This window comes from Rhinolophus sinicus, linkage group LG09 (genome assembly GCF_036562045.2).
Source record: "Rhinolophus sinicus isolate RSC01 linkage group LG09, ASM3656204v1, whole genome shotgun sequence".
In the NCBI taxonomy this organism is placed as follows: domain Eukaryota; kingdom Metazoa; phylum Chordata; class Mammalia; order Chiroptera; family Rhinolophidae; genus Rhinolophus; species Rhinolophus sinicus.
The window spans coordinates 45621695-46775127 of record NC_133758.1 but is presented as its reverse complement, the minus strand read 5'-3'; the positions used below and the strand labels follow the sequence as shown (position 1 = coordinate 46775127).

The window sequence follows — 1153433 nt, the reverse complement described above, 5'->3', positions numbered from 1 at the left end:
TAATTTCTTTCTATTGTCTTTAATTCTCTATTTCATTTAGTTCTGCTCTGATTTTTATTATTTCCTTCTGTCTGCTGACTTTGGGTTTCATTTGTTCTTTTTTTTTTTTTTTTAGTTTTTTTAAGGTGTAATGTTAGGTTGTTTATCTGAGATTTTTCTTCTTTCTTGAGAAAGGCCTGTAATGGTATAAATTTCCCTCTTATTACTGCTTTCACTGCATCCCAATAATTTTGATATAATGTATTTTCATTCTCATTTGTTTCTATGTATCTTTTGATCTCCTCTTATTTCTTCTTTGGCTCAGTCATTCTTTAAAAATATGTTTATGGTTTTCCCTGCTTTCTTTTTGCAGTTGACATCCAATTTCAAAGCCTTGTGATCATCTGCTTGGTGTTATTTCAATTTTCTTAAGTTTACTGATGGTAGTTTTATGTCCCAACATATGGTCTATTTTTGAGAATATTTCATGTATATTAGAAAAGAATTTATAGTCTGGTGTTCTTGGATGAAGAGCTCTATAAATGTCAATCACATCCATTTGGTCTAATGTGTCCTTTAAGGCTGATGTTTTCTTATTGATTTTCTGTTTGGATGATCTATCCATAGCTGTCAATGGAGTATTTAGATCCCCTATTGTAATTGTGTTTTTGTCAGTTTCTCCCTTTAGTTCTGTCAATATTTGCTTTATATATTTTTGATTAGGGGCATATATATTGATAGGTATTATGTTTTTTTTTGTTTTATTATCTTTGTCATTGTGAAATGTCCATCTTTGTCTCTTGTTAGTTGTTTTATCCTGAAATCTGTTTTATCTGATATAAGTATGATTACACCTTCTTTTCTCTGGATAACATTTGCTTGGAGTACTGATTTCCACCCTTTCACTTTGAGTCTATATTTGTCCTTGTAGCTGAGATGTGTCTCTTGGAGGTAGCATATGGTTGGGATTTGTTTTTTGATCCAATATTCTCCTCTATGCCTTTTTATTAGTTAGTTCAGTCCATTTACATTTAGAGTGATTCTTGATACATGAGGACTTCCTATATCCATTTTATCTATTATTTTCTGGTATCTAATTGTCTCTAGTCTTTCTTTGCCTTTTTGTTGCCGTCTGTTTTTTTAGTATGGTGGTAGTCTTATGATTTTTCCCCTCTGTTTCTACTTTATTATGTTACATATCTCTGTTCTGGATTTTTCATTTTTTGAGTGGTTACCATTAAGTTTGTGTAAAAGAAAGTTTCATATATACAGTAGTCCTTTTTCTTCAGCATGCTTCTTATCCCTTAGTTTTTTTTCTTTTATCCTTTATGTTATGTTTAAGTGTATAGTGCCGAATTTTATGTAGGGTTGCAATTTCCTGCTTCTGTATGTCGGTTTGTAATATTGCTCATGGTTTTGTATTCTTTGCTTTTTTTGTTTCAGGTCAAATAGCCTCCTTCAGTATTTCCTGTAATGCAGGTTATGTTAGAAAATTCCTTCAGCTTCTGTATGTCTGGAAATGTCTTTATTCCTCTTTCATATCTAAAGGATATCTTTGCTGGATATATTATTCTTGACTGATAATTTCTCTTTTTTAATAGTTTAAATAATTGATTCCACTCCCCCCTGGCTTGTAGAATTTCCGCTGAAAAGTCTGAGGATAGTCTACTGGGCTTTCCCTTATAGGTTACTGCTTTCCCCCTTCCTTGCTGCCTTGAGAATTCTTTTTTTGTCATCAATTTTTGACAGCTTCAGTGTAATGTGCTTTGGAGAAGGCCTGTTGGGATTGAGGTAATTAGGTGTTCTGTTTGCCTTTTGGATTCAATGATCCACTTCTTTCCACAGGTTTAGGAAGTTCTCATTTGACTATTTATTTGAATATACTCTCTGTTCCCTTCTCCCTCTTTTCCTTCTGGTATATCCATTATTCTTATGTTGGTCTTTTTGATGGAGTCAGAAAGTTCTTATAGAGTTCTTTCATTTCTGTTAATGATCAAGTCTTTCTCTTTTTCCAACTATGTCATTTCCAGATTTCTATTTTTGATATCACTATCATTTGGTCAACTCTATTTGCTAAGTTGGCTAGTTCATTCTTCATTTCTTTTATTGAGTTCTTCATCTGCAGAATTTCTATTTGGCTCTTTTTAAAAATTTTAATCTCTTTGGTAAAATATCCATTTTGTTTTTTGATTGTGTTTCTGAGTTCATTAAACAGCCATTTTTTGTTTTCTTGCATCTCACTGAGATTTTTCAGATATACAATCTTGAATTCTCTGCCATTTAAGTCACATATTTCCATGTCTTTACGTATATTTTATGGAGATTTTTTCTTTTTTTTTCTGAGCTGCCTTGTTACCTTGATTATTCATGGCAATTAATGAATTATTGTTTCTCTTCCTGGGCATATACAGGAGTGGGTTCTTTAGCTGGTTGATATGAAGAGGTCTTTCTTTTGTTTTCCACTAGGTGTTGCTGGAATATTTTATTTTGTTTACTGCTGCAGCCTCTTATTTTCTCTCATGTGTAACATTTTATTTTCTCTTGTGCTGTTCCAGCTTGTCACGCAATGGGGGTTTTCTGGAAGGTAGGCTTCTCCTCTGAGCAGGTCGCCTGGGTGTCAGGGGGTGATAGAGTTCTGAGTTTCTGAAGCCTAGTGCTGCCCCTACAGTCCAATGCAGAGTATATGTGTTTCAGTGGCTCTGGTTGCCTCCGCAGGGACCCCCCAGAAGGGTGGGGGCAAGGTGGGCTGTTAGGGGTAGCTGGTGCATTTGTGGCTCCAACCAATGGCGACTTCCGGCCCATAGGTATCTCATCCCTACAGTTCTTTCCCTATTGCTGGAGTTAGTCATGCTATATGTCTGCAGCTGCAGGATCATCTGTCTAGTTCTCTGGGTTGTAGATATACTGTTCTTTAGTTTGACACTGCTACACTTTTTTCTGGAGCATGCTTCTAACTCTGGGAGGTGAGGGGGAGTCAGCCAGTCTCCGTGTCTTTGTTTTCTGTTTTCTGCCTGGCAGTGGGGGCTTAAACCGCAGGTTTCACCTTTCTGTATTTGGTGTTTGTTCCGAGGGCTCTTCCCTAAGTACTGGGTTCAGCCTTATTATATGCTGATCTCACAGGCAGGACTGTGGGCCACAGGGAATGTGCCTGCAGCCTGAATCCTTCCCTCTCCTGAGACCACAGTGAGCTCTGGGCTGTGTCCTGAGCCCACACCTATGTCTCTACACTTTACCCTTCCCTGTTCCCCTGCTCGCCCGACTTGCCCATCTTTAGGTGATTTGATGTGCCTATCTCTCAGATGTGCTTGTGTGTTGTTTAGGTCATCCTTTTTTGAATTATAGCTGTTTAATTTGTTGTAACTTCCAGGGGAGATTAATTTGTTGTAACTTCCAGAAGCATTCCTCATGCTACCATTTCTGTGATGTAAACCTCTCTTTTTGTTGTTCTGATTGGGTGTTTTCTCCTATTTTGTCTTGTAAATCACTGTTTTGATCCTCTGCTTCATGTAATCTGCTGTTGATTCCTTTTAGTATATTCTTCACTTCCATTATTGTATTTTTTATTTCTTACTGGTTCTTTTTTATGGTTTCTATGTCCTTCTTTATGCTTACTATCTCTGTTGAAATTCTTACTAAGTTCCTTAAAAATTCTAATAACAAGTGCTTTAAACACTGTCTGGTAGGTTGGTTGCCTTTCATTTAGTTCTTTTTCTGGAGGTTTCTCCTGTTCTCTTTTTTTGGATATGTTTCTTTCCTCAGCCTGGCTGACTCTTTGTGTTTGCTTCTATGTCTCCTATGTCTCTCAGTCTTTGCTGGGTGGCATTATGTGTTATGTGTTCTGTGTAGTCCAATCTTGCAGTCTCCCTGATTTTTTATGCGTGAGTTCCAGGAGTGTCCCTTGTGTGTTTTGTGTGTATTTTTCTGTTATAGTTGAGCCTAGATTGCTTTTGATGTGTCAGTGGGTGGGTTTGACTTCCAGGCTGACTGACTGTGAAGACTGGCAATTCTAACAGTGTATGGGCTGCTGTTTGTGGGCTGACCCCTCCAAGTCTCTTGTGTCTGTTGAGTCCATCCTTTGGGTGCCACTTGTGCTAACCAGGTAATGCTCTGGTGTGTTCTGAAGCTGACCTCTGGGTTGTTGTCTCTCGTGTCTCTTGGGAGAGGCTCCCATGCAGGCCCATTTCAGACTTCCCTGTGACTTGCCTGAGGCTACGCTGTAGGAGCTACACAGTTATATGTGGCTGGTTGCTGCCTATGCATGACCTGGAGTCATGTGGTGGTGGCCTCATTATGAACTGAGTCTGGCTGCCACCAGTATTATGCCTGAGGGAACTTAGCAAAAGGCCCAGTGGCCCCTATGCCTATTGAGACTTGATAGCTGCCCATAAGACTAAACCATTGAAAGAGTCTTTTTAGGTGCACAGGCCAGACTGTTCAACTTGGTATTGAGAGTGCCTTAGGCAATTCAGCTCTGTGTGGGCAGGGCAGGTTTCCAGGAAGTTACAGAATATGGACAGTGGTTTTTATAATTTTAATGCAGTTTGGGTTCTTGCCTCAGTGCCAGTCTTGTGACCCTGAAAACAAAATCATCCTGAGAACACTTTGGCTAGTGACCACTAACCTCAGGCCTTCAGGTTCCCGAGAATTGCCATGGTTGGCTCTGGTGAAGGTGGTGGTTCGCTACTCACCACCAAAACCTGGCCAGGCCTCCACAGGTCATTTGCTCTTTTAAAGCCTTCTTCAGCTCATGGGGTAGGGCCTGTAGCTCAGTAGCCAACAGTGCGCCCAGCAATGCAGCCCTAGATAGGTGGGGTCAGGTTCCAGGATGTTACAGGGTATTGGTGGTAGCTTTTACAAAGTTAATGCAGTTTCAGTTTTTGCACTGGTGCCGACTGTGACCACTTTGCAAAAATGCCCTAAGATCACCAAAGCCAGCTGCCACTCACCTCAGGCCTGCAGGTCCCCTAGAACTGCCCATGAGAGGCTGCATTGCAGGATGTAGACCATAGCTCACCACCAAAAGTTGCCACGCCACCACAGGCTGTCCACTGCTGTAAAAGACTTCTGCAGCTCATGGGGTAGGGCCAACCACTCAGTAGCCAAGAGTGCCTCTGACGATGCAATAATAGCTTGTGGGGTGGGGACCCATGGCATCACCAAGGTGGTGCACATGCATGGATTTAATCAAACCAATGCAGTCTTAGATTTGGCCCTTTGGGTAAGGGTTCAACATAAGAAAGATAGCACCCTCCTGTAGGCTACATGTGAGGCAGGCTCCACACAGGGACAATGGCTTGTCCCTCCAGCCCACGCCCTGAGGCCACCCAACTGTCATTCCCTGTATGTCTCTGGTGCCTCTCAAGATGCTGCCTTTCCACTGGAGACCAGGTGAGGGTTTGTAAGTGATGAGTCTTTGTGTGGTCCCTGTAAGAGGATGTCTGGGTTTCCAGCCACCTTCCCTCTCACCAGGACGAACAGACAGAGTCCTCGCTGGTTTTTTATGAAATGGCAGTATTTCATCTTTTCTTATGGCAAAGAGGTATTCCATTGTTTATATACACCACATCTTCTTTATCCAATCATCTATCAAAGGACACTAGTTATTTCTATGTCTTAGCCACTATAAATAAAGCTGCAATACACATTGGAGCACATATATCTTTACGGATAAATGTTTTCAGGTTTTTTGGGTAGATACTCAGGAGTGGGATTGCTCGGTTATATGGTAATTCCATTCTTAGTACAACAATAATCAAAACAGCATGGTATTGGTAGAAAAACAGACACACAGACCAATGAAATAGAACTGCAAATCTAGAAATAAACCCACATAAATATGGACAGATAATTTTTGACAAAGAAGCCAAAAACATACAATAGAGAAAAGACAGCCTCTTCAATAAATGGTGCTGGGAGAATTGAAAGCCATGTGCAAAAGAATGAAACTAGACTGCTATCTGTCATTGTGTGGCAAAATGAACTCAAAATGGATCAAAGACCTAAACATAAGACCCGAAACAATAAACTGCATAGAAGAAAACATATATACTCAACTTATGGAACTTGGGTTCAAATAATATTTTATGAATTTGACCTCAAAGGCAAGGGAAGTAAAAGCTAAAATAAGTGAATGTGACTATATCAAACAAAAAAGCTTCTGCACAGCAAAAGAAACCATCAACAAAACAAAGAGTCAACCAATCGAATGGGAGAAGATTTTTGCAAACATTGCCACTGAAAAGGGGCTAATATCCAAAATATATAAGGAACTCATACAACTCAACAACAAAAAATAAACAATCCAATTAGAAAATGGGCAGAGGAACTGAATAGACATTTCTCCAAAGAGGACATACAAATTGCCAATAGTCATATGAAAAAATGCTCAACATCACTAATCATCAGAGAAATGCAAATAAAAACCACAATGAGATATCACCTCACCCCAGTTAGAATGGCTATCATCAAGACAAATAGTAACAAGTATTAGAGAGTGTGTGGAGAAAAAGGAACTCTCATACACTGTTGGTGGATATGCAGCTTGGTGAGCTTGTTTTTTTTTGTTTGTTTGTTTGTTTGTATTAGACTCCACATGTAAATGAGATAATATAGTATTCATCTTTCTCTGTCTGACTTATTTCACTTTGCATAATACTCTCAAGGTCCATCCATGTTGCCACAAAGGAAACATGGTTAACTAATTGTTATGGCTAAATAATATCCTTTATAAAGCCCTCAATTACACATATTTATAGAAAAATGTGTTTGTGTGTATCCTGAACTAAGTTTTCAATGTTAACTTGCAATGTCATTAGCATATTTAGTCTCTAAATAGACCTTCTTTGTTAGTACTATCATTCTAATTTAAAGATATGGAGACCAAAGTCAGAAAGCTTAAGTTAACCTTGAGTTAGTTAAATTTGTGTCCATCATTAAAGATTAATCTCTTCTTTCTACTTTGTATTTGGTAAATTTTCTTCTTTAATAAATACACACACACACACACACACACACACACACACACATCACATCACATTTTCTTTATTCATTCATCCGTCGATGGACAACTCAAGTTGCTTCCTTCCATGTCTTGACTACTGTAAGTAATAATGCAACAAACATGGGTGTGCATATTTCTACTTTTTCATTTTCTTAACAGTACTTTTCAAAACAACTTTTTTTACTCATGGTGAAATATCATTTATTTATTTATTTTCTTTTAAACTTCGTTTCTTTTGTACTAAGAAATCTTTGCCAAACCTAAGGTCATTAGGATGTTATCATATGTTTTCTTCTAGAAGTTTCATAGTTTTATCTCTTACATTACAGTCTATGATTGATTTTGAATTAATTTTTGTAGGTGTTGTTAGATGAGATTCAAGCTTCATTTTATTTTATTTTATTACATATGACAGTTCAATTGTTATAACACCATTTGTTGAAAAGATGATAATCATTTCCTATTTAATTTCACTGACACCTTTGTGAAAAATCAGACCGTCTCTGTGTCAGCATATTTCTGGACTATCTGTTCTGTTCAATTTTTTTATTTATCTATCTATATGTGAGTACCACAATGTCTTGATTACAATAGTTTTATATTAAGTCTTGTAATAATGTCATATATAAGTCCTCCAACTTCAGTCTTTTTTTTTCTTCAAAGTTTATTTTGGCTATCTTAGGTCTTTTGCATTTCTGTATAAATTTTGGAATCACATTGTCAATGTCTACCAAAAAACTACTGCTGGGATTTTCCTTGGGATTGTATTATATCTATAGGTCATTTTGGGACAAAGCAACTTCTTAAAAATATTGACTCTTCAGATTCATGGATATGGTATATCTCTCTATTTAGATATTCTTTAATTTCTTTCAGTGATGTTTTATAGTTTTCACTGTACAGATATTGCACATCTTTTATCAGAGTATTAGACTTGGCCCTAAGTATTTAATATTTGGGGTGCTACTATAAATGGTAGTGTTTGAAACTGTTCTCAGCCCTGTATGTGTTTTAGAACTTATTTTCTCTATTTCCTTTGGGTGGCTTCTTCCATGGCCTCAGGTAGATACACACATGTGCTAATTAGTGCTCAGCTAATGATTCCTGGGAATTCTCTGCAGATCTTTGGAACTCTGTCTTTACGGGACTCTCTCCTTTCTGGTAATTTCTGTGATGCATAGTAGCCGTGGCTTCTCTACTCACAACTCCTTCTTCTCAACTGAGGGACATCTCTGGACTTCCCTGAGTTTTCCTTCCAGGAGCTGCAAGCTGGAAACTGTCTCCAAGAAGTACGCTGGGGAAATCTTAATGCTCACATTATTTTCTCACTCTCAGGGATCTCTGCCCTGTGATGCCTAGTATCCATATAGTTGCCTAAAAACCATATATTTTGTCATTTGTTGTTGTTTTAGCTGAAAGTGGAAAAGCAGTGCCTCCATCTTGGTAGGTTACTCATTCTTTAATAAGCCATTTGAGTGTCACCCTATCTGTGAAGAACAATTTGGTAACCATTGTGGTAGGCAAAAATAATATCCCCACTGGTGTCCATGCTCTGATCCTCAGAACCTGTAAATATGTTACTTTGCATAGGAAAAGGGATTTTGCAGATGTGATCAAGGAGAACTTTGAAAGGGGTGATTATCTTATATAATCCAGGGGAGCTCAATCAAATCACAAATGTTTAAAAGTGAAGGATTTTTTCACTTGGCATAATACCTTCTAGGTCCATCCATGTTGTAACAAATGGTAAAATTTCATTCTTTTTTATGACCAAGTAATATTCTATAGCACATATGACCACTTGTTCTTTATCTAGTTACTTGTTGATGGGCACTTGTGTTGCTTCCATATCTTGGCTATTGTAAATAGTGCTGCAATGAATATAGAGGTGCATATATCTTTTCAAATTAGTGTTTTGGATTTCTTCAGACAATTACACAGAAGTAGAATTGCTGAATCATAAGGTAGTTCTATTTTTAATTTTTTGAGGAGTCTTCAAACCATTTTCCATAGTGGCTGCACCAATTTGTAATCCCAACAGCATATGTAAATGTTCCCTTTTCTCCACATCCTCGCCAACACTTGTTATTTGTTGATTTATTGACGATAGCCACCCTGACAGGTGTGAGGTAATATTTCATTGTGGCTTTAATTTGCATTTCTCTAATGATTAGTGATGTTGAGCATTTTTCATGTGTCTATTGGCCATCTGTATAAGAAAGACAAATACCATATGATCTCATTCATGTGTGGAATCTAAAGAACAGCAACAACAACAAAACCGAACAAACAAAATAGAAAAAGACTGATAGATACAGAAAACAAACTGATAGTTATCAGGGGGTAGGGAGGATGGGAAGCTGGGAGAAAAAGGTGAAGGGATTAAGAAATACAAATTGGTAGTTATAAAATAGTCCTGGGGATGTAAAGTACAGCATAGAGAATATAGTCAATAATGTTGCAACAACTATGTATAGTGCCAGGTGGTTACTAGACTAACCAAGGGGATCACTGCTTAAATTATTATAAATGCCTAACCACTATACTGTACACCTGAAACTAATATAAAATAATATTTGTGGACGAAAAAGGGGCCACATACTAAACCTAACAAGCTCAAGGGGAAGCCTGCAAGGCAGGCCATACAAACTCAGATACCAAAATTAACCACATAGGATGGTCTGAACATAAAAATTCCTAATGAAAAGCGGGTCATGGCTGGTAGTCACATCCTTGGCCTATAACTTCCTTGACAAAGGTCAATTTTACCTTAAGTGAGCCTGCCTGTTGTGTATTTTGAATCTAATATAACATACTCTTGGAATGTCAGAGTATTCCCTTTTTCTGAACCCCCCCAGAGCACAACCCACCACACCAGAGCAGGAAATTACAGAATCTCTCACTGGTGTTCTTGTCCTCTTATTAACATCTCTATGTGCTGTAAAATGCTAACTTTTAATTATCCTGTACTCACCAATGTAAAAGAAGCATCTGTCTCTCCAGTGTAGTTTTTATCCAATCCCAGAGATTCCCTGCTTTGCTTTGTCCCACCCCCTTAATTGAACACCAGTGGATTTCATGTAACCCTCCTCTTTTGATTGTAATATATCACCATATTCTGGTGTATTTTCTCAACCCATTGAGATTTTGCTTCCTGGCAATTGTCATCAGTTTGGCTCAAAATCTTACAAGCTTTCTCTTAGGCTACATAATTTTTCATTGACATATTGAATGCTAACTGTCTGAAAATAAATAAATAACTAAATTAAAAAAAAAAAAAAAGTTAAGGACTTTTCTAGCTGCAAAGACCAAAGAGATGGCTGAGTGAGAGGGCTTGATCTTCTGTTGCTGGCTCTGGCTTTGAAGATGGAAGAAGGGTGCCACATGCCCAAAAATGGAGGTGCCCTCTAGAATATAGAAAAGGCAATTCTCTGGAGACTTCAGAAAGGAACACAGCCATGTGACCATTTGACTAAGCCAGTGAGACTCATGTCAAACTTCTGAACTATAGAACTGTAAGATGATAAGTTTCTATTACTGTAAGGCTCTAAGTTTATGATATTTGTTACAACAACAACAGAAAACAAATATATTTGCAGGAAATTTTAAATTTTAAAATGGTTAAACTTCAAAAATAGATAATAAACAAGCTATATTTTTCTCTGTGAGTAATCCATAGGATATATTGCTACTATTTTAGTACCTATTTGTTAAAATATTCTCTGAAGTTTTTTTCCACTGAGGCTTCTAAAACTCTAGTTCTATGGCTGACATTTTGTAGATGGTGTTCTAGTTTCATTAGTTTTTCAGCCATTTGTCATATATTTCCTAGTCACTAGTCATCCTATTTCCTTGGTGACATCTTCAGTGTATGAGATATTATTCTGTCCCTTGCACTTTATCACCATGACAATAGTTTTTACTTAGCAGGAAAGTTTGTGTCAAAAATAGCGAGACTGATTTAGAAATCAGCATTTCAGGAGCACAGTCCTGGTTTTATTATTGTATCACTTTGGGCAGTTTCACTCTATAAAATAGAGTTCATGTTGGTCTGTCTTACAGGCAGCAGCATTCACTCTTGCTGAGGAGCCCTACAGCAGGTAGAGATAGAGAAAGGATTCAACATCCTTTTGTTGTTGGACTTTTTGTTGTTGTTCATTTTAAGAATGAAGAATTAATAGTGGAGAGTATTTTACTTAGACACCAAGGATTTTAATGTAGTCAGCATACAAAATAAGAATATATGTTCAGAATACTTTTTAAATTGAGACAAATTTACAAACAGCGAAATGTCAGATTAAAGTATACAATTTTATTGAGTTCTATTAACTGTGTACGCCTCTGTAACTACCACTTGAATCAAGATTTAGAACAGCCTCATGCCCAAAGGAAGTCCCCTTGTGTCCCTTACAATTTATCCCCACCTCTCTATAGGGCAAACATTGTTCTGACTTTCATCACAGTAGTTTAATTTTGCCCGTTTTTGAACTTTATCTTTATATGGAATTATACAGTATGTACTCTTGTGTGTATGGCTTCTTTTATACAACATAATATTTTGGAGATTCATCAACATTCATAATGTTGTTGTGATGCCAGAAAAAGAAAAAAATCATAACAGAAAGGAATTCCAGGATGTAACAAATGAGTCACGTGAACAAAGCCAAGTAAGCAGTGGATTTATTAAAGTAAAGAAAAAGTATATTCCCAAAATAATGGGAGAGAGCAAGCTAGGAGGAGGGCAACTGTGCTGAAGAACAAAGAGGCTTAGGATTTTACTTGAATGAGGGCACAAAATATTCAAGTTTTAGGGGTGGCATCACAGCCATTCCCAGGACAAATCCCTGCTGTCCTAGCTGACCACGCCTTCCCATCAGGGGGTGGGATTCTCTTGTTCTTACTTGGCCCTTGTTGGAACTACATGGTGGTGATACAGAAGAGTTAGCATATCCCTAGGTCGACAGGGAGGTCCCTGGTGGAATAAACAAAAGGCAGCCATATCCTAAAACTTCAGGTTTTGAAATCACTCCTTTGCTCCAGGACATAATGTAACAAGGTCTTGAGGTTAATCATAAAATTCATTTTGGCCTGACAAATGGAGCAGATCTGATAGATAAGAGTGGGTTACTTTGCTAATTCCTCCAGGATGGGCAAGCAGAACAAACCTGGTAGACAAATTTCATTAGAAGGCGCCAGTTCCCTTCTTCAAACAAGTTCCCTTCTCCAAACAGCTCCCCTTCCCCAAGCAGGCAAGGGAAGGTTAAAAGTAAGAGCTTTTGCCTCAGTCATGGGACAACCCCCATTCGGGAACCCCTGCTGCTAGGGAGCTGCAACCTCTTCTCCTGCCTCTAATAAACTATCCTCTTTTTAAAACTCTTTGCCTCTCCCTGGTCCGTGTTTCCATTCTTTGGCTTCACGAGACAGGATCCCGGCCCACACTCAGAAACTGCCAGCAGATCCAACATCACCTACCTCAGTGACACAGGGGGTAGAGATTTTTCCCTGCCTGAAATGCTAATAGTGTCCTAATCCATTACAATTAGCTGTAGCTGCACTATTTCTTAAGAATGATCTCATCTCCTTTCTTTTCTTTGTCTTCCCTCACGTCCTTCTTCTTTTCTTCCCGCTTCTCTCCCTGTGGCCCTGTTTTTATTCCCTGCATAACAGTTACATGAATCAATAGTTCTTTTTTTTTTTTTTAATTCTTATCAAACAACTTTACTACAGGCTATATAATGTGGGGAAATAAAGTTTCCCCGAATTTCTCAGTGCTCCTGTAAAAAAAAGGAGACATAGAAATGAGACATAGAAATGCATATAATAGAAAGATAGGTAATATTTGTTGATGAGATGGGATTGTAATGGTGGCACTAAATCTTCTATTTTGAGATTTGGATCTCTGGTATAATTCAAATTAATAAGTGTAATTTTACTTGGGACTTTTTGAAAGCTTTCTTTTCTTTCTTCCTCTTAATGGTTCTGCTTCCAATACATTACACCAGTTTCAATGTTTCTATTTACTTCAGCCCAGTGCTGGCCCCATGACTTGGGAGAGGTTTTGCACCTGTATGGGATCCACTTCTTGCTGCAACTTAAGTCTATATAACATTTGCAAAGGTTATGATAACCAGCTTAACAACACCTTCCCCCACCCCCAACTACAGGCTAAAGCAATTTACATCCTGCTTAGAAAATACAAAACTTGAGACCAAACTAAGACTCAGACACAGTAGTTGGCAGTAGTTCCAGCAGACTCTGCCCTGGTGACCCTTCTCTTACTTTAATAAATCTTCCTTCTATATTTCTACCTGACTTGTGAACTCTTTCATGGCCTGTGAGCGAGCAAACACAACATTTGTTTTCCTGTCCCCTAGAAACGTTTTACTCTTCCCATATCCTGAGAAGAGTTATGCAGCCATTTTTCTAGTTAACTACTCTATCTAAAAAGACACTGCACAACTTTTCTTATCTCCCTGAGAGAGCCAAAAGCTTAAAGCTCCAATGAAGGTCTAAAGCCCCCAAGGTGCCAGGAAACCTGGAGTGCCATCTCCTCAGGTATTTATATGTCAGAAGGGATGAAAAAGAAAGTTTAAGTAATTCAAAGATACATTGTAAGTAATTTAATGACAACTTAATCATTTGTTGTTTTAAAAAAACTGATGTTTTGGCACCACCCCAAATATTTTTCAGCAATTAACACTGGAAACATTTTTAAAATATGGTTATAGCACACAATAATGAAAAGATTGCAGTAAAATTGCAGTAGACACAAACAATGCTGAACGGATATCAATTGGTAAGAGACTTTGATTAATTCCCACTGGTAACTAAACTCTAGATAGTAATTCAAAATATGTGTAACATGTAACTGAGATGGAAAAACCATAGGCAGTCAGGGACATAGCCATGATGAAGGGGATTAAGGCGGAGACCATAGGAAGCCAGAGGAAATAACTTTAATAGCTAACAAAGCCATTCAAGCTGTACAGCCCACCAAAACTATCACCTCATGTGTAGTGGGGTAAGAACCATTTAGCTTGTAACAAAGCCTGCCAAAGTTAACAGCCCAAGTACAGGAGACCAATCAGCTCTGACTCAGACATTGTAGTTCCTAGCATAGCCCTGTTGAGGGCAGGAGGGGGGAGGGGGAGGGGGCATTCCATTTTCAGATCACCCCTCTCTCCAGAGGGCTTCTTCTCTTGTGCTTTACAGTAACACTGTACTGCTTAACCCTTGCCTCTCTGGTCTGCGTTCTCATTCTTCGGGTATGTGAGACCATGAATCCCAGAAACACACCAGACACCAGATTCCTATATCATTACCCTGCATGGATATGGCCATATGGATAAGACATGTATCACCTTCCCTTATTTGTCTTTTGTATGCTAGAGAATTTGGTACATTCCCCAACTGGAGTTCAGCTATGAACATACATTTCTAACAAACTATGAGGGCACAATTTGTCTTATATATTAGTGAGAACTTAGAAAAGACAAAATACAAAATTGAAAATTATGCTTCCTGAGATAACTATCTTTTATTAAGAAATTCATCGTCAAAGCTGGTTAGCACATGCAGTGATAATTCCAAATTCAGTGATAATTCCAAATTGAGATCTGTGTATGACTCCAATATCCCTAAAAAAATTCTGTGATCTATAAGAGAAAGTTATTATATAAATAAGATAATTATATTAAAAGCCTAAACAAAAATCCTAAAACTTTAAGCATTCTTTTAATCCTCTGAAATGTTTAGGTATGGAAAAAAATAAACCCAAACATTAGTTAAGCCAATAAGGTGAGAGGATAAAACAATTTAGACTTATTTCTAGACATATTATTTAAAATGTGTTATATATACCAAAATATCTGTTGTGACATTATCTATATTGATAGATATTAATAACAATATTCTATAATGATTTAATAAAATATGGTACATAGAATCCTTCCTTTATGTTCTCATGTATTTTTCCATTCTAGAATTTTTTTATTTTTTTTTTAGCTACATAATTGTTTCTTATCTTTTCCCTCACCAGACTGTGAGCCCTCTGGGAACAACAGTATGTCACAAATAAACATCATCAAATTACTCCCTTGAATAACCACCCATTCCAATTCCTTTGTTCCTCTATCACTATGTAATCCTAACTTGTCAAAACCACAATGCTGGTTAAAGCTAATTTTGAACTAACTTCACAACTTCATTTATGTAAGTAAAAATGGCCGGAGGAAAAAAGTCACAACCACCCTAACTGATGTCATTTTTAATGATCACAAACTTCTAATGGGACTTTCATCCTCACAACACTCAAACAATACTTCCCTGACCAATTCACTGGTCTACACCATTGTTCTGTACCTTCTCTTTTCCTCAAACTTTCATCACCTGCTCCAACATTTGACTTTTCACTGATCACTTTGCTTTCTACTTTTCTACAGTTATTAAGAAAACTGAAACAATTAGAGGACGTCTCTCACACTCTCCAACCAACACATCTACATACCTTCCAGTCTGTCCCATATATTCTGCCTCTGCCTGCCCTGTACACTAAATTCTTTCCCTCATTAACCCCAGGGTATCTAGCAAAGCTCTCTCTCCTACATCAATTTTCCTCTTTCTACCACATCACTCTTATGAGGATGAGCATACAAGTATGTATCTTTTCCTTGAAATAAAAATAAAAATAAATAAAAATAAATAAAACCTAAAACCTCCTCTTGACCCATTTCCTTTCTCATCCATTTCTATATCACTTATTTATTCAATATTATTCATATAAATTTAATGAAGCTTTGATTTTCTGGTGGTTCTGTAGTGCTTAGCACATGACCACTCAATAAGTATTTTAAAAGACCTAATTATGTAGTTGTACAAAATGATAGCTGAAAATACTATCTAGTGATTTAAGAAAAAAGGATGTGATATTCTGAGTAAAAAATAATCAGCAAACAAATATATGTGCACCATTTATATAAAATGTGAACATATTTTGACAAAGAACAAAAGATATTAACACAAAAATGAGTCAGTTATTTCATATTAGAAAAGTTAATGATGATTAACCCTTTACTATGGAAAGTCCTTCATTGTTCTTTACATACTCAAAGTTAAGCAAAAGGAAACAGGGCTTCCATTCTGGCCAGTTTTTAAGAATGAACCGGGACTATGTGCAGTGGGAGTCAGGATACCTGAGTTCAGGCCAAATAGCCACAGCTCACGACCTCAGGCTTGACCCAGCACTGGTTGAAACTTCACCTCAATCTACTTTTGAAGAGTTACGTATTGAGTTCCTGTTAAATGACACATACCATGTTAGGTGTTGGAGATATACTGGTAAACATAAATATCCATAACATTATATAGGTACATTGAAAAGTCTTCAGTTGGACTGGGAAGGGTGAGGGTGCACGGCTTCCTTGAGGAAGTTGTCCTTGAGCTATAAGCTAAAGGATGAAATGAAATTAACTGGGTGATGTTGCAGGGTGAGGGTGAAACATTCTCATTTCAGAGAGAGATCTGCATACACAACATCTATGATTGAAGGGAGCATGATGCTTTTAAGGAAATGAAAGAAGCCAAGGTAATTAGAGTGCAAAGAGTGAGAAGAGAACAAGCATAAGATAACTAGAGAAAGAAGCATGGGCAAGGCCTGGAGTCCATTCTGTATCTTACCCTTCATTCTAGGTGTGCTGTGAAGCCATTATGCAGATGAGTTTATGGTCAGATGTGCTTTGTTTAAAGCTAATTTAACTATCAATTAGAGCCCTGCTTTCCCAAATTATCCATGTTATGACACACATACAGAATGATATTTTTTACATGCCTGGTGCAATTAAGAGGGAATTTAGGGGTATTTAAATGAGATTTGATGAAAAATAATTAATTACATGTTCTTTATATAATTTTAATAAGTCAAATGAAATACAAAGCACTAGGATGTATATTAGAAATTGAATTTGTAAAAAATGTGCAATATAATGCTGAGGCTCTAATTTGTGAAATGCACTTGCATACATGATGTTTAGAATAGTCATGTTGGACTTTACTTGGATATTGATAAAATTACACATCAGAAGTAAACACCAGTTTATTTGACACAGAGATTTAGGGTATGTCTTGAGCTGAACATACAGAAGCTTTAATCTGGCTTATTTTGTAGGGCCCAGAGGTCAGACGTTGGGTTGCACACATTGCTTCTTGGGCACTGGTATATGCCTTTGCTGGGGATGTCTGGGTCTAATAATGGGTTAGAGAAAAAACAAAGGGGTTGTACAAGGGGAGTAATTAATAAGCCATTTTCACTGTATAGCCAAAGAAGAATAACAAATTGGATTAGCATGGTAAGCATATAGATGCACAGAGTATATGGATTTGATAGATATTTTGAAGGTAAAATTGATAAAATTAATGGTTTGAATATGGGGGACGGGGAGAAAGTGTCAAATATGATTTCTAGGAGTCTGGCTTGCTGAATGGATGGTGTTAACATTATTCTAGGTAGAAGAGCATCAGGTGGGATGAGAGCATCATGAAATCAGTCTTATTATATGCTAGGACTCTGTTAAGCACATTATGGTTTAACCCCCATTTTTTATCACCATATCCTTTAGGATAGATTCTGTTATTAAATCTTTTTAAAGTGAGGGAATTGAGACCTGGAGTGACCAAGTAAATTGCCATGGTCATAGCCAGAGAGTGGTAGAGCTTGATTTTAGGCCCAGGTAGTCTATTTTGAAAGTCAAATATTCTATACTATTCATTTCTCTATGATTAATGCCAGCCTGGTCTTCACCTTAGTGTCAGCGCTACCTTCTGTACACACCACGATCTCTCTCTCTCTCTCTCTCTCTCTCTCTCTTTTTCTCTCTCTCTCTCACACACACACGTACACCTCCCGGACTGATCTCTCAGGGTTCTCCATAGATGACACTCCTGAGTGTCCCCTCAAAATACCCAGATTTTCTTTCTTTACTCTGAGTTTTATGTATTCCCTAGGTCTACCCAGGGACTCCTACTTTAAGTACATTCTCAGGTTGTCTTGCACTGAGCTCCCCAGCAACTACTAGTGTGCTCTCTGAGTGGGTACCCTCACTGCCAACTTTCCTGGCTTCCCAGAGAACACTGACTCCAGCTAGGGACATCTGGGCTTATGGCTGACCAGGACCTTGAGTCACAGAAGACCAGCAGGCTGGCCCATCTAAACTTGTAGATCTGTGATGAAAAGATCCAAAGCTGAAGCTTCCATGAGCTCATGGAATGTCCCCCTTGGGGACTTTGACTCACAGAGAAATATTTTATCCCACATCTAGTTTTGGAGTAAAAAATATGTTGTTTCATTTAACAACACAAGGGAACTCTTGCCAGATTCAACTTCATTTATTCTCTTTTCATTCTTCTGGACCACTCTGCTGCATTGGACATTGTTCCATACGTATTCCTCTCAATTTCCCAACTCCTGGTTCAAGGGCATAAATCTCCCCTGGATTTCATTTTTTTGTTTTTTTGGTTTTTTAAATGTGACCATGTCATATTTCTCTTCTTCCTTACTCTCCCCTGTGCTTCTCTATTTCCAGTGTTAGGTTCTTGTCTTTTCCCTCCTGTCTTTGTATGCTCTTTCTCTCAAGGGTTTACCTATTCTCTCAATTTTTAATTACAAATTTACAGGAGAAAATTATTAACTCAGACCCTGTACCTTTTCTTACAAGGTTCATTCCAGTTTTTGATCCCATATATCATACTTTCTGCAAGTTAATTCCACTTAGAGGAGTTATTTCTTATATAAGGTATGAGTTTCATATGACATCTGATGTATTCTCCCTTGCAAAGGTACCAACCACTTCCAGAACAACACCATAGGCACATGTCACTTTCCCGGGCAGTGCCAGTCCCTCCCTTTGGAGGTCATTCCTGGTTGACCAGCTTTATGCCTGCAATTTTTGTCTCCCACACACCATGTCAGATCTTGAATGAAACCCCACACTTCCAGTTATGGCTCTGGCATCCTAAGTGCCTACCTAAGGGCCAGATGATGAGAGAGTAAATGCTCTTTGGAGTGAATATTTACTAATGAGAAACAAGAGTCTGAGGGAGCCAAGGAGATTGATTTCCCTCTTCCTCTCACCCACAGATTAAACTCAAGCACAGTTTTTCCTTCCAGCCTGTATGGAAAGTACCGTGAGCTGAGAGAAACCCTCAGTAAGCCACCATCTGTGTCTCTTGGTAAGCCACTGTCTGGGTCTCTCCTTGTGAAGCCCATCTGTGGATCCTTGTGAAAGGGTGACCAGTCCAGGGAAGCATCACTCTATGTTTCACATCTTTCTTCATCTCACTTCCCTGTATCTTGACCCTCATTGCTCAGGGTGTGTACCTGCAAATAATGCATCAGCACATTAATCATCGCATCAGGTTGTTTTCTGAAGAATCCAGGTTAAGAGAGCTCTTCAAATTCAATGTTTTTAAAAAGAAAAGAAATAGTTTTTTTAAAAAACTCAATTTAGCTCCTATGTCTGTCAAAAATAACACTATTATCCTATCACTCAAGATGTAAACTCTGTGGTCATTTACCACTGCTCATTCTATCTTTTATTGATAAAATTCAGACTCTCAAAAGCCCTGTTCGTTCTTCTTTCACATTAGAGAGGCATCGCCTCCCTAATTCATGCCACCAGTACTAACCTTGTCCATGTTCCCACCACCAATCATACCTCTATTACTGCACAGATGTCTGCTTTCTTAACTGGATTCTCTGAACTCAAGTCTCTCCTTCCAGCACATCCATCTTGCATATTCTACCTGGCTACAAGACTGATCTTCCTTAAACATCACCTTCATTTCATTCTCCAGAAACACATGCACACAAATATACACAACAAAATCCTCAGTGATGCTTCATGGCCTACTATAAATACATGGAACTCTTTCTTGATTTGTAATATTTTCAATTATCCAACACTCCAATCTATTCCTTGCTTTCTGGTGTAGACACAGGTCAATTCATTTTTAACCTCTGCACCTTTGCTCATTACTTCTTTGGCCTGAGGCATCTTTTCCTCCTCTTACAGGATTCGTCTCTGCTTTCCAATCTCCAGCTTACCACAATCCCTTTCATGAGGTTTAACATAAAAACTCTAGAACAGGGTCAAATGGTAGAGTAGGTAAATGCAATGCTTGCCTCCTCCCATGACAACATCAACATTACAACTGAATTATAGAACAATCACCCTTAAGAACCACCTGAAGAATAGCTGAATATACCTCCTATAACTAAGGATATAAAGAAGAAGCCACATCAAGACTGATCGAAGGAAGGGAAACAAGAAACAGGTTGGTCCTACACCCATGTGTGGCAGTTAAAATTGGGAGGGATATCTTGGCTAGGGAGGTCCCCACTGAGGAGTGACAGGTGCCAGCCCCACACTGGGCTCCCCCACCCAGAGCACCAGTGCCAGTAAGAAGAGTCCCCATGACAGCTGGCTAAGAAAAATCATCAGGGACTCAGCAGGCATTGTCTTAAAGGACCCGAGCACTCACTCCCAAATGCTCTCCACAAGCTCCAGTAAAGAGAGAGCAGCTCAAAACTGTCAGGAACATATGTGGAAGAACTGAATTGTCTGGCTTCAGCATGAGGGCAGGAGGGACAGCTCTCTTGGAACTAAACTGCAGACAGGCACCATTGTACCTTTGTTGAGCCCCCCCCCCCACACACAGACACACAGCCTGTAGGTGGATGTGGCCTCCAACTCTCAGTCTTTATTAACCAGGCTAACACTTCTCTTGTTCCACTGGTGATTCTCCTAGACCCTGCCCCACTCAATTCATGAGTTCAGCTGAAAACTCTTTCAGAGGCTAATGCACACTATTTGCCTACCTGGGCCCATGCTGTGGACTTTCCTGAAACCTCTCAAAGGTCCCAAAACACCAAACAAATAGCAGCTGGCTTTGGTATGCTCTATACCTCTTGCTAAGCATCTCCAAGCCCAGTACTAGTAGCAGTCAGCTTTAGTTCACAGTATAACAACTCCTAGGTGCCTCTAAGCCCAGCACAGGCAGCTACCAACTGCAGATAATCTTGTAGCTCCTACCAGGTGGCCCCAGGCTGGCACAAGCAGTGGCTGAACTTGGCCTGAACCAGAGACCCTCCCAAGAGACCCCAGAACCAACCACCTGGTGGCTGGCTTCAGACCACACTAGAGCATCAGTCAATTAGCACCAAAAAGGGTGGACTTGGCAGGCACCACAGCCCTGCTAAAGCAAATCCCATTCAGTGGGGTCAGTATTCACACAGTACCTGGTCTGCTGTAGTCATGGGCAGTCCTAACAGCCAGTTAGCCTGAGGGTCAATCTCACCCATTGATGTGCCTATAACGATCAAGGATCAACTACAATAGGAGAGCACACACAATCCACTGGAACATCCAACTCAGATGAATAAGAAGACTATGCCACTTAGCTCCACAGGAAACCTACTACATAAGGACAATCCATCACGTTTGGGAGATGTAGTAGATCTAACCAATACATAGAAACTCACACAACGAGGCAGCAAAAATGAGGAGTCAAAGAAACATGTCCCAAATGAAAGAACAAAACAAAACTTCAGAAAAAGAACTAAATAAAATGGAGGCAAGCAATCTACCATATGCAGAGTTCAAAACACTGTTTATAAGGATGCTCAATGAATTGGGGGAAGAATAGATTATCTTAGTGAGAACTTCAACAAAAAGATAGGAAACGTAAAAAAGGAAATGAAAAAAATTAAAAAGAACTGATCACAAATGAAGAATTAAATAACTGAAATGAAGAATACAATATATAGAATCAACAGCAGATTAGATGAAGCAGAGGATCGAATCAGCAATTTGGAAGACAAGTTAGCAGAAAACACCCAAACAGAATAGTGAAAAACAAAACAAAACTGAGGATAGTTTAAGGGACCTCTGGGACAACATTAAGCATACCAACATTTGCATCATAGGGGTACCAGAAGAAGAAGAAGAGAGAGCAAGGAATTGAAAACCTAGCTGAAGAAATAATGACTGTAAACTTCCCTAACCCTGTAAAGGAAATAGATATAAAAGCCACGGAAGCATAGAGAGTCCCAAACAAGATGAACCTAAAGAGGCTCGCACCTAGACACATCATAATTAAAATGCCAAAGGTTAAAGACAAAGAGAGAATCTTAAAAGCAGCAAGAGAAAAGCAGTTAGTTACCTACAAGTGAGCTCCCATAAGACTGTCAGCTGATTTCTCAATAGAAACTTTGCAGGCCAAAGTTGGCATGAAATATTGGGATTGGCACGAAATATTCAAAGTGATGAAAAGTAGGCCCGAGAACTAATGTTACTCTACCCAGCAAAGCTATCGTTTAGAATTGAAGGACATATAAAGAGCTTCCCAGACAAGAAAAAGCTGAAGGAGTTTATCAACACCAAACCAGTATTTCAACAAATGTTGAAGAGACTTCTTGAAGAAGAACAAGAAGAAAATAAAAATATGAAGAAGCAAATATCACAAAGAAAAAAATTCTCACTGACAAAGGCAAACACTTAGCAAATGTAGTGGATCAACCAGCACTAAAGCTCGTACAAAGGTTAAAAGGCAAAAGTAGGACGATGATATGTAATTACAACAGTAAATTAAGGGATACACATAATCAAACACATAAAGGAAGTAAAAAATAAGGACAAAAACTTAAACCTGGGGGTGGGGGGTGAGAAAAATTGTAGTGATTTTAGAATGTGTTCAAACTTAAGCAACTATAAACTTAAAATAGACTGTTATAAACATAATTTGGTATGTATGAAGCACATGGTCACCACAAACCAAAAACCTGCAAGAGATATACAAGAAATAAAGAAAAAGGAATCCAAATACAACACTAGAAAGTTACCAACATACAAGCAAAGAGAGCAAGAGAATAAGAAAGGAACAAAGCATTACAAAACCAAGCAGAAAACAACAAATAAAATGGCAATAAATACATACCTGTCAATAATTATTTTAAATATAAGTGGATTTAATGCTCTAATCAGAATACAAATGTATAAAGAAGAAGTGATATATATATATATATATATATATATATATATATATATATATATGCGCAATGGAATATTTCTTGTCCATAAAAAAGAATGAAGTCTTACCATTTGCAACAACATAGATGGACCTAGAGGGTATTGTGCTAAGTGAAATAGGTTGGAGAAAGACCATATGATTTCACTTATATGCAGAATCTAAAAAAACAAAATAAACAAACTAGCAAGAGAGATACAATTTCATAGATACAGAGAACAAACTGATGGTTGCCATATGGGAGGGGGGTAGGGGTGGCAGGGTGAAAAAGGTGAAAAGATTAAGAAGTACAAATTGACAGGTACAAAATAGTCATGTGGCTATTAAAGCACACCTTAGGGGATATAGTCAGTGATATTCTGTTAACTATACATGGTGTCAAGTGGGTGCAAGACTTTTCAGGGGATCACTCTTTAAGGTATATAAATGTCCAATCACTATGCTGTACACCTGAAACAAGTATAGTATTGACTGTCAACTGTAATTTAAAAATTTTAAGAATAAAAAGCAAACAAAGACAAGACTCTAGAACACACTACCTTTAAATTCCTTTAGCATGAATCACTGTAAAGTCTAATTGCTTCATTGCGTATTGCTTTACGCTGATCATAAATCATGTAATATTTTAGTTCTGTTTTCTAAACTAGATCACATTTTTTGACCATAGAAAATGTGTTATTCTTTTTATTTGGTCTTAATTATACAGGCCACAAAATAGGTGCCTAAAACATTTCTTTAGTGACTGTGTCTTTGAAAATGAATAGCCTGTGTACTATAACTAGGAATGTCTTGGTTATTTCAAGGCTCGGTAGCACTGCCTGATAACAATGATCAGCAATAGGAACATTTTGATTTAATGAACAAGATGATATCAGATGTCCATCACATATACTTGTGAATGCCACTCTCCAGGTGATCCGCTGATTGAGACTAAGTATGTATAGCTCATTGCTGTGACAGAAACAGCTGTACTCTTCCTTCCAGTCTGAGTGATCCTGCCCCTGCTACGTAACAATTACATTTGGATAGGCAGTCGTGGCATTAGGGAAGCAATTTGCATCATAACATTTTCTGTCCAATGACATATCAGACCCAGATCAAACTTTTATTGGCTGAAGTACAAGAATGCCCAAGCAAAATGCATGGTAGACAGTTACAAGGTCAGTGTGGCTAAAGTGTGAACTGCGGTGTGATGAGTGATGGATATATACTCTGGCTATAAAGGGTAGAAGTTCATGTTAAGGAGTTTAGATTTCATCCTATAGTTGATGGTGCACCACCAAAGTTTTTTTAAATAGAAATCTGATCACACCTGTGTTTTAGAAAGATAATTATTGTAGCAGTATGGTAGATGAAATGAGTGGAGGTGGGAAGCTGGTTTGTTTATGCCTGGTTTTCAGACTGTCGTAAGGAACACTGCAAATCCCTTACAGATGCCTCATGGGCCACCTCAGTGGACAAGGAGGGTGAGTGGGTGGGAACCTGGGTCTCCAGTCCAATGTCAACCTGACAATATTTGCTTATATCTATTGCAACTAGGCTTCTAAGCATAGTTTTGTTAAAAGAAAATATTTTGTATCTTAAAAAACGGAGAGCTCACTATCCTTAAGCAGACTACATGGGAATTATTGGAGAGATTTCAGAAATATTGTATCTTGAGGTAGAGTCAGTCATACTTGCTTATCAATAACACCTGAGGCTTAAAAAAATGAGAAGTTAAAGATCACTGGGTGACTACACAGAAGTGATCTCATTAACCAAAGGAGAGATTACTCCAGCTGGAGGAGATTTACAAAGAAGAAGATTTTCATCCACTGTGTATGAGGTTCTTCTGGGCAAGGGTTTGCCTAAGAGGTGATTAGAGATTGGGATCTGGAGCTCAGCAGTAAGGTCAGATATAAGTTTGGGAGTCCTAAACATTAGATGAGCTTTGAAGCCAAGGAGGTGGATGATGTTATCCAGCAAGAAAGCAGAGACCTGAAGAACTGAGGTAACAAACTGAAGAACAGATGATGTCTAGACCACGAGTATCATCTGTTTGTCTATATGGATTCTTCAGCCTTTTGAGTGTTTCAAATTTATTTTCAACTTTTAAAATTTGTTATTTCTGACTTCCCTGGACAAATGAGAGGGTCTGATAATACTGGGTTCCCATTCCCTCACTGACACAACAGGCCAGGGGTATCGTTGAGTGGCACCTGTGCAGATGGCACAAGCTCTGCAGGTGAAAACTGCCCACCTGACCAGGCTGTGTCAGCTGTGTGCAGTTAGTTCGGTTCCTCCAGGTATTTGAATCTTCAACCACTGAGAAAGAACCCTGACAATAGGACCCCAGGATGCTAGTATTTATTATGAAGTAGAGACAGCAAATGGGTTTATTGTTGTTTTGATTATTTGCTTGTTTTTCTTTTAAGGTATAAGCCGAATAGGTAATTAGAAGTTATGTCATTAGAGTTAGGGAAGAAAATAGGGGTCCTTCAGCCTAATGAAACTGACTTATAATTACTGTTTCTGACTCTTAGTACTACCATCATATAAAATGTAACATCAAGTAATGTAACATGGTGTGATCATATATTGTTATCATATGGGTAAAATGTAATATGAGTATATTAGACTATAACATAACCTGATCTAATATAATAAAGTGTATATTAGATTGGAGTTGGATTGGACAACCATGTCAAGGTTAAGGGCATGGACTCTGAAGTCAGACAACCTGGGTTCAAATTGTCATCCTGTTGGCTATCACCTGTATGACCTTGTGTAAGTTATTATTTGTAGTTTGGTTTCCTCACCTGTATAAGGCATTTATGAAGATTAAATGTGCTATCACAAGGAAAGCTCTTAGGACATCTCTGGTGTAAAATAAGTGAACAGTAAATGTTAATTGTTGGTGTTATTTTATCCAAAGTGGTTCACTCCTTACCATCGACAGACCTAATACATCTATTGAGTTTTTATGAATCCATAACTAAGCAAGCAGGAACTAATGAGAAGTTAGTAGCTAACATTTAAATATGATGTGTTATTATTGCAACCACAAACCTTAAATTTCTATTAGAAATGACTGGACACCTTGAGGGTTAAATGTCTATTGTTCTGAACATAAGGACATTGACATATTTTTCTATTTCCTAAGGGGAAGGACATTTATTTCTATTCTGGAACTGTTAATGAATTCTCTAACATATTAGCTATTCTTTAAATTTGTATTTTGTGTGATTAATTCAGGATGAAACAATGAGTCAGTATTTAGATTACCAGCTCCATCAAGATTTACAGTCAGAAGATTATGTGGAATTTATAGGAAAAGAAATGTTTGTACAGAGGATTTTCTCCTTTGTAAGGAGCGCTAAGTGATTCAATTATACACTCCTGTACATTTTTATTCAGAAGCTGAATTTGCTTTCTAGCTTCACTTTCGAATCAATCTCAAAATCCCAGCATTTAATTTTGGGATCCAAACCTTATGCATATTTATCTTTAGGAAACTGATAGAGATGTTTAGACATTAGCAATGAGATAACTAATTGAGTTTAAAGGAGGCTTGAGATTAAAAATTTAAAAAGCTTACTTAAAAGTGTTTGTCCAGATAGTCTTTGAATTTCTGAGAGACTGAGATTTGTTGGAACAAAATGAAGAGAATTTGGGAGGCTTTTAGGACCAAGTCTCCTATTTAGATGGGTGCATCTAAGGAAAGTCCTGAGGAGAACACATTAAATTATATTTCTCTTCTTTTTACTATTTAATAAAAAATGTTTTTGTCTGAGGAATCCTCAGATTAGAATGATAGGGTTTTAGAGCTAGAGGAGCCCAGAGTGATAATTTAGAGTAACCCTTCATTTTCTATAAAGGAAACCGAAGCATATTGATTTGGTTAACGTAAGGAGAATAATTTATATATCATTCATTAAAAACAACATATTTTAATTTTTCAAAGAAAAGCAAAATACAGTGGTTAGTTAAAATCTGCTAGAAAGACAAAATTTATATTAACCAGTTACATACAAATTAGCTACTCATTCAGATATTGGCCCAGAATCTGGCAGACTGTTTGGCATGCAGTGGAAAACATTTAAATAGTCAAATATTTTTCTATTCATTAAACAACCTTATTCTTTTGTCAATCTTATTTGAATAAATAGAGCTGGAGTGGAATGCTTGCATATGGATGGATATAAAGGCATACCTCAGGGATGTTGGGGGTTTAATTCTAGACAACCATCATAAAACAAGTATCACAATAAAGTGAGTAGTCATCTTTCTGCTGGTGGAGGGTCTTTCCTTCAATTTGTAAAAATGCAACATCTATGAAGCAGAAGCACAATAAATTGCAGTGCAATAAAACGAAGTATGCCTATATTTGCCTGTCTATTCTCTCTTCCTTATGCAAAGGCAGCCAGCAAAAACACAAATAAGTAGAGAAGGCTAACATATCAGAAACATGGAAAAATTATCAGTAGAGAAATACAAGGAAGAGTAAAAACAAAGAATAGAAATAAGAGAAAAAATAGGCAGAGATTACTTCCATCCAACAGATAAGGGGGTTGAAGCACAAGGATGCTAAGTAATTTGTCACCTAGTAAGTGGCAGAGTCAGAAATCTAAGCCAATTTTCCAGTTTCTTAGCCTGTCCACAGAGCCATGCCATGCTTCTCAAGCTGAAATGTTCAGTATACCTGACGACCTTATTAAAATGCACGTTCTGACTCCATGGGTGTGAGGCAGCGTCAGGGATTCTCATTTATGACAACCTGCAGTGACAACGATGCTGCTGGTGTGGGGCTCACACTCTTAGCAGCAAGTGGCTATATTTTACATCCTGAATGTGGACATAACAACAACAACAACAAAATTCAAAACAACTTATTGTCTAGGAAATGATTTTCTTCTTGAGAATGCTTACCCGCAGCTCTCAAGAAAATGCAAGGCTCCAATTTGGAGAGTTGTGAGGCGGGACAAGTTTAATTTCAGTGCCTTAAACTTCACGTTTTGTTTCATTCACTTGTGGCCCAGCATATTCCTAAGGGACCCAGTTTTGGTCTTGCTTTTTCCCTGTTAAGAGTAGGAAAAGTCAAGAATTATTTTACACAAACGAATGAATGCCTGATACTAACTTAATACTTTTCTTGGAGTATTTGAATTTTATCAAAACTCAAAGTATCCTAGTTGTAGAATATTTTATCAGTGCTTGGGTGATAAATGTCCATTTTGGGGTACTGGGGGATGCTCTCTCCAGTGGTGACCTTGATGTCCTTTCACACCAGGGAATTTTTACGTATTTAGTTTCCGTACTACAAGTTCCCATACTGTGTTTCTCTACAGCTCTAAGAGAGATTTACTCCTTTGTTTTCTGCTCCTCCTCATTAAAGACTAACCTAGAAATCTCAGAGATCTGAGGATTTTTCAAAGGCTAGATGAATCACATTTTCTACAATTGACTTGTTGAGATGTAGGAAATGTCTGTTGGGTTTACCCTGCCTTGGAAACCAGACACATGAGAGTCTTGCATGGAGAGCAAGGATCAAAGCAATTTAGAATCTGGGTAAAGAAAGGAGATTTATACAAGACCAGTGCCCTAGCAAGGAACCTTGTATCAAACATGAACTTGGAGCAGAACAAGAACTCAGAATAGTACACAAGAAAGCCTCCATTGAATGATGATTAATTGAATGAATGAGAGAATTAATGAATAAATTATTCTGTAGCTGAGGAGAAAGGGGCTAAGTTGTAGTAATTCCACATAATACTTTCATTTGTTTTATAATATTTGATGCAATCACAAATGTGGTAGCAAGAAAATCCAGTAGATTAGAGACAATAATGGAGAGAAGTCAGAGAGGAGGAAGCATAGTTCGCCCTCATTTTTCTCCTCTTGCCTTCTTCTACCTATCCAGACACATATCATTTCCTAGTCTTATTTTTTTCTACAACTTTATCTGCAAGACTAGTTTTATCTTCTTATATTTGGGTCTCTAAAACATTTCTTTCTTTTTGTATATTTAGGAGCCTGTACATTTCACTGGAGAACAAATGGATCCCTCTTTTTTTGCTGGTATAAAGTCCATGTGCTGGTATGAGCATGAAATGTACAAAGAACATTGGCATGCAATATCTCTTGAAAGATTGGGATAATTTTCCTGCTCAGAAACAAAAAATGTGTTTGAACTGGAAGACTCTCTGTAGTGTGTTGCTACTCTCTTGAGCCAAAAGCAATTCTGCCTATCCCTGGATTCATGACTTTGGTTTCAGAAAAGCACATTCAACATTGAATCAGACATGCAAGAGGTTACTGGAGGAATACTTGTGAAGGACAAGGGGGAAAGCAGGAGTGTACAGGGAGAATCTTTCACCTGATGCATATAAAATGAGGGGAGAAAGGAAGGTGGTTGGTATAGAAAGAATCTCAGACTGCAGTGCAGTTCTAAGAAAGTTTCAACCAGGCTAATGGAGAGTCCTGAAGGCAAAGTCATCCATCAGAGGGGTTCCATGTCCTAGAAGTCAATACCTAAAAAAACACCTATTCCTGTGAGGATGAACTAACTGCTGGCCCTTCCAGGCTGGAAGGGAAATCGTGTAGTCAAATTGCCACCATGTGTTGGTTGGTCTTCTCGTGGAAGAGAACCATATCAAGAGCTGAGCACTGGTCTCTGTTGTTGGCACGCTGAATCTTCAGAGGCAGTAGTCACTAGATCTGTCTTGATAAGTAGAACTTCATTCTTGGGTCCTATGTACAGTCTCCATCTCTGCCACTGTGGACATTCCATTCATGTGCCTATCATGATGGTGACTAAGTTTAGTTAATGTCAACTGGCTGATTAATTTTGTTTCTACGTGGTTGGTTGTTCAGCACCTCTTTTATTTTGAATGGCTTCCGATGGTGCTCTGGATTTCTGAGTATTAAGACCCTTGTCCAGCAGTCCTCGTTAGATCTGAGTATTTCCCTTTTCCCAGTATAACCACCCAAGTAATGGTCATTTTTTTCCTTTCCAAAAGGAAAAATGGGGGAATCATTGCTGAAATTTTGCAAATTTCTTCTTTCCAGTCAGTGAATGATGGGTCTGAACAAGTGATTGTGACATTTTATTGGGACAACTGCCCTCAGCCTCTTGCTCCTTGATTCTACTCTGCTCCACACATTAAGCAGCATCCTTGTTGGTGTGTTTTGCCCTAGGGATTCCATGTTCTATTCACCATCTCCACAACTCTGTGTGAGCCAATTCACACTGACTTCCCCTCTGACTTTTCCACCCGGCTTCTGATGGGTAAACATCACCAGTGCTGGTGATGGTTCTGGTGGTCCTAACTACCTCAGTCTTCATCAGCCCATGGGAATTAATGAACCCAGCTCTGGGACAGCCTCCCTTGCTATCAGCATTTGCCTCAGAGGAGAACCACCACTGCTATTCTTGGTGATGCTGGTGGCCTCTCACCAGCTGCCTTCCATGCACCCTCCGAAACCATTCCCAGGGGCGCTGCCTTGGCTATTGCTGCTACATGCAAGTTAATTCTTGCATGTCTTTTAATATATAATCTCTTTACTGCTTTCTCTGTTCCAAAATATTTCCAATTGGGTTATAACTCTAGTTATCAGCCTGGCACCCAGGAGACTATGTGGGAACAACTCTCGAGGGAGGTATTATGTGTCTTGTGTGGGAGAGGGCTTTGCAACATCTTGCAGCATGGAAGAAGCACTGTCAAGGCTCAGTTTCCTCTGGACTGCTCCTAGTAGAAAGGAGTGGGCCATATCTGCAAGCTCTGAGGGTTAGGGCCACAGAGCCAAACTCCACTGGAACACCCATCCACATGTCATATCCTATGCTTCAGGGTCCCAGGGTTTCTCAATCAGGGCACCAAACTTAGTAAACAGACTGCCTTGGCTGAACATGTAAACTTCTCATGTTTCTATCAACTGAGTCTGTTCCTCAGCTGAGTTATAGCTCTCATTATGGGATGGTATGGGCCTCTTTGAAAGTAACTGGAAAAGGCTCTCTGGTTCTCTCTCTTGTCTTTAATTGTTTGTTCATGGCTTTCACTTTCTTATTATGCTCCTGCAGGATCTCAGTGCAACCTAGTAATAACCAGCCATCTCTGCTGTCCTTGTAGCAATTACTCCCTTATATCTTTTAAGCACCTCAACTATTGCCCTTGCGGGGGCAACCCTTCTCCCAGGATGTTTTTCCAGGTCAACAAAGCACTCTGCAGCAATGGACCACAGCTTACATCAGAGTCTGTGTGTACCACACATCACTTAGGATGGTATCCTCCTATCCTCCAGGCAATTAGCAAGACAGCCCCCAGGCTTTTTTTCAATCCCTGTTTCCTTGGCCCAACCCTGGCACCCCTGTGTTAGTTTGAATCCTCTGAAAAGCAGACACCAGAGCACGATCAGACATGGAGGACAGTTATTAAAGGAATGGCAGGGAATAATTAGGAATGGGCAGGGAGAGGCTTGTCCTGACACCTGTGAAAGGAGATAGGTTCAGAGGCAATAGAGGATGGGGTAGTAAGAGAATCAAACCACCAGGTAGTGCTAGGAAATATTCTGCTTCACTAAAGCAGAGTCCTCATGGCAAAGGAGGATGTTAGAGAAGTCCCCTGTCTAGAAACATCCCCCACTGCCCAGTCATTAGCTGGGAGCAGTCCAGAGGAAACTGTGCCTTGACATTCGCACACTAGGGTACAGAAGGGCAGTTACCAAGAGTGGAGGTCAACCGTGTACCCCACAGCAGGCTAGTGGCACCTTCCTGTTGCCACCAACAAGGACTGTAATTGCTTCCTGATTAATAGTTAATATTTATTAAACATTTGTTATATGCCAGGCACTTTGTAAAAGCTTTTAAACACATCTTTCCATTTAGTCTTCCTAACAAGTGAAGATTTTTCCTCATTTTTCAAAATCTAACTGAGGCTTAGAGAGATTATGCAATTTGCCATAGGTCATAAGGAGTTGGTCCCTTTAACAACAATTCTATACAACTTCCCATTAAAGCAATTTTGAATTTATTGACAAAGCACATATTCTGTTTCTGAAGATTCACTAAGTTTTTGAAATATAACGGTGAACCAGGCAGCACAGGCCCTACCCTCGAAGGATTTAAATCTAATAGGGGAAATTGATGTTCAAATATGCAATTATCATATGGCTTGTCAGCCCTTAATGTCATGTAAGACTTCCTGGAGGACGTAATATTAAACTACGACTGAAGGATGGGCAGCATTTAGCCAGGTGACAAAAGGTCAGTGAAATAAAGTACCAAGTAGAGGAAACACTATATGCAAATAACTATGGGCCAAAGAAAGCATGGGACCCCCGAGATACTCAGTGATAATGGACATCATAGCATGTGGGAAGGCTCCAAACTGTTAGTAATTTTAAAGTGCGTTCTTTACACATATGCACAGAAGCAGGGTGACAAGTAGAAAAAATAGGGTCTCATATTTTTAAAAAGGATGTATTAAATACAATGAAAGTTGCATTATAGAGGATAAATAAAACATTCTTTAAAAAACCAACTATGGAATTAAATTGTGTAGCATTTAATTGACTTAAGATTTTTGAAAAAATCTTCCAATTTGATTAATATATGAGTGTCCTGGTTGAAATCTCTGCCCTCCAGCTGTTCCAATGCTACCATCTCTCAAGTGTCACATAGGTTGTTTCTCTCCTAAACTCAGTTTCCTACTGATTCTAAGAAAATTAAGCTTTGCTTCCTGACCTTCAAGGTACTTCAGAAGATGACAGACTTCTGGTTAGAGTAGCAGGAAAGGGTTGGTGATTCCTTTATATAAAACTGTTTAAAATTGTAAAAAAAAAATAATAATAATTTCTGGGTATTGGAAATTGGCCAAAGGAAGAACAAATTGAAGCATTTATTCTTGAAAAACTGATAGACTTTCAGGTAAGAACAAGTGACCTTGTTGCCTAGGGCACTTCTGACCCCCTAATCTTTTTAGGATAGGAAGGGTAGTTTTAAAAGATGTGGCTGGCCACACAATCAGCAGCTTTGCTGCGATGAGGGATACAATCCATTGGGGTTAGAGGCAAAAACCTGTGGATTTGCAGAATAAAGACACAAATTTTTACTTATGTGGGAAATAATCCAATCACCAATTGTTGAATTGATACAATATAGTATATGCATATAGTGGAACACTACATAGTGATATAAAGGAATAAACTACTGATGCATTCTGCAACTTGAAAACACTTGAAAAATATTATGCAAGATGAAATATGCCAGTCACAAAAGAACATATATGATTCTATTTATGTGACATCAGAAAAGGCAAAGCCACAGAGACAGAAAACAGGTCACTTGGTTGCATGGGGTGGAGATCAAGAACTGACAGCAAACAGGCATGAGGGCACATTTTAGGGGTAATGAAAGTGTTACGAAACTGGGTGGTGGGAATACTTGCACAACTATATAAATATACTAAAACTGACCAAATCTACACTCAAAATAGGTGCATTTAATAGAATGAAATTATACCTCACTGGAGGTGTTAAAAATATTCTCCCAAATCTTGCCCAATTGCACCCATGCAAACTTATTTCCTATATTGTCCATAGTCGCTGTGTAACAGAGCCTTTGTCCAACGTGACTCCTCACTGTTATGTCTGCTTCTCCCCTCTAGTACTTGCAGCCACACACTCTGTAAGCAGGGCTGTCCAGCCAGAGGCTGCACTGCAAGCGGAGCTGAGCACAGGTAAGAGCTGATAACCTAGTAACTGCCACTTTGACTGCAAGAAACCCTCTGTTCACCCAGTGGGCTGAGGAGATATTATCTTTTTTTTTTTTTTTTACATTTTCCCCTCTTGTAAAAACTAGGAAATGTGGTCCACATTCCATTTTCTTCACTAAGCCTTCTCTGACCATTCTAGTTCTAGTTCTTAGTAATGTGCAGTTTAATAATTAGTTGTTCTCCAATCATTGAATTAAATGGTCTTTCAGCAAATTTTGTTGAAAGTGTACTATGTGCTGGATATTATTAACATACTGGAGAAAGACAAAGTTCTTACTCCATGAAACCTATATTTGAGGAATTATATATGGTTCTGTACCCATGTAATTAAATCTATGTTAGTTTTGCTACCTTTGCTATAATTCATTCTTTGATGGTAGGGAGTCTCTTAAAGCTCTTTTCATAATCTCTAACACCATTCTTAATGCAGTTAGGCAATTTAATGAAAAGAATGTGCTGTCTCTTTCAAGAATATTTGCATTTAAGCCTTAATTTTATTTATAGGAAGAAAGACCTGGGAACAGCAAGCTAGGAATTTTTAATAAGAGAGTGGGTAGAGATTTATTTGTACCAACTAAGGGAGAAAGGGAGATTATTTCTCTGCCCTTCTGAAATTAAAACATTCAATGCGATTAAGAAAAATTCTGGATTTGTGCCAAAGTTCAATCTATACTTGTTACTTTGAAGTATGTTAAAAGTTTGATTCTTTAGGATAGGTAAAACTACCCTAATGCTGTAATACTAACTTCTGAAATTCAATAGCTTAGTAGAAATTAATTTCTTATGTATGTCAAGTTTAATATGTACTTGCTAGGTGGTCTACCTCATGGTCATTCCAGGACCGAGGTTTATAGCTCTTTCCATTCATCTGGCAGAAGAATAGAGATTATACAAACAAGACATCCTCTTCTTAACCACTTCCAACTGGAATTGACGTGTATCCATTCCAGTCATGTTCTATTGGCTAGAACTCAGGCATATGACCATATCTAAATGCAAAAGGGTGTAGAAGGTATAGTTTTGCTACATATTCAGGAGGAAAAGGAAGAAAGCTTTTTTTGAACATCTAGCAATTTCTGCCTCAGAATTTGTACCCTTTGTTCTAGAATATCTCAGTAACCTTGGATATTTCTGACAAATGCTTATGAATAATTCACTTTGACACAGTGGAGAAATGCCATATGCTGGCTATATTTGTGCTATCTTCAATTTTCATCTAGGTTACTTATTTTTTATAGTAAAAAACAACTTAGATTATTTCACATCCGTTAAATAAAATTACATTTTATCAACAATTGGCATAGTATGAAGCCATTTTTTGTGAAATGGGAGTGTGTGCACAAAACCTGGATGGAAATATATCAAAATGTTAGTAGTGGTTATCCTTTTCGAAATAGAAACAATTTTCTCTGTTGTTTTTGTTTGTTTGTTTGTTTTTGTATTTTCTGAAAAGTTTTAGAATAAGTAAATATAATTTTATAATCAGAAAGATAAAACAACCCTATTTAAAATAATAGGGACTGACTTATCTAGGGTTTAGCTGATAGTATAGGTACTTTTGCACGCTTTATTTTATTGCTGTTATGGGGTAGTAAGGCCGGCATTAGTAGTATTACACTCACTGTACAGATGGAGAAACTGAAGTGCAGATACACCAAGTGACTTGCTCAATAGCACACTAGCCAGAAGTAGTCAGTTTGGAAATTGACTCTAGATCATATCCTTTGAAAGTCTGTATTTTTCCATAATATGAAATTGGATTCAGGAGACCAGAAGTGAAATATTGTGTTATTGAATTTCTACTTTTTAGTTATTAAAAAAGAAAAACACAGAGAGACTTGTGTAGGGATTCTCCTAGAGCTCTTCTTGGAAAGATACCAGAGAACTTTCACTGTGACTTTTCCATAAAAGGGACACAGAACTAGGGAAAGGGAAGTGTTGAGTGCTTTGAGATGTTTTCAAGTGAAGGCTTTTGACAGAGAAATTATAGTGTACAATCACTTTTATCACCTCTATCCACTTGGACAGAGTTTGCTTTCTGGCTCTTGGCAGCTCTCTCTTTATAACAAGGACTGGAAAAGTTTCCAGGCTGTCTTGTCTCTGCCACATCTGATCCAGATGGCTTTGCACACTCCAATTTTAGTTCCTATTTTGTTTTCACCTCTCAGGGTAAAAAAGAACAGCCTGAACATTGGTGTGGAGAAATTTTGGGAGCAAACACTGCACTGTGACTGCATAGGAAAGGCAAGGTTGTCACCACTCTGGTGTACTAATTGGCCTCTCATAATTGTCACAGGAATCAGAGTTCCCAGACTGCAGGGTTTTAGGCAGTGGTTTATGTCAGCGGCATCTGGTAGGAACCAGAGAGGATGATTGGCATGTAGACTGTTATAGGTGTGCCACGAGGCTGGAAGTCTTATTAAGACAGCTTGCACACATGCTGAAGGGCAGAGAGAAGGAGAGAACCCCTTTCTAAAAACCAGTGTTTGGAGTGGCTAAAATAATTATTATGTTACCCAAATGGCATGTTTAATTTGAAACTAGTGACAGGTAAGGTTATCACCAAATAAACAACTCTAAGGATACTACAGCTTTTAATTCAGCTACCCCAAAATCCCACCCCATCCCTTTAACCTACCTCTTACCACCGCTGCATTTGGTGTTCTCCTTCAGTCTTTCCAACAGAGCAAGTTTGAAAGAACTGTTATGGTAGTGTTGGTGGTGGTACGATGTTATTTTAGGTGGCAGAATCATTTTGATCATGAGAGAGCTTTCTCTACTGTTTTAGCAGAGCTTTGTGTGAACCTTGACATCATGTACAAAGGTGAGGAAATCAGAGCTTGACTTTCATCTGCTCAAATGCTGTGGCTGAGCATACAGTTGAGGGGTAAGTTCACTAGGTCATAGGGCATGTGTCGGCGTGCCACAAAGAGCAAGTAGGGCATACGTCATCTTCACCAGATAAGACACAATGTTTCTGACCCTATTATTGAAACTGAGCTTGAAAATTGTTGAAGATACTCCAAAATTTTGTCTCCTAGCCAATTAATTGTCAAAAACTTGAGTCATAAGAGAAACTATTCTCCAAAGAGAAAATGAAGTAAAACACACACATACAAGCTAAGAATGTTTCAAACTCTGTCACACTAGCCTCTTGAAGTGTTGCATAATTTGTTTCCTTAATAATTTGCAGATCTGTTATTCAGTCAGAATTTGAAGGAGAGAGGAGCTATGAAGTGCTCTAATTTCTAGAAGAGAAATTTAAGGCAGATGTGCACACCGGATGTTATGGAATGGTGGAAGTTTCTATGCATACCTATGTAAGACTAAGTTTTGTTATTACAACGCTTCTGTTTATAGAATAAAGAGGATGTGACCTGAGCTTGAAAGAGAGAACAAAATTGGAGAGTGAAACTTGTGCTGAGGTAGGACAGAACTTGCATATATGGAAACAGTAATGAACTTTTGTTCTTAATCTTTATTTTTGAAGAGGCATAAAGAAGATCAGAGATTTCCTAATCTGGTTTCACCTCCTGGCAGTTAGCTGGCATTTGTAATGAGAGGGCACCCCGAGATGAATCAAAGCGTCAGACATGGTGAGGAAGGGTAGCTCAAGCACATACTGAGTCCTTGGAAGACCTAGAAGGTGGTGTTCCCACAGGTGACAGTGTCACGGACAGAATCCAGACTTCTGGGAATCTGGTTCCATAACATAAGAACTGTACGATTCTGGGTTATCCTGTCTAAACCTCATCTCTTTACACTAAACATGGGCATAGCAGAGTAACGCCTTATGCATTGTTATTAAACCTCATTCAATCTATATACATTAAATGAAAATTTCTAATGCAGGAAATATTCAGTAACATTAAAAATGGAGAGAAATCCCAGATTCTTAGAATTCTCCTAGGAAAATATTGCATGCCCACCTCTGTGACTACAGCTGCCATTTGGACAATTATTTTTCTTTACAATGTGAGAAAGATCAATTCAGAGGTTCAAAGAAAATGAATTTCTAACATGTGCTCCCTAAAGAAGTATATGTAGATACCAAAATGCTCAGGATTGCCTTACTGTGTGGTGTTGTCACATAGTGGCTTATATGGTATTACTTCAAACGATCTAATTTTATTTTTCCCTATTGATTCTCATGTTGTATAAAGTGTCATCATTCAAGGTCATTCCTAAACACTAGCACATACAGAGAGCTTTTAACCTAAAGAGTTAAAAGCATTTAGCTCACAGTATATTTGCTCATATCCTGCTGCCCTCCTGCTATCTTACTGAGACCAAGGCCTTGTATGGGGAGGGATGGAGGGAAAAACAAACTTCATGGAGTTTTTCTGGGTGTTAGCAGAGTGCTCTACATAGGAGTAAAATGGTACAAAGATTTGAGGGTTTAAGAGAGAAGGAAGATAGGAAGCTTGGAAGGAAAGGTGGAGGAGTTATGGATTGAGATGCAAAATTAAATTTGCCTATTTTTGTGGAGCCTGGAACTACAGTAATCCATTTTTATTCCATTTCTGAATTAATTAGTGTCTCTAATCATGCCTTAAGATTTCGAGGCTGGCGTGTTTCCTTGACCTCTAATTGACCTCACCAATTTTTATGCGCAACTTTTGTTTTTCTAACTTGTGCATTCAGATAATTCATTAACACCCATTTGCCCTTGACTCATTCATCATTACACTTTCAACTCTGTGATAATTTTCTTTTTAAATTGCCACTTATTCTGTTTCTTTTCTCAGAAAAAGTTTACTATTTGGATGTAACAGCGAATGGGACTATTTCCACATTAGTTGAGAACACCTTCAGCACCTGGAGATGTGGAAAGCTTTTTGGATTGTGAAAATCAACTTTGCCTTGACTAAACTCCTTCCTCATAATCCCCACTTTCCTCTTTTCCATAGTTTAGGGGAATTTATTATAGGTCTTGTGACCCCCCCCCCAGTACTTGACCAATTCTTCCTGTACATCTGATCTGTAAGGCTTTATTTATGTTCTCTCTGCTTCAATTTCATTCTCCTGAAAGCGTTCTCTTTACAAACCCACTGCCCAACATTTTCCCAAGAGAAGTAGGCCATGCTGGTAGTGGTAGCTTCTCAGCAACTCTTTGCGCTGCTGTGGAATGCTGAAGCAGGCTCACCCCCAGGCTCATCTATGAGGTTATTCGATAACAGCGAGTAGGTATTCAGTGCTTACCATGTGCCTGACACTGTTCTCAGTATTTTACATACACTCAAGACAGATGACAGCCTTCTGAAGTAGATATCTTTACATTTTAAACATAAGGAAACTGAAGTCCAAAGGGCATAAGGAACTTCCCCAAGACGTAGAGCATGTAGGTAGCACTGTTGGGATATGAATGTTATTGATTGGCTCTAAAATCAGAACTTTTAACTCTTCCATTTTTATGTATTATGTTTAAATCTTCTGCTCTTGTTGCTTGTCTCCAGAGTAGATCTCAGTTTGCATACGATGTTGATCTGGTCCTGCTATTTCATGAAAGCTTATCTTGATTTACCATTACTTACTAAACAGTACAAGAATAAAATGTTTTGCAAACAGAAGAAGACAGAGAAAATATCAATAACTGAAAGTAGAGCTACTTATTTAATGGGAGAGTTGAGGTCTTAGAAAATAAACTAGACATACATGTAAAGGAGATGGTCTTGATCTTAACTTATAAAAATAGAACTAGAAAGTCAGGAGATGGAGTGTCATGAGATCATACAGACTGACCTGGTAACAAACAAATCTAACAAAAGAAGATATGCGGTAATTCATATAGCAAACTTAATTACACTCTATTTGTTCATTCATTTAACAACATTCTGTGCCAGAAGAAAACAGGACTGGGGAAAAGCAGTGAGCAAAATGGGCAAAAATCCCTGCCTTCAGTTAATTTACATTTTAGGGGAAATGCAGAAAATATAAATAAGGCAAGTCCATATAGCATAGAATACATCAGGTGGCAATAAATACTATGGAGGAAAAAAATAAGGAATAATAATGGGGTTGCAGCTTAAAGAGGAGGTGAGAGAAACCTCCCTGAAAATGTGACATTTGACATAAGACCTACTTAAATGAAGGGAGAAAGTGAGACTGCCAGAGTTGCTGGAAATTGATTGGGGGAGGGGAGGATGGGTCCTAGAAAGGAGAGAACCACGAGGGGCAAGCTTCCATAAGTTTACATAAACTTCTCTTAAATCCTTGCTGACTCATGATTTGGGTAAGACAAGATAACAAGGATCCCAGGGGAGGAAATAGCTGGAGAGTTAAGAGAGTTGCACCCATATTTCAGCAATTGCCAACCACACAGGTACAAGAATATCTGAGTCCTAGCAAGATAAAGAGACTTAGAAAATACCTTGAGATTTGCACTAAACCCACAAGGGACCATCCTTGGGAGTAAAGACCATATACTGGGGCTAACAGATTCACCCTAGGTGAATTTATTATGATTTGATAAGAGCTATAGGGATGTCCTGAGGAAGGGAATGACATAAAAATATTTGGTAACATCACTCTGCCTCCTGTATGGAGACTGGGCTACAGGAGTCAAAAGGGAAAGCAAAACATATTGTAATAGTCCCAGGGAAAGATGATGGTGGTTAAGACTGGGATAGTAGCTGTGGGAGATGGAGAAGAGGGGTAGCATTTGGTACATGCCTGGAAGATTGACAGAACTTACTGTTGAGTTGAAGATGGATGTGAGAGAGAAAAGTCAAGGATTGTTCTTGACATGCTGTGGCTTGGAAATGTTCACTCCATCATTTTAAGGCAGATTACAAAAGGTAAAAGCACATAATCCATTAATCTCCCTAAAATAGGGAAAGCACTAGTAGATGGTCCACAATATACATAAGGAAAAAATGCTCAATCAGACCAGTTAGTGTGGTACCCAAAATACGGCCACAGGCTGCAGCCCAGGCAAGCTGTCAGTTATATCAGGGAGGTCAAACAACAGATAACAGAGCATTGCAATTGGTGACTGGGGCCTGGCTCCTGAGAATCATGACACAGACAACATTCAGAAAAGTGTGGCAGCAGCTAGAAATAAGGTCAGGGCCCGAGTTCTTTGGGGCAGCTGACAGGAGGAAGAGAGGGCCTGCATTAGAGGGTCTTGGATATAGGCAAGGGAGCACTCAAAGGTAGCAGCCAGAAATGACTTGCCCAGTTAGGAACAGAAAATGGGAGATTTGTCCTAGGGAAGGAAAATGTCTAATTATTGGATCTGAGACATCTGATCAAACTAAAATGATTAATAATAAGTGCTTTGGTTTGGATTAACTCAGTATTGAACTAGCGTTCTTTAAATGCTCTGTCAAAGGAACCCGGCAGGCCCCAATGTTTGCAGTAGCGCCACCTGCAGGTCAAGCCAAGCCCTTGCAGTTGCCTACTGTGGGAGTCACAGCCATAGATAGGAAGGATAAGAACTCAAGGAAGCTATTATACCCCAGTGACTCCCTGTTAGAAAAAAATGAAAGGAAAGAAGCAGAGCCAAAGCAGACGGAGAGGTCAGTCGTCTGTTGCTGGAAAATGGAGATTATGCTCCCTCCTCTCCTTGGAACTTGACACCTCACTTCTGTTATTTCCTTATTCACAAAGGCCTCTGGCCTCTTTCACCTGTGAATGCATGCAGTGGCCTAAAACGCTTGAAAATGTGCCTTTCCTACTGTGACTTAGTCACACTGTACTGAAGAATTTTATTCAAAATGTACAATGCTCTGTCTCTGTCTGTCTCTCTGTCTCCATCTCTCTGTCTGTCTCTCTGTCTCTCTCTCTCTCCCCCACCCCCTCCAGAATAATTTATGCAGCTGGACTAGCACACTATCTCTGATTTAAGACTTGCCATAAAACAGTAAACTAAATGGTATTTTGGAATTCTCCAAAGTAAAATCTATAGAATGATTGGGAATTTGGTCAATGGTGAATTTTGGGGAGCAACTTTTAACTGAAAGATTGCTTATGTGAGGTTTCATTTACTTAAAAGAATTCCTACAATTTAGTGAATTTGAGTTTCCTTCTTCACTGATCTATAAGATCTTTGAAGACAGGATTTTTTATCGTGTTTATATTTCCTTTCACATAATAAAGTAACTGAACATGATTGATCAATAGATATTCCCTGAATTGAAATTAACATTGATATATTGAAGTACACTTTGGTTGTTTCTATGTCTTGGTCACGGTGAATAATCCTGCAATGAACATTGGAGTACATATATCTTTAGGATAAATATTTTCAGATTTTTTTGGTAGATACCCAGGAGAGAGATTGCTGGGTCATATGGTAATTCTATTCTTAATTTTTTGAGGAACCTCCACACTGCCTTTCATAGCGGCTGCACCAGTCTGCATTCCCACCAATAGTGTATGAGGGTTCCTTTTTCTCCACAGCCTCTCCAACACTTGTTACTATTTGTCTTGTTGATGATAGCCATTCTGACTGGGGTGAGGTGATATCTCATTGTGGTTTTGATTTGAATTTCCATAATAGCTAGTGAAGTTGAGCATCTTTTCATATATCTGTTGCCCATTTGTACATCTTCTTGGGAGAAGTGTCTGTTGATTTCTTTAGACCATTTTTTAATTGGATTGTTTGTCTTTTTGTTGTTGAGTTGTATGAGTTCCTTATATTCTTATATTTTGGATATTAGCCCCTTATCAGAGGCATTGTTTGCAAATGTCTTCTCCCATTCAGTTGGTTGCCTGTTTTGCTGATTTTTTTTGCTCTGTGGAAGCGTTTTAGTTTGATATAGTCCCAATCATTTATTTTAGCTTCTGCTTCCCTTGCCTTTGAGGTCACATTCATAACATCCTCTTCGAACCCAAGGTCCATAAGTTTAGTACCTATGCTTTCTTCTATGCAGTTTATTGTTTAGGTCTTTGATCCATTTTGAGTTAATTTTGGTATACAGTGACAGATAGCAATCTAGTTTCATTCTTTTGCATGTGGTTTTCCAATTCTCCCAGCACCATTTATTGAAAAGTCTTTCTTTTCTCCATTATATGTTTTTGGCTCCTTTGTCGAAGATTATCTGTCTATATTTATGTGGGTTTATTTCTGGGGCTTCAATTTGATAGATGATTAGATAAAAAAGAAGTGGTATATATACATAATGGAATACTACTCAGCCATAAGAAAAAATGAAATACTTCCATTGGTGACAACATGGATGGACCTTGAGGTTATTATGCTAAGTGAAATAAGTCAGAAAAAGTTGAGAACCATATGACTTCACTCGTATGTGGGATATAAGACTGAAAGCAATAAAGGAACAAGATAAACAAATAAAAAAATAAAAACTCATAGACGTAGAGTACAGTTTAGTGGTTACCAGAGGGTAAAGGGGGGGTTGGTAGAAGTGAGTAAAGGGGCTTAAACATTTGGTGATGGAAGGAGAACTGACTCTGGGTGGTGAACACACAATCGAATGTATAGATAATGTATTATAGAATTTACGCTTGAAATCCATGTAATTTTACTGACCTTTAATGCCCCAATAAATTTAATTAAAAAAAATTCGCATTCATAGCTTTTTAGTTTTCTTAATTTCTTGTAGTTTGTTTTGAAATAGTATTTATAGTTTCAATTTTTCTCTTTAACCATATATTTCATGATTTCTAAGAACCATTGTGGGGACAGAGCCCTAGAAAGTAGTTTCCAGGCTCTCGGCCTCACGTGGAGGAGTGCTGGCTCGGGTAGTAGATGGCCGTCAGCTGTGGCTGATTGGCCGTCAGCTGTAGCCAGTTAGCCAATTAGCCGCCAATATAACTGCTGCGGCTACGGAGGAGAGTGGAGGAGAGTGAAAGAGAGTCGTCGGTAGGTTGCAGACAAAACGGACAGCAGGTCGCACGTCCAGTGAACCCAGCCTCCAGTGAGACCGTAGTGGTATGACTCCCCTACCTATGGCTCCGTGGGTGTTCCTTTTTGGCCTCACCATATCCTGCGTTATGTGGGGAGCGGGACCAGAGACCCTGCAGGCCTCCCCGCACGACAAATGGCGCAGCGAGCAGGGTCTCCCGCACGACAACCATATTTTTCATTGCCTCTTTTTCTTTGTTCTTAGAGTAACTTTGGATGAGATTTGACCTCAATACTTTTTTTGTTTCTTATTTTTATGTAAATTTAGTTTCCCTTAATGTTTAGAAGAAGATTGGGTTCAGAGAGCTCTTACAGCTACACACAAATCTCTCCCTCTCTTATATTATTTTTGTGTAGCATTAGCTTAAGGCAGCTTGCTTTCTGAAATACGCTGACCTGGTCCATCTCCTTCTTTCTATATGGATAATCCTTTTCCTTTTCTCTCTATTTTGTCTGTCCTGCTAAGTTTGGATTTCATTCCTAATAGCTTCTCTTTAGTATGGAGCCTGCAAGGGAGCCCTTGTGTGTTAGTTTGAGGCACCGGTGGGGATGGGGAGGCTTGCATTCACCTGCTATTAAAAGGAGCAGCACTGCTCCCAGCTTCAGGTGTTGTTCTCAAATTAGCCCGCCACACTTTCCAGTGAGACTCTGCAGCTATTGTCAGGTTCTGCTGATCTCAGGTCCTTCAGACATCCCTTTGGCTCCCTCTAATTTCTCTGGCACAGACACCAATACACACAGCTGTGCATATAACACAGAGGCATGTCTATTGTTGATTTGTCCCACCTGCTTGTGTTTCGGGATTGGTAGGGACACCCTATCTATTACTTTTGTTATTGTAAATGTGTCTGTGGATTTTGGTTTTGCTACCTCATTACCTTTTGCGGGGAGAGGGGTATTTGTGGGTCAGTAGGGAGTGAGGAGGGCGGTTTGTGAAGATCCCAAACCTATGTTGCCACCACAGTCACTATCCCCCCAGGATCTCCTTGAAGAGGCTTGTAAATCAAATAAACACACATCCAGGAAAACTAACGTTCTAGTTTATGCGTGGAGGTATTTCAGCAGGATTTGAATCAACCTAAACAAAGGAAAGCAGCTGTAGCAAAAATAAAGAGCAAGTGTGGCTTTTGCTCCTACTAGAACAGCAACTGAACTCCTTGTTCCTTCCACCCTATCCATGGCCTTCACACTGTTTCTCACTTTAGCTAAGTGTCATGCAGGGTGTCATGCGGGGTCTCTGGTCCCGCTCCCCACATAAGAACGCAGGATATGGCTAGGCCAAAAAGGAACACCCATGGAGCCATAGGTAGGGGAGTCATACCACTATATTCTCGCTGGCAGCTGGATTGGAGACACAGGAAACAAGAGCCACACTATCCGCAACCTGCAGTTCACTTCTCTCTGCCAACCAACCTCACTTGCTAACTGCAATCTGCTCTTGCTAGCTCAGCCACCATCTTCTTGCTAGCCCCCATTTGCTGCTAGTGTAGCCACGGCAGTTATATTAGTGGCCAATGGCTCACTGGTTACAGCTGACGGCCAACTAGCCACAGCTGATGGCCATCCAATCACAGTTGATGGCCATTTACTACCTGAGAGAGCAACTTTCCACGTGAGGGCGAGAGCATGGAAACTGCACTCCTGGCTCTGTCCCCACACTAAGTGAGAAGGAAAAGCTCAGGGCTGGCTCAGTGCACAGTCATCACAGAGTTTTGAGAGAGGAAGATGGAACTAACAGTCCAATTTAAGCCAAAGGTACAAAAGGAGTCCTCCATGTGGAATGAAGTGCTTTTCACTTCCCCTGCTGGACCATGCAGCATCACGACTCAACACTGTGTCTTCATCTGGTCAGACATCCTCCTGGGAGGGATTGCAGGTGAGCAGTGAGGACTAAAGAGTGCCACCAAGGTTCCCCAACACCTTTGTTCCTTTTTTTTTCTTCATCTAGGCCTGTGGCATTGCTCAGGGGTATTACCCTTGCTGTCTCTCTCAAGGGAACATCACCAATAAGTGTCAGAAAAGATCTACAGGCATCTCAGTGAAGCTGCTTCTCCTATCCTCACTTGTGTATCATGTCTCCTTGACATTGGCCTAAGAAGCCACTTCCATGGGTTATTAACATTTAGGTAGTTACTCTTACTAGCAGGGTACCTTCACCTGGAGGTCACACTATATACACAACTGCCCCCCTGCCCACATTTTATACCTCATCTTATGTTACAGTTGACCATGCTGTCCAGTCAAGTGTGCACCAGAATTGTACATTTTACACTAGATAAAAATGATCTCAATTTCTTTTTTACCTTCTAAGACATTAAAAAGCCATCCTCATTTCAAATCAGTTTCTCTTCCCTCATCTAAGATCCAAATGAATGAGGTTCATTTCTCTTTTTTGCACATGTGATGGTTAATTTTATGTGTCAACTTGGCTGGACCACAGTGCCCAGATAGCTGGTCAAACATTACTCTGGATTTTTATGTGAGGGTGTTTTTTGATGAGATTAACATTTAAATTGGTGGACTGTGAGTAAAGTAGATTATGCTGTATAATATGGGGGGGCCACATCCAATCAGCTGAATGCCTAATTAGAACAGAAGACTGACCTACGAGTTAAAAAGGAATTCTGCCAGCAGATGGTCTGTGGGCTTCATCTGCCTGGTCTCCAAACCTTCCTGGTCTCCAAACTGACTGCCTTCTGACTCCAACTGCAACTTTTTCCTGAGTCTCCATCCTGCTGGCCTCCCCCAGCATATTTTGATCTCACTGAGTCTCTGTAATTGTATAAGCTACTTTTTTGGAGAACCCTGATTAATATACCACATAAAAATGAAAACCCTCAAATGTGTATAAAACATCTTCAGAATCATTTTTATGTTTTCTGCTTTAGCCGCTGCTTTCTCATGCTGTAGCATGACTGGAATGTGTTTCTTCGAGCAGCTCCTGAGGGAGAAATCTTTCCCTACAACCAGGGCTCCCCCTCCCCCCCTGCCCCCATTTTCCCAAAGTTTCTGAAAAGCAACGGGACACAAAATAATGTTATAACATTTTTCTGGCATGTAAAAATTCATGAAAGCATCGAACCACAGAATTGTAGCACTTGAAAGTTTAGCACCAATTTCCTTCTACCATAATATATCTCACATGAGGAATTTTTCCCCCCAGAGGCCAAAAGATCTTATATTCTAGTCCCATATTGTTATTGATAACTATAGAGCACAGCAGAATGTAAGTATTATCTGGAGGATAATAGAAAGACTTGATGATAACAGCTTTGTCACAATGCCAGTTAAATGGTGCCTTTAGTTCAAAGTCAACTTTTGAACCAAACACTCAGCCAGGAGAAATGTTCCATGAAGAGGTTCATAGCGATATTAAAAGTTTTATATCCTGGTGAGGAGAAAGTTGGGTTTGCTTTTCAAGCTTCCAGATTGCCTTTCCTTCTGGAAAATAGCATCCAAAACATTTCTATCTTATGCGAATTTTTAGAAATGTGTTTAGGAGACACCTCCAGCTCCCATGCCTTACCTACAGCCCACCTGCCTTTCAGAATTTTTCCTATAAGCTCTCATTATTTTACTTAACACCCCACATTAGGGCCTGTGAATCTGGTACTTCTGGGTTGAGTATAGTATGGGCATTATCCTGAAGCTCAGCAATACGCCACATTAATACCAGATACCTTTCAAAATAAAGTACATCCTTGTACCCCTCCACCCCTCATTCTTGCATTCTCCACAGCCCAAACATCCCTCTCCTGTACTTCCTCCATACAAAGCTACATCAACCCCCTCATGCTGTGGTTTTAGTGCTTCTCCACCTCAAGGTCAGTTACATTAGGAAGAACTGTGGCTTTTGCTCCTTTCCAAACCTTTGCCTCTCCTCAGCTTCTGAATTACTTGGGCCTTGGAAACATGTACTTTTCTGATAACAATTTAAAACAACTCCTTTGTCATTTCTATTCCTCTGGAATAAAATGCTACCAGCAGAAAGTCAACACAGAAACAAGCAAAAGAGGAAAAGAAAGCCTGGGGTATTAGACAGCGTGCTATTGCCCAAAGGTAGCACCCCAAAGTCAAAGGCTTGCCGTCCTTCACTTGTCTGTTTAGAAGTGAGCATGTACCAGGCGTGGAGATGAATGTGCCTGACCACCAAGAAAAATCGTATTCCCCTGGGAGGACATGCAGGTGTGTTTACCACTGAGCCCAACCTGGTCCCGAAATGAAGCTGGACTACTCTGGAGCACTATGAAAACAAATCCACTAACAACATCTTACCTAAAAGCCTAAGTGCTCCTGTTTTGATTTGCTTGTCTTGACATTGCGTGCTGTAGTCTGGACACAACAGTATCCAAAAGGAAACCAGAGCATAATACAGGAGAGAGGGCAACTCGACAAAAAGTAACAGGGAGTTAAACTGACAATCAAAATTCTAGTGAATTGGCTTTTTATTTGAAAAGCCAATTTTCAAATAAAAATTTCTATTTTCTCCTTAATTTGAAAATAGAAATGTTATAATGTGAATAAATATAATTTTCAGATAATATACTTTTCCATGAAGTTCACTCATTTATTCATTTATAAACTCAAGTTGCTGCAATTAGGTCTTAGATTTGACCCCTGTACTTATAGAGCTTGTAATTCATTCCAGCAAATGTGCAAGTGCCTCTATATAATGAAGATGGTGAAGTAAGATATTAGTAAGAAGATGATATAAATATGGTGTGGCCACATAAGCAAATCCAATTCTAATCCAACACAGCTTTCCCAGAGGTAAAATGAAAGGGGAAAGGAGAGGGAAGAAGGGTATGATTAAGGAAAGTCTCATAGGTATGATGAAGGCAGCGTGATGGAAAGTGAAGCAGCATTGGAACAGAAGTAGAATTTCTTCAGGGAAAAGACCGTGCCTTATATTGCACTTCAGAGTTGCCTAATATCTGGAGGTTGCTGAAAAGATATTTGTTGGCTAGAATTGGAAAGTCTTGAGTGAAGGGATCCTCTACCTTCAATGACAATTATAACCCTCATAACAATGAATGTATTATAGTAGATGTATAGTGTTATCAACACAATTAGGAGTGAAAATTTACCGTATAACCGCCCCCAAAATATTCTGATTTCATTTGCTTCAAACATTAATGCTTTACTAAAATTCATGCAATGTTGCTAAAAGCAGACCATTTTTCTATCTATTACAATCTGTTTAGAAGGTATTTTCAGTTTTTTGAATTCTAATTTGGTGATCCTATTTTTAAAAAATTTACCATATTATAATAATGCCCAATTTGTTTTCTGGAATTTTTTTCAACCTTCTAAATTTCAGGTAATTGCTATTTTCCCACACAGTGAAATTCTCTGTAGATGGTTGTATGAGTTAGTTATTTGATAGCCTTGTTTGTATAATCTATAAAATTAGTTATCAATTATGGTAAAGGGTAAGAAATTTCCTCTGTTTCTATAGCAATAGAAACCCTAGAGATGTTTTTCAGCAATTCTGTCTCCTAAATTATTCCCTGGTTGTGACTTAGGAAGCTAAGGAAGATCCATTGGTTCAATTACTTTACCAAGAAGTCATTTAGTGCACTGATGGAAAAAGATAACTGAAACTCTGTAATGCAGCATCCCCAGGGTTGGAATTTAACAACTCTTTATTGTGTGAATGATATGTGAAAGACACTGCACTAGACTCCTTGAGAAATGGCAGATGAATTATACAAGGGTCCTATCCTTTTCAAGGAACTTACAGTTCAGAGGGAAATGCTGAAAGGAAAGGAATGTAGAAAGGAAGTGAATGTAGCAGTGAGTAGCACAAATTCGGGGCAGGTGGGGAATAAGATAAGTGTGTTCAGACACATAAAGACCTAATGTATTTTTAGCAAAGAGGAAGAGTACTTTACTAATTTTTATTAACTCTAGGATCTTAAAAGTAATACAACATAATGAAAAAAATTCCCATACTTAAATCTCATTTAGCAGTGCCTTCAGATGCTGGTTTAGGGTTGGAACCCAGATATCTCTAATTTAGTAAAGTTCTCCCAACTTATTTTGCTAGGTTGTCAAGTTGAGAACCACTACTATATCATCCTCGCTAAAAAACAGATTCTCCCCTGGCAGAGAACTCACTACCTTGCCAGGCAGCATATTCCTTCCTTGGATAACTGCAGTATGGAGTATTCTTTATGACTTTTGAATGGAAATTTTTCCATGAAATTTTAATTTCTTGATCCTTGTTCTACATTTGAAGCCAGGCAATGCAAGTTCAATTCTCATTTTCTCCTATGTTATCTTCTAAAAGATTTTTAGTTCTATGCTTTACATTTAAGTCTATGATACAGTTTCAGTTAATTTTTGTGACAAGTGTACAGTCTGTCTTGATTCATTTATTTTTTACACATAGAAGTACAGTTATTCTAGCACCAGTTTTTGAAAAGATTGTCCTTTCTCCATTGTATTACCTTTGTTCTTTTGTCAAAGATCAGTTGACTTTATGGGGGTGTGTTTCTGGGTTCCCTATTCCATTCCATTGATCTATTTATCTATTATTTTGCCAATTTCACACTGTTTTTATTCTTGTAGCTTTATAGTAAGCCTTGAAGTCAAGTAGTGTCAGTCCTTCAACTTTGTTATTCTCCTTCAATATTTGTCGGCTATTTTGGGTCTTTTACCTCTCAATATAAATTTAGAATCAGTTTGTCAATATCCACAAAATAACTTACCGCTATTTTGATTGGAATTGCATTGAATCTATAGATCAAATTGGGAAAAACTGACATCTTGATAATACAGATTCTTCTTATCCATGAATATAAAATATCTCTCTATTTAGTTCTTTGAGTTCTTTTATCAGAGCTTTGTAGTTTTCCTCAATTATAAATCTTGTACATATATTTTTTATACCTAACTATTTCAATTTGGGGGGTGCAAATATATATCGTATTGTGTTTTTAACTTCAAAGTTCACTTGTTTATTGCTGGTAAAGAGGAAAATGATTGTCTTTTATATACGAATCTTATGTCCTGCAAACTTGCTATAGTTACTTATTAATTCCAAGAGGTTTTTAGTTGATTTTTTCAGGTTTCTTACATAGATGATTATGTTATCTGTGAAAAAAGACAGTTTTATTTTTTACTTCCTAATTTGTATACCACTTATTTTCTTTCTTATCTTTTTGTATTAACTAGGACTTACAGTACAATACTAAAAAAGAATTGCTGAGAGAGAACATTTTTCCCTTGTCCTGATACTCCTGATTCTACCCAAGTACGTATGATGTTAGCTGTAGGTTTTTTGTAGATATTCTTTACTGAGTTGAGAAACTTGTCTTTTATTTCTACTTTGCTGAGAGTTTCTATCATGAATGACCTTTTGGGTGTTGTCAAATGCTTTTTCTGTTTCTATGGATATGATCATGTGATTTGTATTCTTTAGCCTACTGATGTGAGAGATTACATTCATTGAACCAGCCTTGCATATTTGCAATATATCTTATTTGGTTGTGGTGTACAATTCTTTTTAACATTGTTGATTTTGATTTGCTAAAATTTTATTGAGGAGTTTGCATTTTTGTTTATGAGCAATATTGGTCTGTAGCTTCCTTTTTTTGTGATGTCTTTGTCTGGTTTTGGTATTAGGGGAATTCTGGTCTGGTAGATTGAATTAGGAAGTATTTTTTTCTGCTTCTAACTTTTGGCAGAAATTGTAGAGAACTGGTATCATTTCTTCCTTAAATATTTGGTAGAGTTCATCAGTGGACCAATATGGGTCTAGTGCTTTCTGTTTTAGATTGTCTATTTAGACTTACTTTTAAAAAACAATTTTGTCTTGTCACTGACGTACCTAACATCTTTTAATGACTCCTGATTGCTCTTAGGATAAAATCCCAAGCCCTTAAGATGGACAGTAACTTATATGATCTTGGCCTTCATTCCTCTACAGCCTCTGTCTCACATTTTCTTTCTAGATTACAATGACATAGACCTTTTTCAGTTCCTTGAAGGAAGGTTTTGCCCTTGGCCCTTCTCTGCCCACAGTACACTTCTCTCAGATTCCTTTACCGAGGGAATAAAAAAGACACTGGCTTATCCTTCAGATCTCTACTATACTTTCTTTGTGTGTCACTGCAATAGTACCTACCAAAATGGAATTCAATTTTTATTTATTTACTGCTTATCTTCCCTACTAGACTCTAAGTTTAATGAAGACTATTTGTCTTGTTCACTCTTGCATTACCATACAATTGAACAAATGACCATAATATATTAATCATGTAACAAATATTTTTTGAAAGAATATTTTTCACACAGTTGCTATGGAGAAGGTACTTATATTATCTTTCTTATATGGATGAGGAAACTGAGGCATGGAGAGAGCAGTTGCATTACCAGTAAGTTGCATTACCAGTAAGTTAGATGGACAGGTTGAAAGCCATGTCCATGACTCTGGCCCAGAAGTTATCAAAAACTGTCCTAGAACTGGACTGTTAGTTGGAGTTTCATGTACACTCAGGACACAGTGACCCTCGGGATATTTGAAATCCTTAAATTTATTTATAAATTATTTTAGATAGATGGATTTGTAGAAAATTGAGGATTCATAAATGTTATTCATTTCTTTTTGAATATTCTGATTCACAAATAATTTTAAGAATCATTTTTATGGAGCATCATCTTAGAGTGTCATCATTTGTTTTTCAACCTGTATAGACAAGGCTTGTCAGTACTGTGTTTGGCACATAAGAGAAATGAAATCTTAATAAGAAATATCATAATGATGGTTTTGACTTTTTGAGAAGAGTAGTACTACAATCATTTATTTTGCTTAAAAATTTAATCTTATATGCTGCTTTCAGAGAGGATTTCCCTTAGAAAATTGTCAGTAGTGCTTCAAATTAACTGACATTAACTAGCTATTTAAACCACATAAAGAACTTCAAGAGGAGACTTGTTGAGGGTTTTAAAAAATCTATTTTCCCTACTTAATAAATAAGGAAGGCTTGGTGTTTGTTAGAACTGACATTTTATATAGAGAGAGTTCAAAGAGAGCTATGTCTGCTCAGCAGTTTAAATGCATAAACATTTTAAGCAGTAATACTGAACGATTAAGTAATTGCCTTATAATGTTTGACCCTGGTCTTTTTGTATAAACTCCAGAAGAAACATAGCTAGAAGGGAAAGAGTTTGGTGATCACAATCTTTAGACCAAGCTCAGGGTTAAATCTCTCAAGAATCAGGGAGTGCATTGTGAGGAAATGGATTCCTGGGTCTCTGAAAAAGAACCAGAGACAATGAAAGCTGATATTACTTTGCTGATGGTTAAATTGCACCAAGAATCATTAGGGCCTTACATGCATCAACATTCCCTCAAAAGGAAACACAGATATTGGGATTTATTTAGTCTTTCAAATGGAAATAGAAACCCCAGGCATAAAAGTTCCGTTGTATAACAAGAGTTTGGTGATTTCCTAGTTCTGGCAGGACCTTGTACTGAAAGTATTCTTGAATTTGTCCTATTAGGGCAAAGCCATGCTGCATTAGCTCCTGTACTAGGTAGCTTCCTCTTTTTAAAATTCTGCAAACTTGACAAAATAAATCCAACAGAGCGATGTGTGTGTTATCTCTTTTCACTATGCGTAACCCATGTGAAATCCTACAGAAGCCAAAGTTCAAAATGGGATTCCGTGTCTCTCTCTCCTCATCTCTTCTGGTTGTTGTTCAACAAGTGCATACATAGCTAGAGACATAATTCCAAGTCGCACCTGGTATATACCTAAACTGGTTGCACTACTACAACTCTTCCCTGTGGTCTCTTGTGATTATTACAATGGGACAAAATGATTTGGAGTGGTAATATGTTTTTCCAAATTCCATCTGGGGACTATATTTATCCTTTAATAAAGAAATATTGGCTAGAATGAACTTCATATCCAGTAGGGAGGAAACTATTTACAACATAAGTTAATACATCTGTCTGTGCTTTATAGGGGTTGAAGTTCTGCAATTGAAGTTTCTAATCATCTACTTATATCATAGTTTACAACTATGGTACCATAGTTTACACCTCAGAATATTTAATGAATGAAGAATGATACTAGAAAGGCTACAATATGGGGCATGTATGGTTTCACAAATCCTAATACTACAGAGATGACCTAGAAGAATCAGATGTAGGGTGGGCAGTGCCAGTATGGGTAGGCAGCAAAATGCTCCTGAGAAGCAGGAACCAAATAGAACAGACACGTTAAAATAATAAAAAGTTGACCTGTATGCATGACTGGTGAGACAAAGACCTACGCAAAATGTATTCCTGCCCAAACACTGAAAACAATATCCATTAATTACTTAATGTGTATAACATTATGGTAAGTGCTCAGGTCAGAAAACAAGAGGATTTTAAGGAAAAGTCAGGACTTCAACAATTTTAAATAATCACTAAAAGAACACCATAAATTGTTCAATTTTTTGCATCCATCTTTTTTTTGGGAGGGAAATTAATTTTTAAAATTATTATCATTGGTTCTCTAAGGTGAATTGTTAGACTTGAGCTCTTCTTTCACTTATTGTCCTTAATATTACAAGAATACAAGATGAAAGATGCCAGCAAAACAAGCTTAAGCAAAGACATAACATGACAGTAAGAAGTGTATATGCTGATATACCTCCATTAACTAATTAATAAAGTTGTTTCTACTTTTCGATCTCTAGAGGCTATGTTGTTAAGCCTTGCTAAACATGAAAGATAAGTCAACCTTATAATTTATACAAGAAGAGAAAACATTCCCATCTGATTAATGCTCATAATTTATCGCAAATGATGTGAAACGTGTTAGAGAATTCTTTTTCAGTCACTGAAATATAATCCAATTTTTAAAAACAATGAACAACTTAATTTAGATGTTTCATTCACCACATATTCATATTAATAAATAGATAATGTTGTGTCCTTCTCAGGATATCACATCTAGAGGTACACAATGTTTATCTGTTTCTCAATATTGCCATAAATTGGTCAAAGTATGGTCTGATTTCTGCACTGTACAATTACACTTTTTTCTCCCTTATAGTTCATAAGTGATCAGTGGAAAGACACTTTTTGATCATGTAAATATCCTGCTGCCTGTTACAAGTTCTCCCTAGATTTAGCTTCCTTTGAGGGTCCTGATCAGATCCAATCTTTACCACGATAGTGTAAAGTGATGGTTTTCCAACTCCAGCACTTCCTCCACAATAACCCATCAACTCTTAGCATTCTACTGTAAACAATGTATATAATATTATAGCATTCGACATGTAAACAATGCTATCCCAATACATTTAGCAATAAAAAAGAAAAAAGATCCTCCTTATCTAATATTGATATGAACTCACAAAATTTAGAACTATTACTGTATATGCTATCAAAGAAAAATAACTTAAAAATATAAATATTATTGATTCTATTTTTCCTATAACTAACTGTTCCAAATCTTTAGTATCCATTTTAACAAACCATCACTCCTCTCACTTCAAGGTTATCTGACTTTCCACTTAGTCAATGAAACTGGAAACATCAGCTATGAATGACTCAACATTTCTTCTCTCACCTTGGACATAAAAATGTATTTACATCTACACCTATTCTTGTCCGCTTTAGCCAAGTCACAGAAAATAAAGTAGCTTCCCTCAGGATTAAAGCCAAATGCTTTATCTATGGTTATTTTTTCACCTCCCATTTTCTCTGTTCTTCTATTGGAAATCTGATGTACAGAATTTGATTAATTTTATCTTTGGTTAACGAAACACGGAGCATTATTTCATGCCTGGCTTCTTTTTATCTATCTCTAAATCTCTGTCTTCTTTCCTTCCTCCCTCCCTCCCTCCCTTCCTTCCTTTCTTCCTTCCTCCCTCCCTCCCACGTTTCCTTCCTTCCTTCCTCCCTCCCTCCCTCGTTTCCTTCCTTCCTTCCTTCCTTCCTTCCTTCCTTCCTTCCTTCCTTCCTTCCTTCCTTCTTTCCTTCATTTCTCTCTCTCTGTCTCATTTCTATCATCTATCTATCTATCTATCTATCTATCTATCTATCTATCTATCTATCATCTATCATCTATCCATCTATCTATCATCTATTTATCAATCAATCTATCATCATCATCATCATCATCATCATCATCATCATCATCATTTATCTCTCTATCATCTGACCTAAATTAAAGTTATGAGCTCCTGTGGACCAACCACGTTTTCTTATAAGGTGACCAACCATATTGAATTACAGCCCTCACAGTGAACTCATTTAAACTTAATTACCTCTTTAAAGGACCTATCTCTACTGTCACATTGTGAGGTACTAGGGATTAGGATTTTGACATATGAGTTTTGGGGGTACACAATTCTCATTCTATTTAGCATCTCACATGAGCTTTTCAATTGACCTCCTTGCTGGCAGTCTGGCCTATCTGAAGTCCACCAGTGCCCACAGTGTTCTCTAACTAACCTACAAAACAGATGAGGAACAATTTGTATATTATAAATATTCACTACCTTCTATTTCCATCTGATCTCTAGCAGTATCACTCCTGTAAAAATTGTGGTCTTGGTGGATCAAGAAAGGCTATAAAAAGTTACATCGTTTGTATACATTTTGAATACTGTGCACCAAATTCCTTTTCAACTGTATTCTTTATTACTTTTAAAGTTGATACATGTTTTATTTTCAGTTATTCTATTGATCATGTGTACAGTTAGGAGCAACCTCAACTCAGACCACAGATTACTGTAAACTTCTTTTTTCATTCATGAACTAGCATGAGGATGGTCATTGAACCAATATATGTTATGCTCACATATCTTATTCAGTTCAGCGCCCATCTATGAAACGTTTCCTCTGTTCTAGCACTCAGTATTCAAAGATGAATTAGACATGATTCCTGGCCTCTAGGAGCTTAAGTCTATATGTGGAAGAATATAATAAGAAAATAAATTATAGTTTGGTATGACGAATGAAGATAATGGATGTTTCAGCAACTTTTTTGGTAAATCAGATCTGGCACTTCCAATCATAAGCCTTTTTACCTCTCTTTTAAAACTGTATTAATTTAAAACCTCTTCCCATGTTATTGGTCATTTTCTTATTCTCACATAAACCATTGGAAAAAGCACCAAAAGACTGCACACTCTTACTTAAAATTCCTATATTAAATTCAGATATGGATCCTCACATCTAAGAAAAAGCACACTGCTCACATTTCAATATTGACGCTTTCTGTTAAGTTGTGCATCTTCTTGGTCTTTTCTTTGGAATTTCACCTTTGACATTTACCTTTTTTTTCCTTTTAAAATAGTTACATAAATAATTTTTTATTAAACATATTTCCTATTTTGGTACCATCTCTTTATTGCATTATTAAAACTACCACCAAACATGTTTCTCTCCTTCTTCTTGTTTATCCTTTCTTTCATCATTTACACTTTGTCTAGTCAGAATTAAATCTCTTACTCATTGATTTTCGTCCAACTCCAGCTGAAAATCTTTTTCTTCTTTCTATAAATTTTCTTCCTTATAAACATCTGACTAGAAATAATACTTTCATTTTTCACTGTCATTGGTATTACTTTTTCCTTTATATAATCATCTTAACATTTTCTGTCATCTTTAAAGGAAGTAGAGCTTTCATTATTTCTTATGTAGTGTTTAATCTTATAAGAATTTCCTCCCGTTTCCTACGCTGATGCCAAATTTTCATTCTTTTGAGAAAGTAATTCCACTTTTGAACAGTTTCATTCATTTCACAGCTTCATTATTTCTTACCTGATTTACTGGCTAATTTTGTTTTCTTTTTACTTTTTTTTTTTTCAGATTTTTATGCTACAGTTTAAATAAGAATATTTTGGAGCATCTATTTAAGTGTTTATTAAAGTCAACATTATTAATGTTTATTGTCTCTAATTCACAACACATTGCCACACGTTCTGAGCACTTTTATCCCTCAAGTGCCCAATTTTTGGTGTGGTAAACATAGAAATACACACTTATGTAAGGAAATTTTCCTCTGTTGACTTGTGTGAAAGTTTGAATCAGTTCATTTGTTAATATTTTTTATATTGTTTGAAAGTAAATTCATTATTTATCTTCAAAAATATGCTTGTATACTTACAAGATTGGACAATTAAGTTCGCAAACTTATCCTAGAAAAAGTACTACCTACCTCATTGTTGAATATCACTATGGTCACCTTTGAAGTTCTCCCCTTGGGAAGCTATGCACCAATGCCAGCGCCCAGTCCACCCTTCAAAGCAATTTTGGAACTCTTTTTCTGAAATGGCCATCAGAGTTGTTGCTGTATTACCCTTGATGTCCTGAATGCCATCAAAATGCCTTCCTTTCAATGTTTCCTTTATCTTTGGGTAAAGAAAGAAGTCACTGGGGGCCAGATCAGGTGAGAAGGGAGGGTGTTCTAATACATTTATTTGTTTACTGGTTAAAAACTCCATCACAGACAGTGCTGTGTGAGCTGGTACATTGTTGCTATGCAAAAGCCATGAATTGTTGGCAAAAAGTTCAGGTTGTCTAACTTTCTCACGCAGCCTTTTCAGCACTTCCAAATAGTAAACTCAGTTAACTATTTGTCCAGGTGATACAAATTCGTAATGAATAATCCCTCTGATATCAAAAAAAGGTTAGTAACATTGTTGCAACATGTTCACAAACTTAATTGTCAGAACTTCGTACATTGTTTACAGCATAGATTTCTATTTTATGTGTCTTTCATAGCATATTGATGTATTTTCATGGCACGCTGTAACTTCCTTTGCTGTTTTTTACCATGGGTTTTCTCATTCAGATTCCCTCTGGTTCTTATGGTAGAAGGGCACAACTTCCTCTGGGATTAGAGATTCTGTTCTCTTATAAATTCTCTAAATTCCTTCATCATTGTATTTCCTTTTATTTTCCTCTATAAACTTTAAGTAAAACTGACTGTTCTAATTATTTTTTTATACACTTTTCTTGTGTAAGAACTATATTCTCCCTGATGAATTCTGGCTGACTTGGATTTAGTCTTAAGTGCTCCATTTTTAATTCTTCTGTTCTCCCATCTCTTCAATGGTTGAATAAGAAATATCTTATTTCTCTTTCCTGCAGATTTTGCCTGCTGTCATTTTCTCATAGAGCTCCAGTAGGCTTTCCTTCATCTATGTGATCATAGTAGAAGTAAAAACCTAGAGGCAAAACTAAACTTAAGACCCTATCCACAGATACAGAGTAGCTGCATAATCTTGGAAAAATTATATAATATCTCTATGCCTGAGTATCCTCATCTGGATAATGATAATATTATAATCACACCAACCACACAGGGTTGTTTTAAGGATTTTTGAGTTGATATAAAGTAAAATGTTTAATACAACTCTTTGCAAATAGTAAGCATTAAATACCTACTAATGATATCCATTCTAATTGATGTGAGGTAATATCTCATTGTGGTTTTTATTTGCATTTCTCTGATGATTAGTGATGTTGAGCATCTTTTCACATGACTTTTGGCCATCTGTATGTCATTTTTGAAGAAATGTCTATTCAGGTTCTCTGCCCATTTTTTAATTGAATTCTTTGTTTTTTTTGTTGTTGAGCTGTATGAGTTCTGTACATATTTTGCATATTAGCCACTTATTGGGGGTGTTGTTTGCAAATATCTTCTCCCGTTCTGTTGGTTGCATCTTTATTTTGTCCATGGTTTCTTTTGCTGTGCAGAAATTTTTTAGTTTGGTATAGTCCCATTCATTTATTTTAGCTTTTATTTCCCTTGCCTTTGAGATCAAATTCATAAAATCCTCTTTAAACCCAAGGTCCATAAGTCTAGTACCTATGTTTTCTTCTATGCAGTTTGTTGTTTCAGGTCTTATGTTTAGGTCTTTGATCCATTCAACAAGACAAATAATAACAAGCATTGGAAAGGCTGTAGAGAAAAGGGAACACTCATAAAATCTGACACTTAAATTTGGGAACTCATCCTAGAAAAAGTGCTACATACCTCATTGCTGAATATCACTATGGTAACCTTTGAAGTACTACCCTTTGGAAACTATGCACTGATGCCAGTGTCTAGCACATCCTTCAAAGCGATTTTGGAACTCTTTTTCTGGAATGGCCATCGGAGCTGTTGTTATCTTACGCTTGATGTCCTGAATGTCATCAAAATGTCTTTCTTTGAATATTTCCTTTATCTTCAGGTAAAGAAAAGTCACTGGGCGGCCAGATCAGTTGAGCAGGAAGGGTGTTCCAATACAGTTATTGTTTCCTGGCTAAAAACTCCCTCATAGACAGTGCCATGTGAGCTAGTGCATTGTCGTAATGCAAGAGACATAATTGTTGGAGAAAAGTTCAAGTCGTTTTAATCTAACTTTTTCACACAGCTTTTTCAGCACTTCCAAGTAGTAAACTTGGTTAACTCTTTGTCCATTTGGTACTAATTCATAATGAATAATCCCTCTGATATCAGAAAAGGTTAGCAACATCTTTTTGACTCTTGATTTGGACAGATGGAAATTTTTGGTCATGGAGAATTGGTTGACTTCCATTGTGCACTTTGACGTTTTGTTTCAGGGTCATATTGGTACACCTATGTTTCATCCCCAGTGATAACACGACCTAAAGCATTGTCTTGCCTCTCCAAAAGGTCTCGGCAAATTTCAACTCTCCTTTGCTTTTGTTCATTGGTGAGCTCCTTTGGGATCATTTTTTGCACATAACTTTCTCATGCCAAGATTTTCAGTTAAGATTTTTCTATTCCTCTATCGATGTTTACTTGGTCTGCTATGCTTCTCACAGTCAGCTGATGATTCTGACACATAATTCAATGAATTTTTGCAATGTTTTTGTCAGTTCTGCTTGTTACTGGTCACACTGACATCTCTTTATCAGTGATGCATTCTCTCGCCTCAGAAAAACATTTAATCCATTTGTACACTGCCGTTTTATTCATGGCATTATCCCCATAAACTTGGACTAACATGTCCCTGATTTCACTTCCACACTTGCCAAGTTTAAGAAGAAATTTATTGTTTGTTCATTGCTTTATTTCAAGCTTAGACATTCTTGTGACGGCACTCAAAAACACACAATAACAATAATAAATGCCACTCAGCAAGACACTGCCACATGTTGACAAGAACACAGCTGTGAGACACTGATATACCAAGGCTATGAAACCTTACCAAGCTGTTTGTACAGTGCTGCCAATATAAGCATATGGTGGCAAGTTTGCGAATGCAATTTCAGACCTTGTGCACTGTTGGTGGGAATGCAGACTGGTGCAGCCATTATGGAAGGCAGTGTGGAGTTTCCTGAAAAAAATTAAGAATATAATTACCATATGACCCAGCAATCCCTCTCCTGGGTATATACACCCAAATCTGAAAACATTTATCCGTAAAGATATATGTGCTCCACGTTCATTGCAGCTTTATTTATGGTGGCTAAGACATGGAAACAACCAAAGTGTCTTTTGATAGATGATTGGATAAAGAAGATGTGGTATATGTGCACAATGGAATACTACTCTGCCATAAAAATAGATGAAATATTGCCATTTGCGACAAAATGGATGGATCTTGAGATTATTATATAAGCAAAATAAGTCAGACAGAAAAAGTCAAGAGCCATATAATTTCACTGATATGTGGGATATAAAACTGAAAACAACAAAGAAACAAGGAAAACAAATAGAACAACAAAACGCATAGACACAGACAATAGTTTAGTGGTTACCAGAAGGTAAGGGGGGAAGGGAGTGGTGATGAGGGTAAACAGGATGAAATATATGGTTATGGAAGGAGAACTGACTCTATGTGGTGAACTCACAATGTGATATATAGATGATGTATTACAGAATTGTACGCTTAAAACCTATGTAATTGTACTAACCATTATCACCCCAATAAATTTTAATGAAAAAATAGATACTAATGATACTTTAATTTCATCTATATCATCTTTCCTCTTATTTTGAACTTTCAAGATGTCCTTGCTGTATCCAGTAACACTGTGATTAGTACTGTAATAGATTTGTGATTTTAGAAACGACACCTTCCATTTTTTTAATGCAATATAGTGCTCTTTTGCTCCACACTAGAATGCTTTCATGTCTAGATATTAATCAGGAGTGATTTTTTTGAGCCATATCTGCAGCAGTTTCTTTGTCTGTTTTATGAACTGCAATTTTTCTATCCTAATTGAAGGTGATTTCATATGTGTTAAAAACAATACTTCCAGGGCTCTAGTTCTATTTTAAATTTATGGCAATCTGTTCAAACACAAACCTATGTGCTAACTATACTGGAACTGATCATTTGTCATGGCAGAGTATATGCAAGGGTGAAGATTAATCTATAGCTACCACTTCAATTCTGTTGAAATCAACATTAATGTCTTCTTATAGTTCTTTTTAAAATTTCTGTCAGACAGTCTAAAGTTCATTAAGTAAATGAGTATCTTAGGATATAGCAGAAAACCAAACAAAACCTCTGCTTTCATTGAGCTTACATTCTAGTGAGAGACAGAGGAAAAGAATGAACAACAAACATGATAAATGATACAGTATACTAGAAATATGCATGTTATTGCCATCGATAAAATGAGCAAGTTAATAGAGATTGGGGGATCTGGTGCCTAGAATTTTAAATAAGATAATCATAAAATGACATTTGACCAAGATTTGAAGGAAGTGATGAACTTAGACATATGCATATCTGGTGGAAAACTGGTTCAGATGGAGGAAAGAGTTCATGGGAAAGCCCAAAGGTGAGAGCATGGCTCATGTGTTGAAGGATGATGAAGGAGGCCCTGTGTGGCTAGAGTGGATTGAGTGATAGGAAATAGATGGAATAGAAGATGAGGTCAGGTAGGTAATGTGAAACATATTGTATAGGGCCCCTGAGAGGACTTAGGGCTTTACTCTGAGTGAATTAAGACCATTGGAGCCTCCTGAGAAGAAAAATGACATATTCTGACACAGCTTGGAACAGATTACACTGGCTGCTCTATTTGGAATAGAATATCTAATTTTACTCTTCTCACGATATATGCTTTTTTAAAAACAGAAAAACAAACAAACAAAAAACCTCAAATGCTATCCTTGTATCTGTATCAATTTTAGTAATCAATTTCTCTACTATTTTACATCCTGTTGAAAAGTCAAACAGAAGACTTTTAAGAGGTGGTGGTGGGAAACAGGGTAGTAAAATTCTCCTCGTTCTTGTTCTTAATAATTAAAGAATATAATGCTGAAAGTGGTTTTGGAAAAACAAAGTAATTCAGTAAAAAATATTCAAAGGATATATTCTTTTTAAATCAAGAAAAAAATAGCAACAGCCAAGTCAATATAGAAGAAACAACAGAAAAAAAATGTATAAATAATTTTCTGGTCAAGATGGTGGACTAGGTAAATGCTGCGCATACGTCCTCTCATGACCACATCAAAAGTACAATTAAACTACAGAAAAAAAATCATTGAGAGCTGACTGAAGTCTAGCTGAACACTAAGGACATACAGAAGAAGCCACCTCAAGAAGGAGAGTCAGAGATGTGGAATGAGTGGTCCCACCCACATGAGTGACCATTAAAAATTGGGAGGGATATCTCAGTTGCATAGGCCCTGCCCCACCCTCAGAGGAGTGAGGGGTTTCCAGCTCCACATCATGCTCTCCAGCCCAAGTTTCCAGTGCTGGAGAGAGAAGTCCCCAAAACTTTTGGCTGTGAAAAACAGTGGAGATTGTGGCTGCGTGAAATGAAAGCGGCTGCAACCCCAGGCATTCCTCTTAAAGGGTCTGAGCATGGATTTACTTGCTGACAGGCTCACTTGCTCTGAGATCCAGTGTGGGGGCAGCAGCTTGAAAGGTGCCAGGGACATACATACAGAAAGGAACTGAGTTGTCGGGCTGGAGGAGCTGGTGGAAGCCACTGTTTCTTTGTTGAGCTCTCCCCACCTCCCGACATGCAGATGCAGGTGGCTGTAATATTTGAGTCTCCATCAACCTGGCTAATACCATTCATTTGGCCCACTCTAGTGGTTCCCTGAGCGTCCTTCCCACCTATCTTGCAGACACACCTAAACCACTTCTAGTGGCTTTTCCATACAGATAGCCAGTGTTAGCTCATGCTATAGACTTTCATAAAATCTCTAAAAGGTTAACAAAAACCCAAAAAGTATCATCTGGCTTCAATATGTCCTGTACCTCTGGCTGAGCAGCCTTAAGACCAGCACTAGCACCAGTCAGCTTTGGATTGTGGCTTGGCCTCTTGAGGCACCTCCATGCCCAGTGTGGGTGGTGATCATCTGCAAATTGCTTTGTGGGTCATGCCAGGTGATCCCAGGCAGGACATAGGCTGCAGCTGAACTTGGCCTGGAATGGGTACCCTCATAGAAGGCCCTGGGACTGGCACCTCAGTGGCCACCTTTGGACCAAGCTGGAGCATCACCCCACCACCTTCAAGGATGAAACACCCAAAGGGCATACTGGGCAGGCACCAGAACCCTGCTAAAGCAACTCCTGTTATATAGGGACAACTCCTGCATAGCAGCTCATACACTATAGTCATGACCAGTACTCAAAACAAATCAACCTGTGGGTCAGTCCTTCCCATTGATGTGCAAACAGCAACCAAGATTCAACTATAAAAGAAGGGCCCACACAACCCACACAAGTGGCACACCTGGATCACTGGCTGTGGTGACCAGAGAGACTGCACCACTGGGCCCCACATCACACCTGCTAAATAAGGCCACTCTACTAAGACCAGGAGGCATAGTAGCTCTACTAATACATAGAAACAAACACAGGGAGGCAGCCAAAATGGGGAGACAAAGAAACATGTCCCAAATAAAAGAACAGAATAATGCTCCAGAAAAAGAACTAAACAAAATGGAGACAAGCAATATACCAGATGGAGAGTTCAAAACACTGGTTATAAGGTTGCTCAGTGAACTCAGGGAGAAGTTCAACAAAGAGATAGGAAACATAAAGATGGAGATAAAAAGCATAAAAAAGAACCAGTCAGAAATGGAGAATACAATAACTGAAATAAAGAATATATTAGAAGACATCAACAGTAGATTAGATGAAGCAGGAGATCAAATCACTGACTTAGAAGATAAGGTAGCAGAAAACACCCAATCAGAACAGCAAAAAGGAAAAAAAAAAAAAAAGAGGATATTTTAAGGTGCCTCTGGGACAACATCAAGCATACCAACATTTGCTTCATATGGGGTACAAGAAGGAGAAGAGAGAGAACATGGAATTGAAAACCTATTTGAAAAAATAATGATGTAAAATTTTTCTGATCTGGCAAAGGAAACAGATATACAAGCCCAGGAAGCACAGAGTCCCAAACAAGATGAATCCAAAGAGGCCCACACCGAGATACATAATAATTAAAATGCCAAAGGTTAAAGACAAAGAGAGAATCTTAAAAGCAACAAGAGAAAAGCAGTTAGTTACCTATAAGGGAGCACCCATAAGACCACCCACTGAAGGGATTAAGACGTGCAAATTCTAGTATGTATTTAATTTATTTATTTAATTCAAATGAGTGCTTACTGCACTGTTCATAAAAATTGGAGGCTGAGGCTTTCAAATTTTATGATGTTCTGAATAAACTACTTTAACGACCTGGATGACTTTTAATTTGGACTTTGTTTTTCTCACAAATAACATTTTCCTATGCAAATAAAAGATGGAATTGCGAAGTGCAGAAAAATATTTCCTTTAACCATACAGTCTACATCATCCCTTATGAGAACATTTAAATCATTATGCTACTAATAGTACTACACTTTTTGGCAAATGTTACCAGACTGAGAAAGATATAAACATATTGAGAAACTGTGACCCAATTAACACAGTACCCTTACATCTAATACAATTATGTTTCTTGCTATTTTTCAAATAAAAAATATTGAATTATAAAAAAACATGTACAAATTTATTATTACACAAGTCATGGGGATATAGGGAATATAGCACAACAAATATAGTCAATAATATTATGACAATTATGTATGACGTTGAATGGATACTAGATTTATCAGGGTGATAGATAGGAGGAGGGATGGAGGCAGGATGAAAAAAAGAAGGGATTAAGAAGTACAAATTGGTAGTTACAAAATAGTCATAGGATGTAAAGTAAAGCATAGGGAATATAGCCAATAATATGACAATAACTACGTGTCGTGCTAGGTGGGTACTAGACTAGTCAGGGGAATCATTTCATAAATTATATAAATGTCTAACCACTGTGCTGTACACCTGAAATTAATATAAAATAATATTGAATGTCAACTGTAATTGATAAATTTTAAAAGGGGGAATAAAAGGTGAGGAGGAATAACAGGTTCAAATTTCCAGGTATAAAACAAATAAGTCATGGGGATGTAATGTACAGCATGGGGAATACAGTAAGTAATATTGTGATAGTATGGTACAGTGTCAGATGGTTGCTGGTCTTTTCATGGTGACAACCTCTTTAGGTATATAAATGTTGAATAACTATGGTATATGCCTGAAAGTAATATAATGTTTTATAGTAGCTATATTTTAATAAAAATCTTTTTTTAATGAATAAAACGATCCAGGGAAACTTAACACAGTGCCTAGAACATAGCCATCATTCTTTAACAAAGGGAAATTTGCACAGAATTGGGTGAGGAGACATGACTTCCATTTTTCATCATGTGTCTTTAGCTAAAATGTTTCACCTCTTGAGTGTCTGCATTCTAATTTCTAAAATTAAAATTCTATAGAAGAAAAATTATATATAAGCATAAAATAGAAAGAAAAATGGCAAAATAGAAATAGGCCAAATTATATTACTACAATTGCCTAATACAATCAAATTGAACTTATATCAAACATATCCATATGTCACACTTAAAAGGATACACATACAATAAAAGAAATAAATAAATATTACATGGAAAAATTATTGGGCAATGTATAAAGAGAAAGAAAAATCAGAAGAATGAAAGAAAGAAAAGAAAAAAGGGAAGGAAGGAGCAGTAAAAATCCATCAGTCAATAAATATTTATTGAGTATTTAAGTGTTAGTCACTTAAAATATAGTACTTTATTGATCTTTCATATTTAGGACTGATAGCTGAACAACACTTAATTACTTTTGTTATTGTTGCTCTGAAACAAGACAAGCAACATGATATGATACAAATCATGAGCTTTGGAATATGGCTGACCAAGATTTCAATTTCAACTCCACTGTTTACTGACTTTGTGACTTTCGGTAAATTTCCTAAACTTGCTAAGCCTAAGGGTCTTTTTCGCTAAATTAATGATACTATATAGAGTGGCTTTGGCAAATTGGGGGAGGGGGCAGGAATAAATCAAATAATAAGTACAATGCCTGGCACATAATAGGTATTCAACCCATATCTGGTGAAAGCAAACATAATTAATAGAGAAAATGACACTGTTATACAATAGTTTAAGTTTCTCAGGTGATAGCTCATATTGGGTGGAGTCAGGATTCAAATTCAGCTCCCACTTTCAGATCTCTCTTCTCTGTATGATACTATATAAACATCTATGTTATAGATAACAAAATAGACACACCAGCAAGTGGCACCTAATTTTTGTATTTCCCACTTCCTTTTTCTTTTCCTACTTCCTTTTCCTTCTGTTCATTTTTTCTTATTTTCTTATTCAACTTCCAACCTTGCTTCTGTCCCAAATCACCAGTATGTTTTTTTTCTCTTCTGACTGGGTCATTAGCTGCTAGATACACACTACCTAGTTAACTCAAGAGGAGCAAACTCCAGGCTCAGCTCATTTGAGCCAACCTGATGTTTTCCCTTGCTTTTTGCTACAAAAGTTACTTTTCTCAGTCTGATTTTCCAAATTCTGTGTCTACAATATTTCTAATAATGTGGTACATTGAAAGCAATATGAAGAAAAGAATCACTTAATTAAATAAATTCATCTTTTAGACCTCAGATTGCTTACCTCTCCAATAAAAAAGTCTGGCTAGCGTTATTGCTAGGCTTCTTCACCATTCTAGCAAAGAATAAAAGGTCACGTTTCCATGGTGCTTTATTACAGCAGCATATTTAGTTCTTGTAACAATCCTGCAAAAGTTCCCCCTTCTGTTGTATTTTTTGCGTAAAGTAAGTTTTTTCCGTCAGTGTAAAAACAAATTCTGTCCAGTATAAAATATTTTGAAAAAGCAAATAAACAAACAAAAACACACATAATTGAAATCATCCATATTTTCATTTTGAAGATTGTCTAAGGTCCACATTTATCTACATGGGACAGATGGATCTCTATGCTAGGTCTCCATACATTCTACACTTATTTCTCTCCAACAGGCGGCCAGTCTGAGAATAGTGCTAAAAGTCTGTAGATTTGAGAGACCTTCTCTTAGTCTTCAGGCTTGAACTCAACACTATTATATTCTGGGTTCTCTCCCCACACTTCCCTCACTTCCAATGTTTCTGACATCCTCCCAATATACACCGTTTACATGGAAGCTCATTTAAGCTTTTAAATGACCCTGAAAAACAAAGTAGGGATAGTATATGCTCTCATTTATGATTAGATAACTGAGGTTCAGAGATATTAACATTTGTCTAAGACAAGCCTTCTGAAATTAGAGTTTTCATACTTTTAATAGGCATAAAGTCATTTCTTACTGAATAATATTGGTAAGATAATAGACCAGAAGGTACGTGTTTGACATACTATTTCCCACCTAGAAAATCAACAATCAATAGGTTTGTCAAGTATACTCTTTTTTTGTTTATACTGTCTCAATTTAAATTTTATAAAGTATTCAAAATTTTTGGCTGGTAGTATATTTTAAAATGTTGTTTCCAGAAATACAGAATTTCACAGAAGAAATACAATGGAGGCTTCTCAAAAGAAACTATACTCAGGGTAATAATATTGAATTACATCATCTCTCTCATTTTCAACGTACTTCCAAGCTATTTAAATCGCACCAGGAATGTGAAACACATTAGAGTTTTCCAAAACAGCACACAAAAGTTCCCTGAAATTAACTGCAGAAGTTGAATTCATCATGTCCATGCAGTGGACAAATTCAATAAGTATTCTCAGGCTGGAATGGACCTTTCAAGCATTCAATTATAGTTCAGCTTTTCCTACTCAATAGCAATATTTATTTGTTTGTTTATTTATTCATTTATTATTTTAAGATGTTTATTAAAATACATTAAATATATTAAATATTAAAAATATAGCTAACATACAATATTATATCGGTTTCAGGGGTACATCACAGTTATTCAACATTTATATACCAAAGAAGTGACCACCATGATAAGTCCAGTAACAATCTGACACTATACTATGCTATCACAATACTATTGGCTATATTCCATATGCTGTACATTACATCCTCATGACTTATTTGTTTTATACCTGAAAATTTGGTCCTCTTATTCCCCTTCAACTTTCCCCTTTTAAAATTTTTCAATTACAGTTTACATTCAATATTGTTTTATATTAATTTCAGGTGTACAGTATAGTGGTTAGACATTTAAATAATTTAAGAAGCCGTACCTCGACTAAGTCTACTGCCCGCCTAGCACTACACATAGTTATAACTACATCACTTACTATATTCCCTATGCTTTATTTTACATCCCATGACTATTTTGTAACTACCAATTTGTACTTCTTAATCTCTTCACCTTTCACCCTGCCCCCCACCCCTCCCATCCATTACCCTAACAAATCTAGTATGCATCTGACACTATATATAGCTATTACAATATTACTGACAATATTCCTTATGCTATATCCTACATCCCCATAACTACTTTGTAACAATCCATTTGTATTTCTTAATCCCTTCCACTTTTTTCACCCACATCCCCAACCCCCCTCCCATCTGGCAACTATCAAAATATTCTCTGTATCTATGAGTCTGTTTCTATTTTGTTTGTTAATTTGGTTCTTAGATTCCACATATAAGTGAAATCACACTGCATGTGTGTTTCTCTGTCTGATATACTTCACTCAGCACAAAAGCCTCTAGGTTCATCCATGCTATTGCAGATGGCAAGAGCCCATTCCCTTTCACGGTCAAGCAATATTCCATTGTACATATGTATCACCTCTTGTTTATCCATTCATCCATTGGTGGACACCCAGGCTGCCTCCACTTCTTGGCCATTGTAAACAATGCTACAATGAATATATGGATGCACATGGCCCCTCAAAGTAGTGTTTTGGGTGTTTTAACATAGATATCCTGAAGTGGGGTTACTGGGTCCTTCATTGTCTCTTGTTATAGCGATTGTTTTAAAGTCTATTTTGTCTGGTATAAGTATTGCTACACCAGATTTTTGTTTGTGTTTTGCTTTTGTTTCCATTTTGATGAACTATCTTTTCCCATCTTCTTACTTTCTGTCTGTGTGTCTTTCAATCTGAAGTGAGTCTCTTGTAGGCAGCATATGTAAGGGTTTTGTATTCTTATCACTTCAGCCACTCTATATTTTTTGATTGAAGCATTTATTCCATTTACATTGAAAGAAATTGTTAATAGATATGAGGCTATTGCTTTTTTATCATTCATAATTTTGATATTTTTTTCCATCTTAAAGAAATCCCTCTAAGATTCCTTGCAATACTGGTTTGGTGGTGATAAACTTCTTTAGCTTTTTCTTGTATGGGAATCCCTTTATCTGTCCTTTGATTTTAAATGATAGCCTTGCTGGGTAGAATCATCTTGGTTGTAGGTCTTTGCTTTTCATCACATTGAATATTTCATGACAATCCCTTCAGGCCTGCAAAGTTTCTGTTGAGAAATCAGCTGGCAATCTTATGAGAGCTCCCTTTTAAGTTACTACTTAGTTGCCTTTCTCTTGCTACTATTAGGATTCTCTCTTTGTCTTTAAGCTTTGTCATTTTATTTATAATCTGTCTAAGTGTGGGTATGTTTGGGTACATCCTCTTTGGGACTCTGCTTCCTGGGCTTGTATGTCTATTTCCTTCACCAGGTTAGAAAAGTTTTCAGTCATTATTTCTTCAAATAGGTTCTCAATCTCTTGCTTTCTCTCTTCCTCTTCTGGTACCCCTATGATGTAAATGTTATTACACTTGATGTTGTCCCAGATGTCTCTTAAACTCTCCTCTTTTTTTGGATTCTTTTTTTTTTTCTTTTTGCTGTTCCAATTGGGTGTTTTCCGCCACCTTGTCTTCCAAATCATTGATTTGATACTTTGCTTCATCTAGTCTGGTGGTGTTTCCTTCTAGTGCATTCTTCATTTCAGTTACTGTATTCCTCACTTCTGACTGTTTATTTTTTATGGTATCTATGTCCTTTTTATGTTTGCTATTTCTTTGCTGAACTTCTAACTAAGTTCCTTGAGCATCCTTATAACCATTGTTTTGAAGTCTGTATCTGGTAGTTGGCTTACCTCCATTTCATTTAGTTCTTTTTTTGGATTTTTCTCCTGTTCCTTCATTTGGGACACATTTCTTTGTTTCCTCATTTTGGCTGCCTCTCTGTTTCCATGTATTAGGTAGATCTGCTACGTCTCCCAGTCTTGGCCAAGTGGCCTTAAGTAGTAGGTTTCCTGTGGGGCCCAGTGTCCTAGTCTCCCTGGTCACCTGTTCCAAGTGCTCCAGAAGTATCCCTTGTTTGGGTTGTGTGTGCCCTCCTGTTATAGCTGAACCTTGATTGAGCTTGGCACATCAGTGGGTGGGATTTACCCTCAGGCTGACTGGTTGTGGGGTTTGGCTATGTCCACAGCTTATGGGCTGCTGTGGGGCGGGGGGAGAGGGGCTTACACCACTGAGTTGGATTTGTCCCAGCAGACTCTGGTGACTGTTGAGACCACCCTTTGTGTGTGCTGCTTGTGGGGTTATTTGCGTGGTACTCTGTTGTGGTCTGAAGCCAACCTTCAAGTATGTTTGTTCTGGGGCCTCTTGGGAGGGGCTCTGTTGCAATCCCAGGTCATCCACTGCCTGTCACCATTCAAGGACTACCTGGTAGGAGTTACAAAGTGAGCCGCAGTTGTTCACTGCCTGTGCTAAACCTGGAGATGAATGGGAAAGGCCATGCTACCAACCAAGGTCTGGGGTAGCTCTGCAAAAAGTCAGGACACCCGGAGGCCTGCTGTTACCTACCGGAGCCTAACTTTCATCTGCTGATAAAGCCTCATGCAAATTGAGTGAGACAAGGTTTCAGGGGATCACTAGAGTGGGACAAGTTGTGGTCACCAGGTTAATGTAAATTATGGTTTGGTGCCAGTGCTGAGCCTGGAGTTACTCAGCAAAAGTCTCAGAGCACACAGGGGCCTATCACTGCCCACTGGTGGCCTACCAGACTCTGATAATTTTCCAAAAAAAGAGAGCAATGTTGGTGTGGCTGGCTGCACAAGGAGAAAGTACCTCCAGCATTAGGGGAGTTAGGTAAGGTGGGGTCCCAGTGGGACAGCAGGGTGGAGCAGTGGAGCTCACTAGTCCAATCAGATTTGGATTTGGCCATGATGGGGGCAGGTTCAACACAGGAACAATGACACTTGCCTACTGGATGCAAGAGAGCAGGACCTCATACAGGGAAAATGCTGAAGGTCATCCAGTCTTCTCCCTTGAAGCCACATACCTCATTCTGTGCCCTGTACGTCTCCAACGCTTCATTAGTCATTGTCCCTCTGCTGGAGCCCAAGGTGAGTGCCTGCGAACGAGTGGGTCTATGTGCAGGCCGTTTAAGAGGATGTCTGGGTTTCCTACCTTCCAGCCCACCTCGGTGGTTGGAATCGCCACTGATTTTCACAGCCAGATGTGGAGACCCTCCTCTTCCTGGCACCTGCTCTGGGCTGAGGAGCCTTGCTTCTCCAGGAGGCATCTCCATGGCCAAGATATCCTTCCTGATTCTTAACCACCCCACTGAGGTTTGGGGACTGTTCTGCATCTTTGCCCCTCCTACCAGTTTTTACGTGGCTTCTTTATATTTTTAGTCATAGAGCGTCTGTTCAGCTAAACTTCAGATGGTTCTCCAGGTTAATTGTTCTATAATTTAGTTGTAATTTTAATGAGTTCATGGAAGTACGTACACACAGTATTTATCTACTCTGCCATCTTGAATCTCTCGCAATATGCCATGTTTTTTTGTTTTGTTTTGTTTTTTAAATTATTTTCAGATGTAGAAAACAATGTAATAGACATTTCACCCCTCACAAAGTGATAACCTCCTTCCCCCAATCTATTGCACCTCTGATGTCATATAAATCTATATTACAATTCCATTCACTCTATTCCCTATGCTGTACCACATATCCTGTGACAGTGACTATATATATATATATATATATATATATAGTCACTATAATGTAAAATTATAGTTGACATAAAATATTATTCAGCTTCAGCTTCAGGTGTACAATGTAGTGGTCAGGATCTACACCATCCATGAAGTGGTCTCCCACTTAAGTGGTCTCCCTAATAAGACATGTGCCCATCTGACACCATACAAAATCTTTACAACATTATTACTTATATTCCCCAAACTCTTTCATGTCCCCATGGCAATATTGTAGTTACCAATTTATGCTTTCTAATTCCCTCCCCTTCCCTGTCATCCCCAATCCCCCTCCCATCTAGCAACCATCAGTCTTTCCTCTACATCTCTGAGACTATTTCTGTTTACTTTGCTCATTTATTCAGTTCTTTAGATTCCACATATAAGTGAGATCATATAGTATTTGTCTTTGACTTATTTCACTTAGCCAATATGTCATCTTTTTGTTATTTGAGCTTTGTGTTAAGAATGTTAGTCTCAAAGTTGCCATCTATATCTAAAGAATGTTTGAAACTCCTAAACATGTTTTGCATCTTCTATTACTAATTTTGCAAGTTATTTCAAATTTTAAAATATGCATCCTTTTAGTGGAAAAATTCATCAGGATACTGACAAAATTAACCACAGTATACAATATAACCAACTAATATAGTATTTTTAAAAGCTTCTTATCAGATATTCACCTTCCTCTAGAAAGAAAAATGAATAATGAAAAACGAATGGTGTTTGAAAATTACACAGATAATCTTATTGGAAAATATATAAAGTTACCAGATTTTATTGAAAAGGAAATGTAGTTATTTATGTATGTATTTTATCTTACTTTCTTCAACCCTCAAGTCATCAGTATCAAATTTTGCATTTTTGTATTGATGTTTTAATATTACTTGAAGCAAAATAAAAACCTTCCTTTATTACACTGAAAACATATTTTTGAAGTATTTCTTTAGAGTTTGAGAAGAAATTGATAAGTCCTTTGAGAACAGAACCTAGGTTATCTTCCTTCACTCTAGCGATTTTTTTCAATGAATGTAGGTGGACACTGAGATATCAAAAAATAAATTATGGAATGACATTAGGGAAAATTAATTTATAATAGCAAATAGTTAAATTATATTATAGTGGATATAACCAAAATATTACAGTTATTGCAAAGAATAATTTTCATGAAAGTCATTCTGTAAATCCTAAGTTAATATTGTTTTCATTACTTTAAGAGAACATTTCCTGGACAGTCTCTTTGTCTAACAAGGAAACAATAATTTTAAATTGTGATTGTTTTTTAAAATTCAAATTTTAGGAATCTGTTTCAAAGAAAATAAAGTATCCAAGAGCTAAGTAAAATTTTAGCTTAATAAATAATAGGAGAAAGTGTTTATTTTAAAATATTATGGTCCAATTCTACAGGCATGCCCACAGGAAAAAGGGGCAAAGGATGGGAGATATATATCATGAAAATGCAATTTAAAATAGAACACCTAAGGACTCAAACAAAACAATGTTCAGGATACTGTTATGTTTTTAAGCAAAAGAAAAGCATATTTTAAAATTACTATACTCTTAGGATTCAAAGGCTCTGTGAATTAATAGAATTGAATAAAGTTATGTGAAGACATTAATAGAGCAAATCAGGGCAAAGCCTGGTGGAGGCCAAAAGACTCACATGTTCTGAGGTGTAAAACGGGTTTTACTCTTAGGACAATGGAGGTAAAAAATAGATGACCTCGCCATTCTGAGAATTATTTGAATCAAACCAATCCATTCCTACTTTCAACATTTTTCCTCTAAGAGATAGTCTAATTGTGTCTCAAAATAGTTTTTCTGTGTAGTCATCTCTCTGTCCTTTTAATGCCATTTCTTTCCCAAACCAATTGTCGTGCAGGGTAGCCTGCAGGGTCTCTTGTCCCGCTCCCCACATAAGAACGCAGGACGTGGTGAGGCCAAAAAGAACACACACAGAGCCATAGATAGGGGAGTCATACCACTATATTCTTGCTGGTGGCTGGGTTGGAGACACAGGAGGCAGGAGCCACACTATCCGCAACCCGCCATCCACTTGTCTCTGCCAAACAATCTCACTTGCTAGCAATCTGCTTCTCTGCAATCTACAATCCACACTCCACCACTTGCTAGCTCAGCCACTATCTTCTTGCTAGCCCCCATTTATCTGCTAGCGTAGCCACAGCAGTTGTATTAGTGGCCAATGGCTCACTGGTTACAGCTGATGGCCAACTAGCCACAGCTGATGGCCATCTAATCACAGTTGATGGCCATTTACTACCTTAGCCAGCACCTTTCTATGTGAGGCTGAGAGCTTGGAAACTGCTTTCTGGGGCTCTGTCCCCACACCAATGCTAAACCTTCCTTTGTTATGTAGGCTAACTAGAGAATCTTCAGTTCAGATGTCTATAATTTATGGCAGAGAAGCTTTATGCAATTGAGTCTATATAATTCACTCATTCAATTAATGTTTCCTGAATGTCTACTAAATGCCAGGAACTATTCAGCAGATACACGAGTGAACATGACAGTTTCTGCTTTCATGTATAAATTGCAGTATAAATAGGTGCAGAAGCATATAGTGAGGGAAAGGAGAGAGTGGATGAAAGGAAGGGGCTCACACACTTTCCACTGGCCTAGAAATGTCTGATGGGTAAAATATCACGAGCCAATTTCTTGGTTTATATTCATAGAACTGCCATTTGTATGTTTAGACCTTAGAAGCAGTATTTATTTGCACCTCAATTTAAATTATTAACAAGTAATTGGCAAACCTGCTTTAATTTCACAGTTATTCCCATAGTCCCCCACCTGTGACTAAAATTCCTGGAAACTTGTTTGCCAGTGCGGGTCAGGTGATTACTAAGTCTTTCAAACTTGCAGATAAAGGAGGTTGAATGGACTGCACTATCTTCAAAGTGAGGGATAAAGATGTAGAGTGTGCTTAGAATAGGCCTCTAAATTGCTGTAGAAGTGGCCCGCTTCAAGGAAGAGCTATTGGTGATTGAGAGTTAAACGCTCTATTGGCTATTGGAAGTGTCTGGGAGGAATATAAAACATTTGTAATTGCGGAATTCATGATTCTAGTTCAAACCCAAATGCCAAGAGAAAAAAAGGGAAAGGTTCCCCTATGGTTCCCTGAGGACTGTTGTAGTACATCATCCAACAAGATGCAATGCAGTTTGGCTTGTCAAATCAGTAACACCTGAATCCAGTTAGTGTTGCGCAATTTTATAGCCAAGCATTATTGAACAAACCTGGGCACCACCACTAACTCAAGAGCATACATAAGTTCCTGCTTTTGTGAAGATAACCACAGAACTGAAGAAGAGTGACACAATTTTGGGACATACTGAAGCTCAGGGAACAAATCTGACATGCACAGCTCAGAGTCAACATGTCAAAAGGACTGTGAAGATCTGGAAATGAGGTAAGTTGTCTCAGCCTGGCATTCTGATGTCAGACACATGATAGCCTGGACATCAGTGGGTGAAGAAAGCCTTTAATGGGCAAGCAAAACATTTAAATTTTACCTAGACACATTTACTATATTTTTCTTTGTGTTTTCTTTCACTTCTCATATGCTTGGGAACTCTTTGCCGATCCAAAAATCAGTTAAATATATGTGTTTTTTTTTACTTTTTAATTTTTTACATTTAACTCTTTATGTTAGAGTATAAAATGAGTCTTGAATTTGATTATTGTTTCCCCCAAAACTCTTCTTGAATAATCTAGCCCCATTGTTTTGTGATGGTCCTTTTTAACTTGTGTCCTATTACTGTCTGTGTTAGCTATGTTTCAGAATATCTACCCTGTTTTGCTCTTCTGCCACATTTTATGCCAATTCCGCACCATTTTATTTGTGTTAGTTTTATGTTTTATTTTTTGTGGACAACTTACTATAACATCAATGCTGTTTGAGACTTTAAAAAATATGTTGTATTTGTTTCTCCAAATAATTTTGTCAAGGCCACAACAATATCATCATGATTGGATTAAGCCATTTATTAATATACTATATTCTTTTTTAAAAATGTTCAGCAAATATTCAAATTACTGGATTTTATACTGGTTCATTGAGTGGCTGTAGAGTTCATATCATCTTTGTGATCATGTTCCCTCCATTACCAAAAATGTGCATTTTATTTCAGTTATACTTTAAATGTTTAAGAAATCTAAATGATGATGTGTCTCTTTTGCATCATAACTGATATAGGTGGCCCATTATTGCTTTAATCATAATTAGTTGTGCATTCTAGATGCACTGCCTGAGATAATTATAGAATTTAAGGAACAACATGGGTCTGCACTTGGACTTCCTTTAAAAATAAAAAAGCTCCATAAACTCTTATAAAGCCCTTGACTTCCTTCTCCAGTTCATTCCTTTTAGAAGTTTCTAGCAGGTGCTGGCTTTGATTAAGAGTCTCTAAACACAGTCTTTTAAAACTACCCTCTACTTATAAAATTATGTTTCATTTTAGTGCTAGTTGTCATATTACAGTTGCATAGCAACAGTATTGGAAAAACCATTATCTCTTCTTTTTCCTGCAAATGAATTTCTCAGTGCTGATCAAACTCCTCCTTTAAGACTGTAAAAACTTTAATTAAATCATTGGGTGAATTGAGCTAGGTAATGGGTGTAGTATTCAGAAATCGATGCACTGAGGTCAATTGTACAGGAAGTAAATAGGTCAAGAGAAGAGGAAAAACCATACAGAAATTAGGGAGATATAAGGACAATTTACACAATGGAAGACTATTTTCAATATGGTGTGGGGGAGATTACAGTTTTTTGGGCTTGTAGGTTGGTGGAATTTAAGTCAGATCAGAACTTAAATTGAGAAGCAACTGGGACAGTACCATATAGATAGGAAACCCATTTCCTTTAACTTCAGATTTTTAAAAAATAAAATAAAACTTTATGATATAGCTAAAACCTTAAGTTGTACCTCCTAAATAAAACATGAGCTCTGTTTTCTAGAAAACTTAAGAATGAACAACCACAACAAGGGAAATACTACATACTAGGCAGTGTAAGAAATAAAAAAGATGAACTATAATTAGATACTAACTTCAAGGAGTCTCAGTCTAATAGATGTTTATTGTTAGTATTTCAATTAATTTAAAAACCTTTTCTTACAAGTTTATATCCAAAGGCTCTCTATGAGCTAGGCTTTTATTTTTCTTCTCCCTTATTCTCCCCCTAAACTCTCCTCCTCCCTCCCTGCCGCTCTTCTTCCCCACAGAATTTCAAGCCATTGTCTGTTACAACTCAACCACAAAAAAGCATTTACTTATTGCTTTGGATTTTTGCTATTTTACTCCTCTGTAGTAACTTACAAATGATTATCTTTTACATAACTTATCCATTTAATCATGGCAAACCCTCAGTTGGACAAGTAGGATATTCTCCTATGTCAAGTTACAGTTTTTAGAGTTGCAGAGCAGCCAGTAAGTAACAGAGCCTTACTGAAAACATTGTTTTGCCTCCAACTGAGAGCTCTTCCCCCTAGGCCATATTGCCTTTTATGAAAGGGTATCATAGTTATGTGACTCAAATTGTAAATGTTAGCTCGGGAAATAGTTCAGAAATGAATACCTATTTGTGAGCATTGTCTGCCATAGACTTCTAGAACGGTGTTTCCCAGAAAATAAGACCTAGCCAGACCATCAGCTCTAATGCATCTTTTGGTGCAAAAATTAAGATAAGACCCGGTATTATATTATATTATACCTGGTCTTATACTAAAATAATACCAGGTCTTATATTAAGTTTTGCTCCAAAAGACACATTAGAAGTGATGGCCTCGCTAGGTCTTATTTTCGGGGAAACATAGAAAAAAGGAATAAATTTGTTCAATTCACTACATGTTATCACCAAGAATCAAACAATTAGGCATTTAGCAAAAGCTACAAATATATAGTCTCCAGAGTCACAATCATTCAGGGTATCATCATACTTTTTATCTCTTTATATAAATATGATTATTTTGTAGACTTCCAATAGTAGTAGTGCAATAAATTGCGGCAGTTGTTAGGCGATCGATTTTATAATACAATCTTCATTTTGAAACAAATCCTGTAAATAGCCGTCACCTTTTATCTATTGAGTGTGCTTTCATATAACAGCATTACAAATAAAGGTTTACAATGGGAGTAAAAAAAAAAGCATTTAACTTATATTCCTTTTATTTTTCATTAAAATTTATTGGGGTGACAATTGTTAGTAAAAGTACATACATTTCAGGTGTACAATTCTGTATTACATCATCTATAAATTCCACTGTGTGTTCACCATTCAGAGTCAGTTCTCCTTCCATCACCATGTATTTGATCCCCTTTACCCTCATCTCCCACCCCCCACCCCCCTTACGCTCTGGTAACCACTAAACTATTGTCTGTGTCTATGAGTTTTTGTTTCTCATTTGTTTGTCTTGTTCTTTTCTTGTTTTTGGTTTATATACCACATATCAGTGAAATCATATAGTTCTCTGCTTTTTCTGTCTGTCTTATTTCACTTAGCATTATAATCTCAAGATCCATCCATGTTATCAAACATGGTCGTATTTCATATTTTCTAACCTCTGAATAGTATTCCATTGTGTATATATAACACAACGTCTTTACCAGTCATCTATTGAAGGACATTTTGGTTGTTTCCATGTCTTGGCCACCGTAAACAAAGCTGCAATGAACATTGGAGCACACATGTTTTTATGAATAAATGTTTTCAGATTTTTGGGGTAGAAAACCAGAGAGGGATTGCTGGGTCATACGGTAATCCTATTCGTAATTTTTTGAGGATTCTCCACACTGCCTTCCATAGCGGCTGCACCAGTCTGCATTCCAACCAACAGTGTATGAAGGTTCCTTTTTCTCCACAGCCTCTCCAACACTTGTTACTATTTGTCTTGTTGATGATAGCCATTCTAACTGGGGTGAGGTGATATCTCATTGTGGTTTTTATTTGCATTTCTCTGATGATTAGTGATGTTGAGCATTTTTTCATATGTCTATTTGCCATTTGTATGTCCTCTTTGGAGAAATGTCTCTTCAGGTCCTCAGCCCACTTTTCAATTGGGTTGTTTGTTTTTTGTTGTTGAGTTGCATGAGTTCCTTGTATATTTTGGATATTAGCCCCTTATTGGAGGCACTGTTTACAAAAATCTTCTCCCATTCAGTTGGTTGCCTCTTTATTTTGTCAATGGTTTCTTTTGCTGTGCAGAAGCTTTTAAGTTTGATATAGTCCCTTTCATTTATTTTAGCTTTTACTTCCCTTGCCTTTGGAGTCAAATTCATAAAACGCTCTTTGAACCCAAGGTCCATAAATTTAGTACCTATGTTTTCTTCTACGCAGTTTATTGTTTCAGGTCTTATGCTTAAGTCTTTGATCCATTTTGAATTAATTTTGGTACGTGGTGACAGATAGCAGTCCAGTTTCATTCTATTGCATGTGGATTTCAATTCTCCCAGCACTATTTATTGAAGAGGCTGTCTTTGCTCCATTGTATGTTTTTTGCTTCTTTGTCAAAAATTATCTGTCCATATTTATGTGGTTTTATTTCTGAGTTCTCAGTTCTATTCCATTGGTTTATGTGTCTGTTTTTCTGCCAATACTATGCTGTTTTGATTATTGTTGCCCTGTAGTACAAGCTGAAGTCAGGGAGTGTGATACCTCCAGCACTGTTATTTTTCTTAAGATTGTATTGGGTAATTGGGGTCTTTTGTGGTTCCAAACAAATCTGATGGTGTTTTTGTTCTATTTCTTTAAAAAATGCCATTGGGATTTTGATGGGTGTTGCATTAAAAATGTATATTGCTTTGGGTAATATGGCTATTTTAACTATGTTGATACTTCCAATCCATGAGCATGGAATGTCTTTCCATTTCTTTGTGTCTTCTTCAATTTCTTTCAAAAATGTCTTGTAGTTTTCAGCATATAGGTCTTTCACATCCATGGTTAAGTTCATTCCTAGGTATTTTATTCTTTTAGCTGCAACTGCAAAGGAATAGTTGTTTTTTTTTCTTCTGAGATTTCATTGTTAATATATAGGAATGCAAAGGATTTTCGTATTTTGATTTGGTAGCCGGCTACTTGACAGTATTCGTTTATTGTTTCTAATAGCGTTTTGGGGGAGTCTTTAGGGTTTTCTATATATAGCATCATGTCATCTGCAAAGAGTGACAGTTTAACTTCTTCATTCCCAATTTGGATGCCTTTTATTTCTTTCTCTTGCCTGATTGCCCTGGCAAGGACTTCCAACACTATGTTGAAAAGCAGAGGTGAAAGGGGACAGCCCTGTTGTGTTCCTGAACATAGAGCAAAGGGCTTTAGTTTTTCACCATTAATTATGAGATTAGCTGAGGGTTTGTCATATATGGCCTTTATTAGGTTAAGGTATTTTCCTTCTACATCTATTTTATTGAGTGTTTTAATCATAAATGGATGTTCTGTCTTGTCAAAAGCCTTTTTCTGCATCAATTGATATAATCATATGATTTTGTCCTTTATTTTGTTTATGTGATGTATCACATTGATGGATTTGAGTATGTTGCACAATTTGTACCCCTGGGATGAACCCCACTTGGTCGTGATGAATAATCTTTTCAATGCATTGTTGCATTCGATTTGCTAGAATTTTGTTTAGGATTTTTGCATCTGTATTCATCAGATATATTGGTCTGTAGTTCTCTTTTTTTGTGTTGTCCTTACCAGGTTTTGGTATCAGGGTAATGTTGGCCTCATAAAATGAGTTAGGGTGTACTGTCTCTTCTTCAATTTTTTGAAATAGTTTGAGCAAGACTGGTATTAGATGCTCTTTAAAGGTTTGGTAGAATTCACTAGTGAAGCCATCTGGTCCCAGACTTTTGCTTTTGGGAAGGTTTTGGATGACTGACTCAATTTTGTTACTGGTGGTCGGTCTGTTTAAATTTTCCAATTCTTCATGGTTCAGACTAGGAAGGTTATATGTTTCTAAGAACTTGTCCATTTCTTCTAGGTTATTGAATTTGGTGGCATATGGTCCTTCATAGAATAGTTGGATGATCCTTTGTATTTCTGATCCTTTGGCATCTGTGATAACGTCCCCTTTTTCATTTCTGATTTTGTTTGTTAGTGTCTTCTTTTTATCTTAGTGAGCCTAGCCAAGGTTTTGTCAATTTTGTTAATCTTTTCAAAGAACCAGCTTTTTGTTACATTATCTTTTTGTATTGTCTTCTTGTTCTCTATTTCATTTAGAAATCTTGGGTTTCATTTGTTCTTCTTTTCCTACTTCTTTAAGGTGTAACGTGCGGTTATTTACTTGGGATTTTTCTAATTTCTTGAGATAGTCCTATAAAATGATATAAATTTCTCTCTCAAAACTGCTTTCTATGTATCCCAAAAATTTTGGTAGGGTGTATTTTCATTCTCCTTTGTTTCTGTGTATCTTTTGATCTCTCATCTAATTTCTCCTTTGACCCAGTCATTCTTTAACATTATGTTGATTAATCTCCATGTAATTGTAGTTTTTCCTGCTTTCTTTTTGCAGTAGATAACCAATTTCAAAGCCTTGTGGTGAGAGAATATGCTTGGCATGATTTCAGTCTTCTTAAATTTGCTTAGGTTAGTTTTATGTCCCAATATATGATCTATCCTTGAGAATCTTCCATGCACACTAGAAGAAAATGTATTGTCTTATGTTTTAGGATGAAGTGCTCTATAAATGTCAATTATGTCCATTTCATCTAACGTGTCATTTAGGGCTGCTATTTCATTATTTATTTTCTCTTTGGGTGCTCTACCCATAGCTGTCAATGATGTATTTAAGTCCCCTAGTATAATTGCATTTTGGTCAATTTCTACCTTTAGTTCTGTTAGAAGTTGATTGGTATATTTCGGTGTTCCCTGAGTGGGGGCATCAATATTGATGACTATTATGTCTTCTTGTTGTAGAGTCCCCTTTACCATTATGAAATGTCCATCTTGTCTCTTTTTACCTTTATTACCTTGAAGTCTGTTTCATCTGATATCAGTATAGCTACACCTGATTTTCTCTGGATACCATTTGCTTGGAGTGTCAATTTCCACCCTTTCACTTTGAGTCTATGCTTGTCCTTGTAGCTGAGATGTGTCTCTTGGAGACAGCATATGGTTGGGTTTAGTTTTTTGATCCAATCTGCTACTCTGTGCCTTTTTATTGGTGAGTTCAGTCCATTTACATTTAGGGTGATTATTGATATGTGAGGATTTCCTATCATTCTATCTTTAGTTTTCTGGTAAGGCTGTGTCTCCATTGTTTCTTTGCCTTTTTGTTGTTGTCTATTATTTCTGTGTGGTGGTATTCTATGACGTCTACCTCGGTTTCTTCTTTTATTACAGTATATATTTTAGTTCTGGATTTTTTTTTGAGTGGTTACCCTTAAGTTTATGTAAAGGAAAGTTTGATATTTAGAGTATTCCATTTTCTTCAGCATGCCTACTTTCTCCATTCCCATATTCTGGTTCAGGCCTTTACTCTCCCCCTTTTTATGTTTTGGTTGCCACAAATTGTCCCTGTTGATGATGGTCAAATAGCCTCCTTTAGTATTTCTTGTAGTGCAGGTAGTGTATTAGAAAATTCCCTCAGCTTCTGTGTATCTGGAAAGGTGTTTGTTCCTCCTTCATTTCTAAATGATATCTTTGCTGGGTATATTATTTTGGCTCATAATTTCTCTCTTTCAATAGTTTGAATATTTGGGTCCACTTCCTCTTGGCTTCTAGAGTTTCTGCCGAGTAATCTGATGATAATCTAATGGGCTTTTCTTTGTAGATTACCGTCTTCTTTTCCCAGGCTGCCTTGAGCATTCTTTCTTTGTCGTTGATTTTAGAGAGCTTCAATACAATGTTCCTTGGAGAATGCCTGTTGGGGTTGAGGTAATTAGGTGTTCTATTTGCTTCTTGGATTCGAGGATCCAGTCTTTCCACAAGTTTGGGAAGTTCTCACTGACTATTTGTTTGAATATGCTGTCTGTTCCCTCCTCTCTTTCTTCTCCTCCTGGTATGCCCATTATTCTTATATTGCTCTTTCTGATGGAGTCAGAAAGTTCTTGTAGAGTTCTTTCATTTCTTTTAAGTCTCAAGTCTCTTTCTTCTTCCTTCCATGTCATTTCCAGGTTTCTATCTTCGATGTCACTGATTCTTTCCTCCATCTGGTCAACTCTACTACCTAAACTGGTTGTTTCATTCTAAATTTCTTCTATTGAGTTCTTAATCTCCAGAAATTCTTTTTTGGTTCTTTTGTAAAATTTCAATCTCTTTCGTAAAATGCTCATGTTGTTCTTTGATTGTGTTTTTGAGTTCATTAAACTGCCTGTCTGTGTTTTCTTGCATCTCTTGAGTTTTTTCAGAACTGCAATCTTGAATTCTCTGTCATTTAGTCACATATTTCCTTATCTTTAAGTTAATTTTCTGGAGCCTTTTCACTTTCTTTCTGAGCTGTTTTGTTGTCTTGGTTCATCATGGCAATTAATGATTTATTATTTCTCTTCCTAAACATCTACAGGAGTGGGTTCTGCAACAGGTTGATAGGAAGAGGTCTTTCTTTTGTTTTCCAGTACGTGTTTGTAGAATGTTTTATTTTCTCTCTGACTACAGTCTTTCTCTCTCACACCGTAGTGTTATGTTTTCTCTGCAGTATTCCAGCTTCCCACACAATGGGGGGATTCCCTGGAAGGTGGGCTTCTCCTCTGTTAACAGTTCTCCTGGGTGATAGGGCACTGTGTCCCTGTGGGGATGTGGAGAGCTTTTGAAGTTCCAAGGCTCTTCCTGCACCAGATTCAGAGTCCATGTGTTTCAGCAGTTCTGTTTACTCCTGCAGGGATCTGCCCAGATAGGTGGGGTCAGGGACAGGGTGAGCTGAGAATTGGCCCTGAGCAATGGTGGCGACCACCACCACAGCCAGTCCTGCTTCCACAATTCTCTCCCCTTTACCGGAACTAGTTGGGCTGCGAATCTATGTCTTAGGTCCACAGTTCTCAGAACTACAAATATTCTGTTCTTTTGATCTGACACTGCTACTGTTCCGCTCTTAGCACTGAGCAGGTTGGGGCGGGGTGAGCTCTGGGAGGGTACGGAAGGGGTGGCCAGTCTCAGTGACTAAGGCTTCTGTTCTGTATTGCAGTGAGGACTTAAACCTCCGTTTTCAGCCTTCTTCTCTCAGTCTTTGCTCCGAGGTCTCTTCCGTGAGCGTTGAGTTCAGCCATGTTATATACTGTCTCCTCAGCCCTGTGGGCCATAAGTGGAGCACTAGCAGTCCGAGTTCTTTCCTCTCCTGCAGCTGCAGTACTTCCAGGATGCAGTGAGCTCAGAGCACTGACCTAGGTCTGCGTCCTTTGCCCACAAGGCTCGTCTCCCTTCCCTCTTCTCCTGCTCTCACAATTTGCCCACCTTTAGGTGAATTCTGTACTGAGACTCTTTGTCTTGCCTGTCTGCTATGCAGGGAGTCCTTTTTGAAGTTATAGTTTTTTAATTTGTTGTAAATTCCAGGGGAGATTTCCAGAGGCTCACCTCACGCACCCATTTTGATGATGCCAGATGAGCCATCGTTAATTTATATTCTTAATACAAGGAGTATGTTATACACCATGGACCAGAATGAATTATAAGATGAGCAAATTCTATGCCATTGATTACTTTATATATATATATATATATATTATGTATGCATGTGTGTGTGTATATATATATATATATATATATATATACACATACATATATATATATATATATATATATATATATATATATATACACACACACATGCATACATAATAGGAAAGCCTTGTATTGCAAACAATAGGACAGCATTTCTTCCTCTTGTATTCAAATGAAGATAATTCAGGTTTTTTCTTTTTAATTAAAGTTTATTGGGGTAACAATGGTTAGTAAAGTTACATAGATTTCAAGTGTACAATTCTGTAATATATCATGTTGTGTGTTCACCACCCAGAGTCAGTTCTCCTTTCCTCACCACATATTTGACCCTGTTGACTCTCTTCTATCACCCCCTCCCTCCTTACCCTCTGGTAATCATGAAACTATTGTCTATGCCTGTGAGTTTTTGTTTCTTTGTTTGTTTGTTTTGTTCCTTTGTTGCTTTCAGTTTTATATCCCACATATCAGTGAAATCATATAGATCTCGACTTTTTTCTGTCTGACTTGTTTTGCTTAGCATAATAATCTCAAGATCCACCCATTTAGTCACAAATTGCACTGTTTCATCTTTTCTTATTGACATAGCAGTATTCCATTATGTTTATATACTACATCTTCTTTATCCAATCATCTATCGAAGGACACTTTGGTTGTTTCCATGTCTTGGCCACCATAAATAATGCTGCAATGAACATTGAAACACATATATCTTTACAGAAAAATGTTTTCAGATTTTTTGGGTATATACCCAGGAGAGCTATTGCTGGGTCATATGGTAATTCTATTCTTAATTTTTCGAGGAACTTCCACACTGACTTCCATAGTGGCTGCATCCCTACAAACAGTGTACAAGGGTTCTTTTTTCTCACAGCCTCTCCAACACTTATTATTATTTATCTTGATGATAACCATTCTAACTGGTGTGAGGTGATATCGCATGGTGATTTTGATTTGCATTTTTCTGATGATTAGTGATGTTGAACATCTTTTCATGTCTATTGGTCATCTGTATGTCCTCTTTGGAGAAATGTCTATTCAGGGTTTTTCTGTATTTACATTCACTTTGCATTCTGATAGAGGTTGTTTGTGGTGTAGTGGACATAAACTCCTGATCAAGAGAAATGATGTTGGATACTATCCTATTTCTATCAACAGTTATCTATCAGAGTGTTAATTTTTTTTTTTTTTTCAGTGAAGGCTTTCACAGTGAACTTGTTAGCTAATCAGAAATAATAATATGAATGAATCAAACCATGGCTTGTTTATTACTGTGTTTAAGTGTATCTATTAAAAATGTTATGAGGTTACTATCTAAATTATCTTCTCTGTTAGATCCTATAAATGATGATTTCAAGAACATTGAAGTATACTTTTTAAAAATCAATCTTATGTCCTACTAATGGGGGTAAGTTCTGATTTCTGATTACTTGTAACCTCTCTCTAAGGCATTCATGCTTTTCCCTTAACCTCAATTATCTCTAAAGGATGACTAATTTTGGCAATTGAGTAGCTTTCTTATCCTATTTCTTGCTCATAGCATGGTAGGAGCCCAGAGACCTTATTACTGTTTGAACACTCAGTCCCTTTTAATCTAGACTTGGTGATCTTTTGGCAATAGAATTTACGTAAAAATTCTGGGGCCATCCTAATAGCTGATTATATTCTACTCCAAGTACCATACCCAAAATTGTTTTTGAGATATGCCTCCTTCAAGATAGAATTACTGCTATATTGGTAGTAGTCTTCTACGGAACTATGCCCGGAAGGTATTTCCTAGAATACCTTTTGTCCAGCTGATAAGGCCTACCAGAAAAACCGTAATTCTTTCAGAGGTCTTTATAAAGGGTCTTACAGCCACACTATTGATTTGATCTTAGATTCTTCAGGCCCATTTTACATTGAGAAATTATACTAACTGAGAAGACTGGAAATGAAAAGCATATCTATTTTCCAACCCAGTAATATATAGAAACCCCCTATATTTCTTCTAGATTATACTGTACAATGGCTAGTTTTCTTTTATTTTCTTTTTAAAGGATAAAATCTAAGCTCTTTTTTTAAAATTAAAGTGTATCGGGATGACAATTCTTAGTAAAGTTACATAGGCTTCAGGTATACAATTCTGTAACACATCATCTATATATCACATTGTGTGTTTAACACCCAGAGTCAGTTCTCCTTCCGTCACCATATATTTGATCCCTATTACCCTCATCTACCACCCGCCTCCCCCCTACCCTCTGATAAAACTATTGTCTGTGTCTATGAGTTTTTAGCTCATCTCTTTTTCTTTTTTTTTTTTTTCCAATTCTGTATCGTACTTGTACCCAGCTAAGGGCAATCAGCTGACACTTCTGTTATTCTGCCTGGATATAATTTTAGCTGATTTTAAAAGCTTGCAATGCATACTTTCTTACCTTGAAGTCTACAAAGATTTGCTTGTAAGTCTTCTAGTTCACTTTAGACAGACTCATTCATGGATCCTTAATCAGTGATAAAATACGTAATCTGCTTTGATGGTCTTGACTGGACTATCACATGTTTGGAGGTCAGCTGCTCTTGATTTGCCTAAGGTGCCCTTAACTGAGACAACTTGGCTTTCCTCTACATGAACTCTCATCTGCCAGCAGGCAAGATTTTCCATATACAGAGGGTGCCAAAAATATATATACATATTTTAAGAAAGGAAAAAACTATTACAATTGTAATACTCAATATATACTTATAACAAAAGACGAATACAAGTCACTTCTGAAATTACAAGAGGTGCTCAACGTGGTTACCATCAGTTTCCAGACACTTCTGATTATGGTGAACTACTGCTTGAGCAACGTTGACCAAAGTGTCCACTTATATACATTTTTTGGCACCCCTGGTACAAAGAGTTGAAAGAAAGAGTGGAATCACATAAGACTTCTTGAAGCCTAGGCTCAGAAAAGACACAGACAATTTTACTGCATTTTGTTGGCCAAAGCAATTCAAGAGGCCATCCTATTTTTTTTAAATGGGTAAAGGAATTTCTTCTCTGGATGGGAATCTCTTCAAAGCCATATTACAAAATGCATGCATACAGGGAAGGGGGAAAATTGCAGCAATTTTTATAATACGTCTACTACAGAGCCTTATTTCTTCAAACATTGCATCTACCCCATTCTTACTCCCTTTCCTTCTGAAACTAATGAATATCATTTCCATGTCCTGTAACTTTTCCTGTTTTTCCATGTCTTTTTCTCTGAGAAAACCATCCTAAGTAACTTCTTTTTGGCATATTTCAAGTTTACTATTTATATCTTCAGCTGTGTCTAATGTGCTATTCAAATTCTCCATTGACATTTTAATTTTATTACAATTTTAAAACCTAAAAATTGTATTATTTTTCAGATAAGTTTGGTGATTATTGATCATTTCTTTTCTTTTTAAATGAAAGTTTATTGGGGTGACAATGATTAGTAAAGTTACATAGGTTTCAGGTGTACAATTCTGTAATACATCATCTATATATCACACTCTGTGTTCACCCAGAGTCAGTTCTCCTTCCATCACCGTATATTTGATTCCTTTTACATTCATCTACCCGCCTTCTTCCCCCTTACCCTCTGGTGGCCACTGAACTATTGTCTGTGTCTATGAGTTTTTGTTTCTTTATTTGTTTGTCTTTTTCCTTTGTTGTTTTCAGTTTTATATACCACATATCAGTGAAACCATACTACTCAACACCAAAAAAAGATAATTTCTTCTCTTTGCATGTGTTTTTAAGTTGCTTTATTACATATAATAAGCATAGTAATTTTATAATCTGAGTCTGATTATTCAAAATCTCTTTCATAGCTTGCTTTCTTCAGTCTGTTGGTTACCACTCGTGTACTTGCTTCCTTGTGTGCTTGGTGAATTTTTTACTGTGAGATGTTCATTTTCCATTGAAAGTGTTTTAGAGAGTTCTCTGAGTATAGGATAACTCATTTATATTTTTTTTTGTCAGGTGCCTGGGAAGGTATTATTGAGGAACAGTTTTGAAATGGACTCGTTGCTTAACGTTTATTTATTGCAAGCACATTTGGGCTGAATACATACATATATATATATATATATATATATTCATATATATGTATATATATATATATATATATATATACATATTGTAAAGTTAAGCATATATATATGTTTATATATGCTTAGTTTCATATATATATATATATATATATATATATATATATATATATATATATATGCTTAAGTTTATAATTCTCAAGGAAATTTCTGCCGTTATTCTGTTCAGGGCCAAAACAAATTTCCTTTCAGCTTCATACGAGTTTGGAGGATAGAGCACATTTACTGCTGGATCATTTTTTTAAAAACTTTATTGAGTATATTTTGCACATCATATATTTCACCCAGTTCAAGAGCACTGTTTTTATTTTTCACTTAGCAATATGTTTTTGAGGTTCATTCATATTGTATCACACATGAATAGTTTGTTCCTTTTTGTTGTTGAATAGTATTCCGTTACATTAATTTACCACATTTTGTCTATTCACTGGTTGTTCCTTTTTTTTGGCTATTACAATTAATGCTGATAAAAACGTTTGCATATAAGTCTTTTTGTGGATATGTTTTTTCATTATTCTTGGGTATATACCCAAGAATGGAACTGCTGGTTCTTATGTTGAATTTATGTTTAACTTTTAAAGAAACTTCAAAATTGACTGAACTATTTTATTTTCCCAACAATATTGTACCAAATTTTTTTGTTTCTCCACATCTTCACCAGCTTATATTGTTGTGTACCTTTTTTTTTAATAGCCATTCTAGTGGTTTTAGTTTTATTTCCCTAATGATAAATGATGTTGAGCATCTTTCATGTGTTTATTAGCCATTCATATATATTCTTTGGTGAAATGTATATTAAAATACTTTCCAATTTTTTTGTTGTTTATCATCTTATTAAGATATAGGACTTTGTATATTTTAGACACAGTCCTGTATAAGATATGTGTTTTATGAACACTTTTTCCTAATTTCTTACTTGTCTTTTCATTTTCTTAGAGGTACTTTTGAAGGTCAAAAGTTTTTATTTTTAGTGAGGTCCAGTTTATCAATTTTATGCCACATAGATCATGCTGTTAGTGTCATATAAAATAAATATTTGCCTAACCCAAAGTCTCAGAGATTTTCTGCTCTGTTGTCTTCTATAATTCTTACTGTTTTACTTCTTACATTTAAATCTATAATCCATTTTGAGTTAATTTTTTGTGTTTTGTGTGAGATAATGGCCTTTCATCATCTTCCATGTGGATATTCAATTGTCCAACCATCATTTGTTGAAAAGGCTATCCATTCCCAAATGATTTTAATTGGCACCTTTGACAAAAATCAAATGACTATAAATAAAAGGATTTCTTTATAGACTATCAGTTTTATTCTATTAACATATATATCTGTGTTAATGCGAGTGGAACATGCTGACTTAGTAATTGTAGTTTAGAGTAAATATTGATTTAGGAGGTGAAAGTTCTCTGACTTTGCTGTCTTTCAAAATAGTTTCGATTATTCTTGGTCTTTTGCAGTTCCATTTAATTTTCTTAATCCTCTTGCAAATTCCTACAGAAAGTCTACTAGATTGAATTAAATCCATACACAAAATTGAGAAGAATTTTCATCTTAACAGTGTGAGTCTTCCAATCCACGAACATGAACTATATCTTTATTTATTTGGATCTGTCAGAATTTCTTTCATCAATGTCTTAAACATTTTTATGTTCAAGTATTGTATTTTTTTTGTTAAATTGGTTGATAAGTATTTTATTCTGTTTGATGCTATTGTTAATAAAATCTTTTTCTTTACTTATTATTCAGATTTTTCATTGGTAATATATAAAAAGTTTGATTTTTGAATATTGGTCTTGTGTCCTGCAACCATGATGAACTTGTTTATTAGTTGCAGTCGTTTTTAGTGGATTCTTTTTAGTGGATTCTTTAAGATTTTCTATATACAAGATCATACTGTCTGAGAATAACTACAATATTATTTCTTCCTTTCCAATCTAGATCTCTTTCATTCTTTGTCTTGCCTGATTACAGTGACTAAATTCTCACATACAATATTTTTTAAAAAAGGCAAGTGTAGGTATACTTGCTTTGCTCTCATTCTTAGAACAAAAGTCTTCATTCTTTCACCATTAAGTATGAAGATAACAAGATTTGTTAATGCCCTTTATCAACTGATGAAGTTTTCCTCTATTCAAAGTTTGTTGAGAGATTTTATTATGAATAGGTGTTAGATTTTTTCAATTGCTTTTATGCATTTATTCATATAATTGTTTTTTGTCCTTTATTTTATTAATATTATATATTAATTGCTTTTAAATATTGAACCTACTTTACACTGCTAGAATAAATTACACTTTTGTGTAATTTGTTTTTGTATTATTGAATTCAGTTTGCTAACCTTTTGTTGTGCACTTTTATATGCATGCCTAGTATTGGTCTATAATGTTATTTTCTTGTGCTTTCTTTGACTTTGATATTGGAGTAATACCTCAGAGAAGGAGCTGGGATACATTTCGCCTCTATTTTCTGGGGGAGTTTGTGAAGTATTTGTATTATTTCTTTTTAAAATATCTGATGGAATTCATCTGTGATGCCATTTAGGCCAGGACTTTTCTATATAGAAAGATTTTAAACACCTAATTGAATTTCTTTATTTGTTTTATTTCTATTCAGATTTTTTTCTTCCCAAATGTCGCGAGTGTCTGTGAAGGACAGTTGCTGCATTTTCAGTCTATTCCTGAAAGTCAAGGGGACAATTAACCCCTCCGCAGGGCCTTATGTCCCTGCGTGGTACTCGTGACACGAGTGCGGTACAAAGTCCTGGCACACAGATTCAAATGAGTGAGTAACACAGCTTTATTTGAGAACCAATGTCCCTCCAGAGGCCAATGCTCTGGTAAGCACAGAAGGTTATACAGAATAGAATAGAATTTAATAACGAACCAAGTCCCAGAGTCAATCAAGGTGGTGAAGGTTCCTGGTCTGGGTGAGGCGACTGGGCCCACGAGGGGTCTGAGGCAAGCTGGTCTTGCAAGGAAGAACTTTGGAGAGTCCCAGAGTATCGTGGTTTGCCCCTTGCAGATGACTCTGCCAGATAGTGTCTCACCCAGAGTCTCATGGAGGGTCTTAGCCAAGTGCCCAGTGAGCCTGCTCACAGCATTGCTCTGGAGTTTTGCTTTTATCCTCTTTTCCTTGGACTTGTTTACTTCTTAGGTGATAGCCAGAAGTTGTTTTTCAGGAGTTTTTTTACCTCTTAGATGATAACCAAATGTTGTTTGCCAGGAGTTTTTTTACCTCTTAGATGATAACCAGAAGTTGCTTGGTGAAGGTGTTTATCATTCAATTTTGTTATGCTCAGTTTCACACAAAAACATGTTTTTTACTTCACTCTTATCTATCTCAAGCACATGTGGCCATAGTCCTGTCCCTATTAGTTAACCACTTGTTTTGCAAACCTCAATCCAACATATATAATACATTTTATATTCTCTATACACCAAGTCAGTTTTGATTATCTATTAATTTGTCAATTTTCTATAAGTAGAAAATTATGGGCATCAAACTGTATTATAGTAGTCCCTTATAATCATTTTAATGTCTGAAGAGTCAGTGGTGATGTATCATCTTTCACTCCTAATTTTGGTAATCTGTGCCTATTCTGTTTTCTTCTTGGTTAATCTAGCTAATGGTTTGCCAATTTTGTTGCTATTTTCAGAGAACTAAGTTTGATTTTATTGATTTTCTCTTTTTTTTGTTATTTTGTTTTCTATTTCATTGGTTTCTGCTCTAACCTTTATCATTTTCTCCTTGCCTTGGGTTGAGTTTACATTTATTGTTTTTCAAATACTTAAGGTAAAAATTTAGGTTATTGATTTGAGATATTTCTCATTTCTAACTATAAGTATAAACAGCTCTATATTTTCTTATATGAAGTGCTTTAACTGCATTCTAAAATTTTGATGCATTTTCATTTTTCCAGCTTTATTGAAATATAATTGAAAAATAAAAATTATCTATATTTATATATTTAAGGTGTACAATGTGATCTTTTATATATGTACACATTGAAATGATTACCACAATGAAAAAATCATTACCTAATGTAGTTAACTTGTGTGTGTGTGCATGTGCACAGGCACACATGTGCAGTGTGATCCACTGTCAGCAAATTTCTAGTATATAACACATAAACTATAGTCACCGTGCTATACATTAAGTCTCACCAGAACTTATCATCTTATAACAGAAAGTATGTACCCATTAATCAATCTCTCTTCTGCCCTACACCCAGCCTCTGGTAACCACTATTCTACTCTACTTTCTGTTAATATGAGTTCAACTTTTATTTTTTTAGATTCCACATATAAGTGAGATCATGTGCTATTTATCTTTGTGTGTCTGGTTTATTTCACTTGACATAATATCCTCCAGATTCAACTATATTGTTGCAAATGTTAAGATTTCCTTTTCTAAAGCTGAATAATATTCCATTGTGTATATCTATATCTCTATATCTATATCTATATCTATGCCACATTTTCTTTATCCATTTGTTGAGGAACACATAGGTTGTTTTCATATTTTGGCTACTGTGAATAATGTTGCAATGAATATGGGGCTATAGATCTGGCTTCAGATCAGTTAAGATTTGATTTATAAATTTAGATGCTCCTATGTTGGGTGTCCATATATTTGTAATTGTTATTTCCCTTGATGAATTGACCCCTTTGTCAATACATAATAACCTTATTTGTTTCTTATTACAATTTTTGACTTAAAGTCCATTTTGTCTGATATAAATATAACTACTCTTGCCCTCTGTTGGTTTCCATTTGCATGGAATACCTTTTCTCACCCCTTCACATTCAGCTATTCCATGTCTTTTGATTACAGAATTTAGTCCATTTACATTTAAAGTAATTATCAATAGGTAAGGCCATACTATTACCATTTTGCTAATTGTTGTCTGGGTATTTTGCAAATGCTTTGCTCTGTTCTTCCTCTCTTAATATCTTCCTTTTTGATTAAATGATTTTTTATAGTGATATGCTTTGATTTTTTTCTCTTTACTTTTTAAAAATCTACTGTAGATTCCTGCTTTGTAGGCACCTGCTTTGTAGTTATAGTAAAGCTTACATAAAACTTCTTATAGTTATAACAGTGTATTTTAAGCTGATAACAACTTCAATCACATACAAAAGCTCTACACTTTTATTCCCTCCTATATTTCATGTTTTTGATGTCACAGTTTACATTTGTTATATTGCGTAATCATTAACAAATTATTGTAGTCATAGTTATTTTTCATATCTTTGTCTCTTAAAGTTTATGCTAGAGTTATAATTGTTTATACACCACCAATATAATATTAGTTTTCTGAGTTTAACTACATATTTACCTTTACCAGTGAGTTTTATAGTTTAATATATTTTCATTTTACTAGTCAGCATCCTTTTCTTTCAGCTTGGAAAACATCGTTTAACATTTATTTTAAAACAATCTAGGGATCAATAACTCCTTCAGCTTTTCTTTTTCCAGAAATGTCTTTATCTCTCCTTCAGTTCTGAAGGATAGCTTTGCCAGGTAAAGTATTCTTATTTGGCAGTTTGTTTGTTTTGTGTTTGTTTGTTTGTTTATTTTTAAATTTCAGCACATTAAATATATCATCCCATTCTCTCCTGAACAGCAGTTTTTGCTGAGAAATTCACAGATAGCCTATGGAAGTTCCCTTGTATATGACAAAACTCATTTCTCTTGCTGTTTCCAAGACTCCCTCTGTCTTTAATTTTTGATAATTTGAGTACAAAGTGTCTCTCTGAAGTTTTCTTTGTGTTAAACCTGATGGGAGATAGTTGAGTTCATATCCTTTTCCAGATTTGAAAAATTTTTAGCCATTATTTCTTTAGATAAGTTTTATTCCCCTTCTGGGAATTGCATAATTATGATGTTTGCTCTCTTGATACTGTTCCATAAATCCTAGACTTTCTTTATTCCTTTCCACTTTTCTTCCCTCTTCTGCTTGGATAATTTCAAGGGACTTATTTTTCAGTTTGCTTATTATTTCTTCTGCTTGATTGAGTCTGCTGTTGAAGCTTCCTATTGCAGTTTTTTAGTTCAGTCATTGTATTATTTAGCTTGAAAATTTTTGTTTGAATCATTCTGTTTTTATCTCTTGGTTGAACTTCTTATTTTGTTCTTTTAAAATTGTTTTTCTGATTTTTAAATATTGCTTTCCTTTGTTCTCTTGTAGTTCTCTTCTTGAACAATTATTCTGAATTTTTTGTAAGGCAAATCATGGATCTTCATTTCTTTGAGGTTGGTTACTGGAAGTTTATTGTGCTCCTTTGGTGGTGTCATGTTTTCCTGATTTTTTGTGATCCTTGTAGCCTTGTATAGATGTCTGAGCATTTGAAGAAGCAGTCATATCTTCCAGACTTTATGGACTAGCTGTGGTATGGCAAGAACTTCACCTTCACCTTCAAGGGGAGGTGGATCATATTGTGGCACTGGATCTATGGGCACAGGACGCAAAGTATGGGGACATAGGGCAGCTCTGAGTCCAGGGGGCACAGTGTCTCATTGGCTCAGGCGTCTGCGGCCTGCAACACCAAGAAATGCATGATCTTTGGCAGCTAGAGCTGCAGGGGTTCATGGAGGATGTAAGCAATATTTTGGGCCTTAGTGGGGCTTCTAGGTCCAGTGGGGCAGGCAGCAGTGGTGGCCAGGACACGTGGTGTGCATATTCTTAGGCAGGTGTCACCGCAGGTGTGTGTGTGTGGCAATAGTGGCCAGCTACAAGCACATGTATGATGGCAAGGGCCAGGGCCAGCAGCAGCTGCTGGGGTCAGAGCTGATGGTGTGCTGGTGCATGGCTACAGGGGCCAGCCATAGGTACACATGTGGTGGGGCTCAGTGACAGGGGTCAGGGCCAGTTGCATGCATAGTGGCCAAGCTGGGTCCAGAACTGGCTCAGGCAGGTCTAGTGAAGGGAAGAAGGGATTCAGGCAGTTGAAGTATGCAAAGATAAAAACCTGAGGGGGCCCAGAGTGAAAGCTACAGAGGGTCTGCAGTGGCTGTGCTGTTTGTTGGTTTCCTTTGCAGTGAAATCTGCCAGGGTTCTCTGCAGAGCAGGATGTTGGAGTCCACAAGAGCAAACACCACAGGTCCTCAATAGTAAAAACTTTGGGGAGTTCATGGCATCCATGAGGGCTGTTCCATTCCTCAGTGGCAAAGGTTGCTGGGGTCTTCTGTAGAGCAGGCTACTGGGACCACTGTTGCTCCTGACATATGTTGATAATTGGTAGCCTCTGCCCTTCTTTGTTCCTAGCCATCTCTAGACATCTCAGCAATGCTGGTCTCCCCAGTGACCTGGGTGGGGTGAAACTGAAGCAGGTCCTTTGTGAAGTATCCCCCAAATTTGGGGAATTTGGTTGTTCAACGTTCTCTCTCATGCTGGAGAGTTCCCTCTTGGTAGTGAGCCAGCCTAGGGGATGGGATGATGCAGGCAAAAATGAAACAGTTCTTTGTACTCTTTTTGTGCAGCTATTCTTGAGATTCTGCTCCACTGTGTTGCTGCAGCTTCTTACCTGGACTCCTGAGCTCTCCCAGTGCCATTTTTATTTGTGGATAACTCTGTAATTATTGTTGTTGTTGTTGTTGTTGTTGTTGTTGGGAGGATATGGAGAGTAGGGTTTCCTATTCTGCCATCCTGCTGACACCCATTTTTATTCCTGCAGTTAAAAATACTTCCGAGGTGTTTTTGTTTTGTTTTGTTCTGTCTTTGACCTATGGGTTATTTAGAACTTTTTGTTTAATTTCCAAATATTTGTGGAGTTCCAAGTTTCCTTCTGTTGTTGAAATCTAATTAAACTTCATTGTGACCAGAGAACATACTTTCTATGATTTTAATCTTTTAAAATTTATTCAGATATTTTTTTTTTTTTTTTTTATGGTCTAGTAAGTATGTGCTCCATCCTGGAGAACTTTCCATGTGTGCTTGAAAATCATGTGGATTCTACTGTTTTAAGGTTAAGTGGTCTATAGATATCTGTTGGGTCATATTGACTTATAGTGTTGTTGAAGTCTTGTATATCCTTGGTGATATCCTATTTAGTAGGTCTGTCCATTATGAAGAGTGGAGTATAGCCGTCTCCAACTGTTATTGTTGGATTGTCTATTTCTCCTTACAAATGTATCAGTTTTTGCTTAATTTATTTTTCAGGCTATATTACTTGGTGCATATATGTTACCTCTTCCTGCTGAATTTACCCTTCTGTCATTATAAAATTTCTCTTTTTGTCTTTGATAATATATATTTTTTAAATCTTAATGTCTATTTTGTTTGATATTAGTGTAGTTCCCCAGCCCTCTTGATGTTAGTTTGCATGATCTATCTTTCTCCATCTTTTTACTTAAAACATTTTGTGTCTGACAGTCTAAAGTGTGTCTCTTTCAATCATAAAATATATAGTTGAAATGTTGTCTTTTTATCCAGCCTGATAGCCTCTGCCTTTCAACTAGAATGTTTAATCCCTTTGACATTTAATGTAATTTTTGATATGGTAGTATTTATGACATCTGTGATTTTGTTTGTGTCTGTGTCTTTTGTTCCTCTGTTCCTCTGTATACTTTCTAGTGTACCACTTAAAATTATTTAATTTTCTTTTTGTTATACTTTTGAGTTATTTTCTTAGTGGCTGCTCTGGAAATGATAAAATGTATCTTAATTTAATGAAATCTACTCTGGATTACTGCTAATTTAATTTCAATAGTACATAAAAGCTTTGCTCCAGCATAGTTCTCCCCCTTCCTTTGTGCTACTATTGTCATAAAAATGATGTCTTTTACATAATAAGTCTATCAGTTCATTTTCGCAATTATTGTTTTATGTAATTGTTATTTAATCAGAAGAAGAAAAGAATATTAAAATGTTTACTGTCTTTGATATTTACCCATGTAAATACTTTTGCCAGTATTTTTTCCTTCTTTATGTGGATCTGAGTTACTATCTAGGTCCTTTTTTATCAGTCTGAAATACTATATTTTTGGTATGTGATGAGTCATTTTTTCTTGGTGCTTTCAAAACTTTCTTTTTGTCTTTGATTTTCAACTGTTTGATTATGATGTATCTAGGTGGGTGTATTTCAGTTTATCTTATTTGGAATTGTTCAGCCACTTAGATGTGTAGATTAATGATTTTCATAAGTTTTGAAAAAAATTTCCCAATTATTCAAATACTTTTTCTGCCCCTTTCTCTCACCCTCTCTTTCTGGGACTCTCATTATGCAAATTTTTGTTTACCTATTTGTGTCCTATAACTCTTTGATGATGCTCTGTTTTCTTTTCCTTTTTTGTTCCTCAGATTGGATATGGACCTATCCTCAAACTTGCTGATTCTTTCTTCTACCATCTCAACTCTATTGTTGAGTCCGTCTGGTGAACTTTTTAGTTATTTTACTTTTAACTCCAAAGTTTATATTTGAATATTTTTTAAAAAAATATTTCTATGTCTTTATTAATGTTATTTGGTAAGACATAGTTGCCATGGTTTACTTTTATTCTTTCCAGTAGTGTCTTGTAGTTCTTGGAACATATTTACAAAACCTGATTTAAAGTCTACTAAGTCCAACATCTGGACCCCCTCAGAGGCATTTTTTATTGACTGTTTACCCATCTTGTATGGACCATACTTTCCCATATTTTTGCATGTCTCATAACTTTGTTGAAAATGAAAATATTTAAAAATATATGAAGTAACTTTGGAATCAAATTCCTCTGTCCCAGTATTTTTAGCTGCTCTTGGATAATGTATTCCCTTTATTGTGTAGCCACTGAATTCTTTGCCTGCTCATTTTTATTTTTTTCACTTTTAAGCCTGGATTCCAAGAGTTCCTCCCTCAATCATCATTGTTTAATGGTCCAGTGATGATCATTGAAAACATTTCTTTAAATATATTCACCTAGTTTGTCTTCAACGTTTTGCCAAGGAGATTTCTGTGTGAAAATATAACCTCACATTTTAGGCATTTCAAAAGTCAGGTTTAGCTTTCATTTCCTGGTTCTGTAGGGCCTCAAAATCACCCAGGAGAGAGTAACTGAGGCCCACTCTTTCCCAGTTCTTTCTGGGCATAATGAGATTTCTGTGCATATGCACAGCCTTCTAGATATTCATAAAGATGTCAGAAATTTATAAAGTAAATTATGGTCAACTTGTTCCTAGGTTTTTATTTTAAATATTTTCCAGTCTCTTGTTTGACCCAACTGAAATCAGACTTATGTAGCTGTGACATTAACAGTTCCAGTGGGTTGCTATTGTTTTTTGTAATGCCTTGGGGCTAGGGTTTTTTCTGCACAGCTGAACTCTGAGTCAGATTGAATAAGGACCAATACTCTGGGATCAGGGATTTTCTAGTGGGCTGCAAGCTTGGTCAAAATATTGACTGTGCTCTGGAGATGGGACTTTTAACAACATTCTAAACAGATCAGTCTCCTTTATTGGATGTAATGATGTCAGTTCCATGGCTTCTGCTTCATGGATCTAGGGAGGGGACATAAAATCAGGTATAGCCCTGAGGTAGCCACAGACATGACTGTTCTTACCAGATTCAGTAGTCTTTCTTGAATAAACATTTTCCATTTTTTTCCTGTGCCTTTTACTATTCATAAAGTTCTAAAGTTACTGGTATTGATAAATTTACCATTATTTTTGTTGATTTTCTTAGGGAAACAGATTCACTGAGATTCTTACTTTATCATTGTAGAAGTTTAACCTGCCAGTTCTTTTTACCATTAAGGATTAAAGAACTTTTGTGGTTCCTTTATTGAAGAGGCAGTTAAATAAAAGACCCATTTCTTGACTCATGTGGAAAAAAATGAAGAAATGCTATTTAAAGCATAGTTCTAAATAAAATTATAACTTTACCCAATCTGGTGGTACTTTTCAGTATCTTAAATGTAATACCTGTTATTAAATCTCTGATAATTTGTGAAAACTCTTGGAAGAGTTACATTGATAGCAGGGATGTGGTCTTTTAAAAAGAAATTAACAAAGCTTAGGGTTATATTGAAAAAATGTAAGTGACTTAACCTTCAGAGTGTTAACTCAAATTATGAAAAAGTAGTACTTTACATTAGCACTTTTCTCAAGGAAATGTTATGACAAATATAGGAATAAGGTATTCATGAAAACAAAATATATTACACATTGAATATATATTTGTCGGACTGCTAGGGCTACGTTTATGGGCCACAAGACTGAGGGGACAGCATATAACATGGCTGAACCCAACAATCATGGCAGAGACCTCCGAGCAAAAACTAAGGGAAGAAGGTTGAAAAAAGTGGTTTAGGCCCTCACTGCCGCAGAGAATGGAAGACTTAGGCACTGAGACTAGCCATCCCCTCCCAATCCTCCCAGAGCTCGGTCCTCCCCAACCTGCCCAGTGTTAGAAAAAGAACAGTAGCACTGTCAGATCAAAACAACAGAATATTTGTAGTTCTGACAACTGTGGACCACAGACACAGATTAGCAGCCCAACTAGTTCCGGCAAAAGGGAGGGAGCTGTGGAAGCAGGACCAGCTGTGGTGGTGGTTGCCACCATTACACTAGGCCACCTATCACAACCCACTTTCCCCTGTCCCCTCCTATCTGGGTGGATCCCTGCAGGAGTAAACAGAACTGCTGAAACATACAGGCTCTGAATCTGGTGCAGAAACAGCCTTGGAATTTCAAAATCTCTCTGCATCCCCACAGAGAAACGGTGACTTATGACCCAGGGGAACTATTAACAGAGGGGAAGCCCGCCTTCCAGGGAATCCTGCATTGTGTGAGAAGCTGGAATAGTGCAGAGAAAACATAACACTACGGTGTGAGAAAGAAAGAAAGGCTGCAGTCGGAAAGAAAATAAAACATCCTATGAACACGTACTGGAAAACAAAAGAAAGACTTCTTCCTATAAACCTGTTGCAGAACCCACTCCAGTAGATGTCTAGGAAGAGAAATAATAAATCTTTAATTACCATGAATAACCAACGCAACAAGACAGCTCAGAAAGGAAGTATAAAGTCTCCAGAAAATTAAAGATATGGAAATGTGTTACTTAAATGACAGAGAATCCAAGATTACAGTTCTGAAAAAACTCAAGAGATGCAAGAAAACACAGAAAGGCAGTTTAATGAATTCAGAAACACAATCAAAGAACAATATGAGCATTTTACGAAAGAGATTGAAATTTTAAAAAAGAACCGAAAAGAATTTCTGGAGATTAAGAACTCAATAGAAGAAATGAAAAATGAAATAGCCAGCTTAGGTAGTAAAGTTGACCAGATGGAGGAAAGAATCAGTGACGTCGAAGACAGAAACCTGGAAATGACACGGAAGGAAGAAGAGAGAGACTTGAGACTTAAAAGAAATGAAAGAACTCTACAAGAACTTTCTGACTCCATCAGAAAGAGCAATATAAGAATAATGGGCATACCAGGAGGAGAAGAAGAGAGAAGGTAACAGACAGCATATTCAAACAAATTGTCGATGAGAACTTCCCAAACTTGTGGAAAGAACTGGATCCTCCAATCTAAGAAGCAAATAGAACACCTAATTACCTCAACCCCAACAGGCCTTCTCCAAGACATATTATATTGAAGCTGTCAAAAATCAACAACAAAGAAAGAATGCCCAAAGCAGCCAGGAAAAAGAAGACGGTAACCTACAAAGGAAAGTCCATTAGATTGTCATCAGATTTCTCAGCAGAAATTCTACAAGCAAGGAGGGAGTGGAACCAACTATTCAAACTACTAAAAGAGAGAAATTATGAGCTAAGAATAATATACCCAGCAAAGATATCATTTAGATATGAAGGAGGAATAAAGACCTTTCCAGATATACAGAAGCTGAGGGAATTTTCTAATACACGACCTGCACTACAAGAAACACTAAAGGAGGCTATTTGACCACCATCAACAGGAACAATTTGTGGCAACCAAAACATAAGAAGGGGGAGAGTAAAGGCCTGAACCGGAATATGGGAGTGGAGAAAGTAGGCGTGCCGAAGAAAATGGAATACTCTAAATATCAAACTTTCCTTTACATAAACTTAAGAGTAACCACTCAAAAAAAAAAAAAAAAAAAAATCCAGAACTGAAATATATATTGTAATAAAAGAAGAAACAGAGGGAGACATCATAGAATACCACCACACAGAAATAACAGATAACAACAAAAAGGTAAAGAAACAATGGAGACACAGCCTTACCAGAAAACTAAAGATACAATAATAGGAAATCCTCCATATCAATAATCACCCTAATGTAAATGGACTGAACTCACCAATAAAAAGGCACAGAGTAGCAGATTGGATCAAAAAACTAAACCCAACCATATGCTGTCTCCAAGAGACACATCTCAGCTACAAGGACAAGCATAGACTCAAAGTGAAAGGGTGGAAATTGAGACTCCAAGCAAATGGTACCCAGAGAAAATCAGGTGTAGCTGTACTGATATCAGATGAAACAGACTTCAGGGTAATAAAGGTAAAAAGAGACAAAGATGGACATTTCATAATGGTAAAGGGGACTACACAACAAGAAGACATAACAGTCATCAATATTTATGCCCCAAATCAGGGAGCACCGAAATATACCAATCAACTTCTAACAGAACTAACGGTAGAAATTGACCAAAACACAATTATACTAGGGGACCTAAATACATCATTGACAGCTATCAATAGATCATCCAAGAAAAAATAAATGCTGAAATAGCAGCCGTAAATGACACATTAGATGAAATGGACATAATTGACATTTACAGAGCACTTCATCATAAACCATCAGACTACATTTTTTTCTAGTGTACATGGAACATTCTCAAGGATAGACAATATATTGGGACATAAAGCTAACCTCAGCAAATTTAAGAAGACTGAAATCATACTAAGCATATTCTCTCATCACAAGACTTTGAAATTGGATATCAACTGCAAAAAGAAAGCAGGAAAAAACACAAATACATGGAGATTAAACAACATAATGTTAAAGAATGACCAGGTCAAAGAAGAAATTAGAGGAGAGATCAAAAGATACATAGAAACAAATGACAATGAAAATACATCCTACCAAAATTTTGGGGATGCAGTGAAAGCAGTTGTAACAGGGAAAATTATATCACTACAGGCATATCTCAAGAAACAAGAAAATTCCCAAATAAATAACCTCATGTTACACTTTAAAGAAGTAAAAAAAGAAGAACAAATGAAACCCAAAATCAGCAGAAGAAAGGAAATAACAAAAATCAGAGCAGAACTAAATGAAATACAGAACAAAAAGACAATAGAAAAAATTAATGTGACAAAGAGTTGGTTCTTTGAGAGGATTAACAAAATTGAAAAACCCTTGGCTAGGCTCACTACGATAAAAAGAGAGAAGACACTAATTAACAAAATCAGAAACAAAAAATGAGACATTATCACGGATGCCACAGAAATACAAAGGATCATCCATGAATATTATGAAGGACCATATGCCACCAAATTCAATAACCTAGAAGAAATGGACAAGTTCTGAGAAACATATAGTCTTCCTAGGCTGAACCATGAAGAACTGGAAAATCTAAACAGACCGATCACCAGTAACAAAATTGAATCAATCATCCAAAACCTTCCCAAAAGCAAAAGTCCTGGACAGATGGCTTCACTAGTGAATTCTACCAAACCTTCAAAGAGGATCTAATACCAATCCTACTCAAACTTTTCCAAATAATTGAAGAAGAGACGGTACTTCCTAATTCATTTTATGAGGCCAACATTACCCTGATACCAAAACCTGGTAAGGACAACACAAAAAAAGAGAACTACAGACAAATATCTCTCATGAATACAGATGCAAAATCCTAAACAAAATTCTAGCAAATTGAATGCAACAATGCATTAAAAAGATTATTCATCACGACCAAGTGGGGTTCATCCCAGGGGCACAAATGGTTCAACATATACAAATCCATCAATGTGATACATCACATAAACAAAATAAAGGACAAAAACCAAATGATTATATCAATTGATGCAGAAAAAGCATTTGACAAGACACAACATCCATTTATCATTAAAACACTTAATGAAATAGGCATAAAAGGAAAATACCTTAACATAATAAAGTCCATATATGACAAACCCTCAGCTAATCTCATAATTAACAGTTAAAAACTAAAGCACTTTGCTCTACATTCAGGAACACGACAGGGCTGTCCCCTATCACCTCTGCTTTTCAACATATTGTTGGAAGTCCTCGCCAGAGCAGTCAGGCAAGAGAAAGAAATAAAAGGCATCCAAATTTGGAATGAAGAAGTTAAACTGTCACTCTTTGAAGATGACATGATGCTATATATAGAAAACCCTAAAGACTCCACCAAAAAGCTATTAGAAACAATCACCGAATACAGTAAAGTTGCTGGCTACAAAATCAATGTATGAAAGTCCATTGCATTCCTATATACTAACAATGAAATCTCAGAAAAAGAAATTTAAAAAAAAATTCCTTTTCCTGTTGCAGCGAAAAGAATAAAATACCTAGGAATAAACTAACCAAGGACGTGAAAGACCTATATGCTGAAAACTGCAAGACATTTTTAAAAGAAATTGAAGAAGACACAAAGAAATGGAAAGACATTCCATGCTCATGGATTGGAAGAATCAACATAGTTAAAATGGCCATATTACCCAAAGCAATATACATTTTTAATGCAATCCCCATCAAAATCCCAATGGCATTTTTTTAAAGAAATAGAACAAAAAATCATCAGATTTGTTTGGAAGCACAAAAGACCCCTAATAGCCAAAGCAATCTTAAGAAAAAAGAACAATACTGGATTGTCACACTTTCTGACTTTAGCTTGTACTACAGGGCAACAATAATCAAAACAGCATGGTATTGGCAGAAAAACAGACATGTAGACAAATGGAATAGAATTGAGACCCAGAAATTAAACCACATAAATATGGACAGACAATTTTTCACAAAGAAGCTAAAAACATACAATGGAGGAAAGACAGCCTCTTCAATAAATGGTGCAGGCAGAATTGGATAGCCACATGCAAAAGAATGAAACTGGACTGGTATCTGTCACCATGTACCAAAATTAATTCAAAATGGATCAAAGACTTAAGCATAAGACTTGACACAATAAACTGCATAGAAGAAAACATAAGTACTAAACTTATGGACCTTGGGTTCAAAGAGCATCTTATGAATTTGACTCCAAAAGCAAGTGAAGTAAAAGCTAAAATAAACAAATGGGACTATATGACACTTAAAATCTTCTGCACAGCAAAAGAAACCATCAACAAAATAAAGAGGCAACCAACTGAATGGGAGAAGATTTTTGCAAACAGTGCCTCCGATAAGGGGCTAATATCCAAAATATACAAGGAACTCATGCAACTCAACAACAAAAAAACAAACAACCCAATTGAAAAATGGGCAGAGGACCTGAAGAGACATTTCTCCAAAGAGGACATACAAATGGCAAATAGACATATGAAAAATGCTCAACATCACTAATCATCAGAGAAATGCAAATAAAAACCACAATGAGATATCACCTCACCCCAGTCAGAATGGCTATCATCAACAAGACAAATAGTAACAAGTGTTGGAGAGGCTGTGGAGAAAAAGGAACCCTCATATACTGTTGGTGGGAATGCAGACTGGTGCAGCTGTTATGGAAGGCAGTGTGGAGGTTCCTCAAAAAATTAGGAATAGAATTACCATATGACCCAGCAATCCCTCTCCTGGGTATGTACCCAAAAAATCTGAAAACATTTATCTCTAAAGACTTTCCAATTCTGCCAGCACCATTTATTGAAGTGGCTGTCTTTCCTCCATTGTATGTTTTTAGCTTCTTTGTCAAAAATTATCTGTCCATATTTATGTGGTTTTATTTCTGGGTTCTCAATTCTATTCTATTTGTCTGAAGTCTGTTTCTCCTGATATCAGTATGGTTACATCTGATTTTCTCTGGATACCATTTTCTTGGAGTGTCAATTTCCACCGTTTCACTTTGAGTCTATGCTTGTCCTTGTAGCTGAGATGTGTCTCTTGGAGACAGCATATGGTTGGGTTTAGATTTTTGATCCAATCTGCTACTCTGTGCTTTTTATTGGTGAATTCAGTCCATTTATATTTAGGGTGATTATTGATATGTGAGGATTTCCTGTCATTCTCTCTTTAGTTTTCTGGTAAGACTGTGTCTCCATTGTTTCTTTGCCTTTTTGTGTTGTCTATTATTTATGTGTGGTGGTATTCTATGATGTTTCAGTCTGTTTCTTCTTTTATTACAGTATATTTTTCAGTTCTGGATTTTTTTGAGTGGTTACCCTTAAGTTTATGTAAAAGCAAGTTTGATATTTAGAGTATTCCAATTTCTTCAGCACGCTTACTTTCTCATATGCCCATGTTCCGATTCAGGCCTTAACTCTCCCCCTTCTTTATGTTTTGTTTGCCACAAATTTTCCCTGTTGATGGTGGTCGAATAACCTCCTTTAGTATTTCTTGTAGTGCAGGTCGTGTATTAGAAAATTCCCTCAGCTTCTGTATGTCTGGAAAGGTTTTTAATCTTCCTTCATATCTAAAGGATGTCTTTGATAGATATATTATTCTTGGCTCATAATTTCTCTCTTTCAATAGTTTGAATATTTGGTTCCACTCCCTCCTGGCTTGTAGAGTTTCTGCTGAAAAATCTGATGATAATCTAATGGGCTTTCCTTTGTAGGTTACCATCTTCTTTTCCCTGACTGCCTTGAGGATTCTTTCTTTGTTGTTGATTTTAGACAGCTTCAATACAATGTGCCTTGGAGAAGGCCTGTTGGGATTGAGGTAATTAGGTGTTCTATTTGCTACTTGGATTCGAGAATCCAGTTCTGTCCACAAGTTTGGGAAGTTCTCATCAACAATTTGTTTCAATATATTCTCTGTTCCCTTCTCTCTTTCTTCTCCTCCTGGTATGCCCATTATTCTTATATTGCTCTTTCTGATGGAGTCAGAAAGTTCTTGTAGAGTTCTTTCATTTCTTTTAAGTCTCAAGTCTCTCTCTTCTTCCTTCCGTGTCATTTCCAGGTTTCTGTCTTCGACGTCACTGATTCTTTCCTCCATCTGGTCAACTCTACTACCTAAACTGGCTATTTCATTCTTCATTTCTTCTATTGAGTTCTTAATCTCCAGAAATTCTATTATGTTCATTTTTAAAATTTCAATGTCTTTTGTAAAATGCTCATGCTGTTCTTTGATTGTGTCTGAGTTCATTAAACTGCCTTTCTGTGTTCTCTTGCCTCTCATTGAGTTTTTTCAGAACTGAAATCTTGAATTCTCTGTTACTTAAGTCACATATTTCCATATCTTTAAGTTCATTTTCTGGAGATTTTTCACTTTCTTTCTGAGCTATCTTGTTTCCTTGGTTATTCATGGCAATTAATGATTTATTATTTCTCTTCCTAGACATCTACTCGAGTGGGTTCTGCAACAGGTTTTTAGGAAGAGGTCTTTCTTTTGTTTTCCAGTACTTGTTGGTACAATGTTTTATTTTCTCTCCGACTGCAGCCTGTTTTTCTCTCACAAACAGTAGTGCTGTTTTCTCTGAACTATTCCAGCTTCTCACACAATGGGGTGATTCCCTGGAAGACGGGCTTCTCCTCTGTTAATAGTTCGCCTGGGTATAGGGCGCAGTGTCCATGTGGGTATGTGGAGAGCTTTAGAAGTTCCAAGGCTCTTCCTGCACCAGATTCAGAGCCTGTATGTTTCAGCAGTTCTGTTTATTCCTGCAGGGATCCACCCAGATAGAAGGGGACAGGGGCAGGTGGGTTGTGATAGGTGGCCCAGAGCAATGGTGGCAACCACCACCACAGCCTGTCCTGCTTCCACAGTTTCCTCTCCTTTTCCAGAACTAGTTGGGCTGCAAATCTGTGTCTGAGGTCCACAGTTCTCAGAACTGCAAATATTCTGTTCTTTTGATCTGACACTGCTGCTGTTCTGCACCTAACACCGGGCAGGTGGGGGCAGGGCGAGCTCTGGGAGGGTAGGAAAGAGGCGGCTAATCTCAGTGCCTAAGGCTTCTGTTCTCTGCTTGGCAGTGAGGGCTTAAGCCACTGTTTTCAGCCTTCTTCCCTCAGTCTTTTTCCGAGGTCTCTGCCTTGAGCATTGGATTCAACTGTTATATGCTGTCCCCTCAGCCCTGTGGGCCATAAACGGAGGCCTAGCAGTCTGAGTTCTTCTCTCTCCTGCAGCTGTGGTAGTTCCGGGATGCAGCAAGCTCGGAGCACTGAGCTAGTTCAGCATCCTGCACCCACTTGGTTCCATCTCCGCACTTTTCCCGTCCCTCCTCCCCAGGTCGTGTGATTCGCCCACCTTTAGGTGAATTTAGTAGTGGGCCTCTTCGTCTTGCCTGTCTGCTGAACAGGGAGTCCTTTGTGGAGTTATAGTTGTTCAATTAGTTGAAAATTCCAGGGGAGATTTACAGAGGCTCACCTCACGCCGCCATTTTGATGACATGAAAACCCATTTTCTGAAAAACAATTTATTGTTTTTAAATATTTTTACACTTGCACAATCATCAACACAATCTAATTTTGGAACAATTTCATCACCTTAAAAAAAAAAAGTCACTCTCCTTTACCCCACCTCCCTCCTACTCTAACCCTAGAAAATCATTAATATACCTTCTGTCTCTATAGATCTGCCAGTCCTGAGCATCTCATATAAATGTAATCATACAGTATGCGATTTTCCATGACTCGCTTCTTTCACTCAGTTTAATGTTTTCAAAGTTCTTTCATGCATCAGTAATTCATTCCTTTTGTTGACTGAATAATATTCCATTGCATGGGTATACCACATTTGTTTATCATTTGACCAGTTGATGGACATTTGCATTGTTTCTGCCTTTTGCCTACTATGGATAATGCTGCTATGAACATAAATGTACGCATTTTTGTGTGGACATATATTTTCATTTCTCTCAGGTATAAACATACAAGTGGAATTGATTAGCCGTATGGTAACTCTCTTGAACTCACTGAAGGAACCACTAAACTGTTTCCTGTGGCAGCTGTACCACTTTACATTCCCACCAGCAACATGTGAGAATTCCAAATTCCCCACAACTTTGCTAACACTTGTTTGCATATGACTTCTTTATTCAAGCCATTGTAGTGGGTGTAAAGTGGAATATCGATGTGGTTTTAATTTGCATTTCCCTGACAGCTAATGATGCTGTATATCTTTTTATGTGCTTGTTGGACTCCTGTATATCTTCTTCCGAGAAATACCTATTTATATCCTTTGCTTAGTTTTAATTTGGTTCCTTTGAGGGTGGCTGGTTAGCTCAGTTGGTTAGAGCGTGGTACTGCTAGCACCAAGGTTGCCAGTTCATTCCCCGCAGGGGCCACTGTGAGCTAAGCCCTACTTAAAAAAAAAAAAAAAAAAAAAAGGATCCTTTGCCTTTTTATTATTGGAATATAAGATTTTTTTATGTTCTGGATACAAGTCATTTATCCAACACATGATTTGCAAATGTTTTCTTTCATTTTGTATTTTTACTTTTCCTGATGGTGTCTTTGACGCACAATAGTTTCTAATTTTGATGAAGTTCAATTTACCTAGTTTTTTAATTTGTTTTGTTTTGTCATTGTTCTTTCTAAGAAGGTTTTGCCCAACTCAAGATCTTAAAGATTTACTTCTAAGAGTAAGGTTTTCTTCTAAACAGCGATCCATTTCGAGTTAATTTTTTTATAGTGTTAGGTAGAGGTTAGACTTTATTGTTTCACATGTGGATATCTACTTATTTCAGTATCATTTGTTGAAAAGATCTGAATTTCAATCCAGTTGAATTGTCTCAGCACTCTAGCACCTATATAATTTAATAAACACAGAATATATTCATTAAAACTAGCAAAAAGTTATTCTTGACCTGAGCAATGACATCAAACTTCTAATTCCTTTCTCTTTTTTCCATTATTACTGTTATAAAACTAGGACATTAAAATCCAAAATGTGAATTGCTTTTTTAATAAATATTTTTGGAATGAAGCTATAAAGTACCAAAAAGTATTACTGGTCTTTTATACTTTTATCTTTGCTCTTGAATCCAAAATTCAGGCAGCCCCTCATTTAGCAGTTTAAATAGTCTGAAACATAAGCACTCAAGTGTTTGAGTCTATAATATTATCTCCATAATTTAGTTTCATTATGTCCACATTAACTGAATACAGAATAAACATGATGAATGACTTCTCAGATATTCTGCTTTAATAGATGGGACTCATTTATCACAGCTACTTAATTCACAGTGACTTGATACAGTTTATATATTGTTGTAAAACACATATATTTGCAAAGAGAATTATCCATGAGGAATATAATGAACTAAAGTCCAGTGTATCAATTTATTTTTTTCTGAGCCTTTTGGCTACCTAATATATAACACTCCCACAAATAAATATTGTTAAAATTAGTATTGGGATGAATGCATATTCTTTTTAGCATCACTGAGACTAAGTGTTAGAGTGCGAATTAAAATTCCCTAGGGATTTTGATTCTTTGGATCAAAACTTAAAAGAGAGTATCTCTAAAAAGCAAGCCAATTAAAAAAATAATTCAACTTCTAGAAGAAAACATTGTGCAAAAGCTTTATGACATTGGGCTTGACAATGATTTCTTTGATACAACACCAAAAGCACAGACCACAAAAGAAAAAAATAGATAAATCAAACATCAAAATTAAACACTTTTGTGCATCAAAGGACATTACAGAGTGAAGAGGAAACCCATGAAAAAGGATAAAATATTTGCAAATCATACATCTACTGGGATATTAATATTCAGAATATATAAAGAACTACAACGCAACAAAACCAATAAACAACAAACAACGCTATTAAAAATGTGCAAAGGATCTGAATACAGGCATACCTCGTTTTATTGTACTTCACTTTATTGTGCTTAATAGCTGTTACATTTTTTACAAATTGAAGGCAAGACACTCCACCAGCAAAAAAGATTACAACTCGCTTTAGAGCAAGATTGCTTTATTATGGTGATCAGGAACTAAACCTGCAGTATCTCTGAGATATGCCTGTTGACATTACTCTAAAGACATACAAATGACCAATAGGCACATGAAAAGATGTTCGGCAATCCTATTAGGAAAGTGCAAATCAAAACCACAATGAGATGCCACTTTACACCCTTTAGGATAGGATGGCGATTATTAAAAACAACAACAACAACAACAAACCATTCTGTGTATTTACCACATCTTCTTGATCCAATCAGCTATCAAAGGACACTCGTTTGTTGTTTCCATGTCTTGGCCACCATGAATAATGTTGCAATGAACATAGAGGTATATATACTTTGCGAATGTTATCACATTTTTCAGGCAGATACCCAAAAGAGGGACTGCTGAGTCATATGATAATTCTATTCTTAATTTTTTGAGGAACCTCCATACTGTTTTCCATAGCAGCTGCACCCATTTACATTCCCACAAGCAATGTGTGAGGGTTCCTTTTCTTCACAACTTGTCCAACATTTGTTTTTACTTCTCTTGTTGATGATAGCCATTCTAGCAGATGTAAGGATGTATCTCATTGTGGTTTTGATTTGCATTTCCCTAATGGCTAGTGAAGTTGAGCATTTTTTTTATATAGATATATGGCCATTTGTATGTCTTCTTGGGAGAAGTGTCTGTTGATGTCCTCTGCCATTTTTTAATTGGATTGTTTGTCTTTTTGTTGTTGAGTTGTACGGCTCTTTATATATTTTTGATATTAGCCTTTTATCGGAGGCATTGTTTGCAAGTAACTTCTTTCATTTGGTTGGTTGCCTCCTTTTTTGTTGTTGTTGATGATTTCTTTTGCTGTGCAGAAGCTTTGTAATTTGATATAGTCCAATTCATTTATTTTTTTACTTCCCTTGCCTTTGACATCAAATTCATAAAATCCTCTTTCAACCCAAGGTCCATAAGTTTAGTACCTATGTTTTCTTCTATGTATTTTATTGTTTAAAGTATTATATTTAGGTCTTTGATACATTTTGAGTTAATTTTGGTATGGTGACAAATAGCAGTCTAGTTTCACTCTAATTGCTTGTGGCTTTCCAATTTTCCCAGCATCATTTATTGAAGAGGCTTTCTTTTCTCCATTCTATGTTTTTGGCTCCTTTGTCAAAATTTATCTGCCCATATATATAAGTGAGTTTATTTCTGGGTTCTCAATTCTGTTTCATTTGTCTGTGTGTCTGTATTTCTGACAATGCCATGCTGTTTTGATTATTGTCACTTTGTAATATAATTTGAAGTCAGTGATATCTCTGGACTTGTCCTTTTTTCTCAGGATTGCTTTTGTTATTCAGGTTCTTTTGAGATTCCACACAAATTTGATTATTCTTTTTCCATTTTATTAAAAAATACCATTGGGATTTTCATGGGGAATGCATTAAATTTATATATTACTTTGGCTAATGTGGCCATTTAAACTATGTTGATTTTTCTAATCAATGAACATGGAATACCCTTCCATTTCTTTGTGCCTCCTCCAATTTCTTTTAGTAGTCTTGTAGTTTCCAGTATATATTAATAGATCCTTCACATTCTTTGTTAATTTTATTCCTAGGTATTTTATTCTTTCTGTTGCCAAATCAAAAGCAATTGTTTTCTTCATTTCTTTTTCTTAATTTTCATTGTTACTATCTAGGAATGCAGTGGATTTTTGTATATTGTATCCTGCAACTTTATCTCTTTGTTTATTGTTTCTAATAGTTTTTTTTGGTAGTCTTTAGGGTTTTCTTTTCTTTTGTTTTCTTTTTGGTATAATTGAAAATTACTTTTTTAAAAAATTAGTTTCAGGTGTACAAAATAATGTAATACTTACACATTTATACCCCTCACAAGGTGATAAACCCCCTCCCTCTCTCTGCTACCCCTTTGACATCGTCTATAGTTGTTACAATTCCACTGACTCTATTCCTTATGCTGTACTGCACATCCTGTGAATAAATAAATATGTATATTCATTATATATATTCATTATATTAAATATAATATAATGAATATACATATTCATTATATATATTCATTATATATAATGAATATATATATTCATTATACATATATATAATATATATAATTACAGTTGACATTCATTATTATTCAGCTTCAGCTTCAGGTGTACACTGCAGTGGTCAGGCACCTACATTGTCCCTGAAGTGGTCTCCCTAATAAGACAAGTGCCGATCTGATAACCTACAAAATCTTTACAACATTATTCCCCAAACTATCTTTCGTATTCCCATGGCAATTTTGTGGTTACCAATTGTGCTTTCTAATCTCCTTACTTTCTCCCTCATCCTCACCCCCTCCCATCTAGCAACACTCAGTTTATTCTCTATATCTCTGAAGCTGTTTCTGATTAGTTTGTTCATTTATTCTATTCTTTAGATTCCACATATAATGTATTCCACATATGGTATTTGTCTTTCTTCATCTGACTTATTTCACTTAGCATAATGTTCTCCAGGTCCGTCCATATCATTGCAAATGGTAAGATTTCATTCTTCTTTATGGCCAAGTAATACTCCATGGTATAAATGTACCACAGTTTTTTAGTCTAGTCATCTACCAATGGGCATTTCGGTTGTTTCTATGTCTTGGCTATTGTAACTAGTGCTGTAATAAACATAGGAGTGCATAAATTTTTTGAAATTAGCGTTTTGTATTTCTCTGGATAGATACCTAAGAGTGGAATGTTGGATCATAAGGTAGTTCCATTTCCAGTTTTTTTAGATACTTCCATACTGATTTCCATAGTGGCTTCACCAATTTGGAATCCCACCAGCAGTGCACTAGAGATCCCTTTTCTCCACATCCTTGCCAACGCTTCTTGTTTGTTGATTTATTGGTGATAGACATTCTGATCAGAGTGAGATGGCATCTCATTGTGTTTTTATTTGCATTTCTCTAATGATTAGTGAGGTTGAGCATTTTTTCATATGTCTGTTGGCCATCTGTATGTTTTCTTTAGAGAAATATCTCTGCATGTCCTCTGCCCATTTTTTAAATTGTATTGTTTGTTTTTTTGGTGTTGAGTTGAATGAAGTTTTTATAAATTTTGGATATTAACGCCTTATCAGATGTATCATTGACAAATATCTTTTCCCATTCAGTAAGCTTTTTGTTTTATTGATGGTTTCCTTGGCTGTGAAAAAACTTTTTAGTTTGTTGTGATCCCATAAGTGTATTTTTTCTCTTACTTCCCTTGCCCAAGGGGATATATCAGTAAAAATATTACTACAGGTAATGTCTGCAAATTTACTTCCTATGTTTTCTTCTAGGAGTTTTATGGTTTCAGGTCTTACATTTAAGTCTATAATCCATTTCGAGTTTATTGTTGAATATGGCATAAGGAGGTGGTCCAACTTCATTTTTTTGCATGTGTCTGTCCAGGTGTCCCAGCACCATTTGTTGAATAGACTGTCTTTCCCCCAATGTAAATTCTTGCTTCCATTGTTGTAGATGAAATGATCATATAGGCATGGATTTATTTCTGGGTTCTGTATTCTGTTCCATTGATCTATGTGTCTGTTTTTATTGGTCATGCTGTTTTGATTACTATAGCCTTGCAGTATGATTTTATGTCAGGTATCGTGATACCTCCTACTTTGTTCTTATTTCTCAAGATTTCCGTGGCTACTCAGGGTCTTTTATCGTTCCATATAAATTTTAGGATTATATGTTCTGTTTCTGTGAAAAATTTCACTGGTAGTTTGATAGGAATTGTGTTGAATCTATATATTGCCTTAGGCAGTATGGACATTTTAACTATATTAATTCTTCCTATCCATGAGCATGGTATGCGTTTCCATTTATTTGTATCTTCTTTAATTTCTCTCCTCAGTGTCTTGTAATTTTCTGAGTACATATCTTTTACTTCTTTGGTTAAATTTATTCATAAGTATTTTGCAGTTTTGAAGCAGTTGTAAATGGGACTGTTTTCTTAATTTCTCCTTCTGATAGTTTATTATTGGTTTATACAAATGCAACTGATTTCCGGATTTTAGTTTTGTTTCCTGCTACTTTACTAAATTCATTTATCAGTTCTAATAGTTTCTTTGTGGAGTCTTTGGGGTTCTCTCTATATATATCATGTCATCTGCATACAATGACAATTTTTTACTTCCTCCTTACCAATTTGGATGTCTTTTATTTCTTTTTCTTGTCTGATTGCTGTGGATAGAACTTCCAGAACTATGTTGAATAAAAGTGGAGAAAGTGGGCAACCTTGTTTTTTTCTTGACCTTAAGGGGAATAGTTTTAGCTTTTCCCCATTGAGTATGATGTGGATTTATCTGTGGGTTTATCATATATGGCCTTTATTATGTTGAGATATGATCCCTCTATTCCCACTTTGCTAAGAGTTTTTATCATAAATGGCTGCTGGATTTTGTCAAATACTTTTCTTGCATCTATTGATATGACCATATGATTTTTATTTTTTATTTTGTTAATATGGTGTATCACATTAATTGATTTACGGATATTGAACCAACCTTGCATACCAGGAATGAATCCCTCTTGATCATAGTGTATATCTTCTTAATGTATTACTGAATTCTGTTTGCTAATATTTTGTTGAGGATTTTTGCGTCTATGTTCATTAGGGATATCAGCCTGTTGTTTACTTTTTCTGTAACTTCTTTGTCTGATTTTGGGATCACAGTGATCGTGGCCTCATAAAAAGAGTTTGGGAGCTGTCCTTCCTTCTGGATTTTTTGGAATAGTTTGAGGAGAATAGATGATAGTTGTTTTTTTAATGTTGGGTAAAATTTGCCTGTAAAGCCATCTGGTCCAGGGCTTTTGTTTGTTGGGAGCTTGTTGATTACTGATTCAATTTTACTGGTAGTGATCACTCTAGTCAGGTTTTCCATTTCTTCTCGACCTAGCCATGGAAGATTGTATCCTTATAGAAAATTATCCATTTCTTCCATATTGTCTAATTTGTTGGTGTATAGTTGCTCATAGTATTTTCTTAAATTTTTTTGTATTTCTGTGGTGTCTGTTGTCACTACTCCTCTTTCATTTCTGATTTTATTAATTTGGGTCCTCTTTTTTTTTTTTTAAGAATCTGGCTGAAGGTTTTTCAATTTTGTTTATCTTCTCAAAAAACCAGCTCTTGGTTTCATTGATCTTTTGTATTATTTTTTTGGTCTCTATTTCATTTATTTCTGCTGTGATCTTTATTATTTCCTTCCTTATACTCCCTTTGGACTTATTTTGCTGTTCTTCCAGATCCCTTAGTGTAACAATAAACTATTGATTTGAGATTTTTCTTGTTTATTTAGGTAGGCCTTCATTTCTATAAATTTCCCTCTTAGGACTGCTTTTGCTGCATCCCATAGATTTTGTGTTGTGTTTTCATTTTCGTTTGTCTCGCGGTATCTTTTGATTTCTTCTTTAGTATCTTTTTATTTCTTCCTTGATCTCATTGTTGACCCATTCATTATTTAGTAACATGTTATTCAGCCTCCATGTATGTATGTGTTTTCAGTTTTTTTCATGTAATTTATTTCTAATTTCATAGCACTATGGTCAGAGAAGATGCTTGATATCATTTCAGTTTTTTAAAATTTATTGAGACTTGTTTTGTGGCCTAAAATATGGTCTATCTTGGAAAATGTTCCATGTGCACTCGAGAAGAATGTATATTCTGTAGCTTTGGGGTGAAATGCTCTAAAAATATTTGTTAAATCCAACTGGTCTAATGTGTCATTTAAGGCCACTGTTTCCATATTGATTTTCTGTCTGGAGGATCTGTCCCTTGTTGTCAGTAGTGTGTTAAAGTTCCCTACTATGATAGTGTTACTGTTGATCTCTGTCTTTATATCAGTCAATATGTGTTTTATATATTTAGGTGCTCCTATGTTGGATGGATAGATTTTTACTAGTGTTATGTACTCTTGGTGGATCGATTCCTCTATTATTATGTAGTGCCCTTTTTGTCTTTTGTTATATTCTTCATTTTAAAGTCTATTTTGTCAGATATAAGTATTGCAACTCCAGCTTCTTTCTCATTTCCATTTGCATGAAATATCTTACTCCATCCCTTTACTTTCAGCCTCTGTGTCTTTTGATCTGAGGTGAGTCTCTTGTATGCAACATATGCAAGGGTCTTGTTTTCTTATCCACTCAGCCACCCTAAGTCTTTTGATTGGAGCATTTACTCCATTTACATTTAAAGTGATTATTGATAGGTAACCATAGTTATTGCCATTTTGTTATTTGTATTTCTGGTCTTCATTAGTTAGATTTTTTTTCATCTTTCTTCTGCTTACGGAAGCCCTTTTCCTACAATACAATACTGGCTTGGTGGTAACAAATTCCTTTAGCTAATTCTTTTCTGGGAAGCTCTTTATCTCTTCTTTAATTTTAAATGACAGCCTTGCTGGATAAAGCAATCTAGGTTGTAGGCCTTTGTTTTTCATCACTCTGAATATCTCTTGCCACTCCCTTCTGGTCTGCAACATTTCTGTAGAAAAGTCAGATGATAGTCTTTTGGGAGCATCTGTGTAAGTTACTGACTGTCTCTTGCTGCTTTTAGGATTTTCTCTCTGTCTTTAACCTTTGCCATTTTAACTATAATGTATCTTGTTGTGGGCCTGTTTGGAGTCATCTTGGTTGGAACTCTCTGCACTTCCTGGGCTTGTATGTCAATTTCCTTCAGCAGGTTAGGGAAGTTTTCAGTCATTATTTCTTCAAATATATCCTAATCCCTTGTTCCCTCTCTTCTCCTTCTGGTATTCCTGTAATGTGCATATTGTTTCACTTGATGTGATCCCACAGGTCTCTTAAACTATTTTCTTTGTTTTTTGTTCTTTTCTTTTTTCTTTTTGTTGTTCTGATTGGGTGATCTCTGTCATCTTGTCTTCTAAATCACTGATCTGATCCTCTGCTTCATCTAATCTGCTGGTAATTTTTTTGAGTGTGTTGTTTATTTCAGTTATTGTATTCTTTAGTTCTGTTTTTTATTTTTGTTTTTTTGTTTGTTTGTTTGTTTGTTTTTTATGATTTCTCTGTCCTTCTTTATGTCCTCACTAAGTTCCTTCAACATTCTTATCAGTGTTCTAAATTCTGTCTCTGATTGGTTAGTTACATCAATTTCATTTAGTTCCAGTTCTGGAGGATTCTTCTGTTCTTTTATTTGGGACGTGTTTCTTTGTTTCCTCATTATGGCTGCTTCTCTGTGTTTGCTTCGATGTATTAGGTCCCCTAGGTCACTCAGTCTTTGTTGGGTGGACTTATGTAGTATGTGTTCTTTATATTTGAATTTTACAGTCTCCTTATTCTCCTGTGGGTGTGTTTCAGAGGTATCCCTTGTGTTGTGTGTACTCTCCTGTTGAAGTTGAGCTTTTCTAGCTTTTGGCTTCTCAGTGGGTGGAATTGACTCCTGGGCTGATTAGCTGTGAGAATTGGCTATGACCACAGTGTATGAGCTGTTGTGTGAGGGTTCACACCTCAGATGAGGTTTGGCTCCTATGGGCTCTTGTGCCTGTAGAGAATTCCTTTTGGGTGTGTCACTTGTAGGTCAAACCCGGTAATGCTCTCGTTTGGTCTGGAGTTGGCTCTCCAGGTGTGTTGATTCTCATGCACTTGGGTTGTGCCCTGGTGCAGGGCAATTTCAGAACAAAACAAACCGACATGCACAACAACAACAACAACAACAAACAAATACACTCACACGTAAGAACAACTGATGACCAACACTCAACACAAACAAAAATATCAAAATTACCAAAAAAAACAAAACAATAGAAATAAAACAAAAAATAGCAACGCCCCCTAAAAAAAAAATCAATACGGAAAAATGGAAAGAAGAAGGAAAAGTAAAGCAAGGAAAAGAAAACAGAAAAGAAGAGAGAGAGAAAGATGGTAAAAATATCTATCTAAAAATGATAATAATAATAAAAGAAACAAACAAAAACAAAACAAACACGAAAGAAACAGCAGCAGTTTTGGCTTAAGTCCACCAAGTTATCTCCAGGTTGTCCTCTGCTGTACAAAAACGTCTCTGTGTCTTGTGGAGGTTTAGTAGGCTACCTGGTGCACAGGGTGCCCCTGGCAAGCAGTTCTAGATGGGTGGGGCTTTAGGGTGTGGTTGGTAGTTTTTACAAAGTCAGTGCAGTTTCTGCTGTTGCCTGCACAAATATGCACTGAGAGCACCACAGCCAGCCACTGGGATGTGGGCTTCTTCCATGTGCAGAGGTCTTCTGGGTCTTAGGGCACTTCTTCCGTTGCGGGGGTGTGGAGGGTGTGAGATTTCTGATCTTCTGAAAGCCCAGGGCTGCCTATGCCACCTGCTGCTGACCACTGTCTCAGCAGCTGTAAATGCCCTGCTGGGAGTCGCCCAGAAAAGGTGGCGTCTGCGTAGGCAGGTGACTTTGACTCCCTGGTCAGCCCAGCAGTGTCAAACTCTTCCCAGCCTCTTCCCTAGATCCCAACTGCAAACCAGCTTTTTCCCATTTTGGGGGCTGCAGCTCCTCTGTAATCTGACACTACTCCTTTCCGTGCAGAAACCAGCTTAAGGCTCTGTAAGGGTGAGGGTGAGAGAGCTGTGGGAGAGTAGGGATAGGGGCCCAAGTATGGAGTTTTCTCTGTTTTCTGTCTGACTGAGAGAGCCCAGCTGCAGTTCTCAGCTGAGGTCTGTGCCTTGAAAGCTGGTCACCACCGTCCTATATGCTGATCTCTCAGCAGGACTGTGGGGAGCAGGGTGAGAGCCGCAGCCTGGCTGTTGCGATCTCCGGTCGGCATTCTGGGGCCCCGCATCACCACAACTGAGGCTGTGGGCTGCGTCTCTGCACATCTCCCTTCCCTCTTCCCCCTCTCACCTGGTTTGCCCCCCTTCAGTTAATCCTTGTTCAAGTCTCTTAGCTGTTCTGTGTGATGAGCAGAGAATGCTGATGAGTTATAGATGTTCAATTTGTGGTAACATCCAGGAGAGAACTCAAGAAGTCCATTTCACTGCTGCCATTTTTCTCTTTAGGGTTTTCTATATAAAGAATCATGTTATCTATAAAAAGTGACAGTTTGACTCCATTTCTGATTTGGATGCCTTTTACTTCTTTCTCTTGTCTGATTGCTCTGGCTAAGACTTCTACTACAATTTGAATAACAGTGGTTAGAGTGACTACTCTGTCTTGTTCCTGATCTTAGAGATTTCTCTAAGATCAGTTTTTCATTATTGAGTATAATATCAGCTGAAGGTTTGTCATATATTGCCTTTATTATGTTCAGGTACTTTCTTCTATACTTATTTTATTGATTGTCTTAATGATAAATGGATATCGTATCTCGTGAAATGCTTTCTGTGCATCTATTAATATGGTCATATGATTTTTATCCTTTATTTTATTCATGTAGTGTATCACATTGATCATTTTGCATACGTTGAATCATCCTTGCATTCCTGGAATAAACCCCACTTGATTGTGATGTATTATCTTTTTAATGCATTGTTGTATTCTGTTTGCTAGTATTTTTGCATCTGTGTTCATCGTAGATATTGGTTTATAGTTTTTGTGTGTGTGTTATCCTTGCCAGGTAGTGGTATCAGGTAATGTTGGCCTTATAAAATGAGTTAGGAAGTATTGCCACTTCTTTAATGTTTTGGAAGAGTTTGAGAAAGACAGGTATTAAATCGTCTTTGAATGTTTGGTAAATTTCACTCATGAAGCCATCTGATCCTGAACTTTTACCACCGGGAAGTTTTTGATGATTGTTTAAATTTCCTTACACTTGTTCAATCTATTTAGATTTTCCAGTTCTTTGTGATTCAGTCTAGGAAGGTTATATATATTTAAGAACTTGTTCATTTCTCCTGGTTTATTGAATTTGGTGGCATATAGTCTTTCATAGCATTCTGATGGTCCTTTGTATTTCTGTGGTGTCTGTCATAACTTCTCTTTCATTTCTGATTTTGTTTATTTGATGATTGGATAAAGAAGATGTGGTATGTACATACAACAGAATACTACTCAACCATAAGAAAAGATTAAATACTGTCATTTGTGACAACATGGATGGGTCTTGAAAATATCGTGCTAAGTGAAATAATTCAGACAGAAAAATTTGAGACCCATATGATTTCACTACAGATACAGGATATAAAACTGAAAGCAACAAATGAACAAGAGAAACAAAAAAAACAAAAACTCATAGACACAAACAACAGTATGGTTGCCAGAGGGAAAAGGGGATGGGAGGAGGTAGAAAAGGACAAAGGAGTCAAATATATGTTGACAGATAGGGATTTGACTTTGAGTGGTAAACACACAATGTGATATATAGATGATATATTATATATATAGATGATATATTATAGAATTATACACATGAAGCCTATATAACTTTATTAACGTCACCCCAATACATTTAATAAATTGAAAACAAAACAAACAAACAAAAAAACCCCAAAATAACATATGTTGGCAAGGATGTGGAGAAATTGGAACCCTTATGTTTTACTAGTAGCAATGTAAAATGGAGTAACCACTGTGGAAAAGGTATAATGTTTCTTCAAAAGATTAAACAGAATTACCATATGATCTTGCAATTCTACTTCTTGGTATATATCCCCAAGAATTGAAAGCAGAGATCTGAATAGATATTTGTACACCTATGTGCATAGGAGCATTATTCACAATAGCCAAAAGATGGAAGCAACACACATGTTCATTGATGGGTAAATGGATAAACAAAATACATTCCATAAATACAGCAGAATATTTTCAGCTTTAAAAAGGAAGGAAATTCTGATATATGTTACTACATGTATGAACCTTAAAGACATTATACAAAATGAAATAAGTTAGATATAAAAGAATAAATATTACATGAGGTACCTGGAATAGTCAAATTTATAGAAACAGAATAAAACTTACATGAGGTACCTGGAATAGTCAAATTTATAGAAACAGAAAGTAGAAATGTGGTTATCAGGGGATGGGTGTACGGGGAATGGGGAGCTAGTGTTTAATGGTTACAGAGTTTCAGTTTAGAATGATAAAAAAGTTCCGGAGATGGATAGAGATGATAGCTGAACAATAATGTGAATGTATTTAATGTATTCCCTCCTCCCTCCCTTCCTTTTTTCCTTTTTCCTTCCTTCCTTCTTTCCTTCCTTCCTTTCCTTCCTTCCTTCCTTCCTTCCTTCCTTCCTTCCTTCCTTCCTTCCTTCCTTCCTTCCTTCTTCCGTGTTTACCCCAAAATAAGACCTAGCCAGACAATCAGCTGTAATGCGTCTTTTGGAGCAAAAATTAATATAAGACCCAGTATTATATTATATTACATTATATTACATTATATTATTATTATATTATATTATATTATATTATATTATATTATATTATATTATATTATATTATATTATATTATATAGACCCAGTCTTATATTATAGTAAAATAAGACCAGATCTTACATTAATTTTTGCTCCAAAAGACGCATTAGAGCTGATTGTCCAGCTAGGTCTTATTTTCGGGGAAACACGGTTTTTTCATCTTTCCTTCCTATTTATCTACCTACCTATCATCTTTTCACATACTTTCCTACCTGTTATCTGTCTATTATATATCTAATTCTGGTACTTCCAACTTTGGGATTTTTTCTTCATGTCATTTACAATTACAATTATAATTACTAATCATAATTGGTAATAGTTATAGTTATTTATTTCTTTACTATTAATTATTTATGTTATTTTTTCAATAATGCTGTGAGGACCATGCATATACATAAATTTTTATGTACATGTACATTTATTTAACAAATAAATATTCATTTGATACTATGTATATGTATGAAGTGCTTAACAATTTTACCTCATTTCAGACTTATAAAACTTTGAGGCAGGTCCTATTAAGATTCATATTTTACAGTTGAAGAGACTGAGGAAGAGAGATACTAAGTAACTTGCCTAAGGTCATACAGAAGTTAGATTTAAATGCTAGCTATCCAATACCAGCAATCATGTTAACCATGATGCTAGCCTGCCTTGTTATTTATTCAAATAACTTTCCAGAAGTTGAATTTTTGAAGAATGTAAAAATTTTAAACTTTTCTTTGTAACTTTTATCCAAATTATTTCAGGGTATTTGGTTCAACTTACAAACTCACCAAAAGATGTCACTTTGCCTTGCCAACTATGGAGTTTTTTAAATTATAAACCTAATGTTTTAAATTCATATCTTAAATCACCAGTTGTTATGGACACTTCTTTGCATATATTTAATAGTCACTTGAAGATATTTTGTGAATTTTTCTTTTCCCATTCTATTCTTACTAGGTTCTGATTTATTGAATATGCTAATTATTTTTTTTTAAATAATAACACAAATTGTTTTCAGAAGGAATAATTTTATTGCTCTAGCTACATATTTCTATATCACTTTACATAATAACTCTACAAATTTATGTGCAACAGTGTGTGAAACATGAAAAAGCAACACAACCTGCTGCCCAGGACCTTCATCATGTCTAATTTGGATAATTGAATAGCCTCCCAATTATTCTTTCCTTCTCCTATTTTGCTTCTTGTTATCCAGTCTATCTCTTCTAAAAAGAATGAACTTTTAGAATGAAATGTTTAATATGCTTAAATTTTTTCATGTTTCTAAATGGTGGAAAAATTTAACTTAAAATTGTTAGCAAAGGCTGTGAAGTCTGTTATGACATTTTCCCATTTTTTCTAGCTGCATCTTGTCTCACCTCCCCATGCCATCACCAGCTCTGCCTCTGCCTTCCATATAATCACTCAGCCATACTGAACTACATGCATTTCCAATTTTGCCAGACTGTTACTTACTGCTGTGCTTCTGCTTGTCTGCTGCCTATCTCCTGTGCTACACTGCTCAGGCCTACAAGGTAAATATCTACTCATCATTATGACTTACCTCACCTATGAACTTTTGCTCCTCCCCGCCCTTCACAGAGAGAGGAATTATTAGTTTTGTGGCTCTGTGTAAGTGCTTTAATCCCTCTGAGCTGATGCTTCCTAATCCACTAAAAGAATAAAATTATATAAACCATAAATTGATTCATAGGGTTGTTTTGGACTTTATATAGAATAATATTTATGGTGTCATTTTATATTTATTCAGTAAATATTTCATACAGTCACATTCTGTAGGGAGTCTAAATTTGGGTATTTATGTTCTGCTTTTCTAAGATTTAAAAAAAAAAAAACTATACATTTTTCCCCTTCAATATTCTTTATTTTTTACTGAATATGAAAGAAGTATACCTTCTTTTTCCCATATTCAAACTGTAAGAAATTTATTTAAGTAAAGAATTTGTATCATGTATTACTATGAAAATAATTGTCCTCATTTAATGTATTATCAAATGGAATAGAGATGAATTCATTAATCCTGGTCTTTCATAAAAGAACTATATATATATATATGTGTGATATATATATATATATGTGTGTATATATATATATATATAAGAATTATAATATATATATACACACACATATATTATAAAATTTATAATACATTATATATAAAATACATATATTTCAAGATGCTGATAATTAAATAATATATGGCTTCTTTAAACCTGCCTTTGACACAAAGGTTATGAGACTCTTTGGTTTTCTTTCACATTGGTTTGCTGCCTAGAGGATTACTATCCATTGCACCGGAATTTCTACCAAATATGGGTATAAAACACCCCTTTCTATTTTGCTACCTTGTGCGTGATAATGATTTCTGATGTCCTAAGATTTACCCCTCTTCAGAGAGGCCTCAGTATGGAGCCTGCTCATCCTAGAGCGCGGTATCATTTAGTTCCACTTGGACCTTCAGGATCTGAATTAAGCAGTTACCTCTAAGTGCTGGCCATCTAGATGTATAGAAGAAATTTTCCCGCTTGTAGTTTGCGTATGCCTAACAAAAATCCTCTATAGCTTATTCACAACACTGAAAACATTTTCATGGAGGCTAAATGAAAGTTATCACTAGGGAAACATTCTCGAGAGAAGGTACACAGCACTAACATTATTAAGAATAAAATGCTAACTGAATTAGTGAAATCAGCTTGCTTTAAACCAAATACGGGCACCAGTCTGGGCTATGTTAAAAGACAAAACCTAATTATGAAATATTTTGATTATTGCCTTCCTCATCAAAATTTTTCTTTCTACCATAGTTATTGAGAATTAGCAATTTTTTCATGTTTACCTTCTAATAAAATACCAACAGCATGAGAGCCAATGCTATTCCCCATACCATGCTGTTGCTAACAACATATCAACTACTCTGGAATTTCACTCCATCCAGCCATTAAAACAAAAATGATGCATATCAGAGTTCTCAGCAGTATGTTCTGTGATCTAGCACAGCATTACTGTCAACTATTCTTATTAAGATGATTAAATAAATTCTTTCAATTATTAATCATCTCTAGATTCCCTAGCAAGTCGACGGAAGTCAGTAAAAGAATAATTCAGTGAATATCCAGAAGCTTATAAAAATGCTGTAGCAATGGTTTCCAGAAGCAGAAATCCAACAGCAGGAGGTACAGGGAACTAAAACAACAATACTTGGGAATTTGGAAGTACTAAGAAAAATTTTCTCTTCTCATCATATGTGCTTATTTTTTCCCCCTGAGTTGTTAACTATTTGAGGGAAGTAAGGCACTAATGATACTTTGCTTGAACCACTTCTCTGGCCTCTTCTCCCTGCTCTGATTCTTTACCTGGATAATTCTCCCCATGCTTTACATCACCTCCTTGGGGGGACTTCTCTGACTTCCAAATTATGTTAAGGACCCATTACACATGTCCCCTCATTTACAGTAATAACTTTCATTGTAGTAAATTTGTAGAATATCTGTCTTTCCATCTCAACAGTAAGTTCCATTGCAACACGATAAGCAATCGCTGTGTGCTTGGTACCATGCTGAGGTCCGGCTGCCAGCCACTTGAAAAAGTTAAAAATCGAGAGACAATGTTGGTGGAAAGAAAAACAGGTTTATTCAGAATGTCAGCATTCTGGGAGGATGGCAGATTCCTGTGCAAAGGCCTTCTCCTCATTCCTAGACCAGTCACAAGGTGATATAGGTACACAAGAAAAAGAACAAAGGAAAGGGGTAGTTGGTCAGGCAGGTCCTGGGACTGACATCACTTCCTGGGGTCTGGTCTGTTTTAAGATGTTATCTTCGGACTCCAGACTCAGACTCACCCACCCAGGCCTGGGGCTTTATGCACCACCAGTAAAAACTGCAAGGAAGTTGCAAAGTGGATTCTGGTGTCCCAGTGTCTGAGGATTAAGTAATTGCCCTTTCCGGTTTAGGATTCTGCTGATTAGTGGATTAACGAGGTATGTGTGGATTTAGGAAAGGGACCAAAACAGAGTTCTTAAAGTCAATTAGAGAGGGGAGAAACAAAGAGAAACAACTAAATATCGGGGTGGATCAAGCTGCAAACTAGCTAAGCCTAACTATGTTATTGATTCTCCGAGTTTCACCCTAACATGCTCAGTGAACTTTGAGGGCCTGACACATACTAGTAGACAGTCAATAAACTTTCATTTAATAAGTGAATAAATAAGTGTTGTGCTCCTGGGGAGCAAAATTGCCTCCAGTTGAGAAACACTGCTTTAAATCAATGATGCATGGTGTCGTGCAGGAGACCCTGCTCGCTGCGCCATTTGTCATGCGGGGCGGCCTAGGGGGTCTCTGCTCCCGCTCCCCACACAAGAACGCAGGATATGGTGAGGCCAAAAAGGAACACCCACGGAGCCATAGGTAGGGGAGTCATACCACTATATTCTCTCTGGCAGCTCTATACTTTCACTGGAGGCTGGATCCACACTGTCCGCAAACCGCCATCCGTGCTTGCCAGCCCAGCTGCCATCTTCTTGCTAGCCCCCATTTTTTTTCTTTCTCTGCTAGCGTAGCCACAGCAGTTTTATTAGTGGCCAATGGCTCACTGGTTACAGCTGATGGCCAACTAGCCACAGCTGATGGCCATCCAATCACATTGATGGCCATTTACTACCTGAGTCAGCACCTGTCTATGTGAGGCTGAGAGCCTGGAAACTGCAATCCTGGCTCTGTCCCCATATCTGTATATTTAAGATTGATTTCTTTAGAACCTAATTCTAAAATTAATGTTTGAAGGAGAATTTTTTGTCCTGAATAGAATTTTCCATCCTTTTCCACAATGAACTATACAGTTTTAACAATGATTTTTATGAATTTAACATTGAAACAGGAGAAACAAACATTCTCCTGGTCTTTGTTACATGATATCACTTTGAACATTTTCTCAATTCCTAATACTTTAAGACTCTGTCTTTTTCAGAAGCAAAGGTCCTAACCTTGTGGTGAATACAGTGTACCCAGGTGTTTTTCATTGCTTCCTAGGAAAGCTGTAAGAATAACTGAAGTTATTTTTAGTCCAAATAACTTTTAAAGGCATGCTTCATCTGTCGCAGTCATTCACATTTGTCATTTATTTCCGTTTCTTTTACATTAGCGTCTTTCTGTTACAATTTAGATGAGTAAGGACAAAGTAGCATGGGCAAAGGTGAGGAAAAGTTAAAAGGAATGTCATTTAAATAGCCTTTCTTTATCTACTGCTTGAGGAAAAGCCTCCTTTCACTGAGTACAATGTTGCTATTATGTACCATTTACATTTCAGTCAGGGACTAAAATAACAGTGCAGAGATCCCAGAATCTTGCAAACCAGGTTTTTGAAATGCCTTGGCATAATTTTTCAGATACCCTAGGATATGGCTTTACGGATATATTTGAGGTCTGCGATGGCAGGAACCAGATAGAGATGCAAGCCTTTCATACTTAGCAAAATTGATTTCTTTGCCTAAGGAAATCCCTGAGAGGTACAATAAGCACAACCAGGTGCAGTGCCCAATGACACGACAGTAGTAGTGTACGTATCCTGAAGGCTTGACTTCCTATGTAGAAGCACCGCCAGCATCAGCTCAGCAGAACAGGAGACTCAGAGTGTAGCAATCTGAAACATAATAGCAGTTTCCTTGGCCATTCTGTTCTTAGGACAGGGCGACAGCCCCAAAACAAGCTGTATTTATTGCTGTTGGCATTAGTGTACATCTCCAGGGCTGACTTATGTGTACTCTAACATTCTTTACTAGGGGATAACAGCTGCAGAAGCAGAGGGTCAATTAGCTAACCCTTGTTTTTCTATCATGATGGTGGAGATAAGTGTCATGGAGTACCGAAATGAGCATTGGGGAGCTCCCCTTCTTAAGATGTCTCCTCCAGACCTTATACCAATTGTATTCATTTGACAAATAAGCAGCTTTGAAAAAGGTACTGGTATTGTTGGATGGAAGATCAGAATACTCTTACAGATCATCCAGCTGAATCTCTCACGTTATGGGTTATATCAATAGCATTTGAGTATCTTGGCCAAATCTACGCGACTTACTCTGGGTCATTTGACTCCATAAGTGAAAAAATTTTATACCACAGATTTCTTATGCTTTAATGTGATTTTGGGTGACATGGGCAGATGGGATTTCTTAGTTTGGGCTGCTGTAACAAAGTACCATAGACTGGGTAGATTAAACAACAGGAATTTCTTAAAGTTCTGGAGATGCAAGTCCAAGATAAAGATGCCAGTAGAGTAAGGTTCTCTGCTTAGATTGCAGATGCTGTCTTCTCACTATGTCTTCATTTGGCCTTTTCCCTGTGCATGAATGGAGAGAGAGTGAGAGCAAGAGCAAGAAGAGGGGGAGGGGGAGAGAGAGGGAGAAGGAGAAGAAGAGGGAAGAGGGAGAGACCGAGAGAGATCTCTTTGGTGTCTCTTCTTGTAAGGGCACTAATCCCATCATGTTCCATCCTCTTGGCTTCATCTAAACCTAATTACCCTCCAAAGGTCTCATCTCCCAATACTGTCACATTGTGCCTTAGGGCTTCAACATATGAATTTGGAGGGAAGCATAAATCAGTCCATATCAGGGGAAGAGGAACAGTTTTGGATCATGGGCCTTTTGCAAATGGACAGACCTCAGAATAAGGCTCTATGGATATTACAAAGTGGTGTCAGGGGCTGCCAACAAGGGAGAAAGCAGCCAAGGAAGCTTGCCAATGTGTAAGCAAAATTTACATTGTGACTTTGGGCCTACTAGAAACCACTGTTCCATGTAAAAGGTAATATCATGCCACATGAGCTTCTGATGTCTGCTTATGCCGGTACCTCCCTGTGGTCACAACTTTTCAGTGGCATTTAAATAGCGATGCTCTTCTTCCTTCATCCTGCTTTGCTTCCCAGTATAGGTTAAATTTAATTAAAATAAATACTATCAAATATATGGTGATGGAAGGAGATTTGATTTTGGGTGGTAAACACACAATGCAATATACAGATGATGTATTATAGAATTGTACACTTGAAACCTATACAATTTTATTAACCAATGTACCCCAATAAATTTAATTAAAAAATAATACTTCCTTCTCACTATAATAACATATTTCCATCTTATTTTAGTCACCTTTTTTCCAACTCACTATCTACTGGGGGTGCCAAAAAAATGTATACACATGACTTGTATTCAATTTTTGTTATCCGTATATATTATTACAATTTTAATACAGTTTTTTCCTTTCTTAAAATGTGTATCCATTTTTTTGGTATTCTCTGTATATGAAATGCTTTCTTTTCAGAGCTGTGCTGAATTATCACTGGAGGATAGCAACCAGTTCCTTGTGCTTTGGGAGGGGTTGTACCAGCCGGAAAGTTGCTCAGTGAGGCACCTGGCAGCTACAGTGCAATTAGCATCAGATGGGAGGTCCCCTCAGGCTCCACTCCACCCTTTAATCCTTCTCTGGTTCCTGTCAGCAGCTTTTTTGGGTATATCTTTGTTCCCTTTCTGCCCTATTTCTTTTCTTATACATTGCAGTAGATGTCACTGTGCTCTTATTTCCATTATTTGAAGCTGCCCAAGCATTCATCCCTGGATTTGAGATGGTGTTTAGGGGAAACATAATTGCGTCAAAAGTCATGTTTATCAGCCAAATGTGTCAGGAACTTTTTAAGACCAACTCCTCTGCAAATACACTTGTAGTTATTTGTAGAAAGTATCAATGAAAAGCATACTCTAAACTTCTGTGCTTCTCTGGCTATTTGTGGCTTTTATGTTATTACTCATAATTCAGATTTATTCTGTTAGCACATAAGAATTAAGAAAATAATTGTCATTGGTTTTAAGTTGTCTTGACTCTAATTCTATATACTTTACTATTGTATAAACACTGGCTTACAAATTTGTTCTTTTTGTGTCACTAAGTTCTGTTCAGTGACTCACCATGAAATCCCCTCAAAATAATCCAATTTTGGCTTATGTTTCCTTTTTTAGTTAAATAATTACCTAGGTTACTGCAAGTCTCTAGTAATTATACTCAAGAGTATCTGTTCTTCAGTCAGTTAAGGCTTTTCCCAATTTGGCAAATGACCCCTCTCCTCAGGCTGCGTCTCTTGCATGGAAAAGAAATCAGCTGATGCAAAGCATCATTACCTTTCAACAATTAAGGATTGCCTGTGGTTGAGCTCTTTCTTGGGGGGTACAAATAAATGGTTTAAATGCAGATAAACATTGACCAGTGAAGAACTACGATAGAATTTTGGCTAGCAAACCAAATAAGACTCTGCTTGGAAAATGACCAATATAGACTTTGCAGAGTAACAAACTGAGGCAATATAAAAAGAAACTAATTTTAAAGCATATTTTTTAAAGAGTATAGTAATAAGGATAATGTGAGGTCTGCATTTATTCATTTAATTAATATTTACTGAGTGCCCATTATATACCAGACAGTGTGTTAGTGCATTAGATGTTAGTGATAAAGTTGTAAGTAAACTAAAGAAAAATTCCAAAGAGCAATGGATACCTTTTGGGGGCTGGCTTTCAGTACCAACTATTATATTTGTGTTGAAATACACTCTAGAAACTTCAAACGCAAAGTAGCAAAGTGGAGAAAATCACAGGTAGCTCTACTTCAAGCTCTGTCATTTATTATAGGTGTATTTTAAGGCCTCATTTTCCTCATTTGTAAAATAAGGATATTAATTGTGTGTACCTCATATACTTGTCTCATAATTAAATTAGTACAAGTTAACAGTTAAAATAGTGCTGGCATATAATAAGCATTCAATAAAGTCAGATAAAGTCAGTTTAATGGGAAAGAGTTTTATGCTTGATTACTAATGCCTGTGATAAGTGTAAGAATGGAGTGGTGGCATCTGCATTGTCCCTTACTTGGCAAAAAAAGAAGCTGAAACACAGAATGATTAAGACATATAACTAAGATGGTATACCTAGTTAGGAACAAAGTTAAAATTATTACTATGCCTCATGCTATTTTTTTTAGCCCTACAAATCATTTATTATGTGTAAAGAAATTATTTTCAGACCATGTTATACAAGGAGTTTCTCAAATGAAGAAGAGAAAATCTTTATAAAATATCTATAAGTCAGAAAGAGCCAGAGGAACTAAGTAGAGAACAGTTTACCTGACTTGCTGGATTTACACATTTTACAGCTGAATTCAAGGAGTTAATTGTTGAGTTGGTTCTTCATAAATTGCATTGGTTTTTTTTTTGCTTTGCTTTACCAGGGGCTTTTAAACCTAACTGGTTACATTCAGGCTAAAGTCATTTTTGTCCACTTTTCCATAACATTATGAAAGGTTTCTCAAATCACAGGCATAAGAATTTCTGTAGCCATGACAAACTGGTTGGTTCTAACACATGGACTTCTATAGCTGGCAGACTTGAAACTACATATATATATATATATGTATACATATATATACACACATATATATATTTGTATATATATATATGAATGTATATATTTGTATATGTATGTGTGTGTGTGTATATATATATATATATATATATATATATATATATATATATATTTGTGTGTGTGTGCAAATTACAACTTATTTAGTAATAGAGCTAGGTAGGAAATTAAATGGACCCATTAAACTTAGCCATTGAATCTTTATGTACTCTTGTGTTTACAAAAGGAATAGTTTCTTCTTTCTCTGCAGTTAGGGAAATTAAGACACAGAAAAGTGAATTTTCTGTGAAACAAACCACGAAAAGTAGAAATAAACCCATGGGACTGGCTTCTCCTCCAGTGTACTGACTGTGCAGCCTCTTCCCAATTGCCCTATATTCTGTTATTGCCAGAAAACATGGGGAACTCATGGGAGAACATCTTTAAGACAGACAGGAGGATTATGTCTTTGTTTTGGAGACAAAAAAGTATAATATAGTGCTGTCAACAAGTGGAGTTCAAGCTTTTTAACCTGTAGTGTGTTAATGGAGTTGATGTTATGCCAGCTACACACTGGGTGCCAATGAATTATTATAAAATTCAGGAGTACTACTGGGTGTAAAAAATGAACAAACACCCAACCATTTTTACTTTAAGAAGTAGTGAACAGCAAAACACCCAGTACTGAGACCAATGGGATTTAGGATTTATTAACTCATTTAGGGATGGATATTTGGTGAAAACAGAGAGAGAGGGGGAGAGAGGGAGGGAGGGAGGGAGGGAGGGAGGGAAAGAGAGAGAGAGAGGTGTGCTGCATCATAGATTTTTCATATAAAATATAATCTTACTAACGAGTAGAGATGTGAAATTTTTAATAATTGAAAAAACTAACAAAAGTAGGTGTATTAAACAGATTTTCATTGTTCATAACTTCAAAAGCGACAAAAGCATAAACACTCACAACAACAACAACAAAATACTCCAAGTCATAAATAGCTAGGGTGACTTGTTTTGGTTTGATTTTTTTTTTGCTTTCATTCCAGACATTTCCAGACATCCTCCCCAGTTTACTTTTGGAGCATTATCTTTCTCAACATTGTGTGCAGTTTTGAAGGCAGGCTCATTCCAGATGTCCACTCCCCGTGGTGAAATGAGGACACCATAGGATTAGCATGTAACATCATAAGCTGAGCCAATCAGATTCCCTCTCCTGAGCTGCTGGATCTGCAGCAGCACTTGTGTTAATGGTGGCTTGTACTGTCTGCTGGCTTTGAAATACCCGTTTCTGCTTCCTGCTTCTTGTTCATTTATCCATTTCCAAGACAAATCTCTGCCAGCTTCCTTCATTTTAATAACATCTTTACTGAGGTATGATAAATACACAGTACAGTACTCATATTGAAATATACAATTTTTATAAGTTTTGACATATGTAAATACCCATGAAACCATCACTGCAATCAATAGTTATCTCCCCCAATAGTTTTCTTGTGCCCCATAGTCATCCCTACCTCCTACTCCTCCATATCACCTGGTCCTCAGGCAAGCACTGATCTCTCTGCCACTTTTGATTAGTTTGCATATTCTGAAATTTTATATAAATTTCACACAAATGCATCATACAAAATGAATATATTTTTATCTGTCTTCTTTCATTCAGCAGAAGTATTTTGAGATTCATTCAGTTGTAGCACATATCAATAGTTTATTCCTTTATATTGCTCAGTAGTTTATGCCATTGTGTAGACATACAACAGTTTATTCATCTTTTGATGGAAATTTGGGTTACTTCAAGTTTTAGGGTGAAAACTTTCATTTTAGCAATGAAATTGCTATGAACATTCATGTACTATATTTTGTATGAACATACACTTTCATTTCTCTTAGGTGAATGCCTATGAATGGAATGACTACATCATATGGTAGGTGTACATTTTCAAAATAAATTCTAAAATGGTTGTGTCCTTTTATTTTCTCACCAGAAGTACATGAGAGTTCCAGTCTTCCACAGCTTCACCAACACTCGGTGTGGTCAATCTTATTAATTTTCACCAATGTGGTAAGAATGTAGTGCCATTGCATGTGGTTTCAATTAGAATTCCCCTAATGACTACTAATAATATTTTTCATGTGCTTATTTTCAATCCACATATCATCCTTGGTGTAGTATCTGTTCAAATCATTTGCCCAATTTATTGGATTTTTTTTTTTTTTCTTATTGAGTTTTGAGAGTTCTGTATATATTTTGGACATAGGGTTTTTTGTTTGTTTGTTTGGTTGGTTGTTTTTTAAATCAGATATATGAATCTCTTTATAAAATGATTTTTTACTTTTGATGAAATCCAGTTTAGAAAATATTCTTTTAATGACTTGTGCTTTTGGTATCACACCTAAAAATCTTTGCCTAACTCAAAGTTTTTTCCTATAATTTTTTTTGTAAAGTATATAGTTTTAGGTTTTGCATTTGGGTCTGACTTTCTTTTAGTCAATTTTTATCTAATTTTCTTTATATTTTTCTCAATTTTTGTTTTATGTATTTTAAAACTATTATTAGTATATGACAGTTGAGGATTGTTGTATAATTTTGATAAATTAAACCTATCATTATGATTGTTTTATACTTTGTAATACTTTTTGCTCTGAAATCTACTTTGTCTGATATTAATAAAGCCGCTCTAACTTTCTTTTGAGTACTTTTGGCATATCTTTTTTCATCTTTTTACTTTAAACTTTTATGTGTCTTTATATTTAAATTGTCTTATCTGTATTGTTCAGCCTTAAAATCTCTGCTTCTAGGCCATTGACATTTAATATAATCATTGATATAATTAGGGTTTAAAACCATCATCTAGCTATTTATTTTCTGTTTATAACACCTATTCTTTATCATCTTTTTCCTTTTTTATTCCACTTTGCTTTCTCTATTGGCGTATTAATTATAACTCTTTGTTAATTTAGTAGTTGTTTTAGGACTTAATAGTAACATATTTGCTTTATCACAGTCTACTTTAAAGTGATAGTGCATCATTTAATGTATAAGCAACTTGCATTTGTATTTCCTCTTTCCTGGCTATACTATTGTCATGCATTTTACTTTCACATGTTTCATAACCCCACACTATGTTGTTTTTATTTTTGTATAAATAGTCAGTGACATTTAATTGTTTTTTTTTTGGTGTGAGTTGTTTTTTTTTTAAGAAATCTTATATATTTGCCTGTATAGCTATTTTTCCTGTGTAGCTATGTGCATTTATTTATATAGGTTTGTATTTCATTCTGGACTCATTTTCTTTTAGGCTGAAGAACTTCTTTTCACATTTCTTATAGTGTGGATCTGCTGGTGGTGAAAGTCTTTAATTCACCTTCATTTTTGACAAATAATTTCATTGGATACAGAATTCTAAGTTAACTGCTTTTCCTTTCAGCACTTTATAATTATTGCTCTTCATGTTTCCTTTATTGCCAATGAGACCAATATTCATTTGTTTGCAACATTTTTTTTTCTTTGGCTGCTCTTAATATTCTCTTTATTACTGGCTTTGAGCATTTTGATTATGATATTCCTTGGTGTAGTTTTTGTTGTGTTTCTTGTGATTAGGGTTCTTTGAGCTTCTGGAATCTGTGGTTTAATTGTTTTCATCAAATTTGAAATTTGTTCACCAATTAGTTCTTCAAGTATTTTTTCTTTCCCATTCTTTCTCATCTCCTTTGAGGACTCCAAGGACACGTTATTAGGTACATTAAAGTTGTCCCACAACTTGGTAATGCCACCCTCCCCACCTCATTTCTCACCGTATTTCATTTTGGAAGTTTTCTCTTGCCATGGCTTCAAATTTACTAATAGTTTCTTCTGTCATGTCTAATTTGTCTTTAATCATTTTTAGTTTTTATGTTTTATCTCAGATGTTCAGTGCAGTTTTCTATCTAGAAGTTCAATTCAGGGTTTTTAAAAAATGCCTTCCTTATGCTCTGGTAACCACTAAACTGCTGTCTGTGTCCACGACTTTTTGTTTCTTTGTCTCATTCCTTTGTTCCTTTCAGTTTTATGTCTCACATATGAGTATAGAGGGGTGGTGTCAGAAGAGGTAAATGGGATCAAATATATGGTGATGGAAGAACTGACTCTGGGTGGTAAGCACACAATGTGATATATTGATGATGTATTATAGAGATACACACTTGAAACCTATGTAACTTTACTAACCATTGTCACCCCAGTAAAGAAAGAAAATATGTTGTATGCACTCTCAACCTTTAATACCAGTTTCAAATCCATACAATTTATTGAGTGCTGACAGCGATGATGATGATGATGGTGGAAAAAAAAATGCCTTCCATGTTAAGTATATAGAATATAGTATAATGACGCATTTAATGTGATTGTCTGATAATTCTACCTTTTTTAATGTCCTTGTCTGAGAATGTGAATTCTAGGTCAATTTTTATTAATTTCTCTCTCCACATTATAGGTTCTATTTTTCCTATTTCTTTGCCTGACTTGCCATCTTTTGTTGGATGGTAGACTTTGTAAAGTTTAGCATGCTGAGTTTTGAATATTTATTTATATACTTAGTTATTCATATAAATATTCTCAAGCTTCACTCTATGAGATAGTTAAGTTGCTTGGGAGGATTGATCCTTTTGAGCAGGTATTAGCTAATACCTCCTATAAAGAGTCAAATAGTATATATCTTAGACATTGTGGGCCATATACTATCTCTATGGAATATTCTTTATATTTTCTTTTCATACAACTCTTGAATAATGTAAAAAAAATTCTCAGCTTGTAGGACATTCAAAAATAGGCCACAAGCTGGATTTGGCCCACAGGTCTTAATTTTCTTACATCTGCTTTTGAGCCTTACTTTTATGAGTTGTTAGATAAAGTAAGCACAATTCATTCTAGGACTTATTATTGTTTTTCACTATTGAGGCAAAACCCTTCCATGGATGGATTCTACTAATAAGGTTCCAGTCAGAAGAGGCACTACTCTTGGCTTAGGTATTCATTATTATCTCTTATCCTTTCTGTTGTTGGTTTTTTCTCCAGCCTTGAATAGTCTCCTCACAATGCATGCCATCATCAGCACTCAGCTGCATATTTGGGACCCTGCACAGATGTCTGGGTTTATCTTGGGCAGTTCTCTCTTGTCCTGTACTTTGTCCAATGAATTTTTGCTGCCTTATTTCCCCTGGAGTCTGTGCTCTGTCTCCTCAATCTAGATTCTACGTGGGTTCCCCCTTCCTTATACCATGGCCTAGAAACTCTTTACAGAATATAAACTGTGAGACTCACAGGATTCATGTAATTTATTTCCCATCTCTCAGGAGTCACTGTCCTTCACTGTCTGTTGTCCAAGGTCTTGAAATTTATGGTTTCATATATTTTTAACATTTTGTGAGAATTTCTGGTGGGGTGGTAAATCTGGTCCCTGTTACTCCATCTTGGTTGAAAGCAGAAGTCATTCCAGTTTCCTTTGGATTCTGTCTTTCCTCTACCAATTCTACAAGGCCGAATGATTTCTTTATGCTAAGTTTGCCAATATGCCAATAAATTTCTTTATGCTAGTTTGAATAGAGTGATTTCTGTAGCTTGCAAACAAAACCTAAGCAGATACATTATATCAACGGTGTCTGATTAAAATAATTTGGTTGTACTCTGTAGGGAAAAGAAAAGTGGTATATTAGTCTCCTGCTGCCCTACAGAAATTGAGGGCTTTGTTTTGGTTTGGATTTTTGTTTTGTTTTACATGTGAGAATGTAACTATGATTTTTAAAAGATTATCATGTACAGTTCTTCTATGTAAAACATTTAAAATTTACACAGATTTTATGCAAATATATTTGTGTGAAAACACATATTATAACTATTTCTAAACATGCACCAAATATTATATCTACTCAATGAAGTGATAAAAATCCATTAGCAATCTTGCTGGTTCTCTTCGTAATGACTTTAGAAAGTCACAGAAGTTCAAGGACTGCAACAGCCTGAAGAACATGATTTTTGCACTTTCAGGGCCACAGTCATTTAAGGAAACAACCTCCGAGCTATTAATATGTAACAGCTCATATATTTTTTTAAAGAGATAAAAACTGGAACCTCTTTTTCTTTTCCATTATATTTACATATTCAGAAGCAAACTAGTTAAAGTCAAAGTTTTAGGCTAGGATTTAGAAAGGGGAAGAGAAATTTTAATAGTAAGTTATGCCCTTCAATTGTTGAGGGCATCTGACAGATTATGAAAATAAGTGTCTGGAGCTAGAGAGATTCAAAGAAGAGGGTTAAAACTATAACTGTGCTTATATGAAGCCATGATAACCTTGACTTATCAATGAAAAATAGAATAAAATAAAGAATGGAAGATCAGAAACCTATAGTTAAAAGATTCCTCTAACATATGGGTAACCAGCTGCACCAATTCCTCCACTGAGAGTACCAGGCTGTTGCCAGATGCCATGTTAACCCCTGCTGCTATAGTTCACTGTCCTGAGCATGCAATGGGCAGTCTGTTGTTTTGAGGAGTGCCATGCTCTTGGAGCATATCTTAGTTCAATGTTGGCTTCAATGAAACACCTACTGGTGCTGTTCATGTCCCATGGACAGTATTCTGTCACCACGAGGAGGCTTTGGGATGCTTGGAACTCCTTATTGAGTTGCTGCTGGTTTTGTACCACCTCTGCTTGAGTGAGACTCTGGAAGGCAGCTGTTTTCACTTCTCAGACCTTATGGTAACTTGCTGACCCAGTAGCCACTGGCATCATGGCATTTTGTTGCTGAACTTCCTGCTGCTATCAGGCAATATCCAACCAAAATTAAGACTACGGCTGGGCCCAGTAGGAAAAACCTCCAAGTACAGTCAATGAGACTGCACTAGGAGAGAAGAGCTGTGCATCTTTGCTCAATCCAGTTGTCAAACAACAGACATAGTTAAACTCAAAGATCCTGCTCTATGTCCAGATTCTTGTTATCAACACAGACAGACAGAATTGGAGTCATGAATTTATTGCCTACCTGACAAGTTTTCCTGCTTTCTTTTTGAATGTTCCTCCTCCTATGGAAAGATGTATGTGCATGTGTACACATTTTCAGTCCTCATCTCACGTAGCAGTAAAAACATCCAATATTCTTACTATACAAAATAAAATTAGAAAATATTTTATCAGGAAAGGAAAGGAAAATTCTTTATAATTTCATCATTCCAAGAAAATAATTTTAATAACTCTGTATATATATATATATATATATATATATATATATATACACACACACATACATATATTATGCCTTTTCCATATATATAATCTATATAATGTATATGTATATATACTTTATACAGATATAATTAACTTGCTTTTTCCTAGTTTCTTGTAAAATACACATAACATGAAATTACCATCTTAATCATTTTAAGTATATGGTTCTGTGAGATTAAGTACATTCCTAATGTTCTGCAACCATCTTCAACATCCAGCTCCCTAATTCTTTTCAATTTATAAAACTGAAAATCTATACCCATTAAACAATAACTCCTTATTTCCCGTTCCCTATGCCCCTGGCAGCCACCATTCTACTTTCTGTCTCTATGATTTTGACTACTCTAGGTACTTCATGTAAATGGAAACATACAGTGATTTTTTTGTGTGTGTGACTGGCTATTTCACTTTGTATAATATCCATAAAGTTCATCCATGTTATAGCATGTGTCAGAACTCCCTTTCTTTTTAAGGCTAAATTGTTCTGTCTAACACATTTGGCTTACTCATTCATCTATCCATGGATACTTGGATTGCTTCCACATTTTAGCTACTGTGAATACTGCTACGAGTGAACACTGGTGTACAAATACCTCTTCAAGACCTGGGTTTCAATTCTTTCAGGTATATACCTAGAAGTTGAATTGCTGAATCATATGGTAATTATTTTTTAAATTTTTTTGAGGAACCACCACACTATTTTCCACAATAGGTGTGTCATTTTATGTCCCTACAAACAGTGCACAAGTGTTCCACTTTCTCCACATCTTTTCCCAAATGTGGTATTATTTTGTTTATTTTGTTTTGTTTTTGTGTTTTTCACAGTAACCATTCTAGTGGGTGTCAGGTGGTATCTCACTGTAGGTTTGATTTGCATTTTCCTAGTGATTATTGTTAGGTCTCTGAATGTTAGAGACCTTGAATTAATGTTAGGTCTCTGAATGTTAGGTCTCAAAGACCTTGACATACAGACAGAGCCATGTCTGCAAGAAAACAACAAAATAGCTGTTGGTCTGCACCTGCAGACAGAGCCAAACTTGCGATAACAGAAAACACCACAAAACAGCTACTGGCTTACAGGCAGCCAACATTTTCTGTTCAAATAATGCTACCCTGTCAGCACAGCCCCTATAAAACCCTTCCCTTGGGGGCTACAATCTTCTCTAGATTCAGTCCAGGCTGTAGCCATCTTTTGCTCAGCGCAATATACTTTTCTCTCTTACAACAAAAACTTTCTTAACTTGCCTGACCATGCACGTTCCTTTACTGGCCGACCTATCAATTATAATATTAGCATCTTTTCATGTACTTATCAAATATTTATATATCTTCTTTGGCAAAATATATATTAAGGTTTTTGTTATTGAATCAAGTTGTTTTTATTGTTGTTGAGTGTCAGGAAGTCTCTATATATTCTGGATATTAATCCCTATCAGACAAATGATTTGCAAATATTTTTTTCCCATTGTTTGGGTTGCTATTTTACTCTGTTGATATTGTCTTTTGATGCATAAAATTTTTTAACTGGCATGAAATGTGATTTGTTTACTTTTTCTGCTGTTGCCTGTGCCTTTGGTGTCATATCCAAGAAATCATTGCCAAATCCAATGTTGTGAAGCTCTTGCCTTATGTTTTTTTCTAAAGGTTTTATAATTAGGGCTCACATTATAGTTACATTAATATAGTCTTACATTTAGGTATTTGATCTCTTTTGAGTTAATTTTTATATGTGGTGTTAGGTAAGAATCCAACTGGATTCTTTTGCATACGGATATCCAGTTTTCCCAGCAACATTTATGGAAAAGACTGTTCTTTTCCTGTTGAATGGTTTTGGCACCTTTTCTTTTTATCAAAAATCATATACATAAGGATTGATTTCCAACCTCTCTGTTCTATTCCATTGGTCTGTCTGTCTTTATGCCAGTACCACACTCTCTTGACTATTGTTACTTTGGAGTAAGTTTTAAAATCAGGAAGTGTGAGTCCTCTAGTTTTGTTTTTGTTTTTAAAGATTATTTGGCTATTTGGGGGCTCTTGAGATTCCATATAAATTTTAGAATGAGTTTTTCTATTTCTGTGAAAGTATCACTGGGTTTTGATAAGGATTGCGTTGAATCTGTAGATCACTTTGGGTAGTATTGACATCTTAACAATATTATGCCTTTCAATCCATGAACATGGGATGTGTTTCTACTTATTTATAACTTTTTAAAATTTCTTTCAGCAATGTTTTGTAGTTTTCATTGAGTAAGTCTTCTTCTTTTTAGTTAAGTTTGAAAATGTTTGCATTAATGTTGATAAGAGATATCTGACTGTAGTTTTCTTATAGTGTCTTATTTATGGCTTTGTATGGTTTCATGCTAATGCTGGCCTCAGAATGAGTTAGAAATGTTCCCGCCTCTTCAATATTTTGGAAAAGTTTGGGACGATCTAGAGTTGGATCCTCTGTAAATGTTTGGTAGAATTCACTAGTAAAGCTATCAGGTCCAGGGCTTTTCTTTGTTGAGAGAATTTTAATTGCTGATTCAATCTCCTTACTGGTTTAGTTATAGGTCTATTCATATTTTCTATTTCTTTGCAATTTAGTCTTCATAGGTTTCATGTTTGTAGTTACTTGTCCATTTCATCTAAGTTATCCAATGTGTTGGTGTACAATTGTTTATAGTACCCTTTTATAATCCTTTTTATTTCTGTAGAATTAGTAGTAATGTCTCCACTTTCATTTCTGATTTTAGTAATTTGAATCTTCTCTTTTTTTCTTAATACACTTAGCTAAAGATTTGTCAATTTTGATGATGTCTTCATTCTCTATTTTGTTTATCTCTGTTCTAATCTTTATTTACTTCCTTCATCTAGCTTTTGTTTTTAATCTTCTTTTTTCCCCCTCAAATTGAGAGGTTAAATTGTTGGTTTGAGATCTTTCTTATTTTTTAATGTAAAGCATTGACAGTTATAAACTTCCATCTTAGCACACCTTAACTACATCCCATAAGTATTGGTATGTTGTGTTTTTGCTTCCCTTTATCTCTAAGTATTTTCTAATTTCTATGTGATTTCTTCTTCGACCACTTGGTTGTTTAAAAGTGTGTTTTTAATTTCTACACATTTTGAATTTTCCAGTTTTACTCCTGTTATTGATTTTGGACTTTTTCCTGTTTTGGTTGGAGAAACTACTTTGTATGATCTCTTCTTCTTAAATTTACTGAAACTTAGTTTCTGTCCTAACATATGTTCTAGTCTGGAAAATGTGCCATAAGTACATGAGAGGAATGTCTATGCTGTTGTTAGGTAGAATGTTCTGTATATGTCTGTTAGGTCTACAGTAGTTGGTTTATTTTGTTATTTAAGTCCTAAATTTTCTTACTTACCTTGTCTCTGGGTTTTCTATCAATTATTGAGAATAGGGTATTGAAGTATCGCACTATTATTGTAGACTGTCTATTTCTCCCTTCAGTTCTGTCAGGTTTTGCTTCAAATATTTTGGTACTGTTACTTAATATACAGATGTTTATAATTGTTATAACTTCTTACTGTCTTGAACTATTTTAAAAATGTGTTTTGTCTCTTGTAAACTTTTTTGATTAAAGTCTATTTTGTACAATTTTAATATAGCCATACCTGCTTTCTTTTCAATAGTATTTGCACGAAATATCTTTTTTCACAGTTTCACTTTCAATCTTTTTTTGTCTTTGGATCTAAAGTGAGTCTGTTGTAGATGGTATGCAGTTGGATAGTGAATTTTATCCATTCTGCCAAGCTCTGTCTTTTGATTGTAGAGTTTAATTCATTTACATTTAAAGTAATTACTGTGAAGAAGGGACTTACTTCTGTCATTTTGCTATTTATTTTCTATATACTTGATATCTTTTTCACCCTCATTTCTTGCATTACTATCTTCTCTTGTGTTTGTTGATTATTATATAAAATATTTAAATTATTTTCTCATTTCTTTTTGTATATATTCTATAGCTATTTTTTCTTTGTGGCTACCATAGGGATTACATTTAACATCCTGAAGTTATAACACTGTAATTTGAATTTATACCAGCTTAACATCAATAACATATAAAAACTCTGCTCCTTTATCAGCTTCATCCCCACCACTTTCAATTGTTGATGTTACAAAATTACATCTTTAAACTTTGTGTACACCAAAATATGAACTAATAATTCTCTTAAATGCATTAATCTGAAAATATTTAGAAAACAAAATATAGACTGATAAACTAAAATTACAATAAAACTAGCTTTTATACTAATACTTGTTTTCTAAAAAATGTATTAGTTTCTAAAATCATATCAAAAATAAAAAGTAGAGTTACAAACCATTATTACAATAATATTACACTATTGCTTTTATAATTGCCCATGTTTTTATCTTTATTTGGAGCTCTATTTCTTCATATGGTTTTGAGTTACTGTCTAATGTCCCTTCATTTCATCCCACAGGACTCCCTTGAACATTTCTTGCAGGAATGTCTAGTGGTCATGAACTTTTTCAGGTTTTGTTTATCTGAAAATGTCTTAATTTCTCTCTCATTTTTTGAAAGATTACCAGTAGAGAATTCTTGATTGACAGTTATCTTTTTTTAGTAATTTGAATATTTTGTCCCATTACCTTCTGGTCTCCAAACTTTCTGATGATAAACTGCTAATCCCTTATAGGTGACAAGTCACTTCTCTCTTGCTGCTCTAAAGATTCTCTCTCTCATGGCTTTTGGCTTTCAAAGATTTGATTATAATGTGTCTTATTATGGGTCTCTTTTAGTTCATCTTACTTGGAGTTCATTGAGCTCCTCAGATGTTAGTATTTATGTATTTCATTAAACTTTTGAAGTTTTCAGCCATTATTTTTTTCAAATATTTTCTGTGCCCTTTTCTATTTTTCTCTTCTCCATCTGGGACTCCTATAATGTGTATATTGACCTGATACTGATGTCAAAAAGGTCCATTAGGCTCTGTTCATTTTTCTTCAATTTTTTCTCTTTTTGTTCCTCAGACTCAATCATTTCCATTGGCCAAACTTCACTTTATCAAGTCTTTCTTCTGCCTGCTTAAATCTGCCTTTACATTTTTTTATTTCAGTTTTATTTTTTTAGCTCCCGAATTTCATTTTTGGTTTCTTTTCAGGTTTTCTGTTTCTTTACTGATATTTCCATTTCGCTCATACATTGTTTTCTCGACATTCTCCACATCTTCCTTTAGTTCTTTAAGCATCTTTAAGATAGTTGTTTAACATTCTTTGTCTAGTAGATATTCCATCAGGTCTTTCTCAGGGACAGTTTATGTTGATTTTTTTCCTTTAAATGGGCTGTGCCTTCCTGTCTTTGTTTATTTGCTTGTTTGTTTTTTAATTGGGGAAGGGGAACAGGACTTTATTGGGGAACAGTGTGTAATTCTGGGAGTTTCCCAAGTCAAGTTGTTGTCCTTTCAATCTTAGTTGTGGAAGGCACAGCTCAGCTCCAGGTCCAGTTGCCGTTGTTGCAGGGGGGCAGCCCCCTCTTGTGGGAATCGAACCAGCAGCCTTGTGGTCTAGAGGACATGCTCCAACAATCTGAGTCATCTGGGAGCTCAGTGGCAACTCAGTTCAAGGTGCCGTATTCAATCTTAGTTGCAGGGGTGCAGCCCACCATCTCTTGCAGGAGTCGAACCAGCAACCTTGTAGTTGAGAGCGTGTTCTCCAACCAACTGAGCCATCTGGTCACCCAGGAGCTGAGCAGCAGCTCATTGACTTCATTCTAGTTGCGGAGGGTGCAGCCTGCTGGCCCATGTGGCAATCAAACAGGCAGCCCTGTTGCCCAGAGCTCCCACTCTAACCAACTGAGCCACCCTTCTGCCCTTGTTTTGTTTTTGTATGTCTTGTGACTCTTCCTTGAAAACTAGATATTTGAATCTAATAACGTAGTAACTCTAGAAATCAGATTCTCCCCTTTCCCAAAGTTTGCTGTTTTTTTAAAATTATTATTATTGTTTTTGTTTGTTTATTTTTTTGGTAGGATGTCTCTCTGGCAAGGACCAGCGTAAGGTGTAAACCTAAGGTCTTCTCCAACCTTTTCTGAACCTGCAGTTATTTTCTGATTTCCCCCATACATACAATTGCTTTTTAATGTCCTGGTCTTTAATGTCTAGCTCCCAAAAGGAGAAAAAAAGAAAAATTAATGGGTGGGAAGAGTACTGACTCTTTAAATACACTGGAAATCTCTTCAATCAGAGGAAGAAGTTGCAACAACAATGGCCACCTACCTCTTTGTCTGTACTTATACGGTCAGGGGCAGCAATAAGTGATCAGAACACAGACCCTCCACATTTGGAAGGCAGGGTTCTTTTTGTCTATCTTGGCTGCTATAAACTGTGAGCAGGTTGCTCTTGGAACACATGTTCTGCTGCCTGCCCCATGGCTGGGGGTGAGAGATGGGTAGCTGCTACCATGCTAAAAGCTAAAATTGACCAAAATTAATGGCAACATTTTACTGCTGAAGCCTATTCTGGAAGTTATAAGTGTTCAATAGGTGTCAGAGTTCCCAGATAGATTCTGCCAATGCAATTGTTGTCTGGGTTGGGAAACAGATTCTTGGTGCTTCCTACTTAACTATCTTCATAGATTCCTTTAACTTGTATTTTAAGCTTAATACACTGTGACATCATTTCATTTAAAAAGTATATGTCTACATTGTCACGTTTGATGACTACATAGCATTCAGTTTTCCAGATCAGGGGTTGGCAAATTTCTCCTGTAAAGGGCCAAATAGCAAATATTTTAGGCTCTGCAGGCACATATGGTCTCTATTGAAGGTGATGCTGCCACTATGGCTTCTTTTTCTTCCGTTTTTATTTTTTTCTTCCTTTTCTTACACAACTTTAAAAATATAAAGCCATTCTTAGCTCTAGGGCCATTGTCTTAGGCAAACTGTAAGTTATAGGCTAAATAAGAAAATTTTCCATGTTATTTGCTACTACGTATAAACATCATAATATAAAGGTAAAAAAGATCATTGTTATAGTTTATATATAGTTTGCCTATATAGTTTATAGATTAACTTAATTTTTTCAATCTTCTGCTTGCAGCCTTCACATTATTTTACTGATGGTTAGAATTTCCTCACTAGGTGATCAGACTTGTTTCTCTGCTCTCTCTAACAAATTTGTTAACAATGCAAAAACGACACATCAGAGTCTTTGAACTATTAATTCAACACACATTTACTTTGAACCCATTAAGTGCATTGCAACTTATTGATTGTCAGTTTGATTAGTGGTTTTAGCAGAATGAGCCCTCAATTCAAAAGAGAAGATTAGTGGTGTCATTTAAGTTGTCATTGTACTGCATTTTGCAGGATGACTTTAACATAGGGTACATCTTCAGTTGTTAGCACTATAAACTTTGAGGAAATGATATTAAAAAAATTAGGTACATGAATGAAAAGTACAATTTAACATGTTGATATCCTAAATAACTTCTCTGTTCTTAACTTAAAGTTACTTTCTGCTATGAAAATATCCCATTTTTTCCCTTCTTCATTACTTTAAATGATGTTCCTGTAGAACCTGGTTCACAGGATTAATTTTTTACAACAGTGCCATGCTGTTAAAAGAAAATGTTAAGAAGTTAGACTTGCTGAGTAGTTGCAGATGCTGACAGACTAGTTTCAAAAATATGTTTTTAAAAATATGTACTGAATAAAATAAACCAAGGCTGCTTAAATCCGAATAGACTGGCATCAATGACATATAGTAAAGTTTAAGGTAAAAACAATTAAAAATGGCAAGTGGCATTTTTATTATCTATTTGATTAATGGTTATGTCTTAGAAAATAACTTGATGGTAGAGTATGGACATGAAGTTGTACTTAGTGTCAAACACCTTGGTCAGAGAATGGACTAAGAGGCAAAATGTGTCTGGAAAGCAAATGTCACAGAGGCTATACTTGGATGTGTGCATAAACTGCCAATACAGGCATGCTTCTTTAAACTTTTATATACAACCTAGAGTTTATTTATTTACTTTTTGTTGTTTAAAAAGAAACTTGAAATTATTTTTTCTAGGTTCCAAATTCTTTAGGAACAAAACTCTAAACTATAAAGAAATAATGGCATTTAAGAACATAACAGATGTTATTTCCTACATTTTTAATTAATATCCACAGATCTGAAATATTTGGAAACTATTTAAGTGACTCCTCTTTGTCAGGTATTATTCTGGGTGCTGTGGATATATTGGTGGACAAAAGAAAAAGACAAAAACCTGCCATTGTCATGGGCTTACATTATAATGGAGGAAGACCACAAATTGAAAATGCATAAGTAATTTCCAGTCAAAAGGATGGAGTTGGTAAACACTGTGTTTGCCTCCTCTCATGATCACATCAAAATTACAAGTATACCAGAGAACAACCATCATTGAGAATTGCCTGAATTATTGCTGAAATGAAGCCCTACAACTAAAGATATACAGAAGAAGCCACCTCAAGCCTGGTAGGAGGGGCAGAGACACAGAATGGGCTGGTTCAACATCAGTGTGTGACCATTAAAAATTGGGAGACATATTTTGGCTGTGGAGATTGTCTGGAAAAGCCCAGGGTCCCAGCTCTACACCGGGTTCCACAGCCCAGGGTTCCACTGCTGGGGAGAGAAGTCCCCACAATTTCTGGCTGTGAAAACCATTGGAGGTGAGGGCAGGTGCAGTCCCAGGCGCACCTCTTAAAGGGACCACACATGAATTTACTCACTGATGGACTCACTCAGAGCAAGGGCAACAGCTTGAAAGGTGCCTGGAACATATGGGGAGGATCTGAGCTGTCTGACTTCAGGGTGAGGGCTGGAGGGGCAGCTTTCTCCCTAATGGAGGAGCTAGTGGAAGACACTGTTTATTTGTTGAGCCCTCCCTACTCATGGCATTCAGATCCAGGCAAACACCATATCTGAGTCTCCATCAACCTGGCTAACACCATTCCTTTGTCCTGCTCCGGTGATTTCCTGAGACCCCACCCCACCCAACTTTCAAGCACACCCAAGCTACTTGCAGTGGCTCTACCATACAAATGACCAATGTTGGCTCATGTTGCACACTTCATAAAATCTCTCAAAGGTTCACAAAACCTAAACAACCAACATCTGACCTCAGCATGCCCTGTTCCTCTTGCTGAGCAGTCCTAAGCCTGGCACTAGCAGCAGCCAGCCTCAGTTTGCAGCTTGGCCTGTCCCAAGCACCTCCAAGCCCAGAGCAGGTGGCAGCCATCTGTGGAATGCTCTGTGGTTCATGCCAAGTGACTCCTGGCAGGGCACAGGCTGCAACTAAACTTTGCCTACAGCAGGGACTCTCCCAGTAGGCCCCAGAGTTGGCATGCCCATTTGCCAGCTTTGGACAGAAATGGAGCACCACATGGCTGACTCTGTAGATGACACAACTGAAAGGCAGACTAGGCAGGCACCAGAGCCTTGTTAAAGTGAATCCTGCTCCATAGCGTCATTCCCTGCACAACAACTCCTTCACTGTAGTCAAGGCCAGTTATCACAACAAATCAGCACAAGGGTCATTTTCTCCCACTGACATGCAAACAGCAACCAAGGCTCAATGACAACAGGTGGGTACACACAATCCACACAGTGGACACTCCTGGAGCACCTGGCTCAGGTAACCAGGGATATTGTGCCTTGGGCCTCACAGGACACCTACTACATAAGGCCACTCTACTAAGACCAGCAGACATAGCAGCTCTACCTAATACATAGAAACAAACACAGGGAGGTAGCCAAAATGGGGAGACAAAGAAACATGTCCCAAATGGAATAACAAAACAAAGCTCCAGAAAAAGAACTAAAGAAAATGGAGACAGGCACTCCACCAGATGCAGAGTTCAAAACACTATGATAAGGATGCCCAATGATCTCACTGAGAACTTCAACGAAGAGATAGGAAACATAATAAAGGAGATAGAAAATATAAAAAAGAACCAGTCAAAAATAAAGAAAACAATAACGGTAATAAAAAATACAATATATTAGAGGGAGTGAACAGTAGATTAGATGAAACATAAGATCAATCAAAGAATTGGAAGACAAGGTAGCAGAAAACATCCAATCTGAACAGCAAAAGATAAAAGAATCCAAAAAATAGAGGACAGTTTAAGGGGCCTCTGGGACAACATCAAGCATACCAACATTCACATCAGAGGAGTACCAGAAGGAGACGAGAGAGAGCAAGGAATTCAAAACCTATTTGAACAAATAATGATTGAAAACTTCCCTAATGTGGTAAAGGAAACATACATAGGTGCCCGGGAAGCTCAGAGAGTCCCAAAGAAGATGAATTCAGAGAGGCCAACACCAAGACACATCATAATTAAAATGCCAAAGCTTAATTACAAACACAGAATCTTAAAAGCAGCAAGAAAAAAAAGCAGTTAGTTACCTATGAGGGGGCTCCCATAAGACTGTCAGCTGATTTCTCAACAGAAATTTTGTAGGCCAGAAGGGACTGGCAGAAAATATTTGAAGTGATGAAAAGCAGGGATGTATAATCAAGATTACTGTACTCAGCAAAGCTATCACTTAAAATCAAAGGAAGGGTAAAGAGCTTCTCAGAGAAGAAAAAAGCTAAAAAAAAAACATTCATCACCACCAAACTTTCAGTATTACAATGAATCTTAGAGGGACTTCTTTAAAAAGAAGAAGAAAAAATGAACAGTAAAATGGGGGGAAAAGTACATATCTATCAAAAATTACTTTAATAGTAAATGGATTAAATGCTGTAATCAAAATACATCTGGTAGCTGAATATATAAGAAAACGAGGCTCCTACATATGCTACCTACAAAAGACTCACTGTAGATGTTAAAAAAAAGATACAGACTGAACATAAAGGGATAGAAAAAGATAGTTCATGAAAATAGAAATGAAAAAACAAGCTGGAGTAGCAATACTTACACCAGACAAAATAGACTTTAAAACAAAGTCTATAACAAGAGACAAAGAAGGATGCAGCAGTTCCACTTTCTGAGTATTAATCTGAAGAAACACAAACACTAACTTGAAAAGATAGATGTATCCATGTATTCATTCGAGTATTATTTACAATATCCAAGATATGGAAGCAACCTAAGTGCCATTCAATAGATGAATGGATAGTGGTACATATATACAGTAGAATATTACTCAGCCATAAAAAAGAATGAAATCTTGCCATCTGCAACATGGATGGACCTAGAGGATATTATGCTAAGTGAAATAAGTTGGACAGAGAAATTCAAATACAATATGATTTCACTTATATGTGGAATATACAAATAAAATAAATGAACAAACAAAACAGAAACAAACTCATAGATACAGAGAACATTTTGATGGTTGCCAGATGGAAGGGGAGTTTTGGAGATGGGTAAAAAGAGAAGGGATTAAGAAGTACAAATTGGTACCATAGTTGCAAAATAGTCATGGGGATGTTGAGTATAACAGGGAATATAGACAATAATATTGTAATAACTATGCATGGTGTCAGATGGGTATTAGACCTGTTGGGGTGATCACTTCATAAATTTTATAAATGACTAATCACTATGTGTACAACTGAAATTAATGTAACATCGTATGTCAACTGCAATTGAAAAATTTAAAAAAATTTAAAAAAAAACTACTGAATCAGAATCTTTGTGTGTTGGGCCCAGGAATCTCATTTTATGAAGTACTCTGTGATGTGCCCCACATTGGTTTCCATGAACAAGTTGCAAATAAAATGGTGGTCCCATAGCATTGTAATGGAACTGAAACATTCCTAGTACCTAGTAAGTTTGTAGCCATCCTAATGTCACAGCACAATGCATTACTCAGGTGTTTGTGCTGATGGTGGTGTAAACAAACCTGCGATCCCAGTCCTATGAAACTATCACACAACTATAGACAGTACATAGTACTTGATAATAAACGACTGTGTTACTAGTTTATGTATTTACTAACAATGCTTTTATTGTTATTTTAGAGTGTATTCTTTCTACTTATAAAAGAAGTTTGCTGTAAAGCAGTATGGTATGTTATGCAAGCAGCAGCTTCATACATCTCGTATTTACTGAGTCTCTTGATTGCATAATTTTTCTCTTGTGCTTGATTTACTCTCATGTTGTTTTGTACAGTACAGTAACATGCTGTACAGGCTTGTAGCCTAGGAGCAGTAGGCTATGCCACATAGCCTAGGTGTGTAGTAGGCTTTGCCATATAGGTTTGTGTAAGTGACTCCATGATATTCACACAATGAAATCACCTAAGGACACATTTCTCAGACCATATCCCCAGCAAGTGGTGCATGACTGTACTTCAGAGATGATTCTAAAGCACAATGGAGTTTAAAAATGACTGCAATGAATCACACTTAACTTTCCTCAAGAGGAAATAACTCCAATAATCCATCCCCCTCTAAAAGTACATCTTTCTCTTTATTCCCGGAAGGAAAGTTATTTGACAGTTTAAAAAAAAAAAAAAAAAAGGTGAAGTGCGAGCCTGAGGTAAAAAATGAAACAGAACAGCAAGAAAATCAGATAGTGTGCTGGGATCACATATTAAGAGTTTGCATCTAGCATGAGGCTCTCTTCTCCTATCAGCCTTTGAATATAGTGTGGTATTTCTGAGTCACACGAGGAAGCTGATTACTTACAAATTTCATATTTTTTTTTTAATATACCCCCTAGGTAGTTAATAAAGTCTCTGAGTATTACAATTTCTCTCAATTATTCTGAAGGTAACCACAGAAAGAAGTATCAAGGGATAAAAACTAAAACAAGAAGGTTCTTAAACATTGTCTTCCTTCCTCCCATGGAAAAAGACTCCAGCTTGGTTCTCTGTGTCTTCCCCTCCCTTCCTTTCAGTGATGGGGCTGCTTTACAAGACAGATTGTTTACATATATGTTAGGTGCCTGCGCCTGTGATGTAGAATCTAGAGGAAAGACGGTGGAAGGGGAGATGAAAAAGCATAGTATAGAACTGGAGGTGAATCATTTGCAAGCAGTATGGAAGCAGATGAAATGCATATATGTATGGATGAAAGAGATCCAAGATGAATTCAAGAAAAGTAAGTGAAGAATTCAAGATGATTTGAATATACTTTTGGGTTCAGTTTCTGTAATCACAGCACCATTCAGAGTCCAGGCCATGGGGGGCACAGCTTTATCAGCAAAGTGGAGCCAGAGCTTGAAAGGGTAATCAGGGCTCCCTAGAGGACAGTGCAGTGCTCTGGTGGCACCAATAATTTGTGAGAGAACACCAACACAAAGGTGAAAATCAGGGGTGCAGGGCTGTGACTGCTGGGTCAACTGCCCTCTCCTCCCTTGCACCTACAGATACTGTAGCCCACGTTTAGTCCAGCTGTTCTATGGATTGAAGTAATGTTTGGTGTGACTTTCTGAGTCTGTGAACTGTTAGGCTTTATATTGGAAAGCACATCAACAATGTGCTTTGGAAAGCACATCAACAGTGTACTGGAAAGCACATCAACAAAAGATAACAATTTTGAATTATAGAAATACTGCTTTTACTAAACCACCTTTGTAGAAGCATCCTTTCACAGTGACCAAATTATGTCTTATTTTAGGTAACTATAATAGCATATGCTGGATATTGTGCTCACAAAAAAAGAACAGAACATTTTTTCTTTTTTTCCAGAACATGGATACAAAATGCAAGCAAGAGTTTGAATTTTACATTTTTAGATGTAGCCTGCATATTTATTCAAAGAGGACCATATTCTGTTTATTGGCTTTTTTCGAGAAGCAAAGTTAACATATATTATATTCTTCTCCAATCTGAAAATGATTCAGGATTAAAAATAATATACTTAACATTTGTACAGCACTTTCTACTTTACAAAATTTGTCATAAGTAATTTTCATATATAAACCCCTTCTCAATCCTGTGAGGTAGGGTTTATTATTCTCACACTATACTCAGGAAAACCTGAGTGCAAGGCTTGAAGTGACTTGGCTGAGATCACTCGAGTAGGCTATGACTGAGTTGGGTAAGAACCAGGTCTCTCATTCTAGCTCCTCAGTGCCTTTAGCTTCATTAGAGCTACCTGCACACACACACACACAGAGCTATTATTCAGAGACATGACATTGAGTGTTCTCTTCAATGCCTGCTACTTATCTTAGCATTTGTTGATTGAAATAGTAACCAACCTAGAAACAAAAACGTCAACTAGCCCTGGCATTTTAAAATGACCAGGCAGAATGATTCGGACATTGTTGACTTCTTAAAACTAGAACTGCCTTAAAGCAAAATTACTATCTCAAATATGATGGAGGACCACCATAATCTTTTCCTTAACTTGATATAAGGTCACCATAAGAAAGGTCATCACCAGCTTTTGTATTTCTTACACCACCTACCACTGCTAGCTGTGGTAAAGTGGATAGGTTTGGCAGACCAGGGTTCAGGTTCTGGTCCAGACACAAGTTATGTTTCCTCCTCAGAGGAACACAACTTCTCTGAGGCCATGTTTCCCAACCTGTGAAATGGAGGAAATAGCATCTATTCTGCATATTCACTGGAGTATTGTATAAAACAAATTAGATGAATTATGCAGGAAATATGAGACTATTTTTCAATTGTAATGCATTTTACAATATGAAGCATTATCAAGCATGAAATACATTCTGGATGATTAGATGTGTCCAGTTGTATTCCATCATGTATATTTTAATGTAGGTATAAGGACTCTTTTAAATATCTAAAAAAAATAGATCATGGGATGAGCAGGCTATTTCGAATTAACATAAAATTTCCTTTTATAACTGAAATAAGGAAACTAAATCAGTGGCTCTTTATGAATTTTAAAGGCAAATATAAAATTGAGATCTGCAATAGACGTATGAATTCACTTTGAATGACAGTAGAAAGCTGAAATTTTTATAAAAGTAGAATTAGATCCTACTCATATAGATTAATATTACTAAAACAATGTTGTTGCTGTTATTAAATGCCCACCAACTATCTGGTAATCAATAACAATATAATCTTGTTTGTTTTCAAAAACAGAGGTTTTGATTATTTTTTCAGTAACAAAAATACAGAAACTGCAGATGATACAGCTAAAATGGCATAATCTCACTTCTGAAATGTGTGAATTGTGATGATCCTTGAGTGAATCACATGATAATTTCTTTCCCTCACTGACAAATCTGTAAGAAAGAAAGAGAATAGAAAGGCTGAATTAGCTCTGCACAGTATAATATACCCAGTAACGATAAAGTGCTCAAAAGAGACTTTTTGTTTTGTTTTGTTTTTAGTTAAAGTTTATTGGGGTGACAATTGTTAGTCAAGTTACATAGATTTCAGGTGTACAATTCTGTATTACATCATCTATAAATCCTATTGTGTGTTCACCACTCAGAGTCAGTCCTCATTCCATCACCATATATTAGAACCCATTTACCCTCTTCTAAAGCCCCCCGCCCCCTTTACTCTTTGGTAACCCCTAAACTACTGTCTATGTCTATGAGATTTTGTTCCTTCATTTGTTTGTCTTGTTCTTTTGTTGTTTTCAGTTTTATATACCACATTTCAGTGAAATCATATGGTTCTCTACTTTTTCTGTCTGATTTATTTTGCTTAGCATTATAATCTCAAGATCCATCCATGTTGTTACAAAGGTACTATTTCATCTTTTTTGATCACCAAATAGTATTCCATTGTGTATGTATACCACAACTTCTTTATCCATCCATCTATCGAAGGACATTTTGGTTGTTTTCATATCTTGGCCACTGTAAAAACAAGCTGCAATGAACATTGGAGCACATATGTCTTTATGGATAAATGTTTTCAGATTTTTTTGGTAGATACCCAAGAGAGAGATTGCTGGGTCATACAGTAATTCTATTCTTAATTTTTTGAGGAACCTCCACACTACCTTCCATAATGGTTGCACCAATCTGCATTCCCACCAGCAGTGTATAAGGGTTCCTTTTTCTCCATAGCCTCTCCAACACTTGCTCTTATTTGTCTTGTTGATGATAGCCATTCTAACTGGGGTGGGGTGATATCTCATTGTGGTTTTTATTTGCATTTCTCTGATGATTAGTGATGTTGAACATTTTTTCATAAGTCTATTTGCTATTTGTATATCCTCTTTGGAGAAATGTCTCTTCAGTCCTCTGCCCATTTTTCAATTGAGTTGTTTGATTTTTTGTTGTTGAGTTGTATGAGTTCCTTGTATATTTTGGATCTTAGCCCCTTATCAGAGGCGCTGTTTGCAAAAATCTTCTCCCATTCAGTTGGTCACCTCTTTATTTTGTTGATGGCTTCTTTTGTTGTGCAGAAGCTTTTAAGTTTGATATAATCCCATTCATTTATTTTAGCTTTTACTTCCCTTGCCTTTGGAGTCAAATTCATAAAATGCTCTTTGAACCCGAGGTCCTTAAGTTTAGTACCTATGTTTTCGTCTATGCAGTTTATTGTTTCAGGTCTTATGTTTAGGTCTTTGATCCATTTTGAATTAATTTTGGTATGTGGTGGCAGATAGCAGTCCAGTTTCATTCTTTTGCACGTGGCTTTCCAATTCTCCCAGTACCATTTATTGGAGAGGCTGTCTTTTCTCCACTGTATGTTTTTTGCTTCTTTGTCAAAAATTATCTGTCCATATTCTTGTGGGTTTATTTCTTGGTTATCAATTCTATTCCATTGGTCTATGTGTCTGTTTTTCTGCCAATACCATGCCATTTTGATTATTGTTGCCCTGTAGTACAAGCTAAAGTCAGGGAGTGTGATACCTCCAACATTGCTCTTTTTTCTTAGGTTTGCTTTTGTTATTCGGGGTCTTTTGTGGTTCCATACAACTCTGATGATATTTTGTTCTATTTCTTTAAAAAATGCCATTGGGATTTTGATGGGGATTGCATTAAATCTGTATATTGATTTGGGTAATATGGCCATTTTAACTATGTTGATTCTTCCAATCCATGAGCATGGAATGTCTTTACCCTGATACCAAAACCTGGTAAGGATAACACAAAGAAAGAAAACTACAGACCAATATGTCTGATGAATACAGATGCAAAAATCCTAAACAAAATTCTAGCAACTCAAATGCAACAATGCATTAAAAAGATTATTCATCACGACTAAGTGGGGTTCATCCCAGGGGCACAAGGATGGTTTAATACATCACATAAACAAAATAAAGGACAAAAATCATATGATTTTATCAATTGATGTAGAAAAAGCATTCGACAAGATACAACATCCATTTATGATTAAAACACTTAATAAAATAGGTATAGAAGGAAAATACCTTAACATAACAAAGGCCATATATGACAAACCCTCAGCTAATATAATAATTAACGGTTCAAAGCTGAAGCTGTTTGTTCTGCATTCAGGAACACGACAGGGCTGTCTCCTATCACCTCTGCTTTTCAACATAGTGTTGGAAGTCCTAGCCAGAGCAATCAGGCAAGAGAAAGAAATAAAAGACATCCAAATGGGGAATGAAGAAATTAAATTGTCACTCTTTGCAGATGACATGGTGCTACATATAGAAAACCCTGAAGACTCCACCAAAAAGCTATTAGAAACAATAAATACAGTCAAGTTGCCGGCTACAAAATCAACACACAAAAATCCATTGCATTGCTATATACTAACAATGAAATCTAAGAAAAGAAATAAAAAAATAAAAAAAACACCCACAATTCCTTTTCCAATTGCAGCAAAAAGAATGAAATACCTAGGAATAAACTTAATCAAGGAGGTGAAAGACCTATATGCTGAAAACTATAAGTCATTTTTAAAAGAAATTGAAGAGGCTTTTTTTTTTTAACAGAATAAAAGACTACTGTGGTTACGGATAATTATAATAAGAAATGAAAAGATTTTCAACTGTACTTTGTTTTCTGTGTAGTCCTACATCTGAGAGGGTATCTCTACACTGAAAACAACCTGCTAATTGGAAGTTAAGTCAGGTAAATTGGTCTACAGATAAAACCAGGCAGTGACAGGGTCTGTATATAACATTGTTGGTTTTTTTTTGCCACCTCAAACAATAGCACATGGCCCCTGCTTTTTGCTACTATTCACAACTCAAGGATGTATAATGACTGTGGGAATAGTGATACATTCAGGCACAACAGCTTCTCTGATGCAATTTCATATTGGTCAGAGTCTTTCAATACCTATTTCAGGTTTCTGTATCATTCTGTTGAAAAGTAAATCTAGTGACTTGGAAGATAGAACTACTTATCAAAAGCATAGTTTATAAAAGCTGGAAGCATGTAAATTAATTAGGTAGCAGATCAATACACAGGATAAAGTTGATAGTCTAGAATTATGATATGAAATAAATTTGACAGTAATAAAAAATAAACTCTTCTACCCACGTTATAAAAATTAACTGCATGGAATAGGATGGGAAAGCCTGGTTTAACTACAGTTTTAGAGGGGAAATACCTTTCTTTTTGCTTCAGATTTCCATATGAAGAGACCTCTAATACAATTAATTTCCTGGTCCTTTATTCCATGATTTACCTCTAAGATGGGTGATAATTATTAATGAATTTGGTGGAGCTACTTAACTAAATGTTAAGTACTGGAAGTCATTCTTACCTCTCCATCAGGACATTGCAAGACAGTAATTAAGGATAAGTACATATATTCTACAAAGCCAAATTCTTCATGATTGCACTGTCCCGATACCCAGGTTCACAGGAGCCAGATATAAGTCATAACAAACCTATTTTGTCCCACTCTTAAGCCACATACTGCAATTTATTTTGTATCTTTAATAAGTTTCCATTTATGTGGCTCTGTGTCTATCTTTCAATTTGTCCAAAGCCCAAACAGTATTTCTTGTGTTCCCTCAAACTCAGGTAAACATGTAACATGAGACAACTTGAAAGTATTAATAGTTAACCCAGAATATAAAATATTTAAAGGTAGGGAGTAATAGTGGTTTTCAAATATGTGAAGAACTCTCTTTTAGGTCAGGGATAACTATGTGTAGCCACAGAGGGAAACAGATCTTCATTAAATATAGAGAAAACATTTCTAGACATTCAAACAGGGACAAACGAATCTATTCAAGAATCTGCCAGGAGACAGAGTACAAGGTACTGAAGATACAGCAGTGAGCATGCCCAGAACGATCAGTTTCCTCATGGAGCTTGTTATTTAGCGGGAATTATAACACAGTGCAATGAGTATCATTTTAGTATAAGATGTTACTAACCCAGTCTAGAGCATATGAGGTGGATTACCAGAGGAAGTAATGTTAAATGACAACTAAACCTAACTAAGATGATTGATTCAAGTGCAGAAAGGGAGAACAGTGTTCCATGAAGAAGAAACCATGTAGAAAAAACTCAGAGAAGAGCAAAGGTGTAAGGAGCTTGGACTCTATCCTAAAGATAATGGGGAATCACTGGCAGTAAAAGTGTATCAAAATCAAATTTGTAATTTTAAAAAGATTACACTAACTGCTCTATGAAGAAGAGAGGGTGGCATAAGGATACAGCTACTACAAATTGAGTGTATTGGGATTCGTAGAGGGGGAAAGATACAGAATATACTTAAGACAATGAGATGAATGACTTATGAGTGGTGAGCTCCCAATCACTTGAAAGGTATAAATGAAGAAGATGCTGAATGACCATGTAGATATTCAAGGCATTATATATAAGCTTTATATTTTAACTAAGCCTATAATAATCTCTAAGGGCATTGCTACACCTAGATTTCTTCACTGCCCTAGTTAGCCAAGTTGCACAGAACTGGGTAAAGGTCATTACTCATTGAGATTGGACATGTTAGTGAATATTTGGCCAAATAAAGCACGACAACTCTGTTTTCTTCATCTAACCGCCCAAATCTTTGGTGAATTTCTGATTTGGAGGTGACCAGGACTGAGTTCGATGTGACTGGATGAATTTTTTTTGATGTATTTATTTTCATAAAGATATCATGATGTAGAATTTAACATTCCCTAGAGAACATTTAGAGACAGGATTAGTATTATTAGGGGCTATTAGAGATTAAGTGGAAGCTATCTGCCTAAATTATAGCTACTGATTTTTACTTAAGTATATATATATTTCTAAAAAGTTTGTTCATGATTATAATACAATATTGTTTATATTCACCAGTGTGTGCATTAGAGCTCCAGGACTTATTTTTAAGGGGAAGAGACTGAGTGTCCTTCATGGTCAATCTAGTAATAAAACAGGTTGACTTATTCCCCAATTGAACACAGTGGACCAAGGCCTGTACCTGGCTGCTCACTCACAGTGCTGCGAAGGGCTGTAGTAGACTATAGGGAACAAGATTCAGCTCTGTGGAGTGTTAGGTAAGCCACCAACATTTTTTGGCATTGGGGATTTGATCAGGATTTTGATAATGAAGCTAAAACAGGAACATCTGAGGCTGGACTATTATATAGTTCTTTAAAAACTCAAACCCCATCGACTAGATCTTAATTATTTCCACCACACACACAAAAAAGCTAATTACATGATACAATAGGGGTGTTAACTACTGGTACAATGGCAATCATATTATCCATATAAATATATCAAATCAACATGTTGCATACCTTAAATTTACACAATGTTATATGTCAAATATATTTCAATAAAAAGCAGTATCTTCTGGGTTGAAAAACTTTGTTCTTTAGATTTTCAACTCTTATAAAGAAATATAAGCATATAGCTTAACAAATTAGGTTAAACCAAAATATTTACAATGAAAACTATTAGCCTCCTTGCCATCCTACCCAAACCTCAAGTCCTGTTCCTTAGAGGCATTCACTTTTAGTTCTTTCTGCTATTTCTTCTGGCATTTTCTCTAATATTCTATTTATTACATATATCTATCAGATGTATTTATCTACTGGCTTCAGTTATAATAAATATAAACCTAAACTTATTTTTCTTTCCCAGCTTTAATTTCATCTTCTATAAAACGTAAGACAAAAGTAAGCATTAAACCCTACATCACCATGAGGCTCAAATGAGATAACCTCATTTGAGTCCTGTCACTTCCACTCTATGGAATCTCCCTTTAATACACAGAACAATTCTCCATCCTCCATTTAGCCATAGAAACTCACCAAGTTTTAATGTAAACATGGCTGCCCAGTTTACATTACAACTAGGACTGGCCATATGACTGTTTTTGCCAATGGAATATGAATGGAAATAATTAGTGCCACTTTCTTAAAAGGAAATGTTACCATTCCAAATCTTTCCTTCCATCCTTCCTAAAAGCTGGAAAGTAAATATATGGACCCAGAACAAAAACAACACCTTAAAACACAAGGCAGCTAGATAGAAGTATCCTTAGTCCTTGGATGATCTCACATCCAAGGAAGCAGAATTGTCCTCAACACCTCACATCAGCAGTTACCCACTGACTTGGGTAGCTAATGGAAAAAACACATCTTTATTTTTCTATCATATACTTCTCTAATCTCTACGTTGTATATACAGGTATCTCCGGCTTTTTGAAAGTTTGTATTGGGCCACTTTGCTTTATGAAAGACCTATGTTAGTACATGTTTTTTCTAACCAAAAGAAATCCAAAAAGGATTTTCACATTTATAAAAAGCAAAAAGAGAAAATAGCACTTAGCGTTTGTTTTGCAGTGAGCCTTTATTAGAGGCAGTGTACCCTGAGCAGTAAGAATAACCCAACATAGCTCCTTCCCCAGGACCTGAACTCAGCATCTCAGCATCAAGCTGCCATAGCTTCAAACTGTGTCTGTGAGCATGTGTGCTTTATCTTGATGTACAATTGGTCTTTGAACAACTCAGGGGTTAGGGCACCCTACCCCTATGCATTTGAAAAATCCTTGACCAGAAGCCTTAACAATAACATAAAAAGTAAATTAACATACATTTTGTATGTTATATGTATATGTATCATATTCTTGCAATAAAGTAAGATAGAAAATGTTGTTATTAAGAAAATCATAAGGGAGAGAAAATACATTTACAGTATTTATTGTAAAAAAATCACAGGGTCAAATATATGGTGATAAAAGGAAAACTGACTCTGGGTGGTGGACACACAATGTGATGTATAGATGATGTATTACAGAATTGTACACTTGAAACGTGTAATTTTCCTATCCATTGTCACCCCAATAAATTTTCATTACAAAAAAAATAAAAAATAAAATAAAAAAGACACATGTATAAGTGGACCTGCACAATTCAAACCTGTGCTTTTCAAGGGTCAATTGTATTTTGTGCATCTGTTAGCAAGATATGTCCTACAGTATCAGAAAAGCCTAAGAAATCTTGGAAGGGTGTTATGCTTAACATGAAACTGGAGATAATTAAGCCTTTCAATCATGGTGAATGAAATAAAGACATTGTTCATGCATTGAATTTTGAGTCTGAGAACGCTCAAAAATTTTCCATGTAAATTAGTGATAATTGCTTTATACCATTTTGGCTTATAAAAGGTTTCATACCTTCAGATAGTGAGGATAACCTGTATGACTATATTTCAAAGTATCTTTGTTACAATACCTCAGCCTTTATAATAACTATTGCAAACATTTAGAAAACTATCATGTTCTATATAACGTTCAGTTATACTAGTTTGGCCCATTCACATATAGTCATTCACAATATCTTTGCTCATTCACTGTGCCCTACTAATTTCCCATCCCAACTAAAAATTAAAGCAAGTCAGCCATGTAAATGAGCACAGAACTAGCAATTTACTAAATAGATCCCTCAAGATTTTAAAGAGTTAATATAGCTTCTAAAAGCACCTAACCAAGCCTGCTCAAAACTTAAGTCCTGGATTTGCCTGGCTCATTATAAACTAGTACTTTCAAGTTTTAAGATTTTGAGAGTAGTTTTATAACAGTCAGCTATTTGAGTGAGAACTAAGGAATTCAAAGACAACTGATTGTTCAATTTAGCAAACATTAATTGAATAACAGAAATACATACAGCACTGATGGTAAACTTCTTGCCTAGAAGTGGATGCAGTTCTCTCCTGGGTGAAATTAAGAAATGGAGACTTTTTGGAAACAGTTGGCTGTCAAGGCCTAAATTAACTAGGAGGCTTTGTAGAATATAGAGAATAATGGCACTTAAAAAGCCATCTAGGAATATACACTTTTCATCCCCATTCTTGAACCAAAGGGAATATTTAGGGGGGAAATTCCAGAAAACGAGCTGGTGGAAATCAACTTTGGAGGAAGTCTCAGACAGTGACGGTACTTCAGAACTAAGTGATAACAGCCTGGCATATGGCATATTTGATTCCATTACAGCACAGACCTCTAGTATACTTGATTGAGCTTCTCAAAGAAACTTCTAAAATGAAATAACTGACTTGTATTACTTCATTAATCCAACTCAATGATCAGATAGATAGATAGATAGATAGATAGATAGATAGATAGATAGATAGATAGAGCTAAATCTGTAGCAGTTTGCATTTTTGAATTCCAACATCCAATTCCTCTGTGCAAACAGAGTGATCATATTCTACAAGTGAAAATTTTGAACATGCAGCTTGATGGGTATGGATATATGTAGACAGTGAAAAGAGTTATTTGAAATTGAGAAAGTGCCAGAAAAATCTGCATGTATAATTATTATTACAATTTTCAACTTATGCTAGAATCAAGCTATATAAAACCTAAGTAAGATGAAGACAAATCACTCTGGAATTAGAATTGATACATGTATTGCTTATCTTATTTTTAAAGCTGGAACTTAACCTCTTGGGTATTTTGTAAATCAAATTTTATAAAGATAAGTGGTTTATTAAGAGCCTCGATAAGAGCTATGTCTTTCTGACAAACAGTATACAAGAAAGGGAATATTCTTTTATATACTAGTGTAACCCACATACTATCTGACCCCTGGCTTTTGTGAGAGATATTTAATGTTGTGGCAAAGAAGTATATATTTCATAACACAAGTTCTGCAATACCTTGAAGTATTTACCTCTTTATTCTGAAGTGTCACAATAATATGATTGGAGTATGATTCTGCACCAGTGCCCTTTAGGCTTTTGGATTCATATAAAAAACTATGCTAAATACAATCATGGGTTGCAACCAGTTAGATGGGCTAATGACATACCTTCTGGAGTTCCTTTTCTTAAAATATTATTCGGAAATAATTCACATCCTCCTACAACTCACCTATTTAATGTATAGAATTCAGTGATTTTTAGTATATTTTCAGAAATGTGCTATCATCACTACCATCAATTGTAGACCATTTCATCACCCTCAAAGGAAAGTCCATACTTTTAACTACCATTCACATAAATTCCCATCCTCTGCAGTGCTAAGCAACCATTAATCAACATTCTATCTGAATAGATTTCTCTATTCAGGTGATTTCATATGAATGGAATTGGGCAATATGTGATTGGTTTCTTTCATTTAGTGTAATGTTTTCAAGATTCATTCATGTTTTTGCATTTATTATAATAGAACCTTGTTCCTTTTTATGTTTGTATAATTTATTTTATGGGTATACCACATTTGTTTATTGATTGATCAGTTGATGGACATTGAGTTGTTTCCAATTGTTGGCTATCAAGAATAATGCTGCTATGAATATTCATATTCAAGTTTTTCTGTGGACATACATTTTTATTTCTCTTGGGTACATACCTATCAGTGGAATTTCTGGGTCATAAGATAACTCTGTTTCATCATTTGAGGAACTACCAGAGTGTTTTCCAAAACAGAGACATCATTTTACATTTCCACCAGGAATCAATAAGTGTTCCATTTCTCCAAACCCTTGCCAACACTTGTTATTATTTGACTTTTTGATTCCAGCCATCCTATTGTGGTATGAAGTGGTATCTTATTCTGGTTTTGATTTGTGTTTCCCTGGTAACTAACGCTGTTGAGCACCTTTTCATGGGCTTATTGCCCACTCATATATACTCAGATCCTTTGTCCATTTTTCAATTGGGTTATTTGTATTTTCACTTCCTCAAATGTTCTTTAATTCCATCTGATATTCCATGGATAATCAGCTTCTCTTTCTCTTCACTAAAAAGTAGCTGAATTGTTTTTCTTCAAAGGTTAAAGTCTTTTTAGAACATCTTTTTCCATGTGGTAAGCTACTTCTTTTCTGGGGAGCATCAGAGATGTGTATTGCCTTTCTTTAGTCTCCATGACATGACTAAATAAACCCAACACAATTCTTTTCTGCACTAGTAGTTAGAGTTTTTCAACCAGAACTTGTATTAATCCCTAGGAGACAGCTAACAGAATGACAAGTTGGAGAGCAAGGTAAGCTAGAGGATTACCCTTTAGAGGATTACAAAATTTTATTATTCTTTCAGATTTTTCCAATTACAGTGACTTTTTGATATTGACTTTCAAATTTTGCTTTGTATTTCTGAATTTAGACAAAAAGCAATGTATTCATAGACCTTACAAAGTTAATTTAATTATGGTTAAACATTGATTTTCCTGTCATTTGTGTGCTCTTGGCATTTTAATAAAAACTACCATTCATAATAAACATATATTTTTCATGGAGCTTTTATGTACCAGATAAATTACATAAATATGAATTAAAACTATAAGAAATTGATAAAGCCAACAGTAATGATAGTCTCCAATGTAGATTTTTAAGTCTTTGGTTAGTAAACAAAACATAGATAAACAAAAAATATAAAACAATATGAATAAAATAATCATAGGAATACAATAGAATAAATAATCAAAAGCTAGCTATCAAGCAAGCATTAAAAAGTCAAGAGTAGTCCCTTCATCAAGAGTCTTTTTAAAAAGTTAATCTAATAATTTTACTCTCATTTAAAACCCTCAAAAGCTTTTCCATTGCTCTTAGCATAGAATTATAAATATTTCATGTAGTATAAGAAGGAGGCCTTTCACAATTTGGGCCACATGATCCCTTAAGCCTCATTTTCACCATTTTCTTCCCCAACTCACTCAATTCCATCCATAATAGCGTTCATCCAATTTTTATTCAAATACATGGAAGTTCTTTCACATTAAAAACCCTTATACATAATGCTTATGAGAACTTACAGTGAATTTGTATTTATATTAAATGATGTAAGGACAGGGAACCTAGGAATAAACAAATCCTACAGAGATTCTTTGTCATGAGGTTCCCAAGGAAGATATTTAATAGAGAATAAATAATAACACAGGAACACAAAAGAATTACAGCACTCATGCAGGTTTTGGCCTCAATCTAACGTGAACTCTGGTTAGGTGGGCTAGAATATGTGGAGTGTGCTAGTGGACTAACTAGCCTCCTTATTTCTTAAGAGTGAACCACAAACATTGATTTATCATACACAAACCAGTGACAGCAAGTCAGCTTGCTATTTTCTAAAGGTTGCTCTAGGTCAGGTAAACATTTAAGACAAATGAGTAGAAAAAGAAGAAGAGACTCCACCAAGGAAAAGCATCAACATCAAGCTGTGAGACCCTGCCCAGGAGTCAAAAGGCACCTTCATTGTCTAGGATGCCAACAGAGCAGGCTCTGACACCTCTTGGGAGGGGTCAGAGCAAGTTGTTGGTAATGTTAGAGAAACTGAAAATCTATCCCTGATGTTAACATTATACCCTTCTCTGATTTTACTTAAAGCTTTCCATTAAAAAAATATAAATTATAGGAACAGGCTTTAAAAAAAGGGCAGGAAATCACAAATTATCATAATGGGGAAAAGTCACAGAACTAATTTTTCCCAAGTAACATATAGAAGAGGCTAGACCCAGACTGATTTACATCTATAACTAGATGTCATTTCCCTTCCTCTACAGAATTATGTTAGGCTTCAACAGTGAAAAGTAATAGAACCACATGTGCTTCAACAATGCCTGTTCTAGTCGTGGTGTGCTAATGGTCCATGCAAAAACACTGTTTGACCAGCACATCTCTAATTTGTAGTCCTCACAACAAGTAAGGATGTATGCTAAAGATACTGCCTAAGAAAACAAAATAGAATGCAGAAAAGAAATAAAATGTGTACTAGATACACAAGTGCAAGTAGCTAAATTTGGGTAATTTATTATTATTCCATATAGATGAGCTAAGACTATATCTAATTCTATGAGCAATAATATCCTTCCTAATTTTCTAAGGCCTACTGGAGGAAAGCTGGCAAAAATCTCAGATTATTAGGAGTCATGGAAAAACATCACATTTTAAAAGTCACAAACAAATTTTTGCATGGATTTTAACATCACACAGACTTTACTAGCAGAACCATTATTTTAAAACCTACAAGGTTTCTGCCCATTTCCAAGGTTTTATGAGTGCCTTCTGCAAGAAAGAAGGATAATGAAACTTCAAGGGTTGTTAGAGGGGACTATAATTAAAATGTTCAATGGAGTTTGTAAGCAGTAATGAAAAAAGACATCACAAAATCTCTTAAATCTGAAGCTCATTTTATAGATATGGCAAAAATCATCCATTGTCTAAGATGGCTCTGGAATTTTCTATGTTGAATTCTAAATTATATATAGCAATCAATGTTAGGTAGATAAATGCCAGGGGTGCCAAAAAATGTATGCACATGACTTGTATTCATCTTTTGTTAACAGTATATATTGAGTATTACAATTTTAGTATAGTTTTTTTCCTTTCTTCAAATGTGTATACATTTTTTTGGCACCCTCTGTACATAGTATTACTTGGAGTAACTCTATGATAGGATAATTTAAGAAAATTTGTCGCATATCTTAGATATTGGTGGAAGCTCTTGGAAAGACTATTCCATTTGGCAATACCATCAAATAGATTATCTGGGGTAGGCTTCTCAAATCTGGATTCTATAGAATTGGAAATGTATGCTAACTGCCATTCTGAAATACCTCCATACATTAGGGATTAGATTTCAATATATAAAGTTTGAGGGGACACAAAGATTTAGTCCATAACAAACATAAAGTTGTTGGGTTTTTTTTTTCATCAATTTATATACGGAAAACACTCTTTAGGAAAATCAGATAAAGGGAAATGACCTGATTTTAGTGTCAAATTGTCTTGACATTGACTACCTATCATCCTGAAAATAATTAGAAGTGCCACAATGTTTTAGGCTCCAGCAGACTACTGTGACTGGTGCCCTCCAGCAGCTGACCCATGAGGTAAATAGTGTACACAAAAATGCAGAGTCTCATTAGTCAAGGTTCAAAATACACATCCTATTCTCTTATCTGTTGGAACAAAGAACATAAGCAGAGACCCTAAATTATTTCTGAAAAGATGTCATGAAGTGATTATCCAACCTAGATCCAGTTTGTGAATGCTAGAAACCATTTACGGACTCTATCTTAAAAAGGAAATGCAAAACTGGATCAAATCCATGGAGTAGCTGAATCAAAACAGGGTGTCTATAGTCTATCTCAAATGTTCCTTGCTAAGGCAAAGTGGGATTTCTCCTTTGGCTGTGGTCTTAATAGGGAAATGTGGATAAAATTAATTAATGAAAAGTCAGGATAAAATCATCTGAGAGAGTACTTAATGGCACTCTCAGAAACAAAAATGGCACACAGTAAATTTATTGACGGTGGCAAATTTTCGAAGGCCTACAGGAGGAACAAAGAAACAAAGAAACAGTTTCTATAATTGTAACTTACATGTTACAATGATAGAGTGAAAAATCATAGCTAATCATGCCTCACAAGGTCAGCTTAAAATCCTGAGAACATTTGGCCTCTTATTTTTATGCTAGTACAGCCTGTTTGAGATTGATTTTGAAGTAGACATTTTATATCAAAACCCACCCTCCAAAATCAATATATGTGTGTGTGTGTGTGTGTGTCTGTGTGTCATATTTTGTGTCTTTTTTACTAGTTCTTTCAGACTTTGCCAAGTTAGCAACTTCTGCCTCCTTTCCTTTTTAACATACACTATTCTACCCTAAATGCCAGACTTAGCTTTGAAATCCTTATGTTGAAAAGAGTTTCAGGATCTATGACTGAGCTCTTTTTAATTGGCATCAAGTCAACTTAGTTTGACTCTGACTTTGTGCTGGTTCTGACAGCTGGGCTTCTGTCTTGTTCCTGAAGGTTGTTCCCACTCTGTATTTGGTTTTAGCCAATGAATATGCAAGTGCACACATGTGCGTATGCGTGTGTGTCTTTCTGTTTTTATGTTTCTGCCTTACTCATAGCTTAGATTCTGTGTTAGATGTGAGAGAAGGGTGGTCCTGTCTTGCTTTTACCAGTACGGCCTTAATGTTTGGTGTGCTTCTGATGACATTGTTGAAGTGAACCCAAAATTTTTTTGCCAGTTTTGATTTCTGAAAATTAATTGAAGGCCTGCATTATACAGTATTTGCTTTCTCCCTTTTGATCAGTTACCTCTGGGTAAAATTTCTCTCTTTAAATATTGACATAAAATCATTACTCTTGTGTTAGAAAAAGAGGCTTACACATGTAAATCTAAGAAATGTGCTATGTACTGCGTGGCAGTGTTTTGAAGAGGATCATAATTTACTTTTACATTATCAAACCTGCAAAGCGCGGAGGGGGTAGAGAACAATATACACTTCTGTTTGTAAGAAGAAATGTCTCATTTGTTCATTACTGATTTCTTGATTAATACTGAAATGCCTTGACTGTGCAATAATGTGGTTGAATACCTTTTACTTATTGTAGTAATTTGTAATCATTTATAAGGTTGCTGAGCAATAATTTTATTATTGTTGTGATGAGTCTATTAGGAAACAGCTATTGCCAAAAGTTTATCCCTTATAGCACCATGTAAAGAGAATTATGATACCAATCACTGTTTTCCATGAAACACTGGTCTTTAATTGGTGATACTGGAGTATAATAACCGCTAACAGAGAACTGCTTAAAGGTGTGTTTTTCTCCACAGATGGTCATAAAGGGACCATCATCTTCCTACAACCTAAGTAGCACTTAAGGCATGCATTTTGTCTTCTGTAAGATTTCGAACATTTTCATTTCCTCTTTTTGTTTTGGCTTACTCCTTTTCTGGCATCATCTTTTGGAAAAATCTATCAATCTATTTATTTTGCTTATCGTACATAAGCAGTTCATAAATTTAGACCACCATTTAGGTTTTATGTTAACATATTTTTTTTCCTTCACTCAGAAAGTACATAAGTGATTTCAGCTCAGAAATGTAGAGAGCTACAAAAAGAGCAGCATGCCTACACTTAGAACAAGAAAAAGGCTGCACAAACCACAAATTAATGACTTTTGTTAAGTTCATCAGAGAACTGAGGAAGCAGGGCCAGACCCCAAAGGATACATATTATATGATTTATTTATATGACATCTGGAAAAAGCAAAACTGTAGAGAAGGTAAATAGATGAGTGGTAGCAAGGGGTTGAGGTTTGGGGAAGGGATTGAGTACAAAGGGATTGCAGATACAGAGGGGAAATGTAAGATGATAGAAGTATGGTGACTGACTACTCATCTTAGTTTGCCCAAGACTATTCCAGCGTTAAAACTAAAAGCCCAGTATGTTAGGATTCCCTCTTACTTCCAGGCACACCAGAATTGTTGGTGACCTGAGGTGGAAGTACTTTGTGTGGCACTGGCTTGGTAGATACATGCTCTATGCCTTTGTCACAACCCACAGAACAGGACATTGAAACAGGTGAATTTTATTGTGTGAAAAAAAAATTTAAACTCAACTAATATGTCATCATAGAAGAGTGTTACAGGCAAGAAATAATTATATAATAGAAAAACAAGTATAAAAACACTGAGTAATTTTTTTTTTAATCTGACCTTGGGTCAGGCCCTTTTTACCCTGGGGCTTCGATACTCTTGCTGTATTAAACACATAGTAGAATTAAAGAGTCAGAACACTTTCTTCAAATCTATTGCTACAAATCTATAGAAAGCTACCACAGACAGTTGCACAATTAATGATCTGTTAAGACAGTAAGCAAGGACTTCTGGTTTCTGGTTTCATGTGTAAGGAGCTTGAAAGTTGCCACTCCAACCAGCTTTTTCACTTGTCTGACAAGTAAAAAGCTGAACAGACTGAAAAATCAACTATTGCTTAATTCATAAGAGAGGGGCGGACTCAGGGCATATGGCTTCCCCCAGAACTGGAGAAACAGTCAGGCAAACACAGGTCATTGTAGGTTACCAGAGACTCAGTACCTTTGGCCTGAGAGCTGTTCTAGTGTGAGAGCCTTGGTCAGAGCCTGCTTTCGCTCTGAGATCTGCTCCCAAATAAGCTTCAGTTTCCCTCTTTGCAGTACTGTAGGGTCACTGACAAATTCATTTCTCTTCTTTTTTTTCCCTAGAATTTTTAAAAAGTAAAGTTTCTCTTAGGTAGAGTTTCTCTGTTGTTCATATATATATATATATATATATATATATATATATAATCTAGTCTTCAAGATTAACCTATGAAGTTATGTTAATTTCAGTGAAAGTTGGCTATATATTTTTGACCTTCACTTGATCTTCACTGTCAGTTTTTTCTCTTCCATTGATTTTAGATCTGTAGACACCACTGGCTAGTTAGTTCACCTTGGTATACTCAGGGGAAGGAAGGAGGATAGAATTTAATGTTTCACATAGAGCTTTTTGGTGTGGAAAATGTCTTGATAACATTAGTCCCTTGGTTAATTGGCTATAAGTCATAGATTTTTGAAGTTTTAGAAAATGGCAGTATTTTATTCTGATTCATCAGCCCCATTACTCTTTTGCTTTACAAAAACCCCAAAGTTCCTGTATTTTACTAAACTTAGCTATATTATTTATGCAGAATATAACAAACATCCTATGATCTAACTTACAGTTCTTACCAATGGCTAAAATATTCTAATGTTCAGTAGAAGTTGCATTAAAGGACTAACTAACAGGGTAATGGTACTGGTGAATTGATCTATTTGAAGATAATAGATTAATCTGCTGCCCACAATTTGTAAAACACAACAAGATTATCACTATATATTAGTGATATTTTATTACTCAAGTAACTAGCAGTTTCTGGCACATAATAAGAGCCAAAATTTATTTTACATTTAAATGTTTATACATGCATAATAAATGTATAGACAAATTTTATACATTTGAAAAGAGTATATTGAGTAATTTTTGTATAAACTACACATTGTTGTTCCCTTAGGTTTAAAGAAATTATTTATGTTAGGAGTTCTTTTACCATGTTTCCCCAAAAATAATACCTAGCCAGACCATTAGCTCTAATGCATCTTTTGGAGCAAAAATTAATATAAGATCCAGTCTTATTTTAATATAAAAAAGGATATAATATAGTATAAGACTGGGTATAATATAATATAATATAATATAATATAATATAATATAATATATATAATATAATGTAATACTGGGTCTTATATTAATTTTTGCTCCAAAAAACGCATTGGAGCAGATGGTCCGGTTAGGTCTTATTTTCGGGAAACATGGTAGGTAGATAGGGATGAAAAAACAAGTACTTTCTACAACCAATAGACCTTTTTCATCTTGAGTATATTTCTCCTTTATACGAGGTATGTTCAAAGCTTTTTCTCCAACACTGTATATAAAAAAGCTTTGTAGGCCTACTGCTATACCTACCAATTTGCTGTTTCTATTGATTCTAATTTCAGTAGCTGAAATATTATTCACAAATCATTTCCTACAACCTTAACAGAAAAAAAATTAAAGGTTATCCAACTTAATTATTAAAATAACAATAAGGCATGTGAAGATGACTTATCTCAGCGAATAGAAAGATAAAGACATTCAAAGAAAAAAATGCATGAATCAACTAATAAAGATCTTCAGAGAATTTATCTTCTTGTTATTAAGATAATCTGATTCATTCTCATTTCAAATTTTAATGTACATTGATTAAAAATGAGAGCTAAATCATAATAGGACACCTGAAGTGGTAAACTAGTAAAAGATTCTCATAAATATGAGAAACAAAAACGTGTGTATTTATATACTTTGAAAAATAGCATCAGTTCAAGAAAAATAATATTAAACATTTATGAAAGTGATTATATTTATTACTATATTTAAATCTGCTTTTACATTTGTTTAATTTTTTCACAATGAAACTGCCTACCTGTGTCAGAAGTTCACAGTTTACTCACAGCTAAATAAAGAGCTGCTTATTATATTGTCATGCACCTCTCTTTCTTCAGGTCCACATCACTCATTTAGGTACAAACCTTTAGGTGGGAACATTTCCTAGGGAGGCTACAGAACTTGCAACTTGTACTCTGGGAACAGAGTGATGCATTTAAATCTTAATTTGACCACTTGAGTCGGTTACCTTAATGTCACCTGAACTCCAGTTTTCTCATGTGAATTATAGAAATGACAGCAAGATTATTGCCTTGAGAGGCAAATAAAATAATACATTTAAAGTTCTTAGTATGGTATAGGACATAGTGAGTTATCAGTCATAGAATAATAATTATTATTAACATATTACATCAGTAGAATCTTATAGACTATGAGGCAGTCATATTTTCTGTTTTCTGAAAATTTTTACGAAAAAATTGGATTATGAATTTCTAAGTGCAATAAAATAAAAGAGTTAGAGACTCAATCATATTTTCCCTTTCTATTTTGGAAAACTCCAAACACATAGAAAAGGTTCCAGAATAGTAAAACAAACACTGATATTTACCAACTTTTCACTTTTTGACACATTAGCTGTATCTCTCCTTCATGTTTCAATACATCTGCATAAATCTCCTTAAAACAAGAACATTCTCCTACATACCCTCAGTATAAGGATCACATTCAGGAAGTTCAACATTGTGAAAAAAAGCCCCTGTGAAAATTAATACAGGAAACCTCAACTAAGATTGGAGTCTGGAGTACCGGTGGGGCACTTTCATACTCTACCACTCATTCTTGCATCTCCAACAGGAGGCTGTTTTCTACTTACCATCCTACTAGGAGAGAGAAAGATTTTCTCCTCCTCCAGCAATGACCCAGCTAAAGAGAGACAGTCACGATTCAGCCAATGAAAAGCCACTACTACACTTTGAACTCCCAGTTTCCTCCAATGGACTCTTTGCTTATAGTAGCTCCTCCCAACCTTCCCCGTCCCATGAAAGAATGTTCCTCTCCTTTGTTCTCTGGACTTACCTGTGGTTTTGCAGAGGCTCCTGTGTCCTGGGTTACCGATCTTTGCTGTTCCTGAATGAACATATTTTCTTGCTTTATTGTTTTTTTTAAAGTTTAACATTGATATACTACTATTATGTAATAATATATAGTTCATTTTCAAATTCCTTCTGTTGTCCAAATAATGTTCTTTATAACTTTTATTTTTATTTTCATTTTGATCCAGGACATTATTCTTTTGTCTTTCTTAATCTAGAAAATCCCCAGTGTTTTCTTCTTGTCTTTCATGGTATTATTTGATTTGAAGAGTATAGATCAGTTGTTTCACAGTTGTTTCAAATCTTGTCTGTTTTCCCAGTCCTATATTTAGATTCACCTTCTTGGTTGGATGCTACCATAGCTGGTGCTGTATCCTTCTCAGTGCCTCGCAGCAGGAGGCTCATGACTTCTCATTCTGTGTGATTTTTAAGTTGATCTTTTGGAGTGTTCACCAGATTTCATAATTTATAAAGGCTCCTCTGTTCATTTTCTAATTGACAAATAATCCATGACTGATATTTTGAGAATGGATAGATCCAGTTCCCCAACAAATTTTCACCTATTGATTTTTACTATGGAAATGTGATTTTAGCCTAAATCAGTTACTACAATAATGGTTGCAAAGTGATGACTTTTCTAATCATACCATTTCTTCTGTATTTATAAGTTGGCATTCTTCCATAAGGAAGAAACCTCCCGTCATTTAAAAAGTATATAGGCCCATGGATTTTTAAAATTATGATTAAACATTTTAGAGCACATTCAATACATGCAAGATAAGTGTGTCAACTATTTTTTCAGGTCGAGAAGATCAGAGCTGTGCATTGTCCCTGTTGAGGATGATCTGGGATTCAAAGCTTGTTGGAAAATGCCAGGTGTTAGATTCTTTATAGGGAAGGATTTCTACAGTTGATGTCGTTGTAAAGATATATTTATGCTTTGTTGATAACATGTTGGGGTATTTGTAGTGATGCTGCTCTCAATATTGATAGATGTGTGACACAATTTGTTTTTCAATATAAATTTCTATCCATTATAATACTATTTAGGATATAAAACACTTTATTTATAGGAGTGCTGAACACAGAGTAGTATGACTAATGTTAGAGCAGAAAGCTTTCCATTTGTTTGTCCTAAACATATAAAATGGCATATTAAGTAAAACTTTATTCTATGCTTCAAGATTTTTCCTTGGAATAATTATTTGTTCTGGTCAGAAATAAATAGGTTTTTGACCCAAGGGGAGAGATCTGTATTGAGTTTTCATTTGCACAACTATTCGACTTAGAATTACTGCTCTAGAAAAGTTCCCAATTCTACTGATTTTCCCAATCTCATATTTTAACATGAAGCGTTATTATTAAGTCTGTTGCCTAACAAATCACTCTTTTTGTAAGCAACCCATTTTTTTCTACCTGATTAATTTTAAGATACTTTTTGTTTGTTTTGTTGTTCTAAAATTTTACTATGATGTACAGGTAACCCCCATATAATATGGTTGTTAGGTTCCCAAAAAAATGCCGTGTTATATAATCCGTGTTATACGAAACAAAGAACTAGTACAAAAAAGGGGGTTAGGTTCCAAAAATTAAGAAAACATATTGTTATACTTTTATAATTAAGAAAAATATCTTTATTAAAGCAATTTTCACCAAAATTATAACATATGAATATGTACTAAATAATTTTTTCTTCCTCATCACTACTACGCACCATTAACCGAGGGCGGGTTTTTTTAACAAGATATCTTCATCCTCTGAACTGAGTACTCCATGAAAAAAATGGATTTAAAATTCTAATAAATTTTAAAATTCTGCAGTCAAATCTGATATGACATCCAGGCTCAAATGAAAAATTCCAAATGAGATATCTTTTGCTTTTAAAAGCTTTTATTACATTCCGTGTTATTTGGGGATCTCCCTAATTCCAAATAAGATATTTTTTGCCCTTAAAATCTCTTATTACGCTCCGTGTTGTTGGGGGTTTTCCCCAATTTTCGAACCATGTTAGAGCAAAACTGTGTTACAGAAGTGCCGTGTTATATGGGGGAGAGGGGTACCTGTATGTAATTATGAAATTATTTTTATTTATCCTTTTATTTAAATATTGCTTCTTTCCCATTCTCTCTATTTTTTCTTGGAAACATTTTTGCTGTATGTGGGATCTTTTCATTTTATCATCTGTGTCACTCATTCCCCTATAATATCTCTCTCTTCACCACTCTGTGTAACTTTTTCTATCTCCATACTTATCTCTTTATCTGTATCTAACTATATTTTCTTCATTTGTTTTTCAATTTAGATCTTTTCAAATGTCATTCTTTTTTTAGTACCTTGTTTTCTTAGTATTTTTTTCTTTTACATAAAATTCAATTCCTTCTTTTATGTCCATAATTATTTCTAAATTATTTCCTTTATTTTCTTTCTTTAGATTATTGTACCTTTTCCTTATATTCTTGGGGTTTTTTTTTCTAATCAAAGTAGATAATTTTCATAAACATTATACAACTTTATAATTGTGAGTTCATCTTTAAATGGACTGGTTTTCCTATGGTAATCCACTGATCAGGTTGTAGAGTATCTCTTCAGAACAGTTTGCTTTTGTTTTGTTCACCATCCCAGGTTTATCACAATAACATAATTATGTTAATTTCTTGGCTTTTATTTTATTGAACCAAATTTTGTACCTTAAATGAGGCCGAGATCAAAATCTCAGGAGAAACTTTTTTTCCATTAAAAAAAAATCAAAAGAAGCAGCACCTTTCTTATTATTTTCCCCTGAAGTGGAGGATGTCTTCCTGCCACTCTTTTATTGGGAGGACCACTACTTGAGGGTCCTATCTTTTTTATTTTTTTTTATTTTTTTAAAATTGGGGAATATTGAGGGGAATATTGGGGAATAGTGTTTTTCTCCAGGACCCATCACCTCCAAGTCGATGTCCTTCAATCTAGTTGTGGAGGGCGCAGCTCAGCTCCAAGCCCTGTCGCTGTTTCCATCCCATGCAGGAATTGAACCAGCAACCTTGTTGTTAAGAGCTCCTGCTCTAGACAACTGAGCCATCCGGCCGCCCCTCCCGCAGCTCAGCGGTAGCTCAGCGGCAGCTCGTTGTGTTCAATCTAGTTGTGGAGGATGCAGTACTGACCCCATGTGGGAATCAAACTGGCAACCCTGTTGTTCAGAGCGCATGCTCTAAACAACTGAGCTATCTGGCCGCCCCTTGAGGGTCCTATTTTAATGTGGGGTGTCAATTCTCACTCCTGGCGGTAGGCAGCACAAGGTCTATGCCCTCTCCTCACATGTGAACTCAAGCACACATCTCTGTATAATGAAAGCTGAACTACCTCCACCCTGTCCCCATCCCACTGAGCATCAACATTCACTTACTGCTCCAATTTTTGGGTCCATCTTCATGTCAGCACCCTAGGGGTATCTCTTTCCTTCTCAAGAGTGTAGCTTTGTATATAACAGAATGCTTCTTATTTGGTTTTTACAGAATTTCTAGATAGAATTTCTAAAAGAGGACTTTTAAGTTACCAACTCAGACATATTGTTACATGTGGAAGTCTAATCCCATACCTTATAACTAATCTTTACTGCACCTTAAAATGTACATTAAAAGTATTTGTTGTGGCATAATTATGCCATGTAACCTTGTTCAGGACTAATAAATGTAAATGGAATTCTACTGGGGGAAGCTTCCTACACTTTCCTAGCAAGAAGAAGATAAACATTCCCTTTCTTCCTGCCTGGAACTTTAATCAATGCCTGCAGGTTGAATAGCCATCTGGTAGCCAGAACAATGAACGCAACATTCTAAAGATGGTCAAATAGGAAGGCAGAGAAACCTGGTTCCTAGACCATGTACCCCAGATCAGACCTCTGACAATGGGATTCTTTGCTGCATGGCAAAATAAACCAGTTTTCAGACTCTGGTAAATGCAGCAAAATGCAATTCAGATGGATACTGTAAAGGGTAGTTTCAAATAAATAAATTTATAAATACATTTTTTAAAAATATGCAGCTTCAAATCTTTTGTATCTAAATTGCAAAGGCAAAAATGTGAGACTAGCTAATGCACTTAGCAGCATTAGAATAAACAAATTGCACATTTAGGACTTGGAACACGTCATGCTTCTTCCTGGCACATGAAAAAAATAATCTCTGAAAACACTGTGCTTTTTCATGTCCTCATGCTTTTTCACCTGCTGTCCTCCAAACTAAACTGTTATATCACCAGCACTTAAAACAGTCTCTCATATCCCTTATTAAGTCATTTCTTTATTAATTCTTTAAATGAACAAATATTGTAGTAGATCACTGATAATCTACTAAGTGCCAGACACTCTTCTTGATGCTGGTGACATAGCAATAAGCAAAACAGACACAAATCTTGGCTGCTGTGAAGTTGGTAATTATGCTCTGTCAATCTTGGTTACATAACAAAGTATACATACTGAAATCTTTCCATATTTGTAAATACACAGAAACATAGTGGAATAATATTGGAAAGAAACCTATGACAAGTAATTTTTCTCAGGATATGATTTGGTTCTCTTATTTCACTTTTCATATTGCCTGGAGAATATTTATTGACACATATCACTTTTAGCACATGCTTATGAATCCAAAGCAATTATTTTCAGCACAGAACTTTCTCTTGAGATTCACAGTCATATCTTTAGCTTTCTTATACATAATTTAAATTGGGTAGCACAAAGATAAGATGCCTTTCTCTCCATCCCAATAGATATTCCTCTTCGTATATGACCTGCCTCACAAAAATACCTTCACCTACTCATTCATGCCATTTAAAATTGATCGTGTCATCCTTCTCCTTCACAAGAGTCCTGTGATTTTCCTCATGAAGTCCAGATTCTTAGCACAACATAAAAACGTGGCCCCTTAAAAGTCTCCAGCTGCAACTCCAGCTACTCCTCCGGATGTACCCTTCAATCCCACCATAAAGGATTATATTTTTACTAGCAATTGCACAAATGCACCACTCCCTTTTTCCTCTTTGCTTTTGCTCATGTTCTTTTTCTAGAATGCTCTTCCCCTTCACACCTAACTAACTCCTACTCAAGTGTCACTTCCACTTAAAACCTGCCTCTCACTATTCCAAAGTCCAATCCTCAGTTGCCCCCAACTCTGTGTTTTCTTAGGCACTGTGCTTACCTCTATTACAACAGGTAGAAAATTATTTTTTAAATGCTTATATTTCCAAAGGTCTTCTTATTCTATTAGTTTAATGGTAGTATACAATGATTCTGAATAAACAACAGAACACACAAACAAAAAAACTCTGCCTTTTCTTTCCAAAAAAGTTACTTTTTGTTTTATAAAAATGTTAGATATTTCTCATTTTCAAGTTTTTAATCTAACCTTGTGAAACTAGCAAAAGCTAGGAAGTTCTAAATTTCATGAAAACAAATAGCTTATGGTGTATTTAGAATAAAAACTCATGTTTAAAAATAAATTAATTTAGTAAATTTTAAATTATTTTCCAGGTAATATTTGATTTTATGTTTAGTAAACTAAACATAGTAATAAAATTAGCAGGTTGAATTGTATAAGTTGTATTTTCATATTCCTGTAGTGTTATAAGTTATGGAAGCACCCAAAACAAGTCAGCTTTCATAAAAAACTACATTTTAGAAAATCACATAATTTCCTTATTATACAAATACAAATGCTACAATACTATAGAAAACAGGGATCCCAAAAGAAAATTGCCACTTTAAGATTGTACCACAACATCTCCTGTCAAATTTAACTGTTTTTAAAGTTATGCTCAGTTTTGAAGTTAATTCAGTTTTAGAAAAAGAAAAAATTCTCGATTAAAAAGATTTTTTGGCAATATCCATTGAATCTCATTTATATTTTTTCTTCATGTATATCAAAAAATACTCTTAATATTTAGGATCCTAAATCGTAAATGTGTAATCAAGTAGAAGTCCTTTAACTTCTCCCTCATCCTCTGTAATAGTAGCTGGAAATTTTGCACAAGCTTGATCACTCTCTCCTAAGTTTTCCCTTACTTCTAATTCTTATATTTATCTCTCTGTGATTTTTTTTTAAATTATACTATATCTTGAACACTCATATTTTGTGACATCCCCAGTAGCAGTTGATTCAGTGTGATGTACATGAAGCCTGAATGGTCCTTAATTTTGCTCTTCCTAGAGAGACCTTAGAACTCCACCAATCATGGATGACTGTGGAGTGAGCTGGAAAACAGGATTAAGTGGTTCTATTGTAAGAGACTAACCATGGTTTCCAAAGATGTTGGCTTCTCTCCACACAGACTGGGAGCATCAGAGCATCATAAGGATAGAAATTGTGTGTGTGTGTGTGTGTGTGTGTGTGTGTGTGTGTGTGTACGTACCTCTCTGTCTATCTCTATCTCTATCTCTCTATCATCTATATCTATCTATATTCATCTATATCTGTATCTATGTCTAAATCATAATATATTCTTATAGCCAGCTCCTCAGAGCATATGTGCCTAAAACATTTTGGGATGAGCAACCAGAAACATGTACTATTTTAAATAGGACAGCTTATGCAAAGTGTGTTCCTTAGCAATAGTGAGCTTTGTTTATATCACCTGGATAGGTTCTAGCTATGCATGGCCTTGTTAGAAAGTCAGGAGAATATAAGTTAACTTCATAACAAAATCCTGTCTTCATTGTTTTTCCTAATTTTGGCTGAGGCCCTCTCAAGGCTTCTTTATAGTTTTGGTTTTTAAACGAGTTTAAGGGAGGTGGCAAGTAGTATTGCAGCTAATGTCCACTAACTGTGTCCTGAAAAAGAAGCTGCCTTAGAGTGTCAATGGCAATGATGTTTTCTTTAGTCCAAGGAAACTGTCCCTCTAAGAATCCATCTTTTTATTACTGGTAAGAGCCTTTCTATAGGAGTAAAATCTTCTAAAATTATACAACTGCACCCAATTTTTCCTCATTTTGTTGTCTTATAAGACTAATACATTTCCTTAGAGAGTTAGTAAATTCTAGCAACCACCATATCTTGTTTTTCCAGTCCTCAAAGTGTTAAGAATTTGTTACCTCCCATCCAAGTAGTGGGTGTCAACTCATGTGATATCCCAATTGTGTCAAAATGTTCAATCAATGAGTTCAGCTACTTTTACAACAACTGTCAAAATGAACATTGTGTCACCTGCTTTTTGGGGGTGGAGAGTGTTACAACTGACTTCAAGGGAGAGAAGAATAGCAGCTCATGCCAAGAAAGGTCATGGATTTACTGGAGCCATGAGTCTATTGACTCATCTCTGTGTCAAAAGGGGAAGTCACAGTAGAGAGCAGTTCTACAGAAACAGATCAGCCCAGAACGGGGGCCAAGTGGATTTCTAGAAATTCTGTGAGACACTGTGATATTAGCAGTAACTGAGCAGTGGTTATGGCTGACAAGTTTTATATTGTTTTGAATCATTTCATTTCTTTGAGCCCCTGCCATTATTTCTAGGATTAAACTCCAAAAAGTTGAGAACCACTGCATGTATAAATAAAGCCATTTGAAAAGAAGCCTATTATTTACTTCTATGTAACAGAAAACAACTAACTCTGGCTAGGGATTGTTATACTAATAAAGAGTTTAACAGTTTGGGATGTCTATGTTGCATAACAAACCACCCAAAATTTAGTGGACTAAAGCAATCACAACATTTATTTTGCTCATGAACCTGTAACTTGGGCAGGCCGTACTGGGTACAGCTTATCCCTCCCATTGGTATCTACTGGAACTGCTCAAAGGCTAGAGGCTGGAATCATTTGAAAGCTAATTCTGTCACATATCTGGTTCTTGATACTGAGATGTAGGCTGAGACCTTAGCTGGAAACATCAGTCACAACACCCATTCATAGCTTCTCCATTTAATCTATTTCCTTAAGACGTGGTATTAGTTCCATGAGCAAGTGTCTCTAGAGACAGAGCCAGATGGAAGCTTGTCACTTTCTGGACCCAGCATTAAAAGTCATGCAATATCTTGTCTACCACATTCTATTTGTCAAAGTAGTCACATAAACTTACCTAACTTTCAGAGAAAGGGGAATGGATTCCATTTCTTGGTAAGGGATTGATAAAGTTCCACAAGAGCATGTCAAAGCAGAAATACTGCTGTGGATATTTTAGGAAAATACAAAATGCTATAGTCTGCCCTTTGGTCATAATAATTCACATCCCTCCCACACACAAAATACATTTTAGTGAATATTCTATTTGTCCTACATTTTCTATGATTTTGTTACTTCTTTGCCTTTTTTAAATTAATGGGATTTTCTTTTTTAAATTCCACTTTTGCTCTATTGTTTTGAAGTCATGCTTCTGAAAAGTTATAAAGAATGATACTCTTTATGATTTTAAAATGTATATATTAGATATTTTGACACATATACAAACCTAACAGATTTTAAAAATAATCAGTAGCTCTGTGTTTGTCCTAAGCAATGCAAGTATCTTACCACACTTTAACTCTGACTATCCCCTGTCAGCTTGATATGTGTTTCAATCAGCTTGGACTGCTATAGCAAAATATAATAGACTGGGTGCTTAAATAACAGACATTTATTTCTCACAGTTTGGTGAAAGTCCAAGACCAAGGTGCCAGCAGATTTGGTATCTGGTGAGGGACTACTTCCTGGTTTGCAGATGGCTGCCTTTTTGCTGTGTCCTCACATGGAGTGGAGAGAAAGGGCTGTGGTCTCTTCTTATAAGGGCCTAATCTTATCACGGGGCTCTAGTCTCATGACCTCATCTAAACCTAATTACCTCCCAAAGGTTTTATTTATTTTCCAAATACCATCACATTGGGAGTTAGGGTTTAAACATGTGAATTTGAGGGAGACAAACATTCATTCCATAACAATGTACTATTACTTTCTAATATTTTAGATTTGGCCAGTTTCCCACCAAAAGTTAGGTATTCTTATATTTGCTTTAAGAAGTTAGAAAAAAAGTACAGTTGACTGTTGTTATATTAACCCATATTTTTTACCAATTTTTTTCTCACCACTTCTTTATTCATTGGGATATAATTCACATATGATAAAATTCACCAGTTTAAAGTGTACAATTTAGTGTTTTTTTAGTACATCCACAATGTTGTGTAACCATCACCAATATCTTAAAACATTTAATCCCCCCCAATCAAAACCCATACTCGAAATGTGGAGAGTTACTCCCCATTTCCCACTCCCCCAGCTCCTGACAACCTCTAATCTACTTTCTGTTTCTAGAATTTGTCTGTTCTGGACATTTACTCTAAATAGAATCATACAATATGTGGCCTTTTATGTTTGGTTTATTTCACGTAGCATAATGTTTCAAGTTTCTTCCATGTTGTAGTATGCGTTAATACCTCATTCCTATTTGTAGCTGAGAAGTATTTTACTGTATGGATATATCTCATTTGGTTTATCCATTCATCAGTTGATGGACATTTTGATTGTTGCTTCCAATTTCTGGCCATTATGAATAATGCTGTGAATACCAGAGTTTTCCATAATGGTGATACCATTTGCTTTTCCACCAGCAATCTCTGAAAGTTTCAATTTCTCCACATTCTGACCATCACTTGTTATTTTCTGTTTTCTGTTTTTGTTTGTTTTCTTTTTGATTATGGAAATCCTAGTGGGTATGAAATACTATCTCCTTTTGGTTTTCATTTGTTTATGCCAGTTGACTAATGACATTGAATATCTTTTCATGTGCTTATTGTCCATTTACGTATCTACCTTAGAGAACTGTCTGTTCAAATATTTTGCCCATTTTTAATTGGGTTATTTGTCTTTCTTTATTATTGGGATATAAGAGTTCTTTACATATTTTGGATACTAGACCCTTATCAAATATATGATATGCAAATATATTCCCTCTTTCTTTGGGTTGTCTTTTCAGTTTCTTGATAGTATCCTTTGAAACACAGAAATTCTTAACTTTAACGAAGGCTAATTTATCTGTTTTTTCATAGGTTGCTTAAGTTTTTGGTGTCATATTTAAGAAACTGCTACCTTGGGGTGGCCAGTTAGTTGAGTTGGTTAGAGCACTGTGTTCTTAACAAGATTGCCAGTTCGATCCCCACATGGGCCACTGTGAGCTGTGCCCTCCACAACTAGATTGAAACAATTAGTTGACTTGGAACTGATGGGTCCTGGAAAAACACACTTAAATTAAAATAAAAAGAAAAGAAAAGAAACTATTGCCTAATATCAAGTATAAAGATTTATACCTTTGTTTTCTTCTAAGGGTTTTACATTTTTATCTTTTACATTTAAATCTTTGATCTTTTTAAAATTAATTTTTGTTTATGGTATGAAGTAAGGGATCTAACTTCATTCTTTTGTACATAGCTGTCCAGTTGTCTCAGCACCATTTGTTGAAAAGATTATTTTTCTCTCATTGAATGGTGTTGCATCCTTATAAAAATCAATTGACTATATATATTTTGTTTTATTTCTAGACTGTTCTATTTTATTGATCTGTTTATCCTTGTGCCAGTACACATCGTTTTGGTGACTGTTGCTTTGTAGTAGGTTTTGAGACGAGGAAGTGTGAGTCCTCCAACCTTGTTCTTTTCAAAGATTGTTTTTCCTATTCTTGTTTTCTTGTATTTCCATATGGATTTTAAGATCAACTTGTCATTTCTGTAAATAAGGAAGTTGAAATTTGATAGGAATTGCATTGAATCTGCAGATCAACTTGGGGAATACCACCATCATAAAAATTACAAGTCTGTCAATCTATAAACACAAAATAGCTTTTAATTTTAAAATCTCTTTCAACAATGGTTTGTAGTTTCATTGTACAAGTCCTCATCACTTCTTGCATCTTGGCTGTTCCATCTGGGATTCTTTTCCTTTGGTTTAAAGAATATCTTTTAGAATTTTCTTTCCTGAGAAAATTCTCTCAGTTTTTCCTTGTTGGAAAATGTCTTTATTTTTGCTCTCATTATTGAAAGAGTTTTTTCCTTGTTGTTAAATTCTAAGTTGACAGTTATTTTCTCTTAGCGTACTGAAGATAGTATTTCATAGTATTTTTCTTTCATTATTGCTGCCGTTGTCAGTCTAATTGTCATTCTTTCTATGTGAGGTTGAACCATCACCCTTTCCTATACAATTTAGAATCAACTTTTTAAGATAAAACTGTACCTTTTTGGAATATAGTGTAAAGCTGCAATAATTTATTCAGCTTGGAGAAAAGAAGCATGTTTACAATATTAAGTTTTTCTTTCAATGATATCAAATATTGGTCCTTAATATCTTTTATTAAAGTTTTATAATTATCTACATATTGCCCTTGCTCATTCTTTGTTAGATTTGTCCTCAGATATTTATGTTTTGATGCTATTATAAAATGATATGGATATATATATGTATCATATTAGAAAGTGAAATAGATATATATGCTATCTATTTTTAAATTTCATTTTCTAATTTTTGCTGATACATGGAAGTACAATTCACTTTTTAATATTTCTCTTATATTCAGCAACTTGCTATACTCTCTTCTTCTTCTCATTTCTGAATATTTATCTGTATGCCTTGAGAGGAGTTTCTATACGTTCCCCCACATTATCTGAAAATAACAATGCTTTTCTTTACTGCTGTTCGTATTCATTCATTTTTGTCATTTTTCTTGTGTTTGTTAGAAACTTCAGTGTAATATTAAACAGAACTGGCAAAATTAAACATTTTTGTCTTTTATCTGAGTTTAAAGAACTGCTTTTAACATTTCTTATTTAAGTTGATGTTTTTGGTAGCATTATTTAACCTTAATTTTGTGTACAAAAGATGTTGTGGCAGAAAAAAGGATAAACAGATTATTCTATTTCACTGTTTCATGTTGGAATTGGGAATAGGATCTGAAATTTTGAAGTAGTGCCTTCATGAATCACATTATATTTAGCCTGAAAATGTTTAATCTCATCAACATTTTCTTGTCTATGAAAAGCTAAACATTTTTTTCCCGATGTATAATAAATACTGTGGGCCTGGGATGAATTTAATGATTTTCAAGATTATTAGGTAAGTCAGACTGTAAATATTTCAAGATCATTATTAGCAAAAAAAAGTGATATTTATCTTCTCTTTGGAGAATTAAAAGAGTGCTCTTTTTTATTAGGGAATTTTTGGAAATTTTCTCACTTTATTATCACTTTAGCAAGATGCTAGGTGAATATCATTAATATTTTTAAGGCATAACTTAAAAATGTAATTGAATCTGAATTAACAATGGTATTCCTAGAAAAAAATAAACCCAATCTGTTTAAATGGAAGTTAATTTTATAATAAATGGGGACTTAGGAATATGTAATCAGCATATGAATATTTTCCTCATGCAAACCTTGCTTAAACATAAAATACCATAACAAAACTAAAAGGCTTAATTTATTATAGTGGCATGACTTGGTAAAATTTTAAATTAATATTTTCTGCTTTCAAGTACAAAGCCTAGTAACAGATTTTTTCATCAGCTATATAGTTGTATGTCTCCGCTAACTTATTTTCCATATGCATGCAAGCAGCTATAACAAGGTATGCTAAAACTTTGAGACAATCTTTTATAGACCCCCAAGGTCTCTGTAACCCAAAGTCTTAGATAGCAACCCAGTTTGCCGATAGCCTCCTGGCTTTGGATCAAGTCCACTTGGAAAATTGTGGAGAACTTCAATTAATGCATTTCTTGAATATGCTTAGCTATTACTGTAATTTTTGGATTAACTTCCTATACTTCATTGTTTTCAATTGTCACATTTGCACAGTTGCAGAGCTGGCTGTGTCTATGAAAGCAAATGATATATTTTGCCAAATGAGGGATAACACTTACCTTCAACTGAAGAATTGAAAGAATGAAGTCATGTTCTCAGCTACTGAGAGCTATTCCTAAGAGACATTGTGGAGAATGGTTGGTGCTTAGGTCAAGTCTATTCTAAGGAAGGGATTTAATTTGTAGTTTACCTGGAGTTCCATTTTTTTTCATATTCTTTCAGAATATTTGGAACTAGTAATAAAAAAATATTTGTTCTGTCAACACATTTAGGTAGGTGAGAATTGTTATTCAATGCTGATTTTAATCTGGCACATGTCACTAATAGCCTACTGGGCACCAGCAATTCTTACTTCAAATAACACAGTGTGACAAGCATTGAGACAAAGGACTCCTCTATACTCGTGGTGACCTAATGGATGGGAAGACAGAAAAGTTCAGATTGGATGTCCTATCATGAAATTACTCTGTTAAATAGGATGCATACCTAAGACAGTGTCTGCTTCTCTCATGTTTCGGAAGACCCTAAATTACTGAAGATAATAACATTTTCTGCCATCTTATGATATCTATCCAGCATAAATTATTAATCACTTTCCCTACAAGGTATTGCTTTGAGCAGTTTCTAGCCTAGGACACTCTTCATTAATGACCTCCTCCTGGTATCAGAATGGATGCCATTTCCATGCATGTACATCATCTATTATATTTGCCCTAAGTACTCTGTGATTATGCATCCTGGGGTCAGCCTCAAGGAGGCACATCTCACAAACTCAGTGTACTTGCTCTGTTTTGGCATGTATGTGAGACATGAACAATGTCTACTTCAAAGACTGGATTCTGAACTCTAGAAAATATAATTTCAAAATTTTGCTGGTATTGACATTAGTTAGGCAGTCTAGATAGAAGGGACTGCTTTATGCTTATTTGAATGACATATTATGATTTAATAACCATGGCTTCATATTCTCTAGAAATTAACCTATTATAAAAATAGTTCTTTCTTTTATACGTGATTCTTTATAACCCTGACTGACTGGGATGAGAGATAATGAGTACAAAGAAAGAGATGGGGAACATTCATATACAATGTGGCCCATCATAAGAATGCAGAGAAACCTCTGAACAAATGCACTCACTATTGCTCTTTTTAGTATTGATGAATGGTTCTAAGTAAAAGAAGAAAGAAGGAGCACTGTAGTTGAGAAAAAGATGTCTAATTTCAAAATAAAAGACTTCTGGGCTGAAACAAAGATCAAAGGAGGAATCAATAACTATAACAACAGAAACTACTGTTAAAGATGTAATTATTAACTGCAGGATTCACATAGAGAACAAATTACAAACAAGGATATCTGTATTATTGATGGTCAGACTATTAATATTTTTAGATCGTGGCTTTTCAAAATATTGTTAAAGTGCAAAGGATGCATAGGAAGAATGTGCTTTGTAAGCATTTTATTTGGCATGTTGTTGGTGTTAGAGTTAGTCTGAAAGTGTTCAGTATGGCTTCTTTTGTTGCCAGTATAGGGGCAGTTGATCAATCAAGTTGTTGGGTTGACACTGAGAAGCTAGGACCCTGTGTAGCACAGCGTAGCCTGCTCTCTTGATATGGAGAGCTAAATTCATATGTTGAAACCTAATGTCCAGCCTAATAGAGATGGGGCCTTTGGTAGGTGATTAGGTTGTGAAGTTGGAAGTTTCATGAATGGAATTAGTGCTCTTATAAAAGAGACCCTGCAGAGCTCCGTGAGCCTCTTCCATACAGCAAGAAGTTGGCAATCTGCAACTCGGCAGAGGGCCTTCACCAGAACTGGACCATGCTGGCATTCTGACTTTGGACTTCCAGACAACAGAACTATAATAGTGTGTTTCCCCGAAAATAAGACCTAGCTGGACAACCAGCTCGAATGCGGCTTTTGGATCAATGATATGATATGATATTATGATTATAATATAATATAATATAATATAATATAATGTAATATAATGTAATAATACCGGGTCTTATTTTACTATAATATAAGACTGGGTCTATAATATAATGTAATGTAATATAATATAATACTGGGTCTTATATTAATTTTTCTCCAAAAGAAAGACATTAGAGCTGATTGTGGGGCTAGGTCTTATTTTTGGGGAAACACTGTATATAAATCTCTATTGTTAATAATCCATCCTGGCAATGGCATATTGTTATAGCAGCCTGAACAAACTAAGACAGGACTGGTGTCTATAATATATTAAGACGTATCAAACCTCAACCTTAAAAAATCCAGTTAGAAAACGCACATAAAAAATGAACAGACGTTTTACTGAACAGGATATACAGACAGTACATGAACTCAGAAAAATGTGTTCAACATCATTAGCTATTAGAGAATGAAATGAGAACCACAAGGAGCTATCATTACCCAGTGTCCCCACCCATCAGAATGGCTAAGATAAAATATAATGGGCAACACCAAATGCTGCTGAAGATGCAGAGAAGCTGGATCATTCATACATTAGTGGTGGGAATATAAATGATTCAGCCATTCTACGGACTAGTTTGTCAGTTTCTTTTAAAACTAAAAAGGCACCACACAAGCCTGTAATTGCACTCTTGCACATTTATTACAGAAAAATGAAAACTCATGGCCAAGCAAAAACTGTATACAAAAGTCATAGAAGCTCTATTCATAGCCCTCCCTAAAACTAGAAGGGGCCCAAATATGCTTCAGTGGGTGAATGGTTTAAAAAACTGTGGTTTATCCATGTTATGAAATACTACTCAGTGGTAAAAGGTAAAGTAGTAATGCATGCAACAATTTAAATGGATTTCAAAAGAATTATTTTTATGAAAAGAGTCTATCTCAAAAGTTTACATATTGTATGATTCCATTACATAATATTATTGAAATAGCAGATCTATAGAGACAGAGAATAAATTATTCATTTCCTGGGTTTAGGGATTGAGAGAGGAGGGGGGAAAGGCATAAAGGAAAATAGTATGAGGGAACCCTGTGGCAATAGAACAGTTCAGTATCTTGACTGTGATAGTGGTTACACAAAGTTACATGTGATAAAATTGTATAGAATTATATACACAATTATGTGCTTGTAAAACTGATAAAATCTGAATAAATTCCGTGGACTGTATCCATGTTAATTCCCTGGTGGATAGTATACTACTATAATTATGCAAGATGTTGTCAAACACCTCCCTATACTTTTGTATTTGTTTTGCAACTGTATTGACTTCTGACACCAACTACCCAGAGTCAGACCAAACTTCACTGGTAAGGATACTGTCCTCCATAAGACTGCCCTCACTTTAGACCCCAGCTGCAAGTTAAGGGGTCTCCAGGTCACCCTCACTCCTAAAAAGCTGGCTGCAAATTTGGCCATTCTCAATATCTTTTCAGGTTCAATAATTTGATAGAATGATTCACAGGACTCGGGGAAACACTGTACTTCAATTACAGTGTTAGCAAAGGGTTGAAAATCAGAACCAACTATAGGTAGATGATGATAGATAGATGATAGATAGATAGATGATAGATAGATAGATAGATAGATAGATAGATAGATAGATAGATAGATAGATAGATAGATAGATAGATAGATGATAAATATAGATAGTAGATGGATGAATAATAAATTGCAACTAATGGTAGAAGATTTTGGAGTGAGAGTCTGTGAACCATGAAACAATCCAGGCACCCTGAAAAAAAAGATTGCCAGAACTGACAATACATACAAAATTAAAACACAAAAATATGTAAGACATGTATAGTAAAGTAGTAAAAGATTGGTAATTGTGATATATAAGGAGTTCCTATACATCAGCAGGAAAATAAAACCCAAGAGAACTACTAACAGGGATATTAATAGAAAAAAATCAGGAGAAATGATTTTTTCCAATAAACATATACCAAGAGTCTCAGTATCACCAAAGAAACGCGAAGTAAAATATTGAGACATCACATCTCAATGATCAGATTGACAAAAGTTTACATGCTTGAAAGTGACTAGAGTATTAGTGATGGAAAGTGTCCTCACACACTGTGGTAATGTAAACAGTTTAGGTTTTCTCTGAGTAAAGCACATTAAAAAGCATACTAACATAAGAGACTCTCTTTATTTTATGTTCTTTCCCTTTACTAATCTTAATGGGCACATATTATGCACATTTACTTCACTTATTAACAAAAATATTTTTAAAAAACACAGAATTTCCATGAAGAAAATCAAGTTTTCTGAAAATAATAATTTGGGAAAGATATTTTTGAAAGTGTACTTTGTTGTCAAAATTGCTTTAAAGGTTTTATGTGAAACAGACTCATACAAAAAGTGAATTCAAATAAGTGTATTTGAATTCCCTAAAAACCCAATGCTTAAATATTCTATCTGGTTACATTACTGTGATGCATAAAGACTAACATATGATGAACATCAAGGCGCAACTTTGGTCATTTTTTATAGATAGATAAGTGGAGATCCTTGAGGGTACATGTAAATCTCTACCCTCGTTTGTCAGGGGGGAATCAGTGTATGTGTGGTCTTCTGGGAATCCTTTGCATTTACACTGCTATGGTGTTGTTAAGTGTATTTTAGCCAGAGATATGAAAGGATATAAAAAATTCAAGGAAACTAATGGGAAGAGGCAATGCATTGCCATCTGTTACTCTAAAGAAAACTATCTTTTAATACACTGGTAATTCTTTTCTTTAACATTTCAAAAAGAAATCCACCATTCCAATGGTTAAGGAAAACCCGAAATCTCATTGAGCTATGAATCATTCTGTATTGAAATATACAAATTTTTTTTTAAAATTCTTAGAAATTCTGTCCCTAGGTAACTATTTACTTTTTGCCAGTGGAACGCTTTGTTAGGGAAACTGAGAATTCAATAATAAAAGTAAGTGAAAATTTCATCATATGGCACAAATTGCTATTAAATATTGTTCAGGCTATCAATGATATAATTAGAAATACTAAATTTCAAAAGACTAATTCAACCCAATTATGCATTTGGGTTCAATATTACAAACAGAGCAGGCCTTCTCATTTAACCCCTCCTTAGCATCTCTTCTGAACATACCATGTTTTTGAACTGGTGATATACCTGAAAGTACTCCACTTTCAGGTGTGGAATATTAAGACAGTAGTCTGAGTTGGAAGGTGGATGTTAGTGTCAGGAGATAAGAGCTTAGTTGGGGACTTAGCATTGCTGGGGCAATTTTCATCTTCCATTTCAGATTGCACATTGGAACAAAGAATGGGGAATGAGGCAATTTCTTGCTTAGAGTGAACCCATTCATATTTTAGAAAACACATCTGGTTAATAATGCTGTCACAAATTTCCAGAGCTCACAGTAATAGTGAAAATTGGCTTTATTTTCATTCAAAAGGAGATGGTCATGGAAAATATCTTTAAAAGTATGCTCCAAATTTTCAGTTCACTTTAGAAATTGTTTGTGGCCAAGGACCAGAAAAATTTATTTAAAATATAGTTATATACAACATTGTATTAGTTTCAGGCACATACAATAGTTATTCACCATTATATACCTAAAGAAGTGATCACCACTGTAAGTCCAGCAACCATCTGACACCATACCACGCTGTCACAATATTATTGACAATATTAGCTATGCTGTACATTACACCCCCATGACTAATTTGTTTTATAACTGGAAATTAGGACCACTTATTTCCCTTAACGTCCCCCCTTCTCAATTTTTCAGTTACAGTTAACATTCAATATTATTTTATATTAATTTCAGGTGCACAGCGTATGTGTAGACAATTATGTATTTTAAGAAGTGATTCCCCCTGAGTAGTACTACCTGGTACTATGTGTAATTATTACCATATTATTGACTGTATTCCCTATGCTTTACATCCCGATGATAGTTTTGTAGCTACCAATGTGTAATTATTAATCCCTTCATCTTGTTTTCTGTCCCAGAAACACCTCATCTATCACCCCATTAAATCTAGTACCAATCTAACACCACTCAGTTATTACAGTATTATTGACTAGTTCCCCATGACTACTTTGTAACACGCAATTTGTACTTTTTAATCTGTTCCCCCTTTCACCCATCATGCCAAACCCCCTCCCACTTGCAAGCATCAAAATGCTCTCTGTATCTATGAGTCTGTTTCTGTTTTGTTTGTTTATTTTGTTCTTTAGATTTTACATACAAGCAAAATCACATTGCACCTGTTTTTCACTGTCTGACATACTTCACTCAGCACAGTATCCTCCAGGTCCATCCATGCCACTGCAGACAGCAAGATCCCATTCCCTTTCCTGACTGAGCAATATTATATATATATATATATATATATATATATATATATACACACACACACATACACACACACACACACACACACACACACATATAGTAGAACAATTAAGTTCACGAACTTATCTTAGAAAAAGTGCTACATACCTCATTGCTGAATATCACTACAGTCACCTTTGAAGTACTCCCCTTGGGAAGCTATGCACCGACACCAGTACCTAGAACACCCTTCAAAGCAATTTTGGAACTATTTTCCTGGAATGGCCATCAGAGCTGTGGTCATATTACCCTGATGTCCTGAATGTCATTAAAATGTCTTCCTTTCAATAATTCTTTTATCTTTGGGTAAAGAAAGTAGTCATTGGGGGCCAGATCAGATACAATACAGTTGTTTGTTTACTGGCTAAAAACTCCCTCTCTGACAGTACCTTGTGAGCTAGTTCATTGTTGTGAGGGAAGAGCCATGAAATGTCAGCGAAAAATTTAGGTCATCTAACTTTTTCATGCAGGCTTTTCAGCACTTCCAAATAGTGAACTTGGTTAACTGTTTGTGTAGTTGGTACAAATTCATAATGAATAATCCCTCTGATATCAAAAGAACATTAACAACATCGTTGCAAGTTCAATGTCAAAAATATATATATACACATATATACACATATATATACATATAAATATATACACACATAAATATATATATATGTGTATATGTATATATATATATATATATATATATACACACATATATATATGTATATATATACCAAATCTTAGCCATTGTAAACAATTCTGCAGTGAACATATGGATGCACACATTCCCTCAAAGTAACCTTTTGGTTTCTTTGTATAAATACCAGGAAGTGGGTTTACTGGGTCCTTATTTGTCTCTTGTTATAGCCTTTATTTTAAAGTCTATTTTGTCTGGTATAAGTATTGCTACCTCAGATTTTTGTGTGTTTTTTTTTTCCATTTTAATGAAATATCTGTTTCCATCCCTCTACTTTCAGTCTGTGTGTGTCTTTCAATCTGGTGTGAGTCTCTTGTAGGCAGCACATGTAAGGGTTTTGTGTTCCTATCCATTCAGCCACCCTATCTTTTGATTAGAGCATTTAATTCATTTACATTAAAAGCAATTGTTGATAGATACGGTGACCTAACTGGAAAATAAGCCCTAGCATGATTTTTCAGGATGGCATCCCCTGAACTTAAGTGCTAATGAGTCTTTTAGAGTAAAACTTAATATAAGACCCAGTCTTATTTTTGGGGAAACATGGTAGGTAGTTTTTGCTATTTTATTGTTCATATTTAAAATTTTTTATCCATCATAAAGAAGTACCTCTAACATTTCTTATAATACTGGTTTGGTGGTCATGAACTCCTTTAGCTTTTTCTCATCCAGGAAGCTCTTTATCTGTCCTTAGATTTTAAATGATAGCCTTGCTAGGTAGAGTAGTCTTGGTTGTAAAGCCTTGCTTTTCATCATTTTGAATATTTCCTGCCAATCTTGTCTGGTGCAAATTTTCTGTTGAGAAATCAGCTGACAATTATATGGGAGTTCTTTTATAATTTGCTAGTTGCCTTTCTCTTGCTGCTTTTAGGATTCTCTCTTTGTCTTTAATCTTTGCCATTTTAATTATAATGTGTCTGGGTTTTGGCCTGTTTGGGTTCATCTTATTTGGGACTCTGTGCTTCCTAGGTTTGTCTATCTATTTCCTTTGCCAAGTTAGGGAAGTTTTGTGTCATTATTTTCAAATAGGTTTTCAAACCCTTGCTCTGTCTCTTCTACTTCTGGCACCCCTATGATGTGAATATTGTTACACTTGATGCTGTTCCAGAGGTCTCTTGAACTATCCTCAGTTTTGGGGATTCTTTTTGCTTTTTGCTGCTCAAATTGGGTGTTTTCTGCTACCTTGCCTTCCAAATTGCTGATTTGATCCTCTGCTTCATCTAGTCTGCTGGTGCATTTGTCATTTCAGTTATTGTAGTCTTCATTTCTGACTGGTTGCAATTTATGCTCTCTATGTCCTTTTTAATGCTTGCTATCTCTTTGTTGAAGTTCTTACTAAGGTCCTCGAGCATTCTTATAACCATTATTTTGAGCTCTGTATCTGGTAGGTTTGCTTTTCTCCATTTTGTTTAGTTCTTTTTCTGGAGTTTTCTCCTGTTCTTTCATTTTTGATGTATTTTTTTGTTTTCTCCTTATGGCTGTGTTTGTTTCTATGTATTAGATAGGGCTGCTGTGTCTCCCAGTCTTGCCAGGTGGCCTTATGCAGTAGGGGTCTTGTGGGGTCCCATTACGCAGTCTCCCTGGTCACCTGAGTTGGGTGCTCCAGGAATGTCCCTTGTGTGTCTTGTGTGCGCCCTTCTGTTCTAGTTGAACTTTGATTGCTGATGGCATGTCAGTAGTTGGAATTGACCCTCACGCTGACTGGCTGTAGGGTGTAGCCATGCCCACAGCTTGTGAGCTGCTGTGCAGGGGGCTTCCCTATGTAGGGGAATTTGCCCCAGAGGGTTTTGGTTCCTGTTGAGACTGCCTTTTTTGTGTGTGTTTTTTATAGGGCTAATTGGGTGGTGCTCTGTTGTGGTCTGAAGCCAAACTCCAAATGTGTTGTTCTGGGCCTCTTGGGAGAGGTTCTAGTACATACCCAGGTCACCCACTGCCTCTGACAGGTCAGGGAGTACCTGGTAGGAGCTACAAAACAATCCATGTTTGGTCACGGCCTGTGCTATACCTGGAGGCACATGGGAAAGGCCATCGTGCAGACAGAAGATGTCTGCCACCAGTACTGGGTCTCTGGTAGCTTCACAGAAAGCCAGGACACTCCGAGGCCTGCTACTACCTGCCAGCTCTTGTAAGGTTCAGCCACTGATAAAGCCTCTGGAGAGAAGCAAGTCCGGTGAGGAAGGGTCTCAGTGAATCAGCAGGGTAGAGCAGCAGAGCTCACCAGGCCAATCAGAATCAGATTTGGCCTGTGGGGGTAGGCTCAACACAGGAAAGATGGCACCCACCTGCTGGCTGCTGGAGAGAAGTGCCCCATACAGGTAAAATGGGAATTGTCCCTCCAGTCCTCACCCTGAAGTTAGACAACTCAGTTTCCCTATACGTCTCTGATACTCAATGTCACTATCCCTCCACTGGAGCCAAGAGTGAGTCCCTGCGTGGGCCCTTTATGTGGATCTCTGAGTTTATCACAGCCTTTTCTCCCACCAAGATGGTCAGAAACCACACTGTTTTTCACAGCCAAATGTTGGGGGGCTCCTCTTCCCAGCACCAGTACTCGGGCTGGGGAGGCTGGTGTAGGACAGGGTCCATTGCTCCTCTGTGGGGAACCTCTGAGGCTTAGATATCTCTCTCAATTTCCATCCACTACAAAGAGGTTTAGAACAGGCCCATTTCACATCTCCACCCCTCATACCAGTCTCAACGTGGCTCCTTCTTTATATCCATAGTTATAAAACTTTTGTCCAGCTAGACTTCAGAGGGTTCTTCATGTTGATTTTTCTATAATTTAGTTATAATTTTGATGTGTCCATGGGGTGAGGCAAATGCAGCGTTTATCTACTCTGATATCTTGGATCATCTCGGGCATGATCCAATTCTAATAAAACTTTTTTTTTTAAGTTTATTGGGGTGACAATTGTTAGTAAAATTACATAGATTTCAGGTGTACAATTCTGTATTACATCATCTATAAATCACATTGTGTGTTCACCACCCAGAGTCACTTCTCCTTCCATCACCATATATTTGATCCCCCTTACCCTCATCTCCCACCCGCCTCCCCACTTACCCTCTGGTAACCCCTAAACTATTGTCTGTGTCTATGAGTGTTTTTTTCTCATTTGTTTGTCTTGTTCTTTTGTTGTTTTTGGTTTAAATACCACATATCAGTGAAATCATATGGTTCTCTGCTTTTTCTGTCTGACTTATTTCGCTTAGCATTATACTCTCAAAATCCATCCATGTTGTCACAAATGGTCCTATTTCATCATTTCTTACCGCCGAATAGTATTCCATTGTATATATATACCACAACATCTTTATCCATTTATCTATCGAAGGACATTTTGGTTGTTTCCATGTCTTGGCCACCGTAAACAAAGCTGCAATGAACATTGGAGCACACGTGTCTTTAGAGATACAAGTTTTCAGATTTTTTGGGTAGATAGCCAGGAGAGGGATGACTGGATCATGTAGTAATTCAATTTGTAATTTTTTGAGGAACCTCCACACTGCCTTCCATAATGGCTGCACCAGTCTGCATTCCCACCAACAGTGTATAAGGGTTCCTTTTTCTTCACAGCCTCTCCAACACTTGTTCTTATTTGTCTTGTTGATGATAGTCATTCTGACTGGGGTGAGGTGATATCTCATTGTGGTTTTTATTTGCATTTCTCTGATGATTAGTGATGTTGAACATTTTTTTCATATGTCTGTTTGCCATTTGTATGTCCTCTTTGGAGAAATGTCTCTTCAGGTCGTCTGCCCATTTTTCAATTGGGTTGTTTGTTTTGCTGTTGTTGAGTTGCATGAGTTCCTTGTATATTTTTGATATTAGCCCCCTATTGGAGGCACTGTTTGCAGAAATCTTCTCCCATTCAGTTGGTTGCCTCTTTATTTTGTCGATGGTTTCTTTTGCTGTGCAGAAGCTTTTAAGTTTCATATAGTCCCATTCGTTTATTTTAGCTTTTACTTCCCTTGCCTTTGGAGTCAAATTCATAAAATGCTCTTTGAACCCAAGGTCCATAAGTTTAGTACCTATGTTTTCTTCTATGCAGTTTATTGTGTCAGGTCTTATGCTTAAGTCTTTGATCCATTTTGAATTAATTTTGGTACATGGTGACAGATAGCAGTCCAGTTTCATTCTTTTGCACGTGGCTATCCAATTCTCCCAGCACCATTTATTGAAGAGGCTGTCTTTTCTCCATTGTATGTTTTTGCTTCTTTGTCAAAAATTATCTGTCCATATTTATGTGGTTTTATTTCTGGGTTCTCAATTCTATTCCATTGGTCTATGTGTCTGTTTTTCTGCCAATACCATGCTGTTTTGATTATTGTTGCCCTGTAGTACAAGCTAAAGTCAGGGAGTGTGATACCTCCAGTATTGTTCTTTTTTCTTAAGATTGCTTTGGCTATTCAGGGTCTTTTGTGGTTCCAAACAAATCTGATGATTTTTTTTCTATTTCTTTAAAAAATGCCATTGGGATTTTGATGGGGATTGCATTAAATCTGTATATTGCTTTGGGTAATATGGCCATTTTAACTATGTTGATTATTCCAATCCATGAGCACGGAATGTCTTTCCATTTCTTTGTGTCTTCTTCAATTTCTTTTAAAAATATCTTACAGTTTTCAGCATATAGGTCTTTCACATCCTTGGTTAAGTTTATTCCTAGGTATTTTATTCTTTCTGCTGCAATTGCAAAAGGAATTGTTTTCTGTATTTCTTTTTCTGAGATTTCATTGTTAGTATATAGGAATGCAATGGACTTTTGTACGTTGATTTTGTAGCCAGCAACTTTACTGTATTCGTTGATTGTTTCTAATAGCTTTTTGGTAGAGTCTATAGGGTTTTCTATATATAGCATCATGTCATCTGCAAAGAATGACAATTTAACTTCCTCATTCCCAATTTGGATGCCTTTTATTTCTTTCTCTTGCCTGATTGCTCTGGCAAGGACTTCCAACACTATGTTGAAAAGTAGAGGTGATAGGGGACAGTCCTGTCATGCTCCTGAACATAGAGCAAAGGGCTTCAGTTTTTCACCATTAATTATGAGATTAGCTGAGGGTTTGTCATACATAGCCTTTATTAAGTACAAGTATTTTCCTTCTATACCTATTTTATTAAGTGTTTTAATCATACATGGATGTTGTATCTTGTCAAATGCTTTTTCTGCATCAATTGATATAATCATATGATTTTTGTCCTTTATTTTGTTTATGTGATGTAGCACATTGATGGATTTGCAGATGTTGAACCATCTTTGTGCCCCTGGGATGAACCCTGCTTGGTTGTGATGAATAATCTTTTTAATGCATTGTTGTATTTGATTTGCTAGAGTTTTGTTTAGGATTTTTGCATCTGTATTCATCAGAGATATTGGTCTGTAGGTTTCTTTTCTTGTGTTGTCCTTACCAGGTTTTGGTATCAGGATAAAGTTGGCCTCATGAAAAGAGTTAGAGAGTACTGTCCCTTCTTCAATTTTTTGGAAGAGTTTGAGCAGGATTGGTATTAGATCTTCTTTGAAGGTTTGGTAGAATTCACTAGTGAAGACATCTGGTCCAGGACTTTTGCTTTGGGGAAGGTTTTAGATGACTGATTCAATTTCGTTACTGGTGATTGGTCTGTTTAGATTTTCCAGTTCTTCATGGTTCAGCCTAGGAAGGGTATGTATTTCTAAGAACTTGTCCATTTCTTCTAGGTTATTGAATTTGGTGGCATATAGTCCTTCATAGTATTCTTGGATCATCTTTGTATTTCTGCGGTGTCCGTGATAACTTCCCCTTTTTCATTTCTGATTTTGTTAGCGTCTTCTCTCTTTTTATCTTAGTGAGTATAGACAAGGGTTTGTCAATTTTGTTAATCTTTTCAAAGAACCAGCTCTTTGTCACATTAATTTTTTCTATTTTTTTTTTGTTCTCTATTTCATTTAGTTCTGCTCTGATTTTTGTTATTTCCTTTCTTCTGCTGACCTTGGGTTTCATTTGTTCCTCTTTCTCTAGTTCTTTAAGGTGTAACATGAGGTTATTTATTTGAGATTTTTCTTGTTTCTTGAGATAGGCCTGTAATGATTTAAATCTCCATCTTAAAACTGCTTTCGCTACATACCAAAAATTTTGGTAGGATGTATTTTCATTGTCATTTGTTTCTATGTATCTTTTGATGTCTCCTGTAATTTCTTCTTTGACCCGGTCGTTCTTTAAAAGTATGTTGTTTAATCTCCACGTGTTCGTGTTTTTCCTGCTTTCTTTTTGCAGTTGATATCCAATTTCAAAGCCTTGTGATAAGAGAATATGCTTGGTATGATTTCAATCTTCTTAAATTTGCTGAGGCTGATTTTATGTCCCAATATATGGTCTATGCTTGAGAATGCTCCATGTACACTAGAAAAAAATGTATAGCCTGATGTTTTAGGACGAAGTGCTCTATATATGTCAATTATGTCCATTTCATCTGATGTGTCATTTAGGACTTCTATTTCGTTATTTATTTTCTGTTTGGATGATCTATCTATAGCTGTGAATGATGTATTTATGTCCCCTAGTATAATTGTGTTTTGGTCAATTTCTCCCTTTTGTTCTGTTAGTAGTTGCTTGGTATATTTCAGTGCTGCCTGATTGGGGCATAAATATTGATGACTGTTATGTCTTCTTGTTGTATAGTCCCCTTTACCATTATGAAATGACCATCTTTGTCTCTTGTTACCTTTTTGACTCTGAAGTCTGTTTCATCTGATATCAGTATAGTTACATCTGATTTTCTCTGGATACCATTTGCTTGCAGTGTCAATTTCCACCCTTTCACTTTGAGTCTATGCTTGTCCTTGTAGCTGAATTGTGTCTCTTGGAGACAGCATATGGTTGGGTTTAGTTTTTTGATCCAATCTGCTACTCTGTGCCTTTTTATTGGTGAGTTCAGTCCATTTACATTTAGGGTGATTATTGATATGTGAGGATTTCCTGCCATTCTATCTTTAGTTCTCTGGTAAGGCTATGTCTCCATTGTTTCTTTGCCTTTTTGTTGTTGTCTATTATTTCTGTGTGGTGGTATTCTATGATGTTTCCCTCTGTTTCTTCTTTTATTACAGTATATATTTCACCTTTGGATTTTTTTGAGTGGTTACATTTAAGTTTATATAAAAGAAAGTTTGATATTTAGAGTATTTCAATTTCTTCAGCATGCTTACTTTCTCCATTCCCATATTCCGGTTCAGGCCTTACTCTCCCCCTTTTTATGTTTTGGTTGCCACAAATTGTCCCTGTTGATGGTGGTTGAATAGCCTCCTTTAGTATTTCTTGTAGTGTAGGTCCTGTATTAGAAAATTCCCTCAGCTTCTGTATGTCTGGAAAGGTCTTTAACCGTCCTTCATAGCTAAAGGATGTCTTTGCTGGATACATTATTTTTGGCTCGTAATTTCTCTCTTTCAATAGTTTGAATATGTGGTTCCACTCCCTCCTGGTTTATAGAGTTTCTGCTGAAAAATCTGATGATAATCTAATGGGCTTTCCTTTGTATGTTACCATCTTCTTTTTCCTGCCTGCCTTGAGGATTCTTTGTCGTTGATTTTAGAGAGCTTCAATACAATGTGCCTTGGAGAAGGCCTGTTGGGATTGAGGTAATTAGGTGTTATATTCACTTCTTGGATTCGAGGATCCAGTTCTGTCTACAAGTTTGGGAAGTTCTCATCGACATTTTGTTTGAATATATTCTCTGTTTCCTTCTCTGTTTCTTTTCCTTCTGGTATGCCCATTATTCTTATATTGCTCTTCCTAATGGAGGCAGAAAGTTCTTGTAGAGTTCTTTCATTTCTTTTAAGTCTCAAGTCTCTTTCTTCTTCCATCCATGTAATTTCCAGGTTTCTGTCTTTGATGTCACTGATTCTTTCCTCCATCTGGTGAACTCTACTACCTAAGCTGGTGATTTCATTCTTAATTTCTTCTATTGAGTTCTTAATCTCCAGAAATTCTATTTGGTTCTTTTTTAAAATTTCAATCTCTTTCGTAAAATGCTCATGTAGTTCTTTGATTGTGTTTCTGAGTTCATTAAACTGCCTTTCTGTGTTTTCTTGCATCTCTTGAGTTTTTTCAGAACTGCAATCTTGAATTCTCTGTCATTTAAGTGACACATTTCCATATCTTTAAGTTCCTTTTCTGGAGACTTTTCACTTTCTCTCTGAGCTGTCTTGTTGCCTTGGTTATTCATGGCAATTACTGATTTATTATTTCTTTTCCTGGACATCTACAGGAGTGGCTTCTGCAACAGGTTGATAGGAAGAGGTCTTTCTTTTGTTTTCCAGTACTTGTTGGTAGAATGTTTTATTATTTCTCCAACTGCAATTTATTTTTCTTCTCCCACACGGTAGTGCTGTTTTCTCTGCACTACTCCTACTTCTCACACAATGGGGGGATTCCCTGGGAGACGGGCTTCTCCTCTGTTAATAGTTCGTCTAGGTCACAGGGCGCAGTGTCCCGGTGGGTATGCGGAGAACTTTTGAAGTTCTAAAGCTCTTCCTGCACCATATTCAGAACCCATATGTTTCAGCAATTCTGTTTACTCCTGCAGGGATCTGTCCAGATAGGGGGGCCAGGGGTGGGGTGAGTTGTGAGAGGTGGCCCAGAGCAATGGCGGGGACCACCAGCACAGCTGGTCCTGCTTCCACAGCTACCTTCCCTTTGCCGGAACTAGTTGGGCTGCGATCTGTGTCTGAGGTCCACAGTTCTCAGAACAGCAAATATTCTGTTGTTTTGATCTGACACTGCTACTCTTCCGCTTCTAGCACTGGGCAGATGGGCGCGGGGCAAGCTCTGGGAGGGTAGGGAGAGGGTGGCTAGTCTCAGTGCCTAAGGCTTTCATTCTCTACTCTGCAGTGAGGGCTTAAACCACTGTTTTCAGCCTTCTTCCCTCAGTCTTTTCTCCGAGGTCTCTGCCAGGAGCGTTGGGTTCAGCCATGTTATATGCTGACCCGTCAGCCCTGTGGGCCATAAATGGAGACATAGCAGTCCGAGTTCTTCCCTCTCCCACAGCTGCAGTAGTTCCGGGATACAGCAAGCTGGGAGCAGTGAGCTAGGTCTGCGTCCTGCACCTGCTCAGATCTGTCTCCTTGCTTCTCCATTCCCTCCTCCCTCACTCGTGCGATTCGCCCACCTTTAGGTGAATTCAGTAGCGGGCCTCTTCGTCTTGCCTGTCTGCTGTGTAGGGAGTCCTTTGTGGAGTTATAGTTGTTCCATTTGTTGTAAATTCCAGGAGAGATTTACAGAGGCTCACCTGACGCTGCCACTTTGATGACGTCTCCTAATAAAACATTTAAGAGCAGTAAAAATGAATAAACTTAAGCTACATGAAACAATATAGGCAAACCTGTAAAAGCCCTATTGATTAGGATAAAAAACAAGTCAAAAAGGATGATTCAATTTACATACAGTTCAAATATTATGTATTGATTATAGGTGCAAAAATATGTAAATATGTAGGATAATTTAGAAGACCAAATTAATTTAACCACTGCAGTTTGCCACTGTATCATAATATAACAATGTACAGAAGCTCCTGTTGAACATTTTGAATACTTAAATTTTTACTATTATAAATAGTACTACAAAATTATTTTTACAGATGCCTGCCTGTACAGGTGTGTGAGTGTCCCTAAAATATATATATATATATATATATATATATATATATATATATAAATAATATTCAATGGCATCTACTGTATTAATGATATTAAACATTGTTCTGTGATGTGACTTGCAATTAATTTTTTTCAGATTTTCATTTTTCTTTTCACCTTATATTGTTGTTTGATATGCAGATATATTTACATTTTTTTATCTAGTTGACTTTGTTCGTTCTTTCATTTAGGAATTTGGGGTTTAAAATATAATTAAGAAAACATTCTTTGCCCTAATTACAAGAAAGTCCCCCCACTGCCCCACTTTTTTAAATTTTAATGTTTTGCATTTTTTTGTCAACCTTCTGACTGATTTTGCTTTCAATGTTTCTCCTTTAAGTATCACAGGGTGGCAGTGAGGAGTTAAACAGAATTTGTCTTTCAGTATCTGCATAACTCATATAGTTATTACAATTTTTTAAATATTTGGACTTATTTTAATCTTTTTTAAAATTCACCATCTTTAATTTTACTTTGAATCTAATTTTCCCTTTCTGACTTCTATTATATTAACTTTTTAAAAATACTATTTTCACTACCCTGCTTCTAGTATAAAAGTTATAAATAACATCGAACACTTTTACCTCATATTATTTCTTTAAAATATCTAAACTTATTCAGTATTCTTTTCCCCATTTCCCAAACTTGAAATGATGAAACTCTTTAATTACTAAATTAGGACACCTTACTGACCTTGTCATTACTGTATAGGCTATTAGCTTTAAATCCTTATTTAAAAATAAAAGTATTTAATGTTTACAGTCAAAGTCCTACAACTTCACCACTAAATGTCTATGCATTCATCTATTTTAATTTATTCTGCTGAGTACTTGGCCTATACTTTTGATCTGGAAGGTTTCAGCAATTAGCTCAAATTTCATTGCTCTCAATTTCTTCCATTCTGCTTTTATTGAACTCCTTTTTCATGAATGTGGGAGCCTCAATATGTGTTCATACGTTTCTTTTATTTTTGTTTCTTTTGTTTTACAGTGATTTCTCTGTGATACATTCTGAGTGACTTCTCCAATACTGTTTTCTAGTTGACTAACCCCGTTTTAAACTCTGTCCAGTCTAGAACTTATACCTGGCTACCATTGCCACCTTTTAGAAGACACAGGGCTTTAACTTCACTCATTCTTTAATGTTTCCATTCCAATAAATCCTTTTGGTTTGAACTTTCAATATATTATTGATTACTACTTTGTGTTTGAAGCAGAGGGGATGATTAGAGAATGGATTAAGTACATCAATTTGTTCATCTTACAATTGGTTTTAAAATTATATAAAATATTTAGCATTCTGCAATACATGTGCATGTTATCTATACATCTTTCCCTAAAAGAGTCATTTGAAATGCCTAAATAAATTTTGAATGCAAAGGCAAAAGCATCTTAAGACATAGGGAGATAAAGTTGTTGAAATACTTAATTAGCTCATTTCAGCAAATGTCATAATGAGTCATGACAGTTACCACCACAGTAAAAATGAGTACTGGATTTTTATTTTGTTCACATTCCTTTTAAAAAATAATTTTAACAATTATACAGAAAACAAGACTAAGCCTCTAAAATGTAACAAGTACTTCTGAAATTGCTTTAATACCTATAGGATTTTGTTTGATCTCTTTATTATATTTTATTATAGAATAACTTGATTTTGAAGTAACATCTTTTGGTATTTATAAGTTATTATGAATTCTTTCACTATTTTTAAACTGAAGCTGTCACTACTTCTTTGATTAGCTTAACTTCTTCATTGCATCTTTCGACACTTTCTGTCTTTTAGTATAAAATATTTCTAAATTCAGTATTTGCTTTCCATCCCAACAGCATTATAATTTCATGTATTACAAGTATCATGCTTAGCATTTAAATAAAACTCCAAAATGTGCTAATAATAAATGAATATATTGGTGTATTTTAAGATATTCAAATTTTAAATTGTAAGACAAGAAATTGTCCATAATTTTATTATCAAGATTGTTTAATTTGGAGACATAAGAGAGGAGAGGTACACCAAGTTCTGAAAAGGTTGGTTTGGTTCTATTTCTTAAGTGTGATGGCCGCTATTTGGGTGTTTTCATAATCATTATTGTTATTTAAATTGTGCCTTTATATGTTAAACTCTCATTTGATATATAATGTATTGCTCAATAAATTTTTATGAGGTGACAGAATTCTGATAAAAGAAATGAAGATAAAATTAAATCATTATAAAAATGAATCATGGAAAAAAATGGCGGCGTGAGGTGAGCCTCTGTAAAACTCCCCTGGAATTTACAACGAATCAAACAACAAAAACTCCACAAAGGACTCCCTGCACAGCAGACAGGCAGGATGAAGAGGCCCACTACCGACTGAAATCACCTACAGGTGGGAGATTCGCGCGAGTGGAGGGAGGAGGAAAGGGAGAAGTTCGCGGAGACGGAGCCGCGAGGGCGCAGGACGCAGACCTGGCTCAGTGCTCCGAGCTCGCTGCTTCCCGAAACTACTGCAGCTGCGAGTGAGGGAAGAACTCGGACTGCTAGGGCTCCGCTTGTGGCCCACAGGGCTGAGGGGGCAGCATATAACACGGCTGAACCCAACGCTCACGGCAGAGACCTCGGAGAAAAGACTGAGGGAAAAAGGCTGAAAACGGTGGTTTAAGCCCGCACTGCCGAGCAGAGACTGGAGCCTTAGGCACTGAGACTAGCCGCCCCCTCCCACCCCTCCCGGAGCTCGCTGTGCCCCCACCTGCCCGGTGCTAGAAGCGAAACAGTAGCAGTGTCAGATCAAAACAACAGAAAATCTGCTGTTTTGAGAACTGTGGGCCGCAGACACAAATTCACAGCCCAGCTGGTTCCGGCAAAGGGGAGGGAGCTGTGGAAGCAGGACCTGCTGTGGTGGTGGTCGCTGCCATTGCTCTGGGCCACCTCTCACAACTCACCCCGCCCCTGGCCCCACCTATCTGGGTGGATCCCTGCAGGAGTAAACAGAACTGCTGAAACATACGAGCTCTGAATCAGGAGCTGGAAGAGCTTTGGAACATCAAAAGCTCTCTGCATACCCACCGGGACACTGCGCCCTGTGACCTAGACGAACTATTAACAGAGGAGAAGCCCGTCTCCCAGGGAATCCCCCCATTGTGTGAGAAGCAGGAATAGTGGAGTTCCTCAAAGAATTATGAATAGAATTGCCATATGACCCAGCAATCCCTCTCCTGGGTATCTACCCCAAAAATCTGAAAACATTTAGAGATAAAGACACGTGTGCTCCAATGTTCATTGCAGCTTTGTTTACGGTGGCCAAGACATGGAAACAACCAAAATATCCTTCGATAGATGAATGGATAAAGAAGTTGTGGTATATATACACAATGGAATACTATTCGGCAGTAAGAAAAGATGATATAGGAACATTTGTGACAACATGGATGGATCTTGAGAGAGTAATGCTGAGCGAAACAAGTCAGACAGAAAAAGCAGAGAACCGTGTGATTTCACTGATATGTGGTATATAAACCAAAAACAACAAAAGAACAAGACAAACAAATGAGAAACAGAAACTCATAGACGCAGACGTTTAGTGGTTGCCAGAGGGTAAGGGGGGTGGGGGGTAGGGGGTGGGAGATGAGGGTAAGGGGGATCGAATATATGGTGATGGAAGATGGAAGGAGAACTGTCTCTGGGTGATGAACACACAATGGGATTTATAGATGATGTAATACAGAATTGTACACCTGAAATCTATGTAATTTTACTAACAATTGTCACCCCAATAAATTTAATTTAAAAAAAAATGAATCATGCTCAAAAGCCATAATAAGGAGATTAGATATCATCAGAAACAGATATCTGAAGGATAGACTTGAGATATTCAAGCAAAACAGAATGGAACAGAAAAGTTTTAAAAACTGAGATTAAAAAATTGAGCTATGGCCTAGTATAATCAACACTGGGTGTTATTAAACAAAATAGAACACAAAGAAGATAAATATATAGAGGAAAACTCCCCTGATATAGAGGAAGAGAGAATGAAAGGTACAATGATACAGAATAATGAACACCTGTAGATAAGTTAGTAAAATTACTGAACTTTATGAATAAAGAGATAATTGTATGGGCATCTGAACCAAAGATTAGTTTGGCTCATACTTCTTCATGGAATATTCAAAGATGACATAATAATTAAGTATCTAAAATTCTAATGAAAGACAGTTTTACCCAGCAAGTTACACATATCAAGAGACACATATTTTCAAATTTTATTTAATGTTTGAAAATTAAATTAAGAACTTGTAGCCTTTATGAATCTACTTTGTGAAAAAATTCTCGTTGAGAATAAATGGCAATAAAAACAAAAGTTGATCGGCAAAGATGTGATAAAAAGATGAATTAATAGAATTGAATCATTTTCATATGAAACAAAGGCTAACAACTGTGTAACTATGATTAAAGAATGGAATATAAATGTTACAAATCTATATATTATAATAGTGATGATAGCAATATAACTAACTATGAATCTTCAGGAGATTAAGAAGTGGAAAATAAGTTACATTACTTCTTTTATAGTGGAATAATGTCCTCATATCTATGAGGACAGGGAAATGAAAACAAATATAGCCAATGGTACCCATTGTTACATTTTATTAATATTAGTTAGGAAACAGTTTAGTCACACATTTTATACCTTTTAAATATTTTTTTAATTTTGTTTTTCAGCCTGAATAAATTTGTATTTACATAGCTACTAATTATTTGTTCTCCAAATATATATATATATATATATATATATATATATATATATATATATATATATTTGCATATACATTTCAAGAAAGGAAAAAACAGTATTAAAGTTGTAATACTTAATATATACTGATAACAAAAGATGAATACATGTCATGTGTATACATTTTTTTGGCACCCCCAGTATATATTCTACAGAAAAATCCCAAATCATATACATACAATTTGATCAATTTTAACAGAGTGAAATTATGAATGAGACCACCTCCAGGTCCAGAAATAGAACAATACTAGGATCCCAGAAGTCTCCTTTGAGTCGTTTTCCAACCAATCCCCCTATGTCCTTTCCAAATGTAACATGTACCCTGACTTTCAACATCACAAAGTTTTAGAGGTTTATATAAAGATAATATATTGTTTTACAGCTAGCTTCTTTTGCCCAAGGATATACAGAGTTCTCAGTCTTTTCCACCTTAGATGCTCTGGCTCAAATTAGCAATTTCCTGATGACTCATGAAGTTTCTGAACTCTTCATGTTTATTGGCTCTTTGGACATCTTCTTTTGTGAAGGACTATTTACGTCGTTTTCCATTTTCTAATTATCTGTTTTATTTTTACAATTTTTTATATTTTCAAGATACACGTCTTTTGTGGGTTTTACATGTATCAAATATTTTATCCCACTGAGTGTCTTGCCTTGTTACTTTCATAATGTTCTCTTTTAATTATTCCTAAATTTAGATCAGTACAGTTTATCAACCATTTCTCTTATAGTCAGTAGTTCTTGTGCCCGGAAGAAACCTTTATTTATTTCATGTTTTCAAAGATATTCTCCTGTGTTATCTTCTAAGAGCTTTATTCTTTTACTTTTCACATCAGTAGTAACATCTTATTTGAATGGAGATTTGTGAAGGAGAGATTGAAGTAGGATTTTGAAGAGTCTGAGGGGTGATAATTTTAACAGCTTTATTGAAGTACAACTTATATACAAAAATATGCAATGTTTAAAGTGCACAATTTAATGAGTTTTATATACCAATACACCCATCATATTATTAATACAATCATGGTAATAAACATATCTATCACCGCAAAAAGTTTTCATGTGTCCTCTGTGTGTGTGTGTGTGTGGGGGGGTTGTTAAGAGTACTTAACATGAGGTTTACCCTCTTAATACAATTTTAAGTGTACCATACTGCCCTGTTAACTATGAGCATTATGGTTTACAATAGATCTTTAGAACATATTCATTTTGCATAACTGAATCTTGCTACTCATTGAATAACAACTACTTATTTCCAACTCACCCTACCCCCTGGCAACCATCATTCTATTCTCTGCTTTTATGGTTGATTATTTTGGATACCTCATATATGTGGAATTTTACATTGGTCAAATTTCTGAGCCTGGCTTATTTCACTTAGCATAATGTCATCCAGCTTCATTCATGTCGCAATGGTAGAATTTCCTTCTTTTATAAGACTGTATAATATTCCATTTCATGTATGTAGCCATTTTTTATCTATTCATCTGTCAATGGTCATTTGGGTCGTTTCATATCATGGTCATCGTGAATAATGTTGCAATGAACATGAAGGTGCAGATATCTCTTTAAGATTCTGATTTTACTTCTTTTGGTTACATACTCAGAGGTGAAATTGCTGTATTATATGGTAGTTCTATTTTACTTTTTTCAGGAATCCTCATACTGTTTTCCAGAGTGGCTGCACCACTTTATGTTCCTGCCAACAATATACAAGAGTTCTGATTTCTCCACATCCTTGACAACACATAATCTTTTGTTTCTACTTATGTATGCATTTACTCTAACAATTCCTCTTTATTCCTTCTTACATCTCCATAGTTCAATCTGGAGTCATTTTCCTTCTGCATTAAAAAAAATTCCTATATTATTTCCTTATAATGGGTCTGCTGGTAACACATTCTTTCAAATTTTCTTTATATGAAAAATATCTTCATTTTTCCTTTGTTTTTAACAATGATGTTACTGGGTTAAATTGAAGTTGCAGGGTTTTTTGTTTTTTTTTCAGCATTTGAAGATGTAATTCAATTGTTCTCTGACCTCATAAATATGAGGAAAATCAGTTACTTATTTTTACTCCTTTGAAGGCAAGATGTTTATAATCTCTTATTGCTTTTAAGATTTTTCTTTGTCTTTGGTTTTCAACAGTGTAGCTATGTACCTAGTTGTAATTTTCTTAATTTTTATCATGCTTGGGATATATTTTAATTATTTTAATATGTAATGATGCCGCTTGTCAGTTTTGGAAAAGGCTCACCAATTATCTGTTCAAAAACTACTTCTGTTCCATTTTATTCTGTACTCTCTTTTGTGAAATCTAATATACTTAAAAATATACTTAAAAGTATAATGTACTTAATATATGTATATTATGTATACATGTATATAGGCATATATTAACATATACATATATATTTACATTATATCATATATAATATACATACATACTTAATATATACATATTAAGTATATATAGATTATATATACATTTACATTTGTATATGTATATCTACTTTTTATAGCTCTGCAATCTCTGTCTGGTTATATTATTTTACCCTACTTTTCTTTCTACTTATTCTCTCTTCAACTGTATTTAATATGCTACTGAACACAACAGCTGAATTTTTAACTTCAGCTTTTGTATCCTGAGATCTAAAACTTCCATTTGATTAATTTTTATGGTTTCTCATCCTCTTCTAGAATCTCTGTCTTCTAATTTCTGAATGTAGTAATCACACTTATGATACCTATGTTACAATTTATTTCTGATAACTACAAGGACTGGACATCCTGTGAATATATTTCTTGGTCTCTCTCCTTTTTTTCTTTTCATTATCATTTCATCTGATTTCCTAATATATCTGGTAATGTTTGATTGAATGCTATACATTGTGTCTGAACAATTATAAAGATAAACTTAGTTTCTGGCTGATAGAATTTGCTTTAACTCCTGACAAGCATTTATGTAGATGCAGATCACCTACATACAATCAGAGATTGAGTTAAATTTATGTATGCTTTAGGTTTGTGAAAGTTGAATTTAGTTATAATTCACTCCTATTTCTGGAGAACAGCCAGCTGTTCAAGGGTTTTAATGAGAAACTCCCTTCTTGGTGGACCCTAAACTTCAACTTTTGTTTGTCAAATGATTGAATCTTTGAACTCATTGCTCAGCTGTTTAACCTCAATGTGTGATGTGGCAAATGGTCATATTAAAAGCTCTGTGAAATGTAGGGTTTTCCCTTCTTTCTGGGATCTTTACCCTTGTCTACTTGCTGCCTTGTTAGCTTTTTGATGCTAACACTTTTCCCCCCAGCAATTATGGTTGATGTCAGTGGGAGTATTTGTCAGTAGATAACTAGTCTGCCTTTACTGGAAATGTAAACACTTCTAATTATATTTAAAGACCACGTTTCTTAATTTAAGAAGATATGAGGAAACTTATTTCCACAGCAATTAGTAGTTTGGAGTGGGGTCTCTTACCTTTGTTAATTACAAAGCCAATAAAATTTTCTCTGAGTTGTTGAAGAAGGCACTTGGGCAGACAGAAAAAGAAAGCAATTGATGGAGCTCTTGACCTTATGCTTGCTATGGTTTTGACTTCATCTTTATTTTATGGTCCATAAATTGTCTGATTCCAGACTAGCTTTAAGGCATCAAAGAAACACAAACTATTGTGTTGAATTTAGACTTAATCTTTAACATGTTATTTTATTAAACCCTCTATTTCCATTCTGTCATTCAATTCTATAATTTATTCTTTCCAGGACCTTTTAAAGTTTATTCTCTGTTCTTTATATTTCCATTATCATAATCATTATCATATAAATTAAGAAACCCACTTTATACCCTGTATTCCTAAAGGAGGTAATTTTAAAATTCCAGCTTTCTTTCTACTGTAATGAAGTAAATTAGAAGAATTGTCACTTCACAGATATTTTCAAGAATACCACTGACACCTCTGCCATAAAAAATAAAAACTAAAATCTTACAGTTTGCAACAACATGGATGGACCTAGAGGTTATTATGCTAAGTGAAATAAGTCAGACTGAGAAAGACAAATACCATATGATCTCACTTGTATGTGGTATCTAAAGAACAAAATAAATGAACAAACAAAACAGAAGTAGGCTCATAGATACAGGGAACAGATTGATGATTGCTAGATGGGAGGGAGTTTGGAGGAATGGGTGAGAAAGGTGAAGAAATTAGGAAGTACAAATTTGTAGTCACAAAATACTCATGGGAATGTGAAATACAGTATGGGGATATAGTCAATAATGTTGTAAAAACTATGTATGGTGTCAAATGGATACTGAACTTATCAGGGGGATCACTTCTTAAATTATATAAATGCCTAACCACTGTGCTGTACATCCGAAACTAACATAAAATAATATTGAATGTCAACTATTATGTATATGTATATAGATAGATATAGATAATATAGATATAGGTAGATATAGATATAGATATAGATATAGACATAGATATAGATTTTAGTCATGGGATACAAAGTACGATAAGGGAAATATAATCAATGGTACTGTAATAGCTATGTACGTTATCAGATGGGTAGTAACTTGTTGGGGTTATCACTTTGTGAGGGGTGTAAATGTCCCATCACATTGTTTTGTACACCTGAAACTAAAAAAAAAAAAAAAAAAAATTACCACTAACCCACTTAAGACCAGAGTGTTTGTAAGAGGCATGGGAAAAATATCCCCAAGGAAACAATGAATTGTAGATTACAAGAGGCCAAAGATATAATTTCTACCCAAAACATGGAGGCAAATCTCAAAGGTATAAAAGTAAGTCCTTTAACATTAGCAATCTCATATATTGGTCACAGGAATTTAAATGGTTACACCTTGATAAAACTAACTCTATCATATACAGCCTACTATTTAATAATCTCATTCTATGGATCTATCCTAAGTGAGAAAAACAAAACAAGAAATTGAGTACAAAGATCTTGATCACTGAATTTTTATAATACCATTGACAGTCCAAAAATGGTTAAATAAATTGTATTATTTGTGTTATTGAATATTTTATTGTTATATACTTATATTATTATGTATTATACTGCTTTTAAATTTGTTTTTAAATAGTGTTATTACATAGAAAGATAGATAGATAATATTGCTTTTAAAATAGAGTATTTCAATACATTTTATAAAAGAATTACCTAAGAAATTTTATATACAAAATGAAGTGTAAAGGGAAATAAAACCATAGTGGAAATAGGATATATATATATATATATATATATATATATATATATGGAAAAAATGAATGACATTTTAATTTTCTATTTGAATAGTTATCTACCATATATATTATATATATATATTATATATATAATATATATAATATATATATAATATATATAATATATATATTATATATATATGTATATATATATAATAAACATTACATTTTAAACCAGAGAAAAAAACAATAAGTATGATTTTAAAATAAACTTAAAGCTTACTTCTAGTTTATGGGGTATTAGAAGAATATGAGATAACGGATTGTGAATAAATTCAAAATATTAAGTATTTGGACCATCATAAAAGTAAATTTGCTATAGATTATCCACCAATTGATATGATTCTATACTTGTGATGCCCTTAGTTGACTTTTTCAATAATAGAAATATTGTGACTTGGAATGAGTCCCAGTGCATTTCAGCTCATTTCATGATTCTGTGAATTGCCAATGGATACTACCAGAGAAAGGAAGAAAAACACTCAGCCCAATCCTTGTCTCATACCCCTGCCCATTTCTTTCCATATTCATGTGATGATGGATAACGATCGGCCATGACCAAACATATCACTTATAATCATTACAAGATCCTCATAGTCTATAAGCTCATATCCACAGGGAACCTTACTTATAGTTTCTGTTTATGATAGCTCATAGTTTAGTCTTTTAACTTTAGTAATAATGCCACTCAGGAAAATAGGAGATATTCATGTCATCTCAAAATGTCACTTATCAGCATATACATATTGCATCTCCCTAATGGTTTGTTTTGGTAAACGAGAAGAGACCACTACCTAGTAACTGTGAAATAGTAAATATTGTGAATCAAAGCCTCACCTTTTGTATTCTCTCCATGGTAAGCCTGGCTGTGTGGTTCCTTAGTGACACTTAAATATTTACATATCTCTAATAATTACAAATGGCCTTTCTAGAACCAACATCCCCCCTTTATTTCTCCTCCCTTTAACTGTCAAACCTCTTGATCAATCACTCTCCAATATTTTATTTCCCTTTCTTTCATCAAAGAAAACCAATTTAAATTGGTTTCCACTCTCAACATTCTACTAAATGACTATCTTTAACATTATCAACAATCTTTATATTGCTATATTGACTGGCCAGCTCTGGGTCATTTAACTTGATTTTGTTTCCAATTTTATTGATAAATAATTGACATACATTACTGCATGAGTTCAAGGTATACAGCATGATGGTTTAATTTACATATATTGTGAAATGATTACCTCAACATGTATATTTAATATCCATCATCTTATATAGATACTTTAAAAAAATTTCTCCTTATGATGAGAACTCATAGGATCTACTCTCTTGACAGCTTACCTATATATCATACATCAGTGTTCACTATAGTCATTTGATATTGATGAAGACTTCCTTTTTAAAAATTTCTATTTTCCTGGTTTCTATGACGCACTTCAATTTCTTTAATTCCTTTTTATGGTAACGCTTTCTCTCTGTCTTCTCTGTAAATTCTCCTTTCTCTCCTATGTGTATGCCTCAGCTTTATGTCTTGAACTCAGTGTCTTCTCACCCTCCATGGACAGAGGCATACATTCTGATGGCTTCACATTTACAACTTATTAGCCTTCCTCCTAAGCTCAAAATTCAGAATAGTCCATTTCCTATTTTGACGTCTCCATTTTGAAATTGTGCTGAGACCTCAAACTCAAAATACATAAATCTAGTAAAAACTAGTCTGGGTTTTTGTGTTTGAGTCCTACTTTCCCAATTTACCAGCTGTCACATTGGACATATTATTTAAATAAACTCTGTGAAGTTCAGTTTCCTTATATGAGTTATTGGGAATATTGATTAAGATAACATGTGAAAAGCAAACACAACACAGCTCCAGGACCATAATAGGTATTCGACGGTTATGTTCTTTTCTTGTGATTCTATCCTCAATATATGACTTGTTAATACACCTAATTGTTCAAGTGAGCAAATTGAGCATCAACATTTACTCTCGTTTCCATTTTACTCTCCACATTCAATCACCTAGTTTTGTTGATAGCCCTATTTACAAATATCTCAAATGTATCCACTTACTTAGGTCTTCACTGGCATGTCCCAAGTTGAGGCCATCAACATTTCCTGACTGTTTTTCCAGTCTATCATTATCTCAAAACCCACTGGTTTTCCTGTGTTCAGTCTCATTCTCTTCAAGTCCACAAAACCCAAAGTCGTGAGATAAAGTTTAATGACATTAACCTATTTGAATCTTTTTATCTATTAAACATCCCTTTCAGTATAAATCCCACACTCTTTAATTGAACATGGAAAGGTTTTAGAGAACTCTTCCCATTTTATTTATCTTCATGTCTTGAAAATCACTTTAGTATGTACTCTAAACATACTGTACGACAGTCCTCTCTTGATTTTGGTATGATTTTATGTACTTGCATACAACAAATATTTTTTAAAATGGAATACTATTTGGTGGTAAGAAAAGATGAAATAGTACCATTTGTGACAACATGGATGGATGTTGAGATTATAATGCTAAGCAAAATAAGTCAGACAGAAAAAGCAGAGAACTATATGATTTCACTGATATGTGGTATATAAATTAAAAACAACAAAAGAACAAGACAAACAAATGAGAAACAAAAACTCATAGACACAGATAATAGTTTGGTGGTTACCAGAGGGTAAGGGGGATCAAATATATGGTGATGGAAGGAGAACTGACTCTGGGTGGTGAACACACAATGGGATTTATAGATGATTTATAGATGATGCAATACAGAATTGTACACCTGAAATCTATGTAACTTCACTAACAATTGTCACCCCAATAAACTTTAATTTCAAAAAATGTATTATTTGATTTCATGATTTATAAAGTTATGTTGATTTTTTTAAAAAGAAAAACAACATAAAAACATTGTTGCCCCCACTTTTAAGATCATATAGAATTATCAAAGGAAGAGTTCAGAAAATATTCTCTCTTATTACCGGATTAAAAGACCAGACATAGAAGGCAGACATTAAATTCTGTAATAACATACAAATAAAAAAATACCAATGAGTATCTGCCAATAATTGCAAAAATGAAATGAAAGAGAAAGTACAGCAGAACTAGCTCAAATTTTAACAATTAGGATATAAAGAAATATAACAGTTCAAGAATATTTCCAGATAAACAGAATGTTTAAATGACACTAGAGTAGGGAGTTAACTCCAATTCACTGCTTGGTTTAGGATAAAGATATATTGTAAAGCATACATATAATCTCTTCAATTATTTTACTTCATTAAGGACTTTTAGTGAGATCTTGCTTATGCCAACCACGGTTTGCCATCACAGTGCATTTCTGAAATGTAACCTTTCAGTTGGTAAGGATTGTGTTCTTAGTACATGCCATGTTCTTCCCCACTTCCTGTAATTTCATACACGATTTTCTTGCTTGAAATGTTCTTCCCTACTCTTATACTCTTTTCTTTACCTAAACTCTACCCAACCTTCTTGTCATAAATACGATATCCTCCAGAAAGTCTACATAGAAGTCTCAACATTGATCAAGTTCCCTTCATGTGTTCTGTCCTGTGGTTGTACTTCTCACCCTAACTTTTAATCACGCTGCCCCTATTATACTGTTATCTCTGTAAGGTGAGGGACCTAGTTCTTTTGTGTCCAAGAACTAGAAGAGTGCCTACCTCTTAAAGAGAGCTCAAAATGCATTTAGAATCATACGTTTAATACTTTTAAAGGTCTAATTCAGGAATCTGTTATACAAACCCTCTGCTTACCTATATATAAAACAATTTTCTTAACGTTTCCTATTTCAATAATGTTCTCAGATGTCAGAAACATGGTGGCATGAGAGGTGCTCCTTGATAATCTCCCCTTGAAGTTACAACAAGCTGAACAGATATTTAACAAAGGATTCCCTACACAACACACAAACATGTCTGAGAGATCTGTCCATCAAAATATCTGAAGGTGGGTGTCATGCAGGGTCTCTGGTCCCACTCCCCACAAAAGAACATAAGACATGGTGAGGCCAAAAAGGAACACCCACAGAGCCATAGTTAGGGGAGTCATACCACTATATTCTCGCTGGCGGCCAGGCAAGACACACACAGTAGGATCCACAGATCCCCAGTCCGCCATTCACTTTTCTCTGTCTGCCAACCAACCAACCAATCAACACAATCCCAGCAGTTACATCAGTAGCCAATTGGCTAACTGGTTACAGCTGACAGCCAACCAATAACAGTTGATGGTCATTCACTACCTGAGCCAGCACCTCTCCACGTGAGGCCGAGAGCCTGGAAACTGCTTTCTAGGACTCTGTTCCCACAGTGGGTCAATCAGGGCAAACCTGGAATGAGAGAAGGGAGAAATGCAAAGACATGGGCCCCAGAACACAGCCTGGAGCTCACTGCAGTCCCAGGAGAGAGGATTGAGACTACAAGTATACTCTCTGTGACCCAGAAGCTCTGCCTGAGGGATCAGCATATAATATGGCTGAACCCAATGATCAGGGCAGAGACCTTGGGGCAAATACTGAATACAGAAGTGCTACAACTGTGGTTTAACAGCCCATACTGCCAGGCAGAAAACAAAGCCACAGAGCCTGGCTGCCTCTTCCCACTGTCCCAGAGCTTGCCTCCCCACACCCTCCTAGTGTTAGCAGCAGGACCCAGAAAAAATCATAGTAGTGCCAGATTAAACAGCAGAATATCTATAGCCCTGAGAACTGGAGACACAGTTCCTGAGTGGCTGTGTCTCACAGCTATGAATTCCGGTGACCAGGGATGAGCTATAGGGGTGAGGCAGTTTGATCTACTACTCAGAGGAGAACAAAGCCACAAACACACCAGCCACCCCTCCCAGCCCAACCCACCCCAGTCTTTCTGACTGATTCCATTGGGGGCACCCAGGGTTGCCAAGGCACAAAATTTTGCATCTGGTTGCAGGTACATCACTGGAATTTAAGGGGCTCAGAGCCCCATCACGCACCACATCCTCCGATGGGGGTTGTTCCCTGAGACAAAGGTGACCTGATCCCAGAGGAGACACCTGCCTCCTGAGGAAATTTCCCTCAACATGCAAATCTGGAACAGGGCAAAAGGAAAATAAAACACTCCAGTGTTACCTACAGGAAAGCAAAAGAAAGCCTCTTAATGTCAACCTGCTGCAGAATTCACTCCCATAAATATCCAAGAAGAAAAATGATCCATTAATAACTATGAATAACCAAGGTAGCAAGGCAGCTCAGAAAAAAAGAAAAATGTCCAGAAAATAAACTTAAAGACATGGAACTATGTGACTTAAATGACACAGAATTAAAGATTGCTATTCTGAAAAGACTCAATGAGATGCAAGGAAACTCAGATACGCAGTTAAATGAACTCAGAAATACAAATCAAAGGACAAAATATTGATTTACTAAAGATACCAAAACTTAAAAAAGAGAACCAAATAGAAATTCTGGAGCTGAAAAACTCAATAAGAAAGATGAAGACTAAAATAGCAAGCCAAGAAAATAGAGCTGACCAGATGGAGGAAAGAATTAGTGATATTGAAGATGGAAATCTGGAATGATGTAGATGGAAGGAGAGAGAGACTTGAGAGTGAAAAGAAATGAAAGAACTCTACAAGAACTATCTGCCTTCATCAGAAGGAGTAATATAAGTATAATGGGTATACCAGAAGAGGCGGGGGGGAGCAAAAGGAGTCTATTTAAAGACATAACAATAACTTCCCAAACCTATGAAAAGAACAGGATCCTCGAATCTAGGAAGCAAACAGAACACCTAATTACCTCAATCCTAACAGTCCTTCTCCAAGGCACTTTATATTGAAGCTGTCAAAAGTTGACAAAGAAATAATTCTCAAGGCAGCCAGGGAAAGGAAGATGGTAACCTACAAAGGAAAACCCATTATATTATCATCAGATTTTTCAGCAGAAACTCTACAAGCCAGGATGGAGTGCAATCAAATATTCAAACAATTGAAAGAGAGAAATTAGAAGCCAAGAATAATAAATCCTGCAAAGTTATTCTTTAGATATGAAGGAGGAATAAAGACCTCTCCAGATATACAGAAGCTGAGTGAATTACAAGCCTATTACAAGAAACAAGAAAAATCCCAAATAAATAACCTAACATTACACGTTGAAGAACTAGAAAAAGAAGAACAAATGAAACCCAAAGTCAATAAAGGAAGGAAATAAACTAAATGAAATACAGGACAAAAAGACAATAGAAAGAATTAATGCAACAAAGAGCTTGTTCTTTGAAAAGATTAATAAAATTGAGAAGCTGCTGGCTAGACTCACTAAGGAAAAAAGAGAAAAGACACAGATAAACTCAAGTGAAAGAGAAGAAGTTACTATGAATACCACAGAAATACAAAGGATCATACAAGAATAGCATGAAGGACTATATGCCACCAAATTTAATAACCTAGAAGAATTGGACAAGTTCTTAAAAATATATACCCTTTCTAGACTGAATCACAAAGAACTAGAAAGTCTAAATAGATCAATCAACAGTAAGGAAATTGAAACAATCATCCAAAACCTCTCCAAAAGCAAAACTCCAGGACAAGACGGCTTCACTAGTGAATTCTACCATATGTTCAAAGATGATAATATCTGTCCTCCTCAAACTCTTCCAAAAATTGAAGAGGCAATACTTCCTAACTTATTTTATGAGGCCAACATTACTCTGATACCAAAACCTGGTGAAAACAATACCAAAACAAAAAAACAAAAATAACAAAAAAAGTACAGACCAATATCTCTAATAAATACAGACACAACAATCATAAACAAAAACTAACAAATTTAATACAACAAAACATTAAAAAGATTATACATCACTATCAAGTGGGGTTCATTTCAGGGGCACAAGGATAGTTCAACATATGCAAATCAACCAATGTGATATACCACATAAACAAAATAAAGAATAAAAAGCATGATTATATTAATAGGTGAAGAAAAAGCATTTGACAAGATACAACATCCGTTTATGATTAAAACACTTAATAGAATGGGTATAAAGAAAATACCTCAACATAATAAAGGCCATATATGACAAACCCTCAGCTAATATCATAATTAATGTTGAAAAACTGAAGCCTTTTGCTCTACATTCAGGAACACGACAGGGGGGCTCCCTATCACCACCATTATTCAACATAGTATTGAAAGTCCTAGCCAGAGCAATCAGGCAAGAGAAAGAAATAAAAGGCAATCAAATTGGGAATGAAGAAGATAAACTGTCACTTTTTGCAGATGACATGATTCTTTACATAGAAAACCCTGAAGACTCCACCAAAAAGCTATTAGAAACAATAAAAGAATACAGTAAAATTGCAGGCTACACAATCAACGTACAAAAATCCATTGCATTCCTGTATACTAACAATGAAATTTCAGATTAAAAAATGAAAAAAAAAAAACAACAACAACTTTTGCAATGGCAACAAAAAGAATAAAATATCTAGGAATAAACTTAACCAAGGATGTGAACCCTGTACACATCCTGTACACTGAAAACTATAAGACATTTTAAAAGAAATTGAAGAAGAGACAAAGAAATGGAAAGACATTCTGTGTTCATGGATCGGAAGAATCAACATATAAAATGGCCATATTACCTAAAGCAATATACAGATTTAATGCAATCCCCATCAAAATCCCAATGGCATTTTTTTTAAAGAAATAGAACAAAAATCATCAGATTTGTATGGAATCACAAAAGACACCGAATAGCCAAAACAATCCTAAGAAAAAGAACAAAGCTGGAGGTATCACACTCCCTGAATTAAATTTACATTACAAATGGACACTAATCAAAAGAGCTTGGCATTGGCAGAAAAATAGACACACCGACCAATGAATTAGGATTGACAGGCCAGAAATAAATCCATATATGGGAGGATAATTTTTGACAAAGGAGCCAAAAACATACAACGGAGAAAAGAAAACTTCTTTAATAAATGGTACTGGGAAAATGGGAAAGCCACATGCAAAACAATGAAACTAAACTTCTGTCTGTCACCATGTACCAAAATGAACTCAAAATGGATCAAAGACCTAAGCATAAGACCTGCAACAATAACCTGCATAGAAGAAAACATAGGTATTAAACTTAAAGACTTTGGGTTCAGAGAGGACTTTAGGAATGTGACCCCAAAGGCAAGGGAGGTAAAAGCAAAAATAAATGAATAGGACTGTAGCAAACCAAAGAGATTCTGCACAGCAAAAGAAAGCATCAACAAAACAAAGAGGCAACCAACTGTATGAGAGAAGATATTTGGAAAACAACACCTTCGATAAAGGGCTAATATTCAAAATATATAAAGAACTCAAGTAACTCAACAACAACAAAAATAAACAATCCAGTTTAAAAAATCATCAGACGACCTTCTCCCAAGAAGACATACAAATGGCGAACAGATGTGTGAAAAAACGCACATCTTCAATAGCTGTTAGGGAAATGCAAACCAAAACCACGATGAGATACCACCTCGCACCTGTTAGAATGGTTATTGTCAACAAGACAAGTAATTACAAGTGTGTGAGCAGATGTGAAGAAAAAGGAATCCTCATGCATTGTTGGTGGGAATATAAATTAGTACAGCTATTATAGAAAACTATATGGAGGTTCCTCAAGAAATTAAGGATAGAATTACCATATGACCCAGCAATCCCTCTTCTAGGTATCTACCCAAAAAATCTGAAAACATTTATCCGTACAAATATATGTACCCCTATTTTCATTGCAGCATTATTCTCGGTGGCCAAGACGTGAAAACAACTAAATTGTCCTTCCATAGATGATTGGATAAAGAAGATGTGGTACATATATACAGTGGAATATTATTATTCATCCATAAGAAAAGATGAAATACTGCCATTTGTGACAACATGGATGAATTTTGAGATTATCATGCTAAGCAAAGTAAATCAGACAGAAAATGTTGAGAACTATATACTTCACTCTTATGTGGGGTGTAAAACTGGAAGCAACAAGTGAACAAGGCAAACAAACAAAGAAACAGAAACTCGTAGGTACAGACTATAGTTTAATGGTTACCAGAGGGTAAGAGGGGGCATGGTAGAAGAAGGGAGTCAAATATATGGAGATGGAAGCAGAACTGACTCTGGGTGTTGAACATACAATGCAATATATAGGTGATGTATTATAAAAATGTACACTTGAAACGTATATAATTTTACTAACCAGTGTCACCCCAATAAATTTAATTAAAAATTTTAAAAAAGAAAAAAGTTACAATGAGATACTACTATCCCTCTATCAGAATCGCTAAAAATTAAAATGACTGACTATACCAGGTGTTGACTTTTGTTTGAGGGGGCTAGAATTCTCATATACTGTTGGTGGGGGTGTAAAATTGTACAACTACTTTAAAGAGTTTGACAGTTACTTAAAAATGTAAACATGCACTTCCCATGTGATAAACATATTCCAATCCAATAGAAAAGGAAATATAGATCTCTACAAAGACATATACACAAATATCCATAGACCTATATAGCCCCAAACTGGAAACCATCCAAACATCTATCAACAGATGAACAGATAAATAAATTATGGTATTATATCTTTATAATGTAATATTACTCAGCAATAAGAAAATGAACTGTTGACTTATGGAGCAGCCTAGATAAATCTCACAATAGATATGTTGATTGAAAAAAAAATCAGACCAAAAAGCACATACTGTATGATATCATTTATATAATTTTCTAAAAAATGTATACTAATCTGGTGACCCAAAGCTGATCTGTGGTTGCTTTGAGATGGGGGAGTAGAAAGAGGTTGAGTGGCAGGAATTATAAAAGGGCATGAGGAAACTTTTGTGGGTAATAGATACATTCACTATGTTGATTGTGCTGATGGTTTCATGGATGTACTCTTGTAATATATATGTTGAAACATCATATTGTGCACTTTACATATTTGTAGTTCATTATATTTTAGTTATAGTTCAATAATGCTGTTTTCAGTTTTTTATGGAATTTAAAAATTATTTTCAGGTGTGCAAAACAACATAATGTTAGACATTTACACCCTTCACCAAGTCTACTACGCCCCCCGACATCATACAGCTATTAAAGTACAATTGACTATATTCCTTATGGTGCACTTTACATTCCGTGATTATATATATATATATATATATATATATATATATATATATATATATATATATATATATATTTGACATTCAATATTATTTTATATTAGTTTCAGGTGTACAGAGCAGTGGTTAGGCGTTTATATGATCTATGAAGTGATCCTCCCGATAAATCCAGTACCCATCTGACACCCTGCATAATCTTTACAGAATGATTGATTATATTCCCCGTACTATATTTCACATCCCTGGGACGATTTTGTGACTACCAATTTGTACTTTCTAATTTTGCACCTTCCCCGCCATCCCCAACTCATCTCCCATCTAGCAATCATCAGTTTTTTTCTCTGTATCTACAAGTCTATCTGTTTTGTTTGCTCATTTTATTTGGTTCTTTTGATTCCACATATAAGTGAGATCATATGGTATTTGTCTTTCTCAGTCTGACTTATTTCACTTAGCATAATAAACTCTAGGTCCATCCATGTCACTACAAATGGTAAGATTGTTCTACGATATTCCAGTTCTTTGTGGGGCACTGCTCTATGGCCTTATCTTCTGTTGTATACATACAACATGCCCCCAAAATATTAATTTCCCCATCAGTGTCTCTGAATATAGCAAATTTGTGACTACTCTGAGATTATGCATACACTATATGCATTTATTTCAGAATTTCATTATCATTTCATATCATTATTAATCTATGAAGTAAATGAAAATATAAATGTGTAAATTAAATATTTGAAAATAGAGATGAATGACCAGTTGAAATCATTTCTTCAAAACCAAAATTACAGTATTTGTATTTGTACCATAACAAACATTACATAACACTGAAGGGGCGAACTGTTTATAAGATTGTTTATTCTAGAGGACAGCCCATTTGTCTTTTAATAATTTTGGGGACTATTATAGGTTTTTACAAATTGACAAAAGTAAAATAGGATAGAATGGAAATAGCTGTCAATAATAGTTATATCAAGATCTTTCTTTTCTGCTTCTACTAGGAGGGACTTTGACATTTTAAAAGATCAGAGTCAGAAACAAAGGAAAATCTCAGTAAGAAAATTACAATTAAATAATTATCTTTCAGAAATCCATACTTTATGAAAAGAAACTATTCTTGATTCTCATTATTTTCCTTTTCTCCCACTCATGATTTTCTGTACTGCACTGGTGTCCATGGTAACATCCATAGCTCATAAGTAGATTACTACCAATGTCCTGCCACTGCCAGGCACTGTTCTCTTGAAGTCAATGCAAATTCTAATTTCAGTGTTTTTCTCATGCCCCCTCTCTCTTATAAACAACACCTGAATCTGCCACAAATGCATGACATCAAACATGACTATTTGTTCCTCTATTTTACTATATTTGAAAGGTTTATCAAGATGATAAGATTTATTCATAAATACTTGAACAGATTGAAAATCTTCCTGTTCTCTGTACATAATGAACACGAAAGTAATAGACGAACATATGTCAAATTATTCATAGAAGGCACTGTGCCTTATGTACCGTATTGATAAGTATTTCTCAATATTTTTTCTATTAAAAGACTGTTTATAATGTTAAGAACAACAGACAAGAACAAAACATAATTTAAGAGAATGCAACCATGTTTATTCCCAGTTAAGTTAAGACTACTTTTGACTTTATGGTAACAATGTAAGAAAATGAGGGAGTTCAGGAGTAGTGTTTTCAATATAAATTACTTTCCATGATTGATTCATGAAATCAATTTGGTTGGTCATCGTCAGCCCTCTTTTATGACATCAAAAAAAAAGAATAGAATAGAATGGAATGGAATGGAATGGAATGGACAAATCAGAGTACAAAATGTGTGGTAGAATTAACATTTTGAGAAACTTAAAATTAAACGTAAAATATATTTCTCACCATTGTCACTGCCACACACAATTCTAAAGAAATAATATCAAATATTCTCTTAATCTAGTGAAATTTTCTTTTAATTTTAATTTTGTTGATGAGATTGTAGTCTGGTAACCAACTGGATATTCATATGTTTAGGCTTTTTTCCTAATGCCTACAGATTGATATCTATTTTTCTAAAGAATTTAAATTTATTCTTCATCTTCAAACTCCCTGTATTCATTTCTTTAGATTGCCATAACAAAATACTACCAAAAAGTTGGCTTAACACAACAGAAATTTATTCTCTCACAGTCTGAAGACTACAAGTTTAAAATCATGGTATTGGCAGGGCCCTGTTCTCTTTCCTTGCTTCTCATGGATTCCAGCAATCCTTGGTGTTCCTAAGCTTTTCATCTGCATAATTCCAGTTTCTGTCACCACTAGGCTGTCTAATCTCTGTCTTCACATGGCATCTTCTCACTGCATGTGTCAGTTTCCCTCTTAGTCCAAGCCGGCAGTGTTCCTGCTGAGACAGGTTATTGTATCTATGAGTCACATGCCTAATCTTTTCACCAAAAGATTCACCAGACGTACCCTTGGATCTGTTTCCACAGCAGACTGTCTGAATAGGTTGAAAATTTTACCAGTCATCAAATTCTGATTTCTTGTTGCTTAGCAGTTCCTTTCTCAACTTCTGTCTTTCTCATGGCATTTTACTATAAGCAGTAAGGGGAATGTGTAGGCAATATTGTCAATAGCAGATCAACAGAAGAGTTGTATTTTGCAACAGTAATAGTTTACTTGGCACCTCTAATAAATTCATTTTTGGTAAAATTAAATTATGTGTTTTGAGGGCATATTATAAATATTAACTTTCAGCTACCTGACTTATTTGTTGTCTTCTATACAGCTTATTTTAAAATAAAATTTTACTTCAAACAGCAGAATAATTGGGCTTCAGGCAATTTCATATCTATTTCTTAGCTATCTAAAGAAGCATATTATTTTGTTAAAAATAAATTATTGTTATACCTATTTCCCACTCTATTCTTAACCAATAGATATCACCTACTTCTCTCTTCAGATTATTAAGTGCCTTTGAACTCTCCTGAAGAAGGCTTTGACAATCTGTCTAAACAATTTTTTTTCACATTGCTTTCAAGAAACTACTCTGTTTTGACTAGAATATGAAGTGCCTGTAGCACATTAGTCAAAACGGAAAAAGGAAATTCATTAATCACTACAAAAATCTTTGAAAAGGTAGTTAAATAATTTCATGCTACACAGTACCATTTAAACTGCCATAAATGTTTATCACCACTTGTGATCTAGATAAATATATAACACAATGGTAACACAGCTAAGCCAGTGTTTCCCAAAAAAGTGGATCGCATACTACTGATGGAACAAAAATTATTTTAGGTGATTCAGAGACTAACATTGTCTAATGGTAACATATTTATAATTAACATGTGTGGTAACTGGTCTACAAAAATGATCCCCGATGAACCATTTCTTTCTGCTTTTGTTTCAAGCTATTGTTTGGTCACCTGATACATTGAATCTAGATGACTTGCTTTAACCAGTGGGATATGGCAGAAGTGACATTGTGACATTTCCAGACGTAATATTTAATAAGACCTGAATCCCTTCATCTTTTTGTGATTTAGAAAAGTCTGGGCCACAGATTAAGGAATCTGGTTTCCCTACTAGGAGACTATGTGGCAAGGCCATGTGTAGAAAATATGTGGAAGTGGAGAAGTTCTGGAACCACATTCACAGCTGAGCCCAGAGTTCCATCTACCCCTGTTGAAGCACCAGTCACATGAATAGAACCATGTTAGAGATTAAAATCTCCGCACCATCTGACTCTGACTGTAACCACAAAACAGACAGTAAAGAAGACAGCAGAGAACCATCCAGCTGAGCATGAGTAAACTCTTGAATCATAAGCAATAGTAAAATTGATTTCTTTTTAAAGACACTAAGTTTAGGGGTGGTTTATTACAGTGTAATAGATAACTAAAACATAAATTGTTATCAAAGGTGGGTACTGCCATAGCAAAATATGTGGTATTGGTTTTGTTAGCATGTAGAGACTGGCAGGGCCTGAAGGTATTGTTAATGGAAAGAGAGTATGGAAATCATGATGGGAGGTTGGAGGGAAGGGGACACATGTTATATAATAGTAGAAAATTAACAAAACAGCCGCCTGAGATAATGTGAAGGCCAGAAAAGGCATTTAAGAAACCAAGATTAAGTTGTGAATATTTCCAGACAGAAAGTTGAAAGTGTAATTGATTTATTTTGGCCCCCTTTATAAAATATAGGAGGCCTGAGATTAGCTAAAAAGCTGTTGCATTTGCAAACAGAATTTAGAGAGAATATAATAAAACTAGGACTTGCTAAGTCTAGATATACAACTGTTTCTCCTTCTAAGTATCTCTTGGGAAAAGGCTCTCAAAATAATAATTGGCCTCAGTGCAAAGATAAAATCTGTAATAAAATGTAAACTCAGGAAAAGATCAGATCTAGGTTGCGCCTGTAAGACCGTTTGTTAAAACCTCACAAAAATGTAAGGTTGGGTATGCTGGCCATCTCTTTTAAAAATCCAAGGGAATTTCTCATAGACCATCTCTGACAGATAATGAGGTGTCTAAGAGAACATTTAAGAATCATTACATAGCAAGCTGACTCATGGCCCAAGTAGAGAGGGGCCTCTCTTGAGATTTGTACTTATGGCGTATAAGGGAGTGGATTATAACATAATACAGAGATGGCTTAAAAGTTCATTTAGGGTGTAGTAGCACAGACTAAAGGGTGAAGAGACAGTGGAAGAAAAAAAGAGCCCTCTGAGCCCTATAACTCCAAGAAAATAAAGCAGACAGAAATTTCCTTAAACTGCCCACACAGGCCATTTCTTATGGAACAGGGAGAATAAACTCAGAAATCAGAGCCATAAGTCCAGAGGACAGAGCTAAATGATTTAGAAGACTTACTCCCAGAAAGGAAAACTGGGTCTAAGTCAATACGCATTCCCTGTCCCAGAGCCAGGGCAATGGCAACATATACGTGTCTGGACTTCATAATTGGTATGGGCCAGTGTCTGTTACATGCTTTCCCACTTTTTTTGAATGAATTGTCTCTTTCAGTACTCCGGTTTCTGTTTCATCTTGTTATATTTTGCCAATTTCAGGCCTAAACCTTAAAAAACTTTGTATCTTCTGTTTTTGTAGTTTTGTAAGTCCTGAAAGACTATATAAAAAATCCAGTTACCCTACTGAAGCAAACAATGTAGGGCCACTACATGGAGAGACCTAGTAGAGAGAAATAGGCCCCAAAACTACATCAAAGAGAGAGAGGCCTATCCATCCCATTGCCATAAGTGAGCCCCATCTTCTAGAACCGTCAACATCAGGCCACCAGACATGTCAGTGAAGTCATCTTTGACATTCCAGCATAACTAACAATAAGTGTAACTGCACAAGGGTCCTCAAATAAAAAGAGCAGAAAGTCCATCTAGCTGAACCCTAGCCAAACTATAGGATTCTGAAGATAATGGAATGGTAGTTCTTTTAAGATAGGGCTTTTGAAGTGGCTTTTTGTGAAGCAATAAAATAATGTGCTATAGAAACAAATATAACTATTATATGACATCTGTGAACTCAACATATTGCTACTCTGGAGGACGTGCCCATATCGGATTGACCAAGACAGTGGATTCACCCAAAAATTTCAGTCCTACCTACTGAATGCCTCAAACCTACAGAAACTGAAATATTCACCATAATTTTTTTTAAAAGAGGCAAAGTATATTTTAAAAATGTTGGTATCTACTCTGGATTATTAAATAATGAATTTATAAGAACATCATTGCAAGTTTTTCAGCAGTACTTTAAATTGTCACTTCTGGGGGTTGGTAGTAATTGATTATAAAAAAATACTTAAAACTATACATAATTGTGAATAGAATCAGACTTGTCATTGGTATTTTTGTTGGTTTTTATTTTTTTATTTGGTTATTGGTTAATCCTGCCATAAATGAATGATTTACAAGACAATTTTTAAATGATGAAGACTAAGAGAGTAACAGAAATGTAAGTACTATTGGTAGTGATCCAAACATATGTATTTAGAGAGTTATGGGAACTAATAAATAAATTACTTAGTGTTTTATAAATATCATCTATAAAAAACCTAAAGTGTCATTAAAACATATAGAAATAGTTGACTACATCAAGTTAAAATCTTCTGCATAGCAAAGGAAATCATCAACAAAATGAAAAGGCAATGTACTGAATAGGAGAAAATATTTGCAAATCACATTTCTGATAATGAGTTCATATCCAAAGTGTATGAAGAACTCATACAACTCAAAAGCAAGAAGGAGAAAAAAGCCAATTAAAAAATGGGCAGAGGATCTGAATAGACATTTTTGCAAAGAAGACATACAAATGGCCAACATGGTACATGAGAAGATGTTCAACATCAGGGAATCATCAGAGAAATGCAAAATAAAAACCACAATGAGATATCACCTCACACCTGTTAGAATGGCTATCATCAAAAAGACAAGAAATAGCAAGTGTTAGTGAGGATGTGGAGAAAAGGGAACTGTTGTGCATTATTGGTGTGCATGTAAATTGGTGCCACTATGGAAACAAGTATGGAAGTTTCTAAAAAATTATGATCCAGCAATTTCACTTCTGGGTATTTATTCAAAGAAAACTGAAAACACTAACTTGAAAAGATGTATACATTCTCATTTTTATTGCAAAATTACGTACAGTAGCTAAGATATGGAAACAACCTAAGTGTCCATTGATGGATGAATGGATAAAAAAAAACAGAAAAAATTCCTGTGGTATCTATATACAATGTAATATTATTCAATTATTAAAAAAAAAATGACATTTTACCATTTGTGACAACATGGATAGACCTTGAGGATATTATGCTAAGTGAAGTAAGTCAGAGAAAGACATGTACCATATGATCTCACCTGTATGTGGAATTTTAAAAACAAATAAACAACAACAAATGCAAGCTCCTAGATAAAGAGAACAAAATAGTGGATGCCAGAGTGAGGGAGTAGGGGGAGGCTGATGGGTGAAGAGGGTCAAAATGTCCAACTCTCAGTTAGAAAATTAAATCATGGGAATGTAATGTACAACATGGTTACCATAGTTAATAATTCTGTATTTGGAAGTTGCTAAGGAAGTCTTTAACGTCCTCATCACAAGAAAAAATAGTTTTTAATTTTGTATGGTGACAAATGTTGACTGGATTTATTACGATGATCAGTGCAAAAAGTATACAAATATTGAATCACTATGTTGTACACCTGCAACTGATATAATGTTATATGTCAGTTACACCTCAATTTGAAAAATCAAAAACAATATAGAAATATTTGATGTTTCTTATGTTTATGAACTGATGATGCAATTTATTCTAGTCCATTTTGAATCATATATTTAGAGATACAGATTAAATTAATCAACATCAAGCATAATTTTGAAGTACCCAAAGAATACCTAGGGGAATCTATCAAATATTGGAAATTAAGTGTAATAATTAACATGTATTGTGACAAGGAAAAATGCAAAAGCTTTGGAATAATTGCATACAGTGTCATATTTGAACACGAGGGCTAGAGATGTTGAAGTATTGGCAGGATCTTGAGTAAATTTGCTATGAAAAACTAATGAAAATGATGTTTCGGCACAGAACAAATATAATTATTGATCAAATGTTTTTATCAAAAAGTAAAGTTTATTTTAGTATTCTAGGTATGACAGAAACCAAAGAAATGACTGCTGTATTAAGTGTGGCAACATATAATTTATTATATTAAGTGTGGCAACTTACCAGGTCTGACAATTAACTTCACGAACTTCTTGCAACAATGCTGCTAACCTTTTTTGATATCAGAGAGATTATTCATTATGAGTTTGTACCAAATGGGCAAACAGTTAACAAAGTTTCCCATTTGGAAGTGCTGAAAAGGCTGTGTGAAAAAGTTAGATGACCTGAACTTTTCGCCAACAATTCATGGCTCTTGCATCACGACAATGCACCAGCTCACAGGGCACTGTCTGTGAAGGAGTTTTTAGCCAGTAAACAAATAACTGTAATGGAACACCCTCCCTACTCACATGATCTGGCCCCCAGTGACTTCTTTACCCGAAGGTAAAGGAAATATTGAAAGTAAGACATTTTGTTGAAATTCAGGTTATAAAGGGTAATATGATGACAGCTCTGATGGCCATTCCAGAAAAGAGTTGCAAAATTGCTTTGAAGGGTGTACTACACATGATGTCGGTGCATGGCTTCCCAAGGGGAGCACTTCGAAGGTGACTGTAGTGATATTCAGCAATGAGGTATGTAGCATTTTTTCTAGGAGGAGTTCACAAACGTAATTGTCTGACCTCATAAATTCATTAACAACTGCTTTTCAAATATGAGTGAATAAAGAATTCCACGATGATTTTTTTTAAGCCAAACATTGAAAATAGCTATGATTAGAGATTTCTAAATGAATTGGCAACTTCATCTCAAATAGAAACATAGAATAAACATGATAGGCTGGGTTAAGCTCTGACACTAAAGATGTATTTGGTCTTAGGCTAAGAAAGCCTGTTTTAGGCATTTAGCTGTTACAACAGAAAGAAATTGCATTCTGTTTTGAGTACTAAGGAATATTTGTTCCTTTGAGTATACACAATTGTTTAGGAAAAATATTTTAAAATCTGTTAAAATTTTAATTTATATTAAGGGTAGACCTCCAAATTCTTGACTGTTTTGAAGATATGAGGAATGTTTACAAATAACTTATATTTTAGAATGAAGCATGCTGACTTTCACTCAGAAAGCGTACAGTGTTTTACTAGATAATTAGAACATTACATTTCTCTAGGAGAAATATTTAATCCATAAGATTTATATGCAGGAATTTGCAAATTAATTTTCAACATACATCTGCTCACTTGAAAACTCTGAATGTGTGTGTATTAGTCAGGATGAGCTAGATTAAGTTGTGGCAATAAACAATCCCTCATATTTTTAACTTGCAAACCAATTCTCAGTTTGGCTAGAGCTCGGCTCCACAGTGTTGGCCTTCATTTTAGAACCTGATGCGACAGATTGCCAGTAGTGAAACTTTGCCAATTATCACAGCAGGGGCAAGAAAATATAAGGAATTGTGCACTGTCTCTTTTTTTTTCCCATTTTTAAGAAATGTATTTTTCAATTGTAGTTAAAATATAATATTATCTTAGTTTCAGGTGTACAACATAGTGATTAGACATTTATATACCTTACAATATGATAGGATATATAGTCAATAATATTGTAATAATGATGTATGGTGCACAGGCTCTTAAGTAGTCTACATGATGACAGTCATTAAAGCAAATCACAAGGTTGAATTTCAAGAAGGCATTGAAGTTCCGGAAAAATGGCGGCGTGAGGTGAGCCTCTGTAAAGCTCCCCTGGAATTTACAAAGAATCGAACAACAAAAACTCCACAAAGGACTCCCTGCACAGCACACAGGCAACACGAAGAGGCCCACTACCGACTGAAATCACCTACAGGAGTAAACAGAAGTGCTGAAACATACAGGCTCTGAATCAGGAGCTGGAAGAGCTTTGGAACATCAAAAGCTCTCCGCATACCCACTGGGACACTGCGCCCTGTGACCTAGACGAACTATTAACAGAGGAGAAGCCCGTCTCCAAAGGAATCCCCCCATTGTGTGAGAAGTTGGAATAGTGCAGAGAAAACATAGCACTACTGTGTGGGAGAAGGAAAATAAGTTGCAGTTGGAGAAATAATAAAACATTCTACCAACAAGTACTGGCAAACAAAAGAAAGACCGCTTTCTATCAACCTGTTGCAGAAGCCACTCCTGTAGATGTCTAGGAAGAGAAATAGTAAACCAGTAATCGCCATGAATAACCAAGGCAACAAGATAACTCAGAAAGAAAGTGAAAAATCTCCAGAGAAGGCACTTAAAGATACAGAAATATGTGACTTAAATGACAGAGAATTCAAGATTGCAGTTCTGAAAAAACTCAACGAGATACAAGAAAACACAGATAGGCAGTTAAAGGAACTCAGAAACTCAATCAAAGAACAGCATGAGCATTTTACGAAAGAGATTGAAATCTTAAAAAAGAACCAAATAGAATTTCTGGAGATTAAGAACTCAATAGAAGAAATTAAGAATGAAATAACCAGCTTAGGTAGTAGAGTTGACCAGATGGAGGAAAGAATCAGTGACATCGAAGATAGAAACCTGGAAATGACACAGAGAGAAGAAGAAAGAGACTTGAGACTTAAAAGAAATGAAAGAACTCTACAAGAACTTTCTGACTCCATCAGAAAGAGCAATATAAGAATAATGGGCATACCAGAAGGAGAAGAAAGAGAGAAGGAACAGAGAATATATTCAAACAAATTGTCGATGAGAACTTCCCAAATTTGTGGACAGAACTGGACCCTCGAATCCAAGAAGCAAATAGAACACCTAGTTACCTCAATCCCAACAGGCCTTCTCCAAGGCACATTGTATTGAAGCTGTCTAAAATCAACGACAAAGAAAGAATCCTCAAGGCAGCCAGGGAAAAGAAGACGGTAACTTACAAAGGAAAGCCCATTAGATTATCATCAGATTTTTCAGCAGAAACTCTACAAGCCAGGAGGAGTGGAACCAAATATTCAAACTATTGAAAGAGAGAAATCATGAGCCAAGAATAATATATCCAGCAAAGATATCCTTTAGATATGAAGGAGGAATAAAGACCTTTCCAGACATACAGAAGCTGAGGAATTTTCTAATACACGACCTGCACTACAAGAAATACTAAAGGAGGCTATTCGACCACCATCAACAGGGACAATTTGTGGCAACCAAAACTCAAAAAGGGGAGAGTAAAGGCCTGAACGGAATATGGGAATGGAGAAAGTAAGCGTGCTGAAGAAAATGGAATACTCTAAATATCAAACTTTCTTTTACATAAACTTAAGGGTAACCACTCAAAATAAATCCAGAATTGAAATATATACTGAAATAAAAGAAGAAACAGAGGGAAACATCATAGAATAGCACCACACAGAAATAATAGACAACAACAAAAAGACAAAGAAACAATGGAGACACAGCCTTACCAGAAAACTAAAGATAGAATGACAGGAAATCTTCACATATCAATAATCACCCTAAATGGAAATGGACTGAACTCACCAATAAAAAGGCACAGAGTAGCAGATTGGATCTACAAACTAAACCCAACCATATGCTGTCTCCAAGAGACATATCTCAGCTACAAGGACAAGCATAGACTCAAAGTGAAAGGGTGGAAATTGACACTCCAAGCAAATGGTACCCAGAGAAAATCAGGTGTAGCCATAATGATATCAGATGAAACAGACTTCAAGGTGAAAAAGATAACAAGAGACAAAGATGGACATTTCATAATGGTGAAAGGGACTGTACAACAAGAAGACATAACAGTCATCAATATTTATGCCCCCAATCAGGGAGCACCGAAATACACCAAGCAACTACTAACAGAACTAAAGGGAGAAATTGACCAAAACACAATTATACTAGGGGACTTAAATACATCATTGACAGCTATGGATAGATCATCCAAACAGAAAATAAATAACGAAATAGTAGCCCTAAATGACACATTAGATGAAATGGACATAATTGACATTTATAGAGCACTTCATCCTAAAACATCAGACTATACATTCTTTTCTAGTGTACATGGAACATTCTCAAGGATAGACCATATATTGGGACATAAAATCAGTCTCAACAAATTTAAGAAGATTGAAATCATACCATGCATATTCTCTGATCACAAGGCTTTGAAATTGGATATCAACTGTAAAAAGAAAGCGGAAAAACACAAATACATGGAGATTAAACAACATACTTTTAAAGAAGGACTGGGTCAAAGAAGAAATTAGAGGAGAGATCAAAAGATACATAGAAACAAATGACAATGAAAATACATCCTACCAAAATTTTTGGGATGCAGCGAAAGCAGTTTTAAGAGGGAAATTTATCTCATTACAGCCCTATCTCAAGAAACAAGAAAACTCCCAAATAAATAACCTCATGTTACACCTTAAAGAACTAGAAAAAGAAGAACAAGTAAAACCCAAGGTCAGCAGAAGAAAGGAAATAATAAAAATTAGAGCAGAACTAAATGAAATAGAGAACAAAAAGACAATAGAAAAATTTAATGTGACAAAGAGCTGGTTCTTTGAAAAGATTAACAAAATTGACAAACCCTTGGCTAGACTTACTAAGATAAAAAGAGAGAAGACACTGATTAACAAAATCAGAAACGTAAAAGGGGAAGTTATCACGGACACCACAGAAATACAAAGGATCATCCAAGAATACTATGAAGGACTATATGCCACCAAATTCAACAACCTAGAAGAAATGGACAAGTTCTTAGAAACATATAGCCTTCCAAGGCTGGACCATGAAGAACTGGAAAATCTAAACAGACCGATCACCAGTAACGAAATTGAATCAGTCATCCAAAACCTTCCCAAAAGCAAAAGTCCGGGACCAGATGGCTTCACTAGTGAATTCTACCAAACCTTCAAAGAGGATCTAATACCAATTCTGCACAAACTCTTCCAAAAAATTGAAGAAGAGACAGTACTCCCTAACTCATTTTATGAGGCCAACATTACCCTAATACTAAAACCTGGTAAGGGAAGCACAAAAAAAGAAAACTACAGACCAATATCTCTAATGAATACCGATGCAAAAATCCTAAATAAAATTCTAGCAAATCGAATACAACAATGCATTAAAAAGATTATTCATCACGACCAAGTGGGGTTCATCCCGGGGCACAAGGATGGTTCAACATCCAAATCCATCAATGTGATACATCACATAAACAAAATAAAGGACAAAAATCATATGATTATATCAATTGATGCAGAAAAAGCATTTGACAAGATACAACATCCATTTATGATTAAAACACTTAATAAAATGGGTATAGAAGGAAAATACCTTAACATAATAAAGGCCATATATGACAAGCCCTCTGCTAATCTCATAATTAATGGAGAAAAGCTGAAGCCCTTTGCTCTACGTTCAGGAACACGACAGGGATGTCCCCTATCACCTCTGCTTTTCAACATAGTGTTGGAAGTCCTTGCCAGAGCAATCAGGCAAGAGAAAGAAATAAAAGGCATCCAAATTGGGAATGAAGAAGTTAAATTATCACTCTTTGCAGATGACATGATGCTATATATAGAAAACCCTAAAGACTCCACCAAAAAGCTATTAGAAACAATCAACGAATACAGTAAAGTTGCCGGCTACAAAATCAACGCACAAAAGTCCATTGCCTTCCTATATACTAACAATGAAATCTCAGAAAAAGAAATAAAAAAACAATTCCTTTTGCAATTGCAGCAAAAGAATAAAATACCTAGGAATAAACTTAACCAAGGATGTGAAAGACCTATATGCTGAAAACTATAAGACATTTTTGAAAGAAATTGAAGAAGACACAAAGAAATGGAAAGACATTCCGTGCTCATGGATTGGAAGAATCAACATAGTTAAAATGGCCATATTACCCAAAGCAATATACAGATTCAATGCAATCCCCATCAAAATCCCAATGGCATATTTTAAAGAAATAGAACAAAAAAATCATCAGATTTGTTTGGAACCACAAAAGACCCCGAATAGCCAAAGCAATCTTAAGGAAAAAGAACTATAATGGAGGTATCACACTTCCTGACTTTGGCCTGTACTACAGGGCCACAATAATCAAAACAGCATGGTATTGGCAGAAAAACAGACACATAGACCAATGGAATAGAATTGAGAACCCAGAAATAAAACCACATAAATATGGACAGATAATTTTTGACAAAGAAGCTAAAAACATACAATGGAGCAAAGACAGCCTCTTCAATAAATGGTGCTGGGAGAATTGGATAGCCACGTGCAAAAGAATGAAACTGGACTGCTATTTGTCACCATGTACCAAAGTTAATTCAAAATGGATCAAAGACTTAAGCATAAGACCTGACACAATAAACTGCATAGAAGAAAACATAGGTACTAAACTTATGGACCTTGGGTTCAAAGAGCATTTTATGAACTTGACTCCAAAGGCAATGGAAGTAAAAGCTAAAATAAACGAATGGGACTATATGAAACTTAAAAGCTTCTGCACAGCAAAAGAAACCATTGACAAAATAAAGAGGCCACCAACTGAATGGGAGAAGATTTTTGCTAACAGTGCCTCCGATAAGGGGCTAGTATCCAGAATATACAAGGAACTCATGCAACTCAACAACAAAAAAACAAACAACCCAATTGAAAAATGGGCAGAGGACTTGAAGAGACATTTCTCCAAAGAGGACATACAAATGGCAAATAAACATATGAAAAATGCTCAACATCACTAATCATCAGAGAAATGCAAATCAAAACCACAATGAGATATCACCTCACCCCAGTCAGAATGGCTATCATCAACAAGACAAATAGTAACAAATGTTGGAGAGGTTGTGGAGAAAAAGGAACCCTCATACACTGTTGGTGGGAATGCAGACTGGTGCAGCCGTTATGGAAGGCAGTGTGGAGGTTCCTCAAAGAATTACGAATAGAATTGCCGTATGACCCAGCAATCCCTCTCCTGGGTATCTACCCAATAAATCTGAAAACATTTAGAGATAAAGACACGTGTGCTCCAATGTTCATTGCAGCTTTGTTTACGGTGGCCAAGACATGGAAACAACCAAAATGTCCTTCGATAGATGAATGGATAAAGAAGTTGTGGTACATATACACAATGGAATACTATTGGGCAGTGAGAAAAGATGATATAGGAACATTTGTGACAACATGGATGGATCTTGAGAGAGTAATGCTGAGCGAAACAAGTCAGACAGAAAAAGCAGAGAACCATGTGATTTCACTGATATGTGGTATATAAACCAAAAACAACAAAAGAACAAGACAAACAAATGAGAAACAGAAACTCATAGACACGGACAATAGTTTAGTGGTTGCCAGAGGGTAAGGGGGGTGGGGGGGGAGGTGAGGGTAAGGGGGATCGAATATATGGTGATGGAATAACTGACTCTGGGTGATGAACATACAATGGGATTTATAGATGACGTAATACAGAATTGTACACCTGAAATCTATGTAATTTTACTAACAATTGTCACCCCAATAAATTTAATTTAAAAAAAAAAAAAAAAAAGAAGGCATTGAAGTGCAAACAAGGAATCATGAGAACCAGAATATTGTGAGCTCCCTAATGATACCATAGTTTCCTAACAAGTATGTGTAAGGGTGAAGACAAAAAGAAACATAATTAAAAGTATTCATATATCCTTGATCAGATTGATATCTTCTTCTTGTCTAAACTGCTTATAAACATTTTGAAGAGTTGGCTAAAAACCATTTGTGTTAGTATAAAAAGTCACTTGTAATATTTGAAAAAAGTTCTTAGTAAACATTTTTCCCAGTCAAAAGGCACTGAACAGTTAAGAATAAATACTTTTCTTATCACATGTGAACAACGTACTAAAAATATACTAAGTGTGATCAGAAAATACGGTGAATATTTAAATAAAAAAATTTGTTACAGTAAAAGACACATTGCCATTAATTCCCCTCAGAATACTCCCCGTTCTTCAAACACACTTATTCTATTGTTTTTGCCACTTTCTGAGGCAGTTCTGGAAGTTCTCTTTCGTGAGTATCTTTAGTTGCACTGTTGTGGCTGCCTCGATGTCTGAATCAATTCAAAACGTTTACCTTTCATGGTCATTTTGACTTTGAGGAAGAGCCAGAAGTCACACAGTGCCAGATCCAGTGAATAAGGTGGATGAGGACACACCCTAATGTTTTTATTTGACAGAAATTGCCATGTCAGAAGTGATGTGTGACACAGAGCCTTTCTATTGTTATCCCAAAATATGGTGAATGCTGCTGCCAAGTGTCATCCAATGGAAAGGCAGGGATCTTCAGTAAGAGAAGTGGCTTGTCGAAACTTAGTAACAACAGTGAATGACAAGTTTCAACTTGTTTGGTGCAGTCAGTCATGTGTGAGCTATGGTTGAGAAAGGGTGTGTTTTAAAGTGTGCTGTAAATCATCCTCCATCATGACAATGCTCCGTATCACACATCACTTCTGGTATACGTCAATTTTTGTCAAATAAAAACATTACTGTGTGTCCTCATCCACATTATTCACCAGATCTGGCACCATGTGACTTCTGGTTCTTCCCCAAAGTCGAAGTGATTAAGGACATCAAGGCAGCCATGACAGTGCAACTAAAGACACTCATGAAAGAGGACTCCAGAACTGCTTCAGAAAGTGGTAAGAACAATGGGATAAGTGTGTTCAAAGCAAGGGGGAGTTTTTGAGGGGAGATTAATGGTAATGTGTCTTTTACTGTAATAATTTTTTTTTTATTTAAACATTCACTATATTGTTTGATCATACCTTGTAACTAGATTCATTCATACTGTGGATTACTCTAGATGGCAATTTGAAATAAAAGTCTAACAAAGGTCACAATTTTAGGAATTAATCATCAGTATCTGGCTATACCAGATACATAAGTAATTATTTTATTTTCTAATCATATGGAAAGTTTTGATACTTTAGTTACATAAAACTTTAGATGGTAGAGTTTTGGTCTTGATGGCAGAATAGTTAAATGTGTTTACTTCCTCTGAAGGCCACATCAAAATTACAACTGTATGCTACAGAACAAAAATCATTGAGAATCACCTGAATCCTAGCTGAACAAAGGCCCTACTGCTAAGGACATACAGAAGAAGCCATCTGAAGATTGGTAGGAGGGGCAGAGACATGGACAGGGCTGGTCCCACATCTGAGTGTGACCATTAAAAATTGGGAGGGACATTTCAGCTACAGTAGTTCCCCCTACTGGAGGAGTGAGGGGTCCCAGCCCCACAACAGATTAGGCAGTCCAGGGTTTTAATGCCAGTGAGAGAAGTCCCTGTAAATTCTGTCTCTGAAAACGAGCAGACATTGTGGCGGAATGAGATGTAGAGCAGCTGCACTCCCATGGATTACTTTTAAAAGGCCCATGAACAAGCTTACTTGCTGAAAGACTCACTCACTCTGAGCTTCTACACTGGAGTGGCAGCTTGAAAGGTACCAGGACATACGGGAAGGAACTGAGTTGTCTGCCTGCAGAGCAAGGTCTGGAGGGGCAGCATTCTCCTGGACAGAGGAGCTGGCAGAAGTCATTGTTTCTTTGTTGAGCCCTCCCCACTCCCAGCTTGCAGACTTAGATGGCTGCTCTATCTGATCTCCATTACCCTGGCTAACATCTATCATTTGCCTCAACCTGGTGATTCCCTGAGACCCTGTCAAACCAATTTATAGGCCCACCCAAGCCACTTCCATTGGCTTTTCCATACAAACAGCCTATCCTGGCTCATACTGCAGACTCCTAAAATCTCACAAAAGTTCACAAAACCCTAACAAGCAGCATCTAGCTTCAGTATGTCCTGTTCCTCTAGCTGAGCAGACATAAGCTGGGCACTAGCAACAGCCTGCCTTAGGTTGCAGCTTGTCTTATATGGGCTTTACTATGTTAAGTTATTTTCCTTCTATAACCATTTTATTAAGTGTTTTCAACATAAATTGATGTTGTATCTTGTCAAATACTTTTTCTGCATCAAATGATATAATCATATGATTTTTGTCTTTATTTTATTTATGTGATGTATCACATTGATGGATTTGGGAATGTTGAACCATACTTGTGACCTGGGGATGAGTCCCACTTTGTCGTGATGAATAATTTTTTGAAGCTTTTTTGTAATCGATTTGCTAGAAATTTGTTTAGGATTTTTGCATCGGTATTCATCAGAGATATTGGTCTGTAGTTTTCTTTTTTTGTGCTGTCCTTACCAGGTTTTGGTATCAGGGTAATGTTGGCCTCATAAAATGAGTTAGGGAGTACTGTCTCTTCTTCAATTTTTTGCAAGAGTTTGAGCAGGATTGGTATTAGATCCTCTTTGAAGGTTTGGTAGAATTCACTAGTGAAGCCATCTGGTCCAGGACTTTTGCTTTTGGGAAGGTTTTGGATGACTGATTCAATTTCGTTACTGGTGATCTGTCTGTTTAGATCTTCCAGTTCTTCATGGTTCAGCCTTGGAAGGCTATATGTTTCTAAGAACTTGTCCATTTCTTCTGGGTTATTGAATTTGGTGGCATATAGTCCTTCATAGTATTCTTGGATGATCCTTTGTATTTCTGTGGTGTCCGTGATAACATCCCATTTTTCGTTTCTGATTTTGTTAATCAGTGTCTTCTCTCTTTTTATCTTAGTGAGTCTAGCCAAGGGTTTGTCAATTTTGTTAATCTTTTCGAAGAACCAGCTCTGTCACATTAATTTTTTCTATTGTCTTTTTGTTTTCTATTTCATTCCGTTCTGTTCTAATTTTTGTTATTTCCTTTCTTCTGCTGACCTTGGGTTTCATTTGTTCTTCTTTTTCTGGTTCTTAAGGTGTAACATGAGGTTATTTATTTGGGAGTTTTCTTGTTTCTTGAGATAGGCCTGTAATGAGATAAATTTCCCTCTTAAAACTGCTTTCGTTGCATCCCAAAAATTTTGGTAGGATGTATTTTCATTGTCATTTGTTTCTATGTATCTTTTGATCTCTCCTCTAACTTCTTCTTTGACCCAGTCGTTCTTTAAAAGTATGTTGTTTAATCTCCATGTATTTGTGTTTTTTCCCGCTTTCTTTTGCAGTTGATATCCAATTTCAAAGCCTTGTGATCAGAGAATATGCTTGGTATTATTTCAATCTTCTTAAATTTGCTGAGACTGATTTTATGTCCCAATATATGGTCTATCCTTGAGAATGTTCCGTGTACACTAGAAAAGAATGTATAGTCTGATGTTTTAGGATGAAGTGCTCTATAAATGTCAATTATGTCCATTTCATCTAATGTGTCATTTAGGGCTGCTATTTCGTTATTTATTTTCTGTTTGGATGATCTATCCATAGCTGTCAATGATGTATTTAAGTCCCCTAGTATAATTGTGTTTTGGTCAATTTCTCCCTTTAGTTCTGTTAGTAGTTGCTTGGTATATTTTGGTGCTCCCTGATTGGGGGCATAAATATTGATGACTGTTATGTCTTCTTGTTGTACAGTCCCCTTCACCATTATGAAATGTCCATCTTTGTCTCTTGTTATCTTTTTCACCTTGAAGTCTGTTTCATCTGATATCATTATGGCTACACCTGATTTTCTCTGGGTACCATTTGCTTGGAGTGTCAATTTCCACCCTTTCACTTTGAGTCTATGCTTGTCCTTGTAGCTGAGATGTGTCTCTTGGAGACAGCATATGGTTGGGTTTAGCATTTTGATCCAATCTGTTACTCTGTGCCTTTTTATTGGTGAGTTCAGTCCATTTACATTTAGGGTGATTATTGATATGTGAGGATTTCCTGTCATTCTATCTTTAGTTTTCTGGTAAGGCTGTGTCTCCATTGTTTCTTTGCCTTTTTGTTGTTGTCTATTATTTCTGTGTGGTGGTATTCTATGATGTTTCCCTCTGTTTCTTCTTTTATTACGGTATATATTTCAGTTCTGGATTTTTTTTGAGTGGTTACCCTTAAGTTTATGTAAAAGAAAGTTTGATATTTAGAGTATTCCATTTTCTTCAGCACGCTTACTTTCTCCATTCCCATATTCCGGTTCAGGCCTTTACTCTCCCCTTTTTTGAGTTTTGGTTGCCACAAATTGTCCCTGTTGATGGTGATCGAATAGCCTCCTTTAGTATTTCTTGTAGTGCAGGTCACGTATTAGAAAATTCCCTCAGCTTCTGTATGTCTGGAAAGCTCTTTATTCCTCCTTCATATTTAAAGGATATCTTTGCTGGATATATTATTCTTGGCTCATGATTTCTCTCTTTCAATAGTTTGAATATTTGGTTCCACTCCCTCCTGGCTTGTAGAGTTTCTGCTGAAAAATCTGATCATAATCTAATGGGCTTTTCTTTGTAAATTACAGTCTTCTTTTCCCTGGCTGACTTGAGGATTCTTTCTTTGTCGTTGATTTCAAACAGCTTCCATCCAATGTGCCTTGGAGAGGGCCTGTTGGGATTGAGGTAATTAGGTGTTCTATTTGCTTCTTGGATTCGAGGGTCCAGTTCTGTCCACAAATTTGGGAAGTTCTCATCAACAATTTGTTTGAATATATTCTCTGTTCTCTTCTCTCTTTCTTCTCCTTCTGGTATGCCCATTATTCTTATATTGCTCTTTCTGATGGAGTCAGAAAGTTCTTGTAGAGTTCTTTCATTTCTTTTAAGTCTCAAGTCTCTTTCTTCTTCTATCTGTGTCATTTCCAGGTTTCTATCTTCGATGTCACTGATTCTTTCCTCCATCTGGTCAACTCTACTACCTAAGCTGGTTATTTCATTCTTAATTTCTTCTATTGAGTTCTTAATCTCCAGAAATTCTATTTGGTTCTTTTTTAAAATTTCAATCTCTTTCGTAAAATGCTCATGCTGTTCTTTGATTGAGTTTCTGAGTTCATTTAACTGCCTATCTGTGTTTTCTTGCATCTCGTTGAGTTTTTTCAGAACTGCAATCTTGAATTCTCTGTCATTTAAGTCACATATTTCTGTATCTTTAAGTGCCTTTTCTGGAGATTTTTCACTTTCTTTCTGAGCTATCTTGTTGCCTTGGTTATTCATGGCAATTACTGGTTTACTATTTCTCTTCCTAGACATCTACAGGAGTGGCTTCTGCAACAGGTTGATAGGAAGCGGTCTTTCTTTTGTTTTCCAGTACTTGTTGGTAGAATGTTTTATTTTTTCTCCAACTGCAGCTTATTTTTCTTCTCCCACATGGTAGTGCTATGTTTTCTCTGCAGTATTCCAGCTTCTCACACAATGGGGGATTCCCTGGGAGACGGACTTCTCCTATGTTAATAATTCATCTAGGACACAGGGCGCAGTGTCCCGGTGGGTATGTGGAGAGCTTTTGATGTTCCAAAGCTCTTCCAGCTCCAGATTCAGAGCCCGTATGTTTCAGCCGTTCTGTTTACTCCTGCAGGGATCCGCCCACATAGGTGGGGCCAGGGATGGGGTGAGTTGTGAGAGGTGGCCCAGAGCAATGGCTTTGACCACCAGCACAGCTGGTCCTGCTTCCACAGCTCCCTCCCCTTTGCTGGGACTAGTTGGGCTGCGAATTTGTGTCTGCGGTCCACAGTTCTCAGAACAGCAAATCTTCTGTTCTTTTGATCTGACACTGCTACTGTTCCGTTTGTAGCACCAGGCAGGTGGGGGCAGGGCGAGCTCTGGGAGGGTCGGGAAGGGGCGGCTAGTCTCAGTGCCTAAGGCTTCCATTCTCTACTCTGCAGTGAGGGCTTAAACCACCATTTTCAGCCTTCTTCCTTTGGTCTTTTGTCCGAGGTCTCTGCCGTGAGCGTTGGGTTCAGCCGTGTTATATGCTGCCCCTTCAGCCCTGTGGGCCATAAGCGGAGCCCTAGCAGTCCGAGTTCTTCCCTCTCCCGCAGCTGCGGTAGTTTCGGGAAGCAGCGAGCTCAGAGAACTGAGCTGGGTCTGTGTCCTGCGCCCGCCCGGCTCCATCTCAGCACTTTTCCCTTTCCTCCTCCCCCGCTCACCCGAATCTCCCACCTGTAGGTGATTTCGGTAGTGGGCCTCTTCGTCTTGCCTGTCTGCTGTGCAGGGAGACCTTTGTGGAGATTTTGTTGTTCGATTCATTGTAAATTCCAGGGGAGCTTTACAGAGGCTCACCTCACGGCGCCATTTTTCCTCCAGCCAATTTGTACTTCTTAATCATTTCCCCTTTCACCCATCCTTAAATCCCCTTCCATCTTAAAGAAGTCACTCTAAGTTTCTTTGTAAAACTAGTTTTGTGCTGATGAACTCCTTCTTCTTTTGTCTGAGAAGCTCCTTATATGTCCTTCAATTCTAAATGATAGCTTTGCTGGATAATCTTGGTTGTATGTCATTGCTTTTCATCACTTGGAACATTTCCTGTCACTCCCTTCTTGCCTACAAAGTTTCTGTTGCTAAATCAGCTGCCAGTCTTATGGGGGATCCCTCATAGGTAACTAACTGCTTTTCTCTTGCTGCTTTTAAGATTATTTCTTTGTCTTTCACTTTGGCATTTTAATTATGATGTGTGTTGCTATTGGCCTCTTTGAGTTTATCTTGTTTGGGACTCTCTGTGCTTTTCTGGGCTTGTATGTCCATTTCCTTCACCAGGTTAGGGAAGTTTTCTGTCATTACCTTTTCAAATAGGTTTTCAATTCCTTGCTCTCTCTCTCTTCTCCTCCTGGTACCCCTATAATATGAATGTTGATATGCTTGATATTGTCCCAGAGGCCCCTTAAACTCTCCTCAATGTTTTGGATTCTTTTTTTCTTTTTGCTATTCTGGTTGGGTGTTTTCTGCTACCTTATCTTCTACATCGCTGGTTGGATCCTCTGCTTCATCTAATCTACTGTTGATTCCCTGTACTATATTCTTCATTTCCATTATTGTATCCTTTATTTCTGACTGGTTCTTTTCATGGTTTCCATCTCCATTTTTATGCTTCCTATCTCTCTGTTGAAGTTCTCCCTGAGACCATTGAGCATTCTTATAACCAGTGTTTGGAACTCTGTGTCTGATAGATTGCTGATCTCAATTTTGCTTAGTTCTATTCTTTTATTTGGGACATGTTTATTTGTCTCCATATTTTGGCTCCCTTCCTGTGTTTGTTTATATGTATTAGGGAGGGCTGCTAAGTCTTCCAGTCTTAGTAGAGTGGCCTTATGTTGTAGGCATTCTGTCGGGTTCAGTGGTACAGTCTTTTGGGTCACCTGAGCCACGCACTCCAGGTGTGTCCCTTGTGTGGGTTGTGTGCATCCTCCTCTTGTAGTTGAGCCTCAGTTGATAACTGCACATCAATTGGAGGGACTGACCCTTGGGCTCACTGGTTGTGAGGACTGGCCTTGACTACAGTGGAAGAGTTTTGCAGGGGCTGATCCTACAGAGCAGGATCTGCCTCAGCAGGACTCTGGTGCCTGCCCAATCCTTCCTTTGGATTGTCATACTTGGAGGCAGCTGGGTAATGCTCCAGTTTGTTTCGAAGCTGGCCACTGGGGGCACCAGCCCCAGGACCACCTTGGAGGGGATCTGCTGTAGGTCAAGTTCAACTACAGCCTGTGCCCCACCCGGGGCCAACTGGAAGGAGCCACAAAGAAATCTGCAGATGGCTGCCACCCATATTATGTGCTTGGTAGCACCTTGAGAGGCCAAGCCCTGAACCAAGGCTGGCTGCTGCTAGTGCTTAGGGCTTCTCAGCCAGAGGTACAGGACACAGTCAAGCCAGATGCTACTTGTCTGGGTTCTGAGAACCTCTGAGCGACCCTAGGAAAGTCTGAAGCTTGAGCCAAGGCTCTCTGCATGAAAAAGCCCCTGAAAGAGTCCCAGGTGTGCCAGAAAATTGGATGGGGCCAGGTCTTGAATCACCAAGGTGTGGGGAACTAACAGTGGAGATTCAGAAATGGTGGCCAACTGTGTTTGCACACCGGGAAGGGGGAGGGCTTAACAAAGAAACAATGGCCTCCACCAGCACCCCAGTCCAGGAGAAAGCCCCCTCTCCATGGCCCGTCCCAAGCCAGACAACTCAGTTCCCCGCCATATGTCCCCACCACCATTTCAGCTGCTGCACCAGCGCTGGAGCTCAGAGTGAGTGATTCTGTTGGTGGGTAAGACTGCGCACTGTCCCTTTAAGAGAAGTGCATGGAAGTGCAGCTGCACTGTCTCACTCAGTCATGATCATCGCTGGTTTTCACAACCAGAAATTATGGGGACTTCTTTCCCCGGCACTGGAACCCTGGGCTGGGGCGGGGCTGGGACCTTTCACTCCTCTGGGGGATGGGGGAACTCTCACAGCCAAAATATCCCTTCCGATCTTTAATGGTCACACATGGGTGTGGGACCAGCCCATTCTGTGTCTCTGACCCTCCTACCAGTCTGGAGATGGCATTTTCTGTGTGTCCTTAGTTGAAAGGCTTTGGCTTGATTTTAAGCAATTCTCAATAATGGTTATTTTGTAGATTCGTTGTAATTTTGATGTGCTTGTGACAGAGGTAAGCACAGCGTTTACCTACTGCGCCACCTAGGTTGTCTTTGTAACTTCAAATAGAATTATCTGTAGTTATCGATATATCAACTTCAGACAGCCTCTACTTCAGTTGAAGATATTAGCTCTCTAATTTTTCCTTCTCATCTTCACTTTCCCCCTATAAATTCTGTCAGATATTGCTTTGTCTTTACAATGGCAATACTGATAACATTTTGTGTTCTTTTGTATAATAAAATATTGTATAAGCTGATTCTTGAAACTCTGTAAATCATATTTACATGATTACAGCTATATAACTAACTACTGCCCAAGGAAGAACATACTGGTCTAGGACACCATTTTAATCTTTTCATGTCCAATGTTACATTCCCTGGACCATTTGAGAAGAATTCTGCTTAAATCCCAATCAAACAAATTGTTCTTTTTGTATACTTCTTCAATTGCCTGAAATCATATTCTTTATTTTTCCTAGAATATCTCCTTTTTCCTACATTTTCCTGGCTGAGAGAATAAATATGCATTCCTCAACATAAGAATCTCTAGCTCCCTATTTATTTCATCTATTAATTGGAATTTGTTCCATTCATTTTAAATACTACTTCTTAGAGTCCATTGAATTTAAAATCTGATTTGAACCAGTTATTTGTAGTCTTACTATAGACAAATCATTCCACTATTTTTTTCATTGCATTCCTAATCCAGTTACACTGTTTCTCTTTCTTAACTTTTCCCCTTGTTTTGCTGGAATACAGCCTTAGAAATTTCTTTAGAAAAGTTACATCAAAAGTGAACAGTCTTCATTTCTACAAAAATTACATTGTATTTTTTTTGCACCCACATTTGAGTAACAGTTTGATCAGGTACAGACTTATAGGCTGTTTATAAATCTACTTTCAGTGGGATTTTACTCATTTTGTAGGTTTTATGTTCTCTCTCTCAGGTTGTAGGATATGTATTTATTCTTAGTGTTATGAGACTTCTCAGGGATTTATATATGTGTGGATTTTTTAGGAACCCATTTTTCTATACATTCTATGCATCCTTCTTATTTTGTTTGTATTATTTTTAACCAAACCAAAGAAAATAGTTTATGGTGTTTTTTATCTTTCTCTTCACTGTTTGTTGTGTTGCCCTTTTAATGTTAATACAATAGAATTTATTTTGGTGTAGGAGTTTTGTCAAAAGTGTAAACAGGACAAACAAGATACAAAGTTGTTCCATTGTCCCCAAACATTCCCTGTGCTGACTTTATGATTTCATCTTCTCTCCCTATCCTCAACACTTGGCAAACCTCTGTTCTTTCTGAAGTTCTGCTTAATAGTATATATGTGTGTGTGTGTGTGTGTGTGTGTGTGTGTGTATATATATATATATATATATATATATATATATATATATATAGCATTTGTCAGCCTATTTTAAAATGTCAAGTGATACTTTGTTATACTTTTTGAAAGCGCATTTTTAAAAATGTTTAATTCCCCTACCTTCATCCCCCAAAAAATGGGAAAAAAAGAAAAGAAAAATAGTCTGCCAAAATAACTTAAACTCATTGTTACAATGACCAAATACACTCAGGTTCATTGAACTAAGGCCAGACCAGGTGGAATGTTTTGTCAGAAATGGGTTTCCCTCAGATTTGTGTTTGTTTCAGTCCTATCAGGATCATGTCAGGAGTGAAAACCTCTTCAAAAGTCTCCTTTTTTCTTCATTGTACTCTTCTAATTCTCCATTTTTCATTTCTGTACATTTTCCTGTTACTGATTAAAAAAGCAAACAAATAGAATGTTTTGCTGGATTTTATGTGAAAGGAAACAAGCCCTAAAGAATGTTGTTTCTTAAAATTTTGATTTCTTGCTTCTTTTGTTACTACTTCAATGACATCTCATTCCTCTTTTTTTTTTTACCGTCCCTCATTCTTGACTAAAACACTTCAGTGCCTCCCCATTGTGAGCTATATCGATGCTAAATGCGTCTTGCTCAAGAAGGTTTCGTTACACAGTGCTGAGTGACTGTATGTGTGTAACAGACAGCACTTGCGCACATCCATAACTTGACCCTCTTGTTTCCCAGAGGTTGTGAAAAGAGTTCAGCACTGCACTGCTAAGCAAAGCCAAAGGTGTTGCATTGTGAAATAAAACTTGAAGAGCTGAGCTTTGGGACATAAAATACTCGCACTTCTACCTGAAGTACCTCTTTCCAAATGCCTGTACATTATTGGAATGCTAACACAGAAGTATTAAATTTTCTAAGGTAGTTTTTGCAACCACCTTATCATTCTTAATTTGGATGTTATCAATCAGGAAAAAAAAGAAAAAAATAGGAAAAAAGGAATTGACTAAAATTTCAGGAGGGTTTATTTTAAGACTTGCAAAGAGCATAAATCTATGCTACTAGTTCCAGACTTGTTTGGAATAAATAGGTGGCTAAGATTCAAAAACTAAATAATTGAGGGGTCAGGAAAGCAGCTTGTAAGAGGTGGGATACTCTTTTAAAGTGTAATGCACTTTATTTCATTTGTCTTTTTAAGCAGAATCTTCTTCATGGGGAAAAATTCTTCCATTTATCACAGGACTGATTAAATAAAAATTATCAAATTTCTAGTAAACTAGCAGCATTTATCTAGAGCTTACTTCACACAGATTATCATCCCAGCACTCAGAACGAGGCATCACTATTAAATTTAATTACTCCTTCTTGCCAAAGCAATGCTTCTATAGGTTTTGCATATATATTATTATGTCTTGTAGTATATTAGCTGTTCCTACTTCTCATTCTCTTACTAGCTGCAAATTCCTAGTGGGCAAACATTAAGTCTAACGTCTCTATGTTACCCCCTCAGCATCTATGACAATGCTTTTTACACACAGGATGCTCAAAGAATGCTTGCTAAAATGAAATGTTGGTGGACTAATAGTCTGGTCTCTCACGTGAGGTTCAGATGGGGTCATGACTACAGTTGAGAGACAGGTTTAGTAATTGACTAATTTGGTCATTCTGTAAATATTTATTTTGCACCTACTATGCGCCAGCACTCTTTAAGATACTAGGGATATACTTACAAAGAAGACATAGATCATGTATCATACATAGATCAGTGCCCTCACGGAGTTTACACTTGACTGCAGGCCCAAGATTAGATTGCCCTACTTCTGGCACTGCACCTGGTGTGCAGTTATGCTCCTCCCAATTACATCCTGGATTCCTGATTATTAAAACCAGGATAAGGATTCCAATTCATATTTGGTTGCTGACAGATGTGAAAGTAAGAGTATCTGATTGACATTCATATTATCTCTACTCCCTAATAAAACAAAGACCCAGAAATTTTCATAACTACCTCACTTTTCCTGGTGTCAGTTTTGTCCCAAGATTTGCTGATTTTGCCTATCCCACTAGCATACAGATCAGAGTTAGAAGCCATGTAGGAAGACCTGACCATTCAGTAGAGGCAGTACAGTCTAGAAGAAAAGACTTTAGAGCCTTTTGAAAGGGCCCTAGAGCCTAGGAATCTGGGTTCAAGTCTTTGCCACAATAGATAATACTATACTATACATGTGGTCTGATGCAAGTGACTTAGCTTTTCTGAGCTTTGCTTTTCTCAATTGTGCTTAGAAAACATAGAAGTTTACAAAAAAAATTAATTATGAACATTGTGGAATAGTAATAGTCTAAATTTGAGCATTGAGGAATTATTATCCAAAAGCTTGGTACTAGCTCAAATCAGGCCATAAGAAAAGTCACCCATCTGACTGCGCTGACGTATGGAGCAGTTTCTTGAGAAGCCAGTGGACTAGACTTGTATAAAAGACTAATTGTTTCACTGACTAATTATTTCACTGGAAGGATGCCCTTCCAACGCCCTATGGTTGTCATAACCATATTGCTGAAATACTGCCACTTAACTGAACAGCAAGAATAATGAATTAGCAATCTGTTTTAGCTTGGGTTATCCAGTAAGCGGACATAAAAACAAGAACTTCAGTGCTGGTAATTTGTTTGGGAGGTTGACACAGTGTGCAGGAGTGATGAAATACAGAGATTAAGAAAGAGAAAGGAAAAAAAAATGAAAAAAAAATGTATATATATATTAATGTTCATTATCAAGATGAACACAGTGTATAATAAAACCTTACTTCTGCCAGGACAAAGATTATCTCCCAGAATAATCCATTAAAGAACAGGAAGAAAGAGCATCCATCATCATTGATTGAGGGTTGCCTCAGGTTGTTAACTCCCCCTATATTTCCAAGATTCTTATGATGGGATAGGTATGATGAACAAGTGCCCATGGATATCTGGTAACTTCGGAGAACCATTGAGGCAGGATGCAAAGATGTGCTTTCCATGCTTAATACAAGATGCTGCCAAGAAAAAGTCAATCAGATCTGCAAGGAACTCTCCACCTCAGCTCCGGTTGGAATCAAAGTTATGACAAGAGGGTGTAAGTTGGGGTACTGGATGCAACTCCTGTAAGATTAGAACAGAACAAGAAGTTTCTGAGGAAAAAAACCAATCAACCAACCAACCAACCAACAAACAAACAGGACTGTGGGACAGCCTGGCACATAAAAACATGTATGTGCCTCCTTGGAGGTTTTAAGGCCTTATTTAAGGTATAAAACCCCAAATAAATTGGCTGCTTATGTTAGTTCTTTGGGTTTAAATATTTCACTTCCTTTAAATTAAAAAAATATAGATATTTAAAATTTATATGTAAGCCTAGTTGACTTCACTGATGAATTTTACCTTATACTTAACAGAAAAAATATCAATTCTACACAAAATCCCAGAAAATGGAAACTCAACTCAGTCTATGAGGTTGGCATTATTCTGATATCATAACCAGAAAAGACATCCAAAAAAAGAGTTTTGAAAACCTATATGCCTCATAAATATAAATGAACAAAATTTTAACAAATTGAATCCAGAAATATTGTAAAAAGATCATAAATCGTGACCACATCAAGTTTATCACTGGAACTCAGGGTTGGTTTAACATTACAAAATCAGTGTAATTCACCATTAACAGACTAAAGTGAGGGGAAAAAATGTGAACACTTTAATAGATTCAGAAAAAAATATCTGACAAAATACAACCATTACTGATAAAAGCTCTGAGCAAGATAAATCTTCATCAACCTGCTAAAAGGCATCTATGTAAACACTATACTTAACATCATAATCAATGACAAAAGAATTAATATTTACCTGATAAGTTCAGTAACACATAAAGGATATCTGCTTTCATCACTTCTGTTCAATATTGTACTGGAGTTTCTAGCGAGGGACATGAGGCAAAAAGTAAAATAATAAAATACAAATAAAAATAAAATGCATCAAGATTGTAGAAGTAGTAAAACATTATGTATTTACAGATGGCAACATTGTCTATTTAGAAAATTTTATGAAATGTACAAAAACTACTAAAACTAACAAATGAGTTTAGCAACATTGCAGGATAGAAGATTAAGATTAATATACAAATATCAATTGTATTTCCATACACTTTCAGTGAACAATTAGAAGTTGAATTCAATAGTTTAATTTATAAAAGCATCAAAATAAGAAATTCTTCAGGGAAAACTTAAAATAGGTGTCAAAATTTGTATGCTGAATGCTACAAAACATTGCTGAGAGAAATGAAGACCTAAATAAGGAGAAATATGTGATGTCATTTCTCCCCATGTTGGTCTTTAGATTCAAAGTGATCTCAGTTGAAATCCCAATAGTCTCTGTTTTTTTTTTCTTTTTAGAAATTGGCACACTGATTCTAAAATTCACATGGAAATGCAAAAACCAATAATAGCAGATTATCTTTGAAAATGAACAGAGCTGTATTTACACAACCTGACTTTATGATTTATTGTACAGTCATGGCAACCTAGACAGTGTGGTATTGGCATAAAGATGGACACACAGATCAATGTAACCTTATACAGAGTCCAGAAAAATACTCACACATATAGTCAATTAATATTTGAAAAAGTTGCAAATGTAATTTGGTGGAGAGAGGAATGATTATCTTTTCAACAAATGGTACCAAAACAATTGCATATGTATATGAAAAAAGTAAACTTTGATTCTCCTCGGTATTTATCCTATAGAAATGAAAACTTATATGCATACAAAAACTTGCACATAAATGCTTATGAAAGCTAATTTTGTAATAGCCCAAAACTGGGGGAAATCCATCCACATGTGAATGGATAAAAAAAGTTGTGATATACACATGCAATGGAAAACTACTCAGCAATAAAAAGGAGTGAATTGTCAGTATCAATACACATAACAACATGCATGACTCTCAGATACTACAATGAGTGAGATAAGCCACAGAGAAAAAAGTGAATGCTGTATGATTCCATTTCTACAAAATTTTATAAAATAATCTATGGTGACAGGAGGAAGAATGGAGTTTGCAGCAAAAAAGCAGTTTGGCGAAGGGTGGGAGGGAGATAAAGAGACAGAGGAAAATTTTGGAGGGGATGCATGTGTTCATTATCTTGATTTTGGTGATTGCTTCATGGCTTCACATATGTAACACACACAAACACATACACTAGAATTAATCAAATTGTGCAATTTAACATATGCAGTTTATTGTATATTAATTATATTTCAACAAATGTATTTAATACAACTGCATAGTTCTCTGCCGTCTTAAACACTGTATATGAATAAAATTTCCATTTTCCTTCCTAACTCTGAGTAATTATTGAGTATATTAACCACATTTTAGGCCATAGCATAGAGGTAATGTCAGTATCTCTAATTAGGCACATTTACCCACACAAATGGCCCTGAGTTTCTATAGCTTGTGAAATTTTATTTCAGCTTTTTATAGTTTATTAGTTGTCAGTGATTTAAAATGTAAAATTTTTGTCTTGATTTATTGCTTTGAATTTGTTATAGAAATGAACACTTATGATTTAGTTGTTATCAGTCAACCAAAGGTTATATGAATATGTGTTGTGAAAATACAGTCCTTGAGACCAATAAACTCAAGTTCAAATTCTGACTGCCGCTTTCTGGCTGTGGATCCCAGGAGTTATTTAACTCAAGCATCAGTTTCCCCATCATGGAATGGAACTGTTTTTAGATAATTCACAGGTTTGGTTGGGAGAATAGATAAGATACTGTATATGCAATGTCTACTACACAATAGACACTCCCCCAATTTTTTATCCCTTTCTTCACTGTATTAGATGAGTTAACACTAGCTTTGTAGCTGATAAGCCTCAAAACCTCAGTGGATAAATGCAATAGAAATGTATTTCTTGCTCATAGAATATCCAAAGGGTAACAAGGTTGAGGGGGGGGTCTTTTGGGGTCTCTGCCATTTTCAGTACAAAGCACACTCCATGATCAGTCAGCCTAGAAGAGAGAAGTAGTGGAAGATATTGTAAGAAGTTTCTATGGGCTAGGCTTGGAAGTAGCATACATCATTTCTACCTATATTCCTTTCACTATAACACAGTCATATGGGCATAACTGTAAGGTAGTCTGGGAAAGGAAGATTAATTTTGTGCCCAAGAAGAAATGGGAATCTAGTTCTGGTTAACAGCCTGTATGTCTTTACCACATTCCCCGTGTAAATTAAAAATGAAGGTCTGAGTAACACTGAAATGAGCTTTAGGATATAGTCTTAGTAATATCCAGTTATTGTGTAGAGCTATGTAGGGGCTCTGTTTCAGAGTTTGCGTTGCTGGTATGTGAATTCTTACGTGATATGTTATCACTCTAAATACTAATGCTTATAAAACTATAATAATAACAATTATTGTGGCAATCTTCAGCTAACATTTCTTGAATGCTAACATTCCAACAAGTATGGCACTATTTATTTTAATATTACTGTATCATTAATTTCTGCTTTAGAGTGAAGAATTCTTAAGGACAGAAGCATATTTTGATTTTCCTCCCTCCAAGTCTCCTGATATTCGGTGGAGTAAAAACAGAGTATGATTAATAATTTTTGAAAGAATAAATATTACAAATTGAATCTAACCCCTAGGAAATGTACCTCAGTCATTCTAGCTTCCCAGACATGAATGTATACTCAACTTTTTTTTCTTTATGTATCATAAAATGTCTTAGAATGGACATATCAGTATTAATAATGCATGTCTGGAAGCTATGCTTCTGAGGATTCAATAAATTATATCTTATGACAAATTCATATCTAAAGAAACTGATTCTTAAGAGAATATGGCTCATTCACAGCATTCTTTGTGCATGCTTTATCCAGATATTCATGCAATCCCTGCAAATTCACTGCTGACTTTCCCTAAATCACACATTCTTTCACTAAAAAAAAAGATATTTTACTTTTAAAGCTGCTGAACACAATAAAAACAAAATAAAATTCTACACGAGTGAACATACACATTGCTGGTTTATACTAATTTCAGGTCATTCCAGTTTTATGAATTATTCTTTAATCTAGATTCTCTTTAACAAGGGTCATGTTTAACACAGCATTTTCTTTCAGACATATAAAGAACATGTCTATCTTTATATGAAAAACTGAAATATGAACTAGAGTTGAAAAAGACGGTCAAATTAAGTATACTGCAAAAAATTAATAAGATTAACAACAATTATGTGTTCTTTCAGTTAACTGAATATATTGCATATAAAATTAAACGTCAAATACTAATCCTATTATTTGTTTTTAAACAATTTTACTTAATGTAGTCTGTCAATAATATTTATGTCTCTGAAGAAAATATAATACTACATAATTATGAGCAATTTCTTCAAACAGTAAAATGTCTTTCTCAAATAAAATACTTAAAGGGACGATTTCCAATAAAGATGGTAGAGTAGGTAAACACTGTGCTTGCATTCTCTCACAACTACATCAAAATTAGAACTAAACTACAGAACACCCATCATTGAGAATTGCCTGAAATCTGGAAGAAACAAAACCCTATAACTAAGGACATTCTGAAGAAGCCACCTGCAGACTGGTAGGAGGGGCAGTGATGCAGAACAGGCTGGTCCCACACCCATGTATGACCATGAAAAATCAGGAAGGATGTCTCAGCTGCAGAGGTGTCATCTGGAGGAGTTAGGGGACCCAGCCACACACCAGAATCCCCAGCGTAGATTTCCAGTGCTGGGGAGAGAAGTCCCCATAGCTTCTGGTTGTGAAAACCATCAGAGATTGTCGCTGAGTGAGACAAGTGTGGCCTCAGTCCCAGGTAATCCTCTTAAAGGGCTCATGCATGAACTTACTCACTGATTGACTCACTTGATCTGAGCTCCAGCTCTGGGGAAGCAGCTTGAAAGGTGCCAGGGACATACAAGGAGGAACTAAGTTGTCAGCTTCAGGGTGAGGGCTGAAAAAGCAGCTTTCTCCAGGACAGAGGAGCTGGAAAAATCCATCATTTTTTTTGTTGAGCCCTCCCCATCCTGGTGTATAGACACAGGTAGCCACCATATCTAAGTCTCCATCAACCTGGCTAACACCATTCATTCACCTGCCCTGGTGATTCTGAAACCATGCCCCACCCAACTTTCAGGCACACCCAAGCTGCTTTCAGTGGCTTTTATGTACAAATGGCTAATCTTGGCTAATGCTGAAGACTTTCCTAAAATCTCTCAAAGATTCACAAAACCCAAACAAACAGCATCTGGCTTAGGAATGTTCTGTACCTTTGGCTAAGCAGCCCTAACTGGCACTAGCAACAGCTTGCCTTGGTTTACCTCTTGACCTCTTGACATACCTCCAAGCACAGTGTGGGTAGTGGCCATCTGAGGTTTGTTTGGTGGCGGATTTCAGGTTTTCCTGGGTAGAGCACAGGCTGCTGTTAAACTTGGCCAGGAGCCCCAGGGTTGGTGTGCCCAGTGGTCAGCTTTGAACTGAGCTGGACCATCACTGGGCCACCTCTAAGAATGACACACCTAAAGGGCAGAGCACGGAGTCACTAGTGCCCTGTTAAAGTGAATCCTGCTCTGTAGGGTCAGCCCCTGCACCACAACTCCTCCACTGTAGTCATGGCCAGTCTTCACAACAAATGACCCTGAGGGTAAATCCCTCCCATTGATCTGCAAACAGCAGCCAAGGCTCAACTTTATTAGGAGGGCACACACAACACAAAGAAGGGACATACCTGGAGCACCAAGCTCTGGTGACCAAGGAGACTGTTCCACTGAGCTGCACAGAACACCTACTACATAATGGCACTCTACTAAGATAGGGAGACATAGCTACCCTACCTACTACATAGAAACAACCCCAAGGAGGTAAAGTGGGGAGACAAAGAAACATGTCCTAAATAAAAGAACAGAACAAGGCTCCAGAAAAAGAACTAAACAAAATGGAGACAAGTAATGTACCAGTCTCAGAGTTCAAAACACTTTTATAAAGATGCTCAGTGATCTCTGGGAGAACTTCAACAGACAGGAAACATAAAAATGGAGATTAAAAAAAAAGTCAGAAATTAGAAATACAAGAACTGAAATGAAGAATACATTACAGGGAATCAGTAACAGATTAAGTGAAGCAGAGGATTCAATCAGCAATTTAGAAAATAAGGTAGAAGGATACCCCTAATCAGAACAGCAAAAAGAAAAATGAATCAAAAAACAACAACAAAAAAAACCCACACAAAATGAGACATTTTAAGGGGCCTATTGGGACAACTTCAAGAGTGCAAATATTCACGAAATATGGGTACCAGAATGAGAAGAGAGAGAGCAAGAAATTAAAAACCTATTTGAAAAAATATTGACTAAAAACTTCCTTAACCTGGTGAAGCAAATGGATATTCAAGCCCAGGAAGCACAGAGAGTCCCAAACAAGATGAACACAATGAGGCCCACACCAAGACACATCATAATTAAAATGCCAAAAGTTAAACACAAAGAGAGAATCTTAAAAGCAGCAAGAGGAAGGCAGTTAGTTACCTAGAAAGGCGCTCCCATAAGACTGTCAGATGATTTCTCAATAGAAACTTTGCAGGCCAGAAGGGATTGGCATAAAATATTCAAAGTGATGAAAAGCAAGGACCTACAACCAAGATTACTCTGACCAGCAAAGTCAATGTTTAGAATTGAAGGACAGATGAAGAGCTTCCCATATAGAAAAAAGAAAAAAAATTTTAAAGGAGCTCCTCACCACCAAACCAGTATTACAAAGAATCTTAGAGGGACTTCTTTAAGATGGGGGGAAATAAATTTAAAAAAAAAACCATGAATAATAAAATGGCAATAACTATATATCTGTCAACAATAACTTTAAATGTAAATGGATTAAATGCTCCAATTAAAATATAAGGTGACTGAATGGATAAGAAAACAAGACCCATACGTATGTTGCCTACAAGAGACCCACTTGAGATTGAAAGATACACAGAGACTGATAGTAAAGGGATGGGAAAAGATATTTCATGAAAATTGAAACAAACAAACAAACAAACAAAAATCTGGAGTAGCAATATTTACACCAGACAAAATGGAATTAAAACAGAGGGTATAACAAAGACAAAGACATAGTCATGTTACTTCTGGTTATTTATCCAAAGAAACACAAAATGCTACATTGAGGGACATGTGCTTCCATATGTTCATTGCAGCATTATTTACAGTGGCCAAGATATGAAAGAAACCTGGATATTCATCAAAGGATGAATGGATAAAGAAGACGTGGTGCATATATACATTTGAATATTACTTAGCCATAAAAAATAAAAAAATCTTCCCATCTGCAGCCACATGGATGGACCTGGAGGATATCGTGCTGAGTGTAGTAAGTCAGACAGAGAAAGACAAATGTCATGTGATTTCAGTTATAGTAAGTGATTTCACTTATAGTAAGTGAAATCTAAAAGGACAAAATAAACAAATAAAACAGAAAGAAACTCATAGATACAGAGAACATTTTGATGGTTGCCATATGGTAGCGGTTTTAGGGTGGGTGAAAAAGGGGAAGGGATTAGGGTATCGCATAAGGAATACAGTCAATAATATTGTAGTGACTATGTATGGTGTCAGACTATGTATGGTACCACATTTCTTGGAGTGATAGATGGGAGGCGGCTTGGGAGGCAGGGTGAAAAAGGTGAAGGGATAAAAAAAATACAAATTGATAGTTAAAAAATAGTCATGGGGATATAAAGTAAAGCATAGGGAATATCGTCAATAATATGGTAATAACTGTAGTACCAGGTATGTACTAGACTGATCAAGTGGATCACTTCTTAAATTATATAAATGTCTAATCATTATGCAAGGAATGTCAATTGCATAGGGAATATTGTCAATAATATTGTGATAGTGTTGTACAGTGTCAGATGGCTGCTGGACTTATTGTGGTGATTAGGTACGTACACTTCAAATAATTATGTTTTATACCTGAAACTAATATAATACTGTATGATAGCTATATTTTAATAAAAATATTTTAAAAATAAAATAAAATACTTATAGGACTCTTTTTTCAACTTTATTAGGTATAACTGAAAAATGAAATTGTAATGTATTTAAAGTGTACAACATGTTAATTTTATATACTTATACATTGTGCAAAGATCCCACTATTGGTAAATTAACTCATCAATCACCTCACGTATTTATCTTTCTTTTCTTTTTCTTTTGGTGAGAACATTTTACTCTTTTAGCACATTTTCATCATACAGTACGATGTTGTCAACTACAGTCATCATGTTTTACATTAGATCCTCAGATATTATTCATTGTATAACTGAAAGTTTGTATACTCTTACCAACCTCTGTCTATTTCCCTCATTCCCCAACACCTGGCAACCACTTTTCTACTCTATTTTTATGAGTTTGACTTTTTATTTTTTTCACATTCCACAAATGAGTGATACCAAACAGTATTTGCCCTTCTCGGTCTGGCTTGTTTTACTTAGCATAATGCCCTTCAGGTTTATCCGTGTTGTTGCAAATGGCAGGGTTTCCTTCTTTAAGGCTGAATAATATTCCAGTGTGTGTGTGTGTGTGTGTGTGTGTGTGTGTGTGTGTGTGTGTGTAATTTTCAGTCATGCATGGGTGGACATTTAGATTGTTTCCATACCTTGGCTATTGTGAATAATGCTGCAATCAGCATGGCCCCAGCTCCTTCTTTGTTCTTAGTGGCTCCCAGTAGTCAAGGATGTATGAAGACCTGTCAGCACCTGGATGCAGGCTGACTGGAAGCTGGATCCTTAGGCAGCAGATGGGAAAGTATGTAGTTACATTCCTGAGAGAGAGAAACTGGGAGATGGGCATATTTGCCTGTTCCCTCTGTACTGGGCCTGGGTGTATAGCCTGGTTGGGGGAGGGCTCCTGCACTTGTTAGCAGGTATTTATTTGTGGACTTGTGAATGCAGGCCCCATTGTCTGTTAGGGTCAAGAGATCTGGGGCCCTTCACTGGGTGGCAGATGAAAAATCTAAGGCCACAGATATGTATACAAACTCCTTCCTGGGAGATATTTGCGCCTTGATATTATTGGAGCCAACTGGAGGGAGTAGTTGAGAGAGTTGTTCTCCAGAATCCCTGGTCTCTGGGGAGATCACGGCCACTCCCTAGTACCTGCTAAATTAGAAGCCTGACCCTCAGGAATCAGTTTTCAAAATATACAGGTGAACATCTTTCAGGGAAAGACACTGGGGAGAGGGGGTAGGGAGATACTCCAGGTGAGTGCTTATTCCCATTAAGAATTGTTTCTTTGTTTGCTAGAGTCTTGTGTATCTCATGGACACTAGCCCCTTAGCTTTCAGAGCTATGTATTTTGGGAGCCCTCCCTCCAGCATGTGTCTTAAAAGTTAGGGTGCTAGATGTGGGGTCTCAAGCTATCTCTCCTCAGGGAAAAGCTGGGAGTTGGGCTTCCCTCTGATTATCTGTCTCTGGGCTGGGGTGGAGTTTAATGCTAGAGGGTGTCTTAGCCTTTCCTAACCATTTTGATGTGATCATTTTCTCATTCGTCCAGTGTGTAGGAATCACTCGACTTGTTTCTAGATCTCTTTCAGAGGGAATTGCTCCATGTGTAGCTGTACATTCAGAAGAAGGGGAATCAGGAACCTCCCAAATCACCATCTAGGTTGACTCAATCTGGTATTGACTGCTTGAGGAGCCTCCATACTGTTTTCCATGGTGGTTGTACCAATTTATATTCCCACCAACCGTGTAAAAGGGATCACTTTTCTACATGTCCTCACCAACATTTGTTATCTTTCGTTTTTCTGTAATATACTTCCCAGCAGGTTCTTTGACCATTTTTAAATTGGGTTATTTTTTGTGTGTGTTTTTTGTTTTTTTTTTTTGCTATTGAGTTGTATACTTTTGATATTGACCCATTAACAAATGTGTGATTTGCAAATTTTTCTCCCATTCTATAGGTTGCCTTTTCATTTGTTGATGATTTCCTTTGCTGTGTAGTAATTTTTTATTTTGATGTAGTCTCACTTGTTTATTTTTGCTTTTGTTCTTTTGCTTTTGTTGTCAAATCCAAAACATAATTTCCAAGATCAATGTCAAAGAACTGGTCCCCTATGTTTTCCTCCAAAAGTTTTATAGTGTCATTTCTTACATTCATATCTTTAAACTATTTTGAGTTGATTTTTGTGTATGGTATAAGACAGTGGTCCAGAGTCACTGTTTTGCATTGACTGTCCAGTTTTCCCAACACCACTTATTGATGAGACTTTCCTTCCCCATTGACTATTCTTGGCTCCTTTGTTGTAAATTAATTGACCATGTATACATGAGTTTATTTCTGGGCTCTCCATTTTTTCCCATTGGTCTATGTGTTTGTTTTTATGCCAGTGCCATACTTCTTGATTACTATCACTTTGTAATACAGTGAGAAATCAGGAAGTGTGATGACTCTAGCTTTGTTCTTTCTCAACGTTGTTTTGGCTTCAAGGTATTTTGTGGTTCCACACAAAGTTTAGGATTGTTTTTTTCTATTTCTGGGGAAAATGCCATTGGAATTTTTATAGAGATTGCATTGAATCTGCAGATTTTTGGGGTGTTGTATGAACATTTTTACAATATTATTTTACCCATGAGTGCAGTTTGTCTTTTCATTTATTTGTGTCTTCTTCAATTTCTTTTATCAATGTCTTATAGTTCTCAGTATACAGATCTTTCACCTCCTTGGTTAAACTTATTCCTAAGTATTTTATTCTTTTTGATGCTATTGTATATGGAATTGTTTTAAAAGGAATTCTTAAATACAAAACTTCTAGACAAAAAAAATCTGGATTATATCTTTTCTCAAAATGTGTACAATAGTATACTAATTAAGTTTTTTAGTTATCAAGGTATTCTGATTCTTTCTCTGACTTTTACTATAATGCTGACCTACAGTTGGTCCAGGTGCCTGTACTATATCAGCCATCCCCAGTATATGTGTGAACATATGTTCTTTTTTTACATTTATTGTTCTTGTATTTGTTCAAATTTATTTTAAACTATAAATTGTTATTTCTAACATGTTAAAATTATTTTAATAATTTTTTTAAATCCAGTATGTGACAAGTTAGGCCACTCAAATAAATTATTTTGATAATTTAATGAATACAGAATCAGATTGTGAAGGGCTTTGCATGTCATACCTAAGGTTTTGTTTTTATATTGAAGACAAGGAGGTTGTACTGAAAAATGTAAAGCAGTAAAGTAAAATAGATAGCTTATTGTTTTAGGAATTTGATAAAACTTGATGGCTAGATATAAAGCAGAAGGAAAAGTCTCAGAATGACATCTATATTTCTGGCTTTAGTATCTGAATATATGGTGGAATGGATCAGTAGTGGGAAGACTGTGTGGAAAAGTGCTAATGCTGGATGGAAGATGGCCCATTTGGTTTGTATATATTGAGTTTGTGATATCTATACATTTCTTGCAGGTGGAGATGTTACATGTATAGAAATGCTGGCTTGAAATTCAGCATTGAACAATCCTATTTCCTAAAATTTTCTCATTCTTTAGTTTCCATGGAACCACTGTTCTCATATCATTTCTCTCCTGGGTTTCCTCCCATTTCTAATGTTGGGCTCTCCCTCCTTCCCCAATAGGTATTGTATAGGCTCCCCTGGGTCCTGTCTGAGGCTCTTTTCTCTTCAGATATCTCATTATAACCGTTGTCCTCAGTTACCATCTTGGGGGCATGAGGATTGCAACTTAATAGAGGTAGTAGGAAAACTGGGGGCAGGTGACTAGAAGAAAAATTCAGAGACAGTAAAGTAATTGAAGTTTATAGTAGAAAATTTTAAAAATCAGTTAGTAATCCACAGCATAAAATTCTAATTAGAGATCAAGGAAATAGAACTTCAAAGGATCTTTTTGTTGGGAAAATTAGACCACCTTTATCAGAACAAAACCAGATTGCAATGCACAGGACTCATACCATATTGCAGTGGATGAAAAAGTAAATGGGGGTGTGGTGAAGGTGACAAGAGGAGGAGACAGCGTACATAGATTAATGTATAAACAAAATGACAGGGCATAAAAGACGGGTTGAAACAGAAGCTAAACCAATTTTATTCCAGCATTTATATTTTTAATAAAAAATGTTAAATAAAACATAAAGCAAAAATGTTCCTGGAAAAAGCATTTGAGGAGAACAAGACCATTTCATTTCACTGGATTGGCTATTAAAAAGAAAAATTAGACATGATGTCTTTATATGTCATATATATATATATATTTGTTTAGCAAGAAAAATAAAGTTTTAAATTTATTAAATCTGGTGAGTGATGGGTTGTAAATTTTGGCTACAGGTTATTTATATCACACATAGTCTTCTACTAAATTATATTAAGATATATACTGACATCACAAAAGATTCTCTAAATAGTTCAGGTTAACTCAGTCCCACAAATATGTATTGATTTCCATTTAGAGTAATTACTATGCTAGTAGTATGGCCAAATTGGATAGCTACAGTCTCAAAAATACCCAGATAACCCCAAATTTTTAATATAACGTGGTAAAGACTAAGATAGTAAGTAGTAGGTGTGATGAACACTGGCAACACTTAATCCAACCTAATGATTCATGCATGAGAAATACTGAAGCAAGCCTTGAAGGAGAAATAAATATTAACCTGTATAAAAAAGCAGAGAGGGCATTCAAGACAGAGAGAATAGTATGAGACACTTACAGATCTATGTATTCCATAGCATGTTATATGAATGGCATAGTAAGCAGCAGTCTGATGTACTCAAGCGTAATGTATAAATCATGAGAGCAAAGGCAGAAGAGAGAGATAAAAGCAAGTTTATGAACAGACTTGTAGGTCATGATAAGGAGCTAAACTTTATAACTTTATAAGGAGCTAAACTGTAGGGAAAACACTAGATTAACATGATCGGGGTTGAATTTTTAGAAGACCATTCTTGCTGCTATGAAGAAGAGGCAAGATTGAGGGAAAGGAAAGAGGTTAGGAGGATAATAACCCAGAGGTGAGATGATGAAAAAGCTTAATGTATAAACAAAATGACAGGGTATAAAAGAAGGGTTGAAACAGAAGCTAAATAAATTTTATTCCAGCATTTATGTCTTTAATAAAAAATGTTAAATAAAACATAAAGCAAAAATGTTCCTGGAAAAAGCATTTGAGGATAACAATATCATTTCATTTCACTGGATTGGCTATTAAAAAGAAAAACTAGACATGATGTCTTCATATGTCATATATATATATATATATATATATATATATATATATATATATATATATATATATATATATATGTTTAGCAAGAAAAATAAAGTTTTACATTTATTAAACCTGGTGAGTGATGGGTTGTAATAGATATATAGATGGGGATATATAATAGAAATGCAAATATAAGAAGGGTTTAAGATCAATTCAGATGATAAGAGAAATCAATGGTGTTTGGTGATGGATTAGAGTGATTGGTGAATGCAGAAGTCTAGGATAACTCACAGGATTCTGGCATTGGTGACTTGGTAGATAGTGCCATGAATTCACATAGTAAAACAGGAAAAGAAATACATTTGAATGGAGGGAAAGAGCAGAAAATGGTGAGTTTAACTTGTAGCTATTAAGTTTGGGGTAGCAGTGAAAGTTCCAAGTGGATTTGTCCAAGTAAGTCTTTGGATTCACAAATAAGTAACCTAGCTGAGAGGTCAAGGCTGAAGATATAGGTATGGGATCACCATTTAAATGTTACGTGAAACCATAAGAAAGAATGAGAATACTTTGTTATTCTCAATGGTGTTTGGTGAAAAAAGTAACGCATGTCTTTCACATTTACCATTAACTTTTCCCTTTCAGTTCTTTCTTCTTTCACAACTATACTTCATTTTAATGGGATTTTACCTGTTTAACCATGTTGTGGTTTAAGAGGAATGATACCATTTTTATTTAACCAGAAAAATAAAAATTCATGAATAGGAATCCTATCTTCATGGTTTCCAATTTCCTGTTTTTACCAACACATTACTGACTTAGTCTCATTTGAGCTATCTTCTCCAGAAGTAGATATACAGTATTTTGCTGTGTATAATGTGCTCCATGTATAATGCACACTCACGTTTTTGGCCCAAACTTTCACTGAAAAAAATCTTTCATTTTAATTTTCTAATTCAAATTTTTATTTGTTTACATTTAAGTATTGTATTCTGTATTATAAAGGAATTTTAGCATTTACTTTTCAACATATTATGGTACAATAAATTTTATGTAACAAATAATTACAAAACACAAAAATAGATACAAGATACAAGAAATTGTATATACCTGTAACAAATCTACAATATTTACGCATCATAGAATGCCAAGAACTCTTCATCGTTGCAACTTCATTGTAAGTTCAACAAAGCCAATTATCGTATTCCAAGGTATTATTTTGCATATGGATATCGTTATTGATTTCTAGAGTTACACTTTTAACTCATAAGCATAAATAAGAGAATTAAAAACATTTATATAAATACAGAATTAGTACTACCCAGGTATAATGTGCATCCTTATTTTTCCTTCACAAATTTGGGCAAAGTGTGCATTATATACTGCAAAATATGGTATCTGTTTTTGTTTCCTCTATAGTAAGGGCTATCATGACACCTGCTACCAACAATGTGTTCCCAAGAGTTAGCTAAGATATCTATGTTAGTTTCCTATAGCTGCTGTTGCTAATTACTAGAAACACGGTGGCTTAAAGCAACGTGAATTTATTATCTTACAGTTCTGGAGATCAGAAGTTTGAAATCAGTTTAACTGAGTTAAAACCAAGATGTTAACAGACTGGCATTCTTTCTGAAGACTCTAGGGGAGAATCTTTCTACCTTTCTGAGCTTCTAAAGACTATTTGTAGTCCTTTGCTCATGGCTGCGTTCCTCCATCTTCAAAATGCAACACTGTACTGTACATCTGAAGCTCAAGTTGAACAATAATGAATGTCCTCTATAATTTTATATATATAATATATTTTATAATATATATAATATATTATATATATAAAATCATATATATATATAATTTTATAATATATATATATAATTACAAGAAGCGGAGTACAGCATTAGGAATAGAGACAGTGGAAATGTAATGGCTGTGTGCGATGTCAGAGGGGTAGTGGATGGGAGGAGGGGGGGTTATCACTGTGTGAGGGATATAAATGATAAATGTCTAACTATTACATTGTTTTGTGCACCTGAAACTAATTTAAAAGAAATGCATTAGGCCAACCTTTGCCTCAATCATCCCATGTTTTTCTTCTGCCTTTGACATCAGGAAGATGGGGTAACTCAGGATAACATTCCCATCCCAAGATCCTTAACTTAATCATACTTGCAAATTGTCATGTAATGTAACATTCACTGGTTCAGGGATTAGGACATGGACATCTTTCCAGGGCTATTATTCAGCTATTACACACTGTCTATGACTAGAAATGAACACAGCGGCTAGCCCTGGCTTATAGTAGTGGTTACAGGCACTATGCTTTGTATAAATAAGGTAACTGGCCATATATACTGAGGGTGCCAAAAAAAAAAAAAAAAAAAAAAAAAAAAATATATATATATATATATATATATATATACATTTTAAGAAAGGAAAAATCTGTATTAAAATTACACTGATGGTAACCACTTTGAGCACCTCTTGTAATTGCAGAAGTCAATCATAATTTATATTCATCTTTTGTTATCAGCATATATTGAGTATTACAATTTTAATACAGTTCTTTCCTTTCTTAAACTGTGTATACATTGTTTTGGTACTCAGTATATTTAAACAGCTTTCCTTAACTAAAAACAAGCATATGTATAATAACTACAAAAAAGTGCTATCAGTTTTACTTGCACATCACTGTTTATTTCCAAATAACTCTAATTATAATGTAAATTTCATAGCCAGTCAATGTAACAGACATTTATCCGTTTTCTTTCTTTCTTTTTCTTTTTTTTTCTTTTTTGAGCATCAAATTCTCCTTCCTCTCAGCTCCTTGAACTTGTTTTGAGAAATTACCTATCTTCAATCATGTGTACTTTTGGAAGGGTGATAAATCCAGATGCCTGCCTTCCATTCTGAAAGTTAAAAAACCAAATGTTTCCTCTCTCTATGCTGGTACAGTTTGAAGTTTGGCCAGACAAATGCTGTACCCTATGACGAATCTTGATCTAGTAACGTGAGGTTAGGAGTTAACAGTTGGCATTTATTCATGTTGACTAAGGAGCACCAAACCAAACTGTTTCTGTCTTTCAAGCTCCCTAGCCCTCTTGTATTACCTCAAATCCTGTTTCCAAGACTGCTTTCCAGCCCTCCTTTCAATTATGAAAGCTTTCAATAGCTTACCAATAAATTACTTCCTCTTAAGGTCCTTAAGTTCACTAGATTTGTTTTCTGTCACTTATAGTCAGAAAACCCTAATAATAATAGTGTTATGTAGACATTATTGATGCTGGGTTAAATCTACCATAAGAATTTTGTATGAAAATTTATTTTTTGCTTCAAGTAATTTTATTTACCTAAATCACATAACTTAAGACTTGACAATTATATTAGTCTTCTTATTTATGTGATCTCATTAATAATTATATGGATTAAACATTTACAAATCTAGAAAGGCAAGGTAATTGCTTTTTCTAGATAATAAAGACATTTTTTCTATATCAGTACTTTGCCTTTTCATAGAATGTTATAAAAAGCCTAAGTGCCCTTATATAGTCATTCTTGAATTAGCTGTACTGTACACCTGAAGCTGAAGTTGAACAATAATGAATGTCAACTATAATTATATATATATACATATATGTGTGTGTGTGTGTGTATATATATATATATATATATATATATATATATATATATATATAATTTTTTAGAGTTTTGTTAAAGCGCTGGTGATGGTGGTACTACAATGCTGAGGATTTACCTCCGTTTCTTTGAGTGTCTAGTGGTTTAAAGATTTTTTTTTTCTCTTCATAGGAAAATCACTCAGTGAAATTGCGGAAAAGTGATTATTTATCTGAGTCATATTTATATGGAAACTGTTTTTCACTTCCCTGCATTTTTAGAACTGTTTTCTTTAAAAAGGATATTCTATTAATATTTATAATTAGATATCACACAAAGCAGATGCTAAATCTTATGCTATAACTTTATGGGTACAATTACATAAAGAAGATTATATACTCTTTGGCGTAATATTCTCTCTGGAAGCTGTAGCACAAAGGACATTCTCCATGAAGATGCATTCTTTTTTGAGTAGAGGGAAACAGGAAGATGGTGATTAACCATGATTATTACCATCTAGAACATTAGTACTGAAGTGGGTAGAGAAGGAACTCAATGGATACTTGTGTTGTTTTTTCTCTTTGACCCATATCTCAGTTCACCTATCCATATTATTTATCTCTGTTGTTACTTTGAAGCCATATGAATTCTTCCTATTCTCGGAGTACTTAGAGGTGAGGTCCTCAGCCTATGTGAATGAGACTTGCTTCCAAATGCACCTGGAGTGGATTGTGGAGATTTTACAGAGGTCAGAGGACAGGAGACAAAGGGGTTCGCTTTTCTGATTACCTTTCAGCTACACCAAGAGAAACCGGTGGAACATATACAGTGTAATCAAATCCACACAGACTTCCAAGACCTGTCGTTATATAGATGGGGAAACGGAGGCTCTGAGGAGTAACTGAAAGTAACGGCACCGAGTTTGAATGTCGGTCCTTGTGAGTCTAGACTCTTTCCACTACCCTGTGTCCTCTGTAGCGATTACTTCTTCAAAAATTTTACTAGGGACCCTGATGATGGAGAGGAGAGAACAGCAAACCCTCTACCCGCCAACATGATCTCCTGTGATAGAAAGTGTTATGAGTTCCTAATCCCCTTGAAAAGGCAAGGTTCGGAAGAGCTGCTGGCAAGAGGGTAGGGGAAGGTCTAATTCTCTTGAGACGCTGCGCAAGGGGAAGGATGTGGCACGCCCACTAACGGGTGGCCGCCTCTCGGTTCCTTACCAGGGATGTGGGGCTTTCCTCTCTGATCGGTGTGAGAGAACTTGCCACCACGAAGGCTGAGCGGGCAGAGCCCACAGGCCAGGAGCACGCTCGGGGAGACGCCGGCGCCTCCCGGCGGCCTCGGCGCACGTGCCTGAGCTGGGGCCAGGGTTAGTGGCCTCGCCGTAGTAGCTGGGGCGGGTGGGAGCCTTTGGCTCCGGGCCGCGGCCGCCGCCCACCCGCCGGCTCCCGTGGTTGGGCGGAGGAAGCGCGGGACTCCTCCTCCCCACCGTATTAACATGCACCCAGAGGCGGGTGACCAGCTCAGCTTCGCCGCCCCAGCCCGCCGCGTCCCGGCACTCAGCCTCGGCGCCAGAGGGGAGCGCAGCGCTCCGGGCGCCGCAATCCGGAGGACACGGCCTCTTCCACACCTCCGGCGAATCGGCAGCATCGGCGGCGGGAGCGGCCGCAACCACCTCGGCTCTTCTCCCGAGTCCTTCCCCTCACGCCGCTGAGAGCCTGTCCTGACCGTGAGAACACCCTTTCGTCCTCCCTCTGAGACTCGTGGGACCGACGGACCGACGCAGGGACCAAGGGCCGGACTGCGGGTAGCGGCAAGGTAACGCCGCGCTGCGCGGTGGGGTTGGGGCGTGCGCGCGTGGCAGCGGCCACTGGAGTCCCGGCCGCTGCCCCCGCCGCGGTCGCGGCAGGCTAGGTGTCTCTTGCCCGCCGCTTGGTCGCCGCTTCTCTAGTCAGCGGAGGGACTATAGACTGGGCTCTTGGCCGCGGGCCCGTGCAACCCCTTCTCCCTCGCCTTCAGCTCCCGGGCGCGGCCCCCTGAGACCCCCGGGAACCCCGGGGCGGCGCGCCCCTCTTGGGGCGTGCGGTCCTTTCTTCTCTTCCTGGGGGCCCCGGGAAGGGATGGATTTCTCATTGCTACAGGGTCCTGGAAGGGAGAGGGATTAACATCGGTCTGGATCACCTCCACTGGCCAAATTCATATCACCCTTGACCCCAACCCCTGACGCACCTTGCAGGGTAAGAGGGGACTGCTCACTGCAGGGGATTTCTCCACCAACTCCTGGGTCTTTTCCAAAGCAAGTTGCTGCACTTGCTTTTTAGGTGACATTTTGGCATTGGTTGCGGAGACCCTCCTCCGTGTGTGCGCGCGCGCGCGCTCCGTAAGAGAAAAAGGCAGAGAAACAGAGGCACAAAGAGAAACAGAGGCACAGGGAGAGATGGGAGATACAAGAAGAGAGACAGGCACACAGAGGACAGGGTCCAAGGGGGAGGTCACTGGAAAGTTGCCCCCGCCCGCAGCCGAGGCCAATTCCTGGCGAATCGCGTGGCTAGCGATGAGACCCGGGATTCAAGGACTTGAATGAGCAGGACTGGAGCCTAAACCAAACAGGGATCTCTCCGTGGGGCTGGGAAAGATAACAAATTGCACTTTCATTGAAGGGCATCTGCAGCTGCGGGAGGGACCTTCGCAGGGCCTCGCGGGGATGAAGACCCTGCATTCAGGACTCGGGCTGCTGCGCTCTTCTCGCAAGGCGAGCTGAGCTGTCCTTGCCTCGCTGGAAGGCTCCAGGGGGACGTGGGAAGAGGCGGCCCGGCGCTCGGGTGCCCAAGACACGGAGTGCCTGTGCCTGAGCGCCGCTCACGCCCCCAGCTCCCGGGCTCGCCTCTCTAATGGCTAGTAACGCTGTGGAATTTTCTGTTTGAGAAGCGGAATGCGTGCGGAGGGAAAGGGCTGGAGGTGGCGAGACAGCCGGGACAGGGACGCCAGTGGGTGAGATGCTATTTCTTTTATGGACTCAGGCGAGACCTTACACTCCTGACACAGTGAGCCTGGGGCCGGTGCGTGAGAAATCAGTGCTCCCTGCCTTCCCTGGCACAACACGTAAAGTGATGGAATTACAAGATGAAAGACATATAATGAAAGTAACAAAGACAGATCTTTAGCTTTGAGAGTTCACGAATGGCTTTGTAAAGTGCGGATGGAGCAATATGAGTTGTAGTCAGATCCTGGGATGAGGAATGTTTAGAACTAGGAAAGCAATTTTCGGACTAAATGCGAACATCTTGTAAATTATTTTTACCAGGAAGGAGCTAACAGCGTTTGACTGTTATTTACAGCAGAATTTCAGTTTCAGGAAACAACTTTCACTGGCCTATCTAATTTTGCATATATTGCAATAGTCTCCATTCCAACTTGAATGGAAATGACATGAAGGCAAGATATAAGTACTTTAATTTATCTAATGTCATAAAGGATAACGTTTTCTTTGCTTAAATTTGTAAAAAAGAAATTGAAAGCCATATTGAATGTATCAATGCAAAATGTATGAAATTTAAGTGTTTAGGTTGTAAAAGTTACTCTTGCTTCAGAAAAATTCATATTCCATCACAAAATAGGAAAGTTCATAGAAATCTGGTGTCAATAGCCTTGTTATTAATTTCCTTAAGATTTATTAGTTCAGTTTAAAATTGCTGTAGGGAAGTCACTGCCTTGAAATATTTCTAGTTCCAGATCTAAAATTTCATGAATATTAGAAAAAAAATCAACTCATTTAAGAGAAAGTATTAGTTACTTTGTATGAGAAAAACCTTGAATGTGTTTGCAAATACAGGATATTTAAAAAAAAGTTTACATCTATTTCTCTATATATTTCTATTGTAAGATTAGTTTTCCAAATAAAATATTTTATCTCAAAAATTATAGGCAATATAAATATTGGCAAATTGATCAGGTTAACAGAGTCTTTAAAAAAATTATGAAGTAATTTTCTGACAAAACTCTTCAAATCACACAAGAACAATTGTGCTTTTGTGGGGAATATTGAGTATGTGAATTTTCCTTATGGGAAATTTTCATGGTTTAGCATCTTTAATTTCTCCTTCAATATAAACGTTGTTCTGCCAGGACAAAAACCTTGATAAAGTATATCAGTGATCATTGAAATCAAGACTTTTCTCTCAAAATATTATGGAGCTTATATAGAGAAATTGCCCAAATCTAAATGCTGTTCTACTTTCTAAATCCTTCTAAACTTAAGTGTCCTATTGAATCATACTTGGAAATACAAATTGCATGCATTTTTATTGGACTTGATTAGATGTGTATACCTTTGTTCCATGTAGCCACCTAGATTGATTATTTTTTTAAAATATAAAATTAAAACTGGGCAGAGGGGAACTGAAGTTTTGCTAACTACTCATTTAGAGATATGTAGCATAGTTGTAGTTTCAGCTACAACTTGAAACATGTGCCACATTCTTTGAATAGCAATTTCTGGAAACAAAGAATTAAGCGTTCTGATTTTGATTTTTATATTTAAAATACAGAAAAAATAGTAAAATGCTATCTAAATGTACATTTTATAGTGACGTTTCTATGATAGACTCAAATTCACATTATGGTGTCTTCTTGGTCATTCCCATAAATTGTTCCACCCTTTATCAGAGCAACTCTGTTCTATGCAGAAGGATTTGTTTCCTTTTAAGAAGCATTCAGTTGGAAGACTTTTATGAAGATTTCATCTCTGTAGATACCACACTTGCCTCTTCTTGCTTAATTTAAGGAAATGATATATTTTTAAGTTCTTTTGTTTCTTTTTTCTTGTCATAAGTATTTTCCCCGGCTAAAGGAGCACCATTAAAGCAGGAAGGCTGAAAGGACTTTTGAAAAATCTAAACACTTTTTTTCCAATCCTCACCTCCCACACTTATAATCTATGCCTTATGTCTGTGGTATGTTGCTCTCTTTGTACATTTTTATTTTAAAGAAGCAGAATCACAAGACCATTTTCTAGCATTCTCAAAATCTTTGTGCTGATGAGACACTTGGAGGTTCAAAAGAACCCCAAGTCTTGGGCTGTCTCATTTATTTCCAGAAGTTCTAAAGGGCTTGTAATTCTCCATTTAAAAAACAGAACAAAACAAAACAAACAAACAAAAAACAATAACTTCAGTGGCCCCCCAATTTTATTTTATTTTTTACCCTGGGGAAGTTGCAGACTGAGTCTTGTTAATTGCCCTATTCTCCAGATGTGTAGTCTATCAGAAATTGTCAAAGATGTTGTTCCTAGAATGATCAAATATTTTTCTACAACAAAGGAGGATTTAGAACTAATCTTCAATCATTCACTTTAATTTATTAAAACATTCAGTGACAACTCATTGTATGAGATACCAGGTACCAGTTTCTTTTAACACATACCTATTTGGCTTATGCAAAATATACATTCGAGATATGTATCTATATCTATATCTATCTATATATTTTTTCCTTTCTCTGTACAAACACACACACACACACACACACACACACACACACACACACTACCTTTTATGTATCCCTGAAACACTCAAACCTGCAGAGTAAAACATGTGGTTCAGAACAGGAAAAAATGGGATGGAGCTACAAGGAGGTTAAAAAGGTGAATGACTTCCCTTTGAGGTCATTCTTCCTTACTCTGATTGCACAGAGGTTGGTATTGTATATGAGATGTGCTGAGCCATCAATTTTACATGCTTCACTCTATTAGATGGTAAGGACCAGACAACCGGTGGACAAGTTGAGGAGCTAGAGATTTTCTCTGCCTTTATTGACTTAAGATTTCTCCTGGTTGGTGTTTATTTTCTCCTTACTGTAGGAGTTGATGATTACTAGGTAACAAGTAACATCCCACTTCAGAAGACCAGCTCACACACAGACAGCCCTCTGGATATATAGCCACAGATCTTTGGCCCAGATTCGTGGGTCTTTTCCTGGGTAGATAAGAACCAACATAGCTGGGCTATGATTGCCCCACTTGGGGTTGTTGTGAACTATTAGGTTGGTACAAAAGTAATTGCGGTCTTTGCAATTTTTTTTTTTTTAACCTTTTAAGCAACAATTACATTTGCACCAACCTAATAACTAGCTGTCAGTGTTCTGGATCTGCTGGGAAGATGTAAACCCACTATCCTCCTGGTAATTGTGCAAACGAAACTGTTCATTTTCATATTCCCTTATCACAGTTTGCTCATCTGCTGTCATTGACAATTTCTATATCTCCTCTCAACACTTTCTTATCAGATTTGTAAGCAACAAAACAAAAGCAAGCATGAAGAGTGATTTGGCAGTGTATTAACTGCCCAACCCTGCCAGGTTTTCTTGGTATTCAGCAGAGGTCTTATTGAAGCTGTGGATAAGCAATTAAGAGAGGAGGATTTGTGCTGGGACTTGCTTATCTCCCTAGTTTGTGCATCCCAGCCTGCACCTCGAGGGCTCAGAGACATTTAAATGGCTCCCACAGGAGGCTTTTGGGAAGGTCTCTCTCTCTGGGCTCATATCCAGCACTGCTGCTTTTCCCCGTGACATGTTTTTGGCTAATTTGAAAACATCTGCTAGAGTAACTTCCCTTTTAATTCTAGTACTGGAGAATGGGTATGAGTATATGATAGGAGAACAGACATTAACCCTCACTCTGACCTCATGATTATAACCTTTCCTAGGAGACCCTTTCTTTCTTGGTTTCAGGAAATTTCCCTGCTAGATATTACTGAGATTTCTTTACAAAAAACATGCTGTGGTTTCAGAGGAAAATGGTATTGTGATCTCAGACTTTGCAAACAACTATTCTTTGATATGATTCATCACACTATTCTAGCAAAAAGATAAGGCACAGTCACTGCCTTTGAAGCTCTTTTCCTAGACATTAACACAGAAGGCAAAGGAACCTTTTTCATTCTATCAAATAGGAATGCATTTTTCCATTTAGAGCTCAGAAGAGGCAGCAGGGAAACCTTGGAGTGGTAACACATTTAGAAGTTTTTTCTGTGAGCCCTAGCCTCGGCAATTCAGATGAGACTCACTTGAATCTATAGCTCCTATGAAGCTGGATAAGCTGTCTTTTCTCTGCTCTCCTTGGAACACTGTTTCTTACATTATTCCCTCTTTCCCAAACCTCAGCTGAAAAGTCATTTAGTCAGTAAAGCCTGCCAACTGAATGCAGTTTTAGGGCTCTATACTTTTTTTAGTGATCCTTTTACAGTAAGTAATGAATTGACTTCTGTGATTATCCAATTGACTGCCTTCGCCACTGAACTGTGCATTCCATGAAATCAAGAACTAAATATAACATGTTCACCAAATGTCACCGATGCCTAGCACAGCACCTGGTACTTAATAAGTGGTCAGTAAAAATTGGTTGAGAGAATGAATGAAAAAAAAAAAAAATGAGTGAATGGCCTGACTGTAAGGACCATAAATCTGAGAGTAGTATGTGGTTTTTGCATGCCTGCCTTGCAGTCTCACACTCTACATTCTTTGGTCTTAAGCATACTCTGATAACATCTGGTAGACATAGGACTGAAATAAAATAAGGATTAAAAAAAATTTTTTAAAAGACTTCCTTTTGTCCCTTCATTTTTCTCCTCCTTCTTACTCAAAGTAAACATATTAATAGCTTAGCCACCCCACTTGCCTGTATATTGAATTTATCCCCATCTTTCAAGGCTTAGCACAGCTCTTTTCCCACCCTTTACCCCATAGGATTTAGCATTCCTTCCTGTGCCTCCTTTGAATCTGATTCATATTTATATCTTGGTTTTGTATTTCATTTTTTGTTTATGTGCCTGTCTACCTCCATGAGACCATAAGCTCAAGGGATAACAGAGATAGTGGCTAGAATAGGGTTTGCATATGGAAGCATTACAACTGTTCATTGAGGATTGAAAGATCACAGGGATAAGAGACAAATGTAGTGGGATACAGAGAAGTGGTTACAACCGACTTTCATACTTGAGGCTGACTTCCATATAGGTACTTAGAATCTATGTATGGTGGCTCTCATTCATAGGGCATATTGGAACCAATCATTTAAAATTATATGGAATCATAGCCTTCTAGGTATTTTCTTGATTTTTTTATACAAGTTTCTGGCCAAGCATATAGCACATTCTATCCTATTCTGTGTTTCTGAGATACTTAAATGATATGGTGAAGTTGGTCATCTTTGTAGATATGCTAACCTGCCACTTGCCGTGCTGCTTTAGATGCCAGATACACTGTTCAGCCTTAAATGACCCGTGAGGAAAGGTAAGACTCAACATGGACAGAGCTAGTGTTTTTACAAACTATGATGAATGAAAGTTTCTTTAGATCTGCCTTTCTTTAATTGACAATTTAACATATTCTGCTTTAAGTATGCTAAGGGATCTAGATGATAGATGTTAGATATTTGGTATGTATGTATCCTTTTCAAGTATCAGCAAACAAACAAACAAACAAAAATTATAATATCTCCAGTGTAGTCCGTAGTGTGGAGAGTACCGAAGTGCAAAATATTGTTCAAATTCTTGGGCAGCTTAAAATCTAATACAAATGATACGATCAAGATGTAATCTTAAGAAGAAATTTGTAAAATGTGTTACAAAATAAAACTAAGTGCTCAAATACCTGGGACAAATCATACTTTTCTTGGGTTTTTCTGGAGGGGCAGAGCTCAACGAAGAATGCCATTATTGTGGAATGCTTTCTAAAGAGGAAGGTCTAGAGCTGGACTTGCATGATTGAGTACGAGTTAAATGGAAGAAGGGTTAGCTTTTAAGATAAGGCAAAACAATGTTTACAAAGATATGGAGATGCAAACCAACTTGGCATTCTTGGTTCAGGGACATGGTCTTCTGCTGTAGCTCTTCTGGTGCATTTTAATTAGATCTGGAGATGAATTTAATTGAGAAGGATGAAGATACACTCTGGCGGGTTTAATCACTACACAATAATGTTTAGAGTGGATAGGAGCATTGAAGAGTTTTGAATAGATGGTGACATGAAGAAGTGGCCCCTTGGATTGATGGAAGTAGATCAGTCCACTACTAGATTGGGACAGAGAGAAGCATTAGGAGGCCGTTACACTAATTGAGGCATAAATGATGTGAACAAGGTCTAGGGAAATAGGAATGGGAGAAAAGAAGACATGAAATATTTTGACAAATTTTCAAGTAATATTTGACTCTTGCCTTTCTCTTTTACTCTGTATTTATGTCACAAACTATTTTGCAATTTTTATTAATTAAAAATTATTGGGAAATATATCAGTAATACCAAAAACTAAGTAATATTATATAAAACCTATGTGCCCACCCCAAAGATTATGAAATAAGTAATTGCACATACAAGCATGTCTCCCCTCAGGAGTACCTACTCTGCATACTGAATTTTATGTGTCTCATTCCCATGTATGTATTTGTACCTAAGCAATATAGTCTCATTTTGCTTTTTGCTCTTTTTAAGCTATATAAACAGTGACGTGCTCTTTGTAATCTTCTTCACCTTATTTTAATTGATTAGTATTTTCTTCATATATGCAGATTTAATTTATTCATTTTTACTGTGATATTATAGTCCATTGAATCATATATTGTGATTAATGTCTCAATCTTCTGTTGATGGACATTTAGGATATTTCCTAGCAAGGCTGCTATGAACATTCACGTGTACCTCTCCGTGTGCTAACAAAGAGGAGCCTTTCCTTAGGACATCTCCTTAGGAGTGGAATTGAAGGAGGGAGGGATTCGTATGTTAACATTTAGCAGATAATGCCAAATTATCAAAAAGGGTTGTGCCTATTGATACTCCCATCAACAGTCTATAAGAGCTCCTTTTGTTCCATATTCTTGCCAACTCTTGGTGATAAAATTTTATTTTTTGCCAGTTGTATGAATATGAAGTGATATCCTTGTAGTTTTAATGTGTTGTTCCTTAAGTGCTAGTAACGTTGACCATTTTTTCCTTTCTTGGTTAATATTCAGGTTTCTGTGGAATGCTTTTTTATACATGTTGTCCACTTTCCTACTGCTTAAAAAAAATCATTGATTTGTCAGAGCTATTTATATATTCTATATACTAGAGTTTTTCTGTAATATGCATTTTAATGATCTTCTCCCAACTGGTGACTTGTCTTTTCATTTTTATGATGTCTTTTGGTGAAAAGGTTATTTTTAAAATTTAAAAATAGATGCATTAAAATTTTTTTTTGTTATTGATGTATATGTGTAATTAGACATATATTATAAAAGATGCATTTTTGATTCTTCTCTTTGTGGTACAGATAAGATAGCTTGTTTAAGAAATTATTTCCAGTTCTGAAGTGATAAAGTTATCCTTTCATATTTCATAAACTATCAAAGTTTTATTTTCACATATAGTTCTTCAACACTTTTTTTAAAAAATTAAAGTTTATTGGGGTGACAATGAAGACTTTCTTATTGATGGTTATTTTATAAAGCCTTTAATTACATTCCAAATTTGAGCAAAACACATATTAATAATTTCTTTCAGTCTTAATTTCTTTCACATTCAGTTAGAATTTGTAGAAATTATAGTCTGTGAATTCTGCTGTAGCCACTCCACCTCAAGTCTTCATCATTTTATGCCTGAAATACACAAAAGGCAGTTAATGGAACTTCTGGCCTCCCCGGTCACTTTCTGATTAAACTTGCATCTAGATTTACTTTTCTAAAAAACTGTCAAAGTCATTTTGAGACTCCTCAAATGTTGTCCTTGAGGCCTTGAGGGCAGCAATCACATCCATTTTTATTCCCTTGGATCCCCCAGATCCAAGCACATACCGGGACCTTGGCTGGCTTTCAGACACGTGTGTGATTGGGACATAAGCATGAAGGCACAGCTGGCTCCTTTTGTTGTTCAGCTCCATTTTGTAATTAGTCCCTTACATCAAACCTCTCCTCCAAAACAGCCTCTGCTTGTCAGGACTGTGCTATTCTGGCCCTTCTTTTTTCTTCCTTTGTTTCTTTTCATGTATTTAAATTCTTATGTCTTTGAATTGCTAACAGCAGATTCTCCTGGGGCTAGGACAAGAAGAGTCAGGGATTCCACCCCCCCACCCCCCACCCACCCTTCATGTCCTTCCATACAGTTTGAGTGTTTTACCATGAGCAAGGATTTCTTTTTAAAAAATTGTTTCAAAGCCTTCTCTATCTTTCAAGGCCCAGTCAAATCTCACTTGAAGATTTTATGACTACTCTAGCCCAGGGTAAACTCTCCTCTGAATTCCAGTTGCCTTTTTCTGGATCATTTACTTTATGGTTCACATTTTAAACATTTTATGTGAGTAATCCTAGATTTTAAGCTCCTTTAACTGATGAATTGGCTTATGTGCTTTTGTATCTCTCCTAAGCCAAACTCCAGTAGCCAGCAGAGTGGTTTTTCAATGGGTGGCAGCTGCTTTCTTGATGGTTGGTAATTAGTTATTGAAGATGGCATAGACTGAGTGGAGATTTGGAACGTGAAGACATTGGGAATTGTGACATTAGTAGAACATGTACGGGTTTGGGATAAGGAGCTAACTCGTAGTGAGAAAAATTGAGCTTTATTTTGATTATGTTGATTTTTGAGATGATAGTGGACATGGCCCATCAGCAATTTGGGAAACAATAAACCTAAGTTTTATGAAATGATAAAATTTGAAGTTTGATTAGGACATTATCTGCTGTAAGGTGATTTGTAGATTCATGATACTATCAGCTGTTTGTTTCTGTGCTCCAGATAAGAATGTTATCCACCCACCCCACCCCCACCCCATCCTGATTTTGCTATCCTGAGTCACTTTGCTAGATTACTTTGGGCAAGTTAATTAATTATTTGAGCCCAGTTTTCTCATCTGAAAAAGGAAGATAATTAAAATTACATATCAGAGTTTTTGAAAGGATTAAATGAGCCAAGCTATGTAAAGTATCCAGTTCATTGGTGGTCTCACGGTCAGCAATTAATAAATGCTATTATTCACAATATATTTTATCTGTAAGAACTAATCTGTGAACTATGTTTTACATCAAGGTAGTACCAAGTAAAAAATTTAAAAACTACTTGTCTAGTCATGAAATATTTTTCTTCTATTAAAAATTCCTTGATCTTATTTCATTTTTCTTTATTATATGGTAACACTGACAGCATTTCACCAAATAAGTTCAATATTAGTTAGTATTTATTGAGCACTTTGGTCTTTGGGCTTTTGCAAGATACAACTTTCATTATTGCCTGTAGGCTCCATGGTCTGTATTTAAAGGGAAAGAAGCCCACAGTTCCTACAGCCCAGGCCTGTCTGACATGGTACCATATACTGTGAGGAGACTACAAAACAAAGTCATATCCTTCTCCTCAAGCAATATTTAATTATGAAACAATTAATACATCTAAAACAACATTAAAAATGTAAATTTTAATTGACTCTCATCGGAACGCGTATTTATTAAGGCAGGATGGGATATGGAAAAAATCCAGCAGGTAACCAGGAAGAGGCAGTTATGCTTGATCCTAATGGAGGAACATCTCCTAATGGTCATGGTGAGCCCAGAGTTAATTGTAAAGTGGCAGGTGGAGCATGGGAGCCTTCTGATTGCTTCCACCTTCTCTGCTCTGTGGGGCTTATCTGCTGCCTCCGAGTCATGTGTTTTCGGTTAACTCTCAGCTTGTTTCTTAGAAAGCACTGAGTAGATAAAAACCAATACAAGACAGAATGAGAACTTTATTGATTGATTAGGTGGGAAAATTCCATCTGTTTTTCATTCAAGGAACAGTTGCTGGGCAGTTATATCCAGATTATTTGGGTTTTGTATCTGTAATAGTAACACAGTATTTCATATGTTGTGATTTAGGTTTAAAACCCAATAGAACTAAATAGAAAATAGATTTTCTCATGTCTTTATTCTTTCAGGAATTCCTTTTGTGTAGAAATATTAGCACACATAAAATGGGTTGAGCTGCTTCAAAGAGAACTGATGAAACTCAGATTTAACTATTGGGAATACTAATTTACAGATAAATTGTATTCCAGAGGTATGCTTATAAATTGAATATTTTTGGACATCAAACAGAATTATTACATTGAAATTGTGTTATTCTTTGGTGGCTGGCTTCTAAAGTTGAGTTTCTCAAGTCTTTTTGATCCATTTTCTACGAGCAAAGTAGTACTACTCTAATGAAAACCATATCAATCTAAAATTCATGACCCTGTACCTATGAAAAAAAAGTAGTCGTAAATTGTGATTAGGAATATACCTCACCCCTTCTGCCACAGAATTAGCAACCCCCTGGTTCTGCCAACGGTTGGGTGCTGGACAATACTCGGGCCATAGCAACTGCCATCCCAAAGGTATGGTTTTCCTTGATCCAGGACCAGACCCTGATGAGGGGACGAGAGAGCTGAAAGATCCTACTTGAGGACTGATAATTGTTAAATATCTACATTTATATAAACTACTTCTCTTTATTTGAGTTTGAAGGAAGGCAGGAAAGTCTAATATAGCTCAATTGTCCATATTGTGTCCTGCATTGAGAACCGGGATGTGTGGTTGTGTGTAAGTTAAATGTCAGTAAGGTAGGAATGATAGGTACAACTATATTCCTTTATACTGAGGTCCGTTTTGCCACATATTTTTTTCTATGCATTTCAGGTCTTGAAGATGCCATTATTGGGCGATGGGAATTACCAATTCATTCATTCATTTTTGTGTGCATTCATCAACCAACAACAATTTATTGACTAACAAGTATATGCCAGACACTATTCTAGGTGCTTTGAATTCAGTACTGACCAAGGACAAAAGAAAAAATGCATGCCCTTGTGGAGTTTACATTCAAATGGCAGGAAACAGACAACTAAAAATAAACACAATACTACTTATTTTAGAATGTTAGAAAAGAATAACGGTTATGAAAAGCAAACAAACAAAAGAACCAGATGAGAGGGATTATTAAAGCCTTGTTCTTAGATAAATTTCTGTCATAGAAGAAAAAAAGCTTATTTTATTTTATTTTATTTTAATTTTATATTTTTTAATTCAGACCTTCTTGAAATGTTCTAGCTTTAGGATTTGACAAAGCTCTAGGAGAGGTGTGGGATTACTTTCACTGCTGTGTTATTCTTTTATCCTTTCTGTTTTAACAGCAGTCTGTATATTCCTTACATATAGCATCTATCATATTGCACGGTAACTTCTTGTGTTTTTTTTTAAATCTTCCACTAGATTATGAACTGTAACATAAGGCATGTTTCTTAACAAATTTATATCCTTGTAATAATAATTCTAGTGATGATAATAGTGATTATATATCAAATTGAATGTTTTCTATGCACTAAGCCCTATGTAGAAAATGATATCATTCTTTACAAAACTGCATTGGTTGGAGCTGATGATTGAACAGAGGTCTGTTATCACTAGGTTCTGTACTCCCTTGGGACCTAACCCAGTGCCTGGCATTTGGTTGGCATCCAAGAAATGTAGAATGAAATGGAAATCAAGTAAACTGCAATATTGCAAAACTGATTACTCTTAGGAATGTGTCTCCAGTTGCCTGCAAGATATACCCTCTTGTTTTATTAAATTGTCTCACTTCACAGCCTAACTGGCCCAGGAGGTGGTTATTTGGAAATTCTTGAAGTGACACATCCTTTATTTTTCTTCAATTCTTTCCTCCCGTTTCCATATATCTCATAGGTGGAAAACACAATAGAAATAGAATTACTTCTGCTAAAATCACAGCCTTCTAGTTTGAAAGTGGAGCTGCTTTGTTCTGTAATGCCTGTTGTATTAAGGAATCTCCATAGTTTATTTTTTGTTTTGTATTTTCAGTTTTACCTTGATTTTTACTAGTGCCTGCTTCAGTGGGTTCTTTCAGGATGCAGGTGTTTTGATGGTATTAAGAACCAAGCACACAAATAGGTTTTGTTTGGCTTACCTTCCACTTTCCACTTGCCTCTTCCACTTGTCAGAGAAGTTTTGTGTGACAGAGGTGAGTCTCTGTGGCAGCTTCTGGGGGTGTGGCCATCTGCTTGCTCTGAAGAAAATCAGTCCCTTCTTTCCAGGAAAGGATCCATAGGCTGCAAGAGAAACTTCAGCTCTCTGCTTCCCATTGAGTAATCTATCCGAAAGAAGAAATGAGCACATCCCTCAAAGACAAAGGAAGCACAAACACAGATGAGTCTGCAATAAGGACACAAGTTAGGGAACACAATTAGCAAACCAGGCACACCTTTTCAAGGATCAGATAGAGACTTTAATGGCAAGGGGGAAAAGAAGATATTAGATCATCCTCCTAATTTATCCTTGAAAGAATGTGCTCATTGCCGCTTAGGATTCTTTGCAATTCAGCTTGCAGGAATTAAAAACTTCAATCTGTTAAATAAATGTTGATAAATCAACATTGTTATATCCTTAAGAGAAAGATGATTCAACTGACCTATAAAATGCTAGCATGCCACTACATATTTTTTTAACATTAATTTTTTTTAAATTTATTTTTTAAATTTGGGGTGACAATTGTTAGTAAAATTACATAGATTTCAGGTGTACAATTCTGTATTACATCATCTATAAATCCCATTGTGTGTTCACCACCCAGAGTCAGTTCTCCTTCCATCACCATATATTTGATCCCCCTTACCCTCATCTCCCACCCCCCACCCATCTTACCCTCTGGTAACATTAATTTTTAAGAAAAGGTAAATGACTCTATAAGCATCCCTGCCTCAGATAAGTAATATTGGCACAGGATGTTTGGTTCATGTAAATTAACATAAAGAAATGAAGGTGGATACATATAAAACTGATAGAATAGTGAGTGTCCTTTATAAAGTCCTTGCTGTCCTTGTTGTGTCACAGACAACAAATGCATTTTGTAAGTGAAATATCTTAAATCTTTCTTCCTGTGTTTCCATAAAGATTATCTCTATTGCTTTTGTTTTGTTGAATTGCTGTCCATTCCTGACCCAAAATAAATATAACTGTTTAATTGACATAACTTAGTGAAAGTTCTAGACTGGTCCTTGTAAATTTGTGTACTAATAGTAATGTATTAATCTGTTAAAAACAGGAAATATTATGGGCAAAGACTTGGCCATTTTCAATCTACAAGGGTCCTACATTGAAATTCAAATTAAATTTATTTATGTTATACATGGTCTTAAAATTAATTTGTATAAACATGTATGGAATATATGTGAGTCAAAACGTTTTATTAGAAATTCTATAACTGAAATTGAGTAGTTCACATCACATAGTCATATATGCTTAGTTATAAAATGTAAGGATAACTAATATTTTCTAAGATAATTTTGTTCTATCTGCCTGAATTTTGCCCCCTCCTTACTCTCAACTCCTTTTCACAAAACATGACTGTTATTTTTTCTCATTAATGCCACTCTTGACCACCATTCGTAAAGTAGTTTAACCTTTCCCCATTGTTCTCTTTCTCAGTACCCTGTGTAGCATAGAACTTCTTAAAAATATGTATCAAATATTGCTTCTTACTATCTGTCCAAATAATAAAAGTAAAGTAACAAAATACTCACTAATTTAAAATTCTTACTTGTAATAACAACATGGCTTGTTTGAACATAAAGTTTAAATAATTCTTAGTTGAGGAAGTTATGTTTAAAGATTTCATTTTAAGTTTCAATTCTATGACTATGTCAGCTCCTAATAAGTGCTTGGAACCTCATCTGTGGAAATGGCATCATCCATCCCCATTTCAGTGAACTCACAGGCTAGTGAGAAAGAAAGACAGAATAAGATTCAATCCATTGGGGGTATCAGGATTATGACGTGTTGTTACAGGGTGCTGTGGTAGGACTGAGCCGGGTTACACAACTCAGCAGGTGATTGTTGGAGGGTTTCTCAGAGGTGGGGATCAGTGATGTTAAAGGAATATCAAAGATGGGGAGGAAGTGGGCAGTTTTTGAGGCCATTCATACGAATCACCTTCTCTTTATGCTGCCAACAACAATGCTCTGTGGCATATAATAAGCACCCCTCTCATGGTCGCTCTTTACCCATGTGTCAGTTGACAAGGCTGACAGTGTCATTTTGAGCTTCCCTTAAATACGAATACTCTGTGAGCTGTAATTTCAGATGAGAGTGTGTTTCATGGAGGTTTCAGTGAAATATGAAATCCCCACTGAAGTTGAATGACTTTACAAACTGTAGGATTATAATAATGAGCTAGGGAACAGCAATTAAATTTTGGAAAAATGGGAAGTCTGTGAAGAAAGATTGGGCATGTTTTCTGTAAACTAGGTAAACAGTAAATGTAACAAAGGAAGATGAAGATAAACTGCATTTCTTGGGGGAACTGTAGGACACACTCTTGGAGAAGATGACTGATGAAAGTAATGATGGAAAAAATGAAAGGAGAAAATGGAGGTAACAGGGTGGGATTAGGGATAAGTGATTGATCATTGGGAGAAAGCATGAGCGATTTTAGTTTCCTTGAGTAAGAAACTTGGGAATAAAAAGTGTCTAAGAGGGATTTGTAGAAGTTTTCTATGCCATATACTAGGTAAAAATTCTATAGAAAATCTATATTATTCTTAAAAATTTTAAACATCATAACTTTTTAAATCTATCAGCAGACAGAGTCAGGCTTCAAGTCATCACAACTACAAGGGAAGCCAAAAAAATGTATACATATGACTTGTATTCGTCTTTTGTTATCAGTATATGTTGAGTATTACAATTTTAATACAGTTTTTGCCTTTCTTAAAATTTGTATACATTTTTTGGCACCCTTTGAATATATATTTAAATATATATATGATAAATAAAGTTGACAAACACTTTTAAGGATGATGGGCTGAAATGTGATAGCCAAAATAATTTTCTAAGGACTTAAAATAATATAGGACCTATTGGATGATAAAATCAGGCTGGTATTTCAAAAACATTTATTGATCCTTTCTTTGCCATGTACTATGTTTGATACTGGGGGACAAAGGTACCAGGTCATGGAGAGTCCAACATATAAGCAAAATTTGGCAATATGTTGTAATAAGTGCGTGAGATACTGCCAGGACCTGAAGGAGGTGGTATGTAAATCTTCCAAAGGAAGCCGTGAAAGCTCTTAAGTTGTTTTTCCAAAGGGGACAGTCCATTATTTTCATGACAAAAATTAGCCCTAGAAAAAAGAAATAAATATTTTAAAACACATATTTACTAGACAAGAAAGAGAAATTGGTAAACAAAATCAAGATCATACTAGCATAATATATTACATTAGTTATTATTAATTGATCAATTATTTAGTAATTCTGAAAAATATGAAACAGGTCAAAAACATTATTCCTGCATTGAAGTGTCTCACTTGGCTAGTACACTGCAAGGGACTTGATTATTTTCCCTGTCTCTAATGTTGCGTTAAAAATCACTGTCAATATTTCAGTCAGGTGATAGTCTTCATAAAATTTCAGAAATGAGCCAGCCATTTGTTCTGTCATTCCTCAGTAACTTTATTGGATTTTCCTCTTGGCTACTTTATCGTTGTTGGGGAAAAATTGTTTTGTTCCCCTCTAAGTCCTGGCAGCATAAATGGAGAAAATCAAAGTCTTCCTTCCATTGTCAGAGATCTTTCCTTTGTTTCCTAAAGATAAAGTGAGATTTCTATGATGGTTTATTAATTATTGATGTTGTTACCTAAATCCTTTATTGGCATAGGTAGGACTTGGATTGAGCAGGAACTGTAAGTAAAGTGCTTTAGTAAAACATAACCACTGTTAGACCCCATGGGTTTAAAGACAGAAGCCAGCTCCCCTTCAGAAAGGTACCTTGCTGAATCCAAAAAAAAAGAACTAATTTGTCATCATTTAACTTTACGTCTATATGTATCAGCAATTCTCAACCATGACTAGGTATTGGAATCATCTAGGGAACTTAAGAGATATATGATCTCACGTCTCTAGACCTCTGCAGTCTCCATCTCTAGAGCAGATTCAGTCTGAGCATTTATAAAACTTGTCACATGATCCTATGTCACATGATTCTAGGGCACATCTAGGGATAAGAACTGATGACCCATAGCAGTGTTTCTCAAAGGCTGGTCTCAGCATTGCATTATCTGGGAACTTGTCAGAAATGTAAATGCTTAGGCCCAATTCAGACTTAACTGAATTAGAAACTCTGGAGGTGGGGCCCGGAATTACTGTTTTAACAGAACCATTGACCTTTAGGTTCCTACTTCCAGCCAGGTATTTATGTCTCTGCCTGCAGTTCCCAGGAAATTGTGCTTGCAAATTGGCTTTTTTCATAAAGAAAAAACATAAAAGATCAGTGCTTGAAACAAGGGATCATTACTAGAGTATTCCTTACATGGCCATGTTTGTTTACTTTCCAGATCACTTTTCTGGGAACTTTCCACCCTATCTACTTCCAGAAATGTTTCTTTGAGCATCTGACTTTCCCCTTGCTACCAAAATTCATATTTTGAGCTTTTTTGCTGATCAAGCTGTCCTCCTTTCTGCATTCTACTGGCTTCTAACCACCTAACTCATCTAATTGATATGTCTGTGTGTGTACTTGGTTTTTAGCCCCTGAGCATTCATAGCCTTTCCTCAACTTTCCTGGTCCCACCTCCTGTGTGACCTGCTGCTGCCATGTTTTGGGTACTATGCAGTTTAAATTTTTTTTTTTTTTTTTTTAAATTAATTAGTTTCAGGTGCACAAGACAAAGCAAAACTTAGACGTTTATCATTTATATCCCTCACACTGTGTGAACCCCCCTCCCCCCATCCACTATCCCTCTGTACGTTCCCAAAACCTCTCACCTTCCCCTTATCCCCACCCCCCCGCCCCTCTAGCAACCCTCTGTTTGTTGGCAGAGGGAAATGAAAGAAAGAATTTAGAAGTTAGGCAGCTTTCATCTCTCCAGAATTACACTTTTGTAGAATGATTTTATTACTGTGATTAAAGAGTTATGAGTTTGTAGAACATCTGGAGCAATTGCATTAAAATATACCAAAACTCTTTCGAAAGTTAAATTATGGATGCAGTTAAATCATGGTAATTGTACGTCAGCATCCTCTCTCTATTGGTGTGGGGATTGAGAGATGATTGAATGATGCTACCTCTTTTGTTACCATTTTAATTTAGCTCTTTCAATTTCACTTTTCTTTTACCTTGTACATTGTTTTCTGGGATTGCGGAAATTATCTTTTCTGTCTCTTATTCTATATCTTTTCATTTTACCAAAATACATTTTCATTATTCAGAATTTATGCCAGTATTTTTATGTGACTGTATTTTCTGTTTCATGAACGTTTTGCTTCTACTGCTCAAGCCGGAAACCTGAGGCAATTTCTGAGGTAGCTTTCAAGTGAGTAGCCTTCACTTTTACTTTCTCACATCCACTCATAAATTTTACTAACTTCCTACGTTTATTCTCTATATTCTCTAACTGCCTACACCTTATTCTCTCAAGTGAACTTCCCTTTCACAACCTAGGAACCTCCAGCCTACCTGATACCTTCACCATGTCTTTTTTTCCTGCTAATCCTCCTTTCCTGCTCATTTTATGTTCCCTTTCAGCCCCTCCAAACTATTCTCTGAAGTTATACTAAGTAAATAATTTTGAAATATATTCATTAGGCAAGTTTTCAAATTAAATCATTTGATTTCTAGCCCTCCATGACTTAGAAGATAAAGTTTCAACTTTGTTGTGTGGCATTTAGGGTCTCTTAGGACCTGGTCAAGTGTTCATTTCCATCCTTAACTCTTAACACTTCTCTACATCATGTAGTTTTATGCTTCATGCCACTTATTTGTCATTTCTATACAACACCATATTTTATCATGTTTTTCTCTATGTCTTGCCTCTGTTGTTACTGTGCTTTGGGATGTCCTTACTTCCTTCTTCTGCATGGCAGATCTCTAAACGATGTGGACAGCTCAAGTCTTCCCCAGTTTCTGCTGGAAGATTTATATGCCACTTCCTGTAGGTTCCAGCAATATCTCATGTGCACTTATTACAACATATCTAAACCTTGGCCACCATACTGGTCTCTCTGTGACCTGATTGAGAAGAGCTAGATTCTTGCAGGGCCAATAGAAAAAGCATTCATCCCCCAGAAAAGCTGAGAGTTGGGAATACTACAGGATACTGTTGGAACAAATGGGAAGTATATGGGACCTGAGGTGGGTGAACTGGGTGGCAGAGGCCCAGCACTGTGAGGAAAGGAAAAATAGTGATGTGCAGATTATTTCTGTAATCTGGACAGATTCAAGGAGAAAGAGGGTTTAGGGAAAATGTTAAAAAAAAAAAGAGAGAGAGCTCAAAAAACATAACTAGAGAAAGGAAAAGTTAGTTTATCAGTTATCTTGTGTTGCTTAACCAATCAGTATAAAATTCAGTGATATTACACAACCATTTTATTATGTTTGCAGATTCCGTGGGCTAAGAATTCAGACAGGGCAAAACATTTATGTTGGAGAGACCTATATAGATGAGTGTCTATGACGTAAAGCAGCAGATGAAAATGCTATTGTATAGAAACATAATGCTTTAGGAGTGATTAACAGGTTTTAATTCATAAAATAGAGAATAGGATGGAGGAGACTTTCTGAAAGACATACCATTTAGGTTGGGCTTTGAAGAAGTTTTATAGCTGAGCTCTAGTTCAAGGGCTGAGTGAGTAAGCAAAAGGGCTAAACATGTTTACATCGCAGTGATTAATTTGTGATGGCTGGAACATAGGGTGTGTGGCAAGATGCAGATCACAGAGAAGCTTTGGGTCATAAACTAAAGAGTTTGATTTTATTCATTATGCATCAAAGAGTCACTGTTTTTTTTATTTTTTATTTTTTAAAGCAGAACTATTGTCTAGAGCCCATCCAGATTTTGATGCTGGCATATTCTGGTTATGACTGAAGAAGGAATAGATGAGAGTCAAGTAGATGAGTATAGGGGTTAATATCCCCAAATTTTTAACAGGTAAAATGCTTTTTTTGATGATATTATGAAATAAATGGTCAAAGTGATGAAGAGTATCATTGCTTTCCACCTTCAGTTATCGTTCAGAATAGGTGCTTACTTGATTGTGACAGGAATGTAAGTTCCTTAAGGGCTGCCATATTTATAGTAGCTAGAACAGTGTCTAGTATATTCATAAATATTAGTTAACAAACTAATTAGGAATTTTTGTATGTTTCCATCAGTGTATGTATCCATTTCCATTTAACCTCTTCAAGGTATTCCTGGAAGAACCAGATGGTTTTTATGTTTGGTTTTAGTAACCGATTTCAACAAGCTATTTAAAACTTTATGTTAACAGTTGGTTGTTAGGTAAAAAATAGCTCCCAAGAGCAAACTTAAATCGGTACAATTATACTATGCTGGAACAGAAATTATACTATGCTGGCTCCCAGAGAGCTTTCGTCCATTTCTGGCACCTTATTACAGATGAATATATTGATGCCTAGGAAAGTTAAATGACTTAGCCACAGTTATCCAACTAGTATATGCTGAAGCCACAATTAGGAGTAGGCTTCTAATATGCAGAGCAGTCTTATTTCCATTGTATAATGCTGCATGCCACTTTTATTTTAAAGTCAAATCTTAGCTTGAACTGTATGAGAAAACAAAAATTTCCATCTGGTTCTGCTAAATTCCCAGTGGGAGAAGCCACCTCCTGTGGCTGCTGAAAATTTTAAATCTTAGGGTGCCAGAACATAGGAAAGGGGAGGAAATTAAATGTGTGGTATAGTTAAATACCTTAGTGTTTAAAAAGACAATTAGATACTTGTACCTTTGATTAACTTCTTGTGGGCTTATTTTTGAGAATTGAATTCAGGTAGACTGGACTTTGTCTAAGGTAGAAGGTTCAGAGATTTATAGAATTGTATTTTCTAGAAAAGACTTAAGAGATTGCAACCTAAGAACTGTATTTTCAGGTTGCAAAAATAAGATCCCCAGAGAGATTAAGTAATGTGTCCAAGGTCACGAAACTATTAATGACTGGATCAGAACTGGAAACCAGAACTCTTAATTTGGGAGAAGTGAATATTGCTTTTCAGGTATAAAAGGAACACCCTTAAAGAAAATATTTGGGTTTAAGGTGATACATTTTTAAAATATTTTAACTTTTTGGTGTCCATTTATGATATGAAACACAACAAATACTACAAATATGCCATCCATCTTCAGAGAGAACTTCATCACCAGCCACAAAATGCTCCACGCTCTCTCGACGTCCTAACTGCAGTCCCCTTTCATCCTCTGCAATGAACTATTTTCTGGATATTTACTATATTGTTATTCTCTCTGTGTTCTTTATTCTTTTACTATTATATGCATCCTACTTAAGTATTACTATTTTCTTAAATTTTGCTTGCTTTTGGACTTTATCAAAATGGCAGCAAAATGTTCATATTCTTCTACAACTAGCTTGTTTCATTTAACAATATTCTTTGAAGATCCACCCAGGCTGATGTATGCAGTGTATATACTTTCAGTGTTGTACAAATTCCAGTTTATGACTATTCCACATTCATTCATCCATCATTTTTGTATATTTGGTATGGTTGATGGTCGCTTTTGTTTGTTTTTGCTATTACCCGCCTAGCTGCCACAAACATTCTTAAGCATGTCTCATGGTAAGTATGTGTAAGAGGAGAGGCTGTGCAATATGCCAGCTTTTCAAGACAATGCCCAGCTAACTGTTTTGCAAAGTGGCTGTGCCAATTTGGGCTCCCACAAGTGGTAAATAAGAGTCCTCAATGTTCTGAATCCTTGCCAACACTGTGTTACCAGTCATCTTAATTTTTGCCAAACTGGTGAGTGGATATTAGCATTCAAAGTTTATTTTTATTGTGATTTTGGGTCTAATATTTTTCTTTAAAAAATACATGTACAATGTTATAAGAGAATGCAAGATTAAGACATTTTATAAATATTCACTTTAGAGAAAATAATTAAGAAAAATACAACACATTTACATGAAGAAAGTCTGTAATGTTTTTATGAGAGGGTAGATGATATTTTTGCACCTTCAGAGTGATGGTTCTTGATATATTCAGCAATAACACCTTCATGTTCGTTAATATTTAATGATAATCTTGAATTAATTAAATGAAGTTCAATTTATTCATAGTTATTCACTTTATCATGCTGTTTTAACTCATCCTGAACTGGAATTCAATAAGATGTGAACTACCATGTTTCCCCAAAATAAGACCTAGCTGGACAATCAGCTCTAATGCGTCTTTTGGTACAAAAATTAATATAAGACCCAGTCTTATTTTACTATAATATAAGACCCGGTCTTATATTAATTTTTGCTCCAAAAGATTCAATATAGTTGATTGTCTGGCTAGGTCTTATTGTCTTATTTTTGGGGAAACAGGATATCTCTCTCTCTCTCTCTCTCTCTCTCTCTCTCTCTCTCTCTGTCTCTCTCTCTCTCTCCATTTATATATATTCAACATGTATATGTATATATTATATATATATTACATATATGTACATATGTAATGTATATATTACATATGTATGTAAATGACTGAGGATAAAATAACATATTGACCTAAATAGATTACATTACAGATTTTATAGAAATAATAACTAACTCTCAGGGCTGTTTTGAGATTTTCACAATTTAATCTTTTTAAAACTCTTTTCGATCCTTGGTTGAAAAGTGCTTATTATATAATATTTAATGATTCTAATGATGAAACAGGCTTTTCTGGCTCGTGTTGTAGGTTGTTTTCTGCCCGAGTGGGATCTGGTATGGTAACACCAACTTTCTATTTTAATGTGGTGGTGAAATTGTGGAATCCATAGTACCCACTTCCAGCCTCCACTGAATCAAATAAGAGCAGTTTTATAATAATAGCTTGCTACCAAATAGATGAATAAACTCAGAGAAGTGAAACATCTTTTAGTAAAGATCCAGTAAGTGCCCAAAATTAAATGAGATTTAATAAATATCTCCCTCTATGATCACAGATCTGCACAGGTTAGACAGAAAAGATCACTTTTGTATTATGAAGTTGTAATGAGACACTGAACACTGATGTAACAGGGTCACTTCATGCATTGCAATTGCCATAAGGATTCTGGATGGTCACAGTCACATTTCAGTGATCAGAGGGACAGAGTGAGGTGACCATGTTTATTTTAGGATCTTCTAAGATCTCAGCATTTCCTCTATAATGTACAATTCAAACCTGTGACCATCCCAGGGTTTCTAAAACAATGGATGACAGCAACAAATGGCTTTTCTATCTGAAGCTAGGCTGAACAGTTATAGGAACTCTTTATTCCCATCCACCCTTCCTACTCTCTTTAGGTGACAAGGGACACAGTCTAAATTTCAAGCTGTGATAATGCCAGAAGCCATGCCAATTTAACAAATATTTTCAAAAGAATAAGCTCTACTAATCCTAGGTTCCTTCATTGCATAGTGAGGCCCAGTAAACACTGACACAGTGTGGATTCCCAAACACCTATCTTACTTACATTGGCAGATTTGCATGATTCAAGAAGATCTGGAGCTGACAAATTCAGGATAGTCACGGGTGTCCCTTAAGGTTCCATGCTTTGTTTATTGCATAACTTCCCTCCCAACTCCACCTCCAACCTTCCCCCAAGGTTGGGTATCTAACCCATCTGCTTATTGTTCTGTCCCCATTTATTCTTCACTTCCTCTGCATGTGGCTTTGCTTGATATGATATCACTAGCATGGGAAAGCAGTCTCTCTGCTCCATTTGGTTAATTAATCTCCGACTGTGTCTGTGGCTCACCTTGTTCTTATGTTTACAAGATTATGAAATCTCTGAAACTTTCCATTCTTAATTTTCCTGCATCTTCATATATAGAACCAAACAAACTATAATTTGCAAAATTCACTACATTAATGCACTACATCTATTTCTACCAATTCAAAATCTATTATCTACAATATTAATAATCTCATCATTGTATCTTCAACAAATCTTAACCAACTTTCATGTACTTCTAACTTAACCTAATACATTTCCTCTTTCATTACAATGTATCTTCCCTGATTATTGCTGCTCAGTATACCCAATCACATTTTATTGATTTTACATGATTTCGGATGTTATTGAGATGATCATACATATATAAGAGGAAAACATAATAATTTAATAATATATAGAATTTCCTGATATTTTGTTTTGTCCTAGACAGATGATAGTTTGCTATGTGTGTTATGTGAATTATCATTTAATTCTTACAATAACTCTATGATGTAGTAATATTATTATCCCCATTTTACAAATATGGAAACTGAGGTACAGAATTGTCAATGGTCACACAGGAAACAACTTGTGGAACCAAATGAAGCAAACACAGGAAGTCTGGCTCTAGTCCCAGCATTCTTCCTCACTAGTCTTTATTTTTTATTAATATGATACATGTTTCATCCTCCATAAATCCTTTCTGAACAAGACAGTTCTTTGAAATAAATAAATATGTTCCTTGGTCCAAGAGTAGACAGAAAGTTGTACAAGAATTCAAAAGCAGAAGCAATCACAGTATTTATATTTTGAAAGGGACTTTCTGGATTTTAACTCAAAGGTATGAATAGGACAGGACTTTCAAATGCCTTATCAAGACCACTTGAGGATAGATTTTTGTTTTTAAATAATTGGTTTATTTTTCAATTACAGTTGACATATAATATTATGTTAGTTTCAGGTATACAACATAGTGATTAGACATTTATATAACTTAGGAGGTGATCACCCCAATAAATCTAGTACTCATCTGACACCATACATAATTATTACAATATTATTGACTATATTCCTTGTGCTGTACTTTACATTTCCATGACTATTTTTTAACCACAAATGTTTACTTCGGCAGCCCCTTCCTTTTTTTCACCCATCCTCCCAAGCCACCTCCCGTCTGGCAACCCTCAAAATATTCCCTATATCTATGAGTTTGTTTCTGTTTTTTTGTTTGTTTATTTTGTTTTACATATAAGTGAAATCATACAGAATTTGCCTTTCTCTGTCTAACTTACGCCACTCAGCATAATATTATACCTTCTAGGTCTATCCCTGTTGTTGTCAATGGCAAGATTTCATTTTTATGTCTGAGTTATATTCTATTTGTGTGTGTGTGTGTGTGTGTGTGTGTGTGTGTGTGTGTGTGTGTGTATTAATCTCTTCTTCATCCATTCATTCACTGATGGACTGCCAGGTTGCCTCCATGTCTTGGCTGTTGTAAATAATGCTGCAGTGAACATATAAATTCACATGTCTCTTCAAAGTAGTCATTTTGGTTTCTTCAGATAAATACCCAGAAGTGGGATTGCTGGGTCCTTCTTTGTCTCATTATATAGCCTTTGACTTAAAATTCATTTTGCCTGGTTTAAGTATTGCTACCCCAGCTTTCTTTTTCCATTTCCATTTTCATGAAATATCTTTTTCCCATCCATTTACTTTCAGTTTGGGTGTATCTTTCGTAGCATATGTAGGGGCCTTGTTTTCTTATCTATTCAGCTATCCTATGTCTTTTGATTGGAGCATTTAATCCATTTATATTTAAAGTAATGTTTGATAGGTATGTAATTATTGCCCTTTTATTATTCCTATTTTTGATTTTTGTTTTTTATCTTAAAGAAGTCCTTCTAAGATTCCTTGTAACAGTGACTTGGTGATGAACTCTTAGTTTTTTTTGTGTGTGTGTGTTTTTTTCCTCAGGAAGCTGTTTGTCTGTCCTTGGATTCTTTTTTTTTTTTTTTTTTTTTTTTTTTTTTTTTTATTAAATTTATTGAGGTGACAGTTGTTAGTAAAATTACATAGATTTCAGGTGTACAATTCTGTATTACATCATCTATAAATCCCGTTGTGTGTTCATCAGCCAGAGTTTGTTCTCCTTGCAACAGTATCTATTCGAGTCAGCTGACCCACCTCGCCCAACCCATCTTACCCTCTGGCAACCACCAAACCATTGTCTGTGTCTATGAGTTTCTGTTTCTCATTTGTTTGTCTTGTTCTTTTGTTGTTTTGGTTTATATACCACATATCAGTGAAATCACATGGTTCTCTGCTTTTTCTGTCTGACTTATTTCGCTCAGCATTACACTCTCAAGATCCATCCATGTTGTCACAAATGTTCCTATATCATCTTTTCTTACTGCCGAATAGTATTCCATTGTGTATATATACCACAACTTCTTCATCCATTCATCTATCGAAGGACATTTTGGTTGTTTCCATGTCTTGGCCACTGTAAACAAAGCTGCAATGAACATTGGAGCACACGTGTCTTTATCTCTAAATGTTTTCAGATTTTTTGGGTAGATACCCAGGAGAGGGATTGCTGGGTCATATGGCAATTCTATTCGTAATTTTTTGAGGAACCTCCACACCGCCTTCCATAACGGCTGCACCAGTCTGCATTCCCACCAACAGTGTATGAGGGTTCCTTTTTCTCCACAGCCTCTCCAACATTTGTTACTATTTGTCTTGTTGATGATGGCCATTCTGACTGGGGTGAGGTGATATCTCATTGTGGTTTTGATTTGCATTTCTCTGATGATTAGTGATGTTGAGCATTTTTTCATATGTCTATTTGCCATTTGTATGTCCTCTTTGGAGAAATGTCTCTTCAAGTCCTCTGCCCATTTTTCAATTGGGTTGTTTGTTTTTTTGTTGTTCAGTTGCATGAGTTCCTTGTATATTCTGGATACTAGCCCCTTATCGGAGGCACTGTTTGCAAAAATCTTCTCCCATTCAGTTGGTGGCCTCTTTATTTTGTCAATGGTTTCTTTTGCTGTGCAGAAGCTTTTAAGTTTCATATAGTCCCATTTGTTTATTTTAGCTTTTACTTCCATTGCCATTGAGCATCCTTATAACCAGTGTTTTGAACTCTGTATCTGGTAGTTAGCTTTTCTTCATTTTGCTTAGTTCTTTTTCTGGAATTTTGCTCTATTCTTTTATTTGGGACATGATTCTTTGTCTTCCCATCTTGACTGCCTCTCTGTGTTTGTTTCTATGTATTAGGTAGAGCTGCGATGTCTCTTGGTCTTAATAGAGTGGCTTTATGTAGTAGTTGTCTTGTGGGGGCTCAGTCTCTGTGGTCACCTGAGTGGTGCTGCAAGTATGTCCCTTTTGTGGGTTGTGTGTGCCCTCCTGTTGTAGTTGAGCCTTGGTTGCTATTTGCACATCAGTGGGATTGACCTTTGGGTTGATTGATTGGGAGGATGGCTTGTGACTACCTGGAGGAACTGTTCTGTGAGGGCTGACCCTACAGAGAATGATTTGCTTTAGCAGGGCTCTGGTGCCTGCCCAGTCTGCCATTGGAGTGTGTCATCTGCAGAGGCAGCTGGATGGCCAGTTCAGTCTGAAGCATGGTTGGCCTGGGGACTCCTTGGAGGGGCCATACTCTAGGCCAAGTTTAGCTGCTGCCTGTGCCCTGCTAGGGACTACCTGGACTAAGCTATAAAGCAATCCGTACATGGCTACTACCCACGTTGGGCTTGGAGGTGCCTAGGAGAGGCTCAGCTAAGAATCAAGTCTGGCTGCTATTAGCACCAGGCTTGGGCTAACTTAGCAAGAGGTACGGGGCATGCTGAGGCCAGATGCTGCTTGTTTAGTGTTTGTGGACCTTTGAGAGATTTTAGGAAATTCTGCAGCATGAGCCAAGATAGGCCATTTGTATGGAAAAGCCATTGGAAGAGTCTTGGGTCAGCCCACAAGTTGTGTGGGTCAGGGTCTCAGGGAATCACCAGCATGGGATGGATGGTGTTAGCCATACTGATGGAGATTCAGTTATGGTGTCCACCTAAGTCTGCATGCTGGGAGGAGAGAAGGCTCAACAAAGGAACAATGGCTTCCACCAGCATTGCTGTCTTGGAGAAAGCTGTCCCTCCAGCCCTCACCCTGGAGCCAGATAGTTCAGTTCCTCCCTGTATCTCCTTGGCACCTTTTGAGCTGCTGCCCCAGCACTGGAGCTCAGAGTGAGTGAGCCTGCCAGTGAGTAAGTCTGTGCATGGGTCCTTTAAGAAGAATGCCTCGGACTCTAGCTGCCCTCATCTCACTAAGCCACAGTGTTGCTCATTTTCACAGCCAGAAGTTGTGGGGACTTCTTTTCCTGGCACCGGAATCCTAGGCTGGAGAGCCTGGTGTAGGGCTAGGACCCCTCCTTCCTCCAGGAAAAGGGGACCTCCATAGCCAAGATATCCCTCCCGATTTTTACCTGCTACTTGCAGGTATGGGACCAGCCCATTCCTGTCTCTGCTCCTCCTACTAATCTCTAGTTGGCTTCTTCTGTATGTCCTTAGTCATAGGATTTCTGTTCTATCACCTGTTCTGCACTTCAGGTGATTCTCAATGATGGTTGTTCTGCAGTTTAGTTGTAATTTTGATGTGGTCATGAGAGGACACAAGCACAGCGTTTACCTACTTTGTCATCTTGACCAGAAGTCTAGGGAGAGATTTTTTTTAAGTAGAGGACATCTACTTTTACAATGACCTCAAATCAGGCTATATGGATTTCCTACTTGCATTGAGTGTGGATATGGGGGTTAGGGCAGTGGGAGGACCTGAAAGGATTGGCAATTTTTGTACACATGGAAAGTCAGTTGTGTTGTAACATGACTAATATAACCATCACACAGGCACCCTAGTCTATTGAGAACTTTTATCTTATACTCGTAGATGATTCATATATAAGTGTTCAGAGTGCTGTAACTTCCTATTGCTATTGCTTTTATGTGGAAGTGAATATGACCTTACCCATTTTTCAGGAAAATGCTGGGCCAGTATAAACTACTAGGCAATTGGATATTAGAGGAGGTAATCAATTTTTTTATGATGTAGGGTTCCTGCCCTCCAGGAATTTACTATCACATTAGAGAGAAAAGACTGGTGCAACCAAATTCCTTAGAGAAAACAAAAACTTTATGCCAGGTGTTTTGGAAGTAACTATAAAAACATTATAATATGGTAGTGTTATGATGTTTGCCAATGGAGAGAGGTAAGGAGTAGGATTTCTTTCCAACCACTTTCTTTCCAACATCCCCAGTGTATCCTTTTGTTTAGCTTCCATGAAGGTAGCGGTCCTGTCTATCTTCCTCACTGCAATATCCTCAGCGTAATGCCTAGCCTGTAGCAGATGTTCAGTAAATTTTAAATTAATAAAGCACTTTGGGCTGAAAATGTAGGGCAACAGTTTTTTGCATGCCCAAAAATAATGTCCAGAAAATTGACTAAACTTTGTGTCTTTATCCTTGGCACAGGTTCAAATCTTTTTGCAGAGGTGTTTTTAGTGTGCCCTTTCACAGTGGCTGTGCCACTGAGACAATTCCTGGAAAGTGGAGCTGATACTTTTCTTCACCTTAACATCAGCTGTAGGACAGTAGGAGCATGAGCTTAAATCTGGCACAGAAAGCATGAGCATGGTTAGTCACTGATGTCCCACTTCAGTACTGGTGGGAAAATATTAAGCAGTCAGTTTTACAATTGGTTTTAAAAAATAATGTAGAGTATATTATTTTGCTCAAATATGAATTTTTTGTTAACTCTTGTAGTGATGATGTGCGGAACCATTTATTTTTTTAACTTAATACTTTTGCTAGCTTTGAAGTATTTTCCTAGATGTTGAGGCTGAAGAAATAGCTACAAAAAAGTAAGTAAAATGGAAATCAAATTTTAGCCCACCAAACAATATGTAGTTATGTTTCACTTCCCTCGATATATGCACAGTTTGGTATATACCAAGTATTACATAGTTGTTGGAGTGAATGGGTAGATGATATAATTATATTCTAGATTTTAAAAGGAGTTTCTTCTAGTAGAATAAATAATGGCAATAAATGTTAGATTCATGCTGCTAGGGAAATCTAGCAATAAATTGGTTTTGGAAAAGTAAGTGAAGAATAAGGTGCAAATTTGGTAGTCAATTACATTAGCTGTTGTATTTGCACTTTCCTTCCAAAAAAAAGAAAGAAAGAAAGAAAGAAAGAAAGAAAGAAAGAGAGAGAGAGACAGAGAGAGAGAGAGAGAGAGAGAGAGAGAGAAAGAGAGAGACAACAAAGCCTTTTAACAAATAAATACTTAAGCAAAAGTACTGCCTTCTTTTTTTGCAGTTTGAGATTAATAACTTTGCGCTTTCAGATATGCCATGAATTAAATCAGAATCCCAGAGAACAGTATGTTCAATATTTGGTCACAGTTTGAAGACATTCCCACATGGTTTTAAAGAAAAATTAATTTTAAGCAAATGCAGTATAAATGACTAATTTTATCCTTGATTTTATTAAAGGTCCATTTATCTCAATGGCTGTGGTGACCTTGTAATATATTTATATCAAATGTACATGATCTTAAATTTATATTAAAAAATTGCATCATAATAAAACTGGAACTATGTCATAACAACCAGAAACAGGAGAGATGAATTCTCAAAAATGTTTGTTAAGCTTTCTCTGAAATGAAATGAGGAATTTAGGACCTGAGATATGGGAGCCAGCATGTTATCAACTCTCTTACTTATCTAGAGTCAAGTAAAATTAGAAAGGAGAAGTTTGATTAGGTACTCTTCCGATCTGCATAGATCCTAGTGCATCTTTTAAAAACTCTCCATCAACCTCTACCGAATGCCTAGTAAATTCATGTGGCTTCAAATTCTCTGGTCTCTTCTTCCCCATGCTGTGATAAGATCATTTCTGGCCACTGCCCATTTATCTATTGTCTCAGGTCTTCAGAGTCCCAAGGGTATATCACCCTTCCTGGGACATCTATAAATGTTCTGAAGTAGGCAACCTTTTAAGAATTTTCTCAACTGACAGAATTGAAACAGCTTTTTCATGATTAACTTCTGTATTAAAAGAGGCTCATTTAGGGAGCACTGAGTTTTCTCAATGACAGAGGTGTGAATGAGCATGTCTACCCTAGTTTTCTATCAGGCGTTAGAATAACCTAGCAAATTCTATTTATATAAAATGAATTTTGAAAAGTTTCTTTTTTATTATTTATGATATCAACAAAAATGAATCATTTACTATAGTTTGTTGTAAAAAGTTGCGAATTCCAACCTATAATAATAATTTAGGAAATCTGTTCCTGTAGCTTGATGTTAAAGGCCATGTACTTAGTAGGCAAAAAGATAGTCATAGTGAATTAAAAAAAAAACAAACAAAAAACAACCAAGTCACTGTCATAGTTGTTAAATGTAAGTGAACTACTTCTCACCTTAATGTTAATGCAAATGTTCTGCTAGAGAATACTGCATAATTTTTATTATTCATTTTATGAAGAGCTACACAAAGTTTTCCATAAAGCTCTAAGAGGACATTTTTCGATTAATCCATTTTCCAGATGAGGAAGCAAATACTAGTGGAAATGAGTATTTATTGATTTTGGGAGAATTAGTGGATCACATTTAATGATAGCAAGAGAGTATTTTCATGATATTTTTTAGGTTAACCTATAAAGTATACTTTGTACTAGTAGTATATAAAATATCATTCTTTTACATGTTAAATATAAATCAAAGTAAATCTTGAAAGATGCATTTGTGGGCAACAATATCACTAATCATGATGCTTAATAAGATTAGAGCCTCTTCCAGAAACAATTAAATTTCATAATTCATGCGTATAATTTGTTTGTAGATATAATTCATTTGCAGTCTAATTTACCAGGCAAACATATACATAAATGGCTTTTAAATGGCTCAGAGAGTATATTTACAGGTATAGGCTAACTTTTTCTTAAGTAGTGAATATTTATTACACCCAGGAATAGAAGTTTTACTCTCATTTATTATATAAATAGATAATACTAGATTAATATTTTTACTTAGATGGTTCAAATTTCTTTTACACTGGGACTTTCTAATATTTAGAAAACATATTTGTTTTTTCTCCAAATTCACTTCTATATATTTCTATATAGTTTGCTTTTCTAAGCATTAAAATGTCTGAAATTTTAAGAAGGATTATAAACATATTTTGAAGAAGAGTTAATATGTCTGGCATATTAATTCACTCTTCATTTATTTAAAATTATAAGTAAGCTCACTGAATAAAAATTCAAAATTATAGCTAAAAATGAATTAATAAAATTCCAGTGACCCTAATCTTAATGTTTGTATGATCAAGTTAGTCAGATTCTTTTAAATGTACCCTTTTTACTAAAATATGATTGTATTATTCATATTATTTTTAACCTTTTCATTTGATGATATTGTGAATCCTTTTACATGTTATAAACATGGAATTATATTACCTATTTGATAGCTATACATATCATGGTATGAATCATATACATGTATATATATATATATGTACACACAGTCACACACACACACACACACACACACACACACACACACACAATTTAACCCCATTTTAGTGTAGATCCAGGTGGTTTTTTTTCCAAATATTACTTGCACATTCATAGGTGAATCAAATTTCTTTTTGGAAAGTTCTAATTTATTAAAGGGAGTATGCATATTTTCAACACTTTTTTTTTGACTTTGCAAATTGTCTTCTGAAGAGATCATGCTAGTTTAACTTTTGTTAACTGTGTGAATATCCTTTCCCTGGTATTTACTAACAGTGGGTCTTATTATTTTAAATTTTTGACAGACTGCTTGTAGTAGACTGAATGATGGCCCCTGAAAAAATATGTCCATGTCCTTATGCCAGAATCTGTCAATAGCAACAAATATGGCAAAAGAGTGAACATGACCTTATAATGCCATCATAGGAGTAAGTTAATGATATTGAGAAGAAGAGTTCATCACAAATTATTTATGTGGGCCCCAAATGCAATCACATGTATCCTTTTGGGAAGGGGTAGAGGGAGTTTTGAGATGGATGTATAGGAGATGGTAATGTGAAGACAGAGCAGAAAGATGTGGCCCACAAGCCACAGAATTCTAACAGCCTTTAGAAGCTGGAAAAAGGCAAGGAGTAAATGTTTTTCTAGAGCCTGCAGAGAGAATATGGCTCTTTTGACACCTTGATTTTAGACTTCTGGCCCACAGAACTTTTAGAGAATAATTTTCTGTTGTTTTAAGCCATCAAGTTTATGATAATTTGCTATGGCAGCCTCAGAAAATGAATACAGTGCTATCTAGAAATCACTGTTTATGAAGTGATATATTTATAAATGTGAAGGGAAGATTTCCAAATGAAATTTTCAAGAATCATCAATACCTAGTTGAGTACCCACTTTATCTTTAATATCCATTTATAATTCTTTTTCTCTTATTGCCTCAGTTGTCTTCAGCGGGCCCCAGAGCCTTGGGTCCTCACCTTGTTGGCTCTGTCCTCACCTAAGTTCTCCCTCAGAAAGCCTCATCCATTCAGTTACTAATATGAATTCCATACCCGAGACTTAAGTCTAAACACTAAGTCTAACATCTCACTGTTGAGCTGAAGACACTAGATAGTTGCTTTCTAGATAGTTTATTAGCATCCCGTAACTGTTGCTAAACTCCATATCTTGCTCCACCTTCTTATTGTCTACCATGGTGATTCTTACCTCCCTCTACTTGGATGTTTAAGCCAGAATCATGCATCTTGTTTATCACCTCCACATGGCACTCTTGATGAGCAATCCTTAGTATCTCTTTCTCCACTCCATCTGGAATACAAATGGATACCATTAAGTATCATACTTGTAATAGTTGCCATCTTGTTCCATGTACCCATCCCCTCTCCCCAATCATTTATTAAACATCCTAAATAGTGCAGCCAGAGGCAGCTTTCTAACTAAAACAGACTGTATCATCTTGTTACAAAATCAAACCTAAACGTTTAGGAATGACAGGAGAGGTCTTTGGATCTCTTGTTCCTGCCTACATGCCTACCTTCGATTCTGTCTTTGGAGAACTGTGTTCTCATAATTTGAACTAATTCTAGTTTCCCAATTTGCATGTACTCTTACAATGTCCTGCTTTGCTCAAACAATTCTCCCCATAGAATGGCTCCTTTAACTTATATAACTACTAGTCCTTCAAATCTTAATGAAAGGTCTACTACATCTGAGAAACTTGCTTAATTCTCCCAGTTTTATAAGCAGCATTTCCCTGTGGGGCCCAGTTTTATATAGCGTAGTAATTTTTATAAATCTGTTTGTCTCCCATTAGACTGTGAAATTCTTGAGCATAAGGATTGTTTGCCATCTTTATCTCCCGTCCCTACCAAAATGTCTAACAATTATTAGAAATTAACAAATTAGCTGATATTTATTAAGTACTGAATTTGTGCCAGGAATTGTGCTGTGGGTGCTACATAATCATGTCTAATTCTTTCAACACCCCAGGAAGTAAAAATTATTAGGCTGGTGCAAAAGTAATTGCGGTTTAAGAGGTTAAAAATAATTGCAAAAACTGCAATTACTTTTGCACCAATCTAATACTTTTACCTTCATTTTTTAGGTGGGGAATTTGATCCACTGAGAAGTTTAATCAAAGTGCCTAAGGATGCACATTTAGTGTAAAATGGGTCCATATTTGAATGCTGGCAGTCTGACTTCAGAGTCATTTCTCTAATATAATCCTTTTAGTTCCACAAGTTTTCTTCTCAACATTGTTTTGGCTGTATCCCACAAATTTTGGTATGTTGTATTTTCATTTTCTTTCAGTTCAATATATTTTTAGTATTACTTGATGTTTCCTATTTAGCTTACAGGTTACTTTAGGAATATACTTTATATTACTTTCATTATTTTAAAATTTGATGAGTTTGTCGTAAGCCAGAATATAGCTTTTGTTGGTGAATGTTTCTTGTGAAATTGAAAAGATTGTGTATTCTGCTGTTGTTAGGAGTGTTCTATAAATGTAAATGTAACTTACATCAAGTAGGTTGATAGCATTGTTCAGGCATTCTATAATCTTACTGATTTACTGTGTACTTGTTCTGTCACTTAGAGAAAAGTGAAGTCACCAGCTATAATTATGGACCTATATATTTTTCTCTTCAGTGCTTCCAGTTTTTGCTTCATGTATTTTGAAGTTCTGTTGTAAAGTGCTTGTACATTTAGGATTATGTGTTTTTCGAGAATTGACCCATTTATCATGACATAAAGTTTCTCTTTACCACTATTAATATTTCTTTTTCTGAAGTCTATTTTATATGCTAGTAATATAGCTACTACATTCTTTGTTTTGGTTAGAGTTTACATAGTTTGTCTTTTTGTATCCTTTTAATTTTAACTTATCTGTATCTTTATATTTAAAGTATGTTTCTTGTAGACAGCATAGATTTAGATCTTGATTTTTTTCACCATCTATGTTAGCTGTTTTCTGTTTGTTCCACCTGTTTGTTCTTTTTTATTGTACTCTCATATAAACAGAGCATTTGTTATAATTCCATTTTATCTCTTTATTAACTTATTATGTATTCATTTGTGTTAGTTTTTTAGTGTTTCTTTATGATTTGTAATATGCATCTTTAATTCATTAGAACCTGCCTTCAAATATTACTATATATCATTTCATGCATGTCACATAAGGTAATGTAAGGATCTTATAACATTGTATTCTCAATTCCTCCCTCTCATCTTTTGTGATATTGTTTTTTATAAGTTTTACGTATATATATGCTATAAACACACAATATGTTGCTACTATTTTTGCTTTAGACAGTCAATTATATTTTAGATCAGTTAAAAATAAGGGGAAAAATAATTTATTTTACAGTCACTGATCCCATTTTCAGCACTCTTCATTTCTTTGTGTAAATCCAAGTTTCTGCTTGCTCTTATTTTCCTTCTACCTGAAGTACTTCATTTACAATTTTTTTGTATGGTAGATTCACTGGCAATGAATTATCTCAGTTTTTCTCTGTCTGTAAAAGTCTTTACATCTTCATTTTTGAAAAATATTTTCACTGGGTATAGAATTCTAGGTTGACCTTTTATTCTTTCAGCACTCCATTATCTTCTAGCTACAATAAGTCCACTGTAATTTTAATCTTTGTTTCTCTCCATGTAATGTGTCTTTTTATGCAGCTGACTTCAAGATTTTCCCTTTGCCTCCCCTCCCCCACCCACTAGTTTCAATATGATATGGTTAGCTGGATTTTGTTTGTTTTTTAATCCTGCCTGGTGTTCTCTGAATTTCTTGGATCTATAGTATGAGTCTGTTTTTGGCTTTGGAAAATTCCTGGCTATTGTTTCTTCAGATATTTGCTCTGCCCTGTCCCCCCTCTTCTCCTTTTTGTATTCCAGTTACATATACGAGATGTGATCAAGATATATGGTGAATGTTTAAATTTAAAAAAAAAAATACGGTAAAAGACACATCGCCATTAATCCCTCTCAAAATACTTCCCCTCCCTTCAAACACACTTATCCCATTGTTTTTGCTACTTTCTGAAATAGTTCTGGAAGTCTTCTTTCGTGAGTGTCTTTAGTTGCACTCTTGTGGCTGCCTCGATGTCCTGAATCATGTTGACTTTGAGGAAGAGCCAGAAGTTTCACGGTGCCAGTCGCATGGTGAATAAGGTGGATGAGGACACACCATAATGTTTTTATTTGACAGAAATTGTCATATACCAGAAGCGATGTGTGATGCAGAGCAGATGATGGAGGACGATTTATGGCACACTTTAAAACACACCTCTCAACCTTAGCTCACATCCAATTGACTGCTCCAAACAAGTTGAAACTTGTCACACACTGTTACTAAGGTTCGATGTGCCACTTCCCGTATTGAAGATCCCTGCCTTTCCATTGGATTGTACTCAGCAACAGCATTCAATGTATTTTGTGATCACAACAGAAAGGCTCTGTGTCATACATTGCTTCTAGTATGGCAATTTCTGTCAAATAAAAACATTACAGTGTGTCCTTATCCACCTTATTCACTGGATCTGGCACTTTGCTACTTCTGGCTCTTTTCTGAAGTCAAAATGACCATGAAAGATAAATGCTTTGATGCTATTCAGGACATCAAGGCAGCCGTGATAGCACAATCAAAGACATTTATGAAAGAGGACTTCCAGAAGTAATTCAGAAAGTGGCAAGAATAATGGGATAAGTGTGTTTGAAGTGAGGGGGATTAATGGCAATGTGTTGATTTTAGCTCTGCTGATTGCTTTGTAATATATCTTTTTTAATTTAAACATTCACTGTATTTTTTTTATCACACCTCGTATATTAGACCATGTGATATTGTCCCATCACTTTTGGGTACTCTTGTGTTTTGTTTTTTAAACGCATTTTTCTTTCTGTATTTCAGTTTGAGTAGTTTCTTTTGGTGCATTTTCAAGTTCTTGATTCTTTCATTGACTGTGCTGAGCCTCCTACTAAGCCTGTTGAAAGCATTCTTTATATTACTGTGGATTTTAAAAATTCTAACATTTTCATTTGGCTCTTTCTTATAGTTTTCACCTTTTCTGCTGAACTTTCTGATATGATCTTTCATGTTATTCTCCTTTTCCATTAAATCCTTTAATACATTAAGTCATGATTTTATAAAATTCCCTATCAGAGAGTTTCACTGTTGTGTTATAGTTGATTTTAGCTCTGCTGATTGCTTTGTCCATTGGGAGCATGTTGGTTTTTTGTTCTTACCTTTTCATATGCCTTATGATTTGTTGTTGTTGTTGAAAATTGAATACCTTGTGTAGTTCAATAGAGACTGAGGTAAACAGTTTTTATGCTCAGAAATGGGCAAGCCTTTCCTTTTTCCTAGCTCTTTAGTTCAAGGGTTTGGGTAAATCTAGTTAGGAGTGGGGTTACACTTGAAGTTTGTTGTCACCTTTGTGAACCTCAGTGATAGTGATAGGCTTCCAAGTCCTATAGTGATACGTTGTGTTTAGGATTAGGGCTGGGTTGTCAGAGGTGTTTTGTTTTCCCTCACTGTTTGCTTCTTTCTCAGCTTTAGATTTTTGTCTTTCGACGGAACCTCACATCGGGTCTCCTCCATACTTTTGTTCCTTTTCTGAGCAGTGTTTTCTGTTTTGTTACTTGTTACTTGAGCTGTGCTAGCATGGCAGCAAGACATGGTGGTGGTATGTTTTCTGCTGTTGTCATTTAGCCTCACTATGAGGCAGATACTGTCACCCTGGGTATTCAGGGTGATAGCTTTTTAGTTCTCCTGCTCCTTCATCTGTAATTCTGAGCCCAGCATGTATCCTTTCCACTCCCTCAAGGATAGCTTATAAGTTGTTTTGTTTTTGTTTCCTTTCCATAGCTGCAATGGGTTCTCTCCAGTGCTCAATGGTGGTGGTGTTAGTTTCCCTTCTCCCAGTAGATTCAGGCTTTCATTCTGTAGGGGAGAGGGGGAGAGACTCCAGGTGGAGTTCTGTGCCCCTCCAGTGGCAATTGTTATTCCCTTTCTCCAGCTATGCATCACAAGGGACACTTTACTTAAACAGTTCCAAACTTTTCTATAAGCACCTGGTGGAATCTGTAGAGAAACCAACATAAAGATAGTGTGGACTCCTCAGATTTCTGTGACTCCTAGGGTCTTCTAAACGTCTTACCACTTCTCCCCTGGCCTCCACTAGTTTGTCACCACCCTAACTGAACTCTTTTTACTGGTGTCTGGTTGTGTCTATCCAAGTAAGCCAATGCTCACATTATCTCTTGCTGCAGTCAGCTGTCTCTCCTTAGATGTGGAGCTAATTGTTTGCCCCACAAACTCAACTCTCCGGTGGGTGCAAAACAACTCACGAATTTTCGATTTGTCCAGCTTTTCATTGTAAGTGTGGGAGCAATCTCTTCCTAGCTTTCCATATCCCTGAGTGGAAATTGGAAATCCTCAGAGGTCTAATTTTTAACTAAATCATTACACTAAGGCAGCATTTACCAAACCTTTTAGTTTCAGGATCCCTTTACACAAAATTCATTGAATACCCCAAAGATCTTTTGTTTGTGCATGTTATATATATTGGCATTTACTATAGTGAGATATTTTAAAATAATTTATTAATTCATTTAAAAATGATAATAAATGCATTACATATTTAGATAACTTTTTGTTGAAAGTGTTTTATAGAATAAAATATATTTTGTGATAAATATTTTATTGATTGTTTTATAATTTTCCAAACCTATTTACTGTCAGGTTTAAGAGACAATGCAGCTATAGTCTTATATCTCCTTTCTGTATTCATTGAGTTGTAATGTCACATCATATAACCTCTGGAAAATTCCATTGTAAATTCATGAGAGAAAGAGAGTCAAAAGAGGAAATTATGTTTTAGTATTATTAAAAAAACAGTTTTGTTTTGCAGACCCTCTGAACAAGATGAGGATTTGTCTCCTTCAGTGGGTATAGGACAACTTCAATAAGGAATAAATGAAACTATACCCCTGACTTCAGGCATTACCAAACATGTTTAATACTTTTTAAAAGTTCACATTGTATGTTGTGCTATAAATATCTTTTGGTAAAAGTCCTATTTGAGCTAGGAAATGGTTGATATCTACATATAATTCTTTATTTGTCATGAATGAAAGTATTTCAAAGTACAGAATTTATTATTATTAAAATGTGCTTATGTTGATATTCCCTTTTAATGTAGCATAACTCAAATTAGCAGCCTATTGGCAGTCTGACCTTGCTATTGCTCATCTATGGAATTTAAAATTGTTATAAGTTATCCACAAAGGTCACAATTGCCAGAACAACTGAAAAATAATGACAGAATAGACAATATTATATAATGAAGTGCGAACATATGCTTTGTTCTTTCTTAAAGGCCACTGCGTCTTTGTAGAATTTCATAATGTTAATATGTCACTACACATTTAGGTTCTGAAGCACATATATATTCTAGCCAGAATGCTTGCCAAGATACTATTGCCAGAATTTAAATACTGTAATGCGCTTATTAAACATCATGAACATAATGAATAGGGTAGCAGATTTATAGTTTACTGTGAACCCTCAAAGCAATTAAAAGAGAAGGAGAGAGAGAACTGACAAGTTCTGTAAAAACTCAAATGAAATCAATTCTCACCATTCACCAATATATTTCATAATGCAAAAATTCATGATATAAATAGGCTGCTTTTTTGAATTCCTAAGTGTATTAAGCTCTTTCCTGACCTTATTTCTAGTCTTCACAATTACCCTCTGAGGCAGGTGACACTCCCGTTTTATAGATGAAAAAACAGGTTCAGAGAGGTCAGAAACTTAGCCTAAGACCCAAAGTTAGTCATTGACTAACTTTGAGCCTGTATCAGCTAAAGTACAAAATCTATACATATCAGTGATATTCCACCAAGCTTATTTTTGCAACAGTAGAGAAAAGATAAACCAAATTTATAGTAAAATATTAACATTTGTTCTTAGAAACTAGTTATTAATTCTTTGTTAAAAAGCATTGTGATATAATGAACTTTGTAAATCTTTAAATTGAGTCATTGCATACATGTTTTCTGACTTTAAATTTTTTAATTTTTTAATCTTATTTTACAATTCGACTAATAAATACATTTTAATATTATAAACAGTAATTTTTTGCAGCTTATATTTTATAAAACATTTTCATATTATCACATTTTTAAAGTCAATTCCATGATCTACATTGTGACAAACTAATAGGGAAATTTGTCTAGAACATAATACTGTGATCTAAATGATGGATTCCATTTCCATACAATTTTTATCTCATCCATCATAAACATTAATTGATAATATATCATTACAACTCTGTGCTAAGTACTAAGGTTTATAGGTACTTGATGAGACTATACGCCATAATACTTGATTTAAAATCTCTAGCAAATTTTTTCATAGACTAAAGATTGTTCCTCTAATATTAGCAGTCATTATCTAAGTATAATGTCTTTGGCTATAAGTGGAAAAGGAATGGGAAATAAATATCTTAATTGACTCCACAATCTAAGCACAATGCTCTTTTACATAGTATCACAGAAAATCCTGTAGAGTGAGCATCATCTTTAATTTGGAGATGAAGAACTATAGATTCAGAAGAGAAACAACTTGTGCAAATTGACACAGCCTTAATTGACAAAGTCAGAATTCACATATGAGAATATAAAAATGTATATCCCATGTTCATTTGACAATATGAAAATACCACTGACTCTCACTTTGCTAAGAGACTGTATTGTCTTTACATTACTTATTACTATTCTTGTAACAGAGAAAACATATGTCATATTAAAAATGATTATTTATATACTAAACATCACGTACATGTAACTCTTCTATGTACTAAAAATCTAAACAATCAGGTAACTTTTATTTACTCTTTATGAGTAAAACAAAACAAACTATCTCATCTTTATTTTGGAAAGCAATTTCCAGGACAAGTCCTAAAAATAGTTTAAATTTACTTTAGTCTTTTCATAAAAAGGAACCATAGTAGTTAACATGTTGTTGCATATTTTCTATATTCTATCTTAGCATTATCCTATGTTCTTTAAATAGATTATTTTATTTAATAATCACAATAATTAAATTTGGTACTATTTTTCAATCATATTAGAGATTGAAGAAATAAGATTAACAGATTTGAAAACCTGACCTGCGTCACATGGTTAGTATACATAAGTCTAGCACTGAAGACAGAATGCCAGATTCAGAGCCTAAGAATGAAGGGCGACAATTCATATTCATATTGATGAGCTTGTGTCGACTCAAAAGTGAAATCATTTCTGAATGGCCAGGAAAGATTCTGAAATGTGGATTTCTATAACATATTTTTAAAGTACAGAATGTGTAAATACAAGGTCTGACAATTGAGTTCCTGAACTCATCCTAGAAAAAGTGCTACATACCTTGTTGCTGAATATCACTACAGTCACCTTTGAAGTACTCCTCTTGGGAAGCTATGCACCAACTCCAGCACCTAATCCACAATTTTGTAATTTTGGAACTCTTTTTCTTGAATGGCCATCAGAGTTGTCATTACCATTGATGTCCTGAATGTCATCAAAATGTCTTCCTTTCAAGATTTCCTTTATCTTCAGGTAAAGAAAGAAGTCATTGGGGGCCAGATCAGGTGAGTAGAGAGAGTGTTCCAATACAGTTATTTGATTAGTGGCTAAAAACTCCCTCACAGACAGTGCCTGTGAGCTGGTGCATTGTCGTGATGCAAGAGCCATGAATTGTTGGCAAAAAGTTCAGGTCACCTAACTTTTTCATGCAGCCTGTTCAGTACATCCAAATAGTAAACTTGGTTAACTGTTTGTCCAGTTGATATAAATTCGTAATGAGTAATCCCTCTTGTATCAAAAAAGATTAGCAACATTGTTTTGACTCTTGATTTGGACTGACAGAACTTTTTTTGATCATGGAAAATTGGCTGACTTTCATTGTGCACTTTGATGCTTTGTTTCAGGGTCGTATTTGTACACCCATGTTTCATCACCAGTGATAACATGACCCAAAACATTGTCTTGCCTCTCCAAAAGGTCTTGGCAAACTTCAACTCTCCTTTGCTTTTGTTAATCGGTGAGCTTCTTCAGGACCATTTTTGCACGTACCTTTCTTATGCCAAGATTTTCAGTTAAGATTTTCCTGACTGTTTCTCTATTGATGTTTACTTGGGCTGCTATGCTTCTCACAGTCAGCCAATGATTTTGATGCACAATTCAATGAATTTTTGCAATGTTTTCGTCAGTTCTGCTTGTTACTGGCTGCCCTGACCTCTTTTAATCGGTGAAGTGTTCTCTCCCCTCAGAAAAATGTTTAATCTATTTCTGCACTGCCGTTTTCTTCATGGCATTATCCCCATAAACTTGGACTAACATATCCCTGATTTCACTTCCACTCTTGCCAAGTTTAACAAGAAATTTATTGTTTGTTTATTGCTCTAATTCAAGCTCAGACATTCTTGCGATGGCACACACAAACACTCAACAATAATGAATGCCACTCAACAAAACACCACTACATGTTGACACAAATACAGCTGTGAGACACTGATATACCAAGGTTATAAAATCTTACTGAGCTGTTTGTACAGTGCTGCCAATGTAAGCGCACGGTGGCAAGTTCATGAACTTAATTGTCAGGTATTGCACTGTAGACTTAAGCCAATTCCACAGGGAACTCCAAGGGCTGGATGGCCCAGATGGGCAGGGGGTGGGGCAGGTCCTTCAGCTCTGGTCTTGACCATCTTAATCTTGAAGGAAGGATTGTTGAGGTTCACTTGGCATCTATATAGAGGTTCACTTGTTTCATTTAGTCTCATGGGAAAAAGTTCCTCCAGGATTTTGGTTGGTCTGTTTTCCTGGAAAAACTTGCAAGAGGGGACTGAGTGGGATAATATAAAACCTGTGCTTCAGTGGCTGGTCTCTAGGCCACAACTGATATTCATCATCTCCTTCCTCTCCTACTAATTCCAGGGTTCCCTCACACTCTGAACCTCTGCTTGTCTAGACAAATTACCAGGTAGAGTGATCCAGATTGTCATCTCTAGAGGGTCTGAGTTCTTGAACACCATGCCCTCCTCAGGCTGCTGCACATGTGCATTTACCATCACAATAGGATCGGAGGATATCAAAAGTGCCCCTGAGAATTACCTGAGTGCCAAACATGTCCTCACTGCCCTCTTGTGAAACATCAACCTTATCTCCTCCTGATGATCAGAATCAAATATTCCTGCTGGAATTGTGATTTCTTTCCATGCCTGCTGGTCTCTTGGTACAAGATGCTCAGAGTGACTGTGTGGCAGCTATAGCTTAAAGTTTAATTTTCCGCTTGATGTGTCCCCATTGGAAGTGTTTCCCCTCTCGGAACCAGATTTACACCTTCAGATCCTAGAGTTTTTAGTACAGGAAGCACAAATTTCCCAAATTGGTCATTGGGAGAAATGATAAATGAACCACTCTTATATCCACCCCTAGGTTCCTAAACAAGCATCATGATTTAGGGTGTATATTGCATCCTAGAAATATGGTGGCCCATGCTGGCAAAGTCTCATACTCAAGCTGGAATTTCAGTTGCAAATTCAAAATGCCATTTTATCCTTTGTCAGGTTACCGGCTTTTGGGTGGCGACACTGTCCTGGCACCATTGTACTACCACTTTCAAGGTCAAGGAGGGTTGGCTGATATCAGCTGACCATTTGTTTGCTGGTTGTGTCTGCCTCTTTTGTGATGGCTGTTCTCTGGTAGGCTCTAACATAGGATAACAAGCTCTTTAAGCTGTTCACACTTCATTCTCACTCCCATAGGTCTTTCCAGGTCCTTCTTCTAAGACCTCCTTTCTCCTAAACTTCCAATCATTCTCCTTCTGGGCCTCTGACCAACCGGGCAAGTCATGTACCATTGCCTATAATTTTGTATTGTGTATCCAACAGTCCTTGACATGTCTGAATATTCATTCCCCTGTCCCTAATTTTGGGTACTTGAGTAAATCGCTGTAGGCCCCTTTTGTGGAAGGACTGTGGGAATCATTAATATACATACTTGTCATGGGTTTCTGGGTCTTTCTTTATAAGAACCCAGTTTTTCCTTTAGTTAATGGGCCTGGTGTCAAAATAAACTGGCTCAGGTCCAGAAATTAGGCAAGGGGTCATAAATTTTTATGGAGGCAGCTCTTCTCAACTTTATAATCACCTACCTTTGAGTTGTTTTGATCATATGATTGAATAGTATACTTCTTGACTGCTTATCCATCTTTCCATAAAAAATGCTCAGTTTCATTAAATATCTCCATTACCTTGTATGCATCAACAATCCCTGATCGCTATTTTGACTGCCATTCTTGATCATTGTGTTTACTATTGGTGTCAGGAACATTGGTCTGTAACAGCATCTCTTATGATCAGCCCTGGCCTAGGATGACGGCACCATTGAGTATGTCAGTATTCCTTGAGCCTATCTAACTAGCACATTTCTTATAACTCTGGTTATCTGTGTGTCCTCCAGGACCTCCCACAGAATGTGGTTACCTGGTAGGTTTTCTGGCCTTAGTAGATCCTGGCATATATACTCTATCATGCCCACTTCTCTGTACTTTTTGATCTTTATTTCTTTTGTCTACCAGTGTGTGGACCATTGTGTCCGCTAAATTTCCCAAGAGTTGTCTTAGCAGCATGTTAGCTCTGTCTTCTAGGGTCATTAGCAGGGAATAACATCCTGTATCATAAGTGATTGTTCCCATATCAGTAAACTGTCCCTTATTAAACTTTATATTCCTCCCTACTTGTTTCAAGACTCTCAGGATCCAACCTGACCCATTCTCTCAGCTCTGGGTATGCATGTTGGTTAGTTCCCACAGCTCCTTCATTATATGGACTCCCTTAGTGCTCCCAGCACTTATCCAGCCAGGTTATGTTGTGACCTGACCTAGTAATTTTTCTGGCAGCCTAAAGTGGAAATGGGCCTTACCCCCAAGATGATACTTGTTTTGCAAGGCAGAGACTTTGGCATGTCTTTATACAGATATTGGTGTCAGCCTTATAGAAGTGAAGTGGACCCCTTTGTTAGAGGAGGTTCAGGGCAATCAGTGGTAAAACATTTTTAAGTGCATTGACTGAGATGTTCATATCTCAAGTCTCAGGGTCCCTCTCCTTCCCAACAAGGGTCCTGACATTGACACGGCAGACTCACTGGGCCTGACTGAGAAGTCAAATTCCCCCCTTATGTTTAATCCCGACTCTTTATCAGCCTTTTTTGTTCTCTGACTGCAGGAACTGAGAGTCTGTCTATATTACCAAAAAGGCTGTGTAGTTAGTCTTGCAAGATGAGGATATTCTCCACCCCTGCCAATTCTCCCTGTATAAGCATGTCATTTCAAGACATGGAGCTTGTTTCTGCTCTCCTTGAATCTGGGATGGATTTGGGACTTGCTATGACTAATAGAATGTGGCACAAGTGATGGTTGTTTCTGGACTTCTGAGCCCACTAGAGATCTGGTAACTTTCTCTTTCTCCTCTTGGAAACCAATCACTGTGCTATGAGGAGCCCAAGATACATGGAGAAGTCAGCTAAAGGGCAACCGAGGTGCCCTAGTCGAAATCCTAAGCTGATTTCCTAGGCAAGAACCTGAGTCCAATGCAAGCCATATGAGTGAACCATATTTCATGTTGTTCCAGAATATCGGGCCTTCAGATGACTCCAGGTAACATCACCTGGAGAAGGAAAGCTGCCCTGCTAAGCCCAGTCCACCCACAGATCATAAGAGATAATAAATTGGTCTTTATTTTAAGCCACTGAGTTTGAGGTAGTTTATTATGCATCAATGGAGAACAGAAACAGTCTGCTGATCTTCACATTTTGCCATAAATTGGTGGCCTCAGTTGTTCATTGTCTGTCTTTAGCGTACCCTCAGCAAGGGCCATCAGATCCTAGTGCCCTTATGATTACTACTTCCCCCAAACCTTTCAGCCACAATATTATACTCTCCAGTGTATTCTCTTCCACCATTAAAAGTTTTAACAATTGCACCATTATCATATCCCAGGGGCTATCAGTTCTCTACTGATGATGGATCCTCATTGTTAGCTCTCAGGTGGGTCTTGTTACACTATTTCTGGTACCAAACCTCATAGCTTGAGTCACCAGGAAATATTCTGAAACTCAGAGATTTGCATGAAGAAAGTTTATTGGGGAACCCTTTTGGGAATGGGCTCAATATTTATAAGGGAATGAGAGAAGCATGTTAGGCAGAGGAAAAGTTTGAACTACAATGCAGTGGCACCAAAGGCCTCAAATCCACGGGTGTTCTAGAGCAAGGACAGCCCTTTATGTCCCAGATTGAAGCAACACAATGGTGTCAGGCCCACATGAACCATTCATTGGATGAGGGTTGCTCCCTTTAGCAGAGGAACTTAGGCATGAGCATTTGTTCCCTTTTAGCATGTTAGTTTTATATCTCTTGATTCATTCAAAATGAGATAAATCTATAGTTATCATATTTTCTACATTTGATATAATATTCTTTGATAGAGGTAGGAAGACCAAAAAGTTACTATTTTTCAATATGAGATGCATCTGTGATGTGCCCAACTTCATAGATTTCATACTGTGGTTAACTACCTTCCACACATGAAGTTTTTCTAAAGATTTTAACCTATTTGTTATGAGAAAACTATGGAGACTGAAAAGGAAAGACACAAATAAAAATTTAACCATAGTCTAAGGGGTCATCATTTTTTTAATTGAATACTTTCAGCAACTGCCTCTTCTTACTTAACATTTTATTTAGGTTATTTTCCTTGTCATTAAAACAAACCCTACATCATCATTTGAGTATTTTTTTATATTCCATGGTGTAGACATAATTTATTTAAGTAACTTACTGCTGGACATTTGGATTGTTTTCATTTTTTGGCTTTTATAAATAATGCTAACTATATACAATAAATAGGGCTTTTCATACTAGTTTGATTTGTTTACTAAGCTTAAATTCTAGTAGAAATTTCTAGGGTAGGTTAAAGAGTTTTCTTAGATAGTGTCAAATTACCTCAAGAAATATTTGGTAATGCCTTACTTCTGTTGTTTAGCATACAATTTTCTTCCACTTTTGCTGATGCAGTATTAATGTTGAATCACCTTTGTCAATTTGATAAATGGATAATATATGTTATTGCTTTAATTTTTATTCCTTGTTGAGTAGTGAGATTAAATACTTTTACATACTTTTATTGGACATTTTATTATTTCTTTTGCACATTGTCTTTTCCCATTTTTAATTGGTGTGTTCGTTTTATGTCAGTTACTACCAACTATAAACCCTTTGCTATTCCACATACCAATATGTCCCATATGCCATATTCCATGTCAATGTCACATTTATATCTAACCATTATTTTTCAACTCTTATTATAATTTTAATAAATTATTTTTTTGTTTATGGTTGGTGTTTGCCCTTATGCTTATGAAGACCTTTCAAACCCTCCATTTTCCCTCTGATTTAGACGTCAAATTGGATATATCAGCCATAGTGGACGGCTTACTGTTCTAGTTCTGTGCTATCCCATGGTATTTGCTATGCCTGGCATAGCACTCCTCCCTCACACATACAAATACAACAACCACTAAAACTACTACGAAGAACAGGCACCTAACAAATACCAACCCTTTTGTCAAGACTTAGATCAAGGATAATCTTTTTTTGGACCTTTCCTGAATCTCTTCCCTTCCTCCCCTGGGTAAAATTGATTGTTCTTTTTCTCATCATTTCCTCTACCACCCCCGAAGTAACCATTGTATCTTCTCCAGTACTTTAAGGCCACAACTTGATTACAGGTTTGTATGCTTTTACTGAACAGCAAGTTCTTTGGACAAAAAATTGTATTATGTTCATCTCTATACCCCCAGCAGTTTAGGATAGTTACACAACACATGTCTGTTGAGTACCTGTTTGGTATACTTTCAGATACACAGTTGAGTGAAATGGTTTGCCCAGGCTTGGAGAGTAACTAAGAAGCACAACCAAGCCTAATCCCAATGCTGCATTCTTTTGACTGCAGTGTGTTAAGCTCTTCTACTTGTGAGGGAACCAGGACCAATAAGGGATGTCTTCTGTGCAGACAATCCAGAAAGTTCAGGTCCAAATTCCCTCTTTTACTTACCTAGTTTTCATCCAGCTAGAACTTATTTCATTCACTTGTGTAAAGATGACATCTTTTTCTCCTCCAAGGGAAAAATTTGAGCAGCCAAATAATACTTTGGGGTGGTTTTATGCAAGACTTTTCCATTTTCTTTAGAATAAAAAGTCCTCCCACTCCCAGTTTTCTTGTTTCTTACTGCAAATGTTACCTTTTTCCCCCCTCTTAACTAAATTGTGTTTTGCTCATTATTTTTTCTGGTTGGTAAAATTTGTATTGCTAAAGTGGGATTCAACTTAACGGTTAGTGTTTTGTGGCTAGAATTGCATGGGATAAGCCACCTTCTTACATAAAGTAAATGGATTTCTTGGTTCAGCAACTAATACAAAACTAATTTAATGTGACAGGAAAGCACAACTTTGAAGTAAAGATCCAGATGATTATAAAATAGTCAACTTCTTTTGAGTTGGAAGAGACCACAGAAATTGCTATTTTGTCTTCAAATCATTCAAGTCTATGTTTATCCATCTTTTGACTAGCCTGTCTCCATTTGCATTTTCGCATAAGAGCATTAATTTTATAGTTCTAGTTATTATAAGATTCTTCCTATTTCAAGTTTTATTGTCTCCCTTATGGCTCCATATAATGTCTATTTGTCGGGCAGCTATTAACTCCTTTCTTACTTGGACTGTCACAGTACTCTTCTAACTTTCCTGCTTGTTCCCATTCTAATTCACCCTGTGCCATAACCACTCCCAATCCGTATTCCACACTAATTGTAAAGTGCTTAGGGATGCAAAAGGACATCTGTTTACCACTGCCTCTCTTCCCACCTGGTGAGAAATACCTGCTACTTTCTGCTAAGGTGACCTTAGACATTTACTGAACCTCTGCTAGTGTCACTATTCTGAGTTATAAAAGATGATAGTACCTCTCCTACCTTACAGAGTGGTTTCACAGGTTGAAGGATATGTGCAAAAGCCACTATTACAATTACATAAGGTTTCATGCTAAATGGGACAAAGTCCCAGAGCTCTAAATCTCCTCTGTGGAACTATCACAAGATATGTCTAATCCTATCCAACGTAGCCTCCTGAATTTTAAAGCCCCATTTGTGTATCTAAGTTCTCTCCCTATCAACTCTCTCTTTAAACTAAACCTCTGCAGCCTGTTCACTGCCTCTATGCATGTGCTACTTATCAATACTCTTATTTTCTCTTGTTTCTGCTCCTTGAGAGCAGTGTATATCTGTTCAGTTTTCTATTTTCTCCAGGTCTTAGTACAGTGCCTTTCACAGGAAAAACCTCAGAAGGTGGTGGTTCTCATTTTCTCAACACTCTGGCACCTTCTTTTGAGGCCAGTTTATTCTTTAAAGCTAGTTTTGGTTCCTGATGAGTGACACCGTTGGTCCTGGTGCTGGAAGTGAATTCATTGGACCCAGTCTGAGACAAAATCTTGTAAACACTCAAGATAAGCCAATTAAAATGGTGAAAACCACTTTGTATTAGATGTGCGAGTAAGAAAGGTCAATTGTGACAATGGGAAGTTATTATGTCCTCCTCCCGCCATCTATTTTTTGTTATATTTTAAATTCTCAAATGGCAACTAATTTTCTGAGAAAGAGAGATTAGCACTTAGAAAAAATATTTATGTATGTATGTATGTATGTATGTATGTATGTATGTATTTATTTTTGAATAGTACCTGACATGGTGCAGGACTTAAGGAACTATGGGATTTTCTCCCTTTCTTCCCCTCACAGTTTATGGTGAGTTTCTATGTGGTGTCCAGATTACAAAAAGTATCAAGGAAAATGTGCTGCTAAAACAGTGCTGCTAAATCTATCATATGTGTTGTCTACCAGTGGGAAGGAGACTGGGATGTTGCCCTGTGATTTACATCCCATCAAGGAATAGCTATGACATTAACAACCCTGCTTTACTATAGCTCCATTCTTGGTACTGATGTGAATCCAGTTTCAAGTTGTAGTTAATAATCGAATGGAAACTTCCTTTTCTTTTTCAATCACTAATTGCACCAACTACTGAAAATCACTTATGAATATGAACATTTTTCCAACTGTGTGTAACTGAATCTGCTTAATCGTAAGTAGATCTCTGATATTCTTGTTCCTTTTCTATACAGTGAAGGTACCATTCTCCATCATGGTTATTCTCTAGTTCAGCAATTTGCTAGGATATAGTTGCTAGGATAATAACTAGTAGGATATAATTGTTTCTATTTTTAGTTTTCATTTCAAGGTCATTGGGAGGCATAGGAAAAGTCTTCTTTTTTTTTTTCAGTTGTACTGTAGATACCCTATATAATTAGCCCCTGTAAACCATGGGGGGATGTTTCATTCTTCTACTGAAACTTTTATGACTTTGCTGTGTTGTTTGCCATTCCCTTCTGTGTTGTCCATATATTATTGCATCATCTGATTTAATAGGATTTGATATTTATATTGATATTTTCCTTTAAAACATTTGAAAAGAGAGAGATTTGACAAAATAACATAAAAGAAAATATAGAGCCCATTCCAACTCACTAGATTTATTTTAACCTTAAAGTTTTTTCCCAGTAGTTTATGTGAAAGTAAATTACTATTCATCTGTGTTATATTACATATACTATAGTTCATAGTACTAATACTTAAATTATATACTTTGAGTATTACCTGTGACAAATATACATATATTTTTATTGCATAAGTTTTATTCTAACTTCATCCTCCTTGTCACATTTTCTTACTGTATCACAGAGCAGTGGGCATGTGCTCAATAAATGCAACTCATTTAAATAATTGTTGGGAAGGAAGACTGGCTTCATAAGGGAAAAAAGTCAAAATGTATTTCAAACTAAACTAGAACTGAATTTTGAGTTATTTAATACTATTAAATAAGACTTCATTTGCTCACATTTCTTAATTCATATCATTAAGAGTTATCTATTCTTTCCAACTAAAGTTCTCATGTGTTCATAGAAAGAAGGAACTGTTAGATAAAGAACACTTTCATCACAACCCCCATACCTTTTCCTCTTTCTTCCCTCTAGAATCCTGACTTTGGTGTTCGGCATAAAGCCTCCCTTATCCAACATTGGCCATCTTTGGGATCTCTACAGGCCCTTACTCTGAGAGCATTTAGCAGAGGAGGAGTTTTGGCTGGGCTTGGGACACAAAGTTTGATGACTGACTGGGTAGTGTGGGAAGGAGCAACCAGGATTGAGCAAGTGGGAAAAATAGACTGCATAAGGGAGTCAGAGAGAGAAAAGAGCAAGACACAAAAATTTCCCCTAGAATATTAAATCTATCCTGCAAATAATCCATGGACTCTCAACTAGAGTATGGCAAGAAAAAAGAAAGCGAGAAAGGAAGGAGGGAGGGAGAGAGGGTAGACTGGCTAGTTCCATTCCAAGAGACAGTCTCAGCCTTTTCAGTACATTTTCAGAAATTTGTATGAATATGAGAACAAGGTTCCTTATTTTTAAATGTAACAAAACATTGATTTGCATAATTGAAACATTTCTTAAATTAGAATTTGGTATAAATATCGACTTAATCAGGGGAAAGTTTATCATCAGAATTTTCATATCTTAAAGTATGCATGATGAAATATTACCTATCATTTAAAAAATTTTTCTTAAGGAGAATTTTCAGCCAAAGACATCGTTTTTTTGTTTTTTTTCTTTGACAGCATGGACAGCATTAAACATGTTGACTGTAAACAAAAAGTCAGGTATTTCTCAAAGATAAACAAGCAAACAAACAAAATGGTTTGGGGTGGGGGTAGATGAGTGAAATCCTAAATGTGCAACCATGGTGAGCCACATGCAAGTTTGTTAGAACAAAGGAGAGAAAATTATTTTATTGAAGGGAAGAGGAAGTTAGGAGGGCTGTTATAAACAAAGAGTTCTTCTTGTAGGATTACGAGATTGCTGTAGGGCATGAGAGCTCCTCCTACAGGCCCTCCCGATTCTTATCTTGGTTATGGTCTTAATTCATGTTTTTACCAACATCATTATAATACTGAGTTTGAAAGATGGAAATAATTTAATAATTAGAGTTATTATCTTGGCCAAATTACATCATATTCTCTGAATTTTAAAAATTCAGCCTGTATGTTCCAGGTACATTGTAGTTGATCATAGAGAAATGTCTGTTTTGACTGAACTTAAGTACTTCGTTTATAGGCCAAGTAAACATATGCTCTTAATCCACATTAGCGACCAACTACTCATGTATTATAATGGAGACTTTTAAACAGCAATAGGGTTTATAATTAAAAAGTAAGTTATAATGTATCAACGTAAAAACATGCTGACATTTCCAAATCAGGACTAAGAGTACCTTTAGGAAATAAGCCTTTAGTTTGCAATATTATTAAGAAAAAAAAAAGGGAAAAACAAATAGTAAGGATTCCTTTAAATCTGATACTACCTAGAGCTAGGTTCTACCATAACTAATGTATTGAGCCATTACCTTTTGCAATATGATATTAAGTGAGGATTTCAAAGTATGTAGTTTTGTTGGAGATAAGATCATCTATACATCCACACAATCTGTAAACTGTGATCTGTAAGTTTTCCAAATAATTACTTTGTGATGAGGGGAGGATAGAGCAAGGAAGGGAGGGGTAGGGGAGAGAGAGAGAGAGAGAGAGAGAGAGAGAGAGAGAGAGAGAGAGAGAGAGAATGAATGAATGAATGAGAGAAAGATTTTAATGGGAGTTGTGGTGAGAACAACACACCAGACCCCATTTGCTATTTGTTACAGACTTCATTAAGGGATGCAGCAGTCCTTTTGACTTTCTTGTTTTTCCTTTCTCTAATATTGCTTGTGGAATTTTGCCTATGGAAAACCTACTTATAACAGAATTATTACATAGAAAATGTGAGTAAGAGTAAAGTGAAAAGTGAATATAATTTACAACATATGAAAGACCTCCCTGACAGGCATACATACAAAAGGGCTTCGGGTATTTAAGGATAAACCTTCCTAGGCAAGTATAAATTGAAAATAATTATAATTACTGTTATTTGTTTTAGACAGATTAATCCTTTTACAGAGTAACTTTATCAGTTCAGTGCTTTTTAAATAATAACAAAGCAATACTCTACACAGTGGTAAAGTCTTAATGTCAGAAAACTTGGATTCGAGATCTGATTCTGATATTCATGGGCCATGTGACCTTGGAAATGTCATTTTAATACAACTGAATCTTTGTCATTTGTAGAATAGAATTAACCATGCTTGCCCTTCTTGCCTCCTGTAGTTTTCTTGGAAAGCAAATGTGATAAATATCATTTGTTATTTTGAAAATGACTGTTTTAATGTATGGGGTTATTATGATTTTAGTTCCTAATATTAAACATATAAATGGAAATACCTATTTCTGATTAACCTATGTGAAAATAATCAATGTACTCAAATTTACTCAAATTTAGTGGATTTAATAAAACATTATAATAGCTGTGAGTTCAACTATGATCTCTCGTACATCTTCGTGTCCTAAAGGAATATTGAACTTTGTGTCTGTTATCACAGCTAGATAAAACAAAGTTATTGTCCCTCAGCTATTGCTACCATGTGTCCCTGAAACTAAGACCTAGCTGAACTATCAGCTGTAATGCGTCTTTTGCAGTAAAAATTAAGACCTGTTACTATATTATATTATTATATTTGTCATGCAGGGTGTCAGGATGGGTCTCAGCTCCCGCTCCCCACATAAGAACGCAGGACATGGTGAAGCCAAAAAGGAACACCCACGGAGCCATAGATAGGGGAGTCATATCACTATACTCTCACTGGAGGCTGGGTTGGAGACACAGGAAGCAGGAGCCCCACTGTCTGCAACCTGCTGTCCACTTCTCTGCTATCTGCAACCTGCAACCCACACTCCGCCGTGCTAACTACAGTCCGCGCTTGCCAGCCACCATCTTCTTGCAAGCCCCCATTTTCTGCCAGCGTAGCCAGAGCAGTTATATTAGTGGCCAATGGCTCACTGGTTACAGCTGATGGCCAATTAGCCACAGCTGATGGCCATCCAATCACAGTTGATGGCTATTTACTACCTGAGCCAGCACCTTTCCATGTGTGGCTGAGAGCCTGGAAACTGCACTCTGGGGCTCTGTCCCCACACTCCACCCCTACAGGGTTTCGCCTCACAATCTACGAGACAAGTGTCTTCCGCGAGGGGCCCTGTGCGAGGAGCCTGGAGGTGAATGCAATATCCTGGACACAGCCAGGCTCTCTGGGCACAGCCAGACTTCCTGGGTTTCTTAGGGTACCACCAGTCTCCCCGGGTACAGCCAGGGTTTCACTGGGCACCACCAGTCCTTCTGGGCACAGCCAGACTTCCTGGGCTTCTTAGGGTACTGTGCTGGAACAACAGCGACTCACAGTCAAGGTGCTTACATATTCTCGATGGCGCCGGTCAAGACACAAAAGCAAACATCCACCAGTTCCACTACATGGTGGTATATTCCCAAGCAAACAGGCAAGTGGTCCATTAAATTAGGGATGGAAGGCAATTCCCCATAGTCCATAGTCATTCGCCAGGGCTGTCCTGGGGGTAAGGGACGACCTTGACCTCACCCACATCTGGGACAAGTCCCACATCCGGGCTGCCTCAGCAAGAACTTCCCAGCCCACAGGGCCATAACGACCTTCGCTTTCTCCAGCCTATGCTGGTTGGGAAACCATCCATGTCTTCTCACCCCTCCATGGGGGTCCAGCTCTCCAGCAGCTGCTCCTTCTGGTTTTCCTGAGACTGAGTGTTTATACACACAAACTGCTCCACTGCCCTTCGGAGAGCTTTGGCTGGCACCATACCCTGCTCGCTGCACCATGTGTCACGTGGGGTGTCACATGGGGTCTTCAGTACCGCTCCCAACATAAGAATGCAGGATAGGGTGAGGCCAAAAAGGAACACCCACGGAGCCATAGATAAGGGAGTCATACCACTATACTCTTGTTGGCGGCTGGGTTGGAGACGCAGGAAGCAGGAGCCACACTGTCTGCAACTTGCTGTCTACTTCTCTGCAATCTGCAACCCGCACTCCACCGTGCTAACTGCAGTCCACGCTTGCCAGCCACCATCTTCTTGCTAGCCCCCATTTTCTGCCAGCGTATCCACAGCAGTTATATTAGTGGCCAATGGCTCACTGGTTACAGCTGACGGCCAACTAGCCACAGCTGATGGCCATCCAATCACAGTTGATGGCCATTTACTACCCAAACCAGCACCTTTCTATGTGAGGGCGAGAGCCTGAAAACTGGACTCCTGGCTCTGTCTTCACTATATTAAAGACCAGGTCTTATATTATAGTAAAACAAGACCGGGTCTTATATTAATTTTTGCTCCAAAAGACGCATTAGAGCTGACGGTCCGGCTAAGTTTTATTTTCAGGGAATTATGGTACATGGGTGTGGGGGCAGAGCCCCAGAAAGTAGTTTACAGGCTCTCGGCCTCATGTGGAGGGGTGAAGGCTTGGGTAGTAGATGGCCATCAGCTGTGGCTGATTGGCCGTCAGCTGTAGCCATTGAGCCATTGGCCACTAATATAACTGCTGTGGCTATGCTAGCAGAGGGAGGAAAAATGGGGGCTAGCAAGAAGATGGTGGCTGGGCTGGCAAGCGTGGATGGCGGCTTGCGGACAGTGTGGATCCAGCCTCCAGTGAGAGTATAGTGCCGCCGGAGAGAATATAGTGGTATGACTCCCCTACCTATGGCTCCATGGGTGTTCCTTTTTGGCCTCACCATATCCTGTGTTCTTGTGTGGGGAGCCGGAGCAGAGACCCCGCAGGCCCCCCCGCACGACAAATGGTGCAGCGAGCAGGGTCCCCCGCATGACAAATGGCGCATGAGCAGGGTCTCCCGCATGACAATGGGACAAAAAAACTCACTGTTCTCTAAAAGCTGCAGTCAATAGCTACTGCTATTGGGCTGTGTAAGTCTATCATTCCTTTCTTTCAAGGAGTCCTAGGTACGTTGTTCTCCCTTGTGTGTTCCTCAGAGTGAGGCTGAAAATCACCTGGGTACTTGTTAAAATACAAAATTCCTAGGCCCTTTCGCTGGTGGGGTTTTGGGATTTTGCTTTTTGAATATGACCTCCGGGTGCTACTGATGCACACTAATGATTATGTATCACGCTTCTCGGTCATTTACAGGCACACCTCATTTTATTGCACTTCACTTTATTGCACTCCACAGGTGTTAACATTTTTACAAATTGAAGGCAAGACACTCCAACAGCAAAAAGATTATCACTCCCTTTACAGCGATACTCACTGTATTATGGTGGTCTGGAACTGAACTTGTGGTATCTGTGAGGTAAATTCTGTGTCTGACAAATCAGTAAGTGTAATTCTTCTAAATTTTATACAAGGAGAACTAAGGAGAAAAGAGACTATCATGGCTACTGTAGTGATTGGTACTTTTTACCAGGTTGTGGCTTTTTTGCTTTATCCAGGATAAGAAGCATTATTTCTGCAAAAAATAACTAGGGCCTGTGAATGTTAACTGAGAAATTACATTAACCATTTTGGCAGAGGAGTTTTGTATTGCCAACTGTAATAGGTATTGGTTTTGCTCAACATACAGTTGATATAAATGATTGAAACGTTTCTTTTATTCCAACCATTGACCATTTGGGAATACTTCCATTGAAATCAATAAGAGTATGTAACTTAATTTACTGCTTTTAACATGATTTACTGAACCTGATATTATTCTAGATATCCTGATAATGTCTAGACTTCAAAATAACTGAGAAGATTTTGCCGTTTTAAATACCCAAGATAAGTTAGCATGTGATAGATGATAGAAGAGAGGACATCAAGGGCTTTCACAGATGGCAAACTTTGGGAGAGAGAGGTAGAGTGAGGTGTGGGGGAAAAGGAAATCTTCAAAACTTTGAAGTTCATTGTTCTAAAGCAATAGTTGTTAAAATTGTTTTTCTCTCATCAGAAGGATAAGGACACATTGGGACTTGTCAAAAATGCAAATTTTCAGGCTCCACCCCAGACTGATGGAATCAGAAACTCTGGGAGTGGGCCCAGCAATCTGTGCATTAGCAAACCATCCAGGCGCTTCTTATGCATGCTTAAATTTAAGAACCACTGCTGTAAAGCAGAGTGTGTGAGCCGGGAGATTCAGTTCAACTGGGAGTCTTTCAGTATTCCTGACCTCAGACAGCTTCTGCTAGTCCTACATGAAGCAGCCCACATGAAAGTACGCATGGATGCAGGAAGAGCCAACCTGACTACTTACTTCTATTGATCTATTGTAGACCAGAGCCTCTCTGGCCCAGCCTTCTCAAAAGCACTGCTGGTCATCATCCGCCACTAGCAGATGTCATAGCAGCAGGTTAGAAAGTGCTGCCTGTATTTTCTTTCTCTGTTGAGAACAACAGCAGGAGAATTGTCCTTTATGGAACACATAGGACAAAACTTGAATGCTTTTACAGAATAATCCAGGTCAGCTTTTCTCTAGCTAAAACCAACCTGCTCAGCCACTTATTAACATATATATTTTAAAACTTTTATATAGTGGTTAGACATTTATACAATTTAAGAAGTTATCCCCCTGACTAGTCTAGTATGCATCTGATACCATCAATAGCTATTACCATATTACTGACTATATTTTCTATGCTTTACTTTACATTCCCCATGACTATGTTGTAACTACTAATTTGTACTTCTTAACCCCTTCCCCCTTTTCACCCACCCCAACCCCTTCCTGTCTACCAACCATCAAAATGTTCTCTGAATCTACGAGTCTGTTTCTCTTTCATTTGTTTGTTCATTTAAGTTCATATAAGTGAACTCACATTGCATCTGTCTTTCTCTGTCTGATACTCCACTCAGCACAATATCGTCAGATCCATCCATGCCACCACAGATGGCAAGATCCCACTCCCTTTCATAGCCGAGCAATATTTCACTCTATATATGTACCACCTACTCTTTATCCATTCATCTATCGACAGACACTCAGGCTGCTTTCACATCGTGGCCAATGTTTCAATGAACATATGGATGTACACCTCCCCTGAAGTAGCATTTTGGGTGTCTTCAGATAAATACCCAGAAGTGAGATTATTGGGTCCTTCTTTGTCACTTGTTATACCCTTTGTTTTAAAGTCTATTTTGTCTGGCATAAGTATTGCTATGCCAGCTGTTTTTGTTGTTGTTTATTTCCATTTTCATGTAATATCTTTTTCCCATCCCTTTACTTTCAGAGTACGTGTGTGTTTAGATCTGAAGTGAGTCTCTTGTAGGGATTTTGTTTTCTTATCCATTCAACAACCTTATCTTTGGATTAGAACATTTAATCCACTTACATTTAAAGTAATTGTCCATAGATATGTGGTTATTGCTATTTTATTCATATTTTTTATTGTTATTTTGTTCTTGTCTTAAGTCCCTCTAAGATCCATGCTGGTTTGGTGGTGATGAATTCCTTTAGGTTTTTCTTGTCTGGGAAGCCCTTTATCTGTCCTTTGACTCGAAATAAATTGCTTTGCTGGGTAGAGTAATCTTGGTTGTGGGTCCTTGATTTTTAACACTTTGAATATTTCATGCAAATCACCTCTGCCTGCAATGATTTTGTTGAGAAATTGGCTGACAATGTTATGGGAGTTCCCTTGTAGGTAACTGCTTCTCTCTTGCTGCTTCTAAGATTCTCTCTTTGTCTTTAACCTTTGGCAATTTAATTATGATGTGTCTTGGTGTGGGCCTCTTTGGGTACATTCTGTTTGGAACTCTCTGTGTTTCCTGAGCTATTATACCTATTTTCTCCACCAGGATAGAGAAGTTTCCTGTCATTATTTATTCAAATAGGTTTTCAGTTCCTGGCTCTCTCTCATCTCCTACTGGTACCCCAATGATGTAAATGTTGGTATACTTGGTGTTGTCCCAGAGGCCCCTTAAACTGTCCTCATTTTTTGGGATTCCTTTTTCTTTTTGCTTTTCTGATTGGGTGTTTTCTGCTACCTTATCTTCTAAATCACTGATTTGAATTCAGCTTTATCGAATTTGTTGATTCCTTCTAATGTATTTTTCATTTCAGTTATTGTATTCTTTATTTCTGACTAGTTCTTTTTTATGTTTTCTAGCTTCATTTTTATGTTTCCTATCTCATTGTTGTAGTTTTCCCTGAGGTCATTGTGCATTCTTATAACCATTGTTTTGAACTCTGCATATGGTTGATTACTTGTCTTCATTTTGCTTATTTCTTTTTCTGGAGCTGTGTTCTGTTCTTTCATTTGGGACATATGTTTTTGTCTCCCCAATTTGGCTGCCTCCCTGCTTTTGTTTCTATGTGTTTTGTAGGGCTGCTATACCTCCTGGGTTTAGTAGAGTGGCCTGTGTATTTGTCCTGTGCGGCCCAGTGGCACAGTCTTCCTAGTCACCTCAGCTGGGTACTCCAGGTGTGTCCCTTTTGTGGGTTGTGTGTGCCCTCCTGTTGTAGTTGGGCCTTGGTTGCTGTTGGAGGGATTGACCCTCGGGCTTATTGGTTTTGAGGACTGGCCATGACTACAGTGGAATAACTGTGGTGCAGGGGCTGACCCTACGGAGCAGGATTCCTTTTACTAGGGCTCTGGGTCCTGCCCAGTCTGCTCTTTGGGTGGATTTTCCTTGGTGGCAGCCAAGTGATGCTCTGGCTTGGTCCAAAGATCGCCATCGGTGTTGTGCCAGCCCTGGGGCCTCCTGGGAAGGGACCCACTACAGGCCAAGTTCAGCTGCAAACTGTGTTCTGCCCAGGGCCACCTGGTATGAACCACAAAGCAATCTGCAGATGGCTGATGCCTGCTCTGGGCTTGGATGGCCTCAAGAACCCAGGCTGGCTGCCACTTGTACCGGGCTTAGGGCTGCTCCGCTGAAGGTATGAGACATGCTGAAGCCAGATGCTGCTTGTTTGGGTTTTGTGAACCTTTGAGAGATTTTAGGAAAGTTCACAGTGTGAGCCAACACAGGTTGTTTGTAAGGACTAGCCACTGGAAGTGGCTTGGGTAGGCCCTCATGTTATGTGGGGCAGGGTCTTAGGGAATCATGAGTTGTAGTTGGACCTTGGTTGTTGTTGGAGGGGCAAATCATAGATGTTAGCCAGGTTAATGGAGACTCAGATATGGCAGTTGCCTAAGTCTGCAAACTGGAAAGGGGGAGGACTCAACAAAGAAACAATGACTATCACCTGCTCCTCCAGCCCTCTCCCTGAGACCAGACATTTCAGTTCCTCTCCATATATCCCTGACACTTTTCAAGTTGCTGGCCCAGCTCTGGAACTCAGAGTGAATGAGACGGTCAGCCAGTAAGTCTGTGTGTGGCCCTTTAAGAGGAGTGCCTGGGACTGCAGCTGCTCTTGTCTCAGTCAGCCACCATCTCCACTGGTTTTCACAACCAGAAGTTATGGGACTTCTCTTCCTGGCACTGGAACCTTGAGCTGGGGAGTCTGGTGTGGGGCTGGAACTACTTGCTTCTTTGGTGGGGGACCTCTGCAGATGAGATATCCCTCACAATTTTTAATGGTCACACAAGGGTGTGGGAGCAGCGTGTTCTCTGTCTCTGCCCCTCCTAGCAGTCTCAAGTTGGCTTCTTCTCTATGTCCTTAGTTGTAGGGCTTTGGTTCACCTAGACTTCAGGCAATTCTCAATGATGATTGTTCTGTAGTTTAGTTGTAATTTTGATGTCCACTTACTCACATATTGTCAAAATCTTTGATGGTCTACTCTAGTCCTAAACCTCACACCTGCATCTTTTTTGACTGCCTGTGTGTATGGGGCAGTTCCTCAATTTGTGGGCATCCCAGTGCCTTTACATAGTCATGGCTTTTGTAATGATGTAATGTTCTCAGGGCAATTCTGAGAGTCCACATAGGTCTGTCAGTTACCTTTGCGAACTCATCCTAGAAAAAGTGCTACATACCTCATTGTTCAATATCACTATGGTCACCTTCAAAGTACTCCCCTTTGGAAGCTATGTGCCAATGCCAGTGCCTAGTCCACCCTTCAAAGCAATTCTGGAACTCTTTTTCTGGAATGGGTATCAGAGCCAGTTGCGGTATTATCCTTGATGTCCTGAATGTCATCAAAATGTCTTCCTTTCAATATTTCCTTTACCTTCAGGTAAAGAAAGAAGTAATTGGGGTCCATATCAGGTGAGTAGGAAGGGTGTTCCAATACAGTTATTTGTTTGCTGGCTAAAAACTCCCTCACAGACAGTACCATGTAAACTGGTGCATTGTCGTGATACAAGAGCCATAAATTGTTGGCAAAAAGTTCAGATCGTTTTCATCTAACTTTTTCATGCTGCCTTTTCAGCACATCCAAATAGTAAACTTAGTTAACTGTTTGTCCAGTTGGTACAAATTCATAATGAATAATCCCTCTGATATTAGAAAAGGTTAGCAACATTGTTTTGACTCTGAATTTGGACTGACGAAACTTTTTTTGATCGTTGAGAATTGGCCGACTTTCATTGGGCACTTTGATGCTTTGTTTCAAGGTCGTATTGGTACACCCATGTTTCATCACCAGTGATGGCCCAAAACATCGTCTTGCCTCTCCTAAAGGTCTTGGCAAACTTCAACTCTCCTTTGCTTTTTTTTTTATCAGTGAGCTCCTTTGGGACCATTTTTGCACACATCTTTCTCATGCCAAGATTTTCAGTTAAGATTTTCCTAATTGTTTCTCTATCAGTGTTGATCTGCTATGCTTCTGACAGGTAGCCAACAATTTTGACACACAATTCGATGAATTTTTGCGATGTTTTTGCCAGTTCATTACTGGCCACCCTGACCTCTTTTCATCAGTGACACGTTCTCTCCCATCAGAAAAACACTTAATCCATGTGTACACTGCCATTTTCTTCATGGCATTATCCCCATAAACTTGGACTAACATATCCCTGATTTCACTTCCAGTCTTGCCAAGTTTAACAAGACATTTATTGTTTGTTCATTGCTCTAATTCAAGCTCAGACATTCTCGCGACGGCACATAAAAACACACAACAACAATAATGAATGCCACTCATTAAGACACCGCCATATATCAACATGAACACAGCTGTGAGACACTGATATACCAAAGTTATGAAAACTTACTGAGGTGTTTGTACAATGCTGCCAATGTAAGCCCCTGTGGCAAGTTTGCAAACATAATTGACAGACTTTGAATCTAACTTTTTTCCCAAATCAAGTTGCTACTTAGTATACTTAGGCTGTACTTACACACACAGTTATGCATGGGAGGAGATAAGGTAAGTCTTGGGAGATACAGGGCACTTACAAAATAGGTACCTTAACTGCATACACTTGAAAGTTTCTTTCCTTTTTTTATTTTCCCACTTTTCAGTAGCTGGCTCTTTCTGTGCTGCTTCTCTACCTGCCTCTCTGAATAAAGCCTGTCTCTACACTTGTAATTTGAAAGAAAAACAATTAAGCATCACATACTTTGGTATTAATTGTGCTTAGTCAGAGATCTGGTTTTACTCCCAACAGCTTCAACAAAGGATTTCTGAGAAAAGATAGGAAAAAACTTTTCTAAACATCATAGAATAGAGGTGGGGAAAGCAAAACATTCCACATCAATTACTATGTTCATATTTTTGTTTCTCTACACATTCACTGTTTGGACAAATAGTTTTCTGAACCTCAGTTTCATCACCTGTAAAATGAGATAATAATATTTATTATTTTTTTACAGGGTTTTGTCTGCTAGATATAATTAATATAAGGTGAATACACACAATTAGATGCTTAAAAACTGGCAGCTATTATTTGTTACTCCTGTTAATTTTAGGATTTCTTGTTGGTAGTAGAAGATTACTTTTATTTGCAATGTAGAAAAGATAAGGTGTCTTTAAAAATAGAACTATATCCTTTATTTTTAACAATTTGACACAGAAATGAGTTATTGAAAAGATGTTTTGAAATTACCTTCCCTAAAGGTCTTTAAAATGGGTCACATTTTATCTGGAATAGCCTGTCTTGTCTTAGATGACTAAACTCTAAAAATTCTTCCCTATTTTGAAATTTTAGTGACTTATCTGTGGCCCACTGGACACAGAAAATTGATTTTAATTCACAGAGATGAAAGCAAAGGGATAACAGTTGCTCTCCATTTATCAATTTCCAGTATTTGTGAAGTGGTTCCTATATTTATCTCTTAGTGACAGCAATAATGCTTTCAGCTTCCTTCCCCATAATCATCTTCCCTCGGTTTCAAAACATTTTCTGTAATATCTATTAAGTTAATAGACATTTCAGGCCTGCTAGACTCAGAGTTGGTAAATAATTTGTCCAGGATAGAAAGGGGCCAATTCCAGGTTAGTATATCCACTAAACGTAAATGCAGTTTCCCTTTTACTATATTTAACTTCAACTTCTAAAATTATTGGGAGAATTGAAAAGTAATAGTTCTAATAAGAAATGCTTTATTAAAGTCTTTTTCTGTATTACTGCAGAAAAACAGAGGACACTGTGATATAAGAGATATATATTTGGTCTTTATCCCCTTTATGGCATAGAGCTCCTAAAACTCTGGACATTTCCTCAGTGATGAGCGCAATTAAGATGTCTTTTGTTACATTAATGAGGTGACATTTGGAAAGCAACAAAGGATGGGGCTGGTTGCCAGTGGAGCCAACCATGTGATTGGATGTTTGGAACTTTCAGTCCTACCTTCTGACGAGAATTGGAGATTGAGTCAATAACCAATGGCCAGTGATTTAATCAACATGCCTATGACATGAAGCCTCCATAAAACCCCCAAAAGGATGGCTTTGGAGAGCTTCTGGGTTGGTGAACACATGGAGATTCTGGAAGAGTGACATGCTCAGAGAGAGCATGGAAGCTCTGAGCACCTTCACCATACTTGCTCTATGCATCCCTTTTATCTGGCTGTTCCTGAGTTATATTCCTTGTAATGAATGGGTAATCTAGTAGGTAAAATATTTCTCTAAGTTCTGTCAGTAGCTCTAGCAAATTAACCTGAGGAGGGGATGTAGGAACCTCCGATCGATCTATAGCTGATGAGTCAAAAGCACAGATGACAACCTGGACCTGTCATTGGCTTCTGAAGGGGTGGGAGCAGCCTTGTAGGACTGAGCCCTTAACTTGTGGGATCTGAAGCTATCTTCAGGTAGATAGTGTCAGAATTAAGTTGAATTGTAGAACACCCATCTGGTGTTGGACAAATGTTTGGTGTGGGGGAAACACACACACACACACACACACACACACACACAATAGAATTGGGATGTAGAATCTTAGGAACAAATCAAAATGTGCAGGAATTCACACTGGATGTTGCCTACTATTAAAAAATAAAATTCAACTGAGTGAATTTAAAGGACCTTATTAGCTTTATATTCAAGCATTAGTGAGTTGGGTAGCATCCAATCTTGCTGACAGAAAGGAGCTCCAAAGAGCTATGGAAAATTAAAGACTTTTACAGGCAAAAGGGCATGAGAAAAAGGAAGTTGTGCTGGGCAAAAAGGTGGGTAGGTTATTACAAGGTTACTGTCCTTTAGGGGATGACAGGAGTCTATCAGACAGACTAACTAGTGCTGGTCAGGTGATTCCTGATTGACTGGTTTAAGATTCCATTTTTGGGAGAGCCAGAAACTATAATTAAGTTGTCTTGGTTTGGTGATGTGGAACTTAGCATAAGCAACTTTATTTTGGGCCTATTGTTGTTTTTAGCATTGCTCAATATGTTTAAAATGCTTAAGGATAGGCTGTTATTTTTTTTTTCACTGCTTTCTTCACACGAGATGCCTTGTCTCTCAATATGATTTTATATGCCCCATGGTTCTGACTGCATGTAAGAATTTATAAATATTTGTTGACTTTAATTTAATATTAGCTATACATTGATATTTCTAATATATACATATAATGGCAGAAACAACACATCTGAATATATATGCCATAACTAATATGATGCCATATGCTCCATTGTCTTTTTAGAATTCCTTAAGAAGTCAGTAAATCTTAAAAATGAAAGCACTTACTAAATTAGGATAAAATTGGTGAATGATCTGTAAAACAGCTTTATTCACTCATAAACCCTGCTTAATAGACAGATGAATATGTTCTAAAAAATAATAGAATTAAGAATATCTTTACCGCTGGCTGATTAAAATTTAAATATCACTGGTTCCTAAGATGTGGCAAGACTGAGCTACAAAAGTACCAGTTTATTCTCATGTATCTTAAAATTTTATTAACTAGAAATGTGACAATGGATGAAATTTACTAATTTTGGCTCTAATGATTCCACATTTGTGAGTTTTACCCCACTGAAAACTGTAGGACTTATGACTGGGCTACTTATTAAAAAAAAGAAGGACTTGCTGCATCTTAAGTTTAATCAAGAACAGTTAACATGTTTGAGAAAAAATAATTGGTGACTTTAACATATATCCTTACAACATACAAATGGATGTTGATAATTTCAAGTTAATTATATCTGTTCAAAGAAGGTGAACATAGAATCTAAAAAGTTCTTTGATGTAAGTAAAATGTGGCTCCTAAGTACATGGAAGTAATAAATCAAAATTTTAAAATGTTATGTAGACTTTAGTAATTTAAAATGGTCATTTTTAACCAATCAACAAAATGAAAAGACAACCTACTGAATGGTAGACGATATTCTCAAATGATACATCTGATAAAGGGTTAACATCCAAAATGTATGAAGAACTCATCTAAATTAACACCCCCCCCAAAATTAAACAATCCAGTGAAAAAATGGGCAAAGGACCCGAATAGACATTTTTTCCAAGAGGACATCCAGATGGCCAACAGGCACAGGAAAAGATGCTCAACATCACTAATCATCAGGGAAATGCAAATTAAAGCACAATGAGATACCACCTCACACCTGTCAGAATGGCTATTAATAAACAACAAATAAGTGCTGGTGAGGATATGGAGAAAAGGGAACCCTTGTACATTATTGGTGGGGCTGTAAATTAGTGCAGCTACTACATAAAACAGTATGGAGATTCCTCAAACAATTAAAAATAGAGCTGCCATAGGATTCAGTAATTGCACTTCTGGGTATTTATCGAAAGAAAAAAAACAACACTATTTTGAATAGATATCTGCACCCCTATGTTCATTGGTGCATTACTAGTATTAGCCAAGATATGGAAACAACCTAGATGCATGTACCTAACAGATGAATGGACAAAGAAGATGTGGTGTATATATATATATATATATATGAGGACTGACAATTAAGTTCATGAACTCATCCTAGAAAAAGTTTTACATATCTCATTGCTTAGTATCACTATGGTCACCTTCAAAGTACTCCCCTTGGGAAGCTATGCACTGATGTCAGTGCCAAGTCCACCCTTCAAAGCAATTTTGGAACTCTTTTTCTGGAATGGCCATCAGAGCTGTCATTGTATTACCCTTGATGTCCTGAATGCCATCAAAATGTCTTCCATTCAATATTTCCTTTATCTTTGGATAAAGAAAACAGTCTTTGGGGGGCAGATCAGGTGAGTAGGGAGGTTATTCCAATACAGTTATTTGTTTACTGGCTAAAAACTCCCTCACAGACAGTGCCATGTGAACAGGTGCATTGTTGTGATGCAAGAGCCATGAATGGTCAAAAAGTATAGGTCATTTTCATTTAACCTTTTCAGGCAGCCTTTTCAGCACTTCCAAATAGTAAACTTGGTTAACTGTTTGTCCAGTTGGTACAAATTCATAATGATATCAAAAAAGGTTAGCAACATCATTGTAAGAGGGTCGTGAACTTGTTATATCTCATATGTGTATATACAATGGAATATTATGCGGTAATGTAAAAGAATGAAATCTTGGCATTTGTTATAACGTGAATGGACCTAGAGGGTATTATGCTGTGTGAAACAAGTCAGACAGAGAAAGACAAATACCATATGTTCTCACTTACATGTGGAATCTAAAAAAATAATAATAATAAATGTATGAACAAAACAAAACAGAAGCAGACCCATAGATGTAGAAAACAAGCTGATGGTTGCTAAAGGGGAGGGATGGGATGGGAATAAAATTAAAATGATCTTTCTTAGAATTAATACCCGCTGTGACCCTGACATCAAATAATTTCAATGAACTAAAATCAGCCTTTTGAAATCAAACTAAGGAAATACAGTCTTCTAATGAAATGGTTGCTGAGGAATGTGCTACTAATAATGGTTACAACCACTTGTTATACTTGTTATCCACTAGATCCTATGCTAAAAGACTTGAAAAGATTTATTTCCTTCTCAAAATTACCCTATGGTGGAATACTTTACCATACACATTTGACACAGAGGCTGGGAGAATTTAAATGACCTGACTTGATCATACAGCTAGTAAGTAGCAATGAGATCCAAACTCAGGTGTGTCTGGCTCCAGAGCCCATGTTATTATCGTTCAGCTCTAACTTAAGTCCGTGGCAGCTTTCCCCCATTATTTTCAGTTATTTCCTCACTTTGAAGCATTGCACTGATGATGTTCTAGGTAGCTCAGGGAGCAAATCAGTGAAAATTATGCTTTATAGCTGTCAGAAACCATGAACAAAACGTAGCTAGGACCCCTTAATTCAGTCAACCACAAACCCTGCCTTCCTGCTCATTGGCCGTCTTCACCTATGTAGGAGATTTACTCCTCCTTCTGATTTACATGGCAGGAAAAATGTAGGAGGCTTTTCTTTGTTACTCTTCCCATTGGGCCTCTTTTGGCTACTCCAAGCCCCAGCATGATGAGTCCCTATCTTCCCAAGTGAACCAACCAGATTGTTGGGGAAAGGAGAAATACTTAGCTTTCTATCAGAGACACCCAATATCAACGTTACTGTCCATATAGTTTGCTATATGGAAAACCACCTTGTTCTTTCATTCCTGGTAAAGGCTTTTGCTTACTATTTATTGGACCTTGGAGTAACAGAAGAATATAGCTACTGAGAATAACTCAGTATCATTTAATTTTGCTATTTTGGAGAAATTCTGTCTCAATCATAAAGGACAGTTATTCTGCAGACTTCTTCTATCCCTGCCCTTGGAGTAGTGAGGGAAATCCCTGGTGGGTTTCCTGGTGGTCTTCCTCTTTCACAAAGGGAGGATAATGGACCTTTAGATGCATTGTGTGTGTTTCTTTGTAGAGCAGACACTTTGTATGTGGAAGCTTTATCAGTTTGCTCTCTTCCTTTCTTTACTCTTTTTCCTCATGTTTGGAATCAAGTGTTAAATTATTATTTCCTCTTACCCATCAATAGAGGCAAAAATCACCTAGTAGAGACTAACCCAGCTTCTTTTACATGTTTACAACCAATTACACATGATCTCTTCTTACCTGAAACCTATGGCGTGGGATTTCTGTTAGTATATCTAAGTTAAACTCAGGATAGCTCTTACCATGTCTGTTGCAGGATGCATGTTTCTTGGGTAGAAAAAAATAGATCCTGAGTCTCCTTCAGTCTCTCACTTTTCCAATGGTCTAGGGTCTGAATGCAAGTGACCTTGAATTTATCTTTATCCTGGGATTTAGAAACATTATGTTAATTCCAGCTCACACTTTCAATGTTAGTTGGTGTCACGCAGGGAGTTATGCAGGGTTGCATCTGGGGTCTCTAGTCCTGCTCTCTGCATAAGAATGCAGGCTATGGTGAGGCCAAAAAGGAACACCCACAGAGCCATAGATAGGGGAGTCATTACCACTATAGTCTCACTGGCGGCTGGGTTGGAGACACAGGAAGCAAGAGCCACACGATCTGCAACCTGCCCTCCTCTTCTCTGCCAACCAACCTTCCTTGCTAGCTGCAATCCACTCTTGCTAGTTCAGCCATCATCGTCTTGCTAGCCCCCATATACTGCTAGCGTAGACACAGCAGTTATATTAGTAGCCAATGGCTCACTTGTTACAGCTGACGGCCAACTAGCCACAGATGATGGCCATCCAATCACAGTTGACGGCCTTTTACTACCTGAGCCAGCACCTTTCTATGTGAGGCTGAGAGCATGGAAACTGCTCTCTGGGGCTCTATCCCCACAGTTGGGTTATTGACTACTAGTGCCATTATGTTCCTTTTTGGTATTCAGGAGAGGCAATGGAGTGTCCTCTCTCTCTTACAAATTGGGAGTTTTTCTCGATTATTGACTTAAGCAGTTTCAGTTATAAACTCTTGTAGTATTAAAAATTATTTAGGTGGTAAAAATGCCATGCAGCCATCGAAAAATGTATCTATCTACATTTATCAGAATAATTCACGTTTTCATCTTCCCTGTCTCCATCCCTACTGTTTAATTAATGACAGATATTTATAGAGTAACCACTCTCTGCCCCGTAGATTTACTATGATAAGAAATCATGAGCATCTGGTTGGAGATAATGCACTGAGTTCTCTCACTTAGAAAAACATTAGAAACAATAATAAAAATTGAAACAAAATCTTAATTTTATTTTAACTTGGTACTTGATTTAAATAAGTTTATCTTGATTTCTTTTGATCCAGGAGGCTAATGCTTGACTCCTTGTTACTGTTAGAGAGAGTAACAGCAATATAAACAGGAAAAATATAAGATTAAATAAAAGTTAGTGCTCATTTGGAATTTTATTGTTTCCTCCTTTTTATTTTATATGTCAATAGGGAAAAATGTGAGCTTAGATAAGGGATTCTAGATGCAGCATGGTATCTCTTTTACAACGTGTGTTTTTTGTTGGCACATTTCAAAGTTATACTTAAAACTCAAATAAAAATCAGAAACTGGAAAATTAACATTGGAATTTCTCTGTAAGTAAATAAGACTTTTTGTCTTTGACTCTATTTAATACTATTCTCTGACTATTCTGAGGAAGATTTTATTTCTTCTGCTAACTCTTGGCATATTTAAGCATAGCTAAACCTAATGAAGATATTCCCCATGGGTGGCTCATGTTCATTTGCTCTAGCTGAACACTATTGTCAACAGATGAGAACTGAAGCCCACGTAAAGCAATTTATGAAATCCTTTAAGAGAAAAAAAATCTTATTTTTTTAAGAGAAAAGAAATCTTGAAATGTCACTGTTGACATCAGAACCATATTAATTTCCCTGATCATCAACATCTTGGTTTCTAAAAACAGATTTTTTTTCCCACCTGCTTAAAATTATCTCATTTATTAGGAGAGGAATTTATATTACAAGAAAGGGATATTTTAATGATAAAACTGAAGTTTTCATTTAGGAACCATATTTTTATGGATAATTGATTAAACTAATTATTTGAAGCCAGAGATTTGGGGGCTTTCCATTTTGGGGACTATTTTTCTTCAAATTCTTCTCCAAGAAAATATTTCTATCTATAAGTGCATCTTTCTATGTTGTTGTTTTATTGTTTAGATCTTGTCATACTTACATGATAGAAAGTTTGTTTGTTTGTTTGTTTGTTTGTTTTTAAGTCAGTGGAATAGTGAATGGAGAAAAAGAAAAACTTTAAATTCTTATCATCTCAGGAGGTCAATAGCTCCTTGTTTCCTCCTGAGTAAAGAATAGCAGACATTTGGTAATTGATACTCACTAAAATTTCAACAATGTATTAGCAATAGCAACATCCATGTTGTAAATGGATGTTCCAGTAAATTAATACTTTTTGAGGGTCATAGGGCTCACAGTAGGCCTTATTCTGTGGCTTTTCTTCTTTCTATAATTTTTTTCTTTTCATGTGCAGAAACTTTCTTGTCACATTACCATATTCAGCCATATAGGTACTTTTGTATTTATTTATTCAATAAATATTTATTGCATACCTTCTATGTACTGGTTGTACTGGGGGATAGAGATTCAAGGGTGAGTAAAACATTATGCTTACCCTTATAAAGTTCATAAGGAAGAGACAAACAAAAACAACAAAATACAGACAAAAATGTAATTGTAAATTGCACCAGTTAGTGAACAAACTGTGGACTGAGATAAAGAATAATGGGAAAGGGGTGCCAGTTTAAATAGAACAGTCAAGGAATGCCTCTTTAAGGAAATAGCATTTGTGATGGGATCTAAATGTTGATAAAGAATCAATTACATGAAAATTAGAGGTAGAGTACATTGCAGGTATGTGCAAATGTGTGAAAAGGCCCTTGAGTGGAAAGAAATTGGTACAGTGTTTCCCCGAAAATAAGACTGGGTCTTATATTAATTTTTGCTCCAAAAGACGCATTAGGGCATATTTTCAGTGGATGTCTTATTTTTTCATGTATAACAATCTACATTTATTCAAATACAGTCATGTCATCCTCTTCTGGAACATCGCCATAATGTACTAAATGTGTCTGTCTGGCTGACGATCTTAACTGGGGCTTATTTTCAGGGTAGGTCTTATTTTAGGGGAAACACGGTATGTTCATGAAATGAGGGGAAAACTGCTATGGCATAAATGTAGTGAGAGAGGGTCATGAAGTAAGATAGAAGAGTCCCGATCTACAAATCAATAGGCGTCTAGGTATATAGTTTTCAAAGGTCACCATAAGAAGTTAGGATTTTAAGTGTAAAGGGCAATCAACAAAATTGTTTGTTTTTTACTGCTCCAGTCAAAGGAAGGGACACTTTATTGAGGCCCCAGGGCCAAGGAGTTTGGGCAGGAAGCCGCGCTGTGGGCTGAGGAGGTGGTGGAGGGGCCGTGTTTGACCTTCTACTTGGGGTGTAGGTTGTTGGTGTGGCCACACTTCTTGCGCAGTTGACAGCATGGGGATGCAGGCAAGCGTAACCCTTGCGGCAGATCATCTTGTCGCAGTTGTACTTCTGGGTGAGCTGGTGGAGGGAAGGCTTGATGGTGCCGCCCCGCGTGCAGATGAAGCTCCAAGTGCAGAGTGGACTCTTTCTCGACATTTTAGTCTGAGAGAGTGCAGACAACCTCCAGCTGTTTGCCGGCAAAAGTCCAACGCTGCTGGTCAGGTGGGATGCCCTCCTTATCTTGGGTTTTAGCTTTGACTTTCTCAGTAGTGTCACTGGGCTCCACCTCGAGTGTGATGGTCTTGCCCGTCAGGGTCTTCACAAAGATGGGCATCTCTGCATCTGCTGGGGAGGCTGCTCCATCCTTAAAAACAAAGAGCAACAAAATTGTTTAAATATGCAAATGGCAAATGTAATTTATGTCTTAAGATTGTTTCTATTACTTCAAGGAAACCTCAGCTATGAAGTTTGACAATCACTTTGGGGTCTGATCTAAGCAGTAAAAGGTGATGCAAGGCTGATTCAAGGTGGTAGCACAGGGCTTATAGAAAAGCAAAAAGTTCCCTATGCATTTTGGAGATTGAGTAGACATGACTTGCTAATTGATTAGGTATGGGGAGAGAGGGAAGAAATGACATGTACGTTTCTGGTTGGTACAGTTGCTCGCTGGTGCCACATTCTGAGAGAAAGAAGCTAGGAGTTGGGAACAGATGGAGGTCAGGACTCTAGTGTTTTATTCTGGTCATTCTAAGATTAAAATATCCTTCAAACACCTAAGTTAAAATACCAAATAAGCAGTTTGAAATGTGAAGCGGGATCTCAGAAATGAGACCTGGTCTGGGGGTATTAATAAATGTGGAAATCATAAAACATAAAGATGATATTTAAATCTATGGGCTTAAGTAAGATTATCTTATAGAGTTATTATAGAGAGATCAGTAGGTTATAAACTTTCCGATCTTATATTGGCTTTTAAAATTTAAGCAGGCTGATCAGCCAAGATAAGCTATCTACCAGCATTCTCTTTCATTACTTGTCTTCAGGAAGGTATTTTGAAGTATATTGCGACATGAGGGCAAATTCCTTTTCTTCCTGGAACATCTGAAGCTTGGCTAGAGTCTCAGAATAAATAAGACTCTAGTATACGGTCTATGTTGAAGACCCCTAGTTCCTTGTTAACCTTTAGTGAGACAATTCTGATATATTTTCATGCTCTCTGATTTTAAGGATCCAATCAAGCAATAAGTGGAGAGATCATACAGCTTCCGAAGGGAATGTGGGTAAACCTACTGGGGTGTGACCAGCTCTTTCAGCAACATACCATAATGCCTTGTGAAATAGGAGGTCTTTGTCAATGGATCTCAGGTTGTGCTACTTATCACTTGTCTGTAAATGGGTTTGGGACTGCCCATCTGGGTTGCTTATGGCAATTGCTGGCACCAGACCTCGCTTTTGTATGACATAACTGAAGAGAGAACAGGCTCCATTTTCCTTGATCTGCACTTGTCCAACGAATAAATCCACTGATTAGTCTTTCCTGCTGAACCAGTAGTTCAATTTCTCCCCTTAAGAGTTTCTAACCCCAAACAAATACACAAACAACAAATTAGTAACAACGATAAAACTAACTATGTCAATCCCCTTTGCCATACAAAACTTTTTAAAATGTATTGTTAGGTTAGATAAAGAGGATCAGATATCTAAGCAACACGCAAATGTGGTATCAAGGCCAAACTGTTTGTCCATTTCAGTGAACTACTGTCTAGCAATATTGAGGATCTCCTTTGGCCCCAGAGGGAAGTTCAGCTTGAGAATCTGTTTCTGGGAGCATAGCTTAACAAAGGGTATAGATCTGCTTGACCATGAGACAACATGAGAGCCAATATTTCTAATGAGCAACTCTGAAGATAGCTACTCTGGGAAGGACCAGTTCATTTACCTAGCAAGCCATAATTCAAAGGCGCTGCTGTAGGCCATTTGGACGTTTCTTCAATTGCCTTCAAGGTAAGGGGCTCTTCATTAAACAGTGCCGTTGAAGTCATTGAAAATAGGTAACAGCGTGATATTGGTTGGGGCCAACATCACTTAGCATTCAAAGTTGTAAAAAAAAAATAACCAATGACTCAACTCTAGAGATTGGTGTAATCGGTTAATGAGACTTTTAATTGAGGAAGGGATTGAGACCCTAGATATGTAAGAAAGCCCACTCTGATTCAAATTAGCCAAAGGCACAATAATGATGAAGAAAGCATACCCTCAGCAACTGGACTCTGCCATTTTTCTTGAATGAAAGAAGAGTTGGAAAAGGAACTTAGTTAAATTTCCTGAGTTACAGAAGTCTCTTGCCCTGTGCTATTAAAAACAGGTGCCTGTATTTCAGAAAGTGATCACAGGAGGAGCAATCTTCCCTAGGAAGTAACTTGTTTTGTGGCATAGACACATAAGCTATCGATTTATTGGGATAGGCTATATTTAGTTGCTGTAACAAATAATGTTGCTTATGATGAATGTCCATTTTGGAATAATTACAGTCCTGCACCCCAGCTTCTATCTTCCAGGATATGTGCAGACTTTTGGAGCTGGCCCAAGGTATAGCACTTCCAGACACAGGTCAGTGAAAAAAGAAAACATGGAGAAACCATGAGAGTGGTCTTAAAGAGTTGTTGAAAAGGGGCATATACACCTGCACATCGCAGCTTTATTCATAATTGCCACAACTTGGAAACAACCAATATGTCCTTCAGTAGGTGAGTGGATAAATAAATTGTGGTATATCCAGACAATTTAATAATATTCAGTGCTAAAAAGAAATGAGCTATCAAGTCATGAAAAGACATGGGAGATACTTAAATATTACTAAGTGAAAGAAACTATTCTGAAAAGGCTACATACTATATTAATCCAATTATATGACATCCTGTAGCACCACAACTATGGAGACAGAAAAAAGATTAATGGTTGCCAGAGGTGAGAAGAAAGGGAGAGATGAATAAGTGGTGAGTGCAGGGAATGGTGAAACTATTCTGTATGATATCATAATGGTGGATACATATCATTACATATCTGTCAAAACCCATAGAATATACAACACCAAGTGTGAATCCTAATGTAAAGTATGGACTGGGTCATAATGATGCGTCAGTGTAGGTTCATCAGTTATAACAAATGGGTCACTGGTGGGCATGTTGATAATGGGGGTGCCTATATATGTGTATGGGATGGAGGCATATGGGAAATATTTGTACCTTTCCCTCAATTTTGCTGTGAAACCAAAATTTCTCTAAAAATAAAGTTTATTAATTATATAAAAAAGTGGCATACACCACTTTTCCTCATGATTCACTGGCTAACATAGTGTGGGGAAATATATTCCGTCTATAAGGAATGGAATATACTTTAAAGAATATTTTAAAGAATAATGCAATCCATTAGAACATTCCTCAAGGTCAGAAACTCTACCTGATTTAGCTCTATCACCATAGTAATGAACACAGTGCCTTATGTGTACATAGTATTCAAATAGTTTGGTAAAATTAATTTTGAAGAAGTATCTTACTAACATGAAGAAAACAGACTTCTAGATTTAATAATGAAGGCTACTAGCAGTATTTAAATTATCCACCATTAATTACAGGTTGTAGTAATTGATATGTGTCTTAATAGACATTCATTGTATGCCACCAGCAGACTTATGACATATAGAATATAATATAATAATTAAGTTGATCTGAAGGCATATTAGAGGTATGCATTCAAATTTCATATATTATATGGTCTGGACTTGGTTATTTTAATAGCGTCCATTTTGATTATAAAAGATAGACATCACATTGTGGTAATTTTGGATAATACATTAAGATTAGAAAGTAACAATCATTTAATTCAGCCAACCACAGGAAACCACTGTTAATCTGTTTTTGCTATCACCATTGAGTTGATCTTTAAAAATTTGTAATCATGATAAATTACACGTAACCATCTTAACCATTTTTAAGTGTACAGTTCAGAAGTGTTAAGTACATTCAATCGTGCAACCAATCTCTGGGAATTTTTCGTCTTGCAAAACTGATACTCTATATACCCATTAAACAACAACTGCTCATTTCCCCCTCCCGCGAGCCTCTGGTAACAACCATTCATTTTAAGTTTCTGTGAATTAACTACTGCAGGTAACTCATATAAGTGGAATCACACAGTATTTGTCCTTTTGTGACTGGCTTATTTCACTTAGCATAATGTCCTCAAGGGTTGTCCATCTTGTAGCATGTGTCAAAATTTCCTTCCTTTTTTAAGGCTAGATAATGTTGCATTATATGCATATACCACATTGTTTATCCATTTATCTGTTGATAGACACTTGGGTTGCTTCCACCTTTTGGCTATTGTGAATAATGCAGCTGTGAACATAGATGTACAAATATCTTGTTGCATAAAAGCAGCGAGGACCGAGAGACTCAAGCCTCACAGAGAGATCAGGGAGAACACAGCTTTATTACGCTGACGGGCTCAGCGGGATTTTTCCCAAAGACTGAGCACTTACTTGGGTCAGGCGCTTTGTTTTATAGGGTTAGTCCTCGGGTTTGGGGGCCTTCGCTCCATTGCTATTGCGGTGCTAGGGATTGGTTAAATCTGGCTGGGGTGCCGGAGAGGTCCGTCCCTAACAGCTGTGATCACTCAATACTGTTTTGATGGGAAAGCCTCTAACTGCTGTGCTCGCAGGAAACTGCTCCGATAAGATATCGGAGGAGGAGGGGGACCGAAAGTTCCTAGCGGCTGTGCTCGCAGGAAAAAACCATCCCAACAATCTGAGACCCTACTTTGAATTCTTTTGGATATATAATAAGAAGTGGAATTGCTGAATCATATGGTAATTCTATTTTTAACTTTTTGAGGAACTGCCATACTGTTTCCCATAGTGGCTGCACCATTTTAGATTCCCACTACAGTCTCGCCAATGCTTTTTTTGTTGTTTTTCTTTTCTTTTTATGGTAGCCATCCTGATAATTGGAAGTGATATCTCATTGTAGTTCAGTTGCTTTTTTGATATATTTTGATGAAGTAATTTTTAAAATATTATGTTAAATATTGGTTAAGATGTCTTTGGCTACAAGGAATATATAACTCCCATTCAAATTCATTGAAACACAGAAGTTTGAGGTAAGTATTTTGGTGAAATCTCGCATTATATTTTTGAGAATTTCTGCATTAGGAAACCTTTCTTTAACTTATTTTACCCCAGATAATGAGAACAATCTATGGAGCTTATAAGAGAGCAGAATGGGTTATAGAGTTTGGAACATCAGGATTCAAATCCCAGTTTTATCTCTTTATAAACTGGATGGCCGACAGGTAAATTCATTGACTTTATTCGACCATAAAATATTACAATCTACTATTATCCAAAGATTTCACCAGCCAGTTATTTCTGGGATTAGTAAGTATTTTCATCCCTGTGTTCTGATTCAGGAGCCATTTCTGTGATATTTGCTAGCTGTCACTCTCTGCTATCTTCTCTGAAATAACCTGTTGTCTTCTTATAACTTTTAATATTGTAATCATCACTGTGTTTTTCCTGCTCCCAGGAATGAGTTGTCTTTGTCCTGTTTTCAAATCTGTCACCTCTCCTGAAGAAAACATGATGTTTTGGGGGAACTCTAAGCTGTCTACCGTGTTTTCCCGAAAATAAGACCTAACCGGAAAATAAGCACTAGCATGATTTTTCTGGATGACATCCCTTGAACATAAGCTATAATACGTCTTTTGGAGCAAACCCTTAATATAAGACCCAGTCTTATTTTCGGGGAAACACGGTAGTATGCTGTTATCATACAGAGATGAGAGTGAAGAAGAGATGAAGTAGGGGAGTGAAGTAAGAAAAGAACCAGGTGTCTCTTGTGCCAGTCTCATGAGATTTGATCTTTCCCTACAGGGATTGTGTGCCTAAGCGGGAAGTCTGGTGTAAACTTCATGGAGGATCTATTGGAGACCAGCTATAAACATCAGTATAAGTTCAGAGATCTTTGCAATGTTCCAAGAGAAAAATGAGTTTCTATAGTAGAGAAATAGCAATACAAAAGAGCAATAAAAAAAAAAATGGAATAGACAGTAAGATATGGAGAAGCAAATTCTAGAATGACTTTGAAGTTTCTGATTAGGAGACCATGAAGCTAATGACTGAGAAGGAGGAGAAGGTTATGAGGAAAAGAAAACATTTTGGACATGTATCCATGGAACATTCATTTGGAGATATATAGTAGGTAGCTGGGTGTGCAGTTTTGGGGAGAAAGTTCTTGACCTGGAGATGTAGAACTCAGAGTTGTCAGTGAAAAGACAGTGATTGGAGGTATGAGAAAGGCTGAGCTTGCCTAAGTGACAGCATGTAGTTCAGTAATAGAACTATAATGTCAATAGCATTTCAGAGGTGAAAAAAAGGCAGAGAAGACAGTAAAGAAAAATAAGAAGGAGTAATGAGGTAATGAAACTATTGCAGGCAAGATGCCCAAATTTCTCTTACGGAAGTCTTTATTAACTTCAGATATCACATTAGCAATGAAAAAGTTACTTTCCCCAACCTTCTTTAAATGATAACCCAAAACTTGTATGAATTTGACACTGCAATAAGAGGTATTTATGATCTAACTTAAATAATAAACTATCTCAAGGCAAGAAGCAGACCTCACAAAAATTGACCCAGAAGAGTAACAGTGACAGATGGTAGAAAGAGCTTGAGAAAGTTGAAGACCTGAGTGCTAATTCAAATTTTTGCCATTGAATAGCTGTGTGATCTTGACTATCTAATTTAACCTATCAGGGACTCAGTTTTATCATCTGAAAATTATATATTCCATATGTTTCCTTCTTGCTCTAAAATTTTATTACTTTAGAGCAAAGTCATACATTTTGCTATTTCAAGGTTAGAGAAGTCTGCCCTAGAGCAAATGGTATTATATTAAATTAATTTAAAACAAAGTACATTTATTTCTATTTATTAAATAAATTTCTATCACAATTACTTCCAATAACATTTTAAAATTATCATCTGGTCAATGATAATGACCTTGCTTTAATAATCATTATTAATAAAATTTTAAAAACATAGACCTTGTGTTTATTTTTATTCATGTATTTCTCTTATTTCCTGATTAGACTATTAAATTCTTTTTCACTCTCTAACGAGTCTAATAAAATGCCTTGTAGACATGTTTGTAACAGAAGCTCAATAAATGTCTTTTAACTGTATGATATCACCTATCTTTCCACTAAACCTTGCCCCATCATTTCTTTTCTACCCTTTTCATCCATTTCCATGTTTTTTTAATTACTATTCCAGTGAGGATTTGAGGAGTTAGAACACTGCAGGTGTTCGATAAATTTTAAGAAAAACAGCATATTTCCCATCTTAACTTGAATCTTATTTTATTTACAAGACATTTAAATTAGGTAGTTTTACTCTTATTTATCTGTGAGTATTAAAGAGGCAACACTTCTCTTTCACCACAAATGCTCTTGCTCCACAGATTTTATATACTAATTACACCTATTATGCAATTGTGATGCTTCACTATGTTTCTTTCTTTGCCTCATTTCCTTTTTGTTTTAAACTGGCATCTCATCTATTCTAAACATAGCCCTACTTTAGGCATGCTTATTTTCATTATTGCATTTCTAGGTCTTACAGTGTTGGTTTCCCAGATTGTCATCTTCTAATGGTCTCTGAAATAGTTACTGCCTGCCACTCCATTTCCTCACAAATGTTATGTGTATGTGATCCTTCTTACTAATACAGAGACCTCAGAAGACTCCTGCTCATATTTTCCCATTACCACCTGTTTTGATTCTTAACCAGTTCTGTGACCTTGGGAAGGTCTATTGGCCTATCCAGGCATGGCTAACTTAAAAATGTGTGATGACTGTAACTCTTGCTTCTACATATTGTAATGTAGCATTAACCATGATGAACTGTAGTTATATTTGGTAATTTGCCATATCCATTGGGCTTTAAGCTCCTGATCATTTCCCAAAGGAGGTTGTAGCTATCATTGTAATCACCCCGCAGCCCATCCCTGGTTACCAATGCACTTAAAATTTTTAAGTAAATGACCCTTAGCTTTAAGACACCTCATCAACCCACATCATTACTTTTTATAAATCCTTGGGGCAGATTTTTAAAGTTGTGGTTCGTATTCTGTATATTTCTTTGTACTCTCCTATGCTTAGAAAGCTTTCATGTGATTTCCTCTAAAGACTTACAAAATTTCATATTCTCTACAGAAATTATTTGAATTACAGTACATTATTGTCAATTTAGGGGCATGTTTATCCTAACTATTCTATAGTGCTTCACAATTAATATAGGATTATTCATAACTGGAGTGATAAAAGTAAAATGTGAAAATAAACCTACTTATCATTTTATTATATATGTATATTTGTGTATTTTTATTATACGTCTTGTTTTAGAAGTCTCTGGATGGCAAGAACCCTAAATATGTAGATTTCTTTTACTGGAAAAGCCTGTCAATTGTATGATACCCTGTGGCTTTTTAAAAGTCCATATGCTAATTCCCACAGCACTTATTTTATTTATTTATATAATATGGTACATTATTCCTTGCAGCAACAGTCTGCCTCTCTCAGATGTTATCAGCAACAGAGGGGCTTTCTGATAATTTATGGACCAATGACAAAATTAATGTACTTCAATAATAATGTAACTGAAAAAGAATGAAAAATAAGTATTTTCTTATTTTTGAGCCAGATTTTTGGGGGTCTGAGGAAGTCATTTTAAGAGCTAAGTTATCCTGAATATGGTGGTTGTATACTACTTAATGATCTCAAATAATCATAGAATAAGCTTCATTGTCTCACCATTACTTTAGCATTTTTTAAACTCAAAATTTGCATGCTGCCTGATATCATCTGGGAGTATGTATCTAAAAATGAAAGTGAAAAAAGAAAAGGGAAACCTAGTGGCCTAACGGCTAGATCAAAGGAGTAATTGTTAGTGTCAGTACGGCTGAGTTCTATTTCTGGCTCTTCCCTCCCTCCCTGGCTAGGGTACAAACTGCCTAAGCTTTCATTATTACTTATTTTATTGTATTGTATTGTTTTTTAAAGTCATTATTTCCATGGCAACGAGGTGCTGTTCCAGGCATCAGGGAAGCATGACAGTCACAGTGGAGTTGGGAATCAGCAAAGATAAAGGGAGAGGAGAGAAAAGCAATGGGGGTATGAAGAACTTTGAGGGCAAAGATGTGAGATGGACCTGGCAAAGCACCAAAGATATTTTAATTTCAAATGTCAGTTAATGGAAATTTTTGGTTTGTTCTTTACTAACTCAAGCAAATAGGGTAGGTGTTTTAGTTTTTCTAACAGTAAACAAAAAAACAAAACAAAACAAAAAAAGACTGTTCTGAGATGCTACTGCTGGTACAATGATGTGGTCTAACCTCCAAACATCAATAGGTAGTCTTTCTTGATTTGGCTATTATTATTATCTTTTTATGGGTGTCCAAGTGACCAGTGGTGATAAGATATTTTTAGCTATCTCAGTATAAGTGAATATATAGAAAGTATTTGGTCTTGAGGCAGCCCTTATATTAAAACAAACAAACAAACAAACAAACAAAAGCCCTACTGTTGCTGTTAAGGTTCAACTTGTTTTCCAGAGATGAAGGAATAAAATTATTTTGATGAACAAGACATGGTATTTAAAAACTGATTAATCCCTGCCATTCCACTCTGTAAGCAAGGTGGACTGCAGTAGTTCTTCTATAGGAAAACAAAAATAGTTAACAGATCAGTCATAATAATAATAATAATCTCAACTTCTAGAGCACTTATCAAGCACTGCTCTAATCAATTTCAATACATTAACTTAGTAAGAGATTTTTTTTTAAAAATCGTACTTAGTGTGTGCAATTACCTTCACAAGGAAAATTTAGCTCTGAAAATATCCTCAGTGACTCCATGAAACCTAGATAAAGCTGATATTACGTAGGTTAGATACTTTTCATTATTTGTCAGATACAATATTGAATCATGTATTTGATTCTCTCATTAGTAGTCACTTTAGAAGGAAGCCCCATTGCTATTGACCAAAGCTGTTTTGGGGGATGCAAGTTGCTTTGTTGCTTGAGGAAATAATTTACCATTTTATGGCATTACCATACTGATTAGAAGCTTTTTTGACTTTTGCACATCTTATTAACAGAGTAAAAGGACATTTTACACTAATATTTTCCTATTCACTAAGTTCCAGAGAACTGATCTAGAGTTACTTTATTTATTAGATGGAAGCCATTGAAAGGATCTCAGTTACTCTTATTATCAAACTTGTGGATTAGATGTACAGTAGTGGAGATTCAAATGGAACTGCAAAATTTAGGGTCTTCCCTTCAGTATCATGATATATGGGTTTTATCCATTTGGTTACTGAAGAAGGCAACGTGGTCACATTACATGGCTTAAAAAAAGGAAGTATAATAATCAATTATATTTGAACACTTTGTATTCTACAAAGCACAGTCCCAAAACAATTCCACTTGATCCTCATGAATAAACATGCCTTTGAAGTATATATTTCTTTTGTTTTATGAATGGGGGGTGCTTAGTTTTATACAAATCCATACAGAGTTCATTTATTGACTAATCAGTGTAGAATTCAAGTCTCTTAACTCACGGTCTAGTGTTATTTCTAACACAGCCTTCTCCTGTTGAACCAGAGAAAGATATCTTGCATCCTAATTTTATTAGGATTACATTTTCAAATTTAATTATATGAGGAAAAAGAAAATGAATGCTAATAAAAATCTCATTAATAAATTGAATCTTTTGAGTTCAAGCACATAATATTTTACTTGGTAAAAATATACTTGCACAGTAGTTGAATTTTAAAAGTCAAAACTCCAGAAGATGATCTTTCTTTTTTTTTTAAAGATTTTTATTAAAATATAGCTAACATACAATATTATATTAATTCCAGGTGTACATCATAGTTATTCCACAGTACCCACCTGGCACTATACAGAGTTATTACCATATTATTGATTATATTCCCTATACTAAAGAAGTGATCACCATGCTAAGTCCAGCAACCATCTGACACCATACAATGCTATCACAACATTATTGGCTATATTTCCTATACTGTATATAATATACCCAAGACTTATTTGTTTTGTACCTGGAACTTTGAACCTCTTATTCCCCTTTATATTTTCCCCCTTTAAAAATTTTAAATTACAGTTGACATTCGATATTATTTTATATTAATTTCAGGTGGACAGCATAATGGTTAGACATTTATATAATTTATGAAGTGATCGCCCTGACTATTACTCACTTGGCACTATACATAGTTATTACTATATTAGTGATTATATTCCCTACGCATTACTTTACATGCCCTTGACTATGATGTAACAACAAATTTGTACTTCTTTATCCCTTCCTCTTTTTCACCCACTCCCGAATCCCCCTCTCATCTGGCAACCATTAAAATATTCTCTGTATCTATGAGTTTGTTTCTGTTTCGTTTGGTTGTTTATTTTGTTTTTAAATTCCACTTATAAGTGGAATCATATGGCATTTGTCTTTTGCTGTCTGACTTACTACACTTAGTACCCTCTAGGTCCATCCATGTTGTCACAGATTGTAAAATTTCATTCTTTTTTACAGCTGAGTAATAGTCTATTGCATATGTGTACCACCTCTTCTTCATTCATTCATTCATTCATTCATTCACTCACTCATTCATTAATTCATTCATTAATTCATTCATTCAGGGACATCCAGGTTGCCTTCATATCTTAGCTATTGTGAATAATGCAGGAATAAACATGTATGAGCACGTCCCCTCGAAGTAGTGTTTTTGGTTTCTTTGGAAAAATATCCAGAAGTGGGATTACTAGGTCCTTCTTTGTCTCTTGTTATATAGTTTTTGTTTTAAAGTCCATTTTGTCTGGTATAAGTATTGCTACCCTAGCTTTTTGTTTGTTTGTTAGTTAGTTAGTTTGTTTGTTTCCATTTCCATGAAATATTTTTTTCCATCCCTTTACTTTCAGTCTGTATGTCTTTCCATCATAAGGGAGTCTCTTGTAGGCTGCATATGTAAGGTTCTTGTATTCTTATTCTTTCAGCCATCCCATCTTTCGATTGGGGCATTTAATCCATTTACATTGGAAGTAATTATTGATGGATATGTAGTTATTGCCATTTTATTATGCATATTTTTTTATTTATTTTTCTTTCTTCAAGAAGTCCCTTTAAGGTTCCTTGTAATACTGATTTGGTGGTGATCAACTCCTTTAGCTTTTTCTTATCTGGGAAGCTCTCTATCTGTCCTTGGATTCCAAAGATTAGCTTTGCTGAGTAGAGTAATCTTGGTTGTAGGTCCTTGCTTTTCATCATTTTGAATATTTCCTGCCAAGCCCTTCTGGCCTGCAAAGTTTCTGTTTCCTATCTCTTTGTTGAAGTTTTCCCTGAAATCACTGAGCACCCTTATAACCAGTGTTTTGAACTTTGTGTCTGTCTCCATTTTGTTTAGTTCCTTTTCTGGAGCTTTGTCCTGTTCTTTTATTTGGGACATGTTTCTTTGTCTCCCCATTTTGGCTGCCTCCCTATGTTTGTTTCTATGTATTAGGTAGGACTGCTATGTTTCCCAGTCTTAGTAGAGTGGTGTTTTGTACTAGGTGTGCTGTGGGGCTCAGTGGTACAATCTTCCTTGTCACCTAAGCTGCGCACTTCAGGTGTGTCCCTTGTGTGTGCCATCCTATTGTAGTTGAGCCTTGGTTGCTGTTTGCATGACAATAGGAGGGATTAACCCTCTGGCTGATTTGTTGTGAGGACTGGCTCTGACTACAGTTGAGGAGTTGTGATGCAGAGGCTGACTCTACAGAGTAAGATCTGCCTCAGCAGGGCTCCAGTGCCTGCTTAATCCACCCCTTGGGTGTGTCATCCTTGGAGGCAGCTAGGTGATACTCTGGCTGTGTTTGAAGCTGGCCACTGGGTGTGCTAGCCCCAGCACTACCTGGGAAGGGACCCGCTGTGGGCCAACTTCAGCTGTCGCCTGTTCCCAGCTTCCTGCCACCTGGCAGGAGCCATAAAACAATCCACAGATGGCCGCCACCTGCACTGAGCTTTGAATGGCCTCATAATGCCAAGCTGTGAATCTAGGCTGGCTGCTGCTAATGCTGGGCTTGGGGTTTCTCAGCCAGAATTACCTGACCCTAGGAATGTCTGCAGCATGAGCCAAGGCAGAGGGTTTATAGGAAAAAAACCACTGGACCTGGCTTGTCTGTGCCCAAAATTTGGATGGGGTAGGGTCTCAGAATCACCAGGGCGTGGTGAACAAATGGTGTTAGTCAGCTGGATATAGAATCCTATATGGCAGCCACCAGCATCTGCACACTGGGAAGGGGAGGGCCCAACCAAGGAACAATGGCTTCCACCAGCTCGTCTGTCTGGGAGAAAGATGCCCCTCCAGCCCTTGTCCTCAAGCCAGACAGCTCAGGTCCCCCCATATATCCATGTCATCTCTCCAGCTGCTGTCCCAGCACCGAAGCTTAGGGCCAGTGATTTCATCAGTGAGTAAGTTCTTGTGCAGTCCCTTTGAGAGGAGTGCCTGGGACTGCAGCCACTTTTGTCTCTCTCAGTCACGATCTCTGCTGGTTTTCACAACCAGAAATTATGGGAACTTCTCTCCCTGGCACTGGAACCCTGGGCTGGGGAGCCTGGTGTGACCCTGGGACCCCCTTGCTCCTTCATGGGGAACTTCCACAATAAAATATCCCTTCTAATTTTTAATGGTCACAGGAAAGTGTGGAACCAGTCCGTTCTGCATCTCTGCCCCTTCTACCAGTCTCAACATGGCTTCTTCTGCCCATCCTTAGTTGTAGGGCTTGAGTTCAGCAAGATTTCAGGTGATTTTCAATGATGGTTGTTTTGTAGTTTAGTTGTAATTTTGAAGTGGTTGTGAGAGAGGATAAGCCTAGCATTTACCTACTCCACCATCTTGACCCCAAACCTCAAGATAATGACCTTTATATTGGAACATTATTCCCCAGGTAATGTTTTGTTTGTACTTTTGTACTATCTGGATGGTGATGCTGTAATTCTTAGGACATTTAACCTTTGTAAGAAGAGTAAGTGAAGCTAATTAACCTCTGATTTCTTTGCTAAACTCTGTTAGTGGGCATAGCAATCATTTTACCCTTATTAGGCAAAATAAAGACAGGAACCCTCTGTTCATTCTAAATACTGTTACTAAAATATAGCTAGGCCTTTGAATGTTACTTGGTTTCCAAGGTTTTTAGTTGCTCTAGCCTTGAAATAATTCAATGTATTGCTATTTAGTTTACATTGCTGAAATGTACTGTCAAATTTGTGTTTGATTTAAAGAACTTCAGAAGACCCCTTCAACAATCTTCATTAAATTCTGCTATGTTTTAAGTACTCTGAAGTGAGAATTGTATACATGTGAGATAGCATAAAATATAAAACAATATAAAAAATGTTCCATATAGCCTTTAAAAAAATGAATTAGCATTCCTATTTTTGAGAGTTAGCAAGTAAATATATATATACATATAAATTTATATATTACATATTATATATATATATGTTATTTATATGTTATATATAATGAGGAGACATATATTAAAGTTTAGTGAGGTGGACTGGAAAATGGAATCCAGATGAATCTGACTATAGAGCCTAGACTCAGTAACTACATTCCACTGTGTGAGATAGGAACAATTAGAAAGATATGTACAAGTCCCTGGAAATTTAGAGTAGGAAGAGACCAGCTTAATGTGAAGGAATCAAAAAAAATTTAATAACAATGGTGGTGTTTTAGTGGGACTTTAGAGAATAAATAGGATTTGAACATACAAATGCTAGTGTTAAAAATAACATCAGATCAATTAAAATTTTAATTAAGGTTTATTGTGCATAATGGAACAGTTCATGATTTGGGAGTCTTCAAACTGAAAGTGGAATGAAGCTGAAAAGTGTAATGTTATAGGACAGATTACAAAGCAAAAATGTGGAACTTATTTAACCTTTATAATTATTGGTGATAACAGTGATGACAGGGGATTGGTTAAAAGTTATTATCTTATACCATTTTAGGAAAATGATTGAAGTTTGTTCATGATTATTAGAGGCATTTACAAGAAATACCACCTCAGTTAAGTTTTGCTTATGTTGCAGAACAAGCTAGATTAGATTTTGTTTACATGGCTTAATTGGTTTTGTATGTGTGAGGAATTCTCCAGCCAGGTCTCTTATTTTATTTTATTTATTTTATTTTATTTTATTTTTATTAGTGAATGAAGGAGGTTAAATGCCAGAGAACTAGGAAATGGGAGACTCCTATCTAATTGGTTCTAACCTGTTGGAACATGAAATGAAAAGCAAGACAGAATGTTAGAAAGAATGTGAGGAACACATTATAGAAGACTTTAAGTATGAAATAATAAAAAAGCATAATAGTCCAGTAATCTAGATACTTTCACTTTGCTCTATGAACTATTACTTTGGAACATTTGGAGAGAAAACTAAGATTCATCAAAAATGCCTGTGGACTCTTTCAAAATATACTCCTTATAGCTTCTAGCAATTGGATATCATTGGGATCATTTTTGTGATATAATTGTACCTCTGAGTTAATTGTACCTCTGATATTTATCAGATTGGTCTTGCATTGTTTTATATCTATCTATCTATCTATCTATCTATCTATCTATCTATCTATCTATCTATCATCATTATCTTATATCTTCTATCACCTATCTATCTATCCATCTATATCTCTGAAAACAGTTGTTGGTTTAAACTCTAATAGATGTAAGAACAGCCAAGGTCTCAAACTTCTAGGTCTTAGAGAACAGAAGCACATTGATTATAACATGGGAAAACTTTCCAGTAAGCCATATATCAATCATTTTAAATAGTACCTGTAGAATGATAAAATGAATAGATTGTTGGTTAAAGCTACTTAAATGTTAAATTAGGGTGTCTCTCACACCTTAACATTTGTTTTAATTAGGTCAGCGGTAAGGGAAGTTGTATGTATGTAGCAGAGTAGAACTGAACTGGTAACTGCATCATTAAGTTGCCTTCCGGAATATACCTCAAGAGAGGTTGAGTCCTGATGCCAGAATAGTGGATCAAAAACAAAAACATCTCATCAGTGTTGTGTCTGAACAGAAATGAGATTTGTAAGCTACTATACAAGCAATGAGTTGAGATCCTGGAAAAGTATTAATGGTATGGCAAAGATTAAATGGGATGGAAAAATAGGAAGTCAGAGATTTGTAAAGATGAAGAGAGAGTTCATGGGGTATACCTACTAGGTTAGATTCTACTCTCAATGATAATCCTTTAACACTCAGCTTAGTGTGCCTCCTGGGCGTGGGAGCAGGTCTGCAATATGATCAACCTGCGCATGTATCTTTAGTAAATGAAAAGAGGGAGTGGTTTGGGAGAAGCAAGGGAAAGAAAGATGGAGAAGAAGATACGTTAATATATATATCGGATTTTCTTTCTCCTGTGACTTTTTACCCTCCATTTTTCATTCTATTGGTAGATTTATTTTCTCCAGTCAAGGGAAAATGCTTGTTCTCCTCTTGCATTTGTTGAATTGGCACCTTTTTAAAGGTTATTGTCATTTTGAAGGGGTAGTTATTTTATTATGTGTTAGTGGAAATTATAAGAATAATTTTCAAAATTTAACTATATTCCTTTTGTTTTCTACTGAATAATATTTGGGAAATTATCAAGGATTCTATATTTGTGATGCATTGTATTACCCATTAGATTACAACTTTTAATAGTCATGAATATAATTTTACTTAAGATTTTCATCTATCTCATTTATTCTATTCATGGAATAATATTTGTGTATAAGTGATACAACACATCAACAATAATATTTTACTAACATTCTTTCTTTACATTGAGATTTCATCTGGGTTTTGAACATGACATTGGTGTTTATCACATGTACTTAAACTAACTCTAGATGTTTAAGCAGTGTAGATAGGTTTATTCATTTTTTCAAAATTGGCTCCCATTTTCTAGCATATTACATCTCTTTAGAGATACTTTCTTTCATTTAAATATTTTTATTAGATTGCAGTGGTAGATTATATGCCATAATTACCTATGTCAGTTAAGTTGAGACTCAGTTATATTTTTGGAACATAGGCTTAACAACTTAGTCAACATATTTCTTGAATGCATACTGAGTTGATTTAAAGAATTTCAGGAGACCCCCTCAACAATCTTCATTCAATTCTGCTATGTAGAATCCCTCAACATAATTAAACTGTTGAAGAAATAGAGCACTTTACCTCTGCCCTAAAGAAAGTCTCAAAGTCATTGCATCACAGATGAAAGTTGCTCCCATTTAAGCTTAAATTGTGAGGCAAAGACTGTGTGTACTGTATTCACAGAAGGAATAATTGCTGTAAATTGAAATTCAAGAAAAAAGAAGAATAGCTGGGTCTTGTAAAATGAGATTTGAAATTGATATAGGGACAGTCCAAGAAACATTTTTTATCAAGTAGCTAAGATAAGACCCAGTCAAATTAACTTCACTAAAAAATATTTTTTTATGGTTTGATCAACTATGCACATATGCATAAATCGTATATTGTTTATATTTGGCTGTTTTTGTCTTTTTAAAAAAATTAAATTCATTGGGGTGACACTGGTTAATAAAATTACATAGGTTTCAAGTGTACAGTTCTATAATACATCATCTATATATTACAGTGTGTTCACCACCCAAAGTCAGATCTTCTGTCACCATGTATTTGACCCCCTTTACCATCTTCTACCAACTCTCCCCGCTCTTACCCTCTGGTAACCACTAAACTGTTACCTGTGTCTATGAGTGTTTGTTTGTTTGTCTTATTCATTTGTTGCTTTCAATTTTACATCCCACATATGAGTGAAGTCATATGGTTCTTGACTTTTTCTGATTTATTTCACTTAGCATGATAATCTCAAGATCCATGCATATTGTTGCAAATAGCAGTATTTTATCTTTTCTTATGACTCAGTAGTATTCCATTGTATATAAATACCACATCTTCTTTATTCATCCATCTATAGAGAAAATATTTATTAAAAATTATGTTGGTATCCAGTAGGTCCAAAGAAAATGAAGAAATACTCGGTTTTCTCAGTGGAGGAACTGAAAAGCTCTTGGGAAGAAAGCAGCTATGTCTGCCCCCCTCTCCTCCGCTTTTCTCCTTTTCACTCTTGTTCTCACTGACATCATTTCGTTCTTGTTCTCCTTCTGTCTAAGTGCCTGAAATCTTACTCTCTCTGTGTAATAATTAACACAAGTAGCCCCAATGGCTTCCATTGCTCCTGAGTCTGTGTGATTTTCCAGCTCCAAGAACAATTAGTAACTGATTCAGTCTTGGAGCCTATGATGATCTTGATGAAATTCTTAAGAGAGAGGATCTGATTGATTAGATGATAAGTATGGGTGGACACTCAGTACAATAAACTGTGGAGACACAGGAGAGGAGATTACATGCTGTGAATATGGAAGCAGAGACCCACTTTCTCTGGAGGAAAGTTATGGATGTGTAGTTGTCAAAGAATTCTCAGCAAAGGGGACGTTGGCTGAAGAGGCACCTCAAGTGCATCAAATTCAGAGATAAATAGTAAGAATGGTATGGTATTTATGGAATTACAACACAACCAAGCTATTGAAAGGGAGGATTGGTGTTGGAGAAGAGTAGAAAATAAATATGAAAAAGATGAGTTTAGCTTAAGCTGCAAGTTAAAGTTCTTAAGTCTTAGGTGCTTCCATATTGTGTGCTGCCTCACCTCCTACTAAATTTATAAGCACATGGGGAGCTGGGTTTTGCTTTTTATTTAAATTTGGTTTTGTTTTTAATTATAATTCAGTCTGTAGATTCATAGAAAGTGACTTTGTCTTAAGGTATAAGACTAACTTACCAATACTATAGGATTACTTCTCCCTGCAATTTGTAAAATATTCATTGTAAAATAATCAAATATTACAAAACTAAATGTGAAATATAAAATGAAAAATGTGAAAGTCTTACTACCTCTTTCCTGGCCTCCTGCTTGCACACTCTTCCCCATTCTCCTGTTTTTTCTGTACATAACCATACTTACAAACTTTTTTTCAGATAGATAGATAGATAGATAGATAGATAGATAGATAGATAGATAGATAGATTTAGTTTTTATATAAAGGAGATCATACTGGATGCATTGTTTTGTAACTTAGCCTTACATGTTTCATTTAACAATGCATCTCTGATATCTTTCTAAATCAGTATATGTGGCTTTACTTCACTACATTGAGCTGCTGCATATTAGTCCATAATGTGAATTTAATTTAGCTATCCTATAAATTCATGCTCAATAAAAGTTAAGGAATTATACTTGATGCAATAATAAACATTCTCATGTACATTTTGTGTATATGCAAATATACTTGCATATGATGGATTCCAGATTGTAGAATTTTTGAACCAAAGGATATGTGGTCTTTGAATTTTGATACAGCCAAGTGGCCTTCCACAAAGGCTGTACTAATTTACACTCCTACCAACATTGTATTACCTGTTTTCTACTCCCTCGCTAATTCTATTTAAAAAATGTTTTCCTGGAATCCTTTCAAAGTGAATCGTGATTGTGTGTATATTACCTCAGTGGTATGGATTACATATTTTATTAGAAAGTAATAATGTATATGTCACAATATATGAGGTCTAGCAATAAAGTTTGTGAACTTGCCACTGTGCACTTAGCTTACATTGACAGCACTGTACAAACAGCTCAGTAAGGTTTCAGAACCTTGCTATATCAGTGTCTCACAGCTGTTTTCATGTCAACATGTGACAGTGTCTTGCTGAGTGGTGTTCATTATTGTTGTTGGGTGTTTTTGTGTGCCATCGCGAGATTGTCTGAGCTTGAATTAGAGCAATGAACAAACATTAAATTTCTTGTTAAACTTGGCAAGTGGAAGTGAAGTCAGGGACATGTTAGTCCAAGTTTATGGGGATAATGCCATGAATAAAATAGTAGTGTCCAAATGGATTAAACATTTTTCTGAGGGGAGAGAACATGTCACTGATGAAGAGAGGTCAAGATGGCCAGTAACCAGCAGAACTGATGAAAACATTACAAACATTTGTTGAATTGTGTCAAAATTGTCGGCTGACTGTAAGAAGCATAGCAGACCAAGTAAACATCGATAGAGAAACAGTTAGGAAAATCTTAACTGAAAATCTTGGCATGAGAAAGGTGTGTGCAAAAATGGTCCTGAAGGAGTTCCTGCATCACAACAATGTACCAGCTCACACAGCACTGTCTCTGAGGGAGTTTTTAACCAGTAAACAGATAAGTGTATTGGAACACCCTCCGTACTCACCTAATCTGGCCCCCAATGACTTCTTATTTACATGAAGTTAAAGGAAATATTGAAGGGAAGACATTTTGATGACATTCAGGACATCAGTGTAATATGACAACAGCTCTGATGACCATTCCAGAAAAAGAGTTCCAAAATGATTTGAAGGGTGGACTAGGCACTGGCATCGGTGCATAGCTTCCCAAGGGGAGTACTGCGAAGGTGACTGTAGTGATATTCAGCAATGAGCTAAGTAGCACTTTTACTAGGACGAGTTCATGAACTTAATTGTCAGTCTTTGTAAGGACAATGTAGAAGTTTTATGAGCGATTGAAGATGAAGTTAATTTTAAAATCCTAAGCAGTGTAATCTCTTCTGTAGAACTGTTGATTCTGTTTATTCTTTAAGAGGATATGTTTATTACATCCAACTCATTGAAATAAAAATATACTCCGTATTTTCTTCAAGAAGGAAAACATGGCCAACAGCTAAAGGTTTTAGAGCTTTTATAAATACTTGACATTTTTCAAGCAATGTAATTGCATGAGAAAATTTAACTCAGAGTCTAGGAATAATTAACTTAGAGGAATATACCAGTTCTTTTCTATTCTGAACTCAATTATATTTTTGTAAAGATTAGAATGGTAACAAATGCTATGCAGTTGCAAAAGAAGGAACACATCATTCACCTTTTCTTATTCTCTTCTTTGTTCGGCTCTGGAGGGAGCACCATCCACAAATGCAGCCACCTTGTCTGAACTCTGCATGTGTGTGTTTGTGTGTGTGCATGTAATAAATAAAAAGTACTGGGACTAGCGCTCTGAACTCCTGAAAATGCATTGGTGCCATGACAATATCCAGACCTTTGAAGGGTCATTGTGTTGGGAAGGAAACATTGCCTCCCCTTGATTCACTTGACACAGTCAGAATTTATGAAATCAGAAGGCTCTGAGCCCAAATAACCGAATGTATAAGTAAACCTAGAAAACCACTGTCAAGAAAATTGCATTTTAAGTGTGCTCTGGATGGTTATGGATTAATCGTGTAGTGCCCTGATGCACAATGGCAAGTTCCAAAAACCTAAAATCCCAGGGCACTGCTTTGTGTCCAATAAGCACTTCATGAATCTATGAAATAAGATTTGTTTCACCTCTACCTGGTATTAAAGGAGAGAAATATAGCCAACCAAGAATTACTGATCATTCTTCTAATAAGTGCTCAGAATCATTCTTCTAATAAGCCTGACTTTTTTTATAAGACTACCTTTTTAAGACTATAGACTATTTATTCTTCTGACTTGCAAAGTTTCCCATTGATACTAATTATATCTTGGCTCAAACAAATATTTTCTAAATTGATTCCTTCATAAGAAATGGCCTAGAACAGTCCTCAAATCAGAACAGTAGAGATCCTGTCCAATGAGATTGTGGTAAAGATACATCAGTTAGGTTTCCATTGAAATTCAAATAACCATTTATAACAGTGTAGGGCTGTATGACATAAAGCAGAAGGAGGAAGGACACAGAATTCAGCTATTTCTAACTGGATTTCAATAAGGGCATTGTGGTTTTGCATCATGGAAAATGTAATCAGATTGAAAATTCTCGAGATAGAAGAGAACAAGTTATGGAACTGGAGTATGTAGCAAAAGTAATCACTGGATATACCGAAAAATAATTTTAGTAAGTGTGTAGGAGAGCACAATGAAATTAACAGCTGGTTATTGCCTTGACACACATAAACTATTTGAAATAATGACATTATATGCCAAGTGTTATTTATGCTTGTGATGGCTTTAGGTAGCTCTTTGAAATTTGCTATGATCAAATATGATTCATTTTTTTCCATTGGTTTTCATACTCTTTTGAAAGGTTTTTTTCTTATTTTAGAATCTACAGATTTTCCTTTTTATATTGATATGTCAACTATAAGTGTATTATATTTTAAAACCACCCATGTTTGCTAATTTTCCATTTATCAACATTTATTATGAGTTTAAACTGATAAAAAGAAATCAGTTTTTTATAGTTATAAACAGTTATATAGTTATATATTGGGCCTCATATGTGGATAGTCTTAAATATTAACTGGAAGTAAAGATTTGCTGTTTAAAGAAAGCACTTAGTGTGGTAAATTCAATTCTCAAGTCATAGTTTAATCTAATCTAAAGAATTGTATCTGTTGCTTCTTATTCCGCCTAGGCTTTTGCACAGGTACATATTGTGATTCCATTATGTACTAGTTGTGCTCAGCGCTAGAGGGAGATAAGTCAGGAGCCTCATCCTCATGGTGGATACAGACGAGTACGATGCCTAAGGCCTACAGTAAAGAGAGTAGAATAACATTATCCCACTGCTTTTTTTTACTATAATGTTGAATCAAATTGATCTTAGGGACTGTCATAGGTAAAACAATAGTCAGAAAACCATTTGCTTTAGAAGAGCACAAGTTTGGCCTCAGGTTGGTTGGTCTCAGTTTTGAATGCCTAAATTTATTACAAATAAGACAAGCTTCATGAATTGTATATTATTGTGAAAGGGTGCTGAGCAAACAAAGAATATATGACTAATTTGGCTAATTAACGTCTGACTGAATTGCAGCTCAAAGTATCAACAAGTTTAAAATTTTTGGAATAATTTAATCCACTTAATCCTGGTTTCTTATCAGCATCTATTTACTAACATTTTTTTTTTAAATGTGTTTGAAACTCTTGGATTAGTGGGAAGTGTTATGGTAAACTGATGAAATTATGCCTAGTAAAGCTGGGGCAAAGAAGAGCTCATAGTCATGGAGTGACCAAATGCAATTTAATTTATGGATTTTCCCCAAAAAATTATATAGATAAAATTTCTTTTTTGCAAGTTATGCATAAATTGCAGTTTGTTTGAAAAGAATTAACCCATATAAGTTACTAAAAGAGAAAAAATAGTGTTTTTATTTTTTCTGATCAATTTTTCTATTAACAATACAATCTTATACTGCTTAACCAGGGGAATAGATTCTGAAAATATCTCATTAGGTGATTTTGTCATGGTGTGTGTGTGTGTGTGTGTGTGTGTGTGTGTGTGTGTGTGTGTGTGTGTGTTGGTGCTGATGCAGTGTTGGACAAGGCTGGCCTAGGGGTGGGTGATATGTGTGAGCAGGGAAGGCATGAGATGGCCTAGTTCCATTTCACTCACACTTGGATTCCCTTTCTGACCAAAGTCAGAATCCTGGGCATCTCCTTGATTTTCCCCGTTCCCTCACCTTATTTTCTCACCTACATTGCCCCATGAACATTAACCTCAGATTACTGTTGATTCTTCTTATCCGGCCTTTCCTGTTCATTACCACTGCTTATCTTTAGTTCCTGCCTTAGTCAGGCCTTCATCATTTCCCCTTAGATTATGACTATAGCTATTTTATTTCCTCTTCTCATATGATCAATTTTAACACTATTATTACAGCAATCTTGCGGAAATTCAAATGCACCTTTTTTCAGATTAAGTTTACTCAGTGGCTCCCTGCTGTCTATACCAAAGAGAATAAAGCCCAAACTCCTTAGCATGGTATGTGACCTGACTCTGGGTTCAATTTTGACCATCTCCCACATATTCCCTATGCTTCAGCCATACACAATCACATGTGTTATTTTCCTATTTCTTAAATTTGTTCTTTCTTTGATCAGTACTGTGGCCACGCAGCAGCCTACCCGTCTGTCTCCTTGTACCTGCCCCCAAAGAAAGGAGAGTCTGTGAGACGGATGCTTTCAGGGACTTTGCTTCACCTTTGTGTTTACACCTTATGTTTCCCTGTTTGGCCCCAAAAAGATGGCTGGTCAGCGAATGATGAGTAAGATTCCTCAAGCCAGGCGCAGTCGAGTGGGGACCAACAGGAGAACCCACAGGGTTCATAGAGGTGGGCACAGCCCCCAGCCTTCCCCAGGCTAAGGAAAGCCTCTGCCTCTGTGGCTGCATTCCTTCCCAAAACCTGCAAGGGAAGTGATTCAATGGTGTGCTCTCCATCTATTCATATGCATATAGATTTTATCCCTTGGGGAAGTACAAACATCCTGAGACTTACAGTTCTGCTGCCTACAGGCAACGGTGATTGGCTTGAATCAGTTTCCTATTATGATATGTGGGATTCACAGATCATGGGATTGACAAGCTTTATCTCCTTTACTTCCCCACCTAACTAATAAAAGCTAATGTGTAGGCCGATTAGGCCAGTCCTTGAGACTGCACTTCCTTCTGCCCCGCTTAACTCTATTCATGGCTACTGTCTTTTCTTAATCCTGCACCGCCCTCCTCCCTCCCCACAGCCCTCATCGTGCGGGATGCGACATGTACCTTTTCAAATGATGTTTCATTCTGCTTTCCCCCACCATAGCCTCAATTCCTATTTCTTTAAGACTCAGCTTTGCATGTTGGCACGCATACCCACCCCACGCCGCCCTCCACCACTAACTACATCCAATCTGGGGTAGATGACAGTCTTCTAGTCCTATTTATGCCCTATGTGTATCTCAGCGTATGATATTTTGAACTCATTCCCTAAGCAAATTATCAGTACCATGGAATCATTCAACTGAACCCTTTACAGGCTGGCTCTTCATGGCCAGCATCTTCCATAGTGCCAAGTAGTGACAGACAAATGGTAAATGCTTCTTGAATGAATGAAGTAGTGATTAATAAATGTTTGTATTTACTTATATGATATGTGTATTAAGCCAATATTAATATTTATTAACTATTTCCTATCTGATTGTGGATGCCTGTGACCTAGCAAGCCTAAGCTCTCCAAGAAATACACCACATATTGTATTTCTGTTGACTATGCTCACCTCATCTCATAACATTTTCTATTTATTTTTTATTTTTTTTTAATTAAAGTTTATTGGGCTGACAATTGTTAGTAAAGTTACATAGATTTCAGGTGTACAATTCTGTAATACATCATCTATATATCACATTGTGTGTTTACCACCCAGAGTCAGTTCTCCTTCCATCACCATATATTTGATCCCCTTTACCCTCAGCTACCACGCCCCTTCCCCCTTCCCCTCTGGTAACCACTAAACTATTGTCTATGTCTATGAGGTTTTTTTTTCTTCATTTGTTTGTCTTGTTCTTTTGTTGTTTTCAGTTTTATATACCACATACCAGTGAAATCATATGGTTCTCAACTTTTTCTGTCTGACTTATTTCACTTAGCATAATAATGTCAAGATCCGTCCTTGTTGTCACAACTGGTACTATTTCAACTGCATACCTATACACTAACAATGAAATCTCAGAAAAAGAAATACAAAAAAAAATTCCTTTTGCAATTGCAACAAAAAGACTAAAATATCTAGGAATAAACTTAACCAAGGATGTGAAAGACCTATACACTGAAAACTGTAAGAAATTTTTAAAAGAAATTGGAAAAGACACAAAGAAATGGAAAGACATTCCATGTTCATGGATTGGAAGAATCAACATAATTAAAATGGCCATATTACCCAAAGCAATATACAGAATTAATACAATCCCCATCAAAATCCCAATGGAATTTTAAAAAAAAATAGAACAAAAAAATCATCAGATTTATATGGAACCACAAAAGACCTCGGATAGCCAAAGCAATCCTAAGAAAAAAGAACAATGCTGAGGGTATCACACTCCCTGATTTCAGCTTGTACCAAAGGGCAACAATAATCAAAACAGTATAGTATTGGCAGAAAAACAGACACACAGATCAATGGAATAGAATTGAGAACCCAGAATTAAACCCACATAAATATGGACAGATAATTTTTGACAAAGAAGCCAAAAACATACAATGGAGAAAAGATGGCCTCTTCAGTAAATGGTACTGGGAGAGCCACATACAAAAGAATGAAACTAGACTGCTATCTGTCACCATGTACCAAAATTAACTCAAAATGGATCAAAGACCTAAACATAAGACTTGAAACAATAAACTGCATAGAAGAAAACATAGGTACTAAACTTATGGACCTTGGGTTCAAAGATCATTTTATGAATTTGACTCCAAAGGCAAGGGAAGTAAAAGCTAAAATAAATGAATGGCATATATCAAACTAAAAAGCTTCTGCACAGCCAAAGAAACCATCGACAAAATAAAGAGGCAACATTTTCTGTTTATTAAGTACATTGAAATTGCATCACTGAGAACAGCAACCTGGTCTTTGTATTACATCTTTAGAGAGATGTATTATTTCAGGTTAAGAATTAACACTTATTCCTGTGTTCTCCTTCATAATAGGAAATTAAAACAGCAGTGCCTTGACAAGAATTAGACCGTCAAGGTCATGGGGCAGTATGAAGTACAACTCCGAGAGGGCTTGCTGAAAGGAGGACAGAAAAGGGATGATGTATTCAGAAAGCAGACTTTGCCTGCTTCGTCACTTTGCCTCAGGCTAATTCAAATACCAAAATATTTACTGTGTGAAAGCCTCATGCATTTGTCATCTTCCTGCTTTTTCTATTTCTAACTGACATAGATGCCCAAAGCCCAATATTAATAGACAATGATTAAAGACTTAATAATTAAAACCAGAAGTTATATGGGTGATTTTAAAAAGCTTAGAGCAGTGATGAAACAGAGTAGGAGAGCATAATGACATTTGAAGGCAGGTAGGGTTTGAGTCATCCCAGTCTCTGTGGGTTAAAGAGGGCTGTCTGTTTAAATCACAAATGCATGCCATGTGATCTGCCCTAAAATTATTTTATGGATAAATGAAGAGAAAGCAAGTGTTAAAGTCAAGATGTTTAAATGCAGGATTTCTTAGTGTCATGCTTTTGTGCTGTAGAGGTAATGGAGTTTTCTTACACTTCTCTCTTTAACTGCCTCCTTCCCCCACCCTGAATTTAGCCATATGCATTGTACTAAACAAAGCTTATTGCAGTTGCCTATTTACTTGTCTGTTTCCCGTGGTAGATTATAAATTCCTTGAGAATATTGACAGTTTTTATCTACAGTTATATCTCTGCTACCTAGCAATGTACCTAATACAATACATTGGTTCTGAATTAATGAATGGAACAAATACTCTTTTCTACTGTTCATGCCAACTCTGAGGTTTCCTGAAACTTTGTTTCATTTTTGTTGAGTGTGTGCACGTGCACACTATATATTTTTTTTATGTTGTTATTTATGGCCAAAAAAATTACACTAGGTTGACTATTGGGGAATAATGTGTTATTAAATAGAATTCGGAAGATGGAAGGGGAGCTGATTAGTGTTTCCATATATGTTTGTATTGTTTTATGTGGCTATCACAAGCGTGTCTTATTTTTGCAAAAGATAAAAAATACACATGCATAATAGACACACAACAGGAATTATGGAATAGAGACAGAGAATGGGGATAAAAAATAAAAAGCTTGGACTTAGAGCCATCTTTTTTCCTGCATTCCATAGGATCACTAGCAACTCTACCATCCAGGTTCCTCTAGTGGAGATCAGAATCCGAGCTCTGCTTCATTTTTCTCTTGGAAGACATGAGACTGGAATTAGTTGTTGGTGCCATTACATCCTAAAGCAAGAATAGGTAGAGGAAAACTCAATGAACAGTAACTCCATTTAAAAAATGGTGCTTTGCCATCTCATTCATTATTATAGTTTTAACTACTTGTGTACTGTTGATTTTCAAATTTCTATTTTCGTCCTGTCGTCTTTCATGAGCTCCAGGTCTCTATATGCAATAGATAAGTGAAGCTCTCCCCTCGAGTATTTTACAGAACTTTGTATTATTACGATGTTATTGTCTCCCTCCTACTTTTCCCTGCCCCCCAGATCTGTTTTTCTATTGAATCTTCTCTATCTCAGCTAAAATCTTTAGATCATTCTTCACTCTTCTTCTCCCTCCACAATCTAAATACTCAGTAGCTCCTGCTGATTTCACCTCCTAGTTTTTCAAACCTATCCCCTCCCTCTAGTCTTACCATCTTTGTTCTAAGACTTAAGTCCTTCCCTTCACCTTTTTCATCTAGACTAGTGTGCTGGTCTACTGATTCACTTTCTGGACTCCAATCATGCTTCCTGCATCCACTCCTGTAACAAAAATTGTTACAACAATGCATTCATAACTATATCACTCCCTACTCAAGGCTGCTCCAGCTCCATCACTTGCCTGGTCCTTTGTGTGTCCATGTCACTGAATTGCTTTAGTTTCATCGCCTAGAGCACTATTCTTCCATTTTTCACTAAGGCAACAGTTATACCAGGCTTTATTTCCTCTAAGAATTCTTCCTTAATCCCATTTGCCAATCCCCCAGTTCCATCCACACACGCTTATTCCCTTTCATTCTGGGCAAAATTCTAGCCCTGTTTATTCTTCAAAAGCCTGGGACTATCTATCTCTGTCAAACATTCACTGTGGAATCAAGGTGAGGCTTTTTTTTTTTTTTTTTTTTTTTCTGTTTCCTACATTGTAGCTGGTTGTTCAGTAGATATTTTAATATCATTGCAGAAAGAATAAAACAGTGCCCTTAGATAGATATCATAATTCAGGTGTAGACAGACAATGTTAAATTATTTGAATTAGAAAAAAAAGAAATAAAAGTTGTGGGTAACTAAGGAATTGGTTAATGATTCTAGTTCTTGATGGTAATTATAATCAGAAGATAAGACTGGGGACTTTTTGTCCACTAGAGATAAAGTAGAACAAATTATTTGATTTTTCAGTGAAATACATACATGCATACAGGCCTGTGTACATTTGTGTACATACATTATATGTATAAAAATTAGGAAGAGTTATTCCAACTGAAGAGTACCTCTCAGATATAGGGAGAGGCAGTTCTATTTTTGGCTCTCCCATCAAATGATTTTGTGACCTTAGAGATCGGTCTTCCTTTATTTGAACCTGTTTCCTTCCCTTAGAAAAATAGCTATGTATCTCTGGTGCAGTGTAGGATGCTGGTCAGTTGTATTGTTTAAAACTGTAGTAATCTTTAACCTACTTTAATCCACAGTCTCTACTTCACTATTTGCAATGAAGAAACAGAGGGAATATAGAGGGAATGGGGGAAATATCACTTGTTCCACCCTTCTCTCTCTCCCTCTCCCTCTCTCTGTCCCTCTGTCTTTCCCTCTCTCTCCCTCTCCCTCTCTCTGTCCCTCTGTCTTTCCCTCTCTCTCCCCCTCTCTCCTCCATCTACAGAGAAGTATGAATTTTAATAAGCTTTATTTCAAAAAACATTACATGGGGTAGTTACTAATAATTCCTCTATTAAAAACCTTTCAGTATATTATACAACCTTTAAAGTTAAGAAAGCATTATAAGTCTGTGATAGTCAGAGGTCTCCAGAGAAACAGAACCAGTAGGATATAGAATAGATAGGTAGGTAGGTAGGTAGATAGATAGATAGATAGATAGATAGATAGATAGATAGATAGATAGATAGATGAATATAGATATAATCTACGTCTAGCTATCCATAGATATAATCTATATCTATCTATCTAGCAAAAACCGCAATTACTTTTGCACCAACCTAATATCTATCTATCTGATTTCTTTTAATAATTTGTCTCATAATTATGGGGACTGGCAAGTCCAAAATCTGCTAGGCAGGACAGAATCTAGAGACCCAGGAAAGAGTTAAAGTTGCAGTTGAGTTGAAGATGGTATATTGGCAGAATTCCCTCTTCCTGGCGGGGAGGTCAGTCTTTTCCTTGAGGCTTTCAACTGATTAGATGAGGCCCATCTACAGGATTGGAGGAGAATCTGTTTTTATGTTGATCTCATCTAAAAATACCTTGACAACAACATCCAGGCATATTTGCCCAAATATCTGGGTACTGTGGCCTAGCCAAGTTGATACATAAAATTAATCCTTACCATATCTAAACCATACAAATTAAATATCATTGGGCAAATTCGAATAGAAAATCGTAATGGGAAGGAGAGAAAGATTTATTAGAAAACTTTAAAATTTCAGAGCGAAAATTTAACCAATGTGCTGCTTCTGATTAACTATCATTAAAACTATATTTTGGGTATAGTTTTAATGGGTATATTTTGGGTATATCTTAAATTGTTTTTTCTTCTGAGAATTATGAATTTACTCCAGTGTAGTCATACCATACATGTATTGCTTTTTGTTTAAAAGATCACTAAAATTAGTACATTGTTTATGTCCTTTAAACAAACATATGTTGACAAAATAAGATTCATTATGTTTTTTAGCATTTTCAGTAAAATATGTAACCAATTAAATACTAAAGTAGTACCTTTTTTAGTACATGTGCTGTCAAAGTGAGCACAAAAGTAGTCCCTTTTGTTAAAAAAACACAAGTTTCCTGGAGAAGCTAATTTACTCTTTTTGAGTGTTCCCTCCATCCCTATAAATCTTTTTTTGTGTTTTGTATAACATTTGGTAGAATTGCTAAATATGTAAAGAAATAGGTGATTTTGCAGTACTTCTGAAAAAGCAGATACATTTAATTAGGAAGTTTTGAAATTTTTATTGTAAAATCTAGTTTACTTGGTAAGATGAAGTAAAAACAATTTAAAGAGGGCAAAATTAGGAATGTGATCATAATGGATATATTTTTTACTATAAAAATATTGAACCAAATCATTGACTGGTTTATTTTTTTACATAGTTTTAAAAGCAGTATGTTAAGTAATTTTTCTGAAATTATACTATGCCAGTTCCTCTAATGTATCTACACTGCTATTTCTGAATAACTAACTATATTATGTGTTAGATGCAATTGTGTTTAAAATTAGCTTTCCTGATGGTCTTGCAGCAATTCCTTGATAATTTAGGTCAGCAAAGAAAGTGCCAGTGTACTGGGTCAGCACAGTTCTCATTGTTCTTGTTCAGCAGCTGCAGGCTAAGAACAGGACATAATTCTCTCCCCCACTCACAGAGCAGTATACTCAATTATCACATAGAATTTACATATTATGAAAGTAAAGAGCAAAAAAATCATTTTTTTCCATGAGATTACTTGCTATCTGTCTATATGGTGTTTGATTTGTAGCATGAAAGATCAGAAACAATATTGACTTTTCGGATATAGCTTCTATAAATATGTATGGAAAGCGTTTTGGTATTCTTAATATTATCTCATATTATGAGGTAGAAAGAGTTCACTTTTGTAAGCGTAATCAATAGGTTCTTATCTATCATGAGAATTTTAAAAAATAAGGAGTGGCAGTGAGAGCCAAATAAATTATTTTGAAATTATCTCTACAATTATCATCTACACGAGTGTTTTTCAGCTTCTTTTCATCATTGGTCCTTTAACAGTCCTATATAGATAATTTTCTTCCCTATTTGCTGTGTTTTCCTCTTCACATGAAACTTTAATACCTTGGATATACTGTACTGTGTTTCTCTACTCTGGCCTTTGGAACATAAACCATGGTAATATCTAAGATTTTTCACTTCCTGCAAGAAACAATCCGCATGTAAGAATGCACGACTTCTTCTTTTTAGATCTTGTCCATCAGATTTAAAAATGAATAAATTTATACTAAAGGGATTAAGATTTTTTCCTCAGAAACCGAATTTTCCAAGAAAAATCCACTTCCCAGCCTCCCTTAAAATGGTTTAATTTTTTCCCTTTTTAATAGTTTGATTTAACATAGATTTATTTACAACTAAAAACATCCTAAAAGATTATTGATTATTTAGGACCCAGATAGACTTTTTGAAGGTTTCAGGATGATATAAATCCATTGTATATCAGAGCTTTGGTCAATGGAATCAAGATCTAGAAGTTTTATTACTGAATGTGGCTCCTAGCTATATCAGATTAATATATATGTAAATCTTTTTGACAATATCAATATATATGCTTATAGATCTCTGGCCAAAATTATCATGATTTCTTGAACTCTTAATAAAATTCCACTTGAAAAATCAGAATATCTTGCTAAAGAGGAGAGACAATATATACATATCTATACTGATATTATTAAAAAGTCTATGACTAATTGCCAAGTTACCCACATATTTTATTGTTGGAATGGAGATGTACGTTTTTACTTAATATTACACATAAATTTTAATTTCAAAAACTAAGACAACAGCCAAATAGTTTATTTAAATATTTCATTTTTAATGGATAAAACTAGAAGAGGATGTTTTATTGACTATAAAATTATAAAGAGCAGAATTAAATAAATTTCTTTTTTATTTTTAAGTCTCTGCTCATACTAAGCAGTGGATAGCTCAATTTAGTAATATGAAATTTCATTTATGTGTGGTAATTATACATATACATATGCATATTTTTCCACTGCCAATTAGATTATTTGTATCTTGATAGCTTTATTAAGGCATAAATTACATACAATTAAGTTCATTCATTTTAGTTGTATAATTCAATGATTTTAAGTACATTTATATAGTACATCATTCCAATCCAGTTTTTAGACATTTCCCATCACCTCAAAAAGGCCCTTTTAGGCTGTTTGCAGTCAATTCTTGTTCCCACTTCCAAGTCCCAGGCAACCACTAATCTGCTTTCTGTCTCTATAGATTTGCCTTTTCTGAGTTTTTCATAATAATGGAATCTCCTCTCTGGGTTTAGTGTGCTATTCCATTTCTCGATTTTTAAGGTGGAAACTTAGGGTACATATTTGAGGTCCTTCTTTTATAATACTGGTGAGCAAAGGTATAAATTTTCTTCTTAGCCTTGGTTTGCCTGCATCCTATAAATTTTGGTATGTTATACATTAGTTTTCATTCTGTTCAAAATATAGTCTAATTTTCCTTTTTGTTTCTTCTTTGACCCATAGGTTATTCAGAAGTGTTTTGTTTAACTTCCAAATACTGGGAAATTTCTCAGATTTCTTTCTGTTGTGATCATAGAACACACTGTATAGTTGTTATCCTTTAAATGTATCGAGATTACTTTATAGTCTAGCGTACGAGGTCTGACAATTACATTCGTGAACTTGCTACTGTGCACTGACATGGCAGCACTGTACAAACAGCTTGGTAAACTTTTATAACTTTGGTATATCAGTGTCTCACAGCTGTGTTCGTGTCGTTGTGTGGCGGTGTCTTGCTGAGTGATATTCATTATTGCTGTTGCGTGATTTTGTGGGCCATCGTGAGAATGTCTGAGCTTGAATTAGAGCAACGAACAAACATTAAATTTCTTGTTAAACTTGGCAAGTCTGGAAGTGAAATCAGGGACATGTTAGTACAAGATTATGGGAATAATGCCATGAAGAAAACAACAGTGTACAAATAGATGAAACGTTTTTCCGAGGGGAGAGAATGTGTCACTGATGAAGAGAGGTCAGGATGGCCAGTAACCAACAGAACTGATGAAAACATTGCAAAAATCTGTTGAATTGTATGTCAAAATCTTTGGCTGACTGTGAGAAGCATAGCCAACCAAGTAAACATCGATAGAGAAACTGTTAGGAAAATCTTAACTGAAAATCTTAGCATGAGAAAGATATGTGCAACAATGGTCCTGAAGCAGCTCACTGATGAACAAAAGCAAAGGAGAGTTGAAGTTTGCCAAGACCTTTTGCTGAGGCAAGATGATGATTTAGGCTGTGTTATCACAATGATGAAACATGGGTGTACCAATTTGACCCTGAAACAAAGCATCAATGTGCAAATGAAAGTCAGCCAATTCTTAACGACCAAAAAAGTTCCATCAGTCCAAATCAAGAGTCAAAACGATATTGCTAACCTTTTTTTATTATCAGAGGGATCATTCATTATGAATTTTTAACAACTGGACAAACAGTTAACGAAGTTTACTATTTGAGAGTGCTGAAAAGGCTGCATGAAAAAGTTAGATGAAAATGATCTGAACTTTTTGCCAACAATTTGTGGCTCTTGCATCATGACAATACACCAGCTCACACAGCACTGTCGGCAAGGAGTTTTTAGCCAGTAAACAAATAACTGTATTGGAACACCTTCCCTACTCACCTGATATGCCCCCCAGTGACTTCTTACTTTACTTGAAGGTAAAGGAAATACTGAAAGGAAAACATTTTGATGACATTCAGCACATCAAGGGTAATACAATGACAGCTCTGATGGCCATTCCAGAAAAAGAGTTCCAAAATTGCTTTGAAGGGTGGACTAGGTGCTGGAGTTGGTGCATACAGTGTTTCCCCCAAAATAAGACCTACCCCAAAAATAAGTTAAGATTGTCAGACAGAAGGACGCATTTAGTACATTATGACGATGTTCCAGAAGAAGATGACATGACTATATTTGAATAAATGTAGATTTTTGTACATGAAAAAATAAGACATCTCCTAAAATATGACCTAATGCATCTTTTAGAGCAAAAATTAATATAAGACCCGGTCTTATTTTCGGGAAAACACGGTAGGTTCCCAAGGGGAGTACTTCAAAGGTGATATTCAGCAATGAGGTCTGTAGCACTTTTTTCTAGGAAGAATTCTCAAACTTAATTGGCAGACCTTGTATAGTCTATTTTGGAACATATTCTATGTGAACTTGAGAATTATGTGCATGTTGCAATTGTTAGGGGACATATTCTGTAAATGCCAGTTACTTCAAGTTCGTTGATACATTGTTCAAAGTCTCCTAAAGCTTGATTTTCTGTCTAGTTCTAGCAATTATTGAGAATGGGGTATTGAGGTTTCCAACTATTATCATCAAATTGTCTGTTTCTCATTTTGACTCTGTCAGTTTTTGGTTTGTGTACTTTGAAGCTCTGTCATTAGGTGTGTAAACATTTATAATTGTTATATACTCCTTTGTATTGACTCTTTCATCATTATGAAATGTTCCTCTTTGTCTCTAGTTAACAATTTTGTCTCAATATCTGCTTGGTCTGATCTTAGTACAGCCACCCCAGCTCTTCAATGGTTACTATATGCATGTTATATGCATATCTATTACCATCCTTTCACATTCATCCTATTCATGCTTTGAATCTAAACTGTGTCTTTACTAGACAGCCTATCGTTCAATCTTGTTCGTGTGTTTTTTTTTTAATTCCAGATGGACACTCTATATCTTTTGATCATAGTATTTAATTCGGTGATATTCAATGTTATTATTGATATGGTTGAATTTATATCTTTTAATTTCTTTTTCTCTATGTCTCATGTCTTTTCTGTTCCTCTCTTCCTCTTACTTAATGCTACCTTTTGGGGTATTAAATAGATATTTTCTAGTGTGCCATATTAATTCCTTTGTTGGTTTCTTTACTACATTTTAGTATTATTTTTCTCAGAGGTTGCTGTAGAAATTATAATATGCATCTTGATTTACCACAATCCACTTTAGGTTAATATTAATTTAATTCCAGTAACATTTAGAAATTATGCTGCAATGTAGTTGCAATAAAAAACTAAATACTGAAAGGCACAACAGCTTATATGGACCTTAAGAGAATTATGCTGAGTGCAAAAAGTTAATACCCAAACATTACATACTTTATGATTCCATTTATATAACACTCTTGAAATAACAAAATTATATAGGTAGAGACAAGATTAGTGGTTACTAGGAGTTAGGGATAAGGGATGTGTGGCTCTAAAGGGATAGCACAAAGGAGCCATATGGTTATGGGAAGTTCTGGATTTTGATTGTTCTGTTGGTTACACAAATCCACACATGTTATATATATATAACTTATTATATATTACTATATTACTGTCAGTAATATATAAGTTATATATATAACTTATATATTACTATATATATAATATTGTTACAATGAATAGTATTATATTACATTATACAATGACTGAATATTATTCAATCTTAAAAAAGAAAGAAACCTTGTTCTCTGTGACAACATGGATGAACCTGGGAGACATTATGCTAAGTGAAATAAGCTAGACACAGAAAGACAAATACTGTATGTTCTCACATATACATGTAACCTAAAAAACGTTGAACTCATAGAAGCAAAGAGTAGAAAAGTAGTTAACAAGGGCTAGGGGGTGGAAGAAGTGGGGAGATGTTGGTCAAAGGGTACAAACTTGCACTTATAAGATGTATGTAAGTTCTGGGAATCTAGTGAATAGTATGGTGACCATAGTTAATACTGTATTGTATTCTTGAAAGTTGCAAGGAGAGTAGATCCTAAGTGTTCTCATCACCACACACAAGAATGGGAACTATGTGAGATGATGAATGTGCTGATCAGCTTGATTGTTGTAATCATTTTATAATATATTCATATATCCAATCACCACATTGTACATCTTAAAGATACACAATTGTCATTTGTCAATTATACCTCAGTAAAGCTGGAAAAACACCCAAACTTCTTACCTGAGCTCACTAGGATTGATCAGGTTCCTGCTTTTCCATCTTCATCTTCTGTAACTTTCCTTCCCATTCCCTATGCTGCAAACATACTGGCTTTATGATTTGTTTCTCAAATATGTCACACTCATCTCTGAAGGCCTTTTTTGCATCTTTTCCTTCTTTTAGAATAATTCTGCCTGCAGGTCTTGCATGATGAGTTTGTTGTAATTTTTCATATTTGTGCTCAAATTGAATAATAACATGATCACCCAATTTAAAGGAGATTCTTCAGTCATTTGTCACCCTATTGTCTTCACAGAACCAATTATTATCTGAAATTATATTGTTAACTTTTTTGTTGGCCTGTATTTTGTTTGTTTTCCTCCAACTCTAGAATATCAGCTTCATAAAAAAGGCATATTGCCTGTTTTACTTTTTTGTATTTTATCCTGAGTATCTAGAAAAGTGCCTGAATCTAGTAGGCCCTTTGTAAAGATTTGTTGAATGAACAGGTTATGCTTTCTGTTATTCTAGCTGATGCTTACAGAAGACAAATTTTTAATTAAAAACTCCAGTCCTGGGCCAGCCCATATATAGATGATGTTTATAACATACCAACTCTCAAAGTATTGGCTAAACTTGAGATGCTATGGGATGAGAGAAAGCTAGAAGCATAGGCACATGCCTCCTACCATCTACATTTCTTAGTGCACTGGGGTTGTGGAATCCTGGAAATAGGGAGCAGATGAGCCCTGCCCTCTGGGGCGGGGGCTCAGTTTGTTGTTCAGTGGAAGGTGCTGTGACTGTGATGTAGTTGGCCATCTGACTGGCAGACATATGAGGTGACATTTGCTGCTCTTGCAGACATGTCAGTCATAGAGTAGAAGGGTTCTCTGTGGTTTTCTTAGAGTACATGCTACTCCAATACTCCAACTCTCATTTTACTTGGAAGTAGAGAATTACTTGTATAATTGCTTGAGTAAATAATTCATTTGTACCACAGTTATGTATTGAGAGTCTTAAATGTTCCAGGCATGATTTAGACACTGGTAATTCAAAAGGGAAAAAGAAAAAAGCAGACAAAAACTCTTATCCTATGAAGTTTGTTTTCTAATGGGAATCCAAACATAATAAAGAATAAATGGTATGTGTATAATTTATCCTATATATGATATATGTACATATATATATACATATCCTATATATGATATATGTACATATATATATATATATGTACATATATATATATATATGATATACCAGGGGTGCCAAAAATGTATATACATGATTTGTAGTCATCTTTTGTTATAGGTATATATTGAGTATTAAAATTTTAATAGTTTCTTCTTTTCTTAAAATGCATACACATTTTTTTGGCACCTTCTGTGTATGATATATATATGTATAGCATATATGAGGTCTGACAATTAAGTTCGTGAACTTGTTGCAACAATGTTGCTAACCTTTTCTGATATCAGAGAGCTCATTTATTATGAATTTTTAACAACTGGACAAACAGTTAATCAAGTTTACTATTTGGAAGTGCTGAAAAGGCTGCATGAAAAAGTTAGACGACCTGAACTTTTCACCAATAATTCATGGCTCTTGCATCACAACAATGCACCAGCTCACATGGCACTGTCTGTGAGGGAGTTTTTAGCCAGTAAACAAACAACTATTGGAACACCCTCCCTACTCACCTTATCTGGCCCCCAAAATGACTTCTTTCTTTTCCCAAAGATAAAGGAAATATTGAAAAGAAGATATTTTGATGCCATTCAACACATCAAGGGTAATACGATGACAGCTCTGATGGCCATTCCAGAAAAAGAGTTCCAAAATTGGTTGAAAGGGTGGACTAAGTGCTGGCTTTGGTGCATAGCTTCCCAAGGGGAGTACTTTGAAAGTGACCAAAGTGATATTCAGCAATGAGGTATGTAGCACTTTTTCTAGGATAAGTTCACGAACTTAATTGTCAGATATATAGTCGTATATAGTATATCATTTATGATGGGGGTGGTGAATCCTATGCAGAACAGTAAGGTATAGAATAATAAGACTCTATCTTAGAAGGTGACATTTGAGTTCCTGAATTGGGAAGGGGGAGGGTTATCTTTGTGGGGGAACAAGAAATGAAGAGTCTTGGTGGCATGTACTTGGTATAGTCTAGAAAGAGCAAGGAGGCCAGTGGACTAAACAGAACAAATAAGTGGGATAATAGTAAGGTATGAGGTCCAGAAAATATAGGGTCTTTTGGAGCAGAGCAATATCATGATATAACTTAAGATTTAGAAATCACTTAGGTCTCTGCACTGGACCTATACTGTAGAGAGCATGGCCAGAGTAGACATATAGAAAACTATTTCTAGAATCCACGCCAAGTATAATAATGAGCTAGATTAGGATGGTAATAGTGAAGGTGGTGTGAAGTGCTTAGATTCAGGATGTATTTTGAAAGCAGAACCAACAGTATTTTCTGACATGATATATGAGAGAATGAGAGGAGAAAATCATGACATCAATATTTTGGCTTTTGTTACAAGAAATACAAAGTTGTCAATTTTGGACATAGGAAAATAATGGAATGGGTATATTTGGTGGCTCATCAGGTGTTTAATTTGGTACATGTAAAGTTTAAGTTGCCTGTTAGTTCTCTATTTGCAATGTAGAGATTTACAATGGCTGTTGGATACAAACATGACATTAAGAGAAGAGTTCTGGACTAGAGATATAAATTTGGGAGTTGTCAGTGGATAGACAATTTTTAAACTGGGCAGACCGGGTAGATTTACCAACAGAATTAGTAGACAGAGAAGAGAAGTCTCTGAGAAATAAAGAGGAAGCTCCAAATGAGACTGAGAAGGAGCCACTCATGAGAGAAAAGGAAAACTAGAAAAGTTGATGAAGTAAAGAAGGTATTAAGGACCAGTGTGATCGCTTCTATCAAAGGTGGCCATTGTGTCAGGAATGACAGATATGCAATGAAGATTAACAACAGACCTCTAGACTGAGGAATGTGGATGTCATTGGTGATCTTGACAAGAGCACTTTAGGTGGAGCTGGTGGAGGGATCAGAGCTGTGATTGGGGCCCATTCGAAACAGCTGTGTAGTGGGAGTGTTAGAGACAGCAAACACATACAACCCTTGAGAAGATTTCTATAAAGGGAGCAGAAGGGAAAGCAGAGAGTAGTAGCTAGAAGAGTATGGAGGATTCAGAGAAGATTTCTCTTTCTTTTTGTAACTTTTTATTTTGAAATGATAGATTTACAGGAAATTGCAAAAATGTACAGGGAAGTCCTGTGTATCCTTAACCCAGTGTCCCTTCAGAGGTTATTAAGATTTTAGCAGTTATACATTCATTCATGTGTATGTGTGTGTTTGTGTGTGATTTATGCAATTTTATCACATATGTAGATTTGTGTAACCACCAGAAGAAATCAAGATCCATAAGTTTCCATAACCACGTGACTCCCACATGCTACCTCTTTAAAGCCACGCATCCCTCATCCCTAACCCCTGGCAACAACTAATCTTTTTTCTACCTGTATAATTTTGTTGAAACCTATGTAACTTTACTAAGCATTGTCACTCCAATAAGCTTTCATTAAAAAAAAAAAGAAAAGTAAAAAAAAAAAAAAGAATGTTATACAAATGGAATCGTAGAGTATATAGCCTTTGGGAACTGACTTTTTCACTCAACATAATTCTCTTAAGATTCATCCAAGCAGTATACCTGTCACTAGTTACCATGTTTCCCTGAAAATAAGACCTAGCCATACCATCAGGTATAATGCGTCTTTTGGAGCAAAAATTAATATACGGTCTTATACTATAATAAATATAATATAATAATATAATACCTGGTTTTATTATACTATACGACTGGGTCTAATATAATATAATATAATATAATATAATATAATATAATATAATATAATATCAGGTCTTATATTAATTTTTTCTCCAAAAGATTCATTAGAGCTGATGGTCCAGCTAGGTCTTATTTTTGGGGGAAACGGTAGTTCCTTTTAATTGCTGAATGGTATTCCATGGTATGCATTTACCTATTGAGGGATATCTGGACTGTTTCCAGTTTGGGGCTATTATGAAGAAAGTTGCTCTGAACAATTGTGTACAGGTTTTTATGTGAACATAAGTTTTCATATATCAGGGACAAATGCCCAAGAGTGCAATTGCTGGATAGTATGTTATTTGCATGTTTAGTTGTATAAGATGCTACCAACATGTTTGCTAGAATGGCTGTACAATTGCACATTTCCACCAGCAATGTATGAATGACCCAGGTTCTCCACATCCTGACCAGCATTTTGTGTTTTCACTCTTTTTTATTTTAGCTATTCTGATGTGTGCATAGGGAGAGATTTCTTTTTAAGACGAGATTAATTGCAGAAAAGTCGGAGCTTACCTGTACCTCCAGCTTGAGGATTGTTAAAACCCTGCCCATATTTTAAAATATTGAACAGCTGCTGTGACGTGTATATACAGATCTGATGTTTGTTTAAAAGAAGATTGTGCTTAGTAGATATGGAGATGTGGAGATCTTCTCAATCTGTGCCATGAAGGACAGTGAGCTGTGCTTTTCACAGAGCCCTCCCGCCCCCGTACGGGTCGTCAGTAGGAGCAATAGCCAGTGCGTATTTTTATTATGCCTCTGCTTGAAAGCTGATTCATCTGAGTCATACACACTTGGGTACTAAAACTACTCATCCCCTAGGGTGAAATGTGATGGCAGCAACCTAGGAATTGTACCTTTGGGTTCTTGTATTGTTTTAATCTATAGATTTTATTTGTCAAAGGGACAGAGATTATTTAACTTCAAAGTGCCTACAAGTTGATGCAAGCTTAATACCGATGAGCCCAATACTAACCTACAGGATAAAAAAAAAAATTTGAAAAACAGTTTAGAAAAAAATATATAGTTCAATATATGTACATTAATATATACAAAAGTAATATATATTATATATAAATAATATATTATGCATATTATTTTTGTATATATTATATATTTAACTATATGTTTAAAATATAGAGGTTCAAGATTTCTACGTTTTTAGATGTAAAATGCTTTTCATTCTTATTCTGAAAATAATGTTTCCTCTAATCTAAATTTGTTTACCATAAAAAAACATTAACCGGAAGCAAAAGGCTGCAGAGAGTCTTTTATATTGAAGAGGAAATAATCTTGCGATGGAGAAAGCAAGATCTGAAAAGTGTCAATCCGGGCTGCAGCCTTGTGGGGACCAGAAGGAGGCTGTGCTGTGGTTGTTTTCCTCAGTGTGGGGCTCCCTCTTGAAGCTGCTTGTAATAACTTGACTGAACAGATGTTGCCATTTCAGGTCATTTGAATCATGTCAGCTGGGGAAGGGCGGTCCACAATGTATCCTGACTTGCTGCCTCATGCTCAGCGGGATGCCATTATTGAGTGTACCTATCCCCTGGGACCTACAGAGAAAGGAAGAACAAGATAAAACAAACAAAGCATGAGATAAGTAGCCCAGTATTCTGAAGGCAGAAAGTGAACAGTTCAATACCAGAAACTTCAGTGTGTGGTGATTTGTATTTTAAATGCCATGAACTCTTGACATAATAATTTAAAGCAGGAGAGTTTTCTAAGAGCTAGACTTGTTACCCGAATACTTGCTTTCTGGACACTGTACTTGATGTATAGCTTTTTGACATTCAATTCTGCATGCCAAAAGACTTTTCAGGAGTTAACGAAGGAGCATCTACAATATGATAATTGTCATATCACAGAGGACGTTAGTGTTTAACCATAGTGAGGGCTCAAAAAGTCACAAGTAGTCCCTCTTCTCTAAGAATTTAGAGCCACACATACAAAAGTAATGGAGAGTCACATACAGAGGATCACTGATAAATATTAAGTCAAATAAGAATAAAAGATTACACATTTCCATAAAATACTGTTCATGACTGTTTTAAGGACAAAAGTCAAGAGTGTACAGAATTCTGGGTAGTGGTTATTGGAGGAGGAAAATGTTGGCTTTTCTTAACTCAAATGAAAACTTGATGGAAAAGACAAGATGTATTAAGGTGTGTGGCCAAGTGGATAGGAGATTATGTGACTCCTAGGAGATGAAGGAAATTTCAGGCATCAGAGGCTACTTTATAAAACAAACAGGAATCACAGGACATTTATCTTTGTTTAAGTAAAGCCTCTAGTTTCCTATGTGCATGTGTATCCCTCAGAGCAACAGAACAGTGACTTACAATTAGCACGTGCTAAGTAAATGTCATTAGCTTGATCAACAGGCCTTTCAAAAGGCTGAGAGGATGACTTTTCAATCCATGGTAAGAGAAAGCGGTAGTGATGAATGTACTAACTTTACATACATATGAGGAGTAATGTGTTGGGGGAAAGGAGAGTTTTGGGAGCATTTTTCTCTGAAGGCTGGGATTCTAGGCATGTATAATAAAATGTGTCTGTCATATTGTGATAGAATCTAGAAGCTGGATGCAATTCTTCCCTTTAGATTGCATGAGAGAACCATCAAAGTCAGGTAAGAAAGAAATATGGCTAGAGATAGAGAGGTCTGTTCTTGTTTTGATGAAGTTGGCAAATACCTGAGAGATTAAATAAGGGGTTTGATGTTATTGCAAAAGTTGTGCAAACTTTTCTAGAAAAGCACTATGAATATTTTTCTTCAATGATGATCTTATTGTTGGTCACATTTTAGTGCCTCATAGGTTTTTTTTAACAGATTTGTAAATTGTGAGCACACAAATCTGTGAAATGTGATTCTTGTTATTGCTTATAACAGAAAGAAAAAAATCACTTACATGTTTCAAATACTTGTATACCAAAATGAAGCCCTTACTAAAGAAGAGTACAGAGTTTTAAATCTTAACATAGTGCAAACAAAATGTATAAAATAAAATAAATTTGAGCCTAGTATAGCCTAAACATGATTTAAATTAATAATTACATTTGTACATTGAATCTAGCTTATTCATGATGAAACTCTAATATTTTGATAAATGATTACTTATTCAGACCTGTCTTTATTCAAAGGAATCAAAATAAACTGAAGCAGAAACACATGATTTTATGTATTGATTTTTTTTCAGTTTATTTTCAAGAGCTATAGATTTAAAAGTATCTTATTGTGCTGTGCATATATGTATATTTTAAAGTTAGAAAGAGAAGTCTATTAGGTAGATTTTGAGTCAGAATGATATAAAATTTTAGCATGTGTAATTAAATTATTTATCTCGGAGCTCCTAAGAACTTACAAATGTGACTCTGGAATAAATAAGTGTGGCTATTTTTGTAAATTCTTACAAACCAAAAAACTCCTCCCCAAATATGTCAGGCTTAATTTTCTGCTCTGTGGAGCACAGCTAGTAGAGTAGCAAAGCCCACTGACATTTTCCACAGTGTGAGTTGCCAGCCATTAGAAGCCTGTGGCAGTGCTTGAATCTACAGCAAACAAGCTAACAATTGGTTGAAGACAGGATTATGTAATTCTTTAATATTCCTTTCTGTGGTGTTCACATCATTGTTGGAGAGAATCATAAAGGCAGAAGACTGTCTGCTAAGGTAGCATTTTCTTATAGCTTTGAACTGATATAGTCTTTATGCTTTTCTGCAGGTTATTTTGGTTAATCTCTCCATCTTTTGCTAAATTTCTAAAGCAATGGACCATATTTGAGTATGCTCACCTCACTGTGTATCAGGGCCATGATTTTAGTGGTCATTGTTTTTGCAAAATGGCCTATATTAATTCCAAAGTCTCCTGGAGAGATTAATTAGTAAGACAATAACATGTCGCAATCTGGGTTCTAATAATAGTTAAGTAATTAGCTCCAACTTACAAATGGAAACATTGGTAATGGCAGTAGGAAGAGTTAAATTCAGAGGAACTGAGAAACTATTTATATTCTGTGACTTCAGTAGAACAAAAGTCAAAAGAGAACCTCTAAAGTATAACGGAAAAAAATATTTGTATTTTAAGAAGCTCTATTTAAGTTCTAGGGGAAATATGATTATCCAAATGGTCCTATTACAGCTTCTCGTTTTTTCGTGTGTTTTTTTTTTTTTTTTTTTGCTGGATCTATAAATGTATATGCACAATAATGCTTCATTTACCTGATGAAAGTGTTGAACAGAAGGGTGATAAATAAGTAAATTCTCTGGGTAATTGGAACATATCCTAACTGCCAGATTTAACTTATTTTTTATTTTGCTTATTAAAATTGAATGTATATGTATTTCCTGGTTTTTTCTTAAGAGACTTCGATCATAATTGAACTTTTTCTTTTTGTCTTTAAGGGCGTTACCTTATGGGATTTTGGAAAACAATATATTGATATCCAGCCATGTTCAAAACATTGTATTATAAGCCCTTTAGTTGGTATGATGGCTAAGAGAGATCCTGAAATCAAGCATTCTATTAGTAGAAATCAGTACTTGTGAGGCTAGTACTCACATTTCACATGTTGACTATAGATTTAGTTGTATTATAACTCCATGTGTCCCACAACAGAATGTGACATCCTTAAGGAAAGGAGTTGTTATACATGTATATATACATATACATATACATATACATATACATATACATATACATATACATATACATATACATGCATCATATTAGGAGATAACATTTTCTCCTATTTTTTGAGAAGAAAGAAACACTGAACAGATGGAATAATCAGCATTTATACTAAAAGCCAGAATATTATCTTGACTTGTTCTACAAAGTAATAAACAGACAGATAAAGCATCCATTTTCAGCAAAGGAGAATAAAAACAGTTCTTTTTCTTCTATAATTTTATGGAGAAATGTATTCTCAGATATTAATACTTGGTTTTAATTGCATCCTTTGGAAACTTGTCTGATAATGGGGCATATTTAAACTATGAAACCGTGACAGAAGGGTTCATTCAAAAAATGTTTTGGCTCTTAATTTCCACTGAATTATAACCTACATACAGTAAAGTCCATAAATCTTAAGTGTAAAGATTGGTAAAATGATGGGTGAATACACCTGTATAACCCCCAATAATATAAAGATACAGAATATTATCACCAGCCCAAAGAACTCCTTTGTCATACCTCCTAATGACCCCTAACATAATCACTATAAATGCACTTTTCTACTATAAATTAGTGTTATCAGATTTTTAATCTGTATTAATGGAATGATACAATAACTTTGCTCTCTTGATATTTTTTTTATTCCCTATTATCTCTGTGGGATTGATCCATGTTTTAGGCAACAATAGTTTGATCTTCTTTATGTCTGTAGAACAATTTTATAAATATAGCATCATTTGTTCATCTCTTCTGTTATTGATAAACATTTGCCTTCTTGCTGGGTTTTGGCTTTCATGAGTAAAACAACTATGAAGATTCGCTGCACATCTTTTGGTGCACACACATACTATTCCCTTGATTATATACTTAGAAGTGGATTTATTGGTGAAAGGCTATGCATCTGTTCAGCTTTAGCCACACCGTCTTCCAAAGTTATTGAACCAATTTACACTTGGGCCAGTCACATATGAATTCTGCTTTCACCATATCTTTACCAACACTAGGAATTATTGGGTTTTGTGATTTTAGCTATTTTCCTAGAAGTTATCTTGTTCACCTTTCATGTTAGTCTATAATCCATCTGACATTATTTTAATGTTTAAAGTTTTGGATACGGTGTAAGTGATCAAGATTTATTATTTTTTTCACAAGCATTTTTCATTTATCAAGCATCCTTTATTCAAAAAACCCAATTCATTGTTTCCCCCTGTCATTGAGATGGCATCTTTGTTATAAATCAGGTGACAATATATGTGTGGATGTGCTTCTTGACTGTCTGTTTTACATGTTACTGTCATAAATTTTTTCTTAGACTTTATTTACTGTAGAGATGCCCTCATTTTAATATGGTAGTGCTAAATTTTATTTTTCTTCTTAATCAGTTTTATTAAGCATTTCTGGAAACAATTTTTGGCATAGTTGGTTTTTTCCATTATATCTTCTTTCAACTCAGTTGATTTTTGTACTCATTATTATTCATTCCTTTCGTCTATTATCTTTGAATTTAGTTTGCTCTTCTTTTTCTAGGTGCTTTTAAAATGTTTTTAAACTTTCATTTTGAACTAAGTTGAATTGCAAAACATTTATAAAAATATTACAGCATTCCCATAATCCCATCACCCATCTTCACTGAATGTCAGCATCTCACATAACTGTGGTACAATTATAAAATCATGAAATTAATATTGAAAAAGTCTATAAACCTTCTTTAAATTTTGCAAATTGTGCCACCAATGTTTTTCTTCTTCTTTTTTTTTCGTTTAGGATCAAATTCAGGATCATGTATTGCATTTATTTTTGTTTTTCAGTTATATCAAGCTATGTTTTATTTTTATTTTTTATTTTTTTATATTTAAGTTTCAGGTGTACAAAACAACATAATGATTAGACACTTACACCTCTCACAATGTGATAACCCCTCCCCCAACCTGCTACCCCGCTGACATCATATATAGCTGTTACAATACCATTGACTATATTCCCTATTCTGTGCTTTACATCGCATGCATTGCATTCAGTTTTCATGTCTCTTTATTCGCTTTTGATTTGGGGAACTTCCCTGGACTTTGTCCCTCTTCATGATCTTAATATTTGGAAAAGTGCTAGCCAGTTAATTTGCAGAATACCCCTCAATTTGAGTCTATCTGATTTTTCTTCATGATATAATTCAGATTACTCATTTTTAGCAAGAATATCCTAGAAGTGAAGATGTGACCTCAGTGCATCATATTAAGAGGTTAGTGATGCATCTCATTCCTGGTGATGTTAAGTTTGAACACTTGATAGAGGTGGAGTCTGTAACTGTTCCCCAGTATAATTTACATATTTTCTTGTATAGTTAATAAATATCTTTCGGGGAGACAGTTTGAGACTGTGCAAATATTCTGTTTTCTCATAGACCTTTACCTACTAATTTTAACCTCCATCAATGATTCTTGCTTCTGCAACAATTATTACTATGGTGTTTGCGAGATGGTGATTTTCTATTTGCATCATTCCCTCTGTATTTATTAATTGAATTCTACTGTAAGGAAGAACTTCATCCTTACGCATTCAAATGCTGACTCGTACGGAATCAAGGATATATATTTTATACCATGAGATGAAATTAATTATTGTTATTTAGTTTGTTGTTCACTTTATCCTAGGTTTGGCCATTGGGAGCCCCTACAGGCTGGCATCTCTGTCCTTTTGACATGCCATCACATTTTGAGCACTTGCTTACTTTCTGGCACAACAAGATCTTTGTGGGCTCATCTTGCTTCATTCTCTCATCATGCTTATCTCTGCATCATTCCTGAAGTTGATGGTTTCTACAAAGATTTTGGTTCATTTTATTGAAGAAGAGTATTTGGAAACCAATATCTGGATTTCAGGTGTGCTCATTGATCTTCTGCCATTGCTTTTAGGTCCTCTCTTACCTGACAGAACTAGGAACTAGGACATATATGTATATATACAAACACACATACACAATCTACAACTGTTTTATATTTATTTGTGGATACACACACATATAGACACAATCATGAATTCATATTGATATATCTGATTCCAGTCCAACATCACATGTTTCATTCCAGTCAAATCTCATCTATTATTAATAACTCCTCTTTTTAACATTGAGAAACCTCACTCTCATTATCATAAATATATTAATTATTTACTCAATCTGAAAATACAGGTAAAGTAGTTTCACAACTGCAATTTCATACATCTGTGGAAAACCATCTCTTTAACTAGTATACTATGTATGCGCAAAGTTCTTTTTGTCTTTAGCTTTAGAATACGCAATCAAATTACTGTTTCTGAAAGTTGCTTAGATCTATTCTTTCCCATTCCCTTCAGTGGTTATGTTACTTATTTGTAATGGAATGTATATGAAAACTATTAATTTCTGAATATTGGTTCATATTGTTTTGCCTTATTAAATTATTTTATTATTTGAGGTAATACTGTTATCAATTCTTTAGCATTTTCCAGATATCACGTCATCTATAAGTAGAAATTGTTTGACCTCTTCTTTACCAATTCTTATACCTCTAAGTGATTTATTTTGATACCTCTAATTGCATTTGGTAACACTTTCAGTACAATAGTGAACAATAATGGAGATACTGGGCATCCTCCCCCATTCCTTATCTGAGTAGAAATGCTTCTGGTATTTTTCCATTAAGTAAGAAACTGGTTTTGAGATTGAGGAATATAAACTTTTTTTTTTTTATGTTAAGAAAGTGTCCATCTCTCTTGTTTTCTTGAGTGTTTTTATAATGAACGAATGTTGAAATGTTATTATATATGGAGATTACTATATGGCATTTGATACTAACAGGTTTCCTAATATGAACCAACCTAGCATTTCTAGAATAAATCCCACTTGTTTGTATGCATTATTTTCTTAATACGATATTGTATTCTGTTTGAAGATAAATATATTATGGTACAATCATAGCATATAGCAGTAAGGATAAACAAACAAACTGGACAAATTTTGCATACTCATACTGCTGAGTGAAACAGGTGTCAAAAAATGCTTTGTTTTCTTTACTCACTAACTCTCAATACTTAACATTGTATTAATACTACTATTCTGAGTACTTCAAGTATGTTGAGGTTTTCCCACAACAAGCAATTCTCAGATTCTCCAGATTCCAGCTGGGTGTCCTACAATTTTACTCAATTCTTATACTGTCTACCAGGAGATGGCATTAGCCCTTAGGTTAAGGGCTCTATCCCACAAGACTGTCCTCCTCTCCTTCAGATGCCAATTACAAGTCTAGGTTTTTACCTGTGTTTCTGGCAAACAGTCTGTAAATTGAAGGTTCGCATGACCCCCTCCTTGGGTTTGATTAATTTGACAGGGTGGCTCAGAGAATTTAGCACAACAGGTTACTTACTAGATTATCACTTTATGACAAAGGATATTAAAAGGTTTGAATGAATAGCCAGATGAGAGGTATGTAAGGCCAGATTCGAAGGGTCCTGAGCATAGAAGCTTCTGTCCACGTGGAGGTTAGGGTATACCACCCTCCCAGCATGTGGATGGGTTCTTGTTTACCAGCCTGGAAGCTCTCTGAACCCAGTCTTTTTGGGGTTTTATGGAGGCTTCATTCCATAAGCATCACTGATGAAATCATTGGCCATTGGTGACTGATTCAACTTCCAGGCCCTCTTCTCCCCCTGGAGGTCAGAGTATGGGGCTGAAAGTTCCACTGCTAATGAAGTGGATGGTACCCCTTGCAACCAGCCTCTATCCTTAGAGGCTTTCAGAAAGTCACCTCATTAACAAAAACTCAGATGTGATTGAAAGGGGCTTGTTATGAATAATAAGACACACATTTCACCATCATCACTCTGGAGCTATATTTCACGTACTGGAGCTATTTGAGGATAAAAGACTAAATATTATAACAAAACATTGTCCCATTGCTCTTATTGCTTAGGAAATTACAAAAGTTTTAGGAACTCTGTGCCAGGAACAAAAGGAAAATCAAATATATATTTCTTATTACTGTTAAAAAACAAAATTCAACTGAGTAAATTTAAAAATTTAATTGGCTTTATTCATTCAGTGATTCATGAATCAGGCTGCATCCCATATGGTAAATAGAAAGGAGCTCGAAGGAGCTGTAGAAAGTGAATACTTTTATAGGCAGAAAGGAGGAGGGACTAAGAAAGCAAATTGTTTCAGACAAGGTCATCTTCCTTAAGGGCAACCTCACTAGTGCTGACCAGGAAATTCCACACCGACTGATTAAGATTACATTCCTGGGAGAAACTGAAACTGTAATTAGGTTTGATTTTAAGTCTCAGTTTGGTGACTTGGGCTTAGCACAAGTGACTCCATTTTGGACCTGACGTCTCTTTTTTAACATTATAAATCATAACATCATAGAGGACAGACCAAAAAATATTCAAACTGTATGATTCCATTTACATAAGTTTAATAAATAGGCAAAACTAGTATATGGCCTTATAAGTGAGGTTATTGTGACTCTATTGGGTGCGGAGTGGACACTGGGAAGGGGCATAATTGGTAATGCTCTGCTTCTTGATCTGGATACTGGTTTCAAGGGTGTGTTTAATTTAAAATATTCAGTATAGTGAATAATTATGGTTTCTTATTTTCTATATGTTATAGTAGAATTAAATTTACTTAAAGGGAAATAAAGAGAGAGAAAGAGAGAAGAAGAGAAGGAGGGAGTAGGGTAAGAAGGAAGGAAGGGGGAAAAAGAAAAAAGAAGAAACTATAATGGAAAAAATGAAATTTTATTCACAATAATTTTTATAATTCATTGGAATAATTTTCATGAGGAATATACATTACAAAGAAAGCTATAACATTTTAACTGAGAGATATGAAATAGACTTAAAATGTTGAATAGACATAATATATTCTTAGATGGGAAAAGCAAATTTTATAAAGATGTATCTTCTTTCCAAATTCATGTTTGATAAACTTTCCAACTGAACTTCTTTGGGATATTTTGGGAAATTGACAAAAATATTATACAATTCATCCAGAAAAATAGATGTGTGAGCAAAATGATGAAAATATATTAAAAAACAGCAGGGATGATTTATAGGTTAAGTGTCATATTGGATATTTAATGTAATTTAAATCAGCAATAATTAAGAATGTTACATTAGCAAAAGTATAATATAATATTAGAACAAAATAGTAACTTGAAATTTGAAATATAACAAATATATTCAAAAATGGATATATGATAAATATATTTAAGAATTTAATATATAACAAAAGATACTGTGTCACTGATTACCAATTTGGAAGAAAAAATCACTTATCCTTAGCTTCACACTGTATATTAATGTATTCTACATGGTTTAAATAGTTTTATATTAAAAAGCATTGTCTTAGTCTGACTGCTATAACAAAATGCCGTGGATGGCTTAAACAACAAGACATTTATATACCACAGTTCTGGAGGTTAGAAGTCTAAGATCAAGGTGCCAGCAGATTCAGGTCTTGGTGAAGGCCCTCCCTTGGCCTGCAGATAGGTACCTTTCTGCTGTGTCCTCAGATATCTTGAGGGGAAGCTCTGGTTTCTCTTATAAAGCATTAATTCTATCATGATTTTTCCAACCTCGTGACTTCATCTAAACCTAACTACAAGGCCCATCTACAAATTCCATCACATTGGGGATTAGTGTTTTAACAAGAATTTAGTAGGTGGGTGGGAGGGACACAATCTAGTCCCTAACAAACACGAATCACTAAAATTAGGGGAAAAAGAATACTAAACAGATATTAAATTTCCAGAAAGGGCATACTAAGTACAAGTTTTATCAGTCATCAAAGAGTGATACATTTGACTTCAAAATATTTTAACAATTTGCATTCAAATTAATTCAATAAATATTTATAGCGTGCTCCCTCAGTGATAGGCAATGTACCAATATTGGGGACACAGCTGTGAATAAGGGAAACAGCGCATGCCCGGTGTTTTGTGGGGGAGAAAGTTGGGAGTAGGGGCACCAAGCATTCCTGAGGTGTCTGGGATAGCTTCCTGAAGTGACTTCTATGAGGTTTCCTGGGGAAAGAGCAGTTAGATAATCAGGTGTAGATCAAAATTGCAGATGGACTGAAGAATTTCAGACAGAGAGAGCAGCGCCTGGCAAAGCTTTGAAGTGGGAAGTATAATTGGCTTTTAATGAGACTGTTCTCCTTGCCTTAACATTTTGCCTCCATACCTGAGAACAAGAGATAGTTAATGTCGCACATATGAGTATATGTTAAAGACAAACATGCTTGCAGGAATGGCTGGAAGACAGTTGAATTGGTGTCATCTCCAGTTTAGATTGCTAGAAATTTGAAAGTTTTTTTGAAGAGGATTTGTAGAAAGAGAAATTACTTTGGCTTTTCATTCTCTAAAGCCAAAACTTGGAGAGGTACTGAGAAAAGTGTCAGAGGTTGGGAATGTTGAATGAGTTACTCACATAAGGAACAAAATTTATTCACTAAATGAACAATGAAGGATGCCCAGGATGGTGCTAGATGATAAGAATGGGTAGAACACAGAAGAGCTGAGAAGTATGAACTTCAGAGAGACTGGAGTTTCTGAATGTTACCAATGTTGGAAATTATGGAATGTTTCTGATTCCTGAGAAGCTGTGATGAAAGAAGTGTCATCTCAGGAGAACATTCCAAGGGGTTCCAAATAATTCATTCCAGCAGTTCCCAAGTGAATGGTGGGGGTAGGGGAAGAAAGGAGGGAAAGAGGACAGTGAAGGGAAGGAGCTAGGGTAGAAAAACAGGCCACTCTGCATTGATTGGGCTTTAAAGGGACCTTCTTCCAGATGAACATGAACACGGAGTTCCTAAGTCCCTCCCACAGGAGAGAAGTGGCAGCCGCCTGGGGCTGATGGGTGATAGTGACAAGCGTGGAAGAGGCCATGCAGATTAGCATGATGAACAGGAATATTCCAATAGATTAAGTATAACTCTAACTAGGCAAAGGGTTCAAAAAGATAATTGAAGGAAGAGAAAACAAATATGATAACAAAAATAAGCAAACATGTTCATCATCATCGCAAAAAGTAAGTTAAAATCAAAGCAAACTACAAAATTAATTTTCTTTGTCTGTCAAATACCAAATATTTAAAAATATACAGAGGGTGCCACGAAAATGTATACACATTTTAAGAAAGGAAAAAACTATATCAATTGTAATGCTGAACATATACCAATAACAAAAAGATGAATACAAGTCACATTTAACTTCTGCAATTACAAGAGGTGCTCAAAGGTGGTTACCATCAGCGTCCAGACACTTCTGATTATGGCGAACTACTGCTTGAGCATAGATAACATCTCTTAAAATGTGTATATATATATTTTTGGCACCCCCAGTATTCCAACCAGTAACAGCAATGGTGTGAAACTGCTTGAAGTTCTCAGTCACTACTGGTACAAATACCACATTCTAAGAAGACAGTCTATTGACAATATACATGAAGACTTTAAAAATGATATTAATATATTAATTTTACTTTTGAGAGTGAAACATATTTATTAAAAACTATGAGTTAAGAATGCAGATGCTGGAGTTAAACTTTCTGGATTCAAGTCACAGTTTTGTAACTTCTTACCTATGTGGACTTAAACAAGTCACGAAGTTTCCTTGTGCCTCGGTGTCCTTATCTGTAAAATGTGATTAATTATGGCACTTACCTTGTTAGGGTATTGGAAGGATTATTGTAAGTAAAGTAGTTAAAATAATAAGTCTGTCAAACGGTAAGCACTATATAAGACTATGTTACTATTACTTTAGCTCCACAACTACTCATCTAAAATTTAAGGGTTTCAAAATTCAGACCTTTTTAGATTTAGGTAGTATGGGATATATAGGTTATATTATATATGCTTCCTGGTATGTTCTGGGGTAGGACCCTGTAATCAAACCCATTAATATTTCTAATGTGAATTTTAAGAGTTTTCATGTTGTGTCATAAATGATGATGATGAGCGGCCTCGTATCAGGGCAGGTCAGATTCAGTCAGGTTTTCCTACCAGTTGAGACACAGGAATGTCCTCTCTTCAAGAGATTTTTTTGGAGTTTGGTATAGACAAAAGATATTAGAGATCTGTATCCCATAAAAATAAAATGCTAAAATTGAAAATTTTATTTTTAAATGTATGTTATTGCATTATTTAATAAAGAAAATGTTTACAAACTATTAAACCTTGAACTGTTTATATTATATCTTAATATAAACAGGGCACAGAATTGTGGTATATATCTAGAAAAAGTAACTAACCAAACAAAAATAGTCTAAAGGAAAATATACTGTAATATTAGCAATGACTGTGATGATGTGGTGGAATTATGATTGAACATTTTTATTTTATACTTTTTGTAGATTTTTAATAAAGATAATTTTATAATGAAAAAACTTTTTTTCATTAAATTGACTTTAGTACAGTTTTAATCTGTAAATTTGACTATAAGCAATTTGAAAAAGTTTTCTTTTTTGTAAGTTATCTTTTTATGGTGGTAAATGTCACTATAAATCAATCCTTCATGATAGAGAGGTAGACAGAGAAATTTCTTTAAATATTGTTTTAATTTTTTTCATGTCCTGAACTTCACTGGCTAATTTTAGTCTCAGTCAATCTGTCTCCTAAAACTTGGTGTAAGTTATGTAGGTCAAGTTTATAAAAAATAGTATCGCGTTTTAACTTCCATTAAGTGTTAAATTTGATATATTTGCTATTATGCTATGGACAGCATCAAAATATGTCATATCGCCCCTCAAATATGAAAGCGTTCAGAAGTAGCAAGGACTTTGAAAAGCAGATTGACATGGTTTAAGCCCCAACTCCCCTGCTTTCTTGTTGTCAACTTTGATCAATTGCTAATCCCCTGAATCTCAATTTCCTTCCTTGTAAAACAGAAATAATAACATCTCATTTGAGGATTAAGTAAGATAATTTCCTTAAAGCACCAATCCAGTGCTTTATATTTATATATTGTTTGCTCAATAAATGGACATTCTTTCTGTCTTCCTTCCTAGTTTTAACTGAGAACAGAAAAAATGAGGGAAGAAATAAAATAACTAGTCTTCATTGAGCACTGCTAAAAATCCTTAACTTGTATTTAACCAGTTACTTTTTTCAGTCCTGTGCAGAAGACCTACACAGCTTGTCCAAAAAGCAAGCTGTGTTCTGGCTGAGCAGTGATGTTAAGCTTGCTCATCTGACCCAGAGCCCATCCTCTTGATGACTAGACTAGCCTGCCTCTAAATTATGAGTTAAAAGATAAGAGTGAGGCTGCTATTCATGAGTTTAACATGTATAAGTAATATTGAAAAAGTAACTATGAAGCTCTGTTAACAGACTTGCATTCCTTTTTTGTTCTGTATTTCAGCACATGGTGAAGGTGCTTTGGAGAGCCTTCTGTGATTACAACTCACATCTTTTCCTGGGACACTCTCTTGAAAGGATCAGCGGACATCCAATTTACTCAGATATAATCCCAGATTAATGGAGTTGTTGCAGAGAAGATTACACTTGTCTCACTAAGACTGGGTAAGAGTTTTAAAATACACTTACTGTTTTGTGAGTGATATTTTATGTCATGACCTGTTCTGAATTATTTCTGCCTTGTTTGAAATTGGAAAGTTATATTAACTAAGTAGACACTTGGTGGAGGGCAAAAAAATAGATTACTACCAAATGGTACATTGATTGATATGTTTTTTTCTATTAGCTAAGCATATGCTGATGTATTTGAAGATGTTTTTATTACTTAGGTAAAGTATAAGGAGTTAACATTTAGTGCAAGGGGAATTTAATGACAAGCATTCTTCTCTTAAAATATAACTGCAAGCGGTTTTATGAAACCTGTAATTGCTACAGTCTGTTGTTTCTACTGCTATAAAATCAATAACTGTAAAATAGAAAGGCTATCTCTTTGAAACTGGTTATGATGAAAATGTACCTATTATGATCATGTTTATGTCAATGTTTCCCTTACTGGGAGCTTCTCTTACCTGTATTTCTAGTGCATATAACCTTACTTCTGCATCTTTTCCTCAACGCCAAAATTATCTGTTCCAATATACTAAATTGCCAGTCGTTCCAGTTGAGGTTAGTTAACAGAGTCTTGGAACTGGAGAAAGACAGTAACATTGAATCAGATGGCAGAACAGGAGTAGTTACTGCAGGGAATACATAGATGGGGGAGATGAAGAAGATGAGCAAAGGTGATTCCGTCTCTTTGAAATACACTCCAGTGACTGCCATGAGGACAGAAGCTAAAGAATGAAAATAGGTGCTTTTGCTATGACATGAATTTGTCCTGGGTGGATAGATGTTGAGAAAAAAAGTCATCCAAGGTTTTTCTTCTCAAGCATACAAGTTATTCTGCATCTCAAATACTTGAGTTTCAAGATGAGTTAGTACCTGTTAGACATAAATAGACATAAATAGGTATTTATGGCCTAGACCTCTTGGGATCTGTACTCACCTAAAATGGGTAACAACTTTTCAAGTATTTTATGCACACTGCAGGGAAGGAATATCCCAAAAGTTTCTAGTGAGCAAAGCCTGATAAAGGGAAACAGGAAGGTTAAAGTTCTGTAAATGCCCCCGATTATAACACGGTGGTTGAGAACTTGCACTTGGGGAGCAGATAGGTTTATCGGGTTTGATTCCTGACTCTGCCATATGTTGGCCTGATTCCTGGGGCAGTAGTGAAAATTAAATGAGCTAGTTTATAAAGAGTGCTTGGTATTGGACCTGGCACAATAAATAAGTGTTCAATAAATGGGTGTTATTATGTTAAACTATTGTGCAGACAATTATAAAGGCTTTTGTAGGTTTTCCAGTTCTTGATTTTAATTCTATTTTCTCCATAAAGACTTTAATATCTTACCTATAAACTGTCCTACTATGTTGAATTTTCCTTAATCTCACCTAGCCTACCATAGTTGGGAAGACACTATTATATTTTTCAAGATTAAATTTATTTTCAAATCTCATATGTATTATATTCCTGAAGGTGATTGATATTTTAAATTTCAGTAATCTCAAATCTGCCATTTTCTAGCATCTTAAAATTGTGTAAATTACCTAACTTTTTTCTAAATTTTCTCATCTTTGAAGTGAGAACACAGAATGTATCTATGAGAATTTTTGTGAAGTATAAATAAGACACAGTATATGACACAAAAGTACACAATACATGTGAGCTATTACTAATATTACTACTGTTGTGGTTGTAAATATTCTTCTTAAACATATTCATATCTCCTTCTGGTGTGATTGCTGATGTCAGTACATATATATATATATATATTTACTATACGTTTTATTGTTTTATTTTACTTTCTTAATTTTATTAAATTGATTGGGGTGACATTGACTAATAAAATTATAAAGGTTTCAACTATACAATGCTCAGTCTTTAATTTGTAGAACTTGAAGCAATATGTTTTACAGAATTTTTAAAAATAAAATAATATATGTAAAACCTCAGGTCACTTTTTAAGTTTTGAAAACATAATTTGAAATCATCATTTTATACTCTCAAAATACAGTATATTTAATTTAAACACAAATCTCATTTCCTGATTTTATTAAATTATCTCCAAGGACAACTGCTTTTAAAACTCCCCAAGCTTGATTCTTTCCAGGGGAAATTATATAACTGCCATTTTAAATTGCTTCACATTTTGACGATTCTTAGTATCAAAGTTTGGCTGTTTCACCCTTAACTTTTCACCCTTAACTTTAAACTGTTGACCTAACGTTTTGAGTCTATAAAGTCATAAAATAAATATTGGGTAATCAGGATACCACCACTCTTTACTACCCACTTTATTTAACCTTTCTAACTTTGTACTCAATCTTGTATCCAGGGTTCTGAATGCTTAGAATTTGGTTCCATAATTCAACTTTAATGCCCAACTCTGATTCAGATTACATTCACCATAGTACAGATTTGGGTTTGAGATTACCAGTGAATTTTTTTATTATTATTAAATTTATTGGGGTGACATTGGTTAGTAAAATCATATAGGTTTCAAGTGTACATGTGTATAATATATCATTTATATATTGTATTGTTTGTTCACCACCCAGAGTCAGTTCTCCTTCTATCACCATATATTTGAGCCCCTTTACCCTCTTCTACCATCCCTTTCTCCCCCCTTACCCTCTGGTAATCACTAAACTGTTGTTTGTGTCTATGAGTTTTTGCTTCTTTATTTGTTTGTCTTGTTCCTTTGTTCCTTTCAGTTTTAATGGAAAATTAAGGCCAAGTTTAATTGCTTCGACCTGTCATTAAGTCAATCCCTAGTTATTTTTGGTATTACTATGGTGTTCACTGACAACCCAGTTAATTGTCTTGTTTCATTAATTTGTTTGTTATGTTGGGAAATCTGTAGAGGAAAAAAAGCTGTTAGTACTTTTTATTCTTTTTTTTTTCCCTAAAGTGTATAATGTATGATTAGTACTTAGTCTGTATTCTTATTTAATCTTATTTTTACTATATAAGAAAACAGACACTTTTCCCCTTTTGTGCATTAATTCTTCAGTTTCTTTATATATCCCCATCCTAAATGTATATGGATAATAGCAGTAATTCATAATTCTTGGTACGAATTGACAGGAAAGAGCCTAGAATTTCATACTGGCTTGGAATTAACTACATTATATATGAAACACTTAAGTATACCTTAGCTCTCAAATAGTATTGAAACTCCCAATTGTTTTAAACATTTGAGAGATTCTTTTAAGAGAGTCATTTCATATGTAATATCTTATTTAGGTTTACTTCTATATGAGTTTAAGAAGATCATGGTCTATTGAATTTTCTTTTTATATTCTTTATAAAAGTCCATGCTACCTAGGAATAGGAAAATGTTTAATATATTTCTTGGAAAATTTACTAAGAGAGGTCTACTTAGGTATACTGAAAATCTGACAGTATAATAAGATGTAGGGGTCATTGTCAGGCAAATAAAAATAAAGTGGGCACACAAATATCTTCCAAATTTCTGTATTCAACCCAAAACTAAGTCTGTGTGAGAGAAAGATCAGAAGACCATATTGTAGTTTAAGACCACTCAGTTTCTTGGCCTCTTGATAGTTAATTTATTTTTCATAAAAACAAAAAACAAAAACAAGAAAAAACACTTCACTGAGTTGTTGTGGGAATTAAATGAGATCATGTTTATTGAAGTGTGCTTTTGAAATTTAAGGCTCTATAAAAATAATATATGTGAATGTTAGTATTACCAGGGGTGTAACACGGAGACTTTTATTATAAGTGTTTTAAGAGTATAAATGTAAAAGTTTTAAAATCTTTAAATTATAGAATTCCAAAGTTAGGCATTTGCAGTGGACTTGACATCCCACTCACTACTATTTATTATGTCAAAGTATGTCTCCTTTCATTTAAAGGACAGTGATTTGTGTTTTTTTCATTGACATAACTTGTACATTCAAAGTAAATGGTCAATATGACTATAATTTTAGTGATTTTGACGAGGTCAAATAAAATTACATATATTCTATAAAACAAATTGGAAACTAGAGTGAGCTCATAATTACACATGATCAGGAAAGAGAATTTATAAGAGGCAATAGTTTGTCTGTGTAAACTGTATTTCTTGACCAGCAGATAGTTTTCAGGTATAGATGAAAACTTGGTAAAATAAATGATTCAGTTAGTAATTTATAGAGGTAGCGTCAAAACCCAGTTTTCTCTGAGTCCAAAGTTATGGCTCTTTAGCATTTAACTATAACTTATAAAAGAAATCAGTAATCTGCAGAGTATCAAAACACTATTTTGTCCCCATCAGATGGATTCCTAGTCTCAGTGCTATTTAAACTGTAAAGTACTTATATAACATTGTCTTGAAGGAAATTTTTAATACATGAGCAAGAAAGATATTTTTGAGGCTCTGCTACCAATTTTAGGTTATTCACATGTAATAAATGACCTTTTAATGTCCTGATCAGCACCTTGTTGGCCTATAAAAATGATTCATTGATGACGACATAGGGGAAATGGTCTACTTGCATAATCTGTATGTTAAGATATAAGTTCCCTGCCGTAAGTTTATTTAACATCTTATTAATTCAAATTTGACCTACTTATTATTTTGCGTTGTAAAGGATTACACTCATCAATATGCCCTTTCATTGTGGGTGCCTGGAGAGAACCGTCTATGATCTATTCATCTTGGTGTCCTTGCTCCCAATCATAGTGTCTGAAAAATAATAGGCGCTCAATAAATATTTAGGAAATGAATGATTGAAAGATAACAATAATTAGTTACATGCCCAGGGTCATGTAACAAGCCAGTGTTCTAGTTGATGTAAAAGTCTTATTTTTTTATTTCCCATCTACTGACACATTCTGTGACTCATTTATTTACTTGAGAAGTATTTTATTAGACATGTACTATGAGGTCAGCACTTCTCTGGATACTGGAGATATATTAATATGTGAAATTTACAAAAAAATTCCTACCTTTATGAACCTTACATTCTAGCTAATAAAAGTGCACCTGGTCAGACTTTTAAATCCTTTATAAAATAACAACTTTTTTCAGGATACTACTTATGACCATAATTTAAAATAGATTGCCTTAACAATGGAAAATAAATTTAAAGTGTCACAAAATATTCATAGGTCTATGAATTCAGACTGCTTGGAATTTTTAATGGATGCTAAAATAATATTAAGATTAAATGCATACTCAATATCTATTATCTTAAAAAAATCAACAGATGAAAACAGTGTTTTATTTCATAGTTTTCAATTGTTTTTAAATATGATGGTGTTTCAAATACCACTAATGAATAAACACACACACACACAAAAGCAAGGAAAATGTTGAGACAATAGGAAAAAAAGAGGACCAATGGCAAAGGATACTGTGAAAGGAACATTGTGACATACAGCATCTAAACAGATTTTCAGTTTAGTTATGAAAGGATAAATTTAAAAAAATAATAATAAGATGGCTCCAATATAAGAAAGAATAGCAGATTGACTCAAATATTCCAGTACTATCAACAATGCTCTGTGATGTTTATGAGAAGATTATCACTTTACTTACATATTTATTAATTTTTTGATTTGTAATGACTGATAACTCTCTTTATTAATCATAATTGACAATCAGCTCCTGAAACACATCTCTCAAGTGTTAATATATAAATATCAATCACTGACCCAGCCTTTTAACATGACTCAGACATTGACAGCCCCTTACTTGAGCAAAGAGAAGATTAGATATCATAAGATCATTTTGTTATAAGGAACAGAATCTCTGTCTAGGGAATTTACTGGGGTGGCAAACGAGGAAGTATTATATGTAGGTATGCTGTAGGAATTCAGCCTGGCCTCCAGGTCGCCATTACTCTGTTTAGCTGATAGTATCTATGGGCCTCATGGCCTCTCCTCTTTTGTTCTTTCTGTTCTTTTTACGTAACCGCTATCTACCTTCAGACCTGCCCCTTCCATACTTGCGTGTGGCCAGTGCAGTGGCCCCTAATAGAGTTTACAAAGACTTGCCATATCAGCTCTCCAGAGCTAACAGAGTCTGTCTCTGTGGACCAGGTTGCATTTCTGGAGAGGATCTGATTGGTTCACCTTTATCAGTTATTCATTCAGAGTCCAATAAGCAGTAGATAGAAGAATGGGTTTGTGTGGTACATACATAAGCTCCTTCTTTGCTAATGAGCAGCAAAGGAGCCAAGATGGGTTGTGGGGACAGGAAGGCACCTTTGGCACCTTTATTATAATAGGCATATCACAATGTGCTAATAGTGATTATAGGCAGGTTGTAATTTATGGTATATTTTGGTGCTTCTTATGTAATAAATTGAAAGCTTACATTTTGGTATGTCAATTTGTGCACTAAGCAGCAATTGAAACCAACCCAGTCTTATATTTCCAAATTATAAAAATGTCAAACATGATTCATAGCATGTATTTAATATGCACACGTTAAAAACCTGAATGTGATAGATTACTGATAGGATTTTAAATTTAAAAGTCCTCTGTAGTTCACACTTTTTCTAACACCATAGCATTTCAATTCTGTGACATCACTGATTGCCTCCTTTAAAATATATTTTCCACCAAAAATTTAGAATAGTTGGTTCCTGAAGACTTAAAACAGGATTTGGGGAATTTCACCTTTCTCTTCTTACATTCTCAGGTTTAGCGTGTCAACTTTGATGTCCAGGACTAGAATTAGCCACATTGCTCAGAAAAGGGACCTTATATCCTTCCTTATTTCCTTACGCATCCTTCCTTTACCAGAGCCATATAATAAATACTCTAGGATTTCCCATTTCAGTCCCAATAGTCTTAATTTTTCAATTAACATACAAATCCAAGAATCTAGGCCCAGCTAAAACAAGTGGTATAATGAAGTTTCTTTGTGTTTTGACTATTGAATTATATATTCAACAGTTTTTATTACTTTTATTATGCAAAGCATTGATTTCTTTGCTGGGGACTGAGCACCAATCTTGTTCTTTCTCTCGTGCAGTAGACAGTGTTGTGGGAGGTAGTGTGGAGTGAAAAAGAGCTTTCTTGTCCGATACACTTTTGTCATTTAGAAAATATTTTTGCTCATTCTTTAGGATGGCTTTAAAGCTAACCACGTAAGAATTTGTTGCTTCTACTCTGGATATTCTCACCCATAAGAAATTTGTCCCTATTAGGGTAACTGTTTATTGCTCAGTTAACTGTTTCTTTTTTGATTTTGAAGAACTAACTATTCACTATTTTATTGTATCTTCCTGTAGACATTTGGTATATAATGCATAAAGAGAGATTCTTTTTTTCCTTGAGGTATATAATACTGTATTAGTTTTAGGTGTATAACGTAATGATTAAATATTAGTATGTATTGTGAAATGATCACCCCAATAAGTCTAGTTAACATTTGTCACCATATATAGTTACTTCTTTTTCTTGTTATGAGAACTTTTAAGATTTACTCTCTTACCAACTTTCAAATATATAATACAGTATTATTAACTAGTCACCATGCTGATCATTACATCCCAGGATTTATTTGTCTTATGACTGGAAGTTTGTACTTTGGCACCCTTCACCCATTTCTCCCATCCTTCATCCCTCTCCTCTGGAACCACAAATCTGTTCAAGAGAGATTCTTGAACCAATTTGTTTGTAATAGCATTAGAGTCTCAATACATCTATTGCATTGACTAATATATAAATTCATGTTAAATTTTTAATTATTGTTCAAAGTCAAATGTAAACACTACTTAACTTTTATAATATATCATGTCTTCATTGTTCCTTTGATTTTTCCAAAAGACTTGGAGTACCAGTGGGATGTATCACAACTGTCATATTTCCTATCATTTGGATAAAGTCAAAACTCAAAAGAATATATTTTATATAAAAGCATTTTTAGATAAAATCTGAGCTCAGAGGGAGGTCGGTCTCCCTCTGAAACTGAGAAATGGTATTAGTGGTTGTAGCCTCTGTATTTCCAAATCTCTTTCCATCCTGCCCTAGGGTGATGGGAAACCTCTGCTTTCTCTGGTATCTTATATTACTTTAGAATTGATTCCTCTGTGGAATGCAATTTCAAGTTCACCTGAATGATTTAAGGCTGTGAAGACACATCTCTAAAACTTGGACTAGAACCTTTTTACAAACTTTTTTGCAAATTGAGGTCTAGGAGCTTCCAACCTTCATTAGAGCCAAAGGACTCATTTGCTCCAGATGGTAACAGAATGGTGCTTCTGCAGCAAACAAATCAGGTCCAGAAACCAATGGTATTTCACAGGTTTCATGTTACACAATCAAGAACTTGAGTTATCACATTTCTTTTGATCAGTGTGTATGCAAATAACATTAAAGTGCTAAAACAAAAAAAGAATTTATATTTAAGTTGTCACAGAGACTAAGATATAAAATGAACTGAAATGAGTATTTTTTGTTCATCTGTTCCGTAATTTATTTATTTGGCTAGAAATTTATTTTGAGTGCCTTTCATACATGGGAAGTAGCACTGGTATGAGGATTCAAAGGAAATGCTAATTGCTGTTGATTTTTTCAGTCTGAAATGTGGTCAGTTATAAAAATGACCACAAATTCTTTCCCTTAGCACAGCTGAGAGGCCAGAAGGAACATGGGACTTGAGCATAAAATCTTTGAATTTCAGTCAATTTGATGGAATGTATCAAATGATGTCAGACCTCTACTAGATTACAAGTTCTGCTTTCAACCCAGGCCATTTGAGATGACAGCCCAGAAAAAAATATGAAATATTCTAATGTCCCTATCTCTTATAATGGTTCATTATACCTATAGTTTTAAGTCCAGATCAAAAGAAGAGTTGAATTGGGTTGATATATTTGTATGAGGCCTAGGAAATATAGTTTTGGAAATGCAAATATTTCTTGTTTTCACTAAATTAATATCTACTGTCATATAAATATGTTTTTATTTTACTAGGTTTACAAATTAGCAATCAGAAGTTTATTTAAAAACTTGCTGTTACATTTTTCTTAGCTCTTCTGTCTCACAATGTACAAAATATCATTCCTTTCTCCCTTTGAAATAATAAACTCATAATTTTGCTTTTAGATATAAGACAAGATTGTGCCAAATTGAGAGTTGTAACTAATTACTAATCATGGTGTATCCAATCAAAATTGTCATAATGTATCTTGTTAACCGCATAAGAGCTAAAATTTCAATTAATATGCTTTTTATCTCTATTGAAGTCACAACATGCTATTTAACTCTTACTCCCCCTTCAGATCCTGGTCAAAGACACCTTCCTCAAGAAAACTTACTTACAACTTCAGTCTATTTTATTACTGTGGGTTTTCATAGAGCTCTGCTCACTTTCTTTATGGGACATTTCTCAATGAATATTTGCACTTTTATTAAATGATATGTCTTCTTCATTGAATTGTAAACTCCTTGAGAGCAAAGACTATCTTCAGATTTACTGTTCTATTTTCAGCATGGAGCTCAGTATCTGGAATCTAGTATGCATTACACAAACATTTGTTGAAAGGATAAATTAATGAAAAGATAATGTTTTTGCATTCATAGATCTTAGGTTAAGTGCTAACAATGGAAAGTTCTGAGGTGAATTTATTCCAATCAGAGGCAACAGCTGAAGTCCTAAGCAGAAAAGAGTTTAATAGAATCAAAAAAAAAGAACCACCAGGTAGAACAGAGCTTGTTTGTCCACAAGGAGTGATGGATTTAGAGAGAGAGTTAGGACACAAATCATACAGGTCATTTTGAGATTTTGTTCTAGGTGCCATGGGAGAGACCATAGGGTTTAAAAGATGATGATAATACCATATATTGTAAGATCACTCTTGCTACCATTCAGGAAATGAAGTGGAGGTGGGCAGTAATCGGAGCTAGGAGATAGGTCAGGAGCTCTAAAGTAGTGAAGATTTTAATTTCTGTTAAGTTCATGTTGTAGATATGAGAAAAGTAGATGAATTTGTGATATTTTCTCAAGAATCATTAGGATGTGCTTGACAGATAAAAGAGGAATCCAGGTATTTCCCAGGTTTCTGTCCTGAGCCAACTGAATGCATGGTGTTCCATTCACTGACGCAGAGAACGTCTATGGATATGATGGGGGATGCATTGGTGGAAGAGTGGAGAAAACACAATCCTATGAAGCATTTAAGTGAGACATTAAAAGTGAAAAGATGGAAATCAGTCTACCACACAAGCATTAATCAAAAGGAAGCTAGAATGCCTTTATTAATGTCAAACAAGTAGATTTTAAAACAAGGAATATAACCAGGGAAAATAGAGACATTTCATAATGATAAAGAAGTCAATTTATCAAGAAGATATAACAGTACTAAATATGTCTGCAGCTAACAACAGAGCCTCACATCACAAGAGGCAAAATTTGATAGAACTGAAAGGAGAAATACATAGGTCCACTCTCAGTAACTGGTTAAACAGGTAGAGGAAATCAGTAAGAGTTTAGAGGACTTGAACAAAACTATCATTTTACATGACCTATTTGAGTATTTCACTCAATAACAGAGAATATACATCCAGAAAATTCATTAGGAGAGACCATATGCTGAACCATAAAACAAGTCTCAACAAATTAAAGAGGATTGAAATCATGCATAATATGGTCTCTGAACACAACGGAATTAAAGCAGAACTTAGTAAGAGAAGAGTATCTGGACATTTGGCAAATATTTGGAGATTAAATAAGACACCTATAAATAATCCATATGTCAAAGAAGAAACCACAAGGGAAATTAGAAAATATTTTGAACTGACTGAAAATGAAATCACTACAGATCAAAAGTGATAACATGCAGCTAAGCAATAATTAGAGGGATTTTCTTGTATTAAAAAAATTAGAAAATCAGTATCAAATTGATGGTCTAAGCTACTACCTAAAGAGACTCTAACAAGATGAGAAAATTAAATGCAAAGCAAGCAGAAATGAAGGAAATAATCATAAATCAAGAACTCAATGAAACAGAAGTAGAAAAAAAAAAAAGGAAACCGAAAGGCAGTTATTTGAAAAGATTAATAAAATTGACAAATTTTTAGCCAGCTTGATCAGAAAATGGAGAAGAAACAAATTAATAATATCAGGAAAAACAGATGGGTATTACTACAGATCTACAGACATAAAAGGATAGTAAGAGAATATTATGAGTACTTTAAGACAATAAATTTGACAACTAAAATGAAATAGAAAATGTCCTTGAAAAATAAACAAATTAAAGCTCTTTCAAGAAGAAATTGATAAATGAGGAAAAGCCCAATATCTATTAAGGATTTGAATCCTTTGTTAAAATAATCTCCCTACAAGGAAAGCTACTAACCCAGATGGCTTCACTGATAACTTCTACTAGACATTTAGGAAAGAAATATTTCCAATGCTATGGGAACTTTCAGAAAATAGAAAACAATGGAAAAATTCCAACCTTGTTTTATGAAGTCAGCTTTACCCTGCTATTAAAACCACACAAAGACATTACAAGAAAAGTACAGACTCTCAAAAATCCTTAATAGAATTTTAGTAACCATCCAGCAACATATAAAAAAGATAACACAGTATGACTGAGTTTCATTCCAAGGATGCAAGGTTTAATTCAACATTCAGAAGTCAGTGTAATTGGTCATATTAGCAGATTTAAAAATGTAGTATATGATTATCCCAGTAAATATGATGAAGTATTTAACAAAATCCATAGTAAAAACAGCAAATTGAAGGAAACTTCCTCGGGCTTGATAAAGGACATCTCCAGAAAGCTTGTAGTTAACATCAGATTTAACAATGAAAAATAATAAATATTTCTCCATAACATTAAAAACAAGGCATAGATGTCTACTCTCACTGCTTCTGTTCAACATTTTACTTGAAGTTCTTGACACTGCAATAAAGCAAGAAAAAGAAATAAAGTGCATACAGATTTAAAATGAAGAAGCAAAGCAGTCCTAATCAGAGATGATGTGATAGGTCTGTGTAGAAAACATTTCAGAAAGTCCAAAAAAACACAAAAACCTTTAGAACTAATATAAATGAGTTCAGCCAATTTGCATGATGTATAAAAATCATTTGTATTTTTCTCTATGTAATAATAATTGAAAAATGAAATGTAAAAAGCAACACAATATTTAATAGCCCAAAAATATTACTTAGGAATAAATTTAACACAATATATTCAAGGTATGTAGGTTGAAAACTACAAAACATAACAGAGAAATTTTAAAAGAATTAAATAAAATGAGCGATATCCCCTGTTTATAGATTAGAAAACTAAGTATTAGGATTTTTTTCATCTGCATTTTCAATGTACATGAAAATCCCATAAAACATCTTACTAGACTTGCCATTTGATTCTATAATGCATATGAGATCATACACACACACACACACACACACACACACACACAAGGTGAGAAGGAGTCAAAGCAATTTTAGAATAGAAAAAAAGTTAAAATTGCAGTACTTGATTTCAAGTCTTATCATGAACCACATTAGTAGACTGTATACTACATCAGCCAAGGCAGTGCGGTGTTCAAGTAAGAATATTTATAGAGATCAATGGAAAAAAATAAGAAGTCCATGAATACAGTGAATTGACTTTCAACAAATGAGCCAAAGTAATTCAATACAGAAAAGCTAGTTTTTCAACCAATGATGCTGAAACAATTGGATATTCACATGGAAAAAAAATATAAAGAATTCTGTCCTGTCATGTGCATAAAGTTACAATTTAACTTTTTCATTCCCAATTTGGATGCCTTTTATTTATTTATTTTGCCTAATTGCTCTGGTTGGACTTACAAAACTGTGTTGAATGATGGGGGTGAGAGAGGGCATCCCTGTCTTTTTCCTGATCTTAGAGGAAAAGCTTTCAGTTTTTCACCATTAAATATGACAATAGCTGAGGGTTTATTGTGTATGGCCTTTATGATGTTGAGGTGCTTTCTTTCTATACACATTTTTTTTAAGTCTTTTAATTATAAAGGGATGATGTATCTTGTCAGATGCTTTTTCTGCATCTATTGACTGAATCATATGATTTTTATCTTTTATTTTGTTTATGTGGTGTATCACATTGATCCATTTGCATATGTGGAACCATCCTGGAGCCCCTGGAATGAACCCCACATGATTGTGATGTATAATCTTTTTAATGTACTGTTGTATTCAATTTACTACTTTGTTCAGAATTTTTGTGTCTGTATTCATCAGAGGCATTGGTCTGTAGTGTGTGTGTGTGTGTGTGTGTGTGTGTGTGTGTGTGTGTGTGTATGTGTGTGTTACTCTTTCCAGGTTTTGGTATCAGGGTAATGCTGGCCTCATAAAATGAGTTAGGACGAATTGCCTCTTCAATTTTTTGGAAGAGTTTGAGGAGGACAGGTAAATCATCTTTGAATGTTTGGTAGAATTCACTGGTGAAGCCATCTGGTACTGGATTGTTGCTTTTGGGGAGGTTTTGGATGATTGTTTCAATTTCCTTACTGTTGATTGGTCTATTTAGATTTCCTAGTTCTTCATGATTCAGTCTAGGAAGGCTGTATATTTCTAAGAACATGTCCATTTCTTCTAGGTTGTATTGTCTAGGCATATAGTCCTTCATAGTATTCTTGTGTGATCCTTTGTATTTCTGTTGTATCCGTTGTAATTTCTCCTCTTTCATTTCTGATTTTGTTTATTTGTGTCTTTTTTCTTTTTTTTTTAGTGATTCTAGTCAGGGTTTTGCTAATTTCATTAATCTTTTCAAAGAATCAGATGCTTGTTGCATTAGTTTTTTTCTGTTGTCTTTTTGTTCTCTATTTTATTTAATTCTGCTCTAATTTTTTATTATTTCTTTCCTTCTGCTGACTTTGGGTTTTATTTGTTCTTTTTCTAGTTCTTTAAGATATAATGTTAGATTGTATATTTTTCTTGTTTTTTTTGAAATAGGCCTGTAATGATATAAATTTCCCTCTTAATACTGCTTTTGCTGCATCCCAATAATTTTGATATGATGTATTTTTATTCTCATTTGTATCTATGTATCTGTTGATTTCTCTTTTTATTTCTTCTTTGACCTAGTTAATTTTTAGTAATGTGTTGTTAAATCTCCACCTATATTTTTGGTTTTTCCCGCTTTCTTTTTGCATTTTATCTCCAATTTCAAAGCATTGTGGTCAGCGAATATGGTTGGTACCATTTCAATCTTCTTAAATTTGCTGAAGCTAGTTTTATATCTCAACATTTACTCTATCCTTGGGAAAGTTCCATGCTAGAAAAGAATATATAGTCTGATGTTCTAGGATTGAAGGGCTCTGTGAATGTCAATTATGTCCATTTGGCCTAATGTGTCTTTTAAGGCTGATCTTTCCTTATTGATTTTCTGTTTGGATGATCTATCCATAGTTGTCAATGGTATTTAGATTTCCTACTATAATTGTGTTTTTGTCAGTTTCTCCCTTTAGTAGTTGCTTTATATATTTTTGGTACTCCCTGATTGGGGAATATGTGTTATGTCTTCTTGTTGTATTGTCCCCTTTATCATTATAAAATGTCCATCTTTGTCTCGTGTTACCTTTTCTATCATGAAGTCTGTTTTGCCAGATATAACTGTGGTTACACGCGCTTTTCCCTGGATACCATTTGCTTGGAGTATTGTTTTCCACCCTTTTACTTTGAGTCTGTACTCATATCTGTCCTTGTAGCTGAGCTGTGTTCTTGGAGGCAGCATTTGGGTTTTGTTTTTTGATTCAGTCTGACACTCTGTGCCTTTTTATTGGTAAGTTCAGTCAATTTACATTTAGGGTGATTATTGATATATAAGGATTTTCTATAACCATTTTATCTTTAGTTTTCTGGTAGCTCAGTGTTTCCATTATTTCTTTATCTTTGTAGTTCTGTCTGTTATTTTAGTTTGGTGGTATTGTATGACTTTTTACCTCTGTTTCCTCTTTTTTTTTATGTTTTGTGTCTCAGTTCTCTTTTTTATTTTTTCCCTCAGTGGTTACCATTAAGTTTGTGTAGAAGAAAGTTTGATACATATGTGGTATATAGTCCATTTTCTTCAGCATGTATCTTATCTTTATTCCTCTTTGCAAATTCAGACCTTTACTCCCTCCCCTTTTATGTTTTTGTTGTCACAAATTATCCCTATTTGTGCTGTAAGTTCATTTTTGCACTGACAAATTGTCCTCTTCTTCTTTTTTCCTTGTTTTATGTTATCTTCTTTACCCTTTATGTTATGTTTAAGTGTATTCTGTGTAGAGGTTGCCATTTCCTCCATCTGTCTTTGTGTTAGTAATCTTACTCATAGTTTTGTATCCTTTTTTGTTTCAGGTATTTCAGGTACTGTAAACCTCTTCAGTATTTCCTGTAATGCAGGCCTCGTGGTGAAAAATTCCCTCAGTTTCTGTACATCTGGAAAGGTCTTTATTCCTCCTTCATATTTAAAACATAAATTTGCAGGATATATTATTCTTGGTTGGCCATTTCTCTCTTTCAGTAGTTTGAATACTTGATTGTACTTCTTCCTGTCTTGTAGAGTTTCTGCTGAAAAATCTGATGATAATGTAATGGGATTTCCTTTTAGGTTACTGTCTTCCTTTCCCTGGCTGTCTTGAGAATTCTTCCTTTATCACTGATTTTTGACACCTTCAGTAGTAGAATGTGCCTTGGAGAAGGAGGCCTGTTAGGATCGAGGTAATTAGGTATCCTGTTTGCTTCTTGGATTCGAGGATCCAGTTCTTTTCATTGGTTTGGGAAGTTTTTGTTGACTATTTGTTTGAATAGACTCTTTGTGCCCTTCTCCCTTTCTTATTCTGCTATGCCCATTATTCTTATATTGCTCTTTCTGATGTTGTCAGATAATTCTTTTAGAGTTCTTTCATTCCTTTTCGCTCTCAAGTTTCTCTTTTCTTTCTTCTGCTTCATTTCCAGATTTCTGTCTTTGATGTCACTAATTCTTTCCCCCATCTGGTCAGCTCTATTTCATAGGCTTGTTATTTCATTCTTCATCTCTTTTATTGAGTTCTCCAGTTCCAGAATTTCTATTTGGTTATTTTTTTAAATGTCAATCTCTTTGGTAAAATATTCATTTTGTGAGTTGATTTTATTTCTTAGTTCATTAAACTGCCTGAGTTTTCTTGTATCTCATTGAATTTTTTCAGAACTGCAATCTTGAGTTCTCTGCATTTAAGTCATATATTTCCATGTCTGTAAGATAATTTTCTGAGATTTTCTTTTTTTCTGAGCTGCCTTGTCACCTTGTTTATTCATAGCAATCAATGGATTATTTCTCCTCTGTGCATCTACTGGAGTGAGTTCTCCAGCAGGTTGATATGAAGAGATCTTTCTTTTTTCTTTTCTTTTTGCCTTCCAGTAGATAGCGCTCTGCACAGGAACTGTACCTCCAGTTCTCGGGGCTGTAGATATTCTTATTTTTAATCTGACATTGCTGCCTTTTTTTTTTTTTTTTTCCTGGGACTGGCTGCTATCACTGGGAGTGTGTGGGGGTTGTCAGCTCTGGGAGGGTATGGGGAGGTGGCCACGCTCTGTTGTTTTGTTTTCTGTCTGGCAGTGATGGCTGATAGAACACAGTTGTCACACTTCTGTGTTTGGTCTATGCCCCAGGTCTGCCCCATCAATAGCTGGGTTCAGCTGTATTATATGCTTATCACTCAGGCAGAATTGCTGGGACTACAGAGAATGCACCTGCAATTTGATTCTTCCCCTCTCCCAGGACTGCAGTGAGCTCTGAGTACCATCCTACAGCCCCGTCTCTGCTCTTCTCCCTTCCTTCCTTCCGTTTGCTCCATTCACCATCTTCAGATTTTTCAATGCGCGGATCTCTCAGGCATGTTTGCGTGTTGCACAGGGAATCCTTTGTTGAATTATAGCTGTTCAACTTGTTAAAACCTCAAGGGAAGAGTTCAAGGACCACCCCTCACACTACCATATTGATAACCCACATGGGGAAAAACAAACCTGAACCATTACCCCACATCCTACACAAAAACTAATTCAATCTGACCTATAGACCAATAAAATACATATAGACCTATAATTTATAACATGTAGGAAAAAATAAAGGAAAATATATTTGTGACTGGGTGAGGCAAAAAGTACTAGTCATAAAATGAAAAAAAAATAATAATTGGATTTTTAAAATTTAAAAGATATTGCTTTTCACAGTACACTACTTAGAAAATTTAAAGACAGTCCATAGACTGTGAGACTACATTTGTAAAATACGGATGATAAAAGAATTGTATCCACTTTATATAAGAACTCTTATAACTTAATAATACGACAAGCAACCTGATGTGTTTTTTGTTTCTGTTTGTTTGTCTGTTTGTTTTTTTAATGTGCAGGCTATTTGAAAATATAAGAATGGCAAATAAGCTCATGAGTGGAGCTCAGCAGCGTTAGTAATTAGAGAAATTAAAATCACAGATGAAATCATTTCACACCCGCTGGGATGGCTAAAATGAAAAAAGACTGACAATAACAAATGCTGCTGTAATACAGAGCAGCTGAAAATATCTTAAATTACTGGCAGAAATATGCAATGGTATAACTTCTTTGGAAAACAGTTTCAATGTTCAAGCAAAGCAAACACTTTCTGTGTGGTCCACCAACCTCATTGCTAGGTATCTCTCCAAGAGAAATGAACACACACGTTTACACAAAGACTTGCCTTCAAATGTTCTTGGCACCTCCATTTATAATAGTGAAAAACTGAATATACCCCCAAATGTCCATCAACTGGTGCATAGATAAACGAGTTGTAGAATATGGATACAATGGAATGCTATCAGCTTTTATTAAGGAACAGATCATTAATTCACACAACATGGATACATCTCAAAATCATTTTACAAAGTGAAGGAGGAAGCCAAATACAAAACATTGAATGATTCCTTTGACATGAAATTCTGGAAAAGGCAAAACTATAATGACAGAAAAGAAACAGTGGTTTCCAGGAGCTGGAAGTGGAGTTAGAATATTGATTACCAAAGGGCACAAAGGAACTCTCTGGGGTGCAAAATATTCTATATCCTGCTTGAAATGGTGTTTTTACAAGGCCATATATTTCACAAATATTATTAAGTGGTATGGGTGTAATTGGTGAATTTTACTGTATGTAGCTTATATTTCAATGAAGTACTTTATATATAAATTCTGTTCTACAGAGACCATAAGCATGATCCATTATGTATACAATCTTGAGTAATTTCTAATTTTGTTACTGGATATCCAGATTGAATAAAAAATTCCAGAATTTAAAAACTCTGATTACTTAAAATTTGTTGAGTGAAAATATTGGGCAAATAGAATTGTTTAAAACAACATTGGTGTTAATGCATAAAGAAAATATTCATAAAAAATTATTCCAAAGTGTACATTTTATTCCCTACCACCTCCTCATTTTGTTCTATGATATCCAGAGTCAAGGAATGTCTTCAGTGGTAAAATATAGAACTTACAACAGTTTCCAAATTTTCATTATTATTTTTAATTATTGAACTGAACCCATTTAGTATTTTCCCCATATGACCTATTGGTCTGTTTTGGCTTTTCTTGGAGTGATCTAAACTATCTTTGGTGGCTGCATGGATACTATCAAGTTTGGAAACCATTAGTGTCCTTAGAGTTTGGTTTTAAAGTGAAAATGGTCTGTGGGATGGGGCTACTTTAAGTTGGAAGTTTTAGAGATAAACTCTCAAATAGTATGAGAAATACCTTTGCTGTTTTTCCCTATAATTAAAGGGCAGTGCCAAACTGTCCCATCCCCAGTCTTGGAGCTGCTAAGTAGCTTGCTATAGTTTCTCTCCTTGTTAGTGACTGAATGCTTTCAACCATGAGCATGAAGCCCAGTAACTGGTCACAATGATACATTTTAATACTTTTAATATGTAATTTTTCTTACAGCTAACACAGCTGGATCTTGTGAAGATTATTTCTACTAAGTCATTTTATGTTACTATTAATCTCATATATTCATAAATTTGTAGTGAATATAAATGCTGACAATACTGAAGAATCCCAATTTTGCATATTGAAAATCATGTTTTTGTTTTCCGTATCCAGTTGCATAATCCTCAAACTAAAAGATGAGAAAAAGACATTGATGACATTGCTTTTTGAAATATTTTTCTTTTATTAATGATGACATAGTTAATAACCATTTTGTTCAAGTGTATCTAGTGCCATTTATTCAAAAATATCTATGTTTCCATTCTGAAATTCTGGAATTAAAATTGTTATAAAGCTTATTTTAATGTTAGTACCCAGAAATGTTTCATTAAATTTTATAACACATAATACATACAAGGAGAGCTATAGTGTTTGTTGATTATTCACTTTCTTTAATCAACATCTAAGAATAATGAGTTAGTCTTTTTCAAATGTATTAGTTTTTTCATTGCGGTATTATTTATGTGTGTATAAAACTATGATTGGGAATTCAACCACAGATTTTTCTTTTATAGCTTGGAAAGGGCAACTTTAATTCATATAAATAAGGGCAAGAATGAATTAAAATTATAGTTTTTTATTGTGCTTATAGGATAGGGAATGGGGAGGAGGGGCTTGGCACATTGGTCATTTAGTCCCACATTTGACAGATCTACTGTTGGCTTTATGTATTTGCCTCCTACTCAGTTTGCTAGTGCTTTGGCTAAGAAGAAAGTCAAAATATACTGTGGGGGTGTGTTCAAGACGGTGAAGAGAATTATAACTCCTGACATTATAACAGAATATATCATTTATTGAGCTTTAATAAAAAATAAATATATTTAATTCAAACAGACCTTTAAAAAGTAGGTTTAATTAAGCACTTTGGCTTGAATGCATCTAGAAAGTAAGCAGAGTTCATCAGATAGACATCTTCTTCCATATTTGGAGTTGTTATGGTCAGTTTCCTTAGCTCCCAGCTAACTGACGCAAGCAGCTATAAAAGTGTGGGAGGAATAAACAGTAGAAATATGAGCAAGCTACAGTATCACACTCTGTCTTTCTGAGAACTGCCTGCTTTCAAAGCATGCTGTGTTTCAAGGGAAAAATACCCCTTGCACCTTCCACTGTGCTCCCATAATATTTTTGAAAATGATTCTTCAGGAATTTAATTGACACTTGATAATGAAATTCTTACAACAAAGTGTTAATGGCAAAGACAAAGCTGAAGGTAGAAGGGAGAGGAGACAAGTGATGGGTCAAGGTTTTTCTGAGAGTGTGAAAGCTGAGACCTGAGAAGGGGTAGACAGATTAGCCTCAGAATCAAAGAAGAAAAGCCAAAATGTAAGTCAAGGCGTGGAAGGTGCTGAAAGTTCCTCCAAGTGCTGCTGAGTTCCGTTTCTAAAGTTTAAATGTTATTTTCCTAATCAGATACTTTCAGTGGTTACTTTCAATGGTCTAAAGTCTGAACCAGGTGGGGATTTAAGGACAGAAATGACCAATTAGTGTTATCTCTTACCAACTTTTCCTCCTTCTCATTGTAATCCTATCCCTTGAAATACTACATATGCAGTGCACCCAAGTAGATTTGAGACTTTTCAAGAGTATCTTTCCTAATCTTGTATTCCTGTAAATTTCTGTCAAAATGTTCAGACCCAGTTAAAATGTTTCCACCTTTTTATAATATTCTGTGGTAACTACCTATACAAAGTAAAAATAATTTCTCCTTCTGGGACCTTCCTTCTGGTTTATTATTGCAGCTACAGTAGAGTTTGTCTCATGTACTAGTTTTATCTGTTTTGGTGCCCCAAGATGGACTGTGCACTACTTTGTCTTTTTAGTCCTCTCATTCTTAGCACCTGTTGTCATGTAGCATGATTAGATACCCATTAAAATGTTAAATTAAACTGAATGTTTAATTTTGAATATGCAGAAGAATATCACTTAAGACAATATGTTCATGTTTAGAAAAGCATTAAGGGCTATATAAAATACTATTGTACTTTGCTGTTCCAGAGATGATTCATTTGTAACTTGTTAAATTTTTATGACAGAAGTAACTATTAGTAAGACAAGAAGATAATAGGAATTTTGTAAAAAACAAGCAAAAAATACTCTTTGATATGCCTAGAGATGAAAAATTTTACATTATCTTAATCAAAAGCCCCAGAGGATATTTTTATATTAATAATAAAACACAAGACACTTCATGACCTAAATATAAAAGATCACCTTCAGTGTAATGTATTTATTTAGGCAGGTAAATACACCGAGTTTTGTTTTTTGTTTGTTTGTTTTTAATTGAAATATGGTAGCTTAAAATGGCCATTCTTAATGAACTTGCAAATTGGAAATGATATTTTTGAAAAAATAATGACCTGGCTCTTGCCAGTTTACTTTGCCTCATGGTGGAACTGCAACATCTTCTCCGGGAAAGCCTTTGTGAGTGTATTCTTCTGACTCTCTTCCCGGACCAGTTCTCTCCTACATGAAAAGCAATTCCACATTGTGTAAGCGAAGACTTGCATTGTGAATTGGCTTAATGCATTGTTTTAGATTTCACCTGCTCTTGAATTGGGCTTTGATTTTAATATCATCTTACAACTTTCAGATTTCCTACCGTCTTTCACACAGTGCAGTTTTATGGTTCAACAGTTCATATTTTAATAATTCTTGTTCTCTGTAAGGATTTGTAAAGTTTTCTGTGTCAAGCAGTAGAAATGCACTGAATTTTCCTTCAATTTAAGAATGGTAAAACCATAAGAGAAATGTTGTTTTAATGATGTCTGAAATAAAAAGAATCCTGGGAAGTTTTGGAGCCATTTGCTATATCTGGATGCTATGATATGTCTATCTTTTTAACTAGGTCTGTCCTTTTTAGTGTCACCTTCTCATAAATAGAGAAATATTCCTATTAAAAAAGACAGCTTTAGTTCTTTTTGCATATATTGGCCACTGTTCTATACATTCTGAACTGTACCAGCTGTTAAAATTTATGTTCAATCATTTTGTGGATCAAATTCTAATTATTCTTCAGCTCTCTGCCTTTCTTCTCGATCCCATATTTGTGCTTGAGAATCTGAAGGAAAACGAGAGATACTTTCATAGAAAAAAAATCGTGGGTGAATAGGGAATATGCAACTCAATTTGGGGAGCTTGTTAACTTCTAGACGTTGTAATGTCAGTGAATTCAGTGAAAGAATTATTCATGAAATAATGACTTTTGAGTCCTGGAAAACATTTCCCTTCGTTCCTTTATAGAGTGAAAAATATACTCTCTTTATTGTCAGAATTTACCGGAAACTACATTGAGTAAATTGTCAAAGGTTGTTCCATGCCATGATACCCTAAAATTTAAAATACTTTAACTTTTAAATTTAATTTAAATACTTTACGATATATCTATTTTTTTCTATGTCATGTTATGATTGGTGATGGCTTGTCAAATGATATTAGAGCAGAGCAAACATGATAATTAGTCTAGCCCAGTGAGCACATCATATCATTTGGAAAAGATGGTAACAGGTGAAGAATTGTATAAGCAGGTGAACATGTCAGTAATAGAGTTCCAATGAGTAATGAATAGGTGTCCCAACAGGTGTAGAGCAGAGCAGCAGGGAATCTAAGGTCACAGGTATGGCTAGGACCGTGTGTATGAAGTAGGAAGGCATACAGATTTATTTTTATCTCCCATACTCTTTCAAATTTTGTATGGAAATAGTAAAACCTGGCTAGATTTCAAAATAGGCAAGTGACATCTCCACTTAGATTATCTCATGTCCAGGGTGTCTCTCTGTGGATTACACAGGAAGCCTGGGAGAAGGTCACGTGGTGAGATTGGCTGGGGTAAGAGAGGGATTCCTGGTAGAAAATGCCGAAAAAAAAAAAAAAAAGAAAACTTACTGAATTCCTAAAAGATGGGTGGCAGTAACAATCAAGGTCCCTGTCTGTAAATAAACTAGAGATCTCAGCATGGATATCGCATCGGAAAAAAGTCACGGATCTAGTGACTAAATTGTGGCACAGGGTAAACAACAGGTCTTAGATAAGGTTGATCCTTGTCTATGATTAAATAATCATAACTGGGGCCCAGACTAATGCCAGAACTCTATGCAAAGTGAAAGTGTTCAGCTCAAGTGCCATAAATCCTTCGTGACATAGCCAAGATGTGGCTGCAGCTGTGCAGACAGAGTATGTAGTGGCAGAGGACTGTAGCTGACACTCAGTCTTTGTTGTCTTCTGTGCTTGGAGACCCCTCTACTCATCCATGTTCCTCCAGAGCACAGTCTTGCAGGGGGAGAGAAGTGCGGTTTTCTGGGTTATCGTTGAATAAGACTGTGTCAGAATGGCAATTCAAGCTGGGTTGCTGCCCTGCCTGATTCCCATTTCCCCTTCTGCCTTGTAATAGCACTTTACATAGGAAGGGAGTAGAGACAATGGTCACTTTTTTGCTGTATTGTACACCTGTGCATAGTAAATAGAGCTTGTGGCATTCTCATATCTAATAAAGAGTTTAAATAGTATATAGAAGGTGTGACAATTAAGTTTGCAAACTTGCCACCGTGTGCTTACATTGGCAGTTATCAATTTCTTTATTTAGTCTTCCTGTAGCATGCTTTCTAGCCATTTTTAAGTGAAGTTCAACGTGATAACTATTCTTTTTCAATTTGTTATAAGTAAATGCTGTTGTTTCAGGAGCCTGCCTGCTTGTTGTCTTCTTGCTCTCACAGTTCCCAGGTGATTACCTGTCTTTGTTCAGCGGAAAGCTTGTGAATTTCTATTTCTTATCTCAGATGTTCTTGTAAGCCAGAGTCCATTTGTAGCAGAGAAACGATAATTATCTTGGGCTATTGAATTATCAGCCTAGTCCTTTACACTTCAGTATTCTCTAACACCACATTTAGGTGATCCTCCTTACAAGAGTAAGATTTTACAATTAGTTTTAGGTAATAAAACAGGCATTTCCCTCATATAGCTGCATGGCTTACTCCCTGTGTCTTCAAGTCTTTTTGCTCAGATAGCCCTTTCTCAATGATACCTACTTGAACCACCCTATGTAATGTTCCAACTTACCTGTCAACTCCCATTCCCCAGCACTTTCCATTAAGGAACCCAGTTCAACTTTTTTCTTTATTCTGTAGCACATATCACCTTTTAACCTACTATAAAAGCTACTTATTGATTACATTGATTGTTTCTTATTTGTCTCATGGTGCCAGAGTGTAAATTCCGTGTGGCAGATGTTTTCTGTTTGTTTACTGATGTATGTATGCCAAGCACCATGAACATTGCAATCAACAAATATTTTCTGGATGATAGAATATAACATATAGAAAACATCTCAAGCATTCAGTAGAAGAACATATGGGTCATTTTTGAATAGCATTTAGAAAGCTAGGAAGAAAGTGAAGTAAAGAACTGAAGTGAATATGGAAAAGCAAAGTTTAAATGAGTTTGTGGGTGCATGTGCAGCATGCATGCTTGTGTAGTTAATACCAAGATGTTACTATGGAAATTTAGTTAATTGTTTTTATTTTTCCTACATAGATTTTCCAAAGACATTATCATACTTTAAAAGCATTTGTATTTTAGTTAAAAATTAGAAATGATAACAAAATTCTGTATGTTGGTATAGACTTTATTACATGAAATTATTAAGTATGAGATTAGTAATAAAAAATGTTCAAATAAAACTGATAAATCTAATACTAAAAATACTACAATTAAATTTAATAGTTTTTGTCCGGAATTTTATGATTCAACTCCATTTTTCAAAATTAAAATATCCTTACTTAGTGTAGTATAAACTTTGTGTACGATGTGTAGGTTTAAACCGGGGGTGTCCAAACTGTGGCCCACGGGCCAACTGCGGCCCGTGATCCATTTTTTTATTGGCCCGCAGCAAATTCCAAAAATATATTTACTTTATTTAAATAAACCAGGTGAGGCAATACGTACTTCACCTCGAGTGAGTGGCCCGGCTGTTTGTGTATTTTACCGCATATGGGCCTTGGTGAAAAACGTTGAAAAAAGTTTGGACACCCCTGGTTTAAACAATGGACTCCAGAGTCAATCAGTGCTCACATCCTGGATTTTCATCTTCTTAGGTGTGAGACAGTGAACAAGTTTTAAAATACTTCTCAATTTTTTGGATGTAAATCATGTAAAACAGTTCCTTGAAAGTGTAAGCACTAAGAACTCTCTTATTAGTGAGCTATCCCTTAGAAAAATTTTAATGAAATTATTGGCATTGGAGCTAGAGGAAACCATATGTATCATTCACATGTAGAATTAAGCACCAGTAATGCACTACTAAAAATGTTCAAGAAGAGAAAATTCTAAATGATACACTAATGACCTATAATTTGTCACGTTGGAATCATAAAAATCTCAGGAAGAAAATAAACAGAACTTGACATTAATAATGCCCACAAACTATTCAGAAGGATTTGTTACAAAAATATATTAAAAGCCTCATATTATTATTTCACAAATGTTGTATGCATATATTGTATTTAGTGTTAAAGATAGAAACTGCAAAGTCATCCCTGGCCTTTAGGCTTATTATCTAAATAAAGCAGACAGAAGTGTAACAGCCACTATTATTACCCAGTGGACACTTCGAAAAAGTGAGGCTGATGCGTAAATTAGGAGTTTTTATGAATCAGAGGGTAAGAAGATTTTTCCTTTGTCAAAGTTGAGCTGTAGGCAATAAAATGCTGAGTAGTTCTGGTCAACTTACCACCCAGGAACACTGATGCAGATGAATTTTGCCCAAAGGGAGAACACTTTCTTAACAAATAGGATGATTGCGCCTAATGCATTGGAATTGTACTTTGATTAATATCTAAGCTTTCTTTGTTTAATGCTGCAGAAAATTTTGAGTTGTTGTTCTCTTTGGACCTAGAATTAAAAGGGAGAATGTTTATATTCAAGCACAGAGTAAATGTGCATATATTGAGCTAAGTAAAGAACTTGAAAGAATTGAACTCGAGGGAATTACAGTAATGCACCGCATAGCAACCTATCACTCAATGATGGGCTGCATATACGCTGGCCCCATAAGATTATAATGGAGATGAAAAATTCCTATCACCTAGTGATGTCATAGCCATCGTATCATAGCCCAATGCATTACTCATGTGTTTGTGGTGATGCTGGTGTAAACAAACTGACTATGCTGCCAGTAATATAAAAGGATAGCACACAAAATTATGCACAGTACATATGATAATAATAAACAACTATGTTACTGGTTTATGCATTTATTATACTATGTTTTATTTGTTATTTTAGAGTATACTCTTTCTACTTATTAAAAAAAAGTTTATTATAAACAGTATGCCCTGGTAGGTGGGCAGCAGCTTCATACAGCTCATGTTTACTGTGTCTTTTGAATGCTTCATTTTCTCTTGTGTTTGATTTAATTTCATGTTGTTTTGTACAGTAACATGCGGTATAGGCTTGTAGCCTAGGAGCAATGGGCTATACCATTTAGCTTAGGTGTGTAATAGGCTATACCATCTAGGTTTGCATAAGTACACCTAATGATGCATTTCTCAGAATTTATCCCCATCATTAAGCAGCGCATAACTGTACTAAGATGGTCTGTAGGCACAGGATTGGGGGATTGCTTACATGAATAAAAAACTGGGACAGGGAGGTGCTATCTTATATTTGAGAGTGACTTGGGAAAGCATTGAAGTAAGAATGAATAAAACCTTTCCCTTTTGATATATGGAATAATATTTACTATTTAAATGATAAAGGAAAGGGTGACATTTTTGCTGCTTCTAGAAAAGTTATATTGTATTTTTATCTGCTGAGTGTCTCATTACATGCCAGGCAACTAAACCAGGACACAAAGGGGAATCAGATGGTTCCTGCCCTTCAAGAACTCACAGCCTAGTATAGGAAAGGATACTAAAAGGAAAGATATGCTATGGGAAGCAAAATACTACAGATGTGCTCAAGGTATTAGGAAATCATATTAAAGGGACATGAAATCCAATTGGAGGAAAGGAATAAGTTAGGGAAAACATTGAAGAAGTAACAGGTGAACTAAAGAATTACATGGAAAACTTCCTTGGAAAGATGACAATCGAAACTTCATTGTTTATTTGTAACTTCAAAAACACCAATTTAACTACGTTGCATTGGAACGTCTGACAATTAAGTTCACGATCTTGTTGCAATACTGTTACTAACCTTTTTTTCAATATCAAAGGGATTATTCATTATGAATTTGTACCAACTGGATGAACTGTTAATCAAGTTTACTATTTGGAAGTGCTGAAAGGCTGCATGGAAAAGTTAGATGACTTTAACTTTTCGCCAACAATTCATGGCTCTTGCATCACAACAATGCACCAGTTCACATGGCACTGTCTGTGAGGGAGTTTTTAGCCAGTAAACAAATAACTATATTGGAACACCCTCCCTACTCATCTGATCTGGCCCCCAATGACTTCTTTCTTTACCCGAAGATAAAGGAAATATTGAAAGGAGGACATTTTGATGGCATTCAGGACATCAAGGGTAATACAACGACACTCTGATGGCCATTCCAGAAAAAGTTCCAAAATTGCTTTGAAGGGTGGACTAGGCGCTGGCATCAGTGCATAGCTTCCCAAGGGGAGTAATGATATTCAGTAATGAGGTATGTAGCATTTTTTTCTAGGATGAGTTCACAAACTTAATTATGTGACCTCGTGTACACACACACACACATACACACACACACACCACAAATACACACAATGGTGTTAAAAGAGAATGAAACAAAAACGAAAATGTATAATTGAAGGGAAAAAACAGTAGCCAAGGAAATTTGGACTATCTTCTGAATGATAACTATTATTTCCTATAGGAATAATTCTAAGCAAATCAAACCTTGTATAAGACTTCTTTTTAGCGAAGTGTCTCATAAGTGAAAGCAGAGCCCAGCAATTCTAACAAGGATGGCAAAATACCTCAACTGAGGCTTTATTTCTCCTGCCATTTAATTAAATTACAAAATATGGATAGATCACAAAATATTTAGACCTAAGTGTAGCTTGGAGGAAGAAATAACTGACAAAACTTATTTCATGTCCAAGAAACCATTCAGGCTATCTCAGAGAAAATACTCATGTCCTAGACTTTGAGAAGTGGTGTGAAGGGAAAGGAGCTGAACGTTATCATAGATTGTATTTTCAAAAAGCTATAAATAAATGAAGTCTTATTGCCTGCATCTTATAGATAAGAAAACTGATGTTTGGAAATGTTAAATAAGTGGTCCTAGGTTACAATTACTGGGAAATGATGTTGAACCTTGGCTCTTCCTCTTCTTGAAGGAATAAATTCAATCAAGAGACAGAATTTTGTGCAGAATAAAACAGCAAGAAGTGGGTTGTTGAAGGGTGCTGAACCAAGAGAAGGAAGCAGCCTCACCTTACATTGCATGAAGACTTTTATTTCCATGGGTAGAATTGCCTTCCCTTCTCCCTTCTATTATCTCTCTTCCCTGAGGTGCCTAGTCCTCTGGCATTTAGTAATGCATTTCTTTCATTTAGGGGCTTGGGTAAACACATCCCCTTGGTTGGCGGGCATGTGTAAACACATCCCCTTAGGAGTATGTGTAAGCCTGAAATCCTGCAGGGCAGCTACAAGTAGGAGTGCTGCAGCAAGGGGCTTCCTAACGGGGCTAAATTTCTCCTTTTCCTGCTCATTTCTACCTATCTGCCTACCCTATCAACACAGTAAGAAAGTTCTGGAATGAGAATTTTCCATCGTTCCTAGGAAGCCAAAGCTGTTGATTTTTTTGACACATCATGCTGCCCCGTTGGCTGTAATAATTATTTTTCCTTCCCCACTAATCTTGACATTGGGGTAAGGAAAAAAGAAGGGGCTAAACTGAAATTGTTTTATTTCTCTTTCTGTCTCAATTCTATGATTAAAGTTTTGGAGAAGACTGTAGCTATCTTTTACCGTGACGAGCTTAGTTCATTCAGACTCTTAACCTTTCAGATTTGACCTACTCATCACGTGTACTCTTGTACCTTTTCAAATCTCATTAAAACTGCAAATCTCAGTGCAGATCCCCTTGTTCTCTCTTACTTTTGAAATCCACCTCAGCATTTTAAAACTTTTCTTTTCTGTCCCACAAAAATCAGTACTGGCTTATATTCTCCCATATATTTAGTATTATTTCTGTGTGCACTATTTTAATTTCCCTGAGATTTAAAGGCCCACTATACATGTATTATGCTGTAACTTTCTCCTTTAGACCCCAAAACACAATGCTGAGCAAACTTGCATTGTCATTGAACACTGCTATCAAAAAGTGTACTGGTAACCAAGTCCTAAATTGAAAATGAAATCATATATGTTGTCATATCTTGGCTACTTACATTGAAACTGGTCATTGTACAGATCTGTAATTTATGGAATGTTTCCATATGCAGTATTTTAGTTTACATTGCATTAAGCATACTTAAATGACAGTCCTTGTAATGATTGGAAGGTGTTTACTTTTTAATTCACTTGCAATTACAGTTGTTCTTCTGGCCTCTATATCGTTAACAGGCTTGGATTTCACATGTCTAACTGTTTAATAACTTAGTTTAGCTTTGTTGGAGCTTTTAAAAGGTGAAGTTCACTTTATTTGGTAGAGTGTGATAGCAGTTCCTTTGCCTGAGGCTTTGTGTTTTGTTAATTAGGTTGGCTGCCAGATTTTCACATAGAAATTGAAGTTGTCCCTTAGTATTTTCCTCCTTTTTTCTTTCCTTACTTGAGGTTCAATAACAGATCTATTACAATTTGTACAAATTTAAACCTTTTAACTTATGAACAAACCTGATCTTATTTTTGTAATTCTTTTTCAGAAGGCTCAAGGTCAGTCCATTTGTTAGGTTGGTGCAAAAGTCATTGCAGTTTTTGCAAATTTTTTTTTTTTTAACCTTTTAAACCGCAGTGACTTTTGCACCAACCTCATTTTTTATTGTTAACCTTATGGAGAGGTTTTAAGATTTTCCTACACCTGAAAAAAAAAAAAAAAGAAAAAGATGTTTAAAGTTATACATATGGTTAAAAAATAGATAGTTTACTCTTTACTTAGAGTTTTCTATTTTGATTTATCTTCCATACAATTGAAAACATCATGGGAGATAACTATTACAGCTTATAGTATGTGAATTACTATAAAAAGCAGCTGTTAGATACAGTAGTTTTGATGATAATTTCATGTTTTTGGCATATTTACTTTTTATGTGTCTCCAAATAAATTTATATTTATTAAGAACTTAATAGAAATCAGCACACAGGTATAGGATACCTGTATATAGCTACAGATGCTTAGTCAACAAGCAATTTACATGTGGAACAAGGGCAACAGAGGTCAGTAAGGAGGAACTTGGGCTCAGGACAGGGCAGTCCTGAGGTCACATGTACACTTGGCCACTTGTTAGGTGCATAAGCTTCCTCAATTACTTAATGTCAGTAAACTTCAGTTTTCTCATGTATACACATAAATAATAATAGCTGATTAATTTGTGCTAAGGTTCAAACAGGACGGCAGGGGTTTTAATGTGTAATACAGGAACTGGCATAAAATAAACCCTGAAGTCTGCTACTCGTGTGCAGAGCAGCAGCAGGCCAGAGTGAAGAGAGTATGAGCTCCAGAGCCTGGCTCTGCATTCCTTATTTCTGTGGCTGGGCACATTACTTCTCTAAGCCTTAGTTTCCTTCTCTGTTAAAGAAGGTCATAATTTACTGAAGGATTGTACTATATAAATTTAAAAATTATGTAAAGTATCTAGAATACTGTGTGGTATTTAGTAGGATCTAAATGGTGGCTCTGTGAGTGCATATTGAGTGAGGAAATATTTGCCAAATGAATGCATTGGTGTATTTCAAAGTTGAAAATCAGAGACAGCATGTGAGAGGTTCTTGCAGAATGGAAAGTCTTTCCATTAAGTGACATGAAGGAGGAATAGGAGTTTGGATATCCCAGCAAAGGGGAAAAGAATCTTCTGGAATGTTTCAAACACATGCATCTATTCACTCCACAACATGGAGACACAATTCTATTGGATTAATTTTGTCTTTAGGGATGCATTCTTTCCAGGACAACCTGAACACAGACAGTGCCTGTATTGTATAGCATGTTAACACATTCTGAAAGTATTTTGGTGCTCAAAGAAGGGCTCACTACATAAGAACTAAGATTTCCAACTTATTAATTTGGGTGGTTTTGCTTATTAGCACCAAATAACTAATGGCTCTGTATTTGCATTTCTTGTGACTCAATTATGAAACCTGACTGTGTGCATTTTAAGTTTCAAGCTAATGTGTTATTGCGATGGCAAAACAAAAAAAAACTTCAGTCATTCTGTAAAGACTTATATCATTTACCTGTAACATTAGAATATAAATAATCTGCTTCTCTAGAGTAAAGAAGGTTAACAGACTTATAATTCTCATGAAACTTAGTACTTAGGTTGCCTTTAGGGAGATAACTCACATCCTAGGTTTTAGAGTAACAAGTGTAATTTGAAACAAACACACCAAATCCCCAAAACTGCTGAGTGTGTTAGTTAACTAAATGAATAAAAGTATGTAGTTTAAAATTCCTAACTTCTCTATCATTTTGGAAACTCATTATAAAAATACAATATTAAGCTATAATACCTTTTACATTTAATATTTAATTGTTTCAAAGCTATATAAAGAAATAATTTAAAGCCAAATAGTTTTACAAGGCTTCTGTTTGTCCCTCTTTCCCTCCCTTTTCTTCCCCCCTCTGTTGTTGTTGTCATCATCCTTCTTCTTTCTTATCTTCTAACCCTTGAGTTACTGATTCAGTAGATTTGAGCCAAGGCCCAATAATTTGCTTCTTTACCAAGTTCCCAGGTGATGCTAATGCAGCTGGTCCAGGGACCCACTTTCAGGACCTCTGGTGTTAAGTGTGGCACTGGAAAAGATCTCAGGTTACCGTGCTTGCAAGCTAACAAGTTAGCCTGTCAGTTGTATACACATACACTAATAGAAGACATGAGACCCTAGGTTAGAGGCACAGATGGTTTATTACTCACAGCAAAAGCAGCAGCCAGAGAACTATATTTGCTCTAGCTGCTCACAAGGTAATGCTATAAGGCCAGATGTTTACCTGCACTTGCAGTAAGTTTGCATTGTAGGAAAGGAAAACCAACATTAAGAGACTCTAAGCTTTTATTGGCTGCTGGCACATCTGCATACCCTCCACTAGGGTGAAGGGGGGAGGGGGAAGAAGAGGCATGAGTGCTTTGTGTCCAAATCTCTCCAGTGCCCTCTATCCTAATGGAGACTCTCTCTAACTTTTAAGGCCATACATTATACAAACATCCTTGCAGTACCCTTTATTCAGAAGACTCCTGATCATATGGAAATGTGAAAACAAACAAACAAACAAAAGGGATAATAAAGGAACTAGAGATCATTGTTTCTCAACGATGGGGTAAAAAATACATGTTAAAATGACAACCAATTTTAATTTGTAATTAAATATCTTTTTCATTTTCTCTTCATGAATAAGTTTTAATAACAAGGATTCATTAATTTTTCCATGCATATATTATACTTCAATATTTTTTTGGGGGGAGGGGCATGGCATGGAGCTTCTTAGGCACTATTAAGCATAGATGCATTTCCTCCAGGTCACAAGGCTGCATTGCTAGAGAGAGGGGTCTTCACAATCAGATTCACCTGCATGGGAATCTCTCCTTTGCTACTTGTTAACATCTTTGATGCTAAACCTTACTTAATCCCTCTGAGCCCCAGTCTCCTCACTTGTGAAATTGGTATACTTTCCTTACTCTATTGTTAGGAGATAAAAATAATATTGATCTAATGCTTTGTATAGCACCTATTACATAAAAAATTTTCAAAAAATATTGTGGGGACAGAACCCCAAAAATCAGTTTCCAGGCTCTCGGCCTCACATAGACAGGTGCTGGCTCAGGTAGTAAATGGCCATCAATTGTGATTGCATGGCCATCAGCTGTGGCTAGTTGGCCATCAGCTGTAACCAGTGAGCCAATGGCCACTAATATAACTGCTGTGGCTAGGCTAGCAGAGAGAGAGAGAATGGGGGCTAGCAAGAAGATGGCGGCTGGGCTGGCAAGCGTGGATGGTGGTTTGCGGACAGGGTGGATCCAGCCTCCAGTGAGAGTATAGTGCCGCCAGAGAGAATATAGTGGTATGACTCCCCTACCTATGGCTCCGTGGGTGTTCCTTTTTGGCCTCACCATATCCTGCGTTATGTGGGGAGCGGGACCAGAGACCCCGCAGGCCACCCCGCATGACAAATGGTGCAGCAAGCAGGGTCTCCCGCATGACAAATATAATTATAATTATTAGGTGTGCCACAGTCAGAGTCCCTTCCTAATTCAAACTAATGTACAGATCTATGTCATGCCCAATTTAGGTGAAGTACCATTGTCATTCCCAGGAAAATAACTCCATATGAGGTGCCATTTATGGAAAAGTGCTTCTTGGTGATTAATTAGAAGTTTAAATTATTCATTGTCTGAGCAGGAAGGAAGTAGCTGCAGTGCCAGGCTTAGGAGAGCTGCTTGGGCAGATACCACCTGTTCCACCAATTAGTTCACAGGTGATGGGAAAAGATAGAAAATATGGTTTCCAATGGTGATAGCCTGACATCACGAATGTGGCTCCAGGTGGTTATTTATTCATTTGCAGATGCAGTTGCCAACATCTAGAGGTAAAGAATTACTTGGGAACACAAACTGTTTCGTCCAACAGAGAATGTAGACATTACAGAGCTATTAATCAAGGCAGCCAAGCTGAAAATGGTATTAAAGGCAGGATTTAGGAGAGAAGGAAACTGAAATTAAACTACACAATGATTCAAGATTAAAGGAAGATGAACTGACTGAATTATAGATTTTAGAAGTTCAACAAGTTGTACCAGAGAACATGTAACTTGGAGAATATGAACATGTGTTTCATTTGCGTGGTCTAGTTTTATTTGCTCATTACTAGAATGTTTCTGAGGCTGGCCTTTCCTTTAATCTGCTCATTTGTCACCTTCTCCTCTACATTTGTGTGTGTGTGTGTACTCCAGCTTTGAGCTGTGAGAGCTATTAAGGTGAGTGACACAATCTCTGTCCTCAGTGAATTTACAATTGAATGGGAAGGTAATGCGTAAAACAATAATAAAACAAAGTCTAGTAAAACGAAGGCAAGGAGAACTGGACCATAATGTGTGGCTACCTTCATAGAAGTTGGCTAGAGTGCTGCATATTTGCTAAGAGACTGGGTTATGAAGTGAGAATCTCAGTTTTCACTCTTTTTCTCTGATTAATCTTGGGCCTGTTATACTCCATTAAGCCTTTTTCTCATTGCTAAAATTGTATAATACAATAAAGATGAAATGAGATGATGGATCACTGGCCCATAGTAAGCACTCAATAAATACTGGCTCTTACTACTTTGATCATTAGTATCTTTAAACATAATTAATACAACCTTTTCTTTAGGAGTACAGGAGGATGCCTCTCAGTAAACTGTATGATAATAATAAGTAACATTCATTAAGCATAAACTTGTGTTTCAGATACCTTGCTAAGCATGTTATGCTCCTTTATTTGATTTTATGAACAGTCCTAAGAGATAGGTACTTTTTCTACCTCCACTTTATAAATAATGAAGTAAAATATTACAGAGTTTATGTAAAGTCACATAGCTAGTAAGTGGTACAGCCATTCATCTATCTATCGTTCCATCTATCCATCTGTCGTGCGGGGAAGCCTGCGGGGTCTCTGCTCCCGCTCCCCATACAAGAACGCAGGATATGGTGAGGCCAAAAAGGAACACCCACGGAGCCATAGGTAGGGGAGTCATACCACTACGGTCTCACTGGAGGCTGGGTTCACTGGACGTGCGACCTGCTGTCCCTTTTGTCTGCAACCCACCGACGACTCTTTCACTCTCCTCCACTCTCCTCCGTAGCCGCAGCAGTTATATTGGCGGCTAATTGGCTAACTGGCTACAGCTGACGGCCAATCAGCCACAGCTGACGGCCATCTACTACCCGAGCCAGCACTCCTCCACGCGAGGCCGAGAGCCTGTAAACTACTTTCTGGGGCTCTGTCCCCACACTCTACCCCTACAGGTTCTCGCCTCACAATCTAGGTGACAAGCGTCTTCCGCAAGGGTCCCTGTGCCATATTAGCCTACTGACACCTACAGACGAAAAGAAACGGTAGTCTTAGGAACCAACAATGGCAAATCCCTTCCATCTGGGAGGATACATGCCAGCTTCTTGTCCTGGGAAAGGAGGGTTGCTGCCACTGGCACCTTTCCCGGTTTGTGGTACCAGACCTTTATGGCAGTGCTTGGGGTCCCTTGCATAGTTTCAATATGTAACAGAACAGGGGACCCCATAATAGGCCATAGTGAGAGCACATAGTTCCTGTGGGGACAGAGCCCCAGAAAGTAGTTTACAGGCTCTCGGCCTCACGTGGAGGAGTGCTGGCTCGGGTAGTAGATGGCCGTCAGCTGTGGCTGATTGGCCGTCAGCTGTAGCCAGTTAGCCAATTGGCTGCTGGTATAACTGCTGCGGCTACAGAGGAGGAGAAAGAGGAGAAAGGAAGAATGGGGGCTAGCAAGAAGATGGCGGCTGGGCTGGCAAGCGTGGATGGCGGTTTGCGGACAGTGTGGATCCAGCCTCCAGTGAGAGTATAGTGCCGCCAGAGAGAATATAGCGGAATGACTCCCCCATCTATGGCTCCGTGGGTGTTCCTTTTTGGCCTCACCATATCCTGCGTTATGTGGGGAGAGGGAGCAGAGACCCCGCAGGCCGCCCCGCATGACAAATGGCGCAGCGAGCAGGGTATGGTGCCGGCCAAAGCTCTCCGAAGGATGGTGGAGCAGTTTGTGTGTACGAACACTCAGTCTCAGGAAGACCAGGAGGAGCAGCTGCCGGAGAGCTGGACCCCCATGGAGGGGTGGGAGGACGTGGACGGTTCTCCCACCAGCACAGGAAAAGCCATGCAGCTGCTGCAGAGATGGAGCCCCGTGGAGAGGTGGAAAGATGTGGACGGTTCCCCAACCAGCACAGGCCAGAGAAAGCGAAGGTTGTTGCAGCCCTGTGGGCCGGGAGGTTCCTGCTCGGGCAGCCCGGCTGCAGGACTTGTAGTCCCAGGAGGTAACGCTTGCTGAGTCCTCCGTGGGAGATGAGGGTGAGGTCAAGGTTGTCCCTCACCCCCAGGACAGCCCTGGTGAATGACTATGGCTATGGGGAATTGCCTTCCATCCCTAATTTAATGGACCGCTTGACTGTTTGTTTGGGAACTGTTGTTAGTGGAACTGGGGGATATTTGCTTTTGTCTCTTGACTGGCCGCCATTGAGAATATGTAAGCACCTTGATTGTGAGTCGCTGTTGTTCCAGCAGGGTACCCTGAGAGGCACAGAGAGAGTGGCAGTGCCCTGAGAGCCCTGGCTGAGTCCAGGAAGTCTGGCTGAGCCCTGAAGATACCCTGGCTGTGCCCAGGAAGTCGGGCTGTTCCCAGAGAGAGTGGCAGTGCCCTGAGAGCCCTGGCTGAGTCCAGGAAGTGTGGCTGTGCCCACAGAGAGTGGCAGTGCCCTGAGAAACCCTGGCTGTGTCCGGGAAGACAGGTGGTACCCTAAGAAGTCCAGGAAGTCTGGTCGTGCCCAGAAGTACTGGTGGTGCCCTGAGAAACCCTGGCTGTGCCCGGGGAAACTAGTGGTACCCTAAGAAGCCCAGGAAGTCTGGCTGTGCCCAGAAGCACTGGTGGTGCCCTGAGAAACCCTGGCTGTGCCCAGAGAGCCTGGCTATGTCCAGGATATTGCATTCACCCCCAGGCTCCTCGCACAGGTCCCCTCGCAGAAGACGCTTGTTGCGTAGATTGTGAGGCGAGAGCCTGTAGGGGTGGAGTGTGGGGGCAGAGCCTCAGAAAGTAGTTTACAGGCTCTCGGCCTCACGTGGAGGAGTGCTGGCTCGGGTAGTAGATGGCCGTCAGCTGTGGCTGATTGGCCGTCAGCTGTAGCCAGTTAGCCAATTAGCCGCTAATATAACTGCTGCGGCTACGGAAGAAGAGGAGAAGAGAGAGAAGAATGGGGGCTAGCAAGAAGATGGCGGCTGGGCTGGCAAGCGTGGATGGCGGTTTGCGGACAGTGTGGATCCAGCCTCCAGTGAGAGCATAGTGCCGCCAGAGAGAATATAGTGGTATGACTCCCCTACCTATGGCTCCGTGGGTGTTCCTTTTTGGCCTCACCATATCCTGCGTTCTTGTATGGGGATCGGGAGCAGAGACCCCGCAGGCCTCCCTGCATGACAAATGGCGCAGCGAGCAGGGTCTCCCGCACGACAGTTCCCTCGCAAAATCATCCCGGTATCGGGACCTCTGTATACTACAGTCACTTGTGGTGGCCACTCAGCCACCAACCCTGGCGTCACTTACAAATCATGAGTCAAACCGGCCCCCCATGGGGCTATCAGACCCAACCACCGACAGTGGGGGCTTTTGACCTGCCAGGGCCAAGTCCATTGCTGCCGTTCCCCTGCTTTCAAGCATGTGGGTGCTGGCAGCAAAATGTTCCCATTTCAGATGTAGCCTGGCTTTAACAGAGTCTCATTGGTGGTAACTTGTAATTGAATGGGAGCGGCCGTTCGATGTAGCAGAGCTTCTACTGGTGCGGGCCCTCCCTTCCGTGGTCTCTCATTCAGGACTCTCAGGACGTCCCATAGACGCAAGGCCCAGTCACGCATCGTAGGAGGGTGTTTTGACACCCGGAGACCTTGCTTCAAAAGACCATTATAACGTTCAATCATGCCAGCTGCTTGTGGATTGTACGGGGTGTGAAACAACCATTGCACGTCCATCCTGGCAGCCCAGCGCTGCACTTCTTGCCCCGTAAAATGGGACCCCTGTCATTTTCAATGACTTGGGGGCGCCCATAGAGGGCGCACAGCCGTGTAAGGGCGACCACTGTATGCCGCTGATCCGCAGCTGGACAGGGCCAAGCAAACATCAACCCTGTAGCAGTGTCCACTGCTGTAAATGCATATATCGCATTGCGGGCCTTAGGCAGGGGTCCAATGTAATCCACTTGCCAGCGAGTGAGGGGCACCCTCCCTCGCGTAATCTGCTGTGTCTCCCAGGGGAGCCTCCGCCTTTGGGGGCTGTCCTGGGCACAGACGGCACAGTCATAGCAGGCATCTGCTATCTCCTGCCATTTCAAAGGCAGGCCCCAGCGTCTGCTCACCTGCCACATGGTTCGGCTTCCAGCGTGCTGTAATTTCCTATGCAGCCAATGGGCCACATCAGTGGCAGGAGCCCGCTCTAACCATCGTACACGTGCTAGGGCGTCTGCTTCATCATTACCTGGGGACACTAAGGGGGAGTGACCTGTGACATGCATTAAGGTCACCTCCTTTCTCTGCCCTAGGTCCCAGAGGTCCTGCCACATGGCTTGACCCCACAGTGGACGGTGTCCCACCAACCAGTTTTGGTGTTTCCATGTAGGGAGCCACAACGTTAGGCCCCGGAACACCGCCCAGCTGTCAGTGCAAATAACTAGGGGCCCAGGCTCATGGCTGATCACCATCCACACAGCCCGTAATTCAGCCCACTGGCTACTCTGGCCCGTCCCAGTATCAAACCAAATGGTGTCTGTTTTGGGCTGCACACCAATAGCCGTCCAAACAGCTGCAGCCCTCGGCTAGAACCATCAGTAAACCAGGCATCCTCAGGTACTGGGGACTGTCCTTCTTTGTAGGGCGAGGGCTCCAAGTCCTCCCCTCTAGGCAGAGCACTTGGCTCAGCCTGGGCTACAAGCTCCACAGGCCCCAGGACCTGTTGTAGCTCTGTGCTCAAAGGGCTTGAACTAAGGGTGCTACGTTGCTCCAAGTAGGCACCCCACTTGGCGAGGGTGGTGGTCTGTGCCACCCCCGTTTTGGGTCCCTGGGTCCATGTACGGACCCACCCCTGGACAGGATAGGTTGTTTGAACCAATACGCGTGCCGTTCCTGTGATGGCTTCTGTGGCCACTAGGGCTGCATACACAGCAGCCAGCTGTTTCTCTATTAGAGAGTAGCGGACCTCCGCTCCTTTCCATAATTGGGACCAAAACCCCACTGGCAACCGGAGACGCTCCTGCCGTTGCCAGAGGCCCCATCCATACCCCTCTTGGGTTACATGAACATCAAGTTCAAATGGGCGGCCGGGGTCCACTACTTGCAGAGCCTGTGCCTGCTGCACTGCCCGTTTTGTGGCAATGAAGTCTTGCTCTATAGCCTCTGTCCAATCCCATGAGGCCCCCTTTTTTATCATTTTGTACAAGGGCCTTGCCATTTGTGCTAAATGGGGTACAAATGCCAATATCCTAGCAGACCCAAATACGTCTGCAGTTGGGAGACCTTGGTCGGCCGGGGAAAGGCTTGTATTTTGTCAATGATTGCCTCAGGTATAACCTTTGTCTTACCCGACCACACAACACCCAAAAACTTGACGGATAAGCCAGGGCCCTGGACCTTTTCCTCATTCACCGCCCAGCCGCGTGACTTCAGGTGGTGGAGAAGAGAGGGAGCTGCTTGCTCTAAATCAGAAAGAGAATGTGAGGTTAACAGAATGTCATCAACATAATGGAACAAGGCCACAGAGGATGGGTGATCCCACTGTGCCAAATCCTGGGCCACAAGCCCGTGGCAGATAGTGGGGCTGTGCAAGTATCCTTGCGGAAGGACTTGAAAAGTCCACTGACGCCCATCCCATGTAAAAGCAAACTGCTCTTGACACTCGGGTGCAATGTCAATGGAGAAAAAAGCATTGGCCAAGTCCACTACATAGTGATATGTCCCCAGGCGGACAGTCAGACGATCCATTAAATCATGAATTGAAGGCACTGCAGCGAGCAAGGGTGGCGTCACCTTATTTAACTCCCTATAGTCCACAGTCATTCGCCAGGTCCCATCTGGCTTCTTGACAGGCCATACTGGGGAGTTAAAGGGACTGTGCGTTGGCCTCACAATATGTGCCTTCTCCAATTCCAATATTGTACGACCGATCTCCTCCTGTCCTCCTGGCAGGCGATACTGTCGCACTGTAACCACGCGCCAGGGCTGTGGCAACGCTTGAGGAGGGTGGTGAGCATGCCCGCGTGTCACCGCTTTCACCACCCGGATCCGAAGACGGAACTCTCCTACCGACGTCTGTAAGCTGAGGCCATGTAGCACGTCCACCCCTAGAATATACTCCGGAACGGGGGAGACATAAACCTTGTAGGTACGAGGAGGGAGCCTTCCTATACCCAGTGGTAAGGAAACGGCTTTCACAGTCACAGTCTTTCCCCCGTAGCCATCAATGCAGATTGCTGGTCCAGGGAACAGTTCTGGGTTCCCGTAAACGAGACTGCAGTCAGCACCAGTGTCAACTAGAGCCAAAACCCTCTGCACATTAGAAGGGGACAAATGTATGGACAGTTCCACGTGGGGCCTCTGGTCCCTGCTCGTCCCCTCTGACCGGGTACCTTGGCCCCACCCCTAATCAAGCTGAAATGAGTCGGCCTCAAACGCTGCATGAAGTCTTGGAGGGACACGAGTCGCGCTTTCCCAGACTTCTCCTTTAGGCTTCTCCGGAATTGCTGTTCCGGCCGCAACTGTTTCCAAAGTTCCAATAAGAGTGCATTGCGTTGTTGGTCTATCTTCTCCCGATCGACCTCTGCTGCCATGAGATCATGCCACATCTGTGCACGTGTTACTCTCTGAGACCCGCGACCTTGCCCCTTTTTTTGATTTGGGCTTCCAGGTCTCAACTGCACGGACCTCCTGTCTTAACTTACTTCACCTCTGGCTTTCAACATCCCCTAGGGTGGCCATGGCAGTTGTAACTTCATGGATCCGTCACCCCACATAGGGCGTAAGAATGGCAACCAAGGATCCAAAAGCACTCGCAGGTGCAGTGTCCAAAACCAGATCTCTCATGCTGGCAGTAAAAAGCTCGTCATCTGGGCCCTGCACATTGAGGTTAAAAATAGCATGTCTCATACCCATTTCACGGATTATTTGCATAAGTTCCGTATATGACTGCCATTGACTCACAGTGTCTGGCAGCTCGCCAGCCTGTCCCCATATTGTGCATACCGCAGCAGTGAGCCACTCCATTAGAGAATGGTTGCCCTGGTTTTGGGCCAACCTATGGCAGTTCTGTAACCTTTGATGCAGGGACGGATGCACTGTCACGAAGGCTAGCTTTTCCATCTCGCCTGGGGAGCAGAGAATGTTGTCTGCTCCCTCATCCCATAAACGCAGTAGCCAAGCCAAGACTGGCTCTCCAGGGCGCTGTCTGTACTGCCTCCCTAGCTCCTGCAGCTCAGTGAGAGTGTATGGTGTGTAGGCTGTGAACTCAGTCACAGCTGGGTTGCCTGCAGCAATGCCCCCGGGGCCCAAAGGTTGCTCACGTTTTACCCTTTGCTTCAAGATTGGCCGGGCTTGGGGGTTGGGAGCTACATTGTCTCCACTCGCTTCCTCCGCCTCTGCCTCAGAGTCTCCACTGTGGGGCCCCTCTTCTAACAGGTGGACCCAGCTTCCAATGCTTCCAACTGGGACACCTGGTCCAGCACCTGGGCCATTTCATTAAGCGTATTTTCCGTGTTGAGACTCAAGGCCATGAGGAACATCCAGCCCACGCGGCCGGCTGTAGCCTTCTCCTCCTCCGGCAACCGTTCAGCCAGAGCCTGCAGGACCCTCTCCACGCTGGCCAGAGAGCCATCCATGTCCTCCCACCCCTCCTTGGAGGTCCAACTCCTGAGAACAGTGGCCACCGGGCACCACACACTGTGTGGGGGCCACACGTCCTCCTGCCCAGAGTCAGACTCCATTCCTACCTGGTCGGAATCTTGCTCACCATGCCAGGTGTCTGAGTGGGTGGAGGCCTCCGTGTAAGATGTCCACAACCCTCAGAGCCTAAGGCCGCAGCAGATCACCAAAATGAAGGCAACGCCTTCCATAGCCAAGAGGGTGGTGTGCCAGCTGGAGGCTTGAGTCTCCCAGGCAGGCCGCGCCTCCCATTCCCGGTGTCGCTCTTCATGGGCCTCCCGAAGCTGGGCTCTCACACGCACAAACCGCTCCACCATGCTTCGGTAGGTTTTGGCCGGCACCGTACCCTGCTTACAAAACTGAGCTTTTATATGTATAAACTGTTCCAGTACATTCCGGAGAGTGTCGTCCAACACCACACCCTGCTCGCTGCACCATGTGTCGTACAGGGAGGCCTGTGGGGTCTCTGCTCCCGCTCCCCACATAAGAACGCAGGATATGGTGAGGCCAAAAAGTAACACCCACGGAGCCATAGGTAGGGGAGTCATACCACTATAGTCTCACTGGAGGCTGGATTCACACGACGTGCGACCTGCTGTCCACTTTTCTGCCAACTGACTGACTCCTACTCCCCAACGCAGCCGTGGCAGTTATATCAGTAGCCAATTGGCCAACCGGCAACAGCTGACGGCCAACTAGCCACCGCCGACGGCCATCTACTACCTGAGCCAGCACCTTTCCACGTGAGGCCGAGAGCCTGGAAACTGCTCTCTGGGGCTTTGTCCCCACACCCTCACTAAATGTTTCTTGAATGAGTGACTGAGATGTAAATCCTCAATTCCTACTCTTTCTGTCTCTCCCCATCCCGGTAAGATCCAACAGCAATTTTAGTTCGTGCCAATTGGAACTGAGCTCTTTTGCCTTGAAATTCTGGAAGTCCAAAATCCTGTCTCCTGGGTGGCTTCTTCGTAGTCCCCTTAGCTTTAGAGTCATCTCTGATGACTGAACTGAGTCATTTGTGGGGATTGTTTTTCACGAATTGTGCCCTGAAGGACCTCAAACATTGTCATCCCTCAGCTTTGAACTGTCCAGGTTCTAAGTTCCTTTCGGCCATATTTCTACTTGTAGCAAGGGATCAGCCTCCTGTGTTCTCTTTCCTTTCAAACTGTCTCAGCTGGATTTGCTTCCTTGCTTTCAAGCTTATTTATTTGTTTGCTTTTATTACCAGCCACTTAATTTGGCCCATCTCTCCTCTACCACACAACACAATTTTTCCTCACAGTAATTTCTTTTTTCTTCCTTCTTGGCTTCTGGATCCTGAATGTGTTTTTTTTGTCAACATTTTTGTCCAGATTCTATTTTTTGAAGTGTCCGTTGGTAAAAGATATTTATTGTGTTTTGAGTTGGCCAAAGCATCATTTTGTTTTTCAACTCAATTTTGACCCATTCCTCCTTCTGAATAGGGCGGTTTTACTATCAGTACTATTACCTGTAGGAAGAGCTGGCATTTATACTTCTGCTTCTAAGGGCAGAACCCTGCTTGGTTGGCCACATCTGATCTTTAATTGAAAATGACCTCCAGCCAATGCATTTGAAACTGCCACCCATGTTCTCTTACTTGTTTTCTTTGGTGAGAGACTCATCTATATTTGTTCCCACATTTAGCCCTTGACCATTATGTACTTAATTCTGTTTGCCTATGAGGACTTTGTGTCCCAGCTTTCTAGGCTCAGACAAAGCCATATTTATTCTGCAGTTTTTATATGACTATATTCTGTTTTAAATTAAACTTATAAAACAGTTTGATTAGAAATAGTACTTTTTAGATTACGTGTCAATGTCATTGAATAAAATTTGTGCAAGTTTGTGCATGACTTCCAGGCAAAGTCTGTTTACTAATTATGTCTTCACTATCACATTTAGTATATTTCAAAATATTATTTACCAAACACTTCATCTTTTTAAAACTTATTTTACAAACTCGACTGATGATGACACCTTTCATATTCTGCCATTTGAAGTTGCACACAAAGTTTCTTGAAAAAAAGGATGTGTAAAGTGAAGCATCATGAAATTATTTTCTTCAGAGTTGGCAGTCCCTGTCAGTTATTGTTTTTATTTTTATATTTATTTTGCAGGGATCTTTACCCATAGGTATCAACTAATATAGTTAGGTGGTGGTATTCATTCAGGAAGCCAAAATAAATCTAATCCTTCTGCTACATAATGTGTCTTAAAATATTTAAAGACACAAATATTTCCCTAAGTCTCCCATTTTACCTATTAAACATCCGCAGTTTCTTTGACTATCATTCATATTGAAAGATTTCAAGAGCATTCAATTTGGAAAGCACTTGAATACATCAACGCTCCTTTTAAATAGTGACTCCCAGAACTCAGCATTGTACATCAGATGAGATCTGATTGGTACCTAGTCAAGTGAGATGATCAATTTTTTCATTGTGTTTACTTCAATTCTGCAACCTAATATTTTATTAGTTTCTTTGACAACCATGTGTACAATACACCGATATTGAGCCGCAGTGCCACTTCCTTTTGCATATCCATTACTTTTGTAGTTTTCATATGACCCAATGTCAAAGTAAGCTTTCCCTGTTTTATGGCTAAGGTTGACACTGTGAACAAACTCATTACTATTTTTGAAACTAAGTATTTTTAAATGATGTGACTGAGACAAAATAGTTAAGACATTTTATTATAGTGTACATCAATGTATGATATATTTTCTGAAATGCTGGCAATACTGAACACACATCAGATATATTACTTTACTTGGGATGAAGATTGATAAGTTTGGTTAAAATGAATTTATGGCTATGTATACACTATTTTCATTTTTATATGACTAATTTATGACTATATGTTATCATCAGGTACCTTATGTATTCCAACACTATTCACAAAATCATTTTGTCTCACCATTAGAAAAATTCCATTATATGTACTCTTTTGTCAAAAACATCATAGATATTTATAGCAATTAGGAATGCTGTTCAAGTAGATTAATTAATAAAATTTTAGGCTTTTCTTATTGACACAAGTACTCATACAAAGTAGAATAACTTTTTAGAGTTTATTAAATAGACTACTTTTCTTATATTACAGGAGTTTTACTCAAAAGAAAACCTTCTCAGTGATATACAGAATCATAAAAATAGGAAGTATATATATATATATATATATATATATACACACATACATATATACACACATACATATTTACATATATATTTACATGTATATTTATATTGTTTTTATTTGTATGTATATTGTATATTTATTATTGTATATTATTTGTATATTTATGTATATTATTTTAATTAATTAATTGATTGATTGATATGTTGTATATGTGTTTGTGTGTATATTAAGAAGTGAGCTCAAACAAAAGCCAGTGTGCCATAATTGATCAAATCAATGAAAAATTATATAAATGTCAGAAAAAAATTAGCAATATCACAAAATAATAACCTTAAAATGACAAATCAGTTTTATTCATTGTAATTGAATAGAAAATGCGCAAACTATGATATAATGACTTTTTGTGGATAAGTCAAATTTTTGGTTAAAAAACATTCGCAAGTATACCTTGATAATATTCATGATAGTTAGATGAAATAGCATCAATAAAATTTTCTGGCATGGTTAATGGAGCATATGAAATTAATTGAGAACCACAATACTGAAATGATATGCTTACATTTTATCAATCTTCAAATGGTCAAAAATTGTTTTTTAATATTAGTAAATTTAATATAAAATAATAAGGTTTATCTGCTTTACAAGAAATATTTAGTTAAGAAAAAGGCAAATTTTTTACAGTTCTATTAATAATATTTAGAATGTAAAATATTTAAGTCATTTTTTAATTGAAGATATAGACACTCAGGTGTTTGTTGAAATATAAGTAGACCAGATAATTTGTTTATCTACAGGTATGTCTGAATTTTACCCATCATGAACTTCACCAGTAGGATCAAGGTTGAATCAATGTTTTAATTTTATGGCCAATAAAATCTATCCAATTAAAAAGGACCTTTGACTATTACCCTAAATTTAATTTAAATAGTCACAACCTCTTGTGTCAACTAACTGTATTATGATAGACATTTTGCAATATATGTCTTATCAGATTATCACCTTTACACCTTAAACTTACATAACGTTTTATGTCAAATAAATCTCAACAAAGCTGGGAAATGATACATACATAAATACTCACAGCTTCTTATAATCACTGTGAAAAATACATTAATTGATGCATCTAAAAATGCTGAAGACAAGGGATGTTGATCAAATAAAAATTAGTAAATCCTAGTGCTACTTATGTTCTTAATCTAATGTTAAAATAAACAAACAAACAACAACAACAGCCTTATGGATGTTTGAGATATTCAATTTCATAATATATTTTCTTGAATGTTACTAAGATTACTCTGTGAAGTGTTATTATTCCTAGTTCATGGAAGAAGAAACAGAAAATTTACATGACCTCAGTATGGTTCTAAAAAGAACCATTAAGGACTTCAGTCTAGGTCTGCTGTTCCTACTTCGGTGCTTGTCCTTCATATGACCACTGGCCCTTGTCTCCATTACCCCCATTACCATGGGCCACACCATCTTCGCCTTCACAAATGACTGCTTTCAAGTAGAATTCTAGCCTCCATGAGCCAGCAAACAGATAAAGTGCACTAGTGTTTACAACTGCATCCAAGGTTAAGGACTACGGTTTTGTTTTGGGGAGAAGAGGCAATTAAAATTTTTCTTGCTGTCATTTGCTTCAGAGGACTATAGCACTCTTTCACATTATCATTGTGATTATAGAAGTACTGTATCAATGCAAACATAAGCATCTCATGTACATATTTAACCTGTATAACATGCCATATTTTAAAAACCGCAGATTTGCAATGAGATTGTTATTACCAAATCCTAAATAACAACAAAAGAATGAAAAGTAAAAAAAAGGGGGGGCCTTTTTTTCCTCCCCTAAGTCAATTAGAACATGTTCAAGAGTCCTAAAACTCAAAGCTTTCTCCCACTTGTCAGGTCCCCTACGTAAAAGACTAATCAACAACAGGTTTGGAAGATAAAGAAGGTGGGGATTTTAAAGGAGTGGGCACAGAGTGAAGGCAGATGTTCTATTTCCAAAAACTGAAATTCCAAGAAGAATATAATTTAATGCCAATATTATTGCTATTTGGGCAAATAAAAATTCAGACAACCAAAATACACAAAGCGAAAATGGAACATAGCTTTGTGCTACTCCTGCTGAGTATCTCTGGAGACTACCTGGGTTATATTTATATGTGATAATAATCCACAAAAAATAATTAGCATTAAATAACCCAAAAAAGACAGTTAGAGCAGTATAGTTATAATTTTTTTTCATACAAAGCTAGTTCTGGAAAGAGTTCTCTTTAAGATGCAAAATATAGTCTGTGGTTCATTTATTAATCTACTAGACTTCCGCATACAGACACGCCTGGGGTTCAACATAATCATGACATTCTAAAATTATCAGAATGAGGATTACAATTAAATAGTTCACAGTGGCTCTTACACACACACATACACACACACACACACACAATCACATACACATACACATAGACACTCACACATATTACTCATTTGTAGAATGGGGTTGTAAATAAAAATTTAAGAACTCTGTAAGCAAATTTTAAATTAAATAAAATTGTGTTGTCCCATGTGTTTATTAAGATTCCTTCTGATAGAAGAAGCTTGTGGCATTACTGGATCATGAGGAGCTCCACTGCACACAATCCCCAGACACAGAGTGACTATTTTTCACGGTCCTCTATAGAAACTATATGTACAGGAAGATGATCACAAGACCATTATACTGGGAAGGGAAGGAAAAAACCTCCTACTATTCTGGTGACAACATTTTATTTCAACTTTTTCTCTTTTAAAAATGAGCATGAACTAAAGTACTTAGAAAATTTATTTATGGGTTAGAAACTATTGGTCTAATTAGTCTCATTAGTCTCATTAAAGTCTAAGAAGAAACTGAAATATAATGAGCCTGGAACCAATATTCATGCATATTTGACAAATAATTTAAGATGTGAGATGTAATAAAAAAAATACAGTGAATGTTTAAATTAAAAAAAAAATACTACAGTAAAATACACATTGCCATTAATCCTATACTAGAAGCAATGTGTGACACAGAGTCTTTCTGTTGTGATAAAAGAAAAAAAAATGGTGAATGCTGCTGCCAAGTACAATCCAATGGAAAAGCAGGATCTTCAATATGGGAAGTGGCACATCGAACCTTACTAACAGTGTGTGATAAGTTTCAACTTGTTTGATGCAGTCAGTCGGGTGTGAACAATGGTTGAGAGAAGGTGTGTTTTAAAATGTGCCATAAATCATCCTCCATCATGACAACACTCCATGTCACACATCACTTCTGGTATATGGCAGTTTATGTCAAGTGAAAACATTACGATGTGTCCTCACCCACCTTTACGGTAACAAATTTTTTACTTAAACATTCACCATATTGTTTGATCACACCTCATAGACATTACTGTAAATTTTACATATGTATTATATAATATGTATATAATACATATGTATATATAGTATATGTATGTATATAAAATCCCCCTGACCAGTCATACAAAGGTCAGACAATTAAGTTCACGAACTCATCCTAGAAAAAGTGCTACATAACCCATTGCTGAATATCACTAAGGTAACCTTCGAAGTATTCCGCTAGGGAAGCTATACACTGACACCAGTGCCTAGTCCACCCGTCAAAGCAATTTTGGAACTCTTTTTCTAGAATGGCCATCAGAGCTGTCATCGTATTACCCTTGATGTCCTGAATGTCATCAAAATGTCTTCCTTTCATTATTTCCTTTATCTTCGGGTAAAGAAAGAAGTCATTGGGGGCCAGATCAGATGAGTAGGGAGGGTGTTCCAATATAGTTATTTGTTTACTGGCTAAGAACTCCCTCACAGACAGTGCCATGTGAGCTGGTGCATTGTTGTGATGCAAGAGCCATGACTTGTTGGCAAAAAGTTCAGGTCATTTTCGTCTAACTTTTTCACACAGCCTTTTCAGCACTTCCAAATAGTAAACTTGGTTAAATGTTTGTCTAGTTGGTACAAATTCATAATAAATAATCCCTTTGATATCAAAAAATCTTAGCAACATCGTTACAACAAGTTCTCGAACTTAATTGTCAGAATATATATATAGTCAGATACAGAGAAACTCTATTTCTTATTTAAGCCTTTCCTATAGGTCAAAGTTGTCACATAGAATTTGGAGTTCTAGATATTTATTACTTGAATTTCTCTGACCTTATAAAAATTAGAATTTGAAAATTACCTATTGGTAGAATCACACTATAAGACATATTGTATTTTTACCATGAAATACTCTTAACAATGGAAATATATAATTGTTTATTTTAACTTGTCTATAAATAGAAACTCTGAAAACTCCCAACTAATCAAAAGAGTTTGTAATTCCTTAGACTGTAGCCACAATAATCTCACCATAACATAATTATGATCATATCGCTCATACCTCCCCAGCTTCTACCTCCCTCCAAACAAAACCCCCCAAATGTCAGTGGATTTCCATTTATCTTGGATAATATCTGAAGCTATCACATAGACCACAGGGTTTATCTGGTCCTGTCTTCCTGCCCTCCTCCTACCCCACATACTTCTCTCATTTTGTTCCGGCTGCCTACAGGACATTTGCACAATTCTCTTTCCTTGGAAAGTCTCTTTCTCTGGTTCACTCCTACTTATATTTCATATCTCAGTGCAAGAATACCTTTCTGATAGTTGAGCAAAAGCTTTCCTAACCAACGAACTCTACCTCCAAATACTTTTGTACCTTTGTTATATATCCATAGGACTGTTTATTTCCTTCAGAAAACATATGTATCTCAATTTACAATTTATTATGGGTGAATGTTGGTTGATGTTCATTTTCCTCACTCAAAAATAAATTTCACAAGAATAGGGAACATATTAGTTTCTACACACAATATAGTAATATGGTTAGCAAAATGGTTAATACATAGGAAGTGCTCGATAAGTATTTATTTTGAGAATGAGCTAAGCTCTATTATGGTCACTTAATGATATTCAAGACAAAAGGAAAAAAAAAACAGTTAAAATCTCTGCTTCCTTAGGATGCATGTTCCAGCAAGGGGAGGAGGACCAAAAATGCACATAATAAACAAATAAATTATGCAGTCTGTTATTAAATTATAACCACTATACAATATAGAAAAATTTATCTGAGTAAAGGGATCAAGAGTACCAGGGGCAAGGAGACATATGGTGGCAGGTTGAAATTTTAAATAGGATTTCCAATACATATATACTTCTTTGAGAAGGTGATATTTGAGCAAAAGCTTGAAGGAAGTGAGAAAATTCACTTCCTGTGTATATCTGAGCTTTCCTAGGAGAGGGAATACCCAGGGCACAAGTAGAAAAGCTCCTAGACCAGCAAAGTGTCCATTGTGATGGGAGTGGAGTGAGCAAGTGACGAGTAGTGGTTGAAGACATTAGAGAAATAAAGGGGACCAGATACATTAATGGAAGTAATGAAAAGCATAAGATTTTGAAATGCATTTGGATATTATCTCTTTATTATTAACCACAATTTATAATGCTGATTATAATTTGCTACCATATAGAGATAAGATTGTTACATATTTCCAGATTAACTCATGAAATGCCAAAGTTAGAAGTCAGTCCCATTTCAGGCAAATTCTTGGGGAGAATATTTTCTTAAATTTCAAAAGCATTATTTATTTGCATCATACCAATGTGTACATCTTAAATGATCAATGGAGTCTAATTTATCTTGGAATATTCATGGTTAAGAACTGGTTTTATCTCATCATTTTTATTTGTTATGTACTGAGAACTCTGTGTTTAAATACTCAATTGTAGTTGAGGTTTCCTTAGTCATAGCTATTAGAATTATGATTTTATTGAATTGCAACAAAGTACCAGGTTCTATAATGATTTAAAAGAAAGATTCTTGCATGGATGGATTGTCCATATCTATCTGAACCTTATAAAATGTCCTTTACATTTGAGTAAACATAGCCTGAGATTAATACCAAAATCTGTATTGCAAATCATATTCCAGTGGAAAATCTGTTTTAAATTACGTATGTTTGAATTTATAAGACATAGAGTAAATTTTTGATTGTCCAAAGTGAAAGGGAAATGGGACATCTTCCAGGATAGACCATAAGCTAGGCCATAAAGCAAACCTCAATAATTATAAAACGATAGAAATAATACAAAGTATGTTCTCTGATTCTAATGGAATGAAATTTGAAATCAAGAGCAATTAAAGATTCAGGAAACTCACAGATACATGGAAATTACTCAACACACTCCTAAATAACTAATGGGCCAATGAAGAAATCAAAAGGGAAATCAGAAAATACTTTGAAATGAATGAAAATGCAGACACAACACAGTAAAATTGATGCTGTGTGGATAAAGCATTGCTTAGATGGAAATGTATAGCTATAAATAGTAATTTAAGAATGAATAAAGAGTTTAAATCAATACTCTAACCTTCCACTTTAAGACACTGGGAAAATAAAGAGCAAACTAAATCTAAAGCAATGAGAAGGAAGGAAGTAAAGATTCAAGTAGAAATTGATAAAATAGAGAATGGAGAATCGATAGAGAAAAATCAATGAAAGGAAAAGCTGGTACTTTGAAAGATCAACAAAATTGACAAGGCTATAACTAGACTGATCAAGAAAAATAGAGAGAAGACTCAGATTACTAAAATCAGAAATGAAAGTGAGATATTCTGCTGATTTCACAAAAATGAAAAGCATTATAAGAGAACACTATGAATAATTGTATGCCGACAAATGGGATGAGTTAGGACCCTTATTTTATACCATCTATATAATTAACTCAAAGTAGATTACAGTAAGAACTAAAACTATGAAACTTTTAGGAGAAAACCTAGGGGTAAATCTTTATAACTTTGGATTTGGCAAAAGATTCTTGGATATGACACCTAAAGCATGAAAAACCACCAGAAATAGGTAAATTAGACTTTATCAAAATTAAAAACCTTTGTGCTTCAATGGATACCATAAATTAAGTGAAAAGACAACTCAGAGAATGGGAAAATGTTTGCAATCACATACCTGATAAAAGACTCATATCTAGAATGTATGAAGAACTCTTACAACTCAGTAATAAAAAGACTACCCAACTGAAATTGGGCAAAAGATGTCTCCAAGGCAGATAATACCTACAAATGGTCAATAAGCACATGAAAAGATGTTCAATATCATTAGCATCAGGGAAATGAAAATCAAAAGCACAGTGAGATGCTACTAGGATGTCAGGTAAATAATAAGTCAGATAATAACAATTGTTAGCTAGGGTGTGGAGGAATCTAAACTCTCATAACTGCTGCTGGGAATGTAAAATGGTGTATCTGCTCTGGAAACTAGTTTGACAGTTCCTCAAATGATTAAACATAGTGTTACTATATGACCCAGCAATTCCACTCCTATTTATATTCTCAAAGGAAATGAAAACATATGTCCACAACGAAACTTGTGCACTTATGTTTATAGCAGCATTATTCCTAATAGACAAAAGATGAGAACAACTCAAATATCTATCAGGTGACAAATGGATAAAGAAAAATCTATTACATTCATATAATGGGATATTATGTTTCCATAAAAAAGAATGAAGTACTGCCACATGCTACAATACGAATGGACCTTGTAAACATTGTGCTAAATGAAATAAGCCAAACAAAAAAGACCATATATTGTATGATTCCATTCATATGAAATGTCCAGAATAAAGAAATCTATAGAGTGAGAAAATAGATTAATTGTTGTGAAGACTAGGGGGCACAGACATGACAGGAGGATTGAGTGGGGAGGTGATGGCTAAAGGGTACAGGTATTCTTTTAGAAATGATAAAAGTTCTAAAATTGACTGGTGACAGTTGCACATACAATGCCAATGGATGGATTGAATAATATATGAATTATTTCATAAGCTGTTTTTTAAAGTGGTGGGAAATAGGATTAGCATAGATAAATGGAATCAAATGAATACCTACAAATCTTACTTTAACCAAACAACATATCTTCTCCTTTTCAATGTTATATTGGAGGCTACTGCTACATTGATGTCTGAGTTTCATTCTTTATAAGAGAATCTAATAAAGAGAATAAAAGAACAACAAAAAGTCAGTAGATGGAGAAAGAAAGAGGAGAGGGTCTCAAAATCTCCATCAGTCCAGCGTAATTGTCAGTTATCTGTATACAGCTAGCAATGGTCTGGCTTCCTCTGATTATTCAGGGCCACATGGTCTTGCAGAAGACGTTCCCTGTAGTGACTCACCGAGAAAGATCAATGCTGCTGATCAGCTGAGTAATGCTAGGCCAATCTCAATTCAACTGCATAAGTATGTGAGTGTTTGTTTTGGTAAGCCTCTTCTGCGTTTTAACTTTTTTCTGATGGAATATATTTCTAGTCGTTGGTGGCATGAATTTGGGTGTAACCAAAAGGAAGTATTCTATAGGAGATTTATTGTTTCAGAAGAAACTCCTCTTACAATCTGGGATCAGGCACACCCTGAAGAAAAGTTTGTGTCCCCTCCCACAATAGTGGACAATCTTTTCCTGCATAATGGTCAATCTACGGAAACTAAAATTGTTTATTGGCAGCACTTTTATTTATACAGAGGGTACCAAAAAAATGTATAAACATTTTCAGAAAGGAAAAAACTGTATTAAAATTGTAATACTCAATATATACCAATAACAAAAGATGAATACAAGTTATGTATACATTTTTTTTGGCGCCCCTGGTATTTTTTCAAAATTTCAAAGGGTAGAAACTGTCGTCAGACTTACATATAATTTTATTAAACACTAAAGGATTTCTTTTTAATGGGAAAAAAGATGCCATAAATGATTACAACAGCATGCAAACATTGTAATGCTATGCTTTTGAACATATGTCAGGTAATAACTGATGGTGCTGGGTGAAGTGTTGGAGGGATTCCTTGGTTCAGCCAAGACCAGAAAAAGAAAAGTGAACATCAGGAACAGAGAGTGACGTCTACAAAGACCCTATTTGAAAACAAGGTTACATTCATAGGTACCAGGTGTTAAGGTTTGAACATATCTTTAGTGGGGGTTTGTGGGAACAGAGCCAGGAGTGCAGTTTCCAGGCTATCGGCCTCACGTGTAAAGGTGCTGGCTCAGGTAGTAAATGGCCATCAGCTGTGGCTAGTTGGCCATCAGTTGTAACCAGTGAGCCATTGGCCACTAGTATAGCTGCTGTGGATACGCTGGCAGAAAAATGGGGGCTAGCAAGAAGATGGTGGCTGAGCTAGCAAGCGGTGGAGTGTGGACTGCGGATTGCAGAGAGGCGGATTGCAGCTAGCAAATGAGGTTGGTTGGCAGAGAGAAGTGGACGGCAGGTTGCGGATAGTGTGGCTCCTGCTTCCTGAGTCTCCAACCCAGCCGCCAGCGAGACTATAGTGGTATGACTCCCCCATCTATAGCTCTGTGGGTGTTCCTTTTTGGCCTCACCATGTCCTGTGTTCTTATGTGGGGTGCAGGACCAGAGACCCCACATGCCACCCTGCATGACAGGGTTATAATTCAACCCACTACAAATGCTCTCTTCGGAGGAGAGTTAGTGTAAGCAAGAAATGCTTTTATATGTATTGCATCTATGTCTCTTTGTCTCAAACCTGTCAGAGTCTAATCCTACCTTGGCCTGCTGACAGCAGAATCATAGCCTTGAATTACTCCGCTTGGGGGCCTAGGGATTAAGTAGGATTGTTATTTGCCAGCTGTAACAATTTTAGGTGTTTTGTAGCTGAAATGACGTTGCAGGACATATAATGATACTTGATAGAAACATACAGCCTGTGAGTGCTATGTTGTTCGTATGTTTTACAGGGAGTTTGCCTCAAGGATGCTATTTTTTGAGGATATCTACCTATATCATATTACAATATATTTTATACATAAAAATCTATGCTGGCTTTAATCCAAGTAACACAAAAAAGTAGAATAAATTAAAAATTACACCACACCTTATATTGTGACTTTTTGATGGATTCTTCTAAAGGGAAGAGGAAATCTTATATACATACATTTATAGGTGAGAGTTTTTCAGAAGCAATTTCAATGACAGAAGTAGGCAAAGATTTATGCAGTTCTAAGAAATGAGATAAATATATATTTCTTATACAATATTTTAATACTATTTAACACTATTAATACTATTCACCTTAATATTATTCTACCTTCATAAACTTAGAATACATTCTGTGAAGATCATGAAAACACATTTAAAAAACCAAGAAACCATGAATTACATGTATTTTCAAGCGTTCATATATTTTTTGCTTTGCATAAAGCCGTTTGATTTATCTTCTGGCTCAGTTGTTGCTCATTCACCCAAATATTTGGGGGGTGGGTGGAGCTAGGTGCTAATGATAAATATTTTGTGCAGTCCAATCTGCTACCTCTGGGCTTTTCCAAATTACAAGTTAGGTGCTCTGATTTGGGGTGAAATCATAATTAGAAATTATAGCACAGGGAATGTCAGTATAATATGCTGAAGTACACATGGAGTATGAATTTGGCAATTGCATCTAGTATTATTTTTCTCATTAATTCTGGAACCTCTACTTGGAAGAGCTGTTGAGTTACTATACTTGATGAAATGTCATCTCGGGATGTATTCTCTGTCTTTACATTTCTAGCTGTTTTTCTTTCTTTTTTTAAATTAAAGTTTATTGGGGTGATAATTGTTTGCAAAGTCACATAGGTTTCAGGTGTACAATTCTGTAACACATCATCTATATATCACATTGTGTGTTTACCACCCCAGAGTCAGTTCTCTTTTCATCACCATATATTTGACCCCCTTTGCCCTCATCTACCAGCTCCTTCCCCGTTTACCCTCTGGTAATCACTAAACTATTGTCTGTGTTTATGAGTTTTGTTTCTCCGTTTCTCTTGTTCTTTTGTTGTTTTCAGTTTTATATACCAGTGTGGGGAGAGAGCCCCAGAGAGCAGTTCCAGGCTCTCAGCCTCACATAGAAAGGTGCTGGCTCAGGTAGTAGATGGTCATCAGCTGTGACTAGTTGGCCATCGGCTGTTACCAGTTAACCATTAGCTGCCGTGGCTATGCTAGCAAGGCATGGTGTGGTGTCCTCGCGCGGCATGGCGGAGTGTGGATTGTGGATTGCAGAGAGGTGGATTGCAGCTAGCAAGTGAGGTTGGTTGGCAGAGAGAAGTGGATGGCAGATTGCGGGTAGTGTGGCTCCTACTTCCTGTGTCTCCAACCCAGCCACCAGCAAGTCTATAGTGGTATGACTCCCCTATCTGTGGCTCCGTTGGTGTTCCTTTTTGGCCTCACCATGTCCTGAGTTCTTATGTGGGGAGCGGCAGCTGAGACCCTGCGTGAGACCCTGCATGACAAATGGCACAGCGAGCAGGGTATGGTGCCGACTAAAGCTCTCCTAAGGGTGGTAGAGCAGTTTGTGCATATGAACACTCAGTCTCAGGAATACGAGGAGGAGCAGCTGCCGGAGAGCTGGACCCCTATGGACAGGTGGGAAGATTGGATGGTTCCCCAACCAGCATAGGCCAGAGAAAGCGGAGGTCCTTGCGGCCCTGTGGGCTGGGAAGTACTTGCTGAGGCCCTCACCCCCAGGTTGGGGAACACTTGGAGCCCTCACCCTGCGGAGAGGGCACACATTGTGAGGCCAATGTGCAGCCCTGGCAAATGACTGTGGACTATGGGGAATTACCTTCCATCCCTGATTTGATGGACCACTTGACTGTTTGCTTGGGAACATACCACCATGTAGTAGAACCAGTGGATGTTTGCTTCCTGTGTCTTGACTGGTTGCCATCGACAATATGTAAGCACCTTGACTGTGAGTCGCTGTTGTTCCAGCACAGTACCCTGAGAGGCCCAGAGAGGGTGGCAGTGCCGTGAAAACCCTGCTGATCCCAGGAAGTCTGGCTGTGCCCGGAGAGAGTGACAGTGACCTGAGAGCCCTGGCTGAGTCCGAGAAGTCTGGCTGTGCCCAGAAAGACTGGCAGTGCCCTGAGAGGCCCTGGCTGTGCCCGGGGAGATTGGTAGTACCCTAAGAAGCCCAGGAAGTCTGGCTGTGCCCAGAAGGACTGGTGGTGCCCTGAGAAACCCTGGCTGTGCCCAGAGAGCCTGCCTGTGTCCAGGATATTGCATTCACTTCCAGGTTCCTCGCACAGGGCCCCTCGTGGAAGATGCTTGTCACGTAGATTGTGAGGCGAGAACCTGTAGGGGTGGAGTGTGGAGACAGAACCAGGAGTGCAGTTCCCAGGTTCTCACCCTCATGTGGAAAAGTGCTGCCTCAAGTAGTAAATGGCCATCAACTGTGATTGGATGGTCATCCGCTGTGAGTAGTTGGCCGTCAGCTGTAATCAGTGAGCCATTGGCCACTAATATAACTGCTGTGGCTACGCTAGCAGCAGATGGGTGCTAGCAAGAAGATGGTGGCTGAGCTAGCAAGCATGGATTGCAGTTAGCACGGCGGATTGCAGTTAGCAAGTGAGGTTGGTTGGCAGAGAGACGTGGATGGCAGGTTGCGGATAGTGTGTCTTCTGCTTCCTGTGTCTCCAACCCAGCCACCAATGAGAATATAGTGGTCTGACTCCCGTATCTATGGCTCTGTGGGTGTTCCTTTTTGGCCTCACCACATCCTGCGTTCTTATGTGGGAAGTGGGACCAGAGCCCCCGCATGACATCCCTTCATGACAACCACATATCAGTGAAATCATACATAGTTCTCGACTTTTTCTGTCTGACTTATTTCTCTAGCTGTTTTTCTTATTTGGATCATTTACAATCAACTGGATTGTATACTGGGCAATCTCCTGGCCCGTTCATCAGGCAGAGCGATTCTTAGGGTTTGGGTGCATTCAGGGAGGATAGCAGTGCTTTAACTCATATTCAGGGACATCTCCTCACTATATGAAGCTTCTAGCCATCTCTTATTCAGATCGATCTCTCTTTTTTTCTAAATAATCTAGATTTTTAATATGGGTATCTCATTTATCTAGAAGTCAAACTTTAACCAACGTATATTGTCCTGAATACAGTCATAAAAGGAAAAACATTGTTAAAGAATTGAAAGGGGAGCTTTGGTCACGGTGTTCACATGCTTTCCTTTGTAGGACATCTCTATGTTCTGACAACAGAGCCTACTGACCGTGAATTGTAAGCATCATCGAAGGGACGTGATTTAACAAACATGATTACCTGATTTCTCAAGCTTTAAGGTGTTCTGTTTATATTAAGTCCTTTCAGCATAATCAATGTTGGCATCATTAGATTAGAAACAGGAAGGGCAAAAGCAAAGGGAAATGTGTGGGTGATATTAGACAGTTAAAAATACTATAAAGTAATAACTGAGACTGAGGGATGATAAAAATCAGTACCCCAAAAACTTGCAAAACTCTGAGTTTATTTAGTGAAGGTGCCTAAATATTGAAAAGGCAAGATAATGCAACCACAGACTTCTACAATGATACTATTGAACTGTCAAGAAAAGATTAAAGTATGTTTACTACGTTTTCTTCAGGGCAAGGTATTATGTAATATTTATTAGAAAGATTTCCAGCAAAAGTTGTTAAATATTTATAATCATAGCATTGATAGATTAGATTACTATTATCTGGAGAATTATTGCATTTGTAATAATTGTTTCCAAAAGGTAGCAAACAAATGATGTGTTTCTCTAAGATTGTCTTATTTCCTGTCAACGCATATATGTGAAATTGTGTCATATTGTAAAAGGCATGATCACCATGGTAAAGTCTTTATAAGCATTGTTCTAACTAGAGGTTTGCAACCATGTTTTCGTATTAGAAACACCTGGAAATCTGGAAAGTATTGGTCCCTGGGCCTCACCCCAGACCACTTAAATCAAATCTCTAGACCTTTATCTAGGTGTGAGGTCTTTGTAAAACATTCCCAAATGATTCTAATGTTCAGTCAGTTTGGAGAAACTCTGTTCCAAATGAATAACAACATCCCTGTATCCCCAAAATGTTAGACACTTTCTAAATCAGAAATAGCCCCAGTTTATAGATGGAGTTTTGAGTCAGTTGACTTTCTGAAATGAGTCAGAAAGAGAGCTCACTCTGAAATCCTGGGACTGTGCTTTAGAAGATAATCCTTAGGGAAAGAAAAATTCCATTATGAAAACTGTTACTTCATAAATGTTAGAGTGATTGGATCAAACAATAAAAAAACATGGTGGATAAGGAATATTATTCACCATGAAAACTGTTTATGGTATAAGTCAACATCTGAGGACCACATCTGAGACATGCCCACACAAAATGCATTACTGTAGTTCTACAGAAAATCATTGGTGGAACATTATGTTTACAAAGTAAGCTTACAAAAAAGCATCTGATTACTAAATAAAAATTCCAAATTTACTAAGGAATATTCATAGAAAACTTGCCACAGGTTTTGGGAGCTTAACTGGGGGCTGGGGTGAGGAGCAGAGAGAATTAGGAGTTTCCATTTTCCAAATAAAATAAATAATCTAAAAGATATTTCTTTTATTATACAGGAAAAACAGTGATTCCCTTTCTGTGCTATAGATTTTTTTAAATGCCCTTAATTTTCTTTCTTTATTTTAGAAGCTTTTTTATTAAAATATAGCTAATATAATATAAAATATAGCTAAAATATATTGTATATTAATATATAATATATTAGTTTCAGGTATACACTATAGTTATTCAACATTTATAGACCTAAAGAAGTGATCGCCATAAGTCCAGAAACCATTTGACATTGTACTGTGCTGTCACAATATTATTGACTATATTCCCTGTTCTGTACATTACATCTCCATGATTTATTTGTTTTATACCTGGAAATTTGAACCTCTTATTTCATTTCTCCTTTCCTCTAACTTTTTAAATTTTTCAATTACAATTGACATTCAGTATTATTTTATATTAACTTTAGGTATACAGCATATGGTTAGACATTTATGTAATTTAAGAAGTGATCCTCCTGACTAGTCTAGTATCCACCTGACACTATACATAGTTACTAACATATTATTGAATAAATTGAATATATTCCTATGCTTTACATCTTCATGACTATTTTGGAACTACCAATTTGTACTTCTTAATCCCCTCATCTTTTCCACCTGCCCCCAATCCCCCCCCCCCCCACTTACCTATCACCATCTGGGAGAAAGCTGCCCTGCAAGCCTTTGCTCCAAACCCAGACAATTCAGTTCCTCCCTTTATGTCCCCAGTGACCCCTGAGCCTCTGCCCCAGTGCTGGATCTCAGAGCGAGTGATTCTGTCTTTGAGTAAGCCCATGTGCAGACCCTTTAATAGGAGCATATGAGACTGCAGCCACCCTCGTCTCACCCAGCCACAGTCTCTGCTGGTTTTCAAGGCAGAAGTTATGGGGACTTCTCTCCCTGGCACTGAAACCCTGGGCTGGGGAGCCTGGTGTGGGGCTGAGACCTCTCCTCCGGGAAGGATCTCCACATCTAGATATCCTTCCTGATTTTTAATGGTCACATATGGGTAGACGACCAGCCTTTTCTGTGTCTCTGTCCCTTCTACCAATCAGTCTCAAGGGGGCTTCTTCTGTATGTCCTTAGTTGTATGATTTTGGTTCAGTTGTACTTCTGGAGACTTTCAAGGAAAGTTTTTCTGTAGTTTAGTTGCAATTTTGATTTGGTCCTGAGAGGAGGTAAGCATAGTGTTTACCTATTCCGCCATCTTGACTGGAAATCCTAGATGCCCTTAATTTTAAATAAGAGCTCCTCTTAAGCAAAATATATATCAAATATTTAAAAATTATTAGTTTTATGTGATGAAACCATCAAAATACTCCATTTTGGTATAATATTAATTTATCATGAAATTAATTTTATCATGAAAAATATTTCCTAAAGTTTTAAATTAATAGATTATTTATTTTATATTAAATATTTTGTGTTGCTCCATTCTCAAAAGTGGTACCATTTGAGATATTGGGATATACATTGACACAAAGATCTGGAAGGAGTAAGCTTGCTGCCTGAGAATAGGATGTCTGGAGAACGCTAGCAGAATTTGCTTTGTATTTTACTTAAAACAGGATGCAGCTGTGAAGAGGAATAAAAATAAAATGAACCTGTTGCAAAGTGGTTTACCTGCGAGGTGCCACATGTTAATGAATCTGTCCTGTATTTGTCATTCAGTAATATTTTGAACAGTGCACCTATGTGCCTCATCTGCAGAACTGATTTTCTCATTTAATGAGATCTGGTTTCTCTAGTAAGAGAAATTTTGACTATTATGTCTGAAACTAAATTTTAACACAGAACTTCTGAACAATTGAAATTATATTACTATAAAATGTGAAGGAACCTATCATGAATAGCATGAGTTTATATTTTAATCATTAGCTTGCTAAAGTGAGACAAACTGCAATAGGGAAGCCATTTCTAAAGAACTACAACAAGGATATTACAAACAATTTAAAATAGACAAAAGTTCAGGATAAAATTATTTCAGAAGTCAAGTTTTCCAACTAGTTCTCATGGTTAGATCTAACATTTTTTAGATAAATGTACATATTTGTAGGATGTCTATGATGTTCAATAAGAGACTTATCATTTGTCATTTTTCCTTCATAGTTGTAATAACAATTATAGACTATTGCAATGCTCCTTTCCAATGTTCTTCTTTCTTTCTTCCTTTCTAACTTCCTTCCTTCCTTCCTTCCTTCCTTCCTTCCTTCCTTCCTTCCTTCCTTCCTTCCTTCCTTTCTTTCTTTCTTTTTTCATACTTCTGGGTGAAAATAAAATAATATTCGAATATGAATGGCATTGTTATTTTATTTCTTAAAGGGAAATTATTTCTACTTTCAGAGTGAACATTATAGTCAATAGTTTGTGAAAAGTAAATAGACCTGTGGAAAGGTCAAGCTGGTATTTCATGGTTAAAATTATTATATCTTACTGCAATCTGGCTGAAATTCAATTAATAGCAATAGATTTATTTTAAAAGATTTAATATTATAACAGTTAACATTTGCTGCAGTTATTCTTATTTGCCAATTTCTAATAATTCATCAGTCTAACCTATGTGTTTTGGCATTACTGAAAACCTTGTTCAAATTATCTTCAAATAACTGCCAATCACAAAGAAGGAAAAAAGTTATAAAGCACTGCACTGAATGAAAGAACTCTTTAAAAAAAAAAAAAAACGCATTATTTATATCATTGATCTCATTCTTCACTGACCTCCTCTCTAATTGTGTATAATTTCTTAAAGTTAACATTGGAACAACCCAAAGTTTATAGAATACATTGATTTGAATCCATTAGTTTGCATATGTTTTCAGGGAAGAAGCAGACATGTGAAACCTACTATCTTTAAAATAATAATGTATGTTTATGCAGTATTTCAAGTTTAATAGTTATTCCTTCTCAACATAATAGTTTCGATATTTAATATCTCAAACATTCTTACACCTAATAATTCTGCCATATTTTGAAACAAATGACCTAAATATAACTGTAATCACAGGACATTAGAACAGCTCTAACATACAACCCTTTCTTGTAAAACTGGAAAATAAAAGGCTAGTCTTTTATTATGAGGACAGAAGGAGGAGAGATGAACTGTGATCAATATGGCAAGAGTAGTAGGCTAAAGCACCTCTTTCTGTCAAGTAAACATTTATATTTTTTGTCTGTCTATATTCTTAACTCCTTTTCTCCTTTATTCACCATTTTTCTTCCCTAGTATACTTTCCATTTAGGTACACTATAAATAAAATTATTTGAAAATGCTGTTGTTTATTCCTTCTTAAGTGTTCCAAAAATAACAATTAAATTGAAACTTTCATATTCCAATCATTCAAAAAAAACTATAAGCTATCAAATGAATTATATTTTTTCTGGCCCTTCAGCTGTTATGAGTAAACTTTGTTCTGTCTCTGAAGAGCTCATCTACAGAAATGGAATGGACTGTCATCTGAGGCAGTAATCATCTTGTCAGAAGTGGAATAAGCATTTGTGATAGGCAGCCTCCAAGATGGCCCCCTTTGACCCCGCCCCCCATCTCCTAGATTCACAACCTTGTGTAGTCCTGTCCCAAATTTTAGTAATTATGTGTGATCAATACAATATGACAGAAATGTTAGTTTGTCACTTTCAAATTAGATTATAAAAGACAGCACATCATTTATTTTGGGCACTCTCTCGTTCTGTTGTACCTCTCACTCTGGGGGAAGCCAGCTGCCATATTTTGAGTAGCCCAGTGAAGAGACCTGCCTCTTGAGGAATTGATGCCTCCTGCCAACAGCCATATGAGTGAGTTTAGAAGTGGATCCTCATGCCCCAGTCTAGCCTTCAGATGACTGCATCCCCAGCTGATAGCTTAACTGCAATCTAATCAGAGATCCTGAGCTAAGCTGCTCCTAGATTTCTGAACCTCAGAAACTATATGACATAATGAATGTTTGTTGTTTTTAGCTGCTAAGTTTCATAGTAATTTGTTATGCACCTATTGATAAGTAGTAATACACCATCTGACAGGAATACTTCTTTTTTTATTACTAATATATTTTCCAACTCTAGTAGTTTGTTTAAAAAATGTGGGGGGGAGAAGTTTATAGTTAAATATTGTAAGCAGGCAATGTAACTGTAGAGTTTAGCTAAAGTAATTATATAGACAATGAAATATTTCCGAAGAGAAAGATAAATAACAAGTAATGTTTATAGTTTCCCAGTGATAACCTATCCATCTCTGCTACAAATTAGAAATTCCAAAGATTAGGAGAGCTAGTGTGCAGGTAACAAATAGCATTAATCATAGTATTAAGACAACAGTTGACTGAAATAGCAGATTCATATGATATATCTGTATATATTTACAGTAATAGAAACAAATATTGATCTCCTAACTGTCTCACTAGGATAGATGAAAAGACATCATAAAATGTTCCAAACCAATACATAAACACAAAAAATCAAGCAAAAGTAAAAGATGAGGAGAATAGGTGTAACAGGATAAATAAGAGTTGTTCAACTAATTCAGATATCAGGGAGTGAGCATATTAGTAAACTCATGCCTGAGATGAATGTATGGATATCAGACTTTCCCAGAATTCAAAGTTATATAAACAGTACTATTGTTTGATTGTATTACCTAACAAGTTACTAAAGGTTATATACTGGGTGGTGCCAAAAAAATATATACACATGACTTGTGTTCATCTTTTGTTATAGGTATATATTGAGTATTACAACTTTAGTATAGTTTTTTCCTTTCTTAAAATGTGTATACATTTTTTTGGCATCCTCTGTATATATAGCTCACATGTTGATTTCAGAAGACTTCATTTAAAACATTCACAAATAGCTTATTTGCACAGACTACGGCTGATTCTTGATCACTATTGTCATAAGACATGGATAGATGTGATCTCCTGAAATTCACCCAAATAATTCAACTTTAACTTTCTCCCTACCAGATTTACTGGAGGTGTGAAAAAGCAGCTGAAATAATCACATTTAGTTTACTGTTCTCTTCTTAAAGCCTTCTAATGGAAATGCTTATGATCAGTGAAATAAAGAATAAAATAATCAGACAAATAAAGAAGCCTAGGACCTGCTATAGTCAGCCCTAAAGAGTTATATGCTGACAGTTTAACAAGTTATACACACAGAAATTATTTAGCCCACTAGGTGTCCTCTATTTCTCAGGATGAGCATTTCTACCCTAATTGCTGTTACATTGATTTTTCTATGCTCCCTAACTCCATAGTCTCATTTTCTTTATCGTCCAAGCAAGAAATTAGATAGAATTTATTTATGCTTTATTTGTGGCAAATTCAAATTCACGTTCTGTCCCAAATTGAGGACTGTTTGTTGTATAGTTACTTACAGAGGTGAAGTGATGGAGGTTAGTGCTAATGGGGTAATTGTATTCAATATAATTTATTTTGGAAAATCAGCTAAAAGAAAACTGGCTCCCTGTTCAAAATAATCTCTCATGTATTGTACAAATTAAAGATTCCATTAAATCATTGGAATTAGTAATCCCATTTTAAAAAGCAAAATGTCATGGGAGAGTTCCACATACAGAGTAATTTAGTGTTAATTGTTTTAACAAATTGAGACCAGAAATCGGTCATTCTTTCAGAGTTTTAACTAATGTGCAGAGAAGAGGAAGGGGATTCTGAGAAATTCTAAGTTGGTATTTATTGCATAGCAAGAGGAACATTGGAAAGTGAAAAGCATGAAAGGAAGTTCAAGGTGAGATTGAAAGATTCCATAAATAAATTCTGCCTTCTTCATGGTTTTGCCCAGGATCATGGTGGCAACTGGTGCACCTGAAATAGCCCTGTCATTTGCTGCCTTCCCACAGCTTCACGTTTGCCTCTGCTGGAGGTGAGCTTCCAGAACCAGTTGGAAAGACTAAGAACCACAGTTTCTATCAATTCTGCTCAAGATCCCCAAAGACTAACATTTTTATCCTGCATTTCCCTGTATGATTCTCATCTTTCACTGCTAAACCTTGAAGGAAAAAAGAGCAAGTGGAAGTAACAAATCATATCGGGATTTGGCTCAAGGCAGGGATTCTGAGAAGCTGGGTGGCAGACAGCCTGGGTAGACTGGAGAGAAGCAGGAACAAGGTTCAGGTAGGGTGTGGAATTGATATGTAAATGCAGGTGGGGAATGAATCTTATGAACCAGTATTGATACAAGGGCAGTAATCTAGTTGCTGATAGGGAGATCAAGACAAAGAAACTGGGCCTTCCTCCTCTCCCTGGATTGGATCTCGTTGTGGGAGCTGCACCTAGCACAGATATTTGATGGCTTAGAGGGAAATCTCAGTATGGGGATAAGGAAACAAGCTATTGCCCTATTGGCCTGGAATGATTATAGCAAATGGAAATACTCCTCACCTCTTCTTTTCCCTTTTTATTTTCAGTTCAATGTACAAGAATTTCCCTGGTTCCAGGAAACCTTAACACTTTTTTTTCCTTGAAAAGCAAGAATCTGCTGGGCAGACCTTGTGGATTTTTCGTTTTATAATAGATTTTGCCTACTACAACTCTTGCCCTCTAGTGTGTAACAAAGTACATATGACCCATTTTTATTTATAAGAAGCTGTGGGGAAATATCTTCGTGTGTTTTGCATAATGAAACACTCATTAGAAAATGACTATTTGCTTTCATTATGATATGATATGTCTTAGGCAGTTCTGCTATAACAGATTACCATAGACAGGGTGACTTATAAATAGCACAAATTTATTTCTCACTGTTCTGGAGGCTGAGAAGTCTAAGATCAAGATGCTGAGAGAATCCGTCTGGTGAGAGCCCTCTTTCTAGTTCACAGTTGGCGGTCTTCTCGCTGTGTACTCAAGTGGTGGAAGGTGGAAGGAATCTCTGTGGGATCTCCTTTATGAGAGCATTAACCCCGTTCATGATGGCTCCACTCTTATGACCTAATTACCTCCCAAAGGCCCCACCTCCAAATATCATCACATTGAGGATTAAATTTCAACACAGGAATTTGGGGGGCACAAACATTCAGCCTATAGCATAATAATTGATACAATAGTAACCAAACTTTTTAATGAATAGGGTGTTGTTCATTTTGAGGAAAAAATTTAATAAATCATGTATATTTCTTTGTGTAATTTAATGTTTTATAGTAACAACAGTCTAGTCAAAAGACAAAAAATTAAAAATATAAACGACAATGTACAATGAACACCTTCCAAATTTGATAGCAACCCCCTTTTCATAGCATATGTTCAGATAAATCATAGTCAATCAAATGTGTATTCATTCATTTATTTGTTTATAAATATTTCAGTTCTGGGCATCAGGTACCAAGATAAAATGAGCAAGACAGACATAGGGTGTGCCTTTATTGAGCTTAACTAGAAGTTAGATAGAATCTCTGCTTACCAGTTTACCTGATACCAAGGACAGAGTTATACATGGATCACTTTAACTAAGGATATACTATAAAATATGCACAGGATGCTTCCAGATCAGAGAGGAGGGACTTTGGATGGGGTAGGAAAGTAGAAATAGAGAAGGGAGTTAAGAAATGTTTTCTGCAGTGAATAAGTTCAATATGAGTTTTACAGATGAGGAGGAGTTATCCCACACAAAGAAGGAAAGCAGAGGTGATGGCATTTTACGAAAAGGATAGTAGTATCAAAGCATAGAGACCTCATGGTGTGTATCAGGACACTCTAAGATGCTCCGTAATTCAAGAATTAGAGTTAAAGTGGACGCAGATAACTGGCTGGAGGGGTGGGTGAAGTCAGATCACTGAAGGACATGAGGACTGTATGTGGTCACTTTATATTTGTGGGAGTCTAGGATCAAGGGAGACACAGAGTCATTCTTGGATAGCTATCTTGTTTTCCTGAATTTGGTTTCTTTTTGGGCTAAGCAGCTACTCTCTTTCTTCCTCACTCCCAATGACATGTTTTCAGTCCTGTTCCCATCATGCACATCCTCTGACTGCCTTCTAGATACCAATACCAGAGGGGGTCCAAAAACTGAATTGAATATTTAAGTTATTTCCTGACAAAATCAAGGCATGAAGAGATTTGTGTTTTTCTTTGTACACTCTAATTCCATTAACACCATCTATTTGTGTTAACTCTTTGGTAAGCTATGTCATACTATTGATGCATTTAGTGTGAAGCCAATTAAAATGCTAGTCTTTTTTAGAAAGGCTACATTGGGCCAGCCTGGTGGCTCAGGGGGTTGGAGCACCGTGCACCTAACGCCCAAGGCCACTGGTTTGATTCCCACATGGGCCAGTGAGCTGCACCCTCTACAGCTAAGACTGTGAACAACAGCTTTCCCTGGGGCTGCCATGAGCAGCCGGAGGTTGGCGTGAGCTGCCATATGCTGCCACTGGCTGCCCTGTGCTGCCATGGGCTACTGTGTGCTGCCATGAGTGGCCAGTGACCCGCAGCCATCCTGAGTGGCCAGAAGCTGGTGAGAGCAGCCCTGAGCTGCTGTGAGCGGCCATCCAACGACCAGCGACTGACAGCGTCAGCCCGTGGGAGCACAAGACTCATAATACCAGCATGGGCCAGGGAGCTGTGTCCTACACAACTAGACTGAGAAACAATGGCTTGAACTGGAGGGGGGGGGGGAGAAAGAATGGCTATATTGCAGCCAAGATTTCCAATTCTTTTTTAATGTATTTTTATTTTATTTAACCTACTAGTATGTACAATTACATTTCTTTGTTATTAAATTTCACCCAGTTCTCCATGCCTTATCATTACTTCTTAATGAGATAGTGGGAATGCAGATTTTGTCTCTAGTGTAATCACAAATTTAACTTTTTGCCATTTACTTATCTGATAACCATGCTTTTGCATCCTAGGGCAAAGCAGCATAGATAATGTTTGTTGCTAAGAATTTAATGCTTTGTAAAAGGCATGAGAGTCTCACCTCTCCCCATATAAAATATAGCTAATATTTATCTAGAAGTGTGAATATTAAATAACAAAAGCAATTTAACTATAGGAAACCTTCATTTATATTTAATATGTCTATGGATAACAAAATAAATGGAAACATGTCCCTAAAGAAGATAAGTTAATTTGTTTTCTGTTTCCGATAAAGGTAGAGGCATTATTAAATATTTAACCACAAAATAAATGTTTGTTTTCATCTTAAATGATCTTAAAGTTGTATGTACTAGTTCCTTGAATTTCAAGATCATGTCCTCTTTATTATATAAAATTATTTTCATAAACTTGTTACATATAAAATATGTACCAATATTAGAGTCTGACATCTGTAGAAAGTAACAGAGAATTTAACTCATAAAACAGAACAACGAAAGATAGTAGTTGACCTAATACAGAGAGATTCTTCTGATGGGCAGTAGATGTTTTGAATTTGGGAATGTCTATTTCACTAATCCCCTTGTGTTCTCTCTATAAGCGTGCAATAAACCTGTTGACAAAAGTTCACTCTTTAGATTATTTTTATTTTCATATTCTTATTTCTATCATTTATATTAACTATCAAGGCCCATTAACCTTGCTGCTAAATATTAGCTGTTACATTATATAATGATACATAGGTCATGTACCCAAACCAGTAAATCTCAAGGGGCTATTTAGATTTCTTTGGAATTTGGTTTATTTTTAGAGATTATTTTATTCCTCCTCCAGAGTGATACAGGCTCAGAAACTGAGCATCTTCCTGCCACAGCTGAATATGTAATTTCAGTAAATTTTTTCAGATCAAAATCTCCTTTCCATCATTTATAGAGAGAATGTGGATAGACCTAATTAAAGAATGATTTGTTTCCTCTTACCCCAGAGTATCCAAATTGTGTATGATTTAGGCACAAGTCTAATTTACTGTCTTCTAAATGACTTTTATTTTTGAATGAGGACTTTTAAGATCTACTCTCTTAAATGATTTTAGAACAGAGATTGTAACTGAAAACAGTAACTGATTATTTCTTTGGGTTTGTTCCATCTATATGCCCGAGTGTCCTCTCACCAATACCCCTGGTGCTTCCCTTCCTTCTCTCCCCTCTATTTCTCCTCTGCCTTTTCTAGTTCCAGTCTAACTCCTACTGCAGTGATTTGCTCCATACCCTCAGGAGAGTGAATGATTGCTGGGAGTGCAAGAATCCAGTTGTGTCCAGGCATTCTCTGACACAAAAATCATTGATGCCTGGCACATATGTATGAATAATATATTCAGATGTATATAGTTGCTTTAGCAACTAATAAAATACAAAATTATGTAGAAGCATTGCTGAATTTGCTTGGCAGTATTTCTAACTTTGAAAGCAATTCTAAGATCATTGTTTTATGAGATTAATACAATAAAAAAGGAGAGTAGAAAGCAAGGTTAGAAGAAGTTTCTGTTTGGCTCCCATTGTTCCTAATACCACAAGATATCAAGATCACACAAGGTTTCAACGACAAGGAAAAAACAAATGCCAAGGAAATCAGTGTATCCTCCACGCTTTTGTTTTGTTTGGTTTGGTTTTTGTGTGATCATTTGTATTTTGGTACATGCACTAGAATAAAGGGAGGTGCTGCTGTAATGAATTATCAGTTGGGAAAAAATTGAAATGAAATCAATTGCATTTTAATATTTTTCCTAGTCATTATAATTTGGTTGCAATGTATTATACTTTAATATTATATATATTTTGACTTTTCCCACTTATCTTTGCTGTTTATATTTTTCTTCCCTTTGAATAGTAAAAGGTAAAAATGATGTTTGATAAGTCTTACTGGATGTGAGGGGAATAGAATATAAAATAGAATGTACATTCAAATTAAGTTGTCTATCCTTCAAAAATTGAAACTTTAGAAAGAGTATTAAGAAGTGGTCTTGACTGTTGTTGAAAATAGGGGCCTTTGTTTTGTCTCAATACATACTTGGTTCTTTTAAGAAACAATGTGAAGGCTACTCCTTACCCCTGAATTTGGGGTGATAACAGATTGGATGAGTGTCATGATTCTCCAAGCAAAACAACAACAACAGCAATAACAACAACAATAACAAAAAAAAAAACCATGCTTCTGGCGGACAGATTTTGACATAGTTTTATTTTTATTTTTGAAAATTGTATGTATAACTTCTGTCACAATCCATAACAATTGCTTAACAAGGAAATAGAAAAGAAATAGAAAATGAAGTGGCCAATCCATAATTTGCTATAATTCCCTTTCATGTTGACAATGACATTCTTAAGGGTTTATCAATTGTATTAGTTTATCTTTTGGAGGGTAGAAAGCTATCAGGTACCCCAGTAATGCAAAATTCTGAAAGTAAATTAATCAGGGGAGAGTAATAGAACTTTGGTCTTAAACCAGAGTTTATAAAAATTCTGGGAGACAATTTATTGAGAGAAATTAATGATTTATTAAATTTCTTTGATAAATATGGTTTTAAAACAAGTTCTTGTTAACAAATCTAAAATATAAAAATTTCCATATTAAACAATAACTATTTAGCCAGATATTTCCAAGTAAGGTGTATATTATATACACATTAATGTATATTATAACAGCAAACTGTAGATTTAATAACCTAACAAGTTGGATTCAGGCTCTATGTTCCTAGCTAAAGAGGACTTTATCTGAGTTCCATCCTCCAGCCCCTAAGTCAGATAATGGTCCATCTTGCCATGTTGATGCTTTAAGTATCCTACATACCATTTTGACATTTTGCTCAACATTTCTCTCATCTCCTTATTTACAGATCACAACCCCTTTCTGCTTACCTTGACAGTTCAGTATGCTGCAGTTTCAAGGTTTTCAAAGTGTAAACAACTAACCCATTTCCTCTGCTTTCTGCAGACTTCTCTTCCCCTTGAAGTGAGAATAAATGCATACATCATTAGAGTCCTTGGCAGTATGTTATTTCTGCTCCTCTCAGCCAGAATCAATGCCAGCGTCACATTGTGGGAGCTCTGGCTCCTCTTCACATTTGCTCTGTACTGAGGAAAGGCCCGAGACATCACATTCCTACTCCCTTTCTAGTGGTCACTATCCTTCCTCATGTCATGTCACATTTGTCTTTATAGCACATTCTGCTTTTCAAAGAGGATGCATTTTCAATGATGTCAATAGTTTCACAACTTAAAGCTCTCTCAGGAGAGACTGAACGCTTAGATATTAGTATAAACCAAAATATTTTTTCAAAGATTTTAGCATGAAAAACACTCATACAATTATAAAATGAAAACTTGAGTTAATCATGATGCATTGCACACACACACACACACACACACACACACACACACACACATTTTCCCCCTAAGGATTTTCAGTTGAGTAAGTCTGAGTAAATTTTACAAAACATACTGGAATAACATGAATTCTTTTTTTTTTTTAACATGAATTCTTAAGTAGAAGAACTTTTGTACAGAAGTATGATTTTTATTACTAGTATTGTTTTTGACTAAGTGTGCCACAGAACTGGCCAGAAAAACCATGCATCAAATGATTTCCTTGTAGTAATTCAGAGTCAGTGGTTCAACTTGGATTAGCATCTCCATTCTTGTTTGTTGCCTTAAGTTGTCAGAGCAGACTATGCTTTCTTCCAATCCTTGTTTTTTACACACGAATATTAAATGATTGGGTGATGCACTCAAAATCTAATCTTTAATACTATGGCCAAAGAAACCAAAAATTATTGATACTAATTTTCTTAGGATTCATTGAAAATTTATAGATTAAAAAGTCTATAGTATTTTACTGCAAGCATGGTTGCCTTTGTATCTCTTTTTTCTTTTGCAAAAGTGAAACATTAAGTTTATATTTAGTTTATTTATTAAGCTTATAAGCTTATTTTAGTTTATTATACTAAGCTTAATTTATATAAACTTCAATTGAGGTTTTTTTAATTTTATTTTTTAATCAAGGTTTATTGGGGTGACAATTGTTAGTAAAGTTTTATAGAATTGTACACCTTGATTGATGTTTAAGTAGTAACACCTCGCAGTCTTTGCTTGAGACCTGATGCATGAGGAAATGATTTATAAGAAATAGCCCAGACTTCAGGATAGGTCACTGCAGTAGAAAGATGCTGAGTTTCTTTGGTGGTGCTCCTTTTTTCCATGCTCAAAATTGGCACTTTGCTGAAAAGGGGAAAACAGTGCTCAATAATGAGTACAGTTTTTAAAAGAAAAAGAAAAAAATGTTGTATGTGTGACTAAGTAAAGGCAGTTTGAAAAAAAGGCAGTACAGAGGGTGAGAGAAAATATAATTTCTTTGGCAAGATAATGGAGAGTCAATATTTTGTTGAATAAAAGCATGAATTAAGAGCTCAGAAATCTGCAGTTTAGGACAAATAAAAACATGTTTTCATATTCCTTTGTCAACTCCCTTGTGTCCACCTTCACTTCCCAAGTAGGTTCACCACATTGTGGCAAAAGGCAATCTAAAGAATAGATGAACTTAAATTTGTACTCTATTCCATAATGCATTGTCTAAATCCTTTTGCAGGGGTTTTTATCTGGCATGCCTGAAACTAATTTCTGCATTATTTCCCACTGCCCCGTCCAGATTGGTTTGATTACTTCACTGGTCCACCATGCTAGTTCTGTGCCTCGTTTATGGTTTCTCCCTCTCCAACTTTTCAAACTCTGCATGTGTTTCTAGGTTCTGTTCAGAGAACTCTATTCTATTCCTTGCAGTTTAGCATCCGACTGCAGACTGTCTTGATCTATGTTAATATTTTCTCTGCAAGTAAGCTGCTTCTGCTCATGTCTTACTCATTTGGTCATGTATTTCTACAGTTGTCAAAGAATCAAGTGCAAAGCATTCCTTGAATCAATGTGTTTCTGTGAGAATTAGGAAATAGAGTCAGAAAGGAAGAAAGTGTTTTCACTTCAACATTTCCCCAATTTTCATAAACTGAGACAGGTGAAGATGTGCATATTTATGTTAAATATATGCTAAAATGTTTATGTTTTCTTTCTTATTGACCTCAGAAAGTGGTCTCATTGTTTCTGGAAAATAGAAATAATGTGATAGATAGAATTATTTTGGATTCTGGATGTGCTCCCAAATGCACAACAAGTTTACTAGAGTTAGAGTGATATCTTGGATGAGGCAGAATTGAGTCTAACCAAACCTAGATACTAGACCTGAGTTAGTTACCAACTTCTGGGTTTCTTAGAATTAACATCTTGAGCTATCAATTTACTGCAACAAGCTGGGTGACCATGGGCATGATGCTTAATTTTTCTGAGTATGAATGTCTTTAACTTCAAAGCAGTTTGGAGCAGTTGATCTAGCTGTAATCAACCTTTCAGCTTCAAATTTCAGTTTTCATTTAATTATTGATAAGTGGGATCATCAACAATAACACCGCTTTATACAAAGCAGGGGACCTCTGGATCATGGCACTTAGAACAATCATTTCTAGGACTTAGGATTCCAAATTCAAGGTCTAGAGAAGAAGGAACCTCTTGAAAAACATTTGCCATGAACAAGACCTCTCTCTCTCCTATCAACAGTCTCTGCCTTATCTAGCACAAAGTGGGCATAATAAATGTGTTAATATCTAAGTTATTATGCATCACAGGGTGTCTAGAGGTATGAGAAAGAGAAGCACGCAAGATAAAATATGAGATGTTGTCTACCAAAGACTTATTTTTTAATTCTCTGTAGCATAAAAATTTTAGAAAGGGAATGGAGGAAGGGCAGGGCTGACACAGAGGTGGTAGACAGTGCCGAACCTGACAGCAAAGGGATATAGAAATAACATGCAAAGTGCAAATACAAATTGTGGGAATTGTTGATATTTAATTAAATTTCAAAGGAATTTAATCTTGTCTTTAGCAAAGTCTACCAGGATTTGGGTAGATATTTTTGCTTATTCTAGTCCAAAGTTCTTAGTGTCTAGATTCTAAATTATGATTTCCTTAGAAGTAAGGATAATGTCTTGAGATAACAATAGCCCTAAGAAATAATTTCTGTTTTGTTTGCAGTGTGTGACTGTTTCAGAATATCATTTTCCTTTTTCTCAACTGAAACTGTTGGGTAAATCACCATCCTACTGCCTATTCTTTTGTAACTCTTCATAGCATCCTGGAAAAGTTTAGTTAGGGCTGGAGGAATGGAGTTGACTAGCCGCAAAATCCTACTGCATAATGTATTAATGTATTTCATAGGATTATTCCTTTATGTGACTTTACTGAGTCAATGAATGGTCCTTTGTAACTTCCCAAGAAACAGAGCAAGTTGGTGTGTATGCTGCCATATCACTGCAGTTCATATTGCACAATTGCCTGCATTTACCCTCTCCCAGGGATTTCAAATGCTAGCCACCAGCACTCAGCTTGTTGATAATTGTTTTTTATCTTTAACCGCTATGGTACTTTGAATCTGAAGATCAATCTCCAAATGTCTTGAAAGGATTCAGCTTTAAATATTCTTGAAAGTAAGAAAAATGTGACTTTGTTTAAGAAGAAATAGGTGGCTCATGATTAGTGGCATGGCTATTGTGATGTGTGAATTGGTTTCTGATGTTCAGCTCTGTGGCGATAAATAACAGTGACATCTGAGGCAATGTTCTCTTGTCTCATCCTCAGCAAATGTTTTCTCTTCAATGGCTGCATCTGAAGTCTGCAAAAACTCTTATTCTTGGATTTCAAGGTAAATCTAACTGCATTGTTTTGTTCTGAATATTCAGCTTTCCCTTTCTTAGCTATTAGTTTAAAGGAAAAGCACTAATGTTTTAAAAGTCTATTGTTTCAACGTAGTTATAAGTGCTCTTTGTGCAAAACAAGAGTCTAGAATACAGTGCTTCCTGAGAATATAGCCAATTTTTTATTTCTTGTTTTTCTTTTCTGACTCTCTTCAACATAAGTGAGCACAAAATTTACTTTCAGTGGATACAATGAAGCTACTGCCAGCCCCAACTTCAAATACTTTTCTTAGATCCCTTCATCAATACTAACTAGAAGTTTTATTTAATTTCAGAAGACTATATACCCCTCCCAAACTGATCTTGTGTCAGGTTCCTGTTTAGTTTAGAGTGGTCTAAATGAATAGTTATCATTTGCATATTCACAATCGCAGAATAACAAAAATGAGGCAAAGCAGAAATGAGAGCAACTCAGAATTCCACAGAATGCCTTCCTCTCTGTTCCCTGTGAAGGCATTGCCTCTCCAGTGACACAAGTCGGTGGGCAGACCGTCTGAAGGCCGCTCATGGTTTGTGATAACTCAGTTAACTCCACGTGAGGGACACACTCTTTTTGGTTCTGGTGCCTGGACGCTTATTAAGCTGTTTAGTCCAGAAAACTCTCTTGGCTCCTCTCCAGAGCTCAGGGAGAACCAGAGTGGTTCCTGGGACAGGATAAATGGTCAGTCCTTGTGTGTTACCCACCCCTCTCAATACTGCCAAAGTAAATGTCAGGGCTTGGAAAGAGGAACCATAGAAATGGTGAATGGTTTAGAAATAGATGGGTTCAAGTTATTTGTCCTAAAGACACATAAGCTATCAGTTATACCAATATTCTTTCTTCTACAACAGTAGCTTCCAATGTGTGTCCGGGATACTTCTAAAGTTCAAGATAGAGTGGGGTTCAAGGGAGCCCCACTTATATTTTCTTTAGAGAGGCTCAGCTTCCATCAGTTTTAATATTGACTTCTGTGTCTGATTTTATTTGAACCAAAGGTTGTAAGGCTACCAAATACTTAGAAATTCTTTTTTATTTCATAAAGAAAAAAGTGTGTGGCAAGAAAATATATTCTATTTTCACTATATTGTAAATGAAGCAAAGTATGCATGGGCATCTGCTTACTCATCTGTCAAGTGAGACGTTGAATTCTTAGTTTCTTTCAACTCTAAGCAAATTCTGTAATTCTCCAAAGAGACTATAGTATGGTGAATTGCCTCCTATTTTCATTACTAAAAAAGATACTAGGGCAACGTTGGGAGCCCTGCTGTCCAGCTTGACCACGACTCACTGGACTCCCTCAGGACTCAGTGCTCCCTGAGACCAAGATCTGGGACTCAGTGAAGTTAACAGAACTTCCAGCTATAAAAGTTATATAATCCCATGTCTGGAAAACTTTTTGAAAAGATAAGTAATTTATAAGATTTATATCTATGAGGATTTAAAGAGAAAGATAAACACCCATCTCTCTCCCTCTCTTAATGCATCAAGTGTATTTTCCTAGAGTCCCTTAGGGCCTCTTAGAGTCCCTTTTACTTTTATGTTTCTAGCAAGTATTTAATGCTCTAACACTCCAGTTTAACTTGGTTTTCTGGGGCATTATAGATTTTACTTGTGTTAATTCTACTTGGCATTTCTGTGATCTCCTTCAACTAGAAATAAGATTTTTTTGTGTGTGGTATTTTATTTGTGGTTTTGTGTGTTTTGGTGTGTTTTGTTTTTTCAGTGTTGAATATATTGGATACAGTAGCTGACTCAACTTACAGTCAAATGTTTTAAAACCTTCTTGTTTAATAGTTCAGTTCCACATGAACTGTCTACATGACAGAAGTGGTGTATTATTACTGCACTTCATAGTGGCAAGTTACATTGGATAGGTACAAAGACTCAGCTTTTCCCCTTATTTAAAGTAAAGCTTCACAATAAAAATCCTGTTTACAAATGATGGTGACGGGCATGGGAAGGTGCAATGCCACTAAATATGAACACTTAATTACAAGAACAAATGTTCCTGAGCTGAAAAACAAAATTAGCCACTCAGTCATTTAATTAAACAGGAAATATTAAACATTAGCAAAATACGCTTAAATGGTGATCTTCAAAATTGTTGGCATCAGGACTTTCTTAGGTGTAGACAGTGTGATACCACAGTTGATGCATTTATTTTCTGTTAACGACTGGGGATGGTGACAGCTGTTATGAGTGTTGTGCCTAATAGCAGAAGTGAGCTCACCACACATTATAAATACGAAGGTAAACGTAATGATGACTTCTCCCATCCAAATATTTGCACTCTCAGATCACAGGACCTTCTGTTTCTTCCAAGGGATAACTTTTCTTTTGAAACATCTGTGGGCCAAGGGCAAAGAAGTACGTATCTTGGAATGGAAGGAAAAAGAGCATTTTCCCTCCAAACATCGGCCGTCTCTGCTCCTGCCACCAGTGAAGTTTCAGAGGAACTTCTGCTAGGCTTGGAAGTACAAATTGCTTGGTGGAACCTCAAGCCTTTTCTCTATAAAGAAGCACAAAGAGGGGAAGTTACCTGCCCATGGACACATGGCTAAAGGATTAGAGCTTAAAGTTGTAACTGTGGTCAGTGTGCTAGAAGGGCAGAGATAAGAAAAGTTTAAAAATGGCCTATGGATATGGGGAGACTGATGTTGAGAAACAAATACTAAAATGAGTCATTACTGAATGGCTGCTGTTCTTACACAGAGTAAATGTGTTACGAGGCTCCGTGTGCAAGCATATGTAGAACCAACATTCACTGTTATTTATCTTTGCCAGAACATCCAACCACATCAGGCCATTAACTTGATAGGCTCCTAAGTACTCCCAAGTAGGCAAATGCACAGTTGGTCCTTTCACATCTGGTCTCTTTTTCCTTATTTTACAAAATGAAATTCCATTCGTTATTCATTCATTCCTTTATTCATTAATTCAAGAAGTATGCATTGAGCACTTACGATGTGCCAGGCAGTGTTCTTTGCATTGGTAATAGAGTGTAAGCAAAATAGACCAAGGCTTGTCCTCATGCAATGTATATAATAGAGAGTATGCAACAATGAACAAAGTAAGTTAATGCCAAGAGTGTGGGATATGGTGGTAGGTGCAATGGAGAGAAATAAAGCAGGGAGATGAGTGGAGTGCCTGGGAACAAAGATGCAATTTTCAATAGGGGAGTGAACGGAAAAAAAAAAACCTCACTGAGCAGGTCAATTTGCATAAAGATGGGGAGTAGACATCTGGATGCTCCAACAGAGACAGCACACAGGGGCTCTGAGGTAAGGGGTTGTCTGGCGAATTCGAGGAACTGCATGCAGACCAGTGAGCTGATGCAGCAGGGATGATGGACAAGGCTGAGACCAGATGAATAAAAACACTGTGCAAAACTTGGAGTCCACTGTGATGACTTCGTCTTTCTCTGAAAGAGAAAGGATGCCACTTGATATGTTTTGAGAAAGGAGTAACATGATCTGACTTTTTTCTTTGAGGTATAATTGACATATAAGATTATATTCATTTCAGGTGTAATTGACTGGCTTTCTAAGAGGATCACTCTGGCTGTTGTTCTGAGAATACCCTGAAACGGAGAAATGAGGAGGTCATTTGCAAGGGTGAGAAGTATAATAGGCATCCAGGTGGAGATGACGAGGGACAGTTGATGTAAGAGTCTGGAATTCAGGGGAGCTCTCCACTGATATTTCTAGCTCTCCTTTTTCTCCATTCATGGTAATGTGTCCAAGTGTCTCCTTTTTCCCCCTTTGAATAATTAAACATTCAGTAGCTTCTGTAAGAAAATGATATGAAAGACAGTTAACTAGAGAGCCATTCATGAGCCTGATATCCTGAAAAATAATAGAGAAGAAAAGAAAGTTTGCTTCAGGATAAAAATAAATCCTTATGCAGTGAAATATTCACAAATGTTGCTGCCTCCAAGGAGTTAAGTGTCCTTATGGAAATGAAAATATGGTCTGAGCTCCTGCGTTACATTCTTAATTTCACTGTGAAGGCCATTGTTAATTGTTTCCTTTGAGTTTTAAAGCCAACCTTGATGTTCTTTTCTTCAGGTATTTTTTTCCCTACGAAGCTGAGTAATGCAGTTATGTATATTGGAACCCAGGCCATGCATGCGAGCCGGCAGCATGGGCCTGTGGCTGGGGCTCCTGAGTGAAGGGCCAGTGAGCCAGGAGTGCAGGTCTAACTCTGCCGTTTGATGGTGACTTTGATCAAAGTCACTGAGTATTTGTTCATGTTTCCATCTCCCAGTGCCATGTTAATACCCAAGGAATTAAAATAGTTTTGCTATGTTTCTCCCTGGTATATTGAATTTTAGATCTCAGTCTATTCCAAATTCTTAGATAATAGGGATTTAATTATATAGTAGACACAAGAGTGAAAACTTAGGTTACACTCCCATATCTATCATTTAGTGACCTTTGAAAAGGCATTTAATACTCTCAACTGTAGTATCTTTATCTCTCAAACTTTTGCTGTGAAAGACATAGAGGATAATATTTCTAAGGATGCTTTTCACAGTAATGGGGCATAGAAATGAGGTGGTATATCATAATCATTAAAACCACGAAAGCTGAGACTATGTGGGTTCAAATTTTGGTTCCGTTCCTTACTAGCAAGATGAACTTGGCCAAGTTTCTTAACCTCTGTGTGCTTCAGTTTGCTCATCTGAAAATGGGACTGAGAGTATTATGTCTCATTTAGCAGGTGATTCTGAAGATTGACTTAATCCATAAAAAATGCTTATAATAGTGCCAACACATAAATTCACTCAGTAATGATTTAATAATAAATATTACTACCATGACTACCAGTCGTCCTCCCATTGCTACTGCTATGTTTCTCTTCCTCTTCCTGCTACTACTACTCTGGGTGCAATTCTGAAAATCACTAAAGCTTCTTAGAGGCTACCAGAATCCCAAGACATTGTTTTGGAGTAAGGTAAGCTGGGCTTCATAGCTTTGAAACAAGATATTATAATGAAAGAATTGCTCTCTCTCTCTCTCTCTCTCTCTCTCTCTCTTTCTCCCCCCCCTCCTTCCCTCCTTTTTACTCTCCCTCCCTCCCTCCCAAAAAATAAAGGCAAAATGTGTTAACAAATGTCACCAGGAATCAAAAAGAAACCTGACTAACTTGGAGCCTTCGTTCCAAGTCAGTGAAATAGCACATGAATGCTTATCACCTATTGTGTAGGCTGTGATGATTCTTAGATAACCTTGGTTGTTTTTGTTACTTGTTTTACATCCTGTGATAAAACTAGAAGAATCTTGTTTCCTGTACCCTTACGACTGAAGTCCTGACAGACAAAAAGTAGATGTGGTGCAGGCAAAGGGTGGGTTTAACAGTTGGTACTCACTGTGCTGGTAAGGATGGCTGACTCCTCACTGGAACCGCGAGTTTGGTTGTAGCCTGTTTTGTTCTCTGCTGAATCCTCAACACCCCAGAAGTTTCTAGTACATAGTAGACATGCAATGAAGGAAAATGGGAGTTAAAGATATGGCAATGACCTAGATATTGCTTTAGCATTTTATTGATGTCAACACTTTCAAGTTCCCAGTACTTAGGAAAAATCTCCCAATTTAAAACCAGTTTTTGAAAAGCAAAAACCACCCCCAAACAGAACACTGGTAATAGAGACATCTATGTCAGTGAGTAACATAGAAAGAGGGTAAAAAAGTTTGAAACAATAGACATATAATTCTTATTTAAAATTAGTTATATATTTTATAGAGTTACCTGTAGGTATACAAATGCTAACAATACAGTCAGTTTATACTTCTCTGCCAAATCATCCAGTTTCATTGCATCCCAAACTTCTATATATAAATGCTTTGTCCTAGAAATTCTGAATAAAATTTGTTTGGCCTTCAAAATAATACCTGCCATGGCTTTTTTCTTTCCCTTTTTAATCATGGAAGTGAAAAAAAAACATTTAGAACATTTCCTTAGTATTGTTAAAAACAAAATTCAAATGAGTAAATTTTAAAGATCATATTGGCTTTATTCAATGATTTGTGGATCAGGCAGCCTCCAATTTTACAGATAAAAAGGAGCCCTAGGAGTTACAAAATGAAAGTCTTTTATAGGCAGGACGGAGCAGGAACCAGGAAGTTATAGCAGCAAAAAGTGAACTGGTTGTAGCAAAGTCACTTTCCTTTAGAAGATGGCAGGGCTCTATCAGGCAGACTAACTAGTGCTGATCACTCGATTCTTTTCTTTTTTTTTTTTTTTTTTTAATTAAATTTATTGGGGTGACAATTGTTAGTAAAATTACATAGATTTCAGGTGTACAATTCTGTATTACATCATCTATAAATCCCATTGTGATCACTCGATTCTTGATTGACTGGTTTAAGATTCCATTTCTGAGTGAGCAGAGCTGTAATTAAGTCTGGGTTTGGTGATGTGGGGCTTAGAATAAGTGACTCCATTTTGGGCCTGTTGTCTTGTTTTATACAGTATCTGTGTTCAGAACTTCATGAAACCTAATTATGTTTAATCACATTTTATAATTTTCTCATGCTTTACTCCTTCTGGGGAATATCAGATAAATATTCCCAAAATTCATTCTCTCTCTCTCTCTCTCTCTCTCTCTCTCCTCAATAATAACAAACTAATAAACTCTTTAGTAATAATTAAGACAACAATACATAGGAAGAAAGGGTTTCTTTCTCATCAGCATGTGGTGCTAAAAATTGCAAGTTTTCAGTGTTAATGTTTTGTTAAAAAACGAAAGTCAATCAAGTAAATTTAAAGATCAAATTGGCTTTATCCAAGGATTAGTGAATCAGGCAGCATCCATATAGCAGTTAGGAAGAAGCTCTGAGGAGCTGTACAAAATGGAAGGTTTTTATAGCCAGAAGGGGGCAGGGAAAAGGAAGTTATACTAGCAAACAGTGGATTGGTTCTGGGAATGTCACTTTAGGTGATGGTTGGGGGTCTATGTGGCAGATTACCTTATTAGTGCTGGCCAGGAAATTCCAGATGGACTGGTTAAGATTACATTCCTCAGAGAGGCTGAAACTGTAGTTAGGTTAGGTATTGCTGATGTGGAGCTTGGCACATGTGACTCCATTTTGGACTTGTTCCTTTTTAACAGTTTGACTATGTATTTAAGGCATTAGATTTTTATGAAAAGATTCCCCCATTCCATGAGGATGGCTTAAAGTGGATCCTTGCATATGAAAAACTAATGAATATGAGCCCTGTCCTCATTCTCTTTGCTTTCTTTTCAGCATGTGGGTGTGATCATGTTAGGTGAATAAAAGAGCATGTTCACATTTCATTAATATAAATGCTCTCAAGCTCTCTAGAAATAGCAGCAAAATCAAATCTTACTTAAAAGGGAGGCCTAATACTCCCTGGCAAACTGATAGTGTCCATGCAGATTCTGATGTTGTGTCATTATTTCATCCTGTCAGGTCAATGAATTGCTCCGGGACTCTGTGTGTTATCTCTGGGCTGCTGTGATCTGGAGCGTGCTGCTTATTTAAAAATCTAGACCTATCACTTATAAAGAAAAATAGCTTTGCTAGAATTAAGACTTTTAAGAGATTGGAATGTTTATTTTATTGCATTAAAGAAAAATACATAGCAATAAAACTGCTAAAACAGCAAGCTTTTTGTTGTTCTGAAATCCCTTACTTTACTCAAGAAATATGCTGTAAAATCTCTTTGTAACGTAAGTTCCTGAAAAAGAACATATGTCTTTTGTGGGTTTTGGGTCACATTTCAACTCGTCAGAATGTATGTCTTTGTAATACTGATGGAAGAGAGGATATGCATAAAATCTTGGGGCATCAGTAGCAATTAATGTGGAAATATTTGAACTTTACAGAATTAATAGCCATAGCAATAGCTCTCATGAATGCTATATGCAAAGCATTGTCCTATAAGCACATATAGGAGCTTCTAAAATTTGAATATTGGGGTAATGTTCGAAATGATAGCAGTAGTCTTTAAAATAGTGGTAGACTGCAGCTATCACTACTGCCGCATTGATCAATATGCAATTGCTAATATTTGATCATTTTTAACCTATAAAGTAGTAACATTATATAATTTAACATTACTATACTTATAATAAGAATAAAGAACTGAATGTTTATTGAATTTTATAAACCATTCAGACTGGACATTTGCTGCATTAGAAGAAAACTTCTATCAATATGGTATGCTATCACAGTATATTTACTTGGCTAAGCCCCATTTGGTTACATGGGATGGCAGTAGATACCATTGAGATGCAGATATCTAGGATTTATGTTATGCCCTATCTCCTGTGAACTAAATGCAATTCTATCCTATGTTCTTTATCCTTTTAATATCCTTGTAATGGGGAGATTAAAATTTAGAAAGATTTTAAGTAACATGGTTTTTGAAGCACAGTTTTTGAAATGTCCAAAACTGTCTTTTAACTTTAACACATAGGTCTGACTCCAGAACTCCCACTTAGCCACTACACCTCAGTGCACAAACCTCATAATGCATTGCCTAAGGGCAGCTTCATTGACAAAATTATCTCTGGGATTGGGCAGCTTGGAGGGCAGGTGTGTTGGCACGTGTGTGTAAACTTTCCCTTTTCTCTCTAGTTTATTGACTTAATGCCCGTGTGATCTGCAGCAGCTGAGCGTCTCGCAGGCACATTGCATCACTGTGTCTCTAGCACTTGTCGTGTGTACTTCTTGCGTGATCACAGCAGCACCAGCTAAATAATTCACAGTGCTGCCACCTACCCTTCTCCCTTTGTTTGCCACCCTGGTATCCTAATGTCTCTGAAAAGAATTTTTGAATGAGCAGAATAACAAGAACTCTTTGTTTTGCCACTTCTTGAAGAATCTCATGACTCTTGTCTGAAGTAGAAAATTTATTTCTAAGTTGGTACTTCCAAGACCAGATCTACCCCATACTCCTCTTTATGTCTCTTTATGTCTGGGCACCTGTGTTCTCCTTTATTTCAGGTCTGTCTTGCTGAATGCTAGGTATGCATGCTAGCCCATGTTGAAGCAATCACGTGCGGGAACAGGTAGTGTCCTTGTAAAGGTGATCCACAAGCAAAGTTAATTCCCATGGATTAAAAAAATAGAATACGTAAACTATTTCAAGGTGAATCTTGATAAAGTTGTAATATCGAGAATACTCCTTTGGCTCCTAAAAACACTGGAGAGGAAGCTATAATCTTCCTAAAACAATGAAATGGAGTGCATTTTATTGTTGTGGAAAGACTCATTCTACAAAAAATCAGAATCATGCAATAATAGGTAGAAAGCTGTAGCAGATACATCTGACAACTGGTGGTTTTCATAACAGAGGCAAGATAATGCATTAGTTGTCTAGAAATGCTAGCTGGCCGTCCCAGAAAAATAACTATCAAGGAGAAAATCCTAAGATAGCATCATTGGCCACTCAATACACCAACAGAATCATTGCCTGGGCTTCTTCCCAAAATATTCAGGAGCCCACCAATGTGTAGCAATGCAATGGCAGCCCATAATAACCATGGTTTTTTTGTTTTGTTTGCTTGTTTGTTTTGCACTTTGTTGTTGTTGTTGTTGTTCTCTATGAATAGAATAAAGGGAGGAATGAGGCTCCATACATTTTTCATTAGATTCAGGTGTGCAAAACAATGTAATAGTTAGACATTTACACCCCTCACAAAGTAATAACACTTCCCCCAGTCTACTATCACTCTGACATCGTATACAAGGTCTGACAATTAAGATCACAAACTCATCCTAGAAAAAGTGCTACATACCTCATTGCTGAATATCACTACGGTCACCTTTGAAGTACTCCCCTTGGGAAGCTATGCACCGATGCCAGCACCTAGTCCACTCTTCAAAGCAATTTTGAAACTCTTTATCTGGAATGGCCATCAGAGTTGTTGTCATATTATGCTTGATGTACTAAATATCATCAAAATATCTTCCTTTCAATAGTTCCTTTATCTTGGGTAAAGAAAGAAGTCAGTGGGGGCCAGATCAGGTGAGAAAGGAGGGTGTTCCAATACAGTTATTTGCTTACTGGCTAAGAACTCCCTCACAGTCAGTGCCGTGTGGGCTAGGCATTGTCCTAATGAAAGAGCCATGATTTGTTGGCAAAAAGTTCAGGTCATCTAATTTTTCACACAGCTTTTTCAGCACTTCCAAATAGTAAACTTGGCTAACTGTTTGTCCAGTTAGTGCAAATGCATAATGAATAAACCCTGTGATACCAAAAACAGTTAGCAACATTGGCGCAACAAGTTCTCAAACTTAAGTGTCAGACTTTGTATAGCTGTTACAATTCCATTTACTATATTCCCTATGCAGTACTCCACATCCCATGACTATATATATATATATATATATATATATATATATATATATATATATATTTGACATTCCATATCATTCAGCTTCAGCTTCAGATGTACAGCACACTGGTCAGGCATCTACTCAGTCTGTGAAGTGGTCTCCCTAATAAGACAAGTGCCCATCTGACATCGTACAAAATCTTTACATTATTGATTATATTTCCTAAACTGTCTTTCATGTCCTCATGGCAATATTGTGACTACCAATTTGTACTTTCTAACCCCTTTACCTTCTCCCCCATTCCTACTCCCCATCCATCTAGTAACCATCAATGTTTTTCCTTATATCTCTGAGTCTATTTCAGTTTTGTTTGTTCATTTATTCTGTTCTTTAGATTCCACATAAAAGTGAGATCATATGGTATTTGCTTTCTCTGTCTGACTTATTTAAATTAGCATAATATTCTCTAGGTATATCCATGTTGTTGCAAATGGCAAGACTTAATTCTTCTTTATGGCCAAGTAATACTCCATTGTATAAATGTACCACAGTTTCTTTTTCCAGTTGTCTACCGATGGTCATTTTGGTTGTTTCCATGTCTTGGCTATTGTGATGTCAGCATAATAAATGCCATATATGATATATCCACAGCTGACATCATACTCATGGGGAAAAGCTAAAACCATTCCCCTTAAGGTAAGGAATAAGACAAGGTTGCCCACTTTTACCACTTTTATTCAACATGGTTCTGGAAGTTCTAGCCACAACAATCAGAAAATAAAAAGAAATAAAAGGCATCCAAATTGGAATGGAGGAAGCAAAATGGTCATTATATGCAGATGACATGATACTTATATAGAGAGACCATAAAGACTCCACCAAAAAAAACTATGATAACTGATAAGTGAATTTAGTAAAGTAGCAGGTTACAAAATTAATATTCAGAAATCAGTTGCATTTGTATACACCAATAACACTATCAGAAAGAGAAATGAAGAAAATAATCCCGTTTACAATTGCTTCAAAAATAATAAAATACTTAGGAATAAATTTAACTGAGGCCCATACTTTTTACTGGTAACATACCATACTTTACAGCCAGGGCTTTGGGATTTTGGATTTCTATTGATTTCAGACTGGTGGAAAATTATTTCCTTTTCCTCATTTATCCATCAACAAAGATTTACCTTTTTGTAGGCACCATGTACTTTCTATTGTATATTTCATAGGAAACTGTTCTTTTGAAGACTTGTGTTTTAAGTTGATGCAGTGTATTTTTATCTAATTTTATCTATAGACTTCTGGTGAGATGTCATCATAATAACTTAATGGAAATGAAAGGCGAACTATGAAAATTTGTAGTCTGGTTCATTTACCACTGCTGTAACCAAAGTGTGATTGCCAGGCGGTAGCATCAGCATCACCTGGAAACTTGTTAGAAATGCAAATTTGGGGGCCTAAACCCACTGAATTGGACATCAGCAATCAGTATTTGAAGACCCACCATGTATCACAATCCTCTGGAGGTCTACTCAGTCTCATAGGGCTGAGTCCCAGCCCCAGAAATCATAGCAGAAATAGCCAGTAACAGGGGAGTTGGGGAATAGTGATGAAAGACATGACCTAGGGCCTGGTGACTTATTGCTTTGACTTTTTATAGACCAAAAAATGAATTTCTCAAGGAAAGAGATGAAAAGTCCGTTTTGTTTATTTTTTTCTTCTTCTCTGGTTCTCAGCATCTCCATTAAAATGGGGAGCAAAGTGATAGTGAATGATGGACCTATTAACAGTGAGATCAAAGGGCATGTACATCTTTCGTTATATTTGGTATCCATCATCATTGAGCCAAAATGGATTTGTATAAGTCCGTATGATTGCATGAAAACCTTATGGGACTTATAGGAAGCCCATCAATTGTCAATCTTTTCAACAAGAACATAATGTGCCTTGAAATAGGTTGGAAAGTTTTGCCAATTTCTAATAAAATACATTCTCTATTTCAGAGCTCTCAGCATCAGTTCACATCATAAAAGATAAAGTCATTTTTATGGATCATAACTGAAATTATCCAGAAGGCTCTGATTATGTGAATCATGTTAGAACACTAATGATTTTATTCTATTTGTTTCATTTTCATACTTATTCATATATAAAAAGAGAAAATTTATTACACAACTTAATCTTTTTCTTTAGGTTTTTCAATCTGTTCTTATATAAGTTCTTTCATCAGAAAATCTGGTTATAAGAGATTATTAGTGTGATACTGATTTTCTAGGAACATTCTATCACTTAAAAGGGTCATTTTCTGAGGATCCTACATCCTTTTCTTTTCAGTTATCTTTGTTTTCCTAAGACAGTGCTTTTACTTTAACTTTTCTCTGCATTAGTATATTTAAATTTAATAGTACTTATAGCAATTTTAAATGCAGTAGTTTATTTGTAATAGTATATAATAAAGTTATGGCATCATGGTGCTTTGTCTCACTGATAAAATATACCAAACCAGATTCTGATGCAGAAGTACATATGTATATATTGCCAGGGCTATAGTGGAAAAAAATGGGTACCCATTTCTAACAATGTGAAAGCATTAAGCAGCTCCCATTGCTAGCTAATTTGCTTTCAGTAGCCTGAAAAGGCAGTTACATATTTTGATTAGAATTAATCATGCTACTATAAATGGATAATCCCTCATTATCTTGTATCATCATGTTCTTTTTTACTGATTAAGCCTACTCAATAGTTACTGAATATGTTTTTTGAAGGAAGAATACCAAAAATGAAGAGTGAAAGAGGATATAATTACTCAAACTCTTACTGTATATTCACATAGTTGAAAAAAAAAACTTTGCCAATACTCAGAAGACTTTTCTGCTTCTATTTAATGAAAAGAAAACACAATTCATCTAAACATTGTCAGGAAGTTGTCAAATTGACTTAAATTAAAAAGCTAGATTTATTCTTTTATATGATCTCAATAACTTTAGATATCAGCCTCTTTTTTATACTTAGCAAGGGCATAATCCTGACCTTTGTCTAGCAATAGAAAATAATTTGGTTTTGCTATTTAGACTTCAGTCATAATTTATGGAGGGTCTTCGAAGAACTTGCATAAATATCAATTCATTTAACTCATGATACTTTGAGGAAGATGGTATACTCTTCTACATATGATGAAAAAGACTGAGAGAAAATCTACTTGCTACAAATAGAGGTGTGCCATAACTGAAATACTTTAAATGGTGTCATCTACAGATTGTTTTTGCAGGTAAGGAAGCCTAATGAATTTTTCATTTTGCATATATAATAATATATCATAATATTTTTATTATAGCTTCACAACTCATAATAGCTCATTTGATGCTAGTCATAAAGTAATACAAAGTGATTTGTGTTAACATAAGTTAATTTAAGTTTAATAATTCATGGAACCATTCGTACATATTGAATTTCATCTACCCACATTCAGACGATTGCTTCCTTTGTTTTTTCCTCCACAAATGTTGTCAATTAGGGTCTCTTGCTGCAAACCGAAACTGACTCTATGTAACATAAGCATATCGGGAATTTATTAAAAGGATCTTGGGAAAACTAACAAGTTTGAAGGAAAGGCCACAGAGCCAGTCTCAAAAAAAGCAGGAACTTGGACACTCCAGAGCTCTTGGTGGTAGGAACAGTATGACTCCCCCAGAATCAAGGTATTAACTCTAACCATGCCTCAGTCTTTGGTTTCTCCACTCAAATCAAATCCCTAACAGAAAGAAGCTTGGTGGACCTCTCTAGCTTCTAGAACTTGTCATCCTCCCAAAATTATCCCCAGTGGAGAAGAGGAAATTCCCAAAAGGAACTAAGTATACTGTAGAGAAGGGGAATGGATATTAGCTGACAAACAATGGCAACAACAAGAGAGCAATTCTCTCTCAGTTTTGGGAAAACAGTAATATATAACTTCCTTCTTACACTCCTGAGTTCAGTGGAGAGAGAGAGGAAAAAAAAAAAAAAGGCGAGAGAGAGAGAGAGAGAGAGAGAGAGAGAGAGAGAGAAGACAGAGATCTCAGAGGTGACACTGTCACTTCCTTAAGTCACAATAAAGCTGACTGGAGAATGTGGTATTAGAATTACAGCTAATTGGGCTTGTCAGACTTCATCTCTTAGTGAAACAGACTCACACACAGGCAATTGCATAGCTGTGAACTCCAGCTCCCATAGGAGCTGCATGCTACATGGCAGCAGGCAGACCACCATGGGCCTTTTCCCTGGCAGGCAAACCCAAAAGAAGTGACAGACACCGATCTGAGCTTGCTCCTTTTTTCTCTCAAATCACCTACTGAAATATTATCCCTTTTGACATAAGGAGGAGTGAGTAAAAAGACCAGGGGTATTATTTGAGAAGAAGTCTCTTCACAAAAACATGAGGTCAGAGAATTTGGGGCCACCACCAAAAAATGTCCATTACAGCTTTAAGTTTTGTATCATAAAGGTAATTCTTGCACAGTGTAAATATCCCACCAATAAAGGTACAAATAACAAAATTAAACTTCCTCATGGTACTACCACTCCCCCCAAAAATCACTGACATTTTGATTCTCATGCTTTTTTCATTCCAGACATTTATATACATATGCACACCTACAAATCTTTAATATTTAACACACATACCTCTCATATACCCACACAAGAATTAATTCTTAACTATGTTTTTGTATGGTTTTTTCAAGAGCATTTAATAACAATATTTTACTATTATATTTTTTAAGATGATGGTGTGAGTAGTTCTATATAGGAGAAGTCTACAGGGTTTCCAAGGATGATTATTGAGATGTTTTAAGAGGTGATGCTTTTGTCGTTTAGAAGACTGAGAAAGGAACACTGCAAATGGGTGTAGCTACCAGTCACATTATGGCTATGCATTATGTTGACTCCATAACATCAGAATTTTCTATCTACTTACTTAGAACCATTTCATCCAATTCCTCAACTTTACAGATGAAGAAACTAAAGATGAGGTTCAATGCATTCCATTCCATCATAATGTATAACTTTAAAAAAGGCAAGTAAAAAAAAAAAAAAAACAACCTTGACATTGTAGAAGAAAGTTATAATCTAAAAGCATGTATTATGAGCTAGATAATCCCCTTATATTACAAACAATTCTTGTCACAATTATTATATCTGTTGGATAACAATACTGAGGATTAGAGCTTCTCTACTCTGGTTCCAGGCTTTTTTAAAGCATTACATTGTATTGGAATTCACTACCACACAATACATTTCTGAATGTGAGAGAATAAAGGAGAGAAACACTGATTCCTGATTCCCCACTCATATCTGGAAGAGGTACCTAGCTGCTTATAATAAGTCAAAAGTACTGATCATCACAATGCTTTATATTTATGGTATTATTTATCTTTATTGCAAATCAACAAAGCAGAGCATATAATGCTATGAAGCTAAGAGATTAAGCAATTTCCTAGGGACCCACTACTAGAGAATGCAGGAGTTTGCTAGAGCCTATCCACTTTGCCAGTAGGTTACACTGGTAATGTGTTCAAGGGAGATGCTGGAACAAATTAATAATTATAGTATGAACTGAAAGAGTTCTCAGTATAGGAACTACAAATCTAGCCTATCCTACAGTTTACAAATGAGAGGGGAACATTTACCTTATTTGGTAATTGATTGGTGAGCTCAGGGTCAGTAAGCAGAAGTCACCCTCAGCATTTCCTTCTTTTGGGCTTTGTCTATCCTACAACTGATAAGCCACTTAGTAGCCACTGACTATGTCCTCTGGGACATAGTGGATTTAGCATAGTTTTGACTTGTTCTATGCGGGGTAAATATGTCTGGGCCAGGACGAGCAGTGGACATGATTTATTTGAGTTTTCGAGTATAGAAAAACTGCTTATATGTTGGTCTCCCATGTTAACTTGTGCTACCAAGAACATTTCTTGGAATTCTCAATAAATGTTTGCTAAATAAAACTGAAGGGAAAAGAATAAAGGACTTATATGCAAATAATCACTAATTCAATATTTTAGTGATTGATAGGGACATAAGACATGTTTATAAATCAGCTAAAAAAGATAATTGTGTAGATAGTATTATTTTCTTTTATGTAATAGATGTCATCACCTGTCAAACAAATATCAATAGAAATAGCTCAACATGGCAAAAAAGCAGCATTGCATTAAATTTTAAGATAACTCATTTAAGGGGGAAAACATGCCACAATTTATCTGTAAAACTTAGAGAGTATGAGCTATAAAATGCAGTCTGGGAATCAAGAAGTCATTTTTGAGTGGTGTTTGAAAACATTAGCTTAGGTGTATTGCTGTGGCACATAAGCCAAATTCCTGAGCATCATTTGGAAGAGATATAAACAGACAAGTGAAAATATTATAACATTCTTATACCATTCCAAATTTCACCGATATATATACTCTGTGCGGTTCGCACACTATCCCTCCAAAACAGTTAATAAAGTTGATGACGATCCAGATAAAGGCTGTTTCAATGACTAACAGAATTATGGCACTTCTACTAAAAATAATTATAATAATTACATCCAACACTGCCTTAATGCTTACTGCACGCCAGTCCATGTGAGAGCTCCTTACATGTATTTGCAGTTTGAATCCTTATAAAATCCTATGGGACAGGTAATATCATTTTATCCCCATTTTACAGGTAAGCTTACCAAATTTAAGTGACTCGCCCAAGTTAGACAACTAGTAAGTGGCTGAGGCAAGATTTGAACCCAGGAAATCTGGCCCTAAAATTCATGTTCTTAACCATGACACTAAACAAGGAAATTGTGCTTTCTATTTTTGGAAGAGGAAGACAGAGAAAAAACATTATGGACATTTATAAAATGATAAATCATGCTGATAGACATAAATTGGATTTGTCCTTCATTTATCAAAATACTGAAAATTGGATGTATTTTCAGATGAATAAGAGAAAGCATTACTTTAGACAATGAAGGCAAAAACAAACAAACAAAACTTTCCTTTAACACATTATTCCAAATAATGCCAGAAATAACAGATCAGCAGGCTCAAAAAAGGCTTAGATAATTTCTGGATTCCATAACCAGAATAACTGCTATTTCACTGACAAACATTAACAATTTTCATGTGGTTGACGTGATGTTGGTCTCGTGTTAGTCTCATGATGTCACTCCTGCCCTCCTCTTCCTCACATTTTGGGGAGGGGAGAAATGTACCAGACCTGGATGGTGTCAATTACTTTCCCCTCACTCCCACCTCCTTTTATCAGTTTCGTCATATTGATGCACCTTGAACCTTGCCAATACCTAAACAACTCCGTGTTTGAAAATTTCAATTGACAATAAGCCATTCTTATATTAATCCTGTCCTTTATTATTATTATTCCCCATCTTGAAACCTAATGGAGACTTCCTCCCATCACTCAAAATCTTTTTATTTTTCTGGTCTCTGTCTCACCTGGATAATTTCATTTCCTACCTGATCAGTCAGTCATTTCATTAATATCTGCAGCTATGTCCTCAGTTCCTTTACCACACAGTCATTGAACTCTATGTGTCCTTAATCCAAACCTTAAATTCAAATAGATTTTCCTTCTGCTTCTGCTTTAAAACAGCTAGAGAATGTCTAACAAATATAGTTCCTAATATTTGACAGGGAGATATTAACTACATGATAAACTATTCAATAAGTGCATGAGAAAACATCTTTTCTAATTTGCTATATATGCATTTGTGATTTTTAACCTTGGATGATTCATTAATACCCATCAGCAAACAGCACTCCGCTCACAGTTCTTTACAGTATCATGTGGGATTTGAGAAACTGATACTGGAGCCATATCCTTGGTCAACTTAACTTCTCTAAGCCTCAATTTCTGCATCTGTAAATGGGGGTAACGATAGTATCCACTGTACAGATCAATTTATTTTCTTTTTTTTTCCTTACTGTGCTTCTTCAGTTTTCTTCATTGAATATATGCAATTTTGATTTTTAAAAGATGTTTATAAAATGTATTTTTACATACATTTAATGGGAGTGCACTGTGTTTTGGACACCATGAGGACATCAGATGAATGTGTCAGGCTTCTGATTTCAAGGAAAGCATCATCAAGTGGCAGAAGAAGATATGCTTTTAACAGGCTGGAAAATAGGCTTGCACAAGATAAGTGTTAGGACAAAAATGTTTTGGGTGTACTCAGTAAAGGGAACAATACTGACCTGGGCAGAAGTCAGGACTATTCACAAATGAGAATAGGCTCTAAAATTTTCTTTTTCATCCCCGCCCACACACACACACACAAAAAGAACAAGAACAAGAAGAAAAAAAGTGAAAATTAAGTTCTCTGGTCACCATGTGTTTCTGGTACTTCTTCAGTAAACATCTTAACTCTTCTTTTAGATTTATTTTTATGAATCAGTAAGAAAGGAGACAAAGAATGTCAATATCTATCCAAATTGTCATGAGTAGAAAGGGGTGTGCTGAGAATAGAGGCTGGGACTATTTCTCCCTCTTGTATAATTACAAGTTATCAGAGCAGCACTAAATTTTTTCACCTACAATAATCCTTCTAAAGGAATATATATTTGCTAAAATATGATTTAAAGACATGCTATTGTTTTGATAATTTATAGAAGAAAAGGACTGGAAATATCAAATGATTTACATTTGATATATTCTTTCAATCAATGTTGAAAACCTAAAGAAATATTTCGGAGGAAATTATTGTTCTCTGAAGGGAGGCTGGAAGACTTTATGATTTGGAAATTAAATTGGCTAGTGAATAATTAAGAACAAACTGAAAATTTGGAGTACTTAAACTGGGTGGCATTATCATTGTGTTGAATCACAAGTTTTCTTTGGTTATTGTCAAATGGAAATAGAAATTAAATTTAAGCAGAGCTTATTAAGAATTGTTAGTCTGAAGAGCACTTCATCAATTCTAAAGTATATATAAGTGTCAAGACTAATTAAAATGGAACTTCAGTGATGCTAATATAATTTGTGATCTTAAGAATCTAGGAATGTCTCCAGTATTTTGTGGAGATGTTTTAGTACCATTATTAGTAGTCATTGGGGATCATCATAGTTGTGTCTAGTTGAACTTCCATCCAAGAAACTAAAAAAACAGAGTAAAAGAAGACACTTTCCATATCTTGTGTTGGGAGAACACTTATTTTTTGGTGTAATTGTTTGTAGATATTTGGAGTTCTTCTCTAATTAAATCAGGGGTGAAAATTGAGGTATTTAGGCATTGAAACCATGTTTTTAAAAATTTTTTTGATGTTGTATAGTTATGACAGGAGGAAGATATAATTTATGTGAATTCTGTCTACTCATATAAAATAAATATAGGAATAAAGAAACAGTTACAGTTTACAATTAGTCAAGATGAAGTAGAAATACTTTAACAGATGCTCTATGGTTTTATCTATTTTCTATGGAATCTTCTATACCCATTTGTACATATACACAATGGAATACTATTCTGCCATAAGAAAAGATGAAATAAGTCCATTTGCAACAACATGGATGGATCTTGAGATTTTTATGCTAAGTAAAAAAGACCAAAAAAAAGTAGAGAACCATATGATTTCACTGATATGTGGTATATAAAACTGAAAACAACAAAGGAAAAAGACAAATCAATGAAGAAACAAAAACTCATAGACACAGACAATAGTTTAGTGGTTACCAGAGGGTAAGGGGGTAGGGGGAGTTGTAGACTCGGTAAAAGAGATCAAATATATGGTGATGGAAGGAGAACTGATTCTGGGTGGTGAACACACAATGTGATATATAGTTGATGTATTATAGAACTGTACACCTGAAACCTATGTAACTTTACTAACAATTGTGACCCCAATAAACTTTAATTTTTTTAAAAAAATATCTTCTATCCGTAATAAAAAAGAGTTTTTAACTTTTGTAAATATAAAATTAGATCAAGATAAAAAAATTTTAAATAACTAATTCATGAGAAGCTCTGTTTCTCGTGATTTGTTACTCTGGTAGACAAACTCAAAGATGGTCCCGTATAATCGTTACCATACTTGTGTAGGTCCCTTTCGTATTGAATCAGGATTGTCCTCTGTACTAGACAACTGAAAAAGGAATTAGTAATATATAACTACATCAAATGCCATTCTAATCAAGCAGATAATACTACATATTATAGATAACTATTGTACCTGTTTAATGTTACTTAGAATGTTTTAGAACTTAAATCAGATGATCAACAGTATAATTTGCTATAAAATTTGGAGTTTAATGCTTAATGAAACATATGCTGATGTTCAAGATAGTAAGACTTGGCCAGTGGAGGCCAATAAACTGAAGCATGATTAAATTAAATTTTAAATATTCGTATTTTTTATATTTGCTCCAACTTGAAACTACTACTATTTTCTTCCACAGTACTATGAATGAGATACATTGCTATTTTTTGAAGAATAAAACTTGGCTAAATTTAAGACTATACATCTACTGGAGAGCCAAACAAGGAAAACTAATAATAAATTCACACATCATCATTTAGTGGCTCTTTTTGTGTGTGACTGTTTTATATTTATTAGCTTTTATTTTTTTCAGTGAACTATATCAGGAATATATCCTTGACCTTTTCTTTGCATTGAATTATTCTTTTAAAGTCCAAAACCAGAAATTGCAAAATTTCTCACATTTGTTATATTGGAACTTTTTTCCTATTGTAAATATCTGAATTTTAAACTTGATAGTAAATTCCAGGCTCTCTAATTTATTTATTCAAAAATGACCTTTATAACAACCTTGTTTTATCAATTCTATTGCACTATTATCTTTATATCTGCAGTCATAAAATGGAACCTGTATTAGGTAAACCAGCAGACTCCTTCAGGGTGCTGATTTATTGCAGGAATATCATTATTGAGAAAACAAGTCTAACCTTTAAAATTTCTCATTCTATATGTCTTTGACTATCAATTAGTATAGTTATATCTCCTTTATAATTATGAACACATTTAGCCACACTTAAAGTTGAAATGCTATCAAGTATGAAGATGTTTTCTAAGAAAGTTTAACCACATCTTAAAGAGTGAAAAATCAGATAATTTTTTTGTGTGTGTGTAACGAATGTTGCATTCTTTTTTTTTTTTTTTCTTCTTTTTTTAATTGGGGAAGGGGAACAGGACTTTATTGGGGAACAGTGTGTATTTCCAGGACTTTTTCCAAGTCAAGTTGTTGTCCTTTCAATCTTAGTTGTGGAGGGTGCAGCTCAGCTCCAGGTCCAGTTGCTGTTGTTAGTTGCAGGGGGAGCAGCCCACCATCCCTTGCGGAAGTCCAACCAGCAACCTTGTGGTTGAGAGCCCACTGGCCCATGTGGGAATCAAACCAGCAGCCTTTGGCATTAGGAGCATGGAGCTCCAACTGCCTGAGCCACTAGGCCAGCCCCGAATGTTGCATTCTTGATTAATGACATTGATGTATGTGTTGGGTGGCAGGAATTCAGGGGGCAGTCTGAGTTTTATGCACATTTTTTTTCCCTTTGTGAAACTAATGTTTAGAATAATTAAGCCTAAGTATAACTAAAGGAATACTTTATTTTAATAATACCTTATTCTAAAATTTTGAGCTAATTTCTTAATAAACTCCAAATATTTTGAAAAATATTTATAAATACCTACTATTAATAATGGGCACTATGGGCTAGATATTGTGAAAAAGTAGCCATATATTTGCATTTGCAGTGTTTATTGCCTATTCCCTGTTAAGTTGCATATTTTATGGGCATTTAATGTTCACTCCTTGTCTCCTAATATTGTCTTTCCAATTGGATATCAAGTCAACTCTTGAACTACATAAATTTGACCTGTGCAGGTCTACTCATACGTGTGTTGTGTTGTTTTTTTCAATAAATACGTATAGTACTGAAAATGTATTTCCCTTATGATTTTCCTTAATAACATTTTATTTTCTCTAGCAATTACATTATTGCAAGAATACTGTATGTAATAGACATCCATGCAAAATATGTGTTTATTACCTGTTTACCATATTGGTAAGGCTTCAGGACAATGTACGTTATTAGTAGTTAAGTTTTAGAGGAGTCAAAAGTTATACACAGATTTTTGACTGTGTAGGGGTTAGTGCCTCTAACTCCCATGTTGTCCAAGGGTCACATCTATCAGTTATGGTTCAAAGACTTTCTGTGCCATTCAGGATCCTGGCAGGAAATAACTTTGTACTCAAATGGTTTAGATGAAGAAATTTTTCTAAGAAAGAGTCCACTTGCAGAACATTTGGCAGGACTAAGGAAATAAATAAAGGATGTTGGAGGACCCAGAGAGTATCAACGATAGGAACAAAATTATTTCCATTAAAAACTAAGAAGCAAGGGGATGAGCCAAGAGAAGTCTAGAGCACTAAGAGAGCGATCATCCAGTGAGAGCAATAGTCTTTAAAACTTAAAATTCTTCCTAATAATTTTGCCAAAGCAGTAAAAACACAGAAGGAAATACCTTAATCACTCTTTGTGATCCTACCTGCTAATCTCCTACAAAATCTAATCAGAAGCTAGCTAGTTTGACATTATGTCCTTGAGATCATACACCTGGACCTCCAGAGCAGGGTAGAGAAATATGGAGAAGAGATCTTGGAAAAGGAATAATGGAGAAAAATTAGTATACCATCATAAGCGAATATATTACTGGTTGGAGGCATTCTAATTTTCTTGAGTCACATTTTACAGGTACTCAAATATAAGGAAGGATTCATAGTAGTTTGAGATTTTCTTCAAATATTAATATAAACTGAAATAATTATAATATTGTTGGTTATGACATTTGCTTCTTTTCAAAAGATAATATATCTGACAACAAATAAGCAATGCAAAGTACCTGATGGATAATCTTGAAATTAATTTTTATGTGTTGACCATATAATGAAAAAATCCCCAGTGGGTGGCTTCTTCAAGACTATCGACAGATTCCACACTGAACTTTTCAACAGTGTATTATGTTTTTTCCTATTTCTCCAGCTAAAATTTCCCAAGTTGTCTTTGAATGATTGAAGCTATTATCTTACTGTTTACAGAAAAATGTTATGAGATTACAGCTAAAAATTTAGTTAAAATGATTAGGTTCTTTAGTGTAGACGTTTTCCTTCATATGACAGATGATGAGGCTCTTAAGACTAATTCTCTGTCCTTTGTATAATCTGGGAAGCGTGATGTTTTATGTTACAGAACCAGATGATGGAAAAAAGTGAGTCTGTTACTACTAAATCTTCAAGAAAATTTGCATTACTGGCATGGAAATATACTAATTTGGAGTAGCTTTTAGAATTATAGTAATGCCTTTACATATGTAGTGACCTTCATTTGCTGTTACATAATCTTGAGATTTATTAAAATCGTTATAGGTAATGAAATTCCAGATGACCTCACTAATCACATTTTTCCGACTATGTCAACTAGATTATTCCCTTTAAAACAAAAACCACAGCACTGAGGGTTGTTGTTTGTTTTTGTTTTTTTGCACTTAGCACATTTTGTTCAGATGTCAGAAGGATCCACAAATACCTCAGAGAGCTACACAAAAGGCTACAACTATTTTGGTGCAGAATTATAGACTAAGCCACTAAACTATAGGGTTTCAAAACATGGATCAGTTCTTAGAATATTTCTACAATTTAGGAAATATAAGGAACAGTAAACTAGGCTAGTCTTACTCTCTAATGAGTTATAAATTTTACTCCTCCATAAACGTGTTTCATACTCAGTTGGACATAATAAAATGCATTATTGTATTTTTATCAAATATCATTTAAAAGAAAGCAATATTTATAAAACATCTGTAAGGTATAAAAAAAATACTCTAAACATCTATGTAACCTATACACAGTTTTAAAATAAAAGTTCCCTGAATGTGTGTGTATCATTACCTTGATTTTCCTTTTGTTTATAGTCACTCCAATTTTGAACTGTCCTTTAAGTTTTTTTCTATATTTTAACTCCTCCAAATGAGACATTAAGGTTTTATTCAGTAAATGTTTGTATGGATTTATTCACATATTTGCCACTTTCCTGTCCCTCATTATTCTTGCATCTCAGACTTCCATCTGGTGTCATTTTTCCTGCTGCCTAAAATATATCTTCTGGAATTCCCTATAGAGAGGAGCCACTAGCAATAGACACTCTTCATTTTTTTTTATTTATATGAAAAAGTCCTTACTTCTGTTTTGTTCTTAAACGGTATTTTCACTGATTTTACAATTCTAAGTTGATAGTTTTCTTGCAGCCCTAAGTATTAGATTGGTGCAAAAGTGATTGCGGTTTTTGCCATTGTTTTTAACCTTTTAAAGCGCAATTACTTTCGCACCAACCTAATACTGTATTATTCCACTAACTTCTGGCTTTCACTGTCAGTTCTGAGAAATCAGCTGTCTGACTATCATCAATCCATTAAAGAAAGACAAACTATCTTTTCTTTTAACTTTTAAAATTACATCGTTATCTGCAGTTCGATCTTGATATATGTAATTGTTATTTTTTTTTAAATTTATCATGCTTGGAATTTTGGCACCTTTTCACGGGTACTTTAAAAGTCAAAAATAGGCATGGACTCTGTCTCATGAAGCTTATGAAGAAATGAGAGAAAATGAAATAAACACCAGAAATAAACCTGAGGGCAAGGGTTATGCATTGTATTTGGGACATATTGGATATGAGGTGTCTTTAGGATATTTAAATGGAGAGATAAAGTAGACTTTTTGATATATGCATGTCAGAAACTCAGAGAAGTTTAACCTGAAGATATAAGTTTGAACATCAGATAAGTAAAGGAAGAAAATAAAATCATAGATTGAAAATTTTAAGAATGAGAAGAGATAAAATATTAGGATAGAGCCTTGAGAAGCTCCAGTATTTAATGGCCAAAGAAATGGAGAAGGAGGTTTGAGAGGAAACAAGAAGATATTATAGGGAGATCTGGAATAGTCTGTATTAGCAGATTGCAATAAAATCTTTGAAAAGAGGATGTTTCAAAAAGGAGGGAACGACCAAATATTTGAAATGCTTTTTGGAGGGATCTTAGTTAAGATAGTACTGAAAAATAGCCACTTAACTTGCTGACATGTAGCAATAAAGAGATAGCCCTGAAATCAGATTTAAGAGGGTTGAGAAGTAATGGGGAAGGAGAAAATGGAGGCACGAAGTCATGTACAAGTCAATGTAGCTTAAAGTATGACGCAGTAAAAAAAACACCTTAAGACTTCAATGGGCACACTATCACAAAGTTTGATTTTGTGCTCGAATTATTATCCATTGTCAATTGACAAGCTCTGCTGATGTCCTGCATCATTCAAGATCAGGATGAAGTGCCAGCCATTATCTGAGATATTGTTGATCTTATAGTGGAAGAAAAATGGAAAGTGGCAGGTCCATGCAATTACTCTAATAGCTTCACTTTCACATATATTTCATTAGCTAAAGAAATCCACATGGCAAACCTAATGTGAACAAGGAAACAGTGGGGAGGAAATATTTTAATTAAATGTATAATCTATCATATATATAAGGAGCTTTTTTCATTTTCATTGTAAATAAGAAGAGGAAATGAGAGAGAGGCCATATTAGTTGAGGCACTTTTTTAATGGAGATAATTGATAATGTTAATTATGATGGGAAAGAATCTAACTACAAGATAACTATTGAATATATTATAGTAAGGGGTGGTTGATATTTTGGAATTTCTAAGAAATAAGTTCCAAGTTATAAGGGGTGGCCCTGGCCCTAGAGAGGAAGAACTTCTCCCTCACTAATGAAATAAGTTTTTTAAAAGGCATCATCTAGATATATTTGTAGGCTTGTTAGACAGTACTAGATAGAATTCTAATATAAATGATGGCTTCCCTTTGCTCTGTGAAGTAGAACACAAGATATCTGCTAAGACAATGGTGAATATTAAGGGAGTTGTCCCAGGTCAAAGTAAGTAAAGAAGTTTTGAAGCATTCCCTGTAGAAAATAGTAGAGAGAGTGGAACAAAAATATAATCAAATTGCTAAACAGTCCTGAGGACAAATTTGATTTTTCTGATTACAAATTTACAGTGTCACTATATGCCCTGTTGTGATTTCTTCATTTGTATTTGCTCAGATGTAGGCAAAATAAAGCAGTTGAGTTGTATTTTTCCACAATTGGGGTTTTGCCAATTGGAAGTGAAGAAATAAAAAGTACAAAGATACTAAGTTCTTGATAAGAGTGTACCTGAAATTTTGAACCATGGAATCTAAGCTGAAAAAAGAATGAATTGAAGATAAGAAAGGTCTCATTTACTGAAATGAAGGTAGATCAATTCAGAGATTTTGATGAGGGAGAAGTGGAAGTCATTGACCACATAAGCTCAAATGAGAGGAATTATAGGTAGTGAATGGTTTTAGAATTAGAGATTTGGGGTTTGAGGAGCTTAGGTTGGTGACAGTTGTTGGAATGTGAATGTGTAAGTGTAAGTGAGTGGATTAGGTGGCTTGGCGAAGGTGATTGAAAGGTTGGATGGGGTATCCACTCGTGTGCTCAAGACATTCATCATCATAGAAAGAGAGACTATATGCTGGGGCCAACAGTTTTGATGAATAAACAGTGATCTGGTTATACATAGCTTCTGGTGACAGGGAGAGATAGTAACCTACTAAAATATCATGATTCTCAATGAATAGTTTTATTTCCCCAAGAAGCTAGAAGAAGTGATGGTAAATAGAAACAAAAAAATAAGTCTAATCTTCAGAAAATGCATTTGACAAAATCCAACACCCATCCATGATAAAAACTATCAGCAAACTAGAAATATAATGAACTTCAACATGATAAAGAACATCTATAAACATTCTACTACTAACATTATACTTAATGGTGAGAAACTAGAAGCTTTCCCCCTAAGATCAGGAACAATCCAAGGATGTCCTATCTCACCACTCCTTTCCAGCATTGTGCTGGAAGTGCTGTTTAGTGCAATAAGACCAAATAGGAAATAAAGGGTACACAAATTGAGAAAGTGGAAATAATGCTCTCTCTTCACAGGTGACATGATTGACTATATAGGAAATCACAAAAGAATTGACAAAAACACTAATAAGCAATTATAGCAAGGTTATAGGAAACAAAATTAATACACAAAAGTCAGTTGGCATTTTTATATACCAGTAATGAACAATTGGAATCTGAAGCTAAAAATTCAATAGCAGTACATTAGCACCAAAAATATTAAAATACTTAGATATAAATCTAAAAAAAAATATGTATAGGCTCTATATGATGAAAACTATAAACTCTGATGAAAGATATGAAAGAGGATCTAAGTATATTGATATGTCATATCTAGAGATAGGAAGAGTCAGTATTGTTAAGATGTCAGTTCTTTCTAATTTGATCAATAGATTTGACACAATTCCAATAAAAACATCAGAGAGTTTTTTTGTAGTTATCAACAAACTGATTCTAAACTTTATACAGAAAGGCAAAAGACCCAGAATAGCAATACAATACTGACGGAGAATAAGGTCAAAGGACTGACAACTGATACTACTTTAAGACAATATAAAAACCACAGTAATTATGACAACATGGTATTGCTGGAAGAATCGAAAAAAATAGATCAATGGAATAAAATGGAGAGCTCAGAGATAGACTTATACATTTATAATCAACTGATCTTTGCCAAAAGAGCAAAGGCAATTTGATGGAGAAAGGATAGACTTCAATAAAAGGTGCTAGCACAATTAGGCATCCATATACAAAAATAATAATATTATACAGATCTTATACTTTTCACAAAAAATAAATCAAAAGGAATCATAGACCAAAATGTAAATCACAAAACTATAAAACTTCTAGAAGATAACATAGGAGGAAAATCTATGTGACTTGGGTTGGAGGATGAATTTTTAGATATAATACTCAAACGTACCATCCATGAAAGAAAACATTAAGTTGGGCTTTACTAAAAACTTCTGCTCTGTGGAAGACACTGAGAGAATGAGAAAAAAAAGCCACATGTGGAGAGAAAATATTTGCAAAAGACATACTTGATAAAAGATCCTTATCCAAAATATACAAACAACTTAAAACTCAGCAGTTGGAAAGCAAACAACCCAATTAAAAAATGAGCATAAGACTTGAACACATACTTCATGGAAGAAGATATACAGATGTCAAATAATCATATGAAAAGGTGCTCTATGTCATATATCCTTAGGGAAATGCAAATTTAAGCAACAATAAGATACCACAACACTCCTATTAGAGTGACCCAAATCCATAACACTGATAACAACAAATGCTGGTGAGGATGTGGAGCAACAGGAACAATCATACATTGCTGGTGGGTACAGCCACTTTGAAGGACAGCTTGGCAGTTTTTTACAAAACTAAACATATTCTTACTGATGATCTAGCAATTGTTTTCCTTGGTATTTACACTGATGAGTAGAAAACCTGGACACAGATGTTTATAGCGGCTTTATTTATAATTGCCAAACTTGGAGGCAACCAAGATTTCATTCAGTAGGTAAGTAGACAAATAAACTGTGATACATACAGACAGTAGAATAATATTCAGCTCTAACATTAAATGAGTTATCAAGCCATGAAAAGACATGGATGAACCTTATGTGCATATTACTAAGTAAAAGAAGCCAATATGAAAAGGCTACAAACTGTGTATTCCAATTATATGACATTCTAGAAAGGGCAAGACTATGGAAACAGTTAAAGGTCAGTGTTTGCCAGGGTTTCCTGCGGAGGGAGGGTTAATAAATGGAACACAGAGGATATTTAGGGTAGTGAAACAATTCTGTATAACAGTGTAATGGTGGGTGTAGGCCATTATACATTTGTTGGAACATGTAGAACTGAACAACACAAAGAGTGAACCCTAATGTACACTATGGACTTTATAGTCATGTGCCAATATTGGTTCATTAATTATAACAAATGGACCAAATGTAGGATGTTAATAACAGGGGAAACTGGAGGGAGTGAGGACGGGTCAGAAATTGCCATATACCAGAAATGATATATGACACGAAACGTTCCCATGATAGAGGATGATTTATGGCCTCTATCTTTAAACCACACCTTCTTTAAAACTCACCTTCTCTCAATATAGCTCACACCAAACTGACTGCACTGAACAATTTGAAACTTGTGCTAAGATTTGACATGCCACTTCCTGTCTTTAAAATCTCTGCCTTTCTTTTGGATGGCACTCGGCCAGCAGCATTCACTATATTTAATGATCACAACAGAAAAGCTCCATGTCACACATCATGTCTGGTATATGGCAATTTCTGTCAAATAAAAATATTACGGTGTGTCCTCATCCACCTTATTCATCGGATCTGGCACCGTGTGACTTCTGGCTTTTCCCCAAAGTAAAAATGATTCAGAACATCGAAGCAGCCACAACAGTGCAACTGAAAACACTCACGAAAGAGGACTTCCAGAACTGCTTCAGAAAGTGGCAGGAACAATGGGATAAGTGTGTTTGAAGCAAGAAGGAGTATTTTGAGGGGAATTAATGGCAATGTGTCTTTTACTGTAATAATTTTTTTTTAATTTAAACATTCACTGTATTTTTTTGATCACACTTTGTAAGGTAAAAGTTCTGGTGTTGTTTGTATGTTTTGTTCTATTGGGGATCTTTCTCTAAATGAACCAGATAATTAATCATGTTCTCCAGAGTAGAAAATTGGCCTGATTAGACCAAGGTCAAAATGCAATTTACTGCCACTCTTAATTAGTTCCAGTCCCCTCGCTAGATTAATAACTAATCAGCCATTTAGTGGTCAACATTTATGAGACTGTGGTTTGCAATTATATTAGAGAAGGTGCACTAATTTAATATTGGCTTTCGTGTCTAAAAGATAGAAAGGTATATAGGGCCTTTCTGTACTCATGGTAAACTGTAAATCAATGCTAAGATTATAACACGTTGCCTTCGGATTAGAAATGTATGTGTGCTCCCCTACCTCTGTTCCACCCCTAAAGCAGTGAGTTTCTTGGGGACGGGAACTTGTTTGAGTTACCACTCTATCCTCTGTGTGCGTAGCAGTGTCTTGGACATAGACCTTCAAAAAATTCTTGTTAAATGAATAGAAAAAAATGGGCCACCATGTGAGTGAAATCAGAGCCACACATGGGATTTTATACTGAATGTTTTCCCAAACAAAAAGTAGAAGAAAGTATAGGGAAACCCTGCCTCCTTGATCTGTATCTGTAGGTTCTGATTTATCAGTAACTAGTTCTCCAGTACCTATCTCCATCTGCCTACTTATTGCTTTGTCAGTTTCTCTCACTTTCTTTTGAGTCTCTGCTATTTCTCTTTCTGTTGGTTCTTTAACTACTTTTTGTCTTAAAAAAAAAATCAAAGCACTCTTTTGACTCCTTATCCATCTTCATATTTTTTTAATCCCTCTTCATACTTTTTCATAGCCTTTATGACTGGGCTTCTGGTCTCTTCTTCATCTTCTGCGGCTACTATCCCTCATTCAGAGGCTCTCTGGCCTCCATGGAAATTTCTTTGGCCAAGGTCCCAGAAGACCCTTGAGTGCTAAATCAAGAGGTTTTCCTAGCTAGATTCCAAATCAACTGATGCCCTCTGCCATGTTCTTTGTTTTTACCTTTGGTTTCCATGACACGGACACAACTCACTACTCTGATTCTCCTTATACTAATCATGGCTAATTTCTGATTTTCTTGTCAGAATTTTCACTACCTAAGGTCTTGGGAGACCAAGGCTTATTTTTGCCTTTGTCCTGTTACTCTCAGAAAGCATTCTCTGGGTTGAGAAGATCCCCCATGGGTTTCTGTAGCTGTTAGATACTGTTGATGACTATTTCTATATAGCTCCCACTTAAAAATCTCCTCTGAGCTTCAAGAGGAGCCACTTCTATTGAAATTTCCCATTGACATTTCCAGTATAAAATGCCCCAAATGTATCTCATCATTTCCCTGAGATTAAACCAGCTATTCTTCCTGTGTTTCACATCTCTTCAGAGGCACAAATTAAAGTTGGGAATAATCATCCTGTCATTAACCCTCAAACTAGTGGATTTTACGCTCCTAATGTCTCCCCAGTGGATCTACTTCTCTCCATTCTTCCCACTGATTCTGTGTTAGTTCAGGGGTGTGCCTGTCATCATTTCTTGCCTGAATTATTGCAGTGTCCTTCCAGGTGGTTCCCTCCAATGTAAATGCAAAGCTGATTGCATCACTTCACCTCCTTCAAGCCCTTCAATAGTTCTCTAGTTGCCCTCAGTGTAAAGATGAAATCCTTCAGGATCGATATTGTTGTTTTGGCCCCTTTTTATTCTGGAATCTGTTTCAAGGCAGGGCAGAGATTGTGCTTCATTAATCTTTATATCCTAAAAAATCTAATCTAGGGGCTTGTACTTAATTAATGCCCAAAACATATTTGCTCAATACATAAGCAAACAGATGAAAGTATTAATAAGTGTTATCAGTATGCTTTAATACATACGATATAAAATACCTTATAAGATAGCAAATATAATTTATTTGCCACATTATTATCCGTAGATTTCTTGTAACTTGGTTTCCCTCACTTATGATAATTATGATGTGTTCATTTTAATAATGCTGAGTTACTAAGGGGAAAAAATTTCCTCAAAAGATTTTTGAATGGTTAAAAATTAAATTATATTAAGTATGATTTCAATGATAGGGTATTTTTATATTTATTAAATATTAATAATCAATAAAAATAATTTGTATATTATATGACTATTAACCAAAATATTTATATTGTTAATGATATTATTAAAAACATATGACATGCCCACTAAGTTATTTAATTTTCATAAAGGTACTATGATGTAGTATAATTACTATCCCTACTTTAAATAATTAAATCATCCAATTCCTTTCCATTACATTCCGGATTAATAGAAGAACAGGTCAGTTTGGCAGTTATTGACACAGATGATGTATTTTAAGGACTAAGTGGCTCTGACAGCATCCTGCAGTATAGCACGGCCATCTCAAAGTCATCCTATTTGATGACATTTGGAGTTCAGTGCCCCTTGTCCTTCCTGTCAGAACCATTCATTAGGCATGAGCTGCCTGCCTTCTTGTCACAGAGTAAAGTGATTTCCAGTTAGACCTGTATATATTCTAATACGGCAGGAAAAATGTATTCCTATTGGGAATGTCTATTTTTGAAAAAGAAACAGTATATACAAAGTGTGGTAAATTAGTACATTTTTAAAAATGCATACAAAACATATATATGAATATATGTATATTTTTAAATAGAGAACTGCTGAAAAATGAAAACATGCTTGTATTCTCTCCTTTACTCGGTAAATGAGCTTTGAAAGAATGACAAAAAAAGGAGAAAAGCAGGATGTGAAGCTACAATATAATCCAGACAGCCTCCTTAGTACAATGACTTATGTTGTCATCAAAAAACTAGCGTCCCGTTACTCACCTGTAGGGATTCAGTCATATTACATGATGACGTATTGTTTTGTCCTTATCTCGAGAGAGTGAAGGAAGATCTTGACCATGGTTTCTCTGTGCAAGCATATTGAGTAATTACTGATATTTCTGGATAAAATGAAGGGAATTGAAATCACCAAACCTTTCAAATAGCATTTGTGCCAACATATACCAGGGCTTTTGGGGACTGTCTAGGATATTCCACTGAGGAAACACTTAAAAGGCTAGAGGTCTTATTGAGCTCTAACGAGACATCAACTCGTGCCACCCTCTGCCATTTGCAATGAATAGGTCTAATGCCTCCCAGGTTTAAACTGAAGACCCACCAAAAAGGATGATTAAATAATCTCCTTTGATAACTCTGATGTTTAATAATGAAAAGAGTTAATGCATACCTGGCTTGAGCCTATGATACTATAATATTGCACCATCTTTTTTCTTCTGTACTTAGGAATTATAAAGAACAGATGTTTATTATTTTTTACAAGCAGCTTGTGGTTAATGCTATTAATAATGTGCCCCTCGGTGTAAAACACCCTGCCATCTGTAGATCCACTGTCATCACAGATCTAGAAAATCTGTGAGGTTTATTGTGCTTTTAGTTCACTAAACAAAGTGGCTGCATTGTACATTGTGGTCTCATCTCACTCTTGTGCCTCACTGCTCAGGTGGAGAGAACTAGTGTCTACCTTTAATTTCAAAAGTGTGTTATTATAAGTGAATTAAGATACATTATTCTTTTTGAATTTTATTCTCCCAAACTCTAGCCAACTCTTGTGCTTCTTTAGAACTGGTGCCATGAACCCCAGTTTCAAGATGAAGAGACTGGAGTTGTAGTCCTGGTTCTGCCAGCAATGGCCTGCGCAGTGCCAACAAGTCTCTCCTGAGGTCAGTTTCCTTATGTGTAAATGAAAGAGTTGAGCTGGATCAGGCATTTTCTTTGCACAGCAGTATTGCCTGAAGAGCTTTTAATACATTCTTAAGCCACACTCAGACCTAGTGAATTCGAATCTTCTGGAACTGGAATAGGAATCAGGAATATTCTAAATTTCCTCTGGTGCTCCTATGTAACTGTTCTCTATCTAAGAGGCACTGATTTAGATAAACTTCATGCCCACTCTGGCTCTTCGATTTCATTTCTGTTCTCTAAGATGTTAGCATCTCTCTTTGTCTGCAAAGTTTTCTATTCCCCTGACCCATCTTCCTAAGTAGTGTCATATGCATAATAAATATTGAACCAGTCAAGGTGGTAAAAATCATGTTTAAAAGTTTCTTATACTTCAATTATTTTTTCCTTTTCCTAGTCCAGCACATGTGAGGCATCAATGATAACTGTTGAGTCCAATATTTTAGTCAGTAGTGTCTACCTCAACAAAAAGATACTTAAGTCACTCCATGAGCTGACTTCTGCTATATCCGCACCCTCATCTCCCCTCACACTCTGCTTTGAACTTGATGTTTCTAATTCTAATCACAGAGTCATTCTTCCACTCATTTACTCATTCCTTCCTCCATGAATACTTACCCAAGACATTTGAATTACCATGTACTTGATAGGGAAATGAATTCAGTGGTGAACTCAACTGAAATGGTGCCAGCCCTCAGGGAGCTAACAGGCCCATAAAGGATACAGACAGATAATGAATTGACTTATATTTATTTTTTATAAATTTATTGGGGTGACATTGTTTAATAAAATTACATAAGTTTCATAGAAGAGAATAAAGGGGATCAAATATATGGAAGGAGATTTGACTTTGGGTGGTGATCACACAATGAATTGACTTTCAAATGTATGATGAGTGATAGAGGTCATGCCATGGGAACACATGGGGGGAGTAATTAAGCCAGTCTACATGGTTAGGATCAGTTTTCCAACGAAGTGAATTTTAAGCCCACACAGAACTGCTCAAGAGAATTTAATTAAGCTGAATGTAGTCACATTCAAGTCTGATGAAAAATCACCTATGAAGACTTAGGGAGAGAAATTTAAATGGAGTAGAGCTGAAGTCAGATTGCAATAAATTAAGGAAGAGGTGGGAAGCCAGGAAGTATAGATATTAAATATTCTATGTCCTTCCTTTTTCTTGAAATCTTCCCTTTCTGTTCTCTCCCCCAGGGAATTAATAAATCCTCTCATAGCACCCAGTGCCTCAGCCTCAGAAATGCAGACTACATTATACTGGCTGACTGCTATGTGTATATCTTCCCCTGCTACTAAACTATGAGCTCTTTGAAGGCAAAGCCTATCTTACTCTTTGTATCTTCAACCTCTAATACAGTGCAGTACATATATTAAGCATGCAAATTTGCTTTCCAGCTAAGCTGAACTCACATCTACCTGTGTCTACATCTTGGCATTCACTTCCACCACTGCCCTTGTGCAAACTGCCATCTCACTTTTGATACTGCAGCATCTTCTTGTTCACCATCTTGACCCTCAACCTGTCCTCCTACACTCCATTCTTCACTTTTCACCCAAAATAAGTTCTTGAAGAAAAAAACTAAATGACTATACCATTTCTTGTGTAAACCCTTCAGAGGTTAAAGGACAGAAATTTCCCATGTGGCTTTTCTCCCTTCAAGATTTCCTTTCTGTATCTGGCTTCTGCATATTTTTTATATCATCATGTTTTCCATAGCAAGAAAAAGAATACCTACCCTAAAACTGCACTAAACAGTGAGGAAATGATTATTTCACAAGTAAAAGTGCAGAGGTAGAATGGACTTTCAGCACAGTGCATCGGGGCTCGTGCTTCACTTCTTTCTCATGGTCTTGGCTCAACCCTTCCCAATGTAATACTTCACTCACAACCTGGTAGCAAAATAACTACAGCAATAGCGCCAAGTGTTATTAGGTTGGTGCAAAAATAATTGTGGTTTTTGCAATGATTTTTAACCTTTTAAACTGCAATTACTTTTGCACCAGCCTAATAAATTCCAACTTGATAATGTCCAGAAAGAAGAGAGACTTTAGTTCCTTGAGTTCCTCTTGTGACTTCCTTAATAACATGGTGATTTTATCCCCAGGAAACCCTAGCAACTTAGTCTCATGCTCATCGTCGAAAAGTGGAAGAGTTACCACGATTGGCATGACTTAATTAGGATGTTCCTGCTGATCTGGGGCTGGAGTCATCTTCTTCTGAGCCACAAGGATGAGGGACAAATATGTGAATAGGGTTAGGGCTCTAATGACTACCAGATGTAGACAGTTGGTGTTTGGTTGGCAGCCAGTGGTAAGAATTGCCCTCAATGCTTTCCTGATCCTCCTCATAACACTCCCTCTCCCAGGAAAAAAAACCCTCTCAGTAACCCAAATATCCCACTTCTGTCTGGACGATTCCTCCCTACTTCCTGCCCTCCTTCACTTGACTAACACGAGGCTCCTTGTGTCTACTTAGAAATCACTTCTTACAGAACACTCTTTGGTCCTCTAAATTATACCATAACAACCTTAATTATTCCTAACATAGCACATCTCAAAATATATTGCAATTTCCTGTTCTCCTGTCTGTTCTATTACATGTTTTACCTTCGAAGAGGAAGAGGACTATGTCTTTCCCTTCCACCATGTATGACACAGTAAGAAGTCTCCAGCTATGAACCAAGAGACAGCCTTTACCAGAACATGACCATGCTGGTTCCTTCATCTTAAACTCCCCAGCCTACAGTACTTTCATCTTACAGGGGCTCAGGTGGTCTGCAAATCCAACCTGTAATCATTTACCCTGATTCTGGATATATGGACCATGAAACTGGAACAATCAGCAACTGGAACAATCTCCACATTAGTTCCATAATTCATGAAGCAACAGCCATTATTGACTTCATGGTAACTAATACTAATGAAGTCATGCTGCAAAGATATATTGAGCTGGAAACAGCAAATTTCTTATACTTTGGGCTTGAAAATATGTGAACAACACCTGAAAGTACTGGAAGGAAAAATAAATGAATCTATAATGATTTTAAGATTTCAACACTGTTCACTTAAAATTGATAGAAGTAGACAGGAAGGAAAGAAAAGACTTGAACAACATTAACAGCCAACTGTACCTGAGTGACATTTATGAAACACTTTACCATCAACAGAAGAATACATATTCTTTATGAAGGTGCATATAACATTAAACAAAAGAAACCATTGCTAAACCATAAAACAAATCTCAATGATTATAAAATCATGCAATGTTAAAGAAAAAGCGAAAAAAAACATGACAAAAGAAAAGAAAAGCAGGTTTGGGAAATAAGGTTTAAAAAGTGATGGACATTTGACATCAAATTGTATGAATACTTGTGATAAAAGTTTTATAAATAATCTGTTATTCACTTCCACAAAAACTACCATGATAAAAAAAAAAAAAAAAACTAGGTTGAATTGCAAAAAAAGAGAATTTCTAAAACATAATTTAATTGCATTGGATGGGAAAGATGACTGACATAAACTTACAAACTTTATTTCCTTTTCTGACAACATTCTGTGATGTCTAATTATAATATATTAAGTCATATTATAATGTGCTGGGAAGCAGCTCACGCAATCACTTATAATCCTTGAATTGTATTATTTTAATTCACAGAAAATAGCTTTCCACAACTATAATATTTCCTTCAGTTATAAGTTTGTGATGGGTTAAGGGTGGGTTAGGGCGTAAGTAAAAGTCAGGTGGCAAAAATAATAATAATAATAATAACAATAATAATAATAATAATAAAAGATTGCTCCTAAAATGACATCTTTGGCTAAGAATTCCACATCCATCATTTAGTTAACTACCCCATGAGGACCTCATCTCCTTCATTTCTCAGAGGTACTTTTCATCCCAAATAGGAAATTCTTGAAATCATCAAATTCTCTGGGTATTTCTCCCTAGTTTCCATGAGAAAATATTAGACTAAGATTGTTGTGCAAGCTAATAATTTAAGAAGCAACTCTTAGGAGAATGGCTCAACTGACTGTGCCAAGAAATTTTCTGGAACACAGAATTAATATTGACAGTTTCATTTGCTTATCTATGTATTTCAGTATTTCTGTTGACAGGAAAAAAATAATTGTATGCCATTTGTTTATAAATTAAGGGAGATGAAAATATTATTTTTTCTAGCTATATTCTATCTCTGCCAGTATAATTAGTAGTATTGAGATTACAGTGTATTACTTTAATAATGTTTATATTTAAAACATAGTATTTGATATGGTAATGGCCAGATATGTTGTTTCTACTTGACAAAGTATCTAGAAGTGGCCACTGAAGTTAGTCATCAATTGGATATTAATAATAATTGTTATTAAAATCTAAATAACATTTTAAATGTACAAAAAACAGGCTTGCGATCAAGATGGTAGAGTAGGTAAATTCTGTGCTTGCCTCCTCTCACAACCATATCAAAATTACAACTAAAATACATAACAACCATAATTGAGAATTACCTGAAATCTAGCTGAACAGAAGTCCTAGAAGGATGTACAAAAGAAGCCACATCAAGAATGGTAGGAGAAGCTCACCTCTAAACACCCCTCCAAGCAGCACGTCTCTGTGCAAAGAGGGCTGAGGTCAGGGTCACCCTGTCCTCAGGGGTGACCTCTGATGGGACAACTTGAGATGGGGGCAGATGGAGCAGGGCCCTACCTTCTGATCCGTCTCTACCCCGAGGATGTGGGCGACATTTGGAGGTCACTTTTCAGTGCGGTCAGTCTACCAACATCTGAAGCTCCTTCATCAACGCTACCCTGCTGCCCACATCCTGTCTGGCGGTCCTGTTCCTCTAACTAGCATTTTGAAGGCAAACTCTACGCTATGATTATTTTATGTTTAAAGCAAAAAAAAAAAAAAAAAAAAGAATGGTAGGAGATGCAGAAAAGGCTGGTCCCACACCTGTGTGTGGTAGTTAAAAATTGGGAGGGATATCTCAGCTTTGAATATCTCAGGAGTGAGGGGTCCTAGGCCCACACCAGGCTCTCTAGCCCAGAGGTCAAGTGCCAGGTAGAGAAGTCCCCATAACTTCTGGCTGTGAAAAGGAGTGGAGATTGTGGCTGAGTGAGACAGAGGGTGCCTGGAATCCCAGGCGTTCCACTTAAAGGGCCTGCACATGGACTTACTCACTGAAGGACTCACTTGCTCTGAACTCCAGCACTGGAGCAATAGCTCCAAAGCTGTCAAGGACATCCAGGGAGGAACTGAGTTGTCTGACTTCAAGATGAGGGTTGGAGAGGCAGCTTTCTCCCAGACACAACTGCTGACAGGTATCACTGTACCTTTGTTGAGACCTTGTCCCCATCCAGTGTGCAGACACACATGGGAACCATATCTATGTCTCCATAAACTTAACTAACACTATTCATCCTGCCCTGGTGATTCCCTGAAACTCCACCCCCCAACCCCCCAACTTGCAGGCCCATCCAAGCCACTTCCCATGGCTTTTCCATACAAATGACCTGCCTTGGCTCATGCTGCAGACTTTCCTAAAATCTCTCAAAGATCTCAAATCCCAAACAAGCATCAGCTGGCTTTGGTGTGCCCCATACCTCTTGCTAAGCATTCCCAAGCCTGACACTAGTAGCAGCCAGCCTCAGTGCACAGCTTAGCTTCTCCCAGGCCCCTCTCAGCCCAGCACAAGTGGCACCCATCTGAGATAATTTTGTAGCTCATACCAAGTATCCCCAGGTAGGACACAGGCAGTAGCTGACCTTGGTCTGCAACAGAGCCACTTCCAAGAGGCCCCAAAGCCAACAACCCAGTGGCCAGCTTCAGCCCATACCAGAGCACCACCCAATCACCTTCACAAATGATAAACCCAAAGGGCAGACTAGACAGGCATCAGAGCCCTACTAAAGTAAATTCTGCTCTGTAGGGTAAGCCGCTGCACAACAGTTCCTCCACTGTAGTCATAGCCAGTCCTCACAAACAATCAGGCCCAAGGGTAAAACTTCCCATTGATGTGAAAGAGCAACCAAAGCTCAACAGGAGCAACCAAAGCTCAGTTGTCTGACAGGAGGGTACATACAACACACACAAGGGACACTCCTGGAGCAACTAGCTCAGGCGACCAAGGAGACTGCGCCACTGGACCTCTCAGGACACCTACTACATAAGGCCACACTACTAAGACCAGGAGATATAGCAGCTCTACTTAATACATGGACACAAATACAGGGAGAAAGTCAAAATGAGAAGACAAAGAAACATGTCCCAAATGAAAGAACCAAACAAAGCTCCAGAAAAAGAACTAAACAAAATGGAGACAAACACTATATCAGGTACAGAGTTCTAAACACTGGTTATAAAATGCTTGATGACCTCAGTGAGAACTTCAACAAAGAGATAGGAAACATAAAAATGGAAATATAAAACATAAAATGACCCAGTCAGAACTGAAGAATACAATAACTGAAATAAAGAATACATTAGAGGAAATCAACAGTACATTAGAGGATCAAATCACTGATTTAGAAGATAAGATAGCAGAAAACACCTAAACAGAATAGCAAAAAGAAAAAAAGAATCCAAAAAAATAAGGATAGTTTAAGGGGCCTCTGGGACAACATCAAGTGTACCAACATTCTCCTCATAGGGTTACCAGAAGGAGAAGAGAGAGAGCAAGGAATTAGAATCCTGTTTGAAGAAATAATGATGGAAAACTTCCCTATCCTGGTGAAGGAAATTGACATACAAGCCCAGGAAGCTCAGAGAGCCCAAACAAGATGAATCCAAAGAGGCCCACACCAAGACACATTATAATTAAAAGGCCAGAGGTTAAAGACAAAGAGAGAACCTTAAAAGCATCGAGAGAATTACCCTCAAGGGGGCTCCCGTAAGACTCTCAGCTGATTTCTCCATAGAAAGTTTGCAGGCCAGAAGGGATTGGCACAAAATATTTAAAGTGATGAAAGCAAGGACCTGCAATCAAGATTACTCTACCCAGCAAAGCTATCATTTAGAATCAAAGGACAGATAATGTTCCAGACATGAAAAACCTGAAGGAGTTCATCACCACCAAACTGTAATTACAAGGAACCTTAGAGGGACTTCTTTAAAAAGAAAAAAAAAATGAATAATAAAGTGGCAGTCATTACCTTTCTATCAGCAATTACTTTAAATGTAAATAGATTAAATGCTACAATCAAAAGACAGGGTGGCTGAATGGATAAGAAAACAGGGCCCTTACATACGGTGCCTACAAGGACTTACTTCAGCTTGAAAGACACACAGACTGAAATTAAAAGGATGGGGAAAGATATTTCATGAAAACAGAAATGAAAAAACAAAATGAAACAAAATCCCAACTGGTGTTGCTATACTTATACCAGATAAAATAGATTCTAAAATGAAGGCTATAGCAAAAGTCAAAGCAGGACCCAGTAATCCCACTTCTGGGTATTTATCTGAAGAAACCCAAAACACTCCTTTGAAAGAACCTGTGCATCCATGTGTCAATTGCAGCATTATTTACAATAGCCAAGATATGGAGGTAACCTGGGTGTCCATCAATGGATGAATGGGTGAAGAAGAGGTGGTACATATATGCAATGGAATATTACTCAACCAAAACTAATGAAATCTTGCCATTTGCAACATCATGGATGAACCTACAGAGTATTGTGCTGAGTGGAGTAAATCAAACAAAGAAAGACAAATGCCATATTATTTCACTTATATATGTAATCTAAAGAACAAAATAAAGAAAACAGAAAAAACTCATAGATACAGAGAACATTTTGATGGTTGCCAGATGGGAGGTATGTTGGGGGGATGGGTGAAAATGGGAAGGGATTAAGAAGTACAAATTGATAGTTACAAAGTAGTCATGGGATATAAAGTATAGAATAAGGAATACATTCAATAATGTTATAATAAGTATATATGGTGTCAGATGGGTACTAGATTTATTAGTGTGATCATTTTGAAAGTGATATAAATGTCTAATCACTATGTTATACACCTGAAACTAATATAATATTGCATGTCAACTGTGATTGAAAACTAAAAAACATTTTTAAAAATTTAGGTCACCAACCATTGCTTAAATATCAATACAAAATTATTTTAACAATTAAAAAAGTAATGTACAATACACATTTATATTTAGTATCTCATGTGCATCAATTGAAATCTCTGGTTGCAGAGGTAAAGCAAAAAGGAAAGGGACTATGTCTTTTTTATATATTATTATATTCACTCCACGTAATATAGACCCTGGCACCAATTTGCACCAAATAAAATTTTGTATGATAAATTAACCTTTATAAATTATAGTTAAATTTCAAACAAATACGTGTTCAGTAATGTAGTATTCTGCTTTATAATGTATTTTTATACACAGTCTTTTTTCAAACAAAAAGATTTAAGTTTGTTAAAATGTAGCCATCACATGTATATTTAAATATGAGGCATGCAATCATTTTAATGTCACTAAATTAAAACAGAGGAATTTTAATATCTGATGGCTATATCAGTTTAAATTACTCAAGTTGAAGATATATTTAAAAAAGGAGTACTTGGAAACATTAATAAAGGGAGGTATGCATATCGAATATTCAGGATTAAAGTGGAAGTCTCTGACTTACACACACATGAGCAGGCTACTGTACTTTAAATGAAAATTGTTTCCCTCTTGTCCTTTGGCAATAACTTTTGTTTGTTTTGGCTTTTTTGTATGGCTCCAGTTCTTTTTTTCTGGCAGCTCCTAAGTTGCCCTGTAGTGATTCATCATTTCCATAACTCTGATCTCACCCTTTGGGCATCACAGCCAAAGGAGCCTCAGGTCTCCTGCCATCTGCTGCTGATGGATATGGGTACACCACTGTGCTTCTTAGGTGACCCCACCCTCAGCATCAGTCCATTGACTCTTACCCCTCCCTCTCTCCCCTTTGATGGAGGTAACAGCTTCTTTTGTGCCCCCTTGTAGCTGCCATTTTGGCTTCCATCTGAGTACACAGCTGGATAGTTGGCTTGTTCTCACAGCTCTCATTCTCTCTCTCTCTCTCTCTCTCTCTCTCTCTCTCTCTCTCTCTCTCTCTCTCTCTCTTTCTCCTTTCTCTTTCTCCTCATTGGTCCTGATGAAAGAGGGGAGCATCTTGATTATTTTGAGTCTAAAGATTTTGGATATTAAAGTTTCTCCCCTCATATTTAAATATCCATTCCTCCTAAATTTCAGTAACATGCTATGTTATTTGCGTAATGGAATAGACCATGTCCACCTGTGGCTAAGACTCCAGCTTTAAATTTGTCAAGCTGAGGAAACACTGGGCTTTGCATAGGTTCAAAAAAGTGTTTTAATGTGTGTAACAGGAAAACAGACTGCTGTTCCATATGCTATTTTCTATTATTTCATGCAAATTTATGATATTTGAAGTACATCATGTCTCAAATTTGCTTTTATGAGTTGGCTTAAAACTTAATTTGTAAAGTTATTTTTTCCTATGGAAATTATATTCTATGTTCCAAACACGCAATTTTCAGGTGAAGTTCCAATCACATCCTGCAACTAAGGTGGAGACAGGAAATCATAATGGCAAAGGTTTTAGGCCTTTTATCCTCTTTGATTATTGTATCGAGAATAAATAGAGCAGTTTTGATTTTTAAATTTACTTGTGTAAAATGTTCTCTATGTAGCCGAACTTTCACTGAAAATTATGAAAATATTTTACCGATAAGGATCCTCAGAGTTAAGTAAAAGTCTGAAATGACTACATGGTATCATAATTTAGAAAATGTAGCATGTTTATGCCTTCAAAAAATAGTTATGATTTCTGGTAAGTCAGTAAGTAAGTAAATAAACAAATAAATAAATAAATAAATACCTCACAATTTGAGGTATCCATTCTACTCTACAGATACCAATGATTTTTTTTTTTAATTGAGAAAATAAGTAAAGTTTAAAAGACAGAACTAGGATTCAAACCGAGATAACTATATCCTTGGGTATATATAAACAGAAACAAAAATCTGGGATTTGGGTCCAAAAAATAGGTAACGGTGGATGGCAATTTGCCCTTTGGGGTTACCAGGACTAAAGTGTTCTGTATGGAGCAGTGTGGACCCAGAGTCAGATTTGCTTTTCTTGGCCTTTCCCAAGGCTGGAGAAGGTGCTCCCAAGCATTCCCAGATGCCATGACTTATATGGAGCCACACAGATAGCAAGCCAAGCTGCAAGTGGGCTCGGTGACTATCCCCAATGGATAATTCTTTTGAAACCTTTAGGACTCGGTTAAATGTTTTCTCCTCTAGTATCTGCATCCTTGCCTCCTTTCTTTTTATGATTTCATAGCTTTCCTTCTGTGCAAGTCCTTCCTCCATTCCAGGGCACATCTACCACCTGCACTTCGATCTATCAACTCTGGCCTTTTATGAGACCTCATCCTCTTCTGTATCTTCACCTTGGTCTTTAATGTTTCTTTTATATGAACCTTTAAATATATGAAATTGACTCCACTACAAAGATATCCTATCTTAACTTCTCCATGTCTCACTCTATCATTAATCAGTTGTACTACATGCATTCTGTGAATCTTGGTAAATCAACAAATAAATAAGAATGCCTTCCTGAGAAACAAGCAGGAAAGTGATGGAGATGAATGAACGTGGCAGTAACCTGGGAGTCGGAGTGTACTTCTGTTTTCTTTGCAAAGTAGGAGGCTTACTCAATAGCTTAGAATAAAGAGGATGGGAAAGAGAACTGTGCGGGGATGGGGGTGGAGACATGGCATGAAGAAGTAAGCAGTAGAATACTGAAACTTTCATTGTAGTACAAAACAGGCTTATCTGATAGTAGGCAGACCGTCAAGTGCTGATGTGGACGCTCTCCAACTTTGTGGATATTAAAGTCTGGAAGCCAGAGTTTCTTCTAACCTAAGGGGTACCTCAGGTATGTAGGCATTCTTAGATCTTGGAATTAGAGTGGCACTGTAGAGCAGCTCCCACTTACTAATGCCTTCATCTGTCATGTATCCTTTGCACTGCTTATTTGCAGGTTTAGTAGTAAAATGAAGTGAAAAAAGCCTTAAACCAACTCTAAGCCATTATTTTTGCCAATTTGAACCTTGACTTTCCTTTCTTGTTTAACCTACTTTAAAAAATTTAGGAGTCCTGTGAAAGCTTAGAATGCTTGTTTCGGGTAATTGTGAAGGAGTTTATTGTAAAGGAAAAATGAAGGGAAATTTCTGAGGCCTGTTGACCCAAATCTCCTCTACGTCCCAGGCACTCAAAAAACAACAGGTCCAAAAAATAAACTAATCTCCACTCTCCAGACCACTATAATTTCCTGTAGTGTCTTCCACTTAAGACATCACCATCCTCCCAGTCATCTACACTGGAAACTAAGCATCGTCCTCATGGTCCTACCCCTTCAATTTTTCTGAAATAGATAGCTTCTCGCGCTTTCCCCAGTTACACTTTTAGTTCAGCTGCTACACAGTTTCCTTTTTCTTGGCCCTCTGCCTGCAGTCCCAGCACCTCTAAGCTCATCCTTCACACTATATGAGTTACCTTTTTTAATCAAGCATGGTTTTAATCTGATCATTCTCTTCCTTTTAATTAGCAATTTTATGTTGTCTCCTCATTTAAGGCAACACTGTCCAATAGTACTTTTAGTGATAAGAAAATATTCTGTACTTGTGCTGTCCAATATGGCAGCTGTTAGCCACATGTGGTTATTGAGCACTTGAAATGTGGCTAGGGCAACCGAGGAATTGAATTTTTAGTTGTATTTATTTTAAATTTAAATAGCCACGTGGGGCTACTGTATTGGACAGTGACAGTCTAGAGGATAAAATGGCAAATCTTTGTCATGGCGTGTAAGATCCTTCACAAGCCAACCACAGCTTTCCCCTCTCCCTTCTCCTCTCTCATTCACAGGGTACTTATGCCATAGACTCAAACAGCTACTCTCCTCATACTCCAAAAGGATCTCACGTTCCAGCTTGTTATATGTGTGTGTTGGTTTGTGTGTGTTTTTGTCTGATACATCCTTTCTCTTCTTAGCCTCCTGTGAACACCTGTAAATCCTGTAAGGCTATGCTCAAATGTGACTTCTGAAAAGAAGTCTTTTTTCTCCTCAGGCATCAGTCAGCTTCATTTTCAGGGCTCCAATAACAACTTGCATGTTCTACAGCAAAGTATTTAACATGCTGACTGGCAATTAGTGTCCTTATCTATTATCCTAAATCTCATTTTTCCCCTTAAGCAGTCAGTTAGAAAGCAAATTTCAAAATTATTACCTATGATAGATATCTAATATGTTCGGGAGAAAGAGTCAAGCTAAATTTCAAATGAATTATGAAAGAGAATGATGAAAAATAAAGTGATAAGAGGATCACAGTTATCACCACTATATACTTTAATGCATCTAAGTCTTTTGAGGGAATTTAAGGGAAAGAGTTGACTTTGACCTTCATAGAACATCTAACATTATCCTTCACAATTCTAAATTGTATTCTTTTATATCTTACTTCATCTATATTTCAAATATGTTTCTGTTTGATCTCAAATTTCTAAAAACTATTTAAGTGATGGATTTTCCATTGAGCACACCATATATATTTAAAGGTTAAGCAAGAGTAAAACACTTTGCCTGGATTTTCCGTTTTGAAATTGATGAGGGGAGGAAGAATATGTTTAAAGTGATGCAGTACAAAAAAAAAAAAGGAATCCCGTCAGTTAAAACTGTTAGATACAGCCAGCTTTATAAATGTTTTATAATCATTGTAAAAATTCAAACTAAATTAATGATATTTTTGAAATTTCCAAGCAAAATGATTTCCTGCTCATTGAATTATCTTGGCAACATTTCCACCACTTGAGCTCACTGTAGTGTAAAGAGAATAGCATCCTTCTTGTCCTGATTTTATGGAAAGCAAAGCAATCTGCTATAATTTGAGGATGCTATTATTGCCATTTTTTTTATAAATGGTTATTTAAAAGAGTCTGAGTCTTCGTACCTATTCAAACTATTCTAGTTTCATTGATACTATTATATACAGACAGTTGAAAGAATTACAATTATTAAGCAGAGTTGAGTATTACAGAAAATGAATACATTAATGACTGGGTTTCTGTTACTTCCTAGTTTTATGGTTTTATAGTCAACTAGATTTAACATTATGGACTAAGAATGATTTGACAGTCAAATCTATAAATAGTGATAATCCTAAGCATCTAGTTTTCGTGGGAATAGTATAAGAAAGATTTATGAGAAAGAGTTTACACATTAGCCCTGCTACCTCCTCTTTTTATGCCATTCTGATCTTCTCAGGCTGAGTGGGAAAATTCTCCTCCATTCTCCAAAGCACACTGTATAGACATACATTTATCACTGAACTTACTGGGTTTTATTGTAATTAGATGCCTGAATTTATGCATCTCCACTAGCCTGGACTTCTTAAAGCCAAGTACCATGTCCTGTTAGTCATCATCACATCCCCTGGAGCCCAGCACATTGCCTTAAAATGAAGTAGGCGTTCAGTAAATGTTACTAGATGGGAGACGAGGAGGAAGAGAGGAAGGAGGGGATTATTTTCTGAGCAAAAGGAAAGATGAGCATATTCTCATTAAATTTTATGAAATCTAAAAGCCTAAAAGCTCCTAAATTTTAGAAGACCTTGGAGTTTTACAGAGCGTCAAAGTAGAAGCTCAAATAAAAGCTCATGGCAAAACAAAATTAATTTTCAAATTTTAAATGATAACTGCTTCTGTTATTAAAGATCTCAAAAATAGAACTACATTCTACCCATTCCTCAAGTATTTTCTCACAACAAATTGGGCCTTTGAAAATATTTAAGGGCTATGTCAAGGATGTATTTTTGCAACTAGGGAATATTTTATAAAATATTTATGCTTTAAAGTAACACCTTTTTGTAAGAGTTTCATATTTTAATAGAGTGATATAAAGACTAATTCAGGGAGAACATCTGCCTGTGTTCATTTGTGTCTCCTAGAATGCAACATGATTGAAATTATTGTTTCTATCCAGTCATATTTTTTAGCATACAGTACTTATATTGGTATAATAGTTGCCATATGAAGTCAGGGGACAGAAGTGGGTCTTCCCTGTTTGTGTTACTATGTCCTTCCATGTTTTACAGATATACGAACACTGCATTCCAGGGCCTCCTCATCTAGGGGGTCATAATATGTAATTCAATTATGTTCTCATCTGTTCAGTAATCTGACCCAGCATGACAGACTTGGCCACAATATCTTGATCCACCTCTGACCATACTGGTTATGTGTACTAGAAAATTTTGGTCTGATTTAGTGAATTTGCATTTTGAGTTTGGAAACAGATACCCACAAAATTACCATTAATTGTTTAATTGCTAATTTTAGAGATTAAAATATATTTTTAAAAGGCTTTGCCTAATTTTGCATCTTGACAACTTTGTAGACAACTTCCTAAAGAAAACTAACCTTTCAGCTGTCGTGTGTAATCTTTGTGCATTCAGGGACCTTGGGCCTGTCCGCCTGACCAGTGGTTACCCAGCCTCCACTGTGTTCTGTTTCTTTTACCAGATTTCCCCCAGTCCCCAAGCACTGTTCCAACAAGTTTCTTTTTTGTTGTACATCTCAAAGTCCAGTCGTCTTAAAAGTCTAACTTCATTTTGCAAGGTCTATTCTGAAACATCTTAGCCTATTTGGTTCACCAAGCAACAGAATGAAATGAAACTCACTGGTTAGAAGTGGTAAAATCTTACTGCAAAACCACTCCTAACTTTCTTCTGTAAAACAGAAATAAATATCTGAAATGCCATGAATTGTGTTGTTAAACATTCTTAAAGCCATATTGATAGAAAGAGAATTATAAGAATGAATGAATGTTTGCTAATGTTACTGTGATGTTGCATTTTCAACTTTCATTATTATCAAGTACAAAATTTGTACTTTTTTTTCTTTTAATATTTTAGAAATATTTTCTAAAATTTTTTGTCTTGCCATACTCTTTGGGTCTTATCAGTGTTGGGTTTAACTAGATTTTATTTTTCTACTGGATGTGGTCTAACTTTCTAATCAAATTTTACTCAAAGTGTAATAGAAGAATATAGCAGAGCAGATTCTCATTACAAAGTCATGATGATAATAATGTGGTGATCCTGATCATTTGTCTAGGACCTTCATGATTCCTATATTCTCTACCTCCCTAGTATTCTGAAGTAGATTCTTTATTAGATAAGAGAAATGCAGTTATTGTGACTAGTCATTTGCCTTACACATGGAAGGTTAAGGGCAAGAATTGCCCTAGTTTCAACATATAATTTACCTGTGAACTACAGGAGGCATTTGTCTTAAAATGAGAAATACAGTAATGGTGCTTAGTATCACCATAATTATTTACTATCACCTTGAAAGTTCTGGCCAATGCAATAAGAAAAATATACATACGAAAATTAGAAACAAATAGTGTTTATTATTCTTTATAAATGATAGTCTTATATATGAAGTTCAGACAATTAAGTTCGTGAACTCATCCTAGAAAAAGTGCTATATACCTCATTGCTGAATATCAATATGGTAACCTTTGAAGTACTACCCTTGGGAAGCTGTGCACCGACACCAGTGCCTAGTCCACCCTTCACAGCAATTTTACAACTCTTTTTTCTGGAATGGCCATTAGAGCTGTCGTCATACTAAACTTGATGTCCTGAATGTCATCAAAATGTCTTCCTTTCAAGATTTCCTTTATCTTTGGGTAAAGAAAGAAGTCATTGGGGGCCAGATCAGGGAGGGTATTCCAGTACAGTTATTTGTTTACTGGCTAAAAATCCCTCACAGCAGTGCCATGTGAGCTGGTGCATTGTCATGATGCAAGAGCCATGAATTGTTGGCAAAAAGTTCATTTTTGTCTAACTTTCTCATGCAACCTTTTCAGCACATCCAAATGGTAAACTTGGTGAACTGTTTGTCCAGTTGGTTCAAATACATAATGAAAAAACCCTCTGATACCAAAAAGGTTAGCAGCATTGGTGCAATAAGTTCGTGAACTTAATTGTCAGACCTCGTATCTTATAGCTCAAAAGGAATCAAGTGAAAGAATTTACAATTTAATAAAATGTTGGTAACTTGGCAAGATAAAATATATTTAATAATTGTAATTTTGTGAGCATTATTCAGAAAATAAAATAGGAAAATATTTCATTTATAGTAGCAAATTAAATAAAATAGCTAGTAATCATTTTAATATGAATTACATATCACCTATGTGAATAGGTGAAAAATCATAAGAGAAGACATATTTCTAAAAAGAGAATGGCATATATTGTAGATATTTTAATTTCTACAATTTGACAGGTTTATTGCAATCCTAATAAAAACTTCAAAACCATCTTTTTGCAAAACAACAAAATATTTCTAAATCTCCACTTTAAAATATTGAGAAGGAAATAAAACATGTAAGAATGAGTAAGAAGGTCACAAATGAGCATTGCAAGACATTTGTCTAACAATAATTAAAGTCATGTGTTGTTATCTCGAGAATAGACAGATGGATTAGTTGGCCCAGAAATAAACCCAAACATATCTAGAAATTTAATATATTACTAGAATGATCATAAATCTATGAGGAAGGGAAAATTTATTCAACATAGAGTATTAGAATAATTGGTTAACAAAAATAGAGTGAACTCAGTGTAAATCCTCATCTCATATAATGCAGTAAAATAAATCCTTAAGAATTAAAAAGTTGTTTTTTTTAATAAGAGCATTTGAAGAAAACTCAATTTAATATTTATCAATTCTCTGAATGGTCTGAAAGAGAAACATCTATACTTTTAAAAAAACAAGAAAAATAGATATATTTATACAACAGTTCTTCAAATTCTGATATCAAAATCTCCATATTAAAAATACATGTAACAGAATGTTGCATAATATATTTATTATGCAAAAAGATTATAACAATTGAATGAAAAAGCTAAAGTAGCTCAATATATAAATGGACATAGGCATGGACAGTTAACTCACAAAACAGAAATCATGATGCTCAAACAAGCATGTGGGAAGTTATTCCACTTTATAATTAATCAAGGAAAGCAAGTTAGGTTTAATTCCTCATCTATTAAAAAAATTTCCACAATAAAATATATATTATCCTCACTAACTAGAGTACAGTGCAAATAGAATCTGTACATAGTACAGAAATAACTAAAACACTTATTCTACAAAAGCCATAATAAAATGTATACTCATTGATATCCTAAATCTGATTTCTTAAACTCTAAAGAAATATTTCAAAATACATGAATCTTATAGTTTTATATTGACAAATTTTGGAAACAATAGGGGAAATCACATTTAAAATGCAGTACATTCATTTAAGAAACTATTATGTAGCCATTAAAGATGGCAGTTAACAAAGGCAGGATACCACTCAAAAAATACTCAAAATCCAATTGTAACTAAACAGACACAAGTTACAAAATTGTATATGTGTACAATAACAGTGTAAAATATGGTTATAAAAAACTAGAAGGGTGATGAGACTATTTTATAATGTTGACAATTAAACATATATTGAAATATAGGGCCTTGCAGAATGGAGTTATTTAGGTAATCAAACAATCACTAAGCTGCTGAATCTCCTGTAAAGCTCTTGGATGAATGTTTTTCAACCACAATAAGACTTTTACATCCTCTTTACAACATTGAGGATGCTGACATTCTCAGGAGGCAGAATGTGGGGACAGAGCCCCAGAGAGCAGTTTCCAGGCTTTCGGCCTCACATAGAAAGGTGCTGGCTCGGGTAGTAGATGGCCATCGGCTGTGACTAGTTGGCCATTGGCTGTTACCGGTTAGCCATTAGCCACTGATATAACTGCCATGGCTAAGCTAGCAAAGGGTGGTATAGTGGTGTGGTGTGGTGGTGTGGAGTCCTGGTGTGGCATGGCGTGGCGGAGTGTGGATTACGGATTGCAGAAAGGCAGATTGCAGCTGGCGAGGTTGGTTGGCAGAGACAAGTGGATGGCGGGTTGTGGATTGTGTGGCTCCTGCCTCCTGTGTCTCCAACCCAGCCGCCTGTGAGACTATAGTGGTATGACTGCCCTACCTATAGTTCCGTGGGTGTTCCTTTTTGACCTCACCATATCCTGCGTTCCTATGTGGGTGGCGGGACCAGAGACCCCGCCTGTCACCCCGCATGATATAGAAATACCTCTGAGAATTAAACAAAATACCTTGCCTCCCCATCTTTTCCACAGTCCTAAAATTAATCTGTTAAGATTGTTTTCCCATACTTTTCCAAAAATGGCTTAATTCCTAAAGGAAAAACCAGAAATCAGAGACTCTCCATGCATATGTGGTGGTGATTTAAAGGCAATAGATAATGGGAGGTCATTTTCCCCTAGTTCAGACATGCCAGGTAATACATATTAGCACAAATGACACATTCCTGTTGGCATGATCAGGATTATTCATAATTCTCTTAATTCACCAAATGATACTAGTTTTAAAATACACCATATGTACGACTGCATCAGAAAATAATGTTTATAGTTAAAATATGACGTGCCATTGATTGTAAGAAGCATCCTTATTTCATAAATATTAAAGTATTTTAAAAATGCAAATTAAAATTGATGAAAACAATGATGCTAACTTGCTTACAATCACCCCTCCTTTACCCTATCAGGAAAACATGTCTAAATACCAAAGAGAAGAGACAAGGATGCTTTCCTCCAGGGTGAGCAGAAGGCCGACCTCCCCAACGGCAGAAGATCTGGGCAGGAATATCAGTGCTTCTGTGCTGCTTCCCTGAGCAGCTTGCACACAGGCTCAGACTGTTTTTTCACTCTTTTCTGCTTTCACACTCACAAATGCCCTATCAACATTAATTGCCAATGATAAGCAGCGCAGGTGTGGAGTAGGGCTCCCATCTAGAGCACTGCCCAAACGTGCTTCCGCTATGCACCTCCTCCTGGGATGGTGAGCACCTGAGGCAGAGTGTGCCTCTAGCTGATGTGCTACCACTTAGCTACCTGTCTGTCCTCCCTCAGCAACACTTCTTTTCCACTTGAGCCACAAGATGCCGTGGTGTTTGCCCACCTCTCCAATGTAAGTGAGAATAGTATTGTTATAAGGCTAATATTGAATGTATCTTTGTATTGAATTTATGTATATCATTGAAAAACTTCAGTGGGTAGCACATCATTAGATGTACAAGTACATCTACCTATAAAGGAGTTTGGGGAGAAAGGTGAATTGTAGCTTGAGGTTTATAAAATATTTCAGATACCATGAATATCATCTTATTTATGTTAAACTTCTGGCAAATTAGACTGTGTTCAAGATGTAATTTTAAAACTCTACCAAATGGGAACCTTTTACTACATACAGTATGGTAACTTGTGAGTCTAGCAATTTGCTGACATGCCTGGCAACTCTTTCATCCCATTAAATTTGATGGATTTCATTTTTGAGATTAGAGAGAGTTTATAATAGTATCAATGACATTCCTGGTCTATTTTTAAAGGGTTAGTGAGGGTGACATCTCTCTGAGGCATTATTTAAATGTGGATCATTCAAATATATTCCCTAATGATATCTCCTCATTGTTATTAGAGCAAGAAATATACATTGTCATGACAGTTGTGGGGACAGAAGCTTATTGCTTTCATTGATCAAACCCTTACTTGAGATCCTCTTGGGTTCTGGTTTCTTCCCTAGGTGTAGGGTATATCTCAAAGAGGTCATGACCCTCTTTTAGGAATCTAAGAATTGGTTTCAGCACCTTTCTCTGCAAGTTTTTTGAGCTTCCCATATATTGCGGCACTATGAAGGCTCTGGAAATTAGTACTGGCTCCCTCCTCTTCTCAGCCAATATTTTCTCCCTACTTACTCTCCAATATTCAAAGGGTTTCAGCTGCCACCTGAATGGAAATTATTTCCAAATCTTTTCATCTTACCCTTTCTGAGAAGTTTCAGTCCTAGAAATTGCGTTGGAAGCGTTGCTTGAACTCTGTGTGTCTAAAGTGGAACTCATCATTCTCCCTACATCTGTCCCTATTCTCTTTATTTCTCATGTAAAACATTACTATCTTCTTGGTGATCCAGGCTAGAAACATTGGGAACTTCTTTAACTGCACCACAGACACACACGCGCGCACACACACGTAATTAATTACAAACCCTATCTGTCTGGCCATGCTCTGCGACGTCACTATAGCCAGAATTATCTTGCTCAAATGCTGACTTGATCCTCACTGCCCTGGCACTGCCAGAGACTCACATCTAAATTAGAATTCTACCATTCTAGTCCGTCTGTGTTTTGAAATCTACATATTTCTGCAAAACTTCTGCCCTATCTCCTCCCAAAAACCTGTAATCCAATTTACTAACATGGCTGCCTTTTCTGACACAGCCTTTGCACTTGCTGTCTCTGTGCCTTCTTCCATGTTTAAATAGTTTTCCCAATTTGGAGAGCCTTGCTCTGGAAGGGCTGTTACATCTTCTGTTTCTTTTTTATCCCTAATTTTCCCTTAATATCTATTTGTGCCTCTTCTCTTTGTTAAAGGTCTTAAGATGTCTCACAAAATGCAAGTATATGCAATACTATGAAATTACATAACATGGAAGTGATGAGAAAAGTGAAATAAATGCATACACCTAGCACAAAACTAGAAATAAATTTAGTTTAAAAATAAAAGAATGACAGTAGATTTCATACACTTGCTGAGGCAGCTTCATCATTGGGATAGCCTTCACCTGTCCCTTGTGCTGCCTCTGGCTTTTAGTAGCTCCTCTATTATAGTCAATACATTTTACTGTGTCCATAGTAATATGTCATTCTGTCTAGGCAGTCAATAAATGCATTGGAAGTAGAAGTTATGTCATGTTTGTGTTTGTGTTGACAGTGCTGCGTAGGTGCTGCTCGCTCATGCAGGAAACACTGTGTTTTGATAAATGAGTTATACGTAAATAGTTCACAGATAAGATCCACATGGCAAGCAAGGTTTTGTGTTTTAATATTGGCGAGTAGTTAACATACAATAGCCTATGAGTTTCAGGTGTACATCATAATGATTCAATATTTGTATACATTACAAAGTGATTCCCACAAAACCCTAATTATCATCTGTCACCATTCAAAGTTATTACAATATTATTGACTATATTGCCTATGCTGTATATTACTCCCATGGTTTATTTAATTTATGCATATAACTGGAAGTTTGTTGTTTCTTTTCATTAAGTTGGGAGGAAAAACTTTCATTTTATTCCTTAAGCATAATATCCACAGAAGTTTTGCCTGAATCCAAATGAAGTGAATTTCCTTCCTTCTATTCTTTTTCAGACAATTATTCCATGGCCCTTTTCTAGTTTGTAGCAATTTATACATCAGCTTGAGTCCTTGATGTTTACCTCTTTTACTATAATGTCCATGAGAATGCACACCTGCCTGTTCCTTTTCATGAAGATAACCCAGTGCCTCACTGGAAACTTCATAGGCAGTGGTATTCAGTGATTGAATAGTGAAGGAAGCACTGAATGAATGGCACTGGTCCCAGGTTGATTTTTTATTCACCTCACCCCTCCTTGCTGCGCTAACACTAACACAAGTACCTGTGATCCACCCTGCCCACATGGCAGGAAATGAAAGCCAACTCACCACCTATTATAGCAACAAAGATGCAAGCAGAGTGTAGGCTTTCTGTGTTCTGATTTCTTCTTCCTAAGGTTTACCTTCTATCTGCAAACTCCCTCATGTTTGACCATGTCATCTGCTATAGAGAATAGGATCATCTTTTAAAAAGCAGTCTTTTATGAAAAGCAATATCATCTGATATACTGATGATGACTTTAAAAAAGTTTTAATAGGTAGCACACAAATTTCACCTCTTGTGATTTTTAGAATAGTGCAAAGACAGTGAGGGCAACAAGCATAACACATTTGAAGGGGCCTCTACTTATGCTTATCAGTAGGTTTAGGAATGTGTAAAGATGCAGATTGTTTCTTCAAATGTCCTGTTTTTTCCTCGGGGTTGTTTTTCATGAGGTAAAAAAGCTTTTTACAGTCTCTTATGTTTAATGTCTCATGAATATTGGATAGAATTGCTCAATTTAAGAGTCTTCAAGTACACATGGACTACCTGTGATAAAACTTTGTACATCTCTATACGTACTATATTACTGTCTCTCTCAAAAAGTAATCATTAGTGATGGCAGTTGCAATTTTGGGGGGTATTTTTTCAATATTTTTCTTCAAATTATCTTCGTGAGTTAAAGTAAAATGCACCTATCGACTCTATTCAATAATAGGGAATATCCTAAATTGCAAAAACTTTGAATGTTGTTAAATATAAAGAAGAGTTACTATTTAAAATAAATATATGTAGAGTTTTTCCGTTGCTAGATTTTTACTCAAATATAATTCATAAATCTAGAAAATATTAAGTACAATACTAGGACATGTTTTCAATGCACAAATAAAAAATATTAATAGGAAGTTTTCCTTTATCGGTGTTCTAAATAATTTTAAGATTGCTTTGGCCTTGAATTTACTATTCCAATTTGATAAGGTTTTCCATGTGCAGCAAAACTAGTGGTTTAATGACTGAAGAATATATATCCTAATCCCATTATTACTGTATTTTTCACTAATGTTAAGAGATATTTCAAAATGTCCATTTCCATCTTTGAATAACAGAGACTGAGAAAAATCTTTAAAACAATAGCTGCTGAAAAACTGGTATGTTCTACTTATATACTATTGTGTTAAATTTCCAGATTTTCATGCAAGCTTTTAGATCTGAGTCACTGGAAATTTTTTTTTTTTTTTTTTTTATCACTGGAGGTGTTATTGACTTCACCTGGACTTTGAAAAGATATTCAAAACAAAAGTCAAGGAGCCAATAGAAGAGAATAAACAAAACACTGAATTTTAGCTTTGTTTCTCTTGATTTCCCTTCTGATGTTCACTCACTATTTCATTTATTTAACCGATATTTATAAAACGCTAACAAGAGTCATATTTTTCTCCAAATATCATCAAAACATCAATTTATAAAATCCTACAGGATATCATTGTTGTTATAATCATGTCTTTTTTTAAACAAAAACCATAAAGCTGTTTCATTCTGTTTGTTGTTAAATTAGTCTTTTCATAGATTTCAGGATTGAAATTGGTGTTAGTCCAGTGTTTGACCTTTTTTTCCAAGCTACAGTTTTTGGGCAGTTTCACAGAATCATAATCCTGGCTCCACTTTAATATGACTGCAAACCTTCACTAAGTCTTTACATTTGAATGAGACAAATTGCAAAGGTGAATTATTAACTTGATTATTTTATTTTTGACCTAGTTTCAATAATTTATGCATAATTTGGAAAATATAAAGAAAACATATTAAAAAATGAGATCAAAAACGAATTCTAGCCAGAGCTGGCTGTGTCCCAGTAGTGAAATCCAGGCCAGGCATGCATCCAGCTTAGCCTCGTCTCTGCCACATGCTCTAGAGAAGCCACATTGTCATACCAGAGAGCAGGGAGATAGTTGAGTCCTGAGTACATTTCACAGAAGTATAACAACATATTTGATACCACTGTTTCTCAATTTGACTCAATGGCTGGCTCATCAGTAGAGGCCACAGCCTACACAAATGACACACATTAGAATTGAATCGTAGAACATCAAAATGGCGGCAAGAGGTGAGCCTCTGGAAATCTCCCCTGGAATTTACAACAAATTGAATAACTATAACTCCATAAAGGACTCCCTGCACAGCAGACAGGTGGGATGAGGAAGCTGACTACTGAATTCCCCTAAAGGTGGGCAAAGTGCACGGGCAGGGGAAGAGGGAAGGTAGAAGTGCAGAAACGGGGCTGCATGGGCACAGGACGCAGACCTAGTTCAGTGCTCCCAGCTCGCTGAATCCTGGAACTACTGCAGCTGCAGGAGAGGGAAGAACTCGGACTGCTAGTGCTCTGTTTATGGCCCACAGGGCTGAGGAGACAGCATATGGCACGGAGAAGCCCAGCGCTCACTGCAGAGACCTCAGAGCAAAGACTGAGGGAAGAAGGCTGAAAACGGTGGTTTAAGCCCTCACTGCCCAGCAGAGAATGGAAGCCTTAGGCACTGAGACTAGTTGCCCCCTCTCCACCCTCCCAGAGCTCGCCCTGCCCCCACCTGCCCAGTGCTAGAAGTGGAACAGTAGCAGTGTCAGAGCAAAAGAACAGAATATTTGCTGTTCTGAGAACTGTGGACCACAGACACAGATTTGCAGCCCAACTAGTTCCAGCAAAGGGGAGGGAGCTGTGGAAGCAGCACTGGCTGTGGTGGTGGTCGCCACCATTGCTCTGGGCCACCTCTCACAACCCACACTGTCCCTGTCCCCATCTATCTGGGCAGATCCCTGGAGGAATAAACAGAACTGCTGAAACACACAGGCTCTGTATCTGGTGCAGGAAGAGCTTTGGAACTTTAAAAGCTCTCCGCATCCCCACACAGACATGGTGCCCTATGACCCAGGAGAACTGTTAACAGAAGAGAAGCTCGCCTTCCAGGGAATCACCCCATTGTGTGAGAAGCTGGAATAGTGCAGAGAAAACATAACACTACAGTGTGAGAGCGGAAAGAAGGCTGCAGTCGGAGAGAAAATAAAACATTCTACCAACAAGTACTGGGAAACAAAACAAAGACCTCTTCCTATCAACCTGTTACAGAATCCACTCCTGCAGATGTCTAGGAAGAGAAATAATAAATCATGAATTGCCATGAATAACCAAGGCAACAAGACAGCTCAGAAAGAAAGTGAAAACTCTCCAGAAAATGAACTTAAAGATATGGAAATATGTGACTTAAATGACAGAGAATTCAAGATTGCAGTTCTGAGAAAACTGAACTAGATGCAAGAAAAAACAGAACGGCAGTTTAATCAACTCAGAAACACCATCAAAGAACAACATGAGCATTTTACCAAGAGATTGAAATTTTTAAAAAGAACCAAATAGAATTTCTCGAGATTAAGAACTCAACAGAAGAAATGAAGAATGAAATAGCCAGCTTAGATAGTAGAGTTTACCAGATGGAGGAAAGAATCAGTGACATCAAAGATAGAAACCTGGAAATGACACTGATGGAAGAAGAAACAGACTTGAGACTTAAAACAAATGAAAGAATTCTACAAGAACTTTCTGACTCTATCAGAAAGAGAAATATAAGAATAATGGGCATACCAGAAGGAGAAGAAAGAGAGAAGGGAATAGAGAGTATATTCAAATAGTCAATGAGAACTTCCTAAACTTGTGGAAAGAACTAGATCCTCAAATCCAAGAGGCAAATAGAACACCGAATTACCTCAGCCCAACAGAACTTCTCCAAGGCACATTTTATTGAAGCTGTCAAAAATCAACTACAAAGAAAGACTCCTGAAGGCAGCCAGGGAAAAGAAGATGGTAACCTACAAAGGAAAGCCCATTAGATTAAAATCAGATTTTTCAGCAGAAACTCTACAGGTCAGGAGAGAATGGAACCAAATATTCAAACTATTGAAAGAGAGAAATTATGAAACAAGAATAATATATCCAGTGAAGATATCCTATACATATGAAGGAGGAATAAAGACCTTTCAGGACATACAGAAGTGGAGGGAATTTTCTAATACACTAATTGCACTAAAAGAAATACTAAAGGGGGCTATTCGACCACGATCAATGGGACAATTTGTGGCAACCAAAACATAAAATGGGGGAGAGTAGGCCTGAACTGGAATATGGGAATGGAGAAAGTAAGCATGCTGAAGAAAATGGAATACTCTAAATATCAAAATTTCTTTTATATAAATAAATGGTAACCACTCAAAAAAAAAAATCCAGAACTGAAATCTATACTGTAATAAAAAAAGAAACAGAAGGAAAAATCACAGAATACCACATCGCAGAAGTAATAGACAACAACAAAAAGGCAAAGAAACAATGGAGACACAATCTTACCAGAAAACTAAAGATAGAATGATAGGAAATCCTCACATATCAATAATCACCCTAAACGTAAAAGGACTGAACTCACCAATAAAAAGCCACAGAGTAACAGATTGGATCCAAACATTAAGCCCAATCATATGCCGTCTCCAGGAGACACATCTGAGCTACAATGACAAGCAGACTCTTAAGTGAAAGGGTGGAAATTGACACTCCAAGCAAATGGTATCCACAGAAAATCAGGTGTAGTCATACTGATATCAGATAAAACACACTTCAGGGTGAAAAAGGCAACAAGAAACAAAAATGGACATCTCATAATTGTAAAGGGGACTATACAACAAGAAGAAAGAACAGTCATCAATATTTATGCCCCCAATCAGGGAGCACCGAAATATACCAAGCAACTACTACCAGAACTAATGGGAGATATTGACCAAAACACAATTATACTAGGGGACCAAAATACATCACTGACAGCTATGGATAGATCATCCAAAGAGAAAATAAATAATGAACTAGGAGCCCTAAATGACACATTAGATGAAATGGACATAATTGACATTTATAGAGCACTTCATCCTAAAACATCAGACTATACATTCTTTTCTAGTGTGCATGGAACATTCTCAAGGATAGACCATATTATTGGGATATAAAACTAGCCTCAGCAAATTTAAGAAGATTGAAATCATTCCAAGTATATTCTCTGATCACAAGGCTTTGAAGTTCGATATCAACTGCAAAAAGAAAGCAGGAAAACCATAAATACATGGAGATTAAACAACATACTTTTAAAGAATGACCAAGTCAAAGAAAAAATTAGAGGAGAGATCAAAAGATACGTAGAAACAAATGAGAATGAAAATACATCCTACCAAAATTTTTGGGATGCAGCGAAAGCAGGTTTAAGAGGGAAATTTATATCATTACAGGCCTATCTCAAGAAACAAGAAAAATCCCAAATAAATAAACTCACGTTACACCTTAAAGAACTAGAAAAAGAATAACAAATAAAACCCAAGTTCAGCAAAAGAAAGAAAATAACAAAAATCAGAGCAGAACTAAATGAAATAGAGAACAAAAAGATAATAAAAAAAATAAATGGGACAAAAGCTGGTTCTTGAAAAGATTAATAAAATTGACAAACCCTTGGCTAGACTCACTAAGATAAAAAAAGAGAAGACACTAATAAAATCAGAAATGAAAAAGGGGTACTTATCACGGATGCCACAGAAATGTAAAGGATCATCCAAGAATACTTTGAAGGACTATATGCCACCAAATTCAGTAACCTAGAAGAAATGGACAAGTTCTTAGAAATATATAGCCTTCCTAGGCTGACCATGAAGAACTGGAAAATATAAACAGACTGATCACAAGTAAGGGAATTGAAACAATCATCCAAAACCTTCACAAAAACAAAAGTCTGGGACCAGTTGGCTTCACTAGTGAATTCTATCAAACCTTCAAAGAGGATCTAATGCCAATACTGCTCAAAATCTTCCCAAAAATTGAAGGAGACAGTACTCCCTAACTCATTTTATAAGGCCAACATTACCCTGATACCAAAACCTGGTAAGGACAACACAAAAAAAGAAATCTACAGACCAATATCTCTGATGAATACAGATGTAAAAATCCTAAACAAAATTCTAGCAAATTGAATGCAACAATGCATTAAAAAGATTATTCATCACGACCAAGTGGGGTTCATCCCAGGGGTACAAGAGTGGTTCAACATTCGCAAATCCATAAATGTGATACATCACATAAACAAAATAAAGGACAAAAATCATACGATTATATCAATCGATGCACAAAAAGCATTTGACAAGATACAACATCCATTTATGATTAAAACACTTAATAAAATGGGTATAGAAGGAAAATACCTTAACGTAATAAAGGCCATATGTGACAAACACTCAGCTAATCTCATAATTAACGGTGAAAAACTGAAGCCCTTTGCTCTACGTTCAGGAACACAACAGGACTGTCCTCTATCACCTCTTCTTTTCAACATAGTGTTGGAAGTCCTCGCCAGAGCAATCAGGCAAGGGAAAGAAGTAAAAGGCATCCAAATTGGGAATGGAGAAATTCAACTGTCACTCTCTGCAGATGACATGACGCTATATGTAGAAAACCCTAAAGACTCCACCAAAAAGCTATTAGAAACAACCAACAAATACAGTAAAGTTGCTGGCTACAAAATCAACGTACAAAAGTCCATTGCATTCCTATATACTAACAATGAAATCTCAGAAAAACAAATAAAACAAAATTCCTTTTGCAATTGCAGCAAAAATAATAAAATACCTAAAAAACTTAACCAAGGATGTGAAAGACCTATATGCTGAAAACTACATGACATTTTTAAAAGAAGTTGAAGAAGACACAAGAAATGGAAAGACATTCGTGCCCATGGATTGGAAAAATCAACATAGTTAAAATGGCTATATTACCCAAAGCAATACACAGATTTAATGTAATACCCATTAAAATCCCAATGGCATTTTTTAGAGAAATACAACAACAAAATCATCAGGTTTGTTTGGAACCACAAAAGACCCCGAATGGCCAAAGCAATCTTAAGAAAAAAGAACAATGCTGGAGGTATCACATTCCCTGACTTTAGCTTGTACTACAGGACAACAATAATCAAAACAGCATGGTATCTGCAGAAAAACAGATACATAGACCAATGGAATAGAATTGAAAACCCAGAAACAAAACCACATAAATAAGGACAGATAATTTTTGACAAAGAAGCAAAAAACATACAATGGAGAAAAGACATCCTCTTCAATCAGTGGTGCTGGGAGAATTGGATAGCCACGTGCAAAAGAATAAAACTGGACTGCTGCCTGTCACCATGTACCAAAATTAATTCAAAATGGATCAAAGATTTAAGCAAAAGACCTGAAACAATAAATTGCATAGAAGAAAACATAGGCACTAAACTTATGGACCTTGGGTTCAAAGAGCATTTTATGAATTTGACTCCAAAGGCAAGGGAAGTAAAAGCTAAAATAAATGAATGGGACTATATCAAACTTAAAAGCTTGTGCACAGCAAAAGAAACCATCAACAACAAAAAGAGGCAACCAACTGAATGGGAGAAGAGTTTTGCAAACAGCGCCTCTGATAAGGGGCTAATATCCAAAATGTATAAGGAATTTATACAACTCAACAACAAAAAAACAAACAACCCAATTGAAAAATGGGAAGAGGACCTGAAGAGACATTTCTCCAAAGAGGACATACAAATGGCAAATAGCATGAAAAATGCTCAACATCACTAATCATCAGAGAAATGCAAATAAAAACCACAATGAGCTATCACCTCACCCCAGTCAGAATGGCTGTCATCAACAAGACAAATAGTAACAAAAGTTGGAGAGGCTGTGTAGAAAAGGAACCCTCATACACTGTTGGTAGGAATGCAGACTGGTTTAGCCACTATGGAAGGCAGTGTGGAGGTTCCTCAAAAAATTACGAGTAGAATTACCACATGACCCAGCAATCCCTCTCCTGGGTATCTACCAAAAAAATCTGAAAACGTTTATACATAAAGACAAGTGTGCTCCAATATTCATTGCAGCTTTATTTATGGTGGCCAAGACATGGAAACAACCAAAATGTCCTTCGATAGATGAATGGATAAAGAAGTTGTGGTATATACACACAATGGAATGCTATTCGGTGGTAAGAAAAAATGAAATAAGACCATTTGTGACAACATGAATGGATCTTGAGATTATAATGCCAAGCCAAATAAGTCAGACAGAAAAAGCAGAGAACCATATGATTTCACTGATATGTGGTATATGAACCAAAAACAACAAACGGACAAGACAAACAAATGAGAAACAAAAACTCATAGACACAGACAATAGTTTAGTGGTTACCAGAGGGTAAGAGTGGGGGGAATGGTAGATGAGGGGAAAGGGGATCAAATATATGGTGATGGAAGGAGAACTGACTCTGAGTGGTGATTTATAGATGATGTGATACAGATTTGTACACCTGAAATTTATGTGACTTTACTAACAATTGTCACCCCAATAAACTTTAATTTTAAAAAAAGCAATGGATGGTGAAAATCCATAAGGGGAGATATAAAAATCTACTAAAACATATAGTTTTATATCACCCTTCAATGGTAAGCGATTAAACTGTCTTTTCTTGGAATTTGGATTATCAATCCCTTTCTTCAATGAGAAGTTGTTTACCATTTTCACCTCCTTTCTCACATGAAATCCATCCACTTCTGTCACCATTTTATCCAAACCACAGCCTGAATTCCACCCAAGCCTATAAAACCCATGATTTGAGATCTGCCCACAGCTTTAACCTCATCTCTCAATCTGCAGCAGCCACACAGTCCTCAGGTGGGTCCATTTTCCCACTTTAGGTAATACTCTCTTGTTCGTTTGCCTGGAATTGGTTTCCTCCACATTTTCACTTGGTAGCCTCCTCTTGGCTTCAATATTACTTCCTCTCTGGGATACATAACATTGTTATACAATCATAGAAATGGGAAAGAGGAACAGGTTCTACCTTTACAAAGTTTGTTCCAGTTGTGTCCTTCTGAGAGAATGGCTTAAGGAACAGTGTAGAGAGTAAAGTTCAGATTAGTTGGGGTTATGGGGTAAATATGTTCCCATGATAGCTTTTGCTTTTAGGGATTAAATTACTTAAATTTATTCCTATGCCACTTCTAAAAACTGTTTGAGGGGAAGAACAAGTTGCAGTGGTTATCACATAAAATGCTTCTGATAGTCCCATTCTTTCTTTGAAAAGTACACTGGTACAATCCATGACTATTATATATAAGGAATACTCTGCTTTCTTATACCCAGTCAGTTGACTCATCAGGCACTTTAGAACAGAGTAGAATTTCAAACCAGGGTTTTGGGGTTTTACTTAATGTTTTTCTCAGGATAATAGGAGACAGATTGTGAGAAATAGAATACCCCTCCCTCACACATAGGAAATTTTATAAATAAAGGTGTTTTAATGGTCAGGGGGAAAAAAAATGATGTCCCAAACTAAATGTATTGTTGACGTTTCTTTCCCCATTTAATTATGTTTTCTAAATTTGATTATCCCTTCCCCCTCCTTCATCTATTTGCGTTGTTCCACTGTGTTGCTTTGTCTTTCTCTTGATGATGATTTGCAAGTATCACCAATACATGAAAGTTATTTATTGAGGAAATATGCACTGGGTCCTGTGCTAGGTTTGGGGGATACTTACAAAATTTTGTGCACCCATGAAGCTTACTTTCCATTGGAAGTGATAAACAGCAAATGTGTAATTCTACAGATCACTGTATCATTGCACTTGGACAAATCCTCTGGGAGAAACACACAGCATGACTTATTAGACTATAAAAGGTAACCGAATCTGCTATGTGGAGCTTAGAATACACCTCCCTAAGGAATTTCCATGTTAGCCGAGTCCTAAAGAAAGAGAGACAGTTAACTACACTAGCGAGGGAAAAGCATCAACTTTGTGCTTGGAATTTTACAAAATGTTAAGCACAATATGACACGATCAGATTGCACTTAAGTGAAATCACTATGGCTACTGTGTGGAGAACAGATCAGAATGAAGGAGAATGGAAGGAGAACTAGGAGGCTATTAAAGTTGCCCATGAAAGAGATAGTGGTAGCTTAGATAAGGTAAGAGTATTGAAGATGGAAGGAGTAGATATATTTTTCAGTTATAATTAAGTTTTATGTAAGAACTACATGGGAATTGCAGAATTCTGATTAACAGTACATCTGTGATTTCACCATTTAGCATTCAGTTTATTTAAAGTAAAATTTATGTAAAGACTTCTCTGGTATGAATTGTTAGACTGAAAGAACATTTAGAAATATGCTTGGATTATTAGATCTCATAGAGTAATCCCAGGATTCATAATGAGATCATGAAATGTGTAGAAATAAATGTAAAACTAGGAAAAATGTCCTTTTCATCTGTCATCATGGCAAACATTTTCTTGTGCTAAATGTAACAAAACAATTGTTTAGAGGGGAAAAAAATATTGATTTCAGGTATACATCCATGAAGAAAAAAGAAAAATTTGTAAATTTTGGAAAGAAGGTATATATGAAATAGATTATTTCTAGATACCTCCTCTGTCTAAAATTAAGAGAATTAATAAAAATATCCCTTTAAGCTCTAAGTTTCTTATTTAATGTATTTCACATAAGATTAATGTATTTCAAATGAAAACAAATGTTCTCAAATAACTTTCTCTACTCCAAGTAATTGAATATTATTTCTGGAAAATAAATTTAAGACTCTACTTGTACTTTAAAGAGAAGAAAAATTTGGTCCTTAGAAGCCGTGTGATAGCAAACTGACTTCTGTATATTTATTGATACTTAGAAATACCACATCGAACAAAATCAGTGGCTCTATTTGTGAGAGTTATATATAATCCCAATATATTGAATAGATATAGAATAATGACCCTATGTTTACACTGAGAGCTCTATCTTCTCTGAGTAAAGTAAGATTATAGTCTGCCAAAGCATAATGGGAGAAATACTGGCTTTTAAAACAGTATATTTTAATGCAGTATTAACCAGTAAAGACCTAGGTATCTGGTCTCCCAACATAATCATCTTCATCTCTATGTTAATGAATATAAATAATTATCCTGCCATTTAGTAATATTAGGATTGTTGTGGATTTTGTTCCCTCAGAGTATTGGTTCCAGTGCCTAATGACTGTGCAGAACCAAATTTGAGTCGTGATAAATATGAGCAATTAAAAAGTCTGTGTGAAGTGGCTAAGCCTCTGAATTCATTTAATTATTTGAAATCCAATGTGGGAAAAGAAAAGGTTACTTTTCTCTTGAAGTTTATCCAGAATTATTTCAAACATTTGAGGATCTTTCTTCCTTCTGCAGTACAGATTTGATTTGCGTAAATTAGTTCTATTAGCTTAAAAATAGACTCCTCGTAGAATATTATTAACTTTTCTGTGTGGGCATCAATGCACATTCTGTACCATCACTGTCTGAAACAAGATGAGAAAATACCCTCTGCTCTCTTTTTTACAGTGAAAGCTTTCTGGAAAAATAAAATGAAAAGACTACTTAGACCATATCTGATGTGAAGAAAAGCAATGTTTTCAGATCTTAGTAGAAGACTAAGAGGCAGAATTAATTTATAGATATGAATAACACTTAGCATTATTGAAGAAATGATTCTGCATGAAACCCATGTCAAGATTATTCAATTGTCTTTCAAAGAAACCTACATGAAATTTACTTCCTCTTGGTTTCTAGAAGGAAGGTTGAAATCCATGAATCTTACCTTTCTGAAAGAAAGAGGACACGAACCACCCTAAAGTAGCCACATAATTTGAAAAGAATAATAATTTATAGAGATAAAGAAAGACAGTGAAAAGCTAAGAAAAGTGAAATGATAATGCAAAAGGTATTGGAGACTTCTGTTGATAATGTGGCTTTTACCTTGAAATTTTTTATTTCTCTAAACTGCCTACATTTAATACACATATATGTGGAAATAATGTATAAGGGAATCTTCTCTTTGACCTGTCTATCCTCATACCATCTACGAATCCTATATATCCCTGATATAGCTCTGATATATCCTTATATATCCCTCCTCTTTTTAAATATTTATTTCCTCAATTAGCCTTTCACATTAAATCAATTAATAGTCATTAAATTTGGTGTTAGAATTAAGCTTGTCTATTTTATAAAAAATTCAGTTGGAGAAAATCATTATGTACAAAAGGAACTGATGGCTTCCAGCATGATTTGTGTATTCAACTTTCGTGAATAATCAGGATGCCAAGAATTTGATTTAATGTACTTTTTAATATTTCTAAAGAGGTTTTTTGTTTGTTTGTTCTTGTTTTCTTTTCGTCTACTTTGGCAGCTCATGTTTCTGTAACCAGCAGTCACTAGCCAGTGTGTGAAGTTGTAGAGATTTGTTTATAATTGCTGTTTCTAAAGAGCCCAACTATGATCATCTTTATCTGAAAAGATCCTTCTTCCTTGTCCATAATCTTCTAAGATTGTTCTCTTGGAGGTGAATTCAGTGTTACCAACTATTGACAGGCAACTCCAAAGTAAACTCAACAGTTTTTATTTCACTCAATTTAACCTGTCCATGGTCCAGTATTTATAAAACCAGAATCATAATTGTAGGAACGGAGACCCAGAGAGCAGTTTCCAGGCTCTCAACCTCACGTGGAAAGGTGCTGGCTCGGGTAGTAGATGGCCATCAACTGTAATTAGTTGACCATCAGATGTAACCAGTTAGCCATTAGCCACTAATATAACTGCCGTGGTTACTCTAGCAAGGGCAGATTGCAGCTAGCAAGTGCAGTTAGCAAGCGGATGGCGGATTGTGGGTGGTGTTGATCCTACTTCCTGTGTCTCGCCTGGCTGCTAGCAAGACTAGGGTGCAGGAAGACACCTCATTGGGGTACTGGCAGATGTTTACTTTTGTGTCTCAACCAGCCGCCATCGAGTATATAGTGGTATGACTCCCCTATCTATGGCTCCATTGTTGTTCTTTTTTGGCCTCACCATATCCTGCGTTCTTGTGTGGGGAGCCGGAGCTGAGTCACGGCATTACTATAATCCAAAGATCTTTTATGGGCAGTGGTATGCTGGCAATGTTTAATAACCGGGTTTCAGAATAAAATTGTGCAGCATTTGCCAGTTTTTGTGGTGTGTATATTTTCTCCATGGCCAACTTCAAGTTACCAGAAAGTGTTTGCAGCCCCCTGCTTTAGGAAGAAATGAGCACAATCTCCCCAGCCAATACTAACAGGCCCCAGCACAACCTCATGCATTCGCAAAGCATGAGGCTTTGCAAATCCCTCCATCATATTCCCTTTCATTGGCTGCATTTAGCACTGTAGATGAGGATACACACTTTGCTACTGGTGTTTCTTCTAATGGAGGAAAACAAAGCCTGTGTTTTATAGTTCTAGGTACTGTTACTACTTGCTCAGTAAGAACTCCCCTAAGGTCTTTGCCTGGAGCAAACAGAACATTATCTACCCAAAGTATCAGCTGTAAACACATTTGTTTAGTAGAACAGCACATAAATTAGGCCCATGTGAGAAGTGAGAATACCAAAACGCCAGACACTTAAAAAAGAGAGAAAAAATCCAAAGAGATTTTAGCCAGGGAGCAACACAATCAACTAAAGGTTGATTTTCATCCAGATGCAGTAATAAAGAAAATGCAAAGTGGATCCCTGAAGTTCTATAAGAAGATCAAATAAAGGAGCTTTAGGTTTCTTTGAATATATGAAAGTGTTTTCGACCAGGATGTTAGTGCTTCTTCTCACTTACTGATGTATATTCTTGTATTACAGGTAGCCATTGCTGAATTTCCTCCTTTATACTGTGATAGTATATTTTTCAACCAACTGTGAAATTAAAAAATTCTCCCTGTAGCAGTTGGATACAGTTTGTTAGTTTGTCTCTTATCAAAAACTGTTTAAATGGATCTCTGGTGGCATTTTAATGATAATTAAAAGCAGAATTCCAATGTTTTAGGAATGAAGACTATTTCTAGTTACTCCTTAACTCATCCTGTGTAACTCTGCCAAAAAACTAGTCCATCACATGAAATACACAGGAGTCCAATTCTTTCCATGGTCCTTAATTTTTCACTCCATTTATGAATAACCATGGTGAGAAAATGGATGTGATAAATGAATCTCTACTTTTTTAAAAAGAAATGTAAAAACTCTTAGATATAAATCATCTTGTTAAGTCAGGTCAAATAGTCAAGAAAATGTGAGGCACTGTTATCTAACTTGGGCAGTAAGAGAATATTATTTCATTTTTACTCAAACACAACCCCTGTCCTTCAACAGAGGCTTTTGGTGATGGAACTGCTAAGCATCTGACTGACTAGTCTGTGTCTCGAGACTTTTCTTCTTTCCAGACCATACTAGACACTCTTGCGAGTGTCTTCCTAAAGCAGAACTTGGAACATTTAACTTCCCAGTAGTTCTTTGTTTCAGGCTAGTTCCTCCATTATTTCTTCCTGGTTAGAAGTGATTTCTCTTGCCTCTGAACATATCTAACTATGCTAAAAATTTCTTAAACCTTTACTGTCTAAAAAAAATATTATATGTGATGGGGAGAGAGAGCGAGAGAGAGAACATAAATGATAAAACAGATAAAATGTATTAATATTGATATTTTATCTATTGGATCTGGGTAAAAGGTATGTGAGTATGTTTTGTACTTTTCTTATTCTTGCAACTTTTTTTGTATTTAAATTTTATTTCCAAGTACATAGTTTTAAAAAAAATTTCAACATTTGATCTCAATCTATTGAACCCAAGCATAATTCTCCTATAGGTGCCATCTGCTCCAATTAACACCAGATGATCCAGATAATTCATGTTATTGTGTTGGATTAAAAGTTGGAAGTTGTGCACTTCCTGACAGAGCAACATAGGGGAAGAAGTCAAATATATGGAAATTTGGGAAACTGTAATGCCTCTGAGGTAGGGTGACCAACTCTCCCAGTTTCCTTAGGATAAAGGGATTTCACAGAAGCAAAACTTTCAGTGCTAAAAGTATGAAATCCCAGGCAAACTGGGATGAGTTGGTCACCCTACTTTGGGGTGGACTCTGAATAAATGAGTATAGCTGACGCCAAAACTGGTGTCTGGAGTGATGAGGCTTGAACAGAACCTTAAATTCCAAACAAAGGCATTTCAGCTTTACCCTGAATGCAATGAGAACTACAACAGGAGAGAGTTGTGTTATAGGAAATATTAGTTGTGTTAAAGGGAGATTAATCTTTGATATACACATGATTGTTCAGAGAGGGAGAGCAAGTCTCCCTCTCTGTGTTGCTTCATTTTTCAGATTCCCATTGCCTACTCAGTGAAATACAAATACCTTAGCTAAGAATGAAAGCCTTATTTGTAAGAATTACTATGTCAAGGCTATGTAATTGACTCTCCATCACGTCCAACCTTAACCTTGTAAGTGTTATTATGCCCAACTTACAGATATGGAAACTGAAGACCGAAGAGATTAAGTGCCTTCTCCAAGGGAGCTCAGCTGTGTGTGGCAGAATTAGAAATCGCACCAATATCTTGTCTTTCTCTTCCAGGTTTATCAGTTACAACCTCACCATAGAAGGCTGTGTGCTAGTCACACAGCTCTTACCACTTCCTGCATGGCCACCAGCCTTTCCCCTCACAGGCATGTCCTCCTCAGGCCCCACCTACCTAAACCCTACCCATCCTTTAATGATACTCCCTCCATGCAAATTTCCTGATAATAATCCATCTGGAAGTATTTCTCTTCTGAACACTATATTTTTTGGTATCATTCACATAGCCATTTCCATTTGGACAGTTAATTGGAAAACAATATATTGGTTTAGAGAGTATGAACTGTGTTTTCAGATGAGTTCTAAATTCTGTATTTACTCCTATCATAGGTGGTGTGTAATCTTGGCTTTTTATTACTTAGAAGCATATGATGACCATATTTTGTGATTATTTTTTTCTATGGCATTTTTGGTCTTAAACATTAAAGAACCTGGAAGCTAGGTTTATGAGTGGGTTTCACATTTCCACAACAAAAATTATTCTACTATGCCATTTGAGCCTCAGTTTTCCCATGTATAAAATAAATGGAATATTACATTATTTACAGGATTACTATAAAGATTAACAAGGTAAGTGTGTAAAAGATGACTTAACATAGTATCTGACCACCATCACCAATAAAATTTTAGAGGTATTAAGGGCAAAAAAGACATTTTGCATTTTTTTTTCCTTTTTTGGTTCAGAGTGCTATGTTTTAAAAATATAAGGCAATCAGTAAGTGTTTGCTTAATGAATAAAATAAGAGTTTTAAATAGGGTGGTGGCATTGGAATGGAAATGAAAGAATTTTCAGGAGGAAAAAATGAAATTAATAGTCAGATATGTGTTTTGTGCAGCTACTGGGAAAAGAATTTTAAATGCCTAAAGTTTTCAGTCTAAGATTCATGTACGAAATGGAGGTGAGATAGAACTTGCATTAATTTTGATTCTATTATAGATAAAATCATGAAGCAAATGGAGCCACATAGGATACGGTGAGGCTTCTAGAGGTGAGAACTTGGGCCTACATGTCAGTCTGGTCTGAAGTGCCAGTTATACCAGCCATGTGATTTTGAATAAATTACCCCATACCTCCATTTCCTCTGTCATAGAATGATAACACTTCTGTAGTGATTGTGACAGTATCTGGTATGCAATAAAGTCAACAAGACCAACAATCACAAAAATAGTCAAGACTATTTTAATGGTAAAAGGAAATGATCTAGGAATTTTAACTTAAGCCAAAACTATCTGTATATGTTTGATCAAACAGTGAGCATTACTGCCTGGGAGCATCATCAGAGCCCATGCTAATGTGATGCTACGTCTGAGTATCAGGCCAGTCTACTCTTGGCTCTTCCAGATGTTGTGCCCCACCCTCAGGTTTCCTAGATCCCTCAGAACATCTTCACCAAAACTAAAGGAAGAGCTGGTGTTCATGGGATTTATTCGTTCCAAGATCTAGATCCTATTATGGATGGCTGCAGTGGCCTTTGATTGACAACAGGAACTCCTACCTCAGACTCTCTTACATCTGGGAATGTCCAGTGATCAAATTTTTATGTGAAGGCAGATGGGTGGCTCAGTTGGTTAGAACGTGAGCTCTGGGCAACAGGGCTGCCAGTTCGATTCCCACATGGGCCAGTGAGCTGCACCCTCCGCAACTAGAATGAAGTCTATGAGCTGCCGCTGAGCTGCTGGGTGGCTCAGTTGGTTGGAGAGTGGGCTCTCAACCACAAGGTTGCCAGTTCGACTCCCGCAAGGGATAAGTAGGCTGCACCCCTTGCAACTAACAACAGCGACTGGACCTGGAGCTGAGCTGTGCCCTCCACAACTAAGATTGAAAGGACAATTACTTGACTTGGGTAGAGCTGATGAGTCCTGGGAAAAACACACTACTGTTCCCCAATAAAAAGTCCTGGAAATACACAGTGTTTCCCAATAAAGTCCTGTTACCCTTTCCCAATAAGATCTTTTAAAAAAAAAATTCTTATGTGAAATATGCCCAAATTATGAGCAAATGCTCAGCTCATAGCCTGACAGATCTAATCCTGCAGATTTTAACTTTAATGAAATTTTAGAATATTTATTTTAATCAATATATTTCATGTTATAACCTAATAGTCTTCAAGCGCTGATGAAGTAAGTTTGTATCTTCAGTAAAATTTTTTTCTAATGATTCTTTTAAAAAATAATGGAAAACTGTTTATTTTAGCAAAATAAAGAAAATATTGTTCTCTAACTTTTCAAGGAACATAACAGTTTGGCTGAGAATAACCTAGTAAGTTTCAGCTTCAAAGCACTTTGCCTTGAGAGTTATCAAAGTGGCTTTCACACTGCACTGGAGAATTTACAGCTGTTAAGGAATAGTATTTATCGTGTTTCCCCGAAAATAAGACCTAGCCAGACCATCGGCTCTAATGCGTCTTTTGGAGCAAAAATTAATATAAGACCGGGTCTTATATTATACAAAACCCGGTCTTATAATAAAATAAGACCATGTCTTATATTAATTTTTGCTCCAAAAGACGCATTAGAGCCCATGGTCCGGCTAGGTCTTATTTTCGGGGAAACACAGTAACACATACATTCACAGGTTTTTTTTGTTAAAGAAAACGTCATATTTGACTTTAACATGGATTACACTTTTTTCCAAGAATATTTCTTCTAATTTTTCTGTGGCAAAGCAGCTACTGTTGCTATGCCATCCGCTCTGTTGCTATGGGGGATGCCTGGAGTGTTTGCCAGACTAGGATTGGTTATTTCAGCACCCTTATGTTTAGCAATTGACATTTTTCTATGTTGAATCATGCTATTTTATCTTAATTCCATGGTTAGGCTCAATAATGTTGATCAGCTTTGAAAGAACTAAAACTAGATAGAAAGGAATCCAACTATTTCTCTACTTAGAAAACTGATTAAGAATTCAAGGGTTATGTGTAGGAGACATATATATACATGCACATGCAAGACTAAATGGTGATATATTTAGAAACTTGCCTGTGTACAAGACGTGTGATTCTCAAGTCATGAGACTCAGAGAAATAAAAAGGGACAAACTTTGGCATTGATGCATTTATCCTGAACAGAGAAATTATTTCAAATTGGAGGTGACCACATCCTGTCAACTTCATTGACAACTGTCATAATTAAAATAATAACTGCTATTTGGGATTCATTCTCTGCAAATGCAGTTCTCTGCTTTTAAGAAGTTTGTGTCTTTGGTAAAGGTTCTCTACCATCGGATCAACTTTATAATGAACTGTCCTTACCTCTATAATATGATGACATTAATTGTGACATTATCACAATGATTTCCCCATTTCTTGAACTTCTTTATCTCAAGCGCCAAGAGAAATAACCTTTGAAAAACAAGGTCTAAGAGCTTCTGTACCCTGGTTGCTTAGTCACTAGTGTATTTAAAGAGGACAAGATCTGAATTTGTATTTTTTCCAAATATAAATTCATAAGTTGGTTTGTAAAAGGGATATAAGTAAGTTGGCTTAGTGCTGGGGAATCAAGCTTTTATTACTTAGAAGCATATAATGACCATGTTTTGTGATTGTTTTTTTCTATGACATTTTTGGTCTTAAACATTAAAGAACTTAGAAGCTAGGTTTATGAGTGGGTTTGACCTTTCCACAACAAAAATTACTTTAGCAAATAACCGAATGATTTCCTGAAAGCATTTATTCTCAACTGCTAAGTGGATTTTTTTATTTCAAATAATTCCCTTCCTCAAAATGCTTTCTGTATTTAACAATTAAAAAGTCTGCATGAGTATGGGTTGCAGAGAACACAATTTAACATTAATTTCAAGGAATTATTTGTATAGGTCTTCTCAGACTAATATATATATATTTAAATGTAAGTATAGTATTGTATTCCTGAATAAAAGGTACGTTTTTTTGCTTTTCATTCTAGATAGAAAATGATAACTGAAGAATAGAGGACTTCAAAACATGAATAATTCCCACATCCAATTCATGATGATATAATATATATAGTCGTATGCATATTTGTCTTAAAATTGTGGTGTATTTAGAAACAGCTCAGTGAAGGAATAAGAACAGAAGCATGCACTAATTTTTCTCAATCTGTGTCCTCATCTCCCCCTTCCACCCACCCCCACCCCCACCAAAAGTGAACAAATGTAAAACCTGAATGAATACTAGTATTCTATTTCATGATTTGCAAAATACTTTGAGTTACTCTTTTTTGTGGAGAATATTTGGGATGGCAGTAAGTAATGTTATTCTTATTTAACTCTGTAAATGCTTTTAGGTGGCTTGAAGAAATGAGATATGTAACATTGCAGAATAATACTTGCAAATTTTAAAAAAACAGGAGCAAGCAACTGGATTCATATCTTATTCCACAGGCATTTCAAACCTAGCTATCTCATAGATGTGATCCCCATATCACTCATACAGACTCAGTTTTCGCACATTCAGAACTCTTCTGACTGTCATCACTTTATTGTCTGTTTCTCAGTGAGCTTCTCAATGATTAGGCCTGTACTTTATTTAAATTTGTATCTAAATGACTTCGATTAGTTATTGCTATATAGCTTAACTGATCTTTCCCCTCTGAGATTTGTTCCTTTTCCCATACTCTGTTCAACTGTTACCTAATGTCTCATGCCAGGCATTCTGGGGGGATGGGGGCATCCATGAGCCCTCCCTATCTTTTTTATCTCATCTCCAACTGATCATCTGTTCTGTTTTCAACTCCTTTACATCCCATCTTCATTTTTCGTGCCACTGCATTACTTTATGCCCTGACTCATTCTTGCTGAGACTATACAAGGAGCTTCCATCTAGACCCTATGTCCAGTCTCACTCTTCTCCAATAATTTTTATAAAACACAAATCAGACCTCGTATTCACCATGCTTATGTTCATGTCTAGTAGACATTTTAACTTAACATGTCCAAACCTAATACTTGAGCTTCCCTAACACCCAAAACTTTTTCAACCTCAGTCTTCTTCATCAAAGTAAACAGATCTCCATTATTCCCAATTCAAAGGCCCCAAACCTTGGAGTCTTTTTCAACTCATCTCTTTCATGCCCAACATTCAATCAAACAGCAAATCCTATTGGCTTTGCCTTAAAAACATATATAGAACCTTTCCAGTTCTTCCCACCTGCCCGCCCACCAGCCTACTCAAAGCCATCATCCCCTCACAGCCAAACCTCTGCAACAGTCCCTGACAGTCGGTCTTCACCTTTGTCTTCTGAGGTACTTTATTAGATTCTGAAAGAGGAGATGTAAGGTGCAGTGAGTGGATTATTTTTCACATCTTACAGACAAGGACCTGATACACTAAGAGTTTGACTGTGAGTGATGGAGCAAAGACTTGTCCCCGGCTCTGATACCTGAGCCCCTGTTCTCCTCACCCATGACAACAGAGTCTTTTAAAGGATTATGTGACTGGTTTACAATGACACAACTATAGAGGAAGAACAAGGTCTAGAACTAGACTCAGTGCTCTGCCCATCCAAGTATTGCATCATTCATACAAGTAAAACGTTAAGGATGTATTTATTTTGACTAACAACATTTTAAAATAAAAATACACCTGGGAGTTCAGCAAACTGAGCTTTAGTTAATTCTATAGGGAAACATGAAATCTTCCATTGAATGCTGAGATCAGATCATTGAGGGAACTGGAATATTTTTTTAAACTATTCACAAAAACAGTACACATTAATGATAACTGCAACAACAATAGATGCTTGTAATTTGCTGTATATATTTTGAGGTTATCTTCCTTGAGTATAGGTAACATATGGACATTTACAGGGTAAGATTCAAAGTAATTTATTTTTCTGATCACAAGGGTGGAACAGGTTGTGCTCTTTTCACGCTTAAATGAATGTGTCTTAAAAATTATTGTCCACATTAGGGAAATGCAAATCAAAACCACAGTGAGGTCCCACTTCACACCCTTGAGTTGGCTGGTGTGTGTGTGTGTGTGTGTGTGTGTGTGTGTGTGTGTGTGTGTGTTGGTGAGGAGGTGGAGAAATTGGAACTCTCGTGCATTGCTGGTGAGAATATAAATTGTGCACTCACTATGGAAAGCAGTATGGAAGTTCCTCAAAAAGTTAAATATAGAATTACCATGTGATACACCAATTCCATCTCTGGTATATACCCAAAAGTATTGAAAGCAGAGACTTAAACAGATATTTGTACACCCATGTTTACAGCAGCATATTCACAATAACCAAAAGGTGGAAGCAACCTTTTGATGAATGAATAAATTAAATGTGCTTATACAGCTTTATGAAATTCTGATACATGCTATAACATGGACTAACCTAGACGACGTTATGATAAATGAAAGAAGCCAGAGAAATAGTTTATGTTTCCACTTATATGAGGTATCTAAAATAGACAAATTCATAGAAACAGAAGTAAAATAGTGGTTACCAGGGTGGAGAAGAAGGACAAATATGAAGTTATGACTTAATAGGTATAGAATTTCTGTTTGGGATGATGAAAACATTCTGGAAATAAATAGTGGTAATGGTTGTACAACATTGTGAATGTACTTAATGCCAAAGAACTGCATACTTAAGAATTGTTGAAATGGTCATTGTGTTTTATATATTTTACCACAATAAAACATATTATTCAAGAAAAAAATAAAATTTAAATCACAAACATAGAGTAAATTTATGATGAGTTTAGTACATACTATATTGGAAATATAAATTGTTCTATTGTTTTGGGTTATCATTCATGAATATTAGGATTTTCATTGGACCTTAAATTTAAACTAAGCTTAATGTTTTTTTAATTGAAAATGTTTTTGAGATAATTGTAGAATCACATGCAGTTTTAAGAAATAATAGAGAGCATTTTTTCATGTCTGTTGGCCATTGTATGTCCTCTTTGGAGAATCTCTTCAGGTCCTCTGTCCATTTTTTAATTGGATTGTTATATTTTTTGTTGTTGAGTTGTATGAGTTCCTTATATATTTTGGATATTAGCCCCTTATCAGACACATTGTTTGCAAAAATCGTCTCCCATTCAGTTGGTTGCCTCTTTATTTTGTCGATGGTTTCTTTTGCTGTGCAAAAGCCTTTTAGTTTGATATCATCTCATTGTTTTATTTTAGCTTTTACTTTCCTTGCTTTTGGAGTAAAATTCATAAAATGATCTTTGAACCCAAGGTTCATAGTTTAGTACCTATGTTTTTTTCTATGCAGTTTATTGTTTCAGGTCTTATGTTTAGGTCTTCGATCCAATTTTAAGTTAATTTTGGTACATGGTGACAGATAGCAGTCTAGTTTCATTCTTTTGCACATGGCTTTCCAATTCTCCTAGTACCATTTATTGAAGAGGATGTCTTTTCTCCATTGTATGTTTTATGCTTCTTTGTCAAAAATTATCTGTCCATATTTATGTGGGTTTATTTCTGGGTTCTAAATTCTATTCCATTGTTCTGTGTGTCTGTTTTTCTGCCAATATCATACTGTTTTGATGATTGTTGCCCTGTGGTACAAGCTGAAGTCAGGGAGTGTGAAGCCTCCAGCATTGTTCTTTTTCTTAGGATTGCTTTAGCTATTCAGGTTCTTTTGTGGTTCTATACAAATCTGATGCTTTTTTTTGTTCTGTTTCTTTAAAAAATGCCGTTTGGATTTTGATGGGGATTGCATTAAATCTGTATATTGCTTTGGGTAATATGGCCATTTTAACTATGTTGATTCTTCCAATCCATGTACATGGAATATCTTTCTATTTCATTGTGTCGTCCTCAATTTCTTTTTAAAATGTCTAGACATGTGAAGAAATGCTCAACATCACTAATCACCAGAGAAATGCAAATAAAAACCACAATGAGATATCACCTCACCCCAGTTAGAATGGCTATAATCAACAAGACAAATAGTAACAAGTGTTGGAGAGGCTGTGGAGAAAAAGGAACCCTCATACTCTGTTCATGAGAATGCAGATTGGTACAGCCACTGTGGAAAGCAGTATGGAGATTCCTCAAAACATTATGAATAGAATTACCATATGACCAGCAATCCCTCTCCTGGGTATCTACCCAAAAAATCTGAAAACATTTATCCATAAAGATGTGTGTGCTCCAATGTTCGTTGCAGCTTTATTTACAGTGGCCAAGACATGGAAACAACCAAAGTGTCCTTCAATAGATGAATGGATAAAGAAGTTGTGGTATATATACACAATGGAGTACTGCCATAAGAAAAAATGAAATAGGACAATTTGTAACAACATGGATGGATCTTGAGATTATAATGCTAACAAAATAAGTCAGACAGAAAAAGTAGAGAACCATATGATTTCACGGATATGTGGTATGTAAACCTGAAAACAACAAAAAAATAAGACAAACAAATGAAGAAACAAAAACTCATAGACATAGATGATAGTTTAGTGGTTATCAGAGGGGAAGGGGAAAGGGGGGTTCTAGAAGAGGGTAAATGGGGTCAAATATATGGTGATGGAAGGAGAGCTGACTCTGGGGGGTAAACACATAATGTGAGATATAGATGATGTATTACAGAATTGCACACCTGAAATCTCTGTAACTTTACTAACAATTGTCACCCCAATAAACTTTAATAAAAAATAAAAATAAATAAAAGAACTAGTAGAGAGATACCAAGAATACTTTACCCAGTTTCCACCAATGGTAACATTTGGAAAAACTAGAGTATATCACAACCAGGATACTGACATTGATAAAATTCACCAATATTATTAAGATTTTGACAATTTTACTTGTATTAATTTTTGGGTGTATATGTTTGTATCCTTAGTTCTATATAATTTTATCACTTGTACTTAGGTTATGAATCTACCATCACAGTCAAGATACAGAGCATTTCAGTCACCACAGGATCCCTCGTGAGACCTTTTATAGGCACACCCACCTCCCTCAGGTGCTATCTTCCACCCTACCCCAATCCCTACACTCTGGTAAGAAGTAATCTGTTCTCTGTCTCAATTTTGACACTTTAAAAATGATATCATTTGTAAATGATATGTAACTTTTTAAGATCGCCTTTTTTCACTCATATAATGTCCTAGAGATTCATCCAAGCGGTTGCTTGTGTTAATAGTTCACACTTTTTATTGCAGAGTACTATTCCATTGCATGTTTAGCTGTTCATCTCTTGAAAGACACCTGGTCTTTTTAAAGGTTTTGACTATTACGATTAAAGCTGCTATAAATATACCGTTTCCCCTAAAATAAGACCTCGCTGGGCAGTCAGCTCTAATGCGTCTTTTGGAGCAAAAATTAATATAAGACCCATTCTTATATAAGACTCGGTTTTATATTATAGTAAAATAAGACTGGGTCTTATATTAATTTTTGCTCCAAAAGATGCATTAGAGCTGATTGTCCAGCTATGTCTTATTTTCGGGGAAACACAGCATGTATGGGTTTTGTGTGAACATAAGTTTTCATTTTTCTAGAATAAATGTGCAATTGCTGAGTCATATTGTAGTTGCATATTTAGTTTTATAAGAAACTGCTAGACTGTTTTCCAGAGTCTCTATGTCATTTTACCTTCCCACCAGCCAGAGGTGAATGATCCAATTTCTCTTCATCTTTATCAGCCGTTGATGTTGTCACTATCACTTATGTTAACACTTCTCATAGTTGTATATTATTGTTATGATTGAATTTGCACTTCTCTGATGGCCAATGATATTCAAAATCTTTTTATGTATTTATTTGCCATCTGTATACTCTCTTTGGTGAAATATCCACTCAAGGCTTTTGCACAATTTCTATTTGATTTGAGTTTTTTATTGCTGTTGAATTTGAGAGTTCTTTATTCTAGATACTAGTCCTTTGTTAGATAAATGATATGCAAGTATTTTCTGCTACTTTGTAGCTTTTCATCCTCTTCACATGAATGTTCACAGAGCAACAATTTTTAATTTTGATGAAGTAGATTTATCAATTTTTTTCTATGAATGGTCTTCTAAAAACTGTTCAGTCGTATTTTCCAAAGACTTTTTTTTTCCTTAAAGTTTTATAGTTTTACATTTTATATTTGAATTCATAATCCATTCTGAGTTAAGTTTTGTATAAGGTGTGAGGTTTAGGTTGAGGTTTATTTTGTTTGCCTGCAGATATCTAATTGCTCAGACACTATTTGTTGACAGGTCATCCTGTCCTCCATTGAATTGTTTTCACACCTTTGTCAAAAACCTGTTGAGCATAATTGTGTGGGTCCATTTTGGGTTTCTCTATTCTGTTCCATAGAATTGTCTATACATCTACCAGTATACCAAACTGTGTTAACTGTAGCTATGTATTAAGCCTTAATATGAGTAGATTGATTTCTCATTTTTATTTTTTGTCATTGTGTTTTAAATCTTTTCCACACATTCATTGTTACTATACAGAAACATGATTGATCTCTGTATGTTGATGTTGTATCCTGCAGAATTGCTGAAATCACTTATTAGTTCTAAAGTTTTTTGTTTTTATTTGTTTCGGTTTTGTTTGTTTGTTTGTTTGTTTGTTTTTTAGATTCCTTGGGATCTTCTATATAGACAGTCATATGATCTTCAAATAGAGACATTTTATTTCTTCCTTTTCAATCTGTATGCTTTTTTTCCTGCCTAATACAGTGGCTAAAACTTCTGGTATTATGTTGAATACAAAGTGTAAGAGCAGTCATCCTTGCCTTGTTTCTGATCTTAGGGAAACGCAGATAGTATTCAAGTATGATATTTAAGAATGATGTTAGCTATAGATTTTTTATACTGTTCTTTATCAAGCTGAGGTAATTTTCCTATATTCTTAATCTCCTGAGAGTTATTAACATAAATGTATGTTGAATTTTGTCAAATGGTCTTTTAGTATAAATTGATATGATCATATGATATTTTCTTCTTTAGCTTTTTGGTAACTTGGATCGCATTGACTGATTTTAGTATGTTGAACCAACATTGTGCCAGTGGGTCATGATGTGTAATTCTGTTTATACATTGTTAAATTAAATTTACTACTACAGTTGACCCTTGAACAACTAAGGGGTTAGGGGCACCAACCCCCGCATAGTCGAAAATCCATGTATAACATTTGACTCCCTAAAAATTTAAGTACTAATAGCCTACCATTAGCGAGAAATCTTATTGATAATTTAGTCAATTAACACATTTTGAATATGGGTTCTATACTGCATTCTTACAAAGTAAGCTAGAGAAAAGAAAATGTTATTAAGAAAATCATAAGAAAGAGAAAATACATACATATATTTTATGCCTTCATGACTTTTCTTTTTTATATATATTTTTTATGCTACACAGTTCATCTGCCAGTTTTTTCAAATTGCCACAAATATGCAAAAAATTTCCAATATATTTATTGAAAAAATTCATATATAAGTGGACCCATTCACTGATTTTTTTATATTGCTGCCTTGGGTTTCTTTTGTTAATCCTTTTCTAGTTTCTTGTGGAACTTAAATGATTGATTTGAGACTTTTTCTCATTTCTAGTGCAATAAATTTCTCTTTCAGCACTGCTTAAGCTGCACCCTACATATTTTGAGTTTCTTTTCCCTTCAGTCTATATATTTTTAAATTTTTTCACTGAGACTTGCTCTTTGACAACTGGATTATTTAGAAGTGTATAGTTTAATATCTACACATTTAGAAAAAAATTTGTTAGCTTTCTGTTACTCATTTCTAGTTTGAATCCATTATGGTTAGAGAACACATCATCTATGATTTCAATACTTATAATTTTGTTGAGGTTTGGTTTACGGCCCAGGATCTGACCTATCTTGTTGAAGTTTCAGTGAGTGTTCAGTTAAAAAAGTATACTCTGCTGTTGGGTGTAGTTCTGCATATGTCAATTAGATTCTGTTAGTTGATTGTGTTCAAATCTTCTCTATCTTTTCTGACTCTGTCTGGTGGTTCTATCAGTTTTTAAGTGGACAGTGTTGAAGTCCCAACTGTAATTGTAGATTTTTCTGTTTCTCCTTGCAGCTCTATCAGTTTCTGTTTTACGTATTTTGAGGTTCTGTTTGTTGCATACACATTTATGATTAGAATTGTTATGTCTAACAGACTGAACCTTTTATCATTGATTGTATTTAGGCTATTTATACATAAGGTAACTATTGGAATGTTAGCACATAAGTTGCCCATTTCATTGTTTTTGTTGTTATTTCTTCTGGTTTTGTTCTGTTTCTCTTTTCTTCCCTTTCTGTGCATTAGTTGAACAGTTTTTATGAGTCACTCTTGATTTATTTATAATTTTTATTGTAATAAAATATATATAACATAAAATTTACCACTTTAACCATTCTTAAGAGTGCAGTGATGCACCACTTAACAACTGTGGAGATATGTTCTGAGAAATGCATCATTAGGTGATGTTGTCTTTATATGAACATTATAGAGTACACTTACACAAACCTAGGTGCTATAGCCTACCACACACAACTAGGCTATACAGTACAGCTTACTGCTACTGGAGTACAAGCCTGTACAGCATGTTACTGTGTAAAACAACACAAGATTAAATTAAGCACGAGAAAAAAATGATACAATCAAGAGACAGAATAAACGAGATGTACCAGGCTGCTACCACTGTAACATGGCACACTGTTTTACAGCAAACATTTTTTTATAACTATAAAGAGTACACTCTAAAATAAAGATAAAAAGTATAGGATAGTAAATTCATAAACCAGTAAGGTAGTCATTTATTATCATTAACAAATGCTATGTACTGTACATAATTGTATGTGCTATGCTTTTGTACGACGGGCACCACGGTAAGTTTTTTTCTCTTTTTTTTTTAAGATATAGTTGACACACAGTAGGTTTGTTTACACCAGCCTCACCATAAACTCGTGAGTAATGTATTGCTCTACAACCTTACCTTGGCTACAATGTCACTAGGTGATATTAACTTTTCAGATCCATTATAGGTAATGTCATGGGACCACCACCATGTGTGCAGTCCATCATTGACCAAAACATTTTGCAGCGCATAACTGTATACTGTTCAGTAGTAGTAAATACATTTACATTATTGTGCAACTGTCATCACCATCAGCTCCAGAACTTTTTCATCATCTCAAACTGAAACTCCATATCCATTAAACACTAACTCCACAAACCCCTTTTCCCTCAGACCCTAATAACCACTGTTCGGCTTTCTCTATGATTTGCTTATACTAAGAACCTCATATAAGTGGAATCATGCAATATTTGTTATTTTGTGTCTGACTTATTTTACTTAACATAATGTCTTCTAGGTTTACCCATGTTATAGCATGCATTAGAATTTTATAAGGCTGAATAATATTCAATTGTTTGCATAACACATTTTGTTTATTCATTGACCTATCAATGCACAGTTTGGTTGTTTCTATTTTTGGACTATTCTGAGTAAGGCTGCTGTGAACATGAGTTTACAAATATCTGTTAGATATAGAGTACCTGCTTTCAATTCTTTTGGTTAAATACTAGAAGTGGAATTGCTGTATTATCTGGTAATTCTATGTTTAGTATTTCTAAGAACCACCATACTGTTTTCCACAGCAGCTGCACCATTTTATTTTATTTTATTTTATTTTATTTTATTTTATTATTTTATTTTATTTCCAGCTTTAAGATAGTTGACATGTAATATTGCATAAATTCAAGGTATGCAATGTATTGATTTGACACAATATATAAGTGTGTTACACAATGTATAAGTGTGTCAAATCAATACATTGCATATCTTAAATTTATGCAATATTACATGTCAACTGGTGGCAAAATGATTACCACCGTAGCCTTAGCTAACACCTCCAGCATGTTACATAGTCACCGTGTGTGTGTGTGTGTGTGTGTGTGTGTGTGTGTGTGTGGTAAGAACATTTAAGATCTACTCTCTTGGCAACTTGAAAGTATATAACATACCAGGGGTGCCTCAAAAATGTATAAAAGTGGACACTTTGGTCAATGTTGCTCAAGCAGTAGTTCACCATAATCAGAAGTGTCTGGACATTGATGGTAACCACTTTGAGCTCCTCTTGTAATTGCAGAAGTCGAACATGACTTGTATTCATCTTTTGTTATCAGTATATATTGAGTATTACAATTTTAGTATAGTTTTCCTTTCTTAAAATGTGTATACATTTTTAACACCCTCTGTAGTATTAACTATAATAACCATGCTGTATGTTATATCCCCAGAACTTATTCATATTTCATTGATATTATTCAGCCATGAAAAAAAAGGAAATTCTGCCATTTGTGGCAATATGGATGGATCTTAAGGGTATTATGTGAAGTGAAATAAGTCAGACAGAGAAAGACAAATACTGTATAATGTCACTTATATATGGAATCTAAAAAAAGCCAAACTCATAGATACAGAAAGTAGATGGGTTGCTACCAGGGGATGGAGCTTGGAAAAAAAGGGAAAATGTTGGTCAGAGAGTATAAATTTCCAGTTACAAGACGAATAAGTTGTGAGGATCTAATGTACAGCATAGTGCATATATGTATACATATATAAATAACATGCCATTGGAAAAAATATATAACATCTTTATCCATTCATCCATTGATGGACACTTAGGTTGTTTCCATATATTGGGTATTATGAATAATACTGCAATGAACATGGGAGTGCATATATCTTTTCAATATCCTTTTTGCATTTCCTTCGGATATATACCCAGGAGTGGAATTGCTGAGTCATAAAGTAGTTCTATTTTTAGTTTGGGGGGTACCTCATACTGTTTTCCATAGTGGCTGCACCAATTTACATTCCCATCATGAATGGTACACAAGGGTTTCTTCTTCCCCACATCCTCACCAACACTTATTTCTTGTCTTTTTGATGATTGATATTCTAACAAGTATGAGGTGATCACATGGTTTTGATTTGCATTACCCTACTGATTAGTGATGTCAATCATCTTTTAATGTGCTAATTGACTGTATATATTCTGTGGATAACTATCTATTCAAGTCTTTTGCCCATTTTTCAATTGAGTTATTTGTTCTTGTCATTGATGAATTGTAAGTGTTGTTTCTATGTTCTGGATATTAATCCCTTATCAGGTATATGATCTGAAATATTTTCTCTACAGTGGTTTCGAGTGTATTTAATTCCATAGTTTTCATAGTAGTTACTCTGGGTATTATAATATACATACGTGACTTATTACAGCCTATTGCTACCAACATTTTACCACCTAAATATATGGAAATCTCACTTGTGTTTAGGTCCCTTACCTCCCACACATTTAGATGTCATTGTCTTGAATATCAGATTGCCTCTTTTTTCAATATTCAAATATTATTTATGGAGCTCATAATTAAAAGGAATATATATACCTGTATTTCCGATTTTGATTTTGTTTCTTTTTCCCTTATGCTCCAAGATTCTTTATTTTATTATTTCCTTTCTGTTTAAAGAACTTTCTGTGGCCAGTCTTTAGAGTTAAGTTTGCTAGTGACAAATTCTTTTAATTTCCCTATGTATAAGAATGTCTTTATTTCCTCTTCATTTCTGAAGAATACTTTTGTTGAATATTGAATTTGCAGTTGGCAGTTTTCTTCTTTCATCATTTGAAAAATATTTTGCCACTTTCTTCTGTATTCCATGGTTTCAAATGTGAAATCTGCTGTTACTCAAATTGGTGTTCTATAAAAACTCTTGTTTGTCTTTGGCTGCCTTCAAATCTTTTCTTTGTTTTTCACATCCAGAAGTTTCATTATAATGTGTCTTGGTGTGTATTTCTTTGTTTTGTTTTTTTTCTGTTTCGGATTTTCTCCTCTCCTTTTGGGAGTCCAGTGATATAAATGTAAGATATTTTGTTACTGACCTAAAGGCCCCTGAAATTTCTGTTTATTTTAGAAACATTATCTTTTCTCTGTTGTTCAAATTGGGTAAATTTAATTGATCTGTTCTCTATCCTCTCTAGTCTTCTTTTGAACCCATCCACCAAGTTTTCTTTTATTATTTCTGTTATTGTTATATTTTTCAATTCTATAATTTCCATTTGGTCATTTTTTATAACATATTTATTTGCTGAAATTTTCTATATTTCCATATGTTCCAAAAGAATATGTAATTGACTGTTGAAACAGTTATTTGATAGCTTTTTAAAATCTTTGTCAGGTAATTCAACCATCTGACTCATCTCATTCTTGGCATCAAGATTGTTCTTTCTCATGTAAATTATGATTTTTTTGTTGTTGTTTTTTGTTTTTTGTATGACAGGTGGTTTTTTAATTGTATCCTGGACATTTTGTCTGTTAAGTTAGAAGGCCTTTAGTCCTATTATATCTAAATATTTTATAAGTAGCAGTCAGTATAAATTTAATATGCAGGTCGTCTTCTACTTTTTTGGGGCCATGGTTCCAATGGCAGTTTATCTTTCAGTGCCTTTCCATTGTTATTTCCGTCTGTTGGGTTTATCTGGGTTTACTGAGGGTTTTTTATTGGTCCCAGTTGACACTACCTGAAGAAGCTGAATGAGCTTTTTATGGCCATGCCACTGGATGCCTCTCAGTTAGAAAGGATTGTCTTAGGTATGCAGGGATGAAGAAGCTCTCTGGGCTGGGTCACTTTTTGTCAGGTATTAGAGTTTAATGAAGACAAACTTTAATAACAAAATTTGGAAAAAAAATATAAAAATGAGACAAATGTACTGAAAAAGGACACAGAAAAATGCCCACGACAAAATGAGTATCCATAGCATTTTCTAGAGAGAGCCCTACACACTGAACCATCTATGATGGCAATAAAGAAAATAAAAAGAGGCTCCCTCCCTGTCTTTCAGTTCATTGTTTTTGCCTCAGGAGTAGACTGTCTCAGTACTAAGTACTATAAAAGTTAGCATTTTAACAGACAATTTATTGTGATGGCACTGACAATGGAAAGTATGTGCACAATTTACTTCTACTGCCCAATGTAAACCATGAGGAAACCAAAGAAACTAAGTCACAACAAACTTTTTTGGGGGGAACTCTACAATTTACAGTATGTTTTGACATAGATTGGCTAAACTTGTCACCTGTAACATGTTTGCCTCACTGGGTCTTCTAAAGGCACAGTGAGGAATATATGAGGTATGATCAAGAACTATGGTGAATGTTTAAATTAAAAAACAATTACTACAGTAAAAGACACATTGCCATTAATCCTCCTCAAAATACTCCCCCTCATTTTGAACACACTTATCTCATCGTTCTTGCCACTTTCTGAAACAGTTCTGGAAGTCCTCTTTTGTGAATGTCTTTAGTTGTGCTGTCTTGGCTGCCTCGATGTCCTGCATTGATTTAAAATGTTAACCTTTCATTGTCATTTTGACTTTGGGGAAGAGCCAGAAGTAGCACAGTGCCAGATCCAGTAAACAAACTAGATGAGGACACACTGTAAAGTTTTTATTTGGCAGAAATTACCATATACCAGAAAGGATGTGTGACACAGTGCGTTGTCATGATCCATCATGATGATTTACAGCACACTTTAAAACACACCTTCCCTCAACCGTAGCTCACACATGACTGACTGCACCGAACAAGTTGAAACTTGTCACACACTGTTACTAAGGTTAGACCTGCTGCCTCCCATACTGAAGATCCCTGCCTTTCCATTGGATGGCACTCAGCAGCAGCATTCACCACATTTGTTGATCACAACAGAAAGGTTCTGTTTCACACATCACTTCTGATATAAGGCAATTTCTGTCTAATTAAAACATTACTGTGTCCTCATCTAACTTATTCACTGGGTCTGGCACCATGCAACTTCTGGCTGTTCCCCAAAATCAAAATGACCACGAAAGGTAAAATGTTTTGAATCATTTCAGGACATCAAGGCAGCCATGATAGTGCAACTAAAGACACTCATGAAAGAGGACTTCCAGAACTGCTTCAGAAAGGGCAAGAATTATGGGATAAGTGTGTTTGAAGTGAGGGGGAGTACTTTGAGGGAGATTAATGGCAATATGTCTTTTACTGTAATAAATTATTTTTAATTTAGACATTCACTGTATTTCTTGAGCACGACTTGTAGGTATGAATAATAAAAGGTAGTTCAACTACAGCTGCTAACTCACCGTTTATATTTTTCTCCAACAGTTGCCATTCAGGGTGTTTTTGTTGTTGTTGTTTTTAAATGTGAATTTCGGTGTATCTGTCTCTCAAAAGCAGTGAATAAGGAATCCATAATAAATAAAAATATACTTTTGAATAGTGGATATATATATATATTTATATATATATATATATATGAAGAGGTATCTTCAATTTAGCATTTATGCAAGTTTGTGAGTGAAGATGGTTATGAATTTGTAACAATAAATTATATATTGGCTTATTATGTCTTCTCATGTGTTCCTGTTGATGGACTTTAGGACAGGATGTTTTAGTGTTATCCTTCAATGGCAAAGTCTTCAGGAGACATGATATCAACCATATCTACTTGATGTACTTATTAGGTAGGTGAGTTAGACTGAAGCATTTACTGTCTTGGAAGACTCTAAAGCATAGTTTTCGATCAGCTCAAAACATAACTATATTTTTTAAAACTGGTTATTACAGATAATGGTGTGCATTGACATTGCAAAATAGGATAATTAAAGAATAGGCCTAGTATAGTTCTTTAAACACTGCTTTTGGTTTTCCATTATGAAATAACTTTGGGGTGACTATTTCTATTCCGACTAAAAGCAAACGCACCCAGCCTTTGTGACCAAGGGCTCAATTTCATCACTTTATTATAATAATTATTTGCAAGTAGAAGAGATTGTATATTGATTTATAGGCAAATTTACACTATATTATTGGTATTTCTCTGCTACTGGACAAATTGACATAAAATAAAGTATGCATAATTTAAAAAGACTTAAAATAGATCAATTTCAGAATATTTAACATGGGCTTTGAGATTTCAGTTTATTCACTTAAATATAGCACTAATTCTCAGCAGTTACAGAGAATGATTTTTAATTTTGCAGAGTAAAAGGTAATTTTTTTAAAATGAAAGTTTATTGGGGCTACAATTGTTAGTAAAGTTACATAGATTTCAGGTGTACAATTCTGTAATACATTATCCATATGTCACATTGTGTATTCGCCACCCAGAGTCAGTTTTCTTTCCATCACCATATATTAGACCCTGTTTACCCTCTTCTAGAGCACTCCTACCCCTTACCCTCTGATAACCCCTAAACTGTTGTCTCTGTATAAGTTTTTGTTCCTTCATTTGTTTGTCTTTTGTTGTTTCCTGTTTTATATACCATATATCAGTGAAATCATATGGTTCTCTACTTTTTCTGTCTGACTTATTTGGCTTAGCATTATAATCTCAAGATCCATCCATATTGTCACAAATGGTACTATTTAATTTTTTCTTATGGCAGAATAGTATTATATTGTGTATATATACCACAACTTCTTTATCCATTCATCTATCGAAGGACATTTTGGTTGTTTCCATGTCTTGGCCACCATAAATAAAGCTGCAATGTACATTGGAACACACATGTCTTTATGGATAAATGTTTTCCGAATTTTGGGGTAGATACTCAGGAGAGGGATTGCAGGGTCATATGGTAATTCTATTCTTAATTTTTTGAGGAACCTCCATACTGCCTTCCATAGCGGCTGCACCAGTCTGCATTCCCACCAACAGTGTATGAGGGTTCCTTTTTCTCCACAGCCTCTCCAACACTTGTCACTATTTGTCTTGTTGATGATAGCCATTCTAACTGGGGTGAGGTGATAGCTCATTGTGATTTTTTATTTGCACTTCTCTAATGGTTAGTGATGTTGAGCATTTTTTATATGTCTATTTGCCGTTTGTATGTCCTCTTTAAAGAAATGGCTCTTCAGATCCTCTGCCCATTTTTCAATTGGGTTGTTTGTTTTTTTGTTGTTGAGTTGTATGAATTCCTTATATATTTTTGATATTAGTCACCTATCGGAGGCACTGTTTGCAAAACTCTTCTCCCATTCAGTTGGTTGCCTCTTTATTTTGTTGATGGTTTATTTTGCTGTGCAAAAGCTTTTTAGTTTGATATAGTTCCATTCATTTATTTTAGCTTTTACTTCCCTTACCTTTGGAGTCAAATTCATAAAATGCTCTTTGAACCCGAGGCCCATAAGTTTAGTACCTATGTTTTCTTCTATGCAGTTTGTTGTTTCAAGTTTTATGCTTAAGTCTTTGATCCATTTTGAATTAATTTTGGTACATGGTGACAGATAGCAGTCCAGTTTCGTTCTTTTGCCCGTGGCTTTCCAATTCTCCCAGCACCATTTATTGAAGAGGCTGTCTTTTCTCCATTGTATGTTTTATGCTTCTTTGTCAAAAATTATCTGTTCATATTTATGTGGGTTTAATTCTGGGTTCTCAATTCTATTTCATTGGTCTGTGTGTCTGTCTTTCTGCCAATACCACATTGCTTTATTGTTGTCCTGTAGTACAAGCTAAAGTCAGGGAGTGTGATACCTCCAGCATTGTTCTTTTTTCTTAGGATTGCTTTGGGTATTTGGGGTCTTTTATGGTTCCATACAAATCTCATTACTTTTTGTTCTATTTCTTTAAAAAGAAATTCCACTGGGATTTTGATGGGGATTGCATTAAAACTGTATATTGCTTTGAGTAATACAGCCATTTTAACTACGTTGATTCTTCCAAAACATGAGCACAAAATGTCTTTCCATTTCTTTGTGTCTTCTTCAATTTCTTTTAAAAATATCTTATAGTTTTCAGCATATAGGTCTTTCACATCCCTGGTTAAGTTTATTCCTAAGTGTTTTATTCTTTTTGCTGCAGTTACAAAAGGAATTGCTTTTTTGTTTTTTACTTTTTCTGAGATTTCATTGTTAGTATGTAGGAATGTAAAGGACTTTTGAACATTAATTTTGTAGCTGGCAACTTTACTATATTCATTTATTGTTTCTGGTAGCTTTTTGGTGGCGTCTTAAGAGTTTTCTATTATAGCACCATGTCATCTGCAAAGAGTGACAATTTAACTTCTTCATTCCCAATTGAGATACCTTTCATTTCTTTCTCTTGCCTGATTGCTCTGGGGAGGACTTCCAACAATATGTTGAAAAGCAGAGGTGATTGGGGACAGCCCTGTCGTGTTCCTGAGCATAGAGGAAAGAGGTTCAGTTTTTCACCATTAATTATGAGATTAACTGAGGGTTTGTCATATATGGCCTTTATTATGTTAAGGCATTTTCCTTCTATACCCATTTTATTAAGTGCTTCAATCACAAAGGGACATTGTATCTTGCCAAACACATTTTCTGCATCAGTTGATACAATCGTATGGTTTTTGTCCTTTATTTTATTTATGTGATGTATCACATTGATGGATTTGCGTATGTTGAACCATCCTTGTGCCCTGGGGATGAACCCCACTTGGTCATGATGAATAATATTTTTAATGCATTGTTGCATTCAATTTGCTTGAATTTTGTTTAGGATTTTTGCATCTGTATCCATTATACATATTGGCCTGCAGTTTTCTTTTTTGTGTTATCCTTACCAGGTTTTGGTATCAGGGTAATGTTGGCCTCATAAAATCAGTTAGGGAGTACTGTCCCTTCTTCAAATTTTTGGAAGTGTTTGAGTCGGACAGGTATTAAATCCTCTTTGAAAGTTTGGTAGAATTCATTAGTGAAGCCTTCTGGTCCTGGACTTCTCCTTTTCGGAAGATTTCAGATGACTGATTCAATTTCCTTACTGGTGATTGGTCTATTTAAGTTTTCCAGTTCTTCGTGATTCAGCCTAGGAAGGCTATATATTTCTAAGAATTTGTCCATTTCTTCTAGGTTATTGAATTTGGTGGCATATAGTCCTTCACAGTATTCTTGGATAATCCTTTGTATTTCTGTTGCATCGTGATAACTTCCCCTTTTCATTTCTGATTTTGTTTATGTGTCTTTTCTCTTTTGGTCTTAGTGAGTCTAGCCAAGGGTTTGTCAATTTTATTAATCTTTTCAAAGAACTTTGTCACATTATTTTTTTCTATTGTCTTTTTGTTCTCTATTTCATTTAGTTCTGCTCTGATTTTTATTTCCTTTCTTCTGTTGACCTTGGGTTTCATTTGTTCTTTTTTTTCTAATTCTTTAAGGTGTACTGTGAGGTTATTTATTTGGGATTTTTCTTGATTCTTGAGATAGGCCTGCAATGATATAAATTTCCCTCTTAAAACGGTTTTGCTGCATCCCAAAAATTTTGGTAGGATGTATTTTCATTGTCATTTCTTTCTATATATCTTTTGATTTCTCCTCTTATTTCTTCCTTGACCCAGTCATTCTTTAAAACTATGTTGTTTAATCTCCACATATTTGTGTTTTTTCCTGCTTTCTTTTTACAGTTGATATTCAATTTCAAAGCCTTGTGATCAGAGAATATGCTTGGTATGATTTCAATTTTCTTAAATTTGCTGAGGCTAGTTTTATGTCCCAATATGTGGTCTATCCTTGAGAATGTTCCATGTACACTAGAAAAAAAAAATGTATAGTCTGATATTCTCGGATGAAGTGCTCTATAAATGTCAATTATGTCCATTTCATCTAATATGTCAATTAGGGGTGCTATTTCTTTATTTATTTTCTGCTTGGATGATCTATTTACAGCTGCCAATGATGTGTTTAGGTCCCCTACTATAATTGTGTTTTGGTCAATTTGTCCTATTAGTTCTGTTAGTAGTTGCTTGGTATATTGGTGCTCCCTGATTGGGGGCATCAATATTGATGACTGTTATGTCTTCATGTTATATAGTCCCCTTTATCATTATGAAATGAATTGTCCATCTTTGTCTCTTGTTACCTTTTTTATCCTGAAGTCTGTTTCATGTGATATCAGTATGGTTACACCTGATTTTCTCTAGATACCATTTGCTTGGAGTGTCAATTTCCATGCTTTCACTTTGAGTCTATGTTTGTCCTTGCAGCTGAGATGTGTCTCTTGGATGTAGCCTTTGGTTAGGTTTAGTTTTTTGATCCAATCTGCTACTCTTTGTCTTTTTATTGGTGAGTTCAGTCCATTTATATTTAGGGTAATTATTGATATGTGAGGATTTCCTATCATTCTATCTTTGATTTTCTGGTAAGGCTGTGTCTCCATTGTTTCTTTGCCTTTTTGTTGTTGTCTGTTATTTCTGTGTGATGGTATTCTATGATTTTTCCCTCTGTTTCTTTTTTCATTATGTTATATATTTCAGTTCTGGATTTTTTTTTTTTTTTGAGTGGTTACTATTAAGTTTACGTAAAAGAAAGTTTCATATTTAGCATATTCCGTTTTCTTCAGCATACTTACTTTCTCCATTCCCATATTCAAGTTCAGGCCTTTACTCTCTGCCCTTTTATGTTTTGGTTGCCACAAATTACCCCTATATATGCTGGTTGAATAGCCTCCTTCAGTATTTCTTATAGTGCAGGTCATGTGTTAGAAAATTCCCTCAGCTTCCGTATGTCTGGAAAGGTCTTTATTCCTCCTTCATATCTAAAGGATATCTTTGCTGGATATATTATTCTTGGCTTATAATTTCTGTCTTTCATAAGTTTGAATATTTGATTCCACTCTCTCCTGGCTTGTAGAATTTTGGCTGGAAAATCTGATGATAATCTAATGGGCTTTCCTTTGTAGGTTACCATCTTCTTTTCCCTGGCTTCCTTGAGAATTTTTTCTTTGTCATTAATTTTTGATAGCTTCAATACAATGTGTCTTGGAGAAGGCCTGTTGGGATTGAAGTAATTACGTGTTCTATTTGCGTCTTGGATTTGAGGATCCAGTTCTTTCCACAAGTTCAGGAAGTTCTCATCTACTATCTGTTTGAATATACTCTCTGTTCCCTTCTCTCTTTCTTCTCCTTCTGGTATGCCCATTATTCTTATATTGCTCTTTCTGATGGAGTCAGAAAGTTCTTGTAGAGTTCTTTCATTTCTTTTAAGTCTCCTTCTTCTTCCATTCATGTCATTTCCAGATGTCTATCTTCGATGTCACTGATTCTCGCCCCCAAGTGGTCAACTCTACGAACTAAGCTGGCTATTTCATTCTTCATTTCTTCTGTTGAGTTCTTAATCTCCAGAAATTCTATTTGGTTCTTTTTAAAAATTTCAATCTCTTTGGTAAAATGTTCATGTTGTTCTTTGATTGTGTTTCTTGCTTCGTTAAACTGCCTGTCTGTTTTCTTGCATCTCTTTGACTTTTTTAAGAACTGCAATCTTGAATTCTCTGTCATTTAAGTCACATATTTCCATGTCTTTAAGTTCAGTCTCTGGAGACTTTTCATTTTCTTTCCGAGCTGTCTTATAACCTTAGTTATTCATGGCAATTAATGATTTATTATTTCTCTTCCAAGACATCTACATGAGTGGGTTCTGAAACAGGTTGATAGAAAGTGGTCTTTCTTTATTTTCCAGTAGGTGTTTGTAGAATGCTTTATTTTCTCTCTGAATGCAACCTTTTATCTCTCTTACACTGTAGTTTTATATTTTCTCTGCACTATTCCAGCTTCTCACACAATGGGGGGATTCCCTGGAAGGTGGGCTTCTCCTCTTTGAACAGGTCTCCTGGGTCACAGTGCACCGCCGCCGTGGGGGGATGTGGAGAGCTTCTGAAGTTCCAAAGCTCTTCCTGCACCAGATTCAGAGCCCGTGTGTTACAGCAGTTCTGTTTACTCCTGCAGGGATCCACCCAGATAGGTGGGCACAAGGTCGGCATGGGTTGTGAGAAGTGGTCCAGAGCAATGACTGCGACCACCACCATAGCCAGTCCTGCTTCCACGACTCCTTCCCCTTTGCTGAAACTAGTTGAGCTACAAGTCCATGTCTGCAGACTACAGTTCTCAGAACTCCAAATATTCTGTTCTTTTGATCTGACACTGCTACTGTTCCACTTCTAGCACTGGGCAGGTGGGGGTGGGCGAGTTTGAGAGGGTGGGAGGGGGAGGCTACGCTCAGTGCCTAAGGTTTCCATTCTCTGCTCAGCAGTGAGGGCTTAAACCTCCGTTTTCAGCCTTCTTCCCTCAGTCTTTTCTCCGAAGTCTCTGCCGTGAGCTTTAGGTTCAGTCGTGTTATAGCCTGTCCCCTCAGCCCCATGGGCCATAAGCAGAGCCCTAGCAGTCCGAGTTCTTCCCTCTCTCACAGGTTCAGTAGTTCCAGAATGCAGCAAACTCAGAGCATCGAGCTATGTCTGCATCCTGCACCCACATAGCCCCATCTCCGCACTTTCCCCTTCCCGCCTCCCCCGCTTGCACAATTTGCCCACTTTTAGATGATTTCAGTTGTGCACCTCTTAGTCTTGCCTGTCTGCTGCATAGGGAGTCCTTTGTGGAGTTACAGTTTTTCACTTTGTTGTAAATTCCAGGGGAGATTTCAAGAGGCTCACCTCAGGCCACCATTTTTATGATTTCATCTAAAAGGTAAATTTAAAACGCTATGGCATTTGCTTAAATAAGTTTAATTTGAGGGTAAAACACTCTTCTCTAATCTATGTGACTCATACATCATCCTTAAGATCCTTGAGAGCATGGACCTACCTCCTCCATCTTTCCATTAGTACTACAAAATCCATACTACCCCTATTTATGTGTAATAAATGGCCTTTGATTATATGTACAAAATAGTAAGTATAATGATTAGCTCTTCTGTCTCTGAGACCATTATATCTTTGGATCATCCGTATTTCAGGCCAGGTCTTCTTAAATACTTTTTTACCAGTGATCAAATTCAAAGTGATGAAATTCATATAACATTTTATTGTTTAAAAGCTCAGTACATTCTATAAGTACAATAGGTTGTAAAACTCCACGAGGGCATTAATTTGTTTGTTTGTTTATTTGTTTGTTTTCTTTATAACCTTAACCCTAACACCTACAACAGTATCTGGTATATACCGTGTTTCCCTGAAAATAAGACCTAGCCAGACAATCAGCTCTAATGTGACTTTTTGAGCAAAAATTAATATGAGACCCAGGCTTATTTTACTATAAGATCAGGTCTATAATATAATATAATATAATATAATATAATATAATATAATATAATATAATATAATATAGTATAACACTGGGTCTTATATTAATTTTTGCTCCAAAAGACTCATTAGAGCTGATTGTCTGGCTAGGTCTTATTTTTGGGGAAACATGGTAGTAGCCACTCAATATCTGCTGAATGTATGAGTACATTTTTTAACACACTGTAGAAAAAATAGACAATATAAGCTGCCTTTGTTGTATGGGATGCAGACCCCAGATTTCACATAAAGAAATCTAATTAATGTCCCAGCTCTGCTACTAATTTACTGTGTGATCTCAGGTATGCCACCTAACCTCTCTGTGCCTTTCTTAGATATGAAACAAAGAAACTACTTTTGATGAATGATAAAGTCATGCCCATGTTTAAACGTGTATAATTCACTGATTCATGATTAGCAGCATGCATTTTGGAAGTAGCTAGCTGGAAACAAAGTCACAGTTTGTGGCCATGAAACCGCTGTTGCCAACTGGCATATTAAGGCTTGGAACTAAGAGTTTGGTCTCTGGCTACTAAAAATTTGGCTCTAACAATTAAACTAATCACCAACTTAAAACGGGAGAGGGGTTTTAGTATACATTGCATGGAAAATTGATTTTTAAGAATAAGGAAAGCTAATCTGACACAGAAGAGTTAAGACGTAGCATAATAATAAAAATAACTAGATTTAAATCCTGGCTCCAAAATATTTTGAGACTTTAGGCCAAGTAATTTAATCTCTTTGTGCTTCAATTTTGGCACCTGTAAAATAGGTTAATGATGATATCTAAATGAATAATTTATAAAGTTCCTGGGACATGGTAAACTTGAGCCTTATAGCCAGACTGATATAAAGAAATTTGATAGGTGCGTGAAGATGAATTCATAAAAATAAATCTGTGTATTTGGTTTGAGGCAAACACTGAAAAGTGTAATAGTGGGTGAGTGCATAGCTGAGACCAGACCACCTAGATCTGTATTGTAGTACCTCCACTTACCAGAATTAATAATTTGGTCAGTTTGTTAACATTTCTGCATCTCAGTCTTCTTATCTGTAAAATGGTGATAATAAAAACAATCCATGCAATGTGCTTAGAACAATGCTTGTCATACAGTAAGCCCTCAATAAATGGAGCTGTTCTTATTCTGTTTCATTAAGTACATTCAGAGGGGGAATAATTGAAAGAGATGTAGAAAGACTATTAGTCCAGTGAATGAGGAAAAAAACAATGGGAATTCAGTAGGACCAAATAGAACATAGCAGTCTAGGGGTGATTGGTTTTTGTTTGTTTGTTTTTAAGAAAACTACTTATAAATGTATTAAACTTTGAGATTTTAGGAAAGAAAGGCTGTGCAAATGCAAGACTTTGAGAGATCCCACTTAAGTCATTGACAATAAATATTACAGAGTCTCCAATTTAATAATCTTGGGCGATGAACCTTCCTTTTAACATGGAAACCTGCCCCAGGGAAAATGCCTTTTAGTCTTCTGCCACATGGATTAAAAGATACTGCTAAACAGTGCTCTGAAAGTTGTAAATAGATTGTCAGTCTTTTTTGTTACAGGGCAACAGCAGTAATATCACAATGAGTCATTACACACCTTCTGTTCACCAAGGAGCCCCAAACCATCTTGTCTATAGAGAAGTGAGTCAGTGTGGGGGACAGTACCTTATAATTTCAGCACAGAGAGTCTTTTAGTCAAACTCCTGAAGCTGCAAAGTAGCCACAGACAGACTGAGATATAAGGACAGTATGGAAAGAACACAAGTCATATAAACAAAGGCAATCAAATAGAGGCTAAGTTCCCAATTAGCACTACATATTTTGTAGTGCATTTTTTTTCTTTTGGTGAGTTTTAAAGAAATATAAAATAAACCTATATATTTCATTATTGTGAAGCCTTTTTCAGTTGATTAGAAACATTTTTTGGTTATGTCTGAGCACAGCTCATTTTCAAAAATCATGTGCAGCTGTTAAGAAATAGGCCACAACCCATTCTTTCAAGTGGATTGGGATAGAAGAGCCTTCTTAGCAAAGAGTAATCCAAAGTTTCCTCCCTTAACATTATTGTTTCTTACATGTTAAGGTCATTTAGACTCAACAAGTGAGTCTTTAAAATATAAATATCTGTCGAAAGTGTCAAAAGTATCTACATTATTCACACTTTACAGTAAATTACTTTTATCACTGACTTTTCTCTCTTCTCCAACTGAGTATTTGACCTTGAAGGCAGTGGAGTCTGAAATGGAAGAGTAAAATTAAATTAAATTAAAAATCAAATTAAATAAAAAACAGAAGGACTTCTGAGGTGGGTTGGCTCAAATTAGGAACTTTGGTCAGATGTCCAAGGAATTATTTGGGAAAGGAGAAGAAGACGTTAGGACATGTGAAGAGAACAGAAACTAGATTATTTTAGTTTGCAATTACATTAGGATTTTCAGAAGTCGGCAGTCCATTTCTAAATTCCTACATACAGCACTTAAGCTATAAGTTAATAGTGCTTGAAGCACTTGCTAGAGTCTGTGCCAGTTCATTACCACAGGGTGAATGTTAATGAATACATAATTAGCAGGGCCCAGGGCATAATGAAAATGCAGACCACTTGTTCAAAAAGCAGAGCAAAAGTGTTGTTAAATATACGAAAGTATAAGACTGTTTTCTTTCTCCTGCCGTATTTCTTTTCTTATTATTGTGGTTTTTAATTAATGTACTTCTAAGCAAAGAAAAAAGCAAAAGTTTAAATTATTAGCATGAATTTTACTATTCATTTTTATATTGTTCAATGTAAATATAAGAACATTTAAATTGTATGTATTGTCAAAATTATGCAATTTGTATTTAACAGATCATGCATATGTATATCATTTTTACCAGAACAGTGGAAACATGACACAAAATTTACTGCTTATATTTCACTTCTTGATACATGCACATTCTATCAACACTCTCTCCCTTTGGCTTACTGTTGAGTAAGGAAAGATTGAATAAAAAGAACTATGGATTACCCTTTCTTTTTCTTTCAATGTCATCATTTTCAGCATAACTGTGCTAATACAGGTGAAAAATTCAATAAATAAAAGATATGATAGGTGTAGAAACAGAAAAAAAAATCCTTCTTCCCCCCTAGGTTCTTTGACTTGTCTAATAATTAAATTAACATAAGATGAATTAATGACAGAAATGCAAATTTAATTTCTTATGTATGGGAACCCTATAAAAATATGAGGCTCAAAGAAGTGACCAAAGCAGGAAGCTTTTAAACCTTTTAAACAAGAGAACAATACATTTGTGAAAAATTGGCAAGACAAGGGATTTAGGTTTGGGGTAGTAAATTGGTGAAGAAGTAGCAAGGCTTGTTTATACAGTCTTCTTAGCCTAAATTCCCTATCTTTGGTGATAAGGATGGCTCTACACTCCTGGTACAGGGAGGATACCTTTCATATGGTAGATTAATCTTCTTTCAGGGAGACAAAGTAGGGTCAGAGTGTCCTGCTTGTACCAGCTGTTTCTCAAGTCCTTTCAATTCAAAATAATCAATATGGCAAAGTGGCATATTTTGGGGTGACATATTCTGCTCCCCTTCATAGGGTCCCTTGGTCATCTGTGTTTCATAGCGCTATTACCTTGTGTTGCAAAGTTCAAAACAAATTCTGGTTCCAATAGACAGCATGGCCTCTTGAGACTGTCAGCTTCCCCACTTAGTCATGGACATAAATACTTAACGTCACTCTCACATTGATGCTCACGGAACTCCCAGGAATCATGGGACCACCAGAATTCACCAGGATGTGCACTCTATGCAGACGAGGCAGCAAGGGATATCTGCAGACATGCATGATGTATACCAGCTGCTCACCCACTGCTCCACTATCCCATTGGACTTCATCCACAAAGCACTGGGTCAAATACAAAGTATTAAACAAAGGACCATTCAGAGCATGAGGCCCTGTGCAACTGCCCAGCCCTGCCTTGAAGTTTCTTATACACACATAAGGAGTCAATTAGTAAAGTAGTTTGCAAAGAAAGTGGAAACTGACTAGTCCTTTTTGTTTGTTTGTTTTTGTTTTTGTTTTAATGTGATCTGATGCTGTCTCAGACATATGGAATGTCGTAGAATAAATGCAGACCTTGTTCTGAAATTCATTCTTACTCCAAGATCTGCAGGAGTGAGAAGATCAGGAAGCAGATAGTTTAAATTTGTCTTCAAACAAATGCAGTGTCTTATGGACTATGAAATTTGAATAAAATTTTAAGATAAAACAAGAGATTTCAAAGAAATAATGCTTCTTATTAAGCAAAAGATGTAACTGAAAAAACTTAAGAGAAACTATTTGAGTGGGAAGACAATTATAGTGAGAGTTAGGAGGTGTAGGCTAGTCCTGGCTTTGCTAATTGGCTAATTGTGGCCTTAGACAAGCGATTTCATCATTCTGGTCCTCATTAACCTCCTCTATAAAATAGGATTCAAACTTACATGGTTTCTAGTTTAAAATTTGTTGAAGAGGCTTTTATAACTCAAGAAACCCCTTTAAAAGATATAATGGTAGACTTTAAAGAATTCTTTAGAGATTTCCCAGGGCTCCGCAGCGGTGCCTTCAAGCAAATATAGTTCCTCCAATGTATACTAGGAACTATGGTTTGAACAATCATCTTTCCCATTTTCTGCATCTTTTTTATCCTGAAGGACTATGAATCATTGCTAAAAATCCAGAGAGATTTGGGAAAAGTTGAATGACATTTTAGATCCATAAAATTCAGTTCTGTTTCATTTTTTCTTTAGATCATTTAGCTTGTGTGCAAACCAAAATTTACCTCACTACCTGAAAGTTCTATTTTATAATTTATGTAATGCTATTATTAATATTTTATCAGGGGATTATTTTTGCTATATTTTTAAAAGGACTGCCAAAATGTAAAGTATGACTTTTATTATTCTTGCAGAAAATTGATTTTTTTAAACAGAAAGATAGACTCAATCTTATAATATAGTCAATAGAGAAATAAATATTTCAAGCAGGAAACAGAAGGGAATTGAAATATGCTGAGTTCCTATTATGTATCAGGTACTCTGTTTACACATATCATTCTGTTCAACCCCTACATAATCATCTGTGATAGGAGAAAATAAGAATATTACCAATTACCTATGCTAAGCCAGAAAGTCTCCTGGAAGCTTTTATTGCAAACTCCAGCCCAGACTTCTCTGCCACATTCTAGTGTTGTATAATCCAACCACCTGCACAACAAGCCCACTTGGCACTGTTAGCTCAAAATTAATATGGCCAAACTAAGCTCATCCTCTCTTCCCAAAAGCCTTCATTAGCCACAGCCTTTCTCATCTCAAGAGATGGCAGCACACTCTTCCAGTTGCTTAGGCTAGAAACCTTGGAGTCATCTTTGCCTGCTTCTTTTCTTGCCCTCTCCACCTAATCCATCAGACGATCCTTTTGAATCTTGCTTCAAAATAAGCCCAGCATGGATCTGACCATTCCTCACTAGCTCTACCTGAGTCTGAGCCAACATTGCCTGTCTCCAAGAAGATGAACTTTCTACCTGCCTCTATCCTGACCTCCCGTATGGTCTATTCCCAACCAGTAGCCAGGATGAGGCTGTTCAGATATAAGCCATGTTAATTCTAAGCTCAAACTCTTGTGATGGTCCCCATTTCCCTTTTAGAGTAAAAGTTAAAAAGCTTTGAGCCACCCTTGATCCATCCTCCCCTCTACCGCCCCACACCTTCCACTGCTCTCCAATTTTTTTCTTTTACTAATCTCCCCCTCCCTTACTTCACTCTATTCCCAACTTCCTGGCAAATCTAAGAGCAACTGGGCACACTCCCACCTTAAGGCATTAACCTTGGTGGTTCTCTCTGCCTGGAGCACCATTCTCTTGCATGTGACTAACCCCCTCACATCTTTCAAGTTTTGGTCATACTTTTTCAGTCAGATCCCCTTAACAGCCCACATCCTCCAACCCATGCACTTCTGAGCCCTTTTAACTTGGTCTATTTTTCTTAAAACTGTGCCGTGTTTTACCTTCTAAAATACCCTATACTTTATTCCTTCACTGTGCTTACTGTTTACTTTCTGTTTATTCATCTTCACAAGAATGAAATTTTTACTGGTTATTCCAAGTATCTACCACAATGCTAGGCATATGACAGTTGCTCAGTACATCTTTGTGGGATGGTGAAGTGAGTGAGTGAGTGAGTGAGTGAGTGAGTGAGTGAGTGAGTGAATGTTTTAATTTGTTCCTCATACTAATCTGACCAAGGTAAGCTTCCATTTCACAAATAAGAAAATTGAAACTCAAAGAGGCTAGGTTATTTTCACAAATCAAAAACCTTGTAAGTGGCAGAGTTGAGATTAAAAGACTTCTCTGATCTGAATGAACCTTTCCCACTTTATCACACTGCAAAACATGTCTCTATGAAAATATAGGTATTCCATAAAGTGCAGTGCACTTATAGTTTCTATTTCCCTTTCCCCACACTCTCAGCCAATATTTTTAATGAACCTCTTAAAATACTGTAAAGTGACTGGCTTATAGAGAAACTCATATAAAATGAATGATGTGAGGTGTATTAGTTAGGACTGTGGTTCCAGAGTTATAGAAACAAACCAACTTGAGCTAGCTTAAGTCAAAAAATTAATTTAAAAATAAATGATTTTAAAAATTTTTAAGTAGAACCTATCATAAGGATATATGAGCTCATGGAAACCACAGGAAAAAATAAAGAAGTGTGAGCAGGAAGCACGTAAGTTTAGAGAGTTCTTGCTCTATCTTCCATATGTATCTCTTTCACTCTCCTTTCCCCACAGTTTACCAGTGTTTGCTCCCTCTGCTTTTAAGGAACAAGATGACCAACCTCCAATTATAACTCTTTTACCCCAACAAGACTGCAATCTCCTAGTCCCAAATTATAAGCCCTTCTTAGGTGAAGTACCTCCTGGTCCAATCAACAAAGGTCAGAAATGAGGATTCAATGACAAACAAACGATAGAGGACATCTTTGGGGGATTTGGAGTTCCGGTCAGATCCTAGAGAAAGGGGCTGAGCAGATACCACAAATGTAGTTGACTTTTGAAGAACCCAGTGAAATAGTGGATAGCACATTATTGAATCAAACAGCTTAAGTTCAGATTTTTTATTTGGGGAGTGCTTTTCATTTGTTTGCTTGTTTTTGCCTTTCTTTTTTTTGTTTTTTTTTTTGTGTGTTTTTTTTTGTTCTTTCTCAGATATAGGGGCTAAATATCAGTTACTGGGTGATAGAAAGGAGCAGGAGAAAAAGAAGGGACTCTTGGAGTAAGAAAAAGCAAAGCATCATTCCAGAGAATCAGGAATTCTGATTCTCATTTCAATTCTGTCACCAAAGGGCAAATGTCTTGGGCAAGTCAATTCCCTGGTCTCAGTTTCCTTATCTGTGTAATGAGATGATTAAGCAAGAATCAGCAGGTTTCCCAACCCGCTGAATCAGGAGAATGAACTGGGGAGAGTTTTCAAATGCAGATCACCCTGACTCTGCCCACAAATATTCTGATTTAATAGGTCTTGCATGAGATTCTATGATTCATATTTGTCAGCAGCTTTCCAGACTATTGTGATGATCAACCATGTTTGGGAACCACTCGCTAGATGACATTTAAGACACCGCCCAGTATTTAAGATGTTTCTTTACATAATTATTTTCTAAGAAAGCACTCTAGTTGTAATAAAATTGATTTCTTATTGTATATCTGGGATTCTTTCTCAGAAATTGCATAATCTTTTCGTTTTGTTTCTACAGTCAGTTAAGAACACTGTCTAGCACAAAATAGATTCTTAAATATTTATGAAGGGATCAATGGTCAGTTCTATATGTTTTAACAATTACCAATTTTCCATTATCCCCTTGAGTAACCGATTCTTCTTCTATGTAGGGGGAAAATCACTCCAGAGTTTGTCTGATTTAGTGGAATATTGAGACTATTTAATGGAATAATCATATATAAAACCAGGGCTTATAATCATAATTATACCTAGTAGCTTTTGATAATTGAATCTCATTTTCATCCTTTATAATATGGACAAATGACATATATGTGGAAATATAATATTGCCAGCATGTTTCAAGTGCTATGAGAATACTTGATATTGTTCTTGCATTTTATCACCCACAGCATTCTGATACTTAGCCAGTCAGCTTTGCAATCTCAAAATATTGCTCATACAAGTTCTGCATAGAACTGTATAAGCCCTGAACTTTGTGAATGTTCAGTCTTCTTTTGGGAAACAAATACACTGTTATAAGTTTCTAAAGGGACTGAACTTTGAGGCAGAGATTCTGGGATGTCGTTCTGCCCTTGTGTCTATTAGCTGAATAAAATTGGGCAAGCCATGTCACCTCTTCTGACCTGTAGCTCTTCTTCTGTAAGATTTCTACATTCATTCAGGCACTATAATTCTTATAAATAATTAGAAGGTTAAAAAAATTACTCATACCAGTATTCTCAATTCTGAATATCGTTACATCTGTGCTTAATACTTAGATTTACTATTCTCATTCTCTTCTGACACTATTTTAAAATGTACTTAGGGCCACAGAAGTATTTTACTTAAAAGAAAAGAGAAGTAGAACTCTGTTAATTCCTACACTTTCAACACCAGACTATTTTTGTTCATGACACAAGTTCTTTTCTTTGTGACCTTTCAGAAAGGAAAGTCACATCTCAGCATAAGGCAAGTGATATGATCAGAATTGGTACCCTTCTCATATGTCTGGGCCCAATTAGAAGCTCTATTTTATCACTTTTCTTGAGAAAGCATCATTGATAATAAGGGGAATGGTTTGGCTTAGGCAACAGCAAGTCCCTAGGACTGCACTTGGGAAGATTATGCCATGATTGGTGTCCTCCTTTGATGTCAGAACTACTCCGGAAAGAACAATATTTTTGACACCCTGTTTAGTCACAGCTGCTTAATTGTAGTATCGGTAAAAACAAATAATGCACAGAAAGTAAATACAATAGTGTGTGTAATATATCTTACAAAAATCAAGTGATTGATACTTGCATTTTATTGCTTTTTAAAGTGGATATAATTGCTAATCGTAGGAAAGTAGATTGTAGAATATCAAACCTATTTATTACAGTGACATTTCTTATTGATTTTATTTTCTGAAAAGCATAAAAATACAAATTGTAACATCAGGCAAGAACATGGCCATGAAAATTTTCTATGAAGCTTTATTCTTATGTCATTGAATTTAATGGCTGCCAGATTAGTTCTTAAGAGATCTTCTTAAGTATCTTTTTGTTCAGGCCAGTTATTACATCTAATCATTGCATTTTGTTGTTTCAGAACTGTTGAGCATCACGTGCCAAGAGTGATATCAAGTTTTTAAAAACTGCATAGTTTGTACCTTTTCCTGCCTTAGAAGCAAGAAAAATGGAGAATTGATAATCAAAGGTAAAACAGTCTCCTTTCCTATTATATAAGACATCCCCACAGCTTCCGCTTCAGCTGTCTTCCATGATACAATTTCTTTCTCTCTGTCTCTCTCTCTCTTTTTTTGATAGCATAGTATATTTGAATATTAATATCTCTGGCTTTAATTCCAGATATTTAATAGGCGGTTGAGCTTAAAGACTGATTTTTAACTCCCTAGTTCCCTGTATGGAATCTGAATGAGATGTGTTTTATACATTTAACCTTCATTTTTGTTCATCTACAGTGGTAGATTAGGCAAATACCATTTTCATGACTGTGAATCAAACTGTTGTACTTCAGATTAAGCATGGAATTATGAAAGTAGATGGCATACTGCCAGCTTATGTTTTTTTCTTAGAGTGTTGTACAAATGTTACTGTATCAGCACAGACATACTCAACGTGATCCTCGTGTGCTAAGAAAGGCAATGGAAATACTTGAGGCGATGCTACGATCTCTGCTCCTTTCATTTCTTTATGTACTTTTGGGAAGTAAAAAAAGAAAGCTCTTAATGACATACAAATCAGAAAAACTACATACGTCGAGTCAGATCAGAAGGGGACTGATGTTGCTGCATCTTTGTTTGGTTTGCTTGTGTGAGAGTACAATGTGTGCGTGGTAGATAGTGTGGAGCTGATACCACAGATCAGTTAGAGCATGGAGAGTCAATTAAGGAAGAAGCAAAGACCAAAATAAGGGTGGGTGAATGAGTCCACCACTGTGGACTGGGGGAAATTTATTCCTCTGGGTCCCCCCAAGTGGGAACAGACACCTCCTAGAATTTCTGCCTGAAGGGTGTGCAGCAAGAGGTTTATCAACTGGCTTTCCCCCCTTGGCTGTGAATTGCTCCCAGAGGCATTAACAGCCCCACATTCTGGGCTGTAGTGGTGTCACATGAGGCAGAAAGCAGAAAGACTCTGCTGTCACTGGAGGTACATACTCTAAAGGCCAGAAGAACCAAGCTGGCACAAAATGGTCTGTCTATGCAGCTGTGGCTGAAATCAGAGATGGGCAACAGGGGCGTGATACAGGGAGTCAGAGGCATGTTTTCGTTTCTTTTATACTGTATTTTAAATCATAAAATAAATCACATTCTCTTCCTAAAGAACTATACCCAAGAAGATGTTTTGTGTTTTAAAGGAATTAAAGAGTGATACCCAATTGTCATAGAACTAGAGTGAACTGTTTCAAAACTAATTTCCTCATTAATAAATTGTCCATTTCAGAGTGAGAAGACTATCTTGGTCCACCCATACATTTGAGGCACTATATAATAAAATTTGAAGTATAACTAAAATGTTGGAATAGAGATAATATAATAACATTTCATGATAACTATACTTATCATTAACTGTATATTTTATATACAGGAAAGTGTGAATATACAAACATATGTATAATTACTTTCTTTCCTATTTGATACTAACCCAATTAGCAGTGTCATTTTTGTGAAATGTGTGACTTAAATTTGTATGTTGGAGCATAACCTGGCATGAATGATCAGCCAGCAAAATAGATTTAACACATTAAAGAGAATCAGGATTGTTTGTTTGTTTTTGACATAAGGACTCTTAACAGATTAAAATAAAGTCAGGTAAAGGCTTCCGTTGTGTTGTGACCTAGAAGATCATATTTTCAGAGGAGGAATGTAATTGGTGAACTCTCTAAGGAGCAGCTGTTAAAACAAATAACATTTAAATATTAAAGAATGCACATTAGCATGCACATTCCTACTGAAGGAAATGAAAGTGGAGGGGGAAAGGAGAAAGGGCAACAGAAAAATGTAGGACAGGGAAACCAGGGAAATGGCAGCTGGCAAGGCGGAAATAACAAAGAGGACAGAATCAAACTATGAGATGAAGAGAATCGCTGACAGTGGAGAGTATCTCTTAGAGCAAACCACATGCTGAGTACAGAATGCAAACCAAGTGAGCAGTCCCTGTTAATTTGAGGCATGACAAATTCCTGAATTATCAAAGAAAATGTAAATGACTATATCTTCTCACCTGAACAATGCAATTGCCTCTATGGTCTCATTTCGCTCTAAAGTCTTAATAAATAAAAATTCTGATTGTGTCTGCTCTTTGCTCAGAAACTATTCCCTGATTCACCAATTCATCATTGTCCAAACTTCTTAATAGACATGTAAAACCTGCCACTCGAAGTTTTCAGATTTATTTCTTATTCCTTGACTTTATCACCAGTGGTCTGGACTTGTCTAGTAATGCATATTCCGTGGTTTGTATCAAGTCTTCCAAGTGATTTTGATGCATTTTGGTTTACATACATAGATTGGCCTGGGATGAGGCCCAAGACTTTGCATTTCTAATAATTTCCTGGGTGATACTGATGCTGCTGGTGCAGACATTACCTTGAGAAGCGCTGTGTAAAACAAATGACCCAGGCTGGCAATAGGAGCTCTACATTGCACTTTGAGTCAAAGTAAATGGGCTGCAGTAAAAGGGCTCACTTGCTACCCTCACCATTGTGGGTGGTGTACTAGTTTAAGGACAGGGTCTGAGGCTTCTTGTCAACTACCAACTGATTATCATAAAATCCCCAATAATAAGGCTTTTGATATGTCTTATATCCCCTGTTGTGATATAGACTTTGTACATTCATAAATATTAGTTGGATGGATGGATGGATGGATGGATGGATGGATGGATGGATGGATGGATGGATGGGAGAGAGGGAAGACAGATGGACAGGTTTGGCAACCAAGGGTTGGTTTAAGAAAGAAACTTAACTCCTTACATAGAAACCACTCTGGCATATGCCATTAAAGAAAAACTAATTTCCTTAACATGAAAACCTCCTTATTTTACAAGACCATACTTAATATACAAGACATTTTATTAGATGGAATAACTGTGATTCAGAGCCTCAGTGTCTGGTTATCAATAATATTGTGCTTTTTAATAAGCGGTCTTTCTCGGAGGAATTTTGGCTATTTGATTGAGTACAACAGAGGGCAAATGCCATTTATATCAAGACAAATTGTACATTTCACTTTATAAAAGAGCCACTGGGTATATAAAATCAGGAAATCACATGTATTTAATAAATTCCTTTGCAAATGTCTCTTCCTTGAGTTTAAATTTTGCAGCTGCAGCATAATTTGAATGTTTATTCACATTTAGGACAATTGTGCTTTCCGGTTTTTTGCTTTCTTGCATTCAAATGTGTTCACATATCAATGTTGCACATTTTCTCTCTGCATCTTTTGTCTGCATACAGCATCCCGTGATTGGCTTGGTAAATTTATCCTACTTTTCTTGCTAAAATAACTGTTCCTGCTGTCTGTTTTCTGCCTACTCTTTGATTTATTCCAGAAATTGGGCTCAGTGCCTACTTTTAGAACTCAGTGTGAAATTTGTTCTGTATGTTTTTAAACCAAGTTCCCACATATATTTTGTGTTATGTGTTCTATAGTGGCATGAAGTTCAAAATGCACCCTTGAAAAAGCTTATTATGTTTATGTTTGGCATAAATAATTACAATGGACAATAACATGAATCCTGAAAATTTATTTTTTAAAATTTATTTCATAATTCACTTTAACAGTAGAAAATTAAAATTTTCATGTCATATTATGGTATACGTAAAGTTAAGCTTAAAGAAAAAGTCCTAGTTCCAACTTTGTTATTACTTTGATGTATGTCCTTGGCTGAGTCCTTAAGCCTCAGGCACCTCCATTGTGAAAAGAAGGATTTAGGATAAATGTCTCTGGGGATTCATGCTAGTGGATTATCTATCAATCTCAGGATGCATATTATATGAAATGCTACTTAAAATCAGGCATAGAAGTATGTGTGTCAATCAATTGACTTAATGGCACATATAAGTATTTGACAGTATAGTTCACAGAGCAGTGTTTTTAATACAGAAAGATCTGAGTTCAAAACCTAACTCTCACTTACGAACAGTATAAGCTGGGAGAATTTACTGAACCACTCTATGTACCTTAGTATGTTCATCTGTAAAATGGGGGGTGAAGAGGGCCGTATTATTGTTACCTGCAGGATTGCTTTAAAGACTAGAGATAATCTACAATATATCTAGCACTATATGCTCATATGCTGAACATATTTAGTTCTAAAGACCTGTATAAACCATGAAGCTGACCAGAACCCAAACCATGGTTTTAGAGGTTAATGGAGATTACATTTTTCTTTGCCAATATAATTCCATAAGGCTAAGAAATATTTATTTGAGACTCTAAAAGATGAACACAGTTTAGAAAATGTATCCATAATTTAGTCATCTGAGATTTACAAGATTAATGGGAAAAATCAACATATTTTTCATCTAGACAAGTTATTTGGTTCTACACATTGTCAGTGATTACACAGAGCAAGCAAGGCTCTTTTCTTCAAGAATGACTCCTTCAATGTCAAAACGTAGTTTGCAAAGTGCATCCTGTCTTCTGTCTTGTTATGTAGACACAGTTTGGGCAGAAATTAAAATGATGATTCTTCAAGACATAAGTTTAGCCTGAATAAATGTTCCTACACTCTTTATATCTAATTCCTGTAAGTTCAAAGGTGGTTCTTTCTTGTCCTCTAAAAAGTTACTTTTATAGTCAATTTGCCTGAAGCAGCTTTATACCCAGAGGCAAAAGAAATCAAATGTTGGTCAATAGACGATTCATTTACTACAGGATTCCTAGAAACATTGAATTTTTTTTCTGCTCTTTTATGTGTTTTTGAGGTTGAATTGTCACTTTGTTATTTGTTAACCCCAGGACTTTCTCAGCAGAAATTCAGAGCTGCCTGCTTAACAGGAGGAGATCAATAACGTTTGGGGGTAATATTTCATTTTATTTTAATTTTAGCAGAGGATTTAACCCTGTTGGGTTTTATCTATTTCAATATTTTATAAATCCTATGCAAGTTAATGTGTTTTGAGGAAAAACTTACTATTTTATTCTTCTGTACTTTTTATGTCAGAAATAATTTGGGAGCTATGAACTACTGGTAGTGTTTGAGTATCTTGATTATTTTATATATCTGTAAGATAACTAAAATCTACTTGTGGAATGTTTCATTTATTTGTCATGTTTCAGAGAGATCACCGTGAAGCTGAAAATTATACTGATGAGGTTGTTTCAAGCCCTAGGAGATTCATTCTCTCTCGCTCTCTCTCACGCTCTCTCTCTCTCTGGGTTGTTTACTTAAACAACACAGTCTTTCACAGTAGCACAGTTATTTCTACATAGATCAATTATTACTGAAATTGGCATTTTTTATGAAGTGACCTATTAAGTACGCTCTGCAAGAAACATAAATATTTTTGTTGTATGATAGAATAATTTCTTTATAAAACACAGTATAATAGAGTTTACTATAACTCACATTGTTTGAGCATTTGTTGACATTGTAAGAATACCTAAGGATATTTACTAGGTAGTAAAAGGATGCAGCTTGATAAGAATTATAAGTAAAAAAGAAAAGAAGGAAAGGCTTGTTGGCCAGGTTTATTTTATTCTTGCTGTATTTTCATCATGTGCTAGAAATTTTCACCTAAAATATCTTGTTTATATAAAAACTAAGTTTAGGGGAAAGATGATATCATTTTAAACAACCAGCATTAGTGCTGGGATTATTTACCATCCCAATATAATCTGAGAATTATAAATGAGGGTACAAATTTGACAAAGTAATTGCAATGAGAAAGTGCCTATCTCTGGCACTTCAAATATTTGAGGTCTTTGTTGGTATTTATTCATGATTAAAAACATAATAGTAAGTATGTATTAAATACTTAGGAATGTGTCACTGTAGGGAAGGCACAATTTTATATTTACCTTCTTAGGGTCTTTGGCTGGGCTTGAGAATTAAATTGACATAAAACAGATTAACAGGAGAAAAGCACACAAATTTATTTAATGTATATTTTCTTGTATCAGCTGTATTTCAAGTGCCCTTGGCTCAAAATAATCCATACACCAAAGTGACATATTTAGGAACAGCGTATTCTGCCTCCCTTCACTAGGAATTGTTTTAAGCACTTTACCTAAATTACCTCACTTAATCCTCACTATAATCTATGAGAAAATTTTATACAATTACTAAGAGAAATTGTCAAATCTACCATCATAGTAACAGATTCCAAGCAAAAAAAAAAATTAATTGAAGATGTGGAAAATATGAACAACATACTAGCAACCTTCATTTAGTGGTCATGTATAAACTTCTTCCACAATTGGAGAATACCAATTCTTCTCAAGTGCGTACGCAATATTTTTAAATTATGCACTGAGTCATAAATTAATTCTGAAATATACTGTCCATGTCACAGATGAAGAAGCTGAGATATGCAAAAGCTAAATAACTTTCCGAAGAACACAGAGCCAGTATGTGGCAGAGTAGGGCACAATCCTGACAGTCTGCCTTCAGAGCCAGTCAACTACTGCAGTATCTGTCCATATTTGTTGTCTTCCAGGTGGAAAGAAAAGAGCTGGTCTTTAAGAGATAATTTAAACTTATATACCAAGAAAAAGGGATAGAAATTAAATCTAATTTGTTAGATTATATTTTGACACAAAGATGTTGCCAAGTTTAGATTGACCAATTGGAATGTTATGTGACCTATGATGCTAGAATTAGAGTAAAATAATTTAAACCATAAATAAAAAGTAGATTTAAATAATTGCTAAGTGTTTAAATAGCAAAAGCAAAGCAAAAATGGCATAGTTTGAATTATTACCTTAAATTAATTCTCTTTAATAACTCAGACCTGAATTATTAATCATGTTTAGGACCTATGTATTAAATAGAAAGACATCCATTGGTGTTTCACAAGCACATCAAACTCATTATTTCCAAAACTAAACTCATAAATGCCCCCTCCCATCTGCTCCTGCCTCCTCTGCTGTCCCCATCTATGTCACCACTATCCACACACCCAGTTGCTTAAATTGGAAACCTGGGAATCATCTGTGAAATCTCTTTGTGCATCCCCCCCCAAAACTTTGGTAAATTTGAATGAATTTGTTGAATGAAGTGCCATACCGTGTTTCTCTGAAAATAAGACCTAGCCAGACAATCAGCTCTAATGAGTCTTTTGTAGCAAAAATTAATATAAGACCCGGTATTGTATTGTATTATATTATATTATATTATATTATATTATATTATAATGTTATATTATATCATATAAGACCTGGTCTTATATTATAGTAAAATAAGCCTGGATCTTATATTAATTTTTGCTTCAAAAGACGCATCAGAGCTGATTGTCCAGCTAGGTCTTATTTTCAGGAAAACACAGTACTACCTATCTAATATTTTAATGCCCAACTAGTTGGATGATTACAGTCAGTGAGAGTGTGGAGATCAGACATTATGCTCTGCTGATGTTTTCTAATGTGTTTGGTTTCTGGCCACACTATTCAGTTCCCATGTATGGTTTTGTTGTTGTTTGCATTTTGTTGTTAGCGCTGGTGTTGGTGTTGAATGTAAATAGATTCATGGAAGACCCATTGTAGAACAGCTGAGATGTTTTCTCTTCTCCCTGAAGATATTATATATGTTGACAAGTACTGTGTTTTGCCTTTGGCACACATACCCTCTCAGCAGTATTAGCCTCTTTAATTATATCCCCTGGGAAAAAAATTGGTTTCCGTGGAATGCGGCTTTCCTAATCAAAGACTTCCTGGGTCTTAAGCAATAAGAAACTCAAATGTTTGTAACTGAAACTTGCAGTGGGGCTTACTTAATTGGGCATATATTTTAATTTCTTTTGAGGATCAAAAACTGTAAATGTTACACATGAGAAAATATTTCATGAGGGATACAAGGAAGCTTTCACATATTTGATCTATTTTTATTTACGAGAAATAACTGGTAAAGAACATATGCATTGATATTAAAAACTTGAATAATTTGTCTCTTCTTAGACTTTTAAATCATTGCTTCTTTCCTGATATTTTCTTTATCATTTTGGTTAACTCAAACCTATTTCTAGGTATGGACAATTGTGCATAGTTAGAATATGGAGGAAGGTGCCTTGGGCAGGTAAACTGGGATCCTGAGTTCCAATAGGATTTTAACTTTTAGGTGAATCTTGCCCCAATCTCCCACCCCAGGGAGACAGTTATCAGAAAAATTATAGGTTGAATTCCAGGGAAGATCTTCATTTAGGGGGCAGGAGAAGAAAATGGAATTAGCTGGGAAGTTTAAAGAAAACCAGAGCTGGGCAATAGTTAAAACATTTAAAAATAGATTTTATTCAGTGCTATTGCAATAGGTAAAAAGAGACCTCAGTATACAACTGGCCTCAATTCCAAATACATCATGGACAAATAGAGATATATAGCCAAGGAACGGGTTCGTGGGTGGAAATTACTAAGAGGTTGCATCAAAAGTAAGAGGATATTCTGGTTAAACAGACCTAACAGGATTCTTGCTGAAGGCAGATCAGGGTGATCAGATACCAAAGAGTGGGGGTTGAAGGATTTGATCAGATATAAAGAATGGTCAGTTATAAAAGGTGGGGGTTTTCTCTAAAGTGACTTAGTAAGATTCTTGCTACAACTGGGTGATGCAAGTTCAACAAAACAGAAACTGAGCCTAAGGTGGAGGCCTGTAGGGCCTAAAGAAGCCTGATTAAAAGTAGTCAGGGAGAGTCTTTGTAAAAAGGTTGCAAAGAGAACCAGGACAATGGAGATCTTTCTTGTCATGAAGGCTAGAAAGAAAGTTCCAGGGTTTCGACTAGCAAATTGAATTAACATGGTCATGTCATAATTCTAAATTTAGCAATTTCTTTCAAATATGGCATCTATTTTATAAGTTTATGAAGTTTATAAATTTATAAGTCTTGAAATTATAAATTCAGTCATCCCATCTTACCTATCTGACACCTCCATTAAAAAAAAATAGACCACCACTATCTCAATGTCAAAATCTTGGGATCATCCTTGACTCTTCTGTCACTCCCTTCCTATCTATCAGCCCCTCACTTGGTTTTGGTTGTTTTTCCCCCAGTGCTTTCAAATCCCACTCTTTCTAACATCTTCTCCACAATCATCCTAGTTCAGGCCCTCACTGCCTCACACATCAGCTGCTGCAATAGCACCCTAACCTTGTTTGTACCACAGGCTAACCTATTTCCAGAATTCCATTTTGTAAGCCCTCCTTATATTAACCTCCCCAAAATACCATTTCTGCTATGTTTTTAATAGTTAGTGTTTGTTGAGTTCTTATGTACCAGACACTACGCTAAGTGTGCTATTTCATTAAATTCCTATAAATAATTTTAAGAAGTGCTATTATTCCTACACTGCAAATGAAAAAAAATTCTGTAGAGAGTTTGAATAACATGCCCAAGGGCATCACAACTAAGTAGAAAAGTCTGTCTCTAAAACCTGAGCCTTGAACTGTTGTTGCATAGTATCTTCTGTGGCCATGTATAAAAAAGACAATGGTGACCAGATGCTAGGAGCTAGAGCTGGGTAAACTATGGTCGGAGAGGGAGAGATTCCATTGATCTCACCCAATGGGAAAAGGTTTATTCAAAATTTTTAATCTAGGTATGGAGAGAAATGTGATCAAATGGTGAATGGATTTGAGGGATTAGAATCTGGGGAGATCTTTGCGTCTTGTGTCTCTTCCCCTTCATGAGCCCTGTCATGAGTCCTCGCCTTATAGCATATGCTGTCCTCTCTGCATGACATGGTCTTACTGAATTTCTCTGCCTCACCAATCTCCTTCTAGACACTTACTCTTCCGAAATCACCTTCTTGGAGGAGTGAGTCTTTCCTCCATACCCTGACAGCTTCTACTCAAAGCCCTTAGGGTGCTGAGAACCTGTCATGTTGCATATTGTATATTGATTCACATTTGATTCTCACAAAATCTTGTTGTGACTCAGAATTATGTGACTTGGCTCTCTAGATTTTATCTGGATCATCTTTGTGTTACAAATGCCTGGTGCCTAGTAAATGCTCAAAAAATGTGTAATGAGTACATCAGTTATCTTTATCTGTTTATATATATATTTATTTTATTAAAAAGATTTAGAACAGGAATGATCTTTTTCATGCTTTTGTATCCCTCTTAATACATAGTAAAGTGTATTACACATGTATTACAAATATAAGTACTTGATTTATTTATCTTAACACTTCTTCATTTTATGTTGTTTTCCTCATTTCATTTTTTTAATGCAAGATACTTAGAGTAGAATTTTAAATGAGTATTGTCTTGCCAGAAATTAGTATAACACCAAGCTCTCTTGGAAGGCTATTTCTGCCCTAGAATTACAAGATGTTTATATACTAGATAGCTGTTGTACTTGGTTGAATGAAATAGAGGAGGAAATAATATTATCAACTTTTATTGAATCTTGATTATGTAACAGGCAATATGCCATGCACTTTGCAGATAATATATAATTTTATCCTCATAATATTCTATGGAGTAGGTATTATTTTTGCCCCCATTTTACCAATGAGCAAGGAAGGAACAGAAGGTTAAGTAATTTCCCAAGGTCACATAGCTAGTAAGTGGCAGAGCTGGAATTTGAACCCAGGCACCATGGCTCAGAGTCTATGTTCATTCACTCAGTTAATAAGTATTTTATACCCTAGTATATATCAGGCATGATCTTAGGCTCTAATAGGTGGTCAGTGAATGTATACTTAATGATATTAATATACGAGGTCTAGTCAAGGGTATTCACTGATGTATTAAAAAGTATGATTATTATTTAGTGGTGATTGACTCATTTCAGTGGGAAAAAAAATGATTTGTCTGAAGCATCCATTCTTAGTTTTCAAATGTTACATGCTGTACCAGTTCATCCTCAATTAAAAGAAAGCAAAGTGATTAAGAAATAGTCAATTATTGTTCAAGCTGCCAAACTTCAGGAATTAGCATTCTACAATTTGCAAAAATGTTAAGCCAGGAAAAATAAGTCATAAAACACCATTTCAACTGCTTGTGAAATTCTGCCAGATATTAGTAATTGTATTATAATTTAAATTTTGGAATCATAAAATTATAGAGTTGGATGACAACTTCAGGATCATCTGTGCCAACTTTCTACTTAGTGCCAGTGTTCACACACATTTTAAAAATAAGAGCTTTGACAAATATTCCTCTAACATTTTCATAGAGACAATAGAAACAGTTAATGGAATTTTTTACACTATGACATAACTTTGTGCTTGTGGCTAATAAAATAGTAGAATATCTAGCCAATCCAGTCCAGCAGGGTCTTTCCTATGTCTACATTTTAGGACTCTGCTTGACACTTAGGAGCTGTTCCTTTAGATACTATTTTACACTGTCCCCTAGTCCTCTAAAGCAAGGGTCAGCAAACTTGATCCCATTGGCCAAATCTGGCCCATCTCTTGTTAGTATAAATAAAAGTTTACAAGAGCACAGCCACACCTGTTTTTTAATGTATTGTCTGTGTCTGCTTTTGTACCAGAAAAGCAGAGCTAGGTAGTTGGGACAAAAACTGCATGGCCTACAAAGCCTAAAATATTACTATCTGGCCCTTTGAAAACACACTTGACAACCTCTGCTCTAAAGTATTGCAGACCTTTATATATTTTATTTTTAAATCTCATTATTTCTTATTTCGTTCATCATGTGGGATAAAATGATTGTGGTAGACTGAACATAAACATGAGGAGCCTGCACGCAATTGGACTTTCTTCTCATAATGGCTAGTAAGTAATCTCTCTCTCTCTCTCTCTCTCTCTCTCTCTCTCTCTCTCTCTCTCTCACACACACACACACAAAGTGATTTTTCCTGAAGCTGATAAACTGGGCACAATAATGGTCTTTGTTTCTTCTGTGCAGAGTCTAAATGTCTGCAGTTGCCCTGTACAAATGACATAGTTGCATAATATATTGCTGAAAAACAAAGGATACTGTGATGATCATTTAAAGACATAATATCACATATGTTTATGACTGATTTTTAATAGCATTAGATACAAATAAGATTGGAATAAGGATTATTTTCAATAAATCTTTCTCCATGTGGCAGCTTCCATCTCACCCCCTTCCCATGATCCCTCCAGGGGCTACCTCCTCACCAAAGAAGGTGGACAGTTTTCTTACAGTTTTTCTTTCAAAAAGCCAACTTCTTGTTATAGTGTCCCCTTGCCTAGAGACTGTTTGGTCTTTTTCGTTCCTCCATGTTCTCCTTTAGTGAGTGGTTTTATCCTTCTGAGAGATTGCCTTTAAAAAGTTTCTGTGATATCTGTGTATCTGGGTTTCTATGATTTAAAAATAAAAACTCTTTCAGCACCATATGCAACCACTGGCAGAGTAATGAGGTTGCTGCTGTGAGGTTGCACAACAAACTTGTGGCAGGTCAGGGAGAAGCCATTTTATGGTTTTAAGCAGCTTATATATCCTTAAAAGTATCTTTCGAGAAGAAAGGCGTACCTGTTTTTTTAGAACTATAAATGCATCGCCAAAATCTATAGATACATATGAATATGCAATATATATTTATACTGTATGTGTATATATATGTATAAATATAAATATAAATATAAATATATATATATATATATATATGTATATATATACACACACATACATATATTACATTTGAACAACTATATAACCAAAACAAATAGTTATGGAGATGTTTACAAATATGTTATGCAAATACTTTATGTATTTGTGCAGACTTGAACAGGTTAGCCCTGAGCTGACTTTTTTATGAGTTTTGTTTTTGCAGAGATGTGATCATAGAAGTTGTCCCTTTATAATTGTGAGCAAATGAGTTTGTACACAGCTGAGATTCCTATTGCAATGTCTGCATTTAAAGGCAGTACAAAGTCAGCTCTGAGACAAAGTGTTTAATAATGGTAAAGAGATCTGTGATATCTATCTTTGCAATGGCTTTTATTTATTTTTTAATATGGCTCCCCACCCCCACACATAGGAGGATTCACTTCAAAAAATTACAGCTGTGTCCCTGCTCGGTGCGCTATCTTGGCCAGGTGCTTCTAATTGCAGGCTTCCGTCTAGAAGCCTGAGCCCAGCTGTGCTGGGATTGATTCCTGCCACACAGGAAACTGAGAGAAGTCTGAACTAGGTCAGAAAACTGCCTCACTCATCTAGTCTTACTCACTCTGGCTTGTGCCCTTGTTTCCTTCTTGGCTGCTGCCTTCTCCCTTAGTCTCTGTGGTTCTGTGGTCCTGTGGTTCCAGTCACTCTGGCCCTGTGGAGGTTGTAGCAACCATGTATGGGCTCAGCTCCATGCTCTGACTTTTGGACAAGTGCTTGGCCCCAGACCAAGTCATAAACAGGAGTAAATATCTGGCCAAGAAACAAGTTACTCTGTATCTAGTCTCACTGTCTTACCAACTTATACCTAATTCCTTCAGTGTCCCTCAGTTTTCCCTGTGATTAGAGAGTTCATTATCTTGGAATTGTCAATCCATTTTTAAAATTTTTTTTTTTTTTTTGAGTCCACAGCTCAGCTTTCCTGGGGTTATCACACGTCCATGTAAATCTGCCTCTTGAATCTCCATTATTCCAGCCTTATTTCTGCACAGCTAGATAGGGTGTCTGGGTCTTTTGCTAATAGAGTTTGGGTCTCTGTAATCCATTGCAACACAATTTTAGACCAGCCTGTTGTCCCTAATGACTGGAATGCTCCTTTCTTTGGTCTGGCCAGTTGCTCACATCTGTTATGATTCAGCTCATGTATCAACTCATGAAGCCTTCTCTGGCCTCCACCCACTGCTAAATGCTCTTTCACTGTGCTCTCCTGATGGGTTGTGCATATTTCAAACATATGCGTTGATTTATATTATGATTATCCATTCATATATCTGTCACCTCCTCCCACACACATACTGGTCTGTGTGTCTCCTGGTGCATGGTACAAGTATGTGCTTTTTAAATGTTCCTTGAGTAAATGAATGAATCTTCAGACTTGTGTTCCTATGTGCTAAGTGTACATAAAAAAATAAAAATAAAAATAAAATAAAAACTGACCCTTTGCTTCACTCCAATACATATATACTGACCTCCAAGCTTCATCCAACTACTAGCCTTCACGGGCCATTATCAGTACTTAAGCTGTGACATTTGACCACCAACCTGGACTGCATACTTGCTTGGTGCCCTATGATCTGTTCCCCTTGTGCTTTGTCTTGCCCATTAATGCTGGCCAGTAGTGGATGGTCTCCAGCAAGGTCCACTGAAGTTTTTACTGCAGTTGACAATGGCTAAAAGCCTGGGGCAGATGCTATTTCTGTCTCAGGCTGGGAAATAATCAATATCAAGACAATGTGACTCTCATGAACTCTGTACCCTTGAAAGAACATGCCAAACACTTAAACATGAAAATAAAAAGTATTGAATGAATCTCCTTTAATGGTGATTAACCAGATAGCAAAGTATTTTATGGTGAAGGTCTGAAAATTCAAGGTCATTATTTCAAAGTGAGCAAATGGTGTCAACCAAGACCCAGGCTCTGCCCAGGGTCAAAAGCTCTTTTGAACCTTGGGAGCCAGAGGCCCTGCTCTGCCATTGTTTGTAGATCTGGAGCCCAAAACACTAGTGATCTTCCTTTCCTCAACTACACCAAAGTTCAAAATTCTAAGCTATTTATAGTTGGTGAGAGATATAATTGCTTTTAGAGACAGTATTCAAACATTTTTTCCCAATAATAGTACATATTGATAATATTCTTTTGGGGAACAAAATCAACCCACACATTGTCATCAGAAATCTGCCTTATATATAGCATTCTATTGGGATTTTGCCCAACATCTGTGAGAAGTTGTGCAAAAAGTACAACAGTAGATTAAAAAGCAGAAACAGCATTTCTAAGTGCTCTGCCCACTTGGGCACTTAAGATTATTTGAGGATATTAGGTAAGCAGTACTTAAGATTATCATTTTTGATATGTTCCTGCAAGAGCATTTTTTCTCTCCTGAATTATGAGTATATTCTAATAAAATATAGCCATCTTTTCTTTCCTCCATTTCAGAGATTCTGCCCTTCATGTTTCTTCTGCCTGGAATATTCTCACAGTCAATTCCTTCTCATTCTCAAGCCTCAGATTGTCTTCAAGAAAGCCTTCCTTAGTGGCCCTAACTAAAGTGCTCCAGTCTCCAGCCCACCCCTGCTTTAGACACATTCTATCACATAAACCTGCTTACTTCTTTCATAAAACTTATCATAACCAGAAATCTTCCTGTTTCTTCACTCATTATCTGTCTATTTGCACCTTCTCCAGTCAATGCCATTATGTGGAATGTGAGTTTTGAGGATGGGGAGCATGTTTATCTTGTTCTCTGCTGTATCCCCAGTTTCTATCAAAGTTCCCAGCCTATTGTACGCATTCAATATATATTTGTTGCATAAATAAATGAAATAGAACTAATGGGGGAATAAGGTAAGAGAAGGAGGGAAAGAGACAGACAGAGAAAGAGATGAAGGAAAGAGGGAAGGTAGGCATGAGGAGTGAGTAGTTTGAATTTGGAAGAAACGAAACCTGTGAAAATGGTGGCCAATTACTCTGCCATTTTTTTATCTCTTTTATCAGGAGAAATCTTCAGACCTCCGTAGCTACTTTGAACATACATTTCATTCTTACCTATTTATCATTGCTCAACTGACACTGCAGATTTTATAATTGCCAGTTATCTCACAGTGATTCACTTCAAGATTAAGCTGTGGACAATGGTTATGAAAAGTGAAGAGGGAAGTGAACTTCTCCTTTCATATTGGCTTTCTGTCATGACATGGATTACATACAGAGCCTGTATTGTCTAGATTGTTTCCTTTGCGATGTAGGATTTAATTTAGCCTTTCTACCAGTCAGTGATGCAATCTGATGACCTGTAACAATTTAATTTGGCACTCTGATATATTTAGTAGCAGTTCACTACTCTTTTTAACAGTGGCTAACACAGTATGAACAGCTAGGGGCTTAACTTTAATGATGTTTTTCAAACAAGTGATGGTTTTTAAAGGCTCTTAAAAATAGCATATAGTTAATCTTCATTAGTTTTCATTCAAGGTAAATATTCATTTTCAAGATAGTGATTGTATTGAAGAGAATCCTTCAATTAAATATGAACTATAATTCAGCACATTCCTTTTTATTAATTCAGCCAGCCCCCCCTGCTGTCAAAGGATTTTTTTTTTAATTTTTGATAGCTTTTTTTAACTTAAAATTAAGTCATTGTATCAAATAAAGAATAGGTGTATATGTCAAGTATATTCACCAGCGAGAATATTTATATATCCAAATGATGTCTCATTTCATAAGTAATTTTATCAAAAGCATGAGTTTCATCACATTGTTACTGAATTAAAATATGGAAAGAGAAAATTTCCAGTTTGAAAATGATCTAAATCTTTGTGAGTAGATAAGCTATTCATCCAGACATAAAATAAACAAATTTTTTTTAACAATACTTATTCTAATGAAAAGAGAGTTGGAAGTTGGGAACCCTAGATTCTAGTCTAGTTCTGCCACTAGTCACTTACACGGCCTTAAGCAATTATCCTCACAATATGTCCTTATTGATAAGAATATTAAGCCACTTTCCAATGAGTACAAAATGCTATTATAATTTCAATAGCATTGTGAAACAATAAAATGCTGTTCAGATATAAACCAATTTGAGAGTGTATGAGCTTTTCTCTGTCCTACAACGCATTAATTATTGGTGGCTTGATAATTTAAAATACTGAAATAAAGTTATTTGTATATAAAAATATATATGAAGGTAATAGAAGTTATCATCTTTGTCATGAAAAAGGAAGAAAAGGTTATTCAAAAGAAAGAGTCATTATTTGTAATGCAAAGGAGAAAGTGACTTCCGGAGTAGAATCACTATAGATTCTCTTCCCAACAAGTAAGCCCTTAACTGTATACAACAATTATTTCTTTAAACAATCATTTAAAGGGAATTGTCCTAAGGACATAGAGCAAATAGAGAAATACTTATTCAAGAAAATGAGAAAATCTGGGCCAGCCCAGTGGCTCAGGCCGTTGGAGCTCTGAGCTCCTAACACCGAAGCCTGCCGGTTGGATTCCCACATGGGCCAGTGGGCTCCCAACCACAAGGTTGCTGGTTCGACTCCCACAAGGGATGGTGGACTGCACCCCCTACAACTAACAACGGCAACTGGACCTAGAGGTGAGCTGCACCCTCCACAACTAAGTTTGAAAGGATAACAACTTGACTTGGAAAAATTTCTGGAAGTACACACTCTTCCCCAGTAAAGTCCTGTTCCCCTTCCCCAATTAAAATCCTTAAAAAAAAAGAAAAGAAAAGAATATGAGAAAATCTACTAAATCTCCTTTAAGGCAAGAGTCTACAGCATTTGAACTATGACCCTATCTCTGACCGCATGTTCTGGGTACTCTAATCCAGCAGGTGCAACAAAGAAAATTGGTCTCCCTCTTCCCCCTAGCTCCCAGTTTGGGGCAACAGTATCACCTGGGAAGGACAGGCTACCAGTCTTCTCATTTCTTCCAGCCTTATTTTGCAAAAGCTCAATTCCAGGCAGGTATGAATAAGAGGTCCAGTACTCCTTTCTTCCACTTAACGCCCATTTGTAGGACAGAAACTCTACTCCAGCAAACTGAGAATACCAGTGTCCTGATCATTCTTGCTCCAGCTCATGTATAAGGCCATGGTTCCACATGATAAAAGGCAAGCCAAGAAAATGGAGGCCATCTTTGCTACCCCATCTGCTGTTGAGACAGGTGTCACTCTTTCCTGCCCCAGCTCTTCGGTCATGGTACAGAGGTTCTGCTAGGGGAAGAAGCAGGTCTCAAGGATGATGAACTCCACAGCTCTGCCTAAGGGAGCTGACTTTATTTGGAACAGAACATGGCGAATTCCATACCCAATGACATTGTCAAAAGCAATGAATGTCTTGGTAGAGAGCAATTAGGAAGAAATCATAGCTTCATGATATAAGCAGGAACAAGCATAATGGCAGAGCCTTCAGAAATTTAACAGAGAAAAACAGTGGAAAGAGCCAAAAAGAACCCTCCTGCGATCATGGTAGTCAGGAAAGCTAGGTGCAAGTTCTAGGCTGCACTCATTCAGGAGCAATCAGAGCTGTATGGAGACAGACTTGAAATCATCTCCTAAGCTACACACAGATCAATAAACAAAGGGCAGAAGTCTCACTGGCACTAGGAGTTTTACCAAACACCTGCTGAACCAAAAGATACCTTGACCCAGATGCAACTACCAGGAAGAAAGACTTAAGAACAAAATCACACCTGTTCCTGACATTCTGAAAGACTGTGCATGCCTAAGACTGCATTTCTTCAGGAGTGCTGGCAGAAAGGAACTCCAATCTAGTATTCCCTGATTAAATGTGGAGGCAACCACATATACTACTTAAACTGTGATATCAGCCTGCAAGCTACATACACATCACATGGTAAAGAGTGAAAAAAATAACTGGCTAACACAGTTTAAGGATAACCTTTGACCAATAAGTGGCTTATGCTGCTCTAGGAGAAATCCCTGGGTAGCCAGGCCGAAATGTAAAACAAGAAACTGTGCATGGTGGGGGAAAGAGATTTCAAGTCACTAAATATATAAATAAATAACCAAGAAAACAACAAGAAAAACAGTGGGGAGGAGAGATGCTACAAGCTGTTATTCAAAATGTCCAGTTTTTACCAAAAAATTAAGTCACGTAAAGAAGCAGAAAAGTGTGACTCTGTATTAGTTTGCTAGGGCTACCTTAACAAAGCATCACAGACTGGGTGGGTTAAACAACAGCAATTTATTTTTCTCAAAATTCTGGAGGTTAGAAGTCCAATATCAAGGTGTCAGCAGAGTTAGTTTCATATAAAACCTCTCCCCTTAAACTGTACATGGCCATCTCCCTTCCACTGTCTTCATGTAGTCTTCCCTCTATATGTGTGCATCTGTTCTTATCTCTTCTTATAAGGATACCAGTCATATGGCCTAGGGCCCGCCCATATGACCTCATTTTACCTTAATTACCTCTTTAAGGGCCCTCTCTCCAAATACAGTTACATTCTGAGGTACTGGGGGTTAAGAATTCAACACATAAATTTTCAGAGGGAAACAATTCAGCTCATAACAGACCCACAGACAGGAAAAAAAAAAAAGGCAGGAAATAGAAACTGCTTTTGAAGGTTCCCAGAAAACTGACTTAGCAGACAATTACTACAAAGCAGTCATTATAAATATGTTTAATGAACTAAAGGAGATCATATCTAAAGAATGAAAGAAAAGGTATGATGACAATGTCTCAAAAATGTCAATAAAAAAAGAAATTATAAATAAATTCAAATTGAAATTCTGTACTTGAAAAGCACAATAACATAAATGAAAAAATGACTGAAGAAGCTCAGTGGTATATTTGAGCTAGCACAAAAAGAATCACTGAAATTGAAGATAGATCAATAGAAATTATGTCATCCAAGAGAGAAGGGGTAGGAGAGGAGATAAGAGGAGAGAAAAGGAGGAAAAAGGGAAAGGAAAATAAAGGGAAAGGAGAGGAGAGGGAGAGGGAGAGGGAGAGGGAGAGGGAGAGGGAGAGGGAGAGGGAGAGGGAGGGGGAGGAGAGAGGAGAGGGAGAGGGAGAGGGAGAGGGAGAGGGAGAGGGAGAGGGAGAGGGAGAGGGAGAGGGAGAGGGAGAGGGAGAGGGAGAGGGAGAGGGAGAGGGAGAGGGAGAGGGAGAGGGAGAGGGAGAGGGAGAGGAGAATGAGGCAAAATGAACAGTACCTTGGAGAAATGCGGACACCATTCAGCGCATCGATTTATGTATAATGGGAATGCCAGAAGGAAAGGTAAAAGAGAAAGGCAGAAAAAAATATTCAAGGTAATAATATCTGAAAACTTTCTGATTTTGAGGAAAAGCATTAATTTATATATCCAAGGAGATTAGTAAACTCCCAAGTAAGAGAAACACAGAGAAACTAGACACATAATAGTCAAAATGTAGAAAGAAACAAGAAAATCTTGACAACAAGAAAAAAAATAATGCATCACATGCAAGGGAACCTGAGTAAGATTGACAGTTGACCTCTTATCAGAAATAATGGAGGCCATTAGGCAGTGGGATGACATATTCAAGGTGCTAAAAGTAAAAAAAAAAAAAAAGTCAACAAAGAATCTTTATCTAGCAAAATTATCTGAAAAACAGAAATGAAGTCAAAATAAAGACATTTCCAGATAAACAAAAGCTTTTTGTTGACCTGATTTACAGGAGTTACTAAAGGTAGTTCTTCAGGCTTAAAGCAGATCACACCAGAGAACAATCTGAATGCACATGAAAAAAGAAAGAGTGCTAATAAAGGTAATTAGGTAGGTAAATATAAAAGACAGTATAATTGAATATTCCCCTTTCTTCTCTAAACTGATTTAAGAGCAATTGAATAAAACAATATGCATATCATGGTATTGTTGGATTTATGTTAGGTTGGTACAAAAGTAATTGCGGTTTTTGCAATAATTTATAACCTTTTAAACTGCAATTACTTTTGCACCAACCTAATAACATGTAGACATTTTTAATGCATTTGACAATAACAGCACAAAGGTAGATAGGAGCAAAGCTGCAGTGGAGAAATGAAATGACACCAGTGATAGCTCAAATCCACAAGAAAAATAATGAAGTGAATAAGAAATGGTATAAAAAAAGGTTAATATAATAAACTATATAAATATGTACTTGTTCTTTCCTCTCAGTTTCTATAAAAGGCAGAAGACTATATAAAATAATAATTATTGTGATATATTGTTTGGTTTGTAACACAAACTAACCCAAAATGTATAAAATAATAGCACCAAAGACAGAGGAAGGGCACAGAACTATATATAGTGAAATTTCTTTATTTCATTGCATTTAATTTTTTTATTTCATTGAAATTTCTTTATTTCATTGCATTGTATAACTCTGAAGTAGATGTTGATAAGTTAAAGTGTACATTGTAAGCACTAATCAATGAGAAGCTATGGAAATATGTATAGAAATAAAAATTATTAAAATAAATAAAATATTATACTTGAAAATATCCACTTAATACAAACAAAACTATAAAGGAGAACAGGCACAAAGGAGATATGAGACAGAAAATGAAAAGAAATGGCAGATAAAAATCCAAATGTTGCAATAAAAATATTAAATATAAACAATATAGTCAAAAGCAGAAATTATCAGATTGAATAAAAGAAGAGACCAACTATATGCTGTGTACAAGAGATACACTTTAGGTTCAAAGATACAAACAGGTTGAAGACAAATGATGGAAAAAGATATGTGTAAACAACAACCTTAAGAGAGCTAGAAAGGCTATATTTATATAACACAAAAATAAATAGACTTTCAAAAAGAAAATGTTGCTCGAGATACTTATAGATAGTTTATTATGATAAAAGGGTCAGTCCACAAGGAAGATATAACAATTGTAAACACATATGCACCTAACAACAGAGTCCCAAAATTCTAACAAAAATGACAAAACAAAACTGACAGAATTGAAAGGAGAAATGGACAATTCAACAATAATAGGTGAAAACTTTAGTACTCTACTTTCAATAATGGATAGAATAAACAGCAGATAAACAAGAAAAAAACAACAGAAGGAAATTTGGGGAATTCACAAATATGTGGAAATTGAACAACACATCCTAAATAATTAATAGATCAAAGAATAAAAACTATGTAAACTAGAAAGGAATGAAAATTAAAATATACCAAAGCTTACAGGATACAGCTAAAGAAGTGCTCAAAGGGAAATTTATAACTGTAAATGCCTATGTTAAAAAAAGAAGATCTCACAAACCTACATTCCCCCTTAAAACACTGAAAAAGGAAGAGCAAACTAAACCCAAAACAAATAGGAAATAAATAAAAATTCTCAACTAAGCTGACCAAGGAAAAAAAACTCAAATTGCCAAATCAAGACTGAAACACTGAACATCACTACCGGTTTTACAGAAATAAAAAGGATTATAAGGGAATATTATAAATAATCTAGCCTAAAAAATTAGATAATTTAGATAAAATGGGAAAATACCCAGAAAAATACAAATTACCAAACCTACTAAAGAAAATATAGAAAATCTAAATAAAGCTATAATAGTTTGAATTAACAATTTTAAATTTTCCCTTAAAGAAAATCCCAGGCCCAGATGGTTTCACTGGTGAATTCTTTTTTTTTTTTTTTAACATTTTTTTTATTAGTTTCAGGAGTATAAAACAATGTAATAGTTAAACGTTATGAAGAATTAATACCAGTCAGTTATTAACTCCTCTGATAAAAGAGGAGGGACCACTTTTTAACTCATCCATGAGGCTAGCATTAGGTTGATACCAAATCAGGCAAAGCTATCACAAGGAAAGAAAACTATGGTCCAATATCCTTTATGAATATAGATGCAAAAATCCTCAGCAAATCACTAGCAAACCAAATCCAGCAACAAACAAAAAGGATGATACACCTTGACCTAGTAGGATTTCTTCTAGGAATGCAAAGTTGGTTGAATATCCAAAAATTAACTAATATAATATGTTATGTAATAGACTTAAAAACAAAAATCACAAGATAATTTCAATAGACAAAGAAAAATGACAAAACCCAACAGCTTTTTATGATAAAACACTAAAAAATTATCAATATAAAGAAAGAAACTTCCTCAACCTAATAAAGAGTATCTATGAAAAACCCACAGCTAACATCATAACCTTTGGATGAAATAAATTTCATGAAGTGAACTGAGCTTTGTCTGCATTCTGAAAGATAAATGATTTATAGGCAGAGAACATTTTTGGAGAAAGCGCCAGAATATTTTTGGAGAAAGCAGCAGAAGGATCCTGGGACCCTAGGGAGAGAGACTTCCTAAAGAATAGTAAAGAGATAAAAGTAAATTAAAGAAATGCACAAGTGTTTGAAGGATATCAAAAACAAACTTTATTTCAAAATATTCCCTCAAATGATTCAACTCAAAGGAAAAGAGGAGACAATATTCTTTTCCTTCTCTCTTTCCTCACATTCCCAGGATCCTAATCTCTAGTACTGTTGCTACTATAACTCAATTTTGTTGTGGTCTATAATCCTATAGGAAATCTAACCAGTATTTCCCCCAAAATATAGTATCTCTGGGACGGGGCTCTAAACAACTAACTTAAAAGTAAACTTTGGGGAAGTGAGATAATTTGGAGAATATCTGTGCACATTATTTGTTACAGATGATTTGTTTTCCTAATTATGGTTTTTTAAACTTAATTTTACAGTCAGTTTCCGTTCCCTGAATACACACTGGGGGAATTAAATAGTTTGAGAGTAACCACCATAGTCATATATGTAAAAAACAAGCTAGGAATGGAAAAAATAATTAAAAGGTAAGGATTTAATTTTTGGAATGGTCTGAGTTAGGATTAATGATAATTAGATTCATTAGTTAGACTTGGATCAGTTCTGAACTTGATATAGGCTGAGGTTGTAAAGCAAAAGATTTCAGGAGTGAATCTAGTAAGGAGAGAAATGGTTTCAGGAGTAGTGGCTCTGGAGATTCTCTACTGGCTTGTACCTGGTGATTGTTTCATTAAGTTGGAAAGGGCCTTCCTCCGCGGTCAGAAGATGGAAAAACAATGTAGTTTCCAAGCAGTGAAGTAGGGGTTCTAAAGTCAGTTAGCATTTTTAGCCTCCTCTGAACATTAAGACAACCATGAAATGTTTTAACTCCACTCACCTATGATAGGCAGAATTCTGAGAATGACCCCAGTGAATCTCTGCCTTTTATAATTTTGTCTCCTTTGAGTGATGGTAGAATCTGTGATGATGAGGAGCACAATTCATTCCACAGCATAATCCATGATACTGAGTCTAGGTCATGAAACCAGACTCCTTGATAGGAGTTCACTGTTTACTGCAGTGCTCATTCCGCTTTGTATAGCTCCAAACATTGCGGAGCTGTTACATAGTCTCCGTATAACTTATACCTGTTGTACTATTGGTACAACAAGTATAATTTTGTACTGTAAGAGCCATGTCAAAGGTCTAGTTGATCTTCTACTTGACAGTCCTTCGGTTATTTAAAGGTAGGTATATGTGGTATATAAACCAAAAACAACAAAAAACAAGACAAACAAATGAGAGACAAAAACTCATAGACACAGACAATAGTTTAGTGGTTACTAGAGGGTAAGGGGGGTGGGAGGTGGGAGATGAGGGTAAGGGGGATCAAATATATGGTGATGGAAGGAGAACTGACTCTGGGTGGTGAACACACAATGGGGTTTATAGATAACGTAATACAGAATAGTACACCTGAAATCTATGTAATTTTACTAACAATTGTCACCCCAATAAATTAAAAAATAATAATAATAATAAATAAGTAAATAAATAAATAAATGTAGGTATAGGTTTCTTCTGTTTTCCCTGGGCTCTTTATCTTTCCTCTGGAGGTGTTCCAGGCCACAGTATTGCGTAAAGCAAAACATAAGTCCCAGATGTATCTAACCAGTACCAAGTAGAAGACCATTTCTTTCCTCAGTCTTAATACTTTTATTTAATACATGCAACCTAAAATTGCTTTAAAATATTTTGATGCTCTATCACATGATGAGCTCATTTTCATGTGATAAAAGATGAACCCCAAACTCGTTTGTCATATAGACACATAATAAATGGCATTAGTTAATAAATAAAGTTTTAAAATAAGACAAATACAAGATGGTGGATTCTTTTTTTTGATTTTTTGATCCTGTAATGTATGTTTTGAATTCTTTGCAAATAAAGAAACAAAAAACAAGACTAACTTTTAATCAGACCAGAGCACTAAAATAAAAATGTAGAAAGAATATCACACACACACACACACACACACACACACACACACCCCCCACATAGAAGCATAACAAAATGAAAAGCAAATGGAGTCCAACAGCCAAATGATGCTACTTTGACTCATTTAGTTGAAAAGAGAGTTTAACATTGCTTTCTAAGTTCATTACTACCTTAACTGAAGAGAGAAATCCCCCTTTTTTAACAGCGTTACTGAGAATTAATTTACATACCATACAGTTCAGCCATTAAAATGTACAATTTGATAGTTTTTAGTATATTCATTCACAGTGTTGTGCAACCATCATCATAATCTAATGCAAAAACATTTCATTCCTCTGTAAAGAAAGCTCCAAGTCCTCTTATTCGTAACGGTGACATAGAAGGCAGTGTCATCCATTTGGATCATGGGGAACAAGTAAATTGGGAAAGGAGAGGGAAAAAAAGGAGCAAGAGATGGATAAAGGAATGTCTGTATTCTCTGTAGATCACATTGTACTCGTATGCTTCTACTAGAAGGTAAATATCTTCAAATCAGTTTTCCCTAGTAAATTTAGCTTACAGAAAATTCACTGTGTGATTCCATTCAAACCTAATGGGAGTGTCAGGGCTTATAAAAAGGCTAAATTGTGAAGTACATTCCTTACCACTGGGTTCTCCCTTTCCTTTCAAAAGTGGTTCAGGCTGAAGGAGAATCTAAGCACAGTGTGTGTTTTGCTTCAGCAAAGAAGCAATTGTAATCAAGTGGTGCTGTGTTTTAGCTAGGCAATTTAAAAACAAATACTTGCATTGGGTTGCTTTTAATAAGGCCTATGCGATTTTCTTTCATTTTCTTTAAGTTTCAGGGACCAGAGTGTTAAAGAAAATCTAGTGAAAACGTTTGTTTGTTTTTTTTAATTATCAGAATGTGAATAGAATGTTCATTAAAAGAGAACAGCTGTACAAAATTCATGAATCTTTTCCTTTCTGAGAGTTACAAGCTCTGAATTAACTTAAAACTTGACTAAAATTTGAATAATAGCTGGCACCAGCTATTAATACTGTTTTGTTCCACCTCATCTTGAACCATGTTTTGGTGTATTTGGAAGTCTTTAAATCAAAAACATCAAGTACTGAATTAGATATATATTGGTATGATATTAAAAGCCCTTGTAAGTATCCTTCTTTAAAAATGCTGGTTTTCAATGCACTGTTTTTCTAAGGAAAACATAGTTTTGGGTTTGTTTGTTTGTTTTCTTTTTGGTCTGTGAAGATAAACAATACATTACTATGTCTACAAACTTCTGTTCCTCTGTTCCCTCTACTGGCTAAAGAGAAGTACTACTGGCACTTCATGGGTTTATTTGCAAGTGTGGGAGCATATTTTCTGGTCTTTGTGATTAAAAGAGCTAAAGGAAATACAATGTTAATATTACAATTCCCAAACACAAATGAACTTTCTCCTACCCACAGGAAGGACTCTTTTCCTACACATTCAGAATGTAGAAAGGTGATATACGCAGGGTTTGGGGACATGATAGCTGATAGGACAGCCTTGTTTCAGACAATGAAATCTTCATGTAATGGCTGTAAAAAGAAGTGGATTCAGAGAAGGATGTTTTGTGGGTGTGGAGTTCTCAAGAAGAATCCAGGATTCTGCATGACCTATAGTTATGTCCGTTATTTTACAGTATTGTAGGTATCGTGGCACTGAAAATGCTGCTCGCTGAGTTGAGATAAAGAATCTGTCTCTTCTACCTGCCATGTATTCTCTCTAAACTAGAAATAGTAAGCAACTGCTGCTTCTTAAAAAAAAAAAAAAAAAAAAATCATTTAAGGTTGCTTTTTTTTTCTTTTAAGTTTAGCAGTTTCATTTTTTTAATTACTGCTTTTAAATCCTCCTTACCCTTGATATATGGATTGGGGTTAAAGAGGCAATGAACATTCTTAGAAATAGATTGTTCTTAAATTATCTTCAGTAACAATGCATTTTTGTCATCTACATGTTTCTTTGGGTTAACCCAAAATTTCAAAGCTAAATCAAAATTGCTAAGTTGAATTAAATACATTTCATTCACAAACTCAATGATGAATGAGTATAATACGCCTTTGAGTAATATGGCTAAAGTATTGGAAGTAATTTAAAACTTGAGACTTAATTTGCAGTTTAATTTAAAATGTCTTCTGCCCCTGAAATCATAGACTTTTATTTCATATTGTATATTCTTGAGTATTATTGGTTCTCCTTTCCCCCAATAAATGGTATCTAAAATTCATAAGTATATGTGACACTGGGGACTTTGCCACGAACTTACAGAGTTTACCGTTTACCCTGTCTCCCTTACTGTGTCATGTCAAAGATTGAGGAGAGACACACTAAACATGGTTATGGACCAAGGTCATGTGCCTGACTGCCATTTTCTGTGCCTGTTCTTTGCTTCATATACCCTTCAGTAACTCGGAGTTAAGTATCCATCTTTCCTGAGCATTCACCTCCAGACAGCTTGTCTTGCTTTTAGAACACTCAGAGGATTACACCCCATGTGTGTCCTTCTCCCCACACCACTGGAGACTCCTTTTATGCAGGGTCAATGTTTTACTCTCTTCTGGGTCTCTTGCACCCATCACAGGGCATGGCCCTCAGGGTGTGTTTGTGTGTGTTGTGTGTGTTTGTTTCAATCACTTAATTCACTGAATAAGTAAACGTAGTCCAAGTGCAACACATTTTGATAGTCTGTTTTATTTCTTTTTGTTAGGAGTTAATACAGTGGCAGGGAAGAAGATCAGACAAACTAATAGAAGTAGAGCAGTTGTAGATAATTGTAACAGCTAGAAAGACTTGCACCTTATGTTATTATATTTGAAGTAGAGAAGGGAAATACAGTGGTTGAGTCACCAAGACCAACCTCTTATTGTATTCTTATTTTCTAGCATATGTTCTGAAATAACAGAGAGAGAGAGAGAAGATATGTGTAACATACCTAATCTGCAATCTAAAAACAGAATGTATCAAAAAAAGAATGTGATCAGAAAATCAGTATATTTGAAGATTTTTAAATAATGAAAAATATATGAGACAGCAATTATCAACACAGAAAAACAAACAACACTAGAATTGGAACAAAGAAACAAGCCTGGTTTCTTTTTTTTTTTTCTTTTTTTAAATTAAATTTATTGGGGTGACAATTGTTAGTAAAATTACATAGATTTCAGGTGCAGAATTCTGTATTACATCATCTATAAATCCCATTGTGTGTTCATCACCCAGAGTCAGTTCTCCTTCCATCACCATATATTCGATCCCCCTTACCCTCATCTCCCACCCCCCACCTCCCGCCCCCGTTACCCTCTGGCAACCACTAAACTATTGTCTGTGTCTATGAGTTTCTGTTTCTCATTTGTTTGTCTTGTTCTTTTGTTGTTTTTGGTTTATATACCACATATCAGTGAAATCACATGGTTCTCTGCTTTTTCTGTCTGACTTGTTTCGCTCAGCATTACTCTCTCAAGATCCATCCATGTTGTCACAAATGTTCCTATATCATCTTTTCTTACTGCCGAATAGTATTCCATTGTGTATATATGCCACAATTTCTTTATCCATTCATCTATCGAAGGACATTTTGGTTGTTTCCATGTCTTGGCCACCGTAAACAAAGCTGCAATGAACATTGGAGCACACGTGTCTTTATCTCTAAATGTTTTCAGATTTTTTGGGTAGATACCCAGGAGGGGATTGCTGGGTCATATGGCAATTCTATTTTCTATTCGTAATTCTTTGAGGAACCTCCACACTGCCTTCCATAACGGCTGCACCAGTCTGCATTCCCACCAACAGTGTATGAGGGTTCCTTTTTCTCCACAGCCTCTCCAACATTTGTTACTATTTGTCTTGTTGATGATAGCCATTCTGACTGGGGTGAGGTGATATCTCATTGTGGTTTTGATTTGCATTTCTCTGATGATTAGTGATGTTGAGCATTTTTTCATATGTCTATTTGCCATTTGTATGTCCTCTTTGGAGAAATGTCTCTTCAAGTCCTCTGCCCATTTTTCAATTGGGTTGTTTGTTTTTTGTTGTTGAGTTGCATGAGTTCCTTGTATATTCTGGATACTAGCCCCTTATCGGAGGCACTGTTTGCAAAAATCTTCTCCCATTCAGTTGGTGGCCTCTTTATTTTGTCAATGGTTTCTTTTGCTGTGCAGAAGCTTTTAAGTTTCATATAGTCCCATTCGTTTATTTTAGCTTTTACTTCCATTGCCTTTGGAGTCAAGTTCATAAAATGCTCTTTGAACCCAAGGTCCATAAGTTTAGTACCTATGTTTTCTTCTATGCAGTTTATTGTGTCAGGTCTTATGCTTAAGTCTTTGATCCATTTTGAATTAACTTTGGTACATGGTGACAAATAGCAGTCCAGTTTCATTCTTTTGCACGTGGCTATCCAATTCTCCCAGCACCATTTATTGAAGAGGCTGTCTTTGCTCCATTGTATGTTTTTAGCTTCTTTGTCAAAATTATCTGTCCATATTTATGTGGTTTTATTTCTGGGTTCTCAATTCTATTCCATTGGTCTATGTGTCTGTTTTTCTGCCAATACCATGCTGTTTTGATTATTGTAGCCCTGTAGTACAAGCCAAAGTCAGGAAGTGTGATACCTCCATTATTGTTCTTTTTCTTAAGATTGCTTTGGCTATTCGGGGTCTTTTGTGGTTCCAAACAAATCTGATGATTTTTGTTCTATTTCTTTAAAATATGCCATTGGGATTTTGATGGGGATTGCATTGAATCTGTATATTGCTTTGGGTAATATGGCCATTTTAACTATGTTGATTCTTCCAATCCATGAGCACGGAATGTCTTTCCATTTCTTTGTGTCTTCTTCAATTTCTTTCAAAAATGTCTTATAGTTTTCAGCATATAGGTCTTTCACATCCTTGGTTAAGTTTATTCCTAGGTATTTTATTCTTTTTGCTGCAATTGCAAAAGGAATTGTTTTTGTATTTCTTTTTCTGAGATTTCATTGTTAGTATATAGGAAGGCAATGGACTTTTGTGCGTTGATTTTGTAGCCGCAACTTTACTGTATTCGTTGATTGTTTCTAATAGCTTTTTGGTGGAGTCTTTAGGGTTTTCTATATATAGCATCATGTCATCTGCAAAGAGTGATAATTTAACTTCTTCATTCCCAATTTGATGCCTTTTATTTCTTTCTCTTGCCTGATTGCTCTGGCAAGGACTTCCAACACTATGTTGAAAAGCAGAGGTGATAGGGGACATCCCTGTCGTGTTCCTGAACGTAGAGCAAAGGGCTTCAGTTTTTCTCCATTAATTATGAGATTAGCAGAGGGCTTGTCATATATGGCCTTTATTATGTTAAGGTATTTTCCTTCTATACCCATTTTATTAAGTGTTTTAATCATAAATGGATGTTGTATCTTGTCAAATGCTTTTTCTGCATCAATTGATATAATCATATGATTTTTGTCCTTTATTTTGTTTATGTGATGTATCACATTGATGGATTTGTATGTTGAACCATCCTTGTGCCCCGGGATGAACCCCACTTGGTCGTGATGAATAATCTTTGTAATGCATTGTTGTATTCGATTTGCTAGAATTTTATTTAGGATTTTTGCATCGGTATTCATCAGAGATATTGGTCTGTAGAGTTCTTTTTTTGTGCTGTCCTTACCAGGTTTTGGTATCAGGGTAATGTTGGCCTCATAAAATGAGTTAGGGAGTACTGTCTCTTCTTCAATTTTTTGTAAGAGTTTGTGCAGAATTGGTATTAGATCCTCTTTGAAGGTTTGGTAGAATTCACTAGTGAAGCCATCTGGTCCCGGACTTTTGCTTTTGGGAAGGTTTTGGATGACTGATTCAATTTCGTTACTGGTGATCAGTCTGTTTAGATTTTCCAGTTCTTCATGGTTCAGCCTTGGAAGGCTATATGTTTCTAAGAACTTGTCCATTTCTTCTAGGTTGTTGAATTTGGTGGCATATAGTCCTTCATAGTATTCTTGGATGATCCTTTGTATTTCTGTGGTGTCCGTGATAACTTCCCCTTTTACGTTTCTGATTTTGTTAATCAGTGTCTTCTCTTTTATCTTAGTAAGTCTAGCCAAGGGTTTGTCAATTTTGTTAATCTTTTCAAAGAACCAGCTCTTTGTCACATTAATTTTTTCTATTGTCTTTTTGTTCTCTATTTCATTTAGTTCTGCTCTAATTTTTGTTATTTCCTTTCTTCTGCTGACCTTGGGTTTTACTTGTTCTTCTTTTTCTAGTTCTTTAAGGTGTAACATGAGGTTATTTATTTGGGAGTTTTCTTGTTTCTTGAGATAGGCCTGTAATGAGATAAATTTCCCTCTTAAAACTGCTTTCGCTGCATCCCAAAAATTTTGGTAGGATGTATTTTCATTGTCATTTGTTTCTATGTATCTTTTGATCTCTCCTCTAATTTCTTCTTTGACCCAGTCCTTCTTTAAAAGTATGTTGTTTAATCTCCATGTATTTGTGTTCTTTCCCGCTTTCTTTTTACAGTTGATATCCAATTTCAAAGCCTTGTGATCAGAGAATATGCATGGTATGATTTCAATCTTCTTAAATTTGTTGAGACTGATTTTATGTCCCAATATATGGTCTATCCTTGAGAATGTTCCATGTACACTAGAAAAGAATGTATAGTCTGATGTTTTAGGATGAAGTGCTCTATAAATGTCAATTATGTCCATTTCATCTAATGTGTCATTTAGGGCTACTATTTCGTTATTTATTTTCTGTTTGGATGATCTATCCATAGCTGTCAATGATGTATTTAAGTCCCCTAGTATAATTGTGTTTTGGTCAATTTCTCCCTTTAGTTCTGTTAGTAGTTGCTTGGTGTATTTCGGTGCTCCCTGATTGGGGGCATAAATATTGATGACTGTTATGTCTTCTTGTTGTACAGTCCCTTCACCATTATGAAATGTCCATCTTTGTCTCTTGTTATCTTTTTCACCTTGAAGTCTGTTTCATCTGATATCATTATGGCTACACCTGATTTTCTCTGGGTACCATTTGCTTGGAGTGTCAATTTCCACCCTTTCACTTTGAGTCTATGCTTGTCCTTGTAGCTGAGATGTGTCTCTTGGAGACAGCATATGGTTGGGTTTAGTTTTTTGATCCAATCTGCTACTCTGTGCCTTTTTATTGGTGAGTTCAGTCCATTTACATTTAGGGTGATTATTGATATGTGAGGATTTCCTGTCATTCTATCTTTAGTTTTCTGGTAAGGCTGTGTCTCCATTGTTTCTTTGCCTTTATGTTGTTGTCTATTATTTCTGTGTGGTGGTATTCTATGATGATTGCCTCTGTTTCTTCTTTTATTTCAGTATATATTTCAATTCTGGATTTATTTTGAGTGGTTACCCTTAAGTTTATGTAAAAGAAAGTTTGATATTTAGAGTATTCCATTTTCTTCAGCACGCTTACTTTCTCCATTCCCATATTCCGGTTCAGGCCTTTACTCACCCCCTTTTTGAGTTTTGGTTGCCACAAATTGTCCCTGTTGATGGTGGTCGAATAGCCTCCTTTAGTATTTCTTGTAGTGCAGGTCGTGTATTAGAAAATTCCTCAGCTTCTGTATGTCTGGAAAGGTCTTTATTCCTCCTTCATATCTAAAGGATATCTTTGCTGGATATATTATTCTTGGCTCATGATTTCTCTCTTTCAATAGTTTGAATATTTGGTTCCACTCCCTCCTGGCTTGTAGAGTTTCTGCTGAAAAATCTGATGATAATCTAATGGGCTTTCCTTTGTAAGTTACCGCCTTCTTTTCCCTGGCTGCCTTGAGGATTCTTTCTTTGTCGTTGATTTTAGACAGCTTCAATACAATGTGCCTTGGAGAAGGCCTGTTGGGATTGAGGTAACTAGGTGTTCTATTTGCTTCTTGGATTCGAGGGTCCAGTTCTGTCCACAAATTTGGGAAGTTCTCATCGACAATTTGTTTGAATATATTCTCTGTTCCTTCTCTCTTTCTTCTCCTTCTGGTATGCCCATTATTCTTATATTGCTCTTTCTGATGGAGTCAGAAAGTTCTTGTAGAGTTCTTTCATTTCTTTTAAGTCTCAAGTCTCTTTCTTCTTCTATCTGTGTCATTTCCAGGTTTCTATCTTCGATGTCACTGATTCTTTCCTCCATCTGGTCAACTCTACTACCTAAGCTGGTTATTTCATTCTTAATTTCTTCTATTGAGTTCTTAATCTCCAGAAATTCTATTTGCTTTCTTTTTAAAATTTCAATCTCTTTCGTAAAATGCTCATGCTGTTCTTTGATTGAGTTTCTGAGTTCATTTAACTGCCTATCTGTGTTTTCTTGTATCTCGTTGAGTTTTTTCAGAACTGCAATCTTGAATTCTCTGTCACTTAAGTCACATATTTCTGTATCTTTAAGTGCCTTCTCTGGAGATTTTTCACTTTCTTTCTGAGCTATCTTGTTGCCTTGGTTATTCATGGCGATTACTGGCTTACTATTTCTCTTCCTAGACATCTACAGGAGTGACTTCTGCAACAGGTTGATAGAAAGAGGTCTTTCTTTTGTTTGTCAGTACTTGTTGGTAGAATGTTTTATTATTTCTCCAACTGCAACTTATTTTTCTTCTCCCACACGGTAGTGCTATGTTTTCTCTGCACTATTCCAGCTTCTCACACAATGGGGGGATTCCCTGGGAGACGGACTTCTCCTCTGTTAAGAATTCTTCTAGGTCACAGGGCGCAGTGTCCCGGTGGGTATGCGGAGAGCTTTCGATGTTCCAAAGCTCTTCCAGCTCCTGATTCAGAGCCCATATGTTTCAGCAGTTCTGTTTACTCCTGCAGGGATCCGCCCAGATAGGTGGGGTCAGGGGCGGGGTGAGTTGTGAGTGGTGGCCCAGAGCAATGGCGGCGACCACCACCACAGCCGGTCCTGCTTCCACAGCTCTCTCCCCTTTGCCGGAGCTAGTTGGGCTGTGAATTTGTGTCAGCAGTCCACAGTTCTCAAAAAAGCAAATTTTCTGTTGTTTTGATCTCACACTGCTACTGTTTCGCTTCTAGCACCGGGCAGGTGGGGGCGGGGCGAGCTCTGGGAGGGGAGGGAGGGGGCGGCTAGTCTCAGTGCCTAAGGCTCCGTTCTCTGCTCGGCAGTTTGGGCTTAAACCACCGTTTTCAGCCTTTTTCCCTCAGTCTTTACTCCGAGGTCTCTGCCGTGAGCGTTGGGTTCAGCCGTGTTATATGCTGTCCCCCAGCCCTGTGGAGCCCTGGCGGAGCCCTAGCAGTCCGAGTTCTTCCCTCACTCGCAGCTGCGGTAGTTTCGGGAAGCAGCGAGCTCGGCGCACTGAGCGAGGTCTGCGTCCTGCGCCCGCGCTGCTCCGTCTCCACGCACTTATCCCTTTCCTCCTCCCTCCACTCGCGCGAATCTCCCACCTGTAGGTGATCTCAGTCGGTAGTGGGCCTCTTCGTCTTGCCTGTCTGCTGTGCAGGGAGTCCTTTGTGGAGTTTTTGTTGTTCGATTCTTTGTTAATTCCAGGGGAGCTTTACAGAGGCTCACCTCACTCCGCCATTTTTCCGGAAGTTGTTTTAAGCCTGGTTTCTTGAAGTGAATAGTAAAATTAACAAATCCTTCCCTTGGATCAAGGGGAAAAAGGGAAACCCAAAAAATAAATGATGTTAGAAATGAGAACAGAGATATAACTACAAAAAGAGGGGGAAGTTCAAGAAAGTATAAGAGATTACTTTGTACACATTTGAAAATTTAGATAAAATTACCAATTTTCTAAAATGTATATGTTATCAAAATTGGCTAAAGGAATACAAAATTTCAAGACAACAATAATATAGAAGAAATTAAAGTAGTCAAAAATCTATCTCTAAAATAGGCATGAGATTCAAAAAACTTAGTTATTCCTACTAAACTAAAGAAATAGATAATTTTTATATTATAAAAAGAATACATTAATTATTTCTTATTAATTATTAGTATAATATTGATAATATAGTATATGTTTATGTAATTATAATATTATAATTATATAATATAAATAATAGATAGTTTTATATTATAAATTATTTATATTATAAAACCATGTCCAGATAATAGAAAAACACTGGAATTATCTTGACTGATTAGAAAAGGCTAGCAACACTCTGATACCAAACTAGATGAGAGAAGACACAGGCCAAAGGAAAAACGTAGTCCAATCACACTTGTAAATATGGATAAAACTTCTAAAGAAACTTTTAGTAATTTAAATATAGCAATGCATGTAAATAATTAAACATGCTGATAAAGCGCAGTTTATATTAACCATGTAAAGGTAGTTTGATTTCGAATATCCATTAATGTTATTCTCTATGTCAACAAATGAAGAAAAAAATGTATGATTGGGTGCTGAAAAAAAAGTAAAATATAAAAACTACTGCTGACTTTCAAAGAAATAGCAAACAAGACTAGAGAAAAGTTTATCTAACTTGTTACTGCAAGTATCATAATCAATGATAAAACTTTATCTGCATATCAATACAAAAAATTACAAATAGAATTACCATATGAGCCAGCAATCCCTCTCCTGAGTATCTATCCAAAAAAATCTGAAAACATTTATACATAAAGACACATGTGCACCAATGTTCATTACAGCTTTATTTACGGTGGCCAAGACATGGAAACAACCAAAATATCCTTCAATGGATGAATGGATAAAGAAGTTGTGGTATATATAGACAATGGAATACTATTCAGTGGTAAGAAAAGATGAAATAGGACCATTTGTGACAACATGGATGGATCTTGAGATTATAATGCTAAGCGAAATAAGTCAGACAGAAAAAGCAGAGAACCATATGATTTCACTGATATGTGGTATATGAACTAAAACCAACAAAAGAACAAGACAAACAAATGAGAAACAAAAACTCATAGACACACACAATAGTTTAGTGGTTACCAGAGGGTAAGGGGTGAGGGAGGTGGGAGATGAGGGTAAAGGGGATCAAATATATGGTGATGGAAAGAGAACTGACTCTGGGTGGTGAACACACAATGTGATTTATAGATGATGTAATACAGAATTGTGAACCTGAAATCTATGTAACTTTACTAACAGTTGTCACCCCAATAAACTTTAATTAAAAAACAAAAAATAAAAATTAGGAATAACATATGGATACCTACAATCTGAGCTATTCAAGGCTATAAATCTAGTAAATGCAATTAATCCAAAGAGTGTAACAGATGAGAGGAGAACTTTTATTATTTAAGATAATATTATTTTCTGTGTGGAAATCAAAGATAAACAGCTAACTAATTATTATAACTAATAAAGATTTAATCAAGTTGACCAGAATAGAAATCAATAAGCAAACATAAATGGTTTTCCTACATATCCCTACTAAACAATTGGAAAAAAGATCTTAAATTTTTTTCACCATAGTAATCAATATCATAAAATACCTAGGAACAGCTATACAAATAAACATGAAATTTACTGAAGAAAACTATTAAGCATTCGTGAAGTACATAGAATCCCTGAGTAAACAGAAAAATATGCCAAGCTCCTAAATAGGAAAGCTCTTTTTCAGGAGACCAGATCTTCTAAAGTTATTCTATAAATTTAATATAATCCCAATCAAAGACCCAGGGGAGTTTTTATCAGTTCTGAAAAGTTGATTTGAAAGTTTATCTAAAAGAGGAAATTTTCAAGAAGATCCAAGAAATTTTGAGAAACAAGTACAGAAGAAAAGAACAACAGACACTCTCTGTACCAGGTATCAACACATACTGTTGAGAGTTTTAAATACCACCCCCCACACACACACACACAATTATTTCCTGAATTATGAATGAGTTCATAACCTGGTTAAGAATTAAAATACAATATACTTCACTGACGATAAAGCCAGAGGGGAGAATGCAGTCTGGGCTTCCTCTTTCTTCCCTCAAATTTATCTTATCCACAACGCCACAGGCAGAACAGCTGGGGAAAGTATAGGTGGCTCCTATAAAGCAGAGAAGCATTGCCAGGACACCAACTCCAGGAAGATAGCAGAGAGGGAATGCATATACTTGCATGCCCTACGCATCCCAGAGACAGAGGTAAAATCTTTGTTTTCTCAATCTTGGGGAGAGGTGAGATACTGTGGAGAAAAGTGGGAGATCTGCATTAAGAAATATGGGACTGAACAATAGACTTTCCTAACACAAAGTATAAAGTAAAGAAATGAAAAGTTTAATGTCGGCACAAGAATGGATACACTGCTTATGAGAATAGAAATGAGTACCAAAACACATTGAGGTATATGTATATATTTATTATAATATAAGAAAATAGCTATGCCAGTTGTGATTATTTCAGGTGCAAGTAACAGGAAATCTAATTTATGTTAGCTTTAAAATGAAAGGAAATTTGTTGGCTCATGTAAATGAACAATGAGGGAAAATGAAAGATACACTTCAGGTAGAGCTTAATCCAGGTGGTTTAAAAACATCTCCAGTCATACGATGTCATCCTTTGGTCATCTGTTTTACATGATGTTGGCTTGATTTGAGAGCTTGGTCCCCTCATAGGTGTGAGAGGGCTTTCTCTCACATTTAGCATAAAAGAATCATCTGTTTCAGCATTCCAAGCAAAGTTTCAAGTTTGAGTCTATTTGGCACAAATTACATTCCTAAACCCAATATGGCCATTATGATAAAGCAGCTAAAGTTTATGAATCCATCCCCAGTCCTGAGCTTGGGTTCAATTTACACAAATCATAAGGCCAATACTAGGTCAGAAGTGGTTTCTCAAAAGAAAATTTACAGCACCCTTTTCATAAGGTGAGGCAAGAAATACTATAGTGATACTTCAGAACAATTGGGAAAGAGACAGAGACGGAAAAAGAAAGTAGGTCAAACATCTGTTTAGGGAAAAAAGTTTAATTCTTACATCAGATTATTTTTTAGAATTCCAGGTGTAGTGGTATATAAAAGTGTTAAAAGATTATTTTGTTTATTAAAGGAGGATATACATATGCAAAAACGTACATATACTATATGTATTTTATATGTGCATTTATATATAATCATTTTTACATATATAAGCAGTTGCAAATATGTATTTGTATATAGTGTGTGTATATATATATGTATTTATTTATTTGAATTTTTATATATTTGTATTAGGAAACACTGGAAGAATAAATAAACTAAATGAAATGGTTAAATATAGTGGCAAGGAGAGAAATCTGGAGTATAAAGACAGAGCTGGCAGCAAGACTTTTCAATACATATCTTTTTATATAACTTTGATTTCCTTCAGCATGTAACTATATAACCTAATTTTTTAAATGTAGAAAAACGAAATCCAAAAGAGGAATTTAAAAAAAGAATATATTTATAATTTTGGAGTAGGAAAGACTTTTCTAGAAAAAGAAAAGATACTAAATGCAAAAGGTATAAAGATAAAAAGCATATACATTGACGTCATCGACACTTTAAAAATTCACAACTATTTTATAACACATAAACACAGTTAAAAGACGAGGTAATGAGTGGCACAAATACATGCAAAATATTTCAAAGACATGGAGCTAATAGCACAAATATATGAAGAATCCTCATATGTAAATAAGAAATAAAATTTTGATGACAAACTTAAGCAAAGAATATAAACATTCAATTTCAAGAAGAAAAAATGTAATCAGCAAGGGAAACTTTCACTTTACTGTGTTTCATTGTATTTTTTATACCAGAAACATTATAACTTGTTAAATTAAAACTCAATATTTTTGAGAAAGAGTGAAAGACAAATGAGAATGGATGGACAGAAGAGCACATGATACTCAACTCCAAGGCAAGTTTCACCAATGGGGAGCCCAGAGCAGCTCCAGATTCAGAAGCACCAAATAAAAGGCAGGTAGGAAGTGTAAGGCAGTTAGGCGGTAACTCATGCAGAAATTAATGAGCAGCTAGGAAAGTCTGCAGCTTTCTTCTCACACCCTTAAAAAAGCAGCTGCCTAGAGGGCACACAAAACCCACATAACGGACACTCCTGGAGCACCTGGTGCAGATGATCAGGGAGACTGTGCCACTGGGACCCACAGGGCACCTACTACATAAGGCCACTTGGCCAAGACTGGAAGACATAGCACATCTACCTAATACATAGAAACAAACAGAGAGGCAGCCAAATAAGGAAATAAATATGTCCCAAATGAAAGAACAGGAGAAAACTCTAGAAAAAGAAGTAAACAAAATGGAGGCAAGCAACCTACCAAATACAAAGTTGAAGACAATAGTTATAGGTATACTCAATGATCTCAGAGAGAACTTCAACAAAGAGATAGAAAGCATTAAGAAAAACAAAACAAAACACAGAAACCAGTCAGTAATGAAGAATACAGTAACTGGAATAAAAAATGTACTAGAAAGAATCAACAGCAGATTAGATGAAGCAGAGGATCTAATTAATGATTTGGAAGACAAGGTAGCAGAAAACACCCAATCAGAACATCAAAAAGAAAAAAAGAATCCAAAAAAATGAGGACAGTTTAAGGGGCTTCTGGGACAATATCAAGTGTAACGACATTCTCATCACTGGGGTACCAGAAGGAGAAGAGAGAGAGCAAGGAATTGAAAAACGTATTAGAATGAAATTATGACTGAAAACTTTCCTAACTTGGTGAAGGAAATAGACATACAAGTCCAGGAAGTGCCAAGAGTCCCAAACAAGAAGAACTCAAAGAGGCCAATACACATCATAATTAAAATGCCAAAGATTAAAGACAAAAAAAGAATCTTAAGTTACTTCAAACAGAGCTCCATAAGACTGTCAGCTGATTTCTCAACAGAAACTTTGCAGGCAAGAAATGATTGGCATGGAATATTGAAAGTGATAAAAAGTAAGGACCTACAGCCAAGACTATTCTATCCAGAAAGGCTATCAGTTAAAAGTGAAAAAAAGATAAAGAGCTTCCCAGACAAGAAAAAGCTAAAGGAGTTCATCACCAACAAACCAGTATTAGAAGATATATTAAAGGAACTACTTTAAGAAGAAAAAAATTACATAAATATGAATAATAAATAAATAAAATATATAATAATATGGCAGTAACTATGAACCTATCAATAATCACTTGTAAATGCTCCAATCGAAAGACATAGGGTAGCTGAATTGATAAGGAAACAAGACCCAGACATATACTGTCTACAAAAGACCCACTTCCGATCAAAAGACACACACAGACTGAAAATAAAGCGATGGAAAAAGATATGCTAATGGAATCAGGAAATAAGCTGGAGTAGCAATACTTCTTATGTCAGACAAAATAAACTTTAATATTAAAATAAAAGCTATAATAAGAGACAAAAAAGGACACTACGTTATGATAAAGGGATCAATCCAACAAGAGGATATCACCTTTGTAAACATTTATGCACCCAACATAGGAGCACCGAAATATATAACGCAAATATCGACTGACATAAAGAGACAGATTGACAGTAGTACAGTCATAGTAGGGCACTTTAACACCCCATTGACACCACTGGACAGATCTTCCATACAGAAAATCAACAAGGAAACAGTAGCCTTAAGTGACACACTAGACCAGATAGATTTAATTGATATTTTTAGAGCATTTCACCTCAGGGAAGCAGAATATACATTATTTTCATGTGCACATGGAACATTTTCCAAGGTAAATGACATGTTAGGCCACAAAACATCTCAATAAATTCAGGAAGACTGAAATCATATCAAGTGTCTTCTCTCACCACAATGGTATGACACTAGGAACCAATTACAAGAAAAAAAATGAAAAATACACAAATGCATGCAGGGTAAATAACATGCTACTAAACAATGAGATCAAGGAAGAAATTAAAAGATACCTTGAAACAAATGAAAATGAAAACATAGTGGCCCAAAATCTATGGAACACAGTGAAAGCGGTCCTAAGTGGGAAATTCATAGCATACAGACCTGCCTCAAGAAACAGGAAAAACTCTCAAATAAACAATCCAACTTTACACTTATAGACTCTAGAAAAAGAACAGCACACAAAGTCCAAAGTGAGTAAAAGAAAGGAATTAATAAAGATCAGAGCAGAAATAAACAGAGTCCAAAAAAAAAAAAAAAAGATCAATGAAACCAAGAGCCAGTTCTTTCAAAATATAAATAAAATTGATAAACCTTTAACTAGACTTATTGAGAGAGAGAGAGACAGAGAGAGAGAGAGAGAGAGGACTCAGATAAATAATATCAGAAATGAAAGAGAAGTGACAACCGAGACCCAAAAATACAAAGGATTATAAGAAAATATTATGAACATTTATATGCCAACAAATTAAACAATCTGGAGGAAATGGATAAATTTCTAGAAACATACAATCTTCCAAGACTGAATCAAGAAGGAACAGAAAATCTGAACACACTGATTATTACTAATGTAATCGAATCAGTAATCAAAAACCTCCCAACAAACAAAAGTCCTGGACCAGATGGCTTCTGGATGGGATGGCTTCACAGGTGAATTTTACCAAATATTCAAAAAAAGAGTTAACACCTATCTTTCTCAAAATGTTTCAAAAAATTCAAGAGATGGGAAAGCTCCCAAGCTCATTTTACGAGGCCACATTATCCTGATACCAAAACTAGACAGAGACATTACAAAAATAGAAAATTATAGACCAATATCCCTGACGAACATAGATGCAAAAATCCTCAACAAAATATCAGCAAGCCATATTCAGCAATACATTAAAAAGATCATACAACATGATCAGGGGGGATTTATTCCTGCAATGCAAGGTTAGTTCAATATCTGCAAATCTGCAAATCAAGTAGCGTGATACGGCACATTAAAAAAATCATATGTTCCTATCAGTAGATACAGAAAAAGCATTTGACAAAATCCAGTATCCTTTTACGATAAACACTCTCAGCAAAGTTGAATAGAGGGAACATACATCAATATAATAAATGCCATATTTAACAAACCCACAGTTAATATCATGCTCAACAAGGAAAAGCTAATAAAAGTTTCCTCTTAAGATCAGGAACAAGACAAGGATGCCCGTTGCTCACCACTTTTATTCAACATAGTATTGGAAGTCCTAGCCACAAGGAAAAGAAATAAAAGTCATACAAATTGGAAAGGAAGAAGTTAAACTATCATTATTTGCAGATGACATGATACTCCATATAAAGAACCCTAAAGATTACACCAAAAAACTGTTAGAACTGATACATTAATTCAGTAAAGTGGCAGGATACAAAATTAATATTCAGAGATCAGTGGCATTTTTATACATTGATAATGAATAATCAGAAAGGGGAATTAAGAAAGCACTCCCATTTATAATTTTATCAAAAAATAAAATAAAATACCTAGGAATAAATTAAACCAAGGAGATAAAAGACCTGTACTCAGAAAATTATAAGACATTGAAGAGAGAAATTAAACAAGATACAAATAAATTGAAACCTATGCCATGCTCATGGATAGGAATAATTAATATAGTTAAAGTGTCCATATTAAAAGCAATCTATAGATTCAATTTTATCCCTATCATACTCATAATACCAGTGGCATTTTTTCACAAAACTAGAACAAATAACCCTAAAATTTATATGAAAGCATAAAAGACCCCTAATAACCACAGCATTTGAGAAAGAAAAACAAAGTTGGAGGTATAACACTACTTGATATTAAACTATACTACAATGCTACAGAAATCAAAACAGCACGGTACTGGCATAAAAAAGACGTAGATCAATGAAACAGAATAGAGAGCCCAGAAATAAACCAAGGCCTATGTGGTCATTTAATCTATTATAATGGAAGCAAAAATTTAAACTGGGGTAAAGACAGTCTGTTTAATAAATGGTACTGCGAAAATTGGACAGACACATGCAAAAAAAATTATGCTGGACCACCTTCTTACACAATATACAAGAATAAATTCAAAATGGATTAAAGATTTAAATGTAAGACCTAAAACCATAAAACTCATAGAAGAAAACATAGGCAGTAAACTCTGACATTGCTCTTAGTAAATTTTTTTTTGATACATTTTCTTGGGCAAGGAGACCAAAGAAAAAATAAACGAGGGATTACATCAAACTGAAAAGTTTTTGCGCAGCAAAGGAAACCATCAACAAAACAATATGATACCCTACTGAATAGGAGAAGCTATTCACCAATGATACATCTGATAGGGGGTTAATATCCAAAATTTATTCATGAAGAACGCATACAACTCAATACAAAAAAAAAAAAAAAAGAAAGAAAGAAAGAAAGAAAGAAAGAGAAAAAAAAAAGAAGAAAAAGGAAAAAAAATCCCAATTGAAAAATGGGCAGAGGACCTGAATAGACATTTCTCTAAAGAGGACATACAGATGGCAAATAGACACATGAAAAGATGCTAAACAGCACTAATCATCAGAGAAATGCCAATTAAAACTAGAATGAGATATCACCTGACACCTGTCAGAATGGCTATCATCAATAAATCAACAAATAACAAGCATTAGCAAGGATGTGGAGTAAAGTGAACCCTGTTGGTAGGTTGTAAATTGGTACAGCCACTATGAAAAATAGTTTGGAGGTTCCTCAAAAAATTAAAAATTAAACTATCTTATGACCGAGCAATTCCACTCCTGGGTATTTATCGGAAGAAATCCAAAACACTAATTCGAAAAGATACATGCACCCCTATGTTTACTGCAGTGCTATTACAATAATCTAGATATGGAAGCAACTTCAGTGCCCATCAACAGACAAGTAGACAAAGAAGTGGTACTGGTATAGCATGGAATATTAGTTGTCCATAAAAAAGAATGAAATCTTGCCATTTGCAACAATGTGGATGTCCTAGAGAGTATTATGATAAGTGAAAAAAAGTCAGACTGAATAAGACAAATGCCATATGATTTCATTTATATGTGGAATCTAAACAAAATAAACAAAGAAAACAAACAAATTCACAGATGCAGAGAAAAAACTGATGGTTGCCAAATGTGAGGGAGGTTGGGGAGCTGGGTGTGAAAGGTGAAGTGATTAAGAAATACAAATTGGGGTTATAAAATAGTCATGGGGATGTAAACTGCAACATAGAGAATATAGATAACAAAATTGTAATGACCAATATAGTTTCAGGTGGGGCACTAGAGTAATCAAGGGGATTACTTCATTGTAATGTATATATATATACACATACATACATATATCCACTATGCTGTACACCAGAAACTAATATAAAATAATATTGAATGTCAACTGAAATTAAAAAAAAATTTTTTTAAATAAATAAAATTAGAAAGAAAAAAATAAGCAGCTGCCTGCAGTTATGCAGTTGCTGACTTTAGAAGTAAATAAACAACTCCAGTTCCTCCAATCTTCTTTCCTCATGTTGAGCTTCTTTTCATTCTTGCTGCTATTGATTGTCATTGGAAAGATACAATTTGAACTCCAGTTTCTAAATACTTAAGCATGAGCTGGCTTGCTTCATTTTTCTCATAAATATAATCATTTTATGTGTTTTCTTTAAGAATGGTCAAATTCACCTAGAATTTTGACAGCTGATAATAGACTTGTCTTTTAGTTACACAAATAGAGCTTATTTGTCATGAAATGGTGGGTAAGTTTATGGGTATGTATGTTGTTGTGCTGGAGACCCTGCTCGCTGCGCCATGTGTCATGCGGGGTGTCATGCAGGAGACCCTGCTTGCTACGCCATTTGTCGTGTGGGGTATCAGGCGGGATCTCAGCTCCTGCTCCCCACACAAGAACACAGGACATGGTGAGGCCAAAAAGGAACACCCACAGAGCCATAGGTAGGGGAGTCATACCACTATAGTCTTACTGGAGGCTAGATTCACACGACGTGCGACCTGCTATCCACTTTTCTGCCAACCTACGGACTCCCCACTTGCTAGCTGCAATCCACCTCTCTGCAATCTGCAATCCACACTCCACCGCTTGCTAGCTCAGCCCCTATCTTCTTGCTAGCCCCCATTTTTTGCTAGCATAGACACAGCAGTTATATTAGTGGCCAATGGCTCACTGGTTACAGTTGACGGCCAACTAGCCACAGCTGATGGCCATGCAGTCACAGTTGATGACCATTTACTACCTGAGCCAGCACCTTTCCACATGAGGCAGAGAGCCTGGAAATTGCACTCCTGGCTCTGTCCCCACATGTGTATGTGCATGAGAGGAAAAAGTGTCAACATCTTTATAACATAAAAAGCACGGCTTGTTAAGAAAACGCCACTACCCCAGTAAACAAATGAACAAAAAATCTGAATAGGATCCCATTAAGAAATTTGTTAAACCATGTAGCAAAAAAAATCAATCTCTTCAATTTAAGAAAAACATATTAGAAAGTTTCATCTAGTGTATTAGCAACAGTTTTGATTGAACTGATTCTCTCTCATTACTGATGGAGCATGTCAGAAAATAATTGCGATGATTGTTGACGTAACCTTTACTGAGTGATTCTTCTTCTGCAATCTGTCCAGATAAACTAATCCTAAATACCAAAAAAACCACCCTTTTACACACATTGTTTACTTAAATTTATTGGGGTAACATTGGTTAATAACATGTAACTTTCAGGTGTACAAGATTATACTCGACATCTGTGTACTGCATGCTCCCCACCTGAAGTCTAATTCCCTTCCATTACCATACTGCTTTACCCACTTCACCCTCCCCCACCCCTTTTCCCCTCTAGTAACCACCCTTCTTTTGTCTGTATATATGAGTTTCTTCCTGTTGTGTTTATTCATTTGTTACTTTTTTATATTCCACATGTGAGCGAATTCATATGGTTTTGGTCCTTTTCCATCTGACTTATGTCACTTAACATAAGCACAAACATTTTTTACACCATTATTTCTAATTATGAAAAATTGAAAATAACATAATTTTTTTTAAAAAGTACATCTCTCTAAGCCACAGTAACTCTGCTTGGTGGGTTTTGATGCAGCCACTCAAAAACAGTGTTTGCAGAGCTTTAATAACTTGGGAAAATGCTTATTTTCTCATGTGGAAAAATGCTTATTTTCTAAAATTAAATACAAAATCAGAATTTAGCACTATACTTTAGGTCAAAGAAATAAAAAAAAGTATTTTAAAAGATTGACTGCACATACACTGAAATGCCAATTGTTATATCTGAATAATTTTATCTCCCTTACAGTCTTTGGTAGCTCCCAAATTTTCAATACTCCACATGTTACTTTTAAAATGGAAAGAAATCATCTTAATTTTACGAAAGAAAATACATAAAAAAGCATAGGTCAAAGCATCTGACAGATCTAAGTTCAAAGCTTCCCATCTTATTATATATAAATCTTGTGCAAATCACTCAATCATTCAGGCCTGTCTCACTGAGTGGCTGTGAAAATTAAATAATAATATTAAGTGCTCAATTCATAGTAGCAAATCAGTGTTGGTTTTCTCCTTTTCTTGGCCTTCACCCCACCTGCTTCAACCCTCAAGGATTGCCTGTCTGCTCTCCTTTCCCGTCCAGATTTTCTTGTCTGACTTTGTCTCTTCTCCCTGCTACCCCTCACTTCCTCCATCCCTCGCTCTCTTCCCCCTCCTCCCTCTCTCTTTCCCTCCTTCTGCCTCTCCTCCTCCTTCTCTTTTCCTCTCTGTGGAAGTTCCAGGCCCCCTGGGAAACAGCTGTGGTATAGAAGTAATAATATAATAGTTAACATCTGTTAATATTTTTATTATGTGCCGATTACTGTAAATGTTTTAGGTCGTTTAATTCTTACAACAAACCTACAAGATAAGTATGGATGGGAAATGAAGCTTAGAGAAGTTGAAGTAACTTACATAAAATTGCAGAGCTGGCAACTTAGAGAAGCAAAATGTAAATCCAAAGCCAGTCTGATACTAAACCCAGTGCTTTTAAGGGGACTAGGAGCCTGACACTTGGATCCATGTCCAGGCTTCTCCACTGGGGATATTAAACAACTTAACCTATCTGAATTTAACAGGATGTCTACAGGTGTCAAATAAAATAGTGAATTTAAAAGTGCTTTATAAAGTTGTCATGCAAATATTTGCTGTCCTCTAGACATTTATATTCACACATTCTATCTTTCCACAAACTCGGTTTGCCTAAAATTGCAATGTTACTGTTTCCTTCTCTTCTTTTTTCTCAATCATCTCCAAGAATTCCTCCCCTATTTTCTGTATTTCTACTGGTACTTTTCTGAACTTCTAAGATTGAAATGTTGCAATATCTTCTCCCTCGCCCCCATGGTATCTCCATGTCCCATTTGTCTTTCTTTAAGTCATCGTTTGCTTCTCCTTTCCCTTTTATTCACTTGCCACAGTTGTCATCCAATCATAATTACTGCAGCCCTGGGTGAGTGAAAGTGCCACCACTCCTATTTTACCAGCTGGATTATCTCCTTAGGTATAACAAACCTTTCTTGTATTTTTGATACCACTCAGTAAACACAATAACTGTGTTGATTAATTTATGCTGTGAAGACATTTAACCCTTTTCCAATATTTTCTAAGTTAAATACCCATGGACTCCATAGTTGTTTTTCTAATGAACACTATTTGAATAACAGGCCTCTTATATTTTTGTTTACTTTTATTTTACTTATAAAATCTGCAACCATCAATTATATGTTGAGTGATTGACATCATGCTAAATATCAATGTCCTCCCTCGTGGAAAAATATCCCACTATATTTGTTAACGTTCAATGATTTCTGATGTCTTGTGGGAAAGCATATCTACCTGAATGTTTTTGTTGAAATATCTTATTTTTTTTGTTTTTTAACAAGTTAAGAAAGCTCTGCTGTATGATGGCAGTAAGAGTATAACCAAGAAAATTGTGTTGTACACTCAACTCCTTAACTAGGGTTTAACTGTATTGGTTCAATTCAGAACAGTAATCATTTATTGAGCTACCACTACATGCAAAGGATGTTGCTGGAACTTCAGGGAATAATACATAGGTAAATAAGCCTATACTCCTGCCTGCAAGAAACCCATGGTTGACAGGGGAGTAAGAGTGGACTAGTGGCTACATCCACTACGCAAATCACTATAGTTCTTAGTACAGTATGATGAGAGTTTCTAACGAAGTACCATGAGCATTTAAAAGATCAGAGATCACATTTGATAGGGCAATTATGATTGGCATGGTGGAGAAGGCAGAATTTAAGATAAGGTGCGATGGATATAAAAATAGAAGAGGGAGAGTATTCTGTGTATTATTGTGGTGATTATTTCACAAAATATACATATATCAAATCATGACATTATACACCTTAAAATTACTCAATGTTATATGTCAATTATATTTCAATAAATCTCAAAGAAAACTACTAAAGAACCCATAGGTCAAAGGAAACATTACAATGGAAATTTTAAAATCATTTTGAATGCAATGAAAATGAAAACACAGTGTATCAGAACTTGTAGGGTACAATTAGTATGGTGCTTATAGGAAAATTTATAACATTAAGTGCTTATATTAATGAATGAATGAGTTATTATTTAACTTTGTTAACTGAGCTGATTAGTAATAATGCCATTTTTATTTAACACTTTATAGTTTAGAGAGCAGCTTTATTCATACTTGGCTATTTGGTCTTTTCTCTGAGGAAACTGAGACCAAGAGAGCAATTGAATTATTAAATCCAAACTAGATATGAATGGAAAACTAAACATATTTCAAAATCCAGTGCTTTTTGGCATGCTCACTCAGTCTTCTTTTCCTAGCTTGATCCAGCAGCTTCCTCAGGTCCTTCCCCAACACTACCCCGTCACACCCCATACAATTCCCACAGTGTTTCCCATTTCTTTCTTTTCTTTTTTTAAATTAAATATATTGTAGTGACGTTGGTTAATAATAACATTATGTAAGTTTCAGGTGCACATTTTTGTAATAGGACATCTGTATACTATATTGTGTACCTACCACCAAAAGTCTAGTCTCCCCTCACTATATATTTGACCCCTTTTACGCTCTTTATACTCCCCCTATCCCCCTGCCCTTCTGATAACCACCATTCTGTTCTCTGTATCTATGACTTTGTGTTTTGTTTGTTCATTTGTTGCTTTTTGTTTTACATCCCACATATGAGTAAAATTATATGGTTCTTGTCCTTTTCCATCTGACTTATTTCACTTAGCATTGTACTCTCAAGATCTATCATGTTGTCACAAATGGCAATATTTCATCTTTTTATGGCTGAGTAGTATTCCATTGCATATATGTACCACCTCTACTTTATCCAATCATCTGTCAAAGGACACTCAAGTTGTTTCCATAATTTGGCTATTACGGGTAAAACTGCAATGAACATAGGGGTACATATATCTTTAAAAATAACTGTTGTCCAATTTTGGGGGTAGATAACTGAGAGTAAGAAATGCTGTTTGCTCTATTCTTAACTTTTTGAGGACTCTCCATACTGTTTTCCATAGTGGCTCTACCAATTTACATTCCCACCAGCAGTGTTGAGATGCTTCGCTTTTCTCCACAGCCTCTCCAACACTTGTTATTTCTTGTCTTACTGATAATAGCTGTTCTAACAAGTGTGAGGTCGTATCTTATTGCAGTGTTAATTTACATTTCCTTAATAGCTAGTGATGTTGAGCATCTTTTTATATACCAGTGGGCTGTCTGTATGTCTCCTTTGGAAAAGTGTCTATTCAGGTCCTCTGCCCATTTTTCAATCAGACTGTTTGCTTTTGTTGTTGAGTTGTATGAATTCTTTATACATTTGGGCTATTAGTCCACTTATGAGAGGTATCATTTGCACATATAAGCAGCTAATTTTTGACCAAGTGGCCAAAAACATACAATAGAGAAAAGAAAGTCCCTTTAATAAATGGTGTTGGGAAAACTGGAAGGCCACATACAAAAGAATGAGACTACACTGGTGTCTGACACCATATATAAATAAAAATTAGCTCACAATAGATTAAAACCTTGAATTTAAGGGGCAGTCAGATGGCTCAGTTGGTTAGAGCTTGAGCTCTGAACAACAGGGTTGCCATTCGATTCCCACATGGGCCAGTGAGCTACACTCTCCACAACTAGATTGAAGACAACGAGCTGCCACTGAACTTCTGGAGAGGTGGCCAGATGGCTCAGTTGGTTAGAGCACGAGCTGTCAACAACAAGGTTGCCAGTTCAATTCCCACATGGGATGGTGGGCTGTGCCCCCTGCAAGTAAAGATTGAAAACGGCAACTAGACTTGGAGCTGAGCTATGCCCTCCACAACTAGATTGAAGGACAACAACTTTGAGCTGATAGACCCTGGAGAAACACACTGTTCCCCAATATTCCCTAATAAAAAATTTTAAATATTGAAGACCTGAAACAATACAATACATAGAAAAGAAAGAAAAAAAACATAGGCAGTAAATTTATGGACGTTAGTCTCAGAGTGGTTTTTGTAAACTTGACCCCATGGGCAAGGAAAATAAAAACAAAAATAAATGCATGGGACTACATCAGTCTAAACACTTCTGCATAGCAAAAGAAACCGTGAACAAAACAAAAAGACAACCAACTAAATGAAAGATGATATTTGCAAACGATGATATTTGCACATTTGTAAATGTTTCCCTTTTCTAAGCTTTATCATAGCTTAGATTGTCCCCACCCGTGAGAAGCAGAATTGAGCATTCCATAATCTCCACCTTTCAAATAAGTGAAAAGTAATAATTTGGCACAAACCAACTTCTTTTTGTTTCTGCCTAGTTTAAGTTTCATTTAAATTACCAAATTATTCAATCAGACAACGTTGATGGCAAAGTCAATAATCACTTTCAAAAGAAGTTCCCACAGTAAACAAAATAGGAATTCAAGAGAGTGAAAATAGAGAGACCTCTGAAACATGGAAGGAAAAGGGAGTCAGGTCAGGGAAAATTGCAAAGTTTCAGATTGTTTGACTGGACCCGGTAATTATGTTCTGAGGTTATCTAAGGAAATCTTTTCTGTGTTTAAAGTAGAAAAATACATTATGTTTTCTTTTGAGACAGGGACTGAGATCCAGCAGGATGTCTGACAAGGAGAAGATAGCAAAGTAGCAAACTTCTGATTTAAGCTGGTTTTGCTGAATTAAACAAAGGAAACCAGTTCTTCAATGAAGATAAAGCCCCTAATTAGCATGTAAGTGAATAGGAAGCTGATGCATATAATCACTGCTGGGGGAAATAATCAAACCCCAAGACAGCCCACATTTTTTTCTGCCTTGTCTGTGCAGTAAATAATTAGCTTCTTGATTTTTAAAGAGGTTGACATTTGGAAAGATTCTGCAAATAGTATTTTCCCTCTCCTCTTTCATTTACCCATTTAATTCTACCATCCAATTGTCTCAAGACTGCCTGGCCTATTTCAGTAATTTTCTTGTGGTATATATAGAATGATATAGAATGATCTGTTCTATACTTATGTCCTGTAAGTACAGAAAACCCTCCTGATTCATGCACTTGTAATAAGCAGTTTTGAGTATGCAGTGTGTCCCCCGTTAACCATCCTGAATTTAGTTGATGTCAGTTCCTTGCTGCATGCTCTCCTTGAGTAGAGTCAATGACAAAAAACAAGGTGTAAAAAGAAGAGAACAGATCTAAATTTTTAACAATGAAGAGATTGTAAGAGAATCATTTTTCCCTTAATAGAAATTCTTAGGATAAAATTAATGAAAACACAAAAACATGGGATTCAAATTCAAATCATGAATTCTATGATGGTAAATTCATCCATCCATCAATCGATAGACATCAGTAAATATAAAAATATATACTATACGTATATAAATGCCTTAAAAATTATGTATACTGAAATATTTCACCACATGTTCAATTATGGGTAATTTTTGTTTTCTTCATATTTTCCATAGAGAGTATTCATTACTTATGTAATCAAGAAAAAGACATATTGTTTTATAGAAAGAGAAAGATGAGTATCTAGTTGAGGTGTTTATCCTTAATGTAACCAGAAGAAATTAAAATAAAATATTAGGAAACATAATTAGCACAGTCATTTATTCAGAAACCTAAATAGAAGATTTTATAAGGAAATCAAATCCCTATTAGGAATCTCAACAAACACTTAAGTGAACTATTCCACATGGTCCTGAGACGCATCATAGTCTGCCCCCCATTTATAGTGGGGATTACATGATGTGTATCCCTTCTTAGTAGAACTTCATCAGAATTTCTAACTTTGAGTTTGAAATGTTTAGGAGCTCCTAATCTGAAGCAAGCCATGGAAGTGAATTGAGCTACAAAATTTGCAGGGCCCAGTTCAAAATGAAAATCTGGAGTCCCTTATTCAAAAATTAAGAATGTTGAGGCAACTACAGCAGAGCATTACACCGAGTGTGAGGCCCTTCTAAGCATGGGCCCTGTGTGAACATGCAAGTTGCACATACATGAAGCCAGCCCTGAAAAGAATATGTACTCTGCAATGATACAGGTCTCAGACTCTTGTCCTGACACCAGCTACCCTGACTTTCACAAGTCACTTAGCCTGTCAGAATCTCAATTCTTCTACCGGCAAAAATGGTGGCATTCTGTAGGAGTCTCATACATAAAAGATCTGGTGTCAAACATAAACAAAACCAGACACTAATTAAAGTGATAAGGACAAATTTTGTTCAGTAATATACTATTGCAATAGGGAAAAGAGTCCAGTGTGAACTGAACTCAATCAACTTCAATTTGTAGGGAGGTGACTGTAAGTTTTAAAGAGAGAATGAGGGAGTTGGGTCAGGGCTAGCTGGGACTCTGTAGAGTCAGGGAAATGAAATGTTACAAGGAGGGTTGTCCAAATGACACTCATGTGGTTTGCTAACTGGTGATTATGAAGGTAGGCCCTGTCCTTCCTGAGAGGCTGCGAGACAGGGATCCTATCTTCAGGCATTGGCTGAAACAGTCAACTCTTGTGGCAGCCTTGACTTTTACTTTAAGGTAGGATTAGGGTCATCCTAGGGATGCAGACTTAAGCTGTAAGAAACCATTAGTATTTGTTCAAGTCTTTAATAGGCCAAGGTTGAGGCCTCATGGAGAAGAGGGCTCGGGGGAGCCTGGCTAGAGTTTGATCAAGGAGAAAATTTTTGTCATTGGCATACCGTAAACTATAGTCTCCCCTTCTTTAAGTGCATATTTCCTCAATCATATAAAAAAACAAAAAACAAGAAAAACAACCATCTTGAAAAGTCCCGCTCATTTCCTTAATGTATATTTTACTTTAAATGATTCCAGTTATCATTAATAAGAGATTTCATGAAAAGCCACAGTATGGCAGAGTGAAATGAGATTTTAAATTATATCCTGGTTCCTCAAAAGCAAATTTGATAGAGGAAAGCACTACAATATGTCTATTTTCAGGCTTAAAAAACTTTGAATCTATTGTTCCCTCACTTCCATTCTTGGTAAATAGAAACATGGCTATTTGTCTAAATAGCATTTTTAATAAAACAAAATAAAACTTGAAATTTTCTTTAAAATTAGATATTACCTAGCAAAGGGAAAAGAAATAGCTCATAGATTAGTTTATGATTCATTTGTTGTGGCCTGTTTCCAAACATTCTTAATGAAGAAGAATTTGATGAACAAACACTTTTAATATCCTGATTGAACTGTGACAGAAATTTATTATGAGACGTACATCTGCTGGTTGGTAGTTGGTTTGGGCCACTGTCTCTCCAAGAGTGTGTAAAACTCACTTGAGGGACACATTTCTGACTCTACTCTAGGTTTACCGAATCAGAAACTCTGGTGATATGACCCAGAAATTTCATTGTTAACAATCTAGTGATTCTCACTTACACTGAAGTTGGACAACCGCACCCATATTATAACCTTTTATGCATGTAGAAATAGATGACAGATGAGTGATTTATTAAGATCTGCAATGTGAAAAGATCAGAAGCACAGCTTTTTTTTCGGCTTGTTTTCTTTCCCCTGGTCAGTCAACCTCTGCACTTTTGACTCTACTACCTACGCAGTTTGGGTTTTGGCTTTGAATTTTTTGGGGGGCGGGTGGGGGAGAGTGGGACAGCGGGTGATTTTGTTTTTTGTTCCCTAAATCAAACACCAGATCCTGGATCTAGAAAAAAATGAAACCTTAGAGTGACCGCTTGTCTTATATCCACAGAAAGAATTCCAACACACCCCTCCCACCAATTCTCTCTCTCTCCTAGTTCAATGGAGGCCACATGGTGAGCATATGCCTAATGGGGCAAACAGCTCAAGCCTGCCCATCACCTTCTCTTTGCCTTGAATTTACATGGAAAGTTGATGCTTCTGATCAGCCCCCAGCACTATGGGACCTTGGGTGTCTTCCAGCAATGACGATTGATGGTCTTTCGCTCATCAAACCACACTGTCAGCTTTATCAAAAAGAGAACATATTTGCAAACCAGTCAAAGTTCAGGAATATGATCTGTGGCCATATAATAGAGAACTGCTAACTAGTGCACGTGGGGATGGAATTTGTGCCTTTTTATCCATCACCACAGGGCTTGGAAAACGTGTTAACAGTCCTCAGGTTTTAAGGAAACATGAATCTGTTTATATACATCTATCCATATGTCCACCTTCCTCCCTGGAGCCCTCCTTTCTTCCACCCAAGAAACACTGTTGAATACAGAGTTTCCAGATTATGTGAAGTTACTTCAGAGTAACATAGAAAAACTGTTGGAGTTTTGTAAACTTGTGGCAATGACCCTACCATATGCATTTATATAACCTCTTTGTTCAGCATTTTTTCATATAAAAAAATGGATGGAGATATTGAGGTTTTAACAGACCCAATGTATGAAATATGCAGGATTTCACTTTTACTTTCAATTGGACTGGAGATTGTCAACCTTGGTTTCACATGAATCATCCCAGGAAGGCATTAAAAATATCAATTCATGGGCCCCTCCCCAGAAATTCTGAGTGTGTTTTATCGCTACTTGTCTTTAAACTGGGCCATTTATTCAATGATTTCTTTTAAATATAAATGAGTGTAACTTTGAACAGTGTTCTACAGAGTTTTGTGAGTCAAATCAGTTGATCTAATAATAATGGTCCTGCTTGCCTCAGTTATTAATTATTAATTATAAGTACTTTAATCGCTCAGTATTTCAGTGTTAATTTATTAGTTACACAGAACAATCTATCTAGAAAGATAGGTATGAGGATAGTAAAGATTAGATCCCATTGTAACTCTGTCAAATTTCTTAAGCTTTTTTTAAAATTTTTAATTTTTTTTAAATTACAGTTGACATTCAATATTATATTAGTTTCAGGTATACTGCATAGTGGTTAGACATTTATATAACTTACAAAGTGATCCCCTGGTAAGTGTAGTACCCACCTGACACCATAGATTGTTATTACAATATCATTGACTATATTCCGTATGCCATCTATACTTCGCATCCCTGTGTTGTAACTGTCAATTTGTACTTCTTAATCCCTCACCTTTTAAGCTTTTGATAACTTACTTTCCTGCAAACGGATCCAGTCTACCTTAAACTTTGAAAACTAAAATGGAACCTAGAGAAGTATCTATGTTTTCAATGAATAGGAAAACTTTTAATGTTGAAAACCACATGATACTTTTCATAACAGTCAGACCATTACTCTCAATGTCTGAGGCTTTCAAAACCATGGTCTTTGCCATTCTGCCTGTTTACATGGCCTATTTAAATTCCTATTGGGTAAACTTGCCGCTTACTATGATTCAGAGCTCTAGAGTATCAAATGATACTTTACATTTTTCTTTTACAGAATGCCTGATGACCTACAAAGATAATCTGATAGCTAGTTTGAATTTACATAAGGCTTTGGCACCTGTATATTTCTAAACAGCTTACTTTTCCTACTATCATCTGTAAGATTTAGGAAGTTAACCATCAGTGGGAATGGTGGCTCTTCTCTACTTAGAATTGAATACCTTTTACATTTGTCTCACACACAAAAATATCCATTTTTCCAACAGCATTGGCTCACTTTATGTCTCTGTCACATTTTGGTAATTCTCACAATATTTAAAACTTTTTCATTATTATTATATTTGTCATGGTGATCTGCGATCAGTGATTTTTGAATTGTTGCAATCTCATGGTAAAACTTTTAGCAATTGAGGAGTTGCTTCTTATGGATGAGCAAAGAAAGTGGTTTCTTGAGATAGAATCTACTCCTGGTGAAGATGCTGTGAACATTGTTGAAATGACAACAAAAGATTTAGAATATGACATAAACTTAGCTGATAAAGCAGCAGCAGGGTTTGAGAAGATTGCCTCCAATTTTGGAAAAAGTTCTGTGAGTAAAATGCCATCAAATAGCACCATATGCTACAGAGAAATTGTTCGTGAAAGGAAGAGTCAATGCAGCAAAGTTCATTGTTATCTGATTTAAGAAATTGCCACCACTACCCTGAGCTTCAGCGTCCAGCACCCTGATCAGTCAGCAGCCACCAACCAAGTAAGACCCTCCACCAGCAAAACGATTATGACTCGCTGAAGGCTCAGATGATGGGTTGGCATTTTTTAATTGAGGTATGTCCATTGTTTTTTAGACATATTGCTATTGCAAACTTAATAGACTGCAGTGTAGTGTAAGCATCCCTTTTCTATGCACTGGAAAACCAAAAAAATTGTGTGACTCACTTTATAGCAACATTAACTTTATTGTGGGGATCTTTAACTGAACCCACAATAGCTCTGAGGTACGCCTGTAAAAGGAGAGGGCAAAATATTCAAATCAAAGCATAAGGCTTTAGTAATGATGCCTCCAAATATATTGTGTAAACCTTTCACTTTTAAAAACTTAGCTCTTTAGTATTTTTTCTTTTGTTTTTCTCTACTTCATTGTATAAATTCCTCATTTGGAGTCAATTCCACACATGAACATGTAGTTTTAGTACTTTCAGGGTATAGATTAGATTTTGAATACCTTAGTAGAGGAAGCTTTTATTGTACCTTTGTTAACTCTCAATTCTGGCAAGTTTATGCCATATCTAATCAAATATACCAACTACAGGGAGCTATTTCCATTATACATACCTTTTTAAAAATAAAATATATGGTGTTCTAAAGAGACAAGTAAAACAACATGTTTGGGGAAAACTGCACTGAGCAGAGAACCAAAAAGTGAAAGCTCTTTTTTCTGAACTTCAGACTATGTATGTGGCTTTACTACAATGAGGTGTACACTCATTTCTGAGGACATGCTGGAGGAAAGCAGGGAGTGAGGAGGAAAGGAAACCTGGAGAACAGTGAGACTCCAGAGAACAAAAGTCTTAGAGATGTAATAGTATGGGGGTGAGGAGAGATGTGGGCAGGGATAGGGGGAGGGAAGTGATACAGAGAGTTAACTGTGGAAAGAATCCTAATGCTATAGTGGGTTCAGGTCTAATAATAAGCTTCGTTGTTAGATTACAGACAACAGATTCTGATTTTTAAGAATCTTTAGATTCTTTTATCTCTTGTAAGACATTATAAATTCATGTTGCATTTAAATACAACTGAACAAAAAACAACTCTGTGATGAGAAACATTGTTGACTTGTTGCTGTTGGAAAGAAGAATCAAGTTGAATCTGTTATTGTCTCATTTAATGTTATTATTAATACTTATGCTCTAGATAATTGAATAGCATTCTATGCTTGCTGTTGTTTTCCAGATTCATAATGCCAGACAAAACCAGCTGTCTCTGGTTTTGTTCAATGAGATTCTTGTCATTTATTATTTACTGTCCATATTTTAAGAACAGTGTACCTGTGACTGAAATAATCAAACTAATTAGAGACCTAGTCACGTTTTTCCCATGTAAATGTTGCCATAAGGAAATACGGGTATCTTCAAATGGGGTAAAGTTGCTGAAATTTTCTCTAGTTAGAAATTCAGGTAATTTTTTATTCTAGTTGGTTGAGTATTGTTTATTTTCTTGTATTTGTTTTAAAAAGAAGATAAAAGGTATTTTTGTTTCCTAGTTATTTCTTATTACACAGTAAAAAATAATATAATAATAATATTAATATTAATAATAATAGTAGTAATAATGTTGACCCAGTCACAGCTCAGAAGCCTAGAACTAGTAATCATGTTAAAATGTTTGAAACTTTCTTGCTATTACTCACTAGCACCTTGTGGTATTGAAACAAGAACGCTCTGGAGAAACTATTGCTACTGATTTTTTTTTTTCCCCTAATTTAATGATGCTGAGAAAGCTGTCTCATGTCAAGTATCTGCCTCCATGAAGTAAACAAGAGGAAAATTCCCATTGGTAAATTGTGGCAATTCTGAAGTGGCAAAGGTTTAAGTCATTTTGCTGTCAAGAAACCTAATGGGACTAAAGATTTGACCTTCAAAAGGTTAGATTCATGGAAAAAGAAGAAAAATGTTCTGAGCAGGAAACAAAAGTTTCTTTAGCAAAATTTGGAACTTTTAATGCTCTGATTTGTCCTCTGTGTGTTAGGTATAATGATTCATCCATTTAATCAGGAAACATTTCCTGAGTGCCACCAGCGTGCCAATGTAAGATGTACTTGATGAAAACCTATGTTTACATTTACAGGACAAGAAAGGGTAAGTCTAATAACACAAATGGGTTTTCAGAAAACTGTGGTTGTGATTGTTCAATTAGGAGTTTACGAATTTGGTTAAGCTTGGTGAACATAGATTAGCTGTGATTTGATACTTTAAAATGTTTTTAAAAATTCATTGGGCCCTGAGGGAGAAGACATTTAGCATGATAATTTAAGTGGCTGAACTGATTTTAAATCATATATTAACTTTTTTAAAATTTTGGCAATTGATTTTCCTTCCAAAATTAAGACAAAGATTAAAATGAGTTTCTGGGAACCATGCTGAAATTATAGAAAATTGACAATGGTGAGACTTTAGAATAGACTTATTTCTATGATTACAAATTCTCTGTCCCTCCCTTTCTTCTAAATAGAAGCAAAAAGCCATTTTTATGAAAATTTAAGTGACAGAAACTTGCCAAATGCTTTCAAACCCTGAGATGCTATATACTTAAACAGTGTGTCTAGCTAGAGTATTAGAAATAGAAAGAACTTTAGAAACATATCTATTCAACAATCTGACCCCCTGGAAAAGTCACTGATGCACAAAGGGGTAAACTTTTATACTTACCCAAGTTTAGGCAGTTAATTGAACTAGATTTAGAATCCATGTCTGTTGGCTCCTAGTTCAAAGCTGTTTATTTTGTAAGAAGCATTCTTTTCTTATCTATTACATGCATATTTATTGATGAGTAAATATTTCAAGCTTTGTAAAGTATTGATTGTGGGAAAAACATGAATTTCATTTATTTTCTTCAAAATAATCTAGTCCCATAAATAAGGTTCTTTGCTCATAAATAAGTTGTAAAGAATGTTCTCCAATAACTTCTCCATCACCCTCTGCCTTTTTGTTGGAAATATTGACTTGCTTCATTCCTTTTATCTCCAAAAAATTCTTCCTGGATTAGTCGTTTGTGGTATTTAAATTGTAAGAGTTTAACTTGTGAACTCAGAAAATCTTTGCTACAAGATTTTTTGACTTTCATTGATTCTTTTGACTAAGAAAGTCCAAAAGAGAGTGATTGTTAGTATTTAAATTTTGTTCCCTCTAAGTGTCAACAGAGAATTTTTTTTCTATTTCTTATTAAGCAGATGATGTTGAAAAAAATCATTCATAGGAAATTACTAGAACTTCTATCCACTTAGTTTTCTGTGTGTAAAGAACTGTCTATTTATTTTGTTTTTGGCTAACATTAAAATAAAGTTACTTTGATTTATGTATTAAAACACTTGTGTCAGAATTTTTAGATTTGCTCCTATCTCATTTTTCTCCTTCATTGTCCTCAGATAACACTGCCTGAGGTGACTTTCCTGATTTGCAAGTGTAAAGTTGGAGGATTAAAATGAATTCATCTGTTTTCTGGGAGGGAAAAAATATGCTATATTAGTGATGTTAGGACATTGTAATATCTTAGTTCTCTCCCCTTACCAAAGTATGAACTCTTAATTCCATTTTCCTCTTAGATAAACAGTTATGTCTTCAAGGGTCTGGAAAAATGTTTACCTTTGAAGTCTGCTTTGCATCAGAAAGTGACATTTATCAAGCCCTGCTCTTTAATTTTTTTGTTTTTAAATCTGCTATACAGTTTGCCCAGCCTTCCCTCTTTTCTATAGTTTATACTTAACTTTTTCTCATCCTATCTCAATCTCCATAAAGTCCACTATCATGCACCACTTTTGTACATGAGGAAATGAAGGTTCAGGGAAGTTAAGAAACCTGTCTACAGTCACATTGTACTGGGGGAGCCAGACTTTGAATACAAGCAGACTTAGGAGCCCAAGTTCTGATTCCAACATTATTAACTCTGCAACTTACTGAAATCCGCTGAGCTTACTCTCCTCATCTATCAATTCAAGGTATAATACCTACTTCTTGGGGTTGAGAGAGTTAAGTGAGTTAACACATGTAAAAGCAACTATAAAGATACTAGTGTTGAAAAGTGTGATGAAAATGATGATAATGATGACCATGAAGATGAAGAATATTGATTTCTAATATAACTGCGTTGACTAATTAGGACAGACCACATCTAAGAGAAGCCAATGTCAATCTATGAAGAAAAAAATATTTCACCTTCCCAGTGGAATCAGATTTTAACTCAAAATACGTAAAAGCCTCTTGCTTTAAGGCTGTAAACTGTCTGGGATCAAGAGAATTGTTCTAAAGAAAAAGTCTGCAGGAAAACATACACTCAGAGTCTTTGCTCCATGAGGCTAAATGTCTACCAGACCAATGTTACCTGTTCAATATTCATTATTCGTTGTAATGGGACATGTAACACAGACAGACATAGCATATGCCCTCAGTCATTACAAGGTAGGTGCAGGAACCAAGAGATAATTAAAATTTAGACAGACATATATGAACACGTTCCTTTAAAAAAAAAAAAGATTTTTATTAAAATATAGCTAACATACAATATTCATTTCAGGTGTACATCATAGTTATTCAACAGGACCCACCTGGCACTATACATAGTTATTACCATAGTATTGATTGTATTCCCTATACTAAAGAAGTGATCATCGTGATAAATCCAGCAACCATCTGACACCATACCATGCTATCACAATATTACTGACTATATTTCCTATGCTGTATATGAGGTCTGGCAGTTAAGTTCACGAACTGATCCTAGAAAAACTGTTATCATACCTCACTGCTGAATATCACTACAGTCACCTTCAAAGTACTCCACTTGGGAAGCTATGCACCGATGCCAGCACCTAGTCCACCCTTCAATGCAATTTTGGAACTCTTTCTCTGGAATGGCCATCAGAGCTGCCTGTCATTGTATTATACTTGATGTCCTGAATGTCATCAAAGTGTCTTCCTGTCAATACTTCCTTTATCTTTGGGTAAAGAAAGAAGTTATTGGGGGGTATATCAGGTAAGTAGGAAGGGTGTTCCAATACAGTTACTTGTTTACTAGCTAAAAACTCCCTCACAGACAGTGCCATGTTCACTGGTGCATTGTCCTGATGCAAGAGCCATGAATTATTGGCGAAAAGTTCAGGTCGTTTTTGTCTAACTTTTTCATGCAGACTTTTCAGCACTTCCAAATAGTAAACTTGGTTAACTGTTTGTTGAGTTGGTACAGATTCATAAAGAATAATACCTCTGATACCAAAAAATGTTAGCAACATCGTTTTGATTCTTGATGTGGACTGACGGAAATTTTTTGGTCATGGAGAATTGGCTGGCTTTCATTGTGGATGTCGATGCTTTGTTTCAGGGTCGTATTGGTACACCCATGTTTCATCACCAGTGATAACACAGCCCAAAACATCATCTTGCCTCTCCAAAAGGTCTTGGCAAACTTCGACTCTCCTTTGTCTTTGTTCATCAGTGAGCTCCTTCGGGACCATTTTTGCACACATCTTTCTTATGCCAAGATTTTCAGTTAAGATTTTCCTAACTGTTTCTAAATCAATGTTTACTTGGTCTGCTATGCCCCTCACAGTCAGCCAATCACTTTGATGCCCAATTTGACTAATTCTTGCAATGTTTTCATCATTTCTGCTTGTTACTGGCTGCCCTGACCTCTCTGCATCAGAGACTCATTCTCTCCCCTCAAAAAAACATTTAATCCATTTGAACACTGCACCAGCTTTTGTTTTCTTCATGGCATTATCCCCATAAACTTGGATTAACATGTTCCTGATTTCACTTCCACTATTGTCAAGTTTAACAGAAATTTAATGTTTGTTTGTTACTCTAATTCAAGTTCAGACATTCTCGTGACAGCACACAAAACCACGCAACAACAATAATGAATGCCACTCAGGAAGACACCACCACACAACATATCAACACAAACACAGCTGTGAGACACTCATATACTAAGGTTATGAAACCCTACCGAGCTGTTTTTGTAGTGCTGCCAATGTAAGCATATGGTACCAAGTTTGAGAACTTAATTTTCATACCTTGTATTGTAATACATCCCCAAGACTCTTATTTGTTTTATACCTGAAACTTTGAACTTCTTATACACCTTTATCTTTTATTCCCTTTAAAAAAATTTTAATTAAAGTTGACATTCAATATCAATTTATATAAATTTCAGGTGTACAGCATAGTGGTTAGATATTTATATGGTTTAAGAAGTGATACTCCTGGGGCCGGCCCGGTGGCTCAGGTGGTTGGAGCTCCATGCTCCTAAAGCCGAAGGCTGCTGGTTTGATTCCCACATGGGCCACTGAGCTTTCAACCACAAGGTTGCCAATTCGACTCCCGCAAGGGGTGGTGGGCTGCACCCCCTGCAACTAACAAAGGAAATTGGACCTGGAGCTGAGCTGCACCCTCCACAACTAAGATTGAAAGGACAACAACTTGACTTGGAAAAAAAATCCTGGAAGTACACACTGTTCCCCAATAAAGTCCTGTTCCCCTTCCCCAATAAAATCTTTAAAAAAAAAAAAAAAAAAAAGAAGTGATACTCCTGATTAGTACCCACCTGGCACTGATACATAATTATTACCATATTATTGATTATATCCCCTATACTTTACATTACATCCCCATGATTATTTTATAACTACCAATTTGTATTTCTTAATCCCTTCACCTTTTTACCTACCGCCATCCACCTCCCATCTATCACCCCAATACATGTAGTACCCATCTGACACCATGCATACCGTGTTTCCCTGAAAATAAGACCTCACCAAAAATTAAGCCCTAGCATGATTTTTCAGGATGACATCCCCTGAACATAAGCCCTAATGCATCTTTCGCAGCAAAACTTAATATAAGACCCGGTCTTATTTGGGGGGAAACACGTAGTTATTACAATACTATTGACCCTTATGCTATATACCCTACACCACCATGACTACTGTGTAACAACCAGTTTGTACTTTTTAATCTCTTCCTCTTTTTTACCCACATCCAACCCTTGCCCCCAATCTGGCAACCATCAAAATGTTCTCTGTATCTGAGTTTGTTTCTCTTTTGTTTGTTTGTTTTGTTCTTTAGAGTCCACTTATAAGTGAAATAATATGACATTTGTCTTTCGCTGCTGACTTAACTACACTCAGCACAATATCCTCTAGGTCCATCTATGTTGTCACAGATGGCAAGATTTCATTCTTTTTTACAGCTGAGTAATATTTGATTGTATATATGTACCACCTCTTTATCCATTCATCCATTCAAGGGCATCCAGGTTGCCTTCATATCTTGGTTGTTGTAAATAATGCAGCAATGAGAGTATGGATGAACGTGTCCTCTCGAAGCAGCATTTTGGGTTTCTTCAGATAAACACCCAAAAGCCGAATTTAGGTCCTTCTTTGTTTCTTGTTGTAGTCTTTTTTATAAAGTCTGTTTTGTCTGGTATAAGTATTGGCACCCCAGCATTTTGTTTGTTTGTTTTCATTTTCATGAAATATCTTTTCCATTTTTTTAACCTTCAATCTATGTCTGCCTTTCTATCTGAAGTAAGCCTCTTGCATGCAGCATATGTAAGGGTATTGTTTTCTTATCCATTTAGCCACCCTATCTTTTGATTGGAGCATTTAATCCATTTACATTGAAAGTAGTTTCTTTTGAGAAATCAGCTGACATTCTTATGGGAGCTCCCTTATAGGTAACTAACTGCTTTTCTCTGGCTGCTTTTAAGATTTCTCTTTGTTTTTAACCTTTGGCATTTTAATTATGATGTGCCTTGGTGTTGGCCTCTTTGGGTTCATCTTGTTTGGGACTCTTTGTGCTTCTGGGCTTGTACATCTATTCCCTAGGAAAATCTGCAGGAAGAGCTGAGGCAGGCAGTTTGTACAAAAAGCCACTGGAAGCGACTTGGGTGTGCCCTAAAGTTGAATAGGGCCAGGTCTCAGAATCACCAGGGCATGGTGAACGAATGGTGTCAGTCAGTTTGATGGAGACTCAGATATGGTGGCCACCTGCGTCTGCATGCCAGGAAAGCTGAGGGCTCAACAAAGAAACAATGGCTTCTTCCAGCTCCTCCATCCAGGAGAAAAGAGCCCCTCCAACTCTTGTCCTGAAGCCAGGCAATTCAGTTCCCTGCTATATGTCCCTGTTGCCTCTCCAGCCAACACCCCAGCAGTGGAGCTAAGAGCCTATGATTCCGTCAGTGAGTAAGTCTGTGTGTGGTCCCTTTAAGAGGAGCGCTTGGGACTCCAGTTGCCCTCCATCTCACTCAGCCACAATCTCCACCTAATTTTCACAACCAGAAATTATAGGGACTTCTCTCCCCAGTGCTGGAACCCTGAGCTGGGGAGGTGCTGGGACCCCTTGCTCCTAGGGGTGGGGGCTGAAATATCCCTCCCAATTTTTAATGGTCATACACATGTATGGAACCATCCTGTTCTACGTCTCTGCCCCTCCTACCAATCTCAAGGTGGCTTCTTCTGTATATCTTTAGTTGTAGGGCTTTGGTTCAGCAAGATTTCAGGCAATTCTCAATGGTGGTTATTTTATACTTTAGTTGTACTTTTGATGTGGTCATGAGAGAAAGTAAGCATGGCATTTACCTACTCCGCCATCTTGACTAGAACCTCTGTGAACACATTCTTTATCTTCTATAAAGAGAAATATTTTTCAGTGGAGAAAAGTATGTGACCTTAGTCAAACTGAAACTCTTCTCTTGCAAATACAGTTGTAGGGGCTGCAAAATACTTAGGAACAATGGGAATTTTGAATTACAAAATAATATTCTCTCTGTAATGTGTCTGTAATGTTAATTGATATTTAAACAGAGTTAGAGAAATCATAATGATAGCCTGCAAGTAAGAAGCCTATCATTGCCTCTTGCTTTTCTTCAAAATAGCTCACCACAAGCAAGCTCATTGGACCTATTACAATGTCAGAAAAACTTTTTGTAGTAAGGGACTTCAAAATAGTGTCATAATTTACATTATGAAATAGTGGTCACTAAAGACAATGGGACCATTATGACAAATGGTGTCAACAGCTTGACGGAGACTCAGATACGGTGGCCACCTGCTACCATTAGAATATAGTGACAACCACATCATTTTCCTGAAATAATGCTGACATACATCTCTTGAGAGCTATGGAAATAAGTACTGCTCTGGGTAGTCTGAGATTTGGTTAGCAGTACTTCAAATCATTAAATTATAAAGCATTATAAATGGCAAATGGATAATTGACCAGGAAAATTTTAAACAATTATAAGATTTATCAGTTTATCTTTTTGATGTGCATATTATCTCTTTATAAAAAATTGTTTATGTTAATATTTAATTGTCCCAAGGAAATATTCAAATAGTGACCAAGTGTTTCTCAATAATTTTGCTTTTCCAAGAAATATTTTTATCAGGTATTTGTGTGTGTGTGAGTGTGTGTGTGTATGTGTGTGTATACATATGCATTTGTATATATTAGATATAATAGTAAAATTTTATAATATCTAAATTAGATAAAAATAATAATTTAGTCTGTCTCCCACATTAGCTTGATTATCTCTTGATTTTAAAAAATCACATTTCTTATAAATTATTAGGCATCCCCAAAGAAGCATATCTTGGTTGAATACAGATGAGAATAAAGATCATAGCCTTAAAATAACACCACGTTTTTATGTAGGGTTAGTTTCTAATGATGTTTACGGTCACTAAAGTCTGAGAAACAGTGCTTCATTCCTCATTTTTTAAATTTTTTTAATCACTCAACAAGGAGATTTCTGAGAGGCATGTATTAAGATCTCTCAAGCTGATTTTTGACTCCTTACACTTGTTATTTCTGCTTTATATATTTGAAAAGCTCTGTTGTTTTGTAGTTTATGATTATTATATCTTCTTTGTGGATTAAACCTTTTTATCTATATGGAAATATCTCTTTTAGTGCTGTTTAGTATTCTTTGCCATGAATTCTATTTTATCTCATATGAATGTTTCATTACTTCCTTTCTTCTTGTTATTATTGGTCTGGTATATCTTTTTAAATATATTTATTATCAACCTTTATATAATTTTGTTTTAGATATGTCAGTTGCAAGCAGGCATTTTGTTGTTTTGTTTTTTCTTATTTCACATTAGGCAGGAATCTCTATCTTTTAAGCAGAGGATCTTACCCATTTGAATTTATTATGAAAACTCATGTTTGGAATCAAAATTTTATTTATAATTCTTTTTTCTTTTATAGTTTTTATTTTTTTTCTTCCTAATGTTGTTCAAGCATCTTATTTCTAGCCCTATAGGAGTTCCAGTATCTTTAGCATAATGATCAATGTATTGATTTGTCAGTATCTGTATCCTTCCCCAATTAAGATAAGAACATTAACATGGTTTTAATTCCTTCCTACAATCTTCCTCACTCTTCATTCCTCCTTGATCCCATGCTGAGATCATCTAGGAATTCAGTTCAATATTGTTATTTTTTTTATATTGTACATCAGTTATTCAGTTATGTATGTTTAACCTGTTATTTTATTCATCACCATTTTTCATAGTCAGCTTTCTTTTTTTTTTCAGAAACGTGTCTGTTTTGCCAAGGTACAAATCCATGCCTCTTACCAGAAAAAAGCTACTTTAGCTCGGCATAAAATTTAAGATTCAAAAACAGTTTCCATTTGAATTTTATATATTTTGTTCCATTATATTCAGGGCTCTTTAAGAAAGAAATCCTATTGAGTTGATTCCTTTCCTTTGTAAGTCTGTTCTGCCTAGAATCCTCTAGGAGTTCATATTTATCCTTGCTTTCCGAAATATCAGCATAATGTATGATTTAAGTCTCTTCAGTCACTCTTCTTGACACTTAGAGGATACTTTCCATCCAGAGACATGTAACTCCCAAGCTATGGGTATGTTTTTTTTAATTATTTACTTTGCACCACTATCCTTTTTTATATAGTTCTGTAAAACAAATGTTGGAACTTGTAGAATTGTTCCCAAATCTCTTACCTTTTTTCTTATACGTTTATCTCATTGTTCATTAATGTTATATTGGGTGATTTATTTCCCTTTCATCTTCCAGCTCATTACTACACTACTTCTCTTAGATATAAGACATAAGACATAAGATATAATATTCAGCCAACCTATTAGCTTTTTATATTCATGAATTAAATTTCTAAGATCTCTATTATTTGTCTAATCAATGTATTTTATTGTATGTAATACTCTAATTTGTATAAAGATAATAATTATTCTCATTTATTATAATATAACGTTATGTTTGCTCTTTTATACATGTTTCCCAATGTATTCACCTTTAGATGAGTGTTGTCTTTCTTTCTTGATGTTATCGATTTTTAGGAATGTTTAGTTATCCTTGACTCTCTAATCAAATTTGTGTTTGCAAATGTCTGTTTGCATCCCCAAAGATGTAGGTTCTGATTAGGGTTTCTAGGCGGGAATTCCTGCCCATTCTCAGGAATTGTTTTTCACTTTCCCATTCCCAAATCCCGAGATATAAAATGTTTTCTATTCTCCACAATGAATCGTTTCCACAAAGTGACAGCTGATACTACCAACCACCTGGGTTCAAGGAGCTGATTTTCCCGATTTCCCGACCAATTTTTCTCGGGATTTAGGAACAGAAAAGTGAAGAAAATCACTGAGAACGGGCAGGAATTCCCACCCGGAAACCCCAGTAATAAGTAGGAAATTTTTCTAAGAGATGCATTGTGAGTAGTACGTTTATTTCCCATTGTGGGTATTACTGGATTTAAGAGCCGATTTTCCTGATTTCCCGACCAACTTTTCTCAGGATTCGGGAATGGAAAAGCAAAAAAATTTCTGAGAACGGGCGGGAATTCCCACCTGGAAACCCTAGCTGATTATAAAATTTGGTTTAGAGGAAGCAGACTCAACCTTTCTGCCAGTCATTATGCAAGGATCTTGCCTCCTAAGAAGCACTAGCTACCTGGGGCCTCTCCTTCCAGCGCTGCATTCACTGCTTTATCCTGAGACAAACGCACTTATGTTGAACTCCTCAGACAATGCCTAAGTAGTTCCCCAGTTGATCAGTCTAAGGATTTTCTATGTGATTCCTTGATGTTGCTGCCTCTATTAACTCTGTGAGCCTCAGTACCATTCTCATTTCTCCAGCAATGAGATTTGGGGATGTGATTTACCCAGCCTTGTTTATCTTTCAATCTGATTACTTCTGCTTTACATCTCTCAGAGATTTTTTAAATTAACTTTTTTCTGCAGGTGGTATTATTTTCTCTCTTTTTTTGGTGATTTTTGTAAGGGGATTAAAAAATACATATATTGTTTCCATAATTTCCCAGGGTTTAGAGCCAAAAAGATGATAGGCAAATGTGACAAGTTTACCATCAATAACCAATTTCCTACCCACTCTTGATATACCTTACCAAATTACTTTCAATGGCATAAATTCTAAATTTTTAAACAAAATAATTTAAATTTATTTTCCAACCATTTATTATCCATCTTATGAACACACCTCTGTTTATTCTGTTCTTAGATACATCATCAAATTTAATTTTAGAATCCATGAGGAACACATAGAATAGGTTACAAGATAATATTATATAATTATACCTAAAGAAATCACATTAGGGAGTGACAAATATTTATTTAAGATGCTTAAAACTACTCTGGTACTATTCATTCACTGCCATCCTCCTTGTTTTCTTTCTATTATTGACCACAAATGTTTTAAAACTTAATTGTTCGTCACTGATAGTAACTCAGAGTTTAGTTTCTTAGCTTAGCTCTCAGAAAATGAAAAACTGTTTTATATTCATCATACTTTGCAAAAAATGGTTATGCAAAAATATGTATTTATATAAGTAACTTTCTTTTAAATTATTTGTACCAGCATCATATAATACACCAAGACTGATATTCTTTCAGAAATACGATACATTATAAATATATGATTTCTATAGAGGTGTTAAACAAGTCTAATATTTAGCTATTATGAAAGAAATCAGCATAGAAAATGTGGAATTAAGCATTTATCTGTAAGTTGTATTTGAATAAGAAAGTAGTGAAACATAAGTATTCTGAAATCTGAGAAGTAGAGATTATGATTTGCATAAAGCACACTCGCACATTCACAGATTAGGATGCCTCATGAAAAGCAAATGAGGAAATAAATTGTTCAATATTACTTGTACTTTACAACAATTTCCAGTATACGATTTTCAGTGTAATTTGTAATGAGATGTGAGGGCCCTCTCTTGGATTCACTCAAGAAGTATTTATTAAGTACTTATTATGAACCAAGTGCTTCAGATACTTTATCTCACTGGGAATTTAAAGATAAAATGACTTTGCCATGGAAGAACTTACATCCAAGCAGGGTAAAAATAATTACTATTTCTTCACAGTGGCCCATGCAGGGATCGAACCGACAACCTTGGTGTTATTAGCACCACGCTCTAACCGAGTAAGCTAACCGGCCACCCCACTAGTTCTTAAACACAGTTGTGTGTGGCAGATTTATATATAGATTTATATACAGAATTCTCACATAAATCATAAAATGTAAATATTAATCCTACAGGACATTAAAATGCAGAAAGGCTATGTAACTTGTCAAAGGCCAGGCAGCCAGAATGCTAAATTAAGTCTGCCTAACTCTAGAACTGTGTTGTTGGCATTAAACAGCATTTTCTTCACAGTCTGCTCTGCTTATGACAAGACAGACAACAAACTTGCAAGTCACTTAATTTCACGTGTCTCTGTTTTCTCACATGTACATACAGAAGTTGCATAGTTTCTAAAGTCCTTTCCAGCTCTCAGGTTTTAGACATTTTACCAACACACAGCAGATGGCAGTATAGTGCAAAGACCAGCTAACCCAGTTCCTTCTCTTCAGGCCCCTATGACTGTAAATAATGATTTCTCTTCACTTCTGTTACTAGATATTATACAATCACTACAAGTGTAAAAGCTTTCTTACACTATAACGCATACTGTAAAGAATATTTTATCATGTGTTAAAAATTCATTGCTGTACATCATATTTATCAATCTCTACAAATAACCTAAACTTCTCAATTTGTTTGTGCTATTGATATTTAAAATGCCTGAAAATCAGAAGATTAAAGTTATGGCTTCAAGATGTACACACACATAGAAATACACAGCTATACATACTGTATATAAATATCATACATTATATAAATAGAATATAGACAACATACAAACATAAACATACATAATAATATATATGATTTTAAATTCATGCCAAAACACCAAGTGTTTAATTTATTTATTCATTCAATGTTTATTGAATACCTGTTAGGTGAAGCATTATTACAAGCCTAGAGATTTGGTAGTAAACAAATAGACAACTAATCCTGCCCTCATCCAGGCTATGACACATTAAGGACGCAACAGACAATTGAATAAAAAGAGATTACATTAATATATATAGTGTGTCAGATGGTAATAAATGGAAAGGAGAAAAAATTCAGGTAAGAGAAATATGTTTATGTGGAGAAGAAGGATATGCTTGTATCTTTATATATAGGTATACATACAAGCATATATGTAGTTTTATAATAAGGCTGACTGGTGAGTGTAAAAGATATACAAGATGCTATCCTTTTAATCCAAATGGAAATTACTGAGGAAACCAAGGTAGAACCCAAGTACTGGATTGTGTGGTATAGAAAATCTCTTTAGAATAGCATTTCTATAGACTATCAGCTCAAGGGCAGCAAGGCTTGGAATGTCGATGATTCTAGACCTACATAGACTGTGTAAGTTTCAGACTCAGAAGGGTGTTGCCAGATGATAAAATTGCATGAGAAAAGGCTTGGATTTGAAAATGAGTGGAAAATTCTATCTAATGTATTCAGGTAAATAAGAGAGATTTCATCCTATGCAACATTGCCTTAGCCAACAGACAAGTTTATATGCAGACAGTCTTCCAATTCTTTGAGCTTCAGATATAAAGTCATTCCTGGACAACAAAGGCAAACCAACCCCTCACAGATTGTAGCAAACTTCAGCATTGAATATTGGTAAGAGAATACGTGCAATAATGCTCCAATGACTTCACTATGTTTTGGTTCCAGCCATGAATTTTCTCCCACTAGAGAAATATTACTCTTATTTCTACGTCCTAGGGACTTGTGTATGGATACAACATCTATGCATAATGTATATAGACTCTGAGTCCCTAATTTTCTATTAGCTTTTTAGTTGATTTATTTGTTTAAACTTAGAAAAAGCATTAAGTATATCTAGGTAAATGTTTCCAAAGAAATATATATAGTATACCAGATGGTAATAAATGCAAAAGAGAAAATAAGAAAGTTTCTATTCAACTTCTCCAGTCTGCTATCAAATCTATTTTATAATTAGTCCAGTTCTCAAAATCTGGCTATGCCAGTGAATTAAGGAGCTGCTAAGGTATATTGGGCTAGCATAGCATGGAAAACCCTCCAAAATTAAGAGGGCTCCATAGATTCTTTGGAGGTCCTTACCTGGGGTTGCTCAGGATATTTGAATCTACATCAGAAAATACCCATGGATTTTTTTTACCAAAAATCTCAATTCTTAGGAGGCCGCTGGGGTGTCTCAGACTCTCTAGAATTCTCCAGACTATACAAACCTCAGACTACAGTCCTAAGTGACAGTACTTTGGTTTCAGTGATAAATTAACATTACTTAACCGCTAAAGTATGCTTATTAGTACACCAGTTGTTAGCTTCCTTTGGGTCATACTATCCAAGTATGACCAACGCTAATATTGGAATTGATAAGTTCTAAGGACAAAGTGTGGTGGCCATAAAAATGCACCATTCACATCTCTTGCTGCAGGAGCCTAACTGTCTGAGGGCCTAGTTGCCTGCTTTGCATCTACCACCACATTTTGCCAAGGCTGTGTTTCCATGTGCTGCTTCTGGGTAGTGAGTAAGCCCATCAGGAGCAGGGTGACAGGCCCGTCCAGCAAACCGGGAAACCTCCGATGAGTGGCTTTGGTCTGTGGACCTCCCGTCACCCAGCCCAAACCCGTTTTTGAATCGCCTTGTATTCTGAGGGTCATCCTTCCTTCCGTCTCTCCTGCCACAGATGTCAGGTCCACTTTGAAGTGTGACTGTTCTCCCCACCTCCTCCCTCCCCCCTACATAATTCTCTGGCATGTCTAACTTCATCTTAGGTGTCTGTTTCACAACAAACCTGAATTAACACATCATGTGCCTGTGTATCTACTTTAATGTGAAGACAGTCAAACCTCTGGTTCTCCATCTTCCCTGTCTTTGCATGCCCTTTATAAAAGTATAGACCTCCTCTCTGAAAGTCATCATCTCTGACTGACACTGAGGGAATCAAGGCCGGCAACAGTGGAATGAAACTGATGCATCCATCTGCACATCTCACCTTTCTTATTCATGACAATGTAATTCTAGGCCATCTGAGGCATGCTGATGAGTTTTCTTAAAATCTTACTATGGCCCATTTAACTGATGTCTCTGATGGCATTATGGACACGTGGGTGGCACACAGTCTCATCATTTTGTGTTAGCATTGGTGTTGTTCATCAAATATTGCTAGTTCTCCCTCCAAGCACATGGTAGAATTATATGTCCCCTTTAAAGTTAGATATGACCATGGGACTTGTTTTGGCCAATAAAATAGGAGCAAAAGTACTTTATCACTGCTGAGAAGAAACTTTAGGAGCCAGTGTACAGTCTCCAGTCTATTCCCACTGCCATGGTGACCTTGAAAATATGTAGAGATGAAACTTTGTTAGCCTTTCCCCTCACTGACTGTGGTAAGCAGTGTGTCCCTGCCACATCACTGGTCATGTCGTGTGAGCAAGAAATAAACTTATGTTAAATCATTGGGATGTTTGGAATTATTTACGATCATAGCATACGCTGAAACGTACCTCTCCTCACTAAAAAGCTCTTGAAAACATCCTATCAATGTTCTGCTCCTAAAGTACATAAAATAACACTTCAGGATACTAAAAGATTGCTTAAATCATACAATCTGATCCCAACTTGATTCAAGGTTTTGGTACATACCTCCGAAATACAAAAAGAGTCTTTTCTTTTAGTTGCTCTAGGAGTATGCCTTTCCAAAGCCACTGCTCAAATAATGAAAATAATGTTCATTTTCTTTGAGTAAAAATGTTATTTAAAAAGGGATATTGTGAGGATTTGAGATTGTGGCTGAAAATTGAGCCAAATTTTAAATGTTACTAAATATGAAAAATCCCAATTCAGATTATCATCATTTGGCATTATCATCTTAGGTGCGTTTGGATGTTAAGTGTAATAGTTGAGAAAATAATTGAGAACAGTAAAGTTACAGCCAATTTTCTATTCATTAAATTTATGCTAATACTTAGCTTGAGTTTGCTTCTCTTCCTGAGGAAATGATATATCCCTTTTGTCTGTGTATACTGTTGTATGGTTATGATTTATACTTGCTGATTTTCTGTAGTTATTTACCTGGAGTTATTATATGGACTGTGATCTGAGCCACACAGAATAGGGATTCTTTTCAACTTGGGAGAAATACGTACTCTGCAGACTGATGGCTTACTTTGCCATCCTGAGAAGAGTATTGATTAAAACCCTTGAGAAAAAGTTAATTTTAAAAGAGCCCACATTATGAGAGATTTGGGGGTTTTTTTCCCCTCCCTATTACTACAGTATCTGTCATAGGGCTTTCATGGTGACAAGTTCATAAAATCTTCAGAGAATAGGTATTTAAATCTAAAGGATCAGAGAATAAGTGACAACCATCAAGAGAAAGTTCTCCATTCTGCAAAACCAAGTGACAAAATCATCAGAAGGCAAATGGCATGGAAATAGTAGGGTGTCAGGCACATTTCCCATTGACCTCACCCCAGTGGTTGTCAGGTTGCTCTCTGCTTAAGAGAATTAAGGTGTTATGAAATGACTTTTTTAGTTTCTATAATATACTTGCTTCGAAATAATCATGATGCCATAAAATCACCTTTAAAGTTTATCTGCATGTACAGATTCCACATAAAAATGAAAAATTCCATATTTTAGCCATACTTTAATTATGTGACACCAAATGCCAGATTTTCCCATTATTCCAGAAATATGGTAAATAGCAAGATAGATAGATTGGCCAAGATGTGGTGGCATGAGACACCTTTGATTTTTGTCTGGTAACTTGGCATCCTAAAAACTTACTGACTCTAGTGGATTGAAAGAAGCTGACCCTAAAAGTAAACTCTTAACTGCAGTTTCAAGGACACAGGCTGTTTGGAGAAATGTAAGTCATATTGGTAAATGAAGGGGGCAAAATGAGAAGAAGAAACAAACAACATATAACAACACATTCTGATGACACTAATTAAATATGAAAACAGATGATAAAAGGGTGAGTCTTCTCTATAAAGGGTGGTAAAGAGGAAAATGTCATTGTACAGCTTCAGTCATGAATCGGTCTCCAAGTGTTCTTTGGAAAATATTTCAAATGCTACCTGCTGTCTTTGTCAGGTTTAGTAAATAATCTCACATCTCTTAAAGATAAGAGACAAGCAATTTCATCTTTTTACCTCCCACTTGGGCTCATAAATTAAAGTAATAAATGTTTAATGGAAGTTAAATCAACACTTTAGAGTTCTGTGCATTATCTTTGGTCACTTATCCAGAACTGGTGAGATACAAGGCTATCCTGTGAGCATTAACCTGTTTAAAAATGTAGATAATAATACCTAAAGGTGGCATTACTAAGATTTTAGAAACTGTACAAATTTCCATTGAATTATTAATAAAGTGGGTAGAATATCATATTATCAATAATAAGGTTTGCTTTTAGTTTCAGCTCCAAACTTTGCTAAAGCAATTTTAACTTCCATGAACATCAATTTCTTTTCAATAAAATGAGGATGAAAGTAATACCTACTTTGCCTACACCTCACAAATATGCTCTGAAGATAGAATAAGATCTATAAATAAAAGAATTTGCATATTGTAAAACTATGTGCAAATCTAAAGGGTTATTATATAAATATACACATAATTTTAATGCTTACTCTTCTGATTTGAAATATCTTTTCCCTTACAGTGCTCAATAAGAGACCTGAAAGCATTAGCCTATTTGACTTCAGCAGGGTATAGCTGTGTGCTAAGCTGTGTGCTCACAGAGAAACAGGGGAACTTGGAATTGAGCCCACCTACTCAGGCAGATGTATGGAGAATTAAATACCTGATACATTTGAGGATAGATGATATCACACTTATCGCACATTATTATAATTGTTGATTTAACTATCTGTCTCCCCTGCAATAGCAGAGATAATGTTTGTTTTAGGAACTATTGTATCTCTATCACTAAGCATAGGATCTGGCATAGAATAAGCCTTGAATAATTAAGAATGAATACATAAATGAATAGATGGATGCATGCATGCATAGATGGAAGTACAGGTAGGAGGGTAGATGGATAATCCCAGAGGCAATTATGGCTACAATTATTGCCCAGAGGCAATTGTGACTATAGTCAGGGGAAAAGTCAAAATCCAGTCTAAAAGTCAAAACCCATGGTTACAATGGGGTATCCTAAAAGACGCTACAGGGCTAGTACTCAGTGGTGTGGCCCACTGGGCATCCATATCTGGTGAGTCTGTTCTTGGGTAACATACTGGAGACAAAGACTGACAAAAGCAATGCAAGGTCTCAGACAGATTGGAGGTTAGAAGAAATCAAAAGTAGAAATGAGACTAAGGCAGATGCCCCAGCTCCCAGAATGGATTGAAATGTTTAATCAGTTTACCAGAAAAGGAATTCCATAAGGGGACTGTGGCAATATCCCAGATTTAGGAATTCGAGCCCAGAGGGAAATCAGGTTTGGACCAACTAAGAGCATAATTTTAAGAACATGGAAATGATGGGAGGCTGGACCAGCGGAATCATTTCAGGAGCACAGAGGCCCCAGATGTGACAACCAACATGAGTGGTGTGGCCAAAGGGAAGAAGATCTGAAGCTAGTCAACTGGGACTAACTCATGAATTAGACAAGACTAAGTATCAGTAAAGTGTAGCTGCACAGGCCCAAATATAGCCCAGTCTGTGTCCGACATTTGCATTATCATCTGTCCTCAAATGTATCAGGTATTTAATTCTGATAGGAGATTACATGTGGACTAATGGCTTACAAAGAATGGAAACATTTTTAAAAACTATGTATACAGGAGTTCCTGGATTATAGAGTATGCCTTATACTAACAAAGGTGTCATTATGCAGACAGTGACAAATGTCAACTCTTCTGTTTCAGTCCAAAAGCAGCCTTTAACTACTGCTTTTGCTTTGGCAACTAATATTCAGACTTTCCATAATTGTTGGTACTAACAGTCAAAATTATCCCCATGTCCTTCTCTGGTTTGGTGCAAGATTTACCTAGTGAAGACCACAAGCTCATCAGGTGGTCTCCCATCAACCTAATGGGATAAGCCATTTTATAGATAATGAGCAGATGCCTGGACCACATAACAACTCAGTTCTTGATTTGGATGAATGTGGTTGACCAAGGTTTTTTCTCAGGGTAGAGTAAGTCTTGAGACATCTGACAGGAATGTACTAAAAGTAACAATAACTACATCCACCTCTAGCTTCTGATCCCTACGTCACGTGGGCTTGGTTTCTACTCTGTCATCGTCTCTTATCATATACACCTTTGAAGTTATATTTCGTAGGTAAACAGTCTTCATTTAATACATAATATCTCTTTGTTGTATCCATTTTATTGCTATTGACTATTGTGCATGAGGTTTGATCATGATAACAAGCAAACACTATTTTGGGTTATAACTAAACAGTCTCAAATATATTCACTTCGGTAATATTTATAAAATCTTTCCAAATAAAAATGTTTGGATAATCTGCAACTCCTTGTCCCACTATTATCCACATGTAGATTAACATGTTAATTATATATGTGTCATAATACAGTAAGCTATTTTATTACTCTAAAAATTTGCTTAAGCATTTTTTTAAAAATAGGAAGCTCTTGGAAGAGAACTTAGAAACAGTTACATGAGCAACATATAAATGTTTGTTCTTTGTTTCAGAGGAACGTTAACTAAGATTTGACTTTCATTTTCTTCTGCAAATCAAACATTGGAATCAGTTAATAGGGTAGGCTGGAAAATATGCTTTCCTATAATTTTATAATAGAAATCCCTTGTTCCTGGATCGGTACCCGAGGGTAAAGAATAAGGGCCATTAGAATCTCAATCTGGTCTTATTCAATCTTACCTTCAAAGTTTGTCACACCTTTAGAAATGCTGGCCTGCTGGACCTGCTCAGTTTAGGGAGCAAAGGTGAAGGTACTGTTGTCCCAGATTTGAACTTCAGACCCATATGTCCACATATCTCCATCTGTATGTTCCACAGGTATTTCAAACACAACCTCTTCAAGGGGGTGGCCAGCTACCTCCGTGGGTTAGAGCGTGGTGCTGATAACACCAAGGTTGCCAGTTCAATCTCTACATGGGCCACTATGAGCTGCACCCTCCTTAAAAACAAAACAACAAAAAAACCACAACCTCTTCAAGAAAGAACTTTCTATCAAGACCTTATCCTGGGAGACTAGATAGTCCTAGTTTACTCTTGATCACTATTGATGTCAAATCACTTAATCAGTAATTTATCTTTTTTTTCCAAGAAACACTTATTGAGAACAAGTTAGGCACTATGCTAAGTATCAACTAGAGATATTAATACAAGGAGATAATGCTCTGATACTCAGAATTAAGTATTTCCTTTACTTTGATCCCAGCATGGTACACAGACCTATATTTTAACAATTTATAATTATTCATTGATATGCATGATTTCTTATGAGTCTATGAACCCCCAGCCATATTTTTAAATATCATTTTTAAATATTATAAGAATTATTCAATCAACATTTATTGAATGCTAAGATGATTTGGAAAGACATCGATTTTCCTCGGCTAGGAACAGTAGTTCTGTTCATTCATTTATCACCATACTCACCCAAATGATCTTATTCATCTTCTGTCTATAATTAGGTAAATATTGTTATTGAGATTTGGGCAGTGGATCACATGCAAGTATTAGAAACTCTACCAGTAAGTCAACAATTGTACAACGAGAAGGAATATATTTTGCACACACACACACAATAAATATGTGTGTGTGTGTATACACACACACACACACACACACACACATATATATATTCGTACATATGATTTTGTTCATCAGAATGAGAAAATAATGAGCTTTTAGGTCAATTCTATTCTGGTTATCACCTTTGTATAATGGGAAGGAAAGTGGCAGGAGAACTACAGACAGCAGGTAAACTGAAGTTTCTTTTGGAACCTCATCGTTTCAGTGCTGTAAGATAAATGTGGCTCCTATGAGGTCACTACTATTCTTACTGCTTAGCAAGTAGTGTTTGGTTTACATATATAAAAAATAAACTTTAAAAGATTCTCAAAGAATATTAAAAAATTAACCTTTTTTAAACAGAGAATGCCAAATTATATGTTGTTATACATAGCATAATAAACAACAAAAAATTCCAGTTAACATTATATTAATCAGTTAAATGGTAGGAAGGATACAGATGCAGTAATAAGGTTGATAGCATTTTTTTTTTAATGATGTAGTATTTGCTACAATCTGACCTCTATCTCCTAGAAACTCAAAATTTGAATTACTCTAGAAATGGGAAGCCAATGACCAAGAATTGTTAAAAGATACCAAGAAATCGCCAGTTCCTTTTTTCCTTTCTTTTTGGCACATAGACACTTTCTTTTGTTTTATTTTTCAAAAGGAGATGATTAGACGAGGGTTTGTTCCATGGAGTGTGACCAAGAGGCTGAGACCCTCATTGTAAAGAGAGACAAAGGTACCTGAGTGAGCAGTAAGAGATGAGAGGGGCTCGCCTTGGGATATTGTTCCTCACTAAAACAGACCCATCCCTAGGAAGGGGAGAAAAGGTAACATGTACTTGAGGAATAAATTTGGGTTAAATATTATAGCTTGTCTTTAGTTATTCATTTTTTTATGGATAGAGTTACTTCATTTGTATTGGTGTTTGTTGCTCTTTGTTTTCTTTGTGGGGAGGGAAGACCTTAGCAAGCAGTGTTTCAGAACCTGCCCAAAGGTAAGGTTCAATAGACCTTTGTGCACATGCAGATTACCGGAATTCTTTCCTGGTGATACTCTGCATTCTGCTTGTGGGCAAGTCTGGGGGTTTGCATTTTTAAAAAGTGTTCATGTTGTTTTTCAACATTGGACAATCTGGGGAAATGTACACTTGCTCAATTATGTGCTGATTGATTGCAATATTCAACATAGGAGTATGTAGAGATGTTCTTATGGCTTTTTTACTTCTGGAGGTTACACCCATTTTATATGGGGCCCTAAACAGCATTTAAACAGGACCCATTCACTCTGGAGTGGCCCAAATATGAATATCATCAAAACCGGCATTAAATTAAGTGATTGACCTCTGTAGGAAAGGAAGTCAGACTTTAGTAAACTCTAAAAGAAATATTTGTCCTTTTGACTTTGTCCTTGTCTCTTGTAAGAAACTTGTTGTCCTTTGATCTTAAATTTTTTGAAAGAATTATGGGTAGCCAGAGATGAACCTGGCATTTCTTCTCATTTCTTGTTAACTATCTTTATTTTCTGCCCTTTCACTGATGATGCCCTGTAAATATCTTGTTAATTATTTTTGCAGTTTCTAATTCAATGCACAGTACAGAAGAAATACACTGTATTACTCAGTTTATTTTTAGTACTAATTTTAGATGCTTTTTAAATATACAGTTATGATATTTATCAGTCTTCATTATTTATGCTAAGACAGTGTTCAAAAGTGATATCAATTTCTCTCTACTGAGTGCTTATTTTCTAATACTTACGGAAATGATAAATTAGTACCTCACCACCAAGCTTCTGACTCGCCTTTTTTTCTCAATAAGTTTTCTCTGAGGTTTGCTAGTCCTGCTGCTCCTGTGTATACTTGAAAGCTACACACAAAGGGGAAAATAAATTACTTCTGTGGGTATTATAAATCAGAGTAGTGGTCCATAAAAGCTTAGCGTATTTGTCTGCTCTAATTAAATCAAGCTAGGGATGATGAAGTATAAAAGAGAAAATGTGTCTGTCTTTCCAAGATGATCTACAAGAGATGAAAGGCAAAAAATAAGATGTAGATTATATCCAAACTGATCAAAAAGATGTAGGTTACATCTAAATTTTTTGAAATCTTCCACACAGAGAAAGGGCAATTTTACATGGCTGAACTAAATATAAAATAGTCTGTTGGAGGGTTTTAGTATAAATAAATGCTAGTTTCATCAGAATACAGAAGGAGATCTGCCCAGGAACCATGGAATTAGATATTGTTATGACTCATACATTTCTGCCTTGACAAATTTCTTTTTTAAAGTCAGACATTTGGTGATTAATTTCAGGTTTGTAATTTTCTATATTTACATACAGTCCAGCCAGAGTGACTATGCAAATTCTTTTCTTTAATTAAATTTGATTGTATTGCTATAGGGGTATAGAAATTATAGTAAATATTTCCAATAGAAAATAAGTTTGTGCAAATATTACTACAGTAATGAAAATAATATGTGAATGTGTATTCTTCCCTCTGCTTCCAACAGAAAAGATCAAGAGAAAAATTAAAGTCTAATTTTTGGGAGTGGATAGAGATACAAACACATTTTTTCGTGGTTAGAATATAAAATATATTTCATGTCAAATGATTTCAAATCTTTTAAATGAATCTTGTGGAAGAGAAATATTATACAGTATTCTGATGTTAACTATTAATCAAACATAAGCTTTGTATATTTTAGGATATTAGTTTTAGCCAACGTAATGATCTTTGGGGGGAATTAGGATGCTTTAATCTAAAAAAATAAAAATTAACAGAAATTGTCTACATTGTTGCTTTGAACCATAATTTTGTGTGAATAAATTAACCAATAATCAAGAGGTATCAGAACTTATATTAGTTTTCTTTCATTGCATAACAAATTACTACCAAATTAGTGGCTTAAAATGACATCATTTGTTATCTCAGAGTTCTGTAGGTCAGAGGTTCAGGCAGGCTTGACTGGGATCTCTAGTTAGGATATCATATGGCCGACATCAAAATGTCACCTGGCCTGGTCTCATACCTGGATACTCTGGGGGGAGGATCTGCATCCAGGCTCATTCAGATCATTGAGATAGTTTAGCTCTATGCAGGTATAGGACTGAGGTCCCTGCCTCCTTGCTAGCTGTTGGAGGGGATTATTCAGCTTCTGGAGGACATTCACATTCCTCAGCTGTGTCCCCCTCCATCTTCAAAGCTAGCTATGGCATTTCTAATCCTTCTTGTGCTTTGGGTCTCTCTGACTTCCCCTTGTGCCTTCCTCCAAGAGCCTTTTAAAAGGGTCTTGTGATTAGATCAAGTCTAGATAATGTCTATAGCTTAAGGTAACCTTACTTTGGACTTTAATTACAACTGCCAGATTCCTTCACAGCAGCACCTAGATTGGTGTTTGATTGAATAACCTGGGAACCTTGGATAATCTTTGGAATTTTGTCTACCACAAAACTCTTATAATTCATGTATCAAAAGGCTATCTTCATATTGGTGACAAACTGCCTGTGAGTTCTAGTCCTGCAGATATAAACTTCAACAAGGTTTGGCATATATCATCAATACAGTATTGGAAAAGAATTTAGAAGAGTTTGAAGTATTTTATTAAATCACAAATTTGAAGTAAGTTAGCTTTTATGGAGAATGAAGATGAGAATATTACTTACATTAAGTAGAACTTTGGAGGCATTTGACTTTCACAAACTTTCCAAGTGACTCAAATGATTATAATAGTACACTATGAAATTCAAAATCCCAACACTATCCAATCTAGTATTATGGGAAGAATGACAAATCTGTAAAAAAAAATTGTGGCACATTAATTGTAGGAACATTTATTTCTTCTATTGTTCTTCTTTAAAGGGACACATGATTGTTAGAAATGTGGGTCTCATCAAGACATTTATGCAACACAATGGAATGAAAACAAGTATTTTCTATTAAAAAAATCAGCTGAAGTTATTGTTCATGCCATTTGACACCTCTACCCAAGGCCACAGTTAGATCAACCTGGGATTTCCAGTATTTTCTCTTAAAAGAGATTCACAAAATGAGATTTCAAAACCTTTATTGTTAATTAATCTCTGTACTTGCATACCCTTTAATATGTTTAGAAATTATTGTTTAAATCCTTCACAGAGATGAGGAGCAATTGGTCACCCTCCTTTGTATAAGGACCCTTGAGGGGAAAAAATCTTTCCCATACAACAATAGAACTAGTGGATTTTCCATTGCTAATCGTCCATTTTCAGGATGGAACATTAAAGGAAAGTTGCATGATCAAAAGGTCAGGATAGCCCCATCATTACTCTTCAGTTATGTTTTGTCAAATTAGCTAGGCTAATTGGAAAATGGTTTTTGGTGGGGTTTTTTTTTGGGGGGGTGAGGAGGTGTCAGTGAAAGTACGGAAGATCTTTTCAAAGTTAGAAATAGGATAATATAAGCAAACATTGCTCAGATTACATGTGGATCACTGGATAAAGAAGACACCATGGCCAGGGATTCCATAAGGACACCACATTTTGACGTTGAGACTGTTTCTGAATCTTGTAACAATTTAGCTGTAATTGTAGTATAGGGAGAAATATTCCCCACCTTCATTCTTCATCTATAGAAGATATTCTGAGGACTGATATGACAGCCCTACATGACTGCCCTTCATCCTTCAGATGGTAGAAAATTAGTCTAGTGTAAACACGTTATGATGAGGATGAATATGGTTAAGCATCTTAAAACCCATTGGATGTTTCCATTTCCTTTCCTAAAATGAGTCATTGAATCAATAAACTACAGGGAAGTAGAACATATTTTATATTGATATTTCCACACAATGCTTTTGGAAAGATTTCTATATAGTTAGAGGAAACTGTTGGGTGCTAAACGTTAGCCGTCTGTTCTAGCTGCTGCTGTTTCTTCACCCTGCTGCTTCTGAGTACACATTAAGGGCGCTACGAATGTGGACCATTTTCAGGCATTGCTTTATTTCCTTTAAATGGTCCTCTCTAGGCTACTATGCAGAGTATTAAATTGGATTCAATCCAATAATCGAAGGTGTGGAGCTCTGAGGCTTATAATTGTCACACTGTTAATGCCTCATCCTTTGGGAGTATAACTGTGTCAGGTCATTTACTGGTACTTTTAGCCACAGTAGGAAAGCTGCCCCTTGACACAAGGAGTGAAGCAGCACTTTACCTTGTTGAAATTTGCCTAAAAAGAATAACAATGTTGAAACCCCAAACCCATCTTGAGATTCCAGTCCTGTGCTCATAGAACATGGCCACATTCATATATTGGCTTCTGAAATAATAGACATTTTCTTCTTGAACTTCATCTCCCAAACAATTTGATGTTGAACACATCTTATTACTAATCTGTGATATCTTGGCTGAAATTAGTCAAGTCACTCAATTTTTTTATGGCATGTTAGGATGTGTGTGACAGGGACAGTAGAGAAAAGAAACTATACTCATAGCCTCACATAGTTTTTCACTCAGTTTGAAAATGGGATATATTTATTTTCTCTATCTTTACTTGAGTAAAGATAGAAATATCTCTGCACTTAAATGGATGCCTGACCTTATTATGGATACAATGTTTTGAGAATTGTATAGAAAAAAAGCCAACCATTAAACTGAATAAAACTCCGTTTATATTTTATACATTATAAATATTTTTCAACAATAAAATCCGACTTTATTTTTTTAGTTTCACTATGATAAAAACACAGCAAGAAATCTATCCTTTTAACAAATTTTAAATGTACACTACATCATTGATGATGATAGATACAATGTTGCACAACAGATTTCTAGAGCTTATTTTTTTTTACTTAATTGAAACTTTATGCTCTTCATTAATAACTTCTCATTTCTTCCTTCCTCAGCCCCTGGTCACCACCATTGCAGTCTTTGATTTTATGAATTTGACTATTTCTGATACATTTTGTAAGTGGAATCATGAAACTGAGCTATTTCACTTAGCATAATAACCTCAAGGTCCATTTGTGTTGTCGCATACTACAGATATTCCTTCTTTTTTAAGACTTAATATTATTCCAATGTGGGTATAACACATTTTGTTTTACATTCATATGTCAATAAACATTTAGGTTGTTTTGACATCTTGGCTATTGTGAATACTGCTGAAATGAATATGAGTGCTGATATCTCTTTAAAATACTGATTTCAATTCTTCAGGTACCCAGAAGTGGGATTGCTATATTATATGTTAGTTCCACTTTTTAATTTTTTGAGGGCCCTTCATACAGTTTTCCATAGTGGCTGCACCATTTTGCATTCCCACCAACAGTATGAAAAGTTTCCAATTTCTCCACATCCTCACCAACATTTTTCTTTTGTTTTTTAATAATGGCCATCCTGACAAGTGTGAGATGATATCCCCTTGTGATTTTGATTTGCATTTCCAGGATAATTAGTGATGATGAGCATCTTTCATATACATGTTGGTCATTTATATATCTTTGGAGAAATGTCTATTCAAGTTCTTGTCCCATGTTTTATTGGGTTATCAGGTTTTTTTGGTTGTTTGTTATTGAGTTGTATGAGTTTCTTACATATTTTGGAGATTAATCTCTTATCAGCTATATAGTTTGCAGGTATTTTCTCCCATTCCATAGGTTGCCTTTCACTCTGTTGATTGTTTTCTTTGCTGTGCAGAAGCTTTTAAGTTTGATGTGGTCCCACTTGTTTTTGTTTTCGTTGCTTGTGCTTTTGCCAAAGACCAAAGCCATAAAGCGTTTCCCCTACATTTTCTTCTAGGAGTTTTATAGTTTCAGGTCTTACATTTAAGTCTTTAATCCATTTTGAGTTGATTTTTGTGTATGGTGTAAGATACAGATCTAATTTCATTGTATTACATGTGGATATCCAGTTTTCTCAACACTACTTGTTAAAGAGACTTTCTTTTCCCCACTGTGTATTCTTAGCACCTTTGTTGAAGATTAGTTGACCATATATATATATATATATATAATATATATAGTATATACACATATATATATATTCCAACTTTATTTTATAATGACCACAATTATAAAAGCCAACATTTAGTGAGTGTTTACTGTTATATGGATCTAAGCTCTTTACATATATTATCTTATTTAACCCTCACAACCACATATAAGATAATGTTATTACCTCCATTTGATAGATGAGGAAACTGAGACACACAGCCATTAAGGAATTTACCCAAGGTAACAGAGCTGGCTAGTAGTAGACTTGCAGTTTGAACCCAGAGAGTCTGAACTCCTAACCACTATGATGTAGCTGTTCTAAAATGTCTATAGGAAATAGGAATAGGTACTCAACCACCTTAATTGGGAGTCCTTAAATACAAACCTCTTCTCTAGATCAGTGGAAAGGAGCTAACATGAAAGAAGGCATTTTATCAAATTTTTATTATGTCCTCAACTTATAAATTTATGATGTTGACTCAAAAGTAGTTCATCTTAAATAATAATTACAACTAACATTTATAAATTATACTAGGTGCTTTTGCATACAATCCTCTTAATTCTGTGAGGTTTGCAATATTAAACGCATGCAAAATAGAATAGGGGTGTTGGTTTCTTTGGTTTGTTTGCCACTTATTCTTTTGCATGTTATTATACTTAACCATCTCAACTAATAAGTAAATTAAATAGTGTTATTTATCACTGTCACCATTTTACATTTGAAAGGTCATACTCTTAAGAACTTAAAAGACTCACCCATACGTACGGCACCTATAATGAGCCTCAATGGTGGAAAGGCAAATGGAGAAGAGAAATAAATTACCAGAAGGAAAATATTGGTTATCCAATCAATTTTACTTATTACTAGTGGACACTCTAGACCCGTAACTACTCCTTTTTTCTCTTTTCACACTCACTTTTTGTTGATTTATAGCTTATTAAAAATAATGAGAAAGTGAAAAATTAAACCAACTTTATAAAATAGAAGATTGGAAATGGGGGGAGATAAATATTAAAGCAGAACTATCTACAATTGTTTTTTCATTCTCGCTCTTTTCTTACTGCTGTCTTATAGGATTCTGCTATTGATTGAGAGATATGGAATGAATTATTCATAAGCCCTGCAGACTGAAGGCCTATCCATTTGCCTTCAAGGGTGTGAATTTATGTAAGTGTATAGGAAAGTCAGTTACTAAAGATTACCAACACTGACTGAAAAAATGGTCCTAAACCAGTGCTTATTAAAAAGGAAAAAACAACCCACAAGTATTTGAGTGTCCAGAAGTACAACTGATAAACAAGTATATATTTGGAGCCCAACTAGGATAACCTGGTATTAAGCCAAAACCACACTACCCGCCAAAGGGAGTGGTGAGCCAGCAGGTGCTGAGGAACTCAGAGCTACTGGCAACCCAGTAAAAATCAGGTGGAGAGAGAAAGTCCTTGATAAGGACTTCAGATCCAAAAAGTGTGCTACATGTTCCCAAACCTACATCATTATGTGTGAGATGTGTTCATTAATGCATGAGGTAACAAACAAGATCAAATGAAAGAATATGTATCATAATTAGAGTTAATACATGTTCAAATCATCAGTGAATGTTGGCTGAAATTTGTTATCAAGTCTCTTGCCCTGATCTAGGACTGATTCACTTCTTTGTATCTAGGATTAAGAAATCACTCTTTAGATCCATGGAGAGTTATGCTTGTGTTATAAGCATTATCAGAGTGAGCAAATTTGTCATTGAAAGACTATCAAAAGAAACCTTTTGATATAATAGCCTTGTCTTGTTAGATGCCAGTTAAAAGGTAAATTCAATCTCTGTTCTCCCATGTGAAAAGCTCTAGCCAAAGTCTGAGAGATTTGTTAAGCCTTATCTCTGCTAAATAGTCCGCAAAAAAGAGAAGGCATGGTTCAACTCAGAACAAAAAGAAAAGCTGGATAAGAGATGGGCTTCCATGATAAGAGATGGGCTTCCATCTCTGATTATAACTCAACCCTAAAGCCATTTTCAGATTTGGTGAACTGGTACAATATGTGTCAACTACTGTGGATTTAACCAAGTCTAAGAAGTTTTAAAGTCAAGTCCTCACATATAGCAGGCCCTCCACATCCACGGGTTCCGCGTCTGTGGATTAAACCTGGCTCAAAAATACTTACGGATAAAAAGTGATACATTGTTGCTGATTTGTATTATGTTAGGCCTGTGATGGTTGCATGTGTGCTGAGCACATACAGACTTTTTTCTTGTCATTCTCTAAGCAATACAATATAACAACTATTTACATAGCATTTACATTGTATTAGATATAAATAATCTAGAGATTATTTAAAGTATACTGGAGGATATGTATATGTGTAGACTATATGCATATACTATGCCATTTTATATAAAGGACTTGAGCATCCACAGATTTTGGTATCTACAGGGGATCCTGGAACCGATCCCTTACAGATATCTATGGATGACTGTAATACATGTATATAAGAGTCAAACTCACTGGCTATGTATGTTAATTGAAACAGTGGATGAAACCGTCTCCTCTTTTTTTCACAATTCCCATTTTTCTTATCATGGACTCTTTATCCATATATCCGTATTAATAATGTACATTATAAAATTTCTGTAGCCACAAGTGGAACAATATACTTTCAAATTGACCCTAAAATGGTATTTCATATCCCTCTGATATGTTAGATACTATATTTCAAAACTGATACCCTGTTGCTCTTTTTCTCAAACTCTTTCTCTTCCCTTCTGAAGTATGACTTTGCCTTCTAGTATGTTATAAGTTCTCACAATTCCTTAAGCAAAGAGAGTTTGTGGCACTATGAAATATGGAATCCCTTAATAATGAACTGACAAAAATTTTGTTTACAATTTACAGAATTCTCAAAGGGATTCTATCATGCAAACAAAATTTCATGCCAATTTTCCTATATTAACAAAATATTACTAGAGTTTGAAAGATAGCATATACTGAAGAGAAAATAAAGAGGGAAACATATACACACATGCTTATTTTGTTTTATTAAATATTTATGTTGAGCTTTATTTATTTTGGTACTAAATTTTATTCTGGATTTTTTTCTTTTTCATTCTTAAACTTAAGAAATTTATGTAATTCCCCTTCACCTTCTAGGGAATTTTTAAATGGCAGCTGAATGAATGATACATAGCTGGGGCTTGAAGTGTGTAATAATCTGTATTGAGAGAGCAAACAACTTAAATACACTGTGTCAATGTGACAGTCTTTGCTCTTTTCCTTTTTTTTCTTTTTTTGGATGGCTTACTTGCATTTTGTTAGTTTTCTTTTCAATGTGACAATCTTAAATCTCTCTTGAAAAGGTATTAGGCTGGTGCAAAAGTAATTGTGGTTCTTGCACTTATTTTTAACCTTTTAAGCCACAATTACTTTTGCACCAACCTAATATTTAGAGCAAAGATGTGGAGTGATGCAAATAATCACGTTTCCTGGTAAAGAATCTATGTGATGACATCCCTGTACGTTCCAAGGGTTCTTGAGAAAAAAATATTGATGTGGAAATGAGAAATATTCTACTCGAATTAAATGAGCTGTAAAATTCAGGAGAAGGGCCACTATAGCAAATTTTCTGTCTCTGTGTAATCATGTTAGGACAGTTTCTTCATTTCAAAAGTGAGAAGTTGAGTTAAATGCTCTCCAGGATCCTTTCCAGTGGCTGCACTTCTAAATGCAGTGCTTTTCCACCAAGACTAATTTTCATGTTCTCCTCACACCTGCTGATGTAGAATATTTTCTTTGTGCTGGGGTCGTAGTCTCATGAAGCCAAAGAATGGACACACAGACCACAGAGAGGCACGAGTTGCAAGAAAGGATAGTTTATTAAAGCAAGAGAAAGCACAGCTCCCTAGTGGGAGAGGGTACCTGAATCTGGGATGCCCGCTAGCTAAGGCAAAAGCTTGTGCTTATATACCTTTATTTCTTCCTGGGAGGGGGAATGCTGGAATGCTGGTGCTTACTGTTAAGGTGTTTATCAAATTTGCTCTGTTGCTTAGCCTGGAGGAGGCCTTTTGAAATGCCCTTCGAAATGGCTTTGTTGCCCTGGGGCATGATTGATGTCTCTGTTTTGTTAAGTGTGTGTTATTTTGAAACTTTGAAGAAATGGCCAGTGTTTTGTTTTTGGTCAAGTGTTTTGTTTTTGCTCAGTCTACCAGGGAATTGCAGACTGCCTGGTGTCATACTAACTAACCTGTCTCACTGCTTTGGGTATTAACACATCTGCTTATAAAAGATGCTTAAATTGATGAACAGCTGTGTTCCTCTAACATTGCCTCATATCAAGGACTTGGTTTGTATGGTGGTATCTAATCAACTTAATAAAACATTTTTAAAAGTTGTCATAGAAACCTACTAACTTTAAAGGTATCTGGCCTATTTTTTCCATAACTGAAAAATAAATAAAATGTAACCTTTCCCAAATGACATATGTATGATATGTTTAGGTTTTCCAGGTAATATTTATCAAAGAAGTGGACAGGAATTGTAAATATTCTCAATATTAAATCAGTTTTCACCAAAATTTGACTGACCATCAACTTAAGAATTTTCAAAACAAAACAGAACTAAGTGCTGCATTTTAGAATTAGATTAGCCAGTGGACTGTGATCCTTTTGGAAAGAGGTGATCCCTTGGTGATTAAGACAAAGAAAACTAAATCCTTAGCCAGAAACCATTAGCAAATGATACAGTGTCAGGTGAGTCAGTGGCTTTGTGGCAGCAGGAAAGCTTTTTAAGTGTGTAAGTGGCAATTTCCTGTTGTTTTCAACTCAACAGATTTATTTCAGGAACATTCCTAAGACCCAGAACTTGGTGAGGTGAAGGTATATTATCCCCCCTCACCTAAAATAAGATATTTTCTGAAGAGTAAGTGATCAGTTTTTGTGTCTTTCCATTCCTGAATATTTTTCAAAAATTCCTTTTTTTTATCAATAGCCATATAATATGAAACACCCCTAAAATACAGCATTTGACTTATATTCTTTCACTTAATGACATTTCAGTATCTTTAACACTGACTCAGATACCATATAACCTGTAATTTAATAGGTATTCTTTCCTCTGTAGCTGTAGAGAAAGTAAAATTTAATCCCATGGAATAAGACAGCAAAGTGGAAACTTGTACAGATAAGAGAAATAGTCTCCTTCCAATTACATTTTGGGAATTATAGGTAGATTGTTGAGGATAAATATTTAGTTATATGGAATAATTTAGAAAGAATACTCAAAGTGAATGAGATAGGCACAATATGAAGATAAATGGAAAATAATGGTGTAATATAAATACTGTTAATAAAAGTTGGACTTAAAAAACTGGTTTCTAAGAGCCAACATAATGCAAAATCTGAGAATAGAAAATATTAAATGGCCATATAGCTGGTTATTAAAAAATAAGTTAGATTTTATATTATTCAAATGCGTGTTTCTGTGATCATGCTGAAAATTCCTTGAGTGGGGCTAGAATTAATAGACTTCTAGAGACATGTAGTGCTCCTTCCTGTGGCTTTCACCTCAAATATATTAAGGCTATTTCTATCTGATAATTTATGCTTCTAAAGTTTCTTCAAGTCACTTTCCCTTATTTAAGTGCTAACTAAAACTGTTCAGAGTTTTACAGATTCCTATTAATAACTAATAAAACATAATAAATTTATGCAAATGGTTTAAAAGCATAGTTACCAATTGGTAAAGATTTCTTCAGCTCCCAGCCCATCTCCTTCCTCCTTCATTCTTACCCACACACTCCATTCCTTTATTTACCATACTTTTCACCTGCTTTGAAGCCATCATCCTGCTTTCGATGTTCAAGTTTCCCTTTAGCCTCTTAAGATAAAAAAAATAAAAATAAAATAAAATCCATGTTCAAAGTCTATCTTTGAAACCAGGAAGATCATTTAATTTAATTAGTCTGGACATCTGTGCCTTTTATGTAAAATGGAGAGTTTTAAAAATGAATCACAGAAAACAGGCTTCAAACCTTCTCTGCACAATAGCTCTAACTGTGCCACCTCATCACGGGGACTCTCCTTGACAACAATCTCGTGCATTGTCACAGGCAGGGGTCTTTAGGAGCCAGACTAAATGGGGAATTGGACAGGACTAATCTGCAACTGCCAGCATGAGCCAGTAAGAATCTAGACTCCCTTCCATTGGTAAAGCAACCTTGTAGAGAAAGAAGTTCATTAAGTCCATAGACTGAAATATCAAGTCCACCAGTAAGGTGGAGAACTAAATCTGGAAATTAGACAGTAGTATGCAAAGATGGTTAGGTTAGAATGATTGGATAAGTGCAAAAGACAGAGCTTGCAGAGACCTGTGAGGTATTGGGGGAAGTGGGAGACAAAGTCATCCAGAAAAGCCAGTCACTGAGTCACTGTGAGAGAGAAGAGGGAGACATAAAGATGTTGAGTTGATCTGGACACATTATCCATGAGTCTTTCCTGGTATCTCACCAGTAGGTCCTTTGGGACCATGACCTTTTGCATTTTAGAACATGAAGGCTCTATAGACATTCAACCAGCCTTAGTTGAACATTCAAATGAGTGTACGATCTACAGTGCATGAGAAGAAATAAATGAATCAGCCAGGTAAGACTAAGTAAATTGGGACTTCTATGCCCCCTAAGTGAACAGTTGTGCCTCAACTTCAGCTTGTGGTTAAGTTCATCATGTAGGAATATGGGATTCATATTGCCACATCACTCAGAAACACTTGAAATACTTGTCTTCATGTAATATCTATAATTTTTTTCTTTAATGTTGGAAGACAAATCAAGGAAATTGAGTTGGTGTCCCTTAATCCAGATATGAGGCGTGATTACAAAATACAGTGAATGTTTAAATTTTAAAAAATTACAGTAAAAGATGCATTGCCATTAACCCCCCTCAAAATGCTCCCTCTCACTTCGACTACACTTATCCCATCATTCTTGCCACTTTCTGAAACATTTCTGGAAGTCCTCTTTCATGAGTGTCTTTAGTTGCGATGTCATGGCTGTCTCGATGTCCTTAATTGACTCAAAACGTTTACCTTTCATGGTCATTTTTACTTTGGGGAAGAGCCAGAAGTCGCATGGTGCCAGATCCGGTGAATAAGATAGATGAGCACACACTGTAATGTTTTCATTTGACAGAAATTGCCACACCAGAAGTGATGTGTGAAATGGAGCCTTTCCGTTGTGATCACAAAATATGGTGAATGCTGCTGCCAAATGCCATCCAACAAAAAGGCAGGGATCTTCAATATTGGAAGCAGCACATCGAACCTTAGTAACAGTGTGGGACCAGTTTCAACTTGTTTAGTACAGTCAGTAGGCTATGAGCTACAGTTGAGAGAAGGTGTGTTTTAAAGTGTGCTGTAAATCATCTTTCATCATGACAGTGCTCCATGTTACACATCGCTTCTGGTATACAGCAATTTCTGTCAAATAAAAACATTACAGTGTGCCTCATCCATCTCATTCACCAGATCTGGCACTGTGCGACTGACTTCTGGCTCTTCCCCAAAGTCAAAATGATTCAGGACATCAAGGCAGCCATGACAGCGCAACTAAAGACACTCACGAAAGAGGACTTCCAGAACTGCTTCAGAAAGTAGCTCGAATGATGGGATAAGTGTGTTCAAAGCAAGGGGAAGTATTTTGAGGGGGATTAATGGCAATGTGTCTTTCATTGTAATAAATTTTTAAAATTTAAACATTCACCAAATTGTTTGATCATACCTCGTAAATCCTTTGTTTCACTCAAGACACAAAAGTTCAGAAGAATATTCACAAAATTTGCCTCATTGTCACATGGATGTTTAGTATCAGAGCCCAGACCTGAATGCAATCTCCTGATTCTCAGTTTAGTCTTTTTCACATATGATTATGAAATTCAGGTTGAATTATTTTTAAGTGAAGGAGGCTGGAAAAATTTCAAGTTATGAGTATATTATTTGTTGAGCACAAGTAAAATATAGTCCTCTAAAAATACTTGAAGTACTTAAAACAAATTTTCCTGAATCTGAAACTCTCATTTATTTTCACCAATTCAGTGAAAAATGAGTGATACATAGGAGTTTTTCATACTTATATAATTGAAAAGTTACTTTCATAGAACAGAAACAGGAAAACAAGCTACTTCAGAGTTTAAACGTCAGTTGTCAATACAATGGGAATCTACATTCTCTTTGTCAATGATCTTTTTTATTTAAGTAAAAGTAAACCCATTTCTTTAAAAAGAAAATCAGAATTGTTTTGACAAACATAGTTTGAAAATAATAGTGAAGAACTACAAATTTCTCCTTTTTGTAATAAGTTTCTTCCTTTAATAATCTCTGTTCCAAAAAGATTAGTTCAAGACTATCCAACATTACATTATCTGATTACTATCCAGGGTGTATTTGTGTGTGTGTGTGTGTGTGTGTGCACGTGTGTGTGTGTGTGTGTGTGTGTGTGTGTTAGTGTCTTAACTAATACCTTTACATCTCCATTTATTCTTTACCCAACCACTGTCTATAAAATTTTTATAAGCAGTTTTGATTATAAAAAAAAGATTTTTATGTGCCATAATCATCAGCTAAGTCAATAACTTTTTGCCTTTTAATCATAATAGTTTTCTCTAGTGGTAATCATTATTATACTACTTGACAGCACAAGAGGTCTATTATTTTTTTCAAATGATTTTAGAATTAGAGCTTAGTGTGGGGGAAATAATGACTGGGTTGCTAAGTCTATTACAATTGTAATATATTCTCGATATACACACGTAGGCACAAGGGCAACAGAAGTGTAAATGTAATATCTGTCCACAGAAGGTAATATGAGTGAGAAAAGATTCACTTACAAAGTGGAAGAGATGTTTTCTTGAAGTAAGGACCATCTGTCCAGAAAGGTCAACAACTATGCTGCAAAGGTATTGAGCATTGCAACTTCCTACTGAGGAAAATTATAAAACCTGGAATGCTAGAAATCTTTTCAGGAGCCACATGAATAGACAATTGTATATTTATGAATAGTCTAAAGGTACAGTTTTGCTTACAGTAATTTGCAACAGGACTGGATAATTTATAGTGATTACATGGTTTTTATATTTTTTAATATAATTTAAAATATATTAGCTAAAATTAATATAGTGGTTAATACTATGTGGAAACTTGCCAAATTTCCATAGCAATCTGGGAAGTAAAAATTAAAGAAGATGCATTTTTTCACCCAAATTATTAGAAAACAATTGATAATAAATATATTTTGGCACAAGTACAAGAAATGCATATGTTCTACATTGCTGGTAGGAATGTAAATTTGGTGAACCATTTTTTGGACAACAATTTGGCAGTATTTCAATTGTAAAATTTATGATCAAACAATTTTGTTTCTCAGTATCTAATTTAGGATACAAGAATGTTCGTTGCTGCATTTTTTATAATAGTAAATCTTAGTAATACCCTAAGTGTCTGTCAATAGGGTAAATTAAGTAACTTATAATATAACCAATTTACACAGTCCTCAACAGTCACTGAAAAAATTTTAAATAATCCATATTTCCTAAAAATGGAAGACTCCAAAGGCAATGATCTTGTGTGCCAAACTGAGTACAAGATTTCCAGCCTGATTGTTAATAGTCAGAGATGAGTTAGCTTTATCTGAATTGTTTGAACATTTTAGTGTGTCACATATTATAAAATTAGAAATAAATATAAATTTTAAACTAGTGAACAGTGCAGAAATTGGGGAAAGGTTGAGAATTGTTATTCTAGTACTTTCTAATCTAATGTAAACATAGTAAGTTGATTAAGGAATATTTTATTTACAGGCTACACTTATAAAGAATTTTGAGCTCATCATTCAATATTCTGTAGAGCACAAGAACATTCATTCTTTCATTCATTCAGTCTTTCTGTTACTAATTCAATGTGTACTTACTCAACATCGACTAAGTCTCAGCCACTGTGGATACAAAGGTGACCATAGTGGTCACTATCATCAAGAAGCTTCCAGGGGGAGGGAGAGAGGGAGAAATAAAGAGAAAGTGAGACAGAAAAAGAGGTGGGATGGAGAGAAAAAAATGAGAAAGAGAGAGAAGGAGGGAAATAATCTATTGATAACAATCTTTAAGAAAATTAATAACACTCCAATAGTGATCACTACAGAGTATGATGGAGTACATGTGTCCTGGAACCTTCCTAGTAGCTCCTAATTTAGTTCTATAATCTCTAAGACTTTGGCTTCCAAAGGGCTCATCTCCCAAAAGTGTGACAAGATCATCTGCCTCTGGAATTGACTCAGCCCTGCTGTCAAAGGTCTCTATGGACAGGTTTTTTATTTGGCTACTTCTCTTTTCAGAGGGAAGTTTCCTCTTTGTCTCCTGACTCCAACAATTAGATGTAAGGCCAGTCTTTGTCAGACCCCTTTCAAGAATAAAATGACCTGGACCCAAATACTCAACCTCTTTTTATTTTGTTTTGTTTTTTGCTTGATTTCTATATTTTCGTTTATGTTCAAACTTCACTGAAGAAAAACCAGGGTAGGTAGCTATGTGTTTGATGTACGATTCCTTAATTGGTGCTGTTCAAAACAGGAGTCTGTCTCAGGATATCCATAGGTAGACTAGAAAAGAATATCACTTGGTCAAATGATTTGGGGGCAGAATACAGTGTAATGAATAATTTATTTTACTACAGAAATATCCAGAGCCTTTAATTAATATTATAGTTGTATCATAAATCTCCAATAGGGGTTAAATCTTACTTAATCTTACATCCCTTTTCTGTGTAGATGATACAGCTATTATTAGCCGAAAAATCCTGAGTTTGGGAAATCCCTTTTTAATGTTAGTCCGAAAATATCAGTAACTGCTTTCCATATGAACCAACTTTTCCTTAGTTACCTTGGTAAACTGCTATCATGCTCCATTATCAATACATTTATTGTTATTTTATTAGTTTATTGATACTATGAAGTATCAAAGTTGGGAAAATAAAGAAAAATTATTTTATTACTCTTAATGTCACATTCAAGTTTATCCAAATGCATATTTTTTTATATAGCTGCTGTCAACACATGCTTCCAAAAGCATAAAGAATCTAATATTATTTCATAAGAGTTTTCTAAGTTGCTCTATGGTCTTTATAGTCATCATTTTGATTGAAGCACCATTTTCCAGTCAGGAATTTACTTAATTATCCCTTTACTGCTAAAGAGTTAGGTTCCTTTCAATTATCCCCTACTGTAAAACCACAGAGAACATCTTAACATTCATTAGATTTTTTATTATTTTCAGATAGCTTCCTCAACAACTCATTGGTCCTTGAAACTCACCATTGTAAAGCTCTTTTATAAACCGTACTGAAGATTACTCTTCAAACTACCCAGCAACCCCTATCATTTTTACAAATGGTTCTTTGACAAACAATGATGTTGATTTCCCATCAACTAGCTTTAAAGTGGCCACATGAGCTCCCTATTGAACAAGAAGGACCACTTTGGGGCAGACTGACTGAAACGTTGATTGTGTACCTACTGGGTACACCTGTAGAGGATTTTTGTAAGTAGGTCATCATTTCAGTTCAAAATTTAGTTTCACTGATGTCATAGTCATCCGTGCTTTCAGTAGTATGGAGGAAACATATTTGTGAGTGTAACATGCATTTTATTACATCATCTAAAATTAAATCAACTTTATGTTACAGATTGACCAGCTAAAACTCAACTTTACATTTTTTTTAACCAGAGGACTTCACTTAACAAATAATTTGTTAACTTTCTCTACCAACAATAAGAGAAAATAACCCAGAAATCCCCATGTTATTAAACATTATAACACCTGACTTATTTAGAAATCAAACTTCAGTTCAGTTTTAATCATTCAGACTAGTGATTTATTTAACAAATATTCACTGAGCACCTATTATTTCCCAGACACTGTTCTACCACTAGTAATATGGTCATGAACAAAACAGACAAAAATATTTTCTCCATGGAATTTACATTCTAGTGAAAGAAAATAAATTAAATAGAATAGATTACATATATATAAGGTTAGAACATAATGAATGCTATAGAAAAAAATAAATTAGAGAAAAGTGAAAGTAATGCCAGGAGCAGAGGGAGGGTTGCAAATTTAAACAGGGCCATTAGTAAGGACATTACTAAAAACGTGACAACTGAGGAAAACTCTGAAATAGGTGAGAGAGTAAGGGATATGTGAATCTAATGGAAGAATGTGCCAGGCAAGGGAAAAGACTAGAGCCAAAAATCCAGTATAATTGAGAATTACTGTATAAGAAATTTCATTACTGTATAATGAAATTTAGGTTAAGGAAACCTAGATTTTATGGTGATCTTCTGTAATATGCACTGATGTGACTATTAGCAAGTCACTTAGCATCTCTAAAGTTCAAGTACAAAATATGGATGGGCCTGGGGAATGGAATCATTTTTTAGTTTCTTACCTACTCTAAAATGTATTCATTAATAACTGAGTCATTAAGAAGAGGTTAGATGGCATTTAGCATATTTAATTCACAAGGCAGGGAAATACATGATGCATTTAAAACGCTTCATCACAGTTGTTTACAGTAAAAGGGTTCAGTGCTTCAATGTTAAACTTCAGTAATCTGGAAAACATAATTATGCCAAATACCTCATTCCCTGTAACTGATCAGTGGGGGTTATACTAGAAGTGATAAGGGTTAAGGGATGTAACAGTAATAGATTTCATTTTTCATATGTTAGTAGCGAAAGTTCCTATTTAGTTTGATACAGTATATAATTTCAACCAGTGGTTTGGTGTTCTCTGTTCATGCATTTTTAAAAACTATGCAAGGTCTGATAGTAATTTACCTACTGTCAACTGAAGTACACAAGCAAGTCAGGAGACTGGCATCCCATAGAACAGAATAAGGTAATGCTGCTCTCAACAGGCTGATTTTATTATCTGTCTTGTGTTTTATATTTCCTAAAAAACATATTTTGCATAGAGCCACAAATAAAAGTAATAGATATCTATGTCAACACAGAGAGATGATTCCTGTATATTTACTTGCTTTGGGTAATGTTTGATGATTAAAAATTCATAAGCCTGAGACATTCTTTTCACTAATAGCACCTCATCAGGGAAAGAAGGAGCTGAATTTTTAGCATTTTCTCAGAAGCCTTGGGTTTATTTCTAAATTTTTCTATTTGGTTCCACTTTACAAATATTTCTAGAAAAACGCATACTTTATTCTACTCTATATTGATTTTTTTCCCGTATTTATTGAAGTAGATGATACTGAAACTGATTGGCTTATCAAGGGCCATTGAGAGATGGTATCACCACCACGTGCTACTTAAGCAAAACCATTATGAATGCCCCACAAAGAATGCTTCTAAAGTTCAGCTCTAAGTGAAGTAAATCAGATTCAAGATCATTTATTACTCAAGTTCTGCCCAGCGCTGCTGAGATGGAAAGTAAATTACTTCAATAACCATAAACTGGTGTGTGTGAAGGAACTAACATTTTTCGAATACGTGCTATGCTCCAAATTCTGGACTGCATAGTTAAATATGCCATTTCATTTCACCTTAATACAATATATTTTTATTCCTATTTTTGAATGCAGAAACTGAGGCTCAGAAAAATCATACAGTCAGTATATAGCAGAAAATTCCAAAATCTTCATACTTTAAAAAGGAAAAAAGCATGCTGACTTCCATTATCTAGCCACTGATAAAATACTCACTTGACACTAAATCCAAGAGCAGCACTGTAGCTGCAATAGAGTCAGGCGGCTGTCTGCTCCCCTGGGGCACATTCTACTTCTGCACTGCTGGGGCCACCTGCTTATTCAGACTGGGTCTCACTTGGGGCTGAGCCAAGTCCCCTATACTTCATATCTTAATAATAATGACAGTATCTAAACCTTGGGAAATAACAAGACTCTCAGACTAACTCACAAGCCTGAATGTCAAATAATACATTTATTTAGTGAGATATTCCAGTACTACAACCAAGGAAAATATTTTTGCATCCCGTTTCTGATACATAGTTTCACTGAATCTTCTTTATTGTAGCCTAGGAAGTCACTGTGTGATCAAACAATCATAAATAGGGAATTAGGCACCACTAAATGAATAACTGTCTAGCTAAAAGAGTATATTCTGAGCTGCTGGTGTTTTTTCCAATCTAAAGAACCAGAAATGATTGTTTATAAGTCAAAGCTCCGTTTTATAGGAGGTGCTATCAACTCAGAAAATTCTTATTCTCTCAACTATTCTCTTTTGCTAGTTTCAACTGTCTGGTAACACTCAACTATAAAGTATTTATTTCCCAGTATATTCTGAGGTTTAAGTATTTTACCCCCATAAGTGCAAAAATAGTCTAAAATACAGAAGATAGATTTGGCCTCATTACTTTTTTAGATGCAGCCCTTTTTAATCATTTTACTTCCTGCTCAGAATGGCATGTGAGCATCTGGATACCTCAAATTGAAAGAGCTGGGACATTCTGTGACCCTTTTACTAAAAAAAAAAAAAAAAAAAAAAAAACAATACTGATTAACCCCTAGAGTGATTTTAAACAGTTTAGAAGTCTTTTCCTAGAACTTTTTAAATTAAATTCAACTTAACCTAACTATTGTGTGTGGTGTGAGTGTGCAGAGATGGCTGAGGTCAAGAGGAACCAACTTAAGAACCATCTTCAGCTTTTATAAAGAGAAGAGCGACTGTAGCCACAGGAACCTGACAATGTATTTTGACATAACCTGTCGTTGGTGGAAGTCTGGGAAAGCAGGCACTGTTTTGACACTTAAGACTCACTTCCCACAATGAGGAAGGAGATTCAGGTTACTCACCTGCTGCTGTATGTATTTGACTATTTTAAAGACTGGAGTACTTACATCATAGCAAATCAAAGTATCCATTTTCTAAAAATACTTCTGATAGATTTGCTTGGCAACTTAAAAGGTCAGTTTGAAGAATGCCTTTGTAGTCATGTAAAGAATTCAAGAAGTGTCCTTCTTGGATTAATAGTCTATATTTATTTTTTAAGTTATAAAGTTTTGCACTTAGGCTTTTATTTTCAAATCTTCAAAATAATCTTTATTCTACATTTTCAGTATTAAAAAATACTGAAGTCAAGTGCACCACAGTGTAGAGACGGACATACAATGCTGAACTTCCATAACAGTCAATGGTGCAGTCAAACATCAAATGTACAGAACACAAAATTTAGATGAACTGAAATTATAAGATAAAATAAAATGAAGCCAAGTTGCTGAAAACAAAAAACCAAAATATTAAAAATCCTTGAAATATTCTCTTTTTGTTTGTCTTTGGTTGTTTTTTTTGCATTGTTATTTTTTTTCTTTTAATTAAATGTATTGGGGTGACAATGTTTAATACAATTATATAGATTTCAAGTGTACAACTCTATAATACATCATCTATATATTGCATTGTGTGTTCATCACCCAAAGTCAAATCTCCTTCCATCCCCATATATTTGACCCCCTTTATCCTTTTCTGTCTCCCTTTCCCCTTTACCCTCTGGTAACCACTAAACTGTTTTCTTTGTCAGTGAGATTTTGCTTGTTTGTTTGTATTCGTTTGTTGCTTTCAGTTTTATATCCCACATACGAATAAAGTCGTATGATACTTGACTTTTTCTGTCTGACATGTTTCACCTAGCAGATAATCTCAAGATCCATCCATGTTGGCCGCATTTCATCTTTTCTTACGGCTGAGTAATAATCTATTGTATATCATGTTTCTTCGAAAATAAGACTGGGTCTTACATTAATTTTTGCTCCAAAAGATGCAATAGTGCGTATTTTCAGGGGATGTCTTATTTTTTTCATGTACAACAATCTACATTTATTCAAATACAGTCATGTCATCTTCTGGAACATCGTCATAATGTACTAAATGCATCCGTCTGGCTGATGATCTTAACTGGGGCTTATTTTCAGGGCAGGTCTTATTTGCTGGGAAACACGGTATATGTATCACATCTTCTTTATCTAATCATCTGTTGAAGAACTGGTTGTTTCCATGTCTTGGCCACCATGAATAATGCTGTAATGCACATAAGGGTATATAGATCTTTACGGATAAATGCTTTCAGATTTTTTAGGTAGATACCCAGAAGATGAAATTGGTGGGTCATATGTTAATTCTATTCTTAATTTTTTTGAGGAACCTCCATACTGTTTTTCATAGCGGCTGTACCAATTTACATTCCCACCAACAGTGTATGAGGGTTCCTTTTTCTCTACAGCCTCTCCAACACTTGTTATTACTTGTTTTAGACATTAATAATAGACATTCTAACAAGTGTGAAGTGGTTTTGATTTGAATTTCCTGAATAGCTAGTGAAGTTGTGCATCTATTCATATATCTGTTGGCCATTTCTATGTCTTCCTGGGAGAAATGTCTTCTCAGGTCCTCTGCCCATTTTTAATTGGATTTTTTGTTCTTTTTGTTGTTGAGTTGTATAAGTTCTTTATATATTTTGGATATTAGCCCCTTAATGGAGGCAATTTTTGTAAATACCTTCTCCCATTTGGTTGGTTGCCTTTACTTTGTTGATGGTTTCTTTTACTGTACGGAAGCTTTTTAATTTAATATAGTCCCATTCATTTAGTTTTACTTTTACTTCCCTTGCCTTTGAGGTTAAATTAATAAATCCTCTCTGAACCCAAGGTCCATAAATTTAGTACCTAAGCTTTCTTCAATGCAATTTATTGTTTCAGGTATTATGTTTAGGTCTTTGATCCATTTTGAGTGAATTTTGGTATATGATGACAGATAGCAGTCTAGTTTCATTCTTTTGCTTGTGGCTTTCCAACTTTCCAACCATCATTTATTAAACAGGCTTTCTTTTCTCCATTGTATGTTTCTGGCTCCTTTATTGAAAATTAATTGTCCGTATATATGTGGGTTTATTTCTGGGTTCTCAAGTCTGTTCCGTTGGTCTGTATGTCTGTTTTTCTGCCAAATCCATGCTATTTTGATTTTTGTTGCTTTGTAATATAATTTGAAGACAAGAAGTGTAATACCTCTGTCCTTGTTCTATTTTCTCAGAATTGCTTTGGCTATTCGAGGTCTTTTGTGATTCCATACAAATCTGATGTTTTGGGGTTTTTTTGGTTATATTTCTTTTAAAAATGCCACTGGAATATTTATAGGGATTTCATTAAATCTCTATATTGCTTTGGTAATATGGCTATTTTAAATATGTTGATTCTTCCAATCCATGAACACAGAATATCTTTGCATTTCTTTGTGTCGTCTTCATTTTTTTTAATAACGTCTTGTAGATTTCAGTGCGTAAGTCTTTCACATCCTTTGTTAAGTTTATTCCTAGGTATTTTATTCTTTTTGTTACGATTTCAAAAGTAATTGTTTTTTATTTCTTTTTCTGAAATTTCTTTGTTAGTAAATAGGAACACAATGGATTTTTGTGCATTGATTTTATAGCCTGCAACTTTACAGTATTTGTCAATTATTTCTAATAGCTTTTTTGGTTGTCTATAAAGGGTTTTCTATAAAGACTCATGTCATCTGCAAAAAGTGACTGTTTAAATTTTTCATTCCCAATTTGAATGCCTTTTATTTCTTTCTCTTGCCTGATTGCTCTGGTTAGGACTTCCAATATTATTTTGAATGACAGTGGTCAGTGAAGGCATGACTGTCCTGTTACTAATCTTAGAGGAAAAACTGTCAGTTTTTTTACCATCAAGTATGATATTAGCTGAGATTTTGTGGTATATGGCCTTTATTTTGTTGAGGTACTTTCTTTCTATACCCATTTTATTAAGTGTTTTAATCATAAATGGATGCTGTATCTTGTCAGATGCTGTTTCTGCATCTATTGATATGATCATAAGTTTTTTATCCTTTATTTTCTTTATGTGGTGTGTCATATTAATTGATTTGCAAATGTTGAACAATTCTTGTGCCCCTGGGATGAACCCCACTTAATCATGATGTATAATCTTTTTAATGTATGTTTATATTCAATATGCTAGTATTTTGTTTAGGATTTTTGCATCTATATTAATCAGAGATATTGGTCTCTAGTTTCCTTTTTTTGTGTTATCCTTACCAAGTTTTGGTATCAGGGTAATGTTGGCTTCATAAAATGAGTTCTTCTTATTTTTTTGTAAGAGTTTGAGGAGGACAGGTATTAAATCCTCTTTGAATGTTTGATAGAATTCATTAGTGAAGGCATCTGGACTTTCGCTTTTAGGGAGGTTTTGATAATTATTTCGATTTCCTTACTGTTGTTCAGTCTATCTAGATTTTCCAGTTTTTTTTGTGATTCAGTGTAGTAAGGTTATATATTGCTAAAACTTGTCCATTTCTTCTAGATTATTGAATGTGGTGACATTTGGTCTTTCTTAGTATTGTTATATGATCCTTTCTATCTCTGTGGTACCCATGATAACATCTCCCTTTCATTTCTGATTTTGTTTATTTGTGTCATTTCTCTTTTTTCATTAGTGAGTCTAGCCAGCAGTTTCTCAATTTTATTAATCTTTTAAAAGAGCCAGCTCTTTGTTGCATTAATTTTTTCTACTGTCTTTTTGTTCTCTATTTTATTTAATTCTGCTCTAATTTTTATTATTTCCTTCTGCTGACTGGATTTCATTTGTCCTTTTTCTTGTTCTTTAATATGTAATGTTAGGTTGTTTATTTGTATTTTTTCCTTGTGAGATGCCTGTAATGATGTAAACTTCTCTCTTATTACCTCTTGTGCATCATCCCAAAAGTTTTGATATGTTGTGTTTTCATTCTCATTTGTTTCCATGTAGCTTTTGATCTCTCCTTTTATTTCTTTTTTGACCCAGCTGTTCTTTAGTAGTAGGTTGTGTAATTTCTACATATCTATGGTCTTTCCCACTTTCTTTTCACTGTTAATCTGCAATTTCAAAGCATTGTGGTCAGAAAATATGCTTGGTATGATTTCAATCTTTTTAACTTTGTCTAGCCTAGTGTTGTGTCCCAACTTTTGGTCTATCCTTGAGAATGTTCCATGTGCACAAAAGAAGGATGTATAATCTGGTGTTCTAGGATGAAAGGTTTTGTAAATGTCAATTATGTCCATTTAGTCTAATGTATCATTTAAGGCCAATTTTTCCCTATTGTTTTTCTGTTTGGGTGATCTATCCATAGCTGTCAATGGAGTATTTAGGTCCTGTACTAAAATTGTGTTTTTTTCAGTTTCTCTTTTTAGTTCTATGAGTAGTTGTTTTATTTATTTTGGTGCTCTCTGATTGAGGAACATGTAGTATGTTGATAAGTGTTATGTCTTCTTGATGTCTTGTCCCCTTTATCATTATGAAGTGTCCATCTTTGTCTTTTGTTACTTTTTTTTATTTTGAAGTCTATTTTGTCAGTATGACCACACCCAACTTTTCTCTGGATGCCATTTGCTTGGAGTATGGGTTTCCACCTTTTCAATCTATATTTGTCCTTGCAGCTGAGATTTGTCTCTTGAAAGCAGCATATTGTTGGGTTTTGATTTTGGATCCAATCTGCTTTTCTGTGCCTTTTTATTGGTGAGTTTCATCTATTTACACTTAGAGTAATTATTGCTATCTGAGGATTTCCTATAGTCATTTTATCTTTTGTTTTATGATAGCTCCCTTTTTTCTTTACCCTTGTGTTTCTGTCTGTTATTTTAGTTTCGTGGTATTCTGTGGTGGTTTTCTTTGTATCCTCTTTATTTATGTTATGTATCTCAGTTGTGTTGTGTGTGTTTGGTTTACCGTTAAGCTTATGTAAAGGAAAGATTCATTTACAGCAGTACTTTTTCTTTGGCATAGCATCTTATCTCCATTCCCTTTTGCAAATTCAGACTTTTACCCTACTCTTTTTATATTTCTGTTGTTGTTGTTGTCACAAATTATCCCTATTTATACTGTGAGTTCATTTCTGAGTTTCAGTAGCTATTGTCTTCTTCTCTTTTTCTTTTTTATGTTTTTATCTCCTTTAACCTTTATGTTATATTTAAGTATGCAGTGCCCTATTCTGAATAGGGGTTGCCATTTCCTGCTTCTGTCTGTTTGTTAGTAATCTTACTCATAGTTTGGTATCCTTTTACCTTTTTGTGTCAGGTAGAATAACCCCCCTCAGTATTTCCTGTAATGCAGGCCTTGTGGTGGAAAATTTCCTCAGCTTATGTATGTCTGGAAAAGTCTTTGCTACTCCTTCATATCTAAAGGATAACTTTGCTGGATATATTATTCTTGGCTGGTAATTTCTTTCTTTCAATAGTTTGAATATTTGATTCCACTCTCTCCTAGCATGTAGTTTTTCTGTTGAAATATCTGATGATAATTTAATGGGCTTTTCTTCATAGGTTACCATCTTCTTTTCTGTGGCTGCCTTGATAATTTGTTCTTTGTCATTAATTTTTGACAGCTTCAATACAATGTGCCTTGGAGAAGGCCTGTTGGGATTGAGGTAATTAGGTGTTCAATTTGCATCCTGGATTCAAAGTTCCAATTTGTTCCACACGTTTGGGAAGTTCTTGCCGACTATTTGTTTGAATATACTCTGTTCTCTTATCCATTTCTTCTCCTTCTGATATGCTCATTATTCTTAGGTTGCTCTTTCTGATGGAGTCAGAAAGTTCTTGTAGAGTTCTTTCATTTCTTTTAAGTCTCAAGTCTCTCTCTTCTTCCATCTATGACATTTCCAGATTTCTATCTTTGATATTACTAATTCTTTCCTTCATCTTGTCAGCTCTATTAATTGAGCTGGCTATTTCATTCTTTGTTTCTTTTATTGAGTTTTTCATCTCCAGAATTTCTATTTGGTTCTTTTTTAAAATTTCAATCTCTTTGGTAAAATGTTCATTTTGTTCTTTGATTGTGTTTCTAAGTTCATTAGATTTCCTATCTGAGTTTTTTTGCAATCTCATTGAGTTTTTTCAGAACTGCAATCTTAGTTCTCTGTCATTTAAGTCACTTATTTCCATGTCTTTAAGTTTATATTCTGGAGATTTTTAATTTCTTTCTGAGCTGCCTTGTACCTGTACTGTTTCATGGTATTTGATGGATTCTTTCTCTGCCTAGGCATATGGGAGTGAACTCTATAGCAGGCTGATAACAAAAGTTGTCTTTTGTTTTCCAGTAGGTGGCTTTGGAGCATTTTATTTTCTCTTGCAGTGCTCTGGCTTCTTGGATCTCTGCTGTGCAATAAAAGTGCCTTATATTCTCTAGATAGGTTGGTATCTCTTCCGTGATCATATCACCTCAGTTTCAGGGCACCACCCCTGTGGGAGAATGTGGTTGATGAGGGGTTTTTGAGCCCCTGAAATCCCAGTGCTTCCCCTGCAGCCAGACACAGTGCTGTGCTACCTGAGGTGTCCCAGGTATCCCTGCTGATATCAGCTATGAAGAGTGGTGGTAGGGTGGACTGGGAGAGGCCACTGGTGTATTTGTGGCTTTGTTCTCCTTCCAGTAATGGTGACTGCCAGACCTCACCACTGTATTTCCATACTTGTCACTGGGATTAGCCCTTATGTGTGTCTGCCATTCAGGAACTGTCTCTCCAGTTCTCAGAGATGTAGACATTCTGCTTTGTAACCTGACACTCACTGCTAAAGTTTCTTCTGTGGCCCTGCTGCCAGCTCTGGGAGGGTAAAGGGAGGCAGCTAGGCTCCCTGGCTTTGTTTTCTTCTTGGCAATGGCTGTTGCTAAAACACAGCTGTCACACTCCTGTATTTGGTCTCTGCCCTGAGGTCTCTGCCAGGATCACTGGGTTCAGCCAAATTATATGCAGATCATTCTGGCAGGAATGCTCAGGGCAACAGAGAGTGTACCTGCAGCCTAATTCCTCCCCTCTCCTGGGACCAGCAATGAGCTCTGGGCTGGGTCTGCAGCACCTGACTCTGCTCTTCTCCTTTCCTTTCTCCCATTTGTGCTGATTCACCCAGACATTTCGATGCACAGATCTCTCAGATGTGTTTATGTGTCACATAGGGAATCCTTTGTTGAGTTATAGCTGTTAAACTTGTTGTAACTTCAGGGGGAGAGATCAAGGGAACCTCTCATGCCTCCATGATTATTACATCATTCCAGTCTATACGTTTTTTAAAAATTTGTAACCACCAGCAGTAAATAGGACTCATGTCCAAAATGTCAACCTTAAAAAGCAAATATCTAAACTCAGGAAGCTTTTAATGTGATATTTGTGTTCTGTTGAGAATGATAGTGTCAGAGTCCAAATGTAAAGTGAAAAGGGTGTTTATAGTCAGAGAACCAAGGCTTGGATCAATTGTGTGATCATGGCCAGTCACTTTACCACCCTGAAGAACCACTGTCACATTGGTAAACGTGTTATTGGTTATAACAACAATACTCACCTCATTGAGTTCTTGCATGTATCAAATGAGATGTGTGTATGAAATAGTCAAGTGTAGAGTGAATACATCTGACTTTTCATAGGTCAGAGCTGTTTCCCTGTATACCCTCCAGGACTCAAGTATCATTTTTAATTGCCATTCTCCCTCCAATTATGTTATTCCCTGCTAAATTCCCAAAACTAGAATCAGACTCGCCACTTAGTCAGTGCACAAGAAGTATCTGGGGGAGGCAGGAGGGCAGGTAGGTTGGTTCATATTCTTATCTGATTTGCCCAATATCTGTGTCTCCTTCTCTCTGCCTGGTTCCCTCACATTGACGATTGATTAGCACCGTCTGAAAGGCTCTTGCTCTGTTTCACGCCTGGAGTACTGTCTCATGGGCTAGGCTTCTGGGTCTTAGACACTACAGTCCCCACTCAAGCCTCATCACCCTCCTGGGTCAAGTCCACACTCCTCAGAAGGTGCCCCCATCTCCCTATCTGTATTGATTAGACGTGACAATCCTCTATAAGGATAAGGAGGTGTTATCTTTATACCCACCAAAAGTGAGGCTTTCAGAGTGTTGTAGTCAATGGTACTCTTCACCCAATATTTCTGGTCTCCCTCTTTCTGGTACATATAGAGTTGCTCTCCCCTGGTCCCTCACAGTTAGCTGTGGCCATGTGAATTGTTTTGGCCAAGGACATGTGAGCATGAGTGGATATGACACTTCTGAGCACAAGCATCTGGAGCCAGAGAAGGATTTGATATGTCCCTCTTTCTTGTCCTGGTGAATGCAGAAGCAAATATTCAGTAGAAAGCCTTAGTATGGACATTGCCATGGGTACGACTCACTTGCTCCAGGTCAGAAATACTGGAATCCTTCCCAGCTGTGTTGCTTCCTATCTGCTGAGGCGTCGTCAGGAAAGCTGGGATTTTACAAGGATGTGATGCCAGGGCTTCATGTGACTAAGTTTCCTGAAAGCTATGGCAAAAATAAATAAATAAATAAAAAATCACCATGATAGCTTTTAGGAAAGTGTAAAGCTTTCCTAGTATTAAGAGATTTTAAAAATTCTCCACATAACACATTTTAAAAAGAAAAACAAAGAATAAATTCTGTAATATTCTTGGTAGGATTAATTATTGTATTCCTACTCCTGAAAAAGAGAAAAACAAATAAAAATGGGCAATGTCTCTAGACATTCTGTGAATAGAAAATTTGCAGAAAGGAAACCCTACATTAGTAATTAGTATTAAGAGATGCTCAGCCTCTCTAGAAATCAGGAAAATACTGACTAAAACACTAATAAAATGCCAATCTATAATTATTACACTGGCAAAAACTAAGAAGTCATACAATATCAAACATTAGAGAAGATGTAGGAAAGTAGAGACCTAATGCCTTCCTGGTGGGAATATTATCTAAGGCAGCTATTTGGGAAAACAATTTCACTGAATTTACTGAAATTAAATATGTACACACCTGACAATTATGCACACACTAGCAGTTGTACACTTGGGTATATCTTTGATAAATCACTCAGGTGCTCAAGGAGAAAGGTGTGTTGATATTCATTCCTAAACTATTACTGTTAGTAGATATACCAATGTGTGACTAAGATGGTGTGCTATGGAGTATAAAAAGCAATAACTTAGACTTATATGCAGCACCATGGGTAGACCTTTAAAAACAATGTTGAATAGAAAAAGTTAGAAACAGACATTTATACCACAGTATCATTTATACAAATTAAATTTGTTCCATGCCAAATTTTTTCAAAGCTTCTCTTCATGTATGTGTGTGCATGTGGGTGTATAAAAGGTAGCATAATAGAACATACTTTAAATATGGTGTGAGGGTTTATGGGGATTAGTTATAGAATAGAGAAAAAAAATCCGAAGGAAATTAAATAAAAGAGGAGTACTCTGTGGATTGACAGTAGTAAATGTAAATTCAAGGCTACAATCATCTTAAATATGCTTATCTGAGGTTCATATTTTTAAAAAGTCTAAAACTGGTTGGCCGAAGGCTCAGCTGGTTAGAGCTCAAGCTCTGAACAACAGGATTGCTGGTTCGATTCCCACATGGGCCAGTGAGCTGCTCCCTCGACAACTATATTGAAGACAACTAGTTGCTGCTGAGCTTCCAGAGGGGCGGCCAGATGGCTCAGTTGGTTACAGCGTGAGCTCTTAACCACAAGGATGCCGGTTCAATTCCTGCATGGGATGGTGGGCTGTGCCCCCTGCAACTAAAGATTGAAAACGGCAACTGGACTTGGAGCTGAGCTGTGCCCTCCACAACTAGATTGAAGGACAATGACTTAGAGATGATGGACACTGGAGAAACACACTGTTCCTCAATTAAAAAAAAAATTAAAGTCTAAAGCTTTAATAGCTAAGAAAAACAAAATTAAGAACATGTGGAAAACAGCCATCAAAACACCAACTCTGTGAGCTTTCATGAAAGCTGGGCTTGACAGTAGTTTAAAGGGTTAGTCATTCGCTCTTGAGGGATACAAAGGCAATAAAAACTTGCTGCTGCAGTCACAACAGTGGTAACTATATGGAATTCATCTGAGGATCCCCAGCACAGGACCTGGCACATACAGGTCTGTAGAATGAATGAATTCTCATTTTAATAACAACTGTTATTTGTGTAGCTAAGTCTTGGGGCAAATCTGAAAACATGAGAGTTATTTCCATTAAGTAAATAGTAATAGCTATATCAACTGTACTCAGTCCTGAGCATAAGGTTTCAGATTCATCATGATATTGTTCACTGTAACTAGAGACCAGTGCTGTTGTTTGTGCCCTGATTTATATCATGGGTCAAATCTTTCAGAATAAGAATCCAGTTTATTTTCTTCCTATAGGCTGCAGCTGGATTAAGAGCAAGCAGTGGCTTCATTTATGTCTGAAAAAAAGGAAATGGTTCTATTTTAAGACTTTAACATCCTCACACTTGAAAGAGTGCAGGTTACTGACAATAGTTGAAAAGGAAAAAAGTATCTACAAAATCACTAATGAAGTCACTGCTATGTTGACTGTTTTCTTTTATGCCTGGCTTTAAAAAAAAAAAAAAAAAGTATGTATTCCATATTAGTGACTATCAGTAAATAATAATATTAAATTTTTCATTATTGTCTTTGAACTATTTTGAATTTCTTCCAGTACTGTCTCACACATCAGATATATATCTAGGCAAAATTTAGCATCTTCCCTCTAACACAGGAAAGACATATTCTTGTGCCTCTGCCTCCCCCATCAACTTAATGACATCTATTTAGGAATGTTTTAACAGAGGACCATAGGAAGAGCTAATCTTCATACAAAAGATATTCATATAATCTGCTGTTGGTGGAATTTTAGGCTTTGGGAAGATCCACATGCATGTGCAGTGGGTGTGCAGGTGTGTGCCTGTGTGTATTCTGTCCTAGATTACCTATATGGGCAGAAGCAGTGACCCTGGCTAATTGGTCAGCCCTACAACACAGAATTCTTGGACAAGATTTGATTATCCTTATTTTTATTAAAGTATGGTTGACATACAATATTACGTTAGTTTCATGTGTATAAACTAGTGATTTGACATTAATATATCTTACAATGTGATCACCAGGATAAGTTTAATACACATCTATCACCATACAAAGTTATTACGATATTATTGACTATATTTCCTATGCTGTATATTACATGATTGTGATTTATTTATATTATAATTGGAAGCTTGTACCTTTTACTTCTCTTCACTTTTTTGCCCATCCCCCCTCAACCCTATCGTTCTGGCAATCACCAATTTGTTCTCTGTACCTGTGACTCTGTTTCTGTTGGGTTTTTCTTGTTTTGTTTTGTTTTGTTTATTTAGATGCCACATATAAATGAAATCATATGGTATTTGTCTTTCTCTGACATAATACCCTCTAGGGTATTAGCATAATACCCTCTAGGTCCATCCATGTTGCCACAGATGACAAGATTTCCCTCTTTTTATATTGCTGAGTAATATTCCTATGTGTGTGTGTGTGTGTGTGTGTGTGTGTGTGTGTGTGTGTAATGTTCTTTATCCATTCATTTATCAGTGGGCACCTAGATGGGTTCTATATTTTGACTATTGTAAATAATACTTCAGTGAACATCAGTGTGCATATATCTTTTCAAATTAATGTCTTTTTTTTCTGTGGATAAATATCCAGAAGTGGAATTGCTGGGTTTTATGGCAGTAACATTTTAAATGTTTTGAGGAACCTCCATACTATTTTCCATAGTGGCTGACCCAACTTACAATCCTACCAACAGTGCATGAGGGTTCCCTTTTCTGCACATTCTCACCAAGAGTTGCTCATTGTTCACTTTTTGATAATAATCATTCTGACAGGTGTAAGGTGATAAATCACTGTGGTTTTCATTTGCCTTTCTATGATGATAGTGATATTGAGCATCGTTTCATATGTCTGTTGATCATCTGTATGTCTTCTTTGGAGAAATATCTATTGATGCCCTCAGCCCATATTTATAGGGTTGTTTGTTTTTCTATGTACAGTTATATGAATTTTTTAAATATATTTTGGATATTAACCCCTTATCAGATATATCATTTCCAAATTTTTTCTCCCATTCAGTAGATTGTCTTTTCATTTTGTTTATGGTTTCCTTTGGTATGAAAAAGCCTTTTATTTTAACATAGTCCCAGTTGTCAATATCAAAGAATTTACTGCCTATATGTTCTTCTAGCACTCTCATGGTTTCAGGTCTTACACTTAAGTCTTTAATCCATTTTGAGTTGATTTTAGTATATGGTGTAAAAAAGTGGTCCAGCTCCTCTTTTTTTGCATATATCTGTCTAGTTTTACCAACATCACTTATTGAAGAGAATGTAATTTCCTCATTGTGTATTCTTGCCTTTTTGTTGTAGAATAATTGACTATATAAATGTGGCTTTATTTCTGGCTCTCTAATCTGTTCCATTGATAAATGTGTCTGTTTTAGTGCCACAACTACACTGTTTTGATTACCATACCTTCGTAATGTTGTTGAAATCAGGGAGTGTAATACCTCCAACTTTGTTCTTTCTCAAGATTTATTTGGCTATGCAGGGTCAATTGCAGTTCCATATAAATTTTAAGATTATTCTAGTTCAGCGACAAATGCCATTGGTATTTTGATAGGCATTGCACTGTATCAGTAGATTGCTTTGGGTAATGTGGACATTTTAACAATATCAATTCTTCCAGTCCATAAGTATGGTATAAACTTCCATTTGTTTGTGTTTTGTTCAATTTCTTCAACAATGTCTCTCTCTAGTTTTAAGAGTACGGATCTTTTACCTCCTTGGTTAAATTTATTCCTGTGTATTTTATTCTTTTTGATGCAATTGTAAATGGGATTGTTTCCTTAATTTCTCTTTCTGATAGTCTATTATTAGTGTATAGTGCAACAGATTTTTGAATATTAATTTTGTATCCTACAACTTTTCCAAATTCATTTATTGCTTCTAATAGTTTTTTGGTGGTATCTTTGGGGTTTTCTATATACTTTCTTTGTCATTGACAAATAATGACAATTTTACTTCTTCCGTTCTTATTTAGATTCATTTTATTTAATTTTCTTGTCTGATTGCTGTGGCCAGGATTTCAACTACTATTTAAATAAAAGTGGTGAGTGTGGGAATTCTTCTCTTGTTCCTGACATAGAGGAAAAGCTTTCAGCTATTTACCATTAAGTATGATGGTAGCTGTGGGTTTAGCATATATAGCCACTATTATGTTGAGGTATATTTCCTTTATACATACTTTAATGAGAGTTTTTAATCATACATGGATATGGAATTTTGTCAAATACTTTCTGCATCAATTGAGATGTGATTTTTTTTCTTTTTGGTTTTGTTATTGAAGTTTATTACTTTGATTGACTTTCAGATAGCAAAGCATTTTTGCATCCCTAGAATAATTCCACATGATCATGGTGTATGATCCTTTTAATGTATTGTTGAATTTGTTTGCTAATATTTTGTTGAGAATTTTTGCACCTATTTTTATCATAGATACTAGCCTGTAATTTTCTTTATTGTAATGTTTTTGTCTGATTTTGGTATCAGGTTAAAGCTGGCCTCATACAATAAGTTTGGAAGCCTTCATTTTCTTGAATTTTTTTTTTTTTTGAATAGTTTTACAAAGATAGGTAGGGTTTCTAGGTGGGAATTCCCGCCAGTACTCAGGAACTTTTTTTGCTTTCCTGTTCCTGAATCCCAAGATATAAACTGTTTTCTGTTCTCCACGATGAATCATTTCCACAAAGTGGCGGCCAATACTACCAACCACCTGGGTCCAAGGAGTTGATTTTCCCAGTTTCCCAACCACCTTTTCTCGGGATTCGGGAATGGGAAAGCGAAAAACATTCCTGAGAATGGGAATTCCTGCCTGGAAACCCTAAGGATAGGTATTAGTTCATCTTTAAATGTTTGGTAGAGTTCACCTGTGATGACATCTAATCCTGGACTTTGGTTCATTGGGAGTTTTTTTATTACTGATTAAATTTTGTTACTAATAATCATTCTATTCAGATTTTCTGTTTATTTCTGTTTCAGTCTTGGAAGTTTGCATGTTTCTACAAATTTAGCTTTCTTCTAAGTTATCCAATTTGTTGGCGTATAACTGTTCTTAATATTCTTTTATCATTGTATTTCTGTGGTATAGGTTGTAATTTGTCCCCTTTCATTTCTAATTTTATTTATTTGAGCCCTCTCTCTTTTGTTCTTGATGAGTCTGGCTAATGGTTTATCAATTTTGTTTATCTTTTCAAAAAACCACGTCTTAGTTTCATTGACTTTCTATTTTTTTATTTTTTATTTTATTTCCATTCAGATCTTTATTATTTACTTCCTTTTACTCACTTTGGTTTTTCTTTGTTCTTCTTTTGTTAGTTTCTTTAGGTGTAAAGTTAAATTGTTCTTTTTGGAGGTGGGGGAGATTTTTCTTTTTTCTTGAGGTTGGCCTGCATTGCTATGAACTTCCTTCTTAGAACTGCTTTTGCTGCATCCCATAGATTTTGGAAAGTTGTGTTTCAATTTTCAGTTGACTCAAGTTATTTTTTCAATTTCCTTTTTTTATGTCTTTATGGACCCGTTGGTTATTTTGTAGTATCTTGGTTAGTCCTCACGTGTTTCTGTATTTTCCAGTTTTCTTCTTGTAATTGATTTTTAGTTTCATACCCTTGTAATTGGAAAAGATACTTTATATGATTTCATTCTTCCTGAATTTATCGAGACTTATTTTGTGGCCTAACATGCAGTCTATCCTGGAGAATGTTTCATTTGCACTTGAAAAAAGAGTCTATTTTGTAGGCTTTGGATAAAATGTTTTATATATATATATATATATATATATATATATATGTACATGATCTAATGTATTGTTCAAGGCCAGTGTGTCCTTGATGTTCTGTCTGGGTGATCTATTCATTGATGTAAGTGCAGTATTGAAGTCTCATGCTATTATTGAAAGACTGCCAATTTCTCTCTTTGTGTCTGTTAATATTTGCTTTATATATTTAGGTCCTCCTGTGTTGGGTGCATAAATAAATTTTCATGGATTATCTTTCTCCATACCTTCACTTTCACTGTGTGTATATTTTGATCTGAATTGAGTTTCTACTGGCACCATGTAGATGGATCTTGTTTTTTCAATCCATTCAGTCCCACTAAGTGTTCCTTATTGGAGCATTTAGTCTATTTACATTTAAAGTAATATTTGATAGATATGTACTTTCTACCATTTTGTTAATTTTTTTGGTTGTTTTTGTTAATTGTTTTTGGTTGCTGTTCCTTTCCTCTTTTCATCTGTTTCCTTGCCATTTGCTCATTATCTTTAGTGTTATGCTTGGGTTTCTTTCTCTTTATTTTTGTGTATCTTTTGTAGGTTTTTAGTTTGTGGTTACATATATATATATACATATATATACATACACACACACACATATATGTATATATATACACACACACACACATATGTAAATATTTGTAATATTTATATATATAATCAATATATCTATATCTATTAATATAAGCTGATAGGCATTTAATTTCAAATGCTTTCTAAAAGTACCGCGCATTGTGTTTTTGATGTCATATTTTAGATCATGTGTTTTGTGTATCCCCATACTAATTATGTTTTTAGTTGATTTTGCTGCTTTTGTCTTTTAGCCTTCAAGCTAGCTTTTAAAGTGGCTGATCCACTTCTTTTACTACATATTTGCCTTTATCACTGAGATATTTCCTTTCATATATTTTCTAATTTTTGACTGTCCTTTAAGCTAAAATTCATGAGGTGGCCAAAAAGTTATGTTTGTGCTATGTAGAGAGAATATTCTTCCCAAAATACAATGAAATAAAGAATTAAACAGAAATGTTTGGCAAATAAATATTTACATAATAAAAATTAAAAGCATTTTTCATTTTTAAAAAAGACTTACTCTTTTGCATAACAATTCATTCTCCTAAATATATTTAATATTTACTTTTAAGTTTCTTTTATAATTTAGTCAATTTACTTTATATATCAGGTAGAGATAGCAGAGACATTTGGAATCTGTACAAAAAAGGTCATTTAACCTTAACAGGAACAGATTGGTGAGTCATACTTAAATTTATATTTAGCACATTGAATTTATGCATTTTGTTGAAATGTCATGATAGTTTAAAGATATTCAATAGATTATTTTTGTCTTTAATTGGGTAAATCTACAGGGACAAAAAGGCTTATCTTATGGCCTAAGTGTCAGAATCTACTTTAGTTTGAAGAACACTGGGAAAAGAAAGGTGAAGCATCTTTGAAATTGCCATATAAGTCCCTAGATAAAGCTGATTCATTGCAAGTATTTAATTTGTATAGTTCAGTAAAGTAAGGGGCATCACCTAATGCAGGAATACACAATGTTAGGAAATTGTCTTTATAATTAAATTGCTGGCTGCAAGGGTGATCCAGTCTAAACGCTCGAGGAAGAGGTAGTGGATCATTAGATTTAGTGGAATATATTGTACTCAGAACTGACCTTCACAAAGAAATTTAGATGATGATTACATTAGTTGAAGAGCTTCAAGCAGGAGAGTCATTAATTTTGGAAAGATTCAATCAATGATGCTTTTTCACTTCCCTCTGCTGCTTCACACAAGCCTAATTATTTATTTATTTATTTTTTAATGTGAAATTTGCTATCAAACTCTTACACAGTGGAATAATCACTATTTTACAGTGAGTCAGGTGGTATCCTCACTCTTTGAAACTTGAGACCCCAAATCAAAGCTCCTTTTGGAACTTTTCCTTCTACTTTTCCCTCAAGGCTGAATACATTCTGAATCTGAATAATTTTAATACTTAAATTAAATGATAGAGTCACAATACAGATATCTATACTGGAAGTTCCTCTCATTTCGGAGTAGTTTATTGTAATCCTGTATTTTCTAGAACCCTCATTTAAATCCCTTCTGATGAATTTTAAATTCATTACATATTCTTCCTTCATAATAACCACTTATTCATTAACTCATTGACAAATTTTTATCAAATGTCCTTTATATGCAAATATTGTCAGTTACTCTCTTCAATATATTGTTATTGAAATCTGCCAGTTTCATTGGATGCTGTAATTGGCCAAGGTATTAGGACCAAGGTATTTATTCTACCCACTGCTGGGAGTGTTGGCAGCTGATGGCTCTCAGCCTCATTCCTCCTGGGGAATTGCCTTTGGTTAAAGGGGGCTGTCTCACTGAAGGTTGTGCTTCTTCCTCAGGGCAACCCATATCCATTAACTAGTCAGTGAGGGGGATAAGATGGCCCAGCCCCCTTGCCTCAATTTGGAACAATTCTGAGGGTCCATCCCAGCTCCAGAGTTCAGCATTTTTCTCTACCCAATCTGCCTTCCCTTGCTACTTTAGCAGATTACGCCCCCCGCCACTGAACCTCCTGTTCATATTTTCTTTTGAGAGTCTGTCTCCAGGCAATCCAATCTAAGATACTATAAGCCATAGGGTATGACAGATTCTTCACAGTTCCCTTTATTCTTTCCATCATCTCTGTTAGCATCCAGGGCAGCGCTGTATTTTTGGTTACCATAATATCCATTGATTATCAGACACTGGCTATTAAAAAAATTTCCCTCAAAATTTTCAATCTAACTGTATATTTGGTTACCAAAATCTCCATTGCTTATCAGACACTGGCCATTAAAAAAATTTCCTTCAAGTTTTCAATCTAACAACTAGATTGAAAAACAATGACTTGACTTGGAGCTGAGCTGTGCCCCCCACAACTAGATTGAAAAACAACTACTTAATATCCTGGGAAAACACACCCCAATATTCCCCAATAAAAAAATTCAATCTATCTGTAGCATGTGAGTGATGATTTTTTGGTGTTCAGATTCTGCTTAAAGAGAGTAAGGTTGATGCTAGTGCTAGTTTCTTTTGAAAAGCAAACTGAATAATTAACTGATCTAGCAGAATATTTTCAGCTGACTCCTCTATTGACCCAATTTTTTGCATAGTACATTGTACATTAAGTAGATTTAATTGTAGATTGTTTCACCAACAGAACAGCAAACATTGAGAACTAGCAAAGCATTTCACCTGAGAATCTGTGTTTATAATGCAGATAAATTACTTTGTCTCATGCCTTAGCCTTTGTACCTTATACACGTTTCTCCTGCTATATAAAGGTAGAGGGTTTCTATGAAATTTTTTGTAAGCCAAATGGCATAAAGACAAAAAGCAATTACTATTTATATGGAAAAAAATTTTAGTGTTTTCAGACCCAAAGAAAAACCTACCAAATCATACCAATCATACAAAAAACTTAAGATAACACTAATATATAGTAACAGCAGAAATTATATGATAAATACACAGCCTGTATAAAGTAGAAGTAATATATGTATAGTATAGTTTCACTTGCCAGAATTGGGATGACAAAAAGCACACTGGAAGGCTGAGAGGTGGTGATCATGGTGTGCGAGCCTGAGGTTGGGTGGTTGGAGGTACAGAAGCCTGGGGTGTAGGAAAGAGAGGAAGAGTGTTATCTATTGACATCTCCTCATCCTCTGAATCCATCAGGAAAGGTAGGCCACTAATGTCTACACCTTCTGTGTTTGCCTGCCTCCATGTCAAAAGTTGAGATTTGTCATCTGCTGTGCCTAATGTGGAAGGCTCAGAACACGACAATATGCTTGACTGCTTAGCCTTACACTTCTCCTCTTATGTAACTCCTTGTAGGCACTCAAAACATTCTGCAAACCTGCCCTAAACCTAGGTTGCCTTTCAAAATTAAAGCCATATTTTTCTGCAGTTATTGCAGCACTGTCAATCATAGCAAAGATCTCACACAAGTACTTTATGTTTGATTCACGGATGACTTCGCTTTCGGGCCATTTGTGTTTGGTTTTGATTTCTGTCCTTTCCTCTTACAATTGCATCAGTCCTTCATCTGTCAGTTCTTGGTCATGAGATGCCAAAACCTCTTCAACATTATCTTCAAGATAAAGCAGAGATGCTCACAGACACAGTTCAAAGCTGTGGGGCTTGAAGCCGAGATGCTGAGTTCAGTTCCTGGGGAAGAAGCTTGACAGTGCCACTCTTGCTGCATGGGGTGCATGCTGCCTCTATAATAGCTCACTGTAAGACAAACGCTAAATGCTATTTTTGCTTATCACCTTTTCCCATAAAAGTGAAAATCCTCTTCAGATTTGTTTTGGTTAGCAAAAAGAGATACTAATGTAGGTCTTTCATAAAAGTGGAGTGGCCTAAGGGGAACTTTCAAAAAGTGGAGGATACCTGTACTTAGGTTCAGGCTGGATCAGGAGGGCCACTCTTTGCTTGATTTATAACCTATTATTACTGGGGTTCCAGAAGCAGTTTACTGATGTCTTTTGTATGTACTTGAAAAACATGAATAAGATGAAGTACATTTTTTTGTGATGGAAAACTAAAGACTTTTTTCTAGTGTTTGTTAGAAATAAGTATTTTCATCCCTGAACTCCAGGGAGAACAGAGTCCCCGAATATTCCTGTTTGCTTTCTTAGAATTCAATTCCACTTATCAAATATTTATTAAGTACTTAATCCCTATAAGGATCCTGGCCTACACACTTGGGATACTTCAGTAAGCAAAACACACATAATTCCTGCCCTGATTTCCAACCTTTGTCTACTCTTTTTACCCTACTACCTATGGGAGAGAGGGAGAGAAGCTGGGAAAGTATGTAGTAATTATATGTAACATACTTCCAGATTTTTTTGCACATGCAGACTTCTTTTAGTTATTCTGTTCTACGATCAGATCACATGGCTTACTCATTTGCTTAGATTATATAATCACTTTTGTTTTGACTACCAAAGTTACTTTTGGTATAAATAAGACTGAGAGTTCTCACCCTCTTCATCATCTGTAAATATTGATGGAGTGATGAGGGGCTGGGAAGGTGAAGAAAGGGAACAAATATTTATTGAGTATTTAGTACACTCCATGCACTTTACATAATAAACGGCATTTAATTTTCACTGAGAGTTGGATACTATTTTGTCCCTATTTTATATATGAGAAAACTGAGACTTGGAGATTGGCTGATAGACGCTCTGGAGATCACACAGGTAATAAGTGACTGAGCCAGGACTGAACCCATGTCCACTTGCCTTCTCTCTACTATGCTGATTCCACAGGTAGAAACATCACATTCTGGTCACCAAGCTTATCATCATAACCAGAGCTGGCAAAACAATTTTCCTAATTTAGTAAACATTTTTTCACATTTTGAAACCAGTGTGCTTTAAAATGAATTTGAGCCATAGAACCTCGTGGGCATAAGAAATTCAGAAGAAAGGTGTTACAAAGATTGGTGTACCATTTGTGGCTTCCTTCGTGATTTATCAGGGTGACAGGTGGGAGGGGGTTCGAGGGGCAGGGTGGAAAAGGTCAAGGGATTAAGAAGTACAAATTGGTAGTCACAAAATAGTCATGGGAATGCCAATTAAAGCATAGGGAATATAGTCAATAATATTTTAATAGCATGTATAATGTCAGGTACTAGACTGGTCAGGTGTATCATTTCTTAAATTATATAAATGTCTAACCACTATGCTGTACACATGCAAGAGAAATTAATATAAAATAATATTGAATGTCAACTGTAATTGAAAAATTAAAATGGGGGAAAAGGGTGAAGAGGAATAAAATGCTCATATTTCCAGATATAAAATAAATCATGGGGCTGTAATGTGCAGTATAGGGAGCATAGTCAATAATATTGTGATAACACAGTACAGTGTCAGATGGTTGCTGGACTTATGGTGATCGCTTCTTTAGGTACATAAATGTGGAATAATTATGGTTACACCTGAAGCCAATATAATGTGTTATCTATATTTTAATAACAAGAACCTTCAATACTGCACTAGGAGTTTAAACTTTCCCTTAGGGCCATGTGGATATACTTTAAGTGTTTGTTTTGTATACAGGGAGTATAATCAGCAGATGTGCATTTCCAAACATCCAGTCCTTTGGCTGTGTGGAGGTACTGAAGAGGGCAGGTGAGGTGGATTGGTGGTGAAAGCTCTGAACAGTCAGGAGACTTATATCCCAGGTGAAAAAGGATAAGGTTTGAATTGAGGCTATGTCAGTAGATAGAAGGAAGAAATAGACAACAAAAGAAAAATTGACATATAGAGTAAACAGTTTTGATGGATGAAGGGAGTTGAAAAGCCAGGGTAAGAAACAAAGGTGGATACAGATGTCATTATTTTTGAAGACATGCAATGGCTTTGAGGATGCTTATGCCTTATGGCTTCTATTTTCTCTGACAAATTAGAAGATCATTATTAGCACTCTCTACACCATGACATCCTACAATCTACCTATCTCAAACTATCTTCTGGCTGTTTCATTTATCCCTGCCTTTCAGGGGCTTTTTCCTCTCTGGAAATTGCACCTCTCCCCAGCTTAGAAAATCTAGAAAGTTCCTAAACTATCTTTTACCCCACATCAAGCAACACCTCTTCTGTGAGGCTTCTCTCACTCCTCCAGACAAGCTTGGTTGATCCTCCTTTGTGCTTTCTCTCTTCCATATCCTCTCCTCTCTTGTATCACATACGAAAATGTAGCCAACATGCTCATTTGACATCTGTGCAACTAGATGGAGAGCGTTTTTGTGTTTCTTTTTTAAAAGTATAGTTGATATATATTAGTGTCAGGTGTACAACATAGTTTATTTTACATTTATATTCAATATGATGTGATCACCAGGATAAGTTTAGTAACCATCTGTCATACAAATGTTATGACAATGTTATTGACTATAATCTCTGTGCTGTACATTATATTCCCATGACTTATTTATTTATTACTGGTAGTTTGTACCTCTTATTGTCCTTCACATTTTTCACTCATCTCCCCACCTGCTCCCCTCTGGCAACTATGAGTTGTTCTCTGTTTCTGTGAGTCTGTTTCTGTTTTAGTTTGTTCCTTCAATGATTTTGTTTCTTTAGATTCCACATATAGGTGTTTGTCTTTCTCTGTCTAACTTATTTCACTTAGCATAATATCCTCTAGGTCCATCCATTTATTGCAAATATCAAGGTTTCATTCTTTTTTATTGTTGAATAATATTCCATTATGCATGTGTAGGTGTGTGTATACCACATCTCCTTTATCCATTCATCCATCAATGCACACCTAGATTGCTTCCATATCTTGGCTATTATAAATAATGCTACAATAAAAATAGGGATGCATATGTCTATTCAAATTACTGTTTTCATTTTCTTTGTATAAATACCCAGAAGTAGAATTGCTGGGTCATATGTTAGTTCTATTTTTAATGTTTTGAGGAGCCTCCATACTGTTTTCCATAGTGGCTTCACCAACTTACAATCCCACCAAAAAGTGCACAATAGTTTCTATTTCTTTATATCCTCATGAACACTCGTTATTTGTTGACTTGTTGATAATAGTAACCCTTCTGACAGGTGTGAGGTGATATCTCATTGTGGTTTTGATTCTAATTTCCCTGATGATTAGTGATGTTGAGCATCTTTACATGTGTCTATTAGCCATCTGTATGTCTTTCAGGAATGTCTATTCAGGTCCTCGGCCCATTTTTAATTGGATTTTTATTTTTGATGTAGTATAGTATAAGTTTTTCATATTTTTTTGGACAATCACCCTTTATTGAACATATCATTTGTAAATATCTTCTCCCATTCAGTACATTGTCTTTTTTTTGTTTATAGTTTTTTGTTGTGGTTTTTTTTTTTTGCTGTGCAGCAGCTGTTTACTTTCATGTAGTCCCATTTGTTTGTTTTTGCTGTTGTTGCTATTGCCCAGAGAGATATATCAAAAAAAAAAAAGTATTGCTAAGATTGATTTAAGATTGATCTAAGATTGATGCCTATGTTTTCTTCTAGGAGTTTCATTGTTTCAGCTCTTATATTTAATATATTTTTAATTTATTTGTGTATATGATATAAGCACGTTATCCAGATTCTTTTTGTGCAAGTATCTGTCCAGTTTTCCCAACACCTCTTACTGAAGAGAATGTCATTTCCTCATTGTATATCCTTGCCTTTTTGTTGTAGATTAATTGACCACATGAGTGTGGGTTTATTTCTGGGTTCTCTATTCTGTTCCATTGATCTACATCTGTTTTTGTGCCAGTTCTCATTACTATACCTTTATAGTGTAGTTGTTCATCAGTGAGCATGATGCTGCTAACTTTGTTTTTAGGGATTTTTGTGGTTCTGTATAAATTTTAGGATTGTTTGTTCTAGTTCTGTGAAAAATGTCATTAGTATTTTGGTAGGGGTTACATTAAATCTACAGATTGCTTTGTGTAGTATGGACATTTTAGCAATATTAATGTTTCCAATCCACGAGCATGATATATCTTTCCACTTTTTTTTTCATTAATGTCTTAAGTTTTAAGAGTAAAGTCTTCTACCTACATGGTTAATTTATTCCTAAAAGTATTTTATTCTTTTTGATGCAGTTGTAAGTTGGATCATTTTCTTAATTTCTCTTTCCTTTTTTAAAATTTTTTATACTTTATTTTGACCTTCAATATTATTTTATATTAATTTCAGGTGTATAGCATAGTGGTTACACATTTATACAATTTAAGAAGTGATCCCCCTGACTAGTCTAGTATTCACCTGGCACTATGCATAGTTATTACCATATTATTCACTATATTCTCATGTTTGAAAAATGGTGATTGCAGGTCTGTTTCACCGACACAAGGTGAAGGCTTAGGTAAGTGACCAGTAAGAGACTAAGTTAGTCTTTTCAAACCTGGCAGCATATTGTAAACACCAAGGGGAACTTAACTGAATCACCTGCTCTATAGGTGGCTCCTGGACATCTTTGTTGAAAACAAACTGACCAAATGAAATTACCAATGGATCTTAATGCTGAACTAGGGTTCAGAACTTCTGGAACAGGTCAGATTTTGGAAACTGGATTACAGAGGCTTTAAGTTTCAGAAAAGCCATAGTTGATTGCTATGGACCAGGTATGATGCAGGGAGATGGCTGTCCACATAGTTAATTAGGGATGGAAAGGAAGAACCAAAACACAAAGGCACACAGATAATCAAGGGGCAATGGACAGGAGGGAGACAGGATGCAAATAGGAGCCCACTGAATTGTAAACTCCTGAGGACATTGTGATATTCACTGCCCCACCCCAGAGTGCCGAGTATCTCAGCTCATACAACATGAGAACTGGATAGATATTTGTTGAGTAAATATATGAAAAATAAAAATCTGGAAAATTGGGGACTGTGGAATGTGGTATCACTAGAACACAATATGGAAATTCAGAAGGATAAATGTTTAAAGGAAAAATTGTGAATTCAGTTTTAGATTTACTAGGTTTAAGTAAATAGACATGGTAATGAAGGTTCAAACTTTTAACAAGTCTATCTAGTATACAAAGGAAAGTTGTAGGGCTCCTAAGTTTCCATAACTTTCCATTACTCCCTCCTGTTTCATTTGTATTTGACCAGGTGACTGGAATATGCATTATGCTTCTAACAGGCTAAATCTACTTTGGGATCCACTGAGTGCCACCAGGAGGTCTGGGTATCTGCTCCAGAGAATTTCTTATTGAATGACAGAGACACTATGAACAGTAAGTCAGATCGAGGGACAATGTGGAAAGAATGAGGCTGTGAACCACACTGATATGCTAAATTAAAATAGTAAGGGTTAAGATTATAGGGAATGTATATCTAAATTTCAAAGCAAACTTTCAGCTTCCCACTATGCCTCCCCAGTCCAGCACATCCCACCCAACAACAACAACAACAACAACAACACACACACACACACACACACCTAGAGACAATTATGGGCCCACAGAGCCTGTTGAGTACACTCCTGACTGACCTTTTTTTGGAACCATTATATAGGAAGAAATGCCTCAGAGAAAAGGTCCACGAACAATCACAAATCAATGCAATCTTCTATTTATCCAAACCCCACATGGACATTTTAACTTTAAAAATGTGCCCCATTATTCATAGAATGATTTCTTAGTGATTTTATGTAGGTTATTTTGATGAAAGCTGAAAATCTTTCACATCTTGTTTATTATATGCTGTGTAGCCAAAATAAATAGACTAGAAACACCCTCTTTTTAGTGACTATTTTTCCTCTTCTAATTCATGGTTTTCCTTTTTTTCTCCCACAATACGGATCAGGGAATATTCTGATAGTCTAATTAATGTATAGTTCAGGGCTGAAAACAGAACACTAACATTGAGCATAGGACCAGATAATGTTAACATCATCTTCTTTTGTGAAGAACAGCTTAATTAATAAGGCAAGAAGGGAAAATGGGGTTACCCCGAAGGAGGAGAAATGTCCTCATATCTTTTCAGTACTAAACCCACCTGCTCTATCTACCATATCCAAGAAATAAGAAAAAAAAAAGATTAAAAAAATATCAATACCACAGAGAGAAGAATTGAGTTTCATTTACCTCAAGTCCTGTGATTCTTCCTTAATTATGGAAGAAACAGCGTCTGAAAAAGAGAAAACAAAAGTGGCTCAGAAATATAAAGCTACCTGTCCCTCTGAAGTCAATAATACAAGTCTTGCTTACAGAAGAAAAATCTATTTATTTACATATGAACCATATATATGAATTAGTTGTTTATTTATGACCTTAAATTATCAATATTCCTTGGAAACTGTAGCTTCTGTGGATTCCTCAGAATTTACCAAGAATAAACTCTATACGATTAATATTTTAAATCAATCACTAGGACTCCAGTCAGGCTGTCAGTTCTTTGAGTCTTCTCTACTTTTGAGCTCCATTACCATATACTTGATGGTTTTCCTTCCTAGAGCCTGAGGCAGTACCAGCCATGGCATAGATATAGACAATTAATGCACCCACACAGCACCTTTATTTGTGCACAAATGAATAAAAACACATTTATAAATACGGCAGAGCTAACGACTACCTCCAATGTCTGCTTGCTGCGCCCTAGCTTCCTCTTTGGAAATTACTCCATATCTAGGGTATCCCTCTCCCCAACCTCTCTGCCTTCCTGTATTCTATCCCTCTATTAAAACAGCAATAGATTTGATAGCATCAGTTTGTCCTTGATAGAAATACTTTCACACAAAATGCCATTTCTTTCAAAATTTCTCATTTAATGCCTGTTTGAGTCAAATCTTTATCTGTAAAATGAAAGATTTTGTTTTCTGTTTAGAGAGTTTCTAAGCCAAACATTAAGCAGAGATAACTTTTAATGCCTTGACGATAAATCCATGTCCTATGCTAAGCTGCCTGAAGAAAATGGGCACTCCAAAAATCACATCCTTGAGCCCCTGTCTTTCTTTTCTCCCATCTCTTAATACTCATTCTCTTCCCATTCCTCTGCCCATTGTTGCCCAGGTGGTCTGGATTGAGTGCCAATTCTCATGGTTCACTCTCCCTCTCCACCACCAAAAGCAGTGAATTCAAATACAACCCTGTGAGAGGTTTATTAGAATCCCTTGGGAAGCTTTGTATCAAACCACTGCTTCTTCCAGTACATCCTTCCTCCTTTTTCTATTTTCCTATTGGGATCACGTTTCTCTAAGTCTCACCATCTACCACTCTGTAGAAGAATCCGTGCAAATACCCTTATTGGAGGAGGAAAGGAAGAGGAGATGCTTGTAACTCTCCTAGTAGCCCAGTGATCAGGCAGGGGCTCTTCAAAAAGGAAATCATGTTCTATTGGCCTCAGTGTCAGCACCCAGTACACTCAGGACAATTTGTGGGAATGAGCTGTTCATAAATTCTTCACAGGCAGGGAAGAAGGGAGATATATAGAGTCCTGTCAGTGTTAACACATCAATAGATCCCTGAACTGGGGAGATATTCACTATTGAGGATTCAAGTATTAACATGCGTGGATGTCAATACGACCAGGATGATTAAACAATATAGTGCATAGGAAAACTGCTAACACAGACATAGGCATATAGATGCTTACTAACAAAGTAAAAGACTAAGAGTTTGGCTGTTTAAAAGTAATCTGGAAAATGGCAGCAAGATGGTGTCATTTTTTGACCTCCCCAAATCACCCTACAGAAACAGAGCAACTAGGAGAGCAAAAGCAAATCCACATACCACAGTAAAGCAGTGGGAAAACACATCTCTATGAACCCTTAAATATGTGTGGGTTGGAATAAATTACTGGAGATATTAAGATCTGCATGATATCAGCAAAAAAGTGTTAGAGGAAACAAAAAGAAAGCAAAAGGGCTTCTGATGGCCCCAAGAGGCCGTAGCGTCTTGCTGGGTGCCCTCAAGAAAACCTCAATAAGGTCAAATTGTGCTGGGGCAACCGGGACCCATGGACCCGTAAAAAAAAAACCTTAACAGATTTAACTGATGCCCCATCCAAGACAAAGTCCCACACTGAGGAGAAACTATTGGGGATGGAATCCAAATTGAGCAGGAAAGAGACCATAGGGGCAAAGGAGACAGAAGAAAGAGAAGATATAGATAAGAGTAGGGGAAGGGGAAAGAGCCAGCACAGAATCAAACATAATAAGGCCATAATTGTGAACAATTCCCAAAATAATAGATGAAGGAGCTCTAGATCTGTGATGCTTAAGGAGTTATTCTCACCTACACTTCCCTTCTAAGAGTACAAGAAAACTCATGTCACTTAAACATTAGTAAAGAAAAAAATATGGTCAAAGCTATTGTAAGGAAAAATGGACAGATAAATACAATGTCTCTACAGACACTAAAAGCATGCCAGAAAGATACTCAAACAAAATAACAAAATTACAATCTAATATATTAAATCAAACTAAAAAAATTTGACACAAATGATAGAAGCTTTGAAAGAACAGCATAACTTAAAATTAGAAAAACTAAAAATGAAGCTAATTGGAGAAAACACAGATTTGGAGTTTATAGAATTTAGGAAAATATTAGACATGAAAGAAAATTTTATTTCAACATTTCAGACTAAAGACAAACAAAACATTGAATGAACACCACAGAAAATGACTTAAGAAAAATAGAAAAGAACTAATATTTTAAAAATAAGATAAAAAATATACAGTCGTTCCTCAGTATCCACAGGGGATTGGTTCCAAGACCCCCCTTTGATACCAAAATCTGAGGATGCTCAAGTTCCTTATATAAAATGGCATAGTATTTGCACATAACCTATATACCCTGTATCCTTGAAAATAAGACATAGCTGGACAATCAGCTCTAATGCACCTTTTGGAGCAAAAATTAATATAAGACCCGATATGATATGATATGATATGATATGATATGATATGATATGATATGATATGATATGATAAAGACCCAGTCTTATACTAAAATAGGTCTTATATTCATTTTTGCTCCAAAAGACACATTAGAGCTAATTGTCCAGCTATGTCTTATTTTCGGAGACACATGGTATATCCTCCCATATATTTTGAATCATCTCTTAATTACTTATAATACCTAATACAATGTAAGTGCTATGTAAATAATTGTTATACTGTATTGTTTAGAGACTAATGACAAGAAAAAAAGCCTGTACATATTCAGTACAGATGCAAAAATTGTGGGCCTAACTACATAGTACATGTCAGCAACAACACATTTTTTTAAATATTTCAACCTACGGATGGTTGAATCTGCAGATATGGAACCCAAGTGTTCAGAACCTGCAGATATGGAGGGCCAACTGTATACAGTGATGCATTGCTTTAAAAATGGAGATACGTTCTGAGAAATGCATCATTAGGTGATTTCCTCCTTGTGCAAACATCATAGAGTGACCTACACAACTTAGATGTTGTATAACCTATAGTCTACTACACACCTAGGCTATATGGTATAGCCTATTGTTCCTAGGCTACAAACATGTATAGCATGCTACTATATAAAATCACATGAAATTAAGCACAAGAGAAATGGTGCAATCAACAAACATGATAAGCATGAGCTCTATGAAGCTGCTGCTGGCATAACACAAAATACTGTTTTACTGCAAACTTATATTAGTAGAAAGAGTACATTCTAAAATAATGAGACATAATACAGTAAATACATCAGTAACATAGTTGTTTATTATCACTATCAAGCATTATTAGGTACTATATGTCATGCGGGAGACCCTGCTCGCTGCGCCATTTGTCGTGCAGGGAGGCCTGCGGGGTCTCTGGTCCCGCTCCCCACATAAGAACGCAGGGTATGGTGAGGCCAAAAAGGAACACCCACGGAGCCATAAGTAGGGGAGTCATACTAGTATATTCTCGCTGGCGGCATCCACCTCTCTGCAATCTGCTCTTGCTAGCTCAGCCACCATCTTCTTGCTAGCTCCCATCTTTTTGCTAGCATATCCACAGCAGTTATATTAGTGGCTGATGGCTCACTGGTTACAGCTGACGGCCAACTAGCCACAGCTGATGGCCATGCAGTCACAGTTGATGGCCATTTATTACCTGAGCCAGCACTTGTCTATGTGAGGCCGAGAGCCTGGAAACTGCTTTCTGGGGCTCTGCCCCCACACTATACATAATTGTATGTGCCATACTTTTATGACTGGCAGCACAGTAGGTTTTTTTACGCCAACATCACCAGAAATATGTGAGTAAGACATTAATTCTCTTGGTGGTAGGAATTTTTCAACTCCATTATATTCTTATGGGACCACCATCATATATGTGGTCTGTCATTGACTGAAACATTTTTATGTGGTGCGTGACAATATATAAGAAAAAAAAAAGAGAGACGTCATCAAAATGGCGGCGTGAGGTGAGCCTCTGTAAAGCTCTCCTGGAATTTACAACTAATCGAACAACAATAACTCCACAAAGGACTCCCTGAACAGCAGACAGGCAAGACGAAGAGGCCCACTACTGAATTCACCTAAAGGTGGGGGAATCACACGAGCGGGGGAGGACGGAAGGGAGAAGTGCGGAGATGGAGCCGCGCGGGAACAGGACGCAGACCTAGCTCAGTGCTCCAAGCTCGCTGCATCCTGGAACTACCGCAGCTGCGGGAGAGGGAAGAACTCGGACTGCTAGGGCTCCGCTTATGGCCCACAGGGCTGAGGGGGCAGCATATAACACGGCTGAACCCAACGCTCACTGCAGAGACCTCGGAGAAAAGACTGAGGGAAGAAGGCTGAAAACGGTGGGTTAAGCCCTCACTGCTGAGCAGAGAATGGAGCCTTAGGCACTGAGACTGGCCGCCCCCTCCCTACCCTCCCAGAGCTTGCCCCGCCACCTGCCTGGTGCTAGAAGCAGAACAATAACAGTGTCAGATCAAAAGAACAGAATATTTGCTGTTCTCAGAACTGTGCACCGCAGACACAGATTCGCAGCCCAACCAGTTCCAGCAAAGGGGAGGGAGCTCTGGAAACAGGACCGGCTGTGGTGGTGGTCGCTGCCATTGCTCTGGGCCACCTTTCACAACTCACCCCGCCCCTGGCCCCACCTATCTGGGTGGATCCCTGCTGGACTAAACAGAACTGCTGAAACATACCAGCTCTGAATCTGGTGCAGGAAGAGCTTTGGAACTTCAAAAGCTCTCTGCATACCCACATGGACACTGCGCCCTGTGACCCAGGGAAACTATTAACAAAGGAGAAGCCCGTCTCCCAGGGAATCCCCCCATTGTGTGAGAAGCTGGAATGGTGCAGAGAAAACATAGCACTACCATGTGAGAGAGAAAAAAAAAGGCTGCAGTCGGAGAGAAAACAAAACATTCTATGAACAAGTACTGGAAAACAAAAGAAAGACCTCTTCCTATCAACCTGTTGCAGAAGCCACTCCTGTAGATGTCTAGGAAGAGAAATAATAAATCAGTTATTGCCATTAATAACCAAGGCAACAAGACAGCTCAGAAAGTGAAAAGTCTCCAGAAAAGGAACTTAAAGATATGGAATATGTCACTTAAATGACAGAGAATTCAAGATTGCAGTTCTGAAAAAACTCAACAAGATGCAAGAAAACACAGAAAGGCAGTTTAATGAACTCAGAAACACAATCAAAGAACAACATGAGCATTTTACCAAAGAAATTGGAATTTTAAAAAAGAACCAAATAGAATTTCTGGAGATTAAGAACTCAATAGAAGAAATTAAGAATGAAATAACCAGCTTAGGTAGTAGAGTTGACCAGATGGAGGAAAGAATCAGTGACATCGAAGATAGAAACCTGGAAATGACACAGATGGAAGAAGAAAGAGACTTGAGACTTAAAAGAAATCAAAGAACTCTACAAAAACTTTCTGACTCCTTCAGAAAGAGAAACATAAGAATAATGGGCATACCAGAAGGAGAAAAAAGACAAAAGGGAACAGAGAATATATTCAAACAAATTGTCAATGAGAACTTCCCAAACTTGTGGACAGAACTGGACCCTCGAATCCAAAAAGCAAACAGAACACCTAGTTACCTCAATCCCAACAGGCCTTCTACAAGGCACATTGTATTGAAGCTGTCTAAAATCAACGAGAAAGAAAGAATCCTCAAGGTAGCCAGGGCAAAGAAGACGGTAACTACAAAGGAAAGCCTATTAGATTATCGTCAGATTTTTCAGCAGAAACTCTACAAGCCAGGAGGTAATGGAACCAAATATTCAAACTATTGAAAGAGAGAAATCATGAGCCAAGAATAATATATCCAGCAAAGATATCCTTTAGATATGAAGGAGGACTAAAGACCTTTCCAGACATACAGAAGCTGAGGGAGATTTCTAATACACGACCTGCACTACAAGAAATACTAAAGGAGGCTATTTGACCACCATCAACAGGGACAATTTGTGGCAACCAAAACATACAAAGAGGGAGAGTAAAGGGCTGAACTGGAATATGGGAATGGAGAAAGTAAGCGTGCTGAAAAAATGGAATACTATAAATATCAACTTTCTTTTACATAAACTGAAGGGTAAACACTCAAAAAAATCCAGAACTGAAATACATACTGTAATAAAAGAAGAAACAGAGGGAAACATCATAGAATACCACCACACAGAAATAATAGACAACAACAAAAAGGCAAGGAAACAATGGAGACACAGCCTTACCAGAAAACTAAAGATAGAATGACAGGAAATCCTCACATATCAATAATCACCGTAAATGTAAAAGGACTGCACTCACCAATAAAAAGGCACAGAGTAGCAGATTGGAACAAAAACTAAACCCAATCTTATGCTGTCTACAAGAGACACATCTCAGCTACAAGGACAAGCATAGACTCAAAGTGAAAGGGTGGAAATTGACACTCCAAGCAAATGGTATCCAGAGAAAATCAGGTGTAGCCATAATGATATCAGATGAAAGAGACTTCAGGGTGAAAAAGGTAATAAGAGTAAAGATGGACATTTCATAATGGTGAAGGGGATTGTACAACAAGAAGACATAACAGTCATCAATATTTATGCCCCCAATCAGGGAGCACCAAAATATACCAAGCAACTACTAACAGCACTAAAGGGAGAAATTGACCAAAACACAATTATACTAGGGAACTCAAATACATCATTGACAACTATGGATAGATCATCCAAACAGAAAATAAATAACAAAACAGCAGCCCTAAATGACACATCAACTGCAAAAAGAAAGCAGGAAAAAACACAAATACATGGAGATTAAACAACATACTTTTAAAGAAGGACTGGGTCAAAGAAGAAATTAGAGGAGAGATCAAAAGATACATAGAAACAAATGACAATGAAAATACTACCAACATTTTTGGGATGCAGCGAAAGCAGTTTTAAGGGGGAAATTTATATCATTGCAGGCCTATCTCAAGAAACAAGAAGAAATCCCAAATATGTAACCTCATGTTACACCTTAAAGAACTAGAAAAAGAAAAACAAGTGAAACCCAAGGTCAGCAGAAGAAAGAAAATCACAAAATCCAAGCAGAACTAAATGAAATAGAGATCAAAAAGACAATAGAAAAAATAATGTGAAAAAGAGCTGGTTCTTTGAAAAGATTAACAAAATTGACAAACCATTGGCTAGACTCACTAAGATAAAAAGAGAGAAGACACTAATTAACAAAATCAGAAATGAAAAAGGGGACATTATACAGACACGACAAAAATACAAAGAATCATCCAAGAATACTATGAAGGACTATATACCACCAAATTCAATAACCTAGAAGAAATGGACAAGTTCTTAGAAACATATAGCGTTCCAAGGCTGAACCATGAAGAACTGGAAAATCTAAACAGACCGATCACCAGTAACGAAATTGAACCTGTCATCCAAAACCTTCCCAAAAGCAAAAGTCCTGGACCAGATGGCTTCACTAGTGAATTCTACCAAACCTTCAAAGAGGACCTAATACCACTCCTGCTCAAACTCTTCCAAAAAGTTGAGGAAGAGACAGTACCCCCTAACTCATTTTATGAGGCCAACGTTACCCTGATACCAAAACCTGGTAAGGACAGGACAAAAAAAGAAAACTACAGACCAATATCTCTGATGAATACAGATGCAAAAATCCTAAACAAAATTCTAGTAAATCGAATACAACAATGCATTAAACAGATTATTCATCACGACCAAGTGGAGTTCATCCCCGGGGCACAAATATGGTTCAACATCTGCAAATCCATCAATGTGATACATCACATAAAGAAAATAAAGGACAAAAATCGTATGATTATATCAATTGATGCAGAAAAAGCATTTGACAAGATACAACATCCATTTATGATTAAAACACTTAATAAAATAGGTATAGAAGGAAAATGCCTTAACATAATAAAGGCCATATATGACAAGCCCTCTGCTAATCTCATAATTAATGGTGAAAAACTGAAGCCCTTTGCTCTACGTTCAGGAACACGACAGGGCTGTCCCCTATCACCTCTGCTTTTCAACATAGTGTTGGAAGTCCTTGCCAGAGCAATCAGGCAAGAGAAAGAAATAAAAGGCATCCAAATTGGGAATGAAGAAGTTAAATTATCACTCTTTGCAGATGACATGATGCTATATATAGAAAACCCTAAAGACTCCACCAAAAAGCTATTAGAAACAATCAACGAATACAGTAAAGTTGCTGGCTACAAAATCAACGTACAAAAGTCCATTGCATTCCTATATACTAACAATGAAATCTCAGAAAAAGAAATACAAAACAATTCCTTTTTCAATTGCAGCAAAAAGAATAAAATACCTAGGAATAAACTTAACCAAGGATGTGAAAGACCTATATGCTGAAAACTATAAGACATTTTTGAAAGAAATTGAAGAAGACACAAAGAAATGGAAAGACATTCCGTGCTCAGGGATTGGAAGAATCAACATAGTTAAAATGGCCATATTACCCAAAGCAATATACAGATTTAATGCAATCCCCATCAAAATCCCAATGGCATTTTTTAAAGAAATAGAACAAAAAAATCATCAGATTTGTTTGGAACCACAAAAGACCCTGAGTAGCCAAAGCAATCTTAAGGAAAAAGAACAATAATGGAGGTATCACACTTCCTGGCTTTGGCTTGTACTACAGGGCTACAATAATCAAAACAGCATGGTATTGGCAGAAAAACAGACACATAGACCAATGGAATAGAACTGAGAACCCAGAAATAAACCACATAAATATGGACAGATAATTTTCAACAAAGAAGCTAAACACATACAATGGAGGAAAGACAGCCTCTTCAATAAATGGTGCTAGGAGAATTGGATAGCCACGTGCAAAAGAATGAAACTGGACTGCTATCTGTCACCATGTACCAAAATTAATTCAAAATGGATCAAAGACTTAAGCATAAGACCTGACACAATAAACTGCATAGAAGAAAACATAGGTACTAAACTTATGGATGTTGGGTTCAAAGAGCATTTTATGAATTTGACTCCAAAGGCAAGGGAAGTAAAAGCTAAAATAAACGAAAGGGACTATATGAAACTTAAAAGCTTCTGCACAGCAAAAGAAACCATTGACAAAATAAAGAGGTCACCAACTGAATGGGAGAAGGTTTTTGCAAACAGTGCCTCCGATAAGGGGCTAATATCCAAAATATACAAGGAACTCATGCAACTCAACAAGAAAAAAACAAACAACCCAATTGAAAAATGAGCAGCGGACCTAAAGAGACATTTCTCCAAAGAGGACATACAAATGGCAAATAGACATATGAAAAAATGCTCAACATCACTAATCATCAGAGAAATGCAAATAAAAACCACAATGAGATATCACCTCACCCCAGTCAGAATGGCTATCATCAACAAGACAAATAGTAAGAAGTGTTGGAGAGGCTGTGTAGAAAAGGAACCCTCATACACTGTTGGTGGGAATGCAGACTGGTGCAGCCGTTATGGAAGGCAGTGTGGATGTTCATCAAAAAATTACGAATAGAATTACCATATGATCCAGCAATCCTTCTCCTGGGTACCTACCTAAAATATCTGAAAACACTTATAGATAAAGACACGTGTGCTCCAATGTTCATTGCAGCTTTGTTTACGGTGGCCAAGATATGGAAACAACCAAAATGTCCTTCGATAGATGAATGGATAAAGAAGTTGTGGTATATATACAAAATGGAATACTGTTCAGCGGTAAGAAAAGATGATATAGGAACATTTGTGACAACATGGATGGATCTTGAGAGTATAATGCTAAGTGAAATAAATCAGACAGAAAAAGCAGAGAACCATATGATTTCACTGATATGTGGTATATAAACCAAAAACAACAAAAGAACAAGACAAACAAATGAGAAACAAAAACTCATAGACACAGACAATAGTTTAGTGGTTACCAGAGTTTAAGGGGGGTGAGGGGTGGGAGGTGAGGGTAAGGGGGATCAAATATATGGTGATGGAAGGAGAACTGTCTCTGGGTGGTGAACACACAATGGGATTTATAGATGATGTAATACAGAATTGTACACCTGAAATCTATATAATTTCACTAACAATTGTCACCCCAATAATTTTTTTTTAAAAAGTGTTTTTCGGTTACAAAAAAACATAGACAGTAGGCAAAGGAGATCAAGGTACCTATACTAGAAGTACCTAAAAAAAAATAACATAACAAAAGAGAGCAAATATTATCAATTATAATTCAAGAGTACTTTTCTGAAATAAAATAAGTCTTGTACTGCATATTAAAAGGGCATACCTTGCAAAACTTTCTCAGAATGGCTTATACCTAAACATAGTCTAGTAAAATTATTGATCTTTAAATGAAAAGTCATTTTGGGCACCAAATTGAAAAAGGTCAATATCCCTTATAAAAGAACGATAATGAGATTTTCATCAAATTTTTCAATAGCGTGCTTTATGTCAAAAGACAATGGGGTAACATTTAAGCAATGCAAGAAAAGCAAACATAAGCTAAAGATTTTATATCCAGCTACACTGATCTTTAAATGTAATGGTCACAGTTTCTTATATACATCTAAGAACTCAGGGAGTGTATAGTTCCTATGAAACTTTCCTGGGAAATTTACTAGAGAACAAGCTTCAGAAAACTGAAAAGACTGAAGAGATATCAGTACTAGAACTGGTAGTAAATATTAAATGCGTATTTATTTGTATAATTCAGAGTACCTGTAGGTTATAAGAGAGAGGGTATAAAATATAATGGTCATGTGCTTTATATATACTTAATTGAACTGTCTAAAAACGAAGGAGAATAGATTTAAAAGGGAGCATGAGAAGTAGACTAAGCTCTCAGATTGCCTCAAAGATATCAATGGGGAGTAAAACTACGAAACTATGAAAACAGATTCTGGGGACTGGGGGACAGGGTGAAGAATGGGTCACTAACTAATTTCAATTTTATTCATAGTAGGAAATTAAGAGACAGTAGTAAAAATGGTATTAAAGGTATCATACACAGATATTAATAAAACAATAAATCATATATAAGTTTATGTAAAGATATTAATAAAAAGGCATCAGAAGGAGAAATACATACCTTTCTAAATTAAAAAAGTAATATGCAAAAGAGAAAGAACAAGCAAATAACATAGACCAGTGCTTTTCAAATTATCTGTAGTGAAGGACCAGTTGTTTTCTTTTCCCATCAATGGCAGGCTGATACTTTTGTAAAATATAAAATCACATGCTTGGACTTTGTCGCAATGGCAAATTACCTAAACACCTCTAAATGTTTGTTTGTTTGTTTGTTTGTTTTTTACTTTCTGTACATATATATGGAAATATATGTAATATAAATATGATAATACTGATGTCCGTTAAATTAAACAAGGAGGCCATTAGACTGAGGTGACTAATGAATGGGGACCTATGTAAGCCAAACCAAAATCTAAGCCTGTAAAAGCCCCAAGGATACTGAAACCTAGGAACAACCAATCATAAACAACATACTACACTTTAAGCTATAGCCAATAAATAATTTCTGTACTTTGCTCCCACATTTTCTCTGTAAAAGTTTCTCTCCAAACTCCTATTGGTGGAGTGCTTCTAACCACTTCCAGTTTGGTGCTGTCCAATAGAATCAATTTTTGTTCAAATAAACTCTGAAAATTTTTAATATGCTGCAGTTTAACATATCAAATAATTAGATCCTATTAAATGTAAGAGGGCTTAACTCACCTATTTTTTTAAAAAAGATTTTCAGATTACCTAACAAAGCAAAATGCAACAGTCCAGGTTAATACACACACACACACACACACACACACACACACTCAATAGTGCCCCTTATCCATGGTTTTACTTTCCATGGTTTCAGTGCCCCATTGTCAACCACAGACCAAAAATATTAAATAAAAATTTCCAGAAATGGGTAATTTATATTGCACACCTTTATGAGTAGTGTAATGAAATCTCTTGCCTTCCTGCTCCATCTCACCCAGGACGTGAATCATCCCTTTGTCCAGCATCTCCATGCTATACATGCTCCCTGCCTATTAGTCACTTAGTAACCATTGCAGTTATCAGATCAACTGCTGCAGTATCGCAGTGCTTATGGGCTACAAAGCCATACACATAATTTATTATAGTATATTATTATAATTGTTCTATTTTATTATGTTTATTTTTTGATATCTTACTGTGCCTAATTTATAAATTAAATTTATCATAGATATGTATGTATAGAAAAAAATAAAACATAGGATATATATAAAATACAAGTGGACACTTTGGTCAACATTACTCAAGCGGTAGTTCACCGTAATCAGAAGTGTCTGGATGCTGATGGTAACCATTTTAAGCACCTGTTGTAATTGCAGAAGTCAAACGTGACTTGTATTCATCTTTTGTTATCGGTATATATTGATATTATAATTTTTTTATTAGTTTCAGGTGTACAAAGCAATGTAACACTTAGACATTTCACCCCTCACAAAGTGATAACCCCTCTCCCCCAATCTGTTGCCCCTCTGACGTCGTATATATCTACTACAATTCCATTAACTCTATTCCTGGAACTCTATGCTGTTCTCCATATCCCATGACTATATATATATATTAAATTATAGTTGACATACAGTATTATTCAGCTTCAGGTGTACAGTGCTGTGGTCAAGCATCCATACCGTCCATGGAGTGGTCTCCCTAATAAGACATGTGTCCATGTGACATCCTACAAAGTCTTTACAACATTATTGATTATATTCCCCAAACTGTCTTTCATATCCTCATGGCAATATTGTAGTTACCAATTTATGCTGTCTAATCCCTTCTCCTTTTCCCTCATCTCCACCCCCCTCCCATCTAGCAACCATCAGTTTTCCTTTCTTAAAATGTGTATACATTTTTTTGGCAACTTCTGTATATTACCCACATGGATAAGGGAGACTACTGCTGTATTGTAATAATTAATTATTGTATATTATTTTACATATATACACTTTTCTCCACTTGGAGTAATATGTATATAATTATTTCAGGGGAGAAAAGTCTGCAAAATATGCTACCAATTATCCAATTAAGAGGACGGGAATAAAAAATATATAATATGTATGTGTAAATTTTATATATTTATATATATATATAAACACATTAATGAAAAGATAAATCACAACATTTAAAAATAAAACAATTACCTAAAAATAGAGGAAGGAAATAAGACTGAAGGGATAGGGATAGAAACTAGATTTGTTTTGTAAATTTACCTTTAGAGTCATATAAAACTTTACATAACTATAAAACAAAATTAAATATAAATAAAGCAATCCCTAAACATCAAAAAGCAAAATGAGACAACTGAGCCTGTGTATCCAGTAGGTGGCATAACAATACTAAGAGGACTATTCCAAGTGACTTTAAAACACGGAGATTTGATTGTTTGTCCTAAGTGGAATGTTATCATAAGGATAAAAACAACTTCAAAGAAGCTTAATCTGTTTTTTTAATCATTTAGTTACGGGGTAGTCTTAATATTTATTCTGAGACTGTTGTGTGTGTATATGGATAAAGCAAATAATTATAATGATGTCATTAAAAACCTGATTATTTGACATGGGAAAAAGACATGGTAAAAGAAAAAAAAATCTTCCACTGTTGAATTTGAATAGGAAATATCATTATTTCATGATGCACAGTACTTTATTAAACTAAATGATTCTTAGCCGTGTCCTCTGAAAGAACTTAGAAACAGTGCTGAAGTCATGGTCTCCACATACCATTTTCCACTAAAAGCAATCAAGGACTAGTTGAAGAAATAGCTGATTACAGGTCTGTGGCAGGAAATATACAAGTTGATCCGAGAATATTAAAGACTGCTTTGCTGTTATCAAGTTAAAGAGGCTCCCAGTGGCCAAAGGTGAGAAAATTTGAACAACAATAAGTGTGGTAACTGCAATGAATGAAGTTACAAATGCATTAAAGTTCATGAATTCCTAAAGAGACTGAAGATAAAATACTATTGATCATCCTTGAAAATTTGAGGAAACCAAAATGATTATTTTACAAACTAACAAATAAAGGGAAGAGATAAATATTTATTCTGCTTTCTCTATACAAACTACTCCAAGAAAACAAGTAGAGGAGGAGATGTTTCTTCTTGTAAAAGTATTCCATCAAATAAAAGAAGAAATTTTAAAATTCCAATATCACCATTTTACACCTGTAATGAATTATTAGATCTAGACAATGGAAATCGATGACTGCCAATATTATAAAAAAGCCACCAGATGTGTTTCTAGATCTAAGTACACAACACCGCCTGTGGCATATTTTGCCAAAAACTGAACCTTAATCTGATGGCATCCCTATGTCTTCACTATTCAACACTGTTGAGCATTTGAAATGCGATTAGGACAAATTGAGATATGCTATAAGTATAATGTACACATATGCCGTATGAAAAAAGGAAAGTAAACACCTAAATAGTTTTTAATATTGATTACATGTTAAAACAGTGTTGATATATTGGATTAAAATGTATATCATTAAAACTAATTTCAACTATTTTTCTTTTCTAAATGTCTTATAAAATTTTAAATTATATTTATGGCGAATATTAAATTTCTATTTGGACAGCACTGCTCTAGATGTAATTATATCTTAGATGAATTATCTTGGACAGTGGAACATGTTAAATGACACGAGAAGAATGGAAACAGCAAAATCCAGGCTTTCAGAAGCACTGAAATTCATATTTCTAATCCATTTTAATAAGAGTCAAAGTCAAAAAATATATGCGCCTGAACATTATAATTCATGTATAAGGTAGACCAAAATATTAATATCTATGAAATCATGGATTTTACATCTCAGTTATATTTTCACTGTTGCTCATAAAAATAAGTACATAATTAAAAACGTATTTCTTTGCATTGACTAAAGTAATTTATTTTATTACCAGTGGTAGGTGAACTGTACTATGGAAAACACTGATACACAATTTATCCCTCCTGAATTTTCAATTTTTAAATAATCTGAAAAGTTTATTATCTCAATTTTATCAGATATATGCAATTATTACATCTATACTATTAAAAAGACTTTCTTTAAAATTCACTATGCCCTAAAGCTCCAAATAGTATTTTTACATCTCATGAAAATGAACCTCCTTTAAAATAATTTTCTTGATTAAAATATAAAACAAAACCAAATTAGACATACAAAATTTTTTAAATCCTCTCCATTCTCTCTCTATCTTTACTATTTTCCAAAACTAGAGATCAAATTGATAAATATATTTTAAAATGTCAGAAACTTAAGTTAGGTATTTTTCAGACTTCAATTTTAATATGACATTTGTTATATCCTAACATAATAGCACCTAAAAATATTAGGTAATTTGTCTCTCAATTCATTAAATTAGAAATTATGTAATGGTATCTAAACTTATGTCACTCATTTATGAAAAAAAATTATGCAAGTTTAGCAAGCTTTAATATCTTATCAGAACAGATAAATATGATAAAATGTCTAATCCACAGAAAGATACCTTACACACCCATATAGCAATACACTGATAAATACAGTATATATATTGAAAGTAAATCTTGGAATTTTCTTTTCCTTTACTCACGATGCACCAAAGCGAGAGAACACTAGGGGGCAATGCTGTTAGCACAAAGAACTCGTGACGACTGGAAAGGACAGCTCAAATCAAAGTACCAATCGCTAATGCGACAAATAGGATGAAATAGTAACAAAGGATTTGTTTGTTTGACCTTCCTTTTCTGAAATTATATGGACCATATATGCATATTAATCACAAGCTCCTGGAAGAGGCGCTTCGCAAGCCCTTTAGCTTGGTGACAATCTTTTGGTGACAACCTCAATTCAATTTAACTTAGTTGAATTTTAGGTCAAGAGTGTATTGAGTAATTAACCCTCTGGCTTCTCAACCTTTTGACTGAGATCAAGTGTAGCTATTAACCCACAATACCACTCACTACAAAAAGAATAGGGGCAAAACTAAAAGGTCATAACTTCAAAAAATCAAAAGCTATGAAACCCTTTTATATTTTCTAAAATAATATTTTTGTCTATTTTAAGGGCAGAAAATTCTTGTGAGCAGTGACATTTTGCAGAATATTGGACATAGTCTACCGATGGTTAATATATGATAAGGTAAACATTTACCTGTCAGACGATGGTTAATATATGATAAGGTAAATATTTACATGTCAGACGCAGAAAAAGCAGACTGCTAACTTCCAATACCTTTTAATATGAGGTGAATTTTCTAATATTCAAGCAACAAATCAATTTTTTTCTTATAGGATATTAGAATCTATAAGTTGTATATGAGTCGTATAATTGTAGGTTTCACCTACTTAAATTTTAATAAATCATTCTAAAGAGTTCACATAATTTAGTTTTGAACAATTCTTGAAAGTCTGTTTGGAATATATAATTTAGTAGCAGGTGGTTCAGGTAATTATGAAAGTGCATGATTAACATAATTAATCCTAGTTGATTCTGATTCATTTCTTCAGATCTTTTTGGCTTTTAAATTGTACCTGGAATTTCTATTAGCCTATTTGTCTTGGAATTTTATAAACAATGAATGGTCTGTCCTCCTCTGTATAGTGGCAATCACCTAAGCTTTTTGCAACTAGAAATTGCAGGTCACATAGTTTCTCTCAGGTTTGAGGTATTTTTAGTCTCACTGTACCAGTCAAAATTCCGTGGAAAGAGACCTCACTTCAAAGGATTAAAATGAGAATTTAAGGAACGGGTTATTTACAGAGCAGTGGGCAGGATTAAGAGAAAGTAATCAGAGAGGCTGAATTATGTAGAAATAAAAACAGTGAGAAAAAATCACCATCCTAGGCCTGAAGGGACAGACATGGGGAAGATACAGTGTTTCCTGGGTCTTCGGGAGCTACAGAAGCATGTGAGAACTGGAAGAGCTGCCGTCCTAGTGGGACCACTGCTGAAACACCTATACTGGGAGGAAGCGGGCCAGACAGACCAGTCTGCCCTCCCACCCTTTAATCTTCAGCCAATGCTTCACTTGACCATCCAGAGCTAGGCAGGGAAGGGTGGACAACTGGGGGTTGTGGGGGGAGAGGGTGACTGCAGCAAATGGAGAATAGCAGGCTCACTGAATGTACTGACAAAGTAAACATAGTCTTACTACTGAAGATTGTCTATCTGGTTCCATCCTTAGCTTTTTATTTCACTCACCACATTCTTACCAAACTAAAGGGAAAATGAAAATGATATTTTTAAGTAAACTCTTACTTACACTTGTCAGGCTTTTTAGATGGAATGTTTTACTCTCCACCTAATATATCTTGTTTTTTGAGTGTGATTCAAAAAAGAAGCATTTTCTGCGATATAAAAGTCTAGAACTTTTTCTTTTTAACATCTCGACATGACAAGCTTTTGAGTGGATTCAATGAAGTCTCCGCTCCTTGAGTTTGGAGAGTTCAGTCAGTAATCAGGAGAGAAGGGAGACTGAATTCATTCTCTCCTATATCTCTAAGGAGTTTTCAATAGAGCCCCGGCTAAACTATTCATTCCCAGCCTAGACCATTGGAATCTCTCACCCTCTTGTTTGGCTAATTTACAGCTTTTCCTTTCTTTCTAATAATTTACTTGAAACTCCAACAGAAAAATAATTCAAATGCAAAGCATGTTGTCACTTTCATAAAATATTGCTCCCATTATGTCCCACCCTCACCCTTCCCCTTCTTGATTTTTACAGAAAGGATGAAAGAATAGGAAATTTTGATGGTTTCATTCCAATTACACTAGCTTTAAATGACTGATGATTTTGTCACGTATGTGTGGACAGCAATTGATTAAAGAAAGCAATTGATTAAAGCCAATGACTTTCTTTCAAAAAGCACATTCTACCGTGAAATTTAATGTGAATAAAAATTTGTCACTTTTCTTTTCTAAGAGTCTTCTGTATTATTCAAAAAGAGTCTTGTCTTATTTTGTTTCCAAACTCCTTTTCTTTTTCTTTCCCTTGCACTGTTGATTCCTATTTTTTTCCCACTTGCATCACTTGTGCAGTGTGGGTCCTGCATGTGTGGGCCCTGCATGTGTGGGCTTTGCACAAACTAGCTTTGGTTCTTGGTCTACTTACTTCTGAAGACCAGATGGGGGTCTGGCAGAAATGTGAACAAATGGAATGGGTTTGTACATTTTTGCCAGGAGTGAAGCTATTTTGTGATCTTTAGTGGCCTTCCTATATGCAACCCAGTCAGAAAACTAACTTGATTATCTTCTTAACCATTCTGAGCCAAATTAGACACTGGATTCTGTTACCTGCATCAAGGCAGATTTAGTATTGTTGGATTCTCTTGCGAATTACCAGGGTACATTTTCTCACACCTTTCACAAATAGGCCTTAAAGGTCTTTCAAGATTATTTACTATCAGCTAAATAATCTTGATAGTTATGACAAGGAAATTTTAATTTCTTTTATAAACGTTTGTGCATTTATCAATGTCAGTATCTATTGTTCAGTTTATTTTTCCATGTTGTATAGGGTACTAACAATGAGACCTAACTAAAATAGGTAGCTTTTATGTGAATTTTTATTTTTGAAAAAAATAAAGAGAAAACTAATAGATCTGTGCATTCATATATATATGTGTGTATATATATATATATATATATATATATATATATATACACACACACATATATATACATTATATATATATAATATCATATATATTATATATAATATATATATATAACTTATTTCAGAAGACTAAGCAGGGCCACCAGCCTTCCTACTTTTCAAAACAGTTGCCTGGCCAAGGATGTTCCAAACAAGAAAACTTTTCAAAAAAATTATTTTACTCATTAAAATAGGGGAAAACAATCAAAGAAGATAAACCAATAAAGTAGGAACTTTTTTAGTGAACATTTTTAAGGCATATAGAAAGAAATTGCAAAAAGTAAAAGGACGTTTCCGCAAGCACTGTCTTCTTAAGTTCGATTTATCCTGTTTATTGTGGAAATACATGATTGAATTAGCCATCGGAGAGAGGAGTACTCTGTAATGTAGAAGCCCATTCTCCAGAGATAAAATCTCTTCAGCTTGTCATTTTGAGAAATATCACAAAGAAATGCATTTTTCCCTGGTCTTCAGTATAGAAAGTATGTGAAGGCAAACAAACAAAAAAATTAAAGTGGTTAGTTATAAGGTAATCAACAATTACACTGAAAGAGTTTACATACAATACATTTTTATTTTTTGTGGGGAAAAGGGTAGGATAAGATATTAGAGCCCTAGTCTGGAGAGTAAGTGTGATATTAACATATTAAAGCAGGAATGTGCTTAAACATGCACTGTGTATTTTTAACTTTCTCAGCCTAAATCAGGCATAGCCCTGGGAGCAGGGAGCATGGCAATGCCTGCCAGAAAGTATCTCTAGGCTGCTCGAGCTGTAAGCCTCCAAAAGAGACTCCAAAGGGCTCTGGGTCTCCCAGGCATACTAACTGTAGGAGTAGGCAGTTCAGCTGGCTGTCTCTAAGGTGTGATTTCAAGGACTCAGACCCCGCTTGCCACGGCTCCCACTGGCCAATGCTAGAAATTGCCCTGACAGAGCTTCCTCCCTAGCTTAAGTCTTTGACTCCTGATATAAAACAACAATGTTTCATCCCCCTTCTTTTCAACTCTACCACCCCCACCACCAAAAATAGAGAGGGAAATATACAAATACAAATGTATGAGAATCCAATATAATTCTAATCATATAAATATTTAATGAGAAAGTCTGAGCAAGAGATCACGTAAAAATCATAAATCTCAGAATGGATGGTACTTTAGAGATTCAGAAAATAAGCTTTTTATCCTAAAATCATGACTATAATAAGTCAAAGTATACTTTTGGGATCAGTAGAAGAGAATAGTTGAAATCTGGGATGGGTGGTTAATGCTGCATAGAGCCCATTTGGTCATCCACACATCCTGTTCAATTCATTTATCATACTGAGCAAATTGTCCTACTGCCTCTGTGTAGACACCTCCAGTGGATAGTATGCCTTCCTTCTCTTCCACTGACATCCAGCTGCTCATAGACTCAATTCCTGGCCCCAGCAGCGGCAGGAGTCAGTGTAGTCCCTCTCCTGTGTGCTCTGCCAATTTAAAACACAGGAGCCCCTGTAACCTCTTTCTCATTCTGTTCAGCTTTAGTTTCCATTTCCCACCTCTGCTGGACTCAGAAAAGACAGTGCTGTCTGCCAGCATGGACCCAAGCCTCACTGATCAAGGGAACAACAGCCAGGCCCCTCTGTCCCCACCAGAAGCATTTTGATGACAGAAATACCACAAGATAACTGAGCACCCAAGGACCTAAAAAGCTCTACAGTGGAGGGTGGGTGGAACAGACAGGGAGTCTGAGGTCTTTTCCATAAAAAGGACAGCAATGAGGAATTTCATGCTCATATTTGTATCTAGTGTTCATCCCAGTAACTAGTGAGAATCAAGAACTGGCACTCAGAAAAGTCCCAAGCACATTTAGAGCTACCTGGACCGATGTCCTCGGACTGCTGTCAAAACCTGATTTCCAGATCTTAGTTGAAAGTGAAGAAACAAAAAGTACAAGCCATAGAGAAAACACATGCACAGTTGCTACTCTGTTAGTCTAGTGGAACCCAAGAGTTAAGGACACAATGCTCTTAAAAATATGTCTAGAAATCTTTAATTATAGCACATAAGGCAATATCATGATGTATAATTAAATAGTAATTATAGGATTATTACCTCTGAATAAATTATGACCTCAACTATATCTAGTGAAATTATAAAAGTGAAAATAAATATATCTTGAGCATCCTCTTTTTAGACTTTAATAATTATTATACTAATTATAACACTAACTCATAGTGTTGTTCTATAGATTAAGTGAGTTTAAATGTGTAAAGCACTTGGAACAATGCTTGGAACAGAGTAAACACAATATTAAGTATTTGCTATTATTATATAGATGTAATTTTTTAATAATTATCTTCATAATTAAATTTTAGAATTTTAAAATGGGATAAATGATTAGCATTCATTTAAGTCAGTGGTTTTCAACCTTTTTTTGAAGCAACAAAACACATTTTTCAAAATCATTCTGCAAACTAAAGGGTAGGGTTGATCTTAGTGAGGACAGATAAAGAGGAGCGTCTGCCCCTGAAGTGGGGCTCAGATTCTCATCAGCACGTCTCCTCTTGAGGAACCTACTCTGAAAACTAAGCCAAGGCACCCCACCATTTTACAGATGAGGAAAACACACCCTAGGGAGGTGAATGCCCTCCTTCTCAAAGCTAGTACATTCCGATTTCTTTCCAGAATATTACTAATATCTAACCTACCTGGAAACAAATGCTCTTTTCAGGGTGATACTCAAAACACTGAACTGGTAACCAATCAGAATGTCTCTGCTTAGCTAGAGCCTGGTGGTGGTAAGCCCTCTCATGTCAGGCATTAACTTGTTAGTTGCTAAACTATAGGGCATTTTTGTGGGAGGCAGGGTATCACAGTGCTAAGTCTGGGGACCCAGAGGACTCAGGACAACAGTATAAAAGTGATTTAACAACTGGTTATTTTCAACAATGTACAGTCATATTGAATGCACAACAACTCAATGTTAGCACTGGGTGTTTGAGAGGTCCTCTGCAGCCTGGAAAAAATCCACATCAGATTGGAACCCTGCTGAGAATAGCTATACTCTAAATGGAAACTGGAGAACTGTATTTCTTCTCATTTGATCTTCCTAGAAGTTAAAGTTCTGTTCTCTGGCTTCTTCCAAAATATTTAGACGTTCATTTTCTTCCCAAAAAAGGACCTACTGATGATGTTCCCCATTTTTAAAGAAGGTTAAAAGTGTGAATTACCTCTCTGAGATGGAACAGAATAATGTGAACCAAATATCCATTGCTATAAATGAGTTTGTGTGTAATAAAGAGTATTGTTAAGTTGAAATAAAATTCATAAACCCAGGTCACTGCAGACAGTTGAACAGTAGTTGTCTGGGATAGAAATTGCAAATGATTATATTATATTATATTATATTATATTATATTATATTATATTATATTATATTATATTATATTATATTATATTATATTATAAACCCGGTCTTATATTACAGTAAAATAAGACCAGGTCTTATATTAATTTTTGCTCCAAAAGATGCATTAGAGCTGATTGTCCAGCTCAGTCTTATTTTCGGGGAAACATGGTAATAGGCAGAAGGTGATAACAGGAGGGGGGAAAAAAAGGAAAGACCTGCAAGGTGCCCTAAATGGGAGAATTGGCAGGCTGAATTTGAATGGGAAGTCGGTGCTTTAGATGTATATGGAGAGAGGTGGGAATGAGAGATGAAGCACTGTGTGTGTTAGTGGGACAATAAAAGCATATAAAAACAGCTTATTAATTTGAGCTAGGATGGTTTCTTGTGACTTCATGAAGTTTAGATTCCCCATCTCAACGATAAACCTGTAGCTCTTTAGTATTCCAGAAAAATATCTATCACTTTGTGGCTCCTGGAAGAAGGAGAGAGGCAATGAAGAAAATTCATTTAAGTGTATGACTTAAAATGAAGAGCATTTGGCTAATGAGTAAGCAGCTGTTTGGTTAAGCAAATGACTCATATTGGGATATTTATGGAGCACAACAATTTTTCAAGTCTGTAAAAATGTAAAGGCAAAAAGTCTCCCTAAGAACCAAAAGCAGATGTTCCTGCGTTTATAGAAAAAGGACTACTAAACAGTAAGCTCTTCCTTCAGGTTTATCAATTTATTGATGGAAACATGTGTCTTCCTAAGAATTCCTACATTTATTTTCATTGAAAAGAGAATATTTACAGAGTACTTCTTTTATGCCAAGTATTGTTCTATGCCAAAAAAAAAAAAAAAAAAAAAACAACAACTTAAGGCAAAGGTCTCGGACTTGAGGAATAAAATCTAATAGGAAAGTTATATCTTACCCCCAAAGTATAACTAATAATCAAAAGTGTTTTTTTTAATGACAACATTTGAGTGCCATGAACTATAAATGGCATAATGTTCTATTTGCTTATAATTAATTATATACATTATATAATCATTATACATAATTATCATATTATATAATATTAATGTTATGTAATATTAATAGTATATTGATATTATATATGATATATTATTAATAGTTATGATTAATAGTTGATATTTATTAAGAGCTTGCCATGAGCCAGACCTTATGCATTTAAGGCCTCTTGTTAAAAGCAAAGTATATATTCCAAAGACAGTTTAAAATGGAACTCAAGGAAATATCATATATCACATTGAGAGGAAAAGAAGAGAGGTGTGATTATAGCCTGAGATAAGAGATGGCTATTGGTATGGAGCATTGCATTTGGCTCAAAGGTAGGTTAGCATTTGGCTAATCAAGATAGAGAAACAGGATAGGATATAGAAGTTCAGGGAGGCAGATCATCTCACTGCTGTCTTTGAAAAAGGGTTCACACAGGAATTTGATCTGAAATTGCCTTTGGAGACTGGGTAAGATTCAATAAATGGAAGGGATTTCTGAGAAAGGAAAATGGCTTGAGCAAAAACAGTGAGGCAGAAACAGGAGATAATCACTACTCACTGACTGAACACAGTCATGCTCAGAGCAGTAAGTAAACGCATCTCATTAGAGTGAAGGGCACACATGGGGAATAATGAGTGGCAAGGATAGTCAGGAATCAAATGCTACAGGGCCTTCAGAGCAGGCTAAGTACTCTGGGCAGGGGAAAGCCTCAAAGACTGAAAAGAATATGTAGACAGAAGATTATTTTGGCTGAGTGCAACATGCATGGCTACACATAAGACTAGAAGCAGGAGTCCAGTTAGGAGTTTACTGTAGACTGGCCTAGGAAAAAATGTACAACAGGACTTACCAAAGTCAAGGCAGACAGAATGCCAAAGAAAAGGAAAAAAAGTAACAGCAATGAAAGGTGATAACTGCTAATCTGTGAGAAGCATCAAGAGAAAATTTTAAATGGCTTTAGAGTCTGAAGCCTAGGTGACTAGATAAAAGTGATATGATAAACCTTTCTCATCACACAAGTTATTTAAACATACTGAGTTCAGAGTGCTGGTTAAGCTCATACAAGTGACAAACATGTGAAACAGTCCCGCAGGCAACTAAAATACAGTGGTACCTCGGTTTTCGAACATCTCTGTTGATGAACATTTCGGTTTACGAATGCTGTAAATTTTATGGATCCATGGTATCATTAGTTAGTAAAATTCATGCTAAATTTGCAGTTTTAGGGGTTTACTTTAAATGTCTGGAACGGATTAATCCATTTTGCCTTACCTTCTATGGGGAAACCATGCCTCGGTTTTCGAACATTTCAGAACTCGAATGGTCTTCCGAAATGGATTATGTTTGAAAACCGAGTTACCACTGTACTGGGGGTGCCAAAAAAATGTATACAAGTGGACACTTTGGTCAACGTTGTTCAAGCAGTAGTTCGCTATAATCAGAAGTGTCTGGAAACTGATAGTAACCACTTTGAGCACCTCTTGTAATTGCAGAAGTCAAACATGACTGGTATTCATCTTTTGTTATTGATATGTATTGTGTATTACAATTTTAATAGATTTTTTCCTTTCTTAAAATGTGTATACATTTTTTTGGCACCCTCTGTATATGGAACTGGAACTCAGTAGCTAAGTGGAGACTTTGGATATCTATTTGAATAATCTAGTACTGGTGACACCTGGGGCAATTGAAGTGATGAGACCTCTGAAAGAAAGTTGAGGAACAAACACCCTTAGTTGAGGGGAAACTGTTGAGGAATACCTTCTCTTAGAAGGTATATGAATTTGCTAGGGCACTTGGTTTCTCCCATGGTCTCGCTCCTTGCCTTGCAGAGGGAAGTCTTTACATGATCTTCTGTCTGTGTGCAAGCGTGCACTAATCTTTTCTTCTTATAAGGAGACCAGTCATGTTGGATTAGGACCCTCCCATATGACCTTATTTTCAAGTTAATTACCTATTTAAAGGCCCAAATACAGTCATATTCTGAAGCATTCAGGGATAGAACTTCAACATATGAATTTTGGAGGAACACAATTTAACTCATAACAGAAGGTAAGAAAACTCATAAATGGAGAAGAGAATGATCAGTAAAGCTTTAACAGAAGCAAAGAACTAGAGAATTACACACTCCTCTTTCTGTTTGTATGTTAACTGATATCAGAACTGACGTTCTCTAAGATCTTCCCCATATAAATATCTCCCATTATATGATAACATTGCAAAGTTCATTTTTAACATCATGTCTTTAATTCTGCATATCATGAAGCATATGTATGCCACATTAGCTGAGAACATGACATCTAGATGGAGTTGATTTTTTTAAAGGCATATATATATATATATATATATATATATATATATATATATATCTCCCACATCCCAAAAGCAAGGTGAAAATCACTGTGAATGATGGTTTAGATACTTTATGCTTTGTCTTATGATTTTCTGATGTGTTTTCTTTCAAAAAAACTACAAACTGGGGAAGTATCCGAAGCCCTCTCATTCAATAAGGGTGTTTATTTTCTTTTGTCTATCCACAGGAGTCTCTTCTCTTCTTTCCATTATTTCTGACCAAATAGGGCTCTCCATGGCTTTCTTTCCATTCAGAACTTCACATTACCTGCCTTTTCATATCTCTACTTCAAGTTCCATGGTAGCATTTCAGTAGTACCTGCTGTCACTATAGGGCCATTAGCTGTAATCTAATAAAACTGCTCAGCTATAATCTTCCTACTGATTATGTTTTCTCTTCACAAAATACTATGGACTGTAGAGTGGGCTAATAACTTATTTTCCCATGCTGATAAGTTTTACAATTGCTTGTTTTCACAGTGAAGTGTTTTGTTTTGTTTTTAATTCAGATTTTTTTGTTCTTGGCAAGAGGGTGGGGACTGAGGAATTCCATATTCTTACATTGTGGTATTAATCATTCTTTGCTCAGTTTCTGTTCTTTTACATATTTAATCTGGTGTTCACTTTCAATAGAGGATCCAAAGAATTTTTTTAACCTGAATGTGTCTCAGGCAAACTCTCATCCTCCAGCGACAGCTCATTTTATATGTTGCTTAGTGGAAAATACATCCTCACCTCCCAGCTAGTAGGAACTTGGCAAGTGACAAATCCTTTGTGACTCAACTGTCTCATCTGCTAATGGCAGAGACTGATACAATACTAAGCACATCAGGAAAATGAATTTTATTTTGGAAATGTTGAGTTTAGGGTTCTGTGAGAACATATAAAAATATAAGATTTTTATTAAAATATAGCTGACATACAATATTATATGAGTTTCAGGTGTATATGATAGGTCCAGCAACCATCTGACACTGTACCATGTGATCACAATATTATTGACTATATTCCCTGTGCTGTACATTACATTCCCATGACTTATTTGTTTTATACCCAGAAATTTGAGCCTTTAATTCCTCTTCACCTTTCCCCTCTTTCAAAAATGTTCAATTGCAGTTGACATTCAATTTTTTTTAATTAATTTCAGTGGTACCTAGTGGTTAGACATTTATACAATTTAAGAAGTGATCCCTCTAGTCTAGTACCCACCTGGAACTATACAATTATTACCATATTATTGACTATACTCCCTATGCTTTATTTTACACCCCATGACTATTTTGTAACTACCAATTTGTACTTCTTAATCCCTTTACCTTTTTTACCCTACCCCCCAAACCTCCTCTCGTCTATCACTCTGAAATTTAGTACCCATCTGACACCACGTACAACTATTGCAATATTATTGACTAATTCCCTATGCTTTACTTTACATCCCCATGACTATTTTGTAACTACTAATTTTCACTTCTTAATCCCTTCCCTTTTCACCCACCCCCTAAGGCCCCTCCCATCTGGTAATCATCAAAATGTTCTCTGTATCTATGAGTATCTTTCTGTTTTGTTTGTTTATTTTGTACTTTAGATTCCACATATAAGTGAAATCACATTGTATATGTCTTTCTCCATCTGACATACTTCACTCAACACAATACCCTCCAGATCCATCCATGTCACTGCAGATGCCCAAAACCCATCCTCTTCCATGGCCAAGCAATATTCCATTGTATATATGTACCACCTACTCTTTATACATTCATCCATCAATGGTCACTCAGGATGTCGCCACATCTAAACAATGCTGCAATGAACATATGAATGCCCACTTCCACTCAAGGTAGCATTTTGGGTTTCTTCGGATAAATACATACCCAGAAGTGGGATTGCTGGGTCCTTCTTTGTCTGTTGTTATAGCTTTTGTTTTAAAGCCTATTTTATCTGGTATAAGTATTGATACCCCAGCTTTTCCTTTTTTTAAATTTCCATTTTCATGAAATATATTTTTCCCATCCTTTTACTTTCAGTCTGTGTGTGTCTTTTGATCTGAAGTGAGTTACTTGTAGGCAACATATGTAAGGGTCTTGTCTTATCCATTCAGCCACCCTGTCTTTTGATTGGAGAATTTAATCCATTTACATTGAAAGTAATTGTTGATAGATTTTTGAGTTACTGCCATTTTATTATTTATATTTTTTATCTTTATTTTTCATCTAAAAGAAGTCCCTGTAAGATTTCTCGTAATACTTGTTTGGTGGTTTCTTGTCTGGGAAGCTCTTTACCTGTTTTTCTGTACTAAATGATGGCTTTTCTTGGTAAACTAATCTTGGTTCTAGGTCCTTGCTTTTCATGACTTTGAATATTTCCTGCCAATTCCTTCTGGCCTACAAAGTTTCTGTTGAGAAACCAGTAGAGAATCTTATGGGAGCTCCCTTATAGGTAACTAATTGCTTTTCTTTTATTGCTTTTAAGATTCTTTCTTTGCCTTTAACCATTGGCATTTTAATTATGATGTGTTTCATTATGGAACTCTTTGGATTCATCTTGTTTGGGACACTCTGTGCTTCCTGGGCTTGTAGATCTATTTCCTTTGCCAAGTTAGGTAAGTTTTCCACCATCAATTCTTCAAATAGGTTTTCAATTCCTTGCTCTCCTTCTTCTCCTTCTGGTACCCCTGTGATGCACATCTTGGTACACTTGATGTTGTCCCAGAGGCCCCTTAAACTGTCCTCACATTTTTGTATTCTTTTTTCTTTTGACAGTTCTGTTTGGATATTTTCTGCTACCTTATCTCTGCTTCATCTAATCTACTGTTGATTCCCCTTAATGTATTCTTCATTTCAATTATTGTATTCTTTATTTCTGATTCTTTTTTTATGTTTTCCATCTCCATTTTTATGTTTCTGTCTTTTTGGTGAAGTTCTCCCTGAGAACATTGGACATCCTTATAACTAGTGTCTTGAACTCTGTCTGGTCAATTGCTTATTTCAATTTTGTTTAGTTCTTTTTCTGGAGCTTTGCTTTTATCTTTCATTTGGGACATGTTTCTTTATCTCCCCATTTTAGCTGCCCCCCTATGTTTGTTTCTATGTTTACATAGGGTTTCTATGTCTCCCGGTCTTAGTAGTCATCTTATGTAGTAGGTGTGCTGTAGGGCCCACGGACACCAGAGTTGGGTGCTCCAGGTGTGTCTCTTGTGTGGGTTGTGTGTGCCCTCCTGTTGTAGTTGAGCCTTGGTTGCTATTTGCATGACAATAGGAGGGAGTGACTCTTGGGCTGATTGGCTGAGAGGACTCTTTGTGACTACTGTGGAGGAACTGTGGTGCAGGGGCTGACTCTACAGAACAGAATTTATTTTAGCAGGGCTCTGATGCGTGCACAGTCTTCTGTTTGGGTGTGTCATCCTTAGAGGCCACCAGGTGATGCTCCAGCTCAGTCTGAAGCTGACCACCAGCTGTGCTAGACCCTCGGCCTCCTGGGAGGGGACCCACTGCAGGTCAAGTCAAGCCTCAGTCTATGCCTTGTCCAGGACCACCTTGCATGAGCCACAAAGCAATTCTCAGATGCTCACCACCCATGCTGGGCTTGGAGGTGCCTTGGGAGGCCGAGCCACAAACCAAGGCTGGCTGCCACTAGTGCTGAACTTGGGGCTGCTCATCCAGAGTTACAGGACATACCAAAACCAATGCTGCTTGTTTGGGTTTTGTGAATCTTTGAGAGAGTTTAGGAAAGTCTGCATCATGAGGCAAGACAGGCTGTTTGTATGAAAAAGCCACTGGAAGTGGCTTGGGTGAGCCTGAAAGTTGGGTGGGGAGGAGTCTCAGGGGATCACCAGCACAGGGGATCGAAGAATTAGCCAGGTCAATGGATACTCAGATATGAAGGCTGCCTGTGTCTGCATGCCAGGATGGGGAGAGAGCTCAACAAAGAAACAATGGCTTCTGCCAGCTCCTCTGTCCAGGAGAATGCTGCCCCTCCAGCACTCATCCTGAAGCCAGACATTCAGTTCCTCTCCTTATGTCCATGGTAAATTTCAAGCTGCTGACCCAGTGCTGGAGTTCAGAGTGAGTGAGTCTGTCAGTGAGTAAGTCCATGTGAGGGCCCTTTAACAGAAGTTGCTGAGAGTTCAACCACTCTCATCTCACTCAGCCACAATCTCCACAGGTTTTCACAGCCAGAAGTTATGAGGACTTCTCTCCCCAGCACTGGAACCCTGGGCTGGGGAGTCTTATGTGGGGCTAGAACGCCTCACTCCTCAGGGGGACCTCCACAGCTGAGATATCCCTCTTGATTTTTAATAGTCACATGCAGGTATTGGGACTAGCCTATTTTGCATCTCTGTCTCTCCTATCAGTCTCAAGGTGGCTTCTTCTGTATGTCCTTAGTTGTAGAGCTTTGGTTCAGCTAGACTTCAGGCAATTTTCAAAGATGGTTGTTCTGTAATATAGTTGTAATTTTGATGTGGTCTGGAGAGGATATAAACACAGCATTTACCTACTCCACCATCTTGTCCAGAAATTTTATAGCATTGCTTTGAGAGTAAATGAATACCTGGCATAAAGTTGATTCAAGAAATGGTAGCTATTAATGTTGCTGTTATTATTATTATTAATTCAAGGTTTCTTTTGCCTTTTCCTGTTACATATGCCCTAAACTGTTGAAAATACTAGGTTAGTGATTAAAAAACACATGTGTCAATATCTTTGTCCTGAGGTCTCAAATAAGGAAAGATAAATCTATAACACAAATGTTCTTTTGTATTCCTGTGATTCTTAAGAAGAAACCTCAACAAGAAACTTCTACTAAATATGTATTCTAATATTTTCTATAAGGAAATTTTATAGGAACCTATATTCCTGATATATGATTATAATTTTTTATATACAAACAATAGTGATTCTATTTTACTCTTAAGTCATCATATTAAAGTTTTAATTATTGTAGAAAAATAGATTTAAGAACAAAATTTTAAAACAATATTATAAAATTTATAAGCAATTGGGGCTTCTTATTTACATCTTTCATTATTCCATCGTAATCTCAAACCAAGTCAATAAGTAACTATTAATCATCTAAAGTCTGTCAGGTGCTGCACTAGACTACTGTAGAATATATCAAGAACTACAAAATAGGCTGCTTGCCAACTGAGTTTTCAGGCAATCTGGGAATAAAAGGCATAATTATAAGGGGAAAGAGGGATATAAATAAAATGAAGGTCTCAAGGGCCTACATTTTGTCAGGCACATAGATAGTAAGAGCTTATCATAGGCTATCCCACTGAATCCTCACCACATCTCTGAAAGATGCCTGGCATCACCTCATTGATGTCCAGAGGAGGTAAATTGCCAGTCCTAAATCACAGGTCTGTCTGTCCTCTAAAAGTGTAATATTTTCTATATTGTAATACCCATCATGAAAAGTTAAATAGTAGCCAACAGCAACATAATAATAAAAAACAGTCAAGACAACTGCAAACGAGTTGTCATATGATAATAGCAATGAAAAATAATGTGTTTTAGGAGATCAGAAGAGGGAACAATCAGTGAATTAGGATGATCAAGGAAATTCCTACAAATATAACCCAACACTATATTATATGCATATGGTACAGTATCATATATATATAGTACAGTACACCACAAATTCTGTATTATCCAATCTCCATTCTGGGACACCCAGACAATATTTGATCTGTTCTTTATTTCAATTTCAAGCATTTTATTCAACCCAAACATTATCTGAACAGCATTAGCAATTTGGGTCACCTTTTCTCACCTTTTCAACTCTCTAAGCTTTTTGTAGGCTCCTTCCTGCCCTTAGCTATAGGCCCTTCTGGAGCACCATGTACCACCCCTTTCCAATGGGCAGGGAACATTCCCCAGGAATTTTTCTTCCTTACCCCTATTGTCCCTAAATCCTTTTGTAACCTTTTAACTCTCTTACCCCAAAGCCTTGACTCCTCTTGCATATTACTCAAGTATGAGTTGTTATCTCATTCATCCAGAGTTATGCTGCTATGTCCAGTTCCTAGCAAGTTTTGATTCATATCACAAGAGGTAACAGAGGAGAAAGAGGGGAGAAAAAACAAGCCTTATCCAAAAATCACTATGATCCAATTTTTAAAAAGTGTTCTTATTTAATAAATAAAGTACATTGTTCCCACAATGGCAAATACCCAGCATTCTGCCTATCCAAAAACATGGCCTGTCATAGGCATGCATTTCTAATTTTTAATTTTCTTGTTTTTGAAGTTCCACTGTTTCCAATGTTTTTGTTATTTGAGCATCCTTTGAAAATAAGAATTTATATAAGAATGAACTAAGATCTTGCCTTTAAAAAGCAGCCTCACTGAATGGTCAGCAGTGAGCATGTGTGTATATTATCTAGACCCTAGAGAAAGAACAATGCAATGAAAACTGTCGAGATTTTCTGTTTCAGAGAAGAATAAGAAAGATATGTGTTAATAACACCTGCATATCTAATGCAAAGCTCAATTATTTTACTAGAAATTAGAAAAACATCCTTCCTTTTGCAAACATAATTTAAATCACTTTGAACAAAATTACCATGGGCAAAGAAGAAATCCCATCTCATTTTGGACAGAAATTATTATAATGCCGTAAGCACTCATGCTCCACTCAATAGGCACTGCTCCAAAATCTGATCTCTCTAATTTAGCAAAGTCTTTCTTATGTAAGTGATGCTCCTCTTCAAAGCTGGGCAACTGCTCCCAGGTCCTGCTACCTCCAATTAACCAAGAACCATTTGAGACAGTGTGTGCCACCTCCAGAATAGGCCATGATGCATCAGATCAGATCCTTTCAGCCACTCCCCTTCTTCCCTCTCACCATCTCTATTTCTCATTATATCTTCATTCCTTGTGCAACCATTTCACACAGACATGTGGATTACTCTTATGCTTTCCACATACTCTTTTTAAATTCAACTTCTAAAACTTTGCTATGTGCCCTCCTCTGCTGCTACCCATCAAAATTTGTCCTATACACAGTAAATTCCAAATGAAAGAGGAGCTGATTGCGCAAAATCAAACCACAAGAAAACCACAGGGAAAAGAATGAAATGGTCTTTAAAGTTTTAGAATGGGAAGAATTTTAAGCTTTGAAACAGCAGAAGAAACCATAAAATTTAAATTAACACAACTGAACACATAACATTTTAATACTTTAATGTGTCTCAAAAGTAAACAAAATGCAAAGCATTAGCAAAAAACTATATAAAATATCAACAGATTATGTGTCAAGATCATTTTAAAGAGAAAATAGCTAATAAAGAGGCACATAGAGACATATTAACAATTTAGCATCACTAGCGACTTAAAAGAATGCAAATTTAAATTATGAGATGCAATTTTTTTCATATTACATTAGCATATATTTTAATATGTCATCAGAGATTAGTTCAAAATGATAATAGTACCTTGGTGATAGCATACAGATCTCTTGAAAAGCAATTTGGTTCATACTGTGTTTCCCTGAAAATAAGACCCTGGCTTATACCGTATTTCCCCAAAAATAAGACTGGGTCTTATATTAATTTTTGCTCCAAAAGATGCACTAGAGCATATTTTCAGGGGATGTCTTATTTCTTCATGTACAACAATCTACCTTTATTCAAATACAGTCATGTCATCTTCTTCTGGAACATCGTCATAATGTACTAAATGTGTCTGTCTGGCTGACAATCTTAACGGGGGCTTATTTTCTGGGTAGGTCTTATTTTCAGGGAAACATGGTATCAAATGCTAAAAATTGATCATGTGTTTGATTCCATTAAAAGAAATTATCCTAATACATACATGTAGTATGGCAACTATAAAAACTTTTAGTAATCCCTTACTGTTCTGCATTCCTTAAACATTCTTGAAGTTTGTCACCCTCCACAAAGTAAACTGGTGGAAAGGATGGTTCAGAAGCTGATGCAGTTGTAAAAGGGAATGATGATGCTGACCTGCCATGACATGGGAGACATTGGGAAGCACATTGTTGAGAGGTAGTTATGAGGGTGAATCCATAGAACTTACTGAAATTAATTGCTATGAGAGGGAAGAGGCAAGAATGACTTCTAAGTTTCTGGTTTGGGGCAGTTGGGTGGACGGTAACAGAGGTAGGGAATAATACGAAAGCAAGAGCAGGCATCAATAAACAAAATGGATGGCTGAAAAAAGTTTAAAAAAAAGAAATTATCCTAAAAAAAAAAATCAGTCTCTTCAGTAAATGATGTTTGGAAAACTGGATATGGAAAGGAATGAAACTGGAAAAGAATGAATCTTATACCATGCACAAAAATTAACTAAAAATGGATAAGATTTGAACGTAAGACCAAAAACCATAAAATTCTTAGAAGAAAATCTAGGGGTAAGCTCCTTAATATGGGTCTTGGCAATTATTATTTTTTTTTTTTTTTTGGATTTGATACCAAAACCAAAAATAAACAGGTGGCACTATATCAAGCTAAAAAGCTTCTGCACAGCAAAGGAAACCATCAACAAAATGAAAAGGCAACATGCAGAATGAGAAAAAAAATTGTAAATCATATTTTATAAGGGGTTAATATCCAAAATATATAAAGAACTCATACAACTCAAAAGAAAAAAATCCAATTAAAAAGTGGGCAGAGGATCTGAGAAGACATTTTTATCCAAAGAAGACAAGCGGCCAACATGTACATAAAAAGGTACTCAACATCACTATCATCAAGGGCATGCAAATCAAAACCACAATGATATATGACCTCACATCTGTTAGAATGGCTGTTATCAACAAAGACAAATAACAAGTGTTGGCAAGGATATAGAGAAGTGGGAACCTTTGTGCATTGTTGGTGGGATTGTAAATTGGTGTAGACACTGTAGAAAACAGTATGGAGGTTCCTCAAAAAATTAAAAATAAAATTACTATACGATCCAGCTATTCCACTTCTGGGCATATATATCCAAAGGAAATTAAATCACTATCTCAAACAGATATTTGTTCTCCCATGTTTATTGCAGCATTATTTGCCACATCCAAGACATGGAAACAAACCTAGTGTCCACCGATGGATGAATGGATGAAGAAAATGTGGCATATATATTATGGAATATTATTCAGCCATAAAAAAGAAGGAATCTTGTCATTTGCAAAAACACAGATGGACCTTGAGGGCATTATGTTAAGTGAAATAAGTCAGACATAGAAAGACTAATATAATGTATGATCTCATTTACATGTGGAATGCTGAGGGAAAAAAACCAAACTTATAGACACAGAGAACAGATTGATGGTTGCCATAGGCAGGGGGTAGGTGGTGGGAGAAATGGGCAAAAGTAGTCAAAAGGTATAAACTTCCAATTATAAGTCTAGGGGATGTCATGTGTAGCATGATGACTATAGTTAGCAATGCTTAATTGTATGTTTAAAAGTTGCTTAGAGGGGCGGCTGGATGGCTCAGTTGGTTAGAGTGCGAGCTCTTAACAACAAGGTTGCCAGTTCAATTCCCACATGGGATGGTGGGCTGCACCCCCTGCAACTAAACATTGAAAATAGCAACTGGACTTGGAGCTGAGCTGTGCCCTCCATAACTAGATTGAAAGACGACTTCGAATTGATGGGTCCTGGAGAAACCTACTATTCTCCAGTATTCCCCAATAAAATTAAAAACAAATCAAAACAAAACACCAGCTTTGCTTGTTAAAAAAAAAAAAAAAAAAAAAGGTGCTTAGAGAGTAGATCTTAAAAGTTCTTATTACAAGAAAAAAATTTGTAACTGTGTAGTGATGGATGTCAACCAAACTTATTGTGGTAATCATTTTACAATATACTTACATCAAATCAGTATGTTGTACACCCCAAACAAATACAATGTTATATGTCAATTATATCTTAATACATATATATAATAAAAAGTTATAAGCACAAAGACATTCAGCATCACATTATTTCCAAAATTAAAAAGAAATGAAGAAAGCAGTTTTTGACGCTAGCAGTATAGATTTTTAAAATTACAAAGACCTCACAATGACCTGAAGGAAATAAATATTATATAAAAATATACATGGTGAAGAAAACACCAGAAGGAAAGCACAATAGTAGTGTGCTAGAGTGGTAAGAATCATGGGTGATGTTTATTTTATTTTCTACAAACATTTTTCTTTAATGTGGTGTGCGAGCAGTTCTTCAGCAGCTCTTTTTTGTTAGTTTGTTTGCTTTTATTATGTTGGGGAACAGTGTGTTTTTTCAGGGCCCATCAGCTCCAAGTCATTGTCCTTCAATCTAGCTGTGGAGGTCACAGCTCAGCTCCAAGTCCAGTTGCTGTTTTCAATCTTTAGTTGCAGGGGGCATAGCCCACCATCCTATGCAGGAATTGAACCAGCAACCTTGTTATTAAGAGCTCGCGCTCTAACCAACTGAGCCATCTGGCCGCCCCTCCGGAAGCTCAGGGGCAGCTTGTTGTCTTCAGTCTAGTTGTGGAGGGCGCAGCTCACTGGGCCTTGTGGGAATTGAACAGGCAACCCTGTTGTTAAGATCTCGCACTCTAACCAACTGAGCCATCTGGCCGCCCCATAAATATATTATATTGTGGTAAAACATACATAATATAAACTTTACCATTTTAACCATTATTAAGTGTGCAGTTCAATGGCATTAAGTAATTTCACTTGTGCCACATATCTCCAGAACTTCCTCATCTTGCAAAACTGAAACTCCATACCTAGTAAACAATAACTCCCCATCCCTTGGCAACTACCCTTTTACTTTATCTGTCTCCATGGATTTGACTACTTGAATTACCTCATATAAGTAGGATGATATAATAGCTGTTATTTTGTGACCAGCTTATTTCACTTAGCATAATGTCCTCAAGGTTCATCCATGTTGTAGTATGGGACAGGATTTCCTTCCTTTTTAAGGCTGAATTCCATTGTATGTATTCCTTTTACACTTTTTATTTACAAATTTAAAAATCCTACCCAACAATATGAATCTCATACTGGTATATTCTGAGTTTCATCCAAATAAGGCCCCTTTAACTATACCAAGCCTTCTGACATTGACTTTACTTTCACTGTCATGCTCTCATTGACCTGCTTAATAGTGAGTTCTTTATGTTTCTCTTTTAAACCAAAGCAGCAGTCCTAAGCCAATTAACTGAATAAAGAAAAGCAGCATTGGTGGCCATGCTGGGAGAGAGACAAACCCGTGATATATTCTTGATGAGGCTGGGCTTTTTCTCTCCTCCTAAAGATCTTTTTGATTGAACCATATAGAAATCTGAAGCGTCCCTTAAAAAAGATGAAAAGTTCTTCAGAAAATGTTTTAAAATCCTGAACTGAAAGATTCTAATATATTATCATCTGTCTTCTCCTGTGGCCTCGCTGATGCTCATCATGATTGCAGAGACCTGGGCCTTCCTGGGAACTCCCAGCCTAGATTCAGTTTGTCAAGTGACAGAAAGAATAAAATTTTCAAAAATAGAGAAAAAAATTCACAGGCAATTTGGCCCAAACTCAGAGCTGGCTTGCAAACAACACTGGCAGAAAGAAATGCCATACATAGTGCTAGAAGGCCACCAGCATTTTCCCCAGGAGGGGTGCTTACTCAGCAGGCGACAAGCTAAGCAGAAAGCTTATACTCATAGCTCCTGACATCTGAACCAGGACCACATAAGTTCTGGCACCTCCACTTCTCCCAAAAGAAGGGTTGATTCCCAAACCAGGCTGTTTGATCATCAGTAAAAGGGACACAAAGGCACAGATCATCCAAACTGAGAGGAATTGCAGCTCTCAGGAGTGAAATAACTGGTAGCTTATAATTTGTCACTGGCTGCAGAAAAATCTTAACGCCTAATTAAAAGCAGATTTACTGACCTTTCTTGCAAAGGGCAATGTAATAGTTAATTAATGTGTCAACTTGGTTAGTCCATAGTACCTAGATATTTGGTCAAATCCCAGCCTTAATGATGCTGTGAAATTATTTTTAAGGTGAGATTAACATTTAAATCTATAGACTTTGAGTAAAGCAGATTACCCTCCATTATGAGGATGGGCCTCATTCAATCAGGTAAAGGCCATAAGAGAAAAAAGGTGGAGGTCCCCAGAGGAAGAGGAAATTCTGCCTCCAGACTCAGACTCCAGCTGCACTATTTCATGGGTCTCCAGTCTGCTAGCCTACCCTGCAGATTTGGGACTTATTAGCCTCTGTAATCACATGAGCCAGTTCCTTAAAATAAACCTCTCTCTGTACATATGTATACACACACACACACACACACACACACACACACACACACACACACACACACACACACACAATTGGTTCAGTTTCTCTGAAGAACCCTGACTAATACAGGCAAGAAAAGCCAGGTCATTCTCTCTGTGCTGTGCCTATTCTCTTTACTGAGAATTGTTTTCCTAATTAAATATAAGCAGCTTAAAGGCAGGACCCAGAATTATTATTTTCTGTGTTCCTTATTGAATCTAAGAAAGTTCTTTGTACATAATAGGTATTCAAATAAATATTTTATTACTTAATTTTAATAAAGAGAATCAAATAATAGACTTAACACTGCCAAAATTAACTTTCCCTGGGCAGGAATTTGTTGAGACTTTTTAAATATTAGCTGTTAGACATGACAAGCCTGCAGAAGAAGACTTTATTTACTTCAGTTCACGCTTCTTTATTGTTAGTCTTTTGGTACATCAAACACAATTTATGTAGAGGCTCAGAGTCTGGTTCAAATTCTGAGTCAAGGCTAGTGATTCAAATCTGGATGGAGAAAAGCAACTCAAGGTTATCTTCTAGGTACTGAAAGAAGGCGGGTAGGGGTAGCTGTTCTTTGGTGATAATAGTCTGGTATAATGTGGGGAGTTGGAGGGGGTCGGATGTGGAATCAAAGGCTTATATAGCTATCTCCACTTAATCAGGCCTTAAGCCTATGTCCCAGCATTTCTGGCTTCAGGAAATAAATGTACAGCTAGGCTAGAGACTAGAACAGAATCAAACCTCATAGGTCCCAGGGTATAAGGCTCCCATGGTGTCCTCTGAGCAAGGGAGCAGGTTTATAATCACTTCCTGAATCTCAGCTGATATTAAAGTGGATTTTAATTACATTAGTAAAAAAAACCTTTCTATTGCATATTTTAACTTTGAGATATCTCTAATATGATTTAAGAATTAAATATCCTTGGTTCTAGGATTAACTGACTGAAACAGAGTAAAAACTATTAGTATGCTGTAGTCTGGTAACAAATCATGATGTTTCTTTCCCTGTTTCCCTTTTGAGGTTTTCTAAAAGGTTCACTACTTGATTTGTTTTATTAATTAATTCAATATTTCTTCCTCATCTCTCATATGTTTGCAATGCATATTTGCTATAATTTGTATTAATAGCAATGGAATTTTTGTAAAATAACATTTAACAATTGTACCTGAGTTAAAGTGCAAAGTATGTTTATTACCAAGGCACTATTTCTTTAAAGGATTTTTTATTGTTATCACTACAAATTGAGTCTAATGGCTCCAATAAGAATACTAGGATGAAGTCTTTATTTTTTAGTTACCGTATTTTCCTGGAGCCCCAGTGTTTTAAAAAATACAAACAAATCATCTCATATATTCTCTGAGATTTAAAACTAAAGCTGTGATCATTTAGCCAAAATAAAATTCAATGAAATCATATTTTATATGAAAGAAAGGATGGATAAATTGCATGAATACAATGATTATTCAACTCATCTTCAATTCTGCATTTTCATTTTTGTAATATGTTTGCTTCATCCTGCTCTGGAAAAATGTGTTCTGTTGCTCTGCCGAAAATGACAAACACGAATCAAACTTACCATTATTATTAAGCACTGATTAAACGCCCACATGCTTATACAACACATCTGCCAGCTTCTCTACATGTGCCTTCCATCCTAACACACAGGCAAGACAGATTTAAGAGGGCCTTTTACCAGAGCTATTTAGTCCTAAAGTCTTCCTTTACATGTTCTATACATGAAATGTACTTTACATGAAGCACATTAAAACATTAAATAAACATTGTCTTTTGGTAGAGCTCCATAGCTAAAAGCTGACAGGCATAGAATAGTTGGCAGAAGGAAGCTAGCACTCTATTTAAAAGCAACAATTTTGATTATGCATAGATTTGTCAATATTCACATCTGAAATAAAAACCTGAAGAGCTACATCTATGCTCATTTCTTTGGTATAACCTTTTAAGACTAGACTGAAGTGTGAAACTTACGTACCTTGGGCCATGGTACATCTTTCTCTGTGAGTATGGCTATCTTTATTCTGGATCTCTCTTATAAATCAGATCCTGGGTCACTCTTCTTTCTATACATATCCTTTTTGTTTGGAGAGCAAGCATTCTTCCCTCTTTAATATTCTTTCTTAAAGGTAGAATGTGTCAGTGGTGTAACATTAAGTACTGATGAAGTAAAATGTACAGCAAGATATTTTGTAAGACCTATAATAGGAGACCTCATTGTGTTTCTCTGCCATTTTGTCTTCAAGAAGTGACTGTATTTTTTAGGTGAAAATTATTGGATATATTGATGGGCCAGCTGATAATTAGTGAGATTTTTAGCATAGTTCCATAATATTAGAGTACTATAAAATTTGGAGCATGTAAATGGAAATATTTTTACCTGAAGAGTTAAACTACCTTAATCTTCCATTTTTTCCCTCTAAACTCTTTCAGAGTAACAAAATACATGTAATCATTGTTAAGGAAAATGGAACATCTCTTTCAGAATATACTCACTATCTTCCCAATGCTGTTCATTCATTAGTTACCTCTTTTCCCTTTTTGTTTCATTGGCCTGTTGTCACCTACAACATATGTGTTTTAAAATAAAACTGGGGGAAGAATGCTCTTCCAAAAAATCCATTGTTTTGTTTGTTACTAGTTTATCTTCATTACTTCTCTTCTTGATGCAAAATGTTGTACGTTCTTTTATTAGCTCCATAAAGTTGGACAGGGAGAAGGAAAGGAAAAAAACAAACTTCCCTTACATGGTATTACTTATTCACTGTTACAATAAAGGTTTCATTGGGTATGATGATTTAAGTTTTTACAGAAAAAAAGAATTACCTTTACTTTTTCTGAATAATATTTGCACAAACAATTTAATACCAGTTCTGAATCATCCTTCAAACATTGCTGTGCTCTCTCTAAAACTTCATGAAATTATTATTTGTCTTTTGAAGACTGGAAATAGCAATATAAAGATATTAACTATGTAAAACTTCCATGATGATTTTATTTAGATAAAGAGATGATACATGATATTTTTTTTGGTATTTTCAAGTTTTTTTTTTAATGTGTCATTTAGCCATTGTGTTCAGCAAATACTAGTTGACTGCCTGCCATGAGCTAAATGACATGCTGGTTGATGGAAATATGAAGACAATAAAACAGACAAGTACAACGGTATTAGGTTGCTGCAAAAGTAATTGCAGTTTAAGAGATTAAAAATAATTGCAAAAACTGCAGTTACTTTTGCACCAACCTAATTGAAATTTTCCTATATAAAAGATTGAGATCAATAGTTTGAAAATGATGTGAAATTGAGGCAAGATTTAGCTGTTCTTTTTAAGATGAAAGAGCCTGTTAGCATGTGTAAATGCTGAAGTTAAGATACTGTTGGACAGTGAAAGGTTTAAGCTATAGGAGAAAGAGGAGGGGATGGGGACCTGGGGACCTGATATTAGAGCAGGTATATCTCCTTCATTTAAACATGATCGAAAGGGGAAAGATGTGAGATAGAGTTAGATAAATTTCAAGGATTAATGTCAGGAAGCTTTTCCAATAATGTGTTTTACTTGTGAAGGGTATTTTGCAGGAATGATAAGCAAATAGTCAAATAGAAAGTTCAAATCAGCTGCTGGGAACAAGTGAGAAGGTGCTGACAAGGAAAACATGGGCTCCCACTTGGCATCAAGTGTTCATTGTAGTTGAGAGCCATGTATTTATACTGAGACCAATCTGCACAGTTGGGTAACTTCCTCAGAAGCTCTTTGTGGGGACAGAGCCAGGAGTACAGTTTCCAGGCTCTCGGTCTCATGTGGAAAGGTGCTCACTCCAGTAGTAAATGGCCATCAATTGTGATTGGATGGCCATCAGATGTGGCTAGTTGGCCGTCAGCTGTAACCAGTGAGCCATTGGCCACTAATATAACTGCTGTGGCTTCGTTAGCAGCAAATGGGGGCTAGCAAGAAGATGGTCGCTGGAGCTAGCAAGAGCAGATTGCAGCTAGCAAGTGAGATCGGTTGGCACAGAAGTGGATGGCAGGTTGCGGATAGTGTGGCTCCTGCTTCCTGTGTCTGCAACCCAGCCGCCAGCGAGACTACAGTGGTATGACTCCCCTATCTATGGCTCTGTGGATGTTCCTTTTTGGCCTCACCATGTCCTGTGTTCTTATGTGAGGTGTGGGACCGGAGACCCTGCATAACATCCTGCATGACATTCTTAGTTTTACTTATATAATGGAAATAAATAAACTTTTTAAATAGGTCCAAATTTTTAAATAGCTCCACATAGTCTGAATACAAAACTAAATAAATACAATCATTACCTCTACATGTAATATCTTCTTTTTTTCATATGGTAATTTGCAGGTGATAGCCTCCCTACCTCCTTACCAGTGGTTCTCAAACTTGAGTGTGCATCAAAATCACCAGGAAGACATGTTAAAATACAGACTGCTGACTCAGTTTCTGATTCAGTGGGTTTGGGGTGGGACCATAGAGTTTGCATTTCTAATAAGGTGCTGCTGAGAATCACATCATGAGAATCCCTGCTCTAAATCAAACTCTGCAACACTAGGACAAATGTCTGCAATGGTTAAAGTCCTTGAAACGCCTATGTTTAGGATCTATTTCCCATTTACTGCTGATTCTCCCCATGCCTGGCACGTAATTGGGGCCCAATAACTGTTTTGAAGAAGGAAGGTAGACTAGCATTTCCTGAATGCCCTCTACAACTGTGGCAGACACATCCTCTCTGTGAATGCAGAAAGGTACTTCCACATACACAAAAGTACTAAGTGGTTGATACATCTCTGTGCCAAGTTGTTGACATATCCTAAGATCCTAAACTAACAGTGTTTATTTCAGAATGTGAGCATAGTGCTATATAGAGATAATAAAAGATCACAATTAACTACAAATGTAAATCTTTAAAAAGTATAAAATGCCAAAAAGTATATAATTTGCTCCTGTATGAAAGTCATTATATGCTTTAGGGAAAATCTAAGTAACTAGTACATACCTACTGGCAGAATTAGGGCCATAGTCTCTTAATCCTCATAAAGTCATGACTGACCTATGTCTTGCCAGGTTCTGTGGTCAGTTTTCTGTCTGCATCTTAGTCAGCAGTTTGAGACAATTGACTAGTCATTTTTTAAACCACTCTTTTCTCTAGGCTCTGTGACACCTTACCTCCTGGTTTCCCTTCCACTTCTTTAGAAACACTGGAATTCCCTAGGGAGTTCTTTTCCTGACTGCCTTTTCCTCTAGCCCTGGATGATCTCATCTAGTCCTATAGTGCAGATAACACCAATGGGCTGATGTCACCCAGGTCTGCATTTCCAGACCAGACTTCCCCTCTCAGCTCCATACTCATTTATCTACCTGCCAACTTGGCATCTCCACTTGAATACCTAATAAGTGTCTCAAATGTAACAGGTCCAAAACAGAATCCTCATTTGTCTCAAATGTACTTCTCCCCAATCTTCTCCATTTCTGTAGCTATCACCCCCATATATCTGTTATTCAAGCCAAAATCTTAGGCATCATCTTGAATTTCTTTTATGTGCTAACTTTCCACAAACCCATTTGATCAGCTTTTGCTCTCAAGTGTTTCTGATCCAACCTCTTTGTACCATCTCTCCTGCTGCAACCATGGGTGAAACCACCTTCTTTCTTCCCCTAATTCATGGCAATAGCTTCATAACTCATCTCACAGTTCCCACTCTCACCTACATTGGTCTATGCTCCACCCAGCAGCTGGAATGATTTTGTTTCAGGGTTAATCTGACTGTAACAATTCTCTGATTATAAACTGCCAATGGCTTCCCTCCACAAAAGGATAAAATTCAAGTCTCCTACCATAGTCTATAAGGCATGACTTCTCGACCCTTGTTTCCTACCCCTTCCCCACCCACCTAGCCCCCATGGAATTTCAGACACCCTGGCCTTCTTTCTCCCTCTTGAACATGACAAGCTCTCCTGACTCTGGGCTTTCCCCCTTTACAGCTGCCATTTCCCCTGCCTGCAGTGCCCTCCCCTAACCCCAGGCCTTTTTTGGCCACATTAGCCAAAATGATTCCTCATCATTCTCTATCCCAATTTTATATCCTTTAGAGCACTTATTTGAAATTATTTATGTAGTAATTTGTTTAAATATTTATCTGTATCAGGCAATTAGAATATAAACTCCAAGCAAACAGGGATTTTGTCATCTTCATTGCAGAATCATTTAGAATACTATTTAGACTGTAGAACACCAAAGCACATGTTGAATTGATGAAATTTAAATCTTTAAATTTACTTCTACAACACCGTATTGGTGCCTCATTAGATATTATTTCATAATTTCATCAGAATCTACTCCAATATTTGGATGTGTTGTTCCAACCAGTGATAAATTCCTATACTCAAATCTGTTCTTAAATCCCAAAATCCATAATTCCAAAGGCAGATGCTTGGGCTGCTTAACAGAAATCTCATGCCATTGTCTTTATGTTGTCCTTAACGTTTATTTTTAATCTAGACCATAGATTATATTTTGAACTCAACATAAATTCCATCTGGCTAGTATTTTTCAAAACATTACAAATAAGACCAAATTTTTCATTCAGGTCCTCCAGAATATTTTAGATAGACTTCAACTTGAGAATTAGTAGAAGTTCCCATATTGACCTGAAGCCGTAGCTCAAATATATATTTGACAGTGATTATATGCTTTGTGGTCTTGGTCAGCATTTCGTGTTCTGAATTTAAGCCACAGAAAAAAAAATAAAGAGGATCTGTGCCTCAGACTGTTTATAGAAAGTTGTTTTTCTCCCCATGTTTAAATTATATTACTATAGCGTTAAAAACAACAGGAATCTTCCTTTGACCAGGTACTTAGAATTTGAACTGTGCTGTACTCTGCTTTAGCTTTGGAGTTAACATCAATTTAGTTTCATTGTCTACCATGGCTAGTTAATTTTCATAGTAGAATCTTTTATAAACATGAATGAATAGAGTTAGATCCATTCATCCCAATCTAAACCAAGGTAAGACTCCTTTGTTTCCATGGCCAACTCCCTTTGATTACACTTTCTCCTTCTCATATTTAAGTACCACCTCTTAAAAAAAAACCTTGACTGAGAAAAGCTTCCTATGGTTAAAACATACCTCATGTTCCTAACACTAACTCCTGAAACACTAAGTGTATAGAAAGCTATAATTGGCACAAATGCCTACTTGAAGCCACCTTTGTGCTACTGCTATATGAAGTCTAGGAGTATAAAGTGTATCAAAGTTCCTTTTGCTAATACTCTCCTTTCAAGGCTTTTCCTCATAGGCCCACTCTTAAAAGGTAGGTTTCCCAAAACACCAGCATTGAGTGCATGCCCTCAGGTGGTTTCAGCCACAGCACTGATACACCCATCTGGTTTTCCCTAGTGCCATGCTCTTTTCCCAATATTGCTCATGCTGTCACCTATCTAGTGGACATATGGATAGCCCAAGGATACCTCAAATACCACAAATTCAAAACCAAACTCATGTTTTCATACCTCCACTGGCATGTCTACGCTAACTCCTTTCTTCCTGAATGATGTCACAATTCACACAATTAAGAGGACTATTATTGACCCATTGTCCCAAGCTTGAAACATTGAGATTTTTCCTGAGCATTGTACCTATAACAAATGGATCCCTAAAACACGTAGAGTCTGCCAAAGAATAAACCTCTGGTCTGACCTCTCCTTTCCATCCACATTTCCACTTTCAGGAACATAGTTCATCTTACTTTTTTGTGTTTTTGTGTTTTTGATAAGATTTGAGGACGAATGTGTAGTCTATCCACATATTCAACTCATTATCTTGACCCACTCCTCCCAATTTTATCTAAGGAATGAGTCCTGCAGCAGTGTGAGCAGTGCTGTGCAATGGACACATGAGCCACATATGCAATTTACATTTTCTAGTAGCCACATTATGAAACAAAAAGAAACAAGTGAAATTAATTTTAAGACTATTTTCTATTTAATCCAATACAGCTAAAATATTAAAATTTCAAAGTGTAATTAATATAAAAAATTTTAATAGATATTTTAGATTCCTTTTTCTTTGTACAAAGTCTTCAAAATCAGGTGTTCAATGGCCACACATGGCTAGTTGTGGCTCTCCTATTAGATAATCTAGGTGTAGGGGGTTAACTGGAGCGGGGCGAATGCTCATATGAAAGGTTCTGCATCCACAGCTTCTGTAAGAGAGGACATATATTGAGGTACTGGCAATGAAAACAAAGAACTGTTTATAACTACACTGAAAAATATTAAAGGACCAATCAATAGAGAACTTGTAAAGCAGAGGGAATCAAATTGAGGATAAAACCACAGCCCAAATTGGGGAGATGTTGGTCAAAGGTACAGACTTGTAACTAGAAAGTAAATAAGTCCTGGAAATCTAACACACAGCATAGTGATTATAGTCAATAATACTATATTATGTACCTCAAAATTGCTAGGAGACTAGATCTTAAATGTTCTCACCACAAAAAAAAGAAAGAAATGATAATTATATAACATGGTAGAAGCGTTAGCTAATGCTATAGTGGTAATCACATTGCAGACTATACGTGTATCAAATCAACACATTATACACGACGTTCTATGTCAATTATATCTGAATTATATATATTATATTATATATATTATATAATTATATTATATATTATATATGTTATATAATATATATATTCACACACAAAACACCACAGCCCAAATTACACAGGAAAGAATGGACCTTCAAGGGTAAAGTTAAAGAAAAAAAGGAAAGAAAGAAAAGAATTCCCACTAGAGAAGATAGAGACAAACTAGACCCAAGTGCTAGAAAGGGCCCTGGGCAAGTGAGTCAGTAATTAAGAGATGGTTTTTGCAAGAGCAAGGTAAGTAGGGCACCTCATCCTTATGCACATAACAGCCCAGACAGCTGTGATACTTTCCTCCAGGCCAATGGCCCAAGAAATATTCTCTGGACAAAGTGAAAGATCTTCATCGATTTGTCTTTGAGAAGAGCAGTGTAAAACTTGGGGGGAATGAAATGAGACCGTTGAGGCTGGCATTGGCCCCCAGGGTCGGGCACTGAGGATGTATCCTGAAGTGGGAACTGTAACAAGAGAGGGCCCAGGGCTTTGCTTCAGGTAAGGAGAAATCCTCTTCTTCCCTACCCCCCATAGCAAGGCAGTCTCATGCATCCTGTCCTCCTTATAATTCTAGATGACAGGCTGCAGAGGTCAGAACCCACGTTAATAGAAAAGTTAATAGGGTTTTATATTTGAGCTGAGGAAATTCAGTCTTCAATCCTGTCCTTCAACAAAAATGTGAACAGAAAACCAAGAATCATCAAACTTTGAAAGAAACCAACACCTTCAAAGAGAAACATCAAATTCAACAAACTGAAGAACAAAGACCAAGGAAATAGTGTCAATAGAAAACAACTAAGACTGTTAAAATAAGTATGAAAATAAAAGGACTATCTTCCTCAAATAGTCAATAATATTTAATAAGAACTAGTCACTGTTTTTCAAATTCCTAGGAGTTAACCATATGATCAAAAAACAAGCACACACTCTCAGTCTAAAGACTGGATAGCAGAATGAATACAGCTAAAAAGAATGAATGTTCTGGAAAGTGTCCCTAAAATATCATGTAAATAACATAGGGATGGAAAAAATGGGAATGGTCAAGAATAGAGTTAAATCTCCAACATCCATCTGTCTAATAGGAGTTTTAGAAGAGCAAACATTGGAGGAAAGAAAATAGTTAGCAAACTGAAAGAAAATTTCCCTGAAGGACACAGCATGGTTCACTCCCAGAATATTCAGATATAAATAAATTTATGAATGTATAAAATGTTCCAGGCTGGAGGGAGATGTGTACACAGATTACTCACACAGAAGTGAGGAGCAGATAGGCTAGACATTTCACCAGTGATTCTATGTGTCATCAGTCACAGTATCAGTCTTCCAAAGTGCTGAGGAAAAATGAATACCTAGTTTGTATCTAGTTTACATTCAAATATAATGTGGGAAAACAAAGAGTGTGTGGAATACATTTTACCAGATGAGGTCCTTTCTGCAAAAATAACTAAGGAATTTATTACAGCAAATGAATCTAAGAAAGAAGAAATAATAAGAGTATTAGAAACAATAGTGAAAGAAAATCTTACCATTAGGATGTACCTAGTGTATATAATACAACATTTTATTTAAATTTCAAAATTTCCAGATTTTTTTTTTTTTAAATCAGTTTGCTAGGGTATTATCTTGTTCCAAAGAAGGGTCAAAGTATTAGAAATGACCTGTTACTATTCAGCAACAGAAGCTTTTACTGAATGTGACTTTGAGTCCAAGAATCGGCTCAGTCACAGGAGCATTCATTTCTGAGACGTGAGCAACCAGGGCCAGTGCCCTGGGGACCTTGCTTAGAAGCCCCCGTGGTTTTTCTCTGGCGATGCCTCTCACAGTAGCATGAGGAGTCTGTAGATCCCCAAGTCCATGCTTCCCCTTGTTCCACTTGTAGGCCACACTCCAGGTGCCTGGGATGCTGGAATTCCCAGTCAAGTGGCCCTGAGCCCACTTCCAATGCCTGCACTGCATAGCTCTTCCCTGGGTCTGCCCTCCTGTGACTGACCAGGTGCTAATGTGCTCACTCCTTGATGAAGGATGTATGGTTTTCAGAGAGCGGAGAATTATAAGCAAAGCTTGAACACACTGGCAGGTGCCTATGTGCCTGTCACTCATAGTGTGGGATGGATCCAGCTATGGGAAGAGAAATGGGTAAGGCCACCCTCCATGTGTGTTCCTGTCTTAAGCCTTGAAAATGTTAGGGACTGGTCTGCCCTCATTGTGGCAAAGCAAGAAAGACAGGGAGGGAAGACAAAATTCAGTAGAGAAAGAAGTAGGGTTAAAAGCTGACTTAAGAAAAACACCAACCAGTCAGGCACTTGAAGAGGGAAGGATGGAAACTCTCATTGGAAGTGTTGGGAGGTTTTCCGCAGTGACAGAGAGCCCAGTTAGAAGTGGCTTAAATATAATACATAAACTTATTTTTGTTTATACCACAGGAGGGAGGCCTTAGTGTGGTTTCTTTCGGCAGCTCAGTGAAATCCTCAATTATCTCCTTTTATTCTTTCATCTCGGTTTCCATGGTCAGTATGCAGCTCTGCCACTTTGGCCATTCCCTTCAGAGGCCCAGGATGACAATTGTAGTTCTGAGGGACGTACCTGGGCAACAATGTTCAGTAGCAGGAAAAGAGCAAGCCTGTCTTATGTCCCTTTGACAGAGTATGAAAAGCTCCTAGAAGCTTCATCCTCCACCTCCCAGGTCTCATTGGCCAAAACTGGTTACTGGCTAGAGAAAGTGCACTTACCTTTGGCCAGGACTGACTCAGGCTAAAACAAGGTCAGCCCTGACACTGGTGAGGGCCAGCTGACCGTGAACCTAAGTAGGGTTCTGTCATCCAGAAGAGGGGCCATGACTCTTGAGCAGGCACCTCCAGAGAGAAAGGCCAGAGTGCCAAAGATGGAAACTTAGAGCAGCGTTTCTCAAAGTGGAGTCCCAGACCAGGAGCAGCATCATTTGGGAACTTACTAGGAATGCAAATTCTCTCGCTTCAGCCCAGATCTCTAGAGTCAGAAACTGGAAGTGGGGCCCTGCAGTAAGTGTTTTAATGAGTCCTGAGGCACTCTGAAATTTGAGAACCCCTGTCTCCTTCTCCCTCTTTTAGGATGAACACACAAAGGAGAGGGAATGGGAAACAATTAAATAGCTATAAAACCAAACAAGGGCAGAGAAGGGGAGAGCTGTGGGCAATGACCAATTCAAAGAAAAGGTCCTGGGTTTTATTTGAACAGTTTGACAAGGGTAGAAAATTGAGAAATGGAATTTAAAGCAGTTACAATTCAAGCGAAGGGTGTTCACTGAAGTCTATGCAGTTTTAAAGCAGAAAAAAAGCATCCAATGGCACATTAAAGATCCTGGAAATTAGGAATATTCAAGGGAGAATTTTCCTGAGGACTGTGAATGGAGAGAAATTAGAACCATGTTCTCTAATACATTAACCATTTGCAATGTGTGTCTGTTGAGTGATTAGAATGAGGCTCCTCAGAACTGAAATGTGCCTAAATGTAATACACACACTGGAGTCCAAGCCATAGTGTAAGAGAGGATGGACAATACCACATTAATAATTTTATATTGATTACATGTTGAAATAATAATACTTTTTGATATACTGGGTTAAATAAAATATTAAAATTAATTTCACTTTACTTTCAATGTGGCTACTAGAACATTTTCTTTTTTGTGCTTGTTTTATTTTATTTTATTTATTTTTAATTTATTTTTAAATTTATTGGGGTGACAATTGTTAGTAAAATTACATAGATTTCAGGTGTACAATTCTGTATTACATCATCTATAAATCTCATTGTGTGTTCACCACCCAGAGTCAGTTCTCCTTCTATCACCATATATTTGACCCCTTACCCTCATCTCCCAATTACATTTGTGACTCATATTATGTTTCTGATGGAGAACTCTGGTCTTGAGCAAAGGAAGTCTAATAGATTTGGAGAAAAACTGGATGAGAGAATTTAGAAGTTTCAGGTCAACACCAGGACCTAAGGAAAACACATGTAATTATTTCAAGATACCTTCTCATGTTAAATTGGGTCTTAAAATATTGAGATAAAGATGTTTCTGCCTCTTAAAAAGGAAAAAAAAAAGCTAAGGAGATTATAAAGACACAGAAGTTAGCCTGTCAAAGACTGGCTACTCATTTAAAGCTGACAAGGAAGACTTGAGTTTCTTGTGTGAGGATATAATTTGATGCTAAAACTGCTTCTCTGTTTGATCAATCTGCAGTAGGTTGAACTAAACCATTGACAGGTGGAGGAAGAAAAAAAACCAAACATTATCTATTGTTTTTTTGTTTTATACTTGAAAGGGAAAAGTCAAGGTATGAGAATGAGTTGTTCTGAAAGTCTCCTTCACGATGTTATAGGTGAGCCCATTTCAGAAAGGCATCAAATGTCTTAACACAGGACTTGCTTGGGAAAAATCTGGTACCAATGGCTAAAGTAAATAGTAGAAGGGTGCCCAATGGAGGCTTTTAAAAAGAGGGTTGCATGTTACCTCCTGAGAAACTGTCACTCAAAATATGCTTCTCAGTGCTTAGAGGCAACACATGGGAGGGAACTAATGCTGTGGAAAACACGCTATTTATAACGTGATATCCTTAAATTCCATAAAACGACACACAAAGGCTGTTTTTCTAAAGAGGATTATTAAGTTGTCTTGGGCCTTCTACTTCTCAAACTGTGAGCTCTCTTAATAGCTTTTTCTCAGTCTTCATTTGTTTGGGGGTTTAAAAAAGATTTTTATTAAAAATATAGCTAATATACAATATTATATTAGTTTCAGGGATACACTATAGTTATTCAACATTTATATACCTAAAGAAGTGATCACCATGATAAGTCCAGGAACCATCTGACACTGTACCACATTATCACAATATTATTGACTATATTCCCCATGCTATACATTACATCCCCATGATTTATTTGTTTTATGCCTGGAAATTTGGACCTCTTATTTCCCTTTCCCTCCCCCCCCTTCCTAAATTTATCAATTACAGTAGATAGTCAGCATCATTTTATATTAATTTCAGGTATACAGCACAGTGGTTAGATATTTATATAATTTAAGAAGTGATCCTCCTGACTAGTACCCACCTGGCACTACACATAGTTATTACCGTATTATTGACTATATTCCCTATGCTTTACTTTACATCCCCATGACTGTTTTGAAACTACCAATTTGTACTTTTTAATCCCTTCACCTTTTTCACCCTGTCCCCTAAACCTCTCCCACCTATTACCCCAATGAATCTAGTACCCATCTGGTACCCCAATCTAGTACTTCTTAATCCCTTCCTCTTTTTTCACCCACACCCCCAACCCCTCCTCCTATCTGGCAGCCATTAAAATATTTTCTGTATCCATGGCCAAAAGTACCTCATACCTTTAGCAATTTATAGACCCTTTGAGAAATTCCTAATCCTGTATTTATCATTGTCTCAAAAAGTTCCTTCACATGTTTCTTATAGACAATTGAGATTTCTCATTTATTTGAACACAATGCTGTTGCACTAGAGAGATACGTCAAATAACATTTTGCTTTAAAATCATTAAGTGTGGAATAGTTTTATTATTTTACTTCTTAGTAAAAAGATTGTTTAACTTTCATTGAAGTACATTCACAGTTTGATCCTTCACTCATCCTACCATTCATCTTCAAATGTGTCGATTAAAATAAAATCTGTTCACACCATTTTACATCAAATTATGTTTTGGCAGTTTAGTATCAGAGGCTTCTGAATAGAGACAGTACCCTACAGAGCCTTTCATTCCCATCCCTTGAGTGGCATCATATGAACATGGCTGTAATTATAATGAGAGGGGAAATGTTTTTTAAGATATCTTTTCAGGAAGATAGCTTTATTTTAACATATATTTGATCTTTTAGTCCTCTTAAGTCTTTATCTTTTCCACATTTGGACATTTCCTTCCTTGAGATAAAATACCTATGCATTTGCAAATGGTAAACAATTGTCTATAACTTTTATACATTGAGAAAAACAAGATAAATATCAATATTTACCTTATATTTAGGGAAAGAGATGAGGTAAATTTTCATAATAATAATGTTAAAAAGAAATGTTTTCCCTTTTCAGTACAATGTGACTGTAGTGGCAATAAAAAGTCCCAAGCAAAAAGCTGGATTAGCTAGTTTAATTCAAGCCAGGGAGTCCCCTCAGCCATTTTCTTCCACCTTACTAGAGACTAATAAGAGACTAGTAAGACTAGTTTATGAGAATTCCAAAGGATGACTAAAAAGCGTTCTGCATCCAATTCCAGTGTGGGGTGGCAGTTTCCCCACAGCACCAAGCAATTCTTGGACTCCAACTGGGTATTCCAGTTTAACTCAATTCTGACACTATTTACCTCAACATAGAATCAGATCCCACAGCTTCAGGCCTCAGTCCTACAGGACAGCTCCCCTCCCTCCTCAATTTTAGATGCCAAGTTCAAGTCCAGGTTGTTACCAGTACTTCTGATGGACACACTAAATCAGAGTTTCCCACAACCCCCTCCTTGGGTTCTATCAATTTGCTGAAGGGGGTCACAGAACTCAGAAAACCAGTTTACTCACTAGATTACTGCTTTATTACAAAGGATATTAAAGGATACAAATCAACAGCCAGATGAAGTTTTATATAAAGCAAGGTATGTGAAAGGGCACCAAACTTCCATGCCCACCCTGAGCACACCACTCTCCCCAAATCTCCATGTGTTCACCGACCCAGAAGCTCTACAAACCCTGTCCTTTTGGGTTTTCATTACATAGACATGGTTGATTGATAAAGTCATTGACCATTAGGGATTAAACTTAACCTCCAGCCCTTTTCCCCTTCCTGGAGGTCGGGGGGTAGGACTGAAAGTTCCAATCTTCTAATCACAGGGTGGTTCTCCTGGCAACCAGCCCTCACCCTCCTGTACAGTCCAAAGTCACCTCATTAACCTAACGAATGCCTTTATAGCTCTCAACAAGTAGGAAATTCCAAGGGCTTTTAGAGCTCTGAGCCATAAACAGGAATGAAGACTAAGTATATAGTCCTTATTGTAAATCATAATAACATAAAAGCTTTAGTGTGTGTTTTATACTACATGAAATATCAGATAACTTACTACCATCATTTAAACAATATTTTAACAGTTAAAAATATTTCCATTTGAAAAATAAAAAGTACAACACTGGTACATACCATTGCAGGAACTAAGGAAATTTAAAGGATTGTTCATTCACAAACCTGAGACAAAGCAATTTTTTAAACAATTTTTTAAAAGACTTAGCTTATTTTCTATGCTGTTTATTTATTTTCAATTAACAGACTTGGAGATAACTATCAGTCTTCTAAGGAGTGAACATAGAGCCTAACCTTAGCAGGAACTCAGTAAAATAGTAGCTGAATCATTTCATGGTTAAGTAGGCAAATGGCCCTGGACATCAGGAGAGTGACATGTAGCAATCTGTCCTAAATAGTTTAAAGAGATTCCAAGTGCTTACTTATTGTGAACTCGCTCCTGCCTGTAATTCTGTTTCATTGCTTGTGATTCTTTGGCAACAAAGGCAAATTGCTGAGCATACTCCAAAATCTTTTATATATTTAAAAGTGTGATTATTCATCCGGTAGTCATCTTTCTTTATGTAAGGCAATCTCATTGAAGTTTGACAAATGAGTATATGTGCAGTTAAATGACCAATATTAATGTATCTTCTTCTCTGAGAACATGTGCAACGGTTTTGTTTCTATGCTCAGCATGCTCTTTTGTGTCATATCTCAGCTCAGTCAGTAGAAATAGAAGACTACTGAGTCTGGGGCTGCAAGTTTGGGACCAGGGTCAGCAGGTCCACTCAGGTGGTCTGTTATCTCCATCTGGGCACCTGGTTAATGTGTGTCAAAAGGGAGACCAGTCAGTGGTGTGGAGTTAGAACAGCCTTTGCCTGCCAGGGAAAACCTGCTCCCTGAGTGTAGGCTTGGTCAAAAAGCCAGAGCACCATCATTTGATACATCATGGCACAGAGCCAAGGAGTTTAAAGGAAACTTCCTTGATATCTTCCCATCTGGCATCAAAAAAGTAAAAGCAGTAAAAATCATCCCTGAATAGGGAAATATTTTTTTCCCCAAAAAGGTATAGTCTGAGTTTATATCAGTTGACTTTGGTCAAATGCTCCACTCATGGCATTGGAATCCATCTTAACAACCAACTAATCACTAACAGAATATAATGTGGCACTGGTAACTGTCTCCCTCCCAGACAGCAATTCCCATATATTTTTCTACTATCTTGCGCTTCCCATAAACTATCTCAATCATTCTAATCTCCTCAATCTTCAAGAAAATCAACACTCAGTTAATAGGTCAACTTTTCTTCTTTGTATACCAAAGAGTTTTTGGAACTACAAAAGACTTTAGTTTTACATTTGAAATTAAATTTAGTTATAGAGTTGGACCAAACAATAAAGAAAGAAAGAAAAAGAAAAATGAAGAACCAGTACACCAATTTCAAGATACTTTGACAAGTACTCTCCAAATGTTTTTTAATATATTCATCAAAAGACATCTTTTACATTAAAATGTAAAACTCATCCATTTAAGGATTATATAATACCAACGCAAAGTGTGTCAGATGTCAATTTCTGCTGTATTATAGTGATTACCAGACCTGGAAATATTTTTTATGTTTGTATTTCTAATGTATATAATTTGCTGCTTTTAATTTTTGTGCTAAAAATGTAGAACCACCACAAAACCACTGCCAATCACATTTTAATTCACTCATTTGTTCCAACTAGAATGTTAATGCTTGAATAAGCTCTAGATAAATTGCATTATTTTTATAGCAGGGTACCCATGTAGGAACTAAATGAGTTTTTTTTCCGTTGCTGTCTAGGGTCTGCTAACCCAAAAACAATTGATTTTTTTTTTTCTTAATACGAAGGGCAGATGAGGTATTCAACCATTATTCACCTTCATATGGCACTGTTTAAGGAACAATTTCTCACTTTTTCTCCTGTTTGATTGCCCTCCAATCTTTCCATTCCTTGAACATGGATAACTGTCATCTCATACAATTCATTCACATTGATATCTATGCTTTTCTTTTTAATTATTGACCATTCAAAATTTCATTTCAGTTTTATTGTAACACTACAGTTAGAAAATCCAGTGAACAAACAGTCCCTTTTCAGGGCAAGTAGGGGTAAAATATCTTTGTCAAGTGAATTTGCTTTGGGCTAAGACAAATGAAATCTGAGATCAGAAGAGTTACCTGGAGCTTCAAGCAGAAGTGTGTGCCAGTTCCAGTGCTGTCACCACTTGCTAAGCTTGAGAAGTTTTATGCCTGTTTATCATTCATTCATTCATACATTCATTCATTCAGATGGATTTAACTAAGTATTTATTATGTGCTATTCACTACTAAAATAAACATAAACAACATTAGAAATAGTCTGCCTATTTCTTCCAATAATTAAGCAAATAAGTATAGACTGAAGCATGACATGTGCTACTGAGAGAAGGCATGGTCTTTGTGACTTGACAGTAACAGAGGGGACTTGACTCCACGAAGAAGTGTCAATTGACCCCAGATTACAGTATGAAAAGAGTTGACCAGAGAGAACATTATGGAGATATTTAATTGGTGGCACAAAAAATCTCTAAGTAATGTGGAATTCACTTCCCACTCTGCCTTCAGATCGCAGATGTTTTTATAAACCTGCATCTTTTCTAATGTTTTTCCTAGCATATACCATCTGTGTTTTAGAATTTAAATAAATAAATTTATTTTCCTTAAAGAAACAAAAGATCACGTGAACAACAAAATGTGTAGACAGGTGTTCTTCAACAAGATACATTTTTCTATCATGATTACGCGACTATTTAGTCTAATTATTACTAACACCTCACCCGTCTTATAAATGATCTTCTCAGAAAGATAGAAAATAACAGATTTATGTTTTGAGAAGAAAGAATAAACTAATATTAATGCCAAATGTTTATCTATGTGACATTAAATACAAACAATTACATATGGGTGAACCACATACACCCAATTCAATCCTACATAATTCAAAGATAATGTTACCCTATGTAGAAAATGTGCTGATTAATAAATTCAATAAAAAATGTCTGAAAAGGGAAATTACCCATCAAAAGACAATAGAGATGTAACTGCCATGGTCCTGTGAGGAAGATAGGCCACATAATTCAACAGAGGTAATTTACATAGGGAATTGTTTACAAGGATGATAGCAAGAGTTGAAAAACAAAGTAGCAACAGGACCACTTTACCACCCTAAAGCTAGGGGTGGAGACACAGGGAAAATGTGTGTCACCAGAACCCAAAGCCACAGCTGGGTCTTATGACCACTGAGCCCACTTGAAGAAAAGAGAGAGAGAAATACCCTGCCTTCTCCATGACTCCCATCCTTCAGTTTCTGACCAACCCTCCCACCGAATTAACATAACTCAAGTGAATTGTAAGGGGGCTGGGAAATAGAGTTTGCAACCTGCCCCTTGATGCAGGGCAAAACAGGGGAAGGGAAAGAATGAACCTGAGGATGGGCAGGCAGATGACTGCCACAGAGCCAGAAAATGATGCTGAATGGTATCATGCATAAGGACTCGGGGCAGGGAATTCTTGGTGCTTCTTTTTTTTTTTTTTTTTTTTACCTTCAATATATTTTAATTTAATTTCAAGTGTACACCATAGTGGTTTGACATTTATATAATTTATGAAGTGATTCCCCTGACTGTACCCACCTAGCACTACACATAGTTATTACCATATTACTGGTTATATTCCCTATGTCTTACTTTACAATCCCATGACAATTTTATAACTACCAATTTGTATTTCTTAATCCCATCACCTTTTTCACCCTGACTCAAACCCCCTCCCATCTATCACCTTAATAGATCTAGTACTCATCTGACACCATACATAGTTATTACAATATTATTGACGATATTCCTTATGATTACTGTGTAAAAATCGTTTTGTACTTCTAAATCCCTTCCCCTTTTTCACCCACCTCCACACCCCCTCCAATCTGGCAAACATCAAAATGTTCTCTGTGTCTATGACTTTGTTTCTATTTTGTTTGTTTGTTTGTTTTGTTCTTTAGATTCAACTTATAAGTTAAACACCATATAGTATTTTCCTTTTGCTGTCTGACTTACTACACTCAGCACAATACCCTTTAGGTCCATCCATGTTGTTGCACTTCGCAAGATTTCATTCTTTATTACAACTGAGTAATATTCCATTGTATATGTGTACCACCTCTTCTTTATCCATTCATCCATTCAGGGACACTCAGGTTGCCTTCATATCTTGAGCATTGTAAACAATGCTGCAGTGAACATATGGATGAGCATGTCCCCTCAAAGTAGCATTTTGGGACTCTTCAGATAAATACTCAGAAGTGGGATTACTAGGACCTTCTTTGCCTCTTGTTATAATCTGGTATAAGTATTGCTACTTTTTATAATCTGGTATAAGCATTTTCATGAAATATCTTTTCCCATCCCTTTACTTTAAGTCTGTGTGTGTCTTTCAATCTGAAGTGACTGTCTTGTAGGTAGCATATGTAAGGGTCTTGTTTTTGTATCCATTCAGCACACCCTCCGCCCCCTCACCCCGTCTTTTGATTGGAACATTTACTCTGTTTGTATTGAAAATAATTGTTGATAGGTATGTAGTTACTGCTCTTTTATTATTCATAGTTTTCATCTTTTTCTTTTTCTTAAAGAAGTCTAAGATTTTTTGTAATACCTGTTTGGTTGTGATGAACTCCTTTAGCTTTTTGTTGTCTGGGAAGCTCTTTATCTGTCATACAATTCTAAATGATAGTTTTGTTGGGTAGAGTAATCTTGGTTGAAGGTCCTGGCTTTTTATCATGTTGAATATTTCCTGCCAATCTCTTCTAGCCTGCAAAGTTTCTGTTGAGAAATCAACTGACAGTCGTATGGGAGCTCCCTTGTAGGTTACTAATTACCTTTCTCTTGTTACTTTTAAGATTCTTTCTTTGTCTTTAACCTTTGGCATTTTAATTATGATGTGTTTTGGTGTTGGCCTGTTTGGTTCATCTTGTTTGGGACTCTCTGCACTTCCTGGGTTGTATATCTATTTCCTTCACCAGGATAGGGAAGTTTTCCATCATTATTTCTTCAAATAGGTTTTCAATTATTTTCTCTCTTCTTCTTCTGGTACCCGTATGATGTGAATGTTGGTATGCTTGATACTGCCCCAGAGGCCCCTTCAGCTGTCCTCATTTTTTTGGATTCTTTTTTCTTTTTGCTGTTCTGATTGGGTGTTTTCTGCTACCTTATCCTCTAAATCGCTGATCAGTCCTCTTCTTCATCTAATCTACTTTTAATTCTCTGTAGTGTACTTTTCATTTCAGTTATTGTATTCTTTATTTCTGACTTGTTTTTATGTTTTCTATCTCCATTTTTATGTTTCCTATCTCTTTGCTGAAGTTCTCCCTGAGATCACTGAGCATCCTTATAACCAGTGTTTGAACTCTGCATCTGGCAGAGTGCTTGTCTCCATTTTGTTTAGTTATTTTTCTGGCGTTTTGTTCTGTTCTTTTATTTTGGACATGCTTCTTTGTCTCCCCATTTTGGCTGGCCCTTGTGTTTGTTTTTATGTCTCCCAGTCTTTGTAGAGTGGCCTTATATAGAAGGTGTGCTGTGGCGCTCAGTGGCACACTCTTCCTGGTCACCTGAGCTGCACACTCCAGGTGTGTCCCTTATGTTGGTTGTGTGTGCCCTCCTGTTGTAGTTGAGCTTTGGTTGCTGTTTGCAGGTCAATGGAAGGGATTGACCCTTGGGCTCACTGGTTGTGAGGACTGGCTGTGACTACAGTAGAGGAGTTGTGGTTCAGGGACTGACTCTACTGAGCAGGATCTGTCTCAGCAGGGCTCTGGTACCTGCTCAATGAGTTCCTTGGGTATGTCATCCTTGCAGGTGTCTGGGTGATGCTCCAGCTTGTTTTGAAGCTAGCCACCGGGAATGCCAGCCCCATGGCCTCCTGGGAGGGGACCAACTTCAGGTCAAGTTCAGCAATAGCCCATGCACTGCCTGGCAGGAGCCACAAAAGAATCCACAGATGGCTACTGCCTGTGCCATGCCTAGAAGTGCCCCCAAGAAGCCAGGCTGCTAATCAAGGCTGGCTGTCACTAGTGCTGAGCTTAGTGCTGCTCAACCATCGTACAGGACATGCTCAAGCCAGATGCTGCTTTTCTGGTTTCCACAAACATCTGAGAGAAACTGGGAAAGTCTGCAGCATGAGCCAAGGCAGGCTGTTTGTACAAAAAAAGCCACTGAAAGTGGATTGGGCATGCCCAAAAGTTGGGTAGGGGAGAGTCTCAGAATCATCAGGGTGTGGTGAATGAATAATGTCAGCCAGTTTGATGGAGACTCAGATATGGTGGCCCCTTGTGTCTGCACATCAGGGAGGGGGAAGGCTCAACAAAGAAACAGTGGCTTCCATCATTGGATTCCTCCATCTGGGAAAACAATGGCTTCCTCCATCTGGAAAAAAGCTGTCCCTCCAGCCCTAGCCCTGAAGCCAGACAACTCAATACAATCCCTTCACCCCCACACATGCCCACCACCTCTCCAGCTGCCATCCCAGCACTGGAGATCAGAGCCAAGGATTCTGCCTGTGAGTAAGTCCATGTGTGGTCCCTTTAAGATGAGTACCTGGGACTTTAGCCACCCTCCATCTCAGTCACAATCTCCGCTGGTTTTCATAACCAGAAGTTATAAGGACATCTTTCCCCATAACTGTAACCCTGGGCTGTGAAGCCTGGTGTGATGCTGGGACCCCTTGCTCCCTCAGGGGACTACACAACCGAGGTATCCCTTTCCATTTTTAATGGCCACATGCAGGTGTGGGACCAGCCATTCCATGTCTCTTCCCCTCCTGCCAGTCTCCATGTGACTTCTTCTGTATGTCCTTAGTGTAGATCTTTGGTTCAGCAAGATTTCAGGCAATTCTCAATGATGGTTGTTTTCTAATTTTGTTGTAATTTTGATGTGGTCATGAGAGAAGGTGAGCACAGCATTTATTTTGCCATCTTGACCAGAACCCCTGCTTCTTTTTCTTAACCTTTTCTTCGAAATAACAGCTTTCCTCTGAGCCATTTTTAACTGTGCCCTACCAAATGTGTTATTTTTTCCTTCTTTACTTTCACTAATGTAGACACTCAGGCTTGATTATTTCTCAGTAAAAGACAATAGACTAACTAGATTCACTATTATACAGTGCCTAAGAAGCCAGGGTGCAGGCAATATAAACAGCCACGTGCAGAGAGCAAAGGAAGAATTCTGTGAAACTCTAACAGCAGTGGGGAAAACAGACAGACAGACACCTTTTTTAATTTCAACCCAAAGTATGTAGAATGGAGTGCAATATTTGTGATAGGAAAAAATAATGTGTTTGGGGATTGATGGAGAATGGAACATGGAGTCCTACCCTAGAGGCATCTCCTACCGCATGCCTGACTTCTGTATCGTTGGAGATCCATCCAAAGAATAAAACACTCATCCTGTAAGGTTGCCTGTCTCTCAACAATACCAAGAACATAGTGAAAAATCTTTTAAATATATCTTCAGATGAAAGCATTAAGGTCTAAAAGCATCGAATCAGAGTTTAAATGAAATGAGATGAATGTAATTTATTTGCTTTTGTTTTCAATCAAAATTCAGTGTTAATTTTAGCAGTGACTCAGATATTTCTGGCATCCTGTATTAGCAACAAGTCAGAACCTTTCAGTATGAATAACGTTAGTCCACAAAAAAATGATAGAACTTTTCCAAAAAGGTTTCATGAGTTAGAGACCAAATTATTTTAATACTTGATAGTTTTCTTAAACAGGAAATACTCTGCCTTTAAGATTACTTTTTGTTTTTTGTGTTTGCTTGCTTTAGATTTGGTAAATTCCCAGAAAAATCTAGGTAATAAAGCATATATATACGTGTTTGTGTGTGTGTGTGTATACATGTATATAATTGTATACATATATATGTATAATTACATATATGTATAATATAGATGTATAACTGATCAATTCTACATTGATTTGGCTTGGTAGATGACTTAATTTCTTAATGTTTGGCTTTACATGTAAGATGTTGATTTCTTGATCCCTGTTACTTATAGGAACCACATCTTGACACATTTAGTCAAGGCCCTGGATTGACCTGGTTCAATAATTATTATTAAGCATGGTGAGCAAATGAACCAAGCCAGAGTGTTCTTGCTTCACATCTACCCATTATATTGTCCCACTGGGCTATGCATAGGTCAAAGGAAGTCCGTATAGTAGCCCTTGCATCACAGACAGCAATGAAGAATGGGAGATGCTCACTACTTCTCATTTTTTAAAGCTATTTGTGCAACCAATAGATTCAAGGAAAAAAACAAGGGAATAAAATAACAAGCTATAAAATACCTAATCAGATGAAGGTTGATATTAAGTATACCTGCTGCAGCTTTCTACCACAATCCAAACCATTATGAGGCATCAATAAAAATCAAGTTTTAAGATTTGATTTCCTAGAAGATGAGGTTACCAATCACATCATCTTCAGTCTTGGCTTATCTAATAATTTTTATCAACAGAGATTCTAAATATGTAGCCTAAAATTATCTACTCCTAGAACTATATATTATATTTAAAGGAAACCACATGGTTTGAAACTATTGCTTTACAGAATATATTAACTCTTGGAATCCCATAAGATATCGTTTTTGTTTTATATAAAAGGTACTAAGCAAATATATTTAAGAATTCTTGGTGATGGTTTTGTTTTCTTTCCTCTTTCAAAATTTACCTTGATATTCACTTTAATCTTTTTTTTAAATCTCTACATAAATATTAGAACCAACCATAGTGCTCAGTGATACTTCTAAGCCCTTCAGCCTACTCCAAACAAAACTATTTTAAAGTATTATTATTATATATTCCCAAGGCATGAGATATGAAGAGATCAGAGAGTGGTATATGCTTGTTGCTTCAAGTTTGCTTCAGTCTTATAAGCTGGCTCATACTTTGGCTGGTGACTCCTATTTTCTTCCTAAAGTACACAATTAAACACAAGAAGACATATTCAAATAGATAATATTAATGAACTCACATACCAGGCACTGTACCAGGAATTACATCAACCTGATGATGCAAATATTATTGTTATTCTCATTTTAGAGACAAGGAAACTGAAAGCACAGAGAGGTTATTTGAGAACAGGTGGGATTCAGACCCAGGCTATCTGGCTTTCATGGCTCTGCTGCCTCTGAGATTCTTACCCTAGACGTCAGGAATTCAAAGAGTTTTTAAAAAGAAAACAAAGTTAATATGATAAAAGGCCACCCAACGGTTTATTCAAAAAGCAACCAAACTCGGTTGTTAAAACAAGAACCACATTCACTGTTTTGTTCTCCAGGCATACCTTGAGCAGGTTCCAATTCCACTGCACCTGGGCAGTAAGCTTGGTGGGTCACTCCATCATCACGTGTATCCCTTCATCTACCCCAAAGGCCCAAGGTAGAAGCACAGCAAGGAGACCCTCTCAACAAAAAGGTGATTCTCAACTTCTTGCTGCCTTCACTCATTCTGAGGGGAAATACACTTTCTTCAGCGACAGTGTTCATTATAGCAATGTTCATTTACCAGGGATAAGCATCCTCCCTCAGGAGGTTCTGTCAGTCTTATGGGGCCTTGGCACCTCATACCCTTAGCCGAAAGTTGGCTGAGGTGGCTAAGAGTCAGTGTTGGTGATGGGGTGGGAGGCTTCAGCTATTTCCAGAGTTGCCAACATCACCTTGCATTTTTTTTACATTCATTTTGGTGTGGACTGAGCAGGAGGAAAGGTGAAGGTATTTTCTTCCATCTTCCCCCATTACTCTGTGTGTGTGTGTGTGTGTGTGTGTGTGTGTGTGTGTGTGTGTGTGTAAAATGGATATAAAAGTGATAAAACATTTATGAGAGACTGTATTAGTTTGCTAAGGCTGACATGACAAAGTACCAGAGACTGGGTGGCTGGAAGTCTGAAATCAAGGTGCCAGCAAGGTTGGTTTCTTCTGAGGCTTCTCTCACTGGCTTGCAAATATCCATCTAGGATCTGTGTCTTCACATGGTCATCTCCATGTGTGTCTGTGTCTTAATCTCCTCTTCTTATAAGGACACCAGTCATATTGAATTACAGTCCACCTTAATAGCCTCATTGTACCTTAATTACCTCTTTGAAGACCCTATCTCCAAATACAGTCACCTTCTGAAGTACTAAGGGTCAGGACCGCAACATATGAATTTAGGAGGGACACAATTTGACCTATAACAGAGACTTAATGATAACTGATTAATCTAAGAACTGTGATACTGAGGAGATATGAGATACTCATAAAAATTTGAAAAGCTTGTACTTTAATTGTTTTATTATATAAATAGATGGAATCATTTGGAATGAAGACATTTGGGATGTGGGTTATGTTATTTGAATTGGGGTTTATTTGCAGTGCCATTTTTTCTTAGGTATGGTTTGCAGTCTCTCAGTTATCTCCCGTTTTCAATGGCTGATCAGCTTGGTTGATCTGCAAATTCACTAGGGTCGTAATCATACATTAGGCCCAGACTATTTCCTGGCAGCCATGTTCTGTTCCTTGCAACAGAAAAAAATAATCTCTATTACAGTAGATAATCCTCCATCTTTGTAGTTTAGCACTTCAAAACCTTGACATGAATAAGCTCTTTGATGATTCCAAAATCAAAATAGTGTTTCATACTTAAGTCAGCAAAGCCTGGCAATCTAGGAAGCCAAACTTCCAAACAGTCAAGTAAAGTTTGTTTTTTTCTTTTTCTCTTCATTCTCTAAAATATATGTTTCTCAATTTAATCATTTTGTTCCTTAGAAAATGAGGCGAGCAGATTCAGAAATGAAAGATGTTAGGACTCAGTGAAATTAAGACAGAGACTGATCCCCAAAAACTGAATAACCAGAAAAGAGATGTCAAATAGAAAACTGAATGGAGAGCACAAAAGGAAATGATAACTGATTTTCTTTGAAAGTGACTGGTAAAGAAAGCTGAAAATGAAACCACTTCTTATTTATTTTTAATAGCTGCATCAAGAGATGCCTTAGGTAGAAAAAGACTGAAAATGTTATTGGTCCTGATTCTCATTCGTAGGCTGAATCCACCCTACCAGATACCTCATCTCCCAAATTCTATCCAAATCACTACTCCCATAGCCAATCCTGAGAGGGTATCTTATGTGTAGAAAAAATCATTTTCTTCATAGTTTGGGCAAAACAGAGAATTTTTCATAAGAATTTTGAAAATAAATTATTTTAATTCAAGAAATATTAATGATCTACTATGTGTTAGATATTGTTCAAAATGAATTTCTGCCCTCAAGGAAAAAAGAAAAGCCCAGAACAGATAAAGGTTTTTGGTCTTAACTAGCTACAGATTGGCTTGGCTCACCGTGAAGGGGCAACTGCACCCCATCATGTTGTATTCCCTCCATCCTGCTTGGAATGGATAAGAGACTAATATATTGCAGTCCTTTCCTAAGGCAAATTTGGTTGTCACAAATTCTATCTAATGGATTTGTTCATCCTTCCGAATTCACTTCCAAGGCTAAATATGATTTTCCCAGATAATCTCTTCTGTCTTCAGGACCTGAATTACTTATTATATACTGTAGCTTTCTCCTCCCAAAGAGGTCAGATAATGTAGAGATGGAGAACTCAGGCTCTCAGTCAGATGCCTGCCTTCAGAGACAAGCACTTGAGTTCTGAGGCCTCAGGCAAGTGATTTAGTCTCTTTGGGCCTCAGTTTCCTCATTCATAAATTGGAAAAATCACAACACTCCTAGGGCAGTCGGGAGTGCAATGGGAATTGTGGGCACAGTGCTGGCACACAGTGAAGGCTCTCAACAAATACTACTTTTTGTTATTGTTAATATGATGAGGTGACCTCTGGTGACTACTCTCTTGGAAAAAGAAAGTGTTTCTCTTTCTCTCTCTCTCTCTCAATCTCAAGGTCTTCCAGTCTTCCAAGGTCTTACAGCTTTCCCTTTGCGCTTTCTGGAATTCCCTGTCTCCAGGTTCTGGGAATCAACCTTCTATCTCAACCTAATTTCCTTTGGCCTGTTCTATTTATCATCCTGTTGTTAAGACTCCTCCCAGCTCTGTTCAGCCTTGGCTCCTGTCCACAAGGCTCTTGCCAGCATCTCAGTTTAAGCCACTAACCTGGCCCCATGGAGGAGTCACACATCCCTGGGGCCTGAGCTCACTGCAGAAGCCAGGGCACATCTCTTTCCTTGTATCTGTGGGTTCCATTTCCATTTTGAGCCTGGTGTCCTACACCATGCTCTCTCCAACAAGTGCAAATCATTGGCCAAACATAGATCATTGGCCAATTCTTTATTCAGTCAAAGGTGAACATTGTTGTCCCAGGTTATAAGTTCCATTCACATCCTAGTTTTTTGATTTTCTAGAATTTAATCATTACAGTTTTGTCTTTACTGTGCATTTAAAATATCATGGCAAACTATCAGACATCCTTTTCAACAAAGGGAAAAAATGCTATTCCTGCTTCATAGCCTATGTCTTTCTCCATGGTGATGGACTAAGGTGTTTATTTGGCTGGCCAAGTTCCTTAATAGACTAAAAGAATCTTTCATACACCATTCTCTCTTCTCTCTCTTTTAAGTCTTTACTAAAAGTCAGGAAATGAAAAAGTATTTCACTCACTTAAACTCATCTTTTTATTATATGCACTATGTGAGTCTGTCTTTAAAAGAAAGCTCATTAAAGGGAACAAACAGAAGAGATTTCAAAGCAAGATGATAATTCTTCTGAAGTCTGGGTACTAAACTACAGGGAGCGTTAATGAAAACCATTTTATTACATGAGGACTAATTTGGCTATTTAAAATTGTGCTAAGCTTGACTACTGTGCCAACACTTACTTAATTTACAAGGACCAATTTTACAGGACTTGATTTTACCTGACCAGGTGGTTACTTATTTTGACTTAAGTTATTGGTTTTAGCACCTTTAACCAACAGGTAGGGAGGAGGAGATGATGAGAAGCAATCAATGCCAACCCAGATAATGCTGTACTCGTTAGCAACTCTTTGTAAGGCAGTCCTGAGGAAAAGAGTTCCACTAAGTATTGACTTAAATAGGGTCCATTTAATCTACGGTTACATAACAAATTACCCCAAATCTTAGCAACTTAAAACATAATGACCATTTATTATCCATACATTGTCTATGGGTCAGGGATTCTGGAAGTGGTTTATTTGCATGCTCTGGCTCAGAGTCTCTCATGAGGTTGCACTTAAGATGTTGGCAGGAGCATAAGTCATCCATAAACTTCACAAGGGCTGGAGGATTTGATTCCCAGACAGTTCACTCACATGGCTGGCAACTTCATTCTGGGTGTTTGCCAGAGGCCTCAGTCCCTGGACATGTGGACCTCTCCCCATAGAGCTGTTGTGTCCTTACAACATGGCAGCTGGCTTCCCCCAGAGCAAGTGATTTGAGAGAGCAAGGTACAAGCCAAAGTGTCAGTGATGACCTAGCCTGGAAGTCATGTACTGCAGAGGAATTTCTGTAATATCCCATTGGTTCACAGGTCAGCCCTATTTCATGTGAGAGAGGACTAAACAAAGGCATGAATGTCAGGAGGCAGGGATGGCTGGGGACCATCTTGGACACTAGGGACTACCACATATACCACAAAGGTAATAAGATTTTATAAGTTATAAGGCTTTATAGAAAGACTGTTCATTAGTGCCTGGAGGTTGAGGGTGTTATTTCTTTGTGTTTGAGCCTCAGGAGCCAAGACCATTGACTGTCTTGATTTAAACACAAATTGAGCCAAGTGTTAGACATGTTTCTTATTCGTGGTACACTACAACCACCAGTTCTGGCACAGCCTCTTTTTTGTTTTATTTTTTTATTCCATTTTTTACTCAATCCCTCTTTCCTTTCCTGCTCCAATAAGCATCAACTCAAAAGACCTTGATGTTTGTCCTTGAATATGTGTGTGTGTGTGTGTGTGTGTGTGTGTGTGTGTGTGTGTATGATACATGAGGTTTAATAGTTATTTTTAAATTTACATTTCTCTTTCTGAAATGTATACTTCATTCCACATTTAATGTTTACTCCTGTCTCTGTTCATATAGGTATCTAGTTCATTGATGCACAATTTTCAATAATATACATCTGCCACATTTTACCTATCCTAGTTCCCCCCAGTATCACACTCCCTCAAGTTATGCAGTAATGAACATAGTATATACCCAAAACTTGGCCACTTACCACCTTTAACTTCACCATCGCAGTTCAAGCCCCATCACCTCCAGCCTGGATATCCTGCTACTTGGTTTCTGTTTCTACTCTTGTTTCTTACAGTGTATTCTCACCAGCAGCCAGCATCATGCTTATAAAATGTGAGTCAGATCATGGCATTCCTTTGCTGCAAGCCCCCAGCAGCCTTCCATCATTCTTAGAGTAACACCTAAGTGCTCACTATGGCCCGTAAGACCTCCTGTGATCTGGGCCCTGCTGTCTTGCTGACCTCTTCTACCACACTTCTTGCTTCCAATGCTCTAGCTACACTGACCTCCTGGCATTAATTAATTCACCCAAAACATTAATTGAGTACATACTATCTGCCTAACATTCTCCTGGGTTCCTAGGGTATAGCAGTGAGAATAACAGAGCCCTGCCTCGCAGAACTTTCATTCTTAATGTCTGACACACCAAGCATACCAAGGCTCCCACCTGGCACCTGCTGTTAATCTGCCTGGAATGTTCTTCCCCAGATTTTCATATGGATCACTCCCATCATTTAGGTCTCGTCCCAAGCCCCTCATCAAAGAGGCTTTCTCTGACATCCTCACCACTTTTTCTCCCGATGCCCTACTTTAATTTCCCTCCAACCACCTATCATATCTGATATTATATGTTCATTTGTTAAATGTTCAGCTCCCTGGTCTGATGGAAAGATCCAAAAGGATAGGGAATTTTTTTATTTTTTCAATTTATTGGACCAGTAGCCCCAAACTATTGATGTTTTTACACATACGCTCGCGTTCTGATGCCTGCATTCCTGCCAAGCCCTCCGTTGCCTCAGCTCTCAACACATCTTCCTTAGTAGCACCATCTTGCTGTGTCTATCCAGTGCAAGCTTAAAAACTAGATAACCACACTTTATAATTATAGCTAATGCCTGCTGAGTGCTTTCATACTCACAACAACCCAATCAGTTATGGTTTATTGTTATTTCCACTGTACAGTTAAGGAAACTGAGGCACAGAGGGTATAGATAGCTCGTTCATGGTGACTAGCTGAGTCACCATGAACTTAATCAGTGTCAAAGCAGATTAGAATGGATACAGTCTCCAAGGCCCTCATCCCTAACCACTATAATACATGCCTATCTCTTTCTAGAAGTGTGTCTGACATAAACGTTAATTTGCTCTGCATATCTTAAAGGACCTCCTATGAGTAGAGGGAATAAAGTGTGTGGGTTTTGTGATATACCCATTTTTGTTACTCCTGATTTAGCTCTGTATCTCAGCAAGGTGAAAGTGTTAGGTGGCTAAATTCTAGATGTGCAAGTTGTTCTATTGTGTAAGCAGGAATTGCAATAAATACATGATAGTAACTTAAAAGCATATGTAAAGTAATGCAGTCTAGAGCATTTGTTTCTCTTCCTACAGACATTATTTCAGAAGCTGGCCTCTCCAGAGCTCACTCTCTTTCTGCATCATAAGCTTTCCATGTGCTCCTTCCATGAGTTCTCTGCAAACTAGTTTTTAATAAGAGCTGATGCAGGTAGTTTGTGTCAGAGCTGACTGACTTCAAACACCCACACAAAATGAGTGTATCTCTCTCCACCCAGTTGCATTGGCTTTCAGCATGCAGATTAGAACTTCTCAGTGGTGGGTCATCATTCCTGGTTCTTTGTTCTTGGATAAGCTGACAATTACCATATTATCCCACATATGCCTCCAAATTGTGAATAGTTTTGTAGATATTAGAATGCTGGAAACTTTCTAGAATATGCTATTCAAGAGCATTTCATTCATTCATTCATTCACTCACTCATTTATTCATTTAAACATCATATTTAAACTCCTACCCTAGGCCAGAAATTCTGCAAGCGAGATCAGACAGACAACAGAGCCTTTTCTCAAGGCATTCACAGTTTAATAGAGAGACAGAAATGTACCCAGATGATTTAATACAGTGTTGGAAAATTATGGAGGCCCTTGGAGGAGGGAGCCTCTATCCTGGAACAATGAGCAAACTCTTCCTTTGCAAATGCTGGACCCATGAGGAAGAATTGGGTAAGTGAAAACAACAAAGGGGTAGGTAGGAAAGGAAAAGGCTCAACATCAGCCAGAAATGGTATGATCTGTGGAAAAAACTAGAATTGACCTGTCACTGAGAAGACAACTGTAGAACAAGAAAGAGAACAGGAGTGGAGCTGAGCGGGGCACAGGGGCATATGAAGGCCTTGAGTGTGGGGAAGGCACAGAGAACCGAAGGCATTCAGCAAATTCATATCAGAATGAGATCACGGCTTAAACATAGTCCAAAGTCTGTGTGGAGAGTAGATGTGAAAAGGGAGAGTGGTAAGAGGCACCTAGTGCATCTCTGAGGGGTTCAGGCTGTACCCCCATAACAGGTGGGACTCTGTCAGATGATGGCTTGACTTCTAGAGGATGACTCGATGGAGGCCTCTATGTATTATGGAGTGGTTGTCTCTTACTGGAAATAGTTACTGAAGCCAACATCGAGAGTTTAACTATGCAGGGTTTCTATGAATAAAATACTTTATTTTCCTTGGTGAAAGACAATCTCCCAAACCCTGGGAGAAAGGCAGAGTGGAAAAGGCTTGGATTTTGGAATGAGAGCTGGGTTCAATTTTGCATTCTAGCGCTAGTGTGACCCTACACAAGTTATCCAACTGCTCTGATCACAACAGTCGTCTCCTACAATGTTTTACCATATTTACACACTTCTGATACACTGTTGGTTCTCAGACCTGGAAGCTATTATGTCATTTGCATTACCGTTATCATCACTTTGCAAAGAAGAGGTAGGCAGGAGCAGCAGATGGACCACTGCACCTGTCTTATTGGTGATGAGGAAATGGTGTCAAATTGCATCAACAACACATTATTGGGTTTCTTAACCTGATACTCCTATAAGCAGCAATACCCAAAATGTTTCCTTTTGAGGCACCCTTGAATAAGTCCTTCTCAATCTAATTTGCCCACCACTGCCAGATTAACCTTCGTAAAATACTGCTATTCGTGAATGTTTGTTTTAGAATATTCAGTGCTATACTATTACCTATTGAATTAAAAGCCCAACACTTACCTAAGCCTCAATTTTTTGTTTGAGCTAACAATAGAGAGCTGTTGCATTTCTTTAAATTTCCCTAAGGAGGGTGGTATAGTAGAAATCTCACAGGACCAATAAAATGAGAACATTTATACTTGCTTTATTCACCGCACAAGGTTGTGGTGAGAATCAAATGAGATATATCTGTAGGTATTTTGTATTACAAAGCACTGCATAAAAGAGAAAAGGGAAATAGTGTTCACTGAGGACCTACAATAGGCCAGGCAAGCATGTATTCTTTCTTACAATCATTATAGTAGCTCTATTTGTTCCATTTTTCAAAGACTTAAAAAATCTGAGGCACTGAGAGATGAAGTCCCTTGGGCAAGATGCACAGCTCCCAAGAATGGAACATGGGTTTGAATTCAGAACTGTGCTGTTGATTCCTCACTATACTGCCTCGTGCTTCTTTTAACAAGACTCCCTCACTTCAGCCAGGCTGATCTGCTCACCGCTCCACAGACACATTTGCTCTTTGCTGTCTATCCCCATTTTATCCCCTCTTCAAGGCCCTGCCTTTCCTGGCTGTACCTCCATCAATCTGACGTCTCCCTTTCCCATACTCTCTATTTGGCGCTAAATTATAATGCAGACAGTATGAGGGGTCTTTTGTACTCATGTCTGGTATTATTCTTAATTCTGCAAATGTTATCTTACTCTGTGTCTATGTATAATCTTATGTCACCAGTAGGTTTCAAAGTTTTTTGAAGGCAGAGACTACCTCCTTCTCTATAAGATCTAGCATTCTATCTTATAAATAGATCAATCCATCTACATATAGTAGATTACACGAGATACTTAAACATTTTTTTGAATGAATGGTTGAATGAATGAGTCAATTATAATTCTTGTCTTTGTAAGTTTGAATATTGTCATCTTTGTTAGTCTCCTCTGAAGGACCTCCTCTTTCCAGGGAGCTCCCTAGCTTGTCTACAGCAATAAGCCTTGAAGACATTCTGTTCAGGCCCAGAAACTTCACAGAAATTCACACAACTGCAATATACTTTTGCAGTGTCACAGGTATGGTGGCTAATTAAAATGAATAAAGAAACTGCAATGGAAATGCCTGTACTTTGTTGCTACTTTTTTTTAAAAAAAGCAGTTCGATTTTTAGTGACTAAGCAACGTCACTAAATAAAAGTAACACTTATCTAGCAGATCTACGTGGAGAAATTGTCCTTGCTGCACAGCTGCTCCCTGCCTGGGACAACACAAAGATCTGACCCAAAACTTCATGTTTAGGAGCGCATTTGACTGCTTCTAATGACCCAAGTGACACAAGACTCAACAGCCTGTTGTCTTCAGACTGAGTATCTGTAGGAGACTGTTTTTGTATGCAAGAACATACTGTCTTTTTTTAAAAGACTATCAATTTGATGAGTCTACCAGCTTTTCTGTACAACTGTGGCCCCTGGAAAGCATTGTACCAGGCCCTGTCCTTTTAGCCTACCCCCCTCCCCCATTCTGTCTGAACAGCAGATCAGGTCCCAAACCAATAAGGGTGTGAGAAAGGAAATGTTCATACCATGTCTTTAGTTTCTCTCCCAGAGAGGACTGGACATAAGTGTGAGCAGACTGTGATTCAATTCAGTGGCCAGTGACTGGAGGACCAGGCTTTCAGAAATTAAACAGCCAGAAAGAGCAGTCCCCTGCTCATAGCTGATCTGTTGTGTCATCTTCTCTGCTCCTAGATGCAAGCCTAGAGAGGAAGGATGGAGGGAACAACACTGGAGAATGATGGGGACCCTTTTATGGAGTTTAAACTTTGAATCAATCAAACATGATTTCTAAACTGACTCTGAAATTACCACAAAGGTTATGAAAAAGTCTCCTTAGCAGAAATGGGGTCTTAAGAACAAATGGAGTTCAGATATGGAAAAACAGAACATTCCATTTCTGCCACCTGAATCATGCCTATAAATTCTGACCCTGCTGCCATATATGTGGTGAGGATTTTACTCATGTTCATTTCCCTCACTAGACTATACGCTACAAGACAGCAGAGGCCGTCTGTATTTTCCTCTCATTTTATCCTCAGCTCCAAGTTCAATGAGTATTCTACAGAGTAATAAGAGGCATAGTATTAAAATAGCAAGAGCACAGTCTCTGAAATTAGAACACCTGAATCCTAGAACATTAGTTGCATAAATTAGTGAATTTCCAAGTGCACTGCTTCACCCAGCAATCCACTATCTTGAACCCACCCCAATTCCCACCATCAAATGTTTTCATGTTCATCATCTGTAAGTTGTGGAGCCCACTTGGACAGCAAGCTAAACCCCAAACCTCTGCCCCCCTACTCCCATCACTAGTCTATCTTTCAAATGTTCCTCCAATAGAAATCAGGCTAGCGTCAGCTTGCCCTGGTTTCCTCACTGCACCCCATATGCGTGTTCACAACACTGAATTTTATTTTTTTTCTCATGACCTGTACAGCAATTGATTTAAGTGCTTTATATTTCTGGCCAGTTAGTGCCTAGCATCTAGTGGTCAAATGGATATGAATTGAGAGCTTAGGGATAAGAGAAGCCAATTCTAACATAATTTTTGTCTATTGGTTCTGTTCATGTTTCAGTAATGCTCTTGATTCCAATTTTATCTGTGACAGAGATGAGACCAGTCTCCTCCAAATGTGGCCCTGTCCTTACTGCTCTCATCACTTCCATACTTTGAGCTCATCATCAGCCACACACCCCGGAGCCCTCTAGGGATCCCTGTAGGTGCTGTCTACTGGTGAGTGAAACCTGAGCTCTTCCTGAGGGTGTTTCTACAGCATTCCATCTTAGAGACTGAGGCACGAACTTGGATGAAGGGATTGTTCCTATCTGCCACTGAGCTTCAGAAGATGCTTATGAGGCACTTTTTGTTGTTGTTACTGGCTAGATCTCCCCAGAGGGGAAAAATGCACAAGAGGACTTTTTGACCCCACACTCTGTGGGAGGTGAGATGTCATGAATTCTTTGGTTTGGGCTGTCCCCATTCACTCACCTACCCACCTTAAGCTGCTGTGACATCATCCCTCTGCCCAATGGCTTTCATATGACCTTTCCCAAATGGACATGCCAGATCTATTTAGATTCAACCATGTGGGCGAGTTGGAAAGGAGACTTATTAGGCTGTTTAAGTACATTCTAGACACTCCGATGCAACCTTTCTACTTCTGTGACTGGGCCTGTGGGTGTTTACTGTCTGCCACAGCAGCCCTCATTACAGGAGTACAGGTTAGGAAGCAATTTGAGCAGCAGGATGGGAGGGAAAGCACAGAGACCCAGAGACAGAGGTTGTGCTCCCAAGGGCATGCAAGCTGGAGGATGCAAGTGAATCTGTCTTGCCATTGCTGGAAGAGATGAGTCACAATAAAAGCCAACATGATGAAGAAGCAAAATGAGAATTCCCAAATGCCTTCCTGGATGCTGTAGTTATAGTCTGTACTTGCAAAAGGCCATCTTCTGTAACTGGGATTTATTATTGCCATAATTACTTTGCATTTCGAAAAATATTCCTCTGTCCAGAAGTAACACTAAACTGCTGTTCAGATTTGTGGAAAGGGGGACATTGAAAGTAATACACCGTTAGATTGTTTTGAGCAGGACAAGTGAATGTTCCAATTTTTCCTAAAGTCCTTGCTTTCAAAATGCCAGATGGGCTGTTAGAATTACCTTGGACATAATTAATAATTATTACAAACAGAGTTCCAGGCCCCACCTTGTTTTATTGAATCAAAGGGTAACAGAGCCCAGGAATCCAGATTTTTAACAAGGGTTCTAATTCATTGAATCATTATCAGGATTTGAAAACTATCTGGCCATTGTCCAGCCCTGCCCCTCACCTCCAGTCCCTGAGGAAGGCACATGCACTGAGAGGAAGCAAATAACTCCTACTTCCCAGGTTCTCTGAGTAAACGGGGCAGGACTATGTGAAGTACTCCTTCCCTGAGTACCATCAGCCTGATGGGTTGGAGCCAAAATAAATTGAAAGACTGCTTTTCTCTATTTTAACCTCAACTCCTAAACCCAAAGCTTGCATCTTACCTCTCTGAAAGGATAGGCAGTAAGTACCAGTTAGATGTCAGGGAGAAGTTGAAGAGAACGTAAGTGACAGCATATTTGCCACCAAGACAGGCCTTGTTGGAGTGAGCAAGTAGAGGCAGGCAGCAGTTCACAGGAATGACCCAGCATCTGCAACCAGAAGACACGCTGTGTCCTTAAGGGCCTTCTTCGGTGAGAAAAGAGTCAAGCAGTAGAGAAAATCGTGGAGATGGTACATAGGCCCCACTCAGAAGCCAACAGAGAGACCATCTTAGACCAGCTTTTACAGAACAGTAACAACAGGGTAGATAGTTTCCAGAACCACACAAAAAAAGCATCTGTCTCATAATATTTTAAGGGTAGTTGCAAGTTTTCCTCAATCCTAATACTATGCGGTTTCCTACAGGTACCTGGGTAAATATCAAAGAACTCTCTAGACTGTTCTTACCCCACATTTTAGTGTCACTAGAAAGTGGGATCATTATCACCTCATCATGCCTACTGCTGTACTTCTGTCCCTTTGAGATCGATGGAAAGACAGGCACAGAAGGATGCCTACAGAGTACCAGGACCTAATTCTGAGGTCACCACCAAGCATCACAGGCTGGAGTGTCCTTGGTAGTGACCACATGTGCACCGTGTCTGGCTGGGGCCTTCCTAAAGAAGGATGGGCTCGATGCTGCAAACTCAGGGGTAGCCTACACAAGCTCTGTGCCTCAGTCCCCACGCAAGATGTTAAATGCTAAAAACGGACTAATGCAGAATTCTAAAACAGACTGCTCCAAAAACTGTCTCAAGAAATAGGAGTGATGATTTCATTAGGAGAGTATTTTAAAATGCAAACCACCTGGGAAAATATATGCCATGTATTTCATAGCAGTGGGTTCAGCACCATGTTAGGCACACAGTAACTACTTGACAAGTGGTAGCTATTAATTGTTGTCATTAAAATAGAGCTTTCTACACGTCAATACAAAATTAGGAAAAGGAAGTACTCATGGCAGACAGTTCACAAAAGATGAGACTCACATGGCCCAAAAGCATATAAAATATTATCTTCATTTAAAATCAAATAAGCATAAATTAAAATAATAAAACACCTTTTCCCCACACATTGAAGTGGAAAAGTTTGCTTTTTGCTTATTTTTTAAGATAATACCTAGGCTTGTCAAGGGGGCAGCCTGACACAAACTTTCCATAGAGTGATCTGCCAGTTCATCTCACAAGATTGCAAATGTCAGAAACATTCATATATACTTTGATGCACTAATTCCAACTGTAGGAAATTCATTCTAAGAAAAATATAGAACATGCACAAATACTTATCTGTAGAATCGTCCTTACACTGTTGTTTATAAAAGCAAAAAAATAGCAATTATCTAAATATTCAACAATAGAGGTTTGACTAAAAACATTATTGTACGATGTAAAGATATTTAGATCCACCTACAATGTTGCTGCCCATCTTTCTATTATCATGCAAAGATGACCAGGATAGCCATTATTGGAAAAATGAACTTACAAAAGGTGTAGAAAAAGATAATGTGTGATAACGATTATTATCTATGCATAGTGAAATTATAATTTTTTTTATTGTTTTGTTCTACTTAAGGGCATTTTTTTAATTAAAGTTTATTGGGGTGACAATTGTTAATAAAGTTACATACGTTTCAGGTGTAACAATTCTGTAATACATTATCTATCTGTCCCATAGTGCGTTCACCACCCAGAGTCAGTTCTCTTTCCATCACCATGTATTAAATCCCGTTTACCCTCATCTACCAGCCCCTTCCCCCCTTTCCCTCTGGTAATGTCTAAACTATTGTCTGTGTCTATGAGTTTTTGTTTCTTCATTTGTTTGTCTTGCTCTTTTATTGTTTTCAGTTTTATATACCACATATCAGTGAAATCATATGGTTCTCTATTTTTCTGTCTGACTTATTTCGCTTAGCATTATAATCTCAAGATCCATCCATGTTGTCGCAAATGGTACTATTCCATCTTTTCTTATGGCAGAATAGTATTCCATTGTATATATATACCACAACTTCTTTATACAATCATCTATCGAAGGACACTTTGGTTGTTTCCATGTCTTGGCCACCATAAATAAAGCTGCAATGAATTTTGGAGCACATGTGTCTCTATGGATAAACATTTTCAGATTTTTTGGGTAGATACCCATATGGTAATTCTATTTTTTAATTTTTGAGGAACCTCAACACTGCCTTCCATAATGGCTGCACCAGTCTGCATTCCCACAAACAGTGTATGAGGGTTCCTTTTTCTCCACAGCCTCTCCAACACTTGATATAATTTGTATCGTTGATGATACCCATTCTAACTGGTATGAGGTGATATTTCATTGTGGTTTTTATTTGCATTTCTCTGATGATTAGTGATGTTTTTTCATATGTCTATTGGCCATGTGTATGTCCTTTTTGGAGAAATGTCTCTTCAGGTTCTCTGCCCATTTTTAAATTCGATTGTTTGTTTTTTTGTTGTTGAGTTGCATGAGTTCCTTATATATTTTGCATATTATCCCCTTATTGAGGTTATTTGCAAAAATCTTCTCCCATTCAGTTGGTTGCCTCTTTATTTTGTCGATGGTTTCTTTTGCTGAGCAGAAGCTTTTTAGTTTGATATAGTCCCATTCATTTATTTTAGTTCTTACTTCCCTTGCCTTTGGAGTTAAATTCCTAAAATGCTCTTTGAACCCAAGGTCCATAAGTTTACTACCTATGTTTTCTTCTATGCAGTTTATTGTGTCAGGTCTTATGCTTAAGTCATTGATCAATTTTGAGTTAATTTTGGTACATGGTGACAGATAGCAGTCCAGTTTCATTCTTTTGCATGTGGCTATCCAATTCTCCCAGCACCGCTTATTAAAGAGGCTGTCTTTTCTCCATTGTATGTTTTTGGCTTCTTTGTCAAAAATTATCTGTCCATATTTATCTGGGTTTATTTCTGGGTTCTCGATTCTATTCTATTAGTCTGTGTGTCTGTTTTCCTGCCAATACCATACTGTTTTGATTATTGTAGCCCTGTAGTACAAGCTGAAGTCAGGAAGTGTGATACCTCCAGCATTGTTCTTTTTCTTAGGAACAATGTCCTATAAAATGTCTCATAGTGTTCAGTCTATAGGTCTTCCACATTCTTGCTTAAGTTTCTTCCTAGGTATTTTATTCTTTTTGTTGCAATTGCAAAAGGAATTGGTTCTTTTATTTCTTTTTCAGATATTTGATTGTTAGTATATAGGAATGCAATGCACTTTTTTTCTTTTTTCTTTTATTTTATTGGGGAATACTGTGTTTTTCCAGGGCCCATCAGCTCCAAGTCATTGTTCTTTCGATCTACTTGTGGAGGGTGCAGCTCACCTCCAAGTCCAGTCACCATTTTCAGTCTTAGTTGCAGGCAGTGCAGCCCACCATCCCATGTGGGAATTGAACCAGCAACCTTGTTGTTGAGAGCTCACACTCTAACCAACTCAGCCATTCGGCAATGGACTTTTGTACGTTGATTTTGTAGTTGGCAACTTTACTATGTTCCTTTATTGTTTCTAATAGCTTTTTGGTGGAGTCTTTAGGGTTTTCTATATATATAGCACCATGTCATCTGCAAAAAGTGACAATTTAACTTCTTCATTCCCAATTTGGATGCCTTTTATTTCTTTCTCTTACCTGATTACTCTGGCTAAGACTTCCAATACTATGTTGAAAAGCAGAGGTGATAGGGAACAGCCCTGTCATGTTCCTGAACAAAGAACAAAGGACTTCAGTGTTTCACTATTTATTATATTAGCTGAGGGTTTGTCATATATGGTATGATATTTTCCTTCTATACCTATTTTATTAAGTGGTTTAATCATAAATGGATGTTGTATCTTGTGAAACTTTTTTCTGCTTCTATAGATATAATCATATATTTTTGTCCTTTATTTTATTTATGTGATGTATCACATTGATGGATTTGTGTATGTTGAACCATCCTTGTGCCCCTGGGATGAACCCCACTTGGTCGTGATGAATAATCTTTTTAATACATTGTTGCATTCGATTTGCTAGAAATTTGTTCAGGATTTTTGCATCTGTATTCATCAGAGATATTGGTCTGTAGTTCTCTTTTTTTGTATTGTCCTTACCAGGTTTTGGTGTCAGGGTAATATTGGCCTCATAAAATGAGTTAGGGAGTACTGTCTCTTCTTCAATTTTTTGGAAGAGATTGAGCAGGATTGGTATTAGATCCTCTTTGAAGGTTTGGTAGAATTCACTAGTGAAGCCATCTGGTCCCGGACTTTTGCTTTTGGGAAAGTTTTGGATGACTGATTCAATTCCGTTACTGGTGATCAGTCTTTTTAGATTTTCCAGTTCTTCATGGTTCAGCCTAGGAAGGTTATATGTTTCTAAGAACTTGTCCATTTCTTCTAGGTTATTGAATTTGGTGGCATATAGTCCTTCATAGTATTCTTGGATGATCCTTTGTATTTCTGTGGCATCCGTGATAACTTCCTCTTTTTCATTTCTGATTTTGTTTATTAGCGTATTCTCTTTTTATCTTAGTGAGCCTAGCCAAAGGTTTGTCAATTTTGTTAATCTTTTCAAAGAACCAGCTCTTTGTCACATTAATTTTTTCTATTGTCTTTTTGTTCTCTATTTCATTTAGTTCTGCTCTGAGTTTTATTATTTCCTTTCTTCTGCTGACCTTGGGTTTCATATGTTCTTCTTTTCCTTGTTCTTTAAGGTGTAACATGAGGTTTTGTGTTTTTTTTTTAATTTATTGGGGTGACAATTGTTAGTAAAATTACATAGATTTCAGGTGTACAATTCTGTATTACATCATCTATAAGTCCCATTGTGTGTTCACCACCCAGACTCAGTTCTCCTTCCATCACCATATATTTGATCCCCCTTACCCTCATCTCCCACCCCCCACCACCCACCCCCCTTTACCCTCTGGTAACCTCTAAACTATTGTCTGAGGTTATTTTGGGGGGATTTTTCTTGCTTCTTGAGATAGGCCTGTAATGATATAAATTTCCCTCTTAAAACTGCTTTCGCTGCATCCCAAAAATTTTGGTAGGATGTATTTTCATTGTCATTTGTTTCTATGTATCTTTTGATTTCTCCTCTAATTTCTTCTTTGACTCAGTTGTTCTTTAAAAGTGTGTTGTTTAATTTCCATGTATTTGTGGGTTTTCCTGCTTTCTTTTGCAGTTGATATCCAATTTCAAAGCCTTATGATCAGAGAATATGCTTGGTATGATTTCAGTCTTCTTAAATTTTCTGAGGTTAGTTTTATGTCCCAATATATGGTCTATCCTTGAGAATGTTCTATGTACACTAGAAAAAAAATGTATAGTCTGATGTTTTAGAATAAAGTGCTCTATAAATGTCAGTTATGTCCATTTCATCTAGTGTGCCATTTGGGCTGCTATTTCATTATTATATTTTCTGTTTGGGTGATCTATCCATAGTTGTCAATGATGTATTTGGGTCCCCTACTATAGTTGTGTTTTGGTCAATTTCTCCCTTCAGTTCTGTTAGTAGTTGCTTGGTATGTTTCAGTGCTTCCTGATTGGGGGCATAAATATTAATGACCGTTATGTCTTCTTGTTGTACAGTCCCCTTTATCATTATGAAATGTTCATCTTTGTCTCTTGGTACATTTTTTATCCTTAAGTCTGTTTCATTTGATATCAGTATGACACCTGCTTTTCTCTGGATACCTCTTGCTTGGAGTGTCAATTTCCACCCTTTCACTTTAAGTCTATATTTGTACTTGTAGCTGAAATGTGTCTCTTGGAGGCAGCATATGGTTGGGTTTAGCTTTTTATCCAATCTGATACTCTGTGCCTTTTTATTCATGAGTTCAGTCCATTTACATTTAGGGTAATTATTGATATATGAGGATTTCCTATCATTCTATCTTTGGTTTTCTGGTAGGACTGTGTCTCCATTGTTTCTTTGCCTCTTTGTTATTGTCTATTATTTCAGTGTGGTTGTATTCTTGTTTTTTTCCTGTGTTTCTTCTTTTATTATGTTACACATTTCAGTTCTGGACTTTTTTTTTTTTTTGAGTGGTTACCATTAAGTTTATGTAAAAGAAAGTCATATTTAAAGTATTCCATTTTCTTCAGCTTGCTTACTTTCTCCATTCCCTTTTTCCAGTTCACTCCTTTACTCTCCCCCTGTTCTGTTTTCTTTTGTTTTATTTTTGGCTTTTTTTTTTTTTTTTTTTTTGTCACAAATTTTCCCTATTTATGCTGGTCAAATAGCCTCCTTCAGTATTTCTTGTACTGCAGGTCATGTGTTAGAAAATTCCCTCAGCTTCTGTATGTCTGGAAAGGTCTTTATTCCTACTTCATATCTAAAGGATATCTTTGCTGGATATATTATTCTTGGCTCATAATTTCTCTCCTTCCAAAGTTTGAATATTTGAGTCCACTCCCTCCTGACTTGTAGAGTTTCTGCTGAAAAATCTGACGATAATCTAATGGGCTTTTCTTCATAGGTTACAGTCTTCTTTTCCCTGGCTGCCTTGAGGATTCTTTCTTTGTTGTTAATTTTTGACAGCTTCAATACAATGTGCCTTGGAGAAGGCCTGTTGGGATTGAGGTAATTAGGTGTTCTATTTGCTTCTTGGATTCGAGGATCCAGTTCTTTCCACAAGTTTGGGAAGTTCTCATTGACTATTTGTTTGAATAGACTCTATGTTTCCTTCTCTCTTTCTTCTCCTTTGGTATGCCCATTGTTCTTATATTGCTTTTTCTGATGGAGTCAGAAAGTTCTTGTAGAGTTCTTTCATTTCTTCTAAGTCTCTTTCTTCTTCCATCTGTGTCATTTCCAGATTTCTAAAGATGTCATTGATTCTTTCCTCCATCTGGTCAACTCTGCCACCTAAGCTGGCTATTTCATTCTTCATTTCTTTTATTGAGTACTTAATCTCTAGAAATTCTATTTGGTTCTTTTTTAAAATTTCTATCTCTTTGGTAAAATGTTCATTTTTTTCTTTGATTGTGTTTCTGAGTTCATTAAACTGCCTTTCTGTGTTTTCTTGCATCTCGTTGAGTTTTTTCAGAACCACAATCTTGAATTCTCTGTCATTTAAGTCACATATTTTCATGTCTTTAAGTTCATTTTCTGGAGAATTTTCATTTTCTTTCTGAGCTGCCTTGTTACCTGGGTTATTCATGCAACCAGTGAATTATTATTTCTCTTCCTAGGCATCTACAGGAGTTTGTTCTGTAATAGGTTTGTAGGAAGATGTCTTTCCTTTTCTTTCCAGTAGGTGTTGGTAGAATGCTTTATTCTCTTCCCGACTGCAGCATTTTATTTTCTCTCACGCTGTAATGTTATATTTTCTCTGCACTGTTCCAGCTTCTCACACAGTGGGATTCCCTGGTAGGTGGACTTCTCCTCTGTGAACAGGTTGCATGGGTCTGAGGGCACCATCTCCATTGGGGGATGTGAAAAGCTTCTGAAGTTCTGAAGCTCTTCCTGCACCAGATTCAGGACATATGTGTTTCAGTGGTTCTATTTACCTCTACAGGGATCTGCCCAGACAGGTGGGGTGGGGCAGGGTGGGCTGTGAGTGGTGGCCCAGAGCAATGGGAGCAACCACCAGCACAGCCAATCCTGTACTGAAAGCTCCCTCCCCTTTGCCAGAACTGGCTGGGCTGCGAGTCTGTGGCTGTGGGCCGCAGTTCTCAGAACAGCAAACATTCTGTTATTTTTATCTGACACTGCTACCATTCAGCTTCTAGCACTGGGTAGGTGGGGTGGGGCGAGCTCTTGGAGGGTGGGAGGGGTTGGCTAGGCTCCATGTCTATGCCTTCTGTCCTCTGCTTAGCAGTGAAGGCTTAAAGGGCCATTCTCATCCTTCTTCTCTCAGTCTTTGCTCCAAAATCTCTGCTGTGAGCATTGGGTTCAGCCTCGTTATATGTTGATCCCTCAGGCGGGACTGTGGGCCATAAGGGGAGCACTAGCAGTCCGAGTGCTTCCCTCTCCCACAACTGTGGAAGTTCCAGAATGCAGGGAGCTCGGAGCTCCAAGCTCCAGTCTGCTCCTACACCTGCATGGCAGGCATCTCCAGCCTTCCCCCTTCCCTCCTTCCTGCCCCCCCCTGCCCAATTTGCCCACCTTTAGATGATTTCAGTTGCGTGCTTCTTAGTCTTGCCTGTCTTCTTTGCAGGGAGTCCTTTGTGGAATTATAATTGTTCAATTTGTTGTAAATTCCAGGGGAGATTTCAAGAGGCTCATCTCATGTCTCCAGTTCAAATATGACATCATCCTCCGTTTAATTCTGTAGTGCATATGCATTGCTTCTGTATTAACAAAAACAAGAAAAAATTTTGACTTTTAAGACTTAAGAATATAACCACAGACTTAAATTCATGTTTGAATTGGGATTTTTCTTTTATCCTGCTAATATTTATAGAGTTCTTATATACATCAGACTCTGTGCTGGTGCTAAAAATAAAAGTACACATGTTAGCTGTTAACTATTGGCTTAGTACTTGTTTTACAATATTATCAGTATTCGTACTAGTATCAAGATCTTTATTAGTTTTATTAGGGTAGTGAGTGTAGATACAAAAGCGGGTCATTGCATCATAGTAAGTTGATGCACTGGAAGATAGATGTAGGAAGGTCACTAACCAAGACTTCAAGGGCCAGAGAAGGGAAGGCCAGAGACGGGAAGGAATGGATGATTACGAGTTTAAGTCAGGAATGGATGCTAAGGAAAAGGGAAAGAGCAGTATTGCTAGCAGAAGAAACAGCACATGCAGAGAATTCAGTAAGAGAGCTATGGTACAGCAAGGAACCAAATTAGTTCAACTTGGATGCTGCAGCATTAGGTGAGGAAGGAGCCTGGAGATGGGGCAAGAGGTAAAGGGGAAGAGGTCAACTGGAGTCAGAATCAGGGGGCTTTGTAAACTGTGCTGGGGACTCTGCACTTGACTCAGAGCTTCTGGATAAGATTTGCTCTATGGAAATTGTTCCCAGCTGTTGGATAAGAGCCTGAGGCCAGCAGGACTAAAGTCATAGAGCCTGATTTTCTCCTCTCCCTTGATTTGGTTTGTCATGGTCTATATTCCTCAACCTCACATACTTGATCCTTGATGGATGTGAGTTTTTTCAGTTCAAGACACGTCAGCTATCCTTCCATTATACTTATGAGTTTCCAAAGATCCCAGTGTTTTAGCCGAATTCAGATAACATTGCCCCCATTCAGTGTTATTATTCTAAAACCCCTTCCCACCTCTCTGAGCAGAGATCTTGTTACTACTCAGCCTGTGGAAAGTATTCCAACTCAAAAAGCCTCATGATTCATGTCCTTTCTGCACTTCTCTGTACCCTATTACCTTGGGCTCTCTATTTTTTATTTATTTATTTATTTATTTTTGTAGTTTTAAAGCAACTTCACACCTCAGCCCTTCCCTAAACTTTCTTTACCAACAGCTGAATACCTGCCATTTGCAAAAAAAAATTGATAAATACAAAAGGCAGCTTTGCTGTGGATAAACAACAAAAATCCATAGCATACGATTTAAAGTTCAGCAGAGAGAAATAAATTTGATCATATTACTGTTTCTTCTGCTAAAATACACATATCATAGGGATAGAAACTGTATATGTGGATTCATCTTCCCTGAGGGAAAAATCTATGGAGGGCTTTCTCAGCATGCATCCAGAAACTCGGCAGTCCTGAAAGATGGCCTTCAAGTGACACACACCAGTGTCTCTCAGCATCTCCAAACATTATAATTGGATGAAAAGAGCTTGTGAGAGCACTTCCCAACATTATCATTAGTGTTTGCACTTAACAGAAAACCACAATATAGATTCAGCTTCAGTGGACCACACACCTGGGCCCCATGGGGGCTCCTCTCTTCTGCCACAGATACAGTGACCCAAAGTCATTGCTGGAATGGTCAGGACTGCAGTATTTGCTCTGTGGATGTACTCATTTCAAATTCATTGGCAAGTCCCTGGGGATAATATGCTACACTTTGATAACCTCAGACTTCAAGGTCTTAGCTTAGTGTTATTAGATTAGGTAAGCAACCTTACTTTACTCTTAAAATTTTTCCATCTAAAGTGACAATCATCCAAAAGGGCAAGGAAAGAAAATTGTGTATGAAAACCAACTGAAAGGCATAAGTTCAGCAGAGTGGGTGAGGGCCCATACTCCAGACTCAAAAGTCTGCATTTAGCCTAGGCTCCATAACTTACCACCTTTTTTACTTTGCACTAGTTACTTAACCTCTCTTTAGCTCAATTTCTCCATCAGAAAGTGTGGGATTAATTGTAACTACCCTACAATATTGTTGTCAAAGTTAACTGAGCTAATGTACCTGAACTACCTGGAACCATGCGCAGTAGTCTCTACACAAGCCAACTGTTCTTACCGTTACTAAGTTATTAGCAGTAGTAGTAGTATCTCTTTTTTCTTCTCTCTTCATTTTTGCTGAAAATAGCCAATCAATTAGAGCACTTAATCCCACCCCTTTTCCTGCCTCCTTCAAAATATTTTTAAGAAGCATAATGAATTTCAACATGATCACTAATGTGAGAAATGCATCTCTATATTAAAATGCTCCTCCAAGGAGAAATGCTTAAGTGCTAAATGCTTAACTGCTAAAGGGATTCTCAAATGGTCTTGTTCCAAAAACCTAATATGTAGCTCCCTAAAAGTGAAAAACTACAAAGGTGTCCTTAATAGTCAGATTAGCTCAACAAATACCTTCAGCAGGAGATGCTGTGCTGGATACAAATACAGAGGACAGTGTGGACACATGCCGTGAAGAAAAGAAACAGTGATTTGGATAGGGGAGGGGCTGAGAAGGGAGGCCTGAAAAGTTCACATGGAGGAATGTAACCTGCTAAACTGTGTAGTGTAGGGAAACTGCCGACAGTGGGGAAGACTATGGGAAAGGGGAAAATCCCTAAGCAGGTAAATCTCAGTCTTCTGCTTTACATAACTGGTTTGCAAGTCAAATCATCTCAGCTTTGCAAAACTATTATAATAGGGGGGAACCTTTTTTACTGATGTACAAGTCAAGAAAAATATAAATGATTCTAACATTACATTTTAAAGCCGTATTCATATTGCTTAATGATGCAATATTTAATATACATTTTACAATTTGCATTCCTTAATAACAATTCACATGCTGGTACCCCCATCACTTAAATATAGTGGACTTCATATTAAAAAGACTGTAAGTATAAAGAAATAATTCAAATTTGCCTTCCTTATCCCATGAGTAGAAGTAGTTTTTTCAGCATCAAAACTCTAAATCATATGCATAGGTGAAAGCCTGAAACTTTTCTGCTGATGTGATGAAAATTTATTTAGGCTGAGAAACTGGCTTCTTTCCTCATCTGCCAAAATGGCAAATTTATGGTTCTTATATTAATCAACAACCATATATCATATTTTAATGGAGATATGGAGCATTCATTAATTTTAAAAAAACATTTATTTTGCCAGGCATTGATGCTGATAAGTATAATTATACATGCTCATTTGAATCTAGAATGTACCATAATTTAGACTTCTTTTAATTTTTCAATAAAAGCATTTATACAAGAATTCAATCATATGCTCCTCAATCAAGTCAGTGGATTTCCAAAATTTTTAAGATATAAATATACTGTTACTCATCAACTTTTGCCCACTAGTTTTGGCATCCATTGGTTATTTTTACCTGAAGCTACTATTACCAGCCTATGTGATCTTCTAATGATGCAATCATCCTAACTTCTACATTCATTAGTTCATATTCTACTATAAGAAAGAGCTTTCTCTCATGTTTATTTTGTATGGACTGTGTATTATTTTATGCAATTATTTTTGCTGCCAAATTTTTTAAATCTGTAGCCCCAGATTTGGTACAGGGAGCACCTTTAAGCAAGCTCCTATGTCCATCATTTAATATGTCCATCATTTTATGAGCTTTTCCTTACTTTCTGGCATAACAAGATGTTCCAGGATCATCTTGTATTTTCTCAGCCCCACGCCTGGGTATGATAGAGAAGCCATGTCTCCAAGGAACCCTGGTCCCTTTTTTCATCAAGAATGGTAGTTAGAACCCAAGACCTGGGTGCTAGATGGGTTCATCGCTACTATGTTGTCATTGCTTTCAAGTCCTCTCAACAGAACTAGGAAATACATGTGTGTGCACACATATACACGTATGCACACATCTCTATCTATCTAAATCTATTAAATACTATCAACTTAGAGCAGCTGTTCATCACTGGGCTGATTTTACCCCCAAAGGACATTTGACAATGTCTGGAAACATTTTGGTTGTCAGAACTGAGGGGGAGGAGGTTCTACTCAAATCTAATGAGTAGAAGCCAGAGATACTGCTCAATAACTACAAAGCACAGGACAGTCCCCCATAACAAAGAATTGTCTGACCCAAAATGTCAGTAGTGCTGAGGTTGAGAAACCCTCACTTACACTGTTACTTCCTGTCTTAATCCAGCACCACAGTGTTGCCTCTTGCGTTTCCTTCTCTGACGGTGAGAAACAGTCTCTTCTTTAGCCATAATATGCTTACTTATGTGATCAATCCTCAAATACACAGAGTATCTTTCTGAAATTGTTGTCCCATATCTCTGTAGAAAAATAAAACCTACTTACTGAAACTCAGTATTCTTTTAGATGGGATTTTTTTTTAGTTTTTGTTTTTGTTTGTTTTTTTGTTTTGTTTTGGTTTTGCTTTTTTGGTCTTTAGCCTGAAGATAGTCAAAACTCATAGATATAGAAATCAAATTTGTAGTCACCAGACTGGATGATGGTTGGTGGGATGTGGAAAGGTTTAGGGATTAAGAAGTACAAATTGGCAGTTACAAAAATAGTCACAGGAATGTAAAGTACAGCAGAGGAAATATAATTAATAATATTGTAATAACTTTATTGTATGGTGTCAGATGGGTACTAGACTTATTGGGGGGATCACTTCATAAATGTATAAATGTCTAATCACTATGTTGTATACCTAAAACTAATATAATATTGTATGGCAACTATAACTGAAAAATTAAAAATAGTAATAATGAATCCTATATAATATATGATTATATATGAATCCTATATAATGTATATTATATATGATTACAAAATTAAAAGATAATTGTACAGAAATATAGTAATTAAAATTTTTTTTTAAACAAACAAAAAGATAGTCAAAATACAGTATTCGAAAGCTACTTGGTTTCCTCACCCCCTGAATCTAATTAGTGAATGATAACAATTTGAGATTTATTGTGTTTTCTCTTTTTTGTACCTATAGCTTTGAAAGCAAAGTGTATTTTACTTAGGTCTACTAAGTCCTAGTGTCCTGGAGTATGAAGGTCTCTAAATTGGCCTGTGTGATTTTTCTGGCTAAATTTCTTATGCCAAAGGGGGTTATTTTCATAATATTGCTTTTACCATATACTTCTGCCTTGAAAGAGCAGGTTAAGATTCACAATTATGACCATTTCACGGTAAGCCAGAGTTATAACAGGAGGGCCCAGAGCATCCTAAGACTGGGCCTGAAAATGACTGTGGTCACTTTCATGGCCACCTTTCATGTCTAAGTTAGAGGTAAGTGGGAACATAACATAGACACACTACTATTAGGGATGATGGTAGAGGTAGTGCAAAATAAAATTTCCACATTTGCAGATGGCATGTTCTTTGCAATCTTAAAATTCTTTTTTTAAATCTCATGAATCTGTTATTAAATAGAAATGCAACAAAAATGGGCTTATGTAATATAATGTTAGTGGGCCATTTTACTCAGGGATGATGTAGTTTGCAGCTCAAGAACAGATTTTAGATATCATCATAGAGTGTAACCAAAAGGCAGGCAAAACAAGCAAACAAACAAACAAACAAAATGAGATATCTATTTCCAAATCTAGATCTCTCAACTGACCAGTCTTCTGAATTCCAGAACCTCATATCCAGCTGTATGTTGGATACCTCCTCCTATGACCCCACAAGCACCTATACTCATCAAATCCAAAGTGGATTTTATTATCCTGCAATTACTGATTGCAGGTGAACTGCTTTGATGTTGAGCAGAGAAATGGAACCTGCTATTTCCATAGCAGGGCTCAGAGACTAGGTAAGAAGTTAGTTGACTCTATCTACTTAATTGACTAACACTATATGCTTATGTGCTATATTCTCTTATGACTCTTTAGAAATGCTTACATGAGTTCTCCTATTTATTCTGGCATTTACATATTACTTTACAGTTTACAGTGTGGATTGACTAATATTTATTTGATTCTTTCTGCAGTCCTCTCCATCTAACAACTCCTTGCCTTTTTTTTCAAGAAAGTCACCATTTAATAACATTCTCAAATTCATACATATAGAAATTGTTAGAGCGGCACCTCAAACTTCTATCTTCTGACTCTAAACTCCATGTTGTTTCCACCATGTCATGCTTTTATATCAAAGTAGGAATTACAGACACTATTTAAGTTTCGCCTGTGGTCATTGTACCACTCTGCACAGAGAATAAATGTTTGCGCATGTACACACACACACACACACAAACATCCATTTATTTTTTTTCTCAAATTCTTACAACACTTTGAAGTAATCTTCCCATTTTATAACTAGGGAAGCTAACCCAGAATACTGAATTATCTTGCCCGGTATTACCCAGAAAGGAAATGTCAAAGCTAGAACAAGAAACCAGGTATTAGGGTTGCTAGTTTAATTTTCTTTCTTTACATTTGTGGCCCATAAAAGAATGTTTCCCTGGCACATGCTTTCTACTTTTGTTGAGCTACAGAATTATCCCAAGTTACATCAGTATGCTGGGGAATTAAATAATTCCTTTTGCCATGTAGTGACTATAATTGTAACAGAACTATAGTTTTATGAACATACAAGTTGAAATTTGGATGGTTAGGACTGTTGTTGAAAAGGCAAAAATTAATCATTGTTTCTAACAGTTATCATCACTGAGAGTTTCACGTCTGCCAGAGGAACATGCAAAATGGACATAAAATTGCTGTGTGGATCAGAATGGAGCATTCAATATTTAGTGCAACTATTAAAAATAAGAAGCAATTGGCAGATGTTCTCTTCCTTCCTTAAAACAAGATGTGACTATTGATTGCTATCTGGTCAACAAGACCTTTTACATCAATAGACACTGCTTCATGGATACCTTGACATGTACTCATATCCTTGGGTGGGGTGGAATGAGATGGGAGAGAAAGCAGTACTCTAACTTACAGCCCAATAGAATACAACACAACACAAAACATATTTACATCATAGCCATAGGGGGAAATTAAAGGGTGAGATATGTGGCAATAGGCAGCAATAACAATACTCTGGAAAAGAAATGGGGCATAAACTGCACGTGCCAGGTGGCAGCAGAGGGAAGGCAGAAAAATTAACCGCGATCCACTACAATTTTAGTGAACTTAATCTTAGCCCAGCTTATAATGCATCAGAGAAATGGTGAGAGCAACTCACATGGCAGATCTATTCCATCCTACTAGTTCTGCCTCAAAGCATTTTTAATTCTTTCTTATAGTCAAGGTGATTGATGTAAAAAGGAAGATATCTTTTCTCGGGCCTCTAACATCTGCGGAAAACCCATCTGGGAGATGACTCTCACCTCCCAGGCAGCTTTATCTAACTCTGTGGCCTCTATTTCACAGTGCTTCTGGCACTAGCTTTTCCTTTTCAATATCATTTTCTTAGTTTACTTGTTAAGAGCACAGGTTTGAAGTCAGATATGTTTTTGTTCAGAGCTGGCTTTGTCACTTACTAGCTGTGTGGCCTTAGGCAGGTACCCTAAATATTCTGAACCTCTATATACTCTTGCCTAATATGCAAGTGATAACATTGTAGTCTTGCTGTAAGGATTAAGTGAAATAGATTAAGCACTTTATTTAGCACAGTGCCTAGCATATCATAACATATTACAATCACATCACCTTATATCTAACACATTTCCATAGGTTCCTACTTGATAGTGACTCAAGAATCCTATTTTGATGGATCCATTTTTCCACTGCTGCCATATTAGCCTGCTGAAGTAATACTCTGACTATGGTACCTCCTTGTGCAAAAATGATCAGTAGCTCCCCTTTATCAATCTAGTAAATTCAAAATTTAAAGTAATTTGCAATCTAGCCTCAACCTAATTTCCAGCTTCTTCCCCCCACTTAAACACACCAGAAATCTCTATGATCTGCCCCTGATGTCTTGCGATTCTGTAGTTAATTACCTTGCACATAAAAACTTGATAACATCAGTTTATGGTATCAAGTTTCCTTAACTGCCAAGGAAGGGATACAGATTTGCCAGAGCTTTGCCAAAGCTAAGGATGTTAGATGTGTGAATTTCAGGTCTTTCCCAAGTGCCTAGTGGGGAGATTAAAATTACTTAGGTTGCCTACAAACTGAGTTCACAGAAAGGTCAAGGCCTTCACCAATCTTTCTTGCTGTTCAATTTTGTCTGTGTTCAGGAATCTCTGATATGCCACGTATGCTACTTTGGCAAAACTCTCATTAGGCTTGTCATGTCACAAATTACCCAATCTATTTTAGTCCATCCCTTTGCATATCTTGAGAACACTTGAGAACCTTGTACAGTGCATGTACTGGTTGATTCTCTCTACAGTGCGCAGGTTCCCAATATCCATTGCTAGTACTTGCAACTTCTTTCCTGATCTTTGCCTCCCTCAACTCACCTTGACAGTATTTCTGCCATCTGACCCTTCCTTTCCAGTCTTCCACCACCAGCCGCCCCAGTTCGAGGACCCACTACTAATACCTCTATTGCAATAGACAACCTCCTAGTTCCCCTCCTTCCACTTCTCTTACTTCCCTTGTCCCCCCAGGAAATGTAGTCTCTGCTGAGAATGCTTGTCCCTGGAGCAACCTGTAACACCGGTACAAGTCACTTTTTCAGCAGAGAAATCTTGTGGAGAAAGGCTCCAGGGACTTTTTAATGGCCTTATGAGGGTGCACCTCTAGTTCCTGTATTGAAATTTCTGATAGTCCCCTGAATAGTGTTTCATCACATATCCCTCCTTAATGCCTGTGTTTTGTTGGTTGGTAGTTGGTTGTTAGTCTCTTCCCACCTAACTGTTGGAGGCTAAAGAGAACCTGGAAAATATCTAACAAAGCATCATTATTTCAAAGAATCTGAGGCTCAGAGAGGTGAAATGACTTATTTGGTATATATTTGTTCAAAACTAGAGTTATTCTGTGTTGATTTCTATTATACTCAGCTTCTATGTCTCAAATCTTAGTCTGGAGTGCTTCGTTTTCATAGCAACAGACACAATAGTAAAGCAACAACAAGGAAGCACGCAGCTAGTCCAGAGCCAGGTAATAACAGGTATGGTGTGTTTCACAGCTCAGCTTGAATAGAAATGATTGTGAAAGACCAAAGGAATGCAAATGTGCAAGCAGCATCTTCATTCTTCAGAATGTTAATATCCTAACACTTTCTTTTCTACCAAATCCTCTAGCTTATTGTCAGACATGAGGAAACCTGTCAAGTTGTTTCCTTTCTTTTCAATACTGTTTAAGGAGGGGAGTGGGGAAAGCAAGCTCCTTGAACCAGGTTTACTTTACCTCCTTCCTACAATCCTTACCACCATCATTCCATAGCCTCAGTCTGTGAGAGAAAACGTGTTATTCGCTCATGCTGATATTTTTATCTGACATTTTTACTTTTCCCCAAGGTACTGACTTTCTCATATATACAATTTTCACAATATAAGCAAGTTTAGTATGATTATTGTTGCTCCAGCAGAGTATTTAACACACATCTTTGCATACACATTGCTGCATTAAGAACCACCCAAAATATGCTCAACAGTTTTCAATGCCAAAGTCCCCTCTTATTTGTGCTGCAATTTGTTTAGCAGCAAATGACAGCTGAATGGGGCAGACACTTCATATTGACCAGTTTTATGTCTAATAACTTGACAAACTTCCACATTTATGAACACTAGTGTAGCTTGTTACTCTATAATCTGATGTAAACTATATCATATTTTCAGTGACTCTTCCAGAAATGAGGACTTAAAGACAACACTGACTGAGAAATAGAGATAATGGCTTCTTGGACTGCAGCCATCACTCTTAGACTGACCTTCAAGTGCCTTCCTGTTCTTGTCCATTGGTGCAAGGGCAGGATGCTACTGGCCCTTGTCTACAGGTCCTTCAACCCTAATGCAAACCTCTGCCTTCTCTAATGCATGTCATAGTGACTTCCTGGGAAATCTACTCGTGTGAAATAGGGAACATCCCGATGTACCTTCTGTGCTATTCCTTGCTACCCTTCCTACCCTTTCCTCCACCCACACTCCCTATTACAGTGACCAGCCAGTTCTCCATCCCCTGCCACAAGCATCGACTCCTAGATTATGTGGGAGGCAGTAAAGCCAAATGGTTACAAGCACAGACTCCAGTGCCAGCCTTCCTTTACTGGCATCCTGGCCCCCACTAATTACCACCTGTATTACTTAAAGTCAGTTGCTTTATTTCTTTGTGCTATGCTTTCCTCATGTGTAAAAGGGAGAAATTAATAGTACCTACACTATAGAATTCTTAATAGGATTTGATTAGTTTGAATATATAGAGAACTTAAATAGGGCATCTGAAACAGAAGTTTAGTCCTTCAGCATATCCTGCTCAATAAATAACGACTTTCAAGGACTAACTCCCGAGTTTCAAAGTACCTGGTGATTAGTTTGGACAAGATTCAAACAGGAACCAGCATGGTAACCTTGTACGGCCATCCATTATCACCTCCTTACATAAGGTGGTCATGTTAACTGTATATTTTGCATTGTCTCATTTGGTCATTTATAGATGTTGGTCCAAGTTAGAAGAAAGGGCAAGATTTTCAAGGTTGATAAACGGGGGAATGATAGAAAAGTCAGAAATTTGTTTTTCCTAAGAAAAATTATTTCCACTGCCATTTTCATACCTTACTGGTTAGGAACACAAGTAGAAATAGAAGAGAGGGATACCTTCATTGATGAGGATATTATACTGTGCAAGTTCTTAGTAGCTAAAGGGAAAAGTTACTGGGCAGCAGTTCTGTAAATATTATTTATAATAATAATGATATTTTTATAGGATGCGATGAATGTTCAAGCTCAGTACAAACTAAGTAGTGAGTAAGGATTTTCTACCCTCAAAGTCATGTAGGTTAACCCATGAGAGCCTTGTTTAGATCTGAGAGGAGTGGAACAAACTTGTTTCTGTTGTGTGGCTTCTTATAGTCCCCACCTGAAAACTGTTCTTATCTGAAGCCAGCAGACCCTTCACTGTGGAAATCGTTATCTCCCGAGCATCAGTGCCAACTGGGATCACGTGCACAGTCCTGCCCACTCTTGACAGATGGCAAGGAGCCCAAACCTTCCATATGCTCTTGTTCTCTGGGAAAGCACGGGCATACAAACAGATTTGGCTGATGCTACTGTGACCGTAGGTGTCTCTCAAGCAGCATCACGGTCCTTGGGCTATTTAGCACCAGACAAGGTTTCAGCAAGTTGAACATATTCTGTGGTGGAGAGCACAGAGAGCAAATCAAGCTCTCAGATGTTTAGCTATAAGTTTATGGATATCTCGGGGAGGGGGAGGTTTAATACTCATCTGAGCAAGGGTGATATCTTTTAACGTAGCATTCGTTTTTACAGGCTGTTGGATACCTTGCTATAGTAAAGAGTAGGGAATTTTCTGTTTTCATTGACTTTTCTTCTCATCTAAGGTCTAAGACTTGTCAGAACTCACTATTCTTTTCATAAAGGCAGCAAAATGTCTTCAGAAATGACATTCTCTCAACAGAGAGAACTTGCAAACTTTGCATCTAAATGTAACTGATATTTCAGAAATAACCTGTTCTGGGCTGATATGCTATTGTCCTTGTTTTATCGTTTCTTCCCCCCTTGTGATCATTATTTTCAAAAATCGAAGGCTTAGTTGATTTTGAAACTCTCCAAAATTACAAGAGAGTTCCCAGGAACAGATCAATCACATCTTGTGTTTTGGATATGGTTCTACCATGCCATTTTTAGCTGCAATTAGCAATTTCAATCTTTGTTCCATTTTTTTCTTTTCAGCTTTGTCCCTTTTTAATTGTCATGATTACCTCCTTAGGTCATAGCTGGCTGACTCAGTTTTTCATCTATGGTGCAGTGAATTGCCATTTTATTCAGCAGGTCACCCACTACTTTAAATCTCTATGAGGTTCACTTCAGAAGGACTCTGATTGAAGCTCAGTCAGCATGTTTTTCTGAAGTATTCTCAGTTGTCGTTGTACATAATTGTGATAGCTGAGCCTATTACACTCAGCTTATAATAAAACTATTAAAATTCTTTGTTAAAAGAAGCCACAGTGATCATGGGAAGGGCTTTTAATTAAGGCTAAGTTGGTAAATTGCTATGAAAATAAAATGAAATAGTTTTCCAGTCCAAACTGGTTATAGGTTTACCATTGGTCATTTATTTGACTACTATTCTCTTGGTTTCTGTTTGGAAAAAAATTTTTCATCCTTGTAACGTTTTTAAGCTAGCAAAAGATATGGTAGTAGATTAAGGAGAAAACATTTCGGCCACTATATATTTATAAATAGAAGACTAACTAAAGAGTGGAATTTAGTTTAAGGGTCAATAATAATGAAAACTTGAACAATAAGAGATTTTTCTTCTTTCAGTTAAGATTCTGATCTATTTTGAAATTTTGATCCAACTCCAAAAGACTATATTTCAATTCTGCCATAGAAAAATTGTCCTGTGTTCTTAAATCAGGAAAGTAGAAGAGGTAATTCTATGCCTCTTAAGGAAAATTCAGGAATTCACTATTTTTCTATCTCTTGTTGAGTGATAAATAGAAGCGGTGTTTAACAGAAATATTTATCATTTTTACCTTGTAGTTCCATAACAACTTCCTGCAAATAATTCAAAAGTATTTATTCCTACTAATGAATCTTCCCAGAAAGTTCATGAAGAAATAGACTATAGAATCACAGAGCTGGAACAAACCTGAGATCATCAAGTTCAGAGATTATTTTTTGCTTCATCTATGAAAACTTTTTTCAAACAAAAACTTTCACCGGGACCTGCTATATAAACAGAGAAACAAGATGCTATTCTGCTTGAAGCAGAAGGCACAGAGTTGCCCCAGTTTGGCTTCTCCCAACTCCCAACCCCTCGAAGTTGGCAAAGGGCCTTTTCAAATCACAGTTGAAGCCCCACCTCAAACCATTTTAAAAGCATGAAAATAAAGTCACACAAAGGGAACTTGCTTTGGCATGTCTAGCCACAGAGCTGAGGCGTTGGTCTGCTAAAGCTCTTGTAGACATAGTAGCCATCCACAACACCAGGGGTTTCTATTTAAGGTTCAATCCTTATCTCCCCACCCCACCCCACCCCCGGATTTCTTCTCTGGGGAGCTCATGATTTGCTGTATATTTATTTCATATATTTATGTATTTAAATACCCCCACTAGGTTGTGAGACCCCCCAAAGGAAAGAACTAGTCTTACTCATGTGTGTTTCCCCCACAGCCTCCCAAATACAGTGTTTTATATGGAGTAAGGTTCAGGCAACAGTTATTGGTGTGAATTGAAGTTGTCCACCTAAAATGATAGGTTGCATTAGCTAATAGTCTAATATTCCTAATGACCTAGAGTTGTTAGGAATACAAGAAATTTGATTTTGGTTTGTTAAAGTTTAGCTATGCATATATAATAGATTAATATGAAATGTCATCTTTTATTTCCAAAATAAAAGTGGTCCCAAGAAGAATAACCCTTAGTAGTTAACTGGAGAATTAAATACCATAAATCAGGGATTTCAAAACATTAGTAGATATCAGAATCACCTGAAGAACTTGTTAAAACAATTTGATTCAAAAGGTCTAGAGCAGGGGTGTCCAAACTGCGGCCCATGGGCCAACTGCAGCCCGCAATCCATTTTTTATTGGCCTGCAGCAAATTCCAAAAATATATTTAGTTTACTTAAATAAACCAGGTGAGGCAATACGTACTTCACCTCGAGTGAGTGGCCTGTCTGTTTGTGTATTTTACCGCATATGGTCCTTGGTGAAAAACATTGAAAAAAGTTTGGACACCCCTCGTCTAGAGTCTAAGATTTTCATTCTAACAAATGCCCAGGTGACGCTGATGCTGTAGGCCCAGGGACCCACTTTGAGAACAAAGTACGTACCATTGACTATGCACTATGATACTCTAATTTGACATTAAGTAAATTTCCAGCCTATGGCACATATTGAGCCTGTAGCAGCTAAGTGCATATTATCACTTAACCTCTTTGGTAGCCCAGCTGCAAAAGGAGAGAAAAAAGAAGTGCTATGATTCAGTAGAAGGAATCAGGACTTATTTATTTCAATTCTTGCTTAAATTTCACAGAGGAGCTATCAATCAGTTCATTAGGAAACAGACTTGGATTGCCATTCAACAGAATTGAAAATTTATCTAATTTCCTTCTGGGTGATTTTGTTAGCTATTATATACCTTATCACTATATAATTAAGTTCTGACAATGAAGTTCACGAACTCATCACAAACATACCTCATTGCTGAATATCAGTACGGTCACCTTCAAAGTACTCCCTTGGGAAGTTATGCACCAATGCCAGCACCTTGTCCACCCTTCAAAACAATTTTGGAACTCTTTTTCTGCAATGGCCATCAGAGCTGTCATCATTACCCTTGATGTCCTAAATGTCATCAAAATGTCTTTCCTTTGTTCTTCGGGTAAAGAAAGAAGTCATTGGGGGCCAGATCAGGTGAGTAGCGAGGGTGTTCCGATACAGTTGTTTACTGGTTAAAAACTCCCTCACAGACAGTACCAGGTGAGCTGATGCATTGTTGTGATGCAAAAGCCATGAATCGTTGGCAAGAAGTTAAGATCATTTTTGTCTAGCTTTTCCATGCAGCCTTTTCAGCACTTCCAAATAGTAAACTTGGTTAACTGTTTGTCCAGTTGGTACAAATTCATAATGAATAATCCCTCTGATATCAAAAAATTTAGCAACATCGTTGTAACAAGTTTGCGAACTTAATTGTCAGACATTGTAACCCACAATGAGCAATACCCTAGTCATTGAACAACTTGAAAGTGAACAACTTCCTAGTTATTTCAATGTTCTAATCCATCTGCTGACAAAGTCTAGGAATACATTTCTTCTGATAAACATATAAAATGAAGTGAAATTCATTCATATTATGAGGGATAAAGAAAAAACTTGCTTTTAGTAAGGATTCAACCTTGACTTTCCTTGCATAATTACTACCTGTCATCTCCTTCACCCACTATTAGAAAAAGGGATTTTCCCCCCTTCGTTTGTATAAGATAATTTATGCAGAATCAATTCAGTTCAAATATTTATTGAGTACTGCTGGTAAGCTAACCACTGTGATAAGAATCAAATATGTATGAGATCCAGCCTTCATCATAAAGGCTCACACAGTACTTATAAAATTATGAATGTGTCCCAAATGGGACTCAAAGTAAGTGCCCAGTAAATTTTGTTGTCTTCAGAGAGAAAGCAAGTTTACCTGATAGGCATTTACCACCCTAAACTTTCTAATTGGAGTTATGTATTTCCTCCATTTGTACTCATCTAATTAAGCTAGGGTTTTCGCAACTCACAGTTGGAGAAATTAAACTCTGGATGGTTTAAATGTCTTATCCTCAAGCAATTCGTCGGCCAAAACCAGGATTAGAACTATGACTCCTAATCTCCAGGAAGCAATCATCTTTGCAGGTTTGTAGACAATTTCTCCCTCCTCCACCCAGCCTTCCTTGTTAGCATTCATGTTTTTTCAGACACTGTTGATGACATCAGAAAGAGTCCTATTCTAATTTTCATCAATATTTTCATATATTTCATTATGAAGTATCCCTTCTCAATCCTTTATTTCTGTCCAGGAGAGGAGGTGAGTCACTCCATTGAAGCTTGCTCCAAATGCAGCCCTATAATCGGCATCCCCCGCCAGGCACTAGCAGGCACTAGCAGATGGCAGTGATTCCTAGTCACCAATTTTGCCCTTATTCCAAGCAGTCACTTACACAGTTTCAATTTCTCTGGAGTCCACTAAGAAGCTAGGAAAACTTTACTCCAACTGAGGTCACTTACCTAAATGTTATGTTTTGTTCTAAGTGGTTATCCGATTTGAATTTGGCCTATAGGAAGTAGCAGGTTTTAATGGATGGACATTTTGGTCTGAACTAGACTGAAAAAACAAAATCAAACCCCACTCTACATGCCTTATCTTAAATCAATAAATTTCTCTCAATTTACTCTCATTCTTCAGTAGATAATACCAACACAGAAACTGCTAGCAAATGGATTACATTTTCACTTCTTTGAAAATATGGGTGTAGGGGAGAAAGCTGTCCTGTGGATAATAAGATAACAGATCCAAATTACTGCTTTTGTGACTCTTTAACATTTGAATAATGATATAATGCACATGCTCATCGCAAAGAAGATGTTTTAATTATTCCTTAACATTAGCTAGGAATACTAGAATAGCTGACAGCAGGCATTCATTTTTTTATAGTGCTACTACAAACTTGTAAAAGTTTTTAACCATGAAAATAAGAAATGATTGCCTTCTGTTTCTATGCAACCAAAAGTGCTTTCCCAAGGACCTCTTATCAAACCCACCAGATATAATGCTAGACCAGGAAAGCTGCAGTTTACCTGAATAAGCCCTGACCTTAAGTCGGCTTAAAAATGAGAAGAAAAAGTGCATTTCTTCTATGAAATTCAATAACAATTGAACACACCATAGTTAGATATGTAGGGAAGAGAAAACTAGGTATGGAATACTACTTCTAATATGGAGCTTTTTAGCATTCTAGATAAATAGAAAGGTGAAATTATATAGAAAGTGTCTTTTAAGGTCAACAGGCAATAACTGATTGCTCTGTGTGCTATACACTGGAGACACACAAAATATCGAGCATGTGTATGGTCCCTGCTGTTCAAGGAAGGAATTTGCAGGTTATTAACACTTTACTGGAAGAACCATAGGAAAGAGAAATCTATAAAATTTTACAGTCCATGTGTTTTCTTTTTATTCAACCGCTATCTCAGTAATAGAAGTAATTACATCACTAATTAATAAGAATCAAAAGCAAGAAAAGATCCATAGTCAATAATATCAACAAGCTAGTATCCAGGGATTTTGAGTGTCATTACTAGACAGTCGCTTTTAAAAATCAGCCTGAGAACATTACAAATTGCAATTAATGGTGTGTCAAGGTGTCATGATATATGACATTAATTTGATACAAAAGTGCAGATTAACTTTATTGCTAGTCAAGGACTGAAACCTCAATTTGGTTTATATGATAAGAGAACTTCAGTGCTAAAAACCTGTGTGTAATGATTCTGACAAGTCTTTCTTGCCTATGGTCAAAAATCTCAGTTAGGAGAGATCTTCAGCAATTGGTTTTAACTGTTTTAGGACATGAACTACTTTTACCACCCTTTTTCTCCTACAGCAAAAGGCAGTGATGGCAATAAAATCCCAGGTGGTTTTTAACTACAAAATTATCACTGTTACTTAGATTGTTCAATGTAGAGACAAGTTCATTTTTAACTTGTGCTCCTACATACCACCACCATATTTTTAGACGGTATGTTTTGTACCTTCTGATTTCAGCAATTCAAGGAAGGATTTCCTAAAGAAACATACCTTGCCACCAGAACTGTAAAGAGCAAGATGAATGAAGATTCCTATTACTGTGGGTTAAGCATCTTAAAAACTGAAATATGCAAGTCTTTGCCTCATAATATTTATTTGAGATTTAGGAGTAGGATCTCCCTAGCATGATGCTTCTCACACATTTTTGTAAACTTATTTCTTTTCATGTAGCTTATTAAAAGTGTATTGTGAGATGTCATCAAAATGGTGGCATGAGGTGAGCATCTGTAAATCTCCCCTGGAATGTACAACTAATTGAACAACTATAATTCCACAAAGGACTCCCTACACAGCAGACAGGCAAGACAAAGAGGCCCACTACTGAATTCACCTAAAGGTGGGCGAATCACGTGAGCCGGGGAGCAGGGAAGGGAGAAGTGCGGAGACGGAGCCGAGCAGGCACAGGACGCAGACCTAGCTCAGTGCTCCGAGCTCGCTGCTTCCCGGAACTATCGCAGCTGCGGGAGAGGGAAGAACTCGGACTGCTAGGGCTCCACTTATGGCACATAGGGCTGAAGGGTCAGCGTTTAACATGGCTGAACCCAACGCTCACGGCAGAGACCTCGGAGAAAAGACTGAGGGAAGAAGGTTGAAAACGGTGGTTTAAGCCCTCACTGCCAAGCAGAGAATGGAAACCTTAGGCACTGAGAATAGCCGCCCCCTACCAACCCTCCCAAAGCTCGCCCCGCGCCCACCTACCCTGTGATAAAAACAGAACAGTAGCAGTGTCAGATCAAAAGAACAGAATATTTGCTATTCTGAGAATTGTGGACCACAGACACAGATTCACAGCCCAACTAGTTCTGGCAAAGAGCGGGCGGGAGGGGGGGCGGGGGGAGCTGTGGAAACAGGACCGGCTATGGTGGTGGTCACCGCCATTGCTCTGGGCCACCTATCGCAACTCATCCCGCCCCTGGCCCCACCTATCTGGGCAGATCCCTGCAGGAGTAAACAGAACTGCTGAAACATACGGGCTCTGAATCTAGTGCAGGAAGAGCTTTGGAATTTCAAAAGCTCTCTGCATACCCACATGGACACTGCACCCTGTGATCCAGGCAAACTATTAAGAGGAGAAGTCCATCTCTCAGGGAATCCCCCCATTGTGTGAGAAGCTGGAATCGTGCAGAGAAAACATAGCACTACCATGTGAGAGAGAAAAAAAGGTTGCAGTCAGAGATAAAATAAAATATTTTACCAACAAGTACTGGAAAACAAAAGAAAGACCTCTTCCTATCAACCTGTTGCAGAAGCCACTCCTGTAGATGTCTAGGAAGAGAAATAATAAATCAGTAATTGCCATGAATGACCAAGGCAACAAGACAGCTCAGAAAGAAAGTGAAAAGTCTCCAGAAAAGGAACTTAAAGATATGGAATTATGTGACTTAAATGACAGAGAATTCAAGATTGCAGTTCTGAAAAAACTCAACGAGATGCAAGAAAACACAGAAAGGCAGTTTAATGAACTCAGAAACACCATCAAAGAACAACATGAGCATTTTACAAAAGAGATTGAAATTTTTAAAAAAGAACCAAATAGAATTTCTGGAGATTAAGAACTCAATAGAAGAAATTAAGAATGAAATAGCCAGCTTAGGTAGTAGAGTTGAGCAGATGGAGGAAAGAATCAGTGACATTATAGATAGAAACCTGGAAATGACACAGATGGAAGAAGAAAGAGACTTGAGACTTAAAAGAAATGAAAGAACTCTACAAGAACTTTCTGACTCCATCAGAAAGAGCAATATAAGAATAATGGGCATACCAGAAGGAGAAGAAAGAGAGAAAGGAACAGAGAACATATTCAAACAAATTGTTGATGAGAACTTCCCAAACTTGTGGACAGAACTGGATCCTCGAATCCAAGAAGCAAATAGAACACCTAATTACCTCAATCCCAACAGGCCTTCTCCAAGGCACATTGTATTGAAGCTGTCTAAAATCAACGACAAAGAAAGAATCCTCAAGGCAGCCAGGGAAAAGAAGACGGTAACCTACAAAGGAAAGCCCATTAGATTATCATCAGATTTTTCAGCAGAAACTCTACAAGCCAGGAGGGAGTGGAACCAAATATTCAAACTATTGAGAGAGAGAAATTATGAGCCAAGAATAATATATCCAGCAAAGGTATCCTTTAGATATCTAAGAGGAATAAAGACCTTTCCAGACATACAGAAGCTGAGGGAATTTTCTAATACATGACCTGCACTACAAGAAATACTAAAGGAGGCTATTCAACCACCATCAACAGGGACAATTTGTGGCAACCAAAATATAAAAAGGGGGAGAGTAAAGGCCTGAACCGGAATACAGGAATGGAGAAAGTACGCGTGCTGAAGAAAATGGAATACTCTAAATATCAAACTTTCTTTTACATAAACTTAAGGGTAACCACTCAAAAAAAAATCCAGAGCTGAAATATATACTGTAATAAAAGAAGAAACAGAGGGAAACATCATAGAATACCACCACACAGAAATAATAGACATCAACAAAGAAGCAAAGAAACAATGGAGACACAGCCTTACCAGAAAACTAAAGATAGAATGACAGGAAATCCTCACATATCAATAATTACCCTAAATGTAAATAGACTGAACTCAACAATAAAAAGGCACAGAGCAGCAGATTGGATCAAAAAACTACACCAAACCATATACTGTCTCCAAGAGACACAGCTCAGCTATAGGACAAGCATAGACTCAAAGTGAAAGGGTGGAAATTGATACTCCAAGCAAATGGTATCCAGAGAAAACCAGGTGTAGCCATACTGATATCAGATGAAACAGACTTCAGGGTGAAAAAAGTAACAAGGGACAAAGATGGACAATTCATAATGGTAAAGGGGACTATACAACAAGAAGACATAACAGTCATCAATATTTATGCCCCCAATCAGGGAGCACCAAAATATACCAAGCAACTACTAACAGAACTAAAGGAAGAAATTGACCAAAACACAATTATACTAGGGGCCTTAAATACATCATTGACAGCTATGGATAGATCATCCAAACAGAAAATAAATAATGAAATAGCAGCCCTAAATGACACATCAACTGAAAAAAGAAAGCAGGAAAAAACACAAATACATGGAGATTAAACAACATACTTTTAAAGAACAACTAGGTCAAAGAAGAAATTAGAGGAGAGATCAAAAGATACATAGAAACAAATGACAATGAAACTACATCCTACCAAAATTTTTGGGATGCAGCGAAAGCAGTTTTAAGAAGGAAATTTATATCATCGCAGGCCTATCTCAAGAAACAAGAAAAATCCCAAATATGTAACCTCATGTTACACCTTAAAGAACTAGAAAAAGAAGAACAAATGAAACCCAAGGTCAGCAGAAGAAAGGAAATAACAAAAATCAGAGCCGAACTAAATGAAATAGAGAACAAAAAGACAATCGAAAAATTTAATGTGACAAAGAGCTGGTTCTTTGAAAAGATTAACAAAATTGAGAGACCCTTGGCTAGACTCACTAAGATAAAAAGAGAGAAGACACTAATTAACAAAATCAGAAATGAAAAAGGGGAAGTTATCAAAGACACCACAGAAATACAAATGATCATCCAAGAATACTATAAAGGACTATATGCCACCAAATTCAATAACCTAGAAGAAATGGACAAGTTCTTAGAAACATATAGCCTTCCTAGGCTGAACCATGAAGAACTGGAAAATCTAAGCAGACCGATCACCAGTTACAAAATTGAATCAGTCATCCAAAACGTTCTCCAAAGCAAAAGTCCTGGACCAGATTGCTTCACTAGTGAATTCTACCAAACCTTGAAAGAGGATCTAATACCAATCCTGCTCAAACACTTGCAAAAAATTGAAGAAGAGACAGTACTCCCTAACTCATTTTATGAGACCAACGTTACCATGATACCAAAACCTGGTAAGGACAACACAAAAAAAGAAAACTACAGACCAATATCTCTGATGAATACAGATGCAAAAATCCTAAACAAAATTCTAGCAAATTGAATGCAAAAATGCATTAAAAAGATTATTTATCACGACCAAGTGGGGTTCATCCCAGGGGCACAAATTGTTCAACATAGGCAAATACATCAATGTGATACATCACATAAACAAAATAAAGGACAAAAACCATATGATTATATCAATTGATGCAGAAAAAGCATTTGACAAGACACAACATCCATTTATCATTAAAACACTTAATAAAATAGGTATAAAAGGAAAATACCTTAAAATAATAAAGGCCATATATGACAAACCCTCAGCTAATCTCATAATTAACGGTGAAAAACTAAAGCCCTTTGCTCTATGTTCAGGAACACGACAGGGCTGTCACCTATCACCTCTGCTTTTCAACATAATGTTAGAAGTCCTCACCAGAGCAGTGAGGCTAGAGAAAGAAACAAAAGGCATCCAAATTGGGAATGCAGAAGTTAAATTGTCACTCTTTGCAGATGACATGATGCTATATATAGAAAACCCTAAAGACTCCACCCAAAAGCTATTAGAAACAATCAACAAATACAGTAAACTTGCCGGCTACGAAATCAATGTACAAAAGTCCATTGCCTTCCTATATACTAACAATGAAATCTCAGAAAAAGAAATACAAAAAACAATTCCTTTTGCAATTGCAGCAAAAAGAATAAAATACCTAGGAATAAACTTAACCAAGGATGTGAAAAACCTATATGCTGAAAACTATGACATTTTTAAAAGAAATTGAAGAAGACCCAAAGAAATGGAAAGACATTCCGTGCTCAGGGATTGGAAGAATCAACATAGTTAAAATGGCCATATTACCCAAAGCAATATACAGATTCAATGCAATCCCCATCAAAATCCCAAAGGCATATTTTAAAGAAATAGAACCAAAAAAATCATCAGATTTGTTTGGAACCAAAAAAGACCCTGAATAGCCAAAGCAATCTTAAGAAAAGAAGAACAATGCTGGAGGTATCACACTCCCTGACTTTAGCTTGTACTACAAGGCTACAATAATTGAAACAGCATGGTATTGGCAGAAAAACAGACACATAGGCCAATGGAATAGAATTGAGAACCCAGAAATAAAACCACATAAATATGGACAGATAATTTTTGACAAAGAAGCTAAAAACATACAAAGGAGGAAAGACAGCCTCTTCAATAAATGGTGCTGGGAGAATTGGATAGCCACATGCAAAAGAATGAAACTGGACTGTTATCTGTCACCATGTACCAAAATTAATTCAAAATGGATCAAAGACTTAAGCATAAGACCTGACACAATAAACTGCATAGAAGAAAACATAGGTAGTAAACTTATGGACCTTGGGTTCAAAGAGCATTTTATGAACTTGACTCCAAAGGCAAGGGAAGTAAAAGCTAAAATAAATGAATGGGACTATATGAAACTTAAAAGCTTCTGCACAGCAAAGAAACCATCAAACTGCCTTCCATAATGGCTGCATGAGTCTGCATTCCCACCAACAGTGTATGAGGGTTCCTTTTTCTCCACAGCCTCTCCAACACGTTTTTAGCTTCTTAGTCAAACTCATCAGCAAACTAAAGAGGCAACCTACTGAATGGGAGAAGATTTTTGCAAACACTGCCTCTGATAAGGGGCTAATATCCAAAATATACAAGGAACTCATGCAACTCAACAACAAAAAAACAAACAACCCAATTGAAAAATGGGCAGAGGACCTGGAGAGACATTTCTCCAAAGAGGACATACAAATGGCAAATAGACATATGAAAAAATGCTCAACATCACTAATCATCAGAGAAATGCAAATAAAAACCACAATGAGATATCACCTCACCCCAGTCAGAATGGCTATCATCAACAAGACAAATAGTAACAAGTGTTGGAGAGGCTGTGGAGAAAAAGGAACCCTCATACACTGTTGGTGGGAATGCAGACTCGTGCAGCCATTATGGAAGGCAGTGTGGAGGTTCCTCAAAAAATTACAAATAGAATTACCATATGACCCAGTAATCCCTCTCCTGGGTATCTACCCAAAAAGTCTTAAAACATTTATACATAAAGATACGTGTGCTCCAATGTTCATTGCAGCTTTGTTTACGGTGGCCAAGACATGGAAACAACCAAAATGTCCTTCGATAGATGAATGGATCAAGAGGTTGTGGTATATATACACAAGGGAATACTGTTCGGCGGTAAGAAAAGATGATATAGGAGCATTTGTGACAACATGGATGGATCTTAAGAGTATAATGCTAAGCGAAATAAGTCAGACAGAAAAAGCAGAGAACCATATGATTTCACTGATATGTGGTATATAAACCAAAAACAACAAAAGAACAAGACAAACAAATGAGAAACAAAACTCATAGACACAGACAATAGTTTAGTGGTTACCAGAGGGTAAGGGGGGTGGGGTGTGGGAGATGAGGGTAAGGGAGATCAAATATATGATGATGGAAGGAGAACTGACTCTGGGTGGTGAACACACAATGGGATTTATATATGATGTAATACAGAATTGTACACCAGAATTGTACACCTCAGTGAGAAAACATATTTGTGAGATAGCCTAAATAATTTATTCCTCTCCCCTTAAGAATGCCACATAAAATAATCAGGCACAAATAGAGAATCTATTAAAAACACATATAACCTTCTATGTCAGTGGTTACCAATCGGAGCTGCACAGCAGATTCACCATGGGTACATTCTGTAAATACAGATGGCCAGGTCAAATCTCAGGGTTTCAGGATGGGGGGCAGAAGTATTCATTTTTCAAGAGTGCTGCTAATGATCCTGAATCACAGCCAACCAGAGTTAAGGGAAAAATTCTATAGTTACACACTATTTTTGAGATGTTTATCAATGACTTATGAGTGCGCAGTTTTTGTCCCACATAGCAATTACCTCTAAATAATGTCATGAGATTACTTATTTCTACTTCCTACATATGCCACTTTCATTATCAGGCCTATCCCTTCCCCCATCACACTGTCTCTTTGTATATCGTGTTCTTCTCATTTTGCCTGTGAGCCAAGTGAATAGAGAATTATGTCTGATTCAGTGTTCAGTACAGTGTCTAGAACATTGGCACTAATAAGTGTTAAAAATAACAGTAGGAACTCTATGCTGCCTTCATACACCAAAAAGTCTTTCAATGCTAGTATATCAGGTTTAAAACATACAGTTACTAATCATATGTGCAGGAAAATTGCTTTTCCTTATTTCCTACAAGTAAAGTAAGCTTACTTCTTGAGCTCCCAATTCTGGTCAAGACCCAATATTTGAAACACTGGTGCCTCGAAGACACCAGTGACTCCGTGCAAGTTTCTCTCTTTTAGATGGATAGTCGATCAAACTAAATATTCTTGTCATGCTGCAAAGTTTACCCAGCATCCTGATCGGGGTTGGCTCCTCGGGTCCCGCCCTCACTGGCCTCAAAGATGCAGCTCATCCCTCCTTGTCATTTGTGTCTGCTGACAAGTGGCAACACCTGCCTGGCCCTCGAGCCCTCTGTGCTGCAAATTGCTACTGACATCTGTGGTCTCTACCGCAGCCTTTGGTCATGAGGTCGGTGCACCTCTGTTCTTCACATCCTACCCTCAGGCCTCTGGTTCTTTCAGCACTTCTGCAACTGCTCAGAAACTATCATCTGATTCTTCCTCCCCCAGCCAAGGAGTGAAGGGCTCTCTGAGGTCACTTGTCCATGGACAGCCCTGGGCCCTCACCAATTACAGTGTGAATCAAGCCCAAATATGAGGCTTCTGTTGTAGGCTTGCCAGTTTTCCAACTGGAATTCAGGCAAGAGATTTGGGATGTTCCCAGACCCATTTCACTTGAGTGTTTCTAGTGCCTGATCAGGTTTTGACCCTAGAAGTTGATAAGAAGAGAAGTAAGCATTGGAGCGGCACCAATCATTATTTGTACAATGTTTTCTAAAGTGTGGGTCAAGAAATAATTTAGTGTTCATGGCTAGTATTTTTAAATGAAATAGAATAATATAGGATAGCATAGGTTCAACTAGAATAGAACATATTGCTGTATTCCTTTTGTTTTATACTGGATCAAGAAGTAAACTATATATTTCTTATAGTACTTTTAGTCAAAAAAAGGATCAGACACACTGGTCTCCCATTTCGTCCCCTTTAAAGTCTTCTGGTCTCCCAATAAGAGCTTTTATTTCTGATATCTCTGACTTTCCCCTGTAAGAAAACATTCCCGTAGAATCATCTTTCAAGATCTCTATTCTCTTGTTAATTTTGTAAACTATGGTCTGAGTGTCCATACTCCCCGGTGTCTGGCTTTGCCCTCTCCTGTGTCTGGTACTATAGGAGAGATGTTCATAAGGACAGCATCTAGCTGAGGACGTTTTCATCCTCTTTCTCTGCATCACTTTGTGGCCTTCCTACCCTGGGGCTGTTAGCTTCCCCCTCCAGTTTTAAAGGTCAAAGGACCCAGGGAATCCAGGGAAGTAACAGCAATTCAAAATTTTAACCTGCCACACAGGAATGTGGCATTTTTCTAACACTTTAAATAGTATTTTTAAATGTTTAGACACATAGTAACAATTATCCTAAACTGTTTGATTTATCTATACTGGTAGTTGGCTGTTTATAAAGGGTAGATAAGGCAAAGAGTCATTTAAAAGTACTTTGCTCAAACATTTAGTTTTGACTTCAAACATATAAATGTACATTCATTCACCAACATTTTCATGAAGGACCAAGGCTTTTTTCAAAAAATGAATCTATTGATTGGAGTTCCAAGTTGTCTTTCTTGCATGAACCACATTCATACTATATTATCTATAAATTCTAGTTTCATTTTCTTTAGATTTGGACCTGCAAAACAATCTGAATACAGAATCTTTCCAAATGTTCAGTATTTTTTTTCCATTATTTGTACTTGTCTCACCCACAATGACTTTGGCAGCAATTTTTAACAACTCATATCTATTCAATCTTTACAAAGGTTTTTAAATTAAAAGAGAAAGAACTCTTTTAAAAGAGTTTTTAGAGAAATGACTCTTCTGCACTCATACCTCAACACTCTTTGTATACTTTGTAATATTTAATTAAATTATATAATTGTAATTCCAAGTTAGTAAAACATAAATAGCTTTGAGGAAAAGTTTAAAAAAGCTTCACTTAATAATAATGTGAGGGTCTGTCATGCCTTACGCAGCCTGGCTGTGTTTTCAGAGAGAACTGAAGAGTGTCCATTAAAGAGGGAAGTAGATTAAGTAGAGTTCTGTGGAAAAAGCTTCTACTGTACAGGGGGGGAAAAAAAAGATTCAGGATGGACGGGTGGCTCAGTTGGTTAGAGCCAGAGCTCTGGGCAACAGGGCTGCCGGTTGGACTCCCACGTGGGCCAGTGAGCTGCACCCTCTACAACTAGAATGAAGTCAATGAGCTGCTGCTGAGCTCCCGGATGGCTCAGTTGGTTGGAGCGTGGGCTCTCAACCACAAGGTTGCTGGTTCAACTCCCGCAAGGGAGGGTGGGCTGAGCCCCCTGCAACTAACAGTGGCGACTGGACCTGGAGCTGAGCTGCACCCTCCACAACTAAGATTAAAAGGACAACAACTTGGCTTGGATGGCACTGATGAGAGTCCTGGGAAAAACACACCACTGTTCCCCAAATAAAAAAAAAAAGTCCTGGAAATACACACTGTTCCCCAGTAAAGTCCCCCAGTAAAGTCCTGTTCCCCTTCCCCAATAAAATCTTAAAAAAAAAAAAAAAAAAAAAGAGAGACTCGCCATAAGATAAAGCAAAATGCAGACTACAATAATTTCTAGGAAGTGTCCTCATATAGTGGAAAGAGCTCTTTTATAACGGGAGTAGGAGAAAGCAGAAGTAATGAAATTCTAAATTCTAGACACGAATACTGGTTAATTGGTAACTTTGAGTAACTCACTTAAACTTCCCTGAGTTATTGTTTTCTTTTATAAAGATAGACTAAGTCCTCTTCCGCTTCAAAAGCCTGTGATCCATACTTAACCAAGGTTCTTGTGAGTAAATATGGTTTAAGTGAAAGGGGAGTGAGTCATGCTCAGTTTCCTCACCTGGGAAAGACGGCCTTGGCATCCATCAGCAATTCCTCAGGTGTGTTCTACAGAGAGGTCATTCTGAGAAATGGCAAAAGACAGCCTTCAAAAATTCAGTGACCAGACAGTTTTAAAAAACACTGGGGTGAAAATGTTAAGAAGTTTTCTTTGCAAAACTTCACAGCCACAGGTTAAAGAGTATTGCAAATCTCTGAAGAGAGGCTATAATAGCCAGCTTCCCCCAAACATATTGTACCAAATGTCTTTTTTTATAGAATCTCTCTGAGGACTAGAGATCCACAGAACACACTTTGGGGAAATTATGGCCCAGCTATTTTTATGGTCCTTTCTAGATCCAATTTCACTGTTTTGCTGGGGCCTACATGGTTGACTCATTGAGACTTTTAACAAACAATGTATTAGAAATGCCCAGAGAAGCAACGGGGATTATGTTTAAAAGACAAACCTTTCTTTTTACCAGAACCTTCTTTTGATGTTTTCTTTGGCACCAAGTAATGATTACCACTAAACTTGTCATTACAAAGAAATTTGTGTACAGTACTGGTATTGATAGAGGTGAATTCCAAATTATCTATTTTAGTTATTTGGTTCCTCCCTTTACGCACACACATTTCAATTGTCTTGATTATTTTTCTAATGTCGGAAAGGACTATATAGAGAAATCAGAGCTGTGATTAAAGATAATAATAATAATAATAAATAGAGTTGGGGTTTTCTATCAAAAAAATTGTAAATTCATGCACATCCAGAAAATGTGTTTATTTCTACCAAATGGGTAGGGTGCATATTTCTATTCCTTTTATATTTTATGCACAAGGTGTAATTGAGAAACAGCCAAAGTATATCTTGAAAGACTGAATGACCTCAAGACTTCTTAAAGAGTGAATAACATTTTAGTGCATTATCAGCTAAGAACTGCACTCACCTTTGCTTTAATTCTGTCTCTTCCTCAAATGCTGATCCATTAAGTGTTAAAGGGTAAAAGATAAGTGTGTTTTCCACTTGTTTGAATAGGTTCTTTAATCATCACTGAAAATCCACTGAATGGCTACTCCAAGAATGCTTATGATTGATGCCATTACAGTCTAACTCTATAGATTGAAGTTCAGAGGTGGGACCAGATGAAGTCCATGGACTCCGTTTTGCTGGTAGCATCCTCAGAGGCCCAGCCTGCCCTTGGCTTAACTCCAAGCTTGAGGACCTCCAAAAAATAAATAAAATTCCTAAAATTCTATTTCCTTAAGGGTTTAGGTCATTCTTCTTTTTTAATTTTAATTGTTTGGGGGGGAATATTGGGGAACAGTGTGTTTCTCCAGGGCCCATCAGCTCTAAGTCATTGTCCTTCAATCTAGTTGTGGAAGGCACAGCTCAGCTCCAAGTCCAGTTGCCATTTTCAATCTTTAGTTGCAGGGGGCACAGCCCACCATCCCATGCAGGAATTGAACTGGCAACCTTGTTGTTAAGAGCTCGCGCTCTAACCAACTGAGCCATCCAGCCGCCCCTCTGGAAGCTCAGTGGCAGCTCGTTGTCTTCAATCTAATTGTGGAGGGCGCAGCTTACTGGCCCATGTAGTAACCGAACCGACAACCCTATTGTTCAGAGTTCGCACTCTAACAAACTGAGCCATCCGGCTGCTCCAGGTTAGGTCATTCTTAATCCAAACTAGCATTGCTGCAGGGTTTGTGGACTTAACCAGGCCTAGTGCCACCCACCATATAGTATGGCCACTGTTGACCACAGAATAACCCACACCTGTTCTAGACTATACCCTGTACTGCTGGTCTCAGTGGAGCAAGGCTGCATGCCCTGTTTAGCATCTGTCTTGGTGGTACCCTGCAAATCGAGACTGATCTCACATGCAATTCTTCACAGCCTTCGGTTACTGAGAGTATTTTTTCACACTTAATGTAAATGCTGTCCCTGAGAGCGGATCACCCCAATTCCTTCGGTGGTGTAAGAAGAACAAAAGGGAATTCTCATCAGAGTATGATCAGGAAGGAAAACACTTTCCTCCAGCCCAGAGTTGTAGGCTTGATTTTTGGTGTTTCCTTATGAAAGTGATCCATCCCTCTGAGAGATCAAGCAAATAAAGGTTCACTAAGGCCAATAGTTAGTCCCAGAATAATCTTTTATTTTTGTTCTGTGTGTGTGTGTGTGTCTGTGTGTGTGTGTGTGTTGCTGAATAGTTATAGACATACTAACCTATGCCTTTGCCATTTCAATATTGCTATTTTTCTAGTGAGGCATCTGGCAGGAAACACAACAACAAATTAAAGGTTAGAGGCAACTATTGTAGAAAGATCTTCTTTGAAATGTGTTCCACGAAAATATCACTTCACCCTGGAAGGAATGGTCACCCTAAGTAGCCCACAGATAGCTTTCTTCAATGTTTCTATAAATAGCTAACAATATTATACCCAGTGGAGTAGACTATGTACTACAAATATGGCCGTTAATGTTTATGGTTGTATCTAAGGTTAAGGGAATTTTAAAGGGTGTGATTCCTCTGACGTTTGAAACATATGCTGCAAAGAACCTAGGGACTGTTTCGCCTGTGCATATTTGCAGTGTGCACACTGTACTAGTCATACATAAATTTATGTGTATCCAAACATTATATTTATAGTCCTATCTAAATTTTCTTGCCCCTAAAATGGAAGGATTTGGACTAGAATATAAATATCATTAATTTGAAAGATATTTTTAAATATTAGATATCTTAAAAAAAAAAAAGAGGTAGTTTTCTTCAAATTGGATGAATTAACATATTCAAATTCCCAGTGAGCTTTCCCTTCTGCTGAGTTTGCTGTCCATTTCTTCTCTGAAGTAGCATTTGTAAGAAGTGTACTGATTTTCTACATTTCCTTCCCTCAGTATATCCCCAAATATCACCATTCATTTATTAATTCAGTCAGTAAGATATTTAGTCAACAAAAATAGGGTGGGGGTAGAAAGAGGTGTAAGAATTGGTTCTTGCCTACCTAGAACTTGAAATCTAAAAGAGAAAATAGGGCATTTAGGAAAATCCTGAAAGAATACCTTAAATATAATGTACACATGATGAAAGTTTCCCCTCAGGAAAAGTGCTGTCAGAGGTTAGAGGTAAGGCAGATCACCCCCAGATGGAATGAACAACAACAAAAAAAGGCTTCATTAGAGGGAGGATATTTGAACAGAACTTAACAGATGAGTAGGATTCTGAGTGCTTTCAAGTTCAAGTCTCAGGGTCAAGAAGATACCAAGTATCACCTAGGAATCACAAACATTCATGCGGTTTACGTAAAGGAACTTGGTCTAATGTATTTGGAAAGACAGATTTGAGCCAACTTTTGGAGGAACTTGAATGTCTGAAGTCAGGACATTTATTGCTAAGTTAGAAGGAAGCATGGCACATTTATGAGAGGTTATGCTCATGCATGAGGGAGCTGGGCAGAAGGTAGAGGCAGGAATATAGCTCAGAATATGAGATAACTGCAATAATACAAACTGGAGGCAGTTGTGGAAGTTAGAGAAGTCAAAAGATGAGTGGATGCAAGTGACATTCATTTATCCCTTAAATTAACATTTAATGAGCACCTGCTGTATGTTGGTGTTTTCCAAACACCCATCATTTATATACCACCATCATGATTTTTGCTATCTCCACTTTTATTGGTATTATTTTTTTACTTAATACTTTTCTACAAAGACTCATTTTTAATTTAAATATTTTTGTTTGTTTGTTGGTTTGTTTGTTTAAGAATCTTGATGTCATTTCCATTTGCCTTGCCTCCAACAGAAGTTAACTAAAAATAAGAACAAGGAAAACAATTTACTCAGGTAGATGCTGTGCCTGCTGAAGCCTGCTTAAAAGGGAAGAAAGGCAAAAAGACTTGTTGAGAACATATCATCAAGAAACAGGGCCTTTCCAGCAGTGACGACCTCCCCACGAGAATATGCCTCTTGCTAAGGATCTCCTTCATCCCTCTCCAGAAGTGGAGAAGAGGAAACACAAGAAGAAGTGCCTGGTGCAGAGCCCCACAATTCCTACTTCATGGACGTGAAATGCCCAGGATGCTATAAAATCATCACCATCACTACCACCAACTTTAGCCATGCACAAACAGTAGTTTTGTGTTTCGGTTGCTCCACGGTCATCTGTCAGCCTACAGGAGGAAAAGCAAGGCTTACAGAAGGATGCTCCTTCAGAAGGAAGCAGCACTAAAAGCACCCTGAGTCAAGATGAGTGAGAAACCATCCAATAAATACATTTTGGATTTAAAAAAAAAGAAACAGAGATTTTTCTGCCTTGATTAAACTAAATGAATTTAAATAATTAAAATAGAAATAACTTTTTCACTATGCAATTCACTGCCGCCATTCGAGGGTACTTTGCTCTAGACCCACAACTATGCTAGGCGCTGAGAATGCAAAGGTGAACTTCACTTTCTGTTCTCAGAGAGCTCAGCTGAGTAGAAAGATAGGAATTACACGAATGAACACTGCATAGTGCAAGAAGAAAAATCTAGTGTGCTCTGGACATCCTAGGATACTACTGGCCAGTTGAGAGCTTGAGGTGTTCCTCTTAGACTTCTCACTCAGCTCATTATTACTTGGATATTAAATTCTAATTGTAGGGTATAATTTAATTCCCACTCCATGTGTAGGCTGCTTCCCTCTAGTTGCTGAGAACAAGCATAATACCTACCTGTATTTTCTGAGAAAACAAAATGAAGGGGGGAGATATCTTAAGCTGAGCAGAAATCTTAAGATATGGTGGGAAATATCCCATGTAGGCAGAAAAATATTGCCACAAATGAGGATACAGAAGGCTGTTGATCAGGTATCAGATCCTTCTCCACTGTCAGAGCTATAGCCTGTGATGAATCAACCTTTCAGCACAGCCCAAGCTCAGGTGTCTGAGAGCTGGGAGCATGGAGGCCACTGTCCCTTGGCAACCAACTCCTAAGTTCCTTCATGTGATTCAGCTTTTACAGTTTTAGATTATAAAGTTCATTATTGATGAAGAGTAGACTGGGGGCAAAGCAGAAAGTGTGCTGACCCTAAGTATAACTGTGGCTGCCTCATATCGAAAGAAGAGAAAACTAGAAAGAAGGGAGATGAGTGTAGAAATCAGTGGCAGAGTTTCATTGCATATGACAATGTGAAAGGTAAATGGGAGATGATGGAGCAGGGGAGCTGTTGAATTTTGAAGACTGAATAGGAATTATCTAGTCAGTGAAGGGCATTCCCCGAATGGAGGAAGTAAGCACTGTGCAAAATTCATAAACAACACTGAAAGCAAGATGGGTAAGAAAGACTGCACATGGTCTGGGGTTTGAGGGAGCAGTGAGGGAGTAGAGGTGAGGATGGAGGATGTTCACTGCAAGGCCATGAGGGGCTGCACATGCTATGTAAGGGGCTGGATTTTATTTTGAAGGAAATGGAGGCAGTTTTGTGCAGGGAAGACACATGATCAGATCAGATTAGGAATATCATTCTGAAGGAATGTGGAAGATGAAGTAGAGGGAGTAATGGAAGGGGCAGTGGCACGTGGATAAAAATCTTTTTTTATCGTTTGTAAATATATTTTTTTTTTGCCTGTTTTGCTGTTATCAGTACCCACAAACAAAATAAGGGATAACCAAGGCAGGATTTTGTTCCATCCGACTCCCACAAAGGAGAAAATAGCTTCCTGAAGTCAAATCCTTTTCTCTTCTAACAACTCAATCTAATAGAACACAATCGTGTGTGGTCCCTCCCGCATCCCAAAGGCATAATGTTCCTCTTTTACCGGTCTTGGAAGATCCACTCAGATTGTTTATGGGACACTTAACCGAGCTAGCAAGCTGATGGGGCTTTTTTCCCTACGTTTGTTTTATTCATTTGTTGAGCACTGACTGTGCCTGGCATTGGGCTAGCTGCTGAGCAATCAGGTTCCTTAAGGAGTTCACATTGGATGGAAGGCAGAATAACGTGCAAATAACTACTCTCCAGTGAGGCAAATGCTTAAAAAGTGCTACAATGCTGTTCTTTCCGAAGGGCTGTGAATATCCAGATACAGGAATCAGTAGTGGAGGGAGGAGAGATAGTGAGGTTTCCTGAGCAGAGGATCTGTTGGCTTGGATGAAAAATAAAAATGTCATGTGTTGGTATACACACAAGAGTTGTAAGTAGCCTCAAACTTCCAGCACTTGCAGGAGAGAGAAACTATGTCACCCATAACAGATTCCCTCTTCGTCTCTGTTTCCGGTTCTCTCTTGGGAGGATAGAAGGAGATTTCCCCTGTGTAGTCCTCCATTACTCATGGATCCAGTTTTGCACTATGATTAGTTACCCTTGGATTCCAACACTTTTTGCAGAGTTCTTAATCGTGCTTATAAACGCATGTTTACAGAATTTATTTTTTCATGTTTTTTCACATACATTCAGTGACCCAGAGCAATTCTCAGGGTCTAAAACTAAAAATAAATCTATATCGAAAGCTTAAGTTAAATAATTCTACAGAGATTTCCTCATCTAAAAGTCACAGAATGTTGACCATGTTTAAAACCCATGATATAGCTGTATGGCAAGGACCCTAACAAGAGAACTCTTGCAATTTATAGGGCTGGTGCCACTAAGAGAGCTTCCCCAAAGAGAGAGGGGAAAATGAAAGAGACAAAGAGAGCAATACATTTCTAAGTAGACATAAACAAAGACTGGGATAGTAAAAGAAGACGCCCTGTTCCTAGTTAAAGATGCTAAGTGAAGTTAAAGATGCTAGAATGAAGACAGATTGAAGCAATGGTGAGGACATTTTCTGAAATCTGACCAAGCTGGGCATCTTGTGTAGAGAGTAAGAAGTAGGACCAAAGCATTCCGGTTTTGAATGTCATTTCCTAAGTAAGCATCTAAAAGGTTTCTTCAAGTCTAAAATGAACTACTAATATTTTCCTGCAAGCAGCATCCTTTTAACATTTCCATTCCCATTTGAAGCCACTTCTCATCCGACTTACACACTTAGTTCTTGCGATCACCACCAATTGCTCATGCTCAGATCTGGTCTGCTGGAATTTTAGGCCACCCGTTCACTTGGCTGGGAATTAAAATGTATAATCCTACTTAAATAGAATTTTGTCTTGACACAGATTCAGGTAGAGAAACAATACCCCTCAGGGGTCAGAAGAAAAGCTGTTAAGGGCAGTAGTTACTAAAGAGAGAAATAGTGTAGGCTGGTCATCAGATGCCATAGCAATGAAGCATTTATTGTGCGTTCTCTCCCCCTGCTTTGTCTTTCATTTTATTATAGGCCTTTACTTGCTTACCAGTGTAATGTAGGATGCCTCCCTGAACAATGTCAATTGCCACCCCACTCACTCCACTCCACGCTAGCGTTAGCAAATGATGAGGAAAAAGGGCCATGAAGAAATTGAAATTTTTCAGGTTAAGCTTTGAGATGTGCAGGAAAAAAGGAATTTTTTTTATGGAAAAGTTCATAAATTCTGAATTTCTAAATTTTTTCCTTTTAAATGGCCTATCTAAAAGTATATATAATGTATATATTAAGTATGTGTCTATGCTCTGAAATATGTATGTAATCTCCGTGGTTTCAATTATTGTTAGACAATTTCTAATTCTTGTTAGACAATAATAATAATAGATAAATAATCCTATTTCCATTTGATGTTGGAATGCATCATATTTCTCCCATGTCTTCCTGCCCCCTGCAATTGTGCTTACACAATTTACGCAGCCATATTCTGCAGCCTTAGTGGCATCCCGTCATATGTTGAGTGACAAAGACACTTTGTCATTGATAGTGGTGCACAGTGCAAGATCTAGAATCTGACTTCCTGGGTTGACTCTGTGCCTCATTCCTCTCCTGTGGAAAATGAAGATGATAAGTGTACTTACTTCACAGGGAACCTGTGACAATTAGATGGGATAATACACATAAAGTACATAGATCAGGGTCTTGCACATAGACATATCTATCTGCCTAATGTTTGCTGAAATATACTAATGAACACAAACTTTATTAAACTGCCTCTTTAATGAATAAGCCAAAATTTTTGTAGAATTTTCAGTGCCACTGGGTCAGCAAAGAGATTATAAAAGACTACTTATGGAAGGCATTTTATATGTTATCACCTGACAAGTTATATGATATAATTATCACTTTTTTGTACATTATATATTGATTTACTGTCTGTCTCCCCACATAAGAATGTACTTTCCATTAAGGTATGGACTTTTTGAGTTGTGCTCACTACTGGAGCCCTGGTCCTCTAGAACTATAACCTGTCACTTTGTAGATGCTCAATAAATATTTGTGGGGGGGGGGGGAGGAATATATGAATGTTAGCTCTTTTGTAGATAGCTGAAAAGTGATTGTCTACATTGGCCTACTTCTATATCTAGGCTAAAAACATTATCCACATATTGCATAATGGTCCATGTGGTGGAGAGAAAGGGGCCTGAGAAGCTGTGGGCTTGGACTTAGCAGAATTCGCAGGGCAACATCTTTAACTTGTACAAAGTTGCTGAGTTGTGACAAGATCTCAGGGTCACCTACCTATTGGTACCTGTAGATGCACATTCCCAGGGAGCAGTTTGCTAGTTGGCTTGCTGAATGTTTATTTAATGTTTAAGCTGGATGAGTCTTCCTGTATCAAAAAGAGGCAGTATGATGAAGTATGATAGTACTGTCCTTTTTTTTCTTTTTTTTTTTTTCTTTTAGCAGCTAAACTTTTCTTCAAAGGAAAGTCCAAAAGCTGTGGAGATCCACTGGTTGCAGGGTGGTCCCTGCCATGCTGCCTCCAGCACCCTCAAGTTTCTTGAAGCTATTTTGGGGCAGGAGGAACATGTGCTTTAAGTTTCACAGACCCAGGTTCAAGTCCCAGCTTAGCTGCTTACTAGTTGTGCTCCTTGGGCAAGTTATTTAACTTCTGTGAACCTATTTCTTTATCTGTGGAAAAGAGAAAGAGAAATCATGCCACGCTTGCAATGGTTACAAAAGAATGTATATTGAGTTCCTAGCACATACTAGGCCTGTAATAAAGCAAAGCTTGTGTTTCACTGGATTCAGAAATACCAGTGAGAAAATTCCACAGCTTATTGAGGACTTTGTAGCATACTACAGAAAACATCTTCCCTCATGAATTCAATTTATTAGCAGAAAGGTTCTAACCAAAAAGGCCCCTGTCTTCAGAGATGTGTATAGAGAGACGCCGACGTGGAGTTTTCTACAACAGTTCTTCAGTCATTGCCATTGTATCTCAAGAGCCCCTAATTGCTGAGAGGCCTGAAGGAGGATGAACGAGCCACAGGACACAGGCAATTCATTAGGCATTGCTCAAAAACTTACCAGCTCGCACACACGAGAGGCACATTATCCCCAGTACAAAGGTAGTCATTTCATTGACAAGTTATCACATTTTTACATGAAAATATGTTTCCCAAGCAGGAGATGTCCCATTCATGTATTGTTTTGGCTAACATTGGGTGTGTACTGTGTCAGGGACTTTCCCAGGAAATGGTGATGTGAAAATGAGTGACACCCTCATGCCCACTAGAATCTCATAGTCTACTGAGAGAGATATAAATATAAGAAAATAAATTACAGCAAACATAAGCATTTCCAGTGCCTGGTGGAGGTATGAATAATGTGCTGTGTGAGAATACACTAGACAGTTGGTAACTTTGTCTCTGGGATTCAACAAAGCCTTCACTGAAAAAAGTGGCAGTGGAACTGGGGCTTTGAAGGAAAAGTATGAGTTTGGCCTAGTGGAGGAAAGGAAGATGTGCATTCCAGGAAGAATGGCGGATGTGAGAAACAGAGAGTCTAGTTCAGAAGTTTTCAAACTGTGGTTGCTGGACCAGCATCAACATCGCCAGGGAATTTGTTGGAAATGCAAATTCTTGAGAACCAACCCCGAAGCTGAGGACCAGGTCCAGCAACCTGTGTCTTAACCAACCCTCCAGTGGATTCTTATGCACTCTCAGGCTTGAGAAACGTTGTTCCAGTCATTTGACAATATCAAGTGAAAGAAAAAATATATTAACAAAGTATTTATATTTACATAATACAGAGATATGTGGATAAACATAGATTTGCCATCCCCACTCCATCTTTTTTCACAAACAATTGGTTTACAAAATTATATAGATCATGAAAAAGGATAAAATATACATTCAATGGAAAGGTAATGAAAGTAGAATAAAAGTAGAAAACTAATAAAACCATACTATTTTGTCATAAATTTCCTAATAAATTTCATGGTATTCAAAGCACAAATGGAAACATAGTCACCTTACAAGAGTTACAGTACCTGCAAGATTAACTGACCGTTGTAGAACACACAGCCTTGCTAATACTAAGACCTGAGATGGATTTCCTCCATGGCGCCTCATTCAAAAGACACTCTTTGTGAAGACAGATGACATCCAATAGGAAAAAGCATGCAAGCATAAATACCTGTTTCTTACAACTTTCTTCCATAGGCCAGTGACTTAATATCAAAGAGAAGCTGTGTGAAAGGAACCTTAATGAAATCAGGTTTGCAACTCTCAGATGATCTGACTCCCATCTGGATGGTATCATCATAGATGAAAGCAAATGTAAAAAAGCCAAAGGAGAGATGAAATGCTTAGACTTGAACAACATGTAGAACAAGCACTACACATCATCCTAAGAAGCTCATCTCTGAAGAATATGCTGCTCTAGACTCTCAAAGCCTTCTAAATTGAGATGCCTTATATTCCTTAATTTTTGCACCTTGGAGATTTGTTGTTTTCAAAAGGTTTGTCTTGGTACATTACATATGCAACATATACCACACAATTTGATGCTTGATTAGATTCTGACTTATTCTCTGATTATTTCACTTTTATGTGGTTTATTTTCTCAATGAGTTCGTGAATTATGTAAAACCTCTCACTTCCATATTTCCTGTAGCACAGGGAATAAATAATTGCTTCTTTTAGATCTTCTTGCCTCTCCTCACCCCTAAAGCTAGTCTCTCTACAGCCAGAGAAGCATTTAATATAGGTATGGTTGTGTCACTGCCTGGTTTAAATCACTCTCATAGAGCACCACCACCTGCAAAGTAAGTCCCATGTACTATAATGTTGTAAAGACTATGTAGAGTGTCAGATCCATACTAAACTTACCGGGAGGATCACTTCATGGATTATATAAATGCCTAACCACGGTGCTGTACATCTGAAACTAATATAAAGTAATATTGAATGTCAACTATAATTATATATGTATATACATATATACATATATAATTATATATATGCATAAGTATATACAGAGGGTGCCAAAAAATGTATACACATTTTAAGAAAGGAAAAAACTGTATTGAAATTGTAATACTCAATATATACTGATAACAAAAGATGAATATAAGTCATGTTTGACTTCTGCAATTAAAAGAGATGCTCAAAGTGGTTACCATCAGCATAATTTTAATACAGTTTTTTTCTTTTTTAAAATATGTATACATTTTTTTTTGCACCTTCTATATATATACATAACCAGGGGATGTGAAGTGCAGCATGGAGAATATAATCAATGGTACTGTAATAGCTATGTACGATGTCAGAGGGGTAGTAGACTTGGTGGGGTTATCACTTTGTGAGGGGTATAAATGTCTTATCATTGTGTTGTTTTGTACACCTGAAACTAAAAATAATAAAAATTAAATTTAAAAAAATGTTTCCAGGATTTGGCCCTGATTACCTACCTATCTCACTTAAGAATAGGTTCAGGTGATTTGTCAGAAAACAAAATAACAGAGGCATAGACAAAGATAAAGGTCTTTTCCCCCCACATAACCAAGATGCAAAGGTACACATCCAGGGAGGAAATGGTCCTCCACTGTGGCCAGGTCCTTTCTCTTGTGCTGCTGTCATCCTCCAACTGTAATCCCACCTCATGTACAAGATCACTGCTCAGCCAGCCCTTAGGTCTGCAGTTCAGCCAGGGAAAGGATAAAAAAGGGTATGCCCTTCACTTCAGACACATTTTCCAGAAATTGCCTATGCCATTTCTAATTACATTCCATTCGCCAGAATTAGTCCCCTGTCCACATCTAGGAAGACTTGGAAACGTGGTCATTATTCTGGGACTACATTATAGTCTTCAATAAGGGAATCCTTTCTTTCTCTTAAGTTGACTATTATAACCTGCCAGGGCAGGTCGCATGGAGGGAAGCCAAAAAGGACACTTGACCCTGAAAAGATTTCTTCTTCCTGAGGTCTCCCCAAACCAGACATAGTGCTCCCTGTTCTCCTGGGCAGGGTCCCCCTATGTTGTCCTTTCTAAAGCAAGTCATGATTGCCTGGCTGTCAGTCTCACTGAATAAGAGAGTGGAGCCCTTCACATGGCTCTTCTGTTTGCATGTAAAGAAAAACCAAGAACAGCAGCTCTAAATAAAGACATGCACAGAAATCAAAATGAAGTAAAGGTTTGCCAGCTTTGCAAGATTATTTTCCCTCTTGTCAGCATCTTCCAATATGTGGTTTGTTTGGTTTTTCCTTGGATCTGATAAATTACCTACCTTTAGAATTCCCTTTCCAGTGCTGGATCATTCTTGCTTTGGTCATCATCTGTACAGCAATGCTTGTGCTCTGGCTGAGGGAACTCTGTAAAATCCAGGTGCATCCCACACTCAAAGCTCATCTCATGGTAGCTGATATAGTCAACAAATTTTCCACGCCCAAAATCAGGACATGTTGTCTGATAGTCAAGTCGAAATTAGGAATTCACCGAAACATAATTTTGAAGTCACGGTGAGGAAGAAAAAATGAGATGATCACCATAGTTATAGAAACCCTGATGAAGTCACGTTGACCCACACCCCTACCCTTGCTCAAAGAAGAAGGCATGAAAGGCAATTTCCCTTTCTATTTTCAGAAATCTTTTATGGCCACTTAAAGTCTAATTTAGGGGGTCTGAAAGCTTCATTATCCAAGAATATCGAAGACAACAAGAATTGTTATTTATCTTTTTTCGTGATTAGGTCATGTCTCTCTAAGCACATCACAAGCCCTTTCGTCCTTAGGGATTTGCAATCTGCATGTGGTTGTCTGCAGCAGCAACACCCGGCCCTGTCCAGGAGGGATACCCAGTCACAGTACAGGCTGGAACAAGTGAGGTATATGGATGCCACTTATAAACATTAATTAAGAGAAGGGAAAACAGTGTGCCGGAAAGGGAGTTTCAGAGCAAGGAAAGAGGAAAATGAAGAATGAGAGAAGGAAGAGCAGGATGTCCACGGTAGATACCACTAGCACTTGTTTAGCCACTGAGGGATTTAAATCATCTACCCCTGCTCACTAAGAAGTCACAGAATGTGTTGCTTTATTTGATGATCACAAATTAATCTATTTCCCTTTTTTAAAATGACAAGATTGTAGAAGAGAGGGTAATTTTGTTTTTTATAGAAAGGGACAAGGAGTCATTTATTTGGCCTTAACCAGAAAGACTGAGCATTTAGAAATGTTTATGATTGTGTGTTGTCATTTCCTCATGACCTTATGTGTCCAAATCATAGAGAAAAAGGATCAAGATCTCAACATCTTTTTACAAATATGAAGTAAAGAAGGAGGAAAGTTAACTTATTTATCCTTAATACAATTTATTACCCTCTAAGAAAATATAAGTGTTTGTTACTCTGCTGAAGATAGCCCACTTAAATTTGAGTAAAAATTACACCATGTATGTTTCATTTACAAAATTCATCACTGGTTACAGTATTTAACTAATTCATCATTAATGGCTTTAAAAAGGCTCTTTGTTTGCTAGCTTATCCTCAGGTAACATCATCTTACATGAAATAGTGTTCACATATTAAAGGCAACTACATACTGAATAGACGGTTCAAATAATCTTGTACATTTTAGAGTAAATATGTATAATTCATGTTTTCAGCTCTTGCCAGTGGCACATTTTATTTAGCAGAGAATATCTACCCAAGACCCAGCTGCTTCAGAAGGAAAGTTTGAAGCATTATTTCATATATTGAGATTCTTTCATGTGTAATCATAAGGCTTACAAGTATTATGGGACTATTATCCCATTGGATTGTTGTTTTTGTTTTTTTATTTTTAAATCTATATTTAAGTGGTAAAAATGTCTTTGACAAGACCTGTTTTATAGAAAGAGTCTCCCTTATGCAGCAGATTTTTCCATATACTCATGAATTAGTTTGTGCCACAGTTTTGCTGGTCAAAAACATGTATTTAACCCTCTTGTAACGGTCCTTGCCACAGCCTCTTCTTGGGATCATAACTTCATAAAAGCAGTTCCAATGTAATTTATGCTAAAATTTCCTTTTCATTAGTCTTTCCTCAGTCGGCAAGATTTGATCCACAGGTATCATGAGTCCTGCTTTCCCTTTTGTCCCTTCAGGTGTCAATTTCTTGCTTTCCTTCAAACAGATTATCCTCTGTCTGTTTGACAACCCTATAGTCAGCAGGCCAGGCACTCTTCAGACTTTAACTTCAAGGCAGGTAGAGCTTTGAAAGGTGGGACATTTTGGGGTGGGTTGTGGAGAGTCAGAAGTTGAAGACTGATGATTGGCAGAAGGAGTATTCACCTGCCTGTCTTCTGCCTCGCGCTGAAAACTACTGGTCCCTGGAATGCCTGTGAGATGGTCCCTTCCTTTCTTCTCTGGCTCTCGCCCTTCCCTTGTTACACAGTCATATTGCCACTCAATAGATATGACTTGAATCACAGTACAGACTACTTTGGGGGATTTTGCATTCATGTATTAGTTTATTGAATAAATATTTTACTGAGATCCCCCATCAGAAAAGCACTTTTCTGGGCATGGAATGTGTAAAACGTAGTCCCTACCTCAAACAGCTAATAATTTAGTAAACCAAACAATTTTGAAAGAGTCTGGTAATTAAAACCTCCCATCAGTTTTCCTGGGAGATTAATCCAGAAACTGAGAGACTAGAAGAGAGAAAGTAGCTTCTTAAACATGGGTAGAGATTTTCAACATTATCAGAACTCCCACATATAGTACCTCCCATGGAATAGACAAGAGCTGACCTCTCAAAAGTCCATGGTTCTCTTCATTAGGCCATGTATGTATTTTATTTTGTTGCTGTTGTTGTTCTTTTCAATTAAACCATTTATCTCTCCCTCTCTGAATATGTGAAATGACATTTGTGATAATTTAGAAAGTCACACTGGCTTTTCAGTACTTTTTTTTTTTTTTGAGATATAATTGACATATTCCATTATATTAGTTTCAAGTTATGACACACTAATTCAATATTTGTATATACAGTTGATCCTTAAACAATGCATGGGGCATCAGGAGTGCCAACTCCATGTAATTGAAAATATATGTATAACTTTTAACTCCCTCAAAACTTAACCACAGTCAGCCCTTCACATCCACAGATTTAACCAATAGTGGCTTTAAAACAGTATTTTTAATTCACTGTTGGGCATCCAAGATTGGGAAACTGCAGTTGGGACTGCGAAAATACTATTTTTGATCCATGATTGGTTGACTCCATGATGCAAAACCCACAAACGCAAAACCCATGGATACAAAGGGCCAACTGTATTTATTGAAAAATATCTGTCTATAAGTGTACCTATGCAGTTCAAACCCATATTGTTAAAGGGTCAACTGTATTGTGAAATGATCACCATGATAATTCTAGTTAACATCCATCACCACACAGTTATAAATTTATTTTTCTTGTGATAAAACTTTTACAATCTACTCTGAGGAAAACTTCATATGGCAATTTTTGTATTGCGGAAAGCTTTAAAAATTATTAGGCTGTCAATAGGAACTTGGTCAGCTACTGAGAACACACTGTTAGAGTAGGAAAATACTCTGCCCAGTGGAGCTACAGCCTCTGTTACTAAAGCCCGGGAAAGACCTGTGCTCAGAATGAACAGAGTTCCCACAGGTGGATGGATCTGCAGGAGTCGCTTCTCTCCCAGGCTGAGCTGACCCTCAGACCCAGGTGTTTCATGTCCTCAGGAACATTCAAGGGCCTTTCCTTTGGCCATCTTGCTATTGCTTGTGAACATTTAACCAGAAACCTTTAAACCAGGAAGAGCAGATGCCATGATATTGAAACTAGCCAACTCAAGCTTACTTGTTCTACAATTGCTCTGTTTGTTAACCCTCTGATGACAGAAATACAGGGACAGATTTTCTCTACAACTCTGATTTATTTGCCATATTGTTATTTTTTTTTCAACTATAATTACTACGGGTGAATTGCTTATGTGCTGTAATTGTTACCACAATTAGAAAATTCTAATTTTCCCATTAGAATTCTAATGGGAAAGCATGTGATAGAAGATAGAAAGATACCTTCTCAAGTTACAAGGTGCCAGTAGCCTCTTTCATTTATGTTTTTTTGTTGTTGTTTTTTTCCACTCACATTTGTAGAGTGCTTACTATGTGTCTATGTGGCTGGCCTGGTTTTAGGGATGTGGGTGTAATTGACTAAAAGGTAGGCTGGCCTGCCAGGAACTAAAGATACCCTGGAAGGTCCAGAGCTTAGAGCATACATGCTGTGGAAGCACAGAGGGGTACTAGATTTCTCTGCAAAGGAGTATCAGCAAAGCCATCCCAAAGAAACTGAGCCCTTCTAGTGTGCTAACTTTACTATTAACATACAGTTAAGAATAAAACCAGAGAAGCAAAGGAAAGAAAGACAGTTGTTGGAATCATGGATGGAGGGGTGGGTCTCTTTCAAATAATATATAAACACTTTAACATTTTTATAGTTTATTTTTCTGGGTTTGCTGGCTATCACCCCTACCGTCTCCCCATATCTGATTGGAGTGGGCTTTTCCACCCTACAGAGGTGATAGGGTTTTTCCAGCAATGCATTAAAGCTGCTTTTAGAAACAATGATGAGTTCTGCCAGAAAACAAACACAGTAGCAGACAGCACAGCAAACGAGAGCACTATCTATTTACTGAGGGACATGTTAACCATTTCCCCCCTCTTCTTCATTCCCTCAGGTCTTTGCGGGAGACAGGTCTGGAACCTAACCACCGGGTGTCCATGAACCCCGAGGTTGCACCCCCTCAGCAATGAAAGGGTTATCAGGCAGCCGCAGCCATCACCACGGAGTCACCTGTGATTCCGCCTGTGACTCGCTGTCGCACCACTCGGACCGCAAGCCATATCTGCTGAGCCCGGTGGAGCATCACCCGGCCGACCACCCTTATTACACTCAGCGCAACTCCTTCCAGGCCGAGTGCGTGGGCCCCTTCAGTGACCCGCTGGCCAGCAGTACCTTCCCGCGCAGGCACTACAATTCTCAGCAAGAGCTGAAGGACGAGTGTGCCCTGGGGCCCCGCACCCTGGCCACCAAGGCCAATCGCCTCCCCCCCAACCTCTTGGACCAGTTTGAGAGGCAGCTGCCACTCAACCGGGATGGCTACCACACACTGCAGTACAAGCGGACAGCCGTGGAGCACCGCAGCGACAGTCCTGGCCGCATCCGCCATCTGGTCCACTCGGTCCAGAAGCTCTTCACCAAGTCGCACTCTCTGGAGGGGCCATCCAAGGGCAGCGTCAACGGGGGCAAAGCCAGCCCAGATGAGACGCAGACGGTGAGGTATGGCAAGCGCAGCAAGAGCAAGGAGCGGCGTGCTGAGCCCAAGGCCCGGCCCAACACCTCCCCCGGCTGGTGGAGCTCCGACGACAACCTGGACGGCGACGTGTGCATCTACCACACCCCCTCGGGCGTGATGACCATGGGCAGGTGCCCGGACCGCTCGGCCTCGCAGTACTTCATGGAGACCTACAACACCATCAGCGAGCAGGCGGTCAAGGCCTCCCGGAGTAACAACGACGTCAAGTGCTCCACTTGTGCCAACCTGCCGGTCACCCTGGACGCACCGCTCCTGAAGAAAAGCGCCTGGTCCTCCACTCTGACGGTGAGCCGAGCCCGGGAGGTTTACCAGAAAGCCTCGGTTAACATGGACCAGGCCTTGGTGAAGTCAGAGTCGTGTCAACAAGAACGATCCTGCCAGTACCTCCAGGTACCATTTCTGTCTGGGGATGGATGTTTACACATTGTACCTGCTAAGTGTGTGGTGTCTTCTCCTGCTTCTAGTCGTGGCTTTACTGTGAATTGTCTATGTGCTGCTGAGCAAATTTTTTAACATTTCTGTGACTAAGTGCTCTTATCAGGAAACAAACTTCATCTAGTCATCCGGAGATACTAGATTTGAAAGTGCTTTGAAAAGCATGCCTATGTAAAGGCAAGGAGTTATTCTTTTTGTCTGAGGGATCATGGGATCGAGGGGAGAGGAAAGGGGAGTCTACACAGAATTTTAAAAGAACCCCGCCTTTTTACAAAAATCAACAATGACCTTTGGAATTTTGGAAAGCGTTTAATTAGATCTATCCAGAGTTGTTTTTGTTTTCAGTTGTAAAATTCTGCCTCAAGTTATTAGTTTGGGAAAATTGATCTACATCTTCACCGTTGCAAGTGCCACACCAACATTAACCACACTCCCACCAGAGCCCCCAACTCCCCAGGGCACAGGGAATCAGGATAATGTCCTTAGCCCTGAGAAGGTAGAGATCAAGCCAGTTTGGGGACCTGACAAGCACAGGTGCAGAGACCCAGTACAACAGAGAAGAGGAAGAAAAGAAGGGGGAAGCTTCCACAGAATAAAATGCAATGTGTCAGTGTATAAATCCCACACACATACAGACCCAAGGAAAGCCACTCCTTTCCTACTACAGCCTCCTCACGTTTTCCCTACTGCTCTCTAATTCACTTAAACTAGATTTCATCTGAATAAACATATCAGGGTCTTCCCTACCTCCTTCCTTTAGTATTTTCATTTTTACCAAGACACAATCCTCCATAAGAATGACCCTCATACGTATACTTCTTTTCCACAGTGTCTTTTTTCCTGTTTTTTTCCCTGCTATTCCCACCTTTTTAAAAAAGTTTTTACTGTACTATAAAAGCATAACATAATCATTTTTCACTCTCATCTTAAAAAGAAATGCTAGGGGGAAAAAAATCTTCCTCTGAAAAGTTTATCTTTTTGCTGTCTTTGAATTCCTCCTGACAAACCTCGCTCTTTGGACATGCCTCCACCAAGCCTTAAGAATATTCTAGGCTGGCTGACAATGGGCATGGACGGGGCCAAAGCTGATCTTCAAGAGTTCAGAGAGGCCACCGATGCATGGATAGTTTTCACAAACAACACACAGTTAACATGGTCAATATTTCCCACTGAAAGTAGTATTGCCCAATTTACCAAAGGTTGCTACTTGTATTCATTAAGCCATCAAAACTATTAACAGAATTCTGGAGCTAAAAGGATCATCTAATCCAAACTCTTCATTTAGCATATAAAAAACTAGACTCAAAGAAAGGTAAAGGCTTAGTGGGTTACACTGTTAGTATGTGGCAGAGGTAGGACTAGAACCCAAGTCTCTTAATTTATAGAAATGACCATTATAAGGGATACAACTGAAAATTTTAGAAAATCCTTAAGCACATAAATCTCATCCACCACTGAGAATAAAGTTTTTTAATAAGAATATCTGTCATGAAGAAAGAATGGGAGACGAGCTAGGAGCCCTAGAATAGTATATTTTGTCAATAAAGATTCTGTGACTATTGGCAATAATAGAACAAATTTTAAAAAAAGCAAGCCTAGACTTCAATAAGTAATGATGAGATGAGATAAGAAATATCAGATTAAAGAAGAATATGTTATGTGGATCTGGGCCCAACCTTTGTTGGTAACAAAATGCTTTCATTATGCTTGCATAATTGCCTACATTCTTCCTATCTTAAATTCATTTCTATTTCCTTTGTATACCTTTCTAAAATAAAAAGCTCAAGTAGTGATGAAAAGTAGAAAAATAAGGAAAGAAAGAAAGAAACTGGTATTAACTGAAAATCCACGATGTACCAGGTAATGTAGCGAACATTTTCACATTTGTTTTTTCAGTTAATCCTCATAACCATCCTGAGAGTGAAATATAATAATACTCTATTTTTACAAAAAAGGAAACCGAAGCTTAGAAATATTAAGTGATTTAAAGCCATGTGACCAATAAATTGTAGAAAATATTAAGTGACTTAAAGCCATGTGGCCAGTAAATTGTAGAATTGAGATGTAGACTTAGATCTATTTGATGCAAAATAGCTCTTTCCCATACACCCCAGCACAACCCTCGCATCAAGGGCATGTAAATGGTTAGCAAGGAGAAAAAAAAAATCTTTCAAGTAAACTTATTATTATTAAAGTTCTTCAGTAAAATGAAAATGAAAGCTGAAGATTTAAGCATGGGATTTAGTATAGTAGCATTATTAGATCTTATAAAGATTTGGAAATTCTATTTTCAAATTATTTATCTTATTTTAAGCCGGTCTTTTAAATAAAGTATTTGAGACTTACAGAAAGGTATAAAGAAAAAAAATTATACATCACACAACTAGAGAAATAAAACATTAATTACAATGGATCATACATGTACCTTCCTGAGTCCCATTCTCTTCCCTTCCTCCTCAGAGTAATGGCTAATCTGACTTTAATACCCAAAACACCTTTGTCTGTAATACTGAAATTATGAAAGATTTAAAAAATTTAATACTTTCTATCCTACATTGGGCAATCATTAACCCAAAACCAAGCTAATTCAAACCTTTAAATATAAACTAAGCTCAAAGTTATACCTTCTTTAACAAATGTTGGTATTTTTTGACCTCCTGTTTTGTGCAATCCTTTCAAGCTGAAAAGCTATTCTATATTTCGATGAGAGGAGATAGTATGATAGTGAATAAACTAAATATAAAACAGTGTGTTCTTCCCAACCAGTGTGCTGAGGTTAAAGAGTTACTTTAAAGGAAGGGGAGAAGGAGCTGGACATTCACAAAGGGTGGCAGAAGAGTGGGAGACTCCTGAGAACTGAGTTTTCTCCAGCTCTGTTCTTGCCTTATAGGAAAGGGAGAATCTGCCATCTTGTGGAAGCGCCTCTCAGAAAGATAGGTGTAGCCAGCCCCTGCCAGCTCCCATGGAATAATTTCATTTATAAGCTCATTCTTAGAAGCAAATTTGGGGAAATCGAGAGAGAGGGGTTTGTTTTGCAGTTGTATTGCTTTAATTACTGACTAATATTGAAATTGGATTTACATATGTGTTCAACTTCAACATCACAGGGTTTAGCAGACAAAGCATTAAACTTTAAATAAGAGAGTGTGTATTTTAGTCTCTATTTGCCACTAACTAGTTAGTGACACTTCACTAGTGATATGACTTGGAACCATTGTTTCAGCTCTCTGGGTCTCCTTCTTCTATAAAATGAGACACTTGATCTAAAGGCCTCTGATCTCAGTCCGCATCATTAAACTCCAAGTTACATATGTAGAATACTGATTAAAGCAATTTTCAAGAGCCTGTTACTCTCACTTAATAAATGCCTACCAAAAGTGAATGTTCTTCCAACGTTATCTAATTTGCTTTTTAAAAGTCTAGGAGGTATTTTATAGTCGAAGATGCTGAGATTTAGTAAATTAGGTTAAGTAACTTGCCCAAGTTAGTACATGGCCACAGTTAGTACATGGCCACATGTTGGATCAAAACTGCTTTGTCTGCCTGCAAAGCCTGGATTCTTGCCATTTACTATGCCCAATCCCTACCCCTCCCAAATACAGAACAAAGGGAGGAAGCGGCATATAGCAAATACCTATTATGTGCCAGAAACCATACAGTGTCTCATTTAGTATTCAAAATGACTTTGTAAAGTATTACTATTTACTCCAGCTTACAGATGACAAAACCGAAGCTCAAAAGATTAAACTGTTTGCCCTGGAATGCATAAGTAGTAAGTGGAAAAGCTGAGACTCGATCCCAGATTGGTCTGGGTACCCAGTGTGCTTCAGAAATAGAAATAAATGTGTGGATTTTTCTTTTCATTTTATTACTTGTTTTATTCTGTAGCAAATGTGTGTGTTTATTTGACCTCATATACAGAGGGTGTCCAAAAAAATGTATACACATTTTAAAAAAGCAAAACTGTATTAAAATTGTAATACTCAATATATACCGATAGCAAAAGATGAATAAAAGTCACATTTGACTTCTGCAATTACAAGAGGTGCTCAAAGTGGTTACCATTGACCGAAGTGTCCACTTCTATGCATTTTTTGGCACCCCTGGTACATGCATACAGTTAAGAATGCATGTATATGAAATGTGACCCATCTTAGACAAGCAATGGAATGATAGGTTCCTGACTTAATTCAGGACTGAACAAAGGATAAATTAGTAGTCACCAACAATATAATCTAAATACTAACAAAGTTCTGATTCTCCCTTTGTAGAATTATCACTTGGCATTAATTTAATGTAGACCATTGCCATATTATATAGAAAATGAGAGGTCTGTAGGTATTTGGCCTCTGTCTGACATTGATTTAGAAATAAAGTACTGTAGCTTGAAATCATGGCAAGTTTCAGTTAACACAGTCAATTAGTGATATGTGCTCACTCACAAGCTGTTTGTAGTTAATAAAAAAAAGACTCCTCTTTTCCCCCCAATATTGTTATTTTTAAATGTCAAGAATCAGATGTCTGCTGTGTAGAACTATTGTACTGCTGCCAGTGACGGTCTGTATCAGGGTTTGGAGCAAGGACATGGATTTGAAGACATTAAAACTGTTTAATTCTCAGCTGAGATGTGGTTGGCTTTTATACATTTGGAATAAAGCATTTATGGCACATCTCAGGGTAAGTGTTAATAGTTAAGTACATAAAATAGGAATGGGATCAAAGAAGTAAAAGGAGTTTTTGTTGTGGTTTTGTTTTTGCTTTAAAAAGCCAGATTTTTGTTTCTGTATATGCCTCTTTATGTAAACGTTATGTGTTGAGTGACTGGCATATAAAGCTATTCAGAAGAGCAAGATTTTAGACTTCCAACTGTTAACCTAAAAAACAAAATCCCTTCAAATCATGTATTTTGCATTCATTCAGCAGCAGAAACAGGGAAAGGGAAACAAAACGCTCTCCGGTAGAATTAGAGAGAGAGAGCAAGAGAGAGAGCAATACAGACCTGAGAAAGAAAGCACTCAGAGATGAAATTTTAGGAGAGCAAAATGATCGACCTGTTCAAAGCTGAGTGGGTTTCTTCAGTTTGTGTACAAGTTTCAAGAAATGGAAGGACTGACCAGGTTTGGGTACAACTCTTTTATTACTTTGTATTTGATGATAGTATGTTGTTGGGTTGGGTGGTTTTTTTTGGTGGAGGGAAGATGGTTTTGTTATTTTATTCTCTAAATAATTGCTAGTCAAACTGAAAGAGCTAACAAACGAATGTGGATACAGATGGTAAGAAAACAGGTTGAGACATCGGATACCTACAAATCTGTGTCCCCACAAGGGCTTAATAATAGCTTTAATTGACACAGCTGATCTAAGGTGCTAGGTGCTATCAGAGGACATTATGTGGCTAGTTATTGAAATATGATCAGTTGTTTTCCATGACAAGAAAGCTGAATGTTTACATTCCTTTGCAAAATTAAAATTTCTGGATGGTTGGTGGGTTTGTTTTGGACTATTGGTTAAATGAGACTCCACAAAAGACCACTGAAGAATCATTCATAATAAGCATAAACCCAGGAATTTTTTTCAATGCAGGTACAACTATTTTTTTAAATTTTGCTCAAGATTATTTCAGTCTTTGCCCAGTGGGGGTTTTCTTTCCCTGACTGAGGTTTTCCTTCCTCTTGTTGAACAATTTAAATTATACTGAATCGGTTAAACTATTTTATGGGAAATGTGTGACAGTGCCGAGCAATTCTGCTAGTGACTTTGGTTACTGCAGTGTTTCCTTGCTGCCTTTTTAAAAAACCCCATCAACCACATTAATTTATTATTTTCTTTATTTTTAACTTAAATTGCCTTAGTAATCCAGCAAGGAGTGACAAGATTCTTGACTGTATTTCCTGGTTGGCTTACACAATCTTCTCCCTATATTTCACGGATCTTAGTAGAGATGTCCCTCTTCATTCATAGGAAAATGAGGTTACTCCAGCTTGATGCTAACTTTGAATGTAGAATCAGTGATCAGAAACAGAATCCTAGTAATTGTCTCCCAGGTTCATTCTCACTATTGCCTATATCCAAGTAATGGGGGTGGTAGAGAAGACAATTGGCAAAACACTATGAGAAAGCAGGGTTCAGGAAAGACTCTGGTAGTAAAAAGAAGATCAAAAAGAGATAGGAGGGGGGAAAAGAAATAGGAAATCCTTCCTGGGAGTTGTTAAAGAAACTTTATTATTCTTGGTCCACAATTTCATTATTCTAAAGACTATTTCAGCAACACCAAAAGTGCTTGGTTAGCCATAAAGATTTCATAACACATGCTTTCAGATCCCACAGAGTCCAATCTACTAATGGAAGGTATAGCTAGCACTGGTTAGCACAGAGTAAAAGAGAAAAAGTAGCCATAGATCTCTCAGTGGCTAGTACACTTTATTTGCTCTTTCCCAATTCTCCTTAGAGGACAGTTTGCATGTTGAAAATTATATAGTAATTCAAGGTAATCATTTACCATTTTGTAGAGAAAGAGTCATCCATAATCTCTGATCCATTTGAGAACGTGGCTTTGCATGACTACACAAACAGTGATTTGTGAATGGTAGAACTCTGGTCTTTTGTTTGAGGTTTTACAGGAGTCACTAAAAAAAGAAATATGTGCAGTATTGCAGAGCTGGCTTTGATCCAGTGATTAGATTAGGTTTTTCACCATTTTGATTGTAGGTTCAACGGTAACAACCTCTCTTAGATTTTTGTGCTCACTGATTTGGAGTTGAATGGTGGGGAAATTCCATCTTTAAAGATCTAAACAGTTAAAATTAGAAACGTCATGTAGTTCAAACTATAGTAACTCTTAACAGTCAGATTATTTTGTGTCCTTTGCCAATGAAGCTTTGTTAAAAAAAAAAAAAAAAAAAAAGAAGAAGAAGAAGAAACAAAATTGGCCCTTTCAGGTAAATCCAGGTTACTATCAATGAGATCGATGAAGAGTTATATGATCTCACTATTATTTGTATTTCTCATCTGAAATTTTGAACCTATAAATTTTCTCATTGGATAAAAATAACATGCATGTGTGACTTCACATGTAGGGCTCATTTATTTGCTTCTTAAGACCACCTTCCCTTATTCTCCACAAGCAGGCTTCCGTCTTTGGTAACTGCCAGTTGAAGCACATCATGGCACAGGGAAAATTTTTTCACTTTATTTTTATAAATGTATATTTAAGTGTTTTTATAAATTCTTAGATTGAAACCACAGTTGGAAGGGGGTACTTTATTTTTTTAATTTTCTTAAATAAATGAATCATTTATTCGCCTTCAACCCAGTCCTCTCTGTTTGTAGCTAAAAGATAAAGATATAAAGAATGAATGGTAAAAAGTGTAACAGATTCTCACTCCATGAACCTGATTTTTTTATTCTATTGTGAAAAAAATTTAAATCTCCAACTTGCTGTTTCCAAAAAGAAGGTGCAATATCATACATCATCAATTAGCAATATTAGCATAAAAATATATTTTTTAAAATGAATGGATTACTGTTACACAATTAACAGAGTCGAAGAAGAGAATATAGTGTAAGAGAGGCATATTGTCTAGCTCATTCTGTTACTTTTCACCAGTTTCTTATTTCTTTTTTTTTTTTTCCCAATTCTTTTACTTCTTGGAGAATATCCAACAAAGAACAATGACCAACCTCTTCTGATTCTACGGTCTTTTAAGTGTAAGAATATGTAGGACTATCTTTTAAAACTAGGATTTATTTCCTCATTTGCTAATGTTTAACAATATGCCCTGACTTTTTTTCATTTCTAAAAGAAGTTTCGAAATACATTTGCAAAATGAGTTTCCTACATACATAGATCTTTTCTTTCACTATTAGATCACTGTTCTCTATCAATTGGAGTTTCTACTCATTATTTTCACAGAATTAGGAAACTTCCTACCAAATTTAGATTTGTGATATCACAGAACTGTCTATGAAGCAGAATGATGTGGAGTGTAGAGTTACTGTATTGTATGCATGTGTACAGGTCCATATATTCACGTTATATCTGTATGGGCATTCCTGCACCATACTTGTAAATATGCAAAAAGAGAAAAGAAATGATCTGAAAGTTAGATTTGAAGCATATCTGTGGCTTAAAAGGTTCACAAGAGATGAAGACAGTTGTTAACTAAATAAATACCTGCAATCTGTAATTCTGTTATTACAAATGGCCGTGTAGTATTTTTAACTATTAAAAGGAAAAAAAAAGAGTGTGTTTCCCCTATTATGCTTGTCAGTCCTTCCTGTATCCCAATGGTTTCATTATGAGTGATCCACGTACTAAAGGAGAACAAATGGAGATGCGACCTTTAAGTACATGTTTGGTTATGTGATCTTTAGGCACAGCAGCAGAGCCCTGACACTGGATTTTGAAAATGACTTCTCTCTGGCATCTTCCATTCTTTCGGTAGCCAGTTCTCCTCCTCTCACTTCACTTTCCTAGGATAAAAATTGTTAACATAGCTATAGCCGTATTGTCCAAATGTGACATGTGGGAGAGAATATGTTAGACAATAGGACCAAATATATTAAATCAGGGCAACTCTAGAAAATCTGAAAGGAGATGACAAAGGCTACAGGCTGATCTCTTAGTCATCGCTTTCAAAAATAAACAGAAAGAAGATCTAGCTCTAAAATTGGAAATGCTATATGAAGCATTACATTTAGTGGCATCCATATGGGTAAAAATTATCATAATAATACCACATTTGTCTGCATTTATAGAATGATATATGTGTGTGCTGTCTTGCTCTATCACTGACTATTAGGGCAATGGTTCTCTAACTTTGTGTGCATTAGAATTAGCTTGAGAGTATCTATAAAATGAGCATTTCTGGCTTCAACCCAAGAGATTCTGAGTCTAGATCTGGGGTTATTCCGATACTGAGATCAATCCAAAAACCATACTTGAGCCCAATTCCAGGGAACTATCAGACTAAATTTATCAATTAACTGAAGGGGGCAGTAAAGTCTAACAGATGAAAACCAGCTTTAGTTGCTCTATGAGCTTTAATATTGCTGCTAACTTCCCACATGACTTTGAGCTCCCTCTACTTAGAACTTCCATTTCTATATGGGCCTAATAATACGACCCTTGTGTTTGTTCCAGTCTTAGAAAAAAAAAGACTAATTTCAAATTTGGGAAATAGGTGAAAAATATAGCATGAAATGTTTTGAGTTTACAAATCCTTACAAATCCTTAGAGGTTAACATGCTTCACTGCTTCTTGTGTTTCATGTACCATACCACTTTTTCTTTTATATTTTGCTTGATTTAATTTTTATTAAACCACAATTAGGATGAACATGTCTGATTTCGTGGTAAAGGAAAGCCCTCCCCCACTGTCAGATGACAATAGATCTTCATCAGAGTGGAATTTTAAGGCTTCTTTGTCGTATGTGCCAACTAAACACATAAAGCTTTTGTTAATATCTGAAGGTGAAACAATCACAAAAGATCAACTTGTTTGTTTGTTTAACTGGAAGAGTGTTATTTTTTAATTAATTTATTGGGGTGACAACGGTTAGTAAAATTACACGGGTTTCAAGTGTACAATTCTATAATATATCATCTATATATCACATTGTGTGCTCACCACCCAGAGTCAGTTCTCCTTCCATCACCATATAGTTGAGGGTCAGTCTTTTGATAGCTCAGCATCAGTGGGTCAGGTTTTCCCATGCCTCGATATTTACCGATGGAACACAATTCTTCTGGCCTCCTTAAGCTTCATTATGCTCAGATAAAACCTCCTTTTGTTTCCATACCTTAAGTTCGGTCAAGGCACTGCTGCCTAGTTGCAATCAGTTTTGATGAGTCAACAGGACAAGTTCAACAGCAACAGTTATGGGGCTTGTCTACAAGGTGACTATCTATTCTTAATCGCTTCCTTTATTGGCTTATCCAGGTTCTCCGAGGAGTGTTTCCACCATGGCAACTTCCGTAGGTGGGAGTTCTTCCGCCATTGCTGGTATATGACAATAGGCCCTTGTCCATCACTCTTCTTCACTCTTGCCCAGTCTCTAGTTAATCCTTTCCATTCTCTGAAGCCAGGTACATTGTACTTATAAGGCTGTGGAAATTCAAACAAAGCAAGTGAACATTGAAGCCAGTTCTCTCTCAGGACCTCTTTCTCCATAAAACCACAGGTAGCTCAGACTTTTTCCTTACCTGCTTCCCCATTGCCATCAAAACAATAAAAACAAAACCCATCAGAATTCATGGGAAGAATGGACTACAATTTAATAAAATTATGGTTCTTAATTATGGAAACTTGAGCAAATGGTATACCATTTTTAGTTATAAAAGTGGAAATGAGTGAAGATAAAGATCCTCCTGTGAGGACAGGAGGACTTCTTTTAGGTCACCCATGGGCTGCAGCCCTCACTTACCGTAGAAGGCCCCCTGCTAGCCCAGGTTGTGCTATGGGCATCAGTCTGACTGGTGGCCCCTCCAGCAGTAAACAAGTACAGAGAAAGGTGCTCCCATAAGACTTTTCCTTTAAAGTCCCTTAAAGGATCCTAACTACTTGTAACCCTCAGAGTATTTATCTTTTTTTTTTCTTAACTAGTTGAAGTTTAGCTGGCTTTTCTGTAACTCAGAGGGTGTCAGTGAAAGTACTGTCATTTGTTTGCAAATGAACACTGAACTTTCTGAAAATGACTCCCATGTAAAAATCTTTCTTCCATAACACTCCTCCAGCCTTCTAGTTGATTTTAGATAGCTTCCTGTTCTCCCACCTCTTGGAAGTATTCCATGGCACGCTGAGCAGACACTTTTAGTCAAGAACGCCTATAAATAGCTGCTTTTCCTGCTTGCTGCTTTTGCTCTAAGTCTTTCACAAAGGAGGTGAAACAAATCCACCAGAAACAAGAACTCTCCGTGAGGGATGTATGGTGAGGCTTATGAAAAATCAGATCCATAGGCCGAAAATTGTCGTTTAGGTAGCTTTGCTATATTTGACTTGTGCAATCATGGCACAAAAAAAGAAGCATTTTATTTCATGCCCGATGATCCCATGAATGGAACAGTCAGTCAAAAATGTCTCAGATGAGCTTTCATAGCTCTTTAAAAATACATATTTTGACTTTCATGCTGTTTTAAAAAAAAAAAAAAAAAAACCCAAAGCCAACTGTTATCTAGATGACCAATTCCTATAGCTATTCCATAATAGGAAATTTGAAACTGTTTTTCCTCGAAACTGTCTCCTTCCAGACAGTTTTTATTGTCCAGCCTGCCTTTTCTTTGTTTCCTATGCCCCATCCATCATCACTACCACCAAATCTCCCAGATTGGTATTAGGGAACTCCCTGGAAGACTGTATACATGTTAAGCAAGACCTGAATATCACCCTTCACTGATCTTACGGAAATAAACCTTAGAAATCAGACATATCTTTTCCTTCAGACCTAGAGTAGTCATTTAACAAAACATAGAGGTGGCTGCCTATATGTAATGCATAAAAATAGTGCTGTTAGGGACAATAAGTAGTGTTTACATTAAATTTCTATAATAAATAACCATACAGAATGGTCAGATTTTTGAAATCCATCAGGATAAAAGGTGCTATATCAGTTTTGAACTTGGAAGTCAATGTACTCTTTATTATCCTGCTTCTCAGCTTATTTTACATATTTCCTAATGTATCTCATTGCAGGTAATTCCATGTTCTAGCAAGCCCTTATTAAATGCGCTCCCATCTTAGTTTAAGCCCGGATGAAGTTAATTTAAAGTAATGGATACAGTCTTAACATGTTCCACAGCCTTCACTTTCTCTTGGTTCAATATTTTATAAAACACTCCCATATATAACAATGAAATGTTAATTATTCACTTAACAGGGACTTAATAAATGACCAAGAAATGAAAAAATTCACTAAAGTTAAACCATGCCAATTTAAGCTCATTTATGTTTTATTAGATTAATGAATGAATAGAATGTAACAATGTATTTTTTAGCTTCAACCAGTGAGTAATGCATCAAACTATCCCTTTGCATCCTCTAGACCATGAGTGTAGAATGAAAAATTTTGTTAGACGGTTTAATTGAACTGCCATTCTCAACAAGTCTTTCATTCAACCAAGATCTATTTAGCACCTGTTTGATCCAGACTGAACTCCAGTAGAGGTGACTAGGTAAGAGTGAGAAAAGGCTAATGGAACAGAACAGATGGGGTAGCCGACAACCCGACTGGTGAGAATAAGTAAATGAAGGACAGGATTGAGTCTCTAGTTGATAAGATGGTATGGAATACTTTTTTCCTAAAATATTTAAGTTTCCCAAAGATGGAGGATATGGTCTAGCCTGGAAGGCAAACCCAAGCAATAACTTTCTTGGCAGCATTTTTAAGAACAAGCAACAGTGTGAGGATGAGAAAGAACAGGGACAGACTCCCCAGAGGACATAAAATTCATCAGACTCCTGAGCCCAACAACCAGGCTGCTGGCCCTGGAGGCAATGAGGATGCCCTAGCCCTAGAGAAAAAATCTGGGCTGACAGCAGAGCACTATTGGGGAGGGAAAGCATCCTTGCATTCATGCAGCGTTGTGTGCCCTGCCTCAGCACCAGGCCGGCAAGATGGGACCACCTGGATTCTGTGGATGGTGGCAACAACACTGCACCCAGAGAATGGAGATGCAGCTGGGGCCGCCCTTGGAGACCTAAAAGTTCAGAGGCATGAAAAGAGCAGAAATGGCAAGTCCAGTGATTACTCCCAGGAATAACGAGTAGGTTCATTGTTATACCAAAACCTAACTGCATCCCCAGATCATATACCCAAGGATGGAGCTACTATACCAGGAAGGTTTTTCTAACAAAGGCATCAGATCCCAAGTAAGGTGAAGAGCTTCTTGTTATTAAAAATGTGTAATGAAAGGCTGGATAACAGGTCAGGGACAGAGTGAAGGAAATTTCTGTATTTGGTGAAATTTGGTGGATGGCCCTTGGGTTCCTTTTAAATAAAATAGACTAGTTCTGCACTGTCCAGTGTGGTAGCCACTAGCCACATGTGGCTATTAAAATTTACATTAACTAAAGTTCAATAAAGGTAAATATTCAGTTCTTCAGTCACAGTAGCCACATTTCTAGTGCTCACTAGTCAGGTATAGCTGGTATTTACCATATTGGACAACACAGATATAAAACATTTCCATGCTCATAGAAAGTTCTATTGGATAGCATTCTTCATTTTGTTTTGTTGTGTTGGGGGGGGTGCCTATTTTAATATATTGATTTCTACTAGATTTGGGTTTTGCCCTGAGAAGGTAACATCCTGTTGTGATGTCCCCGTGCTCAGAGGTGTCAGAGCTAGCCAATGCTCCCTATGGGCACAGGGAGGCACAGTGAGAGTGAGGGATGCCCAGTGTGAATGCCTGTTCCTCCACTTGCTCACAAGGTAGCATTAAATGAACCATTCCACCAGTCTTCTGTTTCTTCATTTTCAAAAATACCTACCTCAGGGAATTATTTTGAGAAGTAAATTCTATATAGTACGTAGTTTTTAATAAGGACAATCAACTTTTCACTAGTAACATGAGGATTGGCCTGGGATTGTGACAAGATTCTCACTCAGCGTTTATCAGTCACCTGTTATGCATACGGTATTGTGCTGGACATGCGTCATTGTTTCCTTTGATCTGCCCATCAGCCCTAGCGCTGTCCCCTCCAGGAGACCTGCTCTGCTCCTATTCTGTATTTTGTACCTGACTCACCATTACCTGAGCAGGAGGTAACCTAGAATAAAATTTCCACACACTCTGAGCTTTGCAGTAAAGCTCTGTCTTGAACACTAATCCTCATCTGTGGTTCTCTACCTCATTTATGAAAGAAGCCTGCAAAACTCGCTCCTATTCACATTTATTGGTAAATTACAATGTTTTGGCACCTCTAGGTGCTGAATCTGGTTGTAAATGGACTCAGAACTTCTTTTAAGGATTTATGTGATCCAGATTAATCCAGTTGGCAATGCACAGTAATTTTGCTAGAGCCAGTCACTCAGCTGATGCCCCCTCCCCCACCAACAGGTATGGTTTGCACCTTACCTGAGACACTCCTGCCTACCTCACATTCTCCTGCCCTTGACCAGAGGGCAAGGGCTTTCTAGAGAGGTCCTTGGAATATTCACTATGGGTTGTCTAGGGCAGTGTTTACTTTAAACCTATTCATGAGATAAGTCTCACAGTTTCCCTTTGCACACTAAAAATTTAATGTACCTATTTGTGAGTGTCAATGTGAAACCCAAACACACCATTCTGAATTATAGATATAATTACTTACTTAGATAATAGACAATAGTCTCATGGAATAATAATTGGGATATACTTTTAAGACTAGTCTTCTGTTTTAGGGGAACAAGTATAACCAAAAATGTGCTATCTCACCTCATTTGTTTACTTACCAAGCTTCAAAAGCCATATTTCCTTATATTACTCTCTGAATCCAAGTATTGTTTGGCCATCTTTGAGGCCTGGAAAAAAAGAAATTCCTTTAGCCCAGGAAGCCAGAAAAATGCCATTGGTCTTAGGCCAATTGGAAACCTTACTTTCCAGAAAAGGACTTTCTAGAAAAGCTTACTAAGGCATGATGCCCTAATGTAGACCCTCAGAGGGTTTCCAGACCTACAGCATTTGGAGGGAGGTTGCTTACAGGGCTGGGGCAGCCTGGAAGTAGTACTGAGGAGCAGCTTAGCTGTCTTCTTAAGTAATCCTACCTTGAGAAGGCCGTTTGGTGGGATGGAGGACAGGGAGTAAATTGAGGTGAATTCAAGTGCAGAAAGGCAGAGCGTACCCTTCACCTAATTCAAGCGTTCTTAGGCTGGGGCAGTGGAAATTTAGGGTGGGCAAGAATGGACTCCAGGGTGTCAGTAAAGTCCTGATAGTACATTAGAAATTTGAGACGAGAGAGTTTGTATTCAATTTGTCGGAAGAAGAGCCCTTAGCTTTTACCATTATCCCCAAAAGAGATAAAGAGCCATTAATCATGATATTGTTAAAATTAGACAGTTTTTTCCTTAAAAATGTGATGACTTTCCTTCTTTCTTATAACAGTTCATTAGAAAAACCTTTTTGCTTATAACCTTAAAATAATTTGAGGAATGAGCAGTTTTTAAAGAGTTTTTACTGTGGGTGCATGTTACCTGAAATAGGTGCATCCTCTGTTGGAACTTGAATAGCCTATTATAAAGTAAAGCTTGTAATAGGATTTATTATAAAGGAGCTTTTCCTGAGTAATCAATTCAAGTAGTAAAGCATGAAGATCTGCTGTGAACAAGGATTGAAGCTGAGAGGAGAAGGGAATTCAAAGATTTGTAAAATATTTCCTACTCTCAGAGAGTTTATAGTCTAGTGGGATACTAAATAGTTAAATAAATATGATACAAAGCAAAGTAAGAAGAAACATAAAAATACCTGAACAAAGAAGTGGAGCTTTATAGGAACAAGAATTCCAACCCGAGGTTTAGTAAAGGAAGGGTGGGCGAGAAGATAGGTTTTCCCATTTAAAAAGCTGTATCTGTGTAGCTTTGCTCATTTCCATGGAAGCCTATTGAGAGCAATTTCTCTTAGCATTTTCCCATTGCTTATTCATCTCTCAGGAATTCAGCCCTGCATTCCCATGTCTAACTTAGTGCCTATAGAGCACCATTTATGTGTGGATGACTGGCTGTGTGAATGGATGGATGTCTGGATGGCTGGGTGGGTGGATGGTGGGTGGATGGTCAGAGGCAAGAGAGGGTGAAGGCCCAAAGGAGAAAAATAAGAAGAAATAAGAGTGCACAAGTTTACATACTCATCATTTCTGTAGCCAGCTTAGTTCAGAGTCTTGTGGGAGAACAGAGGTTTAAAAAGTGGATGTTTCCATTGGGTCAGAAGTTCAGGCATAACCTATCTTATCTGAGTGCACTTAAGGCCTCCCAATGCTGAAATAAAGGTATCAGCTGGCCTGACCTCTTATCTGCAGGCACTGGGGAAGACTCTGCTTCCAGATGTGTTCAAGTAGAGCGCAGAATTCAGTTCCTTGTACAACTGAGGTCCCTTCATCTGTCAATCACCAAATGGTACATCGAAACTTTTAATGCTTTGAATCTCTGATTTCTATTGCCACATCTCTCTGACTTCCTCTTTCTGCTCTCAGCCAAAAGAAAGCTTTTCTTCTTTTTAATTTTATTTTATTAAGATAAAATATACATAACATAAAGCTCTTCTTTTAAGGATTTATGTGATCCAGATTAATCCAGGATAATCTACCTATTTTAAGATCACTGATTAGTAACCTTACTGACATCTGCAAAGTCCCTTTGGCCGTGAAACAAAACATATTCACAGGTGTGACACCAGAGGGTAGAGATCATGGGAGCCAAAATTCTGTCTACCACAGTAGTTATCAACAGAGTGAGTCAATATAAATAGCAAATTGGTGAGGGCAGCACCTTCACTGACAGCCATGCAATTGAAAGGCCATGAAGTTAGTTCTAGGAAGAGCAAGTACAGCTTAAAAGCCAGACAGCCTTGTTCAAACCCTGTGTCTTACTGATTATTCAACTTTGAGTGTGTTTTCAACCTCTCTCTGCCTCAGTCTCCTCCTCTGTAATATGAGATAATAACAATATATATCACACAGGGTTGTTGAAAGAGTAAAATGAGTTAATTTAATGTAAAAGGCATAGAACAATACTTGGAAAAGGCACATTATATAATGCCTTGATAAGTGCTATTGTTTATATTAAGGCTGAAAATATGGTGATAGCAACCTGAAATGAAACAAGAGAACAGATTTAAGAAGCACTGCAGAAGTGACTATTAGAGATCACAATTTCATTTAGTCAGAATTTCGATGAAATGAAATCTTATAGCGTCCTGTATTTGTTTCCTCCTGCTGCTGTAACAAGCTACCATAAACCTAGTGGCTTAAAATAGCGCAAATTTATTATTTTACAGTTCTGGAGGTCAGAAATCTGACATGGGTCTCGCTGAGCTAAAATCATAATATCAGCAGAGCTGTGTTCTTTCTGGAAGTTCTAGGGGAGAATCCATTTTCTTGCCTTTTCCAGCTTCTGGAAGCCACCTGTATTCTTTGCCTCCTGGCCACTTTTTAAAGCTTCAAAGTCAGCAATTGCCTCTCTCTGATCTCTGCTTCTGTGGTCACGTCCCCTTTTCTGACTCTCCCACTTCTCTCTTTCCCTTATAAAGACTCTTGTAATTACATCAGACCCACCTGGATAATCAAGGGTGATCTCCCCATCTCATGATCATTAATCATATCTACAAGGTCCCTTTTGCCATGTAAGGCAACATATTCACAGGTCCCATGAATTAATTAAGACATGGGCATCTTTGCAGAACCATTATTCTGTCTACTACAAAATCTACCACCAAATATATACGTGATATATTTTTTAAACCAAATACCATTTTTCAAATTGTGTATGAAAGATGTGTGAAGTCATCATCAATTAAGTGAGATCAACTAAGTGCATATCAACTAAGTGAGATCACTGTATATGCAGTGGCTCCTAGATATTTCGTTTATGTGGAGATGGAATGAAAGGCCACCAATTTCTGTGTTTGTTACACTATTTTAAACTATTAGACTATTTTACTGTTTTAAACTACTTAAATTATGTTAGTCTATTTTAAGCCAGTTTCGATTACGACTGACACCTCAAGTGTATAGTCCTCAAGGAGCTCTCACTATAATGGAAGAGGGGAAGCATACTGATGGTAAGAATTTTTAAAAAGGAGAAGACATGTTTAAAATATAGAATTGCCTGTACTTGGAGATTAGATGACTGAGCTCTCAGGAAGAGAGGAATAGAAATGATAAAGCAATTTATGGTTTGAAAACTGGGTGCACGTCAAGTACCTCCAATTTTGACAGATAAGATGGAAGAAGGAAGAAGTTTGAATGGAGAAGATTTACTTCTAGATATTTTGAATCTGATGTGCCTGTTGAAGCTGTCCCATAGGCAAGCATTCATTTATTCAGATACTATTTGGGAAGTTATCCCAGTAATCTAGACAAGAGATGACTGTGCTTCAGACAAGGGTAAAAGCAATAAAGACGGAGAGAAGTAAGGATATTTATACCATATCTTAAAGGTGTCAGTTTGGTCAAAAATCCTCAGGTGAGGATGATAGAGAAGATAGGCAGCTGAATTTATGATTCTGGCATTCAAGAAGATGGCAGGAATGGAGAAAGACGATTGGGGAGTTATCACATAGAAGGTAGAGAAAAGTCTGAGTGAATGAGATCACACTGGGGCATGTGTAAATTAGAAGATGCAACAGCACAGGCCAATTTCCTGGGCTATGCAGACTTTAGAGCACAAATAGGAAGTTAAAGGAGAGCAATAAAAAAGAACGATAGAAAGGAAACCAAAACTTCCTTTCTAAGAAGGGAAAAGAGAATTTCAAGAAATAAGGAAAGTTCAACAAGGTCAACTATCCAAGAATGGTCGAGTTAGACAAGGAATGAAAAGTCTATCAATGAATCGGACAATTAGGAAATAGTTAATACCTATTGAATTTGCCAATAGTTTCCTAAAATGATAGGGTAAAAATCATTTTGTATACATTGTATGCATATATATGCTGTTCCTTTTAATAAATGCTTATTGTTTTTAATAATAGTGTAATTTTAATGAAAATGTGTATAACTATTAAATTATACTAATGCACCATGGTTAGACTATTCAGTTTTTTAATTATTTGGCATTTGCATATTTTTACAACTTTCAGCACTATGAATAATTCTATAACTGTTTATTTCAGTAAATGCAAAAATGTTTTTTCTGGTTAATATTCCCGAATATTATGCACCATTCAAAAAAAAGAAGTGCAAGTAAATGTTAGTATTTTAAAATAATTTAAATATACTAATTTTGAATAGTTATTTTGCAGAGACTTTTTTTGCTCTTTCCATTATTTTCAGATGGAGACAATCACAAATATCTGGACTGTTGTCTCACCTGGAGTGCATACTTTTAAAGCAAGGATTTCCTTAGCATACCATATCCTGAAGCCCTCTATTAATGCAGTAGTATAGTATGTAATAGTCTGTACACCAATCCATTTCCTTTCTTGATATTATAAACAATTTGACACCCATTAGTAGTAGGTTTCTTTACTTTCAAATAACTAATTTCCCAACTATTAGCTATTTTTGTTGACCTCACTTCACTAGAGATCCTTAAACTAAGTTTTATTTTAGCAATCACAATTCTCTCATCTAATTAACAAAAAAATTGGGCCATTGCCTCAGTGGCCTGCATTCAACCTTATTTTGACTGGCAATTTTCTAATAATATCTCACTCTCTTTTCCACCCCTGTATTTATAATAGTAGTTGCTGTTCCATTGAGTTCATTCTTTTTCCCAAGTTCTCTTTGGCCCCATTATGGGGTTTTTTCCCCACATTTCTTTTTCTTTTCCTCTTATTTACTTAGTAACATATTCAATTTTTTTTACAGTTACAAGTGCTTCAAGAAGTATCCAATTATTTATTCAGTAGAAATTCCTAGAAGTGGACAAGCTAGGCCAATGGGTATGCAAAATGTTAAGGATTTTTGCACATATTACCAAATGATCTCTCCAAAGTTTGTCTGATTTTTCATCCCAATACCAGTTTCTATTCTTGATGATTCTTCTCTGTTGTAACTACAAATCCACGTTCCTTTAACTTGAACATAGAGCTACGTGAAATAAATCTAAATACTTTTCCACATGGCAGGCCTTCAAATGTTTAATGAAAACTGTTATTTGCCCCTAAGTCTTCATTGTCCCATCTTCAAAAGACCTAGTTCCTTCAACAATTCTCTAAGAACAGGAGTTCAAGCACTGTCAGTATCCCAATTGACAAATTGTGTCTTGTTCCAAGAAAGCAATGTGGCTCTGACCTTGTGGTATATTTGTGTGAACAATCTTACAGTTAAATTCAGATTTCACAGCATCAGTTGAAAATCTTTGGATATGAACAACCTATTCTATCCATGTACTAACTTGTCTGGCAGCCATGCCAATTTGTTTCACACTTAGATAAAATTTTTGAGCCATTTTTTTCACATGAAATCATGTTGACATGTTTCTCCCACCATGTACTGTGCACTTGGGTGGTTTAACATAAGGAAGAATATTATATTTATTTTTACTAAATATCATCTTATAAATATGACTATGTCTTTCGAGCCCAGGGCCACTCCTTACTGTTATGCAGGTTGTGCCCTGTCTAACTCTAGGGACCACCATTTATATTAATAGTCATTTTAGTGTTATTTGTTTATTACTATCATTTTCCAGCAAATGGCAATAGAAACTTGAGGAAGAGACAACTTGTTTCTAATTCACCCACCTAAAAGTGCCATTTGGATGACCAAAAAGAATGTTTCTGCTGTCAAATTGGAGAATACTAAATCTGAAATCCAGTATTTTAAATACTTTCCCAAGATATGTTATATTGTAAATCTCATCATGGTGTCTAATACATCACCATCAAAGTTGATGACAAAAATGTTCAGAATAAGGCCAAAAGAAAGTCTTGTGCATACCAGTAGAGACCATTCCATAGTTGTTCATGAAATAACTTATATACCATGTAGGGGAAAATCAATCAACCAGTTATGAAGCTCCTATCCAGTCCACATGTCTTTTACTTTGTTTAAAAGTATATCATTTTATTACAGGTATTATTGGGAAGGTCCATAGAGTTAATATGTATTTATTGGAGAAATTTTGTAAAATACATAAGAAAATAAAGATAATAGAAATTGCCCAGAGATAACCACTGTAAACATTTGTGTTGTTGTGGTTCTTTGAAAATACTGATAATATTGATGAACCTCTGAATAAACTCACCAAGGAGAAAAAAAGAAAACACAATGTAAATACTATCAGGAATGAAGAAAGGAACATGAATAACTCTACAGTAGATATCAAATCTGTCATATGAATAGAACAGATATACACTTCATACCAATACATTGAAAACTTAAGTAGATAATTTCTTTGAAAAACAAATTCAAAATTCAATAAAAAGAGAAACTTTGAATATACCCATAACAATTTAAGAAATTGACACATTAGTTTAAAATTCACTCAGAAAAACAAACACTAGACTCAAATAGTTTTATGAAGCTCCAAAGAAAATGTAATCTCTGTCATAAAAAAATTCTTCTAGAGATCTGAACAAAAGAGATTCCCAATTCATTTTAAGATTTAGTATATTCTTAAACAGACAAGGGCAGTTTGAAAAAGGAAAATTTTAATGCAATTTCTATCATGAACCTGATTCAAAAATTATTTTTAAATATTTTAATAAAATTAAGTAATGTAAAATAACATGACCAGATAGGATTTGTTTGGTAATGAAAGGGAGGCGTAACATTAAAAAATATATTTGCATAATTCACAGCATAGGAGATTAGAGGAGAAAACACATACGACTATTTCAAAATATGCACGAAAGGCATTTCATAATATTCAACAGCCATTAATGATTTAACAAGAAAAAGTAAAACAAATCAGGAATAGAAAAAAAAATCTTTTTTTTTTAAAGTTTAGGTCATCTAACTTTTTTTAAGGTATTATGTGCATACACTTTATTTATCTGTCTATCTATTTATTTGTTTATTTATTTATTTTTAAGGAGGGCACAGCTCACAGAGTCCCATGCGGAATCGAACCGGCAACCTTTGTGTTATTAGCACCATGCTCTAACCAACTGAGCTAACCGGCCACCCAAAAAAAAATTCTTGAAGTATATCTACATATACAGAGGGTGCTAAAAATATATATATACACATTTTAAGAAAGGAAGAAACTGTGTTAAAATTGTAATAATACATACTTATAACAAAAGACGAATACAAGTCACGTTTGACTTCTGCAATTACAAGAGGTGCTCAAAGTGGTTACTTACCATCAGCGTAATTTTAATAATTTTTTACTTTCTTAAAATTTGTATACTTTTTTTGGCACCCTCTGTATATAGCTGACAGGAACTTCATGTAAGGTTGCATCTTAAAAGTGTTTCTTTTAAATCCATGAAGAAGATTATAAACCTTTTCTAAAATGTATTGAACTAGATTTTGGCTGCTGGTTCTTTTTTTTATTGAGGTATAATTGACATATAATATTATATTAGCTTCAGGTGTACAACATAATGATTTGATATTTGTATAAATTGCAAAATGATCATCACAATAAGTCTCGCTAGCATCCATCATCATACATAATTTAAAAAATTATTTTTCTTGTAATGATAACATTTAAGATCTACTCTATTAACAACTTCAAATATGCAATACAGAGTTATTAACTATAATCACCATGCTGTGACATCTCCAGGATTTATTAATATTTTCTAACTGGAAGTTTGTACCTTTTGACCCTCTTCACCCAGTTTACCCATCTCCACCCTCTACCTCTGGCAACCAGCAATCTGTTTAAATGCATGAGCTCAGGGTAGGTAGGGGGGAGGGTATCTTTGTTTTGTGTTTAGATACCACATGTAAGTGAGATCATGTAGTATTTATCATTCTCTATCTGACTTATTTCGCTTCGATAATGCTCTCAAGGTCCATCTGTGTTGTCACAAATGACAAGATTTCATTCTTTTTATGGCTGAATAATATTTCATTGTATGTATACCACAATTTTTTATCCATTCATCCATCGATGGACACAGGTTGTTTCCATATTTTGACTATTGTAAACAATAATTCAATAAACATGGGAGTGTTGGCCACTAGTTCTTTGCTGGCATTTTTTCTGTTGAAGTCATTCTGTCTACAACTTGTCCTCTAGTGTTTTCCCCGGGAAAGACTCATTTGAGCAATAGTACCCAAATTCTAGCATTTTTACCGCTATCTTTTTACTAAGTCTATACTTGAAGGAGAGCTTGACTAGATAGAAAATCCTTGGCTCCTGGTTTCTTGCCTTGATATCTTAAATAGATGTTACTACATTGTGTGCTGAAGTTAAAATTTCTGTGGGTAAGTCTTATGTCAACCTCATTTTTTCTCCCTTAACCTGATTTGATCATTTTGCCTGAATGCCTAAAGGATTCTTTCCAAAATTTTTTCTAAGATATGTCTTTATATTGACCATTCTGGATGACTTTTCACTGATAAAATAGATACCTTTTCATTAAGTAGATTTAAGTCCTTTTTATTTCAGAAAACCTTTCCTAAATTATATTTTAGGATAATTAATCTCTTCTTTTTCTCTGACTTTCTGCTCTGGAATGACAGTGATGTATATGTTAAATATATTTCCTTGTTTCTCTAATCCTTCTTTATCTTTTTTATCTCTGTACAATTACTTTGTTTTGTTTTATTTTCATTTTCATCTTTTATGTCTCTTCATTTACCTTCCTTTCCTTTAATTCTGTCAGTTCCTATTTTACATCCTCCAGCTGTCTGCCAGCAAACTTTTATTGTCTTCTCACTTCTTCCCTAAGTTCTTATAACTCTGCTTTATGCTGTGTGCATCCTTTATATTTGTAATTGCTCCATTAATTATTGTCTTGAATTTGCGTTATGCTCTTAATCTTCTTTGACAACATATTTTTCCAGTGCATTGTCATTATTTACAAGAAATTTGTGACTGCTCTTTTTCCTTTTCTTTATAGTACCTACATGTGTATTTCTTTTATGTTACTCCTATTGGAATAAGTTGCATTTTCCTAAGGAATCAAAAGAAGTTTCCTTTGGAGAGACTGGTTGGGCAGTAGTTTTTCAAGCATTCATGAATCAAGGGCTTCTTTTGCTGTTATTACAGTTATAAATAGTTTCTTTATGCTATGAGGTATCTATGTAGTCACACGTCCTCTGACTCTCAGACCAAACCTAGTTCTTTTCTCCCTCAATTACTTTATGGATGAACTCACAGGCTGCCTGTCACATGGAGACACAAACGATACAGTGATTTTTAGAATAAATTTTTCTGGCCCTTAGTGACATTGGCCCATTCACTCTCCACCACCTACATTAGTCCTGGCCTCTCCCATAGCACGTTCCTCTGAAACTGAGGTTCTCATTTTGGGGGAGTATATATTTGACAGAATTTTCTAGGCTCTGCTACATCTAAGTCCCCTACATACCTCCCATTTACCTATCACATTATTTTGACTTCTCTCTTTGGCTTTCTGCCTGACTCCAACTTTGGAGTTTGAGGATTTTATACTGGTTTTGCTGAAAATGCGGTTTAGGGTTACTTCTCTTCATTTGGTTGCATTGTTGTTTTATTATTTGGAATGGATTCCAGGAGAAGTGAGAAAACTCAGTTCCTGTGAAAACCAGTCCTGTTAACATTGAGAAATATTTTGTTACTGTTTTCTTTCTATAAAGATGCTTTTGCCTAAGGAAGCTCAGGGTATGTGTTTACCTATCGATCAAGTTAAACTTCACAAAAATAAAGCACAGTCGGTTTAACACACTACTTCTTCATAAACCCAGGCTGCTTCTCTTAGTGCTCAGAGACTTTTAATAGCCTGTTCTAGGATGATATTGTGTTGTAAATTCAAGCGCATCAATCTATTATCTTCTGGAGGATTCCAAAGATTTCACCTTTCCCAGCCACATTTCCCTTAATAATCACCCACCTTGATCCTGGGGTCCTACTGAAATCTCTTTGAGTAAACATAAAGATATAATTTGCCTAGGCACAAAAACTTAAGCTTAATGTTTTGAGGTGTGCCCTCTTTTTAAAAAGAAAAATCTCTTCATTGGGAAAATTTAATTATTAATCTAACAAATCATTTGATATTTTAAATTAACATCCCGCATGTTAATTTTCTAAGCAAAATTTGTGTGTTTGACTAATAATGGATCTTCATGTAGTAGTGACATCGTAGCCATGTTGACCAGGGAAGATATAGAATGGTCAGACTTTATAAACAAGAAGAGTAGTCCTTACACCTGACACAGAACAGATGCTTTAAATTATTTTGCTAGTAGCAATTATGCTATCATTACCCTCTCACCACAGCCTGTCAATTTAAGAGCTCTTCCACTTATTCAAAAAATATTTACTAAATGCCTACTATTGCCAGGCTCTATGTGGATGCAAAATACAATGATAATAAGGACACAATTCCTACTCTCATGTTTCTTATTATCAATGGGGAGATAAACATTCTTCAAATCAATCACAAATAAATTTAAATTTACTACTATGGTAAGGGCTACTGTTGAATTATGGTGTGGGATTTTCCGTGTTTTCAATCAAGGCTGTCCCTTTCTTCATTGAGAGGAACTGTAGCTGAATTCTATTTCCCACAGGACTAGGACCCCTTTCTTAGCATTACCCTAAACATCTTGCACCTAAGATTAGAGTGCTGGGTCCCTGAACCCAAAATGTTTATTCCCTGCCTTCTCTCCATGCAGTGTATCCCTTATACTTGCCCTGTTAGGAGAGTGACCAATGGCGATGCACGGTTTCTCCTGAGTGAATTTAACTAGAGACTCAACCCAAGTGAGTCTCTTCAAAGTTGCCACGAGTGTAGTGGCTCATGCACCTTCTGTTCATTAGGACAAGTTTATCCCAAGTGGCCATTTTTCTCAATACCTACAAAGGAGATTATGATACTATAATAGCACATTGACTTAAGGAGCTCAGGAAAGCATGCCCTAGGAAGTAATGGTTGGTATTAGATTTCACGGAAGAGCTAGAGTAAGTCAGAAAATGAGCCAAGGGAATCATGCAAAGGAAGGAAGAAACAAAAGGGTCACACAGAAATCTGTTATGGCTAAATCACCAAGATGATGCAAGATGAGTCTGGGAACATTTTCAGAGTTATATCATTCCTGGCCTTGGATATTGTGTTTAAATGTTGAATCTTTATATGCTTGTTTGTGTGTGTAGGACGGTGGAAGTGGGGAAGTCTAGCATCCACTTTGACTTCTGAAAATATCCCTTTAGATGAAGTGAAAAGATAACTAAAATGGAAGGAGAACCAGTTAGAAGTATAGTATTCCAGGTGAAAGAAAATGGATTAGGATGGTGATATTGATATTGAAGCAAGTGGATAGTTTCCAGTTATTACAAATCTACAGGACTTGGTGATGTGAAGGGAAAGGGAAGTGTCCAGATGGTACCTATGTTTTTGACTTGGTTAAAAGATGGCGTTTCTATTCACTGAAGTAGAGCTACAGTGAGGAAGTAGGGCAAGAAAATTAGTTTGATTTGAAGGTGCTGTGTATGAAGTACTTTGAAATATCTAAGTCAAGTTGTCAAGTACCTGAAGTTTATGTGGAAGATCTGGAATGAAAATATACATTTATGAATCATCTGCATAAAAGAGATTTTCCTGGGAATTCAAATTTCTCTTCACCATGCTTCTTCTACGCTTTCCAATTTGAAGATCGTTTTCTTTTATAGAGAAAATTGTAAAGTTTGAGAGTTTGGTGTTTTGTCCTCCTCCTCTCTCCTCCCCACTGCTCCTCCTCCTGCTGCTCGTCCTACTCTTCCTCCTCCTTAATCATCATCTGTTCACAATATACCATCTGGACCAACCCTTGAGATTGTCCTTGTTCTTCTATTTGTTCTCATTTATATCATTCAAAAGGGCCTTTTTTTAACTGTCCTTGGCTTTTATTTATTCCTTTTAATTTTTTAATTCACAAACTTCATTTTCTTCTCAGCTTCAGACCTCTTGGTACAATTCTTATAGATGCTCTTTGCTTACCTATATTCCTTGATTGTGAACCTATCTCTCATATTTGAAACAAATTGTTTTAATTTGAACACTTCAAAATCTTCCTTGTACAATTATTTTGGTTTCTTTAGAGGTGTTCTTCTTTTATTCTCATCTGAATGATTTGATATTATACGTTCAAAATTAAGGTTTGCAATCCTTTCATTACTTTTCCTCTTGAATCATGTGCGCTTTCACATTATTTAATCAAAAATAAGTCTCCCCCTATTCTCCTTCTTTCCTTTCATCTTTCTTCCCTTTTTCCTCCTTTTCCTCTTTATTCTCTTCTTCTTCTTGCTCTCAGTCTGTCTGATTTGGGGTGTTTTGCCATGTTTGAAATTAGCCATGATAAAACAGCAGCACAAATGGTTCTTTAGGTAGGTATACAACTCATGAGTCCTCAAGGGTTTCCTGCATTTTGGGTTTCCCACCTCTTCCTGTCTACCAGAATTTATTACATATAAATACTTTTTGTAATTATAAACATGATATGACAGTGTTCCTGTGACAAATTAATGATTTTATTAACATCTTTATTGAGATATAATTTGCAAACCATAAAATTTCCTTATTTAAAGTATACAATTCAATGGTTTTAGTATACTCGCAGTGTTGTGCAGACATCACCACAATCTAATATAAGAATATTTCTATCACTCCAATAAGAAACCCTGTACTCACTAGCATTCACTTCCCAGTACTCCCACCCCAAGCCTAAGGCAACAACTAATCTACTTCTTGTCTCCATATATTCCTCCTTTTCTGGACATTTTATATAAATGGGGTCGTATAATACGTGACTTTTTTTGTGTGACTCACTTCTTTAAATCAGCATACTGTTTACAAGATTCATTTATGTTATAGCATGTATCAATACTATGTTTATTTTTAATGCCGAACAACATTGCATTGTATGGATATACCACATTTTTTATCCATTAATTTGTTGATAGAAATTAGGATTGTTTCCACTTTTTGGCTGTTGTGAATAATGATGCTATGAACATTTGTGCACAAATTTTTCTGTGAATAAACATTTTCATTTCTTTAGGATATATACCTAAAAGTGGAACTGCTGAGTCATATGGTAACTCTATGTTTAACATTTTAAGGCAAATAAATGAATTATTGCTTTGTCTTTATCATTTCTTATTAGAGGCAGCCATATTCTTATTAACTCAGGAAAGGAGAGTTTTAGGGTCTGGCTTTGCAATTTGACAAAGACGAGCAAGATTTAAAAGTATTTAAGCAGAGTGGGCACATTAGGCCTTGAAGCCCTACGCATTCCACTGGTTTTAGCAGGATGAGTTCAATCGGCACCGGGTATGACCCGTCAGCCTCTACATTCTCTCCTGATGGAAGAGTTTTTCAAGTTGAATATGCTATGAAGGCTGTGGAAAATAGTAGTACAGCTATTGGAATCAGATGTAAAGATGGTGTTGTCTTTGGGGTAGAAAAATTAGTCCTTTCTAAACTTTATGAAGTTGGGTCCAACAAACAACTTTTTAATGTTGATCAACATGTTGGAATGGCGGTAGCAGGTTTGTTGGCAGATGCTCATTCTTTAGCAGACATTGCAAGAGAAGAAGCTTCCAACTTTAGATCTAACTTTGGCTATAACATTCCACTAAAACATCTGGCAGACAGAGTGGCCATGTATGTACATGCATATACACTCTACAGTGCTGTTAGACCTTTTGGCTGCAGTTTCATGTTAGGGTCTTACAGTGTGAATGACGGTGCACAACTCTACATGATTGACCCATCAGGTGTTTCATATGGTTATTGGGGCTGTGCTATTGGCAAAGCCAAGCAAGCTGCAAAAACAGAAATAGAAAAGCTTCAGATGAAAGAAATGACCTGCCGTGATGTTGTTAAAGAAGTTGCAAAAATAATTTACACAGTGCACGATGAAGTTAAGGATAAAGCTTTTGAACTAGAGCTCAGCTGGGTTGGTGAAATAACTAAAGGAAGACATGAAATTGTTCCCAAAGATATAAGGGAAGAAGTAGAGAAATATGCTAAGGAATCTTTGAAGGAAGAAGACAAATCAGATGATGACAATATGTAACACTTAATTCAGCAGCTATTTTAAATTTCTAATACAGTCCCCATGTGACTATTTAGTCCTGTGGATTATTATATACCCACTGACCAATTTTCATTAAATTTTTGTCTTGTAAAAAAAAAAAAGAGAGATTTAAGCTACCAAAATGTCCTTCGATAGATGAATGGATAAAGTTGTGGTATATATACACAATGGAATACTATTCAGCGGTAAGAAAAGATGATATAGGAACATTTGTGACAACATGGGTGGATCTTGAGAGTATAATGCTAAGCGAAATAAGTCAGACAGAAAAAGCAGAGAACCATATGATTTCACTGATACGTGGTATATAAACCAAAAACAACAAAGAACAAGACAAACAAATGAGAAACAAAAACTCATAGACACAGACAATAGTTTAGTGGTTACCAGAGGGTAAGGGGGGTGGAGGGTGGGAGATGAGGGTAAGGGGGATCAAATATATGGTGATGGAAGGAGAACTGTCTCTGGGTGGTGAACACACAATAAGATTTATAGATAATGTAATACAGAATTGTACACCTGAAATCTATGTAATTTCACTAACAATTGTCACCCCAATAAATTTAAAAAAAAAGTATTTAAGCTAAAATTGTTTTACTCAGTCACATTGTCCTTATCTGTTGATAATCTAATACTAGTCTTGCTGTGGTGGTTGCACATTTTGCTTGGTAAAGCTGGATTTTAATAAATGCTGCCTGCTCAAGTTCTATGAAGTGAAACCTGGAGGAAGAGGAAGCTGAAACAGTTCCTTTGCCCATCTGAAAATGAGACACACTTTATTAATTTTTCTGGGATGTTTTCTATGGAAGGCATCATTTAAGAAAGAAAAAGTGTTTGCCCAAAGATTTCTAAAACATGTTTAATTCATTTGAAGAAAATTAATGAATTATTAAAGAATATGACTTTTTTTTTCTAAAACAGAATTTTATGTCCAGAGGACCAATATCTATTGCTATTTTACTCCTGGAGCCCTAACGTCTCTATCTGAATGTTGTATCCAATTTTTGTGTGCCTACACATTTATCTTCAAAATTATAATACATCTGTCTTTCCATCACTAGTCAATCAGTATTCTCTTTTTAGAAAATTGCAGAGATCACTCCCCCATGTGGATTTCTCCTTAACAATATACATTATCCTAAATATGCTGCAAAGTGAATCAATAGCCAAAGAATCCACCAAAATAATGAAAGATAGCAATGTAATTTTGCAGGGATAGTGAGCATCCAGGACACTATACCTGCAATTGCTATGCAAAATTGCATGGGCTTAAAAATCTGCACTAAGTATTCACTTAAGTATTATTCTTCAGTGATAAGGTTTGATTTCATTAAGTATCTTCATATGAATGAAATGTAAAGTTGCAAGTCTAGAGCTGTGAGGGATGGCCAACCACTCCCCACCTCCCAAGTTCTGTGTTTACTGCCTTACTCACCCACTTTGCATCGGCAAATCATAGAGAGAAGCTAAATGCTCTCAGCTGCATTATACCAAATCAAAGCTGAGATGAATAATGAACTTAATTTTCCATAAAGACATTCTGTTTGGCATTTCAGCTAATAAGGTAAGCTAATGGCAATTCTTGGCTATGGAAAAGAAAATAAATAGTCTCTTTGTGTTTGATTTCTGTGCTGATCCATAAATTTTCTTTGAACATGCTGGATTTAATTTCATGTTTCACGATGTCTGTGAATTTGGGATGAACAGTTTTATAAAGAGTACCCCCAATGTACCCTTTACCTTTGATTAGGTTGCTTATGGTACTAGAGGGGCTGAGGGAGAAATTCAGCTTTTGAGTAAGAATGGCATCTGTATAGTAATTTTTTATCATCTTTGGTGAAAAGTGAATTTAGCTAAACAGCAGAATATTTAGATGCAGCAAAGACAGACAAAATTATTTAAGCATGCCTTATGGAATATATTTAGCATGATATATTATAAATTAATGTTGAATACACCCTAAAGAAAGCAAAATACATACATCATGTTGGTTTCTGAGTCATTTCATTTCTAAGTACATGTTATGTTAAAGAAGGTATTATTTTCAGTTGCTAAAATTATTCCACAGTTTCAGTTTAGGTGGGTTTTATTTTGTACGATTACATTTTTAAAATAGCAGCATACCAGTAATATGAATTTTGCTATTACTTTCTTATTTACCATAACTGCAATGATTTCAGTTCATGTGGAAAATGTACTTGTTTATCTACTGAAGTTCATGGAATTAAAAACCATCTCCGAAACATTCATTGCTACTTTGGTTATGCTTTTTGTGATACAGCTTCTCAATCTTTAACATGGGGAATTTTATTTCAGTCAGATCGGAGCACAAATCCCTGAAACTAGCAAAAGCTTAGCAAGGTGCAGAGGAAATTATTTTTTTTTCTTTTCTACAAGAATGACAAAAATGAAAAATATGATTAAGATTTATGTTTTCTGGGCTCGCTGCCATGTCACCTGAAAATTAGAGACTCTATTCTCGCAAAGTAGGTGACCTCAAAAGATGTTTCAGAAGGTCTATTCAAAAACAGCCAAAGTATGTGGGAAATTTTGGAGAACTGGAAAGGAAACGTTTCTCCTATTCCTACTGTCTAATCTTCCCATTCTGTTTTCATGTGTGGAAAATAGACTGTGGACACCAGATGTGTGTGTGTGTGTGTGTGTGTGTGTGTGTGTGTGTGTGTGTGTAAATCTTTAAACATCACAATCAGACTTTTATAGAAAAGAAAAAACTTGTATTACCCCTCCCCTTTAAATTGTTCACAGTGTCTGTTTTTCCTCGAAGTATAAACAGGATGTTTGAGCACAAGTATTTAGCTACCATTAATGACTTAGTCCCACTTAAATACCATCCATGTTTCATCTACAAAATTTAGGCATTTCTCTTGAAATGCCTCTAGTTTAGTAAACCTATGAGAAGTAGAAATATCTCATTTTAGTATATCACAGTTCATTTTAAGAACACTAAGACAGACATATGTTACCTATTCATACTTCAAGGTTTTAGAATATGTTCAATTTTACAGCTATTGTCTGTTTGTAGAACTCTGATACAAGCTCAGATGTGGTAGCTTGTTTTGGATTTGTAATGTGTTCATTTCCTATTCCTCTTTCCCCACTTTCCTTCTCTCACCTCTTTGCTCCAGACCATCCTTGGCCGCCCTGTGACTCTTTTGTTCCTTTAATTCTGATATTTTTCCCATTTCCCTTCTCCCCAGTATTATTTGTCCAGAACCTATGGATTGCACTGCATCCATTTTAAAGATGGAAGAAACTAACTAGAAAACAAATTTTTATAACCACCAAGTTGTTATCTTCTAATTTCTGTCATTTGTACAGTACAAAAGCTTTTATAACAGCATGATTTTTTTATCCATTATAGCTAGCTAAAACCAACCTGATGATGAAAACATGCAAAGCTATCTGACCAGCATCTTTTTCATGCTTCTTGTTTCTACAGTGGTCAACCCACTCATGCTTCAAGATGAGATGTAAAATTGCCAAATGTGAGGCATGTGTTATTTACAGGCTCACGTGTTAACTCTCAGTGTTAATTAATGCAGAAAATCTAGAGAAAGCAGCACCACCACCTTACACACACACACACACACACACACACACACACACACACACACACACTCCAAAGACCACAGAGCAGTTATCAACTGAGGACAGTTTTAACCGAGGCAGCAGCATTATTACAGATGCCCCACCATCATAAGATGTTTTTAGCACCATGGCAAGGAGGCCTGAGCAGAAGGCCACAAGTAGATTTGTTCTCAAATACACGTGAAGCCCATTCTTGGGGACAGTCAGAATTTAGTGGCAGAGGAGCAAAGATGAGTGATGACTAAAATATCACTACACTTGGTTATTATTGTTAATGTTGCCTCATTTATGCTCACAGGCTGGAGGATGCAGGATATCTGCGTTATAAAAATAAAACCATTACTCAAAATCTGTTATCTCTAAAATGGGGCTCCATATCTTCCCCACAAACCTCCTTAACCTGTTTCACGTCCTTGTAACTGGCACCACTACCTACCCATTTTTTCAACCCAGAAATACAGGCAAACCCTTAATTTTTTTCCCTCTACTTCATTCTCACATCTCTAAAGTAAACTCATAAAAATTGGTTGGATGAATGAATAAATGAGTGAAAAATCACTAAGTGTTACAAATTTTATTTCTATTCACTTCTCCCCATTTTCTCTGCCACTATCCTAGTCAAATCTCTATGGTTTCTCACCTAGATTATTTTAAATGCCTCCAAGTAGTCTTTCTGTCTCTAGTTTTCCCTTACTCCAGTCCATTCTGTATATCGTAACCCAAATGATCTCTCTAAAATACAGACAGAACCACTAAATCTTCTGCTTATAAATCCTTCAATGGTTGCTCCTTACCCTCAGCATAAAGTCCCAACTCTTTAACATGATTTACAAGGTATGACATAAGTGGGGGCCTTTTTCCTTCACAGCTTCGTTTCTTAACACTCCCATCCAATCTGAATTTCAACCATACTGATCCACTTTTCACTTTCTCACAGGTGCTGTGTTTTGTGTAAGTTGCTTTCTCCTTTTGTCTCTTCTATCTATCCATCCTAAACTCTTCTCAACCTTCTTACCCCTTTTCAACCTTCTAGTCTCGTCGGAGATGTCACTTCCTCCAGGAAGCCCTTTCTGAGTGGCCAAGTTTGAGTTCAATACTCTCTACCAGTAATTCTCATATCATCCATTATGTCCTTATCATGCTCCTTTCATTTTATATAAGATGACCTACTTCACTAACCTATCAGTTCCATAGAGGTAGCTACGCAGTCTCCTATTCACAGTTGTGGCCTCGATCAAGCATAAAGTAAAGTCTATCTGAATGCGTGAGTAAATACTTGAACTCCCTAACAAGCTTTATTACCTTTGATTTTGATGATACTGTAGAAAGTGAATACAACGATTCTTCATGTTACTCATTCCGACAAAGTACTGTGCTAAGGCAGTTCATATAAATTCTTTAATCTTGTTCTTATTCCCATTTTGTAAATGAGACAACTGAGGCTCAAGTTGCCTTAAGTGACACTGCTATTAAGGAATGTGCCCCTCAGTCTATTTGATTCCAGGGGCCATCTCTTTCTCTTCTCCTCATGGCCCACTGCCTTCTTAGAATGAGAGAGAAAATTTAATCTTAAAAGTGGATTGCAGAAAAATCCTTGATTTTTCACTGCCTACCTGTTCATTTGCTTTCTCACCTCCAGTGGTCTGCCCTGAGTATATTTTTTGCTTATTGTTCATCTCAAAGTACCTTTCTTTGTACTGTATTCTTTATTCTTAAGCTTTCTTCTACTGCCTCTATGCCTCCAGGAGTTTCCTGCCTTTCTTGCTCTCTCCCCAGTGAAATTAGCTGGGCCTCGAATTTCTGTTTCCATTGTCCTTTTCAACAGAGATATTTTTTATGGTCCTGCTCTATGATTACTTTTTCCACAGTGCTTTTGCCTGAGCTCAGTGAGCCCCCTAATTTTCATCAGCTGTCGCCTGATGTCAGACTACTTAGGGGGCTTCCACGGTTCTTTCATGGGGGAAGCAAATTGCTACTTGTTACCACCCAACTGCTTAATTAGCAGTGCTCTGTGGAAGAAATATCTGGAAGTACAGCTAGAGAAGGCACATGTATAGTTTCTGGGAAATGTTCCATTCTGTGTTGACCGTGATAGTGTTTAGGGTCCTTATAATCCAAACTAACACACATTGAACCATCTCAAAATGTGAGAGACAGTACAGCACTCTGTGAGGAGCAAAGGCTCTTGAGCTGACGGATCTTGATTTGAATCCTTTTTCTACCATTTATCTATGTGACCTTGAGCAAGTCAATTAACCTTTCTGTGCCTCAATTTCTTCATCTGTAAAACAGAAATAATAATGGTGCCTACCTCATAAAATGATACCTGGCACAGAGCAGGTACTTTGTTAACCATATGGTTGTATTGGTGGTAATAGTATATAGAAAAATGGCTCTGCATGTGGCCACATCCTAATCCCAGGAAACACTCAATGTTACTTTATATGGCAAATGTGGCTTTGCAGAAATGATTAAGTTAATGGTCTTGGGATAGGGACATTATCCTGAATTATCTGGGCAGGCACCAAATATACTCACAAGTGTCCTTGTAAGAGGAGAGCAGAGGGAGACTTGGTCACAAAAGAAGGCCCTGTGACCATGGGAGCAGAGAAAGATTTGAAGAGGCTATGCTATTGGTTTTGAAGGTGCAGTAAAGGGCCTGGAGCCTGGAAGGCAAGGAATGCAGCTCTAGGCAGTCGAAAAGGCAAGGAAATGAATTTTCCCCTACAGCTTCCAGAAAGAGCTCAACCCTGCCAATACTTGGTTTCAGCTCAGAGAACTAATTTTGGACTTCTGTCCTCCCAAATTGTGAGAGGGTAAATGTAAGTTGTTTTAAGCCACTACGTTTGTGATCATATGATTCAGTAGCCATAGGAAACTAATACAGTGGTGATATTTGGGGACATAAAAGATGACTCCAAATGAGCTGATAATATAAGGAAGGGGTTATAACAAAGGCTGACATGGGGGAGGAGAAGCCCTGTAAGTATTAAATATGTACCTGAATGCATGGTTGGGGGTATCACAGTGCTGTGTGTTAGAGAAAGTATAGGAGAAGATCGCAGGACGAAGCTATGTGTGGGGATTTTAGACAAACAGAAGTGAGGTCTTGTGGAGAAGGGAGGTGATCAATGGTGGTTGAGGGTGGGATATGACAGTGAAGGGTGGCTGAATAGACGGTGGAATGCCCTGTTTAGGAAAGAGTGATCAGCTCAGAAGGCTGGTTTGGGGAATTTCCCTGGGCAACAGGGCATACTGAGGAAGGGAGGAAATGCCTATTCAGAAAAGATAACCACAAACAAAAGGAGACATTTTCTATTACTCTCAGTGCCATGTTACTGACAGAAAAAGTCAATCCAAGAAATGGAATTTTGAAAAAGTCCTGTTGTGCTTTAAACCAAGTAAAGAAGATGGAGAATCTTAAAACCGTTGGCAAAAGACGGAGTGCCTTTGATTTAATCTATTTCTAGCAGTATGCAGAGAGGCTTCTGTCTGAGGTGAAGTTTGTTTAATTTGAACTCCCCATGTATTATGTGTAATTTGGTATTTCCTGCAGAAAGCCCTGTGCCTTTTCATATGGCCATGCCTCCACATATGCCATTTGCTCTCCTGTAATATCCTCCTCTTCTCCCTGGGCCCCACTGGCAAAGTCTTGCCCATCATTCAAGTCTCAGGTCAAGTATGACCTCCTTGAACCAACTTCCATGCTAACTGCACTGTCTAGCATGTGTTTTTTAGCACTTTCCACAGTCGATTATAACCACACTTCAATGCTTGTTGCTCCCTCTCCACTAATCTCACCTCTCCCTCCAATAAACAAATACTAGTCTAGGGAAAATACTAGTCTATTGATACTTGTGTCTTCCGCTCCCACTGTGCTTGGCACATAGGAAGCATTTGATCAATGTGAATGGACGGATGGATGAATTGATTCATTGATTGCATCCTGTGGGCAGAGTTTTCATGGGATAAAGAAAATAAACTTCATGAATCCCAGGTCAACGTCTAAAGAAAATAAGTCCTTCTATCTTATTCTTTCAAAAGCAAGAAATTACAAAAGGAGGAACTGCTTCATGCCTGGCACAAGGATTAATTCCTTTATCATTTATTGCTCGGTTCGTACTACAACTCAATATCAGAGCTAGAATTTAAGAACAAGTTTTCTTCTTCCCCAGATCTAATTTGCCATCTCTTTTATGACACAATTTTTTATTACCAAGGCAGGCTGCAAAAGGAGAATAACAAAATACTATGTTAAATGCACACTAATTTATTTTCAAGTATGATAAAACCACAGGTCGGGTTTTACCTATTGTATTGCACATTTGAGGGAAAATTATCTAATAACCATCGTTTTTTTTAAAAAGATACATTTGTCATGTTCAGTGCAATATATATAAATGGATGCTACTATTAACATTTTATTACAAAAATAAATAGTAAGAGCAGTAGTGGAACACATCACATTCAAATGTGAAATAAAATTATCTTATATGAATTAAATACATCACTAATAAATTATCAAGTGATTAAGTATCTACGTACAGCATCTACCCACAGCAAGAAAGCAACTCAAAGGCCTACTTAGGATATCCAAGTCCCAGGAACAAGTTATAAACTATTTTATCTTTATTCCACATCCATTAGAAGTATTTAGAAAATTTAGAGTTACATAGTTAACAATCTGGCTCTAAGAGTTCATGCATTACAGTGAATAGAAAAGGTGACTGCTCCCTACCAAATAGGGGAATTGTGGGAGAAAGTGAAATCCTACACTTTAATCATGCAGCATACATGTACAATTTGAGCACTTTCTATGTGTGCAAGACACACTGCCAGGTATTGCTGGCCATACAAATATGTGTACCAAGAATGCCCAGTTACTGTGCTTTACAACTACTGAGAACTTCCAGTCATACTTGTTTATAAACAATGGGGAATATTTCTTAACAACTGAAAGACCCTAATTAGTGTGATTAAAATTGATAAATTGCTTTAATAAAAATGCCTTGAAAAAAAGTACAACTAGCATTTTAATATTTCCTTATCTCAAGTAGACTAGTTATATTTTACCAGCTTTTATTACTCTGTATTCAAGTTCTATGCTGGTAATTGGAGAATAATTTTGTTGGGCTGAAACACAAAAACTCAGTTCTTTTATGGACTCACTGAAGCTGCCTTACCACTGATGGCTGGCTATTATTCTAACACAGTTTCTGCTTTTTTGCTCCCTCCGCCCTATTGTTTTAATTCTGTGGCTCTATCCCAATTTATATTATTTTAAAAATCACTAAGAAATTAGATGTCATCAATGTACTGGTTAAAAATTTTGTCTGTTTCCCAAACTACCGTGGAATTTAGAGAGAGAAAAAAATGTTTATTGCATTCATCACTGCACATGACTTTGATAATCTGGGCTGTTTTGCCTTCTCAATTGTAAATTATGTCTAATATTTTAAAATTTGAGGTATTTTTGAAAGTTTGTTTATAAAGACAATACATTTGCATGCAATACAAGATTAATCATGTCCATTTTGACAAAATTAGTGTATTCATACCTGAGTTGAAAATCACATACAAGCAGAGCTGAAAGGAGTCATGAGAGGGAATATACTTAAAGGTCACCTTATGTCTAAATGCTTCATTTTTATAGAAAGGAAATAAATACTCTACGCTATTGAGGACGGACAGCTGATTCGTGCTAGTGAAAGTTTAAACATGAAAGGAAGAGAAAGAAAATAACATATGTTTGGATTTCAAATACTGTTACATCATGACACCACAACTGAAAAGAAGATGGAAAACACATCTTGAAAGCCTAGTCCACACATGTGGGCCCCCCACAAAATCCCTGTGCCATTTTAATAGCACAGTTTTTTTCACATGTAGCAGTTGGATCTAATGAGAGGCTAAATCTTGCTTTTGTGCTAGAAATTGACTTACTTTGTCCCTTATTCTGAGTTCTCTTGTAGCCAGCCCCAGGGCCCCGAGAGCCTGCTCCATTGTTCATCATTAGTATTCATCACTTTTACAGAATGCTACCGGGTACTCAGAACTGTATGGTGCTAGTCAAAATGAAACACAAACTCCCTGTTCTAGGATGCAGACCATTGAAAGCATTTAGAGAACCTAAGAAAAGGAAAATACAATAGTGATAAAACAATGTGTCCAGTGGGAGGGCCACTTAGGCCACCTCTGAGAGGTAGATTCTGAAGGGAGCTGGAAGAATGGGTGGTTGAGAACACTTTCTCCCTCTCAACCTGACCACCTACTGCCACAGCTTCAGGTCAGCAGACTACCTTGGAGCAGGAGCAGGTGGCAAGCCCAAAATGGAGCAAGTCTGGTATTCAAGTCACATAACGGGAGGGGCAAAGAAACACAATTCCTCAGTGGGAAAATACCATTCACCTGCAGTCCATGTAACGACATTCAGGGTCAGGAGAATGCCTGACGAAGGAAGAAAGAGAATTGAATCCCATTACCTTTTATGAGTACTCAGAGAAAACTTCTAAAAGAACTGAGCATAAAAATGTTGCATAGTGATGACATACACCTTTGCCCTTACAAAGACCTGATTTCCTCTTTCATATTAGCCAATAAATGTAATTTCCTCCTAACATATTTTTTTAATAAAATAAAATCAGTAGGATTCTAAGATAGGTGTATTTTTCTGGGTGGAAAAGTAATGCATTTGGTTTCGTTTCATTTCCTCCTAGTGTCATAATCCTTTGCCATCAGCTGTACTACCAAGATTGGAACACTGATTTTAACATTTCATACTTTAAATGACTATAGTTCTCTTGTATATCTACTCGGTTTGAAATTTGGGATGACAATATATTTTCAGCTAAACCTATTTTAATCCTTATCCTAGACTCAGTGAAATCGTATGGCTTAAGGCTAATATTACCCACTTATTTTTGGCAGGTTGGCATAAACATTGTTAACTAAGTCTATAAAGTCAAGTAAAATATACTCAAAATCATCTTTGTATTTATTGTTGTAACCACAGTGCCTGCCAGAGAGGAGGCACTCAATAAATAGTTGACAAAAGAATGATGGGGAAAGTACATAATTAGAAGGGTGAAAAAAGAAAAACTCCCCATATGCAATTATCAGAAATTCTTTCTAATCATGTTTAGTTTTCCTTTAAGTTAATTACAATCACCAAACAGTAAAACTCAGGTAGGATGTCTTTATACATCCAATGATTGTGACTGGTTCCAAATGAGCTATAGGTTGTATGTTAGAAAGGAGAATAATTTATATGAAGTCCTCATAACATAAAACTTGCCTTTCTTACATAATATAAATGGCAAATGTGGCATTAGAATTATGCTTCATTTTCCAAAGGTTTTTTTTTTTTTTTTTTTTTTTTTAAAGCATCCACAAATGTCATCCCATCTATTTTTAAGCAGAGTGCTGCTGGATAAACAGCTGAATCGTCTAAACCCAATGCGAAAATTCAAAGTTTAAATAAGCTATTTTATCACATTGAAAATAAATGGTGCTGACTGACACAGAACATATGGGTTTTGCATTCAGTTACATGTATATTTTCTTAACTTTGAATGTAAAATTCTAGCCCAAGCTGAAAAAATAGAAAAACAAAATATACACTTTAATAATAGTTAAACATTCTAATTTGTAATTCTCCTACCCAACATTCATTAATTTCCATTTATAAATTCTTCCTTAGGTTTTCTTTGCAAGTGATGGAGTAGTCTCTGTAGATTGAGATCATGTAAAAACAACACAAATTTTACACACAAATTCAATACAAACAGACCTATACTGGCTGTAGGTTTGCAGTCTCTCCACAGATTTCATATTTTTAATTAAAAATGCATTTGTGAGGCGGCCGGATGGCTCAGTTGGTTAGAGTGCGAGCTCTGAACAACAGGGTTGCTGGTTTGATTCCCATATGGGCCAGTAAGCTGTCCCCTCCACAACTAGATTGAAGGCAACGAGCTGCCGCTGAGCTTCTGGAGGGGCAGCCAGATGGCTCAGTTGGTTAGAGTGTGAGGTTTCAACAAGGTTGCCAGTATTATTCGACTGGACTTGGAGCTTAGCTTCGCCCTCCGTGACTAGATTGAAGGACACGACTTGGAACTGATGGGCCCTGGAGAAATATACTGTTCCCCAATGTGACCCAATAAAATTTTTTTAAAAGTACCTTTGGGGCTTCTCCACAGAATTTATTTTTTAATACAAGATATATATCTTAATTCTGAAAAAAAAATACAAGTAGTACACAACGGAGATAAAAGAAAAAACTCCCTGCCTCCTAGTCTCCCCATTGCTACTGTCTAAAGATAACCACCACTGTTATCTTTTTAACATTTTCCTTCTTGTGCACATTTTCATACACAAAATATATATGTATATATGTGTGTGCATATATGTATATACACATATATAAGCACATTTTCTTTTGTAACAAACTGGTATCATACTGTAAATACTGTTCAGCACTTGGCCCTTTTAGTTTATAGTATATATTGGTCATCTTTTCATGTTAGTACATATAGACCCACCATCTTCTTTTTTTTTCCAATTAAAGTTTATTGGGGTGACAATTGTTGGTAGAGTTATATAGATTTCAGGTGTACAATTCTGTAATACATCATCTATATCTCACATTGTGGGTTCACCACCCAGAGTCAGTTCTCCTTCCATCACCATATATTTGATCCCCTTTACCCTCATCTACAACCCCCCTCTCTCCCTCCTCCCACCTTAACAGGTAACCACTAAACTATTGTCTATGTCTATTAGTTTTGTTTCTTCATTTGTTTGTCTTGTTCTTTTGTTGTTTTCAGTTTTATATACCACACATCAGTGAAATCATATGGTTCTCTACATTTTTTGTCAGACTTATTTCACTTAGCATTATAATCTCAAGATCCATCCATGTTGTCACAAATGGTACTATTTCATCTTTTCTTATGGCAAAATAGCATTCCATTGAGTATATACACCACAACTTCTTTATCCAATCAGCTATCGAAGGACACTTTGGTTGTTTCCATATCTTGGCCACTGTGAATAAAGCTGCAATGAACATTGGATCACATATGTCTTTATGGATAAATGTTTTCAGATTTTTTGGATAGATACCCAGGAGAGGGATTGCTGGGTCATATGGTAATTCTATTCTTAATTTTTTAAGGAAACTCTACACTGCCTTCCATAATGGCTGCACCAGTCTGCATTCCCACCAACAGGGTATGAGGGTTCCTTTTTCTCCACAGCTTCTCCAACACTTGTCACTATTTGTCTTTTTGATGATAGCCATTCTGACTGGGGTGAGGTGATATCTCATTGTGGTTTTTATTTGCAATTCTCTGATGATTAGTGATGTTGAGAGTTTTTTCATATATCTATTGGCCATTTGTATGTCCTCTTTGGAGAAATGTCTCTTCAGTCCTCTGTCCATTGGATTGTTTGTTTTTCGTTGTTGAGTTGTATGAGTTCCTTATATATTTTGGATATTACCCCATTATCGGAGGCAATGTTTGCAAAAATCTTCTCCCATTCGGTTGGTTGCCTCTTTATTTTGTTGATGGTTTCTTTTGCTGTGCAGAAGGTTTTTAGTTTGATATAGTCCCGTTCATTTATTTTAGCTTCTACTTTCCTGGACTTTGGAGTCAAATTCATAAAATGCTCTTTGAACCCAAGGTCCATAAGTTTAGTACCTATGTTTTCTTCTATGCAGTTTATCGTTTCAGGTCTTATGCTTAAGTCTTTGATCCATTTTGAATTAATTTTGGTACATGGTGACAGATAGGAGTCTAGTGTCATTCTTTTGCATGTGGCTTTCCAATTCTGCCAGCACCATTTATTGAAGAGGCTGTTTTTCTCCATTGTATGTTTTTTGCTTCTTTGTCAAAAATTATCTGTCCATATTTATGTGGTTTTATTTCTGGGTTCACAATTCTATTCCATTGGTCTATGTGTCTGTTTTTCTGCCAATACCATGCTGTTTTGATTATTGTAGCCCTGTGGTACAAGCTAAAGTCAGGGAGTGTTATACCTCCAGCATTGTTCTTTTTTCTTAAGATTGCTTTGGCTATTCGGGGTCTTTTGTGGCTCCATATAAATCCAATGATTTTTTTGTTCTATTTCTTTAAAAGTGCCATTGGAGTTTTGATGGGGATTGCATTAAATCTGTGTATTGCTTTGGGTAATATGGCCATTTTAACTATATTGATTCTTCCAATCCATGAACATGGAATTTCTTTCCGTTTCTTTGTGTTGTCTTCAATTTCTTTTAAAAATGTCTTATAATTTTCAATATATAGGTCTTTCACATCCTTGGTTAAGTTTGTTCCTAGGTGTTTTGTTCTTTTTGTTGCAATTGCAAAAGGAATTGTGTTTTTTTTCTTATATCTTTTTCTGAGATTTCATTGTTAGTATATAGGAATGCAATGGACTTTTGTATGTTGATTTTGTAGCTGGCAACTTGACTATATTCGTTTGTTTCTAATAGCTTTTTAGTGGATTCTTTAGGGTTTTCTATATATATAGCATCATGTCATCTGCAAAAAGTGACAATTTAACTTCTCCTTCTATACCTATTTCATTCAGTTGTTTAATCATAAATGAATGTTGTATCTCGTGAAACATTGTTTCTGCTTCAATTGATATAATCATATGATTTTTGTTGTTTATTTTGTTTATGTGGTGTATCACATTGACGGATTTGCATATATTGAACCATCCTTGTGCCCCTGGGATGAATCTCACTTGGTCGTGTTGCATAATCTTTTTAATATTTTGCTGCATTCAATTTGCTAGAATTTTGTTCAGGATTTTTGCATCTGTATTCATCAGAGATATTGGTCTGTAATTTTCTTTTTTTGTGGTATCCTTCCCAGGTTTTGGTATCAAGGTAATGTTGATCTCATAAAATGAGTTAGGGAGTATTGTCTCTTCATCAATTTTTTGGAAGAGTTTGACTAGGACAGGTATTAGATCCTCTTCGAATGTTTGGTAGAATTCACTAGGGAAGACATCTGGTCCTGGACTTTTGCTTTGGGGACTGTTTCAGATAACTAACTCAATTTCTTTACTGGTGATCAATCTATTTAGATTTTCCAATTCTTTGTGATTCATACTAGGAAGGTTGTATGTTTCTAAGAACATGTCCATTTCTTCTAGGTTATTGAGTTTGGTGGCATATAGTCCTTCATAGTATTATTGGATGATCCTTTGTATTTCTGTGGCATCCATGATAACTTCCATTCTTTCATTTCTGATTTTGTTTGTCTTTTTTCTTTTTATCTTAGTGATTCTAGCCAAGGGTTTATCACTTTTATTAATCTTTGCAAAGAACAGCTGTTTCTCACGTTAATTTTTTCTATTCTCTTTTTGTTCTCTATTTCATTTAGTTCTGCTCTGAATTTTATTATTTCTTTCCTTCTGCTTACTTTGGGTTTCACTTGTTCTTCTTTTTCTAGTTCTTTAAGGTGTAATGTGAGGTTATTTATCTGGGATTTTTCTTCTTTCTTGTGATAGGCCTGTAATGATATAGATTTTCCTCTTAAAACTGCTTTTGCTATATCCCAAAAATGTTGGTAGGATGTATTTTCATTGTCATTTTGTTTCTATGTATCTTTTAATCTCTCCTCTTATTTCTTCTTTGACCCAGTCATTCTTTAAAAGTCTGTTGTTTAACCTCCACATATTTGTGGTTTTTCCTGCTTTGTTTTTGCAGTTGATATCCAATTTCAAAGCCTTGTGAGGAGAGAATATGCTTGGTATGATTTCAATCTTCTTAAATTTGCTGAGGCTAGTTTTATGTCCCAATATATAGTCTATCCTTGAGAATGTTCCATGTACACTAAATAAGAATGTATAGTCTGATGTTCTAGGATGAAGTGTTGTATAAATGTCAATTATGTCCATTTCATTTAATGTATCATTGAGAGCTAATATTTCTTTGTTTGTTTTCTATTTGGATGATCTATCCATAGCTGTCAATGATGTATTTAAGTCCCCTACAATAATTGTGTTTTGATCAATTTCTCCCTTTATTTCTGTTAACAGTTGTTTGGTATATTTCGGTGCTCCCTGATTGGGGACACAAATATTGGACTGTTGTATCTTCTTGTTGTATAGTCCTCTTTATCATTATGAAACGTCCATCTTTGTCTCTTGTTGCCTTTTTCATCCTGAAGTCTGTTTCATCTGATATCAGTATGACTACACCTGCTTTTCTATGGCTACCGTGTTCTTGGAGTGCCAATTTCCACCCTTTCACTTTGAGTCTATATTTGTCCTTGTAGCTAAGATGTGTCTCTTGGAGGCAACGTATGGTTGGGTTTAGTTTTTTTATCCAATCTGCTACTCTGTGCATTTTTATTGGTGAGTTCAGTCCATTTACATTTCAGTTGATTATTGATATGTGCGGATTTCCTATCATTCTATCTTTGGTTTTCTGGTAAGACTGTGTCTCCATTGTTTCTTTACCTCCTTGTTGCTGTCTATTTTTTCAATGTGGTGGTATTCTATGATTTTTTCCTGTATTTCTTCTTTTATTATGTTATATGTTTCATTTCTGGATTTTTTTTTTGAGTGGTTACCATTAAGTTTATGTAAAAGAAAGTTCTGTATTTAAAGTACAGGCAACCCCCGTATAACAGGGTTATTAGGTTCCTTAAAACCTGCCGAGTTATGAGAATCTGTGTTCTATAAAACAAAGAACTAGTACAAAAAAGGGAGCTTGGTTCCAAAAACTTAAAAAATATACTATTATATTTTTATAATTAAGAGAAATATCTTTATTACAGCAATGTTCACCAAAAGTATAACATATTAATATGTATTTAATAATGTTTTCTTCTTCATCACTACTAAGCACCATTAACCAACAGTGTTTTCTTTTTGACAAGATATCTTCATCTTCTGAACCGTATACTCTATGAACTAAATGGATTTAAAATTATAATAAATTTTAAAATTCTGCAGTCAAATATGATACGACATTCTCCTTGAATGAAAAATTTCAAATGAGATATCTTTTGCTTTTAAAAGCTTTTATTATGTTCCATGTTATTCAGGGATTTCCCTAATTTCAGATGAGATATATTTTGCTCTTAAAAGCTTGTATTACCGTCGTGTTATTCAAGGATTTCTCTATGTTCAAATGAGATTTTTTTTTGCTCTTAAAAGCTCTTATTAAACTCTGTGTTGTTCGGGAATTTCTCTAATTCTCAAACTCTGTCAGAGTGAAACCATGTTCTAGGGTGCAGTGTTGTACGAGGTTTTTCCTCAATTCTTGAACTGTGTTAGAGTAAAACCGTGTTATACAAGTGCCGTGTTATACGAGGGTTACCTGTATATGGGGGTACCTCCATTTTTTTCAGCATTCTTACTTTTTCAATTCATGTATTCCAGTTCAGGCCTTTACTCTCCCCCTTTTTATGTTTTTGCTGTCACAAATTATCCCTATTTATGCTGGTCGAATAGCCTCCTTCAGTATTTCTTGTACTGCAGGGCGTGTGTTAGAAAATTCCCTCAGCTTCTGTATGTCTGGATAGGTCTTTATTCCTCCTTCATATCTAAAGGATATCTTTGCTGGATATATTATTCTTGGCTCATAATTTCTCTCTTTCAATAGTTTGAATATTTGAGTCCACTCCCTCAGGCTTGTAGAGTCTCTGATGAAGAATCTGATGATAACCTAATGGGCTTTCCTTTGTAGGTTACCGTCTTCTTTTCCCTGGCTGTCTTGAGGATTCTTTCTTTGTCATTGATTTTTGACAGCTTCAATACAATGTGCTTTGGAGAAGGCCTGTTGGGGTTGAAGTAATTACGTATTCTATTTGCTTCTTGGATTCGAGGATCCAGTTCTTTCCACAAGTTCAGGAAGTTCTCGTCAACTATCTGTTTGAATATACTCTCTGTTCCCTTCTCTCTTTCTTCTCCTTCTAGTATGCCTGTTATTCTTGTATTTCTCTTTCTGATGGAGTCAGAAAGTTCTTGTCGAGTTCTTTCATTTCTTTTAATTCTCGAGTCTCTCTCTTCTTCCGTCTGTGTCATTTGCAGTTTTCTATCTTCGATGTCACTGATTCTTTCCTCCATCTGGTCAACTCTAACTACCTAAGCTGGCTATTTCATTCTTCATTTCTTGTACAGAGTTCTTAATCTCCAGAAATTCTATTTGTTTCTTTTTTAAAATTTCAATCTCTTTGGTAAAATATTCTTTTTTTTTTTAATTGTTTTTCTCAGTTCATTAAACTGTCTGTCTGTGTTTTCTTGAAACTTGTTGAGTTTTTTAAGAACTGCAATCTTAAATTCTGTCATTTAAGTCACATATTTCCAAGTCTTTAAGTTCATTTCCTGGAGACTTTTCATTTTCTTTCTGAGCTGTCTCATTACTTTGGTTATCCATGGCAAGTAATGAATTATTATTTCTCTTCCTAGATATCTACAGGAGTGGATTCTGCAACTGGTGGATAGAAAGAGGTCTTTCTTTTGTTTTCCTGTAGGTGTTGGTAGAATGTTTTATTTTCTCTCTGATGGCAGCATTTTATTCTCTTTTACACTGTAGTGTTATATTTTCTCTGCACTGTTCCAGCTCTCAGACAATGAGGGGAGTACCTGGAAGATGGGCTTCTCCTCTGTGAACAATTCACCTGGGTCACAGGGCACCGCCTCCATTGGGGAATGTGGAGAGCTTCTGAAGTTCCAAAGCTCTTCCTGCACCAGATTCAGAGCCTGTGTGTTTCAGCAGCTCCGTTTATTCCTGCAGGGATCCACCCAGATAGTTGGGGACAGGGTCGGCGTGGGTTGTGACAGGTGGCCCAGAGCAATGGTGGCAACCACCAGCACTGTCCTGCTCCCACGGTTCCCTCCCCTTTGCCTGAATTAATAGGGCTGAAAGTCGATGGCTGCGGACTGGAGTTCTCAGAACTGCAATATTCTGTTCTTTTGATCTTACACTGCTACCGTTCTGCTTCTGGCACTGGGCACATGGTGGTGGAGCGAGCTCTGGGAGCGTGGGAGAGGTCAGCGAGGCTCAGTGCCTAAGCCTTCTGTTCTCTGCTTGGCAGTGAGGGCTTAAACCTCCGTTTTAACCCTTCTTCCCATTTCATGATACCCAAATGCCTCCCAGACACAATTTTCATATCTCCTTTTGGTTGCTACATAACATAAAAACAAAAGGAAAGACATTTTATAAACTAAAACAAAGCAAATAAATGTATTGCTCCGTTCATAGAAAATTATGCCTTCTACAAAACTAGGCAGAGAAATCAATTGTTACTTAAGTGATTCTCATTCAGAAAGCCATCTCCTCAAAAAATTCAGATATGGAAAATTCCTTATGAGTTTCCCTTGCCTCTATGTCCAATATACGTATGACAACTGAAATCAGGTCAAATTTTACATGTAGTAGCACCTTGGATGGAAGAAGAGAAGAAATCCTAGTTGCCAGACTGATGGCTGTACAAGGGAGAAAGTTAGTCTCACCCTCTCTACCTTGGCAGTTGGGGGAGGGTCTCTAAGATGCACCCCACTTTCAGCCTACTCCTATCCCCACAATGGCCTACCCACTCCCAGAACATATGCGCTATGTTCCAGACTTCTTCCAGTGTTATTGGGGACATTTGACTGCTTTGGGTAGAAACTAGGAAGCCACTTACAGGTGTGTTTTTTCTGATTTAAGACTATGTCCTCCTAAAAAAATTTCCCTCTGGATATTCTCACACAAAACAGTGTTTTGTTTTGTTTTGTTTGTTTTGTTTTGTTTTGTTTTGCTTTGTTTTGTTCTGGATGTTGTCCAAATCTGTCTCAGGGAAAAAGAAAATAATTACTTTTTGTCAAATAGGATATCATAAGGGGAGCTTAATTTAATGCTTTTCTATTAATTCCGAATTCTTTACCCTGCACAAGCAATTGCAAACTTGAGTGGGAGGTTAAGTGCCCACTCATCCAGCTGTAGTGAGGTGTATATGAATTGCAGAAAGCAAGCCTTCTTACTAGGAAGTATGAATATTTGAAGAACCCAAATCAGGTCAATTTGACTCATTACCAAAAGGGAAAAGAAAGGGTAAAAAGACCAAAAAAAAAAGTCTTTCTGAAATCAAATATAATTGCATAGTTACTGTCTATGTGTAGTTCACAATGTCTGAAATAGGAAAACATCATCACTGCATATGAAGTGTGCATATATGTTCATGTGTGTGAGAGAGAATGAAGAATTCTAGTCAACATTTGGTGATAGAAGGAATAATGAAGTGCATGTCATTAGCAAAGTTTCTTCAACATCCAAAGATAATCACTTATTATCTTAAATAAAACATTCTTACTTCATTACAGGTTTTACTGGAAAAGGTTGGCGTGGTATAGGGTCATGATATAAAATGTAAGACATGTGACACATACCTACTTTTACAAGCCAATGCCACTTTCATTTCTCCATTGCTGTTTCATTTGCACAGATTCTTTGAGTGAGACAAATAATGGCATAGGCTCGACACAAAGTGTAAGTTCCCAAAGACTGGGTTTTGTTATGGTTCTACCTTTCTACACCTAGAGGCCACCTTCCATTTTTGTCCTCTACGTCTGCAATCAGAGAAAGCAAAACAATTTTACAAATTGTTGAAAGTATTCATATACATTAATAATTGTTTCATTGGCTACAGCATGATGTAGCTGAAAGCACACAAATCCAAGAGAGAAGAGATTTAAATTTTAGCCCAATTCTGCCCCCTTATTAGCCTTATAAACTGTAATTTACATTCTGGGTATCAGTTTCTTTCTTCATTTGTAAATGAGGGATGGACATTTACCTAAGAATGAATAGATGTTCATGTGAAGAAAAGGAATTGAATCTGATAAACTCAGGGATATACTCAGCTTTCCTTACTGGCTGACATATTAGCATTCATATTAGACACTAATAGGAATGGCAACTCTCTAAGAAAGCAGTGTAATACAGAGCATTTCCCAACCTCTTCTATCTTGGAACCCTCTTCCACAGAGCATTTCCGGGATGAATAACCCATAAAATATGCAGGAATCCACTGGATGAGACGACAATTTTAGGCTTCTACTTAACTGGTCCTGCACGGTCTGGTGTTGGGGCTCTCTGGGCCTGGTGGAGTTCCATTGACCCTGCTGAGGGATGTGGTTGTGATTCACTAAAGATCTCCACAGAAACATCCAACTGCAGCTCCCTGGATGCTGGTTATGCATCCAACCCCCAAACCCACCACCATGATTTTATATCCCCACCAGCTCCATGCACCAGGACCCCTCCTGATATTTTCTGCTCAGTTCCCTCCTACTTGCCCACATCAGATGCCATGTTTGTTCCCTACCATTGGTAAAGGATAATTCAGGATTAAAAGTTCCAATGCTTACTTCTGAATTGATAAGTAACTCAGTTATAAGTCAGGTGATATAATAAAATATTTGGCAAGCAGTTTTATTTTATTTTATTTTATTTATTTGATTTGATATTCTCCTTGGAACTGGGAATATAGGCATGAATAAGACACAGTCTCTGCCAGATGAATGACATCATCTCTCCTCTCAAGTGGCTTACAGATTGGTGGGGGAGACACGTTTGTAAACAATTAGTTTTTAAATAATATGATCAGTGTTACATTAGTAGTATGTGCCAGTTGTTAGAGTAAATTTTTTTTTTCTGGTTAGCTCTATATTTGTTTTATTAGGACAGGTCATTTTGGAATCCTTGGTCTTTCAGAATGTAGAAGGGCTTAAATAAATAATCATTTTCTGAAATTCCTATTTATTTTATGTGCTGTGATGTTTCAAATGACTGCAGATTTTGCTGTTCATTTGTCAACAAGAATCAAATATGCCTTGATGGATCCTTTGCTCTTAAAACCATGTCCATCGACTTGATGTGCCAAGTACTCTGTTAGGCACTGTGTGCAAAGTCAGCACAGCAGAGGCTCACTCTGCTTGGCGGGACTTTTTGAGCCTCCTGAACCACTGGTCAGGGAGTTGGAATTTACACTTAGGTCTGTGACCCAAACTAACTCCTTAGAAGAATGGACGAAACACATACAGCTCGCAATGGCAGTGTCTCTGTCTGGCCCTGGAGACTTGCACCCACCACCCCAGAAGCTGACACCTGAGATCCTATCTTCTATGGTTAGTTCTGTGTGACCACCTGGCTAGGCTAGAGTACCCAGTTATGTAATCAAACACTAATCTAGGTGTCACTGTAAAGGAATTTTGCACACACGGTCAGTATCTACAATCAGTTGATTCTAAATAAAGATTACACTCAGTAATGTGGGTAGGCCTCATCCAATCAGTTGAAAGCCCTAAGAGGAAAGTTTAGGCTTCCCTGGGCAAAATAAATTCCGCCTCAAGAATTTCTTCAGCTCTATTTCCTCCCTGAGTTTCTGACCTACCAGCCTGCTCTACAGATTACACACTTGCCAACCCCCACAATCATGTGAGCTGATTCTTTAAAACAAATCTTGTTTTTTCTGTTCTGCTCTGAAACATTTACTGACCCAGCATGCCTTACATGCAGACCTCTGGAGATTCCACCAAGTGTCCTGATCTTTCCCACCCCAAGCCCCTCCCACCCCCAGGCTGAAAGAGTCTTGGAAATATTGCATAATACGTCATGGTTCCGCTCTATTGTAAATTTAAAAAGCTGTAGGGTTTGCCCCATGTAGAAATTAAACCATCACTTATGACATGATTTCTACACAAAAATATCATCTGAATTCCAAAAAACAAGTTTTTTGTAATATACGTCTTTTTATATATCATCTTTATCCTTATAGTAAGTCCCTGAAGGATGTATTACTGTCCTCATATTATGTTTCAGAATACTAAAGTTAAAAAATATTAAGGTAATTGGGCCAAAATCACATCTGGTAAGTGATAGATTCAGATTTGGACCCAGATAACCTGATTCCAAAAATCTATGCTATATTCATTGCACCATGCTCTTTCCATATAAGTGAAAACCTACAGGGGTAAGAATTACATGATGAAAAAATATTCTACCTTCTTGTGTCACTTTTGTAAGTGTGCTGTATGGAGAAAGACTTAAACATTACCTGACATTTATTGAGGACTTACTACATGCCAAGCTCTTATTTTAATGAATTCCTTTTTTTTAATTACAGTTGACATTCAGTATTCTTTTATATTAGTTTCAGGTGTACAACATAGTGCTTAGATATTTATATACTTTACAAAGCAATCTCTCTGATAAGTCTAGTACCCAAATGGCACGATCATACATAGTTATTACAATAGTATTGACTATATTCCCAATGCTATAAAGATTTCTTAGATGGAATGTCTAGGATAAATTATATATCATTTCTATAGTTGAAGATTTTTAAATTCTTATTTATTTTCTTTAATAACAAGTTATTACTAGCAATTTTTATCCCAGGTCCATCTATTTTGGTTGTGGATATTTAATGTCAGAAGTTTCATATTGATATCTACTACGTTATGAATTAGAAGAAAAAGTCATAATTGTTCTAAGAGGAATGAAAGTCTTTTTTAAAATTAATTTAGTGAGTTAGTTTAGTTGTTTAAAATGTTTTGAACCCAGGCAACCCTGACCCCTGATACATAAGAACATGCAAACACATTCAACATCAGTTGCAGCCAATTAGTGGATCACTCCATCTGGTTGGCATCTCCAGTTCTGGCCAGAATGTTCTCTGAGTCTTGGCTACAGGGCCCCTTTCAAAAGACACTCCTGTCTGTCCTCATCCTGAAGATAGAGAGCTTTTAAGGAATATTCTTCTACATAAATACAATCAGTGAAAATAAAGGTAACTCAATTGAAGAAGTATTACTTTAGGGTCTCACACTATTCATTGAACAAGCACATGTTAAGCATTTACTTTACAGAAGGTACTTTAAAAAAAATGAAGATGAATAATGTGATCTCTGATCAATAATGAAGGTGGTGGGGCTCTGTGCTGGATATTCTAAAAGCAATGCTTTTCAAACCAATGGTCACAACCAATTAGTGGGTAGTGAAATTAATTCAGTGGGTCATGAATAATACTATTTTTAATTAAATAGACTACAATAGAAGAAAGTAGAAAAGAAGATCGAGTGTGTGGCATGCAAAGAGGTTAAGTTTTTCTTTTTCTTTCTTTCTTTCAGTTACATATGTGCATACACTGGTTTTCATAGTAAAATATATTTCTTACTGTGAAACATAGTCAAAAACTATTTAAAAGCTGTCACTCTAGAGAAAGAGCAGAAGAAGAAAACAAAAGCCTTGCTCTCAAGAAGCTTGCATCTTGCTGGGAAGATAAAGCTCATTCATGAACAGCAGAACCCTTTGTATAAAGCAGCTAATAACTAAGAGTTAAAATCAAAGTTGCTGATTTAGTGTCCCAGTGGGATTAAGGCCTGGGAAAAATCACGTGAATCATTACTCCTTCCTCCTTGAAAAACTTACTTCACGCAGCTTCCAGGGCAATATACTTCGTTGATGCTTCTCCGAGACCGGTAGCTTATTCCTTCTTAGCTACCCACCTCCTGTGGTTGGATCAGTGCCGAATGGGCACAACTCTTGGGCCACTTTTCTCGTCTACCAACACTCATTTCTTAGATCATCTCATTCATTCTTGAGCTTTAAATGCCATGTGAATGCCCACATGTCTTTTTGCAGCCCAGATTGCCTGAACTCCCAGACTTCTATATTCAAATCCTTATTCAACCTCTCTACTTAGAGGTCTCAGGGGCATCTCAAACCTAGTACGTCCCAAACTGAACTCCTAATCTTTGTCCCCCAGCCCGTGCCTCCTTCAGGCCTCCTCATCTCAGCTAATGGGAATTCAATCCTTCCCGTTGATCAGGCCAAAATGCTTGAAGTTATCCTTGACTCCTTTCTTTCTCTCAATTCCCACATTCAAATCATTGTTAAGAAACTTATTGGCTCTATCCTCTCCCAACCCCCAATGCTACCACCGCACCTCACCTATAACTCTAGTCTTGATTATTGCACGAGCCTCTTAACTCTCCCGATTCCACCCTCGCTCCCCTCCAGTCATTCTTAATTCACCAACCTAATTCTCTTAAACCAGATGTGTAGCATCTCTCATCAAACCTCCATTCTGTTCCCATTTCACCCTGAGTAAAAGCCACAGTCCTTACAGCGGCCTGAAAAGCCCATGTGATCTGGACCCCACACCTGCCCATCATCACTCTGTGCTCACCTTCTGCCTCCTGTCACTCCACTTCACCCACCTGGACTCTGATTGTCATCTTTGTAGGCATGTCTCCCCTCAGGACCTTCTCACCCACTCTTTCTACCTCAAGTGCTCTCCCTGCAGATCTCAGGGCTAACTCCCTCTCGCATTCGATCTTTACTCAGTGAGACCATCTATGACAATGCTCTCTAACCTCCCATATCCCACACCCTCTCTCCTCCGCATGCACACTCTGTTCCCCCTCCCCTTTCTTTTACTCCATGGCACATATCACCATCTAATGTACATTTTACTTATTTTATTAATGTCTATCTTCCCCAGGAAGGCAGATTTTTTGTGTGTTTATACATTGCTATATCTTCAGTATCTAAAGCAACACCCACTTCACAATAATATGTTCATTAAATAAGTGAATGAATGCTTTTAAAGTATTTTGGAAAAGTCACAACACAAATGGTATTTAACTCCAACTTAACCACTAAGTGAAGGAAGAGAATACCTTAATAAAGTTTGGTCTAAGAAACCTTACCTCAAATGCTGCAATTAATGCTCCAGTTGGAACATTTCCTTTTCATGAAGCTTAAACTAGTTTGGAAATACTGGTCCAATAGATAGCTATTGAGTGTATCATATTGCTCTATACACATGCTTTGTGTGACAATCATTAGTTCTAGATATCATGCTGCCTAAAGGAAGTGGGTTGGAATATAGGCTTGAAGTACAAATCCTCAAGAGGCAACCTCCCCATATGGCAATTATTAGAGTGGAATTTTGTATTACACATGTACATAAGAACACCTGAAATATTATTCAATTCTCCCTAGATATCAAGAACTAGATTCATATAATTTGAAAGATGATGGTTTCATTGAATTAGTATGAACAGGATTCACGAAGGAAAAATTCTATTTTGGCCCTTTTAAAAGTAGTATACTTTTACGTATTGTGAATGGAGTAAAAGGCCCAAACAGCATTGAAATAGGGTAGTAATCAGACAACAGTGATGAAAAGCAGGAAATTTTTAGTTGTATCTCTCCTTAAATATATTGATTTGTTGATTTTTTTTTATAGATGCCGAATAGCAAAGTTAATGATTCACTTAATTTGTAGGAATAATTTATAGCTTCAGTTGAGAAACTTAGTATCCAGAAATCAATGACAGAGAAACTAAAAGAAAATATTGGCTGAAATTTATTTCAGTGTTCATAATTTTTGAATTAAATATTAATACTGGAGATGCCTGACTTCATATTTAATAGACTCCAAAGGAGCTCTACCATTCACTCATAATAAGATCAGACTTTAAGTTCTAAGGGAAAAGATCCATATTCATAAACATTTGACAAGTAGTGAGGTCTCAGATGTGCTGAGAGATTTATGAGATTTTAGCCAACACTGAAATTTAGTTTTATGAATGATATTTCTATATCTGGGCTTCTATTGACCCCAGGAGGAAGATCACTAACCTTCTACCCACATATCTGCTCCTCAACACCAGACACAGAATTCTAGTTTGCCTCAGGGAACTCAATTTTTGGAAGTAGAGGTGCAAATCACAGGGGATGTGGTGGACAGATACCACCACCCTAGTGACTACAATAATAATGGGAAAATGTGATGGCTCAGCTAGCCATTGTATGCCACCAGATAGCCTCCAATATGCCAGAAAGACATGATAAAAATGAACAGTTGCATTAAAAACTAAGAAAGCATTCTAAATTAGCTTATGTATTATATTGTCAGCAGAAATAAATATAAGATATTTACCATAGACCTAAACCTCTGTTGTTTTTATCTTGAAGTCTTTTAGGATGTTTGTGTTCTTCCTTACATGTCACAAGAACTTGTAGCCAACTATAACTTCTGGGTGATGGGTGTTCTGTGAACATTACTTTTTTAGTCTTTTGATTCTTCCAAGCATCTAACGCTCATTAATTGTTACATGCTTCAAAACGTTATAGCATTCTTTCTCCCAGCAACTTAACTCTTGAGTCTTACGTTGAATGGAAAATTGTTACTAAGACTTGAAACTTATAGACAGCAACGTGGTATCACGAAAAGAGCATAGAAATTTGAGCGAGAATTCTGCCTTTCAATTCTGACTATGATTTACGAGTTGTAAAATTTACTGTAAGTTATTTATTGAGAACTGTCTCAATGTTCTCATCTTTGCAATGGGATTAATAACATAACATTTCTGTATTATGTGAAATAATGTTTGTGTATTAGAGATTATAAAATGGCTATCAGCAAATCCTAAGGCTAATTGCTTCTCTATTGATGTACTGAATGATCAGAAATATCTTTGTCCCAGCATTCCAAGGTCCAGAGGCGCTGTCTGATTAGATCAAATGCTCAGCCCTAAGCCCAGCAGTGGAACTGGGGAATATGCTTTGCTGATTGGCTGAGCCCAACTCCTGTGTTACCCCTAAAACACGTGACCCTCAAGTACGGGAGGAAAGTTTACCCAAAGCAAAAACACAGGGATATGAATACAAGAACTGAAAGTGGAAGCAGGGTGGCAAAACTCACAGATGTCCACTACAGTCAAAACACAAGGGGAACGATGAATAAAGTTCATTTTCCTTCCCTGTCTCCATAGTGGAGTGTGTTATCTTAGTTATTATTTCTTGATGTGGGATCACAAGGGCATCTTCCCGACAGATAGTGCCCCCTTAGATGTAGCCATCACCTCAGTAACATTTCCTACCAGCCCCCAAAGGCCCACGGATGCCTCCCCTTCTTTAAGGGTCACAGATCTTGCCCCTTTGCATTTCTCCTGCAGTGCCATTTCTCAATGGCATCCATGCACTTCATACTCCTATAGAACATTCAATTCCTAAGGAACAGTTTTATCATCTCAGAAGAGTACATTTAAGAACAAACTGCAAACCTAGTAGGTAATTTGGGGATACTGAAATTTAATACTCAACTCAGCTTGACTTGCTTTAAAACTGTTTTTACTCTTTTTCTTCATCCATTCCCCCAGATTTGCGTGGTCCACTTAAAATTTGTAAACCCTTTTGAGACCAAAGACTTTGTTTCATAAAATACTTTTGGTGTATTTACCTGGCACATGCTGTGGTGCTGGGTGCCCTATAGATACCTACAAATGTCTGTGGGTGAGAATAATTCCATAGGGTCATAGTGGACAAATCACCATTACATAGCACGGTTTACAAAGTTCTATTCAAGAGCATTTTAAAATGTTATTTGGAGAGAGATGTGGCAAAGGGCATATGCCCTATTTTGAAAAAGGTGGGTATTTATCCTTGCCTCTAAAAGGTAATTTTTAAGCAATCTGAAGCAAATTTTTACACCAGCTTCAGGCTTCAAGGGGAGTTAGAAAGGGCGGTTGCCAGGAAAATCTGATTGGAAAACACCAATCAGGCCTTGAGATCTGCACATCGCGTAATTGTAATTTTCCTATTCTTGCTCTTTTTTTCTGCTTTTGCTATGAGAAGAGCAAGCTAAAAAGGCTACAGGGACACTTATGCCAAGTCGCATTTGTCAAGTTGAAAGCTGTGTGGAGCAGAAAAGCAGTTCTCCCAGCTGCAAAGAAGATGCAAAGGAACCGAGTGAGTAGGGAATCTGAGAGCTCACTAAAAGTGCTTAGAAGGCCACTACATTCAAGCCATTTCTGTGAAACATGGCAGTCAGGAACCTGAAATCCAGGGTGAAGCTTTCTTACAACTGCTGAAAAACCCCTGGGGTTCTTGGAGGCCCCCAAAGCCACCTTTGGAAAGTGTGGCTGTCCTGTAAGTTTCCAATTCCCCATAAAGTGTCCATTTGTGTTTAAGCAGGAACTGATGACGACAGTCAGTAAGGGTGCCACAAAATGGTGAGACAGCAAACACTGTTTTACTTCATAATTATTTATTTCAAACCCTCTTTATCTTTGCTAGCAAATTAGTCACAAAATAATATTTATGTTTATTTTAATAGTTACATTTTATTTTAAAAAACAATACAGTTGAGTGGTGCAATCTATTTTTTTTAAGTTTATTTGTTTATTCACTCAGTCAACATACATTCATCAGAGGTAGGGCAATATTAAAAGCTTTGGTGTCAGAAAAATGCAGACTCCTACTCATTGTTATGACTTCGGGCAAGTAACTTCAGCTTTTCAAGTCTGAGTTTTGCGGGAGTAAAATGGACGTAGTAGTGCCTATTTCATAAGACTGCTGGAAGAATTAAAATAAAGTAAGATAAATCTCGTCTTTGAAGATATTCCATAAATGTCAGTTTATTCCATAAATATCAAGTCCCTAGCTCTCCTTTCATAAATAGAATTTTTCCTCATAATTACCTTTCCTCATCAAGTTCAGGAAAGGCCAGATATGTTGACTCCCCTCAGTCAGAGCCAAGCATCTTCATTTACCTGTTTGCTTTCATTGACATATTCTGTGCTTAGGAAGAAATCAACAGCTGCTGAGGGATAGCCCTGCAAATATAAACCTATAATTGATTTCCACCACTTTAATCACTGCTTTTCCTTGTTATATTGTCTTTACTTCTATCTAATCAATCAAATGCCTAGGCTGTTTCTCCCAGGCTTTTTGGTTCCTTATGATATAGAACTGTTTTAAATCCCACCTCAGTCTTAGGTTCATCAGTTTTCCTCCCAAATCTCTGCAATGCAGGACTGCCCACAGAATTGCATTGGCCTGCCCTGGTATCTGTCAGGATATATGCTCCATTTCAGCTGTCCCGGCGTTCTAAGTGTCTGCATTCCTTTTGTGGCTCTCAGATTTCCCAAAATCTCACGCATTTTCATTACTTCAAACCTCACCATCCAACTTCCCATCCTGAGATTACTCGCTAACAGTCACTCACACATGGCTTCATCTCCCAGCCATTGTCTCTCAGACCATCATTTATACAGAATGACTGACTCTATCTACATTTAGTTACACTTTATGACTGCAGCCTAGCCAATGTGAGGACTCAAACCATGCGTACTTTGGAAGAGCCTTTTAAAAGTAAGCCATCCCATGTCTGAAATAGTATTTCTTACAACTTTTATTTCAAGGCATGTAATCTTTATTTTATTAAGTTTTTTCCTCCAGACCGAACTTAAAACCCTAAAAAGTCGTTTTCTTATCTGAAATATATGTTCTTTAGATGATCATAAAATAATAATTGTTAGTCACAAGACAGCTAAGATCTGAATATGGGGTGAGGGCGGGGAATCCCTGGACTATGTATAGTAGACCCCAGCTTGGGCATGGTCTCACTCTGGGCTAGCTACTAACCACTCTGACCTCAGTTTCTTTACCGGAAAAGCTGAAATTATAATACTTACTCTTCTTATCCTTCAAAGTAGTTGTAAGGATCATGAGATATTACGTGTATTTATGTTTTTTGCAAAAGCATGACATAGATGAGTGCTAATCATTACTACTAATTTTGTTACTAAGAAATATGAACTTTAAGTTTTACGATTACTATACCAGAATACATCCATTCCTTATTCTCATTTTCGCACATATTCTTTAAAAGGGTGTTTAATTGATTCAAAGACCATATTTTTACATTTTAGTATCTTTATTATTGGAATGTGTCATATAATCTATGGCATGTCAGAGTTTAATTGGTGACATTTATTTTTTTCTTAATTGTACAAAAAATATTGAGGCGTTTTCACTGGTATCTCAGATTCAGTAAATGTGGTATTTGGATCTTAGAAGAAAGCTGAAGAAGGGTAAAAGTAAGAATACTTTGTCTATTTAAAATGGAAATTTTATTAACCAAGTTGGAATAGGATCCCTTCCCCCTAAAAAAAAATTCAGCAAAATGTTTGAAAAATTCAGACAGAATGTATTATCGTGAATCATATCATCTTTAATAGTTCCCTATGGTGAAGATTTTTAAAGGACCTCTAGCTTATTATAACTTTAGCTCACAGATCTCCCAGAACTACTGTGTCCTCTTTCAACTGAGTTTGGGAAACCTAAAGGGAAAAAAACAAAATAAACAACATTTTTTTAAAATGGCAGCACCACAAAGAGTCCACTTCCAAAGGTTTTGAAGAAAGATAAATATATTTTGTGCTTGTGGGCCAAGTTAGGAAAGCCAACTTTTACTGTAGAAGATAGATATATAGATGACATTTTTATATTTATAGTTTTCATATACTGTTCTATAGAATTATATATATACATATATATATATATATATATATATATATATATTCCATTTTCACTGTGTTCACACACATTATCTGTATTTATTGTAAATCTATTATTATCTGTATTATACAAATGGAAAAACTGTATCAAAGAGATGAAATGACTTATCCAAGTTCACACACACTGAATGAAAGCTGGTGTTAGAATTCATTGATTCATTCATGTCACATTTACCCAGAAAGCTATTCTGTTTCTGGCACTGTACTAAGCCCTAGAAGTAGCAAGATAAACAGTAAGAAGCTTGCCTTCCTCACCTTTCCTGAACTTTCTAACTCCCCCACCCCTTTGACTAAGAGTTGCACAGAGCAGAAGCTTCATGCAACTCAGAGCCTCCCTGACCCCCAGCTGTTGGCTTTGACAGTCATCATACATCTGTTATGCATAGGTCTAGGCTCAAAGTTTCTAAACAAAAATCTTCTCTGGATACAAAAATGGTTCCCATGGAGGTTTCTTCCCTAAGATGTCTGCTTTGTGAACCAAAAGGAGGCATTTGAGGTTTGATCATTGGGAAGCCAGGCAAGCTAAGAGGCCCAAGGAAGCAGGATAGAGATAAGTCCCCAGGACAGAGGGCTGTGCAGTACTTCCTGATGGGGAGCTCTCCCTTAAAAATGACGAGAGTAGGCAATATATTAGGAATTTAAGTTTTTGCTTGCCATATTTCAATTATTTCTGCCCCTTCATTACTACACAAAATTGAAAGTGGCATCAGCCTTTTTGGAAATCCAAAGTCATCCATTGTTAGGGAGCATCTGTGTGCTCGTTACCACCTGCATGCTGTGGGCAGTGCAGAACTCCCATAACACAGACCTTTACTGAGCACTTCCTGCATGCTTGTGGGCATTGCCTCATGTAATCCACAAATAACTCTGTGGGGTAGGAAATGGAAAAAGAAAAGAGAGGCACAGAAAACTTAGTTAACCTGCCCATGAAAATTCTTAGTTACTGTACCAATAGGATTTCAAACCTGGGAAGTCTAACTGCAGATCCCAGGCCTGGGACCATTCAAGAATACTGCTTCCCTGATTTCAGCGAGTTTACTGAGTATTTGGAGAGATGACACAAAGACACATCAACAATTAGTGTATACAAATGCCATTGTATGGTTATGCAAATTAAGTACTCAAAGGGAATATGTGGGTCAGATTTGGGGTCACATAATCTCCATCACAACTATACAACTCTGTCCGTGTGCCTGGAAAACAGCCATGCTCAATATGTAATGAATAGGCATTGCTGTGTGCCAATAAAACTTTATTTACAAATACAAGTAGTAAGCTGGATTTAGTCTGTGAGCTATAGTTTGCTGACCCCATATGTAAATGATACATACTATAGATATCACAAAGGAGATCAATTTATGCTGGAGCAGTTGGAGGAAGCTGTGAGATTGCTGAAATCAGCCGCTAAGGAATATTTGAGATGGGCACAAGACTCTAGGAGACTTGGCCCCGCCCCCTAGCCTCTTTTCACTTCCCTGTCCTGCTGGCATGTTCCTGCCTAGGCTTTGATTACACCAAGCTTATACTCATCTAGAGACTTCACACTGGCAGATCATCCTGCCTGGAAGTTCTCCCCCAAGCTCTCCTCAAGGCTGGCTCTTTTGGTCATCAGATCTGCTCGCAGATATTACCTCTTCAGAGCGGCTTCTCTGAGGAACAAGTTAAAGCAGTTCTCCCCCAGCCCCTTTGTCACATCACCCCATCTTATTTTCCTAATGACATGTATGGTTTCTGAAAGTACCTTGTTCTTTTATTGGTATATTTGTCTATTATCTACTTCTTCCTGCTCTCCTAGAATGTAAACTCAATAGCATGGACCAACATTTGTACTGTTCACTGCTATATATTCCCGGCACTCAGACAATGGCTGGAAGATAAACAAGCAAAAATACTTGCGTAACTAAAAGAAGAAGGGAGAGAGGCAAGGAGAGAGGAAGGGGAGGGAGACACAAAATGTAAGCATGCCTCATTTAGTGGTGTTTAATTTTATTTTGTTCTGTGACCTAATAGACTATAGCCGTCATTAGAATGGCTCATCATTTTGTGCCCAGGATATTATTTAATTAAGAAAACATTTTCATCCTGTAATTAAAACACTTCGTTTTGGTTGTTCCTTGGTCAGAGGTAGGTCTCCTGTACTTCTGAATGATGACATGTAGTTTAAGTTACAGACTGGCTACACATAAAATTTAAAAATGCACACTAATCCTCATGTCATTGTATCAAAAATAAAGCTGTTTATTGGAGCCTAATGCTTCTCTAATCCATAACTATTTTAAATCTTACTTTTATTAGATTGATTTTATATATTACTGGTTTTTTTACCATTTGTTGGGTCCAACCATCTCCTAAGCTGGTGCAGATAAGCAAGACAGCCGGTTAGCCTGTCATCAACAAGTGACCAGGCTGCTTTTCTATCTGCTCCAGCTTTCTTCTCTCACCAAGACTTCCCTTAAACTGCTAGGACCAGTAATAATAAAGGCTTGCTCAGACAGCTGCAAGGTTAGTTGTTTCTTTGTATTTCCCTAAATCCTTCTTCTCTGTGCAATTAAAGCAGAAAGATATAGCAGCCTTTGACTAGATCACAATAGTAGCTGCAATCACAGGAGTCTCCTTTCTTTCCAAATAAAGGGGAATGACATTTCACACCCTAGGCGCCTTACAAACTGATGTGCTTTCTTTAAAAGCTATGTACCTGAACACACTCTCTTCTTTTGCTTTAGAGTTTCAGAGACTTGGAATAAAAACTGTGGCTCAATTATAGCAATTTTGCCGGCCCTTCATGTTCAGCAACAGTATTTTTCTTCTCCAAGGTCCTGACTTCCTATTTCTTTACATTTTTCCTAGAACTGATTTCTGCATTATTTTATATGTAATCTTGCTCTAGACTACCTGTCAGTATAAATAATGTATACATTTTTAAATTCCATTCCAATGTAAGTCATTTTCATACAACTTCTTAGCTACTGTCATTTGACAACTATGTTTAATTAAAAGGTATACAGATTAAATACCTCCCAGCTGGTTCTCTTCACAATAATCACAGCCTGTTTCCAGTACAAGTCCAAGTTTCTACCATAAAGTAACATTGGAAAAAAAACACCTCACCAGAAATTTGCCACGTTTTGTTTCATAAGTGATGTGAGCTAGCACATGTGTCCGGAGAGTGATGCTTAGGAGCTGTACATGGGTGCTGAAGACTGGTAATGTGTGTATCATCTATGATCCTTAGCTGTACTAGCGTAATTTATCAAATGTAATATCTAAGCCAATAATGAGGCTCTGAACATGATCAGATCTTTGCAGTGAGTCATCTGCTAATTGAAAGAAAATAAGACTGTTCTCAACATTTATAATTTCCCTCAGAAATCTCTCTTGTTGCTATAGTGATATTGATGCTTTTTAGCTAAAAAAGTAAAAACTTTGCATTATCCCTACCATAATTAATAAATGGCAAATGCATCAGATGTAATGGATTCCAAAGGTGTCATGGGACTATAGTTGTTCAGTTCTCTAGGTGCCACTGATCATAACCTAGAGAGACAGCCTCAAATAGTGGTCAACAGCAAGGTCCCGCTGGCTTGGAGCCCTGCCCTTTACTGGGACTTATGTAACTATATAGCTGGGACTTATGTAACTATAAGTCACATAACCTCAGTTTCCTCAATTGTAAAACGGGGATAATAATAATGCTACCCCTCAACTGTATGGATCCAGTGACAGCATTTATGAAGCATTTAGAACAATGCCAACACCTAGTGATCACAATCTAAGAATTTGTTTACTAAAATAAACAAGCCACACAGTGAAGCTTAATCACACTTTATCAGTATTAGAAGCTATTAACTACTGTTTTCAGGTCCATGAGTAGTAGCATCTCTACAGTATGATTTTTTCTAGATACAATCTTTAAAGTTATATAGATAAATTTATAATTTAAGGGGAAAAAATAGTGTGTTTTTGTTTTGGGGTTTTTTTTTTTTAGTAAAACATCTATTCTCACTTCCTAGAACCTATAATATTTAAAAATCTATCTAATATGCGTATGTGACATTCTGGTCTATTTTCTTAACACTTACATTTTTAGATTGATGTGTTATTAATCATAAAGTTGGGATTAAGTAAATTCTAATTTTTGACGTTAAACCAAAATGTCTTGAGTCCCAGTGCTGCCATTTACCAGCTATGTGTTCTTTGGCAAATTTCTTAAGCTTTCTGAGCTCCTGCTGCTCATCCAAGAAATATAGAAAAAATGCACAGTTGTTGTGTTGATGGAATAAGGCCCCATAAGCAAATTGCTTAGCATAGTTAAATGTTAATAATAGATAATCAGTAAATAGTTAGAATCAAAATATTATCTACCTTTTTATCTTCTCATTGCAAACTTAGCCAATTCCAGGAACCCTTCCTGGAACCTCCTCCATCACCATTATTGTCCGGAGAGTAATGCTTAGGAGCTGATATTGATAACTCCTGTTTCTATTGTCTTTTTGTACATATTCCATTTATAACACTATATCTTAAACTTGCTAACACGTTGATTTGGAACCGTTCCCAAATTTATTTATGCTTTATCTTCTCATCTTTGTTATAAACATGTTGAGGGCAAGAACCAGTCTCCTCATCTTTTTAAATTAAGCCCTGTGCACTGCAGGCTGTTTGTTACTTCCTAATGAGTATACAGTGATAATTATACATTTATTTTACCAAGTGGAAGAGGAATGAGATCCTAGGTTGAGTCTGTGTGAGTGGAAAATCTAAGGGGAACTGCAGAGAAAGTCATAAATAAGTCCTTGATAAAATAGTGTAGTGCTCTGTTGAACTCAACAGAAATAATTGTAGAAAGGAAAAAGAGCAGTGTACTGAGAACTTTATCTTCTACAGTACCCACAATTAGGGACTTAGAGTAGGATCCAACAAAGCAAGGTAAAAAGAATGGTTCCAATAATGGTACAGTAGTAGCTATACCAGGTAAGTAGAGAAACTCTTAAGAGATTGTGTGTGTGTGTGTGGAGGCAAAAAAATATTTGAATTAAGAAATGTCCTTAGCTTTCATGACGATATCACTTTCATGAAGAAAGTACTTTAAAGAGTGCTTTAAGCAGATCTATGGATGCTGAATCAAATTAAGAGGGGTTCAGAAAGAATAGGCGATTGGGAAATCAGTGCTGCTGGTATCAACCACCGATTTAGGAAGAAGAGAGATTGGATAGGAGATGATAGAGACAAGTTTCAGGAAATATGTGGATAAAACTGAAACATTCTTAAATTTTAAATGACTATTGAAAACAAATGATTGAAAAGCTCAAACAAAACCAGACTCCTTTCCAACAGCATTCTTATGCCTAACTCAGTTATTATCAGCATGAGAAAACTGAGCAGTATAAGTAAATCAGAGCCAATGATTTTGATTTTCCCTAATACACAGATCGTTTGTAAAGACTGACACATGGATTTACATGTATTCAAAATATTTTCAAACCAATTATTGTAAAACACTATTATTGAAATTTAATGTCTAAAGTTTTAGATATTTACCTGTATTACCCATATTCAGAGTCACATCAAAAAAAAGGGAAAATAGAAAAATGTAGGATTTTATTTAAAAATGAATAATCTGTTTTATATCTGAATAGGTTCCTCAAGATGAATGGACAGGGTATACCCCTCGAGGTAAAGATGATGAAATTCCATGCCGAAGAATGCGGAGTGGCAGCTATATCAAGGCCATGGGAGATGAAGACAGTGGCGACTCAGACACTAGTCCCAAGCCTTCTCCCAAAGTTGCTGCACGAAGAGAAAGCTATCTCAAGGCTACTCAGCCATCCCTTACAGAACTCACCACACTCAAGTAAGTGATTCTAAAACTACACTTCTGGTAGTCCAGCAACTTGTATTATCACCTCGGATCAGATTGTGTGACTCCTAGAGCAAGGGGACAGAAAACATTCTATAGATGGGGCAGTATTGATTTTGACATTAGGTCTGACTGGTATACCCCAATGCTTTTAAAAACATGGGCACCCAGGTGTACTCTGCATTGATCGTAAGCTGAACTCTCAACCTCCAAGGAGAGTTTGAAATAATCCAGAATGACTTCTGAAAGGAATTAAGATTTCTGATCAATGAGATGATACATGTAGTTCAACTCTTGGACATTTGTTCACCCACTAAATCTATGAGGGAATTCTTCCTTAAAAGACCCTTGAATTTTTCAGATAATTGAGCAACGTAATAGAGCAGATTATTATATTTTTTTTGCTAGTTCAAAATACTTTAATATGCCACTTAACACATATGTATATACACTTCTTTTTTTTTTACTTTTTTTATTAGTTTCCGGTGCACAAAGCAATGCAATAGTTAGACATGTATCATTTATATCCCTCACACTGTGTCAACCCTCTTCTCCCCATCCACTATCCCTCTGACATCACACACAGCCATGACATTTCCACTGTCTCTATTCCTAATGCTGTACTCCGTAGAGCAGATTATTTTGAAGAAGCTTATGGAATGTGGCCATGCTTGAAAGTTGGGTGGTATGTGAAGGTTCTTGATACACGTTTTTAAACTTGGGCACTCAATGCATGTTGTATTTTGTAAGACCTTAAAAATGTTCTTTTGTTTTGAAAAATATAAGTAGTCCTTGCCTCTATTTGTGCTATTTGTAAACAGAGAATAACTTTACAAAAGAAACTACTAAAATTGATTATTTTAAGCAAGGCTATATTTAATTTTTTAATATTACTTATGGAGAGTAAATCAGAGCCTTGGAACATAGCATCATGTGGCTCATCATCTGGACCTGAAAAATATGTTATGGATAATTAGTATTTGTCAAGTACCTTTGATTACATATATTCAGGAAATATATATTATTATTCGTGCATTTATGTTACACTACAAAATAAAATATTAAAATACAAGATAAATAAAACAGAAAAAGACCAAAGCCATGAGATTAAGGAAAACAGATTATTAACCTAGAACACTGAAAAGCAGATGGCTATTCAATGGTGGAAATTTATTTAAATAGCAAATTACATTATGTTTTACAGAGTGGACAGGGAGAGTTACCCTCATCTACTTTTTTTCAAGTGATCATGTGAAACCACTTTGGATCATTTCAATAAAAATAACTAATACCAGTGACCTTAGTAAACCAACCCAAGAAAAGAAGCTCTTCTTCCTTTCCTTTGGTTTCCAGTTGCCCTCCTCTTTGCCTTTATTTCTGCATGTATTTGTTTCCTAGGGCTGCCATAACAAAGTACTACAAACTGAGTGACTTGAAACAATAGAAATTTATTTTCTCATGGTTCTGGAAGCTAGAAGCTGAAATCAAGGTCTTGGCAGGGCCATGCTCCTTCTGAAATCTGCAGAGGACAATCCTTCCTTGCCTCTTCTTAGCTTCTCTTTGTGGCGTGCCATCCTTGGCATTCCTTGGCTTGCAGCTGTAAGTAACATTTTCATCTCTGCCTCTGTCTTCATGTGACTGTCTTCTTATGATACCTGTCACATTGGATTAAGACCCTCCCTAGTGACCTCATGTTAACTTGATTAAACCTGTCACACCCTATTTCCAAATAAGGACAAATTCACAGGTGCTATTAGTTAAGACATATATGTGTGTGTGTGTGTGTGTGTGTGTGTGTGTGTGTAACACAATTCAACTCATAACACTGCCATGCAAGGTAAAAGTTGGTCATGGAAATGACAAATTAAAATAGGTATTCACTGCATTTGGCCACACCTCACAGAAGCTCAGAAAATTAAATATTCCCAGTTTGAAAAGAACTGGTTATGTAATAAAGGCAGTGGGGCAAAGGTATGAAATGAGGGTGGCCGCAGATCCTTCTGGCAAATATTTTCTATAGACTTGAAAGTATCTCTCTACTAGAGACAAAAATAGGTAGTCACAACCGTGGCATCAATTGATATCTTCCAAAAGATTCAAAAGAGGGAATTCTTTGGGCAAGAAAGTCTCTTGGACCTTCAGAATCTCAGTTTTCCCATAGCAATGGGACTCTACAACCTCCAAAGTCCTTTCCAATTCCTTAGTATCCTGTTAGTTTAAAGGGATGCAGTTGTCACATCAGCTGAATGACATGTTGGGTCTTCCATGATGAGGAACAGTGACAGTGACTGCTGCTATTCACAATAGTACCCAGGTATGAAGACAACAAGCCCTAAGGAAGGTGAGGAGAATGCTCTAAGGAGGCTGAGGACAGGGGTATGTGCAGCAATCAAGTTCACAATTGTGCCTTGGAGCTACACTCCTCAGAGCTTCACGGCTGTGGGGTATCTACTCTGAAGTCATTGGAACTCTATATTTTTCATTTTGCCTTCTTTTAATGCCCTGCACCTCATTTTTATAGCCATCATATATTTCTTCTATGGCTCAGAAGTTTTAAGACCAGAAGGAGGCCAACACTGAGAGCGGCTAAGCTGATGGTAGAAGGTCAGCACTTCAGGAAGAGAAAGTACTCATTGAGCAGAGTATAAGAATGACTGCTATTTTCTTCCTCTAAACCTATGGCAATTTGAAATGATAACCAATTTACTGTGGGACACCTCACAAACTGAAAAACTTTTCTTGACTTAAGATAGGATTTCACCAAACCACCTCTGTTGTCCCCTTGTTTAGCAGGCAAGAAAACATCTGACCATTCAAACATGTCTTTCTCCTCTGTGCTACCATCCCATTCCCCAGACCTACTCCTCATAGTTCTGTTTGTCTCTATTAATTTCTCCCTTACCTGCTTTAGAAGTTCTATTTCTCATTACAGTCCATCATCTTCAACTACATATTAGTGATTTCTAGTTTAATGGAATTTAAGGAGATACACAAGGAGAAAAGGAAAATACACCATGGAGGCAAAAATTCAGTATGACATCATTCATAATCATGCTGTCTTTTATTCTTTGATGATGTTTTGACTAGAGATCATTATTTTTCTAGAAGTTTGAAGCATTCAGTCTCTCATGAAAAAATGATCCCCATATCCTAGAATTCTAGTTCCCCAAAAAAGAAACTATATTTTTGTTCCTACTTCTTTGACATTTAAGTCAATTTTTTTTTCCTCCTTCCTCCTCAGCAATTCACAGCTTTAGGGATGAATCATAGCCATGAACCAAGATAACTAAAATTAGCCAAGTGAGATTGGGGCAACATTTTGTTTGAGGTTTTCAACTCCTATCTTCTCTCAGAAATGTTGGAGAGAAGGGACTCATACACTTTCATGCATTGTTTTTCTTTTCCTACCCCTTTCCTTTTTTCCAAAAGTATCTAGAGGATTTACTTATGAAGGTGGTTTTCATTAGCTACTTAATATAAGTTATTGTGTCTTCAGACATAGAAGGCCTACGGTCAGTTGAACATTCTAGAGTCAGAGGTAGTCTTGAGACATGAACTCCGTCTTTGGTCTATAAATCTCCTGTAGCTACTATCTGAGGATCATTATTTCTTTCACTCCCTTCTCTTCTTCCACAGCTAGTAATAAATCCCTTCATCTCACCATAGCCTTTCCTGATTGATTTGTTATTAGCTAACAATAAACTTAAATGGCATGTCACCTAAGAATATTATTATTTTCAAAAATAACTTCTGAATGTTTAATAGTAAATCGTCAGGCAAGTAGAAGAGAGATTTGGGGGCCAAAGTTTCCTCAAAGTATGTCACCACAGCTCTGATAAAGAATTTAAGTATTTTACTTGGATTTGCTGTAATATGCTATTTATTCTGGAACTGCTACCATGATTAGTTAAAACCATGTCCAGATCTCACCTTGGACTTTTTCTTTTCAAGATACTGTAGAAAGGAAGAACTTTTTAAAAAATAACATTACATGAGCTGTCATTTAAAAGACTCCAAAGTTAAATGTCCATTAATCCTAGGCAAATAGCACTTTAAAATCTCTTCATACTTCTTTATCCATTCATCCAAGCACGAAGAAATATTCTCTCCTGGAAGAAATAGTCAGTCTCAAAAAAAGAAAAAAAAAGAAACACATAAGCCATGGGGATTTAATCTACAGCATAGGGAATATAATCAATAATATTGTGATAGCGTGGACAGTGTCAGATTGTTGCTAGATTTAACTCTGATCATTTCTTTAGGTATATAAATGTTGAATAACTATGGTGTACACCTGAAACTAATATAATATTGTATCTTAGCTATATTTTAATAAAAATCTTTGGGGAAAAAAAGAAATAGTCTCTAACATTATAGACTTGTGAACTCCTCTATAATTGATGAGAAGGCCCCAGACTTCTGTGCATATTTGGCTCTGGGGAGGACTAGTCAGATCTCCTAAAAGTTTTGATAAAGTGTCTAACAAAAGGCTTCGAGAAGGTTTATTTTCAATCTAAATGCCTTGAGGGCAGAGAGGATGGTTAATTCTCTTTACTTTCATTCTTTCCCTGATCCTGAACCATTTTTTTAAATAAATTGGTAAGATATTAAATAGCTCTGTGGCTTTGGGCCACTGGATTACCCCAGTTAAATGAGAGGCTTGGGCTGTTAGCATGGATGGCTCCCATCACAACTCTCCTTGCCCAGGCTCATGGCAGACAGCATTAGCTGATCCCAGCATTAATGGATCCCAGCATCCTTCCCACTGAGCAGCATCCATAATCTCTGAGGAACCTTTCAGCATGAATGTGTTTAATTGTAAAGATAAGGTGCAGAAGAACTGGCAGTTCACTATTTAAAGACAAAAGGAAGTCGTGTTGGTAAATAACATAATTTGAGAAGAGATAGGGTGTTCTTCTTCACCTTTGATTCTGGAGATTTGAAATGAGTCAGTTCTACATCAGGAACTCCAAACTGTAGCCTCTTTCTGGAGTCTCTTTTTTTCATTATCTTTGTATAAGTTTATTTCTCCTTTTTTTCTATCTAAACACACTGTATCATCTACCGGTTCCTCACATTCCACATGCCCCTCCTACTCACCTGCGGTTCCACTTGTTCCTTCTCTTCCAGAAAAAGGAGAGGGGGGTGGATCCAAAGATGGGAGCATGGGAATTGTTTTTTTCCTGAGGAAGTGAACCATATTTAAGAAAATGGCAATATGTATCAGCCCATGTTTCTCCTAAGTGCCTGAAATGTTTCTGTTTTTCTTTGTTGTCTGCTTTCCCAAATGTTGTGCCATTCCCGTCTACCTATCCCTCTATCCCTCGGTATGAATGTAACATATAGTAGCAAATATTGCTTACAGTGGGAAGGTGAACAAAATAATACAACTCTACACCACAAAATTTTGTATTTATAACCTCAGAGATATAAACTCAGGATAGTTTCCCATCCTTCCCTGATCATAATACTTTCTTACACTATCCTCTATCTTCTCAGCTTTCCCCACTACTTTCCAAAATAAAAAATAAAATAAAGTTTAAAATAGGTAAACTCACTTACTTTCTCCTAGACAAGTTATCTACCTTTGAACCTCTTCCTAGAAATAAACCTGGTTAAAAAACAAACCAAACACAAACTGGTGTAAGAAATTGCCTATTACGTTCAGCCCCTAATTGCCATGCCCACTTTTTTAAAAATCAGTCCCTCTTTGGGGTCTGAATACTCCGCTCCAATGAGATGGCCTGTGTGGGTAAGTGGAATCTGAACTCTATTCTGGCCTCTTGCTATGTAAATGCCTGTTTAAGAAGGAAACCTGTGTAGATTGAACTGCACCTACAATGACCATGACATCAGAGAGGAAAACCCTGCTTGTATGTCTTTGAGGGAGGTGAAAAAAAATGAAAGAAAATTCAGATATTTTTAGAGAGAAGGAATGGAGAGTTTAAAACATAGGAGAGAGCTTTAAGTTTGAGTGAGGTTCTGAGTGCCTGCCTGTGCTGATGGCTTTACATTCCTTTTCCCCACTCCCCCACCATTTAATCACAACTCTATATTAGAGATTTCCCCCACTTTACAAATAAGGAATCTATACCTTAGAGAGACTAAATAACTTGGCCAAGGTTACATGAAACTAAATGTCAGAGCCATGATTTGAGCTTAAGTGCTGAAAGCAAAAAAGTTAAAAAGCTGAATGGAATGATAATTTACCATGACCACAGAGATAAGCTATGTAAAAGGGGTTTAAAAATGGAAGAGAAAGTAAGATCAACTGGGTGTGAACAACTGAGAAGTGGTGCCCAGAAAAAAAGGCATTCAAAACAGATTCTGAGAAAGCAGAGTAGATTTGAGGGAGGTGTCAGGAGCTGCAGTGAAGTAAATTCTGACCCTGAAGTGCAATCGGGCAGACATGCAACTAAAACAGGAAGGACCTTGAGAACATCTTGGCCCAGTCTTGGCCTGGGGTAAAGGAAGGAAGGACCAAAGGACCAAGGTTCAGAGATAAATGAGGTGTTAGCTGATGGAAGTCACAGGGAGAAGTGATGGTTTCTTAGAGCTTGGGTTCAACTTGGTGAGGACTATGGAAATAACAAATGCGGTACCTGTATCTGTTCTATGGCTGTACAGTGTATAAGCTGAGTCTTCTTCATATGACCTGGCTATGTGTGGCCGTGTAAACAAGGCCTTAAAGACAATGGAGAGATGTGAGCCAGGGAAGACTGTAGAAGAGGGTTCTACTAAGTTTCTTCACTCCCCTTAGGTGGTACCGATCAAAAATACTACCCATTGTCCTGCCAGGAAAACTTCTGTTTGCAAAAAGCCTTAAAATTCTTACTTTGTCTGTCTGCTAGCTACCATTCCTTCCATTTAATAGCTATGTTCCCTGTTAAAGCGCAGACAACCAGGTAAAAAAGAATACCCTAATTAAAAAGAGAATACCCTAAATACAGTCAGAAATTGTGTTCATGTAATCACTCATTCATTTATTCATGTAACAAACATTTAGTACCTTTAATATTGAGTTACTGTGTGAGACATTTATACCTTGCTTTCAACAAATGCATTAAATGCTTTATTATAATCTGGTTTTCCAGGGTCACGTGGAAAATACATGTTCATATATATATATATATATATATATATATATATATATATATATGCTATAGAAAGTTAACTCTTGTTTATATCAATTGGCCTATGGTAAAATTGGTTTAGTTATAGGTTGTTTTGCTTAAAGTCGCAGAACCTATCAATGACATGAGGACTTACTGTATATAGATGTATTCTACAATCTAAAAATAGCAAAAGCATGCACTATAGAGAGGAAAGAAACTTAAAATCCAGAGGTTGATTATATTAAAGTTGATCAGAATTTTTTTCTGGTCAGAAAAATCTACTTTACCTGGCATGGGTAGAGCTTTCTTTCTTTTTTTTTTTCCCTTAATTTCAGGTTCATATTTTGTCGGCATAGTTCAAGTTACTGGCTTGACTTTTGTTTTATATCAGTAGAGGAATCCACCTTATGCACCTCACATGGCAACACACTGCAGGCATGAGAAAAACCACTTTAAATGGAAGCCTAGGCAGACATATTAGGAGCTGCCTCTAACCCTTTTTGGAAGCAAACTGGGTGTAAGTCCTAAATAGGTGTATCTTTATGGAAGATGCATATAGAATAGCAAAACCATCAACATTCTTATATATGAAACAGGAAGAAATGAGATCAAAACAGCAGCCCAAGGAATTTAGGTTAGCTGTAATGAAGAACTTCCAACAGCAAAGTTATTAATTATTGAATAAATTGATTTGTGGATTTTGAGAGAAACTTTTCTAGGCATCTTTTAAAACAACCTGAACTGTATTTCTCTGAGAGCTTTACTAATTCTGTTCAAAGAATTTGATGTAAATACAAAATATCTGAATGAATCGTTCCAGCCCATGGAGTCTAAGACTTCAGCATAAGACCAGCACTGTATTCTTACCATGTACATTAATCCTATATTTTTAATCTAAGCATGTAGGAAGATGAGATTTCAAGGCACCGAATAATTCACTACTCTTGAAGTACATCACTTCTTTTCCTGACTTTCATTTCTGTCAACCGAATTACCACTTTCCTAAATTCAGTCTTGAAACATTACAGCTCACCTCTCACTTCTTCAAGCATTAAGGCTTCACTCTTTGTCACTTGAATGGTTGCAATAGACCTATTTTTCTTGCTGCCACCAGTCTCTCTCTGCAACAACTCCTTGAACTTACTACCGGTTACTGAGAAATCATCTCTGAATCCATTTTGTCTGTACACATCGTCCTGAACAGCATTCAGAGTTTCATAGTTAAGACTCCATTCTCCTTTGCGATCTTCTTTTTTGCTGTCCCCTTAACAAGGATTCTATGCTTCAATCAACCGTTGTGCTGAGGACCTATTTTGCTGGCTTTGGGACTGCTAATCAGAATAGGCTAGATTATGCTGGGAGTGAAAAACAAATCCAAACCACAGAGGCTTCTAAAACCATTTATTTCTCACTCATGCTGCATCGTGGGTCAGGAGGGAATTCTTCTTGCCGTGGTCACCCAGGACCAGGGTGTGGCTGCACCACAACAACAAAGTCACCAACGCAGGGCAAGAGCACAGGGTCTTTATGTTTCCACTCACAGGTAGTCCAGGTCACCTCCATTCCCATTTTATAGGCAAAAGCTAGTGGCACAGCAATGTCCATCTTCAAGAAGGGCAGAGAAGGCAATCTTACCATCTGCTCAGTACATGAACACACAAAATTATTTTGCAAGCAGCAATAATGACTACCAAAGTTTATCTTCTGGACATCAAATATCTGGCTCACTCTATCTCCTGCAAGCAAAATATATTCATGCCCTACCATCACCATCAAAAGGAGAAAACCCAAATGCCCTCTCCTGGTCCTATCTTAGACCCATCAACCTCAAAGTTTGTGGTATGTGTAAGTGACGTGTGATGGTCTGTACGGCAGGGAATGATACACTATAACAGCTTTGTCTAGTCCAGTTTGCCTCCTCTGCATCTGAAGACCTGCAACTCAAAAAGTTAAAGTATCTCACTCCCACACATCCAATATATAATGGCAAAATGTCCACAATGAACACCCCCACTCAATAAGAAGATGGAAGGTAACAGTAGTCACTGGTTCAAGCAATTTTGCAATCCCACTGGGTAAGATGTTCAGACTCTCTACTCTGGGAAGCGGATGTTTCTTGATTAGGCTATAATTCTCCTCCGTGGGAACATCTTCCTTGTTTGTTGTTCTCCATGTCTCCTAGCTCCCAGCTCTGGGAGAGTCTTCCATTTCTATTATCCTCCCTGACCATATCCAAAGCACACATCAGAGAAAGTGTGCTCTTTGGAGCCCAAGAGACATTTTAGGACTACTTTTATTACCATGTCTTTTAATTTAGTTGAGTGGTTCTTTTGGTAGTACAGCTCTCAGAAGACTGTAGTCAGCTTATCTATTGATTCCAGTGAGTTCCATGTAACAATCATCAAGCTCTCAGAACGTTCTAGATACAATGATCATTTCTGCTCTATTTGTTTGTCTTCCCACCCCCATGCTTCTCTGTTTCTCGGATACTTTCAGCTTATCAACTTATTAGCTGCTTTCCTCTGAATCATTTTATCTAATCAAAAGGATTTACTTAATTACAATTTCATTGTGAAACTCTGAATGCTTTTGAGGATTATGTGCATAGGCAAAATGGATTCAGAGATGATTTCTCAGGTTTGAACAATGGGGTGAGGTGGCCCTGTCCTTAATTTGGACCTTGCCATCATGTCTTCATCACTCAAAGGCCTTCTCAGGTTATCTTTTACAAATTGGGTTGAAATCAGTTGCTTTTCCAATCCTGCAAATCCACAATTGTCCAGCCTGTCCTTATTCCCTTTCATTTCTCGTTGCGATCTAACCAATTCTTTATTGAGTTTATTTCAAACTGTGAATCACCTTGTTGAAGGCTACCAATAGCAACCAACACATGCTATTAACACTGTGTTTTGCAACTACTTTTGCTGGATTAGGACATCCTTTATTATATCATTGACCTTCCAAGTTGTTGTAAACAAGAACAATTCACCTTCTGCATAACATGGATCAATATGTTTCAAGTCTTTGATAACAATTACCTTGTTGCCTGCCAAATCCTGAAACCACAGCCACATATTTTAGGGTATTTTATAGTTGTTACATGAGTACCCCATTTATGGTACCAATCATGTACTAGCTAGAATAGGCTAGGTTACACTCTTAATAAACAACCCCCAAATCTCAAAAGTTTCTTTCTTGCTTACAATATCTGTCCATCATGAATTGGTAGGAGGCTCTGCTCATTGTAATTACTCCTATGCCCAGAATAGAGGGAATAGGTGCCTCCATGGTTACTGAATCAGAGAACAGGAATGTGGTGAACTGGCACAATCTCCTGGAAGTGATGATACACATCACATTCGCTCACACTAAAGCCACACTAATATCAAAAAGACGGAAAAGTGCAATAGTACCACATGTCCCCAAAATGGAGTGCTGGCTATATTTGGTGAACAGCACTAATAGTACCTCATGGCCCTTGTTTATGCTGTCCCCACCTTATACCCCTGGAATGCCATCTCATATGCATTTATTCATTCAATAAAGACTTACTATAGCATGTTGCTCAAGAGCACAGGCTCTGAGGTGAGATTATCTGGGTTCAAAGTCACAGCTCTGTCACTTCTAATTGTGTCACTGTGGGAAAATCATTTAACCAGTCAGTGACTCAATTTCCTCATCAGTTATGCAGGGTTGATAATATTTCCTACCTCGAGAGCATTTGTGAAGATTCAATAAGATAACATATGTGAAACACTTAGAACAGTGCCTAGCACGTGTAAGTGCTCCGTACATGTTAGCTATTATCATCAAACATTTTTTTTGGGGGGCCACTTACTATGTAAGCATTGGGATACATTAGCAGTCTGCATTCCTAGCATAATAGAACTTAAAATCTAATACAGGAGAAAAATAGGAAAAAAGTCTTTATTCTTATCAATCTTTCTCTCAAATTTGACTTCACTCTGTTGGCTGTTGTTATTCCTTCCTCCTAAGAACTCTAAAGCACTGTGTTGAAACATTTCTCAAGGTAGTTATAGGCTTCTCTCACACTTGTCTATTTTCTCTGTCTCCCATGTCGAAGGGGGTTCAAACACCGTCTGAACTAATGTTTGTGAAGCACTTGGCACAGCCCTGAGGAGATGCTGAATGAATGCTAACTCACCATTACACAGTCCCTCCATGCCTAAGGTGCTTGAACAGTAGCTTCTCAGAGTAGCTTTAATCTGTAGTTTTTGAGTTGAATTGTCATCATACATCTGCCTGGTACCCTTTGGCTGTGTCTGTACTCACTCAGACTTTACCCTCCCTCTGCTTCGGAATCTGTGATTCTCTGAAAGCCTCCCTGTTCCTTCTCAACCATACTTAGCATTGCCAGCCCACCTGGAGACTCAGAGCTCAGTCTGGCAGGTACACATTAGAGTGTTAAAAATATCTATGCAGCCATCCCTAGTATTGTCATCTACTCTGAACATTAGCATATTTTCCTCAGTTCACCTGGGGAATCCTTGTTCTTTCGAGTTCTATGAGAAGAAGGGGAGTGGCTACAAGAAGTCAGCATTAACTATTCCTTTTAGAATTGGAAAAGCATCCTCTTCAATGATCATATTAACTAGTTATCATCCTTTCAAATTTATTTGTGAACCCAAATAAACCAATGAGAAGGAAATATATTTAATCATTTATCTTGATAACTAGTAATATTTTAATTTTCTTCCAATCCTATTTTTCAAGATAAATAATTATAAATAACAGTTTATCAAGTGTTTTCAATATATCTCATTTGATCCTCCCAACGGTCTCAGAAAGAATTTAGAATTGAAATTTACCAACAATTTACAGATAAAGCAAGGGTTTTTGCATGGTTACGAGTGTCGTGAGGTAGAGCCAGGCTCTGGACTGGATATTAAGCGCCAGCTTTCTGCTTTCCATTCCAACTTTTTTCCTCCCACTGCCTCATGGAACTCTGGGGACTTTTCCCTGAACAAGACTGTCTTTACCATCTGGACATCATTTCTGACTTCCAGCTCAGAAACATCTTTTAGTTCTTTGGACCACTTCTCTTTGTAGAAAAAGCGAGAGCTCCAGGCGTAGATCCAGGTTACCAACTGCATATGAAATTGCCACCACCTCGGTAGCATCATCCCTGTGCCAGATTGCAACAGTCTGCTGTGGGTACAGGCACCTGAGAAGATGGGGCTAACCTGAGAGCTCATATCTGGAGAGCCTGAAATTAAAAAGCCAAGGCAGAAACACTTTCTCTTGTTTCTCTTGCTCCCTTCCACTCAGTGAACAAAGGTTGTGTTGGAGTTTTAGAGTGAGAGAAGCTAAGGGTTTAAAGCCGGCCATGTTCATCAAGACTGAGACTGTGCTCTTCTTCACTGAATGGGACCACGCAGCAGCATTCACTAGGTCCAATCAGCCAACAAGAGCCAATGGTGTGGATCTTTTTCCAACTCCACACTTGGTTTTGTCACCCTGATAGCTTGATATTGGCCATGATGGGAATATTTACACCAAGGAAATCAACAAACCCTACAAGTCAGACATTTTTCCTCCCAAAGAGTTAGTTTTTAAACATTTATCTGTATGCCATTGAACATTATCTTCATGTAACCTTTCTTTAGATATAAGATGTAAGAAAAATCTCAGAAACAAAACTGGAAGGAGCCTTAGAGATGATTCCAACCCTGTGATGTTACAAGTGAGAAGGTGGAAGCCCAGAGAAGAGCAGTGACTTGCTTAAACTATTCAGCAAGTTTCAGGACCCAGGTCTTCTCACTCACAACCAAGAATTCTTTCCAGAAAAATCAAAGTTTTCATGCTGCTACATTCCCTGAGGGAGACAATAGAAATATAAGGATCTATCTCTACTACATATATATGATTAATTGCCACCAAGAGTGAAGAAAACAATTTTGTACAATTATTTGTTTCAAAATAACATTGTGTATTTCTAAATGAAAATTTAGTCTGAGTTACCTCAGACTAAAAGTGCTGTAATTCTTAAAAAAATAGAAAAGTTATTATGAAGTAGAAATAGCAAGGGATGGCTTCATAAAAGAAAAAGGATACAACTTGGACTTTGAACTCAGAGGCAGAAGACTGGGGAGGAGGAATGTATTGAATATGAAGAAACGAAACTGACTGATACATGTGAAGGAATATGTAAAAATGGGAAGTACCCTGGGAAAGTTGTGAAGACATTTATAAGCAAGAGCCTTAAATATCCAGAAAATTAGTTTTGTTTTAATCTAGTTAATGATAGGGCATCTTTGGTGACAGACAAGGAAAATAAAGTGGTGTAATGTTTTAAAAAGAAGGCCTGCATGGTGTGGAGTGAAAAAGCCAACTACAGGAGAGCTTCTCTCATTTAGATGAAAGTATATCCTATACTATTTACATGGGTATCTATGGCTTGATGGATGTTTCCTGACATCTCAGTAGTCATCTCTCTGTGGGAAGGCTTTATGGGTGATTTTTGCTCTCTTTCTTCTCTCTCTCTCTCTCCATATATATATATATATATATATATATATATATATATATATATATATATATATATATATATATATGGTTTCTCTTTTATTTGTTTTATTTTATAAGAGTTATCTAATTTTAACCAGAAAAAAAAATCTTGAAGAATAATAATGACTAACACCTAGAAGTACTCCTGATGTACCAGTACATATAATAATTCTAATGGTACATATTAGACAGGAATTATTATTATCCTGAATTATACAATAAGAATATTGGGACACAGGAAGTTAATTGACTTGCCAAAAGTCATAAAGCTAGAAGTGCCACAGGCAGGATTTGAATCCAAAACCCATACCATTAACCACTATACTCTACTTCCTCTGGATGTGATACAAACAAATTGGAAACAGAGAGTTTGAAATCAAGTAAACGACTTGAGAGAAAGTTATAATGATCCAGGCATGAAATGGGAGAAGCATAGACTAGAGTGATGCCAGAAAGGGCTGGTGTGCAGAGTCACAGATAAAGATACCAAAAATCAAAAACCAACCACGAACGGGTCATACCCTTTGCCGTTGTTGTTTTCTCTTTGTTATGGTGATACCCTACACCACAGCAAACACCATATTGACACACACGTCTCTTTTCTGTTTAGGCACAATGGGAAGGTTTCCTTTTTTATTATTACAAAAATAATGCTCAGAGTTCAACAGCACCAAATAGTATTTTAATAATATGTACAAGTCTTCCTCCCCTCTCCAATTCCTTTTCCCCCTCTTTAAAGATAGGAATTTTAACCACTTCTTGTGTATCCTTTCAGAAATATTCTATGCATATATTACATACATGATATATATTCACATATCGATACTTTCTTTACACAATCTGTTTTACAATTTGTTCTTTTCACTTAAAATTATATCTTTAAACATTGATTTATATAAGTGCATGTAGATTAACTTTTTAAAAATTATTTTCAACAATTTTGAAGTATTCCATTGTGTGTGCATACAATAATTTGTATAACCACTTCCCTCTTTGAATGGGGGATATTCTTCTTGCAAATCAATAGAAGGCAAAAAGACTTAGTTATAAGAGAATGGAGATATTTACAACATATCAAAATTGTCATTGGATTATAAATCTTGGGCAATAGCACAGAAATGAGCTAAAAATTTTAAAGTAATTTCAACAAACCTATAGGTTTAGGACTTCAAAGCACTCGATCCCTTGAAGAGAATGAAATGAAGCAAAACCATGATATAAAGTGAAATATATTTCCAGTCACAAAAATCAAAAGTTATAATCATAAGGCTGCCACTTCAATTCCTTGTAAGCAGGATTCAGTTCTAAGACTCTTGTCTCTCAGGAGTGGAATACAAACACTCTACCATTGGGAAAACAATCCAGGGACCATCGTAAAAATAAGTGCATTTTTCTTAATTTACAGTCATAGTGATATTAGATCACAGCTAGAAATGTCCACCTTATTTTTCTTTTGAGTATTTTGAGGTTGGCTGAACTATTTAGAAGGTAAGATCTTACTTGCTATTCTTTCTCACTGCTGTCTTGAAAAAAAAAAAATCATCTTAGGCAGAGGAAATTCCTAGTATTAGCAGGAGATAGAAGTGATCCTTGGGAGAAAAAAATCTTAGTTTAGTTCAGTTTTACTTTCCCCAAATATGGTAAATCCATTAAATGACAGTACTACTCAAACCCCTGGACCTTCACTGAGTTTATTTAAGTAGTTGCCCATAGAAACCACCTACACTTTAAGTCGCTGAGCTGAGTGTTGTGGAAAACCGCTTGGTAAGCCTCTGTCTGATTTCCTGTGCCCTGGAGATAACTACATGAAATCTAAATGAAAATTTAAATCTATTAATAATGTTTTTTGTGCTCCTTTATAAAAAAGACTCTATTTTTTAAATAAAATGATAAAATACTGAAAATATAGCAGTTGTCATTTGAGTCAGCTGGCCACCCTTAATACTGTGAGAGATGGAATAATTTCAGGATTCAGAGGAATGCTGTGAAGCCAATTGGCCATCCCCTCCCTCTCCTTCCCTCTTCCATCACCACAATGCCCACTTCTCCAAGGCCCACCAGTGATAATTCTATCATAGTTCTGCTGATGTAGATGCCACCCAAACTACCAAGAAAAGGCAGACCTGAGTGCAGATCTGCACTTGACCACTTTGCAACCTTAGACAAGTTACTCAATTCCTCTGAGTGTGTTTTTTGTTTTGTTTTGTTTTAAATGGATCTAATTATCTGTAATTAAAAAATATTGTGAGAATTAAATGAGCTAACAAATGTTAAACCCCTAATCTAGAATGTTTTTCTCAGTAAGCGTGTATTTAGTGTTTCCAGTGTGCAAGATAGATATTTTACATTAAAATAAACAAGCAAACAAACAAACCTAGAAGATAAGAAAAAAATTGGAAACCCATAGAAATAGACCTGTTTATAGAGAAAGAGTATGCAACTACTCACAATGTGCCAATTAGGTGGCACCCAGCCTGGCCTTGCTGGATTCTCCCTCACAGAACTAGAATCCATTTCTCCTCCCTAAGTCAGTCCCCTAGCACTGGGACTGGACTATCTTTTTCTTCTGTTATGTAGCTGCCGTTGGCATTTGATTCCTGTAGCTTATCCCTGGTTTCTATCCCCAAAAGAAAGGTACTTCCCTAGCTGAATTGGAAAGCTCTATGCTGGAGGAGCAATCTGCTTCTACCAAGCTCTCCCCATTTGGACCCACCTGTCTAAGGACCTATTTAGCTCCCCTGGAAGTTTTGTCTTTTATCCTTTCCTCACTAATTCATCTCCTCTGTCAGAGGTTTGTGAGATTGATCTGTGGTTTGGTGAAGCTAAGTGTCTTACTTATTGTTCTAAATGACTATCTTTGCCTGTATTTCCAAGAAATAAATGGTTGAGAAGTGGGGCTTACAGTGAACCAGATCCTTTTTCTCATGATACACTGATTCCTTGAGGCACTTGACCAATTTTGGTGAAACAGACCCCTCTGATAGTATACAGGGTGACCTGCTTGATCCACCAGTAAAAAATGTTAAGATTACCCTGTTTCTTTGCTCACTAGCTTTTAATAGTGGAAAGCTTTCTTTCTTCTCTTATTGTTTATATTCTTCATCCTTTGATCTATACTTGGCATTTATTTTCTGTTTCCGAGTGCAGTAACTCAAGAAATGGTGGTGAAATTTCCAGTCAAGATGGCAGACTGGGTAAACACAGTGCTCATGGGAGAAGTCCTGTTGTGCGGGGCGGCCTGCGTGGTCTCTGGTCCCGCTCCCCACATAAGAATGCAGGACATGGTGAGGCCAAAAAGGAACACCCACGGAGCCTGTGGGGACAGAGCCCCAAAGAGCAGTTCCCAGGCTCTTGGCCTCACATAGAGAGGTGCTGGCTCAGGTAGTAACTGGCCATCAACTGTGATTGGATGGCCATCAGCTGGGGCTAGTTGTCCGTCAGCTGTAACCAGTGAGCCATTGGCCGCTAATATAACTGCTATGGCTACGCTAGCAGAAAATGGGGGTTAGCAAGAAGATGGTGGCTGGCAAGTGCAGATTGCTGTTAGGACAGCGGGTTGCAGATTTTGTGGATCCTGCTTCCTGTGTCTCTGACCCAGTCACCAGTGAGACTATAGTAGTATGACTCTCCTATCTATGGCTCCATGGGTGTTCCTTTTTGGCCTTACCATGCCCTGCATTCTTATGTGGGGAGTGTGACAAGAGACCCCACCTGATGACTCCCTGCATAACAGAGCCATAGGTAGAGGAGTCATACCACTATAGTCTCGCTGGTGGCTGGGTTGGAGAAACAGGAGACAGGAGCTACACTGTCCACAACCCACCGTCCTAACTGCAATCCGCGCTTGCCAGCCACCATCTTCTTGCTAGCCCCCATTTTTTGTTAGCGTAGCCACAGCAGTTATATTAGTGGCCAACGGCTCACTGGTTACAGCTGACGGCCAACTAGCCACAGCTAATGGCCATCCAATCACAATTGATGGCCATTTACTACCTGAGCCAGCACCTTTCCACGTGAGGCCAAGCGCCTGGAAACTGCACTCCTGGCTCTGTCCCCACAAGTCCCATCACCACATCAGGGAACCATCTGAAGACTAGCCGAACAGAAGTTCTATAACTAAGGATATAAAGAAGTTCTATAACTAAGGACACATCAAGACTGGTAGGAGGGGCAGAGATGCAAAAGGGGCTAGCCTCACACCTATCTGTGGTGGTTGAGAATTGGGAGGGATAGCTCAGCTGCTGTAGGGCCCTCTGATGAGCAAAGGGTCCTAGCCCCACACCGGGGTCCCCAGCCTGGAGCACCAGTGTCAGGAAGAGTAGACCCTACAATATCTGGCTGTCAAAAACAGTCAGGATTCCAATCTTCCAGGTGAGATGGAAGTCTGCTGAAAACCTAGGCATCCTTTCAAAGGGCCATTGCACAGACTCACTTGCTCATACACATTCACCCTGGGTTCCAGTGAAGGGACAGCAGCTCAGGGGGCACCAGAGACATAGAAGAAAAAATTGGCTTGTGTGCTTCATGGTGAGGGTTGAAGGGACAGGTACTATTGTCCGTGTGTTCAACCCTCCTCCCACACAGCCAGCGGGCAGGCGCCATCTTTCCTGTGTTGAGACCTCCCCACACACAGTCAAACCTGATCTGCATTAGCCTGGGGAACACCACTCAGTCCACCTTTATGACTACCTGAGACCCCACTCCACCCAACTCACACACTGCCTGAGGCTCTTTCAGTGACAGGCAGCAAGCCTCAGGCTGTGCAGCTCCAGAGGCTGTTTCAGCAGTGGGCCACTAGCTTTGGCACATGCGGCAATCTTTCATAAAACTCAAAAGTCCAGAGGCCCCAGGCAGACAGCAGCTGGTCTCAGTGTGCCATGTCCTTCTTACTGCATGGCCCCAGACTGGGCACTGGTGCCAAATCTGAATCTGCATTAATTAGGTGGACACCACTTGCCCCACGTTGATGAATCCCTGAGACACCACCTCACCTAATTCACTTACCACCTCAGGCTCTTTCACAAATTGAGCCTTATGGACAGCAAGACAGCCAGAAGGTGGCGGCAGGCCTTGGGGACCTCTGTGTCTTTGACTAAGTGGGTCTAGGCCCAGTACTGGTGGTAGATGGCTCAGTTTGTAGCATGGCTTCTCTCACATACCTCCAAACCAAGCACAGGAAGCTACCAACTATATATAACTTTATAGCTTCCACCAGGTAGTCCTAGGCCAGTCACAGGCAGCGGCTGACCTTGGCCTGCACCAAAGCACCTTCCAAAAGGCCATAGAACCAACATGCCTGGAAACCAGCTTCACACCATAACAGAGCATCACCCAATTAACTACATGAGTGGCACACCCAAAGGGTGGTCAGCAGGCACCAGAGCCCACTGGGGCAAATTCTGCTCCATGGGATCAGCCCCTGCATAGCAGCTCATTCACTGTGGTCATGGCCAATTCTCACAGCCAGTGAGCCTGAGGGTCAATCCCACCTACTGACATGCCAACAGCAGTCAAGGTTCAACTACAATAGGGTATGTATAACACATACAAGGGACATTTCTGGAGCACCTGGCTCAGGCAATCAGGAAGTCTGTGCCATTGGGCCCCACAGGACACCTACTACATACGGCCACCCTGCCAAGACTGGGAAATATAGCAAACCTATCTAATACATAGAAACAAACACAGAGAAGCACCCAAAATGATGAAAAAACAAACAAACAAACAAAAAACATGTCCCAAATGAAAGAACAGGAGAAAACTCTAGAAAAAGGTAAAATGGGGTCAAGAAATCTGCCAGATACAGAATTCAAAACACTGGTTGTAATGATGTTCAAGGAACTCAGTGAGAACTTCAAAAAAGCGATAGTAAGCTTTAAAAAGGACATAGAACCCATAGAAAAACAATCAGAATGAAGAATACTATAACTAAAAGAATGCACTAGAAGGAATCAACAGCAGATTAGATGAAGTAGAAGATCAAATCATTGATTTCGAAGACAAGGTAGCAGAAAATACGCAATTGGCACAGCAAGAAGAAAACAGAATTTTAAAAAATGAAGATAGTTTAAGAGACTGTTGGGCAGCATCAAGCATAACAATATTCAAATGATAGGGGATCCAGAAGGAGAAAAGAAAGAGCAAGAGGTTGAGAACCTATTTGAAGAAATAATGACTGAAACCATGACTGGACTTGGAGTTGAGCTGCACCCTCCACAACTAGACTGAAGGACAATGACTTGGAGCTGATGGACCCTGGAGAAACACACTGTTCCCCAATAGTCCGCAATAAAAAATTTTTTTTAAAAAGAAGAAAAAAGAAATAATGACTGAAAATGTCTAAAACCTACTGAAGGAAATAGACATATAAGTCCAAGAAGTGCAGAGAGTCCCAAACAAGATGAACCCAGAGAGGTCCACACTAAAACACATCATAATTACATGGCAAAGTTTAAAGACAAAGACAATCTTCAAAACAGCAAGGGAAAAGGAGTTAGTGACCTACATGGGAGCTCCCATAAGAGTGTCAGCTGATTCTCAACAGAAATTTTGCAGGCCATAGAAATTGGCATGAAATAACAATGTAATGAAAAGCAAAGGCCTACAACCAAAGATTACTCTACCCAGCAAGGCTATCATTTAAACTTGAAGAACAGATAAAGAGTTTCCCAAACAAGAAAAAGCAAAAGAAGTTTAATCACCACCAAACCAGTATTATAAAGAAACTTAGAGGGACTTCTTTAAGACAGAAAGAAAAGAAAAACAAGATGAAAACTATGAATAATAAAATGGCAATAATTACATATCTATCAACATTACTTTAAATGTAAATGGATTGAATGCTTCAATCAAAAGATAGGATGACTGAATGATAAGAAAACAAAACCCTTACATACACTACCTACAAGACACTCACTTCAGATCAAAAGGCACACACAGACTGAAAGTAAAGGGATGGGGAAAAGACATTTCATGAAAATGGAAACAAAAAAAGCTGAGGTAGCAATATTTATATCAGACAAAATAGACTTTAAAACAAAGGCTATATGACAGAAGACAAAAAAGGACCCAGGAATCCCACTTCTGGGTATTATACGAAGAAACCCAAAATGCTGCTTCAAGGGGATGAATGCATCCATATGTTCATTGCAGCATTGTTTACAATGGACAAGATGTGGAGGCAGCCTGAGTGTCCATCCATAGATGAATGGATAAAGAGGGTGTGGTACATATACAATGGAATATTTCTCAACCATGGATGGGAATGGGTTCTTGCCATCTGTGGCAGCATGGATGGACTTTGAGGGTATTGTGCTGAGTGGAGTATGAGACAGAGAAACACAGATGTAATGTAATTTTGCTTTCCAATTTTAGTTTTGGAATCTAAAGAACAAAATTAACAAACAAAACAGAAAAAAAAAAAAACTACTCAATACAGAGAACATTTTGATGGTTGCCAGATAGAAGGGGGTTTGGGATGAGTGAAAAGGGGGAAGGGATTAAGGAGTACAAATTAGTTGTTACACAGTAGTCATGGGGATGTAGGGTATAGCATAAGGAATATAGTCAATAATATTGTAATAACTATATGTAGTGTCAGATGGGTACTAGATTTATCAAGGTGATAGATGGGAGCGGAGGTTGGGGGCAGGGTGCAAAAGGTGAAGGGATTAAGAAGTATATACAATGGAATATTACTCAACCATAAAAATGAATGAAATCTTACCATTTGTGACAACAAATGGATGGACCTAAAGGGTATTATGATAAATGAAATAAGTCAGACACAGAAAGGCAAATACTATATGATTTCACTTATATGTGGAATCTAAAGAACAAAATAAACAAACAAACAAAACAAACAGACTTGTAGATACAGAGAACAAACTGATTATTGCCAAATGGGGGGAGGTCTGGCGAATGAAAAAGATGAAAGGATTAAGAAGTATAAATTGGTAATTAAAAAATGATCACAGGAATGTAAAGTATAGCATAGCAAATATAGTGAATAATATTATAATACCTGTGTATAGTACCAGGTGGGCACTAGACTTATCAGGGGGATCACTTTGTAAATTATGTAAATGTCTAACCACTATGTTGTACACCTGAAGCTAATATAAAATAATATTGAATGTAATTGAAAAATAAAAATTAACTTAAAAATAGAAATGGTGGTGATGCACCACAAGGAGAAGAAACTACTAGTAAAAGTTTGTGTAATTACTAAAAATGAATTATAGAAATTGTTTTTACCAACCAAGCACCTGCTGCTGCAATCTGCTTGGACTGCACGATGAGGACCCACCAGCTCCCATCTCCTGCATGACTTCAGCTCTTTGCCCAATGACTGAGCTTTTGCGACTTACAGGTCTACAGTATGTTCATGGATCAAGCCCAGGGTACACATTTCACCTTCCTCTCAGGATCTTTTGGACGGCTTGTCACTCAGCATGTGTTCCCTGTATTCCAGGCTCCTCAAGAGAACACATTAGTTGACTCTCTCCATAGAAGTGATATGGCTATTAGAAACTTTTCATATACAGTAGATATGAAAGTATTTCATTTTTATGTAGTTTACACAGCTGTAAAGTGTATCATTTATATTTCATTTGACCATTACACAGACCCCTTCTATTTAGGAGAGTCCATTCCACCAATTACAGTTCAGGAGCAGACTGGGGCTCAGTTCAGGTCGTTTTACTCTGCAGCCAGAATGTTCTCCAAAATACTAAATGCTGGTGAGAAATGAGTAAAGGACATAATTATTAAGAAAAGAAAATCTTAACTATGGAAAATTTATCAGGACAACCGTAGGTCTAGAGTTCTGAATGTTTGCCTATCTTAACCACAAGTTAATTTCTCTCTCTATGTTTACACTAGAACTCAAGATAGATGCAAAGAAATAACAACCTCAGTGATAATGTTGCCTGAGGTTGCTGGGGAAACCTGACTGCTACCTGGCAATAACCCAGTGGGCGGTATTGATCTTTACCTCCTTAATCATGTTAACCTTTTTGTCGTCAGATGACATCTCTCTATGATTGACCAAGCCCTGTAGCTCTGCACATTCTGCTTATCCATCCTCTTAGCATTGCCAAATGCCTAAAGAGATCATAAATTTTGTTGTGGAATTTGCTTCGTAGATACAAGGAAAACATTTGTGTTTCATTTGGATATTTTTTACTCAACAAGCCATGCAACCCTGAGAAAACAGGGAAGGGTAATGGAGGGGGAAAAAATTTAATGAATATCTAGCTTAGCCACCAGAATAAGATTTAGGAACTTATTCTTGGCTTCTTATGACATCTAACAACCGTGTTGCTTAGGACACTCTGTAAGTGGCTCCCTGATCCTGGCAGGTTACATAAATCCCTTGACTGTTAGAGTCATGCCAATTTGGAAATGAGTTGTGACCAACTTACAAGGGAAATTGGCTGAAGTTACTTTCTCCCTTAACAAGAAGGATCATTCTACAATATCTAAGATATTCTTTCTTCTTTATGATACTGATTCCATCACATGGGAATTAATGCACAAGGCATCACAATGGGAGACAAGGAGACAGACAGCTTTGCAGAAGTCAGTCGTGGTGGGAAAGGAAACTAGTGACGTAATTTCTCTCCACCATGTTATCAAATTAGCCAGATCTTGTGTGCTGAGAATTGGCAGAGCTTCCTCTGCTGCTAGATACCTTGCATAGCAGCTCATAGACACACAGCTACCTTGATAATTAGGTGGAGTCTCTGCCAACTTTTGCAATCTGCCCTCAAGGAGCCAGCTGGCCAATCCATGCCTTTGTGACTATGTATGATCCCATGTGGGTGTTTCAACTCCATTGCTTTGTGTCAGCCTTTCCTGCCCCACATAAAATCCCCAAGTATGCAAAGCTCTCTTTACACATAGAGAAACCTTCTACTCAGCATAATGTAAGTGCCAAATGGGGAATATCCTGGGTTGGTTATTTCTGGGCCCCCCTCCACCTCAGACATCACTTCCCATTGCCATAATCATGTTCAACAACGTATTAGAAGCAAGATTTTTAACACAGAGTGTTCTGAATTCAGAAAAAAAAAAATGAATTAGTGCCTGTAATTGAAATGAGCTTCTAACATGTACCATAATAATGCATGTTGTCAATTATACAGAGTCTCCTATTTATATATTATGACTTAGCTGACAAGTTTTTTGTTTTATTGCTGGCCCCTGAGCTGTCATCTTCCATGCTGTCATGGTTAGAGAAAGATCAAAGAAGGAAGTACAACCTCTTTTAGGGGAGTATGAGGGCAGGCAGTATTCACAGACCACCTAGGACCTAGCCAGGGACGTCTTACCTTTCAAAGGAGAAAGGAGGACATGTATAGTTAGAAACTGAAGGTTTAAATGCATGTGGCATACTTGTTTGTTCACTTATTCATTTATGCAACAAGTATTTAAATACCTGTTATATATCAGACACTATGCTAGGCATTGGGGAGACCACAGAGAACAAAACTGATAGTGACCCCCCCACCCTCATGGGGATTGCATTCTGTCTGAGCAGACAAAACTAAGCAAGATAGATAAGTATAGAGTACGTTAGATGGGAATTGCTGGGAAGGAAAAATTAAGGAGGAGGAGGTACCGTTCACATAAAATGACTATGGAAGGCCACACCGAGAAGAGGACATTTGGGTAAAGAACTGGTGGCAGTGAGGAAGTGAGGCCTGCAGCATTCTGAGGGAAGAAAATTCAGGCAGGGCGCCATTAGTGCAAAGTCTGTGAGGTGTACCTGGTGTGTTTGAGGCACAGAACAAGGGCCCAAGTGGCCAGAGCAGAGTGGGCAAGGGGAGAGCTATGGCGAAAGGTCCCTAAGGGAATGGGGCCAGATTGACCTCGGGCCTGGAAATCATGTGAGCACTTTGGATTTTACTGAGTGAGATGGGGAGATATTAGAAGGCTTTAGGTGAAGGAGTGGCATTTTAAGGGAATTACGCTGGCTGCTTTTTGAGAAGAAACTAAAGGGAAGCAAGGACAAAGCTATGGCAGTATTCCCAGTGAGCGGCAATGAGGACTTCCGTGGATGGCAACACTGGGAGCAGTAACTGGGGACGCTGGGCAGACACTTCGTCTGTTCTGAAGGCAGAGCCAATGGGGTGTGTGAATGGACCAGATATGGGCTATGAAAGGAAGAGTGAAAGGATTTTGGTTGGGGATGAGGGAGATTGTGAGAGGAGCAGATTTGGGAAGAAAGGACAGAAGATTGTTTTGGGGTGTTTAAGTGTAAAAAACCAAACAGAAATCCAAACAGAAGTTTACTGGATATCAAAGGACCCTGCCCCTTTGCCCTGACTTGGTCAGGGGTAGGGGGTGGATATAACAATTGCCTTCTATCAAGAGATCCGAATGTCCAGGTTAATTTCTTTTACATCAAGTAAATTTAAAAAATTTATTTGATTAGGCCAAGGATTGGCCAATAAGGATAAAGCTTTGTGTGTATGTATTTAGGTTACGAGCTGATGAAAGCTATGAATGCTCTCCCCAAACAGTACCCATGTGCACATTCCATCTTGCACACAGTGTCAGGAAAGTCACTGACCCATGCCCCTTGAACTTACATGCAACATGTAGAGCAAACACATTCCCACTGCTAGCAAAGAATAGGGGCAGTTCCCAAGGAATGTTTTAATGGGGTTACATGTGTGCTTTTATTTCCCAAAATTGCCCTTGTAGAAAAATACAGCAACTTTAAAAATATGAACTGACAATTATTTAAGAAAAAATAAACCCTGTAAATATTTTTTCACAAAATTTGTCCTCATGCAAAATCAAGCCTGCATGTCACTGCTTGTTACTATCTTTCCAAGCTTGGTCACCAGCTCAAGGTTGAGCTCCTCTCTGAGAATGCCACTAGCTCACCACTCCTAAAAAAAACCTATTCTATTTTTGGCAGCTAAAAATTAGAAATATTAAACCAAATCCTCTTCTCCTTGGCCCATGCCCCAAAACACACAGCCATGCAGAACTATTATCAAAATATCCAAGAATCCAACCATTTTTACCATAACCAATTGGACCATACGTGTGAGACTGCCGATATGCACGAACCAGAGAAATTACGAACGAGTAAAGTCAGTCTAGGTAGGCCAGCGTATCAATGGGCCCTCCTTCTGCAAGGACACCCTGCTGTCCAGATCACACTGTCTCTCTTCATCCAGTTCCTCAGAAATAGAACCTGAGGTAGAGCTTCCATGCGTGTCCTCAAAGGAGAAGAAGGAATGACAAAGAGGGTGATGTGAAGCTGGGAAGAAAGCAAAGTATCTACAAGGGGGACAATATCAGGCTGGCCTGAGCCTCGTAGGAAAACATAGCTGGTTACTTTGTTATATGGGACGTCTTTGAGGAGGCCCTATGGCACCACGGAATGCCAGAACAGCCCATCAGAGAGAGGAAGGGCAAGCACTTTATCTGCTAGCTCCTTCCAGTTTCCTGTCTCTCATGGGTCAAAACTTGCCCCACAGGATATTTTTTGGGCCACACTTCCAAATTGCAGTATTTGGCCCCTCCAGTCACCCAGGAAGGAAGCCTGAGCCTCCACAGGCCCAGCAGCTTATTGGAGGGGTTGGTGATGGGTGAGGCTAAGGAGTCAGTCAGGACCCAAAGGACTGAGATGCGCATAAGCTGGATCCTAGAAGTTCAGCCAACTCAGGCTCAATCGGGGCTGACACCAGTGTTCAGGGAATCCACTCTGCATGGTGAACTGTGGCAAGAGCAGCTACAGATGGTGGTGACACATGTCAAGTCAACCAGGAATCACCTGGTTCCTTCTGGTCTGCAGTGGATGCTAAGACAACAAATGAATTGCAGAGCTACAGGTCCCACTGCCAGGGTGGAAGGGGTTGAGCACAGGGAACTGAGAGATCAGGGTCTCCACTAAAGAGATCAGCATGACACCAAGGCAGAATGTCCCATCATAATGTCCCACAGCTTGGCTTAGAGAAGAAGGCTGCTGCTCTGCAGGCCTGAGAGTATCCAGAGCCAACCATGCATCTGGGCAAGGGCTCCTGAGATACCACTACCAGGTTGGATATGGAATGGGTTAGGGCTCTAGCCAGTAGGAGGGAGGGTCCTCTGTGCAGAGATGGCAGCAGACGGGGATTGACACAGTACTTTGCCATTAAAAATGATAAATTGCCTATTTGTCTATTTTAATTGCATTTCCTTTCAGTTGCTCACCCTGAGCAACAGGTTTTAAAATGCTTAAATTGTTATAATTTCTAGGAAAATGTTTTTTAATTCATATAAAATACCTCGCTATCTATGTATAATATATTACACAATGATTATCATTAACACCTAAGTAAATATTCTATGTGTTTTTATCTCAATAAGGTATCTATCAATCTCCTTTTCTCTTTCACACACACACACACACACACACACACACACACACACACACACACACACCCCCCACCTCACTTCAATAAATGGCATCATGCAACACAGACTAAACTTTGACAGCTCTGGATTCAAGCCAGTTTTATGAATACGTAGCCTATTTTTCTTATGAGCCACTTTGAATTTTCTGACCCCATTGTAGTAACAAATGTGCATGAAATTAATGAGAAAAAAAGTACTGTTTTTCACAGCTTTCCCATCTCTGCTGATTTCTGGTGAGTACTGCTATGCTATATTGAGCCAATTTTTATTGTAATTATCATCACGCTTTGCAAAGTTGCTAGAAGACAAGGTGCTCGTCAAGTGTATTATTACAATGCCTGTACCTACTTTTCCAAGGGATCATTTTTCATATCCTGATGAGCTGCCACATATCCCCTCCACTGTTCTCCACAAACATCATCATAGTTGACAGGTTTTTATTGCCTCAGCCCAAAAGCCATGCCCATGGCAAACCACTGAGTGAACCTGCACTAATTGATTCTGTCATTTCTAAGAAGAAGGAACCACATCTGCGGGAGCCTGGTTGGTTCTTTTGTTTTAATGAAGCAAAAGTCGCCTCCATGTTTGTCTGTGCCTGTCTGCAAAGTGACAGTGATTTATCTCTTGCTGAAAGCAAGTTCAGGGACCTCCTTGAGAAGCACATAAATCTACAAACCCCCTTGTGACAGATGCTGAAGCCCTGCCGAATACCTTCACAATGACTCCTTCAGAAGAAGCCTTCCCACTTCCCAATGCCAAAAACTTAGTGTCCAGTTCCCTAAGTGCCACAAGACCGTCCCTTCTCCCCAAATACTGTCATGGACACATCGTATTTAAAAGAAACGCAAGCAAATACTCTTCCTTCAGTTAAATCTAATGTCTATTTCCTGCTCTTCTTGAATAAACTAGATAATGAAAATCACAATCTAATCCAAATTCCTCATTGTAGAAATTAAAGAAACAAAGATCAGGGAGACTTTGAACCTGTCTATACAAAGAAGTGGCACTGATCATCTGGACATCTGCTTGTTTTACAACTAAACAAAGAAAAGGAAACTCATTCTAAATCTTTTTGCAGACTTAGAATTTTAAAATTTTCCACTTATTCTGACATACAATCTGAGGCCAATAGGCATTTCCCCAAACTAAAAATCAGCCTTATTTAGTTGATATTTGAAAGCCAAGAAGAACTTACCAACATTTGCCCACATTTGGGCTAAAAGAATCTCCTTCGGAGACAAAAACATACAATGGAAAGAAGACAGCCTCTTCAATAAATGGTGCTGGGAAAATTGGAAAGCCACATGCAAAAGAATGAAGCTAGACTGCTATCTGTCACCATACACCAAAATTAACTCAAAATGGATCAAAGACCTCAATATAAGACCTGAAACAATAAATTGCATAAAAGAAAACATAGGTACTAAACTTATGGACCTTGGGTTTAGAGAGGATTTTATGAATTTGACCTCAAAGGCAAGGGAAGTAAAAGCAAAAATAAATGAATGGGACTATATCAAACTGAAAAACTGCTGCACAGGAAAAGAAACCATCAGCAAAACAAAGTGGCAACTGGGGGCAGCTAGATGGCTCAGTTGGTTAGAGCATGAGCCCTTAACAACAGGTTTGCCAGTTCGATTCCCACAGGGGACAGATTGAAGACAACGAGCTGTCGCTGAACTGCTGGTGGGGTGGCTGGATGGCTCAGTTGGTTGGAACACAAGCTCTTAACAACAAGGGTGCCAGTTCAATTCCTGCATGGGATGGTGGGCTGTGCCCCCTGCAACTAAGATTGAAAACAGCAACTGGACTTGACGCTGAGCTGCACCCTCCACAACTAGATTGAAGGACAATGACTTGACTTGGAGTTGATGGGCCCTGGAAAAACACACTGTTCCCCAATATTTCCCAATAAATAAATAAATAAATAAAACAAAATGGCAAACAACTGAATGGAAGAAGATATTTTCAAGCAACACCTCCAATAAGGAGTTAATATCCAAAATATATAAAGAACTCATACAACTCAACAAGAAACAATCCTATTTTAAAAAATGGAGTCAAATTCATAAAATGCTCTTTGAACCCAAGGTCCATAAGTTTAGTACCTATGTTTTCTTCTATGCAGGTAATGTGATTTCACTGATATGTGGTATATAAACCAAAAACAACAAACGAACAAGACAAACAAATGAGAAACAAACACTCATAGACACAGACAATAGTTTAGTGGTTACCAGAGGGTAAGGGGGGTGGGGGGTGGCAGCTGAGGGTAAGGGGGATCAAATATATGTTGATGGAAGGAGAACTGACTCTGGGTGGTGAACACACAATGGGATTTATAGATGATGTAATACAGAATTGTACACCTGAAATCTATGTAATTTTACTAACAATTGTCACCCCAATAAATTTAAAAAAGAAAAAGGGCAGAGGACCTAAACTTCTCCCAAGAAGACATGCAATTGGCCAACAGATATGAAAAGATGCACAGCTTCACTACCTATTAGAGAAATGCAAATCAAAACCACAATGAGATACCACCTCACACCTGTTAGAATGGCTGTGATGAACAAGACAAGTAATAACAAGTGTTGGAGAGTCTGTGGAGAAAAAGGAACACTTATACACTGCTGGTAGGAATGTAAACTGGCACAGCCACGATGGAAACCAGTATGGAGGTTCCTCAAAAAATTAAGAATAGAATTACCATATGACCCAGCAATCCCTCTTCTGGGTATCTACCCAAAAAACCTAAAAACATTTATCCATAAAGATATATGTACCCCTATGTTCACTGCAGCATTATTCACAGTGACCAAGATATGTAAATAACCAAAGCGTCCTTCGATAGATGTTTGAATGGAGAAGATGTCGTGCATACTCGTATGTACAATGGAATATTACTCAGCCATAAAAAATATGAAATACTGCCATTTGTGACAACATAGACAGATCTTGAGATTATCATTCTAAGTGAAATAAGTCAGACAGAAAAAGTCAAGAACCATATGATTTCACTCACATACGGGATATAAAACTGAAAGCAACAGACAAAGAAGACAAATAAATAAGCAAAAATTCATAGACACAGACAATTTAGTGGTTACCAAAGGGTAAGGGCAGAGGAGGGGAGGTAGAGGAGAGTAAAGGGGGTCAAATACATGGTGATGGAAGAAGATTTGACTTTGAGTGGTGAACACACAATACAATATATAGATGAGGTATTATAGAATTGTATGCTTGAAACCCATATAATTTTATTAATCAATGTCACCCCAATACATTCAATTTAAAAATAAATAATCTTTTAAAAAAAGAATCTCCTTTCACCCCAAAATAATTTATGTACTAGATCTAGTGCTTATGAAAGTTTCCCAAATATAGCTTCTGACAATTAAATATATTATTTCTGGTTCCCTTGTTCTGTTTCCTTTTTATTGTTTTTTTATTCTTTCAAACCTAAATTTTTTAATGTAACACTATTAGTCAGCTCTTTGGTATTTCCCATTAATTATTTGATCCTTATCACTCAAGATTGCTCATGTCCTCCCAAGTGCAATAGCCGAGGGATATTTCTGAGTTATCTTTATTGACGTATCTATGAAATTTTACACTGTTGACCCCATCTTCCTGAATCTCTTCTATTGGCTTAAGTGATACCTCTCCCTCTCTGCTCTCCTAAAAATCAGACCACTCCCTCTCCATATCTTTTAGGGGTCCCCTGCCTGCACCATCCTTTACACACTGACACACCTTATGTTCCTACCTTCTTCTTTGTCTCTTCTCATTCAGTGCTATCTCTTTAGACAATCTCATCTACATTTGCAGATTCATTTATTATGTTTGGTTTTTAACTCCCAAAACTACCTCTTTAACCCAGGCATTTCACCTGAGCTCTGTATCTTCCAGAAGTATCCAACTACCTCTAAATGAGCCACAGGCACCTCAGCATTGAAAGCTTTCACAATTGGGCTTGTCACTCTCACAGACCCCGACCAGTTCCTTCTTCTCTTTTTCCCACCTCAGTAAATATCATCTCCATACAAACCCCGCCTGAATTGAACACTCGGATTTCTCTTTGTCACCTCCTTTTCCCTCAGCCTCTATTTCAGTAGCCTATTAAATCTGTTAATTATGTCTCCTAAATATTTCTCTAATAAATTCACTTCTTCATCAGATTCTTCATTAAGGCCCTTGCTACAGGATTTATCTCACTGTGTTGTGACTTGGCCTACATGTTACTCTACCTACTAGACGAAGAGCTCAGAGTAGAGTGAGAAGTAGAACTCACATATCCATCTGTGTTTCTTCAATGACTAGCACTGTCGGTACTAGCACATAGTAGATACTAAATTAATTGTTGTGTAAATGAAGGAAACAATAAATCTATATTATTAAAAGAATTTTTTTTAATGGGAAAAATTGCTGTAATAGCATCACGTTATAAGAGTGGTTTTGTTGTGATTGTTCTCAGCAGGTCTCTTCAATGCGTTTGTCCATAGGCACACATTTTTTGGTAGTTATCATAATAACAGACATAAAATTTTGTGTTTTGCTTTTTTTCACTTAAGCATTGATTCATAGCTATGTCTCCAGGTGCTTATATGGGCTTTATAGTTATCTTTTGTAATGGCTACACTATATGGCAAAAGTAGTTTTAGAATGATAGTGATAGGATTGGCAAGCCAAGCATTTAAGGATTACATCTGAAACACACAGCTGAGTGCCAGAGGAGCCTGCCAAAATATAATGACTTTGAAAAACTACTTAACTCAAAGCTCCCATTTTCCCATTTGCCCAATAAACCTAATCACTGTTGTTTGTAATCTTCAGACAACAGGTGTTGCAAAAGTAGAAGTTATTTTAAGTATCTTATAGATTTGAAGTATGTTTGTAGAGTAGAAATAACTCACTTTCCATTGTCTCTCCCTTTGAAGACAGAGCAAGTTAATGATAACTTACCTTTCCAGAGCAGCAAGGGGTGAAAGGATTAAGTGGGGAAGGCCAGGCAGAAACACAACTTCCTTTGTTGTTTTGGCATTATGTATTTTCATCTTTTAAAACTTTCCTCCCTGCCTTTCTCCTACAATATCTTTGCCTGAAATGATCACATTTTCGTACTAGAAGGAACCCCAAGGAATTATCTCTCTAGTTCAACTCTCAGGTTTCAGATGCAGAAAGAGAGTTCCGAAAAAGCTAAGCAATTTAAAAGTCCACACATCTTTCCATCAATTTTTTAGAAGAAATAAAGACCAGCAAAAATGAAAAAACCTCCCAGAAGATAGAGAAGCCTTCTTTGTCCTCTTGATGCTACTATATTCTTATGACTCAACTGTTAAATGATACTAACCACAGTGAAATCATGAGGAAGTCCACTCTATAAATATAAGCTCATTTCCTCTTGTTTACTTTAGTGTGACAATATATCTATGCTCAAAAAAGACAAAGCCATTTTGTGATGTTCCTATTTTGGTTATCATTAACATTTTTTCCTAAGTTTTGTTTCAGAAGCATAAATTGTCTTACAATGCTATTCTCTGCTTGTTGCATAACTAAACATTGCTCATTTTTATCTCATTTTCTCAACATTGCTCAAAAATTCTCACATTTTTGTCTCAAAAATGCACCATTTGATAATGGCCATTTTCATTTATGACAATGTTAAAATGTAAACTATACACCCCATGAAATTGCTTTACTCATGTTTTCCATTAACTTAGCTTTTGCACTTATAAGGCTTGGTCTTTGCTCAATGAGGGCCCCATGTTCTCACTTGTGACAGCAGATGATTGCCCAAATGCTGAAACTTCTTTCCCCATTAGAATCAAGGACTATTACAGTCTGAGGGTTCCCTGTTAGCACACAGCACATTTGTTCTAAACATTTGCTTACATTTCTCCAGTTGGAGGGTATACATACCACTGATAGCCTTTCCCACTTCTGACACCTCTCTTCATCAGAAATAGATCTATTCACTGAACTCACATCTACCTCTTTGTAATATTTAATTAGTTATACTCATTAGATATTTTAACATAGTCACACATCATTTTTAAACTTCTAAAAAGTGAATAACTTCCATGCTCTACATTTCTATAAATTCAAGTTTTAGGTAATATATTAAACTTCAGTACTACAGGCTCTCACTCTTCCAATAAAACCTATCAGACAAATATAAACCAATTTTCCTGTAACTGGGAATCAGCACTGAAGTAGTTCTTGACATTTCTTCTGGGTTTTTTTTTTTTTTTTTCTGTTTTCTGTAGCTACTTTTCCTTTTCTAGTACTAAATATTTTGTGACAATCTGGTCATCATCATCAAAGTCAAATGGAAACCTTTGGCTCCCAAAATGCGTTTGAACCACTTTAGCCTTTAGCTTTTGTGGAAAGTGGAATAATGGCCCCCAAAGATGTCCATGTTCTAATCCTCAGAACCTGTGAATACCTTCCATGACAAAAGGGACTTTGCAAATGTGATTAAGTTAAGGCTCTTGAAATGGAAATGTAATCGCAAGATGTAAAAGGCAGGAGGGTCAGAGTCAGCGAAGGAGATGACAACAGAAACAGAGTTCAGAGAAAGAAAGGGAGATTGGGTGATGCTATATCACTGTCTTTGAAAGTGAAGGAAGGGGCCACAAGCCAAGGAATATAGGCTGCCTCTAGAAGTAGAAAAGGCAAGGCAGATTCTCTCCTAGAACTTCCACTGGCAACTCAGCCCTGCTGACAACTTGATTGGGGCCCATAAGACCCGTTCTGAACTTCCCACCTCCAGAACTGTAAGATAATGAATTTGGGGGTAAGGAGAGTTAAAATCATTTACATTTACCGCAATTATTGATAACTGGACATAAGTTTATGCTGTCGTTATGATTTTCTGTTTGTCTCCATGATTTTTGTTCCTCTCTATCCTCTTTGCTGCTTCCTTTTAATTATTTGAATACCACTAGTATTCCACTTTGTCTATTGGCTCTGTGACTCTAGCAGTTTGTATAGATGTTTTAATGGGGATTTTTAGCATTACAAACTACAAACCTAACTTTCACATCCTACTTAGAGTTAATATACCCCCCAACAACATAAGACCCTTTATTCTCTCCTTTTTCTTATAATCATCATTTCTATTACATAGTCATGTACTGAATATTCCTTTAAATGATGTTCTGCATTTGCTTTCAACAACATACGTATTTTAAAGAACTTAAGGGGTGAACAATATCGTCTTTAGCCAGATATTTACCATTTCAATTGTTCTTCTAAATTCTTCACGGTCCAATTTTCCCTCTGGCATCCTTATCCTTTTATCTGAAAACCTTTTCTTTGCTTTTTTATTTTCTTAAAGCAGATCAACTGGGAATGAACTCTAAATTTGTGTTTTTTAAGCCACTAAGTTTGTACTAATTTGTTACAACAGCAATAGGAAACAAGTACACCTCTCATTCAGAACCACTTACATCAATAAGAGAATATTTATAGACGTAGATAAAATAAACAAATGCTGCACAGATTGTTAAAACACATGAAAAGGAAACTGGTCATTTTCTCAGTCCATGATGTGAGGTGGATATTGTTTTTTAAGGGACTTGGGTTTCATTTTATGAATCTCGACAAAGTCTTGAGGCAGTTGTGTAGTTGTTATATACAAGGAAGAGCAAGAAAGCCAGTGAGTGGCAGAGAATCGGCAAGGGCCAGCAGTAGAAGATGACGCCTTGGTAGGTCATGTGCAGGTTCTACTGAGAACTTTGAACTTTAGAACACTTCTAGAGCTCATTTTTGTTCACTTAGTTTTGATTTAGCAAGATGAGATTTCCAGAATACCCCTTCCCCTCAGCTCTGGCATAGCGCGCTGGCCCCAGAGTTGGCCCCAAGCCCTGAACATTCTCTTTGCCAGCAGTAGCTCCATGTGGGTGCCAGTGAAGAGCAGCAAGAGGGTGAGGGGGGACAGAGCTGGGCTAGAATGGGGCCCATCATTAAGAAGCCTAATAACAGAACACACTGACACTGTGGGTGGGTTGCTGTTGATTGAGAGATAATATCTTCATCCTTTGGACAACTGAACAGATGAGTAAAAATAGAATCCCCAGGATTAAAAAAATAAATAAAACATGCACACCCACCCACCCACACACACACACATACACACACACACACACACACACACACACACACAGCAGACTGAAATCTCTCCTGAGACCATAACAGCTTGAGCTTAAAAAGAAAGAAGAAGAAAATGGATAACGAACTTTGATTGAACAGAAAATTAGGGAAGAGGATGGTGAGTAATTCCATGTACCCAGCTTATTGCTACACAGAAGCCCAACACATGGGGCTCAAGGAGGAAACAGCCCAGGTTAGGCACCTTGTTCTGGTGTCTAAAACTGGGACCACCTCCAAGAATCCTGGGGCCACCGCCTAGAGACACACTACGATTTGAAGGGCTGGTACTACTCCCTTAATCTGCCCTCTTACAAATGTGTGTGCAGACATACAAACATAGTTTGTTTCTTTCCACACTAGTCTTCTAAATGACTCCTGTTGTAAATAGAAGATCAGATACTCAATTTTTGGAGGTTTTCATTGGACACTCAAAATCTGCATACAGAAAGAAATGAGCCCATTAGGCAGAAGCCAGGGCAAGAACAAGCTTACCTCTGTGTTTAACCAGTAGATTTTACATGTGGGAACATAGAGGACTCCCACCTCCACCATCATCACCACCCTTTCCAGAAACTACTTTGGGATCCACAGGAAGTTAATAGCCTTATATTTATAAGTAAGCAACTTTAAAAGGATATTATTTTTTTAATACCAGCTTAATGAGATAAAATACCATACAACTCACCCATTTAAAATGTACACTACAGTGGTTTTTAGTGAATTCACAGTTGTGCAACCACCACCACAATCAATTTTAGAACATTTTCATCACTCCCAAAATCCCATACTTACCAGTAGAGATGATTTGCTTCTCTCAACCTCTCCTCCAGCCCTAAACAACCCCCAATCTATTTTTTGCCTCTGTAGAATTGCCTGTTCTGAACACTTTGTAGCTGTGGTCCTTTGTGACTGGCTTCTTTCACTTAGCATGTTTTCAAGGTTAATCTACGTTGTAGCATGTATTAGTGTTTCTTTTTATGACTCGGTTTTATTCTATTGTATGAATATACTATATATATCCACTCATCAGTTGATGGACATTTGGATTGTTTCCACATTTTAGCCATTATGAATAATGCTGCTATAAACATTTGTGTACAAGTTTTTATGTGGGCATTTTTTATTTCTCCTGAGTATATACCTAGGAATGTAACTTTATGTACCTAGGAATGATAACTTTATGTTTAACCCTTTGAGTAAATGCCAGGCTGTTTTCTAAAATAGTTGCAGCATTTTACATTCCCTCTGAATGTGTATGAGGGTTCCAATTTCTCCACATCCTGGCCAACACTTGTTATTGTCTATATTATTGATTATAGCTATCCTAGTGTGTATGAGGTGGTATTCATGTGGTTTTGATTTGCATTGCCTTGATAGTTAATGATGTCAACCATCTTTTAATGTGCTTATTGATCAATTGTATATCTTCTTTGGAGAAATGTCTATTCAGAACTTTTATGCATTTTTATTTGGGTTATTTGTCTTATAATTGAGCTGTAGGAGTTCTCGATATATTCTAGATACAAGTCCCTCATCAAAGATATGATGTACAAAAATTTTCATACCATTATGTGGGTTGTCTTTTCACATGCTTGATGGTGTCCTTAGAATAGCAAACATTTTTCATTTGATGATGTCCAATTTGTCTGTTTTCTTTGTTGTTTTCATTACTATAGTTGTGTAGTAGGTTTGACATTGGGAAGTGTGAGCCAAGTTCCAACTTTGCTCTTCTTCAAAACTGTTTTGGCTCTTCTAGGTCCCTTGAATTTCCATAGGAATTTTAGGACCAGCTTGTCAGTTTCTACAAAGAAATTAGCTTGGATTTTGATAGAGATTGCACTGAATTTATAAATCAATTTGGGAAGTATTGCTATCTGAACAATATTAAGTCTACCAACCCATGAACATGGGGTATCTTTCCATTTATTTAGGTCTTCTTTAACTTCTTTTAACAATTTTGTAGTTTTGTGGTTTTTAGAGTATAAGTTTTACACCTCTTTTATTAAATATAGTCCTAAGTATTTTACTCTTTTTAATTTTATTGTAAATAGAATTGTTTTTTTTAATTTAATTTTTGGTTTGTTCAGTTACTATACAGAAGTCTAATTGATTCTTTATATATTAATCTTGTATCCTGCAGCCTTCCTGAACAAAAGGATACCACTTTTTAAAAAGACATCACTTTTAACATAAAGTTCTCTTGGTTTTGAAGAGACTCATCTCCTTTCCACCTCAATACTCATCCATAACACAAGCTAATTTTCCAGACTTGTTTATCATCCTAGGGATGAGGCCACCTTACAGCAGTATACTCACTGCACAACTATTTTAAGGAGCAGAAGAGTAGCAAGACTTGATGGACCTTAGTGAGTCATTGCCAATGCTTTCTTCTTTCTCAAAAACAACTTGGGTCATTCTAAAGGGATTCTGGATCTTTATCCACATTCTCCCCAAGCAAGTCTGATGTATGTGCTATAAACACTAGCAAAGTCCCTCCTTGCATGACTAGTCTGCTGTAATTGATCTATATCTAAAGTTTCATACTGAAATCTTGCAGCAAAAGTGAACTTTAATGACCGTTAAGGCATCCTTTGTATTTATAGACCAAGATGGTTATTGGGGACAGCTAGGAATACATAGATTCTATCCAGAAATCTCCTATATATTTTTTAAACAAGTAAGCAATGAATAGTAACAATGACAAGCATAGCATGTTTTAATCAAATCAAGGTACACAGATGTGTATGTTGCATGCTGATGAGTAGTAGTTGAATCAATCAGTCAAAAAAAGAAAAGGTGAATTTGTTGAATTTATAAGAATTTGAACAGTAAAATCCCTATGTTTTAAAATTTCTACTTTATTTAATGTTATGTACTAGGCAAATATAGTTTAAATTATTTAAATTCTTTTTGCAAAAAATACATACATCCTTTGCTCCCAGCAGGTCCACTTATGGAAATCTATGCTATAGACAGCCTTATCTAAGAACACAAACATATACATTCAAGAAGGGCAAAAAAATTGAAAGCTGCTGGAATGTCCATGAGTGAGAAAATGTTTAAACAATGAAACATTTATTCTATGGGATACTGTGCACCCATTAAGAATAGTGAGGGCCTCTAAGTGAACTGACAAAAAAAGTGTACATGACAAACTATTTATTGAAAAAAAAATGTATAGTATCATATATATATGGTATCTATCTATCTGACTTTTAAAATACATATCAAAAAATAAGTATCACTCCATATTGATATTGATATATGGATATAAAATAAGAAAAATACACGGAATGATCCTGAGGTAAGCAGACAATAGCCCTGTTTCGATCTGTAGGGTTATGTATAAAAGAATAGACAGACAACTAAAATAAAGTATGCATTAACTACTATAAATAATATGCCATTAAGGATGTTGAGAAGGGAAGTATAGCTTTCTTCTGTTTGTATCAGAGCAAGCTTCCTGGAAGAGGTGGGATTTAAACCGGATCTTAAATAGACAGAATACTGACAAGCACAGATTGAGGAGATGCAAATAAAGAGGCAGTGTGAACAAAGCGATTAAGCAGACATGTTGGAAGACCTTCACATGTAATTTGCATGGTATACAGCAGAGCAATAGGACTCGTAACCTGCAAGAGTGTTTGGGCCTGATTTCAGAATCTTGGATGGGTTACTGGGGGTGTGGGCTTGATTTGGTAGACAATGGAAACCAAGGGAGTTTTGGAGCAGCAGAAAAAACTGATTGTTTTGTTTTTTAAGATTAATCCTTCAGTGCAGAGAGATAAAGGGAGACTGAACAGAAGAACCCCACCAGGGTTGAGGCCCTGAAATAAAAACAGGAGAGAGGTCAATGCAGACAGAAATTTGGGGAATACTGTGGAAGCCAGTTCTAGAAGGCTAATCTAGAAAGTATTGTTTGCAAATACCTTCTCCCATTCGGTTGGTTGCCTCTTTGTTTTGTTGATGTCTTCTTTTATTGTGCAGAAGTTCTTTAGTCTGATATAGTCTCATTCATTTATTTTTGCTTTTACTTCCCTTGCCTTTGAGGCCAAATTCATAAAATTCTCTCTGAACCCAGGGTCCATAAGTTCAGTACCTATGCTTTTTTCTGTGCACTTTATTGTTTCAGGTCTTATACTGAGGTCTTAGATCCATTTTGTGTTAATTTTGGCATATGGTAACAAATAGCAGTCTAATTTTATTCTGTTGCAGATGGCTTTCCAATTTTCCCAGCACCATTTATTGACGGTTTCTTTTCTCCATTTTAAGCTATGGGCTTCTTTGTCAAAAATTGTTTGCCCATATATATGTGGGTTCATTTCTGGGTTCTCAATTCTGTTCCATTGGTCTGCGTGTCTGCTTTTCTGTCAATACCATGCTGTTTTGATTATTGTTGCTTTATTTATAGTGCAATTTGAAGTCAGGGAGGATGAAACCTCCGGCCTTGTTCTTTTTTCTTAGGGTTGCTTTGGCTATTTGGGGGCTTTTGTGATTCCATACAAATCTGATGAGTTTTTGTTCTATTCCTTTACAAATGCCATTGGAATTTTCATGGAGATTGCCTTCAGTCTGTATATTGCTTTGGGTAATATGGCTATTTTAACTATGTTGATTTTTTCAATCCATGAACGTTAAATATCTTTCCATTTCTTTGTGTCTTCAATTTCTTTTAATAATGTCTTGTAGTTTTCAGTATATCGGTCCTTCATGTCTTTTAAGTTTTGTTAGTTATTTAATTCTTTTGTTGAAATTGCAAAAAAAAAAAAAGGAGGGTTCCATTTCTTTTTCTGAAATTTTATTGTTAATATGTAGGCACTCAATGGATCTTTGTACAGTGATTTTGTATCCTGCAACATTATTGTATTTATTTATTGTTTCTGATAGTTTTTTGTGGAGTCTTTAGGGTTTTCTATATAAAGGATCATGTCATCTGCAAAAAGTTACAATTTGATTTCTTCATTCCCAATTTGTATGCCTTTTATTTCTTTCTCTTCTCTGATTGCTCTAGCTAGGACATCCACTACTATGTTGAATAACAGTTTTTCACCATTAAGTATGATATTAGCTAAGGGTTTGTCACATATAGCCTTTCTTATGTTGAGGTACTTTCCTTCTATGTCTATTTCACATAGTGTTTTAATCATGAATGGATACTGTATCTTGTCAAATGCTTTTTCTGCATCAATTGATATGATCATTTGATTTTTATTCTTTATTTTGTTTTATGTGATGTACCACATTGATCAATTTGCATATATTGATCCCATCCTTGCACCCCTGGAATGAATCCCACTTGATCATGATGTATAATCTTTTTAATGTTTTGTTGTATTCAATTTGTTAGTATTCTGTTTAAGAATTTTGCATCTGTATCCATCAGAGATATTCACCTATAGCTTTTTGGTTTGTTTATTTTGTGTGTGTGTGTGTGTGTGTGTGTGTGTGTGTGTGTGTGTTATCCTTACCAAGTTTTGGTATCAGGGTAGTGTTGGCTTCATAAAATGAGTTAGGAAGTATTGCCTCTTCTTCAATTTTTTGGAAGCGTTTGAGGAGGACAAGTATTAAATCATCACTGAATGTTTGGTAGAATTCTCTAATGACGCCACCTGGTCCTGAACTTTTGCTTTTTGGGAGACTTTTGATGATTGTTTCAATTTCCTTGCTGTTGATCAGTTTATTTAGGTTTTCCAGTTCTTTGTGATTCAGTCTAAGAAGGTTATATATTGCTAAGATGTTGTCCATTTCTTCTAGGCTATGGGATGTGATGGCATATACTCTTTCATAGTATTCCTGTATGACCCTTTGTATTTTTGTGGTATCTGTTGTAACATTTCCTCTTTCATTTCTGATTGTGTTTGTGTCTGTTCTCTTTTTTCCTTAGTGAGTCTAGCCAATGATTTGTCAACTTTATTAATCTTTTCAAAGAACGAGCTCTTTGTTGCGTTAAGTTCTTCTGTTGTCTTTTGTTCTCTGTTTCACTTAATTCTACTCTAATTTTTATTATTTCCTTCTTCTACTGACTTTGGGTTTCATTTGTTCTTCTTTGTTTATTTCTTTAAGATGTAATGCTAAGTTGTTTATTTGGGATTTTTCTTGTTTCTTGAGATAAGTCTGTAATTATATAAACTTCTTTTTTATTACCACTTTTGCAGCATCCCCAAAGTTTTGATATTTTGTATTTCATACTCATTTGTTTCTATGTATCTCTTGACCTCTCCTTTTATTTCTCTTTGACCCAGTTCATTCTTTAGTAGCATGTTGTTTAATCTCCACATATTTGTGGTTTTTCCCACTTGCTTTTTGAAGTTGACCTCTAATTTCAAAGTATTGCAGTCAGAGAATATGCTTGGTATGATTTCTATCTTCTTAAGTTTGTTGAGGCTGGTTTTGTGTTTCAACATATGGTCTATCCTTGAGACTGTTCCATGTGCACTACAGAAGAATGTATAATCTGGTGCTCTGGGATAAAAAGCTCTGTAAATATCAATTATGTCCATTTGGCTTAATGTGCATTTAAGGCCAATATTTCCTTATTGGTTTTCTGTTTGGGTGATCTATCCATAGTTGTCAATGAGGTATTTAGGTCCCCTACTATAATTGTATTTTTGTCAGTTTCTCCCTTTAGTTCTGTGAGTAGTTGCTTTATATATTTTGGTGCTTCCAGATTGGGTGTATATGAGGTATGGCAATTAAGTTTGAAAACTCATCCTAGAAAAAGTGCTACATACCTAATTGCTGAATATCATTACAGTCACCTTCAAAGTACTCCCCTTAGGAAGTTATTCACTGATGCCAACTCCTAGTCCACCCTTCAAAGCAATTTTAGAACTCTCTTTCTGGAATGGCCATCAGAGCTTTCATCGTATTACTCTTGATGTCCTGAATGTCATCAAAATATCTTCCTCTCAACATTCTCTTATCTTCAGGTAAAAAAAGAAGTCATTGGGGGCCAGATCAGGTAAGTATGAGGGTGTTCCAATACAGTTATTTGTTTGCTGGCTAAAAACTCCTTCACGGACAGTGCCATGTGAGGTGGTGCACTGTCATGATGTTAGAGCCATGAATTTTTGGTGAAAAGTTCAAGTCATCTAACTTTGTCACACAGCTTTTTCAGCTGCTTCCAAATAGTAAAGTTGGTTAACTGTCTGTCCAGTTGGTACAAGTTCACAATGAATAATCCCTCTGATATCAAAAAAGGTTAGCAACATCGTTGCAACAAAGTCATGAACTTAATAGTCAGACCTAGTATATACTGGTAAGTGTTATGTGTCCTTGATGTACTGTCCTCTTTATCATTATGAAATGTCTATCTTTGCCTCTTTCTACCTTTTTTATATTGAAATCTACTTTTATCACATATAAGTATGATTACACCCACTTTTCTCTGGATCATTTGTTTAGAATATCATTTTCTACCCTTTCACTTTGAGTCTATATTTGTCCTTGCAGCTGAGATGTGTCTCTTGGAGGCAGCATATGATTGGGTTTGGGTTTGTTGATCCAATCTGCTACTCTGTGCCTTTTTACTAGTCAGTTCAGTCCATTTATATTTAGGGTGATTATTGATATATGAGGATTTCCTATAGTCATTTTTTGTTTTCTGGTAGCTTGGTGTCTCCATTGTTTCTTTGCCTTGTGTTTCTGTCTGCTTTTTTAATTTGGTGGTATTCTATGATGTTTTTCCTTCTCTTTCCTCTCTTATATGTCTCAGTTATGGGTTGTGTTTGTGTGTGTGTGGATATCATTAAGTTTATATAACAGAAAGTTTCAGGTACAGTAGTCCTTTTTCTTCTGCATGCATCTTATCTTCATTCTCTTTTATTCAGACATTTACCTCCTCCCCTTTTATGTTTTCTGTTGTCACAAATTATCTCTATTTATGCTGTGAGTTCATTTCTAAGTTGCAGTAGCAATTGTTTTCTTCTCTTTTTCTTTTTTATGTTTTTACCTCCTTTAACCTTTATGTTATATTTAAGTGTATAGTGCCCTATTCTGAATAGGGGTTTAAATTTCCTGCTTCTGTCTGTTTGTTTGTCATCTTCCTCATAATTTTCTAAGTTTTGCCTTTTTGTTTCAGGTAAAATAACCCCCTTCAGTATTTCCTGTAATGCAGGCCGCATGGTGGAAAATTCCCTCAGTTTCTGTATATCTGGAAAGTTCTTTTTTACTCCTTCATATATAAAGCATAACTTCACTAGACATATTACTCTTGGCTGGTAATTTCCCTATTTCAATAGTTCGAATATTTTATTCCACTCCCTCCTTCTACTGAAAATCTGATGATAGTCTAACAGGCTTTCCTTTATAGGTTACTGTCTTCTTTTCCTTGATTGCCTTGAGAATTCTTTCTTTGTCATTAATTTTTGACAGTTTTAATATAATGTGCCTTGGAGAAGGCCTTCTTGGATTAAGACAATCTGGTGTTCTGTTTGCTTCTTGGATTTGAGGACCCATTTGTTTCCATAGGTTTGGTAAGTTCTCACTGTTTGTTTGAATAGGCTCTCTGTTCCCTTCTCCCTCTTTTTTTCCTTTCTGGTATATCCATTATTCTTATATTGCTTTTTCTGATGGAATCAGATAGTTTTTGCAGAGTTCTTTAATTTCTCTTAATTTTCAAGTCTCTCTCTTCTTCCATCTGCATCATATCCAGATTTCTACCTTCGATACCACTAATTTTTTCCTCCCTCTGGTCAGCTCTATTTCCTATCCTCACTATTTCATTCTTCATCTCTTTTATTGAGTTTTTCAGCTCCAGAATTTTTGTTTCTTTTTTAAACGTTCAATCTCGTTGGTAAAGTATACATTTTGTTTGTTGATTTTATGTCTGAGTTCATTAAACTTCCTGAGTTTTCTTGCATCTTGTTGCATTTTTTCAGAGCTGTCGTCTTGAATTCTCTGTCATTTAAGTCACATATTTCCATGTCTTTAAGTTTATTTCCTGGAGATTTTTCACTTTCTTTCTGAGCTTTCTTGTTACCTTGGATGTTCATGGGATGCCTTGTTACCTTAGTTGTTCATTATATATAATGGATTCTTTCTGTACCTAGACATATGGGAGTGAACTCTGCAGCAGGTTGATAAAGGGAGGTCTTTCTTTGGTTTTCCAGTAGGTGGCACTGGAGCATTTTATTGCTCCAGCTTTGTGGATCTCTGCTGGGCAGTGAAAAAGGCCTTGTATTCCCTGGGGCGATGGCTGTCTCCTCTGTGACCAGGTCAGCTCAGTTTCAGGGCACCATATCCATGGGAGAATTTAGTGGGAGATGGGGTTCTGAGCCCCTGAAATCTCAGTGTTGCCCCTGCAGCCAGATGCAGTGCTGTGCTACCTGAGGTGTCCCAAGTGCCCCCACTGGGATCAGCCCTGAAAGGTGGGGGCAGGGTGGGCTGGGAGAGGACACTGGTGTGTTTGTGGCTTTGTTCTCTTCCCAGTAATGGCAACTGCCAAACCTCAGCTGCTTCAGCTCTCTATCTCCACACTTGTTACTGGGATTACCCACAGTGTGTATCTGCCACTCAAGAACTGTCTTTCCAGTTCTCAGAACTATAGACATTCTGCTCTATAACCCAACACTCACTACTATAGTTGCTTCTGGGGCCCACCAGCTCTGGGAAAGTGGTGGGGAGACAGCCAGGCTCTGTGGCTTTGTTTTCTGCCTCATAGTGGCAGCTGCAAGAACAAAGCAATTGCACTTCTGTATTTGGTCTCTGCCCTGATTGTTGGGTTCAGCCGTATTATATGCTGATCACTCAGGCAGGAATACTTGGGGCCACAGAGAGAAAACTTGCAGCCTGACTCTCCCCCTCTCCCAGGATCAGCAGTCAACTCTGGGCTGCATCCATGGCACAGGTCTTTGCTCTTCTCTCTTTCCTCCTCCCCTATTTGCCCCAATTCACCCACCTTGAGATGTTTCAATACATGGATCTCTCAGATATGTTTGTGTGTTGCAGAGGGAATCCTTTGTTGAATTATAGCTGTTCAACTTGTTGTAATTTCAAGGGGAGAGGTCAAGGAGACCCCTCACACCATCATGTTTTTAATGTCACCAAGAAACTTCTTCTTATTGCTCACCTAGATCCTTCTACCAGAAAGGTCTTTTCTTCCCTACATCTGCTATAACACGAGGTATGACTTTCTTTTTATGTGTATCTAAAAGGTAATTAGTTCAGGACTCTGCTATGCACAATTAAATTTTTGTCTTACAGAGTCACTCTCTTTAATCAGAAAATCTTTTTGAGTAAGTAAGTCTCATTGGCAATAGTGCAAATTGAGAGACTGATAGAAAGCAAAAATAAAAGAATGGATGTGGCAGACTGCTTGCTTTGGGGGAATTTCATTCCATATGAGTTCTTCAAACACAAACACACCAATAGGTCCACCTGATCTCAGAAGGGGGTTCCCCAGCCCAAGACTCTTACATTAGATACAAAGAACTTGTTTCAGTTGGCCTTTTCCTCTTAATACCCAGGGGCCAAGGGACCAATCATTGTTGGGTTAATTGTTTTATCATTCTAAAAGAAGCAGTGTTTGATATCAGTATTTAATATCAAAATGTAAGATGTGTTTTTGACCAGGTCTTGCTGATCCACTCCAACTTATCACTGATTTGGAAACCTTTCAGAATCAAAACATGTTTAGTCTGCACACCAGATACCCTTGGAATAACATTTACATCTCCTCTTACTTTTACTGTAGGAGATAACCTTAAAAATATGGTCTGAAAAATTCCAAGTAAATTGTCTTGGAATTGCTTTCTTTTGTTTATTTTCAATATGAAATAATAACCAACAAGACTCTATGAAATTTATTTTGGGATATAAAGTTGTATAACCCCTGCTAGCTGCTCTCCCCAGCCACACATGCATATTCCTTCACCACCTCCACTTTAATGAAGTTATCTACATTTTTTTTCCTTCAACATAGTCTCTTCAGTTTATTCTCTGAAATGCTCATTTTGGATCACATGGGATGATACTGAAATGGCCCCTCCCTAGTGAGGATACATTTCATCATGGAGCTCCTGGTCACTGAAGAATATTTCTGAATGTCCCTCTGAACATCCACATAAGCCCCTTTCCCCACTTTCTACCAAAATATTCCAGCCACACTTATGAATGTGTATTTAAACAGAAACAAAACTATCATTGAAATACACGTTTTTAAAATGTATAGAACCTTAAAGCTGATTTTATAAACACATATATAAAATAATTTTCCCAATGATCTGTTTGAATTGGTTTCTTGAAGTGGCAACTGAGCAAACGTTACATAATTTTCCCCTTTATCATATTCAGACTTAGAGAAATAGTGTGGTGTCCCCAAAGGAACATGCTGGCACTGGGAAGAGGTGGCAGGGATGAGTAGGAAAAGCATTTTCACTTTTAGGTTATGATGGAGAGATGGAGAGTCAGCATAGCTTCAAAAGTGGCCAAGGTCCCTAAGCAAAGAAGCCAAAAACTGGGTCAATGTAAAAAGTTAAGTGTGTATTTGTTCCTCCCAGAGGCCAGTCTCTTGGATCTAGGTTGAAACCACTTTAGCATGGTGAGATGGAAAAACATGAGACTGCTGACTTTCTGAGGATTCATTTTACTTGAGTTCTCAAACAAAAATACAACCCTTCTGACCTTCTAGAACTACTTTCCCTGGAGACAGAGAACTCCAGAGGATGATTCGAAGACTGGTAACCTTTAAAAACCAAAATTAAGTTTTCCTTTAAAATTAGACACACCTACTCTTCTAGACTTCTGAGGATTTATACTCTCCTTCTGAATGCAATTTTATATTCAGTGCACAACGTGTTATTAGGAGGCTGATGATCTAGTACAAGAATTACAGAAAACTTTCACTCTGCTCCCTCTTTTCTCTCTGCCTGATCATCGGTCACTTCACTGCTCATTCAATTATGTGCCAGATGGGGAACGCAAACAAGCTGTCAGTTGTTGTTGAGAGTTGAGGTGTCTTGGCAAAATGTACAGTGAAGTGAGTACCAATTCTGGATTCTGAGGACATGGATTCCTCAGAAGGTCACAAGGTGTGACTATACCACTTACCAGATTAGACAATACATGCTACCTACGGTTTGAGTTTGGAGGTCAGTCTCACCCTGGATTAAAACCTCAGCTCTACCTTTTACTGTTTGTGTGGCTATGGGCAGATGAATTAACTTTAATGCATGTCAATTTATTGAGCTGTTCCTTGGGAATGACAATAATAACTATCTCATAGTATTGTAATGAGATAATTCACATGTGAAGCACTAGGAACTATTGTTATATATAATAGTAACCATTGTTACCAATTATCATAGTTGTATAAAATCAAATGTGTCCCTTAACTGTCTATCTTCAGTGTCCTTATCTGTAAAATAATGTCTGTCTCACAATGTTGTAAGAATTATCCTATTTGGTAATATGAAAGTACCGTGTACATAATGGGCAATCAAATATTATCATAGCAAATTCTAAAATGTTTAAGTCAGAAGAGCAATAAGAAACACCCTATACTACTTGGGGAAAGTGTTAAGTGTTACCTACTACAGCTGATTAAGCACTGTCAGGGAAGAATCCCAGCCTCATGGAGGAGATTAAGGAGTAATAAGACCCCAACGGAGATACCTGAGTAGACAAGCAGGGTGGCTTGCCACAACTCCACAGTTGCCAAAAGTAGACTCTAAGATGTAAAAAATCAGAGCAAGACAGTTTATGACTCACAGCATAGTAAATGGCAGGAACATCAGAGGAGTGTGCTAGTTTCCCTGCCTCCCAAACCCACTGGGCCACAGGACAGGCCCAGATGGAAGCCACTCACACAACAGGTTTGCAATATCAGAGGAACACAGGGCTCAGGATTCAGCACCTTTTATAGCAAGCAGAAAACAAGCTAGTCCCCCTGCTTCCCCTGAGAAGCAAGCAGCCACTGTGGTGGGTATGACCTATTTCTGCTACAGGAACTACTCAGTATCAGGGATGAATGTAGCTTGAAGTTTGGCATATTCGGAAAGGACATGCAGGGATGCCTGGGGCACATGGTGGATAGTTATTCCCCCCAAATATATAGCTTATAAGCCAGTAATTCCATTCCTAGGAATATACACAACTGACATGCATGTACAGTGTACCAAAAGACATACAGAATATTCATAGCAGTGTTATTTTTAACAGCCCAAAACTGGAGATGACTAAACTGTCCATCAGCAATAGAATGGATAAATAAATAACAGTATATGCATACAATAGAATACTTATGCCAGTAATTAAACAACAGCTACACCAAATAACTGGGATGACTCTCACAAAAGCCACATTGAATGAAAGGAGCCAGAACAAAAGAATATAAACTTTATGATTCCACTTATCTGAAGTTAAAAAGCAGGCCTAACAAATCTATAGTGATAGAATGATAGAATCCAGGATAGTGGTTATCCTTGAGGAGCGGGAGGAGGTAGTGATCGGCAGGGAACCTCTGAAATACTTGTAATGTGCTATTTCTTGATTAAGAGTTGTCTCCATGGGCAGGAGGGGTAGAGATGCTGAATGAGCTGGTCCCACACCCATGTGGCAGTTAAAAATCAAGAAGGATATCTTGGCTGTGGAGGTTCCCCCATGGAGGATCAAAGGGTCCCAGCCCCACACCAGGCTCCCCAGCCCAGGGTTTCGGTGACAGGAAAAGAAGTCCTCACAATTTCTGGCTGTGAAAATCAGAAGAGATTATGCCTGCATGAGATGGAGGGCTGCTGGAGTCCCATGCACAGCCTTAAGGGCTGCTTAAGGGCCCATGCACAGACTCACTCGCTCTGAGCTACAGCTCTGGGGCAGCAGCTGGAAAGGTGACAAGGACATATGGAGAAGAACTGAATTATCTTATCTAGCTTCAGGCAGAGGGCTGCAGGGTCAACTTCCTCCCAGACAGAAGTGCTGGTAAAATTCATTGTTTCTTTGTTGAGCCCTGTCCCCTCCCAGTGAGCAGACAGAGGTAGACACCATATCTGAGGCTCCATCAATCTAGTTAACACTTGTCGCCACCACTCCCTGCTGTGATTCCCTGAGACTCCACCCCACCCAACTTTCAGGCCCACCCAAGCCATTTCCAAAGTCTTTTCCATATAAACAGCCTGTCTTGGCTCATGCTGAAGACTTTCCTAAAAATCTCTCAAAGGTTCACAAACTCCAAACAAGCAGCATCTAGTCTAGGTGTGTCCCACACCTCTTGCTGAGCAGCCCGAAGCCTGGCACTCGTGGCAGCCAGCCCCAGTTTGTGGCTTGGTCTTTCCCAGGCACCTCCAAGCCCAGAGCAGGTGGTAGTTCTCTGTGGATTGTTTTGTGGCTCATGCCAGGTGGCCCTGGGGCAGGGCATAGGCTGTGGCTGAACTTTGCCTGCAGCAGGGTCCCTCCCCAGAGGCCCCAGAGCTGGCATGCCTGGTACCGGCTTTGGACTGAGCCAGAGCACCACACAACTGCCTCTATGGATGACACACCCAAAGGGCAGACAGGGCAGGTACCAGAGCCCTGCTAAAGCAAATCCTGCTCTGTAGAGTCAGCCCCCGCACAACAGCTCCTCTACTGTAGTCACAGCCAGTCCTCACAACCAATCAGCCTGAGAGTCAGTCCCTTCCATTGATGTGCCAATAGCAATCAAGGCTCAACTACAACAGGAAGGCACACACAACCCACACAAGCACACACCTGAAGCGTCCAACTCAGGTGACCAGGGAGACTGCACCACTGGACCCCACAGGAGACCTACTATATAAGGCTACTCTATTATGACCAAGAAACATAGCAGCTCTAACCAATACATAGAGACAAACACAGGGTGGCAGTCAAAATGGAGAAACAAAGAAACATGTCCCAAATGAAAGAATAGAACAAAACTCCAGAAAAAGACTAAATAAAATGGAAACAACCTACCAGACACAGAGTTCAAAATTCTGGTTATAAGGTTGCTCAATGATCTAAGTAAGAACTTCAACAAAGAGATAGGAAACATAAAAGTGCAGATGGAAAACATAAGAAAGAACTTCAGAAATGAAGAATACAATAACTGAAATGAAGAATGCATCAGAAAAAATCAATGGCAGATCATTAGAGCAGAGGTTTAAATCAGCAACTTAGAAGATAAGGTAGTAGAAAACACCCAAACAGAACAGCAAAATGAATCCAAAAAATGAGGATAGTTTAAGCAGCCTCTGGGACAACATAAAACATACCAAAATTTACATCATTGGGGTACCAGTAGGAGAAGAGAGAGCGCAAGGAATTAAAAACCAATTCGAATAAATAATAAAACTTCCCTAACCTGGTGAAGGTAAATAGATATACAAGGCCATAAAGTGCACAGTCCCAAACAAGATAAACCCAAAGAAGCCCACACCAAGACACATTATAATTAAAATACCAAAGGTTAAAGACAGAGAATCTTAAACACAGCAAGAGAAAAGCAGCTAGTTAACTATAACAGAGCTTCCATAAGACTGTCAGCAGAATTCTCAACAGAAACTTTGCAGGCCGAAAGGGATTGGCATGAAATATTCAAAGTGATGAAAAGTAAGGACCTACAACCAAGATTACTCTACCTAACAAAGCTATCATTTAAAATCAAAGGACCAGTAAAGACAAGGAAAAGCTAAAGGAGCTCATCAACACTAAACCAGTATTACAAGAAATATTAGAGGGACTTCTTTAATAAGAAGAAGAAATCAAATATATGAATAATAAAACAGCAATAATATATATCTATCAACAATTACTTTAAATGTAAATGGATTAAATGCTCCAATCAAAAGATAGGGAGGCTGAATAGATAAGGAAACAAGACCCTTACATATGCTGCTTACAAGAGGCTCACTTCAGATTGAAAGACACACACAGACTGAAAGTAACGGGATGGAAAAAGATATTTCCAGAAAATGGAAAGAAAATAAAAAGCTGGGGTAGCAATACTTATATTACATAAAATTGACTTAAAAAGGGAGGAGGTGAGGTTGGCTCAGTTGGTTAGAGGGCACTGCTCATAACACCAAGGTCACCAGTTCGATTCCCACATGGGCCAGTGAGTTGTGCCCTCCACAACTAGGTTAAAAATGACTTGACTTGGAGCTGATGGGTCCTGGAAAAACACACTGTTCCCTAACATTCCCCAATTAAAAAAAAAAAAAAAAGCTATAACAAGAGACCAAAAAGGACCTAGTAATCCCACTTCTGGGTATTTATCCAAAGAAACTCAAAATGCTACATTGAGGGGACGTGTGCATCCATATGTTCATTGCAGTATTATTTATAATAGCCAAGATATGAAGACAACCTGTGTGTCCCTGATTGCATGAATGGATAAAGAGGTGGTACACATATACAATGGAATATTACTCAGCCATATAAAAGAACAAAATCTTGCCTTCTGCAACAGGGATAGACCTAGAGGGTATTGTGCTGAGTGGAGTAAGTGAGACAGAGAAAGAAAAATGCCATATAATTTCATTTGTAAATGAAATCTAAAGAACAAAATAAACAAACAAAACAGAAACAAACTCACAGATACAGAGAACATTTTGATGGTTGCCAGATGGGAGGGGTTTTGGAAGGGTGAAAAAGAGGAAGGGATTAAGAAGTACAAATTGGTATCCTGTTTCCCCACAAATAAGATCTAGCCAGACAATCAGCTCTAATGCGTCTTTTGGAGCAAAAATTAATATAAGACCTGGTATTATATTATATTATATTATATTATATTATATTATATTATATTACATTACATTATATTATACCCGGTCTTATATTATAGTAAAATAAGACTGGGTCTTATATTAATTTTTGCTCCAATAGACGCAGTAGAGCTGATGCCTGGTTAAGTCTTATTTTCAGGGAAACAACGTAGTTACAAAATAGTCATCGGTATGTAAAGTATAGCATAAGGTATATAGTCAATAACATTGTAATAACTATGTATGGTGTTGGATGGGTACTAGATTTATTTGGGTGATCATCCCATAGGTTATATAAATGTCTAATCACTATGTTGTACACCTGAAACTAATATAATATTGAATGTCAATTGTAATTGAAAAAAATATGTTTTAAAAGAGTTGGGTCCATGGTATATTCACTTTGTGACAATTCATAGTGCTAACTTTATAACTTGTGCACTATTTTGCTTATAAGTTATGTTTCAGTAAAACAGTTTTTCTAAAGAAATGGGGCTAAGTAGGAAGAACGGAATGATTGAGCACACTACCACCATCCCGTTTAATGATGAGCACCTCCTGCAAGCACCAAAAAAGGAAGGCAGCAGTTAGCAAGTAAGCCCGTCTAGCAAGACGAGTCTGCCTCCTTTCCAGTACATGGCCCCAGCCATCTGAAATGGAAGCCCCTCAAACATCACAGACAGAGACTCTCCTAAATGAGCATTAAAAAGGACATCACGGGCCGGGCCAGTGGCCCAGGCGGTTGGAGAACCGTGCTCCTAACTCCGAAGGCTGCCGGTTCAATTCCCACATGGGCCAGTGGGCTCTCAATCACAAGGTTGCCGCTTCAACTCCTCGAGTCCCGCAACGGATGCCGCCCCCTGCAATTAAGATTGAACACAGAACCTTGAGCTGAGCTGCCTCCCAGATGGCTAAGTTGGTTGGAGCGCGGGCTCTCAACCACAAGGTTGCCAGTTCGATTCCTCAAGTCCCGCAAGGGATGGTGGGCCATGCCCCCTGCAACTAGCAACAGCAACGGACCTGGAGCTGAGCTGCGCCTTCTACAACTAAGGCTGAAAAGACAACAACTTGAAGCTGAACTGCACCCTACACAACTAAGTTTGAAAGGACAACAACTTGACTTGGAAAAAAGTCCTGGAAGTACACACTGTTCCCCTTCCCCAATAAAAAAATCTTTTAAAAAAAAGGACATCACCAACATTCCCTGACATAATAATCACACCATAAATGACCTCAGAAGTCTTGCTTCTAAGAATTCCCAACTACTGCCCTAAGAATCCCCAATTACTACCAGTCCTCCTATTACTGACGATTACAGATTCTTCCTGATTAATTACCTTGTTACTATGAGGCTTTCGGTGCCTGTCAGACCTGAGCAATTTTGCCCAGGTTTTTATTAAGGCTTAAACAGGAGATGTGAGCTTCTTGTGTCCTAGTGTTCACCAAGAGGAGAATTCTGGCACTGTGTTATTTAAACAGCTTATGGATGCTGCCAAAATCTGTAAGTTGTCAGTTGCTGTAGAACTTTCCTCAGACAGCTGCTAAAAATTATTTCTAATAAGTAGGAGGATGGGGGTGACGTGCCAGCTTCTGGGAGACAGTGATAGAAGTAAGCAGCCTACTCTGGGGTAGGAGACTAGGCAAAAAAGTCTTATTACTCAGCTTGTATTCCCAGTAACAGAGAAATAGATTTTGGTTCTCTCTGTTACTTATTAACAAAACAATTTATAATTTCTAACATCTGTCAGGCTACACAGAAATATTACCAGAGTCTGAATCTATTTTCCTAATAGGCTTGAGTTAATGTAACAACAGTCTTTGGTGCTCCCAGAACAGAATAGATTTACTAATATATAGCACATAAAGTCAGTTAAAGTAAATAACATTTAGCAATCAGTTAACATGAATTTGGCTAGATTTTTGTCAGTAGGGCAAGAAATTATTCAAGAGAGCTGTAGTTAGTTACAGCAGAACTTGGTCTACCAAGTGGGTGCAGCTTAGAAATAAAGGAGGGATAGGGCCGCCAGATGGCTCAGTTGGTTAGAGCATGAGTTCTGAACAACAGGGTTGCTTGTTCGATTCCCATTTGGGCCAGTGAGCTGCGCCCTCCACAACTAGATTGAAGACAATGAGCTGCTACTGAGCTTCTGTAGGGGCAGCCAGATGGCTCAGTTAGTTATGAGCCTGAGCTCTCAACAAGATTGTCGGTTCAATTCCTGCATGGGATGGTGGGCGGCACCCCTTGCAACCAAAGATTGAAAATGGCGACTGGACTTGGAGCTGAGCTGCGCCCTGGAGAAATATACTGTTCCTCAATATTCCCCAATAAAAAAAGTTTAAAAAAAAAAGAAAGTGGAGGAATGAAAAGAATAAAATCCCCAAAATAAATAATCACATGAATGTGTACTTCACCAGGAAAAACCAAAAAAAACAAAAACAAAAAAACTCCTTGTCTCCTTGTTCCTAAATATAAAACTATTTTTAAATAAAGTTATTAATTTTTTAAACCTAGGCTCATTAACTGTTTTTACCATCAGAACCTATGGTTGTTATAAAATAGATATTGCAATATATTCATAATTCTATCTTATTTCAAATGTGTGCTTCTTTTCCCCTAATGAGCTTCACCACTTTCAGCTTAAATTCCAGAAATGCTAACTCGAAAGGGAGGACTGTTCTTTTAGCATTAGATATTTATCTTGTAAATAATAGGCCACCTGGAGTTTTTTAAAGAGCGAAGGGCAGGCTATTAGTAGACCTCAGCTGTGCTACTAACTAGCTAGTTAGACCGCAGTTTCTCTGATCCTCAGTTACTCCTTTATCTGTAAAATGAGAGCCTTAGAAAAGATGACCACGTCAGTCCAGGCCCCTGACACCTTTGACTTTTTAAGTCGCCAATGGCAAGCATTTAACAACTTGATCTGAGCGAATTACCCTGAATTTCTTAGAAGGCACCTTCCTTGGAGATTGGCATCATGTATGTCCCACTAAAGGTGCAGAACGTCCTGTACAGACAGAGCCTTCTGTTCATTCCTTGGCGTCCACCGCCCCCTGCAGGCGCTTCTGGGACTGACGCGCCTTGTGGTCAGGGCATGTCTCTGTGGGAACAGACTCACTCATCACTCTGTTTCACTTAAACCACTGGGCAGAGGAAAGAGTAGGACAGAGCATAGGTGCCTTTTTCAGTAAAGCAGAGATAAAGGCCAGTTAATCAAGACCCAGAGAAGAGGAAGGGCCCTCAGGGGTTAGAAGAGAGAAGGAAAAGAGGTGGGTCTCAGCTCTCCAGACAGCAGTATATGAAAGAGTAGCTTTATTTTGTCTAATCCCCTAGCTCCCTGGCTGGAGTTTCATACACAGTACTCATCAGAAACTTGGAATTTTTCACAGCAGAATATGTATAATCTATTATACCGTGTTTCTCCGAAAATAAGACCTACCTGGAAAATAAGCACTAGCATGATTTTTCAGGATGACGTCCCCTGAACATAAGCCCTAATGCATCTTTTGGAGCAAAACTTAATATAAGACTTGGTCTTATTTTCAGGAAAACACGGTACTGCTAACATAATAGAGGGTATTTTGACCAAAAGCTTGTATCGCTTTTTATGTGTTAGTAAATGATTATTCAGTTCTTCTCTATGGATAAGTTAAACCACCCTCAATGGAGTAAATATTACCTTTCCATTCTTTCTCACTCAAGGCATTAAAAAATCATTTTTGTTTACCATAATGCAATGATAATAAAAGTGGGTAGAAGTCATCTTTTCAGTATCTGAGCACAATTCTGGAAAATGTTTGACTGCAACAGTCCTAATTATTAGTGTTTTTGTACCTAATTGACTTAGTCAGAGAACATATGGTTATTTGAATACTATTTGATTCTGGTGATAATGGATTGGTGGAGTATGTTTCCATTTTGCTCACAAATGGCTTAAAATATTTCTGCTTTATATCATGGGCAGTTATACTTTCCCTTCAGACTCTATGAAGTTATTGATTCTTCACATTTTTGAAAAACCTTTTTATTCCTTTTTATTCCTTTTTGGATGAATAAGTATTTCTTTTCTCTGAATATAAGTTTCAGAACTGCTGCATTTCTAGAGCTAAAGCTGATGTAAAACATAGCCAATGAATGTACATTCATGTGTGATTCATCGCACATCAAAATTCTATTTTAAATGACTTTTTCTATGGTCACCTCCTGTCTTTTCATGACTTAATGAAAGGTGGTGGCTATAAAGAATTGGGGTAGCCAATGACGTTTTGGAAAGGCAGGAGGCGATATTCAGGAAAGGAGTCTGGTCATTAGAAACTACCTGCATTTCCCAGAAAATCAGACAATAAGAATGCTGCAAATCAGAGAAAAACAAGAGGAAAGTCCCACCACCTCCCTTGGCTTGTGCTTTCCTTCCTTTTCAGTGACAACAGCACTGGCCCATCAGACAGAGAAATGCAATATGCAGGAGCCTCATACACAATGGTGCCTACCAGGTCCTCAAGCATACACCCACGAGTACATTCTCAAAACTTGCATTGCTCACGGCACACACACATAGACCCTGGTTCATCATGGCAGAAGTTTACAAATTTGGAGATTAACTTGGTTCTGCTTATTCTCAGGCATGAACTGAGTTCTGGCATCCAGTTTTGGAGTGGGTAAAGGACCATATTATTCGTTTATTTCTACAGATGATTCGACTTACAATTTTTCATTTCTATGGTTGTGTGGAAGCCACATGCATTCAGTAGAAACCATACGTTGAATTTTGAATTTTTATCCTTTCCCAGCTAGCAATATGTAGTACAATACTCTCATGATGCTGGGCAGTGGCAGTGAGCCACAGCTCATAGGCACATGGCTAGGAGGGTAAACAACGGATAGCTACAATGTACATATTGCCAGCATTATTTGGATATTATGTTCTGAGCATTTAGGCTAGGCTAAGCTATGATGTTTGGTAGATTAGGTGTATTAAATGAATTCTGATTTACAATACTTTCAACTTAAGGTAAGTTTATCGGGACATAACCCCATCATAATTCAAGGACCATCTGTACATTCTAACTCATTCATTTCCTGAGGGTAGAATTATTATTTTTTATTACATTTTTATTTTGATATACTAGTACATTCACATGTAGTTACAAAAATAATACAGAGAGTGCCCATATAGCTTTTATCCTCCCGATGGTCACATCTTACAAAGTTGTATAGTACAATATCACAAGCAGGATATTGAGTCAGTCAAGATATAAAACATCTCCATCACCACAAATATACAGAGTTGCTGCTGAGCCCATCCCCTAAGATTTATATTTTGGTTGTTATATTTTTCAGTTCTCAAATTTCTGTTTTGTTCTTTATATCTTCTGTTTCTTTACTGAGACTATTTATTTGCTGAGACTAATTTTTTTTTTTTACTAGTTTCAAGCGTGTTCGTAACTACTCTTTGAAGCATTGTTATCATGACTGCTTTAAAGTTTTTTCAGATAATTCTAACATCTCTGTCATCTCACTGTTGACATCTATTGATTGTCTTTTTTCATTCAATTTTAAATCTTTCTGATTCTTAGTATGACAATTGAAACCTGGACATTTTTTTATTACGCTATGAGACTATGGATGTTATTTAAACCTTCTGTTCTAGCTGCCAATTCTTTTAACACCACTCCAGCAGGGGAATAAGGGGCACTACTTTTTACTATCAGTAGATGTACAAGTCCAAGTTCTCCATTCAAACTCTGTTGATACCTCAAGTGGGGGTCCGTCACTACTGTTGATGGTCATGGGAGTTCTGGCTCCTGATACGATCTCCACTGATGCCACATTGCTGGTGGCCTGGTTACCACTGGTTAATGATGAAAGACCTAACTTCCCACTCTTCTGAAACCACCCCTGCAAAGAAGCTGGGTAGGAGTGGAAGTCCAGGCTCCCCCTGTGGTCTCCACTAACACAATGAAAGTAGGGGAATCCTCATGGGGATGAAACTCCCAGCTCCCTACTAGGCCCTTTCTGATATCACCTTGGAGGAAGTGTTGGGATACCTCGTTACAGCCTCATGAGGGTAGAAGTCTAAGTTCTCCACTCAGCTTCTGCTGGAATGGGTGTAGATGGCACCACAGTTTTTTTCTGTAATGTTTGGCTGAAGTAAAGCAGACATTTTCTAAAAGTGTTCTGTCTCATGTGAGATTGAGCCACATGGAGATGTGTGTGTGTGTGTGTGTGTGTGTGTGTGTGTATGTGTGTGTGTGTGTGTCTGTGTGTCTGTCTGTCTGTGTGTGTGTCTGTCTGTCTGTCTGTCTGTCTGTGTGTGTGTGTAGCCAGAGCCAAGGCCATGTTAGGCAGGGATCTGCCATCAGTTATTCAGGTTACACCATAATATAATAATATAAACATTTTTTTGGAGGGGAGAAGGGCACTTTTTTCTAATTTGTACAAAAGTAGTACTACATAGGCTAGCAGTGGCCCTAAATGTCTAGGAGCCATATTTACATTACGTTGCAAGGTAATTCCCCAACATGTAATAGCCTCATGAGTTAAAACTTAATTGAACTGGGCATACATAAAGAATATGTAAGCCCAACTTATATCCAAAACTGAGTAACTGCCACAAATAAGAAGAAAAAACATAAAGCCATGAAAATTTAGTTTTCATCTAAAGGAACTCAGGTGTGATTGTAAAATCACTGTTGGTAATATTTTAGGAACTGTGGAAAAAGTACCAGGAAAAAAGTAAATAAGTAAATATTATCTCTCTTTACCAAAGAGAGGATTCTAAAAATTGCAAATAGTTAATCTAATATGAATCCCTGGAAAATTCCAGAATGAATTTTTTTTTAATTTTTTTATTGGGGATTATTGGGGAACAGTAATAATCCCCCCAAAAAGGACCCATCAGCCCTTCTAGGACCCATCAGCCCCAAGTTAAGTCGTTGTTTTCACTCTAGTTGTGGAGGACGCAGCTCGCTGGCCCATGTGGGAATCAAACCAGTGATGTTGGTGTTATGAGCACTGTGCTCTAACTAACTGAGCCAACCAGATGCCCCCAGAATGAATTTTTAAACAGATGGTTTGTGATTGTTTAGAAAATAGAGAGCCAGCATAGATTTATTAACAAAACATATATAGAACTATCTATATTTTCCTTTTTTAAATGGTTAAGACAGACATATCAGAGGAATGTAATTTAGGATAGCATATAAAACAGTGTATCACAATAGGCTTGCAGGAAAAAATTAAAATCAGAGAAACATGGATTGGGTGATAGGGGCATATGTTAAGCAGCCTTAAAGCAAAGACAGTATTATTGATAGACTGAGCCAATTCACATGATCACTGATTTTTCTCATCCTACTCAATAATTTTACAAGTGAATGGGAAGAAAATAGATGACATGTTTATGGGGTGGGCAAAAGGTGCTTAAGACTACAAATATTAGATAGACCTAGCTTTCAATTCTGAGTTTACAAACTTGCCAGCCTCAGTTTACTTATCTGTAAAATAGAGATAATAATGCTTTGTAATTATTATAATAATCCATAATGTTGCTGTGATACTTAAATAGGACATTGTAGATAAAGCACTTAAATGCATAGAACCTTGTAATACTCACTAATTTGGGGTTTTGTTATTTTGCTTTTCTTATTACATTTGCTGGTGACATATACTGGCAAGAATAGCTGATATATTTCATATTGCATGGGGATGATAAGATTAGCCTTTGGTTTCAAGTTAACAGAAACAAAAGGGCCAAAAATTGGAATGAATTAGCACAATTTGGTACAAAGAAGATTTAAAAGTTGTCTAAAGGGGTCTTACCAGATGCTAACAGTGTGATCACAGAACAAACAATACAAAACTTTCTCAGGCCACATCCCAGGAGGATTTTCTGTAGAACAGACAAATATGGCCATTCTGTATTCTGTACTTGTCAGCCCACATTTGAAAATCTGAGTTTGGTTTTGAATGTTCTATTGTCAAAGAGAAAATAACAAATTGGACTCTTTAGAGATGAGTCATCAAGGTAATGAACAGCCTGGAAATCTTGTACTATAATAAAAGGACTAGATAAAGGGAGCATGTCACCTAGAGAAGAAAAGGCTTAGCTTGGACATAATACCTGTGTTCACAGTTGGAGACTATTGCATGGAAGAGATGTCTTTTTGTGACCTTTTGGCATGCTAGTAGTGACTATAGACACAGAGCATTTGACATTAGGGATTAGAAGAAAACCAACATTGAAAGAATTAAGAGTCTGTCTTTAGTTGCTTTTTTTCTTCCTACAGTAAGAATATGAAGCACTTCGTGAAAAATTTATCAAAATCCTTTTACACAGCCTTTAAATGCTGCAATTTGTCAATGTCAACTTACATCTGTGTAAGTACATCTGCTGTGCCCTGACACTTTTTAAATGGAAAGAAACACTCTGTTTCAGCTCAAAGCAACATGTAGGTCACTATTTCCACCCCCTCCAAAGAATTATCATTGTGGGCTCTTTACTAACTAGCCCATTTAAATTGTCATCACATCTTTCTTAGTGATAACATTATTTCTTTTCTTACTGGCTCATAAACTGACACTACTGTCATCAGTCTTTCTGCAGTCTCTGTTTCTAGAATTATTTTCCTGGATGTCTTAATCATGGCAACAAAATTTATTCTCAATGATACTGTGTCGAGTTTTAATTATTACATATTACTGTTTTGCAATTACTGGAGTAGTAAAATTTTACTTGGATTTATTACTGTACTTTCCACCAAACAGAAGTATCATTTTTGTTTTCAGCCATAGCTGTAATAGTCCTTGAGATAGTCCTATATTATTTAGTGTCCCTAAAACTTACCATAAGTGATATACAGTTGACCCTTGAACGACACAAGTTTGAACTACGCAGGTCCACTTATACACAGACATTTTTCAATAAATATAGCTGGCCCTTCATATCCATGGGTTTCTCCTCTGCAGATTCAACCAACTGCAGATAGAAAACAGTGTTTTTGCATTCCCAAATGCAGATTCCCAACCTTGGATTCCCAGCTGCAGTTTAGATTGAATGTGAAGGGTTGACTATGGTTAATTTTTTGGTGAGTCAAAAGTTATATGCACATTTTTAGCTGCATATAGCGTTTGGTGCCTCTAACTCTGTGTTGTTCAAGGATCAACCGTGTAGGATTTTTCCGGGGGGGGGGGGGAGTGACAGTTTGTTTTAATTATGTTGGTCCCCAAATTTGTTAGTAGCTTAATTGCTAAGAAATGAAATGGGAAATCTTATTAAGTACTTCTGTTAAATAGAGATTCCTACTTCTAGGTATATACTGAAAAGAATTGAAAGCAGGGCCTCAAGGGGTGGCTGGTTAGCTCAGTTGGTTAGACCGTGGTGCTAGCACCAAGGTTGCCAGTTCGATCCCCACATGGCCCACTGTGAGGTACGCCCTCCTTAAAAAAAAAAAGAAAAAGAAAGCAGGGACTCAGGGGCCGGCCTGGTGGCTCAGGCGGTTGGAGCCCTGTGCTCCTAACTCCAAAGGCTGCCGGTTCGATTCTCACATGGGCCAGTGGGCTCTCAACCACAAGGTTGCTGGTTTGACTCCCGAAAGGGATGGTGGGTTGTGCCCCCTGCAACTAGCAACGACAACTGGACCTGGAGCTGAGCTGTGCCCTCCACAACTAAGACTGAAAGGACAACAACTTGAAGCTGAACAGCACCCTCCACAACTAAGATTGAAAGGACAACAACTTGACTTGGAAAAAAAGTCCTGGAAGTACACACTGTTCCCCAATAAAATCCTGTTCCCCTTCACCAATAAAATCTTTAAAAAAAAAAAAAAAAGAAAGAAAAAGAAAAGAAAGCAGGGACTCGAACAGATATTTGTATACTCATGTTCATAGCAGCATCATTCACAACAGCCAAAAGGTGGAAGCAGTCAAGTGTCCATTAATGGATGACTGGATAAACAAAATGTGGTATATGGATAAAATGGAATATTATTTAGTCTTAAAAGAAGGAAATTCTGACCCATACTGCAGCATGGATGAACCTTGGAGACATTATGCTAACTGAAACAAACCAGACAAATACTGTAGAATTCCACTTATATGAGGTAACTAAAGTTTTCAAATTCAAACAGACAGAAAGTAGAATGATGGTTGCCAGGACCTAGGGAGAGGACGAAATAGGGAGTTAATGTTTAATGTGTACAGAGTTTCAGTTTGAGATCATGAAAAAGTTCTGTGAATGGATGATGGTGATGGTTACACAAACGTGGATGTGTTTAGCCATTGAAAAACTGTACGCTTAGAAATGATTGGAATGGTGGATTTTATGTTATGCGTATTTTGCCACAGTGAGAGAAAGAGCAATGCTTATTATGGAAAAAACTCTCACAGCTCTATAAGGTGGGTATTGTTATCTCTATTGTAAGGAAGAGGAAGAGGTGACTTGCCCAGTACCATGGAGCCAGCCAAAACTCAAAGTCAGGTTCACTGAATGCAGAGCCAAGATCAGCAGAGCAAGCTCCCCACTGTGAAACTACTTGTGTTAAAAATCAATCACCTCCCACAGCAAATCACATTTCTCTCTGAATTATTTTAATTGATTTAGTGATTAATTTTGTCCTAAGCAAACTAAAGTGAAGATAATTGTAGGAATCATTTTGAGGTAATACGTAAGAATTGTTTTTATAAAACTGGTAACCATGGAGCAGAAGAAAGAGAGAGGAGGAGCCTCACCACTCTGTTCAGTTCAGTTCTGTGTGGTGATTTGCTTAAGTGTATAGGCACCATGTACTCGCACGGACCTCCTGGGATGATAAAAGCAGGCCATAGCCCCAAAATTCCTGCTGGGTTCTTTGGAAACAATTCTTGAAGTAGTAAGTGCCGTATCCTCAGACAGCCAGCAATAAAACTCTGCTGGGCACATTTAAGTATTAAGAAAGGTTCTTTCCTCATTGCTCCCAAAGAGAGAAACATATTCTCCTGGGCATGACACAATCAGAATATCATCACCACCCTGCTTTCTGTCACCCAGGAACGGAACCCAGCGGGTCATTCCTCATGACCTCCTGAGCCACTGCCCGGTCTCTGTCTGCCCTACACCACCCCCCACTTCTTTGCCTTCTGTGGTGCCGATTCTCTTCAGATCCTCATGAAGGTCTTACTGGGCCTCTTGTCACAATGTGTTAAGGAACTTCAGACTCTAAATCTCTTCCCCTGTCACATTTATTCAGCAAATATTTAAGGAGGCCTAACATATGCCAGCCACTGTGCTGAGCTTTGGGAATACAGTGATGGATTCCATATATTCCCATGATCCCAGAGGTGGTCACTGCACTCAGAAGCCCACAGTTTTATGGGGGAGACTGAACAGCAGGCCATTACAACACACTTCCATAGGTCTCTGATGAGAGCCGGCTTGGCCCTGTACACCCCAGCATCCCGGATATCTGCCATCCTGGGCCCTGCCCTGTACCTCTAAGCTTCTATTCTCATAAGCCCCTGTTTTATATTGTTTTAAACCTAATGTTGCATGGTCTAGAGAATCTGTGCAAAGAACATTTGAATTCCAAATATCAGAAGAGTCTAAATACGATGGATAAACATATTTGGCACACTGCAAGAACTGAATTTTATGTTGATAACATTATGCCTGATGAAGAGCTGCACCTTCATTTTGGACAAGGCACACTTTATAACTAAAACTGTATTATCCCAGCTTCTAGCATATGGCTTTCCACATTGTGGATCCTGTGGCTCTTTGATAGTCTGCCCAATTGAATAGTCAGCAATCCCCACCCAACTCAGTCTTTTTCTACAGAGCAAAGTTGATGGAGCAAATAAAAAGGTGCAGCATCAAATGAATCCCCAAGATTTCCCCCTCAATTCCGTTCTACCCCACGCTGAACCCGATTTATTATTTTCAGTCTGATAGCTATTATATTTTTCTTTCTGCTTGCAGTACATTTAGCATTCTTTTTATCATTGTTAAAGTGAAAGCTTAGATTATTGACTAGCGATCATTTCTTTTTTTCTAACATTGTCATTTATACCTATTGATTTCCTTCTAACCACTGCTTTAGCTGCATTCCATACATTTTGATATATTGGATTTTTATCTTCATTTATGTCAAAATACTTTCTAATTTCCCTTGTGACTTCTTCTTTGACACATGGGTTTTTAGAAATGTGTTGTTTAATTTCCAAATAGTTTTGGCCTTTTAAAATTTCCTTTTGTTATTGTTTTCTAATTTAGTTCTATTGTGATTAGAGAACATACTTTGTATAATTTCAGTGCTTTTTAATTTATTCAGACTTGTTCTGTGGCCTAGTATGTGCTCTATCATAGAGAATGTCCCACATGCACCTGAAAACAATGTGTATTCTGATTTTGTTCAGTAGAATGCTCTATAGATGTTAGGCCTGGTTGGTGGATAGTGTTGTTCAAGTCTTTTATGTACTTGCTGATTTTCTGTATAATTGTGTTATCCATTATTGAAAGTGGAATATTGAAGTTCCCAACTATTATTATTGAATTATTCATTTCTCCCTTTAGTTCTGTTAGTTTGTTTTTTTGTTTTGTTTTGTTTTTCCATGTATTTTGGGGCTCCATTGTGAAATGCATATGTGTTTGTAATTTTAGCATTTTTCTTAATGGATTCATTCTTTTGTCATTATAAAATATCCCTCATGTCTCCAGTAACATTTTTTTGTCTTTATGTATATTTGATCGATATTAGTTTAACCACTCCAGTTCTCTTTTAGTTTGCCATCCTTTTACTTTCAACCTATTTGTGTTTTTTAATCTAAAGTATGTCTCTTATCAACAGTACATAGTTGGAACCTGTTTTTTTATTCAGTCCAACAATCTCTGCCTTTTGATTGGGGTGTTTAATCCAATTACACTTAATATAATTATTTCTATGGTAGGATTTCGATTTGTCATTTTGCTATATTTGTTTTCTGTATGTCTTATGTCTCTTGTCCCTCTGTTCCTCCATTATTGCTTTTTGTGTTACATATTTTTTCTCTAGTGTACTATTTAAATGTCTTTGTTGGCTTTTTTTACTATATATGTTTAAATTATTTTCTTAGTAGTTACTCTGGGGATTACAATATGGATCCTAAAATAAACTAATTCAGGTTAATATTAATTTAATTTCAGTAATGGGTAGGATCTTTGCTCCAGTATAGCTCCCTTCACTACCCCCTCCTTTGTGCTATTATTGTCACATAAATTACGTCACTATATTTATAAAGTTTTGAAATTAATTTTTTGCTGAAAATTGCACACTTTAGGTATATATTGTAGCAACTCTTGAATCAGATATCCTCCTTTTTTTTTTATTTAAACCTTTATAATTGAAAAATAAAACACAGATGTAGAAAAATCATATAAAAAATATATGACGATGAATTATTATAAAGCAAATACCCTTGAAACTACTACCCAGATCAAGAAGTGGAACTTTGCCAGCTACCCCTGGCCAATCGCAATTGTCTTCCACTCCTAAAAAGTAGCCACTATCCTGACTTTTATGATAATCATTCCTCCGCATTTCTTTATGGTTTTATCATCCAAGTGTGGACCTCTAGACACCACACTTCATGTTTCCTATTTCTTTAATTTGATGTGTATTTTGAGTTTCTTTATCTACAGATATCCCTCTTCCATCTTTTCTTTCCCCTCTACCCAAGTTTCTTTTTGTTGTTGATTTTGTTTGTTTTACTCATCTGTTGCTTATTCCTTAGCAACTTTCCTGGCCTAGTTCTTTAGAGTCTGTATTTCCTGCCACTGACTTTTCCGCTTTCTTTTTTCTTTTTAATTCTTACTTTCATTTTTAAACATGTCTTCCTTGGATTCACCCTGAGTCACCATAATTTAGTGATTAGCCAATGATCGGTCAGAATATTTCCTTAAGTATTTTTTTGCCAATAGCATCTGTGTATGAAGGAATACTTTCAAAGTTAAAGTAGTTTACAAATCAGCCTTAGTTTTCACCTCCTGCTTGTGCAGCGCTCCAAGGTCAGCCACAGGTGAGTGACCAAGGCCCTTTCTTTTCCCAGGTCTTTCTTCAATCTGCACACAGCCATGTGCACACACATGGAGCCTCCTAGATCCTCAACAATATATCAAAACTTTCTGATATCCCTTATGGCCATCAAGTTCTTCAGGTCTCTCTTTTAAATTTTGGGTCAGATTCCTATTTGCTCCAGCTGAAATTATAGACTAAAGTAGCTGTGACATTAACAACTTCAACCGATTGCTACTCTTTCTGTTAACAACCTGGGGATAGGGTTTTTTTCCATAGAACTGAGTTCCCAGTCAGATCAAATAGCATCAACACTCCAGGAATAGTGCTGTATAGGGAGCTGTGAGACCAGTAAGAATGTTACTGTGCTCTGAAGATAGTGCTTTCAACAGAGCTCCAAGAGATGCATCCCCTGTGTTGGTGTCAAGGCTGCCATCTGTTCATAGCCACTATGAAGCTGGAGAGAAGGGAATGGGGGTATCTCCAAGTTAAATCACCACAGACCCCACTGTTTTTATCTACATGTACTAGTTTTTATTCATTGAATAATTTTCAGTTTGTTCTCTGCCTTTGGTTTCCAGTTATGAAATGGTTGGTTTTAATAGTTTTGCCACTGTTTTTGCAATTGCTTTTGTGTAGAATTACACTCATTAAAGTCCTCATTCTGCTTTTCTGGAAGTCCCACCCCATATGTAAAGTTTTTTGCTCTTTTATCTTGAATAATATTTTACTATAAAACATTTATGGCCAAGAGAATTGAAGACATGCCAACACACAAAATTGTGCATGATTGTTCATAACAGTATAATTCATATTAGTCAAAAAGTGGTAACAGACCAAATGTCCATCAGCTGATGAATGGACAAATAAATTGTGGTAAAACTCTATACAATGGAACATTATTCAGCCATAAAAAGGAATAAAGGAATGAAGTATTTAATACATGCTACATCATGGATGAACTTTGAAAATATCATGCTAAGTAAGAGAAACCATTGGCAAAAGGCCACAGATTGTATGATTCCATATATATGAAATGTTTTGAACAGGTAAGGCACAGAGTCAGAAGGCAAGGGTTAGGGGTGCGAAGAAATGGAGAGGATACAGAAATTGGAGGGGGTGGAGTGAGGGTGGATAATGAAAATATTCTAAAATTAGATACTAAAAACCACTGATTTGTACACTTTTAAAGGGTAAATTTTATGGTATGTGAATTATATCACAACAAAGTGTTTTTAAAAGACTTTATAGGGTCTTTAACTGTAAATAAGAAAAAAGAATTTTTAAAACTCCAGGTCTAGAGTAATGATCAGTTTAATTGCTCTCTCATTCATTTATGTATCTAACCGTTCATCTAGTTCATGAGATGATTCATGTGCAGTGCCTAGCATAAAGGAAGCACTCATGTAAGTGTTAGTTATTGTTATTAGTCATTTAAAGAAATGTAGTGCCAATGTACCACTGTTTAACAAAATGAATGAAACATTGATTCTCCTTCTAAGAGCTCAATAATCTAAGGAGTACGCAGACATGTAAACAAAGAAAATTACAACAATGATGAAAGTGTTTAACAAATAAATATAAAGACACTATAGAAATACAGATGGAGAAGTACTTTGTTTAGTCCCGGGAGAACAAAGGAGCTCTTCTAAAGAGAACTGACCTAAAATAGATGCTCTAACACCTAGTGACCTAAATGAGCTGAAGTAAGCTTTGTGGGTGGAAAATGGAGGAAGGAGTGTATTCCAAGCAAAAGAAACCTCATGTGCAAAGATAAAGAAGTGTGAGAACATATGCATAGTATATATGAAGAAGTAGCAAAAGATGATACTAGAAAAGTAAGTAGAGAGATTAGACTCTTTCCTATGGGTGAAGAGGATTCACAACAGGAATTTAAGCAGAGCGTGTCCTATCACTAGCAGAAGAAGAGAGATGCGTTTAAGGGTGTGAGACTAGTGGCAGGGAGCCTGGTTTAGCAGGATAAGAATGAAGCCTGAACTAGGGAAGTAATGGAGCAAGAAGTGTCGAGGAAGATGAGGAGGAAAGTAATTTGAAATGTACACAGGTAGTAAAACTGAGAAAATTAATCATCACCTGGATTTGGAGAGTTAAAGGAGATAGGCTAAACACCTCCATATTTGGTTTGGTTATGGGATAAATTTCAGTGCCATTCATCTCAACATGGAACAACAGAAAAGCAAATCTGAGGGATAAGATAATGTGTTCATTTAGGGGTCATGATGATTTTTCAATACGTGGGGAACATCAAGGTAGAAATGTACAGTACTTAACTGAAAGTTTAACAAAAAGCTATGGGTTACAGATACATTTGTGAGTTGTCAACATAAAGTTAGTAGAAGCCATTGACCAAAAAAATTGTATATAAAATATACAATGACCAAGTTAATTAAAACATCCATCACTTCACAGTTACCTTTTGTGTGTGTGTTGTGGTGACTCTGCATAAGATCTATTCTCAGACAAAAAACATATGATCTCACTTATACTTGGAATCTGAAAAAATAAAAATTGAACTCATAGATAACAGGAAATAGGTTGGCAGTTGCCGGAAGTGGGAGTGAGGGTGAGCAAAATAGGTGAAGGTGGTCAAAAGGTACAAACTTCCAGTTGTAAAATAAGTAAGGGGATGTAATGTATAGCATAGTGGCTATAGCAAATAATACTGTATTGTATATTTGAAAGTTGCTAAAAGAATAAAGCTTAAAAGTTTTCATCACAAGAAAAAAATTGTAACTATGTGGTGATGAATGTTAACTAGATTTATAGTGGTGATCATTTCACAATATATATAAATATCGAATCATTATGTTGTATACCTAAAATTAATGTTATGGCAATTTTACCTCAATGTTTTTAATTATAAAAAAGATTTTTCTTAGTAAATTTATCTTACGAACTTACATTTTTAGTAATATATTTATTTAGTAATATATCACAAACTTAGTCATTTTCACTATTGGGACTTTGGTTTAAAATTTTGTGGTCTGAGTATTACTGCATTTTTCTCTTCTCTGCATTGGTAACCTTACTCATACACGGACCAAGCTTGTTTGGATAGCTGCCTTACAGCCACCTGAGGCCATCTTGTCTGTGGATGCAGTTAAAGTATATGATAACAAATGGGATTCCATCAGACCAAAATCTCAGTTCAGTTCTGACAAGCCTTGAAAGATTAACTTAGCATAAGTTATTTAGGGAAAAAAGTGGGAAAAGATGAATGCCATTTGAATAGGCCAACATCAAAAACCATCTAACATGGGAGCTAATATTTCTGAATATGTACACTCCCTTTCCTCTAAGCAAGTCAACTTCCTTTTCAGGTGAACATAATCAATGCACTATTTTTGGTGTTTTTTTAATGAGTGTTTCCACATCAGGAGTCCATATGCATACTGTACCCTTTATATTGATAGTTGTGGGTTCTGCTCTCTAAGTGAACAAGATAAAAGAGTTCATTTCTTTATATTTAGTGTATTAGTAAAGTATGTGTTGTTTTATCAGGAATGACTCACCAAAATAAAACTATTTGATCCTTTCCAAATGACTTTTCACTTTGAAATTTTGGAATGATGCTTTATTTCATAAGGTATTCTGCCTTATTTCACAAGTGCCCGGGGTGAATATTTGTTGCAATGATGCTTCATTTCCCCATCTCAGCCAACAGACTCTCATTTTTCAAAGCACTGGACTTTCACTTCCTCTTTTGAATATACACCATTTATTAAATAGCCACCCCCATTGCTGCCCTGATACCCATTTGGAACAGCTCATTGTTTATGATGGCAATATCACTGCTCGGGGTCAGGTTGCAAAATAGCCCAAGAAACGCATTTGTCATCTACCTCTCAAGTTCTAAAGGGAAGCGAATTTTAGGTAATAATAAAAGCTTCTAGCTAGGGCTCTCTTTTCCTAAAGGAGACCATAAAGGGGAAATGAATTCTTCAGTTTATTTGGTTTTTTGATTGGGATTTTGGCATGGACATTTACAATGACCCATTGTGAATCACCATAATAGTACATAACACATGGAAAATATTTGCTTGACCTGGCAGAGTTATTTTCATGTTTGGCAGCTATTTGAAGGTACCATAGGAAGTATTTCTCGAATTATTACGTAGCAGGTAAAATACGTAGCAGGTTTATTTTTTATGTTAAATTCTAGATCTGTTTTGATTTGGTCCCTCCTCCAGGGTAATTGCAAAAGGTGGCTGCTAATCCAAATGTCAGGGTTTAGTATTATTGAGTCTTTTTTGACTTTTATATTTAAGTAATTCCTTACAAGCCTCAAGAGTGGGTACAATCTTATACATTGATAAGAGGACGTTTGGAATGTGGAGAGTATCTTCACCATCTGAGGATGTGGACATGGATGTGCATGAATCTGACGTGCAAATGGTATCTTATTTTTTTAATCAACATTTCTCTAATTACTAGTGAGACTGAACATCTTTTCATATGTACGGTGGCATATACATTTATGTTGCTGTGAATTTATGTGTCTATCTTCCTTAGCCCGTTTTTATTGACTTGGTTGCATTTTCTTCTACTCATTTTTAAGCCCATTTTGAATATTATGGATGTGAACCCTTTTTGTTATGTTGTACAGTGTTGCAAATATGTTGCCTACTTCATGACTACTTTTCTTAACTTTGTTTACAGTGTCTTTTGTTGAATAACATTTATTAATTTTTATGCAACTCTACTTGTCAAACTTTTTTTCAAATGGCTTTTAGGTTCATTTCTTTCTCCCTTATTTTCCTTCGCATTTTTCAGTCCTTTTTTATTGCCTTCAATAAGGTTTAATAGTTGTTTTTTGTTTTTTCATAAAATTCCAGTAAATTTCTGTTTTAATTTTTAGGTATAGGAATTAAGATTAAAAAATATATTCTTCTATAGCATATTAGACGTCTTTACATTTGTAAATATTTTTTTATTTTTAATCTACATGAAAAGTAGAAATCCATTTTCCCCCAAATTGATGAACCTCATCTAACACCATTATTAAATAATCACTTCTTTGCTTTTTTGAACTGCCATCTTTGCAATATACTAAATTCAAATACATATCCAGTTCTATTTCTGGAGACCTTATTTTATTTCACTGATTTATCTATTCCCTCATTTACACCACACAGTTTTCATCATTATAGCTATAAAGCATATTTGAGACCTGACAGGGCATTTCTCTTTATTTTTTTAGTTAATGTTCTGGCTGTTCTTAGAACCCCTCCTCTCACTCATCTTCTATATTTAATTTTCATGCAGAATCTCAAATCTCTCTCTCCAAGTTCCACTGATACTTAACTCAGTCCTATCACTTGTTGTTGAAATTATTGCAATATTGCGACTACCGTGGCTGGTTTTCCTTCTCTAGTTTTGCACACTATAATCTACTCTCTAAACTCCCTTCATAAAGAAATCTGATTATTTTGAGGCCTCATATAATTTTATAGCAGCATTATTGAGATGTAATGAACATACCATACAATTTACTCATTTGAAATATTCATTCAATTGTTTTTAGTATATTCACAGAGTTGTGCAGTCATCACCGCATCAATTTTACACATTTTTATTACCCCAAAGAGAAACTCCATACATTTTAGATATCACCACCCAATCCTGACATCTTCCTGCTGTTTTACTGCCCTGCCCCAGCTCTAGGCAACCACTAATCTACTTTCTGTTTTTATAGATTTGCATATTCTGGAATCCTATAACTTATGGTCTTTTGTGAATGCCTTCTTTCACTTAGTATGATGTGTTCAAAGGTCATCCACATTGTAGCATGTATCAATACTTCATTTTTTTTATGACCAAAGAATACATTTTACTTATCTATGTATCCGTTGATATACATTTGGGTTGTTTCCACCTTTTGGCTTTTATGAATAATGGTGCTACAAACCTCATATAAACTTTTTGAGTTTGTTACATTCCAATAAAAAATTCTGTGGGAATTTTTATTACAATTGCATTAAATGTATAGGTTAATGTAGGAGAAATTTAAGTTTTATTACAATATTGAGTATTTCCATCCAGGAAAATTGTTTTCCTCTATAATTATTTAGGCCTTGTTTATTGCCTGCCATAAAGTTTTAGTTTTCTTCATAAAATTCCGGTGCATTCTTTTTTGTGGTTTCTACTTATTTTATAATGTTTTACCATTTTGAATGAGATTTTTAAATTAAAATTTATATTTGGTGATGGCACAGAAAAGAAATGGGCACAAAGGAAAAACTTACAAATTATACAGGACAGAATTCTAGGGCAGGGCAGCCACAGTTATTATCTTCCTTCCCAAGATGCCTAGGAAAATGTGAATGGGGAAATTATTTCATGGTCTAAGAGAATTTTAATTGCTCTCTAATCTCAGCCGGACTTGATGATTTCCTGTCGAAAGTTTTCTTCTGAGACACCATGGGGGAGTTTAGCAATCATAGGAAGTTATTTATTTATATTATTTGCCACAGAATTTAGGGTGCCACATCCATAATAGTGCTGCCACATCTGATTCCTACCTACATTTTAGAATGTGACTAAATGCACCTCTTCCTTTGTTCTCTTCCAGGATTTCCAATGAACACTCCCCCAAACTCCAGATCCGGAGTCATAGTTACCTGAGGGCCGTAAGTGAGGTCTCCATCAACAGAAGCCTGGACAGCCTTGACCCTGCAGGCCTGCTCACATCACCAAAGTTCCGCTCCAGGAATGAGAGCTACATGCGAGCCATGAGCACCATCAGCCAGGTGAGCATTGTGGCTGCAAGTTATGAATTGCACAAGGGGTAGTGGACACTGACAGGGCATGAAGTGAAAAGGCCATCACACCCAGTAGACCACTGCTGAATCAGGTAGGAAGTCCAGTCTAATGCTACTTGTGTTCAGCCCCAGCAAGCATCTGATATCAACCATCTACCAGCAGGGGAGGGGTCTGAAGACTAATAAAACACCTCAGGAGAGTCCTTGGAAATTTATTAGCAACCAATCAGCACCAGCAAATTTGTCAATAAGAAGTTAATGGATGAGGCTTTAGTTGTAAAAATGCTTGAAGGATAGAAGGGCAGGGTAGACATCACTGGCAAAATCGAAGTAGTGTCTAATCATAAAAGAATAAGTATTAAGCAGGTCATCAAGTCAGGGACCCAGGCATAGGAAACGAGATATGATCTACTTACCTCAACTGGTTCCTAGGTGAATATTGTTTCTTAGTTATGAGACAGAAGCCCTCTTCTAAGATCTGGTACACAGGACTGGGGATTAAGACTCAATAAAGGTGACTTATTCAGCTAAAGTTTTCCCAGTCTCTCCCATCAAAGTCTCAGAGGGTGTGGGAGAGGGGTGTGCTGCCTAATTCAGAGTCAGAGAGAACCTGGGACTCTTGGAGGACCTGACCCTGCAGCTTTCGGAGGCCAGCAGAGAAGCAGAAGGTGTCTCAGAGGCTTCCTCTGGGGGAAAAAAAAGAAGGTACTTTTTAATGATGTTTAGGAACTCTATACAACAATTTTAAAAATAAGTGCTATACTATTAATTCAGCTAATATTTATTGAGCAAAACACTGGGCCAGATTATGCAAGTTATTCAGTGATGAATAATACAGAACTCCTGCCCCCCCCCGCCCAAAAGTTTACAGTCTAATGGAGAGCATACAAAAAACCACAAAACTGCTATCATGAACATTATTTACTTGAACACCACAAAAACGCTCTGAGGTAGGTGGGGCAAGAATTAACCATAAAATCCACCTTGACTGGGTCAGATCCTGTGCCAACTGCTTTATATTTTTAAGATATTAGTCCTTACAAATACTCTGTAAGATATGTAAGTAACCAGATATTAAATGAGAAATTGTGGTCATGAGGTTGTCAACAAGATCCTGAAGTGAAGAAGAAAAAGATATTAAGAACCCAGATTCTAAAGAGAGAGTTTCTAGGCATGGGGTCTAGGGATATGCATTTTAACAAATATTCCAAGTGATTCTAATAAAGTAGTATTTGAGTTTAACTTTGGAAAATGCTAGCCTAAGCATATACAAGGACTAGTGGATGCTATAGTTGGGTTGGCACTTAGAATGCTTATAGCGGCAGCAATGGTAAATCTATTTTGAATTTTGTTCTAGGGACATTTTTATACAAATGGTCTTACATACCAGGCCCAGTGGACTGGACTTTATTCATTAGGAATGGGATTGATTAAAGATTAATTAAAACTTCAGCTTTTAAGCAGGCAAGAGATATGATCAGAACTTTGATATAAACTAATTAATCTGGCAGAAAAATGAGGAAAGATTGGAGATGATGAGAGGCTAGAGGCACAGAAGCTAGTTTGGAAGACACTATGATCATCAAGGTGAGTTAATGCTACTGGTGGGGCTGTAGCTGATGGTGGTGATGGTGGTGGTGGTGGTGGTGGTAGTGGTGGTGGTGGCGATGGTGGTATAATGTGGTGATAGTATAATGTGGTGGTATTATAGATGAGACAAATAATGCATTTCAGGAAAAAATGATGAAATTATAGGCTAAGCACTGCAACATCTCTAATTTGTGAGAGTGAAACCCTAAAATAGGACCGTTGCTCTCATTTTTTCCCTAACTTCAAAATAGAGCACCCTGCTCTACATGGATTCTTGAAGAGCAAAGTCAGGGACCACAGTGAGATTCCAGGAACAGGGCAGGGTGGGAGTCAGGCAAATGGAATTTCAACAATTTTGCTCACTGTACACTTCCTTACTTTAAAGATATTTTCAGAAGCATGCATACCTCTTTGTGCTAGCTAATGCTGTCAAGTGATACTCACAAACCAACTCTTAGGGAAATAGTTGGTGCCTCATTTGGTGAAATTTGGACTTGTTTTATCCCTACTTTTTTCACAATAAACAACATAATATTTAAAACTTTTTTTTAAGCTTACCTTTATTTTGGACAACCTCATGGTCACATATCTTCTGGAATTGTAAAATCATCTCTAAGTCCCACTGTCAAACAAGCAGAATACATCGGGGGGGGTTAAAAATTTTTGTTGGAAAAATATTTACATGCATTCATTGCTTTTATAACTTTACATGTTTAAAACAAGAGAACATGTCACTTCCCCCACCAACACATTGTGCCCATGCAGCTGCCTGCTTTTAGTCCTTGTGTCACAGATATGACCTTTGTTGAAACAAGATATATCACTTCCTAATAATATCACTTCCTAGTGACAGCTTACGAAGATATCAACAAATCATTGAAGAAGCACATGTGGGCCTTGATACTATGGTGGATCAAGCTCTGCAATTCAATGGCGTAATTATTTTGCCTTAAGTAAAATATAGGAAGAATAGCCATCCTAAATAGATTCCTGATAATACAGCATTTTTCTTCTTCCATATTCAGTTTTCAGGTAACTCAGTATCTTTAAGGATAATTTCAAACTTTCAGTAGCAGACCCAACATTGTCATTATTTGAAGGAGAATAGCTTCTTCTTCAAAGCAATACTACTATATACCCAAAACTTTTCAAAAACTGGTTGGTCTTTACGATGTTGGTAATATTCTCTTATAGATATTAGTAGCAGCTTTAATAGTAGAGAATTTAAGTGCATTATATCTTACTCCCTTTTAAACCTGACATGTATATTATTTATCAAAGTCTCGTAGAAAGATCAAAGTAAAATATTGTAAGCTAAGAAATTGGTCTGGAATAACTAAATTGTTTGTTTGTTTCCGCCATTCATACCTCACAGAAATAAAATATCCCTAAAAACAGATTGTGCTTTGATGATAAAGAAAAATTGAACATCTTTCTTTATGGCTATTCCTTTTCTGTTTTTACTACATATATATCTAATAAAAATGGGGGCTATTTAAACTAAGGCTTGAGAAGAAAAAAGTTTTAGAAAGTCACATATTTTTCACATATCATTTCCAAATTATCTTATTTATGTCTTAATTTATTTTCAGTTCAAATCTTAAATATCTTCATCTGGAATGATAAACTAGAAGCCCACAGACATAGTTTGCCTGATAACATGTTGAATGTTGACATTATTTTAAAATTAAATGTATTTAGACAGTTATTGTGCTTAGTAATAATACCTCAGTTTAGCTGTGCCTTTTGACCTAGAGCATTCCTTCATTTTATGATTCAAACTTACAAAAGAGTTGCATGTAAAATACAAAGAACTCCTGTACATCTTTCACCCAGACTCATATTCATTGATTATTAAGACTTTGGTTCATTTGCTCCCTCCCACCCCAACAATTAGTTGCAAATATTGTGTCCCTTTACCTCTAAAAACATCTCCAAGTAATGTCTGAAAAACAAGGATATAGATAATATATGTAATTTTTGATATGGATATATGTAATTATTAGCCTTGAAAATATTCAGGGATTATATCAGAGTAGATTAAAGTATGTGAAAATTCTATTTTAAACTACAAAGAATGACTATTGAGAAATCCATGTCTCTTTTCCACTTGATATGCCTTAAGGAAATTAGTCACTTTTATCTGAAGTTTAAAGAGCTGAGCCATTATCAGAGTGCATCTTCAGATAACACAAAATGAGGAGACAGTCAAAAATTGTAACAGTTTTCAGTATGTGGTCTGAGCTTAATGGTAATTTGATCTGTTAAATTCTCAATTTTTTTTTAGAACAGTTTCTTTTCTTTTCTTTTTTTTCCCCTGCCTCCCCACCCCTGCCCCCCACTCCAGTTTAAGCCGTTGTTTTTCAGTCTAGTTATGTAGGACACAGCTCTGTGGCCCATGCTGGTATTAGTAGGTCTCCAGTCGCCGTTGGCCACTCACCGCAGCTCTCACAGGCTGCCGGCTGCTCACGCTGGCCACCAGCCGCTCCTGGCAGCACACAGTAGCCCATAGCAGCACACAGCAGCCCACAGTAGCTCAACACCAAGCTCCGTCTGCTCAGGGCAGCTGAGCTCCAGGGAGAGCGCTTGTTCACAATCTTAGCTGTAGAGGGCACAGCTCACTGGCCCATGTGGGAATCGAACCTGAGTCCTTGGCGTTAGGAGCATGGCGCTCCAACCACCTGCGCCACCCTGCTGGCCCCTGTTAAATTCTCAATTACTCATGAATTTAATATTAGGGAAATTAAACATATGAAGTTCTGAAAGGTAACAAAACAATGAAGAATGTTCTCATATCTCTAGAAGTGAGAAATTGGAGCACCTGGTCTAGCTTGCTTGTCTATCTATCTATCTATCTATCTATCTATCTATCTATCTATTTATGTGGTGTTCAAACCCAATGTAAGTTCCATAGAGAGATATATAAATAAATAATAACTTGTTCCTCAAAAAAGAGAAGTCCTCATTTGGAAGATTTTTTTAAATGCATTTATTAACAATTTGTGGGCCATGCCAGCTTTTTTAAAAGAAGAGTGAAATCTTTAGATAGTCTGTAGATAGTTTGAAAATCTTGATAGGGCTTTTCAGGATTTTGAGATATCCAGGTTTGGTCTACTTTTGTGTAAAAAATTAGTATCTTCCCAGAAAATATAGGGCCTGTTTTTACACTCTGCACTAAATAAAACTTCAGTCGACACTGAAATTATTTGACAAACTAGTCCCTTCCAAAGGCACAATAAAAATACTAGCTTCTAAAATGTTTGTGCTAAAAACGGTTCCATTGAAATACACGAACTCTGACCATGGTCCTATAAAATTGTTCCCTAGGTTTGTGTTTATAAATAAGAATTAGCACCTGGGCATGCACTGAAGTAAGACTTCCCAGCCCCACACTTCTTGCGTACTAAAAACAAAGCTCTTTTTCTTTAGAATTCAATCGACTGTTTGGGAACTATAAACTAGACGTCATTCAATTACAGTCTGTAATGTAGAGGAAAGAAAATGCATTGGAGTTTAATGTCATCTAATGTTGCTTCCTTCTGGGGGACTGAGGTTTGGAGATGCTTGAAAGGAGAGGTTGCTTCTCCACCAGGCGGAGGAGCGCGCGGTGTGACGGCGTCCTGCCTCTGTCCGCAGGTGAGCGAGATGGAAGTGAACGGGCAATTCGAGTCTGTGTGCGAATCGGTGTTCAGCGAGCTGGAGTCGCAGGCGGTGGAAGCCCTGGACTTGCCCATGCCCGGCTGCTTCCGCATGCGGAGCCACAGCTACGTGCGGGCCATAGAGAAGGGCTGCTCCCAGGACGACGAGTGCGTGTCGCTGAGGTCCTCCTCCCCGCCGCGCACCACCACCACCGTGAGGACCATTCAGAGCAGCACGGGTGAGTAGAGCGGCTGTCCCCCAGGGTCCCAGGTGATGCCGTGCCACCAGAAGCCTGGCCCCTTCACGCGGGATACAGCACGACTGTCCTGTAAGACTGCCCATTGTACGCTTGCTATAATCACACATAGGCACCAGTAACAAAATAGCACCCACGCCCTACAAAGCAATGGCTTTGCTTCCCTGCCTGCCTCTTTCCCCAGCTTCTGGCCACATTGATGCGCTCCCTTTTCTCTCCATTACCATCTCTGGTTTCAACAGAGGAAATTACAACTACAGGACCAAGAGGGACAGCACAGGAGACAGGTCTTCCCCAGATCCCCACACAGCATCCTAGGAGCCAGCAAAGCCATGCCAACCAACTCCTACTCTCCATAATCAGGCTCTGACCTTTAGGGATGTGAACCGCTAGATGAATCACACACTGATTGCTGGGCATCACACAGGTGGAATGCTTTTGTAATTCCAACATATCCACAAAGTGACTATCCCAAAAGACCTGAAATATCACTGTGAGAAAATAAGAAGGAAGAAATGGATGATCCAGTAAATTGAACATTTTATGAGTTTTCTTTCACTATAAAAGAAAGCATATTTACTTATTTTATAAGCCTTCTGTCATATGTACGGAGCACCTCCTTTTCCCTCTAAACTGAATTTAGGTTTATGGCATTAAACTGTATTTTCATCAGTAGATTTTAGGCAGAAAAGCATAGAAGAGCTTAACTGGTCTCCGTGGCACTGGAACCGGCATATAGTAATGTAACCATGAGTTATGTACAACAGTGTGTGTGTGTGTGTGTGTATATATATATATATATATATATATATATATATATATATATATAACATTTGGGTCCAAGAAGAAAATCGCCTCCATCTTAACAAGGCTTAACTTTATGATTGAATTTCACCCAACTCCAATACAGAGGAGTTCTACAGGATCATCAAATCTGGAATCAAGATAAATAATGATGAATAAATTAGAAGGAAAATCCTGTGCCAGAATATTGTTTTATTCGATTTTTGTTCTAGGTGCATCAAATGTCAGTAATTATTCAGCCTAGAACTTTTGCAGGCTTGAGAATTAATAGGTCTTCAAACCTGAGTTAAAATCCCACTAACTAGAGATACGGGGTTGAAGTAGTAACTTGTGAAAAAACATTAGAAATTAAACATCAGAATTCATTCTTGACCAATGCAAATGGAGATGTCAGGCTTAGGGAAAGAGATGCTTGTAGATATTACACCATCTCTGCAGGGAGCTCAGCAACTTTGCCCTGGCTGGCTATCTCAAAGCACAGATAATGAATGTGCATTCTTGCTCACTAGGAAATTCTATAAAGCCACAAATGGGATTAATAAATTAAATAAGTCTGATATAAGAAATGAAAAAAATATTTTTAAAAAACATCATTCATGGGCATATTTATGTGTGTGTTTACATTCGTGCAGTAAGTGTAGTTTGAAGGTCTGCCCTGTGCCTATAGCATATCACTGTGTCTTTAGGTCTTTTCCCATTTTCATCACTCCACCCCACACACAACCCTTTCCCAGTGTCCATTCCTCACTGTAACAATCTCATCGCCTGCCAGCTGCTCTTTGGTACTGAAGCCACCCCTTAACTACAAAATGCAGATCCTTGCCCAGAAGTCCCAAGGGAAAGAAAAGGCACTGCCTTACTCCTTCTGTCTCAGGGAACAGTGTTATGGATAAAGTGGCAAGAGACTCCAGAATGGCTTTTTTTTTCCCCTCATCTCTCAGAGGATTTTGTGCTTTTGTTATTTGAGAGACAATTTACTTCTGCTTCCTGTAACAATTCTTGTCCTCTGGTCATCACCCCAAACATCTGCATGTCTGACCTACCTAAGACCCTTCCAGATACTCTGGAGGTTCCCGAGTTCAAATGACACTGTTGCCAGATAAAATCCAGGTTGCCACTTAAATTTGAATTTCTGATCAGTAGTTAATAATATTGTAGTGTAAATATATTCCAAATATTGCATGGGACATACTTATACTACAAAATAATTTGTAGTGTTTTTAGTATTTGCTAAACCTGACAAGCCTGTCCGAGTTGATGAGGGGCCTGGGAGGGTGAACTGTGTTCTTCCTTTAGAATCTAAATTAAATCAAAGCTCCTTTAGCTGGAGGCCCTCTGTAGGCCAATACTCAAAAACAGGGACAAGTAAATGAAAACACCATGGAAGTGATTGTATCTGCTCTTCTTAGGCTCTGTGTGTCTCATCCTAAGTATTGGTCCACGTCCACCTGCTGCTTTCTGAGGGGGAAGGTGGAGGCTTGGCTGCAGCTGCAGGGGCGTGAGGGGCAGGAAGATGTGACTTGCTCTGGGAGTGGTGAAGCCAAAAATATCAGATTTATGCAGAGTTCTTACCTTTATATCAAACTAAACATTAAGATATGTCATCTTTACATTCATGGAAAAATAAACAATTTAAGGAGCTATAAACCATTATAATAGATTCTAAATAAGCCCATCAGATATTTAGAAGTACAACCATAAGAATTCTAACATCACCTTTCACAGCGTTTCTATGCCATAGATTTGTTCTTTTTCAAAAAGCCATTATTTTATGATATATATAAGGACTGTGTTCTTCATTCTACCCTCCCATTACTCCTGCCCTTCTCTCTCTCTCTCTCTCTCTCTCTGTCTCTCTCTCTCTCTCTCTCTCTCTCACACACACACACACACACACACACTCTCACATTTTCATTTTTTCTCACATGATCTCAGTACTATTATATTAATTTTCTTCTACTACTCATTTCCTTCTTACATTGAATCAAATACAAGTTCCTGTAGAAAACACAGAAAATCTACTTTCTTACAGGACCTACTAATTTTTGAAATAACACTCATCTGTGGAAATCAGGAAATTATTTTGCTGTAATTTTAACTATTTCCCCCATGAACGCAGGTCAAATTCACATCAGCATTTGTACGACATGACATAGATTTTTACATTTGCTTCTCTTCCTTTACTCATTATTCTTGGATACTCACAACACAATCCATTTTCCTAAACTTCCCTTTGCCTGAAAAAAATTCTTCATTTTTTCCAATGCAATTATTAGCTCTTCCCCACCCCCCAAACAATCCACATTCTGAATCTTTGCTTTTTGTGTCAGCTTATTTTATTTGTTCAAATTTTCCACAGAATATATACTATTAAGCTTTTCTCTTCCAGCCTTGTCCATTCTTCATATTAGCAAAGTGAAATCACAGACAAAAGTCCTCAAAAAGTATCTGATGCCATGGGGAGAGACACAAAGTTCTAAATGGCCCTAAGGATCCCCTACCGAGCGACAGGAGTGAGGATTAACAGAGGCTTGTCCCAACAAATCAGGGCAAATTGGAAATTGAGTTAGAGAGTGACTTATAGTTATGCTTCCTTTGATTTATTAACTTTTGGTTTATGTAACTATGATAAGAGCTGATATTCTCTCAGCCTATAATCTGCTTCAAGCACCCAGATATCTCTCCATCTAATAGACTGAACAATGTTTATACAAACCACTGCACTTGCAACTACTAGGTTAGGAGTAGAGCTACTGTAGGGAAGTAAAATGCAAAAGTGGGCAATTATCCTCATGACTGTGGGACAGCAGGCATCTTTACTCAGCGGTCTGAATATTTTAGGTAAAAGTAGAACTTGGTGCCAGAAATATACACAAAACTTCACTTCAGAGTATTGGATTAAACCTGCCTCATATGGGATATACAAATGCATGTGTATGTGATTAAGGATGAGTTTTCCTTTTACTTCCCATTTTGAGCATTTTCTAGGATCTATCAAAAGCATTACCACATTGTAGCTGGACAGACTTGTATCTGCTCATGAGAGTAGCCTGAATAAATAAAAACATTGTATAATAATCATCCGTGGATACACTCATACAGATACACAGGTGGTGAGAAAGAACACAGAGTAAACTTTTACGGTGGCTACCCAGGAAGTAATAGGTGGGAGGGTCAGGTGGTATGGAGAGAGAGAGATTTTTCAAATAAACGTTTACCAGTTTTGTGACTTTAAAAGTCAATATATTAATAATATTTGAATAAAAATAATACTCTGATAGATATAGACAAAGTATCATGATATATGATTCTCTGGTTGTTGTTTTTTAAGTTTTCACTTTGAAATTACATGCTTTTCAAAGAAACTTTGTGTAGCAATATCATTTTTATAAAGACTCAGTAGATTTACTCACCACACTATTGCTCTTGAAGTTTGTGCTATGTTATTTTCTTTCTAGAGGAAGCTCTGAAATGTTGACCAGGTTGAACTGGTCTCCTGTCCTTTACGGAGCCCCCAGCAAGAGCAGTGAGGGCTCAAGATAGGTATCCCTCTGGGCAAGCAGCCAGTGTCCTCCAGCCAAGGAGCCAACATAGTTTGCCCTCTTGGGCTTGACTCGGGGCCAATGTGACAGCAGTATTTACAGTTTGTTTTTCCTAAGAGGAGAGATCGTATATTTCCCTACATTAAGACATATTTCTTCCATGATTCTACTTCATACATCCTCCCACTGCTGTCAGCTCTGTACAGCAAAAGTGGTTGCCCTGTGGCTCATCTGAAGCCGGGACTAACATTCCAGTTCTCCCACATGTTTGGGTCTTCGCCCCCAGTCAGTCATCCCACCCAGGAGATCACATCAAACCCACCTTCTTGTACCCTACACTCCAATCCCGTATACCTGGCTCCCCATCCCACCACCAAAAAACGAACAAAAGGGCCGCCCCGGTGGCCCAGGTGGTTAGAGCTCCATGCTCCTACCTCCGAAGGCTGCCGGTTCGATTCCTACATGGGCCAGTCGGCTCTCAACCACAAGGCTGCCAGTTCAATTCCTCAAGTCCCGCAAGGGATGGTGGGCTCTGCCTCCTGCAACTGAGATTGAACCCGGCAGCTTGAGCTGAGCTGCCTCCTGGATGGCTCAGTTGGTTGGAGGGTGGGCTCTCAACCACAAGGTTGCCAGTTCGATTCCTCGAGTCCCGCAAGTGATGGTAGGCTGCGCCCCCTACAACTAGCAATGGCAACTGGACCTGGAGCTGAGCTGCGCCCTCCACAACTAAAACTGAAAGGACAACAACTTGACTTGGAAAAAAGTCCTAGAAATACACACTGTTCTCCAATAAAGTCCTGTTCCCCTTCCCCAATGAAAAAGAAAGGAAAAAAACCCTAAAAATGTAAGATCTTGAGTAGAATAAACATTAAGGTAATTTATATTTGCAATACACATAGTAGGAATTCAATAATGAAGGAAGAAAAGAGAGAGTAAAAGCTGAAAAACACTTTTTTTATTGTGATATAATTGACATATAACCTTGTGTAAGTTTAAGGTATACACTGTGTTTATTTGATATATTTATATACTGTAATATAACTACCACTATAGTGTTAGCTAACAGGCCCGTCACATCACGTAATTATCACTTCTCTTTTGTGGTAACAACATTTAAGATCCAGTCTTTTAGCACCTTTGAAGTATATGATACAGTATTATTGACTATAATCACTATGCTGTACATTAGAACTCCAGAGTTTATATGTCTTCTAACTGCAGGTTTGTACCCTTTGACCAGCACCTTCCCAGTTCGCACACCCCTCAGCCCTCAGTAAGCACCATTCTATTCTGTTTCTACAAGTTTGGCTTTTTTAGATTCCACATATAAGTATTTCTCTTTCTTTATCTGACTTATCTCACTTAGCACAATGCCCTCAAGATCCATCCTTGCTGTGGAAACTAGCAGGATTTCCTTCTTTATCTGGCTAAATAGTATTTCATTGTATATATGTATATACCACCTCTTGTTTATCCATTCATCCACTGATGGACACTTGTTTCCATATCTTGGCTATTATGAAAAATGCTGCAATAAACAATAGAAAAATACTTAAGTACTTCACAAACTACATAAGTGACAGATGATTGAAAAATCAAGTGACTTTCCCAGGGAAATGGCATTGCTATTAAAACCAGTTAAATTGTAAAATATTACCAGTAGAAGAAACTTCTATATCATCTACAATAGGGGTTTGCAAACTACTGCCTCTGGGCCAAATCCAACCTGATTCCTATTTTTTTAAACAAAGTTTCATTAGTACAAAGTCACACCCATTTGTTTACAAATGGTCTGTGGCTGCTTTCATTCTTTAACAGCAAACCTGAGTAGTTGCTGCAGAGACCATATGGCCTGGAAAGCCCAAAACGTTTACTCTCTGGCCCTTTACTGAAAAAGGTTGCCACCTGTGATCTAAGCCACTAAAATCATTTTAGGGTAAGCAAACTAAAGCCAAAGTGGTGGGCCTCTAGCTGGAGACAAAGTCAGAATGAAACCTCAGGCCTCCCAGGCACAGCCCTTGGCTTGTCTGAGCCCCAGCTCCACAAATGATGTTCTGCGTGATGATGACGTTAATCTGAACTTCATTTTCTTCATGTGTCAAATAAAATCATAATGCGCTTCTCTTATCAGCATTAATGACCATTTTTGGAGAATCCCTAGAGTTCAGAGAAAGCTCACTTTTTTCTGCCATGCACTAAGTTAATTAATAACTTGTTTTTATAAAGCAATGAGGGAAAGGTTCAGAAGTCCAAGGGACAGACATCTGTCAGAAGTTTTTGAACAAAGAGCCTTTCTTTTCTACTCAAGATAAGATCAAGTAGTAAGTAGATGAACATTCCGTGCTCAAAACATCATTCTGGAATCAGAGGGAGCAAGAAAAAAGAGGAAAAGGATTCTGTAGCATTCCCAGCCAGGCGTCTGATCAACTGGTGGGAAGACACATAAAAGGGTCCTTGCACAGCCTGAGGGCATTCATTCCTGGATCCTCAGTACCTTAACATAAGTGCCAGTCACATAGCAGTTGCACAATAATTTTTTTTTCTAATAAAAATAAATTTTAAAAGATAAGATCCATTAATAAATATTCAGATATTGCCTGAACTGGTTCCTTGTCCCTCTGCTAATGAGGTTCCCTTCCCTGAATTTCTCCAAACATCAAAAAGAACTGGAGGCACCCACTTACTTCCAGCTAAGGAAGCTCTCAGTCCAAAAAAAAAAAAAAAAAAAAAAAAAAAATCAAGATTTGTGGCACAGCCTATGCCTCTTGTGAAGTAATTTGGTTTTTATATCTAAGAAAACAGATAGTGATAACTTGTGGAAGAATTTTGATTATAACTTTACTTTTTTTATTTGGGGCATTCGAAGTGACATTCCTCTGTACTCTAATAGAAATAGTATAAAGTCATTAAATGCAAAAGTCCTAGCACACATAGAAGCAAATATAAAGGCTGAAGGACAGCTTAGGCTTTCACTTCCTCCAGTTGTTTTGCCGTATATAAATCAGCTCTTGGGAATGGAGCCAAGCCTCAACATGCTGTGCTCTGTAGACAGCCTACAAGTCCACCTTTGTCCATCTCAGGGGTTGCCACATGGCCAAAGTGAAGAGTCCCAAGACTCTTCTAGCCTGTAGGGTTGTCGTCACACTCAAATGGGATCCTTAATAAAGAAGCACTATGTAAATTAACAAATTAGAATGCCTCTACCCTGGCTTTGATTTTAAATCTCTCAGTCTAGCTTAGTTTATTGATAATGATAATGGCTAACCCTTGGGCATTTACTATTTGACAAGCATTTTGAACCAGCTGTATAGATTATATCATGTAACCCTAATAGTCTATAATTTGGCCTATGTAGTTCCTGACTAGGAATGATGTACAAGGGGAGGAAATTAAGGCTTAAAGAGTTGATATAGGGGCGGCCGGATGGCTCAGTTGGTTAGAGCGTGAGCTCTCAACAACAACATTGCCGGTTCAATTCCCGCATGGGATGGTGGGCTGTGCCCCCTGCAACTAAAGACTAAAAACAGCAACTGGACTTAGAGATGAGCTGTGCCCTCCATAACTAGACTGAAGGACAATGATTTGGAGTTGATAGGCCCTGGAGAAATACATTGTTCCCCAATACTCCCCAATAAAAATTTGTAAAAGAAAAAGAGTTGATACAACTTGACCGAGGTACTACAGCTAGTAAGTGACAGAGCAGGCTCTTAAATTCTCTTTACCCATCAATAAATACTTAGTGAAGTATGATATACCCTGAAATAATTTAATCTGAATCTGCCTACTAAATGAGAAGCCTAGGAGCTCTTTTCTTTCATTCCTTCTTCCCACAAATGTTCATTTAGCTCCTGCCATGTTTGAAACCTGTGTTTTCCATAAAAATTTCTGAAAATCCCTTTTTTAAAAAGAAACTGTTTTGTTCACATATTATTGACATGGCTTTTCATGTTGGTTTGTCTAACTGTGAAATATCTGTTTAAAGTGAAATTAAAGAGGTGAAAAAATAGAGAGAAAAAACTTATAGAATGAAAATACTCTTTAGGTTTAAAGTTTCATATTACACTTTGTGATTTTGACATCATAACAGATTTAAAAGATCAAATGTCTAATCCCTTGATCTAATTATAATGTTATTAGACAGCACTGAATGGAAAAATGAATGTTTACCAACTCGTATATAAACTAAGCAGGTGGTAAATTCTGTTTTGTGGCTGATAAAATGGTCAGAGGTCTCTGCCTTGGATTAAGTAAGAAAATACTAAAATCATTTAATCCTGATCCGACTGGTCTCTTGATTAAGTTGTAAAGCAAAGGTGTGAGGATTCATAGCCCAGTTATAAAGTCAATCAGAAAACACAAATTATGAAATCAGACTCATTTAATATGAATATTTATTATATGGAAATTTTCTCAAAAAAATTAGTGACATGGCAACATAGAACTTAAAAATTCACTTTTTTATCTTTATGATACCTCCAATGAGCACTGTTTTATCTTAAAGAAACTGCCACTTTTAGAAGCTTTCATAGTCCAGATATGTTGGATCCAATTCATGTTGAACTTTAATAAATATAGCAAAGTAATAGTAATTGAAAATCATAGATGGAATTAATGCTGGCAGTTGGACAACCCTACTAAACACTTGGAAGCAGCGCTATGTAGCTCCAGCTGATCAACCCAAGACCCAAGTCTTTGTATTTCTCCCTATACTTTTGCCATTGACTTTCTGTCAAGCGTTCAGGACAACCCTTTACTGCGCCAAGTGTCCTCATTTAAAAACAGAGAAGACCAAAATGAATAGTACCATGATTTTACTATACTGTCAAATAAGAAACAGTCTTCTATGTAAGTGATGAATCAATGATCATATAACTATTAACACTCTGAAAGTTTTCTTTGCCATCTGCTCGTGTCCTACTGACAAGCATATTCCAACATACAAGATAATTAGTAGGAAAGGGTAAGAAAGAGAAAGAAAAATTATCAGTCTAAATTATCTCTAAAAATATGACAAACTGTCAAAATTTAATTAGTTTTTAATCCCTAAAATATTTTATGGTTTTGTGGTTCCGAAGGGATACATATTATTAACTTTGCTTAGCCAATTTCATACTTTAAAGGTATCCCCGATGAAGGATCTGATCAAGACAGAACTCGTCCTGAATTTCTAAGTAGGATTACCATCCTATCTCTCTTAAAGCCCAACCTTGAATTTCTTTTCCATCTGATAGTCTTATTCCATCACATATTTTACCCCACAATTAAGTTTTTAAACTTAAGAAAATCATTGAGTCCATATCATCCACTGCTTTTCTTCTGAAAAACTTTTCTCTCTTCCAAAATGTTGCTTACGGCCAGAGAATCATAATGAGACATTGTTTGCTGTTATCATTTTCAAGGAATTTCTCTTCATCATCTTTTATTTTAACTTTTCCTTTAGAAATAATTGTGGATTTACTGGCAGTTATGAAAATAGTACAAAGAAGTCTCTTGTACTTTCTCACCCAGTTTCCCTCAATGTTTACATGTTGGATAACCTTAATACAATATCAAAACCGGGAAACTGACGTTGGTATAATGTGTATGAATAGTTCACATTTTATCACCTGTGTAAATTTCTGCAACCACCACTACAATCAAGATGCAGAACTATTCCATCACCACAAAGATCTACTGTTGCACACAATTTACCAGTTTGAATGAAGTATGAAAACCTCACCTCCCTTCAATTCCATTTGCCCTCTCCTATTTATAATATAATTATCTTAAATATTTGCTCCACATTCATTGAGGTAGATAGCATACATGTTATACTTTTTGCTTCAAATGTCAAACTTAATTTGGAAACTTTCAGAGGAGAAAGAATGTCTATTGTATTTACCCATGTTTTTCCCCAAATTTTGGTCATTTTCACACATTATCTCTATGACTGCATTTTCATCCCACTCTTTTTCTCCTATCCTCTGGGACTCCAGTGACACAACAGCCACAACTCCTTCAATGGAGGGTTTGAGCAGAGTGATTTTCTTAGAAGAGGATATGGGTGGGCAGGCACTGTTTCATCTCTATCGTATGACATCTTCTGCCTGTTAAACACAAAAATAATTCTTGCCACACTTAGAGATTCCCACCTAACACTATCCAACTTTCACAAATGGGAAACCACCAAAGTTACATTTAGCGACAGCATCCTATGTACAATACCTTTCATCACTATCAGAGTCCATTATCTTCCTTCCCAATCCTGTCCAAGTATTATTTCTCACCATTCTGCAATCTATGGGATAAATTATATACTCTTTAAAAATATCCAAGTGCTCAAAATAAAAACTCAACAATCTTGACTTAGAAAAAGGTGAAGATGAAGAATTCTCAAGGACAGCAGTATCTATTGTCCTTCAAATAATCTAGGATGAATTTAGTGACATACTTGTATCAAGTCACAGTGGAACTTTAATAGAACACAACTTGTCTTTAAAACAACAATACTAAGACCAGACGTTCTCTGTTTATATAGCTTATGGAATTGCCTTGTGTTTGTTAAATTCAGATGGCAGCTACATCAATATCTTGTCTAGTTTATTGACAGCACATTTACCATATCCCATTAAATAAAAAGATTGATGTAAATCCAGGTAAAACTGACACAAATTACAGCAACTTTCTTTTCATTTAAAAATTAGTTACCTGAAACATGCATAGCTGTCTATCAGAAAAAGAGAGTAAAAGAAACCCATACTCCAAAGCCCTTAACACTTTGTAAATTGCTTAAATCAAAATAACGTGGTCTATAGTAGTCTTGAAGTCTCTACCACTCTTATATAAGGTCTCTGTTAGTACCTTGAGATCCAAACAATGTGGTGTTTAAATACCACTCAACTTACAGCTTTGTGGTGATTCAGCAATTACCTTTGAAATGCAAACCTACAGTTCTCCAGCGTAAGATTTGCCCCATGAATATTTATTGACAGTTGATTGGTAGGTGAAAATGTAGGATTTCCTTAGGAAATTTTCTGCTTCAGTGAATACTGAAAGTTTCTAGAATGACTCCAATATCTACACAGAAGCTGAAAGTACTTCACTTTTTTCTCATGCACTTGAAAATAAACCACTTTATTTTAGAGAGAGTGGGATGGTTGCATGTCTCCCCCACACCATCTTGAAGACCAAAGTTTCAATAATTTCTTATTTGGGGAAAGTACTTCTAGAAAGAGTGATAATAAGAATCAAGGAGACTAGCAAATGTTAACTTCTGCAAATAAATGCTTCCGTTTTATTCTCAGGCTGTTAATTCCACTTTATGTTCTTTCTGCTCACTTCTCCTAGCCAAAGCCCCATGGAGGTTACATCCCTACCTTTTCTCCCTCTTATCTGTAAATGCGAAAGTTGTACTAATAGTACCCTCAGTCCTGACTTAGTCTCAGATCTGTTTTACCTGTGAATCTCTGAATAAGAAGACTTCATGGCTGATCACATCTCTGGAATAAATACTAAAATATGAGAAAAACCTATAAAGAATTCGTATCGACATATATCCTTTCTGTTTTAGTCCAACTTTCTCTTGAAATGCATCATACTCTTCATCCCTAGAAGTATTTGAGTGCTGTAAAGGGCCAGAAAAAAACACTGATAAACTCTAAAGCTGCTGGGAACACAGGGGCTCTTTCCTATTTTGTATCTTCATTAAAAACAAAACAAAACAAAAAAACAGCAAAACTCCCACTCCTTGCACTCATCCAAGCCATAAGATACAAACCAAGCCATGTGTTAAAATCTCTAATAACTTTTTTTTTTTTTTTAAGATTTTATTGGGGAAGGAGAACAGGACTTTACTGGGGAACAGTGTGTATTTCCAGGATTCTCTTCCAAGTCAAGTTGTTGTCCTTTCAATCTTAGTTGTGGAGGGCGCCATTCAGCTTCAAGTTGTTGTCCTTTCAGTCTTAGTTGTGGAGGGTGCAGCTCAGCTCCAGGTCCAGTTGCTGTTGCTAGTTGCAGGGGGCACAGCCCACCATCCCTTGCGGGAGTCGAACCAGCAACCTTGTGGTTGAGAGGATGCGCACCAACCAACTGAGCCATCCGGGAGCTCAGCTGCTGCTCAGTTCAAGGTGCTGTGTTCAATCTTAGCTGCAGGGGGTGGAGCCCACCATCCTTTGCGGGACTCAAGGAGTTGAACCGGCAACCGTGTGGTTGAGAGCCCACTGGCTCATGTGGGAATAGAACCGGCCGCCTTCGGAGTTAGGAGCACGGAGCTCCAACCGCCTGAGTCACCAGGCCGGCCCCCTCTAATAACTTTTAAATGTTCATTATTTTTACCTTTATGTCCCTTCTGTGAATCTGTTCTCCAGAAATAATCTAAAGCAAAGAAAAATGTATAGACAAAGATATTCACCACAGCATTATTTACCATGGCGAAAGATTTGAAAAATCTTTGTTGGTGGTGAATATTTGTAAAGGAAAGTTTAGGTAAATTATGAAACACCCACTTCAATGGGCTATTAAACCAACTCTCTCTTTGTTTAGAAAGAGTTTATAATAATATAGAGGAAAAAGAGCTTCTGGTATTATATCAAACTAGAAATCTACAGTACATTGAAGCACTATCCAAAATTGTGTGTTTCTGTATGAGTGTGTATGTACACATACTCATACACACCCAGTTCAGAATTGTGTCAAGAAATTATGCTCAGAAAAATAAAATTGGGAAGGAATGCACTAGAACATATTAAAGAATGGTATTTTTAGTATTGGAACCAAAGATAATTTCGGGTTTTTTTATACTGATTTTTCCAATTTTCTGTAGTAGGTATGTTTGACTTTCATAATTTAAAAAAACTATTTTTCAAAAAGAAATAGCAAGCATTTCATGGCTAGGGTCCTATTTGGAAGCAATAATATATCTCATATCAGCATATCCTTCAAGTTTCACCTTTTTTCTTTTAGAGTTTTTTAAATTTTATTTATTTATTTATTTATTTATTTATTTATTTATTTATTTATTAAATGAACTCTCCTGGGCTCAATGGTTAGCCTGGATAATGGAAAATGGTTTCTAGAAAGATGCTTCTTTGTGATTGTTATTTATCTAAGTATATATCTCCTTCTAGGAAGGAATTCTTAAAAACTAAAATAAAAAGGGTTTAAAGGATCTTTTCCTTTGTGTTCCCTGACTCTCATGGTGGTAGCAGGTGAGGTTTTTGTAGATTTTGCTGTGTGTGTGTTGTTTTGTGGGGGTTTTTTTCCCTTCAGATATCAGCGGCAGTTAATTTGCAAACGACAGTTGCAGGTGGTTTTCGAGGAGAAGGGAGTTCAGGACAAAGGAATAAAGCCATGTAAAACCAGCTTACAGTATCTTTAGAAACATAAATCCATGCTTTTGTACTTCTTACTCCAACAAAGCTCAACTCTCAGAGGCACGCTTTCAGCTTTTACCAGCCAGAAAAGCTCTGCAAGCAATTACGGTAAAAGGTTTCTGCCACAGCCACAAGCTAATATAATAGTGTAAGCCACTTGTGTTTTTAGAAAGGCAAGAACTCTTTAAAAAGTAGAAGAAGTGAAATGCTGAATGGAATTGTGGCGAGTTATGGAAAATATTCATCATCGTTATTCATTAAGAAACAAATTGATGTTGACAAATTTACACTAAAAAAATGTTGGGAACTCTTGCTTCATGAGAAATATCAAAGCAAAAAAACAGAGTGGTTTTTCAGATACCTGTGAACCTTGGCGCAGCACTCAGCCAGCCCTGGTAGAAATGGATGTTGCTGGGTTAATTGGGGACATTCTTTGCAACATCTGTCTTTTCCTTTCTCAAACCTCTTCTCTGGTTTTCTCTTTCAAACCCTGCTTCCGCTTTTTCTTATTCTTTTCCTGAGAGAACTCAGAGGTCCTTGGTGTTTCTCACCAATTACAACAGCTCTAGGGGAAACTTGAAGAAAGGTGAAAATGGCCATGCTAACCCATGATCTTTTATCACATATGTCCCTCTGAATCTCTCCGTTTGAGGGAACATGCCATAAATGAGACCCTAGAAACAAGCGGTTGAGTTCCCATCACTCACAGGGTCCCACTGAACTCGACAAAACTACCATAGGCTGGTGTACCCCAACCGGTATCCTTTAGGACACATTACTTCGGAAGCATTGTGAAACCTTCATCTAAGGACTGTAAGGGAAAGTACGCCTGCTGTGTTGTCTGCTGAATTTTAAAAGCCATACATATCAGTTCATACTTTTAAACCTGTTAGTAGATCTATGGCATTCAAGCTGAATGTGGGTAACAGGAGGAACCAGAAGATGATTAGCAAACCAAAGCTTATTTCCTGCCTTGTACTCTAGGGGTTTGTCATTAACCTTCATGAAAAGAGCTTTCATTCAGAGCCTTCTTTCTGGGGTTTATCTCCATCCCCTCATTCACAACCTTTGGCTCTGTTGGAAAACATTTGACAGTTTGAACCTGTATGTAGTTTGTAACGATTCTTTCTAAATATAACTCTCCTTGATTTCAATTGCATAATGGGGAAACCCTAAACCGTCTTAGAAAATCATGTACGGTTTTGTTTTGCTTCCAAAGAAAGACTTAATAGGATTATATTACTAAACAGGACACCCACACTTCTCTCCTCCCCTCAAACTGGTTCTGAATAAAAATGATGTGCTTTTTCTTTATAAAGGGGATTGAGGAACTTGTGGTCCTCAAATAAATGGCTTTCTTAGTTAAGGAGCTATTTCTGATATTAACACCACACCTCCAGAAGCATTTGGACATTTCAGAATAGGGCAGAATGTTGGTAGTGTCCCCACTTGCTTGCCTATGTTTTCCTGTATAACTCAAAATCAGCCTCAAACCCTTCTATTTTCGGATTTCCCGTATGTTAGCTCTCTCTTCTTCCACATACGCTGAAGAAGAGGCACCAGCAAATAGCTGAAGCATTAATGAATAGGCTTATTGATCAATGCTGGTTCCTGGGAACTTCCTCTGAATGTGCTCTGAGCAAACGTGGGTGCTCGGCACATCGATGTCACTGTGCACACCTACTGCACATTGGCAGCACTCCAGGCCTTCCTGTTGCTCTGTTTCACAAGCAGTGTGTTTCTATATTACACACATGTCACACTGCATATCAGAGGAAGGGCCACCACATAATTATGACATACTAAAGGTTATGATCAAGTGGAAGACTTAAGGCAAAATCTGAATTGGGGGAACAGAAATATAAGCAAAAGCATAATTCACCAATTTTTTGCTTGCTTCTTCCTCCACAGAGCATGTTTCTATCCCATCCCATATGACTTAATTTTATCCCAAAAGACAAGTTGCTCATACTCATACTTTTAACTACTAAAAAGCTACTGGAAAATTTACTCATCTCTTTGTGATTAAAGCCTTCCCAGCTTGACAAATCTTTCCAATTACTGCGTAAACCTTGACTATCTAAGTTATGTGTCCACATGCTTCCAACTGCGTCTATCTTGGATTTACCCCATCCTCATCCTTATCATTCTTTGCTCCTAATCTTTTCACTTGCCTGGTTAATATCAGCTTGTGTAGGTTTGGAGACGTATTAAATGTTCTGGAAAAGGTGAGCAGGAGTTCAATCAAAGGTGAGTGGGAGTTGCAGATGTGCAAAGTCTAGCTCACCTGATAAATCTGTGAATGGTGAGAGAGAAACAGGAAGAGGAGGAATTGATAGAATTACCTTGATTCAAAATTAACCCTGATTGTAGTTGGTAGTGGTTCAGGTTCTGCCTTGTGTATATAGAGCTCCCAATAGCCAGTGTCTGATTGGGCATGAAGGCACTGTTTTATGAGGATTAATTGAAGATAATAACAGCTGTAAGCATCAATAATGAATCTTTTGCAAATATTCCCTATATCCTCCCCCTACCCTTCGCTCTATCTACCCTTCCCCCATCCATCTGAGCACATCTAAAGGACAATCCTGTAAATAAAAGAGTATCTATAAACTATTCTGTGATCTTGTAAGTTTGGCTTTCCAACTGGTGAATTGATTAAAAGATAACTGGTCCAGTTTAGACAGAACTGCTTCTGTCTTTGGTATGACTGCTTAAACTTATACCGTGTTTCCCCAAAAATAAGACCTACCAAGAAAATAAGCCCTAGCATGATTTTTCAGGATGACATCCCCTGAACATAAGCCCTAATGCATCTTTTGGAGCAAAAATTAATATAAGACCCTGGTCTTATTTTCAGGGAAACACAGTGTCATGTGGGAGACCCTGCTTGCTGCACCATTTGTCGTGAGAGGCGGCCTGCGGGGTCTCTGCTCCCGCTCCCCACATAAGAACGCAGGATATGGCTAGGCCAAAAAGGAACACCCATGGAGCCATAGGTAGGGGAGTCATACCACGGTAGTCTCACTGGAGGCACTATAGTCTCACTGGAGGCTGGATCCACACGACCTGCAACCTGCCATCCGCTTTGCTGCCTGCCAACCAACCGACCAACCAACCAACGAAGCCGCAGCAGTTATATCAGTGGCTAATTGGCTAACTGATTACAGCTGATGGCCAACCAGCCACAGCTGACAGCCATCTACTACCCGAGGCAGCACCTTTCCACGTGAGGCCAAGAGCCTGGAAACTGTTCTCTGGGACTCTGTCCCCACACACGGTAGTTCTATAAGCTGCAAAAAGTGGTAACATAAGCATTTTACTAAAACTTGTTATCACCTTCTTTGCCTTCCCATTTTCTCTGCTGGAGACCCCTAAAATTCAAGTTGCGGTAGGCAAAGGAATAATTATAGGGCCAGTTCTCTGACTTGACAAGCCTTTGCTTGTCAATAATTAGCTCCTCATCCACCTGCCATTGGACACTCCACTTTAGTTTCCTTTAACGGGCCTGCTCAAAATCAGAGCCTATTAGTTACTTGGAGAAAATAACACCTCTGGCAGTTATCAGCTCTTAATAACTGAGATTAAATAAGGTGGTCCAACATTTGTCTAACAAGAGCCCCATGGAAGTGAACAGACACAAATGAGAAGCGTGAGCCCCAGGTAGGACTTCCCAATGGGGAACCCTGGATAGCCAGCAGACCGAGGGCCTTTTCCATGTGAAACAGAGACCCAAGAAAGGGGAGCTGCCAAGCGCAAGCCCCACACTTAACAGTGCCCATGCCCCCAAGGTCCAGCCTGCTTGCTGCCCCAGAGACAACCACTCTGAGCCTTGCTACAGTTCACGCTCTCACCCACCAGTCCTAGAACAGTCAAGAGATGAAGGTAGGGGTGCATTTCTCAAGAGGGGCTGAGAGGGCAATAAGTGTGGTGAGATTCCCCATTTAGGAAATGTCCATTTTGAGTTACAACCTCAACTTTTAGGGCAGAGAAGAATGAAAACCAAAACTTCCAACTATTAACCCATCATCTTTTTTTTCCCCTGGACCCAGTGTGAACTCATCAAAAAGGCTTCTAACCAGGACCCAACCATAGTGTCTTAGAATCCGTGCAGTAGAGTAGTACCCCCTCAGCCATGGGGATACATTCCAAGACCCCCAGTGGATGCCTGAAACCACAGATAGTACCAAACCCTATAAGTACTGTGTTTTTTCCTATATATACACATATTTTTCCATGTAAAGGAAGCATTTATGGCTTCTCTTTGGCATATGCAAATTGCCAGCATTACTACTCTTGAATTTTGGAGCCATTATTAGATTAAAAAAAGGGTTACTTGACCACAAACACTGTGATACTGGGACAGTCACCTGATAACTCCAAAGTGACTAATGGGCAGGGAGCATACACTGTGGATACGCTGGACAAAGGGAGGATTCACCTCCCAGGTTGGAGGGAGCAGGATGGTGTGAGATTCCATCACGATCCTCAGAGTGGTACACAATTTAAAACTTATGAGTTGTTTATTTCAGGAATTTTCTATTTAATGTTTTTGGGCCATGGTTGACTGTGGGTAACTGAAAGTGTAGAAAGCGAAACCACGGATAAGAGGAGAGTACTGTACATATTACTATATGCCTCCCTTCTCCACAGCCCATCCTCACTGCGTATGAACAAACCAGATAATCACAGTCTGATGTACTCAGGTCTTATTCCTAACTACAGTCAACACAGCTGATTACACAGGGATACTTAAACCACTTTTCAGGTGGTTGGTCTATAACGTCTCACCTGTGTAGCTATTTGTATTCTTTTGTTTTATATTTCATTTTTGTTCCGACAAACCAATTAGGCATAAACATTTTATAAACAGGCCAATTCACCTGGCTATTTTTTAACTTGATTTTTATAATTCATAGTGATATGATCTGATTCACTTATAATAAAAGACTTGATCACCGGAGTCATTATGTGAGGCATCAGGCTGTTGCTTTTATCGTTTCTAGTTATCAGGTTCTTATCACATTTCAGTGCCTGGAACAGTAGGTGATATACTCATTGCTTTTGTACTCTTTCATGTTGCCTTCTTATACTCAGGGGCTGAAATCATCTCGTATATCCCAAGCCTTGCACAGTATGGCCACTGCTGCCTCTCAGACCTCTTCTGTTATTTTTCTGGATTCTTATGTTCCAGGCATATGGCCTTCCTGTTGCCCCTCACCCACAGTGCTTCCCGGCTTTATTCCATCACAGCTTCCCAGGTTTTGCCCTCCCACCTGAGTGTACCACCTTCTCAGGACCATTAGCTGCTTACCAGGTCACCTTGACCCATGGGATGGGGAGCCCTGACCTTCTGAACCACAGCACGCGTGTTTCTGCCTTAGGCTCTGGCGCTGCTGCCACCTGTTACCGGAATCCTCTCCACTCCCCCACATACCCGTCTTCATTCCTCCCAGTACTGTCAATGCCACCCAGCACCACCCCATGTCACTCTCCTGACCCTTGCTATGCTTTCTTTTTCTTCATGACACTTTTTGCTCTAGCTCTTAGAATAGCAACATCTATAATAGATGCCTTAAAATACCTGTGGAATGAACATGTGAAAGAAAGCTGTGTTTTTCTCCCAACAGTTAATGACACTGACACTCATGGGAGCTTTTCTGGGAACAATGTGAAGACCATCAGACCAGAGTTTTCAACCTGTTTAACCCATCCCTCCTTTCGATAAAGAAAAACAACAAAAAACAACAACAAAAAAAAAACAACTTCACATCCCTCTGCAGTTTCTGGAGCTGGGGGTGGAGTGGAATAGGGTGGGAGTGAAAGATAGGCGCGCGTGAGAGTGTTCAGTTCATCAAAAGGAAGCATGAGCCACAGACTCTTCAAATCATCTTCCCTAAATAGGGGATTTGGTAAGAATAGGTAAGATACAGCTGGAGAAGTTCTTGGTTTATGGTAGTTCATCTCTCCTAGTGTAAACTGAGGGAACTTCGGGTATTTATGGAGACAGCCCACTGCACAGAGAAGCTCAAGCCCATCCATGTCCCAAGCTGTCTGTCCTAAACTTAGCCACACAAGAAGAATCAGTTTCTCTACTACAGAAAATTTCAATTTGCAATTTAAAATGTTATCTGTGCTGCCTTTCATTGGCTGAAGAGTGTTAACCTAACAGTGAAAGGCAACAAGCATTTATCTGAGATCCAAAGAATAGCTATTTGAGAAGCACTGATTCAGGCAGAAACCCAAATACACGTTTCCCTAAAAATAAAACCTAACCAGAAAATAAGCCCTAGCATGATTTTTCAGGATGACATCCCTGAACAAGCCCTAATGCATCTTTTGGAGCAAAAATTAATATAAGACCCGGTATTATTTTCGGGGAAACACAGTGTTTGGATTAGGAGGTGAAAGCAAAGGGTATTTATGAGAAAGGGAAGGGGAATGATTACATCAATAGAAGGAAGGCATTTCCATAGGTACAGATAAGTTAACATAGAGATGCTAATTTTAAACAAGGTTTTTAATGTTTACTCCAGTTGTTATCAGGTAGTCATAATTTCTGCTTTCTTGTTATCTTTGCAAACAGTTGTTTGAGAGACAACATTGCTTTAGGCCCTTCCCAAGGGTTATTTTGCCGTTTTTTAATGTTTCCTAGGTTTGAGGACTAAGACATGCAAGGCAGTTCCTCTGAGATGGCAGCTCTGACTTCATTTTATGTATTTACTTTTGTTGTTGTTATTGTTCTCCAACTCTACATTAAAGTAGTTCCATTTATATTACTTTTTTTTACCAAGGATAGCCATGACTTACCATCAGTAGACCTGCCCTTTAGTTTGTGTATTGATCTATAACGGAAAGCAGACTTGGACCTAACCTAGAAAAGTCCCCTTGAATCCCAGAGGCAGAAAACATACCGCCTATTCCTCCTGTCACACAGGGTGGCCTGCGAGGTCTCTGGTCCCGCTCCCCTCACAAGAACACAGGATATGGCTAGGCCAAAAAGGAACACCCATGGAGCCATAGGTAGGGGAGTCATACCACTATAGTCTCACAGGAGGCTGGATTCACACAACGTGCGACCTGCTGTCCGCTTTTCTGCCAACCAACTCGACTCTCCTCCGCTTGCTAGCTCAGCCACCATCTTCTGCTAGCATAGCCACGGCAGTTATACTATTGGCCAATGGCTCACTGGTTACAGCTGATGGCCAACTAGCCACAGCTGATGGCCATCCAGTCACAGTTGATGGCCATTTATTACCCAAGTGAGCACTTTTCCACATGAGGCCGAGAGCCTGGAAACTGCACTCCTGGCTCTGTCCCCACACCCACACTGTCTACTTGTGATTTCTGTATTAAGGGAGCGTGGCAGTGGTAGGAATGAGGAGAAAAGAGGAATGTCAAATATTATCTAATCCTTCAGTCCAGCCAACACTGAACACTTCTGTGTGCCAAACCCAAGTTCGGGACTAGGAACACCAACATGATAAGAAATAATTCCTGCCCAGAGGAGTTCAGTCTAGCACAAAAATCAACACTTTTAATTTCAACATCATTTGCTGAATTCTCAGTTTTTGCACTGCTTTTCCTGTGGCAAAACTATCTAGGACCCAGTGCAAATGTACATGTTCTCTGAAGACTGAGAAGAGGCTGAAAACCCTGGTATAATCTGTCTCCCTAAATTACTACAAGATTTTATACAGTTGACATGTGCAATTACTTTCAACTCTACTGATGTCTTGTTGGGAACTCAATTCCGGCTCAAAAGTGCTAACAGTTCAGCTTACATTCAAATGGAGTTTATCAGATCAAAGGAGCTGGCTCAATACTGCTGTTGATTTGTGTACAAGGAAGGATTTTTTTTAATTTATTTTTTTAGATTTTTTTTTAATTGGGGAAGGGGAACAGGATTTTATTGGGGAACAGTGTGTGCTTCCAGGACTCTTTTCCCAAGTCAAGTTGTTGTCCTTTCAATCTTAGAAGTTATGGAGGGTGTCGTTCAGCTTCAAGTTGTTGTCCTTTCAGTCTTAGTTGTAGAGGGCGCAGCTCAGCTGCAGGTCCAGTTGCCGTTTTCTAGTTGCAGGGGGCGCTGCCCACCATCCCTTGTGGGAGTCGAACCGGCAACCTTGTGGTTGAGAGGACGCATTCCAACCAACTGAGCCATCTGGGAGCTCAGCGGCAGCTCAGCTCAAGGTGCCGTGTTCAATTTTAGTTGCAGGGGGCAGAGCCCACCATCCCTTGCGGGAGTCGAGGAATTGAACTGGCAACCTTATGGGTGAAAGCCCACTGGCCCATGTGGGAATCGAACCAGCAGGTTTTGGAGTTAGGAGCATGGAGCTCTAACCGCCTGAGCCACCGGGCCGGCCCGGGAAGGATTTTTAAAATACATCCTTCAGACTCTTAGGAGGACTTCAATAGGGCTATCTTTTGGTGAATAGAAGAAGGCTGAGTGGACCAGCACAGAATGAAGGGGTTCAGGAGGTTGTTGTGGATATTAGGCAGCACTACAGTTTTCTAATTTTATTTAGGCTGGACTTGGATTTGAATTTGCTTATACGTTGTTTTCTTTCATAACAATGTCTGTAAATATATATTTCTATGAGCACCTTGAGAGAAGATGCTGTGTTTGTTTTCCCATCATGGTATACCCAATGCTGACATTTAATAAGTGCTTAATAGATGTTTGTTAAATAAATGAACTAAATAAATATATTTTGTCAAGTTTCTGTGTCCCATTCTCTTCAGAGAGTGGATCCAACCAGATTATAGGAGATTTAAGGCACCTCAAAGACAGGCTTCTCTTTACTATACTTAAAGAATCCTGATTCCTCTCTCCTGTCTTCCTTCTACCTGATGAAAATCAGAGAGAGAAGCTCAAAAATGCCGTATCTGAGTTACCGATGAGGGGTCTGGGGTAAGTCTCCTTTCCAAGCACAGTCAGGTGTGCTCTTGAGTATTTTTTTCTCCAAGGGAAAACTCATTCAAGTCCTTTTGTATCCTTTTGTTTCATCACCATCGGAAAACTCATTCAAGTCCTTTTGTATCCTTTTGTTTCATCACCGTTTACAAGCTTTAGATCACTTGTGTTTGCATATAGTAAAACTTTTATTTACATTCTTGTTGGAGAGCAGGCGGCAAAATTAAAAGCCATTTAAGTCCAGATGCTCATCACTAACAGGTCCCCTTGCCCTCTGCCCTTCCTGAAGATGCCCTTGGAGAAGGGGGCCTGAGCAGGGAGGGACCCTCACGGTGCCCATTGCAAGGCCTTGACAGTGAGGTGGAGTCCTAGGCACCGGGATAACAAGGCATGACTAACCTGCCCTCAATACTTCTCGGGGAAAATGGGTGAAGATCACCCGCATAATCTTCAACATGGTGAATTAGCAACTCTGACAATAACGGCACTGCTTTACATTGTCACATATGTGTTCTTTCTCACTTAGTTCTAAACGGTATTTCTGCCGTGTTCTCACAGATGGAACTCGTCATTCAGAATTTCAAAGAGATTGCCACCCTGGAGGTTCATTCCATGAGGGTCCTCTACTGTAAGGACCATGTCATGCAGCAGCCTCAGCATCAGTTCTTTCGAAGAACGGTACCTCTTAAATATGACTGAAGGGCTCTAAGAGGCCCCTTTCAATCAAACAAATACGGCTCTTGCCCTCACAGAAAATATGATTCCTACCTTCCAGAAATGCAGCAACCAATGCAGGAGAATAGACAAATATGTCAGTGATTACAGTGCATCGCTATAAGAAAATAAGGTAATCTAGATTCATTTTCGTCTGCCTCCATCAGGAACAAATGAGGAAGTACTCTTCCAAAGACCGAGACCTGCATACCGGTCTTTCCACTTTCCTTTGCTCTGACTGACACATAGTTACAGTGAGAGAACGTGCATAGTCATGAAATATTAAGATATAAACCGTATTCAAATAGGTAAGTTCACATGGATAAATAAGAGACAAGCAGACAAATGCTAGATCTTGGCTTGCTAGTTAATTAGGCTTTGAGCAACCTGTTTCTCCATTTTATTCCCACAGAGCTAACCCACAACTTCATCTGTAATACATGGTGACACTGGCTTCTCCCTTCCTGATCTCAGGTCTTCTCTTAAATTTCGTATCAAAATTTCTTTTATCCCCCATTCCCAAACTCAGTGGTACCAACATCCTCTAGATCCTTATGAATACCTCTCTCATATTCTCATTGGGGGGACTATTTTCTGCTAGGATACATTAGTACTTCATCCTTCCCTGACATTTCTTGTTTACTTATCCCTAGTAAGGTAACATCCTCCTCTGATGGGAGCCCCAGCTCTATGATCTGTATCAAATCATTCCATCATCTCCTCAGTTTCTCTCTGCAGCGATATGACAATATCTTTCGACAAATCACTGATGTCACGTGTACAAGCCTTCAGCTTTAGCTTTAACGTGCAGAATCAACATTTACATTTTCAAAGCCCAGTCATGTTCTCATGCCTATAAGCACTTTGGGCAAGAGAATTTTTATCATGTTTTCCATCATCTTCTGTCTTGGCCAGGGAAGTGTTGTATGAACTTTCCAGGGAGGATGAAGGGAAGGGATACAGCCTGTATCCATGGAGTGTGAAGACTAAACACACTGTCTCTGCTCATTATCCTGTGTTCGCAGGGACTGGTATTAAATGTAAGGTGGCCATTTAATTTGTCATCCAAACTGGCTCATTTTTGAAAGTGAAAAAGTCACTGTTAATAATTCCACTAAGATATGTGGTCACCATATTGAAATGGCATTTTGAGTCTGGAATTGTGTTGAAGTCCAGGGCCCTATGTTAAGCTGGATCCTGCTGTCCTTTGCTGATGGTTCAGGCAGAGCAGCAATACTGGCTGCCCAGGAGGTATACAGAGCAAAACAAAACTGCATTTCCCACATCTCCTGAAGTTTCCAGAGAAGTAGTCTAAAAAGTTTTAAATGTTTCTTTCCAAAAAGTAAACTGAAATAACCCCTTCATTTATTTTAGATTCCTTTCAGATAGCCTTGCAGATGGTTTGCTGAAGTCATCATGACAACAAAATCTGTTTGGCTCAAAAAATTAAAATAACCCTACCAATTCATCTGCATTTCTCTGTAATAAAAAACTGAATTTCTTATTTCTGTCTATTAAATTTATTCCCACTCTGCATTTTGTGAACTGAACTACAGAAATAAATCCTTGAAGAGTCACACATATGTTCATTATTACCTAATTTTGGCACCCCAAAATATAATGTTATAAATGCTGACGTTTCCCCCATTTGCTTCCCCAAGCAGTCATGTCTTTTTACACAAGTCTCCTATCAAAAATATCCAAAAGACAGCAAATACTAATACTCGTAAATCCTAGAGGTGTTATTTCTTCCTCTAATTGCAAGCATTCCAGCTAGTCTCCGTGACATCAGCTCAGTAACAAACAGATAAAGCTCAAGTTAAAAGTACTTTCTCTCCAAGCAAGATACCTATGACATCTTGGTATCTAATGGCCACTGGGTTAGATAGCTGGGAAGCAGAGGGGTGTGATTCACTGTGTTCTCACAGAGGTTTTAATTCAAAGTTGTTTTGAAAAGATTTGAAATAAAATCTAGCAATGGACCCTAAAAGAGACCATTTCTCACTTAGTCATGAAATTTATTTTTTTCTTTAGTCTGGGAAACAGAATTCTTCCCCGGCAACAAAGGGAGCCTGGTCTCTGTGCAAAGCCCATCTTGCCAACCTCTGGAGCTCCCCATATACACAACACAGCCTTTTCCAAGGGCTCTGCAAAGCTTCCTCCTCACCAATACGAGGTAGAGAAATGGAGCAAGGTGACTCAGCTTCCATAATCCTAACTGCTGTCACTGCAGTCTTGTTTTTATGCTTTTTAAAGCATCTGTTCTGGGGTGCTTATGGTTTTACAAAGCAGTCTTAATGTTCCCAATGGTATAATTGCCCAGATATAGCTATGCCTGCTGCTCTGGGAACTGTCAAGATTAGAGGCTCAGTGTGTGAAGGCAAATTTGGGAGGAATTTGTGTAATATAGAGCACATTTATCCCCAAAGGAATTCTCTCTGCTAAAACCTGGTGGGTGAAGTCTCCCTCTGGTGGCTGCGAAGTATGTTCACAGAGGACAGAATGAAAACCAGCTGAAATGCATTCCATGAAGTTGTTGCAACTAAAACACGTCAAGAAAACAAGGAATTTATTCATATCTAGTGAACTTTGGAACATCCCTCCATCTTCTAAAAGGAAACATATGAAAACCAGCCACTCACTCTCTGAACACATACCCACCTCACATTTCCATTCCTTCATCAGAAATCAGGAACGTTGTCTCACACTTAAAGCAGTTCTGGCGATTTCTCTCCTCTGTTTTCTCTCTCTGTCTATTTCCCATTTATTTGCCTTTTATAATATTTCTCATGTTTTCTGCCTTTCTTGTCAATTTTCCCAACCTATAAACATACAGCTGCCCAATAGCATTTGAAGTACATGTGATAAAACTCTAAGCACATGAGTCGGTCTCTCGCTGACAGGAAGTTCTGATTCCTTCTCAGGACAGCTCCAAACTTCCATCCCAGGGACCAGATATTTCTGATGATCCTGAACCATGGCCTTTACACCATTTCAAAGATTCTGTGATCTGGAATACGGGATTTCTATAATGTGTCTGGATCCCCATCCTCCTTCCTACTCCTTCTTTTCCCTGATGGACTTGTCCCCATCAGGCTCCATACCTTCATGAGCTCTGGGGTTTATCCTGCCTTCATGGAATTTAGAACACCCAAATGACCCTTCCCTTTGTTCTAGCGAGTCCATTTCTTACCTATTTCTAAGACCAAATTCCCATCCTGTACTCTTTTCTAGGACTTGTCATCTCTACTCTCTGTCTTACTCTATTCCTTACTGTTGCCTGGGTAAGCTGAATGGTACCTGAGTGGCTGCAGGAGGGAGAGCCTACCTTTCTCTGACCTGCCCTTCCCCTCAACCCCAGTGGTAGGAACCCGCCGACAGACTTCTCGGACTTTCCAGTTATTTCCTGTTCCGAATCTAGTAGGTGTGTCCTTCCAGGTCTGAGCTTTCTGACTGTCCATGGAGCTTTACTTAAATTGTTCCAGGTACACGATTTGCTCAGACACCAGCAACCTTGCTGAGACTAGTTACCTCTAGTATGGTGCATATAAGACCCTCTATAGCCTGCCTCATCCCACTGGTTCTCAAATCCAGAAAAGGTTCAAGAGGAGGCCCAGTGTCTCTGGAGCACCTCTGCACAGAAGGTCCGTTCTCCTGCCAGGCTCTACCTTAGGGGTCTACTGTGCCTCATGGGAATTTTTCTGTTTTCATCCCACAGGAAATGTAAAGAGGACGACAGATTGTGCACCCCTGGTTTTGACTTCTAGGGTAATCTTTCCCAGCCCTGTCCATACCAGTTAAGTTCTCACAATTACACACCCCTGCTATTTTATGATTTAAGGTAGTCTCAGGATACTCATCTATAGAGAAGAACATAAATGTCTGCATCTCAACATTGCCCTGGCATCTTGACACACATTTACAATCTTAAACAGTCACTTGCAGGAACTCTGTGTCTCTCTGCCTCTCACACACAACCCACCCCACAAGTCGTCTATGATTCTTGAGATCATACTGCATTATCCCTATGTCCCCCTGTCAGGTTCTAGCGGAAACATCGTTTATCCTAAAGAAATTGATCCCTCTTTGCTCTGGGCCCAAAACATCGACATCAGACAATTAAGTTCGCAAACTTACCAACACAGCTTCAGATGGAATCTTTTCTTCATTACTCAAAGTCCAAACTTCCCTTGGATTCAGTCCTCAGAGCTTTTCTGTACCAGCCTCTTCCCTACTCTGGGCCTAAGTGGCCAGCCACAGTGCTCCACCACTCAGTGTCCCCAGCTCAGCCAGCTGGCACAGAGTTCATCAAATAGTATGTTTAGAAGCCTCTTTCTGCCTTAGCCTGCTATTTTATTTGACTTTGTAGCATTGTCATTCTCCTCATCCCATATTATGATATGAACATTCTTAAGAAACCAGAGTCCTTACTGATTTATGACAAGGGTGTTATTGCTTCAGGAGGCCCCAGTAGAGAGCCCCTGCCCTACCTTCTCACCATTAACTAAAGCCCCACCCACTGACATCACAGAATGAAGAATGCCTTCACCCTGGAGATCCATGAGGCCAAGTTGGTTTTCTCTCTCCTTCATGTGGTTTTCTGTTCCCCTGATAAGATCAGTTTGTACACCTAAAAAGCCATCATCAGCTTACCTCAGCAGTTGACGCAAGCAGTGCCAACATGGACTGCTGAGCAGTAGAGATGCAAAGATGAAATGTGCCCTCTAGTAGCCTCCTTGCTCAACGTGTATTCCCTTCTGTCCATTTCAAATAAACTAATTTTCAGTGGAGAGAAATACTTCCATTTGAAATGGATTGGGACACTGACTTAGGCTGTGAACTCACAGAGGATTCGTGGCCCTGAGTTTAATCATATACCAAGTTGGGCTGAGTCAATTACCTTCCACCTCTGACTTTCCCTTTTTTCTTTTAATCATATTCAATAAGAAACTACACCACTAATCTGACAGTGATTGCCTTCATATTAAAATAGGTTTTCTGACACGTTTCTGCCTCTGCACAGTATAATTAAATATTTTGTATTTCTTCAACATGCAGATTAGTATATTTAGGAAAGAGAAAAATCATGTGTTAGAAAATATAGTTTGCCTCATGTCTGCTCCTTGAGATTAGTAATGCAAAGAACTATAATGGCTTTTAGATTGAGAAACCCAGAATGCCTTAAGCAGAGAATCGAAGACCTTTAATAGTGATGTGGGGTGCTGGCTTCATGACGGCCATGTTGCCTGGCTCTCATGAACATAATGAATTCCAGACTTAGTAACCTGGGTCCTAGCTCCATATCACCAGCAGCCCTGCCTCATTCACTAGTTCTGGAACCCTAGAGAATCTGGTTGAATTTCCAGGGACACAGCTTGTTGATTTCCTAATGGAGGAGAAAAGTTAATAAAGAAGGTTGGTTGCTGACAGTAATTCAGAGCTAATGTTCATGGCCCCACAAGTGTAACAGGAGAGGCTTTGAAGCTTTAAGTGCTGAGTAGTTAGCAAACAGCTGCCATATGCAGATCTCAGCCCACCTTGATCCTCTGGCCCTCACTTGTAGAAACCAGCTTGCCTCCCCAGCGCCTGAACCACCGCCAATATAAACAAATGGGGAAAGGTACTGAGCGACCTTGGAGAACTGATGCCTCTGTAGTCCGCTGTAAAATGGGAGTGAGAGTGGGCCACAGCATACATTGTTACAAGATACTCTGGTGCCTGGTAAAGGAATAAACTGCTAATCAAAATGATAAAATTGTATTTGAACTCTGCAGACCACAAGAACTTTATAATTGACTCTTATAATGTGCTTTGGATGTCCATACACAACTATTAATTTTTGGGGAGTGAGTGATTCATTTCATTTTGTATTAGCAATAAAAACTCTAAAAAATACACATAATGGAAATGACTGCTTCTCTCCTCTTGTAAGAGGCACTTAACCTTTGATCTTGAGCTAAATTACATTGCCAGAGGCAGCCTATAAGCAACCAGAAATTTGTTTTTCCCCTTGATATTGTTTTGATGATATGTTAAATTATTGGTAAATTTCTCAGAGTTCTCCTAAGGATAACTCCTTATATATTAAGATGAACTGGAAAAAAGAAATTGACTTGAGTAAATATAGAGAAAAATATGAGCCACTGTGATGTAATTTTCAAGGTTTTCTCCTTATCTTTCCTTATGTGAAATATTAAATCAATTCCTCAACCCTTTTCAAAAATATTATTATGTGATAGAAATATGGTATTATTTAGGCCATTGTTTGTCATTATATTGTTACAATAGTAAATGTAAATACAGGCCATTACATTTAAAGATTTTAAAGTTTATTTGCTCAAAGCCATACGCATGTTAATTTAACCTTTCTGAGTACTCTGTTGTTCATCTGACTCATGTTTTCTCAAATTAGCCTATTAACTATGGAAATCATCTGGCCCAAATATAATAGGAAGCTTCCTTTTTAGGAATGGTCTTTATGTGGAGCTTTTGTGGTTTCCTATTAAACCAGACCCTCTTATGTGCTTTTGATCTATACAAATCCTGTTTTGTGTGGCATGCCGATACTGTCTTATTTTCCTAAGTTATATTTGCTTCTTCCTTACATTATTAGAAGCCAGGCACCCTGAGTAATCTGAACCATAAATCTTAGTTTCAGTGAATAGTCTCATGAGATGTAGAGCTTATTTATGTTGTTGGTGATGAAAAAAAACCTAATAAATCAGGAACTTTGAAGGGGAAAATAGGGAGAGAAAAAAAGGAGAGATATTATAAGGAAATTCTCATAGAAAGAAATACTTGAGGAATGATGAAGAAACCAAAAGATCAATCACTTCCTTTCCTCATTTCTTGTTAAAACTTTCTTCTCCTCTTCTAATGCGCTTCTATCAGATGCACTTTCTCTGAGCACTTCAATCACTTCATCCTATAACACACCATCAAAGATCCTGAGAATAGCAGGCCATTCTAGGCTGTTCAAAGACCATGGTGCTTCAGAATCAAAGGCCCCAAAAGTTTTTCCAAGAGCCAAAACAAGGCCAAGTAAATATCTCCTTCCTTGATATTACCCACTCAAATCCTGACCCAGCCCTCAGGATACCACTAATAATCCAAGAGTTTGAAAATTCTTAACATGGCTGAGGATTTCACCCAAAAAAGGGGAGTGAGGTCGGGGGAGGCTTGTCAGCATTTCTCAAACTGTATTTCAGGATTTCATGAGGTGTTCTAGAGAAAAATTTTAAAACAAAAATATATATCTCACCTATTGAGATATATTTGAGTATATCCCACATGTTGTAAACCTCTAAAAAAGTCACAGCCTTGTTAACATGTATTAAAGACTCCATGAAACCCTAGAATAAAGCAACCTCTTTAATTCTAATGGATGCAGGATTTTCTAAATTGCTTTAGCCACAAAATCTTTTTTTTTTTCTTAGAACATGTTTTTATATCTCTCAGGACTGGTCTTCCCTAAGGCTTACAATTTGAGAAAATTTGAACAACTATACCACATTGACCTGGGAGTATTTGTGTGGGTCCAAATCCTAGACAGAGGAAAATGTACCTTTATATCCATCACCCACATTTTGGTTTGCTGAGGTGGGTAGCAATTCTCATCATGTATCAGCTTCCCATTGAAATGGTTAATTACCTTCTCTTCTTTGTGATGATGTTTAGAGGAGGAAAATGATAGGTCTGCTAAAAAAGGATACATGATACATGTTGTCTAATATATACAAGGACAGAGATTATTTTTCAGGCATTCAGAGTATCACCAAAATGAGGGCAACCTGACCCTGGCTGATGGGAAATCTAAAATTACATTTCTGAAATCCATTAAAGGTCAAATGGAGAATAGAGCTTATCTGGCCAGCTGGGTTTCTAACTTTGTTGATCTAGCTGATGAAAAGGTTTGTCGTTTGAGGGTATCAATTATAGTCTGAGGTTTGGGAGCAGTTTGGAGCATTTAATATGAGCAAGAAAATAAATTAACTTAAATTCTGCCAGAAACCACTGATCCTGCTTTGCAAATAATACAATAATAATACAAAGAATCTTCTTCAAATATTCTTTTTTAATTTAGTAAGCATTTGTTCAGAGCTACAGTCTGCAAAAACATGTGCAAAGAACAGAGAGAACACAGGATTAGGACCTTAAAAATCTTTCTACAGAGACAGATACATATATATATATATATATATATATCAGGAAATGCATGAAATCTGGGGCAAAATGGGGGCCTGCTAAAGGTATCCTGGGTATAAATGAGCTAAACTCAGGGTTCTAAATTGCAGCATTTCCATTATCAAATCTGTTTCTCATAAATCCTTCCCTGAAGTAGAGTCAATAGTCAAGGGCCTTGGAAGGTTCTGGAGTCCAGAAAGGAGGCTGGATGAAAGAGGCCACAGTCTCGCATATTGATGAGATTTGTGCAAACATGTAAAGAATCCTTGGGGGAGGGAGTTGGGAGTGCAGACACTGCCAGATGTTTCCAAACCGTTCCAGTCTACCCCTTAACCCATTCCTTAGCCCCTTAGCCTGTTTGTCATCTTTAAGTAGGACAAATTTTTGTTTCTTATTTTAGTTTTGTTTTGTCTTTTTGATTTTTTTTACATACCTAAAATATAATACCTTAAACTAATGGGGCAAAAGCAAGTATTAGCAACTATAACATTCTAAAGTTTGTTTTAAGATGTTGTAGTAGCCTTACATGAACAAATATTTCACATTTTTCTTTTTGTTTAGGACTTTTCAGAATTACATTGATCTTTCCCTTAGGTCACCAAGACGTCCCAAGGGTTGCATCTATTCCATTTCTGAGGACAGCCTCTCTTTATTTCCCTTTACAGTGTTAGATTTCTACTTTACCTCTCATGCCTCTGTCTGATTTTAAGCCACACAGATTCTTTCATATGAACCAAAAAATTTAGAGTTGATAACCATTAACCACATACATTTTGGATGGAAAATAATTTTATCTTACATTGTGACTAAATTTTAAATCAGTATTTGAGGTTTGGGATAATTATTCTCACTAATAGAGAGCTGCTATTCATTCACTCTCAGAATTTCTCTTTGAATAGTATAAGTTGGTTATTTGTTTTCTTTGGTCATTTTCATAATTGCCATACATACTTCATTCCCTAGTGTAACATTTGTTGTGTGTATATTTTTGGTATGGAGTCCCCAGTTTTTTCTATGTAAATATTTTCTACAAGTCATTTTTTCATTCCTTGCAACAACCTCCAACATTTTTAGTATTTCTAGAAGCACTTTTCTATTGTGGTGACTTTATGTAATTAGTTAATATTCTCAAAGCTTAATCTATTTAGAGCGTGGTTCATAATTTTTAAGAATAAACGTTCTTTATAATTCTTGATAATTCTAAATTTGGGGGCCAATTTCTTATCAAATCATGTTTACACTATAAACTGATTAATGAAGGGCTAAAACAAAGCAGGTCAACTTTCATGTTGTTTGCATATGCTCACATTATTAGTATTATCCTTAATTTTTTAAACCATCTTTCCGTTTTATGAAAGTCAATTCAGTGGAAACCAGAAAATGTAATCAGAAAATCCTCCTAATTGGGCACTTATCAGCTGAAGCACATGAAAGCGTACTGAACACAAAGATTTGAGGGAGAGTGACTGTATCAGTTTCCCATAATAAATTATCACAAACTTGGTGACGTAAAATAACATAAATGTATTATCTTAGAGTTGTGGTAGGTTAGAATTACGAAATGGGTCTCACTGGGCTAAAAATAATGTTGGCAGGACTAGTACATTCCTTCTAGAGGCTCTAAGGAAGAATCCATTTCCTTGCCTTTTTCAGTTCTTAGAGGCTGCCCACGTTCATTGGCTATTGGTCCCTTCCTCCATTATCAAAGCCAGCAATGGCTGGTCAAGTCTTTCTCCCTCTGCATCACTCTGATTGATCCTCCTGCCTCCCTTTTTCACCTGTAAGGACCCTTAAGATCACCTTGGGCCACGCAGGTAATCCAGAATTTTCTCCCCATGGCAAGATTCTTAATCACTTCTGCAGTCCCTTTTGCCAGATAAGCTAATATTTATAGGTTCCAGGGGTAAGGACTTGGACATTTTGGGGGAAGCCATTATTCTGCCTGCCACATTGCCTCTGACATCTGTTCCACGGGGAGGACCCTATGCTCCTACTCAACTCTTGTAGAAAGGGTGGTGTGCACCCTACTTTATAGATTTTAAAAGGTTTCTTAGAACTTGACCAATGATTTCTTTGGTCTAGGCTGGAATTCTTCTCTTCCTGAGGCACTTGAAGTCTGTTTCCATGGTAAAGACCCCAATAAGGCAAAAGGAAAAGAAATACCTGTGTGTAAAGCCTCCGTTGCTATCCATGGCATTACTATAAGGGAACATTGTATTTGCCCTATGCTATGTTAGACTGAATACAAATATGCAATAGTTACCACTATCACAAACAATACAGTCTTTAAATAAAGCTACTAATACTGTGCGTAATGTGCTTTGCTATAGTTCTCAAAACAACAGTTGTGTAAACAATCTTCCTCCATGCTTCCTAACTGCTGTTAAGGATTCTACTCACACTTGACCACAAAGGTCAGGTTTGCAAGAACACCTTCACACAGCATTGCCTTGTTAAGCCTTGCTACTACACCATTCCATAATGGCAGGACCTTAAATAGCAATTATTTTGTATGATATAAAGGCCCTCCTAGGTTTCTTTATTTGTGGTTTACTTATAATGAGGCTCTAAAGGATGACATCTTTGGATTTGCACTAGGAGACACTGAATGCTAGAGAAATACACCTTGTTCTTTTTTCATGTTCCTCTCCTGGTTGCTAATATGTCATGCTCAAATCCACTTCTTCACAAAAGAACCTTTTTGTAAAGTTAAAACTACATCAAGAAGTGAGGAAGATTTAGCTATTATTTACCAGGTTATGCAGACTTCTTGGCAATGTTCAGATTTGTATTTCCAATGTTTAGAAAAAAATAGTGCTTTTTAAGTAAAGCCAAATGTTAAACTATGGCAACCAAGAGAAAAACCTAATATAGGAATACTCTGTGCTTACAGCTTTCTCATTTAAATAATCCTTAGACATTTTTCACTGTATGCAAATCCTTGCTTGAATTTATCAGATAAATTGGCAGACTATGTGGCCTTCTCTTATAATTTTGGTTGTAGTGTTGCCAGCTAATGATGACCTTGTACATATTAGTGCAGTTTTAAGTGATCAGTTGTATCAGAAATTGTGACTTGTTTAGAACAATTTTCTCTGATTTTTTTTTTTCCACTTCCATTAGAATCTCAGCAATTTTTCTCCTGAAGAGGAAGACTCTCTCCCCAGGCTACACCTAGTATCTCTTAGAGAAGGCCTCCAACTGCCCTGAAGTGGGTGTCCCACTCTCCAATTGTCTGTCCTTCTTCAACTTCTCATAAATGATTCATTACTCTAGTACAGGGGTGTAAAAACTTTTTTCAACATTTTTTACCAAGGGCCATATGCGGTAAAATACACAAACAGCCGGGCCACTCACTGGAGGTGAAGTATGTATTGCCTCACCTGGTTTATTTAAGTAAACGAAATATATTTTTGGAATTTGCTGCGGACCAATTAACAATGGATTGCGGACCGCAGTTGGCCCGCAGGCCACAGTTTTGACACCCCTGCTCTAGTATATCATCGAATCTTGTGTAAACTACTTTTCCCGATATGCATGCGAAAGAGAAACTGACTCATGCAATGAAAGTGGAGGATTTCCAACTTTCAAGAAAATTACAGCTTAACTAAAAACATCTTAATCCTGTTGTTTATATATGATGTTTCAACGAGCTGTCACTTCTCTTGAAGAATATATTTCGTATCAGTGATAGAATACAGTTATTTGACCAGCTGGATCAAACATCCTTTGGTTTCTGTTCTTAAATAATAATAGGCACCAATTATTGCCCTCTTTTATGTTTCAGAAACATCCTTATGTGCTTTACATTTGTGACCTTATTTAATCCTTGTGTCACACCAGGGAGAGAAATATTACTTGCCCCATTTTACAGAGGAAAAATTAAGAATCTTGGAGAATAAATATAAATACTTTGCCAAAAACATACACCTATAAAAGACCACAATACCCCACTCCCTCCCAAATACTAATTTTATTTCATTCATCATTTCTCAACAATATGGCTAATAGTGCTTGCCTTTTACAGTCTTATAAATATTCTCTGGGATGATTTAATATTCCTTAATTATTTGCTTAATGCCTCATTTCCTCTCTGTGATGATAATCCTTTGTCTGATCCTCATTATTGGGGAAATTCCTCATATGGGGAAAGCTGCAGCTACGTTTATCTCTAGCCACTTATGCACTTATTATTTCATCCTTGGTTTTTAGTTGGGCCTCTGGAACTGAAATGCATCATTTATCTTCCCAAATAAGATGAAGAAAATAAAAGTTTCTCTCCTAACAGATTTGGAGGCTTTCCTATCTAGTATTTTCTCCACAAAACCTCAGGCTAAGTTTCAATAAAGCTACTGGTTTTTATAGAGTTATATCAGAACAGTTCTTGCTTATATATTGTTGATATTTTTAGTTTGGATTGTTTATTATAAAAAGAAACTAAGTTGACGTCTTGATGTTTTTATATATTTGGCCTTTTCTCACCTGATTTCAGCTGACATCAGCATCTTCTCCATATTTTATCCGTTAGAATACTCAGTAAGAAACATAAACCAATGTATTTTTGTAAAGTTTTGGACACTAGTCTTCAATCAAACGATACTCATGAGTAATGGAGAAAGCACCTAGGAGTTCCGTATAAGAGGGTTTTTCCTAGAACCCAGTAAGAAATCTACGCATCACACCAGTCCTCAGTTAGAATCAGGATTCTACAGCTGAAAGGGACTTTGAGTTCATCTAGAGTAGCTGCCTCATTACAGACTAGGCAACAAAGATTAAAATAATGTAACAGTAGTCAAACACCATGTTAGAGAAGAATCACAACTCAAATCTAGGCCCTCTGACTCATAAATTACTAGCATCTTTAGAAAAAATAGAAACTTAGAGAGGATTGGGTCCAACTTCTATCTCTCATGTCTCTTCTTTACTCCATATGTAAAAATTGGTCACGTAGCCTTGGACTTTATCTAGAGCTTTTTCCAAAATACCATAGTTTCCTAGTAATGACATACTGGCATTTCAAGGAAGAAAGGAAGTAAATATGTACCCAAGCATAAGGAATCTGCAATTTATCCAGCAACATCAATTTATTTAAATACTTTATATACCATTTTTAGAGGAGACAAATAAGCATTTCATTTAGTAAATATCATCTATTATATAAAGTAACTGGAAATCAGAGTTCTTTGAAGAAGATGGTTATAAAGAAAATACTCTTGAATTTTTAAAATTCCCCATATTTCTATTGGCATCACACAGTGCGTATGTGTCAGTCTGTGGAACTGGAAGTATAATTTTTCTCCCTGAAGATCCTAGCGAGAGAAATTTTTTCCTATAGATATTGCTGGTCACAAATCAGTATGATAAACATCTTTTGATTAATTCCTCCAAGACATCATCTCTGACCCTAAGAAATCAACTTAAAAAAAATAGCAGATAGTGTTGTTTTCAAGTCCATTTAAACCTCTTGAAATTTCTCTAGAATAATGCCAATTCATAGCCCCAATTCTGGTGTTGGAAACAGTGGTTGAATTGAATGGTGGTCAGCCTCCGTTTTATGTTGAAGATGTTTGTGCCTGTTAACTGAGTTGAAATCAACCTCTCTGCTTTCACTAAGAAAGCCAATCCCACACTTTTTCAAGTCTCACCAGATCAGCTGTGATTCCACACTTAGCCTCATCCCTTTGGGACTAGGCCTTCTAGCTTGCTCTGCTCATCTTTCAGTGCGATTATGGAAACCAGAAATGGTAGCATAGACCCAAGTGTGTGAATGGTAGCATTTGTTTGTGGAGACACTACTGTGGGTAAAACATATTTTTCCCCTTAAATTTTCAGTGACTAAGCTTTAAGGATGAAAGAACAGAACACATTGGACAACATAATAGAATGTTTACAATCAGGACTTTCTCAGAAAATTTAGACTGTGATCTCTGTACCACTTTTTTCTACCCTCAAGCCGGTGGATGTCACTACCATTCTCTCTAGTTCCTCATCCATTTTTAGATCCTGGATAGGCCCTGAGGCAGAGTTCACAGCTGATCATATTGTCACTTCCTTCATTTAACCCTAAGCAATTTGGAGTGAGATTTTGGGTTGGTTTTGCTCCTGTTCTGCTTTCACAGTTGTACAGAGATAACAAATCAGTATCTCCAGCCAGTCTGACCTGTCATGCCACTAGCCTACCAAAGAACATGAATAGTCACCATCAACTAGAGATATGAAAGCCTCAAAGATTCTGCAACTCAACCAAGACCTCTTGTGAGGAATTGCTGAGCTATTCCTTTGGGAAATAATTCACATTTTATACTCTTCTCTTGGAAAATAGTTCCACAACCTACTAGAAGTTAGAAAACCCTAGTGGCACCTTAAGTCCCTGTAGACCTTCCTAAGGAGGCAAAGCAGCAGAGTGCTCCTTGGCCCTATCTACTTTCCCAGAAACTCTACCATGTCTGCTGCACATGTGTCATGTAGTGATCAACAAGGGACTAAGTACAGGGGTGACTGAGCTGTGGGGAATGATTAGAAACTGTCGATGGTAATAACATGCTCTTTCCTGGTGGTTTGTACTTAGTTCCCCATGAGACTCTAGGTGGCAAGTGCCTCAATCCAGAGCTGCGTTTTTCTGGAAATAAAAGTTGATGTTAATTCTTACAGCAAAAAGAATGATAATGTCAACACAAGTACTTTTATAATTATAGAGACCTCACTATTTTTTATGTTGGGAAGACCAACTAGTATAGAATTAAGTAATATTGATAGTTATAAGAGAATGGAGGTCAACAACAGCTTCTGTGAAAAAGTGAAAAGTGAAAATCCCCTGGGGGAAAATGAGAAAACGACCTGTGTAGCAAAGACATGGGGTTTGATGATCAAGAACATAGTAGTCAGGCAGCCAGTTAGCTCGGTTGGTTAGAGCTCTTACAACAAGGTTGTAGGTTCGATCCCCACATGGGCCATTGTGAGCTGCGCCCTCCATAACTAGATTGAAAGAACTAGTTGACTTGGAACTTATGGGTCCTGGAAAAATACACTTAAAAATAAATTAAAAGTTTATTACATACCCTTTCCCTTGCTTTACTATCTAAAAGTGAAAATAAAATATCTTGGATTTAATATGAAAAGCAAGATAGATTAAAAATCAGGTTATTGTTTTTTGAAATGGAGACTTTATGAGGACTATTAAAACCAATTATTCATACTATGATGTGCCTTTTTAATTAAAACACATACTCAATAAGCAAGCTGAATGTTAGTTAGTCTACCGAGTTTTGCATCCAGTATTGAATTTCTTCAAAGAAGACCAGCAAAAAGAAGTAAAATGCATGGCCTGAGTACCCAAGAAATTTGGAAGGGAAGAGACATTTTGCCTGGAAATGAAGAACTCAGCCTCTGAGGTCAGAGAGCCCCAAGTTATAATCGAACTCTTCCACGTGGAGCTATATAATCACAGGATGTTACTTAATCTCTCTTGTCTTAGTTTATCCAGCTTGCTATAACAAAATATCACAGACTGGCCTAATATCACAGACATAACAGATTATGTCTCACAGTTCTTCTGGAGGCTGAAGGTCAGAGATCAGAGTGCCCACATGCTAAGGTTCTATGTCTGGTGAGGCCCTGCTTCCTAGTTTATAAATGGCCTCATATGTAACTTCACATGGCAGAAGGACCAAGGGAGCTTTCTGGGGCCTCTTTTATAAGGGCACTAATCCTGTTCCCCAAGGCTCCAACTTCATAAACGAATCACCTCCTAAAGGCCCCACCTCCTAAGACTATCACTTTGAACATTAGGATTCCAAGATGTGAGTTTTAGGGGGACACAAATATTCACACCATAGTATTCTGCTTTATTCAAATTGTGGAGATGAAATGAGATCATGCATATAAAAGTTAACCCTGTGTCTGGTACTTGGCAGTGCTCAATAAATACTAATGGGTGGAGATGATAATAGTGGTGGACTTGGTGGAAATGATAGAAGTGATGGAAGTAGTGGAGGTAGGAAAGGTGGAGGTAGTGGAGGTGATGATGGTGCGGTGGTAGAGATATTGGAGGTGATTGTGGTAAAAATGGTGGTGGAGACAGTGATGGTAGAGGTAGTGATGGTGGAAGTGATAGTGGAAGTGGTGATAGTGGACAGAGATGGAGATAGTGGAGGTATTGATAATGGAGATGGTGAAGGTGGTAATGGGGAACATCATGATGGAGAAGGTGATGATGATGGAGGTGGTGAAGATGATAGTGATAATGGTGATGGCAGCACCTTAATTGTAATCATTCTCTTCTTCATCAAAACAACAATTTTGTACTAACAATTGTTAATATAATAGCTTTTTACTAGAATTTATCTCTGTTTATGATTATCCTACCAACAGGGATTTTCTATCAATTAATACTTCTAAAAAGCAATACTGTAAGATAACCAATGGGAGCAATGCTCTAGTGGAGTGCACAGCTCACTAAGGGCAGCAGAAATATAAATAATTCACATTTTGTGTAATTAGGGCCATACAGACATATGCAGAGTGTTAAAGAATGCAATAGGAGGATAGATATGTGCCTAAAGGGGATTGGGAAGGCTTCACTGTAAAAGGCAGTAAATTAAGCCCAGAAAGTGAAAAGAAACTGTTCACATTGAAAATTGGGGAAGGATTTCCAGGCTGAGAGGGTAGCACATGCAGAAGAGTGAAGGCACAGAAGTATATGATGTGTGAAGGACAGAGTGAAGCCAAAGAATGGGGTGCATGGAGGAAGTGATGGAAGAGGCTGAATCTAGACAGAGATGGGCCTTGAACTTTCTTTTGGCAGTAGAGAGCTATTAACTGTTTTTAGGTAAGAAAGCCACTCTTATGGAGAATGAACTAGAGAGGAAAAAGACAGGAAACATAAAGACCAGTTGGAATATAACTGAAAGCACCCAAACAAGAGGACATAAGGGCTTGCCCAAGCATAGCATTAGAGACAGTGAGAACTCACCTGGAAGATGGTGAGGAAGTAAGAACTACAAGAAAATGAGTGGGTTTAAAGTAAGTTCTTCCAGCTTCTCCATATTTACCCTGCCCTGATGTGGGAGATGAGCTTGTTACACTATTGATAAGCAGCTTGAAATTGAGCCAAAACAGGAGAACACAATGACTTCAAAAGAAATGCAGAATAAGAACTAGTTCTTAGTAGTGTGTGGTCTCTAATTCTTATACTCCCTGGTATTATCTAGTTCTCAGTAACTTTTAAGGAGCAGAAATGTAGAAGTCAAATTTTTTTCTAGTGTGTGTGTGTTTCGAATCAGCAATTGAGTGACTAAATAATGGTGACCATGCTTTCCCATTAAAAAAAAGAAAAAATCTTCCAGAAAAATTGGAATCTTTGTGATTGATTTTTAATGTAAAAGAAACAGAATATTAACTTTCCAACGCTCCTTTCTGAATGTCACTGTTCTCTTTTTAATAACGCTTTTGTTTTTCCTGAACAAAAAAATGCTGCATTATAGAAAATTCTGAAGAAAAAATAACATGAAATTCATAAATAACGTGAATTATGCAGAACTTTGCTGGCAATTGGAAAAATTTGGCTTCTACTTTAAGTGAAATAGGAGACATTTCAGGTTATTAGCAAACGGGTTACATGATCTCAGTTTTTAAAGAATTATTCTTGTTGTTCTGCTAGGAATAGACTATGGGGACAAGGGTAAAAGCATCTATGATTATTTGTTTAAAATAGATTCTAAAAAATAAAAAATGGAATTACTTTATTGAGACTATATCTGTTTAGGATCTCTTACAGATTACATTCCCATTATGCATAGCTATGTGTGGGATCAAATACTAGTTTAGAAAGCTAGCTCCTGGAGAATTCAAGTTCAAAATCTATTTTCTCCCTTAATGAAAATAACTGGCTCCATCTCAGACTTCAATAATTAACTTTCATGACATAATTATCCTTTCTGCTGAAGTACAGCCAAGAATCAGGAAAGCATGAATTGCCAATTTAAGAATAGGTAGAATTAAGAATTCCTTCCCTTAGTTATTAAGCCTTTATTTAGCACCTATTGTGTCCTCAGGAGTCTGAGGACACAACAATAACACAGACCCAGGCTCTGCCATGACTTCAAGAAGCAGATAATCTGCTTTCTTTTTCTTTTTGTCTTTTTTGTAATCTTTTTTTTTTTTTTTCAATTGGGGAACAGTGTGTTTCTCCAGGGCCCATCAACTCCAAGTCATTGTCCTTCAATCTAGTTATGGAGGGCGCAGCTCAGCTCCAAGTCCAGTCGCCGTTTTCAATCTTTAGTTGCAGGAGGCTCAGCCCACCATCCCATCCCATGTGGGAATTGAACCAGCAACCTTGTTGTTCAGAGCTCGTGCTCTAACCAACAGAGCCAACCAGCCGCCCCCTCAGACTTTTTTTTTTTTTTTAATGCTTATGCATATAATTGTTTACAGTGGTTACAAGTGCTTCATAAAGAGAAGCGTTAGGACTGTAGGGCATCCATGAAGTGTGTGGTCAGGGAAAACTCATTGCCCCTTCCTCAAGGAAATCTTCCTTGAGTTCCAGGTGAGGTAACAGTAAAGGACAATGGCCAGAGGCAGGAATGAGAAAAAAAAGTTAACTAAAAGAAGTCCAGTGTAGCTAGAACATAGAGATTGGTGGTGGGGAGAGGGAAGAGGGTACAGGAGTGGTCTAAGATAAAACAAGAAATAATAAGGGTCCAGGTAACCCAGTATGTGGTATGCCATATGAAGAATTCTGAAAATTTTGCAATGGGAGGCTATTAAATGGTTTCAACCAAGGGTCAAGCAGCTTAATCTTTTCAAATGTACTTTTTTTTTTTTTTTTAGATATAATTAACACTAGCATTATGTGAGTTTCAGATACAACGTGAAGATTTGATATTTTTATGTATTACAAAATGATCACCACCGTAAGTCTAGTTAACATCCATCATCATACATACAGAAATGTTCTTAATAAAGTAAGCTAAAATTAATTAACTTGTATCTCAAAGTGCTTAGCTATGGAAAAGTTAATGTTAGATGATTTAATCAACCAAATATCAACCATTTCGCTTCCCTGACAGTTGTCAAATATAAATTTCAGGATATGGTTAATACAAGCATGGATAATTAGAATTATTTACATTTAGAGACATTGAAATGCAAATTACTTAGAAATTTCTCATAAACATCACACAATGTTATGCTTGATTACACTTGTAGAAAACATTCCCTTGCATTTTTGCTTCAGGCTTAAAGAATGACAGTCAACATTTTTGCAAATTATTTGCCAATGAAAATGAAAACCTCTAAGATGAATTTGCTTCTGTGGAGTAGATATTGCAGTCACATAAAGATTTAGCTGACAACTAACAAATAAAAATTGGGGGGCAAAATGGGAGACACAGATGTCCAGGAAGTTAGTGGTTTCCAGCTTTGCTTCAAATGGTTTCACTTCAAATGGTAGAAATTAGTTAAAATGATCTCACTTTGATCATCTTATTCCAACAGTAAAAAGATTAATGTTCTTAATAGTGTTCCTTTTTTACATCATCATATATGCAAGATTATGAAGACGCAGTGTCAAATAAGAAAAATATCTAGAAGGCTTGGAACCCTAAAATTAATCTGCATTGTTTTGTCCTAAAGATTGGGATTATACACTATAGTAAATATTTATTTTTATTTTAAAAAACACTTACCTAGCCCTTGTATTTGTCTGACATTTTTCAAAGATGCTCTACAAATATTAACACACCAAATATTATGAGGCATTTTATTTCTGATTTATGGTGGGCTTAAATTTGCCATAGTGTCTTAAACTGAGAATATCCTGGTACATGGTGTCAAGCTAGTTCTGAGGACCTGAGTAGAGATTTAGCACAGTAGAGTCCAATATTTGGCCAAAGCCGTACAGGAACATGTTGGGGATGAAAAATTTTTCCTCTACCCTCTTATGTTCTTTCATTGGGGTCTATGAATTAAACTGACAAAAGATAGATTAGCAAGAGAAAAGACAGATTATTATTTATGTACACACAGGAGTTCACAGAAAAATATGACTTGAGGGGCTGATTAGAATTTGAAGCTTGTGTGCCATGTAAATAGGGGGAAAGAAGGAAGAGAAAGGCACTTACAAAAGACTCTTAGGAAAGATAAAATGGGCCCCTCGGAGAATAGGTGAGAGATGTAATAGTTTTGTGACAATGTCTGTTTAAATGGTGACATTTCTCCTTTCTGGTGATAAGAGTCAATCTTCTGTGGTTGAAGAAACTCCTGAGGAGTAGATTTATGACAACTGAGTTCTTTGGAGAGGCTCTGCTTTTAGGCAGATGAGGGAATTCAGAAAAAAAGTCTATTCTCAAATGCCAACAGCTCAAAACAATTTTATGCCACAGTGGTGTATTCTGGACCCTTTCAAAAGGAAGCAGGGTCAAAGAACACTGCCCTTGACCCTCACTCCCAGTGACCTTTCAAGCTCTGGGCTAGCTCTGAGAGTGGAACTCTGCACTGGAATGGGACAAGGGTGGACCTTTTCAGGCCCCAACATACTCTCAGAAGTCCAGTTATGCCAGTCTGGATGTGTCAGTGATGTGCTTAATTCCAGGTTTGCATTGTGGCCAGGTTCAGGGGAAAGACCAGCACTAAAGAAGCCCTACTACCTAGAACATTCCTTTTATTTGGGAGCTTTAATAATGTCTCAAAGAATGGTCGTGGCCTGGATCCTGGCTCTGTCAACAGTACAGAATTTTTTTTTAATTTCCCATAGTTAACCATAATGGGAAACTCACATGGTTTACATCAACAAACACTTACTAGGTACCAAACAGTATATGCTATTAGTGGCATCCTCATTTTGATCATTGAGGACACTGAGACACAGAAAACATTAGTGACTTTTTCAAGGTTGAATGGCTGGGCAGTGGCATAGTCGATGTTTGTACCTACTAAGTTTGACTCCAAAATTCAAGCTCTTAACAGCTATGACTTGTGCCTCTACTATGCTGGATTTCTTCCTTGAAATTTTTATTTATTTATTTATTTATTTGGGAATAGTGTGTATATTTCCAGGACCAGAACAGTGTTGTGTTTTTCCCAGGATTCTCATCAGCTCCATCCAATTCAAGTTGTCTTTTCAGTCTTAGTTGTGGAGGGCGCAGCTCAGCTCCAGGTCCAGTTGCAGTTGTCAGTTGCAGGGGGCGCAGCCCACCATCCTTTGCGGGAGTCGAACTGGCAACCTTGTGGTTGAGAGCATGCACTCCAACCAACTGAGCCATCTGGACACCAGGAGCTCAGCTGCAGCTCATTGACTTCATTCTAGTTGTGGAGGGTGCAGCTCACTGGCCCATGTAGGAATCGAACCGGCAGCCCTGTTGCCCGGAACCCACGCTCTAATCAACTGAGCCACCCATCCGCCCCGAATTTTTTTATTTTGATTAAAAGCATAACAAATAGCTTCAAAAAGCTTTTATTGATAGTATTAATGTGACAATATTTATTATAACCTAAACGCAGTTTTGCTCATAATATCAACCTCTTGACTCATCCTAATGCAATTGATCATTCAAATCTGGTCATTTCTTCTGCCCTAAGATAATATCCAAAGCAGAATAACACTGTATCCATTGTAAATAGGTGAATCTGACCCTTGACTCATAGTTCTGGTGCCTTTATATTCTGCCCTTCAAAACACATAACCTGTCCAGACCCCAACGTCTCATGCTTATGGTCACTCAGCTCAAGATTGATGGCCTCAGTCAACATGTCACATTGTCTTCATTCAGAAGATTTACACTTACTCTTAGAAATATCTGCCCCAAAGAAATTTGCAATTAAATTGGTGATAATGAATATACTCACGATCTCTCTAGAATGGAGGTTCACTTGGGAAAGAAATGGAAGTTAAAGTTTAAATAGTTTTCTAGATCCCTAGATTGTTAGAGCTAGACATACTCTAGCTTTAGATTATTCTAACCATTCTCCCCCATAATTGGCCATAGTGTCTGACAGTTTCAGGGGGTTTAAGGACCCCCTAAGTCCCATCCAAGGACCACGTTCCCCTTCCCCTGCCTCCAATTTGGTTACTATATTGACTTTCGGCAGCTGTTGATCTAGAAGTGTATTTGGTCCTATTGTGAACAGCATTTTTATATGCAACCAACAAACAACACATTTTTGTTAGATACATAGCATCTGCCAGGGACCATTATAGTCACAGTGGATACGAAGATAAATCAGGTATAATCCCCACATTCAAGTTTCCATCAGAGAGAGAAGCGTGAAGGCAGAGAAAGCCATGACCGTTCAGGTGTGTACCAAATGCTGAGGAGAAGTCAGGAGAGGTTTTACTACACAAGAGATATCTAAACTGGTTCTGGAAAATGGGTCGGTGTGTGGTAGCCACTCACATGACCACTTGTATGTTAAAAATTGGCAAATTAGAATCTGATCCATTTCTTTTAAGAGTTACTTGAAAATCTCAGGAGACTCCGCTGATGGTAGAGAAACAAAGAGTCGTAATTTCAAATTTTCATTCCAGGTCTTATTAAACCATGCCTAGATTTGAGGTTTCAAACTATAGTCTCTGATCCGAGATTGGTCTGTCTGCATCCTTACCCAGCTTGATTGGCATTCTTTAGGTTATGTGATGGTGTAACAACCTCATTCAGACGCCAGGGGGCAATGCAGTTTCACCGAAAATCATAGGAAACGCTCCAGTCTCATTTTGACTAAGAACATTTACAACATCCTGGTGCAAAGAAATCCTTACTAAAAAGAAAGTTCCACTAAGAGGGGGGAAAATGTTACTAAATCCTTTCTTTGAAAGTTTCCTGAATTGCCATCAAAATTGCCTTACAGCATTTGTGCACAGCTGAACAGTTTGCAATATTACTTGCCAAAGAATTACGTTTCATTTTTTTCTTAGTACAGTTGCCTGATCTTTCCAGTCCTCGCCTAACAAATGGTCATTCTTACCAAGCCCCAACTAGCCGGAATCATAGTGTTGTGGCCTCTGCCCACCTGTGGGCTCTCCTCCCTCCGTGCCCATTCAGCCAATCCAGTTCTACCTCTGGCTGGAGCTGTGGTTCCCTTTAAGGTAATTTCAGTCCAGGCTGTGTTTTGTTTCCAGCTCAGCAGCCGCCAGGTGTCTGCCCTCTCTTAACCCCCAAGGATGAGAGATCAAAGGTGTGCCTACATCTGCCTCCTTCCCACCTCTTTAATCTGTTACATGTTCAAAAGGGACAAGTATAGTATTGTGCACTTAGGGAGGGAGAATAAATCAGAGAAGTCGAAATGGGCAAAGTCCCAGAGTGTGTGCATTCACTAAAATGACATGGAAAATGCCTGTCTACATAGTAGCCCTGCCATTCGGGATTGTTTTCTTTTATAAAGAGTGGGAATATTAGGAGTAAATGAAGGTCTTCCTTTCTCTGACTGGAGCTCTACTGAACCTGTTTAATGAAATATTGTACATGGACCCATTTGGAGACTAGTGTTAAGTAGAAATATAATGAGGCAAATACTTTTTAAATTATAATCGAAGTTATGAGAACATTTATAGATACGTGGGCTTATTTCACTTACAGCAAACATGACTGGCTAAAAACTTATAGAACAGAAAAATGCTAAGAAACACTATTTCCTATGGATCATCTATTTTCCACATCCACAGGACTAAATAAGTGGGGAAGTGCATTTGGGAAAACATTAGAATACAAATCAGATATAAAGAACAACTCTGGGGGCAGTGGTTATGGAAGGTACAGTCTTTACCTAGACAACAGCACTCAGCCATACAGCATAGCAGTTCCTTCCTCCAGTTTTGGATGAAGGGATATGATAGAAAAGAGCTCATAATCTAGTAAGAAATTATTTCTAAACTTAAACTTAGAAATAATTTAAACGACTTGAGCAGCTGCGACTTTCTTTAGATTCTCAGGAATATTCCTTGATTTTCACCAACGACGCAAACGTGAGCAGGCACTGACTGTTTTCTGTCTCTGCACTCCTGTGCCCACACACGCCCAGAAGCAGCCTGTCACTTCCTATTCTCTGTACCGGGAGGAGGAGTTGCTCACTAAAAGGAACTTCATCAACCTCATTTGTGCTGAGCTGCCTTCACAGACAGCAGCAAGGCAGGCGCATCGGCCTAGTATTAGTCACACTGTCCTTCCCCAATTACAAGATTTTGAATCCAAATGTTCACAGTATGTGATAGAAGAATAGTGGCACAATTATTAAAAGGCTATGGTAAGGAGGGAGTCCTTATCAGCTGCATCAAATATTTCATTCATCTACTTAGCAAATATTTACTCAGCGCTTACTTTGTCCAGACACACTGCTGGACTCGGGGAATTCAGTGATGATCAAAGAGTCCTGTTCTCTTTTCATGGAGTGTACAGTCTGGAGGTGGAGGTTGGCATTAATGAAATAATCACAGGTAACTGCTCTGAAAGAAAGGACTACAGTTCTTGTGGGAGAATCTATTGTAACAAAAAAACTAATCTAGAGGGTCAGGGAGAATGTCCCTGACAAAATACTCATAAACTAAGAGTTGAAAGATCAACAAGGGTGAGGGAGAGCACATGTTAATATTCAGAGAATTCAAAGGGTGGGATGGCTGTAGTACAGAAAGCTAAGAGATGAAATTCAAGGTGAGGTCAGAGAATTTAGACATAGGTAACTGTTTTAGTGATCTGTTGCTACATAACATTATAGTATCACCCCGAAGTATAGCATAGCAGCTTAAAAACAACCACTTTATTATATCCTATGATCTTATAGGTCAAGAATGTAGGCAGGGTTCAGCTGGGTGATCCTCTGTTCCACATTTCGAGAGGTTGGGTGAGTCTGGGGGGTCCAGGATGGCATTCGTTATTCATATACCTGGCACCTTGGTTTCAATGTCTGGGAGTGTGGGCTCCTCTGAGACTGTTAAACAGAGCACCTGTAAGTGGCAACTCTAGCATTGCAGCTTCAAGACTTCTTACATGACAGCTCAAGGCTCTCAGGGATAGTGTCCAAAAGACAGGAAGTCTTAAGGTCTGGGCCCAGATACTAACATTAGCATGACTCCACCATATTGGTCAAAGCAGTCACAGAGCCCTCCCACATCAAAGAGAATGACAGAGATGCCACCTCTGAATTGGAACAGTTTCAATTAATTTGTGGCCATCTTTAGTCAGCCATGGTTTACCCTGTGGACACATATTTAGATTCCTCTGTAAAGCAAAATATACTCACTTCTTCTAAAGGCCTCTGAAAAATCTTATCTGTTTATGGCATGAAGTTCAAGGTTGAGGTCCAGGTTCCTACCATCTAAATAAGGTTCAGGTGTTAATGACATTGCTTTGATACAGTTCTCTAGTACAGTTTCTCTCAATATGAAGATTTGTGAACTAGAATGGATAGGTAGGTATCTGCTCTACACACATCCAGGACACACTGGTGATACAGAGTTTAGATAAATGCAATGAGCACTCTCATTCATAGACTGGAGGAACAAGGGACATGTAGCAATCTCTGCTCCATAGCAATTCTGAAATTCAAATAATACCAGTCCCTTGACTGGGAAGCCCAGTCCTGCTCCCTGGGAATTATTCTCTACAGTTCTTGTTTCTACCCTCCAAACTCTTGGTTGGTTGCACCTTCTGAATTATACTGTTTCCATAATGTCTTAGTCAGCTCAGGCTGCCACAGCAAAATACCACAGACTGGCTGACTTAAACAACAGATATTTCTCCCAGTTCTGAAGACTGGAAGTCTGAGAGCAGGGTGCCAGCACGGTTAGGTTCTGGTGAGGACTGTCTTCCTGTCTTGCAGATGGCTGCCTTCTTGCTGTGTGCTCATGTGGGTTGTCTTCAGTGCATACATGTGGAGAGAGAAAACTGTATCTTCTTTTCATAAGAGCACTAATCCCATCATGGGGTCCTACTTTCATTACCTTATCAAGCTTAATTACTTCCCAAAGGCCCCACTTTGGGCATTAGTTAGGACCTCAGTATATAGGACCTCAATATATGAATTGGTTGGGGGTGGGGCAATTGGAGAAGGGGACACAGTTCAGTCCATAGCACATAAGAAATGGCATTTACAGCTGAATAATTTTCTCAGCCTATTTCCTGACCATAGAAGTTTGGGGGCTTTAACATTTTTTTTCACTTTGAACTACTTCTGCCCATTTTTGTCCAAGTTGATAATGTATCCACTAATACGCTTCTCTAAAATCTTTGTGGGTTTCCTATGACTCTTATTAGACTTCACTCCGTTAGACAAAACACAAGTTCACAATTCTCAAGACAGGCTCTTCTTCAGCCTGGGCTCAGAGTCAGGGTGCTGTGGAACAATCCCCTTACTCTTCTTAGAAGTCCTTTTTTCTCTTTACAAACTTAGAGGCAGACACTTAAATCTTTCTAAAATCATTTGTATAAGCGTCTTACAGCCACATCCTTATGATGACTTTCCCCCTCAGTCAATTTCCTACTTTGAGGCCTTTTGCTTTAAAAAGGCTCGGGATGTGAAGCCCTTCTACCTTTTTCTAAACTGACAAGTACTAGCTCTATATTTTTTCTAAATTTTGCTTGAAAACTGAACAGTTCCTTTTTAAAATCATCTATATCTATATTTTATCATATGCAACTATTTAATAAAACGAATTGGTACTTTAAACATTCTGCCTGGAAATCTTACTAAAATCTAAGAATTGATTAAGTGTATTTTCTATTTTCCATGTTACTACACAATGTTGCCAAACTTTCTGTCACCATATCAGAAAAGTTGCCTTTTCTTCCAGTCTCCATAGACAATTCTTTTTGCTGTCCTCCCAGCTCTCACCAACAGTTTCCTCCTGGTCTTCTAACTTCTTCCCTCGGCTGATGTTGTTTATCAGAATGTCTATACATGGCCTTTCCATCATAGTAGTCTCAGAACTTCTGACCTTGTGTCTCGAGGTTCCGAGAGGAAATTATCCAAGAGACAGGAGGAAGAAGCTGTGTGTTTCATAAGGCCTGGGCACAAACACTGGGAGAGCATCATTTCCACTATATTGTAATGGTCAAAGCAGTCACAGAGCTTGCCCAGATTCAAGAAGGCACATAAGCCCCACCTCTCTATGGGAGGTGTATGGAGGAATTTGTAGCCATTTTTATTCTGCCATGGGTGACATCATGAAAAGCTTTGCAAGTCACATTAAAGGTTTTGATCTTTAGCTTAAGAATAATGAAACACCACTTAAGACTTTTAAAGGGGTGAAGGATATCATATAATGGACTTGCCTTTTGAAAAGATCACTCCAGCTTGAGTATTAAGAATGCATTGAAAGGAGAATATTAAAAACAGAATGGCTCTTTTTTAGTGCCTCTTTCTCTACACGTATCTTATGTGAACACAGACTAATGTGAACACAGATTCATGTGAACATTGCTATGATAATTTAGCCTAAGGTGATGACAGTAGAGACGAGAATTGTAGACTCTAGAAATACTTGGATATAAACTCAATTAACTGATATTCCTTGAAGTCCATTTAGGGTATCATCTTGTCTCTAATTAGTTGATAAACTTCCTTCTTGGGAACCTTTTTAACATTATAATCCTGAAACCAAAATATTTGCAGCAACTTACATATATTCACTACACATGTCAATGTTCACTAACGTCCATGAAAACCAGCCTCTGAGGACTCTGTTCAAAAATATCCACAGTTAAGATAATATATTTGAATTACATTTGCTGGGATTGATAAAATATTCTTTTAGGACACCTGGAAATACTTGAGAACGGTCACTTATTCACTCAATAACATTTACTGAGTATTTGCTCTATGCCGGGCACTCTTCTAGTCAGTTACAGCAGCAAGCAAGACAGACCAGGTGCATGACTGCATTCTGCTTCATTCTGTTGAGGAAGATAGATAAAAACAAGGAACCAAATGATAGATTGATGAGATAATTCCAAGTAGTGATTTTTTATTTAAAAAAAAAAGAAACAATAAAAAAGAAAGATGGCCTAGAGAATTATTACTGGGGCTGCTCTAAATACAGTAATCAAGGAAGAACTCTCCGTGGAAGTGACATTTGAAGTAAAATCTGAATGAAGAAAAAGAGCTAGCTTTAGGAACATACCTGGTAGGTAAGGGGAGAGCATTCAAGCCAGAGGAAGCAGCAAGTGCACTAGCCAGGGGCAGAAAGGAATTAGCATTGCAAAGCACAGGGAGAATACCAAAGTAACTAAAGCATCTTGAATAAGGGAAAAAGTCAAGTGAGATGAAGTGGAAAAAAATAGGGAAATAAACCAGGGATATATCACGCAGCGCCTTGCTGGCCAGGGCTAAACAGTTGATTGATAGTTCAATAAAAATGAGATGTCATTGGAGGGTTTTAGTGAGCCCTAGTTATTCACACTTTAGCTTGAATTATTTTAACCTAACCCTTCCTTCTAAGAATTATTTTAGATCAGTTGAAATTAATCATTAAGTGAAAGTGGTAGAAAAGAGGGTGGAATAATTTTGGAGTTGGACAACTGCTGCAGGAAGCATATCTGGTTAGTGATTGGCTCTGACTTGCAGGGAGACAATGGACTTAGTCTGCGTGAATCACCCACAAGATTAGGAATTTTGCTCCACTAAAGATAGTAAGTTGAGGACAGAACAGTTGGTTTTCTTTTCCTTTTCTCTCTCTTTTTTCCTCCTATTTTATTTTTCAAATATTTCTGCAGACTACGAAAAATTAACTGTGGGGTGGTGGAGGGTAGGACCCATTGTGTATATAAATATACTCTTATATGTATGTGTTATGGCTTACCCTGAGTTCCAGGTAATGTCAATGTCAGCCAGTCACCAGATAATGTCTATTGTGTGTCCTGAAAGTCAGCAGTGCTGTGTGTAGCTTTTCAGCATCAACATCAATCATTTTGTAAATATTCAAAATTTTTAAATATTTGTATTTTAAGATAAAAGATATGTTTCCCCTCATATAATTTTTCTTAATATTAGCTATCTAATTAGATTTAGCTAATTTTAGTTTTTCACTATAACATAGTTACTTTGCAATATAAAATCCTATCCCTACTATAGGGAAAAGTTTGATTTGGGGTTTAAAAAAAGAAGAGCAGTCCATATGGAACTAATGAATCACTAATGCTTTTATTAAACGTATCTGTACAGTTAAAGTTCTAAAGTCAGACTTGCATTTGTTTCTTAACTTACCTTTTCCCCTTACTCAATAAATGTATTACTGGGCTCTGGTCTACCACCCCCCACATCTTTCATAAGAATTTGTTGAGATTTTCTCACTTTACTTGCATAGAGCCCCTTTCTACACCGATTAGAGCACATTGTTGTCCTTTCATTTGAATAACTATTGCTGACACCATGGTTATATACAAAAATTAAAATGGCTGAAAAAAATCAATATTTTGACCTGGTTTTCTGTATAAAGACTGTTTAAAAAAAAAACAGGATCATTGTCTAGTAAGCCAATGACTCATACCTGTTGGCATAGTTGACTGACCAAAAGAATGCCAAATCCGTTTAGGTTGTGTTTTTAGTTGATTGTCAATAACTATTATTTCCAGGGTGATCTGTGTATAGAATATTTTTGTGTATGATAGGCGTAAAGGGTTTTGAAATTACTGGCAAAATAACAGTAAATGCTAACCTTACTCACATTCGGTTTGTTCTGTTAATTATAACCCTTTTTGTCAATATCTCTGAAAGTATTCTGAAGATGAAGATTTTCTTCTCTGGGCCAGAGTGGAAAGAAACATCAGTTATGACAATGCCACGCCAGACCTGGTTCATACTAGTTTGCAAAAGCCAATTATTAACATTTTCAGGAATTTTGTGAGCCCATTATTAAACACAGCCATTTTTACAAATTAAATCATTTAAACTTACAATTAAATAAATTATATTTAAAAACAAATACCTAAAACTCTTTCCTTCCTAATCATTTGACTACATTTTACTCTCCATACTCTTAAGGTTGTTTATATCCACTGTACTTGTATAGTGAAACACTACGTAATGGGGTTGCTACTGCCCATCTATGTTCAGTGACATCAAGTTGGTAGCTTCAAATAGGCCAGGGTGGGAGCATTTACATAGTTGAAGTTGAAAGAGTTTTAATATAATGAAAATAATTTATATGAAAGTGAAAAATAGTTTAACAGTAGGTAACATAAAAAAAGTAATGATAATAAATTTACTGGGAAAAGAACAAATTTGGATGCAATTCAATGCATGATTTTGTAAAATGATGATTGATCTGCTGGCTATGGATACAAATGTTTGGCCAAAATCAACCAAAGCATGCTGTGAGAATCAATTGGCTATTGGGAACTTGGAATAAAGAATACTATATATTATATTGTTCTTTATAGATTGTGTACTACAAATCATTAATATCAGAAAATTTTATAATAAACACACACACATATATATAATAAACATACATATATATGCACACTTTTTCACCTGAAGAGCCCATTGTTAAACATTAAGCAGACACTACTGGTTCTGCAGGAAACATGAAATTCAACAGATAACTTAAAAATAGCTTTTTGGGAAAGTTATAATGGAGAACAAGTTTGTCTCTTTGTGAATATAATCTGTTAAAATCAGAGTGTGTTCATGCTGATACCAATTTGGTTTGCCAGTTTTGTTTCCATTTTCAATTTGAAACTCCTCCAGCTTGAAAGAGAACCAGAATGTCAACCAAACGAAACTGTAGACGTTTTTGCTCAGCTTAAAGTATCATGGCTACCACATAAAGTTTGGGGAATATGATTTATTTAAAACTATGACTTACAAGAAAGTACTTTTTTCATCAAATCTTTGGACCAGGTCTAATTTATCTTAGTTTAGTATTTTCACCTTTTAATTCTCAAAAAAATGCACGTGAATATCCAGTCAAGGGTAATATCCACTTGCTTCATGAACAATTTGTCATGCTCAAATAGCCTGTTCAACTTATGACCTGCAGGGAGCAGGAACACTGAATACATCAGACCAGAAAATAGTCTGTGGCCCACCCTCTCCAGAGGAGGAAATTGCCAGATCACACCATGTTTTTTAACCACCTGTATGTTTCAACAGAAACCCTGTTTCCAACATGTAGCAAATGATCTCTATACACAGTAATAAACAGGAAGAAGTACTAGACAATGGTGTCCTGTTGTGTGAAGTTTTATCAATCCACTCATTATCCAGCATGATTTATATACAGAAATTGTCATTCAGACAGACTCATCCTTTTTTTTATCCAAAAACATATCAAATCCCTTATTTAGTGAAAAACTCTCCCAAATGATTTTCATGGGGAATAAAGACACCCATCAAGTCTAAACAAGGGCTGAAAATTAGTTTTTGAAGTTGATATTTAAATTCTCAAAATGCCAGCAAAACATCCAGATCTGAAGCATGTGTTTGTTATGAGAAGACTGAAAAAGGTAATTCGGGTACATTATATAACTGCCACTTTTTGTTTTTATTCAAGGTGTCATAAAACTGAGTTCTGCGGTTGAAGGTACGTTTTACAACCACAAAATCAGTAATGTTTCGCTTAAAGGTTGCATAACGTGGCTTTGTAACTAGAAAGCTTCTGTGGCAGTGGTGTTGGACGCCATGTTCTAATTGCCAGCTTTCACCATTCCATCTGTGTTTTTCCTCATTCTGGTCATTTTATGCCACAAATCTCTCAGCCCTCCATAAGTGGCATTAACGCTGACCCAAGAGGACAGCGCTGATGAGTGAACATATCTGTTTCTATTTTATAATGTGATTGCCTCAGATCCAGTGCTCTTTAGAAATCCCCTTACTCTCCAACAGCTTTATTTGAGGCTGGACATTCAGTTTTATCAGGAACCTTGCCCCCCATTCTTTCAGTAGTGCCTTCTCTAGAGTTTTCAGTCCCTTATACCAACATAGCAGACATGTTTGCCCAGGAAATATGTAGGCATACAGTCATTAAGTCTTCCTTGACAAGAAAATTAAGTGGCTAAGGCACATATCAGTCTCAAACACAGGTTCTTCCTTGGCAGTGTGACTCAAGACCCAGGAGGTATTCTGAAGACCAGCTTCTTTTGTGTTTTCCACATCACCCGTGTAGGGCAAGTGGCAATCCATTTTCATTGTGCATTCAAGAAGCTGAGAAGAAAAGGGAGAGGGATTTAAAGAAAGAATCAGTGGGGGAGAAAAAACAGCAGCATTTTGCTGAGTGATTCCCAACAATATTAAAAATACCTCATTGTTTGAAATGATTAATTGGTTATTGGTACAAAGTTAATCTCATAGGAGCATACAATCCAAAAGTAGAGAATGTGTAATTTTCTCTTTTTGTGAGTTTCTGTGTTTGTTTTGGGGTGTGTGTGTTCTCATCTATTGGGAGTTTGTCAGTCATGCTTCGGAGGTTTCTTCGCCCCTACTTAATCAGGGGAGGCTCCTTGGAAGAGGTGGTGGGGTTTAAGGTGAGTCTTCACATTTAAAGGGAGATGTGGCTTGATGAATGGGCAATGCATGGAGGTGGGGAGTGGAAAAATGCAAGGGGGATTGGAGTGGAGAGACCATCTGCTTGACTCAAGCAAAGGGATTGGAAGGGCTGGAGTTTGAAGGCTGGGAGATGAGAGAGGAGCTCAGTAATGTACCCACAGGACCAGCAAATCCAAAGAGGGGGACTCAGTGCCTTATGTAGATTTAGGACCATCACATTTTACAAAACAAAGTTGAAAAGACAATATTTCTGACATTCAGGGAGAAAGTATGCTGCTCCTCTAAAGTAAGGAAAGGGATCAGGAGAAGGTGCAGGCAGTGGTGTTTCCAGAGTGAGAGATGCAAAACGATGTGGCCTAAAGAAACCAGCAAGGACACAGTGCATGTGTCAGGCCTCTGCGAGGCTAAGCAGAAATTCACGTTCCCGATGCTCGGTAACGTTCAATTTTACTGAGAGGATTCCAAACCTCTCCCTGCCTAACAAAACACAGGAGAAACAGCAACAAAAGCAAGCAGGACAATGAGAAAGACCTTGCCTGCAGAAACTCCCGTGGCAAGTGGGCACTGAGTTTCAGTTAATTATCTGTAGAATTTTACCCTCGGATGTTTTATGTTTTATCAAGAAGTGGCTTTGAAGTCAGAGTTTTACATTGCCTGCTTGGCTTAAGCACAGTATTCCATTTGCAACAAAAGGATAGAAAAACAAAATGATTTTTTTTTAAGCCAGAAAGCCAAGAGAACAGTAGATAATGTAAAAACTATTGTTCTGCTAGAACTATTGTCCTGCTCATCATTTTGCTAGTAACTATTGTTACTACCGGGTAGCATGTCCTATCTGAAAACCACCCACCCCCACAAACAGGTTTATGTTCTCCAGGGAAAGATGAGAGTGAGGAATAATGATGGCAGAAAGCAGACTGACTGCCTGGGGCTTTTCTTGGCAACCTCCTCATCACCTCCTCTGAGTCCCTGGGGCTCACAGGAAGTTCTCTGGAGTGGCCATGGGTACCAGAGGTCAGGACCACTTCAACTGCTGCTTGAGCATCTTTTTTGCCAGCTGGTTGGCTGAGGGCTGTAGAAGAAGCTTGAAGGCTTGGGAGCATGCTCTGTTGTAATTGTGTTGGAACACGTGTGTGCAGGGGCCACCTGGGGTGCAGTTGTTGGACGAGATGTGTGTGTGCTCAATGCATGCATTCTTCGTGCATCTGGAATGTGAGATTTTTGACAAGCATGCTCAGTGGAATGTGTTTTGGACACTATCTCTGATTCAAAATCAAACCTCAGATGGTAGTCCTTGTGAACGCTTAGCTAATTCCTGTACTTGCTATTTTCCATCTGTGGAATGAACACAAGGCAGCTTCATACTGCTTACCATGTCAAGGAATATGCAAATCAGTGGAGGGGGATCCACTACGAGAGAAATTAAATCTATTTCCTTTTTTTGAAAAATGACTCTGTTCTGCATTATCCTAGAACTCTGAAAATAGCATTAATATTTTATGTAGGTTATCTTTTCTGTTCTTTTTAAGGAAAAACAATGGCAAAGTCATAAAAGAAAATCAACGAAGATTCCTTTTGCTACTTTCTACCAAGTCTTTTTGTCATGAAGTTTTGTCCCTTCTCTTTTTCTGAAGCAGGGTGCCCCCTTCAGCATTTTGCAGCTTCATGTAAGCTTTTAAAATCAACAGAAAGAAAAAAAGCTATATCACAGTAATGGTAAGGTTAAAATAAATTGTCCTATCACATTTTAAAGATTTAAAATTGTACTTAAACAGAAACACGCATCAATCAATGCTTTAATTATTTTATGATCAAGTAATATTTGAACAGCCAAAAACTTGAGTTTAAAAGAAATAATCACCAAGTTTTATTGCTAACACTGATGAATTCTGGATTCTAATTTTAGATTGATAATTCCATACTCTGAGAAAATTGAAGTAAGAGAGAAACATCCAGACAGCAAATTGGGGTAAAGGGAGATAGTTGGGGCAATGGCAAGAAGAGAAAGACCATTTACGGCAAGAATTCCATGATAGAATCTTCTAAATATCTCTCTTAAAAGGGATTTTCCCTCTTGAAATTGGAGAGGGCAGGGGGTGAGGGGTGCGGGGAGCAGACACATATTTCCGCAGGTAGGACCAGCACACCAAACTAATCAAGGAAAAATGAGAACAGAGGTCACGGAAGAGCTGAGTCATGCCTGATTAGAATTGCTCTGATGTTCCATAGGCAGCTGCTTCTTGCCAGGGAGCCCCAGCCTGAAGCTCATTATCCAGCAGACAAGGTGTGTTCAGACATGTGGGGAGTGGGGAGTATTGGGGCTGGGAGGCGGCAAGTCCGGAGGGGCAAGGTGAGGCAGGGAGACTGATGACAGGCCCGTCCAACTGATAACCAGGGTGTGTTCTGTGATGAGATTTGCCTCAAAGGCAATTTGCTTATACCTTGTAGGTAGGTGAGATTCCAAAATACCAAAATGACATCAAATTCTTTTCAGAGCCTATATGAAAGAATGAAGTTTGGGTTCTTTAGAAAAGTTGCATATCTTTTAAAATGGAAACAGATGAGCCTCTATGAAAAAAATCAGACAAGATGATTCTCCAAGCCTTCGCCCACTTTTGATGGCCTCTTGGTGCGGACACTGGGGGGATTCAGTTAGTACTAAAGGTGAAACTGGTAAATGTTAACAGTAAAACCTCACATGTCTCTCTGAACAGCTCCGATTACATAAACAAAAGGTCCCCTTGGCATGTAGAGCTTCTGTTTTCCTTTTTAATTTTTATCACTTCATGTTTTCCTTTTTAATTTTTATCACTTCATTTTATTTAGATATTTTTAAAGTGTCTTATTTGTCCACAGTCCCCATCAAAGCGGGGAACTTAGGACTGTTGTCACATCCAAAGTGGTGTTTTCTACAGACTCATGGACTCTGACCCAATAAATACAATGACTCAAGTACAGGAAAAAATAAGTAAAACTTGACACAATCTTTGTTCCCATTTTCAAAAATCACAATACCCACAGCTTCATGTCTGTATTGCAAACCTGTAAAAATAGAAGCTCTGATCTGACCGTACATGTGTGTTGAGGACTAAGATATTCATTTATTTTGCTTAAGAAATCCTATTTTCCATATTATGACATGGAATGTATCCCAAAATACTCCTGTCTTAGTCTGTTTGAGCTGCTATAACAAATTACCATAGACTGGATGCCTTAAATAACACAGATTTGTTTCTCCCAATTGTGGAGGCTGGCAGTCCAAGATCTAGTCACTGACAGATTTGATGCCTAGTGAAGGTCCTCTTCTGGGTTGCAGACTGCTGACTTGCTGTGTCCTCACATGGTGAAAGGTGTAAGAGTACTACTACTAATCCCATTCATGAAGGCTCCACCCTCATGACCTATTCACCTCCCAAAAGCCCACCACCAATAACATCACCAAAATTCCCAAAATTCATGTTAAGATTTCAACATATGAATTTTGGGAACCACAAATATTCAGCCCATAGCAACCCTGAATGAACTTAACATTTAAAACATATTACAAAAGTATTGACGTCATTTCCTCCCTAGGTGAACTTTGTTCTTGTCATTGTGTCTTTCTACTTTTTGAGCAAAGCCATACATTCAGTTGTCAAGTTAGATTGTGGTAAATCCAACAAATAGACAGTTCATGGACCTATTTAGTAATAAATTTAGAATGAAATTTCTACATTTTTACTACTGGAAATCAAAACAAAACGTCTTCACAGGCCTTCAAGTCAGATTGCTACAGAGATAGGAAAGAGCTTCCTCTGGGGAAGAAATTCATGCCTGTTTCACCAAAGTGAAAGGTGGCGGTGTGTCAGGAATCTAAAAATGGAATATTGTAGAAACTGAAAGCAAGAGTCAAGAAAGTTGTTTCTGGGGGGAAAAAAAAACAGAACTCCTGCATACAAGACTAAACCGGGAAGCTGGATCACTAAGCAAATAAATGTATTCTCTTCTCAAATGTATTTTGCAGAGACTTGTCATTACACTTTTGGTGAAATTTTCCTATTACATAGCAATGCCTCTGGGAGGGATTGGCATTAAGTTGAGAATTTACCAGATAGCTTCCTAAAAGGAGGACCCTCCTAAAATAGCAAAGATAGAGCCATGTGACCCAGCAACTGGAAGAAGATGAGTTAAGGAATGCCTAATTTGTGATCTTGCTTAGGATTACCTCAGATAGAATTAACCTTGAGTAACTATTGGCAGCATTTCAGAGCTCTCGCACATTCTTTTTCGTTTGTTTTTCTTTTTCCCTTTCCTCCCTTCCCTCGCCCTCCTCCTCTATTCCAGCTGCACGCCTCTGTTTCTGCACAGTGGCATAGAAGGCATGGAGCTGGGGTGGGGGGTTCTTTAGGCAACAGAAAGCTAACCACTAACTGGATGGGTCTGGCAAGTACCCGCTATTGGCCTTGGTGTTCTCACCAATAAAATGGGGATCTCTAGTTCTTAAGGCAGCTATAAGACTAAACAAGCTGATTTAACACAGTGAATGGAATGCAGTAGGTGCTCCATAAGCTCTTGTTCCCTTCTTTACCTTTTCCTGTTCCTCTGCTGACTTCCCAAGCCTCCCTGCAGCCCTCCCTCTTTCCAGTGTCCAAAGATCAAGCAAACATGAACATTCCAGTGGGATTACATCAGAGCACGCCAATGAAAGTCAGTTTCATTTGGGGCAAAGCTGTAGACAAACAACCAGCGAAAACCCTTGTTTCTCCGCTTTGAGGGAAGCAGCTCCTCATACAGGAATAGTTTCTGATCACCTCGCTGGGAGCCATGACCCCTGGGAATCAGCGAGCAGCTGCCCAAGTGAACAGTGTCAGGGGCCAATCACAGCCCCAACTGGGGGCGTTCCCATCAGATGAGATCGTCCTCTTACCATGTTTCCCCAAAAATAAGACCTAACCAGAAAGTAAGCCCTAGAATGATTTTTCAGGATGCTCATAATATAAAATAAACTCTAATGTGTCTTTTGGAGAAAAAATTCATATAAGACCTGGTCTTATTTTCGGGGAAATATGAACATTATTTTATATTATGAGCACCCTGAAAAATCATTCTAGGGCTTATTTTCCAGTTAGGTCTTATTTTCGGGAAAACATGGTACCTGCTCTTCCAGCGCTGGGGGTGGGAGAAGAAAGGTTTTCAGGCTGATCCAATGCAGTGTTAGAAAAGATGGATTTTATCAACATTAATAACGTTTTTTTATGAAGTAGTTTATAAGTGCACAGTGTTCCTGAGCATGCCATTTGTCAAAACTGATCAAGAGTATGGAAGTTTTGAATATGGAGAACTAAAGTGACAGCAACCACAGCTATCGAGAGAGCAGTCTTCTATAAATCTTTGAACTTTGGTAGCCAAAAGCTAGTAGTTTGTGCTGGATAAGCAGCTTAAACATCTAGCAACAAACTAGCATAACCCAGACCACAATTTGCACCCAAAGCACCATAACTTGCCCTTCACTACCCTCCCTGAGGCAAGATATAGAAATTTATAAATCAAAGGCAAGCTATAAAGGAAAATCTGCCAGTTTTAGTCACGGATTTATTTTCTTTTTGCTCGTTCATTTTGTTGTTGTTGTTTTTTAAGAGTGTAAGTTTCAATGTCCATGTGTTTGTTTTATTATTTTAGCAATCTACTGGAAGTTTTCATTTTAAACAAAGCTGTTACTTTAAAAGAATAACAAACCTATTAAGCTATCTAAGAAGGCAGCTTTTAAGGACAGTGGTCTAATTAGCTGCCTTTGAGGCCAATTCAATAGTGATATCAAAGCCACTTCTAGTATTTCAATCCCCAATTGAGAAAAATAGCCTTTACATTTTCAGACTAAAATTAAGTTCAGTCTGAACTTACTATTAATTTTGGAACACACCATAATTTAGACAACTGCTGAAATCACTTAATGCTATGGTTTGGAGTATGAACCTGGAAATCACACCCTCTTAAATTATCCATCAGACCCATTAAAATTAACTGCAAAGTCAACTCGATGTTGATCCTGTGTGTATTTGGTATTAAACTAAGATGCTTACATATCTAAATATTGCCACAGCTGTATATACAACAGTTTTATCGAAGACATTAATGCATTAATTCGGAAGACCATACATTATAACTTTTGTTTGGTTTCACTGAAAAACAAAAGCCAAAGCATTTTTACAATAATATATCAGTGAAATGCAAAATCAGATGTCAGTCCAAAAACTTTGTGGATCTGAAATGTTTTGGAGATGCGTGTGAATTTTCAGGTCTCTCCTAGTTTTAACCAACATGTACGATTGGGTGAAAACAGAGAGCTACTGGATATAGCTCTGTTGAGTATAGTGTTCGTTGAACATAGGCCTGTTAGGAGATACAGAGGCAAGTTAAATTTCATTTTAAGTCTTCTGTATCTCATTGCGGATTTTATAGATGGCCTCCTCAAATATAACTCCTAATACTGAGTTTGAAACAATCTCTATTGAAGGAAAGTTTGGAATAGTAGAAAGAGCATTCCTAGGTTCAAACTTTGTAGTGGTAACTTCTTGGCTGTGTTGTAATATGAAGCAAGTTACTGTCTCTGAACCACACTATCCTCATCTGTAAAATGGAGTTAAAGCTACTTCGCACTTCAGGTAATTAAGATGCTTAAATAAAATGAGACCTTGTCAAATGTTTGGCACATGGGCAATGAGTATATTTTAGACGTTTGTTTATATTATTTCGCTGTTTTTATTTTTATTATATTGGCTCAAAAACTGAATTATCAAAATTGATGTTACCACTTTTGTTTGATGTTATGTCCTAAGTTTTTAAGAGTAATGATCATGTGCCTAAGTAACAGGAATTTGGTTTTTACTAAATTGAATATAATTTTATTACATATAATGGAAATGTAACCAATGCGACTGATATTATACAATCAAAATCACGTTACTTAAGAAAAATGATCAGCATGTCTCCAAATAGCCTTTACTCAACTGTTTCTCTTTTTTAAATCTAGTCATTAATTTAGTTTAATTTTGGAGTGCTTTTGTTTTCCTTTCTTTCTTTCTTTTTTTTTTTTAAAATGTTGCTTAGGAGTAGTGCTACTCTAGCAAGTATCCATCAAATTAAAAATGAAACATTTTAAAACTACTTCCATAGAATGATTTAGAGCATATCAGCCTTTTTAATGTCATAGCACACATGGAACATTACGTTTGTAAAGCACACTGAGGGAAAAATTTCAGGCTGCTTGAGGACTCTGGCAGCAGTCATAGAAAGACTTCATTTTTAAACATGACATTTTATTACTTCATTGTTATTCAAATGTAAGTATTTATGACAAAAATCAATGAATAAAGTTATTAAATGCCTACACTATGCCGTGCCCTATACTGAACCATAGGGGTAAAAAGATGAACCAGACCTAGTTCTGCTATCTAGAAGATACAGTATTTATGTAAACAGATAATTATAATTTCACATGATAAAAATGCAACAGGAGGTTATATAAAAAGAGTTATGTCAACATGAAAGTCAGCCTAGGAACTCTGCCTTGGTGGGTCAAAAAGAGGCCTAGTTCCAGTGAAGACGGCTAGGTCTTGAAAGACATACAGAAGGAAAGAGGAAGGGAGGTGCCGGCACACAGAGGGAAGGATGCAAGCCACCTGGACCTCTGGGAATGACATGAGGCTGAAGTATTGTGTGCAAAGGGAAAATGGCCCGGCATGAACTTGGAAATGCAGGTACATTTTCAAGGTTTCTGTAGGCAGTAAATAGCCAGCTAGTGATTTTATTTTATTTCTGGTATTTATTTCATTTGTTGAATAAGAAAAAATATTCCATAGCTCAAAAATCAAAATACAGGAGAAAAAAGGCATTGACTCAATGCCCAGTTCCCATTCCCCTGAACCCACCATTATCAATTTTCTTTTTTTGTGTGGATATGTATTTGTGGCATATTTAAGCATTATGAATATGCGTTTTCCCCTTTTTTACACAAAGGATAGTGCACTATATATAGTACAACTTGGGTTTTTTTGCTTCACAATGTCTTGGTAATATTTCCATATTTGCATAGAGAATTTTCTGGTTATGTTTTACAACTACATAGTATTGCACTATATGGATATATCACGAATCATCTAATCAATAGCCTCTTTGCCACACATTTAGATTGTTCTCAATATTTTGATATTCCAAACAAAGCTGTACTAAATAGTTTTGTGTACATCTCATTTTGTCTAGTATGTCTTCAGAATTAATCTCTAAAATGGAGTTGCTGGGTCAAACTTTCCATTAATTAAGTTAGGATTTGTTACAATAACAAATGACTCTTAAATCTCAGTGGCTAAACGTAACAAAAGTATTCCAGCTCATGCTATATAGGTTCCATGAAGGCTGGCAGGAGGTCTCTGCTCCACAGTTTCTCAGAGACCCAGGCTGCGACATACTCGTATTGCCATATGCCCCTCTACAGTGGCTGTGACTTTTGTATTCCTACCAGCCTATCTCTTGGGCATACTTTTTAAGTCCTGGACAAACAACTATACTATTGACAAGCTATGAAGGCTAGTAATAATACAAAGAGTTAACTTTTTATGTTTTGGAGCACTTTATAAAATGTTCGTAACTATAGCAAGAAAAGGGAGTACACACATTATCTCATTAAAACCTCAAAGCAAATCAGTCGCTAATCTTATTATCACCTGATTTACAAACGAGGAAACCAAGGTATGGAGAAGTTATTGGGTCAAGGTCATAGAATTCGAAACTTAGGACTCAGTGATAATTGAACTCAGGAAGTCATCCACCACACTACCCTCCTTTTTAGTATACCTGTGTTTCTGGATAGGGCTAAAAGCGGCTTTATTTCAGTTTGTGATAAACTGTCTAAGGGAGATGGCACACAACAAAATCTCCAGGTTTACATATGGTACCAAATGCTTTCAGGCACAATCTTACACGATTGGATGAGGGAGTGGCTGGTGAGTTTTGGTGGATAATTATATTGACTAGAGCACAAATAAGTGAACATACTCCAGAATGTGTATTTATGGTGAGTGGCACTGGTCTATGTCATCCTATTAAAGAAAGAGGTGTTATTGGAGACAGCTAGCTCCCTGAGGACACTGAACAGAAAGAAGCAGCACTGTGCCGTGGAGGTGAGGTTTTGAGGTTCACCTCTGTACTTACTGGCTTGCCTTGGGCAAATCATTTCCTCTGTGTTTGGCATCCTCATCCTGCAATGGGGTAATCAGGTGATTTAGGAACTTCATAGGCCTCACGCCCAGCTTCCTGTAGAAAATCCACTCTACATCATTTCAGACATATTACAGTGATCCACATCCCCATTAACTGAATTTGTTTTCTGTAAACATTTGAAAGGATTTTTATCTTTTGGTCAACAATTAAAGTTACATATGTAAAACTCATTTCGTTTATGATTAGCTATGATTCCTTGGTAATTGTACTTGTTTAAGAATTTCTCATAAAATGAAAAACAAAATCTAATCCACAAAGTATTTTCAAATGTAATGGAATTCTGCTAACAATAAATTTAATAATTATGAGGCTAACATGTTAGTTTATAACAGCATCTTACTAAATTTTTATTAGTTTTGATTTTTTGCGGGTTTTTTAATTCGTGGTTTAGTGACAGTAACTTTTTTCAAGAATCAAATATCTTACATACTTCTGAGTCTCATAAGCCAAGACCTGGCACCTGCAGTACATAGGACACAATCAATAATACCTATTCTATGCCCTTATGGGATCGCAGTGGGGTTAAGTATGGAATTGCTGTGTGGTAAGGGGAAGGAAGACCATGTTCTTCCTTCCAAGCAGGCAGTGGAAATCACTGCCATGTACCCTGCAGAGGTGGAGGGAGAGGCTCTGTGAGGCAGGCACTGGGCAGATTCAAGGGTTCATCACTTTGGTTCTTCCCTTTTGCATACTGAGTATGAGATGGCTGGACTTTGCTTCTATGAGCATCTGAGGAAAACCATTGTTTTGTCGTTTAAGACAGGGAGGAGGCGCATTTAGTGAAAGCTGCCTGGGTCTTTGTGGTCTATTTCTTGGAGTTTAGATTATTTTGCTCCTGAGGTATTGCCTAGTCTGCTTGGGTTGCTATAACAAAATACCACAGACTGGGTGGCTTAAACAACAGACATTTATTTGCTCACAATTCTGGAGGCTGAGAAGTCCAAGACCATGTCAGCAGGTTAGATGTCTGGTGAGAGCATTTGTCTTTGTCTTGGGTTGCAGATGGCTGCCTTCTCTCTCTGTCCTCACATAGCCTTTCTACATAGAGAGAGACAGAGACAGAGAGAATATATGAGAGAGAGAGAGAGAGAGAGAGAGAGAGAGAGAGAGAGAGAGAGACAGAGACAGACAGAGACAGAGACAGAGACAGAGACAGAGACAGACACACTGGTGTCTCTTCTTATAAGAGCACTGATCCCGTCATGGGAACCCCATCCTGATGACCTCATCTAATCCTAATCACCTCCCAAAGGCCCCATCGCCAAACACCACCACATCAGCAGGTGGGCTTTGTAGGAGTTAAAAAAAAAAGAAAAAGAAAAAGAAAAAAGCACTTTTCCTCCCACCTTCTAAATTCTTCTAGCTGGGCTAATAATCAAATTAACAGAGACAGGTTAACGGGAGAATATGAAAGTTTTAATACATGTGCATGAAAATCCCAAAGACAGTGAAGCAACATTGGGTATATAAGACATTTTTGGACAAAGGAGAAAGGGGGGGAAGAGGTATTAGATTTTAAAAGTAAGAATGGGCAATTTACAGGTATTGAGGAAGAGCAGAACACATATGGCAGGAAAATTCTTGCCTGGCAACTCAGAAACAATGGGACACCGGGTATCCAGCGAACAGGCGCCTGCCTGAAATCCTCTTATTTACCAGACTTAATTCAAATTAGGCTAAAGCAGCATTCTAAGATTTCCTTCCTGAAGCTGGTTTCTCTGTCTGAATCTCTTGGGCAAGAAAGGGGGGAGGGTCAAAGGGTCTTGTTTCTTAATAAACAGTTTAAAATCAACATCCCAAACAGGAGCTTCAGGGTCGGAAAATTTTGGTTCCCTTCAGCTTCAACATATGGATTTTGTGGGGACACAAACATTCAGTTCATAGCAGGTTCCCTTGGGTACATATGGCCTAAATCAGATGTAATATGACCAATCCCTCCTGTTAAACAGAATAAATTTAAGGAACACGGGGTTTTCTTCATCTGTTAGTTTTCCCTGTTCTTGTAAAGAGTCTTTATCATGACCTTCGGGGACATCTTGAATCTTAAAAAAATTAAACTGTTTCTGTGGAGGAAAAAAAAAATAGGTTCTCCCTTCTAAGAAAGATAAACCTTAAAGTTTGTGGGATTCAATGGTACGTGAGCATGCCACAAAGTGGCATACAGCTGAAAGAAAATGACATGGCAGGAAAGAGTCAGCAGCCCTACCAAGCTGTTTCCTTTGAAATTCCAGAGGCTCGCCCAGCCCTTCTGGTTTCCTGGAATGCTTTCACTCAGTCGTCATGTGGTAGCTGAGGAAAAACCCTGCACCATCCATGGGTGAACTGGAATAATACCTCATCTGCTGTCAGGGGCCAAGTGATGAACACAGCGCCCTGCACATGCTCGGTGGCACAGCCAAGGACAGAGTAGCCAGTTCCGTGCAGGTTCACTCAGCAACGGGGTGTTTCAGACCCATTCTCCCAAAGGGACAGTTCACACCCAGGTCACCAGCCCACACTGTCTCACAGAGGCTGACATGACCGGGTTGCACAGACTAAGATCAGTTAGGCTCATTTTCTGTGTCACGAGAAAGGTAGAGCACAGGTGACTGGGGGAAAGTCTGTTTTTCCCTAAGCACTGGCATTTTATTAATCTCATCTCAAATGCGGTCACTCACCCAGAAAGGTCCTAAATGTGCCTTACTTCCGCTTCTGAAGCAACGGGATGTGGCGGCAGCTGTCTGGGTGACATGGAGGCTGAGGGAGGAGGAGGGAGGAAAAATACCAGATCTGACCAGACAGGTCAGAGGAATGCAGTCAGTGAGGGGGAAATGGGAACATCCACATCCTGGGGCTGGAGATCCAGGCTGCTGCAAAAAGTTCCACCAGCTAGGAAGTGATGACAAATGCCTTTATTTTATAGGGGACTTTCCCTTTTCACAGAGCCGTGAAGAACCTCAAGGAGAGATGTTATTAGCAGAACTTAAGATGGACTGAATCCCGAACATAGGTGTACTTGTGAATTGAACCGCTTATATATGTGAAGCCTGGAAACAGGAGTAGATGAATCTTAGGGCTGGTATAAATAATAGCTGTTGATTACAACTAGTAATGTTAACTACAATTAATAACAATAACACTAAGCATTTACTTTGTTCTCAGTCCTGTTCTAGGACTTCTACATAGATTACTTCACTTAACCTCTCAACAACTCTATCACAGAAGTACTTTTAGCATGCCTGCTTTGCAGAAAGGGCACTGAGACTCAGATTGATTACACACACAAGATCACCCAACAAATAGGAGGCAGATCCGGGACTGAATTCAAAACCAGGACACTGCTGGTTGGGAGATCACCTTTGAAAACCACTATTTTAAGGGATAAAAGAAGCTTTAGCTTTGTTATTTCTGGGCATTTATCACTGGTTATTTAAATGTGATAGGAGCTGTTCTGTAGGACTTTCATTTTTACTACCTGTATTGGTTTCCTAGTGCTGCTGTAACAAATTACCACAAATTTAGTGGCTTAAAACAATAGCAATCTCCTTACAGTTTTGGAGGTCAGAAGTCTACAAAGGGTGGGCAGAGCTGCACTCTGTCATGGAAGATCCAGGGAAGATTCCATTTCCATGCCTTTCCAGCTTCTAGAGACTGCCTGTGTTCCTTAACTTGCGGTGCCTTCCTCCATCTTCAAAACCAGCAGCAGTATAGTACTTTTAGACCTCTCTGTCACTTCTGCTTCTACCATCACATCTTCTCTGACTCTGACCCTCCTGCCTCCCTCGTGTAAGGACCCTTATGGTTACATTGGAGCCACCTAGATAATCTAGGATAATCTTTTCATTTGAAGATCCTTAATCACACAGCAAAGTCCCCTCTGCCACATAAAGTGACATACTCTCAGATTTCAAAGATTTGAAATTTAGGGGCCATTGTTCTTTCTACCAGCCCACCCATCCTACCACCTGCTTAAACAGCAGGTATCCCTCCTATCCCATAGCACCCTTTCCACAAAAGAAAAACCAAAACTGTTATCAGGATTTGCATGTCATCCCTTCTTCTGACTTACCTGGTAATGAAGCAGTCTTGCAGAAGCAGTGGGTGGGAAAAGCCCGAGAGTGGAAGAGGAGAGGGAGAAAGAAGGCCTGTAGTGCCCAGAAGAGGGAAGGAATTAAGTGCTCAAGATGAGCCTCTGAGACCATGCCCCAAACACCTACTAAGTCTTCCCACACTTGCTAGACTTTCTAGAATCTAGAGGCACAGTCCCTCCCCTTCTGAGCCAGGAGACTTCAGAGACCCCACTGGGCTTGCTGACAGTGAGAGCTCACCCCAGGCTCTGCCAGCAGCACCATGTTCTGAACCTGCCAGCAGGCTGCTTGTGAAAGATGCAGAAAGAGGAGCTGTATTAAAAGGCCGTCTTGCCTTTTGAGTTTCTTTCTGATCATTACCTTCAGAACTTTTTTGGGCTGACACCTCAAGGCTGTGAATTTTCTGTTGGTGACTGTTTTAGTTTGCTATGGCTGCCAAAACAAAAAGTACCATAGACTAGATGGCTTAAATAACAGAAACTTATTTTCTCACAGTTGTGGAGTCTGGAAGTCCAACGTCAAGGTGTGGGCAGGCTGTTTCTTCTGAGGCCTCTATTCTTGGCTTGCAGATGGCCGTCTTCTCCTGTGTCCTCACATTGTCCTTCTTTTTTGAGCACATGCCTTTGGTGTCTCTCTCTCTTCTTAAAAGGACTCAATCATATTGGATTCGGGCTTACTGATCTCATTTTAACTTAATAATCTCTTTAAAGACCCTATCTCCAAATACACTTATTCTGAGGTACTGAGTTAAGACTTCAACATATAAATTTTGAGGGCACACAATTTAGCCCATAACAGTGGGTTAGGACCCTAGGAGATTCAAAAAGATCACTTCCATTTGGTGTAACAGGTAGGCTAGGCAATTAGGATGAGTGTGGAGAGAGGAATTGAGTGTGGGGAGAGGAATCCAAGCCGTTGACCTTAAAAGTGTGTACCTCAGCTCAGAACTGCCTTTTGGTCTTAGGTTAGGGATGGGGGCAGAGAAGGTCGAAGAGGTCTCCAAAGACTTGGTCTTAGTTTGTGTAAGCAAGTAGCAGAATTTAAGCCAATATCCTGCAGGTTTTTTGCTTGATGCATAATTCACAGCTAGTCACAGAAATTCCATCAAGTCAGTACATACCCTGGACACAGAGGAACTAAAGAAGCAGACAGTGAGTGTTTGTGTTTGATGCTCTCTGAAAGGGCTGTGTGAGAGAAAATGATTTCATTCTCAAGGCATGGCCCTGAGAGGGAAATCAAACAGTCCACAAGTTGAAACAAACCAAACAGCCTTATCTTATTCTTGATTCATGGGTTCCTCTTTCTTCAAAGCCCTTCAGAGGCAGGACACTGTGAATTGTCATTGTTAGCGTAAGTGCTGCTGCAAGGTCCTTCCTGGGACATGTTGCATCTGTGACTTATGGGACCTGGGATCTCTGGCATTTTTCCTTGACAACCTTTGCTACTCACTCGTCAGACTAACCAACCAACATAGGCTTTGAATATATAAATATGCCCATACTCTCATTCTAAGTGAAATAAGCCAGTCACAAAAAAGACAAATACAGTATTATTCCACTTATACAAGGGACGTAGAGTAGTCAAATTCATAGAGACAGAAAGCAGAACAGTGGAGGGGAGAATGAAGAGATTTTGTTTAATGGGTAGAGTTTCAGTTTTGCAAGATGAAAAGAATTCCGGAGACTGGTTGCACAACAATGTGAACTGTAAATTTAAAAATGGTTAACATGATAAATTTATATTATGTATAGTTTAGCACAATTTTTAAAAAAAGTCTGCTGGAAGCAATCATATAATTGAACGAACATCTGGTTGAGGTCAGGCAGACATAGGTTTGAATCCTGTATCTGCCACTCACTAGTTTTAGGACAATGTTCTATATATGTCTGTAACAAACCACCCCCAAATTTAGTGCCTTAAAACAAAAACAATCATCTTATTATTCCTCAGCTTCTATGGGGCAGGAGTTTGGGAGGAGCTTCAGCTGGGTCTTACTGGCTCAAGGTCTCTCTAGAGCTTGAAGTCAGGCAAAGAGCTAGAACAACTGGGGGTTGGCTGAGCATCTCCCCCTTTTAGAGCCTCAAGACTTCTCTGTGTGGTCTTTCCACATGGCTAACGTGGGCTTCCTCACAGCATGGTAGTCTAAGGACAATTGGACTGCTTTTGTGATGGCTCAGGGCTCCAAGTAGGCAGCTGTCCCAGGGAGTCAGGTGGAAATTGCATCACCTTTTCTGATCTAACCTCGGAGGTCATGCAGTGTCACTTCATTCACAATCTCTTGGTCACAAGCAAATCACACACCTCCCAAGGTTCAAGGAGGGAGAAATTAGACTCTACATTTTGACGGGAAATGGTTAATTTCTAGAGCAGGGTTGGCAAACTATACCCTCACATGAAATGTGGCTCACCTCTCCAAGACAGCCGTGCTCAATTCCTTTACATATTTGTCTCTGTCTTTGCCACAATGGCAGAACTGAGTGGTTGGGAGAGAGATGACATGACCCACAAAGCCTAAAATATTTTACTGGATGGCTCTTTATAGAAAAGCTTGCTGACTCCTGTTCTAGAAGAACGTGTTGGATAGAAGATATTGTTGCAGACATGTTTGGAAAATACCGTCAGCCACAGGCAGGTTACCAACCTCTCTGAATTTGACCTCCAGCTCCAAATCTGTAAAATGAAAAGAATATCATACGTAAAAAATACTTAGCACAATTTCATGCCTGTAACATGGTAAAGTATAAAATTCCATTCTTCCCTTTCCACTTCATTACGATTTGAGAGTCGTGGAAAGGTGTTTGCTGCCACTATAGACCTACTAGCGGTGTTGGAAATTCCCAAGTTTAGACACCTCTTAGAATTAAGGCAGACTTTACAGAGACTCCCTTTTAAAATTCACATTGATTACTCTGGAGGAAAGAAATGTTTACAAGAATTCTTTTTAAAAATTCAATCCCACTCTTCACCCCCCAATGCATTCCTTTATCAGACTAGCTAGATATTTTACCTCTCAAAGAGCAAGTACCTAAGGGAATGAAAGAGATCTGGAAAATTTGGAATTGAGTGAGTGGGGAAGAACAGGGTGGCAGCAGATCTCCGATTGCTGATGGAGAGACTCAAGAAATTTTATCTACTTCACAACTGTGCTCATGGCTGCCTCTGCCTCAAACAAAGCAATGAAAAATGTTTTCTTGGCCTCTCCTTACACTTTGCCTCCCTTTCCTATTGCCCAGACTTGCTATCTCTACTCCAACTTCCTCCCACTTGCCAAGATGCCCCTGGAATTTTTTTCTCTCCTCATCTGGAATTTCCAGGGCCAGTCCTCCAGCACATCCAAGAGATTATCTGCCCATGACCTGGCTTTCCTCCCTGCTCTGTTCAAAAAGGGGCATAATGGAACTTATTTATTAAGCACCTCTAAACTCTTTCTCTTTAGAAGAAAGCTTCTGTTCAAGAAAATAGAGACCTTCCAATCCCAACTTTTCTACCCATTTCCTCAAAACACACCAAAATTATCAACTCCATTTATATGTCATTTAAAGAATTATTTTCTGTCCACTCTCCAAGTTATGTTTTGACTCCAATCACTTCTACAATCTACTTAGCTTCCCCTAAACTATGTTGGGAGAATTGTTCCCTTTTAACGCAGCTATTTGTCAGTTATTTTTATATCAAATACTGTGAGTGTCTTGGGGGTGATTAGAAGGGGGAGCATACAATCTGATGATTAGAGACCATTCCCTTTAGCCCTATTAATTTTTAGAGCATTTCCCCCTCCTATTTAGCCTAAATTTGCTCTTATGCAAATTGTAATATATTTTATAGTATCCCCAATGCCCCAACTCGGTATCAGCCAAAGGCCAATTCAATTTATGCGGCTCCAGAAGGAATTGTGGTTTAGAAAAATTAGTTAGCTGACTCCCGAAAATGTAACCACTATTACCATTACTGCTGCTGCTCCTGCTATGACATCTGCATAGCACTTTTCACTTTACAAGGGTTTTACTTTACAAGGGGCTTTCACACATACCGTTCACTGTAACAACCATCTTCTAGTTACTGTCCCAATCTACAGATTGTTATAAAATGAAACGGAATAGTCAAGTGCATTGCTGAAAGGTCCTAAATTTACTAATTTATAGACCTCCAATTCCAAGGACTTTTCACTCATCCAGGCATATCGTTCATGAATTACACTGGGCCCTTTCAAGCCACATTGTTTCCTTTATTCCTTTCTCCAAAATGCCAATCCTTTTTTCTGCGAAAGGTTTAGTTTTATATCCAATACCACTTAAAAAATAAAGTGTTACCCACATTTCACTTAAGCTCTATCTTGTTTATGTTAATGATAGAAAAATGGACTGAATGACAGACTTTGAGATATTCTTAGTGGAAAAGCTTTGGCTATTTTGCTTATTTTTATCTCAGGTAAACATTTGGGGAATAACTAAAAATAAAAATGTGTCTGAGATGGTCAATGTTTCAGAAGGACTTTTATGATTGAAGGTATAAATTTAAAGATCATATGAAATCAGAATTTTGAATGTGTCTGTAACAGGAACACTGCTACTGAACCAACTGAACAACAGTTTTAGCGTGAGATTGTTTGTCTCACACTGACACCTATCTGGCTAGATAATTGAGACATCTGATTGCCATGGAGATGGGCTGGTATAATCTGACCACCTTTGTATAGAACCTAGCTTCAGAGTTTTGAAGGCCTTTCGCACAGGACCACAGGTACACCTGGCTTAGTAGCTGCTAAGACAAAACAAAAGGATTTGCCTTATGGAATTGTTGATATCATTATTGTTGTTACTGTAGGTATACTATTTATTGAGTACTTACTATGTGTCAGGTAATATGCTGAGCATTTCTAATATGTTACTTCATTTCAACCTCCCAACAACCTTATAACCCTCATTTTACATAGCAGAAAAACTGATGTTTTAAAAGAAAGCGAACTTCCATAGGTAATACACTTTTAAAGCAAGGTCTACCTCCAAAACTTACAGTCTGAAACATCACACAGTATTGCTTCTCAGGCATGGAAAGCAAAGCATGTTTGTTTGATAGATTTCTAGCAATTTAAATGGATAACTTTAGGACTGGTATCTTACCTTATTACTATAGTAAACAGCAAATCTAGATGACAGTCCTTAGGCAGAGTTTAGAGAGTGTCTACAACTTTAAATTCTCAAGTACTTGAACTTAATCAGAGTGAGCAGGTCCCACTCATATCCTTCCCTCCAACCCTCTCTAGCTGGAATTCATTACTGTTGACCATGAAGGCAAAGGGAAGCATACAAGTACTTGCAAGTGTTTTCCTTTTTGTTTTGTTTTGTCTTTTCTGAACTGAAGGGTGATATAGAGAGTATGAAAAAAGTTTTAAACCACTGATAGGGATCCATCCTGCAAGACATCATAAATTTGTGGCAATTTTTGCCTTTTCCAATGTTGGAGATAGCAGAGGATGGAGCCACTCACGCTGTGTGATTTAAGCGGCGGGGGTGGGGTAGGGGGGGTGGGGGGGTTGTGCAGGCCATCTGGGGACAGCAGCAGTTGGAAGCCTTGGAGGGCTGGGATGGGGTACAACAGCACAAAACTGGTAAGGACTCGGCTGAAGAGTGGAATGGGCAAGCCCCAACTCCCCACCCTTTGGAAGTGCTTTTAGCTTATAAAAGATGCAACACCTTCATAGTCCATTTTATTTCCTCTGTGTGCCTCCTCCTATCAGTAAGTGGCTAGAAGGCTGGAGTGAGAGAGTGTAGGACTGCTCGACACTGAGTGGTCAAGGAAGGCCTCTCTAAAGGATATGAGTTGAGATCAGAGTGACAAGACGAAGTATTAGTATTAAACACTAGCAAGAGGCATCTCAAAATGTAACATTGATGCAGGGCTCTTCCCGCTGTAGAAACCCAATCATCTGAAAAGTAGAGAATTTCCAACCTCAGGTAAAATCCCCTCAGGGAGTTTTCAAGATTTTTTTTGTAATATTTGAATTTTATTTTATTAAATAACGCAGGAAGGGTAGGAAAAAGCCTACTTTTTGTGTGTCAGACATAAGTGCCACACTGTGTCACCTTATACTATACAACTTCTTCATTTCTCTCATGACACTGTGAGAGCAATGATGCTGTTATCAATAGATGAGGAAATGGGTCGGGGTGGGGGGGGGGTAAAAGAGTTGAATTATCTTCTGAGGTCACATAGCCTGTAATTGGCAGGTTAGGATTTGTGCCCATTCTGACTGACTTCAAGAGGTTTCCTTTACCAGTCACCACGTTACCACTGAAGGAAGCTGGGGCAACAAGGCTGAGAATCTTTTTGAAATAGAGAAAATTTGGTCTGGTGATATCTTGCCTAATAGAATTTGCCATATAAAATCATTTAATTCAACAAGTACACAGAGTAGTGAACAAAGATCTACCTGATCACTAATTTTCCTGTTTTCATCCAAGAGCACTAGAATAGGACCAGAACAAGCAAAGTGTGATGCATCCTGCAATAAAGATATGTAGGAAGTGCTAATGGAAGTCAAATGAAGTGAATCCTGATGAATGAATAATTTCCCAAGCAGGAAAGGAATCTTAGGATATATCAAGTCATTGTGCAAGTGCCAAGCCAAACAAATAAATAAGCAAATAAACAAAATTTTAAAAATAAAATCAAAGTGACTTACCTGGTAAAGGAATTTATTTTCTCAAATAAGAGCAAGTCTAGAAGGAGGGCAGCCAATGAATGTATGAAACGCAGCTTCTTGCCATCTCTCCACCTGTCATCCTCAGTGTGGGTTTGTCTTCTCAGGCAGATGCTCCTTATGGTCCCCAGATGGCAGCCACAGTTCAGGGTACCTGTGGCTGATGACAGTGTCCAGAGGAAGAAAAGAGATGTCCCTGACTTGGGTCACTTTAAATAGGCAGGAAAACGTTCCCAGAAGCATTCCCCCCAGATTTCCCTCCTCATCTTTTGTCCTATATATAGACCAATGAAGATTCAACCTCCAGACCTAGGGAGGGGCTCACCTCCCCCAAAAGTTGAGACTGCATGGAAAAGCTGACAGCACTGGGGTCTTGTTGGCAAGGAGGATGGTTATGAGACAGCAAAGAACAATGTGTGCCACAGGCACAAAGCCATGTAAAAGATGGCATTCTGGAAATGATAAGTTTTTAGGTGTGAAAACATCAAAGGAGGCAAATAAAATACGCTGCAACCACATGGTAAAGGAGTTATACGCCAGGGTCTGGCTGTGCTTTTGGAGTCAGTGTTCCTTAAGCTTTTACAGACAGTGAAATAGCAAACAATGTTAAGAATTTTTCATCACTCCTTTCTAAAACGTGGCAATCATATGAAATTTTCTTCAAAAACAAATGGTTAAAAAAATAAAAAACACAACATATATGGTAAAAATAAAATAATTTAGTCAGGTATCAAAGCAGTAAAGATATACTAGAGTATCTAATTTTTATTCTAACATTTGTACTTTCTTTTTTATGATCACAGTATTAATGCATGTTCATTTTCTTAAATTGGAAAACTCACAGAAGCCCAAAGAATAAAATAAATATCACCCACAAGCCCGTCTCTGGGTCCTCATGTGCATAGTACTTTCATACCATGTGCATAGTACTTTCATACAGAGTTACAGTAGTAAGTGACTTTCTTTTTTCTTTGTAAGAATGTACTTTGAAGTCAATTTCTTCTTACCGTAACTTTTTTGTCAAACAAAGGTGAACTACTGCTGGTTGGTTTAGAGGGGGGAAAAGCAACAAATAAAGCAAATGCACACATTGGCTTAAGTTATAGAGTACAACATATCACATTAGGAAAAATACCATGTTTCCCCGAAAATAAGACCTAGCTGGACAATCAGCTCGAATGCGTCTTTTGGAGCAAAAATTAATATAAGACCCGGTCTTATTTTACTATTTATTTATTTAATATAGCTGATTGTCCGGCTAGGTCTTATTTTCGGGGAAACAGGGTAAAAGTAATATCACTGTTGTTTTTGGATTTTTTTCTCCCCAAAGGAGTAGTTCTGTTGACTTTCTACTTTATAGGGCAGGTTATCTAAACCCAAACTCTGTAACGTAAGTAAATAAGGAAAGCAGGCAAAAGCAGGAACTTCTTCAGAAGGTTCTGGCAGGGGAAAGATGAGGGAGGAGTTAAAAGAACTGACTGAGACCAATGCTCTTCCTGGTGAGCTACAGCTTTGGTCTTGAAAGTGGTTACAGATCAGGGCACCAGGGCATCAGCACTAAGAAAGGCATTCGGACGCTTGTTGGCATTTTCAGGAAAGTTGTATCTGTCCATTGTGCCTTCCCACTATGAGGGGTCAGGATGTGCAAAATTCTTTAATGTTTCACTTCCAATTTAAAAAAGGAATTCTGTACATATCTCCAGGTAATAGCAAACAACGGCAACACTGTTTTAAAAAATGTTAGGACATGCCTAGGCATGAATCCATTATGGATGTTGGCCTTGGGATGTTTTTTTTCAAGTCCCATTTTCTTTAATTTTATGATTATCTTTCCCACAAACTTAGTGGCACTATCAGGTCCCAGGTAAAGTTTTGTTTTTTGTTTGCCACTTGCTGTTAAAAATCTATAGAAAGGCTAACAATATCCTGCCACTAAAAAGCTGTTTGACCTTGAGAAAATCACTTAGCCTTTCTGGTCCTTAAAAGGAGAAAGTTCAAGCCTGACATAGAGTGGCAGACAGGAAGAAAGTTTAGAGATCACAGAGTTCTGCCCCTTCTTTTGCAGGTGAAGGATCTGAGATTCAGAGAGGGTGAGTGACCAGCCAGAAGTCCAACAGCTTTCTCCAAATCTCATTCTGATATTTAAGAATTTGAAAATTAGTTAGGCTGTATTTGAAAAAGCAAATGAACAGAAAATACTGAAGTATAATAAAAGAATGAAAATGTAAGCTCTGAGAAATAGAGTTGAAATACTTTATAATGATTCAAATTTATGTGTAGGAAGGATATGTGAATTGTGTGAAATGCGAAACATTCAATGCAGAGTATTTACCCAACAAATATTTACTGAATGCTCACTTGGAGCTTAAGGTCTAGTAGGAAATTGAGAAGATAATTATAATGTAATAAGTGATCTGTCAAAACATGCAGTATTCTAATGAGAACTAGGAGAAGTATTTAGACGGACATTCCAGAAGTCTTCCTGGAAGAGGTGACACCTAAGCTGACACCTGAAGGAGAAAGAAAAGGAAAGAATTTCCTACAGAGGGAATTCTTTTTGCAAAGGCCAGGGAACTTGATGGCTTTGACAACTACAAGAAAAAGTGGTCAGGAGGATGAAGAGTTCTGAGATATGAAAAGTGAGCAGAAAAGTTATTTGGAATCGGGAAAGCCCTAGATTCAAGACTTTACCCTGAAGATAGACCTGTCAGCTGGAGGTGACAGGGTCTCTTCAGTATCTTCAATTTTCCTCTAAGTGTGTACAATAAATGAGCAGGGACGAGGCAGACCCAGGGAGACCAATTAGAAAAGCATTTCTCAAAATATTTTGACAAAATACATTTTACCTGTTGCCCAGAATATACACACATCTGAATACACAGACACAAACTGAAACAAGTTTCATGAAACAACGTTTCCTTTGTTTGATGTACTCTAACATTTTCTAATCTATTTCTTTTTTTTTTTTTAATGGTGAAACAGCATAACTTACCCCAACTGATTTCATGACCCATTAAGTCACAACTTGCAGTTGGAGAAACCTGGAGTTAGGAAGCTGCTGTGATGCTGAGAGAATAGGATCCAGGGAATGAGAGAGGTGGATAGAAGGAGGTGGGATGATTCCAGAGGAATTTAAGAGATAGGAGAGAAGGGCCCAAAGGAATGAGAGACAGCACAAGAGTTTTGGCTTGAAGTGAGGGTAGATAAAGGGGTCACTTGCCGAGCTGGGAAACTGGAGTATCTATTCGGAGGTTAAAGATACAGAGTATTTGAGAAATACCCTTTTTTTTTGTAAACACAAATGTATCCCTTAATTTGAGCCATATCTGAAGAAAAAACATCTAAAGGCTACATTATATAACTCCAGAAAGCGTTCAAACTTAACTAAATGAGGAACCCTGCAAAATGGTGGAGATGGAAGGAGAAAATCATTAATGGAGAGGTGTCGGCTCTAGTGCAGAGCCTGAAAATTCTCCTTGGAAAGAACGACAGTCAAGCTATGAATCCCAAGGAAACAGCTCAGATCAAAGACTCACCTGGGGCTTTGCTATGGCTGTTATCAGGGCTTTTGTAAGGCTGAGAATGGGTAAGTATAGCTTTTGGCATTTCGTTTAGCGAATGTGTTGGCAGGAGTTAGCTTCTTAACACACAGGGTTGGCATCAAATTTAGAATTCCCAGTCACTAATTCAGGAACATAAAAGGCATTTCTTATGCACTTCTTACAAAAATGGAAATCCATTAACTTTATCCTTCATGCACGCCCTCTGACAGCATTGGGTCAAAGGGACTTTTTTCCCTTTCTCTTTTCATAGCTTCCACAGTCCAATCCTTCTCCTCCTAAATCTTCTTTTTTACAAAACAATAGGGAGTGATGGTAGCCTGTTGCTAGTTGAAGATTTGGAACAATAGGTGTTTCTGAGCAGGGTTTATTGAAATGGTCTTGTCTGTGTCCTGGGGCAGATTGTAAATGAGATGTCAACAGGAGCTCTTTTGTGTGGATGGCATTCAGCCTGAAAGAGAGGAATTTCCTTACTGTGCTAGTATTTAAAGTAGATTTGTTGCTGCTTTTGCTAAAACTTTTTATCCAACTGCCTGAACTAACAGCCCTGAATGAGTCACTCAGTGTGACTGTGACTTCCTTCCCTCCTTAGCAAAGCACTCACTGACTCAGTCATTTACATTTAGAAAGGAAGGTTCTTAAGCTTTCTTGGATTTTCATCAGCGTAAACCTCTTTTCTAGACCATCACGTGGAGGTGAGCTGTCAGCAATCCTGCTACCCCGGGAGAGGGCAGTCTAGCCAGGCTGTTTTTCTTACTCCCAGAAAAACTTTCGGCTGTTTTGCTGACTTTCTTTTTAAAATCCAAAGAAAGGGACAAACAATTTCCTGCTTCAAGCCATTTTCTTCTCTCCTTCCCTTCCCACCGTTTGGTAAATGACAGGCAATTTCAGTTTACTCTAATTACCATGCGCTGAGGTTGGACTAATTCCATCCTTAGAAGATAAGACAACTGTTTTATTACCTCTCAGCCAGGTGCTGGAGGGTGACAAGACTTGTCTGTATCTGGAGACCTGACAAGGTTATCAGCAGCTGCACACAGGCTGGACCTTTGAGCAGTGGCCATCAAAATGCTTCCCTACCCTGTGATCCATTTTCCCACCCTTTATTAGTAGTTATTTTTGATTCAAAGACTAATGCTGGTTTCCTCTAGTTTGTCCACATTCCTGCACCTTAGCAGTTAAGCAAACCACAATCATAATTATGAACAGTGTAAGTTGCAACCACGGCCCAATCCTATAACATAAGCATGAAATTCCAGCCTCGGCCCTAAACATACAATACACAGAATATTTTAACACTCTCTGACTTGGTAGATTTTCAGTGAGTAAAGTTGTTTTTTCAAAGAGTTGATCCTTAATAAAATCTTTCACCTGTGACAGTAGAAATCCAAAATAATGACATTGTATTGCCTTTAGTTTCTATGGTTCCTTTTGAAAAGTAGAATGTTAGCCACACCAGGAGACAATGTAGTGCTTGTTTTAGATAAGAAACATTTCTAGTGCTTGATCTGTTTATAGTTCACTAACCTCAGTTTATTCTTCAATTCAAGGTACGTTACATGGATTATTTCGGTTAACTCTTGGGTTGGTATTGGGGTATAAAAATGTGTTTTGAAAATGACTTTCAAACTGCATGTACTAGATAGTGCTTTAATGAATAAAGAGTCCCCTTGCAGATAAACTGTTAGGTGAGTGTCCTGAGCTATATCAAAATAGTGCTGCGCCCAGCCTGGAACTAGCACAGGGCCACCCTCTTGTCACTACAGATTATGGTGGCCCAAGGAAAAGAATGTTGGTTTTCTGTATTTTGCTGGGAGGTCAGACTATAGCTTGAGGGTAGAGGATGAGAATGATAGAAAGAATGAGTTCACACACACACACACACACACACGCACGCACACACACACACACACAACCACACACACACCCTTGCAAATATGACGTATTTATAAGAATGCACCATCCCATCCCATTCTGTAAATTGTACAGACACCATCCCACATTGTGGGAAGAAGCTAGTTAAAAGCCCCTACTGTACCCCTACTACCATTATAACAAAACCCAAAAATGAATGTTTCTGAGTACAGTGTGTGAAACACACACAGTGATAAACCAATGAACACCCAGAACTCCAACGTGGCTAAGGAAAGAGAGGCTATGTCAGAAGGATTACCAGATCTGATCTTGGATTCTTTTCCTTAAAGATATGGACACTTGCCCACCCACAACGCCAAGTCCACCACTACCCGGCCACCCTCCAGGTGGACTTGGGTTGGGACAGAGCTCTATCCAGGGCCTGCATCACCTCCAGGAGAGAGTGCTTACTGCTCCAAGGCATCCAAAGGAGTGGGTGGACATCATTTCCTTTATCTGCAGTTCTGAAAGCCATTGCCCAAAACCTGACCTGGAACTACTTGCAGTGTGACTGTTCTACAGCTCCTTGCAGACAGACAAGTTAGAGTACGGTGTTAGGGATGCTATCCCAGACCCTCTGGGTGTGGCAGGTATATTAGCTTTCTAAAGTCCAAAAAGTTCTGAATTCCAAGCACATTTGACCAAAAGAGATTCAAGAAAGGTTTTCGGATGCAGGCATTGTTCCACAAAGGTTCAAAGGTGAATCTTAAGGACAGAAGTATAAGGCAGCTCTTTCAAAAATCAGTAAGGAGACTTAGATGGAGAGAACCCAGGTGCCAACCAGACTCAGCCCTGGAGAATTGGCAACCCCCAATTCTCCAACCTCCTTGTCACTTGGGGAATTGGGATTTGTAGGTAGTAACACTTGGCTTATTAAACTCAGTGAATGAGGATGATGGTGAGAGGTAGGTAGAGTAAATTGATATAGATTTTAGTGCTGGTCACACCTGTTTCCTAAGTTATTTTTATTTAATTATGGCAAATGACAAAAACCCAAATGTGAAGTGGATTTTAAATGCAATCTTAAAGTGGCCCTTTACATTCTGACTGTAAAGGCTGAGCCAAGGACTGGACTCATGCTTGCAGCGTGAAGCAGACAGAAGGAGCCCTGCAGGACACCTGGACAGGTTCTCCTCTGGATCTGTGTCCTCATCTGTCAGTGACACGGTTGGATAATGAGGTGTCGTTTTAAACTGCTGATTCGGTTTTTTGAGAGTTAGTAAAAGGCTGGGGGCCTTGTGGTCTTTCTGGACCGTGTGGGCTGATAGAAATAGTATTTCACAGGTTAACCGAGATAGTTTTTCCTGTTTTTACTTTGAAAAGGCAGGGTTCAGGGAGGAAAGAGGAAAGGAGTAGAGTGAATAATTAACTGCCTAACTACACAGACCAGGGCCTCCTGTGGCCTCCCACATGCCCTGCTATCCAGACCCAGGTAATTATTCCTCATCATGCTGAAACCAACAGGAAGGAATGGTGGATGCATTTTCTTTCTTCTTTACTTCCCCACACATCCTGTTTTCCCAGGTTTGGGGGTTTGAGTTTGTCTTGTGCAGAAACTTCTGCTCCAGGTCGAGCCCTCTCTCCAAGCCCTCTGTCCACAGGGCAGTGGTACTAGGTTGCTTTGATAGATCGGCCTTCTTTCCAAAGCCTGGAGACCTTGCCAATGAGCAGAGGTTACTGATAAATCCAGCCTGAAGTTTTACTCAGGACGTAACCTGACTGGGCTGTCATTAGACATGACCTACCTTAGTTTGCACACAGCTCACTCACTCTGCACAGCTATTTCACCTTCTCCAGGAAGACAAGTTGGCAATGTGTGCCCAGTACCCTGCTCTCATCTAGAACCCACCAGTTACCCATACAGCCTCGGAGTCAGGTACACATGAGTTCTATTTTGTTTACGAGACACAGTTACATGGCAGGAGAGTCCTATTTGGTTGTGTGATTCCATTCTAGATTTTCCTTTGTATTCTAGGCTACAGGTCCAATTGTGCAGGTAGTACAGTACTAATTCTCATGAAATGAGACCAAGCGGTAAAGAAAGTTCCTTGGCTCTCAGATCTTCATCTTGTGTAAGCAGACAGAGCACAGAATAATAAGAAGTCAAAGAATAATAGGGAGTGAAGGGAACTAAGGAGAAAAAAGGTAGCTGCACAGAATAAGGGCAGTTAGCATCATGGGCCCTTCACATCTGCTCAGTGCCTATGGGTTAAGTCAAGCAGAGAGAATGCAGGAAATTAGGTGGATAGCCCACAAGACCAACTGGTTTCCACTGATATTAGGTTGGACTTTCACATACTAGCTCCATGTCAAAAGTTGGCCAGCCACAATTGCACTTGGCTGGTGCCAAACAGAAGTGGGCACTGGTAACAGGAGATTACATTGCAACATCCAAGATCACTGAGAAGGGCTTTGGTGAGTATTCGTTTTACTTAAGCCCTGGTGACCTCATTTTACTGGTTATTAGTCCCTTTTTCTTTGTTCCAGGAAGTCTCTTCTCATGCCTATTCATTCCTTCATGTAACAAATATTTACCATGCACAGTACTACTATGTGCCACTCATATTCTAAGTATTGTGAATAAAACAGACAAGAATGCCTGACCCAGTGATTCTTACATCCATAATTAATTCCTTTCTCTCAATGGGGTCAGGAAAAAAAAAATTCACCTAACAGAGAATACAGGCAAGTATTGCTGAGAAGTGACATATGAGAAGAAATGAAAGCTAGCTGATGAGAAGTTAAATGAAATAATTTATTCCTTGCTCTAGCATTGTCCCTACCCCAGGTTTCCTAGGCATGCTGTCTTTCAACAAGACTCGGTCAGCCCTAACCTGAGGAGTTGGTAGAGCAGCTGCCCAAACAGGAAACCTTATATAATTCAGCAACCATGACCTTGGGCCCTGAATCTTCCCCTCCTGTAAACAGTCCATTCAACCCAGGAAGACCTGCAGACCTGGCTGGGACAAATTTTGAAAAACACGCACATGTTACAAACATTGAAAAAAAATCCCTAAGTCCTAGAGGAAGTGATGTATCTGATTCACTGGTAGAAATCACTTCTTAAAATAATGGAACAAATGGATATTTAATCCTAACAAATGAAACTGCCAGGGCAGTCACTTGTGTACATGACTCAATAGCACCTGTTGGAAAGGCTGGGAAAATGAGCCATGAAATCCTGATAGCATTCCCTACTGGAAGCCACAGCCCTGCCTTGCAAATTACTAAGCCTGATGTTTTCAACATCCTGACTTCAACATGTGTGCCTAGTTCTAAAAGGCTATGACTCACCTTAGCTACTGGTCAAGTGATTTTTCACTCAGAGCCCTGGATTTTTTTAATATTTAGTATTAAATGGTCTAGGCAAATTCTAGCCAAATGTCTGTCTACTTTCAAGATGTTCCTTTGAAATGACTGATTTCAGGCAACAACTGGTTTTACATACGGTAACCCTCAATTTCTAATACTATTTAAACTTGTTGCCAAGCTTCATTAAAAGTCCACATTAGAAGTTTTAGACCTCAGCCCTGGGCCTTCTAAAATGACTTTCTTCCAAACATCATTTAACTTCCTTTAATTTAGTTAATTAATGGAACTTTCTGAAGAGAGCAGTTCCTTTGATCCGAGTCTCTTAGTTTCCAGTTAACATTTCCAGAGAGGGAGAAAGGATGAATGCCCTCACAACTATAGTCATTCCTCCAAATCAGAGACTGAGCAGAGGAAGGGGCACCTGAGAGGAAGAAGACTGGTTAAAAATACATTTTTGTGGGTGTTTGCCCCACACAGAGATAAAAGATCTAAGTTGGAACTGCAAGGCCTGTTCTCTGGGAGGCTGGGCCTGCAGCCTGGAAATCCTAAGTAATCCTTGCAAATAGGCAAACTGGAAGCCAGCAATGTGAATTAGAAATGCTTCTGCCTGAGAGAAAGGTTTTTGCATGCAACATACAAATTCAGATAAAAATAGAAAATGCAAGTCCCACCCAGCAGGAATCCTCAGTTTCTAGGCTATTAATCCTCACTGCCATCCGCCTAACTAAATGGCTACAGCAGTTCTTGCTTTTCAACTTGCCATCTTAACAAAAAAATGTTAAACACTGGCTGCTGCTTTAAAAAAAATCTGCAACCTCAACCCAGAGATCCTACCCTGCAGCTACGGTAAAAATTTTTTGTTAAGGCGATAAATTAAAAAGCAAGATATTCTGAGTCTTGATTTCCACCCTTTATGTTTTTTTTGGAAGAGAAGTCCAGCAAAGATGTCCACCCCTTTCCACAGCGTTGACTTACCTTGGAGCTGAGCAGCGGATTTCAAGGTACATCGGTGATGTTCCAAGCTTGGCCACCAGGAGACACTCGAGAGTAGGGTTGCCAGCCCCAAAGTACTTTGTTTTCTCAGACTTTTGGTTGGGAGGGAGGGGTTTGGAGTGGGGGGTGGGGTGCGGAAGATACAGCTGGCTTAAAAAAAAAAAATCCATTTGTTCCTTTAAATTATGCCTCTTGCCATTTTATAAAGCAAAGGTTGCCACGTTACCTGTTGCCAGGTTCCTGAGAGTGCTTGGGGAAAATGTGGGCGAGAAAGGTACAGCACAAAGTCCTTCGGCTTGGTGGCTTTCAAGCTCTGTTGACCGGGCTGGTGCTGACATTTGGAGAGCAGCTGCCGTGGATCGCCTGAGCATTGTTTGATTGTAGTTCTAACAGAGGAGTGGCTGCGCCTTACATCATTTCCAGGCATGGAGTGCCTGGGGCTTTTTCTCTTTTTCTTTTTTTAATGACTAACTTTCTGATCCCTCCCTCTCTGGATTTTGGTACAGTACAGGCACTGTAAGCAACAGGCTCACCTCAGGAAGCCCAAGTTTTGTAGCAACTTGTTAAAACAACTTGAGTGCCTCTTTAAAAAAAAGTTATGACTCTGAAACAAACCTTTCCATTCTTCCTTCTGAGAACAATGTTGTGTTTGATTAGCCTGAGAGCACTGCTCCCTGAAAGGTCTGCTCTCCCCACAAGAAACGGCTGCTATCAGTTGAATAGATCTCTGAGCCAGACATGCTGAGGCTTGGGGCATTTGTCTGGCATTAGGAAGTGTCTGGAATACTAGTAACTACCAACTGGGAAGTCTTATGACTACAAGAGTTATTACACCACCCCTCCCTCTCTGTCCACATTCCCTTTCCTCCCCCTACACGCTCACACAAGCGTGCTTTTTTCTATTTCCATGGGGAAAGGTTAGCTAGTCTTTGTGGTTTCTGTGGAGGATGGATTTAGTGGAAATCATTCTCATAGCCATGTCCCTTGAGCAAAACGAACCTGGAGAGAAGGCTAAGGGGAAGCCCTGTGCCTCTCCTAGTAGAAGCCAGAGCCCCACCCCAAATGCCCTCTGCCTTCTCACCATGACGACAGCAGGCCATGGACCACAGACCACCACACTTTGGGTGGCCTGTACATGTTAAGCTGTAAATATTTTGAAACATGGGAGTGATTTTTCCATGTGTATTTTGTTTTGTGGAGTTTCTCCTTTTTTGCAGTATTTTTAATGTTGCAGCTGTGCACCCCTTGTTGACCACTCCAGATTCTTGCATTCTTGCATTCTCCAAACTGTGACAAGTTCCTGCAGGGCACAAAGGACTGTGCTAGGGGCAGTATCCTGGCAGTTTCTGATGGAAAGCATTAGGCTTAACCCGACAAGGTGTTGAAATGGAGGGAAAAGAAATGGGATTTAGAGCCTGAGTATGCTAACTTTACCACTTGGTAGCTGTATGACTTAGAGAAGTCAGTTACCTGCTCTGAGCCTCCATCTTACCATCAAGCAAATGGAATAGTGAGGTCTTCCTTTGTCATAAGACCATGTCTATTAATGTCTTAGCACAGTGTGTGTTAGAGTAAGGATTCACTCTGGTGATTAAGTTGATCTAATGGAATTTCAAGAGTGTGAACGAATTCTCCATCTCATCATCTTTGTTTTCACCTGGATCAGTGCTTTCAGCCTGTGAAGGACTCAAGCCAGACCCCTGATTGGCATTGGGTGGAGAAGTCCAGCCTGGGAAGCACGACCTCCACAGTTCACTGTAAGGTGAGCCCTTCTGGGCCTACTGATTGGGAGCAGCAGCGAGCTTCTCCATTAGCCATTTTATCTTCATCTGTGCCAACGTGGGTACCCAGGATGCCAAAACATGTGCTACTGCTGCAAACAGCCCTGGTGGTAACGCTCCCTGGCCTCCTCGCTGGCTTCCTTCTTCAGCTGTTTAGCATCACTTTCATGGGTCTCTTCTCACATTCTTTTCTAGATTTCATTCATGTTCATCAAGTCACAGGAGCTGCAGTTTGAAAGAAATCTTGCGAGGTCCCCTCAAGATGGTGATACACTTTCAATAACTTGCCCACTAAAATATGAGTTTGTCTATGCTTGAGCACTTTCAGGGACTGAGAGTGCTCACTACCCAGCAAGGTTCCTATATTCCATCTTTCAGCAAGTGACTACTGGGGAATTATTCCTTACGCCTCTCTAAGCTTTCACTTTTGTGGTTTCCCTTGGGGTCTTATAGTTAACAAATCCATGCAGTCCTCCACCCAGTAGCTTTTGAAATAATTAAAAACCCCTCTGTCTTCCTTCCCTTGCATACTAAAAACCCCTTTCCTTAAACCAGGGGTGTCCAAACATTTTTCAACGTTTTTCACCAAGGGCCATATGCAGTAAAATACACAAACAGCCGGGTCACTCACTCGAGGTGAAGTACGTATTGCCTCACCTGGTTTATTTAAGTAAACTAAATATATTTTTGGAATTTGCTGTGGGCCAATAAAAAATGGATTGTGGGCCGCAGTTTGGACACCCCTGCCTTAAAGCATTCCTCATAAGATACGGTTTTCCTCTCCTTGGCGCACCCTGCAATTTCCCCTTAAAGAGAGGGGCCCACAATGAAATGCAGCACAAGGATCCTTCCATTGTTCCAGCTATCACACTTCTACTCATACACACCTTCTTAGAAATAGGCAACTTACCTGACACATTAAAACTACAAATACAATCTTCCCACCCTATTTTGTGCATTAATCTCTTTATGTTCCAAGTTTAGGACTTTCCACATTTTTTTTCTTTTGTCCTCTTCACATCATTTTGCTTTCTAAAGTAGATTGCAGTTTCAAGTTACCTCTCTAATATGTTCTTAATCTCACATGAACAACCTCTACCCTGTCCACTGGATTTACATGTGTTTCATATCTATTTGTCAGACTATCTCCTATGATGGACCAATTTGTTTGTTCATTTGATGTCCAACCTATTTCAGATCAATACTTTGCTAAAATGTAACAAAAATGAATTACTAGAAAAATGAAATTAAACAAAGGCACTCAAAAAACAAACAGTTTTCATGAGATTCAACTGTGGGGACAGAGTCCCAGAGAGCAGTTTCCAGGCTCTTGGCCTCACATGGAAAGGTGCTGGCTCGAGTAGTAGATGGCCATCAGCTGTAACCAGTTAGCCAATTAGCTACTGGTATAACTGCCATGACTGTGTTGGTTGGTTGGTTGGTTGGCAGGCAGAGAAGTGGACGGCAGATTGCAGATTGTGTGGATCCTGCTTCCTGTGTGTCTCGCCCGGCCGCCAGCGAGACAGGGGTGCAGGAAGACTTCTTGTTGGGGTACTGGCGGATGTTTGCTCCCTGTGTCTCCAACCCAGCCACCAGCGAGAATATAGTGGTATGACTCCCCAATCTATGGCTCCGTTGGTGTTCCTTTTTGGCCTCACCATATCCTGCATTGTTATGTGGGGAGCAGGCGCTGAGACCCTGCGTGACACCCTGCGTGGCACAACCGACAAACTACTCTGTAGAATTGCTATAATAGTTTCTAAAAGCTTACTCTCAATTTTCATGGTATATCTTACCATGCACTCATCAAATAGTTTGTGAATCAACACCTGTCTGTGGACCACATTATCTCTGCGCAGAGGTATGCTGGAAATGCTTAACAACCAGCTCTCCGTGGAGACACCTACTGATTTACAGCATCTGCCAATTTCCATGGTGTAAACACTCACACAAGATCAGTTTCAAGTTATCAGTGAAATGTCACTGAACACAGACTTGAGAAGAGATGTGCACAAGCAACTCTAGCAAGGTGATAGGAGCCAGTTCCAACACCTTTTTAATAAAGCACTTCCTTTTGAGGCCTTGTTAAATTACTGTTCAGTTGGACCAAATCACCCAACTCAGGACACCTTTGCCCTCAACAAACTAGGCTGTAGATTGAGGCCGCCCTTCTCCCTGTGGTGGTCTTCAGCTTAGTAAAAGCAGACCAGGCAGATCAAATCACAGCTTGCTTTGTGGTTAACAACAACTTAGGATAGCTTGTTTACATCAAAAGGTGTTGTTTGATTACTGTACAACTCTATGTATATGTATATTTTGGAATTCCTTTGTTGTTGTTTCGTGTTTTTATTTGTAGGTCCTTGTGGGCTTGTTCTCATATTCAAAAGACTTTCTAAAATTCAGTAACCAGAAACTGCTAAATAATTCCTCAACACCGCTTTATAGACTGTGACCATTAGCTTAGCTAGTGAGAACCTATTAATAAGAAGATAGAGAAAGTGGGTTTGATCGTACATTTGTTTTATGGCCACCTGACATATGTGTGCTCTTGATTGCATAGGATAACTAGAGTGGTAAGAAAGTCTACATATTTTTTCCAGAAAACCATCACCGCTACAGAAAAACTAATTCCTGACACAGGCCTTCCTGCGGCTTACAACACTAGCATTAACTTTCTGTGCAAATAGAGGTAATATTGACCACTCAGCTAGAAGCTGAAATAGGAAGGCATTTGTTCTCATTTGTTTTTTCTGTGACTTTTTACAACAACTTCCTAACTCAAGTGTAAAAACCAAATGTGTGTCTCTCTGCTCTGCAGTATCATCTGAAAGAAAGTGGTGTTGGGCAGCCGGTTAGCTCAGTTGGTTAGAATGCGGTGCTCTTAACAAGGTTGCCGGTTGGATCCCCACATGGGCCACTGTGAGCTGCACCCTCCACAACTAGATTGAAACAACTACTTGACTTGGAGCTGATGGGTCTCGCAAAACACACTTAAAATAAATAAAAGTTAAAAAAAAAAAAGTGGTGTCATTGAAATCTGGCTCCCCGCTGATTCTTCTTATAAATAGATAGAGTCCTTTCAGCCAACATTGAGCTGGGGTCATCAGGAGCCAGAGAAGGGAAATATTTCATTTTATTTGAAATGAACAAGTAAATATATCAGGCAAAACAAAGCAATAATAGTGATTAACTACGTTATCATTTCTTTTACAAGTTCCATTTGAATAAAAGGAGCACTTGCTTTTAAAATCAACATTTTTGAGAATGTTACTCTTAAAAAAAAAATGAAGTGTTTTGCTTACTGTCTATAAGCCACTCATTTCTCTTTGGGTCTTGACCGGATAAGATTTATAAACTTGGGCTTCACCCTCCTCTACCATACGCTTCCTGGCACTCAGACCTCAGTGGATTCTAAGTCACTCATGGTGCTTAAACATGAAAGAAGAATTTAAAACAAACAGAAACCCTTAGGAGAGAAGATAGGTTGAGAGCTTAGCCTGAAAAGCTAGGAAAGAGTCATGCTGGGGAAAACTGGGAGATTTAGTTGTATGAGTTTCTAGAGCAGCCTTGAATGCAAAAGATTTAGGGCATGAGAAGGAAGGATACTATGAGAAGTGTGAGCTGTGTTGGATCTTCTTTCTTCTGCTTCAAAAGGCAATCTTAAAGATTTGAATTCCTTTTAAATTCCTACTTGATCACTGACAGGTGGTCCTTTTTTGAGTGTAACTCATGCAGCAGAACTGTGCCAAGCTCCACATTGCAGGGAAACCTCATAAAAAGCCCTGGGGTATAACACCAGGGTGGTGGTTCCTGTCCTCTAGTCAGCTCCCTTATCCAAAATGGGGCAATCTTAAATTCTTACCTCTTTTGTGCATTGGGGCTGGGCCAGCCTGTTAGGGAAGCCATGTCCCCAGGGTTCTCCCTGTCCGATTTAACCCTAGTGTATTTCTAGTATTGCTGCTACCGGCTGGCAGTCTCAGTTGATCAAAGTACCCAGAGTTATCCCTATGGATAACGAAAAGGAGCTAACAACAGCCATAAGATGGCATCAAATAGCCATTGGCCCCAGGGAGTGTCCCCAAGCCCAGTCATTACACTGGAAATAATGTGCCCCTCTTCCCCCATATCACACTTATCACATTGTGGCAGAATTTTTACTGTAAATCACAGCAAATGAAATGACACCCTATTTAGCAGCATTGTCTAATTTTGACTACTCCACACTGAAAGAGGAAACTGAAGGTAGCTAACCACAAGCAGTAAATTATCCAAAAGATCAGACATTTGATTTTGGAATGTGGTATTTAGTTTCTTAGGAATATGAGTGAGCTGAATGTCCTGAGAATCCATTTTGAACAAAATAGCGGGTTCATATTGTAAAGACTTATCTTGGGAAAAGTAATAAAATGGTCTAGTCTCATTCAATTTGAATAGACAGATTCTATCCTAAGTATGGTGATGCCCCCTCCCACCCACTCTGGTCTTCAGATGAATAACTGACACTTAGCATTATCCTGAACAGGGCTATCCTGTTCAGACCTCCCTAGGAAGCAGAAGGTAGCTCCACGGTGTTTACAGTGCCCGACAATGTGACTATCAACAATGCACATGCTTGCATTACTGGCCAGAAGCTTCACTGTGACCCGTGGGAGAACCTGAGACCATACTGGTTCTGCTCCTGGCTCTGTACCTTGAGGGTGCTGTGAGCCTCCACTGCTCGCATTACCTCTCAGCACTGCTTATTGCTGAGTTCTGTTTAAATGTGAAGATGTATGTTTCATGCAATAATCTTAGATGGAAGGTTTTCCTGGGGTGAGCCTCTGCCAGTTATCCATCCCGGGTAACTGAGAGGTGACTATATATGTATTATTCACATGACCCTACTACCCACTTCCCCAAGAGCACATGTGATATTGTAATGCGACATCTATGTGTTGTTTTTCCTTCAACACTCAGCCAAACATTTCTGTCCCTATCTCTTTTATTGTTAAGGAAATTATTCTGAATCACAAAGCAGTGGAACAGCAGGACAGCATAATAGGATCTTTTTGGTTTTTTCTTCATTATGGGATGCGTCTTTTGAGTGGCTCAGGAAATAGCCTAAATATTGAAGCGAGTATTTCATTCTGCAAGATGGCCTGAGTGGCATCTAGGGACATGGCTAAAGAGTTGGGACTGTGTGGTCAGGACTAGCCGATTTGGTATAATAACAGTGATGCCAGCTGAATGGAAAAGGCAAGAATAGGGTGGGGGTGGCAATAGGAGCAGGGAGAAAGTGATGACAACACAATACTTTGACTCATGTTTTAAAGGGACTAAACAAATGTCTTTAAAGGGACTAAACAAATGGTTAAGGTATTGTTCTTTATTGGCAAGGAGTTCCCACTTGGAAACTTAATAATTCCTTTTGATCTGTATTTTCCTATATCGTGCTCCACAAATGCAAAGTTGAAAACCAGTGTGTAATGCTTCTTCAAGACGCTCAGGGTTATAAACAGATGGTAGGACAGAGGGCCTAGAGGCTACTTCAGCTGAAGCCTCAAGATGGATCTTAACTAAATGGCACAGGTCTGCAATGGACACCTCATTGCACAGATTCAGGCCCTCGAGTTGATCAAGTTACCCTGAAAGACAGCACATTAGGGAGTAGGCTCAAACAGACCACATTCAGAGACTGGTTTATAAACTAGTGTGTACATTTATTTTACAGTAGGAGACTTTGGTACAGTGTATTCCCTCTCAGTAGTTAGTTCTGTTCAGAAACCACAACCAAAAAATTTGCAACAAAAGTTTATATAATGAGTGGAGAGAGAGAGAGAGAGAGAGAGAGAATGGAAGGAGGGAGGGAAGGAAGGAAGGAAGGAAGGAAGGAAGGAAGGAAGGAAGGAAGGAAGGAAAGAAAGAAGGAAGGGGAAAAAGAAGGGAAGGGAAGGGAAGGGAAGGGAAGGGAAGGGAAGGGAAGGGAAAGGAAGGGAAGGAAGGAAGAAAGAAGAAAGAAAGAAAGAGGAAGGGAAGGAGGGAGAAAGAGAAATTGGGTGTTGATAACAGTGAATTTCGGGAAGCTATGACAGCATGCTGTGCACCCCACCCCAACCCAGGCACCTCATACTGTTAATAGGATTGTACATGCTCACCACCTCTTTGCTTTCCTTCTTTTTTCAATGTTTATTATCAACAACCAGAATCTTCTCTAATGAGTTACTTTGTTTACTATTAGCTATATTTAATATTTTCCTGAGAAGGCAGAGATTACCCTGGCTTTATCCATGTGTATATATTATCTCTCAGGGTGCTCCGTTGCCTGGGAAGATTTCTACAGATGGCTAATCATGTCTATTTTATGTTGATTCATATTAACTTCCATTTCAGAGACTTACATCTCAGAGGTTGGTGTTTTCCAGTCTTTTCCCTTAATTTTGTGGGGATATCACCTCACGGAGGCCCCTAAGGGCCTAAGCAGTCCACTTAGTCTGTCAATGGACTTGTGTTCGTGTTAAATGTTTTAGTATGTTTCATGTGCCCTAATTTCCAATGGATGTCAGTTACAATATCAGAAATTAAAACTCATGCAGAAATCACAGTGTCTTTGTTTTCATTGTCTTCCAGTGTCATCTTGCATTACAACATATAAGAAGACACCACCTCCAGTCCCACCCAGAACTACCACGAAACCTTTCATTTCTATCACAGCCCAGAGTAGCACAGAGTCTGCCCAGGATGCCTACATGGATGGACAGGGCCAGCGAGGAGATATTATTAGCCAGTCTGGACTGAGCAACTCCACGGAGAGCCTGGACAGTATGAAGGCTCTGACAGCCGCCATCGAAGCTGCAAATGCCCAGATCCACGGCCCTGCAAGTCAACACATGGGCAACAACCCTGCCACCGTGACCACCACGACTACCATAGCCACTATCACTACAGAGGACAGGAAGAAGGATCACTTTAAGAAAAATCGATGCCTATCTATCGGGATACAGGTAACAGCCTCTCTTTCTGTCCTTTGAATGGGAACCCCAAACTAAGAAATGTAACGTAATTTTTTCCCCAGAAAATTTGCTGTCTTGCCATATTGGATGATACAGCTAGGTTTTCAATTATTGGCTCTGGACTCCCTACGTTGTTAAATATGAAGAAAATTATGAAGGCATTTTGTCTATAGATATTGTTAAGCAGCTATTATTTTTGTTCTCAAAGTTGAATGTGTGACTCAAAGTGTAGGATGATTAAACAGTCAAACACAAAGTGCCCTCAATTCCTAATGCACATTTTGATTCTCAACAAAAGAGTGTGCATGCAAGAATAACCTGGGTTATTGGGTTGTGTTACAGTACGTTTAACACTCTTGAGTAACCATATGAGAACAAAAATGTGAATCACTCCTCATAGATGTGGGAGGGAGGGAGGGAGAGCAAGACCAAAGAGCCTGATGGTGTGGAAAGCAGTAACTCACAGCATTGCATCATGAAGATAAAATGCACAGCAGTTTCAGCATAATTGTTGGTTATTTAATCATGCATCTCATAAAAATGGTAGATAATTCAGAAGTCTTCTCAGTTCAGTTCACTGTTTTCTCCGCCTCAAAGATAAGATCAAACTGATTCTTGTTTTTCACATCTGTTCAGCTTGGCTTACCGTGCTAGAAATTTCCCTCTGTCAATGGAGAAGAATCATTCTTTTCCCTCATTTTTGTTGTGCAGTATCATTCTGCAGGTGCCCTTTGAATAATAATTTCCTGACGTGGTGTCCAATAAATCTATCCACACTGAACCAACACTAAGGCATATCTAAAAGCCAGGCATGGGGTACATTTTCACAACAATGATGTATTTTCAGTCCATTCAGCAGAGTCCACTTTTAATGGGTAATAAAACTTTCTCTGGTAGTAATGAGTCAAATGCTTTTTATAACTTGCAGGTTACCATAACACAAGTTGTCAGGTTTCCTAAAAGAAATTGTAGCCCTGGTTCTTGGGACTAGATGACACAGCGGGAGGCATGGGCCCAGAGCCAGCGTCCACCCCCCTATCCTCCACTTCTCCCTAGAAGCTAATTCCACTTCCACAGCCCAAAGGATTTTGAGTAGTGGGGAAGAGCAGAGGTCAGTTGGTCCTCTGTGGTGTCCTAGGCAAAATACTTAATCTTTCTAAGCCTGTTTCCTCCTCTGTCCCTCATAGTATTGTTTTGAGGATTGAGTTTACTAACTCCAGCTTCCTATGGGGATACAGAGTTTCTATTTGGGATGATGAAAAACTTCTGGAGATGGATGATGGTGATAGCAACACAACAATGTAAATGTACTTAATGCCACTGACCTGTACATTTTTAAACCGTTAAAATGGAAACTTTTGTTTTAGCACAATAAAAAAATCTATCTTAAAATACAAAGAAAAAAACCTCAAAATGTAAGTTAATAAATGGTAAATAATTGTGTGTGAAGCATCTCATTTTGTCAACTTCATTAACTGTTCAATCTAGTATTCATAAAAATTTCCTTATATTGGAAAATAATTTGTAGATTTACATAGTGGTTAAGAGCATGGATTGTGAAGCCAAATTGCCTTTGTTGAAATTCTGGCTCTTCCGTTTACTCTGTGACCTCCAGCAAGTTATTCAACCTCTCTGAGCTTCAGTTTCCTCATCCTCTGTAATATCATATACAAAATGGGGATAATGATACCACTACGCTCATAGACTGTTGAAAAGATTAAATGAGCAAAACACTTAGAACAGTGCTTGGCACATTTTAAGAACTAGATGTGTATTAAAATATCTATTTTATTTTTCCAAAGGAAGAGCAAAATTGCTTTTATTTGCAGATAATATGCATGTTCATAGAGAAAATTTAATGGAAACCACTGAAAAACTATTAGAATTCAATAAAGGAATACAATATAAATACATAGAAATCAATAACTTTTTAATACATTATAAATAAACAGAAAATATAGTGGAGCAAAGAGAGCCCATTCACAACAGCAACAAAAACTACAAAACAACAGGACTAAGCTTCGCAAAAAATATATAACACCTATCTAAAAACAAGTTTATATAGAAGAAGTTAATACCGTGTTTCCCCAAAAATAAGACCTAGCCGGACAATCAGCTCTAATGCGTATTTTGAAGCAAAAATTAATATAATATCCAGTATTAGATTAGATTAGATTGGTTTTATATTATATTACATAAGACCTGGCCTTATAGTAAAATAAGACCCAGTATTATATTATATTATTTCATATCATATCATATCATATCATATCATATCACATCATATCATATCCAGTCTTATATTATATTACATATGACCCAGTCTTACATTGTAGTAAAATAAGACTGGGTCTTATATTAATTTTTGCTCCAAAAGATGCGTTAGAACTGATTGTCCAGCTAGGTCTCATTTTCAGGGAAATACAGAAAATAACCTAGAGACTTTTGGAGTTTTTTAAATTAGGTTTTTTTAAAAAAAATAATTACAGGAGGAGACTTGCCATAGAAAATATCAAGGTTTATTATGAAATTATATTAAGAAAAGAGAAGCAATAAGACCAGTAGATCAATAAACCAAAAACAGGCCTATATACATGAGGGAAGGTGTGACAATTAAGTTCACAAACTCATCCTAGTAAAAAGTACTACATACCTCATTGCTGAATATCACTACGGTCACTTTCGAAGTACTCCCCTTGGGAAACTATGCACCAATGCCAGCGCCTAGTCTATCCTTCAAAGCAATTTTGGAACTCTTTTTCTGGAATGGCCATCAGAGCTGTTGTCATATTATGCTTGATGTTCTAAATGTCATCAAAATGTCTTCCTTTCAATATTTCCTTTATCTTTGGGTAAAGAAAGAAGTCATTGGGGGCCAGATCCCATGAGTAGGGAGGGTGGTCCAATACAGGTATTTGTTTACGAGCTAAAAACTCCCTCACAGACAGTGCCGTGTGTGCTCTTGTGTTGTCGTGATGCAAGAGCCATGAATTGTTGGCGAAAAGTTCAGGTCGTCTAACTTTTTCATGCAGCCTTTCAGCACTTCCAAATAGTAAACTTGGTTAACTATTTGTCCAATTGGTACAAATTTGTAATGAATAATCCCTCTGATATAAAAAAAAATTAGCAACATTTTTGCAACAAGTTCGCAAACTTAATTGTCAGCCCTCGTATATGGAAATGGTACAAGATTAAGTTGGCATCCCAAATGAAAAAATTAATCAGTTAATAAAAGGAGCCAGGTCAATTGGTAATCCATGTGGGTAAAAAAAATGTTACTGCTCTATTTTATATCTTACACAAAAACATTTCAGGATAGTAGATTTAAGAATTAAACATGTAGAAAAGATAGATAAAAGTAAATACAAGAGAACTTTAAAAAATATACTCAGGGTAAAGAAATCCTTTGTAAACCATAAAAGCTAGATTTGACTACACAGTAATTTAAGATTCTCTACAATGAAGGACAAAAATTTAAAAGAAATGATACACTGGGTGAAAATATTTACTGTATATATAACCAAGAAAGGACTATTAACAAGTCATAAGATATAAAGAGATCCCATAAATTAGAAAATAAAACACAACTTAATAGGTAAAAACACAAAAAACTAGCAAAGGATATGAATAAGCAATTTACAGATAGAAGTACAGGAGGCCAATAAATATTTTTCACCTATGATATTAGCAAAAATTTAAAAGTTTGCCAATATTTAGCATTGGTGAGTGTGCAGGGAAATGGGCACTCCCATACACACCGATTATGGCAGGATGATGCTTTGAAGAACAATTCGGCAATATCTCTTACAGCTGAACATACTCAGTACCTTCCATCTAGCACTTCTACTTCTGAGAATTTTTCCCAATCAACATTTGCATAATTGTTCTAAAGATACACGAAATATTGATTGTAATACTACATATAGTAGCAATAAAGAGAAAATTTCCCTAATGCCTATGTTGCTTATATAATAATTAAAAGAAATATTTAGGTACCCCAAAAAAGAATTGAGTTAGAGCTATATTTACTAGCATGGTAAAATGTAGAAAAGATAGCGATGTTAATGAATAAGGCAAATTGCAGAAAAACATATATAATATAGTCTTATCTGTATAAATTTAGTACTAATCACCATTTTTATATGTAATATTTCATATATATATTAAAAGATGGTCAAATTATGCATCAAAGGATTGACAGTGATTCTTGGGGTACTTTACCTTTCTACATTATATATTCCTATATTTTAATTTTATGTAACTTATATTGAATTGCTTTTAATTTAGAAAAATAATTTATTAAATACATGGGAAGAAAAGGGGAATGATCCTATTTGCTCTGAATAGTCATAAAATTTATTTCAAATTTTGTTTAGGCCTAATTTATCACATAGACTCTCAGTTAATATGCACATACTTTCTATATGAGCTGTAATGTATACATAACTATTTAGAAACTATGGAGTAATATTCAAAGCCAATTCCTTAGTTTAAGGGGGAAAAAATGAAGATACACTGTGATTTAACTTAAGGTAAATACCTAAATCTCCCAATATCAATAATTCAAACTACAATAAATTAATTTTCTTACTTCTTTTGTATTTTATTATCTGCAAATTCAAACCTTCCAAGAACGTATTTCCATGTAGTGCTCCCTTCTAATATAGTGCTCACAGGTAAGTACATACTCACAGATCTATGGAGGAATCATAGACACTTTTTAACCAAATCTACATTTTACTAAGATCAGCAGAGTCAAAGTGCATGTATAGGGATGGGTCTCCTCAAATACACAAATATTGAAGGAAAAGGTTACAAATTACAAAATATTCCAGTAGTAGTACAGGTGTTTCTAATGACACGTGATATTTGTTTTTTAAGTGAAACGACTAAAATGGAGCCCCTCTATTTATTCAATTATGTCTTTAGGTGGATGATGCTGAAGAAGCTGACAAAACAGGGGAAAATAAAGCACCCAGTAAGTTCCAGTCCGTAGGAGTGCAAGTAGAAGAGGAGAAGTGGTAAGTCCAATGCATTAGTCCTTTCATCTTGATGTTGGCAAGTATGGTGCAAGTATTTTTCCCCATGATAAACCAACAAGATTCAATGATATTTTCCTTTAACTTTTGGGAACATTTACTAGGTAAGCTTGAAACAACATTAGCTGATTCCCTCCTCTACTTTAATAATAGAGACCACCCCATTTAGTTTTATCTAGAATAAATAATAGAATAAGCATATCACATATACATACACATAAACACTGGGTGTAGTACTGTTGTGTTGCAAAACTATTCCTCTTCAAAAAACCTTCCTATTTTGCACTCTTGACTTTTTAAGAGAAGAGGACTTACCTTATTCTTATTCGTTTTGCTAGCACTTAATGGTGTCTGGTGTTTAATATGCACTCAATGAATGATGAAAATGAATGAATGAATGAATGAATGAACAGAAGGAAAAGGAGAAGTTTTCCTATCATTATCCTGAATCACCAGTTCCTTTACATTGTTCTTTACAATAAGCTTACTCTAGAGTCATAGTATCTAGAAGTGGGGAATTTAGAGGTCCCGAAGATCACAGAATCTAGGAGCTGGAAGGGATTTCTGAGATCTGTACATTTATTTTATAAATGACTACTTGATTCAGAGAGGTATGTGAGTTTCTCAATCAAACTGTAAGGTCCATGATATGTGGAACTATGTTTTATTGATACTACTACACAACCCCAGTGTCCAGAACTGTGCTTTGTACATACTAAGTATATAGTAAATGTTGGTGAATGAAGTAAAAACTACAGTTATGGTAGGAGAAAGAGCTCTGTATTACATACCAGGACATCATCTCAACTCAGCCACTAACTTTCTGTGTGTTAATTAGGAGAAATCAACTGGATGTCATCTATCCATCCATCCATCCATCCATCCATCCATCCATCCATCCATCTATCTATCCATCCAATAAATATTTATGGAATGATGGAATGTCTCCTATCTGCAAGCTTACCTGTAATGTAAACTGAAAATCTGAAAAGAAGCCAACCATCAGTTCATGAAAGGGGCCTATTTAGAGCCTTAGAGCCTCCTAGTATTGACACTGAACACACACACACACACACACACACACACACACACACGTGTATATATATATATATGTATGTATGTATAATTATACAAAGCTGGAAACCCAGAAAATTAGTACAGTCCTCCTGGAAACTATGACAAAAGTTAACAAGAGTTATACATCTATCCATACCCATTGACCCAGTAATCACATTTATGGGGCTATCCTGAATGAAAACACTCAATGGAAGGGCAACAATGTGGAACATTATCTATTATTGTAAAAGAAAAGTATTAATTATCAAATGTCAAACAATAAAGGAATGGTTTTGTAAATTATAGCACATCCATCACCAAGCTAGGATATTATACAACTATTAAATGTAATTTGTAAAGAAGCTATGGAAACATGAAGAAATTCCTGTGATATGATGTTAAGCAAAAAAGTTGAACACATAATAACCATGTGTTATTCATGAAGATGGACAAAGACTGAAATGTAATCTGTAAAAATGGTAGGTATAGGAGTGTTTTGTTTTGTTTTTCTTTTACTCTAAAATGTTTACTTACTGTATTTACTTCAAGATTTAGTAATCATTATTTTCAAGCCAACCCTTCTGGCACATGTTCTTTTAATTGTTTTAGAAAATTTTTTGAAAATGTAAACTTAGGAGACATGAAAGATCTCATGATAAGAAAACATTTCTTCTTTCCCCACCAGATTGACTTGGTTGTTTTATTCAATGGTATAGTGGTTAAGAGCACAGACTCTTGAACCAGAGCACCTAGATTCAAATCCTGGCTCTGCCACACAGTAACTGGGGGGCCTTGATCCAATTACTAAATTTCCTTGTGCCTTGGTGTCCTTATATATAAAAAGGAGATAATAGGCAATTTCTGGTCCAGCATTTAAAAAGCTCAGACGTCACCACTCTGTCCCTAACAAGAAGTAAAAAGCCAAACAGACTGGAAAAATCAATAGCTTTTCTTAAATCAGTCAGAGAGGTGAGGTCACAGGGCAAACCACTGGCCCCCAAATTGGGAGACAGATACAGAAAATCACAGCTTACTGGAGTAGGAACCCACAAGCAGAACCCTCTGTGGGAACTGGTACCAGGGCAGGAAAACCTAAACTATAATTGACAAATTTCTGGAGTCTCAGTGTGGACAAGTCTGAGAGTCAAAAACTTCCAGGGTACCTAGTTCTAGGGGTGGGCTCCACACTTTTGTGAGTTTTACCTCCAGGCGCTCTACCAGTTCCTCACAGTGAATATCAGAGAAAAATACCCTTGTGTTTCCAGGAGAAAGAGGAGAAAAGGAACCATTTAAAAACATACCAGAGCATTTCGTTCTCAACAGGTCCGCTCTCAGGAGAAACTGTTTGATGAGAGCCTAACCTGCTAGGATTTTATCCTACCTGAGGGAAAAGAAAACGCCAACCCCAGCCCCTTCTAGACATTCTGAACATGAGGAGAGGAGAAACTGGGAAGCACTGTTGAAGTTCACAGTCCAGGAACACAGTCTCAACAAAAGACTGAGACCTAATCAGAGTGCTTCCCACCCCCTCTCACCTCACCACCACATCACCAAAGGCCTATTCACCAGTTTCTTTTACCCAGGACATCATGTCTACTTTTCAACAATAATTTACAAGGCCTACTAAAAGGTAAACAACACAGTTTGAAGTGACTGAACAAGCATCAATCATATATGACAGGAATTACTGGAATTATGAGACCAGGAATTTTTTTAAATTATGGTAAATATGTTAAGGGCTTTAATAGAAAAAGCATACAGCATGCAAGAACAGATGGATGATGTAAGCAAAGGGATGGAAATTCTAAGACAAATGACACATAGGTCAAAGAAGAAATCCCAATTGAAATTTTAAAATATTTTTAACTAAAATAAATAAATAAATAAGAAAAGATTTTGAACTAAATGAAAATGAAAATCCACAATTTATCAAAATTTGTGGGATGCAGCAGAAATAGTACTTAGCAAACAATTTCTAGCATTGAATGAGGCATACTTAATGATGTAAAACTTGAAGCTTTCCTGCTCAGATCAGGAACAAAGCAAGGATGTTTCCTCTCAGTATTGCTTTTCAATATTGTACTGGAAGTCCTAGTTAATGTAATAAGTCAGGAAAAGGAAATAATAGGCACACAGACTGGAAGGGAAGAAATAAAACTCTGTGTTCTCAAATAACATGATCATCTACGAGATAATCTGAAAGAATCAGCAAAAGCACTTTTGTAACTAATAAGTAATTATAGCAAGATTGCATGATACAAGGTTAATATACAAAAGTTAATCACTTTCCTATATATCAGCAAGTAGAATAAGAAAGTGGAATTTGGAATTAAAAGTGCATTACTATTTACATTGTTAGTACCCCTTAAATGAAATACTTAGTTATAAATTTACCAAAATATGTGTAGTAGCTATAGAAGAAAAAAACCCACAAAATTCTGATGAAAAATATCAAAGAAAAACTAACTAAGTGGAAAGATATTTCGTTTTTATGAATGGGGACGCTCAACGTTATCAAGATGTCGGGTCTTCTCAATTTCATCCATAGATTCAATTCAAGCCCATTCAAAATCCTGGCAGGTTATTCCGTGGGTATTAACAGACTGATTCTAAGATTTACATGGAAAGGCAAAAGACAATAAAGTTAACATAATAATGAAGGAGAAGAAAAAGTCAGACACAACTTCAACACTTAACTATAAAGCTTTAGTAATCAAGACTGTGTGGTATTGGTAAAAGAATAGACAAATACAAGATCAATGGAGACAAACAGATCAATGGAGCAGAACAGAGAACCCAGAAATAGACCCTCATAAATATAGTCAACTAATCTTTGACAGAAAAGCCAAGGTAATACAATGGAGAAAAGATAGTTTTTCAACAAATGGTACTGGAAAAACTGGACATCTACATGAAAAAAAAAAAGACTCCTTACCCAGACCTTACACCCTTCACAAAAATTAACTGAAAATGGATTACAGATCTAAATGTAAAACACAAAACTATAAAACTTTTAGAAGAAAACATAGGAGTGCATCTTGATAACCTTGGGTGCCGGGATGATGTTACATACAATGCCAAAGTCGTGATCCATGAAAGAAATAGTGGATAAGTTGGAGTTTATTAAAATTAAAAATGTCCCTGCCAAAGACAATGTCAAGAGAATAAGAATACAAACCACACATTCGGAGAAAATATTTGCAAAAGACACATCTAATAAAGGACTATTACAATGAAACAATAAGAAAATGAACAACCTGATTAAAAATTAAGCAAAAACTTCAATAGACACCTCACCAAAGATGATATACAGATGGCAGCATATGAAATGATGCTCCACATCATATGTCATTAGGGAATTGCAAATTGAAGCAACAATGGAGTACCATTAGCCACCTATTAGATAGAATGTCCAAAGTCCGAAACACTGACAACACGAAATGCTGGTGAGGATGTGGGGCAACATTAACTCTCATTCATTGCTGGTAGAAATGCAAAATGGTATAGCCATTTTTGAAGACAGTTTTGTGGTTTCTTTCAAAACTAAAAATACTCTTACCATATGACCCAGCAATTGCATTCCTTGGTATTTACCCAAAGTAACTGAAAACTTAATATGTCCACGAAAAAACCTGCACACAGATGTTCATAGCAGCTTTAGTCATAATTGCCAAAACTCAGAAGCAACCAAGATGTCCCTCAGTAGGTGAATGGACAAATAAACTGTGGAACATCCAGACAATGGAATATTATTCAGCATTACAAAAGAAAAAACCTATCAAAATCCACAGAATGTACACAGCAGGAGTGAAATCTGATGTAAACTATGAACTTTGGATAGTAATAGTTTCACCGATTGTAACAAATGTACCACTCTGGTGGTGACATTGCTAGTGGGGGTGGGGAGTAGACTGAATATGGGAAATGGCTGTACTTTCTGCTCAATTTTGTTGTGAACCTAAAACTGCTCTAAAAAATAAAGTTTATTAATTTAAAAAAGCAGGAGGTTAGATAATAATGTTAACCTCATAATTGTGTCCTGGGGGTGTGTGTTGTTTTATACATGTAGAGCTTTAGAAAACCTGACACATTTGAAGCAGTGTATAAGCGTTTCTATCCTATTGTGTACCCAAATAGAATTTCTCTAAAGATTGAAGTCTCAAGAAAGCAATTATACCATCTTTGTTTTAAAAATAAGAGAAAATCACCTCCGTTTCTAATTTTACTTCAAACATTTTCCCTGCAGTCAACTATTCTATCTTACCAAATTGATGCCTGACACTTGCTCAGCAACAGGAATATGAAATATTGCATTATTTGGCCATACCTAGTAGCAACCCCAAAACTTCAAATGAGTCACTTTTATCTTGTTATTAAAAAATTGGGGGGGCCGGCCCGGTGGCTCAGGCGGTTAGAGCTCCATGCTCCTAACTCCAAAGGCTACTGGTTCAATTCCCACATGGGCCAGTGGGCTCTCAACCACAAGGTTGCCAGTTCGATTCCTCGACTCCCGCAAGTGATCGTGGGCTGCGCCCCTTGCAACTAAGATTGAACACAGCACCTTGAGCTGAGCTGCCGCTGAGCTCCCGGATGGCTCAGTTGGTTGGAGCGCATCCTCTCAACCACAAGGTTTGCCAGTTCGATTCCCACAAGGTATGGTGGGCTGCACCCCCTGCAACTAGCAATGGCAACTGGACCTGGAGCTGAGCTGCGCCCTCCACAACTAAGACTGAAAGGACAACAACTTGACTTGGAAAAAAAGTCCTGGAAGTACACACTGTTCCCCAATAAAGTCCTGTTCCCCTTCCCCAATAAAATCTTTAAAATAAATAAGTAAATAAATAAATTAAAGTTGGACATTTAATAAATTATTGAAGTTTGTAGGATGGTCAGATCCTCAGTAAACTGAGTAATTTATTTAAAATTCATCCTCAGAAGGACTGGCAGACCCTGTTTGCGTGCTTAATTTCCAAAACATACCCTTCCTCAAAGGTCACTTTATAGTTAACCTCTGTAAAGTAAATACACATTTAAATTGATGTAAATGATTATTTCAACCTCTCCAAAAGAAATCCTTTCTCAAACAGGCAGGGATTTCTTGTATCTTCTATCTCAAATTATAATTCTATTTATAATTTTGCTGGTAGTTAGTATTCATTTAGATAGGATCTTAAAAAAGCAAAATTGGGCAGATGAAATTACCTAATGACAGCTGGGGGACTCTTTTTTAATTATCTAGTGATAAAGCTGAGACTGTTGTTTTCACACTGAATGGCCAATACAATCCATCTCTTCCTTCCCCAAATAAACAGACTGATCCTCAACAGTAACCTAACAAAAAGTGAGAGAAAGAAAGAAAATAGAGCCAGACAAAGAAACAGTACAAAAGAGGAAGATGAAAAGACTTTGTAAGAAGCCTAGAGACTCATTATCACCTTTTGAATTCACCACAATTTAGGAACCAAAACTAACATAGCAAAGTCCACCAGGCTGATTTGTATATTGAAGGGTAGACTTGTAAATATAGGGTGGTCTTCAATGTTCCAAATCAAAACAAAAGTTAATAACTCATGAGTAAAAAGTAAAATGCACTAGGTAACCAATCTGCTTCAAGAAGGGGAAATGAGTATTACAAATCCTGGAATACTTGCAGGCAGCCATGCCATCCTCAAAATGCCATTGATAGCCAATGTGCCATGTCCATTCTCCAGGGCTGCCTCCTGGTGGGGACCATACGCAGAGGAATGCTGTGTAAAGGTCACTAGTTTAAATGCCATGGCAGGTCCAAGCCGGGGACAATAAATGCATGTGCATTTAAAACAAGACTGCTTATCTTAAGCCCATGAAGAAACTCCTCATCTCCATCAAACATTAGCTATCTTTCCTCAATTCTTGTTTCACAGGTCAGTTAGTGGCACTGTTTAGCAGGATCCACAGGACATATATTTGCTGATATGCAGGACGGATCCCTAAGCAAAGCAGGCAAATCTTGCCAACCTCTCCCCCAGGAATGCTCACCTCCACCGCTGTTCTCTATCCCAGAGTCTCCAAACGTCCAGTCTCCATTTTCTCTCGTCCTTTTGACTGCTCCCCAGGAATTTGCAAGAGGTCTTCTTGTCTTTCAAGCTGATAATTAGCAAATCTAGTAAAGCAATCCTTTCTATTTACTAAGGTGAGAAAGCTAAGAGCCTCCCAGGGATCTCCCCTTTCCTTCTAAGTAACAATTGTATTTCAACAGTGGTTCAAACTAGACTTTCTTACTTTAGCCCATTAGTGTCGCAAAGATTCTAACAGTGAACACAAAGAGGAAGAATATTATTATTTTCATTATAAAAATAGTATGTAAATTTATTTGGAGGAAAACACAGCAGCATATTAACAGTTTATAACTCTGATGGGCTTTGGAGGAATGGAAAAAAACTGATTATATGTCTGTATGTATATATCTTATTAAGTATTGTCTATATTCTATAATAATTGTGTATTATTTAATAATGTAATAAGAAAAGTAAGATAGTATTTATGTATTATGAAAATGTATAAACTACAGAAATAAAACAAAATACCCTCTAATCCCATCCATTAACTGTGAAGTAATATAGGGATATATTTACCCATACTTTTTTTCCACCCCCCAACTCCGGTTCAAGTTGTTGTTTCTCAGTCTAGTTGTGTAGGACGCAGCTCCCTGGCCCATGCTGGTGATATGAGCCTTGCGCTCCTTCCCACCCCACCCCCAGACAGTCAGTCATCTGCCAAGGATGAAGAGAACAGGAAAGGAGAAAAAAAACAAAAACAAAACACATACTACACACAGCAAATTTTGAAAGGTGGAAGGCAAATAGACAAGTGATAACGAACTTAGCTGGCCAGAGAAAGCTGAATCTAAAGCAAGTGATGCAGAAATACAAGATGTAATTCTATTTAAATTTCAGAACTCACAGAAGGTATAGTAATTGATCATATTGGGTGCTCTGAAAGTAGAATGAAGGTGGAGCTAAAAACTCCTTGAATTTACAGAGCCAATAATAGTTCTTCCTCACTCTGACAGAAGACTGGAGGTTTCTCATCTTCAGAGGCTAAAACCAAAGGATCTCTGGTGTGGAGGACAGCAGCACCGGTGAGGCAGGGTTACTGTACTGAAAATAAGGGGATAAGTGAAAATTTACAAGCAGAATGCTGAGGCACCTGACCTAAACCTTGCTCACTTATCTCCCAGAATCCCAGCAGCCAGGCATATTTCCTCTAGGCCATAGTATGGGAGTGTCTGTTGTGGGGAACTGACCAGCCTGAGTCCAAAGACCCAAAGATACCAACATCAGTGATTTTGCAAGGTAAAATCCTGGCCGGATCACCCTACAGTGAGGATTTGAGTAGATGAGCCCCTCCCCAAAACACAGACTTTTGACTGATTTTCAGTCCTGATCATAATAAAGTAGCATAAAAATCAGTGTGTGTCTGTGTGAGTGAGGAGGAGCAGGAGCAGGAGCGAAAATATGGGGAGGAGGGGTGATGATGAGGTAAGAGAAATCTAAATCTTCATCTTTTCTAAGGATAAAAATTAAAATACCAAAAAATAGCGACTTTTGCTCTTTCAAAATAGTGTTTAAAAGTAGCTCCCCGTGGAGCAGAAAATTGTTACAAAAATGATGCGGGAATTTTTATTTTCCATAGGCAGTTTTGTAGAAACATTTAATATTTTAAAATTATGTGTGCATATGAGTATACTGGTATAATTTTGATAAAATTAAAAAGTGGACTGATCAAAATAATAATATAATGTGATAAATACCTTTGTACAATAAGTATTTTCACTATTTCAGATTATTTCATTTCCTGAAATGGAATTACTAGGTCTAAGAACTCATAAATAATTTTTAATGTTCTTGATATCTGTTTGCAAATAGCTCCTGAAAATATTTGTACCAGTTTACACTCAGAGGGAGGCATTTGAGGGCACAGATACCAGATACCTACCCTCCTCAAATCCCATCATATACCTTCTTTGTTTTCACAGCTTTATTGAAGTTAATTGACAAACAGTAAACTGTACATATGTAAAGTTATAATTTGATAAGTTTTGACATATATTTGTCAAATATGTATGTATGAGAAATTAAACTGTCACCACGATCAAAATAGAGAACACACCCATCAACACCTAAGGTTCCTCCTGCACCTTTATAGAAAGTGCATCCTTCCCACCCACCTTTTCCTTCCCTACGCATTCCCCCACTTGCTTTCTGTCTCTTGTGTGCATTTTCTAGAATTTTATTTAAATAGAATCATGTAGAATGTACAGAAGATCCCCAACTTACAATGGTTCCACTTACAATTTTTCAACTTTACAATGGCACAACAGCGATACACTTTCAATAGAAACCATAATTCAAATTTTGAATCTTGATCTTTTCCTGACCAACAATATGCAGTACAAAAGATACTCTCTTGTGATGCTGGGCATGGCAGTGAGCCTGCTCCCAGTCAACCACTCAGTTATGAGGGTCAACAACTGATACTCTACAGTGTGCTGTGTTGTCAGTGATTTTTGGATGTTGTGTTTTGTGTTTTCACATCCCATCGTGTCTACAAAATGCGCATTCTTATCTCCTGCTTCTGGTGAAGGAGGAAAGCAATTACTCTTGAGATGAAACTCAAGATAATTGTCCAACTATAGACAATTTAAGCGTTCTGAGCACATTTATGGTAGGCTAGGCTTAGCTATGATATTCGGTAGGTTTGGTTTACTAAATGCAATTTTGATTTACATTTTGAATTGATAATGGGTTTATCAAGACATAACCCCATCATAAATTGAAGAGCAACTATAATTCTTTTTTGGCCTGGTTTCACTCAATCAGCACAACTACTTTGAGATTCATCCATGTTTTGCATGTATCGGTATTACCTTTTATTGTAGATTAGTATTCCAATGTATGGATGTACCAAATTTGTTTATTCATTGACCTGTTGATAAACAATTAGGTAATTTCTAACTTGGAGTTACTATAAATAAAGTTGCTATGAACATTCGTGTACAAGTCTAACATATGCCTTTGTTTCTCTTAGGTAAAAACTTAGGAGTCAAATCGTTGGGTCTTGTGGGATAGGGATTTTCAATGTTTTAGGAAACAGCCAAAGAGTTTTCCAAAGTGGTTGTGCATTTTATATCCCTACTGTGTGAAAGTTCTAATTGTTCCATATTATTCCTACTGTGTGAGAGTTCCAGTTGCTCCATATTATTTTCAATATTTGGTATTGAATATAATTCAATATTTATTCTTCTTAATGTTAGAAATGCTAAGAGATATGTGGTATTATCTCAGTGTGGTTTTAATTCGCATTTCCCTAATATATAATGGAACTGAACATCTTGTCATGAGTTTATTTGCTATCCCCATATTTTCTTTAGTGAAGTATCTATTCAAATCCTTTTAAATTGAGCTGTTTTTACATTACTGTTGAGTTGTGATTATTCTTTATATTTTGAATATAAGTCCTTTATCAAATATGTGATTTGCGCATATTTTCTCTCTGTGGCTTGTCTTTCCAATCCTTAGAATTAAAGAGCAGAAATTCATAATTTTGATGAAGTGCCATATTTCTTTTATGGGTTGTGCTTTTAGTATTACATCTAAGAAATCTTAGGCTAATTCAAGGTCACAAAGATTTTCTGTTTTCTAGCATTTTTATAGATTTAGATTTTATGATCTATGACCCATTTCAAGTTAATTTTTATGTATGGTACAAGGTATGGATCAAAGTTTATTTTTTGCACTTGAAGACACTGCACATTTTTTCAAATATATACATTTTATATATGGATCTATTTTTATGTTCTCTGTGCTGTTTCATTGATCTAATTGTCTATTTTCATTGTAGTACCATACTGTCTTGACTATTGTAGCTTTATAATAAGTTTGAAATTAGGTAGTGTAAGTCTTTCAACTTCCTTCTTTTTCAAAACTTTTCTTTTTTAAGCTATTCTAGGTCCTTTGCCTTTCCACACGAATTTTAGAAAAATTTTGTTAATGGTTAGGTCATTGAGATATCATTAACTTTTGTACGTTGACCTTCTATCCTGTAATGTTGCTAAACTCATCTATTAATTTTAGTAGCTTTTTTGTAGATTCTATAGGATTTTCTATAGACTATTTTGCTATCTACCAACAAAGACAGATTTATTTCTTCTTTCTGTCTGGAAGTATTCTTCTTATTTTATTACACTGGCTAAAACTTCCAGTACAATGCTGCACAGAAGTCATGTTATTGACATTCTAGACTTGTTCCCAACTGTGAGTGAAAATATTCAGTTTTTCACTATAAGTACCAGGTGATCTATAAGATTTTGTAGATGCCCTTTGTCTAGTTAAGGAAATTTCTTTCTGTTCCTAGTTTATTGAAAATTGTGATCAGGAATTGATGTTGGGTTTTGTCAAAGCCTTCTTTTTTTTTTCATTTATTGAGAAGTCACAAGGTTTTCATTTTAGACTGTTGATATAATGGAAAACTGCATATAACACAACATTTACCATTTTAACCATTTTGGAATGCAATTCAGTGGCATTAAGTACATTCACAATATTGTGCAACCATCACCACTATCTAGTTTCAAAATATTTTCATCACTCTAAACAGAAACCTCATATACATTATGCAGTCACTCCCCATTCACCCTTACTCCTAGCCCTTAGAAACCACTAATCTGTTATATCTCTTTATGGAATTGCTTTTCTGCATATTTCTTATAAATTGAATCATACAACATGTAGCTTTTTGTGTCTGACTTCTTTCACATTACATAATGTTTTTGAGTTTCATCTATGTTGTAGCATGTATCAGTATTTGTATGCAGTGTGAGGTAAGAATCCAACTTCATTCTTCTGCATGTGGATGTCCAATTGTCTTGCATTGACTGACAATAGCTAAAGATCCCAATTAACCAATATTTGGTTAATATTGTTTTTATAATTATATTTATGAAAGATATTGTTCTGTAGTTTTCTTGTAATGTCTTTGAAATTAGAGTAATGCTATCCTCATATAAAGAATTAGAAGATATTTTTTCCTCTTCAATTTTCTAGACGAATTTGTATAGAGTTGGTATAATTTTTCATTAAATATTTAATTGAATTAACTAGTAAAACTGGATTTGGAGTTTACTTTGTGGGAAAGTTTTTAACTACAAATTCAATTTCTTTAATAGATATATGACTATTCAGGTCATTGACTTCTAATTGCTTGAGTCTTGGTAGTTTGTGTCTTTCAAGGAATTTGTCTATTTCATCTAAGTTATCCAATTTATTAGTATAAAGTTGTTCATAATATTCCTTTAATATAATCTTCATACCTATAGAATTTCTAGTTATGTCACTTCTCTCATTTCTGATATTGGTAATCTGTGTCTTCTTTTTTATTCCTTATCATTCTGACTAGAGGATTATTAATTTTATCAATCATTTAAAAGCTTTGATTTCATTGATATTTCGCTATTGCTTTTCTGTTTTCTATTTCATTGTATTTTCCATTTCCTTTTTTCTATTTACTGTAAGTTGCCTTTGCTCTTCCATTTTTAATGTCTTAAGGTGGCAGGTAAGCATTAATTTGAGAGGTTTTTTTTGTACTACTGGTGTTTAGTACTATAAATATCCCTCTAAGTACTGCTTTAACTACACCCCACAAATTCTGATTATTACGTTTTCATTTGCATTCTGTTCAAAATACTCTCTAATTTCTCTTTTGTTTTCTTCTTTAATCCATAGGATATCTGGATCCCAAATATTTTGGGATTTGTTAAATATCTTTTTGCTGTTTATTTGTATTTAATTCCATTGTGGTCAGACAACATACTTTATGTCTTGAATCCTGTGAAATTCATTGAGATTTGTTTTATGGCCCAAAATATTGTCTATTTTGCTAAATATTCTGTGTACACTTGAAAAAAATATATATTCTGCTATATTTGAGTGGAGTATTCTATAAATGCCAATTAGGTCAGGTTAGTTCCTCAGTTCTCTTATATTTTTTCCAATTTTCTATCTACATAGTCTATTAATTATTGAGAGAGTGATGTTGAAATCTCTGACTATAACTCTGAATTTATCTGTTTCTCTTTATAGTCCTATCAGTTTTGCTTCAAGCATTGTGAAGCTCTTTTATTAGGTGCATAAATGTTTAAGATTGTTGTGTCCTCTTGATGAATTAACCCCTTTATCATTATGAAACATCCCTCTTCTTCCCTGGTAATATTTTTTGTTCTGAAATCTATCTCGTCTGATATTAAGATAGCCAATCAAGCTTTTTTTCTTTAGTGTTAGTATGATGTGTCCTTTCTCATTCTTTTAGTTTTAAATTATGTATGTCGTTATATTTAAAATGAGTTTTTTATAGGCAGCATATAGTTGGGTCTTGCTTTTTAAGCTAATTTTTCATTCTTTTTTTAAATTGGGGTACTTAGACCATTTGTATTTAACATAACTATTGTTATGCTTGGGTTAAATCTACCAGCTTGTATTTATTTGGTGGGTTTTTTTGTTTGTTTGTTTTTTGTATTTCTGCTTTGTCTTATTTTTCCTTCTTTTCTGCCTTCTTTTGAATTATTGTTTTATGATTTCATTTTATTCCATTTGTTGGTTTATTAGCTGTAACTCTTCATTGTATTTTTTAGTGGTTGCTATAGGAGTTAAAATATATATATTTAATTATAATCTACCTTCGATTGAAATTATATCATTTCATATATAAGAACTTTATAATAGTATGCTTCCATTCCTCCACTTCCAAGGTTTGTGTTTTATCAAACATTTCACTTCTACATATATTAAAGCTCCATAATATATTGTTATTGTTTTACTTTAACCAGTCAATTATCATCAAAGAGATTTAAATAATAAGAATAAAAGTATTATATTTATCCACAAAGTTACAATTTCCAATGTTCTCCATTCTTTTGTGTAGATCCAAATTTCCATCTAACATCATTTTCCTCCTTTTCGCTTCTCTTCTTTTTTTGTTTTTGTTTTGTTTTGTTTCATGTCTGTAACACTGCTCTTAGCTGGTCCAATACACTGGTTTCACTGGTTTCTCCCTTTCCATGAATGTGAGGTTTTTCTTTAAATTTTAATTTCATTGGGAGTATTGGGGAACGGTGTGGTTCTCCAGGGCCCATCAGCTCCAAGTCATTGTCCTTCAGTCTAGTTGTGGAGGGCACAGCTCAGCTCCAAGTTGAGTCGCCGTTTTCAATCTTAGCTGCAGGCGGTGCAGCCCACCATCCCATGTGGTAATTGAACCAGCAACCTTGTTGCTGAGAGCTCCTGCTCTAACCAACTGAGCCATCCAGCCACGCCTTTCCTTCTTTTCTTATATTGCATATCTACTTGTAATGAATTATTTCAGCCTTTGTATATTGAAAAAGTTATTTTATGATCATTTTAAAAAGATATTTTTGTTGCATATAGCACTGTAGCTCGACAGCTTCTTCTTTCAAAGAGGAATAAAGATACCACAACAATGGATAGGTTTCTTACCCCATGCACGGAACATAGTAGATGAATACTCTATTGGATCCTTGTGCAGGTATTTGGGTATTCTCCATGCAGTTCTCTCTTCTACTACACTTTGCCTTGCAAACTCTAGCCACACTGCCCTCCTTGGACTCCCAGTGATGTTTCATCAAGTCAGAGAGACTGCTCATTCTGCAAGGAAACCACTCCCTATGCTGTGGCCTGGAAACTCACTGGTCAGTAATCAGGAGCAATCATAGACTTCATTTGTTTCCCATATCTAAATGATCGCTGTCCTTCCTTGTCTGATGTCAAATGTCTTCAAAACAGTTGTTTACAATATTTTGCCAGTTTTTTAGTTATTTCAGATAGACAAGTAAATTCAATCTTTTTTTTTTTTTTTTTTTTTAAAGATTTTATTGGGGAAGGGAAACAGGACTTTATTGGGGAACAGTGTGTACTTCCAAGCCCTTTTTCTAAGTCAAGTTGTCCTTTCAATCTTAGTTGTGGAGGGTGCCTTTCAGCTTCAAGTTGTTGTCCTTTCAGTCTTAGTTGTGGAGGGCGCAGCTCAGCTCCAGGTCCAGTTGCCGTTTTCTAGTTGCAGGGGGCACAGCCCACCGTCTCTTGTGGGAGTCGAACTGGCAAACCTTGTGATTGAGAGGACGCACTCCAACCAACTGAGCCATCTGGGAGCTCAGCGGCAGCTCAGCTCAAGGTGCCGTGTTCAATCCTAGTTGCAGGGGGCGCTGCCCACCATCCCTTGCAGGAGTCGAGGAATAGAACCGGCAACCTTGTAGTTGAGAGCCCACTGGCCCAGGTGGGAATCGAACCAGCAGCCTTCGGAGTTAGGAGCATGGAGCTCTAACCGCCTGAGCCACCGGGCCAGCCCAAATTCAATCATTCTTATTTCACTTTGGCCAGAAGCAGAAGTCATCCACATAGATTTTTTTATTTTTTTTTTTTGCCTGTGATTGGGGTAAGCCCTGTTATTTAGCATTACTCTCTGGCTAGGTAGGTCATGGAGTGAACTGGAACCATGAACGATAAAAGAGTATTCCAGTTAAGAAATCCAAATTGAAAGTAACTGTACCTTTCTATCTCTAAAATTTGGGAATTTGATACAATTAACATTAATAAACTTTTTTCAGTGTAAGTTCTCTGATTCAACATTCTAGCAGTGTTTCTTCAACTTTAGAATAGGATTATGCTCAATGGAGACTCCTAGTTGAGATCTAGGCCCAGTCTTCTGGGTCTTGCATTTCTGCTTGTGGCCATATTCCCCATGTGGTTGGATTGCTGCCATAATCTCTCGTTCAGAAACAAGAGTTAAGTGTGGAGGAGTGTGTGTTATAGGTCTGGCCTCTGGCCCCTGTCACAACTCAGGGGCTACCTTTCATAAGGTTAGATATTTATGATATATTTTAGAATAACTTATAAAGCTATCATCTTTGGTTTTTACAACTAAAAGTGTTAAGGCGTGGTAGAAGCTTTGAAATTATATACTTTTTGGTTATTTATTAACATTGTCAAGTTGACAAACTGACATCTGTGTTTAGTGGTTGTATAGAGAGAAGCCACTGGTCTCATAGCAATTTTCCGAAAAGGAAACTCCAGAATGTTATTGTTCTGGTGTATGTTGGTTTAATATTTCCATCTTTGTAAAGGACTTCTTAACTGCCTGGGATCTTTATCTAGAGATCACCCAAGTGAGACTCAGTATTACTGCAAGAACTATTTGCCTTCAGCATCCAGGGCATTAGAGGAGAAAACTAACTGAAATAAATGGGTAGTAAATCACTTTGTGGTCTCTTTTCCTCCTCCCTCATCAACTCCTCCACACCCACCATTCTTTTGTGAAATAGATGAAGTTAGATAACAGTGAATGTCTTGAGCAGGATTTGTGTGTTGGAGGTATGTGTGTACAAGGGAAAGCCAAGATCCTTTCCATTTATGTTGGTGGTATGGGAATGGGAGCAGATGGATATTTTGGTGATTTGCATAAAATCCTCTGGTCTTTCTTATCTCCAGTTGGTGAAGCCATCTCCTTGTCTCCTAGTATACCTTTTGTACATTACAAAATAGCACTTAGACCTCCAGGAGATAATTACTGTATTTCCCCAAAAATAAAACTGGGTCTTATAATTTTTGCTCCAAAAAACATATTAGGGCTTATTTTCAGGGGATGTCTTATTGTTTTATGTACAGCAATCTACATTTATTCATTTATTCATGTACAAAAATCTACATTTATTCAAATACAGTTATACCATCTTCTTCTGGAACATCATCATAACTCTCCAAACCCCAAATTCCAGCTTGAATTTCTTGCGACTGCATTTCCCGTAGAACCATTGGCCCCAATCTTTCATGTCCAGCAATCGACCTCTCCTTACATGAGCACTTCTTGTTAATGTAGCCTGCTCGTAGTGCATTGGCAACACAGCTATCAGTGATTTTATCCTATGAATTCTTCACCCAAGTCATGACCTCTTGCAGGTAGGCTTCACAAGTTTCCACGCTGATTTTTCTCCATTGTATTTTCAATGTAGTCATTGATTTCCATGCGCAAATCATCCTTGAATGGCTTGTTTATTGCAATATCAAGAGGCTGGAGATGGGCAGTCATTCCTATGGGAATCATTATTTGATCTATTCTTCTCTCTGCAAAGAAGTTCTTCATGTCTTTAGACATGAAGTGCTGGCTGAATCCCAGACTAGCAGACCTCTTTGGCCACCTCACAAAACAAGTGGCAGCATTAAATCGACCCACTTCCTTATAACTGCTTGTGTGTACCAGGCTTTTTTGGTTTCAAGAACATAAATGCCTGAAACACATTCAACTTTATATTTTTTGCCCTTAGTAACGATTAGAGGTGGGCTTTCTTTCCATCCAGACGAATTGCCAAAATACAGGTAACACAGCACTTTTGTAACCAGTGGAGGGAATGTAGATTGACAAGGCACCCCTCTGATCAATTGTCATTTGAGATCCTTGACCCATAAACACTGCAGTTTCATCCATAGGAATTATGTTGGAGAGTTGGTATTTAGAAAAGTCCATGCCATCGACAAAGGACTTGAATGCAAGTGCACGTTTAATAACTTCAGTATCTTCCAGCTTGAACAGTGTTGTCGATCTTAAAGACAGTTCATGTCGCTGAAGGAAGCCATCCAGCCAGTGTTGTGATGCTTTGAATCCTTCTGGGGATATTTCTAACTGTGGTGCCATTGCAAGGGCAAATGGTTGACTATCAGCCCTGCACACAACCAAAGCCTTTGCTCTCCTGTCAGCAATCCATTCACAGATGATGTCTTCCAGCTCAGGAAGTAATGGTTGCTGGCCTGATCCACACTTGTGCTTCTTAGCATTTCCCTCGTCCACCTGTTGGCTGAGGTTATCCTACTCTGCTCGCCATTTTCAGACCATTCAGAGATCCAACTTCTTCTCTTTGCAGAAAACCATAATATTCTTGCCCCAGGAATCCTCCACAATCCTTTCTTGTACTCGATGGAATAGCTCTTTCTTTTTGCACTCATCTTGTCTGGGGGTCAAAATATTATTCCCTTTAAATCTACCATTAAATCAAGTACTTATGAGACAGGAGTGGCAAAATGATGACAGTTAAGAATGATGGTCTACACAAAAGCGACGAAAAATTGCAGGCACCAAATTCAGAAAACGTTTCACAAGAGTGCATTAGGTACATCCGTTACAACACACGACATATTGAATTATGAAGATTCATATTAGACACAACCATGTCCATTCGTTATCAAGTGCGCACGTTATTCATGCATTGTGTCTGTACTCCTATTGGTCAGTCAGCAATAAGTCTCGAGTTCATCTGTTTATACATAGGTGTTTACCTCTCGTCCAAAGGCACCCGCTTGGGTATTTATAAATACTTAATTATAATTTATATTATCATTTAAATATTAATGTCAATAATATTATTTATTTATATTTAATTATGTATTAATATTATTATTTTATAATGCAATATGTCCATCGTGTGTTGCAATGGATGTACTAAATGCATCTGTCTGGCTGATGATCTTAACTGGGGCTGATTTTGGGGGCAGGGCTTATATTACAAGCATCCTGAAAAATCATGCTAGGGCTTATTTCTGGTGAAGTTTTATTTTCGAGGAAATACGGTAATGCTAAGTGGGGAAAATACTGGCATCAAAATATGCTTGTGGGGCCGGCCCAGTGCCTCAGGCGGTTAGAGCTCCGTGCTCCTAACTCCTAACTCCGAAGGCTGCCGGTTCGATTCCCACATGGGCCGGTGGGCTCTCAACCACAAGGTTGCCAGTTCAATTCCTCGACTCCCGCAAGGGATGGTGGGCTGTGCCCCCCTGCAACTAGCAATGGCAACTGGACCTGGAGCTGAGCTGCGCCCTCCACAACTAAGACTGAAAGGACAACAACTTGAAGCTGAACAGAACCCTCCACAACTAAGATTGAAAGGACAACAACTTGACTTGGAAAAAAAAAAAAAATGCTTGTGAATGATACCTGCCATTTCATCAGGTCTATGAATGCACAGATTGAGGCATAGTTGTTGAAGGAAAATACTGGCAATAAGGAAAATACTGGCAATTTATTGTGAGAGCTGCTCTCCATTTCTAGAAGCAAAATGCCTCAGTGAATAAGATAATTGTACTTTTGTTTACCACCAAAATACTTCTATTTCTATAAAGTTCTGAGTTTTTAAAATCCTCCTTGCTTCACACATTAAAGTTCATGGCCTCATAACTCAGTGGACCAAACACTTGGAGAGGTAGCATTGTCCTCTCTTTTAGCACAATGTCAACTATTATAAATGATCTCTTTTGATTGCAAATGACTTAAATATGTAAACATTTGGGCTTATAGTGATTTGTGTCTTTTCAACTAAGCAGGATATTAAAACAAAAAGCCAAAATCCAGATAGTATCTTCTGATAGCCAGTTCAGGGACGACAGACTTGGAAAGACCTTTGGTAGTCAAAAACATCCCTCCTTTGCCAACTCAGAAGCTTTGGATCAATCCCCATTCTTCACAGTTTACTTGGAGTACTGCATAGCCTAGTACCCATTATTGATCTTATATTTGGCAAACAACCTCTTTTCTCTGCCAAGTTAACAATACCACGACCTAGCCAAATAGTTCCTTACAGTACACCTGAGTTTTAAAGGTGTGCTTTCATGCGTTTCAAATTTCAAAAGCCTGAAACTTGGCATAATTCCTGATATTATGCCTCATACATTCACTTCTCTCTCTCTCTCTGTCTCTCTCTCTCTCTCTCTGTCTCTCTGTCTTTCCTCCTTCCTTTTGCCTGTCTTTATGTCTTCCCTCCCTCCCTCCTTCTCCTTGTTTGCGTGTTTTTCAAGATAATTTAGTTTACAAAAAGAAAAATGAGCATCTAACTCATGAGCCTATGGCCCCCATTTGACCCAACAACAAGACATGATAAAAAAGAATTGTGAGTGAGACCTCTCAGGCTTTTGCTAGTTAGCTGAGGGCAGTGCCAAGGAGTGACCTAATGCTTCGGTTGCTGGGGCATAGCCAGTTCAAGTTTGTTGAGACTTCTAACCAAGATTCCTATAGTGACAGCCTATCACTATACCAGCACCTGCCCAGCTGATACTAAAAGGAAGCTGGCAACATGCTGGGTTGTCTCTGAAGCTATCTGAAGATAACAAGTCCTCTGTCATTATTTTCCATTTCCTCCCTTTCTTTTATTTGACAAATATATTATAATTATTTGAAATAGAGAGAGTCTTTATGTTGGAAACCTATTCTATTTTCCTTTGCTTAAAGAGATCTTTAAGCAAAAGAATGATGAACATGGAGGATTTTAAATAACCAATGGACGCTTGTGTTGGGGTAGTTTTAAAATCTATTGATAGCACAGTGCTAACCTCATACAAAAGGGAGCAGGAGAGATCCTTCTCAATGAATTTGTGTACAAGGGTTACATTTAGCCTGGGTTCTCCCATGCACTTCTAACTGGGAAGCTGATCTGACAAGAAACTGTGAACCTCTTCTTTAGGAAGTTTTAATTCTTGATCTCAATCTCCTCACCCCCACACCGTTCTTTTCACCTACCTTTTATTTTACATAATGAGATGTCTTGGGTTTTTACATCAGTTAAAGGGTGCCAGTTCGCAAAAACCAAGATGGTTGCACTTTTGAAGAGTAGCTTTTTAGATCCCACATATATTCAGCCTTGACCGAAAGCTTAGTGAAAAATGTCTAAAGGCCATTACAAAGAAAGAAAGAAGAGCATAGGACTAGTGTTTCTCCCTTTGAAAGTAGATTTAGCCCTGAAAAGCAACCATTATGTGAATGAGAGGGACAAAGAAGATAACCAGAAGCCAGAGGATTCTGTAACAGAATGACTCAGTTGGTCTCCTACGATAATTTTATGACTTGAGTCTCACATAGGAGAATGCCTTGCAGGTCCAAAGCATGTGTGATCTAAAGATAATGACTGTGCTTAGTTTTTGTTCATGACTTTTGTTTAACAACAGCCCCAGCAGACAGGGGGGACAAGTATGGGCCTCTGCAATTTACCATCTATGTGTTGATTTGTAATCTGCTGTACAGAAAAGTTGTGGGAGGGAGGGGGCAGAAAAATCCTCTAATTGAAATATAAACTTCTTTCATAAAAGGAGCACAAAGCAACAGCAGAATACTAACAAGTGACTTTCCTCTTGCTATTCAGAACAGACGGGGTATTGTGTCCCGTCTGGTTGATCCAGTCTTTAGTTTCATGGTTTTCTGCTCCTTAGGCCAGACTATTGGCCAGCCCTTTTCAGAAGTTGTAATTATTACACATTGTACCTTCAGGGCATGAAGGACCTAAGGAGCTTCAGGATTGGTAATTGTGTGTTCGAAAATAGCAAGACACTGGGTTCAGCTTTTAGATTTTCACCAGCAATCAGCAACTGATCTGTTCTTTTCAAAAATACAGAAATTAATCCAGTGACTCCATTTGCGTTTTTATCAAAAATTTAAAACAACAATAACAATTTGATTACACCTTTCACAGAGAAGGAACTTTGTACATGAAAGACTTAAAATGTTTTGTAGAGCAGAACATTCTTTGAAAGCTCTGGGTGGAAGAAAGCACTTGCTTTAGGAACTTAATTGATAGAAACAGTGCAGCCTGGACAGGGCTGTCTGAGTTCAAAGGCACCGCTTTTAATCCCAAACCATTTTAATTTTACTTAACTTTTATTTCTTTCTGGGTGACTAAACTGCAAACTTCTACTAATCTACTGCCAAGTAATTTTTTAAAAGAAGGTGGATACTTTACAAGATTCATAGCCAGGAGCCTTCTATCAGGAATGCTGGTGGTACAGTTTTGTGTAGATAAAAAACAGAAGCACAGGAAAATAGGTCATTCTGTTTTGTATGTGGAACAGACTGTGTCTCTGGAAAGTTTGCTCCAATTCAAAATAATAAGACATTAGTCCTTCTTTAAGTCTGGAAATGTAATGCCTCTGGCAATACATGATATTGAAGAGTGGAGCCTAGTGTTTTCATGGTTGGGATATTGTGTTAGATCAGCCAGAATATCAACTGTTGCAATGAGAGTCATCCAAGTTACACATATGCAGCTGGAGAGAAAGCTCAGCTTCAGGAGATGACATTTAACATTTGAGGGATGAACGAGAAAACAGAAATGGCCTACGACAGCCAAGGAATAAGTGGCCATTGGAAGAACCATTTTGCTAAAAGGTTCTTCCTTTTATTCCTAGTACAAGAGATCTATAACATTGCTTTCAGGCTTTCACACTGTGTGATTTTTTTTTTTAATGGTCTATTAGAGAGTTAAAAAACTTATAAAATGGCCAGGTATAATACCTTCAACAGAAGTAATTTCTTGAGAACAGCAAACAGTGAGATGGGCCAGTTTTAGCTGGTCTATCTTCATAAAATGAGTTATAACATATTTGATCATTTTGACCACCCTAATAACTAACACAGATCAATAGTGCAGCCATTTTTTCCTAGACATTTATTGTCTAGGGGAAAAAACTGAATTATTGATATGATTGAACTCTTATTTTTATGACTTTCAGTCTTTGTACAGTCTTGCAAATGACTATGTAACTGTTTTATTCTAGTCATTCTTTATTTTTGATGGACCAGAGTATTAGTATTAATTGGCTTTCATAGTGTTTCGAGAGAGTTAAAAAATAAAAGAACCTGGTTTATTAAATGTTGTATGGACATTATTTAGTGCACTATTCTTTAATGCTGGCCCTATTAAATATAGAACAGTAATTGAAAATCAACTCACAAACAAGCCATCTTAAAATGCCATAATCATGAACTAGTCAAGAAAATGTGTTACCTCCCACCCATTAGGATGGCTACTGTAAAAAAAAAAAAAAGAAAAAAAATGTGTTGGCAAGGATGTAGAAAAATTGGATCCCTTGTGCACTGTTATGGGAATATAAAATGGTTCAACTGCTGGGGCGGCCGGATGACTCAGTTGGTTAGAGCATGGGCTGTCAACCATACGATTGCAGGTGCAATTCCCACATGGGATGGTGGGCTGTGCCCGCTGCAACTAAAGATTAAAAATGGCGACTGGACTTGGAGCTGAGCTGTGCCCTCCACAACTATATTGAAGGACAACGACTTGCAGCTGATGGACCCTAGAGAAATACACTGTTCCCCAATATTCCCTGATAAAAAAATAATAAATAAATAAATAAAATGGTGTAACTGCTATGGAGAACAGTATGACCATTCCTCAAAAAATTAAAAACAGAATTACCATATAATTCAGCAATTCTACTTCTGGGTATATAACTAAAAGAATTGAAAGCAGGATCTCTAAGAGATGTATGTACACGCATGTTCATAGAAGAATTATTCACAATAGCCAGAAAGTCAAAACAATCCAAGTGTCCATCAACAGATGAATGTATAAACAAAATACGTGTATAAACAAAATATGGTACATACAGAGAATGCCAAAAAAATACACATTTTAAAAAAGGAAAAAACTGTATTAAAATTGTAATACTCAATATATACCAATAACAAAAGATGAATACAAATCACGTTTGACTTCTGCAATTACAAGAGGTGCTCAAAGTCGTTACCATCAGTGTAATTTTAATACAGTTTTTTCCTTTCTTAAAATGTGTATACATTTTTTTGGCACCCTCTGTATATACAGTAGTCTCCCCTTATCCACGGTTTTGCTTTGTGGGTTTTCAGTTACCCACAGTTAGCCATGGTCTGAAAATATTAAATAAAAATTCCAGAAATAAACCACTTATAAGTTTTAAATTGTGCAGTTCTGAGTAGTATGATGAAATCTCGCACTGCCCAGCAATGTGAATCATCCCTTTGTCTAGCGTATATGCACTGTGTATACTCCCCATCAGGTAGTCAGTAGTGGACTCGGTTATCAGATTTCCTATCACAGTGCTTGTGTTCAAGTGACCCTTATTTTACTTAATAATGGCCCAAATGCAAGAGTAGTGCTGTTGGCAATTCGGATATGCTAAAGAGAAGCTGTAAAGTGCTTCCTTTAAGTGAAAAGGTGAGTATAGTACAATAAGATACTTTGAGAGAGATCACATTCACATAACTTTTATTACAATTGTTTCATTTTTATTAGTAGTTGTTGTTACTCTCATACTATGCCCAATTTATAAATTAAATTTTATCACAGGTATGTATGTATAGGAAAAAACATAGTATATGTAGCGTTCGGTACTATCTGCAGTTTCAGGCATCCACTGGGAGTCTTGGAATGTATCCCCATAGATAAGAGGGGACTACTGTACAGTGGAGTACAATTCAGCCTTTAAAAGGACAAAAATTCTGATACACACTACAACATGGATGAATTTTGAAGACATTGTGCTAAGTGAAATAAGCCAGTCACAGAAGGACAAATACTGTATTATTCCATTTATATGAGCAAACCTAGAGTAGTCAGATTCATAGAGAGAGAGAGAGAATGGTGGTTGCCAGAGACTGGAGGGGAAGGGGAAAATGGATAGTGGTTGTTTAATGGGTATAAAGTTTCAATTATGGAGAATGAAAAAGTTTTGGAGATGGATAATGGTGGTGTTTGCACAACAATGTGAATAATGTACTTAATGCCACTGAACTGTACACTTAAAAATGATTAAAATGGTAAATTTTGTTATACGTATTTTTTCACAATAAAAAAATAAATAAAATATTAGATCAGGAAGTTACCTTTAAAAAAAAAAAATACAAAGTGGGATAACGGACACATGCCTTCAGTGGACTTACATTCTCCATCATTGTTTCCTGATGCTCCAGGAGCCAGTGAAGCACTTTTTGGTGTGTTTTAAATTACTTCATGCCCACACCTTCCCTTGCCCCTTGTCTGAGAAAGAATTCATGCCTCCTCTGTTCTTCTCCCACTCCTCCTACCTTCCACATGTCTTCATTGTGGGGGTCAACCAGAGATGTATAAATCCGTTTAGTTGGGAAAGGCTGATCGCATGGATGTCCACATAAAATGCTCAGACTGAATCTGTTAACAAGTTGTCTTTTATCACCTTGGTAGAAGGACCGTGGGAAGGGAAATTAAAAGCACAAAGGACAGTATAGGAGAACTCTAGAATTGTGAGCCAATTTTTGCCCCAAAGGCTGTGTACCAAATTACAATAAACCTATATGATCAAGAGACAGTGAATCCTTATCAGAGAAAGGAGTCTTAATTTTAAGAGGAATCTAGCAATTCTTTAGTTTGCTTTCAGGAAGTCTTACTTGGTAAGAGCTGCCACTGGGAAAAAAATGTGATTTTGCAGGATTCACGATAGTCTTGGCTCCTCTCCCCTCATTTCTAACCAAATTATGCATAATAAAATATGATTGAATTGCTCTCTTACCCCTCACCAACGTGAATTTCGGGATTCAAGCTGCCCAGATTTGGGGAGGATGTTGGACATTGGGGATTATACTGGCTTTGAGAGGGCACACATTGTTCCACTTCTAAAAATTTCTCTAGATATGCTTTACTATTAAAAAAAGATGAGAAATTTGTATTCTTTATATTAGAGCCATGGCAATTTATACTCTTGAATCAAGAGCCTACCTCTGCAGACTGAGAAGTTCAGACCCCCTGTAGCCACACCCATGAAAAAAAGTAGACTGTGGTGTTGCTTCAAGAAATATCCTTGAACTAAATCTCCTTTCTCTATTCCCCCAGCTTCCGCAGGTTCACTCGATCCAACAGTGTGACGACAGCAGTGCAGGCCGACCTGGACTTCCACGACAATCTGGAAAACTCGCTGGAGTCTATAGAGGACAATTCGTGCTCCGGACCAATGGCCAGACAGTTCTCCCGCGACGCCAGCACCTCCACTGTCAGCATTCAGGGCTCAGGAAACCATTACCACGCCTGCGCAGCCGACGATGACTTTGATGCGGATTTTGACCCTTCAATTCTGCCTCCCCCGGATCCCTGGATTGACTCGATCACTGAAGACCCTATGGAGGCCGTTCAAAGGTCAGTGTGCCACCGGGACGGCCACTGGTTTCTGAAGCTTCTCCAGGCAGAGCGAGACCGCATGGAAGGGTGGTGTCAGCAGATGGAAAGAGAAGAGCGGGAAAACAACCTGCCGGAAGACAGTAAGTAACGCAGCTGCTCACCTTTGTACACCTGGCCCTGGGGTCTGGGCTTCCTTTGTGTCTTTAAACTGGTGGTTTCTCCCCTGCCAGTCGCACTGGTCCATCCCTGCAGTCTAGCCTTACCCCAAACAGAACAGATGAAAGAGCCGGGCGATTCCAGCCGAGAGTCCACACGCCCCTGCGCTGCCCAATAAAAAGAGAACTGCTGGGCAGATGTAACACCCACGCTAACTCTAGGTCTGTGACTTCTAGCTCTAGAACTTTTCCTCTCTGAAAAATACCAACCTCGGCATGGTGGTGGCCTCCTGTTCCTTGGGTGGTGCCTCTTACCCAAGATATTACTTGAAGGGGTGCTGATTCTCAGGATATTAATAGTAATTCTAACAAGTTTCAAGGTCCACATACACATGTGCATTGGGCATTTACAATGTTTCAGTTTTATTACTTTCATTAACATACAATATTAAAACAAGCCTAATAATGTATAGGCCAGTGGAGGCCTACCCTTATTTACATTCTTACGCCTATTTCCCCTGGCACTTTCTGTCTTACGTTTTAGGGAGGGAAACCTTCAGCCCCTAAATTAATTAACAAAAATTCCAATTTAATGGGTTAAAGTAAATGATAAATAAAATATGATGAATAAATACAATAAATAATGAAATCCTCGCACACCATTATTTTCAAACTTGGCCTTTTAACAACGATGCCTACAAATTGACAAAGAAAAATTACCAGAGTAAGTTTTTTTACCAGAGTACCTCAATTCTGAGGCACACTTTCAACAATTCTGAAATTACCAGAGTAATTTTTCAAAAATTACCAGAGTAATTTTTTTACCAGAGTACCTCAATTCTGAGGCACATTTTCAACAATTCTGAAATTGGATATATTAATAGTTTATCATCAATGTGTATTTTAATGTTGTGTTTATTTTCCTCTGAAAAACGATCATTAAACGAATGGTGGATCTAACTGATGATATTTTTGAATCAAAGACATTTGGTGGTAGGCATTAAAGTCTGCCTTCATTTTTGTGTGAGAACCACCTAGAAGAGTATTGTCCTGATACGGTTCTTTTAGACCTACTTTTAAAATCAGAATTAACTTTTTATTACAAAAATTTTAAAACACGCACAAAAGTAGAAAGTTTAATACAATAAACCCTATATACCCATCACTCAGTTCAACAATTGGCAAGTCTTATCTTATCTCTGCCCACTTATTGTGGTTTTTGCCAAAGTATCTTAAAGAAAATCTGAGGCATCAAGGAACTTCACTATGTATCTCACACTAATAAGGACTTTTTTTTTTACATAACCATCATGCATGGTCATCCTTAACAAAAATAATAATAATAATTTCTGTCACTCCAATAAACTTTAATTTAAAGTAAAAATAATAATAATAATAATAATTTCTTAATAATCAGACCTACAGCCTACTGTAAATCCAATTTAAAAGACTTACTAAGTAAACCAAACTCGTTGTGTTAAGGTGCATTGAGTTTTCCATAAAGGAAGTATTTTTCAATGAAAACTAAGTCTGTAAAATAACAGTTAGCAGGCTGTGGGATAGCCTCGCTGTGTTCTCACTCTTGGTCACATCTCTTCTCTGTGCTTCTTCCTCCTGCCTGGCTCCTACTAACTGTCTGACTAGCTTATTTGTTGCCTTTATGAGCGGGTTAGAAAATCCATAAATGGGTTTCTGTAACATTGCTTTTGTTCTTTCATACTATAAGTGCAAACAAATTAGCAGTGGAAAAGTAAATCTCCTTGACACTTGCCCCTAACCATTGGTGCCACTGCAGGTTCACCTGAGTGTTGATCCACAGCAAAATTAGCTTTTGCCCTTGTAACAGGTGAATGAGGCACCACCCAGAAGCAGTGGGTGGGGATAGATTTCAGTAAGAGAGTCTTAGCAGTTGCATCTTATTCTCCTTTACCCCCTGTGGGCATACCCAAATTTTACTAAATTTTCCAAGGAAAAATCAGTGTCACAGGAGCAATGGCCTTTAGTGTGCTGCTCAACAGGACAAGCTATCTTTCAAATTTCAATCCATTAGTTTGGTACTCTTTCTAGCTTCCCAGTTGCCTTCCAATAGGACCCAAGAATGCTGCTCATCTGATGTTTACTTTAATTGGAGGTTTTCTTCTGATCTGAGACTAGATCTACTTCTCTCAACCCAGCTTTATAATGCTGTGTGAGGATGGTCATTGTGTAAAGATTTAGGACAATCTTTCTTAAGACTTAAGACTCTGTGAAAACAAATCAATATATTTTGATAAAAAACACATATTTGAAAGATGAAAATCTTGTCAGAAAACCTGGTTCTCATCCTGTGTTTGGGATGAAGAGAAGCATGTTTATATTTTGAAATGTACACGACTGTCAAAGTCCCAAAATAATAAACATGAAGGAACTGTCCAGTTGTTCCAGGTTCCAGAATCTTACTTCAGATGTTACTTAAAATACTGATTTATAAATGGAACTTTTAAACCTATTTAATATGAAAAGATTATGTTATAACAAGGTTTGGTCTAAAGAATAATAATTTGCTGTCTTTGTACGTGAAGTGGCTACTATCCCGCCATTAATATTCATGTTTTCTTCAGAGTAGTGGTGAATTTTCTCAGATCTACCTCTTTATTTTACGAGGTTGCTGCCCGAGGTGTGGAGGTGGGGTGGGGATGGTGGTGCTTGGGTCATGGTTGTAGAATGAACGAAGATAACTCAGGGTGGGAGTATTTTTGGTGCTTTGCTTTAAAATACCAGCTGAGTAAATTAGCCTTAGATGGCAAGTACACAATGAAACCTGTTTCACTGGGGAGTTGGTCTCCTTTTGTAGTTTGAAACTTTAATATTTTAATATCAGAGCTCCTTTATCTAATTAAAAAAAATGTATACACACCAGTAAACATAACAGGAGGAGCAGTGAAGCTGTTCTGGTGAGGGCCCAGAGACCTGTTTGCTTAGTTTCTACCACCACCCCCCATGAAGGTCTCTAACAACCCTCACTTACCCCCCGAAAAATATCCTAGGATTCCTAGAATACAGTTTGAAAGCCAATGGTCTATAGTGAAAAGTCCAAATTATCACTTTTTAAAAATATAACTTCATCGTTTTAGATCAAACTACTAACCCAAAGTTTAGAAATAAATGCCCTTTACACGTGTTTTTCTAAATGTACAAAACTGATTCAAATTAGTAGCATCTATTCATGTAAGCCCAACTAGTTTACAAAATATGGCTCTTCATTTAAGTCTCAGCTTGGGCCTCACCTTCTGAAAGTCTTTGCGGAATGCCTCCCCTCAGGCTGAATTGGGTGTGTCTCTGTAATAGTAGCCTGTACATTTGTCTATCAGGTATTTCCAACATTACTTTATGATAATCTGTGTGTCTTTCTCCTCCACTAAAAAGTGAGCTCTCCGAGGACAGAAATTTTTATGTCATTCATCTTCACTTTTGCTGGCACATAGCAAGGGATCAGTGGCTATGTATTTGAGTCCTCGAAATATTTTGGAAATTCTATTTTACAAAAGTATTTTACCTAACAAAACATTTCTTCCTAAGTAGCTAACACATACTTAATAAATAACTAGCAGTTATTGTTGCCAAAAGATGGAAGCGGCATTCCCTTGTGAGGTGATGAGCCCTTCTCCTCAGAGCAAAGGTTTGGCAGAGACAGAGGAGCACCTGCTACAGAAACGGTAGAAAGGACTGCTGTGTTGGTTGGTTAGCTAGATGGTCTCGTTGAGCCCTGTGTCCCTTCCAGCTCTTAGGATGCAATTCTATTTCTCCAGCACTTCAAGTCTTTTTCTTTCGCGTTCTGGGAAGTACAAAATAGGAGCTCCAATCTACTAGCGTTCCAGAATTCTAAACAGTGCAGAGATAAACTCATATGCCCAGGTCAAAGAGTCGCCAATTTCGAATGAGGCAGATCCGAGGGAGGATCTGACCAGAAAGCCAGAGCAACCCTCCACTGCAAGAATGGAAAATATAAGCACATGAAAGAATATTTATCTTGTCCTTACAATACCCCTGGCAGTCAGCTAGAGACTTTGACAGGTGTTGTTTTATTTGCCCTCAAAACAGCTGTCTTGCAGTATCTTGTCCAAGGTCACAAAACGCAGAAGTGTCTGATGGAACAGATACAACATGAATAACATTTGACAAGATAATGATACTTTGTGTGTTGCTTGGTGCCTTCCTCTAAAGCTCTCCCTACATATCTCTCCCTGGCTCCTTGGCAACCACAATTCTGTTCTGATAACTGGGCCTGGAGTTGCACAGGGCCTTTGTTTTACTAATTCTCTAAATTAACCTTTTCTTTTTTCATACCAAGTGTGGTGGTAAGGAAGAGAGGCCAATCCTGTTTGACAGGCATAGCCAGTTTCTGAGTAACCAGCTTTAAAAAAAAATAAATCTGTGGACACCCAGAAAAAACATTTTGATGAATCGGTTAGGCACAGATGTATCTATCTCTTGGCCAAGCCCCTATGTGTTCCTTGGGTCCTATACAAAGAGGGCATCTCTTCCATGTACACGACAAAAGTTGCTCCTTGACAGATCCCTCCCATGAGAGCTAGTCTTCAAAGTCATGAAAACATAAGGAGAATAGAGGGAGAGAAAGGAAGATTCTTACCATACTTGCTTACTTTATTTTGTGGGGGTGGCCACCAGCATTATCCCAATTTTAAAATCTTTTGAAATGTTTGGTGAGTGTACTTAATGGGTCTCTGAATTGTACACTTAAAAAATGGTTTAAATAGATCATATGTATATTTTACCACAATAATAAAGTCTGCAACAGCTGAAGGTGGGTAGAACAAGCCTGCTATCATCATGCTCATAGTTATTCATTATGCTTATAAGAATATAAGGTATTTTGTTAAATGTCTTCCTGAATTCATAATACAGTTGGCCCTTAAGCAATATGGGCTTGAACTCCATGGGTCCACTTATATGATTTTTTTTCAATCAGCACCTGTACTATTTAGGTTAGGAGTTTGAGGATGCGGAGGGCTGATTTTATGCATTGATCTATACCATTTTATACAGGGGACTTCAGCAACTGTGTATTTGGGTATCTGCAGGGGGTCCTGGAACAAGTCCCCCACATATACTGAGAGGACACCTTAAGTGTCAGAGGAGTCAATAAAATATGCAGATTTTCTACTGTGGGGGGTTGGTGGCCCTAATCCTCAAATGTTCAAGGGTATGTCCACGGCAAAGAAGAAGAAAAAGGAGGGGCAGGTGGAGGAAGAGGAGAAGAAGGAGAAGGAGAAGAAAGAAATAGAACCTATCTGCTTAATGGGAATTTGAAGTACAGATTTGGGCTTGGGTGGTTGCAATCATCTTTCTCTGTTAGATAGATGACGAAGAAAGGAGCCATTCAATTTTAAATAATTATTCAGTTATTAATTATTTTATGATGCTGTTATCCTCATTCTGACAGCTGCTTCCTAGGGATACTGTTTTTGGCATTCTCAGGCTGGAAAACACTTTGCCGGTTTACCTGAAACTGGATAAATGTGCACAATGCAGGACAAAATGAAAACAAGCACTTGTAGTCACCTAGTAACCTCAAGCTATCTTTTGAAAAGTATAACTATAAATTCTTCGGGTGTGTGGAGCTATTATTTTCCCTGATAAAATAAAAGCAGAGCAAGGACCTTAGTTCTTGTTTTAAACCCTTATCCTTAACAGTCGATAGTAGGTTTTTGGCTCGATAACAAAATAATGAAAATCTGCATTGAGTGAGTTTTCCTCCAAACGGTGGCAGCTGACAGAATGCTTGTTCCCGCAGCACTTGAAGTAAAATGATACAAGCTTTTCTCAGACAATGAAGCCCTTGTGTGAAACAGCTGTCTTGGGGAGATGGCTCAGTGCTTTTGACAGTGGCTTGTATGTTACATAGATACCTCTAGTATTATCTGACCAGGAATGAAACGACCAGATGGAACTGAATGCTTCTAACTACGAATGCTGTCTACCAATGCGGGTGAAAAACATGGGTTCGGGTTTCAATGGCCCTAGGATGAAATACTGGTTAATTGTACTTGGAAATCTATCTTTGCCTCCTGAATTGCGAACAACTTCTATGTGGAATTTTCAAGCTCTATCTGAAACTAACTGATAAACCTAGAGCGTGTGCAGGAGGCGGATCAATTCCACTTTAATTTTGCCAGGTAATAGCATCCAAGTTAGTGAAACTTGGCCTTGAGTCCCCCAGAAGGCTTGTGAGCCTTGGCAGCGAATGTGGGGCTGGTAATGAAACCTGAAATGGCGTTTGCCTGGTTTCAGGTTGAGTTACGGAAGCTGTGCACAGTCATCATTGTGACTGTCTATCGGTGCGATCGCCAGGCTTACTCTGCCCAGTGTCGGCAGTGGTGTGTCTCTGCAGCCTCTGAAACAGTGAGTGGCAGGCAAAGCAGCACTCATGATTTCTACAGTTCATCTGCCTCAAGCCCTGTGTATTTTTCTAAGTGGGGAGAAGTGGGTGCATCCTAGCTACTTTCTGTTTTAGTCTCATCTTACTTTTGAAGTGGCCTTCAAAAGGTCCCTCTCCGTCCCCCCGCCCTTACCCCCCAACCCCAACAATTCCCACCCACCCACCCCCACACACACACACAGGCTACATAGTCTTTTATTTTAAGGTCTGGCCAACCAGAAATTAGTGACCACAGAGGAAGTGGCAGTAATGAAAAGGAAATCGTATATAATGTACCTTATGTTTAACCCTCTAGAATGCTCAGTTCATTTTGCTTTGCATAGCACTGGACACAAAGAGGAAGTTGTTGGTGCCAGAGGACATTATAGAGCTTGCTTTTGTGGGTGTGTTTTACTGGAGGTGGTCTCGAAGCTGAGGAGAGCACTGAGGCATTGAGAGGTGAAGTGATATGGCACGTTGAAGACAGATCCAGCCCTGGAAACACATCTCCTGTTCCCTAGGGCAGTGGTGTTCCCATTATTCCAACTGGATAAGTTCCCATTGTTCCTGCACCGCAGAGAGGCAGAGGTTACAGAGTGAGGGACTGAGTCATGGAGTAAGGTCTCTGATTGTTTTCTCTAACAATAACTGTTTCTGTGGAATATAATTACAGTGAACTTCAAACACAGCCTTTAGTTCTTTTCTTCTATATTACCAAGGGAAATATTGACTAATATTATTTCCTTCAGCTTTCAAAAGCTCAAAAATTGTATTTATCTAGGTGATGCATATGGTGTTATTATTTCAATGCTGATGTAAATTGAAATATGGGTTGAAGCATAACCAACTTTTATGAGTAAGACTCCTGGAGTAAGGACTGGGGGGGGGGAGTTAAATTAGCTGAGTTTTTGAAAACTTGCTCTTTACAAACAAAACAGTAATGTTTATTCCCCCCTCCCCCCTCTTCACCCCCCACATGTTTTAACCCTGTGGAAGCCTTGATTTCAGTCTATGGGAAAATTTCTACTTGAAAATTTTATTGTTTGTTCTAGCCACCACCAAGTTTCCATAAATAAATAAATAAAATAAAATAAAAGCACTCTTGTTAAATGCAGAACAGCCACTGCTGGCTATCGAAATGAAACAGATCCATGTTTTCTATGGAGACCTTTTGTTGACAACAGCTCTGAATCACAACAGTGTTTGAGAAGCAGCTGGGCAGTTTGTTGGAGAAATTCTTTTCCACGAGGACGCACTTGTAAATAAGAATGTCTCTACATGGATAATTCCAACTTGAAATCACACAGATTCAGTCTAACAAATCCATGTGACTTTAAAGTAAGTGAGTGGACCCACTTTTTTTTTTTTTTTTTGAACTTTTATTTATTTAAGTGTGTTTTTTCAAGGACCCATCAGCTCTAAGTCAAGTAGTTATTTCAATGTAGTTGCGGGGGGGCACAGCTCACATTGGCCCATATGGGGATCCAACCAGCAATCTTGTTGTTAAGAGCATGGCGCTCTAATCAACTGAACTAACTGGCCGCCCTGGACCCACTTTTTAAAAATTCCTTTTTCCTCCTTTACCCATGAAGTCTACCAACATTGAAGAGAGAAAAAAAGCCAGGTGAGTACCAAGAAGTCAAAACTTGAGGATAAGGAGGTTTAATTCACATACAAGCACATTCAACTTATCCCAAATGGCTCGGCTCTTCCAGCCTGAGTCAGCACAGGTAATATTATAAACAGAAAACCAAGAGGAATAATAGTCCAGCAAATACTATATTAGCTAATTAATTAGTCAAGACTGTAACATAAATGTGGTGCTAGACATGTTAAAACTTTAAAGAAACAGAATGCTTAAAGCCTGGAATGTTACAGTTAATTTGTTTTTCTAGTTAACATAAAGTTTGTAGATGAGTCAATTAATTTTGAAACTTATTCCTTCAACAGGGTTCCATGGGCACAGCTTAGGTTATCAAAGGGCTTGTGGTCTGGTTAGAAAGTCAGACATATAAATAGATCCTGCTGGGAAGTATGTGGGAAGGGAAGGGACAGAGCTATGTCTGGGAATTTGAGAAACAATGCAGAGGGAAAGATGAAATGACCAGGTACTGAGCACCAGGGCAGGAGGTATCTCCAGCTCAGTGTTTAGCCTGAGCAAACACTGAGGAAAGAGACAACTTTGGATTTGGGGGCCCAGAACACAGAGGGAATGGACAGAGGGAAGGCTGGACATGTGGGCCTTACCTGCAAGCAATTTAAAGGAGTTTCCCCTTATCCGACAGATGGTAGGGAACCATGGAAAAGTTTGAAGCATGAGGATTACATGAGATAAGAAAACCCTCTAGTTCCCTTAATAAAACCAAACTTCTAAGGTTGGCAAGGGAGAGAGAATATTCATACTGTGGAGGAAGTGATGGAGCCTTGTAGCCCAAGTTGTAATCAACTAGAGGATCCTGCGGGGAACATGGGGAGACAAGAGGTATCAAGCGAGGGCTCAGATATGCTGCTCTGAGGCTTGAGGGGTGGGAAGCACTGCAGTTACAAATTTGAGAAACATAAACCTATTTTACAAAATAGCTGAAACCAGAAAAATGGGTTAAGTTACTCAACAAAAATAAGGGAAGTGGGCTAGGATTGAATTTGTGTTCAACATTTATGAGGTGGAGTGAGGGAAGAAATCCATAAAGAACAAGAAAGATTGGCTGGTCCGATGGTAGTGGGTTATCAGAACTTATTAACGCTAGTGTCACTAAAGTTGGTATACAACCCCCCACTGCTAAATTTGACTGGCTTTAAAAAAAAAAAAGAACAAGAAAGACAGCGTCAGAGCCAGAGCGTGTTGTGAGAGCCAAGGGAGCTGAGTTTCCTTTGTACCAAATGCAGAGAAATCCAGGAAGGTAAGGAGGGTGAGGAGAGAGCCAGCCTACAGGGCCTGGAGGGACATGTGGAGTTGAGGATGCAGAGAGAGCAAAGGCAGTCTACCCTTTGGAGAATCAAGCATTTAAGGGAATGTATTAGATTGCTAGGGCTGCCATAACCAAGTTCCATGGACTGGCTGGCTTAAACAACAGAAATTTATTTTCTCACAGTTTTGGAGGCTAGAAGTATGAGATCAAGGTGTTGTTTTTTTTCGGAGGCGTCTCCTCTTCACTTACAACTGGTCTTCCCTCTGTGTGTGTCTGTGTCCTGATTTCCTCTTCCTATAAAGACCAGTCATACTAGATTAGGGCCCCCCCCCACCATATGACCTCATTTTAACTTTTTGAAGGCCCAACCTCCAAATACAGTCACATTCTGAAGTACTGGGGGTTAGGACTTCGGCATATGAGTTTTGGTAGGATACAACTCAGTCCATAACAGGGGAAAATATGGATTTCATATTAGCAAGATGAGATCATGGAATTGGGGAGTATTTTTTCCCCCTTAGAATGAGAGAGACTTGAGGGTGCTTCTAGGCATCTTGAGTACTGCTCTAGCAAAGAGGCAGATCGCTGACAGAGGCAGGGACTCATGGAGCAGTGCTTAAAGCAGCTGGGAGGGACACTGGTAGATGGGAAGAGTGGACGTAGAAAAGTCTTTAGGTGGGGTGGGGTGGGGCAGTTAATGGTCATGGACAGATTACGTTAGGAATGAATGTAAATAACTCTCTCCTGGCACCTGACATCTCTGCTGTTGTCAACAGAACCTGAAGAGTCTGCTGCTTGCCCATCATATAGAATCTCTGCACTCTTCAGCAGTTTAGGGGACTGTGTGTGGGGCAGGTATCAGGAGAAGCAGAACATTGAGAATATTTTGTTCATCTCGTCACCCTCTGTTTTCTTCATCTCATAGGAGGCAAGGTTATTGTTGAATATGAGGGGACAGGTGTTGATTTGCGAGTTAGTAAGAGTCAGGAAAGGAGGGTCAGAGAAAGAGGTAACAAAGAGCATCTCAAAGGACTAATGAACAACAGTGAAAGATCCACTGAGTTTGGAGACCATGGTTTGTAGTGACTCTGAACCACGTGGCAAAACATTATTTGGAACATAGCACAGAATATAGCGCTCCAGGCTTGCAGGATTCCCTGCCATATTCTGCACCCAAAGATGGACCTTGTTTTACAGTAGCAGCTGCTGCTCATGAGGAGGGTTCTGACTCCTCATTTGGCAGTGAGTCTGTTTTCTGCACAAGGCTCCAGCGGGGTGGTCTAAGTGTCCAGCATTGGTTGAGGTCCTGTCTCCTCTCTGTATCTTTGTCACCCAGCAGCCAGTTGGTCACTGTTTTGGCTCTGATAGGTGGAGGGAACTGTTCCGGACTATGCAGAGAGAAAATCTGGGCCCCTGAATAATTGTTATGGATTTCGGAAATAGAGAGAGACCAAAAAAATTATTCACCCACTCCTGGACACTTGTGGAAATCTGCCTTAAAGAGAGCCACGCAAACAGAGGACAGTCAGTCCACACTATTGGGGAGAAAGGTCAGGGTGTGAGGATTACCAGGAGAAATAATTCCCTGTTTTGGATCATTCCACCTTTTAGTTTCCAAGTAAATGCCTAAGAGCTAAAGAATGTTGACAGGATATAGGAGATATCATTCCTGCTACATTCTAACAATTTTCATATATTATTTTATTAAAGAATTTTCAATCCTATGAAGATAGTATTATGATCATTTGACAGATAAAGAAAACAGAGTCTGAAAGTGTGATAAACTCTCCCAAGGTCAGCAGCTGGTAAGTGGTAAAGCTGATCGATCCTGACTCAGATGCCTATGCTCTCTTGGTGTATGTCATCAAATTGCAGTTGATGTGGTAGGACCTGGGGAGCATTTCACCCGCGTGTCCACCACAGAAACCTTCACCACTGGTGGGACAGCCAGACATATTCCTTCATATTCATATGTAATGTCCAGGTTTCAGGGAAGCTATGTTGAGAGTATAAGAATTAAGTCTGTTTTTCTCTGTTTCTGAGGCCTAACATGAAGGCCTGACAATGGTGGAGTTGGGCATAGTCAATAAGAATTGGAAACAGTCAAAGAAAGGTGCTTCTGCCTCTTCAGTTCAAGAGACCTAACTCTTCTTGAAACATGAAAGAATACATATGTTAATTATGCCCTAGGAGTTGAAATACTGATTTTCACTTAGTAAAAAGTCAGGCATTTCCCCCAAGGAAATCGTCTATTTTCACTCTGCTGCCACAACATAATGAAACTCCATGCAGCTTTGTCATGGATTCACTTACAGGGTTAAAAGAAATTGTTCATTCTCTTCACTCATGCCTTTTATACCACTTCTTTGTTCCCAAAATAAAAGTCATGCCCCCCCCACCCCCCCAGGGACAGTGGGAGGGAGCAGGTATGCTCTTTTCTAAATGTCTGGGGTTTTAACTGAATGTAGCCAGGAGATTTTAAATCATAGTTTTCATAAAAGACCGCCACGCCCAAAAAAAGTCTTTCTCTGCTTCTCATTACAATGTATAATCTTTAAAAGAAAAACTAAAATGTGAACCTCACATCTACCGTCTCTTTCAAGTCATCCTCCCTGGTTCCTCCATTCTTTTCACAACTGAAATTTTTTTGTGCAACAATGACTTGGCATAGATATGTTTTGTTTTCCTGACAGAGATCTGCTTGTCCCATGCCCTCCTGTTTCAGGGTTTCACTCCTGGCCTCAATCGTTATCTCCCTACCCTGGGCCTACGAAAGACCATCACTTGGACATTGGAAATGCAAATAGTCCTGGCACTAGTAGGGAATTTCCACTCAAACAACATGATGGCAAAAACCTGGGAGGCAAAAGGGCCATAACTCCACCCCAGATATTTTTGCTCCAAACCCAGGGTTCTTGCCAGACCATGCTGAATGAAGAAAGATGCCACTTGTTTCCCTTTAAGAAAACATCCGAGTTTGCCTCTACCTACATGATTGGTGTTGCCCGAATGATTGGAATACTGCTTTCTCATTTGATTTGATTTTTTTTTTTTTTTTTAAGGAGGGCGCAGCTCACAGTGGCCCATATGGGGATCGAACCAGCAACCTTGGTGTTTTTAGCACCATGCGCTAACCAACTGAACTAGCTGGCCACCCCTACTTTCTCGTCATTTGAGAATCACTGTCTTACTCACCTACTCTTATTATGGCAGTCTATATATATATATATATATATATATATATATATATATATATATATATATATATATATTCAGGTATTTGTCTATAACCGAGAACATTAGCTCAAAGTTTTGAGGTATATCTGAATAGGTTGAGTTTCTATGACAGTTCCCAGGAGTTATGCAATCCCAGCCAGAAAATTTGAGACTGAGGAGCTAGTTCTAATCTCCCAAGATTCATTCTGAGATTAGTTGATGTCACAATCCTACCCTTCAGAGAAGTTTCCAGGAATATAGAGTATACCTAGAGTCACACATTCACTTAGGAAGTACCTTCTCAAAACTGTCTCAGATCTGGGATAGGTAATCCAAAGCACATATCCATCCCAAGCAACCAAAGATATCTGGTCACATTTGAATAATTCTAGACTTTGGTTTTTTTCCTCTTCTTTTCTGGGCAGCACAAATGTGGGGCTCACAGCTGGAACACCCATAGGGGAAGTATAGTGTCCTGATCGTAGATGATAACATACATTTTATTGAGTGCTTGCTATATATATCAGACACTGTCCTAAGCAATTCACGTACATTACCACTTTTAACCTTAACCCTACAAATAGGTACCATTAGCCCTGTTAGGTCTCTAAATGTTAGGTCCCAGAGACCTTGACTTAATGTTAGGTCTCTGAATGTTAGGTTTCAGAGACCTTGACTTAGAGATAGAGCCATGTCTGCAAGAAAACAACAAAATGTCATGTCGCTAGTTCACACCTGCAGAGAGAGCCAAACTTGCGATAACAGAAAATGCCCCAAAATAGCTATTGGCTTGCAGGCAGTCAACGTTTTCTGTTCAAACAATGCTACCCTGTCAGCACCACCCCGATACAACCCTCCTCACACCCTCCCTCAGGGGCTGTAGTGGTCTTTGCGCAGCTCCATAGACTCCTTTCTCGCAATCAACTTCCTTAACTTTCCCAAGCGTGCGCGTTCCTTTATTGGCCACCGCTCAAGCCCCGTTTTATATAGGAGAAAACAGATTAAATGACCTGTCCAGGGCAGTGGCTAGTCTAAGTGGTGGAGCCAGGACCCTCGGCCCAGTCAGGGCCTGAACCCTTAGCTACTCAAGTGCCCTGTGTCTCTTTGTGCTGTCCTTTCTGCTTCAGGAGTGTTGAGAAAGAGAGAGGAGGGATTGAACAACTGACTGATGAGTTAAAAGGAATAGGAGAACCATCTTAAAAGATTTTAAAAGCAGATTGAAAAGCAGTAAAAACTCTGGCCTGAGGAATTGCTGCCAGATGGCTGTCAAGGGGGACCCCTTGCTATCACTGAGAATGCAAATGTCCACTCTTTAGCTGTTTGGTAGGACTGGTGACATATTAGAGAGTTCGTAATTGCCCTGAATTACAGGTGTGGGATGCTGAAATATTTGAGGAGTGACTAGGTATAATGTGCATCATAAACCATCAGCTAGCCTGGATGTTTTAAATAAACAGAGAAGCAAATTACTAGAACACCCTAGGCCAAAATGAAGTTTCTTTTTCTTCTGTTTTCTCCTCAGACTTTGTGGGGACTGAAATCATGAAAGGGAGACCTGATTCCATTCTGAGCCTCAGGCTCTGTAAATTCAGAACAAAACAACAACTGTAAAAACATTGCTTCAGTCCTATAATTTCCCTCCCTATGAAGATTTCAAAGTGGGACAAGTGCACTTTGAGAAATGTCCCCCTCTAGTTTTCAATGTGGGCCTTGAAAGGGCTAGCAGGGTGCCTTCTCCCCTTCCTTCCCAGCAGGGAGGGTGTGTTGAGAAGTGCCTGGGGCAGGGCTCCAGCACGCAGCTGTGCCCTGGTCCCCACTTGGTGGAGGGAGAGCCTATGGGACAATGCAGACCCGAGGACAGCTCTGTGCAGAGCGTTCCACCCCATCTCAACACACCCATCTGTTGAAAGGTTCTCGCCTTAGACTGCATGGAAAGCAAAAAGTAGCTTGCAGCAGGAAAGATTTTCAGCACAGTGCATAGGGAATTAAACCTATATGAGCAAAAACATTGGTCTGTGAAGTGGAAAAGTTGGGACAGTGCTGGCGTTCCCTAGGCAACAGGCTGAAAATGTTCACTCTTTAGAAAGTCTTTCAACTGGCGGTGGCTCTTTCCTGACAGTACCAGTGGCTGAGCTCCGGAAAAATAATGAAGGCTATGGATGGGATATGGTGAGTGCCAAGAGGTTCCCCCCTTCAAGTTAGGACGGCTTTTCTTGTGTTTGGATTTGGGTTAGAAAAACAAGCTAGCAGACCATGATTGCTGACACAAATAAATCCATAACTATACAGGTAAACACTTGAAATTCAACCCTGCAGTAAAAGGAAAAAATAAAACTTTCTCTTTTGGTAATGTCCAGTGCTGTGGTGGAAAACTCCGTTATCCCTAAGAAATGTGCATGATGAACTAGTGGTTTTTTCCAAGTTTATTTTATATTTTAACCTAGGAACCTCTGTTACATAGAACAGCAGAGTAACAACCGCAATTGGGCTGTATGCATGTGTGCGCGTGAAGTGTGCTGTTTTCCCGAATTATTACAGCATAACTTCCTCTTTGTTTTACCAGACTAAATTGCAACAATGAGACATAATATATAAACTTCTTGTATGTTTGCTCTTTTCAGTTCTAGGGAAAATCCGAACTGCAGTGGGCAGTGCCCAACTTCTGATGGCCCAGAAATTCTACCAGTTCAGAGAACTGTGTGAAGAAAACCTGGTAGGTAATATCCCCATTACTACAATTTCTGTGCTAGTACCATAAGGAGAATGTGTGGTCAAGACTGGCCAAACAAAAGCAAAACTGATTTTGAACCAAGTCAAGGTCTATTGGACTCTCCCAACTGGGACAGAAAGTTTTTTGGTGAATCTTATTTCCTGCTTTTCTTAAAATTAAAAATATTTATTTCATACTTAAATAATCTTAGAAGAAAAAATCCAATCAAGTTAAAGCTCCATTTCCTGCTCTTTTGGTAGCTGAAAATTTTCCATTTTCCTGGCTTTTACAAGGCCTCTCTGATTTCGTTATTCTTACAAAAATAGGGAGCAGCCTGGTATTTCAGAAATAATATTACAGAAAATCATTTTGGGTAATGATTTTCTTTCTGAAATAGCCATCAGAGCCTATTTCCTAATCAGAATTTTAATTCAAGGGCCAGAGATGGAGGGCATCATAGAGTGTAGATTTGATCTCCCTGAGACAATTGAATAAGTCATCCTTCTTGGACATGCAAAACAAAATAAAGCAAAACAGAGACAAAACCACCACTATCAACATTTTAAAAATTGACTGCAAAATATAGGGGCAAGCGCTTCTTCACTCACATATGCCTTTAAAAAAACAAAGTACTATCTTCAAGTGTCATTCCCTGAGAATAGCTTTTATTGGCCAATTGTTGGTCAAGCTGTATCTAAAACAAAGAAACTGAAAAGCAACTTGTTTATCTTGTGGAAATAAAAACATATTTATATGCAATCTAATTGGCCCAAACTGTGATTTCAGAGTTTTAACCACATCCTCTTGTTAACAAGGACAAATACAGACTAAAAGGGATTTATCTAGACAGGTTCAGCCAAGAAAAAATAGAAAGCATGCAAAATTAGTACTTTCCATCCCTCTTCACCAGGCTTTACTTGGATTGGCATTATGAGCTCATGAAAAGAGTCACTCTTTATTTTATTTTATTTCTTCTTGTTTATTTATTTATTTGTTTATTTATGTATTTATTAAGGAGGGCGCAGCTCATGATGGCCCATGATCGAACCGGCAACCTTGGTGTTATGAACGCCACACTCTAACCAACTGAGCTAACCAGCCACTCCTACCAGGCTTTTCTTTTTGAAATCTCCGTGTGGGACTATCCCTTCCTTTCTACCTGACCCCCCCCACACCACCATCACACCACTAGTCTACAATTTGTTTTCCCCTCCCTTAGCAAAATTGCCTGACCCTAATTCTGTTCTGGATTGTGAGATACTATATATTAACGTATTGGTAAGTGAATTAAACAAATATTTTATTAAGCTTTACCTCAGTCCAGGTACAGAATTCCTGCTAATTTGTAAACTTGGTAATGTGTCAAGATCTTAATTAACATGAATCTTTGTTCTTTAAATGTAAGAAAGCTCATATAAAGCCACACTGCTCAAACTGGCCAGTAGATACGCATGGAGGCCGATCTGTACATGCTTCAGGACACACAGCACACCTTTTAAAAGAATTATATAATGGGCAGATATATTATAAAGCAGAATGCAAACATTATGCAGATTTTGAAGATGAAATTACAGACAAAATGTTCTGAAAATTTTGCAGACGTAGGAAAGGTTAGCCCTGTTAAAGCCAGCTTTTGATGTTTCCTAGTCCCTGGTGGGCTCACATTTAAAGGGACTTAGGTGGCAAAATATGAGAAGCATGTTAAAGGTAGATGGAAGCGGAACTACACTGCAGGCAGAGGGCCATTGATGACTGGTCAAACCACGCCCCAGAAGAGAAGGTCAGGAGCCCACTATGTGCCAGGTACATGCTAAGAGCATTTAGATATATGAACTGGTTAAATCCTCAAAGCGATTCTATGAGGTGATGCAGATAGTGACATTTTTATGATGTTTTATAGTTGAAGAAAATGAGCATTGGAAAGGTTAAATAGCTTGGCCAGGGCCTCATGGTAAGAGGCAGAGCCAAGATTCAAAACCCAGTATGTTTGACCTCATTCCCTATAAATCCCTCCACCCTGGAATTTGAGTTCCACCCCTCACCCTATTGAAGGGACCTGGGACTGATTAGTCAGCTTCACCTCCTCTGCAGCACAAAGCACATTAGCCTTGTGGTGGCCTTGCTTACGTCTACAAAGCTGCGTATAAATGTGGCACTAAGATTGGTCACAACCAGACCTCCCAGTTCTCCTTTCTTGAGTTCTTACTCTGAGGAGAACACTTGAAAATACTTGCATATTATCTCAGACAAGACTCTCAGGCATAGAATGAATGGATAAGAGTTACTTTTTCCAAAAGAAACTAAACCAAGGAACCTAGCTCTCATTCTTCCATACCCTTCGCCACATCTGACCTCCAAGTGGTCTGGTTCAGACCCAGGCGAGTGCTGCAACTTTTTTCATATGGGATGTCACATGATTCACTGATTCAGAGATTGGCTGAGTGCCTAAACTGTCTCTCTGCTTCCCCATCCATTCCCTTGATGATGTAGGGGGCAAGCTGATTTCTAGGGAAAAGGGAACAAATTGCCCATGATACAGAATTAAACAAACTCTGCCTACTGAACTATCTATCATTTCATACATTGGTGCACTGAAGCAATTTAGCCAATAAGGCTTAAAACCTAAAAGACTTTAGTGAACTCCAAGCTGTAAACAATTTACTTTTTGGTTATCAATAAGATAAGAAAATATATTGTGAGATCATAAAACTCCGTTTGAGAGATATTTTGTCAAAGCTACCATCTGTCTTTTCTGAACCTAGATATTAAGAAACTTCTTTTGGGTTACTAAGTCAAAATGCTGCAGAGCAACTCTTGTTAATTCAGGTGTCATTTGAATAGATTTTAATACTTAACCAAACACTTACAAACTTTAGAGTTTACTTCTTCCAATGAATTTCAGAACTATGGGTAGTTTTAGAACTATTAAATTTATAAAAACATCTCTATTTTGAGGCCAGAGCAATAATGCTAGTCCACTCAAAGAGCTAAAAAGTTTTTTCCAACCTATTAGTTTTGATGGTCACTGACCTTACACTTTCTGAAATTCTGATGATACCATTTTTTTATACGGGTTGGTTTTGTGTGTGTGTGTGTAATTGGGGAATATTAGAGAACAGTGTGTTTCTCCAGGGCCCATCAGCTCCAAGTCATTGTCCTTCAATCTAGTTGTTAAGCTCCAAGTCCAGTTGCCATTTTCAATCTTTAGTTGCAGGGGGCATAACCCACCATCCCATGCGGGAATTGAACCGGCAACCGTGTTGTTGAGAGCCCGCACTCTAACCAACTGAGCCATCTGGCCGCCCCTCTGGAAGCTCAGCAGCAGCTTGTTGTCTTCAGTTTAGTTGTCGAGGGCGCAGCTCACTGGCCCATGTGGGAATCGAACTGGCAACCCTGTTGTTCAGAGCTCACACTCCAACCAACTGAGCCATCAGGCCGCCCTATAGGGGTTGGTTTTAAAAGTATAAACTGGCTTCACGTTATTGTATGGCATGAGGTTTCATAGTGTATCCAACTGCCCAGAGGTAACCAAAACTGACCCCAGCTGTAAACATCTAACATATGGAAGCTCCCATCCATGTAACCCTAAATGCTTTAGCTACTATTGCAGGTAGTGATTAACAATGAGCATGCCACCTTCAATCTCTTAGTTATGTTTTTCTGTCTTAGATCATATAAGTTTGTGGTTTGTAATTTCTAGTACTTGTCAGGGATATGTGGATGGAGGCAAAGAATGTCAATCCTTAAACACCAAAGAATGTTTAGTATTTCTAGCAAATGGGTTGTTACAGACATCTATGTGTATGTATAGATATGTGTTTTCACATTTGCTATATTGTATTATGGTCAATTTAAAACTAATTCATTTCTAAATTCTGACAGTATGTTATTTCATAGAAATAACATACTGTCTGTCAAAGTCCTTATATGATAAAATGACTTCCAATATTAGGAACATCTTAATTATTAAACATATAGTACTTTAAAATTCAATTAGCTTATTACTCACCATCTGTTTACCCTACCTAGTACTTCATTCAAAATGAGTATTAAAACAAATCTTATTTTAGATTTCATATCTGTTCTCTGAATAAGTTGGTTAGCAGGGAGTCAAATACTGACTCTAATAATAACATACTGTATTGTTTTCAATGATGGTGTTTTCGTTTAAATATGATGTTTTTAAATGTATCTTGTTGTAGATCATACATTCTGAGATTTTCAAATGTTTAGACTCTCCCCCATACATATTGATGGATGTTTTATTACAAAAGAAGAGTTTCACAATCTTTACCATTTGTAGTAGAATCTAAAAAAAAGTTAAGCTCATAGAAACAGAGTCGAAAAGTGGTTGCTAGGGGCTGAGGGGTGGGAGAAATAGGGAGAGGTTAGTAAAAGGGTACAAACTTTCAGTTTTAAGATGAATAAGACCTGAGGATCTAACGTATAACATGGTGACTATAGTTGATTACACTGTATTGTATTTGCTAAGAGAGTAGAGTTTAATGTTCTCACCAAAAAAATATAAAAACGATAAATTTGTGAGGTAATGGATGTATTAACTTAATGCAGGGAATTCTTTCACAATGTATATCAAATTATCATATTGTACACCTTAAATATCTTACAATTTTTATTTATTAATTATAACTCAGTAAAACTGAAATATACATATATGTACATGTATAAATTTTTTAAATACAATTACCATTTGTAGCCTCACTTTTATCTCCTGTCTGGAAACGAAAAGAAACTCATCCTTCTTGTGTTATTTGAAATATTTGCAAATGCCACTTTGGCCCTGTGCTTATTATCATGGCTCGCCTCTAAAGCATGAATATTTTTCTTTTTCTTGTACAGAACCCTAATGCTCATCCAAGGCCCACCTCCCAGGATTTGGCGGGGTTCTGGGACATGCTGCAGTTGTCCATAGAAAATATTAGTATGAAATTTGATGAACTTCATCAGTTAAAGGCCAATAATTGGAAACAGATGGATCCTCTTGACAAGAAGGTAGAACAATGTAGATTTTGTATGGTTCATTTAAAAACCTGCACAAACACTGGACAGTCTAAATAGGCTTCTGCATTCAGTCTTGCTGTTTACAATGTGAAATGGAGCTGATATATTAATTTCATTGTAATGACAATGTTTACATAGTAATCATTTGGGATATTATCTGTAATATGTTTCAGGCATATTTAAAAAAAAGTCTGTCTTTGTGAATTGGAAAATGGGAATGTGGCTTTTTTTTTGTTAATTAAACTTTAAGTTAAACCATTTTAGTCATTGGAAGGAACTGCCTCCATTTTGCTTTTTAAACTAAAATAAATGACATCTTCAGTGCATAATTACGTAGAACAAGAGTTCAACTTCCTTACACGGCTAGAATGTGTTTCTGAGAAAAATAGGAAGCCCTGAAAACTAATCGACTTTCATAATTATTTCATAAATATAGTAATAAAGAGATCACTGTTGTTCAAGTCTAAAAATATACACACCATCAAATTTCACAGTAATCAAAAATGTTGGGATTTTTTCTTTTTAAAAGAGTTTTACTTTGGGTTGATTTGCCTTGGGGAATATTGCTCACTGGGTCCCTCATGCAACAGTTTAGAAATACTCAAATTATTTTACTTTAATTAATAAACTGCGATTTTCACATTTGATTATGTTGGTTCCATTAGGCTCACACAGGTATCCAGTGTCCACCTCCCTAGGCTGGCCTGTCATGCACGACTTTTTTAACCCTTTGCTTTCCTGTAGCCTGAGGTCAAATAGTTCTAAGAGATTCAACAACAAAAATTAGACATGGCCATTCCCCTGAAGCACTGGTGGCCCTGCTCTTTTCAGGTCTCCTCACCTATCAGAGAGCTAACAGCAATCCAATCCATTCTATTGCTGCCCATCATAATAGCAGGGCTCTTTCGGTCAGTGGGCTCTCAGAAGAAATCCAGTCCCAAGGGACAGTGCATAGTAGACACGAGGGAAACACTGTCATTACTGTCCCTCATCTCCAATTCTGTCACCACCAACCTTAGGGTTTTAGTGTTAAGTATCAAAGTACCATTGATGTATGTGTGGCCTCTCACTTGGGAAGCCCAACATTTGTACTCAATCTAGTGTTCTTTAATCTGTATTTAAAACTGTCTGCTAAATAAGCTTTTAAATTGGTCTTATTTTAAGAAACGCTACAGATGTACACACATCCTGGTAATTTAGTTCCTAGAAATGATCCATTTAATTTCCCATTCATTCATTGATTTTTTTTAAAATTATTGTTTAAAAATAAAATGTACAAGGAAAGGAAAATATGACTAAAAAGTTTTTCAATGTCCATACTTTTAAAAGTACCCACCAAGTCACCCAACAATAAGATTTAAAATGTCCAAAAGAAGTGATGCTTAGAATTGATATATGTAACCTATTGACATTTACACAGCAAATCATTAGTTAACTTGATTTCTAAATCATTATTTACTTTGTCTATGATCAGAGCTTCTCATCACCCTATGAACTTTAGGGGAAAAAATGAACAAGCACAATCAGAGTGGGCAGAATACTGTTTGCACTCTGTGCTTCCTTTTTCTGTCCTTTGGGCTGCACAAAACTATCCCTTAAACAGCCTGAGGACAACTCCAATGTAATAAGTTTAACTGGGCACTTCACCCACGCCAACAAGGAGGAACTGCTGTGATGAGCATGAGTATTAAGGCACAAAGAGGGCCCTTTGGAGTATCAAAGAATCCATATTTTAAGATACTTTTCTCATTTATGAGACATTGCACGTTTCACATTTATTGATGACAATTATTAAAAATGAAAATATCAGATTTATGTAGACCTTTTCGCAGCCTGACAGCTTATCATCCTTTTCCTAAAAATCTTTTGTAGTCTAGATTCCCTTCTTTTTCACAGCACTTTTTTTGCTGCCTAAGTAATGAATGGCTTTTGTTTTTGCAGTGGTATTGCTGCCAAGGCATATGAACTCTTTCAGTCCTGTGTTAAGTTTTCATGGCACAGTGTCTGTCCCTGTGATTGGAATTGCCTTCTGGGCCAGAGTCATCCTGAGGTCCCTAAGGAGTGACGTCCCCGCAGGATGTTTTGGGAGCCATTTTGGAACTGATTCCACACCCGAGTATAGGAATGATCAGGGTCATCCCTCCAGGGTGACGGTGGAGAGAATATTGCTGTGTGTCTGTGTGTGATGTGCAAACGGGTATCACTCACTGTGGCATCAACAAAGCTAAAGAACACAGTCTTATCATCTCTTCTTCCTCATTTGGCTATTTAGGTTTGGGTGGGACGGGAGAGAGGGTGGTGATGGTTTTAAACTCTGAACCCAGCTCACACCCCCTGCCTGGCCTCCTTAGAGCTGAGGCAGAGTTCTAAGATGCTACCGCAGGCGCTGCAATCCTTTCCCATCTCTGGCACCCGGAGGAGTCTGGAGCCTCCAGAGAGAACCACACTAAGTGTGCTGGGAGCGCAGGCTTTCAGCAGGGGGCATTTTAAACCCACAGCCTTCCCTTGGAGAGACCTAGTTCTGCAATCCAGTCTTACTTGGCCTTAAGCTTTCCGGTATTTTTGTTTCCTGCATCTTTTGAATACCCAAGCCAGAATAATGAAGAAAATATATATATACAGTGTGCAGAACTAACCACCCTTAGGTTTAAAAAACAGAAAGTGTTCTAACTACTGACCTATCCCAGTTTCCCCCAAGCTTGTCCTGAGAAGCTGTGTAATGTCCTGAACCTTCTGCTTTGATCAGGAGAGAAGGGCCCCTCCTCCAGTGCCAAAGAAGCCGGCGAAGGGCGCTGCGCCGCTGATCCGGGAGCGCTCGCTGGAGAGCTCGCAGCGCCAGGAGGCCCGCAAGCGCCTGATGGCCGCCAAGCGCGCCGCGTCAGTCCGCCAGAACTCGGCCACCGAGAGCGCCGACAGCATCGAGATCTACATCCCCGAGGCGCAGACCCGGCTCTGAGGCGCCGGGGCCTCCCGCGGCCTCACCCCAACTCTCCGTCCTCCCTGCTCCTCTTCGCGTCCCCTCCGCCCTCCTCGCCCTCTGTCTCTAAGCCCAGTGACTTCCACTGTCGCGGTGTAGTTGTCCATCTTCAGAGCCGTCCCGGTACCCCTCTGCCCAGACCCGTCTGCCCACGTTCTTCACCGAGCTTTGCCACCTGTACTGGTGCGTCACCTGCCTCATCCGGATAGCCAACCCTTTCTTTTCTCGGCAAACCCGAACCCACCTGTGTAGAAATGGCCCCTTTAGGTCACCCACCATCCTCAGTTCTCTCAAGCTAGTCTGTCCCTAGAGCTCAGCAATATAAAACCATAGGGTATTTCAGAAATCCAGTATCACAGGGCGATCTTTTGGGACTTAACCGTCTTCCACGTGAAAGAAACTAGGGCTCCGATTCTCTTTATTGCCCCTAAACGGTTATTATTTTGTAAAGCAGATGGAGCACTTTATTTCCAACCTCAGAAATCACACCATCTCACCGGAATCAATGAATGACAAACCAAGAGGGGACGAAGTTTGGCTGGGGGTGGGGGGCCCGGATGTGTAGTGGGAAAGGGAGAAGCAAAGTCTGCAGGTGCTGGCGGCGGTACCGGCACCACTCACAGCTGCACAAACTGCCTCACTGTTACTTCATCAATCACTGCTTCAAATGTTTCAATCAGCAGAAGATTGTAAATTCGATCTTTCAGGGAAATTAATCTATTCTGAAAGGCAATAAAATGAAGACAGGCAAGGCAAAGGAAGCACTGGGAGTTTAAGATACTACAGAAGGGATTTTTTTTCTTTGTCCTATTATTAAGAAAATTTAGACCTGAAATGTTTTATCAACTTTTATTGTACTTTGTATGTTATATTGTTGTGGTGGTGGGTCTTAAAAAGGCAAAGTGTTGGTTCTGTTAATTTGTTAGTGTCTATCCTGGGGGGGCTACCTAATTGCACACATTTAAGTACACATCTGCTCATGAAGTGCTGTATAGGGCAGCCAGGCTGTTTTCAGAGAAAAGTTTGGATTTTCCTATCATCCCTTTGAATGCTACACAGTAGTTCTTTTAACCCAGTAGTTCATATTGCAGACATATTCTCTCCTTTAGTCTATTCTCACTACTACCCAGAGTCCTATCATACCCCAGCTTAAGGATTTTGTCCTATATCAAACAGATAAATTTTCTACCCCAACAGACACGCTGCCCCATTCCAAAGGGCTGCCACTCATCTTAAGGTCCTAGGTAGTGAGAGAAGAAATTTGACCTGCAAGTCTCAGCAACCATGAGGAGAGGGGAAAAGTCATGACTTATAAACACTGAAAGAAACCCAAGCTTTTGGCAGAGAATGTTGATTTATGTTTTTAGTCATGATGGAAGGGCAGTTTGCATTTTGCGTCTAGCTGAAGTTATCTTTAAATGCCCTTACTCGTAACAGTTTTAAACATTGAGAACGTGGTGATCTTAAAGTATCACTGGCATTTTATGTCCAGCTCCCACCGTAAAGCATTATAAATTACCATTGAAAATGAAAGACTTTTAAAAACATACATCAAATATGCTTGCACCAGAGAAGCTTTAAAAACAAAAAAACAAAAACCACTCTCATAGCCAGGTGCTAATTTAATTTTATTTATGAAATTAAGAGAGGTGATGGGTTCTGGCAACAACTATTTTCATGGACGTATTCTAAAACCACTAGAGAATTCGCTACCTCTCAGAGCCATTGATGCTTTGAGCTATCTTTATAAACAGGGCACAAATGTTCACTGCTGTGGTTTACAAGAAAAGGGCTATTAACTTATTTAAAAACAAACTTTTAACTAAGGTGAACAAAGTACCTTGAGTGCTTTGTAAAATTGGAGCATACAGAGATTTTGAGCTTCAAGTATTTGCTGGTTTTAAACAGAATACACCTTTTCTTTACTTTGTAGCAGCAATGGAAGGTCACACAAAATTTGCATTAAGTAAGGCCAACTGCCACCTTGGGTAGCCTATGGTCACCTTCAATCCTGCAAATGACTTGGAACTCACAGATTAATGTGAAGGAAGCGGCATCCATTTGAAGACCCATGTCCCAACTACAGCTCTGTGCCCTGAGGTAGAGATAAGATTTGGATTACGAAATAGATTTCTAATAAGATTCAAGATCATCCTACAGTATTTTCTTCGGAAACTGGTTTAGCCCAGGATATTTTAAAGAGAGACAAGAGAAGGTCTATTTATCTTGTCTACGTGAATGGTATTTGTATATTCATAACCTATTTTTGGTAAAAATTTTAAATCTTTTAGCTAAATATCTACAAGCATCATGACCTTTGCCTTCCTTAAAAACACAAATTATACAAACACTTTATAAAAAGGTAATTATTGATGTAAAAACATGACCCCACATAAAGCTGCTTGTTAACCACTTGCCCCCTTTAACTGACATCCATGAGCGTAACCTTTGTTCCGTTGTTCTTTTTGATGTAATTTGTAGAAATGTTTTTTAGTTCATAATGGAAAATGTATGTACCCTGAAAAATTACTTATTTTGTTTAACTTTGGTATAAAGATGTTTGGGCATTTTCTTGGGGGGGATTACAAAAGAAGTTTGTCTCCCACATCAAAAACGTTCAAAGAAATTAAGTATTTATTATATTTTTTGCAGATGTTTCCATACAATTCACATAACCTTTTTGTAAAGAGAGATGAAGAAATGGATTAAAGATTTTTAATATTTGAAATGGTAAATAGAACTAATTTATTTGTAATATATTTCTGTTATTTATAGATGTTTCCTTAATGTTTTACTGTGCATTACCACTTTAATTTAAGCCTTATCCTTGTGAATTTACCATTTCTTTTTTAAAACATGTCTAGATGCATATTTTAAATAACTGGAATATAAATCACTAGCATATCTGAATTCCCAAATGTAATTTTTAAAATTATTTTGGTTTGGAAAAAAATAAGATTCATTTGAAAGCCTTCAGATGGAGGGGTGGGGAACATTTTTATGGCTTTATGAACTGGAATTTCATAGACTTATTTACCTAGATTGTGTGTGGACAAAAAAAAAATTGTAAATAGATGAATGTTTCCCATAATGTAAAAAGAAGAAATTAATAAAATAATTAATGCACTGCTTTCAGGTCTGGGTGTTTTTACTACAGAGTCCTGCTTCTTCCAAAATATAAGTAATTGTGTTTTGGGGGAATAATTAAGCAATTAAGAAGCTATCATTCTAACTTTCATTGTAACAACACATATCCTAGTCACTATTGAGCAGGTGGGTAGGCCTTGTATCCTACATGAGGGATTTAAATGCTGAAAACTAAAAGTAATTTTACTATGATGATTGCACACATCTGAAAGTTTCGGGTCAGGAGCTATATATTTTATGAAAGAAGTTATTAGCCTTTCAAACTTGTATAAATCTGTATATATTTTATCCACTTGAATTTCTTTGCAACCATTTCATCAATTTCATTTCTTACATCGTTCTTCAGGTTAGGGAAAATCAGAATGATGCTTTGTGGTTTTCATTTCATCCTTGCAATAATGAAAAACTGTGCTCACTTAGGTTTAGTGACTTGTCTGGTGAGACACAATTATTAAGTGACAGATTTGAGTCCCAAATTCAAGCCTTCATTCAGCTTCATCTTCAGTGGGATCTCTATCATTCTTCCTACATGAAAATTGGTAACTATTTGCCACTGTTGATTTTGTCTGGGTGTCATCTAGGACATGTCTATAAACCTTACTTCATATACACAAAAATACAGACTTAACACACAGAAAAAGTAAATTAGAATGTCTTTTATGGTGTGAACTTCCAATTATCTGAAAATGCTGCAACTCTTAAGAAACCTATATCCACAGTGCTTCCTCCCCACCAAGCTCTTAGGCAAACCTCTACATCTATCTGCAGCAAAGTTGGAAATTAGTAAGCAGGTAAGCCACTTTTTCTGATTTTCATACCTAAGCATGTCCCCACACCAGTCACCAGAATAACACAATGTACTTTTGAAACTCTTCAAAAGAGGAATGATCAAGTGACTGGATCCCTGTGAGGTCGCAAAGATCTCATTACTTTGGTTCATGCGCTAACTATTCCGAGAGTCTGAACTGTGATTATACTTCTTCCCTTTTAACAAATTAATTCTTATATTTCACTGGGGCTCCTTAAACACTTCAGCCAAACCCCAAACAAAATGAGTTAGTTTTTGCATGTAGAAATTTGATCTTCAGTGAAGCAATTTCCCATGTTACAGGGTCCACTCCCCCCCAAAAATGTCATTTCATTTTTGATAGAAATTGAACAAAATTGTTTGCTTTAAACATGAATTTCTTTTATATCTTTGAAATTCTTCCCCTTGAAATGTTAAATTGATTTTGGCTTAAATAAATGACATTTAAAAATCATAGTGTCTGAATATGTTCATTCTTGAATGCCACCGGTAGATACTAAAGGGTACCAAATTTTACCTGGGGTTTTCTCAATAGGCTATTTGACTTTCAGCCGCTAAACCCAGATCAGGTCAATTCCTTTTGCAAACAGAAACTAGTGGCCCTGTCTGAAAACCCTCTCAGTGTCCTATCTCACTTACTAGTATAAGTTTTACAGAATGGTCTTAAATTCCTCTGTAAATCACCCATTATCTCCCTTGAAGCAGAGAGAGGAAATGGCCTGGTGGTGACTTCCTAGTCAGCATGCTTTCCTCGGGGCTTATTACTGCTGGCCCAGGGAGCCATCATCAGATAATCACAGGAATGTGAAGCCCCGGTGCGGTTCCTGTCTCCTGGGTCTCTGTTTAGCCGGTCAATTTATTATTTCAATGTCTTCTGTGTAAACGAGCACAAGCCTGAATTTATAGAAAATGGCTGAAAGCAAGAAAGCATTTTAATAAACACCAAAAAGTCAAGCTCTGCCATGTAGCTGACTGAACGGTTGCTATTCATTGCACCAAATGTTTTCACTAGTACAGATGAAGATTGCATTTCATCCTCTTCACACGTTAGTCTGCCTTCTGTAAGAAGTACATGCTAATTTCTTCTTTCCAGATTACTCGATAGGTAAATCAGTGTCATGAGGGAGTTTCTGTTGAGATCTCAATAAAAAGATTCTTCCATTAACAACAACAACAACAACAACTCTGCCTTTCACTTTGGAAAGGGGGAAGGGGAAAGCAAACAGAGCCTCAGTTTTCTGTTACAAAGGGGAAAATGCATTCTTCCTTTTGACTCTACGGGAGGTTAGGAACAACAATTACAGGTTTTGTAGCCTTAAATCCTAATGCTTTCACTGCTTCTGAAGGCCAATGCTCTACAAATAAAAAATATTCCTGCATGGCTAGCCTTCTGAGATTTGCACACATAATCATCAGTTGGTGATTCCTTCCTTCTTTCTGGAGCTTTCAGGTCCAATGCCTACCATCAGTTTCAATTATGAAACGTGAGGAGAAACATGCAAGCAGTTAGATAATACTTTCAATGGCACATAAAGTATATCCAAGGAAACATCTCTCCAGATTAAAATAAAAATATTCTGCTAACTGAAAGAAGGTCCATTTTAAAGGATTTTTGGTCTTAGAAAATAACCTCTTGCTATAGAAAATGTTTACTTCTGTCAGTGTCACTTTTTAAAATCCCAGTTGTCACATCATTTCCTTTCTAGAATAAGATCTAATGTACTTTGCAACTTCAGCCAATACAATGTCTGTCTATGATTCCCACGCATGAGAAGCAGATCTCAAAGGCAGAACTTGAACAAAGGTGAAAAGGAGATAGTTTTAAAAATTTACTCTTAGATTCCTTTCCAGTTTGAGTTAATTTAATACATTCATTAACGCCCCCCTCCTTCCCCAGCTTGCTCAGGGACGAGAGCATGGCTGCCTTTACTGTGTTTGCTGGCAGGAGTTAACCTTTTGTCTTCACTGCAGCCTGGCCCCTGGGAGGAGCAGTACGTATGAGCCTGGCATTGCCAAGGTTGAGCTTGACAAACGTGAAAGAACAACTCAAGGGCTATTGACTTGTTTCTTACATTAGTCAAGCAAAGTAATGAGTCTGGGATGATTGAAGGGGGACCTTTTCCAAGATGCTGGTGATTTGTGTCCAGTTTTGAGTTGGTACACTAAGGATACCTTGACCATCAGGTTGATCAAAATTAAATCACACAGAGAGAGTGAAGAATTGGAAAAGTGGAGAGATGTTAACATGGGAAAATGGGGACTACCAAACTGAAAGCATGTGAGTGTTAAGTGCTTTGTAACTAGTGGTGAAGTGAGGAATAATTATTCAGACAAATCTGAGTAGTGCTGAAGACAAAGAACTTAAGCACTAATGTGAATCTAAGCTGTTTTGGCATTAGACTATTCAGGATCTGTCAGTGGCTGATTCAGCATGTAATTGCTCTCAAGGGCACTTTAATTTAAGATAGGTTATGAGGAGGCCAAGGACCAGCTATTCTTCTAACAAAAGCAACACATTAGAATTGGGTTAAATATTCAACTGAAAGAACCAGGTTAAATATTAAGGAAATGCTTACCTAGAGAAAATACAGGGTCTTAACTGCCCTGAGAAACTTGGTACACGGTACTGAGAGAAGTCGTTCTGCCAGAACTGTGTCACCTGGGTGATTCACATGAAAGGGGGGAAGTCCTCTATGGCTTTTCATATTTAAATTTGTTTATTAGATACTGACAAGACAGGACACACACACACACACACACACACACACACACACTTATTATCCCTGTTGGCTTCAGCCCAAAGTGAAGTAATGATTTCCTAGCAGGGTTTCTGTCAGTGACTCCAGATCCATAAGCAGAGAGGATCCAGCTGGGAGAAAACAAAGGCTGAGGGAAAAGTCCCCCACACCCTTCAGCTTAAACCCTCATGTGTCATTTTGATTGTAATATTCTCAGTTGGGGTTGGGTAAGAAAGCATTGCCATACGCTTATAAAACGTTTGCAGATATTCCCAACATTTATCTTAGAAACTGGACTGACCCTCATCAGCCTCAAAATTGTGCCATGAGTGGGTCTGTCTGCCTAGCAGGGACAGGGCCATTCTGTAAGTAGGGAAGAGCTCAGGTTATGGTGGCAGACTGCCTGTGTTTGAATCCTAGCTCTGCCACTTACTATCTGTGTCTTTTTGGGTAAGTTACTTAATCATTCTGTGCCTAGTTTTCCTATCTATACAATTAGGATGAAAGTAATATTTATCTCATAGAGTTGTTCTAAGGATTAAAGGAATATTAGTATATATAAAGCTCTTAAAACAGTGCCTGGCACATGGTAAACACTCAAATGTTCAATATCATCATCATCATCATTACATATTTACATTTACTGAGAAAGTGTCTTGTGCCCTGGCTGTATTATTTTATATGAGTTCTGTACCTGAATCCTCACAGTCACCCTACGAGATAGTCATTACAAGTAAATTACAGAGATTAAATAGCATCCCAGGATTACTGGTAAGTGACAGAGCTACCGTGTTTCCCCGAAAATAAGATCTAACCGGGCAATCAGCTCTGCTGTGTCTTTTGGAGCAAAAATTAACATAAGACCCGGTATTATATTATATTATATTATATTATATTATATTATATTATATTATACTATATTATATTATATTAATTATAAAGACCCGATCTTATAGTATAGTAAAATAAGACTAGGTCTTATATTAATTTTTGCTTCAAAAGACGCATTAGAGCTGATTGTCTGGCTAGGTGTTATTTTCGGGGAAACACGGTAGTATTTGAATCCAATCTAACTCTAGATCCTTTGCTCATATGTGTATGATTTGCATAAGACAAAGCAATTTATCCACCTTTTTTTCCCCACTTACTAATGTATTGGTTTATTTCCGAACATTATGATCTACCTACTCTCTTCAATGGCTCCACAACATTCCATTTTATGGATGAACCATTGTACATTATTTAGTCCCCCTATTGATTGGACAATTAGGCTGTTTCAACCATTTGTCATGACAAACATGTGAAAATCGTTTTACAATGTATCTTCAGTACATGTGGGACGGTATGTATAGGTTATATTCCTAGCAAATGTACATGCACTTTTGTTTTTAAATATTGCCAATTGACTTTCCAAAAAGGTTGCCTTGATTTTCACCTCACCAAACATATATGAGTTTTAGCGCCTTCCTTTGCAAACCAGGAAAGAAGCCATTCGTAAATTCAGAGCCATGCTTAAAAATACAACAATGATGGGGGAGGAGGGTTATCACTTTGTGAGGGGTGTAAATGTCTATTACATTGTTTTGTACACCTGAAACTAATAATAAAAACACACACACAAAAACAAAACAAAACAAAAAATACAACAACGAAAAGAAACCTAGCCATCTTCTAGCTGGCTTTCAACAAGGAAGGAAGGGAAAAAACATCTCTAGAAGCGTGGAGGTGGTTTTAACGAAGTATTTTATGTAAGTTCCAGAATTTAATGCCAGAACTGAAGGAAGGAAAAAGCACATGATAGCCGTAGGGTGTGAACTCATCTGGAATTGGGTCTATGTCATACACCTTAGAGGACAGCCGAAGAAGCAGCTCCTGGGAGTTTAGACTCACCATGGAGTCCAAGACAAGATTGGGAGCAGAGCGTAACCACTTTGATGATTAATAGATTTATACCACAGGACACCAACTCCTGTGCATTGTAGTTCTTTTTTTCCTTCTTACTGTTTTTCAAGTGAAACTCCACTTCTACTTATGAAAAGCCTTTAAGATGATTTACAGAATTAAAACATAAACCACTGAACAATTTTATAAATGAAAAAAGAAAATTAGTGGATATATAATTTCACCAAGCACCCCCAGGGGCCTGAGTTGTGGCAAATGAATACTAAATTTCTTTCTAGACTCCCTGATAGCCAGGGCAAAGAAGTCTGCATTTTTAAAAATTTGTCTTCATGCAGTTTGGAGACGCACCAAAACTCTAAAAGCTCCTTCTGTGCTCAAAGAATTAACAACATGATTTTGCATATGTTGCAAACCTAATGTGTGAGCTCACAGGACACGACTGACTTGCTAATCACAGCCCTGACAAATGACACATTGCATGAAGTACAACTACTGTGTCTTTAAAATCAACTCCACTTTATTTAACTGGTCTGAGTGGTTTTTGGTTCTTGGCAAGCAAATGGCCCTAGAATAAGACAGAATTAGTCTAACGTGCCTGTTGAGTCCAACATCCTTTGGAGTTCAATCCAAGAATGCGTACTTCCTTCTAGGAAGTAAGTAATATTTCAGTGGTTATGGTTTTTGTGTGTGTGTTTTTTTTCTGTTTCTTTTCTTTCCAAGCAGCCTTCTTGACAAAGAAGAAGTCCTCGTTTTCCTGTTCAGATGGACCCATATCAGAACGTGTGACTTTTTGGACTTATTTGTGTGTAAGCAGGAACTCTTCATTTCCCAAACGCATCCCCCTTTGTCACGCTAAAGGTTACAACTCTTTCCACCCAGTCTCAGCTGCTCCTGTGCTGGCTGGAAGACGGAAGACGCTGCTGTCACCACCTAACACCCGGTGTTTGTGCTGCGACCCACAGGGCAGTTTCAGTTGCACTGCCCAGTGCCTTTTGACCCACATTAGGACAGAAGAGTCTTCGTTAGTGTGGGAAAAAACACAGGATTTGACACAGCAGCTTCGGTTCTAAGGTCTACTTAATACTTCATCCCCAGACCTGGAAAGACTATGTTTTGACATTGAATTTAAACCACCATTTTAAAAAAAATTAAATATAAAACACTGGGCTGAGCTGTCCTCACCCTCGAGTAATCATATTCTACTATTTGGAAGGTGGGGAAAAGGGAAGAGAACAAATACTGCAAATGCCAAAGAAGCAAACCAAATGAAAACTTGAGAATTGGCCAAAGCATTCAGTCTTTTACACATATGTAAAGTGATTAATTGGAGAGAGGAAGGCAAAGATTTATGGAAGATGGGTTTGATTTGCAGGCTTTTAACAGCCCTGAAAATAATGGTTCTCAACTTTTAGTATTTTGAAGATCACTTAGAAATCATTTAGCCACCCCACCCCCACCCCTAGCCCCAGATCCTGACTCAGTGGATCTTCTCTGAGAGCCAACCTACATTTCTAACAAATTCACCCCGTGAGTCTAATGCCAGAGTTCACAGGCCACCCTCTGAGAACTGCTGCCCAGTAGTGGTCTTCAATGTGGGAAGTTTCAAGAAATATGCACAGCCAATCAGTGGCACCAGAATGTTTGGGTGTAGCTGAGGTTAAGAACCCCAGGTATTTTAAGTAAAAGGAATGGGTTGAGAAAAGGCATGGAAGTGAGTCAGAGCAATAAATATATGAAGAATTAATCACAGGTAAATAGGTATAGCTAGAATGGCAGGTGCAGAGTGGGGGTTGTATTTCAACTCAATATGCCAGGGCAAGGACAGACAAGAACCAGTGTACTATGTACAAGAAAAGAAAAAAAAAAAAAAATCTATCCTTACCTAAAGTATTACTAGGAATTTTATCACTGGTTTTCTAGTGAAACACGAAAAATGTCTCCATTGGTTTCTAAGAGGAGTTTGTCTGAAAGTGAGTATGTCAGTCAAGTGAGGTTTCCCGTTGAGGTTAAACATCTCTGTCAGTCTGACTCTTTAGTCTTCATTCTGAGAATGAGAACACAGAAGGCAGAAAGTTCAACATTGTACAGCGTATTCCTGCAAAGTGACTAGCTTGCATTAGTTTATTTTCCAAAATATGCTTTGCAATAAAATATGAGTCACTTACTACACACCTGAGGCTTTCTGCATAGTCACCTAGCAGAGAAAATCAGTCTGTTATAAAGAATCACCTAACATGACAGTTTTCTCCTCGATCACTGTCTTAATCCATTTAGGCTGCTATAACACAATATGGGTAGCATAAAAAAACGAACATTTATTTCTCGCTGTTCTGGAGGATGGGAAGTTCAAGATCAAGACACCATAGATTCAGTGTCTGGTGAGGGTCTGCTTCCTAGTTCATAGGTGAGCCGTCTTCTCACTGAGTCCTCACATGGAGAAAGGGCAAGGCAGCTTTCTGGGGTCTCTTTCATAAGGGCACTAATTCCATTCATGAGGGAGGGCGCTAACGTTGTGATCTAATCACTTCCCAAAGGCCCCACTTCTAAATAAAGTCACATTGGAAATTAGGTTTCAACATAAGAATTTAGTGGAGGGACACAAACATTCATTTACTTTTTTCAATTATAGTTGACATTCAATATTATTTTATATTAGTTTCAGGATGAGAGACACAAACATTCAGTCTATAGCAACCACTTTCCTGCTTTTGTATAACCCCAGAATCAAGAGAACATTGGTGTGAACTCAGTTATTTATATAACAGTCGGTGCTATCCTCCCATAGAGGCTTAATGTCTGAGAGGTCAAATCCTATACAACAAAAAGACAGGGACAGTTTGTGTCACGAGATCCTCAAGCTCTGCCCTGTGAATGGACTCCTTATTTCAATCAGTCTTCACTGCAGTGAATTTCCTGTACAGTAAAATTTGAGATTTCTCTCTGGGTATTTTTGTATAAGAATGAAACTTATATAAGAATGAAACTGTAAGAATGGAAACCAGAGATCCAGAACTTTCCAGGACAATTTAGGTGTTATAGATTTTGTCTATATATGTTGACATTGATGCATACACAAATCAGAAAATTCCTTTGTCAGACCAAGTGGCCTAATATTTGATTCAGAAACATACTGTTCTCCCCTTCATTAAATCACTGCTGCTTCTTCCTCCCTCACCCAGAGATCTATGCAGATTTTTCTACACATTATAATTTGGAAATCTAAGTGGCTTCCAGAGTCATCCTCCCTGCACCTCCCTTTTAAAATAGTTCTGAGGCCTGCTGATCATATTTATATATGTTCATGTGAACGTCTATGTATACAAATACCTGAGATTACAGGGGCTTTCCATGGCCCTGGAAGTTAAATTATTTTGAGCTCTCATTTTGTTCCCCCTCCTCCCTACCCCAATTCCCTACCTGTGAAAATCCAAAGTAATTGCCCAAGATTTTTGTTAATCCTCAGGTGGGGTCTTAAAGCCTGTGGTCTGTTTAGGTCTTTGTGTTCCTGCTTACATAATTCTTATATTCTGTATCATACTGAATTGTCCTCAAACTTGGTCCCTTATTCCACTTCGACACACACACACACACACACACACACACACACACACACACCCGTCCACAATCCAAGTCTTCATAATTCGGAATGTGGGTACAAAGAGACAGAGTGGATGTCAAAAGAACAAAAAAGCACGCAGCATAAAACGGTTCTTAAAATATTGCAGGTTTCTTAAATTAGCCTTCAGCCATCCCACCTCTATGGAGAGCCGATGGACTAACTTCACTGCACCAACTTTCAGGAACTCCCCACCTTGCTCATCGCTCTCCCCTTTCTCTCCCTTCACTCATGTTAAATATTCTCCCACTTCCCTTTCTAAAAGGAAAGTAAGCTTTTCTACTTCACGGAGAACAATCTTGCTCTCCTCTGAAAGTTTCATATTTAAACCCATGAGCCCCTTACGGTGTCAACCCTGCAAAGAGATTTTCCAGGATTAATTCTAGTGCTAATGTTGAGATTTTTAAAAAGAAAGAAATTAACCTTACCACACATTACAATTTTGTATATGGGGGGGGGGGGGAGGGAGAGAGAAAGGGAAAGAGAGGAGGATAGAGAGAGACCAAGAGAGGAGGCAAAGAGAAGTTCCATATACTAACAAAACAGAAGTAAGATACTGGGGATAATGCTCTACAGTGGAGTTCCCATTGCTGCCTTTGGATGAAGTCAACTCTTTGGAATATGACAGATCTTAGTTTGACTCCCAGTCTTGCCACTAAGTAGCTACACAACCATGGGCAAATCACTTACTGTCTTAGTCCATTTGGGCTGCCATACCAAAACAATCATAGACTGGGTGGCTTAAACAACACTTATTTCTCAGAGTTCTGGAGGCCAGGAAGTCCAAGATCAAAGCACCAGCAGATCCAGTGTCTGGTGAGGACCTCTTACTGGTTTGTAGTCAGCCATCTTCTCTTTGTATCCTCATACGGCCTAGAGTGAAAGCTCTGGTCCCTTCCTCTTCTTATAGGAACACTAATCCCATCATGAGGGCTATACCCTAATGATCTCATCTAAAGCTGATTATTTTCTATAGGTCCCAACCTCCAAATATCATCTCATTGAGGATTGGGGCTTCAACATGTGAATTTCGGGAGTTGGGGGCAGTGTACACAAACAGCCCATAGTCTGTGGCCCATCACATAAACAGAGTTAATGGTAGCTATTATTAATATACTGCTTAAAAGAAGCAATTTAAAAAGAGCTTTGAATAATTTTTTAAGTGGGTGTGTCAGCTTTGCATCCTTTCTGGAACAAGGAGGTGTGTACACCCCACATTGTGTGTGTGTGTGTGTGTGTGTGTGTGTGTGTGTGTGTGTGTGTGTGTGTGTCTTATCCCAAGATCTCACTGCCTCCTTCCGGGAACAAAAATCCTGTTTTCATTAAAAGTGTACATGGAAGTCCCTGATATGAGAAATACTGATTTGGGGAAATAGTTTTTTTTTACTTACGAAGTTTTCAATAAAACTTTTAAAACTTATTAGCTAAAGCACTGAGGTTTCCAAACTGTAATGTGTAGGCTCTGAATATCTCACTGAAAGGGAATAAGACTTCTAGGACAAAAAGCAGATTTCCAGGGCTGGGGCGGTAATGTATAATATAAGCCTATGTGATCTACTTATACCAGATAGCAAGAAAGCTGTAGATGACTATGTCATTTCAAAAGAAACTAGGAGCCAACTTGAAGAGGCTCTCACAGGCCAAAAATGGGACAATTAGAGCATCAATAAGAAAATAACTGCAATGGATTAAAAGACATCAAATATGTAAAATCCATAAGTTCATAATAATACTCTACACTTTATATTCTATATCCAGTACTAACAGAACTTTCTGTAATGACAGAAGTAGCTATGTGCTAGGCTGGAGCATTTTCCCCACAGAGATCCACAGATCTTTCTTCCTCAGTTCTCTCAGGTCTTCAGTTGAAATCCTCCTTCTAAATGAGTCCTTTCCTGTCATCCTATTTAAAATTGCACCACGTGACACAAGGCATTTCCTCTCTCTTCCCTTATTGTTTTTTTCTCCATACCTCTTATCACTATCTAACCTACAATAGACAATCAACAAAATACCAGGCCTGACAATTAAGTTCCGAACTTGCTGCCTGGTTTACATAGGCAGCACTGTACAATCAGCTCAGTTAGGTTTCAGAACCTTGGTGTATCAGTGTCTCACAGCTGTGTTCATGTTGACATGTGGCGGTGTCTTGCTGAGTTGTATTCATTATTGTTGTTGCGTGTTTTGGTGTGCCATCGCGAGAATGTCTGAGCTTGAATTAGAGCAACGAACAAACATTAAATTTCTTGTTAAACTTTGTAACAGTGGAAGTGAAATCAGGGATATGTTAGTCCAGGTTTATGGGGATAATGCCATGAAGAAAATGGCAGTGTACAAATGGATTAAACGTTTTTCTGAGGGGAAAGGACATGTCACAGATGAAGAGAAGTCAGGGAGGGAGTAATGAGCAGAACTGATGAAAATATTGCAAAAATTCGACGAATTGTGCGTCAAAATCATCGGCTGACTGTGAGAAGCATAGCAGACCAAGTAAACATCAATAGAGAAACAGTTAGGAAAATCTTAACTGAAAATCTTGGCATGAGATAGGTATATGCAAAAATGGTCCTGAATTAGCTATTGCATCACGACAATGCACCAATACACACGGCACTGTCTGTGACGGAGATTTTAGCCAGTAAACAAATAACTGTATTGGAACACCCTCCCTACTCACCAGATCTGGTCTCCAATGACTTCTTTCTTTACCCAGAGATAAAGGAAATATTGAAAGGAAGACATTTTGATGACATTCAGTACATCATGGGTAATACAACAACAGCTCTAATGGCCATTCCAGAAACAGAGTTCCAAAATTGCTTTGAAGGGTGGAGTAGGCACTGGAGTCAGTGCACAGCTTCCCAAGGGGAGCACTTCAAAGGTGACCATAGTGATATTCATCAATGAGGTATTGTAGCAGTTTTTCTAGGATGAGTTTGTGAATGTGATTGTAAGACCTCGTACATAAATAAAACATGTCTTCTTCTGTTCTCCCAACTAGAATGTAAACCCCAGGAAAGAAGGGGTTTATTTTGTGTCTGTTGTATTCACTTCTATATTTTCTGAAACAGAACAATGTCTGGCGTGTAGAAGGCACTCAAAAAATATTAATTGATGACATTTGAAGTTATTTCTTGCTCATTCTGTAATAAATTCCCATTATTCTCATTTCTTTTGTAAAAAGTTGTTGCAGTTGCTGGTGTTCTCCTGTTAGTTTAGATATAGAGGAATTAAATCAAAAGGACATGGGGTGACTCAGGATAGAGAGCGGACATTAACTGTAGAAAGTGAGGTGGCAATTAGGTAAAATCAGTAATTCAGAGTGGAAGATGGCAATGAGACTAGAAGCCCCTAGCTCCCCTCCCCTGAAAATCTCAAAACTATTGGTGGCAGAGGATGGAGGGACACTAAACTCCTTCATCAGATGAGATGGGGGCTAAAGTACTTTTAGAAAGATTTGGAAAGAAAGGATGACTGAGCACAGGGAGAAGAAAGACTTAGAATTTGAGGTTACTCAAAAAGGGGGACATACTCAATAACTCAGAGCTGACACGCTGAGAATTCATAGGATAATAGAAATATCACAAGCCAGAAGACAAACTTTTCCACATATCTGTAATGTTACTGTGCCCTGTAGACCAATTTGCCTAAAGTTGAATTTGCATGCAAGTTTTATAATCTAGGAAATGCCTATATTAAGTTATATTTGCCAATACTTCAGAAATGGTAAGCATTTCCCTGTGTTGATCTTATTTGATTATCCCAATAACTCTATAAGGTATATTACAAGCATTGGTTTTACCACCGATGAGTCCTCCTCTAGTTCCGGAGCTGGGGAATTTGCTTCTGCACCACCAATGACCTGTTTCAGGGTGTAGGAGTTGGGGTTGGGAGGATTCCACACAGAGCATAGTTCGTTTGGGGCTTTACATGCAGGGTAAGCCATGGGCAGTATGCCATGTCAGCAGCTGGAAGAACAGCCATCTTGATGCCTCAATAGTATAGGAAGGTGAGTCTTTCTAAAATGGAGCCCGCTGGTCAGGTGTGTATGGCATCTAGCATGGGCTTGACTTGGAAGACTTCCATCTGCCTGAGCCTTTCTCTTCTCTTCTCCCTCCGCATCCACCACCTCCAAAGCAAGGATGCCCTGTCTTCCTTCCCCTCCCCCCTGCAGCCCTGTGACCATTACCCTGTCACCTCATCTCATTTCACCTCCTTGCTGGTTAGTCTGGCAATTCCTCTCTTCAACCTACGTATTGTTATGGCATGAACACTATGCCTTGCTGTTCTTTTCCCTCTTTTGAGTTTCAAAAGGAGAATAAAACCAGTGATCAAATGGTTTTGAGAATAAAACCAGTGAACAAATGACTGTTTTTCTCTTTACATTGCTGCCATTACTCTCCTCATGGGCCTCACGGCCTGTGGATGTCTCAGACTGAATGCAGAAGTAGCTGCACAAAGAAGTGTGAAGAAGGAAAGCACAAAAAGTCCTATTCTTTCTCCACACAGGTAAGTTTTGTTGCCTCCATCTGTATGTGAAGACACTGAGATGCAGAATCATAAGTGACTTGTGCAAGATCACAGCCTATACAGAGCTAATCTGGGAACAGGCCTCCAACCCAAACACATGGGCGGTGAGCTTTTTATTCCATCAGGTGTCTGTTCACAGGCCTGTCAAGGGTGGATAATATACTGTCTATGTATAACTCTAACTTTCCTGCCAACTTTGTGATAAAATGTAAGATTGAGGCAGCAGGCAGAGCAAAATAAAATACTGGTTAAGAGCTGTGTGAGAGATCATTCAGCCCAGGTTTCAAACTCCATGACCTTGGACAAATTCATTTATTTGACCCACTGAAACTCAGCTTCCTTGTCTATCAAAGACAGATAACTATACCTATTTTACCTACTTCATAGATTGTCATGAGGATTCAGTTAGATGATATATTTCATAGGAAATATTCAGAAGGGTCCTGGCACATAGAGAACTCAATAATCGGTACCTTCAAATTTTTACAATAGAAGAAGTTTGGAACTTTTGTTTCTTAAACAAAGGCCTGAAACCATTTAGTTATATCTTAGGTTAGATATTAAATCTAACAGCTTTTTAACCAGTTGAACAGGTTACTTCATGTTCATTTTTTCAGCATTAGTCATGAAGACTGGATGCCAAATCACTCATTTTTCCCCCCAACATATTTCTTTCTTTCTTTTATTTTTAAAACTTTTATTTATTAAGTGTGTTTTTCCAAGACCCATCAGCTCCAAGTCAAGTAGTTGTTTCAATCTAGTTGTGGAGGGTGCAGCTCACAGTGACCCATGTGGGGATTGAACCAGCAACTTTGTTGTTAAGAGCACCGCGCTCTAACCAACTGAGCTAACCGGTCACCCCCTCCCCAACATTTGTCAATGTAAAATTTCAAACATACTGCCAAATTGAAAGACTCTTACAGTGAATACCCCACCATATACCCACTACCCAGATCCTACCATCAACATTTCACTGGACTTGCTGTATCACCTATCTGTTCCTTATCCAGCCCTCCCTCTACCCATCAATCTGTCTTATTTTTTTTATGTATTTCAAAGAAAATTGCATACTTTGAATACTTCAGCATACTTATCACTAACTAGAGTTCAATGTTTGCTTACACTTTTTAAATCACTGCATTTTGAGTTAAAAGGTACCTTGGAGATCGTTCTACAAATGTGGAAACTCAGCCAGCACATGCATTCTCTGGAAATAACATTATTCTTGAGAGTGATGATCTCAAGCAACATTCATAGCTATGTTTTAAGAGTTTTTCCATTTCAATTTGTCTTATAGTCTTTGTTTCTTTTCTTCTAAGACTTTTATTTATTTATTTATTTATTTATTTATTTATTTATTTAAGGAGGGCGCAGCTCACAGTGGCCCATGGGGGAACTGAACCAGCAACCTTGGTGTTATCAGCACCACACTCTAACTGAGCTAACCAGCCACCTCAAGATTTAATTTTTTTAGAACAGTTTTAGATTTACAAAAAAATTGAAAGTACAGAGATTTCCCATATACCTCCTGTCCCCACTCATCTAAAACCTTTTCCATTATCAACATCACTCACCAGAATGGCACATTTTTCACCGAGGATGAACACATCATGACTACCCAAAGTCCATAATTTACCTTAGGGTCCACTCTTGGTGATGTACATTCTGTAAGTTTGAGAAAACGTGTGATGATATGTATCCATCAATATAACATCACACAGAATATTTTCACTATCTTAAAAATCCTCTGTGCTCTGCTTATTCATCTCCTACCATTCCTACCCCTGGCAACCACTAATCGTTTTACTGTCTCCATAGTTTTGCCTTTTCCAAAATGTCATATTGTTGGAATCATATAGTATGTAGCCTTTTCAGACTGGCTTCTTTTACTTAGTAATATGCATTTATAGTTCCTCCATGTCTTTTTATGGTTTGATAGCTAATTTCCTTTTAGTGCTGAATAATAGGTAATTGTCTGGATGTACTAGAGTTTATTGATCCATTCACCTACTGAAACACATCATGGGTGCTTTCAATTTTGGGCAATTATGAATAAAGCTGATATAAACACCCACGTGCAGGTTTTGTGTGAACATAAGTTTTCAACTCCTTTGGTTCAATACTAGGTAGCACAATTGATGGATCATATGGTAAGAGTATATTTAGTTTTGGAAGAAACCGCTAAGCTATCTATCAAAGTGGCCATCCATTTTGTAATCCTACTAGCCACAACTGAACACTCCTGTTGTTTCACATCTTTGCCAACACTTGGTGCTAGTGTTCCAGATTTTGCCCATTCTAATAGGTGTGCAATGGTATCTCATATTTGTTTAAATTTGTATAATTTGTTTTTTTGAAGACCATCTTGGGTACTCCTAGATAGTGCTAAGGACTGAACTGTGTCTTCCCTGAATGTATATGTTGAAGCCTTATCCCCAGTGTGATGGTATTTGGAGATGGATCCTTTGGGAGGTTATTGAGATTAGATGAAGTCGTGAGGGTAGGGCCCTCCTGATAGGATTCGTGTCCTTATAAGAAGACACACCAGAGACCATGGTATCTATCTATCTATCTATCTATCTATCTATCTATCTATCTATCTATCTCCCATGTGAGGACATAACAAGAAGTGTCCCATCTGCTGCTCAGGAAGAGAGCTCTCACCAGAACCCAACCTTGTTAGCACTGTGGTTTTGGACTTCCCAGCCTCCAAAACTGCAAGAAATGAATTTTTATTTAAACTACTCACTCTGTGCTATTTTGTTATGGCAACCTGAGCTGACTAAGACAGATGTATTATAAATATACTGAAACGATAGGCTCACTTTATCATAGATTATAAATTACTGCCTTGCAGAAAAGACCTCAGTTCTTTGTGGAAAATGAGTTAAATACAAATTACAAATAAAAAATGTCATGGTAGGAAAAATATTTGCAAATCATATATCTGATGAAAGGTTAATATTCAGAATATATAAAGGAGTTCTAAAATTTAACAATGATAAAAAAACTGATTTAAAAATGAGCAAAGGTCTTAAACAGACATTTCTTCAAACAAAATATACAAATGACCACTAAGCATATGAAAAGATGCTCAACATCACTAGTTATAAGGGAAATGCAAGTCAAAACACAATGAGTTACCACCTAACATCCATTAGAATGGTTACTATAAAACAAAACAAAACAAAACAATCCAAAAAACAGACACTAACAAGTGTTGGCAAGGATGTGGAGAAATTAGAACACTGCTGCATTGCACATGGGAATGTAAAATGGTACAGCCACTATAGAAAACACTATTATGGTAGATCCTGAAAAAATTGAAAATAGCTGTCGTGCGGGGCGGCCTGCGGGGTTTCAGCTCCCGCTCCCCACAGAAGAACGCAGGACATGGTAAGGCCAAAAAGGAACACCCACGGAGCAATAGGTAGGGGAGTCATACCACTGTACTCTCGATGGCGGCTGGGTTGGAGAAACAGGAAACAGGAGCCACACAATTCTCAACCCTCACTGCGCCGCTTGCAGGCTCAGCCACCATCTTCTTGCAAGCCCCCATTTTCTGCTAGCGTAGCCACAGCAGTTATATTAGTGGCCAATGGCTCACTGGTTACAGCTGACGGCCAACAAGCCACAGTTGATGGCCATCCAATCACAGTTGATGGCTATTTACTACCTGAGCCAGCACCTTTCTATGTGAGGCCGAGAGCCTGGAAACTGCTTTCTGGGGTTCTGTCCCCACACTCCACCCCTACAGGGTCTCGCCTCACAATCTACGCAACAAGTGTCTTCCACGAGGGGCCCTGTGCAAGGAGCCTGGAGGTGAATGCAATATCCTGGACACAGCCAGGCTCTCTGGGCACAGCCAGGGTTTCTCAGGGCACCACCAGTCCTTCTGGGCACAGCCAGACTTCCTGGGCTTCTTAGGGTACCAACAGTCTTCCCGGACACAGCCAGGGTTTCTCAGGGCACCAGCAGTACTTCTGGGCACAGCCAGACTTCCTGGACTCAGCCAGGGCTGTCTTCTCAGGGCACCACCAGTACTTCTGGGCACAGCCAGACTTCCTGGGTTTCTTAGGGTACCACTAGTCTCCCCGGGCACAGCCAGGGCCTCTCAGGGCACCGCCACTCTCTCTGGGCTTAGCCAGACTTCCTGGACTCAGCCAGGGACTCTCAGGGTACCGTGCTGGAACAACAGCAGCTCAAAGTCAAGGTGCTTACATATTCTCGATGGCGGCCAGTCAAGACACAAAAGCAAACATCCGCCAGTTCCACTACATGGTGGTATGTTCCCAAACAGTCAAGTGGTACATTAAATTAGGGATGGAAGGCAATTCCCCATAGTCCATAGTCATTTGCCAGGGCTGTCCTGGGGGTGAGGGATGACCTTGACCACCCACATCTCCCACGGAGGACTCAGCAAGCCTTTCCTCCTGGGACAAGTCCCGCATCCGGGCTGCCTCAGCAAGCACTTCCCAGCCCACAGGGCTGCAATGTCCTTTGCTTTCTCTGGCCTTTGCTGGTTGGGGAACCATCCACGGCTTTCCACCTCTCCACAGGGGTTCAGCTCTCCAGTGGCTGCTCCTCCTGGTCTTCCTGAGACTGAGTGTTCATACGCACAAACTGCTCCACTGCCCTTCGGAGAGCTTTGGCCAGCACCTTACCCTGCTCGCTGTGCCGTGTGTCGTGCGGGGCGGCCTGCGGGGCCTCAGCTCCCGCTCCCCATATAAGAACGCAGGATATGGTAAGGCCAAAAAGGAACACCCACGGAGCCATAGGTAGGGGAGTCATACCACTGTACTCTCGCTGGCGGCTGGGTTGGAGAAACAAGAAACAGGAGCTACACTGTTCGCAACCCTCACTGCACCACTTGCAGGCTCAGCCACCATCTCCTTGCTAACCCCCATTTTGCTGCTAGCCTAGCCACAGCAGTTATATTAGTGGCCAATGGCTCACTGGTTACACTGACGGCCAACTAGCCACAGCTGATGGCCATCCAATCACAGTTGATGGCCATTTACGACCTGAGCCAGCACCTTTCTAGGTGAGGCCGAGAGACTGGAAACTGCACTCCTGGCTCTGTCCCCACACAAGGTCTTAAAGAGATATTTACACCTATGTCTATAAATGCATTATTCAAAATAGCCAAAAGGTGGAAGCAACCCAAGTGTTCATGGACAGATAAATGAATTTTTAAAATGTGTATATTTTAAATAGTCTATAATGAAAGACTATTCATCCCTGACATATGCTACAACAGGGATGAACCTTGAAGACATTTATGCTAAGTGAAATAAACCAGTCACAAAAGGGCAAATATTGTATGATTTCCCTTATGTGAGAGACCTAACGTAGTCAAATTCATAGAGACAGAAAGTAGAACGGTGGTTGCCAGGGGCTGGGGGGAGGGAAGCTACTGCTTACTTGCCCCGACCAGCGGGGCATTCAACAGGGACCGAAGGGAGACACCCTGAAAAGAGAAAATAGGAGGCGCGAAGAAATGGAGGCAAGACAAAGTTCTGATCAAGCCTCAAATTTTTTTATTGCAGCTACAAGATTATATGGGTTAGGGTAAACTGGGCGGGGAGTGAATGAGGAAGGAGAGAGCGGAATGAGGAAGGGGCTTTACTTATCAGAGACGTGACCTTTTAAGGGCAAACTGACTGTTCCGGGAATTAGGTCATGTGCTGCCGGATAGCATAGTTTCTCTGAGTCAGGCTCCTACACTTACTGAATAAAGTATCAGTTTTGCATGATGAGGTCTGGAGATGAACGGTGATGATATTTGCACGGCAATATGAATGTACTTAATGCCATTGAACTGTACACTTGAAAATAGTTAAGATGCTAAATTTTATGTTATATATATTTTACCACAATTAAAAAAGTAAAATAATTGTGAGGTAGTTGACATTCACCTGGTGAATGCCTATCAGGTCTTTAAAAATTCTCTACCAATAATCCACTATGTTCGTTCAATGTTTATGGTTTATGAAGCACATCAGCCTCCATTACCTCATTTATCCTTACAAAATCTCTGTGAGGCAGATAAGGTATATGTTATTTCCATTTTCTAGATGAAGAAATTAGGCTCAAAGTTATGAAGCAAGGAAATTGCAGAGTCAGCAATTAGAGACTGGTCTTCGGTCTCTAAACGTAGAGTCATTCCACTTTTAGAAGCACCTGGATGCTTCCAGAATCCTTAATGGTAAGCCACCTATACATCTCCTAGGGCTATGGTATGTCATGGCACAGCAGTTTTAACTCAGTTGGTTCATGAGCCTCACCAACTGGCCAGTGTCCCAGATTGGTTTTCTGTATGGCCCAGTTTGTTTTACTGCACCTCATGGTCAGAGACAGTGGGTCTAACTCTGACCAAACATCTTTCAAATGGATGTTCTTAACAATTCTGTATGAATGAAAAATTGGGGTAGATGTTTCCATACTGCTACTGAAAAACTGTAAGTACTCGCTGTAGATGCATTAGTATTAGAGGAGTATGGGAACTGGTGCCTGTTAGGATGCAGCCAGTTACAATTAAGAGGAAAGATAACTAGATCTTTAAACAATAAAATAATTGTATTAGTTTCTATAAGTTCCAAGTTTAAAAACCATGTAACCCTCAGGTCTGGAATTATCTAGAGGTTTTTGATAGAATCAGGGCTCCTGGATTCCTTTCATTTGCCCTGCCCTCTTCCAAACATTGGCTTCTCCAGCTTGGCTTCTGTCCTGATGGCTCAGTGGACACAGCAGTGGACTCATGTCCACACACACAGTGTCCAGAGGAGGAGGGATCAGTTTTGTCCCAGTATTCTAGGCATGAGTTTCACTCTGGATGGACAGGCAGAGTGCCATACCAGAGCTAGTCATCAAGGCCAAGGCAATGGATGCACCAATTGGCTTAGCCAAAATCCTGTGCTTACCTCTGTGAGCCAGGAGTAGTATCACTTTTCCCTAAATTATTCGGTTCCCCAAATGAAAGATATATACTGTTGGAAAGGAAAAAAGGGGAAATGACCATTGTGGAGGAACCGTGTCTGCCCTTGCAGAGCTTCCCATGCAATGTGCCTGGGCCCATGGAGTGACGGGGTTAACATATACTGAGAACTCAGCAGTCCTTGGAGTTCCAGGCTAGGTGGGACAACTGGAATTCCCAGGCAGGCTCTCCAGCCTTCAGCTGTCATTTGTGCTGTACATACGTGACCGCTTTCTACGTCTGCCATGATAAGAAAGTATTGGGAAATACTGCACTAACAAGGCATTTTGATAGTTCTTGCTCCATTAAAGCAAATTATCAACCATGTTAACAGACTCAGGAGATCGTCTCCTGACAGTAATACTTTTATGAACTACTCTCTTATCTTAAATTTCCATTTCCAGAATAGGTTGTGGAAAAACTAGTTTGGATACCACTTAATCTAAGTTTGGGTCTGGATATAGGGTAAAGTACATAGTAACTTCGATTGCAGGAATAGATTGAGTGTTCATCACCAGCCTTCCCTGTATATGAGGCTTAGGACTGATCCAGCTAGATTTTATTATAAATGATGATGGACTACTAGCCCCCCTAGACCAGGGTTTCCTATTTGGGGTCTGATAGGTCTGGCTTTTGTCATGGTCCTTTGGCTTCCTAGGACTGAAGGCAAAAATCAGGTTGGGAGGAATGATATATTCTTCCACAGAGCCACACTTGTTGGGACCAACTCTCAGAATTACAAAATGTTAACGGCTGTTCAGAGTATCTCTAGTGCTGGCCTGCAGCTTAGTCATGGTGAATGCTTCAACTTACTCTGACGATAATGACATAGAAGGAAAGGAAAAGAAAGGACTGGCTGCCCAGAGTTCCTTTTCCTTTCAACCTCTTCACCCAGATCTTTAGCAACACTGATGGGGCGTGGCTTTTCCTCACTTTCCCCTAACTTTGCCTTCATTTCAGGGGCCCTCCATATAGATCTGGATAGAGTAGTAGTTAGAAGTAAACTCTGGGCTGGAAAATACTGAAGTGGAACCACGGTTGTTCATAGACATGCGATATGCAGTTGCACAGAGCTTCATGCTCAGAGGGACCAGTACTTGGTTTAACTCTCTGCTATCACTATCTTAAAATTCTTAATAAGTGTATTTTTGAATTTATGTTTTGTAAATGAAGTACAATAGGACAATAGTGGATATGCATGAGCTGAGGCCATACACATCACATGTGTCTGTAGCTATTCCTTGCTGCCTCATTTTCATATAGCAGTCTCCATGCCCCATGAATACAAGATCCCAGTGGACCCACTGGAGATCCCCAATGGAGATACGGAAAAATCAGCGAGACTCAAAAGTAGATTCCAGGTAAAGTGCTAGATCTACAACTAAGTAAGTGGAGATGTTGACAGCCCCAAGAAGCCATGCTTTCCATTAGAACCAGAAAGAAAGCAATGACATTCTAAGAAACATGAACAGGGAACTCTATCATATTCTTTCTTGCTCTTGTTACTTTCACTTATGCTAAAAATGATGACATAAAAGGAAAGGGAAAGAAGGGGTAACCCATAGTTCCTTCTTTCAGTCCTTCTTTACTCAGTAAGCTGAAGGTAGAGAATGTTGATAGGATGTGAACATATTAAGAAGTGAAAAAAACAAACAAACAACAGTTTATTTGCTTTTATGCAATCTTTCCACTGTTCTAGTTATAACAAAAAATATATATGCATGTATAAGCTATGAAATAGAAATTGTAATTTGGATGATTCCACATATGAGTTAAATGCTCTTATATTTCATTTAAAACTGGCATTGCACAATATAAAGATGAAAAGTAAAAATTCATTTCATGCTAATAATTTAAAATTGTAGTTTTTCTTTACTTAAAACAACATTAAATA

At 37.0% G+C, this 1153433-nt stretch overlaps 2 protein-coding genes and 2 pseudogenes across 32 annotated transcripts; 3 read left to right on the top strand and 1 right to left on the bottom strand.

Moving 5' to 3' along the window:
• The first annotated feature begins 270029 nt into the window (after positions 1-270029).
• Positions 270030-1130953, top strand: DLGAP1 (DLG associated protein 1). Of its 24 annotated transcripts, none has more exons than XM_074340266.1 (15): positions 270100-270688; positions 398629-398789; positions 553521-553651; positions 580039-580146; positions 833850-834878; positions 900360-900574; positions 973108-973285; positions 978524-978764; positions 1033767-1033796; positions 1072947-1073320; positions 1078259-1078350; positions 1104134-1104555; positions 1119735-1119826; positions 1124684-1124836; positions 1127592-1130953. In XM_074340266.1, exons 5-15 carry the CDS (start codon positions 833922-833924, stop codon positions 1127799-1127801), a joined length of 2964 nt encoding a protein of 987 aa, XP_074196367.1. In that variant the 5' UTR covers positions 270100-270688; positions 398629-398789; positions 553521-553651; positions 580039-580146; positions 833850-833921; the 3' UTR covers positions 1127802-1130953. The 24 variants fall into 24 exon arrangements, with proteins under 24 accessions (XP_019611262.1, XP_019611266.1, XP_074196370.1 ...); XM_074340265.1 differs by lacking the exon at positions 553521-553651 and adding an exon at positions 473757-473820; XM_019755703.2 differs by lacking the exon at positions 553521-553651 and having other exon boundaries at positions 270030-270688.
• Positions 820652-821090, top strand: LOC109460396 (small ribosomal subunit protein eS27; annotated as a pseudogene).
• On the top strand, positions 862898-863828 carry LOC109460395 (proteasome subunit alpha type-3; annotated as a pseudogene).
• Positions 1044903-1065660, bottom strand: LOC141573164 (uncharacterized). Of its 8 annotated transcripts, XM_074340281.1 has the most exons (6): positions 1064786-1065660; positions 1064542-1064709; positions 1054763-1054976; positions 1050722-1050750; positions 1046671-1046749; positions 1044903-1045051 (listed from the first exon to the last, which is right to left on the bottom strand). In XM_074340281.1, the coding sequence occupies exons 1-5, from the start codon at positions 1064928-1064930 to the stop codon at positions 1046682-1046684; spliced, it is 624 nt and encodes a 207-aa protein (XP_074196382.1). In that variant the 5' UTR covers positions 1064931-1065660; the 3' UTR covers positions 1044903-1045051; positions 1046671-1046681. The 8 variants fall into 8 exon arrangements, 4 of the variants coding, with proteins under 4 accessions (XP_074196382.1, XP_074196381.1, XP_074196383.1 ...); XM_074340280.1 differs by lacking the exon at positions 1046671-1046749 and having other exon boundaries at positions 1054763-1054940; XR_012498791.1 differs by lacking the exons at positions 1044903-1045051; positions 1046671-1046749 and adding an exon at positions 1058317-1058791 and having other exon boundaries at positions 1049691-1050750; positions 1054763-1054940; positions 1064542-1064705.
• Positions 1130954-1153433: the final 22480 nt, after the last annotated feature.

What these genes read in the sequence shown, in the direction of transcription:
- DLGAP1 (XM_019755703.2), top strand. Translation starts at nt 833,922, where the DNA reads ATGAAAGGGTTATCAGGCAGCCGCAGCCATCACCACGGAGTCACCTGT. An exon ending in ACAGAACTCACCACACTCAA is followed by an intron (nt 900,575 to 973,107) that starts GTAAGTGATTCT and finishes GTTCTCTTCCAG; the next exon opens with GATTTCCAATGAACACTCCC. An exon ending in ACTGAGTTCTGCGGTTGAAG is followed by an intron (nt 1,033,797 to 1,072,946) that starts GTACGTTTTACA and finishes ATTGTCTTCCAG; the next exon opens with TGTCATCTTGCATTACAACA.
- LOC141573164 (XM_074340280.1), bottom strand. Translation starts at nt 1,064,930, where the DNA reads ATGCTCAGGCGATCCACGGCAGCTGCTCTCCAAATGTCAGCACCAGCC. An exon ending in AAAATAAATTCCTTTACCAG is followed by an intron (nt 1,050,751 to 1,054,762) that starts GTAAGTCACTTT and finishes TTCATTTTACAG; the next exon opens with ATTTGGAGCTGGAGGTCAAA. An exon ending in TGGAGGTCAAATTCAGAGAG is followed by an intron (nt 1,045,052 to 1,050,721) that starts GTTGGTAACCTG and finishes CTCTCTATGTAG; the next exon opens with AAAGGCTATGTGAGGACAGA.